Source organism: Zophobas morio, unplaced genomic scaffold, assembly GCF_036711695.1.
Source record: "Zophobas morio isolate AGI-343-1 ecotype UQ-CSIRO unplaced genomic scaffold, CSIRO_AGI_Zmor_V1 ptg000029l, whole genome shotgun sequence".
Taxonomy (NCBI): domain Eukaryota; kingdom Metazoa; phylum Arthropoda; class Insecta; order Coleoptera; family Tenebrionidae; genus Zophobas; species Zophobas morio.
In genome coordinates this window covers 5,978,977-7,132,409 of record NW_026972134.1, presented here as the reverse complement: position 1 = coordinate 7,132,409, position 1,153,433 = coordinate 5,978,977, and the positions used below count along the sequence as shown (strand labels likewise).

Below are 1,153,433 nucleotides of genomic sequence, written 5' to 3'. Positions count from 1 at the left end.
CGGATACACGAGGAAGTTTCGGTGGTTGAGAACCAACTGGAAATATTGGAATGCTCCTCTGTGAAGTGCAATAAACATAAATACCGAAAAAAGGGAAAGTCCGAATGCACGCCCCAAACATCTGATGTATTGTATAGTAAATGCGGAAGTTGAGCATTATTTTTTCATTAGATGAAATAAATTTAATAAAACTAAATATTAATTACTCTCAATTTTTTTTTTGGTAACCATCATCACTTTATAAACGTCTTTATAAAATTAAAATTCGACGAAGGAATTCTTTAAAACCTTGTCGCGTTCGGGACAATGGACAAAGAATTTTTACGACTTTGTTTGTGTCGTAGGGTGTTTTCACTATTTTATACGCTCAATCCCAGATGTTCTATTTATAATTTGACAAGCAGGTACTTACAAAATAACACTTCCAGAATAAACAAGTTTTCAGAAATAATGATTTTATTAGAAATTATTAGAATGAAAAAACTTGTCTTTGGTGTATTTCTAATAAAACCGTTGTATTTTTTGCTCTAAATATAATTAAGCATTATGAAGGCCACTTTTTAAAGACCCACATCTAATTGATCATATAATCTATAAAAAATGAAGAAGAAAGGACGGCCTTTTGACGTCATTAATTGACGTCAGAAGTAAGTCATAAAAATCTCGTCATTATCACGTGATTTTTTGGGCGAATGACGTCGCCGACGAGTTATGACCCAAAAAATTGACGTGAATTAGACGACAGTCTGCTGCTATGAAGCTTTCACATGAAGACGTCCACAGCACTTACCAACTGCTACGCTGGTTTATAAGGTTTTACATCAAGGCAGAAAACTATATAATAATTATTCATGTCATACGAAAAATTCCGATACCTAGGGATAAGTGCCAGACATTACAAAATGTAAATTTATTAAGTATTTTTAATTAACACGCTCTATTACGTTGATATGTACATTGTAATATAGACTCTATACCATGGTAGAAGAAGACATGGTATAGGCATCCGATGTACCAATTTAAAAATGGTCTGCGCATCCATTTGTGACGTTAGGTGGCATCAACGACCTTGTGACTCTTGTGAGCTTCGCTAGGGAAGTCTAGGGAATTTCAGCTTGAGTTGTCATTGCTCTGTCCAATACGTCAATTAGTTGTTGGATAACGAATTGTATTTTAAATTTCGCGCTAATTTCACCCCACTTGACGTCACACCAGATGCGTATGCCTATACCATGTCTTCTTCTACCATGCTCTATACCAAGCTTGCATGCTCTAATCTACTTCATACTTGAGTCTTAAACTACAGTTATCATTATTGGTACATATGAAGGCCAACTAAAAAAGCAAGTGCGCATGGTTGGAGTAGACTTCTTCGTATTAGGCTTCCACATCCTCCACTAATTGGTATTTTGAATTTCTTTTTTAAGTTTGTTGTAATTTTCGTAACATCAAGTAAAAATAAACGATAACTTGTCTCGTCGTTAACAAAACCGACTGTACGAAGGAAGAAACCCGCTTGTTTTCGTGGAATTTTCTCGGTAAACTGGCCTTTGATAGCGATAATTTCCTCATCGTTGATGATCTTAGTTTCTCTTACTTCGTAGCGGTTGATATAACTGAAGTCGTCGGTAACTGTCCAGAACCTGTAACCAAATACTTACATATTTGTTAATGTCGACATGCAGAGTCTTACTTAAGAGTATAAGTTCCGGATTCATTAGTGAATATATTTTCTTGAACAAGGTCCTTATAAGTCGATATTTCTGGACCAGGAAGGCTGCAGTTTTCGAAATTTAGCGGATGAGGGGGTCCAAAGCGTTTGATAGATTCTCGAAGGAAATCCGTGTCTTCGTTATACGAAATTTCTTTGTTGAGTGCATGGTGCGTTAGGATTAAAGAAATGAGGCACACAGATATCTGTAGCAAAATTAAGCAAAAATTTGTATTATAATTGTTTAAGGTATTTACAACTATAGTAAAATATATTTTTTCAATGGTAGCTTCCAAGAATAAAGTTTAATTAAGGAATAATTTTCTCTATAAAATCATCTCTTGCCGTAAAGTTTTCCTAAATTATTATTGTACCTATTTTAAATACAAATTTCATAATTTATTTAAGAAACTGAACTTGCTGAAATAATTGTGTTCCGAAAGTGAGGACAGTTTCTTTAAATAACTTTAGAGCAGTTTTTTTTAATTAACTTTTTCAATATGGTAAAAAAAGTCCTGTTCTAATAAAGCATTTGATTCAAAAAACGTGGAGTTCGACCTTAACCTACTTACATTATTTTAACCTCTACTTATTTAAATGTTAGAGATTTCCTATCCATAAATAATTTTGTTCACTTTATTAGTAGTCAACCGACATTTTAAGTTTATTATAATGAATTAATTTCAGAAATTAATTAACTTTGGACTCTATCTACAAATGGGAGATTGGCGTTGAGTAGTCATTGCAATGCAATGATACACTTTTGTTGAAATTAGTTTTGCAGAGAGGAATGTGCTGTTTCGATTAGAAAGTTTGGTAGGCCATCTTTTAAGTACTGTTTTACTGTTTACTAGTTAATCTAAAAAAAATAACTCTTTTGTTATAATAGGGTATTCATGTTGTTTGGACTTACGGTTTTCCGATATAAACTCACAATTTTCAGTCTGCACATCCACAGCAAACTTTACAAAATTGATATTTACCATCACTTGCATTTTTTTTAACAATTAATAGGTACATAGAGTCACATAACATACGACCATGTTGCCTTTATAGATAATTTTAAATTTAAATTTACACATAAACTTTCGACCATTCAACCTCGTCTGCGTACTACCTGTTTCATGTTGTTGGGAAGTGTTGCTACTACATATACAAGGTCGTATAACAGTGATTATAGTCATTAATGATGAAAACCTAAAAACAGATGACTGAAATTTCCATAAATGTTTCTCAGTAATTGATGACAACTTACCTATAATCCTCACCCTCAGGTTTAATATTCATTTTATTATTATTATTAGTCCTTCTATTTTTTTTTATATTTTGCGTGGTTGCGTTTGGTTTTGTTTTATCTGTTCAATTTATTAATAGTTAGAATGGTTCCCATAGCACAGAAACTTTAAACACCTTGAATTTTTTTTCGTTAAAACAAATTTTTGTACAGCCTGTTCTCTAAGTTCATTGTTTTCGTTCCACACTTGACGAACTAAACATATTTTAACGGTGTATAGATGGATAGAAGGATGAAAGATTTGGAAAACATAGCTACGATACACTTTGGATTAGACTCTCATTAAGTGATTAAATACTTGTGTATTTAATTATTGTAGAGTATAATTTAACCTGATCAAAAAGGATGTTGGTTGCCTACAGTTATAAAAATGTGGTATTTAATTTGTAGTCTGTAGATAGATCTTTCCGAAATTTTCAACATTTCTACGGGAAGTTCTGTCTTCCTTTTTTTCAAAACATCTACGACTTTACGACCTACGCAAAATTTGGTGATTTGTTGTCTTACACAAAGTGCATAAGTCAGAAAGAGAAAAAGTTTGGGTTGGGGTAATTCCACGACATTAACTTATTTAAATAGACATATGGGTGCAGGAAAACCACTTGTCTAATAATGAGTTGACTATATTATTTTTTTCGCCCTTGTTAGGACAACATAAATCATTAAATCGGAGTATTGTTATTTTTAGAATATTTTGTAAATTATTTGGAAAGTATAATTTTTAAATAAAGCTCCTACGCCAGGACTAGACAGGTAATAGTACTGTCAAGGCTAATTATGATTTTCTGATTTTCAGTATTTTTATTTTGACAATTTATTGTACTGTGTTGGGAAAAATATAAAATAATGCATGCATCACATTTCTGAATTCAGAAAAAAATGGAACATTTGATTTCTAGTGCTATTAAAAAAACATGTTAGCCTTGCATCTCTAAAACAAAGGAAGTATAAAATTTGAAAAAATTGCAGAAACATAATATTCCTAGGGACAGCCCAAATTTCGAAAAGATTTAACAAACCGTTCTCGCGATACTCAAATGCTTCCATACTTTTTAGCGATCCTGTATGTAGGTACTTAGTATTTACGTTAGCGACATGCAAATTTTCAATAATACTATTTTTTTGGTCACTTAAGGCTATAGTTTTTATTGTCTTAGTGTGACGGAAAATAAAGTCTCTATTAGTAAATAATTACTGCTAAATGGTAATAGTAGTGTCAGTTGCCTGACTGATGGTTGTAAAAGGAATCATAGTAGGTATTTATTTGACAAGTTCCGTTTTTTGATTTTTACTGAACTATGAAAGTAAGATACTGCTTTTATTAAAAAAAATGTCCTGAAACATCATTAATAGAAAAGACAAATATATGGTTTCGACATAATATAATAAAATCGCAACTTTTTCCAGTTTCTAGTACATAAGAAGTTGTTTATTATCTTATTTAGCCAACTAAAGAAGCGAGTGTACATGGGTCTATTGGACTTCTTCGTTTCCGTCTTCCACATCCTCCACGAATTCGTTCTCTGATTTTCTTTTTCAAGTCTATCGTAATTTTCGTAACATCAAGTAAAAATAAACGATAACTTCTTTCGTCATTGATAAAACCAATTGTACGAAGGAAGAAACCCCCTTGTTTTCGTGGAATTTTCTCGGTAAACTGGCCCTTAACAGTGATAATTTTCTCATTGTTGATGATCTTAGCTTCTCCAACTTCGTAGTGGTTGTTATAGCTGAAATTGTCTGTAACTGTCCACAATCTGTAACCAAATACTTCCATAGTGATAAAGGTTGGCATGTGCAAGGTTCTTTTAGTATGAGTCTTACTTAAGGGTATAATTTCCGGACTCATCGTTAATGAATATATTTTCTTGGACAAGGTTCTTATCAGCAGATATTTCTGGACCAGGAAAACTGCAGTTTTCGTAAGTTAGGGGACGAGGAGGTCCAAAGCGTTTGATGGATTCTTGAAGGAAATCTGTTTCTTCGTTATAGTGAATTTCTTTGTTGAGTGCATGGTGCGTTAGCATTAAAAAAATGACACACAAAGATATCTGCAACAAAATTACGCAAAATTTGACAAATATTTATAACTTTAGTAAAATAATATTTTTTCAATGGTAGGTTGCAAGAATGAAGTTTCATAAGGAAGATTTATTCAACCGAACTTGTCATCATTTTATTGAAATAATTGTGTTTCGAAAGAGAGGGAAATTTTTCAAATGGAATACCCAATGTATTTTTCCATATTCTGACGCTTTTTTAGGTTTTATAATCTCCTTCATTTGTAAAATTCCGATGTGACGTTGACAGGTAATTCCATTTTTTTGAATTTTTTTAGGAAATTAAAGTGTTCCGTGTTACAATATTGTGTGGAGATAAATAAAGGCACGCGTTTTTTTGCCGTATATATATAAAGTTTTAGTATCCAGAGGGTTTATAATAATAAATTTTAATATTTTTCAAACTACGATATTTCAGTTTATTCAAATAGAACACCCTGTATTTTATTACAGCATCTTATTCTGATTTTTGTTCTTTTCCTTAATGGAAATGCTGTTCTATTTTGAGAAAATTTCAAAACCGGGTCAATTTTGATTATTTAAGGAGACATTTTGAAGTTAATAAATTTGACTTTGTCGCAATGCCCTCCTGATTCCCACACTCATCGACTCAAAAACTATAAATGGCAAGTGGAGTTGAGTGATCCTTCATTTAAAAGATGTTTTATCACTAACTGTATCTGGATTCATAAATTATTATTGTAAATGTATTCGTTAATATTTAAAATATAAAAAGAAAACGTTTATTTGTTTTACTGAACAATTGAACATGAATCGGTCATCGAAATAAGTAAATAACTATAGTGAGTAGGTACCTCCTCGTAATTTTTATGTACAATGCCACTTGTGCTGTTAATAGCAGAACATGTTATCTGTTAAAGATTTAATTTCATCTGATTTAATAAACTGAAGATACGAATAGAGGTTTCTCGTAATATGTCCTTGGTTTAGTAAAGCACTAAATTCAAAAAACCTGGTATTCGGCCTCAACCTAGTTACATTGATTTTTGACGTCTAGTTAGAGAAATCCGATCCATAAACAATTTTTTTTGTTTTGTTAGTAGTTAACCCGCATTTTAAGTTTATTATAATGAATTAATTTCAAGAATTAATGAACTTTAAACTTTAAAGTGTCCAAAATGATCTCCACTGATTTCCAAGCAAAGGTAGAGCCTGAATTGTTGTTCTCTCTGCACACTGGGCAAATATGCTAGAATTATAATAATGTATTGATTGACTCTCCCAAATGATTTCTTCCAAAAATTCTAGTCTAGTTAGATATGGCAATCAGTGATTTAAGGTACAAAAAAAATCAAGTGGGGTAAGATCTGTAACTAGCTAGCACTCTAAAAAGTGAACTGGATATATTTTAAAATGAAGAAACATTTCATTCATTAAAATGATTTTTAAGAATCAGAATTGTCGAGTAACTTGTAAAATTTCGTGTTTTTTTGAGAAATTAGAGCAGTAAACTTAAATTTATTATTAAAACCGGAACACTGCAAAAGTAAATTCTTGTTTCAAGAAATTTTGCCTACGTACCTACTAAAAAAGAATAATATGTAATAAGTGATAAGTTAATAATAATATTTTGTACGATATACAACAATGTTACCAATCGTAGTTAAGTTTCCTTTTTTTTATTTTAAACTTTAAAAATAATTATTAATGATCCATTTTTTTAACAAATGTGAAATTTTAAATTAATAGTCTTCAAATAAAAGGTCATTCAACTTCTTTTGGTCGACCTGTCAAAGTCAATTCTAATATTTATCAAAATGTGCTCCAAAAATAAAAATTGACTTGTTTTCGAATTTTTTTCAAAATAAAACAACATCTGAGTTATTTAGGGTAATTCTTTTTATGAAAGTGCATATGACAAGTGATAATAATTAGATTTGCTAATTCACCAACTAATTTTTTTTTGACGTCATAACTATATTTCTCTGTCTATAAATTGTTACATCGAGTAGAGTAATTTCATTGATACATTCTTGTGGAAGTTTGTTTGCGAAGCGAGACGAATGTGAACTTTTCGTAATTTACCTCTAACCGACATAAATAATTTGGCATAGGAATAAACTTAGAGGATTGCTGTTTGGAATACAAATTTTGATACACCACCTTTTCTTTTAAGTACTATTCAGTTTATAGATCTAAAAAAAAAACGAAAATAACTCGTGCTTGGACTTACGGCTTTTCCATATAAACTCACAAATTTCGGTCTGCGCGTCGACAGCAAACTTTACGAAATTGATATTTACCATCACTTGCACTTTTTTTTTTAATAATTAATAGATACACAGAGTCACACACGACGATGTTGTGTTTATGATTTTAAATCTAAATTTACAGATAAACTTTTGACCATTCAACCTCGTCTGCGTACTACCTGTTTCATGCTGCTGAGATTTGTTGCCACTAAATATACAAGGTCGCATAACAGTCATTAATGATGAAAATCTAAAAGCAGTTGATGGAAATTTGCATAAATATTTCTCAGTAGCTGATGGAAACTTATCTATAATCCTCAGGTTTTATCTTCATTTCATTATTATTAGCTTTTATATTTTTATTTCCTGAGCGTAAGCAAAGGAAGTATTGTAATCGAGTCCGACGGCCGATTCTCAACTTTTACATTTTCTCGACCTTTCATGATCCCTCCGTCTGTCCGTCTGTCCGTCTGTTGTCCCGGATTTTTATTAGACAGATAATCTCCGAAAGTACTGGGCCGATTGTTTTCAACTTTGTATTTATATTACGAATATCATGTAGATGGTAACACGCTAACCGAGATTTGTCTAATCATCCCCACCAATAATGTGATAATGGCACTTCAAAATTGTACATGATAAATGGGTTTTAAATTGTATAAAATAACATAGCCCTACACATGTAGTTTATGACTCCGAATTGAGACTTCCAGTTTTTTGGAAAAAAATCAAAATTACGACAAAATTTTGCAATTTAATTTTGAAGCTGCAAAAGCGAATGCTTTGAAATCTTGCCGATGGTTTACAGTTATGATAAGCTTGATCAATTTTTAATCAAAATATACAGCGTGTTATTGAAAGGTACGGATAAAATAAAATCGGCAATTGGTCTCATTGTATGGGTGCTAAAATTAAAAAAAAGTTCAGGTTTCTCCTTTTAGAGATAAAAATTATTAAAATTTATGCCCAAATTCGTTGTACGCCCCTGATAAAAAGGTCATCTTCCGTTTCTATAGCAACTAAAGGGTCTCTTATTTTTTTATTAGTGTTACAGTTGCTAGGATTTACTAAAATAAATTAATTTTACCTATTTATCCTTTGGTAGCGTCTAAAACGTTTGGATACTGGTTAATTTTCCCCTTATAATTTTGATAACACAAAATAAGTTTTTCAGGATTCTTAGACTTCGCGAAGAACTGTCAATTTTGTTGTACGTATCTTTCAATAACACCCTGTATTTACTTATCCCCTCGAAAAAATTGATGACGCTACCCCAAAATTTTGCTGAAAAAATGCTTAAATGTGTAAGGTATGATGAGTCTATACTTGTGATTTATTACTGCATTAATATTTTTTTAGAATTGCTTATTAATGACTGAGTCAATTTATTTTATTCATTAAATCAGTAACGGCTCATTCGATTTTCCCAGAAAATTTTGGGAATACAATACAGTTATTTTTAGTATTACACTGCACCAATCTAAGGTGATATATGTACGTGTCCTTGCAAAAATGTTGATAACGTCATCACAAAATTCTGTAAAGAAAAAACTCAACTAGAATATGTTTCATTGTACGTCAGGAGCGGGGGAAGTTTTGTCGAAACAACTTTCGACCAATTTTTACTTCCCGAGCGTAAGCAAAGGAAGTATTGTAATCGAGTCCGTCGGCCGACTCTCTACTTTTACGTTTTCTCGATCTTTCATGACCCCTAGAAGACGTCTGTCTGTCCGTCTGTCTGTCCGTCTGTCCGTCTGTCTGCCGTCCCGGATTTTTATTAGACAGATAATCTCCGAAAGTACTGGACCGATTGTTACAAAATTTTGTACTTATACTTATTAGGAATATCATGTAGATGGTAAAACGCTAACCAAAATTTGTCTAATCATCCCCACCACTAATACAATGACGTCACTTCAAAATTGTACATAGTAAATGGGTCTTAATTTGTATAAAATAACATAGTCCTACACATGTCGTTTACGACTGCGAATTGAGTTTTTACCCGAAAAAAAAAATCAAAATTATAAAACAACATTTTCCAATTTAATTTTGAATCTGCTAACCCGAATGTTTTGAAATGTTGCAAATGTTTTAAGGCTCTAAAGAACATCATAAATCTTTAGTCAAAATATATTTGGTTATCCCCTCCAAAAACTTGATGACGTCAGCTCAAAAGTTTGCTGAATAAATCCTATCTAAAATGTACAAAATATGATGCGTCTGTACTTGTGATATATCACTCCATTCATATTTTTTGGATTTGCATATACAGGGTGACTCAAAAAAATTAATGAATGCGCAAAATTTATTTTATTGATTTACTCAGGAACTACAAAACCGAATGTTTTGAAATCTTGAAGATGTTTTAAAATTATCATAGGCATGGTAAATTTTTGATCAAAATGTATTTGGTCGTCCCCCCTAAAAAAATTATGACGTCACCACAAAATTTTGCTGAGTAAATCCTATCTAAAATGTACAAAATATGGTGAGTCTCTTCTTGTGATTTATCATTCCATTCAAATTTTTTCGATTTGCATATACAGGGTGACTGAAAAAAATTAATGAATGCTTCAATTTATTTTATTGATTAAATCAGGAATTACAGAACCGAATGCTGTGAAATCTTGAAGATGTTTTAAAGTTATCATAAGCATGGTAAATTTTTTATCAAAATTTATTTGCTCATCCCTCCTAAAAAAATTGATGACGTCACCCTAAAATTTGGTGAATAAATCCCATCTAAAATGTTAAAAATATGATGAGTCTGTACTTGTGATTTATCAGTCCATTCATATTTTACTTCCCGAGCGTAAGCAAAGGAAGTATTGTAATCGAGTCCGTCGGCCGACTCTCTACTTTTACGTTTTCTCGATCTTTCATGACCCCTAGAAGACGAAGAAATAGGTCTCCCATTTCCGTCTGTCTGATTTTTATTAGACAGATAATCTCCGAAAGTACTCGACCGATTGTTGTGAAATTTTGTACTTATATTAAGAATATCATGTAGATGGTAAAACGCTAACCAAAATTTGTCTAATCATCCCCACCACTAATGCGATGACGTCACTTTAAAATTGTACATAGTAAATGGGTTTTCAATTGTATAAAATAACATAGTCCTACACATGTAGTTTACAACTCTGAATCGACTTTTCACCCGAAACGTCCAGATTTTTGGAAAAAAAAAATTATAAAACAACATTTTGAAATTTAATTTTTAATCTGCTAACCAGAATGCTTTGAAATGTTGCAGATGTTTTAAGGCTATAAAGAGCATCATAAATCTTTAGTCAAAAAATATTTGCTTATCCCCTCCAAAAACTTGATGACGTCAGCTCAAAAGTTTGTGGAATAAATCATATCTAAAATGTACAAAATATGATGAGTCTGTACTTGTGATCTATCACTCCATTCATATTTTTTGGATTTGCATATACAGGGTGACTCAAAAAAATTAATGAATGCGTAAATATATTTTATTGATTTAATCAGGAACTACAAAACGGAATGCTCTGACATCTTGCAGATGTTTTAAGGTTATAAAGAGCATAATAAATGTTTAGTCAAAATATATTTGCTTATGCCCTCCAAAAACTTGATGACGTCAGCTCGAAAATTTGCCGAATAAATCATATCTAAAATGTACAAAATATGATCAGTCTGTACTTGTGATCTATCACTCCATTCATATTTTTTGGATTTGCATATATGTACAATTATACAGGGTGATTCAAGAAAATAAATGAAAGCGTAAATTTATTTTACTGATTTACTCAGGAACTACAAAACTGAATGCTTTGAAATCTTGCAGATGTTTTAAGGTTATAAAGAGCATAATAAATTTTTAGTCAAAATATATTTGGTTATCTTCTACAAAAAACTGATGACGTCAGCTCAAAAGTTTGCCGAATAAATCGTATCTAAAATGTACAAAATATGATGAGTCTGTACTTGTGATTTATCATTCCATTCATATTTTTGGATTTGCGTATGCAGGGTGACTCAAAAAAATTAATGAAGGCGTGAATTTATTTTATCGATTTAATCAGGAATTACAAACCCGAATGCTTTGAAATCTTGGGAATATTTTAAATTTATTATAAGCATGGTAAACTTTTGTTCAAAATGTATTTGTTCATCCCTCCTAAAAAAATTGATGACGTCACCCTTAAATTTTGCTGAATAAATCCTATCTAAAATGCAAAAAACATGATGAGTTTGTACTTGTGATTTATCATTCCATTCATATTTTTTAGATTTTGTTAAGAGGTGGTTCAAAAAATTAATGAAGTCAATTTATTTTATTGATTAAATTAAAGGCAACACTTATTATTAGTATTAGACCCCAACCAACCCAATTTGGTAGATACAAAATTTGTCAAAGGAAAAACTCTGATGTAACATAAGGGTAGCACGCTTATTTACATCGACTTTAACATTACAGACCTGCATTTGTTTTATGCGCTCACTTGGTTCCGCGAATGTGAAATAGACATGTTTATAATCAACCAATTGTGAATTTCACGGTCAAGAATTAAAATAAAACCCAATGTTTTATATAATAAACGGAAGTCGAAGCAATAAAACCGATGGTCGTTTTGTTTACAGTTTCTCTGTTTGACTCTCACGTATGCTGTTACGCTTGTCATCTTAAATTAAGAATGTTTATACATAAACGATTTTCAGTTGCCTTTCATATTACTAGACAGCGGATTTTTGTCGGGCTACGTCACGTTTAGTCGGTACTAATTCCATAAATATAATTAACGATTTATTAATCAAACGGCTAAGTAAATGAGAACGGGAATTAACAGCAGAGTGCAACGAAACAGCGTTATTCTAATCTCAAATAAACGAAGTGCAGTCCGCAACCGCAATGAATTCGCATCCCGTACGAGCCGTACCGAGTTTGGCCTTGCCTAGCCCGACAGAAATCCGCTCTCTAGATATTACACACCGACGCCGTATACGTGAGTAAATTGTTTCGTTATTTTATTGATTATAAGAAATCAATATTCAAAACGACCCAATTCATTTTCCCGAAAATTTGGGAATACAATAATTTTATTCTTAGTATTACACTACATCTATCCCAACTGATATACGTGTCCTTGCAAAAATGTTGATGACGTCATCACAATTTTTTTTTAAATTCCCACTACAAAAATGTAATGAGAAAAAAAACACAATAGGCATGCAGTCGTCAAGTTTCCGACAGCGAGGGAAGTACTGTCTAAACTCTTTAGACCAATTTTTTTGGATTTGCATATAAAGGTGACTCAAAAAAATTAATGAATGCATGAATTTATTTTATTGGTTTAATCAGGATTCACAGAACCGAATGCTTTGAAATGTTGGAGATGTTTTAAAGGGTACAGGTGAACTCGGCACCAAGCCTAATCCGTCATAAAATAAACACGCCAATTCGGCACCAGCAATTTCAGGTAATTTTAAAAACTACCCTTTGACAATAGGCCAACTCGATACCAACCACCCACTTCAGGTAATTCATGAATGAACCGATAGTAGCAGCTTATGTATATATATTAAAATTCAATCTATACACATCCCATCAATGATAAAAACACGTAGGGTTCGACAAGCCGAATTGTTTTTAGAAGAAAAATTGCATCAACTTAAAAACGGCATCTTAACAGACTACGAATTCGTCAAATTCGTATCGCATAGATACGAGTACAAAATTTGTAATTATTATTAATAATAAAATTAATTGTATATAAAATAAATCATTGTATGTAAGTATTTTGCATTTAATAAAAAGTATTTTATCTAGTTTTCAATTATTACACAGGCCTGCAACAAAAAACGTGTCTTAACTTTGACAGGCTGTTGGTCTACTAGATTTATGGACATTGATAACGGAAAAAAATTGCAAAAAATTCCAGCACGTTTAGATCCCCCCCCCCCCTCCATAAAAAAAGAATAAGTTCAATAAAATTCTAAGTCTAAAAAAAAAGAGATATTGTTTAAATAACATAAAAATATGTTTTTTAACAGGAAATATTTGTACAATTCATTAAATTAAAACAATTGTTCCAAAATATCTTTTATTACATAAAATCATATATAGGTAAATGATTTTACCTACATATACATATAGCAGTGTTTTTTTTTTTAAACTTTACAGAAACGAAACTAGACAATGGTATCACATTATAGGATTTCAACAAAACAATGTTTATTAACAAGAATCCTCGAGTCATCGCCTACATTTTTAAACGCTAATCACGAGAAAAAGCTATTTAAAACATTCCATCACCTACAAATTTTAAAAAACCAAAAAATTAAAGAAACAAAGTAAAAAATAAAATCGGTCCTGTTAACAGAAAAATCACCTCATCCAATAAATTTTTGTATGCAGATTATGAAAAAAATCTATTGCAGTATTTCTATAATATTCTTATACTACCTACTTAAAAATTTCAGTTTTAATCTTGTTTTACAAATAAACCTTACGTGAACGCGACAAACATATCATAGACGTAATCAACGGTAAAAGAACTACCCAAGACAGCCATCAGAACAAAAACAAATTTTCAAAAGTTAAATTTGCAGACTTGTGTTATTTATTTGCGATTTGACTAGAGGAAGGTATCTCGGGGAGTGGGCGGATTAACCCTTGTTACCATACCTGCTGCTGTAGTGCCGAGTTCACCCATCTTTATTTGGGGCTCGGTGCCGAGTTGGCCTATCGTAACTACCCGCAAAATTTACCTGCTATTAGTTGGTGCCCAGTTGGCGTCCGCCCGTTTTAAAGTTATTATAAGCATGGTAAATTTTTTATCAAAATGTATTTGTTCATCCCCCTAAAAAATTGATGACGTCACCCCAAAATTTTGCTGAATAAATCCTATCTAAAATGTACAAAATATGATGAGTCTGTACTTGTGATTTATCATTCCATTCATATTTTTTAGATTTGCTTAAGAGGTGGCTCAAAAAAATTAATGAAGTCAATTTATTTTATTGATTAAATTAAAGGCAATTATTATTAGTATTACATTGGATCAACCCAATTTGGCAGACACAAAATTTTGTAAAGTAAAAACTCGGTTGAAACATAAGGGTAGCACGCTTATTTATATTTACTTTAACATTACAGACTTGCATTTGTTTTGTGCGCTGACTAGGTTCCGCGAATGTAGTATAGACATGTTTATAATCAACCAATTGTGAATTCCACCGTCAAAAGTTAAAATAAAACCCAATGTTTTATATAATAAGCGGAAGTCGAAGCAATAAAAATCTCCAGACGACCATCGGTTTTGTTTACAGTTTCTCTGTTTGACTCTCACGTATGCTATGTTACGCTTGTCGTCTTAAATTAAGAATGCGTATACATAAACGATTTTCAGTTGCCTCTCCTAGTACACGCCGGCGCCGTATACGTGAGTAAATTGTTTCGTTATTTTATTGATTATTATTACTAGAGCTGTGCGGTCGAAATTTATTTATCCCCGCTACCCGTCCACAGTGCAGGAGGCTACAAGCCTTGCCTTACTCTCTTCTCGCTTTCCAATTGTGCATTATTTTTGATAATGTACACAAATAGTTTTATTTTCAACGAAACCGACACTTGAAAATTATTAAAACTATTATTATTACTATTTCGTGGATATCGATTTCGAAATCATCAACTGACGTTCGCTTCACATTAGTTTTCTCATAATTTTCTTCGCGATACGTAACATCGGCTACAAGCCACTGGTCGGCAATACGGAGCATTTAAATTTCAACCGCCTGGCCCTAATTATTACAAATCAATATTCAAAACGACCCAATTCATTTTCCCGAAAATTTGGGAATCCAATAATCTTATTCTTAGTATTACACTACATCTATCCCAACTGATATACGTGTCCTTGCAAAAATGTTGATGACGTCGTCGCAATTTGTTTTTTTAATTCCCACTACAAAAATGTAATGAGAAAAAAAAACACAATAGGCATGCAGTCGTCAAGTTTCCGACAGCGAGGGAAGTACTGTCAAAACTCTTTAGAACAATTTTTTTTATATATTTTCCGTAACACAGGAGCTTTAAACATTTTAATTTTTTTATATATTTTCCGTAACACAGGAGCTTTAAACACTTTGAAATTTTTTTCGTCAAAACTAATTTTTGTACAGCCTAATGTCGACGTCCATTTTTTTCATTATACATTTTACGTTGCAAACATTTTTGTTCATGTTCTTCTTGTAAATGTTTTTTCATTATATTTTTCATTTCTTTTTTTTATTTGCTGTCATCCTTAAGTAACTGCTGTTTGAACATAGAGCTATTCTTTTTTTGGTCGGCAAGCTCACACCATTTTCAATTAGTAAGTTTTTAAAGATATTTATTACTATCATTAATCATGCCAAGTCACCTTCCTTTGGAACATGAAGTGGTTTTGAGGGAGTCTTTTTTAACATCTTCGGTGTATACTGTAACCATCAGTCTGAAAAAAAAGTAACTATATAATATTTAACAATAGGTACTTTGTATCTTACCTAATTCATTTTCTTCCATATCCTGTACATCCAATTCTGCTGTTGTGTTTTCTAAAACTAAAATATGTATATATAATATTTGGTTAATAATAATTCATGTATTAAATTATTAATGTATACTTACTTATTAATTGTGATGAAGAGGCAATAGCATCATCTTTTGTTTTATAGCTCTGTATTTAGGATCTCCATATTCTCCAAAATAAGGTGTTATTATTATGAGATTTACATGTAGATGTATAATTAATTAATTATCATACCATTAATAGCTATTTAACGAACAAGTTTGTTAATAAAGGCGATTAATAATCGAGATATTTTAACGCTCGAGGAACGAGCGCGTTAATGGTCGAGATTATTAATCGCCAATTAACAGTCGAGTTAGTTACAATACTTTTCCGGTGATCGTAATTTAAAAAAAAAATTACTGAAAATTCAAAATATGAGTTATGCAACCAAACATACAAGTTAAAATTTTTATGAATAAACATTAGTTCGATATGTCCAAATCATGACGGATGCATAAACTGGATCGAAGCATAGAATACTTTGCCCACAAGCGTGCTATTGAACCTTTTTGGGCAATTTCGGAGAAGGATGTAAGTAATACGGATTTCGAGTACCTTACAACCAACTTTCCGGCGTACCAAGCAACAGACTCGTCGTAGGTTTTCTGGTAAAGCATTTTGCTTCTTTCTGGAAGTAAATTTAGTGGCCTCACATTTGCGTTTTCTACTTCCGGAAGAATTAAAGAATGCATTTCCATGCAATTTCCCATTTTGAATCTTGATTTGGGAAATTTTTGACATTCAGAAATATGACATTTCACGTCAGGACGTGTATATCTGGTTGCCTGAAATCATGCATTAATAGCCCTTATTAATGAACGATTTTCGTACATGAATCATGCATTAATCGCCTCATTAATAAACGCTCACCGGAAATAATTTTATCTGTAGTTGTAAAAACTTGATCCTCTAGTACTTTCGCCCTTATTTCATAATCTATCTTATGCTATTAAACGAGCAAAGTTTGTACATAGGTATATATATTTATATAATATATAAAAGGTTTCTCGAAAACGGCTCTAACGATTTCGATGAAATTTACAGGTTGGGGGTTTTTTGGGTCAAGAAATCGATTGATCGTAGTTTTAACTTCTGAAAATTACAGCTTCATACATTTTCAGCAATTTTCAGGCAGTGAATTATATTTGTTGCTAGGCAACATCAGATGACACTACACAAACACGAGATTGTTTTATAAGAGAAGTTTGGGTGACAGTCTGACAGTACGTTTGACGTATCTTTTTATCTTCAATTGTACGTACCGAAACATACTCCACTGTATAGAGGACGTTAATATTCACCTTCTGAGGTGAGAACATTTACGGAAAACGAAACAGTGAGGGGATAAAAGGCAGATGAAAGTGCGTTGAATTGAGGTTCTGTTGTCAGTATTCATTTCAGAGGTTCCACGGTCGGAGTCAATATGTGATCGTTTTCCGAGATGGGACCGTGTTGTTTGAGATTTGGGCTCAACGTTTCGCACACTTTCGTAAGTGGCATCTTCGGGAGTAGGGTTGAGATTGAGAAATTAGGAATAACGCAAAAGAGCACGGTAACTCAGTATGATAACCACACCAGAGGCAAAACTCTTCTGGCATTAAGAATGTGGTTGTGACCTTTTTCTAGAGTCGAGAGAGAGCACTAGCAAAAAAAAAGAACGACACAGAGAGAACTTGGATAACAAATGAGATTTTAATAAATGTCAAACAATAATTCCAGTTTGCTATTCTTTAATCTCTCCTGTCACTCATCAGTATTTAAAACAAAGACTGCACATGGAATTTCTTTTTTAATGTGTATTTTTAATTAGCGCGTGTACTTCAAAATGCATACTATACGCATATTTATCTATCCTAATCTGATCTAATACTACCAAACGAGCCGAGTGAAGTTCGGTCAACCAGAGATTAAATATACTACATTAACATACAAAAATAAAAAATTATATTTTTTTGCGTAGGTACCCTCATTCTCTGTCGCTGAACAATTGAATTCCCATTTTTATCTTGAGTTGTTATTTCAACATCTACAACTTAAGAATCAATTGCAACTAGGTATGTTACTGTTTTTTTTAAAGTCTGATAACGTACCATCATCATGGCATACCGCTGGCAAACCTGTCAATCTGTCCCCTAAAATGGCGCGGACAGTTGTTTCTACTGACGTCTCAGTTGGAGGTTTGGAGGGACCACCGCCAGTGCCTCGTCTGTCATTTTTGTCTTTTTTTTTAAGTTCGTCCTTTTTTCTTTTAAATTGTTGGCTGTTCGTGGAACAGTTCCAGAAATAGCGTTAAATTTTTCTGCCATCTTCGCCCACGCTGTGATTTTTTGTTTATTGCTAACGATGCCACTTTCCTTACACTCAATCACCTTTTTATTTTCTCTAACCAAATCAACAAGAAGAGATATTTCTTGGGATTCAAAATTTTTTGATCTGACATGGTCACTATTCATCTTGGCTCGCTTTTACTAAGGTATATACCTGATAGGGTAAGGTTGCCGATATCGCACCACTTTTTCGAAAATCTCCATTTAAAAAAAAACAATATTATTTTTGGTAACGTTACTAGTTTTAACACATTCCTTTATACATTGGGCATATAAAATAAAATTGTCGTACTTTTAAAACTGTATTAAATATTTTTTTGAAGACATTTTAGAAAGACTTGTATCTGGTGCGATTTAGGAATCTAGTTTCCCAAATCGCACCACGGGGTGCCTAAAATGCACCATCTTTAAATTGATGCAGAATAGAAGAGGAATAGGTAGTTAATTTGTTTTTTAATACAAACTCTTTAATAGAAAAACATTACAAATGAGGATTAAGATAAGCATAAATCACACACAAAGGATCGTTTGAAAGTTTCCCCCGAAAATCCTGCACAGCTCTCATGCGCCCATCTTGAACATTTTTGGCACAGAACCATGTCTTCGATGTTTGCCTCGCAGCAAAGAAAACAATACCATTTGTTCTTATTGACTATTATCTTAAGATTTTTCTTGGACTTTTGAAGGCCACTAGGCCCTGCTCGAGGTTTCACTTCTTCAGATTTAAAATTCTTTTTACGTTTGTTAATTTGGGTCGTTGAAAATACATTCTTCACTATTTTCCTAGCATTCATGTTGTTCTTTTGCGCTTGAAACTGTTTTGAGGCTTCAAGTTGCTTCTTGTAGGGACTGACAGTTAAAAGCATTGCTTTTTACACTCCTTTGGTTCTTCCTGTTTGATATCGTTTGCTTCCCTTTGGTACTGGACTTATTTTCTGTATGGGTACCACCAATAGATTGCACACTTATCACAACATTTGTTTAACCCTATTTTTCCGTTTTTATACTCGTCTATACAACGCATCATACTTTGTGGATCCCATAAACCATCCTGTCTCTTGGCCATTTTCTTAAATCTATACGAAAACAAAAAAATGTTTACAGAAATGGCAAGTTGCTGAAATCGCACCGGTGCGATTTAGGAAACTGGACATTTTTAAACTTTAAAAAATACTCATTTTAGTCTACGGACTAATTGAAACACATTATGTACTTTCGTTATAAGCAAAAAACTGTTTATAATAAACACTCACCTCTTCAGTAACCCGTTACATACACCGTCTGAAACTTTGTTCGACTTATCGTGAAATAAACTTTTCACTTGGAAGTTATGACAGAATAAAGTTTCCTATATGATTCTTGCACTGTCGGCGGCAAATTTTATTTAGTTTCTAAAATTATCGATAGATGACAAGTTTGGCTGATAGTTTACTGTAAACTGTTGGTGGTGCGATTTAGGAACCGGTGCGATATCGGCAACCTTACCCTACAATCAAACATAAAACACAAATTAGCTCGTAAATGCAGGGTTCATATAAATGATTATAGGGTCACAATAGGTCATGTAAACGTACCGCCTCTCAAATTTGACTTGTACTAAATGCCAAAAGACGCATGATAAAAACCATGTGCATCTGCATAACTGGTTGCCTAAATGCTTCTTATCTTTTTAAAAAATAAAACTAATTAATTACAATAAAAAGAAACAAATTTATTGCGGTTAAACATCACATTATATGTTGAAAATGTTCACCATTTTGTTCAAGAGACATGTTTACTCTATTTTTAATTTCAAAAATGTTCTGTAATCCTTTCGTCAATGCCCATTGTTCAATTTCATGTTGCATCAGGAACTCCTGATTGCTGAGGAAATTTTGTCAAAGATGTTTGCGGATTCTGCTCAAGTCGTCTCAAATCATCAACAACTTCCTCAGATACTGAAGGTCTTCCACTAGATTTCTATTTGTTGACACTGCCAGTTCGAACAAATCTGTTGATACATCTCTAATGTGAGCTCCTAACGATGTTTCTTGAATTGTTAAACCACCGTGGGCCAGATATTCTTACTTACAAGCGGATACAGATACAAAAACTCTTCGTTTACGAAGTCCCATTACGATAACAAGACATAACAATGAAAATGTCTTGCTCAACAGAATAATCCATTTTCACAGTCTGCGCGTCGTAGCACAAAAACAGTTTTCGTACGCAAGCACCAAGAGTTTTGAAAACGACTGTTTTGTTGTTTTGAGCTTGGATAAACGAGAATTACTGTAATTGTCTCTTGAAAAACGTTAAAATAATAAAAACGGCTACTTTAAATGACAAGTTATAAACGACAAGTGAGAACTGTCATAATGAGGTCATAATAAGGCATATTTTCAATAAAGCGGGATTTTTGAAACCCATGGCCAACGACGCCCTTAAAATCATTTATAAAAGACCTGTAGATTTAGATTTATTATTGAGGGTTTAATACAAGGCTTTCGTATTTTTTTTTATATCCAGTGAGCTGTTAAATTTAAAATTGTTGCAGATTTGCCATCTCCTTGTAATGGTAGACATTATTAATGTTTTCATTGACTACTATGATTAAAGAATAATGAGTCGTGTGTTAGAATAATTGTGACGATTGAATTGGAGACGGTATAGAATAAGTCAATGTCCACTTGGATGTTAGAATTATTTATGAAAGCCCTCTGCCTTTTAGAACGGTACAACAAATACGAAAAGCTGCTGTTCGATGCTAAATAAACAACTTACGTTTAACATGGAATTGGAAAATGTTATAATTTTGGCAAAAAATCAGCAATATCGCAATAGTCATTAGAATTACAAATAGCAAGCAAGTAAATACATACCAATTTGATTTTACTTAAAATGTTAGTTATGATATTAGACTTATTTCATAACTAGTTGACCCCGTGAACTTCATTTCACCTACAATTTAATTTTGAATCTGCAAAACTAAATACTTTGAAATCTTGCAAATGTTTTAAACATATGATAAGTATAATAAATTTTTATTATTCAAAATATATTTACTTATCCCCTCCAAAAAATTGACGTCAGCCCAAAATTTTGCCAAATGAATCCTATCTAAAATATCCAAAATAGGATGAGACTATAGGACCTCATATCTCAAGATGCAAACCACTTCAGCACTTCAAACCGGACAAGTGCCCGCTTTGCCCTGCCCGCTTTGCCCATTTCGACTTTTAGAATTGCAAACAACATCTAAACTCAAGATGATGCGACAAGTGGCAGTTAATTGCTACCTTATGGCAGCCGGATAAACACAAATTAACTAACGAATTTCATTGTTAGCTTAAAAATCACAAACACAGAAAAAACAGATGTGAACTAAAGAGAGTGCCCGCTTTAGGCTCTATGCCCGCTTTGGGCTCTCTTCCCCTACTTGTGATTTATCATTCCATTCATATTTTTTAGTTTTGCTTATAGGGAGTGTCTCAAAAAAATTAATCACTGAGTCAATTTATTTTATTGATTGAATCAAGAATTGCAAGACTGAATTTTGAAATATTGCAGACGTTTGAAAGTTACTGTTTGACATGGTACATTTTTAATCAAAATATATCTGTTTATCAAGCTCAAAAACTTGATGACGTCATTTCAAGATTTTGCAGAATAAATCCTATCTAAAATGTGCAAAATATCATCACTATATTTTCGTAATTTATCATTGCATTCATATTTTTTGTATTTGCTTTTACAGTGACTGAAAAAAATATTTGGATCAGTCAATTTATTTTAGTGAATAACTCAAGAGTTGCAGAAATGAATACTTCGAGATATTGCAGACGTTTTAAATTTATTGTAAGCATGGTAAATTGTTAAGAATATTTATTTATTCCCCCCAAAAAATTGATGGAATGTCTCACTCGATTTTCGCAGATAATTTTGGGAATACAATACAGTTATTTTTAGTATTACACTGCACCAATCCAATGTGTTATACGTGTTGATCGTAAATGTTGATTAGGTCATCACAAAATTGTGTGAAGAAAAGACTCAACTCGAAAATGCTGAATATGTTTCATTATACCTTTGGTGCAAAGGAAGTTCTGTCGAAACAACGTTAGATCAATTTTTTGACAGTGGTTGATATAAATAAAACTCAGTAGATGCTCATATCTGCTAAATATCTACTCGAATATCAAATCAAAATATTTCTAGTTTTTCTAGATGATGCTAATACTTCAGCAGGTAACAATTGATGCTCAAGTAGTATCTCGATACAACAAAAAAGGACAACAGTGACAGTGTTCAACCATCAAAGCAAAAATGGAGTCACCAAAATATAAGTTAGTATGGGGTAGACACCTTGAGATGGGAATCTCTATGGCCAGTGTTAGAAAAAACGCACTGCACAATTTATGCATAAATAAAAGTTAATTACATGAAAAGTTTTCGATATTCCTGCTCCTAATGTGTTTTTCAAACTGAATGCACCTTTTGACGACGTTCCACGTTCATGAAAGTCGCCATGTTTATTTAAAATTCACTCTTACAACGATCCTACTCGTTTTCTAAGTTGCTTTACAGACGGCTCAGTCATTAGCCACGCCGATGCTCATTTTTAGATTAAATGCTCACAAAACGCGTAGATGTTCAGTTTCTGTCCGGGGAGATACAATGTTTCCAAGTAGGTACTCAGTACATAGAGTAGATGCTCAGGTATATAAGAGTAATACTGAAGTAGGTACTTCGTACTTCGAATATTAGTATCTACTCACTTTTATTTATACCACCCAATGTCTCGCTTCAATGTGTGATTATGTTGATTATGATCACAACGCTGATCAACTTCCGTATCCGAATTACCCATGAAAATAAACCATTGCGATTTGCACCTGAGGTAGTTTGTCGCACATTTGATTGACTTCGTGGACTTATGTCAGCTTGTCGTCTTCTCGGCATTGTAATGAACTTCATAAAACGACACAGAATTATTTTCACAGTCAATCAAATCTGTAAATTTTGTCTTGAGAATTTTAAAACATTGAAAACTTCAAATTAAATTCTCGAATAACGGTAAAGGTTGAGGTTTTGTCGAGACCAACAAAGTGAAGATAGGTAAATAGAATGGCAGATCAAAATTAATAAGAAACTTTAGCAATGTGTAACTGAATTCACTTTAACCAAGACTTTTCTTAAAATAAACGACGTTTTTTTTTTACGAAAAAACAAAGAACGACTTGAAATGCAATATACTTTTCACAATCGCACGGAAGAATTAGTTTTGTATGATACGTCAGTCAGACGACAGGTCCGTCAGGAACGCCAACTATTCAAATTAATTCGAAGTGGCGATTCCCATACAAAATTTCTAAATTTTTTTTTATCTTTTAGCTGTCTTATTTTTTATAAATTTCTTACATATAAACCTTGTCCTGACAATAAGGAACACATAAAAAAAAGAATCATCCAATTCGGTGCAGTCGTTCTGAAGTTATGAGCGTACATACATTTCGGCGATTCATTTTTATTTATATAGATAGATGGAGTATTATTTTAGAATAAATTTCATTACCATAAAAAAGGTTATACTGACTCGACCTTAAAAGATAGACATATGCTGTCGCGGACTTTTCTTTAGAACTTTTAGAGGGGAACAATTTCGTCATACATAATTTTTACGTAACTTTAACCGTTTAAGCAGGGTAAGCAACGGAAGCTGTCAAAGGAGGAATAATTTTCGCGTTTTTCCGAATTTTTCATTGCTACTTCGCTCCTAATGATCGTAGCGTGATGTTATATAGCCTATATATAGATATGATACATGGACTATCCAATACAAAAAGATTTTTTGAATTTGAACCAGTAGTTTCTGAGATTAGCGTGATCAAATAAACAAAAGCTTCAGCTTTATTATATAAGTATAGATTTATATACAAAGCAAAGTAAGTGATAACTATGAATGTAGTTACGGACATACTTACGTCACTGAGTATAAATCTCGAAAATCTCGTCCCCTGCATTTCAAAATATTAGTGGACCTACCTTTACAGTCAGAATTGATTTTTCAAAAATTATGAGAAAGGACTGTAGTTCATTTGTTAGATAATAATATGTCGGTGCAGTGTTAAAAAATTGGAATAAACGTAAAATGTCACCCCGAATTTAGCTTCACAAATATCGCTTGGAGAATTCTGCAAGACATATAGGTACTTCGTGTGTACGTTAGCGACATGTAAATTTTCAGATGCCAGTTTTTTTGTTAAAAGAATACTGTTTTTTGGTCAGTTTAGGCTAGAATTTCTATTTTCTCATAGTGTGACGAAAAATAAAGTCTGCATAAGTCAAGCTAAATGCTATTAATAGTGTCAATTGTCCGACTAAAGGTTGTAAAAGGAATCATAGAAGGTATTTATTTATCTTGTAAATTTTGTCAAGTGCTCCGTTTTCTGCTTTCTACTGAACCATGAATGTATTACAAAAAAAATTGGTCTAAAGAGTTTAGACAGTACTTCCCTCGCTGTCGGAAACTTGACGACTGCATGCCTATTATGTTTTTTTTCTCATTACATTTTTGTAGTGGGAATTAAAAAAAAATTGTGATGACGTCATCAACATTTTTGCAAGGACACGTATATCAGTTGGGATAGATGTAGTGTAATACTAAGAATAAAATTATTGTGTTCCCAAATTTTCGGGAAAATGAATTGGGTCGTTTTGAATATTGATTTCTTATAATCAATAAAATAACGAAACAATTTACTCACGTATACGGCGCCGGTGTGTAATATCTAGAGAGCGGATTTCTGTCGGGCTAGGCAAGGCCAAACTCGGTACGGCTCGCACGGGATGCGAATTCATTGCCGTTGCGGACTGCACTTCGTTTATTTGAGATTAGAATAACGTTGTTTCGTTGCACTCTGCTGTTAATTCCCGTTCTCATTTACTTAGCCGTTTGGTTAATAAATCGTTAATTATATTTATGGAATCCAGCACGTCCCCCCCTATAATCGTGACGTAGCCCGACAGAAATCCGCTGTCTAGTAATATGAGGGGAAACTGAAAATCGTTTATGTATAAACATTCTTAATATAAGATGACAAGCGTAACAGCATACGTGAAAGTCAAACAGAGAAACTGTAAACAAAACGACCATCGGTTTTATTGCTTCGACTTCCGCTTATTATATAAAACATTGCGTTTTATTTTAATTCTTGACGGTGAAATTGGTTGATTATAAACATGTCTATTTCGCATTCGCGGAACCAAGTGACCGCATAAAACAAATGCAGGTCTGTAATGTTAAAGTCGATGTAAATAAGCATGCTACCCTTATGTTTCAACCGAGTTTTTCCTTTAACAAATTTTGTGTCTACCAAATTGGGTTGGTTGGGGTGTAATACTAATAATAAGTGTTGCCTTTATTTTAATCAATAAAATAAATTGACTTCATTAATTTTTTTGAACCACCTCTTAAGAAAATCTAAAAAATATGAATGGAATGATAAATCACAAGTACAAACTCATCATATTTTTTGCATTTTAGATAGGATTTATTCAGCAAAATTTAAGGGTGACGTCATCAATTTTTTTAGGAGGGATGAACAAATACATTTTGAACAAAAGTTTACCATGCTTATAATAACTTTAAAATATTCCCAAGATTTCAAAGCATTCGGTTTTGTAATTCCTGATTAAATCGATAAAATAAATTCACGCCTTCATTAATTTTTTTGAGTCACCCTGCATATGCAAATCCAAAAATATGAATGGAATGATAAATCACAAGTACAGACTCATCATATTTTGTACATTTTAGATACGATTTATTCGGCAAACTTTTGAGCTGACGTCATCAGTTTTTTGTAGAAGATAACCAAATATATTTTGACTAAAAATTTATTATGCTCTTTATAACCTTAAAACATCTGCAAGATTTCAAAGCATTCGGTTTTGTAGTTCCTGATTAAATCAATAAAATAAATTTACGCATTCATTAATTTTTTTGAGTCACCCTGTATATGCAAATCGAAAAAATTTGAATGGAATGATAAATCACAAGAAGAGACTCACCATATTTTGTACATTTTAGATAGGATTTATTCAGCAAAATTTTGTGGTGACATCATAAATTTTTTAGGGGGGACGACCAAATACGTTTTGATCAAAAATTTACCATGCTTATGATAATTTTAAAATATCTTCAAGATTTCGAAGCATTCGGTTTTGTAGTTCCTGAGTAAATCAGTAAAATAAATTTACGCTTTCATTTATTTTCTTGAATCACCCTGTATATGCAAATCCAAAAAATATGAATGGAGTGATAAATGACAAGTACAGGCTCATCATATTTTGTACATTTTAGATATGATTTATTCGGCAAACTTTCGAGCTGACGTCATCAAGTTTTTGGAGGGGATAAGCAAATATTTTTTGACTAAAGATTTATGATGCTCTTTATAGCCTTAAAACATCTGCAACATTTCAAAGCATTCTGGTTAGCAGATTAAAAATTAAATTTCAAAATGTTGTTTTATAATTTTGATTTTTTTTCCAAAAATCTGGACGTTTCGGGTTAAAAGTCGATTCGGAGTTGTAAACTACATGTGTAGGACTATGTTATTTTATACAATTGAAAACCCATTTACTATGTACAATTTTGAATTGACGTCATCGCATTAGTGGTGGGGATGATTAGACAAATTTTGGTTAGCGTTTTACCATCTACATGATATTCTTAATATAAGTACAAAATTTCACAACAATCGGTCGAGTACTTTCGGAGATTATCTGTCTAATAAAAATCCGGGACGGCAGACGGACAGACGGACAGACGGACGGACAGACGGACAGACGGACAGACGGACAGACGGACAGACGGACAGACGGACAGACAGACGGAAATGGGAGACCTATGTCTTCGTCTTCTAGGGGTCATGAAAGATCGAGAAAACGTAAAAGTAGAGAGTCGGCCGACGGACTCGATTACAATACTTCCTTTGCTTACGCTCGGGAAGTAAAAAGTCCTGAAATATCATTAAAATAATAGGCAAATGTATGGTCTCGACATAGTATAATCAAATCGCAATTTTTCCAGCTACGAAGTTGTTTTTTATCAGACTGGAGTAATATAAGGTGATCGTAGTAGACTGTGTGGTTTCCGCCTTCCATATGCTCCGATAATTCGTCTTCTGAATTTCTTTTTTAACTCGATTGTAATTTTCGTAACATCAAGTAAAAATAAACGATAACTTCTCTCGTCATTAATGAAACCAATTGTACGAAGGAAGAAACCCCCTTGTTTTAGTGGAATTTTCTCGGTAAAGTGGCCTTTAACAGTGATAATTTTCTCATTGTTAATGATCTTAGCTTCTCCAACTTCGTAATGGTTGTTATAGTTGAAGTTGTCTGTAACTGTCCATAATCTGTAACCGAAAACTTACATAGTGGTAAAGGGTCATGCCTTACAGTATGTAGTCTTACTTAAGGGTATAATTTCCAGACACATCATAAATGAATCTATTTTCTTGAGCAAGGTCATCAGCAGATATTTCTGGACCAGGAAAGCTGCAGTTTTCGTAATTTAGCGGACGAGGAGGTCCAAATCGTTTGATCGATTCTTGAAGGAAATCCACTTCTTCGTTATAGTGAATTTCTTCGCCGAGTGCATGGTGCGTTAGCATTAAAGAAACGAGGTACAAAGATATCTGCAACAAAATTTCGCAAAAGTTTACAAAAATTTAAATCTTTAGTTATTTTTTTCAGTAGTAGCTTGCAAGAATAAAGCTTAAGAAATGTTTATTCAAATTTTTCCTTTGAATTCTTGTCATCCCTTTATTGAAATGATTGTGTTTCGTAGGAGAGGCAAATTTTTCAAATGGAATACGTATGTATTTTTATATATTCTGATTGACGTCTTCTGATTGTTTTGACTACCACGGTGTGCACATCGTACGGTCGGTTTCTCAGAATTGTGTATAAACTAAACAAATTGTTCAATATGCCTTCAAAACCTAAAAAGGGTGTGACTGGTGACAGTGAAATAATAAGTGCTGTAAATGTTTGTTTAAACAACTTCTTTAAGGCTTTTTCCTGTGGATGTGATTGTTCTTCTAGTATCTCCAAATTATCTGATCAAATCAACAACTGTAAGTCCCTAATAGAAACACAAACTACTCTAATTAGTCTTCTGCAGCAAGATATCACATTCTTAAAAAACGAGTTGCATAAAGTACGCTCTACTTCGCCAATGTCCCGTATGCAAAAAACTACTACAAGTGACAATCGAAGATTATCGCTCGCTGCAAAAACCTATGAAGAGAAAAACCTTATCGCGACGTTCAGCCGGTCAGCTGATGCTTTTAATACAGACAGAGAAGATCCTAACAAAAACCATCGCTACTCTAGTCTACGTGCCACTGCGATTATTCTTGATGGTGGAGATGAATCTTCAGTTAGCTCAGATGCTGATAATACTGCGCGCCCAAAGTCTTCAAACCGTCAAGATGTCACTGATGTGGAAAGTTATAATTATGGTCAGAATGGTGCTTGTTCTCTTTTTTCGCAACCTTTCGAACAATATGAAGATCTTAATAAACATCTTGATGCAACATAATGCAATATAATAAAAATGACACAACACAATCTGCGTGTCTCATCCAATCAGCAAAGAAATACTCAGATAAAATCTAGGAAAAAATTTATTTCCTGCAACCAGAATCCTCTTACGGGGGCTAGAGCCAAACTTCACCCCGTTGATAAACACTGCTGGATTTATGTATCAAATCTAAGTCCATCGCAAACTGTCCAAGATATTCTTGATGTCCTACACGAATTTGATAGTGAAGCCAATTTTATTGTCGAAAAACCTGAACATCTTAACAAAAGAAGTACGTCTAGTGTGTTCACAATACGAGCTCCTCTCATTCATCAAACTGTTCTACTGACTCCTGACTTCTGCCCAGCAAATACGTATGTAAATAAATATTTCCTGCCGCGTATGAAACAAAATTTTCCCCAAACCAATCTCAATCCTTTAACTACGTAAATTGTGTACAGACTAATAATAATAATTTTAATCTTAACAGAGAATGTAAAAGGCTCATATTCTTTCATATGAATTTAAGATCTCTAGTCAACAAATTTGATATCTTTAGAAACTTCGTTCTTCAAAAACCCCTCTCTGTTTTTGGCGTAACGTAAATGGCTTCAACCACTTATATTAGACTCTATAATTTCTATTCCTAATTATAATATGATACGTAAAGATCGTCCATCTAGAGGAGGTGGGTTAGCATTATATGTACCAGCAATGTTTAACTTTACAGTTATTGATATACCTATTAATATTCCAACTGATTTAGAATTCCTATTTGTCAAAACCATTGTTAAAAAAGAAATTTTAATTATTGGTGTGATTTATAAACCCCCAAAAATTCATTATTCTTGTTTTGCTGTCTTAGAAGATATTTTTAATTTTCTAGCAATTAATAACTACGTCAACATTATTCTCCTTGGCGATTTTAACGCAGATTTACTTGTAGATGACCGTGATTCAAATTATTTGTTAAATCTCATGAATAACTATAATTTCTCTCAATTAATTGACTCTCCAACACGTGTTACTTCTACGAGTGAATCGTTATTAGATTTAATATTTATTAGTCCTAATATTCTTTGCTATAATAGCTGCGTTCATGATTGTTGCCTATCAGATAACGTAATTTCATGTGAACTAGCGGTAGATTTGCCTAAGTGCTTGCCTCAGTTTAAAAGAGTTAGATCTTTTAAGAAGTTCAATTCTGAGTTATTTTTCGATGATGCAGCTAAAATGAATTGGAATAAAATTTATGATATTCCTGGCCTAGATGAAAAGGTAGATTGGTTTAACGGCTGTCTACTGTCGTTGTTTGATGTTCATGCTCCGGTTATAACGTTAAAAATAATGCGCAACAACTATACCTGGTTTACTGATAATTTGAAATTCCTAAAACAAATAAAGCAGAAGGCGTGGAATCGTTACAAAAAAACTTTAAAACTTGAACACAAAAATTATTATTGCCAACTAAGAAACTATTACAATTCTGCTATAATACTAGAAAAACGAGCATATTACCGCCACAGTCTGGCCTCATGTGGCCGTAACTCGACCTTATTCTGGAAAAAAATAAAATCCTGGAGTAATATGACGTACCACAATGATTTACCTAACGTACACCCTTTTAATGACGTAGTTTTAATAAATCAATACTTTATCGGAAGTATTCCCCAATCAACTCCTGATGTCGAGTATCTATCCGAATTCTCATCTCAATATTATGATAACAATTCAAAATTTTCTTATCATCCCGTAAATACTGACACGATTAGTGAAGTCATTTCAAAACAAAAGTCTTACTCTGCTGGCCTTGATGGAATATCAGGTAAAATGTTGCAAATTGCTCTTCCATGGATTTTACATCCTCTAACTCGCATCATCAATTACTCTTTTGAACTAAGTCAAATTCCTAGCCAATGGAAATGTGCCTTGGTAAAACCAATTCCAAAAAAAGGTGCTCCAATCTGCCTTAAAGATCTCAGACCAATCAGCTTACTTAGTACATTGCTGAAAATAGCAGAATCAGCCCTCTTGCAACAATTAAATATATTTATATCTCAGGCAAATATTCTTCCTACTGTTCAATCAGGCTTCAGAACTCACTTTAGCACGACCACTGTTTTAAGTTCCCTAATTGATGATGTATTGAAAGGTTGCTGTGACAGTAAAGTAACTTCACTTACTTTATTGGACATGTCTAAAGCGTTCGATGCGGTTAATTTTAAGTTATTGCTTGCTAAACTAAAATATTATGGCCTTTCTGAAAACTGCGTAACTTGGCTCGAAAACTACCTTCTTAATAGATCTCCAGTCGTATCCTGTCATGGTTCTATTTCTAAACCTCTTATAATAAAAAGTGGTGTACTTCAAGGATCTGTACTAGGTCCTGTCTTGTTTTCTATTTATACGGCTGACTTCCCTAAATATCTTCAACATTGTCAACTTCATATGTATGCTGACGACTTTCAAATTTATTATTTTTTTAATCCTGTATCTGAACATAACGCTCTAGAAAAAATTAACTCAGATCTTGAACGTTCACGTGAATGGACTTGTAAGAACTGTCTTTCCTTAAATCTTGCAAAAACTATTTCAATTACTTTGGGTACACCAAATAAAATAAGAGCAATAAACTCAGATCTTAATCTTCATATTGGAGGTACCACTACTTCTTCTGCCCGAGTAGTTAAAAGTCTTGGGTTACATATTGATAATCAGCTAAAATTTACTGACCATATAAATAAGATCTGCCAAACTACATTTAATGGATTCAAATTGATTTCCCCTTATAAGAATCTTTTAGACATTCGCTCCAAACGCCTGTTGACTGATGCCTTGATACTATCACATTTAAACTATGCTGACATAGTATATGGTCCCTGTCTATCTTGTGTGGACAAATATCGTTTGCAAAAGATTCAAAACTTTCTGTGTGAGATATATTTATTCTATTCCACGTGACACCCACATTACACCTTTTGTACGGAATTTAGGCTGGATGAAAATGAATGAAAGACGTTTTCATCACTTTATCAAACTCATAATAAAGATACGACTTCATAATGAGCCTCACTATCTGCAAAATCAAATTTCAATTCGTAGTTCTGTATATACTATCTATAAAAAATTATGTTCCTCTTTCATATTTTACAACTTGTATTTCATATCTCATTTCCATTTCTTTTCAACATAGGGACAGATTGTAAATCAGTAATACTGAATCTGTTTTTTTTTTTCCTTTTGAGTATTATGCATTATTTATTTATTTTTGTTTACTTGTATTTTTTTTTAATTATGGTACTCAATAAATTTATTATTATTACTATTGTTATTTTTAGATTTTATAATCTCCCTCATTTGTAAAATTCCGATGCGACATTGTCAGGTACTTAATTCCATTTTTTTGAAATTTTTTAGCAATAGAAGCTGTTACGAATTGAAAATTCGCAGTAGCTATTTCGGTTTTTATTGGCATTCTCGGATCTGATTACATTTTGTGTACTCGTTTTTTTTTTTCGTTTCGTCATTTCGTGCATTGGGTGGTTGGGTTGGGCACGGTGGCAATGAAGGACAACTGTGGTGGAGGGTTTTGTCCCGAGCTTTTGACTCCCCCAGTCGCAAGACTGTCGCGATGATTCTGAGCTTGGAGGGGCTCAGATGAGTGTTTCAGCCTCGCTGTTGTAGATCGGTCTTTTGGATCGTTTCAGCTTGGTTCTTGCTATAAGGAACTGGATGGATCGCGCCATCCCAGAGCTTCACTCTGAAATTCGATTTTCGTTCGTTTTGTTATTTTTGTTCGCGAATTTCATTTGCTTACCTAGGTGGGAACAAACGCCGTGGAGCGTCCCCTAGAATTTTCGTCATTTCTTGAATCCTGATAGACTTGTTTTTTTTTCTTTTGTTAATAACCATCGCCAGAGATTTCTTAGTAACCTAGATACGGTGATCCTATGCAAAAGCGAACATACGTTCTTGGCCAACATGTACACTATGCGTTTTGCTTTCCATCTTCTTTTACAGCATGGGAACGCAGGAGTGTGATTTTGTAGGTCTTTGTTTAAACCTAGCAATTTACGATTTTGCGCAGTAAACCCTTAAATTCTGCTAGAGGAAGTCGGTTCTTAATTCATACAATCTCCGGTGTTTGTGTGTTTGTTAGTTTGTTCTAAGAGATTTCTTAGGTTATAAGATTTATATCACGGTTATAAGTTTAAATTGCATAGAATTTCTAAAAATGGGTTACAGAGTGTGTGTTGTATGCAAAGAAAGATCTAATAATTCTTTTGTTTCGCAAAAATATTACAAAGATTTTTAATAATCCCGACATGAACAATCAGTGCATTTCTCAGGGATTACTAGATAATCACAAAATACTATGAAGGCAATAGCGCAAATTTCAAATTATTAATTTAAAAGCCCGTGTAAGGATCCAATTCGAATTTTTAAATTTCAAATGAATTTCGCGCGCACAAGAAACGGTTGGTAAGAAGAAGAGGTTGGCAACCTCTCACACCAAGAGAGAGACATGCACAAATGTGGGGGTGGTTTTGTTTTCTGGTAAAATGATTCACTTCCCTCTGACCGCTTCGAACAAACGGTCGACTTCCTTTTGACCGCTTCGAGAAGACACACCACTTCCTTTCGAGCGCTTCGAGCAACAGGTTGTATTTTTAACTGTGAGTTATTCTGTGCCTTTGCTGTTGGTTTTTGCTTTTCCAGTGTTGATCCGTTCCATTGGAAAACCTAGCAGCCCCCGTTGAGCCATTGGGTGTTCCTGATTTCTCATCGTTCTTACGACGAGGTTTTAGTGTTCCTTTTGGCGGTAAGCCGTGTCGAAATCTTCGCATCTTTGGAGAGGTATGTTTTGAACACCTGTTTTGGACTGGGTCCTGTTTCGCGGCGAGTTTCAAGTCCCGACGATGCTTCTGACCTCGTGACTCATCGACGCGTGCGCTTTTTTTCCACTAATCTCGTTTTTTTATCTTTCATTTAAAATCCGTCGCAGTAGGGCTTTACAGGAAGTGATTTTTATTTCGGGCCATGCTTTATTTAGCTATATTTGTGAAATCTGTATTTTGGATGGCGGCAAACGAGTTGTTATTTTCACCGTTCTTTGTTCAGGCAGCAGCCATTTTGAATCGTCCATTTTGGTTCCTTTTTAACCGATCACATGTTTAACTGAATCTATTGCACAAATTAACAAACATTGTGGGTCATGGGGGGACGTGCTTTTATTCCTTTTATTTAGCCCATCGTTTATACAACGCCACAAGATTCATCGCATTTTTGCATCGCATATTTTCGACGCCTATTATTTGGAATGACGAATTCGTCCAACGCCATTTTGGATCTGCAGATTGTCTGCCATGTTTTTGTTTATGTGTTTTGTTTGGGGATATGTATGTGCAATAATGGCCCACAATGTAGCTGAATAATTTCACGTTTTGAATTTTAACCAATAACTTGACTAGACACGAATTATTATTAATCTCATGTAAATTTGTTAACTTTGTAATGTCTCACCTCATGCAATTTTTCTTTATCGCACAATTTCAGTTTCAGTAATTTTCTTTGTTGTATAATTTGAATTGAACGTAAATTTCCATGCTCTGCAGTTTGACCTAACATGATATTTTATTTGCACAAGTTTATGTCACACCAGATCTTTGTTTTATAAATCTTTGCTAAGTTTTGATCTTGTAAATGTTGTGTTGATAAATGTTTCTATCATGTAAATTATCTGATGTCCAAATTTAATCTCAATTAAGAATTATTTGTTGTTGAATTTTCGTAAGAGTGTGCTGCGAATTTAAATGTTGTGTATTGCTCTTTGTTGAAACTTTAACACTTGTTCGGTTGTCATTTAATATTAGAGTCATAGAGATTGAACATTTAAATGAAATTGAAGTAAATAACACATAACTCGTAGTGTACGTGGGGCGCGCGACTCCTTCTCAAACTGACGGGATTAATCGCGTCACCTGCACAAGTTCGTGGGTGTTGTATAGCTTCAGGGGGCGATCGCGGGTTCTTAACGCTGTCGACTTGGCCCAATAGTCGAGACCCAACTACGGATCTGCGATCGTAACCGCCTCGTTTCGCAGGGCACGTTTGTAATGGAGATGTGCGTGTGAGCAGGCTTTGGTGTAGATAGAATCACCGTCGTGGGGGAGAACAGTGACGATCAGGAGTCCCAACCTCTGCTCGCGCTACAACGTCCCCTCTGGGTATTTTCTGTGCTCGTAAATGAATTTGATATTTTGTTCTATATTTTGTTCGATCGCCACACTCTCATAATGATTCGGGTTCTGCCATCCAATTTACATATGTGTAGGTCTTGTGTTTGTTCGGTTTCCATATGTGTATGTCTGTCAATTCGCGAGTGTTCTTCGTTCATTTATCTTAAGGTGTTTGACATGTAACATGTCGGTGAATAAAACCCCAGGGGGTTTTGGGGAATGAAGACCGATGACACCTTGGCCCTGCGGACTCGCCAGAAGGGCAATTTGAGCCTCCGTCGTCGTTCTTCGTTTCTTTTTCCTCCTTAGGAAGGCTTTTGACCAACCTAATTTTGTCTATTATTTCTTGCGCTCTCCACCGTGTATGCACTTGTATGAAAGAACTTCTTCCCGCCATTTTTCAAAACCACAAAAAAAAACACACAACGTAGGTTCTCATTTGTTAGACGATCACAGCCAAGGCCAAACTTTGAATTTTTGAATTTTTCGCGGGCCTTTCAAACTGTTTCAAGGTCAATGTTAAGGCGGGAAGTTTGGGTTATCACACCCGCTTGCAACACGAAGCAAAACTGGTAAATTTTGCTTCAAAACAGGCGAAAATAAGAAGTAAATTAGTAAAATACATTTTATTTAATAATGAGTAACTAAGATTACATTAAATCACCAATATTTAATATTAATGTTAATAAATTTATACCACAGCTGTACGTCTTTTTTCTTTTTCGTTTTAATCTCTCAACATTGTGCATGCAAATAAATACAATACGATTCTCTATTTATGTTAGAAACGTTCGTGGCAACAAAAACTTTTGACTATAAGAAAATTGTATTATGTCATTTTTCAAGAGTTTCGCTGGTGTGAATGATAAAGAAAAAGTACGAAAAAAGGGAAGTCGACAGTCAAATTTATTCCAACGATCTTGTCCGTGCAATATTTTAATCTTAACATTACAAATCATTTTGGAGATTGCTTAGAAACTTTTCGTTTGTTATGATTCTCTTTTATACCATTTTAAATCAGTGCGCCAAATTATCAACCAATGTTAACAGTCGCTAGAATTAGACGAAGATAACACTAGTATGTAGTGCACATTACAACGAGTAAGAGAAAGACAGAGAACTGAAAGTATGTCGACACTATTTTCATACATGTTGTTCCACAGTTTGCTGCCCATAGCCGTATCTAGGTTACTAAGAAATCTCTGACCATCGCATCCACTCATTAGTTACATCGATTAGGGATTTTCGTCGGAATTCGACGTTTCGTAAGTTTGCCACTAGAGGGCCAAACTTCCGTGAACTCTCGCTTCGTCACCTTGCCACGTCATCGCAGGTGGAAGGGAATCCATTTTGCTTTGGTACTCCGTGTTGAATGGTGTTGGGGGATAGTGCTTTCCTCTTTTGCAGTTCAGTTTAGCAACCTTTTACTCGTCGTTACGTTTGGAATCGCATTTGTCGGATCTGTTTGGTCCCCTAAAAGGTGCTATCGCTTTGAGCGCTTTTGTGAGCTGCAAGAGAAATAGTGCATTCGAGCACTACGACTTTGTCGGATTTTTGGATAAGGGCACTAGACCATCCCGCTAAAATCGGAGAAGCTGCAGTCGATCCGCAGGTAAATCTTTTGATTAGCTTTTCCCTGGCATCCCTTCGAACAGTGGTTATGGTTATTTTCATGTTAACGATAATATTTTACTACTTACCAAGTGCATGTGACATGTGGAACCCTTGGGGTTGACTGAGTTCGAACATCTTCTCAGACTTTGCTCTCCTTGCAGCTTTTTTGTTTTTGTTGCTGATCTTATGATCCCCGAGATTGAGAATCGGAGCCAGTTTTGAGTGGTAGAACGAATTCTATGAATTCCGACTGTCGTGGGCAGTCGTGAGCCCTCCCAGAACAGCTGGAGAGTATCATCTGTTGGACAGGCCGTCACACAAACTTCGACTCGACATCGCCCTGGAAATTCGCTGCGACGCCGCTGTTTCGACATCTCGTCGTTGATACCGCAGGAGACAGGTGCCCATGGTACTTCCATTCCATCTTATTAGATTTAAGTATTAATCGACTTACCTTCTTCATTGTATCGTAAATCGTTTTCGAATTTTGGCGTAACTAGCACTCGTACATAACCTATTAATAACAACCGGTAAGACTGTGACGCTCCGCTCTACACTGATACCTTCGTACGATCGTTAGAACTACCGAGCGTGTGGCCTACTTCGTCTTTTCCATTGCACTCGAAATATTTAATCAAATCGTTACGACTTCAACTAATTTGTTCGCTTCGTAAACCTCGTTCGTATCGCTCGTATTTCTCGTAATTAGTTCGTCGCCTTTAGTAATTAAACCTCGTTCGTATCGCTCGTAATTCTCGTAAAGAGTTAGTCGCTTTAGTAATTAAACCTCGTTCGTATCGCTCGTAATTATCGTCAATAGTTCGTCGCATTAAATCGTTAACATCTTACTCATTTATTTTTCTGCTTAATTATCTAGTTATTTCTCACTCCTAGTTTTCTTTTTAATTAGTGACCTTAGGTTTTATTGTAGTCAGATATTTTAAGTAACACCTTGCAATTATATATTTTTCCGGTTTTTTTTTGTTGTAATTGTGTATTAATAAAAAAACTGGTGGCGCCCTGGCGACGTCGCTACACAAAACAGTGTGCTCTCTTCTTTGCGAACCTCTAGCGACCTGACCCTTTGCACCCGCAGGAACTCACCCCTTCTCCACGAGCAGGCCGGCAGCGAGCTGTGAGTTTGGCTCGTAACAAAGCGTTGTGTGTTACATTTCTTTTTGTGCAGATAAATAAAGGTACGCGCTTTGTTGCCGTATATTTATAAAGTTTTAGTATCCAGAGGGTTTATAATAATAAATTATAATATTTTTTAAACTTCGATATTTCAAGTTGTCCAAATAGAACTAAGTACTATTCAGTTTACAGATCTAACAAAAAAACGCAAAATAACTCTTGTGTTATAACATCTTGTTTGAACTTAATGGGTTTTCCATATAATCTTACAAAATTCGGTCTGCACGTCGACAGCAAACTTTACGAAACTGATTTTTACCATCACTTGCATTTATTTTTTTTTAAATAATTAATGCAATTGCATTATACACGCCGATGTTGTGTTTATGATTTTAAATTTAGATTTACAGACAAATTTTCGGCCATAAACCTATTTTGCGTACTACAGTCAAACCTGGATAAGTGAGAACTGGGTTAGCGAGAAAACTATAAATGAGAGTATTTGCCAGGTCCTGTCATTTTGCCCTCCTAACACCGCTATAAATGAGAAACATAAACCTGTATAAGTGACAGTCATTTTTCACGTGACAACCTCTTTAAGTGAGATTGTAACTTGTCTATACCTCTATAAGCGAGATTGTAACTTGTGTATACCTCTATAAGCGACAGTTAAACGTATTTAACATGTGCTATTTATGACTCATTCTTAAATTTCGAGGAACTTTCTATGGGAATTACCAATTGTGCGTCTGTTTTTGTCTTTTTTATAGTTTTAGGACCTTACATTATACATATTCTTCGAATGACCTGTTATTGTTTTGTTTTACGTAATTCGAGGAACTCAAAAAAAATCCAAAAAAACAAGAAGCTTTAAAGGCGTTGGAGACGCTTCACAAGTTTTTTGAATGTGCGGCGGTTGATCAAACCATATTTGATAAAATTTACGAACTTGAAAAACATGCACAAAATGTAAATACAGAATCGCAAAATAAACTAACAGATTTTTTTAAGTAGGTAACTATTATATTATAATACATATTAAGTATTCATATTAAATATTCAGCTATTAATTTAATAAATAATACCCATACATAAACGTATTTTGTTTTGTTTCTAATTACTTACAGATTTACCATATTTTTATAAACCTCTCTAAGTGAGACAGACCCCTTCTGTAACTCTGTAAGCTAGAAACTCGGGTTAGTGAGAAACCTCTATAAGAGAAAAAGAAATGGCGATCCCTTGAGCTCTCTCTTATCCAGGTTTGACTGTACCTCTTTCGTTGTGTTGAGATTTGTTGCTGCTAAATAGCGAGATCGTATAACAGATATTAATTATTATTATTATTATTAACCACCTCTACAGATTAATGACAATAAACAATAAGTACATCTACAATGCTATTAAATTGAATATTTCTATTTCACAACATGGGTTTATGGAAAAACCATCAACGATCACCAATCTTGTTACTTTTTGTGAATACCTTTCTGAAAATATGGATACGCAAATACAAACTGATGCAATTTACACAGATTTCGGTAAGGCATTTGATTCCATTGATCATTACAAACAAAGGCTAGAAATATTTGGAATGAGTACTTCGTTGTTAGAGTTATTCAAATCATATTTATGGAATCGCTCTCAGTTTGTTGAATTTCAGGGTGTAGGTGTCAAATATATTGTTCCAACTTCTGGAGTGCCACAAGGGCCAAATTTGGGTCCGTTATTATTTCTCATATTTATTGATGATTTACCTGGGCTTCTTAACTGCAGCAAACTACTATTTGACGATGATCTTAAGCCATCTTGTAAAACCTGACATTCACACTCTAGTCGCTTGGTGTAAACAAAATCGTTTAGAATTAAATTTTGATAAATGCTTCCATTATTACGTTTACCACGTCAAAAAGTTCAATTATCTTTTTTTTATATTATAAATAATAACTGTTTGATTCAGAGTTAAATTTTTCCGAACACATAACATTAATAGTGGCCACCGATTTCAAAACCCTAAGTTTCTTGTTCCGTAACTGCAAAGATTTTACAAATATCCAGTGTTTAATTGTACTATATCATGGTTTAATTAGATTTAAATTGGAGTATGATTGTTTAGTTTGGTCACCTATCCATAAAGTATATATACAATAGATTAAAAACATTCAACGAACATTTTTGAAATATCTAGCGTTCAAAGAAGATGGATTATATCCTTATAGAGGCTTTAGCCAAAATATTCTCGTAGAAAGATTTCAGGTTACGTTTCTCGAATAACTATATTTCTATTAAATTCTTACATAATTTAATGAATAATAAAATTGATTGCACAAATCTGTTGTCTCAAATTAACTTCCACGTTCCAAGATTAGGTTCAAGAAATTCTCCACCAACAAAAATCAGTTTGTTTAAATTTTTGACGAATTTCTTATGTACTTATGTATATCACTAGATTTGGTAATTCGTAGACAATAGTGTAAAGGTGGGAACATTTAAGGTGGGAAACTTAACTTTTACAACTACCACAGAATTATCATAAAAGCATTAACTTCTGCCAAATAATATTTTTTACCCGTCGAAGAGGAGCGAAATGAAGATAAGTTAGGCGAAACGACATCCTAAAAAGGACCAGACAGAAAATACCGACGTCTTTTGACACGAGTGTAATATCTTTAAGATAAGCTTATGGCGGCTCTAAAATTTGTATCTACTAATTTAAATTTCACCAACATTTTTTTTCTCGAGCCATAACTACATTTCCCTGATTATAATTGGGAGATTTACGTTGACTAGAGTCATTGCGACAACACACTCTTGTGTCGAAGTTTGTTTGCAAAGCGAGTAGAATGCGACCTTTACGTAATACAACACGAACCGACGTAAATTTGGCATACTCATAAACTTTGAGGACTACTGTTTCGATTGCAAAGTTTGGTACACAACTTGCTAAGTACTGTTCAGGTTACAGTTTAGTGTTTTTAGAAAAAAAAACCGTAAAATAACTATTGTGTTATCAATCATTATACCTTTCACTACGTCTTTCCCGTATAGACTTAACAAAATTCGGTTTGCACGTTCAGAGTAAACTTTACAAAACTGGTTTTTACCATCACTTGCATTGATTTTTTTTTATAAATGAATAGATACCTACGGAAGCGCCACATATCACACGACAATGTTGCGTGTGTGATTTTAGATCTAGATTTTCAGGTAATCTTTCGACTGTTCAAAGTCGTGTACTCACCTGTTTCATAGTGTTCCTCTTGTTGCCACTAGAAATGTGCAAAGTCCCACAACACATAATAACGAGCAAAACCTAACAGCAATTTATAGAAAACTACATAAATATTTCGTAGTAATTGACGCCAACTTGTAAACATCACGATTTAATTTCATTCCTAGGCAACACTAAGTTAATGAATTTTACTCAAAAGCTAGCACCTTGTTGTTCTAATCTAGCACCAGCTAGCACCATAAATCGAAAAGCTAGCACTATCTTATTATTGTCTAAGTTCACGCTAACCCCCCAATATAACTTAACGACAACGAAAAGCTAGCACCAACTAGCATCATTAATCTTATAGCTAGTACCATTAAGCAAACTAAACAAAAGATCACTGTTTATAGTGGTCATTGTAATAATAATAATCACAACCACAATATAACTCACAATTACAAGATCGGCAATTGCTCTTTAAGGGCTGTTTGAAAAAAAGCTGCAAATTTCGAAAATTCCACGTTTAATATTAATCACTATTGTCATTCCCCTCTCCTCCTAAATTACTTTTATTCCACGTGGATGGTTTTTGTCCGAGAACGCAATCGGATATTGACAGAAGTAAACCAAAAAATTGGTCTAAAGAGTTTAGACAGTACTTCCCTAGCTGTCGGAAACATAACGACTGCATGCCTATTATGTTTTTTTGTCATTATAATTTTGTAGGGGGGCAATTTAAAACAATTTTGCTATAACTTCATCAACATTTTTGCAAGGAGACGTATATCAGTTTGGATAGATAGTAGTAGTGTAATGCTAAAAAAAAGTACTGTATTCCCAAATTTTCGGGAAAATGAATTGGGTCGTGTTGAATATTAATTTAGAATCAATAAAATAACGAAACAGTTTACTCACGTATGCCGCGTGTATTAGCAAAGGCGACTCAAAATCATTTATGTATAAGGATCTTCAACACTTGTTGAGATTGTGGACGTGAGAGTCAAACAGAGAAACTGCAAACAATACCGATGATCGCCCAGACTTTTTTATTGCTTAAACTTTTATTTTAATTTTTGATGGTGTAATTCGCAATTGGTTGATTATAACTTGTCTATACCACATTCACGGAACCTAGTCAGCGTAACAAAACAAATGCACGTCTGTAATGTTAAAGTAAATGTAAATAAGCGTGCTAGGCCTATGTTTTAAACGAGTTTTTACATTGAATGGAATGATAAATCACAAGTACAGACTCATCATATTTTGCACATTTAAGATAGGATATATCCAGCAGAATTTTAAGATGACGTCATCAATTTTTTAGGGGGGATGAGGAAATATATTTTGACTAAAAAATTTGTTTCTGTAACTGAATTTCAAATTGACGTAAGGAATTTCTTTATGATTTTTCACGAACTTAAACTTGTGAACTTAATAATGTACCGTTAAGTTGGTGCGCCATTTTTTCAGCACCCTGTACAGATTGAGTTCGCGTCATTTATTTTTCACATTACATGCTTCACACATGTCTATAATTTGAGAATATAATTTATCCGTTTATTTATTTATTTTTGTAGTTTAGTAGTACCTACTTGGGAATTCCAGAAAAGTGTGTGATATCTAAAAATACGTGACATATTGAGGCCAGGTAAACAATTTGTTTATAGATTCTAGAGATATGACTGCTCCAGTGCTCCATATTTTTTTGACGAAAAGGAGTCTATGATAAGCGCACGTAGGAGATGATACACACAGAGCTAATATAGAGAGCTAATGTATTGGAAAGAAATAGGACTGTAGTGTCATAAATAATAATTGACAAAGAGTTCGTAAAGAAATCTAACGAACATATTTGTACAATTTGTTACGACTAGCAGTACAAACTATGTTTACATTTTCTACTGAAAAACGTATAAACTACTTTACTACCTTACATATTATAGACCTAGGGATATAATATGATAGATAATAGATTTGGGCGGCAGTCAACATTATGAAAACGAATAATTTATTTCCAAATATACTGCATTTACAGTTCTAAACAGTATTACTGCTAATTCTCTCTGGTTTCCCGACAATAGTTATTCATAGTCTTAACCAAAATTAGGCACCCAAAGTTAGCCACCAATTTTTACCCTCTTAGGGGTTGAATTTCGGAAAATGCTCAAACACGTGTTTCATTATTTGTGTTAAAGAGCATTAACACCAGGTTTTAAGTAACCATTACCATAAAAAAATATTGTTCGAAAGCTATTTCGACAGAACCTCCCTCGCTCTGGTGTAATCAGGCAAATCCAGCTCTTTAAAAAATTAATAAAATTTGATTTACTATTTTCGTTTTGTGATAACCTCTGTAAAGTAAAAAACCAGGAGCATAAATAACGACCTGCAACCCTTGCGCCGTGCGGACAATGTAAAATATATTTAAAGCACTTAATTAACGGGATAAAATGTCCTTCAGCACTAGGTAATAGCAATCTGAAGCTCAAGTGTTTATTTATGTTTATACCTCTAAAGAATGTCGAGTAGAAATTAATTTGATTTGAATGAGTTTGTCTTCTCAAAACACAGGACTAAAATTATTAAATAAACCACAGTCGAACAAAATGTTCTGAATATTATAATTCTTATTTAATCATCATTACATAAAGACGTGCGTGTTCTCAAATTTTCGAGAAAATTGAGTGACCCGTTCTTAATTTTATAAAAAAAAATTCATTCATTTTATCTATAATCATCGACCCGGGTCTGTGAAGCAGAAACTCTACACCTGCTGATTTTAATTACCGATCAACGTACCAATACGTTATCGCAAGTCTGGTCCCCAGGGTAGTTTTGCTATGTAAATATTTGTTTTTAATTGCAAGATAAGTATGTACAATAATATCTTCCTATATATTTATCGAATAAAGTTGATATAAAAAGTCAACATTTGTATACCTATATTCATTTACACATCGTAAAATTGTTAGTATTTTATTAAAGTACCTTCAGAGGTACTGTTGGCGTTAGATAGAACTTTTGGATGTATGTACCTATGTATAATTCATTGAAATAATATGTAAGTGTGCTGATACTGATAAAATCAGTTACTTAATAATGAATTATTTTTTTAGAGAAATTGGCTTTGACGTTATGTTTCGTAATTCAAAAAAAATGATAAAAAATACATGAAAACAATTGAATGTATCAGTATCTGTAGAAGACTGCACACAATACATGTTTATTAAAAATATAATAAGTACTAAAACAAACAGTAAGTAGTTTTTACGCATTATTTAGATTTAAGTTTATAATACTAGAAAGAAAGCAAATACGTAATTATACAAAACTTGTTTGTGGATAAACTTATCATATATTTTGAAGTCACAATTTGTAACATTTTACAATTTACCTTTGAAATTGCAAAATTTAGTGCTCCGAAATCTTGTCATCTCAAAATTTTGTTACGGAAGAACTCACCTGAAATATACGCACAGAATGCTCCTTTGCTTGTGCGTTAACAGGCCACACATATCTTTATTTTAGCTCATGGGATTTATATTACAAATTAAAATTTTTATTTTTTGGAAGACGCCGTTATTACATTTTTTTATAATGACCCCCATAAGCTAAAGTTAATATTTTTCTGGATTGCTAAAATACAAGAAAATAAGTTATATAGCATCGTATGCATGTGTTTCTTGTGAGTTTTTCATGTAAATATTTTTTGATGACGTCAACAACATTTTAGCAAGGACACGTGTAGCAGTTTAAATAGGTGCAGTGTAGTAAAACATGTTGCCGAAATGATATTTTAATATTTGCAAAAATCATAAAAAGGAAACCATACACATGTGCACTGAAAGTTCGAACTTCTATTCTTCCACATGGAAATGTAGAATGACCTCGTAAATATCAGGTGGTGTGGTCTAACTGGACAATTTAATCGCGTGTTTCTGTAAATAAAGCGAATGTATTGATCATTCATCGATAAGTGTATTACCAAAGTTACGTTTAACATATAAAATAATCAAGTACCTGTCCGAACAGTTGCGTGTCAAACCCCGAATATACTAGTGTTTTCGCTGGTGTTTTCACTTATCTCCACCACAGATTGATTAAGTGATTGTAATAACTGTTCTCCAACACAATATTCTAAATTAAATATCGATTCTTTTAGTTGCATATAAAATTATGTGTGTCCTTACTTAATGAGCAAATCGTTATTTGATGTATCGATGCCAGTATATACTTAAAGTACGTCTTCGAGTTTCTAAAAGTTTATTTGCGTAAATAAGGATTACAAATCGTAAATTTGTTACAGTATCACAATGCCAGATTTGATACAAACCGACACCATCTGTCCACCACCACATACCGTTCTTTTGGAAAGCGTGAAGAACAATGATATAAAAACAGTAGAAGCATTAATTAACTCTAATAAAGATCTGCTGACCTACAAGTATATGTTTACTGGGAAAACAATATTATTGACAGCGTGTACCGAAGTTGACGTTGAACCTTTAACTATCCAGACTTTAATTGATCTTGGAGCAAATCTGGAAGGGAACTCAGAATGGAAACCTCTGCATTTAGCTGTTCAAAATCCAAATAATTCTACTCTAGAAGTTATTCTTAGGAATATTGATGCAAACCAAATAAATGATACTGTCGAAGGAAACACCGCACTACACATGTTGATTAAAACCGATGCGATCAGAGAAAACGAAGAAAAATTTTGTAAAAACATCGAGTTGCTTTTGAAAGCTGGAATTAATATTAATCAAGGGGATGGGAAAAACTTGTCTGCTATATTTTGGGCCGCCAAATATGGTTATCGACATGTTGTCAAAACGATTTTGGCAACCAGCGACGTGGACTTAGACAGTCATGAACTTAGAGGTGAGACTGCAAGAACTCTTATTGAAGAAAAAAAAATATATGATGGACAATTGCCAAAGCAGATTATACACCAAATTCCTAAAGACAAACTCTTTTCATTGATTAAGTTGGCACAAGAAGATGAATTCATCAAGTATTTTGAGGAGTTTACAAATTCTAGTGATTTTGTTAACATGGATGATGGCACTTCAACTTTACTACAGTATTGTTGTGAGAGAGGTTTAACAAAAATTGCTAAGTATCTCATAAACAAAGGTGCAAACGTTACCAAAACCATAAAAAACCACGATATAACTCCGTTAGAACTGGCTGCAAAAAATGGCTACTACGAAATATTGGCAATGCTCGTAGAAAAAACGGACGTGGGAGTTACTCCTAAGCTATTTTGTTATTTGCTGAAATACTCTGATGAAGCAAAATTTGACCAAATCGATCACGAAAGGTGTTGTCAAATTATACTTAAAAAGTTGGAATCAAATGAAACCCTCATGGATGTCAACGGAGAAGACGAACTGAAGAATACCCCCATTCATTATTCTCTACGGTATGCCGACGAAGCGACAACTAAAAAGTTACTCAAACTTGGAGCATCTTTAGCTTGTAAGAATCACTTTGGAATCATGCCGATTGAGGATATTAAACCAGAACTTCTGGAACGTCGTCTGGATGATTGCGTTAAATTTAACGTTAAGAATAAGAATGTAGAAAAGCGGGACTTTGAGGTTACTTTTGATTATTGCAGTTTAATTCTCCCTAGAAAATGCAAAAACATTAAATTTGATGAATCTGACCCTGAAGATGTGAGAACTAATCTTAAAATAGCACCTGAAACTGAAGTAATAGCATATATGAGTCGAGCTCCTGAATTTCGGCCATTACTTAAACATCCAGTTATTGTTAGTTTTTTGTTAATGAAATGGCATCGCATTCGTTTATTATTCTACACAAATTTATTATTCTATTTTATGTTCGTAACATCTTTAATTTTGTATATTTTTACTTATTATGCATATTTTGATATGGAAAAGCATTCTGATTTTGTCGATGGACTTAGTAAGTTACCTTGGGTCACGCTTAATCTCACTTTCTGGCTTTTGGTTCTACGGGAAATATTTCAAATGACCGTGTCACTAACAAACTACTTGAAGAGTTTTGAAAATTACGTTGAAATTGTCTTAATGATTATAACTGGAATGATTTTGTATATAGATGGACCTAGCGTTGCTACTAGAAAACAATTGGCTTCTACAGCAATTCTTTTGGGTGCCTTCGAGTTTGTACTGATGGTTGGACAGCACCCCAAACTGTCTACAAATGTTGTAATGTTGAAAACTGTGTCAGTGAATTTTTTCAAACTGTTTTTGTGGTATTCCCTGCTAATTTTAGCGTTTGCTTTAAGCTTTTATATTCTTTTTGCTAAACCATCTGAAGTATCACAGAATATTAATGTCACCTCTACGGATAAAAAATTAGACTTTGCGAGTGTTGAAAAATCTGTCTTCAAAACTATTGTTATGTTAACAGGCGAGTTTGATGCTGCTTCTATTAATTTCCATACGTACCCTATAACTAGCAAACTTATATTTTCTCTTTTTGTTTTCATGATTAGCATTATCCTTGTAAACCTTCTTAATGGTTTAGCTGTGAGTGATACGCAAAGCATCAAAAATGAAGCCGAATTAGTCGGCCATATAGCAAGGGCCCAACATATTTATTACGTCGAAAGCATGCTACTTGGTAATATTTTACCTACAACACTGATGAAATGTGTACAAAGTTTATTTTGCTGTTTTCCGTGGGACAAAAATACCACTTTTACATTTTTTACACCAATAGCTAGGAGAATTTGTATTTTTAAGGCATCACAGAAATGTCAGTTGATCGTTTTCCCGAATAATCATGGTAAAATCTGTTATGAATATGACGTGGCCTCAAAAAGACCGCGGAGTTCTTTGCTTTCTTGTTCACAAAACTGCTCTGATACTTATCTTGATGAAGAAACCGTTAAGAGGATACATGCAATTGTTAAAGCAAGATGTGACAAAAGAGATGAATCTGCCATCAGCAATACAGAAAAATTATATTCTGAAATTGCTGCATTGAAAACGAAATTGGATGATTTCCTGAGCACTTCTATGAAAAATAATAACGAATTTAAACAAAAGGATTCCTAAAATATGAAACTGATTACCCTTAATAAATCCATATTAAAAAAGGTGCCATATATTACTTCTAGATTTTTTTAAGAGTTATGTAAAAGTAATAAAACTTAAATGTAGACCGACATTTTTGTAATTGACAAAAGTAAAGTTTATAATAGTTTATAAGAACCTACTAATCTTTTTATATTTCAATAAACCACTTTAAAAAAACTTTATTTTTTTGTGATAACATAATTTTAGAAATATCTTATATTTAACAGTAGCTATTTACGTAACCAGTTATGAAAAGCTTCATTTCGTGTAACGAGTGTAAATTTTACGAAACGAACGAAGCAAATGAAAAATCTTTTGTGTAACTCGTGTGCATATGTTAAACAATGGACGTATTTACCTGTGTGAAGTAGCAGCACCATACATAATAACTTCGTCTGCGTGTTTAGGCTGCTTCGGGTGTACACTTATTTATCTATTACTCCAAGATCCCAGGACCTCCAGACGTTACTTATTTTCTCACAAATAAAATGTATAGGATAAAGTAGTATTGGTATATACCTTGAGTGTATGCATATCTGCTAGCTTGGGCCGACAGCCAATTTACGGGTACCAAGTGCTGAAGGTAGGTAAAAACAGTACTTACATTTTACATTTCTCAAAGTTTCAGAGCTGATTTTTACAGTTGTTTTAGAAAATATTGTTGAAAATTAAAAATTAATACTGCTAGACACTTTCCGTCGGCGGTAACTTTTACCAGACGCTTTAAAGCTCCCAAAAAAATAATGTAACTTTACTTATAATCTCAGTCTTGATTTTTATATATGACATTTAAGGAACTATTTAAATAATTTTTGCAAGCAGCCAAACCAATCGGAAGGGCCAAACATTCTCCCAGACACACACAAAGAGTCGCTATGTGTATGAGCGCAAGCGTGATTATTAGATAGTTTTATGACATAGCTTTTTAAAATTTACATTATTAATAGTCTAATGGGTATTCAGTAATAATTAAGTAAAATTTGCACGCTTAATTATAACGATAATACCTAATTATAGCATAATTAAATATGAATTCATTTGAACTCGTAATGAAAATTATGAACAAACCGTTGGTGAGTCAATTTAATAAAATAGTAGTTATGATAAGCAAAAACACAATAAATTTATTAACAGGAAATTTCATAATAATTCATTTAAATATTAATCATTATTCATCAATAAGCTGTGATTTTTTTTTCAATCTTCATTGTCAATATCATTAAAGTTTGATAACTCATCATCAATCCAATATTGGTATTAAGAAAAAATGGTCAAATATAAAATATTAGTCAAATTATTACTAAGAAAATTGCAGCATTTATTAATTAAAAGTACAAAAAAAGTCATCACGTTGTTGGTGGATATGATTAGACAAATTTTGGTTCGTGTTTTACTCTCTACATGATATACCTAATGTACACACAAAATTTAACAACAATCGGTCCAGTAGTTTTGGAGATTGTCTGTCTAATCAAAATCCGGACATACAGCAGACAGTCAGTCAGACAGACAGATAGACAGATGGACAGACGGAAATGGGAGACCTGTTTCTTCGATCTCTAGGGGTCATGAAAGGTCGAGAAAACGCGTGAGCCTCAAAATACTCGTAAATTGAAACTTTTTGACTTTTTAAGATTACCTTAGCGATGTGTATTGGAGTAGGAACATTCTAGTGACTGAAGCGTTTCAGTATTGTCTATCTAAAGAAATAAAACAAAATCTGAGGTACTCGGCGAACAGATAATCATCAACGTAATTTAAAAGACATTACATTTGTTTCAGTCGTGGATTACTTGACCACCGACCGATCAATATTAAATACCGAGAGCAAGCTAAGGAAGTACAGTAATTGACTCTATTTGACGAATTACTATTTTCATATTTTCTTGTTGTTTCATGACATTTTAGAGTACGAAAAAGTGGTCTTCCGTTTCCATCTGTCTGTCGTCTGTCTGTCTGACCATCTGTCTTTTTGTCATCTGTAGGTCTCAATTTTTAATAGGCACGTAATCTCCGAAAGTAATGGACCGATTGTTGTAAAATTTTGTATGTATATTAGCAATATCATGAAGATGGTGAAACGGTAAAATAAAGTTGGTTGATCATCCCAGCCTGTCAGCGTATTTTATTGGTATTTAAATATATAGTATGACTTCGGTTAACTGCTATGTGATACCAGGACCAATTAAATCAATAGTGAACATTTTATTGATATGATGAAGATGAATTTTTAAATAGAAGCGAACAAGAACAGCAATTGTTTAAAAGCGCGCCATAAGAAATACTCTCACGTATTACTCGTGTGCGTAGTTGGTTATCTATCTAACAAAAATTTTCAATGTGCATTACACATTTGTATAACTGGATATCTAAAAATGAAATGTTATAAGCGTCGCCTGCGTTGACAGTTGCGCTGATTAAGCCTGCCGAATAGCGAAATTAGACGATATGCAAAATTTGGACACATTTTGCTGAGGGCGCTAGTTATCCTTCGTTGACAGTTGACCAATTTGAATGTACAGAAGAAATTGTTGGTTTATGATGTTCCGTGTAGGTTTAGGATTGTTGGTGAAGTTTTTCATTGATTATTATTGATTGATGAAAATGGTTTCGGTTAATCAGTTACACACCTTCTTACACCTCTCTCTTACACCTTTGTTAAACTGGAGAATTGCATGGCTTTTTAGCCTGCATTTACCCACAGAATCGTAGAAAAAATAATTTTTATTAAAATGAAGAATACAGACTTTTGGCCTCTCCGAAGGAGGTTCAAACTTTTCTTAAATGAAATTAACGTTCATTATTACGTTATATCAAGAATTTTATTTATTTTTTAATAGTTAAAGAATGCAAACCTTTCAAATTTTCCCCAAGAGTGATACTTTTTATCCACGCAGAAAACCTCTGCTTCTGCGTTGGAAACTCGTGGTAGGTAACATTTGAATCACTGTTTGAACAGGATGGTATACAACAATGCATTTTTAATCGTATTTTATAGTTCAAAATTACGAAAATTACAAATGTGTCAAATTCAAATTTGAACTGTCATTCAAGGATAACTAGCGCCCTCAGAAGGAAAATGGCGTCGAAAGTAACTACTGGATTATCTGTCAAAGGTGGCTATTCGGCAGGCTTTATCAGCGCAACTGTCAACGCAGGCGACGGTTATAAGCAACCTTGAAACTTGCGTATGGCGCCTTGCCGGGATCATCATGGCGGAGAGTTTTCAGCAGCCAGTTATTTGGAGACTACTATTTTGACAGTTTTTGGTTGAATTTCATTTCATAATTGCCAGTAGGACAAATTAAAAGCTTTAAATTTTTTATAACTTAACTAAATTAACCCATTTTAAGCTGCTATTCAAGAAAAATAAGTAGGTATACCTACAAAAGACAAAATATTTGTTTAAAAGCCGTGCGTCTGAGCGTCAGTTTTAGCTCTAGCTGTGTTTCAAATCAATCCATTTATCAAAATTCGTTAAAAAATATACGTCACAATGTATATCTATATACTTAAAACCATTGGCGGTTGATGACCTTTTGAAATAGGGGGACACAATTTGATTGATGAGTTAAATATGAAGATATAAAACAGCTTGTTATTACCAATTAATAGACGAAATTGTGTGACGGAAATAAATACAAAAATACATTCAATAAAAATAAAAAAGGATTTCTCCACATACCTTTTTGCCTTCGGTGTTCATGGCATCTAAAAGTTCATTTTGGACAGTTTTAGGCGTTCCTTTAAAAATTGTTGCTGCTTTCAAATGATCTGTTAAAGTCCAATTCAGCCATAAAATCAATCTGACCTCGAAATATACCTGGATTTTGTGATTTCCTACTTTAGTCATGTCCACGTCAAGCAAATTCAAACACTCCACAAAATTTTATGCACATTATCAATCGGCGTAATATATGGCGATTTTTATCGACCCTTGCGTTATGTGCCCGAATATTATTAATATAAGTTGTGTGTAGTTGTTTCCGAATGTCTGTATTACCGAGAAGATTATCCAAGAATATTTATCATACATGTTCGCGCAGAATGAAAATTAAAACCCGCGATACTAACTCAATCCTCCAGAGCACGGTCGCAACGGACTTACAATCCAGTTGTATCAGGCGGATATCAGGCGACTACGACGTGTAGTTTCCATGGCAACGGTGTAAACAAAACATCTAAATCAGACAAGATTCGGTCCATTCGGTCTCTGCCGGGCTTTTATCAGCATTTCATCAGAAATAAGATATCATATATCCAAGACACATCTTTAGATGCAAGTGGAAGTAAGTTTTGATACATTTTATACATACCCCCATTTGCTCCACCTTGGCCACCAACGAGCGAATTTCCACGGGAAGGTCTGGAGCAGGTCTTATCAGGAAAGAAGAGGGCTAGGATTTGTTAATGAGGGATAGAACGTTATATTGTGATTTATCACTGCACTGATATATTTAGAATTGCTTATTATACAGGTGACCCAGAAATATTAAAGAATAAGTAAATTTATTTATTAATTACATCACTAGATTTTCACGAAAAGTTGGGAATACAATACTTAGTGTTATTATTATAAGTATTATACTACACCTATCCAAATTGATATACTTACATGTCCTTACAAAAATCTCAATGACGTCATCAGCAAATTTTGTAAAGAAAAATTCATTTGAAACACACGTGCAGCACGTTTCTTTACATTTACTTTAACATTACATACATTGTTGGCCAAAATAAAGTAGCATACCTCTTCAAACGATTTTTTCAATAAATTTAGTTGTGTAAACTGGACTAAATTGAATAGGTGTGCATTAATAATGACATTTAAACGTCAATACAAATTTGAAAGTTACATTAGGGAAAGAAAAGTGTCCTGCTTTATTTTGGCCGTCACTGTATATATCCTTTCAACTTATAGGGATTCTCATAAAAAATAATATTTGTAAAATCAAATTTTAAATACTTATTTTTAAAAAAGCTGATTATGTTTTATTGTACTTGATGGACTGGAATAGAAGAATAATATATTTTGTCGTTCAGGACAGGTCAGATTTGTCATTTGTATGGATGTGCCCCCAACTTATAAAATCGCAAATTGTCGGAAAGTCCCAATGACAGTTTTGTTTCTTCACAACATATCCTCTTTCTTCTTCTTCTGAAGTTTATTGTAATTTTCGTAACGTCAAGTAAAAATAAACGATAACTTCTCTCGTCGTTAATAAAACCGACTGTACGAAGGGAGAAACCTCCTTCTCTTCGTGGAATTTTCTTGGTAAACTGGCCTTTAACAACAATAATTTTCTCATTGTTGATGATCTTAGCTTCTCCTACTTCGTAGTGGTTGTTATAGCTGAAGTTGTCTGTAACTATCGGTAATCTGTAACCAAAAAAAAAAAAAAATATTGGTAGAAGTCGGCATGTGCAAGGTTCTTGCAGTATTAAAGTCTTACTTAAGGGTATAACTTCCGGACTCATGATAAATGAATACATTCTCTTGAACAGGGTTCTTATTAGTAGATATTTCTGGACCAGGAAAGCTGGAGTTTTCGTAATTTAGAGAACGAGGGGCCCCAAAGCGTTTAACAGACTCTTGCAGAAAATGTTCATCTTCGTCATCTTGAATTTCTTCGTTTAGTGCATCGTGCGTTAGCATTGAAGAAATGAGGTACAAAGATAACTGTAGAAAAATTACGCAACATTTTGGAAACACTCCGCGCAACTTTAGTAAGGTAGTTTTTCAATGCTAGCTTATAACAATAATATTTATAGCACGGTTTATTCAAATATTCCCCGAGAAATCTTTTTTGATAAAGTTTTTCTAAATTGTCAAGTCGCATTGTAAACTTTTTTTACCCTCTTTGGGAATTGGGAGTTGCTTATTCAGTTTGTACTTTATCCACTGACTTTCATGAAGACTAAACTTAGTAAAGTAAATAATTTGTCGTTAGTTCTCAAACTAATGCTGCTGAAAATAATATTACAGTTTTATCATGACTTTCCGGAAGCCCATATATTAACCCAGCAGAAAATGCTTGGGGTTTAATGAGACTAGCCACCTTTCCGCCACAAAACGGGTAGGAGTTAATAGATGGGATTCGGGATAGATTGTTAGCACTAACTCTAGAATATTGCCTGTAATTAACAGGTTCAATGCCCAGACGTCTGAATGTTCTTGTGCAGAACCATAGAGCTGCAATTAATTGCAAGCGTTTTACTTTGTCCTAATATTTTAATCTCGCTGTTTAAATTCAATAACCTAATATGAAAAATAAAAAAAATTAAATAGGTTGCCAACCTGACAAAATGCAAAAAACTAACACTAGGAATTACTACTAAATAATTTTGAAGGATTTTTGAAAAAATAGCAAATTTTTGACTCACCAGTCTCATTGTGTTTGTTCAGCCACAGATATTGCGTGTTTGACTTTTGTTTGTGAACATCAAGGCCGATCGAGTATTCCAAATAAGAGTATCGTCATGGTTAGTTTTCTTGCCTAATTTGCAAGTATAATTTGACTATTTCCTGTCTAATCTTAATATATAAAAATGGATGTTGGTATATATATATATCTGTGATCGATAGACTCCGAAATCGTTTGACCGATCACCATGAAATTTGGCACATGTAAGTGGTTTTTCATGGAGAAGGTTTTTGTGGTATCCGCTTTGCTGTAACTAGCCACTAGATGGCGCTACAGCACATCAACTTCTACACCGTTCAACCGATTCTCATAAAAATTGGTACACGTTGGCATTTGACTATGGAGAATATTTTCGCCCTATCCATTTTGCTGTAACTCGCCACTAGATGGCGCTGCAACACATCAACTTCTGTACCAATCAACCGATCCTCATGAAAATTGGTACACGTTGGCATTTGACTATGGAGAATATTTTCGCCCTATCCATTTTGCTGTAACTCGCCACTAGATGGCGCTGCAACACATCAACTTCTGTACCAATCAACCGATCCTCATGAAAATTGATATACGTTAGTATTTGACCATGGAGAATATTTTCGCGTTATCGATTTTGCTGTAACTTGCCACTAGATGGCACTGCAGCACATCAGCCTCTCTGTTAAAGTATTATGAACTTAGAGAATCAGCGGCACCCATATATCGAATACTACTATATTGCTATCAGGCCTCAAAAGAGTCCGAAAACACAACGGCAAAGCAATATATCGGACCTCTTTGTCTCTCTATAGTACCAAACAGTACTGCTCATATACTCGTACTTGCTTGATTTTTAGTCGATAACGTGACTAGATGTGTTTTGACATTTCATACGTTCGCTTCTATTTTGTGTACGTGCGCACAGACCCTCGGTACTTTTCTAGACAGAAAACAATATCTTCCGGCTCCCTTTGTCCGTGAACACCGTTTCTATGTTACTTCTGAAGAGTTAGCAAGTATTAGATATATGGCGGCACCAATGACAGCATTGTTTTCGTTGGTATTACAACAAAAATCGTATTGACCGCAAAATAAAATCATTAGTGATGTTCACTGTCTACAATCCTCAGTAATAACAAAGAGTGAATTACTAGAGATTATTGAAAATGCCATCCAAAAAATCAAACTGATTCCGCGCATTCCAATGGTTCCTACTGATTTGCCCTTTATACATTCAAACGACTACAGTTTCCTGTGCGTCTTGCTTTCGCGATGGCAATCAACAAAGCCCAAGGGCAGTCTCTGCGCGTTGCCGGATTAAATTTAGGAAATCCATGTTTTTCGCATGGTCAACTGTATGTTGCTTGCTCCAGAGTAGGAATTCCAAAAACTCTGTACGTCTATACACCAAATCGAAAAACCAAAAATATTGTTTACCCACTAGCGTTACGATAGATGTTAGTATTGATTAAAATGTGTTCAAGTTGTTTCAGTTATAGTGGACCAAAAGCTATAAGGTTATATGGCCATCATAAAATTATCCCATTGTGTCGAAGTTAAGTTGTTTACAATAGAAAAGGTTTTAGGGTCGTAAATAACGTGTCCAATGGAGCTCGACCGGCTGTTGTGGTTTCGTTCAGGGACGGCTTTCACTAAATATGTAAATCCACCACTCCATTATTTCTTTACTACCTGCAGCCGCTGAGGGTTCCGAAATCACCACTCGCTTTGAAAGCCGGCCCTGTTAAATATGAGCAAGAAATGTTGAGAAGACGATTTATTGCCAACCGGGTAAGCTTAGTGCGAACCACACAAAGGGGGTACTTATTTGCGGTCAACTACTTTTATAATGGTCATATAACCTTATATCTTTTGGACTAGCATATATAGCGCATACAATAGTCAAAAATTTTGTTCATTCACGTGAATTACTAATACAAAAATGTGTACATTGTGTATACTAATGAAAATAAATGGAATAGCATCAATATGAGTTATCTTATTATTCAGTTTTCTACAACGCATTCTGCGCTCCAGACCATACATTTATATCCACATATATACAAAGTAAATATATACACAAGCAGGACAACGTCTGCCGGGTTCCGCTAGTAATTTATATACCAAATTGTAATTTTCGTGACTGATCTGTGGCAAACCTCCTTCAACCCAAACTTTACTTTCTATAATTTATTTTTCTACTAAAGTTGGTCACAAACAATTGATCGCAACACAAATCGTCGCAAGACAATTCGTGTTCTACGATAACCAATCGCTAAGGACATTAATTGATCAGTGAAAATTAAGTACTTATTTTCTTTTCATAAAATTATTTTTTTTGTATTCTGATTCTGATTCTTAATTTACGACAAACTTAAAATTGAAGTAACATACCGAATGGCTATTAATGTTTGTGAAGTTTTTGTCAGGTTGGCAACACATTTAAAATGTTATGATGGCATACCTGATGTCAGACTGAAGTTTTGAACATCAATTCAGTCGCTGCCATCTTGTTATTGGTTTCTGGGCGCATTTATGTCAAATTCGACAAGTGTGATTTAACATTACTGCCAATAATTCATAACTGCCAACCGAAAAATTTGATTCAATCATTAACTGTTACTCGGCAGTATTCAGTTGATATTAAATCCGTCTTTTATAAAAAAAATTGCACACATTCGTCATGGTGTACATATATACCATAAAAAAAATAATAAATAAAATAAATATAAGATTATATTAATACAACATATTAAATTTAATACTTTTTCGAAAATGCTGGATATGTTTCGTTGTACTTCAGGAGCGAGGGAAGTTCTGTTGAAACAACATTCGACCAGTTTTTTTATGCCGTGAGATATTTAACCATATGTCCTGACATGCCTGACCCGTGCATCGTATTACTCTAGAATCCTCGAATTATTGCTATATTTCCTCGACCTGTACTAGTGGGCTCATTGACTATGCATCATACTGTAACCTTTCCTTTCTTGTTGAGGTTAAGAACAAAAATAAAACCAGATACTTAAAGCGTTTATCTTTTTATTCTTAGTATACACATACAAAATAGGTCGGTAAAACCTAAAATATTTAATAGGTTTTTTAAAGATTTGAAGCATTATAAAATCTTTGGCACAACATTTAATGACAAACGTGACTTTAACACTAACGTGGTTTACGTTAAATATCACAATAATATTAATATTTTGTACTTTAAATACACTTATTTGTTTGACGTAGTAACTCCTCAATGAGAATATTCTGATTTATTCATAACTTCACGCTCTCGCAGTCCCTACTGTTACTATTAACATAATTATTGTCTTTCCCGTTCTTTTCCACTTTGCTTAAAAACGGATTACTATCCCTCAACACAGTTTTGTTCTGCGGCATATTCACGTAATTATCCGACGATTTCACGATATCCTTATCCGAGATCACTTGATCCCGTTCCACTATAGGCGGCAGATGATAAGAAGGATTCGAAAAACTGTTAGGCGCCACGGGACTGTTGCAACTCGAACTGTCACCGTCTGATTCGCTCTGTATTCGCAAGATCGGAATAAGCTCATTTCCCGTGCCTTCTTCCGACCTTTTGTTCGTTTTACCAGAAGCGTCAAAACTAAAAACTCGGTCGTCGTCAGCTCTCGGACTGAAGATGTGAGCCGAGTTCATGCTGAGGTAGCCTGAAGTGTCGTCGCTTGGTGCCAAATCGTTAACGTAGTTACGAGGAGAAGAAAGGTTCTCGAAGTTTGGAGGACTCAACATCACGAGGTAGTCGCTGTGACCTTCTTCGAGTCTCTGAGTGTTCATCACCAAATAGGGGTCGTTCAAGTCGATGTAGTGTTTTCTGACTCTGTCTTCCAGGAGAGATCCTATGCGTTCCGAGAGTTTACTGAAAGAGGGTCGGTTGATGGGTTTGGCGTGCCAGCAGTCTAACATCATTTTGTAGCTGAAGGAATAGAATTAGATGGGGCGGTTACCGTTCACTGACTTACATTTCTTTGGGTGAATATTCAGGGGACTCCATTCTGTACCCATCTAGGAGTTTGTTGTACAGTCGTTCGTCGGCTTCCATTCCCGGGTAAGGGGTTCTCGCTAGTGAGAAAAATTCCCAGAGGACTATACCGAAAGACCAGATGTCTGACTGGGTCGAGAACACTTTATCCCGGATGGATTCGATTGCCATCCACTTCACCGGTAGAAGTCCCTTCGGAAAATTTTTGTAACAAAGAGACCACAAAGTGTAAAACACTTACGTCTCCCTTCTTCTTGTAGTTGTCGCTCTTATACATACTTTTGGCTAGACCAAAGTCGCAAATTTTGACCACGTTATGCTCCGCTAGGAGAATATTTCTCGCGGCCAAATCACCATGGAGGACTCTGCGCGAAGCTAAATATTCCATTCCCCTGGAAACTTGAAAAGCCCAAGCCAAGAGGTCTTTGGTGCAGATTGGTTTGATGTTTCCTTTGTAGTCCCCATGGTAGTTGGAACGCCATTCTGGTTGAACGCTGCTGTTGTTGCTAAGAATAACTTCGTCGTCACCTTAAGGGACAAATATGTTGTAAATCAAAATTGGAATGATACTAATATTAATATTAATAAAAACGATAAATATCATAATAACAGAAAGAAATCCAAAGCGGTTAATAGAAGAACAGCAGATAACAAACTGTTTACCTGAACTTGGTGACATGGTGATGTCTGTTTTGCCAGTAGCACCGTTATAATTGTTACCTCTAAAATCCATCATGTGGGCCACTGGAGAGCCACTATTTTGTGAAAATGAAAGTGCTGCGTATTTCAAATACGGCGACTGAGAATTACTACAAAACAAGCTTTGATTTACTTGTAAAGACAAGACAGTGTTTTTTCATACCTTCTGTTACAAGAAACGGAATATGTTCTTTCTAACTCTTCTTGTCCAATAGTGTAGTCAATGTGGTAAGTTTTCGGATCGACTTGGTCAATAAAATTTTCTCTGTGTCGCAACAGATAGTTTTGAATATTTCCAAAACGACAAAACTCTACAATGACGAGTAGTTCTCCTGAAAAAGAAACCATTACTTTTGAAGAAACAAAAATCGGTACTCACTTTTTGCAACGTTTTTGGTACAGGCGCCGAGTAAATTAACGACGTTTAAGTGTTTGCCCAAATGCACCATGATCTTCAATTCAGAAGCTAACGCTTTAATGTACGTATGATCAGCATTCTTTTTCACCATTTTTACAGCCACCGTGGTACTTTCTTCACCGTCTACTATACCTTTCGCTACTCCTTTCATCACTACGCCGAAAGCTCCCGAACCTAGCTGTTTACCTAAATTCAACACCTACAGTAAGTCAATATTCCACGGAAGTGTTAACACAAACCTAATTTTAATTTTTCAACAGGAAACTCCCATTTTTTGTCGTACGGTAAAAGTTCGGCTTGGTCATCAATAGCCAGGTCTGGGTTTAAACTTTCTATAGCCCCCTTCTCGAAATTTGCTAAACCAGCTATTCTTAGTTCTCTTTGAAGTTTTTTCTCGTTTCGTATTTTTATCGTCATACCGATACAAAATAGGAATGCTAACATACATAAAACGACGATCGTTATCCATAGATACAAGTTATTTGTATCTGGTTTGTCTGAAAAAACTCTTTAAGAAATTGTTTACTAGGTTTGCATTCTTACTTTTAAATTTCAAATTTACTTCTCTTGAGACTCTCCCCGCTTTGTTGGAAACCTCACACTTGTAAGCACCTTCATCTTTGAAGTCGAGGGAAACAATGTTCATGTATTGGCCGTCATTTTTAAAATGTGTTCTGTTAGAAGGGTGCAACTTTTCGTTGTTCTGGAACAGAGAAATGTCGATATTTAATTTAAGAACTGGAGCAACATTTCCGAATGTCGTGGAATCTTTTCGAAAGAATGGAAAATAAGAAAAAATTACTCACTCTGTACCAAATAATTACGGGTTTAGGCACACCTGTCACGTTACAGTAGAATTCGACACTGTTAGGTAGTCTCAACTCCATATCTTTTGTTAGGTTGGTACTCACAATCACGGGTTTAGATAGTTCTGCGATTTAAAAATTAGGAATTAAGTTAGACGGCGGGGAAAAATTTACCTGAAACTATTAAAGTCATGTTCTTGAAAACCGACATCCCACCTTTTGGCTTAACTTGACAACTGTAAGTACCGGCATCAGAAGACTGAACTTTTTCCAAATTCAGTACAGCGCGATTTGTGTATTCGGTACGACTTTGATCAATTCTGTACCCTACGAGAAATAAATTAGAAGACGTTATAAGGGTTTCAACACGTACTATCGCCATATTTCATTAGCTGGTTGTTGCGTATCCACTTTAAGTCTGAGGTGTAATTGTACACCGAAACTCCACATATCACATTCATGGACTCTCCAACTGCTACTTCTACCGTGTTGTTTTGTACGTCCACGTTAACGGTAGGATCAAAACCAAATATATCAAAACCATTTTTGACATCTAAAAATTAACAGTCGATTTTCCTTTTATAACTATGCGTAGACCAACCAGTCACATAATACGTCTTTACAGCACTATCTTCACCAATTGAATTCACAGCTAAGCACTTAACGTAACCTGTATTTAAAGATTTGATTTCTAGACAGGAGATCACCTGTAGTCCTTTTTTAAACGACCGGGTTTCATTCATCTAGAAAATAATTTTGACTGCTATACAAACGTGTGTGCTTACTTACTATATGATATGTACATGAGTTATCTAAACAAGGTTTAAATGACCAGTCAATCGTTGCGGGAGGATAAGCGGCCACTGTACACTTAATCGTATCTTTTTCATTCACCATGTGGTAGGTACTACCTTCTAAATGCACTAGAGGTCTATCCGTCACGTTGAGAAACAGAGATATAGTATCATTTTCACGACCATTTTTCGCTAACAGAGTGTAGTTACCATAATCTGTTATGGATATATCTTTGATTTTTATAACAGCATTTGTCGCAGAAAAGGTTACATCGTATTTGTCTGACATCATCGGTGTAATAGGTTCGTTCCTGTTATTTAACCAGGAAAGTGTGGGCTGTGGGTGGCCGTCGACGTTGATACGCCACATCACGGCATCATCACCTGCCATTGCCGAAATAGTGTAGAGATTGTTATCTTCCGTTAAGTTGATAAAATGTTCTGTGGGAGCTGAAAACAAAGTTTTTATAGTTCGGCAAGCTTGAAAATTCTGCTCACTTACCATAAACCGTAACATTCAAGCTTCCCAAACTGGCGTGGTTTTGGCTGTCGCTAACGTTGCAGTAATACATACCTTTATCTTTCAAAATAGTTGCATTGATGGTAAGATTCTGAGTGAGAATTGTTTGTCCAGGAATCTTCTGTTGAGTTGATAACCGCATACGGTTGGACTGCATCATTAAAAACCATTTCAAATAAAGCAAAACCGAAAATATATAGGACTTACATCAAGTGGTCCAGTAGGCGTCGTCCAGACGATATTGACATAAGTCGACGACTTTATCCTACATTCCAAAATCAGTTTATCGCCCACTATCGTATGACCACCACTGAGCTCTTTCATCGATGGTTTCGGCAAAAAGTGATTGATTTCTACAATCATCCGTGCAAATGAAATTAACCCGTTTAAAAAAGCAAAAGCAAAGCAAACACCAAACCAACACCAAAACTGGACTAGACAGAAGCCCCACAACCACGAAATACAACACCAACTTCTACTTACGAATGACATTAAGATAAATACATTGGTCGTATTCTGAACTGCCGAATAAAAAATTGCAACAGTATAGATCCTGATCACTCAGATAACCAACGTAAAATCTAAATCCAGTTTTCGGGTTATATGTGGCGTTATCTATCTGGAAGTTGAAGAGAAAATAATGTTACAACCCTGGCGAAACCATTTTTTGTGAAACATGGAACGATTTTCGCTAGGGTTTTGGTTATGGTACGGTACGTACGTTCCACGTCCAAAATCACTGTTCGGTTAAAATGTATGGAATCTCGAGAGAAGACGCAAAGGAAACTGATCCCTCCCATGTCTTTGGTGTTGTTAGTTATGATGCCATAGTGGGGGTGGTAGCGATACATAATTCCTTCTTCGTCGATAATGCCCAAAAGTAACTTAGGTTGCTATTAGATAAGTTGTAGAACTACATGACTGTTAGTATCCAGGCAATCTAAAGTGCTCCCGGTTGTTAATGAAAATTATTTACAAGCCGGAAGTAGTTAAAGAAAATTGTTTTGTAGACAAGCATGGAGAGTTTGAGTTAATCGTAGCTATGTAACAAAGCTATTGGGGGGATTGAGTATGATTATTTAGCTGATAGATTTTTGTGGTGTATTTTAATCAAAAAACAGCTGATACTGACGAGAGATTTTGTGATATGTCAGCACCATGTGGTCAAAATTATGGGAAATAATTATCTGGTATATCAAATTAGTTCCGATTGAATATGTATCCTTTTCAGGGCTCTCTAGGGTTTTCTCCCATTGAAAAATACCACACTAACTCGATAACATCTGTAAAAGGGTACTGACTCTTGTTAAATAGTACTGTAATTATTAAAATCAATATATTTTTCTACGATCACTACTGTAAATCGTTAAGATCACACAACTCGCTAATCATGTATGCGTGTCCTTACGCACAGCGTGCGTAAGAAAAGCAAATCGCACAGTTAGGGATTTTTCGATTTATTCAGTTTAGGTTGGTAGTGAAAATGACAAGACGGACAGGCAAATACAAAATTGTGAAGCACTGTCAGCGTTACTGTTAATAAAAGAGGCATAATCAAAGAATTTTAAAAGAAGAAAACGAACAAGGTAACATTTACTGCAAAAAATATCAACATTTCTCTCTTTTTACGGATTCTATTTAATTGTAGTCTAAAATGTCTAGCGATAGTGATGAATTAATGTGCACGCCGCCGGAGATAATTGAAAAGGCCAAAACGGCTATCGACAATCTATTGCTCACAAAGTCGCGTGAAAGATATGAAATCGTCTACCAAAAATTTATGGAATGGAAAATAAAAAATCAAGTAAATTCGTTGTCAGAAAACGTAATGTTGGCATATTTTGAAGTGTTGTCAACTACAATGAAACTATGTCACTATTTCAGAACATAATTTGACTGCATCCTGTAGTCGAGTACAAGTAGCCACAAAACTAATACTACCGACCATTCCCTTGTGTTTAACAAGTGTACAGTGACAATAAACAATTACTACAAATAATTACAATATCTAATAAAACTAAAATGTTAATGTTTATGAATAAAATGATGGAAAATATTTTTTTCTTTGTCTGTGCTCGTAGAAAAAGTATAGTACATAATTCGAGTTGTAAAGCCCTTACGCACTCATGGAAATACGCACTCGCCGCTTCGCGGCTCGTGCGCAACTTTTTCCATTCGTGCGTAAGATGCTTCTTACAACTCTTATTACGTAATATACTATTATATCTTATGTAAATTTTATAAATTTTCTGAAAATGTTAAGAAATCGTAAAAAAATGAAATGAATTTGCTAATATTTCAGTGGTTAGGTAGTTCATCGCTTTTGTCGTTAGAAACCTCAATGGTTTGTGGGCGAAAAATTTCTGCGAAGGCTTGTAGTTCTAGAATACTTTGATTATGACCAGTGTTATCGGTAATAGTTGATCTTTCGTAATTTATGATAGTGACCAAGCCGGTTTAGTAAAAATTAGCCTCTTTTAGTATATGTGTTTAATGTACGTTTCTTCTTCGTCTTGTTTGATCCCATACCTTCGTGCGTGCGGATTTTTTTTATGTAGATACGTATACCAATAAACCGGTTTTTACCGAAAGTAACTTGCCTGCATCGGCCCGTCGGACGTATTAAACGACGCATCTATAGCATCGTCGTCCGTATCGAGCACCGTTTCCGAACGTACGTCGGGGAGCGAGGGATTTCTCAGACCCGACGTGGAGGGCATGAGTTCCTACAAATTTTTTGTCGTATGTAGCATGTAGCTTCGTTAGACATAGTTAACACGGAATCCGAGTCATTTTACCTCCGGTGACGTCCGTTGTTGGACTTCTTCCCCTGTTTGTAATTGTCTCTCGCGCGCCTCCACTTCTAGTAATTGCTCCAGCAACCGTTTTTGTCGCTTTCGGTTTTCTTCGAGTTGTCTAGTCAACATTTCGCGATAAGCTTCTTCCAAAATGCGTTTTTGTCTGAGTCTCCTGTTCGCTTCTCTGATCTCGGCGATCTACGAAACGTTCGGACGCTGCTTTAACCCACGTTTTCCGTACTCTCGGCTATTACTTACCAACCCCATTCGCGCTGAGAGTGTAGGAGACAGAGGAGCGTCGAAATCATCGTTTTCTTGCGACATCTTTGGTTTTTTGTTTTTTAAAACGTGTCGACAGACCGACAGGTTGAACGGTACAGTGATAGAGTTATCGTCTGCTAGCGCGTTTGCAGGTAATGATATCCCATTTCGCGTTCCTTATTATTCGTCATAGTCATAGTCATCGTGTGCGAGTGCATGTGTTTGCAGGTACCTAAGTACTATCAGATTTCGCATTCCTTATTATTCGTCGTGTACCTAATTACAAAGCTGAATTTTTTCGTAGCGTAACGACGCTCGACTTGTTCGCGCGAACGCCTCCGTTTTTTCGGTAGAGGTGTACTTTTACAGCGGGCTGTTTGCATCTCATATTTTTTTTTAGCGTTCCCAAGTTTATTAATCTCTCTTTTCTGTGTTATCGCTTTGGTCGCATTTCATAGCATCGCCTCACACAGAAAACATATCCCGTGTCATCGGTGGCACGGGTGGTGCTTTTCTATTCGGTCTTCAAGTCAGTTAACACGATGGAGCCCAACATGCGACGAGGTGCGAGCGTTGATTCAGTTGTTAGTGCCGGGGTCATACCACGTTATCCCGACGACGCTTTACGACCGAACGATGGGTATTTTTTTTTTCGCATCGTACATGCAGGTAAGGACATCAAAGTATCGTCGTTCGATATTTACACGCTCAAATTATTATTATTTTTTTTATTTTACATTACATTACATACACGTGTTTTGATACCCTATAACATATGATACACAACAAAATTTATCGTAAAAGATTGTTTATATTCCTTGTACATCTGCGCCCAACGCCATCGTGTAACATAAGTACGCTAACGAATTCGGCGTAAAATTTTGTCGCGCATTTTTAAGGGCCGTCAATTTTGGGGAATAATTATTTTCGTGCCGGGCTGCATCTGCGCATGTCGCCGTCGGTTTTCGTAAGTGCGACGCACTTCACGGATCCGTTCGCATCGACAAAAATCCCTATTTTACAGGGCTTGAGATCAGTCACATTCATGACGACGTGAGTCAAAACTTCCATCGTCCCTAAGTAAGCTAAATCACCCACAAAAATAACGTTGAACCGCACGCCGCGTATTCGCGACTCCTTATTCGGCAACAGCGGTATGTCTCGATCGGATACTCGGGCCATCTGCTACACTCTCTTTTTCCTTCATCGTTGGGATCTCCTTCGACGTATATGTCCACGTCATGGTACTCGCGTGTACGCTTCCATAGATATGCTGTGAACCAGTGGCGACTCGTGAAGTTTTCTTCAGAGGAGGCTCAAATTTGAAAAGCACTACTTTTTATATCTTTCATTATCTGAATAATTTTTTTTGCCATGCCCACGAAAAGAACACTCCTGCGTTGATAGATAAACTATTGCATCGATTAGTCTTTTCAAAATTGCCCTATTTTTACCAACTTTCTCGTTATAGTTCTCAATATCCCTCTTATGAGCGGAATCTAAAGTAGTAGAAGACAATATGTGTTTATCACTTGTGAATAATACACAATTCCAACAGTATAATTTGTTTCTTAAAAAACTGAAGCCGTTAACCATTTAGTTTTATTATAATTATTTTCATGAAATGCTCTGTTTTGCTTTTTACCTGTCATTACCATTAATGGGAGTGGTGATGTTGGTCTCCCCTTTTGTTTTATAGCGATCTTTTTATCACAATCAAGGCTACTAAATTCATTTTTTCATAGATAATAAAATTTACGTATCTGCACATAAGACTGAATTATTTTCGTTGCTCATTCTCGTTAAGTATAAGTAATATTATATACGTAGGTACTAAAGCCTAAACACCACTCACCACTGAATAGGGAGCACGCGAAACCACGTAAATGTTTTTCCAATGTACATCCGATCGCTCCAATTAATAAGAAAGAGATAAAATTATCCGCGCGACGTGATCTGAAAAGAGATGAACTAGCCGGAGGCTAGCGGCCTGAAGCGGCACCCTGATCAACGTTTTAGCCAATGCAGCACCGAATGACGATGCGTCAAGGTTGCGGTCTCAATAGTAAGTTGCATTCTCGGCGGAGGTTAGCCTTTATCGCTGAAGCCAAACGCGGAGTGGTCTGAATTATGATTGTAAGGGCGCAAATATAATTTTTTTCGACATTTTAACCTGATATCTGATGAAAGTAAATTAAATCAAACAAAATATTCTGAAAAGTAACAAATGTCTAAAAAAATACAAATTCTTTCATCGAAAAAATTAGAGGAAGCTCAGCCCCAAAAAACAGAGGAGGCTCAGCCTCCCCTGCCTCCTCTGAGGAGTCGCCACTGCTGTGAACCCTCCCGCGATAAAACATCTACGTTTGTTCACGTTTGTTTGGAACTCTAACTCTTCGCGAGCCACTTCTAGAAGCACCGCGTCGACGTCGTCCAGGTCGGGCAACTGGCGGGCTACGAAGTTAACGTGCTTTGGCAAGTACGCCATCTTCTCCTTGACGATGAGCGTCTCCTTGACGGTAAACACCCCGGGCTCTTTCTCGTTCAAATCTAAATACGTTTTTTTTATTTTAAATATATATATGTAGAGCAGGGTAAGATGGGGTTTTCTTTCTTACCTAGCGTATAAAACACGCACAAAATTATTATTAATAATAATAGTTATTCATTTATGCGAAACAAGAAATCACACTACGCACGCATAGGGATGTTTACGGTATAGCCCCTAGAAATACATAGTATCGTCACCGTGGAGCAAACCTGGCGGAAACTTAACAAAAACAAAAATTATAAACACCATTTGACAGACCGCGAAATTTAAAATGGTTTTATGTTGGATTTAAAGTTTGTACTTTATATACAAAATTTGGAGTTTTAATTTGAATAAAATATAAAATTTAATCAATAACATCTTATTTAATAATTATTAGTAATATTAATTGACAATTAATTGACTTTAAACAAAAATACCACGCGACAACAACGGTTTACGCGGTGTCAACTCTCTGCTGACACAGTTTGGTTCCAAATCAGGGGAATTTTTTGCGTTACCAACTGCATTTGCTCCACTCGTACAACAATGGATGACGGTACTATGTATTTCTAGGGGCTATAGTTTACGGCAATGACGTATCGGACCTCACCGCTAATCGCGATCCTTATATAAAAAACAGGTGAATCACGTCAAAAACAACAACAACAACAACAACCATATCATCGTCATGTCTATTACGTCACAAAAACACCGGGTGCGCCAAGTTGATTACGTCACAAAAACTCCAGGTCCGCCATGTTGACTACGTCACGAACACCCCGGGTCCGCCATGTTGATTACGTCAGGGAGGGTTCGCCATGTTGATTATGTCAGGGAGGATTCGCCATACAGGCATTTGATGATTCATTGCAAAACATAGTATTTGTGACGTCACGAAATCACCTTGATGACGTCAAAAATTCCCCTACTGTCCGCCATATTGATTACGTTACGAAAACCCCGGGTCCGCCATGTTGATTACGTCACAAAAACTCCGGGTCCGCCATCTTGATTACGTCAAATTTCCCCCTCCACAGGCCGCCATCTTGTGACGTCACAAATACCCTGTTTGCGATGAATCACCAATAGCCCGTACTTACTACTGTTATTCTAAGATTATGTTTTACTCATCACCTGCGGTTGTATGCATAATTCCAATAAGAATGCATAACATAAAGTACAATACACTGATCATAAAAAGTGAAGAGAAAAAGTTCAGATTTTATTAATACCGTTAGTGCATCGAAGAAGTAATATTTTGGAGTTGAATTCGATATAAGACGTCAGAGTGGTGATGACTCATTTTGTCCTATTAAATCAGAATGCATTATTAGAAAGTTAATGACTACTAAGGTACGACTGATGGAATCATTGTGGTTAATATACCACAAAAGAAAAGTAGTCCTGAAGTAATGGCAAAAGAAAGTATATGACATTTGATTGTACGAAACTTATATGTTTTGTACGCATACTATGTACATATATGTACAACAGCTGTAAAAATCCAAAATTGAAACTAACCGCTTCTCCACCGATGAGAGTAAGTTTTACATCCACATCAGGTGAAGTTGGTCTACAAGGAATTACAGCTTCGTCATACTGAGTAACTGTAACAGTCTCCGTTTCTGGATCGCTAACCGACAAGTGTTTTTTATCTATAAAAACAAAAATTGAAATTGAGTTTAATTTCAAACGTGTACAGACCTCTAACATATAGGTAGATACTGCTTCCATCATTATCTTCAAACGACTCAACATTTTTGTCTAGACATTGATAAAACCCAGTATATGGATAGGTAATATTCTGAATGAAAAGTTTTCGAGCGTACTTGTAGTTGGCTTTCTTTTGCAAGACTTCGATTTCGCTTATTGTAGTCCAGTTTTGGTACTTCTGATCCTTGAATGAATAGATTGACAACAATATTTTATTATTTTGAATGAATTTACCTTAACCATAGGCCATCTCCATTTCAAGGGGGTTTGTCCCTGACATAGCACCGTGAAGTTGTCCCCACTTTCAAGAATAGTCTCGTGCTCAGAAAGAATTTCAGTCTTGCCATGTCCCAACGCCAGAACTGGAAATAGATAAAAGTTAATTAGCGTTACCATGTAGGTACAGTAAGCATTCATTTTATTTATTGTAGAGTAAGCGTTAAGTTACGAAATACTAATATAGCATGGGTCAGCAACTAACATAGGATAGGAAGTGATAATTTATGAGCAGTCACGCATGTACATCGGTAGTGAATAAATGGGTAAAACAGGTTGAGTGCGTATTCTTCAAATGGTTCCATCAAAATAAAACAACAATTATTACATGGCGACCCTGCCATCCAAGGAAGACGTAGCAGTCCAAGGAAGACATTGTCATAAACAGCAATGCTGGCGAGGTCAAGAACTCAGTATCAGCAACTCCCGAAAATTTAACATTGCACGAGATCACGACAATAACTATCGTAGTGATCTTAGTCGGATTGCTTGCCGTGTTCGTGGGAAAGATTTGCAAGAAATGGTTGGACAAGAAAATTGTACGAGAGATTGGGCGATCCCAAAGCCAAGAAGCAGTCTAAGAGGAAAACAACAGCGATAGCACACGTAGCAGCAGTAGTCAGTTTCCGCAACCATCTTCGGCGGAACCCGTCCCAATGAGCCCTACCAGCGTTCCTTCCTGCTCCACGTACTTGCGGAATCAACAACGAATCAACGTGGGAGAAGATCGCGTCAAGGTAAGTGTAATTTGGTGCAAACAGATTAATTACTAGTGGTGAATTAATGATTTTGATGATCGATAGTAAATAAGTAAAATAAGTTAAAAAACTGGGTATTAGTTTCAATATTGAATTGTTCAAACAATTACTTGAGGAATTACGAGTGTTTTCGCGAAACCTTGCTAAAGATTCGAGCGAAAAACGGACGGATATTCAGAAGGTGACTAAAAAACGTGAGAAACTAGACAAGCGTACGGAACGTTTTGAGACCTTAAAGACAAATTTCAATAAAGAAACTCACAACCCTAAAACCATTAGTAAAGTCAAAATTTATGCAGCTAATCGGCCCTATTCTAAATGCCGTTGCTTTAAAATTAAAGAAATCGTTAGTTTTATGTGTCTTTAACAAAATTAAAGATTGGTTTGATTATGATTGATTCTAAAATACATGTTCTTTAAGCTATGCGTTAAATTTGTTAACTTTAACTCATGTCGTTAAAAGTGATTGTGTACAAACGCCCTGTGCTTTAATTGCACCATGGCCGACTCAAATCTTTAAAGAGAGTCGGCTACGATCGCACACGTTGCTATGAATTTTAGGTCAAACAATTAGTTTGTCACTTGGTTGTTTGCTGTCACGAGTAAGTTTTTTAATTGAAAAATTAAAAATTTCTTTAACAAATAGACCTATTTCAGTGGCCTTGGTTAATAACGAAAAGAGTAAACGTGATCAGAGAACCACAAATCAGCAGTTTGAATTTTTGATAAACTTCTTGGAAAAAAATCCAGAGGCTGTTTCTCAAGATAGGTCCCACCCTTTAAGAGAAAGTTCACATATCGCAAAATGGAATACGCTCGTAAAGGAACTCAACAGCTCCGGAATGGGACCAGCAAAGTCGTTGGTTCAATGGAAAAAAGTTTTCACCGAGCTAAAAAATAACACCAAAAAGAAAGATCGCTTAATAAAAGAAGAAATTAGAGCCACTGGTGGTGGCTGGCGAGAAAAATATAAATGTTTATTAGATTACGAACAGCGTTTACTCGTATTATTAAAAAAAGTGGCAGTTGAAGGAGCATATATTCCCGAACCTGGCATCTCGACTTCACCGTCAAATTTGTCGCAATGCGACAGTTTAAATTTAACACATGAGATAGAGGAAGCGGAATTAATACTTGTTGACGATGATACTGAGGATCCAGGAATGACGAAGCCGGAACTTATAAATGTACCTGGAACAAAACCGAAAACAACAATTATAAAAAAAAATATCCGAAAAAGTAGTCATAGGATGAATACTTTACAAAAATCCATAAGTCAATATAATGGAGTGGTTATTAAAATGGTGGAATCAAACACCGACCTCATCAAGGATATTGGGACACTCTCCAAAAGTGTCCAAAAATTGACTAAAGTATTAATAAATTTAATAATTGTTAAATTAAGAACTTTTAAACATTTGTTGAAATAAGTTGAAATAAATTATATATTGCCAAAATAATTTCTAACAACTTGTGTTCGAACCATTCTGCCCTCAGCTAACACATTTATGCCTCGAATAGGATGTTCGATTAAAGGTGCATTGTCATTATCGATTTCGTCTTCATCGTAGTCATCTTCTTCTTCTTGTAAATTAAATCTCACGGCAAAATTATAAAGAATCATACATGAATAGATGATTTTTCCTGCACGAATTGGGTGATAATGCATACATCTGGCTTTAGTTAAACATCTAAATCTCATTTTCAAAATTCCAATACAACGTTCCACTGTATTTCTTATCCGGGCATGTGTGTACCGATATTCTGCGGTACCTGGTACAGCACTTTCGATGGGTGTTAATAACCAGGGTTCAATAGGATATCCTGAATCGCCTAAAAGCCACATACTTCGTACACCTTGTTGATATTTACTAGACACATATCTTCTAATAACAGATGAGCCCCATATTGCCGAATCATGTGTTGCACCAGGGAATCTTGCATTTGCTGATAATATTTTGATGTCAGAATCACAAATAACTTGTGTATATTTGTAATAGTACAATAGGAAAGGATTTTACAGTATCAATACACAAGTTATTTGTGATTCTGACATCTGTCTATACAACGTGAGGATGTTCTTCATCTTGACTTGAGGGGGCATTAATAGCAATGTGCGTTCCATCTATGGTGCCAATAATACCACCCATGTTAAATTTTTCAAAGAAACTAACTTTTATTCGCTCAAATTCTTCATTATTTTGTGGAAATTCAATGTGTTCATGTAATAAGTGGTTAACAAATACATCAGTAACTTCTGCAATTGACCTACGTATCATTGGTTGACTCATACCAAAAGTAAAATCTTGACCAATCACTCTTTGATATAAACCACTAGCAAAAAAACTTATCGTTGTTAATAATTTTAGTTCATTGGGTACAGCTAATAATATATGATATCCTCAACAGCTGCAATTATGGGTTCAATATAAGAATTAACAAACAAAGAGAAAACAGAACAAGTCACTTGCTGTATATGGATGACATAAAAATATATGCAAGTACACAAAATCAGTTAACAAACCTATTAAATCTGACTGAACAATTTTCCGGTGATATTGGTATGTCCTTTGGTATTGAGAAATGTAAGACCCAAGCAATCAGAAAAGGCGTCCAACACCAAGTACCACATATAACCCAGAATAAGGAAATAATTGAAACCCAAGAACGAAACGATACATACAAATATCTGGGTTTCTGTCAATCCTCCCACATCAATCATACAAAAACGAAAACACAGTTGAAAGATCGATACCTAGCGAGATTAAAATTAATATTGAAGACACAGTTAAATGGAAAAAATTTAATGAAAGCATTAAATACATTCTGCGTTCCACTGCTAACATATTCTTTTGGAGTCATTAAATGGTCCAAAACTGATCTTGAAAATTTTAACATCGCAACAAGGAAAATCTTCACACAGTATAGAAGGCATCATCCAAAATCGTCGATTGAAAGATTCTCATTACCAAGACAGAATGGAGGAAGGGGTTTCCAGAACCTAGAAAGCTTATATCAGAGACAAATCTCAGATCTAAAGAAGTATTTCTTGAAACGAGCGGAAAGAAATGAAATGTTTCGCACCATCACAAGAGCAGATTTGAACCACACACCCTTGAATCTGTCGAACACCGAAGAAATCCACAACCCCCACACAATAGACAAAATAATAAGTGGGCTAAAACAAAAACAACTACATGGAAAATTCTACAAAGACTTAGAAGAAACTCATGTCAATAAGAAAATGTCATTGATTTGGTTAAAAAAATCAAGTTTGTATGCCGAAACAGAAGGATTTGTGTTTGCTATTCAAGACCAAGTAATCAATACCAAGAATTACAGAAAATACATCATCAAAGATCCGAACATAAGAAACGACTGCTGTCGCCTCTGCAAAGCAAAACCTGAAACGATCCAGCACATAATCTCTTCCTGCAGCATCCTAGCACAAACTGACTACAAAGCTAGACACGACAACGCCGCCAAAATCATTCACAAAGAATTAGCAACACTTATGAACTTATCGAAGATACGACACCCTATTACACTTACATTCCATCTCCGTTCCTTGAAAATAACAAATACAAATTATACTGGGATCGCACAATACTTACAGACTTAAACATTACAGCTAACAGACCAGACATCATACTTATCAAAAAACACACGAACGAAGCAATTCTCATTGACGTTGCTATTCCTAACACAAACAACATTATTCAAGCATACCACACCAAAATTTCAAAATATTTACAATTATCGATAGAAATGAAATCCATGTTGAATCTTAAAAAAATTTCAATTCTACCCCTAGTCATCTCTAATGTAGGTGTAGTTCCAAATAGCTTAGTTGAGAATTTAAAGTCTTTGCATTTGAATGATTCAATAATTGTCAAAATTCAAAAAGCTGTTTTGTTAGGAACATATCATATTGTTCGTAAGTTTCTTGAACAGTCTGATCATGTCAGTCAGATTAGATTAGCACCAGTAGGTCAGAGTAGTGTAGGTCACTTTCCAAGTGATGCGCGGATAAATGGTCGGTAGTTACGCTAGACTTTTGGGGATGGGATGAGATTAGAGAATAATAGCAGACTAATTTGTATGCTGTAATTCTAGAATCTCGAAAGTTGTTCTGTTAATCTAATCAATGCATATCATTACTTGGTCTTAGTACCCGTAATGATAGAAGTCTTGCCTGAATGCCGGTCATTTCCGGGTCAGTGGTGGGTCCTAATATAATAATAATAATAATAATAGCCTTTATTGCCCAACAGGTTGTTACCCTATTACAGGACAAAATCTAAATTAAATGTTACGCACAAATAATTAACTTAAAATATTGTGATAAATACAATAACCAAATGTAAAACCCTAATATAAAAACCAATAAAATAATAAGTACTAATCAATTAAAGAAACTAATAGAGAAGAAATTACATTTTATCATTAAAAATATCATAATAAAATACATCAGCATCATGGCACATAGTTGTCTCCTAAGTATATTTGTTTTTGGTGTAGAAAAATCAAAAGTTGATGCATATCGAGAGTTCAAGCGTGGCACATGAAATTTTATAAGCGATAGATTATAAGCTATAGTCTAAGCGATTGTGAATAAGCTTCCAAATAAAATGAGCACCATATTCTTTTCGACGACTAAAAAGCGACTGAAAATTATGCCGTCGCAGTAAATTGTCATAATCAACATGTCTAGGTGGGTATACTCCATCGATCTTGAAAGATAAATATTTTAGGAATCTTCGTTGAATTTTTTCGATGGTTAACTGATGACACACGTAATATGGGGCCCAGACCACACATGCATATTCTAACTTGCTTAGAACAAACGAAAAATACAACGTCTTAAGGAGAGAGAAATCGTTAAAGAATTTCGATGTACGCATTATAAATCCAAGGGATTTTGATGCCGATGATACTGTAGATTCAATATGGTTAATAAAAGTAAGATTTGAGTCAAAAAGTACTCCGAGATCTTTTGCTGAATCTGCTTTGAGAAGTACATGACCATTAATATTATATGATGAAGAAACTGACTTTATTTTGCGAGTAAACGTAAGAAAATAGCACTTATCCACATTCAAAGTTAAGAAATTAGACACTGAATATTGAGCAATAATATTTATGTTATCCTGTAGAAGATTTACATCCATATCATTGAATACAGAGGAATACATTTTTAAATCGTCTGCATATGCAAGTACAGGACATGTAAGAGATCTGAGCAAATCGTTAATAAAAACTATGAAAAACAGTGGTCCCAGATTGGAACCCTGCGGTACACCTGATGTCGAGACATATTCATACGATGTAAACCCGTTATAAAAAACATAGTTTATTCGATTTGAGAGGTATGACTTAATAAGAGCAATAAATGATGGTGCAAGACCAAAAGAACTAAGTTTGTTTAGTAGCAAGCCATGATCAACCATATCGAAAGCACTAGAAAAATCAGTGTAGACAACATCCACTTGACCAGCATTATCTAATTGCTCACATATAAACTGAGTAATAGTTATTAAATTTGTTATTGTGGACCTACCAGGTAGGAAGCCGTGTTGATTTGGGGATATATAGGGCTGAATGTGATTGAATATGGATTTGTAAATTACTTGCTCAAAAACCTTGGCAAAATTAGACAGAATTGCAATCGGTCGATAGTTTTTCAACTGGGTGTAATCATTTTTCTTGTGCACCGGTACAATTCTCGCACGTTTCCAACGAGTCGGAAAAGAAGAACTGGAGATAGCTTTATTGATGATTATTGTCAATGGTGTCGCTAAAGCATATCTTGCGTCGTGGATCAAAAAACTGGGAATTTGATCATCTCCCGCAGTATGTTTAATAGGAAAAGATGCCATAATTTTCACGACTTCCTGGTCAGACACACACATAAGTTTAAAAGATGGAAGATTGCAATTGTCATTGGGAGTCACATTTGAGGCAGGGTGATATATACTTGAGAAAACTTGTGCAAAGCCATTCACTATTTCTTCAGGAGTTTCAAACGATACGTCATCTTAAGGGTGGCGTCTGGTCCGGTTTCGCCCAATACTAAATACATTGAAAATATCGTCGTAGTTTCCGGAATTGCATTTTTAAAATACTGAAATCTCCAACCAAGTCAGAATCTAAGTAAACCTGCATTCTGCTACCGCATCACAGCTCGTTTAATGTCGATTTCTCGTTTCAATAGATTTTGACTTTTCGCGAGTTATTTACCTCAGTCGTGGATTTTTTAATATTATAAATGGTATGAAAAGAAAGCTGACACTTTTCCCCAGGGGACCTCCTATCTCAGAATGCAAAAAACTTCAGCACTTCGTCAAAAAATGCATCAATGTGCCGGTTAAAATGTGATGTAAAAGTTGTTCAACTTTATAATTTTTTTTTTGTAAAAACTGCATACTAGATATGAAAATAAATATGGAGGTCCCCTGGACTGAAGTTTGTTAATTCGAAATATAATTTTTTTAAAGCGATATATCTCATATTTTTAAAATGCAACTCCGGAAACCGCGACGATGTTTTCAATGTATTTAGTATAGGGCTAAACCGAACCAGACGCAAGCCTTAATACATTTTACCGGGTATTCTTGTAGTACCTTGCTTTAACTGAAGATATTTAAAAATTTCACGGGGGTTATTACGAACTGAGTTTTCAACCTTCATTATATAATCTCGATAAGAAAGCGATATTTGTCTTTTACAAAGTGCCCGAAGTCTTTTATATTCTTCGAAGAATGAGTCTACATTTGATGATAACCACTTTTTTCTATAGTAGTCTTTAGCTTTTAGGTTAGAGATAATACTTGGTGTAAACCATGGTGGATAAGAAGCTTTGTGACTACAGGCGGCATACTGAGGCACGGAACAATTCAAAATGTTATATAGATGATCATAGAATGTGTCAAGGGCATCATCGACGTCAAGACATTTTTCCAGAAAAGTCCAGTCAATACTAAGGAGGTCATCATATAAATATAAGAAATTGGTTTTACGGAAGTTATACCTTGTAGTTTTTGCAGAGGGAAAGAACGATGCATTTGGCTTAGACGGATATTCAACGTATAGTGACAAGGCCGGGTGATAAGAATCTTCTTTAACAAAGGGGTGTAGTTCTCGGTTTACAACAATTTTCTGAAGATTCGAAAAGACTAAATCTAGTCGTTCATTGTTCAAATTACGAATGCTATTATGTTGATGTAGTTGAAGTGAGTCACAAAAACTTCGGAGTGATCTTACTTTAGGACAATTTGTATGCAAATTATTAAAATGGGGTAAGTTAAAATCACCAACCAACAAAATAGATTGGCCTACCAGAAGAACCTCAACAGCCTCAAAAAATAATTCATAGTCCGCAAGAGAGACCTGAGGTGGAATGTAACATGCTACTAAGAACAAAATATGTGAGCTGCACTGACATTTACAAATAATAAAATCAATTAGTGGAACTAAATTTCCAATAGCTGCAGTGTCAATTATTTGATAGGTTATTTTATTAATTAAACCAGCAACCACACCACCACCCATAGTACGAGCCACAGTGTCAAATTTTCTGTCGCATCTTACTACATTATAATTAGACGGAAATAATTCAGCATTTTTAACAGAATCATTCAACCATGACTCAGTTACAACTATTGTATCAAAAGCAAGTTCACAAGCATTAACATAGAAAGTATGAGTTTTAGACCGTAATCCCCTAGCATTTTGGTAATATAAAGTAAGATTATTTAAAATACTGTTGGGCTTTTTCAGTTTAAAGTGGGCAGAGTAATAATCGTAGGAATACCATTTTTATATTTGATTCGTAGGTTATTTTCACCATTTGTTATGCGATTGTTCATCTCAAATTTCGTGTTTTTATAAATCTGAATTTGCATAGGGGTGCGATCAGAAGATATGGAAATACTAGCAAAATCATTAGAAGTTTTAAGAGAAGCAGCATTCTTTAATGCAGTGTTCACATTATTAATAGTAGGTAATATTACTTTAATAGGCCGACATCGAATTTCTTTTGAACCATCAAATCTTCCTAGTCTAAAGAAGCTTATTTGTTCTTCATTAACATTTAATGTGGAGAGAATTTTTGGTACTACAGTCTCATCTAATTGAATCTGTTCTTTATTTGATTTAACATTATCCTCCTTGCAACCATATATAATAATATTACATTTGCGTTTCTCCCTTTCAGCTACTTCTTGGACAATTTTTTCGGCCTCGAGTAAGGAAGCAGGAGAATTAGGAGATTGTTGATCGAGGACAATCGACTTCAAGGTTTTAATATCATTTTGCAACTCGACAATGACTTTTTTCAAATCAGTTATATTGTTTCCCAGTTGAACGCAATTTTTACAAGTATAGTTTAAACCAGAATGTTTGGTATGTATTTTCCTAGCCTCAGCTGCTGAGATATTAACACATTCGATCTTAAAAGCTTTATCGCAAATACAACAATTTACGGTTTTGTGCACTTCAGCAATGGCACCACAGCAGCTACAGTTTACATTACTCATTGTAATTGTTGTACTAAAAAGGATAAAGAACAGGGACACTATCTTCACACTAGCGGTGCCAGTCGCAGTGGCTTAAAAGAAAACTCACAAAGGTAAAATGGCAACGGTAAGGGTCAGCAGTGGAGTACACAGGAGAAATGAGAAAATAATGAAACCGATTTAATTAAGCGCGGAGGCACTGTACAATAAACACAGTGAGAGAAAAAACTACTCAGAAAAACATGCGCGATAATCTATTGGATGATAAGTGTTGCTAACTTACCAATAAAATTACGAATCAATTGATGATTATAGAAGGAAACAGATTATACCACACTAAACAGCAAATTTAGGGCTATCCAGCAATATAAGGATTATATTTAAATTCACAAAGGAACTTTGATAAATTTGTATTAATAGCAGACACGATGCAAACGTTGATTTGCGCGAATGAAAAAAAAAAAAACAGCTGACGTATATCTGCGATTTTGCATAAAAGGTATAACTTCATTTATTATCTGTATCATCATGTCTTTGGTAAATCTAAATAGTTGTTTAAAATGGTAATCCAGAGTATCGAAAGGATTATAGCTATCTCGAATACTACGTCTATGTACATTCAATCTGCATCTGCAAAATAAATTTGATTTTTTATTTTGAATATTAGTCAATTTAGTTCAATAATTTTTGTTTACCTTCGTTCTAATTCCTCTAGTTCTTCCACAAATAATACATTTAAAAGCTGTAGTCCATTCATTTTGACTTTTCAAAATGTCAAACATTAAAGCAATACCTTTTAACAATATTAAAGCGACTGTTTTTGGCGGCCTTAATATTAAAGTATTCTCCTTAAAAATTGAAGATTTGTTCGTTAGTTTTAAAGCATTTAAAGCATTTAAAATGGAATACGGTTTATTGAGTTTGTCGTTAACTATGCTGTTAATGACATCGCTAATTTTAACGACATGAATTAGAATAGAGCCGAATATTGTTAAATTAATTGACGAAATAGACAAGATTTTACAAGATAAGTTAAATAATATTAGTGTAGAAAATAACAGAGAAAGGCTCTCAACAATGACGGAAAAATTTAATTTAAAGACCGCAACGAGCTTGTTGCCTTTGATGAATGGTAACGAAAGTGTCACTAAACAGTTGATTGATGCCATAGAACTGTATGATTCGTTGCTAGACAATGATGGGAAACAAGCTCTTACTAACTATGTCCTTAAAGCTAGGTTAACAGAAAGCGCGAAAATTAGGTTAAAGAATGTGTATGCTTCAAATGCTCTTTTAGTCCAGGATATGAGGCGTTTTTTACTGACTACAAAGTCAGTCGCATCTTTATCCACACAGTTAGTTCAAATTAGGCAAAATAACATGTCGATTGAGGATTTTAGGAGAAAGGTCGAAAATTTACTCGTTGAGCTGACGATCGCTCAAGCCGACGGAAATAGTGAGGCACTCCAAATCTTAAGAGAAACAAACGAAAAGTTGGCTATAAATGCTTTTGCAAGCGGTTTGCAGAACCCTGAACTTCACACTATCATAAAAGCACGAAAAAAAAAAACAAAAAAAAACGAACCTAGGCCACTGTCTAATTGGTTTGGACGGCTGCAATATTTACGATGCTGTAGATGTTTTGCGTTGTTACAAGTGCAATGGTTTTAATCGCTCTGTAAAAACTTGTAAGAAAACTCTTTCTTGTCCAAAATGCTCTAAAGAACATGAGCTAAAAGAGTGTAAAGCTCAAAACGATCAATGGAAATGCATCAACTGCTCTAGTATTCAGGCTAGGGATAACTTAAATACAGAACAGATCTCTCATGCTAGCTGGGACTACGAGAACTGTTCTTTTTACAAAAATTTAATTCGGAAAATAAAATCAGAAGTTTTCGGCTTAAGCGACTTGTAGCAACTAGTCTCTTCAACTGCTTCTCCTCAAACACCAATACCTCCTACTTCCTCGATGGTCTTAAATACGTCGCCTGGACTACAACTCCCGCAATCTTATATCTATAACTCTAATCTTATTTGTTACTACCAGAATGTAGGAGGTGTTAATACAAAATTAAAAGACTTATTTCATGCAACAACTCAGGTAACTTACGATATCATAGTATTGACTGAAACGTGGTTACACGATAGTGTAAAAGATGGTGGAATCATTGATTTAAATTCTTACCAGATATTTAGATCCGACCGTAAATTTACTGTTTTAAACTACAGGAGAGGAGGTGGGGTATTATTGGGAATACAACATAATATTAAAGCAATTAATTTAGATGTCTATAGTATTTGTACTGATATCCATAAAGTTCCGACTATCGATGTATTACTGGTAAAGATATTTAATAACTGTCGTTGCACATATATATGTGTTTTATATATTCCGCCATCGTGTCCTACCAACAGTTACTCCATCTTATTCGACTCGCTTATGTCAATGCACGAACTATATGATTCCGACCAGCTCGTCTTAGGTGACTTCAATATCCCGGAATTTATTGACTGGTCACATCACCAACCGAGCTCTTCTATCCATGCATCCTAAAGTCATTTATATCTTTCTTCAATTTAAGTCAACTAAATCGTGTTACAAATAAAATGAATAGATTGCTAGACCTCGTGTTGTGTAGCAAGCAATGTAAAGTCTCGAAGGCAAACGATTTAATTCTCGCTGAAAAGGATCATCATCCAGCTCTCGAAATTGTAGTAGAATCGCTCAAGTCAAAAACAACTAAATATTCATCTACTGGTGTTCTTGAGTACAATTTTAAAAAAGCTAGACTACATGACTTGTACAATGAATTGGCACTGGTTAATTGGTCGTTTCTTCTAAATATTTCTGACCCTAACATTTTGGTTTCTTCCTTTAACAACAGGTTGTATAATTTATTTAACAAAAGTGTTCCTAAAAAATCGCCGTCACTTGGAGCCTATCCAGCCTGGTTTGACAAAAATATTATTTTGCTTATAAAACAAAAACATGCAGTCTGGCGAAAGTTTAAAAAATATAACAAAAATGACGATTACAATGAGTTTAAAGTTTTAAGGAGTGAAATAAAAGCTGATATTAAGACTGCCTACTCAGCCTATATTAAAAAATTGAACAACGATATCAAATTTAATCCGAAACGTTTCTGGAGCTACACAAATTCGATTAACAATAGTACATCCATCCCCTCTGTTAGGAAGTCTGGTGACGAAATAATTACTCAGCCACAACAAATCGTTGACGCATTTGCGGATTGTTTTTCGGATTTGTTCTCGGTGAATAACTCTTCCGTTATCTCTGATAATATTACGCTATATCCAAAAACTTTACATATCAAAAATAATATAACAGAAGAAGAAATTTTGATGTCTATTTCTAAAATAAAACCTAATTTAATAATTGGACCAGATTTAATTTCAGCCTTTATTGTCTCAGACTGTAATTCGACTTTAGCTTATACTCTAAAAATAATTTTTAATCAAATACTCAAAACAAGTACCTTTCCTTCTGACTGGAAAATTGCTCGTGTTTGTCCAATTTTCAAAAAGGGTAATAGGTCCCAAGTAAAAAATTACAGACCTATATCTATAATTAATAACTTTAGTAAAGTCTTTGAACTTATAATGCATGAAAGAATGTCCCGTCACATTTTCAATCAGGTTTCTTTATGTCAGCATGGTTTTGTGGCAAAAAGATCAACGGTCACAAATTTAATATCTATCACGCAATTTCTTTGTGAACATATCGATCAGGGAAAACAGGTTGATGTATTGTATGCCGATTTGTCGAAGGCTTTTGATCGAGTCGATCACAGTTTGCTTATAGCTAAATTGGAACACTTCGGGTTGTCACAGGATTTATTGAATCTGATATCATCATATCAGTATGATCTTCATATGTACAGTACCGGGGGTATAAATCTAAATTATTTAAACAAGTTTCGGGCGTTCCTCAAGGATCTGTTTTGGGACCTTTGTTTTTCATTGTGTATATAGACGACTTATCTTCGAGACTAAACATTCCTCATTTACTTTATGCGGATGATTTGAAAATATATTGTCAAGTTGATACGCTGGAAGACTGCATTAAACTGCAGGGTAACATCGATATACTTCAACGGTGGTGTACTGACAACAATTTGCTTTTAAATGGAGAAAAATGTTTTACTATAAGCTTTACTACGAAAACTGATGTTCTACTTTTCGATTATTCTGTAGATGGTACAATAATTAATCGTTCCGACACTTTTAAAGATTTGGGCGTAATTTATGACAACAAGCTCACATTTAGGTATCACAGAGAAAATACAGTTTCTTCAGCTTGTAAAGCTCTTGGTTTTATATTACGCAATGGTAAATATTTGAACAGCGTCGATACTCTTATTCTATTATACAAAGCATTGGTTGGATCTCGCCTGGAGTATGCCAGTGTTGTGTGGTCGCCTATCCATCAAATACATATCTCTAGTCTTGAAAAAGTTTAGCGACGGTTTGCTAAATTCATCTTCTTCGTTTCTAACAACCAATATCCTGAGAGAGGTTATCCACATGATATTTTACTACAAGAACCTCAACTGCCTCAGCTAATTAAAAGAAGAAAATATTTTTCGCTAAAATTTTTAACACAAATCTTAACGAATAAAATCGATAGTCCTTATTTATTGCCAAAAATCTTATTCAAAACCCCATCATTCAACAGCAGGAAATTGAACATGTTCGAAATTCCAACGCCCAGAACAAATGCACTGCTAATGTCTCCAATATATCAGATGATTCTGAACTATCATGACGTTAATGACAACATAGACATATTCATAGTAAACGATTGTGTGTTAAGAGCAGCTATCCTAACTTGATATATAACATAATAGAATCAGCCAATTAAAATTGGTTAACTTTCCTATAGGATAAGGTAGTAATAGTAGCTGCCTGAATAGTCAACAATTTTTCATAACACATGTAAATACATAATCTTTACATATCATTCGGTTAGTCTGTAATTGGGTTCCACCACCTGTAGACTGGCTTTTAGTAATAATAGTATTAATAATATTAATAATAATAAATTATTCAAAATTAAATGAAGCGATCCGTGGATCTAAAGACGAAAAGGCTTCCACACAGTCTAGTAGAGTTTTCAGTTTGCATAGAGGAAGTTATCATAACACAGTCAGAGGCAGTTATCATAACTATAGAAATAATCAACGATCGAATTACGGAAATTTTAATAGGCAGACTACAGAGGTCTTAACAATAATAAGAGTAACAATAATAACAGATATAACGACAGGCATGAATATAATAACACAAGTTATAACAGAAGCCACCATTCGCGAGGTTATTTTATGTCAAATTTGAAAACCGGCAATACAAGCACAAATGCGAATGGTGAAAATAATAAGTCATCGTTTTTTCTAGAATCAAGACACTAATTGCAAACTTGATGATGCAGCAGTTCTAAATGTAGATGGTCTAAATTATGTGAAATTAATACATGGGGAAAATCAATTAAAATTTTTATTAGGTTCAGGAGCTTCAGTTAGTGTTATTTTTCCAAATTAATAATGATTTTTCCGAAAAAATCTAGTCCTAATGGCGAAAAGAAATGGCGAATTGTAATCGATTATCGTGAATTGAATAAACAATTTGAAGACGATAAATTTCCTTTACCATATATCATTGAGATTTTGGATTCATTGTCAGGAGCTATGTATTTCTCACATTTAAATCTGGCTCAAGGATTTTATCAAATTGAAATTGATCCAGAGAGTAGACGGTGTACAGCATTTATTACCGACAGAGTTCATTATCAAATGAAGCGTTTGCCAATGGGATTAAAAATTTCTCCTTCAAGTTTTTCTATAGCCATGACAATAGCTGTGTCGGGACTGAATTACGAAAGTTGCTTTGTATACTTAGATGACTTAATAATTTTTGGTAATAATTTGGCAAATCACAATAAAAATGTAATCAAAGTTTTGGAAAGAATGAGATCAGTTAATTTAAAATTAAATCCAAACAAATGCGAATTTTTAAGGAAAGAAGTTTGTATTTAGGACACGTAATTTCAGCTAATGGTGTATCGCCCGACCCAGACAAAATTAAATGTATTAAAAATTTTCCAATACCGCGAAATGCTAACGATGCAAAAAGATTTGTAGCTTTTGCGAAGTATTACAGACGATATATTAAAAATTTTGTTGACATAGCAGCACCATTGAATAAACTGAGCAAGAAAAATGTACAATTTGATTGGAATGAGGAATGTCAAATCTCTTTCGTAACATTGAAAAACTCTCTAATAAAACGACCAATTTTGCAATATCCAAATTTTTCCGAAACTAACACTTTTATTTTAAAAACGGATGCTTCTTCAATTGCATTAGGAGCCGTACTTTGTAACGGAGATGATAAACCAGTTGCTTTTGCTAGTAGAACACTCAATGCAGCCGAATCAAAATACTGTACGAAAGAAAAAGAATTATTAGGAGTCGTATTTGCAGTGAAACATTTTCGTCCATATTTATTTGGAAGAAAGTTTATTATCCACACTGACCACAGACCGTTAGTGTACTTGTTTGGAATGTCAGATCCATCTAGTCGTTTAACAAAATTTAGATTAACTGTTCAGTGTTCAAGAATATGATTTCACAATCAAGTATATAAAAGGAAAAGACAATGTAGTAGCTGATGTTTTATCGCGTATAGAGATAACATCTGACGAATTAAAACAAATGGAAAACGGTGTATCCGAAACCATTTCTGCAATAACTCGAGCAAAACGTTGAATCGGTTTCATATGACAGCCTTGATTACCTTGGAATAGTGGAGCTGATAAAACGTCCATCACAATCATTTGAGCTAAGGTTAATAGACAAAAAAGAATTTTTTTCACTAGCAGCCATGAAGCATGGAAATGTCGACTCGTTTAGAGGTAGCAAATTCAACTTTTGCGATCACGGGTTCAAAATGAAGATTGAGGTTATGTACGCCATACTTGATGTGATTATTTCTTAAAAAATGAATAAATGTGTGCTATTAACATTACTTGAGTATACGCACGGTAGTTGGTAGACGGTGGGAGATAAAATGATTAATTCAGCGACAAATGTAAAGGGTTTTCTTTGTGTTGAAGATTTAGATTAAGTTTGATTAGAAATCAAAACAAAATCATGTTGCGTCAAAAGATTGAACGTTTATTTTTTCAATTTATTGTCTTATGGTTTCTACTAGTGAAAAAAATAGTATATTAACCACGGTTGCAAATCCACTTCTAGACCTCGCGCTTAAGAGCCCTCGACGCTACGCGTCTCGGGTTCTAATTTGCGGTCGGTCTAGAATGCTTGGCTTTGCAACCTTGGCTAATAATATACTATAAAACAAGTGTTAACCGTAAAACTTACGATTATAAAGTAGGCAATTTAATATCTAAAGCTGGTGAGCAAGTAATTTATGTGAAAGAAGATACTCGATCCGCGTGTGCCTTAGAAGCAACGTTGCGAGATTTTCATACAATTGTTACGAAATATAATATTCCGGAAATAGTTATAATCAAGAGAAAAATGTGTGCACACAACATTTTAAATGAATTAATAAAACATCCAAATGAAGTAAGGAAATTAAATTTAAAACTCAGCATAATAAATGATGTTCAAATTGTCGAAAATCCAGAAATGCGACAAATCATTTTAAATGACTTTCACATGCTTCCGTCAGGAGGGCATGCAGGCATAAATCGAATGTATAATAATGTCAAGAAATATTTTTATTGGTCAGGATTAAGAAAAGCTGTTCAAAAGTGTGACGATTGTCAACGGTTCAAATATTCAAAACCAAATATTCAGCCAATGTCAATCACAACAACAGCTAAGTCTGCTTTTCAAAAAATCTTTCTAGACATAGTCGGACCACTCGAACAAGATTCTGAAAATAGCCGATATATTTTAACTATACAATGCGAGCTAAGCAAACTTGTCGAAGCATATGCTATCCCCAACAAGGAAGCTGTAACAGTTGCCAAGGCATTTGTAGACAATTTCATATTAAGATTTGGAATACCTAATGAAATTGTCACCGATCAAGGATGTGAATTTCTTTGTAGTACTTTATCTGAAGTTTGCAAAATCCTTAATATCAAAAAACTAAATTCAACTGCATATCACCACGGGACTCTTGGAGCACTTGAAAATACACATACAAACTTAGGTGCATATCTTAGGATACAGTGCGCGAAATATTCGAACAGCTGGAGTTCGTGGGTGTCGTTTTGGTGTTTTAGGTTCAACAATACAGTGCATACGGAAACGCGTTATACGCCATTCGAACTAGTTTTTGGGAAAACCTGTGTTTTACCGACAAATGTGTCAATGAACATTAATCCGTTGTATAATTTTGCCAATTATGCGTTAGAATTAAGATATAGATTACAGATTACATGTGCCGATGCAAGAAAAAATCTATTAGACTCTAAGTGTAAAAGAAAAATAAGGTATGACAAGAAAACTAAGCTTGTAGATTATAGCATAGGATCTTTAGTTATGTTAGAAAATAATGCGGGAAATAAAAATGTAGAAATTTTTAAAGGACCGTACAAGGTAATAGAGAATAATTCTCCTAACATAGTAATAAGAATAGATAACAAAGATGTCATGGTTCATAAAAATAGAGTTAAGCCTTATCATTTTTGAAAAATTTTATTTTCGCTCCAAACGTCCGCGAAAATAAAACTTTTAATTTATGAGCAGTCATGAATGTACATCGCTAGTGAATAAATGGGTAAAAAAGGTTGAGTGCGTATTCTTCAAATGTTCCCATCAAAATAAAACAACATTTATTACAACCAATTCTGATAATTGTCTGTCCACTACTTGTGGCTTGGAAAGTTCATTGTATCAATCAGAGGATGTGTTAGATTTTGTATCAGATTCGAGTAGGCTTCTATTTCTTTTTGATAGTGCTTGTTTTGTTCTACTGTTAGAAATTAGATTAGCTCGTAGTTGTCACAAATTGAGTTTTAGGACAAACAAAGAACGATCGATACAACAGTACGATTAGTAAATGGTGTCAAGTCCGTAATATGCATTTATGGGAGTTGAATTGAATAATTGAATGGATGAAGGGTGGAGAAAAATACGCTTTCTTTAATTTAATTCTAATTAATAAGAAATAACCCTCAGAGGAATTTTCCATGCGAAAATGACTTTCACCACAGTTTGAGCATCAATATTTGGATTGTATGCTTAATGCAATTTTTTCGAGATATAAGTCAATCTCAAGAACAGACGTAATAGTCGCTCTAAATTTTAACCCTATCAGTTTTCAGTATTAAATAAGATAAGAATAATTTAACAAGAATTCGATTCAAACACAACCTTTTTCGGGAAATTGACTGTTTATTTAAGACTCTGATTCATCCCGGTTTTGCACCACGAAGACTTCAGTGAAACCACCTATAGCAAATTTAGCCTTTTAGAATTACCGCATCCTTCCACACGTTATCACATTCCAAGTAATAGAACGAATATTTTTCCTCGAGCAATCAAACTAAATAGTGACAGAAATTATCACTAGAATTTGGCAACTATACTCGAGCGATATATATGTTTTAATTATTGTTACATGTAATTGATATTTTATTGTTGGCCAAATTCTACACATACTACTTCCTTACTATTTCGATGACGTTAACGGTAAAGCGTAATTTTTGCCAAAACGATAAATTGCGCGCTTAGACAATACGACCACTTCCTTCCTATGACTGCGTACGTATTTTTAGTATTGTTTGTAATGAGAGATCACGATGCAAATGACGAGAATGAATCACTCTTTGCATTTTCTTTTAATATTTTATTTGTCTACTTAATATGTTGGTTGAATACTTAATATCTGTTATAAAGTTTAGGTACACTTTAACTAAGGTAACAGTTTTGTAGCTCGTTTGCGTTTCATTTGCCGTAAGTCCTCGAAATGATAAATACACACTTTTTAATTAGGTATGTCTTTTGTCGACGAAATTATCTATACCTTATTTTGATCGTTTAGAACTGTTATTTTAGTTTGTTATTTATAATTGTACTGACGTCTTAAAAAAATATTTCAAATGATTTCGTAAATTTTTTAGTCGAGAAGTATGTATTAATTATGACAGGAACAATGATGACGAGAATGTTGATACATTTAAAAATTTATGATATAAAATTTGTTAGCGTTTTAGAATTATTCCACGAGCTACAAATTGTTCAGAAAATAAGCAGTTAGCTCAAAAAGTAAAAAGACAAATTTCAAAAAAATGTTTTTGTTTGATGAACAAATGAAAACGTTCTTTTTCTTACAGCTCTGGAAAATAAGTAGTCGTCATTAGATACTATGTTCGAATTTTTAATTCTTTTTTTTTGAATTTCAAAGCGTGAAAAAAGAGACACTTGCATATTTATGAAATATATTAATTTTTGCAATGGTCAAATTTAGAGTGAGGCAGTGAAAATTATACACGAGAAGTAATGTAGTCGAAAATCTTTTTTTTAATCCATTTCAAAGAAAGCATTGCGTAGGTGCAGTTTATTATCAAATTTATCATTTTGAATTTGACAGCAGTATTCAGCTTTATGTAATCTATATTGCTAGAACAGCTGATGCCTACGATCAAATGTATTACAGCAGAGGAATTCAACGTTCCAAAAGATGCAGAATAATAAATTTAAACACTCAAAGACAACGAGCTTCGCGTTGTTGAAAATTTTAACAAAATACTTATTAGTTCTTGATTTTTTTTAAATTAAGGATAATATTAATGTTGTATGAATCCATTTTAATTTGTGAAAAATTTATAATTAAAAAATGTGATGGAGTCACGTAAAATCACTTAAACTCCGAATGAAATACAATAATTTTATCTTATTTTCAAACCATTACTTCTGTCTCGTTGCTTCATTAAAAATTAGTCTGAAATTATTAAGTATTGCATTGACTTACCATACTTACAAACCAAAAAAATTGTTTCATTTGTCTTTGTGTTTTTGAAACTATATAAAAAAGGCATATTACGAAGTACTTAAAGAACGAAGTGCTGAGTTATTTTGTTGGACTAGCAAATGTGCAGAAAATAAAAAGCTCTTCAATATGGAGCCACTACTCACTGGTGAAATCCTTACTTCATATTAGGGAAAAGTGGGTATTTTCAAATTGAGTATTTGACTCTCTGTACATTTTTGACAAAAAACCTGTTTAGCAAAAACACAGGATGAAAAATATTTGGGAACTAAAGTGAATCAAAAAACATTTTAGTCAGTTACGAAAAACCAAATTTTTTTTCAAATTATATTATTAGTTGCATTTTCTGGAGCTCACAGATGTGACGAAGTAGTAAAAATGAAATTACAAGATAATACTTTCTGATGTAAAGCATCTAAGAAAAGACAATTTACCAAAACTGGTTTCAACTTTATCAAAATTACGAGCGCCTACGTCCAGGTAATATGTCTGAAAATTGTTTTTTCTTAAAGTATATTAACGGAAAATACACTGGCAATGTGATGTGCGTTCATAAGATCGTAAGTTTTCAAAACCCTACGTTTAAAATGTTCGCAGTTAATTTTAGGTCCGCTGGTGTTTTATTTTGGATAAATTTAGTGTACCTAGATAATAATTATGAGAAGAGTAAGGCAGAGAGCGTGATTCATTTTTATTGGTGGATCATTTTTTCCACGGCCTATTTAAAAGAGACTTTATTTTAATGTTGTCAATTTGACATTCATAACCGTTCGTCAAGTAGAAATTTGAACGATGATCGACTACAGCGTGAAAGGTTGTAAAAATAGATCTGAGAATGGAATGTTCTTTAAAGCTATTCCACAAAAGCCATATTTTCGTGCACTATGGTTAAAAAACATCAACATTGCGCTGAGTAAATATGGACGAGTTTGTGGCCAACTTTCTGCGAAGATGAATGGGAAATATATGGCCAAAAATGAAAGAAAAACGCTGTTCCTTCAATTTTTCCCTGTGCAACGGAGAGTAATAGTTCAAATTTCAGTTTGAATCTCCCCTGTCAAATAATTCTCTTTCTTCTCAACCTCTCTGGCCTGAATTTGTTTCGTCTAAACCGCTAAAGTGCAAACAACCACCTGACTATGTAGCGCTACAGAAAGAAAACGATACGCTAAGAAGTTAGAATGTTAGAAATTAGTAACAAAAAATTAAGCCAGAAATTATATTTGCAAAAAGTGTGTAATGCAAATTTAAGGAAAAATTTGGCAAATATATTAATAAAGGATCAGATTGAGGCTTTAAAAGGGAAAAAATTGAAAAAATGTTCCTAGTAAACAATCATTAAATCTTTGAAGCTAAAAATTTGAATGTCGGACCAGTGGATATAACTATTAAGAAAAATGAAACTACCATTTCCAGCTATTCGAACATTGAATTGTCTTTTACAAAATCTAGAGTTTAAATCTAGAGTTTTGGATGAAATTATAGGGTTTTTGAAAATTAAATGTGAATCGCTTAATCGGGATTTTGGGATGGATTTTATGGTGGGATTCGACGAAATGGATATAAAATCTGGGATTGATTATTGTGTACATAGTGGAGGAATTACTTTACTAAAACATGAGGGAGTAGCGACAAAAAACGTTGGTAATTCTTGTGGGAGGTATTACTACTCGCTGGAAACAAATTGTTTCATACTATTTTACTGGAGACAGTATGATTCTAGCTGATGTTCTTAAAGAGGTTTTTAAGAAAATCAGTGCAATTCGTTCATTCTGTAACTTCAGATATGGGATCGGCGAATCAAGCTATGTGGAAAACCTTTGGAATAAAAGCTGGAAGAAAATGCGAAACAAAAAATTATGTCCTAAACCCAGTTAATGGCGAAAAAAATTACTTTTTCGCAGATGGACCACATTTATTAAAAACTATAAAGCAATGTTTGCTACAAAACAAAATCATTCGATTACCAAATTAATTTGTTGAAAAATATAAACTAACTTCTGATTTGGTTGACGTGCAACACATTAAAGATTTTCGTGAAGAAGAAAGCAAATTTGCGTCTAAGTTAAATGTGGATCTTTTACAATCTAACCACTTTAACAAAATGAAGGTATCAAATTTTCTAAACGTTTTGAATCGGAATGTTTGTTGTGGAATAAAATTTGATGCGGAAGAGGAGAGAGAAGACAAATCTTCTCTAACTACAGTTGTTTTTATTCGGAATGGGACTATTTGGCGCGGCCGACTTGGCGCGAGCCATCTTGGCGCGAGTACGTCGGTATATAATATAAAAAATATTTATTGTTCGTACTGTGGTTGGCACCCTGTTATTTATGCCACAGTTTATGCTAAGTGTAGGCAACCAAACACACAGTTTCATTCCCACAAATTCCAATAACTAAATGATCAACGGAGCAATAAGTTCCACGTTTAGGAGTATGTTTATAATGGTATGCAGGGCGCGAAGCGCCCGTGTGTCCATTAAAAAGTCGACATTACCCCTTCCTGCGTTGGAGACTATAAAAATTAAGTTATGCTAACAACGGTTGCAATTTTTGTATATTTATATCTATTTTTCTTGGTGCGAGTTCATTGGCGCCAAGATGACCCGCGCCAAGATGGCTTGCCCCAAAGTGTCCCTGCGCCAAGTTGGCTTAGTGACAAAATATACATATGACACAAAAAATAAGTAATGATGAACATCATGAACCAATAAATACTAGATCCTATGCTGATTCTTTTAAAAATACATCGGCTATTGTCATCAAGCCTAAGGATACAAAACAATCTATTGCTAAAACAAAATCTGACATTATTTCAAATATAAATCCCGAAACTTCTGATGACTATGGAATTGATAAAGTTAAAACGATTAAAAATGGTGGCATAATTCTTAAATGTCATAACCCTGATGAATTAAAAAAGTTAGCACAAGAGAAAGAATTATCTGATAAGTATGAGATTGGTGATTTAAAAACACCGCAACCACGTTTACGTATCGCAGGTATTTCGAATGATATTGGAGAACAACATATTACTGCATTCTTAACGAGACAAAACAAACACATTTTTTCAGACACATCCCACTGTAAACTTCTCAAACATTCGCCCATAAAAAACAACAATGATTTTTTTCAGGTAGTTATTGAAGTCGATATATCAACGTATAAATGTGCATTATCGTATGGTCACTGCTTAGTAGGTCTCGATAGCTGTAATATTTTTGATGCAATTGATATCATACGCTGTTTCAAGTGTAATGGTTATAATCATTCCCTAAAAAACTGTAATAGAGAAACATCTTGTCCAAGGTGCTCATCTAAGCATAGTGTTAAAGACTGTAAAGCTGCTGATAACGAACTAAGATGTATTAACTGCGTAAATATCCGTGAAAAAGAAAGTCTTAGTGAAGTTGATATAAACCATGCCTGCTGGGACCAAAGTAATTGTTTTGCTTATAAACGTGCAATTGAAAAATTAAAATCTGATGTTTTTGGGTTATTGTAGCAATCAGTGTTTCTACCTACAAGTATGATTAAATCTTCTCTTATGATTTATTATCAAAATGTTAGAGGTCTAAATATTAAAACAAACATCTTGTATAATGCATCTCTTATAGACCATTTCAAGGTGATTGCATTTACGGAAACGTGGTTAAATTCTACTATTAATAGTTGTGAACTTTTTAATCTTTCCCTGTACAATGTTTTTCGAGGTGATCGCAAGTATCACTTGTTGAATAAACAAAGAGGTGGTGGTGTTATGTTGGCGGTTGATAAATCCTATAGAGCAGTCCAATTGGAGGTTCCCAATGTTCCAGACATAATTGATTTACTTTGTGTTAAAGTATTTTTATAGATTCATATACGTCATTGTGCTATATATTCCACCAGGTATAAATGTTGAAGAGTATGATGCTCTTGTTGACTCTATTATGTCTCTTGAGTGTTTATACAACAACAGAATTGTAATTCTAGGTGATTTTAATATCCCTGAAATAGGAATATCAAAGGCATCACATGCGGTACAGATTCTAGAAAAACTCTTTACCTTAGAACAATCTAATCATATTGTTAATATAAATGGCAGAATTCTAGATCTTATTTTTCATAATTTTACGCGTTGTATTGTCACTCGTGCTAATGATCCTGTATTACAGGAAGATAATCATCACCCACCTCTGTTAATTGACTTAAGTATAAAACATAACACTCATACTCTAACCTATAGATCGAAAGGTGGCTTTAATTTTAAGAAGGCGAATTTTAGTCAACTCTATGATGAAATATTTAGGTATGATTGGTCAATGATTCATAATTCTAGTGATCCTTCTGATGCTTTGAATTTATTTTATGAACATCTTAATATGTTATTTGAGAAATCAGTGCCCAAGAAAAAATCCATAAAAACATCTTATCCTATCTGGTTTACATTGGGGATAATAAAAAATATATAATTAAAACACAGAGAATGGAAAAAATATAAGCGTACTAAAAATATTGTCCATTATAATAATATGAGTTCTCTTAGAAAAACTATTAAACGAGATGCTGCTAAAGCATATAACGAATATGTTGAGTCTATGGAAGCAAGCATAAAAACAAATCCAAATAAATTCTGGGCTTTTGTTAACTCCAAAAGGAAATTTTCTGATCTACCGCATTGTTTCACCTATAATAATGAACACACCGATCCGCAAAACATTGCAGATTTATTTGCATCATTCTTTGCATCAACGTATAAAGATCATAATGATATAACCGAGGATACAACTAACTGCAATAATCTCCAACATAAAGTTCTACATAACTCTTGTCTAAATATTAATAAAATAGAAGAAAATGATGTACTCAAGGCAATTAAGCGATTAAAAACATCCATGACAGCTGAACCAGACTTTATACCTGCATTTATGATTAAGGATTGTGCATATATTTTTGCCAAACCATTGTGTAAGATTTTCAATTTAATAATAAACACATGTAGCTATCCAGATATATTTAAATTGACACGTATATGCCCCGTTTTCAAAAAAGGTGACAAATGTTTGGTTGAGAACTATAGACCAATCTCTATAATGTGTAATTTTGCCAAAATATTTGAATTTATCATATCAGACTTAATAGCGTTCCATATTAACAAAATTATATCCGAACATCAGCATGGATTCATTTATAAAAGATCTACAGTCACAAACCTTTTATCTAAAACTCAATATATATCCGAATGCCTTGATAGAGGTAATCAGGTGGACGTTATATATCTGGATTTCTCCAGGGCGTTTGATAGTATTAATCACACATTGCTCCTTGATAAACTTGAATGTTTTGGATTCTCAGATTCTTTTATTCTTTTACTAAATTCCTATTTATCTAATAGGTCTACATATGTGAATTATAGGGGTTTTACCTCTTACACATTTACCCAATCATCTGGTGTACCACAAGGGTCAGTTCTTGGACCTCTCCTCTTTGTTTTATATATAAATGACATCACGGAAACACTTTATACTAAACATCTGTTGTATGCTGATGACCTTAAGATTTACCATGAAATAAAAAATACATCTGATTGTTCAATGTTACAGCAGGACTTACAAAATATATTAAATTGGAGTACCCTAAACCATTTGAATATTAATAAAACTAAGTGTTATGTTATGTCATTTACTAGAAATGAATACAAAGTAAATTATCACTGTAGCATAGATGATGTTATCTTGAATAGACCTAATGTCGTCAATGATCTTGGGGTAACATTTGACGCTAAATTATCGTTTTCATGTCATATAAGAAAAATTTCAGATGATGCGTATAAATGTCTAGGTTTCGTTATTCGTAACTCCAAATCATTTAATGACACCTCCACAATCATGACACTCTATATCGCCTTTGTTCGCAGTAAAATTGAATATGCATCTACAATCTGGTCTCCATGCTATAAAATATTTTGTTCAGATCTTGAAAAGATTCAAAGTTTTGTGCATTCTTCGTAGATGGTTTTTATCCTATTCGTAACTTTCCACAGGACCTGCTACTATCTCGTTTCGCTTTACAAAGTCTTTCTATCAGAAGATCCATGCAAGCATCGGTAATTTTATTTAAAATAATACAAAATATAGTTGAATGTAAATATATTTTGAATCAAATTTCTCTACATACACCTAGAATCAACTGCCGGTATCATCATATTTTTCAGCCACTTCGTGCTAGAACTAATATGCTTATGTTTTCGCCTCTAAATCAGATGATACTAAGCTACTGCAGCGTTGAGAAAGATGTTGATATTTTTAACTGCAAGCTGAATCAATTAAAAAGATGTTTTCATAAATGACAATACAAAGAGGTTAAACACCAACACTGCTACCTAATAGAAAATTATTCATGGTTTCATTACATTTTAAGAGTATACATAATGGTACTTATTGTATTTTATAATTATTATCTGAGCTCACCTAACTGGGACTTGCAGTAGTATAGCTGCAATTGTGCTTAAACTGATGAAATCAATATACATGTTTTAACTTGGCTTGTAATTGGGTTTTAAAAAACCTGTTAGCCAATGTACAATAATAATATTAATATTAATATAATATTAATATATTAATAAAATGTCTCGCGCCAAGTCGGCCGCGCCAAATTGTCCTAGACCGCTTTTATTGATGTTGTACATAGGTGGTTCCAGTTGATTAGTTCTAGATCAACTATTTTGGCCTTGAGCAAGTTTAATATGGCTATCTATCGGAAAACTATAGAATTCCTTTAAGAGTTCATTAAGTTATTTTTAAACTTAAAAGTCGTTCCTGACAAATTTGGAAAAGCAGTTTGGAAGCCTATTCAAACAGGTGTTATAATGACTACAACCAGGCACGTAACCAGCCCTTTATTTTGGAGGGGCCCAGCCCGGGCACTAATTTCAAATAAGGGGGCCTTTAAAAAAAGTCTTCATTAGTATAAATCAAGATTTTACTTGGATCACAACCAGCATATAAATTTAATGGGGTGCAAACAGTTGATATTGACAGGTATTTACTTTTAATATTGAGAGATGCAATAATCAAGATTTTCACGTTAGTGCGTTAGTGACTTTACTGTACGGAAATGTTTCCTTTTTGTATGTAGGTATGTTTATGTACTAGAAATACATATAGTATTTATTATGATATAACAACAATTCAAAAAGCAATTAAAAAAAAACTTAGCTAGTAGTCAATATAAAATTAATAAAATCTTACCAGAAATGAATTGGCATATCAGTTTTATAGGCTAATTGCTGCACAGCAGTATCATTTTACTTAGAGAGTTATATTACAAGATAAGAACATAAGATTACTTACTCATAGCTAAAATTTACTGTTGATCTGAAATTTCGAATTTGCTTTACTTTTAAAATTTAAAATTAATTTAAGGGGGCACCAGGGGTGGCACAGGGTTTTGCTGGAGTGGCCTGTGCTCCCCCTTGGTTACGTGCCTGACTACAACGTAAATTTTATACCTGCAAAACTTGTTTTTGAATAAAAAAAAACTCGTTCATTATCATCGAGATTTTCTCAAGATTGTTTAGCAAATGTATTTTTCCAAATTCGGCCATTCAATTTAAATATGACTTGAAACTTTTATCAGTTTCTCAATATTTGGACGTTTCAAATAACTCAAGTTACAAAACCGACAAAACAACACCTTTAGTTGGTTTTTTGAGTTATATTAAAAATAATAACAGAAAAGAAAACGATGTTCCTAAAGGAAAAGAAAATTTATCTTTATCTAGAAAGTGGAATTTGAAGAAAAAAGAACTTTCTTTGAGAGAAAAAATGCTTTGTACAATTGGACACGTCACGTTGTTAAAAACTTGATAAAAAATCAGAATTTTTGAAAAAAAAAGTATTGTTGCTTTGGTCTCTAAGCAGAATTGTAATGAAAATTATGCAAAATTTGTGGCATTAAAAGAATATGAAACTGGTGCTTTACATTACGCTTTAGAGAATTTTCCAAATAGCAATTTTAGTATAGCAAATATTTTGTAATTTGTGAGATTATTGAAAGAATAATAATTTTTGCACTGGTAATGTTTTGGAAGTCATGAAGAAAGAAATTAGGAAAAATTCGATTTATCACTCAATACAATTTCCAAACAGCAAAACAAAATTTACTGCAAGGATGATAGTTTACCGTCTGAAAATCTATATCAGAAAAGGTAAAGAAGAAACCAGAAAAAACAAAGAACAAAATGGTCCTGCAAAAGCCATGCAATGAGGGATTTGGTTGAAAATCCAAATTAAAAAATTGAAAAAAATAAAGAGTAACAGTTTCGTTGTCCAAAATTCCTTGAGTGTATGTTAAAACTATTTAACTGACAAATTTCGAGATAAAAAATAATTATCTTGGATATTTTGTTTATTATACAGTTATACACTGACCGGCAAAAAAACCGGTCAATTGTGTCAATAGTGAATGGTTCTTTAATAAAATAACGATCACTATTTAAATTAATAATTTTTAAAGTGGTTTTGCGAAATTTTTGAGGTGGACGGTTTCTTTTACCGGTCAGTGTATTATGTAAATAGGTCTAACACCACTAATTCAATAGTAGCCCCTATTTAAAATTTTCATAGTAACGCCACTGATCATTATATTATTTAGGTACACAGAATTTAAAGAAATCTGGTGTTTTGTTGCTGGATGAACTTGAACAAATCTTTTGAGCTTTTAGTGTTCTATTTTTTATGAATTTGAAAAAGTCTTGCGTGCCCCAGCGTTTTTTTTTTTTTAATTCGGGTGACTCTTGAGTATCCATGCTGTATTATTTTAAGAGCCCATGAGATTTGGCCCCGCCTACCCGCCCCTCTTTTCTTAGAGGGTATGTCATTTGCCAAAATCAGTTTTATCTTCGGATGTACTAGCCCCGCCCACCCGCCTTGTCTTCTCTTAGAAGGTATGTCATTTGCTAAAATCAGTTTTATCGTAGCAAGTAGTGATGATTAACTTTTACAAAAATTGATCAAAATTTGGAAACATTTGAGTAAGCCGTATTCACGCATTAAGTGCGTGCAGTGTTGACAATTTATTTTCATATTCTACATCACAAAGAATTTTTTTATTATTGTTTTAGGACTCCTGAAACCTTCGGATATAACGCACTGAAGAGTTAATCCCCCATTTTCCAGACACCCGTTATGGCAAACTAATTATTATAATTTATAAATATAGGCTTTTTACTTCCCAAGGGTAAGTAAGCGAAGGAAACATTATAGTAGGGTCCATCAGGTGACGTTTCATGACCCCCCGAGTGTCATCTCCTTGTGGTCGGTATTGATTTTTATTAGACAGATAATCTCCGAAACTACTGGATCGAGTATTCTCAATATGTTAAGAGTTTCGTGTAGTTGGTAAAACACTAACCGAAATTTGTCTAATCGTCCGTACCAACAATTTGTGCATGCTATAAAAATTTTATAAAATAACATATTCCTGTGGTTATGGTTTATGAATGTGGTTTCAATTTATTTGTCATTATAATTTTTATTATTCAATATTTATTTCTTTACTGATAGTGTAAATAATCTTGAACCATTTTTTTTGTCGTCTTTTCTATAATTACAATATGTTAAGATTTTTTTTTGCATTAAAAAAAAGGCAAGTTATCAAATAACCTTCCTTTTCTGATTTCTTAGAAAAACATGTTTGTTTCAGTGCAAATATTTATGTTTATGACTGTTGTGATTGATACCTTATTTAGAATTGGTTATTATATATTGATTAAATCAAGAATGAGGCATCGGATTTTTCAGAAGATTTTTAAGAATATAGTACTGTTAGTATTACACTATTGAAATTGATATACGTGTTCTTGCTAGAATGTTGATGACGTCATCATAAAATTTTGTAATGGATTAACATACATATTTATTTAAACTTAAATTAAGTACTTCAATTTTTTTGCTTAATAAGAGTGTGTACCATATATTAACCAACTCAGAATATGTTTAAAGAACACTAGCTTATACCGTATGACCCCAAAATTTTCTCATAAACGAAAGCTGTGATCACCATACGTACAGTGGCGTAACAATCAAACTGCGGGCCTGTGTTCTACAACACTGTGGGGCCCCTAATGAACAGCGAAATAAAAATATTTAAAAATACGAGTATAATGAGTAAAGAATGAGTAGATTGCAATTAGCGCTAACGTTTTATTAAAATCATTCTACCTGAAACATTGAATTAAAAAAATAAAATACAATAATTACCTGAAGACATATAATTAAAATATATACAATATTAGAAACTAGCCGACCCGCCAAACGTTGTTTTGGCATTTCTAGTGAATATTTTGGTACATGGTTAAATAAAAAATTAAATTAAAATAAATACATAAAAATTTATCGTACGACAATGATTATATTCAATGGCCATCTTGCAACCCTATTGCGCATCTGTGGATGAAAGCAAAGATACCATATCGTTATTAAAAAATGGGGGTTGGTGGTAGAAGGGTCAAAATTTAGGGTTATATGTATTTTTTGATGCCAAATCTTAAACAAATAAAAATAAAAAATGTCTAAAAAATAAAAAAAGTTTGGTGGGTCACCCTTATCACTTAGGGGTTTAAAAAGTAGTTTATTAGACTTACCGAATATACACAAAAAATTTCATAAAAATCTGTCAAGGCGTTTCGGAGGAGATTGTTTACAAACACTGTGACACCAGAATTTTATATTAGATTATTTTAGAAAAAAATTCATTACCATAAAAAAGGTTATACTGAGTCGACCTTAAAAGATTGACGTATGCTGTCGGGGACTTTTTTTTAGAACTTTTAGAAGGGAACAATTCCATCATACATGATTTTTATGTTACTTTAACCGTTTAATAAGCAGCGTAAGCAACGGAAGCTGTCAAAGGACGAATAATTTTCCCTTTTTTCCGATATTTTCCATTGCTGCTCCGCTCCTATTAATCATGGGGTGATGTTATATAGCCTATAACCTTCCTCGATAAACGGACTTTCCAACACAAAAAGATTTTTTGAATTCAAACCAGTAGTTTCTGAGATTGGCGTTTCAACCAAACAAACTCTTCAACTTTATAATATAAGTAAGTATAGAAGTATAGATAAAATGCCAATTTTTTTTTAATCTCAAAATTGTTTTCTTCTTGCTTTTCAATGGGCACAAGTTGATACAAAATTTGACACATCTAAGCTTCTAGCAATTTGATTTCCATTTGAGAGATTCAATGAAGATAATCTGCATTGGCTCATTGTTTCTTAAAAAATTTTTAGTCATTTTTAATTTCGAAAAAGATCTTTCCGCTGAAACCACCGAAAGAGGTATTGTAAGAAAAGTGAAACATGCTGTGATAATTTCAGTGACACTAGTACAGGTAGGTCATTCTGTAATAATTTCCCAGTCCAGTTTTTTTTTTCTACTTAAAAAATTAGTTGTAACATACGTCAGATATATTTTATTATTCCAAAAAAGCACCACAAGTACAAAATTAAAATAGTTTTGAAAATACGAAAATTTTCATAAAACACAACTGAAACTGATTTTTTTTTCACGTTTTACTACAGCATGAAGTTTCACTGTAGAACTGAGGACAAAATTTAAGTATTTTGTCTTGCATCATAAATTAGTCATACTTTTGTCGGATAAAGATTGGTAATTTACTACATGGGGTGTTAGATTTGCTACAATGGGATTGCGACACTGCGACAGGTTTATTACAAACAGATGCTGCTGCATTTTCGACCGCCGGTGCCGGTCGCTAAAACCCGAGTTTATTGAGTCTATGATATTGAGATGCCGCCCTTTGCAGCAAAAAATTCGTAAATAGCAATCAACCATCGATCCTGGGATTACAGCACATTTTCGAATTTTTTATTTCAGGATGTAATTTGGGCAATAATATAAAAAAAAATGTAATAAAAAAATGTTCGTGTGACCGGACCGGGCCCCTTGAAGCAGCGGGCCCGTGTTCCGCCGAACACGTGGAACACCGGTAGTTACGCCACTGCATACGTAGCGCATGATAGATAGAGACCTGATATTCAGACTAACATATTAGATAGAAACAGGATAAGCTTAGTTGTATTCCTTGGATCATGTGGTACTACTCAAATTAGGCTAAATAATTACCAATGCCACAGAACATACTCCCTAGAAGTTTTAAATTAACGTCAATTTTCATAGAAAATAAAGAAAACTTTTTGATAAATTAAGTAATTTAATTATTTTAAATTATGATCGCTTTTGAGTTAATTTGTAACTGAGAAGTTTTATTTAAAATTATTGTGGAACAAAAGGGTAAACTCGTAACAATAGTCAAATATAACAAAAAAATTAAATACTATAAATACTATACATTGGTATTTGTCTTTTTTTTGGAAGAATATAACAAACAAGATGTTGAGAGTAGTTTCAACACTTATATCAATAAAGAAACGTGTTTTCGGTTTCAGAAAGACCAATCGAATTATATTAAATTTCCCAAAAATGTATTTTTGAAACCTTGATTTATATTAGAGGTATTAAGACTGCTATTGGAAAATTAAATCACAGTAGTAAGATAGAAAAGGATAAACGTGGAAGGAAAAGTCCACTACAGAGAAAGAACGAAGAAATAAATAAAAATACCAGAAGTACTAAAGCGTGTTATTGTGGCTTGCATAGATATATATAGTAATCGTACATAGAGTCGGAATTTGCGAATAAAAATAAAATAAAACCGACTCAAACGGAGCGAGCGGATGGAAGTTTGAAAATCTATTTCAACAAGTATTGTACTCCAAGTTTAAAGTGCTTTTTATGAGAAGATAATAAACATTATCACCTCATTGTTACCCCACGACGGACAATATGAGTTGAATAACAAAGTACGGCCCTGCAAGAAACTGACCACTTTCTTATTTATGTCTAGGGATTTACTCCATTGTCTCGATCATCAACGTCGAGACAATGGACCTATCATAAAAAGCACTTTAAACTGGCAAGACAATATAATAAACGTTTGGTGCGCCACAGTTGGTTCAGGCAAACTAAAATATGACAGGAAACAAATAGTCCACGTGGACTAATTTATAGCCGTGTTTGTTGCTAAGATCACTAGGCTTTTCGCTCCACCTACCTCCGCAACGATGAGTATACCATACCACAACTTGTCTACAGTGAACAAAGCTCCGTTTTTAATCATTTTTTATATTTATTGATTAAAAAACGTTTTCGTGTTTTTTTTTGTTTGTGTAACATGTAAAATAACTTTGTCGTAAATACCTACAGTTTTTTTGCTAACAGATTTTTTCTTTTTATTAAAAACTAACAACAATTTTTAGGAAATTACGACAAGTTATTTTCAAGTTCAAATTAACCTTCATACAATTTTTTAAGTCTATTTTTCAAATAGTATTTAATTAATTTAGAAAATAGTTTTTACGCATACATTCCGACTTTCCCGTTGTAAATCTAATCTGTTCAATTTCTGGGCCCAGTTTCGCCAATAACACTAGTAAAATTGCATTCATTTTATAAACAGTAAATATATAATAAACCTTACAAACACATACTATTCATTCTATAAAAAAAAACGCAGTTGCATCCAGTTTCCAGAAGCAGAGAGGTAAACTTAAATGTGTTTGTGTTTTATTCGATCAAGTGTCGTGTAGTGAGTGTTGTTATTTTTAAGTGTTGTGAATTTTATTATTTATTAGTTTTATGTGTATTAATTGTTGCGATAATTTCTGTTGAATTGCTTTGTGGTTAAGTGTTGTTTTTTTATGAGCATCAGGTGAAGATGTTTGAAGAATAAAAATCTTTCGCCCTTGGGAAAACCCATTTGCAACACCATGCAAGTGGTGAAAACAAAAAAGATGACGATGACAGTGAATGATATATGTAGTGAGAGTGACAATGACAGTGATATATGTAGTGATAGTGATAATGACAGTGACTATAAACGAACAGGCCAAACAGATTTTTTTGGAGTCACAAGTGTGTTAAAATTAGAAGCACATTTAACTGGAATTCCATATTCAACTATGAGAAACAAAACTAGTGAGAGAAGAAGCTGTCAAAAGAAAAAGAGGGTGATGCTGGAAAGAGTAAGGAATTGAATCCGGCCACGGGAAAATTACTAAGAGATAGAGTCTATCAAAGCTATAGCAAAAATGAAATCCAAACGATAGAGACCATCAGCAAACAATTGTTGGAAATTGAGTTTTATGTAAAAGAAAAATACATTAAGAAGATGGTTGAAAAAGCTGGGATTTAAGTTCCAGATAAATTATTAAGCGAACGGCAGTTACGGAAAGCCGAAGAATTGTTAATTGGCGACTGTGGTAAGTAATTAGAAAAAATACAGATATTTCGCTCTGAAAATCGACCACTTTATTATCTAGATGAAACTTGGTTTGATACTCAGGATACCGCCAAAAAAGGGTGGTCAGATGGTTTAAGTAGATGTCAAATCACTGCCATGCCCATTGGGAAACCGTTTAGTAATTTTGCATTGTGAGACTAGCGATGGTTGGGTTCACAATGGATTAAAATTACACGGAAAGAAAATGGAAGACTGCAATGTAGACTACCATAAAACATGGATTCTGAGATTTTTGAAGAATTTTTTAAAGCAACAGGATTTGTATTTTGATGAATCTTATACCAAGGCAGAATTTCTGGAAGTTCAGAAGAACAATTGAAACGGAATTTGTAGTAGAAACAATATCAAGAAATTATCATCATACGGTCCTGAGATTACCTGCATACTATTGCATTTTCAATCCAATTGAGCTTTTGTGGGCGCAGTTAAAGAAACGAATTCGACGAAAAAATATGAAGACAAAATTTGATCGTGCTGTGATAGACTTGATTAAGGAAAGAGTCAGCCAAGATTTCTCAGAAAACTGCCAAAAAGATTAAAAAAGCTATAGAATACCAAGATCATTACAGGTCATTGGGAAAGATGATCAAAAGCGAAAATGGGCAATTCATCATAGATGAGAAGGAAATGGAAGAATTATAAGTGGTTTTTGAATTAAATTTTTATATGCATAGTCATCGATTAATAATTTTTATTACAACATTTGGATTCTGTCTTTTTTTTTAATTTTTGCAAGTAAAGAATGCTATTTATTAACGAAAAGCTTATATTTTGAAAATGTTCTTTAATTTTGCAAAGAAATACTTTTAGTTTTTCAAGAAAGCTTACATTTTTTTAGCAGAATGTTTTCAATTTGTGGGAACTCTATGTACGGCTACTATATCTATGTAAGCTCCAATACCAGTTGTTGCTTTACACTATTAGTACTATTACAGAAGCTGTTATGAAAGAAATTATCCTCACTCTAGCCTTTTTGGAACGATTTTAAGAATATCTTCGCAATCGAATTTAATTATGGCTCAGGAAAGATTCTGTATTCAGTTTACAACTTCCAGTTAAGAATCGAGAGCTGATCTGCAATATATTTTACATTTAATAAGGAAGCATAAGGAAACTGATAAAGAAAAAATGAACTCAAATAATAGTAGTCACCAAAAATACATGGAATCAGAACATTCGAAAATGGAATCCGGTAGTCCATGTAATATACTACTACTGAATGGAGAGGAATGAAAATGGATATATTTACACCCGATCAGTTGTGTACGTACTGCTGGCACAAAACAACCTCTATGTTACGCTGTGCTGTGGAACTGAATTTTACTGATTCTATGGACTAAAAAGAAATTTTCACCAACACTGATAAAAAATGAAAAAAATGAGGATCAGTCAGCTGTAAATTGGTCGAGAATAAAGTGGTTGTCGTATGGCAAAAAAAATCCCAGACGATTTTTTCTATGAAAACAATGCATGTTCAATAATCCGGCAGCCTCCGCCTACGCCTCCCTCACCCCTTTACACCTGCCTGTAGTTAAAATGTCAAATAAACGCAAACACATGACACTTGAAATCCTTTATTTTATTCATTACCTATGATTTTTTCACTATAATCCAGTAATCCGAACATTCCAATAATCCGGCACCCTCCGGTTTTTAATAGTGCCGGATTAGTGAGATTATACTATATTTGCACAGTATGTTGACAAAAAGGGAATCACCAGCAACGGTTAAAGGGATATGTAGCGATAATCGACGAACTTTAATATTGACACTTTAAATACAAGAGATAATTAAAACAGAAAAATGCCTTACTACGTTTCGTGTACGAATGACATAATTATGAGGAGTAATAAACCTGCGGACAAGATTCGATTTTAAATATCTACACTGTGCACTTACCGAAAAGTGAAAGTAGAAATAAGGATAAATTAACACAAAACAAACATTTCGAGCCCATTATCGAAGTCACACACACACGAATATGTGTTATTGTTTTCTTCTCTTTTATTTTAATTGTTCTTTGATAAGTCTGTTTGACAACACATGATTTCAAATCTCGCGTCTTTCGCGAAGACGTTTGCTACAACTACTGCGTATTCGCGCGCTCTTTATTGAAAGTAGGCGTAACGGCTGTCGTATGGGAAGGAATGTTTTGATGAGGATCTAGGCAACTATCCAAACACGTGTGCATCTGGCTGTACATGATAAAAGTGATAGAGTTGTTTTGGAATTTCCGAAGAGTGTGAGTGCTGCATTTTATTTGCCATTTGTTTGATTGCTTTTCTTGGAATTGTTTTCCGCTTTTTACAGTTCTACGTAATAATATATGGTATAATATATAAAATGGAAATGTTTTTAAAGTAGAGTGGGTCACGAAAATTGTTGAATTATAGATAAATAATAATAGTAATAATCTGCAAACTTTTTGACTACCTTTATTTACACATTATACAAATGTACAAAAAAGCATCTAAATAAATAAGAGTTTTTATAATTTCCTTTTTATTTTCGTATTTTCGTAGAAATTGATAAAATTTTTATCTTTACTACGATTATTTTCGTATTTGTTTTTGTCAGTTAAAGTATCTAAGTATTATGAAACAGCACACAGTTTTACATTTTCACTTACTTGAATCGCATGTTTCATTCTTGAGAAAGTTACCTGTAATAATAATAAATTACTTAAATGAGATGCAAGCACAAAATGAGACACGCCTTAATTTATTTATTTGTTGTAAAAAGTAACAAGACCTTTTTAACGTGTTTCACGAAAGGATGGTGTCACTTACCCATCGAGTATGATGATAATATTTAATTTCAAACAATTTTTGGGTTGTGGATCATTTAATATTTCTCGGGGATTCATTTGAATTTTGTTGGGGAGGGATTTGAAAATATATCCCTATACTATTAGAAACACCTGGATTTTAGACGATTAAAACTTTGATAACAGACGCTTAAAATAGTTCTTTAAAATAGTAAAAATAGTCCTCTAAAATCCAAAATTAGATATTTTGAGGCAACACAAAATTCCTCCTCTAGGTTGTTTTTTATTTATTTGTTTTACTTAAAGTTTTTAGCTAAAGTAGCCTTATACTTATGTCGAAAAACTCTTACGTTAATAAAGTAAATGAATCTATTCATGCAAATCACAAGTATAAACTCATCATATTTTGCACGATTTAGGTAGTATTTTTTCGGCGAAATTATGACATGATGTCATTAATTTTGTGGGGATAAAGAAATTTATTTTGATTAAAAATTTATCATGCCTGCATAACTCCAAAACCTCTGCAAAATTTCAAGGCATCCGGTTTTGCAGTTCTTGATTTAACCAATAAAATAAATTAAGTAATTACATAATTGTTTTGCATCACCCTGTATAAGCAAATCGAAAAAATATGAATGTAAATGCAATAATATCAAAAGTGTGTAGTATACTTTATTGAATGATAAGAAAAAGCAAAATAAGAATTAAAAACGATACTGCAAACCAAAGTGAGGTGGCAGCTCTTGGTGCAAGTGGCTGCCTGGCTGCAAGTAATAAATTAGTGGAACGCCCGGAAGTTGCCAATTTTGCATTTTGCACAATCTCGAGGTCATATGTATCAACCAACGGTCAGTCGAAGACGAAATTGGATTTTTGTACTAACCAAATTAAAAACAAATCAATTTTATTTTCCGTTACATTTAGCCCTTAACTTCGGGAGTCTGATGGTCCAGTATCACAAGCATATCCGTATAAACTGTCTCTGCACTAGTACGGACATTGTAAAATGTATTATATATTTACAGCACATTATCAATGGGAATAGTGCTATCTGAGCAATATGCGTAGTGTTCAAAATATTGATGTTATGCATCGGAAGAATGTTATATAGACATTTGTTTGATATGAATGAGTTCATCGCCTCTAATCACATAACTAAATTATTAATCTATACTTCTATACTTATATAATAAAGCTGAAGCTTTTGTTTAATTGAACACGCTAATCTCAGAAACTACTGGTTCGAATTGAAAAAATCTTTTTGTGTTGGATAGTCCATGTATCGTATCTACATATAGGCTATATAACTTCACGCTACGATCATTAGGAGCGAAGTAGCAATGAAAAATTTAGAAAAACGGGACAATTATTCCTCCTTTGACAGCTTCCGTTGCTTACGCTGCTTAAACGGTTAAAGTTACGTAAAAATCATGTATGACGAAATTGTTCCCCTCTAAAAGTTCTAAAGAAAAGTTCGCGACATCATATGCCTATCTTTTAGGGTCGATTCAGTATAACGATTTTTATGGTAATGAAATTTGTTCTAAAATAATAATGCATCTATGCATCTATATAAATAAAAATGAATCGCCGAAATGTATGTACGCGCATAACTTCAGAACGACTGCACCGAATTGGATGATTCTTTTTTTTATGTGTTCCTTACAGCTAAAAGATATTCGGATCTTTGATCATGTATTTTCTGTAATTCTTAGTATTGATTACTTGGTCTTGAATAGCAAACATAAATCCTTCTGTTTCGGCATACAAACTTGATTTTTTTAACCAAATCAATGACATGTTCTTGTTGACATGAGTTTCTTTTAAGTCTTTGTAGAATTTTCCATGTAGTTGTTTTTGTTTTAGCCCACTTATTATTTTGTCTATTGTGAGGGGGATGTGGATTTCTTCGGTGTTCGACAGATTTAAGGGTGTGTGGTTCAAATCAGCTCTTGTGATCGTGCGAAACATTTCATTTCTTTCTGCTCGTTTCAAGAAATACTTCTTCATATCTGAGATTTGTCTCTGATATAAGTTTCTTAGGTTCTGGAAACCCCTTCCTCCATTCTGTCTTGGTAATGAGAATATTTCAATGGACGATTTTGGATGATGCCTTCTATACTGTGTGAAGATTTTCCTTGTTACGATGTTTAAATTTTCAAGATCAGTTTTGGACCCTTTAATGACTCCAAAAAAATATGTTAGCTGTGGAACGCAGAATGTATTTACTGCTTTCATTAATTTTTTTCCATTTAACTGTGTCTTCAATATTAATTTTAATCTCGCTAGGTATTGATCTTTCAACTGTGTTTTCGTTTTGGTATTATTGATGTGGGAGGATTGACAGAAACCCAGATATTTGTATGTATCATTTCGTTCTTGGGCTTCGATTATTTCGTTATTCTGAGTTATATGTGGTACTTGGTGTTGGACGCCTTTTCTGATTGCTTGGGTCTTACATTTCTCAATACCAAAACACATACCAATATCACTGGAAAACTGTTCAGTCAGATTTAATAGGTTTGTTAATTGATTTTGTGTACTTGCATATATTTTTGTGTCATCCATATACCTACAGCAAACTTGTTCTGTTTTCTCTTTGTTTGTTAATTCTTATATTGAACCCATAATTGCAGCTGTTCATGATGTCAGAGAGGGGATTTATTGCTAAGCAGAACCATAACGGGCTAAGAGAATCGCCTTGAAAAATTCCTCTTCGGATCATTATTGGATCTGACTGAATTGTTTGTTCATTTAAGGTTATTTGGAGGGTGGTCTTGCAAAATTCCATGGAACATTTGAGAAAAGTGCAGATTTTAGTATCAATTTTGTATAATTCCAGAATTTTGCATATCCAGGAATGAGGGACAGGATCGTAAGCTTTCTTATAATCAATAAAAGCAGTATATATGTTTCGGTTTTCTTTTCTAGCTTGTTCACAGATGATGGAATCTATGATTAATTGCTCTTTGCAACCAAAGGATCCTTTAATACATCCTTTCTGTTTTTCATTAATGATGTCAGAGTTAAAACAGTGTTGATAGATTTTATAGATTGTCGGTAAACATGTGATAGGTCTGTATTTTGATGGATTTTTTGTGTCGTTACCTTTAGGTTTTAGGTATGTTACACCATGACAAAAGAATGTTGGAAAGGAGGATGGGTTAAGAAGGAACTGATTTAAGTGATGTAGTAAATGAATATGTACACAATTTAATTTTTTTATCCAAAAATTATGGATTTTGTCTGGTCCTGGTGATTTCCAGTTGTGTGTCTTATTGATGGTATTTATTAATTCGGCAAGTGTTATCTGATGATATTCATTGGTGTAACTGTGGATAGTTACACCAATGAATGTGTGTAATGTGTCCTTCTTGCGGTTAAATCAAATTTTGCCTCGTATAAATATGATTTAAATAACTTAAATTTTAGTGATTTACTTGTAATAGATATTCTTGTAGTCAAGATTTTTATAGGTCATAGCATTGTTTATTTTATTGTAGTATATATCCCTCCGGCCAACAGAGTTAGTGCAGCTGATATGGATTTGTTCTTTGAACTTTTATCCTCTCTATATATTTTATTACATGATAGAATCATTATTGTTGGTGACTTCAATATACCCTCTTACTCTAGTTTTCTAGCAAACCCCTTGATACGCGATGCTAAAACAGAATCACTTTTAAATTTTCTCGACTTGACTGACTGTAATCAGCATAACTTTGTACGTAATAACAATGGAAGAATTTTGGGTTTGGTTATTTCAAATAAACAAACCACTGTCAATGCAGCAGTTGATATTTTATTAACTGAAGACTCCCATCACCCGAGCTTAGTAATTAATTTAAATAATTTAATTAGAACGAAAATGTTCTATGACAAGCCCTTGCATAATCCCGGATTAAAATCTTTAAACTTTTGTAAAGCTGATTTTTCACTTTTGTACAATTTGCTTTGTAATACTGACTGGTCTTTCATGTCTAAACATACTGATGTAAATACCATGTGCTTGCAGTTCTATTCAAAATTATATGAGATCTTTGACATTTTTGTTCCTAAGACTAAACGCTTTAAAAAACGTCAATATCCTTCATGGTTTGATGCTAAAATAATTTCTAAACTAAAACTAAAATGGAAATTATGGACACGTTACAAACGACATTCTGATTTGCAATCTTATGATAATTTTAAAATCCTAAGAACTGAGGTCAAAGCAGATATTCAACATGCCTATGCCAATTATATTAAAAAAATTGAAAACAACATTCAATCTGATCCTAGCAGCTTTTGGCGCTTTATTCATAGTAAGAAAAAAGACAATAGTATACCTAAACTGATGACCTATAACAATGAACTGCTAAGTCGACCGGAAGACATCGTCAACTCTTTTGCTGACTTTTTTCAAAAATCTTTTATTCTTTCTAATCCATCTGTAACTAGGTCTTCTTCAAATTGTCCTCTTTTGTTAATCAAATCGTTTAATGAATCTGAAGTATTTAATGCCCTACGGAAGATGAAAAACATAACAACAGCTGGTCCTGACGGCATTCCCTCTTTCATGTTAAGCGACTGTGCAACTGTATTTGCTTCTCCCTTATGTGCTATATTCAGTCTAGCAATTAAACAGTGTGAGTACCCGTCCATTTGGAAACAGTCGAATATATGTCCAGTTTTCAAAAATGGAAACAAAAATGTAATCGAAAATTATCGACCCATAACCTTGCTCTGCAATTTTTCCAAGGTATTCGAAATGTTGCTTTATGATGTTATTATCGGGCATGTTAGGCCTTATATATCTGATTTACAGCATGGTTTTCTCAATGGCAGATCTGTAGAAACAAATCTTTGTATGTTTACTCAGTTTGTTTCCGAGTCTTTTGATGCTAAATGTTCGGTGGATTGTATATACACTGATTTCTCTAAAGCATTTGACAGATTAGACCACTCTAAATTGATTGCCAAGTTGGATAGTTTTGGTATGTCAGATTTCCTAATTAAACTTTTTAGTTCTTATTTAATTGGCAGGACGCAGGTTGTTACCATTGGCGGTTTTCAGTCAACTGAGGTACATGTTACTTCTGGTGTACCGCAAGGGTCCATTCTTGGACCTCTGTTCTTTATTTTGTTTATTAATGACATATGTATCGGCTTTAGCTCTGAGTGTCTTCTATATGCTGACGACCTAAAAATCTTTAGAAAAATAACAACATTTTCTGACCACCTTCTCCTTCAAGCTGATCTTTATAAATTAGAACAAGCATGCAATGTAAAAGGGTTGTCGCTGAATCTTCCTAAATGTAGTGTAATGACATCTTCTCTAAAGCATATCAATAGTATATATGAGTATAAAATTGGCGGCTTCATTTTGAAACGTGTTTCCACTGTGAGAGATTTAGGCATTATATTTGATCAAAAATTATCCTTCATTGATCATTATGATGAGATATTTTCCTCATCAATTAGGGCGTTAGGATTTATCATTTGTAATTGCAAAAGCTTTCAACTTAAAAGTACTCTCCTTAGTTTATATACTTCGTTTGTTAGATCAAAACTAGAGTATGGCTGTGTTATTTGGTCCCCAGGGTATGATGTTCATTGTCTCAAATTAGAAAAGTTACAAAGGAAATTTTTAAAATTCCTCCATTTCAAATCATTTGGCTATTACCCTTGTAGAGGTTTTCCTCAAAATGAGCTTTTGGTACTCTTTTCCATTCAAAGCTTGGAAAAGAGGAGAGAAACTTTGTCTCTCTGTTTTCTTTTTAAATTGATGAATGGTGTTCTAAATTCAAATGCTTTAGTTGAAAAATTGTGCTCTCTAGTTCCCCGGTCAAACATTAGAAACCCTTTATGTTTTTATACTGAAATTTCTAGAACTAATGTACATGTATTCTCGCCCATTACAACTATGTGCAGAATTTATAATAATTATCGGAATAAATTTGATATTTTCAATTGTAGTTTACGCCAGATCAAAAATGCCCATCTATAACAGTGTACTAATTTTTAACTATTTAATTATGCATTTCCAACAATCTAATTTAGCCCTAATATACCACCCTAATAATTGGTTTATCTGTAGGGGTGGTCAACCATAATAATAATAATAATAATAATAGTTTATGGGATATATGAGGAATCCATTTGGCAGATTGGTTAAATTCAAATTCTTGAGACCAAAGTTTTGACCAAAATGTTGTTACATCCTGTTGTTTTAACACCTCGACATTTGAACGAATGCGATCATATAACTCTTCGCATGTGCCATTCATATTATATTTCACAATAAGAATTGATTTTAAGGAATCAACTGTTAATTGGGTCTTCTCTGTGGTCCATATTTTGTTCATTAGTGAAAATATTCGTTCTGTGGGGGCATTTCTTCCGGGCAAACAAAAGGCAAATTCAATTATTTGCAATATATTTTCGAATGGAATATTTTCCGATTTGTGATGCTTAAATATTTCTGTCCATCTAAGATCTGACGATGTCCTGGCCTCATTCCATTCACAAATTTTTTGCTGGCTTGCGAGATGTTGAACATAGCTGACTTCATCAAATAATTGATTTTCGTCAATCTTAATTCCTTCCACCATTTTTGTTACAACAGCAAAACTTTCCTGAACCTGGGACCATACAATTTCTTTTTTTAAAAGAGACCATTCCAGATGTCTTATGGGTTCAAAATGAGCGGCCCATTGATTTAAATATTCAAAACAATTAGCGTAAAATAAATTAATATGTGATTCAAACCAAGTTCGGTTGGTTTCACCGTTTTCTTCTAATTGCCGCAAATTGTCTTTCAAAATTAAAGGAAGAAATTTATGCTTTTGCCTTTCTGTCAGTTTTCGTTTTAAAGAGTAAATTTCATCCGCCACTTCCATAACAGTGACGTTATCGCCCTCAATACACATAATTGAAGACGAAAATAAGGAGGCCTGGTTGTGTATACATTTTAACCACAGTTCTGATGATGGAGTCTCAAAAAAGGTTTTTAGAACTTGAGGACATTTCTCCAATGATAAAAAAAAACAATTTTAAAGGTTCAAACAGCTTTAAAACTCTTTCTATCGCTGGCAAAATAGCTAACCATCTTGTTTTACTATAACCCAACAGTTTTTGATATTCAGTTTCTGCTTCTTCACAAAACTCTTTTAATGACTCAACCCTCAAAGTAAATATAGTAAAATGCTTATACAAATTCACAATAATATTTTCAATATCTACAGGCAATAGGTCACAGGCTGTTTGAATTGCATTATGAATAATGTGAGCTGCGCATCCAACTCCAATTATTTTCCGTTTGAATTTTTTTTCTAGTTTCGCAAAAATGTTAGTAGTGCCTTTCCTTTTTAAACCACCAAAATTAGTGTTTGCATTATCGGCACAAAATCCTACAAGTTTACTTGCTAAGTTATCCTTCTCAAGAGTTTCTAATAGCGATGTAAAAATTAGCTCTGAGGTATCTCCTGGCAAAGACACAAAGTCTAATAACTTAGTTTTTTTTTTATATCAAAAAATCTTACTAAAGTAGGAAAACATTTTATGGCTTGATGGTTAGATGCATCTGAGTAAACTGAAATAGAGTGTACCTGTGACAATTTATTGTTTAACTCATTTCTGCACAATGGATCCAAAACTTTTTTTATTATTGCTTCACACTTTGTTCTTTTACGTGTAAACTTTTTTTCATATATTTTTTGTACAAGTTTTGTCGTACAATCCATGGATCGAAAGCTTTGATTATGTTTCACTATGTGAATGAAGAAAATGCTTCTGCTGCAGCCAATTCTTGTTCTTTTAAACCAAATTCAGTTTTTCAAAAAAAATTGTCGATGGTTGATGAAGAAGCAGCAGCTTCCAACATATTTTTATGTTTTGTCGTCTCGAAATGCGAGTGATGTCATTTCTGCCCCCAGAGGCTATTGAATATTCACTTAAACATTTCGTACAATATACGTTGGTATCCAATGCACATTTCTTTAAGAACGGATACTCTTTTTTCAAATCTTCCGTGAATTTACATTTTCGTTTTGGAGCGAGTTTTGGAAGCATATCGATGGTTATTAAAGTCAATCTAAGTACAAGTATATATTGTGACGATTTTTGAAAATCAAAGAACTTTCACTCACCTCTGAAGAACCAAAAAATATGAATTGGAAAAGCAAGACACGATTAATTATAATTCAAAAAATGTTCGGTTTCGCAGTTCTAATAGTGACACAACCACACAAGAGAACGAAGATCCAAGAAAAGTATAGAGAGTAAATGCGCATCTGTTGAAGACAATGGGTAGGGATATATGATCGAAACGGCTTGATTGTTTTTCACGGAATTCTTGGCAATAAATAGTAGCAAGAATTGCCGGAAATTTATAATCTGAACCTAAAAACTTAATGAGACAGCTTCATTTCTTTTTGAGGAATTCTGGAAAAGCAGCAAAAAATACCGGAAATTTAAAATTTAGAAACAGAAATATAAAAAAAATTCAAAAATCCATTTTTCTTTAAACGCGGGACATTTTCCGGGACGCTAATAATCCGGGATTGCATGTCTAAAAACGGGACAGTCCCGCGCAATCCGGGACGAATGGTCACTTTAATTTATGTCAAATTCGACGAGTGTGATTTAACATTGCTGCCAATAATTCAGAACTGCCAACCGAAAAATTTGATTCAATCATTAACTGTTACTCGGCAGTACTCAATTGATATTAAATCCGTCTTTTATAAAAATTTTTGCATACATTCGTCATGGTATATAAAGAAATATATATAAAATAAATATAAGATTATATTAATACAACATATTAAATTTAATAATTTTTCGAAAATGCTGGATATATTTCATTGTATTTCAGGAGCGAGGGAAGTTCTGTTGAAATAACTTGCGACCAGTTTTTTTTATGTCGTGAGATATTTAACCATATGTCCTGACATGCCTGACCCGTGCATCGTATTACTCTAGAATCCTCGAATTGTTGCTGTATTTCCTCGACCTGTACTAGTGGGCTCATTGACTGTGCATCATACTGTAACTTTTCCTTTCTTGTTGAGGTTAAGAACAAAAATAAAACCAGATACTTAAAGCGTTTATCTTTTTATTCTTAGTATACACATACAAAATAGGTCGGTAAAACCTAAAATATTTAATAGGTTTTTTAAAGATTTGAAGCATTATAAAATCTTTGGCACAACATTTAATGACAAACGTGACTTTAATACTAACGTGTTTTACGTTAAATATCACGATAATATTAATATTTTGTACTTTAAATACACTTATTTGTTTGACGCAGCAACTCCTCAATGAGAATATTCTGATTTATTCATAACTTCACGCTCTCCCAGTCCCTACTGTTACTATTAACATAATTATTGTCTTTCCCGTTCTTTTCCACTTTGCTCAAAAACGGATTACTATCCCTCAACACAGTTTTGTTCTGCGGCATATTCACATAATTATCCGACGATTTCACGATATCCTTATCCGAGATCACTTGATCCCGTTCCACTATAGGCGGCAAATGATAAGAAGGATTCGAAAAACTGTTAGGCGCCACGGGACTGTTGCAACTCGAACTGTCACCGTCTGATTCGCTCTGTATTCGCAACATCGGAATAAGCTCATTTCCCGTGCCTTCTTCCGACCTTTTGTTCGTTTTACCAGAAACGTCAAAACTAAAAACTCGGTCTTCGTCAGCTCTCGGACTGAAGATGTGAGCCGAGTTCATGCTGAGGTAGCCTGAAGTGTCGTCGCTTGGTGCCAAATCGTTGACGTAGTTACGAGGAGAAGAAAGGTTCTCGAAGTTTGGAGGACTCAACATCGCGAGGTAGTCGCTGTGACCTTCTTCGAGTCTCTGAGTGTTCATCACCAAATAGGGGTCGTTCAAGTCGATGTAGTGTTTTCTGACTGTGTCTTCCAGGAGAGATCCTATGCGTTCCGAGAGTTTACTGAAAGAGGGTCGGTTGATGGGTTTGGCGTGCCAGCAGTCTAACATCATTTTGTAGCTGAAGGAATAGAATTAGATGGGGCGGTTACCGTTCACTGACTTACATTTCTTTGGGTGAATATTCAGGGGACTCCATTCTGTAGCCATCTAGGAGTTTGTTGTACAGTCGTTCGTCGGCTTCCATTCCCGGGTAAGGGGTTCTCGCTAGTGAGAAAAATTCCCAGAGGACTATACCGAAAGACCAGACGTCTGACTGGGTCGAGAAGACTTTATCCCGGATGGATTCGATTGCCATCCACTTCACGGGTAGAGGTCCCTTTGGAAAATTTTTGTAACAAAGAGACCACAAAGTGTAAAGCACTTACGTCTCCCTTCTTCTTGTAGTTGTCGCTTTTGTACATACTTTTGGCCAGACCAAAGTCGCAAATTTTGACCACGTTATGGTCCGCTAGGAGAATATTTCTGGCCGCCAAATCACCATGAAGGACTCTGCGCGAAGCTAAATATTCCATTCCTCTGGAAACTTGAAAAGCCCAAGCCAGGAGGTCTTTGGTACAGATTGGTTTAATGTTTCCTTTGTAGTCCCCATGGTAGTTGGAACGCCATTCTGGTTGAACGCTGCTGTTGTTGCTAAGAATAACTTCGTCGTCACCTTAAGAGACAAATGTGTTGTAAATCAAAATTGTAATGATACTAATATTAATATTAATAAAAGCGATAAATATCATAAAAACAGAAAGAAATCCAAAGCGCTTAATAGAAGAACAGCAAATAACAAACTGTTTACCTGAACTTGGTGACATGGAAACCATTGTGATGTCCGTTTTGCCAGTAGCACCGTTATAATTGTTTCCTCTATAATCCACCATGTGGGCCACTGGAGGGCCACTATTTTGTGAAAATGAAAGTGCTGCGTATTTCATATATGGCGACTGAGAATTACTACAAAACAAGCTTTGATTTACTTGTAAAGACAAGACAGTGTTTTTTCATACCTTCTGTTACTAGAAACGGAATATGTTCTTTCTAACTCTTCTTGTCCAATAGTGTAGTCAATGTGGCAAGTTTTCGGATCGACTTGGTCAATAAAATTTTCTCTGTGGCGCAACAGATAGTTTTGAATATTTCCAAAACGACAAAACTCTACAATGACGAGTAGTTCTCCTGAAAAACAGATCGTTACTTCTGAAGTAACAAAAATCGGTACTCACTTTTTGCAACGTTTTTGGTACAGGCCCCGAGTAAATTAACGACGTTTAAGTGTTTGCCCAAATGTACCATGATCTTCAATTCAGAAGCTAACGCTTTAATGTACGTATGATCAGCATTCTTTTTCACCATTTTTACAGCCACCGTGGTACTTTCTTCACCGTCTACTATACCTTTCGCTACTCCCTTCATCACTACGCCGAAAGCTCCTGAACCTAGCTGTTTACCTAAATTCAACACCTACATTAAGTCAATATTCGACGTAGGTATTCAACACAAACCTAATTTTAATTTTTCGATAGGAAACTCCCATTTTTTGTCGTATGGTAAAAGTTCGGCTTGGTCATCAATAGCCAGGTCTGGGTTTAAACTTTCAATAGCCCCCTTCTCGAAATTTGCTAAACCAGCTATTCTTAGTTCTCTTTGAAGTTTTTTCTCGTTTCGTATTTTTATCGTCATACCGATACAAAATAGGAATGCTAACATGCATAAAACGACGATCGTTATCCATAGGTACAAGTTATTTGTATCTGGTTTGTCTAAAAAAACTCTTTAAGGAATTGTTTACTAGGTTTGCATTCTTACTTTTAAATTTCAAATTTACTTCTCTCGAAACTCTCCCCGCTTTATTCGAAACCTCACACTTGTAAGCACCTTCATCTTTGAAGTCGAGGGAAACAATGTTCATGTATTGGCCGTCATTTTTAAAGTGCGTTCTGTTAGAAGGGTGCAACTTTTCGTTGTTCTGGAACAACATTTCAGCATGCCGTGGGTTCTTTTAAAGAATGAAAATAATAGGAAAAATTTACTCACTCTGTACCAAAGAATTACGGGTTTTGGCACACCTTTCACTTTGCAGTAGAATTCGACACTGTTAGGTAGTCTCAACTCCATATCTTTCTTTAGGTTGGTACTTACAATCACGGGTTTAGATAGCTCTACGATTTAAAAAATTGGGAATTAGGTTAGAAGGCGGGGAAAAATTTACCTGAAACTATTAAAGTCATGTTCTTGAAAAGCGACTTCCCATCTTTTCGTTTAACTTGACAACTGTAAGTACCGGTATCAGCAGACTGAACTTTTTCCAAATTCAGTACAGCGCGATTTGTGTATTCGGTACGACTTTTATCAATTCTGTACCCTACGAGAAATAAATTAGAAGACGTTATAAGGGTTTGAACACGTACTATCGCCATATTTCATTAGCTGGTTGTTGCGTATCCACTTTAAGTCTGACGTGTAATTGTGCACCGAAACTCCACATATCACATTCATTGACTCTCCAACTGCTACTTCTATCGTGTTTTTTTGTAGGTCCACGTTAACGGTAGGATCAAAACCAAATATATCAAAACCATTTTTGACATCTAAAAATTAACAGTAGATTTTCCTTTTATAATTATGCGTAGACCAACCAGTCACATAATACGCGTTTACAGCACTATCTTCACCAATTGAATTCACAGCCAAGCACTTAACGTAACCTGTATTTAAAGATTTGATTTCTAGAGAGGAGATGACCTGTAGTCCTTTTTTAAACGAGCGGGTTTCATTCATCTAGAAAATAATTTTGACTGCTATACAAACGGGTGTGCTTACTTACCATATGAAATGTACAGGAGTTATCTGAACAAGGTTTAAACGACCAGTAAATCGTTGCGGGAGGATAAGCGGCCACTATACACTTAATCGTGTCTTTTTCATTCACCATGTGATAGGTACTACCTTCTAAATGCACAAGAGGTTTATCCGTCACGTTGAGAAACAGAGATATAGTATCATTTTCATAACCATTTTCCGCTAACAGAGTGTAGTTACCATAATCTGTTATGGATATATCTTTGATTTTTATAACAGCATCTGTCGCAGAAAAGGTTACATCGTATTTGTCTGACGTCATCGGTATAATAGTTTCGTTCCTGTTATTTAACCAGAAAAGTTTGGGCTCTGGGTGGCCGTCGACGTTGATACGCCACACCACGGCATCATCACCTGCCATTGCCGAAATAGTGTAGACATTGTTATCTTCCGTTAAATTGATAAAATGTTCTGTGGGAGCTAAAAACAAAGTTTTTATAATTCGGCAAGCTTGAAAATTCTGCTCACTTACCATAAACCGTAACATTCAAGCTTCCCAAACTGGCGTGGTTTTGGTTGTCGCTAACGTTGCAGTAGAACATACCTTTATCTTTCAAAATAGTTTCATTGATGGTAAGATTCTGAGTAAGAATTGTTTGTCCAGGAATCTTCTGTTGAGTTGATAACGACATACGGTTGGACTGCATCGTTAAACACCATTTCAAATAAAGCAAAACCGAAAATATATAGGACTTACATCAGGTGGTCCAGTAGGCGTCGTCCAGACGATATTGACATAAGTCGACGACCTTATCCTACATTCCAAAATCAGTTTATCGCCCACTATCGTATGACCACCACTGAGTTCTTTCATCGATGGTTTGGGCAAAAAGTGATTGATTTCTACAATCATCCGTGCACATGAAATTAAGCCATTTAAAAAAGCAAAAGCAAAGCAAACACCAAACCAACACCAAAACTGGACTAGACAGAAGCCCCACAACCACGAAATACAACACCAACTTCTACTTACGAATGACATTAAGATAAATACATTGCTCGTATTCTGAACTGCCGAATAAAAAATTGCAACAGTATAGACCCTGATCACTCAGATAACCAACGTGAAATCTAAATCCAGTTTTCGGGTTATATGTGGCGTTATCTATCTGGAAGGTGAAGAGAAAATAGTGTTACAACCCTGGCGAAACCATTTTTGTGAAACATGGAACGATTTTCGCGAGGGTTTTGGTTATGGTACGGTACGTACGTTCCACGTCCAAAATCACTGTTCGTTTAAAATGTATGGAATCTCGAGAGAAGACGCAAAGGAAAATGATCCCTCCGATGTCTTTGGTGTTGTTAGTTATGACGCCATAGTGGGGGTGGTAGCGGTACATAATTCCTTCTTCGTCGATAATGCCCAAAAGTAACTTAGGTTGCTATTAGATAAGTTGTAGAACTACATGAGTGTTAGTATCCAGGCAATCTAAAGAGCTTCCGGTTGTTAATGAAAATTATTTACAAGCCGGAAGTGGTTAAAGAAAATTGTTTTGTAGACAAGCATGGAGAGTTTGAGTTAATCGTAGCTATGTAACAAGGCTATTGGGGGGATGTGTGGTCAAAATTATGGGAAATATTTTTCTGGTATATCAAATTAGTTCCGACTCAATATGTATCCTTTTAAGAGCTCTCTAGGGTTGCAGAATTTTCTCCCATTTTTTTAATGTCAAAGTTATCTTAGCATACACATAAAAATGTTATTATTGTGTTTCCAGTTTTCTGTACTTTAAATTTTGTTTTGAAAAATACCACACTAACTCGATAACATCTGTAGAAGGGTACTGACTCCTGTTAAATAGTACCTACTGTATTTATCAAAATCAAAATATTTATATCTTATGTAAATTTTATAAATTTTCCGAAAATGTTAAGAAATCGTAAAAAAAAGAAATGAATTAGCTAATATTTCAGTGGTTAGTTCATCGCTTTTGTCGTTAGAAACCTCAATGGTTTGTGGGCGAAAAATTTCTGCGAAGGCTTGTGGTTCTAGAATACTTTGATTATGGCCAGTGTTGTCGGTAATAGTTGATCTTTCGTAATTTATGATAGTGACCAAACCGGTTTAGTAAAAATTAGCCTCTTTTAGTATATGTGTTTAATGTACGTTGTAAAAATAGGGAGTGAGAGTAAGAGCAATAATAGAAATACTGACGGTAAAATTTTAAGCTAAAGTAATAACATTTCATGTATATATATGAGTACAAGGGTCCCACGTAAAACTTCGTGGTTTATTATCCTGAGAACGGAAAAAAGATTTTGAAATTCTGTAAACCCCATTGTTTCTAGTTTTAAGAAGGAAGCTTTTTAAAATTGATAGAATATGGAATGACAAAACCCTAGGAACCTTTTGTAGATTGTAAATAAATTGAATAAATATCTGAACTATTCTCCTCAAAAAATTGATCTGAACGCGAAAGGAACATAAATCTCAAACCGAATTATACGCAGTCTAGGCAAATGAGAAAAAAATATCATAAATGCTAGAGTGAAAGTACTGTGAGAGCAACACACCAATAACACGTCGTATTTTTTTGTGATTCTTTTTTTATTTAACCTAATGGAGTTCGTTTCGGGCTTTATTCAAATCAGTGCATGCCTTTAAATAACGATAATAACTGTATCTCATAGTATTTGGTAAGATAAGACTGATTTTGGCAAATGATAGACCTTTTAAAAAATAGAGGGCGGGTGGGCGGAGCTAGTAGTTGTTAAGATAAGACCGATTTTGGCAAATGATATACCCTTTCAGAAAATAGAGGGCGGGTGGGCGGGGCTAGTACTTCCTAAGATACGAGTGATTTTGGAAAATGACATACCCTCCATGAAAATAGGGCTAGTACTTGGTAAGATAATACTGATTTTGGCAAATGATATGCCTTTTAAGAAAATAAAGGGCCGGTGGGTAGTGCTAGTACTTCTTAAAATACGAATGATTAGATGAGAGGGATCTATAGATGCACTTTTTATCAATATAAAATCCACTTTTCATCCAATAGAAGGAGCGATTAAAAAGAAAACGAGGCGGGTGGGCGGGGCCACTTTGAGAAATTTTTAATTAAATTGATCACTTGCCAAAATGGAATTCAATTTTCATCTCACGCTAAATAAAATAAGCCAATGAAATTCAAATGTGGAGAGGGGTGGGGTTAGTTTTACCTTTTTATTTGGTCTAAATTCCACTGTTTATCACCATAAAATCGGCTTTTCGTCCAATTAAATGAGTAATTAAAAAGAAAACGGGGAGGGTGTGCGGGGCCACTTTGAAGTTTTTTTTAATTTGATTTGACCACCTGCCAAAATGGAATTCAATTTTCATCCCAGGGGAAATAAAATATGCCAATGAAATTCAAACGTGGAAGTGGGTGGGATTAGTTTTAACTTTTAGTTATTTGGTTTACTTTTTTGGTTATTGATTACAAAAGAACGTACAGCTAGCTGGGTTTGAAATTTGAAGAATTTTGCTTCCTGGTTTTAACAATTGATGACTACTCGTCGGGTCTGACCTGTGTATTAATTTTAGATTGTAATAAATTATTTAGTGAAATAAGGAAGGGACAAATCTTTATTAATAATGCTGTGACGGATTTCTCAATATCAATTTTAAAAAATTTTAAAACAAAATATAAAGCCATGTTACTTTTTCTAAAAGTAACCCTCGCGTGGTATTGTCTAGAAAGTACTAACAGAGTATTACGAATACACTTTTTGGGACAAGTCTTTGACTAACTATTTTGTTTACTTATAATTACCATTCCTGTTCCTCGTTTTTGAAGGTGAAAGGCAATATTTCGTCCATATATGTAAAATATACTCGTAAATATAAAAAAAATCCCCCCAATAAGTATTTTGAAGAAAATTTGGGTGAGGTTAAATAACGTGTTATACTATTTTAAACAGTAAACATTTTACGAACAAAATTAATGATTTTAAGTAATTTGGGAAAACTTCGGTTTGATTAATGGGGAAGAGATAGTTAAGCAGACACTAGGTAAAAAAATCTCATACTCAATACTTCGACTTACTTAGAATATTAACAACCGTGTTTGTCCCACTCTCTTCGACTGTTAAAACAACAAAACAAAATGCTTAGATTTGGTGGTAATTTTATGATTTTGAAATTTTTAATGTGCAGTTAAGTTCTCTGGCCACGTTAGACAGTTAATCCCGATTTTTTGGAAGGTTTACTAAAACCAGTTGATTTAATACATAAGCATTTATACGAACCCCCTCCCATGTCGATTGGCCTACCTATTGAAATTATGATTTTTTGGGTATCATCAACAAATATAAACGCTTTTGTTAGTCGCCAAATTGATTAACATAGTATCTGTAATAATAGTCAATACACTTTACTCACTAGTTGCATAAATAACTATTTCGCCACTGTCTTGGATATTATTACAATTACAATTGGAGCATTGAATGGGAACAAAAGAACTCAAGATATTAGAAACACTATTGTAATTTAGTGTTTAACTTTAGAAATTGTTATGACCAATTCAGTTATTGTTATTACAAAAAAAAACTACAAAACTACTACATAAACAAATTTCGATTTTCGATTCTTGCTCTTCAGCCTTAAAGTGTATTTTTGTTTCTTACTCATATCTAATCTTCGCTGTTTTCTAAGCTCACTTTTATCTTTTTCGCAGTATTTGTCTATATAACTAACTATTTATTAGCTTATTACAAATACCAGAAATTGACTCCCTAAAATTAAATCAACATATGTACACCAAAATTTTTGTACTATTTTAATTCTATTGCATTCGGTTTTCTAAATTTGTTAACACCATCAAAGGCAGCCATGGATTTTCGAAAATCTGTTTTTGACAGTATTTTCATCTTCTTAAATTACAGTCAATTTGAAAGTTTCTAAAAATATAACAAAGACAAATTTTTCAAAAGTCCATAGCTGTCGTTGACTGTGCGTCTCGGTAGTTGTATCTATGAATAGGGGATGCTTTATTTTTTCTTTTAGCATTGATTCAATGCTATTATATAATTGTGCTGAAGTAGGAGGAGTTTTTTTTTCAATAATTTATAAATTTTTGGAATATTTGCATATGAGATTTAAATATATTTATGCATATAAAGGCAAACAAACATTAAATCGAAAGGTACTTAATGTCTTGTGATAGCACGTACTTATAGAAAAAATTATATTATCTTGCTATTATTGTACAAGAAAGGATATGTAGTGCATTTATTTCTTTATTTATGGTGGCAAATATCATCGTATGTTGCAAAGAAGACAAAGTCCAGATAGGAGTGTAATGATATTGTTATTATACATCAGGTCTCCACCCTTCCTGTATATCGCACTATTATCAGCACAAATTAGCAACTGAAGCAGAAAATCCAAATTTAAAATATAAAAACTTTTCATCAAAAACCTCACATTCAAAGCGGTTGAAAATAAACATTAACTAGCATATTTTGTTCATTAAACAGATGACAGCTTTATTTAAATTTATGTTTATTTGAGTAAATGTTATACTAAGATCATGTTTTACTCATCACCTGCGGTTGTATGCATAATTCCAATAACAATGCATAACATAAAGTACAATGTACTGATGATAAAAAGTGAAGAGAAAAAGTTCAGATACTAATAATACCGTTAGTGCATCGAAGAAGTAATATTTTGGAGTTGAATTTAATATAAGACGTCAGAAACAAATTCGCAATACATGTAGGTATATGTATACATTCAGAGTGGTGATGACTCATTCTGTCCTATTAAATCAGAATGCATTATTAGAACGTTAATGACTACTAAGGTACGACTGATGGAATCATTGTGGTTAATATACCACAAAAGAAAAGTAGTCTTGAAGTAATGGCAAAAGAAAGTATATGACATTTGATTGTACGAAACTTATATGTTTTGTACGCATACTATGTACATATATGTACAACAGATGTAAAAATCCAAAATTGAAACTAACCGCTTCTCCACCGATGAGAGTAAGTTTTACATCCACATCAGGTGAAGTTGGTCTACAAGGAATTACAGCTTCGTCATACTGAGTAACTGTAACAGTCTCCACTTCTGCATCGCTAACCGACAAGTGTTCTTGATCTATAAAAACAAAAATTGAAATTGAGTTTAATTTCAAACGTGTACAGACCTCTAACATATAGATAGATACTGCTTCCATCATTATCGTCAAAAGACTCAACATTTTTGTCTAGACATTGATAAAACCCAGTATATGGATAGGTAATATTCTGAATGAAAAGTTTTCGAGCGTACTTGTAGTTGGCTTTCTTTGGCAAGACTTCGATTTCGCTTATTGTAGTCCACTTTTGGTATTCCTCATCCTTGAATGAATAGATTGACAACATTTTTTTTTTTTTTTTTGGGTGAAATTACCTCAACCATAGGCCACCTCCATCTCAAGGGGGTTTGTCCCTGACATAGCACCGTGAAGTTGTCTCCACTTTCAAGAATGGTCTCCTCGTACTCAGAAAGAATTTCAGGCTTGCCATGTCCCAACGCCAGAACTGGAAATAGATAAAAGTTAATTAGTGCTACCAATTCTGATAATTGTCTGTCCACTACTTGTGGCTTGGAAAGTTCATTGTATCAATAAGAGGATGTGTTAGATTTTGTATCAGATTCGAGTAGGCTTCTATTTCCTTTTGATAGTGCTTGTTTTGTTCTACTGTTAGAAATTAGATTAGCTCGTAGTTGTCACAAATTGAGTTTTACGACAAACAAAGAACGATCGATACAACAGTATGATTAGTAAATGGTGTCAAGTCCGTAATATGCATTTATGGGGGTTTAATTGAATGGATGAAGGGTGGGGAAAAAGACACTTTCTTTAATTTAATTCTAATTAATAACCCTCAGAGGAATTTTCCATGCGAAAATGACTTTCACCACAGTTTGAGCATCAATATTTGGATTGTATGCTTAATGCCATTTTTTCGAGATATAAGTCAATCTCAAGGACAAACGTAATAGTCGCTCTAGATTTTAACCTTATCAGTTTTCAGTATTAAATAAGATAAGAATAATTTAACAAGAATTCGATTCAAAACACAACCTTTTTCGGGAAATCGACTGTTTATTTAAGACTCTGATTCATCCCGGTTTTGCACGACGAAGACTTCAGTGAAACCACCTATAGCAAATTTAGCCTTTTAGAATTACCGCATCCTTCCACACGTTATCACATTCCAAGTAACAGAACGACTATTTTTCCCTGAACAGTCTAGATTAAATACTGACAGAAATTATCACTAGAATTTGGTAACTATACTCAAGCGATATATATGTTTTAATTATTGTTACATGCAATTGATATTTTATTGTTGCACAAAATACTACACATACTACTTCCTTACTACTTCGATGACGTTAACGGTAAAGCGTAATTTTTGCCAAAACGATAAATTGCGCGTTTAGACAACACGACCACTTCCTTCCTATGACCTCAGCTTCAGAAGTCTCGTAAAAATGCGGACAAGACTGCGTACGTATTTTTAGTATTGTTTGTAATGCAAAGATCACGATGCAAATGACGAGAATGAATCACTGTTTGCATTTTCTTTTAATATTTTATTTGTCTACTTAATATGTTGGTTAAATACTTAGTATCTGTTATAAAGTTTACACTTTAACAGTTTTGTAGCTCGTTTCATTTGCCATTATTTTTTTAAGTCCTCGAAATGATAAATACACACTTTTTAATTAGGTATGTCTTTTGTCGACGAAATTATCTACACCTTATTTTGATCGTTCAGGACTGTTATTTTAGTTTGTTATTTATAATTGTACTGACGTCTTATGTTGACGATATTTACATAATTATATCAAATACATATGTGTTTCTATACCTACCTATGTATGTATATTTCGTACTATTTTGAATTTTTGAAGATTTATTAAAAATTATTTCAAATGATTTCGTAAATTTTTTAGTCGAGAAGTATGTATTAATTATGACAGAAACAATGATAACGATAATGGTGATACATTTAAAAATTTATGAAATTAAAATTTATTAGCGTTTTAAAATTATTCCACGAGCTACAAATTGTTCAGAAAATATGCAGTTAGCTCAAAAGGTAAAAAGACAAATTTCAAAAAAATGTCTTAGTTTGATGAACAAACAGCTCTGGAAAATAAGTAGTCGTCATTCGATAGTATGTTCGAATTTTTAATTCTTTTCTTTTGAATTCCAAAGCGTGAAAAAAGAGGCAGTTGCATATTTATGAAATGTATTAATTTTTGCAGTAAGTTAAGTGACCAAATTTAGAGTGAGGCAGTGAAAATTATACACGAGAAGTAATGTAGTCGAAAATGTTTTTTTAATCAATTTCAAAAAAAGCATTGCGTAGGTGCAGTTTATTATAAAATTTATCATTTTGAATTTGACAGCAGTATTCAGCTTTATGTAATCTATATTCCTAGAACAGCTGATGCCTACGATCAAATGTATTACAACAGAGGACTTCAACATTGCAAAACATGTGGAATAATAAATTTAAACACTCAAAGAGAACGAACTTCGCGTTGTTGAAAATTTTAACAAATTACTTATTAGTTCTTGATTTTTTTTTTAATTAAGGATAATATTAATGTTGTATGAATCCATTTTAAGTTGTGAAAAAATTAAAATTAAAAAATGTGATGGAGTCTGGACAATTAAGTCAATACGAGTCACGTAAAATCACTTAAACTCCGAATGAAATACAATAATTTTATCTTATTTTCAAACCATTACTTCTGTCTCGTTGCTTCATTAAAAATTAGTCTGAAATTATTAAGTATTGTCTTGACTTACCATACTTACAAGCCAAAAAAATAGTTTGATTTGTCTTTGTATTTTTTCAGATTATATTATTAGTTGGATTTTCTGGAGCTTCCAGATGTGACGAACTAGTAAAAATGAAATTATAAGATAATAATTTCTGATGAAAAGCATCTAAGAAAAGACAATTTACCATAACTGGTTTCAACTTTATCAAAATTACGAATGCGTACGTCCAGCTAATGTGTCTGAAAATTGTTTTTTTTCACTAGCAGCCTGGACGCATGCAAATGTCGACTCATTTAGTGGTAGCAAATTCAACTTTTGCTACCACGGGTTCAAAAAGAAAAATTGAGGTTATGTACGCAATGTTTGATGTAATTCTTTCTTAAAAAATGAACAAATGTGTGCTACAAACATTACTTGAGTATACGCATGGTAGTTGGTAGACGGTAGAAGATAAAATGATTAATTCAGCGACAAGTATAAACGGTTTTCTTTGTGTTGAAGATTTAGATCAAGTTTGATTAGAAATCAAAATAAAATCATGTTGCGTCAAAAAATTGAACGTTTATTTTTCAGTTTATTGTCTTATGGTTTCTACTAGTGAAAAAAATAGTATATTAAGCACGGTTGCAAAGCCACTTCTAGACCTCGCACTTAGAGCCCTCGACGCTGCGCGTCTCGGGTTCTAATTTGCGCTCGGTCTAGAATGCTTGGCTCTGCAACCTTGGCTAATAATATGCTATTTTTAAGTATATCAACGGAAAAGGCACTTGCAATGTGATGGGTGTTCATAAGATCGGAAGATTTCAAAACCCTACGTTTAAAATGTTCGCGGTTAATTTTAGGTCCGCTGGTGTTTTATTTTGGATGAATTTAGTGTACTTAGATAATAATTATGAGAAGAGTAAGGCAGAAAGCGTGATTCAGTTTTATATATGGATGAAATTATAGGGCTTTTGAAAATTAAATGTGAATCGCTTAATCAGAATTTTGGGAGGGATTCTATGGTGTCATTGGACGAAATGGATATAAAAGCTGGGATTGATTATTGTGTACATAGTGGGACGTACATTGGGGGAATTACTTTACCAATGCATGAGGGGGTAGCAACAAAAGCGTTTGTAACTAATTCTTGGGGGAGGTATTACTACTCGCTGGAAACAAATTGTTTCATTCTATTTTACTGGAGACCGTATGACTCTAGCTGATGGTCTTAAAGAAGTTTTTAAGAAAATCAGTGCAATTGGTTTGAAGGTTCATTCTGTAACCTCAGATGGGATCGGCGAATCAAACTATGTGGAAAACATTTGGAATAAAAGCTGGAAGAAAATGGGAAACAAAAAATTATGTCCTAAACCCAGTTAATGGCGAAAAAATTTACTTTTATTTCATTTATTAAAAAATATAAAGCAATGTTTGGTACAAAACAAAATCATTCAATTACCAAATGATTTTGTTGAAAAATATAAACTACTAAGAAGAAGGCAAATTTGAGCTGCAATTTGCGTCTAAATTAAATGTGGATCTTTTACAATCTAACCATTTTAATAAAATGAGGGTGTCAAATTCTCTAAATGTTTTGAATCGAAATGTTAGTTGTGGAATAAAATTTGATGCGGAAGAGGAGAGAGAAAGCAAATCTTCTCTAACGACAGCTGGTTTTGTTGATGTTGTACATAGGTGGTTCCAGTTGATTAGTTCTGGATCAACTATTTTGGCCTTGAGCAAGTTTGATATGGCTGTCTATAGGGAAACTATAGAATTCCTTCAAGAATTCATTAAGTTATTTTTAAACTTAAAAGTCGCTCCTGACAAATTTGGAAAATCAGTTTGGAAGCCTATTCAAACAGGTGTTATAATGAGTAGAACATCAATTTTAGACCTGCAAAACTTGATTTTGAACGAAAAAAAATACCCATATTTATTAACATCGAGATTTTCTCAAGATTGTTTAGAAAATGTATTTTCCCAAATTCGGTCAAGACATCCGGTCTCTACGGCCATTCAATTTAAATATGATTTAAAACTTTTATCAGTTTCTCAATATTTGGACATTTCAAATAATTCAAGTTACGAAACCGACAAAACAACACCTTTAGTTGGTTTTTGAGTTATATTAAAAAAAAAAAATAGTCCAGCAAAACCCATATAATGAGGGATTTGGTTGAAAATGCAAATCAAAAATTTGAAAAAAATAAAGAGTAACAGTTTCGCTGTCCAAAATTTCTTGAGTTTATATTAAAACTATTTAACTGACAAATTTCGAGATAAAAAATAATTATCTTTGATATTTTGTTTATTATATTATGTAAATAAGTTACCAATAATTCAATAGTAGCCCCTATTTAAAATGTTCGTAGTAACAATGCCACTGACCTTTTGGCATTAGTTTTGGATCAAAATTTGGAAACATTAGAGTAAGCCGTAGGTATTCACGCATTAGGTGCGTGCCATGTTTCCAATTTTACTTTTATAAAATTATGTTTTTTTCGTATTCTACATCACAAAGAATTTTTTTATTATTGTTTTAGGACTCCTGAAACCCTCGTATATAACGCACCGAAGAGTTAATCCGACATTTTCCAGACACCCGTTATGGCAAACTGGTTATTATAATTGATAAATATAGGATTTTTACTTCCCGTGCGTAAGTAAGCGAAGGAAGCATTTTAGTAGGGTCCATCAGGTGACGTTCCATGACCCCGAGAGTGCGAAAAAATTGGTCTCCCGTTTCCGTCTGTCTGTCATCTCTTTGTCGTCTGTCGTCTGTGTCGACTTTTATTAGACCGATAATCTCCGAAACTACTGGATCGAGTATTCTCAAATTTTATATGCATGTTAAGGGTTTCGCGTAGTTGGTAAAACGCTAACCGAAATTTGTCTAATCATCCCTACCAACAATGAGTGCATGCTATATAAATTTTATAAAATCACATATTCCTGTGGTTATGGTTTATGAATGTGGTTTCAATTTGTTTGTCATTATAATTTTTATTATTCAATATTTATTTCTTTACTGATAGTGTAAATAATCTTGAACTATCTTATCGTCTTTTCTATAATTACAACATGTTAAGAATTTTTTTTTGCATTAAAAAAAAGGCAAGTTATCAAATAACCTTCCTTTACTGATTTCTTATAAAAACGCGTTTGTTTCAGTGCAAATATTTATGTTTATGACTGTTGTGATTGATATCTTATTTAGAATTGGTTATTATATATTGATTAAATCAAGAATGACGCATCGGATTTGTCAGAAGATTTAAGAATATAGTACTGTTAGTATTACACTATTGAAATTGATATACGTGTTCTTGCTAGAATGTTGATGACGTCATCTAAATTTTTGTAATTGAGTAACATACATTTTTATTTAAATTTAAATTATGTACTTCAATTTTTTTGCTTAATAAGAGTGTGTGCTATACATTAACCAACTCAGAATATATTTAAAGAACGCTAGCTTATACCGTATGATCCCAAAATTTTTTCATAAACGAAAGCTGTGATCATCATACGTAGCGCATGATAATATTCAGAGATAACATATTAGACAGAAATAGGATAAGCTTACGTACAATTAACTCCTTTCAGGAGAACTATTTTTTATCATGTGGTACTATTCAAACTAGGGCAAATAGTTACCAATACCACAAAACATACTCCTTCGAAGTTTTAAATTAACGTAAAACTTGTCAATTTTCATAGAAGATAAAATGAAAACAATTTTTATAAATTAAGTAATTGTTTTAAATTATGACTTAATTATTTTAAATTGTGACTTTTGAGTTGATTTCTAACTAAGAAGTTTTATTTAAAATTATTAATCGAATTATATTAAATTTGCCAAAAATATATTTTTGCAACCTTGATATCCCTATTGGAGGTATTAAGACTGCTATTGGAAAATTAAATCAAAGTAGTAAGATAGAAAAGGATAAACGTGGAAGGAAAAGTCCACTACAGAAAAAGAACGAAGATATAAATAAAAATACCAGAAGTACTAAAGCCTGTTATTGTGGCTTGCATAGATATATATAGTAAACATACATAGAGTCGAGATTTGAGAATAAAAATAAAATAAAACGGACTCAAACGGAACGGATGGAAGTTTGAAAATCTATTTCAACAAGTATTGTACTCCCAGTTTAAAGTAGTTTTTATGACAAGATAATAAATATTATCACCTCATTATTACCCCACGACGGACAATATGAGTTGAATAACAAAGTACGGCCCTACAAGAAACCTACCACTTTCTTATTTATGTCTAGGGATTTACTCCATTGTCTCGATCATCAACGTCGAGACAATGGACCTATCATAAAAACCACTTTAAACTGGCAAGACAATATAATAAACGTTTGGTGCAACACAGTTGGTTCAGGCAAACTAAAATATGACAGGAAACAAATAGTCCACGTGGACTAATTTATAGCCGTGTTTGTTGCTAAGATGACTAGGCCTTTCGCTCCATCTACCTCCGCAACGATGAGTATACCATACAACAACTTGTCTACAGTGAACAGAGCTCCGTTTTTAATAATTTTTTATATTTATTGATTAAAAAAAGTTTTCGTGTTTTTTTTTTGTATGTGTAACATGTAAAATAACTTTGTCGTAAATACCTACAGTTTTTTTCTTTTTATTAAAAACTAACAACAATTTTTAGAAAATTACGACAAACTATTGTCAAGTTCAAATTAAACCTTCATACAATTTTTTTAGTTTTTTAGTATTTAATTAATTTAGAAAATAGTTTTTACGCATACATTCCGACTTTCCCGTTGTAAATCTAACCTGTTCAATTTCTGGGCTCAGTTTCGCCAATAACACTAGTAAAATTGCATTCATTGTATTTATACCTTATAAACATAGATTATTCATCCTATAAAAAAAAACGCAGTTGCATCCAGTTTCCAGAAGCAGAGAGGTAAACTTAAATGTGTTTGTGTTTTATTCGATCAAGTGTGGTGTAGTGAGTGTCGTTATTTTTAAGTGTTGTGAATTTTATTATTTATTAGTTTTGTATGTATTAATTGTTGCGATAAATTCTGTTGAATTGATTTATGGTTAAATGTAGTTTTTTTATGAGCATCAGGTAAAGAGGTTTGAAGAATAAAAATGTTTTGCCCTTGGGAAAACAAATTGGCAACACCAAGCACAAGTGGTGAAAACAAAAAAGATGACGATGACAGTGATAATGATGTATGTAGTGAGGGTGACAATGACAGTGATATATGTAGTGATAGTGATTATGACAGTGACTATATAAACGAACAGGCCAAACAGATTTTTTTGGAGCCACAAGTGTGGTAAAATTAGCAGCACTTAACTGGAATTCCGTGTTCAACTATGACAAACAAAACTAGTTAGAGAAGAAGCTGTCAGAAAAAGAGTAAGATGCTGGAAAGAGTAAGGAATTGAGTCCGGCCACAGCAAAATTACTAAGAGATACAGTCTATCAAAACTGTGGCAAAAATGAAATCCGAACGATAGAGACCATCAGTAAACAATTGTTAGAAATGTAGTTTTATGTAAAAGAAAATAGTTCACAATGGATTAAAATTATGTGGAAAGAAAATGGAAGACTGCAATGTAGACTACCATAAAACATGGATTCTGAGGTTTTTGAAGAATTTTTTAATGCAACAGGATTTGTATTTTGATGAATCTTATACCAAGGCAGAATTTCTGGAAGTTCAGAAGAACAATTGAAACGGAATTTGTAGTAGAAACAATATCAAGAAATTATTACCATACGGTCCTGAGATTACCTGCATACTATTGTATTTTCAATCCAATTGAGCTTTTGTGGGCGCAGTTAAAGAAACGAATTCGACGAAAAAATATGAAGCCAAAATTTGATCGTGCTGTGATGGACTTGATTAAGGAAAGAGTCAGCCAAGATTTCTCAGAAAACTGGCAAAAAAGATTAAAAAAGCTATAGAATACCAAGATCATTACAGGTCATTGGGAAAGATGATCAAAAGCGGAAATGGGCAGTTCATCATAGATGAGGACGAAATGGAAGAATTATAAGTGGTTTTTGAATTAAATTTTTATGTGCACAGTGGTAGTTATCGATTATTAATTTTTATTACAACATTTGAATGCTGCCTTTTTTTTTAATTTATGCAAGTAATGAATGCTATTTATTAATGAAAAGCGTACATTTTGAAAATGTTTTTTTAATTTTGGCAAGGAATACTTGTAGTTTTTCGAGAAAGCTTAAATTTCTTTAGCAGAATGTTTTCAATTTTTGGGAACTCTATGTACGGCTACTATATCTATGTAAGCTACAATACCAGTTGTTGCTTTACACTATTACAGAAGCTGTTGTAAAAGAAATTATCCTCACTCTAGCCTTTTTGGAACGATTTTAAGAATATCTTCACAATCGAATTTAATTATGGCTTAAGAAAGATTCTGTACTAAGTTTACAACTTGTAGTTAAGAATCCAGAACTGAATAGCAAGATGAATATATTTTACATTTAATAAGGAAGCATAAGAAAACTGATAAAGAAAGAATGAACTCAAATAATACGCTGTATCTGTTTTTGACAGCTTTTAAAATTCTTCCAGCTGACAGTAGTCACCAAAAATACGTGGAATCAGAACATTCGAAAATGGAATCCGGTAGTCCACGTAGGTAATATACTTTACTACTACTGAGTGGAGAGGGATGAAAATGGATATATTTACACCAAATTAGTTGTGTACGTACTGTTGGGACAAAACAATCTCTATGTTACGCTGTAGAACTGAATTTTACTGATTCTATGGACTAAAAAGAAATTTTCACCAACACTGATAAAAAATGAAAAAAATGAGGATTGGTCAGCTGTAAATTGGTCGAGAATAAAGTGGTTGTCGTATGGGGAAAAAAATTCCAGACGACTTTTTCTATGAAAACAACGTCATTTCCTTGTTTATGTCTTCTACAAATAAAATCTGTTCAGCGTGATAACAATTGGTCAAAAACTCTTTAAAAAACTCTTCCCATTTCATTTAGCATGGAACGAAAATTACTTCTGTAAAAGAAAAAAGAACAAGGTTTGAACTTCTTCGATGTTTTTGTCGAGACACATTTCCTGGGAAATCCATTTCATGCATTTTTAATTGGTCTTTAAGTGTTTTCATTGTCAGTTACCTACTGTTGATAAACTCGAAATAGTACAACTCACACTGTTATAAGTTTTATTTTCTTTCTTTGTATTAATTTAAGATTAAAATTTCTACGCTCTGAACTATAACAGTGAAAACTGGAATGACCAAAATTTCACTTCCTTTAAAAAAATATTGTGCATCGCGAACAATTTATTATCTAAAGAAATAATCTCTGCATAATTATTTTTATCTGTTTTTTAAAAATACTTAGTTCGTATCATTTTTATCCCATCTAGTTCTAGATATGATACAATCTCATGTACCATATCTATTTTATTTTATATCTTAAGAGCATTGCGTTTATTTTTCAATTATAATTCCATAAAAAATGATACATATTTTTTCAATGGAATTCTGAGATTTCAAGAATTTGTACATTACGTAATAATTTAAACAAAGCTATATGCAAGCAATTAAAAAGTTTAAAATTTCGAATAAATATAACTCAAAAATGTAGTTGCAGGCAAAATTTATGCATCGCCACTGATAAAACAAAAACACGAGATAAAGAGGTTCAACATTTACGTGCTCATAATCGGCATATAAATAAATAAGATGACAAATACCTAGTTTGTTCAGTGGAGTTGATCCGCGGATTAGTCATCCAGGTAGCGCAGAATCACTTTACCTAAATACCTAGACTCTTACTCAAAGCTAAAGTCATTTCTTTAAGAACTGCCACAAAGGAGCCTCTGAAGAATTTTAACTAACTAAAAAAACCCAAATTTCGAAACATTTCATTAATTCTAGGCGTATTCAGAACCATATGAAAATATTTGCACAGTATGTTGACAAAAAGGGAATCACCAGCCGCGGTTAAAGGGAAATATAGCGATAATCGACGAACTTTAATATTGACACTCTAAATACAAGAGATAATTAAAACAGAAAAATGCCTTACTACGTTTCGTGTACGAATGACATAATTATGCGGAGTAATAACCTGCGGACAAGATTCGATTTTAAATATCTACACCGTGCACTTACCGCAAAGTGAAAGTAGAAATAAGAATAAATTAACACAAAACAAAGATTTCGAGCCCATTATCGAAGTCACACACTCACGAATATGCTGTTATTGTTTTCTTCTCTTTTATTTTAATTGTTCTTTGATAAGTCTGTTTGACAACACATGATTTCAAATCTCGCGTCTTTCGCGAAGGCGTTTACTACAACTACTGCGTGTTCGTGCGCTCTTTATCGAAAGTAGGCGTAGCGGCTGTCGTACGGGAAGGAATGTTTTGATGAGGATTTAGGCAACTATCCAAACACGTGTGCATCTGGCTGGACGTGATAAAAGTGATAAAGTTGTTTTGGAATTTACGAAGAGTGTGAGTGTTTGATATGATAAGAGGATTCTTGCAGAGATGGTGGAAGCCGGCATCTGTGTATCTTCTTCGTGCTGAAAGAATGCTGCATTTTATTTGCCATTTGTTTGGTTGCCATTCTTGGAATTGTTTTCCGCTTTTTACAGTTTCTACGTAATAATATATTGTATATTATATAAAATGGAAACGTTTTTAAAGTAGAGTGGGTCAAGAAAATTGTTGAATTATAGAGAAATAATAATAGTAATAATCTGCAAACTTTTTGACTACCTTTATTTACACATTATACAAATGTACAAATGTACAAAAAAGTATCTAAATAAATAAGAATTTTTGTAAATTCCTTTTTATTTTGTATTTTAGCAGAAAATGATAAAATTTTTATCTTTACTACCTACGATTATTATTTTCGTATTTGTTTTTGTCAGTTAAAGTATCTAAGTATTATGAAACAGCACAGTTTTACATTTTCACTTACTTGAATCGCATGTTTCATTCTTGAGAAAGTTACCTGTAATAATACTAAATTACTTAAATGCGATACAAGCACAAAATGAGACACGCCTTAATTTATTTATTTGTTGCAAAAACTAGCAAGATGTTTAAAATAACCTAAAACTATTTTTTAACGTGTTTCACGAAAGGATGGCTATACTCGTATTCTCACATTTTCGAGAAAATGGGCTGGCTTGTTATTAATTTGATTCATAATAAATTGACTCATTCATTAATTTTTTTGAGTCACCCTGTATAAGGAAACCTAAAAAATATGAATGCAATGATAAATTATAAGTATAATCTGATCATATTTTGCACATTTCCGAAAGAATTTATTCGGCAAAATTTTGAAATAACGTAATCAATTATTTGGGGTTGATAAATAGGTACATTTTGATTAAAAAGTTACCATTCTTACAATAACCTCAAAACGTCTGCAATATTTCAAAGTATTCAGTTTTGTAATTCTTGATTTAATCAATAAAATAAATTGACTCGGTCATTAATTTTTTTGCGACACTCCATATAAGCAAATCTAAAAAATATGAATGCAGCGATAAATCACAAGTGTTGACTTATTATATTTTGCACATTTAAGATAAGATTTATTCAGCAGAATGTTGAGGCAACGTGATCAATTTTTTAGGGGGGATGAACAAATACATTTTGAACTTTAAAATATCTCCTAGATTTCAAAGCATTCGGTTTTGTGGTTGATGATTAAATCAAATTTTAAATTTTTTTGAGTCATTGTGTATATGCAAATCCAAAAAATATGAATGGAATGATAAATTACAACTACAGACTCATCATATTTTGTACACTTTAGATAGGATTTATTTGGCAAAATTCTGGGCTGGCGTCATCAATTTTTTGGAGAGGATAAGTAAATATCTTTTGATTAAAAACCTATCATGCTTATCATAATAATTATAATTTTTTTTTTCCAAAAATTTGGACGTGTCGGGTTAATAGTCAATACGGAGTCATAAACTACATGTGTAGTACTATGTTATTTTATACCATTTAAAACCCGTTTACTATGTACAGTTTTGAAGTGATGTCATCACATTTATTGATCAGATTATCTGTCTAATAAAAACGGCAGACAAACAGACAGACAGACGGAAAGGGGAAACCTATTTCTTCGCACCCTAGGGGTCATGAAAGATCGAGAAAACGTAAAAGTAGAGAGTCGGTTGATGGATTCGATTACGAAGTTATTGAGTTGTCAAAGCCTTGACATTTTCAATTTAAATTTTTGAGAGCTAGAGAGTCCAGAGAGAATATGTTAATAAAAGTTTAAAAAGTAACAAGCCATGGAAATCTTGTAACTTAGTTGGTAATCATAATCAACATTAGTAATCTAAAGTTTCTTCAAAAAGACTGACATTCTTGATGTCGACTTGGATTATCAGTTATCACCTATTTAAATTTATGAATTGGGTGAGAAACCTAATCACTATTATCAACTTAAATATCACCAAAAATCATTATTATTAAACTAATTAATTAAACATTCAGAACTGGATAATTTTACTGCATATTTATATCAAACTTAGAAATTAGGAATTAGGGGTTGACAAATTGTTCCATAATTTTGAGTTGTGATTCCTATCCATTATTTTCTACTTTTGATCCTGAATTAGATTCCTCCAATGAATGGAAATATGTTCTCAAACGAGGAATTTCCGAAGTGTTTTGTCCAATCCAATGTTTACTAAAATTTCTGGAGTACATTTGGAAAGAGCCTGAAGCCATAAATTCTCTATCTTATTTTTGGATGAAGGCCGAAAAGTGATCTGTTTGTTATTGTAGGATTTAAAGAAATTTGTATTGACAATAGTATGGGGACAATCTAAGGACCTCCTGACCACTTTCCCGTAGTGCGTCGTCTTCAAAAATCGATTTTCTTATCAGTTGTAAAAAGTAGAATTGAATCCCACAAAATTTTGATCAAAATAAATACTGTGATTACTCAAACACTCTTGCATTTGACTTTTTCTACCAGAAAATGTAGGTGGTTTGGCCAATTGCATCGAGTGGTATGGTGCATTGTCCATTCCCACTACACGTTGTCGTAGCAACCTGTCTAACGCCGAAATAAGCTGATTAATCACCCAATTTTGAAAAAGTGTTACGGCTATCGTTTTCTGGTAATCTTTTTCGTTATTTTTCGAATAACTAAAGATAAAAGACAACTTGCATGTAAGTTTGTAAAATTTTGAACCTTAATATGTAATTTTGTTAGGAATACTTTTCAAGTCAGAATTGTGTACCCGGCGGAAAATGGAAGAACTTTTTTGGTAAGCCTATGTTTTGTTGAGGTACATACATCGTCAATAGAAATTAGGATCTGAAGTAATTTTAGCTGCAACTACATGTTTTTGTTACATAAGATTTTGTAACCGTGTGTTTGTAACCTATAGACTTAAAAATTTTGAAAAGTGTTGTTCTTCCTCCTTGAAATCCTTATTGTTTTCGTGCATCAGCTAACAGCTTGCCTACAGCAAAAAGTCGTTACAGATTTTTTTGAATTCAAAATCATCAAAAATTTCGGTTGATTTTCTTTTGCCAAAGGATAAAGTTGATAAATTTTCGTCTGTGATCATAATAATTTTCGAGACAATCGCACGTCTCACCTATAAAGATATTTTGAAAACAAACATCTACAGGATCTTTGTAAGTTACAGAAAATATGCCAATAATCCTTAAGATTATTTGCTGGGTCTACTTAAGGATTAAGGTCAGGATGATTTTTACGAAATACAGTATATAACATTTTTAGGCGACCAATAAAAAAAGAGATACTTTACGACTCGACTTGCAGCTCAAAAGTGTTATATTTTCGGACTGAAATGTCATATCTGCTAAGCTTTCTTCGAAGTCCTTGTGTGTTTACCTTACATTTTCTTGAATGAAGCATCTTTAGCCAGCAGAATTCTTCTTATATCCTACTAAGTAAGTTACCTTAATAATAAGATGTGATATCTATTTGTCACAATTATAAAGACTACTGAAGGATGAGGGATCGAATATATTAAACATTTATGAAGTGAGATGAGATTGGTTCCTAAATGTTTGTCACAAAATAGCCTTTCTCATGCATTCTCTTAATTGAAATGCAAAGTAGACTTTCGATTTTGTGGCAAATCCTTTAGGGTTTTGGTTCAATAAGAGAAGCAACAGTAAATAACGTAAATTTTTTATTTTGCCGCCTTATTTATTTAATTTACTCTAATTATGTGACCAATTATACAATCCGGTTGACTAGTGTGTTTTCGAGAATTACTAAAATAAAGGCGTCATAACTCCTGTGAGACTACAGTTTCGACCTTCTTTGTTTTCAGTACTTCATCACTGTCTAGTATCTCCCCCAAATACTACAAGGTTATATGGCCGCACTAAAATTAATAATGGGATGTTATAAATCCTTTTGTGCGCCTGGTAACTGACTCAAACATAGCCTCATAAATCAAGAATTTGTCTCAATATCTTGCCACCTCAATATCCATTGCTGGGTAATCCGCACATTTTTGGTACATTAAACCAAATACAATTTGTCTGTTCATGTTTCGGAAAATACTCAATCTTCTTAACCGTCTCTGGAATGCAGGCACGTAACCAAGGGGGGGCCTAGGGGGCACAGGCCACCCCAGCGAAACCTTGGTGCCCCCTTAAATTAATTTTAAATTTTAAAAGTAAAGCAAATTCGAAACTTCAGATCAGCAGTAAATTTTAGCTATGGGTAATCTTATGTTCTTATCTTGTAATATAACTCTTTTGAGTGAAGCAATACTGCTGTGAACAGTTTTGTCGATAACTTTTTTAAACAATTAGCCGATATGACTTTTTTAAAGGCCCCCTTATTTGAAATTAGTGCCCGGGCTGGGCCCCTCCAAAATAAAAGGCTGGTTACGTGCCTGCTGGAATGGAAGACGGTTGGCAACATGTACAGTCGCAAAGATTTGCAACTGTGGGTTTGGCTTATTAACTGCTCGATTGTCGTCATCACAATACCCTAATTTTACAACAGCCATATTATCTTGTAGTACCTATTTGGAAGACCTTATATTTCAGTGGTTCTCTAGCATTTGAGAGTATTTACTTTTATAGGTTTAACGGAAGCAGCAGACTAGCATTAGTGAGATATAAAATGTCGGTAGTGACTCTATGGGTTAGATTTTTATCGTAAATGTTGCGCACTTATTAAATTGCGGTTAGTCTTTCCACACAGTGGTTTAGTTCAGTAAAAAATGCGCAATAATTGCGACAAAATGTACCCCATCGACTTCCTGGCAATTTCTAATTTTTATCTAAAGAGCGGCACATTTTTTTTTAAATTTCAAAACCGCCCTTGACACCAGAATTATTTATAGACATGTTTCAGTCAAAACATTTCTAAAATTGGGTTACTGACATGAAGAAAATAACTCAGTTCGGTAGTAAGTGGCTTTCTCGTAGTTTAAGCAGATGAGCTTTTTTCTTCCTGGGCGTAAGCTAAGGCACTTTAGTTATCGAGTCCGTCGACATTGCATGACCCCTACAGCGGGAAAAAAGTGGTCCGCCGTTTTCGTCTGTCTATCGTCTGTCTGTGTTTTTATTAGACAAATAATCTCCGAAACTGCTGGATCGATTGTTGTCAAATTTTGTATGTATATTAGGAATATCATGTAGATGGTACAGTGCTAACCAAAATTTTGTTAATTATCCTCACCAACAATTTGATGACGCCCATTCATTATTAATTGACATTACCAGAATTGTGTGAAATAATATACTCCTATATTTGTGGTGTATGACCCTATCTTGATTTTGTTTATTATTTACTTAATTCTTTATTTACTGTTTGATCCGCCTTGTTCTTTACGCACACAGTATGAACCCTTACAACTGGCGTGACGCAGTGTTAATATTTTGCCTTACAGACCAAGGTATTTAAAGGTAAAGCTCTAAATACCTTATTACAGATCCAGGTCGCTACATTTTTATCGCTTCCACTCAGAACTCAGATGCACATGTGTTTGGTTAGTTGCCTAATCCTTTATCAAAACATTCTTTCTCGTCGAACAGTGGTTACACCTACTTTCTATAAAGAGCGCGCGAACACCCAGGCAGTAGTTGTAGTAAACGCCTTTGCCAAACACGTGAGATTCGAAATTGGTTGTTGTCAAACAGACGTGTCAAAAACACTTAAAATAAAAAAGCCAAAACAGTAACCGCATATTCATGAGTGTGTGTCTTCAGTAATGGGCTCTATACCTTTGTTTTGTATTAGTTTTTTCTTTTTGACTTTTTCACTTTTCGGTAAGTACATAATGTAGATCGAATCTTGTCCGCAAGAGATTTTCCATATAATTATGATATCTGTCCAAGAAATATAGCAAGATTTAAATTATTATTTCCTTCTTGTTTGGTTTTCTGAACACAGGTATATTTTCCTTGTAGAAGAACCAATCTTTTTTTCATCCGAGCTTGTCGACATCATTTTGGGCAACCGAGTTTTCATTTTTCTGATTAACTTAACGTTTTGTTGATATGAGTCGTTAGATTAAGACTATTCCTAGCAGCTTGTTCGTCAAGCTCTTCCAAATGACGAAAAATGTAACATACTCGTATAATCAATAAATAGTTTAATTAATCAGAATTCTTCCTATCGGCGCTGATGTTAATATAGTGTACACCGTACTTTTTGGATGATATACTTCAATATCATAAATATTCTAACGTCAGTTCTACCAACGAGTTATTTCAAAATATCATTCTAGTTTTCATGATACGGGTGCAAAAAATACAAAAACAGTAACGTTAAGTTAGCAATTGCTATTTAAACTTAACAAAATAATGTACTCCTATATTTGTGGTTTATGAATACTGTTACGAAATAAACCCATACGCCGCTCCGGTACGACGCCTATGGGTTCTAGTATGTTCGGCTTTGATGATTCATTGTCGGTGACGGCGGCCGAAGAAGAGCCTAGAAGCGGTGACGGAGACCTTAGAGATGGACCGCGCGGCTGTTTAAATGAAAATCACCCTCGGGAGCAGTTAGTGTGGTCCAGACAATGGGAGAAGTCTAGCCAAATCCATTCCAGTCGAGTCGGATTTATTCTGTACATAATCGGTGTATAATTAGTCGTGTAAATTCGAGTTTTACCCACGCCGATTTTTGTTCACTAATCAACGTAACAATACTAAGGAGACAAATGAATTCTTAAGATAAAGTGTAAACCGTGATTCATCCCCATTATTTGCATCATGATTTGCGTTACAGATAACATGAAAAATACGTTTGCAGTTTTGTCATAATTTTAGGAAATTTCCAAGGCTAAGGTTACAGGAAGGAAGTGGTCGTCTTATCTAAATGCGTTAAGTTTCCGTTTTGGAAAATTTTACGCAATGCCGGTAACTTCTTCGTGCTAAATTATTTTTAGACTGTTACATCTTTCAGATCCTGGTTATACTGGCAAAATTGATTTTGGTACGGATAATTCTTTCGAATGTTTCGTTATTAATTAGTAGTAGATTATACATCAAGGGAGAGAAATGCATGATTTTTCGTGAGACGCCGTTTATAGCCAGAGGGCGAAGCCTGAGGACCACAAAGCGCAGAAGAAAAAATGGCATTTCGCTCCTGAGGCATATATGCAAGTTTTTGTACTCGCAGTTACTCCTACATAGTCTTTCAACTGACAAAAACACGATATGATTAATAAAATAGTAATCATAATAGCCTTAAGATCCTATGTCATGATAACAACAAAAATGAACAATGACTGTGATTTTTTTTCGATCAAAATGCAAAACGAAGATCCGCAAGAGATACATGATCCTGTTGAAGCTGCTGGACTGAATTTGTTGCCTCCTAAATTAAATTGGTTTATGAACTTATTTCTCTTCCTAGTGAGCAAATATTCTATTTGTCTACATAGAAAGCAAATGTTCTATTTCTCTCTCGATTTTGCAGTCATAGAAATCGACTTTTACTCCCACAAGCACAAACAATTAAATTATTATACATTATTATTTTTTGCCTCATCACCCATCCATTAATAAACTCGGCCCTTTTAAAGGCTCATGATGGATTTGATACTGTGTGTTAATCATTATTTTTGTATCGGCCATGTTTTGTCGTATTATGTACTCAAATTTAGAGAATTACACCCTAACTTATTAGCTTCTAACAGTTAAACAAAACAAGCACTATCAAAAGGAAATAGAAATCTATTGGAATCTGACATAAAAATCTAACACATCTTTTATTGACGCAATAAACTTTCCAAGGCACAACTACTGCACAAACAATTATGAGAATTGGTAACACTAATTAATTTTTATCTACTTCCAGTTCTGTCCTTGGGACATGAGAAGCCTGAAATTTTTTCTGAGTATGCGGAGACCAATCTTGAAACTGGAGACAACTTCACTGTGCTATGTCAGGGACAAACCCCTTTAAAATGGAAGTGGCCACTGGCTGAGGTAAATTCATCCAGATTAATAAAACATTGTTGTCAATCTATTTATTCAAGAACGAAGAGTATCAAAACTGGACTAGAATAAGCGAAATCGAAGTCTTACCAAAGAATGCTAACTACAAGTACGCTCGAAAACTTGTCATTCAGAATATTACCTACCCATATACTGGGTTTTATCAATGTTTAGATAAAAATGCTGACTCTTTTGACGAGAATCATGGAAGCAGTATCTACTTATTTGTTAAGGGTCTGTACATGTTTGAAATTAAACTCAATATCAATTTTTGTTTTTATAGATAAAGAACACTTGTCTGTTAGCGATGCACAAGTGGAGACTATTACAGTTACTCAGTATAGCGAAGCTATAATTCCTTGTAGACCAACTGCATCAGATGTGGAAGTAAGCCTTACTTCCATCGGCGGACAAGTAGGTAGTTTCAATTTTTAGGTATTATTCATATTCATACGCAATGAAAGTTTGTCGCAATATGTCGCATAATATTTCCCATCCTCTTAGAGTGCTTACGTAACAGAAGCAATGGTTGTCACTAATAGATCTTCTAGTTCAAATACCAGTACACTAATCTACTAGTTAAATAATCATACTTAGTCCCCCAATTCTTTTTCAAACTTTCCATGTTTGATTGTAAAACAGTTTCCCACTTTCGGCTTGCAAACCGGAAGCTTTTTATTGTTTGGATATTAACAGTCATATAACGACTAATACAGTGGATGTTAAAACGACTAATCTAATACCAACCTAAGATCACTTTAGGCGAAATCGACGAAGATGGAATTATGTACCGCTACGATCCCCACTATGGTATCATAACCAACAACACCAAAGACATCGGAGGAATCATCTTCCTTTGTTACTTCTCTCAAGATTCAAAAAAATTTAGTCGAACAATGATTTTGGATGTGGAAAGTACGTACCGTACGATAAGCAAAACCCCCATGAAAATCGCTCCAGGTTTCACAAAAATCCTTCCACATATAAGCCGTAAAATGAATTCAGACATGGTACAAGAAGACAAGGTATGCTACTCCAATGGATGAATTCCGTCTGCTTTGCGCACCAGCCACATGACGTCATCTTGCCTTGAAACGCTCTTCTGACAACTTCAAAAGCGGTCAAGTCTTAATTTGAGGCTGAGATTCGGTTCAGTTGAGTGTTTAATTATGGGTTAACTTATCTTCGAAAGTGCTAAGTTGAAATGAGATGCCAAAAACACGTGTTCAAAATTTGGCATCGTTCTTGATAGTGATAACACGAATATGCAACAAGCCAGAATTTAAAGTTGGCGATCATGTCATATACATGACGTCACACAATGTGCAATCATGTCTACTTGTACGATTGATTCAGATAGCGGTGTTGGTTATTTGGTTATATGACTGATTCAGAATACGAGCAATGTTATATTTATCTTAATGTCATTCGTAAGTAGAACTTGGTGTTGTATTTCGTGGTGGTAGGGCTTCTGTTAAGTACAGTTTTGCTTTTGCTTTTTTAATGGCGTCATTTCATGTGCACGGATGATTGTAGAAATCAATCACTTTTTGCCCAAACCATCGATGAAAGAGATTACTGGTGGTCATACGATAGTGGGCGATAAATTGATTCTGGAATGTAGGATTAGGTCGGAGACTTATGTCAATATCGTCTGGACGACGCCTACTGGACCACCTGATGTAAGTCCTATATATTTTCGGTTTTTCGTTATTTCACATGATTTTCACGATGTAGTCCACCCGTATGCGGTTGTCATCTCAAAAGAAGATTCCTGAACAAACAATTCTCACTCAAAACTTTATCATCAACGAAACTACTTTGCGAGATAAAGGTATGTACTACTGCAACGTTAGTGACAACCAAAACCATGCCAGTTTGGGAAGTTTGAATGTTAGGGTTTATGGTAAGTGAGCAGATTTTTTAAGCTTGTCGAACTATGAAAATTTTGTTTTTAGCTCCCACAGAACATTTTATCAATTTAACGGAAGATAACAATGTCTACACTATTTCGGCAAAGGCAGGTGATGATGCCGTGGTATGGCGTATCAACGTCGACGGCCATCCAGTGCCTAGATTTTGGTGGTTAAATAACAGGAACGAAATTATCATGGCGCTAAAGTCAGACAAATACGATGTAACCTCTTCTGCTACAGATACTGTTATAAAAATTAAAGATATATCTATAACAGATCATGGTAACTACACTCTAGTAGCGGAAAATGGTTTTGAAATTGCTACTATGTCTCTGTTTCTCAACGTGACGGATAAACCTCAAGTGCATTTAGAAGGTAATACCCATCACATGGTGGATGAAAAAGATACGATTAAGTGTACCTGCTATTGCAAGCATGCCAGTGTAGGAAGCTTGAATTGCACACTTTATAGTAAGTGGATAGTTTTTTTAAACTTATCCAACTATAAAAACTTTATTTTTAGCTCCGACGGAAAGCAACAATTCACCGATTTCGACAACGGCTGGTGATCCTAAGATAGATCCCTAGGCAGATTTCGTTGAAATTTCTTTTATATTCACGTGTTTACAAATGTTTACTTCAATTCAGATGCCCCTTTACAAAGCTGAGTATCCTGCAATAACTATTAGCCAACTCTTCTGAATGACCATCTCTATTTGACATACTCTATCCAAGAATATCTAGGAGCATAATTTGATAGATTTCCTATGTTATTTATATTTTACAAGTAGGTTATAAAATATAAAATGCGAAAATAGTATTTGTCTACAATACAAAACTTTAATTTTGTACAAAACAGTTAGTTCAGATGGTTTAATTATTATTGAAAAGATATGAAGAATATTTGTCATTTAAACATATTTTCTACAGATTTTACGTTACATGTTATAGTTTCAAATATAGTGTATAATATACATGTATGTATTAGTAACTATATTTAGTAGCACATAAATCCAAACTAAAAGTTAAGGTATTTTTATTGCTTAGAGGAGAAATAAAATCAAATAAAATTACATAAGTAAGGAAGCATCTAAAGTGATTTGTTTGCCCCATAGGTTCTAGTTTTAGGTAATCTAAATAAATAATTAGTATTGCATAAGTGAACAAAATACAAGATTTAAAACTTTAAAACACACAAAATTGTGTACGATGTTTTAATTGCCTGAAATTTAAAAAATGTGTCAGTAAGTCTTCTGGTTGTGAAGATTTAGTCTCGAAACAATTTTTAGACAATGAACTATATTGGAGTAGAAAATGTCTGCAAATGATTCATACGTCGCAATACTTCTGTAATACTTTTAAGTTGCCTTAATTTATAGCACTTTTGTGGCTTATTTAAATTTTAAATGTAAAAGTAAAACCGTATATAAAAACATCTGTTCTTACAAGCGGCAAAATTCTTTAATTTTCAAAAACTTAAAATTTTGCAACGAGTGCAAGATGTATGATTCATTTAAAGATTATTATTAAAGTTAGCACTTTCGTTTTGCGGGTTGATTTTGCATGATCAGATCACTTATAAACTATACAATTATAAATTAAACAAAACTGATATTTTTACAAAACAAGAAGAATGATTAAATATCGTCTGTTACCAAACTTATATCGAGAGAGCAATAAAAACACCATCAAATGCAGCCATAAGTTTTGGAAATTTTCTTTGATCGACGCATTTTCTACGCAAATTTTCAAATTGACGGTAATTAGACAAGACGAAAATTCTATCCCAGACAAATTTTTAAAAAATCTATAGCTGTTGCTGATTATGTTTTTTTCTGTCCTCTGGTAATAAAAACAACGAAAAAAGTACTTAGAGATAATTCAAAAATGTGCCAGTCTTATACCTGAAGAAGAGTAGTAGATTTTTTTTAGTATCGTAAAGGAAAACTTTTTACAGTTCTCAGACAATTCTTGAACAGGCGAACACTAGCATACTTGCATAATAAGCATAAATAGTACATATCATATTAACCATTTACAGTTGTTTGAAATTCGCACAATCTATGAAAATCTGACATTTTAGTTGGTAGTATTCTGATTTGTAGTAGGTAATGAATCTGCCAGTTTGCTACATTTTTCAAATAATCGAACAAACAGATTTGAAGTGTATAATTACAGAGCCTTTTAGAACATATTTTTCTCATCCTTAAGATATGGTCCTGAATCAGAATATCCCAACCAGGTAATGAATAGAGGAACATTAACAACCAAAAAATTAGCCAAAGATTTTTTTCTAATCTGAAGCAATTACTTAATTATTATTCTCACATTTTAAAAGTGATTTCAACTATAAAATGGCAAACTCGAAGCTTGCTTGCTCATTTATATGTCTTTTGTCATAGTTAGAGAGCGGATTTTATGAAATTTGCATATCCGTTAGTTTTTGCATATAAGTCTTGATATTTAATATGTGAACGAATCATGCTAATTAAAAATAAATACAGTTATAAAAAAATTGCATATTTGCATATATTTGCCTTCTGCTGCATATTTCACGTAACGTGTGCATATTTTGCATTTTTATCAATTTTTGTGCTAATTAAAAAAAAATGATTGTGATTCTATTGGCATTTATCTAGAAAGACGCAATTTTATGAATCATATTGCAAATATTGCCCTGAGCTTCAAATAATTAGGAGAGGTTTGGGTTTTGTGGTAGTTTGGAGAAACCACTGGGTGTTAAGCTATCCTTCCGGGTAAATTCGCGCCCTAATTACTTTTGGAAATAAGTTCATTCCCAATATTTTTGTTCCTTACTTCAGTGTATTAATGGTATGTTTTGTGGTTGTCGAAGGGATGTTATCCTATTATTTTTCATCGTGAGTTAGCATTGAAAACATTTAAAGCGATACAGGTGTGTCAATATGTCGATGATAACTAAAATTAATTTATGGATTAAACCTTTTCCTGAACTTATTCTTCAAGAAGGAACTGTGTTTTGTCGCGCCTGCTCTTGACCGGTAAGTATTTTTACATCTGTGGACCTAGTACGCAGTTTTTCTATTTACAAATACATACTATAGAATCAGCGGAAAAACTTTTTGTTAGAATATTTCGAAAAATATCTAAAAAGAAATTGTTATCAAAATTGTAACTAAATAATCGATTACTATTATTTTTTAATTTGTTATGTTTGTATTTATTTTTTAGTATAAGAATATTATTACTAAAAGTGCGCTTTATGTGTTAGTGAGATGTACCTTAGTTAAACACTTTGCAATGTGATTCATGTATTTTTTGTAATAAAACGTAAGTTCAGGAAACCTGTTTTTGTAATTTGTAAATAAATTTAGTTCGTTTATTAAGCTTTTTTTTTAATTTTTGGAGCATATGCAACTGCATTTCTCTGCATATATTATGAAAGTTACTGCATATTTGCATAAATTTGGTGCATATCATATGATCATATTTCCCAATATTTTGCTGCATATTTTCCGCTCTCTGGCCATAGTTCTTAAAAAAACCCATGCCAAATCAATTGGGTTGTCGTAGCAATAATATGGGGGTAATCTAAGAGATTCATACACGTTGTCATGTAAAATTCTATCTATAACATACTATATTTTTATTATTTCTGTTGCATAGAAGGTGTTTTTAATTCCCAGAACTGGTTTGTATAGTAAAATTTTCTTCAAAATGTATGTGGTGTTTAATCAACCATTCCTGCATTTTTGCTTAAGTAGAAAACGACCTGGACTCCTGGACCCTGGACAGTTTTTTCAATTGCATTGAGTATTTAATACAGTGCATTGTCCATTATCACAATACACTTATATGGTCGTCTTACTAAATCAGGAATTAATTGATTGATCACCCATGTTTGAAATATTTTTACATTCATTGTTTTCTGATAGTCTCGGTCATTATTCGCTGGATTCAGTAAAAGATCACATTGGTTCTTTCAAAAAACCAAACCGACACCCTGCATGTAAGATGGTATATCTTTCGACTTCAGTTTTAATTTTTGAAGGATTACTTTTAAAAACTTTTTCGTGAATCCATCTACGAATGTTGCGACGTTGTTTGGTATATCCACCTTTCATCAACATCTGCAGTAATAATGTTTTGGTCAGAATTTTAATACTGTAGAAATTTTCGGAAAAAAAAAACAACATTTTCGGTGCCATAACATGTTTTTGTTCACATAGAAATTTATTGTGGTTAAATGTCACAGTAAATGTTGAAAATCTTCACCATTTTGTCAAAGGCACATATTCATTCTGTTTTTAATTTCATGGATTATATTTCCTCTAATGTAAACCTCTAACGATGTTTCTTGAATTTGCAAATCAGTGTATTTGGCCAGATATTCTTGTTTACAAGCGATTGAAAGCATTTGGTTTTGCAAAATGTGGTTATATAATTTTGTTTTTTTTTTCAAAAATCTGGACATTTCGGGTAAAAACTCAATACGGATTAATAAGCTACACGTGTAGGACTATGTTATTTTATACGTTTAAAACACATTAAGAAGTTCCTCAGACACTGAATGTCTTCCAGATTTCCCTTTGTTGACACTGTCAGTTCGACATTTCAAATCATCAAAAACTTTATCAGAGATACTGAAGGGAGAAGATTTCGCTTTGTTGAGATCGCCAGTTCGAACAAATCTGTGGATTACATTTCCTCTAATGTGAACCTCTAACGATGTTTCTTGAATTTGCAAATCAGGGTATTTGGCTAGATATTCTTGTTTATAAGCGATTCAAAGCATTTGGTTTTGCAAAATGTGGTTATATAATTTTGTTTTTTTTTTCAAAAATCTGGACATGTCGTGTAAAAACTCAACGCGGATTAATAAGTTACACGTGTAAGACTATGCTATTTTATACGTTTAAAACACATTTACTATGTATAATTTTGAGCTGATGCATCACGTTATTGGGATGTTTAGACAAAGTTTGGTTAGCGTTTTATTGTCTACATGATATTCCTAAGATAAATACAAAATTTGACAACAATCGGACCAGTACTTTCGGATGAGATTATCTGCCTAATAAAAATCCGGGACGGCAGACAGACAGACGTACAGACTGACGGATAGAAGGTGGAGAAAACGTAAAAGTAGAGAGTCTAAAGAATCGGCCGACGGACTCGATTACAGTACAATACAAGTATCCGTTCATATTCGAACTAACTTAGTAAATACAAAGCAAAATCTGCAAAAAGTGGAGTCCGGTAAATATGACGAAGATGCCAAGAATCTTCTTATCGTAACAAACTTTCACACTCTTCGAAACAATTCAAAACAACGCTACATTTTTATGACTTCCACCCAGATGCACATGTGTTTGATTAGTTGCCTAACCTCTGATTAAAACATTCTTTCTCGTCGGACAGTGGTTACACCTACTTTCGAAAGACCCAGCGAACACGCAGGCAGTAGTTGTAGTAAACCCTTTACCAAACACGTGAGATTCGAAATCAGGTGTTATCAAATTGACTTGTCAAAAACAATTAAAATAAAAAAGCCGTGAGTGTGTGTCTTCAGTAATGGCTTCCATACCTTTGTCTTTTATTGTCTTTTTCTTTTTGACTTTTTCACTTTTCGGTAAGTACATAGTCATAATGTAGATATTTAAATAGGAATATTGTCGATAGGAGATCTTCCGTATAATTATGTTATTTGTCCAAGAAATATAGCAAGATTTAAATTATTATTTCCTTCTTGTTTGGATTTTTGAACATATTTTGCTTGTGGAAGAACTATTCTTTTTTTGAGCAACCTAATTTTCGTTTTTACTGATTAACTTAAGGTTTTGTTGGTATGAGTCGTTACTTTAAGACTCTTCCTATGAATGCTATTTAAATTTAACAAACTAACGCACTCCTATATTTATGGTTTGTGAATACTGTTACGAAATAAACCCATACGCCGTCCCGGTACGACGGTTATGGGTTCTAGTAGGTTCGGCTTTGATGACTCATTGTCGGTGACGGCGGCCAGAGAAGAGTCTGGACGCGGATGTCGCGAAGGGTGTTCGAGAACGGGCCCAGAAGCGGTGACGGAGACTTTAGAGAACGACAGCTCTTTAAATGGGAACCACCGTCGGGAGCAGATAGTGTAGTCCAGACAATGGGAGAAGTCTAGCCAAATCCATTCCAGTTGAGTCGGAATTATTCTGTACATAATCGGTGTATAGTAGGAAATAAATTGTGGAGTTTTACCCACGCCGATTTTTATTCACCGATCAACGTAACAATACTAAGGAGACAAATAAATTGTTAAGATAAAGTGTAAACCGTGATTCATACCCATTATTTGCATCATGATCTTTGCATTACACACAATATGAAAAATACCTTTGCAGTTTTGCCACAATTTTAGAAGATTTCCAAGGCTAAGGTTACAGGAAGGAAGTGATCGCCTTATCTAAATGCGTTTCCGTTTTGGAAAAATTTACGCTTTACCGGTAACTTCTTCGTGCTAAATTATTTTTAGTTTATTTAACATTATAAACTGATAAGGTTAAAAATCTAGAGCGAGTGTTACATCTGTCTTTCAGATTCCGGTTATATTGGGAAAATTGATTTTGGTATGGATAATTCTTTTGAATGTTTCGTTATTAATTAAAATTAAATTATTATTATTAAAGACATTATTATTTTTTGCCTCATCATCAATCCATTAATAAGCTCAGCCCCTTTAAAGGCTCATCATGGACTTGACATTGTGTTAATCGTTATTTTTGTATCGGGCACGTTTTGTTGTATTACTCAAATTTAGACAACTAGAAGCTAACTTAGCTTCTAAACAGTTGAACAACACAAGCACTATGAAAAGGAAATAGAAGTCTTTTCCATTTAAAAATCTAATACATGCTTTTATTGACACAATAAACTTTCCAAGTCGCAAATAGTAGTGGACAAACAATCATCAGAATTGGTAGTACTAAGTAATTTTTATCTATTTCCAGTTCTGTCGTTGGGATATGAGAAGCCTGAAATTCTTTCTGAGTACACGGAGATCAATCTTGAAAGTGGAGACAACTTCATTGTGCCATGTCAAGGGCAAACTCCCTTGAAATGGAATTGGCCAATGGTTCAGGTAAATTCAGCCAAAATCAGCCCCGTAGCTAGAAAACTTATTCAGGGGGGGCAAGTTTGTCGACAGAGGGGGCTTCATGTAAATATATATACATGTTTTTATAATACTGCTTTATTTTTTCTCAGTTTTTACATTTTGAAAGAACATTAAAATAATTGTAAACGTCGATTTTTTACGCTATTAAGTTTTCGTAAAAACCTGTCGAAGTCCAAAGAATTAGTACGGTACTTTTCAAAAGCCAGAAAAACCAAGTTTGCCAATCTTTGATGCGTCATTGAACGCGCCGGACGATTTATTCCGGTTAAAATAGAGAATGTAGATTCACAAGCAGATGTACTGCATCCAAAAATTCGTGCAGTGGCCAAAAACACAAAGTAACAACCAATTTGTTTGAGTTTATTGTTAGATATTAGAAAAGGGCGACCCTGTAGGTTTGTCATGACAACAAAAAAGAACACATGAATAATTGTAAAAAAAGTAATGAGCTGTTGTTTTTTTGTATTCTGTATTTTTGCCTTGTATTTCCTAAAGTTCATTAAAGCTTCTACGAGCACGTACCTCTTGACTCCTTTTGAGTTGTGGACGGGCAAGAAGCCCAACGTTAGCTATTTTAAGACTTTTGGTTGTCGTGTTTTGTCATTAGAAGAAACCAAATCAAGATAATTTCCGACCAAGAGGTAAGGAAGGCGTTTTCGTCGGATATTCAGAAGAAGTCAAGGGATTTAGAGTATGGTTCCCAGAAGAGAGAAGAGTATACATAGCTCGAGACGTAAAATTTATAGAGAAAATAGATTTAAAGTTGAATGATGACTGTGAAGATCTCGTTCTTCAAGATCTGGAAGAAGGAGACGTCATACCTCCAACTTCCACGATTGACGTTCCCATAGATCCTATGATCGAAGACAATCGACAAGAAATCCAAGATAGCGACCAGAGAGCAGCAAGTGAAGAAGAGGGTTCTGAGAATGAACATTTCGATCAAGAAGAAGCGGCATCAACTAGACGTGGTCCAGGCCGTCCGCGAATCGAAAGAATTGGCTTGAAGGGAAGACCTCGAAAACGATACAACCTCAGAACTGAAGAAACCACGTTGGCAAGCGAAGCACCAGTATTTGGTTTTCTTTCCGAAATTCCATTAGATCAAGCGTTGAACGGTGCCGATGCGAACGAATGGTTTAAAGCTATCTGCCAAGAAGTAGAAAGCATTGTTAAAAATGATACTTGGAAGATGGTACCGTACCCCAATGGAGAAGAGATCATCGGGAGTCGCATAATTTTGAGAAATAAATACAAATCTAATGGTATGCTAGATAAAAAAAAACAGATTAGTGGCACAATGTTTTAACCAGAAGCCAGGTGTACATTTTAATGAGACGTTTGCTCCTGCAGCTAGAATGAGCTCTATACGTCTGCTCGTATCCTTGGCAGCAATTCACGACATGATGATTGAACAGCTCGATGTAGCGAATGCTTACCTGAATGGTACCCTCGAAGAGAAGGTCTTCATGAGACCTCCAACCAATCTAGCTAATATTCTTGAGTCTATCATACAGAAACGAGGCCGATCAAGTGTAGTCGGCGAGAAAGCCGCAAGAATGTTGGAAGACTTTAGGGATGGCAAGCAGATTTGTCACCTACAAAAGTCCCTGTATGGCCTACGCCAGTGCGGTAGAAGCTGACATATGATGCTGGACAAGGTATTGCTAAAACTTGGTGCGATTCCAACCAACGCCGATCCGTGCGTATATTGTGTTGGACGAGGGGAAGATGCAACGATGGTTGTTATTTATGTCGATGACATACTGATAATGTCAAGAGATTCTAACAGAATCAAGCAATTTCGAGAAAAATTGTGCAAGGGGTTCGAAGTGAAGAAACTCGGTAATGTTGGCTATTGTTTGGGAGTCGAGTTTGAAGTTGAGGAGTCAAAGATAACTATGCACCAAAGAGGCTACATCTTAGACCTCCGCAAACGTTTCGGCATGGAGAATTGCAACCCGATATCAACTCCCATGGATCCGCAAACAAAGCTCGTCAAACCAACGACCGCTGAAGAAGTGAAGAATTTTCCGTATAGCGAATTGATAGGTGGCTTGACATATTTGGCCATCACGACTAGACCTGACATCAGTCACGCAGTGAGTTCCTTGGGACAGTTCAATAACTGTCATAGCAACGTCGATTGGACAGCAGCGAAGTGAGTGCTTTGATATCTGAGGGGTACTCTGAACTATGGTCTTGTGTATACAAACTGCCCCGTTCCTGTAAGAGGCTATACAGATGCCGACTAGGCAAATTGTGCTATTGACAGACGATCGTATACTGGATACGTCTTCATGTTAGCAGAGGGACCCATTCCGTGGGACTCCAGGAAACAAAAAACTGTGGCATTATCATCTACAGAGGCTGAATACATGGCATTAACAGAAGCAGCCAAGGAAGCCACTTTCATTCAGAAGTTCCTGCTGGAGTTAGGGTTCGCACAGTTGTCACAAATGGTGCTATTCAGTGACAACCAAGGCGCATTGAGACTGGCTCAATATCCGGTCTATCATGCGAGGAGTAAGCACATCGCACTTAGACATCACTACATCAGAGAAGTGGTGAAGAATGACTCATTAACTATACAACATGTCCCTTCGGAAGATATGATTGGTGATATCTTCACCAAGGGTCTAGCAAGTATAAAGCATGGTTCCGTCACGGAGCGGCTAGATCTAGCACAACCCCGGGTCGAGGGGAAGTGTTCGATATTAGAAAAGGGCGACCCTGTAGGTTTGCCATGACAACAAACAAGAACACATGAATAATTGTAAAAAAAAAGTAATGAGCTGTCGTTTTTTGTATTCTGTATTTTTGCGTTGTATTTCCTAAAGTTCATTAAAGCTTCTACGAGCACGTACCTCTTTATTCGTAATATTTATTTTATTGCATGTTTCGTAGTAGGCTATGGAATAAAATGTGACATGACAGTTGCTTGTTTTATACGGTCAACATTAACGTTAGGGTGATATTGCCAAATAATATACCCTGTAAGAAAATAAAGGGTGGGTGGGTGGGGCTAGTAAATATGCTTCAGCAATCGGCATTATATTGAAATTTTATTACTAAATTGAAATTTTTAATGTGTAAGTCTTCCAGGGGGGCAACCACAACTGCTAGGGGGGGGCTCAGCCCCATCTTGCCCCCCTGTAGCTACGGGGCTGGCCAACATAATAAAATATTGTTCTCAATCTATTTATTCAAGAACGAAGAGTACCAAAACTGGACTAGAATAAGCGAAATCGAAGTCTTATCAAAGAATGCTAACTACAAGTACGCTCGAAAACTTGTCATTCAGAATATTACCTACCTATATACTGGGTTTTATCAATGTTTAGATAAAAATGCTGACTCTTTTGATGATAATCATGGAAGCAGTGTCTACTTATTTGTCAAGGGTCTGTACATGTTCAAAATTAAACTCAATGTCAATTTTTGTTTTTATAGATAAAGAACACTTGTCGGTAAGCGATGCAGAAATGGAGACCATTACAGTTACTAGGTATAGCGAAGCTATAATTCCTTGTAGACCAACTTCATCAGATGTGGAAGTAAGCCTTATTTTCTACGGTGAAGGAGTGGTTAGTTTCAATTTTTAGATAGTGTTCATATTCATATGCAATGAAAATTTCTCGCACTATGTCGCAAAGTATTTACCATACTTTCAGAGTACTTACATAAGAGAAGCAATGTTTTTCACTAATAGATCTTCTAACTAAAATACGAGTACACTAATCTACTAATAGTTCAATAATCATACTTAACCTCCTAATAATAGTACCATCCCTGCTGCACAACCACCATTAACTCAAACTTTTCATGTTTGTCTATTCAACAGTTTTCCACTTTCGGCTTGCAAACCGGAAGTTCTTTATTGTTTGAATATTAACACTTATATAATGACTAATGTACCTAATGAATGTTAATACGACTAATCTAATAGCAACCTTAGATCCCTTTAGGCGTAGTCGATGAAGAAAGAATTATGTTCCGCTACCATCCCCACTATGGTATCATAACTAACGACACCAAATACGTCGGAACAACCATTTTCGTTTGCACCTTCTCTCGAGATTCGAAAGAGTTTAACCAAACAATGATTTTGGATGTGAACCGTACGTATCGTACCATAACCAAAACCCTCACGAAAATCGCTAGATGTCTCACCAAAATGATTTCGACAGGGTTTTATATTAGTTTTTTTTTAATGTCCACGTATAACCCGTAAAATGGATTTAGATAAGTATGTTGATTATTTAATTGATCAGGGCCTATACTGTTGCAATTTTTTATTAAGTTCAGAATACGAGCAATGTAATATTTATTTTAATGTCATTAACCATAACTTGTTTTTGTATTTCGTGGTGATGGGGCTTGTGTCTAGTACAGTTTTGGTGTTGGTTTGGTGTTTGTTTCGCTTTGGCCTTTTTAATGGCGTCATTTTATGTGCACGAATAATTGTAGCAATAATTCGCTTTTTCCCCGAACCATCGATGAGAGAGCTCAGTGGTGGTCATACGATACTGGGCGATAAACTGATTTTGGAATGTAAGATATGGTGGTCGACTGATGTCAATTTCGTGTGGACGACGCCTACTGGACCGCCTGATGTAAGTCCTATATGTATATTTTAGGTTTTTCGTTATTTCAAGTGGTTTTTAACGATGTAGTCCAGTCGTGTGCGGTTATCAGTTCAACAAAAGAATCCTAAAGAAAGACTTATCAGTCAGAATCTTACCATCGATGCAACTACTTTGAAAGATAGAGGTATGTACTATTGCAACGTTAGCGATTACCATAATCACACCAGTGTGGAAAGCTTATATGTCATACTTTATGGTAAGTGGATAGGGATTTTTAAACTTATCCAACTGTAAAAACTTTATTTTTAGCTCTGACGGAAAGCAACAATTCACCGATTTCGACAACGGCTGGTGATCCTTAGACAGATTCTTGGGTAGATTTCGTTGAAATTTCTTTTGCATTCACGTCTTTACAAATGTGTTTGAATGTTTACTTAGTCGTTTATAAGAAATTTTAAGGGGTGATTAAAAAATACTTCATTGTAGATGTTCCTTAACAAGGCTGAGTACCCTGCAATAACTATTAATTGTTGCAAAATAACAAAATAAATCCACTTAGTCAACTCTTCTCCATGACCATCTCTACCCGACGTACTTTATCCTAGAATATCCGGAAATATGATTTGAATTTTTTTTTAAGTTACCTCTATTTTATATTTGCATTATATGATAATTTAGTCACAATAAATGTACCTACACGAAAATTACTCTTTAACTAATTACACACACAGTCACACACGGTAATGAAGTTCAACTTCAGATTTTTGGTAATATAAATTTACATGATAAAAGCCGAAAATGGTATTCGTATACAATTCAAAAGTTTAATTTTATACAAAACAGTTAAGGGGGAACGCTAGACGAGAGATAAGTTTGAATTGGGCGCCATTTGTTGCCTTAAACGCAACCAGCAATTCTTCTTTAAATCTATCTGACGCGCTGGGATAGACGACTAAGGACGTGTGTCATAAAAACATCCTAAGCCGATAATGCAGAATAATGATAATTTATGACAGGCGGCCCACAACATACCTTCAGCACAGAATAATCATTTCTCGTATTCTTTTGACATATTAATTTTAATATTCGAGATAATTATTATATTATTCAAACACAATTTAGACACTGTAGAGCAAACAAGGCTTATCAAGCCCGTCTATTAGTTTATTCGCCTAAATGTATTATTAATACCGTTTTCAAATTACACCAAAATTGAAAAATCGAAAAGTTAATAATTGAAAAATTGAAACATTTTAAATGAAAAAAATCGGTAAACCGAAAAATTGAAAAATCTATAAATCGAGAAATTGAACAATCAAAAATTAAACAATTTAAAAATCGAAGAATTGGAAAACCAAAAAATCTAAACCGAGAACTTAAAAAATCGAATAATCGAGAAATGAAAACATCAAGGAAAACAAAAAAATTAACGGAAAATCTAGAACTTAAAAATTGAAAAATTAAAATACCTATCGAAAAATTGAAAAACCCAGAAATCGAAACATCAAAAAATGGAAAAATTGAAGAACCGAAACATTGCAAAATCCCAGAACTGAAATACTGAAAAATTGAAAAATGGAAGGAAAATTGAAAAATCGAAAAAGTGAAAAAATTCAAAACTGAAACATTGAAAAATTCAGAAATCGAAAAATTGAAAAATCACAATTGAAGAAAGAATTGAAAAATCGAGAAATAGAGAAATGGGAAAATCAAAAAATCAGTTAATCGAAAAATTGAAAAATCGAAAAATTTAGAAACGTCAAAAATTGAAAACTGAAAAATAAAGAAATTTAAAAATCGTAAAACTGAAATATCGGAAAATTGAGAAATCGAAAAATGAAGAAATTAGAGAAACCGAAAATATGAAGAATCGAGAAATCGAAGAATCGATAAATTGAAAAATCTCAATAGTAATATGTCGAAAAATTGAGAAATCGAAATCGAGCAAAACTGAAGTAGCGTAAAATTAATAAATTGAAAAACTGAAAATTTTTGAAAAAAAAATCGTATCAAAAACTAAAAATTCAAAAAATCGAGAAATTGAACAATCAAAAAATCAAAACATTGAAATCCCAGTAAGTTGATAAATAGGAAAATTTAAAAAACAGAAATTTTAAAAACCCAAGAATTGAACAACAAAAAAAATCTAAGCCTGAAAACTGAGAAAATCGAATGATCGTGAACTCAAAACATCAAAGAAAACAAAAAAATCTAAAATTTAAAAATTCGACAAATTGAAAAATCATGGAACTGAAAAATCGAAAAGTCGAGATAGTGAGAAATCTAAAAACCTAAAACTTTAAAAACTGAAAAATTAAAATATCGAAAAATTTGAAAGCCGAGAAAACACAATATCAAAAATTTGAAAAATTGAAGAAACGAAATATTGCAAAATTCCAAAACTGAAATATTGAAAAACCTAAAAATGGAAGGAAAATTAAAGAATCGAAACAGTGAAAAAAATCCCAAACTGAAACATTGAAAAATTGAGAAATGGAGAAATGGGAAAATCAAAAAAATTGGTCTAAAAAGTTTAAACAATACTTCCCTCGCTATCGGAAACGTGACGACTGCATGCCTATTATGTTTTTTTTTCACATTAGATTTCAAAGCATTCGGTTTTGTATTTCCTGATTAAATCAATAAAATAAATTTGCGCATTCATTAAATTTTTTGAGTCACCCTGTATATCCGAATCCAAAAAATATGAATGGAATGATAAATTACAAGAAGAGACTCATCATATTTTGTACATTTTAAATAGGATTATACGGCAAACATTTGAGCTGACGTCATCAATTTTTTGGAGGGGATAAGCAAATATATTTTGACTAAAAATTTATTATGCTCTTTATAACCTTAAAACATTTGCAAGATTTCAAAGCATTGGGTTCTGTAGTTCCTGATTAAATCAATAAAATAAATTTACGCATTCATTAATTTTTGGGGTCATCCTGTATATCCAAATCCAAAAAACATGAATGGAATGATAAATCACAAGAAGAGACTCATCATATTTTATACAATTTAGATAGGATTTATTCATCAAAATTTTGGGGTGGCGTCATCCATTTTTTAGGAGGGATGAGCAAATATATTTTGATCAAAAATTTACCATGTCTATGATAAATTTAAAACATTTCCAAGATTTCAAAGCATTCGGTTTTGTAGTTCCTGATTAAATTAATAAAATAAGTTTGCGCATTCATTAAGTTTTTTGAGTCACCCTATATATCCGAATCCAAAAAAAATGAATGGGACAATAAATTACAAGAAGAGACTCATTATATTTTGTACATTTTAGATAGGATTGATTCAGCAAAATTTTGAGGTGACGTCATCAATTTTTTAGAGCGGATACGTAAATATATTGTGATTAAAACGGTCCTGGTTTAATAATAAAAAAATATTGTTCGTCTATGAAACACGCTCGTCTTAGACAAAGTATTCGTAAAAAAAATATGTCGTAAAAAAAATGTACGTATGCTGGTCCCGACTGCGATTATGGTTTAAATATTTTTTAGAAAATCCTGTCATGAACGTAGAAACATCTGTGACAGCTAAAGAGGTTTTTTTGAGAAAATTATCTTTGAATTTAGACCAAATTGAAATAGACATTAGGCAACAGGCACATTTGGCCAAAAGAAATTAGGGTCACGGCTTCAAATTTTGGACGTATTTTCAAACTTAGACCGACTACAGCAATAGCTAACACTGTGGAGTCTCTGTTGTACAGTACATTTAGAGGTAATAGTCATACATTCTATGGACAGCAAAGTGAGGAAAAAGCTGTCAAATGTTTTGAAATAAATAAAAATATAAAAACTGAACGGTGTGGCTTGTTTATTTCAAAACAATTTCCTTACTTGGCTGATAGTCCAGACAGGGTTCTAGAGGATAGGAGGGCATTAGTCGAAATAAATGCCCTTCAAAATCGCAAGATTTGTCCCCTGAAGAAGCGGTTAGAAAAAAAAATAATCAAATTTTGTACATTGACAGAGAATTTAAACTAAAAAAAATCATGATTACTACTTTCAAGTCCAGGGACAAATGCTTGTTACGGGTATTTCACAAGTTTATTTTGTTGTGTGGACACTCAAAGGAATAAATATAGAAAAAATTTATAAAGACGAAGAAATATGTAAAAAGATGGCAGATAAACTTGGCAGATTTTATTTTGGCGCATTATTGCCCGAAATAATTGATTCAAGAAGAAAGAGGAACCTGTCTTTGCGAGAGATTTTTTTTAAATAAATAAAATTTGTTTCTATTTTTTATGTACTTTAATAATTTATTAGGAGTAGATTTTTTATCACCAAAACTTGCATATTTTTTTATAAGTAAATTTTGAAAATGATCTCTCGGCAAATGAAAACATATACGAGCACTTTTTTCGAGTAAACAATGAAGGGGGAAGTTACTGGGCGTAGGGCTTTTTTAAAACACCTCCTTTCTGGGATAAGTAGTAGATACACTTAGCTACTTAACACGTGTTAAACAAATGCTGTATTTTATATATTTTTTATTATTATTATAAATATGTTTATTAGTTTTATTAATTAACAAAGCAAAATATATATTAACAATATATTACAATGAATTTTTAGTAATCATGTGTATTGAATTCAGAATCCTGAGTGGAGTAAAAATATTATAGTTCCCCAGTTTTAATTCGGTTTTATGATAGTACCTCATTGCGTAAAAGTTAATTTCCTTATTAACAATAGATTACTACGGCCGGTCCTGGCGGCTTGTTATAAAACTGAGTTCCTTGCCATAAATTAGAAAAATCAGCCGAGAACTCTAACAATTAGCCTATGGTAGAGCAGGCGATAAGGGTTTTACCTGGAAAGTCATTTCCGTAAATTTTAGTGGCGCTCCTATCGGCAAAGTACTGAACTAACTGCTCAAATTCTGTCAAATTGATACCCATTTTTTTCAATAATTGTTAGTTTTTGTTAAAAACTCTGCTAACCAATAGATCATTAATTTTCCTCTGATATTCCTGTTAAAATTATTCGACGTATTTTGCATTAATTTGTGGTATATTTTGATTTTAATAAACACGTTATTATTTAAACAAATTATACCACTAACAAACATTTAATGACTCTGCGACCTGTAAAAAGTGATGTTTTATCCATGTGCTAATTTTCAAGCGATTCTATGATGGTTATGACTGAAAAAACTTGAAAAGAAAATATACAATGGTGCTTTTTTACGATATTTCTCAGCCATATTTTTTTAATTGATTGAACTGGTCTCTGCGCTCTAGAATATGAAAAAAGCTGCAGTTTGATGTATGATACATCTATATTAATATCATTTTTTCATACAAAAAACCAAAAAAATGTTATACCTCGTCTAGCGAGTCCCCTTAAGATGATTTAGTTATTACACTGAAAAAGAGGTATAAAGGATATTTGTCATTTAAACATATTTTCTACACACTACGTTACCTGTTATAGTTTGAAATACTTATAGTGTATAAAATACATGTATTAGTATGTTTAGTAGCACACAAATCCAAACTACAAGTGATTTTTCTGGATAGGGGAGAAATATTATGAAATAAAAATATATAAGCAAGCACTAAGTGATTTGTTTCCCCCATAGGTTCTAATTTCAGGTAATCTAAATAAATAATTAAAATTTCGTATGTGAACAAGTTGTAAGATTTAAGACTTTAAAACACACAAAATTGTGTACGATGTTTTAATTACCTGAAATTTAAAAAATGTGTCAGCAAGTTTTCTAGTTGTGAAGATCTAGTCTCAAAATAACTTTTAAACAGTGAACTAAGTATATGGAAGTACAAAATGTCTACAAATAATTCATGCATCGCAATACTTCTGTAATATCATTAGGTTGTATTTAAAGCACTTTTGTGACTTATTTAAATTTTGATAAATTTTTTGTGAATCCATCTACGAATGTACTACAATTTTACTATATCCACATCCACCTACTATTAGTTTCTCTATTTGCACTAAAAAATAAAAAAAAATAAATTAAAATAATACAATTTGGAAAACACTTTTCTAAAAACAACCCAATCGTGCAAAAGTTGATTATCAAAAGTTATTTCGTTCCAAGCTTCTTTGTTTAAATTTGTTAATTTACCGAAACAAAGAGTGGGTAGCAGAGAATTCCAACAGGACCGGCTGTTATGCGGCTATGTTTCTGGGATCTTAGCAACATAATGAGTAAACATTTTTGGAGACGGACGTCAGTTTTGTACCATTTAGAAGACCACAGAGCATCCGTGATAGACTCAGTCTAAAAATAATTACTACATTACTAGGAGTTTTATTTTATTATATAAAGTTATAAATATTCAAAATAAATAGTAATTGTATACACATAGCTTCAATTTTTACTAGTTACTAGACTAGTTCAGTTAAGGAAATTTTATTTTAATTCTTTTAAATTATTTATTATAAAGAATGTTCCATGCATATAAAGTTCATAGATCTTAAGAATCTGCCAGATCATCAGTTCAGTATTTTGATATTATTACGCTTATAGGCCTTTGTACATTCTGATTGTTTAAATTAGTTCTAAAAAATATTGTAAAATAATGTAACTTACGGCATCAATAATTCGTTGTCCTCCTAGGCATACAAAATATAAAGCTGTAATCCACATTACAAAATGAGAACATGCCATTAAAAGTTCATGCCCCTGTTAAATCCATTATATTAGATATTGCAACATCAATATTACTTTTATTACTTCTATAATCGTTTTTTCTAAAACAGCACACACGGTGGCAGTCAATAAAAAGTGTACAAACATAATTGCAGAAAATATACGATCGATTTTAGCGGTCAAACTAAAAAAGAAAATCCTTATTAGTTAGAATATTTGCACAGATACATACTTTAAAATCTCGATGTGATGAGAAATACACTTTCTTAAATTGATAGGAAATAGGTGGCGATTTTTAGAATCAAAACATTCTGTTATCTTTGATTTCAAATGTTCGATTCTAAGAACCGTATGAAGAGCTATTTCCAGCACGTGGAAGGATATTTGAGAACACATCTTGCTAAATAAGAAACTGAAGGTGAAATCATAAAAAATAAATAATTCATAAACTGGAAAGAAATTAATGTCGATAGGACTCCATTTAGGGATTCCCAATCCGCAATAGTATCCTTTAAACCCATATTCCGTCTGAATTCTTCGGCACACCGATTTTCTGCGGATTTTTAAAAATTTATATGAAATCATACTTATAATTTCGTATGCGGTGAGTACTTTTGCGAAAAAGTTCAACATTTTATCAAGTTTGTCGAATCCCGGTGGTTTGCCAAATTTCGTGAAATCTGATAAATTTTTAAGGATAACTGCTATATCGTGTTGTTTCCGTATAAAGAAGTATAACATGCAGTTCAAAGAGTAGCTAATAACAATGGGATTAAGGTCTGCAGCATCCAAATCACCGTGAACTAAAAATTTTGTTCATTATCTTGTTGTGCATTTTTGTTACTTGCCTGTTATGACAAAAAACAAACCAAGAGAAGACGTTATAGTTGTAAATACAGTCATTACAAAAAACGCAAAAAGTTTTAGTTTGTATTCGATTCCTGGATTGAATTCTGTACCTTCAGCTGGCCACAACAAACTCCATTGAAATATCTTACGGTTCACGAGACACACTAATATTTGATTCTTAGGATTATGAGTGGGATGTGACATTTTAGTTTTATTTACATTAAAATTTCGCATGCAGCTTGTTTTATCGCAACTGTATTTAATTTAGAGTTAAATACCTGAAAACCTCACTTTACTTCTAATATTCGTGTATTTTATTGGCCGTACTCAGTATACGATCGTTTATATTCCAAGACTAAAGTATAAAATTACTTTACAATTTATCATCCATCAATGATTATAGCTTCCATCAGACACGCACACCTTGAATATAAATATTATAACTATTATAGGTAAGGATTGTAAACTAGACAAAGTCAGAAAATTAGTGCATCGAACATAATTGCTATTGTATTTTCGTCGATCTAATGAAAAAATTTAGAATGATTGGTTTACTTTGTACAAGTTTTTTTTAAATAAATTTGCATGCACAGTTCTTTCTAAGTTATAATTTAAAAATAAAATTGCACTCGTTTATAATATAATAGCTGTTTAATTATTAACGATGGCGTCACGAAATGGCTTCAGTTTGTCAATCCTTAAGAAAATAGACATTGAAAATATGATGAAAAGGTCTCACTGGACGCCAGACTTTTCCTTGTGAGTCTTCATTACTGGTTCTATTATCTCATTCATACAGGAGTAAGGAGTAGATTGTGGCCGTAAAATAATTCGGTATTATTAAACTGTGATATATATATATATTTTCGGAAATCACAAAATTTTTTGCCGACACGGGTGTTATTGAAACATGAAAATAAAAAAAGGTCTAACAAAAGTCTCATTTTTGAAATAAAAATCATTGAAATTTTACTCAAAAATTGTTGTGCGCCATTACTTTAAGATGATTAAGTGAAGTTCTTTCCTTTCGAAAGTTTTGTAGGTAAAATTTTTGTTTTCAGTGAAACCTTGCTTGTTAGTCATAATTTTGATAAATAAAACTGAAGTCTTTCCAATAAAAATGACAAACTACACTGCCAGTATTTTGTGAACCGGGAAGTGTCCACCAGAAAAAAAGGTGCTGGACGACCAACATTGTGTATTGTGTGTTTCACTGCATTACTTCAAAGAATATCTGAAAAGACATACCTTCAAAATATCATTCTTTATGTTTATGTGTATATTTTGATTAACAATTTACCCTGCCTACAATAACCTGAAAACGTCCGCAAGATTTCAAAGCATTTAGTTTTGGAAAAATGTTGCTATATAATTTTGATTTTTTTTTCCAAAAAATCTGGACGTTTCGGGTAAAAACTCAATACGGATTCATAAACCACACGTGCAGGACTATGTTATTTTACACATTAAAACACATTTACTATGTACAATTTTGAAGTGACCTCAACACATTATTGGTGGGGATGATTAGACAAAGTTTGGTTAGCGTTTTACTATCTACATGATATTCATAAAAAGGGAAAAAAATTAGAGAAAAGAATATATAATCAGGTAGTTGTTTTTTTATGCACACAACCTTTTCAATCCTAGTCAATTCGGTTTTAGAAAAAACTTAGCGCCTATGATGCAATCCTGGATTTAGTAACAAAAATTCTATCATGCTTGGAAAAATAAGAGCTCATCCGAGCTACAGTCTATAATCTGTCTCGAGCCTTTGATTGTGTATTCCATGAAGTCTTAATAAACAAATTACTAGTGTACAATTTCTCAGTTTTTAGTTAAAAGCTCTTGAAAACCTATCTTAACAACAGAAAACGGTATGTAAAATTCAACAACCTTACATGTATATCCGAGGGAAATATTTTATAAATGGGTGTATCCCAGGGATCTATTCTCAGTCCTCAATTATTAATAATTTACATAAATGACCTCCCAGATATGATAGGCAACGCCAGTCTTTATGTGGATGACACTACGTTTTTAAACGGCACCTCAAATAAAAAAAAAAAATCAATAGATAACACGGGATCAGTGGTTTAATTGTTTAATTTATTAACGGAAACTTCCAATTTACAAAAAAAAAATAACAATAAATGGAAAAGAAAAATCAAAACTGAACATAGTTAATTCCTAACAGTGGTTAACAACATATTATTAACTTATTTAGATAAATTGATTAATGTGGATATTACATTTAGAAAAGAAAAAAAAAATTACACCTGCCTATAAAATATTGATACCTGGCGTCTAAATTTGTTAAAATTCGAATTAAAAACGAGCACGTTACCGTTGGACAATCTGTTTGCTGCCATCATCATCCTATGGAGAGGATGATTTCGACATAGATTTGTTGATACGTTTGCAACTCTAAAAATGTTTCTACTTCTAGTAGAGCGACTGTTAGAGAATGGTACCAGAAAAGACAATCGCGCCAACAAATCCGAATTTTCAATAAAACCATGAATAATATTATGGAGAACACATGCATCTGATATATGTCTTCTAACACTTAATTGTGTGATGTTAAAACTGTGCATAATCGAGTTATAATCACCCTTAATATGCTTATATCCAATCCTAAATTCCAACGAACGAAGAAATTTTTTCTGCACCTTTTCTAATAATTCCACGTCGACATTGTATATAGGTGACCAAACAGATCCGCAGTATTCTAAATGAGAACGCACCAAAGAACAGTACAGCTTTCTAAGTGCAACAGGAGATAGTTCTTTACAATGACGCCAAATGAAGCCCCACATACCTAACGCCTTCTTTGAAATATATTCATAATGGCTTTTAAACGACAGTGTTGAATTGAATAATGACACCTAAATCCTTTATTTCAGAAACACGATTCAGCGAGTTATTATTAATATGATAGTCAAACCTAATGCTAGACTTAATATTGAAAAAGGAAATAATATAACATTTCTTGAAGTTCAACGGTAACAAATTGTTATTACACCAACTTAATGCACTATTAAGATCCATTTGCAGTTCTTCAGCATCCTTATGACAACGAATAATTTTAAAGATCTTCAAGTCATCGGCATATAGTAAATAACTGGAATATCTTAAATGACATATTAAGTCATTTAAAAACAATAAAAAAAGAACAGGTCCACAATGCGTACCTTGCGGAACACCAGAGGGCACGTCAAATGAGCGAGATAAAAAATTACCAATACGGACCTGTTGACTCCTGCCTAAAAGAAACGACGACAACCACTTAATCGTGTTATCTCGAAAACTAAGCTTATCCAACTTCATAATTAATAAGTTATGGTTGACGCGATCAAATGCCTTAGCAAAATCCGTATAGACTGAATCGACTTGTAAACGATTTGAAAAAGCTTCATTTATAAATGATGTGTATTCAAGCAAATTTGATAGTGTGGATCTCTTGGGCATAAATACGTGTTGTTTATCTGACATTATAGAAGAAGAAGCCCACTGCAACTGACTTGTAACAATAGAATCCAGTAACTTAGGAATAGCCGACTGATTGCATACTCCCCGATAGTCATCAATTTTATTCCGTTTACCCGATTTGAAAACTGGCATAACATAACTGCATTTCCATGATGATGGGAAAATGCCTTGTTCCAAGGATGTTTTAAACAAAATATATAAAGGTAAACTGAGTGAAAATTTGCAGATTTTTAAAACAATGCTAGGGACACCATCTGGTCCAGAATTACACGAGGGTTGTAGTTTACAAATATGTTCAAAAACTTCACGTATACTGGTTCTTAAACCAACATCATTTACTTGTGTGTTCTGATCAAGTTCATATGTTGTCTTTGTGTAATTCTCATTTGTGTAAACCGATGAGAAATAAACCGCAAAAAGATTAACAATGTCTTCTCCGGCTTTTGCGAGTTGTTGACCCAAGTTCATTTCTAACGGGAAATTATTATCCGATTTCCTTTTGCTGTTAACAAATTTCCAAAAAGATTTACGATTCTCAGTTATATTATTATTAGTTTTTCGGATGTACGTGTTGTATGATTGTTCTCTAACTATTCTACAGCGATCTCTTAAAGATTTAAAATATAAATAATCATCAAGTTTACCAGTTTTTTTGTATCGACGATGGACAGAAGTTTTTAACTTGCATAATTCTTTAAGTTCCTTACTGAACCAATTAGGAAATGTTCTAGCTTTATGTTTAATAACTTTATACGGAATATATTGCTGGAAACCATAAAACACAATTTCATAAAATAAAAAAACATTTTCATCCAAGGTGTCACCAACTAAAGAAGTATCCCAACAAATAGACGAATAGAATGCATTTAAACCTTCATAATCTCCATTAGCGAAGTCAAAAACTTGGATTTCAGATTCCAATGAAGCAGGGAGATTAACGGAAATAATCCAGGAATACGGAGAATGATGAAGATTTTCAGGAAATAAACTATCTAGTGCGGAACACACATCCACATTATCTACACTAGAGAAGACCAAATCAAGAAAAACGTTCCTTAAACTGGGTGTTTTATTAATTTGTTTCATATTCATAAGAGAACAAGTATGACTAATGATATTAAAGAAATCATTCGAAACACTGAGGTCATCGCAACTATTCCAAGGTACATTAAGCAGATTTAAATCTCCAGCAATAATATAAGACAAATCAGGAGTAAGATCAAAAAGCAACTCTAAGTCAGAGCAAAAATCTTCATAAACACTCAGATCACTAGCAGGAGGAATATACACGCCCCCTACAATTAGGTCTAGATTATTGAATTTTATCCTGATGTATATACTTTCAACAGATTGACCAACAAGAGCAACAGAAGCGTTCAATTCTTTCCTAACAAGAATCAATACTCCGCCTCCACGAACTTTAACGCTAGTTTTAAAATTACGATCCGCCCTAAAAATATTGTAATTGCATAGATTTAATTCGTTATTGGAAATACTATCACAAAACCAAGTTTCTGTTATAATAAGAATATCGTAGACACAAGAATTCACCTTAACCGAAAAGTCCTATAACTTAGTTCTTATACCGCCAACATTTTGATAATAAAAACTTATCACTTTTTTGATCGCCCATACACGGGTGGGTCTACCTTCTTTGTAATATAGGGTTGATTGTTCTTATATTTAATGGTAATGTCTGATTCACCTCGTGCCAGCCTATCCTTATAGTCTTTCCGAACAGTATTGTTATCTCTCTCTGCATGTTAGTAAGGTCCGGACGAAAATGGAACTGCCTGTTATCATTATTTCTGTTAGTACGTAGAACTTCTTTTACAATAATTTCATTATCAAAAGTAATTTTTAATGGACGAGTAATATTAGGTTTAGGTGTCCCGATGCGAACTACTTTCTTAGGTGGAGGAAAAGTTCCAAGCGGTGCAAGGATCGACGTTACTTGATCTAAATCTGCCTGGATTTTTGTTGCCAATTCTGAAGCCGTAGATTCACAAATATTAAATAGCATTACATTGGAACTACGTAATTTACGTTCTTCAATCTCTGCAACGATATCATTCATATCATATTTAGCATCACAAGTCGATTTAGACTTTTTGAACTCAGACCATTCATCTTGAATTAATCGTACATTATTTGGTGGTACGTTGGTGCGTAGATAACAGATTTGTGTTGAATCAATCAAAACCAATTGTAAAAAGCTTTTCACTAATTGATAATCTAAAAGAGATGACGACACTTGAAGCAAATTTTTGGGAGTTTACTTAGATTCTGCACTGAACTGGAACCATCAAGTTGGCACTTAGCAAGAACATATTTTATCCTTAGTAATTTTTCAAACGAAGTCAAACTTTCTGGGACGGGAGGAGGGATTTTTAAATCTGTTGTATAGATTTTCAGAAAGGAAATAAATTACCTTTATTATGCATCGGTGGTTTGGTCACTTCTACATTTAACCTATATATTTCATATGGAAAGAGTTCAAGAGCCATTATTAAAATGTCTATCATTTAAGCTAGATGGAAACTACCTAGAAAGAAGAAGTGATTTTGACCCTTCTGAAAGACATAACTTTATAAACTTGCTCTTCACTTCCTAAAAATGGCCCATACGAAACTGGGCGAAACGTCGAAGTCTTCCTTAAATTTCACACGGTTCAAACCCAAAACGTCTAGATCTATTATTATTAAAAAACTGATGTAATAAATATTTAGTCCTATGGTGATGGATCTTCAAATACCACAAGGATATATAGAGTTAGTCACGAGAAAATTAGCTATTTACATAATTAGTTATCAAAAGTGGGACATTGTTTGCCAAAACGACCGAAGGGAGTTTTGCAAGTTAGGCGATTCAAACAATATCCTTTTCATAACATATTATGTACAAAATTTTATCCAATTGCGTTGAACTTGACCATTTAAATGCGTTTTTAAATAATAAACCATAAAGACGTATTGCTTTTGACTTTTTAACCTCTCCGGAGAACCTCCGGGAAGTTATTTCATATCAATTGAAAGAGTTATGAAATGAATTCTCATTACGTAACTGAGTTATGAAATGAAGTGATAGTCATGAAAAAGTTACAGGCTGCACTTCGTTTATTTTAGAATATAATAACGCTGCTTCGTTGTACTTTGCTGTTAATTCGCGTCCTCATTTATTTAGCCGTTTTAGGAATTAAGTTTTTGTTAATTGTATTTATGGTATGAATGAAGATTAAATGCACTGATTATCATCCGCTACTGATTCGCAGCGATTCACGCATCCCCACCTATAATCGTGACGTAGCCCGACAGAAATCCGCTGTCTAGCTAATGGTACGCGAGTGTTCGTATCGTGCTTCTCGTTTACTAGTGTTTTTGTGATTTTATCGGCTCAATTAAATCCTGGGAACTGCTGAATTCCCCTTCAGGTTTGGCAACCAACCAGGGAGACGAATTTCCTAAATTTCTACCGCCAATTTGGTAAGAACTTTCCTTATTACTGCATGAAATAATCAAGTTCTCAATCTTTTTCGGTCCGTTTCTTTTCAGCTTTTTTTATGGCCAGCGGCCGGCCTTCGCTTTAGCAGGTGACTTGCTGACCCACCAAAAACAAATCTTTTTTAAAGCTAAATATTATCTTTCTCTTTTTCCGCAATACTTCAGCATATCATGCTGCCGATTTGTGGAAAGTGACATGCTGCTATCAAAAGCAGTCGACAGGTTTCACTGTGTTACCTAACTTGTTCCGTGACAGTTAGTTAATATTCACAAGTTCGCGTAAGAAACGATGACATCGTGTAAGTAACGCATTTTTTTCTGTTTTCAGACATAATCAAAATTAAACTTCTTTTCGGTTTTTGAAAACCCGACAATTACATTTTTTATCAATATAACTGTTTTTGTATGATAATTTACAATTCCATAGAAAATGGAGAAAATTTATCAATTCCAGAAAAGGCAGGTTCAAAGGTTTCGCGTAAGTAACGAAAACTTTTAATTAAATTATGACTAAATTAAATATGACTTTCGTAATATCAAATTACGAATTTCAAGAAAAAAGAGTAAACGAATCTCTACGATTAGGTTAAAAAATGAATGTGTAAAAGCACTTATGAGGACAGTTTAAAATAAAAAAACTTTGTAGAGTCCCGTACGATTTTAGGCTAAGTAACGGTGGAATTGTCCAATGCCAATTATCTGCAAGGACAACTTAAGTATTTGCAAAAAACGAAGGAAATTGATCAGCATGTCCAACACCTCGTACAGAAGCTTCGTTACCAAACATAAATTTTACTGTTGAAATAGTTCTGAAGGAACTTGATAACCTTCTTGATAAAAGTTCTTTTGGTCCAGACGGCATCATATCACATGTTTTCAAGCGATGTAATAGTAATCTAGACACTAGATTACTATTACATCGCTTGGACACCACTATCACATATCATGGAGCATTCGTTTCAGACGTCAGTACTTTCACCAGCCCATATTACACCGGTGCACAAAAAAAGTGATAAAACAATGATTGAGAATTATCGACTCATTAGTCTTACATCAACCTGTTGTCAAGTTATGGAGCGACTAATTTGGAGGCATCTTCTCCGATTCTTATATGATCACGACATTATTACGTTAAATCAACAAGGTTTTTTGTCCAAAAGGTCCACTGTAACTTGCCTACTTCAATGTAAAATATGAATTGAGGTTGTCTTTTAAAAAATATTCCAGTTAACATAATTTATTTAGATTTTGAAAAAGCTTTCGACAGAGTTCCTCATCGTCGTCTTATAAACAACGGAATTCGGGGGCTCTTATTGTATTGGGTTAAAGCATTCATTTGTGGTCGCAGTTTAAAGTAAAAGTAGGCTCAGTTTTCTCAAATAAAAGAGACGTATTGTCTGGCGAGCCGCAAGGTTCGGTCTTGGGCTCTATATTATTTCTTGTTTACATGTATGTCTGACCTGCTAACTTTACTCAATTCACATCACGCTTTTTACGGTAACCCCTTTTCATCTTCACGAATTATCCAACAAGATCTTCTCACTGTGTATACTTGGACGCCTGTAAATAAATCTTATGAAGATAGACTCTCGATACTGAAACTCCCTATTCTAGAAAAACGGCGTCTCTTTAATGATTTGGTTTGTACTTATAATATCCTCTCGAATAAATTTAGCCTTGCCGACATCTTTGTTCTATCGGATATTTGCCGTCTCCGGAAGCAATCGCTAAAATTGTATCATGAAAATTATAAAACTAAATGGCGAAACAATTTTCTGACAAACCGAGTGTTCCAGATCTGGAATAGCTTAGCCGTGGAAATTGTTGAAGCAACTACAACTGCTTCATTTAAAAACAATCTGAGTAAATATTTGTACCAGTCATCTTAGGACCCATCTGACGCCGAAACTTTTCCTATGTGGGAAGCAGTAATAAATTCTAGTTGCTGCAAAAATTGTTTTCGGCGGATGGGTATAATAGGCTTTGCCTCTGCCCAACGTTTTCAATAATAATAAAAATAATTATAATATTATAATTTATTTAATATTTATATTACTTACAAAAAAAAAAAATAGAAAAAATATTAAAAATCTTAGAAATCTATTAAAAATAAACAATGTATTTAATATACAGGGTGTCTCAGAAATAAGTACATTAATTTTAATCAGTTATAGAGCTCATCAAAATCAACTACATTTTTTAATACACTTTTTAATTATTAAGTTAAAAATTGTTGAAGTTTTATACCAATTAAGCTTACCCGCCCATGGATCCTCATGGACACTAATAGTCCAGTCAAATTAGCGATCAACCTCGGAATGAGAGATAATAAGCTGAATTTTCGTATATACCTTCATTTTAGCGTTCTAAAAGTTGTCTCAAAAGTCTCATAAAATCTCGTGTCTGCGTCTTAAGTTATTCAAGGTCAAAGGTGAAGAAAAACAGTTTTTTGCAATTATCTCGGTTTCTATTGCTCCAATGATGTTAACATCTATTATCGTAATTGTAGAGCACAAAATTTGGGACAAATTTTATTTGAAACATTTTTTCATGCGCTCAATCGTTTTTGAGATAGAGGGCAGTGAGCGCCCAGCGCTCATCCATACGTACTGTAATTTAATTTTGAATAATTTGTTTTATTTATCAGTTAATACATTGCATTTAATAACATTTTACATATTTTCAATACATTCATTTAATGATAATGATACTTACCTACTTTGTGGAATTAAAAACTCTTTAAATGAAATACTTATTGTATGTATATCTTAATTTATTGAAAGTAGATTTTAAGTAGAAACATAACTAAGTACTTTATCTTTCAAATGTGTAAGTTTTTATATATTAGATAATATATTATACTTGTTATATTATTATATATCTAAAAGTTATATTAATTTTTTCAAAGTAAAATTTTAAGGAAGTAAAACGAGTCAATGTATTTTAATTTTATCTCTGTTCAGTACCTGTACATTTCTTACGATTGAAATTGAATTGCAGTGAAAATCTAGAAATCTTTAATAATTTAAAGAACAAAAGTATTAATTTTCTTCTTCTTCACCGTCATCTTCTGGACGTTCGGGAATTTCTGTTTCATCGTCATCATCTTCGGTGCCCTGAATCGTTGTTTCCAGATCTTCCAGTTATAATCACGATAGAAAAATAAATATTTAAAACCTTACACATTTTAAAGATATAAATAAATTGAGATATACAATAAATATTTCATTGAATGCGTTTTTAATTACACAAAGTAGGTAAGTATTATTCAATGAATATGTTGAAAATATGTAAAATGTTTAAATACAATGTATTAATTGATAAATAATACAAATTTTTCAAAATTCAAGGTAGTATTCATAGATATTCACGGTTGATTGCATTACAGTACGTATGGATGAGCGCTGCGCGCTCACTGCCCTCTATCTCAAAAACGATTGAGCGCATGAAAAAATGTTTCAAATAAAATTTGTCCCAAATTTTGTGCTCTACAATTATGATAATAGATGTTAACATCACTGGAGCAATAGAAACCGAGATAATCGCAAAAAACTGTTTTTCTTCATCTTTGACCTTGAATAACTTACGACACAGACACGAGATTTTATGAGACTTTTGACACAACTTTTAAAACGCCAAAATTAAGGTATATACAAAAATTCAGCTTATTATCTCTCATTCCGAGATTGATCCCTTTTTTATCCTAAAATGACTGGACTATAATTATTATTATAATTAATAATTTCTGTTCAAAAGGAATTACTAGGATACGTATTTTCCTAATCTTGTCAACATGACAAACATTTAGAGAGAAATTGAAAATGCTGCTCCTTAATGGCGTACGGAATTTCATCGGCCCAAATGTGGGTGTTGATTACACCTTCCCTTGTGTATCCGGCCTCATCAGTTGACGGTACAGAGATACAAAATTTGCTTGTTCGTTTATTTTTCTATTATCGCACTCACAAAAGTTTTGCCTACGTGGTAAGTCTGTTGGTTTCAATAACTGAACTTTCTGGTCCTGAAAGGGGTACAGTTGTTCTTTGAGTATCATCCAAATACTACTCTCCGATACATCACATTGGACAGTGATGCGTGCCCGGTCGAGCTTCGACAGTCTCCAAAACAACCTCTTCAATATTAGCAATTCTATTACTACGTAACCTGCCCCGATCCTGAGCTGCAAGTTTAAAAGGTCCGTATTTTCGGAGACGCTGCAACGTTCTTAAAAGTGCGCACATTTGGTAGACGACGATTTGGGAGGCTTTCTGAAAAAATTCTTTGGGCGCGAGCGCCGTTTCCCTGAGCTTCACCGTAGGTTAAAACGATAGCGGTGTATTTAAGATTTGAAAACAAAGCCATTTCAACAAATTTCATCTATAAATTAGAAATCTGTGCCAAAAAAACTTTAAAGAGACGACGTTTAATAACATACACTTGACATAAAAATGATTGTCAGTGTCAAAACGATTGCTACGATACCTTCTTTATTGTTGTAGTGTTGTTATTATTTACGTTATTATTTAAGGTGAACATAGACGGCTCGTGAATAAATGGGTGGAAAAATTCTAAATTCGACTTGAGTTTTATAAAAGATGCTGCATAAAAAAGTTGTTCCGTTTCACGTGTTCTGTCACTGGTTAAAATTAATGTACTTATTTCTGAGACACCCTGTATATGTAAGTACCGTGATATCCACAATTATTTAGAATAAGCTGGAAAACAAAATCAGACTCTTAGCTTAATTAAACGCTTTTAGTTTTAACATATGTCGTGTCAAATTTGAATTAATGGTTTTCACAAACAAACATTGTTTATTCATATTAACCTAACATAACAGTGTCAAGCACATGATTTGCTTTTAAAATATGTCGCTGATCCTGGGTCTTGGGGGTTCGTTTCTCCTATCTCCAATGTATTCAATCACTTTGACGTTTCAGTTTTGTTGTGACAGATGATTAATTTACAAAACAACAAGAAAATTATAAAATACATGGATAAAAGATCTTTTGTAGCTGATGGATCGTCTGATTTGAATGAGTTATCAACTCCTTTAGTGCGACTTCTTCCGGAGTCTGAACCCGCATGAAGTTCTGCAAAAGAAAGTCAGAAAAAAATTAAAGTTGAATTACCTACAATTCTTTTTGCCAATTACGGCACAGTTCGGGACAGGGAACATGTCATTCACGGGAATGGCGCGAATTCTGGGACATCCTGTATACTTACACATTACCGTTGTGTTCATGCGCATTCGGGCGCTGTTTTTGTGGGAGTTTAAATTTATCAATAAAATGATCAACTTCTCCAATGGATGACATATCAAAAGTAATTTTTTTAAATGGAAAATCGTCCTCTTTCTTGAGGTAAACACTTACTATGTTATTTTACATACTGATTGTAATCATGTCCAATGACTTTTGTCATAATTACTCACGCTCGATTTTGCTCCTCATCATAGGCGGATCTAGACTGTCGGGGCGCTGATACTATTATTTAATTGGGGGCCCATTTATGACTAGAAGTTTGTTAGAAGCATTTGATTTACACATTTTCAATACTTTAATATAAAAAAACAATAACAAAAAATACAAAAATAAAATATAATAAACAAACAGAAACAAATTATATAACAATTTTCTTTCTGCACTTGATGTCAGCATACGTTTGTATGGCGCTGTCATACGTAATTGACCTTGTGATGTCATTCTCAATTGCAAGAATCGACAAAGAACTTATTCTTTCGTTTTTCATTGTCGATCTATATTTATTTTTAATAAAATTCAATTTAGAAAAAGCTCTTTCAGTTTCACAACTGGTCACTGGCAGTGTCAAGAAGATCTTAATAACTGTGTACAGATTCGGGAAAATGTCAATGAGGTTTTTTTTAAAAATGCAGTCGAGTATATCTGAACATGTTACAGTACGTTTCTGAGCCAAGTCAGCAGAAATTTTTAAATATTCCTTAAATTGTAAACATTCATTCTTCAATCCTAATTCGATGTCCTCATTGTAACACTGTAAAACACAGTCAACGCTGTCTTCGTCAATATGTGCTACATGTAAGATCCGTTAAGAATGTGAATTTCTTCCCTAATTCATTATATACATCTTTTCTTCTGGTGAGTTCGGTTATTAAAGTGTCGAACAATCGATTAAGAACTTCCACGAGAAATTTCTCACGACCTTGTAGTGGACTAGTTCCTATTGTGCGGTCCGAATATTTATAAATTTTAATCCTATTCTTCGCATTACTATAATTTTCTTCCACTTTACTGCTAAACCCCTTCGCTCGCAATTCATAGTTAATTAATTTCTCATTAGATTTTTCTCTAAGAGATTTGATAAATATTTCTAAAGATGTTATTAGTGCAAGGCCTTTCAAGAAGTTTTTCCCAGACGACAGTCAATATATATAGACTGTTAGGTAAGCCTGTCTCTCCTGCGAAGAAGTGGAACTTTCGTAAGGCTGATTATATACTTATATCGTCACCTTGAGCAAATTGATTGGTCTTTCATGGATTCCGTCACGGACGTTAATACTCTTTGTCGTCTTTTTTATGATAAACTTAACTCTGTGCTTGATCTTTATGTTCCCAACACTTGCCGACTACACAATTACTCTTACCCTCTCTGGTTCTCTTCTGATAACATAAAAAAAGTTAAAATCAAATGGAAGCTCTGGTGCATTTACAAAAGATCCTATAGTGACTTAGATCTGATTAATTTTAAAAGAATTCGAGCTGAATTAAAGCGTGACATTAAACTATCGTACGCCATTTATATTCACAATTTGCAAATGAATATTAACTCGGATCCTCGCAAGTTTTGGGCTCATGTCAACAATATTAAAAAACGTTCGGGCATTCCTTCTCAAATGAGCTATCTAAACACATATCTGTTGAATCCTCAAGACATTGTAAACGCCTTCGCCGAACACTTTAGTGACAGTTATGACGAAGATCTCAGCAATATTCCCGTTTTTGTCTCTGCTATTAATGAATCCGATGTATTAGAAGCATTAAAAAACATTAAGTCTAATTCTACGTGCGGTCATGACAACATTCCGGGTTTTCTTCTGTCAGACTGTGCTACTGCATTTTCTCGACCCTTGACCATTCTATTTAATTTAATACTCAAATCTTCCTCCTTTCCTAATTTCTGGAAACTTTCTTTAATTACACCCATTTTAAAAAAAAGGCAATAGTCAATTGATTATAAATTATCGTCCTATCTCTTTATTCTGTAATTTTTCCAAAGTCTTCGAGCCTATTCTTCATAAATTCATACAATTTCAAGTACGCAATCGTTTATCGCATACACAACATGGTTTTATTAATGGCTGCTCTACAGTCATCAACTTGTGCTGTTTTACTCAACTTGTATCTGATAGCTTTGATGCTAAACGACAGGTGGATGTGGTGTACACCGACTTGCTCTAAGGCCTTCGACCAGCTTAATCATAACATTTTACTGTTCAAATTAAGTAGCATCGGTTTTTCTGATAATTTAATTAAGCTTTTTAGGTCGTATTTGTCCGGTAGATCTCAGCGTGTGACATTTCATGGTTTTGAATCCGATCGAATTATTGTTACTTCTGGCGTTCCGCAAGGTTCTATTCTCGGACCATTACTTTTTGCGATCTTTATTAATGATATTACCAAAAATCTGAGTTCAAACGTGTTGATGTATGCAGATGATTTAAAGATTTTCCGACGCATTAATAACTTCGTAGACTGCCTGTAACTTCAAGAGGATATTGATCAATTTCAAAATTGGAGTAGGTATATATAATCTCCTTCCCGTAAACGCTAGAGAATGTTACGTTATGTCCTTGACCAATACCTAAAACTTCTAAAGTTTTGTATTTATACTCGATGTTTTCTTCCACTCTGTCTCGAGTTGATTCATTTAAAGACCTTGGTGTCACGTTTGACTCTTCATTTTCATTTGCCCCACACGTTTCCTTTATAGTGTTTGAAGCCTTTAAATGTCTGGGGTTCATTATAAGATCTAGTCGTTTTTTCAGTAATGGTACTACTTTAAAAAGACTTTATGTTGCCTTCGTCACATCTAAATTGGAATATGCTAGTGTGGTTTGGGCCCCCGCAACTCAAATTCATATCCAGGCACTTGAAAAAATTCAAAGAAGATTCTTGAAATTTGTATCTTTTAAATTAGATGGTGTTTACTAACGCGTCTTTGTGTTTATTAAAGAAAATTTTTAACCATCAGATTGACTGTCCTCAACTTCTTAGCCAACTTTACATCAGCATACCAAGACCATCCTTTCGTCCTGAGAATTATCAATTTTTCTATCTTCCAACGCCACGCATTGACATCCAGAAATACTCACCGTTATACCGGATGTACGCCAACTATAACGAGCCTAGCGATTCCTTCAGATTGTGTTAAACAAACCTATCTTCTATGAGAAGCAGTGGTAATTGTGGCCGTCTGTAATTTAGGTAACTATTTTTTTCAATCTGTGCTAGTTGGTCTGTAATTGGGCTTCAAGTCTGTTGACCAACTTCATTCAAAGTGTTTTGACGTAAATTCCTGTTTGTTCACAGAGCCGAGCTCCAATGTCGCGCGCGAGGAGCCGGTCAAATTTGTTTCCAGCCTCGGCTGTGAAAGTGTGTCGCTAAAGTCAATAATAATAATAAGTCAATAATAATAATATAGCGGTTTCGAGTTTGTATATCTTACCTAATATTTTTTTTGCTGCCATCTTGCAGTCGTTTTTTTCTAAATTATCATTAATAATAGTTTCTAATATGGTTACAATTAAGCTATAACTTGTTTTTAAAGCGTGAACAGCGTCGTATCGATTAGACCATCCAGTTTCACTCAAACCTTTAACAGAAAGTGGCAGTTTTGCATGTTGATTTAACAAATTCCACCGGTGAGGTGAAGCCGAAAAAACAAGTACAGTTGTTGTACAACCCCAAAGTAGCTGATTACATCGGGTACGACACTTGCAGCTTCGATTCCTACCAAATTTAAAGCTGCACATGGTACATAATCCGCGAACTTGTTAATTTCCTTAACACGTGCTTGAAGTCCATTATATTTTCCACCCATATTCGTAGCATTGTCATAAGACTGCCCTCGACAATTTTTCATTGAAAGACCATTTTCTTCTAAAAATAAATGTAGTGTATTAAATAAATTCTTTCCTCTGTGTGATTGTCAATTGGTATAAATGATAAAAATCTTTCAAAAACTTTTCCTTGGGAAGTGTATCTCAAAATAATTACCAGTTGGTCCGTATGTGACAAATCTGGAGTAGAATCCACAATAATTGAATAATATTTTGTATCTGCATTGTTTATGTCCTCAATAATTTTTTTTCTTACTTGAGTTGCTATTATGTCGATTATCTCTTCATAAACCGTTTTAGACAAGTAACTTGCAACTAGTTGTTCGGTTTGGCATTTCGCTATATGTTGTTTAAAAAAGGATCAAATTCCGCAATAAGTTCCATAAGTCCCATAAAATTTCCATTATGTGATGAACCCCATTTTTCATCATGTCCTCTAAATGACAATCCTCTTTCACTTAAAAATTTAAAAACTGCCACATCTCGCATCAGGACATTGTAATAATATTCACAGTCATTTTTTATTTTTTCCTGAAGATGCCTGTGAACAATGTTTTTGTTTTCTTTGCGGGATAACCAGGTTAACAGTGCCTTTTTGTGATCCTGAGATCCTTCATGACTGTTCAAAGTACGAACTGTGTTTGCCCAATCTGAATAACCACTCATTAAAGATGTTTGTGTTCTGGAGAATAATTTGCATACTAAACAGAAAACGCATCCTTTGCTTTTCGAATAGGATAACCAAGATCTCGTTAATTGTTGCCCATTTTTTAAACGTTTCAGAAAATATTTGTTTGTAAATTGTCTGCTCTGTCCCTTATAATTCCTGATAAACTCAGGGTAAATATTGTCTTCCCTTTTATTTAGAAAAAACGAGCTTTCTTTTGAAAGGAAACTTCCGATAAAATTTTCATTGATAAAATTCGTCCATTATGCTATATCTTTAAATTGATCGTTAAATATATCACTTACGATTTGTTAAGTCTCATCTTTAATCATGTTTTCATCGACTGTATCGGTGACGGTGGTAGCGTAGTTGTTGCATGAAGTTCCAGCAGAATGTTTCACACTTTTCAAAATAACTTCATTTTCACCAGTTGAGTTATTTGTAGAGAGCGGATTTCTAGGTTTAATGCTTTTTGTGAAAAATGTAAGCACTTCAAAACTTTTTTATAACTGTAACTATGATACAATTTGGAATCATTTGACACATTTTTTTTTATGCTTATTTGCTTTTTTTTCAATTTTATGCATATTAAAACTTATATGCTTATTTAATGCTTTTTTCGACGAATATGAGTTTTAATGCATACAAGGTGACTGCGAAATACATGCAAAAAAAAAATGGGGAATAGCTCACAATATGATTATGTCACTGGGTAAAATTCACGGTCCTAAGTAGTAGCAGTGTCTAGAAAAAATTATTTGAAATTCAATGTAAATTGTTGTACGCGCCGCTGGACTGTTTTGTGACCTACATAATTACTACAATGAATGGAACAGAGCGAGTCGGTTAAAGAACCAAAAAAGTTACTTTATCAGGCACTTTTTTAATCGCAACGTGAAAAACACGAAAAGGGCCAGTTAGCATCGAGCGGTCGGTGAAATCGGTTTATGGTGCAGTTTTCCCATGCAGATTGTGTCGATATGGTAATGGGTGCATCAGTGGTACAGCATCTTCGAGATCATGGTACCTTCAACCTTAAACTCAGGATCGTGGCCGTGATAGGATAGAAAGAAGAAGTTGGATTTTCACAGCTTGTAGTGCATCCTACATTAAAAGAATACGGCCACATCCATACCATGTTGACAAAGTACAGGGTTTGGAGCCCGCTGATTGTCCACCTTGTGTAACTCACTTTTTGTCCGATGGAACTCCACGTAGTCGTCAACAAGTACGATTTCAAGAGACGGTTTTCGATAAATGTGTATCAGTTGGATGAAACAGTTCGTTTGTGGAAATCAACAGTGTCCAGAAATTATCGAAGAGCTTCAACAAGTGAAAGTGACACCCGCTACTCCGGTGTTTTTTTACCTATCAACAAACCTCTTGCGACGCTCTGACGCCTGTATTGCTAGTCAAGGACAACATTTTCAACATTTCTTGTAAAAAGGTAGTAGCATTCTAAGTTGCTCTTATTTCTGTTCCAATAAACAACGTAAAATCGTTGTGACAAGGACCAAACATCCGTCAGAATCAAAATTACCAAAAAACGTTCACACTGACCTTTAACGATGAATGAGTAAATGAATGAACGAATGATAAGCAGCAAAAAGTCGGTTTTACTTTTAATTGAAACTGAAAGTGTTTAGGTCGTTTTTATTCAAACGTTTTTCCAACTTTGTTTACAAGGTGGCTCAGTGCCTTCGTATCGAGGGTGGTTCATGGGGGTTTTGCCCCATTCGATTTTTAATTTCTTTTTTCTATATTTCGGCTCTACTAGGGTGGGGGATGCCGTGGTTAAAATATTTGCACTTATTTCGCAGTCACCCTGTATTTTGTTCAAATGCCGGCCTTTTCGGGAAGACAAATACTTGTTAGTTAGCCGTATCGTATCGTATGCATTTTACCTGGACTTGACCATTGAAGTACACTTACTCAAGACCCTTTCTGTGAATAGGTCGTTTGGGTAATAAAATTTTATTATAGGATTGGAAAAATACTCCATAGATTTTATGACTTTAAATCCTTACTTCCGTTGATAATGAATTAATTTTAACCAGATGTTCTTTTTCGGCATTTTGCGGCAAGACCGTTGAAAATTTTCTAGAAAAAAGGATTATTGTACCCAACTACCTACCTTAAAATTTTTCTAATGGAAACTTTTAAGTAAATGAACCGTTTATTTCACAACCATCAGTCTATCGCATCTGTCGTAGTACAGTGTTATACGTGGTTCTCCCTTGTTACATGTTGAGTTCTTTTTGGTAATATTACTAATATTTTAAAAGAATGCCGAAAGTAAAATCGACGCCGGATGAGTGGATAAGGGATTTTCCAGAATTAAAATTAGAAAACAACAAAATATTCTGCAGAGCTTGTGTGAAAACCGTAAGCCCACAAATTTTTTTTTATCTATTTTCCTTTGTTAATCCTATATATGTACGTTGTTTTAGATTCAAAGTGATAAAAAATATAACGACTCTTCATGTAGAAAGGAAGAAAATGTTTGAAGTTTCTAAAATTAAACAGCAGACCATACATGAATCTGTTGCATCTATTTCCACAAAAGATGAGCAGTTTCAGTTTAATTTCGATTTATGTAAAATGATGATCCAGTCCAATATACCTTTAAAAAAATTGGAGAAAGGCCCTCTTCAAGAATTCCTTGAAAAACACTGCAATCGACATATTCCGGTTGAAAGTACTCTCCGAAAAAATTATGTAGGCCCAGTGTTTCAGCAAGTTTACAACAAAATTAAACATCGCATTGGAGATAATTATTTATGGTTCGCTGTCGATGAAACAACCGATAGTTTTGGAATTTGGAAGATACGTGGCTAGTTTAATTGTTGGAATCTTAAATGAAAATTTCCCTAGTCGAGGGTATGTAGTAAGTTTGAAAATGTTAGATAAAACAAATGGCAATACGATTACCAGATTTGTAAATGACAGTCTTACGTCACTATTTTTGCCAAATGCCGTACCGGCGAATAAAATTTTATTGATGATCTCGGATGTAGCTCGTTATATGTTGAAAGCAGGGAATAATCTAAAAATATTGTACCCCAATTTAATTCACTCTACTTGCATTGCCCACGGTTTAAACAGAGTGGCTGAAGGAATACGTTTGCAGTTTCCTACTGTTAATAAATTAGTGGCAAATGGTAAAAAGATTTTTGTTAAAGCCCCTCTAAGAGTACAACATTTTAAGGAAAAATTTCCAAACATACCATTGCCCCCAGAGCCGATTATAACGAGCCGATTATAATGTGGGGAACATGGTTACACGCCACATTTTATTATGACAAATATATCAAAGAATTTGAGGAAGTAGTTACGGAGTTTAGCGAAGATTCTTCTCAATCGATTAAAGATTGCATAAATATTTTGGAAAACAAAGATTTGCGACAAGATCTAGCTTTTCTAAGAAGCAATTGTGAATTCGTATGTGAGGTAATAAAAAAGTTAGAAAAACCCAACATGTTGTTGGTAGATGCCATAAACTTAATGAAAGAATTTAAACAACAAGCAAACGCAGATATTGGTACTAGAGTATCTCAAAAACTTGACGAAGTGTTAAATAAAAATGCAGGTTTCGATGTTCTTTCCGACGTTGCTCGTGATTTACAAGGCCAGAAGGTGGAACATTTGGAGTTAGATTCAACATTAGTTGCAAAATTCAAATTTGCGCCAACAACGAGTGTGGATGTTGAACGCACATTCTCCAATTTTAAACACATTTTTAAATGATCGGCGAAAAAATTTTACAGTGGGCAACTTGGAACATATTACAATCATAAATTGTTTTAAAGGAAACTCAAATACGTGTGTAAAATATAAAGTCTAGGATTATTGTAATAATATTTTATCCAAAGTTCTAAGAAGTGTTCTTTGATTTGTAATATGATTATGTTTTTAATGCTTTTTTGCTTAAAATAAAACTTTTTTAATGAAAGTGTTATGCTTATTTAATGCTTTTTTGCTTAAAATACAACTATTTTATTGAAAATATTGTGCTTATTTAAGCGCTTATTCTTAATTTTTTTGTGCTTATAAATCCGCTCTCTAGTTTTTTGGAGTGGAAGTAGAAGGTTGAGGTGTAAAAAAACTTGTGACTTTTCGACATTTTGCTAGTTCCTATTGATGTTGAAGCTTAAGTTTCCTCTTTTGGCTTCCACTGAGATATTTGCTGTCAGACATTTTATTTAATCAAATACCTAATGAATAAGTTGTATTATTAATATTTAACAAAACGAAAATAATTATCTAAATACCTTAAACACTGTTGATTCCAAAAATGATAATATATAATTCGACGCAAACTGAATTATGGAATTTTAATTTTTAAAACACTGTAATATTCGCAGAGCACTACACTTTTAAACTAACTGACTGAAGAATGAAAGAGTGAAAACAAAACGTTTTGTTTTGTAAAACACTGTACCCATCTGCACCGGGAACTCTTTATGGTATCCCAGATGTAGGTGGCTGCCATAAATTAACGGAAAGGGCGGAAGTGACCACATTTGCAAACGGTCAGCCGAAGACGAAATTGTATTTTTGTAAGAACCAAATTAGAAACAAATTTATTTATTTTTTTTTTACATTTAAGCCGAAGGGGGGCCCTTACATTCAGGAGCCTGATGCTCCAGCATCACAAGCATCCCTATAGATCCGCCTCTGCTCCTCACACTGCTCTTCAGTCTTGAAGGCCCTAATTACTGTGACCAATCCGATGAAAATTTCTCCATCTATGTTCACTTTTTTTTCGGGTTTTTTTCATTTTCCTGAGTTTGTTTACAGATGTTTCTAATGCCGGCAAATGTTCCAATTAGGTATTTACAATTTGCTCGATCCGTTCTAACCTATAAATTAAATTCAAAATTGGTTGCTACAAAATAATGAATCATATAAATCCATTATTAATTACAGCCATTAATTACAACAATTCAGCCTTTACCTAATTCATCGGTCCAATCTTCAATAGTCGACCTGTTTTAACAGTGTTTATATAGTGAACCAAGAGCTATAAGGTTATATGGCCATCATAAAAGTAGTTGATCGCAAATAAATACCCCCTTTGTGTGGTTCGTACTAAGCTTACCGGTTGGCAATAAATCATCTTCTAAACATTTCTTGCTCATATTTAACAGGGCCGGCTTTCAAAGCGAGTGGTTATTTCGGAACCCTCAGCGGCTGCAGGTAGTAAAGAAATAGTGGAGTGGTGGATTTTCATATTTAGTGAAAGCCGCCCCTGAACGAAACCACAAGAGCCGGTCGAGCTGCAGTGGACACGTTATTTACGACCCTAAAACCTTTTCTATTGTAAACAACTTAACTTCGACACAATGGGATGATTTTATGATGGCCATATAACCTTATAGCTCTTGGTTCACTATACCATTATCTACATATACAATGTTGTCGGTATCATAATATAGTCGAGACACGGTGTAAGATGGTTGTGTTTCCGGTTATTAAGTGCAAACATAAGATAAGTACAAATTTATTACTATTGAATTTAAAAATCACGATACTTACTCATATCAGTAGTAAATTAGCGTTTTCTTTTAACCTTTAAGTAGATACCACCTGTATGTCATCATACTTTTTCTTGGTAATTCTCGTAAACTTTTTGTAAATTTGTGCTATAATATAAGTAATGCTGCACCAGGGTCCCCCTTCGGGGGAGCGATGTGACTGCAGCATTATTCTACAACTCGTTACGGTGATTGAAAAATATATACAGGATGTTTGCGACATGCACCGACAAAAAAATTGGAGGGGTTCCCGAGAGTATAAGGAATGAGAAAAACTGTTGTATTATCCAAAGTTGCAAAGTAAATTTACCCTTTATTCAAGCGTTATTCGCACCACTGTAAGAGGTGTTATCAGATTCAATTAACTCACTTTTTGTTAAAACATAGCAACCAAAAACTGACTACGAATGGTGAAATTTGAAAAATCTCAAGTAAAAAGTCAAAAGTATGTTTTCAGAAACAATCAATTTAAAAGGATTTTAACTGGATGTTTAAACATTTTGTAGTGAACAATTATTTTAAATGGTAGTAATTAGTCATTTTTACTTAATTTTCTTTGCGTCGAGGTCCTAGTAGAACGAGGGCCGGCGAACCACTGTCCAGGGTCGCGGGTCTTTTTTCCCGTTTTTCGCGTTCCGCTGTGATTCTTTCAGTTCTTATAAGAACGCGGTTCTGGACAGTGGTCCGCCGATCTTGATTCCATTGGAATTCCGACGTGATAGGTAATCGTCTGCGTGTTCTTTTTGAGGATGTTGTCATTTTCTCTAGTTATGTACAGACTTATTAATGAGTGAGCATAGTTAACAAAAAGAAACTACTAATAAGAATAAGACTTTTCAACGACGATAACCAACTAAACTTTACTAATAAAAATAAAAATAAAGAACAAAATGAAGACAACGTTCAACAAACTACGACAACAAGTTTTTGAAATGATTGCCTCTATTTTGCACACATGTTTCTGCTCGCCGAATTAACGACTGCTGCGTTCTTCTAACCATATCTGGATTATTTCTAATCTGGGCAGCAACATTCTGAATGCGATTTGTCAACTCTTGCACCGTATTCACTGGAGTTTGACAAACTACCTGCTTCATGTAACCCCATAAAAAAATCACAGGTATTGAGATCGGGAACACGAGGTGGCCACAACACAGGTCCATTCCTCCCAATCCATTTTTTTGGAAAGTTTCGACAATGGTTTCGGTCAAACCATTCCCGCACTTCTACGGTATAATGTGCAGAGGCCCCATCAGGGAAGTACCATAGATCCCTACGAACATTTAAGGGTACATTTTCCAAAAGTACCCTTACTTGCTAACCCGGGTGGGTTAGTTAGCATCATGCTTGTTCGCTACACCTTGGGTCGTGGGTTCGCTTCCTGCCCTGGCTCTGGGTGTCGTGTATGTCCCGTTCCCCTGTAATTGGGCCTCCATGCCTGTTGGAACGTAATTGAAAAAAAAAAAGTGGTCCTGAATTGTTGTTTAAATAACCTAAATACGCAACCGCCGTCAATCGAGGGGGTAGAACGTATGGACCTATCAAATTGTTGTCAACCATGCCTGCCCAGACATTTATTGAAAATTTGTCTTGAAAATGCGTTTCCCGTATGGCATGCGGATTTTCATCAGAGCAAATATGAGTATTACGAAAATTGAAAACTCCTTCTCTTGTGAAAGTAGCCTCGTCGGTGGTCAAAAGCTTCTGCACAAAGTCTGGTTGCTCCCTATTTTTTTGCAGCAACCACTCGCAGAACCGCACTCGACGAGGCAGTTCTTCTGGTTTAAGGGATTGCACGCGCTGCACGTGGTATGGGTGAAGCCCTTGTTCTTTAGGGTTCGCCATACAACAAACGGAGAAACTTCCAATCTGTATGATAATTTGCGAATGCTTATGCTTGGGTTTTCTTCCACAATTTCTAGTATTTCTGGTCCCACGTCTATAACATGTTCGGTTCTTTCACGACCACGATCCGTCGTACTTGGCTGAAATTTTCCGTTTTCCCAGAGACGTTGAACAACGGCATTAAGTGTTGTGTGAAGTGGCAATCTTCGGCCTGGAAATTCCTCCTGGTAGAGACGCTGCGCCTCATGAGCATTTCCAAATGCTCTTCCGTAAATCAAGACCATATCAGTCATTTCGGCATTAGAAAAAGCTGCCATTTTAAAAGTCAATAAATTTGACGGAATTTTTAAAGTCACTAAGCAATGAAGATTATGTTTTTTTTTTTAATTTTTACAATGCACCTACAATGGTACATTTTTCTTAGTAACCACATTATCTTTTTAATCCGCATTAACTCAGTAGCGTACATGCTATTTTGACAAAATTTTCAATCAATTTTATTTCGAAAACTAAAATACTTTTATTAGAACATATTTTTCTTAATGATATCTACTCATCGAGACCAAGTTTCAGTTTTTTTTTGTCGGTGCATTTCGCAAACACCCTGTATATATAAATGCCTGTGAAATGTGCAAAACGTAACAGGAATGTTACTTCACCTCAAGAATCCTACTTACGTATCATGTAAAAATGTAAATCAAACTTCCTTCTGATATGTAGTGGTTCTTCCGACGAAGCCTACGAAAAATTGATAGAGCAAGATGAACTTTCAGCCTGGGTCTGCAACTTCTGTAAAAGTAGCAACAGTATGCAAAATGCCGCTGGCGTTTATCTGACGGCTAAAGATGGTAATTCTGAAGATCTCAGACAAAATATTATTAATTTACCTGTTCATCAGTTTACTAAATTAGTCGAAGCCATAGTACGATCTCGTTAAAAGTCGTGCCGTTAAAAGAACAAGTTGCTGAATTGGTAAAAGAGGTTCAAAAACTAAGTACTCAAAATTTACAACTGCAGCCTGAGATTTCAAAATTAAATAAAAACATAGAAAAAAATAATACGTAGGAGTCAAAAGATACACTAGTTTACAAATTTAAACTTTTTTTCATATCCAAAAATAAAAAAAATATTTTTTACTTCTAAATTACTTACTGATAACAAATCCAAAAACGGATAATCCTTATCACGTCAGATTTTTCCATAAATCCAAAATAATGAACTTTGCTTTTACCTTCACGTTAGTGTTAAACTGATTGATGTTAATGCACCATTGTCGCATAAAAAATGTTTTCGAGATCCTGCAAAGTAAGTGCAAATCAGTTTTGTTACGTTTGTGGTAAAATTATAGTACCTAAAGCGGGAAGACCTGTTCAAATATGCTTAAAAAGAAGGTATCAAGGATTTTGGGACGAAAATCTGGTACTGTTGGTATGTTATAAGGGAAACTGAAAGTACTGTCAATGAAAGAAACGCTAGTGTTAATTATTTTTAATTTTCAGTCATAATGTTTATAATATATACCGGGTGTTGCTTTTATTTGATACAACCCCTTAGCTTCTTTATTCTTAAAGATAAACCTGTATTTTTTTGAGCAAATTTGTATCATTTTAAACGATCTTTGTGGGGCCAACCTCACATTTTTAGTATCACTTCCCGTAGAATAATCAAAAGCAACCAATTATTCTAAAATCAATACTTGAAAAATTTTGAATAAAACATTGATGACAATCTAGTAGCTTGACAAATTGACACTCATGTTATTTATTTATGTAAATGATCTTTTAAAATGATACAAATTTGTTCAAAGAACTATATGTTCATATATATTTAAAAATAAAAAAGTTACAAGAGTTGTACAAAAGAAAAAATTTTGTGATTATATTACTGGTTATCTTACGAATATTAATCAAATTTCTTGAAGAAATATACTATTCTGGTCTGGATGGTCTGTTGAAGTTACTACGCTTTCCATTCTGCTCAAGATAAGTGCATTTTGTTTAGATCGGTTGTGTTTATTGTCCTCAGCCTTGAGGCTTTTTACCTTCCACTATCAGTTTCTTTGCTTGCGCTCAGCTGATAGTCTATATAGCTGTTTTTCTAACACCTTATACGAGGGACGTGTAATTTATAGTACGTTGTATTACGTTAGATCTATTGCTGTAATTTTTGCTATCACGGCTTATTGTTTCCTTTGTTTCTCTTTGTTTCCTTGCAATGGCTGATAATTGCTCTAGTTGTAGTAGAAAATTTGGATCTCGGGAGGCACGTATAACATGTTTTGCTTGTAAAAAGATCTTTCACGCGGCTTGTGCCAACATCGCAAAATTTGATTTCCAGAGATTTACTGATGGTAACTCCTCATGGCTTTGTGCGAAGTGCTCCGGTAGTGGTTCTGGAGATAACAATTCACAGACCTCAACACCTGAGCCGCTAAATACTACTCATTTCCATGCTATCATGAATAAGATCGAGCAATTATGCAAGGAAGTTTCCACTTTAAAAACTTCTCAAATGGCACTATCTAATGATGTTGCTAAATGCAATGCAACAATGTAGCGCAAACAAAAATTTTACAAACTCATACTGAGCAACTGACTGTCCACGAAAAATCAATTGCTGACCTTCAGTCGGCCAATAAAGACCTTTTGGTACGTGTTGATAGTGTCACTGACGCATTGGAATCATTTAATCAGGATGTGAGGGCTCCTCCTTTTAGGGCTGACTTAGCTTCTTCATCAGATGATGTCATAAGTGAAGCTGTGGAACAAGCTCGCAGATTTAATAATATTATTATCTATGGTATCATTGATACAGACAACACCGAGCTTGATAAGGTAGTTCTTTCCAGACTGTTAGACTGTTTTGCCATCGATCTTTCTACCGTCGCCTCTTTTAGCAGGATGGGCAATTTCTCCACGTCAGCTAAGAAGCCTAGAGCTTTAAAAATAATGTTTACTAACTCGCAACTGGCTAGAACCATTCTGATAAAGAGGGTGACATGTTTATCCAATACGGAGTTCTCTAAACTGCAATTCTCAGATGATAAAGCCCCAAAACAATTATCTTACCTTAAATCTCTGAGAACTGAACTCAAGAGTCGTCAGGAAAAGGGTGAAAACGATATCACTATTAAATTCATCAAGGGTGTTCCCAAAATTATTAATATTCCAAAAAACTAACTGCTGTTAGTGTTACTGAATTGACACTTACTTATACTAATCTTTGTTCTCTTCCAGCTAAGTATAACGAATTTCTAGCATATATTCAACTTTCTAAACCTTCAATAATTCTAATCTCCGAAACGTGGCTTCATCTTGATTATACTGATCCAATTATATCCATTCCTGGGTATACTATTTACAGGGCAGATCGCGCAGATTATAATGGTGGTGGTGTTTGTGCCTATTTGAATAATGATATTATCTCGTCTTTTTTGGTGTCAACTGTTAATATTTCCACGCCTACTACTGAAGCATTATCGATATTATGCAAACCTTCTACCCTGTCCTTTGTAATCATTTGTGTCTATCGTCCCAAATACGGTACTGCTGAAGATGACGCCATTTTATATAATAACATCCATAATGAATTGTTACAGTCAAATTGTCATAATCATTTCATATTTGGAGACTTTAACTTCCCTATGATTAAATGGGATACTGGTACCTGTCCGGATTCTGTAGGTCCTTCTAAATTTATTGAATTTCTTCATAATAACAATTTATCTCAGCTTATAGACAAACCTACTAGATACAGAGACGGAGATACTCCCTCAACTCTTGATTTATTACTAACTAGTGATCCCAATTTGATTTCCACTCTCGATTTTGATCCTCCCATTGGTAAATCTGATCATGTTGTCGTTAAAGCCACCATGCAGACCATCAGCTATAGCAATAAACAGAAAGTGACTGGGTATAAACGAGTGATATATTTTCCTAAAGTGGAGCGAGATATAAATGCGGTTAACTGGGAGACTTCATTCTCACAACAGACTCTTCCTCATTGCTGGTGGTATTTTGTTAGTATCGTTAATTCCTCTGTTATTTCCAACAGTAAGCTAAAACCATTTACCTACAACTCTGTTAAACCTTGGATTGATGATCATGTTTTCAATCTCATTAAAGTTAAACGCAAATTATGGCACAAATTTAAAAGAACTGGCTCCGTAGTCGATTACACAGAGCATTTTCCAATGAATTATCTAAAACGATTTTTAATAAAAAAAAACATACGAGGAAAATCTCATACCATATAACAAAAACAAATTTTTTAAGTATGTGAGGTCGTCTTAAAGTTCCAAAGTTTCTCATCCTATACTTAGAACGAATGACGGAAAGGTTGCAGATGATAAGGCCCTCATTGCTAATATGTTTGTTGAAGCATTTACCAAATCTTACACCAGTATTTCCAAGTCTGTGAGTTACCCTAACATTTTATCTATGAGAATTGTCGACTCGCTTACTTCAATAATCTTTGATTCCAAAACGGTTGAAGACCTCTTGAATAAGATAAAAATATCAACATCTCCAGGGCTTGATCTTCTCTCGCCGCTACTACTCAGGAGTTGCTCTCGATCCTTGTCATTACCTCTGTCTTTAATTATGCAAAAATCGTTAAATGAGGGTTGTTTGCCAGATGTTTGGAAAACCGCCTCAGTCACTCCTATATTTAAGAAAGGTGATAAACTTGACGTTAATAATTATAGACCAATTAGTTTAACCCCTATTGTTATTAAAATTATGGAACGCATAATTGTTACTAACATGTATAGATTTTGCGCTCAACATAATATAATACCTAAAACGCAACATGGATTTATGCCAGGCAGATCAGTCGTTACTAATCTTTTAACCTGCATTAATGATTGGACCCTTGCTCTCAACAATAATCATCCGATTGATGTCATATATTTAGATTTCTCGAAAGCATTTGATAAAGTCCCACATGCTGCTTTGCTGCTTAAGCTTGATCATACTGGCTTCCGTGGCCAACTTTTATCCTGGATTAAAGCATACCTTTCTGATCGTTTTTGTGTACGTGTTGGGGATCATTTCTCAGATTTTACTGCGGTTTCTAGTGGGGTCCCACAAGGTTCCGTCCTTACTATTTCTAATTTGTTGCCGACCTTCCTCTGCACGTTAAATGCAAAATTTCTTCTTTTGCGGACGATAGTAAATTATATGGTAATCCACTTTCCGATTATGCACGGTTACAAAATGATCTCGATCAAATCTCCCTCTGGTGCGCTAGTTGGCAGTTGCCACTAAATGAGACTAAGTGCTTGGTCCTACATTTGGAAAGAATAGTCCTAAATTGAATTATACCATTAATTCTGTAAATTTAACCAGTTCCGATTCTTATTGTGATTTAGGTGTTACTATCTCTCATGATATGTCGTGGTCACTACATATAACTTCAATATGTAAGAAAGCAAGATCAATGCTATTTCTAATCTCAAAGGCCTTTAAAACACTATCCCCATCCGCATTTGTTCGCCTTTACTGTCAATATTGTCGTCCACTTCTTGAATATGGATGCATAGTCTGGAGTGTACATTGGATCAAAGATCTCAACCTTGTTGAATCCGTTCAGAGATTAGCAACGAGAATTCCTTATGGCTATCACCGTCCATCTTACGAAGAACGACTCTCTAACCTAGGTATCCTAAGTCTTGCAGATCGTCGAAATAGAGGTGACTTAATATATATGTATCGTATACTTCACGCAAATTTTAATTGCGATCTTTCTTATATGTTACCTTTGAACCGCGACGTAAGGCTAAGAGGTCATGCGTTTAAACTAGCTAAGCAAAGTGTTAAGATAAAATGCCGCCAAAACTTTTTTGCAAATCGATCCTTCGACTCATGGAACGGTTTACCTTCTTCTGCTGTCACTGCACTGACTCTGTCATCTTTTAAGAAAGAAATTGACACAATTCTTTTTCAATGTTGAACAAAAATCTGTCTACCTATTTTATACATATCACCCGATAATAGACTATTATAACGTTGGGCTCATAGAAATTAATTTGTCTTGCCCAATTTTTTGTTAACTTCTAATAATAATAATATAATAATAAAATGCACTTTAAAACGTCAGGGCGTTCACGACACTGCGGTAACAACCATTTGCAATAAATTACACGACGTGGACAATAAGCGGGCTCCAAACCTTGCACTTTTTGAACATGGTATGGATGTGGCCTTGTTGTTTTAATGTATGATGCACTACAGGCTGTGCAACTCCAATTTCAGCTGCAAGTCGGCGAGTGTTGATGTCGGGCTCTTTTTCGTTGCGTTCCAAAATTTGTTCTTCAGCTTGCAGTATTCTTTCTGTTCTATCACGGCCGCGATCGTGAGTTTGAGGTTGAAGGTACCATGATCTCGGAGATGCTGTAGCACTGATGCAAATGTTCGCGGACACCATAAAGGAATACCATATCGGCACACTCTGATTTGGAAAAATTCACCATGAACTATAAAACAATCCCCTTTGATGCAAGCAACGGATCATGACTGGCCATCTTCGTGTTTTTGCACGAGTCTTATCAGTCCCTTTTTGGTTCTTAATCCGAGTCATTCTGTGCCATTGATTGAAAGAAGTAAGTCAAGTCTTATTAAAATTATCTGAATAATTCCCAAGTTACCGACACAAGAACGAATGCCCTAGTAAATTTTATGCAAGTTTCAAACTTTGTTCAATACAATAGAATACTAAATTTTAATGATAGATTACTGGATTTAGTCCTGTCAGACCAGATACACAGTGACGTGGATAGGACACATATTACTTATAGAAGATTCGCACCATCCCAGCTTAGAAATCACAATTCCTATTAAACAAAAGTCTTCTAATAATAAACAAAAATATATAAAAAAATCTGAATTCAAAACATATAATTTCCGCAAGACAGACTTTCGGATTCTATATAACGATTTATTAAAAATTAACTGGTCTTTTTTGGAAAACTGCCAGGATGTTGACTTTGCATGTGAGCAATTCTACATCAAACTGAATAGTTTTTTCAAAGTTTCAGTAACTTTAACTAATCGATCTAAACAAAAGAAATTTCCTCCATGGTATAATCATCCTATTATATTAGTAACATAAAAAAAAGTTTAAGTTGTGGAAAAAGTATAAACATCACAGAGAGCAAAATGCAGAATGAATTCAAAACCTTAAGATTTCAAATAAAAAATGAAATTTGTAAATCTCATAGACACGATATACATAACAATGTAAAATAACATAAAAACTGACCCAACTCATTTCTGGTCGTCTATACAGAGTATAAGACAAGTGAATTATTTTCCAAAAATTATGACATATCAAAATACAGAGCTATTGGGCCCTAAACCTATTGTGAACCAGTTTGCATATCTTTTTCAGGAATCATAGTTATATTGAATCTGATTTTAATAATATAAGAACACAGTCAAAAATTATTACAAATAATATTCTTAACATAAATTACTTTAACGAAGAGGAAGTTTATAAAGCATTACGTAAAATTAAAAATAAAGTTAAAAAAAATTTTTACGTGTCTTCTTTCTCTAATTTTCTATTCATCACTTATTGTTCGTAAATACCCTACTGTCTGGAAAGACTCCATTATAAGTCCAATTTTTAAGAAAGGCAACAGAAAGTACATTGAGAACTACCGACCAATTACTTTGCTTAATAATGTTTCTAAAGTTTTTGAGATGTTGTTGCACACAGTCATCATGAATTATGTTAATTCCTATATTTCTCCACTTCAGCATGGTTTTGTCAAGGGTCGTTCTGTTGAAACTAACTTATGTGTGTTCACACAATTCGTGACAGAAAATATTGACGCAGGAACCCAAATACATACTATTTACATAGATTTCTAGAAGGCGTTCGACAGACTGGACCTCTACAAACTACTTGACAAATTAAGCTCTCTTGGTTTTTCTGACGACCTAATAATATTCTTTGCTACATATCTAACTGGAAGAAAACAACGTGTTATGTGTAGTGGTTGTGAGTCAGTAGAAATTAACGTTACGTCCGGCGTACCACAAGGATCTGTTCTTGGGCCTCTATTCTTCAATCTTTTTGTAAATGATATTCCAGATAATTTAACTTCACCAGCATTACTGTATCGGGAGCCATGGGATGGAGCGTAATTGCAAACTCCTCGTTTCCTTGCAGAAATAAACCATTTTGAAGTTTTTCTTACGTTACAATTACAACCTTTCCTCCACCAAAATCGTCTTTACTCATTTTCACCAGTTCATCTATTATTATCACCTAGAATACAGGTATTGTATGTGTCAATAACACGATTTCAAAAAATAAATTAAAAAATATTACCGTTCCATCGACCTTTTGTTATTATATTTTCTTCACTTGCAACAAAGCATTTATTGGTCAATTACCTTAATTTCATATTAAATACAGTTGTATTAAACGTCCATTTAATAAGAAAAAACAGCAGCGAGTAGTTTTCATAGCTCTAGATTCGGAAACTTATACTTGACAGATAGTTTGGAGTACAATTTCCATGACTATATCTGGTCACTCTAACGAACAGTAAAACAGCTAACAAAATAAGCAGTAAAAGCTTTACTTTTAAATTATAGCTTAAGATAAAAGTTACGTAGAAGCTGTACGTACCTAGACATTTACGTAATAATCGTATACGAATGGAATGAATCGATTTTGATTTTTTTGTCAGTACAGTGCAGTAATTTTCTAATTTTCTTCATTTTATTTTCTACGAACGGAACAAATATATTTAAGTTATGCGTGACTGTTTCAAGTTGTAATCATCTCTGGATGATAATATATAAATAATTTTCAATTTTGTCTTAGAATATTTATGTACGTGTTGTGTGCAATTGTGGGGAGTGTACAGGATAAAACTTGATAATTTAAAAAATCGACAACTGTGACTATCGTGTCCACCATGTGGAAGCTATTTAAAAAGAATTTGTTGTGAGTTTGTAGTCATTCTGCTACGTGTGTTCAAGAAGTAAAGTGATGAAATAACGTAACGAATTATATACAAAAGTACATTTACACTACTATATTTGCAAGTAGGAAAAAATGCCACATCCTCCACAGAATCCTGGAAGAAAAATATTAGTATGTCTTGTGAACCGCAAGATATTTGAATGGAGTTTGGTTTGGCCGGCTGAAGGAACGGAACTAAATCCAGGAATTGAATACAAACTTAAAATTGCGTTATGCTGCATCTTAATTATCTTTACAGTAATACCATCTGGAGTTGTTTTATTTTTTATGATAAAAGGCAAGTATGAAAAACACACTGAATTGTCATAAGCAAATTATTTTTTAGCTCACGATAGTTTAAATGCAAATATTTCTGCAATTGTAGCTTCAGATACTGTATTTTACATGTTGTTCTTGTTTCTGCGAAAACAGCACAACATCGCACTTATCCTAGAGAATCTGTCAGATTTCACAAAGTTTGGTAAACCACATGGTTTCGACAGACTTGAAAAAATGTTGAACATTTTCGCAAAAGTACTTACAGCATATGAAATTTTAAGCATGACTGCTTATAAATACATAACAATAAATAGAAAAGCTGTATGCAAAAGAATTCAAATTGAAGAGAATTTTAAAGGATATCACTGCGGACTAGGGATTCCCAGGTTTATTCCTATTCGAATTGAGTTCTTTCCAATTTATGAGTTATTTATTATTTATGACTTCGTCTACAGTTTCTTAATTAGTAAAATGTGTTCTCAAATCGCCTACCATGTGTTAGAAATAGCTCTGCACACAGTTCAAAGAATCGAACATCTGAAGTCTATGATAATACAAACTTTCGATTCTCAAAATTGCAGCGTAGTTTCCGAGAATTTAAAGAAATGTATTTCCTACCACATCGAGATACTGAAGTAAGTACTTATATGAAGGCGTCATTTTTAACATTATTTGGTTTTTAGTTTAGTGTCCAATATAGATCACACCTTTTCCACCATCATGTTGGTACATTTCTTGTTGACTAGTTCAGTTTGTGCTTTTATAGAAATGACAATTGCAGAAGTAATATAAGTAATCCGATTTACACTGATGTATCTAACTTAAAAAAAATTAATAGGGTCGTCAGGTGTTGATGGGGTGTTCTCACATGGCGATGTGGATTACAGCTTTATACTTTGTGTGTTTAGGAGGACAACGCATTATGGATGCTGTGAGTTGTTAATTGTATCATTTTAGATAAGAAGTCTTAACATAACTATATTGACTGAACAGACTTCTGTTACTGCCAAAACACAACTAAATTATGTTGAAATGTTTTTAATCCTTGAACAGTATGTTATGTTACTTACTTTAAGCACTATTTTTATTATTTTAACATAATAACTGCATCTCTCAGAAAAACTATTAACCTGATAATCTCTAGTTTACAGGGTTGATTGCAAAAATTTAAACTGTGGTATTTTATTGATTTTATAAACTAGGAGTATATGTTTAAAATTAAACATCAGATTCCTACGATTGTGCATATTTTTCTGCGAAGTCGTTTGAAATATTAATTTCCCTTTCATGAAACTTAACCAAATCCCTCATAATTTTTATTTTGTTGTTAAATGGATAGTTTAGGGGATTTTCACGTTGTTTCGAAAGTTCTTTACTGAGAAATGGATTTTTGATTTGGTATGTCCTACTTCAGAAAAAATATTCAAACCAGTCCTTTACATCTATATTTCTTAGAACTAACTGTTCTTGTTGAAATTCCATAATTAATTTTAAGAAAAAAAAAATAAAATAATTTATTTTAAAACACTGCTACACGGATTTTGGTGTCCAGTACTGGGTTTGGATACTGCATTTACACTTATAGCTGAAATAAACAGTTATTGAAAGTGGGAACTATACAAGTTTAAATTTAGGAAAAGAGATTTGCTAATTTGTGGTTTGATCATTTAGTGACATATTAAAACAATTGATCTTTAAACTTTCTAATAACACTAATAATATTGGTTTATGATTTCTTGCTTTCTTAAATTCTGTCGTCGAATTTTTTCTCTGCTTGTCTAACACACTTACCATGAGACAATCTCCACAATTTGACAAATAGATTCCTGAATTCGAATTTCTATCTGACTTGTCTTTACTATTGTTGATTTAATATAAATAAGAAGTGTAGGTAGGTATATCCAAAAGCAATGAGTTAATTTCAAATACAAAAATGGTGTTTTTTTAAAATACCCCTTGGGTTAGAAGTTTATGCGTCAAAACAATCAAATTTAAAACCTCTATATGATCTATGTAATTATTATTAGACGGTGGGGAACTGTATCAAAGTTGCAAATTTTAGTGGTGTTAGACGGATGTGTTTTCTTGTATTTTGTGAAAACTACTAATTTCGAGGCTGTTGTATTTTTTTTTTATATATAATCAGCAGTTTTGACGCTCCATCTACTAGAAAAGCAAAGAAAGTGTTTGTGTTCACATATTTTGCATATTTAAGTGCATATCTAGCATTTTGTTCGCATATTTTCTTTGCAGATTGCAGTTATTTAATTTATATTAATCTGGTCTCTACTTAATAGCAAATAATTATTTTCAGACTGGATCTGTCGCAGACGCTTTGTGGGCTTCTGAATGGTACAACAGCGACACTAGTTGCCAGAAAGCTGTACTTCTCATGTTGCAAAGATCTCAAAAAACCAGTCGTTTAACAGCTGGTCCCTTTGGAATTCTACAGTTACCACTTTTTGTTTCGGTAAAATAAATAACACATGCTGGATTAAGAACGCACCAATTAAAATAACTTTCAGTAATGGAACAAGAGTTAGAAATATCAGTTTTATAAATTGTAAATTAAAAAATTTTTGCAAAATTCATTTAAAAACTGCTATACTAAAAGTCACTAAAAGTTATTTTAAGATTTTTGATTTTTACGGCTGAAAATATTTTTGAAATATTTTCTTTTAATTTCAGGTAATAAAAGCATCGTACTCCATTTTATGCGTTTTAACGTCTTGAATACTAAAACTAAGATTTTATTTAGAATTCTGTATTTAGGTTTAAGTAATAATTGTACTTCTTTGTAAAAGCAGTGGATTTCTATGTATTTCTGAAATTTTATACATAATATACAATTTTTTTGAAAGGAGATGTCGAATATTTCGGAGTATGTAACTTCTTACGAGTGTTTTGACAAATAGTTACCATAGTAAAAAACATCAACGTAGTACAAATGTCATTATAAAAATTGACTACCAAAAGTAAACGCATTGGTGTGAAATAAAATTAAACTATTTCTTCTGAAATCGTGAAAATTGATAAAACTAAATATCGATTAATCATTAAGTACCTACGTATTTTTAAAAGGGTTAAAAGGTAAGGAGATTTATTAGGATGTGGTTAAAAGACTTTGCAATATCTGCATATCCTATGCAACTGTAAAAATTGAATCGAATTGGAATAAAACATAAGAAGTATTTTTTTTTAAATTCATTAAGTTGCCATTGATGTTTATTTTATTTTGGAGTACGTCTGCGCTGAAATTCAATTTTATGATCGATCGAAGTTTCAGTTTTTTATGGTATTCTCTTCAATGCCATCAATAGATTTCTTCCAATAAAAACAGTTAAACTGAATGGTTCCTCATATTCTAGATGGTTCAATACAGAATGAAAACATTTGATTCGTAAGAAAAAAGCAGCTCATTCAGTTTTTCGTAAATCGGGCACAATTACCTTTATTTTAGGTCGTAGGGATCGCTGCAAACAACTTGATACAGATCTCTATAAATCATGTTTGACTAGAGTTAACAATAGTTTGTCGAGTAACCCTCAATACTTTCGGAAATTTATTAAGGATAAAATTAAATGCGAATGGTATCCCAGAGGAAATGGTTTTTAATGAAGAAGGTGCAAAAGGTGGAAATGAAATTTCCAACTTAATCGCTTAGTTTTTTCTTCTGTACATGAAAAGAATACTAGGAACTTCAACCTTAATTTTGTAGCGGATATGGAAGTAAATGATTATGGTTTAAATGTGTCTCTTGTTGAGGTGTTTGAGCATATTTTCCAAATAAAATCCTCCTCCAATTATGGTCCAGATGGGATTCCAAGCATTTTTTTTTTAAACTGTGTCTTCACAGTTTCTCTTCCATTGATTTTGTTATTTCAATCGTCTCTAAATGAATGAAAATTTCCTAAAGTTATATTATCCCTATTTTTAAAACTGATGAACGGAATAGAACTGATAATTATAGAGGAGTGTGTGACATATCTGTTTTTTGCCTTCATAGTGTCTAAACAATTGTAGTGTAATACTACTCCTTTCTTAATGATGCTTTTGCCAATAAACTTCAAGTTGATGCTGAATATACCGATTTCGCTAAAGCGTTCGATAAAGTAAATCACAAGTTGCTAATTTTTATTTTTATCCAAATACGGTTTTAATGAAAATACTATAAAGTGGTTAACGTCATTTTTAAGTGATAGTCAGCGACAGATGTGAATTGGGAATCACTTATCTATTTTCTTTTCTGTAACATCGGAGGTCCCACAAGGTTCACATTGGGGTGCTATTTTGTTCTTGTTATTTATTAATGATGTAACATCTTGATTTCACAATTCGAATTTTTTATTATATGCTGACGATTTGAAGCTATTTAAATCTTTTCAGTCTATGAGTGACGCAATGGAATTGCAAGTTGACCTTAATAGATTACATGCATGGTCTTTTATCAGTTTAGTACCTGTAAATCTCAAAAAGTCTTATGTGATCTCTTTCCTCAACACTAAATCATGGGTAACTTTTAATTACTAGTTATTAGAAAGATTGCGATCGCTCGTGTGAAAGAAATCAAGGATTTAGGTGTTATTTTTTATTCATCCCTTACATTCAAGCAACATTATTATCACATTTATAAAAAATCAATTAGAATGTTAGGCTTCATATGGCGTCATTGTTGTGATTTACCTCAGTGGTCAACAATTGTTGTACACTTCATTTGTGCGTTCTCATCTTGAATACTGTTCCCCGGTATGGAATCCATATTACAGAGTTGACCGTGATCTACCAGAAAAAGTTCAAAAGAGGTTTCTCCGTTTGATTGAATTTAAACTTAATCGTAGTCATCATTAGAGTGATTACACTTGGATTTGTAGTTATCTCAATATAAACTCTTTAAAGGATAGGCGTTGTATGTCGGATGTTTGCTTTCTCCATGGTCTCATAATGGTAACATTGACAATTCTTTTCTGTTAAGTAAGTTAACGTTCTTAATTCCTGCAACCAATAGTTGTATTACGCGTAGTTCAGTAACGTTCAGAATTTCTGTGTATAGTAGCAACAGAACTAAGAATCATCCTATTTTACGAATGATGGAGACAGCAAATCATCTGAATAAACATAACGATTTCGTATTATTTAACAGTGGTAAACAGGATTTGAAAAAAAATGTGTTTTTAAGATGACGCCAAAAGAAAAAATCACAAGTTGTCAAATCACGGAAACGAGGTAGGTGTCCAAGGAATTTCTGTATTTCTAATAAGTAGAGAGCGGATTTTATGAAATTTGCATATCCTTTATTTTTTGCATATAAGTCTTGATATTTAATATGTGAACGAATCATGCTAATTAAAAATGAATACAGCTATAAAAAAATTGCATATTTGCATATATTTGCCTTCTGCTGCATATTTCACGTAACGGGTGCATATTTTGCATTTTTATCGATTTTTGTGCTAATTTGAGAAAAAAATGATTGTCATTCAATTGGCATTTATCTAGAAAGACGAAATTTCACTAATCATATTGCAAATATTGTCCTGAGTTTCAAATACTCGTAACTAGGAAAGGTCTGGGTTTTATGGTAGTTTGGAGAAACCACTGGGTGTTAAGCCACCCTTCCAGGTAAATTCGGGCCCTAATTACTTTTGGAAATACCGTTCGTTCCCAATATTTTTGTTCGTTACTTAAGTGTATTAATGGTATGTTGTATGGTAGTCGAAGGGACGTTATGCTATTATTTTTCATCTTGAGTGTGCATTGAAAGCATTTAAAGCGATACAGGTGTGTCAATATGTCGAAGATAACTCAAATTAATTTATGGATTAAACTTTTTCTTGATCTTATTCTTCAAGAACGAACTGTATTTTGTCGCGCCTGCTCTAAACCAATAAGTATTTTTACATCTGTGGACGTAGTTTTTCTATTTCCAAATACATACTTTAGAATCACCGGAAAAACTTTTTGTTAGAATATTTCCAAAAATATTTAAAAATAAATTGGTGCCAAAATAGTAATTAAATAGTCAATTACTGCAATTTTTTAATTCGTTCTGTTTACCTATATTTATTTTTAGTATAAAAATTGTATCTTTAAAAATGTGATATATGTGCCAGTGAGATCTAATTAAACACTTTACAATATGATTTATGTATTATTTTTTTTTAATAAAAGGTAAGCACGAGAAATTTCTAAATAAATTTAGTTCGGTTATTACGCCCTCTTTTTAATTTTTGGAGCATATGCAACTGCATATCTCTGCATATATTAAGAAATTCACTGCATATTTGCATAAATTTGATGCATATCATATGATCATATTTCCCAAAATTTTGTTGCATATTTTCCGCTCTCTACTAATAAGTATTCAGATATCAAGTAAGTTTGTTAAGAAATTTAAGTTGTCCATTGTACAATGAATCGGAGCTTCATCTTGTTGAAAGAATGTGTTCTGCAATTCATCATCGTGTAACTGGTTGACAAAGGGTTCTAAAATTTCATTTCGATATCTAATGATTCGTCTTTCAGAAATTGCTGCCCACACACCAATTTTTTTAGGCTGCAATGGTTCTTCAATAAATTCATATCGGTTTTCATGACTCCAAATTCTCATATTTTGTGAGTTTATGTATCTATTGAGATGAAATGGTGCTTCATTACTACAAATTATTTTTTGCGCCAATTCTCTGTTGTTGTTCATATTCACAACCTAATTTCAAAATTCTAATCTTCAGGGGAAGTCCACTGGCAAGAGTTCTTGCACTGCTGTGATACGGTAAGGACTAATTGACGGTTTTGGTGTTTCTTCCATTATTTCTGCAGCATGAGTAATAACTTCAGGTGTTCGTGTTTTGGGCGCCACCCTCCCTACTTTTCGAAGAAGGCTACCAGTTTCTGCGGAGAGTTTAATCATTCGGTCCAAGGTTTTTTTAAATAGCATGTAGTCGATAGCTTGAAATTCCTCTATGCAGGCCTACAAAGGATAAGTCCATTCACCATAAACTTCAACCCCATTCCGATAAAACTCTGAACCAGAAAGACTTTGTATTCTAAACTGCAAGCCATGGCACTACAAATAGAACGTTTGCTCGTGGGTTAGTTGTGACAACAATTGATCTTTTTAAGTTCGAACAAACAGAAAACACGTAAAAGAAAACTGAACAACTAGACACAAATGGAAAATCAGAAAAAGTGTATTAGCGCAAACAATAGCTGTCACAGAAACAGCAATGAAACAAACTTGTAAAGAAACAGCTAAAAGACGAAGCGTCTCAGGTCCCGGCAACATCACTTGCCAGGTTAACAACGCCTGCATTCACGAAATTACAGACCCAATATTTTACATCACCATCTTTATTTGAAGAAGCTGCACTTCCCTACTACTCGTTGACAGCTAATGTAACAACAATCTACAAAGAAGGTCACAAATTTTCCTCGACGATTACCAACATGCTGTGTATCAACGAATGGACACTAGCTATAGACTCGGAACAGCCCTTGGACGTCGCAAATTTGGACTTCTCTAAGGCATTTAATCAGATACCCAAAGAACGTCTCTTTAAACTTCAATCCGCAGGTATAAGAGACAAATTTTTAAATTGGATTCGGTCAATTATTTCCAATCGTTAAAGTAAATATAAAGCGGCGTGCTACAAGTATGTTTCAATAAGTTTTGGGATGACGAAACAATTTAATCACGTGAAAGTGAAACAGAGCAACTAAAATAAACGACATTTTCTACGAATTTACATAACCAGATCACAATGCCATGGTCCAGGCGTTTTTATTGCTTCGACTTCCGCTTATTAAAGAAAATATTGCATTTTATCTTGATTTTCAATGTTGTATTTCACATTAGGTTAACTATAACTTGCCAAGGTCTAAGGGAGGCAAAAAGTTCTCTAGGAGAGGTTTAGTCTAGGGATCATGAAAGGACGAGAAAATATGAAAGTACCAAATCGTCTGATGGACTGGATTACTAAACTTCTTTAGCTTAAGCTCAATAAGTAAAAATGGTCTATATGATAACAACTTGAAGTGTTTATATTTATACATCGGAAGAATGTCATGTAGAAATTAGGTAGTTTGATTTGAATCAGTTTGTCGCCTAAAAACAGAAGAATAAATTATTAATTCCATTTCCAAGAATTAATGGATATGAAAAAAACCTGGAAGCACTACATGTAATCGTTACTTCCAAAAGAGGTAAAGAATACTGAGAAGCCTACAACAGCTACAAACAAATTTATTTTGGATCAAATAAAACAAGAACAATATGGGAAATCATCAAAGGTGATAGCAAGAACACTCAAACTTAAATGCCGAAGGTTTTACTACACACTGCAACAGAGGCTGAATAATATAAGTTAATACTACTCATTCCATGTTTCTGAACCCTGTAATTGAAGAAGAAATAAGGAACATCATCATGTCAATAAAGTCGAAAACTACAAGAGACATCTATGATGTTTCGACATATCTAATAAAAACTACGCTTATCAATCAATGTTTTGCTGAAGGGTACTTTCCTAATGAACTAAAGACTGCAAAAATTACCCCTATTATTTAGAAAATGTTCTACATCCCTTAGAATCATACTTCCAATGACGACAACAAAGTACGATGGGGAGATAAAAGTTCTCAAAAGGTTCCTGTAACGTGTGGCGTGCTGCAGGGGTCTGTGGTTGGGAGAACCATGTTTATTGTGTATGTAAACGATTTATTAAAAACGTAAACTGTGACTCAGCATGTGTGCAATGAAATGTCGCCAAGATTTCAAAACATTCGATTTTACTGTTCGTGATTTATTTCATAAAACAAATAGATTCATTCATTGTCGGTCGGTGGTTTCGGATATTATCTGTCTATCAAAAATTGTCACGGACCCCGGACAGACAACTAGACAGGCAAACAGACAGACGGAAATGGGAGACCCGTCTTTTCGTACTATAGGAGTCGTGACCTATCGAAAAAATTGAAAGCAACCAACCACCCGATGGACTGTATTACAAATGCTATCTTGTTTCCTGCCATTCGGGTCTTGTTTTGCTATTATATTTTCTCGGCCTTTAACAATACGTACTATTGATTATTTACTTCAAATTTCGGTTGAATAAACAATTTATAGTGAGTACATAGTCTGAGCACACTTTTTTTGACAGTAAAAAAAACAAATTGTAGACTTGTCAAAATTGTAAGAGTGAAAGATCGAAATATTTCAAAACTAAAAATCGACAAATTAAAAATCGAAAAATTGAAAATTCGTAAAATGTAAAAGTATAAAAAGTACAATTTCATCCATGAAAATGATTAAACTCGACTTATCTCATCCATAAATTCGAAAAATTTGAAATTGTTATTAGAAATATTTTAGTGTTTTTGTAAATTATACATTTAGAACAAATCCTTATTTTCAGACTGGGTCTGTCGCTGATGCTTTATGGGCTTCTGAATGGTACAAGAGCGACGTAAGTCGTCAAAAAACCCTACTTTTTATGTTGCAAAGGTCTCAAAAATCCAATTGTCTGACAGCCGGGCCCTTTGGAGTTCTCCAATATCCATTATTTGTTTCGGTAAAGTAACATATGTTAAAAATTATTTCAGGACTTTCAACTTTCACAACTTATTACTAATCTTATTGTTTTTATCTTTCTGAAATATTTTTTTATTTCAGATAATTAAAGCATCGTACTCTATTTTATGTGTTTTAAGGTCTTGAATATTAAAATCAGCACTTATTATTATTTAGAACATCACTCGATGCAAGTATTTTTTAAGTTTTTCGTAAATACATTGAATTTGTATACGTATATTCCTTAGATTGTTGAATATTTAGGAATTCGTAACTGGTTTGTATATGTAGTTTAAAATAATTTTATCGTTTTTTGTAAAACAATGTAACGGATGCACAATAAAATACATATATATTTGGACCAGGCCTTGGATTTATTTTTTACAATTTATTTATAACGGGGTAATCATTTTCGGAGACTAACCGAATATAGCTTAAGACATGGATGGTGTCATCATTACTAGGTATCTTAAATCCAGTGAGACTGATAGATAATTGACGTTGGACTTGACAGCATTTGCTACACTTAAGTACGTAATAATTTTCGCGGTTTATTGTTTTTTCATCTTTTACTTCGTTGTAAGTAAGTAGTTGAAAAATTCAGAATGGATTGTGAATATATGGAAAAGTTTCAAGAAGAGTTTGCCGTAAAGTATATGCAGTTTCGACAAACTTTAAGCGTCTGTCTAAAATCGAAAAAAATTTCCACGAAAAATAAATAAAGAAATGTAACATTAGATCTGTCGGTAAAATTAAAACGATCATTCCAGCAGATTATTATCTTGGTGATTCTTCAGTCTCTAGAGTTGAAGAGGTGAAAGATATAGGGGTCATTTTTGATTCTAGACTTACTTTTAAGCCTCATTATCAATTAGTTTTTAACAAAGCGATGAATATGTTAGGTTATATGTATATGGCGTCATTGTAAAGAGTTATCCCCTTGGTCCTTGAAAACTTTATATGTATCCCTTGTTCGCCCACATCTTGTATACTGTTCTCTCGTATGGCGGCCTTACTACAATGTTGATTCTTGTTTGTTGGAAAGAGTTCAGAAAAAGTTCTTCAGGTTAATCGAATTTATAAATTTAATCGAAGTCATCGCCAAGGTGACTTGGATTATGTGTATTCTCAACATGAATTCTCTTGACGACCGGCGCAATATAGCCGACGTAAATTTTTTGCATGGTATTATCAATGGTTACATTGACAATCCTGATTTATTGAGTCAATTAATGTTTTGGGTGGCTCCGACCAATTCTAGAAACACACGTAGCGTAGTTCTGTTTCGTGTCCCATTGTACAACTCTTCCAGAGCTGGAAATCATCCTTTGTTGCGTATGATGAGAGAGGCTGATCGGTTGGTAAATCATGATCAATTTCTATTGTTTAATACAACCAAAGGGAAATTTAGGAATAAAGTAAGAAATTTGTTAACCTCTTAGCTTGCGTCTAAACTTGTTAAGAATATATATTCTGTTCTGTATGTTAGAATATGTTTTGTTAAATTTAGGTATATTTACTCAGGTTATTTTATCTTTTTTTTTTGGAAACTTAACTTTTATTTATTTTTACGTTTATATTTAATTTTTATGTCCTTCTGGATTTTTTTGTTTCACTATTAATTGTATGTATCTTAAGGGGTATCCCGTTGAATAAATAAATAAATAAATAAATAAATAAATAAATAAAGAAATAAAGAAAGAAAGAAAGAAAGAAAGAAAGAAAGAAAGAAAGAAAGAAAGAAAGAAAGAAAGAAAGAAAGAAAGAAAGAAAGAAAGAAAGAAAGAAAGAAAGAAAGAAAGAAAGAAAGAAAGAAAGAAAGAAAGAAACAAACAAATAAATAAATAAATAAATAAATAAATAAATAAATAAATAAATAAATAAATAAATAAATAAATAAATAAATAAATAAAATTATGTCAATGATTTCTAAACACTCTAGATCCAGAGTACTATCTCAAGAAAACGTTTTACAGGAGTGATTCTTGCTTTCAGTTTGGTGACTATGTAAATTCACAAAACACGTGTGGACTTCAGAAAATCCACACTTTTTCATTGAGTTTTCCTAATATCATAGAGAGTGGGCATCCATTTGTGTGCACTAGTGTTTTGCTTTCATTTGTTAAACGAAAATTAGGTAATTTAACTTGAAAATGTCAAAGGTGTTGTGTTGTGTGGCAGGTTGTCATAATTCGCAGGCCAACACAGGCGAGAACATCCGAATTTAAAGATTACCGAACAAACCATATGAGCAATTACGTCGGAAAATTTGGACAGACAGCCTACGTAGATGGTAAGAACCCAAAACTTTTGAAATTTAGTGTTAGTTTTTAGATTGTTAAGCTCACTTTCAACGAGCTAAAGAAAATGCATTTTTTAGATCATTAATATACCTAGTTATTTTTAGTAAAGTAATTTTTTATTCTGAATTAAAAAATCATTTCTGTATTAGGAATATCGAAGCTTTGAATTTTCGAATGCCAAGTAAATTTCTCTGATTTCGAAGGGGGAGACGATACTTATACAGGGTGACTGCGAAATATACAGGGTGACTGCGAAATATATGCAAATATTTTAACCACGGCATCCCCCACCCTAGTAGAGCCGAAATATAGAAAAAATAAATTAAAAATCGAATGGGGCAAAACCCCCATGAACCACCCTCGATACGAAGGCACCGAGCCACCATGTAAACAGAGTTGGAAAAACGTTCGAATAAAAACGACCTAACCACTTTCAGTTTCAATTAAAAGTAAAACCGACTTTTTGCTGCTTATCATTCGTTCATTCATTTACTCATTCATCGTGTTAAAGGTCAGTGTGAAAGTTTTTTGGTAATTTTGATTCTGACGGATGTTTGGTCCTTGTCACAACGATTTTACATTGTTTATTGGAACAGAAATAAGAACTACTTAGAATGCTACTACCTTTTTACAAGAAATGTTGAAAATGTTGTCCTTGACTAGCAATACAAGCGTCAGAGCGTTGGAAAAAGGTTTGTTGATAGGTAAAAAAACACCGGAGTAGAGGCTGTCACTTTCACTTGTTGAAACTCTTCGATAATTTTTGGACACTGTTTATTTCCACAAACGAATTGTTTCATCCAACCAATACACGTTTCTCGAAAACCGTCTCTTGAAATCGTACTTGTTGACGACTGTGTGGAGTTCCATCGGACAAAAAGTGAGTTACACAACGTGAACAATCAGCGGGCTCCAAACCGTGCACTTTGTCAACATGGTATGGTTGTGACCGTGTACTTTTAATGTAGGATGCACTACAAGCTGCGAAAATCCAATTTCTTCTTTCTGTCCCATCACGACCACGATCGTGAGTTTGAGGTTGAAGGTACCATGATCTCGGAGATGCTGTACCACTGATGCAAATGTTCGCTCACACCAATTACCATATCGACACCCTTTGCATGGGAAAACTGTACCATAAACCCATTTCACCGACCGCTCGATGCTGACTGGCCCTTTTCGTGTTTTTCACGTTGCGAGTAAAAAAGTAGGTACCTGATAAAGTCACTTTTTTGGTTCTTATTCCGAATCGCTCGGTCCCATTCATTGTAGTAATTATGTAGGTCACGAAACATTACCAGCGGCGCGTATAACAATTTACATTTAATTTCAAATAATTTTTTCTAGACATTGCTACCACTTAGGACCGTGAATTTTTGCCAGTGACATAATCATATTGTGAGCTATTCCCCATTTTTTTTTGCATGTATTTCGCAGTCAGCCTGTATGCAATAATTTTAACCACGACATCCCCTACCTTAGTAGTGTCGAAATAAAGAAAAAAACAATAAAAAATCGAATGCGGTAAGACCCCCATGAAGTAGGTGGAAAAACGTTCGAAAAAAAATCGATGTACACACTTTCAGTTTCAGTTAAAGTAAAACAGACTTTTTGCTGCTTATCATTCGTTCATTCATGCGTGCATTCATTCATCGTTAAAGGTCCGTGCGAAAGATTATTCTGTGTAGAAAAAAATGGTGGTTCTGAGAAGGATTGATTTTTGGTAATTATCGATTTTTTATTCTGACGGATGTTTGATCTTTGTCACAACGATTCCACATTGTTTATTAGAACAAAAATAAGAGCAAGTTAGAAAGCTACTATCTTTTTATAATAAATGTTGAAACTGTTGTTTTCATCGCAACAAATGTGAGTGTTGTGGCTGTAGAAAACAGAATTGCGAGCGAATCCTGCTTCATCCGTAAACAAAATGCACTTTACCAAGTTAGGGCCTTGACGACATTGCGGTAACAGCCATTTGCAGTCAATTACACAAGGTGGACAATCAGTGGGGTCGAAACCTGGTACTTTTTTAGAGTTTAACTGCTCACCTCCAACAAAACACAATTTAAATAAACACAAAAATATCCAGTCAGCGTTGCGAGGAATAAGCGTCTCAGTGATGTAATTTTTAGCGTTGCGAGGAAATGCTTCGGTGATGTAATGATTATAACGATGATAACTGCCTAAGGAGAGAAATCTTTAATTCCCCGTCTCGTAGTTCCCGACATTATGAATTTTGCTACACTTTTTTACAGTGGCACAACGTTAGGTTAATTTAACTGCCATAAATGAACTGTTAGCAATCTTGTGTGAAGAATTAATAAGTGTTATAATGTAACACTTAAGTATATGTATCCAGAGTAGTTATATAGTGGGGGTTCTAGACCAGGTCAAATGAGGTCAAACTGGTCCAGCTCCCCCATTACTTTTCATCGAGCGGTCATTGACCTTTCATTTGTTGTCGAGCTTGTCGGTGCACGTGGCTGACCTTGCCAGCTGGTCCAGCTCCCCCATTACTTTTCATCGGGCGATCATTGACCTAGTCGTTGCTCGACCTTGGTCGTTTATTGCCCTCGTTCATCTCGAGATCTATCCCCTCTTTTCGTTTAGGTCGGGGAGGGATCTCGGACGCAATCTCGCATCCCCACTTCCGTTTTATACTTGTATAAAAGTCGATGGATTCGTCTGTAGGAATTACGTTTATTGCCCTTGGTCATCTCGAGATCTATCCCCTCTTTTTTTTTTTTTAGGTCGGGTCGCTGCACGGGGCTGGCCTTGGCTGACTTGCCTTAGGACTTCACGTGCCTGACCTGTACGTTTTGGCAATGCCTTTTACTCGATCGACCTGACCCGTTTTTCCATAGTCAGGTTGGCCGAGCGGTCTAAGGCGTCAGATTTAAGCTCTGATTCTCGAAAGGGAGCGTGGGTTCGAATCCCACACCTGACAGTTTTTTTTTTTTTTCGTTCGTTATTTTGACGTTTTGTGTTGCGATTAAATAAAACACAGTTTAATATAGTATTATTTATTGAGGAAACCTTGAATACAACCAATTGTAAATACATTTAGCATTGTTTAAAGAACAGTAACATTTTTTATTATTAGCAATATGTTTATCACATGCTGGGATTTCTTTAGATAATTTCACAGAGTCTTCAATTGTTTCGAGGTTCACAATTTTGGGGCAGTCTTTTCCTAGCGTTTCCCTAAGGTAATTTTCTTTACATTTTCCTTTTACATATAAGATCTCCACTGCATATTCCTTGATGTATTTGAACAAAATTTCTTTTACAGATATCTGCTCCTTGAAGCCGTCATTAAATCTCAACATGTGATGATAACGTTCTAGATATCTAGCTTGTTTCTTCGTTCTTTCATCGATTTCTTTGAGTTGTTTTGTAGATTTGAATGTTTCGTGTATTGTGTTAATTCCATCGTAAATCGCAAGTTCTTTTACAATGAATTCAGGTAGACAAAAACCTTGTACGTCGACTACAACCAACTTCATCGTATCAATTATGTCAACTGACTGAGAGAAAAGCGACTATGTAATTTTTTTTTTATCAATCCAACTGTTGTGGGTGTTATTAAATCCTAACCATTTAACATAAAGTTGATTACCTTTCTTTTTTAAAACTTTTTCAACGAGATATACACCTGGATGCTTAACTTTCAATAGTTCCATTTCATAGAAACCACCTAAAATGTTTTCACCCTTTTCATCTTTCAAAAAATATGTGGTGGGATTAGTGAGATTAATTTTTCTTATTATGAAAATCTCATTTGACCAATTGGGTGTGTATCCCTTATCGAATATTCCGCGATACTTACTTATTCTTACGTTATCACCAACTTTAAATTTTGATTTATTGCTAACTATTTTAATCTGAGTATAAGCAGCTTTTAGAATAGCGTTTTCATTACTTTTGTTAACTTGTGACGGTTTCATTTTTATAGTACGATGATAAGAATTATTATATCGATGTACCACATTTGCCAATAAATCTAACCATTTATAATTTCCTTGCAAACTAAATTCTTTCCACATTAAATTTTTTAATGTGCGATTTACTCTTTCGACGATTGAGGCTTTTTTTAAACTGTAGACATTGTAATGATTAATTTTGTATTTTTTCATAAGATTTTGAAACTTTACGTTGTAGAATTCTTTTCCTTGATCTGTTTGTAAATTTTTGGGTAACCGTACGATTTTGGATAAAATTGTTTCCATTGCAGTGGCGATTTGTTGAGCATCTTTTGACTTTACAGGGGCAGCCCACACGTATTTTGAGAAACAGTCAATAACAACAAGTATATATTTGTATCCTCTGTTTATCTTAGCATACGGTATCATTTCCACTAGATCTGCTTGTAATGTTTCATTAATACCTTTTATTATAACCTTGCGTCGTTTAAAATTAATTCTTACAGGTTTGTGCAATTCTGCAACAATATCTCTTTTAATGGGAGTTGGCTCATACACCTTCTTGCGTTTCATTTTTATCAGTCTTATGTATATAATGTGCTTTCTCGGCACTAACTAACGATTCTTCAAAATTAACAGGACATTTTATTATCATTTCTGCGAACAAATTTGGTACATTTTCTGTTTTATTTACAGCATATTTGAACGATATTCGATCACCGTTACGTAGTACAAATCCTTTCAATTCTTCTTTACTAAAAAATTTGTTATTTACATAAACATTTATTTCATTAATGGTAATATTCAATTTTGTAAGGGTTCCAATTTCTAAAGGAAACGTATAGTGCGTTTCTTTAGAATTTAATACATACGTGTTTTCCACGGTTTTATCGGATTCGAAGCGAAATATCAGATTATAGAACATATAGTTTGAAATAGTAATCATATCATTGTCGATAGAACCTGAAAGTTTAGCATGTTTTAACAAATGACGCCCGAATTTATCCAGAGTCATATTAAGCAATAATTTTAGCTTCGCGTAGTTCTTCTATTATAGAAACGATTTCGTTTTGATGACCCGAATGGCCTGCTGTCTGGGAAGCGACTAACAACTTCAGTCTTTCAACTAATTCATTTGGATCTTCCCAATACACATAATCAACTTTATTTGTGTTTACTTCTTTAAATAGTACTTGACCACCTTTCTTCGGTTTTTTATACTTCGTGAGAGTTGAGAATAATGGTCCTATAATATTTTTGTATTTCATCGAACTTGTACCCAATATTCGATCATTTTCATCGAAATTTCTTCGATATGCATTGGTTTTTTCTAAAATTTTTTTGTAAATTTCCTTGTCTTCCGTAGTAAAATGAACAGGCTTCTTTTTAAAAATAAGTTCATAAATTCCAGGAGTCCCTTTAAAGATTTCATTGTCTATTTTTATATCTGGACCTATAAATTGTACCTCCTTCGAACCAATATAAAATTTCTCTGAGAAAGTGTCATGTCTTACGCCTGTTCTGTGATCAAATTTACTTTCTGCATCGTGATGCATTTCGTCAATATATTTTCTGGGTAATTCATCAAAATCATTTAAATATTCGTTGTAAACGTCTGTATCAACGATGTTTTTAATATAATTTTTACTTAACTGAACAGATTTTTCAAGAACCTCATTGAAGTTATAATTATCATTGTCTTCCTCGGGAATGTATTGGAACACATTGTCCTGTGCATCTGTTTTATTTATTGATTCTTCGAAATCTTCCTGTGATAAAACATCATATTTTGAACTAATCGGACTCATTCGATCTTCTTTTTCATTTTTGATGGCATCGATTCTTTTCACAAGGTTAGCAACTTTTGTAGCAATTCTTTTTTGTCTTGGCGTGAAAATTTCTGCTTGCTTTGGTGTAGTAACAATAGTTTTTTTCTCACGAACAGGAGACAGAATTGTATTTTCTAACTTTCGCTTTGTAGGTGTACTGTGCTCAATGTTCGACACATTTTTTGTTTTCACATCTTGATTACTTTTTATTGGATTTTCACTCCGTCTCTCAATTAATGTTTCCAAATGTTTAGTGAGGGGTTCATACTTTTTCTCTTCATTTCGTTGAGTTGCTTTAATTAGTTCTAATTTTCTTTGTAAATCTTTTCTTTTCTTAATCAGTTTCCTTTTTAAATCAACCACATCTGATATTTTTGAATCCATGTCTCCTAAGGCTTCCGAAAATACAAACAAACTGAATCTATTTATTTGAATGATAGGCTTATATACCTATGCAAAATTTCACAAACATTCTATAAAAATACTTTATTCAATAGTACAGATGCACATGTTTTGTTTTGCAATGATCTCTTATATGATCTTTATAGTAGCAGTATATACATGGTAAGTTAGGAGTATCTGTTTCACCTCCACATTTTGGACATTTATATTTTACAGGAACTGGCATGTTGAATGTTCAACATACTTCTATAGACTGAAATTATGAAAATGGATCAATAAAATTATCAAATCCTTTTCTAAACCGACCACTACGAATTTCGTTCTCTTTATCGACTACTAAAAAATCATAACTGTTTTGCCAGCAAAATGAACACATTTCTTTAAATTTATCAAATGAGATATCAGTGCCGATATGATCATCATAGATATGGCGCAAGTTTAAATTATCTTGCTTAAATAAAATGATAAAATTTGCGTTGTCTCTTATTAAATGCTTAGGAATACATGTGTAGGTTTGACATAAATAAAAACAATCTATATTTCTGTGTCGTCCCATGCTAAAATATTCTTTCATTAAATTTTGCTTGTCACATGCCACATCGTCAAAAATAAAGACAGAATTAGTTTTAGCTTTGTGCGGTGGTGGTATGTTGTTATTGTCGAAATTGCTGAAACTATAAAAATTTATACCTTTAATAGGTTTTAGAAGATTTTCCAAATATTGATATTTTGGTTGGAAAAGAGATTTAGAATACACATAGACATTTTCAAATCTTAAACCATTTGGATGTTCGATTAAACCTATCATAACATTAGTCTTTCCGCAGTTAGACGGTCCGACAATAATACATCTTACTGTAGATGGTAAAAGATCCCCATGTCTTTTATTCCCACTATTAATTTTGATATCGTTATTATTTATCGGCAATTTGAGGTTTTGAGGTGTCAAACGCATTTCGACATCTGATTAAGAAACTGACATGTGGGGGGGTATAAATACTAAATTTTTCTACGTTTCCGTTAGTAGTTTAGCTGATCCGAAAGTTTGAGTATAAATGAAGATTACGAAGCGAAAAAGGAACAGTCGTCGGATTGAGGCCTACAGAAAGAGATATTGTGGACGTGGGATCGTAAATTCGGTTATTAATAAATTACCGTTTGAACTTCATATTCCCGGTTATAACTTTTGTGGACCAGGAACTAAATTAGAAAAACGATTAGCAAGAGGAGATAAAGGCCGGAATCAATTAGATGAAGCTTGCAAATTTCACGATATAGCTTATGGTGAACATAAAGATTTGGAAAATCGACATAAGGCCGATAAAGTTCTGTTAGATAAAGCGAAACTTAGACTACGTTCTTCGGACGCTTCTTTGGGCGAAAAAGCTGCTGCTTTAGGTGTTGCGGCTGCGATGAAAGCTAAAATAAAACTCGGTATGGGTTGTCGAGTCAAAAGACAAACTAGCAAACGTGGAAAAGTCTTGAATTTTAATGATTTAAGAAATTCCGCCAGACTTGCTTTAAAAAATAAGAAATTTAAGAATATGAACGATGCTGTAAAAGTGGCCATGAGAGCAGTAAAATCATCAAAAGGAAAAAAGAGAGTGAGACCTGTTCGTCACAGACGTATAATACCCATACCGAAAAGTGGTGGATTTTTACCTCTACTACCAATATTTGCCGCTTTAGGCGCTCTGGGATCTCTAGGTGGTGGCGCAGCAGCCATTGCAAAAGCTGTTAACGATGCTAAATCAGCTAAAGAACAGTTGAAAGAAAATCAACGACACAATCAGAAAATGGAGTCGATAGCTGTAGGAAAGTCAGGAAGTGGATTATATTTGAAACCATATAAAAGAGGATATGGTCTTTTTTTAGCTCCATCAAAATTTCAAAAGAACTCCCGATAAATATTCCAAAACATGCTCTCACCAACATCGACATTTACAAATATGTAAAGCGTTTGAAAATTCCCCGCTTCAGAGGAGTTTTTATGAAAAATTCACTTCCAAATAAAGTACGCCTTAATGAGTGTGGTATATTAAATTTAGACAATAAGGAAGGTCCTGGAACACATTGGACAGCTTATAAAAAAACTCGAAACGAAGTTATATACTTTGATAGTTATGGAGATTTGAGACCACCTCTTGAACTGATCAAATATTTACAAAGCAACGGTTTCTGTAATATAGTATATAATTATGAATCTTTACAGACTTTTAATAGTATTAATTGTGGACATTTGTGTTTAAGATTCCTATATAACTGCTACAAATAAAATTGTTTGAAATTCGAGCGTTTTAGTTGAACTGTTAGTGTCGTCGAAGTAAGTTGCACGATGTCCAACGTATTCTCATTGGATGGAAACAGTTCTGTACTTTCGAGCAGATACTATCCACCAATTATCTTGGAAGATTATAACTATGCTTTAGGATTAGAAAGTTTGGTTACTTGGAATTCTTTTCCAAATATCGATAGCAATAACAACAAATTTTATTTTTTTACACCAGACAAAAAAGAGCATTACATAGAAATTCCCGAGGGTTCTTACGAGATAGAAGACATTGAGTCGTATTTAAATAAAGAAATCAAAAACTATATGGAACATTATTTTCAATACGAAATTGACAAACACGGAAATAGAATAAAGAAATTTAAAATGTTAACACCAAGCTTAATAATTAGAGGAAATAATAATACTTTAAAATCGGAAGTTAAATGTACTCTTGATATAAATTTTTCAAGAAAGGATTCGTTAGGGAGTTTATTGGGATTTAAGGATACCATTCTGAAAGCGCATAAAACTCATATATCAGATTTTCCAGCAAAAATTTTAAAGGTAAATGCTCTTTGCGTTTATTGCAATATAGTAACTGGTTCATACAAGAACGGAAGTCCCGTTCACGTTATCCATCAATTTTTTCCAACAGTACCACCCGGTTACAAAATAGTGGAACGACCATTAAATGTGATATATCTACCAATTAATACGAAACAAATAGATGAAATAATCGTTAAAATAACAGATCAAGAAGGTAATATTGTTAGTTTCAGAGGTGAAGAGGTAGGTGTACGGTTGCATCTTAAGAAGGTCACGTGATGGGTATTATATTTAATGAAAATCTAAAAAACCGAAATTCGGTATATATAAGTAGGGCAATGAAAAAGAGATCAGTCAGTCCTTTGAGAAGGGTCAAACGTTTAACTTTAGGCAATCGTAAATTTCTTGAATCTCTAGGATTAACGGTCTTGAAATAATATTTTTATTGAATATATAAATCAGCAATGAATTTTGAAATATTAAACGTAAGCGAAAAAGCTGCCTATGATCATTCAATTTATTATGGAGAAAGACATACACACCTACCTTATTCTAACAGTTCATTTAACTACGATGATGAAATAAGAATTCCTATTGAACATCAAGATTTATACACTTTTCCACATTTGAGTACATTGCATATAGAGGGTAAGGTTATTGTGAAGAATGAAATCGACGAAATTGTACAGAAACCAGAAATCAAATTTGTAAATAATGGCGTTCTTCTGATGTTTAATCAAATAAGATATGAAATTGCTGGAGTCGTTGTGGATAGTATTAGAAATCCTGGGTTAGCGTCTACCATGAAAGGATATGTAACGTATAACAGTAATGAAAGCGTAGCTCTAGAGAATGCTGGATGGTTTCCCAAAAAAGATTCGAATATAATTAAGGAAAATGGAACTTTTGAAGTTTCGATTCCATTAAAAATGATTTTTGGTTTTTGTGAAGATTTTAAAAAGACCATTTTGAATGTAAGACAGGAGCTTGTTTTGGTTCGTTCTAATACCGATGTGAATGCTTTAATTTCCTCAAATGATAAATACAAAATTAAAGTAGAACTTAGTAAAATATGCTGGAAAATGCATCACTTGTCCGTGTCCGATGCCGAAAGGATCGCATTAATCGATATTGTAAGAAGCAACAGGGAATTGGATATTATGTTTAGAAGTAAAGAATTACATGAATTTGCTCCACCAGTACAATCGATAACAAATACTTGGACTATTAAAACTTCCTTAGAAAAACCTCAGTACATACTTTTTGCATTACAGCAAGGAAGAAAAAACCAATTGAAGAAAAACTACAGTCAGTTTGATCATTGTAATCTGAGAGATGTAAAATTGTACCTTAATGATACCATGTATCCCTACGACAACCTGAATGTTGATTTCACAAATAATCGGTATGCAATTCTCTATGATATGTTTAAAGAATTCCAGACATCGTTCTTATCCAAACAAACCAGCGAACCATTATTCGATAAGGATGAATTTAAAGAAAAGACGCCTATAATAGTAATCGACTGTTCTAAACAAACGGAAGCTTTGAAGAGAGGCCCCGTTACAATCACTTTGTGGTTTGAGACGATCTCTGGTATTCCTGCAGACACTACAGCCTACTGTCTTATTCTTCACGACCGAATGGTAAAATACATCCCTGCACAAGATGTCGTCAGAGTGTTGTAAATAATTTAACCTGTTATTGTATTATTATTATGTTTGGGGGTAAATAAAACTACATATAACATATTTCTGTGTGTTTTATTCATGGCTACCAGAAATTACATGTAAAGTTTTCTTATAATCATCTAATTTAATCGAGGGCCATTTTGTTGAATCCGGTCCCTCAGTCCATCCTAATGGTATTTCAGGATTGGCTTCTCCTTTGACAATGTTCTTTTTGATCCAGTTGAAAATTCTTCGGTGCTCCTGATTTTGAGAAGGTTGAAATGCGAAAGAATCGTAATTTATTATTTCTAAAGACTCATAGAAAGTACTGAGCGCTTTATGGTTTGCCAAATACGCAGCCCGACACATAAATTCATCCACGCACTGGTCGATCCTTCGATAATTTTTCCGGATATTCTCAACAGGATAGAATATATCTCCAAGATTCTGCCAGCGATTATCACTCAATAATTTATAAATAAAACATTTATACGTTAGAGTATTGTCCAAATAGTTGGTGGTCATCAAAAACTCCAAAGCAGCATAATTTAAATTTTCAATTTGGTCTCTTTCGCATACATGTAGAAATGCATCAATGTAACCATCGACACATTGTTTTCTTTGTAGCAGAATACAAATGTCAAGTGTATAAAAGTCACTTTCACTTTCGGCAATCCATTTAAACACTTCGTCCGGTACAATAAAATCTTTTTTATCGATGAGATGAAGGAATAAATTTAATTTCGTTCGATCACTCGCAGCGGCTTTAAGATATGTTTTGTACACATTTTCGGATGCACAAAATGCTTGTAAATCAACAAATTGTCTCAAGTCAGACATTGTTGTAATCATAAAATAACCAACATCGAATAAATCATCTGTGAAATTTAATTGCTTATATATGGCAATCCCCACTTTTTTTAACTTACGTGCGAAATATGATATCCCCAAGGTTTCGTATCCGTTGCAAATCTTGTGACAATCCTTTTATCATCATTTGGGCTGAGAACTACTTTTTCTTGTTTTACTGTGTAAACAGTATGATGTTTGGACTTGATGAGTCTTTGTGATTTTTCGTAACTTCGATTATTAAATAAACATTCTTTGTAATTTTCAAACGTTATTGTTTTAAGTGATGCTTTTGTACTACCTTTGGATTTTTTAACTAATTTTTTATTGAAATCGTCACTTGCAATTCTATATGCGTACATTTTAGATCTGAGACCCACAAATTCTAGCATAATCTTACCGTTATTTTCATCTTTCATTAAACCTGGTACTTTCTTATTTTTCAGTTCTATATCATAAATATTATATAAATCATAGTCAGAAGTATCAAATCGATGTGAGTCTTTCTTAATATATTTGTATATATCGTCTACGTGAAATTCATAAATTAGGCTGTCAGTGTCGGTATAAAGTAACTTAGCATTATTTTTAAATGTTTTTTTAATATAGTCATAATGAAATTCATAGAGAAAAGTTTTAGAAATATCTAAAATGCAAAAACCAACATAAATTGGTTTATTCAAAAATACTTCTAATTTACTCATTTCGATTATTGCTGAATCATCGTCAAATACAACAGAACTGTGAAAATTTGGTTTAGATATAAGAGAACGAACTCCCCATCTTCCCTCCCATTTACTAACCAATCGAATATCGCGATGTTTTCTTACATTTTCCATGCATTTGCCATAAATAGCATTAATCATTAATTTAAAAAAATCTTTTTCAAAATCGTTCTTTGCTTGCTGCCTAAGTTTTGTATTTAAATCTATATATTCCTTTAACCACGCAGATTGTTTGAATTTCATAACACGATGTACACATTTTATTTTCATACCAAATTTTGTATACATTTTTAAATTCCGATAATGAATAATATAATTTTTCTTGGGATATAAAGTCAACAATAACTTCTTAAGTTTAGATCTTGAAATGGGCGGTATCATATGCTCTGGAGCTAATGGTAAATCACTATGAATTTCATGTAAATCTATTGGATAATCTAAATCGCATTCAATAATATAACCGATTGCTGAATTTTCTGGGGTATCTAAGATATCAGCTATATTGAAATTTTCTACAAACTCAAATTCTCCATACGGTAAATATTGAGACATTGCCGCTCCGTAAAGGTTGTTAACATCAAAATACATTAAATAGGTACTATCTTTCGAAGGATCATATTCTTCTTTTGGCATGTATTTGTTATTGGCTTTACCGTATCTATTGGAACACTGCGAAACTCCACCTCTAATACCTCTTTCTACAAATAGAACTTTATCTATATCCGTTAAAAGTTCTAGTTTAATTTCTGTTGTTTTTAACATAGCATCAAATGTTAGGCCCGGAGCAGTATAATAATGCAACGGATCAAGTTGATAAGTATTTAAACAAGTAGTTCGAAAAGCTTCAAATACATCGGCTAGAAGAAGCACATCAGTTTTTAAATATAAATCAGAATATTCTCCTAATGTATGAATATTAAAAGTATTCCATACATTGGTAGCATGGGAATAATCTTCATATTTAATATTTTCATCGTATAAGCGACTATAGAAATCCTCCTTTTCGGGCAATTTTGTTTCAAGTAGTTTCTTCCAGGAGTTTATGTAATCGTAAGGAAAAACTCCCTTTCTGTTTAACAAATCAAATTCTTCCATATTATTACAATTTGCCAACGTAATAATTTTCTGAGAATTATCTAAATTAGAGGAAAGTTTGTCTAAACTATGTGGCATAAATCTGAAAGAATCAATAAACCGTAAACTAACTTTCGTGTCTTCGACAAATTTAGTAAACGAGATATATCTTTCTTTGTTAATGGGAAGTAACTTAATATCACCTTTTATTGAATTTGAAAGTTCTTTAATAAAAAAATGGGCATCATATCCGCTCATATTATGAAAGACCACGGGTATAACACAAATATCTTTATAATTTAAATTACAACTTTGATGGGCAGCGCCTCTATACATTCCAGTTAAATGACTATGATCGCGTACTTTTATGTTCTTTTCCGAAAATCCTTTTTTACATATATGACATATTTGGGAGGATTCAAACTGCTCACGTTCTTCCGTAGTTAATGTTTCCATAGAAATAACGTTCTGAAATTTATCGTTGCAGAAATGAGCCATTCGATGTAACTCCTGAACGAACCATTGAATGCAATTTTTACCTCGATACAAACGAAATTTAGAAAATGAATTATCATATGAGCAGTGAAAATAGTAAGCAATGCTGTGCGCAATATGTTTTTGATAAGTTTCGGTCTTATTCGTGGTGGACATATGCTGTTTGGTACAATCAAGAAGAATACTCTCGAGATCTGCATAAATAGTAAAAGGTACTTTTTCTTGATGTCTATAATTTTGAAAATACAAGTAATTTTCGTTTTCTGTTGGCAGTCTTATGGAATATTTATTAATACTCTGGCATGAAGTTTTATGTTTTTGGAGCAATTCCTCTGTGGTGAAATGATTTAAGCATCTTTCGCATATATGAAATTTACATTTATGGAGGGAAAGTTGCGTCGCTAAAAGAGCTGACAAATTTTTGATCCATACGAAATGATAGAGCAATTGTTGATCTTCAAAGTTATCATTACTGTTATTAGTATTTTGTATTTGTCTTTCAGCGGGTAGCATAAGCAAATTAATTGCTTTATAAGAATTTGAAAATCTAGTGCTTAAACGACAAGGTAAAATTTTTTTCTTCTCGATGCCGTATAAATTAATGGCAAGATTGTTGAGTTCCTCAAATTTTTGAATGTCTTTAATTGTGATTGGGAAGTCTAAATTATCATATTTCAACACATTTTTGAAATGAGGATACGATGATTTTCGGTCTGAATGTTTATCGGTAAGAAATAAAGCCGAAACTATGGCCCAAAGAAAACAATATTCATCATTATTTTGTACATTAATTATTGCATGTTTTTTTTTTATAAAATCTGGTGTGGATACAAAAGTTGAATAGCCGAATTTAATTGGGTCGTATTTATTTATGTTAATTTTCAATCCTAAAATTTCATACAACGCCCAACCGGAATCCTTTTCTGCAAATTCCTCTAATTTTTTCATGATTTTATCAATGACGTTTTCTTCGTACCATTCTTTTAAATTTGTGTATTGATCAATGTGCTGATTTTTTGTTGAAAATGTTTTAATGTCTGTTTCACCAGAGTGCGGTTGAATAAAATTTGCGGAAAAAATTACATTTACCTTAAGCATTGAGTTTTTCCGTTCTTTTTTAATTCTAAACATAAAGCATTTAAAAGATTGTTGAAAAAACTGAAGAGGATCTTTAATGTGGTGGTTACTTATAAATCCTGTACGAATTCGTTGTTGAAAACAGGATTCGACATCCTGCCATGTTACATTAGTCACCGGTTTAAATTTGACTGTTTTAATATAGCCTTCACCAGTTTTTATAGATAATTGTTTTTTCTTATTTAAAAGCTTTAGGCGATAAAATTTCAAATACGCCAAACTTGTTTCTAAGGAATTTGCGTTTTCCAACATATTTTCTCGATGGATTTTACATTTGAGTGCTTTTCTAATTATTCTAATACTGGTATTGATATAAACTAAAAAATGTTTAGTTTCTTCGATTGTTTTGATTTTACTTATGTATTCATGAATTAGCTTAAGAGAGTTTTTACATATAGCCGTCACTGATTCTTGTGATTTCATTTTTTGTCGTGAAACTTGCTCACCACAGCAGAAAAAAAGAAACACTACTATTTCCCGTTGACTAGTTTCTTGTTTATATGAGAATTAATTTGCAAGTTACAACTTGCAAGTCGTAGTTGAAAACGTGGTCGTAAAAAATAAATTCAAGTCAGCGAAAAATGAAACATGAGGAAAGCAACTGAAGGAGGGAAAAAAGTAGGGGTGGGGATTAATATAGTGTATAAATTAAAGATCACACAAAAGAACAGATTAATAAGTGTTCTGTAAGTACATATCATAAAAATTAATTAACGACAGAAATGGGTAAGCTTATATATATTTTTTTTTGTAGTAGTTAATTTTTTTTTTTTTGTGTAGAGAAATTTGTTATCTGCCCCTATGATGTCAGTCACAGGCTTTTAGAGAATAGGCTGAGAAAGCATATTTTCAAATGCCACCGGGATGCCTGGGAAAGGGAGCGAAAACTCTGGGAGAATGCACTTCCAAGACCATCTACACCACCCCCACCACCATCAAAGTGGTTCAGCCAACCACCACCAACACCACCGCAAGTGGAAAACTGGGACAACGAATTCTCAGGGACCTATGTCCCAAAGTTAGATAGATCCCTGTTTTTAGATAGAACAGCCTTAAACGCCTACCATGCGACATTTAACAAATATATAAGAAAACAATAATTTGTTATTTCTATCGCTATCACCCCACCACCATCATTTACCACACCATCATTTACCACCTCTAAAAACTTCTTCCCTACAAATATCAACGACCACAACTAAGTATTTGTGTCTGTGTACAAGAAGATAAGTCTAAGATGTTTCTGCCTAGCAATGTGTTAATACTATTAAATGTGCTTGTTGAAAACAACTTGTATATTTACACCACTTCAAATATAAGTCTGCTGTATATTCAGACGTACGAAAAAGAATTTTGGGAAAAAATGACTCCGATCAATCTAATCGAAACCAGTTATCATCTCTTCTATGCGAAAAATATAACAATGCAGAATCATTTGACTTACAAGATAAAAACGGAAGAAGAAAATCACCAATTTTCCAATTGGTTAATAATAGAAAATACTAAGAACAGTCGCAGTTCAAAGGAAGTCATTGATTTTTGTTTAAGAAACGATCGTGTATGGTTTGCTTCATTTTTTGTCATATTCACGATAATGACTGTAATAGTGGGATGTTGGGACCTGGCTGCTCGTTAATGGTGGTGGTGATGGTTGTTGCTATATATATAGAATTCCGCAACAACAAACTATTCATTTCATCCAAACAATGTTCGGCTTAAACTGCACACTTGTTCTATCAACCATTCTAATTCAGAAAGATTTTTATTTATTGACTGATAGCAATGTTACTGATGTCTATCTACAAACTATTGATAGTAGTAAAGAATGTATTGTTAGAAAAATGTTAGAAATTAAAAATGGGCATGAACAACTACGTATGTTTTATTCAAAAAATGTATCTTCCTCGAACCAACTGCAATATCGGCTAGAATTAGTCTTCAAAGACAACACTCGATGCAAGTCACCGAATTACACCATCATTAACGATTATAGTGGATACAAGAATTCTACAGGTGCAAATGTTACAGAATATTGTTTGGCAAAACCATGGATATGGATATTTACTTCAGTAGGAGCAATTATTTTTGCAATCGTATTTTGTCTGTTACTTTATTTAGTATTAATTTGTTTCAGTTATTTTAGTAAATACAATACTCAAACAAATGTATGATTCAATAAAACAATTAGTTACTATTAATAGTTTTATTTAATGTCCTTTAACATATTTATTTAACAGCATCAGTACTACGATTTAATACAACAATAAGTTATTTAATATGTTTTAAATTATTTGTCCAGCTGCACGATATGACTCATCATGATCCACCACCACAGCAGTGATTTTTGATGATTGTTTATAGGTTTTTGATTTTCGTTTTTTAATGATGTTTTGTTGTTTTCATATAAAATTCAACAAAAAGCGGTTTTTGGTTAACTTGAAATTTTTTTTTTTAATGTCTTAGTATATTTAGTTGTGATGGTAGTAGTCATATAACAATACATATAAAGAACAACCTATTTCGCTTTTTTTTTTTTTTTTTTTTTTTAAGTGTTGCATGTTGGGCTTATTCGAATCCTTTTTCGATGGTCTTTTTTTCGACCTGAAAAAATTTTTACGTAGCGACCTCGAAAAAACTAGAAATGGCTCCTGTATCTAGGTCGATGTGGACAGAATCGATTTTTTTGAGCAGACTTATGCGTTCGTTCCAGAAGAAGGTTTTGATGTATACAACCGATATTCTATCTCTTACCATTTGGACACTAGAAACTTTTGCCCTTTTCTCCCTTATTTTCAACTTTTTTGAAAATTTTTTTTGCTCAACATATGGCTTAATTTTTTTAGCTTTTCCCCGTTCCCCTGAGCCGACATGCTACCTCTTACCGCTTACGAACTATGACGTTTTTTCGTTATTACTACTAAACGGCAGCGAAAAATATTTATTTTGCTAAGTGGACCTATAGACTGTTCACTCAGAAATATTTTGATGCAAAAATATTTTTTTTAAGTTTTGCCGTTTCGACGCTACAAACTTTTGCCCTTTTCACCGCCATGTTGCAAGTTAGCTGAAAAACGTCGAAGGGGATGTATATGATACGTATTTGTGGATCTTTTTTGTCCTATACACGAACCTTCTATCTCTTACCGTTTTCGAGTAACAAAGTTTTTTTCTATTTGAACGGTAAACACACCTATGACTCATATTTATTTTTGGTTACGGTAAGCTAGTAGTTCATGAGGATGCATTTTTTTATGGAAAAACAAACTTTTCAAAATTTCGATAAATTTTTTTTGAGATTTTTTATTTTCAATTTTTCTTTATATCCTTTGGGTTTTTTTAAATTTTTTTTTCACCAAAACTTCTAATTTGCTTCCCTACTGCTCAAGGAAAACTTTTTTTTTAATTCTGACAACCTTTTTTGACGAAAATTTTTTGACCCCAAACTCAAATATTCACATATTTAATTACATGGACCTATTGATTATTCATCCAAAAATATTTTGACACAAAAAACAAATTTTTAACTAATTCCGTTTGGTCACCACAAACTTTTGCCCTTTTCTCCGAAATGCTAAACTCAAACTAAAAACCGTCGACACAGGTGCATGTGTTTCGTATTTTAGGAACTTTTTTGTTCTTTGCACGAACCTCGTATCTCTTACCGTCTTCGAGTAAAACATTTTTTTTTTATATTTAAACAATTATTGCACCTCCAACCCACATTTATTTTTACACAAATGTGTCATTAGTTTATAGGGATGCATTTTTATTTTTTTAACAAACTTTCTGCCCTTTATCACCCTCAAGCGATAATTCTTTTTTTTTAATATTTCCGAATACGTCCCTGTCTATTGCGACAAAAGCGTCCAGTTCCGTAAGAATTTGCTGAAACAGCATCGCGTTATTTCATTCTGTGTTGTAATAATGACGGGCGGCGTGTTTCGGTTTATGAATTTTACCGTGAAAAGATTTGGGAAAAAGGTGGTTTTGTTGAAATAAATGGTGGCTTCTGTGAAGTGTGCGTGTATTTGAATGTTTTCGAGGGAGAACGGATGATTTTATTGCCTGTTTTCAATGTCGTAAGTAACAATTTTTTTAATTTTTAACAACACACTCGCCTTCTGACATTTGAGATTTTATTCTAATAATCACGGACAAATAAGCTTAAATCGGCAGAAAGTTGCTGATGAACATTTATTTATTAAGAAAATAACAGGAGTTTTGTCGGAGCAAACACGGCTTTTATTCGTTGCTGTTATTCCCAATTAAATAATTTTAGATGAGACTGGGGAAAATAATACACCAAACGAAATAAACAATATTTATTATAATTTCAATTACAGCTTAAGATTATACAAACTAGTTCGTATTTTATACATTTTAAGAAACTAATAAGTTTTAAATTTAAATCTAATTTACGACGCAGTGGTTTAACCGCAATGTGCACAGTTATTTAACTGATTTTCTTTGCTGAATAATTTTCAATTCTGAATCCAATTTTTCGATTGTTTCTCTAAATTTTCGCTTCTTCTCCATCATTTTTTCGATTAAGGGCTTTATTTGCAATTCGAAACGTTCCACATTCATTTGAAATCTTTTAACATCGTATAACCAAGTATTAATTCGGCTTTCTTTATCATTTATTAAGAAAATAACCGGAACTTTGTCGAAACAAACACGTCTGTTATTCATGACAGTTTGCAATCAAATATTTTTTACATGAGACTGGGGAAAATAATACACCGAACGAATTAAATAATATTTATTATAATTTCTATTACAGCTTAAGATTATTCAATTTAGTTCTTATTTCATACATTTTAATTGCTTCTTTTAAATAACTAATTCGTTTTAAATGTAATTCTAATCTACGACGAAGCAGTCTAACTGCACTTGATTTGTTTTCCACATGAACCAATGCCTTCTTCATTCTTCGATAAATTCGATATTGATGGTTCGACCGATCGGACCTCTATTTACCAAGTACAATTTCAAGCCGTTCACGATCTTCTGGTTCAGATCGCTGATCACTGAGTCGGTGAATTTTTCGGTAAATCTCTGTGGAAGTATCGTTCTAGACTCTTCAAGTTGCACAAATATCTTGTCACCGTACTTTGTAGACAGTTTACTAAAATTTTTTGTTAAAAATTTTTTATTTTCTTCTAAAGTTTTCGCACTCACAAAAGCTTGCAAGTGAGACTCTTTATTCAAGGTAGAAATGAAAGATGACATTTCTAAGTGTTAAATAATTGAATTCAAAAAACTAATTAATTCTTACACACGAATCCATCGACTTTTATACAAGTATAAAACGGAAGTGGGGATGCGAGATTGCGTCCGAGATCCCTCCCCGACCTAAACGAAAAGAGGGGATAGATCTTGAGATGAACGAGGGCAATAAACGACCAAGGTCGAGCAACGACTAGGTCAATGATCGCCCGATGAAAAGTAATGGGGGAGCTGGACCAGCTGGCAAGGTCAGCCACGTGCACCGACAAGCTCGACAACAAATGAAAGGTCAATGACCGCTCGATGAAAAGTAATGGGGGAGCTGGACCAGTTTGACCTCATTTGACCTGGTCTAGAACCCCCACTATATAACTACTATCCAGAAATCTCCTCCATAACTTTGTAAACAAAGTGTGTCATCCTGACTAAGTGAATTTCATGAAATCTCCTAGTAAATGTCTGCTAAATTGTGTTGGCACCAGTTAACGATTAAAATTCTAACATGAACTGTAAATTTGCAAATAATGAATCAAATTTACATGGGTTGGCGTCGCAAAAATCGCATTTCATCGATTAAAAAGCCGCAAGAATTAGCTGCGCGTGTTGTGGAAAATTGTGGCGTCATCGTTACGATTATTTATCCTATCGCTACCTTTTATTAACTACACAATCAACTAAACTAACTAAGCTACCTTACAGCGTCTTTTCACCATGCTCACAAACACGAAACCAAAACAACAATGATGCTTTCATCATGCTTTCGCCATCGCGCCTTCTTGTCTACTAACCCTCTAACTAAAATCCCCTAGCGATCTACCAGAAAAAGAAACGTGCACAAGGCCTATGTTAAACGATATTTTGTTTGATTTTTTTTTTCAAATTCAAATTGTTCAAATGTGATTTCGCGCCGCTGTTAACTAATTTCAGCCCGAAAATTTGATTCAAATTCGGCCACCACAACATTTATTATCAAAATGTCGGAAGTTTAAACACGAACTTAGCGAAGAGGAAGTTTATAAAGTATTATATAAAATTAGAAATAAAGTCACTTTAGGTTCAGATCGAATCCCTGCTTTTATTTTGCGTGATTGCGCAAGCATTTTTGCTCATCCTCTTTCTCTAATTTTTAATTTATCACTTATGGTTCGTAAATACCCTACTTTCCGGGAAGACTCCATTATATGTCCAATTTTTAAGAAAGGTGACAGAAAGCATATTGAGAACTACCGACCAATTACATTGCTTAATAATGTTTCTAAAGTTTTTGAGATCTTGTTGCACACAGTCATTATGAACCATGTTGATTCGTATATTTCTCCACTTCAGCTTGGTTTTGTCAAAGGCCGTTCTGTTGAAACTAACTTATGTAGGGTAATTGCCCTAGTAATGGACACTGCCCCAGTAATGGACACTGTTAATTGAAAAAATTAAAAAATTTCATAATTTGCGCCAAAATAACTTATTTGGGTACGCCATATGCTACAGTAGTTTAAGTCACATATTCCACTGTGATTTGACGTTGCTAGCTTCAGTACGTTTTCTGAAATAGAGAATCTTCAAGATGGCTGATGACAAAACAGCTATTTCAAGTTGTCCGGCGCTTCGTAAAGTTTAAATCTTGTAAGTGAGCAAACGTTGTGTGTAGTTGCTGTTGAGAACATTTGTTTACGTTTAATCTTTGACCAGGTAAGTTAAAAACAGATTTTTATGGTTGAAAACACATATTTCCTACAAATAACGATTTTTACGGGGGGTGACCAGTACTGAAACAAAAAATTAAATAATGTGTTAATAATGGACAGTGGGATGTCCATTACTAAACAAGAAAAATTCAGTAATGGACACCAGTCATCCGATGCCGATATTGAATTCTTACCAAGTTAAGATTGTTTCTAATTCAGGTACATGTGATTTTCTACAAAAGGGGAATGGAAAAAAATAATACCTGCTAAGATAAGAGCGATTTTGGTAAATGAAATCTCTCTCTTTTCTTGGAGGGTATCTCATTTGCCAAAATCACTCTTATCTTAACAGGTATTAGCCCCGCCCACCCACCCTTTTTTCTTGGAAGGTATGTGATTTGCCAAAATCAGTTTTATCTAAAGAGGTACTAGCCCCGCCCACCCACCCTCTCTTTTCGTAAAGGGTATCTAACTTGCCAAAATCAGCCTTATCTTAGCAGGTACTAGCCCCACCCGTCCGCTAGTACTTGCTAAGATAAGAGTGACTTTAGCAGATGAGAGATACCCTCTAAGAAAAGAGGGTGGGTGGGCGGGGTTAATACTTGTTAAGATAAGAGCGACTTTGGAAAAATGAGATACCTCTGTTTTCTTGGAGGACATCTCATTTGCCAAAATCATTCTTATCTTAGCAGGTACTCATATTAACAAAGTATGTTCTTTGTCTTTATCACTTTTATACAGCAGTTAAAGTATTGCACATTAACTATATTTTATACTTACCTTCTTAATCGCCTTGATGAGTTCTCCTCATGATTTTCTATGTTTAAATAAAATTTAAAAAGAGTTATAATGTTTTAATCAAATGATTTATCGTACAATGGACCTTTACAGGTGTTATTTTGAAGAAGGATGAACTAGGAGCCGAAATACAGTCTATGACCAGTGCAGGTTTAGGTGTTTGGAAGTGGCCAAGCAAAGAGGATATTCTTTATTATTTCAAAGAAGATATTGTATGTGTCATAGACGAGCCAAAGGTTAAAAATACTAGAGGCCATTTTACTGTTCCAGAAATGAATAAATATGAATAAAATTAACATTTTTCCGAGTGTCCATTACTCACCCACAATGTGTTCATTACCTACGCAACTGTGTCCATTACTGGCACATTTGATGTAGTATCACAATATATAATATTAAAATAACAATTATTGTTTTACGTAATTTGTTTACAGACTGTTAGAAAGTGCACTAAATAAGCTTTCATCTGGTGTGCTACAAATTGATTTTGACCGAATATTAATAATAATAAGATTATTTAGATTTCAAATTTTCTCTTGGGTGTCCATTACTGGGGCAATTACCCTATGTTCACACAATTCATGACAGAAACTATTGACGAAGGAACCCAAATAGATACTATTTACATAGATTTCTCGAAGGGGTTCGACAGATTGGACCACGACAAACTACTCGACAAATTAAGCTCTTTTGGTTTTTCCGACGACCTAATAATATTTGCTACATATATAATTGGAAGAAAACAACGTGTTATATGTAGTGGTTATGAGTCAGTAGAAATTAACGTTACGTCCGGCATATCACAAGGATCTGTTCTTGGGCCCTATTCTTCAATCTTTTTGGCACAGATAGTTTAACTTCACCGGCATTACTTTACGCGGACGACATGAAATTATTTGGCCTCTCAATTAACTCTGATGTAAGTAGTTACTTTTTCACTAAAATCAAAAGTTTTAATTTTCGACTATGGTATTGATAATGTCCAGGTTTGCAGAAGAGATGTCATTCGAAATCTTGGAGTAAACGTTAAAATGACGTTTATTTACGGCTATGAGCATATAATGTCAGCTGCACTAAAAATCTGGGATTTCTTATATGGAACTGCAGAAAATTTCAAGGCACTAAAACAATGAAGCGTCGTAATTGGGTTGCGACCTGTGGAGCTTATATGATAATAATAATAATAATAATAATATATTTTTCATTTGTTCGATCGAACTTAGAATTTGCAAGTATAATATGGTCGCTCTGGAAAAGTTCCAGAGGCGATTGCTGAAATTTTTGTTTTCCTTGAGCTTTGGTCATTATCCCAACAGAGGTTACCCTCATGGAACACTGCTTGAGATGTTTAATGTAGAAAGTCTAGAGCATCACTGCTTTATCACTAATATTTCTGCACAAATTAGTTACTGGTTCGATTGACTATACTCGTTTATTGGCAGAGCTCGAGTTCCATGTGCCAAGATTACCTTTTTGGAAATAATATAACCTTCTATTTACCAACTGCGCGTATTAATTTACAAAAGTTCTCTACCATTTTCACCATGTGTCGGAATTACAACTTATATAATAATAAATATTCATTTATAGGGCAATTTATCTAAATATAAATACAACGTAGACGTAATTCACATTTTTTGCCTAATCTCTATATTCCTTTAACATTTGCAAATTTGTCTTTGCGCATTCTGTTAATGTAGTATAATGTTACGAAAGAAATCCATACGCCACCCCGGTACGACGATTATGGGTTCTAGTATGTACGGAGATGATGACTCATCGGGCGGCGTTCGTTAAAGAAAAGCCTGGAAGCGGAAGTCGCGATGGGCACTCCAGAAAAACCTCAGCTGCGGAAATTCTAGAAGGAAAATATGGCTTTACATAGAGGTCACCTTCGGGAACCATTATTATTCAGTTGATTCAGTCAGCGACGAGTCCAGTGAACGAATTCAGAGAAGTTGCGCCGGAATTATTTTGTACATAATCGCTATGTAATATATTGATTTCTCTTAATTCCATAGAAACTAGTAACTATTAAATAAACAACAGATATAGTTGATAACAGTAAACTCGGCATTCTTCCATTCTGCCACCAAGGGAATTTCTACTATATCACAGTAGAGTCACAGGTTTAACCCGTCAGGTTTTCTTAGTTTTCTTCGCGATTTGGTCACCTGGATCGTTGTGTCATCGTTCATTGCGGATGTTGGTTCTGGTCGATCGTATTTCGACCGTCATGAAAGAATTTTTCGTCTTCATTTTCTATTTCTAATAGATATAACTTTTGTAAAGGAAGTACTAAGGGACCTGAAGATGTTCTTAAATTAACAATTCTAATATTTCCGTCTTTGCCAGGAATTGTTTCTTCTATTCGTGCTAATGCCCAATTTAGTCGTTTCTCCTGGTCGTGTTCTATGAAGACAAAATCTGCAACTTTAACTGGTCGGAAAAATTTTCTTTTATATTGTCTCAAAATCAGTTAGTTGTCCAAGAAATTCATTCCAGAAACGTTTCTGTAAGTCCATGTTCAATTGATTCTTGTACCGGTGTCTTTTTCGAAGATGTATGGCTTCAATGTTGTCTAAATCTACTACACCAGTTTGTTGAATATTTTGAAGAAACATCTTTGGCGTTAAGGGGACGAAATCTAGAACGTCCTCTGAGACATAGGTATGTGAGTGGTTTGGAATTGAGCAAAGTTTTATAATCACATAGGAGAGTTTCAAGTGCTTCGAAACTTAGACATGCTCTTGTTCGTTTTATGACGCGTATTAGTGTTTCCCAATAACCCCCCCCCCCCATGTGACAGTTGGAGTATTGAACTTACATTCGATTTTCTCCAGATTGCAAAATTCTTTAAGTTCGTTCCAGTTCAAGAACTCTAATGCACTCTGTCATCCAGTGAACTTAGTTTGGTTATCCGTGTAAACCGTTGTAGGTCTTGCACGTCGTGCTATGAATCTTCGAAAATTGGTGTAAAACTGTCAGTACTCAATGATGTAACAAGTTCCAAATGCACAGCTCGATAAACGGCGCAGGTAAAAATTGTAACTCAAATCTTAACTCGCTTTCTTAGGTATAAAGGTCCAAAAAGATCAATTCCTGTGACTTGAAATGTAGGAGCATCTTTTACTCGATTCCTTGGCAGAGATATGAGCTTTGAATCGAATCTCCTGCATCTACTACATTTGGTTATAACCGATTTTATGGTATTTCTTCCTCCCATAATTCAGTAGGATTCTCTCAGGTAACTCAGAAGGGTTTGAACACCAGCGTGGCACTTCTGATGAGTGTCGAAAACTACTCTACTTACAACTGAATGTTTACCTGGCAACAGTATGGGATATCGGAAATTTTCAGTGTCGTCTCGTCCTGTAATTTTGGTCTTTACTCTGATGACGTCATTGTGATCTCTAAAAGGTATGATGGAAAAAATCTGCTCGACAGAATCAATTTTTACACTCTGTTTTTGTACACACTATAAGAAATTTAGTTGTGTTTCTTGCAACTCTCCAAATTCTATTGTAGAATCTTTTATTTTACTGCTGGGATTTTTGGTATTGTGACAAAATCTTCTGTTCCCACCAAACAATCTGACTATCTGCTCGAATTTGGAAAATTTTCTGTAAGCCCAAGAAACATCAATTTTGTTTGGTGACAACATTGTTGTAACAGTTTTCTTTCTCTCTTCCATAACTTTGTCTTAGTTAGTTTTGTAATTTTGTTGTGGTCCAAATTGTCTCTCTTCTTTTAACCAATTCGGACCTTCCCACAAACAAGAGTCTAACAACCGTGGTGCTGTGCAACCTCTGGATTCTTGAAAAACTTGGTCGTATTCATTATAATAGCCATCCTTTTCCAGCTTTTCCAGCAGAAATTTTCGAGTCTTTTCTTAGCTAAGTTCAGGTTATCATATAGTGGTCTGTGTCCCTGAATCCATGGCATTGAAACTTTGTATCTTCCATTCGGTTGTCTAGTCACTGTTTTCGGAAAATTATTATCAAGAATTTCTTGTTCGTGCTCTTGGTTAGATTTCCGCTCTTCTGGATTCTCAATATCCAAAACATCAAGAGTCCATAAATCTTTCAATTTTGGTGTTGTTAACAAAAGTGACAAAGCAACAATGTTGCAGGATTTCTGTGCATCTGGAGGTGGAGTGGAAACTTTACCCATCAGAGTCCAGCCTAGTTTAGTTTTCATGGCAACTAGACCGCATTTTAGAATGTGTGGTTCACCACAGAAGAGTTTTCCTGCTATATCAGTACCGATTAAGATTTCGATGGGTGTTTGGCTTCTGTCGTTGATGTTAAGGTCTTGCAGTTCTTTCATCCATGGACCATTTCGTATACCCAATACATTAGTACAAATGACTGATTGGTCCAAGGCTTCAAAATGCAATTTTTATCATCCGAATGTGTGTTGTCCGTGCAGTCTGGAACTGAGTCTACGTATGTTGGTACTACTTCAAATTCACAGTCACTGTTTAATGTTAATATTAATCTTAAGTAAGAATTAATAAATGATGATTTGCTCTTAAAATGTGTCTTCAATAAAGCAGTTACCTAGGTTATTCTGTGGTTTGACAGAATAGTGACTAGTCACCATTAGTACGTTAGAATTTATAACCCATTAGTGACTTAGGCACCACTTTACTTATTAGAAACCACAATAGTTAAATCGCTTTTATATGTATATGTATTGAATAAAATTATTAATTAAGCCGCAATCGAACAAAATGTTCTGATTATTATTATTTAATTATTCTTAAATAAAGACTTGCGTATTCAGACATTTTCGAGAAAAACGTTCTTAGTTTGATTAATAAACAATTCGAGAGTGATTAATTTTATTAAATTTATTTTATCTAATAATAATAAAGATTTATTATCCAACGGACTTTTGTCCAATTACAGGATAATTACAAAAAAGAAAAAAAACTTCTAAATCTAAATATACAATCAAACTTAACTACGGAATTCTTATAGCACTAAGCTTACGAGCAAACTTGACAATACAACACATATCAAATGCCGGAAATTTCTTTAAGGATATTACCTAATTTATCAAAAAATAAGTCACTGTTGCCATATTTGTTGTAAACAGAACATATAAAATATAACGGAGACCTTTTGGCATGTTTGTTTCTACATTTAGGTAGATACGAGGTAAACGCCAAATATTCTCGGCCTGATATATTTGCGATTGCTCGTCGGGAAATTTGTACAACTCATAAAAGACTAGAAGGGCCCCGCAGTATGTGTGTAAAATTTCAAGCCCCACTGCCCATTAGTTTTGATACATTTGAGGAGTAACATTTGAAAAATTATGGACTCATCATGCCCGTTTAAAATTGAAAATCGAACGGCAATAAAATTCTTATCAAAAGATGGAATTGCTCTAGAAAGGGTATTAAGGACAGGATGGTTTTTGTGTTTGCTGAAGCTTGTCCTTCACATTTTACTAAAAAAAATGATCACAGTTATTTCACATGGGGTAAGAAACCCTTGAAGACGAACCAATCTTCCAAAAAAATCATGGCCACAATTTTTTGGGACTGTAAAGGCATGTTGTTGATTAATTTTAAAGGATGAAATACCACTGTCAACGCTACATATTATGCTTACTTACTGCATAAATTAGGAGACCGTATTTGGGAAAAAAGGCCGAGAAAATTAACAAGAGGCGTTCGATTGCTTCATGAAAATGCGCTCGTTCATACCGCATGTCTTTCTCAAGCTGCTATAGGGGCCTGTGACTTCGAGTAACTTGATCATCCACCCTACAGTACTGACTTAGCTTCGAACGATTATTAACTGTTCTCTAAGATAAAAAACGACTTGCAGGGAAAACGTTTTGGACGGATAAAGAGGTGCAAACGGCAGTACTACATCATTTTAGTGATAAAGATTCAAATAATTTTTTTAAACGCATAGAGCTGTTAGTTGAACGTAGTTTTGAATGTATTGAAGTTAACAGAGATTATGTTGAAATATAAATATTTAATTTTTTTCCATCAGGTCTCTTTCTTTGTTAGGCCGAGAATATTTGGCGCTTACCTCGTAAAATGTATGACTATTTCTAAGAAATTTTTGCGCCATACGAAAATTTAACATACTGACAATATCAATAACATCAACTAAATTATGCACAACGTTATACAAAAATTTCACTGCAGCAACTTCTCTTCTCGCTTCTAGAGCTTTCAAGCCAAATCTCTGTAGCGTTAGCTCCTGAGGATATTTTCTTGGAGGGTAAACCTTGTCGCACTTGTACATCAGATTCTTAAGAAATCGCCTTTGCTGTTTCTCAGTCAACAATTTATGACATTGATCAATCGGGGACCATACAATCGCGTAATATTCTAAAACAGAACGTGCATAGGAGATAAATAACTTTGTGGTACATTCTACATTAAACAGTTTAGCATTACGTATAATGAACGCGGTAGTCATACATGCTTTGACTGTTATATCTTTGTAATGGTCTTGAAATTTAAATTTGCAATCAAAAACAACTCCTAAATCTTACGAACAATATCCTTCTTATCGACGTTATAACTATTAGTGATGGTGTGCTTTCTGTTAGAATAAGGAACAATGCTACATTTATCGTAAGATAACTTGAGCCTACTATACTGTGACCATTCAGAGAAATTTATTAAATCTTATTGTAGAGCTTTGGTGTCTTGAGCGTTTACTATTTCTCTAAATATTTTAACATCGTCAGCATAAAGTAGTATTTTGCTTTCAACAAAGTTAGGCAAATTGTTAATAAATAAAACAAACAGTAATGGACCAAGAATGGATCCCTGTGGTACGCCAGAAGTGGCTCGATACATGACAGACTCAAAACCTTGATAGGCAACAAACTGGGTTCGACCAAGTAAGTAGCTCTTGAGAAGACTTTAACCAACAAATCCCAGAGCTTGAAGTTTATGCAACAAAATGTAGTGATCAATTGAGGCAAAAGCTCGTTGAAAATCTAGGTAAATTACATCTAACTGACTACTTTTATTCAAAATATCAAGAGCACACTGAGAGAAGAGTACTAAATTCGTCAAAGTTGACCGACCTTTAACAAAACCATGTTGCTGTGTAGAAATACTAGTGCCAATCTGGCTGTATATTTTATTGTGAAGAATTATCTCAAAAACCTTTGAAAAATTACATAATATAGATATATATCTAATGATAAAAAGGGTTGGTTATACAAATATATTAAAAATGTGTTATGCTTGCAATAACTTTGAAATGTCTCCAAGATTTCAAAACATTCGATTTGGTTGTTCCTGATTGATTCTATAATATAAATTGACTCATTCATTATTGGTTGGTAGTTTCGGAGATTATCTATCCAACAAAAATTGTCAGGTAGACAGACAGACGGAAATAGAAGACCTATCCTTTTTTGAAAGCAACCAGCCGCCCGATGGACTGAGTTTAAATGCTGTCTTGTTTTCTGCCATTCGGGTCTTGTTTTGCTACGAAATATATTTTCTGGGCCTGTAATAATGATAAATACTGATTACGGAATTATCTTCACTTACCTGCTGTTGATCATTTACTTCAAATTTTCGTTGATAAGAAAAACCAATAGCAAGTGTTTTTCACAATTGCAGCTCCGGAAATTTATAGTGGTCACATAGACCGAGCACAGTTTTTTTTTTTGTACACGCTCCCAAAAATGGTTATTTTAGGGATTCAAAAGTGTCCGTAAAATGAGTCATTTTCGTACTAGTACGAAAAAGTTGCCATGGCAACTTTTTGGGACTGAATAGTAAAAACTATAAAAACAATAATTAAATAACCACATTTATTCTAAAGGAGTAGATACAACAATACAATATTTATTTCTCAAAGTGAAAATGGAATGAACAGTTTTGAGCTCCCTGAAAACTGTTGTGTCCAAACGAAATACTTGAGGAGCTTGAAGGTATCAGGCTGATGTCTCTTGATGTCGTGGAAGTAGCTTCAGTAGTAACTAATAGTGTGTTAGTCGATGGTTCGTTTTGCTTTTCTCCCAATAACTGTCTGCATATCTTCTTCCTTTCAACAGATTCTTCTATATATGATTCTGCGACAGAAAACGACCTAAAGTTTGCTACTATTTAGAAGAAAACAATAATTATATTGCAAAAAAATTACTTCCATCCTCCTAGCAGTTTCCGGGAGATTAAATCAACATCAATATCAGCCGCCAGAGATGCAGAACTTCGTCGGAAGCAATGCCCTGTATATTCCTTGGGATTGGGCAGGTTAAGAAATTCAGCAGCAACCGAGGGCATTTTCGCAAAAGAATGAATTCCTACACGTTGGACAGTGCATTTTCCATTACGATAACAAATGAAAAAATAATCGTGTTGAACTGTCTCGGGAGGTAATCGTAAAAACTTCTGGTATAATTCCAGGCCATTAACAGCTTTGCCTTTAGCTATCACTCGAAAGACTCTCTTAATGTTGCTCTTAGTATCAGGAATTGTTATAATTAGACATTCTTCGTCTTTTTGGACAATATTTTGAATTTTTAGTGAATGTAGCTCCTCACGCCTACATGCACCACACACACCAAAAAGAAGGGCAACCTACAAAATGAAAAATAAATCTATCATAGAATATTTTTTAAACTTAGCTTTATTAATAAATATTTCATATCGTCTGCATTTGTCAAAAATGTGTCAATTTCTTGACGTGTCAAAACTTTTGACTTCGTGGGCTCGTATCCTACTGAATTTCTCTTTAAAAACGCAATGACTCTGGAAAACTTGTTTATTTCAATATTTTCTTTGACAGACAAAACAGCTTTAATCATTGAATATTTTGACCAGAGAGTAGATGGTTTTACTTCTTGTGACTGTAACAAAATACGGAAATTATCACGATAATCATGTGTAAGGCTTATAAATATTGAACATAAAGGCGGCACTTACCTTTTCATGAAGATAATTTAACATTACATCTTCATCTACTACTATAATTTTTTTTTCTTCTTTCCATCGTAGGAATATTTGATATTCCTTTTCGTACATTTGCCGAGACTTCGCTGGAAGTAAATCCAGTACGATTTCTTTTGCTTTTTCCGTAATATGTGCGGGATTCTGCATTTTGTGCAAAAAAATGTCAGGTTTTTTCGTGTTTACAAAACACTGTAGCTACTACATATAGTGGCAGCCCACTAGCCCACTTTTCGATAAATATTTGCTTCGTTTGTCAAAATTAGTAGATTTTATAAATGGTTTTTAAGGAGTTTTGGGAGCTTGAACAAAAAAATATTGTTTGTAACACGTACCTAAAACGTTTTTGGGACTCATTTACTATTCCGGACTCGCCTTCGGCTCGTCCGGAAACAGCAAAATTCGTCCCAAAAAACTATGTTTTAGGTACTTGTAACAAAAATAACTATTATAGCATTTCGTGAATTTCGTATAACCGTGAAAGCATCATAATAGAAGTAGTAGGAGGTTTATTTTTAAATTATAGCTTTATATGAAAATTAGACCGATGCTGTACGTACAAATTTATTTAATAAGCATATACCAATGGCATCCAATCGATTAGGAATTTTTTCAGAGGTTCGATGAAAAGACAATTTTAGGAATTATGTAGAAGACAATAATTTTATAATTTTGTTCAAATTACTTTATATGTACGGAACATGTGTGTTTAATATATGCGTGACTGTTGGAAGTTATAATCATCTCTAGATGATAATATACAAAATGAGTTTCAATTTTATCTTACAATGTATAGGAGGCGTGTGCATTTATCCTGTAAAACTTGTTAATTTAGAAAATCGACAACGTGTATGAGGTATGACTGATGTGAGCTTCAGTTATTTCAAAAGTTGTGGTGGCGTTGCCATCATCCTGTGCTATAAAAACGTCGTTATATGAAACACTGTTACGTTTAATGATCAAAGAGACGCTATAGAACCAAAGTGCTATCCAGGGTAAAACAGAGCTCAAACTTCTAATGAAGCAAGTTTTTTACGAAAATTTACACTACAGGATTTGTAAGTAGAAATAAAATGTCACATAATTCGCAGATTCCTGGAAAAAAAATATTAGTTTGTCTTGTGAATCGCAAGATATTTGAATGGAGTTTGATATGGCCCGCCGAGGGAACGGAACTACGTCCAGGATTTGAGTTCAAACTTAAACTTGCGTTATGCTGCATTTTAATTGCCTTTACAATAATACCATCTGGAATTGTTTTATTTTTTATGATAAAAGGTAAGTAATAAAAATACACAGAACGATCATAAGCAAGTTATCTTTCAGATCACGATATAAATGCAACTATTACTGCTATTCTAGCCACAGACACCATATTTTACATGTTATTCTTATTTATACGTAAACAACATGACATCGCAATTATCCTCAGCAGTTTATCAGATTTCACAAAGTTTGGCAAACCACCTGGTTTTGATAGACTTGACAAAATATTAAATATTTTTACCAAAGTACTCACCGCTTACGAACTGAGTGCTATGATTGTCTACAAATATATAATAATAATTAAGAACGCAGTATGCAAGAGAATTCAGGTTGAAGGAGATTTAAAAGGATACCAATGCGGATTAGGGACTCCTAAGTGGATTCCTGTTGACATACATTTTTTTCCAGTCTATGAATTATTCATTATTTATGATTTCATCTGTAGTTTCATATTTATTAAAATGTGCACTCAGATAGCCTTCCATGTACTGGAAATAACTCTTCACACTGCTCTAAGAATCGAACATTTGAAGTCTATGGTAATAAAATGCTTCGATTCCCAAAACTACAACGTGGTTTTTGCTAACTTGAGAAAATGTATATCTTACCACATCGAGATACTGAAGTAGGTACTCATATAAAGTTATCGTTATTTTAATATTCATTGTTTTAGTTTAGTCGCCAAAATCGATTGTACCTTTTCCAGTATTATGTTGGTACATTTCTTGTTGACTGGTTCAGTTTGTGCGTTTATAGAAAGCGCAATTGCAGAAGTAATGCAAGTAATTAGATTCATGCTGTACTATCTAACAAAAAAATCTTACAGAGGCGACAGGTGGTAATGCACTGTTGTCAGTTTGTATTGTGGATTTCAGCTTTATACTTTGTGTGCTTAGGAGGACAACGTATCATGGATGCTGTGAGTTACTAATAGTTAATTTTTTAGTTGACAGTTAAACCGAGTATCTCAGTTTATCTGTTCCATTGTAACCCTTCCATTGAATGTGAAAAGACAGAACTTTGAAATTTAGAGCGGTTTTTAATGCGTTCTTGGCGTAGAACTTAAAAAAGCAAACTTTGTAACATTTAGATATTTATTTCCTGAAACTTGCAGATAGAACTTCCAATGCCACACAACAATCGTTACACGATTAGATTTAAACTGTTTTTGTTTTTAAAGCAATCGGTTTTTCAGTTCCTGATTTAATAAATAAAATAAATTGAGTAATTCATTAATTTCTTTGGGTCACCCTTATAAGCAGATCTAAAAAACATGTACGGAATGATACATCACATGTATAGACCCATCATATTTTGCCCATTTTAGACAGGATTTATTCGGTAAAAGTTATTATACACGGACGGACGGATGGACGAACGGACGGACGGACCGACGGAGCTCATGAAAAAACATTAGAGTCGAGAGTTGGCCGACGGATTCGATTACGATACTTCCTTCGCATAAGCGAATCATAAGATCGGAAAATGAAAACTGGAAAACCGAAGAAACTGAAAAACTAAGAATGGAAACATTTTAAAATCGAAAAATTGAAAAATCGTAGAATGTAAAAGTATTAAAATTATACTTTAACGCAACAGAATGACTAAACTGGGCTAATCTTATCCATAATGTCGAAAAATTTGAATTTGTTATTAGAAATATGTTATTGTTTTTGTAAATTATACATTTAGAACAAATCCTTATTTTCAGACTGGGTCTGTCGCCGATGCTTTATGGGCTTCTGAATGGTACAAGAGCGACGTAAGTCGTCAAAAAACCCTACTTTTTATGTTGCAAAGGTCTCAAAAATCCAAATGTCTGACAGCCGGACCCTTTGGAGTTCTCCAATACCCATTATTTGTTTCGGTAAAGTAATATATGCTAAAAATTAGTTCAGGACTTTCAACTTTCACAACTAATTACTAATCTTATTGTTTTTATCTTTCTGAAATTTTTTTTTCATTTCAGATAATTAAAGCATCGTACTCTATTTTATGCGTTTTAAGGTCTTGAATATTAAAATCAACATATATTATTTAGGACATAACTCGATGCAAGTAATTCTTTAAATTCTTCGGAAAACACTGAATTTGTACACGTATATTCCATAGATTGTTCAATATTTAGGAATTCGTAACTGGTTTCTGTATGTAGTTTTAAATCATGTCATCGTTTTATGCAAAACAATTTAACGGATGCACAATAAAATACGTATATATTTGGACCAGGCCTTGGATTCATTTTTTGCCCTTTATTTACAACGGGGTAATTATTTTCGGAGACTAACCGTATATAGCTTAGAGCATGGATGGTGCCATCGTTACTAGGTATCTTAAATCCAGTGAGACTGATAGAAAATTGACGTTGGACTTGGCAGCATTACACTTACGTAACAATTTTGGCGGTTTATTGTTTTTTTATCTATTACTTCGTTGTCAAAATTAAAATGGATTGTATATGGGAGAGTTTCAAGAAGAGTTTTTGCCGTAAAGAGTATGCAGTTTCGATAAACGTTAACCATTTCTTTAAAAAATTTCCAAGAAAATGGATCTGTGATACGAAAACCTGGAAGCGGCCGTTCAAAAAGACTAACTCCAGAACTTATTATGTCTATGGTTTCTAAACACTCTAGATCCGGAAGACCATCTCAAGAAAACGTTTTACAGCAGTGATGCATGCTTTCATTTTGGTGACTATATAAACTCACAAAACACGAGATTGTGGACTTCAGAAAATCCACACTTTTTCATTGAGTTCTCCTAATATCATAGAAAGCTTTCATTTATTAAACTAAATATTGGGTAATTTAACTTGAAAATGTCAAAGGTGTTGTGTTGTGTAGCAGGCTGCCATAACTCGTACGCCAACACGGGCGAGAAGCGCGTACGTAGATGGTAAGAACCCAAAACTTTTTAAATTTAGTGTTAGTTTTTAGATTGTTAACACGTTAAGCGCCAAGCCAAAATCATGCAGTTACAGTCATAGGCCATTGGCAAGTACGTATTCTACATAAAATTTTATATATAGTTACATAGGTTATTTGTTGAAATTCGAAAATTTTGTACTATATTTTTCAAAAAAACTAAAACAGACACCTGTGTCTGCTGTGGCCCTACATTATATTTTATGCATTTTTTACATGACAGAGACAGAGCAGTCTTCTAGAGCAGACACAATTCTAAGCTATAAAGAGGCCTTGTAATGTAATTATATGTCCGCCGTGGTCCCGTAACATATCAAAAAATTCAGACAGAAAAGGAGGCCACGGCAGACACACATAGCGGACACACTCTGTAAAACTAATCTGACATATGCAACCAACAAACCAACTGTGGGATCAAATGTGCACATGCCATGGCAGACACATATTCGCTCTATAATGCCTAATTATGTGTCTGTGTGGCCCTGGATTAGGAAATATGAAACATACACTGGTGACCTCTCTGGCCCCCTATGGAAAGCAGTGGTCAGACACTGGTGTCTGCTTTGATGCTTAACGTCTTGTTCACTTTCAACGAGCTGAAGAAGATGTATTTTTTAGATTATAAATATAGTCATTTTGAGTAAAATAATTTTTTATTCTGAATTTAAAACTCATTTCTGTATTAGGAATATCGAAGCTTTGAATTTTCGAATGCCAAACAGCAACGAAGAAGAGGCAAATAACCAAAGTGAGGATCCGAGGGATAAACCGCCGACCATCAAGTGTACAATTGATTTCCTTTTGACAATGATTTCTTTTGATTTCCTCTGATTTCCTTTGATTTCCTGTGATTTCCTTTGATTTCCTTTGATTTCCTGTGATTTCCTTAGATTTCCTGTGATTTTCTCTTGATTTCCTATGATTTCCTTTTGATTTCCTCAAAATTTGTTTATATACTGTACTACAGGGCGATTGTTAACTTTTTTTTAACTTGACTTTTTTGTTTTGCCGATAATGATGTTGAATTTAAACCTGTTTTACCAAGTGTTTACTAACGTATGGTGACCAGGTAAGCTGAAGTGGTTTCCCTTTAGACGAAAAAAATAAATAAATAAAATGTATTCTGCTGCTAAGTAACAAACTGAAATGTTTAAGAAAAAAATCTGATTTTACTTACAAAAAGAACGCTACTCTAGAATCGAGGTTTTAGATGTCTAAATCAATAGAGTAAGTATACGTTCGAATTTTACACTTTCTTGGGTCAAATGTTTGTTCTACAAGTGGACATATGCAATATTCTAGATTTTTTGCACATTCAGTCAGAAAACCTTATGGTCTATTTTAATTTTGAAATTAAAAATGTCTGGTGTGTACAAATTAGTTCGTTTAAATCACTCAAAGATTTAATAAATTATATTATAGGTATATTATTATTAATTTTTTAATAAATTATATTATGAAATTTTGCTTTTGACTTTACGAAATTAAAAGTACATAAGGCCAAGGATATTTTTAGTTACGTCAGCAGTTTTTACTTATCAGTGACTTATAGGGCAACAACGACTGCCTCATACGTTCACAGATGTAATTAATGAATACCAAATATGTAGTCCAACATCATTCTATTAGGTTCATCTCTGTGTTGTGCATACAAGATCATGTTAAAGTTTGACCTATTAAATCAAACTTATAATAATAACTTAAGTCATTATCATTACTTTTTAAAAATTGGGTTTATTCATTTATCATAGTAGCATAAACAGAAAAAAGAAGTAGTTTCATTTATTTTATTAAATGTTAAAAAAACGGTAACTCTAAACATAAAAGTAAAGCATTTCTGTTGGATCATAACAAAATATCACAAAATAAAACAACTTCTTAAAAAATACTTACCCTATAACCTAGGTCGAGATTTATGTATATATTGTTGATAATGTTGAAGTAAAAAACTGTGCTAAACTCTAGCTACCCATAAATACAGATGATAACACTTTTAATTTTTTGTTCACAACTTTCAAATGAAGTATATTAGAAAAAAACTTTTGAAATGCAAAATTTAACACGTAACAATTTTTTTTTTGCACAATAAAAGAATGGATAATCCCACTTGATAAATTTTCAGAGGTAATCTTCTCTTTTAAAAGTGTTCATGGGCACCTAGAATTTTGCACAGTTTCTTACTTTAGTATTCTCTACGATATATACTTGTACAAATCTCGACCCAGGTTGAGGTTACATTATCACAAATTTTAATCACATCACTTAAAAAAAAACTAGAATTAAATCAAATATTTTTTCAAAAACTAAACTGCCCCTTCTGAGTACCTGAGGTGTAGGTAGTTTCATTATATATTCATTTTCTTGGATCTCCCCCTGATCTTTAATGTCCGGAAACATAAAAGCATCCGGAATTTTTGGATTCCTTTTCAAAAAATCACAAAAAATAGGGTTAAGTAATAACACTTTACCAATGTAACATTTTTTGTTTTGTTTTTGAGTTGTTAATTGTACTATAATATAATCGTCTATATTTAAGTCTAGTTTAGAACGATCAGTCTTACTATTTTCAGCCTTGAGATTCAAACGAGGATTCAAATCATCAGAATAATTGGAAGAATTCAAACTTTCGGTGTCCGTGCTATCATCATATTCGATACTACTTGGGTTGTCTAAATCAGATGAGTCACTTGATATATTATAGCGTCTTTTTTGTTTTCCAATTTGGACTGGTTTTTGAATTTGAGATGCATCTTTATGTTGAAGGCAGGTATCTGTTTCTGAGTTAACTCTAATACTATTACATTTCTTATTTTGAATAAATCTTTTGAGACGATCCACACTGACACGATCCTTTTCATTGTCTAACAGCCAGCAAAGTGAAGACTTGTTTACAACTTTTGTTGTATTATCTAAGCGTATTCTGACTAGATCACTTTTCTCAACAAAAATATCGTCACTATCAAAACTTCTAAGGTGTATGTCTCTGTCAAATTTCTTAGATTCGTACGAAATTGTGCAAAGATCATTCAGTAAATCTTCATCTTGGTCAACTGGATCGTTTTCCAAACTTTGAAAACAGTTACGTTTCATGGCTATTTGAGAATTGTTGTAATTTTCAATGTAATCGCACTGTTCTTCACTAAACATTTCATCTTCAACTTCGTCATTGCATTCATTGTCTTTACACGGAGGCAAAAATACGTAGTTGAAATCTATCACTTTCATTCCTAAATCTTCAGTGTCACGCAGACAATCCCGTAAAGCTGATTCTACGGTGCTTTGTATATCTTTATCTGAAATGTTTCCTAAGTCATCATTTTTCACAAAATCTCTCTTCATGATTGAACTTTTTTTCCTGATTTCTCTAGGAAAAACGAATTTTTTATCCAAATCGTTTTTAATGTTGTTTATAGTTTGCAGTCTGTCACTTCGATGCAACATATCTCTTATATTAAAATTAACAATTGTGCTAAAAGTTGAGGTCATTGATCTAAGGCTTCTAAACATACTCTCACAAGTTTGAGAGCTAAACTTCCAAGGCAAGAACATATCATCAGTAAGATTACTTTTTGAAAAATTTTAATTATTTTTATTAATGCGTGTCCATTGAGTTCAACGCATGTGTAGCAATTGGAAGATAAAACTTATGTTTTACTGTATACTGTCTTTGTTCCTTAATCCATTTTTTCCATATTCGTAGGAAAAATATTCAGTAGCAAATGTTATATATCTTTTCTACAATAGATAACGTTTTGTCCAGGAATGCTGCCGATATAAGATACATTAGTTTCAAATAAGCTGTTGTTCCTGCACTATTGTCAATGTTGTCGGCTATCATTTTTCTTACTTCCGGGCTACACGCTTTTTCTGCCGCTGCATAGTTCATTTTGTCTTCTGCTTTCAAATCCGTTATTGTTAGCATATGTTGATCTTTGGTGTAATTTTTTACTAATATTTCAAGGTGAGCAACTGTAGCAACATAATTCCCTAGAGGTAATATTGAGTCTGATTTTAAAAACTTTGTTCTTAACTTTGTGATAATATGTACAGTGTCTTGGACATACGATGTCAGATCGCTGTCACTCAAACCCATTTGGTACCATTCCGAATTATTCAAATGATTTTCGTCGGATGAAATAGGTAGGCGAGAATTTAAACGCATCGCTTTGAGAAGTCGCGTTTTCTTGTTGATTTCTCGTTAATTTCTCATTGATTTCCTCTTGATTTCTCGTTGATTTCCTCTTGATTTCCTTTTGATTTCCTTTGATTTCCTGTGATTTCCTTTGATATCCTCTGATTTCCTTTTTGATTTCCTGTGATTTCCTTTTATTTCCTTTAGCGTGTACCCCTCGTGAGGATCCTTCGACAACAACAACAAGGCAACAGCACAACCGAAAGTGACTAATTCAATTGCTGATGTTGAGCTGCTGTTGAAATAAAATTTTAAATGCCAAGTAAAGTGAACTGATTTCGAAGGGGGACACGATACTTATACAGGATGACTGCTAAATATCTGCAACAATCTTAACCACGGCATCCCCTACCCTAGTAGTGTTGAAATATAGAAAAAACAAATTAAAAATCGAATGCGGCAAAACCTCTATGAACCACCCTCGATACGAAGTCACTGATCTTTTTGCTGCTTATCATTCCTTCATTCATGTATTCATTCATCGTTAAAGATCAGTGCGAAAGATTATCAACGAATTGTATAAACAAAATCTGTTGTCCACGCTGGCGCTGTGCAAGTGAGCGTGTAGTCGGTGAATGCTCTGCAGTAAAACTTTAAAGCAAAAAATGGAGATCTAATTCCTATTTACGAAAATCATACAGCCTACACTCCTACAATAATTGCCATACAGACCAAGAGACTGTAAACAAACTTAAACACGATTTGTTTAGTTTGTATTTTTAGCAATCAAATTTAAATACATCGTCTTGTTTTTCTATTTTTCTATTTACTACTTGCAAAATATATTTTTTCCTAATACAAATACAAATACCATTTTTAAAATTAACATTGTGAGAACCCAACCATCCCGCCTTAAACTGACACTTGAAAAAGTTTGAAAGGCACGTGAAAAATTCAAAAATTCAAAATTTGGCCTTGGCTGTGATCGTCTAACAAAATGGAACCCTACGTTGTGTTTTTGAAAAATGGCTGCGTGCGAGGGTGACTCGTGACTTGCCCTCAGGCTGCCCAATGGGGGCCGAATCGCAATCGCTTTTCAGTTAAAAAAAAAACTTATTGAACTTGGGATCAAATTTAAATGAATTCAAATTAATCGTTCTGGATCAATGCAAATATTTGAAAATCACAAATTCAATGAAAACAAAGCAAAATCTGAAGTAAAGTAACTGGATGCAAATACAGAAGTTATTACAGGTGTGTGGTATCAAATTTAAATTATGGCAGTCAACAAGACCACAAAATTTTTATAAACAAAATATGCAGCGGCAGCGAGATCAGAGCGCTATAAAAGTGTGGCGATCGACTCTAGTTTCATTTTAGAGCACAACAAAAATACCCATAGGGGGCGTTGTAGTACGAGCGGAGTTTGGGGCTCCCGGTCGGGACTGTTCTACCCCACGACGGTGATTCTATCTATCGTAAGCACTAGTACACAGCATCTCTCTATTACGGACGTGCCATACGACGGGGAGTTACGGTCGCAAAGTCGCAGTTGGGTCTCAATGATTGGGTTACATCATCTCGACCGCCCCTGAATTCTATTCTAATCTGCATCTTTTGTGCAGGTGGCACGATAAATCCCGCCAGCTCGACTAGGAACCACGCACCCCTCTTGCACTATGTGTTTTTATGTTATCTAGCTTCAATTCCATTTATATGTTCAATTCTTATGACTCTGATGTTAAACGGCAATGGAACAAGTATTGAAGTTTCAAAAGCGCAATAAACAACATTTAGATTCCATACAAACTTGTGAAATTTTAAAAAACTTATAACTCTTATGTGAAATTAAAATTGGACATCAGATAAATTATACGATGGAAACATTCATCAGCAAAATATTTACAAAACAAAAAACTAGCAAAAAAAAATAGAAATTGAGTGTGAAATAAACTTGTGCAGATAAAAATTTACGTGAGGTTAAAACTGCAGAGCCTGGAAATGTATGTTCAGTTTAAATTATACAGCAAAGAAAATTACTGAGGTTAAAATTGTGAGATAGAAAAATATTGTATGAAAATTGCAACGCTAATATATTCACAAGAGAATAATATTTGTCACACTTTATTAACGATTCAAACAAAGAATTAACCTTACGTTAAATGCTGCCTTGATTCAAGTGATTGGTTATTTTTATTTAAAACAATTAACCTTGAACTGTTTATCCCCAACAAAACACATGATAAATAAACACAAAAATGTCCAGTCAGCGTTGTGAGGAATAAGCGTCTCGGTGATGTAATTTTAAGCGCTGCGAGGAAATGCCTCTGTGATCTAATGATGATAACGATGATAATAACTATGACAACTGCTTAAGAAGAGAAATCTTTAATTCCCCCGTCGCGCAGTTCACAACATTATGAATTTTGCTGCACTTTTCTACGGTCTACATTTGTCAAAGTTTACTGGCAAGTAGTTAGATGTACTCCAAGTAAGGAAGCTATCAATGTCCTTTTGTAATTCAGTGCAGTCACTTATATTAGAAACGCGTTTGAAAATCTTTACATCATCAGCATATACCAATACCTCAGAATTTAAGTTCTTAATGATATCATCAATAAAATTACGAAGAAAAACGGACCTAAGACCGAGCCTTGAGGAACATCCGAATAAGGGGGGAATTTACCAGATTGAAATCCATGGTGTTTAACGCACTGAAATCTAGGTGACAAATACGATTGAACTAATTTTACTAAGTGACGAGATAAACCGTAATTATGCAGTTTCATCAGCAAAATGAGACCACCGTAAGACCTTTGCCTCCTTGATGGCCTTTTTATAATGTTTGAGCAAGCAAGCCTTGGTACTCGGAGCTGCACCTCTCGCTTCCGTCCAAATTCCTCTCTCGTTTACGAGTCAACTGCCATTTTTTTCTTGCTTTTGCAACTGGATCTTTTAAGTTTTTTAGTTGTTCGGTCCACCAGGCTGCTCTTTTACCTTTACCTCTTACAAACCTTTTTGCCGCCTTGTCCATAGCAATGCAGATCCATCCGTGCAGGCTTTCTAGCTGCTCCCTACCCGGGATTCTCGCCAAGCTTTCGGGATTGGTCATATAGGCCTCCCTTCCCAATTCTGATTTGAACATCTCGCAGTTGACTTTCCCCGTGAACCACCCTCTCCTCTTTTTTTATCTTCTCTTTGAACTTCCCCCGCACACCTTCCACATCGATCAATATACAATTGTGGTCACTCACACACTAGTCTTCCTTAACCTCCGACGTGTCACACACAAACCTCTCCAACAGATCAGATGGTCTGTTCAAAACCTCCAAGTCCAATTCCCCGATTGATTATTCCAATTCGTTCGAGTTCGGCTGCGGCTAGACGTGTGTTTCTGCTTTACACTTTGAAACAAACTAAATTGTTGTACATTATTAATTATAAAAGCCAAAATATAAACAACATGACGGGTACACGCTCTAAAAATAATACCAGTGAATGTGTCATGATGAGTGCAGCTGATCTAGAAAAACTAATGACGAAAGTGGTGACTGAATCAGTGGAGGGATTAATACATAAGATTTCGATACTGGAAGATGAAATTCAGCAACTCAGAGATCAATTGGCACAAAAATCTGTGATTCATTCAACTAATGAATCCAGGGCAGAATTGGAACCCAGGAATACAAGCAGTGACATTGAGCAGGAAATCAAAAATAATCTCAACTCGTCAACGGATACTGTTGTCAATGCCAAGGTGAGTGACAAAAAGAAGACTCGCCCAAAAAAGAAGGAGCCTCAGGTAACTAATCAAGTTCAAAACAAACATAAGACGATAAGAGGCTGTAACGAATCGGACACATTTTCTGCGGTGGTTTCTCGGGCATGGGTATATGTAGACAGAGCTCGCAAAACCACCACTTGTGACGAAGTTCGAAAGTTCCTTGAAGGAAAATATAATGACCAAAATTTTGTGGTAGAAGCTCTACCGAGTAATGAAAACGCCATAAGTGCTTCATTCAAGGTAGGTGCCACGGCCTCTCTACTCGACGAATTGTATAAGCCTGAAAACTGGCCGCATAATATTTTGGTCAAGAGGTTCAAATTTTTTCGTGGAAGGCAAGGAAATTTTGTCGAAAAAAAAGTAATTTAAGACTACTATTCTTCAATGCACAGTCCATCAGGAATAAAATTGACGAATTAGAAGTGATGCTAAATGATGGAAACGAGAGTTACGGGATTATTGGCCTAAGTGAACACTGGCTCTTACCGTATGACAGTGACGAGTTAGCCATTGCTAACTACAGAGTGAGTGCTCATTTCTCTAGAGCCAAAGGATATGGTGGTTCAATGCTTTTGACGCGGAACAATATTGACTTCCAAAAGGTAGCCGACATAGACAAGCTTTCTGTAGAAAAAGTGTGTGAAGTGTCAGCTATCAGTGTACCTTCGCTGAATGTGGTGGTTGTATCAATCTACAGAAGTCCATCTAGTGATTTCCAACTATTCCTGTGCACTTTCTGTAATATAGTTAATCAAATTAGATCAAAGGATGTTAATGTAGTTATTGGAGGAGACTTTAAAGTTGCTTTCTCCCCTTTAGATAAAAACGGGTCTGATTTGTGTAATATAATGTTAAGTTTCGGACTATATTCTACTGTTACTTTTCCCACGCGTCATAAAAGATGTATCGATAATGTATTCACCAACTTAGATTTGGATATATACGACGTAACTCCATTCATTTCCTGTATGTCAGACCACACTGGGATAGTCTTTACCTTAAAAAATATAACACGTGCCAACAACCAGCTGCATAATAAGAATATTCGACTTGTACAACCGATCTCTAATAAAGGTAAATTCATATTTTTTAAGGAATTAGAATCAGTTGATTGGTCTTTTGTCGAATGTAATGACATAGGTATCGAGAATAACTTCAGAATCTTTATTGAGACCATCCAACATTTTATCAACAGCTCTTTTCCAAAAATCAAACCCAGCAGTGGTAATCTAAAACAATCTAGAATCAGATGGTTCAATAAAGACTTAGTTAAGATGAGAGATATTTTAACATTTCTAGATAGTTTTTACAAATGTACCATGCGTGATGAATGCAGGATTTATAGAAATATGTACAGGAACAGATATCGCAAAGAACTACATATAAGCGAAGCAAAAAGCTAACTGTGATTACATTAAAAGGGCGGGCAATAAGATGAAGGCGATGTGGGATGTTATAAATTCAAAAAGACCTAAAACATCTAAAGCTAGACTGAATTCAAATCTAGCTGCCAATGATCTAAATGACTTTTTCGTCAATATCCCAGTTGCGCTCATCAATAAGCTGCCACCTGCATCCCGTGATCCACTCAATTTTTGTTTAAATGTTTATGTAAATAATGTTGACTATTTCCACTTTGCTGAGGTATTTACGTGCCACGTTAGGGACATCATTAATAACATGAAATCCAGTCGAGCTAGAGACGTTTATGGTATGTGTGCTGATTTGATAAAGAGCGTGAAAGAAATTTTAATTAATCCGCTAACGAAACTAATCAATAGGTGCATAGTACAAAATGCATTTCCTGAATGTTTAAAAAAGACAGTTGTCATTCCTGTTTTTAAAAAAGGGGACGCTTCGGATCCAAATAACTACAGACCCATTTCATTGGTTCTCATATTTTCAAAAATATTTGAAAACGTACTAGCTCTTCAATTGATAGAACATTTCAAGCGCCACAATTTGCTATGTAAGCAACAATTTGGGTTTAGGAAAGAAAAAAGCACGTTAGATGCCATGCTATTTTTATTGGACAACATCATAGAAGCTTATAACAATGACGAATACTTGCTAGCTAGCTTCCTTGACTTATCAAAGGCGTTCGACTGTGTTAATCACAGTACGCTAATTCGTAAATTATATGTTTATAATATCCATCCTTCAGCCATTAATATCATAACATCTTTTCTTAAAAATCTTTCCCAACGAGTCACTACTGAAAATTCTGATTCTGATTTTTTACCAATAAATAGTGGGGTGCCTCAAGGGTCTATCCTAGGTCCATTCTTATTTCTAGTTTTTGTAAATGATTTACCTGCTTCTTTAAACAACGAAGGGACCGTACTATTCGCGGATGATACAACCATTACCAACAGAGGAAATGACATCAAAGATGTGGTACAGAACAATATTTCAACTCAGAGATTGGCCTTTGATTGGCTTCATAGCAATGGACTGGCTATAAATCAGAGCAAGTGTGTGCAAATTATGTTTACTCTCAAACATGTTCCTGATGCAAGCTTGCTGAACATTAAAATATACGAATTCACCAATTTTCTCGGGGTCACCTTTGACTGTCAACTGTTATGGAGACAACATGGTGCCCAACTGTGTAATAAGTTATGTAAGAATACTTTTATCATTCGCAATTTGGTAAATTCAGTGGACGAGGGAACTATACTTCATCTTACATGGCATTATTTCAATCGCACTTGCTGTATGGCTTGTTACTTTGGGGGTACGCGAGTATTCGTCATGAAGTGTTTGCGCTCCAGAGACGTGTAGTTCGAATAATGTGTGGTCTCAAATTCAGGGATGATTGCAGAGATGCATTTAAAAAACTCAAAATCATGACGTTGCCTAGTTTATTTATTTATCAATGTCTTTTGTACATTAGAAAACACATCAAAGAGTTCAATGCTCACACTGATATCCATCACCATGATACAAGGAACAAAGATAAAATTTACTTGGAAGCCGCGAGATTAACAAGGACACAGGTGGCACGTAAATACCATGCAGTTCATTTCTATAATGTATTACCTACTAAGTATAAAAATCTGGACTTAAATAAATTTAAATTCTTTACTAAAGATTTGCTGTGCAATGGAGCCTTCTACTCTTTTGAGGAATTTTTTAGCTATTTCAGTATGTAAAATGTTTGTTATTTTAATGTGTGAAATTGTGATAGTTATTTTCACTATGTATAAAACTGTATTTATTTTTGACGTTTGCAAACTTATTACATGTATTTGTAATGTGAAGTGAAGCATGAAAATAAATTATTATTATTATTATTATTATTAATTCCCGACCCCTCCTCTCACTCTCACGACCTGTCCTCACATACTTACTACACCACAGGGGGGAGACGGCATTGGCGTCCATACCTCGCATCCAAGTAACACCTTCCTCATCCATTCCAACGGTCCAATCTCATCCCCATATCGACAATACACAGACACCACACACATACTACACAACCCACAGTCTATATTCACACATACTCCCAAATTTTGACCTTCCACGCTAATTTGTACAGCATCCATACCTCTATCATCTATCAACACAGCAGCTCCACCATCATCAGCGGACATATAGACTCTCATATCATCAGGCACACCAACAACACGGCCCTTTCTTGTATATGGTTTCTGCAACAACGCCACCCTTATATCATTCTCTCTCATACATACCCCTATGTCATACATCACACTATAATAACAACCCTGACAATTTGCTGGCAGAATTTTAAGGCCCATAAATAAATTTCCTGACCTCACTTAGCTGCTCTACAAATATCGAGTACATACCGGAAAACACCGAGTGGCCAAATTCCTTTCCCACTGCCTTACAATTCCTACACGTCGATCGTCGCCTTACATTGTTTCCCCACATGTTCCTGTTCCCCCCATGTCCCTGTTCCCCACATTTGCTGCAAACCTTATTTCTGATCTTACAGTCAAACTCACCGTGACCGTATCCATAAGAGTGATAACATCTCAACACATCGACCCAATCTTTCCATTTGAATGAATGCCAGACAGTATACACCCTACCCTGGTCCAAAAATACCTCCCTAACTTTACCCGTAACCTCAATCACAACATTTTCGAATTTTTGACTTACTTACGTGTTCCTGTTTGTCCAATCCTCTTCCCAACAATTCTAACACTATCCCCAAACTGTTCCTCGGCTATCTTCTCCATGCAATTTTTCCGATATATCGACTCAACCAATTCCTGATTCCCCATTTCCACAGATACATCATACAACATAATCCTAAATCTTCTCCTTTTCACATCTTTTGTGGACCAGTTCGGGTTTATCTTAACCACCTGCTTTATCATCTCTATCTCCCCCTTACTCCTCATCTCAATTATTAACCCACCACTTCTGTTCCTTCTCACATTTTCCACTTTCACGTCTACATCCATTTTATCAACTTTCTCTATAATCTTATCCCCATCTTCCTCAGGATCCTTAGACTTAACCATAACAGAATACATTTCCTTCCTTCTTGGCACTTCCTTACTATCCTGCCCAGATCTAGCACCTTCATAAAACTACTCTCAACCGCTAGCTCCAATGCTATGGTCTCCACTTCGCCTCAAAATCCCAACACCTGGTAAATCACCGTCTTGCCAACTCTACTCAGTCTCCTTTACCCTTTGTGTCACAGTTTCCTCCATCTTCTCTTCACGCGGCATTCTTGCCCCTTCCTTCAAACCCCTCTCGTTTAGAACAGTTTTCTGTATTGCCAACCAAAATTATTCTAATCCCCAAAATCAAAATTGTTCTAATTCCTAAAAACGAAAATTTTCCGAGTCCCAACCAAGTACAAAGAGAAAAAACAAAAAACAAAAAAAATTTTCTTCCTGATTTATCCCGATCTCCCGCCGCAGAACCCCCCCTCTCCCAACCTATTCCTGGCTCCCCCACCGGTTTATTTCTACCCACCGATTTTCCTTCCCTCAGAAGTCCCGAAGAATCCTCAAAAAATTTTAGCAGGTACAGTGAAAATTTGAAATTTTGTATATATTTTTACTAATCTTTTTAGAAGGAGGGTAGACGAAGAACGACAATATGACTGGCAGTTCATATCAATATTTTCATCACTCTTATATGTGCTGCCATGGACGATACTGGCTTATCTTTTGGTTCTCCTCAATCACAAAACACTGGTAATAGTACTAATGATGTTTTAAGAAGATTTCCACATTTTATTGAAATGGTGCCAGAACTGTGGAGTATTTTCAGCCCACAGTATGCAAGTAAATACAACAAAACTGTAGGTTACACAAGAAACTAGATGAAGTATTTAAAGAGATAAAGCGTGAAGCAAAAGGAAATAATGTAAAGAAGCAGATTAGTTCACTAAGGTTAAACCACGGAAGGGATGGATTTAATAATCCTTTGTGGAGTCCGGATACTTGGGTTATAATTTAGTTTTTCTGTGGCAAAATTAAATGAATCCTAAATTGTTAAAAACTCATTCTGACGATTTTTTTCAAATATCTAAAAATTTAGACATTTGAATTCAAAATCCGCAAACCATTTTGGCTTCTTCCGTGGGAAAACGAAGTATATGCCCGTTGAAACTCTTCGTAGCATTATATAGTAGCAATTTTTGTTTGTTTTTTGAACAAAGTTCGCGTTTTTGACTTAAAATTATCATGGCATAATACCATGCTGACGTTTTAACAAGTGGTTTTATCCAATTACCGACTAGTATACTTTTGTGTTTGTATCCCAGATACGAAAACCTACAGTTCTCGAAGATTTACCATTATTGAAGAATGGTATCCCGTGAATCCCTTGGTCTTAATAAAAAAATATTTGGCTTTGAGGCCGGAAAATACACCCCATCGCAAATTTTTTGTGAATTATCAGTTTGAAAAATGCGCGATTCAGCCTGTTGGTATAAATAAATTGACACAAATACTTTGCAACTGGCAGAGACAGACTGTTATACCGGTCACTGTATGAACCGGTCTTCTGCTACAATTTTGGCTAATGCTGCCTGCGACATGGTAAAAGTGAAACAACTGGAAGGCTGGAACTCGACTCTACTTCAATAAAACAAAAAAAAAGGAAACCATCCGAATGTGTGTTGTCTGTGCAAACTAGTAGTGAGTCTACGTTTGTTGGTACTACTTCAAATTGACACTCACTGTTTAATGTTAATATTAATCTTAAGTAAGAATTAATAAATGATGATTTGGTCTTAAACGGTGTCTTCAATAAAGCAGTTACCTAGGTTATTCTATAGTTTGACATAATAGTGACTAGTCACTAGTGAGTTCGTATTTATAACCCATTGGTGACTTAGGCACCACTTTACTTATTAGAAATCACCATATTTATACCGCTTTTATATGTATGTGTTGAATAAAATTATTAATTAAGCCGTAATCGAACGAATGTTCTGATTATTATTGTTTAATCATCATTAAATAAAGACGTGCGTATTCACACATTTTCGAGAAAAACGTTCTTAGTTTGATTAGTAAACAATTCGAAAGTGATTAATTTTATTAAATTTATTTTATCTAATAATAAAAAGGGCTGGTTATACAAATATATTAAAAATGTGTTATGCTTGCAATAACATTGAAATGTCTCCAAGATTACAAAACATTCGATTTTGTTTTTCCTGATTTATTCCATAATATAAATTGACTCATTCATTATTGCTCGGTAGTTTCGAAGATTATCTGTCTAACAAAATTTGTCAGGTAGACAGACAGACGGAAATAGAAGACCTGTCCTTTCGTACTCTAGTACCCATCGAAAAAATTGAAAGCAACCAGCCGCCCGATGGACTCGATTTAAATGCTGTCTTGTTTTCTGCCATTCGGGTCTTGTTTTGCTACTAAACTTGCGAGCATTAAAATCGGACCACTATTCAAATACAGTAGACGCCGCTTAATATGATCACGGTTAATGTTATCAACCGCTTAGTGTGATCAAAATGGCTTGGAACGGGCCCACGCAATACCAATGCATTAAAATTTTTCCGTTTATTGTGATCAATATTTCGCTTATTGTGATCAATCTCGCAATTCTTATACAAGCGGGAATTGTTTTTTTGGAGAAGCGAGACGATTGAAACTACTATTGTTTTTTAATGAACATTCATTGCTCTCAAAAGATAAATTCGCTTATACTATTCACTTTATACTCTCATACTTACCTTATCAGAGAAAAAAAAAAAAATCTCAGCCCTTACTTAAGAAACTTCTACAACCACCAAAGAAAATCGAGGGTTACTTTCTCAGAATGGTAACCAAAATTTATTTTAAAAATTCTTCTGTTTATGTACCTTCATCTACCAGGACAATAAACACTATCTTGTTCATGATTTTGTATTATTTTGAGTTTTACTGTCTCTGATGATGGTTTTCGCTTATTATCATCAGTCGGTTAGTGTGATCAATTTGTCTGAGTCCCAAGGTGATCATATTAAGCGGCGTCCACTGTATAATGTATAGCGTGTTTGGACTGGCCACCACGTAGCCCGGGATTAAATCCTATAGAACATCTGTGGGATGAACTTAAACGAAGAATTAGAGACAGGATCCCTGGGTCACTCCAAGAGCTCCGAATAGCCATTGATGAAGAATGGGCTAATATCCCGCAAGAAGTTGTCGTCACTTTAATTGAGTCCATGAATAGACGAATGCGAGCGGTTATTAGAGCTAGGGGTGGCAACACCGAGTATTAATACAATCTTCTTCTTTAAATTGTTGATTTTGTTAATATAAAAAAGTTCGTTATTGAACAATTTTCTTTTTTACACAAAAAAAAATATTGCAAAACAATTTCATGAAGTTTTTCGTAACTCACTTTTAAAGTGGCCTTTCTAATGGCTTTTTTAGTTTTTTTAAGTATAATATACTTAGTTCGGTGAAAAATTTGATTCAAAATCGGATGTGATTACGGATGTATCTTTATTTACCTATTACTGATTATTTACTTCAAATTTTCGTCGAATAAAAAAAATAATAGCCAGTGTTTTTCGCAATTGCAGCTCCGGAAATTTATAGTGAGCACATAGACCGAGCACACATTTTTTATAGCATTTCGTGAATTTCGTATAACCGTGAAAGCATCATAATAGTAGTAGTAGTAGGTTTATTTTTAAATTATAGCTTTATATAAAAATTAGACCTATGCTGTACGTATAAATTTATTTAATAAACATATACCATTGGGATCCAATCGATTAGGAATTTTTTCAGAGGTTCGATGAAAAGACAATTTTAGTAATTATGTAGAAGACAATAATTTTATAATTTTGTTCAAATTACTTTATATGTACGGAACATGTGTGTTTAATATATGCGTGACTGTTGGAAGTTGTAATCATCTCTAGATGATAATATACAAAGTGAGTTTCAATTTTATCTTACAATGTATAGGAGGCGTGTGCATTTATCCTGTAAAACTTGTTAATTTAGAAAATCGACAACGTGTATGAGGTATGACTGATGTGAGCTTCAGTTATTTCAAAAGTTGTGGTGGCGTTGCCATCATCCTGTGCCATAAAAGCGTCGTTACATGAAACACTGTTACGTTTAATGATCAAAGAGACACTATAGAACCAAAGTGCTATCCAGGGTAAAACAGAGCTCAAACTTCTAACGAAGCAAGTTTTTTACGAAAATTTACACTACAGGATTTGTAAGTAGAAATAAAATGTCACATAATTCAGAGATTCCCGGAAAAAAAATATTAGTTTGTCTTGTGAATCGCAAGATATTTGAATGGAGTTTGATATGGCCCGCTGAAGGAACAGAACTACGTCCAGGATTTGCATACAAACTTAAACTTGCGTTATGCTGCATTTTAATTGCCTTTACAATAATACCATCTGGATTTGTTTTATTTTTTATGATAAAAGGTAAGTAATAAAAATACACAGAACGATCATAAGCAAGTTAATTTTTAGGTCACGATATAAATGCAACTATTTCTGCTATTCTAGCCACAGACACCATATTTTACATGTCTTTCTTATTTATACGAAAACAACACGACATCGCACTTATCCTCAGCAGTTTATCAGATTTCACAAAGTTTGGCAAACCACCTGGTTTTGATAGACTTGACAAAATATTAAATTTTTTTACGAAAGTTCTCACCGCTTACGAACTGAGTGCTATGATTGCTTACAAATATATGATAATAATTAAGAACGCAGTATGTAAGAGAATTCAGGTTGAAGGACATTTAAAAGGATACCAATGCGGATTAGGGACTCCTAAGTGGATTCCTGTTGACATACATTTTTTTCCAGCCTATGAATTATTCATTATTTATGATTTCATCTTTAGTTTCATGTTTATTAAAATGTGCACTCAGATAGGCTTCCATGTATTGGAAATAACTTTTCATACTGCTCTACGAATCGAACATTTGAAGTCTATGATAATAAAATGCTTTGATTCTCAAAATTACAACGTGGTTTCTGCTAACTTGAAGAAATGTATATCTTACCATATCGAGATACTGAAGTAGGTACTCATGTAAATTTATTGTTATTTTAATATTCATTGTTTTAGTCTAGTCGCCAAAATCGATTGTACCTTTTCCAGTATTATGTTGGTACATTTCTTGTTGACTGGTTCAGTTTGTGCTTTTATAGAAAGGGCAATTGCAGAAGTAATGCGAGTAATTACATCCATGCTGTACTATCTAACAAAAAAAATCTTATAGAGGCGACAGCTTGTAATGGACAGTTGTCAGTTGGTATTGTGGATTTCAGCTTTATACTTTGTGTGCTTAGGAGGACAACGTATCATGGATGCTGTGAGTTACTAATACTTATTTTTTTAGTTGACACTTATTCAGTAAAAGCCAATATGTTAGTTTTTCTGTTCTATTGTCACTCTTCAATTATGTGAAAAGATAAAACTTCGAAATTTAGAACGATTCTGAATGGAAACTCTAGTATTTAGATATTTATGTCCCGAAGCTTGCAGATACAACTCTCAATGGCACACAACATCGCATACACGATTAGCTTTAAACCATTTTTTTCCGAAAATAACTTCATTTTTACTTACCGAGTGAAAACTAAGGCAGTATTGTAATCGAATCCATCAGCCAACTCCCTACTCTTATGTTTTCTCCATCTTCTCCAGGAGTACGAAGAAATAGGCCTTCCGTTTCCATCTGTCGGTCTGTCTGCCTGCCTTCTGTCCGGTTTTTTATTAGACAGATAATCTTCCAAATTAGTGGACCGATAGTTGTCAAACTTTGCATATATATTACGACTATCATGTAGATGGTCAAAAGCCAACCAAAAATTGGTTAAGCATCCGCACTAGCATTTGATGACCTTATCTTTAATAACAAATTTGTTTTTATTTTTGAGTTTTTACCTTGGACGTGAATATTTTTGAAAAATCAAAATTGTATAAGAACATTTTGCAATTTAATTTTGAAACATTATGACCGTTGAACATGCATGACTGGACGTGTGATTTACTCAGTGTTATAGTGTTAATTAAAAAATCGAAAAACTGAAAAACTAAGAATGATAAATTTTGGAAATCGAAAAAAATTAATGAATCGAAAAATGGGAAAGAAGGATCGTTACAATGTAAGACTAAAAGATCGAAAAATTTAAAAATTAAAAATCGAAAAATTTAAAAATTTTGCAAATGAAGAAATTTTAAAACCCTGTAATTGAAGAAATTCTAAAACCTTAAAATTGAAACAGTGAAATAATGACAATTTTGGAATAAATTCAAAGTATTTAATTAGATTTCTTCAAAAGATCTTCGGATAGCATACTACTCCTTAGTAAATTGTCATCTCAATTATGGCATATTAATTTGGGGACACTCCTCAACCTTAAATAAATTATTTAAACTCCAAAGGAGAGCACTGAGAATTGTTGCAGGTGTGAAGATTGTAAATCATTTTTCATAAGCTTAAATGTTCTTACTTTACCATGTCTATACATATATCGCTGTCTTGCATATTTGGTAAATAATGCTCAGGATTACTGGAAATTAAGCACATATCACAATTATAAAACTAGAAGTGATGGCTTAAGTTATAGCTTGTTGAAGCTCACCAAATGTAAGAATGGAACCTCATATTTTTGTATTAAGTTTTATAATGCATTGCCAAAAACATTTAAATCTCTTGAAACGAAAATGCTTTTAATAAATATTAAAAAGTATTTACTTCACAAGGCCTTTTACTCTGTTGATGAGTACTTACTTCATAAATTTGAACGCATTTGTTAAAGTTGCTTTATTATATTTTACATTAAGTGCTGTGGATTTATAATAATTAATACAATCATTGTTATATATATTTAATTAGTATAGTATCATCTTGCTTGTATTATCTAAATTTCTTAATTATATGCCTTTGGACGTGTGTAAATACATCTGTAAAATGACACCAATAAACTCTATCTATCTATCTATACAAATTACAATTTCATCCAATAAAATGACTAAAAGTCTCGTCTAGGAAGTCCAAAAATTTGAATTTGTTGTTAGAAATCTTTTAGTGTTTTTGTAAATTTTACATATAGAACAAATCCTTATTTTCAGACTGGGTCTGTCGCTGATGCTTTATGGGCTTCTGAATGGTATAAGACCGACGTAACTCGTCAGAAAACCCTACTTTTTATGATGCAAAGGTCTCAAAAATCCAATTGTCTAACAGCCGGACCCTTTGGAGTTCTCCAATACCCATTATTTGTTTCGGTAAAGTAACATATGCTGAAGTAAGAAGGCCTAAATTAAAATAACGAGTTCAAAACAACATCAATTTTATAAAATGCAAATATATCTAGAAAAAAAAAATGTTTAAAATCCTTCTCATAAATTATTACCTAAAAGTTATTTCTGGACTTGCAAAACTTATTGTTTTTATTGTTTTTATCTTTTTGAAATATTTTTTTATTTCAGATAATTAAAGCATCGTACTCTATTTTATGTGTTTTAAGGTCTTGAACATTAAACTCAACACTTATTATTATTTAGAACATAACTCGATGGGAGTATTTCTGTTAGTTCTTCGTACAAACACTGAATTTGTAAACGTATATTCCTTAGATTGTTGAATATTTAGGAATTCGTAACTGGTTTGTATATGTAGTTTTAAATAATTTCATCGTTTTATGTAAAACATTGTAATGGTTGCACAATAAAACATATATTTATAGCAGGCCTTTGATATATTTTTTGTTGTTTATTTATAATGGGATAACTGTTTTCGAAGCAAGTAAATTTTGCTGATTTTGAAGGGGGAGACTATATTTATATTATCAGTCAGTTTACGTTTGAGTGCATATTTTCCAGAGATGATAATGACATTGTTGTTCAAGCAAATCTTGAATGTAATGTAATGAAAGAAACTAGAAATACAAAATTGGTCGAAAGTTGTTTCTACAAAACTTCTCTCGCTAAATCACAAGTACAGACCCATATGTATACTTTGCAATTTTGCGAAAGCTTTTGAGTCCATATTATACAAAAGAATATATTCCAATATAAAAAGCTTTATATCATCTTTTCAGCACGGCTTTATTGAGAAAAGATCTACAGTTACTAACCTAGCGACCTTCAGTCAATTTGTTTCTGAAGCAATTGATCATAAACACCAAGTAGATGTTATTTACACTAATTTTTGCAAGGCTTTTGATCAGATAGATCACTACATCTTACTCCGGTGTTTTGGTTTTACTGAACCCTTAGTAAGGCTTATGAAATTTACCTTCAGGGCGGAGAATTATTGTTAAACATCGTAATTTTGTCTCTAATTCTTTTTCACCTGGTTCTGGTGTACCGCAACGTTCCAACTTAGGACCATTATTGTTCATAATTCTTATTAATGACGTGGTTGATGTAATACTTAGCTACAAGCTACTCTTCTTTACTACTTTTTCTTGAAATAAAATCACTAAGAGACTGTGAACTGTTGCAAGAGGACTTAAATAGACTAATTTCTTAGAGCAAAAATAACCAGTTATATTTAAATAAAGCAAAATGTTTTATTGTTTCATATTCTAAGATAGAACACATTCTTAATTTCAATTATTGTATTGAAGGTGGATCTTTGAGTCGTCTGGAAATCTTCAAAGATCTGGGTTTCACCTTCGATCGAAATTTTCTGTTTACCAACCATATTTCTGAATGTATTTCCGAAGCTTATAAAATGTACGGGTTTATTTTTCGAAATTGCCGTGAATTCTCTAATGTACACGCTTTATTCACGTTGTTTAACTCTCTAGTTAGATCTCGTCTAGAATACTGTGCGTTGATCTGACATCCTATATATGCTATTCACATTCAACAATTGGAAAAGGTACAGAGAAAATTTTTGAAATTTGTTTCCTACTTGATAGATGGAACCTATCCACCACAAGGTTGTGATCATCGAACGTTATTACGTAGATTTAATTGCTGTTCACTAAGCACCGACGTACAATTATCATCATTAAGTTCTTGAATAACTTACTTAATTATAATAGCGAATGTGCATATCTGGTAGGCAAAATATATTTTTTATTACCTAGACTAAATAGTAGACATTCAATTACATTCTATTCTCCTTTATGTAGTTCTAATGCTTTAAAGAGATCACTAATACTACTTATGTGTAACTATTTCAATACCATTGGTGAACACAGTGATATTTATTTTGATTCTTTTAATCACATATGTAGCATCTTAATTAGATATTTAGATAACTTAGGTTAGGAATTATATTTCTTGAATTTAGGTTTATTTTGTATCGTTGTTTTATAGGAGTAATTTATTTCTGTAATTGTGTGATTTACCCGTTGAAATAAACGAATTTATTATTATTATTATTATTAAAAACTCATATTTTCCACATTTTGGGTAGAATTTATTCGGTAAAATGTTAAGATGACGTCATCAATTTTTTGGGGGAATAAACAGATATATTTTTATTAACAATTTACCAATATTTCAAAATATTCAGTTTTGCAATTCTTGATTTATTCAGTAAAATAAACTGACTGATTCCTTAATTTTTTTGAGTGACCCTGTATAAGCAAATCTAATAAATGAGGTTCTTAATTTGATCAATAAAAAATTTGTCGAAGAGAATGATAAATTACTTAATTAAAGAAAAGTTTAAAGTCCAGGACAACATAGTTTAATTTCCCTAACCCGTTCCTAAAGTGGCATTTATAAACTTGAAACCGTACATTTCTGCAAATGTAATGTTTATACAGAGTGGTTTCGAAATAAGTGCAATAATTGTAACTAATGTACCTAGATAATAATTATGAGAACAGTAAGGCAAAGGGTGTGATTCATTTTTATTGGTGGATCATTTTTTCCACGGCCTATTTAAAAGAAATTTTATTTTAATGTTGTCAATTTGAGATTCATAACCGTTCTTCAAGTAGAAATTTGAACGATGACCAGCTGCAGCGTCAAAGGTTGAAAAAATAGATCTGAGAATGGAATGTTCTCTAAAGCCATTCCACAAAAGCCATATTTTCGTACACTATGGTTAAAAAACATGAACATTGCGCCGAGTAAATATGGACGAGTTTGCGACCAACATTTCTGTGAAGATCAATGGGAAATATATGCCCAAATATTAAAGAAAAACGCTGTTCCTTCAATTTTTCTCTGTGCAACGGAGAGTAATAGTTGAAAGTTGAAATAGTAAGCTCTCCAGTTAATCTTTTCAGTTTGAATCTCCCCTGTCAAATAATTCTCTTTCTTCTCACCCTTTCTGGCCTGAATTTGTTTCGTCTAAACGCTAAACTGCAAACAATCACCTGACTATGTAACGCTACAGAAAGAAAATGATACGCTAAGAAAAAAAGTTAGAATGTTAAAAATTAGTAACAAAAAATTAAGCCAGACATTTTACTTGCAAAAAGTGTGTAATGGAAATTTAAGGAAAAATTTGACAAATATATTAACAAAGGATCAAATTGAGGCTCTAAAAGGGAAAAAATTAAAAAAATGTTCCGAGCAAACAATCTCCATTAAATTTGGATGTCGGACCATTGGACATAACTTATTAAGACAAAATGAAACTACCATTTCCAGCTATTCGAACATTGAATTTTCATTTACAAAATCTAGAGTTTAAATCTGGAGTTTTGGATGAAATTATAGGGCTTTGAAAATTAAATGTGAACCGCTTAATCAGAATTTTGGGAGGGATTTTATGGTGGCATTGCACGAAATGGATAAAAGCTGGGATTGATTTTTGTGTACATAGTGGGACATATATTGAGGGAATTACTTTACCAAAACATGAGGGAGTAGCGACAAAAGCGTTGGTAATTCTTGTGGAAGGAATTACTACTCTCTGGAAACAAATCGTTTCATACTATTTTAGTGGAGACAGTATGAATGGGGCAGTTATAACTGATGTTCTTAAAGAAGTTTTGAAGAAAATCACTGCAATTGGTTTGAAAATTCATTCTGTAACCTCAGATATGGGATCGGCGAATCAAGCTATGTGGAAAACCTTTGGAATAGAAGCTGGAAGAAAATGCAAAACAAAAATGTCCTAAACCCAGTTAATGGCGAAAAAATTTACTTTTTAGCAGATGGGCCACATTTATTAAAAAATATAAAGCAATGTTTTGTACAAAACAAAATCATCATACTAAATGATTTTATTGAAAAATATAAACTAACTTCTGACTTTATTGACGTGCAACACATTAAAAGATTTTTGTGAAGAAGGCAAATTTGAGCTGCAATTTACATCTAAATGAAACGTGGATCTTTTACAAGAGAGAGAAGACATATCTCCTCTAACGATAGATGTTTTTATTGATGTTGTACATAGACGGTTCCAGTTGATTAGTTCTAGATCAACTATTTTGGACTTGAGCAAGTTTAATATGGCTATCTATAGGGAAACTATAGAATTCGTTCAAGAGTTCATTAAGTTATTTTTAAACTTAAAAGTCGATCTTGACAAATTTGGAAAAGTAGTTTGGAAGCCTATTCAAACAGGTGTTATAATGACTACGACATCAATTTTAGACTTGTAAAACTTGTTTTTGAACGAAAAAAAATGCTCATATTTATTAACATCAAGATTTTCTCAAGATTGTTTAAAAAATGTATTTTCCCAAATTTGGAGTTTCTCAATATTTGGACGTTTCAAATAACTCAAGTTACGAAACCAACAAAACAACACCTTTGTGTTGTGTAATGTGATCCAGTGGGATTACTTTGTATTATTATTATTATTATTTAGTTGTTTTTTTTATGTATATTAAAAATAATAACAGGAAAAAAAACGATGTCCCTAAAGGAAAAAAAATTAGCTTTACTTAGAAATTGGAATTTCAAGAACTTTGTTTGAGAGAAGAAAAAGCTTTGTACAGTTGCACAGGTTACATTGTTAAAAGCTTGATTAAAAATTTTCGCAAAAAATGTATTGTTGCTTTGGTCTCTAAGAAGAATAGTAATGAAAATTATGCAAAATTTGTGGCATTAATAGAATATAAAACTGGTGCTTTGGAAGTCATGAAGAAATAAATTAGGAAAAATTCGACTTATCGCTCAATACAATTTCCAACATGCTGCACAGCAAAACAAAATATGTAAGAATGATAGTTTACCGTCTGAAAATCTATACCAGAAAAGCTAAATAGGAAATAGGAAAAAACAAAGAATAAAATGGCCCAGTAAAAGCCATTCATTGAGGGATTTGGTTGAAAATGCAAATCAAAAATTTGAAAAAAAAAAAACAATTTCGTTGTCCAAAATTTCTTGAGTTTATGTTAAAACTATTTAAGTGACAAATTTCGAGATAAAAAATAATTATCTTCGATATTTTGTTTATTATATTATGTAAATAAGCTTAATACCACTAATTCAATAGTAGCCCCTATTAGAATTTTTCTAGTAACGCCACTGACCTTTTGGCATTAGTCTGTAGCATTAGTTTTGGATCAAAAATTGCTGTCACTTGTTAGTGCTTGCTCCACTCTGCTCAAATATTCAAGGCCAGAGGGTGTTGATGCAAGTTTTATGCGATATGCTTATGACCACGGCCTACCACGCTTTGGGGCCCATGAAAAAAATCGCCGCCTAACCAAATTGCACCATTATATCTTTTTTAACGTTGAATTTATTGGAGTACGAGAGAACTGTTGTAATGATTTTGATCACCTCAGTTAATTTTTTTTATTTCAATTGTCAATTCAAAACATTTGCAACTGACTTTCTTAAAAATAAATGAATTTTAAAGAAGTGCTAGTTTAAACGAAATTACAAGTTTTTTAAATGTAATTGCAACAACAACAAAAAAAAAGGATTTACTAGGTAGGTACTTCAAAGTTCCCCGCAGCGCGAGCAATACAAAATTTCCCTGGTCAGTTCTGAGTACCACGATGATAAATTGATAAATTTATAATCTTTTCTCAGGGACACGAACAAGTAGTACAGTGTCGGTTAGCTTGTGTTGGCAAGCGTTTATCGCTGATTTATTATCGCAATTTAATGTGGTAATTTTTTAACAACAATGTTGTCCCTTTCCAACTGGAATTTAGTTTTAGTGTTTGTAGTGTACCTACGACCTGTTAGTAGTCAGTGCAGACAATCATACATCACAATATGTGACACTTTCGAAGATTTCAGAAACCTGAGCGACACTGAAAATGTAAGTGATATGATGATAGGCTCCGAAGATGGACACACGAACATGACCGCAGTCGATTTGATGAAAACGTTGCAGTTGAATAAGTTCCACAAACTGACAACCCTGATGATTGTTCGAGCCATCAAGCATCTAGAAATCACTGAAGAGTTTTACGAATGTCGATACGAAAACCTTTCTTTGCAGCATTTAATTCTTTATGGAAATGTCTTGAAAAGTGTTGAACCGTATCATTTTCCGATCATGGACCCTCTAAAAAGGTTAAGCCTTGTGAACAATCAGATCGAGTCATTGAAGAAGTACGCCTTCATCAATCATGACATCGAGAATTTTGATTTATCTGACAATTTGTTAGAACTGATCGAAGGTTCGTCATTTCCGTTATTTAGATCGACTAGAGTGATAACGCTGAAAAACAACAAGTTGACACATATCGAACCACGAAGTTTTCCAGAAAGTCTCGAAACGTTGCATTTGGACAGAAACAGATTGAGGTACATACAGGATGAGGTGCTTCAACCGTTAAATAACCTGAAGGAATTTACTTTGAGCCACAACAATCTCAACAGCTTGCCGAATATAGAACCTCTGAAACAACTAGTTTCTTTCGACATTTCTTACAACACTATTAGTACCGTGAAGAAGGATACGTTCAAAAATATGAAAAACTTAAAATTTCTCGATTTGAGCAACAATCGAATTAACAACCCCATGATTCTTAAGTGGATATATACTCCCCAAGAGCAGCCAAAATTAACCGTTTCTCTTGCTTTTAACAGACTGAAAGATGTGGATCTCCACGGAGGGGTTTCGCAAAATCAGACGCTTGTTTTGTATGGAAATCCATGGGATTGTGATAAATGGCATGATTTACAATCCAAGTTAAGTAGACATGAAAGTGAATGTGACAAGAAATTTTCTGCTACTAACGAAGTTCCACATTGTATTAATTATACCAATGTCAACATTAAACCTGGATTTGGTCGGGCTGGCATGTTTGAACCTTACATTGACAAATTTCACAGTACCATTAAGGGCAATGAGAAAATAGTTGGTTGTGTCTTGCAAGAGAGAAAGTATGAAGTTTTGTTCACAAAATTCACTGTTTGTGTGGCTTGACACTTTGTAATCTACGAGTGTAGTTTGTTATTTATTTAATATTTTTTTATAAATAATAATAATTGCACAATTCGTTTTCTTTTTCTTCCATCTAGTGTCCTTCTAATTGTGGCAGCTTTTCTTATTTTTTTCCCCAAATTTTTCTTGCCCTCTCCCTTCTCCCTTTTCGTTTTTAACTTTATGAAGTCCGTTTTTTTTCTCCTATTTTTTATTAAGCGTTTTTCCATACTGTTTAATAGTTTTTATCTCTGTATCTTTGTGGTTCTCCATGTTTTACTTTCAAGGTTGGTTTTACAATTCTTTTAATTGTCTTAGTTTTCACCTGTTTTGGAATTTCTTTCTTAGCAAGAACCTGTGCTAACTATGAAATTTGGACAAAACATGAAATTAGTCATTCTTTAAATGGATTCTGTTGCAGTACTTCTCTAGTTTGGGAAGTAAAAGGTGGAGGGAAATAAAAAAACTTACTTTTATTTAAAAATAATTGTATATAAAAGAATAAGAAAGTATTATTAAAAAACAAAACAGTAATTAAAATGACAAGAATAGATAAGTCACTATACAGCCTATCGAAAATTTCATTCCATAAGTAACAGGTTACAGAGTAATTAAAATGACAAGAATAGATATGTCACTATACAGCCTATTGAAAATTTCATTCCATAAATAACAGGTTACAGAGTATGTAGAAATGTACTTCAATTTGAAAAATCTCAGATTATTATGTTCACCGAACAACTGTTTCTAAACTTTCACTATTACAATAAACAGAAATCTGCCACCTTCTTCGTTGAAAGCTACTATAAATGAACTAGGTACTAATAATTACAACATATCTTGTAATGGCACATTTCAACCAGCAAGGAATCCTCTACTGATAATGTACAGTAAGCATTCACATATTTATTAGTACTGCAAAATGTTCTTTCCACCTGTGTGTTATCCCAAACCTCCACCCGCCAAAGTGGGAAACGAAGTTCTTTTAAATGCTGGTCCACGATATTGCATTCGACTAGCAATGGATACTGGTGCTGCTGGAATATCTAATGCTATTGGTACTTCCTCAGTAACCACCTTGGACACATCGATCAAAAATGTTCGAAAACCGTTTTCGTCAAAGGTGTACCCAATAGTCCTAATGTACACACCGCCATATTTACACGGAAACTCCTCAGTGAATTGACCTCTAACGACTAAAATTTCTTTACCGTTAATTTTTGTTGTCCTAGTGGTTTCGTAACGACCATTATAAGTAACGTGGCGAGACTTTTGACGATATCTACAACAAGTAAATTAGTACGACATACGCTAATTTATATAATTGTTATCATTGTACCACAGGAGTAATACCTGTAGGTGAAATTCCCTGCATTTCGCAAAAATATATTGTCCTTGAGTACTTCGTCGTTCAGTTCCACTTCGGGTCCGGGCAGCGAACGAAAGTTCGGGCCTTGAGGGGATCCGAATTTTGCAACGGACTCTTTCAAGAAACGACGATCTTCTTCCAGTTCTAAAATTTTTTTCAGTGTTTGTGGATTTTGGCAACGAACTAAACGCGAGAGTAGAAGACATACTGCGAGACACTAAAACAGTATTTGTGCTTAAATAACACGAAACATGAACGAATATTTTAATACAATACACTGTTGCATGAGCCGCATCTGCGAGATGTGTGATAATTTTCTAGGATGGTATTAGGCAAACTCGTTTACCTTGTCAAAGAAATTAGACATTAATGAAGCAACGTAATTGTGGGAACGCGGAAAAGACGGTAAATATAATCCGTACTTATCTTTTTCTAATTAAAACTATGTATTTTCATATTTTTAGGCTCGAGTAAATCTGAAAATAAAACGGTTTTGCAAAATTATTTCATGTCGTTATTAAATACACAATTTTTGCTTGAACCCTGAACTTTGAATTCTACCAATGAAACAATTTGAACTTGTAGTGATCTTGTACAAATTTCTACGGATATGAGTACAATCATACGTAAATATTTAAATAATTATGTTTAGCTCCCAGGCAGGTTTTATACGATCAGGATTCGAACAAGATTCTGTCATGATTTTCCAAACTTGTTAGTTCGTATTTAGCATTGAGAAAACAACATCATCAATGTTTTTGAACTCGTTGTGGTTGTACACTATATTAAGTGCTACAGTTTTTACTGGTCTGGTAGTTAATTGTGAGTGTTTTGTTTTATTGTTGTAAACATATTTTAAAATAGTGAAGTACGGATTGTTCGCCGTGAATTAGGTATTACTACATCTGACAAATTGGTTTGTGTTAATTTTTACCTTTAGGCTGTATTATAGCTGAATTTAGTCTTGCCTAATTGTATTATAGAATGTTGCCTAACTGTAGTAGTTACCGCTATAAAATAGAATGCTTAAAGGGAAATTTTATTTGAACTTAGTTTGTGACACAACACCCTGACCATTCTACGTTTAAATACAAAACCGTGATGACAAGACTTATGAATATTTATTTATTTTGTGCTATTAAGTCGGTATCTATTTGACCTTTCTCTTTATTCTTTTTCACATAATTAACATGAAGAGGCTTCATAATAATTGCGAGTTTCAATGTATTAAAACAACACTCAGGGCAGAGATCGAAATTTTGGCAAGCTTCAATTTAGTTAACGCAGAGTGTCCCAACGGTTTGTTCAAGATTGCACAGTTTTTGTGAACTTTGGAACGAATTCTTTGACACAGTCGACATCCGCACAATGTTGGCTATAGATTTCAGGACAAGAGAAAATTCTACCAAATTTACTTTTTCGTACCTTGATATATTTTTTAATTTTATTTTCGTTCTACGCTTATTTTTTATTTGGATTAATGAAATGCCCCTTCGTAAAACTTCGTTAAAACATTCATTGAATTGATTTAACCTAAATGTATATCTTCTTCTAAAAGTCATAATATAATCAATAAAAAAATATTTTAAATGCGATCATTTCGTTTTTTTTTGTGCTAAAACATTTTTGGAGAAAAACCAAATCGTCGATATACGTTATCAGACAGCTTTGAAAATAGAAAAATATGTTTTCTAAACGTTAACATCGACTTTACAAGTAAGTAGATAGAAGTGCATCTACAGGTTTCGCAAATAAAAAAAATTGGTCTAAAGAGTTTAGACAGTACTTCCCTCGCTGTCGGAAACTTGACGACTGCATGCCTATTGTGTTTTTTTTCTCATTACATTTTTGTAGTGGGAATTTAAAAAAAAATTGCGATGACGTCATCAAGATTTTTGCAAGGACACGTATATCAGTTGGGATAGATGTAGTGTAATACTAAGAATAAAATTATTATATTCTCAAATTTTCGGGAAAATGAATTGGGTCGTTTTGAATATTGATTTGTAATAGTCAATAAAATAACGAAACAATTTACTCACGTATACGTATCAGAGGCAACTGAAAATCGTGTATGTATAAACATTCTTAATTTAATATGACAGGCGTAACAGCATACTGAGAGTCAAACAGAGAAACTGTAAACAAAATGACCATCGGTTTTATTGCTTCGACTTCCGCTTATTATATAAAACATTGGGTTTTATTTTAATTCTTGACGGTGAAATTCACAATTGGTTGATTATAAACATGTCTATTTCACATTCGCGGAACCAAGTGAACGCATAAAACAAATGCAGGTCTGTAATGTTAAAGTCGATGTAAATAAGCGTGCTACCCTTATGTTTCAACCGAGTTTTTCCTTTAACAAATTTTGTGTCTACCAAATTGGGTTGGTTGGGGTGTAATACTAATAATAAGTGTTGCCTTTAATTTAATCAATAAAATAAATTGACTTCATTAATTTTTTTGAACCACCTCTTAAGAAAATCTAAAAAATATGAATGGAATGATAAATCACAAGTACAAACTCATCATATTTTTTGCATTTTAGATAGGATTTATTCAGCAAAATTTAAGGGTGACGTCATCAATGTTCTTAGGAGGGATGAACAAATACATTTTGAACAAAAGTTTACCATGCTTATAATAACTTTAAAATATTCCCAAGATTTCAAAGCATTCGGTTTTGTAATTCCTGATTAAATCGATAAAATAAATTCACGCCTTCATTAATTTTTTTGAGTCACCCTGCATATGCAAATCCAAAAATATGAATGGAATGATAAATCACAAGTACAGACTCATCATATTTTGTACATTCTAGATACGATTTATTCGGCAAACTTTTGAGCTGACGTCATCAGTTTTTTGTAGAAGATAACCAAATATATTTTGACTAAAAATTTATTATGCTCATTATAACCTTAAAACATCTGCAAGATTTCAAAGCATTCGGTTTTGTAGTTCCTGATTAAATCAATAAAATAAATTTACGCATTCATTAATTTTTTTGAGTCACCCTGTATATGCAAATCGAAAAAATTTGAATGGAATGATAAATCACAAGAAGAGACTCACCATATTTTGTAGATTTTAGATAGGATTTTTTCAGCAAAATTTTGTGGTGACGTCATAAATTTTTTAGGGGGGACGACCAAATACGTTTTGATCAAAAATTTACCGTGCTTATGATAATTTTAAAATATCTTCAAGATTTCGAAGCATTCCGTTTTGTAGTTCCTGATTAAATCAATAAAATATATTTACGCAATTATTAATTTTTTTGAGTCACCCTGTATATGCAAATCCAAAAAATATGAATGGAGTGATAGATCACAAGTACAGACTCATCATATTTTGTACATTTTAGATATGATTTATTCCACAAACTTTTGAGCTGACGTCATCAAGTTTTTGGAGGGGATAAGCAAATATTTTTTGACTAAAGATTTATGATGCTCTTTATAGCCTTAAAACATCTGCAACATTTCAAAGCATTCTGGTTAGCATATTAAAAGTTAAATTTCAAAATGTTGTTTTATAATATTGATTTTTTTTCCAAAAATCTGGACGTTTCGGGTGAAAAGTCGATTCAGAGTTGTAAACTACATGTGTAGGACTATGTTATTTTATACAATTGAAAACCCATTTACTATGTACAATTTTGAAGTGACGACATCGCATTAGTGGTGGGGATGATTAGACAAATTTTGGTTAGCGTTTTACCATCTACATGATATTCTTAATATAAGTACAAAATTTCACAACAATCGGTCGAGTACTTTCGGAGATTATCTGTCTAATAAAAATCCGGGGGCAGACTGACAGACGGACAGACGCACGGACAGACGGACAGACGGACGGACAGACGGACAGACGGACGGACAGACGGACGGACAGACGGACGGACAGACGGACGGACAGACGGACAGACAGACGGAAATGGGAGACCTATTTCTTCGTCTTCTAGGGGTCATGAAAGATCGAGAAAACGTAAAAGTAGAGAGTCGGCCGACGGACTCGATTACAATACTTCCTTTGCTTACGCTCGGGAAGGAAAAATATTTCAATTTTGTAAAACTCATTGTTTTTAGCTTAAAGGGGAATTTTTTTTTTTTAAATTAAATAAATTTTATTGACTAACAGAACAAAGTTCCAAAATAGACAATAGTTTTAAAAAACAGAATATGAAATAAGATGTCCTTATAACTACAAACGTCTTAAATAATTGTTAAACATATGTTGCGAGCAACTGAAGATATCTATATCTACTAAGTTATTAACCGCCAATCCTATTCTATTTACTACAGAAGTGTTGTAACCGAGATTTGTTCTTTTAATCGAACATAAGATTGTGTCCTGGTTCCTAGTGTGTACCAAAGGTACTCTAAAATTAAATAAGGATAAGAATTCGGCACTATCAATTTGATTATTGAACAGTTTATATGCAAACTTAAGCTCAAATTTTAACTATTGTATTGTAGCCATGTCGCAATCGCAACATGCTCGAGACATCGATCCAGGTGGAAATGTCGAAAAAGTGTGTAGAAAGTGCAAAGAAAAAGTTCAAGTTGTGTTTACCAAATTTTTATTTTATTTTATTTTATTTATTTTATTTTATTACGTTATGAAAAATGTGCAAAGTGTGACAAATATTATCATAAAAGTTGTATGCAGCAACTCATAAATAGAGGCAAACAATTTACAACAATTACGGATAAAGTCATGTTATGCGAAGATCATTGCCGTGACATCAGTACAATTGAAGCAACTTTTCAAGATGCGATCCAAACACTTAAAGTTGCAAATAACACCCTTAAGAAGGAAAATGACGACTTAAAAAAAAAACTAGAATCAACACAACTTCAATTGAAAAATGACCCACAAAACATTATCAGCCAGGTGAAAGCGGAATTTTCTGATTATTTCTTATCTATGAAAAAAAGAAATCAATGATACTATAAATGGGAAGTTCATTGAAATTCAAAATTCGATGGTAATACCCGAAATTCAAGTCAACCAGGAGCAGAGTCTTCCTCCCAAAAAATCATACAGCGAAACAGTCAAACGTGAGAAAGATGTTGTTATATTAAGACCAAAAAATACGCAAGAGACATCAGCTACAATTGAAACACTGAAACAGAAAATCAAACCTGAACAAATTGAAGTTGGAATTACGAAAATTAAACCTTTAAAAGACAGCGGAATCGCCGTAACATGCAACAATCAAGAAGAAACTAGAAAACTGGAAGAGGTAGCAAAAGTTAACCTGGGTGATAATTTCCACATAAAAAAAATAGAATTGCGAAACCCCAAAATTAAAATTGTTGGACTTGCTCAAAATCTTGATGTGGAAGACTTAAAAGAATGTCTCATTAAGCAAAACGCCGAACTTAAAGATATAACGGGTATTTTCAAACTCGTAACTTGCAAGAAAATGATCAAAAAATATTTCGCCATTATTGAAGTTGATCCAAACACTTTCTCCAAATTTATGGCCTTAAAAACAGTTTTTATACAATGGAGTGAGTGCGCCCTGTATGAACATGTTAACACTCTTAGATGTTTCAAATGTGGTGGCTTTAACCATATGGCTGAGAAATGTAAAGAAAATCATCCGAAATGTCTGAATTGTGGAAACGGAGATCATTCTGAAAAAGAGTGTGAACAGGAACCCATATGTATAAACTGCGTGAAAGTCAACAAGAAATTAAATTTGCAGTTAAATATTAAACACTCTCGTTTTGATTGTAACTGTGAGGTATACAAAAGACAAATGGAAATTAACAAAAATAAAATTAACTACATTGCATAGCAACCAACTGATAAAGAAGAAAACTTTAAGGTGCTTTTTCTAAACGTACAATGTTTGAGGAACAAAGTTAATATTATGGACGCATTGTTGCAAACTTATAATTTTGACGTTTTGTGCTTAAGTGAACACTGGCTCACCACCACTGAAACAGAATTTGTCTTCTTCGAAAAATTTATAACAGCAGCAGCTTATGCCAGAATACAACATTCCCATGGAGGCGTTATCCAACTCGTTGATTATAATAAAAACTTCAGATCTTTAACTAATGTTACGAATTTATCAGTCGAAAAAGATTGTGAAATGGTAGGTACGTACTTCCCTGCATTTTATCTGTATATTGTTGTCATTTATAGATCACCTTCCGGAGACTTTAAAAATTTCATTGACAAAATAACACAAGTGTTTAACTGTTTAGACTTTAAAAATAGGAATATATTACTTGGTGGTGATTTTAATCTACATTTTGAGAAAAAGGATGATAAAACTGTTAAAGTTTTAACTGACTTAATGACAAGTTTCGGCATGAAACATTTAGTAAATTTCCCAACGAGAGGATTATCTCGCTTAGATAATGTTTACACTAACATTACACCAGATTGTTGTAAAGTTATGCCGTTTAAGGATGATGTATCCGATCACACTGGTGTAGTGATATCGTTACAAAATATAATAGATCTTAAAATATGCAAAGAAGGCAAACAAGAAATTAAAATTGTAAAACCTATAACACAATATGGAAAATTTATCTTCTTCACTATACTTAGTAAAGCCAGGTGGGATTTCATAAATTCGGATATTGATATAGAAAATAAATTTACCATGTTTTTAAATACAATGTGCTATTACTTTGACTTAGCCTTTCCATCTAAGACAGTTGTTTCTTGTAGACATAATTCTAATAATTGTAAATGGTTTACTAGTGACTTATATAAAATGAGAGGAACCTTAGAATTGATTAAAGATGCATATAAGTTACACGGTACTACAGAATTAAAAACACTCCTAGATTCGTATAAAAAGCGGTATAAATTATCTATTAAAAAAGCAAAAATCAACGCAGCAGAAAAATTTGTTTTTGATAACAAAAATAAGCCAAGAGCATTGTGGACCATTGTCAATAATCACAAAGCTAAGAAAAAACAAATTAATTGTAACATAACTCCTGATCAATTTAATCAACATTTTTCGACAATATCACAATGTATTGTCAATAAGTTGCCTACTGCAAGTCGTGATCCAATATCTATTATGACAAACACCAGTACTATGCATAATTGTATCTTTCTATTTAAAAAGGTATCTTGTGTCCAGGTAAGAGATGCTATAAATAGTTTACATAACAGTAACGCCAAAGATATATATGGTTTTTCTGTCCCATTAATAAAATATGTCAAAAACTTACTAATTTCTGAGATCACGAAATTGTGTAATTATTGTATAGAAGAAAATATATTCCCTTCTTGTTTGAAAGTGGCCTTAGTTGTGCCTATACATAAAAAAGGAGACTCTGATGAATTAAACAATTACCGGCCTATTTCTCTTCTCCCTGTTTTGTCCAAGATATTAGAGAAACTACTGCTTAATCAAATTTTAGATTATTTACAAGCAAATGATGTCTTATCGCAGTGCCAATATGGATTTTCCAAAGGTCGCTCTACCATATCAGCAATTTTAGATTTTATTAATAATGTTTTTCAATCTTTTGAATCTAAAAAATTTTACTCCACATCTTTTCTGGACCTCAGCAAAGCGTTTGATTGTGTTTCCCATGACATTCTAATAAGAAAACTATTTTATTATAATTTTCATCCTAGTGCTACGAAGCTACTATTGTCTTACCTTAGTACCCGAAGTCAATGTGTTAAAATAGATGGAAAACTTTCAAGCAAATTGAATGTTGAATATGGTGTGCCCCAAGGGTCTATATTGGGACCGGTACTTTTCTTACTATATATAAATGATCTACCAAACCTTCTTAATCAGACTGACATAATTTTGTATGCTGATGATACAACTATAAGTACATCAGATTTATCTTTAGATAACCTTACTACCAAGAAGAAGCAACTTAATACCTTAGCTGAAGAATGGTTTGTAATCAACAGATTGTCCTTAAATAAAGACAAAACTGTCCAGATGTTATTCACCTTAAAACATACTGTTTTAGATAACACCTATTCAGCCTTTACAAAATTTCTTGGTTTACACATCGATTGTCAATTGAACTGGCACAAACATGGAGAACAAGTCTCAAATAAAATTTCCAAAGGTATATATTTTTTAAGATTCATGTCTAACAGTCTCTCACAAACTTTTCTTAGAACAGTATATTTTGCTCTAATACATTCTCATCTTCAGTATGGTATCTTGGTTTGGGGTCACTCGTCCTCACTTCAAAGTGTGTTTAAACTACAACGAAGAGCTGTCAGAGTCATAGCTAACATTGGATATAGAGACGACTGCAGGCAGTATTTTAGGGAACTGAATATTATCACATTACCCTCTTTATTTATTTATAAATGTTTGGAATATATTGTCACTAATCTTACATCCTTCCCGTTACTCAATGAAAGTCATCAATATTATACAAGAACGGAGATGGTTGCATATAATACATTAAGGTTGACTAAAACTAGAGATGGAACGCATTATTTAGCTATTAAATATTATAATATTATTCCCACATTAATTAAAAAACTTCCACCAAAAATCTTTTTACATAAAATAAAAAAATATCTCGTAGAAAAAACTTTCTACAATTGTGATGAATTTTTAAGAAATAATTTTAGTGATTTAGTTGCAGAAGCTGTGTAATTTAATTTACTATTTAAGTAGATAATTTTATTTTATGTTTTATGTATTTATGTATTATATATATATGACAAATTAATTCTTTATTTCAACGATGAATGTAATTTTATTTTGACGTGTGTAAATACTTGTATTCTAACACAAATATACTATCTATCTATCTATCTATCTATCTATCTAACTTACGTTGTGTAAGAGTCTCTAGTTCTGTTATAGCAAGTCTTTGATTATAATTATAATTTGATTTATTGAGACCCATTTTAAACATTAAATAATTACAGAACTTTCTTTGTACCCTTTCGAGGCGAGTTTCGTGAATTGCATATGAAGGAAACCATATAAGAATGCCATATTCTAAAATTGGTCTAACCATGGTAATATAGAGCTTACGAATTGCTATGATGCTATGGAAATCTGCAGTCATTCTTCTTATGAAACCACTAACTCGAAAAGACTTATCGATTACATAATCTATATGCTTAACAAAACTTAAAGTCGAATTAAAAATGATCCCTAAGTCCCTAATTTCACTAACAGCCTCCAGGATTTGGTTGTCAATGCTATATGAAAATTTTATAGTGGATTTTTTCCTGGAGAATGTTATTTGTTTACACTTTTTGTTATTTAATTGCATGCTATTTTCACTACACCAGTTGGTTATTTTTATAAGAGTATATTGCATAGCTTGACAATCTACAAGGTCGTTAACTTTAATGAATATTTTAAGATCGTCCGCAAAGAATAAAAATCTAACAAAATTTAGTGATAGTGCAAGATCATTTATGAATATTAAAAATAAAATAGGACCGATGTGACTGCCTTGTGGGACTCCCGAGGGAATATAAATAGCATCTGATAAAAAGCCTTTAACTGAGATTTTTTGGGTACGATTTAATAGGTAAGAAGCTAACCATCGGTGAAGAGAACCTCGTATGCCATAAATCTTTAATTTCTTTAAAAGAAGGGCATGGTTGACTCTGTCGAAAGCTTTACAGAAATCTAGATATACAGCGTCGACTTGAGCTGCCTCCTCTAAAGCATCAATGATATATTCATTGTAGATGGCGAGATTTGTTACTGTGCTTTTTCCTGGCAGAAATCCATGCTGATGAGGTGTCAAAACCTTTGCATAAGATCTAGTTAATGTATCACTGATGATTGCTTCGAGTCCCTTGCATATTTATTATACAAATGCAGCCCAGATTTAAGGCTTGTAGATTTATTTTTATTGTGATATATAAAAGTTTTGACGTGTTTGTGACCTTTCTGCGATTTAAAAGAATAAAAAAAATAAAATTAGGGATATTTGCGTCTTTTTAGACATAATATTTTTTTAATCCAGACAAGTCGCGAACTAGTAAGAAGTTTTTTATTTTTTATCGAATGAAAATTAAGTAAACATCTAAAAGTGTTTTTACTTCCAGAGCGTAGGTTACGATTAAAATATAGTAATCGAGTGCATCGGACGAATGTCCACTTTTATATTTTCTCGATGTTTCATGACCCCTACAGTACGAAAAAAGTAATCTCCCGTTTCCGTCTGTCTGACTGTTTGTCCCTCTCTCTGTCTGTCTATCTATCTGTCTGTATCCATTTTTTTTGACACGTAATCTCCGAAACTGCTGGACAGATTGTTGCAAATTTTGTATACAGGGTGTTATTGAAATGTACGTACAACAAAATTGACAGTTATTCACGAAGTCTAAGAAGTCTGAAAAATATATTTTGTGTTATCAACATTATAAGGGAAAATCAACCTTTTTAGACGCTACTGCAAGATAGATAGGTAAAATTAATTTATTTTAGTAAGTCGTAGCAACTCTAACAATAAAATTTTTATCAAGACCAAATGTTGCTATAGAAACGAAAGATGATCTTTTTATCAGAAGCGTACAAAGAATTTGGACATAAATTTTAATAATTTTTACCTCTAAAAGGAGAACACTTTTATCCGAACTTTTTTTTACTTTTAGCACTCACACTTCGAGACCAGTTGCCGATTTTATTTTGTACGTACCTTTGAATAACACGGTGGATATGTTAGAAATATCATGCAGATGGTTACAGTAAACCCTCGTTAACACGAATCCGTCGGGACCATGATCTGGACCAATTTGTGTTAACCGAATTCGCCATTACCGAAAATCACTTTTTTTTAACATTTTAACAAAAATATAACAAAAACAACTTATTTCATGTTTTATTCGTAATAGATTTCTAAGAATAGATAACCAGATTTTAAACATTAGTACTAGTACTACATATAAAAGGGAGCAGTACGGCTCAGATAGACCCTAGCGCGGCACAGCGATAATGCTCATGAAGCAACGCTGTCCGCAGTCACTTTGTGGATGGGTGGCCAAGATCGCCATACCTATCTGAGCGGCTCGGTGCGTCTCCCCCCTCGACACCCAATGGGTAAAAGAGGGTAACAGATTATATATATATATATACTACATATAAAATTTCATGGAGTAATTATCCTATAACTTGGTGAAAATATTTGACGGAAATGATCCCGACCAAACTTTTTTTCGGTTTGAGATCGGTTTTTCAGAATGGTCGACAATGTAAATTTTGGAATATTGAACGTTTTAGCTCCTGCAGTTGCCATTTTCATTTTAATGTTAATGAATTTTTGGCTTCGTTTTGGTTTTTGATCTAGCATTTTGGACATTAGCACATTGAACAACAAGAACGAACTGATTACACCTCAGTTAACCACATCCAGACGTATTTTGGCGTTGTGTTTAACTGTTTACTATGTATTCATTAAAATAAAGTAAATCGTATTTGAACACGATGTAAGGAGTTTGCACTTTTTGTTCGCGTTAACCGCGTGATTTTATATGGGAATTATGACTTGGGGCCACATCAAAATTTTGCCGAATAAATTCTTCCCAAAATGTGGAAAATATGATGAGTTTTTACTTGTGACTTTTCATTGCATTCATATCTTTTAGATTTGCTTAAACAGGTGGCTCAAAAAAATTAATGAATGAGTCAATTTATTTTATTGATTAAATCAGAAACGGCTTACTCCATTTTCCCCGAAAATTTTGGAAATAGAATACTGTTACGATTAATATTCCACTGCAGCAACCCAAGTTGATATACGTGTCCTTGCAAAAATGTTGATGACGCCATCGCAAAATATGTAAAAAACTCAACTCGAAAATGCTGGATATGTTTCATTACACTTTAGGAACGAGGGAAGTTCTGTCGAAACAAATTTCGGCCAATTTTTTAAAAATTTAAAACTTTCTAGAGATAGTAAATATCTTTTTTTGAGATCTTCTCGGGGGTCCCAATTGTCTTTTTATTAATGTGAAACCGCCCTTTTTAAAAATGTAAAACATTTTCAGGGGCGCCAAAGTGTCTTTTTTTAATGTGAAACTTTTTCGGGTTCCCAACTATCTTTTTAAAAAATGAAAACCTTCTCGAGGGTGCCAAATGTCTGTTTTTTTAATGTGAAACCTTCTCGGGGGTTCCTACTGTCTTTTGTAAAAATATAATACCTGATGGGGGGCGCCAATTGTCTTTTTTTTAAGAATGTGAAACCTTCTCGGGGGTGCCAACTATCCTTATTTAAAGAAGGCAAAACCTTCTAGGGGTCCCCAAGTGTTTTTTTTAAGAATATTAAATCTTCTGTGAGTAGTACCGTCTATATTGTTTTTACTCCATAGAGGTTAAGACGAAAAAGTCAAATTCCGCAAAATCAAATTTTATAAGTTTTCAGAGAAGCAATATTTGTTGGACTGTAATTCAGAAGTGAGGGAAGTTCTGTAACTTTCGACCAGTCTTTTGTTATTGTAATCGTAATTGTTAGTGGTTAAACCATTCAAGGTTTCGAGTATATGGTAACATAAGTTCCCCAGAAATTTTGCCGTCATTAGAGAAATATAAAAGTTTTTATTCAATTTTGACATGTAAACAAACGTTTATTTTGCCGTCAGTAGGCCACTAAAGCTTTGGTTTATTATTCGGTAGCACCATAAAATTTTTAATCCGCTAGCGAAATAAAATTTTTATTTTGCTGTTTTAAAACCATGGTTACCATTTCTGTAATTTCTCCAGTGTCTTGCTGCTCTTTCCATCTAAAGAACTTTTGATACACTTTCTGATCTGGTCTTTTCTGGGAGCAAGTTTTGTCGTTAGAATCTTGCATGATTTTGCAATTTTTCGATAATTTTAGTTTGTTTTAAATAAACAAACAACCGTCGCCAGAGTCACATACTACACACACACACACACACCTGATATTGTACACTAAATTCTACGCATATAAAACTTTTATTTGGTCGCTGTCAATTCTGACGTTTCTCGAGTCTGAACTTTGAATCACCAATTTTTTCACAATTTGGGACTTGGGGTTGTCAAAATTGAATAAAATTTTGTATTACACTCGCGGTTAAAATGAATGTGGAACTCGCGGTCTTAAGGCGCTCGCGGCATACGCCGCTCTCGCCTTAAACTGACCGCTCATTAAACATTCACTTTAACCGCTTGTATAATAAATAACTATAAGAACTCAGGAAAGTTGAAACAAGTGAAGTTTTCCTGAACAATAAAAAGATTCAGGTAGATATTTTTCTTCACTAAAATTGACATCATTTCTTTCTCATTTACAATTTTATTACGTTGTGAAATATGTAAACTGATGTGAACTTTGACTGCTTTAGATTTGAATGGTGTATAAACAATGTTTTTCTATTATCTTTTCTTAATTTGGTCATAAATATATAAATACAAACAAAGATACATATGTTCCGTCAAAAAACGCATAATGTGTTCATTCTATGGTGTCACGAAAAGAGCGTCACGATTTACGCTGAAGAAGCCATGTTGGCCTATTTTTCTGAAGTTGCAAAACGGGGCTTAATAAACAGCCTATGACCAAAATATTCAACATTGAAATCAACCTTAAATCTGAAAAAAAAACATTGACCTCAGTTAGTTTCATAAATTAAATATGTTACCAAGAGAAAAACTGAGAGTCATACTATTAAAAAATCCAAAGTAGTGGAGAAGGTGCATATACGAAAATTGATATCATTAAAATAACGATCAGTCAAACAAAAAGGGCATATTGCACTTTATACATTGCATTAATTTTTGGAGCGGCTGGAACATTAAGCAAAAAATTAACTTTTGAAATTAAAAAACCGATGTTCAAAAATTGAATTCAAAATTTCTTGTGACTAGTATCTTATCTAAAAAAATATACAGAAAATTTTACAATAGTTGAAAATGGAGAAAAAGCAGTATGAAATTTAAAAGTCGCTCTCCGACTAATTCATATTCCAATAAGCAATTTTTAATTTTCGGCAAACGCTGCTAATTGGAACCAACACATTTTTGAAAATGCCTTGCCAAATAGCGACACCTTTAAAATCAGTGCAATCCTCTTTGTGTATTAGGCATTATTTCGGGGGTTTTCTGCTTCAATATTATCGGATGCTGGTGCGTATTTCGCAGAAATGAAACCATATGGTGGCTGGACGTTGATACTGTGACAGCCCAAACATCTCGCCTTAAATTGCCTGACAAAATGGAACCCTACGTTGTGTTTTTGGAAAATGGCGGGATGCGTTCAGATGCAAATGGTGGACCCCAAAGTTGGAAAAGTACCGCTAAATAAAACACAAAATTTATGGAGGACACAAAATTATTTATTCCTCCACTGACAAAAAACCGCGTCCGAGGGTGACTCGTGACTTGCTCTCAGGCTGCCCAATGGGGGTCGAATGGCAATCGCTTTTCAGCTCCAGAAAAAACTTATTGAATTTTGGATAAAATTTAAATGAAATCAAATTAAATGTTCTAAATCAATGCAAATATTTGAATATCACAAATTTAATACAAAAACAAAGCAAAATCTGAATTAAAGTAACTGGATGCAAATACACAAGGTATTAACAGACGTGTAACAGCAAATTTAAAATTATGGCAGTCAACAAGAGCACAACAAAAATACCCATAAGCGCGTTCTAATACAAGGTGATAATATTTATCGCAAGCCTGCCACAAAGCAATTACGGACAAGCCGTACGTGCAGGCCGTCACGGTCGCAAACTCGCAGTTGGGTTCCGGCTTTGGGGTAGAAGCTGACAGCGTTACGTCATCTGGACCGCACCTGAATTCTATTCTAACCTGCATCTTTTGTGCAGATGGCGCGATAAATCCAGCCAGCTCGACTAGGAACCGCGCACACCGCTTCTGCCACGTTTTCTGTGTTACAAAAATATCGAGTGATCATTGCGGGTAAAAAAGCGTCTCGGTGATTTAGTTTTTAGCGTTGCGAGGAAATGCCTCGCTGATGTAATGATGATAACTATGATAATTGCCTAAAGGATGAAATTATTTTAACCCCCCCCACGCTAGTAATAATAAATGTTGTTAATTTAACTGCCGTTAATGAACTATTAGCAATCTTGTGTGAAGAATTAAGAAGTAAGTGTTATAATGTAACACGTAAGTATCCATCCAGAAACTTCATCATAACTTGTAAACAAAAGGTGTTATCCTGACTAAGTGAATTTCATGAAATCTCCTAGTAAGTACATGTTACATTGTGTTAGAACCAGTTAACGATTAAAATCCTAACATGAACTTCGAATTTACAAACAGTGAATTAAATTTACACCGAACCAAACAATAATAGCGAAAATTTAATTCAAATTCGGCCACCACAACACCTTTCGCAGAAAGCTATATTGAAAATTCCGTACAAAAAAAAAACATCCCTGCCATTCCCAAAGTGCAATACCAAACCCTTCTAGTAGTTTTGCAGAGTAAAATTTAGTAAGAGATTTCTAGATTAACCAAGATATTAAAGTTTAAATTAAAGTCAGAAAATCATGAACTTGGTGATAACTCGTTGACACGTCACCCCTTTCAGCAGCTGCATGATTAAATACAAACCTAAGCATAAAGATTAGTAAAATTAGATTCATATTAGGATTGATTTCTTGTTTCTTTTTAAAATGTGTTAACAATGTAAAGAATTTTTTCTCTTTTCTTATATAAACATAACTGTTGTTTTTTTTATTGTAATCTGTTAGTTTTCGACTTTGAAATGGAAAAATGGGACACAGAAGTGTATAATCGGTTGCCTAATTTAATTTTTATTTTCTAATTTTTAAAGATTGCGATCAGTGAAAAAACTACAACTCTCCTCTATTAACCTTGACAGAACAAGGAAAAGAAAGAAAAACTTTTAGCATTTTAATCCACATAAAGCTGCTTAACACTAATACTCTAAAGTGCTATTTTAACTACAACTGATAATTTACAGAATACAAAATGTGGTAAATATGTTTTATCTAGTGAAATCGCTGTTGCCAACAATTTCCTATTTATTTTATTTTTTAAAAGCTGACGGCGACGACGACGAGGAATACGAAACAGTAGTTACGATCACCTCCCTCACAGGATCTAAGAAACCATTTGTTTATATCGAAAAACTTTGCGATGATCGAGATGCACACTGTAGGAACTACTCATGTTCAGCTTTCTCTACCGAGAAAACCACAATTTTTTGGTTGTTCAAGAGCTGTCCAGACAAAAGTTGTCCAGCCGTATACGTCGGTGGAGCAACAATTTATCCACACATATGTTATTGACACTATTTTCAGAAACCAGCAAATTCTCAACAGGACGGCTTGCAGATTTCTTCAAACATAACTCTAGATTTATTATCCGCTGGGTATCTGACCTGCGTTGCTAATAACTCTCATGGGAACATGGCAGATATTGAAGAAGTTGTTCGAGTTAATGGTATTTAAATTCAGAATGTGTATACAAATATGTAAAACCTACGTATTTTAGAGACGGGACGTCGATTGATTAATTTGACGAAACAAGACGTTAATTACGAAATTCAGCCAGACGAAGGAAGTCTCTTCGTAAGGTGGAATATTACAATGTTAGGCCATCCATCCCCTGAGTTAACTCTGTAATAAATTTAATTCTCTTAATTAAAAAAAAAACAATAATAATGTTTTGCTGCTTTTAGACAAGATGAGAAAAATATTACAGTCTGTTCTTTACCAGAAAAATATAACTGCACAATAAATGGCCCTGACGGTTATATTGCACTGACTATTAAGAATATATCGGTTGACGATTTAAATAAAAACTTTTCTCTAGTTGCGAAGAATATTTACGAAACCACTAATTTTAGTTTGATAATGAACGCATCAGGTTTAATAGGGTTTGAAATAGAAGCGGAAGAGCTGAACGAACTTTACAGTATTTTATGGTGTGGCGCCAGCTCTGTACACCCCTGCAACGTATCTTGGTCTTTTAAACCCAAATGCCCTGAACGGAATTGTGCCTATAAGCCGGTAAGTTTGCAGAGTTTATGTATTTTTAAATTGTTTGAGCTTTCCGTAATCACATCTCGTGTTGATAGTATTATTTTTTTTTTGTTATAGGTAAATGGAATACATTCTCAGGACAGCCCCCTTCAGTGTTGGTCACATTTAAATGTTAGTTCTTCGGAATCGGGATTCCTGCGGTGCCATGTGAGCAGTCAAGGAGCCTCAGAAGAAATTTATCAAGAAATAGGAAGTAACATATTCTAAACCACAAATGGTAAATATTTTTTAATGGTAATTTGGTTCTAGATGTAAAAAACGGTGTAGAGATTTTTGGAAATGACAGCATAACTCAAATTATTGACGAAAACACTAAAAGAATAAAGACGGAATTCGGAAAACTTATCATTTTAACGTGTGGGGCTTCGGTGCTTAACTATACCGATGACGTTAGATGGGCAATTTCTGAACTAGATAATGACATCAGCGGTAATATGTTTGTCTGTACTTTCCGACAATTGTTATTACTTTTGTAGAAAATACTATTGTAAGTAGCGTGAGAAATGCGCTCTTTATCAACACTCGATTACTATTCTTGTCGGATACCGGACAATACAAATTTGAGGGCACATACTTTTGCAAGGCAGCCCTGAAAAATGGAAATGGAACCTTTCATTATAGAAAAATTGAAGTTACTACTGCAGGTAATTGTTGGTGAAAAACCTTAAAGAATGCTTTTATTGTGGTTTCCAGAAAAGCAGTTGACTTATTACATCATTGCTATCTTAATAGTAGTCCTCTTGGCTATATCAGCTTTCATCGTCTTTAAAATGAGAACTTATCAAAAACTCCAGAAAGAAATGAAAGAATTGAATATGGTTGGCTTGGCTAATTTTGAGAAAGGGGCGTTGGAGCATTTGAATCCTAATTTGACTATAGATGATCAGGCGGACTTGCTACCGTATGACAAGAAATACGAATTCCCTGTAGAACAACTGAAATTAGGTTAAATTAGTAACTATGTTATCATCAGATATTTAAAATTTTGTTTCAACAGGAGAACAAATCGGATCTGGGGCTTTTGGCGTGGTGATGAAAGGAGAAGCGAAAGGCGTTTTCGAACACGAACCAAGTACTACAGTAGCTGTAAAACTCGTAAACAGAACTATCGGAGATATTTATGTCAAAGCGTTAGCGTCCGAGCTGAAAATTATGATTCACTTGGGCAAACACATCAATATTGTAAACCTTTTGGGTGCTTGCACTAAAAACATTACAAAAAGTGAGAACCACCAGTTCGTTTAGCGTCCTAGTAAAGTTTAAACTTTGCAGGAGAGTTGTTAGTGATAGTGGAATATTGTCGTTTTGGAAATTTAAAAGACTACCTTCTCAATCACCGGCATTCTTTCATTGACCAGATAAATTCGGAAACCGGCCAAATCGATTTTAGCATAGGAAGCGACGTCTTAGGTATAAATAAGTAAGTTGTTCTTGTTTCCAATACCGTTTTTAAGTTTTGTTTTTGCCTTAGTGATCCAGAACTTTTATATGTTACACCCTCTTTCGGCAACCGCAACTGTTCCTCTACTTCCCAACTTTCGAAAGAGGAAACCCCTCAACCCGACAAGGACGCTAACTACCAAGGGGATTATCAAGACATGAACAAACCGGTTTGCACAAGAGATCTTCTTTTATGGTCGTTTCAGGTTGCGCGTGGTATGGAGTATCTAGCGTCACGTAAAGTATTACATGGTGATCTCGCTGCAAGAAACATTCTCCTAACGGATGGCAATGTCGTAAAAATTTGCGATTTCGGTTTGTCGAAAAGCATGTATCAGAAAGAAATTTACAAGAAAACTGGAGATGTGAGTTAAAGAAAATTCGTGTTGTTATATTTTTTCGGTTTGTTTTGTAGGAGATGTTACCTGTCAAATGGATGGCTATTGAAGCCATCACTGACAAAATTTTTTCGATTCAGTCTGACGTGTGGTCTTTTGGCATAGTTCTGTGGGAAATTTTTTCTTTAGCTCGGACGCCGTACCCTGGAATGGAATATAGCGAGAGTTTTTGCGAAAAGCTTTTGGATGGGTATAGAATGAAAGCGCCACAGTTTGCAAACGATGAAATGTAAACAGTGTACAATTAAATTTACAAAATGTGAACTAAGTTTTTTAGATATGAGATTATGTTACACTGCTGGGATGCTGAGCCTTCGATGAGACCCTCCTTCACGCAGCTGGCACGCAAGATCGGTTCGGTGTTGGACCAACAAATTGTTGAGGTATTGTCACATATAGATAGATATACAACGTTTAATGATAAGAAAAAAAGAAGTTTAGACAACAATGAGTGGTCTGCTCTCATAGCATGTTTTCTGGTGTGTAGCGAAAAGAAAAGAACATTTCTAAACACAAAATTTTATGAAAAGAGGTGAGGGGCTTGTTGTCTAAATTCTTTCTTTTGTTAATAGTAGGTTTTTTCTGTGGTTATAATTTAGTCATTTTTGTAAATTATTGCAGCACTACATCGACATGAACACCGGATATTTGAAAATGAACTCCGAGAGATTTAAAAATGAAAACAGCGACTACCTCTCAATGGTTGGAGCTCCTGAATTTCAGAAGTATTCGTCACCCTATCGTTATGTCAATGTAATCAAACCTTCTATTAAACAAGAAGAAAACAACACATATTTATAATTTGATTAATGGCAACAGTATAAGAAAAAGTTGTCGTAATATTGACTTTCATTTGCAGTTTAGAGCATGTTTTTCCGGAACAGTAGAATCCTCATCTGTGTTGTGTAAAACTGTGAAACATAATTGTGTGGACAACAATATGGAATATTTTGAAATTTTCGTCATTTTTGTTTTCAATTTGACGATTTAAATTACTTAAACACTTTGTATTAGATAGAACACTTTATTTTAAACAATTTTTAGTTTTTACTTCACGAACATAAGCTAAGGAAGTATTGTAATCGAATATAACGGTCATGACCCCAAGAGTACGAAAAATGGGTCCTCCGTTTCCGTCTGTCAGCCCTCCGTGACGATTTTTGTTAGACAGATAATCTCCGAAACGACCGAATTTTATATGTGTATCATGAGTATGTATATATATGTAAAACACGAACCAAACTTTGTTTAATCATCCCCCAACAATGTGATGATCACCTCAAAATTGTACACAGTAAGTGGGTTTTAAATTGTATAAAATATACTCCCCACAAAAATTGTGGCACCATCCATTAAATTTTAAATGTTTACAATTTAAATGTAATGTAGAAGAAACATATCGATCTAAATCACATTAAATGTTGTCATTATTTGGCACTGTCTTGCATACATTTATCCCTAATATGTATATGGTAGCTACATGGAGTCAGGTTTACTAGAACTGGAGGTAGTGCAATAATTTTTGTGGAGAGTGTGACATAGTTCTACACGCGTAGTTTCTGAATCCGTGTTTAGAAAAAAAATCAAATTTATACATATTTTTAATTAGAATTTTATTTTTTCACCCAGTTGCATCTAAATGCAACGTGCATCTGGAGATGTTTTGATATTATGTTATAAGTAAACGAAATTATTTCGGATCGCTAAATAATTGCGTGTTGTATGTTCATGTCCACAAATTATTTAAATTATTCGTGATTATAATAACACAGTATTCATAATCCGGATTTATTTGTAGATGTTTATAGAATCTTGTGTATTAGGAACGGTAATGAGGAATTAGAATTTTATATTTTTCTTTACTTTATTATGTACATGGTAACTACATATATGAAATTAACAATAATATATTAATTGCTGCAAACACATAAATCTGCAAAGCCATTTGGAATTGTAATATAAAATATTACCAACTTAAAGAAGTACAAAAGTGTTTCTATTAAGGACGCTAATATTAGTGATAACATTTATAAATGAGTTAAATATAACATGTTCCATTTACATGTTCCAGCGCCATCCAAACCTAAATTGTATTCATTATATCGCATTTTTCCTTTTAGATGTTTGTATTGGTAATACACACTTCTTCCCAATTGTTAACACTATTCGCATTCCGAACTAAAGGCTAAGAAACAACAACGATTTAGAAAAATGTGTAGTACATTCTGTAACGATTTTTATCGGTCTAAATTTAACCGTAACTACCTCTATTCTTTCAAATAAACCCAGTACCTTGTACAAGCATACATCATCGTGCTTAGTGAATAAGATAATCGACAAAACTAAAAGATGTAGTTATGTAAGTAGTTATTAATTTCTATTACAACGCTAACCCTTACCACTATGATTGTTGGATTATTTATAGGACCTAGTCCTGGAACCCATAAATAAATGTTATGAGTGTTTAACATTAATATTAACAACGATTTTCTGTTCCTTGTGTTCCATTTATACCACGGTAAGTATGTTACTGTGTCAAAAAAATTACCAGTCTGCAAAATATAGTTGGTCAGAAAGTTAAATATTTTTAATGTTGTTACCATTTCCCCGAAATCTTCACATAGAACGGCAAAATAGATCATTGCTATGTAATTAATTAGTATAGCAACGATGAAAGTTGCATTTTCTGTTGACATCTCTGGGTGGAAGTTCTAGCAATAGATGTAAATGTAGGTGTCTATAAATTTAGATATGATAGTCACTTACCAGAATATACATCATAATCAAAAATACGTTTAGCAGCATATATGAAAGAGTGCATGCTTGGATGGGTAGCCAGAATATTTGAATGTTTTCCAAGATGAAGCTATAAACCAATATTTAATTCGTGGTAAAAATTTTAAACCATTTTACTAACTTATTCAATGTTATATGTCTCCGAATGCAACATTTTAATTGTTCATGAATAACATTTTGACAATGCAGAGGATAATGTAAAATAGAATCGTTTATTCCAGGGGGATTCTTTGTTAAGTTAAGTAATTGTTTATTAAGAAGAAACAACTGGATTTTCAACTGTAACAAACAGTAAACAAAGAGGATAATATTAACTGGTGTAAAATAAACTAAAACTGGTGCCAAACACCAGAATATTTGCTCTACTTTCATAGCCAAGCCTGTAGAATATTTTTCAAAAAAATCCTTGGCGAACAGTATTTCTCTCGTATGTGCAAAATTGAAAAGTATCAGCATTACGCAAAAAAGGAAGAGTATGAAGATAACTGTAATTCCTAGAAGTTGATCCTCTATTTCTTTTAGAACATATTTGCAATTTCTGAGGTCATACGACCATAACATTTTATGAAGAGTATCTAGACCAGCCGTAACTCGTGACTTATAAATTAATGCAGTCAATATAGAGGAGACAGTCTAAAATCAAAAAGTTAATTTCGAATAATTTGTAAATGATAACAACGCTACAAATATTTCCATCGCCAAAATAGGACCAAAGTCGATAAACAACGCCTTTTTTGCGGAACTATTTAAAATGCAATACATTTGCACGGAGAATAACATTGTGTGAAATACTAGTGCAAATATTAACATACGTTGAAACCATCTATTATATATTACATCTGCTGTAAACTTTTCGAAGTTCAAAAAAGCGTACTCAACTATTTGTTTTTTGAACGAATTATACTTTCGGTATATTTTACTTTTGGCAAAGGTGTAGCAGTTTATTGTGTTGAATTCCATTTGCGTAAGTTTTCGTTGGTCTTCGTAGTAAAATATCTTATGAAAAACAGTTTGAGAATTTTACTCGTCCTGTATGTTAGCTTTCTGGAAACAAATTTTAGGATTATCTTAGAGTTTATAGTTTAGCAGAATATTACAAAGTTGTATTTATTTACGTGAAAGACTAGACATTAAATACTTACCATAAATATGTAGCAGTTGAGATGTGCACAAATCTCACGAGTAGCGCACGTATTCCACTTTATTACATTAACAGGAAACACATCGATGTATCATGTAATCAAGTTAAGGATAATATTGTTTTAATGAAGACTTGAATACTAACTACGTAGTTTTTATTCAATCTACTAGACGCTTAAACGAGAAATAAGCATTAGACTTAATATCTCCATAAATAAATGACGGATTCGTGCTTATGGAAATAACGTATCATATTTCTTTATCTTGAAACATTATTCAAAGACAATGTCTAACTAACAATCAATAAAAATTCCACATAATGATTCTTGGTTAATATTAAATGTTTCCGTTTCGTATAATTAGGTAGTGTAATAATTATAGGGGAATATGTATTTTACGTCCGTAGCACAGTCCAAATACAGACTTGTCTTTTCGTTAATTAAACGCTAATAATAATTAGATTCTGTTTGTTTTTAGAATAAACAAAGATGTTGCAAAAAAAAGAGTTCAAATTACCAACGCTTCAAGAGAAAATTAGAATGACGTCTTAAAGGAAAAGAAGTGAACCCAAATTTGAGCTCTGGGCTTTATTTGATGACTGTAAATTATAGTTAACATGTTTACCATAGAAATAATATTATATGGAAGTAACTTAGAGAGAGATGCGCGTTGTCAACACAGCGGGACAGAGATAGGGCTCTCTGGGTGGCAAAACATTGACGTGAAACTACACAGCACTATGTTTTAGCAAATTTACGTATTTTAGGCTCCAGTTACCTTATTTAAATGAGTACAGTCTTTTTAAGTTGTATTTTATCCGATTATTTGTTAAACATGGTGTAATCGTATTGTGCGTTGCATAGAACGTGCAAAGAAAGCAATCCTGTTTCATTTCAATGGTAAGTCACATATACAGACGAAGGATTTTGTAATTATAATTTAAAAATTTTGTTAGATTCCCTAAACATTCCGAGTTACAAAAAAAAAACAGATTATTGCTATCTACAAAAAGAGGGAATTTTATATATGTTGATTAATTATTGTTTTAGTTATTTTTACGTGGATTTAGAAAATAGATTTTACTAGAAAAATCATGCAATTTAGTATGTTTAATTTAATTAGGCACCCTGTCACTTTTATCGAAAGTTTAATTACTTTTATCCTAAAACTTTTAGATTTACCAATGAACATACACTACAAGATTACTTAACTTGTAGAAGATTATTGTATTAACTGAATTTGTAATATATTGTACATTCTGTATACATGTCATTTTATCAAAAGACTCCACCATTGCACCACTTAACATGATTTTTTTTATTTCACATTTACATATAATTGTAATGTAAACTGTAAAAATATAGTTTTCATTAATAAACGTTTGTTATAGTTAATTGTTTGTACAAATTCGTAAGAAAACGTATTAATTCCCGTTCAAATGAAGTGTTTCTTGCCACCCAGCACGTGATACGTGGTGATCCGTCCTTTCCCCACTGATGCATAACCGCTCTAGCTATTTCCTTCTTGTGTTGATTACACTCGCTCGCGTATGGAAACGTATGCAAGGCTCCATCCACTCCTTTATTAGATCAATGAGGTTTACAGTTATAAACTACGCTCATGTAATTACGAAGTAAATACAGAGATGTGGTGACCAAATTTGAATTAAAAATGAAACAGCTGCGCGAAATCACATTTGAACAATTTGCATTTGAAAAAAAAATCAATCAAGAAAAATCGTTAAACATAGGCAACCATGTGCACGTTAGCGCTTTTGGGTAGTGGGTAGTTCTGCTTGGGATTTTAGGTAGAGGGTTGGTAGAAGAGGGTGGCTTGATAGCGAGAAGTCTGCTTTGCTTGGTAGAGGGAGGGGGTCGCGACCCTGGCACTGTTAGTTTGGTTCTCTATATGAAAGCATGGTGAGTTAGGTTAAGTTAAGTTGGTTTGGTAGTTAAAAGAGAGGAAGCCTTTATTTAACGACAATTAATCGTAACAACGACGACGCCACAGTGGTTTCCCCAACAGACGTTCTAATCAGAAGAATCTGAACTTTTGACCGAAGCTAACACGCATAAATTTGATTCATTGTTTGTAAATTCACAGTTCAAGTTAGGAGTTTAATCGTTAACTGGCTCTAACAAAATTTAACAGACATTAGATTTGTTTAGATGAACACTCACTAGGAGATTTCATTCAAATTAATTCTTCACACAACATTGCTAATAGTTCATTTACGGCAGTTAAATTAACCTAACGTTGCCCCACTGTGGAAAAGACCGTAGAAAAGTGCAGCAGAATTCATAATATAATATCGTGGACTGATTGGAGGGATTAAAGATTTCTCTCCTTAGACAGTTATCACCGTTACCATCATCACATCACCGAGACATTTTATTTCTCCCAATTACATCAACGAGACGCATTTTCCTCGCAACGCGAATAATTACATAACCTAGGAGCTTTCCTCGCAACGCCTGATGAATTTTGTGTTTATTTATCATATGTTTTGTGTGGGGTAAACTACCCACGATATAAACCCTCAAAACAAATTGCTTTAAGTAACCAATCACTTGAATCATGGCATAATGTAACATCATATAAATTCTTTGTTTGAATCGTTAATAAAATGTGGCAAATATTAATCTCATGTAAATTTGTTAGCTTTGCAATTTTTACCTCACCCAATATTTCTCTATCTCACAATTTTAACTTCAGTAATTTTCTTTGTTGTATAATTTAAATTGACTGTAAACTTTCATGTAATATTTTATGTGCACAAGTTTATTCCACACCACATCTTTTGTTTTTATAAATCTTTGCTGTTTTTTTTTATGTAAATGTTTTTTTGATGCTTGTTTCCATCACAAAAATTATCTGTCGTCCAATCTTAATCTCAAATAATAATTATTTGTCGTTTAAAATTTCACTAGATTGTATGACGAATTTAAGTGTTGTTTATTGCTCTTTTTGAGTTTAATATCAGATTTATAAGAACTGAACATTTAAATGGAATTGAGGTTAAATAACACAGAAACACATGATGGAAGTGGAGTGCGCCGTTCCTAGTCGAGCTGGCGGGATTTATCATGTCAACTGCACAAAAGATGCAGGTTTTGTATAAAGATCAGGGGAACAGTCTGCACGACGTGACGCTGTCGGCTTCTGTTCACAGCCGGGATCCAATCATGAGTTTGCAGACGTAACGGCCTGCTCGTCTAAGCATGTTCTTCGTGTTGGGCGGCAGTACTTGCGATAAATAAAATTACCGTCGTGGGTAGTAGAACAGCTACGACCAGGAGTCCCAACCTCCGCTCGTGCTACAACGCTTTTTTTTATTTTTTTTTGTCAGTGGATGAATAAATAATTTTTTGTGCTCCATATATTTGGCGTTTTATTTCGCGGTACTTTTCCAAACTTGGGGCCCAACACTTGCATCTGAACGCATTCCGCCATTTTTCAGAAACACAACGTAGGCTTCCATTTTGTTAGACGATCACAGTCAAGGTCAAATTTTTGAATTTTTTGCGGGCTTTCAATTTTTTTTCACAAGTCAATTTAAGGCGGGATGTTTGGGCTAAATAGAGAAACAAATTGATGCAGTTTACAGAAAAGTATAGTATGATTTATACAGCGTAATGCTTTAATAATATTAATATTAATAATAATAATAATAGAATTTATTCCTACAGGTAAAACACACAATTACAGGTGTGGCGCAGTCTATATAGGCCTGAACCCAGGCGTTTTCCCCCACCAGAGGGCTAGCGAGAATTAGTTCTTTAGTATTTTCTCTGAACCCAACACCGTTTGTATTTCCTCTTATGTGAACAACGTTTGTGAATAAATTGTTAATTGTTGGGGATTGAGAATTATTGGGCACCCCCCACAGGAAATCAAAGATATTCATGTAAAAAGAACTTAAATAAGAACAATAAAGAATAATTAAAGATTAAATATTAAGAGAAGCGCCTAAGAACAAAGTAATCTATAACTAAAATGTTTAGATATATTTGTGTATCTTGAGTGTCATCTACCGTCCAAATAGCTTAATAAATACCGGGGTAATATAAGTGAGATTGCTGACTATTGAACGTCGACGACGTGTAAAGCCACGCTGATTTACAGAATAGAGATGAGCCTGTAATAATTACGCACATCGAATAACTCACCAGATTTGAGAACTCTACAAATTCCTTTGCCTCCAAACATTCTGAAATGTACTACTTAGTTTAATTAGCAATACACAAAATGCAGGAAGACAGTTCAAGCCGGCACACATATTAGGTTTTAATTTCTTTAAAGCTAAGTTAATTCGCCCATCTGAAATAATAGTGAGACTTATGCATTCTACAAGAAATTCGTGTTTGCTCCCTTTTATCTTGAAAGAACTTCCAAAATATATATGTATTTGGGTGACTGATAAAAACGGATCTTTCGGAGGAGAAAATATTTAACAGAAAAATATTTAAAGCTGAATGGTATGGATCCAAATTTAATAGTGCAGCATTATCGTTCGCACTGTGCACTTTTTTATACAGGGTTATGGAAAACTACATCCAAAGCAATGTACAAACTGTTTTCTTTTATGCAAATGTGACATGAAAAGTTTAATAAGCCTAGAACAAAAACCGAAATCACTGAGTTTATTAATCAAGAGAGCATGATCTAACCTGTCAAACACTTTTGAGATATCCAAATAAATGAGTTGTTAAAGTTGTTTGTAATTCTTGTTACACTAATATAAGTCAATTCAAAGATATTAAGAATTAAGACTCTAATAACCGCTTTTTAAGAGCAAATAACTACTAATATTAATCAAATCAAAGAGGATCTTTAAACTCAAATCATTGAGCTGAAATCCAGCTTGCCGACTATTCAATCCACAATTTGTGCAATTTGAAGATGTTATTCAGGAATTCACTGAGCGGCAAAAGAGAAAAGATAATTTAATAATTTTCGGTGTTGATGAAGAACAACGACTGTTACAAAAATTTATCTCTCTCTTCGGACCGTACACCTTGACAAATATCTTACTACAAACAACTTAAAGAGGAGCTAGCTGCCCGTACAAAAAACGGGAAAGGTAACCTAAGGATACGTTATTTCAATGGTTCACCTAAGATCGTCAATTTAAACTGAACGGTTTACCCAATTATAATACTTCAATTTCTTGCCTTTACCAAAATGTGCGTGGCTTGCAGACCAAGATTCAGGAAACTTATAATGCAACTTCTATTTTTAACTATAATATTATCACAGTAAGCGAAACGTGGCTGTCAGATGATATATCCAGTAGTGAGTTAATTTCAAATAACTACGTGGTTTACCGTAGCGATCGTAATTTTGAATCGTTATCAGTATCTCGGGGTGGTGGAGTTCTTTTATCTATTGTCTTTGCCATTTCTATTGAAACACTACCTGTTGATTTTGCTTAAAATTTAGCAATTGGTAACAGCTTTCAGTGGATTGACAACGGCTTTTAGTTAGAAAATTGTCTGAATATAAACGTTGCCAAATTTACGATTAACAAGTGGTGTTTCAATAGAAATGGCAAAGACTATATTCGTAACTCGATTGAATCGACTTCTTTAGATCTATCTATCATTAGGTACATTTACTGTCCCTACTATTGACTAACGGGCCAATTTCAAGTTGGTTTGCAATTAATTGCAAGCTGCGTTGCTATGGTAACCTCGCAAAAATATAATGGTTTGTATTAAGAGTTCTACGAGATCACCATAGCAACGGCGCTTGCAATTAATTGCAAACCAACTTGAAATTGGCCCGTTAGTTGGGAGCATGTATAATTAATTCTAAAAACACTAATAAACTACTTATATTCGTAATATACATTCCTCCTTCAATAACTTTAATCTTTTTTTCGATCTTTTTTCAAACCTTTACGGTAACTGTGAAGATGATATTATAATCATTGCTGACTTCAATACACCATCAGAAACTGTTAATCCATTTAATCTAAAGTTGACACTTTTAGTCATTTCCTCAACCTTACTCAACACAACAGATGACCAAATAGTTTTGGCTCTATCCTTGATTTAGTTTATTCCAATCTTAAGACCCGATTTATAGAAAGCGAAGTTAAAGTTAATTCGCGATTAACTTTTAACTGAGGTCCGTTGCGAGGCAACGCGCATATTTTAACCAATCACGGGCTCATATTCCACGTTTTAATTCTCTGTTAAACTAATCGAGGATTAAATATTTAACTCGCTGTTCTATAAACCGGCCCTAAATGTTCTATCCATCTTGTATTGTTAGTGAAGATAGATACCATCCATCTCTTGATATTCGATTTCGCAGTGTTTTAACTTCAGGAAAGATAATTTTTCCCTTCTCTATCAATCTTTTTGTACAGTTAACTGGACTTTTTTAAAAGGTAAAACTGATGTTGAAGATGCTTGCGATAGTTTTTACGGTGTATTGGTGAATTTATTTGGAAAATATGTTCCCAATGTGAATGTTAAACGTTACCACAATTATCCACTCTGGTTCACCTCAGAAATTACCGAAGCAATTCGTAAAAACTCCACCTATCGTACTAAATTTAAAATGTATCGATCACAATATTATTTCGATTTATTTAAATCTTATCGTTCAAAAATTAAATCTTTAATTACCGAGGCTTACAAGTCGTATATTGAGGATATTCAATCCAATTTTATTAATAATTCCAAAAAATTTTGGGGTTTTGTACAACAAAGAAAAGGGAACTCTAGAATTCCTGGTATCATGCATTATAATGATCAAACATTATCAACACCTGAAACTATTGTTGATAGCTTTAATCAGTACTTTTGTAGTGTATTTACTGACTCGAATAGCACAAGTTTAAACTCTGTGTCTGTTGATTGTAATAATATTAATATTAATAATAATAATAATAATAGAATTTATTTGCCCAACAGACACCAATTATAGGACAAAATAAAAAGTAATACAAAGTAAAATAGATACAAATAAATACAACAAACAAAAAAATCTAAATCTAAACGTAACTGTTACTAATAATAATTTATAACAAAATAAAGAAATAAACTAGCTGAAATTGCAAACTACATCATAATAGCAAAAATATCATCATATTCTTTGTTAGCATTTCTAGACATGTGAGTAATGGGAGCTTTCCAAAGAATATTGGATTTAGGAGTTGGAAAATCGAATGTAGACATATGACGAGTTGCAATCCGTGGGACAGAGAACTTTAACGACGACAAGAGATCAAGACAATCAAGTTTCCCGTTCACCAATTTCCATGCAAAGCTGGCACTATGTATTTCTCTCCTTCTGGCAAGACTTATGACCCCATGTCTTTGCATTAACATATTGTAATTAGCATTTCGCTCTGGATAAATATCTTCACACCTAAAAGTAAAAAATTTCAAGAACCGACGCTGAATTTTCTCAATTGCGAACTGGTGTGTAACATAAATTGGATACCATACGATAGAAGCATACTCCAGTTTACTGACTATAAATGCAACATATAGAGTTTTAATTAAACAAGGGTTCATAAAGCCAATAGTTTTACGGTATATAAATCCCAACATCTTGGAAGAAGTTAAACATATGTCACTGATGTGCTCAATAAAAGATAACTGCGGATCAAAGGTAAGACCAAGATCTTTAACAATTTCTCTCTTTTGTAATGATTGGTTACAAATTACATAAGAAGTAGGAATTGGATTTACTTTTTTTGTATAAGTCAGATAGAAACACTTATCAGGATTTAGTCTTAATTGCAAAAACTGACAGCCATCAATAAACAGATTTAATTGAGCTTGAAAATTAATATAATCAGATTCACTGTCGATAGAGGCATATAGTTTTATGTCATCAGCATAAGCTAGTATTTTATACTTCATAGACGCAAGCAAATCATTGATAAACAATGTAAATAGTAGCGGACCCAAATTAGAACCTTGAGGTACCCCAGAGGATCCAACATAACTAAACGACGTGAAACCATTGTAAAAAACAAAATTGATTCTATTAATGAGGTAAGACGCTATGAGTTTTAAAAAGCTAGACGTAAATCCGAATGCACTAAGCTTTTGCAATAAAATACTGTGATTGATGCTATCAAAAGCACTGGAGAAATCGGTGTAAATGACATCAACCTGCCCACAGTTGTCAAGAATCTCACTGAGATATTGGGTCAACGTAGCCAGATTGGTAACAGTTGAGCGACCAGAAATAAATCCATGTTGGTGTGTTGACAAATGACTACGAACATTGCACAAGATGTTTCTATAAATGACTAACTCGAATATTTTGGCAAAGTTAGAAAGAATTGAAATGGGTCTGTAATTATTAACATCTGACTTATCTCCCTTTTTGAAAATTGGTGTGATTCTAGCACATTTCAAAGAATCCGGAAAAACAGAACTTTTTATAGCTAGATTGATTATTATTGATAACGGTTTAGCTAACACAAATCTAGCATCCCGAACAAGAAAACTGGGGATAAGATCCTCACCAAAAGTAAGCTTGTTTGTTAAAGTACTGATAACTTCTACTAACTGTTCCTCCGTAACAGGCTGCATACTAAAAGATAATTTATTTGTAATGATGTCAGTTTGTCAATAGATATAGACCATATTTCTAGAGAAGAAATTCTGGTTACCTTAAATCATTGTAAAAATTCATTTACCGCAGGAAGTGATGGCATCCCTAGTTTTTCCTGAAAGATACTGGCTCCGTATTAGTTGAACCGCTATTTTACATATTCAATGTTATCCTTAAAACATCATCTTTCCCTTTTATATCGAAAAAATCCATTATTGGTCCCATATTTAAAAAAGGAGACGTTAGGTTGATTTAAAATTATCGTCCAATATCTCTTCTGTGTAACTTCGCGAAAGTATTAGAAACCATTTCATATGAACGCTTATATACCTCTGTTAAGTAGTCAATTTCGCCCTTTCAGCATGACTTTATGGAAAAAAGATCAACAACAATTAACCTTATGTGCATTACGCAAGATATTTCTGAAATATTCGATGATAATGGTCAAGTTGACGTAATTTTTACTGATTTTTAGAAGGCCTTTGATCAAATTGATCACTTCATTTTACTAAAAAAATTGCTGTTGATGGAATTTTCTAACTCTGTCGAAATCATCGGTGCCAACATCTGGGGTTCCGCAAGGATCTAATTGGGGCCCGTTACTATTTTTAATATTTATTAATGATTTGCCTAATGTATTACTAAATCGAAAATTACTATTCGCTGATGACTTAAAGATCTACGACAAAATCACAGGCATTGATGATTGTCTTCAACTCCAAGAAGATATCAATATATTAATTAACTGGTGCTTGAGAAATCCAATCGCTCTTAATATCCTAAAATGTATTGTCATGTGCTTCATACGAAAATTAAAACCTATTGTCTTCACATACGCTATGGGAAATTCGGAACTTAAAAGAACAGATATTTATAAGGATCTCGGTGTCATATACGATATGAAACTTAGCTTTGTAAACCATATACAGGATACCATTTCCAAAGCATTCAAAACCTATGGATTCATCTATGGAAATTGCAAAGAGTTCACGAATATTCGGTCTTTATCAGCATTCAGCTCTATACTGTGCTCTAGTTTGTTCTAGGCTGGAATATTGTGCGTGTGTATGGTCTCCGATTTACGAAATACATATTACTCATGTAGAATCTGTTCAGAGGAAATTTCTGAAGTTTTCAAGTTATAATGTTGATGGGACATATCCCCCACGTGGCATTGATCATATATTGTTACTTCAAAGATTTCAGTTTACATCACTCAAAACCCGTAGGATATCATCCGGCATTTTGTTTTTATGTAAACTTTTGAACAATCGTGTAGACTGAACATAGCTTCCAGAAAACATCAACTTTTTAGTCCCCAGAACTCATCATGCTCGTCAAGTTTTTACATTTTATCCACAACCCTGCAGAACAAATATTTTATGTAAGTCACCATTGAATGTAGTATGCAATAATTTCAATAAGGTTGCTTGGAACTGCGACCTCCATCTCGATGCTATTACAAAAATTAGACACCACATCGTAGCTTATTTGGACAATGGAGGTTAACTTAATTTATATTTATTAATTTATTTTTCTCTTCTTTTTATTTTTATTTTAAGTAATTTCAACGTATCATTTAACTCGCATGAAGAATGTATATTTTCTGTAATTGGGTATAATACCTGTACAAAATAAAAGTTTATTAATTAATTAATTAATTTAGCTATTTTCCTAAACTCCTTAACTTCCTTGCAACGCAAGAATACACCTCCATCCTTCAAAGTTTTCACTTTTCCAATTTGTATCATCGGATTTGGAGGATCAATGAAACCAATTACATCTAATTTAATTTTCGCAGCAGATTATTCGTTATTTTTGGGTTTAATTATTATTGATTCAGCAGAATTTTCGCAAAGGGATTCATCATAACTCTTTTTAATACTTTGCTCCTTTTGGGTGAACTTTGATTCATCAGCTTGCGGTTAGCGATTAAGAGGTTGGTTTAAATTTGTTATTTCAGTACGCAATAACTTATTTTCAGTAGATAACTTAGTAACTAGGGCATTAAGAGAGTTGAGTTGCTCTATTACGGGATTCATATAAGTAGATAACACTTTATGCAAAACATCCTCCAAACTTGATAAGTAGGATGAAGGTATGTCAGAAAGATTTAATACATTGGGCGCCGCACCCGAAATCGTTTTTATACTGCAAAATTTACAGCAACATGATGTGAGTTGTTTAGGGCATTTTTTTTAACTCAGCAAAAGTAATATCATCCAAACCTGCACAAGAAATGTGATAATTACTGCCACACTGTTTACTACATGTGATGAATTCTTCAAAGCGCGAAATTGGTCTATTACATTTATGTGTGGCTGTACCTAATATTAATTTCAGTTTAAACTAAACCATGAAAAAGTATCTAATATATCTTCATGCTACTTTCAACTTTAAGCCAATAGTAAATTTTAATATCGGAGGAACACAATTTCTTGATTATATAATTTTTTCGTGTGGTTCGTCTGCATTTGGGAATCTGTGGTCATACTGATGTATCTAACTGTTATATTTGCCTCCAATAATAAACTTCTATAAAATGCTTATGCCCAATAACGAATAACCTTAAGTCATTTAATGGGTTCTCAGTGACTGGTAACAATAACATACGCATTATAATAAAACTTTAACTCTTTTAAATAAGATTTTGTTTTTCATTTAAGTAAATTTATGAAATTATAGACTGAAAGCTTACGAACAGAGCAATAGTTTTATAACATTACTAAAAACGATGATGTCAAACTCTAGTAAGATGTACTGTAAAAGGTGAAATTGCTGCCAATGATAAATTTATTAATCTTAGTTCTAATCGATTACACACATTCTCGTCAACGATTATGTGTACCAATCATTTATAACTATTATATTATTTACAGATAAGTACCTACTTATTCTTGGTTCGATGATGAAATAAAACACCGTGTACATGTAACTATATATCATAATACATAAATAACAGTATTTTCTTAGACGATTAACATGAATCTGATTTTGTTGGTGAACATGATACATACAGTATACTATGAGTACATACATATAATGTGTAGCACAAAATACACATCTTCAATATCATTATACGTATAATATACACAATAATTAACAATTTTTATTATTTATCATATAAAAACGTATTGTGTTTAGTACTAATATAAAATATTTACAAGATGTAATAATAATAATAATGATAAGGCTCTCCATACATGTTCGCAGACTTAGAATCAGCACACCGTACCTAACAGTTGTTAAACTATGTGGATTCTGTAAGACCAGTTCAGGGATATACAAAATATTGGTACCTTTTTTCAAAAAATTGACTTCCAATTGACCTATTTCGTGAGAACGAAAACAAAGTTATGCAATCTGATCGTAACGATAGAACTCGTGGTTGCATAACTTTATTTAAAAAAAAATGGCATAAATAAAACTACCATCGCTATTGACACATCACTAGTCAACCAAACCCTAAGTACTCATAACCATAATCATAATCAGGTAGTTATACAAATGGAAGGCATAAGCACATAAGCATACAACATATCTACGATACTAAAACGTCTATGACCCATTCTTCCTCCCATCCACCCACTCATGCGTTGGTTCACAATAATTAACTGTATGTTGTTTTATGTGTTTATAAATGTTTTCGAGTGTACACAGCAGTGATGGGCTCGTTCTTCAGTCTGTTGTTTTTCACGTCGTCGCGTTGGCGTTGTCGTAACCTTTTATCAGCGTTTCGATGATAAACTTTATCGTGATTTTGTAGATGTTCTCCACATTTTCGGTGTAACGGTCTCCTAGGGTCGTTTCGACGGCCGTCAGGAAGGGTTTTTCTATTTTCTGTGGACAGAGAAGTGGTCTTAGCAAGAGATTTAGATAAATGATGTGATCGAGAAATGAAATTTCAAACATAAATTGGAATTTTTTCGGGCCAATAAAGATGGGGAAGTTATTATTATTACTGAAAGATTTTTTCACGTTGTTGTGATCTGTTCTATTATCGTTTTTAATAAAGTGTTAAAGAATTATTTCATTTTGAAATGTAGGTGTTTCTAGTACTTGACAAATACAAAAGGATAGAATAGGAAATTAACACCAAGTTAATTAAATATTAGATATTCTGGCCATCATTTTAAAGTTGCCATATGGTGATGGTGAAGCAGAATTTCTTCTACTATCTTAGAAATTTTCAACACGTTTTTTTAAAAAATTTTTTTTTTCTTTACTACGTATCTATTTTCTTCTTTTTCGTTTAGATTTTCATAAATTTTATTAGTGGCATGTGTGAGCTAGAAATATCATTTACACAAGCTACAATCGAAGAACTGTAGGTAGATAAGCAGTACTCTATAGTTGATACACTTCAAGTTCTATTTTCTTTAAAATTCTCTATCCAAATTTCCAAACGATTTGTAAAACAATTAGAAGAGGTTGGGGTAAATAGACGAAAAAAAAATTGATTTAAAAAAAAATGTCATCGTCAAAGATGTTATTAAAATGCCATGAAGAAGCATTGTTAAAATAAAAAAAAGTAGGTATAAATTTTTAGAATGTTACTGTGAATATTAGACATTAACTGTATCATATTTAAAATCGGAGAATCTGGCCAAAGAAAATTTGGTCTCACTAAATCCACCAATCGAATGTGAACAAATATTAGAATTTGTTTCACTTTGGTTGGTACCACTGAATCAACGGCCATCTTAATCGTGCCAAAGGCCTATTGCGTGATGATTGATCTTTCTATTTGATCATTATATTTTTTATTACAATATTAAAGTTTATTTCATAAATGCCCGATTTTTCATTAGACCATACAGTATGTGCAGGGTTTCCGAGAAAACTTTGAAGACTCTTTCCAGATGTATAGGCAATTTTAATAGCGAGCCCTGTGAAAACTTTTTCTAGCTCTTTTGTTACTAAAGGAGCAGAAGGGATTATTGCCAAAACCATCTTCTTTAGGTTTTCTGTTTAAAAAGTTAAAGATTTGGCGACCAATTTCTTAAATTTAAATTTATTAATTAATTTATCAACTAGTCCTGGTTCAAACTCGTTACATCTGGTTAAATCTCTAATGATTCTGAATTCTTTTTTGAACCTTTCCTTATTCAGGGGAACGGTAAGGGATTGTTGACCAAAAAATTGAGGCTTGCCATTTTCTGATGAAAAAAGTGATGGTCGGCAGTGATGTAGCGAAATGTACTGGTATTTTTCCTAAATATAAACACCAAATTGTAACTTATGACCATTTCTAATTTATTAGTGTATAAAGAAAGGGTGGTTACCTGTTGTTTTTTGTTTGTTCGTGAAAAATGTCATCCAAATATCAATAGAAAACACTTTTCAAATGGGCTGGTGAAAAATTCAGTCATGAAAGAATACATTGTCACTCCTTCATGCTGCTGGAAAAATTGCCCGTTCAGTTGAAAAATCTTATATTCTGACTGACATTAGTTAGTTGAATATATACTTTGTTGATATGATATTCTAGAAAAAAAAAAAAACGATCGCTGAATCTTCTACTTTTCAAACAGAAAACTCAGAGAAGACGTTTTTGGTCACAATCTTTTTTGTCCCGTCAGTACCAAAAGGGTAAGAAAAAGTTTTCAGAGGACTCGATAAGGTTGTTCATACATTCGGTCAGAGTCTTCACACAGCGTAGGATAAAGAAAGGATTTATTTATAAAGTTTGTAATCAAAAATATCATTGTATTTTTGATTATAGATATTGGGCAAACAAAAAGGTCAATTACCACGGGATTCGAAGAACACGTGGCTCATCTTAAATTCGGAAGATTTGAAAAATCACTCATAGTATACGATGTAAACTGTTTAAAATTAGTAGGTACATATTAATAATAATTGTAAATTTCTAGATATTCACCAAAGTTTAGAAATATTCAGAAACAAAGACTAGGTAGATGGCGGATCCATCCCAAATTCGTCCTTCTACGTCCTTGTAGAGGTGGGGACGGGGCAAAGTGAGAAGAGTAGGGTAGACAGAATATAAGTTACCGAAGTTGTAATTCCGCTTTAGGTTAGTAAGTATTGTCTATACTCTAGATTATTGTAATTTTGAATTTTCGGTGTTATAGGGAAAATAAATATATAATGTTCATATACGGAACAAAATGTAATTTATACTTAATATTTATTCCACTAGTAATACAGGGCGTTATTGAAAGGTACGTACAACAAAATTGACAATTCTTCGCGAAGTCTAAGAAGTCTGAAAAACTTATTTTGTGTCATCAAAATTATAAGGGAAAAATTAACCCATATCCAAACTTTTTAGACGCTACTGAAGGATAAATAGGTAAAACCAATTTATTTTAGTATATCCTAGTAACTGTAACAATAGTAAAAAAATAAGAGTCCCTTTTGTTGCTACAGATACGACCTTTTTATCAGAGGCGTACAGCGAATTTGGACAAAAATTTTAATAATTTTTATGTCTAAAAGAAGAACACTTTTACCTGAACTTTTTTTACTTTTAGAACCCATATTTCGAGACCAATTGCGAATTTTATTTTGTACGTACCTTTCAATAACACGCTGTATAATCCAGACTTTATGTGACGTAGTTAAGATACCCATGTAAATCCGTATTGGTGACATTAAAGTAACTTAAACTTCGAATAAAACATATTGTTTTATTGTTAAGCCATTATAATTTTTAAAGAATAAGTTGGTCGAAGGTTATTTCGACAGAACTTCCCTCGCCCTTGAACTGGAGCCCAACAAACTCCGCTGATTTGAAAAATTATAAAAATTTTCGGAATTTCTGTTTTCTGATAACCTTATAAAGTAAAAACCAGTGGCGTAAATAACACTTCCGCTGTTCTTTTCACTTGAATTTTTCAATTCTTCAACTTTTCATTCTTTTTTATTTCTCCATTGTTAGGGATTTGCAATTTTTCGAGTTTTCAAGTATACAATTTTTAGTTTTTCCATTTTCCAATTTTTGAATGTTTTAGTAGTTAGATTTTGTAATTTGTTTCTTGAATTTTCAATTTTTCATTTCTTCAAATTTTCGATATGCAATTTTTCATTTTCGTTTTATATTTCCTTTATCTTTACAATGTTTCAGTATTCGGATTTTCTAATTTTTTGTTTTTTCATTTTCAGTTGTTTCAATTTTCTCTTTCTTCAATTTTTCGAATCGCAATTTTTCAGTTTTTAATTTTTTTGTTTCTTTAATTACGACATGCAACTCTCCGAGACCTTCATTTTTAAATTTTTCAGTTTTTAGATGTTCCAGCTTTTGGATGTTCCAATTTCTCTATGTTGCAACTTTCAGATTTTTTAATTTTTGATTTTTCAATTTTAGATTTTTCATTTTCTCGATTTTTCAGTTTTTTTTTGTTCAATTTATGATTTGCAATTTTTCTAGTTTTCATTTAAAATAGGTAATAATAATTATCATTATAAGTATTAATTTTTTCCACTTTTCAGTTTTATGATTGTAGAATTTTTCCATTTTCAACTATTGTATTTTAAAGCTTTTTCCTTTACTCGAATTTTCAGTTTCTCAATATTTAATTGTTCAGTTCTTAGATCTTCCAATATTACGCTTTTCGATTTTACATTTTGACGATTCTATAATTTTTCGGTTTTCCAATTTTTTTAATAGATTCGTTTTTTCTTTTCTCCAATTTTTCGATTCATTAATTTTTTTCCACATAAATTTTCCCGATCTATAGTTTTTCAACGCTTCAATCTTACGTTTTTTCAGTGCTTCGATTTGCAATTTTTCGTTTTTACTTTCCGAACGTAAGCGAAGGAAGTATTGTAATCGAGTCCGTCGACCGACTCTCTACTTTTACGTTTTCTCGACCTTTCATGACCCCAAGAGTACGAACAGATAGGTCTCCCGTTTCTGTTTGTACATAGTAAATAGGTGCTAAATTATATAAAATAACAAAAAAAAATGGTAATCAAAATATATGTTTCTTCCCCTCAAAAAATTCGAATAAATTCTAAAAATGTGAAAATATGATGAGTAAGGCTTGGATAATATGAAAAATGCATATTTTTGCATACTTTGCATTATTAACAATTTTTTATTTGCATTTTGTGGAAGAGACGGAAAACCTAGAATGGATTTGTAAGTATTTCATTCTTCGATTTCCAAAATCATTCATCATTCGTTTGCGAATTTTATGGCAAGCCATGCTGCCCCGAATATTCCATTAATTAAGTTAAGTAGTCCTGCATTTAATTTATTTTTGGAAAAATACTCTAAAACGACTGTTGCAAAATAACTTTATTTACTTTGTTGTTGAGGAAACAACAGATGTATGTGGCAGACATATAATATATAGCAAATTTATTAGTTGGTACTTTATCTGCAAACTTTGTGTCAGATTCTTATAAATCAAATTTTACAATCTTTTTAAAGAGCTGGATTTGGCCGATTATATATCAATGGCGAGGGAACAGATTTCGACCAGTTTTTTCGTACTTCAAGGGTCATGAAACGTCAAGAAAATGTAAAAGTAGATAGTCGGCCGACGGACTCGATTTTAATACTTCCTTTGCTTACGCTCGAGCAGTGAAAAGTGTCCTTGCGTCGACCCACAATGGTTTTCATAGTTGACAATCATTATGATTAACTAAATAACGCATGAGTCTTAATTTGAATCTCACATTGTGACTGTTTTTAGTAGCTCCCAGGTTGTTTGAACTCATAAATTATTTCGTAAACTATGGGTGAAGAGTATATTGAACTGCCATCCACTGCGTCGGAAGTTGCAGTCCCACCAAGAGCAGCTAAAACAAGTGTATTTAAAGTACTTTAGTTAGCTGAGAAACACTTTTTTTCCCAAATTGTGCTATTGTTTGGAATTTCCGGAGCTTTCAGTTGTGATAAACTTGTAATAATGAAACTACAGGAAACATATGGTATGATTCCTAAATATATAACTCAAGATTCCTTGTAATAAACGATTACTTGCTCCAACTGTACACTAAAATTTGTGTTATTACGTCCAGATAAAATCTCTGACGATCGTTTTTTCTTAAAATATGTTGACGGAAACGCAAGCGTAGTAAAGGGATTTTAAACTATCTATTTGGTCATTGTTTAAGAGGGACCTCGGCGACATTGTGAGAGTAATATAACACTTTTAAAGAAGCATGAGAGGTGGTAGTCGAACTCAGTAGTCAAAGGATATATATATCGAGGAATCTTTGAAGAACAAAAACAATATTACCACTGAGATCCTTGCTTGTGATCCCTACATCGCCTGCAGTAGTTTAATGTAAATTAGCTTTCCAGCCATTGGAATATCCCAAGAAAATAACCAATTGAATTTAAAACTGAAGATACCCCAAGCGGTAATAATACCATCAGCCATCAAATGTTGATACGAAATGTCGCATGCAATCCATCCAAATTGTATCAAAGAGAATTCGAAAACTAGTGGAAGTAGTTTTCTCGCCGCAGCACGATGGACAAGTACTTTTAATTTTAATTTCAGTAAATTACAATTTTTGTAATTAATTTATTCCCTTCAAACTCAGATTTTGAAGGATATGCCGTCCAAAGTTGGCATCATATAATTGAAATTTAGATATACATTGTCAATTTCAAAATAAATCTACATTTTAAATAATTTTGCTAAAGTAGCAGCACCTGAACACAGATTCCCTTTATTGGGTTGTTTACCCTGTCTGATTAGCAAACCAAGTTTACCCAAACGAAACCTATATTTGGTTCAGTCATACCTATACTGGATTAATAATTAGTCAAAAAATCAAGTCAAGTCAAATTAATCAACAAATCAAGTGCTGCCGAACTTCTTTTTGAAACGAACAGTCTTAGACGTTAGCGTTTAAACGATTTGATGATGTTAACCTTCCTATAGAAAACACGTCTGCGTATTGTATCAAGTTTGATGTTTAAGGGCGCTATCTCGTTACTGTACAACATTATGGCAACGAAATACCGAATCAGCTATTTAATCCGAGCTTTCAACCCACCCAGAAATACTCCACTTTGAAGCCAGGTATCCGCCGATGCGAGGCCCCAACTTGGTGCAAATATTCAAAGAAGGCATCCAAATTGTCCAATCCTTTGATACCCTCATCCAGCGTATTCATAACAGTGCTTGCGTGCTCAGCGAGTTCCAAACTATTGGCTTGATCCTCCCTAGTCTTCAGTTCTTTGAACTTCTCGAACAAATTTAATAACTCGCCGTGCTCCTCGAACAACCTGAAAAGTGAAACGACAATTACAAACTGTTTTAAAAGTGGATAATTTTTGGCCAAAATTGCGTTCCATCGCGCCGGAAACTTTCAAACGACGTTACCCCGAATAAAACAGGAAGCAATAAAACTGCCTCCGAGGAAGACCGAAAAAAAATCCTTTCCATATATACACACCCGACCCTGCTGGGTCAACGTATTCGGATGAATTTGTCGCGGAGTCGATAAATCGTCTCTTATCTTTTCCTCTCTTTTGTGCGATTTTAGAGTTTTATTTACAGGAGTAGTGGTTTATAGCGGACGAAGATAAGAACGACAAAAGGGAACGTTCGGATAATTAAATGTGGATTATCACGGCAGAGGGGTGGAAAAAAAATTTCGGATTGATTTATTCGATGAGAATTTGACTTTCGTGTGTTGGTTGGAAGCAGTTTGATTGATTTTGTGGCCGGCGAGTTTTACATCATAATCGTCGGATGGAATTTATTAGCTTTTCGGTTGATTGATTTTGCCAACGTTTGCGGCGTTAACTCCGTGAGTAAACCGTCAAATTGATTGGGTACTGTATAAATAATAGCTGCTGGCCAATTAGGGGGTCAGAGAGTAGAAAAATAGGACTCGGAAGCGGAGGTTAATCAAAAACAACGTGGGTTAACTCAAGGAAACGTGGAGTTGGAGTTTGTTAACATTAGCGAGAGGAGAAATCAAAAGTAATGTTCTCACTTGGTCGCAAAATATGCACACGATCATCATAAAATTACTGCAGGAATCTAATTGGACTTAATAATTTTTCTAAAGTTATCATTGACTTATCAATTTCTGAATTTTTAATAAATTAGTTTAATAATAATGTTTCTTGATGATATTTAAGGTGACAACTGAGTGTCAGTCTCTCTCAAAAGAATTATTATCGATTTCCATGGCATGCTGTAGTCTAAAAAAGATTGTGCAGTTATTTGACATTTTGTAGTAGCTGTCACACTACAAACAATAATTAGTGAAGTTACACTTATGTAGAGAATATCTACATTTAACGCTTTAATACATTTTATTGTCAGCAAGACTAACAAAAGGTCTTTATTGTTATTATAAATATCTTTTCTACAATATATTAAAACAAATAATTTAACGGGTGCGCTTGTTGCGGATTAGAGCTTTCATGGTGATCTACTAAATATTTAATCGCGTTTTGTGTTTCCCATTTTTGTGGAATAAAGGGAGGTCCCTTCCGCAATACAAAACAAAACCAGCAAACTTCCTAATGGTTTATTTGCTCGTAAATAATGATTCTGTTATAAATTAAAGTCTTTAGAGCCGCACGAATCTGGAGCTTAAATCAACAATTCATAATGTGGAGGTCGGATTTCAAATGAGATGCTGGCGGTGGAGCCCAGATTAGACAAGCAATATTTTACTTGTAAAACATTTAAATTGAGTTGTAAATTAGTTTCGGATATTACGCAAGTTTACACAAAGATAATGGGAGAATTAATTTATTGAATATAGATTTTACGACGGTGTGTAAATTTAAACACTCATGTGTCACAACCGACAAGAAGTCAAATGATTTCGTAGCCATTATTAAGTTAAACTCTCGGCAAATCGAGTTTCTTTGATTAAGTGTCCATTTAGCAGTGGAGACGGAAAATAAAAGAAATTTCTTCAAACAGTTGCAGCTACCTTCACTCGATTAAAAGAAGAAAGAAGTTTCGACGGAGCGAGATAATTCCGAACGACTCGCGTCGCACTTTTTATCAATTTAAAATAATTTTTCCCGTCGACTCTGGGAGCTTTCCGGAGTTCGGTAGAAGTCAGAAGTTTTCTTGGAGGCAGACGTTCGACGAATATTAATGATGGGGATGAGCCACTGGAAGGGTTAGAGCTGCTGCGAATTTAAAACTGAATAGTCATTCATTAACTTGATTGGATAACACAATTACGAATTATCGGATAAAACTTTGTTTACTGGATTAAATTTGGCCGATGAGATCCAAACAACGCTCGATTTTTGAGAGCAATTATCTAAATGTACTCGCAGCTTCGACAGTGCAGATTTAATTAAGGGTGATGGCTCCGACACGTTTTAAACCATATTGTGATGTCGATGATAAAAATGACAACAGTTTTTACATCGAGACAGTTTTCCTCTCAGTTACTACATTATACACACATATTTTTGTTAGATTATTTGCTTCTGTAGGTTTACAAAAATTCCTCTCGTATAAAAGAATAACTTTCAGTGGTATTTGAATTTAGTTTACTTATGTTTAAGTTAAATATATATTAGGGAAGCAAATTCTTTCAGTTTAAAACTATTTTTATTTTAACATCCCTAGTGTACTTTATATTATATCAAGCGAATTTTGAAATTAGCGCTTGGTCCGATTTGTCGCGAAACGATCCGTCCCAGTTCGACGATCGTGTTCTTAGATTAACCATGGAGAATCGAAACGTCAAAGTGAGTTGAGAAATTATGCCTCGGTTCGCACTCAGAAATCACTGAACAGCTCAAATTGAATTATTTTATCCAGTGTGATGGATGATTATCGTAGAATAAATTAAAGGGAATAAATGCACAAACTGGTCCATTTACTGGTACTAGGTGCAGGACATGAATCCCTCCACGAAACTCCTGGTCGTAGTGCGCGACTACACACAGGCCGTAGGCAAGAAGCTCGAGGTGAAGACCTTCGAGCAGCTCGTCTTCCTCAACAGCTCTCTCTGCTCCTCTACAGCATTGTGAACACGCCCTGCAGGCCCGTCAAGCTAGGGAATTTCTCGCGCTACCTCGCTCAGAAATCACTGAACAACTCAAATTAAATTCACATTGGATATAGTACATTACATACCGAGACGCAAAGTACTCTATTCCTGTCGAGAGAACTCTGTAGTTTACCGAGAGACGCAGCTTCGGAGTGAACTAGTTATATACTGTTACAAAATAAACCTATACGCCGCCCCTACGACGCCTATGGGTTCTAGTATGTATGCCAATCATGACTCATTGTCGGTGACGGCGGCTGGAGAAGAGCCTGGAAGCGGATGTCGCGGCAGGTGTTCCAGAATAAGCCTAGAAGCGGGGACGGGGACCGTCGAGAAGAACCGCGCGGCTGTTTAAGTGGGAATCACTGTCGGGAGGAGTTAGAGCAGTCCAGAGCTGAATTCAGTTAACAAGTCGAGTCCAACGACTGCCGAGAGAACCCACAGACAAGTTGCGCCGGTATTATTTTGTATATAATCGCTCTCAAATTAGTCGTGTAAACCCGAGTAACTAAGAAATAAATTGTTGAGCTTAACCCACGCCGATTTTATATACCCGTTCAACGTAACAATACGGTATAGCACGTCATTATGTAAATTCATATGAGATTTATTTAGCGAAATTTTTATGATGGCATCATCAAATTTTGGATAGGGATAAACTTAAAAATTTTGGTTACCAGTTCACTATTCACAGGAAATTTTTAAAGCTAATCTAAAATTTCACAAAATAAGTTTGCCAAGTTCGGAGATTATCTATGATAAAATCGCCAATAAATAGATGAGACACTATAACAAATAGTAAAGCAGACGCTTTCGTATTGTACAAAGTGTGAAACATTAAAAAACATGAAATTAGAAGACTTTACGTTTTTTTGTTATTTTTGTTAACAGAACAAAGCCAGAGTATAACACATTGAAAATTAAAATTAAATTATATATTATACAAGGTGCTCAAAAAGTGGCGCACAAAATCAGCGATACATATACGTTATTTTAAGTTCACAATTCGAAGTTTGAGAAAAATCATTCATTAAAAAATTATTTACGTTAATTTGACACTCACTAACAAAAACAAAAAAAAGTGAAAAATTAGCCACTGTTCTCAGATTTATCCTAAACAATTTTTACATTTTATGTTATGTTATATAATGAAGAAAACGATGGTAAAGACAAGACACTTCCAAAATTATTTTGAATAATGAAAGCTCGATCAAATTCATATACACAACACGGAGTAGTGAATTAAAATATGGTGAAGGATCGAAAAGAAAAATTAAAACTTGAAGGGCTGTGTTTTTCATTTGGGTCTAAGAATAAAAAAAAAATCTGCTCCATAAACAATCCTGGATAACATGTCATGGAGATAATAAGCTTTGCAAAATATTATAATTTCTTTATGATAACCTCTAAAAAGAAAAATAATATACCTAACCGTTGCGCTGCAGAATTTCTGTGCTCATCGTTGCTTCTAAAAGTTGTTAACACCGTAATTTTCTTGCGAAAATTTAATGCCTGTGGGAAAACTAAGCCGGATTCATAAACCACAAGTAGAGGAGAATATTACTACATAACATTTAATAGTAATAATATACCAAGGGAGAGAAGACATTTTTCTGTCCCGAGCTAAATTATTTCCCGAGATTCTTCGGATCTGGGAAAATTAGAAAGCAAGGGCCTGAAAAGTTTTTTCTCGCGTGGTTATATATTTACTTTGTTTACTACTAGCACATTTGTTTAAGTTTAGCCAAATTCCAGCTGCCCAGTTCTACATTTTGGAGCTGTGATCTGTCATCAGTAATGTATAAAAAGTGATCTAGGTTAATGAAATCAACACTGTTAAATGTTTTTATTATCTAGAGTAGAAGCGAGAAATCCTTTATTTGGCAGGAGCGGTTGGTGCCAGGTGGCACAAGGGCACGTGCTCCCCCAAAATTACAACATCTACAAACACACTGGACATAGCAAGACAGTAATTTTCAATGATTATAAAATTATCTGAAAGTTTGTGTCATAATTATTATCAAAACTAATGTTTTTATCTCGCTCCACTTGTATAAAATGTATCAAAACTTGCATGTAAAGATGTTGTGTCTTGGATATATGATATGTTATGAAGTTCTGATAAAAGCGGAAACGGAGACCAAATCATGGCTGATTTAGACGTTTTGTTGATACCGTTGCCATGGAAACCGTGCGTCTAGAGCATGATACAATAAATACCAGGTATGATATTGCGCAGGTACGGAGTGGGAGAGTGACGTCACTTAGAGAGTAAACACAGGCATTTTGCGCGTATTTTGCGACGTTTTTCGGTATTCCACGTACCTTTTAGAAAGTTAGGGGGTGCACGTTATTTTATAATGGTTTTATAAAGTTACAACGATGCCTTGTGCCGTTTTTGGGTGTAATAGCGATAATCAATCAAAACATTTTCGGAACGACATAAAATTTTATTCATTTCCAAGGGACAATGTTACAAGACAATTATTATGGGTTATTTCTTGTTGTCATTCGGACTCTTTTACAGTAAAAAATGCAAGAGTGTGTTCGCAGGATTTTAGTGAAAACGATAGTTGAACGAAATTTGCAATACGAACTTTTGAATTATCTCCCTAAAAAAGGTTTAAAAAAACTAAAGTCTGGAACTGTGCCTTCGTTATGTCTTCCTAAAAGCAAAACAATCAAACTTAATAACAATATGGGGTATAAAATTTAACATGGGGATCCCTATGGCCACTTTTAAAAATGATGCACACACACGGTTCAATAGTAGGTACATTGTATTTATTTTTAGTAGTTATTAAAAATTCTTATTTTTAAGTTCAGATTATGTGGTAAAATGTTGTTTTTGTCAATTGTGTCGAAACCATTTTTTGTTCTGTTAATAATAGATTATTTTACAAGTAGTAAAAAGTGGTCGTTTTAATGGAAGGTTTAATTATCGAAGGGAGCGAAAAAGAAAAAACACATTTTTCTTATGTGTTGAACATATTATTTTTTTGTGTACTCAGTTTTTCAAAGTTTAAAACAGAATTTCTAAAGTAGATTTCAATTTACGATAATTATGTTTGCGTTAAATGTAAACAATTATCATAACAACAAGTATGTTCATGATAATCAAATAAAAACGTAAAAAAGCAAAAAATGGCTAATTCTGAAGATATTGGCATTTTCAGATAATCTGCAGAAGCCATTGCGAATGTAGTGCCCGTAAAATAGTAGGAAAAATATGAAAGATGTTACAAATACTTTGATGAATGATTGAGAAGAACAAAAAATTCAAATAAAGCGGACGAGACATCAGTTATGCTGAATGATTGGAAAAGTGTTACTAACGAGAAAAATAGTACTTTTTATAATTATCTCCAAATTAAAGGCGCATTTTTCAATTGAGTACACGAAAAATAATATTAAACGCGAAAATTTAATTTGTCGCACACGATAAAAATGCGTATCAAACTCCCTTAAATTCGTTTTTACAATTTAATTCAGATAGATACGTAGATTTATTTTTCCGGTCATTTTATGCAGCGTTATAAATATAATTATTATATTATAATATAGAGGTTGTACATACAACACACTTTTTTAAATACATAAAGAATTATAACAGTAAAAATTAAAAATATTAGCGATTCTTCGTGCTTTTATGTTGAAATTCCAATAGTTCTACTCTCTGAGTGACGTCATGCGCGAACTGGTCTCATTTTGAGCCGCACGAGTATCATATCTTGAGAATTATTGTATCATGCGTCTAGAGGCAGTATTGTACTGGAATCCGGTCCTGTTCCGACAGTGCCCAGCAGCAGTAACTCAGTTGCGGCTTTTAATTTTCATTCTGCGCGAGTGAAATTGTTTGATTTTAAATAAAAATAAGGAATTCGATTGAGTATTTAATAAAAAATCGTCCCCTGTGTCACGACCGTAAAATTTTAGTGAAAAATTTAGGGAGAGCCACCCCCGATTTATTAATAAAAAAGGTGTTCATGGCAAAACGAGAGACTTTCATAGAAATTTTAATAGACGTAATTAATCTGGAATAGCAACTTGTTTTATATTTTCATATTTAACTCATCATTCAAATTGTGTCCCCCCATTTCAAAAGGTTGCGAGCCGCCATTGTTATTTGGTAAGATGCAGAGCATTAATTTCTTAAGCAGCGAACACGACATGTCTTCTGAAGCTAGTAGTGAATAAATAATATTAATGTACAAAATTTTGAAATGACGTCATCAAATTGTTGGCAAGGTGAATATACCAATTTTGGTTGTCGTTTTACCATTCACATGATATACGTCTAACATTTGGCAACAATCGGTCCAGTAGTTTCGGAAATTATCAGTATAACAACAATCTTTTTCAATTTATTACTAAATATAAAAATTTCGGTGATTCAGAAACTGATACCTACATATTGACAAAAATGTTCGATGTCTTTCTACTATAAATTTCCATAATACCAGAGTTCGTATTATCCATTTTTGTGGTAAATGATAAAAAATTCAAATTGAAGATTTCATAATCAATCCAATATACTGATCCGAAAGAAATGGATTTTTTTGATCCGACATATTCTTTTTTGATTTTAGAAGCTCACTCATTGCAGGATCAGTTAAGTTTACTCAAAACTAGTTTTTGCATATCTTTAATATGTGTTCCTTTTTAAATACGTAGCCTCTAAAATCTAAAATTAGCAACCATGTTAAAAAGCTCTGGAGAAAATATTGTATTTACTATAATTGAATATTTATTACCAGTTTGTATAATTTAGATTTTACAGAGTTTTCCTAAACATAATAGGACGAAGGGTAAAATTATAACGTCATGTTTCTGTTGGTCACACATTGTAATTAAATTTTTTGCGCCACAAGCAATTTTAACACTGATTTTAACATATTATACATAATACTCTTAGCTACAAATATATTGAGTTGAGAGAGAATACGTTATAAAATCTAATTTTAATTTTAAATCAAATTCTGACGAATCCCCAAACAAATTTGAAACGTCGAAATTACCTCCTGTGTCGGGATTTCCCTCCATTCCTTCAGATGAAGCCTCCCGATATCGTTTAAAACATCTCTCATGTCAAGGACAGAATAAAAAATCAATCTCACCAAATCCATTTCCTCCGTGACAAGATCTTTAGGTGTATCTAATTTTTTAAGGTAGGTACATCCGAATCGATTAGCGACCTAGTGAGTGTATGTATACACTACGTCGTTTCCACGGCAACGATCTGGTAAATGTCTGTGAAAAAGGATGATTGCAGCCTCAAACGCAAGCTTTCAGCAGGTACACAGCAGGAACGGACGTCGGACGTAACAATAACACACAATCGTCCAGAGAACGTGACATCGCAACAGTCGTGGTATTATTGCGGTTTTCATGTTGTAATGGTAGTTGCTAGCTTATTGAATCTGTCTGAAATGTCAACAAGTTGTGGTCTGTTATTGGTTGTAGAAAACTTTTGTTTATTCTCATGAGCATAAATTTACACACGCTAGTGATGGAGTTTGTGTGTTAAATAGCTACAGGCAATATAACCGTAAGTCTTAACTGAAATTAATTTTCATACGAGTAGCAAAATAATAATTTAGTCTGTTTTGTAGAAATATATTAAATTCTTGGTCTTTTATAAAAAGAAACTTAAGATTTAATAACACACTAAATTTTAATGATGATGATGTTAATAGAGACAATTTACGTTTTCAACTGCATTTCAATAACTGTACCAACCAGAATGTGATTACCTCTCAAATGAAATAATCTTTCATTTTTCTGCTAAATTGTGTTCTGACAGAGTTTTTTAATAGTTCTTTGATACGGCTGATTGTAACTTTTGATTAATAATTTCTTTCTTTATTGTGATTGGTTGTAGAAAACAAGGTGTATATATGTACTTTCATTTAATGGTCATTAAGACACTCATATTTGTGTGTAATTAATAATATAATACATTATTAAACTACACCGAAAATTCCTGTAGAAAAATTTAGTAATGCTGGATGTCTCCTCTGAGAATTCAATTCACATAATGCCACGATCAGATTTTCCAATTTTCTTTTTAACTCTGTTGATGTGTCCCTGTCCCAACTTTTATTAATGATCATTTTTTAAATGTAAATTCAACATATTCATTCATTTAAAGTTTCTCTTAAATATAATTCTTATAAAATTCCTGGATTAATTTCATGCTGTAAACTAAATCCTTTAATATTTCATTCAACGTGTGAGGAGTATTTTTTTCAATTAAGTCACAGCTTTTAAGCTTTTACCCAGAAAAAAACTTTCCACAATGACGCCCGACCGAACATGGTTTCTTTTCCAGTTTTATAGAACAGTTTTTCGAATCGCTTGGTCGATTTCAGGTTCACTTGTGTTCCAGACCATATTCGTCACGAAAACACCAATGAATTATTAAAACGAATGCCTAATACTTTTTTATTGATTTTAAAATCGCTGGTGATATCATGATAACTGAAACTTCACATACTCAAAAAAAGTTATTTTTTTTACATTTTGTTCGTTGTGTTTTTTTGCCAAATTCAACCCGCAGCCAACTGAATAGCGGGCAATTTTCTTTCGTATTCATTAATTCATGGAGTTTGGATTTTAAAATGATCACGGGTGCTTACTCGAAAAAAGGGAAAATCCGCAAAGAGGGGGTTGCATCAATCATCACAGCAGCACAGTCGGATCTTCTATCCACACATACTCAACTTAGTGTATTTGTGAATGAGTTTTTTATTAAACGATAGATACATAAAAAGATGAAAGAATGACAGAATTACGATTGAAGGTTTGTTTAATTTGGGATACATATATTCAACGAAGCAATATAGTATTTGTACTCTCGTCAGAGTTGCAGGATTTTATAACATTCCAATTAAAGTATTTCATGTACTTTGGGCATCTCCGTTTTTCCATTCATTAGTTATTCACAATATTAGTTGGTTGTAAGTGCATTTAAAGAAGTGTATGTAAAGGATAAGATACGCGATAATATTTTCAGGAAAAATTATATACACACTTGACACTAGATGCTACCATAATGAGTGATTTTATAATTTCTTATTAGTTGTAATTTCGCATTATACGTTAATTTGAGCAAAATAGGTTTAACTTCTGCTTACTGTATAATAATAATAAATATAAATTTCATGATTCATTTTAATTGTGTGCTCACGTGCCACCATTGGTTCTCGTAAATATGAATGAGGGAATACAGTTTTCTTTTATTTAAATTCGATTGATCTCCCTAGACGTCGCTACGGTGTGGAAAGCTAATGACATATAATTCAGAGCAACGCGATTTGTGTTTTTTATCTGTGATTCTGAGGTGAATTATAAATGAGTTTTCTTTCACTTTCACCACCGGAAACCTAACCAACAATTCCGATGAAATTACTATCTAGAAACCGCCAAATATTCCACCTCCTGGAATGCGTCGTAACAACACATGATTAGTAAAGAAAGAGTAGTGTAATTTCCAGGGTATATTTCACAAGTTAACTGTTGTGAAAGTCGATCGTGCGATCATTCCAGGATGAAATAAATGACGTGAAAAATGTCATGCAAAATGAAATTAAATGATCTTGATCTATCGATACCCACTTGGAAACTATTCTGAACTAATTGTGGTTGAGTCAAATGTTAATTCGTGCTAGTTAGTGAATTTTGACTATGCATAAAGCTAGATGGAACATTATTTCAAATGAGCCAAAGGGTATGGTTTCCAGAAAATTGTAACTTGGATAATTTCAATAATTTCTGTCTGGAATATGCAGATAAATTAAATTTTAAAATATATGTATGATTTATCACACTGTCTTGTGCAATATGTTTAATGTAATGTTGTAAATTTATTGTGGCATGTCGAAATTTTGCAATGGAATCATCGACAAATAAAGTTATTATTATTAATGCAGGCTTCAAACCTTCACTCTAGCTGGTACCAAAATATCTAAATAGCTTGACTAGTGATATTCGGGAATCTAGCAACAAGAATTTAAAAGCTGCTGTTAATGATAAGTTTAATAAAATTTATTAATTTTTGTTTAATCTGTTTTCTTTTGTTTAATGCACTTGAATTATTTTAAAATTTTGTTCAGGGTTTGATTTTTGTTTATTATATGTGTCTCGCTATATTATTGCTAAATTTTGTAATTAACCACAGGGTTTCTATAAATTATTACAGAAAATATATATTGAAGTAGGTCATGAAAACGTGCCGCCTCTCAGTTTAGGACTTTACTAAATACCACACGCATCTGTATAACTGGTTACCTAAATGATTCAATTCTTATTAAAAAATGAATTTAGTTCATTACAATAAAAAGAAAAATTTATTGCAGTTAAACATTTATTTGTTATGTTGACAGAAATGTGGTTATCTCGTAGAATACCTGAGAGCTTCATCTCTGTGCCGAATTTCACTCTTTTCAGAAGTGATCGAATTGATAGATTAGGAGAGGGTGTATGTATGTATGTTTCTGATCAGATTTTCTGAGAATTTTCGGTAACTCCTATAAATGTTAATAGATACTTTCGGCATTGATTCACTTTTTTTGTAAGTATCTGATAAAAATGTTACTTTTGTACTGGGATGTTTTTATCGCCTTTGCCCTTACTCACAATAAACTGTTTGTATTCGGGGATTTTAATATGCCAGACATAGCTTGCCCTTTAAATACGAGTCAACATTTCAGTCCATCTTCGCAGCTATTAATAGATCTGCTAGTCAACCTGGCAACCTGAACCAACTTGTTAATGAACCCACCCGTTATAGGCTGAACCAAAGACCGCCAAATTTGAATTATTTAAACCCATTCGGCAAATCTGATCATGTAACTTTAAAAGCTTTAAAGCTAGATCTCCAACTTTGTTTTATAGCGATATCTAAAACTGTTACCTTACAAAAGAGGATTGTTGACTTTAACAAAGCTGATGAATATTTGTGTACTGTAGACTGGGCAAACCTTTTAAACCAACCATCGGTTGATACAAATTGGGAAAGTTTTAAAAATCATTTAAAACTAGCAAGGATAAGTATTCTTACACCGTAACTTACAAAATATCTTCTTCTAAACCATGGATTGACAACAAAATATTAAATTTAATAAAAAAGAAACGTACACTTTGGCGAACCTTTAAACGAACAGGCAAGGAAGATGATCATAAGATTCATCGTGCGTTTTCTAAAAATATGAAAAAAATATTGCGGATCAGAAAAATTCCAAAAAGTTCTACAGCTACATTCGCAGTAAATTATTATCAGTGCCTGTCAGAAAGGGACCGGTGAAAGATGCAACCAGGCACATTGCAGAGGACGATTACGTTACAGCTAACATTTTTGCTGAAACTTTTGCTCAGTCGTTCATTGAACCAGACGCGGATATACCGAATTTGTTGACCCCTCAAAATTTCGATTATCTCAGTGGCATATGTTTCTCCTACGATTCAATAAAAGATAAATTGTACAAATTAAATACTACCAAATCTCCTGGTCCTGATGGTATTAATGCAAAAATTTTAAAAAATTGTGCCAGTTCTCTTGCTCAACCGCTTTGCATCTTGATGAAGCAATCATTTCGGTCAGGACGATTGCCAAACGATTAGAAGACTGCCATCATCACTCCTGTGTTCAAAATAGGGGACAAGTTTAATGCAGCGAACTATAGGCCTATAAGTTTAACTTCAGTAATGAAATGTATCATCTACCATGCGTGGCATAACATGGTGGCGTTTTTAACAGCACACCATGTTATACCTCGTGCGTAACATGGTTTCACACATGGAAAGTCCATAGTTGCTCTATTGTTTATACAACTGGACCAGAGAACTCGATTCCTGGTCGCTCAGTAGATATCGCATAGTTTGATTTTTCGAAGGCTTTCGATCGGGTGCCGAAACACCGACTCCTTTTGAAATTACGACATTATGGAACCCAAGATAGTCTTCTAAGGTGGATCGAATCTTTTCTTTCTGACCGAATATTTAAGGTTAAGGTTGGTGATATGTTAAGTTCTCCTATTCCAGTTCTGAGCGGTGTACCATAGGGCTCTGTATTAGGACCCTTGTTGTTTTTAACGTATGTATCCGATATAAAAGGCTGCTTAATTTCTCCTCGGGCAATGTATGCTGCTGATTTGAAAATCTACATTCTTTTTTCCAAATATGGAGTCTGAACGAAGAATATAGCAACTATTTATAAGTAGTCACTAAAATGGTTACTTCCAATTAATACGGACAAGTGTAATATTCTTTATTTAGGCAGGGACAAACCGAAACGAACTTATTATATCAACGGCACTCAGCTTGCCAAGTCTGATTCTTTGTCGGATATGGGTGTCATCGTAAAGGTCTAGTTTGACGTGGTCTGAACATATCACAGAAGTCTTGAGAAAAGCCAACAAGCTACTATATCTTCTCGGAAAGACATTTTCTAAAGCTGATGTAAATACTGTAATTAAACTGTATAAAACTTATGTTAAACCTATGCTAACTGAGTTTAGGTCCCAACATTACAACGTGATATTAGCTTACTAAAATTTGTCCAGCGTCGTGCCACAAGAATACCGTATAAACAAGTGCGCCCCTCTTACCGTGACAGACTTAATCTTATGAAATTGCCATCGTTAGCCGCGTGTAAGAGGTGACATGTTGAGAACATTTCAGCCTTTTACAAATATTAGTTCGCCTATCAGACATCTTTTTTCTGTTAAGATGGGTGGACGGACCAGAGGTCACTGTTTCGTCACTAACCGAATTCACCGAATGGAATGCATTACCTCTTGAAGTTGTTGAAAGTGCTTCTGTTCCTATATTCAAGGTCAACTATGACACCTATCGAAACCGTAGATAGTTGTATATCCATAACTAGTACTCCTAATAGGTATTATATTTGAAATAATTTGTGATTCCATCAACTGTCGTCTTGTGCGGGCATAACAGACTTCGGTCTGTGACCAAGTGCTTCATTTTAATAATAATAATATTAATAATAATAATGATAAATATCACAGTAAATGTTGAAAATGTTCAACATTTTGTTCAAGGCACATGTCCCCTATCTTTTTAATTTCAAAAATATTCTTAAATCCTTTCGTCAAAACCCATTTTTTAATTTCAATTTGCAACAGAAGCTCCTGAGATAATTTTGTCAAAGTTGTTGACGGATCCTGACCAAATCGTCTTAAATCATCAACAACTTTCTCAGATACTGAAGATCTTCCAGGAGATTTGTTGACACTACTAGTTCGGATAAATCTGTTAATTACATCTCTAATGTGAGCTTATAACGATGTTTCTTGAATTATCAAATCATGGTATTTGGACAGATATTCTTGCTAACAAGCGGTTACTACTCTTCGTTTACGAATGTCCAATTACGATAAGAAGACATAACAATGAAAGTGTCTTGTTCAACAGAATAAAACGGTCTTCGTTTCCTGGTACAAAAAGAAAATGTTCGTACGCAAGCACCACGAGTTTTTAAAACGACAGTTTTATTATTTTGAGCTTGAATCAACGAGAATTACTGTAATTCGCTTCCATGACCTACGTCGACCCTATATTCCTTAAGTTCAGCTTGTTTTTTTTTTTTTTTGCTTTTTTGCTTAGGTCTGGCAGATTACTACTTCGATGAAATGAGCAATTATCCAATGTGACTATACACACATGTTCTCTAGTAAAGCTTTAAAGATTTTATGAAAAATCCTACGTTGTCTTAAGCTTTGTTTTGCAAAAAGGTATGAGATCAGATCATTTGAACAAATCTGGGGTCAGTCTTGTTAAACTATACTACCTACTATGAATGGTTAAACACTGTATTGCTGTCATATAACCTTATAAAATGTGGGCTGCTGTAACTCCTAAATATCATGGAATTACCAGACCGATTGTCTACTGGGATCAGTTCCAACCCGCGTTTCCATTTATAAAGCCTAGTTGCTTCCGTCGTGTCCCTTTTCTCCGTTCTAATCTTATAAAATACCTACAGTATTAATAAAATGCCCTGACCTTTATTTCAGCGCAGCTCTGCATACATATCTTAAACACGAAACTCATACTTTGTAAAATAAATGTTAAACCTTGCGAGTGGAAGAATAAACTGCATATTATTAAATTCATTTCAGGTTTCTTGAAATTCCGCACATAATACACGGTAAAATGATATGAAATATCTTTTAAATTTAAATAAGACAACATTAGCTATTGTGGATTACAAACAGTGACAGTTACGTTATTATATTTTTGCAGGACTCTACTCAACATTTTGTTTCAGTCCTTGTATAACAGTTTTCCAAAATTTTTTTTTGGATAGCAAGTACTGTTCTATGTATATTCTATTACGGGGTGCCAGTACTACATAAATGTAAAATTGCGTTGCAATTTATTTTAAAGTGAATGCAAAAACGAAAGTGCAGTAACGTTAACGCACATACGTTAATCTCTTTGTTTGTACTAGGAAATATTCTGTTGTGTGCAAACCGTCTCATACAGATATAATAATTTTGTAAACCCAAAGCAACATTCGTCAAAGGAAAATCCACTATTAATTTATGCAAATTGACGCAATATGTTTCTTTGGTTTTAAATAAACAACTGTCGGTAGATATGTCATTTACATTGATTTAAGTAAAGTTTTCGATCGTGTACATCATTGTACTTTACAAAACCAGTTATACAGATGCGTGTGGTATTTGTGGTGAGTCCTTGGGCACTTAGTAAAGTCTATATAAAGTGAGAGGCGGCACGTTTCCATGATCTGCTTCGACCCCATAATCATTTACCCAAACCCTGCATAACAATGTTAGACTTGAACTTTACATCTAAATCAAGAACAAGGTAATGAAGTCTACTATCAGTAATAACGTTTACCGCTAAATGTCTTGTTTATAGCTTTTGGTTAGATATAAATTTTTCGTTGAATATTATTGATTTATAACACTGTTCCACCATGGACAGTTGAGTCGGTTTTACATCAGGATCCAAATTTCTTCTTTTCGACTCGCACTGCAGTTGGACGCAGCAGCAATAATCGAGAAAACACAGCATAAACCACAATAATCCCCAACACGTTCCTCCTCGCTAACAGCTGCTGACAAATTTTAGCATCCGCGTCAACACGTACGAGCTTTTATCTCTCGCGTAAGCTACTTTCCTCCGAATTTTTCCATCCTATTACTGACACATCTTTATTTGTCGCGCAAGAAGCCCCATTTCAACCCTAAAGAGCCGCCGCCACTTTCAAAGTCCATTCAATTTGTATCGCATTAACTCCTCTACTTCCACGAAAAACATAAAACGAATAACGAATTCCTCCTTTTTTATGGCATCCGTTCCCGCTTCATCCAATCTTGTTGCCCACAAAACGTTCCGTTAATCGCGAATAAATGGAGTCTTGTCATCAACTTGCAATTTAATCATATAATTTAATGTTTGGTTTGTACACAAACGCCCACGAGCATCAACCCGTGCACGCATTGCGATCGATTTTGCTAAAAATAGACACGTTTCGGCTAAAAATAGAAGGGAATGGTAAAATTATTTTTGTTATGTCGGGGTTGTTAATATAATCGGGTTGTGCACTTTTATTCAAAACGTTAAATTGGGCGCTACCTGGCACAGCCACTTTTGTAATCTGATGTTGTGTTATCTCTCGTACTGGGTCCTCTGAATGTTTGTTGTGATCCCTTGACGATTGAAGCGGCAAATGGATACGTGCCTGAAGTTGTATTTTTTAACATTTCTCTTTAAAAACCCGAAATTCGTATTCTGAACTACGATTGAGTAGCGGTCTTATTGACAGTGACAATATCAAAACCGCCGTCTACGTACTGTATTTTTTACTATAACAGGGCAATGTTGAGACTTCATCTATGATATTGTTTTTCATCTCAATACATCGAAATTTAACCTACAGTTATCTTTAATCACATGTGTGTCTAGAAATAGTACTGAACACAGGAGAAAAGATATTTATTCAGAATATCCTCTCCAAAAAACTTATAAAAACAGATTTGACCCAGAGCAAATGAAGAAAGGATAACGAAAACACAATCGAAATAGGGTACATAAAGCTATAAGTAGAAAGAGAAGAGTGAACGTTAGAACAAGATGGAGAAAACAAAAAAAAAATAATAAAATTACGTTTCCAAAACCGTTAAATGATCACATAAACAATAATAACAGTTTTAGATCCACCAGGTGATGAAAACATAAACGAATAGTGAAAATGCAAAAAAGAAAGACAATCAATAGTCAGAATAGAATAGCGTTGGATAAAGGAAGTCGAAGAAAAGAGCTATTTACGAAAAAGGGGCAATTAAGAAAATTGAGTATTTTTCTTATGTGAGATTCAATACATATGCGCGAATATCTCATGAACCATAAAAAATATTAAGGCAAATTTTGTGTGTCTGTTAGTCTCCCCAAAATTCTATAGAAAACTTACTTGACAAATTTAAAATTTTCATGCGCTGTCATTTCGAAATTAAGAGTAAAACTATACGGAACATTATAATTTTAGGTGTGTGTAGATACTATATTTTTAATTCATTTGCTAAAAAGTGCCACTAAGAGTAAAACTTCTTCGCCATCCTTTGATTTACAGCGGGCCATCAACAGTCAACCCACTGTTAATTCGTTCTAAGGTCAGATTCCATTCAGTATAACATCTTCAGTAACGTGTAGATTTTAAATGTATGTTGCTAACTCAGAACTATGTACTTATTTATCTTAGTAATTTAACTACCATATGATAAAACAGTCCTCTGGTACGCCATGAAATTTATTTTAACATAATGATCTCGGCAACAGAAGGCATTGTTTAGTTTGACAGTTACGATCAAATAACTATCAAATAAATGATCAAATAGCTGCTACGCCAACACGATTATTTTAAAAATAAATTTCTTGCTCTACTAGAACATGTTTTTTTCGATTATATACTATATAGTTAGTTTGGAATGTGTACATACATATGCACATATATAATAACGAGTCAACAAAAAGTTTTTAGATTTGAATTGCCCAGGGAATATTTGTCATTCAAAGGAAAATGTCAACAATCTAAATTATTGAAATACAAATGAGGTCATGCATGACATATGCAGTTTAATCAAAGACATGACAAATATTTCCATAGCCAACTCTAATCTAAAAACTTTTTGATCACCCGTTATATTGTGTGATCAATATTGATTGCATGCGTGTCAGCCTTGAAAGTGTAGACGAATGTCCTTACCTTACGTGCACGCGGAGTGTGCTGGTCTGTCAAGTTTGAAGGTAGAATGTCTTAAATCCAACTCAAGAGTTATCCGTTACTTCTGAACTTCTGTGACAAGTGTGATATAATATTGATAGTAACAAATACGAAGGATGAAATTAATAACTTGAAATCTGATTTAAGTGTATTAAAAACCGAGATTGCCAGTGAAAAAGAGAGTAAGAAGGCCCCTTATAGGTTATCACTGTTATCGGCCAGTGGAATTGATAAGAATGTTGAACGCATGATGGACCAAGAACTCATATCTGAAATAATGGATCGTCAACTTCGAGCTAACAATTCAATAATATACAATCTCTCAGAGTCAATTCTATCAACAGTTGAGGAGTGAAAGAGTGAGGACCTCACCCAAGTTCTGAATTTGATTGGCAGAACCACAATTACAGAAAATTCTCTTCGTTTAGGTAAAGCAAACGTCGGGAAGCCTAGGCCTCTCTTAATTACCTTAGTTTCGTCTGGTGATGTTCTGAATATCCTAAAGAACTATCGTACTAAGAATAATACCTATCTATGTTAACAGGGATTTGACTTTGAAACAACGAAATCTGGCGTATGTTGTTAGAAAGGAGCTTAAACGACGACGTGAAGATGGGGAAGTGAATTTGAAACTTAAATATGTAAATGTTATACCCAAAATAATAGCTATAAATAATGACAATGCAGATAAGGTAAAAAACGTAACTATTCCCAGCGAGTAAGCAATCCAAGTATTTTGAGCGCCAATACTAAAATTAATGAGTTTTACATAAATTGTGCCAGTAGTGACTTTGATATACTCTTTTTAAATGACACATGGTTGAGTTTACTAGTGCAGTCATCTTCAAGGATTCACAGATAAATATGTTGTCTACAGATCTGCAAACGAAAGGCGCGGTCCTGATATAGCTATAGCTATCTGTCCGTCAGATATTCTCTTAGTTGATTCACCACTAGCGGAAGTTGATTTACTTGTTGTGCGGATTTGGATAGACAATTTGTCAGTAATTCTAATCAACGTTTATTTTCCGCCATCAACTAGAGCTGATGATTATGAACTTATTACTCTTTGAACATATAGAGAACCATTGTTCTGTGTCATCGTGGGAGATTTTAACATAACTGAACTGCAAACATGTTTATGTAACAACCATAATCCAACATCTATACTTATACAACGCATTTATCTCATTTTTAAGTTTTAATAACATCACTCATAGAAACAATATTCTTAACTGCCGCCGTTGATCAAAATTTGTATCCCTTTGTTAAAGAGGACAACCACCATCCTGATTTAAGTATCGAGTTATCACTACATGCAGTATCGAGTCCTAAATTTGAGTCACCTCGCAATCATATATATTTCAAGGCTTATATAGTGCAGTAGGTTGTCTGGACTGCATTGAGCAATTCTCAATTCAAAGTGTACCTATTTGAATAATATCACGCAGCTATGTGCCTAAAAAAGTTCAAACTTCAAAAATTTACCCCTGTTGGTTTACACCTGAAATTATCAAATCCATTGAGAGGAGAAAATACCACTGGAAGATGTATAAAAAGTATAAACTACTATCGCAAAAAGAAAAGGCATACTAATTATCCAAGGCTATCAAAATGAATATCAAAGATGCATTTGCAAACTTTGTCCGCCTAGCTCAAGATAAAGTTAAATTAAACCCGTCTTATTTCTGGTCATATGTTAATACTAAACGAAAAAATTCGAGAATTCCGTCTAACCTGACTATTGGGGACAGTAACATAAAACTTAATGACCCTCTTACGATTGTAAATGGATTCGCATCCCAGTTTAGTAGTGTCTTCAATACAAATCCTATGGTTGGGTCCTCTACTAACATCAATAATATTTCATGTGGTAGTGTGATCTGTGATAATGGCAATTGTGATAACGTACATAGTCATCAATAATATTTCATGTGGTAGTGTGATCTGTGATAATGGCAATTGTGATAACGTACATAGTCATGCCAATTCAATCTGTGACATATTCTGTGATAGTTATACTAGTAATATACCTGTACTACATACCTTCTCAATAGTCGATAAGGATATTTTATAAGCGGTCTGTAAAATAAAAGCGAACTTAACAATGGGAACGGATCAGATACCCGCATTTTTCGTTCGCGACTGTCCAATACCGTTTATGCGCACGTTAAGCCATATATATCAGACTGTCAGCTGTGGTTTTTTTAAAGGCAAATTGACATGTACGAATTTGGTTGAATTCACTCAATTTGTGTCAAACGATTTAAATTGTAGACAGCAAGTCGATGTGATGTCCAGCGATCTTTCTAAAGCATTTGACACTGTCGATCATTGCATTCTGTTAAATAAATTAAGCCTATTCGGGCTATGTGATAGTCTAGTGCTTTTGTTTAAGTCAATTCTTGTAGGGCAAAGACAATTTGTAGAATACCAAGGGTACAGATCATATGAGCATGATCAGGCGTTTGTTAAGGATCTAATTTAGGCCCGTTGTTGTTTATAATTTTTATCAACGATATTGTTTTGCGTCTAGGAGAGGACTGCGATGTGTATATGTGTGCAAATGACATAAAAATAGTGAAAATTGTTGATACCGTCAATGACTGTAACATGTTACAAGCCCGTTAAAAATAATGGATCATGAAACAGATAGAGAGTTTCAGACCATTTCAGTCAAATTATTCCAATTTTCTACGAATTTTGTAGCAATGGAAGGGTTCACTAAAGATCACAATAGAGTTATTTTTAAAATCTGTGTTCCGATATTTTGTGGAGAAATAAATAAAAATAGACGGTTTTTGCGATATAAATAAACTTGGATTGCAATATTGGATAGAAAGCGTTTATAAAAAAATTTATAACAACTTTCTTTCAGTGAATTGCAACATCGACACACCGACCGGCGATCGCACCTGCGATGCCAAACTTGGCCGTTTCTTTTTTTTTCTCTCGCGCTGTGTACTACCTATGTTTATGGCGTCATAACAATTTTTTTTTTTTTGTTCAAATTAAGAACGAGTCACCCCAATTTCTCGGAAAGGCGAGAATACGCCCGTCTTTGTTTCAGAAAAATCGTAATAATAACATTCAGAATATTTTGTTCTATTTTAGTTTCAATAATATAACTTTAGTCCTGTGTTTCAAAGGCGTCAAACTCATTCAAATCAAACAATTTTCTACTTAACATTCTTCAGATGTATAAACATAAATACTTAACTTTGTTATTATTGCTGAGATTTAATTTTTTCTCGTTGTTAATCTGCTTTAAATATATTTTACATTGTCCGTACTTGTGCAATTTGGACAATCCTTTGAAATTCGCGTCCCCACGGCGCAGGGGCTGCGAACTGACAAAACAAACATCGCAAAATCTAATTTTATAATTTTTCAAAGAAACGAGATTTGCTGTATATGTATATATAACATTTAAAGTTGACCGCTACTGATAATATTTTACTTCTTTAGGGGATACACCGACAGGTTGAAAGAAAAGGAACGGAAAGGAGGGTAAGATGCAGTAATAAAATACAACGAAACGTAATTTCAAGGATAACTATATTTACAAAGCCTGGGAAGGGGCTAATGAGAATATATGAAAATATATAGGATATTATATTTAAAAAAACTAACGTGTGTGGTATTCCTCGGAAACAAAACAATCTGTTTAGTGGGAGATAATTTTAATGTATGCTACTTAAAGGGTTATACAGCTTTAGTTTCTGACTTTTTTCTCTGTAATAATTAATGAGATATCGTGGACCGCGGTGTTTTTGACTCGTACTGTGTATATAAGCAAAAGAAAAAACGAAAAAAAAAGTTAAACAATCCTGTCGGATCAAATAAAGAATAGAAAAGGAGAATAATGCAAATAAAAAAATACTGTTGGGAAAAATACGAAAATTATACCAACAGCTGTTTGATTTCGTTTATCTAAAGGATTTTTGTCAGTGTAAACAACAGCGTCCGATGGAAGAAAATCCAACTAAGCCAACAACAAGAATTATGTAGGTGGCACAGTACAATCACTACTAAGACAACAATAAAGCCTAATGTGTATAGAAACAATTGTAGTTCATAATAAGTGCCTGCAAAAGTCAATATACTCATGACATATATATCAGAGCTACTTAAACTAAGTACATAATTTACATCAAAACTTATTTTTGTTTTAAAAGTTGTTATAAGCTTAAGGTACTTAAGTTAATATTATTGTTTACACTGTTCGTAAGAAGATCAAGTGAGTACATAGACCTGTATAACAATTATACCCTATAAAAATATTTGTCGAAAAGTGCTATTTAATAGCGTCCCGTCAAAACAAAACGTACAGAAATTGAGCATCAGTCTCTTAAAATGGATCTACACTTATTATTTTGCGCTCTTTTCTTCCTCGTAGGAATAACTGCAGAAGGTAAGAGTTTTGCACACTGTTAAAACAATTTGTTTTACGAAATGGTTTTAGAAATCACTTGTCCTCCAAACGAAGAATTTAAAGAGTGTGAGTCTGTCTGCCCTCCAACTTGCCAAAACACGTCGCCTCAAATTTGCACAGATCTGTGCATCATAGGGTGTTCTTGTAAAAAAGGATTCATCAGGGAAAGTCCAGGTGGCCGATGTATAGAATCATGCGAAGGTAACTTTTCATTTTTCATCTAATTACAATAATTTTAAAATTAGCTTGGAGTTAAATCGTTCTTAATTGAACAGGTGTTCCCGTATGCAAGGACAACGAAAGATTCACAACCTGTGCAACAGCGTGTCCGAGAATTTGCAACCAAACTGAAATTCAAGCTTGTCCTCTTTTGTGTAAGACGGGCTGTGTTTGTGCTGATGGTTTTATAAGGGAAAGAGAAGGAGAATCGTGTATTCCCGAGGGAAGGTGTCAACCAAAATGTGGAATAAATGAAGCCTACACTGAATGCGGTAGCCCATGTCCTGGTACTTGTTCTCAACCAAGTAAAGTTTGCGAAAGGAAATGCGTTGAGGGTTGTTTTTGTAAACAAGGATATCTTTTGGATGAAAATAGTGGAGCATGTGTTAGGAGAAATGATTGTCCTAATTGATTTAATCTGAATTGTAGAAGTTTTATGAAATTCTAGCAATAACTGTGTTTTGTAACATTTTAAAGTTATTTATAGGTAGTTTATTGATAATGGTGTTTTTATTAAAATAATAATGAATGAGAAGTTTCAACATACATTTATTTTCTCCGCAACGTATTGAGTTAAAAATGTTGATTTGTTTTTAACTTCGATTTATACCACGAAGAAAAGAAAATATCGTCCACTTTAAAATAATTATATTCTGGGAAACAGATGAATGAAAATTCCAAAGTCCAAATCTTTACGTAAATCACGAATGCGATGGCAAGATTTTCGCCATAATGTTGTCGGCGCTGATTTAAAAAACATTTACGACTACTTAAAATGTTGATAATATTCCGAAAATTATAAACAAATTGTTTAACATTTTTACCTTCACGTTGCAGTAAAAATAGAATAAAATGCAAATATCGTAATATGTAAACGAAGAAAATTATCATAGAAAACGTTGTTTTGAAATTTCTGATAAAATATCTAAATGTGTCTTATCTACCGGTATTTCACAATACTCCTTACCTGCTGCATTTTTGTTATTACTGAAGTAAAATGACAAAACTAAAAATTTTGAACTCATTAGATTTATTACATAAAACAGTGACAATCGTAAAAATATTACCACAATTTGTTATCAGTTATTCAATAAAAATTATCATGAATTGGTAACGTTTAGGGAAATGCGGATGCTCCAAGCTTCAGATTTGATGCCATAGGGAATCAGCTTGGATTGTTTACAAAACTTCAGAGGATGTTTGAAAATTGTTTTTTTTTATTAGTTCTTATGCAGTTTTATTTTAAGAAAACAAAAATAAATAATCTCACTGAATTACCCCAAAGGTTATTAAAAAACATCCACTATCTCTAAACTTTCTGTTGCGATTATCGATTTTTGAAAAACAAACAAACATGTAAAGTTTAAAAATATTTTGGTAACGTTAAAAGGTGTTATAGTCTCATTGAAAGTTAATGGTAATGCGTGCTGAGAACCTATAAATGTCATAAATTTTTTGACGTCATGGCTACGTACATGTAAATTAGTTGTAAATACATAAATAACGTGAAAAGTTACTTCAAAATAGTAGTAGTAGTGTATTTAGAACAGAAGCAATAAGACCGAAGACGATTTAAACAGCTGAAAGGGTTAGTCTTGTTCCCACGTTTTTCAAATTTTACTGTTCGCGGTTTTTTTACTACTCTTTTTGTTCTCTGATAACCTTTATACAATAAACACTGGTGTAACTGACACCTCGAACTCCCTGCGTCGCGGGAGCGTAAATTCGAATGAGGTGCCGTCCGCAGACATACGGACAGTATGAAATATATTTAAAGCAAATAACCAACGGAAAAGAGCGTATTATTATCAGTGTACATGTTTAACTTCGGTTGTTTATGTTTATACATCCAAAGAATGTCACGCGGAAATTTGTTTAATTTGAAGGAGTAGTTTTCTCAAAACAGAGGACTAAAATTATTGATTAAGCCATAATGGAATAAAATATTTTGAATGAAGATTATTATTATTCTTATTTGACTGTAATTAAATAAAGATATTTCTTTATTCTTAATTTGTTCAATTAAAAATTGGTCGAAGGCTAAAGAATAATCCGTCAAATCCAGCTCTTTAAAAAATTATAAAATTTGATTTTACGATTTTCGTTCTGTAATAACCGCTATATAGTAAAAACCAGCGGCACAAATAACACCCCCGCAGCCGCTGAGCCGTACGGACAATGTAAAATATATTTAAAGCACATAACTAACATAATAAAGTGTCCTTTAGCACTAGGTAATAGAAATCGGAAGCTCATGTGTTTATGTTTGCTTATAAATCGGAAGAATGTCACGTAGAAATCAGTATGATTTGAATGAGTTTGTCTTCCCAAAACAAAGAACTAAAATTATTATTAATTAATAAAATAATTGAACAAAATATTCTGAATATTGTAATTCTCATTTTATCATTATTATATAAAGAAGTGCCTATACTTCACATTTGCGGAAAAATGAGGTGACTAGTTCTTAATTTGACCAATACAAAATTTTTGATGACATCGTCAACATGGATAAACAAAGACTTTTATCCCGCGTTGGTAATACCTTGCAAATGTTTTTGTGTACTGTCATACCTAAAAATGACAATTAGCATTTGACATTAGCGAAGCGCAATTTTTATTGCAAGAGTAGGGCCCGGTTTATAGAAAGCGAAATTAAAGATAATTCGCAATTTCAAAAAATATCCAAAAATTCATATCTGATGCCCCCAAAAATCATTCCTTAAAGACGGAGGTAATAAAATAAAGATCAATCAAACAAGAAAAAATCTGCACTTTACAGGTTGCAATAATTTTCGGAGTGGCTGGCTAATCATTAAGAATAGACGAACTTTTAGAACTGGATAAAACAGATGTTCAAGACTTGAATTATTTTTTTTTGGTAACCATTAAGCGACCAGAAAAAATATACAGAGAAGATTTACAGTTGTAGAAAATGAAGAAAGAACGGTATAAAATTTAAGCAGACCAATTCATAATCCATATAACAGATTTTTCATTTCAGTATAAATTAGGGCAATGGTGTTTACATACTGGGCATTGCCTGCGGCGGTCTTCTGTATCAATTAAATCAATTTAAAAATGTCTCCATTGTTAAATAAATAATGAAGACCAGTTATCTAAGTAGTATCAAGCAAAATATTTAAGGCTTTATTAAATTAATTAAATACTAAATTTGCTTTTGTTCACGTCTTGGTAAACAATTCCTTGAATTTGTATTCACAAAATTTCTCACAAGTTTGTATGCGCGTAGCCAGGATGTGCTCGGGATAATCAATAATTTATATTTGGAAAAACATCACTGTCTGCTGCATACTACGATCATGAATAAATAAAATATGAAATAACAAGGGATTAAATCTGGTTTTTACTCCCGAGAGAGCCTCGAGCTTTAAAATTTTTGAGGGGAAAAAAGTGTAATCCCGTGTTACTTATACTGTTTTTCCAATACTCACCCATTTACTTCTAAATCCAGTTCGGAATTACTTTGCTCGTTATTATGTCACAATTCATCTATGAAAACTATTCACAAATTTTGTAATAAAAACGCATGCAATTCAATTTGTAATCCCTAAGGATTAAAAGCAGCTATTAGTTTGCATGTTCGTTGTTTTCTTTGGATTTAGAAGATGTCAGCAAAAATTTACATTTTGATTTTACTAAAATAATCACTTGGTAAGATATTTGTTGTGGCAGAGAATCAGGTCCATAGTAAACAGAAAGAAAAGAGCGAATACAATATAAAAATTACAAAACGCGTTAATAATCCCGTTTGTACCCTGCGCATGGTACATTTACTTTGCAATCATCTCAACAGACTCACAAATCCCTGCCCTCCTTTACTCCCTTTAATCATTCCATCTCCCATTTAATGCCACAATAAAACAAATTCCCTTCAAAGTAATCCCCTGCGTAAAATTTTACAACCCTTATTGGATTCCTCCGAGACTACCCTTGACCTATATTCTCCACTAAAGGATTTCGACATGACAATTACGCAGATCGTCGCAATTATCTTATTGTGATATAGAGAAGACACCATAATAGCACAGACTCAAGTTGTCACCATTAACCTTTAGTAGAACGCCTACATTTTTCAACCCGAATTGAACCCTCCACAGCTTCCCACGTCATAGAGAGCCAACACAATTTACTAAATCCCGGCTTTATAAAAGGACTTCCTTGCTTGGAAACACTCACATCCTCTTCAACACTGGGCGATGTGTGTGCTGGTTTCCATCTAAAAATAACGCATCAGGAAGAAAATGGATGGCTGAAATATGTTTCAGTCCTCGTTGCTAATTAAAGGAGAAAGTTTTATTTCGGGAATTTTTACACCCACGTCATATACGCAAGACTACAGTGAAATTATGCTTTTTAAATATACAGAAGCCGACAAAATCTCTGCTGACAATCAACTTCATTTTCAGCAGAGATTTTCTCGGGTTCTATGCTTTATTAAGTGCAGTTTTGCTTCATCTAAAACTGTGTACTTTCACCATGGTTTTTCAAGATGTGTGTGTTGTTCGAATTAGCCTTAAACGAGATTCTGTTCGATTCGAAAAGGGTACCAAAAATAGAATGAATTTTTTTGCACATTGCATTGAGATCTTCTTGTGATCGGATTAGGGCAGAATAACAAAAAGGACACGGACATTCGTAATTTTTTTTTTCGTCTTGAAGGCAGAGACCAAATTCTTTGTACATTCTGTCGAAATATTGTACAATGTCTGATAAATTTTAAAAACCTGTTTTAATACGCTCCAAAGTTTCCGTGTAAACTAAACTTCTGTACAATACTTTGTACTTTACATTGTTGGAGGCATCATTCTTTAAAAAAAATATGTCTTATGACTCCAATAATAATAATAATAGAATAGAGTAGAATAAAATAAAATAAATTCCTTGTAACATTCGCATAATAATAACAAGCAGACACTTTCTTTGTTTTTTATCTACATAATCGAAAATGTAGTATAAAGTCTCATTAATAAACTATAATTGCAGCAGTAGCTTCGTTGGTAAAATAACACCTGGTTACGAATGATTTATGAGATATTATTCGAAATAATAGAACAATAACAACATTTACAATTGGTATGTATTTATCGCCAACCTGTAATTTTATTTCTTTCATTAATCTTGTGTTACATTTAGGCAAGGCATATAATAACTGCATAATGCGGGTTCGTCTAGAACGTATTTTTGTGTACATTAAAAAAATGTAAAAAGGATTTTGCATTTTATTTATTTAAGGAAATATTTTCACTAGCAACATTTTCTATTTTTCTTCTTTGTATCTACGCAACTTATTAGAACATTAACTAATAAACTATTTGCTAAAGAAAGATCTATGAAGTAATTGCCGAAAGTTACTATCGTATGGAAAAGTATTATCGGTACTTAGCAGCGAGGGTATTTCTCTGCCTCCTCACTAGAGATCTACCACTTGGATAGAATACAGTAGACAAGAATCAAACTTTCCTAGTTTGATTACAGAAAATTTGAATTCGAAACTAGAACTTTTTGGTCATTATTTTAAACTAAACAGTAGAGTGTTTTTTTAACAATAATGAATCTTTATTTAATAAATTTATTACGAGTAGATTTTAGATGACAGGCATTATTTTTTTATTAAGAGATAAACCTGATTCACTCAGCAACCGAAAAAACTGACGAATATTGACAATTTCTCTCTCAAAAAATTAATGACCTCATTACAAAATTTTTCCGAATAAATGTTATATGTAAATATATGTATGTTTTCTGTAAAATTATAGAATAACATACACCTACACTTGTGGTTTATGAGTTCCTGTTCAGTTTTTATACTTGTGCTCCAGAATTTTAGAGAAAAAAATCAAAACTGTACAGTAATCTTTTACGATTTAATTTTGAAATCGCGAAACCAAATGCTCTGGAATCTAAAAAAAAATTTAAGGTAATCAGAAACATGGTAAATTATTCAAATTTTAATCGTGTTAGTCTATGAAACACACGTGTTTTAGATAGAATATCCGTAACACCGCAAAATATACATTAAAAATATTACCAGGAATTTGCAGTAATGGTACAATAGTACGCACATTCTTAATCTACCTAGACTAGAAATATTAACAATTATATAATTCCAAAGCTCCCAGTTTCTAATATAAACATTGACGACACAATAGCATTTGTTGTTCTTCATGTAATGCCGGTCTTCTCAAAAATGTTTTTGCTTTTTTTTCAATAATTGTTCGTTTTTGTTAAAAGTTCTGCCAAGAACTGTGTCATTAATTTTTCATTAACACTAAAATCATTCGACGTATGTTGAACTAATTTATGGTATTTGTTACCAAGAACACATTTCAAATACAAATACAGGATAATTGAGAGAATTCATGGTCCTTATCACATATTTAATGCAATACCAACTTCGTCCGTTCACTGTCTATATTAACCCCATTAGAGATTGATGGATTTGAAATGTCTCCTTGCTAACGACCAGGTTAATGTAATTAATTACGCAGCAATTAAGTCATTTATTAACAAGTTCGCTCTCTGAAGTAGTTTCGCGTGGCGTAATGTCAACACCGGGTATATCAGCAGCCTCCAAATGGCTTTAATTAATAGTGCAAAGGCCTTGGAATTGTTTCACGGACCTCCGCTATGCGAGTTATTAAATTCTGTTTTTTCTTCGAGAGCTTGCCCTAGGTGGATCGATGTCAGTGGTGATATGTGGTAATATAATCTGGCACTTGGGGAAGAGGGTTGTGTCACGTTGTGAAAGCAAATGGCTAGGCGGGATAAGCTAAGCAGTTTACGTTTCCTTTTACTGTTCTCTTAGGCTATTAGTTAGGTGCATTACCGGCGTCTTCGTGTTAACACCTAGTTCGGCGATATGTTTTCTTTAGGACGAGGAAAAAAACCGTGAGGCATTAAGTTAGAAAAAAAAGAGAGTCTTTAACTCAATTTAGCAGTCTAGACGCTTGAAACAAAGCGTGCATTTTGAGGAACTTGTTAATTGGTCTATGTTACTTTTGGTGGATGCGCCGGGTTTAAAATGCCGCCCGAGTTCATACTCAAAAAATAATGAGAGTTCGGTATAACAAAAAAACAGTTAGAATCGTTCATAATTTTTACAAATACTGTGTATCTTTCGTATGAAAACCTTTAGCTTAATCTAGTAAGCATACCAGTTGTGACGAAATGTCAAAAAAATTACTTAATTTTGCATACTAAAACTTTGGACCGTTAACATAATATTGTTATTAACTCTTTAAAATGCGGTCTTTGCCAGATCAATTGAAAATTGCGGAAATAAAATTATTGTACAAAAAAGGCAAAAAATTACCTAAATAACCATCAACGTTTTTGTATCCGAATTAGTAATGCGGAAAAAGATTACTGTTTTATTTTGAAAATCGAAATTTATTCAGGAAATGTTAGCATGAATACATAGTGTCCAAGTCTACTGCAATTTTGCCACCTTGCAAGACATTCTCAATACTTGAAATTAAAAATTATTTCTTGGCTTATTCAAAGCATTTTTTATTATCTAAATCATTGAACTAATCTCTCCCAATTTGTAAAGTTAAAAAAATGGCAGATAATGAATGAAACAGGCTTACAAAAGTTAGAAATATGTACCTCAAGGAACTATGCTATGAGCACTGTGATTTATTATTTACATGAACGATATTAATACAACTGTTAAGGATGAAAATATTATATTGACAAACATTCCAGATATATAATATCTCTAATAAAGAAAAACCTAAATTTCTTCTATAAAAACACATTAGTAATATAAGCAAATAAAAAAATTAGATTTTCACTTAACAACCCTTTTGTTGAGTCAAATTGTAAAATTTTTTCGACTTGATGTTGACAAAGGTTTGAACTGGACATTCCATCCTGAAGATATAGAAGAAAAACCGAGAAGATTGCTTTTGTAATAATAATGTTAAAAATTACTTAAATTCAGACTCTTTAAAAATGATTTACTTTACCAATGTTCAATGCCTTTTACAATATGCACTAAAATTTTTTAGACAAGGAATAAGAAGTATTTTTAAGTTACAAATTAAGATAATACGTGACATGTTAAATGTATAGTGTAGTGAACGATGTAGAGGTGTTTTACACATTACATATTATAATTAAAAGAACTGTTTATACATATTGTTACGAAATAAACCCATACACCGCCTCGATACACCGCGTCTGGGTTTTCTGGTATGTGCGGCGATAATGGATGACTCATCATTGGTGACGGCGGCCGGGCGGCATTCGCATAAAGACAAGTCGGGAGCGGGTTGCGGGAAATCTCGAATGCGGGGTCCAGAAAAACCTAGAAGCGGCGTTCGCGATCCATCCAGAGAAACGTATGGATTTAAATAGAGGCCACCGTCGGGAACGATGATTCAGCTAACGAGAGGAATTGGGCGAAGACAGAGTCCAGTCAAGTAGCACTGGAATCATTTTGTACATAATCGCTGTAATAGCTAGTCGTGTAAATTTGAATTATTGAGAAATACATTGTTGAGTTTCACCCACGTCGATTTTAAATACCCGTTCATCGTAACAATATACTAACATATATGAAATTTAATATTTCTTTTCAAACATAAGCGATACTTTGAAATTCATAAAAAGATATTAATCACAACATTAGATTCTTCAATCCTGCAATTAGAACATCCCAAACATATCAATACTCAAGAATGGATACATTTTAGAGTAGATTTTTTAATATATTACCGAAATATATTCAGGAAATTGCTGATCTGACACATTATAAGTAGATAGTTTGTAAGTTTATTATAGATAAAGAACCGTATTCTACTAATAATAATTATAAAGCTTGTACCCAATCGTATCTTTATGTATTGTATGTTTGTTTGTCTAAACAATTGTCCACATTATCGTTATATACATACCCGTTGACCAATTTATCACACTTGTTTGTAAACATTGTAGTGATAAATAAAGTTTATATTACGCAGTATACATTTTGTGTGTAGGACGCCTTGTCACTTACAGTTAGCAAGAAAATGGCCACTTTTATTGACATACAAAGTTTATATAGGTCATATATATACAACCACTGTCTATAACCCACAATTTAAGCGCGGCGGGAAGAAGGATTTTTGATTGAAGCTTGAGAGAGTGCGAAAGTGCTATGGCTAATTTTGAAAAGTTTTTTTCTTCTTTGTGGAAAGTGCAGTTTGACCCCCCGACCACCATAAGTACCTTTTTGGGTCGTTTGCCCGTTTAAGTACCAGTTTTTTTGAATCGCCGCCCCCGAGCGAGAAACCGTACCACCGTCACCGGGTTTCTTTCCCTGTCGTCACCGTCACAAGTCGAAATCGTCGTGCACGCGTCGTGAACCGCCACCGCGCTCACCTCGCGGGTCGCCGTACCGTCTTCGGGCGATTTCCAGGTTCAAGGTCGTCGCCCTCAAGCCCAGACGAGCCCGTCCTGAAGGAAGTCGCTGCTCCGGAGGAACGACCGTGCCGGACGTTTAATTCGTTTTTTTGTAAAACCGTTTTGTGTAGCTGGTGGCAGGGTATAAACCCGATTTATTATTTAAAATATTTCTAGCCGTTTTATTTTATTGTCGTGTATTCGCTGGCGCTCACCACCTGAGATCCGTGTCTCCGGCTTGAGAGCAACCCCGGCGTTCCCTCCCTCCCTGGGTCAGTAAGACGTGTTTCTTAAATCAGCGACACTAGTCGGCCCAAGGTTTGGTACCCAGGTACGCCGCCACCACACGTTATCGGCGAGATTCCGGACCGTCCGTCACACCGGAATTTCGTCACACTATAATTAATTACACATATGACGCCTCCATGAATAGGTTTTTTTACTTTTTTACCTGCTGAGCGTCAGCAAAGGAAGTATTGCTTTAAATTATGACAAAATCTAAGCAGCTACGGCCAAGAGTAAATTATTAGAGGTTATACATTATTAAAGTTTCTTAAAATTAGGGCTAATGAATTCTAATTCCACATATAAAAAAATCAGGAATGAAAAAAGAATACGGGATTTGCTATAACAAAGACGAAATCGATATGAATTTTTTGTTTTTTATTTATGTACAGTAAAATTGTAGTATAGTAAAACAAAACTGCGACATAATTATGGCACTGCGTAAAATTATGTCGCTGTTATCAATAAATTTTTAGATAGAAAATCTTTTGCAGGCAAATACAGAATTTGGGGTTTACTTTTTTGCTGAAATGGAACTACAGTTTCTTCGAGCGATTACAATATGTTTTATTGTGACATTAATAAGTGCAGGTAAGAGCACAAATAACTGTATTATATTACTGGCGAAAATTTTACAAAAAGAAATACACTTTCTATTTGCAGAAGATATCGTGTGTCCCGATAACGAAGTACCCGGGTGTGAATCAGCTTGTGCACCCACGTGTCAAAATAAGAACCCATCAAAGTCGTGTACTAAACAGTGTGTTGGCCCTTGTATTTGCGAGAAAAATTACATTAGAGAAGGACCAGGTGGTATTTGTGTACCAAAATCGTGTAAAGGTAGGTTCAACGATTAAATAGAAACGAGTCGTATCACAATTGTTGTTTTATCTTAGGTGTTCTGATTTGCAAAGAACATGAGAAATTTGTGTCTTGCCCAACAACATGTCCCATAATTTGTAACCAAACTCTTCCCACAATATGCCCAAAGATATGTCTTAGAGTAGGATGTGTTTGTGAAGATGGATATGTGCGAGAATCAGTAAACGGGAAATGTGTTTGTGAGAGCAAATGTACTTTTAAATGTCCAGATCCAAACAAGGTTTACAACGACTGTAAAATTACGTCGTGTCCAGGCACTTGCTCTGAACCAAGCAGAGTTTGTAAACGATGTATTAAAGAGTGTATTTGTAAGGAAGGATACCTACTGGATGAAACCACTGGCCAGTGTGTTGAAAAAGACGGTTGTCCGAAGACTTAAGCAAACTGATACAAGTTGACACTGCATATTATACGTATATGCTATGGTTTAACCTTTGCAAAAATATGTGTGTCTTACACTATTTCTTATAAAAGTTAAAAGCACTGTACCATCTAGCTTTTCAATAAAATATTATTCCAATTTTTCTTGTGTTTATTCTTTTCTCTTAGATACATCGATATTTTCATTCAGTACGAGTTTGAAAAGTATTTTAGGGGACTAATAAACGCAGGTAAGATTTTTATTTGTATAATAAATGTGTCTGTCTATTAATATATTTCTAAGAAACCATCATGTTCAATGGATAAAAAACCGGTATACGAAACAAAGTGTCCTCCTACATCTTGGAGTCCAGTTCTTTGTGTCAGCCATTACTGTCACAGTGTTTGTAAACAAAGTTAGAAAAAAGAAAGACGTAGTGATAAATGTATTCCATTTGGAGCATGGAGAGGTATCATTATTTATCTGCTTCGGATACAACAATATAAGATAGGTGAAAGTAGTTTCTAAATAGTCAAGGACGAGATCAAGTACGGTTAAAGTTATTTGGTGTAAATTGATTTTAATACAACAGGTTTTTCATTTCGTATTAAAGAATAGTGAACATTTATTGATTTATTTTCAAACAAACTGAAAGAAAAAAATTATATAAACAATTAAATAGCACTTTTAAAGCCCCTCTAGAATCTTTATCTTCATTTATAGTTTTCACATTTGGCAAAACCTTTTTCACAAAACTCAAATAAATCACGTTCGTAATTTGGATTGATTGTGCGAAGTGGGTTTTAATTTACTGTGGGTTTTATTTTGCTAAATGTTTTCTCTCGATACTCGTTGGACTCGACTTGTTAACTGAATTCAGCTCTCGACTGTGCTTCCCGTTTAAACAGCACGCCGTCCTTCTCGTAACGCCTACGTCACCGGGTCTAGGCTTCTCTGGGGCACCCATTCGCGACTTCCGCTTCCAGGATCTTCTCTAGCCGCCCTCTCTGGCAATGAGTCATCGCCGACGTACATACAAGAACCCATAGGCGTCTCACCGGGGCGGCGTATGGGTTTATTTCGTAACAACACTAAAGAATTTATTTAATTAATTCAATAATTCACCAAATTTTTCATAAACTAGGCATTTGCATTTCAGGGACCGCCAATACTAACACACTCATTGGTGATTGTTTTTAAAAAGGATGGTTATTGGAATAAACATAACAAAATTGCAGAAGTGTGCATAAGCTACGGTAAAGATTATTTTCTAAGCAGCGAAGAATTCTTTTAAATCTGATCATAAATTTTGCCTTATATAATCTAAAATGCACAATAGCGTAATATGCGTTTGGGGAATACGATGTATTGATTTTTTTTAAGAGAAACTGCATAACATTACTTATTAATATTACTAAAAGTGATCAGTATAGTTACTCCATAAAACTAAGACTCTCATTGATATGAGCCCATAGAGAAGCTGCAGAAGTTTATCCTTTAGTTGTGTTGTCATTAAAGTGAAATACATTTCAGTGTAAAGTGTGTGTATAGTGGATTATAAATTACAATGAATCATTTTTTGCACAATTTAAAAATGAAGGTCAGGATAGATGGTCACCTGAGAACTTGTTTGGTCTACAGACCAGAGCGCACTCAGGCCAATATCGACTCTAAGAGTTCAGAAACGATTTGATCGATAAGCCATGTTTCGTGATCTGATACACATTCTAAAGAGTTTCGACCGTAATTTCTACGGGAAAGAATTGCTTGGTCAGACTCCACAACGAACAAGTGAACATTTTAGTGGCTACATTTATGTATTGATTATTGACATGCAACTATGTTTTGTTTAATTAAAAAATAATTCTTTAACTTTGTTTGGTACTAGCAAAATTCCGCAAATTAACAATACTGTTAAAATCGTCATCACGCAATGGATTTTTTTCAGAAAAGTGTAGGCATTTTTATGGTTTGTAAACATTAGGATCTACTTTGCATGGATTATTATTTATTTGTTTTTTATTAATCGATGTTTTAATTTCCCCATTTCTTGACTTTCGATTTTTCAATTTTTCAACTATTCGATTTTTCAATTTTTCAATTTTTTAATTTCGCAGTTTTTAGATGTTTCAATTTTGCGATTTTTCAGTTTATTTGTTATTCAGTTTCACGATTTTTAAATATTTGTTTTTGCAATTTTTTAAATTTGACTTTTATAAACCCAGTTTTCCGATTTTTCATTTCTTCGATTCTTCAATTTTTAATTTTTTTTGGTTTATGATTGTTCAATGTTTCAATTTTTTAAAGTTTTGATTTTTCGACTTCACTTTTTTGACTTTTTGATTTCTCAGTTTTTCAGTTTTGGGATTTTTAGTTTCTCAATTCTTCAGTTTCTCAATTCTTCAGTTTTTCTGTCATCCTTCAACTTTTCGAAATTAGAGTTTTGGGATTTTTCAGGTTATTTATTATTCAATTTTTGGATTTTACAATTTCTCAATTTGTCTATTTCTCGATTTTCATTTTTTCGATTTCTTAATATTCCTATGTTTCAGTTTTACGTTTTTTAATTTTTCTCCTCTTCACTTCTACGATTTTTCAAATTTTGGCTCTCAATTTTTTAAATTTTCAATTAATCGATGTTTTAATTTTCCTATATATTTGTTGACTTTCGACTGTTTCGATTTTTCAGTTTTTCAATTCTTCAATTTTTTAATAATTCAGGTTTTTGATTTTTTACATTTTCTACTTTTTAAGGTTTCGACTTTTCGATTTCTCAAATTTTCTATTTTTTAATTTCTCAGTTTTTGGATATTTCAAGTTTGAGATTTTTCAGTTTTTCTTTCATTTTTCAATTTTTGGAAATTTCAGTTTTAGGATTTTTCAGTTTACCTATTATTCAACTCTTCGATTTTACAATTCCTCAGTTTTTCAATTTTACATTTTTCCCATTTTTCTCTTCTCGAATTTTACGATTTTTAAATATTTGGCAAATTTAACTTTTATAAACTCTCAATTTTTCGATTTTTTATTTTTTCAATTCTTCAATGTTTCAACTGGTTGGGTTTTTGTTTTTTAAATTTTTCAATTTTTTAATTTTCGTCTTCATTGTTTTGATTTTCTGGTTTCTCAATTTTTCAATTTTTTAAATTTTTTTGACATTGCAGTTTTGGGATTTTTCTGTTTTTCGATTCTTCAGTTTTTCTTTAATTTTTTCAGTTTTTCATTATTTCAGTTTTGGGATTTTTCAATACTTCGATTCTTCCACTTTTCGATTTTTGACTTCTGGGGTAGGATTTTGTTTCTACCGATACGATACGAAGCGATAATGAAGCGATAAATGGCAAGGACGAAAATATAAATTTCAGATGTGGAAGAAAAAGACGACCACATTTTATCCGCACCGATATTTTATCGTTATAGAAACAAAATCCCACCCCTGATTTTTCGATTTGTCGATTTTTTTACTTTATCGATTTTTAAATTTTGGATTTTTAAATTTTTGAAATTTTAGATTTTTTACTAATTCTTGGATATTTCAGTTTTTCAAGGTTTCGAATTTTTCAAATGTTTCGATTTCAAAATTTTTCGATTTTTCGACTTCCCGGTTTTTTAATTTTTTATTTTTAAAATTTTTCCATTTTTCGATGTTTTGATTTCCCGATTTACCGAGATTTGGATGTTTCGTTATTTTAATTGTACAGTTTCTCGATTTATGACTTTTTCAATTTAGAACTTTTCGAGTTTTTATTTTGGCCTATTTTGGTTTCTCAGATTTTCCATTTTTCTGTTTTTCATTTTTTTGTTTTTCCGCTTTTAGATTTTTTTGTATTTTTCAATTTTTCAACTATTAAGCTAATTTTTTCGATTTTGGCTTATTTCAGTTTGTTAATTTTTCGTGACTTTTTGTATTTCTCGAATATTTGAACTTTCGGTTTCTCAATATTTCAATTTTTCGAATTTTAAAATTTTTTGATTTCTCGATTTATCAAGATTTCGATGTTTCGATGTTTTGATTGTTCAATTTTTTCATTTATCAATTTTTCAATTTGCAACTATTTCGGTTTCTTAACTGTCTCAATCTTTTGATTTTTCGATTTTCCAGTTTTTTGATGTTTCGATTTTCAATTATCCCATTTTTCAATTTTTTAAATTTGGGAGTTTTGATTTCTCGATTTTTCGTTTTTCGGTTTTTAAATTTTTCGATTTTTTAAATTTTACGTTATTCGATTTTTCAATTTTTCAGTTTAACGATTTCTCTGTTTCCATTTCTTGACATCTTGGTTTTTCGATTTTTAAAATGTTTCGATTTTCAGATTTCTCGATTTTTCAGGTTTTCGATTTTTCAAATTTTCGATTATTTTGATTTTTCATTTTTTTCTTAGTGTTAATATCATACAATGTATCGAAAATAACCACAAAAAACGTCATTAAAAATATTTAAAAATTCGTAGAAGGTATAACACAATGTTTCCAAAACATAAAAATAATTACATTTTCCCACAAAAAATCATTGCATTATTAGGATTTCAACAATATTGTTAAATTAAGACATTTTGCTAGTGTAAAATACAATTAAAGAATTAATTCTTAGTTAAACAAAAAAATAGTTGTATGTCAAAATCGTTTGTTTGTAAATATGATGTTCACTGTTCGTTACAAAATCCGACCACACAACTATTTCCCCCAGAAATTATAGTCCAAACCAACCAAATCGCTTCTGAAAGCTTAGGGTCCATACTGGCCTGAGGGCGCTCTGGTCTGTAGACAAACAAGTTCTCAAGCGACGATATTAAGTTTTTAATTTAATTTTATAATTTCATCGGGGTACGTAAACACTCTTTTATAACACAAGTTGAAATTTTTCAGATTCGATTTTTTTTTTCAAATTGACAGCCGATTTTTAGGTATTTTTTGGGGTTGCATCCAAATATGAATTACATTTGTCTACGTCACGTAAGGAGTTTTGAACAAGACTTATTTTTTTTATTATTGAATAAATTATTTACAGGCTACTGAAAAACTAAATTAGTTTAAATATATTTAAATCTAATTAGAACACACAGTAAACTTAAATTGTCAGAAAACTTTAGTGAATTTTGTAAATATTTGTCCCTTTTTCAACAGCAAAAAAATCTATTAAAAGCACTAGATAGATTCCAAACCATTGGATCAAGGCAGACCCATGAAAATTATTTAGGTGAAGTGGTATATCGCTAATACATACTGTCTCGAAATAAACCCATACGCCGTCCGGGTACGATGCCTATGAGTCTTCTAGTATGTATATGTTTCTTCTAGTATGTAGTATGACACATCGGCCGGGTGGCGCGGCGTTCGCTAAAGCAAAGCCTAGAAGCGGATGTCAAGACGGGCCCAGAAAACCCTCGAAGCGGCGTTCTCGATCCATCGAGGGAAACGTATAGGTTTAAATAGAGGCCACCTTCGGGAACGATTATTATTCATCAAATCGAGTCCACGAGAGTACAGTCAAGTTGCGCTGGAATTATTTTGTACATAATCGCTGTGTAATAATCAGTCGCTAGTATTAACCGTGTCGAAAAAAAAATGGTAACGATAATTTCTTGTTAATGCATTTTTGTTTTTTAAGATGCATTGGATATAATTCACAATGCAATTTAAGTAGATAAGTCCGCTCTAAAATTCCTTTAACTGATAAATTATGAATATTGAGAAACTTTGTAATTCTGTTACGTACAGTTTGTTCAAACATTTTTGAGAAAACACTAAGCCCTAAGACAGCGCGATAGTTTGCAAGTTAGTTCGATAATCTTGTTTAGTATAGATAGATACTACAGATAATAACTTTATTACACTGGAAACTTCCATAGACAAAGAGAACTTAGTAAAAATATCACTTGAGGATACGCAAGTTCTGCAGTAAATTGTGTTAGTTGAACTGACAGTTTACCGAATTTATATAGGTTCTTTTATTGTTATTAATATTTCTAATAACATCATTTTCGAAATAATTCCATGTTCAATTAATAAGGTACTGGTGTTTTTATTGTTATAATGGGAGCTGTGTATTATGTTTTTAACATAATTGTACATTTCTGGTTGTATTAGGCTATGTAATTTCTATATAATTGTTTTTTACGGAATATATTTAAATGTGTAGTCTTAGCATAATTATGGGTTGAATTTAAATTTGGTGGATCAACAATCTGATTTAATAATTTACATGAAAATTTAGTTTTAATAAGTTTAAAACTGAAGCTTTGTAATTATATGTACATATTTAAGAACAAAATAACACATGGAAGCCTGGATTGTTTCCAAACCTGTTTTTCTAATTCTAGGCAGCTTTCCTTACAAGCTTGTTGTAAAATAATAATTTAAAAAGTATATGTTTAATTTTTCAATTTTGCTCGAAGTATCAAAGGCAGTACACCATGTATGTAAAGTAACAAATAAATTTTAAGATATATAACAAGGCTTTACATTAATTCATAACAAAATAATGAACAGTAGCTTTAATTTTTTTAACAAACTTTATATTTCTTATTTATTTATTTTAATTTAAATAAATAGACGAAATTAAAAGAAACTATATAGACAATCGAAGTATCCCTTTTTTTAAATGACAATTTTGTAATTCGTTAAGTTTCTGGTGGTTGATGAGATTTGTATTTCAAATTTTCACATAGTTAATACAGAAAACGTCAATGTGTGGTAAATACAAAAAATCCCGAAATTGGTTAACAAACAGTAAATTGAGAATATCTATTAAGACAACAAAAATATTGTACATAGATATTCCATAATAAAATAATGGTATTGAAGAAGTGGAATCTGGTCCACTAAACGTACATAATAAAAACGTGGAACCAGCGTATAATTTCCTATTTGTGCATTCACAATCCATTTACATAATCGAATAATATTAATATTTTACGCCTTCTTGCCAAGAAATTTGTATATAAAGTTTTAAACTGTTTTTTAACTGAGTGTTCTTTTTGTTGACAGGTTATCTCCTCAAACAAGATTTGCTAATCTTCTGTTTTAAACTACCTTGAAGAAAACTTGTAACAAACCTCTAAATAAAATGAACTGTTCACTCTTGATAATTTTCGCCGTATTACTGTCATCAGGACAAATAAACGGAGGTAAAAACATGTTAACTTTCTTGAAATCTAAATTTTAGTGTCTCGGATTTTAGAAGTGCAATGCCCTCCAAATGAAAAACCGGGATGCGAATCGGCTTGTGCTCCTACATGTCAGAATAAATCTCCGCCAGATGTTTGTACCGAACAGTGCGTAAATTCATGTATTTGTATTAAAGGATATATAAGAGAAGGACCTGGTGGGAAATGTGTGCCTGAAGCTTGTGAAGGTATTAACTTTACGCCTTAGAAACTAATGAAAAATTAAACCAATTTCCTCTCATCCCTAGCTCCGCTATAAGCGCGAAGCCCGCCTTAAATAGAGTTGATTACTACTATTTATCATCTTTCTGATTGCGCGTCATCTAACTTTTTCTTGCTCGTTTCAGGCGTACCCATATGCAAAGAACACGAACAGTTTACCACCTGTCGCCATTTATGCCCTGAAATATGTAATCAGACCGAGATCGTCTACTGTATCCTGCTGTGTCGCGGTTCAGGGTGTAACTGCGCAGAAGGCTACGTTAGAACGAAGGATGGAGACTGTATACCCAATACTTACTGTAGACTAAACTGTGAAAAAAACGCCGTTTATAATGCTTGTGGTACGGCTTGTCCACCAACCTGTACCGAACCGCAAAAGACTTGCGGAAAACAATGCGTAAGAGGTTGCTTTTGCAAGAAGAATTATGTTATCGACGATAACACTGGACGCTGTATCAAAAAAGTAAATTGTCCAAAGTGTTAAATTTCACAATATTACGTTACTTTTGTTTTAAAGGTTCTCCTGTATTTTTTAGTATCTTTTAATTTTTGTTTGTTTCCTACACTGCACAGTTTATGTCATCAGTTACTTACAAAAAGTTTCGAAATAAAGATGGATCAGCCTGTCTCCCGTTTCTTTACGGTTAATCAGCGTTAATGACATTTTGTTCTCAGACTCGATTTTATTATTTTATCTCAACGAAGAAGCGTTTTCATTTTGTCAGATTCCCCGACACTGATTAAATTGTTTGGACTACACAACACATTAGCCCAACAGCTGTCTCGATTCTAGGTTAAAAAAGTTTCTGAATAAAATTTTATTAAAAAAGTTTTTGGATACTTAAAAAGTTGCGACATCTATATGGAAAAGCTTTAATCATTTAGAGATGCGTAAAAATACGGGATAAAATTTTTAGTCTTGCGAAAATAAAACGTATAATTTCTTGCTTCTGGCTATTTGTGTCCGACCGGAGTGTTTGTGAATGCGGTGGGTAGTATACAATGGACCAAAAAACCTGAGTGCGTGACTGTATACAAACAAAAAACTCACGTGACTTTACCAATAGACCTTTAATTTCAGAACTGGGGTTAATCGAGTTTTCGGAATTTTTTTTACTTAATACCTAAATAAAAATGCATGCGTTTTTAAACTGCTGTCATTTGATGAATGACTGATTTCATATTTTTTAAACGTTTTAACTCTTATAGAAAATTAAAATATAGATTTCTCGTATCCGTCTGTCTGATATCTGTTGATTACATTAATTGACAGATTGATTGTGAAATTTTAGATGTATTTCACGAATATTGTTAGATAAATGCTCTTTAAAAAGGTGACAAGAAAATATTAATTATATGTATACTGTAAGGATAATAGTTTTTAAATCTTTTGTAGTTAATATGATACACCAGAAAGTGTTATGTTTTTCGTTAGGAACATTTATGTGTATTAGTTTTATGCCTAGCTACTTATAGGAATTAAACGACATGTTATCACTAAAACTAGTGTCAGTGGCGGCACCAAGGGTCGGCAGACAGACGGACAGACAGTCGGGAGAAACGGGAGACCTATCTATTCGTACTCTAAGGGGTCATGAAAGGTCGAAAAAATGTAAAAGTAAATAGTCGGCCGATGGACTTCATTACAATACTTCCTTCGCTTACGCTTGGGAAGTAAAAAATAATGTCTTGATATATTTTACGAAAAATTAGACCGTTGTGACAGGGCAATTAATGGTATTCTCGTAACATTTTGTGTTGTTCAACCTAAAGGTCGATGTATAAATTTGTCGCTGAGGTTGCTATTCGACGTTGACGTTGCCGTTGTAAGATAAATACACAGCGAAGGTATGCGTCGTTTATATCATCCGTTGACGTTGCCGTTGAATGTGGTACTTGAAGGAAAATCCCCTGAAGTAGGGGGGATATTTTTCAGGTTGACATCACTAATTCCACGAAAATCAAATTTTGATAGAGGTAATGATTTTGCAATTAGGCTCCTCCCCTCGGTCTGACAACGAATGAAAAATTCATCAGGGTTGAGATCGAAACGGATGGGTGGGGCTTTTCTTTTGGTTTTCTTTTTTAATTAATACATTTAGTTTTCATTGTACAATACGATTACTTAAGAATATATTTCACACGGTAATTTCTCCTAGAAAAATAAGGATTTTAAAATTAAACTCCGCCCTTCGACTTACGATTAAAAAAAATCAACAGAATATGAGATAGGGCGGGTGGGCGAGCCTTATATTTTGGCTTTTTTTTTTCTTAATATACTTAGGCATCTTTTCGTAACAAGAAACGTGAAAAATGGTTAAAATGGTTTATGTAAGGAAATATGGGTTTTGCAATTATGATAATTTCCTTATTCAAATTTAGCATTTTAAACATGTTTTAAGTTTCATGTTGTGAAAACAAGTCTACACATATTAAAACAAAGAGGTAAAATATAAGCCCCCCCACCCGCCCTATCTCAATTGCGATGATTTTTTCATTCGCCTTGAACCAAGGCGACTCATCTTAACTGCAAAATACTTATTTCTTTACAAAAAAATAAAAACATGTTTTTGAGCATCGTGTTCTTCAAAGAATACTGTGTATATGTATTAAGAAAAAAAATGCAAAATAGAAACCCCGCCCACCCACCCCATCTCAATTGTGATAATTTTTTTTTATTTTTAGAAACATAAAACACGTTTAACAGGGTAAATTTTTCTAAGGAGATATGGAATTTGCAATTAGGCTCCATCCCTAGGTCTGCCAACGAATGCGAACTTCATTACTATTTAGATCAGGGCAGTTATGGGTGCGGCTTAATGTTGGCTTTAATTTTTTCTTATTATACATAGTATTCTTTGAATAGCATGATACTCAAAAAAAATGTCTTGCATGGTAATTTCTTGGCTCTCGACGATTACAAAAAAAATCATCACAATAATTGTGATAGGGCGGGTGGGTGGGGCTTATATTTTGCCGTTTTTCTTAGTATACGTAGTTGTCTTTTCAGAACAAGAAATTTAAAACATGTTTAAAATATTCTTGTAGACAAATACCGATTTTGCTATTAAGGTCTGCCCCTCGATTTGACAACGAATAAAAAAGTCATCACAATTGAGAATTGAGATCAAGGAGGGTATGGGTGGGGCCTAATCTTCGGCTTTATTTTTTTCTTAATATGCCTAATATTCTTTGAACTACACGATACTCAAAAACATGTTTTTAATTTCTCGTAGAGAAATAAGGATTTTGCAGTTAAACTTCGCCCCCTTGGCTCATGACGAATAAAAAAAAATTATCACAACGGAGATAGGGTGAGTGGGCCGATCTACATTCTGTCTTTTTTTTCTTAGTATGTGTAGACTTATTTCGACAACAAGAAACTTAAAACATGTCTAAAATGGTAAATTTTTGTAGTAATCAACTTAAATCCTCCACTTTTCTTGTACAACTAAAAAGTTGAACATCAAAGTTACTATCAACGCCAACTTGGCAACCGAGTTTATAAATGACAATTTTCAGCTCTAATAGCAACGTCAGCGGGAATAGCAACTGCAATGGTGAGTTTATAAATCCCATTGCTAACGTCATTAAAAAGAGATGTTCATGGAATAAGGTAGTTCCAAATCTGACAAAAATCTACGACGAATTTCCTGCAGAGGACATAATTTTGGAAATTTGACTAATGAGGCGCCAATATTTCTTCCGAAGAAGCGGTTCAGTAGTCTACAATGGAGCTTTTCAGATTCATCGTAAAATGGGGCTATTGTTTGTGGCGCTTTGCTTAAGATTTCTTTTAACCATTTGTTTCGGTGGCTTCATGTGAAAGAAGCTTTTCAAAATTGAAGTGATAAAATTGTGCTTAAGGTCCACAATGAACTAAGCGCGGTTAAACAATATTTCCATTTTATCAATTGAAAACGAGAGGAAAGTAAATTTCGATAACGCCATAGAATATTTTGCCAAAGTGAAGACCCCAAGACCCGTAAGCAAGTTTAGTATTTGGTTACGCCGCCACCGACTAGTGTCACTAGTAACACCGAGACCAGGACTATGGTAGTCTTGATCTCGGTCTAATACATTTATTCGCTTTTAGTCACTACTGCACTTAATTTGGGGATCGAAGATCGAAAAGGTCTTAACCTTTTAATAGGAAGGAGCTGGAAGTGCATCTAGGTCTAGATGTGAACAGGGAATACTATAAATACTCTAGACGGTCACTCGGCCTTTCGCGAAGGCCACTTTACAGGGTTGTATTTTTTATTTTACGTCATATAATCACTTCATAAATACTTATGTGAAAGCAAAGTCGTACAAGTGTAAGATGGAGAACAAGAAGTCTTACTTGCTTGTCGGAGGTGTGAGTTTGTCTGATGCTGAATAATCGATCGGATGTCATTTATTTTGTAGCCATTGCTGACAGAACTTTGTTGGACGTAATTTAATTCGGACTGAAAGTCATCAAATCGACAACACCTGGTGAATCAGAGAATTTAAAGCAGACATTTCTTATCTTAGGAACGATGGTGATGCGTTTCAGAATGAAGATAACAATCTCAATGAGTTTAAAAATGGTGAGTATATCGCAATTTGTTCGAAAGATTCCATGAAAAGTTTTGGAACGACTGTGGAAAGAGGGGGGCCCATGAGTGTACCAGACACACAACATGAGCTTGGAATTGACTAACAAATTGACAGGTTTTTATAAGCATTGGTGTACGTGAGTGAATCAACGATGCTGATGATGACATTCGACAAAATACTTTTTTTTATCAATTTTTGGAGAGCCAAATAGACAAAGGGATTTGGGATTTCTCGGAATGAATTGACCGTGAAACTGAAGATTAGAAAAGGACCTTTAAAATACCTTTGTTGACTAAATCAAATGTGGTTAAGATAATAAAGGCATTTCCTTGGCCTACCGTAAAAATTGTGATATTACAATAGGAATACAGGTTTTGAACAACAATTTTCTCGTTTTTGGACAGGTCTGCTTTTAGAATTTTCGATTTGTTAAGAATTTTTGGCGTTTCAAAATTGATAGTGTCTTTGCGTTGTTTCAGACGGTTCAACAGCGTTAATTTCATCAATGGGTATTTTATAGGAAGCAATCGGGAAGCTCAGACCTTTTGATAGAAGGTTAGGTTCAGGATGGGATAATTGATACGACGAAAAATTATCCACCGTTTTGAGATTTTGTGGATTCTGTGAACCCATAGAAATAATATTATACTGAAGTAACTTAGAGGGGGACGCGCGTTGTCAACACAGTGGGACAGAGATAGGGCTCTCTGGGTGGCAAAACATTGACACGAAACTGCAGAGCACTGTGTTTCTGGAGGTTTCTTTCGTGCTGTCGCATGGTGTTTGAAGGTGTATTTTTGCAAATTTACGTTTTATAGGCTCAAGTTACCTTATTTAAATGTGTACAGACTTCTTAAGTTGTATTTTATCGGACTATTTGTTAAACATCGTGAAATAGTGTTGTGCGTATAATTGCATAGAACGTGCAAAGAAAGCAATCCTGTTTCATAGGTAATAATCACATACACAGACGAAGGATTTCGTAAATAATTTAAAAATTTTGTTAGTTTCCCTAAAAATTTTGAGTTACGAAAAAAAAACGGATTATTGCTACAAAAAGAGGGAATTTTATATCTACTGATTATTGTTTTAGCTATTTGTACGTGGATTTAGAAAATAGATTTTACTAGAAAATTCCATACAATTTAATATGTGTAATTTAATTAGGCACCCTGTCACTTTTATCGAAAGTTTAATTACTTTTATCCTAAAAAATTCAGAATTACCAATGAACATACACTACAAGATTAGTTAACTTGTAGAAGATTATTGGACTAACTGAATTCGTAATATATTGTAGATTCTGTATACATTTCATTTTATTAAAAGATTATCTCCACCACTTAACATGATTTTTGTGGTTTCACATTACACATAATTTTAATGTAAACTGTAAAAATATAGTTTTCGTTAACAGACGTTTGTTATAATTGATTGTTTGAACAAATTCGTAAGAAAACGTATTAATTCCCGTTCAAATGAAGCGTTTCTTGCCACCCAGCACGTGATACATGGTCAGCCGTCCTTTGCCCACTGATGCATAACCGCTCTAGCTATTTCTTTCTTATGTTGATTACACTCACTCGCGTATGGAAACGTATACAAGGCTCCATCCACTCCTTTATTAGATCAATGTGTGAACCTGATGTAGAGGATTTTCGTGAAAGTTCTAAGAAAAGTCTTGGGCAAAGTCTAATTCTTATCCAGTTGCTTGTACTGATCTCGAGTAGAAACAACTTTTGGCACGATAGTCTTTTACGAAAAAACGAAGATGTAATCATTAATTTTAGAAATGAGGATAAGAAAGTTTGGGTTCAGTAAAGTCTAAACATTTTATATTTGAATTTGAAAAATTGAAAGGTTTTTTAAAAGATATACGTCCAGTATAGGTGTACAGGTTTGTGATATTATATTTTGCGGCCAGATTTAATAACAGAAAATAATTAATAAAATGCGCCTGCTAAGATAAAACTGATTTTGGCAAATGATATACCCTCCAAGAAAAGAGAGGGTGGGTGGGCGGGGCTAGTACCTGCTAAGATAAGACTGACTTGGGCAAATGATATACCCTCTAAGAAAAGAGAGGGTGGGTGGGCGGGGCTAGTACCTGTTAAAATAAGAGTGATTTTGGCAAATGACTTATTATTTAAGAAATTACATTATTATAAGAAAAGACACTAGAGGCTCCAAAGCAGTTTCAAATTCTTTCCAAACAAGAATGCCTAGAACCTCAAGATTGTTTTAAATTTTTCGTAAAAAAAACGGGGTCCCAAAATTAACTCAAAAACTGGATATCGAAATCTGCAAGAAAATGAGTTCAAATATTTCGAAAAATACTCCAAAAATGTTAAAAGTGCCAAAATTAGTGTTATTTTATCAAATACTAGCCCCGCCCACCCACACTCTATTTTTTTGGAAGGTATTTGATTTGCCAAAATTAGTCTTATCTTAGTAAGTACTAATCCCAACCTCCAACCCTCTTTTCATTCTAACGACTAATTTTATTTTTGTTCAATATAAGATCATTCATTTCATTCAGATCAAATCAAATCGGTCACTGAAAGGAGACAGGGTGGGTGGGCGGGGCAAATTATGTTCTTCTGTTGAGTGGGAGTGGAAAAAAGACGTGAAAAAGGTAAAAAAAGCGCTTATCGTAACTATTTTGGTTATACTATTTGCTATAAAATTTATTTCTTATTTCATGCATCTGACCTGACTTGACCTAACGAGTTCTGACCTGTTCTGACTATTCTATTATCTCAAATAAACAAGTTTTAAACATTTTTGTGAATATACAAAAACCACGAAGTACATTCTTAAAACAATTATATTTTGTGAAACAAAAAGTAATAATTATTTCATCTAGGAGTATAAAATTTTTTTACCGAGTAATTTTAACCGAACTGTAAAAATTGCTATATTTCAATTGGAAAAACGGTAGGAATTTCGGAAGAAATGAAGCTGAAAATGACTTCCGGATATCGAAATCTACAAGAAAATGAATTCAACTAATTTTCGAAAATAGTCAAAAAATGGTCGAAAATGTCAAACGCTCCAAAGTCAGACTTTTCATATTAAATACTAGCCCCGCCCACCCACCCTCTATTTTCTTGTAGGATGTCACTTGCCAAAATCTGTCTTATCTTAGTAAATATTAGCCCCACCCGCCCACCCTCTATTTTCTTGAAAGGTATGTGATTTTCCAAAATCAGTCTTTTCTTAGCAAGTACTAGCTTGGCAAATGATATACCCTCTAAGAAAACAGAGGGTGGGTGGGCGGGGCTTATACCATCTAAGACTGATTTTTGCCACAGTATCCGACCTGTCAATGGCTACTAAATAGATAGGTGATTTTGTTATGTAATCTAAATCCGGGGTAGGACTAGGAACCAATACAATGAAATTCGGGGATAAAAAATGTAAACATTTTAATATTATTTTATGTTTTATGTTCAGGAAAGAAAGAATCGGCATGTGATTTATACTATTTGTTGCGAGGAATGGAAAGACAAATTAAAACAAAACGCAGTATAAATCCATTACAAATCTTCATTACTTTTCTCGAAATTAAAATTTCCGTGTCAACACTCACTGTTCATTCCAGACTGTAACAGAAACAACAACAATAAAAATTCATGCGACAAAAGCTCATAATCCCTCATTACACAAACACGTATTTAAACAATCCGCTAACGTACAAATTATAAAAAATTCCTTTGTTGATTACAGTACTCGAGAAAAACATTTTCGCCAGGCAACATGACGCCTCTCCTCACATAATTAACATTTGACCCATCAAAAACAAATTAAAACCACCTCAAATATTTGCACAAAAAAAACCTTCACCCAACAAACACGGCAACGTTTAACGTACTTAAACACCGCCTCACGCAAAACCCTACCGTATTTAAGCAACTTCGTCCGAAAACAAAAAGTCTTATGCCAGACACGATGCAAATCATACTCCTCTCGTTTTCTTTAGTCCTCGTCTACTCCGGTGAGTCAAGTCAAGTAAAAAAATGTTAAAAAAACAACCTCGACCTTGTTACAGGCAGCGTTCCTCGATGTCCGGAAAACGAGCACTTCACAAGATGCGCATCGCCATGCCAAGCCAATTGTCAAAATAACGTTACCCTGCCGTGTTCAGAAGTTTGCATAATGGGGTGTGTTTGCAGAGAGGGTTATATCAGAGAGGGTAAAGGAGGGCAGTGCGTGCCGAGCTGCGAGGGTATGTTGATGTTTTTATTTTAGAATAAAAGGACAGTTTATTTGAGTTTGGGGGAAATAAACACACTTTCGCGTCATTGTGTTATACGATTTTGTTGTTGTGCAATATGTGTGCAATCCAAATTGCAACTCGTGATTAATGCATCTACGCGTGAGCGCTTTCCTCATTTTTTTTACAACCGTGCCACTATATTTTATGGATTTTTATGTAACAATAAAATTCAATTTTAATATGTGGAGTGTCTATAAAAAAATCCAAATTATGAAATATTTCAGTTTTCATATTTCAGTGTTATCAAATAGAACGCCTTCAAAAGGAAAAATAAAATAGACTTGTAAAGCCTAAGAAGGTAGTAATCGGAATATGCAAAAATATATAGGGTGTTTCATTAAAAAAAAAAACTACATTCTATGTTATATCTTGTTTCTCAAAATACACAACACTTTGTATAGTGTAAAACATTTTTAATTATTGCTACTCAAAGAATTGTACAGCTTTGGCTTTGGTTTTTTTTTTACATCTTAATAAATAATTAACGAAATATAGGAGAACGTGCGCTTAGTGACTCACCCTGTATATAGGAATCTATCAACTAAACATTACAATATTTTGATTTGTGTTTATTTTCATCTAAAGAGAACGATAAAGAAATAAGCAGTTTATTTGTTTGTAGGTGTTCCCATATGTGGCAAGAATGAGAAATTTGCGAGTTGTGGTAGCGCTTGTCCACGAAATTGTGGAGATGAAGAGGTTAAACCCTGTAGCTTGATTTGTGTAAAGGGGTGTGTTTGCGAACAGGGCTATGTAAGAGAAAAAGGCGGAGGAAGATGCGTGGGAGAAGAAGACTGTAATAAAAGTATTAAATGAAAATAAAAATTCTGACACAGTTCGTGTTACACGATTATATTTGATGTTCAGGGTTTGCCTGTGCTTTTCGTAAAGACTGCACCGTTTTAATTAATGTTTAACGTAATTTATTTGAGTCATTAATATCGCTGTTGGGGCAAATTTGTATTTAATTAATAATATAGACCGTTAGTAGGGCTATAATTCATTATCGCCATCTGAATTTCAACATGATAAATTGCCATCTATTTATTGTAATGTATTTTAATATTTCAGTTCGACTGCAATGAATTTGAATTTAATTCCAATACCTTGTGGATATTTCCTATAAAAATTTTAAAACTTAAAGAAAAGTTGAACACAAATTTTTATCTAATTCTTTTCACTGTGACATTGTCACTTTGATTTTAGAAATCAACATTATTTCATGAGTACTCTATACAGGGTGTTCATTTTATCTGTTCACGCCTGACAATTTTTGCATAGGCAACATATTATACACCCCAGAGACGACTTCGTTCAATTTAGTTTTTTTTAAGAAATTAATACTCAATTTATTAATGAATCAGATTACACCGAAAACGAATTTATAATAAATGTTCAAAATACTTGCTTCCACTATCTTCACAAAGTCCTATGGGAGCGCCATCATTTTGAAACCGAATTATTCTTCGTATGTCTAGCTCTACGTTTTCCAACAGTTCAGGTAAAATATTCTTTAAAAAATTTAGATACATAGGTCCGTTTAAATTTCCTTAAAAAAAATGTGGACCAATGACGTGGATACCAACAATTCCACACTAAGCATTAACTTTGAAAACTACTTGGAAGTGCTTTTCCTGATACCAATCGGGATTTTGCTGGGCATAGTAATGTGAGTTATGTCTGTTTACACACCCGTTATTGGTAAATGTGGCTTCATCCGTAAACAAAACGTTAAATAAAAAATCTTGGTTGTCTCGTAATTTAGCTCTCACGAATTCACAAAACACAAAGCGCCGAATGAAATCGCGTTCTGTTAAATGTTGGACAATTGTCACAAAATATGGATGAAATCGGTTTACCTTTAAGATGTTGAAAACCGAACCCAAACTAATCTTCATTTGTCACGTCTTTGACACACGTGGAGATTTTTTGCTACAATTTAAATTAGAGCATCTTCATAATCCGGCGTTGTTACAGGTCGATTTCTAACTTTTTTTTTGAGTTGCCCAAATTCCCGTAATTTTGTTTTCAAGTTTTCTAAACGCTGGATTTGAGGGAGTTCTCCTATTGGAATATTGCCTGGCGTAGAGACGAACAACAGTATCAAAATGTTTTATTAATAAGAATTACATAGATAGCAAATGTTATAAGTCAAACAACAATGATAATGTTATCGGCAGGATTAATAGGAAACATTTGAAATTTCATTTATTAATATCACAAATCGTAACGTGCAGAACCAATTAACGATCCGTTTTATTTCCAAACTTAAACTGTTGAAAATGAGAACACATTTTATGAACCTCAAATGTGTTCTCGTGGGTATAATCCTGTGTATTTTTTTATTAGGCAATTAGCGAAATTACGTTCCGGACAATGTATTTTACGTTAACGTACACAATTGTCTACTATTATTAAAAAAAGAAATATTACACGTATGTTTCCATTGCTAGATGACAAGATGACAGATTGTTTTCTTATTGAACTCGGTTTATTTATTATATATTATATATATTTAGATGAACGAGGGGGGAAGCTTTCATCATCATCTGTGACTGTCAAATGACGAAATATATTCTCAGTTATTTAATTGTTTTTTCAACTTTCATTCTCTTCTTCAGTGACTTCATTTCAATAATTTTTTACACATTTTTTCTTTTTCGCATATCTGTATATTGCACCTTACACTTGGTTGCACTAGAAAGTTGACCAGGATCATAAAAAAGTTCTAAGTTTACTTAGGCAGATCCTGTTACATCCTTAGCTTATGTTCGAGAAGTAAAAAGTAATAATTTCACATTTTTACGGTAAAATATACAGGGTGCCGCATCCAGGGAATTAACATGGGAATTGGTTTTTATTTTATAATATCTCCCCAGATCACTTTAAAGCTATTATTGAGTGATGCCTTTGTGGAGGTCGAAGAGGGCTATGGACCTGTATTTTTTTCAAATCGTTGCATCGCGCTCATTCACTGTAAAAAGGTTTTAAAAATCGTATTTTGAAATTCTCGCCCGAGCCGATTTGTCGCGAAATGTTCCGTCGCACTGTCGAAGTTCGGCGATCGCGTATTTTCATTATCCATGCAAAATTCAAATGTCAAAGTGAAATTAGAAATTATTCTCATCAGAAATCAACGAACAACTCAAACTGAATTATTTTATCCAGTGTGATGATTATTGTAGGACAAATTAAACCGAATAAATGCACAAATTGATCCATTCATTCGTCATAGTGCGCGACCCCGTCAAACGAGCCATCTCGAACTACACTCAGGCCGTATCCAAAAAGCCCGAGATGAAGACTTCGAGCAGCTGGTCTTCCTCAAAACTCCATCGGCAGCATTGTGACATGTCCTGGGAGCCCGTCACGCTAGGAAGGAACGACTCAAATTGAATTATTTTATCCAAGATGACGATTATTGTTAGGTCAATTTAAACGGAATAAATGCACAAACTGCACAAATTATTTTATTAGGGTATGTTGCTGGTGGTGGTCGAGTCTTTATTAGTAAAATCTCATTAAAATGCCATGTTCTTCTGCGATTAGATGAAAAAGCGAGGGCCCGCTTTTCTTATTGTGTGATGTTAAGATCTACCATCAAAACAGCTGGCGCTTTTGAAGAGAACCTTTTAATGCACCATTGAGATAACTACAAATAACAAAACTTAACAATTGTTGATGAATAAAGTAATGAAATATTGTACGAATCTGGAGAAGTATTGCACTATTTTCAAGCTACTCCAGCTACTCAATACACGTTTATTAAGCTAGTTGATGGTATCTCTTCAAAAGATAGCTTAACACTCAGAATTGCAGTCGGTAAATAAGCAGGTTAATTTTAATATTTTAAATCGGAAATTGCAAGAAGCGCAGTTATTACTTCTCAGAGAGAAAACGTCGCGCCGATAAGCGGCACGACTTAACGCGCTCGTTGGAAAAACAATCTAAGGAATTTGTCGTAGATAGTTAAATATGCTAACCAAAATTTGGCTAATCATCCCCACCAATAATTTGGATACGCCATTACAAGGAATAGTATTTTAAAATGATTTGAATGTTACACAAAAATATGCTCATATACGAATCCACTTTAAGTTTTTCGCTAAACGTACAAATGTTCGCAAAAACTTTTGCAAGGTATAATAACGTTTTATTCTCAACACAGTTTATTAGAGAGAACGGCGACCATGCGGTACTGCGATTGTGGGTTCGATGCCGAACTTGGCCTTTTCTTTTTTTTTTCTTGCTTTGCTATAACGCTATGACTACTTTTCTTTTGTGCTGTGCTTAGAATTATCCATGTTAATGTCATCACAAATTTTTTATTGATCAAATTAAGAACGCGTCTCCCCATTTTCTCGAAAATGTGAAGAATACGCACTTTTTGATATAATAACGATAAAATAAGATTACTAATATAAGTAACCTTCGACGACGACTTTTTTTTGGTTATGTGTGAGCGTGTCTCATTTTTTGGAGGAATTTAATAATATACAATAATATTGATTTTGTTTCATTAAATATTTATAAATTAAGGAACATCCCCCAATGTAATCTAGAAAAAATTTGATGACGTTATCTACAGTTTTGCTTCAAATTCTAACTGAAAACAGCATATCTTTGGAGTCAGAATTTGAAAACTCACGTTCTACATAAAATGAAACAGTAATAATCAAAAGCTTGAAGCACAAAAAATGTGTGTGAACTTTCCGAAAAAACCACAAACTTCCTGAAAGCGTAAAAACAATGGAAAATATTTTGGAAAGTTGTTATACGAACATGGTAGTAGAAAAACTGAAAAAATTTTGTGATGAATATGTACGAGTTTATTGCCATGTGTGTGAAAAATATATTAATCTAGAAAAAATAGTAGTTCACATTTTAAAATTACGATTTAAAGACATAAATCATTGATAACAAAATATTTTCGTCAAGATAAGTTGAAATTTTCATCGGAAAAATACGAGTAATCCTAATACCGGGATTAAATTTGAGGCATCCTTTTGATCTGTAAAACATAAATAATTCTTTTACACAAACAATTTGTCAAAGTGTATTACTGTTTAGAGTGTAGATCTGGAGTGTCGAAGTAATACACTTAAAAATGAAGCTACTAATTTCTATCTTCGGTGTTCTTGCATTTATTAATGCATCAGCTTCTTGTAAGTTTAGTTTCCTAGTATATGGTATTATTTTTATTCATAAAGTTCTTCTTAAAAAATGTGTTTTAGCTACTTTCTCTGATTGTGGTGAAAATGAAAGATACTTGGAATGTGGGGTACTTAGTCACTGTGAAGAAACTTGCGACAGCAAACTTATCACTTGTGAACCTTTGTGTGTTGAGGGGTGTTTCTGTGAACTGGGATTTGTTAGAAATGGTACAGCAGGTCCATGTATCGCTGCAGCAGATTGTCCAAGGCATATATGAAATATCTACAGCTTAATTACCATACTAAGATTCAATATGTTATGTTTTGGCATGTCGAGAAAATGCTATCGGTTGACGTTATTTTTTAGAATAATCTCCCTGTGCTAAAAAAATCAATTTTAATAAAAATAAAGTAAACTTATCCTTACTTTTGTTCTATTAAATGATCTACCCAGATGTAATTTTTCTATGATTTTACTTATTTACACATTTTTTGCTTGTCCATTTTCCCTTCTTTTTTGATATTTTCTCCAGAGATTCTTCCCTAATGATGAAAGAGAGCAGAAGATGCAGTTCAAAAAACGAAATTTTTGATTTTTCACCAGATTCTCTTCAAATATTTTATCACTTGAGGACTAGATTAGTTTTGAACTCTGTAATAACTTTGTAGGTTCAAAAAATCAATTTTAGCAATTGTAAACTACAATAGTAGTAAAGGTGCAGGGTTGTGAATATTACTGTGAACATGCTTTATAAAAGCTATTGATCTCTCATTATCCCTGTTGGTTTTCGATGGAGATAAGGAAAATGATTCACTGTTAATTGAGAAGAAGAACATTAAAAGCTAGATCAGATCATTTGTGATATCATATCAAAAATAAGGAAGGTCAAACAAAAGTAATTATTGGACAAATAATCTTTAGGACAACGGACAGCATATCGTTAATAAATTTATTTTTTCTTTAGATAAGTTTATCAATGGTCAGATATAGTCTAAAGTTATAATTGGAGAGTGAACCTGGGGAACCGCTCAATCAGAGTGACTATTCATTTCACTAAAATTCATTTTCAAAAGTAGATCAATAAGAAAAATGAAACTTAAACTTTCAGATAAACATAATCAGTCATCGAACTTGTTACTGAGAGACTGCTTCATATATTCATATATTCAAGTTACTAAGTATTAGGCCAAGCAATCTTTCCTTTCAAGCAGAAACGAAAATTTGTTAAATTTTGAAAATGAGCGACCCACCGCAGATCAAGAGCTGTCATTTTCCAGTTTTGAACAACAACATTATTCATAAAATTACCAAGGTCCCCCATTGCAACTTGAAAAAATGTTTCTTTTATAACTCCACAATTGACAAAAGTACGTTGCATATACAATATACATCGATCAGATTCCAGGCGTCTGAAAAACTCGGCACTTGACCTATTAATTTTTACGATTTAGGTTAACGGCATTCCCACTGATATATAACCAGTATCTTCAGAATTAATTTCAAATTGTTGTCAAGTCAATAAAATAGTACTTCATACCAGTTAAAACTAGAGTTATGGGACTAAAAATTAAATAATCATTTTCAAATGGATAATGTTGTCTTTAACAAGCGTGATATTAATGTTGTCACAGGCATTCCTAATTATAACAATTCGTTGCATATTAAAATTAAATCAATATCAAAAATTTACCCAAAATCAGTCATATCTAGTTCAAATCAGATTATTAATTAAAGTAAAATTTTTATCAAACACTTGAAAGGTCAAAAATAATAGACAATAAACAGCTTCAAAATCTAGTGCATCAGTATTTTAGCAATCACACGTCAAGTACAGGATGCATTATCTTGATTAACGTTACTCATATCTTGGATATTTAGCAAACATTTACTTTGAAATTAATGATATTCATGATTTTACAAATATGCAAACTTTCTAAGACGGTACAGTTGTCTTCACAGCTTACACGATCATTTTAAAGCAACGGAAATGGGTCTGAAAAAGATTCCCTTTATATTTTGCAAAAATAATTTAGAAACTCTTGACATCGATAATCTTGTTTGTTTTTCAAAATGATTTCAACACACTAATTATTTTTTGGAGTCAGGTTCCGATAAAAAATCCGATTTTGCACCGACTGACTATTTAAATACAGCTTCGCAGGTTTAATAACAGTATCAACCAAAACCTTCGTCGAGTCCACTTCATCAGCTAGAAGAATACCACCAAAATGTTCTCCTTTATTATAAGCACACTTCTCCTTCTTGGTGCAACATCTGGTCGTAAGTATTAGAAATTTATTGTACAAGAGGAAAAAAAATGATAACAATTTCAGTGAGATTTCCCATTTGTGCTGAAAACGAAGAGTACCTAGACTGCGGTACCGAGTGTCCGCAAACATGCTTGGAGATCTTTGAACCAAGACAGTGTTCAGATGTTTGCGTTGAAGGATGCTTCTGCAAAGAGGGATTTGTAAGGGCTGGGGAAAGCGGTCCTTGCGTGCCGCGAGCTTCGTGTAAAAGTAAGTACTATGAGTATTTTTAGATTCCATAAATCATTTCTTTGGTTTTAATTACAACAGATGTACCACAATGTGCAGCCAATGAAATATACACTAAATGTGCTCCTCTATGTCCTCCGACGTGTGAAGAAAAGGAACCAAAACCTTGTCTAGATAAGTGTCTCGACGGATGCGTTTGTAAAGAAGGGTACATACGAAGTGTTACTGGTGGTGCTTGTGTACCAGAAGACACCTGCGATATAGGTAAAACTGTTAATTTCTCGGTAAAACTTTTACATAGTTTGTTTCAGATGTTTGTACTAAGTCTAATCAAGTTTACAAAGATTGTGGTACCCCATGCCCTGGTACCTGTGAACAGCCACTCAGAGTTTGTGAAAGAAGATGCGTTCCTGGATGTTTCTGTCAAGAGGGGTACGTTCTAGATCCAGAAACACAAGAATGTATCAGACTTCAAAATTGTCCTAACAGATTCTTCTAGACACTAGTAATTGCAATCCATCGTTAATTTGTTCATTTTAACACTATATTTTTAGATTTTGTATTTTTGGTATTTTCTGTGTACCTGTAATTAGATTATAGTTATTAATAAATTGCTAGCTAATACAGCACAATACTATTGTAGTCACATTTCATAAACCATTTTCGGCATTTTCGCTTTCAATGTATTTCTAAATTATGAACAAAATATGATATACATATCGTATTTTATATATTTTAATTTTTTAAAAGTATTACTTCAAACGACTTGACAGAGAGTATATAGACGAAACTACGTATTTTATACAAAATGTCTATAAATCTAGCACTCTTCGGAAATTTTTATCTTTTTTTTAATGAAAGAATTTTGCGGCTGGTTAAAATATATGTTTTACATACAGTTTTATTTTTACAAACAAAATTTAAGTCAGTCCCAAAAATGTTGAAAGTGTTGGGTACATTAATTTTTTTTATCGTTTTTCACATTTGTAACTCATTCTATGTTTTATGCTTTTGTATTTCCAAAATTTTGACCGTCATCAAGTTGTAGTGATTTGCCGTGAAAAAATAAATTTCACATTTAAATAAGTATAATAATTTTTACTTTCGGGGCATTTATGAAACCAGTCCATTTGATTATAAAACGATTTAAAGAAATCGTATATGCATTAAAGGGTTATTCTAAATTCGATATGAATTATCGAGTCCGGCCCGTAAACAAAATTTGGAAAAAGAAATAAATACAGATTTATTTTCTTTTTATCAGCAACCGCTATTGAGTAAATGAAGTTCTTCTTCATTTTTATGTATATTCAATTACAATGGTACAAGTTTTAATTTTTGTTTGCGATGACGTCATCAACATTTTGCAAGGACGCGTATATCAGTTTGGATAGATGTAGTGTAGTACTAAAAAAATAGGGCTAGGCGGTTGAAATTTATGCGGTAGGTATGGACCACGGCAGACCAGTGGTTCGTAACCGATATTCGCATCGCGAAGAAAATTATAAGAAAACTAACGTTAACTGACCGTAGTTGGTGATCTTAAAATCCATATCCACTACATAATAATCATAATATTTTTAATAATTTTCAAGTGTCGGTCTCGCTGAAAATAAAACTATTTCTGTAAATTATTAAAAATGGTGCACAATTGGAAAGCGAGAAACGAGTAAGGCAAGGATACACTGGCCGCACTTCACACGGGTAGACACGATGAATAAATTTTGACCGCCCAGCTTTACTAATAAACAACGACGTCGTAAACAAAATTTGACGTTTCCGGGCTAGGTTACCGTGCGTGATCTTCAACGTCCCGCATGCTGTTGAATGTGCTAAAGTCAACAAAAAAGATTATGAGTGCAAACAATTTATTTACAGCACATTATCAACGGAAATACATTACATCGGAAGAATGTCACTTAGACATTTGTTTGATTGGAATGAGTTTATTGCCCCAAAACGGATGACTAAAATTATTCATAAGCCTCTATTGAATTCTGAACGTTATTATTATAATTCTTACCTTATCATTATTTTAGTGAAACTTGGTTACATGATTCCATTCTTACTTCTGAAATATTTCCTTCTTATTATAGTGTCATTCGTTGTGATAGAAAATTTTCATTGGTTCGTCCCTCTAGAGGAGGTGGAGTATTAGTTGCATTCTCAAATAAATTCAAATATACGGTAATAAATACCAAACACCTTACTGATTTGGTACCGCTCATTGACGTAATCATTTGTAAATGCTCTTACGAAAATATGATTTTCTTATTTGTTGTTTTATATGTTCCACCCGATATTTCTGTTCATGATTTTGAGTTATTTTTTAATGCCTTAGAAGTCATGGTAATGCATGAACATTTGATAATCGTTGGAGATTTCAACGTTCCTAGTTTTTCAAGTAATAACCATAGTAACTGCCATAAAAGTTTAATTTTCAAGCAATTCTGCAGCGTTGTTCAACTATCACAATTTAATTCGATCCTTAATATTACTAACAGATTGCTGGACCTAATTTTTTCCAATCCAAATACTACAGTCCTAGTTTCCCACTGCACACCACCTTTAATATCTGAAGATAAGCATCACCCCGCTCTCGATCTAAACTTTAATTTTGCTATGCCTATTATCACTTCTAAGTTTCCGTTAGCAAAAAAACTTCGCTATAACTTTCGCAAGGCCAACTTTTTAAAATTATATCATGACATCAACAACGCGGATTGGTCTTTTTTAGAAAGTCAGGAAGATGTAAATATTGCTCTTGAGGGTTTTTATCCTTGTCTTTATAAGTTATTTGATACACCTGTTCCACGTATAACCTCTAGCTCTTCGAAATTTCCACCTTGGATTACTTCTGAGATTAAGCAGAATATAAAAACAAAAGACTGCTACAGGTATAAATGGATTAAATTTAAGGATTCTAAATTCTATATCGAATTCAAACGATTAAGAGCTATTGTTAAAAAACAAATGGATAATGCCTACCAACTGTATCTAAATCATGTCCAGAGCAATATCAAATCTGATCCTTCATCTTTATGGAGCTTTCTACATTTGAAAAATGGCACTTCTAGAATACCGGGTCAGTTAAGAGACAATAATGGAAATATATTTTCGGAACCTCAGGATATTGTGGATGCATTTGCTACTACCTTTGCCAATGTATTTACTGTTAACAACTCTACACACATAGAGTCTACTTCTATTTCTTCAAATTATTTCTTAATGTCTTCCGTCAGCATAGAGGATTCAATTCTGATAATGTCAAATTTATCCAACAAACAAACATGTGGTGATGACTTAGTCCCTAGTTTTTTGATACGTGACTGTAGATATGCATTTGCCCAACCTTTGTCCATCATAATTTACAAGGCACTTAAAACAGGTACATTCCCGGACCTTTGGAAAATTGCAAGAATCAGTCCTATTTTTAAAAAGGTTGATCCATCTTTACTAGCGAACTATCGTCTTATTTCCATTCTAAGCAATTTTGCCAAAGTTTATGAACAGGCATTATATAGTTGCATTTACAATAATACTCGTTCGCATATCAGTTTAGGACAGCATGGATTCAGAACTGGTAGATCTACATCTACAAACCTTGCAGTGTTTGTTCAAGATCTAAGTGTTGCACTTGATAAACGAGAACAAATGGACGTAATATATACTGACTTTTCCCGAGCTTTTGATGTTCTTCCTCACGACATTCTGTTAGGCAAACTTAATAACTTTTGATTTAACTATCCCCTTCTCAAACTGATGGAATCTTACTTAATAAAGCGTAACAACTATGTATTTTACAATGGTTTTACCTCTTTTCGTTTTTTGTCAAGGTCTGGAGTCCCACAAGGCTCTAACCTTGGGCTTCTCCTCTTCAGTCTATTTATCAATGAGCTTTTGGAATCTTTAAATTGCAGTATTTTAGCTTATGCTGATGATCTGAAAATTTATTCTAAAATCTCAAGTCTTTATGATGCTGAGCTTTTACAACGTGAACTTGTTGCTACATTTCATATTGTAGAAAACTTGTTGAAATATCGTTGATTTTTCTTATTCAATAGAAGGTACACCGTTAGAACGAAAAACATCGATCAAAGATCTAAGAGTTACTTTTGATAGCTGCTTGACTTTTGATATTCATCTTACCAACATTTGCAATGCTGCAAATAAATCTTTGGGGTTTGTCATGAGGACTTCAAAATTTTTCAACAACATTGACGTAATTAAATCACTCTTCTTTGCATATATTCTTTCGAAATTAGAGTATGCCTCATTAATATGGTATCCCATATATATGTGTCAGCACATGCTTCTTGATAAAGTGCACAGGAAATTTTTGAAATCCCTTTCGTTCAAAATTGATGGTAATTATCCGGCCAGAGGTATTGAGATGGAAAGTCTTCTCCAACGACACAAGATGTCCTCTTTGATGGTTCGAAGGGATCTGCATGCGGCTAACTTCTTGTGTAAGCTTATTCACAACAAAATTGATTGCCCATATTTATTATCACAGATTAGATTTAATGTCCCTCGGCCAGCATCGAGATATGTTAACACCTTTCATATCTCCACCTCCCGAACTAATATCCTTCGACGTTCGCCAATTACTACAATGTGTCGATGTGCAGATAGATATGTAGCTGATATATTTTATTCAAATTAGTTTATACTTGGAATTATGTTTTTGTTATTGTTATAATTTTTGTGTTGGTTATTCATGTAAGTAATTATTTAGATTTGTCCTGTTGTAACCTGTTGGACAATAAAATTATTATTATTATTATTATTATTATTATTTATTGTTATGAAGACGAGCGTATTCTCACATTTTCCAGAAAATAGGGTAGCTCGTTCTTAATTTGATCAATAATAAATTGACTGATTCATTAATTTTTTTGAGTCACCTATTTAAGCAAATCTAAAAAATATTAATGCAATGAATCAAAGTCTGTTCATATTTTGCACATTTGCGAAAGAATTTATTTGGCAAAATTTTGAGATGCCGTAATCAGTGTTTTTGGGCTTGATAAACAGATACATTTTCATTAAAAAGTTACCATGCTTACAATAACTTCAGAACGTCAAGATTTCAAAGTATTCAGTTTTGCAATTCTTGTTTTAAGCAATAAAATAAATTAACACAATCATTAATTTTTTTCACACACCTCGTATAAGCAAATCTAAAAAATATTTATGCAGTGATAAACACAAGCACAATTATAGACTCATCATACTTTGCATAATGCACATTTAAGATAGCATTTTTTCGGAAAAAATTTGGGGTGGCGTGACCAATTTTTGAGGGGGAGATGAGCAAATATATTTTGATCAAAAATTTACCATGCGTATGATAACTTTAAAACTTCTCGAAGATTTCAAAGCATTTGGTTTTGGAGTTCCTGATTAAATCAATAAAATAAATTTACGGACTCATTAATTTTTTTGAGTCACCCATTATATGCAAATCCAAAAAATATGAATGGAATAATAAATCACAAGTATTGTCTCATCATACTTTGCAAATTTAAAATACGATTTATTCACCAAAATTTTGAGCTGACATCATCAATTTTTTAAGGGAGGATGAACAAATGTATGTTGACTAAAAATTTACCATGCCTGTGATAACTGTAAAACATCTCCAACATTTCAAAGCATTCGGTTTAGTAGTTCCTGATTAAATAAATAAAATATATTCACGCATTCATTAATTCTTCAAATGGAGTGATAAATTGATAGCTTTATTCGGCAAACTTTTGAGGTAACATCAGCAATTTCTTGGAGGGGACAAGTAAATATATTTTGAATAAAAACTTAGCATGCTTATCATAACTGTAAATTATCTGCAAGATTTCAAAGCATTCGGTTTTGCAGATTTCAAATTAAATGTCAAAATGTTGGTTTCTAATTTTGATTTTTTTTCCAAAAATCTAGACGTTTCAGGTAAAATTTCGATTCGGAGTCATAAACTACATGTGTAAGACTATATGTTATTTGATAAAATTTAAAAACCGTTTACTATGTACAATGTTGAAGTGATGTCATCACATTAGTGGTGGGGATGATTAGACAAATTTTGGTTAGCATTTTACCATCTACGTGATATACCTAATATACATACAAAATTTGTCAACAATCGGTCCAGTACTTTCGGAGACTATCTGTCTAATAAAAATCCGGAACGGCAGACAGATGGACAGACAGACGGACAGACGGACAGACGGACAGACAGACGGAAACGGGAGATCTATGTCTTCGTCCTCTAGGGGTCATGATATGTCGAGAAAATGCACAAGTAGAGAGTCGGCTGGATTACAATACTTCCTTTGCTTACGCTTAAAAAGTTACCAAATCTACTTACATCTACCGAACGTGAATTCTTCAAGTTGACGGCGGTTACGACGAAAATTTTAGAGTACGTGCTATTTGAATTGATTTACGTATGATTTATTGCAAGTTTTTATGAATTAATTGTTAAGTCACTGGTGTATCTTTAGCTGGAATCTTCGGTTGAGTGAATAAACTAACACCTTTAACATTATCATTATTATTACTGATTAAAAAATATTTTTTATAACGCCCAAAACTGTTCGAAATAGTGATAAGATTCTTATCTTATAAACTAGTAACATGATGAAACTTAAATAATTCTTTTAAATGGACAATCCGGTGTTTAGCAAACGTGATTTTAATATTGTCTCGGTTACCGTTATGGCAATTCGTTGTCTACTAAAGTTAAATCAATATCAAAACAATACCTAAAATCAGTCGTACCAACTTCAAATACCTATAATCAAATATACAACGTATATAATTTCAAAAAATATCATAAATTTTATATAAAGAATAATTTTTCAAACGGAGGATATACCTATTTTTAAACAAAAAGTTACAAACAGTAGCAAAAAATTTTATCAAATACTTGAAGGGTCAAACATAACAGAGAGTAAACAACTTTAAAATCTAGTGCATCAGTATTTTGACAATCACAAGTCAAGTGTTTGGTGCATTATCTTGATTAACCTCATATCTTAAATATTTAGAAAAAATGTATACTTATTTTGAAATTAGTAATATTCATAGTTTTACAAATATGCAAGCTTTCTAAGACGGTACAGTTGTCTTCACAGCTTACACGATCATTTTAAAGCAACGGCAATGGGTCTGAAAAAGATTCCCGTTATATTTTGCAAAAATAATTTAGAAACTCTTGACATCGATAATCTTGTTTGTTTTTCAAGATGATTTCAACACACTAATTATTATTTTTTGGAGTCAGGTTCCGATAAAAATTCCGATTTTGCACCGACTGACTATTTAAATACAGCTTCGCAGGTTTAATAACAGTATCAACCAAAACCTTCGTCGAGTCCACTTCATCAGCTAGAAGAGTACCACCAAAATGTTCTCCTTTATTATAAGCACACTTCTCCTTCTTGGTGCAACATCTGGTCGTAAGTATTAGAAATTTATTGCACAAGAGGAAAAAAAATGATAACAATTTCAGTGAGATTTCCCATTTGTGCTGAAAACGAAGAGTACCTAGACTGCGGTACCGAGTGTCCGCAAACATGCTTGGAGATCTTTGAACCAAGACAGTGTTCAGATGTTTGCGTTGAAGGATGCTTCTGCAAAGAGGGATTTGTAAGGGCTGGGGAAAGCGGTCCTTGCGTGCCGCGAGCTTCGTGTAAAAGTAAGTACTGTGAGTATTTTTACATTTCATGAATAACTTCTTTGTGTTTAACAACAACAGATGTACCACAGTGTGCAGCCAATGAAATATACACTAAATGTGCTCCTCTATGTCCTCCGACGTGTGAAGAAAAGGAACCAAAACCTTGTCTAGATAAGTGTCTCGACGGATGCGTTTGTAAAGAAGGGTACATACGAAGTGCTACTGGTGGTGCTTGTGTACCAGTAGACACTTGCGATATAGGTAAAACTGTTAATTTGTCGGTAAAACTTTTACATAGTTTGTTTCAGATGTTTGTACTAAGTCTAATCAAGTTTACAAAGATTGTGGTACCCCATGCCCTGGTACCTGTGAACAGCCACTCAGAGTTTGTGAAAGAAGATGCGTTCCTGGATGTTTCTGTCAAGAGGGGTACGTTCTAGAACCAGAAACACAAGAATGTATCAAACTTCAAAATTGCCCTAACAGATTCTTCTAGACACTGCTAGTTGCAATCCGTCGTTAATTTGTTCATTTTAACACTATATTTTTAGATTTTATATTTTTGATATTTCTTATCTGCCTGTAATTAGATTATTATTACTAATAAATTGCTAGCTAATGCAACACAATTTTATTGTAATTACATTTCGTAAATACTTTTCGGCATTTTCGCTTTCAATGTATTTCTAAATTATGGACAAAATATGATACACATATTTTATATTATTTGAAATATTTAAAAATATTACTCCAAACGACTTGAAACAGAATATATAGACGAAACCTATATATTTTATACAAATGTCCATACATCTAGCACTGGCTGGAAATTTTTATTTTTTTTTAATTAAAATATGTATGAAAATATGTTTTTACATAGAGGTCTATTTTCACAATCAAAATTGAAATAAAAAAAAATGTTGTCTGCCATCCAGTAACGGACACTTTCAAGAGTTATTGTGATGAATATCAATCATTTATGGACATTTTGTACGGGGTCTCTATAAATGATTGTAGGATCGAAGTAGTTCGTGGAAATGTGCTGCCTATCACTTTATATGGACTTACTATAAGCCTAAGGACTTACGACAAATACCCCACGTACATGTCGAAATTTTTCACGTCTTAAAAAATAAAACAAAACAAATTTATTGTGGTTAACCATCACAGTAAATGTTGAAAATGTTTATCATTTTGTTTAAGGCACATATTCACTCTTTTTGGAGCTATTTTGTCCAATTTCATCTTGCAACAGAAAGTTCTGACTGCTGAACTAATCTTGTCAACGATGTTTGCAGATTCTACTCGAGTCGCTTTAAATCAACAATAACGTCCTGAGACACTGAAGGTCTTCCAGGAGATTTCCCTTTGTCGATACTATCAGTTCAAACAAATCTGATCACACCCAATCTTCGTTTACGAATGTTCCATTGCGATAACAAGACATAACAATGAAAGTGTCAACAGAATAAACCATTTTCAAGGTATTCGCTTCCTAGCACAAAAGCAAAATTTTCTTACGCAAGCAACAAGAGTTTTGAAAACAACTGTTTTTTACCTTTTTCGTTCTCATTCTTACGTTCACTTTTGTTTCAGTTAACACAAAGTCCTTTCTATAATTTAAACACATATCGGCATTTTTGCATTTAGGTTAAGAAACCACTTAAAGTATTGCTCTTACAATCCTTATATTATTTGGTTTCCTACCACCCCTATATCACAATTTGCATTAGAATTTTCGGTAATATTAATATTTTCACGTACATCTTTCAAAAAATGTCTTATTCAAACTCTGTTCGACTATTATTACTTTTTCTTCTCTAAAGACTTCGTCACGTGGTGTGTGTCTATTCCGTTTATTACTATAGTGGGCCATGAATTAAAATTTCTTAACCTACTTAATTTTTTTTACTTCTATTACTCCTTCTTCTTCTATTAACCCCTTCTTTTCTTATATGTTACTATGGTCGTTTTCTCTTTCAATTTTTCTGTCTTCCTATATTATAGTTATCTATTTTTTCATACCTTGTGTGAACTGTTTTACATAGCTGGTTATTATAGTTCGTCTTTATCTTTCTACTTTATTTATTCTTAATCTTCTGCAGTTTTATATCCGAAATATCTTGTGTTCCTCAGTTCCGTTAATTTATCTTTATTTTCCTTTTTTCACATTCCTCCTTGCTACAATTAAAGTTCCCTTACAACATTGTTTAGAAACCATTTTTCGTTAGTCTGCCTTCTTCTTACTAATTTTTACTTTTCGCTTTTCTGTTCTAGAGTACCTGTGTATAATATGTTGCCATAACTTTGTTAAGAAATTTTTGGTAATAGGTTTTTTGAAAACCCAAAACAAGCCTTACGTATAATTGAGATAAAAATTGGCACATCCCAATTATTATCAAAAAATATGATCTACCACTCGAAAACTCTGAAATAACAATAAACATTTTAAAATGTATTGCACCAGTGATTTCAACATGACTCATTTATCAGCTGTCAAATGCAAGCCCGATTAAACTTATTTGTAAAAATGGATGACCGATAGACAAAAATACTTATTTTGATTTGCTAATGACGACATTTTCTTAACAAGTTACTTCAGCTGCCTTTAAGGTTTCTGGAACACTACTTTAAAAAAAGCACCATTTTCTGTTTGTTAAGTTAAATTTAATCGGACTAATTTCTCATTTTACACAATGTTTTTCAGACACAACGATTTTGATAAAATCTCTTCCTTTGACAAAATAATTTCGACACAATGATTTTTGGAGTCAAGTGGCGATAAAAATATTTGTCAACAACAGCAATTAGGTATTTAAATCCTGCCTTGCACCAACACAATCAGAATCAAGACACACTCTGTAAAGTGTACAGCAATTTAAAAATCTTCTATCAAAATGTTTGGTACCATCATCGTCACCTTCTTCCTCCTAGGGGTCACACTTGGCAGTAAGTAACCAAAATTTCCATCAAACTAATAAAAATCATTTGACACCCATGTAGAAGAACTACCAATCTGCTCTGAAAACGAAGAGTACCAGAACTGCGGCACTGAATGCCCACAAACCTGTCTGGAAATCTTTGAACCGAGAGAATGCTCAGATGTATGTGTCCAGGGTTGTTTCTGCAAAGACGGTTATGTGAGGGCAGGAGAAAGCGGTTCTTGCGTACCAAGGGAGTCTTGTAAAAGTAAGTACTTTAAGCATTGTCTTATATTTTTTGATAATTAATTGTTGCCAACTCTAGATGTACCCAAATGTGGTTTAAACGAAGTATACACAGAATGTGCAACCCTGTGCCCTCTGACTTGCCAGAATAAGGAGCCAAGGGTGTGTCCAGATGTTTGTGTGGAAGGATGTGTGTGTAAAGATGGATTCATCAGAAGCGTCTTTGGAGGTCCTTGCGTCTTGGAAGATGTTTGCAGCACATACTCCTTTGATTAAATCTGCTTTTAATTTTTTATGTTTTTAACAAGAAATTACGCTTTCAGTAAATTATATTTTCAACTTAATCCTGCCTCATTTAACAATTTCCACACTTCACTACTTAATTCCGCTCCACCTAGATCCTGATTAGATTATTGTTTTGCTTTAATTATGCCAACACAGGCGAACGTAATTTAGAGACGATGTCGACAGAAACTAATTCAAAATAGTTAAATTACTTGGCAAGTAAAACATCGCATCAAAACCGGGAGTTAGATTTTGGAGGAAGCGAAATTGTCGAATTAAGTAAATAAAGTTTTACGAAACATTACGCATACATAATGAACTCCTGGCACGAAATTAATACGTCTTGCATAATTTTGGGAATATCGTTGTTGTTATGGGTGTTTGTGGATCTCTTCTTCGGAAGTTCTGCTTTGGATAAACGGGATTTACATTTTGGTTACCAGCGGGTCGACTGGAAGTAATGTGTTTTAATTCGGTAATGGAGATTTTTTGTTGGACGGGGATTGATTTTATACTGGCGTGAACTTTGGGGAAATTAATGTTTCTATTTAAAATCAATCTCCCAAATATTGCTGGCTGTCCAAAGCTTTCGAATTATGGCGAAAGTGTATTTGTGTAATGTGAAGTCGTATCACTGAAATGTTATGTATTAATATTTTTGGTGTCAGTAGTGATGTATTCCGATGCGATAACAGACACAAAAGTCTTTTTTCTTCCCGAGGACGTATTTTAATCTCGATTGTAATAGAATTCATCCGGCAGACGGCTTCTTTCATATTTTCTCGACTTTTCACTTCCCATGAAATATAAAAAAATATGCCTCATTTCCTCCTGTCTGGTTGTGTCAGTTTTATTAGACACATAATCTCCGAAACTACCGAACCGATTGTTGTCAAATTTGGCTGGTTCAATCTAGATAATGTATCACTTTGTTTGAAAAATTTGTGTGAAGCGGAATATTCTTACATTGTGGTGGGCAGGATACTCATGACAAAGTAATGATTTTCACAAGCAAAGTGACACTGAATATGTCACAATGAAGAGTGATAATTAAATAAACATTTGTGTTCAACAAAATTTATGCAAGCAATTTATATTTTGAAAAACTGTTGTGTTCAAGGTTTCAGATTTTTAAGGGAAAAATGCGCAATTAAATTCAAATTCAACACAACTGTATTTAAATTTTAAAATACATTACAATAAATAGACGGTAATTTATCACTTTGAAACTCAGATGACGATAATGAATTATAGAACTAATAACGGTCTATATACGTATTAATTTAAATGCAAATTTGCCTCAACAGCGATATTAATGACTCAAATAAATTATCATAAGCATTAATTAAAATGGCGCATCGTCACAAAACAAATTGTATTTTTACTTCCTAAGCATAATGGGGTCCATCCAGTGCATGGCTGTTTTAATGCTTTGTCGACGTTTCATGACGCCTAACATACGAAAAAATGGGTCCCCCGTTTCTGTGTGTCTGTCGTGTGTCTACCAGATCGATTGTTGTCAAATTTTGAATATATGCTAAAAATATCGTGTATACTTAACCTATATCTACGGTAAAAATCTTTAAAATTTCTAATAATAAATAGATAACATGTAAGTATGAAGTATGCAATTCCTTATTTTACTGCAAATGCACAAATTTTACTTCATCCTACAAAAGGTGACCGAAGATTGAATTCTGCGGTACTCCAGAACCGGCATAGAAGTCATCAGAATTGAACTAAAAGAATGTGCAAACTGACCTGTCAAACGCTTTTGATATATGACCGTTATCACTGGAACAGCAATAAACAGAATAAGGCAGAATTTATTTGTGATTGTAGATCTACCATACCTAAAACCAAATTCTTAATTTAAAAATAAAGTTGGTCATAAATTAAGAACTCGAATATTTTGGTAAATTAATTGAATATATAAATTCTATTGTATTGGTATTCCGTTAAACAAATAAATATATGTATAAATAAAAATTGCAGAATTTCTCTGACCGCAAGGAACAAGGTCAATGCCATTCTCTTGTTTGCCAAAATCACTTGTCAGGTTAGCAGTGTACTGTTCGTTCCACCTTGAGTTGGCAGCGTGGAAAATCCGTATGCAATACATTTTATATGGGAGAATTCGCTGCGGTGTTCCAGTTATCAAAAACCTTCCGATTTTTGAAGAAATTGATATATTGATTCTTATACCTACAAGTTATCAAATCTTGAAGTTTCGATCTTTTCTTAAAAGTATGGCTACTTTGTTACTATATTATGAAAACGTTGGCTAAGAATTTTCGATACCCACTGGTACCATCACAAGAGCTAAATAACAGGTGAATTAGATTACAAAAACATGACAAACATTAAAAATTACATACTTACTTATAGAAATTTTAAGTTGTTATATGCTGCTAGCAGCAAACACCAACAAGTAATGGGAAATTAGAAGAAATTACACACGTGATCAAATTGCTAATGTAAATTAACGCCTTCTGGAAAGCTATAATAGCCAGTTACAGAAGCTCCATTAAATATTGGATTCCGATTAAATTTTTAAAGCAGCATTAAAGTACCACGTGACCGGCTCAAACAGATGTCGCTCAAATAAAGTATTCAGTAAACTTAGTTCAAAATAACTTATTTTTTAGAAAAACAAAAACTGCCAAGAAAACAATGAGATAAAGTAGACATGGACTTGACTGAAATAGGGAAAGTTTTAAGATTGGCTAGCAGGGGAGATAGGATGGAAGTGTTAAAGCAAGTTTGTTCATTAACAAAAGATGATTTAGGTTTTTGATACCTAACCCAATTAAACAAGCATTAACATTTTTTTCATTTGGACAAGTTTGTACTTGTACGATTTGCGATTTCTTTGCTTATAGAATACTTAACATAGTTTAGAAAATTAAGCCGTTGGTACTGAAAACAAAAACGATTAGGGGAGAAGGGGGTCACTTAAACCAGAATTAATAGATAAACTAACATACTGTTACGTTGTTCGGTGATTAAAATCAGCATGGGTTATACTCAACAATGTATTTCTTAGCAACTCAAATTTACACGATTAATCTCGCAGCGATTATGTACATAATATCTGACGACAAAAGTCCACGACAACTAACTTATCTAAAGTCACTACGTACTACACTTCAAAATCGAATCGACAACGGAGAAGCCAACCTTACCATTAAATATGTACAAGGTAAACCAACTATTGTCACCATTTCAAAAAACAAAGAAAACTAATACTCGAATGGACCCTTGTTTATGCTAATGTTAATTCACTTTTTTCTAAAATAAACGAATTTACCGCATTTGTTCAACTTAATAATCCAAATATAATTATGTTAACAGAAACCTGGTTATCAACAAACTTTCCTGACTCTCTGATATCTCTTCAAGGCTATCAGTTGTATCGTCAAGATCGTAACACTGGTAGAGGTGGCGGCATCTGCATTTTTATCGATAACAAATTAGCATCTAAAGTCCAAATTTCAACGATTCCTTTTGAAACACCTGCGGGCTGCGAGGCATTAGCCTTAAACATGCATTCACCTCAATTTAGTCTTTCTATAGGTTGCATTTATAGACCCTTCTTTAGACCCATTCCGGAAATTGATTTTTCTTTATTCCACAGCATTAAAAATTTTTCCCTTTCCAACAAAAATGTGATCATCGCAGGCGACTTTAACATGACACACCTATCTTGGCCAATAATACCAAATTCGCCCTACAACGAAAACATTTTGGACTCTATTCTGGAAGGAAACTTAAACCAATTAATCACGAAGCCAACGAGAATTCGACAAAATCAAGCCCCTTCTCAAACGGATTTAATTTTTACAAACGATTTACATTTACTGACAAACATAGAATACTTACCACCATTAGGAAAATCAGATCACCTCACAATTGCATCCAAGCTCCAAATCCATGTCACGCAAGCAAAAAATGGGATCATTAAAAGAATTAATCGCACAAATTACGACAAAGTTCGAAATGACCTTGCCCTTATCAGCTGCAACTCAGCATTCAATTCACTCAACACTTCTCAAATGTGGAAGTTATTTGAAACAAAATTATCCAGCTCCGTAAAAAAAACATACTTCTACTATAAAAATTAAAGTCCTCCCTCAGAAACCTTGGATAAATCACCATTTACTCAAGTTAATCAAACAAAAAAAGCGTATTTGGGAAGCATATAAAAGAAGTCCATCGGAAAACAAATATCTCGATCACAGAAGATTTTCTAACCACGTCGTTTCAGAGCTGAAAAAAGCAAGAAAAATTTTCGAAGACAATTTAGCAAAATCAGAATCTTCTAAGAAATTTTACAAATACATAAGGTCATCCCTCTCAACCAAAGTTGGTATTCCATTACTAAGAAAACCCGACGGCAACCTTTGCCTATCTAACAAAGAAACAGCGGATCTCCTTGCAGATGAATTCCACTCCAACTACAGCCTGGAAACTTATGGACCATTTTTAAAGACAATCGTTTCAAACAGAAATTCCTTGTCGAACATAATTATTACAGAGGCAGCGATAAAAGAAACTCTCCAAGAAATAGCTAAAAGACAAAGGTCCCGACAACATCACTTGCCAGGTTATCAACGCCTGTATCGAGGAAATTACCACCCCCATATTTTGCATCACCAAATCTTCAATTGAAGAAGCAACACTTCCCTGCCAGTGGTTAACAGCCAACGTAACTCCAATCTACAAAAAAGGAGACAAATTTTCCCCCACAAATTACCGGCAAATAAGTTTAACATCGATTATATGCAATGTACTGGAAACGATTATATATAAACAAATGTTGACATTTTTACTACACGAAAAGATTATTCCCGACTGCCAACACGGATTTCTACCTGGACGTTCAACGATTACTAACATGCTAGTGTGTGTCAATGACTGGACACTAGCTTTAGATTCTGAACAACCACGGGATATCGCATATTTAGATTTCTCTAAGGCATTTGATCGGGTCCCCAAAGAGCGTCTTCTCTTCAAACTTCAATCTGCAGGTATAAGAGGTAAACTTTTAAATTGGATTCGGGCATTCCTTTCCAACCGTACATTTAAAGTAAGAGTGGGATCAGATTTCTCTCAAATAAGGCCTGTCCAAGGTGGAGTCCCCCAAGGCTCAACTCTGGGTCCTCTCCTCTTCTTAGTTTTTACATCGGACATTGCCAAGTTAATCCATTCCAACATAGCCATGTTTGCTGACGACATTAAGCTTTATTCCAATCCACTCAAAGACCCTGGTCAATTACAGTCAGATCTTACCACTATCAAACACTGGTCCGATGCTTGGCTGCTGCCGTTAAACCAAGACAAATGCACCATACTTCGTCTTGGCAAAAACAACCCCTGTGTCAACTACCAAATAAATGACACCACCATAAAAGTTGTGGCAGAACAAGTCGATCTCGGAATCACAGTAACCAGCGATTTATCGTGGTCATCGCACATCAACAAAATATGTCACAAAGCCAACAAGATGTTATATCTAATCGGCAAGACATTCCAACACATTTCTTCGAGATCTGCGAAGAAACTTTATACCACCTACGTAAGAGCCGTGTTGGAATTTGGAGGTCCAGTATGGTACTGCAGTCGTGTGAGCGATAAGAACCGACTCGAACTTACGCAACGTCGAGCCACCAGGTTGTCCTTTGGAACGAATAGACCCTCATACGAAGAGAGACTTAGGCTATGGAATCTACCCACCTTTGAACAAAGAAAAAAAAGAGGCGATATGATAATTACTTTTAGAATTCTTCATGGTCACTTCCCAGTTGATCTCCAAACATTGTTTACAATTAATGACGATGCACGTCTTCGAGGCCACCCGCTGAAGCTCAAAAAAGAAAAATTCAAAACTTCCATCCGCCAGAATTTTCTCCCAAATAGAATATTTGATACTTGGAACAACCTCCCCCAGGAAACTGTAGAAGCGCGAACTACAAACAGCTGGCACACTCGGGCAGTTGCAGAGTTTGAAGCAAAAACGAGGTAAGAAGTGCACGAAAAGAAACAAGAGACGTTGTGTTGTCGCCGGAGAAGGTCATCCTCTCCGACAAGTCGATTGGGAGGACGACCTTATCGCCGGCACTGAAGATAAGATACACTGTTACGACAGGGACGGCTTAAGGAAATTCAGATAGGCACAAGTAAATGTCCATATACAGTAAATTATTATCAAATGACAGAGGAAGGAAAGTACAGGAAAGAAAGTAGAAGCCGTAAAAGGAGCCAACCAGACCACGATACGTCACTGGAAGATAAAGCTTTCCAAAAAAGTAAGGTAACAAGCAGGTCACCAACAAAAATCACCCCACTCAAAAAGCAAGAAATGGAAGACATAAAAAAGTTGTTAGCGGAAATGAAGAGAGACCTAAAAAAGGAGATGGAAGAAAATAAGAAAGAAATAAGGGATGGTATTTATGATTTAAAGAAAGACTTAACAGATCTAAGAACAGAAACCCGAGAAAACAAGGAAGAAATACAAAACCTGAGACAAGAAATAGAGAAGAAGGAAGAAAGTTGGATAAAGGAGAAAAACGAATTAAGGGACAAACTAGCTGAAATGGAAGAAAGACTGGAAACCTTAGAAAGAGACAAAAGAAGGAATAATCTAGTAATAACTGGAATAAAAATAAATACAGATAATGAAGAAATATTAAAAGAAGCAATACAAAATATGATTGAAAAGGAAATCGGACTACAAATAGAGGTGACAAAGGCATATAAAGTAGGCGAAAAGATATGCATTATTGAAACAAAAAACTGGAATGACAAAATGGAAATTCTAAAAAAGAAAAGTGTGTTAAAGAACAGACCCAAAGGACAGGAAATATATATTAACCCAGATTACACTGTGAAAGAAAGGATAATTCAAAAGAAAATACGAGAGTTTGCAAAGAAGGAGAGAGAACACGGAATCTCTGTGAAAGTTAAATTTCAAAAAGTTGAAGTAGAAGGGAAATTATGGAAGTGGAGCAAAAAAGACGATAAACTTATAGAAGATAAGATAAGAGAAGACTCAAAAAACTAGCAGAAATTGAAAAGGAAGGAACGATGATGACATTTGCTACGGAAAAGGAATATGAACAAGAAAAAGAAAAGGGAAGAAAAAAGAAAATCGAACAAAGAAAGAAATCAGGAGAAACTGAAAATACAAAAGAAACCTTGGACGAAGAAAAGGATAGAATAAGTATTATTTTTTGGAACATATGTGGGTTGAAGAAAAAAGATAAAGACTTTTGGGATTATATAAGGAAATTCGAGGTGGTGGGCTTGGTTGAGACTTGGGTAGAAGAAAAAAACTGGGAAAATACTAGAAATAAATTGCCAAAAGAATATAGATGGAAATCCGAACATGCGAAAAGAAGCAAGAAGAGGGGAAGAGCAAAGGGTGGAATAATAACAGGCATTAAGGAAGATGTAGAAGAAATAGAGGAAGAGAGAATTAAATCAGTTGAAGGAATACAAGAGAGAAGAATTAAAATAGGGGACAATAGTTGGAGGATAATGACAGTATACAGTCAGAACGTAAAAAAGACCAGTAGAGATTTAGATGAAATAAATTATGAAATAGATGAAAAATATTGCTTGGTGGTAGGCGGGGATTTCAATGCTAGAATTGGAAACAAGGGAGCTGAATGGGAATGGGACAAGGAAAAGGATGAGGGAAAAAGGAAATCAAAAAACCGAACAGAGAACAAAGAAGGAAAGAAACTGTTGGAGTTGGTAGAGGAAAAGGGATGGAAAATACTGAATGGGAATACAGAAGGTGACAAAGAGGGTGAATACACATATATAGGGGGGCAAGGGAGATCAGTTATAGATTATGTTATCTGTAATGAAATAGCGGACCATGGCATCAGAGATATGGAGGTTGGAATAAGGAGCGACTCAGATCACCTACCAACAATTACACAGGTGGAAAAAACTAAGAAGGAAGAGTTAGAGAACAGAAGAGAAAAAGAGATATACGAATGGAATGAGAAGTCGATTGAAGAATATAGAAGAAAACTGAGAGAGTACAATACAGGAGGAGGAACAGTGGAAGAGATGGCCAGAAAACTAAAAGTAGAGATGGGGAAGGCATCTCGTAAGAAGGTTATCAAAATGGGAGGAATAGAAAAGAAGGGAATTTCATGGTGGGACGAAGAATGCTGGCAGAAGAAAATAGAAGTAAGAAGGAAATTGAGACGATGGCTAAAGAACAGAGGTAATGAAAAGGAATATAGAAAAGAAATTAAGGACTATAAGAAATTAATAAAAGAGAAGAAAGCAAAGAAACAGGATGAAGAAGACCAGAAATTAAAGGATATAAGAACGGAAGCGGAAGCATGGAAATATATAAACCAAGAAAGGAAGATAAAAACGGGACCAAGTAAGAACATCAAGATAGAAGAATGGCGGGAATATTTTATAAGAATTTTAGAAGGCGCAGAAACTAACGAAGAACAGAAGACAGAAGTAAATAGACAGGAAACAGGCACAATAGAAGAAAGGGAAGAAATAGGGAAGGAAGAGGTGATAAGAGTAATAGGGAAAATGAAGAAAGGAAAAGCTGCAGGAATAGACGGCATTCAGAACGAACACTGGATTTACGCAACAGAGAATATAGTTGAGGGACTCACGAAAATGTTAGATAAGATCTGGAAAGGAGAAGGGTTACCAGAAGAATGGAGAGTGGGGTTAATCAGTCCCCTGCACAAGAAAGGAAACAGAGAAAAAGTAGAAAACTATAGAGGAATTACGTTGTTGAATACAACTTACAAGATCTACAGTTCCATTTTACAACATAAGTTGGAAAGGGATATAGAGGAAAAACAACTGCTACCAGAGGTGCAAATGGGATTTAGAAAGGGAAGAGGAACAATCGAATGCATAGCGACCCTGGATCACATAGTAAGGAGGGAATTAAACGAAAAAGGAGGAAAGGTATACGCGCTCTTTGTAGATTTGAAAGCGGCTTTTGATATGGTTAATAGGGAAAGACTATGGCAAATAATGAAAGACATGGGCATCAGTAAAACACTAATAGAGAGAATTAGAGAAATCTACAGAGAGACAGAAAATAGAATCAGAGTTAATGGAGAAACGTCGATGAATTTCTGGACGAAGAAAGGAGTTAGGCAAGGATGTCCATTAAGTCCAACGCTCTTTTCCTTGTATATAGCAAAATTAGAAGAAAATCTTAGGAAGGCACAGATGGGAGGGGTCACTTTAGGGAAAACAAAAATCTGGTCACTACAGTATGCAGACGATATCGTCCTACTGGCAAAAACGGGTAAAGAAATAAGAGAGATGATGAAAACCCTACAAACATTTTTAAGAAGGAGAGAACTGCAAATGAATGTAGAAAAAACGAAAATGATGGTTTTCAGAAAGGCGGTAGGGAGAAGTAAGAAAGAGGTTTGGCAATGGGAAGAAAAGACGATAGAAGAAGTAGCGACGTTTAAATATTTAGGGTATACATTTCAAAGAAATGGAAGAAGAACCCAACATTTGGAAAATACAGTAAAGAAGACAAATAGATTGTTGAAGGCGGTATGGGGACTGGCAGAGAGAAGGTTGAAGAACGATTTCGTTAGAAGAATATGGCTCTTCGACAGCTTAATAAAAAGTGTTATTATGTACGGTGCTGAAATCTGGGGATGGAAGGAAAGGGAGAGTCTAGAACGAGTACAGGCAAAGTATTTGAAATGGACGTTAGGGTTGGAAAAAGAGACACCAGAGTACATTGTATTAGAGGAAACGAAGAGAGAAAAACTAAGAATAGAAGCAGCACGAAGGGCAATGAAATTTGAAGAGAAGATCAGGCAGAACGTTGAATGCAAAATAATGAAAGAAATGTGGGAAGAGATAAGGGTAAATTATAAGAAGACAGCGGAAGAAAGAAGAGAATTTTACGAAGTAAGAGGTCTAACGGCAGAAGAAGTAGAGAGAAAAAGGATAGAGGGAGCAGAGCCCAGGAAGGAAATTTTAAATCTAGATGAAGAGTTACAAAGAAAAGAGCAAAGGAAAAAAATAGCAGAGTCCAGATATAATCCAAAATATGGAGAAATAATAGGAGGTCTAAAATTACCGGAGTATCTAATAAGAGGGAGAAAGAATGAAGACAGAAAGACAATAGCCAGATTTAGGGTGGGAAATGAAGAAGGAGAAAACTGTTACTGGAAAGAGGAAGAGGATAGAAGATGCGGATTATGCAGGGAATTTCCGGAGACGATTGAACACTGGCTAAAGGATTGTGAAGAGTTACGGGAAGTCGAGAAAGATAGGAATGAGCTATTGAACGAAACAGGTGATGGTCTGGAATGGATGAAAATGATATTAGAAAAGAAACGAAAATAAGGAAGCATTTCGAGAAAGAATATTAGTTTAAGTTAAAATATGTTTAATTGATATATATTTGTACATATATAGATATATTAAGGGAAAAATGTAAACCGGACTTCTTTCAAGTCCCGAATGGGAAAGAAATAAACAGTTACATACAAACAGCTTTAAAAACGCATATGACGATCTCAACGTGGCAAATAACTAACACAATCAACTTTTTTTTTTTTTCTTTTATTATTTTAATTTTGTATAATAGAATTTAATTTCAATTTTTGTATAGAAGACCATTTATATTTGTTAACTCTACAGATCTATAGACTGCAACAGTCTCAATCTGTATTTATATTGTAATAATAATAATAATAATAATAATTCCGACTGGAATGGATTTGACTAGACTCTACTTCTCCAATTGTATGGACTACTTTTATTGGTTGTGAGTGACTCGTTTCAGAAGGTGGCCTCTATTTAAACCCTTGCATAAACATCTAGATGTTTTGTGATCGAGGTCTTTCTGTAAAACCCATCGCGACTTCCGCTTCCAGGCTTTTCTTTAGCGAACGCCGCTCGGCCCCCGTTACCGACGATGAGTCACCCATCTAGAAAGTTCTCGATGTCCCATAGACATCGTACCGTGGTGGCGTATGCGTTTATTTCGTAACAATACTTATCTAAGATTAATTGTGGGCATCATGAGGGCAATTTGACTCAACTTCGTGCCAAACTGTCGCACTCGTAACCGTCCGGTGAATTTGTATCCATCATTATCGCATAAGTTACTGAGACTTGCATCAGACTAATTTATATCTTGAAATATGTGTTGTATTGCATATTTCAAAATGCCAGTATTTTTTTATAATATTAGCAATTTTTGAAACGAAGAACTACCTTTTCCTTTTAATATTAACTGAGCTGCTTTTATGCATTTTTTGAAGCATCGTTGGAATTTGAAAAATATTAAACGCAAAGAAAAGATTTGTTATTGATAATCTTTTTTTTTTTAATAACTGATTAACTACAACTTAAAAATTTAATTCTAACGCGAATACATGCGGGATCACAAAAACTTTACAATAAATTGCATAAAATTCATGTATTAACTTCTTCAGAAATCGGTAGGTTTTTACACCGCCTCGAATTCCCCCACATAAAATGCTCTGTTAATCTTACGGTTTTTCTACGCTGTCAACTCAAAGTCGAACGCAGTATAGACTGGCCTCGGCAAGCAGACACGCCCATCGAAAGATCAAGCCGTATAATAAAATATAAGAACTCACAGTGTTGTGATTGTTCGTGACATTGTTTTTTAATTTACCTTATTACCAACTGGAAAATATAATAGAGCTTTATGAAAATCTCTCAAATGATGTCGATGTGTTATGTAAATATTTAGAAGAATATTCTAATTAACATAAACAGGTACGTACAATAATTGTAAGTTCAAGTTTCATTTTAACAACAACAATAAATATTTTTACAGCAAGTTTACAAACCCTGCGACTTCATTTAGACAACATACAAGCATTTTATTTAACTCCCTTTAGTTATAGTTTCTTAAAATCAAAGCTAGTAATAAACCTGTGGAAATTATATTTATAATTGTTGATACCAAAGCTAATTAATAAATTAAATTGCTTTAAAAGTGATAATAATGTAATAAATTTTGTAACCAATACAGGTTCTCAAATTTATTCATGTTTTTTGGGAAGGATGTGCCAAAAATTAAATGTTTTTGTGTTTTCATTTTAGATTTTTCCCACCTTAAAGAAACATTAAAACACTTCCTTGATACTACAGGCAACAAATTACTTACTATTAAACAGTCCTTGACCATTAGTGTTAGCGAAAATGACTAAAATAACGAAAGGAGAATGAACAATTTTTTTTATTGTGACAAATATATTAACCATAATATTGGCGACTATATAAAATTAATTAGTTCGAACAATTTAATCTTTGAGGAACAGGATGTAAGTAGTCAAAAGAAACATCAGTCGTATGCGCCATGTAAATATAAATTTTCAATAAATCACGTCATCAAATTTTAAGAAGCATTTTACCATCTATCCGTACCAGACCGAAACTACTGGACCGATTGTTGTAATAACATATTCTTAATAAAACACATACAATTTCACACAATTAATCTGTTGCGTTTTTATTTTTATAACAATACTGTTTTAAAAAACGACATTCTTAATGGTTTTTCTTTTGCAGATTACTTTTCTCTCCACGCCTTGCCTCCTCCACCATTATTACACTGAGTACCATTTTTAAATTAATAGATCCATGGATAACACATTTCGAATAATACTTCTCTCGTTAATTATAGCAGTTTTGCAAGAAAGTAAGTGTGACTGTGTGGAATCTTATGCAACAATATGCGACAACATAAAAGATATTTATACTACAAAAACTAATGTAACCTTTAGAGATGTAATAGTGAAATCAAAGAAACCCAAACTTAAAAGTCACTTGATATGCCTGGATTGGGTGATGGTATACCGTTTCTTGCTGAATAGCCACAGTATAACATTTGTTGAACAACTAAATGGTATTTCAACAGTCGGTTGTCGTTTTTTCAACGGACTTTATCGTATAAAACAACTGACACTTTATAAGAACGATCTCAAGCACTTGAAAGACAGAGAGTTTTTCTGCCATCCTTTAAATAAGTTATCGTTGGTTAATAACAATATCGAAACGGTTGGAAGAGATGCATTTCGGGTTAACGATGTCATAGAAGAAATAAACGTTGCAGAAAATCGAATTTCTCGTATTAGAATTTTCGACGGTTTCAGTCAAAATTCGAAGTTACGCGTGCTTAATTTTAAAAAGAATAAAATCAGATTCATTGAACCGAAGAGTTTTCCACAGTCGTTGGAATTTCTAGATCTAAGTTACAACGAAATCGCTGACGTAGCACTACCTGAAGTTATAAACCATTTAAATAACCTAACACATCTTTACTTAAGTAATAATAAAATAACTGTGGTTCCAGATCTAAGTAAAATGCAAAATTTAAAAGTTTTGGACTTGTCCTACAATAAAATATTTAACGTTCACTGGAATACAAACAACAGACCACCTTTCACCGTCGAAATCATCAATTTGAGTCATAATGAAATTGAAACCATTGAATTTTTATTAGTTCTTATATGTGCAGACGTTGAGAGACCCTCTAGAAACACACCCTTGCGAATTGACTTACATTTCAATTTTATAAAAGATGAAAATTATATTACAATACAAGAATGCAACGCTACCAGAGACACATACTTGTCGATGTACGGAAATCCATGGTCTTGCAGAGAGTGGACTACATTTGAAAACGCAATGGACAAACTAAGAATAAAACACTCGTGTTGTGACAAAGTGCATTTTAATAGTGGTTTAGTGCCATACTGCATTGCAGAGGATACATATAGAATTGATTATAGTCGTATTCAACAGTATGTTGCTGTAGTAGAAAAACAAATTCATTTAGTTCCGTGTAATTTGAATATCGTAGATTGTTATACGAATTTGAACAATAAAGAATATTGTATGTCGTAGACATTGGTTGTTGGTTCTTAAAAAAAATAAATATCCTATGTAGCGGTACAGTTTTAACACAGCTAGGTGTGATAACTGCTTTACAATATTACGGAAAGCTTTGTAGCTATTCTCCATTTGCAAATTTAATATCCTTACTTTTGGCGAATAAATAAAAAGTTATTCGAGGTATCAATACAAATTTTTACATAAAGTCGCCACAAATTAACATTGTTTACAAAGTACAAGAGGATATAGGTAATTCCAATTCTATATATTTACTGGTCAGCAACTCCAACTAGAAAAGGAAAACAGATTAGAATTAAAGAAAAATTTCGTTATGTGTGCACTTGTGTGTGGCAACATCTACAAGAAGACACAAAAAAACAAAAAGAAAGAGAAAAATGAAGGAAGAAAAAGGAAAGGTGGTTTAAGCAGAAAAAAATGAACGTGCAAAAGAGAAAAAACATCGCACTTTGAATTCACAAAAGTTACAAATCTCTACACGTGGAAAAGGTTTTTTTGGGGGACGATGTGAGTATGCTTTTAATAAACAATGTCATATCAACGTTTATAAATAATATTGTTTAGTGATACAATGGAAAACCAAAGTCAACACGCGCTAAGAATCTAAAGGAAGAGACTGAAATCAGAAGAACACAGCATAAGCGAAATAAAAGAGTGTAAAAATTGTGAGAGAAAATGAATGCTCTAAAATAAATTTAAATTATTTGTGCTAAATATGTGGACAAAAAAAGTGAAATTATACGTATTTTTTTAGTTAAACAGCAGTCTCATTTTTTAAACTGTAATGTAAATATAGAAAAAAAATATTTAAGAATTTGCCAAATCGTTAAATAAATTACTGTGCTTCAGACACTAAAAAAAAACGATATTTTCAAAATTGTATAGTTAATTTTAAAATGGAGGTACAGAAATATTTGCCTAATCTTTTTAATGCCTATAATAGTTTTTACATCGTGTTTTTAAAAATGCAGTAACACCAATATATTTGCTAACATTAACATTTTTAATTTTCATCCTCAACATACTTCAGACTGTGACAAATTGTTTGTAAAACGTTGAATTTTTGTTCGAAATAGGGTAACTGCAGCAATTACCGCCACCATAAGCTGTATTTCCGTTTGAATGCAATTTTTATATTCGCAGCTTTATTTAAATATATTAAAAAAAATTATCCTGAAATTTTTTATCATTTGTTAATTAAAAAATATATTTAATTAACATGCTATTTTCTGAAATTGAATTAGTGGTATTAAACCACATATTAATTAGACAATGATAGATAGATAGATAGATAGATGATAGATAGATGGTTTATTAGTGTCAGTATATGTGTACACATATTTACACACGTCAGATTTAACCTATCTGTACATATAATATATACTATACTAAACTTACTATACTAAACTAATATAAAACAATCTATTTTGCAACAAGTATGATTGACGAGAGGAAAAAAAAAACAACTTGCATTTCTTTTTCTTTTTTTAACACTTTACTCAATGAAATCATGTTCCAAAAATTCATCAATAGAATAAAATGCTGATTTTACGAGATATGTTTTTATCCTATGTAGAAGTAATTTATTTTCTAACTGTTTATAATTTAAAGGAAGTTTATTAAAAAATTTTACACCAAAATAATTCACACCATCTTGTGATCTCGTTAATCTCAAATATTTACAGCTTAGATCTTGTGTTCTTGTTTGGTGATTGTGAAAATCATTCAGCTTTGGATAAGACTTGATGTTGTTAACGATATGCTCAATACATTTGAGTATGTAGAGAGATGGAAGCGTTAAGATGCCTAGCCTTATAAAATGGTTTCGACAGTCGTCTCTATATCCTATATTCGAAATTATTCTGATGGCCTTTCTTTGTAATTTGAATAACCGTGTTCTTGCACTTGAGTGTCCCCATATTAAGATTCCATATTGTAGGTGACAATGTATTAAGGAAAAGTATACTATTCTTAAATACTTTAAAGAAAGGACATTAGATAAATTGCGTAACAAATAGATATTTTTGGCAATTTTTAAGGCAGTTTCTTCACCATGTTTTATCCAAGTAAGCTGTGAGTCGATGTGTATGCCAAGATATTGTTACGATTGACGGACGAATAATAAATCGGGTGTTGGTAAAACTCAAAAAATTTATTTCTTCAGGTCGAATTACAACACTATCTATTGCGACGAATATGTACAGAAATTATTCCGGCGCTCTCGACTGTCTTCACTGGATGAATGAATCCATTACCTACGGTCGCCTCTATTTAAACCCATAGTCTCTGATCGAGATCCTTCACGAACATCCATCGCGACTCCGCTTCGAGACTCCCCTGGACGCCGCTTCGAGACGCTCCAGACCTGTCTTTATGCGCCCGCCTCTCGGCCGTCAACAGCGATGATTCACCCATCAGCGCCGTGCGTACGTCCAGAAGGCTCTCGACCGCCATAGGCGTCGTACTGGGGCGGCGTAAGGGTGTATTTCGTAACACTGCCCCCCTCTTCAAATCCGATCGTCCCGATCGGAAGCGTCTTCGTTGTTTCCTTCGTACCGTTTTAGTCGATCGAGATGAACGATCTTCATCTTCGTCTTTGGTCCACGTTGGATCCGATAAACTACGTCATTTATTCTAGTGACGATAGTGTATGGACCTTCCCAGTCAGGAGCCAGTTTTGGGCAACGTCCCTTCTTCCGTCGGGGGTTATACAGCCACACTAAGTCATCTTCCTGGAATCCGCCACAGTTGGCCTTCACATCATAACGGGTCTTCATTCGGTCACTGGCAATCTTGATCCGGCCCCTCACTAGTTCATGCACGTTGACCAACTTCTCTTTCAGTTCGTCCACGTAGTCACGTACTTCCATTGGTTCTTCGGATGGCAATCCAAAGACTAGGTCACAGGGCAGCCGCAGTTCCTTCCCAAATACAACGTGAGCAGGTGTTTGGCCCGTGGTGTCGTGGATAGCTGCGCGGTAGGCCAGCAGGAATAGTGGAAGGTGCTGGTCCCAATCCCTTTGGTGCTCTTCTACCACTTTCGAAAGGTGTTGCTCCATAGTCCGATTGAACCTTTCCACCATGCCGTCGGACTGTGGGTGTAGTGGCGTTGTCCTTGTCTTACGTATTCCCAGTAGCTGCATCACTCTTTGGAAGACGTTGGATTCGAAATTGCGTCCCTGGTCTGAGTGAAGTTCCAAGGGGACGCCAAACCTACTGATCCAATTGTCAACCAGTACTTTCGCGACCGTGACGGCTTCCTGATTTGGAATGGCATAGGCATCTGGCCACTTGCTGAAGTAGTCGCTAGCCACCAGGATAAACTTGTTGCCGTCGTTTGTTACAGGGAACGGACCGGCCACATCGATGGCGATTCTTTCGAAAGGTGCCCCAACATTATATTTCTTCATCTTTCCCCTCGCCCTGGTATGAGGACCTTGGCTGGCCGCACACGTCGTACACTTGCGACACCAACTTTCGACGTCGTCACGATAGCCTACCCAATAAAACCTCTCCCGGATTTTCGACAAAGTCTTGTTCACTCCGAAGTGGGCTCCAGATGTTCCGGCATGAACTTCCTCTAAGACCTTGGAAACCTTTACCTTGGGGAGTACCAGCATTGTCTTAGAGGTACGCCCATCAGGACTCTCCCACTTCCGCTTCAAGAGCCCATTTTCCATGACCAAGGAATCCCATTGGGCCCATAACGCCTTCAAACTGGGAGATTGGTCGGACAATTCTGCCCAGCCGGGTCGTTCGACTCCTTCCTCCTTCCACTTTAATATTGGCCCGATTATGTCGTCTGCTTCTTGTTCACGCTTTAGGCGCGCCGTTGTCCATTCTTCATCTTGCTCAAAAAGCGTTCGACGAACGGGCAGGTTCCCTTCTTCGGCGTCGATTCTGTCGCAGTGCTTGCACTCTCCGCACGGACGTCTTGACAAAGCGTCAGCGTTGTTGTGAAGTCGACCCGCTCGGTGTTTGATCCTAAATTGGTACTGCTGTAGTCTTTCCAGCCAACGCGCTACTTGGCCCTCGGGATTCTTTATCCGCAGTAGCCACGAAAGGGCAGCGTGGTCGGTCCTGATCAGAAACTCCTGTCCGTATAGATACTTGTGGAAGTGGTTGACGGCTTTGACAATGGCTAGCAGTTCCTTCCTTGTGGCACAGTAATTTCTCTCTGGTTTGGAATGTAATTTACTAAAATATTCGATAACCCTTTCCTCCCCATCTTGTATCTGCGACAATACGGCCCCAACTCCCGAGTTACTCGCATCGGTATCGAGGACGAACATTCCTTTGTCCCTGGGGTAAGCCAAAATGGGGCTGGTGCACAAAGCCGTCTTCAGTCTCTTAAAGGCCATCTCACATGTACTGCTCCACTTGAAAGTCGCCTTCTGCTCCGTCAGTTGGTGTAACGGTGCTGCGATGTCGGCATACCCTTCTACAAATCGTCGGTAATATGTGCAGAGTCCCAAGAAGCTTCGTAGTTCATGCTTGTCTCTTGGTATGGGCCAATCCCGGATAGCAAGAACTTTCGTCGGGTTGGTTTCTATTCCTTTCTCCGACACGATATGGCCCAGGAACTCGACTCGTTTCTGGAAGAGTGAGCATTTCTTGGGATTTAGTTTCAAACGAGCGTTTTCCATTCGTTCTAGCACCTCCTCGAGATTCTTCAGATGGTCATCAAACGTTTTGCCCATAATCATGACGTCGTCGAGGTATACCAGACAGGTCTTCCATGTCAATCCTTTCAGCACCATCTCCATCAGACGCTCGAATGTTGCTGGCGCATTACATAATCCGAAGGGCATAACGGTGAAGTGATAGAGGCCACTTCCGGTGGAGAACGCAGTCTTTTCTTTGTCGTCCGGGTGCAAGCCTACTTGCCAGTAGCCACTCTTCAAGTCCAAGGTCGAAAACCACGCCGAGCCGGATAAGGTCGTCAAGGTATCGTCTATTCGAGGAAGGGGGTAACTGTCTTTCTTCGTGACGTCGTTCAGTTTCCTGTAATCGACGCAAAATCGGGTAGTCCCGTCCTTCTTGGTAACCAAGACTACTGGAGATGACCACGCGCTGTTGGATTCTTCAATTACCCCATCTCTCAACATGTTGTCCACGAGTTTTGTAGCTTCTTCTTGTTTGGCTAGGGGTAGTCTTCGAGGAGCCTGACGGATCGGTTGCGTGTCACCAGTGTTTATTCGGTGTTCTACGATGTTGGTCTTCCCGAATGGTTCCTCCTCTGAGGCGAAGACATTACGGTGCCTACGAATGAGTCCTTTGGCCAGTTTTCTCTCACGAGCAGACAGCTGGTCCCAGTTGACCTCCAAGCCTTTGGTATCCCCTTCCTTAGACTCATTCTCAACGTCTTCTTCCTCGCAGTTCAATACTCGGGCGACTGGCTCACACATTCCGATAATCTCCCCTTTTCTAATATTGACTGCATTGGGAAACACGTTTGCCACACGTAAGGGTATGTCACGATCGGTTTTGACTAGGGTGCTCGCTATCAGGAGCTTGTGGGTCGAGTCATGTGCCGGCTGCACCATCCCCAAACTGTATCCGGGGTTCGTCTCTACTCTGGCGGGGACGATGACTTCTGCATTACCATCTACCTTCGTTGTCTGACAGACCACTAGTCTGACTGTTGCAGCTTCCACATTCGGACGTCCCAACACAAATTCTTCGGCTCCGAAACGCAGAATTTTCTGTTCTGGGTCGATCATTAAACCATACCGGCTGATTAGGTCCATACCCAGAATGAAATCGTCAGCGATTTCCGCCACCAGAACTTCATGCTTTATTCGGAGTCGACCGAGCTCTACATTCACCACCGCTGTACCCAGAACCGGTGTTGTTTCTCCCGTGACCGTCTTCACATTCGTGGCGGTACGTACTGATTTAATTTGGCAATTTTGTAACCTGGATCTGCGTGCAAGGGACACTTCGGCTCCTGTGTCGATGATGATCTTCGATTCCCGTCCATTGATTTTTCCGCTGATTGTCGGACTATCGACGCTCCCCGCGATACTTCTAACCATTACAGTTGTTGGGGCTTCTCTTTTAGCAGCCAGTACGCGCCCCGAGGTACCGACTGCCTTTAGTTTTCCTGCTCCTGATGTAGACGAGGTCGCGGCTGCGATCTCCTCATCGGCCCTGGCGATCTAACACGGCAATCCCTCCTAACATGCCCTTGACGCCCACACCTGTAACATTCTAGGCGCCCTCCATGTTGTCTAGAACTGCCCGTCTTGATTTCGGCAATTATTTCGCGGGCGAATTTCTCAAAGTTCTCGCTCATTTTGTCGAGACTCTCTTGAATAGGGTTTACTTCGCCCTCAACCCCAATGCCTCGTATCTTAACGTTGGAACGAGGTGAGCTGTTGTATGCGGCGTCCACTTCTAACGCTCGAATCAGCGCCTCGGATGGTTTCTTGAACCCGGAGATTTGCAGGACTCTTCTTACCTCACTATCTCTTACGCCGTTTACGAAGGTTTCTGCTGCCAGTCTGTCTTGGAAGTCTTGCGGAGCTTCAGGATAGGCGAGGTGTACCAAACGTTTAACATCAGCCGCAAACTCCTGAAGAGATTCACTACTCTTCTGAATCCTAGATTTAAGCTGCGCTACGAAAACTTGCCGGAGGTGTTCATCTCCAAATCTGAGTTCGAGGGCGGTCGTCAAAGCGGTATAGTCCTTCTGGTTCTCTTCTGATAATGTCTGTAGAATCTCCAGGGCCGCACCTCGTAGTGCTACTACCAAAGCGGTCGCTTTCTGTTGGTCATTCCAGCTATTCGACAAGGCCGCAGCTTCAAATTGCTTCTTATAAGTAGTCCACGACGTCTGCCCATCGAAAATAGGGGGTTGAACTCTCACCGGACTGAATTCTGCAGGGGTCGCAATTGTAGGTCGTGGTGTTTGCAACCTTTCTTCGAGCTCCTTGATCTTGTTTTCCATTTCATTTCTCACCTCGTCCACTTCATTTCGCACGACTTGGAGGATTTCGCTTCGGCTGTTCAAAAGTGTAGTTTGCATAGCTTTTAAATTTTCTTCCATTATTCTTTGATTTTCTTCCATTATTCTGCGATCTTCTTTTCTATTTTCTTCCATTATTCTTCGATCTTCTTTTCTACTTTCTTCCATTATTCTTTGATTTTCGCTCAACATTTTCATCATTTTTGTCAGTTGTTCCTCCATGTTGGCTGTTTGCGCTCTTGTGGTAGTCGGCATAAAATTTTCTTCTAGAAACTTCTAGAGCCTTGACAGATGTCAATTCTCGAAGCCAATGTCAGGTGATGAAAGTCTAATTCCGTTATTCCACTCTTACCCCGGGAGAGAATTTTCTCGAAAGTTCACTTTGTTCCGGTCTCCCCTAGTAGCACCAACCAAATTCGAATCCCGATTTATTTCACAATTAATCCCACTCCTGACACCAGTGTTACGATTGACGGACGAATAATAAATCGGGTGTTGGTAAAACTCAAAAAATTTATTTCTTCAGGTCGAATTACAACACTATCTATTGCGACGAATATGTACAGAAATTATTCCGGCGCTCTCGACTGTCTTCACTGGATGAATGAATCCATTACCTACGGTCGCCTCTATTTAAACCCATAGTCTCTGATCGAGATCCTTCACGAACATCCATCGCGACTCCGCTTCGAGACTCCCCTGGACGCCGCTTCGAGACGCTCCAGACCTGTCTTTATGCGCCCGCCTCTCGGCCGTCAACAGCGATGATTCACCCATCAGCGCCGTGCGTACGTCCAGAAGGCTCTCGACCGCCATAGGCGTCGTACTGGGGCGGCGTAAGGGTGTATTTCGTAACAATATTTTACGGTAACCTGATCTGATTCTGTCTTAGGTTTTACTGAAAATTTTAAGTCTTGTGTCTTGGTTTTATTGAGAGTTAATTTGTTTACAGTGAACCAGTCTTGAGCCTTGGAAAACATTTCACGTTTTTTACTATTTATGCTCTCACTAGTTGAGCCTGATGTACTTATTGTAGTGTCATCTGCATACAATGTTACATTCACGTTTGACAAAAATTCAGGCAAATCATTGATATAAAGTAGAAACAAAACTGGTCCTAATATCGATCCTTGTGGAACTCCATATGTGATTTTATAACCGTCAGATAATTGATCATCTATTCTGACATATTGCCATCTATCAGTCAAATAAGATAATATCAATTTTGTACTTTCAGGGTGGAAATCATAATAAAATAACTTTCTTATCAATATATCATGAGGTACGCAATCGAAAGCTTTGCTTAAATCCAAAAAATAACTAAAGTATGTTTTCTTTTTTTCAAAGCACTCCACGATTCTGCTCACAAGACTTATGACAGCTGTAATGGTTGAAACACCTTTTCTGAAGCCAAACTGCATTTCGGATAATATTTTTTTTGTTTCTAAAAATTCCAAAATTTGCCAAAATAGGATTTTTTCAAATACTTTCGAAAAAAATTGGCAATAAAGAAATTGGTCTGTAATTGTTTTTATCATTAATGTTCCCCTTTTTATATACAGGCAATACAGATGCAATTTTTAAGCATTTAGGAAAAACTTGGTTGGCAATACACAGGTTTATGAGTTTTGTGAGTGGATAGATTAAAGTTTCTTTAACACATTTTATAAGTTGCATGGATAAACCATAGATATCTTTCGAATTATTATTTTTTAAGCTGTTTATGGCATTCCGTACTTCCATCTGAGAAGCATTTCGAAACTTAAATATATTTTTATCATTGACAGTGTTCGACTCCATTATACGAATGGGGTCGAATTTCGGAGGTGGTAATTTTTTTATAGTTTCATTTGCTATTGTAGAAAAAAAGGCATTAAATTCATTTGCGGATATTTCACATTTGCTATTAGAGTTAGAAGTCTGATTAGATCGACGACTACTTACAATGTTCCACAGAATTCTTGGATTAGCTCTATGATCTACTATAAATTTGTCGTTAGTTTTTATTTTAGCCTCCCTAATGGCCAGATTATATTTTTTCTTAAATTGTGAAAGCGTTTTCTTTAGTTCTAATGTTCCATGTAATCGATAAGCATCATTTATTAATTTTTGCGTTCCTCGCATTTGCTTCAGATTTGAATTAAACCAATTATTACCTAGAATATTATATCTCTTTTTAATAAGAGTTCTTCTAATAGGAAAACACAAGTTAAAGAAATACATGATAATGTTTAAGAAGAAATTAAATTTCTCCTGCACCTCTAAATCCCCTTCCACAAAAGACCAATCTATATTATCAAGATATTGAAAAAAATTAAATTTGCCAATGTTTGTGATGGGTCTGGAAATCTTAATAATTTTAGAGGATTTATTGTTGCAGGGAACTATATTTTTTATATCTACTACAACTCCAGTATGATCAGAAACACCTAAATTCATAGGTTCCGCAGTAATTAAATTAGTATCTATATTTGTGAATACATTATCGAGTCGAGCCTTGCCACGTGTAAAAAATTTAACCAAAGGGTACATGTTAAAGCTGTGAAACGTATCAATTAATATGGGAGTAGACCAATCATTACCTTTCTCAAAGTGTATGTTGAAGTCTCCACCCATTATTATGTGTTTGGTTTTGTAATCAAGGACATTAAATAACTGCATAAGTAAGTCTATGAACAATTTCAGATCACCCGACGGGGGCCTATAAATTACAATAATATACAAATCTAATTTGGGCAAAAACAAGCCACATAATTCAACTTGTAGTTCAATAGACAGATTATTTACATTGGACAGTGCCTTGTATTCGATCTCCGGGTTGAGAAACTGCATCACACCCCCATGGCCGTGCTGTTTTCTGACAAAAAAATCTGCTATGATGTAAGTATCTAGTCTGAGAGCTGCAACTTCCTCTTCTTCAAGCCAGTGTTCACTTATCGCTAGAGCACTAAATTTATTGTCTGTTAACATTGCATCTAAAATATTAATTTGGTTTCTTAAACACTGCACATTTAGAAAAAGAAGTTTGAAATTTCTTTTTTCATCTTTCTCATTTGGTTGCTATATCGAATATCTTATCTTGGTCTTGCCTATTTCACACAATCTTTTATAAACTGCACAGTCATAATCAAAACGCGAATGATTCACCGTCAGATTTAATTTTTGATTCTTATTAACTTTTGAACAATTAATGCATACAGGGTCATTTATGCAATCTTTCTCTGGGTGGTCAGCCCTACCACAGTTTAGACATTTAGGTGGATTTTCGTTGCATTTCTCTGAGGTATGATTGTATCCTCCACATTTAAAGCATCTATATATACTGATGTGTTCATATATGTCACATTCACACCACTGAATAAACACAGTCTTCAATCTCATTATCTCCGCAAATACTTCCGGATCTACTTCTACAATGGCTAGATATCTTTTTTTCATTTTTTTACACACTAACAGTTTAAATGTTCCGTTAATATCTTTAAGCGATGGATTTTGTTTTTTCAGACAAATCTTTAGGTCCTCTTCATTTAATTCATCACCAAGTCCTACTATTTTAATCTTCGGTTTTTGTAACGAAGACTTCTTAACAAGAAATGTATTTCCTAATTTAGATATAACTTCAGCTTCTAATTTCACCATTTGCTCCGTCGTATTACATCCTATAGCAACACCACCTTCTTTCAAGGGACGAATATTCGTAATACCAACTTCGACTTCATTGGGTTTAATGTTTTTTTTAATTATATCGATTGTTTCGATCGAACCCAGCGTTTGTTTAGGTTTTAGAATAACCACATCCTTGGATCTTTTGGTAATGTCACTATATGTCTTTCCTGCAATTTTATTTGACGTTTCCTCTTTATCCTTGACTTGTGAAAGTAAGTGTTGCTGCATTTCATTAAATCTATTAATTATGTTTTCATTAAGTTCTTCTTTAAGTGATAAGATGTTAATGGTAAGGTCCTCTCTTATCTTGGAGATAGCGTTTCTTATATTTTGATCATTTTGTGGCTCATCGAACTGTAGCTGTGTTAATTCTAATTCCTTCTTTAATTTATCATTTATGTGTTTATAATTATTATTTTGCAACTTAATAGCTGCAATTTCATCTTTCTGTGTTTTAATCTCCTTCTCTTTGGACGCTCCTACCTCTCTGAACTGCAATTGCATCTCCTCTAAATCATTTTTTAGTTTGTTGTTATCTTGTCTAGTTATACCATTTTCAGTTTTGAGGATATTAATCTCGTTCTTTAATTCTTTAATTAAGTCTTGAAACGATTCAACTATAGTATTTATCTCTCTGCAGTGCTCTTCACATAGCATCACGCTATCATTGATTATTATGGCTTTTTTCCCCTTGGAGATTAGTTGACGATGACAACTTTTGTGATATATATCATCACACTTATAACACTTTATACAAGTGTCCATAATTTTAAGTTTACACTTTTTACACACTTTTTCACTACTTTCATGAGGATCATTGTTAGCTACGTCTTGCGTGTACGGCATCGCGAAAACTTGCCAAAAGCTTTCTGACGAAAGCAGATAAACATAATTTTTTTATCATAAAGGTAAGTTTAATCTTACATAACAAGTAAACAATTTGATCAACGGAAAACATTATTAGGATTGCAGTAATATTTGGAACAGCAATAATGAATGTGTCGGTTAATGATCAGGAACGTGAAAATTTTAAGGCAGATCTTTCACTGCGTATAAAGAGCCTTAAACCACTTGTTTGCGTTAATACTTTTGGTTTTTTGTTTAAGAATATTTCAACATTTCTGGAATTGGCTGACCCTTTCGTATTACCAGGAGATTTTCTTCGAATATCGTGGACAGCACTTTTAGCAGATTCAAGCGCAGATATTTTGATGCTTAAGTGCCACAGTGCAAGGAAATCGAGTACCGTAGCTGAAGGATAATTTATAAAATATACGATAATTTAAAATCGGCGTGGGTAAAACTCAACAATTTATTTCTTAGTAACTCAAATTTACATGACTCATTATACAGCGATAATAATAATAATAATAATAACATTTATTTATGCCCAACAGTGTTTACAACACCAATTACAGGACAAACCAACTTAATTTTAAAATAAGAAATAAGAAAATAGAACTAAAAAAAAAACGAAATATATATACTGTATAAAAATAATAACCTATAACATTATACAATACTAATTCTAAAAACATAGCGAAACAACAATAATTTATGCGATGCGGTGAACCGGTCAATGATTGCTTTTTTAAACGGTAAATATCCTAAACGAAATATATCCACATCTTCACAAACGGCATTGTACAGTTGGTTGTAAGGGAGACCTGAGAATAATTTTTGTTCTCATATCTAGCGCCTAAACGCGGAACTAAAAAATTTAACTGACCTAACATATGCGGCAGATCAAGTTTGCCATTGATTAGCTTGTACAAAGCAACAGAATATTTATTTTCCTTCTCACTAACACAGGAATGAACTCAAATTAATGAAGTAAGAGTACATACATGGTCATAACCTCTAGTTGGATCTTATGTGTTTTGAAAAACAAGTATTTGAGAAATCTACACTGAATATTTTCATCCATAGCATTATAGACTTGATAGGTCGAATACCAAACAATGGATGTATATTCTAATCTACTTAAAATAAATGGACGGTATAATGCAACTAAACAGTCAATGTTTAAAAAATACTTACAATTGCGTATGATGAAGCCTAGTATACAGTTGCAGACGGAAATAATATGAATATACTGCTGATCAAACCGAAAACAAAAATCAAAATATACACCAAGATCCTTTGGTGAGTCGCACCGGGGAAGAAGCGTTTGATCAATGGAATAGTTAAATATAATTTTATTCTTCTTGCGAGTAAAAGAGATAATCTTACATTTTGGAATATTTAACCTGAGTTTATTAACAAGGCACCAATTGTGTAAGATATTTAGGTTGTCTTGTAGAAATAGGACATCTTTAAGAGAATATATGACATGAAACAATTTCGCATCATCAGCAAACAACAGTATCAAACAACGTAAAACCGAAGACAAATCATTTATATATAAGAGAAAAATGAGTGGTCCAAGGACTGATCCTTGAGGAATTCCAGAACCCGCTACATACGATTGTACTGTACGATTTTTGTTCTGAGCGTAAAATACGATTCTAAAACAAACAATAACTTTTTACTAAAACCAAAACTGAACAATTTCTCCAAGATGATCTTATGGTCTATCCGGTCAAATGCTTTAGCAAAGTCAGTGTAGATAATATCCACCTTTTGGTCTAAGTTTTGCGAAACGAACTGGAAAAATATCATAAGATTAGTTGTAGTAGACCTATGATCCAAAAAACCATGTTGGTTTGTTGAGATAAGACTCGTGACTGCAGGATATATATAGGAACTGACTCAAAAATTTTGGCAAAATTGCACAAGAGACAAATGGGTCTATAATTTTTGATCTCAGACAGATCACCTGATTTCAGGATCGGACAAACCTAGGAGATTTTCCATTTTGTAGGAAAAACTTCTGTTTCCAAGGGTTTATTAAAAATCAGCAATAGCGGTTCAACCAACTGAAACTTGCAGTCCTTGCATCGAATGGCCTTAATAATATCATCTTGTGTAATATTAGGTATATTTACAGTGGAACTTCCAAAAAAAACCATCTCTATCTGTTAAAGCATCACAATCCTTTGGATCTGATAAAGCAAAATCTGAATTAAGAAAGATTTTGCTTGAATCCTTTTTAGGTACGAATTATAGGCAACCCAAGTTAATTTTTTTTTTTTAGTAATAATAATAATAATGTCTTTATTGCTCAACAGTGTAAAATACACCAATTACAGGTACAACTTAAAAAACCAATTGTATGTAAAAAAAAGAACTAAACAAAAAGAAAAATAAACTACGAATCGATAGATAGATTAGTGGCTAAACTAATATTAAATTAATACAAAAATTAATGAATACTACTAAAGATTACCTACCTTTAAAAAAAAAATCTTTCAACACATTTTTTAAACGTTGAATATCTCATATGAATTATATCAATATCGTCACAAACTTCATTATATAAAGATGACATCAGGTATAGCGGCGATCTAACAATCATATTTGTCCTGGGGACATGGTAGCTGAAGGTTGAATGATGTCTGGCATATATTCGTGGGACCAAAAAGTTCAGTTTTTCAAGCATTTGAGGTAGATCCAATTGGGACTGAAGTAATTTATATAAGCAATAGAAGTAGAACATTAGTTTGACGCTTTACTAAAACAGGGATAAACTTAAATTCAACTAGGAGAAGATCGTGGTTATATCCTCTGGGGGGATAAACTTTATGAGATTTTAAGAATAAGTATTTTAGGAATTTACGTTGGATGTTTTCAATCATGACATTGTAGGTTTGATATATAGAATACCACACAATGGAAGCATATTCAAGCTTGCTCAAAATAAGTGTTCTGTACAAGGATATAATACTGACTATTATAGAAAGATTTACTATTACGTATAATAAAACCCAGCGTCCGATTACTGGATGAAATAATATTAAAATAATGTTGATCAAATCGAAAAGCCTTATCAAAGTATATGCCTAAGTCTTTAACAGTTTCATATCGCGGGAGAATGCTTTGATATATTTTATAATCATAAGTAATAATGTTCCTTTTTCGAGTAAACGAAATAACTTTGCATTTAGGAAGACTCAATTTAAATTTATTGCTGATGCTCCACTCATAGAGCCTGGTTAAGTTTTTTTGAAGAAAGATAGCATCTGCTAATGAGTTAATACTTATTTTCGCATCATCTGCAAATAACAAAATTGAACAGTGTATGCTGGAAGGTAGATCATTTATGTATAAATTAAAGAGAAGTAGCCCTAATATAAACCCTTGAGGAACTCCTGAGCTAGCAATAAAAGAATAAGATACAAAGTTGTTATACTGCACAAATTGTGTACGGAGTGTAAGATAGGATCGAAAAGGTTTAATGTATAATTTACAAGTGAAACCAAAATTTACAAGTTTTTAAAGAAGAATATTGTGATATTGATCACAATGATCAAATGCCTCTGTAAAATCCGTATAGATGACATCGACTTGTGATTGATCTTCCAAACTTTTAGATACAAATTGTGAGAACATTATGAGGTTTGTTGTTGTTGATCTATAATTTAAAAAACCATGCTGATACTTTGATATATAATTTTTCAGTTCTGGGTAGATATGGGAATATAGAATTAATTCAAAAATTTTAGCAAAATTAGAAAGCAGGGAAATTGGTCTATAATTTTCAATTTTAGATGCATCACCGGACTTCAAGACAGGACAGATCTTAGATTCTTTCCATTTATTAGGGAAAACCCCTGTGTCAAGGGATTTATTAAAAATTAGTAGGAGTGGCTTAGCAATTTGGAACTTACAGTCCTTAATTATGAAACTTGGAATCTGATCTGAACCTGATGTCATACCTGGTTTCAATCAGTTTTTTAACAGATGCTCTCGCTTCTTTAAATGTAAGCCGGAGTTTTTGTACTTTTTTAGATGACGATGTTTTTTCTTAATAAGATTTCTAATCTCAGCATCAAAGCAAGCAGGATAACGTTTCTTTCTTTAACAAAAAATTGGAACAAATGTATCAAACAAATTAAATAATGTTTTATAAAAATAGTCAACCATATGGTCGACTGAAGAAAAATTAACTGATCTCGACCAATCAACGTTTAGCAACTTGCTGTATAGGGAAATGAAGTCAGCTTTCCGAAAATTGTATGTCTTGACGTCAGCGTCAGCACACGAAAAGTTTTTACAATTGTCAGCAGATAAGGTACAATCAATTGACAAAGCCGGATGATATTTGTCTTCAGTAACTAGTGAAGAATCAACGTGACTAAGAGATCATTCCAAGTTTGAAAAAGATAAATCTAACAATTTGTTATTACAATTTAGCACATCATTAAACTGATTTAAATGCAAAAACTGAGCAAATAATTTTAGACGGAGAACAATATTGTCATTAATATTTTAGTTAAAGTTAGGAATATTAAAGTCTCCTATTAAAATCATATTTTTGAAATGGAAAGACTTTTCTTCGAAAAAGTCACATAGAGAATTTAGCTCATCATTAGATGGAGTACTGGGAATATATATTACAAAAACAGACAGAACATGGTAACCCAACGTTAGTTTACATCCAACCAGATCAATTGAGGGACAAATATTTGAAAAAGAAGTTAAGTCTATTCGCTGACCAGAAATAGGATCTTTCACGGCTAATAAAACACAGCTACTAACTTTCTGTCAGATCTAAAGACATTGTAGTTAGTAGTACAGATAAATACAGAATTAGATACGGAATCTGTTAGCCAGGTTTCTGTTAAACATATTAAATCATACTCGATGATACAAGAAGCAACAAAAAAGGTATCCAATTTATTTTTCAGGCTGCGAACATTTTGGTATTAAATGCTGATTTCAATACTGTTGAGCAGGGTTAGTTTAAAGTCGTTTTTGGTTGAATGGTTGGTATACCACGAACATACTCGATGTATAGATTTGATTCACCATTGTCCGCTCTAACTTTTACCTCCTCCTTCAACTTGTTGTAATACTGACGTTGTTTATCAATTTTGTCTGATGAGGCTCGAATAGATTTAAAACGCTGATTCTCATTAATGTCAGTACGTTTTTTATTTATTGAATTAAGTAAGTGATACACTTGTTTTTCATCACGAAGTATTATTTTAATCGGTCGAGGTTTAGACAAGTTGACACTATCATATCTACCTAACCTTATTGGAACAAAAGCTTGAACTGCCTGCTGTGAAGTAAAATCAGTAGATGGAGCCAGATTAACATCTATCAGTATCCTGGTCTTTCTGGCCATAGAAGTTGCATTGATGGGTAGTAGGGGAATTATTAACGGAAAGACACTTACTGCATTTTCAAAAAACGCCACCTAAGGATTTTAAAGTGTCTAACTGGCTTTTGAAATGTTTACACATTTAATGTGAAAATAAACTGTGCAGGAAACACATTTGATGCCAGGTAGAGTGGGAGTGATCCCACCTTTGGAAATATCGCAAATAAGTGTCTATCAACAACAAAGATTACTAAAAAATAAAAATACTTATGTGCTTAGTGAATTTAACCTATATATATATATATATATATATATATATATATTCATCTAGCAGGCAGTTTCGCATAGGGTGCTCATGTGACAACAGCGCAATTCATGCCGTCTTGGTTTATATCTTAGCTACATCTCACCTGAAATGACAGTTTGGCCACTTGCTCAGTGATAGCAGCACGTAATTTTGCTAGCTTCGTTAAACACTGTTTTGACTAAATTGTAGAAAACTATGCATCATTGCAAGTGTTTACAGCCATTGTAGTTTGTAGAGGTCAGTCAAATTTTTATTTTTGTGTGAACAGTGTGGAATGGAACTTACTCGAAATCATAACAACACGATAAATAGATTTTTATCTACAATAATAAATATAAGTGAGTTTTCTAAATTGACAGTGGATATTGAGATATTATCAAGAAAGATTTGGTTTTCTCACCAGTTCAGTGCAAGTTTTATAAACGCGATGTTGTTAAACAAATGTTTTAATGTTTACTTGCTAAGGTTATACTTTCTAATTAGTAGGAAGAATTTACCATCCTTCAGCTTCCGCAGCAAATTCACTGGAGGAATACCAGTTAATAATCGAGACTGGGAGTGCTGCCAACATCTGAAACTGTGTTAGTACTTCTAAACCCTTGAAGAGAAAAATGGGCTGTAAAGACAGCATTTTCGGTTAAAACAAATTTCCTGTCCTTCAGATTCAATCGACAATTCACCAGGGGAATATCTCAACCAAAGTTGATTTTATCAAAAACTTTGAACCAGAAATAAAAAGTTGAGAGATGCTTTTAACCCTCTCTGTGAGAAACAGACAGTGAAGTTTTTCAATGTTAGTTAAGTTTTCTCAGTTGGTGGACTGACAAATAAATGTGTGGAAACTATTTGAAAAAATTAGATGAAAAAACAGTTTAAAATTTGTGTAAATGTAGAAGTTTGGTTGGAAACTATCTATAACAAACACATTTTCTGTTCATTATTTTTTGTAAATTGTACTCATTAAATGTGTTGTTAAACTTCCATATTTATAAAAATGTTTTTCTTACAATTCAGGAAATTTGGCACCTTCGTTATTTATGTAGTTTTTATAGTAAAAACATTTATTTATAACACATTTTGTATTTTTTTTTTTAATTTTTTGTCTACTTTGAAACAAAATTATTATTTTATTTAGATGGAATCGCAGCATTAGAAAAAAGCGAAATCTTCCTGTGTGCCAAACTTCCCTCCTGTCAAGAGATGTTCGCGTAAATGCGCAAGTTCGGGAACCTTCTGAAAATATCAAAACATAATGTATTTTCAAAAAATTAAAAGGAATATGATTAGAGTCACTGATGTATAGGTTGTGCTTTAAGACTTTTTTTTATTTTTCTAATAAAGTTAATATAAATAGTCTGGAGCCGTATATTTTTGTAACCTCATCTCAAATACATATTGTGTAAAATTGTTTTTTTTTTTTTTTGTATTTATTATAAATACATTTAGCATCATGTTTGCAAGATTTCGTCAGTTAGTAGAAGTTTAATGCAACTGAATAATTTAGTGTGTGCCAAATTTCTTGATTGGTAAAAAAAATTTCTATAAAGAGGCAACATTGGCAACTCCCTAATAATGAAAAATTAAAATTGAATGAAGTGGATGATTACTAGGCTTTTTTACTTTCCGAACGTAAGTGAAGGAATCCATCGGGCGGCTTACCAGTTTCATGTTTTCTTTACGTTTCATGACCCCCCAGAGTACAAAAAAAATAGTCTACCGTTTCTGTCTGTCCGTCTGTATCGATTTTGATTAGACAGATAATCTCCTAAACTACTGGATCGATTGTTGTCAAATTTTGTTTGTATATTACGAATATCATGTAAATGGTAAAACGCGAACCAAAATTTGGTTAACCATCCCCACCAACAATTTGATGACGTCTGCTCATTATGCTGCATAGTCAACATTACCAGAATTGTATGAAATGATATACTCTTGTATTTGTGGTTTACAAATCTTGAATTTGTGTATGATTAAACTTTGACTTTTTTTTTTAATTTTAATGAAGTATACTGTTATAAATAGCTTTTAGATGTTTTTGTCAATAAGTATGTAATTTCTATTAAAGTTGATATAAATAAATTTTACGAGTATATTTTTGGAACCTCAAATGGTGTGTAAAATTTCTTTTGGTTTTTTATTATGCATTTATTCTAAATAATTACATTAAGTTATTTTTTTAACATTTCGTCAATTAGCAGAAGTCTCATGGGCTTGAAAACCTTATGCGTGCCAAACTTCCTTATTGATGAGAAAAAAATTTGCAAATACGGAACTCTGGAAACTCCTAATAAATTTAAAAAAATCTTTTATTTTGTACCAGCCATTAAAAGTAGGTCGTTTGGCCTTATGTTTAGTAGATAAACAAGTCTTGTTTACCGGTAGATAAAGGAGTCTTTTATCTACAATTTATTTTGTTATTTGTTAAGATTACAAATTGAAACCAAAGTCAAACCAAGACAACACATGTATTAGCCAACACGTTTGCATTCGCCGATGCGCGACGCAGCGTATTAAAAATATTACGTACAGCACATTCGAACAGTTTTAAAGTTTTAGTTAAAATCTGGTAGAAAATAAAATAAAATATTACACTCGATGATAAAGAATGTTTATGTACTCGTGAAAAATAGTCCACTAGTGAATGATCACTTTTCTCTTGTAGATAATAAATAACATTTTTTTTTTCAAAAAAAGACTAAATGAATGGAATAATGTGGATAACTACTAGAACAATGTCTTCCTAATTTTATTGGAGTGAACTAATATAAATACACGTTTTATTTCCATAAGATGTGTGATTACGATCAGGGTCATAAATTCAAAAAATTGGTCTAAAGAGTTTAGACAGTACTTCCCTCGCTCTTAGAACCGTGTCTCTATGTCTGTCATAGTTTCTTCTCATTAGAGTTCTGTGACGGGCCATTTTAATAAAATCGCTTTCAGTCTGAAAGTCGCGGCTCGTTCTTAATTTGATCAAAAATAAATTGACTAATTCATAATTTTTTTTGAGTCACCCTGTATAAGCGAATTTAAAAAATATGAATCCAACCATAAATTACAAGCATAGTCTGATCATATTTTGCATATTTTCGAAAGGATTTATTTGGCAAAATTTTGACATGACGTAATCAATTTTTTGGGGTTGATAAACAATTGATCAAAAATTTACCATGCTTAGGATAACTTTAAAACATGTCCAAGATTTCAAAGCATTCGGTTCTGTAATTCCTGATTAAATCAATAAAATAAATTCACGCATTCATTAATTTTTTTGAGTCACCCTGTATATGCAAATCCAAAAAATATGAACGGAATGATAAATCACAAGTACAGACTCATTATATTTTGTACATTTTAGATAAAATGTATTCACCAAATTTGGGGTGACGTCATCAATTTTTTTAGGGGGGATGAGCAAATACATTTTGATAAAAAATTTGCCATGCTTATAATAACTTTAAAACATCTCCAAGATTTCAAAGCATTCGGTTCTGTAATTCCTGATTAAATCAATAAAATAAATTCACCCATTCATTAATTTTTTTGAGTCATATTTATAAAAATGTTTTTCTTACAATTCAGGAAATTTGGCACCTTCGTTATTTATGTAGTTTTTATAGTAAAAACATTTATTTATAACACATTTTGTATTTTTTTTTTAATTTTTTGTCTACTTTGAAACAAAATTATTATTTTATTTAGATGGAATCGCAGCATTAGAAAAAAGCGAAATCTTCCTGTGTGCCAAACTTCCCTCCTGTCAAGAGATGTTCGCGTAAATGCGCAAGTTCGGGAACCTTCTGAAAATATCAAAACATAATGTATTTTCAAAAAATTAAAAGGAATATGATTAGAGTCACTGATGTATAGGTTGTGCTTTAAGACTTTTTTTTATTTTTCTAATAAAGTTAATATAAATAGTCTGGAGCCGTATATTTTTGTAACCTCATCTCAAATACATATTGTGTAAAATTGTTTTTTTTTTTTTGTATTTATTATAAATACATTTAGCATCATGTTTGCAAGATTTCGTCAGTTAGTAGAAGTTTAATGCAACTGAATAATTTAGTGTGTGCCAAATTTCTTGATTGGTAAAAAAAATTTCTATAAAGAGGCAACATTGGCAACTCCCTAATAATGAAAAATTAAAATTGAATGAAGTGGATGATTACTAGGCTTTTTTACTTTCCGAACGTAAGTGAAGGAATCCATCGGGCGGCTTACCAGTTTCATGTTTTCTTTACGTTTCATGACCCCCCAGAGTACAAAAAAATAGTCTACCGTTTCTGTCTGTCCGTCTGTATCGATTTTGATTAGACAGATAATCTCCTAAACTACTGGATCGATTGTTGTCAAATTTTGTTTGTATATTACGAATATCATGTAAATGGTAAAACGCGAACCAAAATTTGGTTAACCATCCCCACCAACAATTTGATGACGTCTGCTCATTATGCTGCATAGTCAACATTACCAGAATTGTATGAAATGATATACTCTTGTATTTGTGGTTTACAAATCTTGAATTTGTGTATGATTAAACTTTGACTTTTTTTATTAATTTTAATGAAGTATACTGTTATAAATAGCTTTTAGATGTTTTTGTCAATAAGTATGTAATTTCTATTAAAGTTGATATAAATAAATTTTACGAGTATATTTTTGGAACCTCAAATGGTGTGTAAAATTTCTTTTGGTTTTTTATTATGCATTTATTCTAAATAATTACATTAAGTTATTTTTTTAACATTTCGTCAATTAGCAGAAGTCTCATGGGCTTGAAAACCTTATGCGTGCCAAACTTCCTTATTGATGAGAAAAAAATTTGCAAATACGGAACTCTGGAAACTCCTAATAAATTTAAAAAAATCTTTTATTTTGTACCAGCCATTAAAAGTAGGTCGTTTGGCCTTATGTTTAGTAGATAAACAAGTCTTGTTTACCGGTAGATAAAGGAGTCTTTTATCTACAATTTATTTTGTTATTTGTTAAGATTACAAATTGAAACCAAAGTCAAACCAAGACAACACATGTATTAGCCAACACGTTTGCATTCGCCGATGCGCGACGCAGCGTATTAAAAATATTACGTACAGCACATTCGAACAGTTTTAAAGTTTTAGTTAAAATCTGGTAGAAAATAAAATAAAATATTACACTCGATGATAAAGAATGTTTATGTACTCGTGAAAAATAGTCCACTAGTGAATGATCACTTTTCTCTTGTAGATAATAAATAACATTTTTTTTTTTCAAAAAAAGACTAAATGAATGGAATAATGTGGATAACTACTAGAACAATATCTTCCTAATTTTATTGGAGTGAACTAATATAAATACACGTTTTATTTCCATAAGATGTGTGATTACGATCAGGGTCATAAATTCAAAAAATTGGTCTAAAGAGTTTAGACAGTACTTCCCTCGCTCTTAGAACCGTGTCTCTATGTCTGTCATAGTTTCTTCTCATTAGAGTTCTGTGACGGGCCATTTTAATAAAATCGCTTTCAGTCTGAAAGTCGCGGCTCGTTCTTAATTTGATCAAAAATAAATTGACTAATTCATAAATTTTTTTGAGTCACCCTGTATAAGCGAATTTAAAAAATATGAATCCAACCATAAATTACAAGTATAGTCTGATCATATTTTGCATATTTTCGAAAGGATTTATTTGGCAAAATTTTGACATGACGTAATCAATTTTTTGGGGTTGATAAACAATTGATCAAAAATTTACCATGCTTAGGATAACTTTAAAACATGTCCAAGATTTCAAAGCATTCGGTTCTGTAATTCCTGATTAAATCAATAAAATAAATTCACGCATTCATTAATTTTTTTGAGTCACTGGAATGACTGGAATGATAAATCACAAGTACAGACTCATCATATTTTCTACATTTTAGATAGGATTTATTCAACAAAATTTAGAGCTGACGTCAACAATTTTTTGGAGGGAATAAGTAAATATATTTTGATTAAAAATTTTTCATGCTTATCATAACTGTAAACCATCTGCAAGATTTCAGAGCATTCGGTTTTGCAGATTCCAAATTAAATTGCAAAATGTTGTTTCAAAATTTTGGTTTTTTTTTTTCAAAAATCTGGACGTTTCGGGTAAAAACTCAAGTCGGAGTCATAAACTACATGTGTAGGACTATGTTGTTTTGTACAATTTAAAACCTATTTACTATGTACAGTTTTGAAGTGACGTCATCACATTATTGGTGGGGATGATTAGACAAATTTTGGTTAGCCTTTTACCATCTACATGATATTCCTAATATAAATACAAAATTTCACAACATCGGTCCAGTACTTTCGGAGATTATTTGTCTAATAAAAATCGGAGACGGCAGACGGACAGACGGACAGACAGACGGACAGACAGACGGAAATGGGAGACCTATTTTTTCGTCCTCTAGGGGTCATGAAAGGTCGAGAAAACGTAAAAGTAGAGAGTCAGCCAACGGACTCGATTACAATACTTCCTTTGCTTACGCTCGGGAAGTAAAAAAATGAATAAATAAAGATCAAATTTTACATATTTTCCTAAGTGGACGTTATTCGTATGCTTGTGTACTAGTTTAAAGCGAATCTCAAATAATGTGTACAAAACAATTGTTTTGGCTCAGTATTATGTCTTCTAATTACTTATTTTGCGTTTATGAATTTTGTCAAATATTAGAAATATTTTTGGTCTATATGTGGTGTGAGTGCCAAACTTTCTCATTCGTAAAATACTTGTTTGTAAACGCAGAATTTCGCTAACTCCTGAATACATAAATATATAATTGTTATTCAAGAATGTCAAAAAGATTCACCACATGAGTTTACCATCAATGTACTATATTTCGGGACTAATGTTTCTGTTCTAAGAAAATTGATTTTATTGGTATACCCACCTCTCACTGTAAAAGGAGTTCTAAATGAAATTTAAAATTTAATTTTTAGTGTTTTATATTTCTCACTCTAATAGACCACAATAATTTGTGTTTATAAAAATCATTTGTCACGAAAAAATTTTCAGTATTTGAAAAAATCGAAAATCTTGGGTGTGCCAAACTTCTTCGCTGTTAGGAGAGATTCCCATAAATACGGAAGTTCGGCAACACCTCAAAACGTGATGTATGTATTTAAAAAAAATGAGAGAATGTGTACACTGGGGTAACTACTGCATAGATAATGCTTTTAGGCTTTTTTTTATAACTTCTATTAAAGCTGATATAAACAGACTTTCGTCGTATATTTTTGTAAATTCATCTCAAGTGGTATCTAAAAATATTATTTCTTTATTATTTATTCTCAAAACTTAAAATAATGTTTTTATAACATGTCGTCAATTAGCAGAAGTCTCATGCGCGTCAATAATAAATTCTAGTGGCTGCCAAACTTCCTCATGGATGAGAAAAAAATCTATAAATACAGAATTCTGGCAACTGGCTAAAACATAAGATTTTTTTCTCAAAAATTTTGGAATTTTCATTTGTTACAATTACAGTTGTAATAAAAAAAATCTACGATAACTGACGTTTATTTATTCACTCTTTTTTGTCAAATATCCTCCGTTATCCTTCTATACACCAAAATTGTTAACAAGCAACAACGGTAACTGACAAACTGCTGATCTGTTTTCCATAAGTTCTGTTCTGCTTCTGCGACGCCCTGAAGCCCAGCGAATGCACTGCACACATCACCTTTGACGCGCTTTGTAAAAATGATAGTTTCAGTAGATCAACCGATTCTAAATAACAATAACAATAACACGTGCAGCGCGCACGGGAGCCAAAACATCCGCACGGGAACAAAGAGTGGTTTCAGAGAATCAGTTGGGCTATTTTCATGTTTTCGACTATTTTCATAAAAATTGATAATTTTTGAAAACAAGTTATATATCAATATGGTAACTATTCATTTTTTTGTGTTGTTTAACTTCCGTTTTTATGAGAACATATAATATAATTGGGAAATTTAGCTGTCGCAATATTTTTGTAAATTTAAATAGTAGTAAAAGTTTTTTCTAAATGGTGATGTTTTGAAACTGTTCTCGGTATTTACATGTAGTACATATTAAATTACAATAATCCCCATACTAGTTGACAATGAGTTTAGTATACTAAAATAGATACATTCTGTTTTTTGTAAAATTTCTGGTAAAAATAATCACCCGCTTCATTCCATTCATTCTGACAGTTTTTTAGATGAAATTATGTTTTTCATATTTTTAGAGTTTTTAGATTTCCAGATTTCCAGAATTTTTTCTCATCAATAAGGATGTTTGGCACCATTAGATTTGTCAAGTGAATAAAACTTCTGCTAATCGACGAAATGTTGCAAATATAAATTATTGTACTATTTAGTATACTTATACAATTAAGATAAGTTTACAAAACTATAAGGGTAGAGCCTGTTTTTATCAACTTCATTGAAAATTACTTAAAAAAATTGGTCGTCACTAAGTACAGTCGAACAAGTACAGCTTCCAAAAATGATCAAATTTGACTTCGAGAACTTTGTTATCATCACTCCTATGGGCTAAAATTAATATAAGCATGCGTGGATTGTTAAGGTATAGGTAAAGAAGAATAGTGTGTATATGTCTCTTATGAGTTTTTCTATATAAAATTTTTTTGATGACGTCAGCAACATTTTAGCAAAGACACGTATGTCAGTTTGAATAGGTGCAGTATAACACTATTTTAGTAACAGTACTGTTACCCTCAGATTTTCAAGGAAATGGGATGTGAATAAAACATGACACTTCACTGATTAATTATTTTGGGGTCACTTGATCGCTTGATATTTCGACAGAACTTTCCTGGCTCCTAAAGTACAACATATCCAGCTTCTTTGAAAGATTGTAAAATTTGATTCTGCAAATTTTAGTTTTTTTACGAGAAGCCTTGTAAGTTGAAATAAACATATGTATTATGTGGTGTTACAGTAAATGTAAAGAAGCGTGCTACGCCTATGTCTTGAAATGAGTTTTTTGCAATTTCAAAGTTAAATTGCAAAATGTTGTTACGCAGTCTTGATTTTTTTCAAAAATTTGCATGTTTAAGATCACAATAACACAAGATGAATTTAAATAACATTTATTCAGCAAAGTTGTAAAATGATGTCATCAGTTTTTAGGGGGATCGTAAACCCATAAATTTTTATTAACGATTTCCCTACGTGTTTCCGATAACCTTAAAACCTTTGCAGAGTTTCATATCATTCGGTTTTGAAACTTCAAAATTAAACTGTAACATGTCGTTAAACAAATTTGATTTTTACATAAGCGTAAGCTGAGGAAGTATAGTGGTCAAGTCCATCGGGCGACTTGCGACTTTCGTGTTTTTTCGACGTTTTATGGCCTCTAAAGTACGAAAAAAGTGGTCTTCCGTTTCCGTCTGTCTGTTCGTCTATCTGTCTGTCCGCCTGTCTGTCTGTGTCGATTTTTAATCTTAGACACATAATCTCTGAAACTACCGGACCGATTGTTGACAAATTTTGTACATATATATTAGGATTAGGACAATCATGTAGATGATAAAACGCTAACCAAAATTTCGTTAATAAGCCCCACCACAAATGGGGTGACGTCATCTCCAAAATTTACAATGGTAAATTTGTTTTTAATTTTATAAAATAAGATACGTCTGCACTTGTGCTGTATGAATCCGTGTTGAGTTTTCACCTTCGACATCCACATTTTTGGAAAGAAATCAAAATTGTATAGCAACAAAGTATTTAATCTTGAAACTGAAAAGCCGAATATCTTGTAAAAAGTTGATATATATATAAAATGTGCACACTACTACTAAAAGTAGGTACTTGTGGTTTATCGACGCATTCATGTTTTTTTGAATTTCTTATACAAAGTTATTAAAAAAATTAATGGATGGGACATGTTTTATTAGTTGTTAATAGTAATACACTGCATTTACTAAAATTGATGATATACATGTCTTTGCTAAGATGTTGATGACGTCATCAAAAAAAATTCGAAGTTAAATTTGATAATTTTTCGAAGCTGGATTTGTTCGACTGTACTTTAGGGCTGAAGGAAATCCTGTCGAAATATACTTTGATCAATTTACAAAGTGTATTTATATATATCAGTTTACTTCATTAAACATCGAAAAATATTGTTTTTCTTCAAACGTCAAAAAAACATGACTTTATGTACCTCAACAAATGAACTTAAAGTATGACATTTCAGCCGCTCCTCACCACCGACAGATAAAAATTTTTGCTGCCGCTACAGGCGGCAGCAAAAGTAAAACCATAGCAACAGCATACAAATCATTCCAAAGCACACTGAAAAACCATAGTAACAGTTAACTTAATTCATTCGTTTTAAAGAATTGATATGTAATTCCATTTTTTTAAATTACTTCTCTAATTGAATTGCAGACGTTTGAAGAAAAAATAGCATGTTTTATTCGGAGAAAAATGACTTTTCGTGGCTCATCTGTAATTGCCGGCCTCGCGCGCTCGGCCGTCAAACCTACAGATTCGCCACGAAAAGTCTCATTTTAGCTCCTAATAAAACAATATACTATTTAGTAATTATCCACATCATTCTATTAATTTTGTTTTTTTTGAAAAAAGAAAGTATTTTTTATATTTTAGGGAGTTTTCAGAATACCGTGTTTACAATTTTTTTTTCTCAACAACAAGGAAGTTTGGCACACATCAGATTTTCGAGTACATGAAACTTCTGCTATTGACGCAATATTATAAAAATAAATTACTGCATGTATTTAGAATAAATTCTAAAAAAAAAAAACAAATGTACACACCATATAATCAACTTTATTAGAAATAATTAAAAATAACATCTGAAAGCTATTTAAAACAGTTTAATTTATTTAAAAAATGGTCGAAAATTATTTCGACAGAATTTTCCTCTCTCTTGAAGGACAGTGCGAGAAATCCTGCTTCTTTAAAAAAATATAAAATTTAATATTGCGATTTTCATTTTGTGTTAACCTCTGTAAAGTAAACATCTTTGGCGTAAATAACTCCCCTGTGGCCCCTACGCCGCGAAGCCGTAATTCAAGAGGGTACACAAGTGTGGACAATATGAAATATATTTAAATAAGCAGATAACCAACTGTAAAAAATGATTGAAATTCTCAATTTCTCAATACATGCTTAACATCAACTGTTTATGTTTTTACTTCGTGTCTCCACAACACAGAGGAGAGAAGTGATTAATCAGTTTCTTTTCCCGAAAACAGTTACAAATTAGAAGATTTCATCAAAATTGTAAAATGACGGACAAATTTTGATTAACGATTTGTCATGCCTGGTGCAACCTTCAAACATTTGCAAGATTTCAGAGCCCTGCGTTTTGCAGTTTCAAATTAAAATTGTAAAATACAATTTTGAACTACATATTTCCCAAAAATTTGGATGTCTAGGGTAAAAACTCAACACGGATACCTTTTAAGATTTCATAACATTCGGTTTTGTAGTTTCGAAATTAAATTATAAAAGGTTGTTACAAAACTTTGCTTTATTATTTTTCAAAAATCTGGATGTCCATGGTAAAAGCTCAACACGGATTCATAAACCACATAAACCAATTGTGCAGGAGTATCCTATTTTATAAAATTTAAATAATAATTACTAATGTAAATTTTGGAGATGACGTCATCATATTATTGATGGGGATGATTAGCCAAATTATGGTTAGCGTTTTACCATCTACACAATATTCATTATACACATTAAAAATTTGACAGCAACCGGGACCGCAGTTTCGAAGATTATCTGTCTAATAAAAAAAAACGGCCAAACGGCAGATAGACAGACAGACAGACGGAAATGGACGACCAGTGTTTTCGTACTCTAGGATTTATGAAACCTCCAGAAAACAAAGAAGTAGGCAGTCGCTCGTTGTACTCGATTGCAATACTTCCTTAACTTATACAAGCGAAGTAAAAAAGTAATCATCCACCTTATTCATTTTTATTCTTGTATTATTATTATTAGGAGTTGCCAGTGTTGCGTATTTATAAGATTTTTTTTTATCATTCAAGAAGTATGGCACCCATAAATTTTTTAGTTGCATTAAACTTGCACTAATTGATAAAACCTTCTGAACATAAATTATTGAGCATATTTACAATAAATAAAAAAAACAATTTCACACAATAAGTATTTGAGATAAGGATAAAAAAATATCCATGTAAAGTCTATGTATCATCTTTATTACAAATTACAAGAAAAAATGTCTAAAAGCATAATCTATTCATCAGTGACTCTAATCTATACATTCTTTTTCTTTTTACTTCCCGAGCGTAAGCAAAGGAAGTATTGTAATCGAGTCCGTTGGTCGACTCTCTACTTTTACGTTTTCTCGACCTGTCATGATCCCTAGAGGACAAAGAAGTAGGTCTCCCGTTTCCGTCTGTCTGTCCGTCTGTCTGTCCGTCTGTCCGTCTGTCTGTCCGTCTGTCCGTCTGTCTGTCCGTCTGTCTGCCGTCTCCACTTTTTATTAGACAGATAATCTCCGAAAGTACTGGACCGATTGTTGTGAAATTTTGGATTTATATCAAGAATATCATGTAGATGGTAAAACGCTAACCAAAATTTGTCTAATCATCCCCACCAATAATGTGATGACGTCACGTCAAAATTGTACATAGTAAATAGATTTTAAATTGTATGAAATAACATAGTCCTAAACATGTAGTTTATGACTTCGAATTGAGTTTTTACCCGAAACGTCCAGATTTTTGAAAAAAAAATCAAAATGTTGAAACAACATTTTGCAGTTTAATTTGGAATCTGCAAAACCGACTACTCTGAAATCTTGCAGATGGTTTACAGTTACGATAAGCATGATAAATTTTTGAACAAAATATATTTACTTATCCCCTCCAAAAAATTGATGACGTCAGCTCAAAATTTTGCTAAATAAATCCTATCTAAAATGTCCAAAATATGATGAGTCTGTACTTGTGATTTATCATTCCATTCATATTTTTTGGATTTATATATACAGGGTGACTCAAAAAAATTAATGAATGCGTGTATTTATGTTATTGATTTAATCAGGAATTATAGAACCGAATGCTTTGAAATCTTGCAGATGGTTTACAGTTATGATAAGCATGATAAATTTTTTATCAAAATATATTTACTTATCCCCTCCAAAAAATTGATGACGTCAGCTCAAAATTTTGCTAAATAAATCCTATCTAAAATGTACAAAATATGATGAGTCTGTACTTGTGATTTATCATTCCATTCATATTTTTTGGATTTATATATACAGGGTGACTCAAAAAAATTAATGAATGCGTGTATTTATTTTATTGATTGAATCAGAAATTATAGAAGCGAATGCTTTGAAATCTTGCAGATGGTTTACAGTTATGATAAGCATGATAAATGTTTAATCAAAATATATTTACTTATCCCCTCCAAAAAATTGATGACGCCAGCTCAAAATTTTGCCAAATAAATCCTATCTAGAATGTACAAAATATGATGAGTCTGTACTTGTGATTTATCATTCCATTCATATTTTTTGGATTTATATATACAGGGTGACTCAAAAAAATTAATGAATGCGTGTATTTATTTTATTGATTTAATCAGGAATTATAGAACCGAATGCTTTGAAATCTTGCAGATGGTTTACAGTTATGATAAGCATGATAAATTTTTAATCAAAATATATTTACTTATCCCCTCCAAAAAATTGATGACGTCAGCTCAAAATTTTGCCAAATAAATCCTATCTAAAATGTACAAAATATGATGAGTCTGTACTTGTGATTTATCATTCCGTTCATATTTTTTGGATTTGCATATACAGGGTGACTCAAAAAAATTAATGAATGGCTGAATTTATTTTATTGATTTAATCAGAAATTACAGAACCGAATGCTTTGAAATCTTGGAGATGTTTTAAAGTTATCATAAGCATGGTAAATTTTTTATCAAAATGTATTTGCTCATCCCCCCTACAAAATTGACGATGTCACCTCAAAATTTTGTTGAATAAATCCTATCTTAAATGTGCAAAGTATGATGAGTCAGTACTTGTGATTTATCACTGCGTTCATATTTTTTAGATTTGCTTATACGGGGTGCCTTAAAAAATTAATGACCGAGTTAATTTATTTTATTAATTAAATCAAGAATTACAAAACTGAATACTTTTAAATCTTGTAGACGGTTTAAAGTTATTGTAAGCATGGTAACTTTTTAATCAAAATGTATTTGTTTATCAACCCCAAAAAATTGATTACGTCATCTCAAAATTTTGCCGAATAAATCCTTTTGAAAGTGTGCAAAATATGATCAGACTATACATGTAATTTATCCTTGCATTCATATTTTTTAGATTTGCTTTTACAGGGTGGGTCAAAAAAATTAATGAATCAGTCAATTTATTTTTGATCAAATAAAGAACGAGCCGTGACTTTCAGACTGAAAGCAATTTCATTAAAATGTCCCGTCACAGAACTCTAATGAGAAGAAACTATGATTGACATAGAGACACGGTTCTGAGAGCGAGGGAAGTACTGTCTAAACTCTTTAGACCAATTTTTTTGAAAATACACTAAGTTTTCGGACGGTTGCCAAACTTGCGCATTTACGAGGACATCTCTTAACAGTAAGGAAGTTTGGCACACAGGAGAACTTCGTCTTTTTCAACTGCTGCAAATTCATCTAATTTTTTTTCGAAGTGGCCAACATAATTATAAAAAGAACTTTAACAAATGTGTTATAAATTAATATTTTTACTAAAAAAACTGTATTAATAACGAGGGTGCCAAATTTCCTGAATAGTAAGAAACATTTTCAACAACACATTTAAAATGTGAACAGTTTACATAGAAAAAAGGACAGAAAATGTGTTTGTGTAGTTCTCAACAAAATTTCTATATTAACACAAATTTAAAGATGTTTTTTCAACCAATTTTTGCAAATAATTTTCACACTTTTATTTGTCACTCCACCAATTGAGAAAACTTAACGAACACTGTATAGTTTCACTGCCTCACAGAGAAGGTTGAAGACATCTCAAAAAATTTTATTTCTAGTTCACAGTTTTTGATAAAATCACCATTTACTCCAGCAGCTGACCAATACTCCTCTGGCGAATAGTCGACAGAATTTAAAGGACAAGGAATTTTTTAAAATCAAAAACTAGTGAAAAATTGAAACGTCTTCACTGCCCATTTTTCACTCAAGAGTTCTAAAGTCTTCACACAATTTCAGTTGTTGAGAGTATTCATAGTCTCAGTGGTTGATTGGCACTCCTCTGGTGAATTTTCTGCTGAAGTTGATGGATACAAAATTTTCTCCACTAATTAGAAAGTTTAATTTTAAACAAGTGAACATCAATACAGTTGTTCAACAATATCGTGTCTGAAAAACTTGTACTGGACTGGATACCAAACAATATCATTTTTGATATTGTTTCAGTCTTTACTCTCAACTCCGAAAACTCACTTAAATTTGATTATTGTAAATAAGTATTTATACGTGATTATGGCTCGATCGAGTAATATTATGGCAAAAATAATAGTTTGACTAACCACAACTTTTAAAACATGCAAATGCAATGCCTGCCATGTGAATGTGCGAAAGTTCCTTTTAATGAGTAACATGTTTCGCATGGAGGCAGCACATTGCAGATTATCGACAAGCAAGCCAGGTTCTCATATGAAATAAGAAAACGTGTGCAACGATGTCAAATTTCACGTTTATTTATGCCAAAATTCCGCTTTGATGAAAGTGGCAATTTGGCACAGGTGCGAAAGTAACCACGAAGTTACCGAATTGCCTACAATATGCATGTTTTCGATGCCAAATTGCCGCCTAGATATATATATATATATATATATATATATATATATATATATATATATAATCTGTTACCCTCTTTTATCCATTGGGTGTCGAGGGGGGAGACGCACCGAGCCGCTCAGATAGGTATGGCGATCTTGGCCACCCATCCACAAAGTGACTGCGGACAGCGTTGCTTCATGAGCGTTATCGCTGCGCCGCGCTAGGGGCTATCTGAGCCGTACTGCTCCCTTAACCTATATGAAGATGCTAAAAATTACATCCGTGCCTTTTAGGAAAGGTTAACTAGTCACTATCAGACCTCAAAAACGAATATCACTAACGGATTGTAAGTAAAAAAGGAGAAACGTTATCGTAAACAGTAGTGATAAAGTTTTTTAATAGAGGCTGTGACGGGTAAATGAAATAAATTAATGCAAACAATATCTTAATCAGCAGGCGACAAATACGAATCACGATGATACGGAAAGCATTCCAATCAATGTTACATCAATAATTGGAAAATAATTCAACAAAAAACACCAGAAAACCGGGAAAAACACGGAGCAAACCGACACACTACCTGCTCAATATCAGGCATTCCACTTACATTAGGTACAGAATAACCCCGACTCGACTCGAATGGATTTGAGTAGACTCATTCTCCCATTTACTGGACTCCACTCGTTAACTAAGACTGAATTGTTCCCGGAGGTGGCCTCTATTTAAACCCATACATTCTTCTGGATGGTTCGCGAACGCCGCTTCGAGGTTTTTCTGCACCCCGCATTCGAGACTTCCAGCAACCTGCTTCAGGCTTGTTTTAATGCGACAGCCGCCCGGCCGCCGATGGTGAGTCACCCATAATCGCTGCACATACTAGAAAACCCATAGGCGTCGTACCGGGGCGGCGTATGGGTTTATTTCGTAAGAACATGAAAAGAAGAGTTGGAAAAATTTCCGGGAAAAAATAATATAATTAGTTGACAGTTGAAAAAGGTGAAAATAGTGTGACTCAAGATGTTGAACATAAAATTATAATCGAAATCAAAAATTCAACTCAACCATCTGCAACATATTTAATAAGGTAACTTTTAAACATCTCTGAATTTCAATAACATACTTTTGATTAAACCATTTATCGCATAGGTGTCTACTTTCTTTTCACATTATTAGTCTAATAAAGTAAAATTTTCACACTTTAAAATTGAAATGACGTTTAAAAAAAAATTAAAGTCTTGTTGAAATTGAATCAAAATCTGGGTAATAGAGTACAACATCAAATGTGGAATCAAACACTAAAACCTGGTTTCCATAACACGAACGTCCAAATCATAACTCGAGTGTCTTACAACTATATATAAAAAGTGCGACTGATTACAAGGTTAGGTTATCACAGTTAAGTAGATATTAATTGCCCCCTGAATTCAGCGATATATGCATCAATCTAAAAATTAGTATTCCTATACGCTTATCGCTGTACAGCTGCAAGCCTTAACACTGAATTAAAATTTAAAAAAGTGGAATTTTACATCTCGTGTGTTGAGGCAAATATGACTAGAATATTTCTCCTTGTTTTAATTCTAATCGCCATTCGCAGAACCACAAGTGAGTGTGTCGAGTCGTTTATAACCGTTTGTGACAACGTAGAAGATATCTACAAATCGAAAATAGACGTGACGCTTAAAGATGTGATGGTGAAATCAAAAATTCCTAAATCTCAAAAGAGTTTAGTATGTCTACCTCTGGATTTATTTTTCAACGAATTAAAATACGCTCACAGCATAACTTTTGTTCAACAACTGAATGGATTTTGTGGGATGCCGAGGTGTTTTCAAGATGTCAAAATAGAATACATGACGTTCTTAAATAATAATTTACGAGACCTTAACTACTGGTTTCTTAAGTGCAGGGAGTTAAAAAAACTGGCTTTGATTTCTAATAAGATGAAAACAATTGGAAATCTGTCGTTTCGTTTTGCGAAAATTACAGAAATAGATTTAACAGACAATGAAATTGAAATTATACGGAGAGACTATGGTTTTAACAATTCTACGAAAGTGTTAATCTTTAAAAGCAACAAGTTAACTTTGATTCAACCACGCAGCCTACCTCCAGCTGTAAAGTATTTAGATTTAAGTCACAACGAACTAACTGGCGTACTAGAAACTGGAATTTTCGACGAACTTCAAGATCTTCAGTACCTATATTTAAGTCACAACAAAATCAAAGTGTTTCCTGACTTGAGTAAACTAACAAAGCTGCGTCTTGTAGACATTTCTTACAATAAGATTTTTACTATTGAATTTACTCAAAGCCGCAAACCATCTGCAGAGTTACAGCTTTTAAACTTGAGTCACAACGATATAACAAATTTAGATTTTATTTTTGATGTTACATGTGAAAATTCCATCAATCCGCTGGAAGTTGCTTTACATTTTAACTTAGTGAAGCAGACCAGAATCGAAGAAAAAAGTACTATATGTAATAATTCCAACAGAACCATTTATTTATCAGTATTCGGAAACCCATGGTCGTGTAGAGAATTCGATGCTCTTGAAAGAAAGATGGCGAAATATCAAATGAAGCATAGCTGTTGTGATGGACTTCATTTAAGTAGTGGCAAACTACCTTACTGTATTGCAGAAAGTCCATATGATATTGCGGATAGCGACGTCATCGGTTTTCTGGATGCTATAAATAATAGAAGTAATTTTGTTGAATGTAATTTGTCTACAAGTGGAAATTGTAATTTACTTTCCAAGTAAAGATTAATTCTGAAGTTGATGTACTTTGATTTCTGTAAATGTTGGGTTATTGAAATCTTTCAACTTATTTTTCTTTTATTTTCTTGTTTTCATACCTCAAATACTTTTAGCGAGTTGGCAAGTTTAAAACATTTTTATATTTGCTTTTTAGTTACATAGGTTTTTAAGTCACAGTTATTAGTGTTAAGCGTTATATTTTTTTTCATGGGTACTTTTCTCCTGTTGGGGGTATGAGCCTGTATTATTATTATTATTATTAAAAACACAGTCTTGGATCTAGTGCATGGATTAGAATCTTACAAATTTCCGAAAATATATTATTTAAATGAATTCCAGTTACGTTTTTCTCTACCAAATGTCACGTCTTGACGTTATGTATAAACAAGTTTCATATCACGCAAGATCGTGTCCAAAATGTTATAGACACCGTCGACAAAAAAACACAGAATTACTTCACTATAAATGTACTTATTACTTCGTCAGTATGATTATTTTTATTGATTTCCAGCATTAGATTTTGTGTGTGCCTCAAGAAAGAATGTTATCGAAAGTTGGTCAGTTTATCTTGCCTAGCTCAATTCTATCTTACTTAAGCGCTACCAAAATCGGTATAACAAGAGGATGATCGCAGGTCAAAGTTCATTGGAGTTACAGTTTAATCTCTCCATTTATTAAATTAAATTAATCTGTCCATTTCATGTATACAGTGCACCTTTTTTAAAAGTGACGATAGGGATTCCCATGTTAAATTTTATACCCCATGTTAACTTATGTTTCAGTAAAAATTCAGATTTTATTAAAAGTCATGCTTTAAATTAAAGGATATTTCTTAAAAAAAAATAAAATATTTGGATATTTTAGTCGTTAACATTGTAGGCAGCCATATAAAAACAAACACTTACCTGACGTTTTTAAACTTTGATTCCTCGTTCGATTACTGGTTTTTAGTGACCGAAATTCCTCAACATGCCACAGTACACAATTAAAGAAAAAGTAGAGCTGGTCACTGATGGATACATTAAGGCCTTATCGACAACAGAGAAACCGCGCAAAATTTTGCTGCAGCATTCCCACACCGTCAAAAGCACATTTTGAAAATTTTATGGCACAGGTTTTTGCGATCGTGGACATTAAAAACACAATTTCAGTGATTATGTTTTATTATCTTTATTTATGTTTGAATTCCATCATTTTGTTTCTTTTCTGAAAACTGTAATAAAGGTATTTAATGATTAAATCAAAATTATGCTGTCAAAAATGACAAGTTAAAGTGACAAGTCAAATCGTCTATGATGTACCAAACTTTTTTAATCCAATTAATTTTTATTTTTTAAAGCATAGATTAACAAATTACTGCAAAAAGTGGTAGTGAAAATTAAAGTAGAACCCTAAGGCTATTTTCTCATCAAAAATGATCTCTGTGTTTTCATCCTAACAAAAGTTAACAGGGGGTTTAAAATTTAACATGGGAATCCCTATGGCTACTTTTAAAAAAGATGCACTGTATATTGTTTGTGAAGAAACGCTGATGATATCAGAACAGCACTAGTGGTAGCTACTGTTTTATATGCTTGCAATATTAATATTGTTACGAAATACAGCCTTACGCCGCCCCAGTACGACGCCTATGCCCGTCGAGAGCTTTCTGGACGTACGCACGGCGATGATGGGTGAATCATCACTGCTGGTGGTGTCGACGGCCGAGCGGCGGGCGCATAAAGACAGGTCTGGAGCCGTCACGAAGGGATGTTCGTGAAAGATCTCGATCAGAGAATATGGGTTTTAAATAGAGGCGACCGTAGGGAATGGATTATTCAGCCAGTGAAGACAGTCAAGAGCGCCGGAATAATTTCTGTACATATTCGTTGCAATAGATAGTGTTGTAATTTCGAGCTAAAGAAATAAATCTTTGAGTTTTACCGACGCCCGATTTATTATTCGCCCGTCAAACGTAACAATATTATCGAAAAATCTTAATACTTAGCTTAATACACATAGATCAGATTCCATGTGAATGGGTGGAGGAAAAGTATGCAATAGAATCTCTAGGTCAATCCTGAACTGTATAGATACTTAATCTGAGTTCTAAGTATATTTTAAATTATCGAAACTGCTGTATTTAAAATTTAATTACTAGTTAAAGTGATGGATCGCTGGCTATTATTGTCAAAATCGTTTAATAAATTTGTACAATGTCCCAATTGTAATTTGATTTTTGAAGTAAAAAGTCAAACATTCACAACATTTTCTGAAAATGCACTACAGTTTAATTAATTTTAATAACAGCGCAAACGATGGAGATCGTTTATATAATTTTCCCTCATGTAAGGAGACCATTGCACTCTGGAAGGAAAGTTTGAGGAGTCCAAATTGGAACCTTCAAACTTTGTGAAGCGCCTACTTTTGTAAAATCTTTCCTTTGTATTTTTAAAATTATATTTTAAGGTGCACTTTGATCAAGAAGATTTTGTCTACGACTTAAAGTTAAAAGAAAACGTTTTACCTACATATTTTCGTATTCAAGGTTTTAAAAATAAAGCACCGTTGCAAATTGTTAATCCAAAACAAACAATTAAACAAAATATCAAAATGCAAAATTTAATAGCCACTGAAAAAGAATTATTAGCGCAAATCGAGTGTTTAGGAAAGTACTACCAAAATTTGTTGCAGCAGAAAGAAGACGAAATTTGATGTTTAAAAGAAAAAATTAACAGTTTAAATTTTAAAAAATTAAAAATTAATGACAAAATGATTATTGCAGGTCAATTTGGAGTGAACAAAGAAGTAATTATAAATGCACTTTAATAAAAAAAATTGAGGGAGTGGAGCCTCGAGATTGGTTCTTCAGGCTTTATTAAAATTAAACTATTTATTGTCATCTTTGCGTACATTACGTCGGAAAATAGAGCATATCAATTTATCTACCCACGTATATTAGACGAAATTTTTTATTTAAATTTAAAAGTCTAACATTTTAAAGACAATGAATGCTTACACTATTGCTTGATTTATCAAAATTTTATGTAAATGGTTCCGTATGATGTCGTCCCGATGTGACATTTCGGCTATTAGCAAATCTAATTTACGCGAATACAAAAACACTTTGAAATTTTTGCAAGAAATTATTGTTTTACTTAAAAATATCAATATTGGAAAGGGGGGCTATTGGAAACCAGCACAAACAGGTTTAGTTTTGTCAACAAAAGCTATTTTAGATCTTCAGAAATACTTTTTAAATGTTAGAAGTTAGAAATTTTTGTGTATGTCAAGATTTTCAGAAGATGCGTTAGAAAACATTTTTAGTCAAATAAGACTGAGACAAGAAATACCAAATGCACTTCAGTTTAGGTCACTTCCTACAAATGTATGTGTAATTCAGTGCTTCAAAAGTACCTACAGTAGGGGAATTTATACAGTATCAAATGTATTTATTTGTATTGTGACACAAAATTGTTTGTAGAATGTTGCTGGCTATATTTTGGCAAAAATTAGACGAAGTTTAAACTGTGTTAATTGTCTACAAGCAATTATTACCAAAAAATGTTCTAGGCTTTATACGAAATTCGTTTGTTTAAGAGAATTTAAAATTAGTTCATTAACATATATGTATTTTATTGTGTTTAATTTGTTTTTAACTATGGGAAAAATTTTTGAAAATTTAAAGAAGGTAATTGCTGAACAAAATGTTGATTTAAAAACTTTGCATTTACACGAGATGAAACTTGATCACCAGATTGCAAGTTTTAAATTGCCAGTTTATCATAATTCATAACATAACATTAAATTAAAAATTTTAAAACAATTTTTTTTTGTTTCGGGTTCGAATACATCTTAAAAAAGAACAAGTCAAAGTTTAGATATAAGAGATACTTTGTTCTTTGATAGTTTTTTTAGTATGTCATTTTGTAATATAAATGTAAATAAGTAAGCATAATTAAATCGATTTTACTTTTGTCCAAATCTAGTTTTACTTCCAATAAACAAAGGAGTTGTCTAGAATCAAAACCCGTTAAATCCACTTTTTGTAAATTTTGAGTTACAACTGTTAATTTGTTCAAAACTTAAGCTTCATTAACTGAGACGTCCATACTTGGCACGTAAAGTATCACTTAAACTCCTAATCCTAATAAAATAAATATCTCTTTATTCATCATTTACATATTTGTTTCAAATTACGATAAATTCCTACCCTTGACTCTCACACTGCGATAAATCCAGAGGTTGGCATCAGAGCATGATAACTCCATTGTCGTTGTTTCGACTTAAAATAATATAAATCATCTAATCGAAAATAACAACTTTACGTTAAATGGATTTACAAATGTGTGACAATTTTTTGCGTTTTTATCAAAACATAGTGTGAGGAAGTTAACGGGTTTGATTCTTGATCCTTCAACTTGGGTGACTGTTCAGTGAGTAGGCCAAATTTTGTATACTGACTTCTTCTATAGTTTACGACTTCACGTATGTTCTTGGGCCATTATCAAGACATTTTGGAAGCAAGTCATACTACGACAAAGTGCCGCATAATTATTCCAACTTTTTGAAGACTTATGTCTCGTACTCTTGGGTTGGTGTATGTTTCGTATGTTGCAAATTGGATGTATATGTGCACATTAGCCCTTATGTTAACCAGTTTTTCGTATTTTATGTTTGTCTGTTATGTCACATATGCAAAGTCGATGTAAATGGCCCATTAATAAAAATATATTTGTTTATCCTTCCAAAAAATGTATGACGTCATCTAATTTTGCCGAATAAATTAAACAGATAAATAAAATATGGGATACAGAATATTCCTTGGCCTCAGCGAAAGAGGTCAATGTGAGATTCTTTTTGGCAAAACTCACTCGTCCGGTTATCTTCAGTCTCGATGCGCCCCGTCAAGTAAACACAGCCTTTGAAAAGCCAAGCCCTCTACTAAAATACTAGAAACTATAGTGTTCCAATTGTGTGTGTCATTGTTTTTTAATTTATCTGATTACGAACTGGAAAATATAATGGAGTTTTGTGAAAATCTCAAAAATGACACAAAAATATTTTGAAGAATATCGCATTTAACACAAAGAGGTAGGTACAATAATTTAAGTTCAAGGTTCATTTATATAAATAACTGAATTAAATCGAATATGTGATTTATTACTAATAATTAATTTCGCGTATCTACATACAGCTTTATCTTTTTGATGCGTTAACGGGTTTTAATATTGATTAATATTGATCTATACGAATGATTAGCGAGTGGTGATAATGTATATACGAGTAATGCATAATAAATTAAGTAACCTATAAACATCCCGACAGCTTCTCACATTCAGGCACCTCTATGTATTTTGGAGAAGATCTACTGATAATTACATGGCTCTGTGGTTTCATTTTAGGTTTATCCCGCCTTACATAAACATTAAGAGCAATTTCCAGATAGCAAAAGCAACAAATTATATTAGACAATCTTTGATCACTAGTATTAGTTAATGTGAAATAAGAGTGCGAATGAACAATTTCGAAAGGCAGTACCAAATTATTCTAAAATATTTGTATTTCTCTAAATGGTGATAAATAGTTTAACTATAATATTAGCGGCTATTTAAAATTAATTATTGCGTACAATTTAATCTTTAAAAAACAGGCTGTTATCAATCAAAAAAACATCAGTTGTGTATGCCTGATAAACTTAATTTTCGAAGAATCAAAATATTATCGATATATTTTCATGTTTCATCTTTAAGTTTATTAAACAAATTACCAACATTGATTCTGCAAATTTGGGAAACCATTAATTCATTCTTTTTTACTCTCCGAGCGTAAAGTAAGCCAGTATTGTAATAGGGTCCGGCGACTGGCTCCATTCATGTTTTCTCGACGCGTCATGACCCCTAGAGTATGAAAAAATAGGTCGAAGATTATTTCATATATCAAATCCAACTCTTTCGAAAAATTAAAAGATATGATTTTGCGAATTTTATTTTTTTATGACAGTCATGATTTTCCAAATTTTGGTTATTTATACGTTCTTAGCTTACACTTGATAAGTAAAACAACTTGAAAGTGTTTTTGTTTATACATCAGAAGCATGCCACGTAGAAATTAGTTTGATTTTAATAAGTTCCTCGCCCCAAAACAGAGGACTAAAATTATTAAGTAAGCTACAATCGAACAAAATGTTCTGAATACTCTTATTATAATTCTTATTTATTTAAAATAAAATAAATATTCCAGTTTTATATAATAATAATAATTGTTCTATTCTTTCTGCTTGCCCACCCCTTGCCTTAGTTTCCTTATCTTCCATACTTCTTTCATCCAGTCCAGTCCTCTTCCATATACCCCGGCGTATACTTTTCCAATCTCAATGTCCATTTTATGTATTTTTCTTGCAGTCTCTCTGTTTCTTCATATTCCCTCCATCCCCAAATCTCATCTCCGTACATAAATACACTTTTGATCAAACTATCAAACATCATCATTCTTTTCTTATAATCATGTCCAATATTTTCTTTCTCCTATTCCCCATACTATTCCTATTACTTTATTCGCTGTTCGGACCATTTCTTGAATATACCCTCTATCTGAGTTATTGCTCTTTAATGTATATCCTAAGTACTAGAATTCTTTCACCTGTTCACTCTTCTTCCCTCTCCATGCCCACTCTTTCTTCTCCTTTTTTACTTTCTTCCCAGACACCACCATTTTCACATTCACTTCCAATTTCTTTTTTTGTACGTACTTCTCGAAACTTTTAATCATTGTTTTCATTTCTCCTCTTTTCTTTGCCACAATTACCAAATCATCTGCTTACGCCAACGACCACACTTTCTCTTTGCCCACTACCACACCTCCTGTCTGTGTTTTTCTGAATATTTCATCTGTATCTCCTAGATAAGCTCCAAACAATTCGGGGCTGAGTGGGCATCCCTGTCTCACTCCTGTATTTGTATAAAAACTCTCGCTCTCTATTCCATTCACTCTCACCTTACTTCATATATTTCTTCCATTTTCATTACCAGGTACGCATCTACTCCCTTTCGAATCAAATACTCCCACATTTTCTCTTTTTTCCATCTCCTTTCGTAACCTTTCATCTAGTATCATTGCGTATATCTTGTACGCCGTATTGAGTAAGGTGATCTCTCGCTAATTATTCACATCACTTTTTGTCCCTTTTTAAATAATGAGATTATTGTACCTTCTCTCCACTGCCGACGAAACCCTTTTCCCTTCCAAACTCCATCTACCACTTCCCATATCCTTTCTTTTATTCTTTCTGTCCCGAACATCCGCCTTTCGTCCTGAATTCCATTCCTTCCTGGCGTCTTTCCTTTTTTCAGTCTTTCAATCTGTCTGCCTATTTCATCATCTGTTATTTCTGAACCTCTCCACATTTCTTCGTTGTGTGTTTTTCAGCATTTTTCCTCACAGCCTCCCAGTAATTCCATTAAGTGTCTTTTCCATTCATATATTTTGATTTTCCTACTGACTTCAGTCTTCCTTCTCCGTTCCTTGTTTGCATATCTCCATACTTCTTCTTCTGTTTTCAGGGACTTTATTGTTTTATCTTCTTCTTCTCGTTTTTCTCTTTCTCTTTCTTCACATGTTCTTCTATAATTCTCTCTTGCTTTTAAGTACTCTTCTTTCCTTCCCCTGTTATTCTTCCACTTTCTTCATTTTTCTCTTGCTGTTCTCTTCAACTCACTACATTCTTCGTTCCATCCATTGTTCTTTCCTTGCCATATGTATATCTTTTTTTATTCCTTAGCTTCTACAATTAAGTTGGTCAGTTCTGCTATCATAGCTTCTATATTTTCTTTTACTTAGAATTACTTTTTTTCTAGTCTACTTCTGTGTCTTTGAATTCCCTCTTCGTTCCATATTCTTTATTCTATTTCTTTTCTTTCGTTTGTTCTCTCTTGTTTTTCGTACTCTTGCTCTTTTCCTTTTTCTTTTGTTTCCTTTTCCATGTTTATCTTGCTTTCCTCCATTTTCTTGCTATAAACGATTATTATTTCCCAAAGATTGTTATCCAGTTGTATTACTTTTTCATTAGTCCGTTTTTAATATTACTTCCCTTTTCCAATTCCTGCATTTTTTTTTTTAATTTCCATTACTATTCCTCCGCTTGCTCTCCCCCTTTTTTTTCCTTTGTCGCCCTTTGACACTCCCACACATATTCTTGTGGTAGTGTTTCTTCAAATTTCTCCCAGTTTTCTCATTGTACCTATGTTTCTACTAGCCCCACCACGTAGTCCCAGAACTCCTTTTCCTTTTTTCGTAACCCTTGGACATTCCAAAACAATACCTTCACCCCTTTTTCTCCTAATTTTGTACCAGCTTCCCTTTTTCCGATTTCTCTATCTGCATCCTTTATTCCTTTTCCTTTGCCTTGTTTCCTTCCATTTTTCCTCCTTTTCTTCCTTTTCTTTTGGCTCTTTACTAAAAATTTTCTACCTTCTTAAGTCTGCCCTCTTCTTCGTTCCATTCAAAATTTCTGCCATCTACAGTCAACTTTTTATATCCCATTATAACCATTTTCCCTTTATTTCTCTCTTTTGTTGCCTCTTCTTTTATTTTGATATGAATTTTTCGTTCCGTTTTCGTCAGATCATCATTTATGTAAATTGACGACCCTTTTAAGTTCTTCTTGCTTTTCATTACATTTATTTTTTCTTCTCTATTTTCGAATTCCACTACATAAACTTCCTCTGCAAATTTTGTACGCGCTTTTAACTTTACTCTCTATTTTGGCTTTCTCTTCTAAAAATTTTGTCACCTTTTCAATTATCTGCTTCTGCTCTCCTGTTTCCATTTCGAATCCCATCATTACTACTTTGTTTCTTCTCTTTTCTCTCCCCATTCGATCTAGTTGACTTTCTACTTCACCAACTCTCTTTCCACTTTCTTCCTTAGCTCGCTTACATTCTTCATGCTTATCACTAATTTCTTGATTTTGCTCCTGTATTTGATCTCTTGCTTGCTTTAATTCTCCTCTTATTGTTTTAAGCTCCTCTTTAAGCTGTGTATTCCATTCTTTCAATAATTGTTTACTTTCTCTCATATCATGTCTGATTTGTGTCGCAAATTCGCTGAATCATCTTCTTGACCTCCTCCATCTCTATATCTCTTTGATTTTTCTTCTTTATCGATTGCAGAGGTGATCTTACTGATATTTTGCTTCGTTGGAACTGCGTATGTTTCCCGAAAACTGTGAATAAATTTAATAATGTAATGCCTAGTGACCCCACCTACTTAAATGAGCATGTCACATCATAAATTTCAGAATTTTGAGATGACATCATCAAATTTTTTGAAGATAGAAAAAGATGAATCTTGATTAACGATTTACCACGCTCATGAGGAATTCAATTTTTTTTTGTATAATTTGGACTTTTTATCCCAAAGATGTGCATGTACGGGTAGACCAATAAATCATAGTAAAAGATTATTATTTTCTACATTTTTAATAAAGTTCAATCAAAATTTTGTTGGAACGACGAGATAAATTTTAAATATCATCTACACAATTATTAGTCCAGTAAACACAAAAAAAATCGCAGTGTTAAAACGGAGCTTGTACTACACAAATAGCGATTTAAGTGCGTTTTCCTTTTTATTTTTCTAACATGACTGTTCTAAAAGAATTTTTTTTTACAGATTATTTTTCTCTGCACGCTTGTCTCCATCAACATTATTGCACTGGTTGCAATTTTTGAATTGGCAGATCCATGGATAACACATTTAGAATACTATTTTTCTGCTTTCTAACTGTGATTGTTTTGAAAGAAAGTAAGTGTGACTGTGTGGAATCTTATGCAACAATATGCGACAATGTAAGAGACATTTATACTGCAAGTAATAATGTCACGTTAAGAGATGTGGTAGTAAAATCAAACAAACCTAAATCTAAAAATGACTTAATATCTCTGGATTTGGAACTGTTATATCGCTTTTTGCTAAATAGTCACAGTATAACATTTGTCGAACAACTAAATGGCATTGCAAGGGTCGGTTGTCGATTTTTTGAGGCACTTCAACGTACAAAACAACTGACGTTTTATAAGAACGATCTCATTCACTTGAAAGACCAACAGTTTTTCTGTCATCCTTTAAAGAAGTTATCATTAGTTAACAACAATATTGAAACGATTGGAAGAGATACATTTTCCATTTACGAAATAGAAGACATAAACCTTGCAGAAAATCGAATTTCTGTTATCAAAAATTACAACGGTTTCAGCAGAAATTCGAAGTTGCTCGTGCTTAAACTTAACAAGAATAAAATTAGATTCATTGAACCGAACAGTTTTCCACAAACTTTAAAAATTCTAGATCTAAGTTACAACGAAATCAGTGACGTTTCACAATCTGATGTTATAGACGGTTTAATAAATATAAAGTATCTTTACTTAAGTAATAATAAAGTAAATGTGGTTCCAAATTTAAGCAGAATGAAAAATTTAACAGTTCTGGATCTATCCCACAACAAAATATATAACATTCAATGGAACACAAAAAACAGACCCTCTTTAGCCGTCGAAATTATCAATTTGAGTCATAACGAAATTGAAAACATTGAATTTTTATCATTTCTTATATGTGCGGATGTTGAAGGATTATCCATGAGCAGCCACTTTCAAATTGCCTTACATTTCAATCTTATAAAAGATCACAACTACATTACATTTAGAGATTGCAACGTTAGCAGAGAAATTCATCTGTCGATGTATGGAAATCCATGGTCTTGCAATCAGTGGAAGGAGTTTGAAAACGCAATGGAGAAGCTAAGAATAAGACAACTGTGCTGCGACAAAATACATTTTAATAGTGGTTTAGTGCCATACTGCATTGTAGAGGAATATTATAAAATTGATCATAGCATGATTCAAAAGTTTACTAACGTAATCGAAAACCAAACTCATTTAGTCCATTGTAATCTAAATACAGCATATTGTTATAGGAATCTTAACAATAAACAATAGTGTTAGCACGAAAGACCAGTTGATTATTGAAAAAAAAACATCTTAATTCTTAAAGTACAGTTTTGATACAAGGAGGCGTAAAGTTCAGGTGATAACAACAGCTAAGTGTTTTCAAATATTACTGGAAGGTGCAGAGTATATTAGGATCCATCTAGCGAACGCCTACTTTCATGTTTTCTTGACACATATCAGTTTGGAATGTACAGTGTTAATGTAAGTATGTAATGACGGTACATAAGTTGCTTCACTCATAGTACGAGTAAGTTGTATAAGTAATAAGCAATTCTAAAAAATATTAATATATTGATAAACCACAAGAATAGGAGTATGTTATTATGAAAAACCTAAATTTTGAAGATGAAACCGAGAAAAATCTTTTTAACACGGCAACACACAATTCATGGATAAATACTTGTTTTGACGTCAGAATGGGTAGTGTTTATTGATAAATAAAGCGATCTCACTTGAATAACAATGTTATTTAACCAGCAACCAGTTCATGAACAACATCTGTGAGTATTAACACATATTTCAGCCATTTCCAAATACATTTAAACGAGACAGCGTTCACACAATTCAGAACAATGAAATTTGCCGTTGTCATATTCCTTGTCATCAACGTGACCTTAATACACGAACTTTTCGCAAGTAAGCAAATAGGTATAACATTACATTGGTAAAAATTATTTAAGTACTAATTTCAGCTGCCCCGTGTTTTTTGAACTGCCCTGGTAATGAAGTTGCACTGTCTAGTGGATACGACTGTCAGACTTGTTGTCTGCAAACTGTGAAATGTGCAGAAATCAAGGAATGTAGATGTTATTGTGATAATAACGCTGGTTACGCGAGAGTAGATGGTAGCCGGGAATGTATACCTAGAAGTGAATGTTCAAAAATATCTTGTCCAAGTCATCCTTAATTTAATTCTGAATATTACAAATATATAAACAGATGTATCCTAAATAGCTTTCCAGTTGTTTATGACTTCTTGTTTGTGTTTAGTTTTGTTTAAATTTTCATTTAACTTTTAATTCTTAAATCAAAGCAAGCTTTTGCAGAGACAATATTTTTTTTTGTGTAATTACTTACTATAATTTACATTGTGTAATGTTATAAGTCGGATTTGTATAAATAGTTATAATCTCAGAATAACTTCAAATTTGATTTATTATAAAGATCATTTGGTAATTATTGTTTATCATTGTGCCTTTTTTTGTTTATTTTTATACCAATAAATGTTAACATCTACATAGTTATTAGCTGTACGAAAACATTTATATATTTTGGCTTTGTGTCGGTTAGGTATATATATATATATATACGATTTGCTTAACAATTGATGGTTTAAATATTGTAATCGTAGTAATTAATAATTTCGAAATACTAAATATTGTGTGTCCAAGCACAAGAATTCTTTAAGAAAGCGGTACATTTTGTTTTTTTTTGAAACGCAATGTATAAATTAGTCATACCTTAAGTGAAGTTAAAGGAGACAAGGTATTTAGAAGATAAATATTTTTTCCACAGCTCAATATATTTATGTTTACGTATGTGATCATCCCAGGTTACACGCTTATCAAGATAAACACCTAAAAATTTAGGACACTCTAAATTTTCTGAAGATGGTAAATGTGTCAAGGAAAAGAAAGATTGCAATATTTCAAGTAAGAAGGAGTTGAAAAAACAACTTCTAGGTTTGCTTTTGACGCGTTCAACTTAAAAATATCTTTTGCTTTTGTATAGATAAGCTCTTGACATTCAAAGCAACTATTTAAATTCGTAGAAGTATTGAAGGAATCGTCATCAACAGGATGTAATTTGTTAATGAATTCTTCAGCAATATTAGCAAAATATTTGCTAGTCATTAGGCGTTTAATTAACTTCCACGTAGAATGCGGTTGCATCAAAAGCTGTCATGTATTATTGATTCACAATTCCCTGTAATCGTTTTTATATGGAAACTGCACTGCCTAGAGTTACCCAATTACAGTAAACTTGCATTCATACACTGCTGTTTAAGTGGCACTAGACTCAACAAAGTTTCCAATACAAAACGATTGAGTATTCGGATGACTAGGTATAAAACAAACATCTTTTGCATTAATTGACAGTGTTTTTCAACCGTCAGTTAACGGCAATTAAGGGTGTGGTTAATACATAGTAATAGAGACGCCAGTTTACTATAAATTTGTATAAATACACAAACAATAAATCGTGTTTTTTAATTTAATGTATACCCATTTTTATGTACATACATGAAGCACGTGAAACTGAGGTTAATCACCGAGATTTTTTTGATAGTTATTTTTAGTAATTCCATACACAGATACAGAAGCATTTGACGTAAATAAAAACCTCTACTTAACCGATAACAAATATGCAAATAACAATTTTTAAAAACTTTTTGTTGTCTATACTTGCATATTGCAATAACTGTTTGAGACAACGGTAAAAGTACAAAAGCCACGATATGAAAAGACTGGTTACCGTTACGATTTTCTTTGTGTGTTTATTTGGTATGTTTTCTCTTGTTTTTCCTAGTTACTAAGTTTTTTCCAATTTCAGTTTCGACTCGTGTGTGTGCAGACTACGAGTGTGATGAAAATGAAGTGCTAAAAGACAGTGGAATCGATTGCCAATTTTGTTCTAACTATGCCTTGCTAAAATGTGCTATAATAAGGTAACGCAGTTGTTATTGTAAGGATGAGTATGTGAGAAGAGACGACAATAAAAAGTGTGTAGCAACATCAGAGTGGCCAAAATAAACTTCACATGGCGCATAAGTGTAATTTTAAAGTAGTTGTGATAAGACGCTCCAAAAATTTTGTTTTGCAACCCTGTATCACATGTAATGGCTAGTAGGTACACTGCTAGTGGAGATGATATTCCCCATCAGTAGAATAATGAATCAAGGCTAAAGGTTTAGGTGTATTTTGTTAAATAATTTTAGTATCAACATTACGACAAATTTTGTCGTTAATAAGTTTTTACCAAAGATCTAAAAATCATTGAACTAGTTAGTCAAAAATCATTGTGACTGTGTATAAGAAAACTTAACAATTTACATTTAAAAATCGTCGTAATAAAATGTACAGTTTTTACACTTTTGTCGTAAAACGAATCGATCGTTTCCTATAAAACTTTCATGCTATCGGAAGTCGACCCCAGTGGGTAACCAAATATGATTCGTAGAATTTCTGAATATTTGATGTTGTGGTATACCGAACTTTCAGTTTGAGAGAAGCTAATACATAGCAAAATGTGGCGTAATATGAACTGCATGTTTTATGTTATTATCACATGATTTATGACTTTAAAATGTAGAACGTAACAAAGTGACTGCATTGATTTTTCCTATGAAGTTAGCAAAATGACGCCTAATGGAGAACCACAATTCGCAAATCAATAAAGAGTCTTGGACACTAGTAGACACATTGAAATAAATAAATAAATACTTACGTCTATAATGTACTTTGTTTTAAATTTCGCTGTTCGCGTTTTTCAGCTATTGGCCTTTTGCATAACATATTGTATATTCAAAAATAGCTTTGTGACACCAAATTTTTCCTCGTACTAAAAAAAAATATAAAGACATTTGATACAATAACTGACTTTTTTAGAAGATTATTTTTGTTAGTAGTAGTCGTAGTATTAATTTATTATTTGCCTTACAGGCTTAGTAAGATTCCCAGTAGGGGTACAAATTAACATAATCTACATAATACAGATAAATCAATAAAAATTAATTAAATAAAATAAATATTCGAGTTTTATATAATAATTGTTCTATTCTTTCTACTTGCCCACTCGCTATCATTCTTTTCTCCTTTATAATCTCTCTGTGTGCGTACTTTGGTACTTCATTCTTTACTATTTTTCTATACTCTGCTTTATATCTAGACTCCGATATTCCCGATCTGCGTTCTTGCTTATCTATATTACACCTCTTACATCTCAATTCTTCTTTCATACTCCTTCTCATTGCTCTCATTCTCTCTATTTTTTCACGTGCATATCTCTTTCCTTCATAATACTTGTCTCTTTTGTTCCAAACATGCTTCCCCCCTTCTTTCTTATTTTTTCCCAACATTCTTACAATAAGTCTTTTGCAATCACCTCTCTCACTAAACTTCTCTTCTGATCCAACCGCCTTTTTACCCGCTTCCATTTTCTCCATTTTTGTTTCTTCTCTCACTATATACCCCGGCATATACTTTTCCAATCCCAATGTCCATTTCAAGTATTTTTATTGCACTCTCTCTATTTCTTCACATTCCCTCCATCCCCAAATCTCAGCCCCGAACATGAATACACTTTTGATCAAACTATCAAACATCATCATTCTTCTCTTATAATCATGTCTAAATTTTCTCTCTCCTATTTTCCATAGAATTCCTATCACTTTGTTCGCTTTTCGGATCATTTCTTGATTATGCGTTCTATCTGAGTTATTTCTCTTTAATGTATATCCTAAGTACTGAAAGTTTTTCACCTGTTCAATCTTCTTCCCTTTCCATGCCCACTCTTCCTTCTCCTTTCTTACTTTCTTCGCAAAGACCACCATTTTTGTTTTTTCTACATTCACTTCCAATTTATTTTTTTGTACATACTTCTCGAATTTTTGCGTATATCTTGTACGCCGTATTGAGCAAGGTGATCCCTCGGTAGTTCTTCACACCACTTTTTTGACCCTTTTTAAATAATGGGATTATTATACCTTGTCTCTACTGTCGAGGAAAGCCTTTTCCCTTCCAAACTCCATCTTCTTTTTCCGTAGCTTATGCAATTAGGTTGCTCAGTTCTGCTATCATAGCTTCTATATTTTCTGTCACTTCGAATTTCTTTTTTTCTAGTCTACTTCTGTATCTTTGAACTCCCCCTTCATCCCATATTCTTTTTTCTATTTCTTTTCTTTCGTTTCTTCTCTCTTGTTTTTCGTATACTTGCTCTTTTCCTTTGATTTTTATCTCTAGTGTCATGTGGTGTGATTCTACCCTTTACCCCACTTTGAAACTCTTTATTTCTTCCCACGCCTCTTCATTGACAATCCCATAGTCTATAATTGATTCTTCCCTAGCCCCTCCGTACTTCCATTTCCTTCTTCATCTCTTTCCTTGTTTCCATTCAAAATTTCCCATTCCATTTCTGCTACTGTCTCCTACAATATTTTCCCTTCTTTGTTATTTGCTTTGTCTTTTAATCCTCTTTTCTCTCCCTTTTGTCTATTTTTGTTAACGTGTTAAAAACGTAATCATTATTATTTGTTAAATTTCGGCGATTTAGACTGAAATACTAGAAAATAATTGCTATCACAATCACATATCGCACTCCGATGATCCACGTGATGCAGTAAGAATTTCAATAAAATATTATTATCGTACCCGAGTCCAAAAGAAGAAGAGTATTGGGTTACGTAATTACTAATTTTTTGAAATTTTGTATTTTCGTTGGTGAGATTAGGGATTGTGAAGCCAAAAATCCATGAAAATCAATAAACAGACCCTATATAAATTGCGTTAAAGGTTACTGCGGATGAACTTCCCTTGCCCCTGAAGTACAATAAAACCTATCCACCTTTTTCGAGAAATTGCAAAATTCCCACTTAACCACATAAAACAAGAATGTGTCGATAATTCTTTAATCTTAAAATCCACACACATAAGCCGATAATTAACTGAAAACATAAGCATAATAGCCAAGACTGAAGGTACTAAAAAATCACACTGTTCCAGTGAAAACGCGAAACAAAACCACAGAATCCGCCGGTCCTTATTCATCATTTACGAATTCTTCAAAACACATATCTCAGATTTTTGACACTTGCTGTATATGATAATTTTAAATATCGCTGATAGTGATACCACTGACGTGAATGTTAATTTTGACCTCAAACATGCCAGTGTGTTTTTATTTATTTATTGATAATAGTGAATTTGTGTTATTTATCAGGTGACGTTGTGGGTTTAACCATCCACACCAAAATTCAATTAGGCAACCAAAAAGCACGTACGCACAGTGCCAAGCCACTTATCGAAGATGAAGGTTACCATAGGTGTGCTGGCTGCTGTTTATATTTTTGTTAACGTACATCTCTCAGGTGAGTAATTTATAAAAATATTAGACTTACATCTAAAATTAGTTTTACGCTAGCGCGTAACATATTTTTCTTTCGTACAAATAACATCACAGCACCTTATGCAATTTTAACAACTACTAATTTTAATAACTACTTATATTTTTAGTTAATGCATGCCCACATCTGACTTGTGAAAAAAACGAGGTAGGGAAAGCTAATGGATATGATTGTCAGACCTGTTGCTTTCAAACTGTTAGTTGTAAAGAAACTAAAGAATGTAAATGTTACTGTGACAATAATGCAGGTTTTGTAAGAAGAGATGATACAAAGGAATGCATACCCAAAAGTGAATGTCCTGTAATGCACTGTCCGAGGTTTCCATAAATATTTGATGTTGTATTTAATTTGTTTTGATTTTACATAAATTGTGCACGTTTTGTCAAGATGGAATTTATTCGAATTAACCTTGAGAGTGTTCATGGCATAAGCATTGTAGTCCAGATTTTTTCACCATAATCATAATAAATAGTAAATACCATATGACATAGGTTACGTGATTATGTATTTAAAGTAGAGTCCTCCACATAGTGAATCTTGACTTTCTATTTCCAAAAGTACTTATTGAAATTCCCCAAAAAACTGCTCAGCTGGTAACATTTTACAACGCTTGCCTGCTTTTAAGTTACTTGTTCGAAAGTGTCAAAGTTTCTGCGAGTCGGACGTGGTTGACCATTGTGTGTGTTCATGAACCTGATTCATACCATCCTTGTCCCTTTCAGGCAAGCAATCGGAAAAGAGGTCAGTGCTGTAAATTATCATTACCATATTCTTAAATGGTTTAGTGGTAGTTTCCAATAAACAGAAAGTCAAAGTCCACAATTTGGCGGACTCTACTTTAACTATCTTCGAAGAGCGAGACCACAATAAAAATTGTTTGATGTTATTAACGGTTTACTTGGTTGCAACTTCTCAGTTTTTCATATTGGAATGCACGAGAAATTGCTTTTGTTCAAATTTTATTATACAATAGATACTTATTATATTTTCCACTAATACTTGATACCAGGATGTCACCTCATAGTGTACTATAATATGCTTCACAATGAACACATTCACCGTATGTATTTGAGATTTTATTCGTAACTACACAAGTATTAATGTGTTTTTAGCGGGGACGTGTCCTGAGATAACGTGTGGTCCAAATGAAGTGCTAAAATCCAGCGGTTATGACTGCCAAACCTGTTGTTTGCAGACTGTGTCCTGTGTAGAAGACACAAAATGCAGATGTTATTGTGACAACAATGCAGGCTTTGTTAGGAGAAAAGATACCAGAGAATGTGTACCTAGAAGCGAATGCTACAAGGAGAAATGTCCCGAAATACATTAAAGGTTTACTTATTATTGGTCTCTATACATTTTAATAAAGCAAATTTCATTACTTGTGTTTTGTCTTCATATTTTCGTTACTGTTTATTTATTTTTGCAGATTTTGTTTGTTTTCTGTTTTAAGTGTTAACAGTTGCACTACAACGCAATTTAGTCAGAATTTAAACGTTTAAGGACCTACCTTATGAACAAAATAAATAAAATATCTAATTAGTATGATGTCTATAATTCATTTGTTCTGTGGTCACTCCACTGGTTTCTCCTCGGTGCATATTTGAAGAAGCAAAAAATGTTTTGAATATTCATCTTCTTTTAATGTGTGTAATTTTGTTGTGTTTTATATCAAGAGAACACAAATGATATAAAAGGAAAATCGAAAATCATTTACATATTTAGTACCCCGAGCTTTGGTCACGATGACCATGAGAGTATTGGGAGGCATGAATAAATTCCGAAACTGACGAAATCATATCAAATATTGACAGTTAATATTAACAGACTATCTAATCGACAAATCAGAATTAATTTCTCTAGAGAGCAATCCATACCACATTGTTAGTGTGGTATAAATCTGCCGAGAATATCTTAACTGTAGAATCCTAATAGGATTACAACATTATTGTATAAATTAATAATTCCGCCTCAATTGTTCCTGGCACTTCTAAGTTACAAGAAGAAAATTCCCCTGCATATTCAATAATTGTTTCAGACCATAACAATTCTACCCTATAAATTATCGATACATCTCCACCGCTGACCTATATTTTACTTCATTCCCCTACCACTCGTAACACGCTTCCTTGTTACATGGGTTGGCGGTTACGTGATTTATGGCTAACACACTGGAAGAATCGTCCAACCGCTGCGTGAATGTTTAATTCAAAAATGCACTTTACACGCTTTCGTAGGGTTTTTTTGTAAATTATTCTCAAGGCTGTTGTAATTCAATATATTAATCAAGGCAAAAATTATTACGACCATATCCCATATTTTCTCTGTTTAGCTTACTGTTAAGTATTTGTTTATAAAGGGCGATAAATGTAAGGCGCCCGAGAAACGCTGAGTACTTCAGTTTATATTTTATATATGCGTATTTGTGATCTTAAAAGTTAGTTCGTAATAAGCTTTTAAAACGAACGGATCGCATTTTTAATACACGCACTCTAAGGACAATTGTGTTTTAATTAACCCATTTCCTAGAAAGGCTTACATTGTTGTTACAAAAATGTCATTTTTTACGGGTGAAAACAACAAAGATAAACAAACTTAAAAATAAACACGGTCTGACGTCAAAAAATTGTTTCATTCACTGATAACAACGAACCTCACACGACACGTACTTTATATTAATTGATTTCATTTTTTAAGTGCATTTAGTACAATAAAGTTCTTGTCGTGAGAGTAAAAATAAAAACGTTTACCAGAAAATGAAGGTTCTTATTGTTGTGACATTTGCCTTTTTCTGCACGCTAGGTAGGCATGAAAAAGCACAATAAATTAGAACATTTACACTTAATTAAAACTCCATCACACAAACTAAATTAAATCGTTTGAACAAATTTACTGTGAATTTCAGCTAGTTCCTGTCCTAGTATAAAATGCGGAGAAAACGAGGTGTTAAAGGAGAAGGGCATTGACTGTCGCACATGCTCTAATTATTTAGTGGTAAAGTGTGCAGTGATAAATGAATGCAGATGTTATTGTGAAGATAACTCCGTAAGAAGAGATGACAATAAAAAATGTGTACCTATAGAAGATTGTCCGCACTAGCCTCAGGCTTATGTATAAAAATAACAATTTTAAATGTTAATAGAAAAACTTCTAACTTTTGTTTTTTTTTTTTTTTTAATTTTAAATAAGCATCATATTTTATTTACGATTTTGTGGAACTGTATTTTGGAAATAATTATGTAACGTCCATTCCATACATTTTAATTATTGTTGACGCCACTGCGCAGCCTTGAATTAAATGAAACCCAACGTTAGTAAAAACATTTCATAGTACCAATCACCGCAGAAGATGAAGCTTACGTTCGTACTACTTAGCGTTTTCTCGTATTTACTTTTGTTTCATTTATCGTCAGCAGGTATTTACTGAATATTAATTTATTTTTTCTTTTAATGGTAGCACTTACAGAAGACCCTCAATGTGGGAAGAATGAAGTAATAAAAGACCAAGGATTTGACTGTCAAACTTGTAAGAACTATCAGTACGTCAGGTGTAAAGGAATTAACAAACGCCAATGCTTTTGCAAGGATGGTTATGTCAGGCATGACGATACTAATGTGTGTACAAACATCCCGGATTGTCCGAAGTAGTGTCAAAACCTAACAGATACTCTATGATCTATAGGTATATATATTTTAAGTAGTAAATGATGGTTATCAAGCACCTTATTTTTTTTATTATTATTATTTTAAGGCATGTTTCTCGTAGTGAAAATTGTAATTGTCATTAATGTTTTGTTATTGGAACGTGTTGAAGTGCGAATTTAAATTACGCTGAATAAACAAAAAAAATCAAAGTGACTAATATTTGTTTATATTCCACCAAAGACAGACAATAACAAAAGTATGTTAATGATTTTGAGCCGATGATTAAAAAATGAATAAAAAGTACTAGCCGGGGAATTTTATTTTCATTAATAAATTTTAAAATTCTCGGTTATAATCTATCACTGGTCCTGCTCTGCACTTGTGCTAGTAATACACAAGCATAGGAACATTTCTAAAATACGAGTAACATCTGTTTAAATACGAATATTGAAGTTGTAGCAATTATTGAAACTTCGGTAGACAGTGACATAATGTATAGTGAACTCTTTCCTAATGACTTTGTAGTTTATAAGAAGAAACTTTCAAATTTTGGATGTTTCCCGTGGTGGCGGAGTTTTGATTGGTGTTCATGACACAATTCAATCTATTGGTTTGGATTTTTCAAATGTTAACAATATTGTTCCAAATATTATTTTAATTCTGCAAAATTAACCGCTAATGCTAATAACTCCCATCGTCAAAGTATCATCCTTAAGAATTTTCAAGCATTTAATAATCAACTCAATTCTATACAAAATACTCACCAAAGAAACCTAGTTATTAGTCTTTTATAATCTTAATTGCCTCGTTGAACCTGCTGAATTTCCTCTTGTCGATAAAATTGATGCTCACCACCCACCCCTTTTAATAAAAGCTAACCTTAACGATCAAACCCCTAAGCTCTTTTCTCTTAATAATGTCATTGAACAATACAACTTCAAAAAAGCTAATTATCCCCTGCTATATGAAAAACTAACGTCCTGTGATTGGAACATTTTCGACTCTTGCTCTAATGTTGATCAGGTTTGTTCGTTGTTCTACAAAGAGTTATTTCAAATATTTGATTTAGCGGTACCAAAAATTAAATATAATTGCATCCGTCGTCATAAATAATAAAAATGATTTAATAAATTAGTAATATATAAAAAATACAGATCTAAATATTTCTTATCGGTCTAATTGTAAATATCTTATAAAGAATTCTTATAAAAAATAGATTGCTGAGCTCGAGACCAAGATTACATATGAACCACAAAAGTTTTGGTCCTTTAGTCAAAATAAAAAAATGGTACCACAATTCCGGGTTTGTTGCGTTACAATAACAGGGAATGATCTTCTCCTCGTATGATAGTCAATGCTTTCGCTGATTTTATTTCAAGAGTGTTTACTCTGAATCTGATCCCACCAGCTGCCCATCAATGAATATTGAATTAGTTTCCCAGCTTTTTGTTTCTTATTGTGATTCCTTTTCAGACAACGATATTCTTTTAGCTTTAAAATCATCTAAAAATTCTTTTACGGCGGGCTCTGATGGTCTTCCTAGTTTTTTACTTTTGGATTGTGCAAATATTTTAGTGACTCCACTTTCAAAAATATGCAACTCCACTTTAAAACAGTGTTCAGTACCGAATATTTAGAAAACGTCTAATATCTGTCCGGTATTTAATTAAATCAGGAGATGTGAACTATATAGAGAATTACAGACCTATTAGTCTGTTATGCAACTTTGCTAAAATATTCGAATCATTATTGTACAAACGAATTTATTCTACTGCAAAACTATTCATTATCCTTATCAACATAGATTTTTCGAAAAAAGATTTACTGTAACTATTCTCTCAGTTTTTTCACAATTCGTTTCTGATTCTATTGATAATAGTGGTCAAGTGGATACAATGTATACGTAATTTTGTAAAATATTTGATAAAATTGACCATTACATCACATTTTTCCAATCATATCTTATGAACAAACAGCAAGTTGTTACATGTCGTACTCGTAATTTTCGTTCTAAATCCCATCTTTCCCACTTCTAGTATCCCACAGGGGTCCAATTTAGGACCCTTATTGTTTATAATGACATTGTTAATGAAATTACGTGTAAAAAATTGATTTTTGGTGACGATCTTAAAATGCCTATTAAAGTTCATATTGCAAGAAACTGTCATATTCTTCAATACAATCTTAATCGTCTACTCGATTGAGGTAAAAAAATTATCATCATTTAACAAGGATAAATGCTTTTTTGTATCTTAAAAAATATATCCTTACTACTTTTTCTGACAACATCGAAGGATTCGTTTTACAACGGAAAAATAAGATCAGAGATTTGTGGATCATATATACTAATGATATTATTGCTAAAGCATATAAAATGTATGGATTTGTTTAAAGAAATTGTAAGGATTTTTATATTAAAATTCTCTCTAATTTGTATTATGCACTTATTAGATATAAGTTGGAATATGGTTTAATTATTTGGTATCCAATATATCAAGTGCATGTTAACAACTTAGAACCTGCCCAACATAAATTTTTGAAATTTCTATGGTTCTGTGTCGATGGTATATACCCTGAGAGGGATTATGATCATGCAGCACAAATTTTTGACTAATTTAGTAAACAATACAATTGATTGTTACTATTTAGTTCCTCGCATTCATTCTCGTCAAGACCTAACGTTTTATAATATATAGTATAGGACTAACGTATTATGTAGTTCGCTTATTTTTTTTTTTTTTTTATTAATTACGTCCCCCAACAGGCACTGAGGCCCAATTACAGGAGAACGGGACATACGCGTTACACCCAGAGCCATGGCGGGAATCGAACCCACGACCCAAGGTGTAGCGGGCAAGCATGATGCTAACTAGCCCACCCCGGGTCCTTATGATTGTGATGTGCAAATGTGCAATGAATTTAATGTATCTAAGTTTTGCGATATTCATTTCCATTTTTTGAACTCTATTGTCAACATCATCTGCAGACGCCACCTTAACAACATTTAACTAGAAGATATTTAGTTAGTTGAAATTGTATTATTTGCTTTTTAATTCTTTTTTTATAGACATTTCTTCTTTTTTAGTTTGACTATTTTTAATGTATATTCCTTTTGTTTTTTTATAGATTTAATAATAATAATAATAATAATAGGACTTTATTAAATAATAATAGGCGAAGTCTAGCCATAGGCTATTCCACTTAACCTTAGATTTACAAGAAAATAAAACTAACCAAACAGTTTGTACAGAAAAACGGATTAAATATCTAGACAGGAGTCAGCTAGGTAATGATCAAATTAAACAATTTAAACTAATTAAATCTAAATTAAATTAAATTAAAATTAAATTAAATTAAATTAAATAATCCATAATTAGAAACTAAATTTATACAAATAATAATAATAATAATAATAACAAAAAGTTAACAACAAGCAAGAGAACCACAATAATAAACTTAAACCTAAGTATTAATCAAGCATTTTTTAATTTTTTTCCTAAAACAATTGATGGAAGAACTTGAATTAAACTCTAATAAAAATTTATTGTAAACTTTGATAATATTGTACGTGAAAGATCTCTGAAAGATAGATGTATAATGCTTTGGCATTGACAGTTCTTTAAGATTCCTTAATGGGAGACTTGAGTTTAACATACTTTTTCTTGTATGAAATTTACAACGCAAGTACGGCGGAGAGTTAGAGGAAAATAACTTGAAAGCAAAGATAGATAGGTGATACTGAAACAATTTGTCAATTTTCATCCAACCAAGCTCACAGATTTTCTGAGACACATGATCAAATTTCCTCAAACCAAAAATGAAACGACAACAATTTTTTGTAATTGGGTTTGTAACCTGTTTATAGATAAACCATTTATTTATTTATTTATTTATTTATAACATTGGTAACACCTGTTGCCAAAGTTCTTATATCTTTTGACTACTGCGCTGTTTTCTAATTCAAAATTGCATCGCTTGATTTCTTACAAGAGCATATATATCTAATTACACCTATGAATATTACAATGTGTTCAAATTGTTCTATACAGGGTGTCCCAGAATTCGCGCCATTCCCCTGAATGACATGTTCCCTGTCCCGAACTGAGCCGTAATTCGCAAAAACAATTGTCCAGGCTTTAACCGTGTGAGAACTGGAAGACGATTAAGTTGACCAATAGAGAGGCTGCTTTTATATTCGAACGTTTCTATGTTTAAAGTTACCTATGCCAAGAACAAAAAATCGGGTAATACTAAAGTTGAATGAATTTTTTTCGAATCCCCCTCCGTCAACAAAAGGAAACAGAAGTGTGGTTATAAATTTAATCATTTTGACAATTGCTTGTCATAAACTGTCACGAAGTTGATCACTGACCTGAAGAGACGCTTCTGCGCCAAAGATGACTGGTTAATGTACACAAAGACGTCAAGGTTTAGTTTAAGGCAAGTAGCATGGGACAGAAGTTATTTTTGCTGCCATTCTAGTTAAATTGTGTTTAACTGGGCTGGACATGCCATAAGAGAAGCTGTTTCATTTCATCGTAGGCAAATAATACATTTATTACTATTCTACATAGTGTAGATACCGAAGAGCAGGTATTAGAAGTCATTTTCTTAGAGCCTCGTGAATAATGTGTTGTTCTTTTAAATGAAAATTAGTACATTTACAGAATTCACTATGCATCGTGTCCCTGATATTAAGTTTATCGTTATTTCTAAAAAAGAGTACCACATGTCCATTCAAAGAACGTTATTAAGAGTACTAAAACATAAATATCGCTTTTGATTAATCGGTGCTTATAATTTTCAATAAACAGTAGGTATCAATTTTTACTGAACAGCTTTGTTGTTGATACCTAATCTAAGCAACGAAAAAGAGACGAGACTCCACTTCTCTGGTGTATTGAGATCAGAGGTATCTGCTGTGTGTCAATCATGTGGGGGAGATACTGAAAACGGAGACTTATTCAAGAATAATATTGATGTTGCACATGCTGATTTAAAACAGTTTCTTTAAAGTTGCGAGTACTTTCCTAGAGAGTGAAAAGATACGAATAAAAATTATAACAAAAATCGTTTAGTTGCATTTTTTTTTAAGAACAATACAAACTATAAACAAATCAGTACCAATACCACTAAGTCACTGATGTCTTATTCAATTGGCACTTCTGGGCAAACGAAAATCCACATTTAGCTAACGTGAGAGCATATCAAGAGCAATACTATTAATCTATGGGCCGGAATCGTTGTACTGTAACGTTATTAAACAATGTGCTCAAAATGATCACCATTAACTTCAATGCAAGTTCTAGCTCGTCGCATTATGTTGTTCCAGTTCTTCTAACGTATCTAGGGGTTCTCTATATACGTAATTTTTAATTTAATTAAAAAAAAAGTCCAAAGGAGAAAGGTCTGGAGATCTAGGAGGCCAAATGTTAGTACTGCCACGCCCAATCCACCTATGAGGATAGACTCTTTTCAATGTTCGCCGTGCAAGTATCGAATTATGTGGAAGAGCGCCGTTGTGCTGAAACCACATATTCCGCCGTACATTCAAAGGAACGTCTTCCAACAACGCCGGAAGCTCTAGTCGTAGAAAATTAGCATATGCCTCCCCATTAAGGTGATCAGGTAACACAAACGGCCCCACCTAAAAAACAGGAACGGAGTTTAGTGATAATTTTATCAGATGCATTAAAATTTTTACCACAGTAGTACCAATGATTCCAGCCCATAGATTAATAGTAAATCGCTCCTGATACGCTCTCACCCTAGTGAGATGTGGATTTTCGTGTGCCCAGAAGTGCCAATTGTGTGCATTAAACATTCCTTCTCGGGAAAATGAACATTCGTCGGTGAAAAGAATGCGCCGTGAAAAATCAGGATTTAGTTCATTTTGTCGCAAAAACCATTGAGCAAAATGTACTCGTCGCGGGTAGTCGGTTGGTCGCAGATGCTGCACTCTCGTGTAATGGTAAGGATGCAGTATTCTCTCTTGAAGGGTACGATGAGTGGTCGATCTTGAGCATCCACTCATTTGCGCTACATAGAGGACACTTCTCCTAGGATCCGCTTCCATGTTTTCTAACACTTGCTCTTCAGCACCCACACGTACATTCCGTGGAGCCCCAGCCTTTCCGACTAGGTTGAAAAGATCCATCTTCTCTTGCTCGATGTAACAATCGGTGAAACACTTGTTGGTCTGGGTGCCGACGATTATTCACGGGGCTCTAAGAAAATGACTTCTAATACCTGCTCTTCGGTAGCTACTCTATGTAGAATAGTAATAAATGTATTATTTGCCTACGATGAAATGAAACAGCTTCTCATATGACATGTACAGCCCAGTTAAACACAATTTAACTAGAATGGCAGCAGAAATAACTTCTGTCCCATGCTACTTGCCTTAAAGTAAACGTTGATGTCTTTGTGTACATTAATCAGTCATCTTTGGCGCAGAAGCGTCTCTTCAGGTCAGTGATGAACTTCGTGACAGTTTATGACAAACAATTGTCAAAATGATTAAATTTATAACCACACTTCTGTTTCCTTTTGTTGACGGAGGGGGATTCGGAAAAAAATCATTCAACTTTAGTATTACCCGATTTTTTGTTCTTGGCATAGGTAACTTTGAACATAGAAACGTTCGGATATAAAAACAGCCTCTCTATTGGTCAACTTAATCGCCTTCCAGTTCTCACACGGTTAAAGCCTGGACAATTCTTTTTGCGAATTACGGCACAGTTCGGGACAGGGAACATGTCATTCACGGGAATGGCGCGAATTCTGGGACACCCTGTATAGTGAAGTTTTAATATAATGTAGATAAAATAGAAATCTCTTTCAGACGACAAAATGTTAATAAACCCCAAAATTCTTGTCATATTCGTCGTTTATATACTTTTAAAAGTTGAAAACGAAGTATTACGGAGTTTGTAAAAGTTGCGTATCACTATTATTTTAAATTTAAGTTGGCAGATCAAAATAAAATTGGATTCCCCATACTGTGTGCAACATGTATGTCGAAGGACTGAGATATCTACTGGTACGAAAAAAAAGAAACGTCTTTTTGGAATCCCCATGTTCGGACTTGAACCTAAACGTTATTTCAAAGACTATTACTATTAGTTATGTGAAGTGTCGGGGTTTAACGGAAGAAACAAAAAGAGTCCAGCTTGGCACGACCTATTCCATATGGACCAGGGATCCCAGTATCACCCGGTTGCTCTGAAAAGCATTGTAACCAAGCGAATTTTCGGGGGACGGAAAACCACCGTAAGCACCGTCTTGGGTTTTTACCTGTCGGCGTACCGGTTTTCGAATCGCCGCCCCCGAGTGAGAAACCGTACCACAGTCACCGTTTTTTTTTCTGTCGTCACCGTCACAAGTCGAAAGCGTCGTCCACGCCTCGTGTACCGCCACTACTCTCCCCTCCCGGGTGGCCGTACCGTCCTCGCGCGATTTCCATGTTTCAAAGTCGCCGCCCTCAGGTCCAGGAGGAGTCCGTCTTGAAGGAAATCGCCGTTCAGGAGGGAACACCCACGCCGGACGTGTTATTATTTTTCTTATTATGTTTTGCCCTGTAGTTATTTAAGACTTAGCCCTAAGATTTATTATTTTAGTCCTGTAGCTGGTGGCTGGAAATAAAGCCGATTATTATTTAAAATATTTCCAGCCGATTTATTTTATTATCTTGTTTTCACGGGCGCTCACCACCTGCGATCCGTGTCTCCGGCTTGAGAGCAACCCCGGCGCTCCCTCCTCTAGAGAGAGAGCTGGCGACCGAGCGACCGCCGCTCCTGACTGAAGGCGCCACACCCGGCGGCGTGAAGGTCGCCGCATAAGCCTAGGTCGGCCAGACGTGTTTTTTATATCAGCGGTACTAGTCGGCCGATATAAGTTGGCACCCAGGTACGCCGCCACCACACCAAACAATTTCACACAATCTTCTGAAAACTTAGGTACAGAAGACGATCCAAATGATCCACAGATTTGATTTGAAGAGAACACTATTCCATAAAAAAAACAGAAATGAAAAGATGCAATTCGAGATTTAAATTATTTAACTAAAGAGAAAAGTGAATCGTTAGGGTCATGTTTAAAAAGAAAAATTGGTACCGGTAAAAACATTTTGCTGGGACAGGCAGCTGGAACGACAAACGCAACATTTTTTTTAGAAAAGAAGACAATTTTGTGCTCTGTAGGATGTCTTATATAGGTGAAACACCGTACGAACCAAATCAATGACGTTCACTGACAGAGTTCTAAAAGAAGCTTAAAAGCTATGTTAGTTCACAATGGAAATAAATATGGTAAATACTGAATCGCCAAAGGAAAATTTTATTGCAATAAAATTTCAAACGGCAAAGTTCAGTCAAAATTACAAAAATTTAACCAGCAGCATTTGATATTAAAATGGGAATTATGGAACAATATGCAGAAGCCCTGGATAAAACAAGTTCTTGTTTTCAGTATCTTAAAAAATCCTACATTGTGACAAGCCAAAATAAATAGGGAATTTCTGATAGCTCTCAAATTCGAAGACTTGCGTGTAAGATGTAACTGGCACATTTTTTTGGAATTCGTAAAGACATTAATTATGAAAACATTGTCGAGAACATGGTTGACAAATTTCACATTCTGGGCTGCAACATGAGTGTTCAACACCATTTTCTAATTCAACAAACTTATGGGAAGTTAGCCAGGAGCAAGGAAAACGGTTCCATCTGTACGTAAAAAATCTGGAAAGAAAATATCAAGAGAAGTAGGTTGAGAATATTTGCTTAGGTTCTATTTTTTAATTTGAAAAACGATACAAAATGATAAGAAGAGGATGCATAAAGTAGTCAAATTTTCTTTGTTGTAAACATTTAATACTATGTTGGTTATATTTCGCTGAAGCACACTATTTAATTAATTTAAGGTTTACTTAATTTATCCCTCCTATCAAAAGATAAAAAACCTGACGTGAAAGAGTGAAACACCTTCTATATAGGGTTGTTTACTAATGATAATGAGCTAGAATAATTTAAAACGTAATCCAAACTATGTTGCAAAGGTTTCGTTGATGCTTTTGTAAAATACATACAAGTGTTGAATATAGTGCTCTCATTGTCAGTTTGATTAACAATAGGAAACTCAAATTTGTGGTTTTCAGAAAAAAAATTCCATTATTTATAACTCAGTACTCAGTTACTACAGCAAATGTTATGTTTAAAATGCCGTCCTTTGATTCTTAGTCAGGAGTCAGTTCCAGAAAGACCGTTTTACGCATCCAAGCATTTCCGGTGTAATGGATTCAATAGTTTCTCTTATTTTGTTTTCCAAATGATCCACACTCCTCGGAGGCCAAGGGTTAGCAGAACCTCTATCGATCCATTTGTTAGGAAAGACAACATTAAGGCCATTCTGCACCGCTATGGCATAATGCGAAAGTGCACCGTTCTGTTGAAACCATAAATTTTGTCTGATTTACAAATGACATTTTCAAGAAGTCCGGGTAAAATATTTCTGAGGAAATTTAGACGTCAGCTTCTATCTAAATTCTGCCGCAAGAAATAATAATAATCTTATTTCTCGATACAGTTATACAGAATTATGTTTCGACTGCTTTAAGCCTTGTAGACACACTGTCCTGGAGACTGTAAGTCGTGGGAACCACGGGAAATTTTGATTTTGACATTTTTTTTGCTATATTTCGACCGTTTATGACAATGTATAAGGATAAACACGCAAAAAATACTCAAATTCCTGAAACAAGTTATACAGCGGAAAAGAAGTTTCACTATTTATGTTCAGGCAGCTATTTTTTATGTAGGTGATCAAAATCAAAGACACATTCGATTCAGTTTTTTTCACTATGTTTTTTCCAATTTCAAATGCCTTCTGGAGTGTGGATTAACTGTCACAGTTCAGATGCAACAACGAATATTGAGAATTTACGAATAAACGAGCGAAAAGGAAAAAAGAATCTTTAAAGGAACTGAAAATGCTGGAAGCTACAAAATAATACCTGAGAGAAATCGAAGTAGAAGACTGACAAATAGATGCAATGAATTGGAAGAAATGAAAGCAGATTCTGAAAAGATTACTAAAACCTCTGAGGTAATATATATAAGAACATTTTTACGCTAACCAGGAAACTAACAAAAAAATTGAGATCAAGTTACATTAGTTTTTAAAAAGTTGGATTTTTTAACATTTTGAATAACTCCATAATACGAAAAACAATTTTACATTAGAAGCTAGGCATGTAGAAATTGTAGAATCGTAAATTTCGTGAAAATTTTAAAATTTTTATTTCTGAGACTCAATATTTCGGATCCCTGCTTCAAGCTTTTCCAGAAATGACGCAGACGTAATCCTTTCAGCTTGTTTTCGTCCAACGCAAGGATGCTTTTATTTATTTTATATTTCCATTGAATCGTAAATATTTTACGGCATTCCACGCCATAAACCTAAAAGTACAGATAAAAATAATAAAATAACCGAAAGAAAATTTACGACGAGTCTAACCTTGACTAAAAATCCAAGCTCTAAACCGAACCCCCTCGATTCGGCCCCAATTATCTCGACAATCGCGGTGATTAAATCCAGTCAAGTTTCCTAGGAATTTTCGCAGCAACCAAGTCGTATTTACAATTCAGCTCGAATGACCCTGGCCGTAAATCGCGTATTCGTATAATTAACGTCGCTTGTTATTAACAGAGCTTTGCAGTAGTCGGTTTCCAACAGGATTAGGGCCCTATGGGCGCCAAAGGGCCGGCCTGTTTGCGATCTGCGCGATTAACGCACAAGGAAAATGGGATCAGTGACGTCACCATGTTAAGTGTATTGTATTAACCGGGATGTCAACAAATCCTGTGTAATTTATTCCAAGCACTTAATTACTTTAGTGGTGTTATGATATTGGCTTGAAATGCGCGCCGTAATTTCGAGGAGGAAATTGGAATTATCCCATCCGCACAATTTCCAATTATGGATGTTGTGCTCGATACAAATGCGTTAGCGATTTTTATCGACGAACTCGGACTGCACAGTTTGCTCGTTTTGTTGAAAAGTTTTAAATTGCTTCGGTGAAAAATGTGGAAAAAGTTCACGGTTATCGACACGAAATCGCGGATTTTTGCATGTTGTTCGTATTTAATTGGAGGGTAGTTGGGTTTCATGCACTCTAAACTGAGGTAATGGCGGGCTAGATAATGGCTAATTTAATATCTTTCGTGTTAAGTGATACTCGGCACGTGATTGCAGTTGGAGTTGATAAGAGCCCGTGCTAGATTAAATTGGCGTGTAGAGAGTAATTAGTGTAGGTCAGGGCGACATTTGGTGATAACCTATATTTAGCACTTTGTTGATCAAATGCGTTTAAAATAGATAAATTCTAAGCACTTCGCGTTAGAAAATACATGCTTTTGTTTCAGTTATCGTCGTTAAGTAACGAGCTATAAAAAACCCTCTAGTTAGTCGACTTTTTCTTTTACACGGACGAAGGTCGGAGAGGACCACCAAATATGCGTAGATTCATATCATCTGTCACATCTGTCGTTTGAATTTTAGTGTTTCCTCCAGTTGTTGTGTCTCTTCATTTTCGTTATTGTTTTTCGATTAGTTGATCAAAAAAAAAAACAGTTCTTTTGTAAACTAAAGTAGTATCGTATTTATTTTGACATTCAATCTTATTTTTTTATATTATTAAAAGTGATGGTCTGTAGTAGGTATCAACCAAATCAAATTTTAATGTACAGCGTGCTTATAAAAAAAATCTAAAACTTTACAATCTTCAAATATCGAAATTTCAGTTTTCACAAGTAGAACACCTGTAATTTATTATTGTATCTTACTCTATTTTTTGTCCTCATTCTTCTAATATGTCGAGGTGTCTCTCAAAAATATAAAAGATTACAATAACTGTCAACTTTAAACATAAAAAACTGGTCGAAAGTTGTTACGACAGAACTTGCCTCGCTCCTGAAGTACAATGAAACATATCCAGCATTTTCTAGTTGAGTTTTTCCTTACACAAATTGGTGATGACATTATCAACATTTTTATAAAGACACATATATCATCTTGGATTGGTGCAGTGTAATACTAAAAATAACAGTATTGTATTAACACAATTTTCTGGGAAAACGGTTCCTGATTTAATCAATAACATAAATTAAGTCATTCATTAATTTTTTTGAGCTACCTGTTTCACCAAATCTAAAAAATATGAATGCAATGATAAATTACAAGAACAGTCTGATCATATTTTGCACATTTTAGAAGGGATTTATTCGGCAAAATTTTGAGATGACGCCATCAATTTTTTGGGTTTGAAACATTTTACTTAAAAAGTTACCATGCTTTCAATAACTTCAAAACGTCTACAAGATTTCAAAGTATTCAGTTGTTCAATTCTTGATTTAATCAAGAAAATAAATTTAATTTTTTACTTTATCAAATAAACGGGAAAACCCTTTTACAAAATTGTACATGTCTATATAATAATACACTGGAAAAACTTAAAGACATTTCAACAAAGATACTTAACACCAATTTAGAAAACAAACAAAAGTAAAGTAATTATCACTTAACTATACTATACCTGCATATGAAGATAACAATAGTTAAATAGTGATTATAATTAAATAAATAAACAATAAATTATAATTAAATAAAATCATACAAAATAAAGAAATAAATCATTCTTCTAGCATCAAGATAATAATATGGTAGTCAGTCTGCGCGAAAATCTGTACTTGTTATTATCAAATAAATTTAGATTATAAGTATCGAAGAAGTTGAAATTCTAAACGTTTGGGTCTACTAAAAATGTCACTTTTAATAGCAATGATGAATTATCAATATCACGATTGACAAGACCATTAAGGAAACAAATATCTGAAAATTTACGATAACATTTCAGAGATTGCATATTAAATTGATTTCTTATCCAGGTATAATCTCCTCTACCACGAGGACGATTGAATTTGAATTCAAGGAATCTTAAAAAAAATTCTGCACCGTTTCCAATAGCTCAATGTCAATTTTAAAATATGGGTACCATGCAGATGAACAGTATGTGAGCTGAGAGCGCATCAAGGAAGTAAACAGAATTTTAAGTGTCCCAACATAAAAACTTTTTTTTGTCTCCAAATTAGACCTAACATCCTGTTAGCTTTATTGTATATGCGGTTATAATGACGTTTAAAAGTCAGTTTTGAATCGAAAAAAAACACAAATCCTTGATTTCACTAACAGGAACTAACACTAACAAATGACAATTATAATTAATTTTCCATGAGCTATTAAGAAAAGAAATGGCATAGCTTTTATCAATATTTAAAGGTAACGGATTTTTCTAACTCAAATAAAATATTCAAATCATATTGCAACTCCAACTCATCCACTAAGGATCTAATAATTTTAAACAATAGTCATCTGCAAACGATTCTGAAAAACGAAAACGAGAAATTAAATCGTTAATAAACAATAGGAATAAAATAGGTCCGCAATGCGACCCTTGAGGGACACCAGATGATACAGAATAAGGAGACGAGAAGTACTAACCAATTCATACTTGTTATGATCTGTCAACTAAAAATGAAACCAACCAATTGACTGTGCCAGAAGCAAGTCCCATGTTATTTAATTTATATATTAAGATTCTATGGTTCACTTTGTCAAATGCCTTCGAAAAATCCGTTTATAATGCGCCTACTTGTATTTTTTGAGTAAAGGCTTCTTTAAGGTAGCAGGAACATTCTAGTAAATTCGTTAAAGTAGATCTGCTTTTAATAATAGGTATACATGTTGTTTGTTTAAAATAATGTTAGAAGAGACCCACTAAACAATACAATGTAAAATTTTTGGTATCGAAAATTGAATGCCCACTCCCTCTACAATTCTCAATCTTCTGCCGGTCACAGGATTTGAAAATTGGTGTGACAAAACTACTTTTCCAAAAAGAGGGAAAGCTCCTTCTTCTAAAGATGTTTCGAATAATAAGAATAAAGGTTGGGTAATCGTAAAAAATTACACTGTTTCAACACATTATTTGGGACACCATCTGGACCAAAAGAACTCGAAGGTTTCAGATGAGTAGAGAGCGGATTTTATGAAATTTGCATATCCGTTATTTTTTGCATATAAGTCTTGATATTTAATATGTGAACGAATCATGCTAATTAAAAATGAATGCAGCTATAAAAAAATTGCATATTTGCATATATTTGCCTTCCGCTGCATATTTCACGTAACGGGTGCATATTTTGCATTTTTATCAATTTTTGTGCTACTTTGAAAAAAAAATGCCATTCGATCGGCATTTTTCTAGAAAAACGAAATTTCATTAATCATATTGCAAATATTGTCCTGAGCTTCAAATAACTGGGAAAGGTTTGGGTTTTATGGTAGTTTGGAGGAACCACTGGGTGTTAAGCCATCCTTCCAGGTAAATTCGGGTCCTAATTACTTTTGGAAATACCGTTCATTTCAATATTTTTGTTCGTTACTTAAGTGTATTAATGGTATGTTTTATCGTGGTCGAAGGGACGTTATCCTATTATTTTTCATCGTGAGTTTGCATTTAAGTATTTAAACCGATAGAGATGTGTGTCACTATGTAGATAACTCAAATTAATTTATGAATTAAACCTTTTCCTGAACTTATTCTTCAAGAAGGAACTGTGTTTTGTTGTGCCTGCTCTAATCCGATAAGTATTTTTACATCTGTGGACGCAGTACGCAGTTTTTCTATTTACAAATACATACTGTAGAATCACCGGAAAAATTTTTGTTAGAATATTTCGAAAAATATTTAAAAATAAATTGTTACCAAAATAGTAATTAAATAGTCGATTACTACTATTTTTTAATTCGTTCTGTTTACCTATATTTATTTTTGAGTATAAGAATATTATCTTAAAAAATGTCATTTATTTGTCAGTGAGATCTAATTAAACACTTTGCAATGTGATTTATGTATTTTTTGTAATAAAAGGTAAGGTGTTTTTGCAATTTGTAAATAAATTTAGTTCAGTTATTACTCTTTTTTTATTTTTGGAGCATATGCAACTGCATATCTCTGCATATATTAAGAAAGTTATTGCATATTTGCATAAATTTGATGCATGTCATATGATCATATTTCCCAAAATTTTGCTGCATATTTTCCGCTCTCTACATATGAGAAATACATTCAAAGATATCAGATACACTAACTTTTAAACATGGAATCATTAACCATTACTGAATCATCTACGCTATCATAAAAAAGAGGGTTATTGTCATCAGCCACAAAAACTGACTACAATAAACTGGAAAATAACTTACAGATTTCAGGACCACCTTGAGCAATATCTTGTTTAAAAGTCATTTCACTCGGAATTCCACCGACTTTTCTTTTATCGTTAATGTATTTCCAGAAATATTTCGGATTATCTGATAAACTATTATTAACATTATTAATGTAAGAAGTATATAGTCTATTACTGACATCTTTGCACTGAGATCTTAAGTCCTCAAAATTACCTGACTTTTTAAGACGATAATGATAAACTTTTTTCTTTCTGTACAATTCTATTACACTATTGAGGGTATGACGAACAATTATGTTTAACAGTTTTTTTGGAAATTAATTCCTCCATTTCTATATAGAGCAAATTATAAAATGTTGAAACTTTTTCATTCAAATCAAAATCAGACAACGCAATATCCCAATCAATCGACGCAAGATAATTATTCAACATATAAATAATAATTACCATTATGAAAATCAAATACTTAACAGTTTCTGATATAGGAAAACAAGTAACGAACCATGAATGTGGAATGTGATGAAAATTTTCCCCAAAAATCTGATCAACGGGAGTTGCAACTTGCAAATTAAACATATTAGTACAAACAAGATCCTGAAAAATATTTCTGTTGTTAGGAATATTATTGACTTGTTTCATATTTAAAAAAAATAAGTAGGTATCATTAATAATAATTTGATACTAATCGTAACGATAACTCATTGATACGAATTTTACCTTATTATGATTCGAAGATAAATTTGGAAGATTGTGATTTTGATAGGTAACATTATCTGATGATGGAGGAATATAGACTCACCAACAGTTAGATTATAATTATTGAAATTTATGTTTACACAAACACTTTCTACCTTTTGATTATGATAAACTCTCGCACATTTAAACTTTTTGACTCCGTCATTAATTTTTTGAGACAAATCTAAAAAATCTTAATGCAGTGATAAATCAGAAATATAGACTCATCGCATTTTGCACATTCAAAATAGGGTTTGTTCAGCACTATTTTGAGGTGACGTTATCAATTTTTTAGGGGGGATGAGCAAATACTTTTAGATCAAAAATTTACCGCGCCTATGATAACTTTAAAACATCTCCAAGATTTCAAAGCATTCGGTTTTGTAGTTCCTGATTAAATCATTAAAATAAAATGGTGATAAAACCGTGAATCGATTGGAAAATTAAACGGTATCAAATTTGTTAATTGTTTGTTGTCAGTTTAGATTGAGTTCTTACTAATGTTTTCGTGATATAAATGTCTACAGGTCATATCTCAAAAACGAATATGAATTTAAAATACTTATTATTTTGTTGGTGAACGTGTGTTTATCAGTAAGTTGATAAACCAGAATCACCTTGGTTACCAAGCTATTTTCAGAACAACTTAGGTAAAGAGTACTTCACATATCGTCCATGATCGTATAGCTTACGGGCTTACACATTCTTTTATTGCAATGGATAATAAATACCTTTGATACAAATTTTCTAAATGTTTGTACACATTAAAAATGTTATGATACAGAAAAACTCTTTCAGTTTTCACCACCAGCACAAGAATTAATATAAATTTGCATTTAATATAAATACGTAATTATTTATTTATCATTAATTGACGAATTCAACAGTCATGTACTTTTTGGTTTTTAGATCATATGAAATCGAAAATTTAATTTTTACTTCCGAGCGTAACATACGGAAATACTGGAATAGGTAACGTTTCGTGACCCCGAAAGTAAGGAAAATAAGTCTCCTCGTTTCTGTCATCTGTTGCATATCTGTCCTCTGCATCGATAGTTATTAGACATATAATCTCCAAAACTACAGGGCCGATTGGTGTTAAATTTTATAGGTATTTTATTAATGCTGTGTAGATGGTAACGTGTTAACCAACAATTTCAAAATCTCAAAATTTTGCATGGAAAAACTCACTGTTGTTTGTGGGTATTATCAAAGTTAAAGTTGTGTTAATACGACTGTAGTTTAAGAGTGAATAAAGCTTTGTGGAAATAATCTCCAACCAATTTACTCAGTATCCTAATTTTAGTGTGAATAACAATTGTATATATTTAAAGCAATTCTGATAAATACACATTGTAGACAAGTGTATTTATGTTTTAGACTGCTGAATAAGATGACTGGTTTAAGGATTATTTTGTAAGTACATACTTAATGTAAGCCATACAAGGAAGTAAATAATGCACAGAATGTTCTCGTTTCCTTATCTCAGTTTATTATTAAGATGCTAATTCACAAATTAAAATTTAAGAACACAGAAATTCAAGACACAAAGTGCGAAATTCAAAGCTAAAAAACAGAATCCAAAGTTTACGCAATTGTACACAAAAGTGTATAATTCAGTTACAAACTCCGAAATGATAAGTAAAACTCATAAAGAGTACCTAATAATTAATAACAGGAAATTGTACTGAAATCAAATATAGTCGACTCGTTTCATCTGAACGAAAGCTTTCAGTTGTAGTGTAAGGCAAGTAAATTTCGTGAATTTGAAAGTTCAATATTTCATTTTGATGTCACTAGCGTACCTTTAGCGAACGGAAAGCAAAAATTCTTCTCTTTCTTCTTCTCGGTCTCTTATGAAAAAATACTCTTAATTTTTAAGATTGCTAACATAATAGAAGATCGTCTTATAAAAGTTGCAAAAATTGAACTGAAACAAATTTTCAACATTTGTATCACGGTCTATGAACTACTTAATAAATATCACTTGTTCATGACAATGAAGCTCCTACTCTTTTTTCTTGTTACCTCACTTTCTTGTCTTGTTTTTATTCATTTAAACACAACGAAATGATTTTTACCACTCGACGTTTGTTGAAGTTAAGAAATCCTTACCTTTAAAATTTTACAGTTCTGGAGAGTCTGCTATAAATTTAGTGTCCTCTTATGTTCCAGCAAGATATCAAATGATCTCTTAAATTCTAACAATTCTTCAGCTATCCAATTACCTACACCTTGGCGTATTTCAAGAATGCTTTATCGATTCCACTCTATTGTTAATTTATATTAACGACTTATTTATTGCTTCTCGCTACTCTGGCTTAATTTTTTTTGCTATGATACAAGTCTGCTATAAACAACTCGCTTCTTAACAGATCTAAGACACTTGTTTAACAGACCGTGAGGCAATTAAATCCTTAGTTGCTCTTATTGACACTGGTCTTGCTTGGGATAAACATGTGTAGACTAATGGAAACAAATATTGATTTAATTAACGCTTAGAGGAAATTTCTTTGACTCATTCATTCCAAACTCAGGTATGGTAGTTTGGGATCATACTTTTCTGTGAACCAGTTTTTCAAATTATAAGGACAATAAAGATATGTGATCCAAATAATTCCTGGTTTAAATTACAAAGACGATTATAGACATTACTTCGCTGAAGATTTTGACCATTCCAACTTCAACATTTACCCTGCTTATTCTAGTAGTACTAACGGTAACCGTATGACAACATTTTGTGTTATAATAATTTTGTCGAAAAATGTGTTGACATTTGCCACATTTTCCTTAAACACAACATAATTTTGATCCTACATTTTTTAATATTTTACATTTATTATTAACTTACACAGTTACTAAAGTACTAACATTAAAAATTCGATTTTCACACGAAACAGAATAACTTCCCTTCCACCCTGATTTGATGTTCGACCCGACTACTCCGACAAACGACCTAAAATAGCCATCAGAACAAAAAACTCCTCCGATAACATCAATCAAAACCAACAGTCAACAAAGCAATTTGTGAAAAATTGATACACGTCCCATCTAAACAAATAATCGAGTATTGTTGTTCCCTCCCAGACCGTCAGTGAAAGCTCGCTGAAAGCGCAAACGACACAATGGGAGTTGTAATGCGACCTGCGGCGAGATCTCTCCGTGATATCCTTCATCAATTAATCAGCGTTTGTACACTTGGCTTTCAGCGAAAACTGTTTAACACGGTTGCTTGGAACAGCACTTTACTAATTTATCGTCGTTTTAGCGATTTCTCCCAAAATAAAAGTTTAGCCGGCCTCCGATGGCTTTCGGAATATCGCGATGCGCTATCGATTCCATTTACTAACTTTCCGAGAAGTTTTTAATGTCGACGGAGATGTTTGGTTTGGCTAAGTTGTCGCCACAATCTGGTTTGTGGATTGAGCTTAAAAGCTCCAAAGTAGATTTGAATGAAAGAAGGATGTTACTTCGAGGCGAAGATGGATGCTGTAGCGGCCAGATAAGTATTTATATTTTATGCGAAAGGAAAGGGACAATGCCGGATGGAGGTAATGCGATTTGAGGGGTCATTTGAAATTTTAATGAGTCCAAATACGGTTGTTGGAGTGCAGAAACCCTACTCTCTATTTGTCGGAAAGAAAATGCGGCGTATGCGTTCTGTTATTATACATATTTTAACAGTACGGACCGTGAATGTAATTAATGCTTCCAGAAATGGATTTGCGAATCTCTCATATGATTTATCAAAATTTTATAAAGGCAGAATTACTGAATTTCCTCAATAGAAAGTTTATTTACAAAGAAAACTATAATTTGTATTTACACTCGGTGTATTATTTAAATATGTCAAGCTTTTGGTTTCTAGCAGAAAATTGAAACGAAAAAAGGTTTTCTTCTTAACTATTAACTCATAGCAAAAGCAGCAGTAGGTTATATCCTTGGGCGATCAACCTAAGTGAAATTGAGTCATCCTCATTGGAATTGAATTGCGTCGTGAAAAAGTTTTTAACGAAATTAATTTTAATTGGTGATAAGTTTGTAAACCTAATATTTTAATAGACACGAAAGCATCGAGTAAAATCCTTATAAAGTGACCTCTAACTTTGATTTAAATTTTACGTAAACTCATTAATCAATCTCGTTCCAACTTTATCAACACATCCCGTCTAACTTTACTTTTCTTGTTGTTCCTTCTTGGAGAAATTATTTTTGTATTAAAAACATTTCTTGTCAGAAATGTATTTACGTATCTGCGCATTCACTCAAAAATGGCATTCCCATTGGAGCCGAAAATGTTCATGATTGAGTCCTATTTTCGAAAAGGACAGAGTGTAAACGGTGTTTGGAAGTATTCGATTTCAAGCAGCTTGGGATAAATTCTGCGAAGAATCGTGGACTATGCCCATTTTTGTAATTCATGACAACAATGTGTGTCAAAATTACGAGAAACCTCGTCTCCACAAAGAAAGGAAGGAAATGGTAGATAGACAGATACGAGAACTCCAGAAAATTTTAGAAATGTTAGACAGATAATGGAACAAACACCTACCACAGCATCCTTATCAAGTAATTATGTGTGGAAGAACTACATGAAACCGTTTTTCCATACACAAACTTAAAGTATCTTGTAAGCATATTGGTAATAGTTTGGGGATCAGAAAAGTATATATCTTTATAATATATGGTTTTGGTACATTAGATTTAGAAATACGGCCTTTCGAGTTCATAAAGTTAAAAAGACTTTAGTATTATAATGAATATTGTTTTGTATACAGCATAATATATAATTTTATCAAGGTTTTCTTTCATGGCTGTCTTAGCTTGTCTACGAATAGATTTAAATCGATTGAAATAATAATAACAATAATAATAAATTTATTAAAACTAATACATTACAAATGTTTACTTAAGTCACACATTTAGATACTAATAATAATTAAACTAATTCAAAATATATATCAATAAAATCAAATTTCTTTAAGTTGAGAAACAACACAAAATTCGTCAAGGCAAAAGAATGCCTTTTTCACAGAAATGATCTAATTCTTTTTTTGAAAACGTCTTTCGTCAAGCTTTTTATAATAGAAGGAAGAGCGTTATAAAATTTAACAGCAAAATAGTCTGAAACTCTTGACTTAATATGCATAAAGTTAGGGCGAAAGAGATCACAAGATCTTGCCATTACATATTATTATTATTATTATTATTATTATTATTGTAAAATGCGATCGGGCAGAGGTTACTACCTGTTATGCCCGCGCTCACTAATGGGAGTACTCAATAAATAAAGCCTATGAAGTAAATATGTTTAACTACGATTAAGGATTTCGTCAATATGATTATCGTACTTCATTTTAAAAGTGGCTGTACTTGTACTTTGTACAACTTCTGCAGGTAGAGAATTCCAGGCATTAAACACACGGTTAACAATGAAGAACTGTCTAACACTGGTACGAAACTGGTCTTTAAGAAGTTTGTATAAATGCCCTCGTGTTCGTCCGTCTGTATTGAGAGGAAATATATGCTTTATCGGAGAATTATCGTCTGTAAGAGCATTGTATACAGTTATCACGTCACCTCTAACTCGCCGATTCGAAAGCAGCGGAAGTTGCATAATTGATAATCTTTGGTGATACTGGGGTCTATGATAGCCATAAGGAACACGCGTAGCTCGTCTTTGAACAGACTCGAGAAGATCTTTGTCGCGCTGGAATATGGGGGCCCACACTGCATTAGCAAATTCCAAGATCGGCCTAACATATGTTTTAAACAATTTAGAAAAAGTTAACGGATCCGTTTTAGTAAATACTTTGCTTATGAGGTAAAGTACTTTATTGGCTTTTCTTGTAACTTGACTAATATGGTCGGACCATGATAATGTGGAAGTTATCAGAACACCCAGGTCAGTACAGGATTCATACCTTCTAAGCTCAAGATTATTAATATAATACAGATGTCTTGGATTGTTCGCTCCAACAGACAACACTTTACACTTGTCGACGTTAAGTGGCAGTAACCATTCATTTGACCAGGTATAGACGGCTAAAAGATCCCTACACAAAACTAGATGATCATTCGCTGAATTATAAATTTTTAAGTCATCAGCAAACATCGCAAAAGGAGATTTCAGTCGAACACCTAAGTCGGCTGTATAAACTGTAAATAAGAGTGGACCAAGAACTGATCCTTGCGGCACACCACTTAAAACTCTAGTAATTGAACTGCAAGCATCCCCAACCTTAACTGTAAAGCTACGATTAGAGAGGAATGCATCGATCCAACGCAAAAGATTCCCTCGTATTCCAAAATAATGCAACTTGTGGAGAAGACGACGTTTAGGTACTCGGTCAAACGCCCGGGAAAAATCCATGTATATTATATCAGTCGGGATATCTAAGTCAAAATTCCTTGTCCAATTTGATAAACAACAAAGCAAATTGGTAACAACTGATTTACCAGGAACAAACCCATGTTGTTCAACGGGAATAATTTTGTTGTCCAAAAGAAACTTGAACGTGCTGTCATATACAACTGTCTCCATGATCTTAACAACCACCGATGTTAAGCTGATAGGCCTGTAATTGTCGGGACAAAATTTATCTCCCTTCTTAAATATGGGCTTGACGAAAGCTGTCAACCAATCGGGAGGTAAAGTACCAGAGTTAAAAGACTGAGTAAACAAAAAACTAATCGGTTCACATAAGGAGGTAGCACATTCTTTCAGAACTTTGGCAGTTATATAATCCGGCCCTGGAGACTTTGTCGTTTTCAATTTTTGCAAGAGCTTCAACACTGTTTCAGGAGTAAACTGAATCTCGTCCATGTGGACGGAATTTGGTTCAAAAGGAATGTCAGCAATCTTTGCATCAGGCTCTACTATGAAATTTCGGGAAAAGTTTTCTGCAAAAATATTCGCTATGACCTTGCAGTCGTTTAGAAAGCGACCAGTAGCATCTTTAAGTTGAGGAATTTTAACTGGGCCCGATATATTGGCGCGGATGTGCTTGAACAGGCGTTTGGGATCCTTACTTTCCGCTATTCGTTTTTCATACTCAACTCTCGCTTCTCTGATTTTATTAGAAAGTTTATTTGAAAATGCCCTATGCGCTTGATAGTCAGCAGCACTGGAAGTACGTTTAAAGGCACGCCATAACGATCTTTTCTTCCTGACTAATTTTAGCAAGCTACCGCTTATCCATGGCTTATTTAATATGATTGGCAGTATTAAATTCTGAAATACGAGAATGAATATAAGTTAAACAATGAAGTATAGAAACGGAAGGAACGCAAAGGATCCTTAAATCTTTAAATACATTTCGACATTCCTGTCTTTATCTCAGACCAGCTATGACACGTATACATTTCCTTTGAAAAGATTTTGCAGCATGGGGAGAATGACCCGACAGAAGAATACCTTAAGAAATTAGGCTACCAACACAAGAATGATACACAGTCAACAAGGTTTCAAGTGCGACAAAACCATGCATTTGTCTGAGAACAACGAGATTTTTGGCAATTCTATCTAGAATATAGTGCACATGATAATTCCAACACAAAGTTATGTCAACACAATACCTAGCAACTTATAGCTATTAAGATAACTAGGTGTTTTATAGGTGCTTTAAAGGACGCGGTCCCAGTTTAAATCCGAGCGACCGAAGGGAGCGAGGTTTTAATGGGACCGAGTCCTTTCAACTATAAAACACCGTGTTATCTTCAATATTTTTTCTAACACTGAAGCTTATTTGATCCGAAATCGTCTGTTATTAATATTTTATCGGGAGATTTTTAGTGAGGCAAAATGTTTCTTGAGGCTGCCGTGGGTAGTAGTCATGGTAATAGTATCAACAAATTTTGAAAAAAATTTTGTTCGTTAAAATGTGTGAACGCATTTCAATCGGAATATTAGAAAAAGCCAATGAATTACGCACTAAATTATTACCCGCAAAATCAAAAAACGCTTATGAGAAGGTGTACGTGGCTTTTAATCAGTGGACGTCAGAAAAAGGTGTAAAAGAAGTGACGGAAGACGTTATTCGGACTTTCCTTGATGCAAGCGTAAGTACCAGTTTTAGGCTGGGTTTATGCTCTTCTATCATATATCACCTATACATTTAACATTTTTAAATTTTTTAAGCAGTAGTAGCGACGATTCCAATGTAGAGGTCAGCAACCAGATTAGATGTACAAAGCTGGATTCCGCCTTCGAAAGTAGCAGAGATAACCAACATCAACAACAAGAATTCACCCTTCAAGAGTAATGGAAATGTATATTTTAGTAATTGTAGTTTTGCATTCAATAAATAAATGTTACGAAAAATGAAGCAGCGTACTTTAAATAGTATAAAGGACGTTACCATTGACGACGTACTTTATAAAGAACAGTGGATTTATAGATACCTTTGTGGTCGAGCTTAAATGAATCTTAGAAGCGATTTAAAATGTCAGTGTTAGAAAAATACTTTTTTTTCACAATCTATTGCCCTAAGAGAGCAAATCAAATTTTGACTTTTATCTTTATTGATCACTAATTTGTTACTTAATGACCATCTAGTAAAATATTCATTAGAAATATTGACGTTATTAATTACATTTGCAATATCATCGTGGGTATTAGTAATTGTGGTATCATCTGTAAAGAGAGTTATTTTACCAGTTGGTGCAGCTTCTAGCAAGTCATTAATATATACAGGGTGTTTGCGAAATGCACTGACAAAAAAAAACTGAAAATTGGTCTCGATGAGTAGATATCATTAAGAAAAAAATATTCTAATAAAAGTGGTTAGTTTTCGAAATAAAATTGATTGAAAATTTGGTCAAAATAGCATGTACGCTACTGAGTTAATAGTGATTAAAAAGATAATGTGTTTACTAAGAAAAATGTACCATTGTAGGTGCATTGTAAAAATTAAAAAAAAAAACGTAATCTTCCTTGCTTAGTAACTGTAAAAATTCCTTCAAATTTATTGACTTTTAAAATGACACCTTTTTCTAATAATAATAGTTTATTACCCTACAGGTTACACCCAACTCACACCAATAGAAATAGATATAAATTTACAAAAATTGCAGCCGTGGTTAGCATAACCTAATTTTTATAGTCACCAACGCGTGGAGGGGTAATGTCGACTTTTTAATGGACACACGGACGCTTCGCGCCGTGCACCCCATTATAAACATACCCCTAAACGTGGAACTTCTTGCTCCGTGGATCATTTAGTTATTGGAATTTGTGCGAATGAAACTGTGTATTTGGTTGCCTACATTTGGCATAAATAACAGGGTCCTAGAGCTTATTTGAAACCAGAAGTACATCGAGCGGAAGGGATGAATGCGCGAAGCGCGAAAATGGGCGAAGAGTATGGACGACTCAGTGGCGGACCATTAGTGTTGTTATTGGGGTTTACACGTTGCACGCGTTAGTATAAGAACGTACAAAACAGGTCCAAAGAGTAAAGGAAGTTCGTTCTCGACGCCGCTGATTCTGTGAAAGTAGTGCTCATGCGCACTGAATGGTGTTTCAAATACTGGTATCTGCGCTATTTTATTGCTGTGTACTTCTGCTTTCAAATAAGCTCTAAAACCACACAGTACGAACAAGAAATATTTTTTATATGACACTGCGTTTCAAATAAAATGCACCACCTAGAAGGAGTAGGCGTAGAATCTTGAAATTTGGTGGAGAAGACTGTTGCATATAGACAAACATTTGATTCAAACTTGAATTAAAAACTACAACTCGTTTAGATAATATACCGGGTGTTATTCGATTTTTATTAATTTGTTGATTATGTTTTAAAGACACTTGGGTAAGATTCTTTTGCAATTTGACTTGATATTTGTCATGATTGTGCTTGCAAAAATGCTACGAGTTCGCACACGAGGTAATTTTCAACAGATAACACCTATTGAAAGAGGGCGAATTATTGGGTTATATGAGGCTGGTTTACCATTTCGGGAAATCACTAGAAGACTAGGCCCAACGCATTCTACGATATTAAGAACAAGTCGAGAATGGAACAACGAAGAGCTACAAATGCGTCGCAGGGGTACCAACCGCTTCAAAGTCACCCAAGAACGCGAAGATCATTTGCTAAGAAGAAGTGTTATCAATACCCCTGGTAACCATAACGATCAGTCGGGATGGACTGGATGACAGCAATTGGGTACAGAATCCGAGGAGTACCATCTACCGCCAAATTCGTTCCTTTGGCTTGAGATCTTATGGTCCCAACTGTAAACTTCCCTTACCACAAGAACACAAAGCTACCAAGCTTCACTGGTACCAAGACAATCAGCAATGGCTGTAACAGTGGAATGTCATAATGTTTAGAAACGAGTCTAGGTTTTGTTTGTGGCACTCTGATGGACGCATACGTGTTCGAAGGCCTCGAGGCCAAAGGTAAAATCTGGAATTTGTACAGAGACGTCATACCGCTCTAACACCTGGAGTAATGATGATATGGGGTGGTATACACATCTCTTGAAGTACCTCCTTAGTGTTCATTCCAGGCACGCTAAATGCGCGGCGTTACATCGATAACGTGTTAAATCAAATTCTTTTTCCTTACCTCTAGAACCGTCGAAGAACATCTTTTCAACAAGATAATGCGTGGCCTCATGTGACCATATTAACTTAAAGAGTGTTTGAAGAAAATAACGTCAACTTCTTACCCTGACCTGCCCGATTACAAGATTTATCAACAATCGAACATGTTTAGGATGTAATGCATAGAAGGCTGCGCAATTTACCACATCCTCCAAAGACTTTGGAAGAACTGCTACAACAAATTCAAAATGCCTCGAATGAGATACCCCGACAGGCAATAGATCATCTCATTTTAAGCATGCCTAGAAGAGTACAGTCTTGTATTCGCGCACGTGGAATTTTAACACATTATTAACATTTCTTGTGTTAGACATTTTATTTTTTCTTTGAAATTTTAATCAAATGTTTGTCTATATGCAGTAGTCTTCTCCACCAAATTTCAACATTCTACGCCCACTCCTTCTAGGTGGCGCATTTTATTTGAAACGCAGTTATATACCGACGCACTCGCGCCAAGATGGCTTGCGCCAAAGTGTCCCTGCGTCAAGTTGGCTTTGCGCCAAAATGGCTCGCGCCAAGTTGGCCGCGCCAAGTTGGCTGTGCCAAGTTGGCTGCGCCAAGTCGGCCGCCAAATAGTCCCATTCCGATAATTTCTATATCTGACACAATTTATTCTGCCGCGAACATAAGATTTTAACAAAAGTATTAGTGATTCAGAAAAGCCAATTAATTTTAGTTTATCTAATAATATGAAATGATCTATTGTATCAAATGCTTTAGTGAAATTCGTAAATATCACATCAACTTGACTTTTGCCATCTATAGCTTCAGAGACATATTACGTAAAGTAGGCTAAGTTGGTAATGGTGGATCGTTTTTCTACAAAACCGTGTTGATATGGTGATATTGAAGGTTTCAGTGTAGAATAAATGTATTTGTTTATAAATGGTTGATTCAAAAACTTTTGAGAAATTGCATAGTAATGCTATTGGGCGATAGTTTTCAATCTTGGCTGGATTCTCCTTCTTAAATACAGGTGTAATACAAGCTTTTTTCCAAACAGAGGGAAAATGAGATGTTTTTATAATCAGATTAAATATGGAATGCAATGGTTTTGCAAATATTGCACCACAATCTTTTAAAAGAAAATTTGGAATTTCATCTGGACCTGCTGTTAAGTTATTTTTAGTCCTTTTTAAAGTATTTAGTATTTCCTCCTCACTTATATAATACTTTACATTAACAGAATCGTTTGATACATTTTGTATCATCTGTGTATGTTTACAACTAATATTTGAATTAATAAATGTACTACAGAAGTAATCACAAAAAGCATCTACTATTGTGATAGGAGTTGCTACTTTTACATTCTTGTAGCTTAGATCACTTGGTATTCTAGTCTTGTTTTTTTTTTGTTCTGCAGGAAAGACCAAAATTTTTTAGGATTAGTACTGACAGAATTTTCTACCTCTAATATATAATTCTTGTAAGATTGCACAACAAGATTCTTGCACATTGTACGGTATTGTTTAAATATTTCGTAATGATGCTCGGAAGGACAGTGTTTGTAATTTTTATGAGCAATAAACTTTAATGTCAGGCAATGTCTAACTTCACTACTGTACCAAACGGGACAAGCGGCTTTTTGGGACGAATATCTGCGAAACTTTGGAGTTGTTGTTGCAATAATTTCATCAAGTATACTATAGAAAGCATTGCAGGCGTTTTCGACATCTGTTGCTAAATATACAGAGGTCCAATCAGCATTAGATAACATATGATACATAAGTGGAAAGTTGGATTTCTTAAAATTATATTGATCTGTTGAATTGTCAATAGGAAAATTTTTAATGCGGCGAATAATTTCTATACATTTGATATTTAATGTGGGATGATGTAAATCTTCATTGACTAACGACCAGTCAGATCTATTAACATGACACTGTATATTAGAGAAAACTAAATCTAAAATATGCCCATACGAATTGACTATTTTATTGTGTTGTTTGATATCATTTAGATAACTGAAGTTGATTAAAGCTTGAACATTACTGTTCATTAATTTCAGACAATAATTGGGGGTATTAAAATCGCCGAGTAATAAGACTTTATCTGCGTTATTATTACAGTAAAGCTGAAGTAAATCAAGAAATGTTTCAAAATTGGAAGATGTCGATGGTGGAATGTAAACAACGAAGATGTATAATGTCTTGTTGCTAAAGCAAGTAACTTTAATTCCTACGATATCTATAGTTGGCACTTCGTTAGTAATAAACTAATAAAGGAAAGATCTATTTGTATAACGAATGTCAATAGCTAAAAGAACTCCACCTCCCTTACTTACTCCACCATCTTCAATATTTCTATCTTTGCGATAAACAGCATAATTGTTGGGAAAAATTTCGGCATCAAAAATATCTTTAGTTAGCCATGTCTCTGAGATAGCAATGAGATCCCTTCTAATGCCGAAATGACCGATAAGTGTCTCTACCAGGAGAAATTTTGAGGCCGAAGATTGCCTCATCACACAATATTTAGTGCCGTTGTTCAACGTTTCCGGGAAAACGGAAAATTTCAGCCAAGTACGACGGATCGTGGTCGTGACAGAACCGAACATGTTATAGACGTGGAACCAGAAATAAGTACCTACTAGAAATTGTGGAAGAAAACCCAAGCATAAGCATTCGCAGATTATCATACAGATTAGGAGTTTCTCCGTTTGTTGTGTGGCGAACCCTAAAAGAACAGGGGCTTCACCCATACCACGTGCAGCGCGTGCAATCCCTTAAACCAGAAGACCTGCCTAGTCAACTGCGGTTCTGCGAGTGGTTGCTGCAAAAAAAAATAGGGAGCAACCAGACTTTGTGCAGAAGCTTTTGACCACCGACGCGGCTACTTTCACAAGGGAAGGAGTTTTTAATTCTCGTAATACTCATATTTGGTCTGCTGAAAATCCCCATGCCATACGGGAAACCCATTTTCAAGACAGATTTTCAGTAAATGTCTGGGCAGTCATGGTTGACAACAATTTGATAGGTCCATACGTTCTGCCCCCTCGCTTGACGGCGGTTGCGAATTTAGAGTTTTTAAACAACGATTTAGGACCACTTTTGGAAAATGTACCCTTAGATGTTCGTAAGGACATGATGGGGCACATTATGGGATCCTGCACATTATGCCGTAAACGTGCGGGAATGGTTTGACCGAAACTTTCCAAACAAATGGATTGTGAGTAATGGATCTGTGTTGTGGCCACCTCGTTCTCCCGATATCAATCCCTGTGATTTTTTTTGTGAGGTTGCATGAACCAGGTAGTTTATCAAACTCCAGTGAATACGGTGCAAGAATTGACAAATCGCATTCAAAATGTTGCTGCCCAGATTAGAAATAATCCAGATATGGTTAGGAGAACGCAGCAGTCGTTAATTCGACGAACAGAAGCATGTATGCAAAATAGAGGCCGTCATTTCGAAAACTTATCGTAGTAGTTTGTTTAAAGTTATGTTAATTTTATTCTTTATTTTTATTTTGATTAGTAAAGTTTAGTTGGTTATCGTCATTGAAAAGTCTTATTCTTATTAGTAGTTTCTCTTTGTTAACTATGCTCATTCATTAATAAGTCTGTCCATAACTAGAGAAAATGACAACGTCCTGAAAAAGAATACGCAGACGATTACCTATCACGTCGGAATTCCAATGGAACCAAAATCGGCGGACCACTGTCCAGAACCGCGACCTAGGACAATTAAGTAAAAATGACTAATTACTACCATTTAAAATAGGTGATTCTTTACTCCAAAATGTTTAAACATCTAGTTAAAATTGTTTCAAATTGATTGTTTCTGAAAAAATACTTTTGACTTTTTTACCATGAGATTTTTAAACGTCACCTTTCGTTGTCAGTTTTTGGTTGCTATGTTTTTACAAAACGTGAATTAATTGAATCTGATAGCACCTCTTACAGTGGCGCGAATAAAGCTTGGATAAAGGGTAAATTTACTTTGCAACTTTTGATAATACAACAGGAGCTTTTTTCATTTCTTATGCATTTCGCAAACACCCTGTATATATGATAGCGCCTTTTAAAAAAATCAAGTTGGCCTTGCATGTTGAAATTAAATGAATAAAAAAAAAATAATTTTTTGTCGAATTATTAGAGCACCCTTCTTGTACACTATACCTAATTTCTAGCGACCCTGTATTTTAATAGATTATAACTTATCCTTCACAAACAAAACTATTTTTAAAATATGTTTTGCATTGCCTACATTGTCGACATTGTCCACACGTCCGAAATTGTTGACACCGGGAATTTTTTGAAAACTATAAAACAAAGTTTAATTTTATAGCGGTTTTGTTAAACGTAGATTTGATTTTTCAAAATATTTTTTGTTTGCCATTTTCCTCTGCATTATGATTTTATGTATTTCTGACTGCGGTACAGCTGACATAAAATGTTTATTCTTACGTCAACTATGTAGTACATACAATTTACTGATAAGAATAAATTTGCATTACATATTGAAAATGTGACATTGTTAGTTTAACCAGCCACCAACAAAATTCAGTAACCAAGCAGCACCCATAACACCACACAGCACCAAGCGAATTATCGAGGATGAAGGTTACCATAGTTGCCCTGGCTACTGCTTACATTTTAGTAAATTCACTTCTCTCAGGTGAGGAAATTATGAAAATATTATATAACTCTATATAAAATAAATTTATTTCGTGTTGTAGTCTATTTTCATACAATAATATATACTCCACAGAAATATGCAATTTTAGCAACTGTTAAGTATTAATTCTAATATAAAGTTATATTTTTTAGTTAATGCATGCCCGCATCTAACTTGTAAAAAAAACGAAGTAGGAAAAGCAAGTGGATATGATTGTCAGACATGTTGCTTCCAAACTGTTAAGTGTGCAGAAATCAAAGAATGTAAATGCTACTGTGACAACAATGCAGGTTTTGTAAGAAGAGATGATACAAAGGAGTGTATACGCAAAACTGACTGTCCTGTAATGCACTGTCCCAGGCTTCCATAAATATTTATGTTGCATTTAGTTTAGTTTACTTTAGTTTAGTTTAGTTTATTGCCAAAAACAGTTTACACCATACAGGCAATCTTAGAAATTTGAAAAACACAACATCTAACAAACGTCCAACTGAAAATAACTATCTACATACATAACGTACAAATATCTAGAAAAAATATTTAACTAAAAATACACATTCTTATTACTTAACCTACCTACCTTAATACAAAAGCTCCCGTTTAAACCTATTTACTGAAATATTAAAGATGTCGATGGTAGATGGTAAAGAATTTAAAGCCCGTGCCACTCTAGTAAAAGGACTGTGAATTCCGTAGTTAGTCCTGTGTGAGTCGATTTCGAATAGTATAGGATCCCGGATAAGATGATTAGGTACCCTTATTCGAAACGAACTTAATATTTCAGGAGACTGAATTGAATTATTAAATATTTTGTGGCCGAAGACAACGATGGCATTTTTCCGTCGTGACTCCAATGATTTTAGACCCACTAACTCGAGCCGTTCTTCATAGGTGTACAAATTTTTGTTTATGTTGAGTTTAAAAAGTAAAAAATTGACAAACTTACTTTGCACTCTCTCTAGCCGTATATTTGAACACGAATAATAAGGATCCCACACAAGACTGCAATATTCGAGTGACGATCTCACAAATGCACAGTACAACTTAATTATGACCGGTATATTTTTAAAATCTTTGCATTGACGTTTAACAAATCCACACATTCTCATAGCTTTATTGAGAATTCTTTCTATGTGGTACTCGAACGTATAAGACTTGTCAAACACTACACCAAGATCCTTTACCGTTTCAACTCTCAATATCTCGTTATCACATAAACAGTATCGGGCGCTTATCGGATTCTTGCATTTATGGAACGTAATAATTTTAAATTAATCATAATTAATCAGTAACTTGTTCATATCACACCAATTTGAAAACGAATCTAAGTCAGATTGAATTTTAAGAACATCTAGCTCCGAGCGAACTTCCATGTAGAGTTTCAGATCGTCGGCAAAGAGTAAGAATTGGCAATACTTAAAAATGTGAGTTATGTCATTAACAAAAAGAAGAAAAAGAATAGGGCCCAAGTGGCTACCTTGAGGAACACCGGATGTTGCTTTTATTTCATGAGAGAACAGTCCACTGATACGAACGGTCTGCGTTCTGCCATTTAAGTAAGAGGAAAGCCATGAAAGTAAATTACCTACAATACCATAATGCTTAAGTTTGATTAACAAAAGATTTGTATCAACGCGATCGAAGGCCTTACTAAAATCCGTATAAATGGAGTCCACCTGGTAACCTCTTTCTAATGAGTTTGAGATATAATTACTATAAATTGAGAGATTTGTCAGTGTACTGCGCTTAGGCATAAAACCATGTTGTTTAGTAGAAAGGATATTATAATAAGTATCGAGAAGTTTATCAACTATAATGGATTCAAGAACCTTACATAATGATGAAATAATACAAACTGGACGATAATTCTTAACATCTGTTTTTGATCCCGATTTGTGAATTGGTATGATAAACGATGACTTCCAACGGACTGGGCACAAACCCGACCTTAATGATTGCTTAAAAAGGATTGTTATAGGTAGAGTAAGAGATGGGCTACACATTTTCAAAAAGTAAGCTGGTATTCCATCAGGTCCCGGATTGAAATTATTTTTTAAAGATACAAGTTTTTGGAAAACAGCATCAAAATTTATTTCAAGATTGTTAATGACTTGGAGAATTTCAGAATAATTCGTTGTCGAATTACGGGTATTATTATCACTTGGTGTTTGGAAATGTACATAAACCTCCTCAAAAAAATCGGCAAACAAGTTACAGATTTGCTTTAATGTAACAAGCACTGTACTCTTTATTTCTTCAGCATATAAAGTCATGAATATTAAAAAAAATTATATGTCAGAATCATGTAAAATGCAAAAGCTATAGGAAATACCTAATTAAGTGTTCCTACCCTGCTGTTTGGTATTTAAAGTCTGTGCCGATTACAAATAATAAAATAATTTCAAAAAACTGAAAGATCTTTGTTTATTCTAGCACATGTACCTGAACGGTTTCAGGTAAATGAATATTTCATTACAGAATTTTAAGCAGCGCGACGCTCGTAACTGCAGCAACAAAATTTCAATTCGATAATTTCATCGTCGCAAAGGAATACTTTGGCCAGCATTCCATTTTAAATTCAAATAAAGCCATAAAAAGTTTTTATAGCTTTTGTTGTAAGCCAAGTTTGTAGCCCTAAAGCTGGCATTAAAAGAACAACTTTGACAATTTAGCAATCACAGTTTCCATGTTTTCTTTAAGAAGACCGATGTATCAACCCTTTTATATTTTCTACAGAGGAGACTCTTAGTCTAGACCTAAAATGCTGTAGCAGACAAACAAAGAAAAAATATGTCCCCGGCATAAATAACTACAATCGAAATGAATGTAACCGAGAGAGACGGTTTATTTTTAGAAATGCCCCAGATAATAAATTCGGAAATAACTACACATAGCGTTTTCTCATTACTTGTGAATTAAACTATTTCTTTAAAATGTTTATTATAATAAATGACATTGATCTCCATTTTATCCACAATGATAATATTATTAACACACATCTAATTCGTCCAACTGATAACTCCGTGACATAAATACAATCTCTGCAATTGTAGCTGATTCAAAGAATATATTTTTACTACTTATTTGCTATGTTTCGAGAAATCGTTTTTACTTTAGCGTTATTGTGTGTAACTTCAAATGGTAAACCATCTTCAGGTTTAATAAGTGGTACGAAACCCTTAATTTGTGGCCTGAACGAACACCCGTCTACTTGTGTTGAACCATGTTTGCCGACCTGTGAACAACCAGAAGCACCACCTTGCACCTTTAAACTATGTCTTGGAGGTTGCGTATGTACGGATGGATACATCAGGAAAAAAGAACGTGGTGAATGTGTGCCAGTGAGCAGTTGTGTCACTCCAAGTAAGTTTTATCATTTCAACTTGGTGTTATTTTGATTTTTTAACAATCTTATTACTGGTAGTTGCTAACATCAAAAACTAAGTAGCATAAGGGGCAAATATTTTTCTTTCCAGGTGATGTTAGCAGAAACATAACGACTCCAGAGTGTGCCGACAATGAAGTGTTATCAAAATGTGCAAGCAATTGCCAAGCAACTTGTGCAAGAACTGAAATAAGTGGGTGTACGAAATTATTTTGTGCCCACGGATGTGTCTGTAAAGATGGATTTATTAGAGAGAAACAAGGTGGAGGATGTGTGTCTGTCGAAAAATGCGCTGTATGAATTTATCATGTACAGTGACTAAACAATACAGTGTATAGTGTGTAAGTTTTTGTCCTGACTGTCACAGTTTGATGTCATTGCTATTTTGTTGTAATATATTTAAAAGAAAATTAAAAAGTGAATTTATCCATTGAGTTTTTTTTTTAAATTCAACAACTCACAAACAATTTTGTAATGTTTTCATTTCAATTTTTCACTTTTTACTTCCCGAGCGTCAGCAAAGGAAGTATTGTAATCAAGTCCATCGGCCGACTCTCTACTTTTACGTTTTCTCGATCTTTCATGACCTCTAGAAGCCGAAGAAATGGGTCTGCCATTTCCGTCTGTCTGTCCGTCTGTCCGTCTGTCTGCCGTCCTGGATTTTTATTAGACAGATAATCTCCGAGAGTACCTACTGGACCGATTGTTGTGAAATTTTGTACTTATATTAGGAATATCATGTAGATGATAAAACGCTAACCAAAATTTGTCTAATCATCCCCACCACTAATGCGATGACGTCACTTCAAAATTGTACATAGTAAATGGGTTTTAAATTGTATAAAATAACATAGTCCTACACATGTAGTTTACAACTCCGAATTGAGTTTTCACCCGAAACGTCCAGATTTTTGGAAAAAAAATCAAAATTATAAAACAACATTTTGAAATTTAATTTTGAATCTGCAAAAGCGAATGCCTTGAAATGTTGCAGATGTTTTAAGGCTATAAGGAGCATCATAAATCTTTAGTCAAAAAATATTTGCTTATCCCCTCCAAAAAATTGATGACGTCAGCTCGAAAGTTTGCCGAATAAATCTTATCTAAACTATAAAAACAGGATGAGTGTGTACTTGTGATTTATCACTCCATTCATATTTTTTGGATTTGCATATACAGGGTGACTCAAAAAAATTAATGAACGCGTAAATATATTCTATTGATTTAATCAGGAACTACGAAACCGAATGCTCTGAAATCTTGCAGATGTTTTAAGCTTATAAAGAGCATAATAAATGTTTAGTCAAAATATATTTGCTTATCCCCTCCAAAAACTTGATGACGTCAGCTCAAAAGTTTGCCGAATAAATCATATCTAAACTGTACAAAATATGATGAGTCTGTGCTTGTAATTTATCACGCCATTCATATTTTTTGGATTTGCATATACAGCGTGACTCAAAAAAATTAATGAGTGCGTAAATTTATTTGATTGATTTACTCAGGAACTACAAAACCGAATGCTTTGAAATCTTGAAGGTGTTTTAAAGTTATCATAAGCATGGTAAGTTTTTGATCAAAATGTATTTGCTCAGCCCCCCTAAAAAATTTATGACGTCACCACAAAATTTTGCTAAATAAATCCTATTTAAAAGGTACAAAATATGATGAGTCTGTTCTTGTGATTTATCATTCCATTCATAGTTTTTGGATTTGCATATACAAGGTGACCCAAAAAAATTAATGAATGGGTAAATATATTTTATTGATTTAATCAGGAACTCCAGAACCGAATGTTTTGAAATCTTGCAAATGTTTTAAGGTTATAAAGAGCATAATAAATTTTTAGTCAAAATATATTTGGTTATCTTCTACAAAAAACTGATGACGTCAGCTTAAAAGTTTGCCGAATAAATCCTATCTATAAAATATGATGAGTCTGTACTTGTAATTTATCATTCCATTCATATTGTTTGAATTTGCATATACCGGGTGACTCAAAAAATAATGAAATCAACTGCGAAAAAAAAACATAATAGTCATGCAGTCGTCACTTTTCCGACAGCGAGGGAAGTACTGTCTAAACTCTTTAGACCATTTTTTTATTATATTACATTTAATTTCTTTATTTAAAAAAGGTATAATTTTGGGTTTCATATTCATCCGTAACACCCACACTTGAAACATAATTTTTTATTTATTTTTATACCTATGCACTGTGGGACCCTTTACCTGAATTCCTGACCATAATTCCAAATTATGTGATTTTTATAATTATCCTAGCTTGTAGCGGGTACAGTGTTAGCCTTGTATTGTTTAGATCTTTTACAAACACCAAATGAAGAGGGAAAACTGTTGATAGTGAATAATTCTATTCTCCTTTTTTAGGTTTAATAAATTTTATTCAAATTTGTGAGCTTTTCAGTCTGATTTATCTTATTTTTGTTGCATTACAACCCGAAAAATTTTTAAAAGTTTTGCCAGCTTTTATGACATGACGGTGCTGAAAATTAAAACAGTTTAACCCTAAAATTTTAAATTGGATAAAACCCTGCAATCCTGCATAAGAATTGTTTCAATGGTGTTGTACATGGAGGAAGAAGAATGTGTACGTTGTCGTGAGAGATGATGGTTGATGACTCTGCAAATAGTTGATATGCAATATTTTAAGATTATTTTCATTTATCAATTTACTGGGAAATTTGTTATTCTCAACAAAATAATTAGAACTTTAAACTCACGCTAGTTAATGTTTATGTACATGTGACCCGAAACAATGTCGTGCAAAGAAAATAATACCGAGAACTCTATTAATCAATTATTTGTCAATATTTCCAGTATTTCCAATTTTTTTCAGTTGTCGCCTACATCACGAAAACAAAGTTCCTATTTGCGTCTCTCTCTGTCTGCCAGTAAACTTTTCAACAAATAATCTGAGAAACTAATGCATCAATCATGGGCGCCGGCAGGATTATTTGCAGGGGGGTGCACCCATACATTATAGGATATAGTATATTTGCTCCATTTTCGAATTGAATCTGGGGATGAAATTTTAAAAATCATTTAGAGTCAGGAGCAGGAAACTCTTTGTATATATCTCATCAAATTCAAAATGAATTGATTGAAATTTGTTCTGATGTTCTGAAGGGCAAGGGGAAATAATTGAGGAAGTGAATCAGGTATCCGTTTTTTAGGTGTTGGCTGATGAGACTGCTAATATTAGTGGCACAGAACAATTATCGATTGTATTTCGGTATTTGCGTTGTGATCAAGACAATAAAAATCCAATAATAATTTGCGAAGAATTTTTGGGATATGTACCGCTGCAAGAACTGAATGCGGAAGCTATTTCAAAAACTATTATCCACTTCCTAGAAATTGCAGTTTGGATTTAAATTAAAGTGTGTATTTTATACTAAGCCAGGGGGGTGCAAGTGCACCCCCTTGCACCTCCCTGCCGGCGCCAATGGCATCAATTGATATGAAATTTATATAACTTGCCACTGGTAACAAAGTAATTAGGAGTTTAAATTTACATAAGTTTATGACATTGACCCGCGACAACGTCATTAGTGCAAGGAAAATAATACTAAGAACGGAATATAAATAAAACGCACGGTTAAAACATTTAGTATCATTTCACTTGTCAGTTGGTTCATTGTTTTATGTTCGTCTGCAGCCATGTTCTTCAAAATAAGTGTTTTATTATTGATTCCCCATTTGCTTTTAGCAGATTCTAGTTCTGCTAACTTGGGTAGAATTGGCACTAAACCAACATCCTGTCCCTTGAACGAAGTTCCATCAGATTGCATAGAATACTGTCTACCAACTTGTGAGCAACCCAAACAACCTCCCTGTACATATAGCACTTGTCTCGCAGGATGTATGTGTAAAGAAGGATATATTAGAGTAAAAGAGGGAGCAAAGTGTGTACCTATTAAAAGTTGCGTGGAACCAGGTAAAGTGTAAAACTTTGAGATTACTCTTTCATATTTTTTACGTAGGTGAAATAAGTAGAAACTATACAGCACCTTGTAAAGAAAACGAAGAAATACAGGACTGCGTGGCTTGTGAAACCACCTGTCCATATATCGACGATCCTGTATTGTGCTCGTTGTTGTGGTGTCCAAAAGGGTGTGCTTGCAAACACGGTTTTATTAGGAAAAGAGAAGGAGGAGATTGCATTTCTGAAAGCGAATGCAGGCGATTGCACACATAGATTATCTTAGTTTTAACGTTTTTTTTTTGTCAAATAGTAACAAAAACTTGTTTCAATTGCTAAGAAAATATTTTCCTGTAGTATAGAACAATATATCAACATCCTGTAAGATGTTTTAACATCTTTTATTCCGTGGTATTTAGTCTTCGGGTTGTAAATATATGTTGCCCTTTTGATATTAAAAGGTCATGAAGAAAATTTCCGATGCTGTGGCCACTTGACACCAAGTCTAGTACATTATGCAACGAACGTCAACACTTTATAATTAAATCCTTTTGTATCGTTCACTCTTATTAATTCAAAAGAAATTAAAATAAATTCCTAATAAACAAGAAGAAAATCTGCAAAAATTGTAGGAAAGAGAGAGGAAAGACTTAAATATCAAAATGATCCTTTTAAAGGAAAAAAAATGGCCTAAGGTTTAGACAGAGCTTCCCTCACCCCTAGCGTATACATAATAAAGTTATGTCTGAAATCTTAACGTAAAGTATGAATACGTGGGAGTTTTAAAAGATTAACATTTTGCAATTTAATTTTGAAACTGCAAAACCCAATTCTCTGAAATCTTGCAAAGGTTCTAAGTTTACTGTAATCATGGTAAATCGTGAATCCAAATTTATTCGTTTATCCCCTCCCAAAAAATTATTGACGTCATCTCAAAATTATGGCCTAATAAATAACTCCCCTTTGAAATATGCAAAATAATATCATTTTATACTTGTGCTTAATCAATGCACTCATAGTTTTAGAATTACTTATAAGTACAAGTTAATTGAAAAAAACTAATGAGTAAGACAATTTATTTTATAATAACTCACTCCATTTTCCCGAAAATTTGGGAATACAGTACCGTTGTTATTGTATCCAAACTGATATGTCCTTGCAAAAATGTTGATGACGTCATCACAAAATTTGAAAAAACCCACTTAAAATTTGAACATTACATACATGTCTTTATTTTAACTTATCAAGATTATCATAAAAAAATAAAATTCCCAAAGTCAAATGTAATAATTTTTTGAAAAAACTATAACGTATAATTTTAAAACCTTAATTAGTATTAACTGAACCAATAAAAATAACACAGACTTATGCTCATAATTTTTAATAAATAAATTTTATTGGAATTTAATTTGTAAGTCATTATTTAAAAACATCTGTGTAAATACTTAATAATCGTAAATTTGTAATATCTGTTCTATTGATTACCAACCTGATAAAGAAATAAAATAATAATTTTATATTCGTGCGCAGATTTTCATGTGCTGCTGCATTTTTGACCGAATATCCATGCATATTATGCTCACACTTCCCTCATTTTTAGCTTTAGTAATGAGAATAAGTGTGCAAGCAAACAGTGATTGTTTTATAGATACCATAAGATTAAAAAGAGTCGTCTAATCAACCATGGATATTTTATAAGTGTGGTGAGGATACCGTTGTTTTTCTTTAAGTTACCTCTCAGTTTGACGTTTGTATTATCAGTGTAATAAAAAAAATGCTTGAAACAGAACATAAAATTTGTTTATCCAAATTTATTATCCAAAATCATTTAGCAAGAAAACAGTGAACGGTCATACTGTCTAGTGCGATGCACAGATTTTGCCAATACATTTTTTTTTATTTAATTCCATGGCTGACTAGACAACTTTTTTTCGCTTATATGTTATTACAAGCGATCTTAGCTTTCGTGCCTCAGAAATTGCCTAATAAAAAGTGTAACGTTAAATCGCAGATTTTAATAAAATAAATATAGCTCCAGTTTTAGAAAATTTAGAAAAATCAACTACATAATTTAACTTTTCCCTTAGACAAATGTATTTTGCTTAAGAGTATGTGAACGACACCCTCTGTAGATTATATCAGCCACTCTAGACCAAATGTTCGTTATTTCAAAGAAAATAAAATTATTACTTATCATCTTATCAATACACATGTATAATAAGCAAAGTCCTGACCCACTCACTGACAGACTCATCAACGTCAGACCCCAAACCCTTGGACCTAGAAAGCTGGAATTTTGTACAGAACTTCTCTTTATGATGGAGAGAAGGACTAAGGCTGGATTTTTCGAATTCCTCCCCTAAGAGGTTGGCTAAAATAGGGAATGAAAATCTTAAAGTTTGTTCTGTCCTACATTTTCAAAATAAAAACTTGAAATTTCGTATTTAGGCTTCTGGTTACACATTAAATATTTACCTGTTTTAGCGAAAATTGCACCACTGAAGGAGTCAAATAGGGGATGAAAATTTGTGGTCGCGTAATTTTCGAGACAATAAACATGAAGTTGGATTAGTAGGTTTACGTACAGTTAAAAATGAACATTTCCCTGTCCCTACGTTTTTGAAAACTTCACCCCTAAGGAGGTAAAATACTATACTAGATATATGTATGTATGGTACTTTAAAATTATTATTAGTTAACTATACAGAGTGTTGTGTTTTTAAGGCATAACACACAAATTAGTTTTTTAATTAAAACAGCTACATATTGTAATTGCTTAAGCTTTACAAATACAATTTATTTTTGAAATTACGTACCACGTTGCTGCAATTTTCTTGAATTTTTTAGCAATGGAAAGGTGTGCAAAAAAAATTACAGTAGGGTTAGTTTTAAAATCTGCATTATATTTTGTGGAGAGATAAAGAAAGATATCCTGTATTTTTTTACTGCATCTTATTCTATTTTTTATTTTCTTTCTTTCTTGCTGAATATGTTCTATATTTAAAATTGATAGTTACTGTAATTTTTTACTTTTTTAAGACACGTCGACGTGAATGAGAATGATGACAAAAGCTATAGTACAAGGTGTTCAATTTGAAATAACTGAAGGATCGACATTTGAAAATTGTAAAGTTAATTTTTTATAAACGCTCTGTATCTTAAAATTTGATTTTGTTGATACCACAACAAAATACGTACCTTTATTTATAAAGATATATAGGGTATTTCATTAAAAAAAATTATTTGTGTGTTATGCCTGAAAACAGAACACTCTGTATAGTTAAAAATAATTTTACAGTACAGTGCTCAAAGAACCGTACAATTAGGTTTTTGAATTTTTCTTAATGACTTACCCGTATATACCGGGTGTCTGGAAAATGGCGGATTAACTCTTAGGTACGTTATTTACGGGGATTTAGGGAGCCCCAAATAAATAATATCAATAATTTATCTGAATTTCTGACTATAATTCCAAATTCTGTAATTTTTATAATTCACCCAAATCTTAATTCGTTCGAAAGAAAATTATATTCTCTTTCCTAAATTAGAACACAAATACCCTAGCTTGTAGCGAGTACAGTGTTAGCCTTGTATTGTTATAGATCTTGTGCAAACACCAAATAAAGAGGAAAGAGTTAGAGAAACATTTCTATCCACATCAGTAGACACAACTGTTGATAGTGAATAATTCTATTTTCCTATTTAAACTTATGATCTTTTCAGTCTGATTTATCTTATTTTTGTTGCATTACAACCCGAAACAATTTTTAGAATTTTTTTTTTTCATGACATGAAAATTCTGGTGCTAAAAACTGAAACAGTTTAACCCTAAAATTTTGAATTGGATAAAGATTACATAAGAATTGTTTTAATGGTGTTGTACATGGAGGAAGATGAATTTGTAAGTTGCCATTATGGATGATGACTCTGCAATTAGTTTGATATGCAATATTTTAAGATTATTTTCATTTATCAGTTTACTGGTAAACTTGCCATTCTCAAAAAAATTATTAGGACTTTAAACCCACACTAGTTTTAGTTTATGTATATGCAGGGTTGGGCACTATTTGAACTACTTGTAATTGAAATACAGTATTTGAAATACAATTGTATTTTGTAATTTGTATTTCAAATACATGACACAAATGTATTTTGTATTTTGTATTTCAAATACATTTTAACTCGTATTTTTGTATTTTCAATTACTTGAAATACATTTTATCAAACTACGGCGCGCTCATTACAACAGTTTTGCGATCGTGTTAATTCGTGTATGTTCGTATACTTCGAGAAGTAACAGGATATTCTATGGTTGTAACAGAGAACATAGAGAAGCGCCATAGTTTAAATTAAGCATATATCTAATAGTACTATATTGCTAGCTCTTCAGAAATAACATAGAAACGGTGTTCACGGACAGAGAGAGACAGAAGATGTTGTTTTCTGTCTCTAAGAGTACCGAGGGTCTGTGCGCATGTACACAAAATAGAAGCGAAAGTACGAAATGTCAAAACGCATCCAGTCACGCTATCCACTACAAATCAACCAAGTACGAGTGCATGCACAGTACTGTTTAGTACCACAGAAAGACAGAGAGGTCCGATATATTGCTCTACCGTTATGTTTTCGGAATCTTTTGAGGCCAGTTAGCAATATAGTACTATTAGATATATGAAATTAAGTGACGGTTGAGGACTTCGCAATTTATGTTGGCAGCAGTGTTTGGTTCTAACTAGGAATAAAATTAACTAGAAGAAATGTCACAATATTTTTAACGACGTGTTTTACTTTCGACAAATTGACACTAGATGGACATGGAATGTAACAGGGCCAACTTATAAAGTTAGTGAAAGAATTCTGACAGTTAACTTTAAAATTTTTAGGAACGAACTTCTATCAAAATTTTATTTTTGCCACTGTCCTGAACAAAATATATTTTGTATTTTTAAAAGTATTTGAAATACTATTTTGTATTTTGTATTTCAACTACAAGACATAAATGTATTTTGTAATTTGTATTTCAAATACATTAAATTGAAGTATTTTGTATTTTGTATTTCAATTACAGTAGAAAGTGTATTTTGCCCAACCCTGTGTATATGTGACCCGCAACAATGTCGTGCAAAGAAAAAACGCAATATAAACTGAGAATACACTGTTAACAAATTTAGTATCAATTCGCTTGTCAATCTGTTCATGATTTTATTTTCGGCTGCAGCCATGCTCGGCCGAATAAGTTTTTTGTTGTTGATTTCTCATTCCATTTTAACAGATTCCAGATCTTCTAACTTGGGCAGAATTGGTACTAAACCAACATCCTCTCCCTTAAACGAAATTTCATCAGACTGCGTAGAATACTGTCTACCAACTTGTGAGAAACCCAAACAACCCCCCTGTATATATAACACTTGTCAGGGAGGATGTCTATGTAAAGAAGGATATATTAGACTAAAAGAGGGAGGAAAGTGTGTAGCTATTGAAAGCTGTGTGGATCCAGCTGAAATTATTTGAATCTATACAGCGCCTTGTAAAGAAAACGAAGAAATAACGGAATGCCTGGCTTGTGAAGGTACATGTGCACTGATTGACAATCCTGTACAATGCCTATTGTTGTGGTGTCCAAAAGGATGTATTTGTAAACCAGGCTTTATCAGGAGAGAAGAAGGAGGAGACTGCATTTCTGAAAGCGAATGCAGGCGATCGCGGACATAGATTGTTTTGAAGTGTTTTTTTTTCAAATGATATTTTAAAAAAATGTTTCAATTATTAATAAAATATTTTCAAAAGATATTATGATTTTTAGTTACCTACTAGAACAGAATATCAAAATATTGTAAGGAATTTTATTCTCTCCAGCAATTATTTTGTTTTAGAAATCCTTCAGGAACCTGGAGGAAATGCTCAAATATGCACCACTAATTATTTCTTCATTTATACTTACAAATTTAGTCCAACAAAAAGTCATCTTATGCGGCTAGGATAGCCTAAAAATGTTAAGCAAATAGCAATATTCTGTTGCTATTTCTCTTGTGCATACGCATCTAACGTCTGTAGTTAAATAGTTTATTACAATTTAAGCCGTTTCTTAGATCTCCAATGGTATTGAAAGAACTTCGTTTGAGACCCTCAATCAACAACCACCAATATTTCCAACTTTTTTCAGTTGTCGGCTACATCACGAAAACGTAGGTCCCCCATTTGCGTCTCTCTGTGTCTGCCAGTAAACTTTTCAACAAATAATCTGAGAAACTAATGCATCGATTGATATGAAATTTTAAAGCATTTTCAATTTACACATAGTTTGATACAGTTCTCGTTTCTCTCTCCAAATTGAAAGTCATCATCAAATTTATTTTATTCAAAATTTGTTGAATTGTGCATGCTATTTCATCTTTGTTTAATAACGCGCTGTTATTTTTTTTGTAAAGACACATTTTTTAAAATATATCTCCATATTTATTTCTCGTTTATCTTGGAAACCATAAAATTCTTTTCTATCAAAATTTGAGAAAATGTCAACCTTAAATTGGTTTTGCAGTTTCTACGTTAAGCTGTAAAATTTTATAATAAAATTAACACAGAACCACATCACCAGTATATAAAGAAGTATCATTTTATAAAATTTAAATGTTATTTCCTTTACGAAATTTGGAGACGACGTCATCGAATTGTTGATAGGGATGATCAGACACGTTTTGGTTAGAATTTTACCATCTACACGATGTTGCTAAAATACAAATTAAATTTCATTACAACCACTCCAGTGCTTTCGGAGATTATTTATTTGTTATAATTTCCAACAAACGACATACAGACGGAAATGGGGATCAACTTTTTCATACTTTAGTGTTAATAAAACATGGAGAAAACATGTGTTTTATGGATTATCACTATGCAAATGGTTTGGTAAACAATATTTTAAGAGATTATTTTGATTTATCAATTTATTGATAAACTTGGCACTGGCAACAAAGTAATTAGGAGTTTAAATTTACATAAGTTTATGACATTGACCCGCGACAACGTCATTAGTGCAACGAAAATAATACTAAGAACGGAATATAAACAAAAGGCACGGTTAAAAAATTTAGTATCATTTCACTTGTCAGTTCGTTCATTATTTTATGTTCGTCTGCAGCCATGTTCTTCCAAATAAGTGTTTTATTATTGATTCCCCATTTGCTTTTAGCAGATTCCAGTTCTGCTAACTTGAATAGAATTGGCACTAAACCAACATCCTGTCCCTTGAACGAAGTTCCATCAGACTGCATAGAATACTGTCTACCAACTTGTGAGCAACCCAAACAACCTCCCTGTACATATAGCACTTGTTTCGGAGGATGTATGTGTAAAGAAGGATATATTAGAGTAAAAGAGGGAGCAAAGTGTGTACCTATTAAAAGTTGCGTGGAATCAGGTAAAGTGTAAAACTTTGAGATTACTGTTTCATATTTTTTACGTAGGTGAAATAAGTAGAAACTATACAGCACCTTGTAAAGAAAACGAAGAAATACAGGACTGCGTGGCTTGTGAAGCCACCTGTCCATATATCGACGATCGTGTAGCGTGCTCGTTGTTGTGGTGTCCAAAAGCGTGTGCTTGCAAATACGGTTTTATCAGGAAAGAAGAAGGAGGAGATTGTATTTCTGAAAGCGATTGTAGGCTATCGCAGACATAGATTATCTTAGTTTTAACGTTTTTTTTTTGTCAAATAGTAACAAAAACTTGTTTCAATTGTTTAGAAAATATTTTGCTGTAGTATAGAACAATATCTCAACATCCTGTAAGATGTTTTAACATTTTTTATTCCGTGGTATTTAGTCTTCGGGTTGTAAATATATGTTGCCCTTTTGATATCAAAAAGTCATGAAGAAAATTTCCGATGCTGTGGCCACTTGACACCAAGTCAAGTACATTATGCAACGAACGTCAACACTTTATAATTAAATCCTTTCACTCTTATTAATTCAAAAGAAATTATAATAAATTCCTAATAAACAAGAAGAAAATCTGCAAAAATTGTAGGAAAGACTCATTAAATATCAAAATGATCCTTTTAAAGGAAAAAAATGGCCTAAGGTTTAGACAGAGCTTCCCTCACCCCTAAAGTATACATAATAAAGTTATGTCTGAAATCTTAACGTAAAGTATGAATACGTGGGAGTTTTAAAAGATTAACATTTTGCAATTTAATTTTGAAACTGCAAAACCCAATTCTCTGAAATCTTGCAAAGGTTCTAAGTTTACTGTAATCATGGTAAATCGTGAATCCAAATTTATTCGTTTATCCCCTCCCAAAAAATTATTGACGTCATCTCAAAATTATGGCCTAATAAATAACTCCCCTTTGAAATATGCAAAATAATATCATTTTATACTTGTGCTTAATCAATGCACTCATAGTTTTAGAATTACTTATAAGTACAAGTTAATTGAAAAAAACTAATGAGTAAGACAATTTATTTTATAATAACTCACTCCATTTTCCCGAAAATTTGGGAATACAGTACCGTTGTTATTGTATCCAAACTGATATGTCCTTGCAAAAATGTTGATGACGTCATCACAAAATTTGAAAAAACCCACTTAAAACTTGAACATTACATACATGTCTTTATTTTAACTTATCAAGATTATCATAAAAAAATAAAATTCCCAAAGTCAAATGTAATAATTTTTTGAAAAAACTATAACGTATAATTTTAAAACCTTAATTAGTATTAACTGAACCAATAAAAATAACACAGACTTATTCTCATAATGTTTAATAAATAAATTTTATTAGTGTGGTGAGGATACCGTTGTTTTTCTTTAAGTTACCTCTCAGTTTGACGTTTGTATTATCAGTGTAATAAAAAAAATGCTTGAAACAAAATATAAAATTTGTTTATCCAAATTTATTACCCAAAATCATTTCGCAAGAAAACAGTGAACGGTCATACTGTCTAGTGCGATGCACAGATTTTGCCAATACATTTTTTTTATTTAATTCCATGGCTGACTAGACAACGTTTTTTCGATTATATGTTATTACAAGCGATCTTAGCTTTCGTGCCTCAGAAATTGCCTAATAAAAAGTGTAACGTTAAATCGCAAATTTTAATAAAATAAATATAGCTCCTGTTTTAGAAAATTTAGAAAAAGCAACTACATAATTTAACTTTTCCCTTAGACAAATGTATTTTGTTTAAGAGTATGTGAACGACACCCTCTGTAGATTATATCAGCCACTTTAGACCAAATGTTCCTTATTTCAAAGAAAATAAAATTATTACTTATCATCTTATCAATACACATGTAGGTATAATAAGAAAAGTCCTGACCCACTCACTGACAGACTCATCAACGTCAGACCTCAAACGCTTGGACCTAGAAAGCTGGAATTTTGAACAGAAGTTCTCTTTATGATGGAGAGAAGGACTAAGGCTCTATTTTTCGAATTCCTCCCCTAAGAGGTTGGCTAAAATAGGGAATGAAAATCTTAAAGTTTGTTCTGTCCTACATTTTCAAAATAAAAACTTGAAATTTCGTATTTAGGCTTCTGGTTACACATTAAATATTTACCTGTTTTAGCGAAAATTGCACCCCTGAAGGAGTCAAATAGGGGATGAAAATTTGTGGTCGCGTAATTTTCGAGACAATAAACATGAAGTTGGATTAGTAGGTTTACGTATAGTTAAAAATGAACATTTCCCTGTCCCTACGTTTTTGAAAATTTCACCCCTAAGGAGGTAAAATACTATACTAGATATATGTATGTATGGTGCTTTAAAATTATTATTAGTTAACTATACAGAGTGTTGTGTTTTTAAGGCATAACACACAAATTAGTTTTTTAATTAAAACAGCTACATATTGTAATTGCTTAAGCTTTACAACTACAATTTATTTTTGAAATTACGTACCACGTTGCTCCAATTTTCTTGAATTTTTTAGCAATGGAGAGGTGTACAAAAAAAATTACAGTAGGGTTAGTTTTAAAATCTGCATTACATTTTGTGGAGAGATAAAGAAAGATATCCTGTATTTTTTTACTGCATCTTATTTTTTTTTTGTTTTCTTTCTTTCTTGCTGAATATGTTCTATATTTAAAATTGATAGTTGCTGTAATTTTTTACTTTTTTAAGACACATCGACGTGAATTAGAATGATGACAAAAGCTATAGTACAAGGTGTTCAATTTGAAATAACTGAAGGATCGATATTTGAAAATTGTAAAGTTATTTTTTTATAAACACTCTGTATCTTAAAATTTGATTTTGTTGATACCACAACAAAATACGTACCTTTATTTATAAAGATATATAGGGTATTTCATTAAAAAAAATTATTTGTGTGTTATGCCTGAAAACAGAACACTCTGTATAGTTAAAAATAATTTTACAGTACAGTGCTCAAAGAACCGTACAATTAGGTTTTTGAATTTTTCTTAATGACTTACCCGTATATACCGGGTGTCTGGAAAATGGCGGATTAACTCTTAGGTACGTTATTTACGGGGATTTAGGGAGCCCCAAAAAAATAATATCAATAATTTATCTGAATTTCTGACTATAATTCCAAATTATGTAATTTTTATAATTCACCCAAATCTTAATTCGTTCGAAAGAAAATTATATTCTCTTTCCTAAATTCGAACACAAATATCCTAGCTTGTAGCGGGTACAGTGTTAGCCTTGTATTGTTATAGATCTTGTGCAAACACCAAATAAAGAGGAAAGAGATAGAGAAACAATTCTATCCACATCAGTAGACACAACTGTTGATAGTGAATAATTCTATTTTCCTATTTAAACTTATGATCTTTTCAGTCTGATTTATCTTATTTTTGATGCATTACAACCCGAAACAATATTTAGAATTTTTTGCAGCTTTTCATGACATGAAAATTCTGGTGCTAAAAATTGAAACAGTTTAACCCTAAAATTTTGAATTGGATAAAGATTACATAAGAATTGTTTTAATGGTGTTGTACATGGAGGAAGAAAAATTTGTAAGTTGCCATTATGGATGATGACTCTGCAATTAGTTTGATATGCAATATTTTAAGATTATTTTCATTTATCAGTTTACTGGTAAACTTGCCATTCTCAAAAAAATTATTAGGACTTTAAACCCACACTAGTTTTAGTTTATGTATATGTGACCCGCAACAATGTCGTGCAAAGAAAAAAAGCAATATAAACTGAGAATACACTGTTAACAAATTTAGTATCAATTCGCTTGTCAATCTGTTCATGATTTTATTGTCGGCTGCAGCCATGCTCGTCCGAATAAGTTTTTTGTTGTTGATTTCCCATTCCATTTTAACAGATTCCAGATCTTCTAACTTGGACAGAATTGGTACTAAACCAACATCCTGTCCCTTGAACGAGGTTCCATCAGACTGCCTAGAATACTGTCTACCAACTTGTGAGAAACCCAAACAACCCCCCTGTATATATAATACTTGTCAGGGAGGATGTCTATGTAAAGAAGGATATATTAGACTAAAAGAGGGAGGAAAGTGGGCAGCTATTGAATGCTGTGTGGATTCAGCTGAAATAAGTCGAAACTATACAGCGCCTTGTAAAAAAACGAAGAAATAACGGAATGCCTGGCTTGTGAAGGTACATGTGCACTGATTGACAATCCTGTACAATGCCTATTGTTGTGGTGTCCAAAAGGATGTATTTGTAAACCAGGCTTTATCAGGAGAGAAGAAGGAGGAGACTGCATTTCTGAAAGCGAATGCAGGCGATCGCGGACATAGATTGTTTTGAAGTGTTTTTTTTTTTTCAAATGATATTTTAAAAAAGTGTTTCAATTATTAATAAAATAATTTCGAAAGATATTATGATTTTTAGTTACCTACTAGAACAGAATATCAAAATATTGTAAGAAATTTTATTCTCTCCAGCAATTATTTTGTTTTAGAAATCCTTCAGGAACCTGGAGGACATGCTCAAATATGCATCACTAATTATTTCTTCATTTATACTTACAAATTTAGTCCAACAAAAAGTCATCTTATGCGGCTAGGATAGCCTAAAAATGCTAAGCAAATAGCAATATTCTGTTGCTATTTCTCTTGTGCATACGCATCTAACGTCTGTAGTTAAATAGCTGATTACAATTTAAGTCGTTTCTTAGATCTCCAATTGTATTGAAAGAACTTCGTTTGAGACCCTCAATCAACAATCACCAATATTTCAAACTTTTTTCAGTTGTCGGCTACATCACGAAAACGTAGGCCTCCCATTTGCGTCTCTCTGTGTGTATCAGTAAACTTTTCAACAAATAATAATCTGAGAAACTAATGCATCAATTGATATGAAATTTTAAATCATTTTCAATTTACACATAGTTTGATAGAACGTTTGTTTCTCTCTCCAAATGAAAAGTCATCATAAAATTTATTTTATTCAAAATTTGTTGAATTCTTCATGCTATTTCATCTTTGTTTAATAACACGCTGGTATTTTTTTTGTAAAGACACATTTTTTAAAATATATCTCCATATTTATTTCTCGTTTATCTTGGAAACGATAAAATTCTTTTCTATCAATATTTGAGAAAATGTAAACCTTAAACTGTTTGCAAGATTTCAGATCATTTGGTTTTGCAGTTTCTAAGTTAAACTGTAAAATTTTATAATAAAATTAACACAGAACCATACATCGCGAGTATATAAAGAAGTATCATTTTATAAAATTTAAATGTTATTTCCTTTACGAAATTTAGAGACGACGTCATCGAATTGTTGATAAGGATGATCAGACACGTTTTGGTTAGAATTTTACTAAATGTTGCTAAAATACATATTAAATTTCATTACAATCACTCCAGTAGTTTCGGAGATTATTTATTTGTTGTAATTTCTAACAAAGGACATACAGACGGAAATGGGGATCAACTTTTTCATACTTTAGAGGGAATAAAACATGTGGTTTATGGATTATCACTAACATGGTTTGGTAAACAATATTTTAAAAGATTATTTTGATTTATCAATTTATTGATAAACTTGCCACTGGCAACAAACTAATTAGGAGTTTAAATTTACATAAGTTTATGACATTGACCCGCGACAACGTCATTAGTGCAAGGAAAATAATACTAAGGACGGAATATAAACAAAAGGCAGGGTTAAAAAATTTAGTATCATTTCACTTGTCAGTTGGTTCATTATTTTATGTTCGTCTGCAGCCATGTTCTTCCAAATAAGTGTTTTATTATTGATTCCCCATTTGCTTTTAGCAGATTCCAGTTCTGCTAACTTGAGTAGAATTGGCACTAAACCAACATCCTGTCCCTTGAACGAAGTTCCATCAGACTGCATAGAATACTGTCTACCAACTTGTGAGCAACCCAAACAACCTCCCTGTACATATACCACTTGTTTCGGAGGATGTATGTGTAAAGAAGGATATATTAGAGTAAAAGAGGGAGCAAAGTGTGTACCTATTAAAAGTTGCGTGGAACCAGGTAAAGTGTAAAACTTTGAAATTACTCTTTCATATTTTTTACGTAGGTGAAATAAGTAGAAACTATACAGCACCTTGCAAAGAAAACGAAGAAATCCAGGAGTGCGTGGCTTGTGAAGCCACCTGTGCATATATCGACGATCCTGTAGCGTGCTTGTTGTTGTGGTGTCCAAAAGCATGCGCTTGCAAATCAGGTTTTATCAGGAAAGAAGATGGAGGAGATTGCATTTCTGAAAGCGAATGCAGGCGATCTCAAACATAGATTAATTATCTTAGTTTTAACGGTTTTTTTTTCAAATATTTAGTAACAAAATTTGTTTCAGTTGTTAATATAGAACATTATATCAAAATCCTGTAAAATATTTTAACATTTTTTATTCCGTGGTATTTAGTCTTCGGGTTGTAAATACATATATGTTGCCCTTTTGATATGAAAAAATCATGAAGAAAATTTCCGATGCTGTGGCCACTTGACACCAAGTCAAGTACATTAGGCAACGAACGTCAAACTTTATAATTCAATCCTTTTGTATCGTTCACTCTTATTAATTCAAAAGAAATTATAATAAATTCCTAATAAACAAGAAGAAAATCTGCAAAAATTGTAGCAAAGATTCATTCAATATCAAACTGATCCTTTTAAAGGAAAAAAATGGCCTAAGGTTTAGACAGAGCTTCCCTCACCCCTAACGTATACATAATAAAGTTATGTCTGAAATCTTAACGTCAAGTATGAATACGTGGGAGTTTTAAAAGATCAACATTTTGCAATTTAATATTGAAACTGCAAAACCCAATTCTCTGAAATCTTGCAAAGGTTCTAAGTTTACTGTAATCATGGTAAATCGTTAATCCAAATTTATTCGTTTATCCCTTCCCAAAAAATTATTGACATCTCAAAATTATGGCGTAATAACTCCCCTTTGAAATGTGCAAAATATTATGACTTTATACTTATGGTTAATCAATGCACTCATACTTTCAGAATTACTTATACAAGTTAATTAAAAAAAAACTAATGAGTGAGGCAATTTATTTTATTAATTAAATCCAGAATGACCCACTCCATTTTCCCAAAAATTTGGGAATACAGTACTGTTGTTATTGTATCCAAACTGATATGCCCTTGCAAAAATATTGATGACGTCATCACAAAATTTGAAAAAACTCACTTAAAACTTGAATATTACATACATGTCTTTATTTTAACTTATCAAGATTATCATAAAAAAATAAAATTCCCAAAGTCAAATGTAATAACTTTTTGAAAAAACCTATAACGTATAATTTTAAAACCATAATTAGTATTAACTGAACCAATAAAAATAACACAGACTTATTCTCATAATTTTTAATAAATAAATTTTGTTGGAATTTAATTTGTAAGTCATTATTTAAAAATATCTGTGTAAATACTTAATAACCGTAAATTTGTAATATCTGTTCTATTGATTACCAACCTGATGAAGAAATAAAATAATAATTTTGTATTCGTGCGCAGATTTTCATGTGCTGCTGCATTTTTGACCGAATATCCATGCATATTATGCTCACACTTCCCTCATTTTTAGCTTTAGTAATGAGAATAAGTGCCCAAGCAAACAGTGATTGTTTTATAGATACCATAAGATTAAAAAGAGTCGTCAAATCAACCATGGATATTTTTTAAGTGTGGTGAGGATACCGTTGTTTTTCTTTAAGTTACCTCTCAGTTTGACGTTTGTATTGTCAGTGTAATAAAAAACAATGCTTGAAACAGAACATAAAATTTGTTTATCCAAATTTATTACCAAAAATCATTTAGCAAGAAAACAGTGAACGGTCATACTGTTTAGTGCGATGCACAGATTTTGCCAATACATTTTTTTTATTTAATTCCATGGCTGACTAGACAACTTTTTTTCGATTATATGTTATTACAAGCGATCTTAGCTTTCGTGCCTCAGAAATTGCCTAATAAAAAGTGTAACGTTAAATCGCAAATTTTAATAAAATAAATATAGCTCCAGTTTTAGAAAATTTAGAAAAAGCAACTACATAATTTAACTTTTCCCTTAGACAAATGTATTTTGTTTAAGAGTATGTGAACGACACCCTCTGTGGATTATATCAGCCACTTTAGACCAAATGTTCGTTATTTCAAAGAAAATAAAATTATTACTTATCATCTTATCAATACACATGTATAATAAGAAAAGTCCTGACCCACTCACTGACAGACTCATCAACGTCAGACCCCAAACCCTTGGACCTAGAAAGCTGGAATTTTGTACAGAAGTTCTCTTTATGATATAGAGAAAGACTAAGGCTGGATTTTTCGAATTCCTCCTCTAAGATGTTGGCTAAAATAGGGAATGAAAATCTTAAAGTTTGTTCTATCCTACATTTTCAAAATAAAAACTTGAAATTTCGTATTTAGGCTTCTGGTTACACATTAAATATTTACCTGTTTTAGCGAAAATTGCACCCCCGAAGGAGTCAAATAGGGGATGAAAATTTGTGGTCGCGTAATTTTCGAGACAATAAACATGAAGTTGGATTAGTAGGTTTACGTATAGTTAAAAATTAACATTTCCCTGTCCCTACGTTTTTGAAAACTTCACCCCTAAGGAGGTAAAATACTATACTAGATATATGTATGTATGGTACTTTAAAATTATTATTAGTTAACTATACAGAGTGTTGTGTTTTTAAGGCATAACACACAAATTAGTTTTTTAATTAAAACAGCTACATATTGTAATTGCTTAAGCTTTACAACTACAATTTATTTTTAAATTACGTACCACGTTGCAGCAATTTTCTTGAATTTTTTAGCAATGGAGAGGTGTACAAAAAAAATTACAGTAGGGTTAGTTTTAAAATCTGCATTACATTTTGTGGAGAGATAAAGAAAGATATCCTGTATTTTTTTACTGCATCTTATTCTATTTTTTGTTTTCTTCCTTTCTTGCTGAATATGTTCTATATTTAAAATTGATAGTTACTGTAATTTTTTACTTTTTTAAGACACATCGACGTGAATGAGAATGATGACAAAAGCTATAGTACAAGGTGTTCAATTTGAAATAACTGAAGGATCGATATTTGAAAATTGTAAAGTTAATTTTTTATAAACACTCTGTGTCTTAAAATTTGATTTAGTTGATACCACAACAAAATACGTATCTTTATTTATAAAAATATATAGGGTATTTCATTAAAAAAAAATATTTTTGTGTTATGCCTTAAAAACAGAACACTCTGTATTATTAAAAATAATTTTAGAGTACAGTCCTCAAAGAACCGTACAATTAGGTTTTTGAATTTTTCTTAATGACTTACCCGTATATACCGGGTGTCTGGAAAATGGTGGATTAACTCTTAGGTACGGTATTTACAGGGATTTAGGGAGCCCCAAAAAAATAATATCATTAATTTACCTGAATTTCTGACTATAATTCCAAATTATGTAATTTTTATAATTCACCCAAATCTTAATTCGTTCGAAAGAAAATTATATTCTCTTTCCTAAATTAGAACACAAATATCCTAGCTTGTAGCGGGTACAGTGTTAGCCTCGTATTGTTATAGATCTTGTGCAAATACCAAATAAGGGGGAAAGAGTTAGAGAAACATTTCTATCCATATCAGTAGACACAACTGTTGATAGTGAACAATTCTATTTTCCTATTTAAACTTATGATCTTTTCAGTCTGATTTATCTTATTTTTGTTGCATTACAACCCGAAACAATTTTTAAATTTTTTTCCAGCTTTTCATGACATGAAAATTCTGGTGCTAAAAATTGAAACAGTTTAACCCTAAAATTTTGAATTGGATAAAGATTACATAAGAATTGTTTTAATGGTGTTGTACATGGAGGAAGAAAAATTTGTAAGTTGCCATTATGGATGATGACTCTGCAATTAGTTTGATATGCAATATTTTAAGATTATTTTCATTTATCAGTTTACTGGTAAACTTGCCATTCTCAAAAAAATTATTAGGACTTTAAACCCACACTAGTTTTAGTTTATGTATATGTGACCCGCAACAATGTCGTGCAAAGAAAAAAAGCAATATAAACTGAGAATACACTGTGAACAAATTTAGTATCAATTCGCTTGTCAATCTGTTCATGATTTTATCGTCGGCTGCAGCCATGCTCGTCCGAATAAGTGTTTTGTTGTTGATTTCCCATTCCATTTTAACAGATTCCAGATCTTCTAACTTGGGCAGAATTGGTACTAAACCAACGTCCTGCCCCTTGAACGAAGTTCCATCAGACTGCGTAGAATACTGTCTACCAACTTGTGAGAAACCCAAACAACCCCCCTGTGTATATAACACTTGTCAGGGAGGATGTCTATGTAAAGAAGGATATATTAGACTAAAAGAGGGAGGAAAGTGTGTAGCTATTGAAAGCTGTGTGGATCCACCTGAAATAACTCGAAACTATACAGCGCCTTGTAAAGAAAACGAAGAAATAACGGAATGCCTGGCTTGTGAAGGTACATGTGCACTGATTGACAATCCTGTACAATGCCTATTGTTGTGGTGTCCAAAAGGATGTATTTGTAAACCAGGCTTTATCAGGAGAGAAGAAGGAGGAGACTGCATTTCTGAAAGCGAATGCAGGCGATCGCGGACATAGATTGTTTTGAAGTGTTTTTTTTTTTCAAATGATATTTTAAAAAAGTGTTTCAATTATTAATAAAATATTTTCAAAAGATATTATGATTTTTAGTTACCTACTAGAACAGAATATCAAAATATTGTAAGAAATTTTATTCTCTCCAGTAATTATTTTGTTTTCGAAATCCTTCAGGAACCTGGAGGCCATGCTCAAATGTGCCCCACTAATTATTTCTTCACTTATACTTACAAATTTATTATAACAAAAAGTCATCTTATGCGGATAGGATAGTCTAAAAATGTTAAGCAAATAGCAATATTCTGTTGCTAGTTCTCTTGTGCATACGCATCTAACGTCTGTAGTTAAATAGTTTATTACAATTTAAGCCGTTTCTTAGATCTCCAATGGTATTGAAAGAACTTCGTTTGAGACCCTCAATCAACAACCACCAATATTTCCAATTTTTTTCAGTTGTCGGCTACGTCACGAAAATGTAGGTCTCCCATTTGCGTCTCTCTGTGACTGCCAGTAAACTTTTCAACAAATAATCTGAGAAACTAATGCATCAATTGATATGAAATTTTAAAGCATTTTCAATTTACACATAGTTTGATACAACGCTCGTTTCACTCTCCAAATGAAAAGTCATCATAAAATTTATTTTATTCAAAATTTGTTGAATTATGCATGCTATTTCATCTTTGTTTAATGCTGTTATTTTTTTTGTAAAGACACATTTTTTAAAATATATCTCCATATTTATTTCTCGTTTATCTTGGAAACCATAAAATTCTTCTATCAAAATTTGAGAAAATGTTAACCCTAAAATTGTTTGCAAGATTTCAGAGCATTTGGTTTTGCAGTTTCTAAGTTAAATTGTAAAATTTTATTATAAAATTAACACAGAACCATACATCACGAGTATATAAAGAAGTATCATTTTATAAAATTTAAATGTTATTTCCTTTACGAAATTTGGAGACGACGTCGTCGAATTGTTGATAGGGATGATCAGACACGTTTTGGTTAGAATTTTACCATCTACACGATATTGCTAAAATACATATTAAATTTCATTACAACCACTCCAGTAGTTTCGGAGATTATTTATTTGTTATAATTTCCAACAAACGACATACAGACGGAAATGGGGATCAACTTTTTCATACTTTAGAGGTAATAAAACATGGAGAAAACATGTGTTTTATGGATTATCACTATGCAAATAGTTTGGTAAACAATATTTTAAAAGATTATTTTGATTTATCAATTTATTGATTAACTTGCCACTGGTAACAAAGTAACTAGGAGTTTAAATTTACATAAGTTTATGACATTGACCCGCGACAACGTCATTAGTGCAAGGAAAATAATACTAAGAACGGAATATAAATAAAACGCAGGGTTAAAACATTTAGTATCATTTCACTTGTCAGTTGGTTCATTATTTTATGTTCGTCTGCAGCCATGTTCTTCCAAATAAGTGTTTTATTATTGATTCCCCATTTGCTTTTAGCAGATTCCAGTTCTGCTAACTTGAATAGAATTGGCACTAAACCAACATCCTGTCCCTTGAACGAAGTTCCATCAGACTGCATAGAATACTGTCTACCAACTTGTGAGCAACCCAAACAACCTCCCTGTACATATAACACTTGTTTCGCAGGATGTATGTGTAAAGAAGGATATATTAGAGTAAAAGAGGGAGCAAAGTGTGTACCTATTAAAAGTTGCGTGGAATCAGGTAAAGTGTAAAACTTTGAGATTACAATTTCATATTTTTTACGTAGGTGAAATAAGTAGAAACTATACAGCACCTTGTAAAGAAAACGAAGAATTACAGGACTGCGTGGGTTGTGAAGCCACCTGTCCATCTATCGACGATCCTGTAGAGTGCTGGTTGTCGTGGTGTCCAAGAGCGTGTGCTTGCAAATACGGTTTTATTAGGAAAAATTACGGAGGAGATTGCATTTCTGAAAGCGAATGCAGGCGATTGCATCGTAGATTTTTTAAGTTATAACGTTTTTTTTTTTGTCAAATAGTAACAAAAACTTGTTTCAATTGCTAAGAAAATATTTTCCTGTAGTATAGAACAATATATCAACATCCTGTAAGATGTTTTAACATTTTTTTATTCCGTGGTATTTAGTCTTCGGGTTGTAAATATATGTTGCCCTTTATATATAATAAATTCCTAAAAAACAAGAAGACAACCTGCAAAAATTGTAGGAAAGACGCATTAGATATCAAAATGTTCCTTTCAAAGGAAAAACAATGGTCTAAAGTTGCTTAGACAGAGCTTCCCTCAGCCATAACGTGTACGTAACCCATATAAGTTGAAATAAAGTTACGTATGTAATCTTAAAGTAAAGTATGAATCCGTGGGTGTTTTCACCCTAGATATACAATAACTCCCTCAAACCTTTCCACAAATCTATCTAAGTGTCATTCTCTCCATTGTGAATCTCCTTCCATCTTTATTTACCTGATATGCGTTTATCGTCCTGGTGGGTCAACTGCCTTAAGGGGATGTTTGCTAAAAGAAAATTGTCGGATTTTTAATTTTGCCGTGTTATTGTCTTCACAAGAAGTTTGCGTGTAGAAAAATAAAGACAAGAAGTAGTGGTAGGCTGGTTGAAACTCAGGAAAGCTGGGGTGTAATTTATGACACCCATAATCTCTGGTAACAGTTCGCCACCCGATTGTCGTGTATTATTGTTCGATTTTCGTTCGTCAACAATTCAATTTTCATATACGAATTTATAAAAATGACCACAAGAAATTAATAAGAAATAAAAATCTGAATGTGTACAAAAATGAACTTCGAAAAATTAAGACAACAAATAGTAAGTCCAAGCAATTATAATCTAATTGGGAAACTGATTGATTTACAACAAAAAAAGCACTCAGCCGAATAATTATAAATGCAGTTATTTTTCGGACACAAATCAATCACTTTCGCAACACTTAAAAAGATTTGTGGCAAGTAAAACAAAATCAATTTTAAGTGTCCAAATGGTTCTACTGAGTGTGTCCCTATACTGAAATGCAACGAGAAAATCACCAATTTCTGCATCAGTACGGACCTATATGTCATGATGTAATGCAAATTATAAAATAAACTAGAGACCAATAATTTGTTTCGTTTTTATTTATGCGTATTTATAAATATACCCAATTGTTTTACTTAAAACTAAGTACTTCAATTATTTGGTTTACATATTTCAATTATAACTGGTTCCCTAGCTGGTTAGTATCGGCTAAGTTCAAACTAAAGAGGTATAGAAACTACCTGTGTATCAAGGTTAGTTAATAGAGAACAGGTTACCACATAAACGAGTATGTGGGCAAAATCGCTTACGGGGGAGGAGAGGTGTCAGCCCCATGTGACGTCAAAATGAGGTTGGTATTACTTGGGAATTTTTAGTAACTTGTAATTTTGAGTTGGTGTGACCGATCAGCTGATGCCTGTAATCTGTACGACCTGTACCGCTAATTCTGACGTTTGGTGTTAGTACTGCGACTCGTGTAACCCTATTTTGCCTGTTTTGATATATTACTAGAAAGGAAAAAGTAAACCAGTAAATGCAGATTTTCAGATTTTTTTGCATAAAAAAAAATTGGTCTAAAGAGTTTAGACAGTACTTCCCTCGCTGTCGGAAACTTGATGACTGCATGCCTATTGTGTTTTTTTTCTCATTACATTTTTGTAGTGGGAATTTAAAAAAAAATTGCGATGACGTCATCAACATTTTTGCAAGGACACGTATATCAGTTGGGATAGATGTAGTGTAATACTAAGAATAAAATTATTATATTCTCAAATTTTCGGGAAAATGAATTGGGTCGTTTTGAATATTGATTTGTAATAATCAATAAAATAACGAAACAATTTACTCACGTATACGTATCAGCGGCAACTGAAAATCGTGTATGTATAAACATTCTTAATTTAAGATGACAGGCGTAACAGCATACGTGAGAGTCAAACAGAGAAACTGTAAACAAAACGACCATCGGTTTTATTGCTTCGACTTCCGCTTATTATATAAAACATTGGGTTTTATTTTAATTCTTGACGGTGAAATTCACAATTGGTTGATTATAAACATGTCTATTTCACATTCGCGGAACCAAGTGAACGCATAAAACAAATGCAGGTCTGTAATGTTAAAGTCGATGTAAATAAGCGTGCTACCCTTATGTCTCAACCGAGTTTTTCCTTTAACAAATTTTGTGTCTACCAAATTGGGTTGGTTGGGGTGTAATACTAATAATAAGTGTTGCCTTTAATTTAATCAATAAAATAAATTGACTTCATTAATTTTTTTGAACCACCTCTTAAGAAAATCTAAAAAATATGAATGGAATGATAAATCACAAGTACAAACTCATCATATTTTTTGCATTTTAGATAGGATTTATTCAGCAAAATTTAAGGGTGACGTCATCAATTTTTAGGAGGGATGAACAAATACATTTTGAACAAAAGTTTACCATGCTTATAATAACTTAAAAATATTCCCAAGATTTCAAAGCATTCGGTTTTGTAATTCCTGATTAAATCGATAAAATAAATTCACGCCTTCATTAATTTTTTTGAGTCACCCTGCATATGTAAATCCAAAAATATGAATGGAATGATAAATCACAAGTACAGACTCATCATATTTTGTACATTTTAGATACGATTTATTCGGCAAACTTTTGAGCTGACGTCATCAGTTTTTTGTAGAAGATAACCAAATATATTTTGACTAAAAATTTATTATGCTCTTTATAACCTTAAAACATCTGCAAGATTTCAAAGCATTCGGTTTTGTAGTTCCTGATTAAATCAATAAAATAAATTTACGCATTCATTAATTTTTTTGAGTCACCCTGTATATGCAAATCGAAAAAATTTGAATGGAATGATAAATCACAAGAAGAGACTCACCATATTTTGTACATTTTAGATAGGATTTATTCAGCAAAATTTTGTGGTGACGTCATAAATTTTTTAGGGGGGACGACCAAATACGTTTTGATCAAAAATTTACCATGCTTATGATAATTTTAAAATATCTTCAAGATTTCGAAGCATTCGGTTTTGTAGTTCCTGAGTAAATCAGTAAAATAAATTTACGCTTTCATTTATTTTCTTGAATCACCCTGTATATGCAAATCCAAAAAATATGAATGGAGTGATAGATCACAAGTACAGACTGATCATATTTTGTACATTTTAGATATGATTTATTCGGCAAATTTTCGAGCTGACGTCATCAAGTTTTTGGAGGGGATAAGCAAATATATTTTGACTAAACATTTATTATGCTCTTTATAACCTTAAAACATCTGCAAGATGTCAGAGCATTCCATTTTGTAGTTCCTGATTAAATCAATAAAATATATTTACGCATTCATTAATTTTTTTGAGTCACCCTGTATATGCAAATCCAAAAAATATGAATGGAGTGATAGATCACAAGTACAGACTCATCATATTTTGTACATTTTAGATATGATTTATTCCACAAACTTTTGAGCTGAGGTCATCAAGTTTTTGGAGGGGATAAGCAAATATTTTTTGACTAAAGATTTATGATGCTCTTTATAGCCTTAAAACATCTGCAACATTTCAAAGCATTCTGGTTAGCAGATAAAAATAAAAATTATATTTCAAAATGTTGTTTTATAATTTTGATTTTTTTCCAAAAATCTGGACGTTTCGGGTGAAAAGTCGATTCAGAGTTGTAAACTACATGTGTAGGACTATGTTATTTTATACAATTGAAAACCCATTTACTATGTACAATTTTGAAGTGACGTCATCGCATTAGTGGTGGGGATGATTAGACAAATTTTGGTTAGCGTTTTACCATCTACATGATATTCTTAATATAAGTACAAAATTTCACAACAATCGGTCGAGTACTTTCGGAGATTATCTGTCTAATAAAAATCCGGGACGGCAGACGGACGGACAGACGGACGGACAGACGGACAGACGGACAGACAGACGGAAATGGGAGACCTATTTCTTCGTCTTCTAGGGGTCATGAAAGATCAAGAAAACGTAAAAGTAGAGAGTCGGCCGACGGACTCGATTACAATACTTCCTTTGCTTACGCTCGGGAAGTAAAAAGGCACTGTGGCACTCAAAACTTTTTCAAATTCATAAAAAGTAGAACACTAAAAGCTTAAAAGATTTCTTCAAGTTCATCCAATAATAAAACACCAGATTCCTTTAAATTTATCCGAAAATAAAACACCAGGGGACCTAAAATTAACTGCGAACATTTTAAACGTAGGGTTTTGAAAACTTTGACAATTTTTTACGTCAAACATTTTCAACTTTTGCTAATTTGTACTTTCCCTTTATATCAGGTAAAGATTGTTGTCAAATGGAATTTTATCAAATTATTACAAAAACAAGACACCCGTATCTTTCTACATTCTATCTGAAATGATAATTAAACATAGTCATGGGCGAGAGAAATATTAACTAAAAGTTTTATTACTAGTTACTGTCATAATGATGTTTAGTTGTTAAACGGAGTAAAAGAACCGATTTTAAAATCATTATAACTCCACCAAAATGTGAGAAGGATTTTTTTACTATTTTTCCCAGACTCGCCAGTCGCTTCTAGTAGCGGAGAGTTAATTTTTCCAGAGTGTAATTTTTAGACAGTTCCAGAGTGTAATTTTTAGACAGTTTCAGAGTGTAATTTTTAGACAGTTCAGTTACAGACTCTTCTTCCATTTCCCTAAATAATAAAGGTTCTTATTTAAATAGAAACAAAGTTGTATGCACTGAACTGAACGAAAGAGTAGAACTAAAAAGTCCAATTCTAGAAATTAGCAAGATTGTTGAAGGCAATAACGATAAAGGAGAAATATGGAATGGACATCAAATATCCTTTACTAACACAATTCTCGGATGTTAATACATAAATAACTTCAAAAATGGATGACATTGGAGTTTCCTATACGAAAACATGTGTTCAAATTCGTCTTTACCACCACATTATATAATACGATGTTCTGGAACTAAGTATTTTGACACAAAATTTTGAAAAACCTTAACATGTGGTCAAGAAGTTAAAAATTTTGTAATGTAAACAACCTCGTAATTAATTGAAACACTATTTCAAATGAAAATACACAGAAGAACCAATTAATATCAAAATAAACAAAAAAATTCATTAAAGTACGTAATTCTATTCTAATTCGATTCGAATTCTAAAAAACTAAAGCAACTAGCTTCCTGATGAAACGATTTTTTTGAAATGAAAGAAAACTGAGAACACACGATTATTAGAGAAGCGGTAACATAAATGCGTCATTGATCGACTGCTATAGCTATAGCCCCCTAGAGCGCTTCAATAAAACTGATTTTATTTGCTATAAAAAGTAATTTTGGTTTATCGGCTAAATATTGCGTATTTGGTTTTTCGTTGTGTAGAACGATTGGTCTGTTTAGGTTACCTGTTTGATTAATGAGTGTCCATAACTGGTACGATGTTTATTATAATTTGTGCAAATCGATGATCGTCAATGAAAGTAAAATTGCTGTCGAAAAATCACTTGTTATTTTTTTTTTTTAAATAAAATTTACAACTAGTATTAAAATTTTAATAGACGAATCATATCACTTCGTAAAAGTTATGACAGGATTAGCATTAATTTTCTCTATTTACAATTAACGTGGACGCTTCGGTTGTACCTCGTGCCATTTCATACACTCCTCTTCGGAAATACACTCTCCTCCTTTCTTCATTCTCAAATAACCCTTTTTACACACACACCCTGGTAAGCATACGAAGTCTTGGCAACTGCGAGTATCGGTAAAAATGCAAGAAAATTCACAAAATGTGCAGTCAGTAAATTCTTCATTTTCTTTGCAAGTTACGGTAGCGTTTCTGCTGATTGCTTCTACACAAGAAAAAATAAATATAAATATTTTTTTATAGTTAAAAATTAACCTGGATCTACACAACTTTCCCTAGGTACACACTGTCCTCCTTCTTTTTCTCTAATATATCCTTCTTTGCATACACATCCTTCAGCACACGCATCTAAACATGGTCCTTGGTATGGTTTTTCACAGGTCTGTTGACACGTCAACGCATGGTCGGTGAAAATTTCGTTTGGAGGGCAAGTTTTACGCTCTTGCATAAATTGAAGTGAACGTATACAATTAGAGTTAGTATTTCGTAAGATTGAGAATAACAATAATAGTAAGAACATTAATTTGGGAAACATTGTCTTAACACTGATTGTGAGTGATGTGGCGCAAATGCGAAGCGCGACTGAAGTGGTCACAATTGCAGATAATGATTCCTGTTACTACAAATAAAATAGTTTATTATTAAATATCAAAATTGAATAAGTGTTATGTTTACAGCTAGAAGAACAGTACGAAGGCAGTGTTGGCCTAACGCTCAAAGTGACATCAGTAGCAGAAAATACGTAAACGAAGGCAAAATTTACTAGATTGTATAATGTAATGAGATTTACATGATAAGGGTTTCGTAGCTCGTTTGTAGTACAATAATGTACTAATCGCAGCCAAGTCACACTAAGCATTGTAGTCAAACGCAGCCAACATCGCTTATCATTTTCCACCAATTTGAATAATATGACTACTGAAATAATAAATCAACTGAAATAACAATGATCGCGCTGAACCTCGACTGCATTAATTAATTACTTTCCAGCCGATCTTTAAAAAAGCTGTTATCTCGTTGTTCGCAAAAAAACAAAAATCGATAAACTAATTTCGTAAATTAAATGGAATTTTCCTGTAGAAGAAAAATGATGAAATTGCTTTATTAGCTATACCAAGTGATTGAATATTGATTAATACCAAACAAAGGAAAACAGGGTAAAGATATTATTTAGCGATGATAAAAGATAGAATGCCTCATGTTTTATTTACGAATATGATTGGATTTTATCGATTGGACATCTGTTGAATTTACCTGTTTGCGGTTCTTAAAATAACTACTTTAAACGCTTTAAGTGTTGAGCTCGTGGCACAATTTCCTAAAAGGTTCACGTTTCTATTTCTAGAAAACGTCTGTTTTTTAAATTGATTTATTTATGCAAAATGTGTTAAGTAGGAGGTAAGCATGAATCACTAAATTATTTATCAACTCACAAAATTTATGTGACACAATTAAAATTAAAAAGGTCGAAATTTATGGTTAGTTTCAAAGGCAGCTACTTGTTATTGTGATGTCTTGATAATAACTGTTTTCTTTGCAAAAACAAAGCACTCGAGAGATTCACCTGACAAAAATTAATCGATATGGCACTATTTTTAGATGAAGCCTAGATTTTGACTTAATCTTTGAAAAAGTTTAAAAGTGGAGAATGCATAGGCAGCAACCAACTACCAAAATATTTGCACGTACATTTTGATTATCAATTCTGATCCAAATATTGTAGTCATAGCGGTCAATAGCTACTCAAGATAACGTACGAAAAACATATAAGGTCGAGAGTTTTTAAGTCGCAACAGTTCCAACTTCGTTTTCAATCTTAACGTAATTTTCTTTATAATGGACTACAAATTAATTCTTTTTCTTATATTATTTAGCATAATCTGGGAAAGTGCGTAAATCAAACCTGAGTTTAAACTTAATTATCTTATTCATTTTTTAGCCTCGACAGCAATAGAGTGTGGAGAAAACGAAGAACCTACAGATTGTCTAGATCCTTGTTTGCCGACGTGTTTGCAGCCTTACCATGTAACTTGCAACTTCTTTGTGTGTAACGAAGGCTGTCAGTGTAAACCAGGTTTTCTTAGAAGTGGACCTGGAGAGTCATGTATAGCTCCCACAGAATGTGGAGGTAATTAAATGATTTTATATTCGAAAATCATATTTAATTCCGTGCAAATTTCTAGCTTATTGTCTAGAAAATCAAGAATATACATCTTGTGGAAGCGAATGTCCTGATACATGTACTGTAAGAAATCAGAAGTGTACCGACAACTGTGTAATGGGGTGTTACTGCAAGAAAAATTATATCCTTGATTGGCTTATGGGTGAATGTATCTTAGAAGAATCATGTTTTCTTGCAAGTTAATAGCAGTATTTAAATCTTTTTTTTTATGTTAATTATTGAGTAATAAATGTATGTTTCCAGTCAAATACATTTTTTTCCATAACACAGAATTTTAGACTGTATTCACCTTCTCCGTTTTGCAGGGCCCAAAATTTTTTAACGTCTTAATCCTTGGTAACATTGGCAAGTTATTCCCATTTTCTTTGCAATTTTAAACAGTGCAACTTAGTAGAAAAAAGGAGAGTAAGTTTGTAAACGTTAAAATTTATAATTATTAAACAAAATTCCGGGGGGAAAGTTTATCACTACTCTGACGCACTGTTTAAACATTAGGTACTGTTTACAAAAACAAAACACTGGAAAGTTTAAACGCATTCTCCCAACTATAAATAAATCGATATGATAAACATAGATTTTTTTGAATCAAGCTTTCAAAAATATTCGAATATAGATAATTTGTTCCATGAAAGTTTAATAAACTAAGTATTATTTTAATTATAAAATAAATTGAAACGAATTAAATACATGCCAAAAATGAATATATTTTTGATCAGCTTATGGGTGAATGTATCTTAGAGCAGTCCTGTTTTGACATAAGCCAATAGTGATATTCCAATATTTCCAGTAAAGAATTTATTTTATTTTCGATAATTTATTTTCCTAAAGATTATTAGTTACAAAGATTTCAGAAACTGTAAAAAAATATACAGGCTGATTCAGCGTAAATGAGGAATTTGACTTGTCCCAATAAGCACCCCAAAATAATGTTAGGAAACATAGATGGAGCGCGTATTCGGCGGTAGACTGCGCGACTGCGCCAGCGATGACGTAGCTATGACGAAGACGAACGTCACACTCATGGCTGGTCGGTTGTCCGCGCGCGTGTATCTAAGTTCACTGTAATGTATATTTACTTGTGTTTGTATAATAAATGTGTTAAACTGGTGTTCGTGTTTTCGTTCCACGTGCCTCATATAACTAACAAATACATGTTTCTTTTGTTGCTCGATTCATAATAGAATTTAAAAAATATCATGAATCTAAGTTTGTATTCATGTCACTGTCAATTTTGAGCAGACAAATTTGTACGCCCAGAAATATCCCAAACGTAGACATCCAACAGATAAAATTTTCAGAAGACTTGAAATTACATTATGAAACATTTGGCCTGTAGGTACACGAAAAAGTGTTTCAGCCGCTACACATTTGAACAACGAGATCTGAGTTTTGGAAACTGTTTGTTTTTCACATTGAACAATGGGCAATTGCGAGAGAAATTGGCGTAAGTCAATCTTCTGTTAGTCGGATGTATGCAGTTAGTTCATGAACTACGAGAGACTGACTTTTCATGAAGATTGACATTTGCAATTTTGTGCGGGAACACTTGCTAAATTATCTCAATTTTTTGAGGGACATTTTATTTAGTGATGACTGATGAGTCTAGGTTTTCCAACAATGGAACTGTAAACAAACACGGTCAGAAAATCCACGATGAATTCGTGAAACTCATTTTCAGAGAATTATTTCCATCAACTTTTATTTTAAACGTAATGCCTTAGAGTGACACTTTGCTTTGACATTTTCAAAACCACAAACTTCGTGGATTTGTGACATTTTTGAAATTTTAATGTTAATCAAGGAATAAATGAATTATGTATTTCTAGTTGCCTCTATCTACAAATCTCATTCGTCACTTAGGCCGAATCACCCTGTATCTCTATATGATAATAAGAATGATAATAATAATAATTTTATTCATACGTTACATCCCAGACGGAATATTTGTACATGTCGGGAGAAGTATATCATATAAATACATGTAAAATTTATAAAATACAATAATTACGATGTAAATAAAAACAGACAACATGAATACAAACATTTTACTACAAAACACAGATTTGTCTTCCAGAAGTTCGTCATAACCAGTGTTGGGGACAGATACTTTTAAAAGTATCTAGATACAGATGTAGATTTATGGAAGATAAAAGTATCTAGATACAGATTTTTTTGATTTTTTCTATCTAGATACAGAACAGAAGAAAACAGATACTTTTTGAAGGCTTGGCGAATAAAATAACTGAAAACATGTTTATGTATTGTTTAATAAATTGTTTGAGTATATCTAATACTTAGTTATCTCCAGCATTAAAATTAATATTTCAAAAGAATACGGGAAATTATTATTCTGTGCTGAACCTGTCATAAATTATTATTCTTCAATATCGGCTTACGATTCTTTTATGACCATGTCCGGTAATCGTCTATCCCGGTGCGGCAGGTATTTATTTTAGGTTCCGTTTAATAAGGCAAAATAAATACAATTTCTTAGAAAGGTATTTAAACCCCTTATAGGATCAAAGGCTGCCTGGCAGGCCGGAATCACCAAAGTGCAACTTTAAATTTTCAGATTTTTGTTGAAACTCATTTCATTTTAATCTCGTTTCACGATTTCTGAGAATATATCACGATAAATTATTCAACCGAGAGTTGTAAAAATATTAAATTTATTGCCCAAGATTTACACTTAAACATAATCGGCACATTCTAGGGCAAAAGCCCGTCTCACGTTAGGTCCAACGTCCAACAATGAAAAAGTGAAGAAATGACACATGTGGCAACAGGAAAAGATGCTAAATTTGTCTGAAAAATAAAGATATAAAACACTAACAAATATGCGATTTATGCGAGAGAAATGTATGTATTGAACATTCGATTAGTCGATTACAAAACTAATTTGTACTAATTGAAAAAATTAATCATTATGTAACACGCAATTATTATTTTCTAAAAATAATAACATACCTTAAACAAATATTTTTACTATTAAAATTACTCTTATTTAATAACACAAATACAACCAGGGGGCCTACCGGACCCGGGTTGCTCAGGTACACAGATAAAATGCATTGCCCCGATAAAACGCAGTGAATAGTGAATTGTGGTTTATAGTTTTTAAAATACCATCTTACCATCGCTTTGATTTATTACCCCTCAGGATTATATTTAAAGACGTATAAGTACTGAAGGCTACAATGTAGGAAATTATGGTATTTAAAATATGAAAATTTCCGTGACAGAACACTATTAGTGGACCTCTTACCTCTATTTTTGTTTATGTGACCAAAATCACCAACATCAAGTATCAAAAATTACTACTAGTATAACTCAACTAATAACTACTGAAAAAAAAGTGAAATAAAAAAATGTATCAGTGTCTGCGCCATTAATTTTTTATCTAGATACAGATATTTTGTGTTTAAAATCGATTTTATCTAGATACAGATACTAAATACCCAAAAATGTATCTAGATACTTTATTTAGATACAAGTATTTAGATACTGCCCAACACTGGTCATAACTGTAATAGGCACTGCTTATTAACAATTTTTTTATTGATTTATTAAAATTCTTATATTATATATTTTTTAAGGTATTGTGGAACCTTTTTACAAAATTTTATAGTGAAATAAATAACCGCATCCTATATTCCCTGGATAAGATTTTCTTTGCAGTATTTTCTCCATGAGTAACCCACTAGAGTTTAGAATCCAAACTAAAGCTCGGAAAGTTAGTGTTCGATTGAAAGCTGAGTGAGATCTCTACTTTCTTCAAAGTAAAGATTATCTTTGTTGATTTGTTAACATTCAGCACAAGATTGTTCTCTGTGAACCAATGTGGTATCATATAATACAGAATCAGAGTTTAATGTAGTTGGTAGGTCATTCACAAAAACTAAAAATAGGAGAGGTCCTAAAATGAAACCTTGGGGTACTCCTTAATTACTCGGAATATGGTACGGAAACGTTTTGTTAAATTTGACTAATTGTTGACGGTTCTCTAGATACGATTTTAATAATTTGCAACTTTCTTCAATATTATACGCAGATAATTACACATTAATCACAAATCATTATTACTAGTTTTAAAAGTGTGACAAAATTAATATTTGCTGCTTCTGAATCAATCATACGACCAAAGTGCACTCGGTAACCTTCAGATGTTAGACATGGACTTGAATAAATTTGGCTAGAACAAAAAAGACTATTCTCAAAAAACTGCATTTTGGAAGAGTGATTTTCATTTTTAAATAAAACTATTTTCCGATATTATTTTTTAAATTTTTGCCCAAAATCTCAGCTCTTATTATTAGAGATAGAAAGAAATGCTAAAACCTGAAGTTGAATGGTTCTCTAAGTAGCATTAATAAAAATTAGTCTCCTTTAAATATAGTTTTCTGTGACATACAACTTAGCTAATTTTAATCTAAGCAACTTAACAACTTTTTTTGTATTTCCAGCAACTCACGAGATATCGAGGAATACCCAGTTAGCGACTACCGTGTATTTAAAAATATATAAAATTTGGTAACCAAAATCGAATCACATTGAGTTAGTGCAGATTGATTGGTTTTTTGATAATTTTACTTAACTACTGAACAGATAACACTGAAATTCCAATCGATTCTTATTTTGACAACTCTTAGCTTCCGTATAAAATTTCATTAAAAAACTAACAGTCCTTCTTGTTTGTTGTTCTTTTACTTTTGTTATTTCGTACAGACTCGTTAATCTGTAGTTTTATATACACTACACGTATACATTCCTGTAACTTCGGTCTTGTGATATCAAAATCTGCAAAAATTTCCGGAAGGACATGCTTGATGCTGAAATATTTATCTAGTTTATTCTTGTTTTTTTTTTCCAGCGAAAAATTACAGCTGCGTAAATAACCAAGTAACATCACGTCATCTGGAAGGTAAAAAAATACGTTAAGGTCACGTTTGTCAGTTACCTTTATTTTACTCGTACATCTAGTCTTTTATCAAAAATGCAGTAACGTTTGAGAAAAACTATCCAGGAATCGGGAAGGTGTGGTTGTTTTCTAAGCCATTCTTTAATTGTTTCAAGATCCTGATTTCTAGTTTCAACGTTTTCATTGCATTTTGTTCTGATAAGCAGTTGCATTTCCTTGGTGGGTTTTTCTAGAAACATTGTAATAATGGAACACTTTTAGAGGATGCAGTAGTTTGAATGCTGGTGGTGGTACAACGACTCTTTGCATATATTAGACAAAAATCGACTGATTAATTACGAAAAACGAGTTAGACAAGGTCTCTAATTACTAATTAGACAGGTAATCTTTGGCCGTTGGATGAGATGCAGGTGCATGAAATCAGCAGTGTCGGTTAAATTACCAGAAAAATTAATCCATAAAAACTTTTCCACTGCTAATTACGAAAACATGCATTACGTTATGAGAAACAAGATATATATAAGCCGCTCTAACATTTCTTACTCTAGTTACTCATGAAGGAATTAGTCATGTTGATTCCAGATTCCAAACAGGACAATGATGGTAAAAATTCTCCAATAGTTTCTAATTCAATTAAGAACTTCACAGCCGTTGATAATGCAATGAAATGACGTCATCAAACATCGTATGTGTGGAAAATATGTTTGTTCTTAGTATCAATCTTCCTAGAATGAATAGTAGACAAATAGATTTATATACCGGATGTCCCATCGCACCTGTTCCACTCAAATATCTCAATTATTTTAAAGCATAAAAATTTGAAATTTGGCATGTTAAATATATGTAACACAGTTTATTGAATGGATAGATTACTGGCGTCGTATTAATTTCAATTTCGGCGGAAATGACATCAATTTTTCTTTTTTTTAATACAAAAGGCTATGATTTTTCAATACATTAAATAGTGCCCATTTTTGGCTTTTCAATGATATATCACATGCTACGATGTTCAAATACAAAAAGAAAAAAGAAATTTAAAACGATCATAAGCAACTAAGTATTTTAATAAAATTAAAGTTTAACGCAAAATAAAACGATACAAAAACAATAACTTTAAATTAAACGTTCAAACTGTTGACCTGACCCTAAATAACATTCTGCTCGATGAAGTAGACCCCTGATTGTTACTACTTGTAACATTTCTGGGTTAATCCTAGGTTAGGTTTGGAGATTTGACAGGCCACCGGATTGTTCCATTTTTGCCAATCCATCTATAAAGAAATGTAGCATTAAATTAATAATATGTTATCATTCGCGCGTTATGTGGTGATGCACAGTGCAGTAAGGATTTTCTGAAGTCCAGTAATGGCAATTGTATTGATTATATGTATATATTAAAACGGTTTCATCTCACCATAAAATATTACTTATGATACCCTCTTCACGTGCCTCCATAAGCCAAGCAATAAAAGCCATTCTTCTTTCAAAATCAGGTGGTACCAAAGCTTGATGTAAATGAATTTTGAAATCATGATGTTTTTGCCGGATGGAAATATGAGGATCCACATTAACCTTTCTCAAGACACCTACGGTATGTTCTTCATATGTTGTCGTTTTTCGGAAAAAGACTGTGCGTTTCTTTTTGAAAGACCCAGATTGTTCTTAATTTTTTGCAAATCTTGCGAAATACTACTAAATCTTTCGTTTTCCATGTTTTGACACTACAATGTTTTATTTATTTTAATCTAGGAGTGACAAGCCAGAACACGAAAATAAGATATAGAAAAAAAGGTTGATGTCATTTCCTGTGAAACCGAAGCTAATACGATGCCAATAGTCGACACATTTAATAGAATGTATTACATATGTTTAACATGTCAAATTTCAGTTTTTTATTTTATTGTCAATACAAAAATGTTATTAGGAGAAAAAGTACCACATAGTACTTACTAATTAATTATTTATATTCAGTAATCTTTGAGTAAAATGCTTCAACAAATTAGCCCCATATTTTCTAGATAGACATAACACCTTTGATGAATGTGTGGCTTCGTATTTACCTTTTTTACTCAGTTTGTGAGTGAAAATAGTGGTATTGAATCTCTGTATACCTGAAATGCTCGTCGTCTATCCAACCTTTCTAATTTTTCAAAGGGACATAATGGGAAGACATAAATTAATCTTCTCATTTTCTCACTATGCTGGATTTTAGAAGTGAAAAACCAGGACTACTAAATTTTCACTTACTTTCCTGTGTGAGTTAGACTTGGAATGTTCTAAAAGATGTCATTGCATGCGGTCGACTTTTTGGGCTAAAAGTTCTAGAATTTCTACTTTTCTTGAATCATATGGTTGCTCACAATTTTGTAAAATGTCGCTTTGGATGAATTGAAGTATCGACAGTAGTTTTAAAATTTCATTCACAACGAGACAATAAAATAAGTTCAAATATTATTTAAAGTTATAGGAAGAACATCTGTCTACTCCGTTAACAGTTATACAGGGTATAGATTTTTTTATTTTTGAAGATAGCTTCTTTCTTCTTCAGACAAATTTGTACACATTCTTTAATTCTCAACTTTATATTTTTAAACGCAACACCCAGTATATTTTGCAAGAAATGAAATAAGAAAATTTAGTATGCTGAAAAATTAAAAACCATGTTTTCATTCGCACAGTTTCATTAAATTTAAATAAAAAATTTTTTTATTCGACAAAAACCACCATTAAATGAAATACAGACCACTTCAAGACTAAAATTTAATAATTTTTAAATATAATAAATATTTTGATTATGTACAACAACAGTGTAAATATTTCTCGCAAGAAATTTTTAAAACTGTCTCCATTTTGTTCGATACACTTTCCGCACGTCTATGAATGTCTTGTGTGGCATTCGCTACGAACTGTGGGTTTAATATTGTGCAAATCTCTCTGATGCGTTGTTTCAAGAGACCTTCGTCTCTCCATTCATCAAAGTAAACATTTCTTTGATGAAATCCCAAAGGAAATAATCAAATCAGGCGGTCTTGGAGGCCATCTTATTGGGCCACTATTCCCCATCCAACGGTTTTGAAATATTATTTCTGTTAGCAAATATCTACGTTTCTCATAGATTGATTCAACGGTAAGTTATTTAAATAAACTTCTTTCATTTGCCGCAGAATACGTAAATATTGCTCGCCTTTCAGGTTGATACCTACTAGAAAAATCCAATTATGGTATTTTCTCCACAATATGATTAATACTGCACTGCGAAATACTAAAATTTGATTCAAGCTGTCTCTATTTTCAACAACAACTAACAAAACATGGAGCAACGTGTCATCGTCTTCGGTAATATTTGCAAATATTCTCTTTTTCAGTTTAAACTAACCCCAATTTTTTAAATTATTAATAATTCGTTTCGAATACCTCCAGTACAATTTATTTTTCAAGCAGCAAGATTTGAATTAAATGGATACATAGATAGTTTCTGACTTATTTTACTAAATCGTCGCCTGAGAACTTGTTTGATCTACAGACCAGGGCGCACTCAGGCCAATTTCGACTCTAAAAGCATTGAGAAACGATGTGATTTCAACGCCATGTTCCGTGATCTGATACACATGCTAACCGGTTTCGACCATAATTTCTACGGGAAAGAATTGCTTAGTTGGCCCTTATAACGAATAAGTGAACTATTTTTTATGTTTGGTACTACAAAAAATTAATCGTTGTTGGAATCGTTATCATGCAATAATTTTTTTTCGGAAAATTGTAGTTATTTTTATCTTTTGGAAACGTTAGGACTTACTTTGCATGAATTTTTAATTATTTTTTAATTAAAATTTTTAGCAATAACGCAACAAGGTTAAACCGCTTTCACTGATATTCGTTCATTTGTTGATTTCTTTTTGTTTTAATAATGTTCAGCGAAATAAACAGGGTCCAACCATAAATCTTATTTTCATTTCGTGCTACAATTAATTTTTAAAAGTAAGAGCAAAATGTTTGAGTGTTGTAGAAGTGTCACTAAAGATTCTGCAAAGCCGATTTCTTTAAAACAGTACATAAACGTCTCAACGATTTAGTACATAATGTTCCCTAATGATAAAATTTACATTTCAAAGCTCTTGACAACTGGTTTACCTGAGTAGTGAGTGTTACAATCATACATATAAAGAAGAGCAGCATGATAATAGAAAACAAATTATTCCGTTATGTACATGCACCTTAATATAAAATAAAATATCAATTTTTCGAAATTTTAGTTTTGGGATTTTTCAGTTTATTTATTATTCAATTTTTGGATTATATAATTTCTCAATTTTTCAATTTCTTGATTTTCAGTTTCGAGTTCTCAATTTTCTGATGTATCAGTTTTACGTTTTTTCATTTTTTGGCATTTATAAAGTCTCAATTTTTCATTTAATCGATGTTTTGATTACCTTTCTTGATTTTTGACTGTTTCAATTTTCCAGATTTTCAATTCTGCAATTTTTCAATTTTTCAAATTTTTGATTTTCCCATTTTTCTATTTTTCTATTTTTTAAGGTTTCAATATTTAGACTTCATGCTTTTGATTTTTCGATTTCTCAATTTCTCATTTTTCTTTTATTTTTCAATTTTTCGAAATTTCAGTTTTGGGATTTTTCAGTTTATTTATTATTCAATTTTTGATTTTACAGTTTCTCAATTCATGGTTCATTTTTACGTTTTAAAATACTTCTCCCCTTTAATTTTACCATTTTTAAATATTCCGATTTTTCAATTTTTCAAATTTGACTTTTATAAACTCTCAGTTTTTAAATATTTCATTTCTTCAATTCATCAATTTTCCAATTTTTTAAGGTTTTGATTTTTTGACTTCACTTTGTTGACATTTTCATTCCTTATTTTTTCAATTTTTTAATTTCTCAGTTTTTGGATGTTTCAGTTTTGAGATTTTTCAGTTTTTCTATGTTTCAGTTCTTCTTTCATTTTTCAATTTTTCGAAATTTCAGTTTTGGAATTTTTCAGAATTTTATTATTCAATTTTTCGATTTTCCAACTTCTCAATTTTTAAATTACTTGATTTTCAATTTTTCGATTTCTCAATTTTCCGATGTTTCAGTTTTACGTTTTTTCAATTTTTCTCCTCTTCAATTCTAAGATTTTTAAAATTTCGATTTTTTAATTTTTGAATTTTCTAAATTCTCAATTAATTTCGATTTTTGATTTTCCCTTTTCTTGACTTTCGACTGTTGCGATTTTTCAACTTTTCGAGTTTCTGATTTTTCAATTTTTGGATTTTAAGGTTTCGATTTTTCGATCTCACTTTTTTGATTTTTCGAGTTCTCAATTATTCAATTTTTTAGATTTTCAATTTTTGGATATTTCAGTTTTGGGATTTTTTAGTTTTTCCATTCACCAGTTTTTCTTTCATTTTTCAGTTTTTCGATATTTCAGTTTTGGGATTTTGCAATATTTCGATTATTTGACTTCTGGATTTTTCGATGTCTCGATTTTAAATTTCAGATTTTTCAGTGTTTTGATGTTTTCATTTCTCAATTTTTAAAATTTTAGATTTTTCGTTGTCTGGATTTTTCATTTCAGTTCTTCGATATTTCAATTTTTCATATTATCGAATTTTTCAAATGTTTCGATTTCTTAATCTTTCGATTTTTCGACTTCCTGGTTTTCGACTTTTTTTGCAATTTTTCATTTTTTTCAAATTTTCGATTTTTTAATTTTTAATTTTTTAAATTTTTCTATTTTTCAACGTTTTGATTTCCCGATTTTGTGAGATATGGATGTTTCGGTATTTTGATTATTCATTTTCTCGATTTAACAGTTTTTCAATTAAAATTTTTGGATTTTTTATTTTGACCTATTCGACTTCCCAGTTTTTTTATTTTCCGTTTTTTCGTTTTTTTATTTTTCCAGTTTAGATTTTCAATTTTGCAATTTTTCAACTTTTTTAACTTTTCGTTTTTTCGATTTTGGCATTCGGTTTCTCAATTTTTCGATTGTTTTGACCGAATGACTTTTCGATCTTTTGATCTTTCGATGATTTCAAATTTGCGATTTTTTTTTTTGATTTCTAAATATATCGAGATTTGGATGTTTCAATGTTTCAATTTGTCGATTTATCAATTTTTCAATTTTTGACTTTTCGATTTTTCGATTTTGGTCTATTTTGGTTTCTGAATTTTTCGACCTTTCAACTTCACGATTTCTCGATTTTTTGATTTCTCGATTTCTCGGTTTTTCGATATTTTATTTTCGGATTGTCGGTCTTTCCATGTTTCGATTTAATTTTCCAATTTTTCAATTTTCGATTTTTTAAATTTTACGGTTTCGTTTTCTCGTTTTTTGGTTTTTAAATTTTAGATAATTATGTATTTGAATTTTCCATTTGTTCGATTTTTTGATGTTTCGATATTTCGGTTTTTAGTTCATCGATATTTCTATTTTTCTATTTTTCAATTTTTTAAATTTCGCATTTTTCGATTTTTCAATTTTTCGGTATTACGATTTCTTTGTTTCAATTTCTTGACATCTTGGTTTTTCGATTTGTAGATTTCTCGATTTTTCAGGTTTTCGATTTTTCAAATTTTCAGTTATTTTAATATTTCATTTTTTTTTCTCAGCGTTAATATCATACAATGTATCGAAAATAACCACAAAAATTGTCACTAAAAACATTTGAAAATTCATACAAAGTGAAACACAATGTTCCCAAAACATAAAAATAACTACATTTTCCCGAAAAAAATCCTTTGAATGATTACGATTTCAATAAGTAGTTGCATGTCAAACAGTGATGTGATATTGAAACATGTGACATGTGATATTATATTTGTAAATAAAACCATCTAAATATGTACCAAAAATGTTCACTTATTCCTTGTAAATTCCCGCAGAAATTATAATCCAATTCAGCCAAATCGCTTAGAATCGACATTGGCCTGAGCGCGCTCTGGTCCGTAGATCAAACAAGTTCTCAGGCGACTAAATAATTTTTTAGTTTTTGATTTTAGAATATAGGTTCTGTTTGTTGTTTTTTTATAACAAAAGCAAGCTTTCCATTTATAAAAAAATATACCGACTGTTCCATTTAAAAAAATGAAGTTGGTGATTCCGTTCTGTATTTCAAAATTGATTTGTATATGCTACTTAAAAATGTTTCGTTTCACTTTTATTTGTACGACAAACATTTTCATGGAATATTTGTGTCAACAAAAATTTAATTAAAAAACAAAAGCCTAGCTTATTCTAACTCGAACTTTCTATTGTATGGTATGTGGAGGCAGAAAATACAAACAAAAACACATTTTGTTCATATAACGCCCTGCAATTTTTAAATTAATTACACAATGCGACAATAACAGTGTTTGTATAGTCAATGAAACCACATGGTTTTGTCGTTTTAGACAAGTTATATCAAAATCAAAATATACTGCTGTCTATAAATACAAACACGAGTGTGTTACGTAAATATTGCCAGATTCGTTTACCTAACAAATTGCGCAAAAGTACATTACATTTCAATAAACCCACAAAATGAATGGCAGTAAAATGAATAGAATATTTGTGTTTGTACTTTTGCGATGACTGATATAATTGTAGTGGAAGCATACTTCCCAACATCATTTAAAGAATATTTCAACTATTTACAAAAGTTATAGTTGATATAAGAGCACAAGACGCACTATTCTCAAAAGCTTAATTTGAAGTTATTCGAACAAACACCTCGCTGCTCAGACCGGTAACCGGGTTTTTCAGACTTATTTTAAAAAACAATAATGTCAACCTTGATGAAGACCACAGTTGGATAAATAACACACTCTCATCGCTGCAACATGACTGAGAAGGTGCTTATACTCCTCGTGTTGAGTGTTCTTGTTGTAGTACAGTCCGGTAAGTAAAATCTTGCTAACAGTAAAAATTATGGTATTTTGGTATTTTATTGTAGCTCCAACATGTCCTGAAGGAGAAGAGTTCAGACAAAGCGGTACTGCCTGCCAAACTTGCGAGAATTATGCCATTGTCTTCTGCCTCCCGTCAGAGGAGAAAAAATGTAACTGTAAAGTTGGATACGTAAGGGATAACGACAATGGCAATAAATGTGTGGCGAAAAAAGACTGCACGAAGGATTATTTCCATATAAATACCTAGGATTTTTATCCTTCATTTTATCTAAGTAAAACAAAAATAAGACAGTTTTTATTGTATTTGCAATGACTTTTGATTTATATATATTTTCGAAGAATATATAAACTTGCATTCCACATACTTGTGTTATTACTTATTATGAACAACTTTTTTTCCCTTCTAACCTGACCTGATGTGTTAATTTATGGGGTGATTTCTTCGTAACAATTAAAATTTATATTAGCAGACAAAAAATAAATAACAAAAATAATAAAACCACGTTATTAAAATAATTTCGTAATTTTTACAGTCGTTTCAATAAAAAAATCGTCTGTGGGTATTTACACAGACCTTTTCACGACCCTGAAGTCCAGTCTAACAAATCCAGTTTCTCCGAAAAATTTTAAAATTTGATTTTGCAAATATCAATTTTTTATGGTAATCCATATAAATTAAAATGAATATATGTATCAAATGTAAAAGGACAAATGATGAAGCGTGCATACCATCAAGTGAATTTCGCCTAACAAAATTTTGTAATGCATAATAAAAAATATGAATTTATTTATAAACCACAAATGTAGATTCATATTTTCCCCATTTTAGATACGATTTATGCGGCAAGATTTTGAGATTTCATCATATTTTTTTTTTTTTTTTTTGGTGGGGATAAACAGATAAATTCTCATTAAAATTTCAGAGCATTCGGTTTCGTGGTTTCAAAGTTAAGTTGTAGAATGAAATTTAGTATGTTAAATTGTGAGATGACGTCATCACATTGTTGGTAGGGACGATCAGACAAATTTTGGTTAGCGTTGTATCATATATGTACATGATTTTTCTAAAAAAAATATAAAATTTGATCACAATCAAAGTAGTTTAGACGCAGACGAACGACTGATAGACAGACGGAAACGGGAGACTTATTTTTTCATACTTTAGGGATCATGAAGTAATGAGAAAACATGAAAGTAGCTTACGCTCGGGATGTATCAAGTTATAGTATACCGTATTTAAATATTTGGATGATTTATGGCAATCCTAAAGCGACGGAATAATATTCATTACATTCATAATAACAACAGAGATCCCTGCCGCTATCACCATCCCGCAACTTTATTATTAGTTCCCACGCATGATTTGCACGAAATTCGCCCTTTATTGGTTTATTGTTTCTTCATAACGATTTTATTTTCTCTAAATTCCCCTATATTTTTGATGTAGTGGAACTCGAATTTGTTAGCCTTCAAATGCTTACCCATCACAGAGAACTAGGTCATCAATCTTGTGTTAATATAATAAGTCGCTATATAACGAGATACAGTAGATAGAACAGTATAAAGGAGTATAGATAGAGTGGTATGTGGTGAAAACTAATAGAATAAACTAGACTGAGTTAGTAAGTATATGTTTCACAGAACCAGCTGCAAGTTGACTCTTTCAAGACACTTCGCGGATCGATCGCTTTATAAACTAGTGTCTGTGGAAAAATTTTTCAAAGTATCGTTTTAATACTGAATTCCTGTAATTCTTCGTGGATAAAAGATTCTATTTAGAGCTTAGAACAGTTTCCAGAATCTTACATACCTGCACGATGTCGACGATGTAAATGTACGTTCGATATAGAAATACTTAGTTTTTCACTACGGGTTGTGTATATTTCTCCAGACATGGGATCAGGAGCTAGAATGTTTTTTTTATTTTGTGGTGACCGAATTTGAATCAAATTTTCACGCTGAAATTAATTAACAGAGGTGCGAAATCACATTTGAATAATTTGAATTTAAAAAAAAGTCAATAAAAAAATCGTTGAAGATAGGCAACCATGTGCACGTTAGCGTTTTCGTGTAGTGGGTAGTAGTCTGCTTGAGATTTTAGTTAGAGGGCAGTTAGTAGACAAGATGGCGGCATGGCGAAGAATGGGGAAAGCGTTATAATGGTTTTGGTTCTGTGTGTAGGAGCATGGTGAAAAGGACGTTTTAAGTTAGCTAGGTTAAATTAGTTGGCTTGGTAGTTAATAACAGGGAGAAGGCCTTTGTGTAACGACAATTAATCCTAACAACGACGGCGCCCAGCTTTCCCCAACACGTACAACTAATTCTTGCGGCTTTCTAACCGGAAAAGTGTGTGGAAATGACTAACACCAGGTAGGGTTTCTCTATAGTTTATTTACAAACGGATATCTTACACGTGGAACAGGAGACGGTACCCATCTTCTTCGTTTCGATGTCGGCGGCAGAAGAGAGTACTTGCCGTACTCGCGCCTCCTTGTGTCCCCAGTTGGTCTCTGCGTCGGCGCCAGGTTCACCAATCACGAGTGGTGTTCGGTGAGCATATTGAGTTGCCTACTCGTAGGCGAGAGGAAGTAGTACGTGTGCGTTGTGTTGCCTACATCAACATCACAGCAACGCCACATACCCCCCCCCAAGTAACGGGTGACAGCTGTCAAAACGGCTGTCAGTTGTCATTCTCTGAAACGTGCGGGGAGTGTTGACCTGCGGCCTGACCTGGTAGTTTGAGTAACTTCCTGTGTTGGTACTGGGGATGGAGCCGGTGGTGGTTCTGGTTCTTGGAGAATAAAAGCGGGTTTTACTCTGTCGATATTCACTGTTGTTTCCCTACCGCCTACATTGACCTTTATTATCTTAGCAGTACGAGACAGAACAAGGTGTGGACCGGTGTAGGGCTGTTGGAGCGGTCTTCGCACGGTGTCGTCTCTTAGGAAAACATGGCTACATTTACTGAGCTCTGTGTGGACGAAGGTGCTTTGCCTAATGTGGTGCGACGCTGGAGTTGGGCGAAGTTTCCTCATGTGGTCCCGTAGTTTTTCTACAAAAGTAGTGGGTTCTACGGATCTGTCGATATTGCTAAAAAAGAATTCGCCTGGGACTTTCAGTTGCGTTCCGTAGGTCAGCTCTGCTGGTGAGTGTCCGATGTCTTCTTTGATGGCTGTACGTAACCCTAATAATACTGTAGGTAGAACGTCTAGCCAACTTTCCGCTTCATGGCACATGATGGCTGCCTTCATGGTTCGATGCCATCTCTCGATAAGGCCGTTGCTCTGGGGCCTATATGGCGTCGTCCGAGAGCGCTGAATGCCCAAAATTTTCGCCAAGGCATTCGTGGTGGATGCTTCAAATTGTCGCCCTTGGTCGGTTGTAATTTGTCTTGGGCAACCGAATCTTGAAATCCATGTTTCGTAGAATGTCTTGGCGACTGTCTCTGCGGTCATGTCGGTCATGGGTGCGATCTCTGGCCACCTGGTGAAACGGTCAGACATAGTGAGGCAATACCTGTAGCTTTGAGAGGGAGGTAGCGGACCTACTATGTCGATGTGCACGTGTTGGAACCGTTCTGTGACGTCATCGAAATGCTGTAATGGGGCTTTGGTGTGTCGGCCAACTTTGGATCGCTGGCAAGGGATGCAGCTTCGTGCCCACTTCATTATGTGACTCTCCATAAATGGCCACACAAATCGCTTCTTGATGAGCTTACTGGTCGCTCGGCCGCTGGGGTGTGAGAGGTTGTGAAATCCTTCAAAAATTACTTTTCTCGAATCTTGTGGAACGTATGGTCTGACCACCCCCGTTGACGTGTCACACCAGATAGCCTTCTGGCCGGCCTGTGGGGTGAGTTTTTCTAACTGCAGGCTTGTTGTATCAGAGTTTAAAAGTGTTTTTAGTTCGGCGTCTTTTTCTTGTTCCTTGGCTAAGTCGTCGGTGTCAATGAACGTAGGAATTGTGATTTCATTGACCCTTGAAAGTGTGTCTGCAACTGTGTTTTGTTCACCTGAAATGTGGATAATGTTGGTAGAAAACTGGCCGATGAAATCTAGCTGCCTGACTTGTCTTGGGGATGCTTTGCCTGCTTTCTGCTGAAACGCGTAGACGAGGGGTTTGTGGTCGGTGAGTATGCAAAAGTCTCTGCCTTCCACCATGTGCCTGAAGAATTTTATGGTTTCGTAGACTGCAAGCAGCTCACGATCGTATGCGCTGTAGTTGCGCTGCTCCTTGCTAAGTTTTCTGGAGAAGAAACCTAAAGGTTGCCAGGTCCCATTGGAGTGCTGCTCTAGTACGCCCCCGATTGCGTAATCAGAAGCATCGGTGATAATTCTGAGCGGCAGATTTTCGGCGGGATGTGCCAGAAGCGCGGCGTTGGCTAACTCTGTCTTGCACGTTTCAAAAGCAGCTTCAGCTTCCTCTGTCCATTCGACTATTGTTTTGTCATTCTTCCGCGCGCTGTTCAGATATTGGTGAAGTGGTGTTTGGGTCTGGGCTGCGTGGGGAATGAAACGTCGGTAGAAGTTGATCATGCCAAGGAACCGTCGCAGATCTTGAACTGTCTTTGGTTTGGGGAATTCGCGGATTGCACTGACCGACGTCTCAAGTGGTTTGGTTCCACTCCCGGAAATCGTATGTCCTAAATATTTCACTTCGGCTTCACCAAACACGCACTTGGTCGGGTTAATCACTATGTGATGCTCCCGTAACCGAGAAAATAACATTTTTAGATGTTCGACGTGCTCTGCTTCATCTCGGGAGAACACTAAGATGTCGTCTATATACACGTAGCAGAAATCAAGGTCACTTATTAGAGAGTTCAGGTGTCTTTGGAAAGTCTGCGCGGCATTACGTAGTCCGAACGTCATAACTGTAAACTCGAAGAGCCCGAACGGAGTGCACACGGCTGTTTTAGGAACGTCTTCTTCAGCCACGGGAATTTGATGGTATGCGCGCACTAGGTCTATGGTGGAGAACACACTTTTACCTTCGAGTCTGTAGGTGAAGTCCTGTATATGAGGGATGGGGTAGCTGTCAGGCACTGTCACGTTGTTTAGGCGCCTATAGTCGCCACATGGACGCCATTCACCAGGGAGTTTCTTTGGGACAAGGTGAAGCGGACTAGCCCAAGGGCTCTTGGATGGTCGGCACCAGCCCTGTTCCATCATATATTGGAATTCGGCTTTCGCCACTCTCAACTTCTCGGGTGCAAGCCTGCGAGGAGCTTCTGCGACCGGGGGACCTCTGGTGATGATGTGGTGGAACACGTTGCCCCTGTGCTTCGTTCCAGGTGGCGGTGGGCGTGTAATTTCTGCGAAATCCGCTAGCAGTGCGTGATATGGCGTCGTCTTGGCCACTGTCGTGATCTGAGGCGACTTGCATATAGCCAGGGTTCCGCGAGTTGATAAGAGGGTGGCTGCGTCTACGAGGCGTCGGTTGCGGAGATCAGGTAGGAGGTTGTGATGCCTCAGGAAGTCTGCTCCGATGATGGGTTTGCCTACGTCTGCCACTATAAATACCCACTTGAACGGACGTTTCAGCTTGAGATCAAGGAACATTAGCTTTTGGCCGTATGTTCTGATCGCGCTGTCGTTGGCCGCGAAGAGCGTTGTCTCAGCTGGGCTGAGATGTTGTCTGCCTGAGAACAATCTCTTGGGTAACACGGAAACTTCTGCCCCCGTGTCGATTAAATATCGGGTACCTGATTTTGGGTCGGTGATGAAGAGGCGTTGTGTTTGCGCTGCGTCGTGGACCACCTCAATCGTCGACGGCGCCTCTAGTTTAACGGCCTTTTGTAGTCACAGGGTTTGGCGCATCTTCTGGCGTTTGCTCCGAACCGATTGTGATAATAGCAGATATTATCGTCCTGCGGATTCGACCTTGACCTAAATTTGGCGCGATTCCAGTTTTCGCCTTGCCCATGGCGCCTTCTGTCGTCTGCGAGTTGGTTTACTGTGGTCGATAAAGTTACGAACTGCTTCTGCAGTGCCGTAATGGCGGCAGCCATTCCATCTTCTTGCGCCGATGTAACGGTTTGAGAGGCGTGCGCGGAGGTACCGCGATTTAGGGCACCAATATTTGCTGTGATGGCGCTGGTATGGTGGATTTCGGTCAATTTGTCCGCTATGGTCGCCATTTTGTCCAGCGTTTCTTTATCATTTGCGGCGAGGATCATCTGTAGTTGTGGGGGTAAACGCTGCAACCACAGAGTCTTGAGGACGTCACCGCTGATCCCCTTACCCGCTAGGGCTTCCATTTCTCTTAGTAGTTGTGACGGCTGCTTGTCCTCTAACTCTATTTCGTACATGAGCTTCCGTAGTCGTTTTTCGGGGGTGTCTGCATAGGCGGCGATCAATCTGGATTTTATGCTTTCGTACTTTGTCTCTTCTGTTGGGGGGTTGGCGACCAAATCGGCAACCGGCTGGAGCGTCGCGCAGTCTAAGGCGGTTACCACGGTCCAGTACTTGGTCTGGTCGGACCTGATTCTCGCGCAATTAAATTGGGCTTCGACTTGTGCAAACCAAAGCACCGGGTCTCGCTGCCAGAATGTCGGTAGCTTCAGATTTGAACCACTTCTTACCTCATCAAGGGCTTGTTTGTTGGAGATGGTAGCCAGTTGTGTCTGGAACTGGCAAATTATTTCTTGTTGTTCCTGCAGTTTCTTTTGCATTTCTTCCATGGTGCTAGCTCTTCCTATTTTCTTTCCGGGGTCACCAATGTGGAAATGACTAACACCAGGTAGGGTTTCTCTATAGTTTATTTACAAACGGATATCTTACACGTGGAACAGGAGACGGTACCCATCTTCTTCGTTTCGATGTCGGCGGCAGAAGAGAGTACTTGCCGTACTCGCGCCTCCTTGTGTCCCCAGTTGGTCTCTGCGTCGGCGCCAGGTTCACCAATCACGAGTGGTGTTCGGTGAGCATATTGAGTTGCCTACTCGTAGGCGAGAGGAAGTAGTACGTGTGCGTTGTGTTGCCTACATCAACATCACAGCAACGCCACAAGTGAATTTTTAACCGACGCCGACGCGTGTAAATTTAATTCATTGTTTATAAATTCACAGGTCATGTTAGGAGGTCAATCGTTAACTAGTTTAACACAATTTAACAATCAGGAGCCTGCTAAATAAATACTTACTATGACATTTCATGAAATTCACTTGGTCAGGATAACACCCTTTGTTTAGAAAGTAATGAATGAGGTTTCTGGATGCATATACTTAAGTGTTACATTATAACACTTCTTAATTATTCACACAAGGTTGTTTGGGGTAAACAGTTCACGATATAAATTCTCAAAACAAATTGTTTTAAGTAGCCAATCACTTGGATATAAATTCTTGCTTTGAATCGTTGATGAAGTGTGGCAAATATCAATCTCATGTAAATTTCTTAGCTTTGCAATTTTTTTTTCACCTCATACAATATTTCTCTATCTAACAATTTTAACCTCAGTAATTTTCTTCGTTGTATAATTTAAATTGAACGTAAATTTCCATGCTCTGCAGTTTTAACCTCATTTGCACAAGTTTATTTCACACCAGATCTTTTGTTTTCGTAAATCTTTGCTAGTTTTTTTTTTATATAAATATTTTGTTGATGAATGTTTCCATCATATAAATTATCTGATGTCCAAGCTTAATCTCAAATAAGAATTATTTGTTGCTTAAAATTTCACAAGATTGTATGGCGGATTTAAATGTTGTTTATTGCTCTTTTTGAACTTTAACGCTAGTTCAGTTGTAGTTTAATGTCAGAGTTATAGAAATTGAACATTTAAATGAAATTGAGGTTAAATAACACCGAAATACGTGGCTGAAGCGGAGGCCGCGGTTCCTAGTCGAGCAGGCGGGATTTATCGCGTCATCTGCACAAAGGATGCAGGCTTTCTATATAAATTTTGAATTTTTTTTTCGCGGGCTGTCAATTTTTTTTTTTACATGTTTATGGTTATGTTATGTTATGTTATGTTATGTTTCTCAGCGCCTTTAATGTGGCACATTTTACTAGTTACAATTAATACAATTGTTCTAAATATCCTATTTCAATAATATAATAATATTGATAATAATATTAATAATAATAACCCTTATTTCCAACAAGTCTTACAGACCCAATTACAATGAACAAACATATAATACAATAAATTTTCTAAGATGTGATAGTTGAATATTTCTACTGAGTTTACAACAGCCTCATAAAACCGTTTCATGAAGTCGAAATAAATATCACAATTTTTGACATATAAATTGAACATATTACACGTAATGAAAATGGGAGATCTTTTTAAAACATTGGATTTCGGCTTGTGACAATAAAAAGTTAAAAATCTACGAGAGTTTAACCGTGGAATAGTGAAGTTAATTTGACACAAAAGTTGGGTACAATCAATTTTGTTATTAAAAAGGTTAATTATTAAAAACTGGACTACATTAACAATACGACGAATATTTAAAGAATTATAATAATTAAACCTAAGTAGCAACATATTATGATCGTACCCCTGATGAGGATAAATACCATCTATTAAAAATACTAAATAAGTACTTCAAAAATTTGCGTTGAATAGATTCTAACATAGTAACATAAAAATTATATATTGGGGACCAGATTAAGACATCATATTCTAATCTACTTCTAACAATAAAGAGCATTTAACGCCAATGTAGAACGAACATTTTTACAATTTCTGTATATAAAGCCATAAATCCTAAATGCTTTTGCCGTAATGTCTAGTACATGCTGTCTAAATGTGAATTTCTCATCAAAAATAATGCCAAGTTCTCTATTTCCGATTTCCGTACAAGTAAAATGTCGTTTAAAGTGTAATCATAGAACAATACATGAATCTTGCAACAAAAAAAAAACAATGAAACACTTGGAAACATTAAGACAAAGTCCGTTTTTTACGCACCAGATCATTATATTAGCTAAGTCTTGTTAAATAAATGCAGTCTCTGATGGAGGTGACGCTAGGATAAATATTTAAATCATCGGCGAAAAATTCTTTGTTGGATGCAATGACCTCAGTAATATCATGAATAAAAAGTAAAAAAAGAAGTGGCCCCAGATTTGACCCTTGAGGGACCCCAGAAGTTGGTACACATGCATCAGATAAGTGCTCCTTACATTTTACATATTGATTCCGATTAACAAGATATGACCCAAACAAAGAACATAATGCGTCATAAGTGGTCAATTTGATCAAATACTTTTTGGAAATCTGCATAGACAACGTCAACCTGACCTCGGTTAAGTTGAAGATCCTATGTGGGGACTTAGCAAAAACGTAAGCACAATCTTTAAGAATGAAGCTGAGAATATTATCGATGCTTTGAGTAAAACTATATTTTTATCTCTTTAGAGCAGTTGCAATCTCCTCTTCGGAAATCGATGGAATGGATATGTGTATTAGTATTGTAGTCTTAAACGAAAGATCAATATTAAAATTATCTACATCCGAATGAATAAAAACACTACTAAAAAATTATGCAAAGGCATTTACAATTGAAGAAGGGGTGGAAAATGCAATGCCGTTGTGTTTCATGAGTCCTGGTATCTGTAAGGAGCCTTTTCTCAGTTGAGTGTAAACTCAAAATTTGCGGGGATCGTTGATAAATGAGGTTTCAAGTTCAACAATATAGCGTTGGTAGGCTTTCTTGATTAGTACTTTGGAACGGGAGCGATAGTGTACAAATACGTTTTTAATAAGTATAAATATGTAGAGTTGAACTTTTTTCCTTTGTTGAACATTTTGGATTTCAGGCGTAAGCAGTTTATAATTTCACGATCAAACCAGGAAGGGTAGGAAGACAAATTACGTTTGTGGTGTTTCAAAGGGACAGATACAGAGAATATATCGTGTACTTTACGTATAGTTTGGAACATACATCATTGACATCATGAATGTTATCTAAGAATGACCAATCGGTTTCGAGAAGCATCCCATAAAGAAGTGAAAAATTAACTTTCTTAAAGTTGAACAGTTTCGAACTGGTGTTTAATAGAAATGAAACAATTTGAGCTTTATCAATCAAAAAATCAATTTCCAATGTCGGATGGAACGAATCTTCAGATAGAAGAGAAACATTAGATTTAGTTACTTAGCAATTAAAACTGCTAAATATTAAGTCTAAAAGATGATTATGATAATTAACTATTGTATTGAATGTAATTTTGAATTTCCTTAAAATGATTTATCGCATTCGAAAATTTATTGAAATTCCCAGCAGTAAATGAGGTATTGAAGTCACCAAGAAACAAAATTATCGTGGTGCGTAAAATCTAGTAAAACTACTACACCTCCTCTTGTCAAATTTGTTGACGTTAAATCTCTGCCTTTACGAAAAACAGAATAAACATTAGAAAATAATTCTTCATTACTAATGTCCGCAGTTAAGCCAAGATTCAGGTAAGCCGATCACATCATAATTTGAATTTTACAGCAATTACATGATCCTGGTTCACTAGTATTATGTGATGATAAACAATTATTGCATTTCCATGAAGCGCCACTTAAGGATTTTAAGACAACAAGCTGGGCTTTATCTATACCAACACACTTGATATGAGATTTTAAACCACTTTTGTGATAATTAACTTACTCAGTAGATACAATTAGTTTTTAATGAAAATAAAAATCTACTAGACGTAGATCTCTCCACTTCAAGTTTTCAAATTGCTGTTGATGACTGTGGGCCCGTTATTAATAAAAGATAAAGGATATTAAAACTTCCACTATTTAAGCATATTCTTATTGCGTAGGTTCGTGCATTCTAAACAAAAGAAAAGAATACGTATATTGAAACATAAAAAATTTGTAGATGTATTTGAGGGGACATTTTTCAATCAGTATACTGTATCTGGTAACCTTCTTGAAGCTTGAAGGTTGGTTCTTTAAGCTCTAAACTACTCAATAACTAGACTGACTGCACCGAATTGTTCAACTTACTCTGCTTCAAAGTTTCAAGGTCAGCCAATTGTAATAACGCAGAAACTTTTATATTAAACTTTCACAAGACCAACTATGACACTTTTCACTATTCGACTATATTGTTCGCGCAATAAACTCCCTCTCAAACAGATGTTATGCAGTTACCTTTACGTTTTTTTTGGCTAAGTATTTAAGAAATTATCAATCAACAGAAATATAATCCTCTTAATTTTTAATTAAGACTATACTTACTCATTTTTTCGAATTGTCACAATTATTGGATAATAGACGATATAATTATTATCATTTTTCCACTTTTAGTCTTCGAAAAACAATTTTATCTTTCTTATTTTTTTTTAGAATAATTCTATAATTAACTTGGCTGTACAATTAAATAATGACATTTTCTTTAAAGTCGTCGTTTTTTTTAAGAACTTGTTTGTTCTCGTTCTCTCTTTAGCGTGCTATATGTATTTAGAATGATTTGTTTGCCTTCAAAATGTACATCAAAATGGAAAAATTATAATACAGTAATACGAACCCATAAACACAGAAATAACAGCAAAAAACGTTATATACATCTATCGTTTAAAAGGAGATGAACGTATAAAGAAATTAATGAAAGCGAAGAGTATATCCAGACAGAACAGATTATTCTTGAGTGAAATGAAAGCCAAGAACCAAATAACGAATCCATTGCCAGCGAACGCACTGCATAGAATTCTTAAAATATTTAAACTTAACGAATACTTAAATTACTTTGGTATTTTGTGTAGTTGCAATTGTATGTGATTTTAATAATAATGAAAAAACTTTCAGAGTTTAAATAATATATTTGTAGTCACTGCTTTAGTTTCTCTTCTGCCTGAAGACGGTACTGTGTACCGAAACACGTGTAGCAGTGACTACAAATATATTATTTAAACTCTGAAAGTTTTTTCATTGTTATTAAAATTAATATGGAGTTTAAACACGTATCAGCCTCATCAATACAAACGTTGTATGTGATATTCTTAGTGAATCAAAGTCCAGGATGTTAAAAAAATATCGTTATCTTTCGACTGCCTTTGGACTCCGTTTTTTAAAGCCGTGCCAAATACATTTTAGAGATAATTACGGCGTTAATGATTTTTAAATAAAAATGCAATCAATACTCAGATGCGTAGATATGAGAAGACATTGATAAATGAATTTTCCCAATCAATACATTTTATGGTTAAACTTGCGACAGGAATACAACCGTTATGAGAATTATGAGTATGAGCAATGATACGGAAAGTTTTCCTAGTAAAATAAATTTTGATTCCAACAACAACAACGTTCGGAAGGGTTTTTATAAAGAAAACTGCAGTGGTGCAACCAACAAAGGGGGATGAGTATCACTACTTTTGAAGTAGTAGACCTAAATAGAGACCTAAAATAAGGTCGATATTTGTCGCCACCAAAATTCAGGTTAGATATAAATTTTTGCTGGAAATTTCTCACCTTAGAAAACGAATATAAGACAGATCTGGAGAATACTTATTATTACTGTTGTTGAACCTCCTTTAAATCTTTCACTTTGAGTAAATTTTCATATACTACAAAATATTATTAAAGCAATTATTAAGATATCTACAGTTCCAAGTTAAAAAAAGTATGAAATTTACTGGTTTATGCTAATAGCATTAAAAATATTTTTTGTTCTATACTTTAGTAAACATTTTCCTAAACATCTATCTTGCATGATCGATTTTATTATTCAGATAATCTCCAATTTCCGAACCGATTTGTGATTTTTAATGCACTTCAAGATTACCGTACACACGGTTAAATTCCGACTAGAATTTTCCTATGCATTCTCTACATAAAACTGATGACATTGCCCAGCTGTTGTGGCAATATTTTCTGAAGTTTATTTATTCATTGCTTTCAAAATGTTTATGAAATTATTTAAAAAAAATCCAATAATTTTCCGCTAAAAAAACGACTTTTACTTCAGTAACGTGATGTTATTTGCTGGAATTGTTTAAATAGGATGCTCAAAATAAATGACCGCGTGAAAGATTTATTTTATCGACTATCTCTGAAACGATTAACATAATTTCACTGGATTTTGAAAACATAATTTCGTTATGATTGGTTTTACGTTGTAAAAATTGTGCAGTTTGCCTGGCAAAATTTTTTCTATCATCAAATTTTCTATAGTACTTTATAATTAAAAAAAACATTCTTGAGTACCATTTTTCTAAAGCTTTCATTTAAGATTTACATATGATATTGCTATTTCTGTTTTAAAATAGAATGGGTTCATTTCAAGTTATTAAGTGTGGATAATCCTGAATGTGCAACTCCGGATTACCTATATGCGATATTTACATTTCTTTTTTGCAAAGAACAATCCATTGTCTGTCCTCCTATTCCGATAATAAAAAGTTAATTTTTTTAAATGCAGCATATATTTAATGTAATTATGTGAATAACCTTGGGAAAAACCTATTCCCAAGTTTTTCCGAATTGCCACCTCTCAACCAAACCAGATATAAATTCTTAGAAACAGAAGAACTCGAATTCACAGTCCCACTTTCCGAGTAAACCACGAACGAGGCAGCCGTCAGCCGTCTCAAAAAAGAAAAATGACCTTCACGAACTGTTGCTCTCTCCTCCTTGTAATTATATTCATCAACTCTATTTCAACTGGTAAGACCCTCGCAAGCGCTAATTTACCCAATTTACTCAATTACGACATTTCCCAACAAACCAGCCCCAACTTGTCCGGCCAACGAAGAACTCCGGGACTCCGGAATTAGCGAATCCTGTTACAACTGCAACTCCGGTCCCGGCGGATTCTGTGCCACAATTCACGAAAGAAAGTGCTACTGCAAAGACGGCTACATCAGGGACCCGTCTCGGAACGTTTGTACAACGCATTGTTAAACCGAAATATGGATGGCAGGCAACCAACAATGCAAGAAGTTAATAAAGCGACCGCCTGAAGCTCGTGTAGTTCTCATTTTGGCGCGATTGTAGTTTGTGTGTTAATTAGTTGCACCTTTTATAGCGAACAAACTTTGATTGAAATTTTGCCTCATAATTCGAAAACGCGCTGAATAAATAAATCGCTCGACGAGTGTTGGGAAATTAATTTTCAACACAGGGGTGGCGCTGGCGAGGTAATGAAGGTTTCAAAGGCGAAAAAATATTTTTGTGTTTTTTCTTTCAATCGTTGAATGTAAATTGAAATTTGTTTATTCATCTACGTCGGGGTGAGTTAAACGGAATTTATGTAAATTTTCTTGATTTTTAGCACTTGTAGGACTCGAGAGGTTTAAGGGGACTCGTTTTTTGCGAACTAAACTTTAGGCTTTCAGATTACGTTTGATTAGAGCGAATTAATAAAAAATGATGTAGCCCATCACAAAAATCGTTTTTTGTCCCTTTACCTTCCAGATTTTAAATTGATTTTCTCATTTCACAACAGAAAAGGATATTTGACAAAAAACTTAAATGTTATTTGTTAAATACAAAATTTGTAATTGATGATTGGTGTTTTAAAATTACCAAGTGTGTAACCGTTTTTTATGGTACTTATAAAATCTTTCTTATGTTTGACAATGACAAACGGTTCTACCACAAAAGAGTTTGTCTCGACTATTTCTTGTTACTGCATGTTCTGTAGTTCGCTGTTCGTAAAACTCCTCTTCGATAGTTGTTTTTCCATCGTTTTTGTCTGTGGTGTCCTTTTGTTTGGCATTCTTTTCATTTTTATTTTCTTTTCCTCGTTACGTTGAAGCTACGATAGCTTCTGCTTCCCGAGCGTAAGCTAACTATGGCTAATGGCTACTTTAATATTTTCTCGACGTTTCATGACCCTTCAGTACAAAAAAAGTAGTCTCCCGTTTTCATCTGTCTGTCTGTCTGTCTGGTGTCTGTATCCATTTGTATTAGACACGTAATCTTTGAAACTGCTGGACCGATTGTTGTCAATGTTGACCATATAGGAAATTATTATTATTATTATTATTATTATTAATGCATAGTGTCCACGGGTGGGGAACCCAATTACAGGACACAGAAACATTGTACAAATATTTTAAGCATAACTTCAACTTGGCTCTGTTTGGTAGTATCTTTTAATCTGACCTAAAGTGCAGTTAAATAGATCGACTTGATTCTCGATGTCCATATAATTAACAACCATTTGAACAAGTGGAGAATTTGCTCTACTGATAGTGCGTACAGTGGGCAAATAGAAAGAATTTTTACTACGCATGTTCCCTCTGTTGATCTTAAGTGATAAATTGCAAAGTATATCAGGACACTCTTGCAGTCCTTTGACAATTTTAAATAAAGTTATTACCGAGTGCTCTCTACGTCTATTTAGCAAAGATGGAATTTTGAATCTACCCAGAAGTAGATCCTGAGGATAACCTCTCAGAGGATAAACGCCATCGACTATGTAGGACACCGTCTTAAGAAAACGTCTTTGTATTCTTTCAAGGGAAGAAATGTGGATATTATATACAGGACTCCATATGACAGAGGCGTATTCAAGACAAGATCTACAGTAAGTGAAATAGAGTAATTTCAGTGTTTCAATATCACCAAACTCCCGACCATTCCGGATGACAAAGCCTAAGGATTTGAAAGCAGACTCAGTTATTGCCTGAATATGTTGACTGAATGAAAGTTTTGAGTCGAAGACTACCCCAAGATCGCGTATAACTTCAGGCCTAGTAAGAACGGTGTTATCAATGCTGTATCTGTAAATAATGGGTTTTTCTTTTTTGGTGAATGACATGGCATAGCATTTAGTTTTATTAATCATTAAATTGTTATTCAAACACCATCTGTAAACTCTGTCAAGACATTTTTGAAGCCGAAGAGAATCATGAAATGAATTGACTACAGTATAAATCTTCAAATCATCCGCAAAGAGAAGGGAATGCACATCTATGGCATCAACAATGTCATTAATATACATATTGAAAAGCAAGGGACCCAATACGGAGCCTTGTGGAACACCTGTCTCTTGTTTGAACAGTTCTGATTTAAATCCATTGATTTTAACAAATAAATATCGACTGTCTAAATAAGAATTTAACAATGAAATTAATGAGTCCGAAAACCCAAAACATTCCAACTTTTGCATTAGGAGGCGATGGTCAATTTTATCAAATGCCTTTGATAAATCAGTATAAATGACGTCCACTTGGCATTGGTTGTCTAATGAATCACTTAAAAATTGTGTTATCGAAAGAAGATTTGTCATAGTGGAGCGTCCTTTGGTAAAACCATGCTGAGTTGAGGAAATCATTTGCGATATATGATGGGACAAAATATTATGTAATACTGTTTCAAACACCTTGGCAAAATTAGAAATAATAGATATGGGCCTGTAAATAATTTTCAACATTTGATTTTTCTCCTTTTTTGTAAACAGGGCAAATTCTAGAGTACTTCCATTTATTAGGAAAAGTACATGTCTTTAAAATAAGGTTGAATATAATAGTTAATGGTATCGTGAACACATTTGCACAATCTTTCACTACAAAAGCTGGTATGTATTTGATCAGGTCCGTTAGTCATTTTGGGTTTTAAGTTCTTAATGGCGTTATATACATTCTCTTCACTGATGTGTTTTACGCTAAGAATATTTTTATTTAGACTCGTACACTTAAGATTAACAGGTGGATTTTTGTCAGTAACAGATTGGGCAAAGTGATTAGCAAATGCGTCAACAATATCCTTGGGATTGGAGAGGTTTGAATCTTTGTACGTCATATTCTGTGGAAAAAGGTCTGATTTTTTTTGGAGTTTATAAATGCCCAAAACCTCTTAGGGTCTAACTTAACACAGTAATTCATTCGTTGCAAATACAATTTATAGGCATCTTTTATTTTAGATTTCAACTGGGTTCTCAAAGTTTTAAATGTCAGATAGTCATCCGGAGATTTAGTTTTACTATACTTTTTCCAAGCAGATTTCTTTTGCTTCACTATTTTGATAATAGAGCCATTGAACCAATTGGGATAATTACCTACATGAGTTACTTTCCTTGGAACATGCATTTGGAAAATCTCATCTAAGATTTGATAGAACTTAGAAACGGCTTCCTCAACAGTGTTAAAAATATTAAGAACCGACCAGTCCACTAACAAAAGTTTCTCATAGAGAATATTAAAATTACATTTACTAAAATTATAATCAGAGGCCACCGAAATTGGAAATTTCTTACGGTAATACCTTGGCATTTTGATTTCAATTGCAAGAGCAGGATGGTGGCGGTCCTCAGGTAGAAGTGGATCATGTGCATGAGAAACAATACAGTGATTATCTTTACTAATAAGAAGAAGATCAAGAAGCCGATTGTTACTATTTAAAATATTATTGCATTATGAAATAAGGAAAAAAAATTAGCGACTTGTATTAATAAAAAAACGTTTTTCAGAGTTTCTGAAATTTATCGAGCAATGAATTGAAGCCAACGATTCCCTGTCGTGTCGGTTACATGTTTTTCCAATGTCAAGTCCACATGTATATATAGAAGATGAAAATCTATGTTATACCTACGTGTATTTTCCGTTTACACGCCTACTGTGTTGTTAACTGCAAAAACATCAAAATGTCTTCGAGGTTGAAAACTTACGTCAGAAGTATCAGAACTGCCGTGGATGCGTCACCTAAGACTTTTAAAGTTTTCTTTCGCTCTTCCTTTTTTCATTACAGTTCCTATTTCAGTCGCATTGGCGTCCCGAAGTGTTCTCATAAAACGGAATTGATAGGTAAACAAAAAAAGTTATAAATATTAATCACCCGCTACGAATCTACATGTTTTATTTATGATCAATTTTAAGCGCCCGTCATGTTTCAACCGTCGCAGGAAAATTCGCAAAGGCGAATAAAATGCATAAAATCGATCGACGATATCCGCAGCCTTTACATCCGTAACTAATTACAAGCGCGAGTCACTCAGTCACGCCCCCGATATATTAAAAGCACTTTTCTCGCTACGACTTTATCGTAATCGGAATAAAAATATCCAACAAGGTGAGTGTCAAGTACGAGTCAAGTTTACATTTCTCCTCTACAAAATAAACACGGAATTTTAGGAAATGGAAGCTAACGATGTACACTCCACGAGTAGATTTCTCAACGTCGCCATTGTGCTCATTGAAGACCTAATACTACCGATTCCATTCATCAATATTTTTTATCTACCTGTTTTAGCTTACATGAGGACTGTATTGTTTGGAACGTAATAATAAAGTTGTTTATTGACCCTCGGTGACGTCAAATCCAACTCTCATTATAACGACCAATTAAGCGTGTTTAACTCTTTGTACGGATGAATCGGAGGGTAATTTGAAGTTTTCCCCTTTGTATTTTCATCCCCTGAACCGCCAATTTTCTGCTCTTTATTGAACCGATGATTATGGGTTTTCATGGAGACAGTTACAACGTGATTGGCAATTATTTTTGGTATTGTTAAAACATTTACGCTCGACGAAGAGGAAACAAATGTAAATGTCAGAACAAGAAAAACTTTTCAAATCTAGATTTCCACGAACTCCATCGCGTGAAAAACAAAAGTTACTGGTCAATTGGCCGCGTCGAAATGAGAATAGACTCTGTCGTAATACGCTCGTTCTCGTCATGTAGTTTTATGTAAGATTTCTTTTAATTTCAATTCCGACGTGCAACTCGTCTTCAGATTTCAAGTAGCGATTTTTTTTTTTTTCGAGTAAATGTGCTTACTGTGACATAGTGAAATAAAATGAAACAGAACTATTTTTTTCTCAACGTAGGATACTTCTGGCTGTGAATGAGACAAGAGGTGGTAATAATAAAGGCCACTACTCACGGAATTTAAAGCACCTACTACTACATTTTCAACAGCTCTCAGCAGATTATCCACACCGACTCATAAATATTCATTATCCAAGTGTTCTTTTGTCTAATTAATTGTCTTAGAATATGAAGGATTGACATAGATTTGTCTATGCGGAATCTCATGATTGTTACCAATTTCCAGAAATATAATCTCAGTATACTTAGGAATCTCGGTTTTATTTCCTCTAGTACAAAGTTTCAAAGATAATTAATTGGATTTTAATATAACTGTGAACGAAGTTCTTGAGCTTAAGTCTCTGGAATTTTATATTAAAAGAGACTGTATTAAAAATTAAAAAAGATTCCCGAGTACTTAGTCGTAAAATTTCCAAATTTATATTCTCCGCAGAAAATTCATCGGAGATTTTTGTGAGATTTGAAACTATTCCATGAACATCTTGTTTTGATGACGTTAGCAGTGTGATTTATAAACTTAATGTTGACGTTGAAGTTCCCGTTGCAAATTGTCATTTATAAACTTCGTTGCCAAGTTGGCGTTGATGGTAACTTTGATGTTCAACTTTTGCCACATTTAAAGGGGTTGTAGAAGAAAAGTGGAGGATTTAAGTTAATTACTACAAAAATTTACCATTTAGACTTGTTTTTTGTTGTCGAAATAAGCCTACATTTCATATGTGTAGACTTGTTTTCACAACATGAAACTTAAAACATGTTTAAAATGGAAAATTTGTACAAGGAGATATCGATTTTGCAATAGGCTCCGCCCCATAATTGTAAAATCCATGTTTCCTTGCAAAAACCGTTTTAACCATGTTTTAAGTGTATTGTTATGAAAAGATGGTTGTATCTATTAAGATAAAAGTGAACATATAAGCCCCACCCACCCGCCCTATCTCAATTCTGATGATTTTTTTTATTCATCGTAAACCGAGGGGCGGAGCTTAATTGTAAAATTCTTATTTTTGTACAAGAAATAAAAAACATGTTTTTGAGTATCATTGTTCAAAGAATACTATGCATATTAAGAAAAAAGCTAGTCAAAAATTCATCCCCACCCATATCCATCCCAAGCTCAATTGTGATAAATTTTTCATTCGTTGTCAGACCGAGGGGCGGAGCCTAATTGCAAAATCGATACTTTCCTACAAAAATTTACCATTTTAAACATGTTTTACAGCTATTTAAAATATGAGGGTTTCGGTGAACAGGTGATTAAATGGCTTAATATTAGTGCACCTCATTTTCTCTATCAAAATTTGATTTTCGTGGAATTAGTGTTGTAGTATTACACTTTTCCTCGTAAATGTTAATGTACTTCTTAAAAATTCCACCTAATAAATTGTGTCTCTTCCATATTTTCTGTTTTAATACACCACGGTAATACGGTTGAATTGTGCGTTGTTTCCGCATTAGATACTTTATCTAATACAGTAAATCTATCAAAACGCTAACATATTAAAAGTTATATTTGATATCAAATCTTTACTGAATTAATAATAGCGTTTATCTGTTTTGTTCCTAATTTGCTAGATTTTTAATATTGGGATTTGCAGATAAGGATAAATATATAGACAGAGAATTAGCAACATCTAAAAACACCTGATTTTATCCAGGACAGATCTGAGCGTATTCCCTCTCTTTCAAGCAACACATGAAAAAAACGGTAGTCCGTCTAGCGTGGGAGGTTGCTAGAAATCAGTGAAATATTTAAGACAATTAAATCACCTCCATATTAGTCATCAATTTCTTCAATAAATGTCAATATTAATTTAAATATCCAGACCATTTTGACGTTGCTAACACTTTTCATCTAAACAAATCATTTTCGTCACTGCTATCCTATGATACATTTACAATTTTTTCAGACCCTAGTAAGCCATGTAAATCTTAATAACTTGGCTGGTAGTTAACATTAGTACCCCAAAGTTTCTTGAGAATGACTGATATTCTCTATGTCGTTTCGGAACATACCTTATTTAAGGTAATGAATTGTGCCAGAAACCTAACCAATGTTGCCAGCTTAAATATCATCAGGAAACATTATTATTACTCCACTAATTAATTAAACATTTAGAACCTGATAAATTTACTAAATACTTATTTAAAACGTAGAAATATTTTTTTTAACTCAAAGCCAAATGTCATAATTCGTCATAACTAATCATCAATGGAATACATACTACTAGAAAATTGAAGCTAGGTGCATTTCAGTTGCAACAAAATTGATTTTCCCAACAACACTTTTTAAATTTTAAATAAAGCAGAATTGACGAATAGTTCCATAATTTCCTAGTGTATTTTTACAAGAATCATGCATTTTTTATGGGCGTTCTGCAAGCCTAAGATCTATCCAATTTTGAAAAAGTATCCCATCCGTAGTTATGTGCTGATATTGATATGATATTATTTTTTTAATTTAATAAAAATTGAACCTCCATTTGTAGCTTTGAATTTAAAATAGAACTGAAAATTTAAAAAACTTAAAAAAAATATTTAAACTACAACAACATGTTTTTTATACACCTAAGAATTTGCGACTTCCCTATGTTTGTAACCCACAGGAATTCGTAACGTCTACATTTTGTTCAAGACTTACTATTATCTGACAAAAGTTAAGTAAACATAACGTTACGCAGCAAAAATTAATATTTACCCGAAATAGAGTTTTGCTCTCTATTAGTTTCATCAATGAAGATTTAGTACACGTGATGTGTTAGATGCAGTGAAAGTATCCGACAAATACTTGTGATGATTTTACTCGTATGATATAATGGATGTATCTATTAAAAGCAAACTTACAGTTCAATCATCCATTCATCCTCATCCTGCCATTGATTTTGAAGTCAATCCAGAGTATTCCGTTTAATTAAAATAATCATAACATAAAATGGTGGTTAATTTATTCTTATCTAACGAAATCTTCATACAGGTCAAGAACATAATGCTCCACAGCTTGGCTTAAGTTTGGGTTTGTATGAGTGAAGGCTGCTCGAAATAAATACCTGCTAATAAAGGTTTGATCATATAATTCTATTTTACCTGGCAGTCTAAAACACACTGTTCTGTTTGTAGGTTGCTACCATAATGGATATTGATGGAGATTGCAAAACAGACGAACTGTTGAGAATGAAAATAGATCATATAGAGGACAAAGGTTCCTGACACTAAGACAAAAATATGGCAAGCATTTACCACTATTGATGACCAAAAGAAGTCGATTAGTTTCTTAAGATTGTACAAGAAATACGCTAGATTGAGGCCAAAAAATATGCCGCCAACCATTGTAAAAAATACATTCTCGAGATTTTAGTGGACGCTGGTAGTAATCCTCTCACGCTCAAGAAACACAGTGGTTGGAAGTCATCGATCCTTGCCGAGAGGTATGTCGAATAAAGTTTGGTAAGAGAAAAAGAGATTTCCAAGAAGATTGAATGAGAGAAGTGAATGAGAGTAGTGTTACGTTGCGCGTTGAACGGTGATTAAAATCGGTGTGGGTTAAACTCAATTAACTATTACAGCGATTATGTACAAATTAACTTCGTGGTGCAACTTGAATGAATTCGCTCACTCGCTGGACTCGACTTCTTCTGAATAATAATCGTTCCCGACGGTGGCTTCTATTTAAAACCCTTATAACGTTTCTCTCGATGGATCCAGAACGCCGGTTCGAGGGTTTTCCGGGCCCGTCGCGACATCCGGTTCCAGGTTTTCGTCTAGCGAGCCCCGGCCGCTGTCATCGATGAGTCATACTACACACTAGAAGAAACGCAGACATAGACACTAGAAGACCCATAGGCGTCGTACCGGGGCGGCGTACGGGTTTATTTCGTAACATCATACCATCGACATCAATTCGTAGTAGCAACCGTTGTTATTTGGGTAATTTTAACGAAGAAGGACACAACGTACCTTATTAATCATAACAACTCTTCAGCCCTGTCAGCTCAGAATCGTTCTATTTTTGGTCCCTTTTTTCACTGCACTTAAATATTTCTTGTTGTGCCTATTCCAAGCATGTTAATAGAGTTATCGAGTAATTTACATCGGTATTTTTGAATTTATTGATCGAGGATAAGATAATAATATAATAATAATGCATATATTTACGGAATTATATCTTTGTACAAGTCAAAAGAGATGAACATACATACATACATTATATATACATTGTACACTTTAGTGAATACACTACTTCGTCAAAAACAAAAAACAAAACAAAAAATTACAAATAATTTACCAGCTCAGGAAGAACTTCACATTTGCTTTAAATCATTTAGGCGGTACATTAAAGAGATTTAGACAGGGATACTCATTTAATAGTTTGGATAATCTGCTAACAGAAAAATGAACCCCATAGTTTGTTCGATGATTGGAGACATAGAATAAGTCATTATGTCTTACTGAATAGCTTGACACGTGTAGATAAAATTGTTCCAATATACTGGGGCAGTCAATATGATTGTTTAATAGATTAAAGACAAAGCATATATCAAGATATTTGTGACGCGTTTCTATTGCAGATAAACCAAAATATTCTAAAAGTTTTACATATTCGCTATTGTTGTAATCTATGTTAGATTTGTACGCTAGGGTTTTTATTATTTTCATTTGCAAACGATCTAATCGCTTTTTAGCAGTCTTATAATTAGGTGTTCATCTGATTGACCCATAATCAAGCAACGACCGTATGAAGCTAACATATAATATAATGATTGATCGCGTATCAGAGAATTCTTTAGTAATTCTGGTTATGAAACCTAGACGCTTATTACATTTATTAACAACTTCATCCACATGATGTGAATAACTTAGGGACCTGTCAAAATAGACACCTATCACAGAAAACATCGACATACTCCAATTTATTACCTTCAATGCTATAGTCAAACATCGTGCGCACTTTTTTACGTGAAAACCTTAAGATTTTACATTTGCTTATGTTAATTTCTAAACCGTTTATTTTACACCAGGCAACAAATCCATCCAGCTCTTTCTGTAGTAAGGCGCAGTCAGTATCTGTCCTGATAACGCGAAACAGTTTTACATCGTCCGCGTATAACAGATATCCCATCTTATCTATAAACTCTTTAAGATCATTTATGTATTTATTAAAAAGTAAAGGTCCCAAATGAGACCCTTATGGGACGCCTGAGGTTACTTTAATACTTTGTGAAAAAAATCCCTTCACCTTGACAATTTGTTCTCGTTCTAATAAGTATGAGCCTATCCATGATAAGAGAGGATCCCTGATACCAGCTGCGTGCAGTTTAGATACTGGTATATTGATATTGACTCTGTCAAACGCTTTGGTCAGGTCCGTGTAGATAGTGTCTACTTCGTTACCATCTTCTAACGCAGTACTTACGAAGGTAACAAATTTGTATAAGTTGGAGCTAGTAGATTTACCCTTACAGAAGCCATGCTGTTCTTGCATTATAAAGTTTTTTGTAATTTTCTGCAATTTATCATAAATAATAGCTTCAAATAATTTTGGTATAGCCGAAATAATAGAAACCCCCTGTAATTCTTGACATCTGATTTAGAGTTGCCCTTGTGTATTGGAAACACATAAATGTGATAATTGTATGGATTTATTAAATACCACATAAAGGGGATAAGGCCCGGCACTGGTCTTATCATTTAAAGTGCGGATTTTATTTACAATATCTTCAACCGTAATAACAAAATTGCTAACATCTAATAAATAACCCTGGGGTTCTTGTACATAGTCAGAAGTAGCAGAGAGATCAGAATAATTTGACTGAAAGAACGTTGCAAATAAGTTAGCAATGTCCTGAGCTTCTGTCGCTTGAACGTCCTCGAGATGAAGCAAAGAAGGCATAGTATGTTTATCATTCTTAGTTTCGTTTACAAAGTGCCAGAAACTTTTACTATCATTTACCACATCATTTTCAACTTTTTTAATGTAAAGCTCTCTGTCGTTTAGAACCGATTTTTTACATGCTTTGCGTAAATTTACAAAAATATTATAATCGGACTGTAGGTTGGAAATTTTAAATTTTTTGTGGGCGAATTTCTTTTGTTTGATTAAATATTTTGATTGATCACTAATCCATTTGGGCCAACTAATTTTATGTGGACGTTTACTTGCAACGTAACAGTCAATAATCTATAAAGAAAATCGTAGAACAACTCAACAGTTTGATTGATACAACTTTGTTCATTCAAAATGGACCAATTAAAGCTAAACAAATTGTCGATAATTCTATCGTACTGGGCATTCCTAAAATCTAAACAAATATTCAATGGATCATTAAGAGTGTCATCACCTAGGATATCAAAGTGAATAGATAAAGCCGGATGGAACACATCCGGATTGATCAAGGGCCACATTGTTGAACTAGTGTGGTGGACCAGTTTGAAAAAACCAAGTCCAAAACTGTACCTTTATCATTATTAATGTTATTAAGTTGTGAAAGACCGCAGTATGAAAATCTGTCGCAGACAATCTGCTCCGCGTCCTTACTAACTCCAAGCGGCACAAAGCCATTACCATCAAGAGCGACACACCATTCTAGACCTGGTAGATTGTAATCACCCACAACACAAACTATGTCCTTGTTGTAATCGGACGTCAAATGTTCGACAAATGAAGCGTGTTCTTCATACACTGCTGTGTTCGAGTCCGGTGGTACATACCACTACATTAGACAGCTCCTAACAGCATTTTATTTGACCCATTTATGTAAATTGCTACCCATATTTCTTCACGAGTTGAGTACAGGTCGTAGTCAATAACTTCTGACTGAAAGGTGTTCAAAACTGCAATCAGAACTCCTCCTCCTCTGCTCTTGCTACTGGTTGATGTAAACCGGTCCTTACGGTAGACAGTATATCTCTTATCTATCAATATTGTGTTACTAAACGTGGCATTAAGCCAAGTCTCAGTTAACACAATAACAGGGTATGCTTCAATTAAAACAAACGTAAAAAAATCTACAGATTTGGTACTCAAACCCCTTACGTTTTGGTAGTGAATCATAAGGAACTTTAGGTTTGCGCTATTCCTACATCCTGAGGTTGAAAATTTACCTCTTTCTCAGAAGTATGTGAACTTGAAGGTTGTCTTTTGGAAAAGGGCCTGACTGCTATGCCATTCGGCCAAAATTCTGGATCAAGAATAATATCCCTAAATTCGTAATCCGTTGTAACTTTAAATGAGCTGTATGCTTCTGGACGCCTTGACTGGAGCTTTTACAATTTCACTCTAACTTCTTTGTTAGCCTTGGTCTTAAGGTTGGTCTGGATGTATGTAGAATTTTTTTCTACAGGTACGGAGGAATCCACTCTAGTCAGATGCAAGTTATAATATCTCGGTTTCTGAGACGCCACCATAAACCAATCCGATTCGGTTTTATTCTCATTTTTGGAAGTGCCAATTATCAAATTAGAATTTCGATAATGCCTTTTGTCAGGATTAGTATTGTGGTTTCTGGGTTTTGGACCATTTGCGGTGCCATTCAGAGAATATTCTGTGACCTGTTTGATGACCTTTTTAAGCGAAAGTGAGAGTTCTTTGTTGTTAAGTTTTTCCATAGTGGTATTTACTGTTTTTGCGGTGATATGATTTTGGTCAGTGTCATACATTTTATTAGGCAAAGATGGTGGTACTTCATCGCAATCAGAGTTACAGAGGGCACTTGCAACCAGATTTGTTATCTCATGTAACTTGGATGTTATCCACACAAGTTTTTAACCCGTTTAAATAGTGTGTAGGCCATTTGGGCATCCGGTTTTGTCGGACATGTTTTATTTTGAGATTCTGTTACTTCACATTCGTCTAGCTTTGCGCGCAAAACACGTACCTCGTCCTCAAGGGATTTCACCCTGTTAACAAGCTCTAGGTTCGTCACCTTTAGCACTTAAATCTCCTGTTCCTTAGACTCGTCAATATCACTGCTGGTGAGAAGGTCTTCGTTATCTTCTGCTCGATCGTCAATTCCAATAGCATCGAAATCCTGTTGTAACTTAGGGTTATCACAGCAGTACTTTTTGCCTCTTTTTGCAACTATTATGCATCCAGTGTAGACAGGATAAACAAATTACACGTTTTTTAACTGCAGAACGACCACAGATCGCACACAACATTTTACGACAATCTTCACCAGCCGCCATTTTATTAATTCCTCCTGTGATTAAATTGTAGATTATACTTCGAGAAATAGAAATGCATGATTTTTCCTGAGGCGCCGCTTGTAGCCAGAGCGGGAAGCCCGAGGGCTACAAAGCGCGGAAGGAAAAATGGCATTTCGCTCCTGAGGTGTATTATACAATTTTTTGCACATCAAACAGTTTTTCAACTGATAAAAAATGATATGATAAAAAAATAGTAATCATAATACCCTTTGGATCCTAATTAAATTTGTTTATGTATTTCTCTCCCTAGGGAGCAAATATCCTCTTTCTCTCTCTAGAGAGCAATTGTTCTGTTTTTCTACCGATTTTGCGGTCATAGAAACTGACCTTTACTCCCGCAAGTTCAAAAAAAAATTTTTTAGTCTCTCTAATTTGAAAATGGCATTTGACGAACTAAACGTCAACGTCAACGTTAAAAAAAAGAATTAAAATTGAGAAACTCAGGTCGGTATGAGAAAAAGAAAATTTATCAATTTATTATTCAATACAATCAAATTAATTTCTTTCAAACATAAAAACTTGGTCGAAGGTTATTTCTAAGGAAATTCCCTCACCCTTGAAGTATATTCTGACAAATTTAGTCTGTTTGAAAAATTATACAATTTGATTTTGCGATTTTCGTTTTATGATAACCTTTATAAAATAAAAAAATAATTTTTGGAACTTGCGCGGACAATGTAAAGTATATTTAAAGCAGATCACCAAAAGTACTCTCAGCATTAATAAGAAATTGAGCTCAAGTGTTTATGTTTATACATCGTAAGAACTTCACTTTGATTTGAATGAGTTTGTTTCCTCAGAATAGAGGACTAAATTATTATTTAAGCCACATGCGAGCCTCATTGGATGTATGTAATATATTATACCAACAACAACATTTACAACACCGCTCCCAGATACCAAAAATTTCATATGCCTAGATTCATGTATGTGCGCTTTTGTATCTGTTAATATTTACGAATGTTTAGAAAGGTAAAAACAATCAAATCATAATGAAACGACACTTTTTCGTGTTACAAAGCAGTAAATAAGTATATATTCAAAAATATTAAAATTTGTTTTACCATATTAGTCGAGGAATTAGCATCACTGTTTTATTAATTTCCGGACGCTAATAACATCATTTCCAACAAATTTCCTCTATAAAAAAAACTGCAGAGAGTGGACAAAAAGATTTTGCTTCGTACTTCCAAAAATTAGTTTGCGATCACCGGAAGCTACTTCAAAGTCAAGAACACCAAGGTTTAATTAAGAAATGTTTCTATAATTTCCGCGAAGCTCTAGGCAAATGTCAGCTTGGATATTCAGAAATAATTATCTAGAACAAACAAATTCAGCTATTAGCTTCCAGTAAAATGAAAGAAACAACTTAGAGCAACTATTGAAGCTGAGGGTGTCCATTCTTCGGTCCGTATGCTGAATGACCACGGATGACTTTGATTTTGCAAAAAAAAACATATAACCATGAATGTAGGTATAGATAAGGCATATTTGAACACTTGAAGTTTAGATGGTGACGCATGGTTTTTAAAATTGTGAAAAATTTTTTCAATCTTCCCGTTTCTCCAAAGAAATAAAATCTTGCTAGTTTTAGATGGAAATAGAAGTTACAAATATATTTGGTGGTGGTGACTTTTGACAAGAAAATGGGACATGTTTTCTCTTTACAACACTATTGTGATCAGTAAACCATTAAAGGTAACAATTTTGGCCCTGTTTAATATGGACAATATTTTTCAAAATAATGAACACTGAAGCATCCGTAATCTAGCGTGCTACGTACATGCTTCAAATGAGTTTTTCCTTTACAAAATCTTGTGATCACGCCATCAACATTTTTTTTAAGGACACTTATCAGTTTGTATAAGAGTATTGTATTTCCAAATTTTTGAAAAAATGCAATGAGCCGTGCCTGATTTGATATCAATAAAATAAACTGACTCATTCAGTAATTTTTTCGAGTCACCCTCTATAAGCAATTCATAAAAATATGAATAAAATGATAAACTACAAATGATATTTTGCACATTTTGGACAGGGTTTATTTGACAAAATTTTGGGGTGACGTCATCAGTTTTTTCAGGGAAATAAATATGTTTTGAGTACAAATTTACCATGCTTACAATAACCTTGAAACGGTTGCAAGGTTTTAAAGCACTTTAAAGTTAGATTGTAAAATGTTGTTATACAATTTGTTTTTTTTTACAAAAATCTAGATGGTATAAACTCAACACAGATTTATAAACTACAGTGGAGGAGTATGTTATTTTATAAAATGTGAATAACGTTTCCTATTGTAGTCATTTTTCTAATAATTTTCTTCTTCCTTTGAAAAATACTTAATTATATTGGAATAATGAAAAATACAAAACTAAGACTCATGTTATTTGTTCGTCGAATTAATTTCAAATCTTACGAATACACACTACATAAAGTGTTGAATCCCAACGCAAAACTACACGGTAGTTTGCGGCAAAAAGTTTTCACGGATTAGTTAAAATCGTAACTGGAGCTTATCATTATTATTATTTAATTCCTCCAAGTCATTTTATTCTAAACTTAAAGAAACCAATAAATAGCACTTTACTTCGTTCTTTCTCAATACAAGTTCTTCTTACATTATAAACAGCCTCATTTCCTCTAATACAGAAAGCTAAAGTCAAAGATTCAATTTCGAGCACAATTGGATGGTTATTAAGAAAGCCAATAAACGGAAATTAACTCCAGGTATTAAAAGACCTTTCAATATTATGCTAATAACAAGTGGTGCTGTGATAGCTGGAACGTCGATACCCGGCAACAATGTTTGTAAGAACGCCAACAAAATTGCATTCGGTAACGGTAACGGTAATGGTGGCGGTATAGCCGGAAGTGGCGAATTATTATCGCTTGTTGAAGCTGTAGCTGGAGCTGGAGCTACAGCTTCTGTATCACCATCGTTGGCTGTAGCAACTGCTGCAGCCTCGCCACCAGATTCTGCTCCTGCATTATCTCCTTCCTCTCCTGGTGGTGGTGGGTTTGCGTCGCCTGTTTCATCATCTTGTCCTACAAATCGTCCATCTGTGTTTTAAAATCCAAAAAAGAGAAACTCACCATGGCAGTAATTAATTAAGGCGACTGCTATGATAGCTACTGTCCAGAGTCTAGACACGCGTACGTGCATGATTTGAGTACCATTGACTCAGTGTTATTATTCAAGAATATGATTATTTTAGTATACTTTATTATCGTTTTATGAACACGTGATTTTCCTCTATCGTTTAAATTTGCTTTGGGTAGCTGCGACGTGGCATGCGAATTTCGGGAAAAACGTTCGTGGAAAAAGAAGTAAGTTGAAGTTGATTATGTTAACATAATGGTTTCACGCTACAAAAAGTGGGTTTTGTTTATGTTTTTAACTGTGATGATAGCAGCAATTGTAACTGAAGCAGGTAGGTAAAACGACTAATCGAAAGTTTGTCTTATTTCATTTTAATATTTTAGACGATTCAGACAAGAAACATAAGTCTTCCAAACATTCAAAACATAAAACCAAAGTTACAGGTGTAGAACTGTACCATGTTATTCTTTTACATGACGCTCTAATTGTTTCAGTTGTTTCAGATGCAGAACTACAGCAGGCTAGGTTCCAAGGTATAGCCACGTCTTTGGGGAGAATGATTATGAAGATCTTAATGATTTATGTAGAAGAAATTTTATTTTTTATTCCGTTTATAAATTTGATTTATGTACCAATCGTACACACAATAAGGGTACTCTTGTTTGGGGACTAAGGATAAATTTAATTATCCACGAAACCAGAAATAATACATTATCATCTAACGTGAAAAGAAATATAGAATAAATAATTTATTATGATCCACTTCAATTTACTACATTCGTAGTCATAAATAAATGTAAAAAAAAATTAATTACAGAATTGTCGCAATTGAAAAGTAAATGAGCGTCAGACATCTGCTATCATCCAATTTCATTTTGTAATTAAACTAAATCATTGTTGAAGTATAGTGGAAAATTAAAATCCAATAACACAGTGTTACTAAATTAAATTTAAAATAGGAGACACAAAAAAATTATTAAATTGTCAAGTCGATTTATTTAGCAAGGTTGTTTTTATAAAGAGAACTAAAGCGTTTTCGTTAAACAAACACGCATAAAACAAACAACGAGACGTTTAGACATTTCTTTTATTTGTCGTAAGTCGTGTAAAAAATAAAATTCAACCCATCAGATTTTTAAAACACACTTTAATGTTGTTTGTATTCACTTTGGTTTAGCTGAAAATGACATCCACTTTTATCAAAGGCAACGTTCCTGTTGTTTTTCTTTCATTCTTTGTAAATCTTTGTGAAACCTCTGTGAAAGCTAATCATTAAAAAGCTATTCCACAAATTCGAATATAATTATTTAAGGCACTCAAAGCTCAAAAGCTACTAAACATTACATTATTTATATGGTTTACACATTTCTGCCAAATAATAACCCATGAAAATTGGATTATTCGCGGCAAACGATTAAAACGTGTCAATAAAGCGTTTATACCAAATGGTGTTTGCCAACACAACAACAACGGGATAATTTGTTCGCGGCAATCATTTCGTTCAAACAATGATACCTAAAATCTTAATTTCAGTAGTCACAATGTTTTTATTTCAGCTTCAGGCAGATTCATGTAAGTCGAAAATAACACAGCCGAACAACTAACAAGCATTTCAATGTTTTAGTGTGTATCCCTTGCCCCAAAAGAGGCATCACAATCTCGTCTTTCACCCACTGCAACTGCCCTTTGCCCACATTCCATGACGACTCCACGAACAAGTGTGTTAGTTATTCGCATTGTCCCGTTATACCCTTCCGAGACCCTCTTCCTGAGCTGAAAACGCTTGACCCGTTCTTGTACGATGTATTTTCGAATATTTCCGCTGCTATCAAGCTTCCAAAACTACCAACGTTTAAAGATATTTCTCTTGTAAATAAAGCGTCGAAGAAGTCGTTCCTGGAAGTGAAAAGAAGGATCCCTGAATTTTTTGAAGAATTCGTGGAAAGCATTTTACTCGAAAACACGGAGTTGTTTGAAACCTGTAAAGGAAACATCGTTTGTGTAGTCCGGGAAATGTTGAATAGAGATAATAAGGAACTTATTACTTCAAAACTGAAGTCTGTCTTGGACAGAATTGCTAAAACTTACTACAGGACGTTTGACGATTTGAAGGAATCGTTAAAAGAAAACTGTACGGAAGAAGAGTGTCCATTTATTAGAAAAATATTAAAGTGGAAAGAGGAAATGCCGGAGCGTTTGGAGGAATTTAAGGATCTGCAGCAAATCTTCGCTTTTTTTAATAAATATTTCCTGGGCGATTTTAAAAAGGATTTGGAACAAACGAATCGGTTACACTAGGGAAATGGAAACGGCTAATGTTAGTTCTGAACGTTGAGCTGTTGATAAAATCTCTATTCGGTGGTTTCAGTGGTGATTTAATTGAGCAAATAATGGGCGTAAACATTTTTATTTTGGTAATAAAAGAGCAATTGACTTTTTTACGAGTGCTGTTTTATTTTAGGTTCTAAGTTGGAATTATGAGCTTTTTCAGGCGAGTAATGGATATCATTGTTTCCATCAAAGAGTTATTGCGAACGGCTGGATAAACTCACACTAAAAATAAGTAAAATGTATACTCGTTGAATATGAAGAGACCCATAAAATGAAAACTAGTTACGTATTTTTTAAAAATTCAGAGAAATGGGATAAAAAATTTAAGGTTTAGCTTAGGTTTTCTAAAAGTTACGCAATTATAAAAAAGTATTTTACCTACTAACTAAAACAAACTGCAAACTTTTTTTACAAAAATTTGCTGTCTTTTTGTAATAACTGAAAAGCTTGAAGCTAGCAAGAAAACGTATTACTTACTAAACTAAAAACAAAAGATTCACAACTAGTAATAAAATTTAAAAATGATGTTCTCTGATTGTTTTGATGTGATTTTAACGAATGTTGTTTTCTTGGTACGGAATTTTTATAAAGTTAAAAGTTTTTTGACAGCCAGAATTTCAAAATAGCTTTCGTTACACCTGTACACTGTACTTTTCAACAACCGTTTAATAATTAAATAGGGCTGGCGTATCAACATGCGACGATCGTTTTATCTTTATTCATTACTGAGATATAATTTAGCAGCTTAATTAAAATAATGGAGTAAACATCACGTAACACACGAAATATAATCCAAAATGAGACTATAAAAAAAATCCTGGTCTGTTGGAGTTTCGTCGACTATATTATACAGACGTGCAAATCTCGTACAATCGAAACCAAACAGTGGCAAAAATCCTGTAAATCTGTAAAAATCAACAATATATATTTACATTTTAATAAAGGTTTTCAGGTGATGCCGCAGTCGTTGCTTTGAATTTAACAAGTTGACTGCCAAAACAAAATTTGCGGAAATGCCTCTGGTGCCAAGTTTAAATTAGTATGTATTTTTACTTGCAAAAGAATATTTTGGAGTTCATTTTACTTCATTGTGCATATTTTGCAAAATTTACTCAGCGGTCGAATACGCCCTCTCAGGCGTGGGTGGACGGGATTTATATTTTTAAATGTACCTAATGCATGTGCCAACAATTTTTTCGAGACAGTTTTTGAAAAACATTTTCCAATTTTTCTTCATTAGTTGAACAGCTGTAGCAAAAATGGTTTCAAAGTGATAATCTGCAAATAATAATTCTTTATGCAATACTATTTTTTTGGAAAAGTTCGTTGTCTCCCAAAAATTCAGGATAAGATAAGATTTATCAGTTCGAGTAAAATCTGTTTCAGGACTTTTTTGAACAATTTTTGGAAAATGTTCTCCATTATTCAAACAGCTTTAATAAAAATGGTCTCAAAGTGATAACCTGCAGATAATTCTTCATAAAACAGCGACTTTTTTGAACAATTTTTGGAAAATATTTTCCAATTTTTCTCCATTGTTTGAATAACTATAGCAAAAATGGCTTCAAAGTGATCATCTGCAAATAATTGTTTATAAAATTGTGATTTTTATTTTAGATTAGAGTTTGTTTCAACATTTTTATTTTGCAAAACTTTTGAAAACTAAGTATTATTCTATTTTTCTCAGTTATTTGAAGAGGTATAGTCAAATTGTGCTCAAATTCGTTATGCCCGAAAAATTGACGATAAACTACAGTTTTTTTCTGTTCGAGTAAAGCCCGAATTGTTTTCCATTTTTTCAATTTTTATTGGAACAGTAGCAAAAATGGCTTCCAAGTTATAATCTGCAGATAATTCTTTATAAAGCAATGATTTTTGTATTAAAATATAGTTTGTTTCAACATAATTTTTTTTGGAAAAATTTTGGAAATTATTTTTCTCTTTTTTTTTTTCAATTATTTGAAGACCTATAATAGAATCGTCTTCAAGTTAGTTAATCCAAAAATTTTACGATAAACTAACGATTTTCTACATTCAAGTAAAGTCTGCTTCAAGATTTTTTTTCAAAATTTTTGGAAAATATTTTCCAATTTGTCTACATTATTTGAACAGCTGTCGCAAAAATGGCTTCAAAGTGACAGTCTACAAGTATTTTTTTATGTAATAGTTATTTTGTATTGGAATAGAGGTCCTTTTAATATTGTTTTAGAAAAATTTTGAAAATTATTTTTCTATTTTTCTCAATTATTTTAAGAGCTGTAGCCAAATTCTCTTCATGTTCGTTGTCTCCGAAAAATTCACGATAAAGTAAGGCCCTTTTCAAAATAAAAGTAAAGTCTGTTTCCGGAATTTTTTTGGAAGATATTGTCCAATTCTTCTCCATTATTCAAACAGCTGTAACAAAAATGCAATTAATTCTTCATAAAACAGTGATTTTTGTATTGCAATCTAGTTTATTTCAAATTTTTTTTGGAAAATTTTTGGAAATTATTTTCAATTATTTGAGGAGTTATAGTAAAACACTATTCAAGTTTGTTATCTTCGAAAAATTCACAATAAACTAACGCTTTTTCCATACCAGTAATTTTTTTTAGACAATTGTTAGGAAATCGTTTTCAATTTTTCTCCATTATTTGAACAGCTGTAGCAAAAATGGCTTCAAAGTGATAATTTGCAGATAATTTTTGATAAACTAATGAACTAATTGGAATAGAGCTCCTTTCAACACTTTTTTGGAAAACTTTAGAAAATGGGTTCTCTATTTTTCAAAATTGTTTGAAGAACTATAGTAGAATTGTCTTAGAATTCGTTATATGTATTAGAAAAAGTCACGATAAATTAATTTCTGTTTATTCGAGTAGTCTGATTAAAAAAAATGTTTTGACAATCTTTCTCCATTATTTGAAATTCTATAGCATTTTTCTGCAAAGTTTCAACAACTGTGCAAAAGTGGCTTCAAAATGATAATCTGCAGATTAATCTTGACAAAATAGTCACTTATTCTGTATTGGAACTGATTTCGTTTCAACATTTTTTTTTTGGTAAACCTTTGAAAATGATATTTTAATTTTTCACAATTGACGATAATGTAAAGCTTTTTTCTATTCGATTAAATTTTCTTTCAAGAATTTTTCTCCATTTACTGAACAACTATACCAAAAATGGCTTCAAAGTGATAATTTACAAATAATTCTTGATAAAATAATCACTTTTGAATTGGAATAGAATTTGTTCCAACATTTTTTTGAAAACTTTTTAAAAATCATTTTTCTGTTTTTAAAAATTACTTGAATAATTATAGTAGAATCGTCTTAAAATTCGTTATATTAAAAAAATTCGCAATAGACGAACCTCTGTTTTATTCGAATAGTCCGTTTGTAGATTTTTTTGGACAATTTAAAAAAAAATATTTTAGTATTTTTCTCCAATGCTTGAAAAGCTGTAGCAAAAATGGCTTAAAATGATAATAGGCAGATAAATCTTGACAAAATAGTGACTATTTATTCTGTATGGAACAGATTTCGTTTCAACATTTTTTTTTTAAACCTTTGAAAATGATTTTTGAATTTTTCAAAATCATTTGAGAACTGTGGTAAAATTGTCTTAAAGTTTCTTTTTTCCGAAAAATTGACGATAGTGTAATGCTTTTTTTCTATTCGAGTAAATTTTCTTTCAAGAATTTTTCTAAACAAGTCTTGGAAAATATTTTCCAATTTTTCTCCATTTACTGAACAACTATAGCAAAAAGGGCTTCAAAGTGATAATTCGCAGATAATTCCTGATAAAATAATGACGCCTGTATTGGTACAGAGTTCGTTCTAACATTTTTTTAAAAATGATTTTTTTATTTTTCAAAACTATGGTAGAATTCTCTTAAAATTCGTTATATTCTAAAAATTTCCGATAAATTAACTTTCTTCCGAGTAGTCCGTTTAAACAATTTTTTGGACAATTTTTGGAAAATAGTTTCCAATTTTTCTCAATAATTTGAACACCTGCAGCAAAAATGGCTACAAAGTGACAATTCTTCATAAAACAATAATTTTTTATTGGAATATAGTTCGTTTCAACATTTTTTTTGAAAATTTTTTGAAGTTATTTTTTTATTTTACTCAATTATTCGAAGAGCTATAGTCGAATTGTTCTCAAATTCGTTGTTTTCAAAAATTCACGACGGACAATTTTTGGAAATTATTTTCCTAATTTTCTCCATTTATTTGAACAGCTGTAGCAAAAATAGCTTCAAAATGACAATCGGTAAAAAATTCTTCATGAAGTAGTAACTTTTGTATTGGACTAGACCTCGTTTCAACATTTTTGTGGAACATTTTGTAAATATTTTTTTATTTTTCTGTTTCTCAGTTATTAGAAGAGCTATAGTCAAATTGCTCGTTATCTCCGAAAAAATTCAGGATGAACTAACGCATTTTTCTATTCGAGTAAAGTCTGTTTTAGGACATTTTTTGGGCAATTTTTGGAAAATATGTTTTCAATTTTTCGTCATTATGTAAACAGCTGTAGCAAAAATGGCCAGCATATTCAAAATGACTACTACGTTATCATCCGCAAATCCTTTAGCATTTTAAAAGTGACGGTGACAAGTCACATACATAAAGTGTAACAGGTTTGGCGAATAAGCCTTAAAAAAGTTGATACTACGAAGTCCCGTAATGAAAAGTCCAAAAATAAAAAGTGGCAGATGATCACCATGAAACCATTGATGCACTAAACAAAAATTTTTGAAAATTTCAAAAAATTCAGACTATTTTTTCGTTTTTAATAAAATATTAATAGAAATGGAACAGTAATAAACAAGCTATCAAATACATGTACTCACTACCGTGTGCGTCATTATCCAGAATCTATTTGAATTTAAAACAATTTTATTTTAAAATGGCATATCTTTCTTCATCCTCACGTAGCCTTGACGTCAAAGCACACTTGTTTCAAAGCATACGTGCACACGCAGCCATACTTTTCTGCAGTTGAAAATCAGATGTCAACACACATTTAATCTCCCGAAAGTTCTATGCATTTTCCTTTTGATGTCTTTGCTCAATCGGATTATGAACCGTTATTTAGAAAAGATCTAATCAATTCACTACGTACACTCGAGCGGTTTTACTAGTATTGTTAGAAGGGGCGAACACTGCTGTTAACACGCCAAGCTGACATTCAAGACACTCGAACTTCACACCAAAATGTTGAAATCTGTGGTCAGTATCTGGTTTCTACACGAAACTGAGTCGTAACACAGATAACTTCAACCCTTGCTAATATCTGCATTATGTGTTTTGTTGAGAATTATTTTGTAAATTACGAAATTAGAAACAATCAGAAACACATAAATAAATATAATCAAACTTAATTAAAGAATAAGAAGAAGCTTTCAAAGGTACTCTAAATTTTTCTTTATTTTATTTGATTTATATAAGAAAAAGGTTGCCGTGAAAAACAACTCCTTTAATCATGCAGCCATTGAGAATTATATTAAATTCCTTGTCACTTTCATTACGGATAAATTGTTTTATTTTTGCTTCATAAAGTTGGTCTCGATTTATTTGGATAGAACTCCCCATGCTCCTAGAGCCAATCAGTTCAAGAAGTTCGGTTTCTTAAATAAATTATAAAATTTGATTTTGCAAATTTTCTTTTTAATAAAGATCCGAATGGATTGTTAGGCTACAGGTATAATAAATGAAAATAATAAAAGTGTAATCACGTCGTCAACATTTTAATGGAAACAGAAATGTATTGAATTTTAATATGTACAGGATAACACCGATAGCAACAGAAGTGTGTTCCTAGAATTTCAGGATAAGGAGTGTTCATTTTATTAAACGGACACCTTTAAAGTAACGCCACTTTTCTAATTTTTAATCTAAATTATTCTAGTTTTTATATATAAAAGCTTTAAGTTGTATCTATTAAATGTCATTTTTGTTTTCAAAATAACGTTATTTCTTTTTAAAATGAAGCGAATCGCCATTGGGGCAAGAAAATTATCTTTGCAAAAGTGATGCTACGAAAAATTTCCGTTGGGGGGACTGCCTAAAATAACTAAATGTTCAAAATCAGCAATGTTCCAAATAAACAAAAAGTTTGGGGAGTTTAATACTTTAGAAGATTTGCTCAAATCCAGACCGAGAAAAGGCCCGCTTAAGGAAAATATTGAGGAAAACATTAAACTGATAAAAAATTAACGAAATGTATGTCTGTGCGGGAAATACCGAAGAAGCAAGGTGTTACCGTAGGTACTGTACAAAATATAAAGACTCGGAATAACATTAGAACGTATTAAAGCAAAAAATCCCAAAAAGAAGCGAAAAGCAGCGCATAAAGTTTCAAAAAAAAAGCAGGAAGTTATAAACAATTTTGGTCAGGAACAAAAATCGTTGTGTTTTGATGGACAACGAAACGAAGGTTAAAATGGACTGCAATACACTACCTGGCTCCCAGTTTTATAATGCAGTGGTAGGGGAAGATGTCCTCGATGACATGAAAACAAAAAAAATTGAAAAGTTTGGGAAAAAAGTCTTAGTGTGGCAACCGATTTGTTCTTGTGGCCTAAAAAGTTTTAGTTTTTTTTACTTCCCGAGCGTAAGCAAAGGAAGTATTGTAATCGAGTCCGTCGGCCGACTCTCTACTTTTACGTTTTCTCGATCTTTCATGACCCCTAGAAGACGAAGAAATAGGTCTCCCATTTCCGTCTGTCTGTCCGTCTGTCCGTCTGTCCGTCTGTCCGTCTGTCCGTCTGTCCGTCTGTCCGTCTGTCCGTCTGTCCGTCTGTTGTCACGGATTTTTATTAGACAGATAATCTCCGAAAGTACTCGACCGATTGTTGTGAAATTTTGTACTTATATTAAGAATATCATGTAGATGGTAAAACGCTAACCAAAATTTGTCGAATCGTCCCCACCACTAAAGCGATGACGTCACTTCAAAATTGTACATAGTAAATGGGTTTTCAATTGTATAAAATAACATAGTCCTACACATGTAGTTTACAACTCTGAATCGACTTTTCACCCGAAACGTCCAGATTTTTGGAAAAAAAATCAAAATTATAAAACAACATTTTGAAATTTAATTTTTAATCTGCTAACCAGAATGCTTTGAAATGTTGCAGATGTTTTAAGGCTATAAAGAGCATCATAAATCTTTAGTCAAAAAATATTTGCTTATCCCCTCCAAAAACTTGATGACGTCAGCTCAAAAGTTTGTGGAATAAATCATATCTAAAATGTACAAAATATGATGAGTCTGTACTTGTGAACTATCACTCCATTAATATTTTTTGGATTTGCATATACAGGGTGACTCAAAAAAATTAATGAATGCGTAAATATATTTTATTGATTTAATCAGGAACTACAAAACCGAATGCTCTGAAATCTTGCAGATGTTTTAAGGTCATAAAGAGCATAATAAATGTTTAGTCAAAATATATTTGCTTATCCCCTCCAAAAACTTGATGACGTCAGCTCGAAAGTTTGCCGAATAAATCATATCTAAAATGTACAAAATATGATGAGCCTGTACTTGTCATTTATCACTCCATTCATATTTTTTGGATTTGCATATACAGAGTGACTCAAAAAAATTAATGAATGCGTAAATTTATTTTATTGATTTAATCAGGAACTATAAAACCGAATGCTTTGAAATCTTGCAGATGTTTTAAGGTTATAAAGAGCATAATAAATTTTTAGTCAAAATATATTTGGTTATCTTCTACAAAAAACTGATGACGTCAGCTCAAAAGTTTTCCGAATAAATCGTATCTAAAATGTACAAAATATGATGAGTCTGTACTTGTGATTTATCATTTCATTCATATTTTTGGATTTGCATATGCAGGGTGACTCAAAAAAATTAATGAAGGCGTGAATTTATTTTATCGATTTAATCAGGAATTAGAAAACCGAATGCTTTGAAATCTTGGGAATATTTTAAAGTTATTATAAGCATGGTAAACTTTTGTTCAAAATGTATTTGTTCATCCCTCCTAAAAAAATTGATGACGTCACCCTTAAATTTTGCTGAATAAATCCTATCTAAAATGCAAAAAATATGATGAGTTTGGACTTGTGATTTATCATTCCATTCATATTTTTTAGATTTTCTTAAGAGGTGGTTCAAAAAAATTAATGAAGTAAATTTATTTTATTGATTAAATTAAAGGCAACACTTATTATTAGTATTACACCCCAACCAACCCAATTTGGTAGACACAAAATTTGTTAAAGGAAAAACTCGGTTGAAACATAAGGGTAGCACGCTTATTTACATCGACTTTAACATTACAGACCTGCATTTGTTTTATGCGTTCACTTGATTCCGCGAATGTGAAATAGACATGTTTATAATCAACCAATTGTGAATTTCACCGTCAAGAATTAAAATAAAACCCAATGTTTTATATAATAAGCGGAAGTCGAAGCAATAAAACCGACGGTCGTTTTGTTTACAGTTTCTGTGTTTGGCTCTCACGTATGCTGTTACGCCTGTCATCTTAAATTAACAATGTTTATACATACACGATTTTCAGTTACCTCTGATACGATACGTGAGTAAATTGTTTCGTTATTTTATTGATTATTACAAATCAATATTCAAACGACCCAATTCATTTTCCCGAAAATTTGAGAATATAATAATTTTATTCTTAGTATTACACTACATCTATCCCAACTGATATACGTGTCCTTGCAAAAATGTTGATGACGTCATCGCAATTTTTTTTTAAATTCCCACTACAAAAATGTAATGAGAAAAAAAACACAATAGGCATGCAGTCGTCAAGTTTCCGACAGCGAGGGAAGTACTGTCTAAACTCTTTAGACCAATTTTTTTAAATATATTTCATTGCCTGCTAGAATTTTTTACTTCCCGAGCGTAAGCAAAGGAAGTATTGTAATCGAGTCCGTCGGCCGACTCTCTACTTTTACGTTTTCTCGATCTTTCATGACCCCTAGAAGACGAAGAAATAGGTCTCCCATTTCCGTCTGTCTGTCCGTCTGTCCGTCTGTCCGTCCGTCCGTCTGTCCGTCTGTCCGTCTGTCCGTCTGTCCGTCTGTTGTCCCGGATTTTTATTAGACAGATAATCTCCGAAAGTACTCGACCGATTGTTGTGAAATTTTGTACTTATATTAAGAATATCATGTAGATGGTAAAACGCTAACCAAAATTTGTCGAATCGTCCCCACCACTAAAGCGATGACGTCACTTCAAAATTGTACATAGTAAATGGGTTTTCAATTGTATAAAATAACATAGTCCTACACATGTAGTTTACAACTCTGAATCGACTTTTCACCCGAAACGTCCAGATTTTTGGAAAAAAAATCAAAATTATAAAACAACATTTTGAAATTTAATTTTTAATCTGCTAACCAGAATGCTTTGAAATGTTGCAGATGTTTTAAGGCTATAAAGAGCATCATAAATCTTTAGTCAAAAAATATTTGCTTATCCCCTCCAAAAACTTGATGACGTCAGCTCAAAAGTTTGTGGAATAAATCATATCTAAAATGTACAAAATATGATGAGTCTGTACTTGTGATCTATCACTCCATTCATATTTTTTGGATTTGCGTATACAGGGTGACTCAAAAAAATTAATGAATGCGTAAATATATTTTATTGATTTAATCAGGAACTACAAAACCGAATGCTCTGAAATCTTGCAAATGTTTTAAGGTCATAAAGAGCATAATAAATGTTTAGTCAAAATATATTTGCTTATCCCCTCCAAAAACTTGATGACGTCAGCTCGAAAGTTTGCCGAATAAATCATATCTAAAATGTACAAAATATGATGAGCCTGTACTTGTCATTTATCACTCCATTCATATTTTTTGGATTTGCATATACAGAGTGACTCAATAAAATAATGAATGCGCAAATAATTTTATTGATTTAATCAGGAACTACAAAACGGAATGCTCTGACATCTTGCAGATGTTTTAAGGTTATAAAGAGCATAATAAATGTTTAGTCAAAATATATTTGCTTATTCCCTCCAAAAACTTGATGACGTCAGCTCGAAAGTTTGCCGAATAAATCATATCTAAAATGTACAAAATATGATGAGCCTGTACTTGTCATTTATCACTCCATTCATATTTTTTGGATTTGCATATACAGAGTGACTCAAAAAAATTAATGAATGCGAAAATATATTTTATTGATTTAATCAGGAACTACAAAACGGAATGCTCTGACATCTTGCAGATGTTTTAAGGTTATAAAGAGCATAATAAATGTTTAGTCAAAATATATTTGCTTATCCCCTCCAAAAACTTGATGACGTCAGCTCGAAAATTTGCCGAATAAATCATATCTAAAATGCACAAAATATGATCAGTCTGTACTTGTGATCTATCACTCCATTCATATTTTTTGGATTTGCATATACAGGGTGATTCAAGAAAATAAATGAAAGCGTAAATTTATTTTACTGATTTACTCAGGAACTACAAAACCGAATGCTTCGAAATCTTGAAGATATTTTAAAATTATCATAAGCATGGTAAATTTTTGATCAAATTGTATTTGGTCGTCCCCCCTAAAAAATTTATGACGTCACCCCAAAATTTTGCTGAAAAAATGCCATCTTCAATGTGTAAAGTATGATGAGTCCATACTTGTGATTTATCACTGCATTAAAATTTTTAATATTTGCTTATACAGGGTGTCTGAAAAAAATTAATGACGGAGTGAATTGATTTTGCAAAACTGAATACTTAGAAATCTTGACGTTTTGAAGTTATTGTAAGCGTGGTAACTGTTTAATCAAAATGTATCTCTTTATCAACCCCAAAAAAAATTCATTACGTCTTCTCACAATTTTGCTGAATAAAGTATATGATCTGACTATACTTTTAAAATTTTTAATATTTGCTTATACAGGGTGTCTGAAAAAAATTAATGACGGAGTGAATTGATTTTGCAAAACTGAATACTTAGAAATCTTGACGTTTTGAAGTTATTGTAAGCATGGTAACTGTTTAATCAAAATGTATCTCTTCATCAACCCCAAAAAAAATTCATTACGTCTTCTCAGAATTTTGCTGAATAAAGTATATGATCTGACTATACTTGTAAAATTTTTGATATTTGCTTATACAGGGTGTCTGAAAAAAATTAATGACGGAGTGAATTGATTTTGCAAAACTGAATACTTAGAAATCTTGACGTTTTGAAGTTATTGTAAGCATGGTAACTGTTTAATCAAAATGTATCTCTTTATCAACCCCAAAAAAAATTTATTACGTCTTCTCACAATTTTACTGAATAAAGTATATGATCTGACTACACTTGTAACTAATCATTGCATTCAAATTTTTTAACTTGCTTATACAGGGTGACTCAAAAAAAGAAATGAGTCAGTCACTTTATTTTAGTGAATAAATCAAGAATTGCTAAACTGAATATTTTGAAATCTTGCAGATGGTTAAAATTGATTGTGAGCATGGTAAATTGTTAATGAAAATATATCTGTTTATTCCCCCGAAAAAATTCATGACGTCATCTACAATTTTTGCCAAAAAAGTTTAACTCAAAATGTGCAAAATATGATGAGTTTTAACATAAGCAACTGTGGCCTGTGGTTTAGTGGAGGTGGAGTGTGCAGTGCAATTAGAAGTTCCGGTAACAGATCCCGGCACTTCCAACTTTTTTCGCCCATCAAATCAAGAACAGCACTTCCGATTTTCGCAACAATAATGTTATAATATTTATTTATTTGTTATTGTGTGTTCGTGAATAAGCACCATAAATAGCAAATGTTGAAATTTTTTTTTGTGATCGGAAGAATATCTCTTAATCATTTTATATATTGTCAATACATGATTAACTTCGACTGTTAATGTTTATACATCGAGAGAAGCAGAGAAAAAGTACATATGCATTTGCTTCAGTTACGCCACTGACCGTGTCATTTCTTTATCGCACGTTGAGACATAGTTTATATAAACAAACTCCCAGCCATAGCAAAAAGCGGAAGTTGGTAACGACGAGGGGCGCGGGGGGAATCACTTGTTTGGGTGGCGAGACGAAACAGTTGCGATTGCGAAATGCGAAGCCAATTCGAAAAAAAGGTAAGTTGAAAAGATTGTGCTAAACAAAAGCAAAGAATGATGGAGTGACGTCCAACGTGTTCTGAGAGCGAGGGAAGTACTGTCTAAACCCTTTAGACCAATTTTTTACGATTGGAACAATTCGGGGCGATTATTACAGGAAAGAATGTATAAAAACGCGATTATCGCCCGTTTATTGCAAACATCATAACCCTCTATTGTTTTGGCCAGATTTGGCTTCGGTTCACTACGCTGGTGCCACTCAGGAGCTTCTTAATGCCAATAATGTACAGTTTTTAAAAAAGGAAGATAAACCACCCAACTGTCCTGAGCTTCGTCCACTTGAGCGATAATGGGCAAATATGAAATCAGTGTTAAGAAAAGATGGCCGAACAACATCATGACTTGGAGAATTTAAAAAAATGTGGCCTCCTGCTACGAAGAAAATCACAAACAAACCTGTGCAAAGAGTGATTCGCGGTATTCGCGCAATAGTTAGAAAATTTTATAGTTTCTGAATATAATTGATTAGAGAATAAGAATAATTATTTCATTTAACATTGTTAAACATTTTTATAACAAATAAAATTAAATTAGCCCAAAGTACTCGAACTAGTAGCAATTTTTCAGTGTCCGCTTTATAAAATGAACATTCCTTAATAACACTCGCCATTCATTAATTTTTTCAATTCGGTAAGTGATATGTATTTTGCAAATTTTGAAAAACGTAGATAAGTCTTAATTAGCCTGATTACCTATGTGGGATTAAGTGGGTAAAGTTTGGAGTTGTTGTTGATAGATAGTAGTTTGTTGGAGAGTTTCGAAGATTATTTATCTAATACATCTCCAAAAAATTGATATTGTAGTAGCTGTGAAACGTCGAAAAAATTATTCGTCAAATTGACCAGAAAACATTATCATGATTCTCTTTTAATTCTTTGCAAATTTGTATTTAAGTAAATAGCTATTTCATTACTCAATATCACAATGTAAGGTATGTTTTTAGAATTTTCAGTTATCTTAATCAGAACTTGTGTTCGTAAAATTTGGGAATCTACTTAAGTACATGTATACACTACGAATTTACGAATAGCTAATTGTCTATCGCCTAGCGATTTTATTAAACTGATCATTTGCAAAACTACTGAACTGGTTACCGATAAATTTCGGATGTATTTTACGAACTTCACGTAGATAGCAACACGTTAATCATAATTTATGTAATCAGTATTATTACAATTTTTTTTTCTAAAGTTAACACATTTAAAATAATTGTTCAACAAAATGTGGTAATTTATCTGGGAAATATTTAATTGACGACACTGTTCCCTAATTTTTCAAAATTTTTATGACAGAATAATGTTGGTAGTGCTATATTATACACATTAAAATTAACTGTGGGACTCTTGTCCACGAAATAGTTGTTTTCACACAGTGGTTTGGTTCAGTTATTAAGTGCACAATATTTGCGACAAAAATGGAAACCATCAAGTCACTACGAACATCTTATTACTCACTAACACATATTAATATTAATTCGATTATTATCTTTACCAAAAATTATTAAATAAATAAATATTTGTTCTAACGTAATACAACTTAACATAAGTTGGTTGTCTTTCCGAGACAAGGGAAGCTCTTTGTAAATAACTTCAGATCTATTTTTTTGTATTAGTCCAAAATTGCTCTCTATATCTACCAATTGACATTTTCCTATTGGGCGCAGCAGTAGTAGCTGTTCCTAGTTACTCAAACTCAGCATACAATAAAATTATCTTCGACTATTCAGTGTGTTTCGTTTTTGAGACAACACACGACTTATATTAGATATTTTCTCATTGGCCTATTCCTAGATTTTATAACCGTAGTTTGTTTTTCAAATTTTGAGACGACATCTTCACGATATTCAAATTTTCTCCAACTATTTAGCAATACAAAGAGTGAAAAAATCTCAATAGAGTTATTTTTAAATTTTGTATTGCAATATTTCAAGGACAAATAAACAAGGCTACGCGCTTTGTTGTGGTAAAATCAATTTTAATATACAGAAAAATTATAGAACTCAAATATCGGTAGCCGATGTTTTTAAACACGCTGCATTTTATTATTGCATTTTCATTTTTTTTTTGTGTTTTTTTTGTTTCAGCTTGTCGGTGTGTCTCTTGAAAATCTGAAAAATCGCAGAAACAGTCAATTTTAGACATAGAAAATGTTTAACACAACACAAAGAAATTAAAAACACAGGAAGATGCAGTAATCAAATACAGTATACTTTACAATATAATTTGAACTAGAAAATTGGAATTTTGTAAATGATCATGACATCGACACAAATATAAGTTTGATTTCTTTAGACACTATTCTTTGAACTATAAATACATGTTTTCCAACTAAAACTGTCCGGCGGAATAATACCCTGAAAAATATGGAATAAATTGGTTTAACAAGAGTTTACGTCGTATGAGAGATACACTCAAATTTGTATGTGAACTTAACAAGAAGAGTTTAATAACTAAAAAAGAAGTTGCTATTTCCAGAAAGAAATACCGTAGTAAATTACAAAAAGCAAAAAAAGTATCAGACGATACATACATTGTATTGATAACTCTATTAATAAACAAAAAGCAATGTGGAATATTATTAATCCTAATAAGCAACAAAATAAATTATCGAACTCTGAAATAACATCAATGCAATTTAACATATATATCGTAAGTATAGCCGATGATATCATTAATAAATTACCACAAGCTAATAAGATATCTTACAATTTTCTTTCAAATAATAAATATTCCTAAATTTATCTTTCAAGAAGTGACATTTAATAATGTGAGAGAAGCTATCAATAATTTATACAATAGTGGTAGTTATGATGCTTATTGTGTCAACGTTAAAATAATAAAAACCTTAATTAATGTTATCGTTTCTCCCTTTACCAAACTTATCAATATCTGTATTAACAAAGGTATATTCCCTGATGTTTTAAAGTTATCAAAAGTTATACCAATCCATAAGAAGAGGAATTGTTGAATGATCCATCGAATTTCAGGCCAATTTCTTTAATTCCCATTCTAGGAAAAGTATTGGAGATTATTTTAAAAACTCAAATTTGTAATCATTTTGAACACAATAACTTATTCAATAAAGATCAGTTTGGTTTTCGTCGCAATTCGTCAGCAAACCTAGCTATAAACAGAGTAAGTGATATAGTCTTAAATGCCTTTGAGAACAAAGAGTACGCACACGCTTTATGTCTAGACTTAACAAAAGCGTTTGATTGTGTTTCACATAGCTTACTTCTAAAAAAATTAGCCTATATTAATTTAGACAAATGATGTATTAAATTGTTAGAATCGTACTTGAATAGTATTGTATGAAAATTCAATAAATATTTTCTTATTTGAAAATGCCATAAGTTTGCATTTATCTAAGTTTAAAGCTAGACAATTTAGGGTGCACGATTTATATAAATTATGTAAATTGTTTTGTAGTAGTAGGCAATCATTTAGACTGTCTATTCTGTGGAATATTTTAAAGTCGAATAATAACTTTTCACTGAAGATGGTATTTGGTAAGTCTGCAGGAAAAGAAGCGGACCTAAGTTGGAGCCTTGTGGCACGCCTGAATTAGGAGTAAAAGTTTGAGAGGTACAATTTCTACATCGGACACAATTTGTTCTGCCGCGAAGATAAGATTTTAACAAAAATATTAGTGATTCAGAAAAGCCGATTAATTTAAGTTTATCTAATAATATGAAATGATCTATTGTATCAAATGCTTTAGTGCAATCCGTAAATATTACATCAACTTGACTTTTACCATCTATAGCTTCAGAGACATATTGCGTAAAATAGGCTATGCTGGTAATGGTGGATCGTTTTTCTACAAAACCGTGTTGATATGGTGATAATGAATGTTTCAGCGTAGAAAATATTTGTTTATAAATGGTTGATTCAAATACTTTTGAGAAATTGCATAGTAATGCTATTGGACGATAGTTCTCAATCTTGGCTGGATTATCCTTCTTAAATACAGGTGTAATACAAGCTTTTTTCCAAACATAGGGAAAATGAGATGTTTTTATAATTGGATTGAACATGGAATGCAATGGTTTTGCAAATATTGCAGCACAACCTTTTAAAAGAAAATTTGGAATTCCATCTGGACCTGCTGTTAAGTAATTTTTAGTCTTTTTTAAAGTATTTAGTATTTCTTCCTCATTTATATACTTTACGTTAACAGAATCGTTTGATACATTTTGTATCATCTGTGTATGTTTACAACTGTTTGAATTAGTAAATGTACTACAGACGTAATCATAAAAAGCATCTACTATTGTGGTAGGAGTTGATACTTTAACATTCTTGTAGCTTAGTTCACATGGATGTTATTCTAGTCTTGCTTTTTTTGTTCTGCAGAAAAGACCAAAATTTTTTAGGGTTAGTACTGACAGAGTTTTCTACCTCTAAAACATAATTTTTGTAAGATTGCTCAATAAGATTCTTGCACATTGTACGGTATTGTTTAAATATTTCGTAGTGATTTTCGGAGGGACAGTCTTTGTAGTTTTTATGAGCAATAAACTTTAATTTCAGACAATGTCTAACTTCACTACCGTACCAAACGGGATAAGCGGCTTTTTGGGACGAATATCTGCGAAACCTTGTAGTTGTTGCAGTAATTTCATCAAGTATACTGTAGAAAGCATTGCAGGCGTTTTCGACATCTGTTGCAAAATGTACAGAGGTCCAATCAGTATTAGATAATATATGATACATAAGTGGAAAGTTGGATTTCTTAAAATTATATTGATCTGTTGAATTATTATCAATAGGAAAGTTTTTAATGCGGCGAATAATTTCTCTACATTTGATATTTAATGTGGGATGATATAAATCTTCATTGACTAACGACCAGTCAGATCTATTAACATGACACTGTATATTAGAGAAAACTAACTCTAAAATATGTCCATACGAATTGACTATTTTATTGTCTTGTCTGATATCATTTAGATAACTGAAGTTGATTAGAGCTTGAACATTACTGTTCATTAAGTTCAGACAATAATTGAGGGTATTAAAATCACCGAGTAATAATACTTTATCTGCGTTGTTGTTACAATAAAGCTGAAGTAAATCAAGAAATGTTTCAAAATTGAAAGACGATGTCGATGGTGGAATGTAAACGACGAAGATGTATAATTTCTTGTTGTTAAAGCAAGTAACTTTGATTCCTACGATATCTATAGTTAGCACTTCGTTAGTAATAAATGAAAGATCTAGTTGTGCTGTTGTACAACGAATGTCAATAGCTAAAAGAACTCCACCTCCCTTACTTACTCCACCATCTTCAACATTTCTATCCTTGCGATAAACAACATAATTATTGGGAAAAATTTCGGCATTAAAAATATCTTTAGTTAGCCAAGTCTCTGAGATAGCAATGAGATCCGTGTTAGACGTTAAAGCAGAATTGAAAAATTGTGTAGTCTTAATTCGGAGGCCTCTAACATTCTGGTAACTTAGCTGACAATTGTAATTAGGTGAATTATTCAGTTTAAATGAACTATTTTTGGTACTCCATTGAAGTATTCTTAAATTATTTTCGCCTCTCGCAATCCTCTCTGTTAACTGTTGTTTTACCAATTTATAGTATTACAGTTGTTTGAGTGTACGATCGAATGACAAAGAAACAATATTGTATTCCGCGTTAGATTTCAGATTTTTACCGTTCCGAAGAATGTCAGATATATATATATAGATATATTATAACTGACGATTCTGAATCATTGATTGACTTAATATTTATAAATCAATCAGACCTAGCTATTAACAAAGGTACTTTAAATATGGATGTTATCTCAAACCATAGACTTATTTTTGCCAATTTAAGATTGAGTGTTCCTAAATTCAAACAAAAATATGTTACCTTCAGAGATTTTAAATCATTTAATTATGAAACTTTTCATTCTGATTTAAATAAAGTTCATTGGGATGACATATTCTACATACGATCCATCGAACAAAAAGTTCAGTTTTTGACCAACAACATAATACTATTGTTCAACAGTCATGCTCCTATTCGCACAATTCGAGTTAGTAAGCCTAAAACACCTTGGATAACTGACGTAATAAAATTATTGTTTCGTGAACGAGATCAAGCCTATCGGCGGTACAAAAACAATAGAACTCCTGTATACTGGCAAAAATATAAAGATCTACGAAATTTTGTACTAGCTTCTACGAGCCCTAACAACTAAATATTGGGACACAGACAATTTCTCAAAAAAATCCGGTATATATTTTTGATATCATTCAATTCGTCTGGACTAAATGCAAATTTTGCATGGGCATCTATTTTGGCAGAGAGTGAGGTATTTTGCAAATTAATAAATTTTCTTAGAGCGCAAAAATTGTCACCTAAATAAAAAATGTGCCATTTTTGCTGACACATAAATGTTGGGACACCCGAGAAAATTTGCTAAGTATACCATCGAAATACAAACGTAGTGGCTGGTAAATGCTGCCATTATTATAGGGATCGTAGCATTTCATACTAGTGTTGGTTTCACTTAGAAGAAAATAGTTAGTGGTGGGCTAGTTTTAGTAAAATTTCTGAAAATAATAATTTCGCAGTACTGCGTGGGAAAATCGATAAAAAAAGGTGAAGATTTGTTTTAAATAGCTTAGTCGTCGATGGTAAACATCGTAAAATATTACGCAGACAGAGGTACCATAGGAATAAAAGGTAAAATTCCCGGTAGGCCACCACTTGTGAAGCCGCGTGATCAACGACAACTGATGAAAAATTTATAAAAGTGGACGACGGAGTACTTCAAGAGAAATTACTACTTGCTGGAATAGCGATAACCAATTAAATGTTTCAAGACAATATTGTCGCGAATGGATACACAAATCAGGCCTTGGTTTTTACATTGTAAATCTTAAATAAAGCTATCTTTGATTGACTTTATTATTTATTTATATTATGTTAGGCTAAAGTACAACCACAATTAAAAACTGCCCATAAGAAAAATTGGTTAATATGACCAAAATAAAAATTGGAGAAAAGTAATATATAACGCTGAGTCCAAATTTGATGTATGGGTGAGATAATAGTCGAAAAAGACTTATTGAAATAAAAAAGGAATTTTAATATGGATTATCTTAAACAATCAGTCAAGTTTGCAAGCGGAAAAATGGTTTGGGGGTGCATGTCTATTAACAGAATTTAAAGACCAGTTAACAACGTTCATGGAAAGGAAATTACAAATTCAAACAAATGTCAAGAGACTTTGTAAAAAAATATTAACAACTACTGAAGCAGTCTATCCTGTTGATATTTATATTTTTCAACAGGATGATGCTTCAAGTTACACACCTACAACACTTATTACAAAGAATAATAATATAAATGTTTGCCCTGACCATCGAATAGCCCAGATCCTAATCTAGTAGAGACGGTATGGCGTGAAATAAAAAAATATTTAGGAAATCATCCATGACAAGCGATTGTCAATCTTCAACAAGAAATTTAGCGAGTGTAGGATACGGTAACAACTCCTGTGTATTGCAGAAAATTAGTTGAAAGTATGATGGCAAGAATTCCTGCAGTTATTAAGGCAAAAGGAGATATAACCAGTTATTGAATTTGCTGTGTCCCAATATTTATGTGTCACAAAATGTTACGTTGTTTTAGAGTTTTATGTCACTGTTTGAGTTAGAAATCAGTTTTTGTTGTGCTGTAAACATTAACAGTCTTGCAAAACGAAGTAATTTTAAAATTTTAATTATCTAAAATAAATTACATTTTTGTTAAAAAGTTTGGTGATTTTTTTATAAAAATTTTTTGGTGTCCCAATATTTAGTTGTTAGGGCTCGTATACGTAGAGAGAAAAAAGCATTTTTAGAAAACTCATATAATCAGAACAATAATAAATTCTTTTGGAAATCTCTTAAATCGCTCAAGATTAATAATAAGGAATTACATGATATCCCAAATCACTTACCTAATCCAGACATGATTAATAATTACTTCCTATCTGTTTTTCATAAATCAGTTGCTGACCCTGAATTACTCGAATATTACAAAAACAAAAAATTTCTTGAACATTTCTCGTTTAATTTCGAATTGGTCAATGCTGAAACCGTAGAGTATGTAATTCAATCTCTTAAGTCCAATGCTGTTGGTATAGACCGCATCTCCTTGCAAATGCTTCGTCTTTGTATGCCAGTGATTTTAAGCCATTTATTACATATAATTAATTGTTGCATTGAAAATGATTACTTTCCTGCAACTTGGAAAACAGCTCTGATTCAGCCATTGTCCAAAATTAATGCGCCAAAATCTTATAGTGATTTGCGTCCTATCAGTATTTTACCTTGTATTTCTAAGATTTTGGAAAAAATTATGTTGATACAGATTCGCTCTTACTGCAACTCCAATAATATATTCCCATCCTATCAATCAGGTTTCAGACAGCATCATAGCGCAGTTTCCTCCTTACTTAACTTAAATGACATGTTAATAAAAATTTGGGACCAGAGGTACGTTTCCATTCTTGTGTTATTACATTACTCAAAAGAATTTGACAAGATAAATCATTTGCTATTATATGCCAAATTGCAGTTTTTTGGTTTTAATGTGAAGTCGGTTAATATGATTCGGTCTTTTCTAAGCAACAGGCATCAACTTGTTATACATATCTAATAATATGTTTTCTGAGGTAGGCAAAGTCAGCTCAGGTGTCCCACAAGGGAGCATTCTTGGCCCCTTGCTCTATATTCTTTACACAGCCGATTTAGCAACAGTCATTAAACACTCCACCATTTGTTCTTATGCAGACGATACGCAGCTTATCTTTAAGTTTAAACCAACAGAATCTGAAGATACAATCTTACTAAATTCTGACTTAGATGCCGTCTGTAACTATTCGCTGAGGCACAACTTAACAATTAATACTGAAAAATCCAATGTTATGCTATTTGCTCCTCCAAAGATTCGTGACAGTTTGAAAAATATAGTAACAGTCAAACTTACTGGTAACGACTTAAATTGGACTGTTTCTGCTCGAATATTGGGCATTTATTTTGATCATGATTTACGTTTTAAGTCACATATTTCTCATTTACTTCACTCGGTCTACTTAAGGCTAAAAATATTATATGCTTTCAGGTTTCTTCTAAACTTCAAAATAAAAAAAAAGCTAATGGAATCATTAATCTTTTCGGTCCTATCTTACGGCATTACTGTTTACTACCCTTGTTTGGATTTCATACACAAAAGTAGACTGCAGAAGATCCAAAATTCATGTTGTCGCTTCACATTTAACATCAGAAAATACGATCACTTGTCAGAAAAATTTAAAACATGTTGGTTAAACGTCCCGAACACCTACGATTATTATGTTTTAACTTTTATACATCGTATTCTTGAGTCTCGGAAGCCGGATTACTTGATTGAAAAATTCAAACCATTATCGAACCGTCATGAACATAACACCAGATCAGGAAATATATTTCTTATATCTAAACATACAACAGCTCTGTTTAAACGCTGTTTCAATTACAATGCTCGATTTAAGAAATATGTATTTTCCACCTTATTAAAAAAACAGAATTATTAAACTATTAGATTACTTATTATGTTTAAACTTTAACATGTATTCCAGTATATATAGGTTTCATAGGTTTTGGATTACTTTATACTTTTAATGAAGCATGTGAATAGTTTTGAATTTTTTTAATTTGGAGTGTAAGATAGATTTGAGAAGTACTCGTAAATTGAGAATAATTTCTTTATTCAACCAGAGTGGATAAATTCTTTGATTTGACTTGCTATAGAATGTAGGAATGTATTATTTCATTTAATTTATCATAGAATAAAGACCAGGCTATATCGATATCGCTAACAGATGCCAAGATTGACTAGTCCGTAATTGATAACATTTCATACATCAGTGGATAATTGGCTTTTTTAAAATTATAGTATTTCTTTTTATCATTCATTATAAATTGTTGAGTAACAGTGACCGCAGTAGTGAAATCGATCCAAAGCGTAGGATGATGAGCATCTTCTTCGACAAGTTGGTCCATAGACCTGGTAACCTTGCAAGACAAATTTGATAGTACTCCCTCTAAAACCTGGTCATAACTATTACGAATATTGTTAAATTGGATAATATTGACGTGAAATTATTTTATACTGACTCCATAAACGCTGGGGCATTGAAATCTCCTAGTATTAATACTGGCCGATTTATTGATCGCAGATCATATCTAAGTAAATCAAAGAATAGTTCTAAAAACTGTATAATTATTGTGGAAGATTTCACTATTAGCAATATCTTCGGTAAACCATGTTTCTGTAAGAACAATGATGTCAGCCTCGCAAGAATATGTTGCATTAAAGAAATTAGTAACTTTTGTACGTAGACCTCTGACATTTTGATAAATACAGTTGATAGTACAGATATAATTGGGTGACTTATTTAGTTTAAATTGCTTGGAGAAGAAGAATTTACAGTACATATTAGAGGAATGCCTTAAAATTATTTTCACCTTTCGCAATTCTAGCGGTGAGCTCATCTTTGATTTTCTTATAATACGCAATTTGTTTTGGTGTCCTGCCGAATAATAATGGTATCGAGTGAAATTCTGCCCGTTCACAAGTTTTCAATAATCTAGCATTACGAAGAATGTCCGCAACTTCGACCGAGTTTAAAAGGGAAACCTCGATTGGTCGTGAGCGTATATTTGTTGGGTTGAACTTGCCCAGTCTATGAAATTTTAAATCTTGGATATTGACAGCCGGTTTAATCGTTTTTAAGATATTTTCAACCTGAATCTTTTCGTTATCAAGCCGATCATTAGCGGTGTTAGTATTATGACATTATGAGGCTCAGGGACGCCAAAATTATTAAGTTATGTTGTCTTTTTTCTCTCACATCAAACCTTATGTCGCAAACGGTATTCAGAAACAACTACCGTGAAATTAAAATTTTTAGGGTTTGCGCGGCAGCAGTAATACAAAACCTCGTTTAATAAGGTTAGTTGTTTGATTCTGGTAGCGAGTCAAACTGGTGTTTTCTGTCTGAATGTCTACATAAAATCGCGATCTTTTAGTGCTCTTTTTAACGTTATGGTAAAGATAAAGGTTAAAATATCGAAGTTCGCCATTATTTACAGTCCCGTTAAGTCCTTAATTAATTAACAGCAAGTTTAAAAGGAGTTCCTACGTTTAGGTGGTGTTGTCAATATAACGATATATTTTCAGAATGTAATATTTCCATTATTAACACACTTATTGTTATGAAATTTTAAATGTAACCTATCCAATAATTTATGGAAATTTTGGAAGCTGTTTTCATACCGCTTTTCAGCTTACAAAACTTAGAAATTGTACTATAGATACCTTTTCAAATTTATTCAAATTAAAATTAACGATTAGCAGCTTCTATGAGACAAGCTTTTTTTACTGTGTGTCGTTTCTAACAAAAAGTCGACGATATATCTCGTACAATTTCTGGAGTTTCCTGGAAACAGTACTGAAAACTTTCCCTAAAATTAAAAAAAAGGATGATTACAACTACAAACTAGTTTTAAGAAAATATATATAGAAAGTTATAGACAGTTTATATTTAAAGTTTCACAACCATAAATTTGTTAATAATGGAGATATTACATACTGAAAATGTACCGAAAATTTCGTGCAGAAAACGTAGCGACTGACCTTAAAGCTGATCTTTGATCATAATTAGATTTTTAAGAGTAACATTGTTTTTTGATTTTTTCTCGATACATCAGAAACGACTTGTTTTTATAACCACCCATAAGTTCTAATACTAACAAAACCGTGTAAAATAAGAAATAAAAAAAATATCTAGATGCTCCTCGTACTTTTATAAGCAGCTGCGTATTTCTGAAACGAACAACAATTTCGCTCGGTTCAATTTCGATAATGCATATTGCAGAGAAAACGTGCCAGCCGCTTTGACACGTCTCGACAGCTACGCTGTCACCCCTAGGCGAATAAAAATTGATCTAGTATAGAGCATAACTTGCCAAATAATGTGGCAAGGATGCTACTAGAACGATCCTTTTCGACTACCCTACACGCCATGAAATGTTTATGAAATGTTTAATACTCACTTGAGGAACATGCAGACCCCCGTAGACTCCATAGCCCTGCTGATCCCTTTCCAAGACGCCAGCATGCTATACTTTTGCTTGGCGGTGAGCGGCAGCCTCGGGTCAACAGTCGCTGGGGGGGCGGCTTCGTCCGGCTTCCGGTTGTTCCCCGAGCCTCCGCTGGATGCTAATTTTCCCAACTCGCAGCCCATCGCAGCACCACTCCGGTCACACCCCGACGGCACGACAGGACACAACACTCGGATTAGGTGTTATAACAACGCAGCTCCGGCACGTTTATCGATTCCTCCACGACGGCTCATCACAACACTGATGGATGGTGGTATTAGCACAATGGTGTTAATTTAGTATTTACACGGTGTATAGCTTATTCCAACACCTTTTATTGATTGCTTATTGTTCGTTTAATAAGGCAACGAGCTGAAATTCGACGAATGGTTAGGGTGACGTCAAAAAGGTAGAAGGGTTGAGGTAGAAGACGTGTGCCGGAGGAATGGCGTGAGGCCGAACGATTAAACGATTAACGAACTTATAACAAGCGATTATTGGATTGAGACACTCTGGTACAAGAATCCGAAATCTTAACTTAAATAATGAATACGTTGTTTTTTTTAAGTGGTTTATTTTTAATCTGACATTAATCGATTATGCGGTGTGGCGTTCCATTTTCGGATAGGGTAAGTCTGGGTATTATGAACAGATCAGGTAATTTTAGCACAGCTTAGTTGTTTTTATTTTTTTAACGAAAGAGTGAGTGTGAAATTTTCTTTTTCAAATGGTAGATATGAATTTGTCAAGAAATATAAACCCAAATCCAACCAAAATCCCCACTTTTCACTAGGTGGTTTCATTACTTCCTTAACCACTACTAACATATGTTCTGCATTCATTGTCTTTATGTATAGATAGCTATAAGTAGGTAATTTGGGAAAATTGAATAATTTGCTAAAACGAGGTATCAAAATATTTTTAACAGATTCTACAGCGTCAGTGGTTAATTCATATGAAGTAAGATATTCGAAATTTAAAAAATAGCTAAAAGCGTCTCTTACAGCTAAAGCAGTTAATTTTTCAAAATTGAAGGATTGAGAATTGAAAGAGGAGTCAAACATGAATTTTATAGGATCAAAGAAATATAACTGATATACGTACGATTAACAAGAAGAAAAGAATCGAATACAAGTAGAAACCGTATTGTTTTGTATATTTTGAATTCAGTTTACTCAGCAAAACTGTAAATAACGCTATCAAATTTTCGACCGATAAAATGCTGTTCACACCATAATTGTAAACCGAATTTCTCAGTACAGATTTGTCAAATGGAACCTATCACAACAATTTCCTAAATGTAGAAAAATTAAGTGTATTTGTATCATCATGCTGATCAGTGATTTATGATGTTCGCAATAACTATGTGCAAAGGAGATTTTCAAAATGTGTTGTAGTGTTCATTTTTTTTATCAAAATAAATATAGATATGTAAAGTTAAACCCCAACTTGGTAAAGTTGCATGAAACATAAGGTACATCAATTTTTATTGCTCGTAATTTGTATTTAAAATCATTTACATAATGTTTCACTATATGTCAAATTTCGCCTTTTCAATCTACTTCCAAATTCACTCCTGTTAATTTATAGAAATTATTTTAACAACATTTTTACCCTAATACCCTAAAATTTTAACAATTAATTAAATACCCCGGATTTACACATAACTGACATTTTATACAGTTTCCTTTGTATTTAGAAATTCGAATAATTATCAGAACTCAACTAAATACTAATTCATATTTACTTGATCCCTTTAAATCTTACTAAACTGAAAATGCAGCTGACCACCATTGAAATATTTAATTAATTTATGCTCAAACATGTTAAAATTCATAATTCAAATTCTAATTTTAATACTGTGGTGACCAAATTTGAACTAAAATTTCGCGCTGAAAATCGCATTTGAATAATTTGAATTTGAAAAAAATTCAATCAAGAGAATCGTTAAACATAGGCAACCATGTGCATGGTAGCGCTTTTTGGGTAGTGGGTAGTTCTGCTTGGAATTTTAATTAGCGGGTTGGTAGAAGAGGGCGACGTGGTAGATGAGTCATTCTGTTCGGTGGCAGTCCATCACTTTTGGTTTGTTATTGTGAGTGCACACTATGTCCTGGTGAGTAAGCTAATTAATCGTAATGGCGACGACACCACAGTTTCCCCAAAACGCGTAGCTAATTCTTGCGTTTTTTAATCGTAAATATGCAGATTTTCGACCAACGCTAACACGTCTGTAAATTTGTTTTGTTTGTAAATTCACAGTTCATGTTAGGAGTTTAATCGTTAACTAGTTCTAACACAGTTTAACAATCAGGAATTTGTTTAGATGAGCACTTGCTAGGAGATTTCATGCGATTCACTTAGTCAAGACTCACCTTTGTTTAACGAATTAGGAATAAGTTTCTGGATGCTTATACTTAAGTGTAACATTATAACACTTCTTAATTCCTCTACACAAAATTGCTAATAGTTCATTTACGGCAGTTAAATTAACTTAAAGGTGCCCCACTGTGGAAAAAGGCTATAGAAAAGTACGGCAGAATTCATGATATCGTGGACTGAGGGGCTGACGGATTAATTTTCACCCTTAGGCAGTTATTATCATCGTTATCATCATCACATCACCGAGATATTTTTCTCGCAACGTGCAAAGTTACATCACAGAGATATTTCCTCGCAACGTTGAAAATTACATATAGACGCATATTTTCTCGCAACGCGGAACGCATTTTGCGTTTATTTATTATGTGTTTTGTTTGGAATAGAGTCTACGATATAAACTCTCAAACTTAGTGGTTTTAAGTGGCCAGTCACTTGGATAGAGTGTGGCATTATTTAACATTTTTTGTTTGAATCGTTGATAAAGTGTGGGATAGTTTAACATCAGGTAAATTCTTTGTTCTGGCAGCGGCTATGCTGAAAGAGTATTTTCAAACCGAGCACATGTCTTATTTAACAAATTAACAACAACGCCACAGGGTGAATCACATTTCTGGGAAACATAACTTTGGCGCATTGTCTTGAACGACGTATTCGTCTGACGCCATTTTGGACCCCCAAATTGCCTGCTATGTTTTTTTGTGTTTGTTTGCAGAAATGTAAAACGATAGCCCACAATGCAGGCGAATAACTTCATTTTTAAAAATCAACTGATAACTCGAATGGACATAAAATATTAATCGCATGTACTTTCATTAGCTTTGTTATTTTTCGCCATATACAAATTTTTTCTATCTGACAATTTTAGCTTCAGTAATTTTCTTTGCTCTATAATTTAAATTCGACGTAATTTTCATGCTCTGCAGTTTCTAATCTCACCTATTTTTTTGTCGGCACAAGTTTTATTTCACACCAAATCCTTTTTAGTTTTATAAATCTTTGCTACTTTTTTTGTTTTGTAAATATTTTGTTGATGAATGTTTCCATCATGTAAATTGTCTGATGTCCGATCTTAATCGCAGATAAGAATTATTTGCTGTTTAAAACTTTACGAGAATGTATGGCGAATTTAAATGTTGTTTATTTTGAATCTTTGACCCTTGTTCACTTGTAGTTTAATATCAGAGTCATAGAAATTGAACATTTAAATAGAAGTGAGATTAAATAACAGAGAGACACGTAGCGGAAGCGGAGTGCGCGGTTCCTTGTCGAGCTGGCGGCCGCGCCACCTGCACTAAAGACGTAGGTTTTGAATCGGAGTCAGGGACGATCGGCTTGAATAGTACACAAAATACAGCAAAACTTATTAAAAAAAAACCTTTACGGATATATTCAGTAATTCGCCACCAGGGGACAGCGCCCCTCGGATCAGTCGAATGCGCTTTCCTAAAGCGCTAAAACTGGCGCAGACACGCCCTCTTAATACGACATACAGAAAAAACACAAGGATATGAATTTGTTTTAAAACATATATAACGAAACGAAAGTGTTTCTGTCCAAAGATCCACAGAAGCAGCTAATCGAGTTTTACTTGTTACGGAAAAAAGATTATTTGGGATTAGTGTTTAGGAATTTAAACACGACGCTTTGCAATACTGAGTGTGGAAAAAACTAGAATTACAAATCCATTTACTACTGTGAAAGGTCAAGCGTGAAATTAGTGGATTGAAGTTTTTGTTAAAAGGATTGAAGAATTACCAATAGAGTTTGGGGGCGATGTGGGTAGAAACGCTAGTAATAAATAACAATCACGTATCGAATTCCAGTGGCGCACAATCGATGTAACAAGCACAGAGTGAGGACTTGAAGAAAATGATACTCACGTACCCATGTCCCAAATTATAATAGTAATAATTTATTGTCGTGGAATATGTAAAGAAAGTGATAAAAAATTAAACTGGCAAAAATAACAACTAGACTCATTTTATTTTAATGTAATAATGCAACTTAACAACTATTTCCCAAATTAAAATTAATGTCGCAATTGCTTGAAATTATATTAAAATGTTCACACATAGTAGATACCGGGGAAGTTATTATTGAGTTGACATTTCCCAATACTATCTAAGATATGGGCATTAAAACGAAATTTATGACACAAAATTACGCCGAAGTCTTTTAATGTAGAAACTTTAGGAAGTAAGCTAAACAAGTGTTAATAATACTAAGAAAAATGATACGCAAATCACAAATTTTGACTTACGGATAACATCTACAGTATTAATGATAGCTTAGCTCGAAACCTTTTTGGAACTCAGTATAAATGGCATCCACTTGACATTTGTTGTCCCAAATAAGGCAAATTACATTGTGTGAAAAAAATAAAATTGACAGATGTCTTATGATGCCTTTTACAATCGTAAGTATTAACAAAAAATTTGATGTTTGGTTACATTCACTACTAGTGGAAGCTATTATACGAGCAGTGTAAGCTATGTGGTAATTTTAAACTGCCTCTTAAAATTTATATCGTCGCAGAGCTCTTAAACAAATTCAAATTGAAAGCACTCCCAATATGTAGCATTAAATTAGAGTAATAAACAGCTGAATTAAACAGCTCGTATTATTTTATTAATAGATTTGAATTTGACTGGAGAAATGCCTGTTGAATTTAAATAGAATAGAAATGGATAAATGATGTGCCATCATTTCATTCTGAATATACTAAATTTATTACTCCTATTATAAAATTCATTCGAATTTTTTTTTAACTAACATGTATTTTTTTTATACGTTTCCTTCGGTTAAGCAGATTATCTAAATTACACTTTATAATAAATCAGTTATCTATTATAACCTAGATATAATTAAAATTAGACTAAACATGATTGCTCAAATACTGATCAGGTATCAATTGTTTTTCAGAAATGTCATCGTTAAAATAATATTAGCTTTAGCAAATGTTTGCTTTCGACGAGATGTTAATCAAACTACGCTATCTGAGTGGTAGAAGTTACGCAATGAAAGATTACAGCTTATGAAGTCCATTGATATCGATTCTTTCTACATCGTTAGCAATTAAGATTTATGAGGCTTCTGATTTTTGTTGTTTGTATTGTTATGGTAATAATGGTATGATTTGCCTGCTCCATCAATCAAAATTTAATATAAAAGATAGTTTATGTATTTAGTCAAAACCCTCGTAAATAGTTGTAGTATAGGGTAAAATTGACTCTCGCATCGAAATGACTAAAATGAAAATTTTTGACATTTTGGGTGTTTTTTAAATAACTGAATAAATTTCAATGTATTTAAACGTTGAAATGGTCTTGAGCTAATAGCTACTTTTGACATTTACATTTTTTGATTTTTCACTTCTTCACTCAACTAAAAATTCTTAATACTCGCCTAGAAAAGGATCAAAAGACTATTTTCTTGTACAGAGTGTTTCATCATTTATTGGTTGAATTTTGAAAAGTCCAGGTTCTAACATGGTAACACCTATGTAGTTGTAATTATCTCCCAAACTAGGAATTCCCCATGAATTTACCAACAGTTATTTTTGTTAAAAATATCTACCTCTATAAACACTTTTGAAAAAGCCAAACGAAGTATCATTAAATTATAAACCCTGTTATTAAACAGAAGCAAATTAAATTAATAACATTATTTAGCGGTAGACCGCAAATGATGTTAAACGCAAAATATTGGTAAAACCGCCACTAATTAAGCGCTTCAGCAAATATTTCGCCCCTATTCCCACTTGTCCAAACACTCAACATTTCAGCATGAATATTTCACGATTTCATTATTGAAAACAAACTAGTAAAATTTTCGCTGCAGTCAGCACCAACACCCGCCAACTATTTTCCACGTCCCCTCCTCTGGCAAACAATCCCAGAAACATTCTCATCTTTTCGACAAAATGAAGATACTCTCGGTATTTTCCGCGCTATTCCTCCAATTCCAAGGATTGCAAAAACGCGTAAACAGGTCTCTGATCGATCGAGGTCCCGAAAGTAATTTCGCTCGTCTGAAAGGTGACTCTTTCATGTAATGTACTTTCAGCAGGAACGAAATATTCAATTAAAGAGAAATAGGTAAACTAATTTGCTGAAACGACCGAAACTTGTTCGGTTCGGTTCTCGTTAACTGCCTTCGTTTCGGTGGATCTTGTTAATGGCACTTCACATTTCGAATAATGAAATTGTCGAAGCGTCCAATTAAAATTGTGTGCACGTTCATGGCGTGCTGCAGGAATGATGGCGTGTATGGCAGATGGATGACGTTGCGATTTGATGAGGAGAAAATTAAGTCGTTTGGGATAACGCGACGACTTGTTAAAGTCGAATTTAAACGCTGCTGGAAAATAGACAAGGTTTTGAGAAGTAGATTTTCGAGAGCGGAAGGAAGCATGCAACAAGTACCTGGATGTGTGTGTCTTTATTTTTGTTACCTGAATTTCGCTTCTATTATTAGAGTGAGTGAAGAACACTAGCGCAACACAGGAAATTATATGTCGATTGGAATTTACACGAGACACGATTAAGACACAATTAATCACCGGCAGACGTCACAAATGTGAATACAATAATCGATGGCAGTGGACTGACTGTATTTTTTTAAAGCAACGCATGTGTCTACAAAAGGATAGCAGAAATAACTACCATCATGAATCAGCTGAAGCATTAATTAATAATTAACCTGGCGATTGATTATTTGCATTAATTATCACTTTCTGGTCTCTTAAAACCTTCACTACTCACTTTCATGGTAAAAGCATTGTAAGTTATTAAGAACGTAAAAATTGGTTCAAATAATCAAATCACAAATAAAAAAAAGTAACATATTCAACAATATTACAAACGGAGGAAATGGCACTCGAAGTGCCGTCAGAATTTATCAACGAAAAAAGAATCAATAACACCTACCTTTAAATAAAACACGAAGAAGGAAATGGAAACAAGAACATTATTAGAATTTTTTATCGACCTAAGGGTAGCCAGGAATGTTTTATGGAAAATGCCGTAGGAAAAAAAGATAAACAGACCTCCAGCCATCTGAATGGCGGTGCTACACACGGAACAAAAATTGTACTATTTTAGAGTACGTAAAGGTTGGCATGACCTACCAAACTGAAAGTAATTATACAAGTGTTACATTAATAACAACTGGAACCATGAGAGCGTCACTGATCGATGCACTGCTACAGTTCGTTACAGGAACCCAACGTGTGTATTATCGTTGTATTAGCCCGCCAACCGATGAGTATTCTGTCTAAATTTTGTATCTTTGTCTGCCACATTAACAAGATGCAGCAATTTATTAATCTTTTGTGAATGAATTGGGTACATTGATGTATCTCCGGTTTACAGAAGCACTTAATCGCGTCATTAATTTAATCACATGCGCAACTTAAATTGGAATTCAATATTTAATTCTGCTACCACACATCGACCCTAAGTGTATTTTACAAAATCTCTAGATTTGAAAAAAAAAAGTCAATTTGTAATTGAGCTCACTATGGTTTCGTGTTCCTCTGCGTCTCTTTGCTTTTTCTTAAATGTTTTCCTTGTTTTGTTACACAAACAGTTCTCGAATCTAATGAAAAGCTTTATTGTTTTTTTTTTGTTGCTGTTTGTTTGTCTGTGATATTGTATGTTAAAGTTATGACAACCAAAATATGATTGCCAATTTTATATAAAAACTTTTATCAAGTTTAAATGCTGTGGAAGTAATATGATAAATTTGTTAACAATTTTCAATATATGATAAAAAATTGTGTGGACCTTCTACCAATTTACTTAACATTGGAAGTGAAAACAATTTTTTAATGAACTCTCTGACATGCCGCTTTGTAAAATCAAGAATCACCACAAATGCTGCATAATGCATGACTCGCCTTTTCATTGTCCTCGTGTCAGCGTCTTCATAAATTGTAAATAAGTTCGTTTTTCTTTTTTTTTTTGTTTTTCAGGGAATATGGGTACTTACTTGTTTATTGGTATTTCAAGAGAGGGAAAAATTTGTTTAGCAAAAGCATAAACACTTCTTTAAGCCACAATTGTGTAAAATATTTAAAAACAATAAAAAGTAACTAAATAACAGCAGTAATTATTGAAATGATTACTTGGATCATCCCAGAAGTTATACTAGAAGGAATTTACATTCGAATGAAGGCTACACCCCACAAAAAGGTTATTGGTATTAAATCTGGAGATCTGTCTGGCCACTAGACAAGTCTGTCTTCCAGTTCGTGTCGTCTGTTCAATTTACCTATATAGATTAGGAGTGCATGAGGTTGTTACACGAAATTGGCAAATCAATATAAGTTTGTCACCAAAATTTTAAACGAGATCTCAAGGAAGCAAATAATTTTGTGATGTTCCATTTAGAAAAGATGATTAATAACCGATCTACACTGCGCTAGCGTGTGATGATTAAAAGTGAAAGATATTATAAACATTTAATATCTCGATAAATGATTAATGAATGTGGAATTATTGATAGGGCCAAAGAGGTATAACAGGAGTTATGTATGGATCGAAAAATGAATTATAGAAAAGACTCCAGAAAAGAATCGAGAAGAATGAAAAAATTAATTACTGACTATTTATTAATAGACCCAGAGACATATAAAATAACATATCATAACAGATATAAGGTGAACACAGAAGTAGAAACTAATAGTGATTCATTACCTGAAAAACAAGAAAGATGAAATAAAGAAAATAGGAAATGATATTAATAAGAACAGCATGGTGACCATGAAAAACAAAGGTAGCGGTAAAGGAATAGATACATGAATATGTAGAAAGAAAAAATATTTAACTATAAGAAAAATTGGGAGAGAAAAAAATAAAAAATATAGACAAAGAATTTAGTTAAAACAGATAACAGACAGATTTGGCAATAAAATTTACAGTCAAATTCATGAACACCAAAAGTTGTTTTATAACGCGTTAAAATAATTGAAAAAGTCTAAAAGTAATACGCTAAGAAATCTAAAAGATAAAAATTGATCTAAGGTTGTTGTGACAGAATTTCCCTTGCCCCTGAAGCAATAATAAAATTTAATTTTACGAATTTTATTTATTGTTTATGACATCCCCTACAACTTAAAATAAAAACTGCTCCAAAATTACTTCGACAGAACTTCAATCATCCTTGAAGTACAGTCCAACAAACAAATCTCGCTTCTTTTCTTTTACATAGTAAAAATCAGTGGTGTAAATAACACCTCGAACCCTCTGGCCGGCGGGGATGCAAATTCGAAGACGGTGTCCTCCGCAGACATATAGTGTAATATATTCAAAGCAAATAACCACCGGAAAAGAGTAGATTATTAACAGTGTAGATGCTTAACTTCGATTGTTTATGTTTCTACGTAGGAAGATTCTCACCTAGAAATTTGTTTGTTATTAAGTAAGCCACAATTGAACAAAATTTTTTGAATATGATTATTATTATTATTACTCTTATTTGTCTATAATTAAATAAGGACGTCGGTATTCTCACAATTTCTAGAAAATGAGGTTCTTAATTTGGTCTCTTTTTAAAAAAAATCTAAAATTAGAATTTACGATTTTCGTTTTGTGATAACCTGTATAAAGTAAAAACCGGCTGCTTAAATAACACCTCCACCACCCCTGCGTTGTACGGACAATGTAAAATATATTTAAAACACTTCACTAACGGGATAAAATGTTCTTCAGCACTAGGTATTAGCAATCGGAAGCTCAGGTGTTTATGTTTAAACATCGAAAAATGTCACGTAGAAATTAATTTGACTTGAATGAGTTTGCTTCATCAAAACAGAGGACCAAAATTATTAGTTAAACCACAATCAAACAAAATGTTCTGAATATTATAATTCTTAAATTCGGAGGCTTCCACGGTCGAAATCAATCTCAGAAGAGTTTCGCCTCTGGAATGGTTGACACGCGTTTTCTTTTGCCTTACTCCTAATTTTTTAACCCTGCTCTTGAAGATATGTCACTTATGAAAGTGTGCGAAACGTTGAGCCCAAAAACTCAATTAACACGGTCCCAACCCGGAAAACGATTATAATTCTTATTTTATCAATAAAGACATTTTCGGAAAATGAGGTGACTCCTTAATTTGAGCAATAAAAAATTTATGATGACGACAACATGGATAATACACAATGTGAGAGAAAATGAGAGAAAGAACAAAAAACCGAAAGGCGAGTTTTTTCTTTAGACAATTTTGTGATGACGTCATCAACATTTTTGCAGGGACACGTATATAAACTTGGAATACTAAAAGTAACAGTATTGTATTGCCAAAATTTTCTGAGAAAATTTGGAGTGAGCCGTTCCTGATTTAATCAATAAAATAAATTTACTCATTCATTTTTTTTGACACACCTGCTTAAGCAAATCTAAAAAATATGAATGCATAAATTACAAGTAAAAACTCATCATGTTTAGCACATTTTGGGTAGAATTTATTCGACAAAATTTTGAGATGACGTCATCAATTTTTGGGGTTGATAAACACATACATTTTGATTAAAAAGTTACTATGCTTACAATAACTCCAAAACATCTACAAAATTTCAAACTATTCAGTTTTGCAATTTTTGATTTAATCAATCAAATAAATTGATTGACTAATTTTTTTGAGACACTCTTGATAAGTAAATCTAAGAAATATTCATAAGTAAAGTAAATCACAAGTATAGACTCATCATATTTGGCAAATTTAACATTTATTTAGCACTATTTTGAGGTGACGTCATCAATTTTTTAGAGAGATGAGCAAATATATTTTGATCAAAAATTTACCATGCTTATGATTACTTTAAAACATCTCAAAAATTTCGAAGCATTCGGTTTTGCAGTTCCTGATTAAATCAATAAAATAAATTCACGTATTTGTTAATTTTTTTAAGTCACCCTGTATAAGCAAATCTAAAACATATGAGTGGAATGATAAATCACAAGTATAGACTCATCATATTTTGGACATTTTAGATAGGATTAATTCAGGAAAATTTTGAACTGACATCATCAAATTTTTGGAGGGGATAAATACATTTTGATTAAAAATTTATCATGCTTATCATAAGTTTAAAGCATCTGCACGATTTCAAAGCAATCGTTTTGCAGAATCAAAATTAAATTGCAAAATGTTGCATAATTTTGATTTTTTTTCCAAAAATCTGGCAAAACTCAACATGGTGTCATAAACTACACGTGTAGGACTATGTTATTTTATACAATTTAAAACCCATATACTATACATATACATTTTTGAACTTACGACGTCTTCACATTATTGGTGGACATGATTAGACACATTTTGGTTAACGTTTTACTATCTACATGAAACTCTTAATATAAATGCAAATTTTGACAAAAATCGGCCCAGTACTTTTGGAGATTATCTGTCTAATAAAAATCCAGGACGGCAGGCAGATAGACAGACAGACAGATAGACGAAAACGGGAGACTGATTTCTTCGTACTGTAGGGGTCATGAAAGGTCGAGAAAACGTAAAAGTAGAGAGTCGGTCGACGGAATCGATTACATTAAAAATAAAGGGACAAATTCGACCGCAGGACGCCGTTCCCCGAGAAAGCCATGGCGCCACGAAGAGTTATATCCCGCGTTGGAAATATAACGTTATTATACCTTGCAAATGTTTTTGAGAAAATTGTAGCATTTAGCGAAAAAACTGAAAGCGAATTCGTACACTACAAGTATAGTATATTTTTTATATATCATGCAAATCATTTTAAAATACAATTCGTTGAAATGACATCATCAAATTGTTTTGGGGATGACTAGCCAAATTTTGGTTAGCGTTTAACCTTCTACATGATATTTGTAATACATACAAAATTTGAGAACAATCGGTTCGGCAGTTTCGGAATTACTTGTTTAGTAAAAATGGATATAGACACCAGACAGACACACGAACAGACAGACAGACGGAAACGGTAGACTACTTTTTCATACTGTAGGGATCATGAAACGTCGAGAAAACTTAAAAGTGGTCATTCGTCCAAGGGACTTGATTACTACACTTCCTTAGCCTACGCTCTGGAAGTAAAAATATATGTGGACTGTTTATGTACCTACAGGTAAAGAAGAAAGTTATGTAGTAGCGTAAATAACACCTTTGCAGCCCCTATGCCACAGAGGTACAGGCACCGACATTGCCAATAATATTTAAAACAGATAACCAACGGGAAAAAATATATTATCAGTACACGCTTAACGTCGATTGTTTACGTGTATACAACAAACAAAATCGACGATTAAGCACTCAGCAAGCTGCATCGTAAAAACAGAGGAGCCGACTAAAATTATTAATTAAACTGGATTGAAGAAAAACGTTCTGGATATTATTTTGGGTAAGTATATATTATAATTTTTATTTAAGTATTGTTAATTATAGACGGGCGCAACATTGCTCTATCATGAAGCGTTCTCGATTTGATCAATAAAATAAATTGTGACCCATGAGTTTATCGAACCAGATAAAATAATAACTTTATCCTGAAATAAAAAGTAAATGCTTAATTTATAGGATTATGAAGTTCTGTGCCTTCGCGGAGTTCACCACACGTCAGTGCTCTTGTACTGATATAAAATGTGATGATGTAATTTGAACTTTTTTTGAAAAAATCGGTATACCTAGAGTAAAAAATTGAGGTAGATTCATAAATCACCAGTTCGAAACGTCATCAAATTATTGGTGGGATTAACTAAATTTTGGAATTTTAGTTAGCGTTTTATCATCTACATGATATTCCTAACGTATATATAAAATTTGTCGACAATCGGTCGCGTAGTTTCAGAAATTCTCTGAGAAGATAGAGACAAACGACAGACGGCAGACGGCATGCAGACAGACGCAGACAGATAGACAGACAGACAAACAGAAACAGGAGACTTTTTTCGTACTCTAGAATTTTAGGTTACGTTCGGGAAGTAAAAATGGGTTAAAAATAAGCATTTTGTAGAACAAAAAGAAGAAGATAAGGACGATACAGTTGAACAAATAGTAATGAAAGTGGAATAGAGGAAGCTATTTAATTGTATAAAAACATAGTTTCTTATTAATATAATAAAGAAATTCCAAAATTGATGAAGATAAACGGTGTTAACGAAATAGTCAGAATAATTTTGACGTTTGGAGGTGAAACATGAATAACAACAAAAGACAGGGATCACAACTACACAGTATGAAATTTTTTTTTTGTAAGAAAAGTAAAAGGAAAAAATCGTGGAAGAAGAACATAATTCGACTTCATTTCCCCAACACTAAAACGTAGAAGGAGAGTAGTATTGAGTAAATGATTATAATTCCGTTAACACCACTTCACATTCTAAATCAAATTCTACTTTAAATTTTTTTAACTAAACTATTTTCCATCTCTTAATCTGTCCTCCAGTACAATTTATTAAAATATTAAAAAAAAAGTAACATGCGTCACACAACTGAGAAAGTTATTGTAGCATTTCTTTGCTTTTTAACTTTGTAAATTAAAAAAAATCGGATAAAATTTCTGAAAAATCTATATTAAGTTTTCAACAACAAATAAATTAGTAAACAAATAAATGTTAATTTTTAATGGTTTAGCTTTTAATGACGAAAATTTTATTTTTAGTGTAGCAAGTATGTATCGCATAAGAAATTGAACGTAACGATCAGCAGAAAAAAATAGTTAAAAGATACAATGATCGCTGACAAAATAGAAATCATATAGGAAACCAAATTTACTATTTGGTTTCTACATGACTTCTGTTCTTCTTCTTCAGTGAACAATTAATTAAGCAATTAATTTTACTTACAGTGTATTAAAAGTGGTGCAAAATAATAGTCACCATTAACCATAACCAAAACTTTTAAAGTATTGCTGAGCAAACTATCACACGAATCCACCGTATAATAAAAAACCCAGTCAGATAATAGGACACCACTAAAATGTAATAATCTCTACACCTTTATGCATGCAGTAATTACACTTAATTAGTCGCCACTTATCTTAACAGAAACGACGACCAACAACACCGAATAACGTCAACATGACGAAATAAATGTCTTTGCCGTTTATTTTCGCAGAAACGTTATCTACCTAATTATAGCCAGTGTACTTTGCATAGTAAAACAAGGAGACGCTTTCTTACTTTTATAGATAAAGTTCCAACACAAACGACGTCAAGTTTACTTTACCTGCTTAGTTGTCATTGAAAATATTGAATTTAAAGAGCAAACTTTGCGTGCAACTGTATTTACTTGGGCAGCAGGCAGTCATAAAATGGTAAGTAATTGCTAACCAGCCAACAATAAACAATTTTGAAACGCACGCTTCAGTTAATTGAACATCGATAGTTCAAACGATCACGGAAAACATTTCGTTTAAAAGACCACAGCGAACGAACGCATTCAAATCCACTGACCGAATAATTGCAACGAGCAACTGCACTCGTTGTAATGAATATTTGCGAAAAGCTTCGTTTAACGAGTTTTAGAGAACGCTTTGAGCTTGCTACAAAAAAATCTTTCTGATAAAAAACGAATCCAAGTACAAATACAATTTTACATTTAATTTAACTTGTTAAGTTTAAACTACAAGCTTGTTAAAGAGCTCCAAAAGTTCTGCTTGATCCCGCCAGCGTCGGTGGTAGTTAAGTCACTCAAGTTAACGTCTTTACACAAAAAAGTTGTGACACATTTATTTTATTTTACATGAGAACAAGTTTTACAGCGTTGAAAGTTACCTTTTGAGGTTTTGTGTTTCAGATTACAACAAAAAAAAAAAAAAACAAGAAAAGGGATTAATTGTCTCTTTCATTACCGCCAAATCTTATTTTAATCCTTTTTTCTTTGATTAAGAAATTTATTTTCATGCAATTTTTCGGCGTCTTTCGGTCATCTTAGGTGGTCAGATTTTTAATTTTAAACTTTCCGTCCTTTGTGTAACTTGTAAAGCTTTTGGAAGTTGTTCGAAAGTTCGAGGAGCGCCTCGTCCAGTGTGCTCCCGTCCTTGCCACTGTCTTTTCCCGCATCTCCTTAGATTTTCAGTATTTACCTGCAAATTAGAGCGCTTTCGCCTGAATTTATTTTTGTCGAAAGTTAGCACAAACACGGCGAGTACTTGAAGCGTAGGTAATGTTTACATTGAATCAACATGTTCCGTTATAAATACAGATTGCCCGCTTCTAATTCGACCCTCTCGCTGTGTAAACATTCAGACTGAAAATACCGTCTCGTTTCGACTCGAATCGATTTCAGCAGACTGACGTCTGAAAAACTCCAGGGTCCTAATCCAACAACCATTCAGATTAAGTCGTCCGATGTAATTATAACGAAATTAGTTTTCGTTTGTGTCAGGTTCTTCCAGAAAATGCTTGGATATGCTTAAAGGATTAAATTGAGTCCGCTTAATGAGGGGTTTGAATTTTGCGTAAGTACCTTTAGATTTCAGACGTGATTGTTGACGGTGGATGTGTTATTGAAAAACATTTATGATGAACGTGTGGAATTTGGTAGACAGTATATTTTTGGAGTTGTGTATAACAATGGAAAAAATGGAGTACAATGCATTAAAATTAACTGGGGCAAATAAACACAGCGTTTGATTTTGTAGAATGTTTGGAAAATAAATCGACCATTTATTATACTTCGGATTTTAAAGTAGCCTTTATGATGTTTTTGTCGAAGATTTCATCGAGACATCAAAACAATGGAAAACCGATGTCAAGGTTTGTGGAATCACTTTATGACGATGGATTTTTGCTGGATGTTACAACATAATGCTTCCAACTAAAGTTTGTTTATATGAAAGTATATGGTCATCAATTTATGTCAATTCTGAAACTACAAAATAAAGTCACTAAGGAAGAAAAATAAGCCGCAATAATTTCAAATAAAACATAGAAGTAAATAATTGTAATGTAATTAGCATTTTTAAATGCGAAGGCCGAAAACTTCCAAAACGGTATCCACTAAAATTAAAATTAAAGACATGTTGTCACAGAGAAATTAAAGCACCGTTTCTTCTTGAACAATCCAAATAACATATTAAAAGGTAAAATGTTATTTACTAATTAAAATTTATCAGAGAGTAATTTCGACCAAACGTAGTAAAATTAAAATCCTTAACAAGGGAAGTTTACACACCAAACAATTTTAACCTAAATCGGCAGACAAGCCTTAATCCACCAATGGAAATGAGCGGATGTACACCCCGTGTCCATCGCATTGTTTAACAACGTATGAATAATAATCTAATACAGGAGTTTGGGTAAAGTACAACCTACGTGAGAATAACCATCCTCAGATAATTGAGGAATTAGATGTAGACAATTTCGTTCATCAATCATCAAATATTTCACTTAAAATGGAATTTTAATGTCTATTATTTGGATATTCAAAAAACATGGTCGAAGATTATTTCGACAGAACTTTTCTCGTCCATAATGTACAGTACGTACAACAAATCCAGCTGTTCCAAAAAACTATAAGATATGATTTTGCGAATTTTATTAATTACTTACCGAGCGTAAGCTAAGGAAGTATAGTAATCGAATTTATCTGACGAATTGCCATCACTTTTGGTTCGATGCCGAATTTGGCGATTTCCATTTTTTTTCTAGCACTAGTAATGCGCTGTGGCAACTTTTCTTTTGTGCTGTGAGTAGTATTATCCATGTTGATGGCGTCATCACAAATTTTTTAATGATCAAGTTACAACCCCATTATCTCGAGAATGTGAGAATACGCACGTCTTTATATAATAATGATAAAATAAGAATTATAATATTCATAACATGTTATTCGATTGTGGTTTAATCAATAATTCTAGTTCTGTGTTTTGAGAAGACTAACTCATTCCAATCAAACTAATTTCTACTTGACTTTTTGGGTGTATAAACATAAATAAATACTTGAGCTTCAAACTGCTATTACCCAGTGCCGAAGGACAAGGGGTGTTATTTATGGATCGGGTTTTTACTTTACAGTAATTATCACAACACGAGAATCGTAATATCAAGTTTTATAATTTTTTTAAAGAGTTGCATTTGTCGGATTGTACTCACAGCCTTCGACCAATTTTTTATTGATCAAATTAAGAAACGCATTTTTAGATTAGACAGGGTAACTAAAAAAATTAATGAATCAGCCAATTTATTTTTTTGGATAAATCAAGAATTGCAAAACTGAATACTTTGAAATCTTGTAAACATTTTAAGTTAATGTAAGCATGGTAAATTAATGTATTTGCTTATCCCCCCAAAAATTGATGACGTCACCTCAAAATTTTACCAAATAAATCTTATCATAAACGTGCAAAAAATGATAAGTCTATACTTGTGATTTACCACTGCATTAATATTTTTTAGATTTGCTTATACGGGGTGTCTCAAAAAAATTAATGACTATCAATTTATTTTATTGATTAAATCAAGAAAAATCAAAATTGAATATTTGAAGTTTTGCATACGTTTCGAAATTATTGTAAGCATGGTAAGTTTTTAATCAAAATGTACGTGTTTTAATTAAATTGATGACGTTATCTCAAAATTATGCCGAATAAATTCTACCCAAAATGTGCAAAATATGATGAATTTTTACTTAAAAAAATTAATGAATGAATCAATTTATTTTATTGATTAAATCAGGAACGACTCGTTCCATTTTCCCAGAAAATTTTAGGAATACAATACTGATATTTTTAGTAGCTGATGACGTCATCGAAAATTGTGTAAAGAAAAAACTCAACTCAAAAATGCTGGATATGTTTCATTGTACTTGAGGAGCGAGGGAAGTTCTGTCGAAACAACTTTCGACCAATTTTTTCATAAGTTAAAATAAAAATACGTATGATAATGTTCAAGTATAGGTAAAAAAGCGAGTTTTTCAATTGGAAAATTTTGTGATGACGTCATTAACATTTTGCATGGATACGTATAGTAATATAGCGTAGGATAAATGCAGCGATTACTATACATCCTTAGCTTACGGGCAATAAGTAAGAGGCAACGACTCGAAGTGTTTATCTTTATACATACGGAAAAATATTAAGTAGTTTGATTTGAATGAATTTGTTGCCTTAAAACAGAAGATTTAAATTATTAATTAAGCCGCAATCGAACAAAACGTGCTAAATATTATCATTATAATTCTTATTTAAGCATTATTACGACGTGCGTATTCTCAGATTTTCGAGAAAATGGGGTGACCCTTCTTAAATTGATCGTCAAAAAATTAGAGACTGATTAAATTTAGTTTATCTAATGGAAAGAAAAAGGGGTAGGGTGGTTAGACAGATATACATATTTTGATTAAAAATTTACTATGCTTACAATAACCTTGAAACCTGTGCAAGATTTCATAACATTCGATTTCTTAATTCCTGATTGAATCCATAAAATAAATCGACTGAATCATTATCTTTTTTGAGTCGCTTTTAATGCAATTCTAAAAATAGAAAGACAATGATAAATCCTAACTACAAACTTATCATATTATGCACATTTTCGATAGGATTTACTCGATACAATTTTGAGATGATGTCATCAATTTTTTGAGGGCATAAAAACATGTATTTTTATAAAAAATTTGCCATGCTTACGATAACTTTAAAATTTAATAACATTCTTAGCAGCTCCTGATTTTATCATTAAAATAAATTGCCTCATTCATTAATTTTTTTGAGTGACCTTGTAAAAGCAAATCTAAAAAATATGAATGAAATGATAAATCGCAAGTAGACTCATCATATTTTACACATTCAAGATAGGATTTATTCCCAAAATTTTGAGGTAACGTCATCAATTTTTTGAGTAAAAATTTACCATGCTTTTGATAACTTTAAAACATCTGCAAGATTTCAAAGTATTCGATTTTGCAGATTCAAAATTAAATTGCAAAATGTTGTTTTATAATTCTGATTTTTTTACCAAAAATCTGGACGTTTCCGGTAAAAAGCCAACACGGCGTCATAAACTACATGTGTAGGACTATGTTATTTTATACAATTTAAAACCCATTTACAATGTATAATTTTGAGGTGACGTCATCACATTAGTAGTGGGGATGATTAGACAAAGTTTGGTTAACGTTTTAAGATCTATATGATATTCATAATACACATATAACTTGACAACAGTTGGTCCAGTAGTTTCGGAGATTATCTATGTAACAAAAATCGTCACGGACAGTGGACAGACAGACGGACAGACATACAAACAGACAGACGGAAACGGGAGATTAATTTTTTCATACTTTAGGGATGATGACTCATCGAGAAAATATGAAAGCGTAGTAGTTTATAAACTAACTTACAAAAACAACAGTAATGAGCAAGTCAAAACCTAGACCAAAAACAATCGAAAATCAGACTATTCAGATTTGTCGGATGTGCGCTTTATCATCATAGTTCAACTTAAGGAGAAATCCGAGTTATCAAGTGGGAATTACAGTAATATTCAATGAATTTTATTCGATTTATCATAAATTCGAGTTATTGAAGTTTAAGTTATTAAAGTTCTATTGTAACATATTATTTCATATTTGCAATTTAAAAGTCGATAATTTGATGATTCATGGCCAGACGCAAGACTGATGAAATTATGATGAAATAGGACGTAAACGTTAAACACATACAGATTTTTGCAGTGAGATTAACAGTGATTGAAAGTGTTTAACTTATTCCCAATATATGTGGAGGTTAGATTACGTCGCAGGGATTCTTTTGAAATAAGTTTAATAACTCACAAATGCTTTGGAAATGTATAATAAATTTCTTGATTAAAAGTTATTTAGAGAATAACTAATTTCAAGACTAAATTTTAAAAAGTTACATTTCTATAAAATAGTAGGCTAATTAATTTATTTATATACAAGTTGAAAAAGCGATTTTTTGCAATAAATTAAAATCAAAAGGTGAAGCTATTTATTAAGAAAGTTGATCTTTGTAGTACAAATTCGTCTTCTAATGAGCAGTCACACACATAAAACTAATTAAGTGTAATCGAGGAATACACAGCGTGTAATTTCAAATTCTTAGCCCAAATTTCAGTTAGGTACTCTATAACAAGCTGAGAGTATACTGGTGCGATCTAAGCGTCAAAGTAGGTGGTGTAGATTCAAGTATCTAAATGATATCGGTTGACCTGACCTGAGCTGACCTAACAGTTTGAAAGCTAACGACCGATTTAGTTTCTATATTTCAGCAGGCATGAAAATCAGTGGATGAATTTCCGTATACCTACTGAATAAGAAATGCGCATTCTGACAACTGATACCGGCCGCAACCCAGAATTCACAAAGGGTGTAAAAAAATTACAATTGATATAAAGTAGTCAAAATGAGTATTTGTTGCGGAGAAAAAATACTAGCACCACATTTCCTCCCCTCCAAATCATTAGCAGACTAAAATAAGCTAATAAAAAGTTGTAGGTATAAATATTTTTCGATATTTTTGTCTTAGCAGTGTTGAAATTTAAATACAGTTGAAAGAAAATTGTGTTGATGAATAAATGTAAACGCCAAAACAAAATTCCACCAGAATCGGCATTCCTTAATCTGTAGGAATATAAAACTTTGTCCATTGATTTTCAGGACTACTGAATGATATCTAATTCATTAAAAATATTAATATATGTTTTTACTTCCGAACGACATCGAAGGAAATACTGTGATCGAGTCCATCGGACGACTGGCTATTTTTACGTTTTTTCGGCGTTTCATGACCCCTAGTGTAGGTCTCCTGCTTCTGTCTGTCTGTCTGCTTACCTGCCGTCTGTCCAGATTTTCATTAAACAGCACATAAATTTTACATGTGCATTAGGAATATCGTGTAGATAGTAAAACGCTAACTAAAATTTTGTTAACTATCCCCAACAACAAAACGATGACGTCATCTCCAAAATTTACATTAGTAATGTAATTTAAATTTTATAAAATAAGGTACTCCTACATTTAAGATTATCATAAACGTGGTAAATAGCTAATCAAATTTTTTTCATTTATGTCCCCCTAAAAAGTAATGACACCATCTTATATGTGTGATTTATGAATCCGTGCTAAGTTTTTACCCTCCCTCCTGAAGATGTTATAGCATGGTCTAAAAATATATTCCTAGCATTCTTTAACGCATAACAATAAACAAAGACACAAAAGAGTGGTACTAGTGGCAAGAAAGAGTGGTCAACATAATTTTAAGTTGATCCTCCCCCTAATTTTTTAAATAACGCTACATCCGATATACAAGTCACAATCTGTAATTAGTCGAAAGAGAGAATGAAGCGTTGTTGTCGTTAAAGAGCCATGAAAAAATAGGGTCAAATAGATGTTTTATATACAGACACGTCCAAAGCATTCGACAAAGTTGACCATGTATTACTATTTGAGAAAATGTTAAAAATGGGATTTGCGCATACTTTAGTCAATTTTTTTAGGTCATTTTTGTCGGGTAGAAAACAGGTGGTTACTGTAAACGGATTTGTGTCTGAACCATATTTTGCATTATCCGGTGTTCCACAGGGTTCAAATTTGGGTCCTTTACTTTTCATATTTACATTAATGATTTAGCACATACGTTGAAATATTGTGCACTAGTGTATGCTGATGATATAAAGATTTTTTTGAAATTAACAACTCTTGAAGATTGTCATAATCTGCAAAATAAACATAAAATTTTGCACCGTTGTAATTGGTGTGAACTAAATAATATACCTCAGAATGTGGGTAAATGTGTTATTGTAACGTGAAAGATTTGGGAGTTACATTTGATGCAAGATTAGATTTCAATAATCATGTTGATAAGTTAGTTGAGAAAACATCAAAAATACTAGGATTTGTGATGAGAACATGCAAAGAATTTCCTGACACCAAATCTTTGAAATGTTTATATAGTTCCCTTGTACGCCCTCGGCTTGAGTAAAAAAAAAATACTGGTATGGTTTCCTCACTACAATTGTCAAAAATTAGACTTGAAAATATTCAAAGAAAATTTGTAAAACTGCTTTATTATAAAGTAAACAAATAAATTTGTTTCACTTGTTTACCATAGACTCACTTCAGTGTATAAGGATTATGTCAGCAGTAATATTTTGTTATAATCTTCTTAATAATCAAATAGACTGTCCATATTTGTTAAATTTAATTCAGTTTTCACTTCCAAGGATAGGTAGCAGATACCATGCAATAATATACAGCACTGTTGCAAATACAAACTTAGGAGTGAAGACAACTTTTTCAAACATTGCAAGGTATATAAATGAATTTCATTATTGTGACTTACATTTTTCCAAAAAAAGTGAATTTAAAAACACTATTAAACATAAATATTCACAAATATTATAATCGTAACAAATTTATATCAACCTAAATATGTAGTAATTACATGTATTTTAGCCATACATGTATTTGTGATGGTAGGGTAGACATGTAAATAGAAATCTCAGAAGTAATTTGTTAATTCAATAAAATTTTATTTTATTTTTTGTCAAAACAAGTGGAAACCTTCAACCAGTGACACAACACTGACACAATTATTAGGTTAAGTCTTGTTATTTACCCTGTAATTGGAAATTTATTTTGTGTTGTTTAATACATATATTAATAAGGGTCGATGAAATTATTTCATAATTTATTCTCTATAACAATAAATACCACAAAATTGGTTGCAAAATTCCAACCATTTACCTACTCCGAATATGCAGATTGCTCGGTGTTTCAAGTTTTTTCTTATTTTTGCACAATACGCATGGTGAACTAGTTTGAAAGATCTCAAAGTGGCCTCAAATTTTTTACTACCTTTGCTACTAGACCTCACCTACTTGTCAAACGATTGTAAAATGACAAGAGGGTCAATTGATTGATTTTGACACTTGACATACCCTTTAAGAAAACAGAGGGTGGGTGGGTGGGGCTAGTACCTGCTACGATAAGACTTATGAGCAACCACTAGTCCCGCCCACCTTCATTTCAGTGATTCATTTATCTGCCCTGAATGAAAGGTGGATCTTATACCAAACAGAGATAAAATTAGCTCTCAGAATGAGAAGAACCCGGGTGGGCGGGCTTAGTACTTGCTATGATAAAACTGATTTTGGCACAAGACATACCCTCTAAGAAAACAGAGGGCGGGAGGGTGGGGCTGGTACCTGCTAAGATAAAGCTGATTTTGGCAAATGAGATACCTTCGAAGAAAACAGAGGGTGGGTGGACGGGGCTAGTACCTGCTACGATACGACTGAATTTGGTAAAAGACATACCTTCTTAGAAAACAGAGGGCGGGCGTGTGCGTGAGGCTAACAGTTTCGAGTTTGTTTTAAATCTTAGATTCTTCTGCATGTCAAAGTAGAATTCGATTCTCAATTCACAATAAATATAATAAGTTAGTCAAATGAGAAAGAATGTGGGCGGGGCTATGTTTAGCTTTTATGAGCAAGCACTAGCCCCGCCCACCCACCCACCTTCATTTCAGTGATTCATTTGTCTGCTCTGAATGAAAGGTGGTTCGTATAGAAAACGGAGATAAAATTAGCCCTCAGAATGAGAAGAACCCAGGTGGGCGGGTTTAGTACTTGCTATGATAAAACTGATTTTGGCACAAGACATACCCTCTAAGAAAATAGAAGGCGGGTGGGTGGGGCTGGTACCTGCTAAGATAAAGCTGATTTTGCAAATGAGGTATCCTTTAAGAAATTTAATTAAATTATTATAAGAAAAGACACTAGAAGCTCCAAAGTAATTTTCAAATTCTTTTCCAAGCAAGAATACCTAGATTGTTTTAAATTTTTCAAAAAAAGAAACGGTGTCCCAAAATTTTCTTTTTCTTTATTTTTCATTTTTGTCTGTATTTTTGGAATATGTAAGCTCATATTAACCTGCGAATTTTGAGAAATGTTTCATAATAATAATTCATAGCGAGTCCCCTCTTCTTTACTATTATTACTATTATTATTAAGTTTGGATATATTTGTATTTTTGTTCCGATAAGGACGGTAAATGTCTGTGGGAAAATAAACTACCATTACTATTATTACAGTATTACTAACAGTTGGTTATGGTTATAGTAAGCATAAATCGTTAATAAAATCTTTTCCTTCTATGCCCCTAGCAAAAAATGATGACTACTACATCTTACAATTTTGCCGAGTAAATGTTCTTTAAATTTATTAATGTTTAGGTTAGACATCTAGATTTTTGGAAAAAGAAATGGAATCTGTTTAATTAATTGCTCCGTTGGGTTGAGATAAAATCAATAATATTTCATTTAGTTAGAACTGGGTTATTTTGAAGTATAAACAAAAAAATAAAGATTTTCTCTACAAGCGAGAAAATATGTTGTCTCACATATGACTCAGTACATGCGTAACTTCGTCTGTTTATGTTTATACTTCCAAAAAATTCGATTGTTAGCATGTCTCGATAACAAGTACCTGGTTCCAAGAAAATTTAATTTGATTGATTTTCTCTCCTCAAAAGAGAGGAGAGGACTAATTTAATTAGTTAAGCTACAATGGAGACAAACGGGTTGAACATAATTTCGGGCGAACTGTTATTATGATAATAAATTATTATTATTTTATTAAGACCCACCACTGACCCGGAAATGACCGGCATTCAGGCAAGACTTCTATCATTACGGGTATTAAGACCAAGTAATGATATGCATTAATTAGATTAACAAAACAACTTTCGAGATTCTAGAATTACAGCATACAAATTAGTCTGCTATTATTGTCTAATCTCACCCCATCCCCAAAAGTCTAGCGTAACTACCGATCATTTATCCGCGCATCACTTGGAAAGTGACTTACACTACTCTGACCTACTGGTGCTAATCTAATCTGACTGACAAGATTATTATTAAATACAGGCAGGCGCGACATTAATTTTATTACTTGAAACCATATACAGTTACAGCCAAAAAATTTCAGACGTCAATGTCATTCAGTCGTCAGATAGTGTAAAGCAACCTTTAGATGTTTAGGTATTTTGAAAGTTTGATATTCCAGCTGTCCGAAATAATGACAATAAAGCATAGACTACATTAAAAAATTTGACATGACAGAAAAGTGATGTTTGAAATTTTTGTCGGAAACTGTATGTATAAGCGAACTTCTAAATTTATTAAAATGGATAAAAGTTACACTTTTGATAAAAATACATCAAAACATATTCTTACTGTAGTACAAAAGGACAAAAGGAAGCATTCTCTTGTACAGCGAATTTCGAAAAATAATAATGGAAATGTAATTAGACGTAACTATAACCGACGTTTTTTTTTAAAAGGCCGCTTCAAGTTTTATGTACTATATACCTTGAAGAATACGATGAAACAAAAGCACATGATTATTTTTATTTATCATAGCAATTTTTTGCGTCAGTATTTTAAGCAGCCAAATTTCAAAATGTTTTCTCTCTACCTCAATAGAACTAAAATATTTTGGTCAAAAACTGAACACTAATGCAATAATATCTAATAATAAAAAAGCACGCCGTCGCCCTCTACCTCTTTTATTATCGTATCAAGAAGAATAAAATGTAGCCTTCTTTTTATTGAGGTGGAGAACGTCATCAATCAAGCACCTAAATCGGTCTTGTTTCAGTCCGCTCTATATTTTGCAGATGATCGTTTTAAGACCAATGCGTGAACAACGAACCCAACGATACTATTGGTAAGACACCACATATCTTGAAGCTTTAATAGATTACATTACGCTTTAGTAAGTACCGTTTGTAGTATTTCGCTACACTTTGGCTATTTAGTCATTCAATAGAATTCTTGTTTATCATAAAAACATTTTGTACAAATATATTTTCTGAGAAAAGTTTCCAGGCAATAAACCTTAAAATGTTCCATTAAAACGTTTGGAATCACTTTTGTTAACCTTCGGAAACAACCTCCCAACGAGAAAAAGATATTTTGTTACGAGTTACATGACGTAAAACAACTCGACACTGTTTTTTGCTGAAAGCTTATTCTGTTCTTATATAAATAAATTCCTAACCTTTCCATCCCAGAAAAAGTAACCACTTTCCGAGATTCCCTAAAATCAATAAATTAATGAACCTTAAAAGACCTTCCCTCGAGAATAAATTTCCAATGTATAGAACACTCAACCCCAAACTCAATGACCATTAGAAATCCCCGAAAAAGAAATCGACAAAAAGGAAAAGTACAAAGAGCCGCATCGAACCGCTGCAAGGACAAAGCAATCTAATACGTCGAGAGGATACAAAGGATTAGGAAAAGATAAATCAATAAGCGTCACACAAGACCTCGGGCCTCGTTCTCATTCTCTGCTTCCCCGAAATCTCTAAAGCTCCTGCATTCGATTAAATCACAACAGTAAAATAATGTGTGTACAAATCGAGCCTCGGAGCTTAATCCTGGATGCAGCGCCGGCTGGTTACGTCTCGATCTCATTTCAGGGAGATCGACAGGCTGAAGAGCTTTTCAGCTCGATTTCAGCTGAAACAGAATAGACTGCCCGTCAATCATTCCGCTGTTTATCGACGCGAATTTTTCCGGTTCTAATGCTCGGGGATTATTTGCTCCGAGAGTGAGAAAGTTTCTGCTTTGATTGAAGGGCGAGGTCGCTCCATGAATTCATTCACGAACGGTTTCAGATAATTGGTGTTTTATTAAAATTCATAACCAAAATTACTGGTTTTGTTCCGTCATAACGAAAGGGAAAGTTTTATAACCGTTAAACAAAATTTTTTATTATGCTTTGCGTCCAAAGTCCAAAATTTTCGCCCGACACCACTGCCTGCGACTTCGTGGACCCCGGATTATTTGCCCTCCAAGTGGAAAACTTTCTTGCATTTTGATGAAGACGGTGTTTGAAGAGCGAATTGAGAAAATTGCAGATTGGGCGAAAACTTCCGAGAAATCGAGAAGGGGCGACGAAAGAATCGACCCTCGAATCTATAAAATAGCAGACAAGACGGAATCGCTAATCAAAGATTGATTAAAACAGAGTTAAAGATAAAATTTTTGTCTTTCTTTAATCTCTTGCCGTCAAAGATTCTCCGTTTCTTCTAAAGTTGGCTTTCTAATTAAAACTTTTGCGTTTTGACCTAGCCGTGTCAGACCTCAGAGCTAATTACTAAAGCGTAAGGGGGTGGCGACCCTTTTAATGGTCTTGTTTACCGCAAAAAGCCAAGCTTTAATTAGGATTTCTACAAAACTATCCCATTAGATCTAAAATATATTTGTCGGGACGGTTAATTTTATCGCTACCGGTCTTTACGAGAGGACGAAAGCTCTAATGAAATTTTATTTACTCTTATTGATTAAAAAAAGTCGTGTCGTTCGACAAAGGGAGTGTTCGATGCAGCGACGGTACATTATTTCGAATTAAATTTTTATTGATTGTGACAATGTTGTTATTACACGTTGTGACTAGAGCTATTTGGACATGGATTAGTGAATCATTTGTTGTAGTTTTACGGGGTTTATTATACATGAAACGATTACTGCGATAGTATCGTCACACGTAATTAAAGGAAATTAGAGTAATTTAGATCCATTTGATAGAATTGTAGCCCGGGGTTTATTTACATTTATGAATGTTAATTAAAAGTAACGTAAATAGCGAACTTAGCACCTTGCAATTTCTATTCATTTTCGAACCATTACACCGGACATTTTTTAAGGCTGGTATTAAAACAGAATTATTAGCTGATGATTTTCCAATAATTAGAACCAGTTATACCATATACCACAGTACTAATTTACGTGTGACAACTAAATACTCACTTTAAGAAAGCAAGCACTTAAATGCACATTATAACCAATACATACAGCCAATCTAACAACTAATCTATTCCAGAGGTATTTTTAAGCTGTGGACCTAAATAAGGATAAATTTATTCAATAATTTTTGACGCCCAACGCTTTCGTGTTAAAGATAAAATTTAGTTTAAATGGTATTATTGTATGAACTGTTATTTCGGATACTTATTTAATATTCATACTAATGCCATAGCCCTACTAGTCAGTGTTAAATTCAATAATTCCGAATAATTTTGCTGAAACAGATTTTATGAGATGCTTGACTCTAATCACTACAGTATTAATCTGAACCAAATACATTTTAATAAAACGAAAAGTTTGCAGACAAAATTTTTGTTGAAAGTTTTACTAAATCCGATATTGTTAGTTCTAAAATCCAGGACGAAGCTAATTAAAAAGTATTGTAAAATTATTTAGACAGAACCCTCAAGCAAAATTTATCAAGCAAGCCCACTGTTTTGGTTATTTTTATTATTATTATTATTTTTTTTTTGTTAAATTCACTTGTTAAACAATGTTGTTAAACAATATTATTATTATTATTTTTAAATTATGAAATTTGATTCTAAATATCTTATCTTAGCGGAAACTAAGGAAGTATTGTAATAGAATCTACCCGGCGAATGGCTACTTTTATATTCTCTTGACGTTCTATGACTCCTAAACTATGAAAAGATAGATATCCCGTTTTTGTCTGTCTGCCTGTTAAGTCTGTCCATTTTCATTAAAGAGATCATTTCCGAAACTACCGGACCGATTATTGTCAAATTTGATATGTATCTTAGGAATATCGTGTAGATGGTGAAACGCTGACTAAAATTTGTCTACTCATCTCCAATAACAATTTGAAAACGTCACCTCAAAGTTGTGCTTGGTGCATGTTATTCGCATTTTATAAAATAACATACTTCTGAACATACTACTGCACTTGTTGTTTATGAATCTGTCTTGAGTTTTTACCCTAAGGGTCCAAATTTTCCCCAAAAATTCCAATTTAAGTAATAACATTTTAGCACAATATACGAGCAACGTAACCCTAATGGAATAGTAGTAATCGCGTCGTATTAATGACGTGAAGCACGCGAGGGCCACCGGTTCAATCTCTTCCTTATAGGCTAGATTTTTTCTGATATAGTAGTAGTGATTATTTTCAGATGTAATTAAAAGGAAAAACGAAAATGCAACAACGTAACGAGTTAATTTTTTATTAATACAGCTCGACCATGTAGGAGTTTATCAAGGCAAAGTATGTGTTAAACACACCAAGATTATATTTAAAATATGAGATCAAAAGGTATTTACTGACAATCAGTCGAATGTTCAAAACGTCTTCACCGGTTTCACACAATATCTTGATTTAAACGTTTACTAATTCGTACACGGTTGTAAGCAGTACGAAAAACAAAATATTCTTTAAAGAAGGTTCCAAAAGATCAAGTAGTATGGGATCCGGACAACTTGCAGGCGACACATACAGTTTAGTTAAATATGCGTGTCAGAACTCTTCAGGATTTTAATATAAAGAAATAATCGATTTCTTCTCGTGGCTTTAAATAGTAATAAAAAAATTGGTCGGAAGTTGTTTCGATAGAACTTCCCTCGCTCCTGAAGTACCTCACCATGTTGACCTTAAAAGTAATCCATCTCTAACAACCCTTGTCTTTCAACACTAGATAATAGCAACCTGGCGCTCAAGTGTTTATTTATCTTTATACATCGAAAGAATGTCACGTAGAAATTAGTTTGAGTTGAATGAGTTTGTCTTCTCAAAACACAGGACTAAGATTATTAATTAAACCAATATTATAATTTTTATTTTATCATTATTATATAATGATATTCTTCACATTTTCGAAAAAATGGGGTGACTCGTTCTTAATTTGATCGATAAAAAATTTGTGACGTCGTCGTCAACATGGATAATACTAGTCACAGCACAAAAGAAAATTAGTCAGAGCGTATTACCATTGCCAGAAAACACAAGGACACGTATATGAACTTGGATTGGTGCAGTGTAATACTAAAAATAACAGTACTTTCGGAGATTATCTGTCTAATAAAAATCCGTGACGGCAGACAGACGGAAACGGGAGACCTATTTCTTCGTACTCTAGGAGTCATGAAAGGTCGCGAAAAAGTAAAAGTATAGAGGAAATAAAAAACGATATTTACATTTTTATAACACCGATCGTTTGCAAAACAAAATCAGACAAAAAGTCACCATTTAAATAAAAGTGTCCTTTTAGTGAATTTGTGTGATTGCAAGTACTAAATCAAGTACATTATCATAAAGAGAAAAAAATGTCATCAGACTTGATAAATAAAAGAGATATATTATACAATTCAACTTGAAAAAGAAAAACCGATGGTGACTCCACGAACAATTTTAATGTAATAATAATTCCACATTACAATAAAGATAGATTTTGAAATTATTTAATATCGTGTACCATAAGTCCTATTGTCTTATTATTACTTTAGCAATTCACTAGATATGTATATAGTAATTTAATATTCCTAAAACTGCATGTATACTAGACGCAAACATTTAGTGCGTTTATGACTTTGACGTCTTAAGTATTTTACAGCCAACCCTTCATAAAACTTAGCAAATGCAAACCATGTCACGTATTAGGGACGGCCGAGACATTACTGCCCTTTGCTTTTACCACAAAAGGTCTTTTCAGGTAACTTAGCAGTAAGCGAGTTTAAAACATCCGGCTGTGACGGCCTACTGAATTATAATGGAAGTTAAATTGGTGTTAAGCCATAAACGCACTAAAAGTTTGCGTCTAGTATAATATTTATGATCGTAATTTTCAAAACATTAACACACAGAATGACTTTTTGTCATCTTTAGTATCTTTCCTCTCATTAAAATTGAATCAATATTAACAAACTACAGAAAAAAGCATGGACTAATTCTAATGAAAGACATCTAAACACGAAAGGATGAACAAGTAGAAGAAAAAGAAAAAATAAATAAATGCATTAAAAACATCGCACTTGAAGCAAAGGAAGCACTAGACAAATACATAGTTAATTAGTAAATAGGTGTAGTATTTTTCTGATTAAAATAAGGTTCCTCAATAATTTCGCTCAACTACCCACTCTCTTTACCAGCAAAGAAATAACGATTTATTATAAAATACGCAAATAAAAACAGATTAGATGGTAGATTAGAGATAGAAGAAACTGCAATTCTAGAAATGATAAAGTATTTGCAAGAAATTTGTTACAAAATTTTCAATGGAGTTTGGTCCATCTAAAACCAAATCGTTTGGCTGCCAGGAAAATCTTATATCTGAATTGAAGAACATCACTAGATACTTATTTGCCGGATTCGTTATCCTCTTTTGTAAATTTTGAGCAATTAAATATTTATGTTTTTTTTTTGACGGATTATATAAGTATAAAAAATTTTGCAAAAGAGGGGAAAACACACTGCGTGTAAAAATCTAATATACTTTTTGGAGTAATTGGCGGTGTAAAAACCCCATATTTAGGGTGAATGTAATGAAAAAATGCTTTTAACGAAGCGCAGAGAACGCAAATCCGGAGGTGAGAAAATTAAAAATAACAAACCGTTCGACAGCAGAACACAGTTATCAAAATCGGGAATCGGCGATCCATAACTCATCAACATTACTGAACCTAGTTCATCCTTCTGAATTGAGCTATATTTGCACATGAAACATGATTTCTGGTTGAGATAGCTTACCCCATCATCATTGCTCAGTTTGCACGACTGAATCTTCTAGTTATCCATCAACAAATGATTACAACTACGAGTATGATAATAATTGTTTGAATAAATATGAATCTAGTTATCAAAATGAAATTTTACGTAGAAATACTTAATACAAAATAATTATCCGTCATTAGTTAGAAGCTACTGATTAAGCACTTTTACTGTTCATTGTCTGACAGGAAATTCAACCGTAAAAGATATTTTATAGTGAGTTTTTTATTCTGCTGTCACAAACATTAGTTAGACATCATATCAAATATTTCAGTCGATCGAAGTTCGATTATTCGACGTTCGACTTTCTATGTATTCCAAAACTTTTGATTATACGTTGTCCTAAATTAGAAACGATATTTACTTGTCATAACTGCTAAAATTTATCGCTCTGAAATTAAAGGAATGTCGATAAATCCGAACTTGAATTTGAGTAATTCATTTTTTCGACTTAATTAAATTATAGGAGAGTACAAATAATATTTTTATAGTTGGTTTTTAGGATAAAATTAGGCATCTTGTTGATAAGAAAGAATACACTTATTATCATACAATATCACAGAATTTATCAAATGTTGCTTACCCAAAATACTCGTGGGTTGTGGATTTTTGAGGCACAAAATTTATTCATTATTTATTTAATGAAAATAAAAATAAAGAGAAATTTTTGTTAATCGAACTCAAGCACCTGAAAAAATATCTGATCAACATTGTGAAGTCCTGTTAGTTTTTACTTTTTGTCTGCCTAGGTCAGGCCATACTTTTTTGAACGTACGGTACATAAGTGTACGTATACATAATTTAAAAATTGTCCTTAATTCTCGTAAAACAAACGAAATATATATATAAGTAAAACAAGCATCAAGTATATGCGGCATATGTGGTTAAGGTTAGACTAGATTTAGGAGAACTGTAACCTAATTTGACACGACACTTCCGTCTTTCACGAAATAAGTTGTGAAAAAAAGAGACCCATTCCATTATTAAAGAAAAAGTAGACAAAAAATTCAATGAAATTGAAAGTTTCACCACTTGATAGAGAATTTTCAGACGAGCTATGAATTATTACCATTGCATCGATCGACGTAAAACGTATAAAATACACTGAATAAAAGAAGACAATAATTAAAAAAATATATATTTACGAGCAAATAAGTAGTAAAAGATGGTATTCTTTTTTACACAGGTACAAATTTTGGACAACTTGTGTATATACCAAGTACACTTTCAGGTTTTGCTCAAAGTTACATTACGCGAAGACAAAAACGCCCCTTAAAAATAAATTTTCTTTTAATAAAAAATAAATGCTTTCAATTAGAGAGCGACATTTTACAGCTCCCAAATGAGCGTTCCTTCTTTCTGAAAAATAGCTTTGGGATTTAGTCACGGCTCGTATTTCTCGCATAATCGAGAAGAAAGTTGGGAAAGTGTCAAAAATCGTTACACAAAATTAACAAATACGTCTCAAAAAACAAAGAGTTTGAATTAATGATTCGAGAAAACTCGTTTTCTTTGTTGGCGGACTTCAAAGCAACGATTATAAAAACAAACAAAAGCGGTAAATAAAAAAAACACAATTAAAGGATGCCACAACCGACGTTAAACATGCCAACTGTCACAAGTAATGTCGCTCTATATAATTTTATGAGCTCTCATTAAAACGTCAAAGCCTACTTTAGATTCACAACATAAAACAAAAATAAACGAGCCATCATCTGCAGATCCATAAATCACCAAGTTCTCGAAACGTTATTTCAAGAAAAATCCGCCGACCATAAAAATAGCATCACAATAGACCCGACACTAAGCTCCTTTGCATAAATAAAGCTGGCGAATGTCAATCCCGATCTTCCGACTGAATGAAATAGAAAAACAAGCGTTCTTATTCAGTTCGAGGTAGTTGCAAGAGCAAAACGCGCAAACCGTGACGTCATTCGTCCATTTTTCACGAATTCGTAGCCGCCGAACGAAAAAGCGAGAGGGAAAAAATGAGAATGTTTCTGCTCGGGATGGGATCAAGCGGGATCTCGCGTTAATCCGAATTGATTGCATCGATTATTAAAAAAGTACAGTCGCGGGCAACGCAAATGGAACCGGACTTTACGCCTCGCGTTCCGGTTGCATTTCCGGTGCCCGGACCCGACACAACACCAAACTGACCGTAACCGTCAAATCTTAATCCAAATCATTGAAATCACTGAAAGCTCACTAACACTGCTTGTGTTAGGCAACCCGCGACAGAACAGGCGTTTCAGCGAATTGCCTACCTCGACCTAGGCTGAGGTCCAACTGAAATTCAGCGTCCGAGCGGCCTGAAACGCATGCGCAGTTCAATTCACGGCCGACTGCGAGAGCGTTTGATGAAGAGGGTCTTACGACGTGAAATATTGATTCGGTTATTGTTTGGGCCGGTTGGGATAGAGTGCAGGAATCCGCGTTGGGCTCGATGGGAGACGATGGGGTTCTGGGGCTCTCTGGACGGAAATGGGTCCAAGGGATGACATTACGGGTCAGAGTCTGGAAAACGCCGATAAAATTACTCGTTGAGTGTTTAACGACGACCGTTGCTTAAGAAGGTCGAATTACGCTAGGCGACGGAAGAAAGTGACGCAAAGATTGTTGGCAGCAAAAACTAATTAGTCTTTAAGTGCTAAAGGTCTTTCCAATTAGTGTATTAAAAAATAAAAACTGTTATTAGGAGAGGTTTCTGTGAGTTTACGTCAAGTTAGTAAAATTTATGCTCAAATCACCCTAGAACTACCAGAAAATCAAGTATAACTGACATAACAATCATTCAAAAACAACTGCACTATTAAATATGTCAAAAACAGACACACCTTTCTCACATCAAAGTCAAAATAGTATCAAAACTTCACCACAGAACGTGACATCATTTCCCTCAACAGAGAATAATAACGCAACTTAAAACAAGAACGGCACAGTAGTTTGTAAACTGTAAACTTAAACCACAACTTTCAATTTCTAAAATGGAATACGGAGCAAATTTAAAATTTTCCTTTCAATTTGTGTTTATAAGAATTATAAGTGCTATTATAGGGGTTGGTTAGAGGTGAAAAGTTTACTTTATTTGACGAGTCTAAAGATATTTTTTCTATGGTACATATGTCAAAATGTTATCATCATTCTTGTAGTCATAAAAACAGTGCATTAAGAAAAAACCGCAGTGAAAAGAATTTTCTAAAATTTCTTTAGTTTATGTTTATGTTTTTTATTTACGGAAAAAAATATATAAATAAGGGAAACTAACAAAAGTAAACAATCATTTCCTACCATTACTACAAATACAAAATGATATAAAGAAGAAATAAAAACTGTCATACTGAATATAACAAAAAAGCTAAGCTAAAATAAAATAAAACTATAACTTATTATAATATAACGAACTCTGAGACCTAAACCGAGATTTCGACAATTCAAAAACAGAAATTTCAGATCGATTTGAATATTCGTTAGCAGCTTTCATCATTCTTTTCAGCGGATGGTAATGGGCTAGAGTTGTACTTGACGTTGAAACCCTAAAAATGTTTTTACTTCGTGTTATCCGGCTACTTATTACAGACAACAAGAAGGATAATTTTCCTAACACATATGGTTGATCAATATGCCCATTGATAATGCCGTGAAGAAAGCAGGCATCAGTAGAGAGCGGAAAATATGCAGCAAAATTTTGGGAAATATGATCATATGATATGCATCAAATTTATGCAAATATGCAGTAACTTTCTGAATATATGCAGAGATATGCAGTTGCATATGCTTCAAAAATTAAAAAAAAGCGTAATAACCTAACTAAATTTATTTACAAATTACAAAAACAGCTTTCTCGTGCTTACTTTTTATAAAAAAAAATACATAAATCACATTGTAAAATTTTTAATTATAGATCTCACTGGCACATAAACAACATTTTTAAAGATAATATTTTTATACTAAAATATAAATATAGGTAAACAGAACGAATTAAAAGATAGTAGTAATCGACTATTTAATTACTAATTTGGCAACAATATATTTTTAAATATTTTTCGAAATATTCTAATAAAAAGTTTTCCCGGTGATTCTAAAGTATGTATTTGTAAATAGAAAAACTGCGTACTCCGTCCACAGATGTAAAAATACTTATCGGTTTAGAGCAGGCGCGACAAAACACAGTTCCTTCTTGAAGAATAAGTTCAGGAAAAGGTTTGATCCATAAATTAATTTGAGTTATCTTCGGCATATTGACACACCTGTTTCGCTTTAAATGCTTTTAATGCAAATTTACGATAAAAAATAATAGTATAACGTCCCTTCGACTACCACACAACATACACTTAGTAATGAACAAAAATATTGGGAACGAACGGTATTTCCAAAAGTAATTAGAGCCCGAATTTATAGTTATTTGAAACTCAGGACAATATTTGCAATATGATTCAAGAAATTCCGTCTTTCTAGATAAATGCGGATAGAATGACAGTAATTTTTTTTTCAAATTAGCACAAAAATTGATAAAAATGCAAAATATGCACCTGTTACGTCAAATATGCAGCAGAAGGCAAATATATGCAAATATGCAATTTTTTTATAACTGTATTCATTTTTAATTAGCATGATTCGTTCACATATTAAATATCAAGACTTATATGCAAAAAATAAAGAATATGCAAATTTCATAAAATCCGCTCTCTAGGCATCAGCAATCAATCTTCGCCTAAATAAAATGACTGAATATCTAACATGTTCATTATCCAGTTGTAACTACCCTTAACATGTCGGTGCCCAGATTTGAATTCCATAGTGCGAAGACATTTTTTTTTGGACTTTTTCTAACCTTTCAGTGTCTACCTTTTAAATCGGGGACCATACAGGAGAACAATAATCAAAATTCGACCGAACAAGTGAACAATAAAGAGATTTCAATGCTGAGGGTGAAAGATCGCTAGAATAACGCCAAATAAATCCCCACATGTTTAAAGCTTTTTTAATAACAAACGAGTAATGATTTTTAAACGAAAGGGAAGTGTTAAAAATCACTCCTAAATCCTTAATTTCTGAGACACGTGGAACACTATGGTTTTCTAAATGGTAATCATAAATAGTGTGTGTTTTCGTTGTAAAAAATGAAATTACCTGACATTTATTAATATTCAGAAGCAACCAGTTTTTGTCGCATCAGTCAAATAGTACATTAAGGTCCATCTAAAGTTGTTCAGCATGTTGAACCGAGTTTACAGATTTAAATAATTTTAAGTCATCTGCATAGAACAAATAATTAGAATAACGGAAGCCACAAGTCAAATCATTTATAAATAACAAAAAAAGAACAGGTCCGCAGTGTGTGCCTTGAAGAACACCAGATGTGACGCAAAAAGGAGTCGAAATATAATTCCCAATGGGAACTTGTGGAGATCTGCCAATCAAAAATGAAGATAACCACCAAACCGTTTTGTCATTGAAGCCTAATCTGTGTAATTTCATGATGAGTAAACGATGATTCACACGATCAAAAGCTTTCTCGAAGCCCGTATACACAGAGTCAACTTGAAACCGATTAGCGAGTGCTTCATTTAGGAACGTCTGATATTCAATAAGATTGGACAATGTTGATCTATCAGGGCAAAAACCATGTTGTTTATAAGAAATTACCGACCCGGATGCCCATTGCAACTGGGTAGTTACAATAGAATCAAGCATCTTAGGAATAACAGATTGATTACAGACACTTCTGTAGTTGTTGATTTTATCTCGCTGTCCCGATTTAAATTTAGCCGCAATATAACTTCTTTTCCACAGTTTCGGAAAAACACCTTCATTTAAAGAACTTTTGAATGGAGTGAACAAAGGTCTACACAATGTATATATACAATTTTTAAGGACTACACTCGGAACGCCATCTGGACCAGAACTACAAGACGACTTCAAGTTAGAAATATGCGTAAAAACATCAAGGAGATTAATAGTTAGACCGGCCTCATTAACTTGACTAACAGAATCAAAATCACAATTAAAGTTACGGTTATCATCCACAATATAAACTGAAGAAAAATATTCAGCAAACAAACTTGCAATTTCATAACCCCCTTTTGCTGAACGTTGATTCAGAGACATTTGTTTTGGGTAAGTACTAGCATTCCTTTTCTTGTCACGAATAAATTTCCAAAAAAATTTAGGGTTATTAAAAATACTAGCATTAACGTTGGCAATATATAAATCATAGAATTGTTTGCTAAGTTCTTTACACTGCGATCTTAACAATTTAAAGTACAGATAATCTTCAAATTTGCCGGATTCTTTATATTTAGAATGTGCTGAACTTTTCTTTCTACAAAGATCTTTAAGCTCCTTATATAAATAGGATAATTCTGGGCATTATGCTTTACCGTTTTATATGGGATATATTTTTCAAAACCAACAAATAGAATGTCGTAGAAGATTGACACTTTCTCATCAAGATTAGTACTAGTCACTAAAAAATCCCAACAAATTGAAGCAAAATATCCATTCAAGAGGTTATAATCGCCCTTTGCAAAATCATAAATACAACATTCGAAGAAAGAAGAAAAAGTTTAGGTCGTGAACTACAAAATGAGTGCCTAAATGTTTTTCTATGTGCCATTGGCACAGAAACAAGAAAAGGTCTTATATAAAGTTATTTAGGAAGAACTTTCCTCGTCCCTGAACTACAGTACAACATTAACATATCTAGCTTTTTCGAAAAATATAAAATAAAGATGTGTGTGTAGTGTTAAAGTAAAGGTAAAGGAACATGTTTCAAGAAAGTTTTTTATCATTTTACGAAAAATTGAATACAATTTTCAAAAAATGGGTCCCTCAAAAGCAAAAACCTATCGGCCATTTTCCTGTTTGGAACAATAAAAAAAATACGTTGATGAAGTTAAAATATAAATGGTGGGATACATGTAAAAAAAACAAGCTGCCAGTATGCTAATGAAAATTCTAAGGCGCTAAGAGCTGATATTAAGAAAAAAATTAAAGAAGCGTATACCCTTTATTTGAGTATAATACCACTTTGGAAAAAGAACCCAAAAAATTTTGGAATTTCGTTAAAGCTCGTATTAATAACATTTCATCACTTCCGTGTACTATGACATACGGTGAACATAAATTTGATAATCTCCAATCTATTGTTGACGCTTTTGCGAATTTTTTTGAGACTGCGTGAACATCTAATCAACCATCGGTTAGTCTTGACAATAATGATGGGCTCAACGCCAGTCACTTTGGTATCAAGTCAGTCCATGAAACAACGGTGTTACTAGCGTTAAAGAAACTAAAACCAAATATGACAACGGGTCCAGATTTGATTCCTTCCTTCTTAATAAAAGAATGTGCAATAGTTCTGACTAGACCATTAAATATCATTTCAATTTTATACTAGAAACTGCGGTATTTCCAGTAGTAGCAGGTTAGTTAAAGAAAAGTGTGTCTATGTTCTACTCCAAGAAGAGACTTAAATTGGAGATCTTAAACTTAAGAGAAGAAATTGATTCACTTAAAAACTTAAAAGAAGAAAATCTGCAACTTTAGAATATTGTGTTGCAAATGAAAGAAAAACTTGCCACCTTAAACACAAAAGCAACAGAACATAGTTCAGTTGAGCTTTCTATTGAAAGGGTTGAAAATGTGCCTTCAAAACTTTTATATTATACTGGTTTGCAGCATTCGAAAATATTTAATTGCTTATTTAATTTCTTGTTACCATCAGGAATATGAAATGATTTAAAAATATTCACCACTTCAAACTTAACATACAAAACACGATCAACAAAATTGTCAACGAAAAATCAGTTATTCTTAACTCTAATCAAGTTACGAAGGGGACTGCATTATGAAACTTTAGGAGACATTTTTGGTCTAAGCAAATCGAGTGTCAACAAAATATTTATTTCTAGGATCAATCTAATGTACTTGATTCAAGGAAGTCATAATTTATGGCTACATAGAAATGTGGTTCTAGAAAACACCCCAGCAGAAATTAAAGAAAAATATCCTAAAATGATAGCATTGACTGCACTGAATTCTGTATTCAACAGCCCTCATCCTTGATTAGACAGAGTCAATGTTATTCAAATTATAAAAGCACCACCACTTTAAAATCATTAGTCATGACTAGAGAGCGGATTTCTGTCGGGCTAGACAAGGCCAAACTCGGTACGGCTCGTACGGGATGGGAATTCATTGCAGTTACCGGCTGCACTTCGTTTATTTGAGATTAGAATAACGCTGCTTCGTTGCACTCTGCTGTTAATTCCAGTTCTCATTTAGTTAGCCGTTTGATTAATAAATCGTTAATTGTATTTATGGAATCAAGTGACAATTAAATTCAGTGATTACCTATCACCCGCTACTGAGTCCCGGCGATGCAGCGCGTCCCCACTAAAATCGTGACGTAGCCCGACAGAAATCCGCTGTCTAGTCATGACTCATGACAGACCCAAATGGTTATATTCTATTTGTTTGGCCATTATTGGCAGGATCAATATCTGACAAGCAAATAGTAATTGACAATCTTTAGATACGTCTGGGCATTTCTATCTAATCCTAAGCAGAAATTTTTAATTTTTGCCGCCTCTTTAATCTTCTCTTCATCCAATACAACGCCATCAGGACTTGCACCTAGATGAGTAGCATATGGATGCAATATAAAGCCACACTCACACTTATACATTGTCCTTCGTGTTTCCTCCGAATACATTTTTTTTTGCCACATCTTCATTTTCCACCCCATGCTTGATTGCCTTTCCATTCGACAAATCATTACTCCCAAAAATGGTTTTTACATATTTTGCGTTGAAGCTTCTTCTTTTGCAAATTTCCCCAAATTTGCAAATGAAATTTCTTTAGTGGCATCTTCGGGTGGTCCACTCAATAAAATAATCCTTGCTTCAGCATTATCAAGTGGTACCTTTATAGGCTTCTCATCTTGTTTCGTCCATATGTCTACATTGCTCCTTTACCTTTCTGGATTGTATTGGTTTCCCAACATAGAATTAGAAGGGACTAATACATCTAGAACAATGTAATTAGTATCCTAGTTTTATTACTAACATGAATCTTACTATCAAATAATGCAATAGTTTCTGTGGAAGGGTTGCCTATTAAATAACTAAACTCAGTCTTCAAAAAGCTGACTTGGCAGCCTCTGCAAGATTCAGTATTTCCCTCTTATTTAGAAATATATTGTCATGTCTAAGTGGATTGAACTGCTTACAGTGAATCGGTGACTTCTTTCTCCTGCAGTTCAACGGATTGTAAAATGGTAGGTATGTCAATGATTTTTTCCGGCATTTTTTTTTCCTCGAGGTCTATTCCACATCATTGGTTGTGAGGTGCATGTAACATCTTCCACTTGATTGATCTCTCTACAAATCAAATCTTTGAGATGATATGCAAGTCCCACTAAATGATTGCACGACCTGCTGTTTCTGTAACATAATTTATAAATCATTACAGCAAAAAAAAAAATATTTGAGACATGACCTTTATTCAAATTTCATACCTTCTACACACTACAGCAAGCTATTGTTGTCTTGAAGATCGAGATTTTACAAAAAACACCCAAACGCAAATCACACTAAAAATTTGAAAAAACACACTGAAACGACAAACCGATATGACTCAGTTGCCTCTTGAGGATTTCGAGCGCCACCGATGCAGATTTACGCCGCACGGGGTCACAACGGCGATTGTTTTAAATTATACGATGTTCATTCGCTGTTTTAAAAACTGCGGTAAAGATGTTGGTTGTATACCCAACATGTTATGCGCAAACTTCTATCCCTTACTAACATGTAGTAATCTGTTCGTGTTTACTACTATTCAGTAGATAGTTTCATTATGTAAACAGTCGAAAGATACATCAATTTTCAAGGCCTATAACATTTGTTAATAATTTTCTAAAGTTTTTGAAACGGTCTTACACTTTCTGATTTATCCCCACATTACTAATATGATTGATCCAAATCACCATGAATTTGTGAAAGGCAGATCCACTGTAACTAATCTTGCAGTTAAATCGCAGGATATATGTAAAGTGCTAGATAAACAAGGCCAGGTAGACTGTTGATATAGATTTTTCGAAGGCTTTCGACCGTCTGAATCATGATTTTCTTCTTCTAAACTTCAGTGCTTTGGTTTTTCAAATTTAATAATAACGTCATATTTACGTGGTCGTCATTAGCATCTATCCCATTGTGGTTATAGATCAAAACGGGGTGCCTCAGAGTTCGGTTTTTGGACCGCTAATTAGTTTATAAATGATATCGGCAGAGAACTAACAACACAATATTTGATATATGCTGATCTAAAAATTTTCTTAAAAATTAAAATGACAGATGACTGCATACGCCTTCAAAAAAATCTGGATGTTCCAGTGCTTACTTTCTTATACGTAACAAGAGTGTTATGTAATACCGAGAGATCGAAAAAGAAATTACTCAAAGTTGGCCATACACGAAAAGCCGTTTGTCTTAGTTTAAAATATTTTTTTATTAAATGTCACGTTGACAAAAGTAATTTGCAATGTTATCAAACGAAATTAAAGCTTTTTTGTTAGAATCTTACTTCAGAAATGTGACAACATTGGAAAACGGTGACAGGCAATATTCGGATATGACTTGTTTTCAAGAATTTGTGGAAAATTTTCCGATAGAAGTAGCCAATTATACATTTTACGATGTTTATCAGGTTATTAAAAAAGGTGTAGGTTCGTTCAGAGAAAATGTAAGTATTGAAAAAAGACCCAGTAGCGGAAGACCAAAGAAAAGAACTGCCCAAGTTTTAGACAATGTAAGAGAAATTATGGAAGAAACTCCGTCCACGTGAATTCGAAGACTCAGTCAACGGATTTCGTATGAAACAACACAGTTAATTTTAAAAAAGGATTTGAAAATGTTTCCCTACAAAGTTCAGCTTTAGCATCAAATTTACAGCGAGATTTTCAACCTCGCATTAATTATTGCAATTGAATTCGCCGAATATGAGGTGTTGGTCAACAGAAAATCCTCATGTGTTTGTTGAGACGCCCCTACATCCTATTAAACTTGGTCTTTAGGTGGCGATTTCAAGAAGGCGTATCATACCAATTTTGTTTTATGAAAATGTAAATGCTCACTTTTATGTGAACGATATTTTAACACCGTTAACTTTTTAAATCAATTTTATGGAAACAGAATAATAGGTAGAAATTTATGACCACCCAGGTCTCCAGACTTAACTAGTCCAGACTTTTTCCTCTTTGCATATCTTAAAAACAATGTGTCCAAAAATCGCTCACAAAATTTGCAAGAGTTGGAAATGCCAATTGTGAGACAATTGGAAACCATTACACCTGAAATGCTCGTTCGGGTTTCTGAAAATATGAAACAACGCCTCCCTTTATGTTTAGAAAACGATGGCCAACATTTTCAACATCTTCTATAAATAAATGGTTTTGTTTGTTGTTGATTTTGATTCATTTTTATGTGTTTTAAAAGTAGGTTTCATAACTCTAATTTTAAACTGTGAATTTGACATTTAATAAAAATTTCAATTACGACAAACGACTTGTCGTGCATGGCCAACTTTGACTAATTTCTGTTTCGATCTCTCGGTAGCATATCATTAATCAAGGTTGTGAAGCCAAGCATTCTAAACCAAGCGCAGATTAGAATCCGAGACTCGCAGCGTCGGGGACTCTAAAGCGCAAGGTCTAGAAGCGGCTTTGCAACCGTGGTTAATATATTATTTTTTTCATTAGTAGGCATGAAGCATGATTTTTTACTAGTAGAAACTATAAGACAATAAATTGAAAAAATGAACCTTCATTTTTTGAAGCAAAATGTTGATATTTGAAAATTTTTGATGACAGCAGTATTTCAGAAATTTTGTTAATAATGTCTGCAGAAAAGAACGTGGTCGAAATTGAACAATGCAAACCTTCAGAACTAAGGGAGGAGGCGCAAAATTTCCAAGAAAAGTTACCAATGCAGAGTACAAGGACTGGTGTTCAAAGAACCAGGTCGCTGGGACCTTAGAAAATGTGCTTTTACTCTATTTTCAGGATCAATCAAAGATAAAGAAGCCTTCCACTTTATGGTCAGCTTATTCGATGTTACGCTCTACAATTTCATTAATGGAAAACATTGATTGAAGTCTGAAAGTGACGGTTTGGGACGCAGTACATAATGACTATTGTCGCTTAATTTTGCAGAATTTTGCTGGCTGTCGTATATCTGTTATCTCTGTTAAACTACCATATATTTATTCATTTAAAGAAATAATTACATCAAGTATTTCGTACATAACCTGAATCTTCTTTTTAACCTTGGTAGTAAAGTTGAACTTAGTTTTGGTTTTTCTTAAATTACCTTTTTGCTTAGAAATTTTTTACTTCGTTTTTGAATAGTTTTTCATTTTTCTCTAGTCTGTTGTTTACGTCATCTTAGTTACTTCCCACAAGTATTTGTAATACGACGTTTGCTCTAAACTATATTTTTATATACGTGGTTTGTGTTTTTTAGTTCTTCTTTTTGTTTATTTTCATTATTTGTTCTTCCTCGTAATTCATTTCTAGTCCATCTTTTTCAATTAATATTATATAATCTTCAACCACAAAATTGTTCGCAGTGACTGGGGCTAATTTATTATATACTTACTAAAAGTGTTTTTGTATTCCGTTATTATATCATCTAGTATGCAAATAAATAACAGTGAGCTCAATCCTCCTCCCTCTCATATTCCTTACACTGCACTGTTTTAAAAAGTACTCTTGTTCTAATTGGACTGGTTGAGCTCTCGTATAAGTCTTTATAGTTCTTGTTATATCTACGTTTACTTTCTTTTCTTCAAGACCTTTGTAGATTGTTTTTCTTTTAATTGAGTTGAATGCTTTACTCATATCTATAAAACTTAAAAATACTGTTGTGTGTTACGATTTTTCTCAATTATGACTTAACAGATTTTTTCTGCTGCAATGGGGTTATCCCTTTGTAATTCCTAGTCTCTTTTATTCCCTTTTTCCTGTATCGAGATATTTATAGCGTTCGTCCATGCTTGTGGTATTTTCTTCTTCATCCAGACCATTAATATTTTATGTAATTCTTTCTTTTCTGCTTTTCCTATTTATTTTATCGTTTCGTGCCACGACATCACTTCTTGATGCTTTAACTAGTCGATCCTTCTGAGTGCGTCGTCCAATTCTTCTTCTGTTATTTGTTCCTGATTTTATTCTTCTGTTGTATTTCCATTCATTTCCCAGTCTTAGATTACTGCGGTCTAATTAGCGTCATCTATTGTTCCTTGAAATATTCTGTCTACCGTTCTATTAATGTATCTTCAACATCATTTGTTGTTAATTCCCCATTTTTATTTTTTAGTCGATTCATTGTAGTTGTTTCTTCCTTGTTTCTTAATCCTTTGAGTGCTTTCGTATTTTCTCTGCTGTTTTGTTCTAAATTGTGTCCAAATTTTTCCCAGATTCTCTTTTTGTCTCCCTGATGTTTTCCTTTACTATAATTCTTTGTTTGTTATATTATTTGTATTTCTCTGCAGTTTTATTATCGAGCTATTGTTTCCATGATAAATTGTTTTTCTTAATTTCATTTTTATTTGTTCGCTTCACTCTGTAATCACTCCATATATTTCTCTTGCAGAGTTCTTTAAAAAATTCCAGTTTTGTGCTAAGTTTTTTTTACGTGCCATTTCTTTTTGTTCAATTTTATCTTCTACATTTTCTATATCACTTCCGACGTATTTCAGTACGTCTTCATTTACGTATTTTCATTTTCTCTTTGTATACTTCTCTTCTTATTTTAGTTTCTGTATTATTATTTTTTTTTTGTTAAATTATTGCTTTCATCTCAATTCCTCTTTTTACTCTATTTTTTTTATTCGATTTCTTTCTGATTCGTGGTATTTGTGAAAATGTACTTTTTTAATTTTTCTTTTTCAGAATTTTGCGTCTTTGATGTCTGGTTCATTTTTCTGTGATTAATTCATTATATGTATTAGTTACTTCATAAATTCCTTCACTACTGAAGTTTGATTTTTTTTTGTTCAAGTTTTGTTGTGATTGCTTTTCTTTTTTATAGCAGATTTTACTTAGGATTTTTTTATAATATCTAATATTTTTTAAACATTTTTCTTCTTTTATTTTTAAGTAAACCATTTTGGAATGGATCAATAATTGTCTAAATCTAAAAAGCAGTTCTGTCAAGAGTACCTCGTATTATTAAATTTCGTACATATAGTAGAGTAACTGATACGCAGATCAATCATCGACAGTCAAGCGAAGATCATGTAGGTGGAACAGACCTAGAGAATGATACAGACTTGGTTTTGTTTCACCATCAAAATCAATAATCATCAATGCCTGTCATTACTTGATCTTCGTTCCTAGGTTTTAAAAATTATTCTTATTCAAACAAAAATTACGAATGAATGTTTTGTTAAAAATAAGACGTTGAGAAGTAGAAACAATCTCATCTCATTCGAAACTGATAAACCATTACCTATTTTTAAATTTTTCACACTTGAATTCTAACAACGCCAATATCGTAAATCGCTGATCAGAGTTCATATATTCACCACTTTCAAAAACTTGAAGACGTCATCACAAAATGTTGTTAAGTAAATCACGTTTAAAAGTTTAGAGGGTGTGATATTCTTCTTTATTTTATATAATTATTTGTTCAGGATGTCTCCAGAAAAAAATGGATGAAGCAGTTTATTTTACTGATTCAATCAAAAAGGGTGTATCCAATATTCTCAAAATTCTAGATAGACATCATTGTTCTTATTAGTGTTTCTTATACGGGGCGTATAAAAATGGATATCTATCTTTCGTTTCCACTAAAAAGTTCATCTTATTATTAAATTTTGTAAAAAAAAACATGCTGAATCTGATATTAGTAACTTTGTATTGTTTATTACGTAGTTTAGAATTAATTTTGTAAATCTCATACTAGTTTCCCTCTGATTGTTTGATGATGAACAAATTAAATGTCGCCAAGTGTGTTCTCTAGCTTAGGTTTGGACACCTAAAGCATTTAACATATTAATACTTTTATATATCTACACTAGTTAAGGTAGAGTCGTTGGCTAATTTTTTTGCTGATCCTTTCTGGAGATACTTTTTTATGTCGATCGGTATATTCCCGTCACTTCAGCTTCAGAGTTCTCCATAAAAAGTTAAATCGGCAACGCAATTATTTCTCTTGGAAACACTTCAGTTTGCTTTTCTTTGTAAAAAAGGTCACGTATGAATTGTTTTGAAGTCGACTCCTCTTTCTTTGAAACATCATATACTTGTTAAACTGTTTTTACATGCGAACACTTTTACTCACAAAGTTGTTTCTTTGCTGCTTTCCCGTAGAAAACACATTTGCAAAAAACAACATTCTTATCTACATTTTCCAACCAATTAGGATTAATAGAAGCAAAAGTCGACTCCCAGTTTACTACCACCAAACTTCTCTTGCTTGTGAAAGATTATCTAATACCGCACATCGAGCCATTTTTCAGGAAAGATTTATTTAATAAATTATGGAAGTAATATCTTTTTAGGGGATCAAAAATCTTATTTTAGATACACATAGCGATGATCAAACAGCCTAAAATTGCAGAGCTAATTTTTCATATTCCAGGAGTTGTAAAAAATATACTCCCTAGTTTAAGCTCGGTATGTAAATAAGTGCTTCAATATTTAGTATATTTTTGTGGTATGACTCATTCAATTTCCGGAGGAGATGAATAAATAAATTTTTATTAGGATTTTATCACACTGATGACAATCTTATCGTAACGTAGTTTCACGATCATCCGATCGATAGTTTTCGAGATTTCTTCAATAAATTGACAATAAACAGGACGGAACATAAATTTGATTTCCGTTAAAATGACCCTTTAACAACCCTTACTTCTCCCAGCTAACGCTCTAGAAATAAACCTTGTTACCACGAAGTCCAATCAAGATTATCACGAAACCGTTTCCCTGTTTTCGAAGCAAATAGAACTAAATGTGCAAATCTTGTAAGGCTGTAACGCTACCTACGACATTTCTGGCCACTGGCCTAATGGAGCGTTAATTTTTTATAAGGCTTTATCGACTGGATAAGATATAAATGTTTACGAGACGTTGAAGGCTGCGGAATATAAATTAATCTCGGCTAAAGAATGGAGGAGAAAGATGACGGACTGAATGTAAATTTACCCAAGTGTTTACGTCAAAATTGAGGATTAACTGCGATTCCGGTACCGAGAAATCTTAATTCGATTCAAGGAATGTTCATTACGTGCTTTTTGTTCTGCTTCTGTGGAGTTTTGACGCCTCTAATTGCTTCGTTATGATAATGAGGGGAATAATTTAATTGGAATGGAGGTATGAATGTTGTTATTTGGATGAAATTTGGGCTTTTTATATTAAGTAATTCGTTCTAATTAATTAGTTGGAAAATATGAATTGCCAACTTTTTTATACACTGCTGTGACTTTCTGAACGTCCCCATTTTGAAAATGTAGATATCGATAGATCTTCTACCTCCTTATATGTTAAAGTATTTCCAGACATGATCTAAGTACCTATATTTAAGGGATACTGGATGCTACGTATCTCGTGGGTCTGTATTTTTAATTGATAATGTCATTCAAAACACTGTCTAATCCTTTCGTGATATTATCAACGATACAGCTCCACATTTGGTGGTATGTATTTGGAAAATTGCATTCAGAGAGTCTAACTTCTATAGGAATAATTTTTAGATTTAAAGGTAATTATGCTAATTAATAATGATATTAAGTGATGAAACTTATCTGGTATGGACATCGGGTGGATGTGGAAATGTAGAAAAAAGGTTTGAGAGTCTAAAGACTGTAGTGGAGCACAAAACATAAAAATAGTGTATCAAGCTAGTTACAACATCCTCTAGTTGACAGCTGGTTACTTTGTTCATGTCCTCCCAAATTTTATTTTTTCTTTCCTTCAACTGCTTCCCTTAATTTTCACTCCTGGTATACTGACTAAATGAATAATTATTTTTTAAAAATAAGATTCAGATCTTATCCGTTCAATTTCCCTCGTTTCGTGTATTCTTCGTTGCTTCTTTGATGTCAGCCCTCTTATTAAAATCAGATTACAAATTACATTTTTTTATAGCAGTATTAATTTCTTTGTTACGGCAAACAAGATTTAAAATTAAATTATGATTCCTCGTTGGAAGCAATATTTACTTTGCCCACCCTCTATCGATTGTCGCACGGGTTACAAATGGAGCCTAAAGCAAGGGCTGCATGAAGTGTGTAAGTGCTAAAATTTGTGCCCAAATAAATTGCCGAGAACCCTTGAAACTTATATGAGACAAGATGCTAGCAAATCAGGTTTGTTATCGCCTCTTACTCTCTCTACACATTTCTGGTGTTCATATTCGATAAATTTTATGTCTCGACTCATTTTTTGCCGAGCTGAAAGATGATTATGTAGCGCACGGCCCTGAAAAGATTGCCCTAATTATATCGCTGTGCAGCTATTGTTAAGAAAATTAAAATGCGGACAGAAAAACAGGCAAAATTAAAAAATAATGAGATGAAATTTTCGTGATTTATTAGACGGTGGGAGGTCGTTTTATTTTTTATTATTTGAGTGTTATCGTCTGGAATATTTGAATTTTATGTGATTAAAAGCTTTCAGAGGAACTAACAAACGTACGAAATCCAAGGTAATATCTGTTGTCGAGAGGTGCTTCGCTTTGACTTTGTCAGTTCTACATCTTTTGTTAAAATTATATATTTTTCATCTCACAAATACATGAACGACTGATCTCTTACATTAATTTTTTGTTATTACACATGTTATCACTTTTATGCTTCTTCAGGCTGAATTAAATAAGTAATTTATGCAAATGAATCACTTTCTCGAAATTCCATGGTCTATAGAATACAAAAGTGTTGGTCCCCCATTTCCGTCTGTCTGCCTATATGTTTGTCTTCAGACAGTCTGCAATTTTTTTGGACTGACAACCTCCGCAACTGCTGAATTGATTTCTCATTCTTTACGTACTTCACTAGCACTCGGTGAAATGACGTTTGATGTTGATTGTTTTATAATTATAACAACATAGGGGACCAAACACTAGCTGCGAAATTCTGAAATGTTCAGCTTGAGCAAACGTCTTGGTAATGAAAAATATCATATTTTATTGGAATTTATGGTAAAGTAGTACCCCTAAGTCTTTGCAGTAAGTGAATTTAACAAGTTGTTCCTTGTGCCTGAGGTAATAAGACTGCCTAGCACTATCTTGCCTATGTGCAGGGTGGAGATTTTTTTGTGATTTGTAGATGACAGTTACTTTTTAAACCACTTGTTGACCGTCATAATGTCATTTGCCGCTTCTTGGTAGTTTGAGTAGTCAATAAAAAGTTGCATGTCCTCCGCAAAACGTAATATATGAAGTTTGTAATTCATTTACGATGTCAGTGGTATAAAATGAAAACAGCAATGGATCCACTACCGACCCCTGCGGCACTTCACTTAAGACGGAAGACCTGATTAAGTTGCCCATTTCACTTGAAAGATTTGTTCACCAAGAAAGCATTCAAACTAGTTAAGCAAACTACCTTTAATGTCACAAGGTTCAAGTTTAAGCGAAAGACGGCGACCTTGAACTCGATCGAATACCGTGCAAAAGTCCAAATACACGACATCCAATGATTAACTAATGTCATACCGTTTTGTCCAGTCCGAAAGACAATAGAGGAGGTTACTGATAATTAATTTTCTAAAAATAAAAATCTTGTCATAAATAATAAATTCCATCAATTTTACAGCTATCGACATGCGGACTAACCGGACGATAATTTATCTCCTTTTTTATAAATTGGTCTAACGCTGGCATTTTTCCAATCTGATGGGATTACGGCTGAATTGAAGGGGCTATTGACGAGGAAACTCAGAAGACATTTCCCGTCCTGCAGCTTATTCAGTTTCCGGAGAATAATATCAAGAAGGAACAAGGTGGAGTGTTAACTACTGTTAAATTGCCAATAGCTGATTCAGACGTGATAACTTTAGAGAAATTGTCGGCAAATATATGGCAACAGCGTGGCAATTAAGATCAAGAAGACGAAGTGTTTTGAGAGGAGAGGACCCATGTTTCAATCAACAGTTCAAATACCCTAATCAATTTTCTAGACAACGAGATCATTATACATATATAGGCATTTGGCTAATACAGATGCTATACTAGTATATGTCAATGAATTAACACAAAATTCAGAAAAATGTTCAGTACTTAAAACAGCAAATTTGACGAATTAAATTAAATATTGATTGGAAGAACATCCTCGTTTTGTGCGGATTGACTATCCTTGTCCATAAAGTGCAGCACGTTGTTTTTTCAAGTCTTTTTATATCGTTTTACATCTGTTCTGTATACTTTTATGGGAAACAATGAATAAATCATGTATTGTCCAATAGGATAACCTAATAACAACAATAATAATAATTAAGAATGTTAACAATAGAAACCTTAATATATATTTCAGTTATAAAAACTACAAAATACAAAAAAATTAACCATAGTAAAACAGAAGAAAAATTGACACAGCTAGTATTCCTTCTGTTAGAAAGAGACATCATGTTGCGTCGGACCAGCAGATGTCCATAGGAATTCCTCTTACTGGGTAAACTCTATCGAGTTTATAAAACAGATACTTTAGAAATTTTCGGGGAATCTTGTCTAAGACCATAATGCGTCATGTAAAGTGGGTACCATCCTAAGGAAGCTTATTCCATTTTACTGAGAAAAACAGAGATTTAATGGCACCAATACTGTTAAAATATATATTTGGAGATCCTCATAATAAATCTCAGAATTTTATTACCGGCGTTACCAGTTTCTTGGAAGTGGAGATTAAACGTAAGCTTAGAATCAAAAATGACACCTAAGTCTTTAATGCTAGTTTTTAATTTCCTCGTTAGCGGTGTTGAACCAATGGAGTACGAATCAAACTGATTAATATTACATGTAAAGGAGATGAGCTAACATTTAGCTAGGTTTAAGATGAGATGGTTAGAATGGCTCCAATTCATTAAAGTATCTAAATTGGATTGTAAACTATGAATATGTCCTGTAGATGCTATGGTTGAATATAACTTAATATCATCAGAACAAAGGCAAAGACAAGTGATAGATTCTATTACTACTATTATTCCTATTCTTCATTTATATAAATATTTAACAGTAACGGTCCTAGGTTTGATCCCTGTGGAACTCCAGATCTTGAGACAAATTCATAAGAACGAAAACCATTGTAGAATGCGTAATTGATTCTATTCCACAAATGTGATGTACATGTACTGCAACTGGGAGAGGGTCCAAGCATCTAAATTGGCTATGTTTATGAAGTAAAAGGTCATGTGAGATCAAATCAACTGAGTAATTCGGAATTGAAAACAGATTTATTTAGTCAAGTTTCGGTCAATGCAATAATATCAAATGAATTGTGACAGCCACTGGTATAGAAATCATGCGTTTTGGAATTTAGTCTATGAACCTTTTAATACAATATATAACTATTTGTTAACTATTTGTTAACTTGCTGGACTTTTTAGTTTAAAGAGGGTAGAATTGTGGGAATACCACTACGATACATAATTTTCAAATTTTTATCCCCACTATCAATACGCCGTTAAGTTCGTTTTTCACTGATTTGAATATTCTAATTTGCACTAGGGTACGATCCCGAGACATAAATATCTTACACCATTGCACAGACGCCTTCTAAGTCATGGATCAGCCCTAAAATGTCAGATTTTTTTTCCATAAATTACACAATTTCTAGATATATCAATAGATATTGTGAATCGGTAGCAGTAGGATTTGAATCGGTTGAATCTCAAGTTTTCATTTTTTTCCTGGTCGTTAAACTTTGTTTCGTCTACTCAATCAGCTGAAAGATCTAAATTAACATTAGAGGCACTTTTTCGCCTTTCAGTTGTCTTTTAAGTAATCGAAGAGGGAGTGTTTAGAACTAATACGTGCTAAACGTGGTAGGAAAACATGAAAAAATAACCAGTGGCTTTGCACTTAAAACATACGTCATCAAAATTTAACAAATATTCAATAACTTGTGTCAAAAGGGGTCAAAATGTCCAAAGGAAACCTAGTGCTTGTCTTTTATCACCAGATTTCGGCATTGAGGAAGTGATTCTCATTGCCGTCCGATCGGCAACGCTATTGCAGTTGTAGCCTATAACTTCGGGAATTCTTAATAACATTTACTACTTTTTGTCGGTTTTCCTCAGTTATACGAGTTCTCGTAGCTGTTAAAAATTAACAATGACTGGTCAACATCAAAATTTTCGTGATCTTGATTAGATAAACCCTGATTTGCATCAAACGCCACTGAGGTTATGACGTGGTTGCGACTGCACAGTCGGCCAGCCAAATTTATCGCCTTATGTTCGCCGTCGTTTTTAATATTTGTTTGGGGGATTGCCATCACTTCCGTTGTGCCTAACTTTGGTTATCACAATATACGTTACTTTTGCTGAAAATATAACGGCAGTACGTTCTTATTTACTTAACAAGTTATTTCGCAGTTTCTAATTTAATCAATAAAATAAAGTGACTCATTCTTAATTTTCTTGAGACACCCTGTTTAAGCAAATCTAAAAAAAATGAATGGAATGATAAATCACAAGTATAAATAATTTCGGAGGCTCCCACGGTCAGAATCAATACATGATCGCTTTACCGGTTGGAACCGTGTTAATTGAGTTTTTGGGCTCAACGTGTCGCACACTTTCATAAGTGGCATCATATTCTTAACCCTGCTCCTGAAAATGCCACTTACGAAAATGTGCGAAACGTTGAGCCCAAAAACTCAATTAACACTGTTCCAACCCGGAAAACGATCATGTAATCACACGTGTAGATTCATCACATTTTGCACATTTTAGATTTATTCGGCAAAATTTTGAGATGACGTCATCCGTTTTTTGAGGGAGATAAGTATATATATTTTGATTAAAAATTTACCATGCTTATGATAACTTTAAATCATATGACGAGTTCAAAGCATTCGGTTTTGCAGATTTAAAATTAAATTGCAAAATATTTTTATATTTTTCACAAAAATTTAGACGTTTCGGTTAAAAACTCAACACGGATTCATGAACTACACGTGTAGGACTATGTTACTTTATAGAATTTAAAACCGATTTACTATGTACAATTGTGAAATGACGTCAGCCCATTATTAGTGGGGATGATTGTTAGATAAAGTTTGTTTAGCGTTTTACCATGTAAGTGATGTTCATAATACACGTATAAGATTTGACATCAAGCAGTCCATCAATAGTTTCGGAGATTATTATCTGTCTAACAAAAATTTTCACGGACGGCGGATAGACAGACGGAAATAGCAGACCCATTTTTTCGTACTCTACCCATCTTGAAAATATGCAAGCAGCCAGTGGTTCGATGAATAGAATATGTTATTACAAATGAAAACTACTTTTGCTTCTAACAACTTAAGATTTTTGTTCAAACAACTACGTAAACGGTAGCATGCATTAGTACAACGAACTTGTTGTGTCATTCCAGTTTGCTAGATTGCGGAATATTTCATGTTCCCTAATACGACCTTTCCCGGCTTCACATTATCAAGTAATATTTTGTTTTATTTGTTATATATAACTGTATGTCACAAATGTATGCAATGCAAAATAACAAAATTTTTGGTGCCCTAGATGGTGAAGTTGATAATTCTTGGATAAAAGACTGGTGATGAAGAATTTTAAAAACATTTCTTAGGCAAAAATTATGTTTTTGCTGGTACTAATGCAATTGTTATCACAAGTCCCAAGTGATTAGTTTGCACCCAATTTTCAATATAATTATCTCACGGAATGAAAGCGCAATGACACATACAAAGCTTCTAACCAAACAAATATGAAATGTTAATGAACGAAAACTGATTTTTTTTACAGTCTAAAGATTGTTTGAGGAAACTTCGTAGAAAAGTTGAAAATCAACTTTACTCCTGCTTACCTTAACTCATGCTAAACAACGCTGTCAAGAATTTTATAATAAGTAAGTAGATTATAGATAGCTGCTGTCTCACAACCAGTTGAACCAAGTCTTTGGGTTCCAAGATTTAAATAGACAAACTTTCTTCACTTTTTAATCAGCACTTTAATAAACAACGTCATCAGAATCAAATTAAATTCACAAAAAAATTATCGTCTACCAGGGTCAGAAATGGCAGCAACTTGAGTAGCATCACTGCTCAGTTTGGAGAAAAATTCGGCTAAGGATTTGTAAACCTCAGTGTGATCCCCATTGCCAGATACTAGGTTGGGACGCATATACCAGCCATAGGCGGTGGTCAAGACAACAACGAAAACTAAAAGAGTGGCGAATTTCATTTTCAACTGAAACAATAGTATGCAAAATTAAATATAAAATTAATTCGTTTAAGTTTACCTACCTTGTTGTGTTCTGAAACAACCAACTAGAAGTACTGTCCGTTGTTACTGTATACGACTGTATATATACATCTGTTCAAGCCTAAATCGAATACCTACTCACTACTTCAAAAATGCTTCGTAATTCAATAATTAACTCACCCTACCCCACTTAGATAATAAAATAATGTTACGACTAGAAAGAAAAAATACTAACCTAATATAAACTGCACAGTGATACTGCTGTATTAAAGATAATAATAATTTCTGTAATATTGGGTGCCAGCCTAATATTTCATTAATCAAGCTTTATTAAATTATGATAAGCAAAAGTTAAATAACAACACCGTGATTTACGACGAAATATTATACAAATCAAATTCGATTTAAGTTTGAAATGATGACCTCTTGCTATAATAGAATAACTGTATTTTTCTGTTTCTGTCACTCCACGTTTCGAAACATCTTCATCTTCAGGCATTTTTTAAATACAATTTCAGACCAATTTTATTTCACCTATTTCTTGCATTTTACTCCAACTTAACGTTTCATGTCTATTTAAGTAAACTGTCGATTTAAGTAAAGCTCCGAAAAAGTCGGCAGCTATTTGAGAACAACGTATGATAGCACGTAGACGTATATTGACATAAAAGCGTATTTTCATGAATTAATTAATAAAAATTGTAATTCGAATTATCAAAATCTTCTGTGATTTTTTTTAAATTTCTCTCATCTGTTTGTGATTTAATGAATTAATTATATAGTTGTAAACTTCATAGGTACGTTAAGATTGTCAATTAATTACCTATCCATTAATTATTATCTACCCATGCTCTCAGAAAATTAATTTAATATAATAATAATAACAACAATACATTTTTTGTAATGATTGCCCCCAAAATGCTAAGAGACGTCAAAATACAAATAAATAACAACTTAATATGAATTGTAATCAAAATTTAAATTTCAAAATGCGTTAAATGGATAACTTAATAGCTAGGATGTTTAAAATGAGAAAATTCAAACTGAACCTGTATTTAAGAATGAATAAATACATCTGGACTTATTGAAGATTAATAATATAGAAATTGCCTTGATCTTTTAAGAAATAGGTTATTTTTAGAAAGCCAATTAATAAATCGTTGGGCGTGTTTTTAAAATTCTTAATTAAGTGAAAATGGTGAATATGTCATTAATAAAAACTGAAAAATTGAATCGGGCCCATGACGAATCCTTGAGGCACACCACAGTGCAATAAAGAGATAAAGGTTTTACAAATACATCGCTTTCAAAAATTATGTTTCAAATTAACAAACTTGAGTCCAGGGGATCTCCATATATTATATTTAAGTCTGATCTGTAGTTTTTAATTTAAAAAAATTGATATAATTCTTTAAGGAAGTGCTGCAATAGTTTGTGTTCTGAGATAGGAAGTACCCTGAATAAAAGTATCAGTTTTCTTGTGATATTTCTTCTCTTACCTATATATAAAAACGAATGTTTGTTTGCGACAAAACTTTGATGAATTGTTGTTCACACGCCCGCCAAGGTTTTTGAATTAGTTCAATAATTTTATAATGATTCGTTCATGTGTTTTCTGCGTATGAGTGCGCATGCTCGGTAGAACTGAACTGAAACAAATGCAAAAAGTAACATTTGGATTGCCGGTTGATATTAGATAATACTAATTAGATAATAAATAATACAATATCACCGGCATTGCCTTTATTAAGAATCATGCAACGCATGCTGAGTATCAGCTAGTCATTTATAAACCTAAGAAATTTGCAACTGAGATAAATAACTCCCGTGTTCTAAAACGAAACGAGAAATCGACCAACTTCATTCTTCTTTGTTTTAAGCCTCCATGCCGTTTCACTGTTGTAATGGCAGCACCAGAATTGGTCAGGAGGGTCGCTGAAGATGGCCAAAAGCAGTGGTCATTGTAGGTAGCATTCAATGAAAAAATTAATGATTTCTATACGTGTTTAATCTATATAAATTGACAACGCAGAGTTGAATCTCCATCCGTGCGTCCCTGGGTCGACACACTCTTTTTTTAACTATATGTGAGGGGGAATATCTAACACAACTTAAGGAAACGGAAATAAATGACCAGTGTTTTAAATAAATCTGTACAGATTAAAGAGACCTACCTTCATATTGACCTAGTATGTCCAGCATGTTAATTTTAATTATTGATGGATATGTGATCATGATCATATTATATCAGTTTATAATGCAAGGGATTATAAGCATGAACGAAAGTTTAGCGCATGAGCGCAACGAACGCGATAATTTCATGAATGCCACAACCCCGCATTAAAAACCAATATCATACGCTATTTTACCTCCGACTAGCAGCTTGTGGAAACATGATTTACTTTTAAAAAATTAGATTGTGGTTCTATTAAAATTATTTATGTAGAAGCAATCCTCGAACGATTAAATGTGGTTCCTGTTTTTTTGGTAATTTATTTTTAAAAAATTAATTGTGAAAAAGATTTTAGTTTATATGAAGAAATACGAAAGAGGGCGGAAGAAGTTGTATCCAGTCTCGCAAAAAAGTCGCAAGATATTTACAATTGAATTTTTTTTTTACTGAATGCGAAAGAATAATACGGAAATAGTTATAGGTTATAGAACATGTTTTGTTGCCTATTTCCTTGATTAATTACAGTTTAGATGTGCATCTTATTTTTCAGTCGAAAAATTACAGGTCGTTATTATGTGTACTCTAAATTGAAATATGGGTACGTTATGCATCAAAAACAATATTGACATTGTAAGTTTTCTCACCTTACTGCATTTTTGGAGAATTGTTCAGTTGGTTATTCAGCTGAAAGTCTTTAGTATTTCCGAAGAAGCAGTTAATAAATTCTTTGAATACGGCTCCAGACGAACACTCCTCTGAAGGTTTTGCAATTTTAAGCTACCCGGTACTTGTAGACGACATAGAATTGTACAATTAGTGTTGGTGATGTGAATAAAGAAGATTTAGTCTTTGTGGTACATTTTAAGGATACTGAAACTCATAGAGCTAGAACTTTCACAACTTTGAATGATGATAACTACATTGGGCTCATTAAGAAGTACATGAATTTAGTAGCAAAACATATGAAAATTGAAGAGTTATTTTTATTCTATAGTGTTGCAAACGTACGTGTAACCCTCTTGGCATTAATATTGTACGACGCCTGTGAGATTTCTGGTATGTACGGCTCAGTGACTCATCATCGGTGACGGCGGCGCTCGAATAAAGAAAAACCGAGGGCGACGTTCGGGAAGAAGTGTACAGCTGTTTAAATAGAGACCACTGTCGGGAGCAGTATAGTCTATCTAAACCAGGAGTCGATTAATAAGTTCGAATTCGATTAGTTTGTATAAATTGTTAAGTTTTACCCATCAACGTAACAATACATTTATCTAAATACCTCGGAATTTTGCAAAATAGTTCCAGATATCTAGGGCTCACCAATTCATTGGTCACTCGTTTCTCCGAACTTTTGAACCACGTCATTTTGATGCGCTCAAGAAAGTTTAGTTATGACTAGAGAGCGGATTTATAATCACAAAAAAATTAAGAATAAGCGCTTAAATAAGCACAACATTTTCAATAAAAAAGTTTTATTTTAAGCAAAAAAGCATTAAAAACATAATCATATTACAAATCAAAGAACATTTCTTAGAACTTTGGATAAAATATTATTACAATAATCCTAGACTTTATATTTTACACACGTATTTCAGTTTTCTTTAAAACAATTTATGATTGTAATATGTTCCAAGTTGTCCACTGTAAAATTTTTTCGCCGATCATTTAAAATATGTTTAAAATTGGAGAATGTGCGTTCAACATCCACACTCGTTGTTGGCGCAAATTTGAATTTTGCAACTAATATTGAATCTAACTCCACATTTTCCAACTTCTGGCCTTGTAAAACACGAGCAACGTCGGAAAGAACACCGAAACCTGCATTTTTATTTAACACATCGTCAAGTTTTTGAGATACTCTAGTACCAATATCACCCCTTACTGCGTTTGCTTTTTGTTTAAATTCTTTCACTAAGTTTATGGCATCTACCAACAACATGTTGGGTTTTTCTAACTTTTCTATTACCTCACATACGAATTGATAATTGCTTCTTAGAAAAGCTAGATCTTGTCGCAAATCTTTGTTTTCCAAAATATTTATGCAATCTTTAATCGATTGAGAAGAATCTTCGCTAAACTCCGTAAATACTTCCTCAAATTCTTTGATATATTTGTCATAATAAAATGTGGCCTGTAACCATGTTCCCCACCTCGTTATAATCGGCTCTGGGGCCAATGGTATCTTTGGAAATTTTTCCTTAAAATATTGCACTCTTAGTGGCGCTTTAACAAAAATCTTTTTACCATTTGCCATTAATTTAATAACATTAGGAAACTGCAAACGTATTCCTTCAGCCACTCTGTTTAAACCGTGGGCAATGCAAGTAGAGTGAATTAAATTGGGGTACAATATTTTTAGATTATTCCCTGCTTTCAACATATAACGAGCTGCATCTGAGATCATCAATAAAATTTTATTCGCCGGTAGGCATTTGGCAAAAATAGTGACGTAAGACTGTCATTTGCAAATCTGGTAATCGTATTGCCATTTGTTTTATCTAACATTTTCAAACTTACTACATACCCTCGACTAGGGAAATTTTCATTGAAGATTCCAACAATTAAACTTGCCACGTATCTTCCACAACTATCGGTTGTCTCATCGACAGCGAACCATAAATAATTATCTCCAATGCGATGTTTAATCTCGTTGTAAACTTGCTGAAACACTGAGCCTACATAATTTTTTCGGAGAGTACTTTCAACCGGAATATGTCGATTGTAGTGTTTTTCAAGGAATTCTTGAAGAGGGCCTTTCTCCAATTTTTTTAAAGGTATATTGGACTGGATCATCATTTTACATAAATCGAAATTAAACTGAAACTGCTCATCTTTTGTGGAAGTAGATGCAACAGATTCATTTATGGTCTGCTGTTTAATTTTAGAAACTTCAAACATTTTCTTCCTTTCTACATGAAGAGTCGTTCTGACATGTTGCGTCATTTTATATTTTTTATCACATTGAATCTAAAACAACGTACATATACAGGATTAACAAAGGAAAATACATAAAAAAAATTAGTGGGCTTACGGTTTTCACACAAGCAAGAAGTAAGGATTTAAAGTCATAAAATCTATGGAGTATTTTTCTAATCCTATAATAAAATTTTATTACCCAAACGACCGGAACCTATTCACAGAAAGGGTCTTGAGTAAGTCTACTTCAATGGTCAAGTCCAGGTAAAATGCATACGACACGATACGGCTAACTAACAAGTATTTGTCATCCCGACAAGGCCGGCATTTGAACAAAATATGCATTAAAACTCATATTCGTCGAAAAAAGCATTAAATAAGCATATAAGTTTTAATATGCATAAAATTGAAAAAAAAGGAAATAAGCATAAAAAAATGTGTCAAATGACTCTAAATTGTATCATAGTTACAGATATAAAAAAGTTTTGAAGTGCTTACATTTTTCACAAAAAGCATTAAACCTAGAAATCCGCTCTCTAGTTATGACATTTTAATAATCATCAATGACAAATTTTGACATAAATTAAATGTCACTATCACCATGTTACTTTTGAGAACAAGGTGAAGTGACAGATCTACCCATTTCAAGTAAAATATTCATTGATGCTAACTGAAAGAGTACTTGTTGATCACGCTGTATATATTATGAGCTGAGACCTAATAGAGATTGTTGAAAAATAGTGTGAAGAATTAGACTGAGGCTAATTTTTGTATAGCTCAGTCTATAATTCTCTTCGAAGGGCGTTTGTCTATTCAACAATAAGCCCAGCTTATGGGACATCAAAGTCACCCACTTACGTGAAAAATCGGCCCTAAGGGGTTATTAGAACCTGCTAGGTGGAGAAATAATAAATAAACAAGTAAGTTTTTTTGACAATTTCTTCAGTTTAATAAAATTGTTAAAACAATTCTTATTGTTAGCTAAAAGAATCGTGGAACATCTGGATGCAGGGTTACTAAAAATCGAGAAATTGCAGTTCCGCTATGATTTAACAACAAAATTGTTAATAAAGCCTGACATTTTGTTGCGATAGAGTCTATTGATCAACTCAAGCGTTAGAATAAAAATCAAAATTCTCCCATATCTATTGAGTACCCTGCAATAATTCGGCTTAATAACAAAAGCTTGGAGGGAATGGATAAACGTCTCTTTTTGGTAGCTTTCTACCGAACATTTATATATGATCGAATACATCACCAAATGACCATTGCTTGTAATTTTTTCTTTATTTCAATATTGCAGTTTGCGATTCATACCTAGAGTGTCGTAGAGGTGCGGGTACCTCTTTAACCAAAACAAAGGATTTGTTGGAGTTCACTTTTAACACTGTTGAAGCAAGTTTGGAATATCACTGTAATCAAAAAGTTGGGGTCAACACAAGAATTAAAATATACCAACTTTGTTCATTTTTTAATCAGCATGCATAACAAACATCGTCAAAAGAATAATACAAATTCAAAAAATTTATCGTCTCCCAGGAACAGAAATGGCAGCAACTTGAGCGGCATCACTGCTCAATTTGGAGAAAAATTCGGCCAAGGATTTATAAACCTCAGTATGATCTCCATTACCAGAGCCACTGGATAGATTAGGACGCATGTACCAGCCATAAGCGGTGGTCAACACGACGACGAAAACCAAGAGGGTGGCGAATTTCATTTTCAACTGAAATAGCGATAGAACTAAGTATAAAATTAATTCGTTTAGATTTACCTAGCTTACTAGTGTTCAGAAACAATGAAGTAGAACTGATGTCCGATGTTACATCGGGCGACTTTATATATACCTCTGTTCAAGTCTGAGCCGAGTACCTACCCACGACTCGGAAAATGATTCGTAATTCAATCATTTAACTTATCCGACACCATTAAGATAATAAAATAATGTAGTAAAAAAAAAATAACGTAATATTTATAAACTGCACTGTAACACTTTTATATTAAAGATAGTAATTTCTGTAACAGTGGGTATCAGCTTAATATTTCATTAATCAAACTTTATTAAATCGTGATAAGCAGTAATCCAATAATAACATTGAATCAAAGCAGGTTTGATATCGAAACTTGACTAAAGATTTTACCAGCATTGCACTTTTACTTACCGTCTTAAACGCAACATAATATTACTACTTTTTTTTTAATTTATGTTAAAACCAAGTTTGATATTACAATAAATGTTGAAAATATTGCCCGTCTGCGTCAATACATCGCATCGTAAAACCCTCCTCTCAAAATTTCTGAAAACATTTTCTGACATAATGTAAGTTCTCCACATTTGCAACTAGTGTTTGAGAAATTGTGTTTTTAAGATGAAGCCACATGAAAAAAATCAGAAGTTGTCAAATCACAGAAACGAGGTGGCTAAGGAATTTCTGTATACTAATTATGCGGCCATCTAAAAAGTTTTTTAAGAAAGTTGTCCATTGTACAATGAATCGCAGCTCCATCTTGTTGAAAGAATCCGTCCATCGTGTAACTGGTTGACAAAGGGCTCTAAGATTTCATTTCGATATCTAGCAACATTTAGTGTACCTACCTAATAAACAACGAGAGTTAAAACCATGGTAGATATTTTGTTGTAGCTTACCTTGAAAAGTGTTGTGATTGGTCCAATGATTCGTCTTTGCTGCCCACACACCAAATTTTTGAGGCTGCAATGGTTCTTCAATAAATTCATGTGGGTTTTCATGACTCAAAATTCTCATATTTTGTGAGTTTATGAACCCATTGAGATGAAACCATGCTTCATCACTAGGCTTCGGATCTTAGGTTTTTTGCCTTTTTATATCTACTTCAGGCATTGCAGCGAAATTTATATATTTATCCGAATTTAAAAAATTCTGTTTATTTAACGCCCATTTATTACTACCTAAAATGCCTAATTTACCGTTAGAGACCTAAAGTGTTAATTAAACGACCTAATTATAAATTTTAAAAGCTTAAAATAGGATTCCACCACCAACAAAGCGGACGTGCTTGCACAATAGAGATTTTCCGTGAATTCATTGCTTTGGCTGGCAGATTGTTTAAAAATGGGTTGTAAACAACGCCCTTGAGTTTAATGGTACGGGTTGGTGTCGCCAACTGACAACGCTGGCCTGCATTCCATTTAGATTATAGCCGGAAGGAGGTGAATCTCTGAAAAAGCATTTTATTTTAGAAGTTTATTGTTAGTGATACTGAGTGTCTTTGCATGTCAGTGAGTGTGCTGGGACCGGTTTTGATTTTTGTGCATACAGTAAAGAATCCTGAAAATGGGTAAGGTAAAATCATCCATGAAACATAAAATCAAATTATGGTTAGGGAATAATTTGGACACTAATTTTCAATCTCCTACTTCAACCAAAGACAATGAATTATTCTGCAAAGTATGTGGAAAAGTCGTAAGTAAACATTTAAAATACTGAAGCTTGAATTATGTTCACATTTTTGTTTCCTAGTTTAAGTGCGAAAAAAAATCACACTTTGAACAGCACTGCAGTGGCGATGCACATAAAAAGAACCAGAATAAATCCAGTAAACCGACTTTATTAAACATTCCTTCCGACAATGATTTTACGCAATTTTGCAGTGTTTTATGTAGAGCATTTACCAGATGGTGCTTCATACATGATCAAAACTGGTACTAATTTGAAGGTGTTTTATGAAAATATAACACACTTAACATGTATGGCACATGGGTTACATTTAGTGTCTGAAACAATTAGACCGAATTATCCAGATGTCAATGGGATAATTAGCAATGTTAAGAAAATCTTTTTAAAAGCACCAATAAGAGTAGAGTTTTATAAAAACAGTTTACCAAATACACCTCTCCCACCTGAACCTGCATTAACCAGGTGGGGCACTTGGATTCAAGCAACATTGTTTTATGCAGAACACTTTGATGTTTTAAAACAAGTCAGTAAATATATAATGGTTTTTTAATATCATTCTTATATTGAATATTTTTAGATTGTAATGTCATTTGAAGCCACAGATTCACAAAGCATTAAAAAAGCTCAAGAATTCCTGAATAATGCAAACGTTAAAAATGAACTCCTGTACATTGAAACTCACTTTAAAATTATTGCTGATGCAATAGAACAATTAGAAACTATAGGTTTAAAATTAAACCAAAGTATGGAAATTGTGGAAAAAGTGTATACATCTTTAAAAAACACACCAGGAAAGGTGGGGGAAATGGCGTTCCAAAAATTATATTCTCTAGTAAAAAAGAATCCAGGATACGATTTTATATGTTCAGTAAGTACCGCAATTTGCGGTAATGGAAATGCTTATAATATTTGTGTTTCTATAATGTTTTGTTTAATGTTTTTTTTTAAATATATATTTTTTTGATGTATGCTTTTTCGTTGAGCAAATATTTTTTCCTCCAGGTTTTTAACCTAAACTAAGATTTTTATAACCTAATTCGTCAATTTTGGGACCTAAAAATGTCTCCTTTTCTTCATTTTTAACGACCAAAAATCCGAAACCTATTCATCACTAAAAATTATTTTTTGCGCCAATTCTCCGTTGTTGTTCATATTCACAAACGAATTGCAAAATTCTAATCTTGGTGGGAATTTCACTGGTAAGAGTTCTTGCACTGCGGTTGTTATACGATAAGGATAGACTTCCAAATCTTTGCGTAAAAGTATGTGGGTAGTTCTAACAGGAGGATTAATTTGCTGATGTATGACGAATTGACGTTTTTAGATATCTTCCATTATTTCTTCAACATGAGAAATAACCTCAGATGTTCGTTTTTTGGACGCTACATTCCCTACTTTTCGCAAAAGGCTACCAGTTTTTGGGAAGAGTTACCTCCTTCGATAGTTAAGCGCGTAGCGACGAGTTAATCCGCCATTTTCCAGACACCCGGTATATTCATAATGTGAATTCTGTTACAGCAGTTGTTTAGAATTGATACAAATGTTTAAAGTTTACTAATAGCCATTTATTTATGATACAATGTTACACGTACAGTCACGCTCACATAAATCCTGTACAGCCTCATTTTTGCGCTATCAAAATCAATAGCATGGATACAAATTCAGAGTATCATCTGTGTGGGATTTATGTGAGCATAATGTACCTTCAACGCATTTTGTACATGAGTGTCATATAACAATTTTTCTTTTATTATATTATTTATAATTTCAGCAAAATAAAAAAAGAAAAAACCCTGCTTCCAAAGATCGCCAGCATTGCTTTTAAACAGTCTCAGATATTTTAACACTTAACCGCCAGAGGGCAAGTGCATGAAAATCCACCGGTGAAGTTAAGGATGCGTTGAAAATTTTTTATTAAACCAGATGTAAAAATCCTGAGGGAAAACCAACTACTGGATAATCATGTGAAGAAGCTCAATGTAATTCAGCGAATGAAATGAAAGTTCATCTATCTGATGAAAGTGCTCTGTACTTAAACACGTGTAGCATTGTCCGACAAACACATTTTTGCACTGAAAGTTTCAGTAGTTAGTTATAAATTTGTGATGGAGTTCCAAAAAGTGCACACCTCACTAATCCAAAGTCGTAATAGTTCACATCTCTGTCTAATATTTAAGTTAAGATTAAATCTGTCAATTCATAATCACCACAAGCTTCTGAATATTTATTAAAAAAGGCTTAAGATTGTTTTGATGAAGGCATATATAGGTGGTAACTCTTGTATAGTGTCTTTTATTCTGTGTAGGATTTGACATATGCAAAAAGTTGTTATACAGTGCGGTTTTAAAGTCTACAAGTTAACTTTGGAACTGCCCGGGCCAATACAGCTTTACAGTTTATAACATATTATTTATATCAAATGATAGCTTTCAACTCGACAACTAACAATGATTTCTCTTACCATTATTTTTATACCCAATATTATATACAAATATAGCATCCGTAAAGACAAAGTATGATGATTTTTGTGTTTCTGTCGATACATATAAACCATTCATAATTTTGCGGACCGAAACGTGGTTGACCACTTCAATAGCAGACCCTCTGGTTTCGCTTAAAAACTACACGATCTTCAAAACTGACCGAATTGGGAAAGGAGGAGGTGGTGTCTGCATGTACATTTTAGATTTTATTTTAGCTGATTTTCTTGTTGTGCCTCTTCTGCTAGACACTGGTGGTATAGACTCCTTATTTTTGAAAGTGTCAAATAATTACACAACGTTCGTTCTGGGGTGTATTCACAGACCATTCACAACACATTGTAGCATGCTACTTTTACTTGCCGGTGTGTGGGGCGTGTTCTAAGGGACCACACAAATACTTGGGTACTTAACATTAGTCTTGAACACCATAAAAAACAAATAAAAAGACTAAACTAAGTATAACTGATTGCATACTTTCCTTTTGTTCAGGATTTTTCAGTTCTTAACTTTATTTTCTTTTTGATTTGTTTGGTTCCTTTTCGATTTTTGGGCGCCAGCTGATATGGAGCGGTTGGAGAGTCGCATTTTACCCTTCAAATTTTAGCGGGCGGCTGCTACAAGCTGCACGGGGTATCTCTCTGCATCCCTGGTTGCCGTATCACCCAAACCTTTTTCTCTACACTTTTGTCTTTCCTCTCCCTTCTCTCTTCTATTTAACAGAGTATCGTTGTACTGTTTTGGGAATGGTCTTCCCTTCCTTTCTACTCTTTGTCGACCCTTCTTCTATCTTTCCGTTCTTACTCTACTATCGCTTTCTCTTCACGCATTTTCTCTCCACTTTACTTCTTTTGTGAATCAAACAAATAACATCCCACCAAGTACAATAATAATAAACCTACGCGAACCTTAAATATCGGTACGACTTCTTAATGTCAATCAAAGACACGCGCGTACGGCTCCAATTAAAATTCAACCTTAAAGACAGATTTATCAAGATCCCTCATGACCGGGTCAGAAGTTTCCCTAAGAGGGGGATAATGAGTGAAGTATTCCATTTTCGAGGGGATTCGGCGGTGGTAATCCGAAGGATCAAGTTGTGTCGTGAAGTTCAGGATGTATCCTGAAACTATCGTTCCGAATATCGCTATCGTTTTTTCGTATCGTTTAGGGTTGCATTACTCAACCAACTATCGTTATTAAACCCGTTAACTCCGAGGGAAACCATGTGTGGCTTTATCAAAGTTCGTATAGTTACTTTTTTGCGTCGCCATATTGGAATTAGGCGATTTTCCAAAATTCAAGTCGCTACTATCAACTTCCTGGGGCAGATCGCTGTTGTTTCCCCAGTAAGATCGTTGCCATCCCAACGGCTGCAAATGTCCTTGGGGTCTACAACCAGTTAACTCCTTCATCGTTCTTGTCGCCTTTGAAATATCGTAAAATTTGACTTTCGTTTTAGTTGAGACTAATTCTATTTTTTGAGTTCAGATAATTAGTAATTAGATAAGTTTCATATACCTTGAAACACTAATCAGTACTGAGTGGTCATAATAGTATTCAACAATATCCTTAAGGACCGTCATGTTATAGTGGCACATTTCAGCGCTATTTTGTAGATTCATTATATTATAATTCCATGTTATTTATCCATAGTATAATTTTTCATGTTAACATTTTTATCGCGTCAATATCTTTACGCTTATCGCTATCGCTTACTATCATAATGGGAAGTTTTTTTATATGCTTTCAACTCTTCAACTTTCACATAGAATTTAAACTTTTATTTTTGCATTATATTCATCTAGTTTAGAAGATTAATTTAATTGTCAAAAATCGAAGATCTTAGTTCTTTCAATTGAAATATTTTAATTTAATTGTGCTAATCTATTTCTCCAATTTATGCTACAAACTTATTCTGTCGATTGTTAATTCACCCATTTTAACTCTTCATTAAATCTAATTAATTAAAGTTAACCTGAAAGCTGTAGAAAGCTTTTCGACTCTTTGCAAATCAAATAATTTAATATTTTTGTTTTTAGGCAGAAAAGTATTGCTATTTAGGGTGACCATATTGCGAAGAAAACTGTTCTTATTAACACATCTCAAATACTGTGCTCCACCAAAAATTGTGTTGATACAAGAATTGGAGAGACGGTTTCCTTACATTTATAATCTAAATTCAGAGAAAAGCAAATGGTTTATTTATCAGCAATCTCTAACCCGAAGTTTAAAATGTTATGGGTTCCGGAAAGATCCTGTGAAGATGCAAAAACTTTGTTCCTGTTAGAGTGTCAGACAATGAAAACTGTACAACCTCATGACATCACATCCAGCAGCATGCAGTCCGTATCGGAAAACGAAAATGAAACAAACGTTTTACAATTTTTTTGTGGATTCTGCAGAGAAAGCTGTGCCAAATTTGACGAACAGCGAAACGATGGCGTTTTTACAGGAAAAATGAAAAGATTTTTCAGTCTTGAATACCTAATTATACTACTGTAAAATGTTTATTTTTTAAATTTAATACCACGATTCCTTCTATTGCACCTGTGGAGCGGGTGTTTAGGAGCGGAAATCAAATTCATCAACAAGAAATAATCTAGGTGACAACACGTTTGAAATGTTGTTAATTTTAAAAAAATTATTAAAAATACATAAAGACATGTTTTCAGTTATTTTATTCACTAAAGTTTCAAAAAGTGTCTGTTTTCTTGTATCTGTTATCTAGATACATTTCGAACAAATCGAAAACTATCTGTATCTAGATAATTTTATCTTTCACCTATATCTGTATCTATATCTAGATATTGCGACAAAATTCCGGTGTGATGGACAGTAACGGTCCGGAGTTGCGCCGATAACGTGTGGTGGCGGCGTACCTGGGTGCCAAGCCTTGGACCGACTAGTAGTGTCGCTGATTTAAGAAACACGACTGGCCGACCTAAGCTTATGCGGAGACCTTCACGTCGCCGTGTGTGGGGCCTTCGGTCAGGAGCGGCGGTCGCTCGGGCGCCATCTCCCTCTCCGGAAGAGGGAGCGCCGGGGTTGCTCTCACGTCGGAGGTGAGCGCCCACGAAAACACTATAACAAAATAAAACGGCAAGAAATATTTTACACATTAAATAGAGTTTATTCCCTGCCACCAGCTACACGGCTAAAATAATAAATCTTATGGCTAAGTTTTAATTAACTAACAAATTAAATAAACAAAAAGAACTAAACGTCCGGCACGGTCGTTCCTCCTGGGCGGCGACTTCCTTCAGGACGGGCTGCTCCTGGACTTGGGGGCGGCGACCTTGAAACCTGGAAATTGCGTGAGGACGATACGGCGACCCGTGACGGGAGCGCGGTGGCGGTACGCGACGCGTGCACGATGGTTTCGACTTTTGCAAGAACCGGTAAGGCAACAGGTAAAAAACCCAAGACGGTGGTCGGTTAAGGACTTCTCCAACACTCAGCACTTCTACACACCCTGAAGCTTGAGACAAAAATCCTCTTCCGCCGCGGCTTTACCCTCCCCCCTGCTCTCGCGAAAATTCGCTTCGTTACAATGTTTTTAATAGTATCTGTCCCCAACACTGGTAATCACTAAAGAACAATATTGTCATCCCATTACTTGATGTTACGCCTTTGCCCGGTCGCTTCTTTAATAATAATATTAACAGTAACAATAATAAGCGTGGATAATCAAATGATGCTGATCGACGTCATAGTGGCGCATTCTGACCTTGAAATGTCAAAACTAAGACATATAGATAACAAATTTCAGATAACATGGCGTGTAACTCCTTGTTTGAGAGTTTATTTCATTTTAAACAACACCAACGCATGGATGCAAAAAAAAGAAAATAAACAATCTTTGTTAGTTCTTAACAAACTCGGTAAATCAATTAAACGAACTTATTATAACGTGTGTTCAATTGAAAAATCACTTAGAGAAGGCGTTGGAATTTCATTCGACACAAACGGCATGCCTGTTATTATTATTTATTATTTTTGTCGTTCATACGGTAAAACATCATACCACCAGCCTCACCTTCATGCTTATGTTTATTTCAGTTGTATTTTTTTTATAAGTATTTCACGACACAATCACATTCAGAAATTTATAAGAAGGAACAACAGAAGACACAATGTTCAAGGTGCGACAATTATTTTCAACAAAAGCTTGCATATACGATAGACTGATAGAAATTTTGCTTCTAGTATTAAAACAGTGTAGTAATTATTGATGAAAGCTTTATTTAGTGTTATACTTAGAACAATTACAATTTGCAGAATGTTTAACGTCGACCAGAAGAAGAAAGGGCTGCAACATTAGCGGCATCGTTGCTCAGTTTAGAGAAGAATTCAGCTAAACCTTTGTAAACTTCAGTATGGTCTCCACTGCCAGAGGTACTACGTATATTTGGGCTCAGATAGTACCCATAAGCGGTGGTTAACACAACCAGAAAAACCAAAAGGGCGATGAATTTCATTTTCAACTAAAAATGATTTTAAATGGTTAAAAAATAATTGGTTAACTAGGTATCACTCACCAACTTGCTCCGTTAACCTAAACACTCAACACCAAATAATACTGATTCAGTGCTGCAATCGCATTTTTTTATATTGGTTTCCCCAGACTCAGGTGCTTGAAAACTGCTTCGTAATTTGATTATTAAATGTAGGTTTGCAGATAAATTGAATTATTTACGTTACAGGTAGCTTTATTAAACCAATAAAAATCAACCCAATAATACACTTAACAATTGCATAACAAAGTTCGAGTGGATTGAGTTTTGGTCTGGGATGTAAGTTTCAACCTCATCTAGTAAAAGTAAAGTTCATAAATTCCTACTATGTCACTAAAAATATATAGAATTTTATGGGTAATTTTTACTAATAGTTATTAAAACAAAATGTGGTTTTCTGAGAGAATTTAAAATTTCATGTTTGTCTTTATAGCTACAAGATGTATATTTAAAAAGGAACTTTCTCCAAAGAAAGTCCTCAAAGTTTACATAATTCCTTTATGGCCACACTTATTTGCATTCACAAATAAATAAAATACAACTTTACTCGTCTCATTCAGCCACCGTTCTAAAATTCAAATGTACAATATCATAAAAATTACATTATATTTTAAAATTTCCATGTTTGCATAAAGTCGCAAAAAGCTCTCTCTCGCTGACGTCGTATCCACCCTCTTTAATCCCCCATCCCCCTCCACCGGCGGAATTTTAAACGACACACGATACCATCTTTCATCATTCTGTTACTTGAAAGACATCCTAAACGTAATATATTTACTTTCTTTTGGCAAAACTCGCCATACCTGCGGAACAAACCCCGGTTATATTTTACAAAAGCGCGATTATGACGAGGATTCGGACGATCTTCGATGATTTACCTTTGTTCTTGAACGTTCGGCTGCAAGTGGAACGTGACCTAACTTCTTTTGTATCTTTTATCGTACGTACGGTTGTGACCTGTTTGGGACCGGAATCGATAATAATCATTTAAGGGTTGCTTAAAATATTTAGGTGAGGGTTCTGCAAAGACCGCCGGGAAAATAGGCTCTGGAGTAATCGATGTCGTGTTGGGGGAGTGTGGGTGGATGTGTAGAACCGGTGGCTGGGGACTGCACAGTTTGTTTTGCGCCTTTTTGTTTGTGGAATATAACTGGCTTGTTTTTGGGACCGACGAAATTTTGATTTAAGGGACTGCTAAGAAACAACTAAGTTAAAGTAGAAAACTACATTAATAATGTGTAATGTAAATGGAATTTCTTTCTTATTTAGTTTGTCCTACCTTGTTAGTTGGATATGTTTTATAGATTCACTTCCTAAGTGGATTTTTCCTAGGCTCAATTATCTTTATTATGGAGTTCACGATCGGAATTAAGGAAGTTTAGCTCAGATAAAGCACGCTTTTTTCTCAGGAGTTACATAATTGGGCAGTATTCATAAAAATAAGGATTTCAAGTTTCTTGTGGCTTTATAAGCAAATCCTTCAATTTGCATTCATGAAAAATTCAGTAAAGGGTTAAAAATAAAAGTTTTACCTTATTTGATAAGCACAAAGTTTTGCTTCTTTCCATTTTCATAAATGAGCATTTATCTTAACGAAATAACGTGAATCATTTACTTCAACAAAATTGCATGGCTGACTGGTAATTGTAATGTATAAGTATGGAAATATTTATTTATATCTATGAGCAGAACAAAACATCATAAACAGCTCATTGCGTCCAGTTATTGATTTTATTAATTATTGTGATGATCTAATTCAATGGAATAATTTAATGAATCGCAATAACAGGTCACTGGATCTAGTTTTCACCTCAGAGAACATGAAATGTCAAGTAATACGTTGTACAAGACCTTTCGTTCCAAGAGATAATTAGCTCGTTTATAAGCTCAAGTAGAAGCTGGCTGGCATACGGCTATCTGTGCAAAAATACAGGCTGTTTTTATTTCCCGAGCGTAAGCTAAGGAAATCGAGTCCGTCAGACGAATTGCCACTTTTATGTTTTCTCAACGTTTCATGACTTCTACAGTACAAAAACGTAGTCTGCCGTTTCAGTTCGTCTGGTTGTCTGTCTGCCTGTCTGGTGTCTGTATTCATTTTTTTAGAGACGTAACCTGCTAAATGGCTGGACCGATTGTTGTGAAATTTTGTATGTATGTTGAAAATATCATGTAGATGGTTAAATTCTAACCAAAATTTTGCTAATTAAAGCATTTCAATGAATAGCATTTTAAAATGATTTGATTGTTACACAAAAATATACTCATATACTTGATAGAGCAGCTTTCAGCACGAAAGGGTACAGGTGGTGGGAGTGCGCAGAACATTGTTTTGGTTTGACCTTACAAATATCGTGCAAGCAGTGGCAGCGGCAATGAATATTTCGATTTTGAAATATTAAAATATTATATATTATGTAAAAAGGTAATTTTTAGTAAACAATAATAACTGTTAAATTATGGTACAGTCGAAGCTCTAGTTATAAACGACAATTATGCTAGAATATGAACTGTGATTATTACTTCGATGTTAAAGGCAGAAAACGTTAAGCCTTATTATAATCCGACTTTACGGTATCGATAAATTGTGCCAGAAAATTAAAAACCATATAATTATAGTCATAGGTTGCTTATTCTCAGAGTTTTAAGCCCGCTTTATCTAAAGATTTAACTGTTGATTTAAGACTAGTCGACTATAAAATAGTATATGATACTGGTTTATAATGAGGGGTTCGTGAAATTTTTTACTCATGCTATAATCCCTCACATTATAAACTCGTTTAATAATTAAAAATACCAAATTTTGTGTAATAGATTATCATAATTTATTGTTACGTAAGTCTATTTTTTTAACAAACAAATTAATTTATTTTTATTAAATGGTTGTCTGTATTCTTTTGTAGAAATTGCTCTTTTTTTAATTGTTTTTGAAAGAAGTACAACTCAGCCGAGCCTCCCTTCTCAATGCATCGATGTTACGCCACTGATGGCCCGGCCCTGTACCCTTTCGTGGTGAAATTACTTCTATATAAGGGTGTAGTTGGCCATGGATTTCAAAAACCCCGCTTCGCTGAAATTATGCTTCATTATGATGGTTCTCACTTGTCACTAATGTCATTTGTCATCGTCTGTCATTTAAAATGATCGTTTTTACTGTTTTAACGTTTTTTAAGTGGTGCGAATTACAATCATTCTTATTGATCCAAGCGCAAAACAACAAAACAATGAAGACCGTGAAAATGATTTATTCTGTTGAACAACACACTTTCACTTTTGTCTTGTTATAGCAATGGGACATCCGTAAATGAAGAGTATGTTTATTCTGTAAGCGCTTGTAAGCAAGAATATCTGGCCAAATACCATAATTTCATATTTCATGAAACATCGTCAGAGGCTCACATTAGGGAAAGGGAAATCTCCTGAAAGACCTTCATTGTCTGAGAAAGTGGTTGATGATTTCAGATGACTTAAACAGAATCCGCAAAAATCTTCAGCAGTCAGGAGTTCCTGTTGCAACATAAGTATTGACGAAAGTATGTTACAGAACATTTTCCAAATTAAAAAGAGAGTGAACATGTTCCTTGAACAAAGTGGTGAATATTTTCAACATTTACTGTAACGTTTAGTCGTAATAAATTTGTTTCCTTTTATTGTAACCTTGTATATCTGAACATTGATATGGGTGAACTGAAGCAGATTTTAGTCGATTTTTACTTGTAAAGTTTTTTTTTTATTTTAATTTTTACAGAGTAACACTAATGATTTATATTGAAATTAATAGAAGGTGATAGCTATTGGATTAACAGGAGCTTGTTAACGTGCTGGAGATTAACAACTGACTGCATACAAGTTTTATGATAAGCATTATTCGTAAAAATAAAGAATACAAAGAATAAACTACCTAGAAGCTTTACCCTGATGGATAATTTTTATGAGATTTATAAGAATAGACCAGTCTTCTCCCTTAAAGTTTGTCCGAAAAGAGATTTTTTTTTATTGCCGGAATGGGAGGTTTACTAGACAAGTGGTTGGAATCAACAAAGTCGGAAATATGGCCAAAGAAGTTGCGCAGATGTGGAAGTTAGTTACCAAATACAGAAAATTATACTGGACACTGTTATTGGCGTTCATCGGCCACACTCCTAGCTAATGCAGACAGTGATTGATTAACCCTCAAACGGCACCGAGGTTGGCGGTCAAGTAGTGTCGCAGAGAGATATCTTCACGACTCACTTTAAAATAAAATGAAAATCGACAGGAAAATTGTCAATTTGGTGGAACCATCCTCTCTCAATGAGGTACAAGATGTAATAGAGGATTTCTCCAATGATCCAGATGTCTCATGTTCATCGAAGTATTCGACAAATATATTTATTACTGAACTATCAATGAAACAGAAACAGCTTCCTTTAGTTAGAATTTAGAACACTGTTCCAATTTTACAATAATTATTAAAAGTTTAAATACTTATTAATGGTCTCTTTTAAAAGATTTTAATGAAATTATTGATTTCTTAAATATAAGTAATAATATAATAAGGTCACAAAGTCAATTATTCTGCTTATCATTTATGAGTAGAGAAAGTATAGCGTCCTACACGTTTGAAATTGACTCTTTTCACACTCCCTTGAGTTTTAGTGCGCGCCTAGCGGCTCGTGCTAATAAACGTCAAACTCTGTGAAAATGGTCTTTTTTAAAGCTTCCCGCATAATAAAGCATCACCGACTATTGTTAAAATTAATTCCAACAGTAAATTTTAGATGTTTTATCCAAACAGTGTGTCCGAATATTTAAAAGACAAAGTGAAAATTACCCAGAACAAAACGAGATTACGAGCATCAGTTTTCCTTTAGTGTATCACTGCGTAAATTATTTTCTCTGTTGCACTTAAGTTGATTTTTTTTGTTTATAGTGGTGCAAAAATTAATATTTTTTATAAATTTTTGCTTTATAATGAGTTTGCTTTCCAAGACGTTAGACGTATTGTAGGAAGCAATACAACAGCGAAAATAATAAAGTCAAAAAATTAAGTAGTTTAAAGCGGAGTCAAATAAATTTAGTTTGTTCGGTAAATTTATTAAAATTTTGAAAATTTTATTTATTTATTAATTTCTATTATTTTACAGTAACGAAACATGTTAACACAAAATGTATGGATGTACTAACAAAACACACATGTAAACGCTAAACTGCAGTTAATTTTATAATTAATATTTTGGTGGAAAAATATTAATTATAGTGGTTAGACAAATTTTGACTAGCGATTTATCAGGCGGATGATAATATGTCAAATTTTACAGTGATAGGTGCTTAAATCACAATCAGAATTAACGTTTAATAAACTTTGATCATTTCTAGTTCCCGAGTTTAAGCTTAGAACGTGTTGTAATAGAGTTCATCCCATGAATGACTATTTTCATGTTTTTTCGACATTTCGTGAACGAAGTGCAAAGAAAATAGGTCATCGATCAATAAATGTTATATAAAAATATATATACAGAGAGATTCAGTTTCAATTTCCCACTTACCTCTTTCTTATAGATACTCTAACATACATTATTCGCTTACTTATTGATTAAAAATTTAATTCTCAAAATGGCATGAATCCAAGTTTACTTTTTTTTGATACATCAGTATCACTGTCACATGAACACAAGACATTCATGGTTATTAAGTTACGGGACTACACAGTTTATACACTTCTACGTTTACTTACAGGCCAATTTTCTGTGACACACCTTTCGACTCGTTTAAAAATTTTGTGAAAATAGGACGTCTTCATCCTGACTATTAATGTGCCTATATCTAAATATAAAATGTTATTCCGGCATTTTTTAGCAATGATAATATCCTCAAAATAGATGGGGGCGATTATTCTACTTCGTTAAAGATCCACCCAAACTCCTGTTGCAAGAAATCTGCTCTGATAAAATTTGGATTCTCAAACCTCGACATCCTCATCAGTTGTGAGTTCACGTATCTGGATTAATTAAACCATGACTCACTCATTTGATACAAACGTCAAATCTAAAGTGTTATGTCAAGATTGTCCTGTAACGAAGTAGGGACAGTATGCACCGATTTTACTGTAATCTGGTGGCAAATGTTTCTGATGCAGCTGTATTTTATACAGAAACATATTAATTTTTTTTTATTGTTTGACATGTACCGTGACTAAGATGTTCTTTTTGTGAGAACTTCCGAAGTGATAACGTTGGTTTTTCTCCTATTCGTTCAAAAATTTCATTAGTTCAAAGTTCCACTACCAGTTTATTCAAAATTTAACAACAGTAGGCTGTAATTGACGAGAAAATGTATCATAAATTAGTGTGACTTCGGGAAAACGGTCACGAAGCTCGTTTAAACATAAACCTGGATTATAAATCTACTTTCCATTTCCCCAATGTTGAGAATTTCACATTTTATTATGTAAGTGGCGAATTTGGCAATTGTAAAAATAATACAAATTTACTATACACTAATCAAAGTCATTGTTTCTGTTTTACATGGTCAGAATTGATGAAAATAATTATTATCTCTCAAAATCGTTAACCGTTATTCGTTCCATAATAAATTAACACGTGATATAAAATTATGACAAATGGCTCATTTTAAGTATGTTACAAATATAAAATTTAACGACTAATTTATAAATATGCGATTTTATTCACGTTTTGGTGTTGAAAATGCGATTTATAATCAAACAACAAAATCGTCGCACTTGGATTTACGTTATGCAACCAGCATTACACCAGATATACAGAAATCGACGTACGGCTTTAAAAACGAGGTGATGTAAACTTTGTTTTTATTGTGTGATTATAAAAAAAATATTTTAATAAATCTTTGTTTCTTCTGAATTATGAATGGATATGAATCTAAAAATTTTAAGCTCTATTCTGCTAAACTTATCATTCGTTTTAAATGAATTCACATTGAATTTGACGTTTAAGACTTTTAAACTCCAGACAATAGGTGATAAATGAATCCGTGGTTTTAACTCTAATCAAAATATAAATATCAGCTTCCAGGTAAAACAGTTTGGTTTAACAAAATTAATTAACAAATATACCTGGAATAACTATCAACACTAGTGATAAGGTATACAAATTTGTGAAAACGTTTTAATCTTTAAGATTATTTTTAAGCTTTGAAATAAATAAAAATTATTATTACGATAAGTTCATAAAAACAATATGTAAGTATTATAAACAAAAGAATTATGTAAATATTATCCGTATCTATACTTATGTTACATTTGACAACTAGCTAAAAACATCGACGTAGATTTTACTTGTCTCAAACCAATTTTACAACTATTTTTCAATACATAGATTTTTTTTAATTTGTGAGAAAATAGTTCCTTAATTCTTTTAATAGCTTGCTCTATTTGCTCTTAACTTAAATGGATTCAGCAAACCCCAAAATATTAACGTTTCAAACTTTATTGATGAAAGTTTATAAACCAATTAGTAATAAACTTCTGAATATGATGCAACTACTTCACAGACCACCTAATTAAATTAGTTGTGCAATTTGGTCGTACGATTTGAGATTGTCGCTATGATTAATTATATTTCAGCTCGATTATGAACTAACAAGTACTAACTGCAATTTAGAGCATTGTTTTACCAACATGAAGACGTGTTCGCTTCAATAAATCCAAGAACTTTTTTGTGATCAAACAAAGCAATTTTTAACTTACTTTACTACAGAATGATAATAATGCTGTGGTTTTACAAAAATTTTAATATACCCTCTCTGTACAAAAAACAGAAAACAAACAGGTACAATAAACTAAAAATTAATCCGTTTTTTGCTTACACCCAGAGTTTTCGGGCCAGTCACAAACTTGCAGGACAGGATTAAAGTAAAGTCCATCGGGGCAGTCGTAGAGTACCGGCGTGCCATCGCTACAGTCGTAGAATTTCGTACAATCTTCAGCTGGGAGATAACGTATTGGATTATCTCCATCTGGTACTGGACAGATAGGATCTGTTTGCAACCAAAACTTTCATTAATAAAAAGGAATGAACTAAGAATAAAATTAATTTACGTACCTGTTTGCGTAGAAATTGCCACAAAGGCAGCAACGAAAATAAAAATTGCAGAAAACATTTTTTTATTATTTTTACTTGTATGTGTCTGATTCTGGCTCGATACTGGTACTATTAATGAAAATTTTGCAACTTATATAGTTCTTGGCATGTGGAAAATAATATCAAAATTGCAAAACCTTTCCATTGTTTCTTAATATCTTGTTTTTAAAAATAATGGCAAACTTATTTATCTAGGTTAACATAATAAACTAAATTAAAGGTATTTGTTTCATCTTAGCTGATAAAATCAATTTTATTTGAAACTGTTTATCATATTGCGGGACTTCAGATTTTATCGAAAATAATGCAATGCTTGCTTCTTGAAATATACTCTAATTTGTGGCATTTTTTGAAAAATTTCACATAGTAATATGAAGCTGACGCAGCTGGGATTAAAAATTCTTATGCAAGAAAAGTTCAAAAAACTAATATGTATACAGGGTTCATTTTATCTGTTTACGCGTGAATATTTCTGCATAGGCAACCCATTTTACGTTTCATAAACAGCTTTGATTAATTTTTATTGTTAAATAATAATGAACGCATAGATAGCAATGATCAGAACCAAAATTATGACAAATCATTTCTGTCACCCAAATATTTTCAATTTTCGTTTGCTTTAAAATGTTTTTGAATTCTGAAAAAACAAACATGCTATTAATATCGGGAAAGTGTGACAAAAATTTTAATGCTACTGTTCGTCTCTATGCCAGGCAATATCCCAAAAGAAAAACTACCTCAAATCAAGCGTTTTGAAAACTTGAAAAAAGTATACGAGAATTTGGGCAATTAGAAAAAATTAAAGTTAGAAATCGAACTCTAACGACGCCGGACAATGATGATTTCGAACATTTATTATAAATTCGTTTTCGTTGTAATCTGATCTATTAATAAATTGAGTATTTTTTTTTTTTCAATATTGCCAGCCATTTTTTTGTGATTGCTATGCACTGCTTATTAAAAAAAAATGTATTGGACGAAGTCGTCTCTGGTGTGTATAATATGTTTCCTATGCAAAAATTGTCAGGCGTGAACAGATAAAATGATAACCCTGTAATTGTAAAAAGATACATCCTATAATATTTCTTCTATTCCAAGAGCAGTCAGCCTAATAGTAACTGAGTTGTAAACCTAGCTAAAAAATTAAACAGTAAATGGTATATTATTTGTTAGCAACTTCTACTACTAGATCACAAATACAACAAAGTTGACAGCGTCACTCAAAATAGATTCTTAAGTGAGAAAATGTTGATATATATCATGTCAAGTTGATTTATGGTCAATGTATAAAAAAAAGCATTCATTAGTTGACTCTTTCGCAATTAGAAGAGCACTTAACAGAAAATTAGTCATCTCTAAGAGAACTTGTTTGATAGGTGCTAATTAGGTTATTTCTGTACTTTATGAAAACTGTTAGGCTACGTGTCAGTCTGACTTTCTCGGAAAAATGTTTACTAAAGAAATCGAAAATAAACAAAATCCAATTAAATTGTATGATCAAAAATTAAATAATTTGGGAGAAAATTTAGGTTTCACATGGGAATAAAAAAGTCATCCCAGTTATGTAAACGGAACTTCCCTTGTCCCTGAAGTACAGTCGTTCAAATAGAACTTCTCTGAAAAATTTTATTTAATTTTGCGAAATTTATTTTTTTATGATACATCATATTCATAAAAATATGTGTGGACTGTGAAAGTAAAAATAAAGAAGCATGCTATGCATAGTTTTAAGTGAGTTTTTCCATAACATTATCTTGTAAATGGTGTAATCAACATTTTATCAAGGACACGTCCGTCAATTTGAATTGGTACAGTATAATATTATTAACAATCACTACATCACTGTTATGCATCTAAAAAACACCTCTACTATTAGAAGCGTGAAACAAAACAAAAATATAATAATAATAAACAAAATCAAGTTGGAATAATAAACCACGTATATAGGAGTATATTATTTTACAAAAATTTAAATGGCATACCATATAAAATTTTTAAATGACGTCATCAAATTGTTGGTATGGATGATCGGCCAAATTTAGTTAGCGTTTTACCATCTGCGTGATATTCCTAAAATATGTATAAAATATGGAGCAACGTTCTATGACTTCTAATCTTATTTGTTTTGCACAGTATATCGGTGATATCGATCTTAACGATCAATTATCTACATGGATTTTTCCAGCGACCTACAATCAAGTCAAAACCCAGTTGTATGTGACGACATCGAGTGTTCCTCAGGCATCCGACCTGTGTCCGTTGTTTCTGAACGTTAAAAAATATCTTTTATAACTGAAGCTCGACTAAGCAGATAATATGTTACACATGTACCTATGTAAATAATATGAGATTATTTTTCTTTGAACATAATAAATCTATTCCAAGTTCTGTAACTAGTGAGAGTTTGAATAAACTGCCGGATATACTAGCAACTATCTTCAATGACTTTTCCTCTGCTGTCAATAAATAACTATTTCATACTTAGCCAACAAATTACCGATTTAAAAAATGAAAATACGAAGCTCCGAGAAGAAATCCCCAAACTTGCCTGTTGAAGTCCCTCAGGTTGTCAATGATACCATAAAGTCTCCTTCATATTCAGATACTACTGCAGTTGTAATAAGACCTAAAGATGTTACTCAAACCATAGCCAGAACCAAATCTGACATCATATCCAACATTCAACCTGATAGTGAACCGGGCATTGTAAAAGTTAAATTATGGTATTAAAAATGGTGGCATAGTTCTTATTTGTCAACATCCTAGTGAACTCAAAAAATTATCTCAGTTAAAAGACTTGAGTGATAAGTATGAAATAAGTGACTTAAAGACTCTAAAACCGAAGCTGCGCATTTCTGGTATATCCAATGACATTGATGAGCAACAAATAAATCAGTTTCTTATTAAACAAAATAAATATATCTTCAGTGACTCTTCTCAGTGCAAAATTCTTAAATACTTTCCTATAAAAAATCCTAATAATTATTTTCAAGTCATATTAGAGGTTAACATCTCTACATACAAAAATGCTCTTCCTTATGGTCATTGCCTAATTGGGCTTGATGATTGTAACATCTATGATGCTGTTGATGTAATTAGATGCTTTAAATATAGTGGTCTTAATCATTCGTTAAAGACTTGTAAAAAAAAATCTCTTGCCCCCAAATGCTCTGGTCCACATATGGTAAATGATTGTCATGCAATGACCAACTGCGGTGTATCAACTGTGTTAGCATTCAGATTAAAGACAATTTAAGTGATGAGGACATTTCTCATGCTTGCTGGGACAGTAACAGCTACTGTTCTTTTTTATAAACGGACTATTGAGAAAATCAAGTTAGATATCTTTGGGATATCTAGCTTGTAGCAATTAAAGTATTTTCCTAACTTAATTTCTTCCTCATCAGCATCATTTCCAGCAATATCAAACAAGAGTGTAGATAAAGGAAATACACTATATCTCTATATTATCAAAATGTTCGTGGTCTCAATTCCAAGCTGTTACGGTTCTCCAGTTGTGTAGCTGCCTGTGCCTATGATTTAATCGCACTTAGTGGGTTTAATGACAGTGAAGCCTTTGACCAAAACTATGAGGTCATTAGAAGGGACAGAGACTTGTTGCGTACCAAGAAAGAGACAGGTCGTGGTGTGCTTATTGCGATTAGATTGGGACTCCAGACTCCAGTGTACTGAAATTAATCTATCTAACACTCCTTTTAATAACCTTCACCTTATTGACATTGTCTGTGTTAAGGTGTTAATTGCTTCTTTATCTATCACAATATTTGTCCTATATATTCCTCCTTCGTTGGCGTTAGATTACTATCAATTAATCTTGATTGAGCAGCGAGCGAGTGCACATTGTTAGCAACAGCTAAAGCTAAAGTCATAGTAAACAGTGACTTTCAGGGATAACAAATGTGATTACGTGATAGTAAAAGCAGCACAAGAGCATATTTCGTAAAAAAAAAAACGCGAGTGCAACTGGTGAGACAAGAAAAACAACAAGGTTATGTCGAATCAGAAAAGGATTGAGAGTGATAAGATTGGTGACGTTTTTGCGGCCTGGCGAGAAAGAGCTGATAGTGAGGGAAGCGACAGCAGAGGCGTACGGCGCATGAGAGAAGACGATTCGCCGCGCAAAGACCCAGCAAAAACATTGAAAATCGAAGAAAGAGAACAAATAAAGCAAGGACAAGAGCCGTTGATGGAAATGATGAAACAACTAATGGAAGAAATGAAACAACTGAGAGAAGAAAATAGAGGGGTAAAAAAAGAATTACAGACAATAAATGGAATACTGGAAAGAGAAAGAGAAGAATGGAAACAAAAGGAGAGAAGCTTCGAAGAAAGAGTCAACAATTTAGAGAAGAAGGTGGAAAAAAAAAGAGGCAAGAAAGAAGAAACAATTTCATAATTACGGGTATGTAAATAAGGGAAAGAACAGATGCAAAAGAAGTAGAGGAATTTTTGAAAAAAGAAATTGAGGTAGAAGTAAAAGTGTTGGAAACAATAATTATAGGGAAAGAGGAAAGCAAGAAAATACTGGTTAAGACACTTTGAGAGGAAAAACAAGAGGTGATGAAGAATAAAAATAAACTGAGAGGAAAGATAATATATATTGATAATGATTGGACAGGACAAGAGCAAAAAATTCAAAAAGAAATTAGGGAGATAGCTAAAGAGGAAAGAAAAAAAGGATACACAACAAGGGTGGGATATAAGAAGCTGGAAGTAGGGGACAAAATGTATATATGGAATGAAAATAAAGGAAAATTGGAAGAAAAATTTCTCAAATCAAGTCAGCACTAACTGAAGAAAGAAACACAAACGGGAGGGGTAATAATGATGGGACAAATAAAGACTTTAGGTTTAAGAATGTAGATTTTGTACATAATAGGGGAATGGGAAAGACGAATGGGGAAGATAAAAGTGGTTTAAAATTACTCTTTTGGAATATTGCGGGTTTGAAAAAGAAAGATAACTTATTTTGGAACTACGTGAAAAATTTTGATTTGTGGGACTAACAGAAACATGGATACTAGAGAGAGACTAGAACAAACTGAAAGACGTGTTGCCAAAGGAATTTCAGTGGAAACTGCAAGGGGCAAAAAAAAGAAAAACGCAAGCGTAGAGCAAAAGGTGGAATCATAACAGGAGTGAAGAATGATATAAAAGAAATAGGAGAGGGGGCAATAGAAATGCAGGGCTTAGTTGAAAGAAAACTGATTGTAAATAAAAAAAGATGGAGAATCTGCACAATATATAGTAGAGGAATGAGAAACACGAAACAAGAAATATAAGAAAAAATCGAAAAGTCCGAAGAAGAATTTCTATTGTTAGGAGGGGACTTTAATGCGAGAATAGGGAACAAAAGTAGGGAAAAAGACGGGGAAAACACACGAAAATCGAAAGATAAAGTAGAAAATAAAGACGGAAAATTGCTATGGGAATTAATTGAAGAAAGAGGTTGGGAAGTCTTGAATGGGGTGAAGGAAGGGGACGAGGAGAGGGAATTTACCTGGATAGGTAAAAGAGGGGAATCGGTAATAGACTAAGTAAACGGTAAACGGATTAGCAGAAGAAGAGGTAGAAACATTCAAGATAGGAGAAAGAGTGGACTCCGATCACATGCCAATAGAAGTAAAAGTGAGGGGCATAAGTAGAGGGAGCGGATGCTTAAGGAATGAAGTAGGAAAAGAGAAGAAGATATGGGTATGGAATGAAAAAGGAATTGAGCATTATAAAAAAAATGTTTGAAGTGGAATTTAAAGAAAAAGGAACTGAAAAGAAAATGGAAGAATTAAAAAGAGAAATTGAAAAAGCAGCCATAAGGAAAGAAATTGTAACGACAAATTCAGAAAAGAGAAACAGATGGTGGGATAGCAGATGCAGAGATTTAAAAACAGAAGCAAGGAAATGTTTACGCAGGTGGAAAAAGGGGAAAGGTATAAAAGAAGAGTACTGGCAAGCAAAAAATAATTATAGAAAACGATCCAAAGAAAAGAAAGAAGAGATACAGCAAGAAGAAGAAGAAAAAATTAAAGCCATGAGAACTGAGCAAGAGGTATGGCAGTATATAAATAAAGAACGGAAGAACAAAATAGTGATTAGTGAAGACATACCTATGATACAGTGGAAGAAGCATTTTATGAAACTGTTGAATGGAAAGGAAGAGAGAATTGTAGTGCAAGATAGTAAAACCGGGATTGGTGGTAGAGAAAGGGAAGCGGAGATTCGAGTAGAGGAAGTAGGAAAACAAGTAGGAAGACTGAAAAGGGGAAAAGCACCGGGGAGGGATGGGTTGGTAAACGAAGTGTGGATATTTGGGACGGATGGGATGATTGAAAGATTGAGCGAGTTAATGAATGATGTGTGGACGGGTAAAGGTTTTCCCAGGGAATGGAGAGTAGGACAAATATGCCCAATTCATAAAAAGGGTAGTAAAGAAAAAGTAGAAAATTATCGGGGAATAACTCTTCTAAATACGGCATATAAACTGTACGCAATGGTGTTAAATGAAAGGTTGGTGACAGAGATGAACGAAAAGAGTATATTACCGGAAAGTCAAGCGGGATTTAGAAGAGGTAGAGGGGCTATGGACAATGTATATATCCTGCATCATCTAATAGAAAAAGAGTTGCTAAAGGAAGGAGGTCGGGTATATGCACTGTTTGTAGACCTAAAAGAAGCGTTTGATACGGTGGACAGAGAGTGTTTGTGGGAATGCATGGAAAGAAGAGGACTGAGTGAAAAGTTAATTGTAGCAGCAAGAGAGATTTATAGAGAGAGAGTGACTAGTGTGAGAGTGCGAGGAATAGAAAGCGAAATGTTTTGGACGACGAAAGGATTGAGACAGGGATGCCCATTAAGTCCCAGTCTGTTTGCTTGTAACATAAGCGATATCGAGGAAATGTTTAGAGGAGTACAAGCGGGAGGAATTGTGGTGGGGAGAGAAAAGGTATGGTGTTTGGCATTTGCAGAAGATTTGGTAATATTGGCGAAGGATGAATGTGGAATGAATGAGATGAAAAAGGGGAGAAAAAAGTGTGGCATTGGGAATATCGAATCATAGACACAGTAAAGGAGTTTAAATATTTAGGATTTAAGTTTACAACAACTAACACGGTAAAAGCACACATAAGAGAAAGAAGGGTCAAAGCAATGCAGATAATGGGAATGGTGTGGAGTATAGGTGAGAGAATATTTGGACATGACGTAAGAAGAAGGATGAAAATGTTTGATAGTTTAGTTAGGAGTGTATTAGTGTATGGAGTGGAGATATGGGGATGGAAGGAATATGCAGGGATGGAAGCAGTACAAGAAAAATATTTGAGGTGGATGTTAGGGCTACGGAAAGAGACGCCAGGCTATATAGTAAGAGAAGAATGTAAACGAGAGAAACTAAGAGTATACACTGGGAAAAGAGCTGTAAAGTATGATGAAAGGTTGAAAGAAAGAGAGGAATGTAGGATATTGTATGAATACTGGAAGGAAAAAAAAAGGAAGCAGGGAAGGAACATCACAAGGGTAGACAAGGATATTATGAAAGACTGGGATACGCATGGATGGAAATAGAGAGAAAGAGATAAATGGGGGTGAGTTGAGTATGAGAGGAGAGTTGTGTATGCGTGACAGAGACATAGATAAACAAGAGAGAAGAGCGAGTGTAAGTAATTCTAGGTGCAATGCAGACTATAGAAAGATAATAACAGAAACAATACCAAAGTGCCTAGACAGAGAAAGCGCGAAAGAAAAAAAAAATAATTGCGAGATTTAGGTGTGGAAATGAAGAAATAAATAATAAGTTTTGGGTAAGCGAAGGTGAGAGAATGTGTAGGATGTGTGGAGAAAGGCGAGAGACGATAGAGCACATGCTGCACGACTGTGAGGAGAGCAAAGAAAGAGAGGAGAGTGTGACAGAGATATTGAATGAAGAAGGAAGAGGGGTGGAATGGATGAAAGAAGTGGAGAGAACAAGAGTAAGGCTGGGGCAAGGGGGGATGGGGTAAAGGAAAGAAAAATTAGTTATTTAGTTTATAAAATGTATTTATTTGGTTTTTTGTTAGCTAGGGATAAAAATTGTAGTGTCAAGAATCTTTTTAAGCCCGTAGGGTAAAAAATAAACACTTACTGCTTACTATCAATTAATCTTTGAGGCGTTTGAACTGAAACAATTTAATACCATTTTAAATTGTGATAATCGGCTTCTTGACCTCGTCTTATCCAACATGTGCTGTTCAGTATTAACTTCTGATGATCTATTTGTAAACGAAGATCCACGTCATCCTTCTCTCCATGTAGGTATATTTGTGAATAATATATCATCACGCAATTTTTTGAAAGCAGCGTCTAATGGAACCAGTTAAAATTTTCGTAAGGCCAATTTTGTTAATCTGTATGAGGATATATTCTAAATACTGACTGGTCGGTCCTTAATAAATCTACTGATATTAATTCTGCCTGTTGCTTATTTTATGTTCTAATATAATCGATAAACACATAAATACGTATAAAAAAAAGCCAATATACCTATCCGGTATGCTTTATACCTGAAATTATTCGGCAGGTTCGTTAAAAAAATCAGCTTAGAAGGAGATATTTAAAGTACAGAAATACAGCTGATGCGTTTGCATTCAAGGAATTGATACGTAGCATTAAGCGAGAAATATCAATAGCTTATAACGCATTTGTCAAGTATTCTGAAGACATGATTAACACAGATCCGTCAACTTTTTGGGGTTATATACGACGCAAAAGACGACACACCGGCATACCATCTTGTGTGAATCTTGGTGATACTGTTGTAACAGGAGCAAAAAATATTGCTAATGCGTTTGCACAATTTTATGAATCAACCTATATCCCTAGTTCTAGCTGTAACCATAACAAAGTTAAATATGACAATACAAATGTGAACATAAATGTGTCTATCATTAGTGAAAATGAAGTGCTTGAAGCTATCAATAGAATTAAATCAAACAATGTTCAGGGTCCTGCCGGTATACCAGCATTTATCATAAAAGATTGTGCTCGGGTTTTAATTAACCCGTTATCTGTTCTTTTTAATCTATGTGTTAACTCAGGCACATTTCCAGATTGTTGGAAGCTATCCAAAATCTCTCTACAGTTACAAATCTTCTTTGTGTGACACAATTTATCGCAGACTCTATCGATTGTGGATTACAGACCGATGTAATATATCTTGATTTTTCAAAGGCTTTTGACAAACTAGATCATGGTATATTAATTGATAAACTTTATGCTTTGGGCTTGAATATGCAATTAATTAGGTTTTTTGGGTCGTATTTACGTGACAGAAAACAATATGTCCATTGCTGTGGATAAGATTCTGATGTCATTACTGTTTTATCAGGAGTGCCACTTGGTCCGCTTCTTTTTTTATTGGTCATCAATGATATCTCGATTGAATTAGATGTTGAATTTTCTTTATATGCAGATGACATCAAGATATACAATAGAATAAGCTCAACTGATGACTGCCTTAAGTTACAACATAATTTAAATAGGATTGTGGTATGGTGCAATTTGCACAGGCTTTTGTTAAATCAAAAACAATATTATGTAATGTCATTTTCTTTAAAGCGATTTAGTATTCACTTTAAATACGTCCTTAATGGGGTAGGCTTAGCCAGGCCTCAGACCGTTTTGGATCTTGGGGTTGTTTTTGATAGTAGGCTCTCATTTGCTTTTCATATTAACAAAGTTGTGGCAGACTGCATGAAAACTTTCGGTTTCATCATAAGGAGATTTTCAATACTGTGACACTATCATTCGACTTTTTAATTCATTAATTAGCAGCAAACTTTACTATGCTTGCATAATTTGGTGTCCTCACCATAACATTCATTTAATGCATCTGGAACGTGTCATAGGAAGGTTTCTTAAATATTTGTTTTACCGAGAGAACGGTTTTTACCCACCTATTGGTTTTCCTCAATCTGAGCTTTTAAATCGCTTCACTTTTTCCAGTTTTACGGAAACTTGTAAAAAGTTCTTTGTGTTGTTCCTAGTTAAAATGATAAATAACAGTGTTGACTGTCCTTTAATGCTAGCCAAATTATCGTTTAATGCACATCCTCGAAGTCTAGTATCTCGCCACTCTGAAATTTTCTACATAGCTTGCCCGAGAACTGATATCGCCAAATTCTTTTCTATGTCCACTATGTGTAGGATCGGAAATAGAACACATAATAAGATTGATCTTTTTTCAACATCACTGTAAGCTCTTTAAATTCTTTAATTAGTCCCAAATTTAGTAGGCTTTCACATTACTTCGTAATTTAAATTATTATCAGGATTATCTGATCTTCTATGATTTATTGATTACACATATATTTTGAAATATCTAATCTGAAAATCTGCATTGGGATTTGGAGTAGCTTTCAACTTTTCCTATTTGGGATTCGCAGTAATTTGTACCATTTGCTTTCGGTTATTTGTTGGTTACCTGTTGGCCGACTATATATAAAAATAATAAGCCTGTGTATTTAGCATAATTCAGAGGGAGTTTATTTGCCTCACACCGTGCATATATTTTATTGACATTGTTCTGATTGTTCTTTCACTATCAGTAATGTTAACAATATTATTATATATGATAAAAGGTAAAAATAACAGCAGACTCAAGCTGGATGCCTGAGGAATAGTGGATGTTTTTGACTTGCTTGTAGGTCGCTGGAAAAATCCATGTAAACAATTCATCTTCAAGGATATCGATATCACCGATATACTATGAAACAAGTGAGATTAGAAATCATAGAACGTTGCTCCACCTTTACATGCTTCTTTATTTTTACTTTTACAGTCCACATATATCCTTAATCTTAACTTATGATGATGTTATCATAAAAAAATAAATTTCGCAAAATTGTATTTTAAAATTTTTAGAGAAGTTCTATTTGCTCGACTGTACTTCAAGGACGGCGGAAGTTCGGTTTACATAACCTTGGATATTCGCACGTGGAAGGTAAATTTTTTTCTGATATAGTTTAATTCTTGATCATACCATTTAATTGGATTTTGTGTATTTTCGATGTCTTTTAAACATTTTTTCCGGGAAAGCCACACTGACACGGAGCTTAACAATTTCGATTAAGTACAGAAATAATGAGCGTAATAAGCACCAATCAAACTGTCTTTCTTATTTATTTTCTTCTGTGTATTGGTCTCGAAATGACAAAAACAACTAAACATTGAACGACAAGTTGACAACAAATATTTGTTGATTCCATATAAAAAAATTCGAAAAAAAATTCGCGTTTACATTTAACAAAAGAGGGTTCAAAATTATATAACTACTTCATCAAATAAGTATGAATATAAGTTTTGGCAATTTTTCTTTTAGAAATGACTAATTCCCTGTTAAGTACTCTTCTATTTGCGAAATATTCAACTGAAAAATGCTTTTTTCCCTACATTGACCATGCGTTAACTTGACATGATATCAGTCTTTTCCCACTTAAGAATCTATTTTGAGTTACGCTGTCAACTTTCTTGTATTTGTGATCTAGTAGTAATAGCAGTTGCTAACAAATAATATATCATTTACTGTTTAATTTTTTAGTTAGGATTACAAACTCAATTACTATTATTATTTATCAACCAAGATGAAACAAATACCTGCGATTATGTTTAAAAGCAGGGTATTAAAAAACGATGGAATAATGTTTTCAATTTGAGATAGGTTTTGCAATTTTGCTGTTATTTTCCATATGCCGATAGCTATATATATAAGTCGCAAAATTTTCATTAATAGTACCAGTGTCGAGTCAGAATTAGATACATACAAGTAAAGCTATAAAAAAATGTTTTCTGCAATCTTTATTTTCGTTGCTGCCTTTGCCGCAATTTCTACGCAAACAGGTACGTAAATTAATCTTAATCTTAGTTTATACCTTTTTATTAACCAAAGTTTTGGTTGCAAACAGATCCTATCTGTCCAGCACAGGATGAAGATAATCCAATTCATTATCTCCCACATGAAGATTGTACGAAATTCTACGACTGTACCGATGGCACGCCGGTAGTCTGGGACTGCCCCGTCGGACTTTACTTTAATCCTGTCCTGCAAGTTTGTGACTGGCCCGAAGAGTCTGGGTGTGAGGGAAAAACGGATTAATTTTTAGTTTATTGTACTTGTATGTAAAGAGAAGGTATATTAAAATTTTGTAAAATCACAGCATTATTATCATTCTGTAGTAAGATAATTCTTTATTACTTCCCAAGCGTAAGCGAAGGAAGTATTGTAATCGAGCCCGTCGGCCGACTCTCTACTTTTACGTTCTCTCGACCTTTCATGACACTTAGAATATGAAGAGATAGGTCTCCCATTTCCGTTCGTCTGTCTGTCTGTCCGTGTGTCCGTCTGTCCATCTGTCCGTCCGTAATAATAGGAATGTGGATGGTAAAACGCTAACTAAACTTTGTCTAATCATCCCCACCAATAATGTGATGACGTCACTTCAAAACTGTGCATAGTAAATAGGTTTTAAATTGTATAAAATAACATAGTCCTAGCAAACTTTGCTCTTGTAAGATCACATTCTGTGGGACGAGGTGTATTAATCCCAGGTAGTATACCTGATGATAATAAGATGTTAGTAGTATACCTGGTGGTTCAGTAAGGTAGACACTTTCAAAGTAATCAGCTAACAAGTTTTTGTTTTTTTAAACTCAAAAGACAGTTTGTTGGAAAATTTACGATGTTCTCTGTAGTCAGATTCCAGTTTAGTAGCTTTAAATTTGTGCCAAAGTCTTTTGTTAATCTTAATCCATTAATTCACGTTTAATCCATGGCTTTTTCAGATTAACCTTCAAAAAAAATTGTTTCAGTTGTTATACTATTTACAATATTATGAAAATTTTTCCAAGCCACGTCAGGATCAGCAGTAGTAAAAATTACCGACCAATCACAATTGTTACCTAATAGTCATTGTTTTTAAGTTGCAAATTTATTCAACGACACTTTTAGCAACTTTTCCATAACCACTTGACTTACTTTTATTTAACGCGCTGTATAAGATTTAATTTAGGAATTATATATCATCTACTGACTAGTTTTACTCAGGTTACATAAACAAAAGTTGAAAGTCTAATTCTTGTGAATGTTAGTTTCATAAAAAAACGGAGTACTTGGGTCTAAACTTTTGAACGAACAAACAATATCCGTTAGAAGCGAGTAACTACATCCTTCCGCCACTATAAAAATATCAGATTTCTTTTTAAAGACTTCATCTCCCTCTATTCTTGTGTACATACCTTGTTATTATATACTCAACAATGCGTCTCCAGCTACCAGATAAAACAATATACGTAAAAATTTGTGATAACGTGTTATTAAAGCTACCAACTGCAAAATATGCAATAAAAATTTAATTCGTTGGCTTATATACCTATATTACATCTTCTACTTTTACGAATTACCATCATTGATTCTATTCAGGCTAAAACTTGGCAAAGAAAAGACAAGAGCGCCAATCGTGATGCAGTACCAAGTTAACAAAATAAAAAATCTAAATAATTATTCCACGTCTACTTATAAATTATTTACACTTCGATCCTCAAAGGTGTTTCCGCCGCCTCTGTCTTTTCGTATAATAAAAGATCAGGTGCGTTCTCATCGATAATTTACGTAGCACGCCTGAATACCCATGCAGGTGCTTTACTTCCCTTCACATAAAACAAAACAACAACAATAATGAAACAAAAGTGCCCCAGCCATCCACCTCTTTGTTTTTTACGCTCAAAGACGGACCCAGCAATTCCCGGTGAAGATGAGAGTGGCGTGACTAGGAGTAGTTTAATCACGAAATTATTAGGAGCAGAGTTCTAAAATCCGATTAAAATTCATAACGGAGAGTGCCTAGGGCCACTTCGATTCCCCTGCATCTTTTCGTGAGCTCTTAGGCATTCCTGACGGCGATTTTCTCATGTTTTAGATTATTTCCCACACTCGAAAGAGCCGAGAGGTAAATATTTATTGTTTGGCGGAAAGAGATTGTTTGCACGATTTATTAAGAGGTTTGGTAGCTTGGGTGTTGCCTGAAATTTAAAAGTTGTTGAAGTGGAAATCGCCTTCGGGATTTGATGTTCGGTACATAGGAGATGAAATTTTAATAGCGACTTTTTACGTGACTTCTCATAAAAGCTTGTCATGAGATTATCTTCTCAAAAGAAATAAAAAAGTAAGACCCTTTTTGATTTTTTTTGTCTTACATTACAGACTTTAACATATTTTTTTTATGTAATGTCGATATTATTTTGAGTCCTACTTTCCAACCGATAATTAAGAGCAGCAATATAATTTTTGAATGGCCTTTGTGATTACAGTCGTACAGTCGTTTCAAAATAAAAAATGGAGAATTTTATTATATGTATATAAGTCTATCCGTCTGCCGGTCTGTTAACAATTCCCTTATGCACACAGACTTCGAAACTTCTTAGTTGAGTTCTTTAAAGCTTCATATTTATCGCGTCCATTCAACACACTTCTCAAGCTTAAGGTACGTATTATTAATGAGCGGATATATGGCTAAAAAAAAGCCAAAACAGTCCCTAAAGTACGCGGATTTACGTCCGAAAAATAGCAAAATATGCGCTTCAAAAAATAAATTTTGCGCAACATCTGGTTTTCTTTGAGATCTAAATTTATTTTATTATTTTACATAATCAGCGATCCTAATCTTTGTTAAAATTTGCATAACAAATGAAATATTTTTCTAAATTTTCAGCAGACAAAATTTTGCTTTATGTCTGTTAGGATATTTTTATACCTATCACGTGTTATTAAAGGAGAATATTTAAAATTACATACTTCAGTGGGTTTCATTTTTTAATTTTTTCTACATTTTCGCCATGTAATACTTTGCTGACAAGTTTAAGTTCTTGGTATCCAGTATTTTTTTGTAAAGTATCTTGCAGCTTTTTAAATGCCATTTCAGCTAATCTTCCAGGGGTATCTCCCAATAATTTATACAATTGCTCTACTATATCCACAGACTGACTTACGGTCAGTTACATACATACATTTTATATCATCAAAATGACCGCAATCACACATATATTTCCGCTTCAATTCACGTATCCATCTTGTCAGAACAGGTTATGGAGGCTATGGTCAAATCCGTAAGGCTTCCCGGAAGTCTTGGATCCTCAAATGAGCTTTAAGCAATACTTTCTTTACGTTGAAAATTAAACAATTGACATTTTCATATTGATTCTGGATAACTTTAACTACTAAACTTAAGGCGTGAACCAAACATGTTACATGAAATAAATTGGGATAAAATATTGTCAGATGTTTGCCATATTTAACCATGTATGTAGCGCTATCCGTTAGTAGCAGTTTTAGTTTTTCGTATTTAATTCCCGTTGGCCAGAATATACCTCTAGGGGAAAGGAAGATAGAATGGTACACTTAAAAAAAAATTTAACACAAATTTAGACGGTTTATTAAAGTTATTTTATAACAGAACAAACGTAAGTTAAAATAAAAATAAATAAATAAAATAGAAATAACATGTATTAATCAAATTTTAATCATACCATAAACAAAAAAATTATTAAATAAAATTTAATGTTTCTTTTTTGATCCATTTTGCCGTGATACTTAGGTAAAATGGAAGACATCAGAAATCCAGACACTGAATTTCAACATATTCATGCTTCAGACACATTTCTCACATGTGTATGGCGCTTCATCATCGCTGTCGTCAGTGCCAGCGCAGCTACAATGTGCCCCCATTTTACACATTAGACTCTGAATCCACTCTTCATGCAATTCAGAAAATAGGTGAGAACAATAAAGGCATGTCACGTCATCCTCATCATCTTCAAATGAAATTTTCTCCTTCTTCGTTTTACTCTTAGTCGTCTTATTTTTCGCTTTTTTTGTTGAAGTTGTTTCTAAATTGAGTACATTTTTACTCGCTTTGCTTGAATATTTTATGAAATTTTTAGTTCGCGGCGATATGTTGATGATGTCAATATTGCTGTCTTCCCACGTTTTGCATAAGGCCTCGTTTTTTTCTCAGTCTCGGGAAAAGGCATTATGTTTTCAGGACTAATCAGAAAAGAACGCCTACTGTCGTCTTGGTGAGTAGGACTGTAGGACTATCAATGCTAAGTTTGGAGATGGAAATGACACCCTATGTTGACGGCTGAGGTTTATAGGTTGAGCAACATTACGAGACATGGAACTGACATTTAAATAAGTTGACTTTGATTCATCTGTAGCATTTACTTGTTGAAGTTCTGAGTGATCGTTAAGTTCAGAAGTTGCATTTGTAACAGATTTAGCTCCATATTCAATTCCAGTTGTCGTTGCTGCTAAAAAGTCCGCTTCTGGGAAGATATCGCGATTTAGTGGTCATATGATTGTCGTTTTAAACACGTTGAAGGCTGTAGTCAAGGTAGCACTTTTCGCAAATGCGTTGCCAACCAATTCTGCTATTTGAAATTGGGTACTAATAACCCTGCCTGAATTACTCCTTAATCAATTCTGACTAGCCTCTAGTGTAGTATCTAGATTGTGGCTTCATAAATCTGACGTCTAGGGGTCGCAAACGTATGTATGTACTCCATACTCACGACCCAAATTAATAACGTACAAGTTTTTTATATGGCTGCCGCGACCATCTAACAGGAGCAAAACCGCATGTTCAGTAGAAGCTCTTGAAAATGTAATAAACTTTTTGAACCAGTATGTAAAAATCTGTATCTTTCTAAATCCAACCACTTTCGTGACATTCTGCCCAGGAACCACGCGGTGCATTGTTTATTAACTGTGACTAGTGCATAAACTACTTTGAGCGTAACCTACGGGGTTCCTATTTAAGATTTCAACATTAAAGTACGACGAAAGATAATTGCAAATTACACCAATTATGGGAATTGCAACTGTAAAATTTCCCACCACTTCGGAACGTGCACCCAGCATAAAACTGTCAATCAAGATTACTCGCCACCCTTGCCTTTCCAGGACCGTATTTGTTTCAATACGTGAACAGGTAGATTGTTAAACCTGCCGCTTTCAAGGAATTTAATCTTAAAATTTAAGGACACATGAAAGTGTGGTTCTTAAAATTTTTTAAATCTTTGCAAATACATATTTCCTATAAAATCCCAATAAAAATTAACTCTACCATGGTTCATATATGAAAGCTCCAAAATTTGAAATCCGGCTCAGGCTGAAGCCGTACCTCCGTTGCGAAAGATTCGTAATGGTTTTATTGCAGGTTGCGGTCCAAAGTACTAAAGAGCCCTCATACAGTAATTGACGGCGTTTGTAATTATCTTTCGTCGTACTTTACCCCCCGCATCACCTACAAGGAGGGGGTATGGGGACTTGCACCAAAGTATTTCCCCCATGGCATGATTAAATTTTGAATCTGGATATTTGTTAAGTTTCTTCAACGGTATATTTGGATAATTCATAGCAAAAATGGTTCTTATGGTCTTCACTATGAAATGAAGAAATTAAACTTTGCCTGGTATCTTTAGTAAGATTTGTTTTGTACATATCAGTATTTTTATGTTGAAGAACATGACATTCTTTCGGCATGAAATCTACAACACACAATTTATTTATTTATTTGTCTTTCAAAAATTGATATACTAACTTATTATTATGCGTATTTATGGAATTAATTTCACAACTATTTTTCCCATTTGAACTGTGCAACATTAATATAATTTATACTTACAATTTTCTCACAGCCTGTACAGAACAATTCGCCATTTTCTATTTGAAAAACGTCTTTCTTTTTCGTCCATCCCCTTAACTTGTCCTTTAAAGACGATTTGAGTTTGAGTATTTTTAAAAATGGCACAAAATACTAGATATTTAACAATTTTTAAAGCACTTACACTTTTGAACTTCGCTTTACGAAAACTCAACACGAACTGACTGATACAGGAAGAGAACTCGAAAAGAAAATTGTAGGAGGGCTTGGTGTATTTAACACATCAAAGCTCTTCCTAGAAAAGCAAGAATGTCGGGGCCTGTGCTTTTCTCTTTTTCGGTGCTTAAAAAAAAATACAATAAATCTGTGGGTTGAGCTACCTATCAGGCGCGTTCCCAGGTTGTGGATAGGGGGAGTATCCCCTCAAGGGGACCGCACAGGCATTGTCTGGGGAGGGTGGAAATGGCCCTCCCGAACCAAACTATCCTGAGGGTGGTGGAAGTCCGATCTGGGTTTTTCCCTTCTCCAGATATGTAGGTTAAGGCTGAGGCTCCTCTTGCCTGAACATGCCTTGGTGGTAGCCGGCTTAGACGGCCGCAAAGGAGGTTCAGTAAAAGTGAGCTGGAATCCAAGGGTTTATTCCTCTCGGTAATAAACCGTTGGCTTGGGGTCGTCAAAACAGCCCCGCGGAGTAGCTCCCGCGTGTTTGTGTCGTGCGTGGGGACCCGTAAGGCGGGATGAAGGAATCCTGGAGGTTAAGCCCCCCTTGGTGCAGTGTGGTCACCAAGGCTGGGCAACATACTTCTTTGGCGTGGATTTCCACCAAAACGAGAGGTTGGGACTAACTCATCTCAGATCAATTAGCTGCGTCGTCAGGCCAGATTGCCGACAAGGTGAATCCTGGGGGGAAGTGTAGTCTCAGCACGAGTAGCCTCATTTGTTGAGGCTACGTACTGCAGGATGAGCTTCCCTGGGTGCTTCATCCTTCTTCTAGCCCTAGCGTCGAAGTTTGGCGTCCTCTTCTTGGACTCCGTGCTGGATGGGGACGAAGAAGGACGAAATTAAAATCCAAGATATGGATAATAAAACAACTAAACCCACTGAGGAAGTGCCTTCGGGTGCACCTCAAGCTGAAAACCCAGCCACTATGAGACGGGGAATGCCGACCCGCCGAAACCGGGCCCATCTTTCTCCGGGATAAACCTCAAAAAAGGGAGTGCGGTCTTTAATCTCCACACCTCCGGTAGCACAAAAGCAAAAGAGGATGAGAACGCAGGAGGCCACCTCTAAACTATGTCGATGGTGCCAAAACATTTAGTGTTTCAGGAGCCGGCATCCACTCCGAAAACCTGAACGCACAAATCAGTGTACCTCTCGGCACCCACATGTCTGTCTTAAACAGAACTGATGGGAATAATGCTGGGAGCTAGAATCGTTGCTGGACGTGAAATCGGCAATAAATCAATACGCATACTTACTGACAGCAGGTCTGCACTACTAGCCCCTAGACAACTGCGTGGTTCGATCCGGGCTGGTTTGGGAGTGCAGGCAAACGCCTTTGGTCGCCGTGTCGAATGAACTCATAGAGCAATAAGTACACCTATAGACGCCATGAGCAAATATGGACGACGTTGAGCAGCTGTCGGCAGAGTAGAGCTTGTACAGCGACACCAGACCGTAAGTTGACAAAATTTTTCCTCTCACTTTCAAGGAACAAATTGTGTAAACTGGTAGAATTTTGTAGGTAAGCGAAGAAAAATGTTGCTTCTCCGCGTTTACCACTTGCCGGGCGGGTGCCCTTACCACTAGACTACGGAGGAGCTTATGTTTCCCCGCTTACCAACGTGTTATTGTGCCGCCACAATTTCTTACGGGACATTACCAGTTTAACAAACATCTACTTACATACTGTAGGAGTAGTAACAGTCCCAATCTGTCGTGGATGCAATGAAGAAGAGGAAACAGCTGAGCACATTCTTCGTGAGTGTCCAGCGCTAGCCTCCTACAGGAAATCCATACTAGGGGACATCTGGTCTATTATGGCAAAAATCAGGGAGTTCCCACCCTCTGCATTACTCAAGTACATTCAAGCGGTTGGGTGGTTTGACAAGTAGAGGAGCGGGAAAACACCCTGATATGGATTTGGGGGAGGTACAATGGGCCCAAAGGCGAGGCCTAATTGTCGGCTGGCCACGATCAGTCCGCACAAAAATTTAGAATCCATATGGGTGTTTAAATTATTTTAAAAACCTACCAACGTACTTAGCTATGCAATCAAATTTGTTCTTTGATGATTTGCGCAGAAAAATGAATATGGGTTATTAAATTGTCGGTATTTTGCTAAAGGAATTCCCCCGACTCTATTACCTAAAACTCGGATTGGATTATCTTTCTTTATAGTACGGGATATATTAAATGCGACCTTCGCAAGAAACATGTGCTTAGGAGTATAAAAAAATCAGATTTTATAACAAAATAGGCAGAAAAAAATTACAATAGGCAAAAACAAGTACGGCTCAAATAAAAGGATTTTCTCAGATACACATTTAAGTATATACAATTTTCATGCATTTGTCTACACCTAAAATGAAAAGGTATTTGCACTACTCAGCTACTTAGACTTATTATTTGCTATGGTCTCGATCAAGAGCTGACGTCTACTGATTGGGAACAAGCTTTAGCTAACCATTCGGTGGAATCACATGTTTTTTCCAGCATCATTCAAAATTGTATACTTACTTATTAAAAAATTCATGCCGCTCGGACCCAAAAAAACTTTGTATCAAGGAGTCTACGTTACTTAAACTAAAACGTAAAAACGTGCTCTAAAGGAAATTCAAACGCAGCCGGCTGCAAACTTATCATATAAATTTCCAAACTTTTTCTGGTAGTATCAACACTAATTAGTCAACAGAAGGCAACAGATGAACAAAATATACCCCTAAATGCAACTAAGAAAAACAACTTGACCGAAATCTCCAACATTTTTGCATCGAAATTCGAATCAATTTATGCATTATTGGAAAACACAAGTAATTTGCCGCAGCTCTCGTCGCTAAATCTTAATGAACCGCTTTCTCATGTGACATTTGAAGAATATACGGTTAAAAGATCATCTCTCTCTTCTTCATCGGCCTCCGAAATCGATGGAATATATCTTTTCTTCTTAAAACATTGGTCTCACTCACTCACCCGTCTCCTAACCATGATCATACAATCTTATTTTTATATCCATGCTTTTCCTGTTATTTAATTACAATCACTGGTGGTCTTAATCTTTAAGAAGGGAAACAAACTGGACCGCAACAACTATCCTCCAATCAAAAAGGCTTATTATTGTTATTTAAGACCCACCACTGACCCGGAAATGACTGACATTCAGGCAAGACTCCTATCATTACGAGTACTAAGAGCAAGTAATGATATCCCTTATTTAGATTAATAAAAACTTTCAAAATCCTAGAATTACAGCATTCAAAATTTGTCTGCTACTATTGTCTAATGTTAGCCCACATCCAAGAGCATAGCGTAACTACCGATCATTTTCCACGCATCATTTCAAAAGTGATCCACACTACTCTGACTTACTGGTGCTAACCTGTTCTGACTGACATGATCACACATATTCCTAACAAAACAGATATGGTCTACAATACTTCAGTAAATAGTGTCGGCCATTTAGAAGAAAAAATTACAAAAGCAATAAGAGCTGTTACTCCCGAGACATTAAAAAATACGTGTTAAGACATCCTTCCGGAATAGGATTGACGCATGTCAAAGAAACATGGATCAATACTTCGAACATTGCATTAGTAAGAAAGAAAACGTGTTTTTATCTTTCAACTTGAGGTTTTTGTCAAAACTTTTGACAAGTGTTAAGGTTATTATGTTTAATGCTACAATTGTAATTATAACAATATCCAAAATGGTGGTAAAAATGTATTTTGGGTTTCGTTTTAAATTAATCAGGCTCTTTATTACTCGTGGACCACCCTGTATAAATAATCAGTAAAGTTGTCAAGTTCTGAGTGTTTAATAATTAAATTGATAAAAAATGTTTGTTACAAATCAAATTATAAGAATGATTTCAATGGCTCACTGAAGTCTAAAAGGGTCATGAATGTATTACAGTTTTTTATTTGCGGTGTTATATTCAGTAGATTAAAAATAATTCTCAAATAATTAAAAATGCAATGTATAAAATTCTCAGAATCCTTTTTTCCTATGGGCATCGTACTGCTTATTAAAATGTTTATTAAAAAAGAAAAAGAATGGGAAGAAGGTAATTCGGTTTAGAAATTTTATAGCCGTAATGTTTGCGACAGTCTAGCACATTGAAATGTTAACTTAATACAAGATACATTTTCCCACAGTATGTTTTACGTTTGAAATAAATAGTTAATAACAAATAGTGCACTATCTAAAAAGTTGTTAATTAGACCGAGTGAAACAAAAATACCGTTTACTTAGAATAACGTCATCAACATCATTAATTCTGTTGTTTTATTTTCTCACCAAGACATGATTTACCTAAAGTAAATCAATTAATTTCATGGATTGGATTTAAGTTATGATTCTCAAGTTTCACTTCGACCATAATAAAAATAAAGAATGAAACAGACAAAACTAGAAAATATGACACGTACCTTTGTTTTAATATAGTATTCCGAGACATGTGAACACATCTCCAAAAGCATTTCAAAATTGTTTACAGTCAAAGTGTCGTATTGCCAGATATTTTGCCTGTAATTGCCACTTTTATCTCGCCATAAGCTATGACAGGATAGTTCTCCTCTTATATCTTTGTTGTTGACAAATTTCATTTGTGTTGTGATGGTTGTCCAAATGTTAGCACTGTAAGCGTTCGGGAAACACTATGCAAATATTGTATTTTTTTTTTTTCGATAATAAAATTAAAAGTTGAAAATTATATCCTAATTCTAATCGATAAACAACAAATTAATGACTGATACGTCGGTGCCTAGCGTGCTTCTCAAAAAAAAAATGCTTTGAACAAACGTCGCATCTGTTATTATTATGTACAACGCGAATTATAAATTGAAGCAAGTTCAAAAAAATGTATGTAAATACATAACTTAATTAATTTTGTTTAATCGAGCTTCCACATAAACACCATCACAGTGTTTTTGTGCTGTCTGTTTTTGCTCATCGGAATTACTAGCACAAACTTTTACTCTTCATTTTAGACTGAGGTTTTATTATTATGGAATAATTTTTACGGTCAGTGATTCCAAATAATGCTCAAGTATAACCAACCCACAACTTTCGATTATTACAAATCAATATCGAAGAATTATTGCGGTCTCTTTTTTGTTAGATGCTATATCTGATTATTTTTGTGTTGTATTTCATTATTTTACAAAGAGAAGCATCTGAGTTTTGCGGTTTTTCCGGTTTCGTTCAGTTTACTGTGTTATAATAAAAATTGTTGTTATACGAAATGATGTCTCGGTGTTGACAAATTAATATAAAAACTTTATAAGGGAGTATCTTTTTTTCTGAAACATGAGGAGAAATTAAAGTAAACAGTGCGCTTCTTTTAATATCAACGTAAAAAAATGTCAACAATAAAACTCACATACGTTACCTTCCACACTTCAAACACAAAAATGAAAGTGTTTGACATATTTTCATTAAAGTCTAAGAATCTGTACTATCAAGTCGTAGTTAGAAAGTGCTTAGATCCTAGTCTTGATTGTTCTAATTAAAACGTATTTAGTTTATCTTTTTTAAAATTTTCACTTATAACGTCACAGTTCGTTATGAATAACTATGACCTGTGAAAATCTCTGACGCGGAGAAAACTGAAGCTTAGTTTCTTATTAGAGTCGATGAGATTCTCCGAACTAATGAGTAATGAGGTAGCTACTCGTTAACACTTTGTAATAATATAAACAATTAACATTCAAACGCGTCTGCCTGATGAAGGCACTATCTACCGAAACACGTACGCATAACAGTATTTTACTAATTAAAATGTTTGCCTCGATTGTATAAATTGCAGCCCATCTAAATTAGGTCTTAACAACGAAATAACATCAACCCCCAATGGAATTGGGGATGTTCGAACAGGCAACATTTTGTGCAAGATATATTTTTAGCACTTCAAACATTACATCGTTTCTGTTCTGATTTATGTGATAAGTACTTACATGATAGGTCAACTTAGGGTTGAAGCTGCATTTTTAATAAAAATTTCATTACTCCGGAATATAATGAGAAAATCCGTTTCTCGTGAAACAACGAGTCGGATGCTAATTAGAAACCACTTTTGAATTTTAAAGATACAGCTTTATCCTGTTGACAAAGAGACATCGAATGCGTTGAGTGCAATAATTTAAAGAACAATGTAAGCAGAAAAACGACGTTATTTAATTAAAGGAATAATTATTGGAAGTACATTTGTTGTATGTAATTTTTCTCTCTAGATCGGCCTCCATTTCTTGATTGGTTGCTGATGTACACGGATAACTGGTTATTGAAATACCTGGACCTTGAATGTTTGTCACTCGAATGGATTTTATTATTTCAGTATGGCGTAGGTATGGTTTTATTAAATTCGAATTGAAATGTGCAATTTCTATTAAAATATACTCCTGATACCGAAATAATTTGTTTACTGCTGCAGCATAATTCGTAAATTTAATACCTTTAACCTCCAGTTCATTTTTTATCGCTGACGTCTTGGTTCATCTTGTGAATTTCTTGTGTCCTATGGATGGGGGAATGTTTGTTTATCCTTTTGAGTTTGTGTTTTCCTAAAAGGATTATGTATATATGTATTAAGACCAATTTGTCAGATGTGCGATTCTCACGTTACTTTACATTTTTTTCCTTTATCGGAGAAATTTCTTGTTATTGATGAGAATAACGAGTTCACCACTTCTCAGAACTGCAGTATTTATCATCAGGTATCTATTAACATTATTCAGATAAGCCAATAGTCAGGAGTAAAAATCTCTTTTATCATGATTTGAACAATGCACTTTAAATTTCAATCTAACTGTCCTTTATAAACTACTATTTGTGACTGAATAATTACTACACCTATTCTTCACTCCGTCTCTGGTAAACTCCGGTCCAGGTCGTGCTTTTCCTGATCCGGCACCTTTTAACTCCGGTCCACGGTCATTTTCGTCCATTTAGGCTAAACATAAGCGCGGCAGCGCAATTTTTTTGCGATATGAAGTTCTGCCATTGTCTACTTCTTTACTGTTTTCTGTGATATTTAGTTTCACATGTTTGGATTTACATGGACTTTAAATTCGTAACTTAAAAGGGACAGCTAAAATTGAAGCAAATTTTACAATCTCTGCTCTTATTAGTTTGGACCGGAGCTAAGTCAAAGGATTAAGGCCCTCCAGGTATCACTGTAACGAAATATGACTTCGGACCAGAGTTGATGATCGTCTTTCGGGTATACTGACACAAGAGATATAGTGGTTTTACGACTTTAACTTCTCAACTACTTTTTTTAAAAACAGCTTGTGCGAGTTATAAGTGCTGACTAGATTGAGTGGCCTCTTGTGATCTCTATAGACGGTCAACAAGCGTCGGATGGAACAGAACACACAACTGAAACTGTTACAACAGATTCGTTCTATGTTCAGCTGGAGGGTAGTCTTGGAGTCAGTTAGTTGAGGATATGATATTTAGAGGAACAATTTAGGACAAATAAAAATCAGAATTGTGAGCTAACAGAAACCCGAAAAAAGCTAAGGGAATAACAGAATACCAAAATTATGTTTACAATAGGAAGAACGAAGACCATAAGCAAAATCTGGAGCCAGAATTCTAAATCCCGAAACATTAAACAAAACATAGAAGATATACACCATATTTAGGTAGAGAAGTGACAGTTAAATCACTGTGCTAATTTCTGATAAACTAAGATTTTCAAGAGAGGTAGTGTATATTGCACCAATGCACAAGCACTAGGGACTTTGGACACCTTTTTGAGGGTAAATTACTTAGCGTATAACATCAAAGCATCTAACTGGTAACAAATCTTAGAGCTCATAGAGTAGTATATAAGTACCTTACCTAAGAAATTTTGATTTGGGAACTAGGTAGTCGATACAATAAAAATTAAATTATTGTACGGGTTGCCTACGTATCCAATCTAGATTTCTTAGGTGACCCTATGTACTCACATACTACGCTGCGGGCTCTACAATTTCGTGCCAAAGACAAATATATCAAATTTCCTCCGAAAGGCAGCCCCCTCCCGTCCGTCTTATCCAGATACCCAAAGGCAACCTTAGTGCTTGTGTATTGTTAAAATATATACTATCTTTCCTAAAAATCTCATCATATCAGAAATTATCATTGTAATTCTACGGTCGCCGCTTGAACTAATTGGTAAAGGAAAACGAAACAGATGAATTCTACTGCACCCTATCGACAACAATTATCGATAAAATCCCCAGGAATAATACAATGACCATATTGGGGGAAGTAGATGTCCAAATAGGAGCAGGCGCGGATACAGGATTTCGTTTAGGGGGGGGCAATTTTTGTACGATTTTACCTATCTCCCAGAAATTCAACAAACATTTTTATAAAATTTCAGCTAGTTATACCCTTTTTCACATAACATGGGTGAGATTTGATTGTTTTCGTTACGCGTATAGTGTATAGTAGAACCTCGATAATCCGAATTAATTGGGAAAAAGGTGTGTTCCGGTTAACGATTTGTTCGAATCAGCGATTTTCCAAAAAATCTGAAAAGGAATTGAATAACAACTTCATACACAGTTGAAAACAAACTTCAAGAAATAAACCTTAATTTTATTAAACAAAATTAAAGAATTCTTAAGCAACAATAGATAATAGACACATTCTAAAAAAATATTACTCCGTGACCATAAACACGCTATCTTTTTGGAATCAACACGCCGGGATCTATACCCTGAATTTTTTCAGAATTTTTAGATGCATTTTTCAAAAATTAAATTATCTATTATGTATTAGGTACCTCCATTAGGTATGCAAATTTCGACCCATTCCCGACGATTTTCGATATTTAACTAAATACATTTTCTGGTAGATTTTGGACCTCACAGGTCACTTTTGGCTTCATTTCTTTGGTAACTTAAACCATTTTTCCAGATTCGTCCATTTGAAATATCGCAATTTTTAAAAATTTCGAAAAATTCGAATTTCACACTAATTTTCCGAAAATATTGCTCGGTTACCAATAACATGCTATATTTTTGGAATCAGCACGTCGGGATATAGATATATCCCTGAATTTTTTCAGAATTTTTAGGAAACTTTTTCAAAAATGAAATTTTCCTCATGCAAATTGCGACCCATTTTTGACGATTTTCGAAATTTAACTAAATACTTTTTCTTGTAGATTTTGGGCCTCATTTCTTCGATAACTTCAGTGCATATCGCAATTTTTAAAAAATTCAAAATATTCCATACAACATATGCAGAAAGCTCTTGCATCATTTTTGCAAGTAGGTGCGTGTTTTCAAGTTCAGTTCGGATTGCAGAGTTTTTGTTCAGATTAAAGAAGTATCGACTTCAAATAGCCTCTGTTCGGATTACTGGATGTTTTCGGATTATAGAGATTGTACTGTATTTACAAAATGAAATGCGATTTCAAAATTTTGAAATTGGTCAAAATAAAGTACTTCGGTCGTGTGTCAGGGGGGGGCAATTGCACCCATTCCCCCCCCCCCCCCCCCGATCCGCGCCTGAATAGGAGATAACATTATAACGGTATAAACTAACAGTACGTACGACGAAAGCACTTAGAACCTCAATGATGATACACTGGTTAATAACAGACCACAAGTTAGTACAATGGAAGGCTCGATGCAAAAAAATGCCTACAAGATATAAAGTTCCAATATTACAACAGTACCTAGTAAAATTAATGACGTCAATAAAAGGAGCGTGCCGCCGGTGTATAGTGGGCTATCCAGGGTTGCATTGAATTTATGATTTATGGTTTGTGTGTACAACCTTTATGATTAATACCAATTAAATTTTACTAGATACTGTTTTAATGGTGGAATTTTATGTAAAAACTGAATATTAAATCTTTACAACAAGAAACGATCAAATGATTTGAAGAAAAATTTACAGAAAATCCTTCAATAGAAAACGACAATATAGATGACCGAAATCGCAAAGGAAAGCGTGAGAACCCGGAAAGTTAGTCAACAGAGAGGAAAAGTCAAAACCATGGTTTACGATAGAAATACTTACAAGATCTGGAACGCGAAAAACGAAAAGCATAGATCCAATATCTCACCAACAAAACTACAATAAATCGCACCCAATATATAAAACAAGAAGGAACAGTGTATATGGTAAAATAAGCGAACTAAAAAGAGAATAATGGAATCGATTTACAAGTTAGATAGTGTGATAACCCAAACATCCCGCCTTAAATTAACATGTGAAAAAAAAATTTGAAAACCCGCAAAAAATTCAAACATTCCAAAATTTGGCCTTGGTGTGATCGTCTGAAAATGGAACCCTACGTTGTGTTTTTGACAAATGGCAGGATGCGTTCAGGTGCAAATGGTAGACCCCAAGGTTGGAAAAATACCGCTAACTAAAACACAAAATTTATGGATGACACAAAATTATTTATTCCTCCACCGACACAAAAAAAAAAAAAAGCTGCGACTAAGTTGCGTAGGTTGAAGACCTTCTTAGTGCTCAACTCCAAAAAAAAAACTTTAAATGACTTTCAATGAAATCAAATTAAACGTTCTGAATCAATGCAAATATTTGAATATCACAAATTTAATAGAATAGAACAAAGTAAAATCTGAATTAAAGTAACTGAATGCAAATATACAAGTTACTACAGACGTGTGGCGGCAAATTTAAAATTATGGCAGTCAACAAGAGAACAAAATTTTTTAATAAAAAAAACAACTACGTAGCCGCAGCGGCATCAGAGCGCTATAAGAGTGTGGCGCTCGCACTATGTCAATTTCATTCTAGAGCACAACAAAACTACCCAAATGGGACGTTGTAGCACGAGCGGAGTTTGGGGTTCCTGGTCGGAGCTGTTCTCCTACCCACGGCGGTGATTCTATCTATCGCAAGCATTGTCGCTCATCACCCTAAGAGTGCCTAGACGAACAGGTCGTTACGGTCGCAAACTCGCAGTTGGTGTTCGACCGTCCCTGAATTCTGTTCTAACCTGAATCTTATGTGCAGATGGCGGGATAAATCCCGCCAGCTCGAGTAGGGCCCGCGCACTCCGCTTCCACCACGTGTTTCTGTGTTATTTAACCTTAACTCCATTTATATGTTCAATTATTTTAACTCTGATATCGACAACTGAACAAGTGTTAAAGTTTCAAAAAGAGCAAAAAACAACATTTAAATTCGCCATACAATCTTGGGAAATTTTAAACAACAAATAATCCTTATTTGAGATTAAAATTGGACATCGGATAATTTATATAATGGAAACATTCATCAACAAAATATTTACGTTAAAAAACTAGCAAAGATTTATAAAACAAAAAGTCTGGTGTGAAATAAAACTTATACAGATAAAAATATTACGTGAGGTTAGAAGCTGCAGAGCATGAAAATTTGCGTTCAATTTAAATTATACAACAAAGAAAATTACTGAAGATAAAATTGTGAGTTAGAGAAATATTGTATGAGGTGAAAAATTGCAAAGCTAACAAATTTACATGAGATTTATACTTGCCACACTTTACCAACGATTCAAACAAAGAGTTTACATTATGTTAAATGATGCCTTGATCCAACTGATTGGTTACTTAAAACAATTAACTTTGAGAGTTTATCGTGGACTGTTTACTCCAAACAAAACACAAAACACATAATAAATAAACACAAAATACAGCAGACGTTGCGAGGAAAACTCCTTGGGGTTGTAATTATTCACGTTGTGAGGAAAATGCGTCTCGGTGATGTAGCTGTGCACGTTGCGAGAGAAATATCTCGGTGATGATGGTAACGATGATAACTGTCTAAGGAGAGAAATCTTTAATCCCCCCGTCAGTCCACGATATTATGAATTTTGTTATTTTAACTGACCTAGAAGAACTATTAGCAATGTTGTGTGAAGAATTAAGAAATGTTATATTGTAACACTTTAGTATTAGTATCCAGATACGTTATTCGTAATTTTTGTTAAACAAAAGACTGAATCCTGCCTAAGTGAATTTCATGAAATCTCGTAGTAAGTGATTTATTTAAATAAATGTAATGTCTGTTAAATTGTGTTAGCACCAATTAACGATTAACATCCTAACATGAACTGTGAATTCACAAACAATAAATCAAATTTACATGTGTTAGCATCGGTTAAAAAATCACTTATTTCCGCTCAGAAAAACCGCAAGAAATAGCTAAGCATGTTGGGGAAAACTGTGGCGTCGTTGTCGTTACGATTAATTGTCGTTAAACAAAGGTTTTCTCCTTCTTATTAACTACCAAACCAACGAACTAACCAAGCTAAGTCATCACATGGTTACAGTCACAACAAACACACAAAAAGTGACGCTTTCACCTTCCTTTACCAAGCAGCCATCTTGTCCCCACCAACCCTCTAACTAAAATTCCTAGCAGAACTACTAACTACCCAAAAAGCGCTAACGTGCACATGGGTGCCCATGCTTAACGATTTTTTTGACTGATTTTTTTTTTCAGATTCAAATTATTCAAATGTGATTTCGCGCCGCTGTTAATTAATTTCAGCGCGAAATTGTAATTCAAATTCGGTCACCACAACACAGAGAGATTCTGCATCAACACACCAACGACGGATGCGATCGATACCAATCAATCGAAAACAAAATCACCAGTAGTAGACAAGGAACTAAGAAGGCGGAAAATAGTAATGAATAAAGAAATCATAGAAAAAGTGGCAAAATTCAATTAGATCGGTACTAAAGTAAATAGTAAAAAGTTGCGCAAGAGAACATCGGGCTAAAGAGGAAAATTAGAATCTGTAAAGCATGCGTGCTACATATTTTGACGTGCAGGAATGAAGGCATTAAGATCATTTGCCGCGAAGACACTGCTAGATATAACACCAAAAGTCCAAACTCAGGAAATATGCCAAATACAAGACATAGTCCGATGGAGTACAAAATGAAGAAGGGCAAGAAACTCACATGTTATAAAAGTGCAACGCACATGGATCCTGAGTATCACACTTTGTCGCAAGCTAATTTGTCTTAGTTAGCAGTTCATCATGAGTCGAATTTTTGGTAAAAACCTCTGTCTCTAAAATCACGTCTTCTTAATTTCCTAGAAAATCCGAACAAACTGATCCATATATAGGTCCATGAGTTCTGCCCCCTCGCTGGACGGCGGTTGCGTATTTAGATTTTTTAAACAACGATTTAGGACCACTTTTGGAAAATGTACCCTCAAATGTTCGTAGGGATCGGTGGTACCTTCATGATGGGGCCCCTGCACAATATGCCGTAGAAGTGTGGGAATGATTTCACCGAAACTTTCCAAACAAATAAATTGGGGGAATGGACCTGTGCTGTGCCCCCTCCCGAACTCAATCTCTGTGATTTTTCTATGGGGTTACATGAAGCAGATAGTTTATCAAACTCCAGTGAATACGGTGCAAGAGTTGACAATTGGCATTCAAAATGTTGCTGCCTAGATTAGAAATAATCCAGATATGGTTAGGAGAACGCAGCAGTTATTTATTCGGCGAGCAGAAGCATGTGTGCAAAATAGAGGCCATCATTTCGAAAACTTGTTGTAGTACTTAGTTTGTTTAATGTTGTGTTAATTTTATTCTTTAGTTTTATTTTGATTAGTAAAGTTTAGTTGTTTATCGTCGTTGAAAAGTCTTGCTTTTATTAGTAGTTTCTTTTTGTCAACTATGCTCACTCATTAATAAGTCTGTACATAATTAGAGAAAATGACAACATCCTGAAAAAGAACACGCAGGCGATTACCTATCACGTCTGAATTCCAATGGAACCAACATCGGCGGACCACTGTACAGAACCGCGTTTTTATAAGAACTGAAAAAACCACAGCGGAACGCGAAAAACGGGAAAGAAGACCCGCGACCCTGGACAGTGGTTCGCCGGCCCTCGTTCTAATAGGAGCTCGACGCAAGGAAAATTAAGTAAAAATTACTAATTATTACTACCATTTCAAACAATTCTTTACTCCAAAATGTTTAAACATCCGGTTAAAATTGTTTCAACTTGATTGTTTCTGAAAAAATACTTTTGACTTTTGACTTGAGATTCTTCAAACTTCACCTTTCGTTGTCAGTTTTTGGTTGCTATGTTTTACAAAACGTAAATTAATTGAATGTGATAGCACCTCTTACAGTGGCGCGAATAAAGCTTGGATAAAGGGTAAATTTACTTTGCAACTTTTGATAATACAACAGGAGTTTTTTCATTCCTTATGGTCTCGATAACCCTTTCTTCTCACTTCGTTTCAATATATGGGTCCAGAACTTTAACATTCCAGTGTTTCTTTTTTTTTTTGTTAGCACTCCTAATATCAGGTGGAGCCTCCAGCTTTTGCTTCTCATAAAAATTGCTTTCGACTCGGTCCTTCTCGGCGCGTTATTTGCTTTTTGTTAGCATTTGAGTTTCAAAATGTATAAATTTTCTTTTCCAAATTTGCGGTTAACAGCGCGAGCGGATCAGCGATTCTTTGTTTTGTTTTTTTTTTGTAATTTAAAAATAATTAGTGTGTGAAATAAATAAGGGTTGCCGATTTTCAACTGAAAGCTAAATTTTCTTTTTGCGAACTTTGCGGGTCTGATAAAACATTAGTAATCCAAGAACTTTGTACGAGTGAGTGAACGCGTGCCCTCAAACAAGGAAAAGGAAGCTTCCAAAGGTAAGACAATTTCCATTTTTCTGTAATGCGTGATTAACAGTTCTCAGATCGGATAAATTCATGCTACCCATTTAATTTAATTTTTAATCAAATAATATTATTTCTGGTCAACTCACGTATCTACAAGTTTTGCTAGGCTGGTTACAACAGGGCCGCCGCTAGAACTTTTGGCGCCCGAGTGCAAGTTTAAATTTAGCGCCCCTCTTCAATATAGATAAAAAAATTTTAAAGTAAAAATTGTATTAAAATCAGTGGAAAATTAAGGGCCAGTCTTTAAAACGTTAGAATTAAAATTTTATTTTAGGCAAAAAATGAACAAACAAATACCTTTATCGAACACAAATCTATTTTGCTAATAAAAAACATAAATACATTTGTATCCATATAATATAACTGAATACAAAAAAAAAAGAAACGAAAAAACCTAAAGCATACAAGATAATATAATTAAATATTTTTTTACTAAACCAAATGAATGTTTTTAGATTTCATACTGGGAAATTCTGCAACTATTTTTTTATGTCCAAATTGTCTAACAGTTCATGTTCAATTGCAACAATAGATAAGTTACTTAGCCTGCCTTGACTCATGGTTGATCCGAGATAATTTTTTATTATTTTCAATTTTGAAAAGGATCGCTGGCCAGATGCAACCGAAACTGGTGGTGTAAGCAAAGTTCTTAATGCTATTGATGTATCGGAAAAGTTGAGATTAAATTGTTTTCACACCAATACGTAAAATTTGGTGGGAATCTTCTAACGGTATAGCTGAAGAGTGCAGTTTTAAAGCTTTAATCTTATTAAATACGGCAATGTCGACCTCACCAACGGAATCAACTGCAAGTTTTAAATGTAAATCTTTACAGTTTTTTAACATGTCTTCTTCTGAGGACTTAAACACATTATTGAAAAACCCAAATACATTATCATATGTGTTTACTTCTTCAAATCTATTATTTAAAGAAGACAAAGTTTGGTTCAGAATTCGGTAAAAAAAATGTTTTTTAAAATTAATTTTTGGATCTACAACTTCGTAATTCTGCTCGTTATCAAAATGTTTCGGTTTTCTTCTTGGGCGCACGGTTTGGATTGGCGGAAAAAATGGTTCAACATTAATTTCATAGGCAAGTTTGTCTGTTTCAGTTTCATTTTAGCAAAACTTTCATCTGAACGATATTTGGTAAAGTAACCTATTACATCTTTAAGTAAATTGATATATACTTTGATGTTGATGTTAGGATTCTGCATCATTTTAGTTAAGATGTTGATTTGATTCAAAATACTTATCAAATCAAATTATCGTTGAACAAATAACTACCACGAAGAAGTATCTTCGGGTATTTCCAGCAAATCATCAAAGATTTTGCAAATGTGATACGTATAAATAAAATAAATTTAGCGTCCAAACTACAAGTGCAAATAACAATTATGTTGCATTTGCCACCTTGGACACCAACTAATTTTTGGAGCAATGTTCTTTAACACCTTTCTGTGAATTACTAAAATAATTTCATTTATTGCTAACATCTCCCTTGACGTTCCGACAAACAATTCTGGAAACTTATTCCTTTATGCTTTACCGATCTACAAGTTTGTTCACCATGCACTATAAAAAACAGATGTTTATTGATTTACCAATGACTGGATGACCTAAACAATATTTCTTTCTTTGCTTTCTCCCAAAGTCTCAATAAACCCTTTTTTCGAGTTGTACATTTTTTTATATTATTTTGGAAATTTTGAAAAGTGCTGCTTTGCGTGCCAATTTGCCGCCCCCCTTTGGCAGCGCCCGCGTGCGGTGCACGCCTTGCACCCCCGCTTACAGTGGCCCTGGGTTACAACGTCAATAGAATGCGAGACGAAACAATTCCTCGAAGAACAAGAAACAGAAATCCAACAGGAGAGAGAAGACCAGAACACCCGCCCAAACTTTGAAAAAAGTTCAGTACGACAGGAACAACCCCACTAAGATAAAAATTGACCAATAGTAGATACAAGTCTAATGCCTAAAGCAAAAAGAAGAATAGTGGCTTAATAATAATATGAAGGCTGTTATTTGTACAATGAACATAAGGTATACTTTCCGATTGAGTAACTTTTTTGTGCAACAACCACCATGGAAGTGTGTGTTTTAATTGATTGCATTTAATAATCTAAAATTTCGTAAAACAGAAAAGGGCTTTCTAAAATTTTTACTCAGATTCCACTATTGTTGTAAGAGTAAGGCAAAACTGGTACGTGATGACAAATTTATAAGCGTTAATTGAAAAAGGTGGTACTGACTTCCCAAACCTTTAATACTTTTATATCCCCGAAAACACACTTATTATTAAATTTAAATCTTTCCAAGAATAAAACATCTGGTGCCAATTAGATTCTTCAAATTTTTTCAAAAATAAAACGCCAGGTGTCCCTGAGAATATTTAAATTATTTCAAAAATAAAACAGCAGGGGCCTCTGATATTATTTAAATTCTTTAAAATATGGAACAACGAGACTGCCGAGATTTTTTAAATTATTGCAAAAAGAAACCCCAGGGGCTCCTGACATTCCATAGATTATCTCAAAACTAACACACCTGGTACCCACGAGATTTTCTAAAATTCTTTCAAAAACACTAATAAGTATTTTTTATATGTATATATTTACTCGTATACATAGTTTTTAACGTCCTTGATTCTATATTTTAAATGTAGTGCAAGTTTCGCTGTACCCTTTCAAATTCTTTGGACCATTTTTGGCACTCCTACTTCTGTATTTTTTGCGAAATGATGCATCACTCATTCAAGAAAATATTTAATCACATAGATATAATTATGTACCCCATACTTCGCAGTTCTATGCCACAGGTGCGATAATCTCAAAAATAGCGGTCCAAAGCTTCACAATCTGTCGAGCCACTGAACTTTTTACGACATCCTCCAAACCTCGCACCGGATTTCCTTGCCAATTAGCCGCGAAAAGCTGCAAGCAATAACCATCGGCCAAAAACCGGCCAAAATCTTGCCCAGCGAACGTTTGTTTGACACACATGTTACGTAGTGGTCGTTGTTCTTTTACGCAGTCCGGCCATTCACAGTTCCAGACAAACAACGCACGCAGAGTCTCAATGAATTAGACAGAGCAAGGTCGGGTAGGAGCGGCGGGGGCGTTTCCAAGATCGTGGTTCCTGAAGAAGGGGCCACAGTAGTGCTCGAGACGGCGCCGATGGCGATGTGTCGAAAATAACCAAGAGTGCGACTTCGGAAAAGCGCGCGAATCGCGTGTGAGGAGTGAGTGCTGCGGTGGTGAAGTGCACGTGAAGGATTTTTTTGCCTTGAAAGTGCCGCCTTGTGGATAATGGTAGCTGTGCTGGGAGCTGGCGTACAAGTAAGTAAAAAAATGGACGGCGAAATGTCGGCGAGATCGTGAGGATTAGGTTTTTTTTATTTTTGATTAGGTCGATGTCGAAGCTAATTGATGCGGTTCTGTAAAGGAGCCCACCTATATGAAATAATGAGGTTCGTTATTGTTGGTTTTTCCGTTTCGCGTACCTTTCCGGGACCATTATTTACGCATTAAAATGAAGTGCTCGTGTTAGAATCGGATTGTTTGCGTAAATGTGCTTTATCTAGAAGTCAGGAGGTTATTAAATGTACCACGGTAATAATAGCAATTTTATAGTGTTGTCATGCGAATCAAAACCTAACTTCATTAGTGCAGCTTTGTTTTCTGCTTACTTACTTTTCATTATTTGTAACGAATCTATTTGTAAGCGATAGTTTTCATCTTTGTATTATTTAAATAACAAGCCATCAATCAGATGTGTCTGTTTGCAACAAACTCAACTTGTTTAAACTCACTTTCAACTTACATGTTTAAAACACTGAGATATTTCACACTGACGGTTTCCATATTAAGTTACGAAACAACGAATGGTTGCTATAAAATATAAATTATTATAACAATAATGTCGAAAGTTTCGTTTTTCTGTGGGTCTTGATCAACGAATAATTCCCAAATAATCTTTCTTAATAGAGTCAGTTAGGTCACAATACGCTTCAATTTAGTTCGTGCAGCAAATACGCTTTCCATCGATTGAAGTAAGAGTGACATTGTTTCGACATAAGCTGGGGCGAAAAAATTCAGTACCTAAATGAACTAACAATAAAAATAAAAGTGATAAAAGAAACAAATCATGTTGCTACTGTGATTCAAATACTTACACAATTCTTCCCTACGACTTATAACGTGTTTAAGTTCTTCCAAATGTTCAATTCGTCATCGAAATATGGAGTTTTTTAAAGGCCACAAAAAGAAATCACAACGAGTTAAATTACATAACCTAGGTGGATAATAACTGATGTACCTATCTCGATTAATAATTCGTTCACCAAAAAATTGTGGGAGCGTATTCGAATTTTGTTGTGTATAGTGAACTGTTGCTCCATCGTGTTGAAACTAGCCAATTTCAAGTTCGTAAAATTCATGAACAATTGAAGTCAACCTGCTGTGCTAGAACTCGAACAGAGTTCTGAGTGCCTCTTCAATTAAATTTCGAACATTGTGCCTTCCACTGCCCTCTTTCCTCCCAATACTTCCTGTTTCACGGACCATTTTCACACTGCGAAGAGTATTCGCACATCTCGAAAATTATCATAATCAAAAACAGCTTCAGAAAATTCATTTTGGAATTCCTCAAGAGAATAATGTTTTGCTGTTGTGAAAATCGTTGATCCTACCCTTGAGGTTTGGTTAAGTTAACACAATTTGACACTACTTTGGTTCGAAAAGAACTGATCTTTTTTTAGATAACAACACAAAAGACAATAACACAAAAACGAAGAAGTACAAATAACTGAACGAAACACGAAAATCCAAACGATAAATGTGACAGATGACGATGAATCTGCGTGTTTTGGTGGTTCCCTCGAATTGACGTCCCCGAAAAAAAAAGTTAATCAACCATGTTTTTAAGGTTCATTATAATCTGTTGAAACTGAAGGTGTATCAATCGAATTTTGAATTTTATAATCAAATTTTTTGAGGTAGATTTACGGCTATATAAAAAATGACGCAAATGAAACAAAAATGACACTTGAATCCTCATGTATACAAAATCCTATATGTTCTGGAGATTTTATTACTTCAATGTTTCCCTTTTTCAACGAGAAAAACGTGGACCAGTTCCAGTATTTACGTTTTTCTCACGGTGGCCATGATTTCATAATTATTGACAATAAAAGTAAGACATATTTTAAAACAAAGAGACTCTTGTCAGCCCTTCATAAGTCGAAGATCCTCACTTAAATGTGTAACTGATCAGTAAAACTATCCTTCCCCCTCTTTCTGGTATCACCTAAATTTAATTTTTCACGTTCATCATATGTATAATACATCATATTATTTGGTCTAAGCATCTTAAGCGATAGAAGTCTTGCCTGAATGCCGATCATTTCCCGGTCAGTGGTTGGTCTAAAGAATACTACGAGTAGTATAATTTTCAGCAGAGAGAAAGAGTAGTAGTCTTCAAAAAATGCCTTAACCTCAATTTTGAAGACGCGAGTAGGACCTTTTCTATGAAAAAGGCATCTTACTACAACGTATAGAAATAAAGTAGAACCGATGTCGTCTTATCTTCACATAAAATCTTTAAAATTCTTGGATGTACAGACTTTAACTCTTACAGCTTTTACAGCTCATCATGAACGAATTTTTATTCTATCGGAACTAACAATAATATTAAATATGTCTTGTTATCTGTCACAATTATCGATTTTCTACGTTTTACTGTCCAACAATCAAAATAGCAAAATTAGTAACATCTGTATTGTTGGCAGTTTGAAAAGCAAACATTTTATTTCTTCTATTCGCTGTTTTATTGGCGATGAATAATGTTATCTTTTCTATAGAGAAGGTATTTGACTTACTTTGTCATTAACTCATTATTATGTTACCTATTATAAAAACGTATTTCCTCTGGTATTCTTGGGCATTATGCAGCTCTAATAAAAAATAGATAACAAATAGTTACCACTACATCAGTAAACGATACAATTTTATATAATGTGAGAAAGTCTTTATATCATCGTTGTACCCCAAGGGTCAATTTTGGCGCCTCTGCTGTATTTCCATAGTGTCAATGATCTTTCTGAACTCATATCTGCACATACCTTAATTTAATTTGCAGAACGTACGTTATGAATCGCAGTTCCAAGAGCAATCACACAGCTATCGAGAAAACCAAGCTTTTGATGCATCAAAAGATAAGGTGGCTCGTTAGTTTTTAAGGCAAATAAACTAGGTTCTTATCCTTCAATACATGTCTATATTTTTATTGTAGATTAGCTATCAGAATAAAGATCGACTAGAATAATATAAAGAAAACAAAACTTTAAGTGTTATTATCGATAGCCCTCTAACGGGATTAACCACACCTCAGCCGTAATAAGCAAATTAAATTCCCCATGCTGCGTTATTGGAAATATTAGCGATTCTATCTTTGGAGACAGTAAAAATATTCTATTTTACCTACATTTACCTTCAAAATTGTGCAGCAGGTAAATTGATAAAATTGAAGCTCCAACTGTCTCTGTGTATTAAGTTTAATTAAATTAATTAAAAATTGTACTAAAAAGTTACTGGACACTCCAATTTGAATCGATAAAGTCCTACCTACAATTGAACAAAGACAGTCATCCTGAAATAATAAAATTCATTGGAGTGACAAACGTTCAAGGTCCAGGTACTTCAATAACTAGCGGTTCAAGTACCTGAGCAACAAATCAAGAAATAGGGGCCGATCTTGAAAGAAAAAATTATATTACATTTTAATAATAAAATAGTTTCTTTAATTAAGTACAATATTTTTTCTGTGCATGTTTATTAGTGATAGGTTAACCGATTGAGTTGAAATATTTCCGTTCAAATTCAACAAATACAAAATTGCCATTTAAATGTGTAACTGCATCTGTGACAAAAAAGAGTCAATATTTATTGCGTTTTGTGTAATTAAAACCTTTATCAAGTCGAGCATGAATCCTTGGACTGCGTATGTATGTAGTTTCCTCCCTCTCTCACCTTCAGATTAAAATATTTTCTAGTCACCGGTAACCTTTGTATAAAAATTGGTCTAAAATTTGTGATGAGTGAAAGAAACAAAAAAAAGTCAGTGCTCCAAGGATACATTTATGTACCGGGCGTGAAACTGAGCAAAAAATCACACGGAAGTGTGGAGTATATTCAAATCCAAAGCGTAAAACTGAACATATCATTTAAAATTTGATTTTACGATGTCATGCATAATCCATAATAATCATCAACCAGTTTTTGACCACCAAGCTATTTTTTTACGTAGTAGTTTATAAACGGGACTTAGTGAAGATTTCCTCTCTACTAAAAGTAAGAATTGGTGGCGTGCTATAATTTTTTAAAATTTTGAATAATCATTTTATACACATAAAAATGCTTTTCCCACTTCACAAAATCTATGAAATGGAAACATGTTCAAAGTCATGGATTACAGCAGAGATTTTAGTGGTTTTAACATTTATTCCATAAGACGCAGTAATAGCAAAACGTGGTAATTTATTATCGAAGTAATTTTTTGCCGATAATGAAGAAATTCTACAACTAGTCCTCATTTCCTTTGAAAGTATATGGTTAAACGTCCCAGACAGACGGCGACGAAGAATGAATCGACAATTCTCAGACAAGGAATTACATTAGGCATCTTAAAAAAAAATAAAAAATACAAAAATTGTGATAAATAATGTTACCGTTCAGAAAAAAGTATTCAGTGAAGAGTTTCAAACTTTCACGTTATAATAACAATAAAAATTGCCCGATTAATGATTATATCGGCAATATTTCCCACAACATTCTGTAAAGTCGATAGATATTATTATTTTTAATGAGATATTAAATGCCCGACTATTTTTTTAAGTTAAATTTATGCTTTCAAGTTTACTCATTTATCGTGTTACTTCGATGGGATTTTGCGGCAATTTACTCGAGTTCTAAATTAATCCGATGTAAGCTTCCATTTACGAACAAAATGTTTGCTCACAACGCCGCTTAATGAGCACTTAAACACTTTTGTACTTTTTGTCTTGGATTTTAAATAGTAATTTATTCATATATCGGTAATATTGATTTAAACCTTCCGGCAGAAGTTCAACCATTAACATTTCTTGACGAACTTCTGTTCTTTTTTCCTTGGCGGTTAATTAAGATTATTATTAATTGTCACATTGCCATCGGTGAGAATTGTTTTCTTCAATCTCCCGCCTTATTTCCTGCCATTAAATCTTTCCAGGCAATCACCATTAAAAGAAAAGTAAACCGGTGTAATTCCTAAAAATCAGTTCAATCCTCAGTTACTTTTATACAAGATGTTTGTATTTTCAAATACAGTGTTCGGTAAAAATTGCAATTACAACATAAATTTATCATCATTAAATATACCTTGAAATTATGGTACTACTTTTTTTTAATTATGTTTGAGAATTGAAGACGAAAATTATTATTCTAAAGTTGGACACGACTTGGTTGCCTTAATATCGTGGTGCAAAATTAACTTTAAATATTTCTGGTCATCTTGAAGAAAGCCATTGTGTAGATCCTCAGGATTGAGTTGGTCATTGAATTTCTGGAGCATCCTGTGGTATCATGCAACTGTAATTGACTCTTCAACGAAAATGAGTCCATACAATCGTCTCCATGAAACAGCAACCCATACGCCAATTTTTTCTGCATTTAGAGGCGTTTTTTGAAAATAATGAGGACTTTTTGTATTCCACATTCGCATGATTTGTGAATTGGTGTAGAGCCATAATTTAGTAGTTAATGTTCTTTGAACATTTGCAACTTGTAGAGAAAAAGCCCCAGGCTTTTCTTAGCAATTTTGTGGCAAATGCTGATAGGTCCACTTGCTGTGAAAATCTTCTTAAAGATGTAACTCAGCAAAATTGTAGATATGTACCGTCATCAAATTTTGGGAGAGAAAAACAAAAGAATTAACTGATAATAAAAAATACTACGCCTGATTTAAAATCCACCTCTGGTAAATTTATTCAGTTTTTTAATTAATCACTCTTGTGTATGCATATTATCTCGTTTCGAATTCAAAACGTTCAAACCAGAAAATTTTAGTGCTTCTCCATTTTATTCTATACATCAAAGTGTTTATTGAATAATGGAAACCTGCAGAAAAGAGGCGGAGCAGCCTAATACCACTCACTGCTGGGTACCGATAATATGCTTGCGTGCGATAGTACATACAATATATTAGAAACGGCATGTTTCTATTTCTCTCTTCGTCGAACACAGGTACGCAAGTATATATTTCCACCCTCAAAATGCTAATTAGAAGTGCAAACACTCTTTACCTGCGTCAGACGAAGACAGAAACAAAAACATACCAGATGTCGCTATTGGTACAGTATTGCATCTTGCCAAAAAAAGAAGTATACTAAGATCACTTTAAAAGCATACAGATAATATTTTACAACTCTAGTCAAAGAAACCAACCCGCAAAACTCTAAAACCATAAAATATGCAGGTAAGACCGCCGAAGACCGTCTGCTTGGGGCAGTACAGGAAATTCTATAGGCACGCGACAGGGTTTACAAGTTTACATGGAGCCTATTCCGAAAAGCTGGCCCGGCATTGTCAACCAAATAGTCCTAATTATGCCATAAAATTTTATTAGTATGCCTTTAAAGTGATCTTCGTATACTTGCGGATCTTCGTGTTATATTTTGATGAAGAGAAAACGCAGTTATTGTTTACAACGGTTTTACCCCTATAGTACGAAAAAAGTAGTCTCCCGTTCCCGTCTGTCTGTCTGTCTGTCTGTCTGTCTGCATCCATTTTTATTAGACACATAATTTCCGAAACTCCTAGATAGATTGTTGTCAAATTTTGTATGTATATTAGAAAATTTAATGTCATAGATAGTTAACTGCTCACCAAAATTTGGCGAATTATCTCCTCCAACAATCTGATGACGTCATTTCAATGAATGGTATTCTAAAATAATTTGAATGTTACACAAAAATATACTCATATACTTGTAATTTTCGAATCCACTTTCAGTTTTTTCGCTAGACGTTTAAATTTTCGCAAAAACATTTGCAAGGTATAATAACGTTTCATTCCCACGGTTTCAACGTCTCCGTGGCGCAGTCGGTGTATCGAAGACAAACTCATTCAAATTAAACTAACTTCTTCGTGACATTCTTTCGATGTATAAACGTAAATAAACACTTGAGCTTCAGATTGCTATTACCCATTGCTGAAGGACAAGGGGTGTTATTTATGCCTCTGGTTTTTACTTTACAGCGGTTATCACAAAACGAAAATCGTAAAATGAAATTTCATAGTTTTTTTAAAGAGCTGGATTTGTCGGATTATACTCATAGTCTTCGACCAATTTTTATTGATCAAAGTAAGAACCTCATTTATTAGATTTGCTTATACAGACCACTCAAAAAAAATGGATCAGTCAGTTTATCTTATTGAACAAATCAAGAATTGCAAAACTGAATAGGCGTTGAAATCTTGCAGATGTTTTAAAGTTATTGTAAGCATGGTAAATTATCAAAATGTATGTGTTTATTCCCTTCAAAAAATTGATGACGTTATATCAAAATTTTGCCGAATAAATTCTACCCAAAATGTGCAAAATATGATGAGTTTTTACTTGTGATTTATCATTGCATTCATAATTTTTAGATTTGCTACAACAGGTGGCTCAAAAAAATTAATGAATGAGACGATTTATTTTATTGATTAATTCAAGAACGCTCACTCCATTTCCCCAGAAAATTTTGGGAATACAATACTATGTACTGTACTAGTTCATTTTTTAATAATAATAAAAAGAAAGCCACGATTACATATCTAAGGTTCATAAACATGTGTTCTTATTTTCAACAATTTGAGGTTGGAAACACAAAAATCGTTAATATGAAAGGATAATAAGATGCATTTAGCTGGGTTTTCTTGCAATTGTGGGTAAAGTTTGTCCAGAATTATAAGAATTTTATGGACTCCCAAAGTTAATTCGTTTTACAGCCCTGTCGTCAATTCTATTGTACAGGTAAAGAGCCTGTCAGGAAAAAGCCGATGTTTACTGTACCTGAGTTCGCCCCGCTCATCAGCTGTACAATAAAATTGACAACAGGGCTGTAAAACGAATTAACTTTGGGAGTCCATAAAATTCTTATAATTCTAGACAAACTTTAAAGCATTTTTATGTTCTTTGGTGGATATTTTGTACCGATAAAAATTCTTCTTTACCGAACTTGAAAAGTTGTCGAATAGTCCTGACTAACTCACAACCGATAATGTACTTTTGGCAAAGATAGATTTTTGGTAAAAACCGAAAAAACTGATAGGACTACGGAAACAACAGCAAAGAACAACTTAGGTATACAAAACTCACTTGACTCACTTGTAAAACTTTTATGACTTAAGCGGCTTAAGCCAAAGCACTCTTATAAGTCAAACGGGCTCTTGTATAACTTAACTTAGTGCACATATACCTAGTAAAATTTTACAGCAACAATGGATAGTAATAATCCTTGCGGTTCGGGTCCATTATAAGGGTGGTTTGGCTTAAGCCGCTTAAGTCATAAAAGTTTTACAATGTGTATGTCAAATGAGTTTTGTATAGTATTTATGTTTACTATGGCTACGACGCTAGTTGTTAGGCAACCCAAAATATACCCTTGAAATTACGCAACACATTTCACTGCTGACTCAATCGTTTTGAGCAGGAATTTAAAAAATCACGCGGCATCTTGATTTAATTATTTCAACTTTTGGGCAGCTATGCTTTTATACTACCATTTTTCGATTTTTCTCAATCTTATATTTATATATATTCGATGGATTTTATTATTTTGTGCGATGCTTTTTTTTTCATCAATATATTCTAAAGTTGTTTTGGCAAAGTGGAAAAGTTTGCTTAAATAAAGATTTCTTTTGTTGACTTATATTCATACATCTTTCACCTCAGTTCTTCTTGAAAAAAGTGATGTTCAAAAAATAAACATTTTCGTTCTTGGATGATTTCGGGATAAGTTAGTATATAGTTAGAGATATATTTTTTTCAACATTATCTTTTGTGAGCTGTCGATCTAAAATTAATTTTTTTAACCAACAAATTATTTATTTACTTAAGTTCAGTGCTTTTGCAGATTTAGTTAAATTAACTTTTAAAGGTTTAGAAAACGGTGAACAATGTTTTGGTATTTTCCAAGACTTCACCACAGGATTCCATTGTTCCTACTGTATTCATGGTTAATACAATACCTATGAACACAACTGGAAAGATATGGATTTAGAAGAGTTGCACTAGATTGGTACACTTCTGTTGACGATGAGTCATAGTCTTTTTTCACTTGATGTTCTTAATGCTTATTAGCACACAACAGCAAGTTTTCCACATAGCAAGACAATTACCTGTGATTTTACTTTATGCTTTATTATTATGAAAACATGTTGGGCATGGGTAAAACAGTGAATAGCTTGCGGAAGTTTCTCATACACGATTTCCATCATTATTTAAGGAAAATCGTTGAACAGTAATTGCAAACAAGTGTAGTAACAATGACAAGTATGTCCTCAAATAGCATCAGGCGGTGTACCATACTATTAATTGAAGAACAATGTCACCAGCCCAGCAGCGAGACCAACACAAGATAACATTTTCATGCTACATGTTTTTCATTCTTCCTCTTCGCCGTAATTCAAGAAAACACATATAGCACAGAGCAGAGCACGAAACGTCGAAGGAACATCTAAACGTGAGAGCCACATTTTTGTTACCACCGTTACGTTAGCAAGCTAATAAAGCATCGATATTTATTATCCGTAGCCTCGAAGCATGCAACCGACCATTTCCTGCCTCAGTCTCACAGTTTTTCTTCGAAACTGATCATTATTATTGTTATTATTATTAGTATTCTTCTCGAGGAAACACAATCGGACGCACAGATATTTTCCAACCGCAAATCCAGTTCGGTCCACCAACACAGCCAGTGGTGGCGTTTACTACCATAAATTTCGCTTTCAGCACGTACGCTCTTTAAACCGATTATTAATAATTTCTCCATTGCTGGAGTTTCGAGAACCTCTCATTAGACGATATTATTATAAATTATGATTGTCCGAGAATTGGGACTAATGATAGTGTATTTGGAACTGGTCTTGTAATTTGGTGCCTTTACACCAGCTGAAATGTGCGTTTATCCAGTTTGGAGCTTATTTGATGCAGTACGGGATCGGATTAAGATAACTAGTTTGGAGGACTTAGGCAGGATAGAAGCGTGTTTTATGGTGCTGAAATGTGAAAAAAATGGGTCTAACGGTTTCGATTTTTTTTCTCTTCCAAATTGGTGCTGTTCTGTACACTTGCAAGAGAACGTTTTTGTCTTGAAGACGTGACCTGAAGCAAGTGTCAACAATGATTGTGTTAATGGTAATAAATTAGTGGCCAGTGGCCTCGTTTTGCTTTTTTTGGATTCCTGATGGCGTCTGACCAGGTGTTTGCCAATGGCTTTTCGCTGGAGTGAGTCATTATGTGACTCGTTGGAGTGAAATATGAAAGTTTTAACCTCAGATTATGCAAAATTGCTTACTTATTTTTATTTGCCAAGACTGACTATGTGATATATTAATCCATTTATTCCTGGAAAGTACAGCATTATATTTTAACCATATTTTTATTTGGCGCTGTCAAGGATAATTTTAAATTGCGAAATAGCCCAAGCAAAAAGCTTAGCGTTGCGACTCGAGTTTCATAAAGTGATCTGAAATCGGCAATTCGTATAAAATTAAAACATTTTAAACAATAATGTGGCTCTTGTGTTAAAAATCTTTTTCGTAGACAAAAATATGAGAAAACTTTTTTGAATTATGAATGGCTTTTTATCGTTATTGTGATCGAAGAGATCCAGTCAGGTCGACATTAATTTTTAATTTTTAACGCTTGCTTCAATGATTTCTACACGATTGATAGTGCCAATCATTTTTAAAGGTCTCAAGTTGATTTTTGAAGATTTGCTCAATTTGCATTACTGAGGGATTTTGATGGAGAGAGAATAGTTGTCACTGTTGTCAAGTTGTTAAATTTCCAAGAAGTCTTAGCTAACTATGCACATTTAATATTACAACATTTCTTATACGAACCATTATGTTTAATTGTAGGTGCAGCCGGTGTTACAGCATTTTTAGCAATTTATCAATAAAGTAACACCGCAATGACAGATTGGTAAGACATCAATGTTAAAACTAATTAATGCTCCTGCTTCCGAATATCAAAAACGTTGGAACATGCCGACAGTTTCGATACCTTCATACACCTTAAATGATCCAAAAAAATGTATCAATTTACGTTCAAGACCACTGAAAAAATAAGAAAATCGTCAGAGCGTCAAGAACGTGTTATTGACCTCCTGAATCTTGTTCACTATTAATGACGAAGATCAAGATATTTGTCTCTAGATTATACAGGAACAAAAAACAATGGAAATGTCAACAGGTAACAAATTGTTCCTAGAATATCATTATTTTTGAAAAAAAAAAACATCAAGAGCATACTATGAAATTTTCCACATTAGACTAACCGAAACTGGATAAAAATATCAGCTTTAAAAACTGTACTTCATATTAAACGAGTTAAGCTCACGAATTATTCAAGAGGGTAACAGCAGTAAACGAATTATCGGAAAGAGGAATCAACGAATAAACTTTAATAAAAATTGCTGGACATTCCAGCTCGCTTTCAATAAAGCGATATGTACAGTCGAACAAAGAACACTACACTGAAATAAAATCCATTCGAATGATAAAACATTCAAGATAGAGGCAATTTTGCAATCAGTTATTTAAGTGCATCAGGAAGCAGTCAAGAAATGGAGCCCGAACTTGAAAAAAATTATTAATAATTCTACTGCAATTAAATACAATACTTATTTGTTTGTGGGTCTAGTGCACTCGTTGTTAAATTGTCGATTTGCTACGAAAATCAATCAGATAAAACGGTCAGACATAATGGTATTTCTCGTCAAATTTCCAAGAAACACTGTCAACTTTGTCCCTGACAACCATTGACCTCAAATCTAATTCTAACAACAACCTATAATTTTGCTCAAATAAGATTCGTTGAAAATATTGTTTTGCCAACTGACGCGTAGGTTGAAGCTGGTCACAACAGTTCCAATTTAATTGGAACCGAAGACGGGTTTTGTTTGTAAAATCGTACGGTCACATGTTTATTTCATACTATAAATGACCGGTTTGAAATAGCTTGTTGTTATTAGTGACAACTTATTTAAAGTGTACCAAATTAAATTCCTTTGTCGTTTTTTTCGTCCAACCTGTTTTATCTAGAGACCCACAAAAATGTTTGCCATGCTTTCTTTTTTCGCAGTAAATAATTTTATTTTCAAACGTCATATAACTGACACTTATATGACGCTCTTATCGGGGTTTAAGTGTTATTTCTATGACACCGTGTTTGAGCGGCGTATAACTACTACTTATACTCCGCCGGGGAGTATAAATATGTGAAAATCATAGTGGTTGTCAACCATAGTAACCATGGTAAGTGAAATCAAGGCAATTCCTTAATGAAGCAAGAAGATAGGAAATAATCATTTCAAAAGAAGATTAATCGTTTGAAAATAAAATATTGTATTTCATTCGGAGTTTAAGTGACTTCATGTGACTCGTATGGACTTAATTCGCCTCGCTATCGCTCGGCGTTTAATCGTCCATACTCGCCACATAAAGTATCACTTAAACTAATAAAATAAATATCTATTGTTTAACAGTATAGTAGTCACAAACTGTTTAATGCTACGACTCAAATATTAAGGTGTATTATAAATATTTTTGAGACGACTTTTGAAGGGCGAGAATTGTATTAGGACACCAGTCGGTATAGTAGCCTGCATAGATATTGTAGCCGTCCATAGAGTCGAAATTTGCGAATAAAAATAAAATAAAACCGGTTCAAACGGAGCCGAACGGTGGCTTGCAAAATCTGACGTCACTCTGGCACACGTTGCACAGAGACGTATTTAATATTAAATGTCATTTTTTCCGTTATGATATAATCTGTTTAATTTCTGAGCTGAATCTCGTCAATAAAATCGAAGCTCTGTTCACTGTACACAAGTTGTGGTATGGTATATTCATCGTTGCGGAGGCAGGTGTAGCGAAAAACCTAGTCATCTTAGCAGCAAACACGCCTATAAACTAGTCCACGTGGACTGTTTGTTTCCTGTCATATTTTAGTTTGCTTGAACCAATTGTGTTGCACCAAACGGTTATTACACTTGTTGAAATAAATTTTCAAACTTCCATCTTTCTCTAGATCATCGGTTTCGTAGCTGTGTGACAAATCGTTTGTCGTAGATAGAAAATAGTAAGATTACAGTGACCCTAAGATTTTGTGCAATCGGCCTTAAATACACCCCTGTGTGATGCGACGCGTGCTGTAGTGACAGAACTTGCAAGCCGTCGTCGGCTCCGTTTGAGCCGGTTTTATTTTATTTTTATTCGCAAATTTCGACTCTATGGACGGCTACAATATCTATGCAGGCTACTATAATTGTAATTACACATATCGGCTGGGCTAGAATCTTAACCCAAGAGTACAGTTTTCGACGTCGACTTCCTGTTATTTCATAAATTGAAATAATTTTCCCTAAGTTAAATACGTAGTTAAATATTTTACGCTGATTGACACTAAAACCGGTCCCCTAATTAAAATAAGTATTTCTCCTTTTGAAAAAACTTTTAGTTTCGTCTCTAAGTTATTTATTAATACATTATATCGGAATTATCGAGACTTGTTTAACGAACTTACTTTAAACATATTACGTTCTCTTAACAGTCTTTGTCTACATCATCCAATTTTATGTTTGTCACTGTCTCAATTTAGAGAATGTACCGAGTAGATTTCTCTAATATCTAATTTTTATGGAAGAGTGTGTATCCTCTTCCGTTCAACCATTTCGAATTGCTGATTAGATGTAATTTTCGTCCATCAATACACTTCATAGTTTGTTGATAATTCCCTTTCATATAATCTGCTTCACAACAAAATTAAATCAGTTTCCTGGTATGTGATCCTCGATGTAATGGGCACCAATACATGTGAATTTACAGTTTTCCTTTTCGAACAAATAAATGTACTGGTACTGGTTAGGTCCCTTGTTACTTTGTAGACACTGTATAAATAAAATTGCCTACATGTGATTTATTTTTCGTCACTTTTTAAATTTTCATTCCTAATTCCACGTAGTATGTTCTATTGTTACTTCCCGACGGTCAACAAAAGATACTTTTGTAATTATTGTGGTAGTTGTGGTTTATGAACACGTCTTGTTTTTGTTTTTTATTATTATTTTTTTTTTCTTGTTAACACACTCTATATGAAGCTACGGAAATTAAGAACGATTGATGCCATTTGGTCGATAATGTGAGAATATAGTATAGTTGTGGCCACCTATATTTAATAATAATAAAATGTTAATTATCATAATAACAGCTGCTTACTCAAAATAATATGCCGAACGTTTTGTTCCAGTGTAGCTTAATTAATAAATGTAATCAGTTTGGGGAAACAAAATCCATGAAATGTCGTTTTCTTTTAACACAAATGCGTTTTTTTTTACTTTTCTTGTTTTTTCTTTTCCATAAACGCTGTTGTGGCTTCACATAGCTTGTTTTCCACTGGAAACACCTGATCTAGATTATCTATTTCTAAATGGATATTTAGATATTTATTATTACGGAAATCACCTATTTACATTGATATTTTAATAACACAGAAATTAAAAATATGTACAAAATCTAAAAGAACTAGTATTCAATTTATACATAAAGTGATGAACTTAACTAAATTTTACCTATAACAGACACGAACCTTTTTCTAAATAAAGATTTTGAAGACCCAAATAAATTAAATGAATTAGACGAAGGAAACTTATTTCCTAATTCCATAAATCTCGTAATTGGATGATTTAAAGATAAATTAGTTTTCGATAAAGGCAGCCTAAAAATTTTAAAACTACGAGTGCTACTTACATCAGAATGAGGAACATAAAAAGATAATTTTGACAGTAGACATGGTGAGTTTATATAAGAATTAATAAGCTCGTGGAGTACACATCCAGCTGCTAAAGTCCCCCTTAGATCTAACGTTTGCAGATTCATGAGTTTTCTTACGTTATCATAATTTCCTTGCTGATGAACCAAATGAGATTTAAATTCAATGCAAGGAAGAAATTTTTTTGAACTCTAGCAAATCAATGTCTACATCGAAGTATGGATGCCAAACTCGCGAACAATACTCCAATTGAGATCTAACTAAAGAACAAAAAAGGGTTCTTAAAGAGGAAGTCGAGAGCATATGGCAGTGCCGCCATACAAAACCCCACATCCTCATAGCTTTCTTGAATATGTAATTGTAGTGTCTCTTGAATGTTAGTTTCGAATCGAAAATTACGCCAAGATCTTTTATCTCATTTACAGTTTTTAAAGGAACACTTTCTAATCTATATGTGTATATAAATGGATTTTTCAAGTTACAAAATGACATCGAGTAGCATTTGTCAATATTCAAAAAAGACTGATTAATTATTCAGACACCATTTATGAAGTTCAACCAAGTCGGACTGTAAGGCCAATGCATCTTCTAAAGAACGTATTTGTTTGAAAGTTTTAAGGTCATTCCCAAAAATTAAGAAATTAGAATACTTAATACAATCTTATAGCTCATTAATGAAAAGGATGAACAGAATTGGTCCGCAGTGCGACCCTTGCGGAACTCCAGATATGACGCCAAAAGTTTGAGATATAAAATTTCCAGTCTTAACTTGTTGCTGATATCTGTCCGAAAGAAAGCAATGCAACCACTTGATAGTGTCTAATATAAATCCGAGATGCATCAATTTTGAGATCAAAACACTGTGATTGACTCTATCAAAGACCTTAGCAAAGTCCGTGTATATCGAATCAACTGGTATCTTGTCTTGGAAAGATTTGTTAATAAAAGAATAGTAAATCAGCAAATTAGATAGGGAGGATTTGCCTTTAGTGAAACCGTGTTGTTGAGCACAAATAATCGAAGAAGACATCCATTGTAGTTGTACGGAGACTATTTCATCCAGGATCTTTGGAATTACCAACTGATTACAGACTCCCCTGTAGTTTTCCACTTTTGTTTTAACACCAGATTGGAAAATTGGAGTTACATAGCAATTTTTCCACAAATCTGGAAACTTAGATTCACAAATAGATGATTCAAACAACAAAAATAATGAGGTAGTTAAAGTGTAAATACAGTTTTTCAAAACTATACTAGGGATTCGTCGGAAATAGTAACCTTTAAGCCATTGTCAACACAATCGAAGTTAACAGTAGAACTGATTACGTAAACGAAAGAAAAACATGCTGCAAAAAAGTTTGAAATATCAAATCCATTGTCAGCTGATTTATTCTCAAAAGACATATAATTAGGTATTCCAGAGTCTTTGTTATTATCCCTCATAAATTTCCAAAAATACTTCGGGTCACATGTCATAGTAGCATTTACCTTAGCAATGTAAGAATCAAAAAGGCTTTGCTTAAGATCTTTACTATTCAATCTTACTGTCTTAAAATAAACATAATCTTCAAGTTGACCAGACTTCTTATACTTGGAATGGGCTAACTTCTTTTGTTGACACAGATTTCTAAGGTCGTTGTTAAACCATCTAGGATAATGTTTATTGATTTTAATGGTTTTCTTTGGAACACAGTGATCAAGGCAATCAAAAAGAATGTCGTAAAAAAGAGAAACTTTTTCGTCCAAATTCAATTCATTAAAGCATGTTGTCCAATCAACAGATGTCAAGAAATTATTTAAAGGACAATAATCACCATTACCAAAGTCGAACACAACTGAATTGAAAGGTAAAAAGGCGTCAACCATATCAAAACGCTTACGATTCCCCAAACAAGACATTATCAAATTGTCTTTCATTATGATGTTTGGGAGCAATAATATACTTAAATCCTGAAAATGCTTTCCAAATCATCACAATGACTTTTATAAATAAACTCCTCAGAATTGGTAGGGATATAAACACCACCAACAATCAAATTGAAACCATTAAATTGTAATTTCAAATACAGACTTTCAACCAGCTGACCCGAAAAATTATCGAAGCACGGATGTCCCTCCTAACTGCTATTAATAAACCCCTACCTGTAGGTTTAGCACTGGTTTTAATACTACGATCAGCCCGAAAGATGTTAGAATTATGCAAAGCCAATTCAACGTCAGAAATCTGATCGTTCAACCATGATTCTATAATGATGATGACGTCATATACACATATAGCAACATTGTTAGAAAATTTTTTAATTTTGGGCATTATGAAAATAAAAATTTAGTTTTTTGTCTGTCTCGCCACATTTCGATTGCTACAAGAAATTTGGGCCAAGTTATTTTTGTATGCTAATACGAGATCCGTTTCTGCACTTCCTTTCCGGTCCTTGAATTCTTGTATGACGGCGCCATTTAAATCTCGTTTTGTCAAGCCCGAACGAAAATAAAACTGTTTATTCGGATTGTTCTATTGGATCGTAGGATGAACAAGGCTTCTTCTTTATTCTGGTACACAATTTTCAAAGGACGCGCAACATGGTTTTCACAGCTCCGAGTCGGAAAAATTCCTGGGTTGCGGGAAATTTCCTAATGGATTCAGAATTGCCATAACTTGATCCAAATCCTCTTTTACCCTGACTTCTGCTAACTGCGCACTTGACTCCGGGATGTTATATAATAATATATTTTTGCAACATTCATTGTGTTCAGTCATCTCCAACATTGCCTCATTGATATTACGAGAAACATCATGTTTCAAAGGAGATCTATGTATTTGATGAACTTCCGATTGAATTTTTTTCACATTATCTTCAACAACAGATATTTTATCATTAGTTTGCTGAAACTTTGCGTTGATAACTCCAGTCAGTTCCTCTTTTAAATCGATCTTCAACTTCTTAAGATGTCTTTCCATAACCTGTTCAATCGTTAATAAAGATACATTTTCAGACGTAGAAGCAGCCGAAGAGCAGTTTCCACAAACCGATGAATTTGTCGCACTCAGTTTTGTCATGTCTACCCCGGTACATTTATTATGACAGTATTTTTTACAATCCATACATCTGCTGTAACACTTCTTCGCACCTGTAGGGTCTTTTACGGTGGCTTTTATAAAACAGACACATAGGATAGACCACGGAAAGGTTAAACACAGAAGACAATGAAAAAAAGAAGATAAGGGAAAGATAAAGAAACAGGAAAAACTCACTGATTAGAAATAAACTGCTTCAAATTCCGTAAGTAAATTCAAAATATGGCAGCAACCATAAACTCCAAAATCTCCAACTTCGAAACTTGAGTAAAAAAGACTGAGCTAAAATGGCACTATGAATTTTAAGAAATTATACCAACAAGAACCGTCAAAAAATTCACTTTTAGCTGGAGATACCAAACAGTGACACTTCTGGTTGAGTTCTAAAATGCTTATTTATCTTCCGCCTATAATAAGTTCCTTCCTACCATATATTATCAATTTTTGTAACCAAAAAACTCTTTGGCCAACAAATTAAAAAGTCACGTTCAATAAGCAACTTTTAGATGTCCAGTGAAACTTGTCCTGGGGTACTATACAAAGGTGTTCACAGCATTAAAATTTTATGTAACTGGCAGTTATCAATTTCCTATGGAGCAAAATGTTACCTTGTAATAAGTCACAAAGATGGGTTATAAGTTATAACCATAGAATAATTAGATGAAGTAGGATGACATATCCCATCAAGACAGAGAATAGTGTTTCCAATTTGGTTGTGCACGCTTTGGCACTGGAAATCTTGAAATGATAGAAAATAAAGCTTTCCTTGACGTCAAGCAGTGTTTGCGATTACTATTCTACGCCCCTTAATTCAATGGTTATTTAAAAGCAATGTATTCCTTGTAAAACACCAGTGATCTATATTATAACCAGTACGCGGGAATTTGTTTCACCGCTGCAATCCCCCAGTTGAAGTAAGGTGTGTTTTACGGCGAGTAGCGGGGACGCCTTGATCTGGTCCACAAGGTCCTAGCCAGTGCGTCCCTAGGAGTGTTTTCAACCAGTAAAAAAAACTACTTCTATATTATTATATTACTTCAAATAATAATACTTGATGCCCTTTTTAATTTATCAACCATAGGACCACAGATTTGTGATCTTGAAATGTTATATTATGTTGAAATAATCCAAAAGAAAAATATATTTGTAATCAAACTATCAACGCGACAGCACTGATTCTAGCGTATGAGATACAATTCCGCGCGTTGATTATAACCCAAATTTTATTTTAAGATATATCTTTTACTTTCTAGTTCGTGAGAATAAAATTATCTATCTACTACAGCTTTTTTGCATCTCGACTTCCTAGCGAAAATAAGTTCAACACTTCTTACTTCTTCAGCGATCAGAGGTAAAGAAGTTTTAAAAACCACTATCCAAAACAACATCACCAAACGACTGCATTAGAGTGATACATTTTATCGTCATTACATGTTGTTGACACTAACATCTATCTCAAACATCCTGATCCTATTACAATCCACTCACCCAACAGGAAATAATCCTCTTTCATTACCTATGATACTGTTATTAAGCACGAACGATTATTACGATCTCTGCAAAAACAACCCGCCACAAGCTACGACTAATCCATTTACAAATGATTTAGAAAACACAGTAAGTAGTATTTATCAAACGCGAACTTAACAACCATTAGCGAGCAGTTAAGAACAGTTAAAATGATCTGCGATCAATTAAAACGAAGCGTGTTCGAGCTACTTGCCGGATGTTTATTTAATACCATTCCCGCGGAATTTTGATACGACGGGATAAAGAATGGAATCTTTCACGCTCGATGAACGGTCTTTGATAGAATATTTAATTAATTTATGCAGGGTATCCATTAAGAAAAAAGGTTGGCTGCTTGTCCTGGCAGCGGCGGGTCGTGGTGGTTCTTTGTACGAGGGTAGGAGAAACGCGTTTAGAATGACACATTCGAACTTTAAAAGTTGACAACTTCGTTACCCATGATTAGTAAGATTTAATTTATGGTAAACTTGGTGAAAACAGTTTGACTCGGGAATAGAGGGAATTACCACATGATCCAAAAAAAAAACCTGTCAAGTGTACTTTGGAATTCATTAAAAAAATATAATATAATTATTTAAATCTGTTAATCTGAAGTTAAGTTTGATACAGAACAAACAATTTCAATAATAAAAGTTATTACAGAGGTGGGACAAACTAGCAAAATGGTGAATGAGAATGGTCTTATGCCGATTTGTTGAAACATGGACAGTAACTCGTAAGTCAGGCAACGAAAGACCACCTAAAAGTACACCAGAAATTATTGACGATGTATAGCAGCAGCGAATGAATCTTTCACCCAGAAAACCCTTGAGAAAGCTTGCTCAACAAACAGGGCTGTTGTAGGTATATGCCAATTAAATTCTCAAAAATGACTTTGGCAAGTTGACTTTCACGGCGACTTAACTATTTTCAGTGGTTTCAAACCCACTTGGAACGATGACACTCTGTAGAAGTAGTTTTTTTTTTCAGACGAAGCCTTCTATTTTTCAGGCTATATTAATAAACAGACAATGCGCATTTGGTCCAGTGAAAATCCTAACGCGTTCGTGGATTTCGTTTCTTACGGCCTCAAAAAATTGGTGTTTGGATTGCTGCTTTGAATTGTTGGCCTTATATATTTCAATGCGACAGTAAATGCCGACAAGAGACTGTGATTTTGGACATTTTGAAGCTAAAGTACTTGTCAAGATAACACTGATTTTGACAGATGACCCACTCTTCTAAGAAAATAAAGGGTGGGTGGGTGGGGTTAGTAGTTGTCAAGAAGAGACAGATTTTAGCAAATGACATATCCTCTAAGAAAATAAGGGAGGATGGGCGGGGGGCTAGTACTTTCCCAGATAAGACTGATTTTGGCGGATGACTTATTCTTCTGTTGGTTTATTGGAAGGAATCCAGATGCCAATGCCGTCGAAAGAGATGAGCTGATATTGGATAAGGTAATTGAAGATCCAAATTTAAGCATTCGTGGAATTAATCGTGATGTTGTTATCTCGACCTGGACGGTATGGAACCTCTTACATCACGAAAATTTACATCCATATCATTACAATCGGGTTCAAGCTTTACGACCAGACGATTACGAGCGTAGAATGAACTTCTGTAGATGGCTCTTGCACAGAAACAAGGAAAATGAAAATCTTATTGAAAATATCCTTTTTACTGTCGAGTAAAATTTTTCTCGAAATGGGTTAATAAATCTTCGAAATTCTAACAGTCAACATCTGTTTTCCGTAGATAGGATTTACAGAAATTACATTGTTGAAGATAGTTGAGATAACTTTCTTCGGAGGGATTTTGAAAATCTTTTAGACGCTTTGTCTTTGGTCAAGAGAAATGATTTATGGTATATGCAAGACGATGCCCCAGCATATTTTCACCATGATGTGGTTCGCTACTTAAACAATGAATATAATCAACAATGGATTGGTACAGCAGGACCCATAAATTCTGGGGCTGTGTAAAAACTGTATTATATTCAACACAAGCACAAAATGCAGCAGCTCTATGCGGCCAGATTTATCCATATAATAAATGTTAGCTAGTTAAAATACACCGCCAGACAAAAAAACTCGGACAATTGAATATTTGTAACTTTACGCTGTTTAGAGTTATGTGTTATAACTTTTTTTTGTTTCTTGTTAATGAATACATGAACATATTTTCCTTTTTGCAGGCAATCACACAAAATTCAAGTGCCTGGGTTTTTTGTCTGGGAGTGTATAGTTTTTAAAGTGGTTTTGCGAAATATTTCACTGTGACCGTGTTTTTGTCGGTCAGTATATTTACAAAACTCAAAATTGATTTTAATAAATTTAGTTGGACTATTTTAATACCTCATACCCATTAGGATAAAACAAAAAAATAACAATAGTTAAAGATTCTTAGGCAATTTACCTTTCTTGATTAGCCAGTAGACTACGGCAGTAATATTTATTACCTAACACTCGTATACTCCAGCACATCCAAATTATACAATTATTAAATATTCACAGAACTACAAGAAACTCGGAGACTGGCAAACATGCAACAGTGATAGAGGGATACTTGATACTTTTCGTTAGGATAATTGACGGAAATTACCTTCCAAAATCTGGAGTGTATTGGATGTGTCAGTGCTCTCTCACAGCATAATCTGCATTGTAGAGTTTAACTCAAATAAGAGAATTTTCTGTTTTGCTTTGGCCTTCCAGGATTTACAATCTCTACTAAAGTGACCATTCATTTGTAAGAAAAGGTTGATATCATGCCGCTTTATTCAGTGAAATAATCGTGGAATCTTTTTCTACTAAAAATAAATTTCTTTTTGAAAACATTTCGCACAAGGTTGATTTCTATTGACATTCTACACAAAGTTGGCCGAATGAACTGGGAATTTATGAATAACGCAAGTAATGATGTCGATCGTGTCATTGATACCTTTTATGAGAAATATTATTCAGTTCTCGGCGTTTATGTTCAAAAAACAAGGCAGTTTCCTACGTTTCCCACTTGTTTTTTTGGTGAGGTCATCAACAAGCATTATTAAATTAAAAGTATTTCGACTGTACTAGAAGGCGAGAACCAGAACAACAGTGTCTAAAATACAGGTTAATATTGACCACAACCATTTTTTAAGTATATCCGAAACTTTATAATACGAAGTATTTTGGTCCATTATGCCATACCTCTCGTAAATTTGTTATTATTTGTAATATTTAAGCAAAGACCTGTTTACTTTTATTGTACATATATCGTTCATTTCCAGATATGTAGTATGTATGCAGCTGTACCATGGAAATATCTTTCTACTTTAGAATCAATATAATTTTCCCTTCGCCGGCATAAAATTAGATTCTTCAGTTGTCCAAACAATAAATTCAGTCTAATTATCCAAGTAGATTTTCATTGTCAATTTTCTTGTAAAATCTGGTAAAGAATTTTCATCAGTGTGGCAACAGATTTTCGATACTATTTTTCATAAATATTATTTCCATTTGGGTTTTTACTTTATACAAATATACCAAATCGCATCAAATGTTCTGCAGAGGTGTTCATATACCGTGCTTACATTCATATCTAATGGGTTTATTGATTTCTATGCTTCAAACTTCAGATCGGCCGAAAAAGTTCTTCTTTATTGCCTTGATACATAATTAATTATTTTGTACCATCCGCTATGATGGATACAGATACAAAAAAATGCAAAAAATGGATAATTTTAAAAATCTTGGCATTTTTGCAAAAACAATTACGAATTGAGTACCTGTGAAATCGATAAACACGCATAAAAAGTGTTACAAATACTTTAGTGAATGGAGAAGGACAATAAAGTCAAATGAAACTAGCGAGAAAAGTGGCACTTTTCTTTATTATTTTATATAAAACAAAGACGCACTTTTCTGTTGAGTACACAAAAGGTATCTCTTCGTAAGCAGCAAGAGTACTGTAATCATGCATTTGGACACAACAATTTCTATTGGTAGATTATGTGTATGATTCACTTTACAAAAGTATACCATTTTCTTGGAGCTTGCAATTCCAAATTTCATTTAAGCATACAATATTTTTTGGTTTTGCTGTAACTACCAACAAAAACTTTGTGGGATAACTCTTCAATGAAATTTCGCAGATCAATCATTTAAAATTATAAGGTTCTTCGGCAAACTTCACACAACTTTTTTCTTTTTTTTTTTTTCGAATGCACTTTGCAATGAATGAGATGTAATTGATTCACACGCAAGCGTAATTGCTTCTGTGATTTCTTCAATTACCGCAATCATACTTATTTTTAATTGGTTCATCATTTTAACACACAGAATAGGTTTGAAAAGAGAGTTTGCTATTTTAATAAAAAATCAGTTTTTTGTAACATCTAGTTTGTTAATTTTTCAGAAACAAAACAGGAACAAAATCTGTCTTGTGTTTGTGGAAACAGAGTAATTGTATGTAACAGGAGTGTACAGAGTGTGTTCATATAACTTTGTTTAACTTGAACTCCTAATAAATTTTTGCATGTTCTAATTGGTCTTGTATTAGGCTTTATGAAAACATCTTTTTTATGTTTGGAATTGTGACTCGACGAATTGTAGAGATTCAAAGAAAATTGGAGTTTCAATCGAGACTCCGTTTCCTATCGTCGTTAGAGAAGTGCGAACTGACACTCCGCGCCAGACCAAATATAAACAAGTTGATAGAGTGTGTTTTCGTAACATAATACGTTCGAATCAAAGGCAGTGGCGGAGTATGACTGGAAGAGCATCTAGAAAATGTTCATAATCAGAAACTTTACGAAAGTAATTTTGACATTCTTCAAAACAGTCTGGAAGTACTGCGACACTTTGGCAATTTTACACCCATTACGAAAATAAGATTCGACAAAGAACACCTTCTGTTGTGAAAAAGACCTGATCACAAAATGAATTCCATTACAGTAGTTCAGTTTTGAAAATTAAATACGCCTTCGAAAATAAAAGGTGATACGGACTGAGAGGAGCGCGCACGTGCCCTCGTGCCCCCGTGCACATTCCGCCACTGGTTTTTATTCTATGCTTTCCTCCGGTTTCGCACAGCCTGCTGGCAACGTGCTACAGGAAAAAGTTCCCAGCGTTCCAATTATTATAACTGGAGTTTCGAGCTTGAGGTGCGAAGTGCGTCTTTGGTTAGCCGTAATTATCTAAATGTCGGTATTTATCTCAGAAATGACATCCGCTCGATTTTAATTTCCTGTTCGGTAGCAGCCAGTTCAGAATTTTTTTCCTACTTGCACGTGTAATAAGAGGAATTTTATGTACAGGCTTTTTCGAGTTTGCTGTGATGGCACGAACTCACGTCGAGTGTGTTATTCGGAAGGGTTGTGAGGAGCAAGAACTTAGAAAAATAATGGATTGGTTTGTCTGTCAATCACTTGGCGAGTGAAGAGGCGTTGAAAAATTGCCTCATATTTATTTTGTTAGTCGGAGCTACTGCTGACGTTTTCTTTGGGGACACTAAGAAGATTAATGGGTTGTGGTCTAACTAGTCTGTAGACGTTTGAGGTGTGAAGATGTATGTTTTAAAGGAACGGATATTGAGTTGTTAAACGGCCATCGATTTCTTTGTGATGGCTGTGTAGGTGGTTGATTTATGGCATTGCATTTATGTTTAAGTATTTGAAATTCAAAAGAGATTGTGTAATCGACTCATAATCTTTTTTGTAAGGGCAAAGTTTAGTGTGACAGATTATTTGATTTAGATGTCTGTTATTGTTTTATTTATTCTTATTATTCAAACATTTACTTAATAGGAACGTGGTCCTACCAGTATTTATAACATAGTGTAACTATTACAATATTATGCTTATGTATTCGAAAATACTTAATTCTGTATTATAGCTCCGTTTTTCAAATAGTTCACAATAAAATAATGCTAACACCATAGTAATTTCAGGAAAAAAATAACAATTAGTTTTTCTTTGCGTCAAAATAAACATACATTCTTAAATCAATTAATTCTGTCTTTTACAAGTTAATATTTGTCTTTTAGTAGTTGTAAAGATCAATGGGTGCGAATATCAAACTGAATCACCCAGTATATAGGAATGAAACAAAACTACACGGAAAGCATTACTAGAATTTGTTCACTTAATTAACAGATCGAATTTTAACAATGTCTATTGTTCTTGTAAATAATACACATAATTTCACAAATTTTTAGTAACTGGTTTAATGAAGCCTTTCCCAAGAAACAGAAAACTACTTATAGTAAAAAAAAAACAAACTAGGTTAACTCCAAATTAAAGAAATATTTGAAAAATAAAACCAAATTTAATGTACTTGTACATGTAGGTATACAGTTCATCACAACCACTAATATGAAATGAGCCCTCGAAAACTTACAAACAGGCTTGAGAACAAAAATGTGTAAAACGTTATAAACAAATTAAAAACAAATCTTCTGTAGGCGTAGCTAGATACCAGTTTAGGTTATTAAGTAGGTAACAAAATAGATAATTTTATTCTGTTCCAGTGGTAAACATTTTCATTAGCATATTACTTGACTTATTAAGAAGTGTGAACGTCATGCGTCATTGCAATTCATGAAGTCGAGTATAAGTGTCCTTTTGACTATAAGTCAATTTTAGTGTTATCAAAATTTTCAAAGATATTTGAAGATTCATTTATAACCGATATAAAATAAACTCCTAAAGTAGGGAATGCGTAGATCACAACATTTGTTCTGCTAATAATTTTTAAATTACGGCATCATTATACATAGTAAAGGGTGTTTCATAATGATTTTCATCTGGTTAGCTTTGAAATCGCTTCAACCCCAATGTTTCCCTTGATGAAAAGCTCCAACCATAGGCGACTAGATGAAAATCATTTTGAAACACGTTGTATAATAAGTCATATTTTGATGATAACTTTAAAATCACGTTCACGAATTGAGGTGCACTCTGCGTAAACAAATTACACTTGAAAAGTAAAAAAAAAGCATAATATATGCGAAAAATAAAACAGTAGCTCTTTTGAAGCAAATAGCAGTGTTTCTCGAGGGTTAATTTCTTGGATTTATTTCTGCAAGTCTGTTAACTCTGTGCCGATCGCTATTGCACTGCAATAATAATCCCGTAGTTGTTAAAAATGAATTGCTATTTAGTACAAAAAATGAACTCACCTAAGTATTTTTCACAAAAAGTTTTCAATTTTTTTTAAATCGACAAATATACATATTATTTGCAGATGATTGAAAAATTAAAGACCTTTAAAATCTGCCTAAACCTACTGGAAACACACAGTAAAATACTAATAAGACTACAACGTCCTTCCCCGAGAATCTTATTAGGTGATTTTAATGCCCATCATCAAATCTGGGGATCCACAACCATGAGGAAAAAAGGAGACACAGTAGCCAAGTTCATAGACTCTGCCAATCTCGTACTTTTAAACTCCGGAGCCTTGATCCCTCAACTGAACTTCCTTCAGCCATTGAGTGATCCTTTTGCGAACTGTCGTTAGCGCATCTCCTGGAATGGACTATTATCAGATCTCCACAATAGTGACCACTTTCCCATTTCCAGACAGTATGAGTCCGTGACCTGTCAAAACTACAAAGTCCGATCTCGTTGGAAAATTTCCAGTGCAGATTGGGAACTATATGCTGACCCCATGGTCAGTAAAATTTCTGCTACCGAACAACAGATCCTGCCTGAGGCTAGGATTGAAAAATTGCTGTCAATCATATTGGTAAAACATCATTTTGGAACATAAAAAATTGGTCTAAGGAGTTTAGACAGTACTTCCCTCGCTGCCGGAAACGTGACGACTGCATACCTATTATGTTTTTTTTCGCAGTAGATTTCAAAGCATTCGGTTTTGTAGTTCCTGAGTAAACCAATAAAATAAATTTACGCATTCATTTTTTTTTTGAGTGACCCGGTATATGAAAATTCAAAAAATATAAATGGAATGATAAATTACAAGTACAAACTCATCATATTTTGTATATTCTAGATAGGATTTATTCGGCAAAATTTTGAGCTGACGTTATCGATTTTTTGGAGGGGATAAGCAAATATATTTTGGCTAAACATTTACTATGTTTTTTATAACCTTAAAACATCTGCAAGATTTCAAAGTATTCGGTTTTGTAGTTCCTGATTAACTCAATAAAATAAATTCACGCATTCATTAATTTTTTTGAGTCACCCTGTATATGCAAATGGAAAAAAATTGAATGGAATGATAAATCACAACAAGCGACTCACCATATTTTGTACATTTTAGATAGGATTTATTTAGCAAAATTTTGTGGTGACGTCATAAATTTTTTAGGGGGGACGACCAAATACATTTTGATCAAAAATTTACCATGCTTATGATAATTTTAAAACATCTTCAAGACTTCAAAGCATTCGGTTTAGTAGTTCCTGAGTAAATCAGTAAAATAAATTTACGCATTCATTAATTTTTTTGAGTCACCCTGTATATGCAAATCCAAAAAATATGAATGGCGTGATAGATCACAAGTACAGACTCATCATATTTTGTACATTTTAGATCGGATTTATTCAGCAAACTTTTGGACTGACGTCATCAAGTTTTTGGAGGGGATAATCAAATATATTTTGACTAAAGATTTATGATGCTCTTTATAGCCTTAAACCATCTGCCACATTGCAAAGCATTCGGGTTAGCAGATTCAAAATTAAATTGCAAAATGTTGTTTTAAAATTTTGATTTTTTTTTCCAAAAATCTGGACGTTTCGGGTAAAAACTCAATTCGGAGTCTTAAACTACATATGTAGGACTATGTTATTTAATACAATTTAAGACCCATTACTATGTACAATTTTGAAGTGACGTCATCGCATTAGTGGTGGGGATGACTAGGCAAATTTTGGTTAGCGTTTTACCATCTACATGATATTCCTAATATAAGTACAAAATTTCACAACAATCGGTCCAGTACTTTCGGAGATTATCTGTCTAATAAAAATCCGGGACGGCAGATAGACGGACAGACGGACAGACAGACAGACGGAAATGGGAGACCTATTTCTTCGTCTTCTAGGGGTCATGCAAGATCGAGAAAACGTAAAAGTAGAAAGTCGGCCGACGGACTCGATTACAATACTTCCTTTGCTTACGCTCGGGAAGTAAAAATCTTGTTATGAAGCATTTACCGACACTCCTCTAGTTGATACCGGTCCATTGAATTTGCTTATCACACTGTTCTTCCAACTGCTCTAGACAACTGCAAAGATTTTGCTCCTGGTCCTGATGAAGTCCGTTTAATCCTGTTACAACAGCTTCCTTCTCAAGGTAAAACATACCTCCTCCAAGGATATAATGAACTCTTTCAGAGTGGTTCCTTCCCTACCATTTTGTCTACTGCTTACGTAGTTGCGAAGCCAAATAAACCGAAACCTGACCCCTCATCATATAGGTCAATATCTCTCACTTGCACCATGTGTAAGTTGCTAGAACAAATTGAAATAAACGCTTAGTTTTGTTCCTGGAAACCTCCAATGTTCTGCATCTCACCCAAAGCGGTTTCCGGCCCTACCGGTTGATAACTTCTTAACTTTAGAAACTGAAATCCATGATGCTTTTGTGGATGGGCAATAAATATTTGACATCTTTTTTGATCTGATTTGTGATTGTGGAATAAACGGCAAAATCCTTCAGTTCATTCGGAGTTTTCTGAGAAACCGAACATTTAGGGTTGCTGTGAATAGCTTACTGTCAATCATAAGGCCCCTTGATACACGCCTCAAGGATCTGTGCTGAGTACCACCCTATTCAATCTAGCAATTAATGATATTGTAAATGGCATTAACCTTCCCGTCAAATCCCTCCTATATGCGGATGACTTAACTTTACATTAAAGGTCAAAATTCATCATTGATGACTCTGGCTTCACCTTCTCAACGGAAAAACCTAAAGGAATTTGATTGTCAAAAGTGTCTATTTCTCTTATACCTTCTTTAACTTTGCATGGTCAAACGATTACCTTCGTACCTGAATTTAGGGATCTAAGCCTCCTTTTTGACCAGAAATTCACTTGGCAGGCTCACATACGAGAACTCATTAAAGCCTGTCACAAAGGCTTAGGCCTTCTAAAAACACTAGCCAGTCACCAATGGGGAGCAGAAACTGATATGATTTTACGTATTTATCGAAGTCTAATCCGGTTATGGCTCCATTTCTTATGCCTCCACTAAACCGCACGTCCTAGCACCGCTGAATTCCATTCATAATACAGCTCTGCGGATAAAGAGTGGAGCTTTCCGCACAACGGCTGCACATGCCAACCATCCAGTTCACAATGTCCGTTTTACCCGCCGCTCCCAGTTAAGATTTGAGCAAAACCCTTCCCGGTGCCCGCCAGCCTACCGTAGACTCTCTGTTGCTAGAAGAACTGAACTATTCCATATCACCCCTCCTTTCCATTCCTCTCAACCAATTTTCCTCGTAGGTTCGTGGTAAATTCGCTACAACTTTGCTGTGCCTGATCAGCCCAACACTTAGCTTTCAACTAGATTCACTGACCAACTAAAGAGTATTCCTGACCCGTTGGTTCTCTATACAGACGGAGCTAAAAATTGTGATGGCTTTAAGTTGGAAATCTCTATCTACTCATGCCTCACCCAATTTCGTCATCTGCACGGACTCTTCGGCGGCCCTGCACAAGAACCAGCAAATCTACTCCACATGTCTTTTGGTTCGCCAAATCCAGGATCAACTTTCCATATTATCCACTTCTTCTGGATCCCTTCGCATCAAGGCCTGATAGGTAACGAAACTGCCGACATCCTCCACTATGGTCGCCCAAACTCCACCTTCTGATGCCAAATCAAAGAGGTGCTTCTGCTACAATGGCAAAACTCTTGGAACAACACTACATCCACCCTTAGAACGATCAAATCATCCGTAGTAAAATGGATCACCTACAAGCATATTAGAAAAGATTCCATCGTCCTCGCTCGTCTTCAATTGGGTCATACTCGCTTGACACATCTTGGATATTTGACCCAACAAGGCCTTTCTTCAATGTCAAATTCCCAATACTGTAGCACACCTTCTTACTGGCTGTTCCAAGTTTAGCCATCATCGCGCTACAGCCAGTCGAAGGAACTTTAGAAAATATCCTCGCCAACACCCAAGCTGCCGAAGATAAAGTCATCGGTTTCCTTAAAGCCGCTCAACTTTATCAGCTAATTTAAATTGTCTTTCTTAATTTATTGTGATTATGTACACTTAAAATTTCGGGGACTAAAAACCATATGTGGTTGATGTCCTCTAAAACTCTAATAAATAAAAATAAATAAAGTGGACTTGAAGAAATATCCGAAACGTTCTTAACAAATGAGATAAAACAATGTATTGCAGATGCTCCTAGCAATAAATACATATTTATTATCCAAGATCACACTTCCAGTCACTGTTAAAGATACTAAAACCAAAACAATACGGAAATTTTCCATTATAGGAAAGTACTACAAAATATGTAGGAGTACATAAGCCTTTGCCCAGAAAATTGTATAAGCCTTTCTATTTTTATCAACTATGTCAACCGTAAATGCACTACACAAAACGTAGGAATAAATAAATTTGGAAACATGGCAAAAGAGATTGCCACTTTCTTAAATCTTCCAATTCCCAATTTATACATACTGGACACTGCTTTCGTCGCAGTTCTGTGACTATATTAATAGACAACAACTCTCATTTATTGGCCATTAAGACAGTATGAGACACGCCAAGACTCGTGTCTTAATGGCAATGATTAAATGATTGTTGTACAGTGTTTCTATAAATGATTATAGGGTCGAAGTAGGTCATGAATACGTACCGCCTCTCAAATTTGAACTTTACTTAATGCCTAAGGACGCATAACAAAAAATAAAACTAATTCATTTCAATAAAAAAAACAAATTTATTGCGGTTAAACATCACAATGAATGTTGAAAATGTTCACAATATTCTTCAAGTCACATGTTCACTCTTTTTTTCATTTCAAAAATGTTCTGTAATCCTTTTGTCAACACTCATTGTTCAATTTCATGTTGCAACACGAACTCTTGACTGCTGCGGAAATCTTGTCAAAGATGTCTGCGGGTTCTGCTCAAGTCGACTCAAATCATCAACAACGTCGTCAGATACTGCAGGTCTTCCAGGAGACTTCCCTTTTTTGACACTGCCAATTCCAACAGATATGTTGATTACGTCTCTAATGTGAGCTTCTAACGATGGTTCTTGAATTATTAAATCACGGTATTTGGCCACTTTCCGTTTACGAATGCCCCATTACGATAGTAAATTAATAATGAAAGTGAAAAACGTTAAAACAATAAAAAGGATGACTTTAAATGACAGGATACAAATGACATTAATGACAAGTGTGAAATGGCATTACTAACAAGTGTGAACTGTCATAATGAGGCATAATTTCAGCGAAGCGGGATTTTTGAAATCCATGGCCAGCTACGCCCTTAGAATCATTTATAAAAACCCAGCATAATATACTAAATATTTTCCACCGATTGAGGCTATTAAGTACTAGATGGCTATAGAAGTTTTGTTTTTTTGTCGAAGACTATAAGATGGTAGAGGTCAGAGTTCCTAAACTTATTTAAATCCATCTGAAGACGTACTTTATTTTATTTTATTTTTTTTTTTATTTTAGTACGCAATCTACACATGCTTCAATTTTGCCCGTGTTTCAGTGATCTTCACTCTTCCTTGCACTTCTCAGAAAAATATTTTGGCAAAACCTTCAAAGAAGGAAATATGGGTCTAACTAGAACTTATTAATAATAATGAATGAAAGAGTTGTTCTTTTTGCACAATAAAATGTCGCAGTCTTATTACATAAACTCATAGAAATAATATTATATGGAAGTAACTTAGAGAGAGACGCGCGTTGCCAACACAGTGGGACAGAGATAGGGCTCTCTGGGTGGCAAAACATTGACGCGAAACTGCAGAGCACTGTGTTTCTGGCGGTTTGTTTCGTGCTGTCGCATGGTCTTTAAAGGTGTATTTTTGCAAATTTACGTTTTTTAGGCTCCAGTTACCTTATTTAAACGACTACAGTCTTCTTAAGTTGTATTTTATCGGACTATATGTTAAACATCGTGAAATCGTGTTGTGCGTACAATTGCAAAGAACGTGCAAAGAAAGCAATCCTGTGTCATTTCATATGTAATAATCACATATAGAGACGAAGGATTTCGTAATTGTAATTTAAAAATTATGTTAGATTCCGTAAACATTCCGAGTTACGAAAAAAATGGATTGTTGCTACAAAAAAAGGGAATTTTAATCTATTGATTTATTATTGTTTTAGTTATTTGTACGTGGATTTAGAAAATAGATTTTACTAGAAAATTCGACACAATTTAATATGTTTAATTTAATTAGGCACCCTGTCACTTTTATCGAACGTTGATTAATTTTATCCTAAAAATTTCAGATTTACCAATGAACATACACTACAAGATTAGTTAACTTGTAGAAGATTATTGTATTAACTGAATTCGTAATATATTGTAGATTCTGTATACATTTCATTTTATTAAAAGACTATCTCCACCACTTAACATGATTTTTGTTGTTTCATATTACACATAATTTTAATGTAAACTGTAAAAATATAGTTTTTATTGACAAGCGTTTGTTGTAATTGATTGTTTGAACAAATTCTTAAGAAAACGTATTAATTACCGTTCAAATGAAGCGTTTTTTGCCACCCAGCACGTGCTACGTGGTCAGCCGTCCTTTTCCCACTGATGCATAACAACTCTTGCTATTTCTTTCTTGTGTTGATTACACTCGCTCGCGTATGGAAACGTACACAAGGCTCCATCCACTCCTTTATTAGATCAATGCATAAACTAAATAATTATTCATTATTCCAAAAGTAACACGGTTCGCAAACAGCTTGATCCAAATAAAAATTAAACACAAAACTATAACATTGCAGAACTGTAAGATACCAAAAAATTACATATTCTCATAAGTATGCGTTCTGTCAGGTAAAAGTAAATTTAGCCTCGCCTGTCTCAACTCCTCCCCAACCACACACTGCCTTTTTTTCGTTTTATTTATTACACGATTGCACGAAATTTACATTTACGAGTTCATATTCCGCGAATAATTACAACGTGTAGGTATGTATTAACTTTTACAATAGTGCTTGCAAAAGGAATTAATTATTTATGCAGGAACATTACGTCTTATTCTTATGCAAATTCCAAGGACGTACGGTGATATCTTTCGACTCTTATTCCATAAACACTGTACCATATTGCTCCTGACATGTGTGACATAAAATTATTGTTATTTTTAGAAGATGTGATGTGAGGTGGGTTAACGTTACAACCATAAATCGATGGACGAGCTATAAACAGAGATGTTTTATGTGTTTTTGTGAAGCTTCACGCCGGAACATCATCGTCAGTTGTCGCTTGAATGTGTGTTTATTGGATTTTATAGTGTACGTGAAAGGTGTAAAAAAATCGATTAAACTAATATCTGTTTAAAAGTGAAGAAACGACCATCGCTATTGAAGCTTTTGTAACAGACTATTGTCACTGGTTAAATTAAATTTAACTGTACTTGTGTAGGGTATTCATAGAGTGACATACGCTGTCCGCCAGTACAATCATTATTAAATTGTATAAGCTCTGAATAGATACTACAAAAGAAAGGATTTCGTTTTATTTCCCGAGACAGCTTGCACGCTCTATGTAATCAAAGTCAGATTACCCTAAGATTGCTACGCTATTTTTCAAACCTGATTTAGTCTAACTGGTTATTATTAAACACTTTAGAGGCTTTTCGTTGCGATACGTACATCAGGAGTTCAGGAATGAACAGTGACTTGAAGAGAAACGTTATGTAATATGGAATAACAAAACAATCACGTATTATGCTGTCTTTAAAGAAGAGTTTACCTTCATATATTGTTTCCGTGGAGTAAAATGTAAGTTCGATCAAAATTGAGGAAAGGAATTTCATAGGACGCAAGTTTTATTACGTGAGTAATATTTTTTTGAAGTAACTTTTTTCTACTCCCGTTCATGAAATAACAACAACAACATGTTCAATTTATAGCATGTTGGGATATTTTTCATCAACTACATGATCAATTGGGATTCGAATTTAGATTTAGATTTGCCGAAGACCAGAAATTACAGCGGTAGCAAATAAAGCAAGTACTTCGTTATCGCCACCTCAAAAACCATCAAGTGTCTGGGAGAATCCATACCAGAAATTTATGGATTAGGGGATTAGGCTAATAGGAAGAACATTGATCATTTTATGAAATGCAATACTAACATACTTGCTAGAATTATCGAGGAATTTAAATTATCAACATCATGGAGTCATTACTCGTTGTCGAAGAGTACTTTAAGCCTTAAGCAAAGTGGAAATATTGGTTAATATCCTATAGGTATTTAAATATATATTTTATTTTTGCTTTTCACATAGGTTATTTGGAACTGCTGATGCTGTGAGAGGAACATTACAAACTAATGTACGTTCTTATAATGTATGTACTTGACAGCCAAAAAAAAAAAACAAGAAAATTCACAGTAACTGAAAATTTCGAATTACATAAAAAATATGCGTCACGTCGTCCGTAAAATTACTCAGAAACAAAGTCATTCATAACCAAAAAAGGGGAAAATGTACGCGCCAGGTCATCCGAATAAACAAAATTGGAAAATTGGAAAATTGAAAAATATTTCAAATCGCCTAATGTCGAAGAGCCATATGGGTTATTTTTCTAGACGTTCGTACCATTAAAAAACACGTAGGCTAGAAATCTAGCATCGCGGAAAACTGGGTACGTCAAAAATTCATCGAATACAAAAATAAAATGGCAAACCAAATGCTGTCAATCCAAATCAAACTGTTAAAAGGGCCATGAAAAATAATACCGTTATAAATAACTGATTAATGGTTTCAGTAAAAATGGACTTCGGCATCTTAACAAGTTATAACATTATAATTACCAATTATACAATAATAAAGCAAATTAATATAAGTATTATACTTTGTTTAATTTGCTCCATGTAAGGTGGTGGTGGTGAAGAATTTTTTACCTTCCGTGTTTTGCAAAACTCGCCTACGACCCGTGTTGCATCATCCTTGTGTAAAAAAAATCCACTTCATGCATTTGTTACACAATATACGATTTTGAAGAAGCAGTCTCATTTATACTACAAATTAAAAAAATTGGAAAGAACAAACAGCCTGACGAAATTAGAGCGAGTTCAAGTGTTCAAAAAAAAATCGCTGTTTACATTTCACAAAATCTTTAACCTATTTCAAATAAATGCGAGAACTATATCCATGAAATTGCAATGTTAATACTAAGCGCTAACTTAGCCATCGACCAAAACAAAAGTTATTGATTACTACATTTAAATGCAGCCAGGTTTTGTTAACTGTTCGTCAACTTATGATTTGCTAAAAGTATACCCTATGTTTGTAAAAATATAAGTTGAGAATACTGTTAACAGCTGCTTCTACAGGCTTTGTATAAATGATTTTAGAGTTGAAGTAGGTCATGAAAACGTGCCGCCTCCCAGTTTTAAACTTTGCTAAATGCTCAAGGACGCACAACAAATACCACACGTATCTATATAATTGGTTGCCTAAATGTTTCATATCTTATTAAAAAATAAAACTAATGTATGGAACAAATTTATAGCGGTTAAACATCACAGTAAATGTTGAAAATGTTTACCATTTCTTCAAGACACATGTTCACTCTCTTTTTAATTTCAAAAATGTTCTTTGATCCTTTCATCAATACCTTTATTCAATATCATGTTGCAATGGGAATTCCTGACTGCTAAGGAAATTTTGTCGAAAATGTTTGCGGATTGTGTTCAAGTCGTCTCAAATCATCAACAACGTCCTCAGATACTGAAGGTGTTCCAGGAGATTTCCCTTTGTTGACACTGCCAGTTCGAACAAATCTGTTGATTACATATCTAATGTGAACCTCTAACGATGTTTCTTGAATTCTTAAATCACGGTATTTGGCCAGATATTCCTGCTTACAAGCGGTTACAGAATACACAGACTCTTCGTTTACTCCTGTAGGGCGTAATTAAATTAAAATACTTCTTATAAAACTCGTATCATAATATAACTATTACCTAACGGCGGTCCATTGTAATCATAAATAACGTTTGATTATAAATAAAATATGTGTTCTGTTTAAAATAAAACAGCCTCACATAAATTCATAAATCAATATTTTTTTGTTTGTGCCTCCTCAAAAGGTGATGACGTCATTTAGCGGAAAAAAAATTCTTTTAATTTTATAGAATTACACACTCTTGAATGTGTGGTTTGCTGATTTATGAATTTGTGTGGAGTTTTAACCCTAGACATCCAGACCTTTGGGAAAAAATCGAAATTGTGTAACAACATTTAACAATTAAACTTTGAAATTTCACAAGCAAATACGCTGAAAATTTGGAAGCGTTTTAAGGTTATCGTAGGAATGGTAGATCGTTAATAAACAATATTTTGCAATTTAATTAGGAATCTGCAAAACCGAATGTTTTGAAATCTTGCAGATGTTTAAAGTTATGATAAGCATGATAAATTTTTAATCAAAATATATTTACTTATCCTCTCCAAAAAATTGATGACGTCAGCTGAAAAGTTTGCCGATTAAAATCTAAAATATCCAAAATATGAGGAGTCTGTACTTGTGATTTATCATTCCATTCATATTTTTTGGATTTGCATATACAGAGTCACTCAAAAAAATGAATGCTTAAATTTATTTTATTGATTTAATTAGGAACTACAATACCGAATGCTTTGAGATCTTATAGATGTTTTAAAGTTATCATAAGCCTGATAAATGTTTGATCAAAATGTGTTTGCTCATCACCCTAAAAAATTGACGTCATCTCAAAATTTTGCTGAATAAATTCTACCCAAAATGTGCAAAATGTGATGAGTTTTTACTTGGGATTCATTATTGCTTTCATAATTTTTATTGATCAAATTAAGAACGAGTCAGATCATTTTCCCGAAAATGTCAGTTACAAACGTCTTTATTTAGATTGGCTTATACACGGTGACTGAAAAAAATTAATGTATCAGTCAATTTATTTTGTTCTTGTACTATCCTGCTATTACCTAGGTATACTTTTTGGGCAAAAAAATTATTGTGGATCAAAATTTATTCGTTTATTCGTTTTTTTATAAAATAACATGTTTTCTACATGTGATTTATGAACCGTGTTGAGTTTTTACCCTTGACATCTACATTTTTAGGAAGCAAAAATGAAACTTTATAACAGTATTTTACAATTTATCTTTGTATCTGCAAATATTTTATGGTAATGGAAAGCATCGTAAATCGCTAATCAAAATTTATTCGTCATTTACAGTTTTCGCAAAGGTGTTTCAAATTTATAAGTGTTTTTGGAAAAAAACTGAGAAAACAAAATCAGTAAAATTTAATGTTCTTTTAACCGTTGGTGCTTTGTAATCTGAATGTGCTAATAGTGGAATTTTTTAGAACCATAAACATATAAACAAGTCGAAGTTTAAGCATGTACTGAGAAATCGAGAATATCTACATTTTCTGCAGTTGGTTATCTGTTTAAAATATATTGTTTACTTTATAGAGGTTATCACAAGACGAAAATCGCGAAATCATTTTTTTTATAATTTTTCAAAGAAGCAGGATTTATTGAACTTGTATTTTAGAGGCGAGGAAAGTTCTGTCGAAATAACCAATTTTTGTTTTTCAAAATTCGAGGCAAAATTGGTGTCATATATTTTTCGTTACGAATTAAGCTTTGATTAGTTGACTTTGACTAATATTTTCATATGACTGTAACATTACGGATTATTTGTTTTTTTTTACTAAAGTAGCAAGTAAGTTATGCTTATAAAAAAACATGCATTAAACATTTGTGCTTTTATTGGACTAAACAATAAAAATTCTCTTTTGAGTATTCCTAAATAATTAAATGCGATATGTTGAAACTTATTGAGGATGCGGCATTCTTGTAAATTTCAGTGATTTGACTATATTTTCACATGCCTGTTTAGTTTCACTTATCAGATTTTCCAACGTGGTTTGACTGTCATCATCCAAATGTGTTGCTTTTATTTGATTAGTTTCGCATAATTTGTATATCTCTATATGCTCTTCAATGAGATTTAGATTCCTTAAGTTATATTTTACAGCCTCGCAGTAAGCCATCAACCACGATTTTAGTTGTGCAAATATAGCAAATAGTTTATCTTCTTCTTTGTTCTTTTCAACGTCGTTGAAAACTTCTTTGATTTCAGCATCATTTCGAAATCCTCTCGTGTATGTGATAGTTAATTCTTTCATATTGTTGGTGGAATTTTCGGCTGCCGTGATTGTCAGTACACCGTTATGGTCAATAGCAAAAGTAACAAAGTTTTCTTTCATTCGGGGGGGCCGGAGTGATATTTTCTAAGGTGAGCAAGCCTAAATATCGATTTTTTTTTGCATTTAAATGTTCACCTTCGAACACTTCAAAAGAGGCCTTTTTCTGCTGATCGAATGCGTTAAACACAGTTACAGAGTTTTTTGTCGGTATTGAAGTACCTTTCTTTATGATAAAAATCATTTTTCCATACCATTCTTTTGTTCCCAGTGATAATGGAACTACATCCGTCATTATCAATTTCCGGATTTCTTGTTTAGGGTTGTTGGCTAACATTGCTGCTTGAAGAGCAGCTCCTTCTGCTACGCACTCGTCAAGATGAACAAATCTGTTGAGAATTTTACCGCCAAAATATCTAGATAATTCTTCTTGAATCCTCGGTATCCGACTGGAACCACCTGCTAGTATAACGTCCCTAATTTCGTTTTTTGAAATCTCAGAGCTCTTAAGACATCTGTCAACAATGTTGATTGTTCGTTTAATTAAAGTGGATGCTTTCAGTTCGAAATCTTTTCTTGTTAATTCTACTTCTACCACTCTGTTGTCAGGAACAAAACCATGTAGAATAACGCTGGTTTCTTCAAGGGTTGATAACTCAACTTTTGCTGCTTCGCAGGTATTTTGTAGTCTGCGCATGTCTCTTCTGTTTTGTTTCGCATCATAATTGTATTCTTTTTTTAAATGCTCACAAACATAATCAATGATAAGATTATCGAAATCTTTTCCACCGATCTGTGTATCACCGTCCACACAAATGATATCAATATTGCTTGAAGTTTTTTTTAATATGGATACGTCAAAAGTGCCACCGCCCAAATCATAAACTAGAGAATAACAGTCACTTTCGTCGTCGTTTTTAAAATAATAACTTAAAGCTGCGGCTGTTGGCTCATTAAATAGTTTTAAGACGGTAAAACCTGCTTCGTTGGCTGCTGTTAAAGTCACTTCTCTTTGGGTCGTATTGAAATAAGCAGGAACGGTTATAACAGCTTTGTTTACGGTGTGTCCCAATTTGGTTTCCACGTCTTGTTTTACTTTTTTCAAAATCAAAGAACACACTTCTTGTGGAGTCACTTTCAGCGTTTCATTTTCTCGTTCAATTATTACTACTGGAGAGTCGGAGCTGTTTTCTACTGTGAAGGAGAAATATTGCAGCGTTTTTTCTACTGTGTTGAAACCTTTGCCCACAAATCGTTTAATTTCTAAAAGCGAGATACTGAAGTTTGGTGCAAGTACATGGTTAATACCTTACCATAAATTCCATTAGATGGCAACATGTCTGTCATTTTCTTCGCGCATTGTCCAACGACTGGTCCTCCAGTCTTTTTTAAGAAAAATACACAAGACGGAGTAAGTCTTCCTCCATCGGAATTTTCTAAAATTTCCACTATACCATTTTTGTAGCAAGAAACACAGGTATTTGTAGTTCCCAGATCGATGCCAATAGCTAGGTCGTCCATAATTGTGTAGTCCAGTAAACTGACATCTACCACAAGTTCGCAATTCAGGTGTCACGGACTGGATTCATGTCGGTGTATATAAAATATATCGCATTTCCACTGATAAGTTATCTATACTTTTAATCTTTTCCATATCAAAGACAACGCGATTTTGGATAGTGAGATATTTATTTTAAAACCATTGTGTGTTAGTAGTGCAGTGTACGATACCGCTATACTAAATGGGAGTCCCCTAAATCTCTAGGACGATAAAATAACAGATAAAATATGGTGTAGGAATCGAGAGTTGCGTTGAATAGTTATCGGAATATCATGGCCGACATAGCAATTGGTATAGATTTCGGAACTACAAATTCTTGTGTTTGCGTGTACAGAAAAAGTGCGCTCGAAGTTTTAGAAAACTCAGATGGGGGAAGATTAACACCGTCTTACGTGTTTTTTCTGCAGAAACCTGGAGCACCGATCGTCGGCCAATGTGCTAAAAAAATGTCAGACATGCTACCAAGCAACGGAATTTATGGTAAGAATTTTACATGTTCTTAAAGCAAAATCTAAATGTTATGTTTTAGAAATAAAGCGATTTGTTGGGAAAAGTTTCAACAGCCTTAAAAAAAATTTACCATACTATTCCTTCGATGTGAAAAACGATTCTGGTACCCCAGTGATTTTAATAGAACGGGAGAACGGAACAGTGAAGTTAACACCCCAAGAAGTGTGCGCCTTAATTTTCACAAAATTAAAGAAAGACGTCGAAACTAAGTTAGGACATGCTGTTAGCAAAGCTGTTATAACAGTACCAGCATATTTTAAGTCGATCGAGCGAGAAGTTATTTTAGCTGCAGCTAATCAGGCTGGATTTACCGTTCTGAAGCTTTTTAACGAACCTACGGCAGCAGCTTTGAGTTTTTACTATAAAAAAGACATTAGAAGTGAGTCTTATTCGTTGGTTTACGATTTAGGTGGCGGTACTTTTGATGTGTCCGTTCTAAAAAAGCATTCTAACAACATTGACATCATCGGTGTGGACGGAGATACAAATCTAGGAGGAAAGGATTTCGATAATCTTATCATAGAGGAACTCGCAAAAACCTATAGATATTATCCTAAAAAAGAAAGAAGAGAGATACGTAGATTACAAAATAAATGTGAAGAGGCCAAAATTGAGTTGTCAACAGCCGAACAGACAATCATCATTCTGGATGGGTTTGTGCCTAACCAACGCGTTGTGACGATTGAGTTGAGTCGGCAGCAGTTTGAGTCCAGAGCTCAGAATTTGTTCGAGAGGACCATCAAAATCGTCGACAGGTGTCTTAAATCTTCAAAAGTACCGATTAATAAAATCAATAACGTTATCCTATCGGGAGGTTCTAGTCGCATTCCAAAAATCCAAGAGATGTTGTCCAATTATTTTAACGGAAAATCTTTAACCAAGTTTGTAAATTTGGATGAATGTGTGGCCGAAGGAGCTGCTCTTCAGGCTGCAATGTTGGCCAATAGTTCGAAACAAAAAATAAGAAAAATGAAAATGACCGATGTTGTTCCGTTATCACTCGGGGTGATGGATTATGTGAATCGAATGCATTTTATTGTAAGAAAAGATACTCCAATACCCGCAGAAAACACTCTACAATTTCGTACAACCGAAGATCAACAGACGTCTTTACGGTTTGATGTGTATGAAGGTGAACGTGTCGAAGCGACGAAAAATCGTTATTTGGGTTTTTTGACTTTAAACAATATCACTCCTGCACCACCACGATTGTGTAGAGTTCTGGTAACAGTAATAGTTGATCAAAATGGTATATTAAAAATTAAAGCGTCGGAGGTGTTGCGCAATAATTCTAAAGAATTAAATTTGTCGTATACGAGAGGTTGGAGAAGTGAGGATGAAATTGTGAGTACGTTGGTAGACGCTGAAGAGCACGAAGCTCAAGATGACTCTTTCGAAAACTTTGCGGCTCTAAAAGAGTACCTATTGAGCTATTGCGAGGCAGTGCAATATAATCTGAGGTTTTTGAAATTAATCAGAAAACACAAGGCAATTCATGATTTGTGTGAGAATACAAAAAATGTTGCGGTGTCTTTAGGTATTGATAAAATACATGAGGTACAAAGTATGTTGGCCGAAGTTCAATACGAATGTGAAAAATTTGCCCAATGTTACAATTTTGAGTGTATGCCTCCTTGCTGAATTATACTTTAATTATTATCTTTCGATTTAAATTGACAAATTATGGTATGTTTTGTGTGAAATAAATGTTATATTTTTTTTTATTAAATATAACCATTAGAAATAAGACTGTTTAATTAAAAAATAAAGAAAAATCTAAAACGCTATCTTGTATTATTGAAAGTGTCATTAAAACAAAGGTCTGCAGTGTTGCCGTCGCGTGAAATATTACTTACTAAAATACATCTGAAACAAGTAACCCATTATAAATACCAGAGAATGTTACAGTCATTGCTTACTACTTTTTAGAATAATAACAAACCTTTTGTTTAATATTTTGTGTGAATTACAAAATTTGAACTCTAGAGATTGATGGCAAAAACTAATATATGTCACAAAGAATCAAGGTAAGTCGTAAATCGGTTTACACCCGAATAAACTTTGCATAAAGATTTGTTTTTCCATTCGTTAGAAGCGTTTTCGGGTGTCGAATGTTTCTTGAATTTTCGGCGTTTATTGCTGTTCGATATTTTCTCTACTACTTTCTTTATTGGATTTTAATAATAATAATAATAGATTTATTTCCAACAGGTCGCACCCAATTACAGGAAATGTATAAATTTGAACAAAAAAAAATATTTAAGAAAAATGGTAGGAAATACTCGTATAAATAAAAAAAATACGAACAAAGAAAAAAAATGCTTAACTATTTAGTTTCACGTAACTTAATTATTCCATTAAACAACTGTTTCTCAGAATCAAAATAAGTATCACATTCTTTAAAAATTAAGTTAAAATATTCACACATAATAGAAATTGGTGATCGTATAAGCGTACTGGTTTTGGATACATTTGTATAAAATAACATATGAAATTTTGAAATTAATTAAGCTAAAATAATAGTTCTACATGATCACAACCTCTGGCAGCGTAGACGCATTATTACATAGCACATAAATTTCAAAAATTTTCTCTGAACCGCCTCAAATTGGTTAATTTAGGAATTATATACCGGATTCCAAACAAGTGCTGCATATTCGACATGTGATCTTATTAATGAAAAATACAAATCATTTAAGGATTTAATTTTAGTGAAATCCTTACAGTTACTGTATATAAAGTCAAATATCTTGTAACATTTACCAACTAGGTAGATCTAATGTTTGTTTGTTTGTTTATTTATTTACAGAATTCTCCACGTTTACAATAATAATTACATTAAATTGCAAAACCTGATACAAACATTCTAATCCTAACTAAAAACATTAACGTTATATAAATACCCACTTTTAAATTGTAACTATAGAATATTAACTATCCACTATTTAAGATTAATAAAAAATGTTTCCTAAATAAAATTTTTGACTCTATGAATAAATCAAATGATCTTATAGAAGCTAACCTGTTTCCTAACTCCATAAATCTTTTAATCGGATTATTAATAGATAAATTTATTTTTGATGAAGAAATCCTAAATATTTTATAAGTACGTGTTACGCATACATCGATTTGAGGCACATAAAATGACAATTTTGATAAAAGGTACGGACAGTTTATATAAAAATTTATAATTCCGTGCAAAACGCACCCGTCTGCTAATGTTCTCCTAAGATCTAAAGATGGTAAATTCATAATTTCTCTATTTCATAATTTCCCGCTTGGTGAGTCAACCGTAGTTTAAATTCAATACAGCGAAGAAATTTCTTCTGAACCCTTTCTAAAAGATCAATATCAGACTTATAGTAAGGGTGCCAGACCGAAGAACAATATTCCAACTGTGATCGTACCAAAGAACAATAGAGAACCCTTAAAGAATTTGTTGATAGCATGCGCCACACAAAACCCCACATGTTCATAGCTTTTTTAAAAATATAATTATAATGATTCTTAAAGGTTAACTTAGTGTCAAAGATGACTCCAAGATCTTTTACCTCACCAACTATTTTAATGAAATGCCGTATATATTATATGTATGTGCTAGAGTACATTTTAAATTTGCGAACGATATTGAGTAACATTTGCTAGTATTCAAAAATAACTGATTGCCAAGACACCATTCTGGTAACCTGTCCAGGTCTGACTGTAATGCATACGCGTCTTCCACGGAATGTATACACTTATAAATTTTTAGATCATCAGCGAATTGCAAAAAATTTGAAGATTTGAAACAATATTGCAGATCATTGATAAAAAGCAAAAAAAGAATCGGTCCACAATGTGACACTTGGGGTACCTCCGAAGTAACGTTGAAAGATTGAGATTTAAAATTACCAATTCTAACTTGCTGACATCTACCAGATAAGAAAGAATGCAACCATTTAATAGTATCATGTCGAAAACCCAGATGACTCAGTTTTGAAATTAAGATGCTATGATTAACCCTATCGAATGCCTTAGCGAAATCCGTATAAATAGAATCAACTTGCACTTTACCCTGAAAAGATTCGTTAAGAAACGTATAATATGTCAGTAGATTTGATAGAGAAGATTTTCCATTCATAAAGCCATGTTGATTATCACATAGTATGGAATAAGACATCCACTGCAGTTGTGTAGAAACTATCTCGTCTAAAATCTTTGGGATAATCGATTGATTACAAACACCCCTATAATTTTCAACTTTTGTTCGACTGCCAGCTTTGAAAATTGGTATCACATAACTATTCTTCCACCAGTCCGGAAACTTACACTCATTAAGAGATGCTTCAAATAATAAAAATAATGGGACCGTTAAAGTACATATACACTTTTTCAACAGTATGCTAGGCACTCCATCTGGTTCAGAAGAGCATGATGTTTTAAGTTTGTTAATCGCTTGAAAAACATTTGAAAGTGTAATTTTTAAGCCTCCGTCAAACACTTCTAGAAAATTATGACCGACATAATCCGACACAACTTTAGAATCAGACACATATACAGACGAAAAATATTCCGCAAACAAGCCCAAGATGTCATTCCCATTGTTCGCAGTTTTATCTTCAAATGTCATAAAGTTAGGTATTGCACTATCCTTACTTTTATCTCGAACAAATTTCCAGAAGTATTTCGAATCACTTGCAACATAGGAATCAAAAAGGTTTTTACTAAGATCCTTACAATTTGTACGTAGTGACTTGAATTGAAGGTAATCTACCAGTTTCCCCGATTGCTTATACTTTGCATGAGCAAGTTTTTTTTTGAAAACACAAATTTTTTAGATCTCTATTAAACCATTTAGGGTATGAATAATTGCTAGACTTGATAGTTATTTTGGGAATAAAGTTATTCATTCCAACAAAAAGAATATCATAAAACAAAGAAACTTTCTCATCAATGCTCATACCGTTAAAATATGTTTCCCAATTAACGTCCGCCATAAAGTTATTTAAGGAAGGATAATCCCCATTATTAAAATCGAATACAAAATACGAGCCCTAACAACTAAATGTTCGGACACGTATTCTTTTATACAAAAAATTGTAATTTAATGAAAAAAAATGCATTTTACAAAAACAAAACTAGAATAATATATAAGTAGGTATCTTTAATGCAATATTCTGAACAAAAATTGTAATATTATTAACTTAACAAAATGATAACACAACAAAAAGCTGATATGAACGAATAAACTTGGCAACTAAATATTCGGACATGAGTATTTTTTTTTACTTAGTATGCTGTAACATCTCCTTTTGCTTTGATTACTGCGCGTATCCTTGTAGGCATAGTACTTACAAGACTTCTGCAGTATTCAGGAGTAAGACTTGCCCAAACTTCGTCGATTTTTGCATTTAAACCTAAGAGTGTTCGTTGGGGGTTGTTGCGCAAAACGGATTTTATGTCGTGCCAAAGTGTCTCAATGACATTTAAGTCAGGGCTGTTCGCAGGCCATGAAAGGACTCTTATATCATGATCCCCAAACCATTTCTTAGTACTTTTTGCGGTATGACATGATGCACCGTCCTGTTGAAAAATATAATCGTTGTCCGGATACAGTTTTTCAACAGAGGGCAACAAACTGTTTTCAAAAATTTGTTGGTATTTCATGGCGTTAATAGTCGTTTCCACCAATTCATAATTCCCCAACCCTTTAGCTGACATGCATCCCCACACCATTATTCCTTTAGGAAACTTTACAGTTCGTTTTAAACAGTCTTTATTGAACGCTTCACTTTTTGATTTTATCACTCTTCTCCGCAAATCTCCCACGCACACATCAAATTTTGACTCGTCACTAAAAATGACCTTTGACCAATCTTCCATGGTCTATGCCAGCTTAGACTTTGCCCAGTTGTACCTATTTTTCTTTTGATTTGCCGTTATTAAAGGTTTTTCTTTGGCCTGTAACGGCACGGTGGAACAAATGTAAACCAAAAACTTAAAAATTACCTTATAAAAACTTAATCCTGACTTGTGAATCCATTTCCTACAACATTCTCGTGACAGCTTATGCCCTATTTCATCCGTCCATTGTGCTGTCATGTCTCGCAATGTGTTTCTTCGATTTTTTTTACAAAGTTTTACAAGGAGCCTTTGACTTCTTTCTGAAACTAATTTCGGTCTTCCTGAACTTTTTCCTTTAACTTCTAGTCCACCAGTTTCGCGATAATGTGAGATTATATCCGCTACAGTGGACTTTGCTAAATTCAGTTCTTCACTAATTTCCCGAATTTTTTTACCTTGGCAATACTTCTTTACAATAAGTGCACGTAATGATTTTTCAAGTGGACGTCCACGAACCATTTTGTTAAAGAATATATATATTTTTCTATGAATCTTACAACACAGTTAGGTAAAGCAGGAAGACGAGAATGACATTTATTAACAACCAAACAATTCACACCCCCTACTTAGTGAAAATTAATTTTTTTATTTATTTGTCCGAATAATTAGTTGCCAAAGTGTATTTACTTTTTCTGAAAAATCCACAGTCATATTTGAATTAAAATTCTATGTAAAGTAAAACATTCAACTTTTTTATTAAAAACTATTCTTTGAAATCTTAGCTTCCTATTTTTATGTGATTTGATAATAAAAATTAAAAATTAATTCATAAAGAGTGGTTTTTGAACGCTCCGGTTAGTTTGTCCGAACATTTAGTTGTTAGGGCTCGTATTACAGAGGTAAAGTGGCATCTCTCAAAGTTGACAATGACCAAGTATATGCAGTGTGGTGACTGCTTGTGTTGGATAAAAGGTCAATCGCAGTATGGATTCCTAGAGCAGTGATATTGGAAAAAATAAGATCCAAAAATACGCCTCTCTGATTGGGTATGCCATTAATCTGTTTTAAATTCAGAAATGAGTAGGAAGCATTAATAACGTCAAAACTTCTACTATAGCCCATACATGACATGACCATCTCACCACCCATCTTGACGCTGGGTATATTAAAATCACCTGCAATGACATAATCGAAATCAGGGATTCGAACAAAAATATTTTCAAGATCATCACAATGACTCTTATATACATACTCTTCGGAGTTAGGAGGAATATATACTCCACTCACAATCACTTTTAAATCATTTATCTGTAACCTCAAATAAAGACTCTCAACTAACTGACCCAAGACTACAACTGAAGCACCCAGATCCTTTCTGACCGCAATTAATACGCCCCCACCTCGAGATTTACCACTAGTTTTAGAAGTTCGATCGGCTCTAAAAACATTAAAATTATTTAAACCCAATTCGACATCAGAAATCCGAACATTCAACCACGATTCAATTATTATAATAACATCATAGACACTAGCATTAACATTATCAGAAAAATCTTGTATTTTAGAATTAAGACCGCCGACATTATGCAAATAAAAATTGATTAGTTTTTTGGTCTTCTGTTTGTAGTTTTGTGCATGATTTGGGCCAAGTTGTCCCTATATGTTAAGACGATTTCATTTTCTCCTCGTGATTTACGATCATTACGCAGCGTTTGTTTCTCTTTCTAGCTTGGTCAGGTCCGCACGAAAATAATAATAATAATAATAATAAGGCTTTATTCCTAACAGGTTTACACCCAATAACAAGGAAAACTAAAACTTAACTTAACTAACTTAGGCTCAAATCAACCGCAAACAGTAAATAAATAACATACAATTCCAAAGTCAGTGAACTTAAGTATAACATAAGCCATTATTAATAATAAAAGCTCCCACAAAACTACAAAATATAAATCTTACTACTTACTAATACAAAAAAAGGATTTGATTATAACCGATAGCGAATCGTAATGTATATCGCAATGAGTAGATATTTCATTCAACTTATTACACATAACAACTACTGGAGATTTACGTAATACGTTTGTCTTATATGCTGGACTATAAAAAGTTTGAGATTGGCGCGAATTAATACGAGGTACGACCAAGTTAAATTTATCCAGAAGGCTCGGACAATCTATTTTGTTGTTAAATAAATTAAAAACAAATTTAATGACAATAATATTGCGCCGATCCTGGAGAGCTAGAAATTGAAACCTACTCAGAAGTGCAGCATGATCACACCCCCTTTCAGGATAAACTTTATCTACACAATAACATAAAAACTTGAGAAATTTACGCTGAACAGCTTCGATATTTTTAACATGCACATCAAATAAGGGATACCAAATTATAGCACCATATTCCAATCTAGATCTAATAAGCGCAAAATATAAATTACATAAAGTTTTAATATTTGAGAACTCGCTACAATTTCTGTAAACAAAACCATACATCCTAAAAGATTTTGCTATTACATCATCTATATGTTTCACAAAATTGAATTTAGAATCAAACGTAATGCCTAAATCTTTAAAATTGTCACAACGATGTAACTCAGTATTGGCTATGGTGTAAGGAAATATACTAGGATTAAGTTTTCTTGTATAGAACACAACGAAACATTTGTCTTGGTTAAGAAATAAACGATTACGAATACACCATTGCAAAATAATCTGAATATTAGCTTGAAGAGTCACGCTATCGTTAATATTTTTAATCTCCATAAACAACTTGAGGTCATCCGCATATAAAAGTTTCTCCCATGATAGACCATCAACAATATCATTAACAAACAGAAGAAACAATAATGGACCTAAGTTCGACCCTTGCGGCACACCAGAGGTAGGAGAAAATGGTTGTGAATAAAAGTTACGATATTTAACGACTTGGACTCTGTTCGTTAGATATGAACGGAAAAAGTTGATCAGAGGAGTAGAAAATCCAAACTGTTGTAATTTAGCAATCAAGACATAATGATCAATTTGGTCAAATGCTTTACGAAAATCCGTGTAAATAGTGTCAACTTGACCCCTATTATCAAGACAAACAGAAACATATTAGAGAAACACGCCAGGTTTGTAATCGTAGATCTACCCTGATAAAAACCATGTTGATATTCAGTTATATGAGATTTGACAGCAGAATAAATGTATTTATACAGAACAGTCTCAAATGTTTTTGCAAAATTACATAACAAACTAATGGGTCTATACTTATCAATATCAGAGACATCACCTGCTTTGAATACCGGGCAGATACAAGTCTTTTTCCAACAATCAGGCATTTTACATTGCTTTAATATGAGATTAAAGATCTTTAGCAAGGGATGGGCAAAGATACATGCACAGTCACTCAGGAGGAAACTAGGAATGCCATCCAACCCAGCAGTACAAGAATTCTTTGACTTTTTTAAGGCTAGAAAAACATCATTTTCAGTTAGAGAATCAATAGATACAAATAGTTGACTCGACTTGTCAAAGGCAAAAGAGGGACATATATCATCATTGGAGGCAATGTATACACTATTAAAGTACTCACCAAACGCGTTTACAATTTCCTCTGGTGAAGTAAGTTGTGAGTCATTAAAATGCATCACCCCAGGAATCCTAGTACCCCCCTTTTTAGATTGAACAAATGCCCAAAACGATTTAGGGTCCGTTGAGATATTGTTCTCAATTCTGTGAATATATTCTTTGTACGACGCCTTAATAAGATGCTTACACCGAGAACGATACAATTTAAATAAATTCCTGTAATAATCAGTGTTGCGTTTTCTATACAGCCTGTGACAAGCATCCTTTGCCTTAATAGTTGCAATGATTTCCTGATTGAACCAGGGAGGCCAGGAGTGACTATTACGTTTGGGCACCGATTTTGGAACAGTAAGAAGAAAAATTTCATGAAGCTTATCATAGAAAAGTGATCATGCTTTATCAACATCAATGTTAGCCTCTAAAAAGTACCAATTAGTTGACCCAAGCAAATCATATAGCAATCGAAAGTCAGCTTTTTTGAAGTTGAATTGATTAGTCATATCATTTAATGGAAATTCACGTAATGGAGTCTCTAAAACCGTAAGTATGGATAAAGAAGGGTGATGATCGTCGGCATCAACAAGATCAAAATCTGCACTATCAACCTGGCATTTCAAGTTAGACAGAACGAAGTCCAAGATGCGTTGCCGCGTATTTTGTATTGTGTTGAACTGTGATAGAATATTAAATTGTAAAAAGTTGTTAAGAGAAGCCGTGAATTGATTTGAAATGCCGAGTGAAAACTCAGGCACGTTAAAGTCCCCTAATATAAGCAACTTACAGAATTTTAGAATCTTCAATAGCATTTAAAGTGTCAAGAAATAAATCAAACTCCTGAAATGACGTTTGCGGTGGCATGTACACTGAAAGAATAATTAGGCTCTGACCCTTGAGCAGCAGTTTGACACCTACAACATCAACATTGGGAATAATTTCATAAATAGCTGATAGATCTAATGATAGTGTTTTAAAACATGCTCGAACAGCAATTAAAACACCTCCACCGCGTGAAACTGCTAACACTCGAAAATTTCTATCTTTTCGAAAAACAGTGAAATAAGAGGGAAATAATTCACTATTGACAATATCGCTAGTAAGCCATGTTTCACTTAACACTATTACATCAAAATCATTCTGTGAACAAATAGTACACACTAACTTTAGATCGTAGTCCTCTCACATTCTGATAGAAGCAGCGAAGTGTATTAATTTTGTTGTTACTGGGTGTATTCTTCAGTTTAAAGAAACAATTTTCGGTAAACCCTTCACATATCGTATTTTCAGATCCTTTTCACCAGTTGCAATCCTAGCATCGAGTTGCTGTTTAAGCTGTTTATACGCTTCAATTTGCTTCGTAGTACGGTCAAAAGATAAAGAAATAGCACCGAAACTTGGATTACCCTTAAGCTTCTTGGCTTCACGGATAAACTTATGAACATCAGACTCATCACCAAAAGTGACCTTGATAGGTCTGGTTTTTGAATTGTGGGGCAAAAATCTTCCTAGTCTCTGCAATTTAAACTCAGGAACAGCAGGATCAGGTTTAATTGATTCCAGAACACTATTTACAGCAGATAGATCTAAATCCGCGCGTTGACTATTGTTGAGGGAACTAGACTGTTCCGGCACTCCAAAGATGATTAGGTTATTCTTGCGTTTTTCTCTCTCCATCACCTCAGCTACTATCTCCTCAAATTGGTTGTTAGGTTTGTTAATGAGTGATTATTTTAATGTTGCGACTTGATTCTCCAAATCGGCTCTCAATTGGTTAAGTGAAGCTAGAAAATCAGTCTGAATTGAATTGATTAATGCCTTGAAATCCTTGAATTGAGCCATATTTGCGTTACATAGATTACAAACAACCTTTATAGCTTTTGATTTTGAGCGTGTTCTTATGATGTCAGAGTCAGAAAGGCCAATACAAGAACTATGCAATAATCCCTGACATGCATCACACGTAATTGCGGATTCATTTATCACACATTTTTGCCTACAGTTGCGACAATTGTTGTTATTCATCGTATAATCAATGTGAAATAGGGAAAAGTGAATAAAAAAAATAAATAAATAAAAATAAACCAGGAAATGGTTAAGATATAAACAGGGATACAAATGGCACCCAAGGGCCTTTTAGGGTGACTAAAACATTCACAGGTAGGCCACGGGTAGAAAACAGTAGAGAACAGAGGATTAATAGTTTGTAATCAATTACTTCGGTAAAAGAAAACGTGCTGATAAAGCAAAATGGAATTTTGTGTTTGTATTGCTCTTGTTTGATCTTAGTATACTCATTGCTTCATCTTTATTATCATAGACAATTTTCAGGGGCCGTACAACGTTAGGTTTAGAAGATCCAAGTCTGAATACTTTTTTGGGTTGGGGAAAAGATCCCAGAGGATTCAATATGGTCATTACCTGATTCAAATCGTCACCTACTCTATCTTCCACTGACCGTGCCATAGACTCCGGAATATTAAATAATAGCACGCTTTTACTACGTTCTGTTCGTTCGTTAATTTCCGACACAACCTCATTAATTTTGCATGAAATGTCCTTTTTAGGGAATGAACCACGGAGTTGGTTAACCTCATCTTGGAGCTTGTTCACATTATCTTCAATAACCGAAATTCTACCATTAACTCCTTTGAATTATTCGTTGATAACTTGAGATAACTCATCTTTTAATTCCGATTTCAGCTTATTAAACTGCGTTTCGATAATCTGTTCAATAGCAGTGAGTGTTATGGGATTATCGGGTTTGCTGGGTGATGAGCATTTTATGCAAACCCATTGCAAACTCGGTGACAAATCCGTCGCATTTAAACCGGCACACTTAATGTGCCAATACTTTTTGCATTAAGTACATTTAATTGATGGTGTAGTAGGCGTCACTGCAGCATCACAAAATCCACAACTAGGCGGCATTTTCTTAAATCAACCAGATAAATTTAAATACGAGAACGAGAAAATATAAATACAAATAAATTAACTAAATATGGAAAAAAGGATACAAACAGGGACACACTTCTTCGCACCAGTAGGGTCGATTACGGTGACTAACAATAACCAACAGGTCAAACCACGGAAAGGCAGAAAAATTAGTTCAACAACAGGTATTCGGACAAAAACGCAATTATAAGTTCATAAAGTAGGATATTAAGAACGAGACTAAAAACTCACAGATAAGGTTATTCTTCCACAGAATTTGACATCAGAATTCTCTAATTCTCAGCAATATCAGACTTTAGACTCACCAGATTCACAGTCCTAACTCCGTTTTCCATCTACACTAACACAGCCAATTTTCAAAAAATTCCAGTGAGTATATCTCCGACAATTCAAGTAAACACCGGGAACCGGAAAAACACGTGCCAAACTATAATTGTTATTGTGGTAAGTGTCAAATTTACATTAAATGTGTTCATTTAATGTAAATTTGTGATCAAAGATTACGCCTAGATCTTTAATTACGGATTGCCTATTAAGTACAACATTATCTACACAATAAGGAAAAGAAATAATACTGAATAGAATATATTTTTAAAAAAATCTTTAAATCGTTTGCAAATAAAAGTTTTTGGGTTGTAATGACGTCAACTATGTCATTGATAAATAATACAAACAATAGTGGTCCAAGATTAGAGCCTTGTGGTAATCCAGACTGTATGACCTAGAAACGTAATTTTTATACCTAACACACTGTTCTCTATCAAGCAAATAAGACTTGAATAAATTAATAAGAGGTGTTGAAAAACCATATCATTCCAACTTATTTAAAAGTACGAGATGATCAATTTGATCAAAGGCTTTACGGAAATCGGTATATATAACATCTACCTGATTGTTCTTATCAATCTTCGGCCATATACTGACTGAAGCAGGTCAAGTTGGTTACAGTCGAACATTTTTGCATAAAGCCATGCTGATAGGGCGAGATGGTGCGTTTAAGTTCTTCGTAAATATGTTGAAATAGTACGGTTTCAAATATTTTTGCAAAGTTGCATAATAACGAGATGGGACGGTAATTTTGTTGGAGCCCTGTGGAACTCCTGAGGATTGAATGAAAGAATTAGAGTAGAAGTTTTGATATTTAACCATAAACATTCTATTGTCTAAATAAGAGAAGAACAACTTAATTAACGAGTTCGAAAAGCCCAAGTTCCTTAATTTCTCAAAGAGTAACCCATGGTCAATCATCAAAAGCTTTGGTGAAGTTTTTTTGTTGGACGGGGGAAATTAAGTGTTTAGTCGAATTGTAAATATCATTGTTTAAAAAATCTTTGCGAAATTACATAGCAAGGCAATTCCTCTATAATTAGAGATGTCATTTTGCCGATCGTTTTTGAAACTGGAACTAAAGTAAGCCTTTTTCCATAATATTGGGAATATTCCGTTTTTTAAAATAAGGTTAAAAATGATACACAAAGGATGTGCAAGAACTGCAGGACAGTTCCGGAGTATAAAAGAAGGAATGCCTTCAACTCCCATTGTAAAAGAATCTTTCGATCTTTTTAATGCCTTTGCAACCATTTGAGAACTTATGTTGGTATTTGATCGCATAGATGCGGAAAAAAGTTCAAATTAAAGTGAATCTGTTGCCAAATATTACAAGTTTGAGTTTATGCCTGCTTTTTAAATTAGTTTCATTTTGTTACGTATATTCATTAAATATGTATTAATACTTGAGGCAAATAATCGATTACATTTTGAAAAACTCCCTCAGCAACAACATCAACAAAGTCGAAATTAAGAACAGCATTCCCGAACTAAATTATTCCGTAGTTTATTTATTCGTACCGGGTTCTCTGCTTTCATTTGGTCGAAGAATATTGCTGACGATTTCTTTGTTCCTCACAGACTCCTCAACAAATTCCTTAGCGATCAAACTAGTTAATCTTCAGTGTCATGAATTTTTATACTTGACATTTCAGGACATCAATATGCCCTACAAATACTAAATATCAAAGCAACCAAGGAAAATTAGCAAATTAGTTTATCAAACTACCATACTAAAATGTGGTAATCAACCATAACGTGAAGTAGTTATCACGAAATTAACATCCATTCTTTTGATCAAGCTTTCTCTTTCGCCATTCCATAGCCTTCGTCTTGCTTTCTTAAGAAGGTATGCCGCTTAGAAAAATGACTATGGCATAACGACAATTGTAAATGCAGCACTGTGAAATCAAATTTTATAATTTATTTAAGAAAATGGATTTATTTGACAGTGTTTCAAGGGAAGGGATGTTTGGTCTAACCTTAGCTGGTGGTGTTCACATTTCAATTTTATGTGTCCAGATTGTGATGTATAAATCTGAGCCATAACGGTATCTATTTAGTACTTAAAAAACAATATAAATAAGCAACATCTATTAAGTAACTGATATTTTACCGGAATTTCCCAGACAGAAAAAATTGATAAGATAATCGCCGTTATCACATCTTCCAAATGTTAATTAGGTACTATATAAGGACGTTGTAAAGTAGTTCGGCCACTCTATTAGAGTTGCTAAAAATATCCAATGTCAACTACTAAACTGTTGCTGTTCATAACTGTGTAACATTCTTCCTTCAAAACCATGAACGAACTAGTTATTGGTATCGATCTAGGTACCACAAACACTTGTGTTGCCTGTTATCAGAACGGTGTGGTGGAAATTTTGTAAAATTTCGAAGGAGAAAGACTTACACCGTCTTGTGTATTTTTCCTGAAAAAATCTGAATCGCTACCACTCGTTGGTCAGCATGCAAAGACTATGACACACATGTTGCCACCTAATGGAATTTATGGTAAAATTTCAATGCGTGTTTTTTGGTAGTATTTAAAATTTTCTATTTTAGGAATTAAACGATTCGTTGGTAAACATTTCAAGACCATAGAAGAGATTTTGAAGTATCTTTCGTTCGACGTTGAAAACAGGTCAGACCGTCCTGTGATTAAAATCGAACGAGACAACGGCACGCTGGAACTAAGTCCTCAACAAATTAGTTCATTAATTTTGAAAAAAATAAAAACAGACGTGGAGGCTAAATTGGGCGACAAAGTTGACAAAGCTGTCATCGCCATTCCAGCTTATTTTAATACAACTCAACGAGAAAAAACTTTGAAAGCGGCCAACGAAGTTGGCTTTACTGTTTTGAAGCTATTTAACGGATCGACGGCGGCAGCCTTGAGTTATTATTTTAAAAACGACGACGAGACTGAATGCTATGCGTTAGTTTATGACTTAGGTGGTGGCACTTTTGACGTATCCATATTAAAACGAACTGCAACCAATATCGACGTTATATGCGTGGATGGAGACACTCAACTGGGAGGAAAAGATTTTGATAATCTTATCGTTGACTACGTTTGTGAAAAAACAAAGCAACATGATTGGAATCCTAAGGAAGACAGGACTAAAATGCACAGACTGCAAAATATTTGTGAAAATGCCAAAATTACTCTGTCTCTGGACAAAGAAACCAGTATTAGTTTGGAAGAATTTATGACAAACGACGAAACGATAGAAATAGAACTGCGGAGAGACGAATTTGTTCTAAGAGCAAAACATCTAATTGAAAGAACAATAAACATTGTTGATAGGTGTCTTAAAAATTCTAAAATTCCAAAAGACCAAATTGACCATGTTATTTTATCGGGTGGTTCCAGTCGGATACCGAAAATTCAGGAAGAGTTATCTAAATATTTTGACGGAAAAACTCTCAGCGAGTTTACTAACCTTGAAGAGTGTGTTGCAGAAGGAGCTGCTCTTCAGGCGGCCATGCTAGCCAACAACAATACGCAAAAAATCAACAAATTGGTGATGACCGATGTAGTTCCTTTGTCCCTTGGAGTGGAGCTTTGTGCTGACAGAATGCATTTTGTTATAAAAAAAGGCGCTCCTATACCTACAAGCAACTCCATCAATGTTTCAACTACAAGAGATCAGCAGAAAACAGTACCTTTCAAAATATTCGAAGGTGAGCGTTTAAATGTAAAGAAAAACCACTATTTGGGCTCGCTATTGTTAGAAAATATTACTCCGGCACCTCCAGGAGAATGTAAAATTTAAATAACGTTCACTATAGACCACAACGGTGTATTGGGAGTTAAAGCAAAAGAGGAAATGCGCAACAACATGAAGGAATTAACTGTTGAATATACAAGAGGAGGGCGGAGCGATGGTGAAATCAAAGATGTCATTATCGACGCTGAAAAGAATAAAGAAGAAGATGAATTATTTGACGTATTTTCCAAACGAAAATTGTATTTATTAGAGTACTGCGAAGCTGTTAAATACAATTTGCGCATTTTAAACTTAATCGGAAAATATCAGGACATTTACGCTTTGTGTAAGGAGGTCCAAACAAGATGTGAAGACATCGATGTCGATAACAGTGGCGAATTAGACACCCTCATTGACAAAACTAAGCGTCGATGTGCAACCTGTAGTAAGTTTCGTAAGTTTAAGGGCATGCCCGTACCTTCATAACTTTACTGTATTGTATTTACGCTATCTACTTTTTTGTTTACCTAATATTTTCGTCTGTAAGAAATATCAGATTGTTTTTCAGAAATAAACAAAGTAAATCATTTTACCAACATATTTAATCCGTAAAGAACACCCAAAAAATTTGACACTTAGGCTAACAAGAAGTGTATCGCACCTTCAGGACGATTTGTTAAAGATCATTTAAAATCCCTTTGGTTTTTGACAATTCGTGGAAGGACAAAGTAAATGAGGGGATCATTCCTTCCGGTATAATTACAGAAGTACCTGTGGACAGTTTATGATTGTTTATGTACGATACCAAGCAGCCGTTACCAAATCGACAAAGAGAAGAGAAAACCTTTATATTTGATTTCAACAAAAAGGCAGTGTTGGTGTCTTAATTTGAAAAAATTGGTCTAAAGAGTTTAGACAGTACTTCCCTCGCTGTCGGAAACTTTTCGACTGCATGCCTATTGTGTTGTAATACTAAGAATAAAATTATTGTATTCCCAAATTTTCGGGAAAATGAATTGGGTCGTTTTGAATATTGATTTCTTATAATCAATAAAATAACGAAACAATTTACTCACGTATACGGCGCCGGTGTGTAATATCTAGAGAGCGGATTTCTGTCGGGCTAGGCAAGGCCAAACTCGGTACGGCTCGTACGGGATGCGAATTCATTGCGGTTGCGGACTGCACTTCGTTTATTTGAGATTAGAATAACGCTGTTTCGTTGCACTCTGCTGTTAATTCCCGTTCTCATTTACTTAGCCGTTTGATCAATAAATCGTTAATTATATTTATGGAATTAGTACCGATTAAATTCAGTGATTATCTATCACCCGGCGATCCAGCGCGTCCCCACCTATAATCGTGACGTAGCCCGACAGAAATCCGCTGTCTAGTAATATGAGGGGCAACTGAAAATCGTTTATGTATAAACATTCTTAATTTAAGATGACAAGCGTAACAGCATACGTGAGAGTCAAACAGAGAAACTGTAAACAAAACGACCATCGGTTTTATTGCTTCGACTTCCGCGTATTATATAAAACATTGGGTTTTATTTTAATTCTTGACGGTGAAATTCACAACTGGTTGATTATAAACATGTCTATTCCACATTCGCGGAACCAAGTGAGCGCATAAAACAAATGCAGGTCTGTAATGTTAAAGTCGATGTAAATAAGCGTGCTACTCTTATGTTTCAACCGAGTTTTTCCTTTAACAAATTTTGTGTCTACCAAATTGGGTTGGTTGGGGTGTAATACTAATAATAAATGTTGCTTTTAATTTAATCAATAAAATAAATTGACTTCATTAATTTTTTTGAACCACCTCTTAAGAAAATCTAAAAAATATGAATGAAATGATAAATCACAAGTACAAACTCATCATATTTTTTGCATTTTAGATAGGATTTATTCAGCAAAATTTAAGGGTGACGTCATCAATTTTTTTAGAAGGGATGAACAAATACATTTTGAACAAAAGTTTACCATGCTTATAATAACTTTAAAATATTCCCAAGATTTCAAAGCATTCGGTTTTGTAATTCCTGATTAAATCGATAAAATAAATTCACGCATTCATTAATTTTTTTGAGTCACCCTGCATATGCAAATCCAAAAATATGAATGGAATGATAAATCACAAGTACAGACTCATCATATTTTGTACATTTTAGATACGATTTATTCGGCAAACTTTTGAGCTGACGTCATCAGTTTTTTGTAGAAGATAACCAAATATATTTTGACTAAAAATTTATTATGCTCTTTATAACCTTAAAACATCTGCAAGATTTCAAAGCATTCGGTTTTGTAGTTCCTGACTAAATCAATAAAATAAATTTACGCATTCATTAATTTTTTTGAGTCACCCTGTATATGCAAATCGAAGAAATTTGAATGAAATGATAAATGACAAGAAGAGACTCACCATATTTTGTACATTTTAGATAGGATTTATTCAGCAAAATTTTGTGGTGACGTCATAAATTTTTTAGGGGGGACGACCAAATACATTTTGATCAAAAATTTACCATGCTTATGATAATTTTAAAATATCTTCAAGATTTCGAAGCATTCGGTTTTGTAGTTTCTGAGTAAATCAGTAAAATAAATTTACGCATTCATTAATTTTTTTGAGTCACCCTGTATATGCAAATCCAAAAAATATGAATGGAGTGATAGATCACAAGTACAGACTCATCATATTTTGTACATTTTAGATATGATTTATTCCACAAACTTTTGAGCTGACGTCATCAAGTTTTTGGAGGGGACAAGCAAATATTTTTTGACTAAAGATTTATGATGCTCTTTATAGCCTTAAAACATCTGCAACATTTCAAAGCATTCTGGTTAGCAGATTAAAAATTAAATTTCAAAATGTTGTTTTATAATTTTGATTTTTTTTCCAAAAATCTGGACGTTTCGGGTGAAAAGTCGATTCGGAGTTGTAAACTACATGTGTAGGACTATGTTATTTTATACAATTGAAAACCCATTTACTATGTAGAATTTTGAAGTGACGTCATCGCATTAGTGGTGGGGATGATTAGACAAATTTTGGTTAGCGTTTTACCATCTACATGATATTCTTAATGTAAGTACAAAATTTCACAACAATCGGTCGAGTACTTTCGGAGATTATCTGTCTAATAAAAATCCGGGACGGCAGACGGACAGACGGACAGACGGACGGACAGACGGACGGACAGACGGACAGACAGACGGAAATGGGAGACCTATTTCTTCGTCTTCTAGGGGTCATGAAAGATCGAGAAAACGTAAAAGTAGAGAGTCGGCCGACGGACTCGATTACAATACTTCCTTTGCTTACGCTCGGGAAGTAAAAAGTAGAAATTTTGTGGTAATGTCAACTATGCCCGAAATCATGAATGCAATCCCAATGAAAGAAACATTCATAATAATTAATTCTGGATTATAACACGATGAAAGTTGGTGTGGATTCTTCAGATCAGAAACTTCACAAATATTCAAATAAAAGAAAAATATTTCGATGCCTTCTAGCTTTTTCTTGAATATGTTAAATATAGCAGGTGCGGCGGCTGATGTGATTTGGAAAAACTTACATCTCAAATGGAATTCACAAAAATATCAGCAACGGGCCCTTTTTCTGATAGATGTCAGAAAAATTAATGATACTTCACATAACGCGGAGAAAAATTAATAAAATAAATTCATTGCTGAACCTGAAAAGCTATTAACCAGTTTTTAGATAATGAAGAACTAACACCCATAAGAGTCCGGAATGTTGAATCAGTGGTCAAGCGGAGGTGTCACATATGTCCAAAAACGCGAGACCGTAAGCAAAAGCAAGTTTTGGACAAAATGTATGCAACGAACATATTTTAAATGTTCGCCAAAACTGTTTGTAACGTAAATTTTTATCGTACTTTTAAAAATTCCAAATAAATTATTTTAAATAAAGTATAATCTTTAATGAATGCTTTCAATAACTTTTCTTAATGAACACAATGAGTATGCTCAACAAGTGGAGCAAAAAATTCTTTAAAAATAAGTAAATAATTTAAACAGCGATTATGCATAACATAACTCCGGCACAACTTGACTGGACTCTGTCTTCGCTCCACTCGAGTCGTTAACTGAATGAATGTACTCCCGAAGGTGGCCTTCATTTAAAGTCATACATTCCTCTGTATGGATCGCGAACGCCCCCACATACTAGAAAAGGCTGAATAAACCCATAGGCGTCGTACCGGGGCGGCGCATGGGTTTATTTGGTAACAATATAAATAAATAAAACGGCGGGGTCCGTTGAATCACGACTGCTAGATTGCGTTTGAAATCTAACTTCCCTCTTAATTAGACAGAGAGTCGGAAATGGAAAGTATACATTTTCGCCTTCCACGAATTGTAAAAGACTAAAAAAACATGAAATTGTTAATTTGTTAAAACATTTCAATACAGTTGCTGCTCAGGGAGTTTCAATGGTCTTTAATAAATCATCCATAAGATGAGATACATTTCTTATTAACCTAAGCGTCTATGTCACATACGGATTAAAAATGTTTGGTTGTCTTTTACTGATTGAAAATATTGATGAAATAACGAACATTAATTTCTCATTCACTTTGTTTATTTCTACAAAACAATCTGATATTTCTTACAAGCGAAAATATTAGGTGACCAAAAAGTAGATAAAGTAAATACAATACAGAAACGTTATGGAGATGCGGGCATGCCTTTAAAATTAGGAAATTCAACACATCTTTCACACCGATTCTTAGTTTTGTTAATGAGATTATTTAATTCGCGTTTGTTATCAACATCTATGCTTTCACATCTTGCTTGGACGTCCCTACACCAATTGTAAATGTCCTGATACATCTCCATAGAGTTTAAAACGCGCAAATTGTATTTAACAGCTTCGCAGTACTCTAGTAAATACAATTTTCGTTTTGAGAATACGTCAAACAATTCATCTTCTTCTTTGTTCTTTTCAGCGTCGATAATGGCATCTTTGATTTCACCATCGCTCCGGCCTCCTCTTGTATATTCAACAGTTAATTCCTTTATGTTGTTGTGCATTTCCTCTTTTGCTTTAACTCCCAATACACCGTTGTGGTCTATAGTGAACGTTATTAAAATCTTACATTCTCCTGGAGGTGCCGGAGTAATATTTTCTAACAGGAGCGAGCCTAAATAGTGGTTTTTCTTTACATTTAAACGCTCACCTTCAAATATTTTGAAAGGTGCTGTTTTTTGCTGATCTTTTGTGGTTGAAACACTTATGGAGTTACCTGTAGGTATAGGGGTGCCTTTTTTTATAACAAAATGCATTCTGTCAGCACAAAGCTCTACTCCAAGGGACAAAGGAACTACATCGGTCGTGATCAGTTTCTTGATTTTTTGCATGTTGTTGTTGGCTAACATGGCCGCCTGAAGAGCAGCTCCTTCTGCAACACATTCGTCGAGGTTAATAAACTTGTTGAGAGTTTTACCGTCAAAATATTTAGTTAACTCTTGTTGAATTTTCGGTATCCGACTGGAACCACCCGACAACATCACATGCTTAATTCGGTCTTTTGGAATTTTAGAATTTTTAAGACACCTGTCAACAATGTTTATTGTTCTTTCAATTAAATTTTTTGCTTTCAGTTCAAATTCGCCCCTTTCCAGTTCTATTTCTACCATTTCGTGGTTCTTTATGAATCCTTCCAAAGTAATACTTGTTTCTTCGGCCTGAGAAAGATCAATTTTCGCATCTTCACAAATATTTTGCAGTCTGCGCATTTTTCTCCTGTCTTCCTTGGGATTCCAGTCATATTCCTTTGTTTTTTCACAAACATAGTCAACGATAAGATTATCAAAATCTTTTCCTCCCAGTTCTGTGTCTCCATCCACGCATATAACGTCGATACTGGTTGCAGTTCGTTTTAGTACGGATACGTCAAAAGTGCCCCCACCTAAGTCATAAACCAATGCATAGCAGTTAGTCTCGTCGTCTTTTTTAAAATAATAACTCAAAGCTGCCGCCGTCGGTTCGTTAAACAGCTTCAAAACAGTAAAGCCAGCTGCGTTGGCCGCTTTCAAAGTTTTTCCTCGTTGAGTTGAGTTAAAATAAGCTGGAATTGTGATGACAGCTTTGTCGACTTTGTGTCCCAATTTATCCTCCACGTCTGTTTTAATTTTCTTCAAAATTAACGAACTAATTTGGTGAGGAGTTAGTTCCAGTGTGGCGTCGTCGCGTTCGATTTTAATCACAGGACGGTCAGACCTGTTTTCAACGTTGAACGAAAAATACTGCAAAGTTTCTTCTACGGCCTTGAAACGTTTACCAACGAATCGTTTAATTTCTAAAATAGAAAATTTTAAGTACTACTAAAACCACGCATTGAAATTTTACCATAAATTCCGTTAGGTGGCAACATGTCTGCCATTCTCTTTGCATGCTGACCAACGATTGGTGGTGAGTCAGATTTTTTCAGAAAAAATACACACGACGGTGTGAGTCTTCCTCCTTCGGAATTTTCCAAAATTTCCACCGAACCGTTCTGATAACAGGCAACACAAGTGTTTGTGGTACCTAGATCGATACCAATAACTAGTTCATTCATCGCTCTGAAAGAAGAAGGTTACACATTAATGAACAGCAACAGTTTAGTAGTTGATATTGGATATTTACTAGTTCTGTTAAAGAGGCTGAAATACTAGACAATGTACTTATATCACGTAATTAGCTTTTGGACGATTTGATAACGGCAGTTATCTAATCAATTCTTTGCGTCTGGGGAATTCCGGTATCGCTATAAAGTATCAGTTAATAGATGTTGTTTGTTTATATTCTATTTTAATGTATTAAACTGATACCGTTATGGCCCAGATTTATACATCTCGAAACATAAAATTCAAATGTGGACACCACCAGATAAGGTTTGAAACAAACGTCTCGTCCCCCTAAAATACAGTCAAATAAATCCAGTTTCTTAAATAAGTTATAAAATTTGATTTCACCATGGTGTATTTACATATCTTGTTATGCCATAATCATCTTTCTAAGCTGCATGCCCAAGTTTGATCAAAAGAATGGGTGTTAGTTTGGTATTAGATGCTCCACTACTTCGCGTTACAGGATCACTACCACATTTTAATATTTTTGTAAGATGAATTAAGTGAATTATGCCGAGCTCCTGTATTGGAGAACGGGTTTTGGTAGATTATTCCACAACATATTTCAAAATGGTTACCATACCAAGTTTTTTTTCAAATAAGACACTGGATATAGCAATGCTAATTAAACAACTTGAGTGGAAATGAATAACTTACCCAATAAGCGAGATAAAAACCGAGCCTATTGGTTAGTACTTTTTCAAATAGTCGCGTTTTTTTTGTATCATAATTAGACAGCGGATTTCTGTCGGGCTATGTCACGATTATAGGTGGGGACGCGCTGGATCGCCGGGACTCAGTAGCGGGTGATAGATAGTCACTGAATTTAATCATCACTTATTCCATATATATATAATTAACAATTTATTAATCAAACGGCTAAATAAGTGAGAACGGGAATTAACAGCAGAGTGCAACGAAACAGCGCTATTCTAATCTCAAATAAACGAAGTGCAGCCCGTAACTTCATTGAATTCCCATCCCGTACGAGCCGTACCGAGTTTGGCCTTGCCTAGCCCGACAGAAATCCGCTCTCTAATCATAATCCACTAAACAGTGCTAAACTAAAGTGTAGTGAAAGTTAGGACGTGTTTCATTTGGCCAATTTTTCAATACTAAAAGTATACGAGTTATGCAGGATATGAGTATAAGTAGTAAGATTTCATACGCTTTTTAATATTGAGCCAACATATGTATTTATAGCTGTTAAATTTTAGGCTGGATTTGTGCATAAATTTACAAATTCAGTCTTTCGCAAATTTTAGTATTTAACAAAATACCAACAGTGTTCATGACCTCACAAACCGAAAACGCAATAACGTTGACATTATCTAGATAGAACTAAACTAAGTGCTATAGTATTACCGTGCACTTAACAAAGAATAGTATTTTAACAAAATAATCCTTTGAAATTAAGCAGATATTTGTTGAATTTAACTTACTAGACGCAATATTTTTCAAGTTAGGTGTTGTTTTACAAATTAGAAAATTTATTGGGGAATTTATAATATTACCCAATAAATTTTCTAAATTCCGATCAAAAAGAATTTCAATTATCAATTCTGCTATCTTTTTTTAACACATAACAAGGAAAGGAGGTGGCTTATCTTATCAGTTATCAATTTATAATACAGTGCAAAGTTCGAGACGAATATGTTGTGTCGAACATTATGTCCACGTGGATTTCACAACTATGAACTTTATCCTTGCGCAAATCAGTCCTTGTCTGAGCTTAATATTTCACTTTATCAAAACAATGAGACGTACTACTATGTAATCATTTGACGACTGAGGTGATACTTAAAATATATTGCCTGTTTAAATTGGTATTAAAGTGATATAAATCCGATTTGTTTATCTACAATTTTACGTTTTTAATCGGTGATAGTACCATGTTGATATAATTTATAGTAAATCTGGTTTCACAAAAAACGGGAAAAGATGAGCAAATCTGGTTCTCATAGATCAATGAAAAGCAATGAACAAATGACGTTCATGTCACTGTCATTTGTCCCGTTTTATTTGAAACCAGCTGTAGATACGACAATTACTCATTTACTAAATGTTTACTCTAAAATCAAGTATTTATAAAATTTGGGATATTGAGCTAAGATTTACTTCGCAATTACCTAATTATAGAAGGAATTTTCCACGATTTTCACTTTGACGATTTCATAACAGATAACACAGGTGTTTGTAGTAGTTACACCAATGTCAGTGGCTAGTCCTTCATGGTTTTGGAGTAAATAATTTGATGATAGATAGCAGTTATCGTATAGAGCATTCTTGAATCTTGGGAATAAATACCTCAAATTGTTGTAAAGTGTTGTTATGTTTGATCGCTGACTGAATCAACTGAATAATCCATCGTTCCCGAAAGTTACCTCAATTTAAACCCATACTCGTTCTAGATGTGCGGCGATCGGGATCTTTCTGTATTGCCGTTGGCAACTTCCTCTTCCAGGCTTTTCTCTAGCGAACGCCGCTTCGATCGCTGTTATTAACGATGAGTCATCATCGGCGTAGAGACCAGAAAGTTCTCGACGGCCCATAGCCGTCGTACCGGGGCAGCGTATGGGTTTGTTTCGTAACATAGCCCCCTCCTTAGTTCTGATCGTCCCGATCAGAAACGTCGACGGTGTCACTGTTGTACTTCATAAGGGGGTCTAAATGGACGACCTTCATTTTCGTCTTGGGTCCTCGTCGAATTCTGTAAATGACAGTATGCGGACCTTCCCAGTCTGATGACAACTTCGGGCAATGACCTTCTTCGTGGATTATAAAGCCATACCAAGTCCCCTGCCTGGAATCCTGAGTTACACTTAAGGTCGTAGCTTGTTTTCATTCTGTCACTTGCCACCCGGATCTTGTAGGGTACCGTTTCGTGAACGCTCAACAGCTTCCCTTTCAAGTCATCGACGTAATCTATAACCTCCTTTGGTTCTTCACTCGGAGAGCCGAACAAAATGTCACAAGGCAGACGAAGCTGTCTTCCTAAAGCTATCCACGCCGGTGTCTGACGCGTCGTGTCATGGAAAGCTGATCGATAAGCCAGTAGGAACAGTCTTTCTGATACTCGGCCACCACCTTCAAAGGATCTTCTTCCATGGTATGATTGAACCGTTCTACCATTCCATCTGACTGTGGGTGCAACGAGGTAGTCCGTGCCTTCCGTATTCCTAGTACTTCAGTAATCCTTTGGAATAGATTTGACTCGAAGTTTCCGCCTTGGTCTGAATGGAGTTCCATTGGGACCCCAAACCTGCTGATCCAATTGTCAATCAGCGTTGTTGCAACCGTCGTGGCTTCTTGGTTCCGTATTGCATAAGCTTCGGGCCATTCGCTGAAGTAATCGCTGACGACCATTATGTACTTATTCCCGTCGTCGGTCACCGGAAAAGGACCTGTTATGTCCACTGCAATTCTTTCGAAAAGCGAGCCGACGTTGTATTGTTGCATCGGCCCTCTTGCCCTAGTCCGCGGTCCCTTGACCACTGCACAGGTCGTACATTTCTTCCACCAGCTCTCAACGTCTTCCCGGCAACGGACCCAATAGAATCTCTCCCTCATTTTATAAAGCGTCTTGTTGATTCCAAAATGAACACCAGAACCCCCGTTGTGCATTTTTCGAAGTACTTCTTTGGTTCTAGTGGCCGGAACCACCAACTGCATTTTGGTATGTTTCTCATCTGGACTGTCCTGAGCTCGCTTAAGCAATCCGTTTTCGACACGCAGGGAGTCCCACTGACCCCATAACACTTTGAAAGAGGGTGACCCGTCTGATATTTCCGACCATGCTGGTCGTTCTGCTCCATCTGCTTTCCATTTGAGCAACGGCCCGATATCCACGTGTTCTGCTGCCCTCCCACAGTTGAACGACGTTTCACGCTACTCGATCTTGTCGCAGGGTTTGCAGCTCTTACACGGTCTTCTCGACAAAGAGTCCGCATTATTGTGGAGCTTACCAGCCCTCTGTCGAATTTTGAAGTGATAGTGTTGGAGTCGTTCAAGCCATCTAGCCACTTGTCCTTCGGGATTCTTCATCTGAAGAAGCCATGTGAAGGCTGCGCGATCGGTTCTAATCAGGAATTCGCGTCCATAGAGATACTTATGGAAATGTTCAACAGCCGTGACAATCACCCGCAACTTCTTCCTCGTAACACAGTAGTTCTTCTCGGGTTTTTAAAGTACGCTGCTGAAGTACTCAATGACTTTCTCTTGCTTGTTCTGCACCTGTGACAATACAGCACCCATTCCAATGTTGCTCGCGCCCGTGTCCAAGATGAACATTCCCGATGATTGAGGATAGGACAGAATAGTTAGGACTAGAGCATAGTGCGTTCTTCAATCTTTTAAAGGCTGCTTCACATTCAGCCTTTAAAACAGAGACTTCAAATCCGTCAGTCGGTGCAGAGGAGCAACAATATCAGCAAACCCGTTGACAAACCTTCTGTAGTAGGTGCACAATCCCAAGAAACTCCGTACTTCGTGTTTATCTCTTGCTCTTGGCCAATCGCGAATCGCATTGATCTTTGTTCCCGTAGTCTTGATCCCGTTTGCCTAAACAGTATGCCCCAGAAATTCTACTTCTTTTTGGAAGAGGAGGCACTTCTTCGGATTCAGCTTTAAATTTGCCTCCTTCATTCGGCTAAATACTTTTTCCAAGTTGGTCAAATGCTCTTCAAATGTCTTTCCTATTACCATGATGTCGTCTAAATAAACCAAACATGTTTTCCATGTTAGCCCTCGCAATACCATCTCCATTAGTCTCTCAAAAGTAGCCGGAGCATTATACAGTCCAAAAGACATTGCAGTAAATTGATACAAGCCACTCCCGGCAGAAAAACCGGTTTTTTCTTTTGGTCCTTCAGGCTTTTGGAGAAAATAATTTGATGATAGATAGCAGGTATAAGTGTATTGTAATGTTTGATCGGTGAATAAAATCAGCGTGGGTAAAATTAATCAATTTATTTCTTCATAACTTGAATTTACACGACTATGTACAAAATAATTCCGGCGCAACTGAATTCGTTCCCGAAGGTGACCTCTATTTAAACCCATACTTGTTCTAGATGTGCGGCGATCGGGACCTTTCCGGATTACCGTTCGCTTCCAGGCTTTCCTCTAGCGAACGTCGCTTCTATCGCTGTCGTTGACGATGAGTCATCGGCGTACAGACCAGAAAGTTTTCGACGGCCCATAGGCGTCGTACCGGGGGGGCGTATGGGTTTATTTCGTAACAATTTAGTACCGATGACATTTTTTAATAATACTAACTAAACAAATCGTGATATATTTTAAGATATTTACTTGTGTGTACAAACGTTTCAAAATCTAGTATGCAGAAAATGAAGAAAAGAGTAAATGAAGTAAGTAGTTATGAATTTCAAAACGTATCGGGTCGACCTGACAAAATAGAAGCGATTTGTAAAATATAATTGTGAAGTGGATTTTGACTTATTTCTAGTAGTTGAATACCTCGGTAACTCTGCTCAGTTTGATGCTTACAAAAAGGGTATTTATTTCTGAAAAACTATATAATGAAGAAGCAATTAAAGTAGACTAGAATTATTGAGATAAAGGCATGTTTTTAAATTCACGATTTTTAACAATAGGTACACATTGCCGCTCAGCCTCGCTTATAAGATTATCTAATTCGCTTTTATTGTCAACATGAATATTTTCAATTTTAGTTTGAATGATTTTACACAAACTGTACACCTCCTGGTATTCTTCAATTAAATTTAAAATACGCAAATTGTATTTAACGGCTTCGCAATACTGCAGTAAATATAGTTTTCGTTTTGAAAATGTGTCAAATGATTCGTCTTCTTTTTGATTCTTTTCAGCGTCGACAAGTGCATCTTTAATTTCGCTCTCGCTGTGTCTTCCTCTTGTATATCGAACAGTTAATTCCTTCGAGTTGTTGCTTCTTTGCTCTTTTGCCTTAACGTCCAATACGCCATTGTGGTCGATAGTGAAAGTAACCCAAACCTTACACTGGCCTGGAGGCGCCGGCGTAATATTTTCTAACAGAAGCGAGCCTAAGTAATAATTTTTCTTTATATTTAGACGCTCTCCTTCGAATATTTTAAACGTTATTGTTGTTTGCTCATGTTTTATCGTTTCAACACGTATGGACTTCCTTGTAGGTATAGGAGCGCCTTTTTTTATAACAAAATTCATTCGGTCAGGCCATACACCTATTCCAAGGGACAAAGGAACCACATCTGTTATAACTAATTTCTCGATTTTTTGTGTAACGTTTGTGGCCAACATGGCCGCCTGAAGAGCAGCGCCTTCCGCAATACATTCGTCGAGATGAACAAACTTTGTCAGAGTGTTTCTGGCAAAGAAGTCGAACAACATTTTTTGAACCTTCGGAATTCGACCGGAACCACCCGACAGTATCACATGTTCAATTTGTTTTTTTTTAATCTGAGAATTTTTGAGACATCTCTCGACAATGTTAATTGTTCTCTCAATTAAAGTATGTGCTTTTAGCTCAAACTCTTCCCTCTCCAGTTCTATCTCAATTTCCTGATCCGACACGAATCCATCCAAAATAATACTCGTTTCTTCGCCTACGGATAAATCAATTTTGGCATCTTCACAAATATTTTGCAGTCTGCACATTTTTCTCCTGTTTTGCTTAGGATCCCAGTCATAGTGCTCTGTTTTTTCACAAACGTAGTCAACGATAAGATTATCAAAATCTTTTCCTCCCAGTTGAGTGTTTCCATCCACGCATATAATATCGATATTGGTTGCTGTTCGTTTTAGGACGGATACGTCAAAAGTGCCACCCCCTAAGTCATAAACTAACGCATAACCATCGTTCGCGTCCTCTTTTTTAAAAAAATAACTTAAGGCCGCCGCTGTCGGTTCGTTAAACAGCTTTAAAACAGTAAAACCAGCTTCGTTGGCGGCCGCCAACGTAACTTCCCGTTGAGTTGTGTTAAAACAAGCAGGGACGGTGATAACAGCTTTCTCGACTTTGTGACCAAATTTATCTTCCACATCTTTTTTTACTCTTTTCAAAATTAAAGAACTAATTTCTTGGGGAGTTAGTTCTTGCGTGTAGTTGTCGCGTTCGATTTTAATGACAGGACTGCCTAATTTGTTTTCAACATTGAACGTGAAGTACTTCAAAGTTTCTTCTATGGCGTTGAAACTTTTACCAAGGAATCGTTTAGTTTCTAAAATTAAAAATTTGAATTTGTATCCTAGATACTTGTAATACTTGAAATGTTACCATAAATTCCATTAGGTGGCAACGTGTGTACCATTCTTTTTGCACACTGACCAACGATGGGTGGTAAGGCAGAATTTTTCATGAAAAATACCCAAGACGGTGTAAGTCTTCCTCCTTCGGAATTTTCCAAAATTTCCACCATACCGTTGCGATAACAAGCAACACAAGTGTTTGTCGTACCTAAATCGATGCCAATAACTAAGTCGTCCATGGTTTTGTTTAAGGAAATTTACACACTTTTATACCGCAAAACATTGAGTAGTAAAGGTGTTCACCATTTTCTAATAGAGTAATTGAAATCACTATGATCAATAAATTAATGTAATCAGTTACTAGATAGTTTCTAACAACAGTTATCTTATCAATTTACTGGATGTTAAGAATAAGCATATCTTTTTTTAAATCTATTTTGACATTGTTTCAAGTGACTTTTTCATAACGAAATTTTGTGATGTGCTTACCATTTTGGAATAAAATTATTTGATGTTACGTCTCGAACCTATGAAACATTGGATGCTTTTCTCACTTTCTAAAGTAGAAACCAAACGCCTTTTATTGAAGTCTGACTTTTATAACATTGAAGAATCTTCTTGTTTAATTGTGAAGAATTATTCTGAATTAATTTCATGTACTTATTGATATTTCATGACTTCTATAAATACTCCTATTTATGTATTAGCACTTAAGTAAATGTATCTTTATCGTTATCTTTATGTGAATTAATGACGTAGTTGTTTTAACTTTTTACTTTAGTGAATAGAGTACTCCACATATTATAACTGTTAGATTTCTTTTCGTAAAAAAATTGAGTAAAGTAAAAAGTAAATTTTCAAAAATATAACGGTATAGCCTAACTTTATTTTTGGTTTTTAAGAATAAAATTGCTGTGTTAAAAAATTAGGCTGCGGCTGACCAATCAATTGGAAAAATACGTCTTATCTACGTTTGACATCTCACTCTAACAGAACATTAGAAATTACAAAAAATTGGTCGTTCCACACCTGACGTGATAAGAAAAAAAGTTACATATATCAGTTGTTTTAATCAAGAATTTATGAATTTCTGTACGACAATTACTGAATCGCCAAATATTTACTGTAACATCGGGCATTTGTCAAGGTTGAGGGCAGTTTTATCCGATCCATTATAGAACTCTTTAAATTTTCAGTTTTGAATCAGACTTTTGGACTTCTTTTTACTCATTAAATTTTTTAATTCCGCTATTTATTATTGAAAATCAACACAATATTACTTTATTACTTAGAAATATTAAGTAAAGAATAAACAAGAAAATATAATTAAAATAATGTATCTAAGACAACAATGGACGTACGGGCATGTTTTTAAACTTGCAAGATTTAACAACAAATGCACATTGATTCTCAACTTCACGAATGAGATACTCTAATTCATCTTTGTCGTCGACATCCATGGTTTTACCTTTGGTTTGAATGTTTTCACACAAACGGTAGACATCTTGATGTTTTTCGATTATGTTTAAAGTGCCCAGATTGTATTTAACCCCTTCGCAATACTGAAGTAAATATAATTTTTGTTTTGAAAATACGTCAAACAACTCGTCTTCCTCTCTATTCCGTTCAGCATCCTTAAGAGTATCTTCAATTTCACTTTCACTTCGTCCTCCTCTTGTGTATTTAACATTTAATCTCTTCATATTGTTGTTTATCTGTTCCGTTGCCTTAACTTCCAGGACACCATTGTGGTCAATACTGAAAGTAATTGAAAGCTTACATTGGCCTGGAGGCGCCGGAGTAATATTTTCTAACTCTAGTGAACCTAAGTAGCGATTTTTCTTTATAATCAGACGCTCACCTTCATAAATTTCAAAATTTGCTGTTTTCTGCTGATTTTGTGAGGTCAAAACACGTATGGTATTAGTTGTAGGAATAGGAGCGTCTTTTTTTATAACAAAACGCATTCTGTCAACCCAAAGCCCTATTCCAAGGGACAAAGGAACTACCTCGGTCATCGCTAATTTCTTGATTTTTTGCGTATTATTGTCGGTTAACATAGCCGCCTGAAGAGCAGCTCCTTCTGCAACACACTCGTCGAGGTTATTAAACTTGCTGAGAGTTTTTCCGTCAAAATATTTAGATAACTCTTTTTGAATTATCGGTATCCGACTGGAACCACCTGAGAGAATCACGTGTTGAATTTGATTTTTTGGAATCTGAGACTCGTTAAGGCATTTGTTGACGATGTTTATCGTTCTCTTAATCAATTCGTGTGCTTTTAGTTCAAAGTCTTTCCTTTTCAACTTTACTTCTATCGCTTCAGAGTTCGGTATGAATCCGTCCAAAATAATACTAGTTTCTTCTCCAGTAGATAAATTTTTTTTGGCATCTTCACACTTCTCTTGTAGTCTTCGCATTTGTCTCAAGTTTTGCCTAGGATTATAATTATATTCTTCCATTTTTTCACAAACATAATCAAAAATGAGCTTGTCAAAATCGTTTCCTCCCAGTTCAGTATCGCCATCCACGCAAATAACGTCGATGTTTGTTGCAGTTCGTTTTAGTATGGATACGTCAAAAGTGCTACCACCTAAGTCATAAACTAACGCATAACAATCATTCTCGTCGTCTTTTTTAAAAAAATAACTTAAGGCTGCCGCCGTCGGTTCGTTAAACAGCTTCAAAACAGTAAAACCAGCTTGGTTGGCAGCCGCCAAAGTAACTTCCCGTTGAGTTGTATTAAAACAAGCTGGGACAGTAATAACAGCTTTGTCGATCTTGTCACCCAATTTATCTTCCACGTCTTTTTTTATTTTTTTCAAAATTAAAGAGCTAATTTCTTGCGGAGTCAATTCTAGCGTGTCGTTATCTCGTTCTATTCTGATTACAGGACTATCTAACTTATTTTCAACGTTGAACGAGAAGTGCTGCAAATGTGGTTCCATAGCGTTGAAACTTTTACCCACAAATCGCTTAGTTTCTAAAACAAAATTTTGAAATTTTCACACAGAGAACTATTGAAATGTTACCATAAATTCCGTTAGATGGTATCTTATCTCCCATTCTTTTTGCACGCTGACCTACGATTGGTGGTGAAGTAGACTTTTTCGGGAAAAATACATAAGACGGTGTAAGTCTTTTCCCTTCGGAATTTTCCAAAATTTCCACCTTGCCGTTCGCATAATAGGCAACACAAGTGTTCGTCGTACCTAAGTCGATGCCAATAACTTGGTTCTGCTGTGTAGATCTTCCTCCTTTGGGATTTTCCAAAATTTCCACCTCGCCGTTCATGTATTGGGCAACATAAGTGTTCGTCGTAGCTAAGTCGGTGCCAATGACGTGGTCTTGCTGTGTACCTGGATCTTCCATGGTTTTACAGGAATAAAGTGACACACGTATAAACAATAACACAGCTTGGTAGTTAAGATAGTATTTTTATAAATTTCAAATGGAATCATTGAAATATTTATCCCTGTCATCAATGAATGTAATTATTTGATAATTTGATAACAGTGGTTATCTTATCAATTCTTTGGATCTTGGAAATCAGTATATTGTTTTTAAGTGTATTTCACATTGTTTCGATTACTGAGTTTTCGGGACTGGAACTATTGTCATTCGGTGGCCATCTGAAAATAAGGGTGCATTCATTTTTATTATTTACCCCGATATCAGCTGACGAAAATTTTGTAAGAAGAATTTATGCAGTTTATATAATTATTTGCAACTTTTATTATTATTACTTACTCGAAGTACTGTTAATAATAGAAAAGTTATGAACAGGAAAAAAGAAAAACAAACAGATGAAAAACGTTTCAGTCATACAAAATAATTGCATTTAAAGCAAAACATTCTGGAAAATTTTGAACGAAAAGCGAAATTAATATGCATTCAAAAAAACGTCAACAATTCTTCATTAATTAGTAATTTCAGCAAATATTTTCTAAGTTTTTATTACATCTCCAAATTGTAACATATATACTAAGGATCCTCGTAAGCTTTCTATCAAGAAATACCTCGCTGTCTATAAACTCCAACAGGACTTTTTGTTGTGGTCAGTGAGGACTTTATGGGAATCTAAAAAAAAATGTGCAGTGTTGAGGAGACGGAAAGAAAATGGTAAAATTTTGTAGGAAAGTATCGATTTTGCAATTAGGCTCCGGATTTTTTTTTGTTTCTTGTAGAGAAATAAGGATTTTGCATTTAAGCTCCGTCCCCTTGACTCACGACGAATGAAAAAAATCACCAGAATTGAGATAGGGCGAGTGGTCGGGGCTTATATTTCGCCTTTTTTTTTCTTAATATATACACATAGCCGTCTTTTCACACCAAAAAACTTAATATATGATTAAAATGGTACATTTTTGCAAGGAATTATAGATTTTGCATTTCCATTTTAAACATGTTTTAAGTTTCATGTTGTGAAAAGAAGTCTACACATATTAAAATGAAACGGCAAAATATATATTTTTCCCTTTTTTCTTAATATGCAAAGTCTTCTTTTCACGACAACTAACTTAAAACATTTTCAAAATGGTAAATTTTTGCAAGGAAATCTGGATTTTGCAATTATGCTCCGCCTCTCGGTCTCACAACGAATGAAAAATTCTCCACAATAGAGATTGGGACGAATATAGGTGGGGCTTAACCTTTGGCTTTCTTTTTTACACAATACACACAGCTTTCTTTAAACAATATAATTACATAAGAACATGTTTTACAGGATATTTTTTTTTTGAAAAGTAAGGATTTTGCAATTAAGCTCCGCCCTCAAGCTCACTACGAATGAAAAAAATCATCGCAATTGAGATAGGGCGGGTGGGCGGGGCTTATATTTTTCCCTTTTTTCTTAATATGCAAAGTCTTCTTTTCACGACAAGTAACTTAAAACATTTTCAAAATGGTAAATTTTTTGTATGTATTTAAACTTTAATCGTATTTTATTTACGGGTCAGTGCTTCTCCAGGACTTCGGCTACAACTGTACCTGACATCGGTGCGGATTTGCTCGAAATAAAAAGACGTCATCAACAGGACTCCATTGACAACGAGATAGTTAGCAACGGCAACGCGAGTGTTAACATCACTGTACTAAAACGGTTACATTTCACAAAAGGGATGATGATGACTGATGACTCTTGTCCTGTTAATTTACTCTAGTAATACAAGTAATACAGTTTAGCAATTCTTGGTCAGCAAACTGACGATACAAAACTATTCAAATTTTACTATAAATAAATATTGTGATAAAATGTTCTGTTCAATTGTCTGTCTTATTACTTTTTTAATACCATCGAAGTGGTAGAAAAAATGTAATGCCCAAATTTTATGCACATTTTCTTTGGGACAGTTTTAACGCTCACAGGATGTCACTACGTTTTATCGTAACTTTTGAAACTTATGGATAACACAGTTGAAAGTCAACTCTGTAGTCTCTAAGATTTCATTATTGCAATCATCAAGCATGTAGGTAAAAGGTCTGACTCACGTAATTAATTAACACTCTTGCAACGAGATTAAATCGCCGCCCCCCTACATCTCTAATCATGTTATCTTAAGAAGACAATAGAAAGTAGGTTCCCTCTTCGCACGTTCGTCGTTAATGAACATTTCCATTGTAAATTATCAGTATTACATGCAGAGAAATGTAACGTTTGTATGTAAATAACGATGAGAAACTCGTTCTAGAGCAACCGGAAGAAATCTGTTACTCATCGCAATAATTTCGCGAAAAATGGAGACGTACGGTAGAAAAGCATGAGTGATGACTTCATAAATTAGTTGTATAGTCAACCAGAAGCCGAAGGAAGTTGTTTTTAAAAGTGCGCGATTTATGTGTTTGCGTTAGATAAAGACGAATAGTTTTACTTTCCGCAACTATTTATGTCTGATCAGGATGAATAACCATAGTTCAAATTTGCGGAGCTGCTCACACAGGTTGTTTATTTGTTTTTGAAATTTTTGCGGCGTATGTTCGATAACCGTATCGGGAGAGGAAGACGAAGCGGTCGCTTTTCGAAATTACCATAAGAGGATAATGAATGAGGCAGGTTTTGGAGCAGGGACAAGTTGACCGACCGGATGTTCGCTTCCGTTCACAGAATATCACCTTGCAAATATAGCCGAGGTCTGGGTCGGTGGTCGACATCGGCTTCTTATCTTGGAGGAGGAGCAGGAAGAGAGTAAACAGGCCTTCAGCGTTGAAGCACGGACTGGGTCGGATATATAGGCAACACAAAATACAACGGTACGACAGGCAAATATTTTCAAGTTTCAAGATGAACGTGGGGACGGACGTGGGTGTTTTGTTACGTTTCTTGACCGATTTCTTGATTGTATCATTAAAATATTTTCAAAAATTAGGTGTCTACTTTTTTAAAATTTCTTTGAATATGATATTTTTTTAAGAATATGATCGTAGGTACATGCGGCTGGCAATATTTTTTGCCCCTACTTATCGGAGAGAACACTATGTACTACACCATATTTTTATGTGAGAACACTATGTACTACACCATATTTTTATGTGCGTTTTTAATAATAATCCTACATTAAAAAAGTTATCAAGTTACCTTGTCTATTAAATATTTCGCAAGATATACCTATGGGGTATCTATATTTACAACTAATAAGTTGATAACTGCTTTAATTCGTTTAAGGCTTCTTCCTTTGTTCTATGACCTAGCTTTCTTAGATCTTATAAATTTTAAATTTTGCTACGCTTTGAATTGGTGTCATTTTTTTATTACAATCTTTATAGTGAATTTCATGTTGTTGAAGAGACACATGGGATTGGGAGATTGGGACTGACATTGTTTTCTGTAACTTCTCTCTTTATTATACTTTTCAGATTAGTACAATTTTTTTGTTTGTATATATTTACCTAAGTATAATAATAATAATAATAAATATTTATTTGCCCAACAGAACGATGAGTTCCAATTACAGGACAAATTCTAAAAACTAACACTAATCATAATCTATCAATCGATACACAATTACAAGACATGCTGTAATAACAGCTAAATAAACATATAATGCCATAAACGTTTAAAATACGTCTATAAATTTAAACTTATGCAAATCGCTGTTTTTAGTTCCTTTATTGTGCAGCTGAAGTTGTCACAGCGGCTACTTCTTTCCACTTTATTACAAGTATGCCATGTTTATATAATCTTGGAGTCAAAATAATTATTTTTGAAATAACAAGAAAACTACAAGATCAATGGCTATCATATGAACCATTTTTCAATTACATAATTTGAAGAGAAATTGTATTATCTTAAAAGTGTCAAACATCTTTTTTCTCTTTTCTCTTGCTACATGAAGGTTTGGGTCTGCGACCTAGTACCTTCTGACGTTTCGTAATGTGTGGAATCCCATTATTATAAGTGTTCCAAAAAACGCATCCCGTTCTCTTATACTTAAATTCAACGCTTTTCCGTGTTGTTTGGTGTAATTGTTGGATTCTTCGATAATACGGTTTTTTATATTATAGTGGAAGAAATAATGAACATCGCTATAGATATAGGGGAACCAATATCCACATTTATTTTGGTCCAAAATGCTTAGAATAATTTACCGATTCAAATAATTTTGAATTTTATGCTGAGTCTGAACACCAACTGTAAGTTTTTTCTTCGTAATGAATGTTATTGCCACCATCAATGTCTGAAAATTCAGCTAGTTTTCTCGGTAAATTTAAAATGCGGTTCATCTAAGAACCGGATGGTGTTAAGTGAAGTTCCTACTGCAATAAACCCAATTTATCATGCAAACTGTATTAAAAATTGAACCTAAAGAATCTGAAGAAAAAGTGCTGCATATATTGACCCCAGACCGATATTTAGATGATTTCAAATTATTTTCGATCAGGTTTTTTCAAGAAGTATATGTCGGAAACGATGTAACAAATAAAGTACAATCTAAGCGGTAAACAATTTGACAGTCAACGAGTTCGAGCATTCCTCAAACAATGTGGTCGCGAATGGCAACCAAGAAGTTGCAAGCCGACAGTGTGAAAATAAGTTTGAATCGCACTTTATTATCTGAAATTACAAATTAGTGTAACTGTTTGGACAAAAAATTTTGACATTAATAACCTGTAGTCATAAAAAACTAACGCCGTGTAAAATTACTCACAACCTCTTCTCAGATTTAAAACCCCGTCACAGGATTTGCAATATCAACTAAAAATGAGATATTATTGTCTGGAGAACCATTGTCGACACCCATGGCGTAACTGGGAGGGAGTTTAGGCGACTGCAGTGAGGATACAAAATTTTTAAAAATTTAAAATCTGTTTGATAAAAAAGCAAGCAGTGTTTACGAGTTATTTCGTTATGAACAACCTAATTTCTTGTGGTTCTTACGTTTGATAATATTATCAAATTTGATAATAATTTGTTAAAAATGCTCAATCAATCCAATCTAAATTTTTACCCTCCTTGTGCGATTGGCATGCGGATTATTCGCAGATTGGATTAGATTGGGCATTCACAATTAGGGATTGGATTTGATTGGGCGTGATTGGGCCTTTACACGTTCTCATAGAAGTGGGTCGTTGCGGTCTCTGTCAACTCTCTTATAGGGGTTACTAATATGCACAAAATGTTTATGTTTATGTTTATTTACGGAAAACTCCATTTAAAAAAAAATATATATAAACAAGGGAAACTAACAAAAGTAAACAATCATTTACTACCATTACTACAAATACAAAATGATATAAAGAAGAAATAAAAACTATATATAACAAAAAAGCTAAGCTAAAATAAAATAAAACTATAACTTATTATAATATAACGAAATCTGGGACCTAAACCGAGCTTTCGACAATTTAAAAACAGAAATTTCAGATCGATTTGAATATTCGTTAGCAGCTTTCATCATTCTTTTCAGCGGATGGTAATAGGCTAGAGAGTTGTACTTGACGTTGGAACCCTAAAAATGTTTTTACTGCGTGTTATCCGGCTACTTATTACAGGCAATAAGAAGGATAATTTTCCTAACAAATATGGTTGATCAATATGCCCATTGATAATGCCGTGAAGAAAGCAGGTATCAGCAATCAATCTTCGCCTAAATAATGACTGAATATCTATCATGTTCATTATCCAGTTGTAACTACCCTTAACATGTCGGTGCCCAGATTTGAATTCCATAGTGCGAAGAAATTTTTTTTGGACTTTTTCTAACCTTTCAGAGTCTACCTAAATCGGGGACCATACAGGAGAACAATAATCAAAATTCGACCGAACAAGTGAACAATAAAGAGATTTCAATGCTGAGGGTGAAAAATCCCCACATGTTTAAAGCTTTTTTAATAACAAACGAGTAATGATTTTTAAACGAAAGGGAAGTGTCAAAAATCACTCCTAAATCCTTAATTTCTGAGACACGTGAAACAATATGGTTTTCTAAATGGTAATCATAAATAGTGTGTGTTTTTGTTGTAAAAAATGAAATTACCTGACATTTATTAATATTCAGAAGCAACCAGTTTTTGTCGCACCAGTCAAATAGTACATTAAGGTCCATCTGAAGTTGTTCAGCATCTTGAACCGAATTTACAGATTTAAATAATTTTAAGTCATCTGCATACAACAAATAATTAGAATAACGGAAGCCACAAGTCAAATCATTTATAAATAACAAAAAAAAGAACAGGTCCACAGTGTGTGCCTTGAGGAACACCAGATGTGACGCAAAAAGGAGTCGAATTATAATTCCCAATGCGAACTTGTTGAGATCTGCCAATCAAAAATGAAGATAACCACCGAACCGTTTTGTCATTGAAGCCTAATCCGTGTAATTTCATGATACGTAAACGATGATTCACACGATCAAAAGCTTTCTCGAAGTCCGTATACACAGAGTCAACTTGAAACCGATTAGCGAGTGCTTCATTTAGGAACATTTGATATTCAATAAGATTGGACAATGTTGATCTACCAGGGCAAAATGTTAATGTAACTTTTTTGAGTAGTAGTATTAATTTATTATTTGCCTTACAGGCTTAATAATATTCCCAATAGGGTTACAAATTAACTTAATCTACCTCATGTAAATCCATAACAATAAAATAAATAAAATAAAATAAAAATTCGAGTCTTATATAATAAATATTCTATTCTTTCTGCTTGCTCACCACTTGCCATAGTTCCCTTATCTTCCATACTTCTTTCATCCAGTCCAGTCCTCTTCCATCCTCGTTTAGCACTTCTTCCCTACTTTCCTCCGATTCTCTCAATCCTTCACATCCTTCCAGCATATGCTCTATTGTTTCTCCCTCTCTCCAACATATCCTACACCTTCTGTCAGTTTCATCCATCCAAAAATTATTCTCTTTCTCTTCATTTCCACACCTAAATCTCGCCATCATTCTTTTCTCCTTTATACTTTCTCTCTCTGTGTACTTTGGTACTTCATCCTTTACTATTTTTCTATAGTCTGCATTATATCTAGACTCCGATATTCTCGATCTAGGTTCTTGCTTATCTATATCCTTATCCCTTACACTCAGCTCTTCTTTCATACTCCTTCCCATTTCTCTCATTCTCCCTATTTCTTCACATGCATATCCCTTTCCTTCATAATACTTGTCCCTTTCGTTCCAAACATGCTTTCCCCCTTCCTTTCTTATTTCTTTCCAACATTCTTGCAATATCTTGCAATCACCTCTCTCACTGAACTTCTCTTCAAATCGAACCGCCCTTTTACCCGCTTCCACTCTCATTTTCTCCCTTTTTGTTTCTTCTCTCACTATATACCCCGGCGTATACTTTTCCAATCCCAATGTCCATTTCAAGTATTTTTCTTGCACTCTCTCTATTTCTTCATATTCCCTCCATCCCCAAATCTCAGCTCCGTACATGAATACACTTTTGACCAAACTATCAAACATCATTATTCTTCTCTTATAATCATGTCCCAATTTTCTCTCTCCTATTCCCCATACTATTCCCACCACTTTGTTCGCTTTTTGGACCATTTCTTCAATATGCGCTCTATCTGAGTTATTGCTCTTTAATGTATATCCTAAGTACTGGAATTCTTTCACCTGTTCAATCTTCTTCCCTCTCCATGCCCACTCTTCCTTCTCCTTTCTTACTTTCTTCCCAAACACCACCATTTTTGTTTTTTCCACATTCACTTCCAATTCCTTTTTTTTACATACTTCTCCAAACTTTTAATCATTGCTTTCATTTCTTCTCTTTTCTTTGCCACAATCACCAAATCATTTGCGTACGCCAACGACCACACTTTCTCTTTGCCGAGTACCACCCCTCCTGTCTGTGCTTTTCTGAACATTTCATCTATATCTCCTAGATAAGCTGCAAATAATGCGGGGCTGAGTGGGCATCCTTGTCTCACTCCTCTATTTGTATAAAAACTCTCACTCTCTATTCCATTCACTCTCACCGTATTTACTGTTTCTTCATATATTTCTTCCATTTTCATTACCAAGTATGCATCTACTCCCTTTCTCCTCAAATACTCCCACATTTTCTCTCTATTCACGCTATCAAACGCTGCTTTGAAATCTATGAACAATGTGTACATTCGTCCACCTTCTTTCCTTATTTCTCTTCCCACTAAATGCCGCAGGATGTACACATTGTCCATAGTACCTCTTCCTTTCCTAAACCCTGCCTGACCGTCTGGTAACATACCCCTTGCTTCCATCTCCTTTCGTAACCTCTCATCGAGTATCATTGCATATATCTTGTACAATCGCACGCAAATGTTTTGAGCCTAAGGGCGGATCATTTTTGCCCGTCGTCACTGAAGGAGGCGGTCCAAATCGTCCAAGGGCAGAATTTGTAGGTAGGCTCAAACGACAAGGAAATTTACGTGTTGACCAAATTTTTACTCTGAATTAGTTTTAATTTTATAAATACCCTATCTAAAATGTTCAGAATATAATGAGTCTATACTTGTGATTTACCATTCCATTTATATTTTTTGGATTTGTTTATACATACAAGGTGACTCAAAAAAAAAAATGACTGAGTCAATTTATTTTATTGAAGAAATCAAGAATTACAAAACTGAATACTTTGAAATCTTGTCAATTAGTTGGAACCTGAGCCCCCTTTTTTTTGCAATATCTGTGATGTGCTATTAGTTTCCGTAACTTATAAAATTAGAAAAAAAAACCTGTTCTGCTCAAATAAAATCGAGAATATGCTCAAAATCACACTTATATTAGGTCTAGTTGTGCCAACCACAGTTATAAAATTCACATTAAAATAAGTCACGGACATTTTTTGAAGAGTACTACATTTCAAAAAACAAAAAAAAAAATTCAGTTTATAAAATTCATAATTTTGGTTTAAAGTTTATCAATCATGTTTGACGCTTTATTTTATCCGTTCCATTTGTTATCCTTTACTGCGGTCTCTCTTGGGCCGAGGTATAGCACCGGACCGAACGTTCTTCGACCGATAGGATAATTTATTACTTCCGACATCTTTTCGGTGACAAATTTAATCTTCGCATACTTCAGCGTAGTTAGTGAACTCCTTGTGACCACTGAAATATACAAAGAGTAAATTTTGAAATGGAACGAAAGTCGAAGAATACTTGTTTATTGCGAAAATATGGTTGATGGCATGCGCCGCAGACTTGAAGAATGCATCAACAATAATGGTTACTATACTTCGTATTAAAATTGCTTTCCTACTAAAAATGATTTTAATACTTTGTAGGAACAACCGTTCCCACAAAAACCACGTGATCGACCTAAACTCATTCATTATTTATGTAAATCTGTACAAATGTAAATACGTAATATCTTTCGTCTACCTGCCCTATGCTCCTATTTTCTCTTCCAATTTCTAGAATTTTCTAAACTCTTTCTTTACCCGCTTCCACCTCTCCAAAACCGAAATTACCTGTAGACCATTCAAACACCCTTCTAAAGAAACTTCTTCCTCGAGCTCTCAAACTGTAACCATCAAATAAAAAGATCTGAAAACCGTAACCGTCGCTATTTCTCAAATTCACCAACGATACCCACAACGTTTTGATTAAAAAGTAACCATGCTTACAAAAACTTCAAAACATCTACAATATTTCAAAGTATTCAGTTTTGCTATTCTTGATTTCTTCAATAAAATAAATTGACTCAGTCATTAACTTTTTTGAGACACTCTGTATAACCAAATCTAAAAAATATTAATACAGTGATAAATGACAAGTATAAAAACTCATCATATTTTATACATTTAAGATATGATTTATTCTGCAAAATTTTGAGGTGACGTCATAAATTTTTTAGAGGGGATAAGCAAATATATATTAATTAAAAGTGTATCATGTTTATCATGACTTTAAAACATCTGCAAGATTTCAAATTATTCGATTTTGCAAATTCAAAATTAAATTGCAAAATATTGTTTTTTAATTTTTATTTTTTTTTCCAAAAATCTGGACGTTTCGGATAAAAACTCAACACGGAGTCATAAACTACATGTGTAGGACTATGTTACTGTATACAATTTAAAACCCTTTTACTATGCATAAATTTGAAGTGACGTAATCACATTATTGGTGGGGATGATTAGACAAATTTAATAATTTTGCGACATTTATGAAAAAAATATCAGTTAACAAAAATGGCACGTTTTTATTATTATGCCAGTTGCATGTCACTCAACGACAATATCGTTTTTTTTTATTTATTTATTATGAACATTTATATACGGAACAATTGGTCGAAAGATGTTAGAAAGCAAAATAATTCCTGTCCGGACCATCGTTACTCACGAACGAAAAGTGACCATTATTTTATGGGAACAACTACCTGCTAAATCTTCTCCGACAAATTTGAGAGAACTGGTGTGTCATAAATACTTCTTACCAAATGTAAATTTCGTTGTAGTTTGAGCCTACCTACAAATTCTGCCCTTGAAGGATTTGGACCGCCTTCTTCGGTGAGGGCAGGCAAAAATGATCCGCCCATAGGCTCAAAACATTTGCGTGCGTGTACGCCGTATTGAGCAAGGTAATCCCTCGGTAGTTCTTCACATCACTTTTTTGTCCCTTTTTAAATAATGGGATTATTATACCTTCTCTCCACTGCCGAGGAAACCCTTTTCCCTTCCAAACTCCATTTACCACTTCCCATATCTTTTCTTTCACTCCTTCTGTCCCGAACATCCACGCTTCGTTCTGGATTCCATCCCCTCCTGGTGCCTTTCCTCTTTTCAGTCTTCCAATCTGTCTTTCTATTTCATCTTTTGTTATTTCCGAACCTCTCCACACTTCTTCCGTCGTTGTGATTCCTTTATTTACTTTGCAGCATTTTTCCTCACAACCTCCCAATAATTCCATAAAGTGTGTTTTCCATTCATGTATTTTGATTTTCCCGCTGACTTCAGTCTTCCTTCTCCGTTCCTTGTTTATATATCTCCATACTTGCTCTTCTGTTTTCAGGGACTTTATTGTCTTCTCTTCTTCTTCTCGTTTTTCTCTTTTTCTTTCTTCCCATTTTCTCCTATAATTCTCTCTTGCTTTTAGGTACTCTTCTTTCCTTCCCTTGTTATTCTTCCATTTTCTTAATTTTTCACTTGCTTTTCTCTTCAACTCACTACATTCTCCGTTCCATCCATTATCCCTCCCTTGCCATATGTATATCTTTCTTTTTTCCGTAGCTTCTACAATTAGGTTGCTCAGTTCCACCATCATAGCTTCTATATCTTCTTTTACTTCGAATTTCTTTTTTTCAAGTCTACTTCTGTATCTTTGAATTCCCTCTTCATCCCATATTCTTTTTTCTAATTATTTTCTTTCGTGTCTTCTCTCTTGTTTTTCGTACTCTTGCTCTTTTCCTTTGATTTTTATTTCTAGCGGCATGTGGTCTGATTCTACCCTTTCCCCCACTTTGAAACTCTCTATTTCTTCCCACGCCTCTTCGTTGACAATCCCATAATCTATAATTGATTCTCCCCTCGCCCCTACGTACACCCATTCTCCTTCTTCATCTCCTTCCTTGTTTCCTTTCAAAATTTCCAATCCCATTTCTTCTATTATCTGCCACAATATTTTCCCTTCTTTGTTATTTGCTTTATCTTTTGATCCTCTTTTCTCTCCCTTTTCTTTATCTATTATTCTTGTCCCCTTATCGCCCAATCTTGCGTTAAAATCCCCTCCTATAAGTATTTTTTCATCTCCTTTTTCTTTTGTTTCCATTTCTATGTTTATCTTGGTTTCCTCCATTTTCTTGCTATAAACGGTTATTATTTCCCATCGATTGTTATCCAGCTGTATTGCTTTCTTCATTAGTCCGTTTTTATTATTACTTCCCTTTTCCAATTCTTGCATTTCTTTTCGAATTCCCATTACTATTCCCCCGCTTGCTCTCCCCTTTTTCTTTTCCTTTGTCGTCCCTTGACACTCCCACACATATTCTTGTGGTAGTGTCTTCCAATTTCTCCCAGTTTTCTCTTTGCACCCAAGTCTCTACTAGCCCCACAACATCAAATTTTCCCACGTAGTCCCAGAAATCCTTTTCCTTTCTTCGCAACCCTTGGACATTCCAAAACAGTACCTTCACCCCTTTTTCTCCTAATTTTGTACCAGCTTCCCTTTTTCCGATTTCCCTATCTACATCCTTTATTCCTTTTCCTTTTTCTTTGCCTTGTTTGCTTCCCTTTTTCCTCGTTTTCTTCCTTCTCTTTTGGCTCTTTACTAAAAATTTTCTGCCTTCTTAAGTCTGCCCTCTTCTTCATTCCATTTAAAATTTCTGCCGTCTACAGTTAACTTTTTATATCCCATTCTAACCATTTTTCCTTTATTTCTCTCTTTTGTTGCCTCTTCTTTTATCTTGTTTTGAATTTTTCTTTCCGTTTTCGTCAGATCATTACTTATGTAAATTGACGACCCTTTTAAGTTCTTCTTGCTTTTCATTACATTTATTTTTTCTTCTCTGTTTTCGAATTCCACTACATAAACTTTCTCTGCAATTTTGTACGCGCTTTTAACTTTACTCTCTACTTTGACTTTCTCTTCTAAAAATTTTGTCACTTTTCCAATTATCTGCTTCTGCTCTCCTGTTTCTATGTCCAATCCCATCATCACTACTTTGTTTCTTCTCTTTTCTTTCTCCATTCGATCTAGTTGACTTTCTACTTCACCCACTCTCTTTCCCATTTCTTCCTTAGCTCTCTTCCATTCTTCATACTTATCTCTAATTTCTTGATTTTGCCCCTGTAGTTGATCTCTTGTTTGCTTTAATTCTTCTCTTATTGTTTTACGCTCCTCTTTAAGCTGTGTATTCCATTCGTTCAATAATTGTTTGTTACTTTCTCTTATATCATCTCTAATTTGTGTCGCAAGTTCGTTGATCATCTTCTTGACCTCCTCCATCTCTATATCTTCTTGATTTTCCTTCTCTCTCGATTGCAGAGGTGATCTTACTGTTATTTTGCTTCTTTGGAAGACCTGCTCGTTCTCTTTCGGCGACTCTACTTCTCTATCCCTTTTCTTTCTTTCTGTCCCTTTGCTACTCATTACCTCTTTGTCTTTGACTTCCTTCACGGCGGAAGGATATAACCCAGATCGTCTCTTCGGAGGTTATTCTCCTATCCGTGTTTACGTTTATCCGATATCTGTGCTGATCCCTCGCTTTTTTCTCCCCAATCGCTTCGCTGTTATCGTTTCACTTAAAAACGGCTCCGCACTTTTTGCACTTCTACTCGTAATTGTACTTGCCAGTATTTTAGTAAATTATTGCCACTAATGCTGGTTTCCTTTTAATATTGCCTTTATTGTCACTGGTATGAATTTTCGCACACGAATTCCTACGCACACGTCCGTTCGCTTTGCCGGCTCAATTGGGAATCTTTTTTGAGTATATATTTAATTGTTGGAACACAGACTTTTTTGCGAGCTATGTTGTCCCGTAATAAAATTTAAAATAAATAACGAGGGTGCTTTTGTAAAATAATTTTATTGTTCCTTTTAATCCGTACCTAGATACCACATGTATTACACTACATTTTTCATAGGAGGCCCGGATACCTTTTTTGTCTCAGCATTACAAAACTTATGTATTTATATGTGAAATATATTAGTTAATTTTTTTCACCTTGTGCAAACGGAACAAAACATTGTAAATCAATTCCGTGGACATTTTTTTCCACCCTTTGGAATGCCGAAATTTACGAAATCACGAAATTATTGCTTGACAATGTGTTTAAATTTTCTTGGGAATACCCAATCCAATTTATATTGGGCGCACCCAATATGACTTAGATTGGGAGTTCCCAATATATCTTAGATTGGGCGTTCCCAATATAATTTAGATTGGATTTTATTGGGCATTTTTAACAGGGACAGGTCGCAACACGGTAGTCTGTTTCCATGAACACCATCATTTTTGGAACTACGAACGTCTTTTGGAAAGATAATTTCTCGATTAGAATGAAATTACACGAGAAGCTCCTCGCGTGAAAAATTCGAAATGCAGTTAATAATGCAATGACATAGCAGTCTTTGATGTCTACTATCAGTATTTTTTTAAAGTAAAACAGAGCTGTTTGGTTTGGATAATTTGGAACTAAACGTCGATTGTTAGGTTAAAATCAAAACAAATAAATCCAAAACAAAACCTCTCCAATACCTTGAAGCACTCTCCAATCTCACCATATACCAAAATTATCTTTTCGCCGTTTAAATACATCATTGAATAAAATACACACTGCATCAATTATGAAGAAATGTTAATTTTAAATTGACATTATCTGACACAACGTCAATGTTGTTACACAAAACAGATAACTTACTATGTTTTACTTTTTTTTGTTGTAAATATGAATTATCAAAGATGGTTCTGAAATTGTATTTCTGGTTGCTTCTTGGAATTTTTAAGTGTGGAGCTTCTCGTGAATAATCATGTATAGATGAACATAGCTATAATCTCCGAAATACTACAAGGTTATATGGCTGTTGTAAAATTAGGGATTTTGAAGACGACAATGGAATGGAATACCCAGCAGTAGATATTAAGGTGACAAGATATTGAGACAAATCCTTGGTTTATGACGCTAATATTAAGCCGGTAACAAGCCGCACAAAAGGAATGATAACATCCTATTGTTGAGTTTAGGGGGGGCATATAACCTTGTAGTATTTCGGACACTATACTGTACTCTACAGTTATAGATGGTGCTATGTATTCTGTGTTTAATAACAGGTGCCGGAAGAAGTAACCAGGTTATATCATATTTAGTAAAAGTTAATTTATAAATTATTACTGTCATTATTATAATGCCATTTGGTGAACAGCTTTAAATTCATTTATAGTTCAACAAGAAATAAATAGATAACGTAAGATGGCAGCAAAAATAAATGTTAAAGCTAAATATTACTGCTAAATCCAAGATAGGATGATTTAAAAACAGAAAGTAAGTATATAATAATAGTCATCTATATTACTCACTTGTTTGACAAAAAAATATGTTTTGTCCTAGTCTTTCGCAAACTCTTTAAACTCTCTACTGTTTAAATGTATATTGTCTGACATGAATGTTACTGGGATACCCTGAGTGCTAAATATTATTTTTAATTTTTTAATTATTTTAGGAGGTGTTTTAGTTTTAAGTGGTATCATCTCAATCCAATTACTATAATGATCTCCTAAAGTAAGATAATCTTTGCCCCCATTTGTAAATATATTAGCAGCAATCTTTTCAAATGGTATTTCTGGACATTCGTGTTGTATGAGTGGGTCTTTTGCCACTTTATTATACCCATATTTCCTAGTTATTTTTATTATGATGTTGAGAATGTTGTCATATTCCTCTTCATTTTCGCCTGCTACTATAAAGTCATCATCATCAAAGTATATACCAATTGGCAAATCTTCAAATACTTTCTCATTTACACGTTGAAATACTTCTGGACTGACGTTTAATCCAAATGGAAGCTTGTTAAATTTGTATTTGCCAAATGGTGTCGTAAATGTACAGTACATATACTGCTATGTTCATCCAGTGGGGCATGGTAAATTTCTTCTTTTAAATCAAGAACTGTAACCATCTTTTTATTCTGAAGTTTTAAACCAAGTTCTTCAACAGTTGGTATTGGAAATTGATCTGGACAAATGTTTTTATTAAAATGTACCGGATCTAGACAAATGCGAATTAACTTTTTTCGACAATTACAATATTGTTAACCCATTCGGTTGGTGTTTCAACCTTTTCACAGATGCCTCTATTAACTAGATCTTTTAGTTTTTAGTTTGCGTTTTACTGTATCTGGTATCCTTCTACATGCACTTACTACGGACTGTGCATCGCTTTTGAGAAAAATTTTACATCGAAAAGGGATCTTCCCTGTACCCTCAAACACACCCTTATTTTTATTAATGAAGTCTCCAGCTGCCATAGTTTTCTATATTACTTCAACTCTTTGTATTAAGTTTAACTTGATGCAAGGATTTAACCCAAAAATTACGGCCACGATCTTTAAATCAAGTATAACAAATTTGATGTTGTTTTCAATTTCATTTACGCAACATTTTTGGATAACTGTTCCTAGACTTTTTATTTTAGTATTAGCATCAGTGACTAAGGATGTATCGTTTTGACTGATAGTTGAAAAGCCTAATCTTAAATTCTGATAAACAGTAAGTGGCCTGCAAATCCAATATTGCTTGTATTACCATTATGATTAATTATAGAAATACTGTCAATATATGGTTCAGTATCACTATTTTCTACACAGGCACAGCCGTAGTAATGGGTAACCAGACAAATATTAAAAATGACGGCGCGACGTCAGGCGATAAATTTGGTTTGCCCACTGTGCAGTCTCAACCACATCTCAACCTCAGTGGCGTTTGATGCAAATCAGGGCTTATCTAATCAAGATAATCACGAAAATTGGGAAGTAGAACAATCATTTTTAATTTTTAAAGCATTTTAACATCTAGGAGAACTCGTATAACTGAGGAAAACCGAGAAAAAGTAGTAATTGTTATTAAGAATTCCCGAAGTTGTAGGCCACGACTGCAAAAGCGCTGGCGATCGAACGGTAAAGATCATTGCTTCCGCTATGGCGAAGTCTGCTTATTACTATTATTCGTTTTAACTTTACACCCAACAGCAAAACTATTGAGTTTTTTTACACTTATATAGTTTTTGCCATAGGGTGGGCAATTTCGTGCATCATGCCTTCTTGGTTGGTACCTCATTCACAGTCTCTTCCGAAACCTTTGGAGCTGGAAGTTATGACGCTCTGAATGTTTGCTCCACCATTTCCAAGATTAATTTTGGAACCAGAAGTAATCTCCCCTGGAGGGCAGCATCCCTCACCCCTCTAATGCTCTTCTCCTTTATCAATGAGTCTTCTAATGTGCCAAAAGTGCAACATTTCGCCTAAGTCTTGACTTCCGTCAGAAAATGATCGAACTTTTCTCCTTATTTTTGTATCCTTGTGAAAAACTTGTATCGGTCATGGCTGGCAATATTCATCGAAGGCTTTTGTGACCTCTTCGTATTTTTTTTATGTGAATCCGTTAGTTTGAAAGTGTGGAAAACATCTCGAGCAAAAATAGCAACTTTCGTTTCGTTTGTTTTCTTTACGAGCCCTGTTTCTATCAGATATATTTCAAAACTCTTCTTAATCTTCTGGAAATGTTCGTGGATATTTTCGCCAAAAATCAAACTTTTGGGTGGTTTAAACGTGGAATTTTCCATTATAACAATCTTACGTGTTGTCACGTTTAACCTCACTTTTCTTTTTGGCTAGCAACGTCACACTCGTGACTTTCTCTATCCTTTTTCACTTTTTACACCTGATACCATGTTCTGGTCTCCTCTTATTATCAGTTTTAATTTTAAAGGAAAAGTCACACATTACTTCGATATAATCTTTATTCTGCTTCTAACCACAGCTTGCAACTCACGAGTCTGGAACATTCCTCCAACCCATGTCGTCGCTTACTCGTATATATACAACACATTACAATGTTTTTGTTATATCTTTTTTGTATGAATATGATCTGCGTATGACAAACCTGGAACAAAAATCTTTAATATAAACTACAAAGAATAAAGGTCGCAAAATAGACCCCTCTGGAACTCCCGGAGTTTTGTTTAAAAAGCTTTGATTTGCAGCCTTTGTATTGTACACAGGGAATTTTGTATCCAAGACTAAATAAAATCCAGTAAGCCCTGTGATAATTCAAAGGATTCTATTTTATCAATAAGTAAGTACTGACGGACATTATTGAATTTAATACAATAAATAATAGAGGCAGGTGTGTGTTCCTATAATGGGTACGGGTACTTTTCCTTTTGTGGTCGTCATTGCTTGTGGCTTCGTGGTAGCAGAGACAGTGACCCTTTAAATTTTACAGACCGTGACCTTAGCAAAGAGAATTTCTATGTCTTACACTAATGTAGAATAAGGAGTGGTGCTCCTAATTAAAAATTGCATGGAAACAAAAACAAAAAAATTACAGTATTTATCACCAAAGTGCAGAACGAAATTACAATCTGCAAGAGTATCATGCTTGATACAACTATACTAAAAGCCAATCAAGTTAAATGTTTTACTATAGACGGATGGAATATTGAGGACTTTTTCATTGTCGCCCACTATCTACAAGGTAATAAAGTCAAAGAGGATCTTTGAAGTCTCAGCTTTGACAGATCCATTTGGAGAAAATATAAAATTTTTATCCCAGGAATATGCTAGAAAATAGAAAATTTCAAATATTTTTTTGTGTGCATGTTTTCTGTCAAACTTATCTCCTTTTGTTTTTTAAATTAAAAAAGAAATTCCTAAACTGAGCCCCATTTCGAGGTTCTAGTGCTATCTTTGATGACAGAGTGACAACAGGAGAAAACAGAAAAAAGCCAAGGGGACAATTTTGATATTTAAATTTTATCTTTCGTAAATAATTCTTTACGATCTTAGTTCTTGCATGTCACATATCTACGCACGTACACGATAAAGTTGACAGTACTGTATGTGTAGGAAGATGTTAAATGTCGGTTGCAACATCTCGCATGATTCACACTCCGTGGTCACTTACAAAGGGTGTTTTCTTTTAAAATAAGAAACAAAAATCTGTTGCTGTGTCGTAAAACAAAAGCAGAATGAATCCAATGTTAATTCTTTAAAATGCGAACATTTCGAGAATACTCAGACTGATTGATTGTCTATGAGTACTTGCAGTTATGGATTTCATTAGATGGAATATTTACTTTAATGAATGCTATATTGTCTGGCAGGGAAAAGTTATGACAAGATTATTAATTGCCGGATATAATTTATTACCATATTGTATGTTTATGAATGCACTCTTAGTCAGTTTATTCTTCTCTCATCTTAATCATTATGTCAATTTAAAATCGCATTCACTCCACAACCAGTTACCGAGAAGCAAACATTACGCTTCATGTACGCAACAATAATGCACAAATTAAAAAAAAATGCGCAAAGAATACATACGTTAGCTTCGACCAAGACCATTCATTTCCACAATATAAACATGAATAATGTTGTAACTTTATCGTATTCGTTTCGTAATTGTTTCCAAACGCTGATCGTAATTAATAGTTTCAGATCGTATCCTGTCCATCCAGATCATCAATCAATGATTCAAGATGCAAACCAAGAACATAAATATAGAGAGGGCGCCCAATAACAGCACAGATGGAGGCGGTACACGCATCAGTATGCCTGAGGTAACTAGACAACAGAGAAACGTTCACATATAATCGCAGCATGCTATGATACCAACGCTGTGAGTTACGACCATTGTAATGGTTGTGGACAGTTCAATAGCCACAACAATATTTCTCAAACTGCCATTGGCGTAGATGGGTTTTTGTGGCGACTTATTCGATTGTCTCGGTAGGAGTGGTACTAAAAAAGCGAATAGAAGGTTCTCGAAACGGCTGTCGTCTGTCGATTGGAAAAACTACGTATTGCTTGTAGCCATTCAAAAAAACAGACAAAAATTCTACACCCTCGAAGCGACTTGGAATTTTTTCGCTGCTGTTGCTTTAAGGTACAAAGTTGAATTTTTGACCACTACATTTGGCATAATGATCGTTTGCATTTTCCTAAGTGACGGGAAAAACTAAGATAAGTAGTGGTGGGTTTAAATCTAAAAAATCTAATTTCCAACGGTCAAAGCATTCAATTCCAGGAAATAATACAACTTTTATAAGTTAGCTTGATGAAACTGAAATTTTTTGGGTAGTCTTCCAATACAACGAGATCGAAAAAGAAAGTAGTCAAAGTTGGCCATGCACGAAAAGCCGTTTGTCTTACTTTAAAATAATTTTTTGTTAAACGTCACGTCGACAAAAGTAATTTGCAATATTAACAAACGATATTTAAAACTTTTTGGTTAGAATATTACTTCAGAAATGGAACAAAATTGGAAAACCGTGATTTTGATTCATTTTTATGTGTTTTAAAAGTAGATGTCATAATTATAATTTTAAACTGTCAATTTGACATTTAATAAAAAAAATTAAATTACGACAAACGGCGTGTCGTGCATGGCCCACTTTGACTAATTTCTTTTCCATCTCGCGGTATAACAAGATATTGATATCTGTCAACACAACATGGAAGTTAGAAAGTTCTAGATCGGTACGACTTAGTTTACTACAAATAAAATTTACTAAGAGTACATTGAGTAAAATTATGGACGCAGCAAAGTTTCTTAGTGAAACAACAAAGATGTTGTTAATGTTGTCGGTGTAAGCAGGGACGTTAAAATTTCCAATAATATTCGTTTTATCCTTACGTGATTCGCATTTACATCCTGTATCAACTATTCAATGAGTTCATAATCGCGAAAATTATTTGGAAGAGGAATACAAAGAACAAATAAGTGATAAATCATTCTGTGAGCAAATAAAATTATTGTGAACAGCTGTTAACTAGAACTCTGTTATGTCTATCACCAATAAGTACCAAGTAGCTGAAACAAATTGGTTGACGGTTATTTCGACAGATCTTCCCTCGTCGTTGAGGTGCAAGCCCAACAAATCCCGCTTCTTTGAAAAATGATTTGCGATTTTTGTTCGTTCTGATAACTTCTATAATCTATAAGCCAGTGGCGCAAGTAACACTCGCGCATATTTTGTGACTTGAGTTTTTCAGTTCTTCAATTTTTCATGTTTGTTTCTTCGGTTTATGGAGTTGCAATTTTTCGAGTTCGTAAGTATAAAATTTTCAGTTTTTCACTTTTCCAAATTTAGGAATTTCTACTTTTTCGATTTGAGTTTCTCTCGTTTTCAGTTTTTATTTTTTCAATGTATTGGTTTGCAATTTCTCGTTTCGGCTTTGTATGTTCCTCACTTTTTCAATTATTCAATGTTTCGATTTTATCATTTTTTGTTTTACGTTTCTGCAATTTTTAGATTTGTGATTTTTCGGTTTTCAGTTATTCGATTTTTTGGTCTTTTGTTTTTTCAGTTTCTCGTTTTTTCAATTTTTCGTTTCTGCAGTTTTTGATTTCTAATTTTTTTAATTTTCGTTTTAAATATGTAACAGTAATTACATTTTTTTAAATATTTCACTGTTTCAATTCTACGATTTTAGTATTTATTTTCATTTTACCTATTTATTGGCTTTTAAAACTTTTTCATTTATTCCATTTTTCAGTTTCTCCATTTTTAATTCAATTGCTCAATATTTAATTTTTCAATTTTTTGATTTTACAATTTTAAGAATTCTATAATTTTTCGATTTTGGCAATTTTTGTGATTTCTAATTTGTTATTAGAGGTGAGTGGGTAGCAAAACACAAAAACACGTTAAACAATATATTGAAAAAGAAGTACAATAAAACATATTGTCTTCTTGTCTCGTTCTCTCGTTGTTCTCGTCTCGACCGTGCTGCCATCCGTACGTGTTTGCGCAGGCGCACGGATCGGTAGTATTGGAAGTAGAGTACTGACGCTGTGACTTGCACGATAACATTTATTTCCAACATTTTTTGATTCCATTCGTTATTTCTTCTTTCCAATTTTTGATTCATTAATTTTTTTCCAACTTTTAGGGTTTTTTTAAGTTTCCCAATTTTATTAAATTTTCGTTTCTTCAGTTCTTTGATTTGCAATTTTTCGATTTTCCACTTTTTTGTTTTTTCAGTTCTTCGATTTTTCAATTTTTTACTTCAGTCGAAATTGAAAAGTCGAAAGATTAAAATTATGAAACTTAAAAATCGGAAAGTTTAAAACTGAAAAAAGGAAATATGTATTGTACAATAAGCAAGCAGACAGGTGTCGTAAATTCTAAAAACAATAGATCGCCTGTTTCCGCCTGTTTGTCTGTCTGTCTGTCTACCGCCTGTCGGGATTTTTATTAAACCGATAATCTCTGAAACTACTGAAAAATTAATTTTTATATGTGTATGTCTTTAGTTTTCTTTGTATTATAACACGATTTCTTAAGAACATATTTCACACGGTAATTTTTCGTAGAAAATTCAGGATTTTGGAATTAAACTCCGCCCCTCGGCTTACGACGAATAAAAAAAACATCAGAATTGGGTTAGGGTGGGTGGGCGGGGCTTGTATTTTTCCTTTTTTTCTTAATATATGTAGCCATACATTCACAACAAGAAACTTAAAACATGGTTAAAATGGGCGGAACCTAATTGCAATATCCATATTTCTTTACACAAATTTTCCATTTTGAACATGTTTTAAGTTTTATGTTGTGAAAAGATGCCTGTGTATATTAAAAAAAATAAAAGCAAAATATAAGCCCCGCCCACTACCCCTATCACAATTCTGATAATTTTTTTAATTCACAGTGAAACAAGGGGGCGAAGCTTAACCGCGAAATACTTATTTCTTTACAAAAAATTAAAAATATGTCTTTGAGTATCGTGTTGTTCAAAGAATACTATGTATATTAAAAAAAGACAAAATATAAACCCCGCCCACCCACCCTTTTTCAATTACAATGATTTTTTTTTCTTAGAAACTTAAAACACTTTTAAAATGGTAAATTTTTGTAGGGAAATGTGGATTTTGCAATTAATCTCCGCCTCTAGGTCTGGCAACGAATGAAAACTTCATTACTACATATTTAGATCAAGGCAGGTATGGGTGAGGCTTAATCTTTGGCTTTAATTTTTTCTTAATATATATATACTTACATAGTGTTCTTTGAACAACACGATACTCAAAAACATGTTTTTAATTTCTTGTAGATTTTGCAGTTAAGCTCCGCCCCCGTTGCCCGCGACAAATAAAAAAATCACCACAATTGAGGTCGAGTTAGTGGGCGGGGCTACATTTTGCCTTTTTGTTTTAATATGTGTAGACTTCTTTTCACAACATGAAACGTAAAACATGTTTAAAATGAAAAATTTGTATAGGAAATATCGATTTTGCAATTACGCTCCGCCCCTCGGCTTACGACGAATAAAAAAATCGTTAGAATTGAGATAGAGCTGGTGGGCGGGGCTTATATTTTGCCTTTTTTTCTTAATATACGTAGCCATATATTCACAACAAGAAACTTAAAACATGGTTAAAATGGTACAGTTTTGCAAGGAAATATGGATTTTGCAATTATGGGGCGGTGCCTTATTGCAAAATCGATATTTCCTTATACAAATTTTCCATTTTAAACATGTTTTAAATTTCATCTTGTGAAAAGAAATCTACAGATATTAAAACAAAAAGGCAAATTGTAAGTTAAAGAATTCGGAGAATCGGCTAATTGAAAATACAAAATTGGAAAATTGAAAAATTAAAAATCTAAAAAATTTGAAACTCGAGGAATTGAAAAATCAAAGGTTGAACATTTGAAATATTGAATGAACAGAAAATTATAAAACCGAAAGAAACATTGAAAAAAAAAGAAAACAAAAACCGAAAATTTATGATATTAAGTTTAGAAAATGAAAGTTAAAAAAAATAAAATCAAGAAGTTAAAAATTGAGGAAACGAAAAAATGAACAATAGTAAAATTAATTATCGAGAAACTGAAAAATCGAATAATGAAAAATTGTAATATTGAAGAATAGCAAAATTGAAAAATTGCAAATCGAAAAATTGAAAATTTTGGAAGTCGAGAAATTAATAATAGATAATAATTTTCGTATTTTTGCACTTAAATTGCTTATACACGTCATTAAAATGTATTATGTTTATTATAACTTTACACAGAATTCTTATAACAAAGATCTTAGTCAGATATCACAATTTGACTTGTTAAAAATTCTTCTTAGTTGTAGAACGCCGTTTTAAAACAAAAAAGGTTTGATAAAGCTTTTGAATCTAGGCATTGGCAAGCGTTTCACCGACACCGATAGTATATTATAAAACTTAATAGTCATTTAAGGGATTTTTCAATACACACACCCAAAAATTTTGCACTGGACTTTAAAGTGCGATTTGGAATATTTTCAGAATTCTTTAGGGTAAAAATTACATCGTTGGTTCTCGATTCATTTAAAACCAAGTTGTTTTTAGTGAACCAATCGGTAAGTTTATTTTTTGATTCTGGTATGCTAGTTAATAACTCGGTAAATGTTGTATTTCTTTTAGAGACTGTTGTGTCATCAGCATAAACAGCATACTTGCAAAGAGTATCTTGCGCTGGTAGATCGTTTATATATAGGATGAATAATAACGGTCCTAATATTGATCCCTGGGGTACCCCAGTGTTAATTTTTCTTTTTGTTGATACCACATTGTTCACCGTGGTAGGCTGACAGCGGTTTGATAAATACCACTCGATGAGCTCAATGCTGCTCGATGCAAAATTGTACAATTTCAATTTATCGATCAGTAAACTATGCGACATGCAGTCGAATGCTTTACTTAAATCGCAAAACACTGCATACATATACAGGGTGCCGCATCCAAGTCTGGATATAGGGAATTAACATGCGAATTGGTTTTTATTTTATAATATCTCCCCAGATCACTTTAAAGCTATTATTGAGTGATGGCTTTGTGGAGGTCGAAGAGGGCTATCGACCAGTATTTTTTTCAAATCGTTGCATCGCGCTCATTCACTGTAAAAAGGTTTTAAAAATCGTATTTTGAAATTCGCGCCCGATCCGAATTGTCGCGAAGTGTTCCGTCGTACTGTCGAAGTTCGGCGATCGCGTATTTTCATTACCCATGCAAAATTCAAATGTCAAAGTGAAATTAGAAATTATTCTCATCAGAAATCAACGAACAAGTCAAACTGAATTATTTTATCCAGTGTGATGATTATTGTAGGACAAATTAAACGGAATAAATGCACAAATTGATCCATTCATTCGTCATAGTGCGCGACCCCGTCAAACGAGCCATCTCGAACTACAATCAGACCGTATCCAAAAAGCCCAAGATGAAGACTTCAAGACTTCGAGCAGCTGGTCTTCCTCAAAACCCCATCAAAGCCCATCGGCAGCATTGCGACATTTTCTGGGAGCCCTCAAGCTAGGAATGTACTCGGGCTGCTTCACTCAGTAATCATTGAACGACTCAAATTGAATTATTTTATCCAATATGACGATTATTGTAGGTCAATTTAAACGGAATAAATGCACAAACTGCACAAAATATTTTATTAGGTTATGCTATGTTCTACTGCGATTAGATGAAAAAGCGGGGGCCTGCATGTTCTTCAACAGTTAATTTAATTAGTAGGTAATTTGGATAAATTTCACCCTTTTTTTTGGAATCACTAAAGATTGGAAGTCAATTGATTTTACATTCGTTAAGCAGGGATGGATTTTTTGCCTCCAGGAAGCATCTTCATTACAGGAAATTTTTGAGAGGGAAATGTAGAACATTGACTCATCAACATTTTAAAGCATTTTTCTCTATTACGAATGTGTTTTGGGATTCAGAAACTTTTGTATTACTGTTTTATTTGTTTATTGTGTTAACAACAACAAAAATAAAAATAATATTTCGCAAAATAAAGTTACATTTATTTTCAAAGGTGATAAAAATTACATAAAATCAGGTGGGCACGATGTTTTCTAGGGGTCTTAAACAGATGAGATAGAAGAATTTCAAAAAGCATCATGACAAAAAATTGAAGCCTGGGGACTACTTCTCACATATAGAGTTTTACGAAGGAACTCTTGAGAGAATCTAGGCTGATGGAGAGTTTTTGAGGAAAATTTGTTTTACTGACGTTCATTTGGTCTTAAGGGAAGTTATAATCGTCAGAACGATCAAATTTGAGCATTACACAACCCTCACGTGGTCCATGACCTTCGTTATCAATGGCGTGCAATTGTCAGTGTATGACTGGGGCTTCTAGGACATCATGTCATTGCACCTTTTTTCATCTAATCCGGATTGAATGCTCAGAAGTAGGATTATATGCTAGCTCAGCAAATACTTCCTGGGACTCGAAGGGTGCGGCATCTGCAGCAGGTCTTTTACATCCAGGACCAAATCTCCAGCCATACAGTTCGCATAAATGTTGTTTATTTGAACCAGTATTTTTCCGCAATGTTGGAATGGAAAGTTTGCACCGCCCCATTGGCCTGTGCAATCGCCGGATATAAACCCCTGAGAATTTTTTCTTTGGAGATTTCTTCACGACCATCTGCATTCAGACAAGCTATACAAACAGAGAAGCGCTGAAACAAGCAATCCAGCAATATTGTCTTCAGATTTCAACTAAAATGCTGATCAACACGCGTAGGAGTTTTGAAGATTGGCTTACTTACTGTACAGCTGCTGAGAGCAGTCTTTTTGAGCAATTCTTGAAAATAGTGCAATACTTCTCCAGATTCGTACAATATTTCATTACTTCATTCATCAACAATTGTTAAGTTTTGTTATTTGTAGTTATCTAAATGGTTCATTAAAAGGTCCTCTTCAAAAGCGCCAGCTATTTTGATGGTAAATCTTATCATCACACAATAAGAAAAGCGGGCCCTCGCTTTTTCATCTAATCGCAGTAGAACATGGCATTTTAATGAGATTTTAGTAATAAAGACTCGATCAGCACCAGCAACATAACCTAATAAAATATTTTGTGCAGTTTGTGCATTTATTTCGTTTAAATTGACCTACAATAATCGTCATATTGGATAAAATAATTCAATTTGAGTCGTTCAGTGATTACTGAGTGAAGCAGCCCGAGTACATTCCTAGCTTGAGGGCTCCCAGAAAATGTCGCAATGCTGCCGATGGGCTTTGATGGGGTTTTGAGGAAGACCAGCTGCTCGAAGTCTTGAAGTCTTCATCTTGGGCTTTTTGGATACGGTCTGATTGTAGTTCGAGATGGCTCGTTTGACGGGGTCGCGCACTATGACGAATGAATGGATCAATTTGTGCATTTATTCCGTTTAATTTGTCCTACAATAATCATCACACTGGATAAAATAATTCAGTTTGACTTGTTCGTTGATTTCTGATGAGAATAATTTCTAATTTCAGTTTGACATTTGAATTTTGCATGGGTAATGAACATACGCGATCGCCGAACTTCGACAGTACGACGGAACACTTCGCGACAATTCGGATCGGGCGCGAATTTCAAAATACGATTTTTAAAACCTTTTTACAGTGAATGAGCGCGATGCAACGATTTGAAAAAAATACTGGCCGATAGCCCTCTTCGACCTCCACAAAGGCATCACTCAATATTAGCTTTAAAGCGATCTGGGGAGATATTATAAAATAAAAACTAATTCGCATGTTAATTCCCTATATCCAGACTTGGATGCGGCACCCTGTATTCGTTTTTGTGGAAAGTTTAAATTTCAATTACACTATGCAACAAATTAAAAAAAAATAAAATTCACAGAATGCACAGTATGTAGTTAAAATTTCTTACCTCAAACTCAATTGAGGATTGTGCTTGAAAGAGTCGTATCACATCAGGTTTCAAAGTGAAAAGTGTTTATTGAATTTCTTGAAATCATACAAAATTAATAAAACAAAACTTCATTTTTCATTGAAAAAAGTCTTTTTTTTCGAACGATTGCCATTCTTATTGTAGCCAGATCTTGCAGTATCCCTCTGAAGACACCAACAGAAGTCTACAAGCATGGGTGGATACATAAAAGCGATATTTTTACGATTAAATGCAATCAAGTGTCCCAAAAAGTAAGAAAAACAAAACACCCGTTATCTATGTTTTGTGATGTGATATGAGTATAAAACATTTTTTTCTTTAGTATATGGAGTATAGGTACCCAACCTATCACATCAGGTATCACAATGAAAAGTGTTTATTGAATTTTTTGAAATCATACAAAATTAATAAAACAATACTTCATTTTTCATTAGAAAAGGTCTTTTTTTTCGAACGATTGGCATTCCTATTGTAGCCAGATCTCGCGGTATCCCTCTGAAGACACCAACAGAAGTCTGCAAGCATGGGTGGATACATAAAAGCGATATTTTTACGATTAAATGCAATCAAGTGTCCCAAAAAGTAAGAAAAACAAAACACCCGTTATCTATGTTTTGTGATGTGATATGAGTATAAAACATTTTTTTCTTTAGTATATGGAGTATACCCAACCTCAAACACTATCTGAACTTTCTGTGAATTTTTTAGTGTTGCATAGTGTTATTAAGTTTAGAATTGCGCCAGTTGTATTGCGATTTTTGCGAAATTCATGCCGACTTCAAAATTTTTCTCCATATACGGTTGATTTGTGTTAAAGCGGCACGCCTATAATGAAACAGTTATTACATTTTGTTTTATGATACGGTGATAATCTTGACGTCTATAGTTGGTCTTTCTTCTTTCAATTGCTTTGAAACATAATTTCTGACACTTTCTTCTTTTACATCATCTCTGACTCTTGATACAAAAAGCTATATCCTTCGCTCAGCTCCTACAAAGTTATTTTCATACATGTTTTCTCCCACGGAGATTTTGTTTCATTTTCTCTTTTTCTTTTCCGCAATTTGGAAATTCTCTTCACCAGCTGTGTCAATGTCATTTTGGCTAATATCATTATCCTTTACTGTCGCTTTAGGTTGTCTGTTCTTTTTTTGTTTAGGAAATCGGGATGACGTCAATTTTTTGGGACGGGATAAACGAATACCTTTTGATTAACGATTTACCGTGATTACGATAGCCTTAAAATGTTTCCAAGATTTCAGAGCATTTAGTTTCACAGTTTCAAAGTTATTTTGGTTAGAGTTTAACCATCTGCATATTTCTAATATACGTACAAAATTTGGCAACAATCGGTCCAGTAGTTTCCGAGATTACGTGTCTTATAAAAATCACAGACGCTAGACAGACAGCCAGACGGAAATGGGAAACCACTTTTTTCGCACTCTCGAGGTCACGAAACGTCGAGAAAACATAAAGGTGCATGCTGCCAAATGGACTTGATTACTGTACTTCTTTAGCTTATGCTCAGAAAGTAAAAAATGGTAACTGTGTAAAAAGGAAGCTGCTAATGGAACATGATATTTATATTTAACTCGTTGCATAATACGGGAGTTTCTGGTTTAATCGCTCTAAAAATAGATCAGCAATTGCTCCTCGAAGCCACGGAAGTTTTGTCCATTTGCTGACGATGCGGGATGATAATCGCATATTTGTGTCAGTTACTCGAAAAAAGTGCTGCGAAAAGCGGTTCTTTGCATGATTAATTTGTACAAGCAGTGCCTGACAGGCACTGTTTAGCATAAATTTCAATACTAATCGATTGCTGCGCAGGAATTAGTTTTTCATGATTTTAAATTGCTGTTTATACTTATTAGAGTTGTCAACAAAATTGTCCTGAATAGTTTCGCGACATTATTTGACATTAAAATAAATGTGCTTTGCATTATTTATTCTTTTAATAATTAATCTTGTTTTTGCTGACCTACTTGTTAATGTCCACATCTGGGTTAAACGACACCTACTGTTATTTTTTTTGCACTGCTATTAGCCATATTTGTAGTGTTAATCATAATTTTTCATTTTATATGATTAGTAATTAAGAATCGCGACATTTTAGTAAAATTAGTGAAGGCTTGGTGTTTAACGTGCTAGGGAAAATCGACTTTAAATAGATCATTCATTTGAACTGCAGTATTTACACTAAATTAACAACAGTTGAGAAATAAGCCCAACTTTTAAACACGAGGACTTATCAACCAATTGAAACACCCTCAGTTGTTTTTTTTTTTTTCGAATAAACTGGATATCTAGCGTAAACACTCATAAATTCGGCATCATTTGGAAGGAGGGGAATAAAAGGACAAATTTTGAATCACGATTTACCATACTTATGATTAACTTAAAACATTTGCAAGATTTCACAATATTCGGTTTTGCAACTACAAATTTAAATTGTAAAATGTTCTTATATAATTTTGATTTTTTCTTTACAAAAATCTGAATGTCACAACGTAGATTTATAAATCATGCATGCGGGAGTTTGTTATTCTATAAAATTTAAAGAACGATTGCTTAGCAAAATTGTAAAATGACGTCATGATTTTTGAGGAGGGAAGGAGCATAAACGAAAAAATGTTGATCAACTATTCACCATGTTTATAATAACCTTAAATTATTTGCAAGATTTCGAAACAATTGGGTTTTGAAGTTTTAAAAAATTAAATTGCAAAATGTAGTTATACAATTTTGATTATTTTTCTAAGAATCTCAATGTCTAAAGTAAAAACTCCATATACCATATACACGATATTTCTAAGATACAAATAAAATTTGACGACAGAGATACAGCTCGACAGATAGACGGAAACGAGAGGGCTACTTTTTCGTACCTTAGGGGTTATGACACGTCGAGAAAACTTTGTAAGTACCCTTATTAAGACCCTAAGCCACGCCTAACATTTTACTATAAATCGATTGATTGACGACAAACACGAAAGCAAACACGTGAAAAGATAGAACCTGGATTTTTGTATTTTTACACATGTTCAGATACTGAAAGGCATTTACTTTTTCACAAAATGGATCCATCAGTTAAAAAATCTTGTTTTATATTGGTTTAGGATGTTACTAGTAAATTTTGGGTTAAAAAATATGTACAACTAACACTTTGATAAAAATTGTATTCGTCTCGGTCAAACCACAAGCTCTCGTAAAAACAAACGGCGTCGTGTAGACTCATCATCATTGTACCTTGAGAAGTGTCTTTTGCGTTCAAGAATTTGATACAATTTTCGAGTTTCGAGGTCGAGATCCTCAACAGAGTTTGAAACGAGGCAGTAGGGGACTCTACCAGTACCCACATAGACTTGATCACTGTGAGAAATATCCACTAGTACACGAAGGGAGTCCCAGTTAGAACACCACCAAGGGTTTGGATGTAATAATACTTGTTTCAAGCACTTTTTTCTTTGGAATTTACGAGCGTCTACTTGAGACACTTCGCTAATCAAATTGAAATTTAAAACAAACTGCCAGAAGCTGATGTTTGTTGACAACAAGAAATTAATATTTTTTATTCTGTTGTGACTCAAATCGACATATTTTAGCTTGTAAAGATCTCTGAAAGATTCCTCGCTGACAGTCTCTATGTCATTGTAAGATAGATTAAGGTCCTTGATATTATGCAGTTTATTTACATATGGCATAATGTTTAATTTGTTCTTTGCCATGGACAGTTCTCCGAGGTTGTTCAGAGAATTCAACACTTGAGATTGTAATCCTGATAACTGGTTATAGTTCATTCTAAGAATAATCAAGCTTATTGGAAAAGCATTTGATTCGATGAAGCTTAATTTGTTGTTATTAATTTCGATAACGCGTGTGCCATTTTTGAACCATTCACTTCCAACAACTTCAATCTGGTTATTGGATAAGTCGATAGTCCCAACTTGCAGATTTTGGAAAGTTTTGTCCCCGATAGTTTCTATCCTGTTCTTCCTCAAGGATAATTTGCGCAATTTTAACGTCCATGGAAAATAATATTCGTCGAGATGTGGAAAGTAGTTGTCGTAAAAGCTTAAGCAGTCCTTTTCATCATCGAGTAGTAACAACGATAGAAATCCGACTGGCCTAAATGGCAAAGCCTGTTTAAACTGCCCAATTACAATTATATTTTTAGCCACTTTTGTGAGTTCGTAGAACTATTTTGAGTCGAAAGGCTTCATTTGATTCTGGGATTTTAATTTTTCTGATTTGAGTAGAATATCAGAAGTTGTATAGTCGAGACGTATTTCTTCAAGGTCTGCTAGGTTTTCACATATTATCACGTATGAATATTGACACTTGCACCCGATGTTCTTGAAAAATAGCACCAATATTAAGAGGGATAAAAGACTACGAGTGGGTGCTCTACTCAAAGTGTCATCACCCATGACTAACATTATACTGAGGCGATTTTTAATATTACATTTTTAATTCTCTGTTATCATAAAATTGAAGTGTATATGTCAATATTGATAACATCTTGAACTGTGTTTTGATATTGTTGAAATGTATATTTGTGTTAGGTGTTGCGCAAATTCTAAAAGAGTGAGTATTTGAATTTATTAATACATTTCGTTATAAATTTAGAATTTTTATTTTCCGAGAATAAGCCAAGGATGTGTAGTCGAGTCCATCGCAGCAAAATCTTGAGGTGACGTCATCAATTTTTGGTGGGAATAAGCAAATATCTTTTTATTAAAATTTATCATGCTTATAATTTTAGAACATCTGTAAGATTTGAAATCATTCGGTTTTGCAATTCTTGATTTAATCAATAAAATAAATTGAGTAATTAATTATTTTTTTGAGTCACCCTCTATAAGTAATAATAATAATAATAATAATAATACTTTATTACGGGATATACCCAAAAAAACTTCAACAACTTACTCAGTTCTACCACTAAACTAGTACTAAATCAACACATATCTGAACATTTAATCACTAATCTTATCACTCATTTATTACAAATTCAAAAATTAAGAATTAACATGTGGTAATTTTTTGAAGTGCTGCGTTGATACCCCAAATAACTATTTCGTTCTTATAGAAGTTTGCTTCACATGCTAATCTTGAAACTGGAGAGAAAAATTCGTAGTTAGTTTTGTGATGTTTGCACCAAAATAAGGGACTACTTCTTAAAGGTCTTGGAGGACAACATATACTAAATAAAGATAGAAGTTCAGGACAGTCAATCGCACCGTTAAATAACTTGTAAAAAATTTAAAACCATTTTGGTTCTTCTGATTTCCAACAAGTGTATTAAAATTATCAGCCTGATATCTCCATAATTGTACTCTTCCCTACGAACACCCATTCTCCATGCACGCAAGAATTTATTTTGGACTATCTCAATTAATCTAATATAAGTTAAATTAATAGTGAGGCGACCATACTATACAAGCGTACTCAAGGGAAGAACGGATTAAACTAATATACACCTTAACCACTGTAGCCAGAGAAAATTCCTTCAATGAACGAATAATAAGTCCTAATGGTTTTATGGATTTGTTTACAGTCAAATTTACATAAGGAACAAAACTCAAATTTGGAATTAAAAACAACCCCCAAATCATGAACTTCCGAGACTCTCTTAATCAACACAGTGGCAGCACTGTAGTTAAATTGTATCCGTGCATGTGATCTAGAAAAGGATATAAGTTATGGCTTATAACATAAAATTTGTCAAAATTTACATCCATGTCATAGATGTTACACCAAGACAAAATATTATCCAGATCCATTTGTAGTTGAATATTATCGTCGATGTCCGAGACTGCTTCATATATTCATATTCATGTTATCTGCAAGAAGAAGATATTCAGAGGACTCAATAATTACTTTACAAATATCATTAATAATGCAAAAAGAAGAAGACCACAGTGGGAACCTTGTGGTACACCTGATGTGACTAAAATTGGAACTGAGACTGTACCGGCTATTTTAACGAATTGTGGTCTGTTTGAAATAAAACTGTTAATCGAGGAAAGAAACGTATCGTCAAATTTCATAGCTTTCAGTTTGTACAACAAGATTTTGTGGTTGACTTTGTCGAAAGCTTTCAGAATCAACTTGAGTTTCATTCTCTAAGGAGTTTATAATAAAGTTCTGATATAACAATGAATTAGTTGTAGTCGATCTTCCTTGACAGAAACCATGTTGAGAGGCCACTATTAACTGTTTACAGGCTACTTTAAGTTGACCAGAAATTAATTTATCGAAAATTTTTGCTATTGTTGATTGTATACAGACTCCTTTATAATTATTGACATCACCTCTTTTACCTGACTTAAAAATGGGTAATAAAAAACTATTTGTATCCCAGGGAACTGTCCATATTTCAAAGATAAATTAAGTAATATATCGGTTTAGTTATACTGAATAATGTATTGATAAGAAATTTTGCAGATATTCAATCCGGACCGGGGCTTTTTTTAGGTGTTAGATCTAATATAGCATCGAATACATCAGAAACCGAAATATATCTAAAATTAAAATTCGATTCAGCAGAGACCCGTATTTTAACGAAATCTGTATTTTACTTATCCACTTTATAAGTAGATTTAAAATAATCTGCAAAGAAATAAGTTATATCATTTAGGTTCGAAGATTTTCTGTCATTAAAATGCATTTCATTGACAATGGAGTTCATATTATTCTTGTCTTTCCAGAATTTCCAAAAATCATTAGAATTTGATCTTATGTTAGCTTCTGTATCCGGTGTATATCTATTGTGACATTCCATTGATTTTATCTTACAGAAACGTCTACAATTCTTGAATTCTTGATAAACGTTTAGTCAATCGTTAATTTGTATCTAAAATGATATTGATTCTTAAAATAAATAAGTTTTTTAACTCGCCTGAAAACCATTTAGGAAATTTAGAACGTTTAAAATACTTAATAGGGACAAATCTAGATAATAATCCATCTAGTAAATCTAAAAAATATGCTTTACAGATGCCAAATTAAATTGCAGAATGTTCTTAGATAATTTTGATTTTTCAAAACTCAACACTAATTCATAAACCACACGTGTAGGACGATAATATTTCATACACTTTAAAATCAATTTACTATCTGCAATTTTGAAGTGACGTCATCATTGTTAGTGGGGATGATTAGCAAAGTTTGGTTAGTATTTCACCATCTAGATGATATTACACATATAAAATTTGACAAAAATTGGTCCGGTAGTTTCAGAGATTATCTGCTTAACAAAAATTGACACAGACGGCGGACAGACAGACAGACAGACAGACCATTTTTTTCTTACTCTAGGAGTCATGACCCATCGAGAAAATATGAAAGCAACCAGTTGCCAAATGGACTCGATTACAGTGTTTCGTTAGTTTACGCTCAGGAAGTAAAAATATTGGCAATGATTTTTTTTGGCAGCAATTAAAATTTTTATTCAGCATAATATTTCAACTAATAAAATGATAGATCAGCGAGATATTTTTTCAACTGCAATTAAATTATTGGAAACACCAAACAATCATTAGTAAAATTTGAGACTTTGATAAACTAATCAAGTATTGGAGCGGCAAGTAAATGCCTGTAGAAAGAATAATTGGTCAGCAAAAAGGATAACTGAGCAGCAGATTGGCTGACATATGTGCGAATTTTATACATGAGTAGCAAAATGTTTTGTGAACGGAAAATATAAATGATTAACACTTTATTCTAATATCAGCTAACGCGAGATCGAAAAAGAAGTTAGTCAAAGTTAGCCATGCACGACAAGCCGTTTGTCGTAATTAACATTTTTTTATTAAATCTCAAATTGACAGTTTAATATTAGAAAACACAAAAAATGAATCAAAATCACCGTTTTCCAATTTTGTCTCATTTCTGAAGTAAAATTCTAACAAAAAAGCTTTAACTTCGTTTGATAACGTTGCAAATTACTTTTGTCAACGTGACGTTTAATAAAATTATTTTAAATTAAGACAAACGGCTTTTCGTGTATAGCCAACTGTGACTAATTGCTTTTTCGATCTCTAGTACTTGGTTGAAAAGTCAACAAAATCCGGTTAGAATGGGTGGAACGTATCAGATGGACATGCAAATGCAGTGGTGCGATCTATCCATGATTTGGACAAGTTCTTTCCACAGGTCATAACTTGTTTCCATGATTTGCTTTGTTTTCTTTGATTAACTATTGTTGTTCTGTTCCACCGTCTGCAGCTAAACCAAAACTGTACCAATCGGTGAAAAAAGAAAAAGAGGCACCTCGCTGGGCTGGGTTAGGTAACCAAGAAATTTAACCGTCAAATATTCTTAACCCCACACTGAAATACACTTAACCAAAACTTTTGTTGGTTAACCAAAATTTTTGAGGTTAACCAACAACTGAAATACCGGGCCTAAGGCGAACCGAGCTCTTATTGTACAATAAGTTGTATTAACTTTTATTTTTTGAAGTAAGCATTAATTTCACCTTAGCCTACTTTGTTACATTGTGACTTGTCTTAAATATTATAATTGGACAAAAATGCTAGTAGATCGGTTTATTTCATATCCCTTATTACCAGCTGTTTTCTGTACCATTATTTTATTAGCAGTTAAAATGATAAAACAGCTTGCTCTGTAGAAATTAGTTAAAGAGTGAACACAATTCGACATTGACTGAATTTTTTGATACCAATGTACTTTTTCGGCTGCGCACAAAAATATTATTAGCTGATCACAAACTCATAAATTACTGCTCCAAATTTTCTTCTCAATCAGCCATTTTACTGACAAAATCGTACTTTATTTGCAGATAAATTAAACCTCACCCAAAAATATTTTACAGGATCTCAGAGTTTTTAAAATTAGCAAATTTAATCCATTGATTCCCATACGTTATTGCAAAACAAAGGAATGATCCCTTAGCCTTGAAACTTTGTGATGGATGGTGAGGGGATGTCGAAAAATCTGTTTGAAAGAAAATAAAATTAGCAAATAAAATTTTATTCGATTGCAATTTTTGAGGTGGTTTTTGGGGCGTGGAATACCAATCTACATGCACTAAAAACCGAAAATGAAAACAAACAAGTGTCAAGTAACATATACATATCATGAATTTTTTAAGTTAAATCTTCAAGAACTTGATGTGAGTTGAAGAATTCGGGCTGTGTAAAAGTAAATGTATATGAATAAACACAAATATACATATAAATATCAAAATCAGTGAATATCATTATATTGTACACATTCTCGCTGTTACAAAATCGCATGACATTTCCGCTTTTATGAAATTCAATTCAACTGCTTGTTGATTTTGTATTTTTACTTCCCGAGCGTAAGCAAAGGAAGTATTGTAATCGACCTGACCCCTTGAAGACGAAGAAATAGGTCTCCCATTTCCGTCTGTCTGTCCGTCCGTCTGTCCGTCTGTCCGTCTATTGTCCCGGATTTTATTAGACAGATAATCTCCGAAAGTACTCGACCGATTGTTGTGAAATTTTGTACTTATATTAAGAATATCATGTAGATGGTAAAACGCTAGCCAAAATTTGTCTAATCATCCCCACCACTAATGCGATGACGTCACTTCAAAATTGTACATAGTAAATGGGTTTTCAATTGTATAAAATAACATAGTCCTACACATGTAGTTTACAACTCTGAATCGACTTTTCACCCGAAACGTCCAGATTTTTGGAAAAAAAATCAAAATTGTAAAACAACATTTTGAAATTTAATTTTTAATCTGCTAACCAGAATGCTTTGAAATGTTGCAGATGTTTTAAGGCTATAAAGAGCATCATAAATCTTTAGTCAAAAAATATTTGCTTATCCCCTCCAAAAACTTGATGACGTCAGCTCAAAAGTTTGTGGAATAAATCATATCTAAAATGTACAAAATATGATGAGTCTGTACTTGTGATCTATCACTCCATTAATATTTTTTGGATTTGCATATACAGGTGACTCAAAAAAATTAATGAATGCGTAAATATATTTTATTGATTTAATCAGGAACTACAAAACCGAATGCTCTGAAATCTTGCAGATGTTTTAAGGTCATAAAGAGCATAATAAATGTTTAGTCAAAATATATTTGCTTATCCCCTCCAAAAACTTGATGACGTCAGCTCAAAAGTTTGCCGAATAAATCATATCTAAAATGTACAAAATATGATGAGCCTGTACTTGTGATCTATCACTCCATTCATATTTTTTGGACTTGCATATACAGGGTGACTCAAAAAAATTAATGAATGCGTAAATATATTTTATTGATTTAATCAGGAACTACAAAACCGAATGTTCTGAAATCTTGCAGATATTTTAAGGTCATAAAGAGCATAATAAATGTTTAGTCAAAATATATTTGCTTATCCCCTCCAAAAACTTGATGACGTCAGCTCGAAAATTTGCCGAATAAATCATATCCAAAATGTACAAAATATGATCAGTCTGTACTTGTGATCTATCACTCCATTCATATTTTTTGGATTTGCATATACAGGGTGATTCAAGAAAATAAATGAAAGCGTAAATTTATTTTACTGATTTACTCAGGAACTACAAAACCGAATGCTTCAAAATCTTGAAGATATTTTAAAATTATCATAAGCATGGTACATTTTTGATCAAAACGTATTTGGTCGTCCCCCCTAAAAAATTTATGATGTCACCACAAAATTTTGCTGAAAAAATCCTATCTAAAATGTACAAAATATGGTGAGTCTCTTCTTGTGATTTATCATTCCATTCAAATTTTTTCGATTTGCATATACAGGGTGACTCAAAAAAATTAATGAATGCGTAAATTTATTTTATTGATTTAATCAGGAACTACAAAACCGAATGCTTTGAAATCTTGCCGATGTTTTAAGGTTATAAAGAGCATAATAAATTTTTAGTCAAAATATATTTGGTTATCTTCTACAAAAAACTGATGACGTCAGCTCAAAAGTTTGCCGAATAAATCGTATCTAAAATGTACAAAATATGATGAGTCTGTACTTGTGATTTATCATTCCATTCATATTTTTGGTTTTGCATATGCAGGGTGACTCAAAAAAATTAATGAAGGCGTGAATTTATTTTATCGATTTAATCAGGAATTACAAAACCGAATGCTTTGAAATCTTGGGAATATTTTAAGGTTATTATAAGCATGGTAAACTTTTGTTCAAAATGTATTTGTTCATCCCTCCTAAAAAAATTGATGACGTCACCCTTAACTTTTGCTGAATAAATCCTATCTAAAATGCTAAAAATATGATGAGTTTGTACTTGTGATTTATCATTCCATTCATATTTTTTAGATTTTCTTAAGAGGTGGTTCAAAAAAATTAATGAAGTCAATTTATTTTATTGATAAAATTAAAGGCAACACTTATTATTAGTATTACACCCCAACCAACCCAATTTGGTAGACACAAAATTTGTTAAAGGAAAAACTCGGTTGAAACATAAGGGTAGCACGCTTATTTACATCGACTTTAACATTACAGACCTGCATTTGTTCACTTGGTTCCGCGAATGTGAAATAGACATGTTTATAATGAACCAATTCTGAATTTCACCATCAAGAATTAAAATAAAACCCAATGTTTTATATAATAAGCGGAAGTCGAAGCAATAAAACCGATGGTCGTTTTGTTTACAGTTTCTTTGTTTGACTCTCACGTATGCTGTTACGCCTGTCATCTTAAATTAAGAATGTTTATACATAAACGATTTTCAGTTGCCGTATACGTGAGTAAATTGTTTCGTTATTTTATTGATTATAAAAAATCAATATTCAAAACGACCCAATTCATTTTCCCGAAAATTTGGGAATACAATAATTTTATTCTTAGTATTACACTACATCTATCCCAACTGATATACGTGTCCTTGCAAAAATGTTGATGACGTCATCGCAATTTTAAATTCCCACTACAAAAATGTAATGAGAAAAAAACACAATAGCCATGCAGTCGTCAAGTTTCCGACAGCGAGGGAAGTACTGTCTAAACTCTTTAGACCAATTTTTTACATATGTGCAAGTTAACCGTTCGAAAATTGTATATTATCATATCTAGTATTTTATCTTTCTTTTTACCTAAAACATATAACTAAAAGTACAGTGCCATTAAAAACAAATGACGTCATTATGACTCATTCTAATAACAATAAATAAAAAAATTGTAAAGAATTACGGGCCAAATTCAAGTTTGTTTGTAATTAATTGCAAACGCCGTTGCTAGGGTGATCTCGTAGAACTCTTAATACAAACCATTATATTTTTGCGAGGTTACCATAGCGATGCAGCTTGCAATTAATTGCAAACCAACTTGAAATTGGCCCGTTAGATACGAATAGCCATATATCAAATTATCTAATAGACAATGAAAGCACCAGTCTCCCGAAGAGTTAAGCTTGGCTTTGATCCGTAAATGACTTCATACCTGTATATCCATCCTTTCAATCTTTTTCACATTATAAGGGTAGCATAAAAAAATACCGAATACAATATCTATGTACTAGATTTATTATATCCTATTTAAATCAGTATAACAACTGTCAACATAATTGTAATCATCTCGCGTGAACAAATAAAGCTCTTCCCAAATAGAGTTACTAATGCTATCCACTGGACTATAATTATGAATCAAAGAATTTTCTTCGATAGCACCGGGATAAAATGTATGATTATTCTTTCTGGCCTCGTTTATAAAAAAATTTCCAAAATATTCAGCAAATTCTAGTGCTTCTGGATGATGAGGAATCTGAAGCATTTCTTTGTGCTCAAATATGTTTTTCTCGGGATGATACTGTATTCCATAAAAGGGATATTTTTTGTGTTCCACAGTGGAAATAAATTCTGCACCGTTTAAATCTTTGTTTGTGCTCACGATTCTCCACTCTGACGAGGCCTTGCTGTTTTTGAAATGTTTTACGAAAACGCACAAGATGTGATAGTGGAAGGTGTTATTGTTTGTTGTGAATTTACGCATAAGTCTAGAGGATGGAGTGGAAAACAGTCTAGTCCGGTCGTAATCTGAAAAAATCAAGTTTGAAAAATGTTTTACAAATGCACATATTTTGTTTGACACATTTCTCTTATCTTTTAAATATGGCTATGGATTTGTACCACACTGAAATTATCGTCTTTTGGATTTTTCCATTTATACGTACCTGGAGTTAATTCGAGGGGTAAAGCGACATTTTTAGCGTGACATATCTTTCGAATGTTCTCCCCCAAACCTACAAACATTAAAGTCTGCATACCAAGGCACGTTCCCCATATAGGATAGTAATTTCCATTGTCGTTGGCTTTGATCGCTGATTCATAAATGATTTTGGCTGCTTCTCCATAACCTCCTTTTTTGTCAAGAAAGAAAACCCCTCCCCCTGGAAGTAAAATACTGTTACGTAATGAGTATTGTCAAGCAAGACTCTTGAATAAAAGAAATCTACTCACCCGTTTGTAATTCTGACAATTCTTTCATAATAGGCTCTGCTTTGACCTATCCTAGAATTCGTCATTTAACGCGGGTACAAAATTAAAAACAGACTTACCATATGGGCAAAACTGTAGCGCCGCTTTTTTGTAGAAATTTTACGTAAGAAGCAGCGATGAAACTGTGGGTATTACGATACGCATACGATATAAGTGTTGCTTCTTGTGTCAAAACTCCTATGACAGGAGAGTACGTAGCGCTTACGTTTGTCACAAATGACAAGACTAGTAAACGTAGAATCATGATAAATTTGTAGCGACTAGCTGCACACGCGAATAACCGAAATTCGCATACAAGTTCAAATTTCAACCTTCTTTTTAAACGGTTTGGTCGTATCTAAATTCAAATAAGGTGATAAGGTAGTGTTATGCTTTTACTTTGTAATTGTCTGCGTCACCGACTGTGACGACCCAAAGAATGTGACAATGTAGTTCGAAACTCAGCAAAAGTGTTTAATGCACATTGAAAAATTAGAGTTCCCTTTTTAAACTAGGAGCTATACTGTCCTATATTGTCCTATGTCAGTTAATTCCTTTCTACAAAATGAGGTAGGGGAACTAGGGGCTTGTTGTAACAGGGGTAAGTTGTAACACTACATTTTTACCCGCAATTTAAACTTTTTAACGTCAGGTATTTTACTGAATTTAATTCTTGCACCATAAGACATCATGTCATCACAACCACTGTTCCTCGAGCCAGCGCAGTGAGTGGATCTGTGCACGTGTTTCGTTTTGGCCAAGTAATGTAAAATATTACTTTAGTAAAATTTGGTTTTTCGTATCAGTTATTAATTAATTTAAAACTTTTAGTTTTGCATGTAGCTCAAAAATTACTCAGCTTTGATATTCCTTACACATTTTGACGCTAAGCCACATAATTTTGTCGAAATCTAATTAAATGTAGAAAATTGTGCTACGGGGCTTGTTGTAACAATAGCTTTGGGGCAACTTGTAACATGTTACAACTTATCCTAAATTCACTTCTACAAATCTTGTACCTAGCATACGAAAAGCGAGCCAAAATTTTGACCTATGACATATATCGCTTTCCAGATATATTAAGAAAAAGGAAGACAAAACTCAAATCTTTAATGTTGACTCTTTTTCTAAAAGTTTATTTCAGTTTTACTGAAAAAAAATTGTATATAATGAAGTGTTGTGTTGATTTTTGAAAAATAAAGTCTAAATATGTATCAACATCAGCTTTATTTTTACTGGTACTAGCTGTCTCATGGCTGTTACAACTAGCCCCAACCACGGGGCAAGTTGTAACAATGCACTTTTTTTAAGAAAATGCCTGGTGTGAAGTGAAGATGCACAGTTTTGAGCTTTTGCCTGTTCAGTCCAATAGGGGAATAGTTAGACTACCGATAAATACTTTTATAATGGTCAAACAGCTAACAGATACCAAATTATATTCGTTTTCCTAAAAACTGTTACAACAAGCCCCTCGTTCCCCTACGTCACCGTGGCAAGGGTACTGATGGACAGGGGATTTCGTTACAACCATGCCGCGCCGACCCTGCGAGAATGTGGTTATTTAAATCGGAATGAGAGCGATACGACACGAGAGAAGAAATACAAGACTGTGCAGAGGACAGTTTCAGTTTCTTCAAGGAACGTCCCTCCATGGGCTTTACATGCTACCGTTCGCTGCCACCCAGAAAATGTACCATACAACCACCACCGTCCTTCTTTTTGTGCACCCGCTCGATAAGCAATAAGAGCCGATAACCATTGTAATATCTCCGCCGCGTAACCCTCTTTCTACGTATCATCTTGTTCCCGTTTTAGCGTCACCGCCACCCCTGGAACCGCAGCAGTACCGTACTTCGAAGAGGCTCCGCCAGGGATGCTACAGGACGATCTTGATCGGGTTTCATTCCTTCTAATTGCTGCAGTTTTTTTTAGTTAGCTAATTTCTTTATTTAGATTTTATACTGGACCACCTAAAAACAAAATTTTCAAATATCTAGAACCATTAGTTTAATATACAAATAAGAAATGTGAAATACTTAATAATAAAAAAAAATATAGGAGTATATTGGATCTTTTATTATTACCAATAGCGATAAGAACAACGATAAATTTTAAAACAATGCTGCCTTTGGGGCTAGACCAAAATAAATTAATATTATTTAACTACAGTTAACATCAATTACGCTCCACCGACAGATTAATTATAGGCTTTACATCATTAATGTGTGATTTTTTCAAAAAACAAAACACATCCGTTTGACTAGAGTTAAGTCCAGTACACGTGTTTTTTATAACATGTAGGTTAAAATTCACTTGAGTGCTACTTCTAGCAATATCGTTAAAATTTTCAATCACTTTGTCTGAAGCAAGACCTTCGATGCAAAAAGGCATAACTCCACTTCCAAAACGCCAAATATCACTATAGTATAATTTCCAATTAACACTATTCATGAACTTTTCAAAATTTGTAAAACTGGAACAACTCCATGGATTTCCATATAGAGTCAAATACCTTTGCTTGCTTTCACTGCAGTTGAAAGAACTAAGTCGTCTAACATCCACTTGCTTCAACAGGTTGAAACTTAGGTGAATACGCAGACGGTGACCAAGCATCTTGCGGCACATAAGAGGAGCCAGAAAGTCGCCTGTGTGTATTTGATTGTGGTCTAAATTTAAAACTTCCAACGAGAGTAAATTTGCGAAATACGATAACGTAACACTGGAAATGTAATTGTGGGACAGATCCAGAACCTCGAGTTTAACCAAATTGGTGATGTTAGGAAACACATATAATCTATTATGCCTTAAACTTAATCGCTGGAGATTTATCAAATGGCTAATGGCTTCGCTCAAACTCCCACTGAGCTGGTTGTATGCCAAATTGAGTATTTCCAAGCTTGCAGGAAGCGTCTCCTCGGAAATATAAACTAATTGGTTGTGTTTGATAATTGCAGTTTTTAGATTTCTAGGAAAGATTGATGGCTGGAGGGACTGAATTCTATTTTTAGACAAATCTATTTGTTCGAGACCCAAACGCGTAAATGTATTTCGTTCAATTTGATCTATATTATTGTTTGTTAGTGATAACTTCTGTAACGACGTTCCAGATGGAAAATTATATTGAGTCAGTTTTCCCACATTCATGTCTCTCAATTCCAAAGATTTTATTTTGCACTTTAGATATATTCTCACAGTGTTTGTAAGTTTAATCGTCCGACCGATGATCGAAATACTGTGTGCGTAGCAAAATTTAAAAATCAAGATAGCCAAGTCCAGTTCTTCTATTGGGACGTTCCCTTCGAGTGTGTCGGTTTGTACTATTAAATCAATTAATGGCTCTTCAAACTCGTGTTCAAACACATCACTTAAACTAGTGCATATCGTTGCATATGTTTCTACACACTTGCAGTTTATTTTACTTAAATGAAGCAGCGTCAAAACTAAACACTTCCAGATTATTATTTTTCTGTACATGTCGAATCAGTAAAATGCTCACTAAACAAAATGTTAAATATGGATGCAATAATAGGTTTTGGTAGTTAAAATGATAAAGATAACTTGCCAGTGAAGGTTAAAGGTTAAAAGACATATGTTCTTATCAAAGTTTATCTGGAATGTTTTTGTATACGTTTATTTATTCTCAGTCAAAATACACATTTTTTTTACACAGTGCATTTTTGTGGAGAGGGTGTGGCCCTTAAACGGAACATTTTATGTCCTAAATGATTTCTATTGGACTACATCAAACAATTTGTTCAATATAATCCACGATCTTTTAGAAATTTTTAGATTCTAACTCGGTGAATGCACAAACGTTCCACAGCAATCAGAAAAACCGCAACCAACAATACTACCTGTTTCATAACTGTTTTTGATATTTATTGTCCCAATTCTTTTCAGCAAAACCTCTCATTCGAGTATATGAAATCGTTGTTTAAAATTACAGTAGGTTTTGAGAGGGATAACGATCCAAGTACTTTTTTTTTAATTCATGAACATTACTGAACCCTTCTTTCTTCTTGTGTCCTGTAACGTACTAGAACATTGCTTCTTTTTTTTCAAAGTTTAACGAATTCTCGATTTTAGTCTTGTCAAAAAGTCTGTTCTAGTCATGATATCGGTTCTATAGGATCCATTGTAAAAAGTAAGACTATTGTATAATCTGGGTACAGAAAACATAATTTTACCTAATAATGGGACAGTTTATTTTGTTATTGATAATATTATAAAGAAACTTGACACACGAGATGATTCGTCTAGTCAACTAAAACTATCAGTATGGCATTATGGTCAGATCCTCGAGCAGGATAGATACCATCAATTGTAAATCACACCTATATATAAAAATTTTCACTGTAAGGACTCTAATAAATTCGTATATGTGGAACAAATCGGGTACCATATTATAATATAATAATTCCTATAGATAAACCCGAACGTTTTATATAAATTTTCTTGTAAAATATCATAGTCTCCAGGCTCACTTACTAACAGGAACAGCTTAAGATCATCAGCAAAAAGTAATTTCTGACAGGATAATGAATTAACCACATCGTTAACATATGTATAATAAAAACAGCAAAACCACTAAAGGTGGTGGTGTTCTCGTTGCATTTTCTAATTCTGTTAAATATACTGTTATTGATACCAAGCATCTCTCAAACTTAGTTTCATTAATTGATGTTGTCTTGTGTCGGTGTGTATTTGGTAGAATCAAATCCATATTTTGTGTTACATATATACCCCCTGACGTTACCTCCACTGAATTAGAGCTATTTTTAAATGCACTAGAAGTACATTTACTGAATGAGGATGTTATTCTAGTTGGTGATTTCAACGTCTCCCACTTTTGCGATGTTAATCCGCCTAATTATCCTAAAATTCCTCTCCTTCAACAATTTTGTGATTCCCTTCTTCTCGTTCAGCATAATACAATACGCAATTGTAATCAGCAGTTACTTGACCTAGTTCTTGTAAACAACCAAAATTTTACAATGGATCTTGAACATTATGTGCCAGCTCTTGTACCTGAAGATGCTCACCACCCCTCACTTGCTGTAAATTTAGAATTCTTAGCATCAACTGCTACCCATAAGTTTCCCGCAGCCAATAATGTACGCTACAACTTTAGAAAAGCCAACTTTCCTAAACTTTACGAAGATTTGTTGAAAGCAGACTGGACATTTCTCGACAATTTCGATGACGTAAATATTGCTCTGGACAATTTCTATGAATATCTCTATATACGCTTCTAGACCAAAATGTTCCAAAAGTTTCCGGTTGTTCATCTTCTAAGTTTCCATATTGGGTCACGAATGAAATAAAAAATAATATTAAAACCAAAGAAAATTTCAGATGTAAGTGGTTGAGAACCAAAAATAATGTCTTCCATAATGAATATAAAAGGCTAAGATCTCTCGTGAAAAATCAGCTGAATAGTGCATATCATGATTACATCAACCAAGTGGAGATTAACTTACAATCAAACCCTTCTGGATTATGGAGTTTCATAAACGTTAAAAAAGGAACGTCTAGAATTCCCAGCTACATGATCGATGAGGAGCAATGAATATACTGATCCACAAGATATTGTAAATTTGCAAAAGTTTTTGCAAATGCACAAACTAATGACTCGTCAACCTCCTTTTTACCCACTTGTGAAAACTCTTCAATTTGTTCAGTTTTTCCAGTTAGCCAAAACGAACTAATATCAATACAGAAAAACTTTCCTAATAAATTGACAGCCGGTGATGATTCAATTCCAAGTTTTGTTCTTCGAGATTGTAGTTTTGCTTTTGTTCTACTACTCTCCATAATAAGTAATTTGGCCTTAATATCTATTTTATCGAATTTTTCAAAGGTGATGGAACAGGTATTATATAAACAAATTTACTACAACGTGCAGCCCTACATATCGCCATACCAACATGGTTTTGTAAAAGGCAGGTCCACTATTACTAATTTATCTGTGCTAAGTCAGACACTAGCCCAAGAAATTGATAATCAAGGTCAAATTGATGTTATCTACAGTGATTTTTCTAAGGCCTTTGAATGCATCCCACACAGAATTTTACTTCGTAAACTTAATAACTTTGGCTTCTCAGCTTCACTTTTACAATTAATATGCTCTTACATCGACAATCGCGTGAATTATATTTCTTGTAATGGCTTCAGGTCCTATTTATTTACATCTAATAGCGGTGTTCCGCAAGGTTCTAATCTTGGACCGTTACTTTTTAACATATTCGTAAATGAATTTCTATTATCTCTTAGTTGTCCGGTTCTTGCTTATGCTCACTACCTCAAAATGTACTCAAAAATTGCATGTATTGACGATACCCGACATTTGCAAGTCAATCTTGACAAAATCGTGCAGTGGTGTAATAATAATATTTTTAAAATTAATAAAACAAAATGCTTCTTTATATCATTCTCCCGTAAAAACACCCTTACTGAGTTTTCATATTCAATTGATGGATTTTCTATTACTAAAAAAGAGTCAATCAAGGATCTTGGTGTAATATTTGATGAATGCTTAACATTTAACTTACACATTGAACACATAGCGAACTCAGCTAACAAGTCCTTACATTTTATCATGAGGGTATCTAAGTATTTCCGTAATGTCAACCTGATCAAAATTCTGTTTTATGCCTTTGTTTTAAGCAAGTTAGAATACGCATCTTTAATTTGGTATCCGATATACATCACGCAGCACATGGTCCTAGATAGAATTCTGAAGAAATTCTTGAAGTATCTGTCATTTAAATGTGATGGAACGTACCCTGAACGGGGTACGGATATATCACTTCTCCTTTAACGACATCAAATGTGGTCACCTTCTTCTAGAAGAGATTTTCACTGTGCCCGTTTTCTTGCAAAACTGGTTTCTAACGAAATATATTGTATAGATCTTAGTAATATAAACTTCAATGTTCCACGGCTATCTTCTAGATTTGTACAAACATTCAAGATCCCCAGAGCTCGTACCAACGTTTGACGTCATGCACCGATTTACACAATGAGTTGTCGTGGAAATAATTGTTTAGAAGATATATTTTGTTAAATTGTAACTACTATAGTATTGTTATTTTGTTTACATATTTATATATTTATTAATGTAGTGTTCAATTAGTTATTGTTGTCCTGTAATTGGGAAATTAATCCTATTGGACAAAAAAGTATATATTATTATTATTAATATTATTATATTATTGATTTAATTGAGGATGAGATCCGTGTGAAGCTACAAATGTTGAAGAAAACTAATTCTCCCGGACCTGCCAATTTGAAAGAATGTGTTTTGCTCTAAGAAGACCTTTAAGTTTGCTTATTCATTTTCAAAAATTGGTCTAAAGTTATTTCGACAGAACTTCGCTCGCTTCTGACAAACAGTCCAACAAAAAATTATAAAATTTGATTTTGCGGAATTTTACTTTTTCGTGATAACTTCTATGGAGTAAAAACAATATAATGTAATACAAAAAAAGAAGGATTCACCTTTTTTAAAAAAGACAGTTAGGACACCTGAGAAGGTTTCCCATTCTTTAAAAAAAACCATTTGGGGCCCCCGAGAAAGTTCATATTCTTAAAAAAATTGGTCGAAATTTGTTTCGACAGAACTTTCCTCGCTCCTGAAGTACAATGAAACATATCCAGCATTTTCGAATCGGCGCACCCTCATCGTTTCTCTGTCATAGTGAATATTTTATCTACCTGCGATGGGTAGATAAAATAGCAATCAAAAACTCAATTAACACGGTCCTAACCCGGAAAACAATAATGTATTTTGGGTAGAATTTATTCGGGAGAATGTTGGGATAACGTGATCAATTTTTTGGAGGGAATAAGCAAATATATTTTTGGGGGGTAATAAACAGACATATTTTGATTAACAATTTACTACGCTTACAATAATTTTAAAAACTCTGCAAGATTTCAGAGTATTCAGTTTTGCAATTCTTAATTTATTCAATAAAAAAAATGACGGATTCATTAATTTTTTTGAGTGCCCCGTATAAGACAATCCAGAAAATGAGGTTCTTAATTTGACCAATAAAAAATTTGTGATGACGTGATCAACATGGATAATTCTAGTCACAATATAAAGAAAAAGTAGTCACCAATGCAGGGAATAAAAACAAAATTGCCATGTTCGGCATCGAACCACAATCGCAGCATCGCAGGTCCGCATTACACTGATACACCCATTCCGCCACGGAACCGTTCAAACCGTGTCGGGAATAAAATGTTATTATACCTTCCAAATATTTTTGCGAAAATTTGAATGTTTAGCGAAAAAACTGAACGTGGATTCGTACACTACAAGTATATAAGTATATTTTTGTGTAACATTCAAATCATTTTAGAATACTATTCATTGAAATGACGTGATCAAATTGTTGGTGGGGACCATTAGCCAAATTTTGGTTAGCATTTAACCTTGTACATGATATTTCTAATATACATATAAAATTTGATAACAATCGGTCGGGCAGTTTCGGAGATTACTTGTCTAATAAAAATGGATACAGACAGACAGACGGAAACGGGAGACTACGTTTTTCGTACTTTAGGGGTCATGAAACGTGGAGAAAACGTAAAAGTGGTCATTGGCCCGATGGACTCGGTTAGAATACAATAAATGCAATAAATTTGACGTTGGAAACTACCGCCCAGTCAGCCTGAATCTACAGTTGTAAAGATGATGGAATTTATTGTCAGTGACCACATGATGCAATTCCTTCTGCACAACAAAATTATTCCCTTTTTGAACAGTATAGGGTCCCGGGTAGATCCGTATCTAACAACACTTTTGGTAGCCTTAATGATTGTACTACAGTGTTAAAGCTTTCGACAAGATTCCCACTCGTTTTGCAACTCTGTATATCTGTTAGTCGCTTTTTCGATTCTTTCCATAGTTTACATCAAAATGACACTAAGTAACAGTGTCGCATCCAAAACGATTTAGCAAACTCAATCTGATTTTATAATATTGAACATGTTCTCACGCTTCCTCTATTGCTTCCCAAAGCTCCTGTACATTTTGCGGCCTAAAGTATCTTGCATTTAGTTTCTCCACTATCTTTGTCCATACGTATTTACAATGGGATTAGAATTGGGGTTTTCTGGAGGCTATGAAAGCACATTAGTTTCATTGTTTTGACTCTTTTTCCATCAGATACGAGTAATTGTATGAAAAAATAAAGTCAGTGTTTTGTGTGATTCACTGCGGCAACTTCTCTCAACAATCCAACCTTGTTCAGTAGCATAAATTCAAGGATCTGTATCAAACAGGGTAATCCAGTAAATTCGACGTCAAAAAAGAGACATCCGTGCATTTCGGGTAAGTTTTTATGGGTGTCAAAAGATGGTAGGTTTCGATTATAAAACTGAGTTTTAGGGACTAGGGTGGTGTCATTCGGCCACCATTCTGAAAAGGACAAGTGTGCAATGGGTTTTTTGATCTCCGTAACTGTAAGTCTGACAAAAAAATTGTAAAGGCAATTTTTTTTAGATAATGTAATTATTTATAAGTTCAATTCATTACTGTTGGCGTAACATTAACAATAAAAAATTTGTGGACAGAAAAGTATATAGAAAATTTGAGGATGAAAAACTTTGATGAAGTGTTTAGTTAATTTTTTGCTAGTGCTAAATCAACTGTGACGATGTGCAAGTTGGTCTCTCATATGGAAAGAGATAAAACTGTACGATTCAAATTACAAGAAATTTTCATCCCTTAGTTTTTCATCTTCTCTATTTTTGGTTAGTAATCACTACATAGTATAAAACAAAGTCGCTTTCCGTTGTCTGTCCCTATGTATGCTTAGATCTTTAGAGCTACGCAACGGATTTTGATGCGGTTTTTTTAAATAGATAGAGTGATTCAAGAGGAAGGTCTATATGTATGTACAATAACATCCATTATATAGTAGAGAAATACTGTTATTTTTGAGGTTTCTAATGTGATGTCGTAAATAATTAGGAGTACATTTTTTCCGCTTACATTGCAAACGCACGCTGAACCCTACGAGATTTATCAAAATAATGTACTAAGAATTGTACACCTTGAAAAGGTACGGTCTACGGAAAACTCCGATGGTATATGTCTATCTCTTATGGATAATAAGATAATAACATTGTTTTACTCCGAATTTAACGCGTGCGAAGCCGCGGGCAAAAGCTAGTAATAACTAACTAAAAAACACTTTATGGAAATATTGGAAGGTTGTGAGGACAAATGCTGCAAAACAAATAAAGGAATGACAACGACTGAAGAAATGTGGAGAGGTTCGGAAATAAGAGAATATGAAATAGGAAGACAGATTGAAAAACTGAAAAGAGGAAAGGCACCAGGAGGGGATCGAATCCAGAACGAAGCGTGGATGTTCGAAAGAGAAGGAGTCAAAGAAAGGATATGGGAAGTGGTAGATGGAGTTTGGAAGGGAAAAGGGTTTCCTCGGCAGTGGAGAGAAGGTATAATAATCCCATTGTTTAAAAATTGGTCTAAAGAGTTTAGACAGTACTTCCCTCGCTGTCGGAAACTTGACGACTGCATGCCTATTGTGTTTTTTTCGCATTACATTTTTGTAGTGGGAATTTAAAAAAAAATTGCGATGACGTCATCAACATTTTTGCAAGGACACGTATATCAGTTGGGATAGATATAGTGTAATACTAAAAATAAAATTATTATATTCTCAAATTTTCGGGAAAATGAATTTGGTCGTTTTGAATATTGATTTGTAATAATCAATAAAATAACGAAACAATTTACTCACGTATACATATCAGAGGCAACTGAAAATCGTGTATGTATAAACATTCTTAATTTAAGATGACAGGCGTAACAGCATACGTGAGAGTCAAACAAAGAAACTGTAAACAAAACGACAATCGGTTTTATTGCGTCGACTTCCGCTTATTATATAAAACATTGGATTTTATTTTAATTTTTGACGGTGGAATTCACAATTGGTTGATTTAAAACATGTCTATACCACATTCGCGGAACCTAGTCAGCTATGTTTCAACCGAGTTTTAACTTTAAAAAATTTTGTGTCTACCAAATTGGGTTGGTCCAATGTAATACTAATAATAAGTGTTGCCTTTAATTTGATCAATAAAATAAATTGACTTCATTAATTTTTTTGAGCCACCCTTTAAGAAAATCTAAAAAATATGAATGGAATGATAAATCACAAGTACAAACTCATCATATTTTCTGCATTTTAGATAGGATTTATTTAGCAAAATTTAAGGGTGACGTCATCAATTTTTTAGGGGGGATGAGCAAATACATTTTGATAAAAAATTTACCATGCTTATAATAACTTTAAAACATCTCCAAGATTTCAAAGCATTCGGTTCTGTAAATCCTGATTAAATCAATAAAATCAATTGACGCATTCAATAATTTTTTTCAGTCACCCTATATATGCAAATCGAAAAAATATGAACGGAGTGATAAATCACAAGTACAGACTCATCATATTTTTCACATTTTAGATAGGATTTATTCACCAAATTTTAGGGCGACGTCATCGATTTTTTTAGGGGGGAAGAGCAAATACATTTTGATAAAAAAATTACCATGCTTATGGTAACTTTAAAACATCTCCAAGATTTCAAAGCATTCGATTATGTAATTCCTGACTAAATCAATAAAATAAATTGACGCATTCATTAATTTTTTTCAGTCACCCTGTATATGCAAATCGAAAAAATTTGAATGGAATGATAAATCACAAGAAGAGACTCACCATATTTTGTACATTTTAGATAGGATTTATTTGGCAAACTTTTGAGCTGACGTCATCAAGTTTTTGGAGGGGATAACCAAATATATTTTGACTAAAGATTTATGATGCTCTTTAGAGCCTAAAACGTCTGCAACATTTCAAAACATTCGGGTTAGCAGATTCAAAATTAAATTGCAAAATGTTGTTTTATAATTTTGATTTTTTTTCCAAAAATCTGGACGTTTCGGGTAAAAACTGAATTCGGAGTCGTAAACTACATGTGTAGGACTATGTTATTTTATACAATTTAAGACCTATTTACTATGTACAATTTTGAAGTGACGTCATCGCATTAGTGGTGGGGATGATTAGACAAATTTTGGTTAGCGTTTTACCATCTACATGATAGTCCTAATATAAGTACAAAATTTCACAACAATCGGTCCAGTACTTTCGGAGATTATCTGTCTAATAAAAATCCGGGACGGCAGACGGACAGACGGACGGACAGACGGACAGACGGACGGACAGACGGACAGACGGACGGACAGACGGACGGACAGACGGACGGACAGACAGACGGAAATGGGAGACCTATTTCTTCGTCTTCTAGGGGTCATGAAAGATCGAGAAAACGTAAAAGCAGAGAGTCGGCCGACGGACTCGATTACAATACATGCTTTGCTTACGCTCGGGAAGTAAAAAGGGGCAAAAAAGTGATGTGAAGAACTACCGAGGGATCACCTTGCTCAATACGGCGTACAAGATATACGCAATGATACTAGATGAGAGGTTACGAAAGGAGATGGAAGCAAGGGGTATGTTACCAGACGGTCAGGCAGGGGTTAGGAAAGGAAGAGGTATGATGGACAATGGGTACATCCTGCGGAATTTAGTGAGAAGAGAAATAAGGAAAGATGGTCGACGAATGTACGCATTGTTCATAGATTTCAATGCAGCGTTTTATAGCGTAAATAGAGAGAAAATGGGGAGTATTTGAAGAGAAAGGGAGTAGAAACGTACCTGGTAACGAAAATGGAAGAAATATAAGAAAAAACAGTAAGTAAGGTGAGAGTGAATGGAATAGAGAGCGAGAGTTTTTATACAAATAGAAGAGTGGAACAGGGATACCCACTCCGCCCCGCATTGTTTGCAGCTTATTTAGGAGATATAGATGAAATGTTCAGAAAAGCACAGACAGGAGGGGCGGTAGTGGGAAAGAGAAAGTGTGGTCGCTGGCGTACGCAGAGGACTTGGTGATTTCGGCAAAGAAAAGAGAAGACATGAAAACAATGATTAAAAGTTTTGAGAAGTACGTACAAAAAAAGGAATTGGAACGTGGAAAAAACAAAAATGGTGATGTTTGGGAAAAAGTGAGAAAGGAGAAGGAAGAATGGGCATGGAGAGAGAAGAAGATTGAACAAGTGAAAGAATTCCAGTATTTAGGATATACATTAAAGAGCAATAACTCAGATAGAGCGTATATTCAAGAAATGGTCCGAAAAGCGAACAAAGTGATGGAATAGTATGGGGAATAGGAGAGAAAATTTGGACATGATTATAAGAGAAGAATGATGATGTTTGAAAGTTTGATCAAACGTGCATTTATGTATGGAACTGAGATTTGGGGATGGAGGGAATATGAAGAAATAGAGAGAGTGCAAGAAAAGTACTTAAAATGGACATGGAGAGAGAAGAAGATTGAACAAGTGAAAGAATTCCAGTATTTAGGATATACATTAAAGAGCAATAACTCAGATAGAGCGTATATTCAAGAAATGGTCCGCAAAGCCAACAAAGTGATGGAATAGTATGGGGAATAGGAGAGAAAATTTGGACATGATTATAAGAGAAGAATGATGATGTTTGATAGTCTGATCAAACGTGTATTTATGTATGGAACTGAGATTTGGGGATGGAGGGAATATGAAGAAATAGAGAGAGTGCAAGAAAAGTACTTAAAATGGACATTGGGATTGGAAAAGTATACGCCGGTGTATACACTGAGAGAAGAAACAAAAATTGGTCTAAAGAGTTTAGACAGTACTTCCCTCGCTGTCGGAAACGTGACGACTGCATGCCTATTATGTTTTTTTTTCGCAGTGGATTTCAAAGAATTCGGTTTTGTAGTTCCTGATTAAATCAATAAAATATATTTACGCATTCATTAATTTTTTTGAGTCACTCTGTATATGCAAATTCAAAAAATATAAATGGAGTGGTAAATGACAAGTACAGACTCATCAAATTTTGTACATTTTAGATATGATTTATTCGGCAAACTTTCGAGCTGACGTCATCAAGTTTTTGGAGGGGATAAGCAAATATATTTTGACTAGACATTTATTATGCTCTTTATGACCTTAAAACATCTGCAAGACTTCAGAGCATTCGGTTTTGTAGTTCCTGATTAAATCAATAAAATATATTTACGCATTCATTAATTTTTTTGAGTCACCCTGTATATGCAAATCCAAAAAATATGAATGGAGTGATAAATTACAAGTACAGACTCATCATATTTTTACAGTTTAGATAGGATTTATTCGGCAAACTTTCGAGCTGACGTCATCAATTTTTTGGAGGGGATAAGCAAATATATTTTGACTAAACATTTATTATGCTCTTTAGAACCTTAAAACATCTGCAAGATTTCAAAGCATTCGGTTTTGTAGTTTCTGAGTAAATCAGTAAAATAAATGTACGCATTCATTAATTTTTTTGAGTCACCCTGTATATGCAAATCCAAAAAATATGAATGGAGTGATAGATCACAAGTACAGACTCATCATATTTTGGACATTTTAGATATGATTTATTCCACAAACTTTTGAGCTGACGTCATCAAGTTTTTGGAGGGGATAAGCAAATATTTTTTGACTAAAGATTTATGATGCTCTTTATAGCCTTAAAACATCTGCAACATTTCAAAGCATTCTGGTTAGCAGATTAAAAATTAAATTTCAAAATGTTGTTTTATAATTTTGATTTTTTTTCCAAAAATCTGGACGTTTCGGGTGAAAAGTCGATTCGGAGTTGTAAACTACATGTGTAGGACTATGTTATTTCATACAATTGAAAACCCATTTACTATGTACAATTTTGAAGTGACGTCATCGCATTAGTGGTGGGGATGATTAGACAAATTTTGGTTAGCGTTTTACCATCTACATGATATTCTTAATATAAGTACAAAATTTCACAACAATCGGTCGAGTACTTTCGGAGATTATCTGTCTAATAAAAATCCGGGACAACAGACGGACAGACGGACGGACAGACGGACGGACGGACGGACAGATGGACAGACGGACAGACGGACGGACAGACGGACAGACGGACAGACAGACGGAAATGGGAGACCTATTTCTTCGTCTTCTAGGGGTCATGAAAGATCGAGAAAACGTAAAAGTAGAGAGTCGGCCGACCGACTCGATTACAATACTTCCTTTGCTTACGCTCGGGAAGTAAAAATGGATAAAATGAGAGTGACCCGCTTCCACAAAAGGGCGGCTAGATTTGAAGAGAAGTTTAGTGAGAGAGGTGACTGTAAAATTTTGCAAAAATGTTGGAAAGAAATAAGAAAGGAAGGGGAAAAACGTGTTTGGAACGAATGAGCCAAGTATTATGAAGGAAAGGGATATGCATGTGAAGAAATAGAGAGAATGGGAGAAATTGGAAGGAGTATGAAAGAAGAACTGAGTGTAAGAGATAAGGATGTAGATAAGTAAGAACGCAGATCGAGAACATCGGAGTCTAGATATAATGCAGAGTATAGAAAAATAGTAAAAGATGAAGTACCAAAGTACACACAGAGAAAGAGTATAAAAGAGAAAAGAATGATGGCGTGATTTAAGTGTGGAAATGAAGAGAAAGAGAATAATTTTTGGATGGATGAAACTGACAGAAGTTGTAGGATATGTTGGAGAGAGGGAGAAACAATAGAACATATGCTGGAAGGATGTGAAGGATTGAGAAAATCTGAGGAAGGCAGGGAAGAAATGTTAAACGGGGATGGAAGAGGACTGGACTGGATGAAAGAAGAATGGAAGATAAGGAAACTAAGGCAAGGGGTGGGCAAGCAAACAGAATAGAACAATTATTTTATTATATAAAACTCGAAAATTTAATTTATTTATTTTTATTGCTTTATTTGTATTATGTAGATTAAGTTAATTTGTACCCCTACTGGGAATCTTATTAAGCCTGTAAGACAAATAATAAATTAATACTACTACAAGGATCCATTCTGAGCCCACGCTTGTTTATTATTTATAGAGCCGATTCACATTATTTGCAGACGATTTAAACTATATCGAAATGGGCGTTAAAATAGCTTTTTCCATTCAGCATACAAGTGCTATATACTCCACTGTAGTAGCAATAATCCAAAATTTAAATATTTTCGTGGATCTCATTTATTAAACTGCGAAGAAAAAAGTGGCAAGAAAAAATTACCTATGCGTTAATTGTGAGGTACAAAAATGAATCATATTTAAATGATATCACTAACGATGTGTGTAGGTATATAATTGTTTAGCTGGTAGCAAGAAAAAAATGAAATTAAACGGACTCTGTTACAATTATTAGAATCATTTATTAAACGCCCACTTAAAACTCTTCGTTTTTGGTTTATAATTGACTGTCTTAGACGCAAGGCTATTAACATTTACTATATAACAAAAATAACTGAATCACACTTAGACAAGTAACACAAAAAGCGGAACACCAAATTTTCAAGAAAGATTTTTCACTTCAGTTCCACTAATGTTCATACATGGCATTCAAGTTGCATTTGATTAAATTTTCCTTGGTTTCGACGTGAGTGAGGAAATTTTCAGTGTCCTTCCTGTCAATGTACTTCTCAGCTATACAGTATGGCACAATACCGCTACCAAAATATTTTTTAGTGCAGGGAGCCAGTATAACGGACTTATAGTGTATCAGAAAGCTCTCAAAGGATGCCCAACTGTCACAGGCAAGAGGATTTCCAGCGAGCGACAACAATGTGACTTCTGACGCAATATCTTGTAGCGTTTCATTTTTAACACTTTTAATCACATTAAAGCTCAAATTAATTTGTAGGGTTGTTATATATTCCATTACCTCCTCATAATTATGTCGTCTACGTAACAACGCATTGATAAATTCGACGGTTTGAATTTTATTGTGACTTAGGTTGAGGGTTACCAAAGATGCTAGTTTTTCAAAAGTGCCGCTTTGAACGCTTTTGATCTTGTTGTATGAAAGATCCAAAACTTCTAGACGCTCCATTTGAGTGATATTTGGCATTTCGAATATGTTGTTATGACTTAAACGAAGATCTTGTAAGTATATTAAATGACTAACTACTCCATCGTGCACATGGCTTAATTTGTTGTAGCTTAAGTCCAAAATTTCCACAGACACTTGGAAAGCTCCTTCCTGTATGTAGTTGATTTTATTATTTCGTAAGAATAAATTTTTTACCCCAACGAAAAAAATTTCCCGTTCTAGAACTTCGATCCTGTTATTTGATAAGTCGATTTCGTCGATGCTAGAAAATGAGAAGGCTCTTCTTTCTATTCTTTCTATGGAGTTATTAACCAAAGACAACTTCTGTAAACGTAGTTTAGTTGGGAATGTGTAACTTTCTAGAGTTGGTAATTTGTTATCTCGAAAGTTTAGATATCGTAGACGATGTTTAATAAAAGGAATTTTGTCTTTCCAACACAAACCGTTGATTTGTTGCACGATTGTAGCACTCAAAACATCTCGTGTTTCCATATAGAAGCTTGTCAGATCCAGACAATCCATCATCTTTTCAGATTTTCTTGGATTCGATTTCACAACTAGATTTGTGGTTGTTGAGGTGAGATGTGTTTTGTAGAGATCATCCACATTATCACACACGGTCACATGATCTTCGGTGCAAATACTGTGCGCTTCTGGTAAATGCGCTAACAGTAGAAGAATACATAAATTTTTAAATGCTGCGGGTGGCATTTGTCGTTAAATCTTCTTAATTTAGTGAGTACAGTAGCCTATATACCACCTCTGAACTGTAATTTTGCTATTTATTGGTAATTATTGATAACCCTCGACCCCAATCGGTAGCTCAGCGATAAAATAAGCATGTTTATTATTCATTAAAATTTGTGACCCTGTGGTACTCATCCATATTTTTAATTGCGATTAGATAGAGAATATGTTATTACTTATTAGTTTGCAGCTACTTGGATTGAAAATATAAAGTTTACGTAACAAAATATGCGAAATACAGTCAAAAGCCTTTATCAGTTAATTTATTAAGGATAGATTTCCCCAAAACTTGGTGTTTTTACACCATCTAGAAAAATTGGTGATCTTAAGCAGCTGTTTATCAAAATTTTGCTGGGCAATGAACATATTTTTAGACCCAGCAGTGACCCGGAAATAATCTATATCCAGACAAGACTTCTGCCATAACGGGTACTAAAACCAAGAAGTATTGATTATGTTATTATTGTTTGCGTTAATTCTATTTTTTGCTTTAGCACAAAATGCTTTCATTTAGAAGATTTTGTAAAAATTTCACTATATATTTGAAGGAACCGCTTCTCGATCTCACCAGAGCTATAATGAGTGTTTACAAAAAACCGTTCTTTCAGAAAACCGTCCTAATGATACAGCAGCGCGGCCCCCAAAATATCCCCGAAGGCCTCCAGACAGCAAACAACGATGCAGACAGCGGAGCTCCTCCGTTACCACCCAGAACGGCAATTATTTTCACCCCTTTACCTGCCGTCTCGAAACCGCAAGGTAAGAAAAACAAAACGCTGACCGAAATTTATTAGAATTTCACTTTCGTGCCGGTAATTTGTGTGCTCGAGATTACGATGGTATCCGTTAATTATACACTTGTTTTGAAGGAGTTTTAATTCGGTTAAGTGGAACTTGTGGTAGTCGCTGGGTTCACGGAACCGCGCAAGAATGTGGCGTTGATTTAGTGGAACACTGAAAATTTTCGTTTTATGGCGGAATTAAAGAGGTTTTATGGTGGTATTAAAAGAAAAATTTGGGCGTTGGTTGGCGATTTACATGGGTGATTAAAGATGGTAATCCGCGGGTTGATCTAATCTTTGAGTTGGGTTTCGCGATTTTGGCTGGTTGGCGACCTTCGAGAGGTGCAATAATTTTTAATTGCGGTCGGAACGTGGGTTGATTTATTTGGTTTTGGTTGTTTGTAACTGTTGTTGTAGTTTTGTTAACATAGACATTGGTTTTCCATATTCATGGAAATAATTTAATGGTTCGCAAAATGGTATCATTTAAACCTTGAACTATAACTAAGCCATTTAATTTTTTTAATTATTCTAAGTTATGATATTTATTCCGGAATACTTAAAATTTCGAAGCAGCTATTATTATTTCTGCCAACTTTTGAATGTACTTTGTTTAGTGTCGAGTGTTGGCGGATGACTTGAGAATTTAATAAAGGTCTACGAATAACTTCCATCAAGTAAAGTAATCAGAAAGCAAGAGTGTACAAAACCACTTATTACTCTACCATCTTTTGAATAATATACATATATAATACAGAGTTGTAACTCTATTTCACTTATCAAAAAAATGGCATCAAGCTTTAAAATATGTGTTATTACCACGAAAAAGTTGTTAAATTTACAGCTTTATTCGCATTTAATTAAGCCTGTGAAGTATAAGATTCACTTGCAAATTTATTTCTGATAATTTTATCCACTTCTGCTAGCGTGTAAATACTTTGAGAAGAACACACTAATGAAATAACTCATTAGTCATAAAGGCATCCGAATGGGAATGTACATCAATGTTTTGTTATTCCTTTGTCGTTTAACTTAACAGTGCCTTTAACCAAGCCTTTAAACAAGCGTGATAACTGCATCTAAACTAAAAAAAATGTGTATAACAATATTTTCGGATGCCCCCATTGCAGAACCATACTGTCAAAGCGTAAATGACACATTGTGAAGACTCAGTATGTTCTTCTCGTACTATTTTCACTCTACCATGCAGCCTGCAGACACAAACGTTAAACTTATCTCCATTGCTTTGTTTTTCTTATTTCTCATATTCCACACTGTTCACGATGAAATTATTTTCCATAATTAATAATTCATAACTCTTTTTATACTCCTAAGATTCTATCGGTTAATGAGATTCCCACTAACGAGTCTTAATCCAATAATTTACATATACCTCGAAGCATATATTCATAGATTTAATTGAAACCATCAGCATCAACGCATCAACCACTAAACATATCTAAAATATCTTAATCGCCCTTTGACAGCAGACGCATCCCATAAAAATCAGCATCCAACCATCAACTGACCCAGCATCCCAATTAAGTCGGTTTACAGCGCACCGCCACTATGTAAAACCTACGTGGTACACCTCCGCGATTCCACCTCGACCCATTATTGAAATCACCATCAATTAACTCGCAAAATCGACCCAATTTTCCCTGCCATGTTTAAACCCACCAAAATGACCTTCTGTGACATACCCTTCTAGTTTCTTCTGTAGAACCGATATAAACTTTATTAGTGTAGATAATATCTTGCTTGTATTTTATTAATGACAAATTGTAAGATATTTTTTCGTCTGTGGTGATATTGATATTCTTCCTAAATAAATAATCTTATTTTCTGGTTGTGCATAGCTTTTTTACATTTTTTTGCTTTTATAATTTGCAAATTTTTATTTTGTCCTTGTACAAAATAACTACAAACATAACAAAAAACAACGGAAAAAGCTACAATTTCTGGATATTATATTATCAGAATTTATCTTCTATCAAAAATCGAGTCACACTTAATTTTTCATCTTTGTTAATGTTTAAATTAATGGTTGTAATCCATGTGGAATGTTCTGCGGCACATTATAAAAATAGCTTGTGGGTGGTTACCTAATGTTTAGAATTCTTGATGCCATCTCTTCGTGTTATTCTATTTTAACCTCAGTTTTTATCGTATATAATTATCTCCACTATAATAAGCGAAGCACTGGCGATGTTTTTTTTTTGTTTTGTTAAGCGAATGTTAGGCATTTTTCCATTTTTTTTCGTTTAAGTTGTAATTGTTTAGACAGTCAGCTGATCTTATATGCTGAACTCGTCACTGAATTTATATTAATTTTGTATGCAATAAACTTTAATTTTATGTAAATATTATGGTTATTTTGATAATCAAAAATTGAATCTTCACATATTTTCAACACATTAAATTGAAATAAGTCTATATACAAGCCTTGAATATACAAGACTCAGTACAATTTTCTTAATGTTAAAAAAATGTAATATTCATTGCATTTTTTTTATTTTTCCATGCATTCTTTTACTTAATATTTCCACTGCATATAAATGTTGTTTCTGTTCTTCCAATGATAATTGATACTGATTCTGTGTACACTTTTGTGTCTTTCCATGTTTTCCGTAGTCTGACTTTCCTTCTCTGGATTGGTTTTCGGGGAGAGGATCATTTTCGCTATTCTTTCATTTCCCAATCGTTCGATGTGCCCTAACCATCGTATTCTCTATATTTTAATTACTAGCGACCTTTTTGGTTCTTTGTTATTATAGTTTTTCTCCATATTTCTTCCCTGGTTATTTCTTCCTATATCACAGTCAGTATGTCCATCTCCTATTTTTGTAGAACGTCTATTTCTAATGTTTTCAGCACCCATATCACAAATTTCTTTTTAATGTATTGAACTTCATCATTGTACTTACGTAACATTCTGTATTTTTTATTAACTTTTACTATCCTTGTTTTAATTTACTGTTATTCATACGCCTTTACATCTGTAAATTCTTCACTTTATATCTTATGTTACCACTTTCTATACTTATACTGTAAGGTTTTATTCTGCTTCGCCTTGGTTGTCACCCATTACTATGTATTTTGCCTTGTCTTTGTTTAATTTGACTCCAACTTTTTGTAATTTTTTCTTCCTTTTTGACAATTTTTTCAATGGTCTAAGAAGAACTAATTTGATTTTTTTACAAAATTTGCTACAATTTTATACTGAGGTCGAAGAAATCCTGTTAATTAGATAAATTATCAAATTTGATTTTGTGAATTTTATTTTTTTTATGATAAACATTATCCACGAAAATCAAAAATTGTGTGGACTGTTAAACTATGCGTATGCTGCATGTGATTTTTTGTTAACTGATTTTATGATGACGTCATCAATTTTTAGCAAGGACATGTACCGGGTGTAGAACTGACACCCGCCGTATTTTACTCAATTAACTTTGCATGACAAAAGACGTACAATTAGTGACAAATTAATGAACTGGAAATGAATTATCACAGTTCATGGGTAGTAGTATTTCATCACAAATCGCGATTGTTTTTATTTGAATACCATGAGGTGTGAGGTGTTACAAAATAAATAAAAAAGGATTTAGATACAGTTTTTATTCTCTACAATTTTTGCATTTAATGTTTTGCTCTAAATTAATTAGGGGAGCCAGTATTTTCAAGTTTTTGTTTTTACATGTAATGTTCCACAAACGATTCTACACCCGGTATATTATTTTAAATAAGGAATAACAACAATAATAAAAAGTAAAGTATATTTAGGCTCTTTATTTTGTGACTTAACAAAAGCCTTTGATTGCCTATCAGTTGAGCTCCTTAAAGAAAAAAATAGTCTATGGAGTTACACATATGTACTAATTTAGAACTTCTGATTGATATCATTTGTTTTAAACAGAACTCAATAGTAATTTGTCGACAGTTGGTAGATATCATTTTTGACAATTTTTATCGGAATTTTAGATTTTCAATTAAATTCATATTAAGGCATATCAGAATTACGAAGTAAATTCTTCGATTTTCAAGTTTATTATTTTCAAAAATTTGGTTCAGAATTTGTTTTTATCATTATTTTCGGGTTCCACAAGTCTGTAAGTAATGCATTACTTACAGACTTACAGACGGTTAACACCTTTTTCCCGAAAGTTGGGGAATTTATTATTGTTATTAATAATAAAAATAATATTAAGGCATATCAGAATTACGAAGTAAATTCTTCGATTTTCAAGTTTATTATTTTCAAAAATTTGGTTCAGAATTTGTTTTTATCATTATTTTCGGGTTCCACAAGTCTGTAAGTAATGCATTACTTACAGACTTGTGGAACCCGAAAATAATGATAAAAACAAATTCTGAACCAAATTTTTGAAAATAATAAACTTGAAAATCGAAGAATTTACTTCGTAATTCTGATATGCCTTAATATTATTTTTATTATTAATAACAATAATAAATTCCCCAACTTTCGGGAAAAAGGTGTTAACCGTTCTTGATTTGATAAATAAAATAAATTTCTTCATTCATTTTTTTTTCAATCACCCCATATATACCTAAAAAATATTAATACATTGATAAATTACAAGTAGGTATTATAGGCTGTTAATATTTGGCACATTTTAGATGATGCGATTTGTTCAACAAAATTTTGAGAACACACAAAATACTAAAACTAAATTCATTTTTTTTAGTTTGGTTTTGTCTAGATATGTAGATAATGTCATCTCAAAATGATTCCAACATTTTGAGATGGCAGTAAGTTTCTGGAAGGGATTAAATTTTATTAACAATCTGTCATGCTTACGATAACCTTAAAAAGTTTGCAAGTTATTATGAGAAATGTCGTTATATAACCTCGGATTTTTAAAAAATTTGGATGTCTATTACAAAAATTATAAAGGGTGTCATAAACCACAAGTCTGAAAGCATGTTGTTTTCTAAAATTTAAATAGCATTTACCATAAAAATTTTTCAGATGGGGGCATCAAATTCTAGGCAGTGATGATTAGACAAATTTTGGTTAGGTTTTTTACCATGTACACGATATTCCTAAATTATAAACAAAATTTCACAACGATCAGTCGAGTTGTTTCGGAAATTATCTGCCTAACAAATCGCCAATAGACCATAGACGACAGACAAACGGAAACGGAGACCTATTTTTCCATGCAAAGTCGAGCAACCATGAAATTAGCCGTTCGTCAGATGGAGCCTGTTGCAATACTTTAGCTTACGCTAGGGAAGTAGGGAATACTATAAAGTAAGCATAGATCTTTTAGAGTAGATACAGTTGGAAGTCTCATTTAAAAATAAGAATGAAAGTTAGTCAAACCATGAAAATAGTATCTCGCGAACGGCTACTTTCAAGTTTTCTCGAAGAGTTCCTCATTTCCATTTGTCTGTCCTTGTCTGCCTACTGTCTGTCGCCTGTTTCAATGTATATTGAATAAATAATTTTAGAAACTACCGGACCTATTATTAAGTTTTATACTGTTACGTTGGACGGGTGATTGAAATCGGCGTGGGTAAAACTCAACAATTTATTTCTTACTAACTCGAATTTACACGGCTAACTATTACAGCGATTATGTAAGTATAAAATAATTCCGGCGCAACTTCTCTTGACTCAAATGGCTGAGTAATAATCGTTCCTGACGCTGGCGTCTATTTAAACCCGTACTTTCTTCTAGATGTCGGCGATCGAGATATTTCTGGATTGCCGTTTGCGACTTCCGCTTCCAGGCTTTTCTTTAGTGTTCCGCCGGCCGCTGATGAGTCATCTCCGTATATACCAGAATAAACACACACATATTAGAAGACCCATAGACGTCGTACCGGGGCGGCGTATGGGTGGGTTCCTGGAGATGGTAAAACTATAACCGAAATGTATCTAATTATCTCCACCAATAATATTGGATGATGTCACTTCAAAAAATACTATTTTAACTTAATAAAATGACATGATCCTGTACTTGTGATTGATGAATCGGCCTTGATTTTTCCTCTAGGCATCCAAAGTTTCACAAAAGAATCCAAATTATATAACAAACTTTTACACTAATATAAACGGACCGCATACTGACACCCAATGGTGTAGTGGTTAGAACGTCCTACTCGTAACGCGTAGGTCGTGGGTTCAATCACCTTAGTTGGCATTATTACTTCCCGAGCGTAAGCTAAGGAAGTATAGTAATCGAGTCCATCGGGCGAATTGCAACTTTCACATTTTCTCGACGTGTCTTGACCTTTAGAGTACGAAAAAAGTGGTCTTCCGTTTCTGTCTGTCACGTGTCTGTATCCATTTTTATTAGACACGTAATCTCCGAAACTACCAGAGCGATTGTTAAATTTTGTATGTATATTAGGAATATCAAGTAGATGGTTAGACGCTAACTGAAATTTACACCACCACAATGGGATAAATTCATCCCTAAAATTTATAACAAGTTTTTTAATTTTATAAAATAAGATATTCCTGCACTTGTGTGTGAATTCGTGTTGAGTTTTCACCCTAGACACCCAGATTTTTGTAAAGAAATCAAATTGTGTAACAATATTTTGCAATTTAACTTTTAAACTGAAAAACCGAATGTTCTGAAACCTTGCCAACGTTTTAAGGTTATCGCAATCGTGGTAAATCATTAAGCAAAATTTATTCGTTTATCCTCACTCAAAAAATTGATGACATTATCTCATAATTTTGCCGAATGAATTCTCTCTGAAATAATATGCAAAATATTATGACTTTATACTTGTGGTTTATGAACGCACTCATAGTTTTAAAGGGTTAATGTATTTTATTGATAAATCAGGAACTGCACAATTAAATGCTTCGAAATCTTGCAGACATTTTAAACTTATCGTAAGCATGATAACTTTTTAATCAAAATATACCTACCTGTTTATCCCCCTTAAAAAACGGATGACGCCATTTCAAAATTTTGACGAATATATCCCATCCAAAATGTGCAAAATATGATGAGCTTATATGATTTATTATCCATTAAAGTTTTGAAATTTCTTATACAGAGTGACTCATAAAAATTAATGAATGAGTCAGTTTCTTTTCTTTGATTAAATCGGGAACGGCTTACTCCATTTTCCTGAACATTTGGGAATACAAAACTGTTATCAACTGTGCTACACTGCACCGATCCAAAGTATGATATACTTATATGTCTTTGCAAAAAATGTTAATGAAGTCATCACAAAATTTTGTTAACGGAAAACTCATCTGAAGCACTCGTAGTACGCTTCTTTACATTTGCTTTAACGATGCATTCATATCTTTATTTTAATTTAAGGGTTCTCAAAAAAAAATAAATTCGCATAATCAAATTTTATAATTGTTCAAAAAAGCTGGATTTGTTTTGTTGTACTTCAGGAGCGAGGGGAGTACGGTCGAAATAACCTTCAACTATTTTTTTTCTTACACTGTGACTGGTGTTATCTATATATTTTGAACTTTAGGATTAGAATTTATCTCAAACAAAAAAATTGGTTTAAGGTTATTTAGATAGGAGTTCCCACGCCCACAAAATAAAGTCGAACAAATGCAGCTTGTGAAAAAATGTGTGGACTGTTAGACTGCAGGTAAAGAAGCATGTTAAGCGTTGTTTCAAGTGAGTTTTTCATAACAAAAATATGTTATGACCTGATCAACATTTTAGTAACAACAGTTATATCAACACACGATAGACCTAAAATGTATGTATATGAAACTTGACAACAATCGGCCAAATACCGTAGAGTCGGAGATTATCTGTCTAATAAAAATAAACACAGACGACAGACAGACACGAAAATTTGAGGAAGCGGAAATTTTTTTTATTTAAAAACATGTATATTGAAAGATTTTGATTTTCTTCGTTCTTTTTTTTGTAAAAATTCCTAGCCTGTTGTTTATGGCTTCACAATTCGTGTTCTATCGCTTTTGTCATCCCATATCATGTTTCTAGTTTTTCACATTCACTGCATATTTCAATTTGAGATCTTCAAAAAATCAGTGAAATTCCCTTTAAAAATAATTTTGAAAGCATTCATACTTAATAATTTTTGTATAATTCGTTTTGACGTTTAAAGTTGCTGGTAAATAAATAGTGCTTTTGCTTGTCAGGAATAATATAATGCTTTTATGGGAAAAAAATCTCTGATTTTAATCAAACTGTAAGGCCTAGGGGCAAGTTACCAATGATTAATTATGTTTCCCTCTTCGATTTGTTGGTGTCTTATCATGAACAATAGGAGTTGTGAAACCTTGAACTTGAATATGTGAAACTAGATATAAAGCTCATAAAAGCTTCTTTACTTACAGGAACTCTATTGCCGTTTTGCATCGAAAGAAAACAAAATAGCAGCTGATTTTGGTTTATAATTTTCATGGTACCTGATAGACTACTCTGAATTGGTTTCATTGTAATTAACAAAAAAGAAAAGTATCTTCTTGAATTTTCGGCTACCTGTCATAAAAGTTTGAAAGTATGATTTTTGGTTCCCCGTACCTAAACGACTGTAAACACTTTGCCACTATTGCAAAACTATTTATATATGAGCAATTTTGATCCGATTCATTTTCCACGATTTTTCAATACGTTGGATCATTATTATGACTAAGTATCTATTCTTTACGTCAATTAGCTTTACAATAAGTAATTGCAGAAATGATGACAATCAATAATATCAACTTAAACTCATCGATTCAGTTAATAAATTCCAGATTCGAGCTTAATACGATGCTTCCAATAAATTTCTGTCAAACCGCACCTTTTAGCACCACACGAAACCCCATCTCGTCTTCGCGCTTCCGCCACAACCCATCATCGAAGTCGCCGTCGATTAACCCGCGAAATCGACCCAATTTTTCGTGGCGCATTTAAACCCACCAATGACCTTCCGCAACATCCCCCCTCCAACCGCAACAAAGGATAAACAAACAAGAAAACACTTTCTTTGTGGCAGTCGTTCGTTAAACCCGATCGGAGCCGATAGCCGCCGATTATCTAATTCTTCAGTCGCAACCTGTCGGAGCGACGCCAGGTGCAAGAGACGGTCCCGTCCGGTTCGGCGTTGTTCTTTTGTTTTCGGCCACGTGACCGGTGCGTTTCGGGGTGAAGTGCGAGTTTTAGTGGGTGCGATAGGGGTGAGCCGAGAAAGCTGGAGCATAAGTTCGCGGGAGGCGGTAAGTTGGCTTTTTGCGCTGGGCGCTGGTTTATGGTCATGGTCGTGGTGCTACCGGCGGATGTTTTATGGACGATTATCTCATTATCGCTATTACTCTTATGGAGATTTATTGCGTTGGGAACGCAGGATCTGGAGCGGAGATGCGTGACAGAGGAGGTTTAATGGGCGTTTTGCAGGATTTGTGCGGTGCTAAGCGGCAGGAATACGATGGAGTGTGGCGGTGACGCAGGATGGGAAAAATCGGTGGTTATTCAAGTGTTAGTGACACTTCCTTGCTTGGAATGTCGGTGCCGGAGTGGGGTTTTTCGTGTTCCTCTGTGTTTCGAAAGTGGATTAAGAATACAATGTGTTGTATCACGCAGGTGTGTTGACAGACGGGTGGGAACCAGATGGATGTGGATGACGACTGGAACATTTTACTTTTAAATTGGCCGAAATGTTGTTTAGGAAGCTTTTTACACCACAATAACTGCAGTATAAAACGGAGATAAACAACGACGGTTAAAATTCATTTATTCTTTTGTGCGAAAGAACGTGACAAGAAGCAAAAACTTCTCCATAGAAAGTGTTAGAAGCTTCATGTTTTATGTCGCCGTGTCCACAACATAGACTTCGTATAGATTGCTTATCGTTTACACAACTATAAAGTCTTTTGTAACTTGTTCAACGAAGAGTTAGGAGAGGTTTTTAGACAAGACTGAATCCGATACCATTACGCACTTATACAAATCACCTACAAAACAGTCACATTGTTAGCCGCCAAAGCGGTTATTTTATTCTCTCGCTTCTAAAGCTTTTATTACTCGAATAAAAAGGAAGAACGATACGTAAGTAAAATTGTGTGAAACCATGAATATTTTAGTAGCAATGAGCAGAGTACACGTTGCATAAGAATTTAAAGTCGCTTGTGAAATAAGCACCTTGTTAGTGCAGCGATATAGGGGTTATTATTCGCAAGGTTTCACTTTTGACCATTTGAAGATTTACTCTTTATTATTACATTACGATTTCACAATGGGTTTACGAACAAACGAAAACAGTGCATCTTGATATACCACATCCTGCAAGTATTGTAACACAATTTTTACACAATAAGAACATTAAATGCGTACTGCTTTCCTCGTATGTCACTGCTGTTACTTTTCTTTCACTTTTAGAGAGAAATTGTCTGAGAACCGGAGAAAGAAAACCGGTAGTTTGGTTCATTGCCAGAATTAAAACAATAATCAATCCTCGACAAGTAGGAATTAGTTGTACATACCTATCATACAAATTCGTTAAATTCACTTCGGGAAGTTTTAGCATTGTAAAAGAATTATTTTTAACTATTTAGGAACAGCCAATTGAAATAATTCTCTATAATAATATTAATAATAATAATAATAATAATAATAATAAGTTGAAAATTGTTTCAGAAAAGTTTATACGTACACAAGCTTAAAAATAGGAGTGTAGACGCATAAAATTCTGTACATGACTTATCTTTGAGGTGTTCAGTGTAAATCTAGACGTCAAAAGTAAAAAGTAAATTTGATTCCATGATAATCAGAGTTAGGCAAAGCCGAAGTGATGGGGAATCAATGAGACAAATCTTAAGAGCAGGTTTTACTCAAGCCATTCATTCGTTTCTCGGACTGTGAAATCATAGAGTTCTGAGGGACGTAAACATTTTCGAGGGGAGAGGTGAATCTTAGTCACAGCGTACACAGAAAGATTCAACTTAGTTCGGGTACCGTCGTCGAACTCCGTGTCCTAAGTGAAGAGGGAAGGAAAGCCGGCATGCTGGCAAAGATATCACGTAGGGCCAGGCGGTCGAAATTTAAACGCTGCTGTACCCCGGCAAGCCAGTGGCTCGCAGCCGATGTTACGTTTCGCAGAGAAAATTACGCGAAGAATAATGTTAACGGAATGTCAGTTGATGATTTTAAAATCCATATCCTCGAAATAAGAGTAATAATAATTCTAATAATGTTCAGGTGTCCGTCTCCTTGACAATAAAACTATTTGTGTGAATTATCAAAAATAATACACAACTGGAAAGCGAGAAGCGAGCAAGACAAGGCTGTAGCGATCGGCACTGCGGGCCGATAGTGGGGATAAATAAATTTCGACCGCCCAGCTGTAGATATCAGTTTCAGACTGGTGTAGATGTTACCACTTGAAGGCTCAAGGTTACGGATAAGTTAGTCAGGATTAAAAACACATACGTATATGAGAGAACATAGTGTTGACAATAAAATTGAATTTTACATACGATTTAACATGTTAAAATTTAACATATTACATACTAATAATTTAACATAAAAGAATCTATTAAATAAAAACTATTCTTAAAAAGTTCATCTTTTTCTATTTAGAAGAGCAAAATACCAGAACGACCAAGTGTACATGAACAGTAACAAAAAATAAAAAAAATAACTCTGTCATCTATACCTATAGTAAGATGATTCCCTGTTTCCCAGGCGTTTAATCTGTGATAGCATATAATAATTCTAAAGTATAAAGACCGAAAATTACTTGTTTAATAAAATCACCGAGCAACATACAAACGGAAGCGGGAACTATATTTTTCGTATTCTGGATTCGATGAAACATGGAGAATGCCTTAAATTAATCACACGTCCCATTACTCGGAAAATTGAAAAATAATTCGTCGCTGCAGCACAGTACAACATATCCAACTTCTTCAAAAAAATTCTAAGACTTGATTTTGCAACTATTATTATTTTTTTACGATAACCCCTGTAAATTAAATAAAAGATCTGTATATAATGTTAAAATAAAGCTAAAGAAGCGTGTTATGTTTCTGTCTCAAGTTAATGTTTCCATTACAAAATTTTCTGTTAACGTCATCAACATTTTTGCAAAAACACTTAATATATCAATGTGAATAGGTGCAGTGTAATACTAATAATAACAATACTACAATAAAATAATAAGAAATACTCGGAGATTATCTGTCTAATAAAATTTAACACAGAAGGCGGACAGACAGACAGACGTAAATGGGAAACCTATTTCTTTGTACTCTAGGAATCATAAAACGTCAAGAAAACATAAAAGTAGCCATTTAGTGAACAATTTTTGTTGACCGTTGTTTGTTTATTCTCTTAGTGGTAATTTTCTTTTGTATCTTGAATCTATTAGTTCAGGTAGTATATAATTCATATAAAAATCCCTTAGTTTTGGTTCCATTTTTGTGTTCCAGAATTCTGAGTCTTTTAAAATAATTTCAGTATGAATATCCTCGGGTGTCCAGACGGCAAAAATACAATAGCTTTTTTTTGTTACTGCTAACTGCCCTTGTACTTGATAATAATAAGAATGATCCCTTTTTAATTCCAATCGTTCTTTATTTACGTTGTCATCCTCCAATGTAATAATATTGCAGAAATTTATTATTTTTGCCTTGGTTGCCTCTAAGGGCGTTAAATTTTGGGCCGTATATGGACATTTAATTTCCACAATGCCGCTTGTTCCTCTTACCACGCCATCTGGAGAAGCTGCAAAATATGGTTGATCTGGAGAAATGAACAAACCACATTCATCGATTGCAATATTCAGTTTATTCCCTTCTGGCATCTTCTCTGGCAGTCTTTTCCATCTCATGTCCATATCTTGTTGCGTCATTGCCTTTGAAATTTGAATAGAGCAACAATTTGACAACATTTGCTCTGGAGGTGTTTTTTCTTAACTTGCAAATTCTCCCAAAATTTGAGGCTGTTAAACGTTTGAGTCTTTCACTTTGCCATTTAATACTATCATTCTGATTTCTTGTTTCAATTTCTATTTTATCTATATTAGCTCCTAAAGTCTCCAAAAATGTTTTTTTGTGGTTTTCAAATTCTGCATCATCTATATCCACTAGAGATGTACCGACTGTAGGTCTGGCCGACTAGCCGACTAGCCGATTGTTCGGCCAGTAAAAGCCGACTAGTCGGCCGACTGTTCGGCTTTGCTAAAACCGGTTTATAAATGCGACAGACAGTATGTTTTTTTTTTCTATTTCTCTGACTACCTTAAAAATTTGTTTTATTTTGTGGGTATTGTTGGTGATTTAAAAGCGACGGTACGGTTTTCAGATTTTATTTCCTTCTTTACTGTTCGAGAGTGCCAGGGAGAAGAAGGAAGGGTGTTTAAAATGGTACACAGGTAAGCTCGGTTTCGAAGAGGTGGAAGTAGGTAAAGAAGGAGTTTAGAAAATTCTAGAAGGGAAAAGAGAAAGTATGTAGGAGCGTAGGGCAGGTAGCCGAAAGATCGGAAGTATTTACATTTATTCAATTATTATGAATGCGCTCAGGTTGAACACCTGATTTTGTGGGAACTGTTGTTCATACAATTTTAATAACGGGAATAACTAAAGTTCCTTTGTTTTCCAAAAATGTATTAAATTTGTTTCGATAATTTTAACATTTAATTTTTTTTAGTAACTCAGTACAAAAATAAAGAATAACACAATTTAGGGCCAGTTTATACAATATTTTAACTACGATTAAGTTGATCGCGCATTTAACAAGGCCATTAGCGACGTCTGATTGGCGTAGAGTCGGTCACATGGTACTTTAAGGCGGGGTTAAAAATTAAATCGCAATTAAATATTCAATTGAGGTTCTGTAAACCTGGTTTAATTGTTTTATATACTATTTTAATTCTAATAAAAAAAGCCGACCGGTCGGCTGTTTAGCCGACTAGTCGCCGACTGTAGCCGACGATGAAAAATGGCCGAATAGTCGGCTTATCCGACCGGTCGGCCACTAGTCGGTACATCCCTAATATCCACTACTATATTTTGCCTGCCGTAGTCAAGGTCGGGTCCGGAAATTTTTTGTTTGTTTTTTTTTTTGCAGGATATTCTAAACGTTTCGCGCAAGCAATTTGACGTCTTCGGGCGATATTGTGTGCATATTTTTTAGTAAATTGGCCTGGACTCTTACCACAAATACTTTTATTCATATTTCGATATAACTCAGTTCGGTTGTTATACCAAGCAACTGCAGCTTCACATCTGGCAGTATATGAATCCCTCTGTACAAAATTGCACCTTTTACCGCCAACAAATTTAGCAACAACCGAATTGTAATGTTCTGCGTGATTATTATTGACATTATATATTAAACTATCTACATGATTCAGAAGATTATCTTTTATGAGTTATGAAGTTTTGAATATTCGTACTTTTAACCGCTTTGAAATATTAATATTATGTAATCTATTCATTATTTTGTTCATATAGTTTTCATTGTTTTTCTCTTTCTTCCATGAAAAGTACATATTTTCATGGCATCTTCTAATATGAAAATTTTTTTATCACCTGTTACATTTCCACCAGAGTAAAGGAAAATTCATTGCAGAGATTGTAATATACATACATTTGTTTCCGCAGCAAGTACACGTGCTAAACGTCTATTTTAAAATGCGGTGAATGCAGATATTAATGTGCCTCTGTATAAAGGATTCCAAATTTAAATAAGTACACTTGGTAGCTATTTTGCCAAAAAGGTTCATATTTTTATTATTGTTTTTTATTATTATTTTCTTTCCGTTGAAATAGTTGATATATTCACGATGCTTCCATCGTGAATATATCAACTATTTGACAACTGGAATAGGTACTTGTACCGGCTATCAAATTGCTGTGTCTCAATTAAATCTAAAGCACTGGAGATATAAGACTGTTCCTGACTTGTAACACTCCACCGATTATAATATGACAAAAGTATTTCAAAATACGATCTCGTCGTGTCTGTGCTTTGCGCTTTAGAGTGGGAGTAGTTGTGAGCCCCCGCTTAGCGTCTTTCCTCACCTGACCCGAGTGAGGGCGACCAGAAATCGGCTTGCATTTTGTCCGAAAACATGCGTTCTGTTTTTTCGCTTTATAGCAACATATTGTAATTTACAACGTCGCAATTTTATATACACCGTTACGAAACATTGATCTTGCTGCCCCCGTTTGATTTTTTTGAAGGCGTCATTTAATTGCCGAGTTACAAACGCTTCTTTTAAGCCAATTTTATGTGATTTTGTTAATTTTTATTGCAACAGTTACTTATCAGATTTAAAAAATTCGAACGGTGGCAAAATGCCACATCCTTTGACAACACTCAATTAAATTTTCAACTATTTTTAACCATTAATAAATCAATGAGACGAAAAATCATAACCCATTGCACGGGCTACTTTCGGTGTGGGTAAAACCTCCTCTTAAATACGGCCGCGTTGTCTGGTGATAAATTTCGTCGGCCGAATCTGCAATCTCAATCTCAGGGGCGTTTGATTCACATCAGTTTTTATTTTAAAGCAATTTTAACATTAGGAGAACTGGTATAATTGAGGAAATTATAGACAAAGTAGCAATTGTTATTAGAAATTCCCGAAGTTGCAGGCTACGACTGCGCTGGCGATCGGACGGCAATGAGCATCACTTCCGCGATGCCGAAGCCTGATGATAATATTTTAAGGCTCGCGTCTGGTTCGGTTTCGCCCTATACTAAATACATTGAAAACATCGTCGTGGTTTCCGGAGTTGCATTTTAAAAATACGGGATATATCGCTTTAAAAAAATTATATTTCGAATTAACAAACTTGAGTCCAGGGGACCTCCATATTTATATTCATATCTAGTCCTCAGTTTTTACAAAAAAAAATTATAAATTTGACCAATTTTTACACCAGATTTAACCGGTACATTGATGCATTTTTTGAAGAAGTGCTGAAGTGATTTGCATTCTGAGATAGGAGGTCCCCTGGGGAAAAGTGTCAGCTTTCTTTTGATACCATTTATAATCCTAAAAAATTCACGACTGAGGTAAATAACTCTCGAAAAGACAGAATCTGTTGAAACGAGAAATCGCCATTAAACGAGCTATGATGCCGTAGCAGAATACAGGTTTACTTAGATTCTGGTTTGGTTGCAGACTTAATTTAATGTGGACCTTGTCCACCAGGGGGAGCTGTTTTTACTCAGCGATTTATCGGAATAAAATTTTGATATCGCATTTCCGATTTTACAATACCATTTCGGTTTTTAGAAGTGACAAAATAACGTATCCATCTTTTTTACTAAAACAGTAAAAAAGATGGATACGTTAAAAGTTAGTTATTAAGTATGTTTTATTTAAGAGATCAAAAGGTATTTACAATCCTCCGCAGCTGAGGCACATATAAATCTGTTTTATATTAATTATTTTTTATCCTCTATGAAAAAATAAAATTGAAACGTGTTTTATTATATATACTCTGAAACGTCATTGAGTTGTTGGTGAAGATGAAAGAAGTAAAACAATGTCAAAGTTTTGTAATCATAATCAACTTACGCCGATATACATAGGTATGATTAAAAAGAGATAAATTGATGGCAGGTAGAAAAGCATATTATCTTCTGTAGGACAGTAACAGAACAAATCGGGTTAGCGACTTTCTATCCAGACTGTAATACTCAGTATAATTTCACAGCACACACTTGTCAAACCGAACCCATGCAATATTAATATTTGTAAATGCTGCTTATTTTAATTATATATTACTAATCCCTTAAAAAAATGGGGCATACAGACAACCAACAAAATTTAAACATTTCAAATTTTTTGACCTCCTGTTCAGTATTATTTCAGGAGCCAAACAGCAGCGATAGAATTTTTCTAATTTTGGAAACATAATTTCTGTCCATATTTTTCGATCTCTAAATATTGTTTCTATATGGAGGTTATTCTGATCTCCACTATAAACCACAAAGTAGCAAATCTCCTTTTCACAAATTTCCAGTTGACCTTGAATCTAAAAATGTTGTAGTTTGAATTATGACGGGAAAAGGATTAATGTTTCACAGCTTATAACATACTTGATAAAAGTATTGATGATTTCGTTTAAGTTGGATCTTTTTATTTCAATTCAATAAACTTATGTGTTTTTTTACTGTTTGTACAATTTTTTGTACTAATTGCACGTTTTGTTTTTTTTTTGCGTAGATAAAATTTGTCACGAGCCATTATTATAAAATAAGGTGTAACAACAAAAATATAGTGCAAATAATTTGTAAGTGGACGACCGAAACTATGTTTTAGGCAGACACTGACAAAGTCGTAACATTGGCAACTGTTCCAAAACTGAGTTTTGCCGAAAAAGGTACTTTACGTGCATTTCAAACAATTACATTCATAGGACTCTACCATTTCTACCAGCCAGATGTAAACAACCACCTACAATAAATTTAACAACTTTTGTTTGTCACCGGAAGTGGGACTGGTATTGCGGACTGAAATTATCCCTTGTACACGCTTTCGACTCCATTTGAGTACCAATTTTTTTCGGAATTTAAAATTACGTTCAAGCTGTTGTTCAAGCCTAAAATTTAAAATTAAATCTTTCCGAAACAGTATGACAAATATGTAGTGAACAAAAAATATTTACACCTTATACAAAAAAATGAGGTTTACGATGCGCAAGCATATGATATACGTAAAATTAAAAGTGCAAGTCAAAGTTAATATGCATAAAAAATAGCAGCTGCTTCTATTAAAAATTTAAAATTAATTATTTAAATCCTTACAAAACGATATACTAACAAACAGTTTAAGCAAAGTCAAATTTTTAAATAAACTGCCTTCTGCCATGCAGTTAGCCGCCAAAATAATTAACATGAATATTTTAGTACTTACATAAAAAACCACCGTTGAATGCTTAGAATTACTTGCATACAACGTACTAATGATTTGCGTTGAAGAAAGTAAAAAATTTTGTTATGTGGCTAATAGCTTCAAGGACACGTTATTATTCATTTTCAAACGATTGCGGCTAATAATTTTAACAATTTATTGTTATTTACTTGGTAAATATATTTTTATTTTTATTACTATTGTTTTGTTGCAAACGATAAAGTAAATAACAAAACCAAACTCTTATACATTATTAAGTTTAAGAAAAATTTTCCGCCAAAAATATTATATTTGTAATGAATGGGCATGTCCGACAGTGCAGATAGTAGGAAAATAATAAAAATATTTTCTTATACCGGAAATATTGTTAATTCTCTTATTTCAAGTTTAGCCTACAAATGTGGAAAATCCCTCCCGTTCGTAAATAGTACCTTGGCGCGACCAATTTTTGCTTTACATGATGTTCCTGTAATTCAGACAAACAACACATCCTTTATAGGAATAAATCACATATCTACAGATGATTCCCCGACAGTAGGAGGTACTTTAATATTTACATATATTTAATATATTTACCGAAAACAATTTAAGTACGGAAACAAAATAAATAACTGGAAAGAATTAACTGTAGCCAAAATAGGAAAATGAATCAGTGAGTTTTACATCTTTCCAGTTTTGAACGGTCAAGGGTAAATTCAGGTACCCGGGTTTTGTTTGCAACTATTATGGCTAGACAGGCACTGCGGCTTGTGTACTAAAACTTATTTCCGTACAGTAAAATGTAGAATTCTACGGATCGGTGCTGCATTTATTCACATTTTAGCAATTCACTAACAGGAGGCAGCATCTCCCGGGTCGTTTTATTTTCACTTTGACCAGGCAGATATTTTGCCTCCAGACGGCACCCTTAAGCAGGTATCTGGGGTTGTAGAGGTGGAAGTGTGTGTTACCACTCCTTTAGTCGGTACTTTTCATTTTGTAATAAGTTCTGGAATAAACTTCAACCAAGACGTTTGCACTATTTGTTAATTGTCTAATCCCTCGATTCATCATCCTAAATCATTTCACTAATACAAAACAATAAGATTTCTATTGGTCACGAAAAAACCAATTCTGTGTTAGGCCCGGTTTTACAATGCAAGCTTAAGCGAGGTTCAAAGATAAGCCTTGGTTCAACTGCAGTTGTCCGTTTTACAATACATGGTTCAATGTTAAACCGCGCTCAAACGAAGGCTCAGCTGAGCGCTGATGTCAGGGTGGTTTAAGCTTCGCTCAACTGTCCATAACCTCAAATGTCTGTGCTTTATCGTTTTGGTGGTGTGACAGCATTATAATTGAAGATGGAAAATTTATTAGGAGTATTAACTGACGATGAAGACGTTTTAGAAATGATAAACATATTAGAACCGGCACATATGCGACGACCAAAAGTTTTTCAGTTGAGAGAAAATCACTTTGAAAAGTGAAATGCTGGGGAATTTTTGAAACGATTTCGTTTTTCCAAGACTGGCGTACGGTTTATTTTGCAACAAATACAGGAGCAAATTACATCGCGAACAGAAAGAAATCATGCAGTATCACTGGAGCAAATGCTACTTGTGACTTCACGTTTCCTTGCCACTGGATCTTTTCTGCAAGTTGCTGGTGACTTTATAGGGATTAGTAAAGCAACAGCTTCTCAAATAATTAATGTTTTGGGGTGTGGAAAAGACGCTTTCCAGCATTGGCTTTTGGAATTCGTTTAAAAATGTGTAAATTAGAGGCAGTGGTTGTGGCAACAGCAGTTTTACACAACATTGCAATTATTTTAAATGAAGAAGAACCGCCAGTGGACGCAGAAGAAGAAGCAGCAGTGAATTTTGTGAACGATGTTCTAATTGAAAACATTGGAGAATATAGTGGCAATTATAATCAGAATAATTTTGTACGGAACCAGTTCATCAGAGAATATTTTACTCATTTGCTTTTTTTGATTTCGTTTTTAGTTGCAGTAAATAATAAAATGTAATGTAATTATTTATTTAAGTTTTATTATTTAAAATATTAAATTTTTGGGCAATTAATATTTCAATCTTCATTTGGTGTTCTGCTTTATTACTTCTAATTCAAGTGCAGCTTTGTCTCTCATAATTTGCATTTCTAGTTCATGTTTCTCTTTCATGGCTTTTAATTTAAACTCTTGCTCCTTTTGGATGTATTCCTTTCGACTTAGTTCGACAAGTTCTTTGGCAGCGGCACATTGCTCTAAATTATCACTTGTCTGGTTTCCTTTACCTATACAAACAATACATTAATAAAGTTTTAAGACAAGTGTCAAACATTTTTTAATATAAATATATATACATATAATACCTCTACGATATGGCGTGAGTGCTGAAAATTTTTTTTGCTTCAAGATTTTGGGGGAGTATTTAGCCCAATTCCCAGTTTGACCATTTTCTACAAAAATAACCATATTTGATTATTATTAATGTTTACCACTTTCTTTATTGGGACCACTTATTTTATCCATAACAGGCACTTCTCTCGAAATTGCTCCGGTTTGATCTTTTGGCATAAAACAATCTGAAATAAAGAAAAAATAGTAAAAAATTTCTGAATAAAGTGTATGTAAGGATAAAAAGTATTTACCATCATTTTCGTCATCAGACAGATTATACCGCTGTTACTTTGGAATGCTGAAAAGCATCAACATTTTAATTTTACAATACATATTATTCATAAAAATACTTATTACAGGTTGTTTCGGAATCGCCATCAAATTCGCTGCTATGCCCCATTGGTTTGGCCCCGAGAATTTCTTTTACAGCCACATCAACATCGGTGGCCTCAATACTTTGTTGTGACCCTCTCCCAGTACCACCGACATAGGCTTTCTCGTCAGCAAATTTTTTCGTTGTCCTCTTCTTAATGTTGTCGTACTTTTTGTTCAAAACTTTGTGATCCCGGAAGGTCTGGCCAGATAAAGAATTGAACTCTACTTCAATTTTCTTCCAACACTGATTTTTTTTTTTTTTGATTTGCATCAGTGTTGGACAATTTACACTCCAGAATATTTCTATACTTGCTTACTAAAGATAGGAGCAAGTTTTCTTCGGATTTTGTAAAATTCGGAGCACGTGTATTACTCATCTGAAACGAAATGTTAAAAATCATCATAATCATCTACTATTAACGAGCAAATGTTACATATACACATATACGTACCCCAGTAACGCAAAAAACTAATTACTTTGCAGAATTTGTCACAAATAATTTATAATAATGTGACATGATGACATAGATGACAACAACAACACACTTCCAACGTGCTCCCAACGTGGTCTCAACTGTCAGATTCTCGGGTGCGCGCTACCAACCTAAGGAAATTTGTGGTTCAGCTGAACCGGACGATAGCGGTGTTTGTAAAACGGACGCATGAATTGAACCTCAGTTCAGTTGAACTCAAGTTCAGTTGAACTCGTGTTGAACCGGACATTTGTAAAACCGGGCCTTAGTGTTTTCCCATCTACAGAACAATGTTAAAGTACACCAAAATTCCACAGCAATCAGTTTCAGAGATTACATGTCTAATAAAATCGTCAGACAGGCGCCAGTAGATAAACACAAAAGGCAGATAAAGCAAAACGGAATTTTCGTCTCAAATAAATAACTGATGAAAATCCACACGGCAGATAGATCCAGTTGCAATATTTACCTTCCAGAAATAAAAAAATTCGGTTTCTTTCTAAAATGCATAATATTATATTCGATTACTTTTTATTGTTTAATATATTTTTTGCTTTTTATATTACGTTCCTCCAGTTTTGCGTGGTGAAACATACTCTTTTATATTACGAAGCAACCGTCAGATATCTTCATAGTGTTACACTCAGGCATTAAGTTATTTACCTAAACCCTTGGTTTGTGTTAATTTTCGTAGCCATACAGTGTACGATTAATTAATACCTAAGCCACACTTTAGATTACCAATTAATAATGAACACGGCTATTACCTACTTCTTTTTAAAAATCCTAGACGAAATTTATGAGTTTCCCACAATAAAATTCTGTGTCCTATAAAAGAAACAAAATAAAAGAAATAAAATGCGAAGACCGTGAACCGCCAACAGTGTTATATTTTGTTTCATTTTAATAAATATAAAATTTAAAGTTGACATGAATACGAGATATTTGAAATATTGTTTGTAGAGAGGAATGAAGTTTCAGATTTTTCTGTCTTAAGTTTTTAACTTTTGGACTCCTTTAGTGAAAATGTAATTAGTTCAGTTTGCTTCTAGACCTTGCTCATTTGTTACATTTGTCGGAGAAATCATTAACACATTTTAGTTAAAACGTTACTGTGCAATTTTTCATACACGACTTGCCAAGGATCTTTACAAGTAAAAATAATTATAGGGAATTCCGCAAATCCATAAAATACAATCTGTCAATGAGACGTTACGCTGTCTAGAAGCAAATGCTTAAAAATAAAGTTGTATAGACTGGCCTTGCTTAAAATAATAATAATGTTCTGGAATGACAAGATTACTAGTTTTACTTATAAAAATTTGTTACTAATCATCTTATTTTCTAGTCGTAATCCATCTTTTTTTTAATTAATTATTAAATATATATTCGCGCTGAGTGCGCCGAGTGGTTAAATTCACTATGTTTTAAAATTTCGAGATCTAAAACTGATTACGGTGCAGTTCTCTCTTGTCTAATAGGCAGCTAACAGGTTTTCATCGGCGCAGTTGGAACACACCATTCAAATATTCAATCAAGATTTACCAGTAAGTTATATGAGTATTAAACTAAATTATTAATAAGGCTTCCAAATCTAATATAATATATTATGAAACATTATTAATAAACGCCTCTTTAGTAATGAGTTTATTTACGCACGAATGGAGCGAAGCGAGTGTTTAAAAACGAGCGCCCATAGCAGTTCTAAACATGTTAGACGCCTTGTTTTTCCTACGACTTCAAATTATAATCCAAATTATCCAAGTTTCGAACGTAGGCGAACAAAACGTCTTTCGAAACAGAATCTTTTAAAGTTAATGTTTAATGAACACGAAAACTGCCGAACGCACTCAAGACGTGACTAATGAGTCTGAACGCATCGTCGGCCCGTATTTGATGTGTTCAAACTTCAATAAGCGGATTCTGAAACAAACTATGGTTAAAACATTGTTTAGCGCCGTGCATTTAAATAAGGTTTTTGATTTGGGAATAGATGAATAGATTTCAATTTCTTATATTTTTTACAATAAATTAAAAAAAAAGATATATTGCCCCAGTAGTATTATTTTCAGAAAATAAAGAAACCAAAAAGCGAACATTGAAATAATTTTCCACATTCGGAATATCCCTGTGCATATAGAAATCTTTGCATTAGATGGATTAAAATAATGAAAAACTAACTTAGAAAAATTACCAAGAAAATCGAAAAAAGCTTACTACAATAAAGAAATGTTGAACTCGAACAATATTAATTATACCGCTTAAGTTTGTGCAAGGAATCTGGTTCATGATTGGTGCTTACCAAAGTAATTTTCATAACTATTGTACAGATATCACTTCAAATCTAGTTTCAGAGCTATAACAATGAAATCGTTTAACTCTGGAAAATCTAAATTAAATTACATTTCTTTTTTTAAGAATTCGGTCATTGTCCAAGAAATTATAGGTATAAATAAGATTGTGAAAAACACCAACAATGCTAGACCCGATAAAGTATGTACCATCTTAATAAAATGTAATTTTGGAATTATAGTATAGTAGGGTCATCATAAAATATTGTAGTCAAGGAAGGCCATGACTTTGTTGACATTGTGTGCCTCCTTTCGCAGTTTTGTGGAAACGATTACACTAATTTTGGAATTTTTATTTTTAACGCCTTAAATGTCTCAAAAACAGTTTTTATCAAAACTTCAGATCATTGTGGAAGTATCTCGGGTAATGAACACAGAGAAATGACTATGATCAGTGTTACAAATAACTTTTTTAGGTTAGAATGGGTTATTCTTTGGAGCAAAACGTGTTCATCATCATGTCCAATTACCGTAATGGGGTGTTAAATGAGGATGGGGACCGGGTGTACTCTGTGGATACGTGTAAAGACGAGTATCTGGTGAAATATCCTGTTGTCATCGAGGAAGAATCTTACGCACATACGGCGAATTGTGGCCAGATTAACGACACTGGTAGCGTCTCTAAGGGAAAACCGACGGGAAGACCTCACGTTAGTGAAGACGTTGTTGAGAATTTAAGGACGAGAATGGAACAAAGTCCGAATAAATCTTTGTCAAAACTCTCTTTACGGTCCAGAGTACCATTCAACACGTGCCAGAAAATCGTGAAAGGGACGTTACATATGCATCCATATAAGATTTCGTTGGTTCAGGAGCTGCAACCAGTAGATTTTCCTCGCCGCGTCCAGTATTGTCATTGGTTTCAAGCTAATGTGGACTGTAACAGGATTCTCGATTTGTCGTTCTTTTCTGATGAAGCCTGGTTTCATCTGTCAGGCTACGTTAACTCACAGAACTTCAGAATTTGGAGTACAGAAAACTAAAACTAAATTTTACTAATGGAAAATTTCTAGAATACATCTTTTCAACTCATGCAGTTTGCAATAAAATATGTCACAATCGGTTTCTCGTTCAAATTTACTAAGATAAAAGCTTATTACATACAAAGGAGCTTTTCTTCCTATGTTGGTACGAGGAGCTTTACAATAAAGTGTTGTTGAAAACCTACTATTTAACCTAGGAACCAGAAAATTAAGTTCTTTAAGGATTCGCTCACAAGTAATTTTACTGTTAACTGTCTTTACAAAAAAATTAGGGCGGCAGCATTTCTTCGACTGTGTAGGGATTTGAAATTAAAGTTTTGCAATAAAACTTGATGCGGATAATTTCTCTCAGGCCACACCTTTTCAGTCTTAAAATGTAAGTATTTTAAAAACTTTCGTTGGACACCTTCAAGCATTTGAATTTGATAAGAATAGTATGGGAACCAAGCCAAGGAGTTATATTCGGGGATGGGTCTGATGAGTGCGTTATATAAGTTGACGAAGACCTGGATATTACGAAATACTTTACAATTTCTAACTACGAATCCCCACATTTTACTCGCTTTATTTACAATGTTACAGACATGTTACTTAAAGTTCATTTCAGAATCATAACAAATTCCAAGATCTTTAATTCATGTGACCCTTTGAATAACCATGCCTTGAAAATTATAGTCATATAGAAATATATTTTTACACAATGAAAATGTCATGATTTTACACTTATCCGTATTAATTGATAAGCAATTAGATGTACACCAGCTTCTAAATTTACTCACATCATTTTGAAGTAGTACAGAGTCGTTAACATTGGCAATTTCCCTAAAAATTTTTATATCATCCGCAAACATAAGTACTTGCGAGTTTGTTATGACTTCTGTAGCATCATTAATATAAATTAAGAACAGCAAGGGTCCAAGTATGGACCCTTGTGGAACTCCAGAAGTCGCAACATAATATTTCGATTTATATCCATTATATAAAACAACGTTTTCACGGGATTACAAATGCGACGACATGAATTGCACTAATAAATAAGAAAACCCAAAATCTGACAATTTCTCTAGTAGTATCATGTGATCTATTTTATCAAACGCCTTTGAAAGATCAATGTAAATTGCATCAAGCTGTCTTTTATTTTCTAATGTTGTAGTTGTTATTTGAGACATGCATGTCAAATTTGTTAAAGTGGATCTACCAGCTACGAAACCATGTTGACTTGCAGAAATAGTACTTTTAATTTCAAAGTAAATCTGATTGTATAAGATACGTTCCAGGACCTTTGAAAAATTAGACAAAATGGAAATTGGGCGATAATTTTTCACATCAGAAAAACCTCCTGTTTTGAACACCGGCGTTACTCTAGCGATCATCCACAATCTGGGGTAATGGTTATCAACACTTAAGGGAAATAAGTGACGTAGTGGAGTTAGCAGTGCAGCAGAACAATCTTTAATTAAGAAACTAGGTATTTGGTCCATGCCCGCAACACAATTGTTTTTCAATTTACTAATAGCTTTTTTAATGTCATTCTCTGCAATTTTAACGTTAATGCATTTACTAGAACTATTTGAATTGGTTATTTTTGGTGTTAAATTCTTTGTAGATGAATTAAAAGTGGAATGAAAGTAGTGAGCGAAGGCGTTAACTATTTCACTAGGATCACTACATGTTTTATCACCTAAGTGTACTTCATTTGGAACTGATGAACGACCTTGCTTTTCTTTTGTAAACTTCCAAAAATATTTAGAATCCTTTAGAAGTGAATCCTGAGTTTTATTAATATGAGCATTAAAGTCTCTACGAATTAATTTCTTCACTGAGCATCGTATTAAGGAAAATTAATTGTAAGCCTGATTTGAACATTCAAACTTCCACCCCTTAAAAAGTTTAAATTTATTTTTGAACATATCTCTCAGTTCTTTAGAGTACCAACTGGGATACTTATATTTACTACATTTAAAAAGAGGCACGTTTTTATCAAATGTTACATACAAGCATTTATAAAAATGCTCACAAGCTTCCTCAACATCAGTTAGCTCATACAAAAATTTCCAATCAATGTCTAAGATATCCTGATATAACGATGGGAAGTTGGATTTTCTAAAATTGTACAGTTTTTCAGTTCTACATACAGGAAAACTAGCATATGACATCTGTTTAACCAAAAAGTTAATATTCAGTGCAGGATGGTATATGTCCTCCTGTACTAAAGGACACGGATCATGAGTAACCACACACTTTTTAAAGCTACTAAAAACTAAATCAAGTAGGTTTCCATCAGAATTATAAACCGAGTTATATTGCGATAAGTTTAAAAGTGACATCAATCGATGAAGCAAGTTAGATTTAGAATTAGTATTATTTAAAAAGGCGGCTACATTACAGAAATTTTGAAAAATCTTGATGTTAAGTGTGTGTGTTTTGAGTAGAATTTCTTTGACATTTTTATTACGCAGATCTGGCATGTTTCAGATATCTAGAAACTGCAAAGCTGAAGATAATGCTTGGACATGGCAGTTTTCACCTATTATAGGGACGAACATCAAGGATTTCAGTTGTGTTTTTTCAAGAGAAAAGCACCGGTTACAAACCACGTCTGCACAATATTTTGACGATTTCATGCAATTTACAAAATGAACTTTGGCGGGATCATAACTTTAGCAAAATTATTTAATGCAAAAACTACTCATTGCTATTTTAAAACAGTGGTACTGTTTTTCAATTGTGTTAAGACTTGCTCTGCCATTGTCCATTACGTGATTTTTCACAATTTTTACCTTCAGAGTACATACAAAAATGTAATTTATTAATTAATTACCGCAAAACAGACCAGATGATTTATTCTGTTCAACTCTAATCGACTTTCCAAGGTGTAATTCGTAACAAAGCCCTTAAACGTTTTTCTGATAGTTTACAATTTTTGAAGGTCAAATGTATTGCAGTAGCGTTCACAGATGCTCGAGAACACTGCAACCCCTCATGCTCTGGCGTATTTCGTGTCTATTTAAAATGAATTTAAACCTCAAACCTGGCATTTCAATTTTTGACACATTTGATAGATTTGTTTTGACGTTCGTGGTATTTCAAAAGAGTTCAAATCATTTTGGTGATTAGTCGAAGTCTCATGAAGGCAGCTGTGAACAGGATAAAAGCAAAATAAGCAATTTCTTAAAACTGGAAAAAACATTTATGGTAATAATATTAGATTGGTTTAAGCATTATTTAAACAACAGAAAACAAGTAGTTAAAGTAAAACGTTCTGTCTGGGAAAACTATTATAAGAAAGATTCCGCAAGAAAGTATCATTAGACCAGTATTATTTACTGTGTATAGTAATGACATAAATGACATGCTACATGAACACAGAAAAACTATACAATACGGCGACAATACTGTCGAAGTTATAACATCTGGCGACCTGTGATTCTGTGAAATTGAAAAATGTTGCAGATGTGCCACTTCTTAGTAATGTCATAATTAAAACTTTTTAGAAGAAATGTGTCTAAGTTTAATAAAGCAGGAACCTTGAACAGTTAAATGAGTTTTAAAATAATTATTTGTTAAATTTCTTTTCTGATTCTATTTAAAAATTTTATTTTATTAAATGTTTTGAAATAAAGGTATACTTAGAATGAAGACACAAATGACAATAATCAGATTACAATAGTGTAACAAACTGACAATCTTTAGAATTTAGTATCATTGCCTACTTATCTTCATCATAATCATCATTATGTCAATATCGATACCCTCATAAAAATTTGTTGCGCTAGGGAACCCAAGATCTGAAGTAACGATGCGTAGTAACGGACATTTAATACCGTGATTTAGTTGTCTTGCGGGATTTGTGTGTGTTGTAGAAAGATGGAGAGGTGGAGAGCGGTTGCATGCTGTGACGCAGCACCTGAAGAATTGGCAATTATTCAAGTACTTTCTAGGAATCTTCATGCTATAGTGGGGTTTTTCATGTTCCCTTGTTGGAAAGTGGACTAAGAATTACACGGGTGTGAGCTAGGTGGATGTTAATTAGACGATCTTACTTTTAGGTACCAACTTGTTGTCTGAAATCTGTTAGACACATTTTTTGCGGTTCTATACCGTGTGATGTGACGATTATCATTTGAACCATTCTTTGTAATACATATTATCGAAGATAACATCTTGACGATCAGGTCTGGTGTCGCGTCCATATTAATTGATACCATTAAATAAACAACCGTAAAAGCCAGTCAGGAGAGCAGCGAAACCCACAATTAAATTTCATGCCATAAATCCTGAAACTGCAAAACGTGGAAGAACAAATTGCAGAAAATTACCAAGTTTTGCAACTAAATGACATCCTTATAAGATAACCATCTTCGACTCCAAAGATCTTATCTGGTTTGACTTGAAGAAAAATTCCCCTCTGTTATACAGGAATGTAGAATCGTTACATTTCAAGTTTTTCGCATTTTTATAGTCTCGCTGTCGACATCTTCCACATCAATTTATCCCTTCTTTTTTTTATTTCGAGGCAACGTAAAAGCCTCACATAATGTGATGTTGTGATGTTAGCAGCATTTTTCATCATCAAGACACTAATAAGATCCAAACTAAAAAGACTAAAGAGTTTCATGCAGTGCTGCAGTAATTGAGTTGTCTGCTGTATTTTGAATTAATTGGCAAAGAGGATGTTTTTACTGAAAACGATGCCGTAGATAATACGGGGTTTATCATTAGCGGATTTATTGCAATAAATTATGTTAATGGTATTTAACGGCTGGTATTATGTGGAACTGGAGCAAAATTCCGTTTTATTCGCTGGTATTTTTCAGTGTGTTTGATACTGTTAGGTTGTTCTTTTGGAGATTTGTGTGTGAAATGCATCCAAGCAGAAGGAAAATTGTAGCATTTTATTTATTTACTCAACCGGATTTAAAAAGTCCATTAAATAAAAAAGCCATATTTTGGTGGCGTATAATACAAGTGCCCAAAAAGTTTCATAATATTAATCAGTGTGACTTTTGGGTGAGGGTTATCAAACAAAAATGATAATGACCGAGAGAAAGCTAAAAAAAATTTGGTTCCCAAAAATTATCCCCTGTATATTTTCATAGTATATTGTGTTGGTTTTAAATTTTTTGTACTTTCCAAATATGCAAAGGGAAATCACAATAGACGAAAAAATGCACACTTCACTTACGTGTATCTCGTTTAGTACAATTGATACATTACTTTCAATTAAAGTAAATGGTTTAGAACAATTAAGTAACAGTCTGTATAGGCAGATTTAAAGATAACATATAGCACAGCTGGAAATGACGTTAACTTTTCGCACATCTAGCGAAAATTTACACACAAACGTGTTCAGTAGCTCGCCCTGAAATACTTTAATGGCCACTACAAAATGTTGCAAAGCTTTTAAGCATAAAAAACTCGTGTGAACTGAAAACCCCCTTTTACGGAAGTACGCTTAGTTAATTGCAGCAACTATAATTGGATGCGAAGCGAATTTAGAACCCTTACACAGTCCAAAGGAACGCACTAACGGTTCTATGTGTGCACGTACGTGAAAATTTAATTAAATTTTTCATGATATGTACATATTTTTTCTCTGCGTAATTAGATGTACGAAAACGCGTATTCTAACTTAGAGTGACGATTAAGAGTCCCAGGCGCACCTTTTGCTTTAATGAAAATTACATTAATTAAATTTTATGGCTATGAGGCGTAAGCCAAGGATGTAGATTATATCAAGTTTAATAGCTGTGTAAATTATTAGGTACGTGAAACGGACAATGGAGGCGTGCAATTTGAATGTGAATAGAACAACAGTTCTCGGTAGATAAGGTTCGATTTTTTAACTTGTCTCATAGGAAGTCAGTAATTATGTGATTTTTACTTAAGTCACAAAAAACCTTAAAAACGTAGCAAGAATCAAGTGACTAAGCGGCTACTTAGTAAACTGTGAATTGAGTAATGGATTTCATTGTGAAAAGAAATGAAGGGTTAAACTAAACGAGAAACCCAAAATTTTCTAAGTTCATCCTACGTAGTACTACTAAAGTTAGTAATTAAGCTGAATTAAAAATCTGATAAAGATATTACATCCATTCGATAAATGCGGTTAACCTTAATACAAAGTTGTTTCATTAAAATTTCTTCTATAAATTTCTAAGTTTTATGAGTTGCAATCTCTCATTTGACAGTAAGTGTCTACTGACTAGTTGTAGAAAACTTGATTAATGAAATTCTTAAGTGGTCCTAGTAGGAGTTACGCATTATTTTATTCGTATTTGTTTCCACCGCTGATCACATAAAATGCCAAGCCCCTAGTTACTCCAATTCCAGCAGCGGGCTTAAGATTGTTCGTTTCTGGTTTCTTTTCACCATTGTTTTCCAACAAGCTTCTTAACAATACTTAAAATGATTGCTTTCTCTTTAGTTGGGGAGTTGTTTTTTTTGCGTTTTTCGTACACGCCTTTTTTATTTATTGTCTTTACTTTTCCTGTATTTAATTCGGTCATCAATTTAATTTGTGTCAATAACTTTTAATTGTTTATGAATTGATGATCAACGGGAGTATGTAAATATATTCGTCGCATCAAGTCCAATTTTATTCTAAATAATGTTAAGAGGGTCTGTGCAGGGTAAAGTTATGCTTAAGACCGATCTGCGGGAAATGTTATCAACCACTGACCATAGACAGCTACTAAACAAACAATGCAAAGAGTCAATGCAAATGTCAAACATGAAATAATTATAAATATTCAATCTAGCAATGGATTTCATCAAAGGTTAATTGACTGTACTGCAGTTATTCCTATTATGGATACTAAATGAATGTCAACCATCTAATTTCCTGGGCAAGTAGTAACAAATATAGCATGCTGGTGTAGATTGCAATCATTTAATGCTCATACACTATTTTGTTTATAGAATACAACAATCAAAATTTATCCGTTTACCCCCTCCCAACAAAAGTTGATGACGTCATATCAAAATCAATCCTATCTAAAATACACAAAATATTCTGTGTTTTGATTTGTAGGTTACCAGTGCATTAATATTTTTTAGAATTACTCACTCATCCAGGTGACTCAAAAAAATTAAGAATGAGGAAAGAAATAGGAAGGTGTTTCGTCGATTAGAAGCAAAATCACTGAATCTTTGAAGCTTAAATTTGGAGATGGGACCAGTGGATATAACTTATTAAGAAAAATGAAACTACTATTTCCAACCATTCGAACATTGAATTTTCATTTACAAAATTTAGAGTTTAAATCTGGAGTTTTGGACGAAATTATAGGGTTTTTGAAGATTAAATGTGAATCGCTTTATCAGGATTTTGGGAGGGATTGTATGGTAGCAATGGACGAAATGGATATAAAAGCGGGGATTGATTATTGTGTACATTGTGTGACCTAAGGTATATTGGGGGAATTACTGTAACAAAACATGAGGAAGTACCGACAAAAGCGTTGATAATTCTTGTTGCAGGTATTACTACTCGCTGGAAACAAATCGTTTCATACTATTTGACTGGAGACAGTATGAATGGGGCAGTTCTAGCTGATGTTCTTAAAGATGTTTTTAAGAAAATCAGTGCAAGTGGTTTGAAGGTTCATTCTGTAACCTCAGATATGGGATCGGCGAATCAAGCTATGTGTAAAATCTTTGGAATAAAAGCTGGAAGAATATGCGAAACAAAAAATTATATTCTAAACCCAGTTAATGACGAAAAAAATTACCTTTTAGCAGATGGGCCACATTTATTAAAAAATATAAAGCAATTTTTGCTACGAAACTAAATCATTCAATTCCCAAATGATTTTATTGAAAAATATAAACTAACTTCTGATTTGGTTGACGTGCAACACATTAAAGATTTTTGTGAAGAAGAAGGCAAATTTGAGCTGCAATTTGCGTCTAAATTAAACGTGAATCTTTTACAATCTAACCATTTTAACAAAATGAAGGTGTCAAATTCTCTAAACGTTTTGAATCGAAATGTTAGTTGTGGAATAAAATTTGATGCGGAAGAGGAGAGAGAAGACAAATCTTCTCTAACGACAGCTGTTTTTATTGACGTTGTACATAGGTGGTTCCAGTTTATTAGTTCTAGATCAACTATTTTGGCCTTGAGCAAGCTTAATGTGGCTGTCTATAGGGAAACTATAGAATTTCTTCAAGAGTTCATTCAGTTATTTTTAAACTTAAAAGTCGCTCCTGACAAATTTGGAAAAGCAGTTTGGAAACCCATTCAAACAGGTGTTATACTTACTACATCAATTTTAGACCTGCTAAACTTGTTTTTGAACGAAAAAAAAACTCATTTATTAACATCGAGATTTTCTCAAGATTGTTTAGAAAACGTATTTTCCGAAATTCGGTCAAGACATCCAGTCTCCACGGCCATTCAATTTAAATAAGACTTAAAAGTTTTACCAGTTTTTTTCTCAATATTTGGACGTTTCAAATAACTCAAGTCAAGAGACCGACAAAACAACACCTTTAGTTGGTTTTTTGAGTTATATTAAAAATAATAACAGAAAAGAAAACGATGTCCCTAAGGAAAAAGAAAATTTAGCTTTACCTAGAAATTGGAATTTGAAGAAAAAAGAACTTTCTTTTAGAGAAAAAAATCCTTTGTATAGTTGTACAGGTTACGTTGTTAAAACCTTGATAAAAAATTGTGCATATTTTAATTTGGTAAAATATTGAGATGACGTCATCAGCTTTTTTTGGGAGGGATAAAAAGATACATTTTGATCAAAGATTTATTGCAATAACCTTAAGACGCTTGCAGGATTTCAGAACATTCGGTTTTGCAATTTTAAACTTAAATTGTAAAAGCTCAGCATGGATTCATACACTGCAAGTGGAGAAGTATCTTACTTTATAAAATTTAAATAACATTTACTATTGCAAGTTTTGGAGATAACCTCCTCTCATTGTTGGTGGTGATGATTAGACAAATTTTAATATACTTACATACAAATTTGGACAACAATCGGTCCGGTAGTTTCGGAGACACACAGAGGAAACGGAACATCCATTTATTTGTATTCTCGGAGTCATGAAACTTCGAGAACACATGAAAGTAGTTAGTTGCCCGACGGCGTAAAAATAGAACATTGCAGGACAATATCATTATGGAATATTAGATATTATGCAATAAGTAAAATCCTCATAAGGAAGAGAAAAAAAAAACAACGAAAATGAAATTAACAGGAAATAAAACAACATAAACCAACATTAAAATTTAGTTGCGAAAGTAGAACAGTTACATTATAGCAAAGTCCAAAATACAGGTTATGGAGATAAAATGTTTGAGAGGGGTCAAATGCGTAATGAGAAGGGATAAAATGTATGTACACTAATGACTTAGTAATAAACCAGTGTGGAACTATGCTTAATAATATAGAACTTCATCCTCAAAAAATAAGATGGTTCGAACATCGCCTAAGAATGGATGGAAGAGGGAAGAGCCATAAAAAGGAGACAGAGAAGATTAAATAAACACGGAAAAGAAACAGAGGTAGAACGAGGAAAAAAAGGAACAAGATTTGGAAAAAAGGGCAATAATAATAGTAATAATAATCCTTCAGGCTGTCTTTAAAAGAAAACGTAGTTTACCGTATTTTTCAAAACTGTTTTCAACACGAAATAAAATTACCCCAATAAAGGTGACTTGTGTTTCTCGACTAATTTGACAAAATGTACCTACTGATAACACATTTTCAAAAACACTGATTAGTTTTTTTTTTATACATATAACAGTCTGAGTAGCTTTGGTATGCTTGTTGTCACAAAACTTGATCATTCGTTATCTTTTTAATCTACTCTGGGCAATATTCGTGTTGATATTTGACTATAACAAAGTCATTTTGATTAATGTTACGAGATTATGTGGATGTATCATTATTTGTTATGGTTTTGCCTTCTTAACGTCCTTGGCTTCATGAAAACTTTTCATTTCGTCTCTCTTACGTGAATTCTCTACCGTTCTAGCTAATAAATCCATAAAAGCAAAAGGGACGGACTGAACTGTAGTGTATATGTTATAATTAAAACAAGTTTGATAGTTAAAACTAGTTTTTACTGAATGCCTTTGTCTAGTGAAAATTAGTTTTAACTAAAGTAAACCCGTTTTAACTGTAACATATATACGTACAATTAGTATTTCAACTTGTTGTTTCGGTACGTTTTATTTTATTCAAGACTATTATCTAGCGAGTTTAGCGCCGGAGTTAAGTTAACAAACCAGAATTCAGCTGCACACTTATTCCTCGCTCATAACTGTAACCGCGGGCATAATTAATAGGTTACATAATTTCGAATATAATGCTCATTATTACCTATTCTTAGATACTTGCGATAATTACATCACCGCTAATATATAGTCTCTTAATGGCCATTGACTCTGCTCCGTTGCAATGACTTGCAATAAAATAATACTCATTGTGAAAGTGAATAATAAATAACGGCAGACTCGATTCGGTGTCGAAAAGTTTGACCGGTTTTGGAATGAAAAAAATGCGAATTTAAGAATTTAACACCTTGCTCTTCGATAACGCTCGTCCTATGTGAGAATTTAAATGACCGGCTTGGAAGTCGGCCGACGGTTTTAAAACCAAATTAATATTAATGATAAGTAATTAGCATTTTTTGATGATAATGATGTCGTAAATCGAGAAACTGAATTGCTTAATTTGCCTAAACGAAATTTTCGCTTATTTATTTAATTAGGTGTCGCAAAAATGAGGTTACGATGCGACGGGTGTTACAGTTTCTGCGACACCACAATGGTGATTTTTGCCGATACGTGCGACAATAAACAATGACAGAAGAAGAAAGTGTGCTGATAGGACATCTCGAAATATACTGCGACGTGGGAATTGCAGAGGTTGAATAAAATTGAGGAAAGATGGAAAGGTCAATCCGAGATTTTCGTAGTTAATAATCTGCATCCTATTTACGGTCTACTGAATCTCTGGCTATTTATCTATTTACAAATCGTAGTAGCTTATAGTACCTGTGTAAGATAAAACACGTGTTTGTGCCTACACGAAGTCAATTTGCATGTTTATGGTATCGCGGACACCATTCAGAACAATTTGCTGCACTTTCAAGATGCATCTTTTACAAAATAAAATACGGTTGGAGGTTTCAACAAGCTCGGTGTGTGCAAGGCAAACAAGAGAACGGCGCTCAGTTTGCTTTTGAGTTAAGCATACTTTGTAACTTGTGGTTAAGTGTCGAACTTACTACGTTTTAATAATTTGTTTGGCGTACTTACTATAATGGGTCTGTTGTGTCTATACAAACTGTAGATCTATTGAGTGCGAAGTGACGAACTATGCGTCTGTAATGTTGATGAATAGCTCTATTAAGATCTCGGCATTTTTAAGTGCATCTATTTCCGTACCAATAACAGGATTCTCTCCTTTTGCGGCTTCTAATTGTAATCCGACTATTGTTTTTCGAAAATAAACACTTTGTTCTACATTAATATCTATTAAATTTGAACTTGACACTACCACAAGAATATGTGTGGGAGTGTCAAGGGGCGACAAAGGAAAAGAAAAAGGGGAGAGCAAGCGGAGGGATAGTAATGGGAATTCGAAAAGAAATGTGAGAATTGAAAAAGGGAAGTAATAATAAAAACGGACTAATGAAGAAAGTAATACTGCTGGATAACAATCGATGGGAAATAATAATCGTTTATGGCAAGAAAATGGAGGAAACTAAGATAAACATAGAAAAGGAAACAAAAGAACAAGGAGATGAAAAAATACTTATAGGAGGAGATTTTAACGCAAGACTGGGGGATAAGGGGACAAGAATAATAGATAAAGAAAAGGGAGGGAAAAGAGTATCAAAAGACAAAGCAAATAACAAAGAAGGGAAAATATTGTGGAAGATAATAGAAGAAATCGGATGGGAAATTTTGAATGGAAACAAGGAAGGAGCTCAAGAAGGAGAATGGACGTACGTAGGGGCTAGGGGAGAATCAATTATAAATTATGGGATTGTCAACGAAGAGATGTGGGAAGAAATAGAGAGTTTTAAAGTGGAGGAAAGGGTAGAATCAGACCACATGCCACTAGAAATAAAAATCAAAGTAAAATAGCAAGCGTACGAAAAACAAGAGAGAAGAAACGAAAGAAAAGAAATAGAAAAAAGAATATGGGATGAAAGATAAAGGAGACTAGAAAAAAAGAAATTCGAAGTAAAAGAAGATATAGAAGTTATGATAGCAGAACTGATCAACTTAATTGTAGAAGCTACGGAAAAAAGAAAGATATACATATGGCAAGGGAGCAATAATGGATGGAAAGGAGAATGTAGTGAGTTGAAGAGAAAAGCAAGGAATTAAGGAAATAGAAGAATAACAGGGGAAGGGAAGAGGAGTACTTAAAAGCAAGAGAGAATTATAGGAGAAAATGTGAAGAAAGAAAAAGATAAACACGAGAAGAAGAAAAGACAATAAAGTTCCTGAAAACAGAAGAAGAAGTATGGAGATATATGAACAAGGAACGAAGAAGGAAGACTGAAGTCAGTAGGAAAATCAAAATACATGAATGGAAAAGACTCTTTGTGGAATTATTGGGAGGTTGTGAGGAAAAATACTGCAAAATAAATAAAGGAATCACGACGGAAGAAATGTGGAGAGGTTCGGAAATAACAGAAGATGAAATAGGAAGACAGATGAAAAACTGAAAACAGGAAAGACACCAGGAGGAGAGGAATCCAGAACGAAGCGTGGATGTTCGAGACAGAAGGAGTGAAAGAATGGATATGAGAAGTGGTTCATGGAGTTTGGAAGGGAAAAGGGTTTCCTCGGCAGTGGAGAGAAGATATAATAATCCCATTATTTAAAAAGTGTCAAAAAAGTGATGTGAAGAACTACCGAGGGATCACCTTGCTCAAGATATACGCAATGATAGGTTACGAAAAGAGATGGAAGCAAGGAGTATGTTACCAGACGGCCTAGATCTTTTATTTGAATAACCCTTTCTATTTCAGCGCCATCCAATTCATATTTAAAATGAACGTTGTTAAGTAATCTCGAAAAAGTTATTGCTCTACATTTTTTTACATTAATTTTGACTTATTCTCAACACACGCTTTGGTAAAAGTGTTCAAATCCTCCTGCAGGAGTCGACAGTCTTCAACCGAGGAAACATAGTGAGCAATTTTCAAGTCATCGGCATATACATAGATGGGACATTTAAATTTTGATAACACATCATTAAAATATAACAGGAATAAAGTGGGACCAAGACTGGATCTCTGCGTAACCCCACTGGGAGTGGAATACATCTCAGAACGATATAGATAGAGAGAATGAGAGAAATGGGAAGGGGTATGAAAGAAGAACTGAGTGTAAGAGATAAGGATATAGATAAGCAAAAACTCAGATCGAGAATATCGGAGTCTAGGTATTATGCAGAGTATAGAAAAATAGTAAAGGATGAAGTACCAACGTACACACACAGAGATAATAAAGGAGAAAAGAATGATAGCGAGATTTAGGTGTGGAAATGAAGAGAAAGAGAATAATTTTTGGATGGATGAAACTGACAGAAGGTGTAGGATATGTTGGAGAGAGGGAGAAACAATAGAGCATATGCTGAAAAGATGTAAAGGATTGAGGGAATCGGAGGAAAGTTGGGAAGAAGTGCTAAACGAGGATGGAAAAGGACTGGACTGGATGAAATAAGTACGGAGCATAGGGAACTAAGGCAAGGGGTGGGCAAGCACAAAGAATAGAATAATTATTATTTTATAAAAGTCGAGAATTTATTTTAATTTAAGAATTTTTATTGATTTATTTGTGTTATGTAGATTAAGTTAAATTGTACCCCTACTGGGAATCTTATTAAGCCTGTAAGGCAACTAATTAATTAATACTACTACTACTACATTAATAACCACTTCCTTTCAAACAATGGCTGATAACTTTTCATGTCCGTTGATAGTCCTTGTGTGTATAAGATTGTGCGTCTCCTTATATTTATAAAAATTCACTTTACGTTACGGAAATGAGTAAATCCAAGCCAGATTTCAGATGAAGAAAGTTTGAATAAATTTATTTATTTGAAAGCATTTCAATTAAGACATCAACTTTGATCAAGACTAAAAAATTGAAACATCTGTAATTTTTTTTTGATCTTGAAGTAATTTATGCTACAAAGGCCATATGGAAAAAATATAATTTCGAACAGCTACAGTGGATTGTACACTAACTAAAATCAATAAATTGGGCATAAACATAAAAGTCACATGTGATCAGATGGATAATGTACAAGTGTACGTGAAGGGCAAAGATAAATATTCACAATAATAGTCGTGTTTGAAAAAATAACTGTCTGTCACACATTACGATACAATAGCGCTGTATTATTAGCAGCCAAGGTTACAATAGCGAAGAGTGTTTGAGGACGCCTTATAAGTAAGAATCCTGAAACAAATCAAGAAGTTGCTTTTAATAACCGTTCAAAACTCAATAGGAATTGTATAGAATCCAGTATCCATTTGAATTGGATCTGTCTAATCATTCGGGTATTATCCTTGTAGTTTAGAAATAAAAAATATAAAATTTTGTCTTTGCGAATTGATTTTTTCAAAAATATTATATTCCGATTGAAGAGTGGAACTTTTAAATGCTTTGTGAATCGCCTTTCTGCTTAATAAGAAGTTTGGACTGATCAGTTACTACTTGCGTATTGCTTCTATCGAAGTATTTGAAACATCATGTTCAGTTCCTAGGGTTTGGACATTTTTTTCAATAAACTGTTTTTACGTATGATATATCTCTGTGTGCCTGTTAAATAACTAATTACTAATTAGGAAATATCCTTAATTTCAACTAATTGATCTCAGAGAAGTGTCGTAGGATACTAAATTTTGCTACTCGAAATTTGAGCACAAACTTTTTTTCAGTTACGACCGAAAGAATCCATTGAATAGTGCTTTCAAAAACGGACGTAAACAAGTTTTTGTAACCTAAGGTCTTTTTTTATTTTGCTGTTAAAAAACTAGCTTTAATTTATTGACTTAATATTCTGATTAATTAAACAGTATACAAATTAACATTAACTGATCCGATTTGTCAAAGTCATATTTGTGAGATCTACTTTTACTTTATTTTCGATATTTTTCATTTCTCCGTTAAAAAAAAAAGTTGAACGAATTGGGCATTCGCAAAATGTAGGTATAGTGGGGTTCTAAGTATGCATAAAAAATTGATATTTAATGGTAATATTGATCATTTTGTTTTCATATAGTAAAGTGATTTATATTTATTAGCTTGTAGTGATTTTTTTTAATTAAATGATGAAACATAGCGGACCTAAATTTGACCCTAGAGACACTTCTGCTTGGGATAAGAAAAAAAAATGAACGAAATTACAGTAGCACATTTAGTTCGCTTCCAAGAAGATATGATTCCATGAAAGTTAATAAGAATCCAGTAAAGCTGAGACACTAAAGTTTCTTTAGTAAGATAAAGTGATCAATCTGATGACTAAAATCGGTATATACTGCATCAACTTGACTTTTATGGTTAATTGCTTCAGTCACATATTGACTCAAAATAGTCGGGTTAGTGGCAGTTGACTTTTTTTACGAGAAAGCCGTGCTAAAAAGGTGTTTTATTGCATTAAATGCTTGAGTAAATTCTGTTGAATAAGCTGAATTAGAAAGTTTTTTTGTAAAATTACGCAATAAGCATACAAGTTTATAATTTTCAGTTATGTCACTCTTATTGAAAATTGGGATGACCCGAATGATTTCAATGTTAACGTGAAAATGTAAAATAAAATTTAACTACAACATACGTAGTCTTTTAACAGAAAAGTTGATAGAATCTCGGTGCCAGATATTCCTGAAAAGTTTCCAAGACTAGGAGAGTTTCACCTTTAAATACTTTGCGGGATCGATACAGTTAAGTTGGGCGAGTATTCACGAACAGTGCCAATGATTCGAAAAAATTATTATTATATGTTTCGAATGTAAGACAAAATAACAGACTAAATTAACACCAAAACATCCATAAATTTGCGAAATTTTGGTACACGTGTTGATATCAAGTTACAAAAAACTTCTAACAAATCTGAATGACTTGATATTGTTATTCTACTGTCTAACCATTCCCAAGATTGTTAAAATTTAGTATGTAAGGTAATACGACCTAAGACAATTGTATATTTCGTTGAATAATTAATTATTACTTATATCATAATAATATTTTACGTGATGTATGCAATCCACTTAGCGTATCGTTGATGAAAATATATTACTGATTGCATGTAAACTTAGCTGCATTATTGCAGCGGATTGAATAACTCCGTATACACATCGTGGTTATAACTGTATTTTGTGTTGCATATCCAAGAACTTTTTTATTAATTTTGGTTTAGATGAGGCAACTTCCGTCGTTTTCTTGTTTTAACTTCATATCTTGTAACCATTAGGTTATTAATTATGAGGTTTCAGTTCTTTGCAGCCCACATCTCCCTCCAGCTTTCCTGGAAACGGGTTTAATTAAAATTCACTTACGCTTATCACGCTTGTTTGTATACAAATTTCTTAACGACCACTCCACTCACATCCGCATTAAAGACTTAATTAAGCCTACAGTTTCATACTGGATCCGATGCCTCAGACACGTACATGTGAACGCAGCGCCTCACAAGACACAATAAACCAAAAAGAAAAAATTTTCCGGTCGTTAGCTCCAACAAGTCGCTTCAATTATCTCTATAAAACGCCAAACTATAAAAGTCAAAGCGGAATTTTTTAAGTGCAAATTTGCGACAAAACAACAAAGAGAAATCCTTCCATTATAACGCAACGCCGTCGTAAAACATTCTCATACGAACCGCGTTCACATTATTAATATGACTCGTTATAATCAGGTTAGCTCCCATTTCGACTTGATTTATGCTCAGTTTCTTTGTGTTGATAGTTATCAGGCGGATGGCTAACCGTAAAAAATCAATTATCCACCGATAATGCGACCTGACACGCGATCCGTTTGTTTAGTTCTCTTTTTCTCAGGAGGAGAACCGTTGCTTTTTATTGATGCGCTTTTTATTTGTTATAACAGATACCGGCAATTATGTAAGGTAAATTGCATATTATAATGTTTTTAATCAACGCGGAGGAACGGGAACCCATTTCTGAGATGTTGTGAAGTGTGCGTCACGGATAGAATGGATGGGTTCTTTTGCTGTCAAGAGTGGGCTAACGTGCAGTTCGAGTCTTGAGAAATTTTCTGTGATGGTTGGTTGGGTGGCGTAAGTGCCGACGCCACTGGCGCCTGAAATGCTGCACTATTAAGTAATTGCTTAATGAAGGTTGTTGTTCGTTGGTGAAGATGGGATAATTACTCTTAATTAAAATTCTCGGTTCCAATACGATAGGAAAGTGGAGCTTGTTGTAGATTCCTAATTAAATTTTTGTTACTAAAGTTTGCCTATTATTTAGCAAAGAATCTGTGAATTTTTTTCATCGCGACTGAAACAAGTCAAGTAAAGTACATAAAAAGACGAAACAACTATGTTTAGTGTTGCAACATTGTTACAAATGTGATATGTGTGAGAAACGAAAAATGCTGCTTTGTTCGCTTAATGAACAAATAATAATTTTTTTGTGTTTGTACAACATGAAATATAGTTTGAATATTTGAAGCATTTTTCCAAATAAACATACTATTAAGATCATCCTTGGTGCACAGTGCACACACTATACTTAGACCATTTTGACAACTTATGTTAGCTTTTATCACAATTTTGCAGAATTCCGTCAAGGTTTCACTGTTTCTTATTATTTTTTCTTTTTTTTCTTTTGTTTCCGGGATTGTTGATGTTTCGGGCCCATATAATATGAAATCTTAATTCGTTGACAGTAGTACATACGTCGCACGTCGTGGTTCTAGTATTTTTTATTTTGTTCAATATTTTGTATTCTAAAAAAATATCCTGTTTTTCTAGTTCCGCTTCTGTTATTAAATTTTCGAATCATATTTTTATCGATTTCTTCGCATCTATTCTTTGACTTTATTATTAGTGATGGTGTAGGGTGTGCATAAAAAACTCTGACTCTAGAGTTGTGACGTGATTGAGTTCATAGTTACTACAAGACTCTGTTGTTAGATGCAGAACAAATATATTCATTAAATTGTTTATAAGTAACTGGTTCCGTAACCAGTGGGATAACTGTTAGATGCTAATGCGCTTTCAAAGAACCAATTTTAGATTTCTTGAGAATACACAGCTTTCCAAACATAGAGAATAATTATTATAAACTCGTACCAGCAGCAGTATCTTGGGGCTATTTCTTTTAACTTACACCTTATAAAAAGTGTAATTTGTGCCAATACTAAAAAGATTGTTGGTTGAAAATAACAGCTTCAGCTTTATACAGTTTTGAATATAATAATAAATAATAACAATGCTTGATCTTTTTTGGTTCATTCGCTTCCGAAATTTGGAAGTTAGGTATGTGAATAGTCGTGAAGTTTAATTACATATGTCGATTTCAACGTCTTAATTTCGCCTTGAGCAAAGATTAAAGAATAATAACAATAAAGAAAAGTGTAAAGAGTCTCCGTCTCCACATCAAAATCAATAGTTAACCTAATATTACGGTTTTTGCATTTTGTTGGTCATTAATTCCATTTTAAAATTGCTTATTTTTAGATTAGCATGTTGCGTATCGAGGTGTGTTTATTTTGTTCTATTTTGGCGAAACTGATTTTTCAAAACTTCATGATCTACATATCATTTCAGCTTAAGTTGACAGGGTACAAGAGCCATGAACAATGCATCTAGTTTTTGAATAGTAGATTCCTGAATCTCATATAATTTGTTATGAAAGACTCATTCTGCATCTAGTAGGTGGTGACATTTTATTTTTATGTCTTAAAATCATATTGTACCCTAAACGCTAAAATTGTCTTCGTTTATATAAGAAGCTCAATTTCTGAAAATTAATTTTGCTACAAGTTGTGTGCATTGTGTGGATTTTGTTAAAAAAAATTATTAAAGTCAGTAGTGTTTATATTTACATTTAGAAACTAGGACAAAATTTGAACATATTCTGAAACATGATTCATACACTGACTTCAGAAAATCGATACAAGTACATTTAATTTTTGTACCTATAATATCAGATTTTGATGTAATGAAGTCGCGTTCAGATTTAATATTTCTATAAAGCATTAAATCTTCTGCATTGAAAACATAATGAGTCTCTAAGCTAGGTATAACAAATGTCATAAAGAAAGTACTTAACATCAATTGCCGCATGATTGACCCCTGCGAGAGTCCAAATAACATGTTGACATTTCGAACTTTGTAAACAGTTTGAACAAACTCTCTGAGATTTCTTTGTGATATCAGTGCTCACTGATTTTTAAAAATTGCGAAGTAATTGAGCCGGCTTTAACAATTTTACAAAACTACGTGTATTGTGCACATTCACTCATACTGAACGTAAACATATTTATCACAGCAGATCGTTTAGTAAAACGCCCCTCGAAAGGATCGAATATGTTTAAAAATGTCTTAATTTTTTATGCATCAAGAACCTTAGTTTAATTTTCTGTTTAAGTGCCTACACCTAACTCAAAATCTGGTACGATGTTTGTAGGTTTTGAGAATTATTTAAAAGTTGAAGATAACAAAAGCAGCAAGGAGTTGCTACATTTAAAAAATGATGATTTAAAACTAAATAAAAAAAGAAAAATTTTGGCTTTGAAGATTTTCCGAAGAATGTAGAACAGAATTAAAATTCAAAGACAGTTTAAATATTTAGATCCACCAAGTCATTAATATTGTTACGAAATAAACTCATACGCCGAACCGGTACGAGGCCAATTGGTGTTCTAGTATGTGCGGCGATAATGGGTGACTCATCGTCAGTGACCGCGGCCGGACGGCGTTCGCTAAAGAAAAGCCTGGAAACGGAAGTCGCGATGTGTGTTCCAGAACAAGTCTAGAAACAGTGACGGCGATGTTTCGAGAAGGACCGCGTGGCTATTTCAATTGGAACTAACCGTCGGGAGCAGTCATGGAAGTCCAGACAATGGGAGAAGTAGAATCTAGTTACCAAGAAATTCGATTTTAATTACCAATCATCGTAATAATATGTTACCAGTACGAAAGCTTAGATGCAGGGGAATTGATAGAAGAAACCACAGTTCTAATAGGGCAAGGGTGGGGTTTGTGTATTTTAGGTAGACCGTATAATCGGGAGAGAGAGGTGTCCATGGGAATAAGGGAAGGAGTATTGGAGTTGAAAAAGATGACGGTGCCAGAGACATCTTTAATTACTGATTTGATTGTTTTTATTAAATAAAATTGAATTTTAAGAAACGTGGAGATAGACTTCGATTCCTATCCTTAATTTCTACAACCTACACCTTGTGTAAATGGATCCATATACATATATGAAGACTGTTTTATTATTTGTCATTAAATTTATAAAGGATATCAGCAGCTCTCTTGCTGTTAAGAAGATTTAGAGTCTCAGGAAAATACCGTGATGAAAATCACCTTGTTAAATTTTTTTTTACTTGTAACATTCTAACACGGGTACTGTAAATCTGAGTGTAAAAATCAGAAACAACTCTATTTATATAGTATCTATATATAATAGTATCTATATAAATAGAGTTGTTTCTGATTTGTAAACTTCCAATTAGATAATAAATGACAATAAGTTACTACTAATTCCAATTCAAAACGTTTTTAATTTTTACAACCTCTTTCGAGGACTTTTCTTTTAATCATTTCGAATCAACTAAAAGTAAAAAGTCAGTTTTACAGCTCCTAGAATGTGGAAACGTAGGTCTTCCGTTTTGGTGTGTGTGCAAAATTAAAATTGTAGTAATTAGGTACTGAATCTGAGTTAAAAGCAAATTTGAACAAATAAACTTCGTGATTTGTATACAACGCGGCGTTTTAAGCTTGATGGAGATGTCCCGAAATGTGGAATAATAAATTACAGTTTTTTATTAATCCAGTACCCTTTATATCCTTTTGCAAATATAAAAACACGTAATTATTAACTTACCAATTTTCAAGTATCACAGAAATTCTCGAACAAACTTCTTGAGCGATATAACAATTAACAATGAACAAGTCACAACCTGCATAAAATGGTTGGTACTTACTTAATTGCGTGCGCGATTTTTCATCCCCAGATCTGCTCCGAATTCTGTTGATATTGTATATAACGGGTGATCAAAAAGTTTTCAGATTAGGGTTGGCCATGGAAATATTTGTCATGTCTTTGATTAAACTGTAAAAGTCATGCATAACCTTTAACAAAGGCTATTAAAGAAAACTAAATGTATTACTAAAAAAAAAAAAAGAGAAGCCACACCTATCCGTCTCGATCTCAACCGTGATGAATTTTTCAATCGTTGTCAGACCTAGGAGCGGAACATAATTGCAAAATAGATATTTCCATATACAAATTTACCATTTTAAACATGTTTTAAGTTTCATGTTGTGAAAAGAAGTCTACACATATTACGAAAAAAAGCAAAATGTAAGTCTCGCCCACCCACCCTTTCTCAATTATGATGATTTTTTATTCGTCGTGAGCCAAGGGGAGGAGCTTAATTGCAAAATCCTTATTTCTCTACACGAAATAAAAAACATGTTTTAGAGTACTGTGTTGTTCAAAGAATACTACGTATATTAAAAAAAAAAACAAGACGAAAATTAAGCCCCACCCATACCCATCCCAAGCTCAATTGTGATGAATTTTTCATTCGTTGCCAGACCGAAGGGTGGAGCCTAATTGCAAAATCGATACCTTCCTACAAAAATTTACCATTTTAAACATGTTTTACCTTTCTTGTTCTGAAAAGAAGACTATGCATATTAAGAAAAAAATACAAAATGTAAACCTTTGTAATTATAATATCTAATCTGTTTTTGAGACGAATAGCAATCAATCTTGTTGATTTAAAGTCGAAAACTATCTCTAACAATGCGTAAGTACTACTTAATAGAAAGCTACAGTGTAGAAAATGATGGCAGCTATTTAAAATACAATAAACTCATTTGACATACACCTTGTAAAACTGTTATCACTTATGCGGCTTAAGCCAGAGCACCCTTATAAATCAAACTGGCTATTGTAGTCCATAAAGCTTGTAATAGCCAGTTTGACTTATAAAGATGGTTTGGCTTAAGTCATAAGTTTTACAAGGTGTATGTCAAATGAGTTTACTGCATGAGGGTTTCTGTGAACAAGTGATTAAATGGCTTAATATTAGTGGACCTCATTATCTCTATCAAAATTTAATTTTCGTGAAATTAGTGCTGTCAACCAGAAAAATGTTCCCCCTAGTTCAGGGGATTTTTTTTTCAAGTTGGCAGCACTGCACCCTACCGCAATTTGATTGATTCAAAACCCAACGTAACGACGAATGTTAAAAATTGGTCATCTCGAAGTTATCCCAACGGCGTGCCAACTTTCAACGGCAACGTCAATGGGGAATAGCAACGTCAGCGACAAATCGACCTTTAGGTTGAACAATACTAAATGTTACGAGAATATCATTCATTGCTCTGTAGCGATGGTCTACTTCTTCGTAAAATCTATCAAGACATTATTTTTACTTCCCAAACGTAAGCGAAGGAAGTATTGTAATCAACTCCGTCGACCGACTTTCCACTTTTACATTTTTCTCGACCTTTCATGACACCTAGAGTACGAAGAAATAAGTAGGTCTCCCGTTTCCGTCTCTCTGTCTGTCTGTCCGTCTGTCTGATTCTTCTGTAATCAGTAAGTAGGGTAAATGTGTACAAGAGTACGCACTTAGTGTAAAACTGTCAACAACTTTTTAATTTTTTTGGATAGACAAATTTTATGATATGGGTTCGTTATATACATGTTTAGAGATCAGATATATTTAATTGTACGCCCCAACACCACTATATTTTAAGAGTAATTTCAATTTTTGTCAAGATGTGTAAATGCGCACTGTTAGACAGTTCATTGCACAAGAGTGCGCATTTGAACGCTTATGAGTACGCATTACATTTTATGAAAAAATATTTGTTTCTAAGGTGAAAATAAATGGGAATAAGTGACTACAGACTACACATAAAACGGGAGACCTATTTCTTCGTACTCTAGGGGTCTTGAAAAGACGAGAAAACGTAAAAATAGAAAGTCGGTCGACGGACTCGATTACAACACGCTCAGGAAGTAAAAATAAAAAAAAAATCACCATAACCACCACCCCACAACTCGAGAAGCAGTACAAAGTAGTAGAGTTAAATAATTCATTACCGTATGATATGTATCTCCAAGACTATTAGACTACATATTGCAAGCAATGCGCACGCTTATACAATACCTCGCTGCGCACTCTTGTACATTTGTACATAACCTAATGTTTTCAAAGTTAAAAGCTTTTGATGGACAGAAAGTGTAAAACTGTTAGTGTATAACGACACCTTAAAAGTTACAACTAATGAAAATTATTACTGTAAAATAAAAGAACTGGTACGTACCTTACAAAAAACTAAAACTATGAGCGGTAAAAATTACATCCACACAACGTGTGAACATAAAATCGTCAGTACGACCAAACTATAAACTATATTCAAGTCACTTTTGCACCTTTATCTCAGGTTTAACATTAAATTCTGAATGGTATAACTTCATCTTACCCAGATGGCACTAATAAGCAGAAATCATCAGTGCGTACTCTTATACATATGCGCACTCTTGTACACATTTACCCTACTCTCCGGGCTGTGCGAGTGAGTTGTCGTTGTCACCCCTGGGTGCTTGGTGGACCGCCTCCACCGCCCCCCTCCTTTCGTCGCCACTGCTCGCGCATACCATTTAGGGCATCCCTGTAACACGCTGATCAATGTTTGTGCCACGAAGAAATTCACTGTCGGAGATGTTTAGAATTTATGATGATACTAATTGATGAATAATGGTTTGAAAAGAATTTCAAAATTTAGGAGATGGGGGTGTGCACGGACCTCCCTGAGTGTTTGTGCCACGATGAAAATCAGTGTGGGAGATCTTCAGATCGGAGATCAGATTCTTATATTATTTAACCCCCATTTATTATGACTAATTTATAAAATTATCACATACACAGATTCTGATGGTTTCTGAAAAAAGTTTGTACGATACCCAAGCTCAAAAGTGCATCCGTGCGGACTGTCGGGGGTCACAACAGGACCCTGCCTACATTTAAAAACAATCAGTTCGGTAGAAATGTAAAGTCGAAGAAACTTTCCAGATGTTTTCTTTTCATTCGCGTTTTTTCGTTTAAATAAGGTTTCTTCTACGTCATTCGGCTCGCGATATGACTTCGCACGTGGCAACTCACCGATTATGATCTTCGAATCGTGAAAAAAAAGGACTAATTTCAACACATCGTAGGGCTTGTATGAGCTTTATAAATTATACTAATATAATATGTAGTTGATCCATCCATTATATTATCACTTTGTACCATTTAATCGCTAGTTACTTTCGGTTTGTTTTCCCGAATTCACCTGACCACACGGCGGCAGGTAAGTCCCCATTCATCTTCCATCGCCGACCACACACTTCCGCTCTTCGTGAAAGTCCTTCCACAAAGACGCTCCTTAATCAAGCGCTGTTCGCTAACCGTAACAGATAGAACTTCCCGCTTTTCTATGTTAATCCGAGATTACCAGTCCCCTCTCTTTCGGCCGCACGCCAACTAAAACAATAGAGCACAGCGTCAGTTCAGTGGCGGCGCGTTGGCTATAAAAATCGCGGCAAGTGAGTGATCGGAAGATGTCGCCATGTGATGGCAACAGGTCGAACCGTACGTCAAGTCAAGCAAGGAGAGAGGTTAAGAAGGTCGCAGAACTCGTTGAATCCGTTGTCGGGACCGGAAAGTGACGTCGAGCAGAATGAGGGCATCGCGAGGGTGGTCAAAACGAGCGCTTTCGGTAGGTGCTACGACGAGAGATCAGAGGAGATTTCGACGATGGGTCAAGGCGGTGGAGTGGCGGATTGGGGCACGATTGGAGATCTGATTTAGGGACGAAAGGAGTTTTTGTGTTGGTTTATGTAGTTTGGTTTGGAAATGAGCGATAGTGGCGCGATGGTTTCGGAATTTGGTGGAAAGTGGCGAAGTTAAGTGGAGAGTTCAATGATAGATGAGTACAGATTTGGTCCTCATTTGGAGTTGGTTTTTACGAAATGCGTCGAAACAATTGAGAGGGGTTACTTGTCTGCGTCCCTTAGAAGTGTTAAGGCTATGACCTAATTACAATTTGTTTAAATTATCTGGGCTTGTAACGAAAAGTCGCTTAAGTATGGTAAAAAAAAGTAAAACTATTTATATGAAGTTCCTTACCTACATACTTGATGTAACTTCTTAGGTAGTTAATCCCTGCCCATTGTGAAACTGGCGATCAAAACAAGGCTGTTTGTTGCGTTGTCGAAATCAGTTTTAATGTTCATTCGCTCGACCGATTACAACATTTTCAACAGTACATTATTTAATTGTTTTCAACGAACAACCTTTTTAAATTGGTACGCAGGCAATTATTTTTCTATTATCCAAAGGCAGATTGTTTTATAAATGGCAAATATTTCCAAGAAGTGCTTATTTATAACATGAACTAAACGTATACAGGACTGTTTAGGATGCCTAGAAGATATCTTCTTAACCTGTTTTTTTTTTTTAATAACCGCAAGTATTGACTATTATTTCTGCAGCATATTACATGGTTGTTGATATTAGACGACTTGAAAAATCAATTTATTTTATATTTAACTGTAAGCAAAAATTTTCGTAAACTATTCTGTGTTTTCCAAAGAAAATGTGCAGACCGTTTAAAGAAATTGTAAACAATGAAAATCTCAACAGGTGGAATTAAAAGTGAACAATTAGCTGATTCTAACACTTTTTCAAGCCAATCCAATGCTCGTAATGTACGCCTCGAAGTTAAACGAATCGTTTTATAGTTCGTTTATCGAACAGATAGAGTGACCACGTAGGTACGCTTCACGTGCTTACAAAGTGAGAGTTCAAGCTTACACGATAACATCAAAATTGAAGGTACAAGGAAATTAATCATGTTTAAAAATATTTTTTCTTGTTTTTGAAATAACACACAATGATCTAAAATGTTTCCCATAAGTGGTGGGCGTGGAAAACAAGGTCTCTTTTGTGTCTCTCACTTTTTGACGGATTCTGAGATAGGGGTAAAAATTTAAATAACAGAAAACAAGCATTAGTTTAATGTCATTTTATTCAAAGAATTTTAATCGATACGTTATTGTTATTATGTAGTAAACAGTGTCACCGTATTCAAAACGAATTATATCGTAATTTCGGATATTTTTATTACATTTTATCAAATTTTCTGTCTATTAAATGTCTGTTTACATTTATAAAAGTTGGCTGGTAGGTAAGCCATAAGTGTAAAATCTGTAAGGTAATATTACCTTATGACATGAAATGCCAATTGTCAGCATTTGTCAAGGAATTGAAAAGCAATGAATCAGTAAATGTAACTTTATTTATTCAAACAATACCTAATAGTTTATATTCGAGTTTTTTATATAAAAATAATTGTTCTATTCTTTCTGTTTGTCCACCCTTTGCCTTAGTTCACTTTTCTTCCATACTTCTTTCATCCAGTCCAGTCCTCTTCCATTCCCGTTTAACACTTCTTCCCTACATTCCTCCGATTCCCTCAATCCTTTACATCTTTCCAGCATATGCTCTATTGTTTCTCCCTCTCTCCAACATATCCTACACCTTCTGTCAGTTTCATCCATCCAGTAATTATTCTCTTTCTCTTCATTTCCACACCTGGTTCATTCTTTTCTCTTTTCTATTCTCTCTCTGTGTGTCTGTGTGTGTGTACTTTGGTACTTCATCCTTTACCATTTTTCTATACTCTGCATTATATCTACACTCCGATATTCTCGATCTGCGTTCTTGCTTAACTATATCCTTATCTCTGACACTCAGTTCTTCTTTCATACTCCTTCCCATTTCTCTCATTCTCTCTATTTCTTCACATTTTTTTTTTTTCATAATATTTGTCTCTTTCGTTCCAAACATGTTTTTCCCCTTCTTTTCTTATTTTTTCCCAAAATTCTTGTAATAAGTATTTTGCAATCACCTCTCTCACTAAACTTCTCTCCAACCCTTTTTGTTTCTTCTCTCACTACATACCCCGGCATATACTTTTCCAATCCCAATGTCCATTTTAAGTATTTTTCTTTCACTCTCTCTATTTCTTCATATTCCCTCCATCTCCAAATCTCAGCTATGCACATAAATACACTTTTGATGAAACTATCAAACATCATCATTCTTCTGTTATAATCACATGGTTCTACCAAAAACTTTTTGAATTCGTCATTAGAAAGAACATTGTCTTTCTTCACTCCCTTGCCTACGTTCCGCCTCTTTATAAATGCCTGCAACTTCTGTGTAAAATTCTTTTATATTCTCTATTTTCTTTTTAAAGGTCCACCACTTGTTGCAGTTGTCATAACAAAAAAACCCTATTTTTGTTGAACAAATTGGCAATGATCACTTTTAAAATCTGTCACACTTTTTCCGTAAATCGTCACTTTTCAAACTGAAACCATCATGCCACGCAAAACAAGAAATTTATTACACCCCAAACTGAAAAACGCCTTTGCTAAATGAATTAAAATTGACTAGTCACTAGTTGGAAGAGAAACTGTCAAACATTTTTGATGTGCCTTTTCAAATAATTTTTGAGAAGAACTGAGGCGAAAAATTCATGAATATAAACGGTCAGGGGAATATTTCAGTTTAGCCAGATTACTAAGATTTAGAGTAGGTTCTCGCTCTTTATTATACAAAATATTAAAAAAGATGGGTTACAAGTTTAGTATAAATTGGAAAACAATAAAAAAATTCTTGTTGAGAGACCATACATCATCTTAGGCTAAAATTCAAGTCTGCTATAAATGTTAAACTATCAACGTGCTGAAGGTACACACAATTTTCCCTATCCATTAAATAGTGATTAACAACAATACTTATTCCGCAAATTCTACATGTAATTACAAAGGAAGACATCTCTTAACTTTTGAGAGAAGCAGACAAATCTAACCTCCTTGTGCTAATTTATGAATGCCCGATACGCCTTTTTATATCTAATTTGCGATTTTTCCGGAATTAAGCTCTTTAATTCTTGACTGGCTGCATTTTTAACATTTTCGGGCAACACGTCGTCTAAATCCATCATTTTTCTAAGTTTGAATAAACAAGAAAATGTAGCCATTAGAGGAAAACATCAAATTGTCTGATTTAAATGTTTTCAGTTTTTGGCTCAATTAACAGAAACCAATAAAACCTTGGACACACCACGGATGCAATAAATGTCATAACAACCTTAAATGTCGCAAAATTTGCGGCTATTATGACATTTATTACATCTTAGGTATCTTAATATCTATTAAATTAGGAAAAGATTAAAAAGAATATCACTATCCCCCAAACTAAATTCTGAAACTATATCTCATTCTTCTAGATTTCTAATTAGACTTGGTTTTCCAGCCAAAACAAAGTAAGCGAGTTAAACAAGACACAAAAAACAACAGGAAATTAAAGACAAGTGTGACGACAAGGGGGCACAAGTAACAGTGGAAGCTCCAATTGATCTTGAGCGGAAAGGAGAGGTATAATTTGTTGCGCTGTGTGTAAACGGTTATATCGAATTCAACTGTCGATATCTCCCGAGCTATAATATTAGGGTTTTGAAAGATGACGCAACTTTTACAACTCCATCTGTTCGGTAAACCGAATATAAACATATGTAACACATTAACAGAAAGGAAAAAGTATGAAAACGAGCGGTTTATTAAAGAAACTAAAGCTGTAATTGTACTCATGGAATTATTTTAAGAAAAATGTGCAAATTTTGTAAAGAATAGATGCAGCTTAAAGAAATTTACGGAAATAACAGGGGAAATGCAATCTTGTGGTAATAGTTTCAAAAATTTTAGCATAAAGAATTATTTCTATTATAATGGATGATCGATTTATTGAAAAGTCTTGAAAAAGTCAACTAAACTGAAGTAGTGCAGTGGCGGTATCCGTGTTTAGAAAAAATTGAGAAAATAATAAACCAATAAAAAAAATTTTTTAAATATTTTCAGTTTATGGATATTTTTGTGCGGTCACTTTAAATATCATTCGCCTATTTAACCATTTATCTTTCAATTGCTAATACAACATGCCTTGAACAAACTGAAGTAGGGCTAGACAAAATCAAACTCCATAGCGAGACTCAAATTTAAGGTGTTGCAATTTTAAAACACGTTGCAATTATTTTACATCTTTGAAATTAATGTAACGCTTCTTATAAAAACAAACTATGTGTCAAAACACTTGATAGGGCGTAAATAGAATTAATTATTATTAATAGTGAATAATCAAGTCGATTAGTTCAGTTTTTTACATGTAAATATTTGGGCAAATGGGAGCATTTTTCATATGACTTTTTTCACCGTAATATAAATGTCAGTAATTTTAGTGTGATTACTATTACTTCACTTCATTTTCATTTTCATTGCTTAGTATAACTACGAGGTGCTACCATTTAAACAAAATCTGATTTGTTAAACTCATTTCTTCAACCTATCCTTCGGTTATTGCATTTGTTCCCTTTTTTTATGATTGCATAGCGGAAGTACGTCCAAATGCGTAACCTAATTTTAAGAAATGAGTGACTCATGAAGATTTCTCTTTTTGATACCCGTAAAAAAATCTTCTACGGTTGAACTCATCAACATTGTCGAATTTTTGTATTATGAATAATAATAATAATATTTAATGGTTTCGTCGTTTCTATAAGCAGTACCTAACTGTAAAGTTTCGTCGCAGTTCGCTTTTAATATTTTAAGAATTGGTACAACATGGGAAGAACTTTGACTGGACGGTTACTCGCTGCAATATGCACCTGTCACACCTGTTGTCGTAATTATCTGCAGCAAGAAGTACTGTATTGTAACAAAATTTAATCTGTAAATACGTGCAATGGTACTTACTACGTTCATCATAAGACAATTTCCATCGGGAGTGTTGTTTAACGATTCGTACATATCAGTTCTTCAATTCCTAAGACGTAGTTTCCGCCTTTTCTTTTAAAAGTTTTGAAATATCGATAGTAGTTGAACGTCAATAGTAAGAACCGAAATATGCCATAGAAAAGGACCTGAAATACTGCGCGACAAGATACTTCGAGAAATATATGAGAATTAATTTAACCTTATTTCTAAATTGGGTACTCACCTTACTCAAGGATATTCCAATCTGCGTAGACGAATTTTAGCTAACTAGTACTATGCGGATTCACTTTTGGTCAGTAATACTTTGTATGTAATACACGCTGCCGACGAATTTATATATAATTTCTTAAACTTTTGGACAGTCTGCATTCGTGAAAATTTAATAAAATTACTTAGGACACGTCATTTAAGTCATATCTCATTTGCCAAAATCAGTCTTATCTTAGCAGGTACTACCCCCGCCCACCACCCACCCTCTCTTTTCTTAGAGGGTACGTCATTTGCCAAAATCAGTCTTATCTTAGCAGCTACTATCGCCGCCCACCCATCCGCCCTCTCTATTCTTCAAGGGTATCTCATTTGCCAAAGTCAGCGTTATCTTAGCAGGTACTAGCCCCGCCCATCCACCCTCTCTTTGTTTAGACGGTATGTCATTTGCCAAAGTCAGTCTTATCTTAGCAGCTACTAGCCCCGCTCACCCACCCTCTCGTTTTAGAGGGTATGTCCTGTGCCAAAATCAGTTTTATCTTCCCTAGTGGTTGCTAAGATAAGACTAATTGTAGAAAATTACATACCCTCTAAGAAAATAGGGGGGGGGGAGCTAGTACGACTGATTTTGTTAATGACAAACTCTTTAAAAAAATTAAGGGTGGGTCGATGGCGCTAGTATTCGCTAAGATAAGACTGTTTGCGGCAAATGATATACCTTTTGAAAAATAGAGGGCGGGTGGGCGGGGCTGGTACTTGATAAGATAAGACTGATTTTGGGTAAATGACATATCCTCTAAGAAAATAAAGGCCGGGTGGGCGGGGCTAAAACTAGCTAAGGTAGAACTGAAGTAGTCACTGGAATGATGAAGGGGTGGGTGTCTGGAGCTACTGTTTGTTCATATAACTAGAAAAAAGCTAAAGCTAGGTTACTTTTACAAAAAAATGATAAAAATTTGGAAACATTACGAGCTTACTTATATACACAAGGCAGGAATTTTGAACATCTTCTCTAGTGTTTAATTGGTTATGCTTTAATGGATTTTTATTTTATTGGTTTTGTTTTGTTTATAATTTATAAATGTCTTATTAAATGTTTTATTAATAATAATTCACACGATTAATGACTACTGGTTGTCACGGTTATTGTCCTAAAAAAAAATAAAAGGTGGATTTCAGTCACCATTGTTACTAAGTAATCAGAAATTACCTAAGCCGGAGGTATGCACGCATTAAGTGCGTACAGTGTTGCCAATTTTACTTTTATAAAATTACGTTGGTACCACAGATTTCAAAGTGCTTATTTGTTGACCTACATAATTTTCTTTATTAAAGAAGAGCCTTGAAATTTGCCAGGCTATCAACTGCGAGCTCTTAAACTATTAAAGAAGTATTATTTACTTAAAACAAGTATACTAGTGAGCAAGACTGTGAGCTAAAACACAGGTGGTCCTGAACGATAATAATATGATACTTTTAAAATTGATAAATAAACCTGGCTCTGAAATTCTAGTTTTCTATCCTTCTGAATGTGAAAACTGACTTACATCAGGCGCAAACCCAAACCTTAGTTAAGGTATACTTACTATTTATATTTAAATGTAGTCATTGTCATCTGCATCCAATACTGACACTGTAAGCCAAGATCATTTAAAAAAACTGGTTGAAAATTATTTAGGGACGATTACAATCAGTTTTGACGTATATAACTTCTGGATCGATCTTTTTAAGGTACTCTTGCCTTTCGCTAGATAGTTTAAAAAGTTATTTAAAAAAATTCCATAGTTTGATATTGATAAACTAGGTAAAACTAGACCAAATAGCAGTATCTGAAAGCATATTTTCCAGTATTTTCTAATTAGTGTGAAATGTACATTTATTCAAAAAACATTTACATTTCGTACTAGTAACACTAAAATAATTGGAGTCAGTATTGGAGCCCAATGTCGATTAACACTGTTGCACAAGTCTTTGTAGCACACATTGCAGAATGTACCTTTACAGAACGTACAGACCAACAAAGTTGTGTTTTTTTCCTCACACATAAAATCTCTGAATTCCCGAGTGAAGCAGTCTTTCCTTGTATCTACAAAATATGTTATTCCAGGAGGGTAAAAGAAAAACAAAACTAATTATATACCGTTTGGATCTTTACGAACGTAGGTAAAACAACCCAGTGCCGTTTTCCTACATTCCACTTCTCTCCATTTTAGTTCTTCGCACTCTTTACGCCCACTACACTGATAACATTTGATTCCTATCGCCAAACAGATACACATCAAAAACACCACAATTATTTTTCCAATATTTGACATTTCCTTGACAGGACGTCGACGTCCCCTTCGTTTTCAATTCCCAGATAACCGTTCTTTTCATCGAACCGTCACGCCCTCCTCTCTCTGTTATTAGATCAAATTTGAATAAATGCAAATTTTTACGCCAGAGCTAATTGCATAAAGAATGAAGAGAAACTTACTGTTATTGCTTAACGCAATTCAATTATACAACTAGTTTGAAGTAGCTGAACCGATTCGTTTCGTTGCAGTTGAGGTGGAAGGTTATGGGCCCTACAAGCCAGTGCCACCCCCAAAACCTTTGCCCCAACAACCCACACAATCACAGCAAGGGTGTCTCACGCCGCCTCCGTACAGGATGCCCCCGTATCCCCTGTACAACGAGCCGAGTATTCCGGGAGCTACAGGATTAGATACTCCGGTGCCTACATCCAGTCCTGCTGCGCAGCAGGGATTGCACACGCATTCTAGTAAATTTCCGGTAAGTTTTTAATGCAAGCAACGTTAATAGTAATTTATTTTAGATAAAAGTAGGTACAGTAAATTATAAGATTTAAGAAAAATAAAATTTATCAGAAAACTAGTCGTGTTATTAATAATTTTCAGCTGGTGAAAAACTTATGTATTTATATACAGATTTATAATAAAGTAATGCACAAAATTTATAATAAGAAGCTCAGCATTGGTTTTTGAAAAAATGCAAAAACATGTCAAGCTTTTGATTTTACTCTGCATCTTTTTGTCATGTGTCAAAAAAAATTATGTCAAATTTGTAGAAGTTATGACGTCATCAATGAGTTTTTGAAAACGGAAGCTATAATTTTTATTGCATTATTTAATAAAGCTTATTTTTCTACATATGAAATTTAGTTTGGGGTTGCATAACAAAAAAAATTGAGAAAATTAATAAGAAACAAAATAAACTTGATTTTAATGATAAATATTAAATAAACAGAACAATACGTTGGAGTAAAAATTCATGCTATAGAAATTGTTAAAACTGTTTCTCATTCACTATCTGACACAATTGACAGAATTTTCAGTACTCTGGGACTTGTACGAGTCATTTCATGACGAATTCGTGCTTTCAAATAAATTATCGGGAAAAATTCGAAGCACTTCAAAACGAGAATTAAATTTTTAAATATTCCGAATGTTTTTTTTGTAAACGTCCAAAATAGCAGAACAGGCTAAGAATTAAATTTGAATGCAATAAGAGTGCAAGAACTTCTCGCAACAAATTTTCAAAAATGTCACCTACATGAATGCTTCGTGTGGCATTCGCTACAAACTGTGAATTTAATGTTGTGCCAATCTCTCTGACGCGTTGTTTTAAGAGATTTTTGTTTCTCCATTTATCAAAATAAATATTATCTTTTATGAAACCTCAAAGGAAATAATCAATGGGGTTCAAATCAGGCGGAGTTGGAGCCTCTGTTCCCCACCCAACGGTCTTGAAATATTTCTGCTAAAAAGATATCCACGTTTCTCACGTTAAGATGGTACCCCATCTTGCTGCAAATACAAGTTTTGGGCGTGATAAATATTGCTCGCCATTAAGGTTAAAAAAAAAATCAATCCAATTATGGTATTATTTACCATGCCAAACCATACATTAAATTCTCAATCTTTTCGGTTGCCTCTTGGTTTCAATATATGCAAATTTTTAGTAGACCAGTGATGAGTAGATATTGTGTTTATTGAAAAGGAATTTATTGGCCAACGAAGCTCCAAAAAATGTTAAAAAAAAATGTTTGTAATTCTTGGTTTCTTATTAGTAGCCACTTTTTTAGAACAGTGGTTGTATTTCATTGTTTGTAGTAAAAAGCAAATTTTTCCATCTATAAAAAATATACCGAGTAGTGTTACTTTAAAAAAAGTAAAGTTTGTATCATTTCCGGTTCTACCGGAAGTGGTAATAAGAGGGTGTCATTACCATTAGAAATATATATTTAAAATAATATCTCTGATATCTGCTCAAAAACTATAGGTTTATCTCTAAAAAGAAAAACTTTGAGGGTAAAATTTTTACTGAGATGTAATCAAGTCGAGATGCCTATCTAATTTCAATAAACCGTTTTGAATAGTTATTTGCATTTTTATCGATTATTATGTACTCATTAACTAGGATAATTTGAAGCGTAGATGGTAATCAAACTCTGTTTCACCTAGTCTTGGGTACACCAATTTTTACCTCCTACTGAGAACATGAAAGTGGATCTGAAACCAGTTTGGAGTTACACTAGTGACAAACGGCGTAAAAGAAAAATTCAAAGTAAAATGTTTTCTAGAAATAAATTTTTTTGGTGCGTAAAGAAATTATCGATTTTTTAGCTATTATTATTTTGTGTACGTACGTGAAAATTTCTGTAATTCGAACTGTATTAATTCTGTTTGTGCTAAACATCCTACAGGACTTACTAATTCCACAGAAATTAGATAGCCATTCGTCCATCAACCTTGCAATATCGGTACTTTTATAAATACCTACTAACAACGAAAACAGCATAAAAATAAAGTTAACGAAATAAATCAATTGTTCAAACTGACGACCTCCATTAGCGAGACATGCCTCAGCACGCCGAATTAATGACGCTGTAATCGGGCTATCATGTCGGGATTTCGTCTAACCTCCGTTGCAGAATTCTCAATTCAATTCATTACCTCTTGAACTGTATTTACGGGAGTTCCATAATCAATTGTTTTAACTGACCCAACAAGAAAAAATCACATGGATTAAGGCCCGGAGAGCGAGGTGGCTATAACACTGGTCCATTCCTTCGTATCCATTGTCCTGGAAACTATTGATCAAACGATCGCCGCACTTCTCCAGCATAGAATTTAGCTAGCTAACTACTAAGTAATTTGTTACTCTTTGACGATTTCAACAAAAAAATGGGGCTTCGGTTCTGTAAGTGTAGAGTCTCCTTCAAACACTCACTAGAATACGCTTCAAGTGTCTGTTTGTCTCAGGTAATTGAGTAATTTTGAAAAAAATATTATACGAAATAGTTATGAAGTCCATACATTAAGACGATTCTGCCGAAACACTTTGTTGCTAAACCAGTTTGAAAATCTTGAAAATTGTGACTTACGGACAACTTTTGAACGGACACAAACCGGCAATAATTATTACTCATCGAGCGTCTTTCAACAAGCTATAACTACTTTTGAAAAAAATTTCAAACTCGAAAAATCCTAAACAACTATGTAAATACGACATCGTTTTTTCGTTCAGGTGACAGTGTTCATCTGCTTCACCATTAATTTGACTTGTTAATTTAATATAGACATGTTTTAATAATGATTTCGATTATGTTAATCGATAAATTTCTTTTGGTTTTATTGGTATTTTCATGTTTCTCTCAGTTCATTAGAATTTAATTTTAAACTTTTTGGATGTTTTTCCTAGAAAAACTAATTCAGTTTTATTACACTGTTTATATAAAATCATCTAAAATAAACGAGAATTATATTTTATCCATCTGTTTCTTCCTCTGTAATGGAACATAATGGAATGTATAAGGTTACTATCCCAGGATTCTAGTCATTATAAAGAAGTCAGAAAAATTGGTCGAAGTAGAAATACCGCTCTTAAGAAATAAAAAAAAAGTGATTTTGCTAATTTTTATTTGTGATAACCTTCATACATTGTAGTAAATATAGATGAGTAATGCCAGTAACCGTATAAGAAGGTAAATGACTTCCTATAAATTTGTTTTGACATCCTATATTTTTTTTTGTTTTTCTACGACTTCCTACGTATTTTTTAATGACATGCTATAAGGTATATACATTAAGACATCATACTTTAATTACCCACACCTCGTCACTGTTTAACATTCCACCGCGTTATGCTACGAAAACACACTTGTTTATATATGGTCTGGACTTGTGTCCTTATCGTCAACCCATAATAGTAATCGAATTAAAAGTTGCTCTAAAAATATGAATGCATTGATAAAGAACAAGACGTTTTTATTAGCAATGATTAGACAAATTTTGGTTAGTCTACATGATTTTTCTAATGTACGCACAAAATTTGGCAACAATCGGTCCAGTAGTTTCGGACATTATCCGTCAAAAAATCGTCCTGGACGGCGGACAGACAGACCGACAGACAGACACACAGGCAGACAGACGGAAACCGGAGACCTATTTCTTAGTATTTCAAGGATGATGAAAGGTCGAGAAAACATAAGAGTAGGGTGTCGGCCATGGACTCGATTACAATACTCCCTTAGCTTACCATCGAGCCTTTTTAAATAATGAAAGAGCTGTCTCATCTCCAGTATTCTTGACCCTGTTAATACCGAGATAGCAGGGTCTTTTATGTGCTAATGTATTCTGTCCATTTAAATACCTGAAAATATACTACCCAACAGTTTGTTATTTTATCTCAATTAGTCTGAATCATCTTATCTAAAAACCTCTTAATAGAGCCTGCATTTCTTGTCATAATTAACAATCAGTTGAACGACTGAACCGCGTCACCTGATTCACAAAGAGATATTCGTTTGGTGTGCGTTCAAGAAGCGTGCAGTAGATAAGAGTGAACGAACTCGTAAAGGCTGTTCGTTGTCTGTACGTGCTCCCACATACGATTTGACGCCTCGTGGTAACTGTTTATTGAGTGAAAGACAATGTGTTGGGCATATAGAGATTTTTAAAAATATGAACGAGATTTTGGATGAAAAAACTTAACACAAAAAATGGAAACAGTAAAGGAACATTGGAATACTCATCTACGAAACAGGAAAATAATACCTACTTCTATTAAATAAGTTGTGTCAGCAGGGATCATTTCTTAACGTTTAATTTTAATGTATGGAAAGATGGGCATTCTATATCAATATATAAGTGTGCTGACTTTGAAATGGTAACTACTTGTAATAGAGTTTCTGTACTCAGCTATTCCTAAGATTTGTTGAATATTGTTTTATATTAACTGTTTTCAATAAATCCAACTCATAATGAGACAATCCAACAGAATCCTTCATGTAACATCCAGAATGATTGGTCTTTTGAATCATTTAGTTTAGTTTGGTGTGTTTAGTTAGATCCAAGCTCGCGTAAAGTAGAGTCCGCCAAATAGTGAACACTCACTCCCTGTTTATTGAAAGCCACCAATGATTCGCTTAGGATTATATTAATAATAATTTACAACCATGACCTCCTCTTCGATTGCTTGCCTGCGCGATGGACCGACGAATGGCTACTTTCAGACTTTCTTTACGTTCTATGACCGTCGGTCTATCTTGATTTTTCTTACACAGATAATTTTTAAATTATTTCCTGTAAGTGGGTTTATAGATTACCCGTTGGAAATGAATCAATTTATTTATGTATTTATTTATAATTTATAAATTGAAGTATAACGATGAAACATACTAATTTTGCATATCAGTCATTTAAATTCTTGGAAATAAAATGATATTTTACAACACTGAAAACATCTGTAACTAAATTAACTGGTTGAAAAAACAACGATCGATAACTCTGATATAAACCGAGTACCATTTTTTGAAGAACTTAAACGTTTTATAATATTTTCATTTTTATTGTGTACATGCTTTTTTCTTTAATCTGTAAATTATTTATTTATTTTGTGAGTACAAAATCGCCTACCCATTCTGTGAAATCCTACTGTTTAACGCAACAAAAGAGGCAATAAAAAACTCGTCTTCTTCATAAAACTGGGTTCGGTTCTCACTAAAACTTTCCTGATTTCATTTTAACAACCACGTGAAGATATCATCCGAAACATTTAGTAACGAGTGAGTTGTTTCAAAAATTTCTGATATATTACCAGCGACAAGAGTTCAATTACTCATGAGAACATTCTCATTGTTTTATCGCAGCAACAATGAAAAGTAACGCTGGATCTAGCATTCGTGATATTTCGTTATTTATTTCGTTGTGGTTTACTTTGTGTGTGGATGAGTACCGTAATGTTTCACAGAACAATGCAACTAGTCTTTGTTGTAGGCATTGTTACGTCATACGCATTATGAAGAATTGCTTCGTAGAAGAGTTTTACTATCTGAATGGGATGATTAATGACGGGCGTGTCATTGAGAGAAAATGGAAATTGGGGCACATTTAAATGCATGAAATAGATTGCTGAGAACCAAACTTGCTGCAGAGTTAGAAAATTTTTCCGTGGATTTTTTACTTCCCGAGCGTAAGCTAATGTTTGTGTTTTCTCGATGTTTCATGACTCCTACAGTATGAAAAATTAGTCTCTCGTTTCCGTCTGTCTGTCTGTCTGGTGTCTGTATTCATTTTTATTAGACAAGTGATCTCCGAAACTGCTGGCCCGAATGTATATTAAAAATATCATGTCGATGGTTAAGTACTACCCAAAATTTGGATAACCACCCCCACCAACAATTTGATGACATCATTTCATTGAATTGTATTTTAAAATAATTTTAATGTTATATAAAAATATTCTTCTATATTTGTAGCGTACGAATCCGCTTTCAATTTTTTCGCCAAACGTTCAAATTTTCGCAAAAATAATTCCAAGGTTCAATACGGGTATATTACCAACACCGGAAACGAGTACCTACCCGTGGCGTAGCGGCAAGTCGAGACCTCGGAGATGGTCAGTGAATCCGTGCGACATTGCGGCAGCGGTTCGATGCCGCACTTTGCCGTTTACTTTTTTTGTTGCATTGGTAATACGCTGCGACTACTTTTCTTTTGTACTGTGACTAGTATTAGCAATGTTGATAACTTCATTACCAATTTCTTATTAGTCAAATTAAGAACGAGTCACCCCATTTCCTCGAAAATGTGAAAAACTCGTCTATATAATAATAATAAAATAAGAATTATAATATGCAGATCATTTTGTTCGACTGTGGTTTAATTTAAATGAAACTAATTTCTATGTGACATTCTTTCGATGTATTAAGATAAACAAACACTCGAAAATGCTGGATGTTTCACTGTACTTTAGGAGCGAGGGAAGTTCTGTCGAAACAACTTTCGACCAATTTTTTTTTCGTTAATATTCATCTGTATAGTTTTAAGATGTTTTTGCTAAACAAAATCATTCAAAAAATACTAGTGATTATCAAGTACCAAAGGTCATCGTTACAAAAATAATTACTTATATTACACAAAATTACATCAAATACATTCTGGTTAGTGTTCTTATATTTATGTTTCCGTCAGCAATGGTAGCACCATCAAAATATCTTGTGCTACCATTCGTAGTGCTTTTATTTTCTAAAACTATTGAAAGTGAGTGCACAAAATGTAGTCTCATTATTAGAGAGCGGATTTATAAGCACAAAAAAATTAAGAATAAGCGCTTAAATAAGCACAACATTTTCAATAAAAAAGTTTTATTTTAAGCAAAAAAGCATTAAATAAGCATAACACTTTCATTAAAAAAGTTTTATTTTAAGCAAAAAAGCATTAAAAACATAATCATAGTACAAATCAAAGAACAGTTCTTAGAACTTTGGATAAAATATTATTACAATAATCCTAGACTTTATATTTTACACACGTATTTCAGTTTTCTTTAAAACAATTTATGATTGTAATATGTTCCAAGTTGTCCACTGTAAAATTTTTTCGCCGATCATTTAAAATGTGTTTAAAATTGGAGAATGTGCGTTCTACATCCACACTCGTTGTTGGCGCAAATTTGAATTTTGCAACTAATGTTGAATCTAACTCCACATTTTCCACCTTCTGGCCTTGTAAAACACGAGCAACGTCGGAAAGAACACCGAAACCTGCATTTTTATTTAACACTTCGTCAAGTTTTTGAGATACTCTAGTACCAATATCACCCCTTACTGCGTTTGCTTGTTGTTTAAATTCTTTCACTAAGTGTATGGCATCTACCAACAACATGTTGGGTTTTTCTAACTTTTCTATTACCTCACATACGAATTGATAATTGCTTCTTAGAAAAGCTAGATCTTGTCGCAAATCTTTGTTTTCCAAAATATTTATGCAATCTTTAATCGATTGAGAAGAATCTTCGCTGAACTCCGTAACTACTTACTCAAATTCTTTGATATATTTGTCATAATAAAATGTGGCATGTAACCATGTTCCCCACCTCGTTATAATCGGCTCTGGGGGCAATGGTATGTTTGGAAATTTTTCCTTAAAATGTTGCACTCTTAGTAGGGCTTTAACAAAAATCTTTTTACCATTTGCCACTAATTTGTTAACAGTAGAAAACTGCAAACGTATTCCTTCAGCCACTCTGTTTAAACCGTGGGCAATGCAAGTAGAGTGAATTAAATTGGGGTACAATATTTTTAGATTATTCCCTGCTTTCAACATATAACGAGTTGCATCCGAGATCATCAATAAAATTTTATTCGCCGGTACGGCATTTGGCAAAAATAGTGACGTAAGACTGTCATTTACAAATCTGGTAATCGTATTGCCATTTGTTTTATCTAACATTTTCAAACTTGCTACATACCATCGACTAGGGAAATTTTCATTTAAGATTCCAACAATTAAAGTTGCCACGTTTCTTCCACAACTATCGGTTGTTTCATCGACACCGAACCATAAATAATTATCTCCAATGCGATGTTTAATTTCTTTGTAAACTGGCTGAAACACTCGGCCTACATAATTTTTTCGGAGAGTACTTTCAACCGAAATATGTCGATTGCAGTGTTTTTCAAGGAATGCTTGAAGAGGGCCTTTCTCCAATTTTTTTAAAGGTATATTGGACTGGATGATCATTTTACATAAATCGAAATTAAACTGAAACTGCTTATCTTTTGTGGAAGTAGATGCAACAGATTCATATATGGTCTGCTGTTTAATTTTAGAAACTTCAAACATTTTCTTCCTTTCTACATGAAGAGTCGTTCTGCCATGTTGCGTCACGTTATATTTTTTATCACTTTGAATCTAAAAGAACGTACATATACAGCATTAACAAAGGAAAATAGATTAAAAAAAATTAGTGGGCTTACGGTTTTCACACAATCTCTGCAGAATATTTTGTTGTTTTCTAATTTTAATTCTGGAAAATCCCTTATCCCCTCATCCGGCGTCGATTTTACTTTCGGCATTCTTTTAAAATATCAGTAATTTTACCAAAAAGAACTCAACATGTAAGAAGGGAGAACCACGTATAACAATGTACTACGACATATGCGATAGACTGATGGTTGTGAAATAAACGGTTCATTTACTTAAAAGTTTCCATTAGAAAAATTTTAAGAGGTAGTTGGGTACAATAATCCTTTTTTCTAGAAAGTCTTCAACGGTCTTGCCGCAAAATGCCGAAAAAGAACATCTGGTTAAAAGCTTTAATTCATTATCAACGGAAATAAGGATTTAAAGTCATAAAATCTATGGAGTATTTTTCCAATCCTATAATAAAATTTTATTACCCAAACGACGGGAACCTATTCACAGAAAGGGTCTTGAGTAAGTGTACTTCAATGGTCAAGTCCAGGTAAAATGCATACGATACGATACGGCTAACTAACAAGTATTTGTCATCCCGACAAGGCCGGCATTTGAAGAAAATATGCATTAAAACTCATATTCGTCGAAAAAAGCATTAAATAAGCATATAAGTTTTAATATGCATAAAATTGAAAAAAAGCAAATAAGCATAAAAAAATGTGTCAAATGACTCCAAATTGTATCATAGTTACAGATATAAAAAAGTTTTGAAGTGCTTACATTTTTCACAAAAAACATTAAACCTTGAAATCCGCTCTCTACTCATTACATGTAATTCTGTAATAATTTATACTATTTTATGTGTTTTATAATTAGTTATATTTAGATATGGTATAAAGTTTGTATAAGTACATATTGGATACATCGCCATCGTTTAAAATTAAAATAACAAAATATTAAAATTACAATAAAATTAGTATGTACTTGATTTCATGGCCAGATAAAGTTGGTCGTCAGCTTCTAAGAGAAATTTATTGATTTCATATTCTTCCAAAATTTTAGATTTTTTTGGTACATATCCTTCAGAACACTGTTTTAAAAGCGCTTGATGTTTGTTATATTTTGAAATATCAACATTATTGTAAATATTTTTACATGACCTCAACTGCGAGTAGAGACACCACAAGCTGGAAGATTTATATTTTTGTCGTTGGACTTTGAAATATTCCCAAAAAAGGTTTTCATAAGGCTGATTTTGGCAAATGAAATACCCTCTAAGAAAATAAAGGGCGGGTGGGCGGGGCTAGGAATTGCTAAGATAAAACTGATTTTGGTGAATGACATACCCTCGACTTCTTCGGAATTCATTTTTACAAATAATATGACATTCCAAATTAAATTTTTTCATAGTCGTTCTTCTTACATTCTGCAAATCTTGCTAACTGTCAGAAACTTCCGTAGATTTCGAAATTTCATTGTTTTGTTTAAAAAGGTGTAAAGTGGAAAAATACTGCGTGATAGCTCATTTAAAGACATTTTGTCGCACTTGCTCATTTTATTTATTCCTGAAATTGGGTATTCCTGTTGGAATAAAATTATTATTACTAGTAGCTACCAAAATAAGACTTTGGCAAATGAGATACCCTATAAGAAAAGAGAGGGTGGGTGGGTGGGGCTAGCACTCGTTAAGGTAAGACTGATTTTGGCAAATGACATACCCTGTAAGAAAAGAGAGGGTGGGTGGGTGGGGCAAGTTCCTACTAAGATAAGACTGATTTTGGCAAATGACATACCCTGTAAGAAAAGAGAAGGTGGGTGGGTGGGGCTAGTACCTGGTAAGATAAGGCGGATTTTGGCTAATAACATACCCTCTAAGACAAGAGAGAGTAGTTGGGCGGGGCTAATACCTGCTAAGAACAAACTGATTTTGGAAAATGAGATACCCTTCAAGAAAAGAGGGGGTGGGTGGGTGGATGGGGCTAGAGGCTGCTAAGGTGAAACTGATTTTGGCAAATGACATACCCTCTAAAAAAAGAGAGGGTGGGTCTCTCTTTTCTTAGAGAATATGTCATTTTCCAAAGTTAGTCTTACCTTAACAAATACTAGCCCCGTCCCCCACCCTTTGTTTCCTTAGAAGACATGTCATTTGTCAAAATCAGTCTAATCTTGCTAAGTACTAGCCCCACCCGCCCCTCTATTTTCTTAGAGGATATGTCATTTGCCAAAGTTAGTCTTCCCTTAGCATGGACTAGCCCCGCCCATCCACCCTTTGTTTTCGTAGAAGACATGTCATTTGCCAAAATCAGTCTAATCTTGGTAAGTACTAGCCCCACCCACCCGCCCTCTACTTTCTTAGAGGATATGTCATTTGCCAAAGTTGGCCTTACCTTAACAAGTACTAGCCCCGCCCACCCACCCTTTGTTTTCTTAGAAGACATGTCATTTGCCAAAATCAGTCTTATCTTGCTAAGTACTAGTCCCGCCCACCCGCCCTCCCTCTACTTTCTTACACGATATACAGATTTTTTCAAGTTCATCCAGCAACAAAACACCAGATTCCTTTAAATTTATCCGAAAGTAAAACATCTGGGGTGGGATTTTGTTTCTACCGATACGATACAAAGCGATAAATGACAAGGACGAAAATATAAATTTCAAGTGAGAAAGAAAAAGACGACCACCTTTATCGATACCGATATTTTATCGTTATAGAAACAAAATCCCACCCCTGGGATCTAAAATTACCTGCGAACATTTTAAACGTAGTGTTTTGAAAATTTGGACAATTTGTAATAAGTACGTCAAAATTTTTCAACTGCTTACTCAAGTTTTGCATATATTTGTACATTCTAACTGAAATGGTAATTAAACATGGTCATGGGCGAAAGAAATATTGACTAAAAGTTGTATTACTTTTTGCTGCTTATAGTCCAGTCAAATTAGCGATCAACCTCGGAATGAGAGATAATAAGCTGAATTTTCGTATATACCTTCATTTTAGCGTTCTAAAAGTTGTCTCAAAAGTCTCATAAAATCTCGTCTCTGCGTCGTAAGTTATTCAAGGTCAAAGGTAAAGAAAAACAGTTTTTTGCGATTATCTCGGTTTCTATTGCTCCAATGATGTTAACATCTATTATCGTAATTGTAGAGCACAAAATTTGGGACAAATTTTATTTGAAATCATTTTTTCATGCGCTCAATCGTTTTTGAGATAGAGGGCAGTGAGTGCGCAGCGCTCATCCATACGTACTGTAATGCAATCAACCGTGAATATCTGTGAATATTACCTTTAATTTTGAATAATTTGTATTATTTATCAGTTAATTCATTGCATTTAATAACATTTTACATATTTTCAATACATTCATTTAATGATAATGATACTTACCTACTTTGTGGAATTAAAAACTCTTTAAATGAAATACTTATTGTATGTATATCTTAATTTATTGAAAGTAGATTTTAAGTAGAAAAATAACTAAGTACTTTATCTTTCAAATGTGTAAGTTTTTATATATTAGATAATATATTATACTTGTTATATTATTATATATCTAAAAGTTATATTAATTTTTTCAAAGTAAAAATTTAAGGAAGTAAAACGAGTTAATGTATTTTAATTTTATCTTTGTTCAGTACCTGTGCATTTCTTACGATTGAAATTGAATTGCAGTGAAAATCTAGAAATCTTTAATAATTTAAAGAACAAAAGTATTAATTTTCTTCTTCTTTACCGTCATCTTCTGGACGTTCGGGAATTTCTGTTTCATCGTCATCATCTTCGGTGCCCTGAATCGTTGTTTCCAGACCTTCCAGTTATAATCATGATAGAAGAATAAGTAAATATTTAAAACCTTACACATTTTAAAGATATAAATAAATTGAGATATACAATAAGTATTTCATTAAATGCGTTTTTAATTACACAAAGTAGGTAAGTATTATTCAATGAATATGTTGAAAATATGTAAAATGTTTAAATACAATGTATTAATTGATAAATAATACAAATTTTTCAAAATTCAAGGTAGTATTCATAGATATTCACGGTTGATTGCATTACAGTACGTATGGATGAGCGCTGCGCGCTCACTGCCCTTTATCTCAAAAACGATTGAGCGCATGAAAAAATGTGTCAAATAAAATTTGTCCCAAATTTTGTGCTCTACAATTATGGTAATAGATGTTAACATCACTGGAGCAATAGAAACCGAGATAATCGCAAAAAACTGTTTTTCTTCATCTTTGACCTTGAATAACTTACGACGCAGACACGAGATTTTATGAGACTTGTGACACAACTTTTAAAACGCCAAAATTAAGGTATATACAAAAATTCAGCTTATTATCTCTCATTCCGAGATTGATCCCTTTTTTATCCTAAAATGACTGGACTATTAGTTGTTAAACGTAGCAAAACAACCGATTTTAAAATCATTATAACCCCATCGATTTTCCGCTCGGTATAGTAAAACGCTAATTAAAATTTGTCTTATCGTCTCCATCAAAAATTTGATGACATCACCTCAAAATTTTGAATAGTAAATTCTATTTATATTTTACAAATTAAAACAAGTCAACACTTATTATTTATGAATTCACCTTGATTTTAAGTCTATTATCATTGTAATTTTTATTGCTTAATGATTGTGCTTCAGAAAGAGACCAATGCTTATAAATAAAATGTACTAATTATTTCATAAAAATTATTAGCAGCATTATTTTCCAAGGTATTATTTTTTTTTGAAAAGTGTTAAAATCGTGTTTTTTGGTATTTCGAACCCCAATAAAAATTAAACTAGACGTGTAGAAACGGCAAAAATCATTTTTACAGAAGGTTTAGAATACAAGGAACTCATTTATGCACAAAAGACGAAAAGTGTATGACTTCGATTTTTTTTTTGTAGACCTATGTTATTAGTAATAAAAATAACACCGATTTTCTATATGTTAATGGAAATTTCTTTTATGCCTAATACAAACTAGGATCGAATGCCACTTATGTCTTAGGAAGGAGAATCCGTTTAAAGTAAATATAAAGAGATACATTACTTACACCAGTCGAGGAACACTTGCTGGTTAATGGAACCCGAAGAATCGGACCGAAAGACAACGAATCGTTAAATTTGTTAATCAATTTGTTATAGCCTCATATGATATAAAGTAGACATATTTTCCATGGTTCATCTTACTAAAAAACTGATCGAATATCAAACACTAGCTCTTATATGTATGTAATAAGTAGTTTTATTTTACTAATATATAATTAGGAAATATTTACCCTTCAATTCCTGTTAATTTAGGCAGTTCATATGAAGAAATATGACCCTTCTTTTTGACAAAACATTACAGTTGCAATTGTCTTCGGTTTATCAGACAAGATTCTTCTACCATCATATATAAAACTGAGTTTGATGAAAAATGTTGACAAAGCAAAGAGCAAATATTGGCGTGAATTTTACTACCTTAGACAAAAATTTCACAACAAAACCGAGACGAAAATTAAAGAGGGAATCTTTGTAGGCTCGCAGTTTATCAATTACTGGGAAATACGAGATTTGAAGAGGTTTTAATCGACTTGGAATGCTTGTAAGACAGTGAGTCGACACTTTTTGGAAAATACAAAAATTCGAAAATTATGAACAATCCGTTAAAAAACTTCATAAGACTTATTGACTCGCTCCCGAAGGTGGCCTCCATTTAAACACATATTTCCTTCTCGATGTTTCGCAATCGCGGTCTTTCTGGAATCCATCGCGTCTTCCGCTTCCAGGTCGTTCTTTAGCGAACGTCGCTTCGAGGCTTTTCTGAACGGATACGTCGCGCCGCAATCGAGACTTCCTATAACCCCCTCCAGGTTTATTTTTATGCGAACGCTGCCCGGGTGACTTCATCGACGATGAGTCATTATTGCCGTATAGACTAGAAGCCATAGGCGTCGTACTGGAGCGGCGTATGGGTTTCTTTCGTAACACTAATAAGCATTAAGTTGTAACATATATCTTAAAACTCTTTTGTCAAAAAATCGTATGAAAAAGTTTTTTCACTGTTTTGTTGGCGATTTTATCAAACGATATTTACACATGGCAGTTATAACAAATTATTATTAAACTAAAACTGAAATGGCAATTGTAACAAATCATAAAACTAAAACTCAAGGATATACCTCATAAAATTTTATATATTGAGCTCTTTCTGATGGGTGGAGATGTGGTAAACCACTGTTGTTGATAGATGTACCTACACTGCCGTTGGAGTCTACCTGGTTCTTAATCCAGGACCGGACTTGCCGTCCGTCTTGGTTATCTACGTGGTTTATAGTGAAAAAACAATAGATATTATATAATTTATTTATAATAAATATGTGTATATGTTATACATCGTTATACAGGTTCATCGTCACTCGAGCAATCAAAATTCACTGTACCCACATCAATTTCGATGAAATTTGAAATTCAGAGAAAGAATGGGATTTAGGAACATCCACCCCTGTCCTGCAATGAATCATCTGATACGCGTCTTCGATGACATGAACCGACTAGCCTCTTCTAAAGTGGGGTGCATATAATTTTATGAGGTATAACCTACATGAATAGACTATACATATTTAAAGGAACGTGCCATATTGAATTATTGGATCTTGAGAATGAAATTTTCTTAATAAAACGTCATAATTTACTGTAGAATAGAGTAGCTGGAATTTCTGGATTTATATCTTAGTAGTTCTTTGACGGAAACATTTTTCAGTAACTTTCAGCTGAAAATAAGCTACGTTAGCTCTTGTGAAACATTTTTGTTATCTTAGAGTGAAATCACGACTTAATGAAACAAATAATAAATACTCGTTTCTCATACCCCGTCGACATATTAAAGCGTAGGCACTTGACACAAGCAGACTTATACATCTTCACCCACAATCTACACGCTGCTTTTTTTCTTCTAGATCGAAAGGGAAGTCATCTTGTCTAGCACCGACAAGAACTCCAAGATCCCGATCCTCCACGATTACAAGAAAAGAACTAAAGGCGCCATCGCCCCCGACGTCCCACCCAAACAGATGGCTGCTTGGACGGCACAGGGCCAAACCCATCAGATTCTGAGCCCCGATCAGGTATGTCTTATTTATATTCTTGACTTGTATGCGGAGGCGCTATGAGGAAAACAGACGATTTTTTAAAGTCGATTTTTGTAGCAGGCTCACGTACGATTTTGAACACGCGATAACAAGGTTCTTGTAACTACGCGCACATTGCCTTCTATCGGAATAGAATTTTAATAGAAGCGGATGGGGTTTGAGAAGCGCTTTGTTGTTGATGTGATCATGAATTAAATAGTTTCATTGTCTTCCACATCTTCCATTAAGTGTTTAGTAGTGTTCTTGAAGATTTAGTTGTGTGTCAGACGAAAGCGGGACTGCGTTCAAGAAGAATGGATTATCATTTTACTAAATTAGTATTAGTTGGTTCTAGGATATAATTAATTTAGACCCGTTTTTATTTTCGTAGAAATCGATTTTGTAAATTTTAGGTAAGGACGGACTCAAAAAAATCTGCATACCTTTTCTGAGTAATTATTTTGGAGACCGTCTCAATGCACACAAATTTTATTTTGAAGAAAACAGTGTGGTATATAGGTTTTGAGACAAATTTTAAAATTTCATTTTATAATTTTTTTACTATTCTTTGTATGCATAAAGAATATCTCAATATAAATTTTAAGCGAATTTAACAAAATTACAGATACACATGAACAAATTTATTCGATTAGCATTTTACTATCAACGCAGGTTTTTTATAATAGACAGTAATAAAAATAATTGGTGTATAACATTAACGATTTTATTCATCATCAAAATTCCTTTTTCGCATAACATAATTTATAAAGAACTTATTTGCACCTTCAATATTTTGAAAGTTTTCCTGTATTTGGAATTTTGAAAAACATACAGTTTTAGACTTTCCTCTTTGACTGTTAATATGATAATACCGCTATAGCTATTTTTAAATATAATCTGAGTAATCTAACGAATTCACATCGTCTGAATTTCATGATATCATTAATAGCGCCAAAAAAAAAATGGATAACCGTGTATTTTGGATAGGCAGTGATTTTTTTTCAGTTTCGAAAAGTAATCAGCCGTCAGTGTAAACCTGAATTTTCCATACTATCGAGGTGTTGTCATTAGGTCACTGGCTTAAAAATAAGGGTGAAATTATTTTTTTTATTCCATTTTGACAATTCAATTTGGATTTAAACTGAATAAACTCAACCAAATTCGTACAAGTCGATTAGGCATATTTGCGACCTTTGCATGATTTAGAACATGAAATAATTGAATTAGGAATATTTATTATTGTTTAACGCGTGATACTCTATTAACCGTGACAAGACATAAACTAATTAGAAGTTTTATGTTCATTGTGAAGGACGACAGTTCAAATACAAGTAAAGTTTGTCCAGAATTATAAGAATTTTATGGACTCCCAAGGTTAATTCGTTTTACAGCCATGTCGTCAATTCTATTGTACAGGTAAAGAGCCTGTTAGAAGAAAGCCGATGTTTACTGTACCTGAGTTCGCCCCGCTCATCAGCTGTACAGTAAAATTGACAACAGGGCTATAAAAGGAATTAACTTTGGGAGTCCATAAAATTCTTATAATTCTAGACAAACTTTATATGCTTAGATTACTGTAGACTGAGAGCGGATTCGTATACTGCAAGTACAGGAGTATATTTTTGTATAACATTCAACTCATTTGAAAAAACGATTCATTGTGTTTGGAAACCCGTTCAGAGTCTCGCGTTATTAATAAAAACTTCGTTTTAACACAACAACAAATATATTGATACGTTTCGTTTCGATGTTACAAGTTTTAAGTCTCGCTTTCGAATGATAAATATACAAAGATTATAAAGGGTGGGTAAACCCGATTCGGTGCGCACAAGGTCGCTTCCAGAGAACCGATATCGTTGGCCTGAATACATTGAGATGATGTCATCAAATTGTTGGTGGGGATGATTGGTCAAATTTTGACTAGCATTTAATCATCTACATGACATTTCTAACATACATACAAAATTTGGCAACAATCGGTCCAGCCGTTTCGGAGATTATGTGTCTAATAAAAATGGCTACAGACAGACAAATAGATAGACAGACGGAAACAGGGGACTACTTTTTTCGTACTGTAGATGTCATGAAACGTCGAGAAAACATAAAAGTGGCAATTCGTCCGATGGACTATACTTCCCTAGCTTAGATCATTTGCAACAGTCTTCCATAGAAACTTGATTAGGCTTTCCTTATATTCTGTACCATCACATCGCCTGATATTTTTATTTTTTCACTTACAAGCTAAAACGAATTACTAATTAGAATTTAGTTGAAGTATAAATTTGCTTGTATGTTAATATTCTGCCCTTGGAGACATCTTGCTGTGATAAGCTGACGATGGTTGGCAGCTCGGTTCCGCCCTTAGGATCAAAACGAATATGGAGTGTTAATTTGGTATCCCATTTATAACATTTACATAAACCAATTAGAATCTGTTCGAAGACAGTTTCTGAAGTTTTTGACCTATTTTGTCGATGGCAGCTATCCCCAGCAGGGCTATGATGATTCCTTACTTTTAAACAGATTTAATTACTTACACTTAAATTCTCGTCGCACATTAATTGGTATTAAATTTCTTTTCAATCTTGTTCGCAATAAGTTAGATTGCTCATGTCTTTTGTCACAAATTAAGTATTTGGTTCCCCACTTCAGCTCACGTAATACATTTTTTCCACTAGTAGCATTACAATGGCTAATTGTCGACTTGTCTAGAGGTCTGTAATTTGGAAAATTGTGAACCTTGGTCAATAATGTAAACGTGAAGTTGGCCACCTAATGTGACAACTGTCCACAACTGTCAGAAAAACTGAGACATAACCTGAAAACGATCATTTTGGAAAATTTGCTTTTAAATTATGCCCTGGAATGATTTCCAAACCCTGAATTGATTATAAATTGAGGATAAATTGGTGAAACAAAGTTGATGAAGTTGATGGGAGTGAAAATGAAGTTTACGGGACTGAAACTGAATCATGGTTCCGATTTGGTTTGACTTGATTTGCCGTAGATGAGCTTTGGACGATTTCGGCGATTTTTTTTTTATTGAAGATCGAGCCGTCGTTGTATCCTTCTGCTATGCTGGAGGATTTCCATTCCCCGTGTCGCTTTAACGATAAAAGGTCCATACCTTTTTCAGCCAAATTTGTCGCGGTCGCGTAAGTACGACGGAATGAGGAGGGGTACATGATGGTTCACTTTACAACATTTTTCACACAAAAATTTATTAAAAACGGGAAATATGGAGGAAATTAAAACAAAAGTTCTGGACCATTTCTGGATTGTCAAAAAATAATAAAATTCCAAAGCTTACTAAAATGACGTGAGTACACATTTTTATTGATGCACTTCAGAAAAAACATTTTGAAAATTCGCAATCCTCAAATGGGCTACTAGTGGAAAAAATAGTATATTAACCACGTTTGTGAAGCCAATTCTAGACCTCGCGCTTTAGAGCCCTCGACGCTGCGCGTCTCAGGTTCTAATTTGCGCTCGGTCTAGAATGTCTGTCTTCACAACCTTAGTTAATAATATACTATTATTATGGTACTCCAAACTCCAACGCTTTAGCAAAGTCTCCAATCTCAATTAAGTATGTGCTGACTTTTTGACACACTGTCATATCTAAGTATGTGACATAAATGCTGACTCCGTAAGTTTTATTAATTAATGTGTCCTTACAACTTTGAATACTATACAATAATACTTTCCTTTGAATTATAGGTATTATTTTTATTATTGTCTTTATGGTTCTTGATTTAGTTTATCATTTTGTTTAGTATTTGTTTACGCTATTTCAAATTAGGTTATGTATGAGGACTGATACTTTAATTTGTTCTATTTGTTTTTTGTATTTATCTATTAATTACATTAAGCACCCGTTATATTATAAATTAGGAGTACTATTTTTCTGTAATTGGGTGTATTTCCCATAGAAAAATAAAGCGTAGTATTATTATTAAAACTTTTGCGTTAGATTGTACCATCACGTCGTTCCATAGTGAAGGCGAAAGAAATCATAGAGTTCCGATGCAGGTCTAAGGTAGTCGCAAATTCAAAAAATTGTTTCCTACTTAAATATTTCATTCTAATGAAGGAAAAAGCTTCTTCCAAAATTCTCAGAGTAATAATGTTTCTTAACTGAATTAAATAATTTATGAATTAAACTTTTTTTAATTAATATGTTTTTTAATTTGATGTCACCTTTTCAATTTCTCCTGCCCTGCCGTAATTTTTGTTGAAGGAGTTGGCAAAGTTTTCCTGCTTTTTATAAACGTCGCGAATTTTCACATCAGTTTCCTTTTTTCTTTTATTCACACTGATTGGTTCGTTCTTTGTGATTCATCACCTAATTTGCACGGTCATGCAGCCAGATGTCTAAATGATGAACATAAATGGAAAACGACAAACATAACTACCAAATGGGTATCTTTTTATGGACAGAAATACGGCGATAACCAATGCAAAGGAAATCATTTATTTCTATTTTACTTTCCTTATAATTCATTTTAAGTTTTATTGTACTGTATTGCAAAATTATCATATACGAAGAGAGTTTAAATTTAACCGGAAATTTTATTCCCAGAGTAGAATAAGACAATGCACACCTCTATACTGCTCAAATGACCCAACACACGCTTGCAAACATCCATTGGATGACTTTTCCACATCCTTTTTGCAGTCCCATTTTTTTGTCTTGCAATTTTGCCGTCTTTGACCCTACCAAAGAAACTTTAGGAAGCATCAAATTTGAGTCTGATAACGACATACAAAATTTTGTGCACAACTGGCTTAACGTATTACAAAAACCTTCTTTAAAGATGGTATTGCAAAACTTTCAAAACGATGGCTCAAGTGCATAGAGTTAGAAGGAGAATGTGTCTAGAAATAGCATGTTTTAGTTTAAAATTATTTCGTTTGAATAGAGAATCATGTCGAAATTTGCAGTTAAATTTAAATGACCCTCGTATAAAAAAATCCCATCGCCAGAATTTTTCTTCATACTTTTTTGCCATTTTATCTTCATATAACCTCCAAAACAATTAACAGGGTCCTAATTTTGTTCTACAGAGTGATTAAATATGCACATTTTAGCTTTGTCCTGTTTTAGAAATGAAACGTTCTAAACTCAAATCCATAAGGTTGTAACCACTCCCTAGTGTAAATTTTAAAAAATTATTCAGTGTAAATCTGTCTTTTAGTAGCCTGGTGACATATCTGGTGACCTGTCAATATAATGTCAGTTCATTCATGTATTCGCGACACATGATTACGTTCGACTTCACTGCAATTCTTGCACTCCTGCACAGGTTATTTCATAATTATCATTGTAACTTGTCGCAATATTGTAAAAATTGATAAACAATTTTCAGTGAAAACAGGATAACCTGAGTCTTCATGGTAATTATGATACAAGAGCAACGATAAATAGAAACGTGTTTTATCTTTCATTTGTAGAAAGAAGAATGCCACCTCCTGTAATTTAGACTTGCAGTTGATACGTTTACGAATTACGATAAAATGAAGCCAAAAATATTGTGGTCACGAATGAAATCAAATGTTGGGTTGGTAAAAAAACAAGGTGAATTGATTTATTTATTGTTGCTGCTTCATAAAAATTACTTTACAGATGGGGAATAACTGAGATATTCAGAATTTGTTTAAATTATTGTACATGAGTATACGTGATAATTATATGTGTGGCTAACTATGATATGATATGACTCGAAGGACCAGCTCTCTCGGCTGAAATGATCAATTTCGCGAGCAACACCAAAATTGTCTATAATGGGTAGATCACCTTAATTAGTCGCAACGGATGACCAATTTTTCATCAAAAAAATGGGACACCAACAAGTCTTTAACGTTATCTTTAATAACTCTAATATTTGGTACTACTTATTATTTACAAAGTGTACAAGGAATTTGGTTGAAGGCAATAGGTCTGGCTATGCTCCTCCGTCCTGAGGATTTTAGTGGTAATAATGAACAAAATGGAACTTCACAAAATTCAGAGGCTAAAATAATACGTATGTTGAAAATAATTTGACTGCTTATTTAAACTAACTGTTACAGGAGTGGTTAGAAACATTGGGAACACATAGACCAAATAACCAAAAAGCAATTATTTTTCTGTTGTTAACTTTCTTAGATCTGGATCCCATGGATTTTAATACTCAATGTAAAGTATTTAAACTTGCTGTATATTCTGGATGTTCTTTCGCAAAAATAAACAAATCCTGAAGAGTAAAAAACTCTTTTTTTTTTGTTTTTGTCAAATATACGGTAGGTTAGATCTTTAAATTCCAAATTTGAATACCACTGCGATTTTTGTTTTGGTTTCCACTTTGCTTCTTGTAACGGTTCTCCAGATTGGTGTTGGGTTATAATTTTGTGGGCTTGACATCGGGAACACTATGAAAAGGATACGAATTAATGATAAGTTTACAGGGAAAGTCGGAAAGTTTATGCAGTGTTTGAATTTAATGAGGGACATTTAGTTGTATTGTTTAGGATATAAAGAGTGGGTATAAAACTTGAAAAGACAATGTTGTACTAAAAAGCGAGATATACACTTTCAACTTGAGGTAGTTAAAACTAAAAGTCCTTCGACAGACCACCGTGTTGTAATAACATGGAAAAAGTTCCGAATGTCGATACGTTACTCTCATAGTATAGTACTCTCTTTCCATGGTATAAGAATAACTACATACTGAAAAAATTTTGCAAGCTTGAATTCAAGTTCTCGGGACGATGCTTAGGGATAAGCAAGTTTCAATTCATTGTGGCAGTTGGCAAGTGCCATTTTCATCTGCTTATTTATCACAATATGCCGTGTTGGTACCATTTTTCAATGATATGGTTTAATAACAAACTGTGAGATATTTAAATAAAACTCTCTCATGCGTAATTGTCAAATTTTGACACATGCGCCGTTACCAATCTGTTCATGTGAAAAACACCATTGGCTGTAATGCCAACCTTACAATTTAACGAGTGGTTACAACCTTATGGATTTAACTGTAGACATGAGAAATCTGTTAATTTTAAATTTAGTCAGCCCGTCAAAGTACCTTAAGAATCTGTTCAGATTTGTGTACGTATATTGAGGAAATGTAATTAAAATGTTTTGCGTAAAATTCCATACCCTCAGCTTTAAATAAATTTTTTCGGGTATCTAATCCTTTTTTACAAGGAATTTAAGTGTTTAAGGAGACGTTTACAAAAAAAGCATAATTGGTGTTGAGAAAACATCAGCATAATTGAATTAACTTTAAATCGCAGCCCAAAACGAGTTTTGTCAATCCCTCTCAAAGATTTTATAAGACATTCTGTTGTACTAAACCTTTAAAAATTTGTCTCAGAAATTACATAGTAATGTTTAATTTTTGTATTAAATCGTTTATTAAATGTTGATTAAAAAAAATATATTAACAAACTTTTGTTAATTGATTTCCACTGAAAAAACAACAAAACTTGCTTCTATGTGGTTGAGTAATGCACTCTTACTTTTAACCTTATCCACATTATAGTAAAAACAATAAAATTCTACAATAAAACTTTTAAGTTTTCTTGGAAAGTACGCAACGAACTCATTTGAAACTATGAGAACTCACTTGGTTGCATGAATGAAGTTTTGGTAGGTTTGGTTTAATTAGGGAAAGCCAAATACACAGTGATTCACGAGAGGCTCCTCAAAACGCAACCAGCAATACATTTTCAAATCAGTCTTTTATTTACTAATACTATTTTTTTAAGTAAAACGTAATTAGCTGTTTAGTTTTCATAATTTGGAAATAAACGTTAATTGTTATAAATAAATTCGAAATGAGCTCGCCAGGGCACATCCTGTATGGATAATGTTTTCTACTCAACCGTTAAGCACTCACTATAGATCAAAATCATATTAGTCTTTTAGTCGTTTAATAAACTGTGTATCAATTCTGTCTAAATGTCAGTTTTAACATGACTTTGTCTGACACAACGTCAATAAGGTTACACAAAACAGATAACAGAAATATTATGCCTTAATATATTTTTTAAATGGTAATAAATGTCAAAGATGGTTTTAAAATTATATTTCTGGTTTTTTAGGTGTGGAACTTCTCTGAATAACCTTGTACACAGTATGGATTAAAAATCAGGCATAGACTAAGTATTGGTTACATCTCATAAGGCGATGTCTTGTCTCAAACTTTTGAGACCAGTTGTTTTCATTGTATTTTTTTTTTAAATCTTGCACTGAGAATAAAATTCGTAATTACTTCGACAAAGCACACCTCTCAGGAATAAAATTTGCAGAATAAACATCATTTAGAAAATGACACATGTAGAAATTTATTTACATTATAATAAATAACACTCTATTTAAAGTTAAGATGAAAAGAATATTCGTTGTCAATATACAGCTATATTAAAAATATGTATATTTTATAGTCTTCGGGGTTTCAAATTACATCCGACGTTACCTTCGGTTTTCTTAATTAACTCCGAAAATCTCTCGATATCAGTATTCGTAAAATTCGGATGTTTCACCTTCGATTGCGTACAGTCATTACAAGCATAATTGATACAGTAAGGCACTTGACCCGTTCCAAAATACTGCATATCGCACTGATTCCGTTTCACTTTATTATCAATCATAAATTTTTCCATAATCGCCCAACACTTACAATCCCACGGATTTCCATAAAGAATTACAATGTGATGCCGAAAACTATCGTCCTCCAGAATCAAATGGGTAAGCTTATTGAAAGCCAACGAAATCTGCAACGAGGGATGTCTCTCCGGAAAATTAAATTTGTTAAAAGTCAAAGGATAACTAATCCTATTGTGGCTCAAATCTAAAACTTCCAGTTGAGTCAGTTCGTTGAATTCCGCAGCATTTATGCCGACAATCCGATTATGCGAAGCGTCAATCACTCGAATCTCTCCAAATTGCTTCACACCCGGCAACGACTGAATTTTGTTGTAACTTATGCTAAATTCTTGCAGGTGTCGAAGATTTTCGAAGACGTTGTAATTCAGATTTTTAATATTGTTGTAATCCAGATTAAGAATTTCTAAGCTGCTCGGTAAACTGTTCGCTTCGATGGTTTCGATTTTGTTGTTTCTAAAGATGAGTTCTTTGGTGAAGTTGCCCAGGAAATCCTCGGTGAAGACGCCAGCTTCGATCATTTCGAGCTTATTCTGCGACAAGTCGATAACTCGAATTTCGCAGTTGTAGAAAGCTTCCTTGTGGATGTACTCGATTTCATTGTTAACCAGACTTAGCTTCCTCAACATCAAGTTATCGAATGTCGTGAATCTGAGTCTTTTAATTACGTTACCGTACAGTTTTAGATATTCCAACTTCGTCTCTTCGGGTTCTGCTGTGAAGGTGTACGTTTTGATGTCTTTTATCTGTCGCACTACGATTAGAGTTGTCAGTCTTTCGAACTTGTCGAAGGAAAACGTGTCGTAGTCCACTGAATGTAACTGGGAGATGTCGCCATCTTCCTTCCCTACTACCAGTTCGGTCCAATTTTCCACATTGTGCCTGTTGAGGTCGGTCAAGTCGTCGCAAAAGGTCAGGTAGGAGTGTCGACATCCGCACTTGATTTCGCCACTGAAGAGCACGTACACAAGAAAAATGAGTTTGTGTAAGTTCGAGGTACACATGTTGACTCTCTGAATTACAGTAGTGTACTAGAATTCCAAACATTGTGAGTAACGATTGTGGAAGATTAACTGGTATTTCCACTTTTGCAAAGAGGGGATTGGGGATTTGTTTACATTATGTAACTATTACGACAATTAACGTTTAGGCCGATGACTGAGTCTAATAATAATGGAAGGTTTAACACAAATGGGAGGTTAAGGACTATTACGGACATTTCATAGGAATTTATAAATATTCGGTTTTTTAGTCGGTTGTTAGCATTTTATTACATTGAATAACTAAACAACACAGTCGGTGATATTTGCAAGAAAGGTAATTTGCATTACATTAGATCATTCATTTAAATAATAATAAAACATAGTAAGTTTTCACATGAGGCTCAAAATGTTCTTGATAACGTAGACATAGCTGAATGTCAATGTTTCTTTATTTTAAATAATGTGCGCAATATTTTTATTTAAAAGTAATATCAGATTATAGTGTAAGGAATACATTCTATATTTAGCTATATTTTAGAGATAAATTTGAAAATTATTATTGCCCGGTGCCACGTGGTATGTCACAGTGTACCTAGATAATCATTATGAGAAGAGTAAGACAAAGAGCGTGATTCAAAACTTTTACCAGTGCCTCAATATTTGGACGTTTCCAATAACTCAAGTTACGAAACTGACAAAACAACACCTTTAGTTGGTTTTTTGAGTTATATTAAAAATATTAATAGAAAAGAAAACGATGTTCCTAAAGGAAAAGAAAATTTAGCTTTACTTACAAATTGGAATTTGAAGAAAAAGTAACTTTCTTTGAGCGAAAAAAATCCTTTGTACAGTTGCACAGGTTACGTTATTAAAAGCTTAATAAAAAAATTTTGCAAATTTTGTGGCATTAAAAGAATATAAAACTGGTGCTTTACATTACGCCTCAGAGAACGCGTTCCAAATAGCAATTTTAGTAGAGCAAATATTTTGTAATTTGAGAGATTGTTTAAAGAATAATAATTTTTGCACTGGTAATGTTTTGGAAGTCCTGAAGAAAGAAGAAATTAGTAAAAATTCGCCTTATCGCTCAATAGAATTTCCAACATGCTGCAGCAGCAAAACAAAATTTACTGCAAGAATGAATCTATACCAGAAAAGCTGAAGAAGAAATAACAAGAAAACAAAGAATAAAATAGTCCAGCAAAAGCCATGCAATGAGAAATTTGGTTGAAAATGCAAATCAAAAATTTGAGAAAAAATAAAGAGTAACAGTTTCGTTGTCCAAAATTTCTTGAGTTTATATTAAAGCTATTTAACTGACAAATTTCGAGATAAAAAATAATTATCTCCGATATTTTGTTTATTGTATTATGTAAATAAGCTTAATACCACTAATTCAATAGTAGCCCCTATTTAAAATTTTCCTAGTAACGCCACTGACCTTTTGGCATTAGTTTTGGGTCAAAAATTGCTGTCACTTGTCAGTGTTTGCTCTACTCTTATCATTATATTATTTAGGTATACTAGTATGTCAGTGTTGTCAAAGTTCTAACCTCATAAATATCTTCAAAAAAATAATAGCTCTAGGGACGTAGCCTTTATAGAATACAGTAAAACAAATCTTGGGGAATAACATATCCATTCGAAAAATGTTTCATTACAGCCGAGGCAATTAATTCGTGGTAGAAAACTTTCCACCAAGTCATGTATACTATTTTATTTTCAAACATCTGAATAATTTCTACGAGAATCAAATAAAGAAAAACACTATATTATTATATAGCAAAGGACTGAAGTGCATCATTTAATCCCGAAAGTGAAAGTTTAACTCCCGAGTCGAATACAAAGGAAATAATCGCCTAGGTATTAAAAGATAATTTTCTTATGTGCTAGAAAAAAAAGTAACCTCACTTGACATACACCTTGTAAAACTTTTATGACTTAAGCAGCTTAAGCCAAAGCACCCACTGGCTATTGTATAACTTAACTCACTTCACAGCTCCATTATGGCAACAATGGACCGAATAATCCTTGCTGTTCGGGTCCATAAAGCTTACAATAGCCAGTTTGACTTGTAAGGGTGCATTGGCTTATGCCGCTTAAGTCATAAAAGTTTTAGAATCTGTATGTCAAGTGAGGTTACAGTATACGCTATTTTTCGCACTCTCGACTAATTTAAAGACGAAATTGTAAAAATAAATTCAAATGTCACTTTGACAGCAGAAATTAAACATAAATAACTCGTCAAATTTTTAAGTTTTAGTATTTCGTTGTCATGGAAACCTCGATTTTTTACTTCAAACCCTTGGAATTAAATGAGCGAGTGAAACAGCGAATTCACACTCAGGAGTGCGAAAAAGCAATTAAAAACACCCAACAATACAGTCAAAAAAGCATTTGACATTTACCGAAATCTTTCAAATATTTGAAAAACTTCAAATATTTGAAAGAATCGGTGAATCATCAAATCATTATAAGCTAGTTTCACTAATGGCCACTAATAGTCGGGTTATTTTGAAGAATGCGGGGATTTTATAACTACCAACCCGCACCAGAACGAAGATGTATGCTTACGTCACTCTGTTTATTGTAACTAATCGTTATACTGTTGGATTCAATTCAATCTATCAATTTATGCTGTCCAAATATGCGAAAAAGCACAAAAAAGTCAGATCGATTTATTCTTGGAATTATTTCTAAATGATTCTTTGAATTTTTCCAAAATTCTGTGGATATGATTAATATCCTGTTATGCGTGTCTAAATTTGTTTTTATTTATTCCCTTCACACAGCAGATGACGTCACCTTAAAAAATCATTAAATACATTTTTGTTGAAGATTATTGCCGCAAGTATAATATACTGTGTGAATAACATTTTTTTAACTTTAAGAATTAATTATTATCTAAAAAAATGATGAACCATTGGTTACAATTATTGTTAGATTGACCAAATCACAACAAGTTTTATTATCAAAATTTTACAGTTTGTCCTAGAATCTCTATAACAACCTTTTCTGAAATTTAGCCAAGATATTAATCTTCATTTAATAGTCACAGAAAATTGAGATTAGTATATTAAAGAACGAGTTTCATAAGGCAAACATCGAGGCACGAATCCAAGTGCCTCAATGGCCTTATGAACAAGTTATTTATACTATTTTTTCTACCGCACACGTTTTTTCCCAAAATTTAATTAAAATTTGCATTTTTTTTAATCTGGGGACTTTTGTCGTGGTTGGTGATGGGTTGGTCTGACACTAACCACGAAATATTTGAGGTTCGAATTTTCACAACAACAATTGTAATTCGAATAAATTCGAGTTTTCGTAATTTAAAATTGGTTAAAATGTCTTGCGAAGAAGTTACGCGTCCGGAAACGTGGGAAATTTAAGTTTAGATTTGCCACTGACATTCACCTGACATTTCTCGTCATTGCTACCAATCTTACCGATCTAAATTACACCAGATCTATTAAAGCACGCCTTTCCGCTATTAACGAACTGCTGTGACGTCATTTGCGTGCGTTAATAGCTCTATTAGAAAACCAAAAAACGTGGGCGGTAGAAAAAATGTATTTATTTATTCACGCAGAAAGTTTTTAAAATTATGTAAAATGGTAAAATATTTTTATTTTATAAATTCTTATAATTACCGACATATTTCTAGCAGGCCTCAAAAAATAAATAATGCAATTTGTTGTATTCATTAAATCAAAATCGGCCTAGCTAATTTTCACCAAACTCTTGAAACCCAGTTAGCGTTATGAGTGTTACATATTCAAATTGATGCATTTTAATCCTCCACTAAAAAATTCATGACGTCATTGCGTAATCTAATATTAAAAGGAAAAGATTTACTCGCATTATAAAAGCAATGTATGCGTATTAATTAATCATTCTATTCTATTTTAGAATTATAATCTTGTTTATAAGCACCCAAATGCGGGCATAATTTGGCCTTTATGGCAAAAATCAGTCAAAAATTGCAAAGCAAATTTACAATAATCAATTATTCAAAGAAGCTCCGATATTCAACATTTTTATTAAAGTTGGGAAGATAATATTTCATTAAATCATTTCATAGTCAACTTCAAATTCTTCTAAATTTCTTTTGAATAACGTTTTCCGCTTCTTGAGTTTGCATTTTGAAAATCGAATTATTGAACAAATAAACAACGTGGTAAATAATCAATATTTCGTTCAAAATATTTTAGAAACTCAAATAGAATAAAACGTTGTATGTACCACGGGCATAATTGTCGATTGTAGCCCTCGGGAAATTAAAAGTCCTCCTTCGTCGGGCTTCAAACATTCCCTCGTGCCATAATCTCCCTAATTATGGTATAAATACATAACTAACTAAAATACTAGCAGTAAATAATAGAAAGATAAATAATAAGAAAATCAAGATCAGTAACTACTTAGCATTATTTTATTAGGGTATGTGCGGAACAAAATAGGGTTTGAAATAAATAAATTAGTTATATACATTCACTACACGATTCTTTTTTTTTTAGCTTTTATAGGACAACCACGTTTTCTTTTGGCATCCAACAATACATTCTTGGCCACAGGAGGTGCTGTAATATATTTGTGACGAACCAAAAATTAAAAGTATCCAAAATTTTTCATTATCTTACCTAGAATATGTTTGTAAATATAATTTTTCAAAAAGCACATATTTCCAGTTGGAAACGCCCACAAGCAAGAATAATTTATAGTTGGAAGCTTTCTAATTCGTTCGTTCAGTTGCCCCCATGGTACAATTTGGTCCAAGTGGGTAAATCTATAGTTAACTGTGTGCGCAAAATGATGCGTAGAATTTTCGTATCCTCTTGAAAACGATTATATCCTATAGGAGATGAAGTCGGAAAAGTGAAAGTACCTTTCATAAAGTGTAGGTACTCGTTTAAAAAAAAACACAATGGTCATAAGATTTTTGTTACTTCGCTTTTATTCGTACTAAAATTTGATTTTTGTATATTAAAATTGCGCATTTTTAGTTTTTTATCACATCACATTTCGAACATTACAAAATTTTATCTTGGTTTTTTAACTTAGTATAACCCAACGATTCTGATTCTAACAGTGGAACTTTTATTGTATGTGTGTTATTAAATTTCAACCAAAAAAATCTTTCTTTGTTACTTGCACAAAAGGTGTATTGGAATTTTCAACATCCGAAGTTTTTATATTATCGAAGATTTTAAAGTCAAACAGCGGTAAAGTTGTAGATTTTGGTCTAAAACCATTTTTGTAATGAAGAAATATTTGACAGCGATTTCGACTTTAAGGTAACAATTTTTAAACGCGAGCGATAACTCGGATGCGGTACATTAACTGAGATGCGGCATTTATGCGTTGTTTGAGGTACGAATTGCATGAACATACTTAAGTGGATGAAAATCTTTTTATTGATTATCTTCATTATTGAAAAATAATTTCAGTGTATTAATTTTTACTTTACCGCATATAATTTCAAAATTTTCAGTAAAGAAAAAACCTCGTTTAATCAAAATTTCCAATGCATTCCGTTGTAGGAATTTTTTTTTTTTCGCTAGTAACCACGAAGCATGCAATTTTCAGCTTGTTTAGAGGTAATAATTTCAACTTTACTACCAAGGATGAGCGGATAGGAAAAGTCTTCTCGAAAAGGGTGTTCTGTTCGTCGCCGTCATCTTTCACCATATGTAAAAGAAATCATAAAAAGCGTTCCACAGTTTAACGGAAAAAATTATTCAAATTCCCTGGAAGTTTACAACATTAAAAACCAATAGAAATATTGAGAAAAGTTTATTCATTATTTGCAATTTCAAACAAAATTTTTTTTAAAATTACACTTGTTCTGGCGTTAACTTACATCCAACAGTGTCTTGTCGTGCCTTAATTATTTCAAAAAAGTGTTCATAATCTACATTATCATTTTCTTCTAAATTTTCTGTAGTCTTGGTACAGTTATCGTTGCCATAATAAATGCAATAAGGAACTTGTCCATTACCAAAAAGTCGAACGTCGCACTGATTCCTCTTCATTTTATTATCTGCCATTGATTTAGCCATCACCGGCCAGCACTGACAATCCCATGGGTTTCCAAACAACGAAACTATGTACTGCTCCAACCTGTTGCCTTCAAGATCCAGAAATCGAAACTGATTAAAAGCGAGCGAAATTTGTAAAAGCGGATCTTTTTTAGCTTTATTAGGAGGAGTTATACTTTTTAAAAACGAAGAGGAATTAATTTGGTTATAACTTAAATCCAAAACTTGGAGTTCCGTTAATTCGCCAAGTCGGATGTAGTCTGCCACCTGAAAAATTCTATTGTGACTCAAAGTGAGTTCTTGCAACTCGTACAGATTGGCGTATGTTTCCTCTGAAAAATATGTCAAGTGGTTGTAGTCTAAATTGAGAATTTCCAAACTACTTGGAAAACTCTTCAGTTCGATTCGATTGATCTTGTTGTGTCGAAATACGAGTTCTTTGGTTCCTTTTCGAAGCAACTCGTCGGTGAACACGTCCGTTTCTATCCTCTCGAGTTTATTATAAGATAGATCGATGCTTCGAATATCGGTGTAGTCGAACGCTTCTTCTTGAATATACTCTATATTGTTATTGACCAAACTTAACTCCCTTAACTTTATATCAACGAAAGTGTTAAATTTGAGTATTCTGATCTCATTACCATAAAATTTTAAAAATTCCAGTCTCGTCAGGTGGGGTTCTATGTTGAAGGTGTTTGTCTTGATCTCATTTAGCTGTCTCACCACAATCAAAATTTTTAATTTTTCGAACTTTTCCAAGGATAGGGTGTCGTAATCCAGAGAATGTAGTTGCGAGTTTTGCATGTTTTCGTTTCCTATAACAACTTCTCTCCAGTTTTCAACGTCGTATTTTTGGAGGTCGGTCAAATCGTCACAAAAGGTCAAGTACGAATGTCGGCATTCGCACTTTAATTCACGGTAAAATAACACTGAGAGGAGAAAAATGATTCGCTGCGGTTCTAGACGGCACATGTTGACTGTTTGACGCGACGGGGATTACTGGAAGTCGCATACCTAACCGAAGGATGGTAAATGACTGGTATTGCCGCTGGCGCGTAGTAAGGAGGAGATATCCCATGTTATATTACGCACGAATCAATAATAACGTCAACATTGAATTTATTTATTAATATTATATTGTTTAAAAACTGATAAGAATATTTATGTGGTTGTACAGTTGATGCCAAGTTTGCGGTTTAATTTCATTTTAAATAGACAGATAAATGCAGTGTTATGGAGCATCTATGAGCGCTACTGCAAAATATTTGTCCTTTAAAAACTGTAAATTACCAGAAAAGCGATTAAGGGCTTTGTCATGATCGAAAGTCGATTAGAGTGGAACAGAATAAATCATCTGGTCTGTTTCGCAAAGAAACAATAATTTTTCAAATAATGAAATCCAAAAAGTGAGGTTAAATTTGTCGAAACCAATGAACACGTCAATTAATTAAAAAATTACATTTTTGTAGGTACTCTAAAAGTGAAAATTGTGAAAAATCACGTAATGGACAATGACAGAGCAAGTCTTATCACAACTAAAGAACAGAACCGCTGTTTTAAAATGGCAATGAGTAGTTTCAGTTTGCAAATTGTAAGGTATCGTCAAACATTGTGCAGACGTGGTTTGTAACCGGTGCTTTTCTCTTGGGAAAACACAACTGAAAGCCTTGATCTTCGTCCGTACAATAGGTGAAAACTGCCATGTGCAAGAATTATCATTTCTATAATAAAAAAGATGAAAAAAAAATATTACTAAACAATACTACCACAGAAAGAAAAATAAAAATTACTGAAGATAAAAAACTCTATTGCAGTACCTACATACACTTTTTACATCCAATTTTGTTTTTAGATCACATTAAGCTAATAGGACATGATGATGAACATGTTTTGCTCCAAAGAATAACCCATCCTAACCTAAAACAGTCATTTGTAACACTGTCCATTGTCATTCCTCTGTATTCATTACCTGAGATGAAGTTTTAATAAAAGCTGCTTTTTGAGACACATAAACTTGGCACAAAGGGGAAGACAGCAAATGTAAACAACAAGCCAAGTCAATTTAAGCACAAAGTGTGGGAAAACGCACCAGTAATCAGTAAAAACGAAAAAAGTATTGACATCCGACAGAGTCTAATGAAGCGTTGGCGCCGAAACAGTGCAGTCACTAAGGTGGCGTTAAAAATAATAATTCTAATATTAGTGTAATCCTTTCCACAAAACTGTGAAAGGCGGCACACAATGTCAACAATGTCATCGCCTTCCTTGACTACAATATTTTATGATGACCCTGTATGAAAGGCTCCAATTCCGTTCAAGACAATCAAACAAGACAAAAAAATGTTTCTACTAAAGATTTTAATAACTTCTTTTGATAGACCAATTGTACACATTGTTTATATTGAACTGGAAAGAGAGGCATCCACACATCAATTTAATCTTGTGAACCCTTTTAAAATCGTTCGGGTAGAGCCGACATTTTGTATCAACTTCTTGGATTATATCATTGATAAATATATTAAACAGAAGCGGTCCCATGACAGTGCCCTGAGAAACACCCGATACCTGTGCACTTGTCGACGTAAAGAGTCGCATCATGGATTCTAAAAAGCCAAAGTCATTCATTTTCAGCAATAACATTCCTTGATTGAGACGATCAAGAGCCTTTTAAAAATTCATATTGTTGTGTACGTGTGAAAGGGCCTTAACCGGGTTGGTGGAAGGTAGTTGAGGTGCGCATGCGTAGGACGGGATCGGTAGAGATAGTTAGTTTTGTAATGGTGGATCAATGTGTAGAATCTTACTCTTAGTAATAAATGTGGATAGAAAGGAAACGAGATCTATGAGAACCCACACCCAGACATAATAAAAGTGGCGACGAGGATGTTGGGAAGTGTGGAGCCGTATATTCCAGGCGAGAGTTTCCCTGAGTGGAGTGAGAGGTTGCAGCAGTTTTTTCTGCTGAATGACGTTACCGAACCAAAAAAAGTAGCGTCTCTTTTAACATTTATCGGACCAGAGACGTACTCAATATTGAAGAAATTGGTGTTCCCGGCAGATCCGGCAGAGAGGAAGTACGTGGAGTTGGTGGAGGTATTGAAGCAGCATTTCGCACCAGAAATAAATGAGATAGCGGAGAGGTACAAATTCCACAGAGAAGACCAAGTAGAAAATCAAACCATTAGTGAGTACGTAGTACAGCTGAAGGCGAGGGCCCAATCGTGCAAATTTAGTGAATTTTTAAATGAAGCTCTGCGGGATAGGCTAGTTTTTGGTGTGCGAAACAGTCAACTGAGAGCCATTTTGTTGAAAGAACAGGGGTTGACCTTCGAAAAAGCGTGTTCGATCGCCGTGAACTGGGAAATGGCCGAAAATCAAACACAAAAGGAAACTGTCTTTAATCAATTTCGCATCAGAGAAGGTTCTTCAGGTAGACGTGGAACTGGATCGTGGGATCTGTGCGGAAGATGCGGACGTAGGCATGATAGTCAAAAGTGTCCAGCTTTAGAATGGAAATGTCGCAAGTGCGGAAAGTTGGGTCATATAGCTAGATGTTGCCTGACTAAAAGTATAGGAAGAGAGCAATTGAGTAGTAGTAGCGCTTCCAGAAGAAGAAGAGATCCAGCATCTACGGTTATTCAAAGGATGTCAGACGACATGGAGTGTGAGAGAGGTCAAGAACGAGACATCGAACTGAATAGAGTGCAGAACGAGAAAGTTCAGCCGGTGAAAGTCAACATAGAAGTTGAAGGTATTTGGTTACAAATGGAAGTCGACTCAGGAGCATGTGCGTCGGTAATTAGTGAAGATACGTATCGAAAAAAATTTTTGTCGTGTCCGGTGGTAAAAACAAATGTTAATCTTGTGTCTGTTACAGGGGATAAGGTCTCCACTGTAGGAAAAATTCTTGTCAAGGTTAGAAAGCTAGGTTAGCGAAAAGAGTTTCCCTTAGAAATGTACATTATATGCAGTAGTAAACCGGTAGTTCCGTTGTTAGGGCGCACCTGGATGGATTGTCTGTACCCAGAGTGGAGAAATGCGTTAAATGTTGTCAGTAAGGAGGAGTCAGTAGGTAGTAATTTTAATTTAAATGATAGAAATAAAATTGTAAATGAAATCAGAGTCAAATACCCAAGAATTTTCGGCGAGAATTCAAATTCAGTCATTAAGCAGTTTAAAGCTGATATAGTTATGCAGGAGAATGCCAAACCAATATTTCATAAAGCATATACAGTGCCGTTCAAATTGAAAGAAAAAGTAAGTCAGGAATTAGATAGAATGCTAGAAGTGGGAATTATAAAACCTGTATCTTTTAGTAGGTGGGCGTCCCCGATTGTAATTGTCCCTAAGAGTAATAATACCCTGCGCATTTGTGTAGATTGTAAGGTCACTATTAACAAATATATTAGGACACAGCATTATCCATTGCCAAGGGTAGATGAGATATTTGTTGGTTTAGGGGGATGTAAAATATTTTGTGTATTAGATTTATCAGGGGCGTATCAGCAATTAGAATTATCACAGGAATCACAGGAGTACTTGACAATTAACACCTGGAGGGGATTGTTCAGATATACTAGGCTAACATACGGTGTCGCGAGCGCGCCTTCTCAGTTCCAAAGCATAATGGATCAAATTTTGTCGGGATTGCCAAACGTAGTTTGCTATTTGGATGATATACTTATAGGAGGTTTTTCTTATGAGGATTGCCAGAAAAAATTAGAGTTAGTGCTAAAACGTTTGAATGAATTCAATGTTTGCATCAATATAGAGAAATGTAAGTTTTTTCAGCCTTCAGTTGATTATTTAGGTCATACCATATCCTGTCAAGGAATTAAGCCTCAAAAGGCAAAAGTGGAAGCTGTGCGAGAGGCTAGACCTCCTAAAAATGTCTCTGAATTACAAGCGTATTTAGGATTATTAAACTATTATCATAAATTTTTGCCTAATTTAAGTAGTGAATTACATGAATTGTATAAGCTGTTACGTAAAGGAGAAAAGTTTGTATGGACAGCTAAGTGTCAAAAAGTTTTTGATGAAAGTAAACGTCTGTTAGTCAATAATCAACTTTTGGAAATATATGATCCAAATAAACCCATAGTAATTTGTGCAGATGGGTCTCCGTATGGGGTAGGTGCTGTGTTATCACAGGTCGTAAATGGTAAAGAGAAACCCGTGTTATTTGCGTCAAGTTCATTATCGCCCGCAGAAAAGAATTATTCACAACTACATCGCGAAGCTTTAGCGATAGTGTTTGCAGTTAAAACGTTTCATAAGTACATTTATGGGAATAAGTTCACCTTATGTTCCGATAGTCAAGCTCTCCAAGAAATATTTAGTCCCAATAAAAGTACATCGGTGGTGGCGGCATCACGGTTGCAAAGGTGGGCAGTGTTGTTATCAATGTATGAGTATGAAATTAAGTATCGTCCGTCTAAGCAAATGTGTCATGTCGACGCGTTATCTAGATTACCTTTGGAAGTACCCACGGGAGTAGAGAATATTTCTATTAATAGATTAAGCATAATTAGTGATTTTGATATTAGTACAGAGGATATTGCCAGAGCCGTACAAAATGATTCCTTATTGAGACAAGTGTATAAGTATACATGTGAAGGATGGCCAAAAGATAAAGTATGCGATCGGTTACAATACTATTATAAGTTACGAAATAGTATTAGTACTCAGGATAAATGTTTATTTTTCGGAGATAGGTTAATAGTGCCGACTTCGCAGGTAGAAAATATTTTAAAGATTTTGCATAAGGATCATGAGGGTATAGTTCGTATGAAACTAGCAGCAAGAAGTATTTTTTGGTGGAAAAATATGACGGTAGACATAGAAACGGTTGTAAAAAATTGTGATATTTGTGATCAAACAAGTAATTTTAGAAAAGAACCGGTGGTATCCGGTTGGAAACGTACATCCAGACCACTAGAAAGAATACATATAGATTTTTTTCATTTTCAGCAACATACGTTTCTCATCATAGTTGATGTATATAGCAAGTTCATTGATGTTCATATTATGAAACGAACCAATGTAGAGGAATTGATCAAATATTTGCAAATTTTTTGTTCACGTTTTGGTTTGCCATTCGAAATTGTTAGTGATAATGGGCCGCCATTTAATTCGTGGAAGTTTGACTTGTTTGGGAAAGAGGATAATATTAAAATTACGAAAACACCACCTTACCATAGTCAATCGAATACATATGCTGAGCGTAGCGTACAAATAGTAAAAAAATATTTGTGTAAATACTTAATGGATAGGCGGTTGTCAAAGTTTACGATTGATGAGAAAGTACTGAGGTTTACGTCTGCATATAATAGTACACCATCATCGGTGACAAAAGATTCACCCTATGACAGGATTTTTTCTTACAAAGTGAGAAATGTCGCGAATTCGTTAAATCCTAGGTATGGTAGTGTAAACAATAGACTTAAAGAACAACATGTAACTGTAAACGTAGGTAATAAGCGTCATTCGCCCGTAAGAGAGGTTCCTAAATATTGTAAAGGGGAAGAAGTGTTGTATAGGAATCACTTTAAAAGTTATATTAAGTGGTTACCAGCTGTTGTGGTTGGTCAAAGGAGTCCAGTCGTATATGTAATTAAGCTAAGGGGTCAAGTTAGAACAGCACATGTAAATCAGTTGCGTTACCCTAGTAAACACAGTACCATGTACTACGATAAATACGGTAAGATACTAACGGAAACTAATAAGGCTTTGGAAAGGCCAGGCGGCGAAGACGAAGTAGAGATACTTTCACCAAGGGGGTTACTTAGAAGATCCGAGCGTACGAGAAAGGCTCCTGATAGGTTTACGTTTTAGGTTAAGTCGTTAAGTGTTATAGTAGGTAGGTTATGAATGTATGTTTTTAATAAAAAGCCGGAAAGTGTTGTGTACGTGTGAAAGGGCCTTAACCGGGTTGGTGGAAGGTAGTTGAGGTGCGCATGCGTAGGACGGGATCGGTAGAGATAGTTAGTTTTGTAATGGTGGATCAATGTGTAGAATCTTACTCTTAGTAATAAATGTGGATAGAAAGGAAACGAGATCTATGAGAACCCACACCCAGACATAATACATATGTAAAAATAAATAGATATCGACCCAGCTGCGATTATCAAGACGTTCAACTAAAAGCAGTGTCTTCAAGAATAAGTTGGTTGCAGTTGACCTTAATATTAATAAAACCATGCTGTTGAAGCGCTAAATAATTAGTAACCTGTGAATACATATAGGAGTGGAGGACAATTTGAAGGTGTTGGATAAATTGTTTATTAGTGCAATTGGCCTTTAGTTAATAACCTCATCCCTATTGCCAGATTTATATACAGGAATAATTCGTGGTGCTTTCCAATAGATATGAGGGAATATGAATTGTTTTAAAATTAAATTGGTACCTCTACCAAAAATTACACTTTTTGTGAACACTTAATATTTGCTGTTTCGATTATTTTAGCAGCGTGTACAATTGACATAGACACTTTGATAATCATTTTAAATATTATAGTTAATTAAAGAATTGTTGCTCTTAAAAGAGTATATATTGATTTTTAATTTTCTAGAATCGGGAAGGCGGAAAAATATAACATGTACCTCGAAAAAAACTGCGTATTATAATCTCGCTTTCTTGCTGGCCTCCGCTAAGCCTCTACCATCTAATGCAGACTCGTCTGTAATAGGCACTTTTTTGTCCTTGGCACATAAATAACTGTTATTCTTCTGTATCTTCATGTATATATAATTAGTAACTGCATATCATCGCTTAACTGAACTGAGATTAATTCAATACTTTGAAGTTTTGATTGTTTTTGTAATGACTTTTGAAGGACTTCTGCAGTAGTCAGACAGGAAACTCTAAAAATAAATTTAAGAAATAAATCTTTTATAGTAATACATTAGATACCTATATTTATTTCAAGTAGCAACATTTGACTTATGGGAAAACCAGTTACATCATCTGATTGCAGACGCCACACTGACCTGTCTTTTAGATATCAAAAAATAATATTAAACAGATAAGCCTTAATACTCTTGCATAAAACTAAATTTTGTAAATGTTTTTTTGTGATTTTTGTAGATTATGAAAAAATAGGTCACCCATTTCCGTCTGTCGTCTGTGTCGATTTATTGGACAGATAATCTCCGACACTATCAGACCGATGTTTATTATGTGTATGTTAGGAATATCGTGTAAACGGTAACCAAAATTTGTGTAATCATCCCCACCAACAATCTGATGACATCACGTCAAAATTGTGCTAGTCAAATATGAAAATTTTATAAAATAACATTGAATTTTATCTTGAGCATCCAGATTTTCTCTATATTTGTTGACTACTTGTTGGACGAGGGACATCCTACCTAATAATATTAGAACTTTTTTTTCAAATAAATCCTGAGTAAATGAACCCAAAATTTATTTCTTTTTTTGTTGTTCCAGGTAAATGCCATATTAATCGATTTTGGAATGCTTCATTTGTATTGAGTAAGTCATTGATTAAATACATATAGATAGACCCATGCTATTGTTTGGAGCGAACAGGCCAACGGCCGGCGAACAAGAGATGGCGCACCAACAGTCGGCCGTCAAACGCCGGCGAAAAGCTTGGACACCAATCGCGCGCGTAGATAACCCAAATCGCAGCAACAATACATTTAATAAAGCTACCACTCGACAGAGGGCGACGAAAACAATGTGTAAAAATCTCATAGTAAACATTTATATAATTTGCAACGTTGCCAGATGAGCCTAGCACAACTTTGCCGTTATTTCTAGTCGATTAGATTTTATTTCGTTTAAAAGTTTCTGGTGAATAAATGGAATTATTATAATGAATAAACAGTACAAACAAATTATTACTTGTTATTTTAAATACTTGTTAGTGTTGATGAAAACATAAATGGTAATTAAAGTTATTCTAAATACGGTCCGGTCCGGTAGCTCAAATTTTACAGTACGAGTGGTATGTTTCAGGCTGAGAGTACTGCGAAAAGAGTTACCGGACGTATGTTGTTATGTATTTTATTTCATACTGTCAACATACTTTTTATTCGATAAAATTATTATTATTTTGAGAAAAAATCCAAATCGAGTCACTTTTTCTGACATCGTTAGCAACCGCTCTTTGGTAAATGTTTTCTAAATTTACATTTGTATTTACAATAACAGGTAAAGCAAAAGAGACCCAAAAGGGTCAGTGGCCGCTTCCGGAAATGGAAGACTTGTCCTTTTTGGCTCAATTTTATCGGACTTCGGTTTTTTTTTATTTTACCGGAATAGTTCGATCCAGTAAAACGTCAAACTTGACATAGTATGAAGTAAAATAAATAAATTTTATGATGTAAATACAATTAAGTATATCGATAATTCGCTACTGAAAATTTATTGAAATATAATTTGTGTTAAAAAAAGATTTTTGTGGTTTTATGGTTTATTAAATGTAATTAAAATAAATAATATCAAGAACTTGTATTATATATTAAAAACATTCATTGTAAATACGAAAATTATGTAAATAAACCATAAAACCATACAAAATTTTCCTGCGACCTCTATTCAAAATCCCAGTTTACCAATAGGCACAAAGATGTTTCACTGAATTTATTACCGATTTTTCAAGAAAAGTATGCTTATAAGCCTATAAGCGTCTAATGGGTTCTGGATTCTGGATTCTTAATTTATGGGGGCTGACCGTGGCCAGCCGGCACTTAGGCCTCGCCTTTGGGCCCATTGTACCTTCCCCAAGTCCATATCAGGGTGTTTTCCCGCTCCTCTACTCGTCAAGCCACCCAACTGCTTGAATGTACTTGAGTAATGCAGAGGGTGGAAACTCCCTGATATTTGCCATACTAGGCCAGATGTCCCCTAGTATGGATTCCCTGTAGGAGGCTAGGGCTGGACACTCACGAAGAATGTGCTCAGCTGTTTCCTCTTCTTCATTGCATCCACGACAGATTGGGTCTGTTACCACCCCTATCGTATATAGATGTTTGTTAAACTGGTAATGTCCCGTAAGGAATCCTACCAGTTTACGCAGTTTGTCCCTTGAAAGTGAGAGATAAAATTTCGTCAACTTACGGTCTGGTGTCGCCATACAAGCTCTACTATGCCGACAGCTGCTCAACTTCACCCATATCTGCTCATGGCGTCTCTGGGTATATTGCTTTACGAGTTCGTTCGAGAGGGCGACCGAAGGCGTGATTGCCGGTTCGGGTCATTAGAAGGGAATGCGCGCGGCTCGCTTCGCCATGTCATCTGCCCTCTCGTTTCCTTCGTTGCCATTATGTCCTTTGATCCAGCAAAGTTCCACACTATTCCTCTGCGTTACATACTTTAGCGTTTGTCTGCACTCCCAAACCAGTCCGGATCGAAACATAGCTGTCCAGGGCTAGTAGTGCAGACTTGCTGTCAGTAAGTATGCGTATTGATTTGTTGCCGATTTCACGTTCAGCAATGATTCTAGCTCCCAGCATTATTCCCATCAGTTCTGTTTGTAAGACAGACGTGTGGGTGCCGAGAGGTACACTAATTTGTGCGTTCAGTTGTTCGGAGTAGATGCCGGCTCCTGAACCACTATCTGTTTTGGCACCATCGACATAGATATCTATGTCGGCTCGTCCTTCTGAATTATCATTCATTGATATTCTATATGTCTTCTCATATATTAATTTTGTGCCCATTCGGTCACAGCCCATCCTTAACAAGGGTATTCTGTTGAACGCCTCCGTTAAGATCCGAGTGTGCTTCGTTGTGCGGCCTTGTTTGTTCCATACTCCCAGAGAGTGAAGTCTTAGAGACGTCGTCATTGCCGCTTCCTCTATGTAAAGGTTAAGAGGTGCTAAGCAAAGAAGAGTCTCCAGAGCCGCTGTGGGAGTGGTCCTCATTGCTCCTGTAACACTGAGACACGCCATTCTCTGAACGTGTTCAAGTTGCAGGGCTGTTGTTTTTTGTCTGGCTCTGGGCCACCAAACTAAAGCTCCATAGCACAGCATCGGTCTGACTATTGCCGTGTAGATCCAGAGGGCGATCTTGGGATTTAAACCCCACGACCTTCCCACCACCCTACGACATTGCCAAAGAGCCGAGCGTGCCTTTTCTACTTTATCATCTACATGCTTCTTCCAATTCAGTCGCCAGTCCAATACAACTCCCAGGTATTTGACTTCGTCCGAAAGTTGAAGCGTTGTGTTAAATATTTTTGGCATCTGTAGTGTGCCAATTTTCCTTTTCCTGGTGAACAGGATTAGTTTCGTCTTTTCTCCATTAACGGAGAGGGTATGTCTGCTGCACCATTCCTCGACTATTTTTACTGCAGCTTGCATTATCTCACATAATGTATCTGCGTTTTTTCCTGTTAGCAGAATGACTAGATCGTCCGCGTATCCAATTGTGTGGTAGCCAAGATCATTGAGGCGTCGTATCAGGCTGTCAACGACAGTATCCCACAGTACAGGAGAGAGAACTCCTCCCTGAGGACATCCCCTGTCTACAACAGCCTCGATCTCAGTGCCACCTACATTAATCATTACTTCCCTGTTCCTCAGCATACCGGCCACCCACCTACTCAGGGTGGGGTCCACGTCGTGCTCTCGTAGGGCTAGCTCTATGCTTTTGAAAGTCGTTTTATCAAACGCTCCTTCAATATCCAAAAACATTCCTAAGGTGAAGAGTTTGTTCTCCATCGCCCACTCTATACGGTTTACAACTGTGTGTAGGGCCGTATCGGTGGATCTTCCTTGGATGTAGGCATGTTGGTTCGGATGTAGAGGTTGCTTGCTCAAAGCAGTCTCCCGAATCTCTTTTTCGCTTAGTCTTTCTAGCGTTTTCAGCAAGAATGATGTTAAGCTAATTGGTCTGTAGGATTTAGCCAAGGTGTAATCTTGTCGTCCTGGCTTAGGTATAAAGATAACCTTTACTTTTCGCCATGCATTCGGTATGTAGCTGAAAGCCAGACACGCCCGAAGCATTGGCAACAAAATAGGGCGTAGTCTGCTCATTCCCCTCTGCAGGAGGGCGGGATAAATACCGTCAACTCCTGGAGATTTGTATGGGGAAAAGCTGTCCACTGCCCACTCCAGTCTTGCCTCCGTGACTACCTTTGCAGCCAGCGCCCAGTCCTTCGGGGAAGGTTGAGTACCGACTACATCCCTTTTGGAATGGGAGGTAGTCCGTGTGCTGCCTGGAAACATGGTCTGCAGCAAAAGTTCTGCGGACTCTTCTAAGGTGGCTGTAAAGGTGCCATCTTCTTTCTTTAGGAAACCTAGTTGATGTGTGTGGTCCTTCGAGAGAACTCTCTTCAGCCTTGCGGCCGAAGCAGTCGACGTTATGTCGCTGCAGAAGAATCTCCACGTTTCCCGTTTCCTCTTTCTTAATTCTTTCTTAAACTCTTTCCGGTGCTCTTTATAGGCTTCCCAGTCTTCAGTTTTCTTAGTGTTTTTTGCTCTATTGAAAAGTTTTCTTAGCCCCGATTGAAGTAGGCTGAGCCTTCGGTTCCACCATGGTGTACCTTTGCCCAGACCTTCCTTCTTTAGGGGGCAACTTTTCTCATACGCTGACATTAGAGAGTCGTTGATAATGGTCAAGGTTTTCTCTATGTCTTCTGTCGAACTGTATTCTGTTGGTATAGACTGCACGGAGGTCCCCAGTCTGTCGTCCAGTTCTTCGTTGTATGAAGCCCAGTTCGTCAGCCTAGGGTTCCTGTACGTCTTTATCTCCATGTCTATACATTTTGATGTATACATGATCCATCTATGGTCTGACACTGACGCCTCTTTAGAGACGTGCCATCCCATTATATATTGTGAGATATCCCATGTAGCCAGTGTAATATCTATTACTGACTGACTACGTGATGTTACGAAAGTTGGTTCGCAGCCTCGGTTGAGAATCTCTAGATTTGTTGATAAAAGATATTCAGCTAGTGTTCTTCCTCTATCATTAGTGTCTTTGCTCCCCCACAACAGACAGTGGGCATTCGCATCGGCACCGATGATGAGGTTTATATTTCCGGTATCACAGTGTTCCACCAAGTTCGCCATTTCCCATGTTGGACATGGTTCCTGTGCTCCCTGTGGTAAGTACACGGATGCTATTACCAGTTGCTCTTCGCCTCTTCCTATGTTACACTTAACATTTACCGCAGTCACATCCCTGGAGCTGACCTGAGGTAGGAGGACGGCTTTAATTTTCCTCGGAATGTAGACGCATGTCCTTGGAGATTCTATTGTGGTACCTGAAACAACAGTGCCATTTAAATTGCTCAACCCTGCGATCCTGGATTTTACAATCCATGGTTCTTGGATTATTGCTATAGTGTTCTGCATCTTGTCTAGACGACGACACAAAACAGTCGTCGCCATGCGACAATGCTGCAGGTTGATCTGAATGAAATTTATCTGCTGCAGCGCCATCTCTGCAACCAAAAAAATCCCATAATTGTCCTAGGAGACACAAGGCATATGTCTCAGGCGGGCCCGCCCCCACTGGTAGAGGCTTCACCCCCTGGGGTTTCTACCTCTTCCATAGGGGTCCGCCCTTCCTGAGCCGACGCCTCGTTCTCCTTGAGTTTCAGGTTGAAAGAGGACAGCATATAGTTAATTCTGCCCTCCCTCTCCCTGATTATCTTGGCCTCTTCCATCCCAAGACCAAACACAAAGAGGTTGCCCGGAGAGGCAGCCTCGGGTTTGGCCTCGCGATGGAAAAGAAGCCATTTTTTGACGTGGGCCCATTGGTTCTGACCCTCCAGGCGGCGAAGTACGACTCCTGCATCCACCGGTGGTCCCGGTATCCACAGGGTCGCCCTCACCAGCCTTGGTAGCTCAGCCAAGGGGACCACGCTAAGTTGTGCGCCCTCCCACAAGCGTGTTAGGGAGCGCACTGTTTGTTGTAGCCATTTCAGGGACAACTCGTCTTCACAGGTTATCCGTAGGATTTCCCCTGTGTACTTCATGCCCCTGAAAGTGGCTGCTTGTCTACCCGATGCCAAGCACTGGTCAAGTTGCCTGTCCAGCGCTCCCATCAGGCCCTTTTGTACTATCTCCACCTGGTCAGCAGTCAGCTTACCAAGTGGATGCTGCACATCAATCACAGCTACACGGAGATGACTTGCAGCCGCCTCCCTGTAGCTCTGTTCTCTAGAGGTAGTCTCCTGCCTCCTCATCCTCTTTTGCTTTTCAGCTGCCGGAGGTGTGGAGGTTGAAGACCTCACTCTTTTCTTTGACCCTGAGGTCTTTTTCCCCACGGGTTGTTTAGGGTTGGCTATCGTAGCCTGCCCTTTACCCTTGGGGTTTATCCCGGAGGAGGATGGACCCGGTTTCGGCGGGTCGGTATTCGCCGCCTCCGCCTGCAAACGAGCCTTCCTCCGCCTTTTTACCTCAGCCCCGCAGATTCGCTTCCTCCTAGGAGGCTGCGACCCCACATTGGCTGGGTTTCCTGTTTGAGGTGCACCCGAAGGCACTTCCTCAGTGGTTTTTTTATTGTTATTCTCCATAGATCTGGATTTTAATTTCGTCCTTCTGCTTCCCCACCCACCACGGAGTCCAACAAGGGGACGTCGAACTTCGACGTCAGGGCTAGCAGAAGGATATAGCCCCCAGGGAAGCTCATCCTGCAGTACGCAGCCTCAACTAGTGAGGTTACTCCTGCTCAGACTACACTTCCCCCAAGGACTCACCCTGTCGGCGGTCTGACCCGACGACACAGCCGATTGATCTGAGATGGGTTAGTCTCGACCTCCCGTTTTGGTGGAAATCCAGGCCAAAGAGGCGTGTTGCCCAGCCTTGGTGACACACTGCACCAAGGGGGGCTCAACCTCCAGGATTCCTTCATCCCACCTTACGGGTCTCCACGCACGGCACAAACACGCGGGAGCTTGTCCGCGGGGCTGTTTTGACGACCCCACGCCAGGGGTTTAATCCCGGGGGGGCACGTTTATTTCCAGCCCTCCTCTACTGAACCGCCTTCGCGGCCGTCTAAGCCGACAACCACCAAGGCATGTCCAGGCAAGACGAGCCTCAGCCCTAACCTACATATCTGGAGAAGAGAAAATCCAGGTCGGACTTCCACCACCCCCAGGAGTGTTTAGTTCCGAGGGGCATATCCGCCCTCGCCAGACCCCCCTCCCCAGACAATGCCGGTCTCCCCCTATCCGCAACCCTGGGGACGCGCCTGATAGGTAGCTCAACCCACAGGCGTCTAATGGGTTAAAACAACAAATAATAATCACAATTTATTTGTTTTATGTGTTCATTACAATAATCCCATTTATTTACCAGAAACTTCTAAATGAAATAATATCTGGTTGACGAGAAATATCCGCAAATTTGTGTTAGGCTCATCTGGCAACGTTTTCGGTAGGTAGGTATCAATGGAATAATGCGATTAGGTATACTGACCGTTTTAAGGAGTGCTCGTCCAATAGTGCGTAAACTAAAAGATTTGGTAAATTTTCTTGGAAGAGTTTGTTTCTTTAATGAAAATTTATGGTTTTTAACTCTTCGGCCGCTTGAAAGTCTCGCCATGTGAAAATAGATTATTTGATAACCTGTTTCGTAATAATTGTAAATACGAACAAAAGCATATTTGCATATTCTAAACAACTGGCCATATCGATTCCAAACTTGTACAGATATGTTTTTTATTCTTTCTGTTTTCAATGAAATAAATTTTATTTGCAAAATACTTAATGTCTAACGACATATCACGCATACATACTACCCCATTTACTATATTTTCAATCTGTGCATTTTTCGCTTCATTCGTAGGAGCCAAATAAGAAGTATCAGTGAGACCGGCGGTCTTTCAATAGCTCGTAAATGAAAAGATTTAGTAAAGTTTCCTAGAACAGTCTGTCTCTTCATAAAAAAATTTAGACATTTTTACTATGAAATATAGGTACAATACGCTATATTCCACTGTTTGTTTTCTTTGAGATACGACTAGTTCTTGTGCCGAAGTGAAACACCAAAAAGTCTAAAGTCCGGAAATCAGAGTGAATTTTAAAACACATAAAACGACTTCTTTATTTATTTAAATATTGTCCTGTAACGTCCTGTGACGTGGAATGGAGTTTCTTAATGTACAAAAGTATGTTAGATAATAACCGAAAAATTTTCTTGATTAAAACTAAAGGAAACACAATTATTACTTGGAATAAAAATAAAGAATATCAAAAACTTGTGCTATGTATTAAAAATATTTAATTTCAAATAAGTTAATTATGTTAATAAACCATAAAACCACAAAAATCTTTTTTTAACACAAATTATATTTCAATAAATTTTCAGTAGCGAATTATCGATATACTTAATTGTATTTACATCATAAAATTTATTTATTTTACTTCATACTATGTCAAGTTTGACGTTTTACTGGATCGAACTATTCCAGTAAAATCAAAAAAACGGACAAGTCCGATAAAATTGAGCCAAAAAGGACAAGTCTTCCATTTCCGGAAGCGGCCACTGACCCTTTTGGGTCTCTTTTGCTTTACCTGTTATTGTAAATACAAATGTAAATTTAGTACTTCTGTAACCGTCCTGTATTAAACATCGAAACCGAACGCTGTCTATTATCTCGCACGCAAGAAAACAAAGGTCCTTGGAGCAATATCAAAGTACAATTCGGTATCACATTGTCGTATCAACCAGATTACAAAAAATACCGGTAGGACGAGCCGAGTTGCACAAACATTGGTCCTTCGAGACGGATTGCACAAAACATTCGTCCATCGAGTCGGATTATACAAAACAATAAGTCCTGTAAAGTGTTATAAGTACTATGTGTTTAAACATATGATGCTGATTTGCACGAATAAACAAATTAAAACATTTACCAAAGAGCGGTTGCTAACGATGTCAGAAAAAGTGACTCGATTTGGATTTTTTCTCAAAATAATAATAATTTTATCGAATAAAAAAGTATGTTGACAGTATGAAATAAAATACATAACAACATACGTCCGGTAACTCTTTTCGCAGTACTCGTTTCGAAATTAAAGACTCGGCTACCTACTCGTCCTGAAACATACCACTCGTACTGTAAAATTTGAGCTACCGGACCGGACCGTATTTAGAATAACTTTAATTACCATTTATGTTTTCATCAACACTAACAAGTATTTAAAATAACAAGTAATAATTTGTTTGTATTGTTTATTCATTATAATAATTCCATTTATTCACCAGAAACTTTTAAACGAAATAAAATCGAATCGAATAGAAATAACGGCAAAGTTGTGCTAGGCTCATCTGGCAACGTTGCAAATTATATAAATGCTTACTATGAGATTTTTACACATTGTTTTCGTCGCCCTCTGTCGAGTGGTAGCTTTATTAAATGTATTGTTGCTGTGATTTGGGTTATCTACGCGCACGATTGGTGTCCAAGCTTTTCGCCGGCGTTTGACGGCCGACTGTTGGTGCGCCATCTCTTGTTCGCCGGCCGTTGGCCTGTTCGCTCCAAACAATAGCATGGGTCTATCTATATGTATTTAATCAATGAGTAAGTATAGATTTTTCAATAAATTGTCTACGTCACCAACAGACTTTCTCGTTCAATTTAATGAACTAAATATCCACTTCCAACAGTTGCACTCATTGCAATTAGAGTTTCGGTTGGAATTAATTAACGGGGTTTTTATTTCAACATTGATTGTATCTGAAAAATATTACAGTTTTGTCTTTCGTTAGTTATCAAGAGAAACCACAAAAGTATACACGAAAAATTTCTTTTATTCGTTTGTAACAATAATTTCCACATGTCACAGAACCCTAATCTAAAATATTTTCAACAAGATTACCTTGAAGAACTGATACTCTGAAACTTATTTCCTCACTATCGTCACACAAGGGAATATCAAGCTTAGCACGGAATTTTCTACGTAAATTCGACTTTAAATCGCACCCTACAAGATGTGCATTTTTCGCAACTATCGTTTGAAACTTATCAATGTCTTCGTCTATAGTATAGTTAGCCAAAGATTCATTTCTGCCCCAAGAATAATTAACACAACATGGACTCACGCCGCTCGAAAACAATCTTAAATCACATTGTGTTACATGGCATAGTATCACCTTGGCCATATTACCGTTCAGCTTCTGGCAATCCCAAGGGTTCCCATACAGAACGAATATTCGCTCCACTAAATAAATGGAACGCCTGACTTTCAAAAATTTAAGCCGATTAAAAGCCAAATTTACTCTTAAATATGTTTGTTCATTTTCGATGAAAAGATGATTAATAATATTGGGATCAGTGATGATATTGTAGCTCAGATCTAGAAGCTCCAATTGCCGAGGTGCCGTAAAAGCATTTCGCTCAATGGAAACAATTTTATTGAACGATAAATTTATTACTCTTAAATTCGACATGTTTTCTACATAGGGAGCTAGTGTTAGTTTGTTGTGACTGAGAGTCAGTTTTTCGAGTTTATTCAAGTCTTCGAAAACGTTTTTTTGAATATACTCCAATTGGTTGGAGTCCAAGTTGAGCACTCTTAAATTCGAAGGAAAACTGTATACGTCAATAAATGACAGTTTATTTCTTTTAATAATAATCGTTTTTGTAGAGGATGTTGACGGTAGAACTCCTTGCTCAATGATTTCCAGCAGATTGTCGGAGATGTCGAAGATTTCTACTTTGTGTTTCGCGAATGTACCTTTCTCAATTAGCTCTATTTTGTTGTTGACCAAGCTTAACTTCCTTGCTGAGAATGTAGGAAAGTGGCTGTTGTGAATTTGTCTTAATTCGTTGTTGGATAAACTGAAGAGATCAAAGGTCTTTGGAAGAGGTACACCACTATATTGAGAGTCCAGCCGGTTGATTTGTCCCACAATGATAAATATCTTCAAGTTTTCAAATTTCGCCAAGTTGAACAAATTAAAAGATGTTAATTCTCTTTGATTGGACGTGTTTCCTATTACCAGGTCGGTTACATCTTCTTCGTCTTCGAAGTTTATACTTTCGATGTTGTCACATATTGTCACGTATGAGTGTCTACAGTGGTTGAAAACTACACGAAATAATAACACAAGAACTAGAAATTGCCGGAGAAGCGATGAGACCACCATGACGACTAAACGTGCATTAATACACTTTGCAACCAGTTTGTCGTAATAAATATTTTTGTTGTGCTATTTAAAGCGACTGTGATGAGTGATGACCCCACATGATAAATGTTGTCTCGTTCATGAAATAATAGATCAACGTCATCAATTACTCTCAAGCTGTGATATAACATCGTGACGTACACATTTGTTAAAAAAATTTGCATATATTGTGTGGAAAAGTTGCATTTTATTGGTAGATTTGTAACTATAATGAAGATACAACTTATTTTCATTTGGCAATATTACTTCGTTATCTAATTTAATTTTAACCGGTATCTTGTTCCTAAGTCATTGTGTTTCACAATGTCAAACTCGCAACTTATTAAACAAAGTTTGCGTTCCCAATCCCATCTTTTTGAGAATATATAGTTTTCCAAATTCAATAAGTGATAAAACTTTTGGAATTTCAAAACTTGAAATCAATTATAACCTTCATTAATTATTTGGAACAAAAAAGTCTTAAGACTCAAATCGTACAGTTCTTCGAAGAGCATACACTATACCGGGTGTCTGGAATATGGTAGATTAACTTTTCAGTGCGTTATGTACGGGGGTTTCGGAAGTCCCAAAAACATTCCTTACATGACGAAAAAAAAAACGTAGTTTTATAAAAGTAAAGTTGGCAACACTGCACACACCTAATACGTGAATACCTCCGGCTTATTGTCTTTGCCATTTCTATTGAAACACCATCTGTTGATTTTGCTTAAAATTTAGCAATTTGTAACAGCTTTCGGTTGATTGACAACGGCTTTTAGTTAGAAAATTGTCTGAATATGAACGTTGCCAAATTTACGATTAACAAGTGGTGTTTCAATGGAAATGGCAAATACTATACTTTCTGATTTCTTACTAACGATGGTAATTGAAATCCACGTTTTATTTTTTTAAGACAACAACCATAACAACCAGTACCTAGTCATTAATCGCTGTGCATTATTATTAATAAAACAAGTCATTTTTCATTAATAAATAAATAAAAAAAAAATTAATAAGACATTTATAAATTATACAATATACATAGATAAAAACAAAAACAACAAAAAAAATCCATTCAAGCGTAACCAACTAAACACTAGAGATGATCAAAATTCCTCGTAGTAACTCGTAATGTTTCCAAATTTTGGTCATTTTTTGTAAAAGTTAGTCGTCAGTATTTGCTAAGATAAAACTAATTTTGGCAAATGACATGCCCTCTAAAAATAAAGAGGGTGGGTGGACGGGGCTAGTAGTTGCTAAAATAATACCGATTTTGGCAAATGACATACTATCTAAGAAAAGCGAGGGTGGGTGAGCGGGGCTAGTGCCTGCTAAGATAAGAAAGACTTTAGCAAATAAAGAAAAAACATTAGCGGCTCCAAAGCACTTTCTAATTCTTTCCAAACAGGAATACCTAGAACATCAAGATTATTTTAAATTTTTCAAAAAATTAACTCAAAAACAGGTCAGGTTAGAATTTTCCAAAAATAGAACATCAAAGTCCCCAAAATTGTTTTATATAATTTACAAAAAAAAAATCTCCATGGGCTCCCAGAATAATACACCATGGGTATCTAAACACTGCGGCACTTTATCGGATTCGTAAAAAGTAAAATACTAAAAGCTCAAAAGATTTTTTCAAGTTCATCCAGCAACAAAACATCAGATTCCTTTAAATTTATCTGAAAATAAAACACCAGGGGACCTAAAATTAATTGCGAACATTTTTAACTGCTTACTCGATTTTTGCTGATTTGTACTTTCGCTATATATCAGGCAAACATTGTTGTCAAATGGAATTTTATCAAATTATTACAAAAACAACACAACCATATTGTCGTCTTTGGGAACAGGTCTGTCTTCAATCATAGTCTCTGGAGAACTCCCTTATTATCCTCACTATATGGTGGGGAGTAACCTTAACACCTTGACATTATACAACATCTCCCCTTTTCACAATAAACAAAATTAATTCCCATCTATTAACAAACTAAAATTAAAATTTACACTTGCGTACTAGTAATGTACATGTCTACCACTCCTGGTAATGTAAACAGTTTTTCTCTTCTGAGAATTAGAAGAAGAAGCTACAGACTTATTATCCTCTTTATCATTAGAAATCCTTTCAATATCTTCCTCCTCCTCTCTACTTGAACTGTTCTATCTTCCTTCACCTAAACTAACAGAGTCAGCGTGATGAGTTGATGACTTTCTACCCCATCGTCAGTGTCATAACTGCTTACATCAGAATCATAGTGAGCAAACTTAAGTTTATTCTCAGTAAAAGATGGTTTCAGATGTACCCTGTTTCTTCTCTTGAAGGAACTCGTTTCATAATTTTTAATTAAACAAAATCTATTATCATGTTTCTGAACTACTCCTGAAAACCACTTTTTACCTTTCCGAAGATAAATGGGTTGATTGTCTTTAAGTGGTGACAAGGATTTAGCCGTCTTATTATAATAATTTTTACATACATTTTGCTTCTCTATTAAGAAATTGGTTTGTTACTCAAAATTATTATTTTTTTTTTGGTTTAAAACTTTAAAAATAGGAAGGAAACCACGAATTTTTCTGTTACATAACAATTCCGATGGTGACATAATATTACTTGTTATTGGTGTAATTCTATATTCTAATAAAGCTAAGCTTAGGTCTGAATTTGTATAAAGACATTTTTAATAATCCTTTTTATAGTACCAATACTATGTTCAACCATACTACTAGATTTGGGATATTCTGGACTTGATGTTTTATGGGTGATATACCAACTTTTTACAAAATTCTTAAATTCATCACTAGTGTATTGTCTCCCGTTGTCAGAAAAAAAAATTAAAGGAATACCGTGTCTACTAAAAATTATTTTAAGTTGTCTAATAATAGATAATGTGGAACTACGTGTGGTATTAGAAGCTCTTTGATATTAAATCTGAAGTATCTAATACATGCTTCACAAAATTTCACAGTATCTTCAATATGCTTATTCATATGAGGCCAAAAAACTATATCTGCTGCTCTTAACTTTGTTTTAACAATTCCTAAGTGATTAATATATAACAATTTTAATATATACTTTCTTAATGTATATGGAACAACTAACCCATTATTTCTATAAAACAAATTATCAATAATTGTTAATTCAGATCTAAGAAAGTATGGTCGTGCAAGAAACTTTCATGGGTGGAGGAAATTCCAATATATTTTATGTCATTCAGAGCAAATTTACATTTATCTGGATTAAATTTAATATTTTTTGCTCTAGCTCTTTCTAACATTAACCTTAATCTCTTGTTATGTTGCTCTAATGTTTCAGCCCAAACCAAAATATCATCAATATATATGTCTTCAAAACATTCCTTTATCTTCCTTTAAAAGACCTCTAATGCACTTTTCAAACCATATGGTAACCTTAAAAATTTATACCTTCCAAAAGGTGTGTTAAATGTACATAGCTTCGAACTTTCTTCATCCAAGTTTATATTCCAAAAACCACTAGCCACATCTAGAATAGAAAAATATTTAGCATTTTTTAATTTAATAGTGATATCTTCATATGTGGGTTTTACATAATGTTCTCTTAATATCTCTCTATTTAAATCAGAAGGGTCCATGCAAATTCTAAAGTCATTATTAGGTTTATTCACTATAACTAACGAATTCACCCATTCTGTAGGTTCCTTAACCTTACTTATTATTTTTTGCTTTTCTAAGCTATTTAACTTACATTTTAATTTGTCTATAATACCTTCTGGAAACTTTCTTACTGCATGTATGACTGGCTTTACATATGGATTAAGTTTTATTTTACAAATTCCTGGCAGGCATCCAATTCCTTGAAATACATCTGAATATTCTTTGTAAAAAAAATACCTTCCTGGACTGCACCTATCATTCTTGCAATATTCAAGTTTTCGATAGTTTGTTGACCTACAGCACTCATACCTTCAGCTACAACTATAAAATTGAGCCAATACAATTTATTTTTATAATTGCAAGGTAAACCTATTACAATAATATCAGTACCTATGTACCTACATAAACACCTTGTTTTCTATCACGGCATCTTATTCTGTGTTTTGTTCTCTTTCTATTTGTTAAATATTTTCCATGTTTTGTTTAAGGTTGATAGATTTTGAGATTTTTTACTTTTTTAAGGGACACACCTACATATTGAAAGATAGAGAACAAAAATTAGCATTAACAAAATGCAGGGTGTTCTATTTGAAGTTAATTTTTTTGAATTAACACTATATTAAAACTTTATTTAATTGATATCATGACAAAGCGTGTACCTCTGCTTATCTTTCCATAAAAGACTGCATCCGAATTTATAAAATAAACTTTGGTGATGAATGAAGCTTAGAAACAGACTAATAACAACTTGTAAAAATGTATGGTATTGTATTTAAAAAAACCGAATTGTGATTATGGCTTAAAAACAAAACCCTCTGTACAATCGAAAATAATTTTAATGCATGCTGCAGATTTAACATTTGTATGTCGTGTATTTTATGCAACCAATTAAACAATTAGGGAGAGAAATTGAACCATATTATCAGAACCCATTGCGAAAGCTCTTATAGAATTTAGTAGGATTATCATCATTTGGATTAAAGTTTTGTTTGGACTGTGCTTCTATGACTTGCGTTGTGCTTCCTTTGATTATGTTATTAACAAAAATAGTTTCAGAACTCATTAACAGTTTTATTTTTTCCATTAAATACAGAAAAACAATTATAATTAGTGTTGTTAATCTAATATTAAAATATAATAAATATAATGGTACGATTTTATATAAAGAATTTTTTGTTTCTCTTTTGTATACTGTGCTGTTGGTACATTACTTCTATTTTTATACGACACCACTATTAATATTATTATTATTACATGAAGTATGCAATCATTGACGTTTACGTATTATTAGGAACTATGAAAATAAGATTATAAATTACTAATATACAAGATCGCAACCAATTTTTTCCGAATTTTCTCTGATGGAATCGTGGAACTTCTTGATGATTTTTTCCCATTGCGACGTGTTGCTAGACAAGTTAAACGACGAGTAATCGATGCAGTACGGCACCTGTCCGCTAGAATAGTACTCAAGACTACACCTACTCTCCTGAAGCGTCAAGTTTAATGGAATCACTCGTGCCTTTTCACAATCCCACAAGTTCCCATATCGAATAAAAATTACATATTTGAGACGACATTGTTCTAAATTTACTTGTTTCAACCTATTCATTGCAAGAGAAAAAATCAAAGGTCGTCGTCTGGTGGAAAGTGGAAGATGTTGTAACACTTCACTATTGCATATTTTGTTAGACTCCAAATTTACAACTTGAAGAAGGTTCATATGTTTAAAACTGTCGTATTTAATAGAGACTAATTCGTTAAATGAAACATCGACAATTTTCAAATACTTAAGGTGAGCTAAATTTGGAAGAGTGGAAAATTTGTTGTGGCTCAAAGTTAGTTCTTGAAGTTTAAGTAAGTTGTCTAGAACATTATTGAGATGTTTTAGCTTATTTTGGTCCAAATTCAGGACTCTTAAATGGGGGTGTAGACTTCCGGGTTCAATTAGTTCCAACTCGTTGGATTTTATGGTAATAGTTCTCATGAATTTGCTCACTGGTAGCGCTCCATTTTTGATCCGACTAAGTTGATTTTCAGACAAATCTAAATCTATAATTCGATGATTTCGGAGAGCTCCAACTTCTATTTCTTGTATTTTGTTGTGGACTAAGCTGAATTTTTTTACAGACATTATAGGAAATTGAGATATTTGAATTTTCGGAATGACGTTTCCATAAAGAATGAAAAGATCCATGTGGATTGAAGAATATTTTGTTACCTTACATTTTTCCAGATTTTTGATTCGACGAATAATCATCAATATTTTCATTTTAGTTGTAATCACATCATCCAAGCGAACTGTTGTCATTTTATGCTTGTAATAGCTGAGTTGAGTGGAACCAACGATTAATTCCTTCAAGTTCTTATTTTTGATATCTTCGAAGGTGTCACATGTTGTTATATAACTTGAATGGCACCTACAAACTGATGGCGGTATGTATGTTGAAATAACTAGAATAATAAACACACTTTGCACTTGTTTAAACAGCATCTTTGGGAAAGCTTCACTGTCTGAATTATGTTACTCGAAAGAGTAGTTTTATGTGTACATAATGTACATTCAAGAATAACAGAAACGATAACCAGTGTGACCTGGCGAGTTTGAGAAGTAAACATTTCTTCTGGTTGGTATTAATTAAATGTTATGTGACTTCCAGAACGCTATACAGGGTGATCAAAAAATGACGGATAAGCTTGATGATACGTTATTAAGAAGGCTTTGAAGAACTAGAAAAAAATGTTTAAAAAAACTACCGGAACTAATTTTTTGAAAAATTAACTTTTCAAATTGGACGTTTAATATTTTCAGAAGTTTGTTGAAGGGATTTGTTTAATCTTTTTTCGAGTTTTTGAGAGCCTTCTTAACAGTGTACCATCGAGTTTATCCGTCATTTTTTTATCAGCCTGTATATATAGGACCTTTGCAATTTGATGTGCAAAAGTTCGCGCTGATTTAAAAACATTGAGATAAATTCATTATTATTACTTACACAAAGTTATCTATCGACCTTATTCAAACCAGTTATTTAATATCATTATTGTACTTATTCTTAACATATTCTCGTGGTTATGCAAGCAGTAGACTTTATAACAGTAGTCTTACAACACCTACAAACATCCCCAGTTCCTAAGTTCTGGAGATGAATTGTGTGTGTCCTATTGATAACGCAAACGATGTCCAAAATTACTATATCCCGCCAAGACGTATTCTTGACTAAAAAACGAATATTTCTGGGAGCTGTATACAAAACGTCGACATAACATTAGATTTGCCAGTCTAACAACCTTTATGACAAAAACATCCTTGCACAATAATTATTATAACTGTGCAATTAACGTCAGTAAATAAAATTTATACCTCTGTATAGCTTTACGACTTACAATACGAAATTGATAGCTGGCTAGTGTGTGCTTAATTAGCTTCGGATTCACACATAATTTGAAGCTTCTTTTTTTTCTTAGTTCTCTCTGAAATGCGAATATCGATTAAATACGAAATTAGTTAACTAAGATTAACAACATTTTGTTTGATTGTGGCTCAATAATAATTTTAGTCCTGTGTTTTGCGGAGACAAACTTTTTCAAATCAAAGAAATGTCTACATAAAGTTCTTTTTATGTGTAAACATAAACATTTGAAGTTAAGCTTGTTACTATTGCTAAGAAAACATTTTACATTGTCCATATTTGTGCGGTGTCCCCTTGGAATTTACCGGATTATACTTCAACAGCAACGAAACTTCTGTCGAAATAACCTTCGACCTACTTTTTTTTAATTTATCAATTATCTAACTTTTCACATTTGATCAAGTTATGAATGTTGTTAATTATTATTAGAGAAATATATTTCAAAATTTCTGGATAGAAGAGCCACCAGCGATTTTCAAAATCTGAAAATTTGTTTAGGGGAAAATTGGCCATCTCATGCGAGCCAAAGCACAATTGCCATGGCAGCAGATATTAATATATACATTAAATATTGAAAAGAAACAAATTTCGTCCCTATTATCCAAAAATTAAATCCGCAATCCGAAAAAATTAGCCCTCTATTATTACTGCCAAAATAACCAGCAGAGAATTAGCGGAGATTTACAAACAATTTGTTTAACAAACGAAGGATCTTCAGGCATCATATTGTTGATCCCTATTACTTTAGAGACCATTTGAACGGGAATTCGTATTTAAATTTTATTCACACTAATTAACCATTATGAATGAAAGGAAAATTATCACTCTGGACTTAGTGTGCCGAGCTCCACTCTCGCTACCCGAATTCAATGAAACTTAATAAATTAAGTCTACGTCGTGAATCGAATTCCCCCATCACATACGTACATTCGTAAATACATTTAAATATGGTCAAAAATACAAAATGTCGTTCGGTAGGCACGTCGCTTTGAGAGGTACATCCGAGTATCAACGTTCCAAAATTGGAGTCATAGAACACATAAAACAACACAATAACAGCATAAAATCCCCTTCCCCTCTTCGAATCCACAACAACATTTACTACACTGCTAATTTTTAACGAGAATCGATGCTTGAAATTAAATTGTGAATACTGCCAATTACTTTTTACTTCCCGAGCGTAAGCAAAGGAAGTATTGTAATCGAGTCCGTCGGCCGACTCTCTACTTTTACGTTTTCTCGATCTTTCATGACCCCTAGAAGACGAAGAAATAGATCTCCCATTTCCGTCTGTCTGTCCGTCTGTCCGTCCGTCTGTCCGTCCGTCTGTCCGTCTGTTGTCCCGGATTTTTATTAGACAGATAATCTCCGAAAGTACTCGACCGATTGTTGTGAAACTTTGTACTTATATTAAGAATATCATGTAGATGGTAAAACGCTAACCAAAATTTGTCTAATCATCCCCACCACTAATGCGATGACGTCACTTCAAAATTGTACATAGTAAATGGGTTTTCAATTGTATAAAATAACATAGTCCTACACATGTAGTTTACAACTCTGAATCGACTTTTCACCCGAAACGTTCAGATTTTTGGAAAAAAAATCAAAATTATAAAACAACATTTTGAAATTTAATTTTTAATCTGCTAACCAGAATGCTTTGAAATGTTGCAGATGTTTTAAGGCTATAAAGAGCATCATAAATCTTTAGTCAAAAAATATTTGCTTATCCCCTCCAAAAACTTGATGACGTCAGCTCAAAAGTTTGTGGAATAAATCATATCTAAAATGTACAAAATATGATGAGTCTGTACTTGTGATCTATCACTCCATTCAAATTTTTTGGATTTGCATATACAGGGTGACTCAAAAAAATTAATGAATGCGTAAATATATTTTATTGATTTAATCAGGAACTACAAAACCGAATGCTCTGAAATCTTGCAGATGTTTTAAGGTCATAAAGAGCATAATAAATGTTTAGTCAAAATATATTTGCTTATCCCCTCCAAAAACTTGATGACGTCAGCTCGAAAGTTTGCCGAATAAATCATATCTAAAATGTACAAAATATGATGAGCCTGTACTTGTCATTTATCACTCCATTCATATTTTTTGGATTTGCATATACAGAGTGACTCAAAAAAATTAATGAATGCGTAAATATATTTTATTGATTTAATCAGGAACTACAAAACGGAATGCTCTGACATCTTGCAGATGTTTTAAGGTTATAAAGAGCATAATAAATGTTTAGTCAAAATATATTTGCTTATCCCCTCCAAAAACTTGATGACGTCAGCTCGAAAATTTGCCGAATAAATCATATCTAAAATGTACAAAATATGATCAGTCTGTACTTGTGATCTATCACTCCATTCATATTTTTTGGATTTGCATATACAGGGTGATTCAAGAAAATAAATGAAAGCGTAAATTTATTTTACTGATTTACTCAGGAACTACAAAACCGAATGCTTCGAAATCTTGAAGAAATTTGAAAATTATCATAAGCATGGTAAATTTTTGATCAAAACGTATTTGGTCGTCCCCCCTAAAAAATTTATGATGTCACCACAAAATTTTGCTGAAAAAATCCTATCTAAAATGTACAAAATATGGTGAGTCTCTTCTTGTGATTTATCATTCCATTCAAATTTTTTCGATTTGCATATACAGGGTGACTCAAAAAAAGTAATGAATGCGTAAATTAATTTTATTGATTTAATCAGGAACTACAAAACCGAATGCTTTGAAATCTTGCAGATGTTTTAAGGTTATAAAGAGCATAATAAATTTTTAGTCAAAATATATTTGGTTATCTTCTACAAAAAACTGATGACGTCAGCTCAAAAGTTTGCCGAATAAATCGTATCTAAAATGTACAAAATATGATGAGTCTGTACTTGTGATTTATCATTCCATTCATATTTTTGGATTTGCATATGCAGGGTGACTCAAAAAAAATAATGAAGGCGTGAATTTATTTTATTTAATCGATTTAATCAGGAATTACAAAACCGAATGCTTTGAAATCTTGGGAATATTTTAAAGTTATTATAAGCATGGTAAACTTTTGTTCAAAATGTATTTGTTCATCCCTCCTAAAAAAAATGATGAGGTCACCCTTAAATTTTGCTGAATAAATCCTATCTAAAATGCAAAAAATATGATGAATTTGTACTTGTGATTTATCATTCCATTCATATTTTTTAGATTTTCTTAAGAGGTGGTTCAAAAAAATTAATGAAGTCAATTTATTTTATTGATTAAATTAAAGGCAACACTTATTATAAGTATTACACCCCAACCAACCCAATTTGGTAGACACAAAATTTGTTAAAGGAAAAACTCGGTTGAAACATAAGGGTAGCACGCTTATTTACATCGACTTTAACATTACAGACCTGCATTTGTTTTATGCGCTCACTTGGTTCCGCGAATGTGAAATAGACATGTTTATAATCAACCAATTGTGAATTTCACCGTCAAGAATTAAAATAAAACCCAATGTTTTATATAATAAGCGGAAGTCGAAGCAATAAAATCGATGGTCGTTTTGTTTACAGTTTCTCTGTTTGACTCTCACGTATGCTGTTCCGCTTGTCATCTTAAATTAAGAATGTTTATACATAAACGATTTTCAGTTGCCTTTCATATTACTAGACAGCGGATTTTTGTCGGGCTACGTCACGATTATAGGTGGGGACGCGCTGGATCGCCGGGACTCAGTAGCGGGTGATAGATAATCACTGAATTTAATCAGTACTAATTCCATAAATATAATTAACGATTTATTAATCAAACGACTAAGTAAATGAGAACGGGAATTAACAGCAGAGTGCAACGAAACAGCGTTATTCTAATCTCAAATAAACGAAGTGCAGTCCGCAACAGCAATGAATTCGCATCCCGTACGAGCCGTACCGAGTTTGGCCTTGCCTAGCCCGACAGAAATCCGCTCTCTAGATATTACACACCGGCGCCGTATACGTGAGTAAATTGTTTCGTTATTTTATTGATTATAAGTAATCAATATTCAAAACGACCCAATTCATTTTCCCGAAAATTTGGGAATACAATAATTTTATTCTTAGTATTACACTACATCTATCCCAACTGATATACGTGTCCTTGCAAAAATGTTGATGACGTCATCACATTTTTTTTTTAAATTCCCACTACAAAAATGTAATGAAAAAAAAAACACAATAGGCATGCAGTCGTCAAGTTTCCGACAGCGAGGGAAGTACTGTCTAAACTCTTTAGACCAATTTTTTAAAATGTCTAAGTGAGAATCTATCCAATTTAAATAATATTCAAGTTAAGAAAAACTATCCATTCCCTTGAACATTTTACAATTTAAAATAAATATTATTGATTTCACCTGAATAAAGTTGTTGATTTCTTCGGTGTCACACAAAATAAATAAAATTTATAATTTCGAAAGATTTCGTGGGATAAATTAACAATTTTCATGACTGTTAAACTGTATTAGAAATAGGAACGGTTAAAAATCCTAACATGAACGGTGAATTTACAAAAAATCAACAAATTTACAACATGGTCAGAAATTCAAAAAAATATATGAGCCAACTCCTGTTAAAAGAAATATTGTTGCAGAATTGTGTTATCGACTGTTTTTCAAAATTTGTGTGGGCTGTCCCAGTAAAATCAAAAGATTCTCAACAAATAACCACTGCAACGGAATTTTTTTATCTAAAATCGTATGGTTACCCAAAAATTTACAAACAGATCAAGGAAAAGAATTCTATAACGTAAAGTTTCAACATCTTATGAAAAAATACAAAATTAATCATTATAGCGTCTACAGTTTAAAAAAAGCCTCGATCGTTGAAAGAGTTAATCGCAAAATATTTAATGTGGAAAGAATAAATGGTTAGATTTATTGCCTATTGGGGGACAACGATATAATAATACTTATTATCGTACTATAAAAGTGAAACCTTCACAACTTAACAAAAGTAACGAAAAAGCTATTCTATAAGCTGTTAAAATGGTTAACAATCAACAAAAAGTTAAAATTGGTGATCACATAAGAATAAGTAAATTTCGCGGAGTCTTTGATAAGGGATGCACACCCAATTGGTCAAATGAAATTTTCATAGTAAGAAAGATTAATCTCACAAATCCTGCGACGTATTTTTTGAAAGATGAAAAAGGTGAAAATATTTTAGGCGATTCCTATGAAATGGAGCTACTAAAAGTAAAGCATCCGGGTGTGTATCTCGTAGAAAAGTTTTAAAAAAAGAAAGGTAACCAACTTTATGTAAAGTGGTTAGATTTTAACAACACCCAGAATATGATTACGATTTACGATGGAATTAACACAATACATGAAACTTTCAAACCTACAAAGCAATTAAAAGAATTGGACGACAAATTTTGATTGAATAAATCAAGGAACACGGGATGGAAGTCGTATACATGAAAAGAAGAAACAAAGAAAACTATCTCATGGAAACGCTAGGAAAAGACTGTCCCAAAATTGTGAATCTGGAAGCCATTGAAGACTGTGTGAAATTTCCAGGATGTGATAATCATATATCTAATAATAAAGAATGTTCCTGTTCATTAAATAATGCTAAAAATATTCACAAATGGCTGTAGTCTATGTTTCCTCAATAAATAACATAACGCAAAAAAAAACTGTCAGGTGTGGAATTCGAACCCACGCTCCCTTTCGAGAATCTTAGTTTAAATCTAACGCCTTAGTCCACTTGGCCAACTTTATTATTACTCGTGAATCAGTAATATTCTGCCACCAGACTATTGGGACATCATGTATGATCGTGGGGCTTCAGTAACGAATTCAGGCTCACTTCGAGGTTACATTATTTATGTTATTTATTAAATTGTGTTGATTAACAACAATCTGCAGAATCACGTAATAAAAGTGATATTCAGTTGATAGTGTTATTAAATCCTCTATTCTTTTACAAAATCATCTAGCAAATGGCGATTATATTTTTTTTTATTTGTGAAAGAATACGTTACCTACTGAAGCGCAATAACCGAAATTGTGCGTGTAACTTCTAATTACTTACGTCAACCAATCACCATCAGTAGACGACCAATAAGATCAATTATTTTTTTATCAACAAAAAGTGACGTTTTCTTACAAAATGAAATGGTGCATGGGTTTTAAGTGCAGCTTCGTTTTTTTTTTAACTTAACCAAATATTTTTGGTAGCCTGTTTAAAATTGTCAGCTGACTAATAAAATTGCTACCAGAATTTAAATTCTTCCGTTTATAAAGTTTCGACGTATGTAATTTTTCGTGTTCTGTAATTAGGATGGATGGAATTTGAACTTGTATTACCTTCGAATCATATCTGGCCAAAAATTAGAGAGTGGTGTCGTCTATAATCAAAGACAAACGCAAAGTATACCAAATAATCAACCAAATATATTTGGTGCCAAATAATACAGGGTAAGTAACTACGTGCGCATGCGCATTTTTTGTAAGATGGGTTGCTGTGCTGCAATTCTGTTTTAACCAATACTTTTTTACCCCTGTCACGAGATGAAATTGTGTAAATCGAACCAGTTTTATTTTCGTGTGTACAAATTAGCTGAATGTGCGCGCGCATTTTATCGCATACTGTTCAGTATGAAAATTAGTAGCATGTCAAACTGTTCTAAGAGTTTTTGCATGGCTTATATTGAACACTCTGCGCCATCTAACGGCACCCTAACAAAATAAATGAATTTACTCCATGTTTTATACAATTCCTAACTTACCTTGACAAAATCTTGATATTTCTTTTTTTTGTCAAAATTTTTAGTTGCTTGAAAATAATAGAGCTAGATTTTGCCTCCTCTGGAGTTTCCAGACGGTACTTGTTAAAATGTTCAATACACTCCCAACTCCATTTCGTGAAAATGAAATTCACGCTTGTGATCTGAATATATGTAACTAACATCATGCATCATTAACCTACATACGTGTTTTCTTTGTAGTTTTATTCAACCCGCCCGTTTTTCTCATTAAGCTGTAAGTTTGTATTAGTGTACAGTCGCAATCACTAAATCTTAGGCAGGTTTCTTCTGTCATTTTAAAAATTCTAAATGCAAATGCAGCTTTATAGTCATTGGGATTGATGCTTGAAAAAAAGTCAAATTAATTTTGGCACGTCATTTTATAAATTAACATAATTAATAATTAATAAAATAGGTTAGGAGTTTCTAGAGGATGGTTTAGAGCCGTGTACACGGCGTGCCACTAAATAAAAAAATTTCATGCGTCAGGGATCAGCGCGTCGTGCAGCATAACCTAAAAATAAATTAATGAGGAAATTGTGGTGTTTCTGGAGAAGTAAAGTACCAGACAAACATTCTGTTCAGTAACGTGTGACGGATTCATCTGCGCAAGACACGAAACTTCGTACGTAGTAGAAATTCCAGTTAAGAATAAAGACTGGTTTAAGAAATCATTCTCCAATTCAGTTCTACTCAATCAATCCACGCGACAACAACAATGTTCGCAACAAATCTTCGGTTGCGCGGTTTTCTAGTTCTAACCTTCCTCGCAACTGTCAAATGTGAATGCCGAAAATCCTACACAACCATTTGCGACAATTTTGATGATTTTAAAAGATACAAGGACATAGATACTATGAAGACCCTAATTATCGGCTCGGAGCATAAAGAAGTTAACCAAGTTCCAGTTAACTTGATGATCGATTTGGCGTACGACAAGTACCACAGGCTTTCAGCGTTGACCATCGTCCGTGCCATTAGCGAGTTAAAGTTGGCTCGTTCTGTGAGGTGCACTTATCGTGATACTCCGTTGAAGTACTTTACGTTGTACGGAAATAATTTGAAAGTGATTGAACAAAACAACTTCCCGGTGCTACCGCTGAAGGTACTCAGTTTAGTCAATAATAAACTTGAAGCCGTTCGGGCCTTGTCGTTCGATTCTCACCCCATCGAAGATATAGATTTGTCGGATAATTTCTTGGAAGTGATCGAACGGAGGGCCTTGCCTTTGACCAATGTAACTAAAATTATAACAGTGAAGAATAACAGACTGTCACACATCGAAGATCACAGCTTTCCCTTAGCTCTAGAATCTCTTAATTTAGACGGAAATAGATTAAGGTACATGCAGCCTGAAGTCCTTAGCAACCTGCTCGCGCTTAAAGAATTGGCCTTGAGCCACAACAACTTCAGAGAGATGCCACCAATAAAACACCTCACAGAATTAATCGTTTTCGATATTTCTTTCAACTTCATCACGAATGTCGAGGACGGTATTTTCAAAAATATGAATAAACTTAAGTTGATCGACTTGTCGAACAACAATATTGCTCAACCTGGTATCTTGAAATCACTTAACACCGTAAGAAGTCAGCCAATGCTCACAATTTCGTTAGCTTTGAATCGTCTGAAGGATCTAGACTTCGGGAATGTTTCTTTTCAAAGACAAACTTACATACTGTATGGAAATCCATGGGATTGTAATAAATGGAATCATATAAAAAGAAATCTACTCGGACATGAAAGTAAATGCGACTACGAAGGAACGCGTAGTGAAGATCGGCCTTACTGTGTAAGTTACTCTCAGGAATCGGGAGATTTTTTGTCAAGTTCGAGGGAACAAGAAATTAAAAAGTTTCAAGAGTTGATTGCAACAGGTGAAAGAAATTTCTGGTGCTTGTGGGAGACTAGACGGAATAAGTGGATATTTCCTATTAATTTTGGATGTGCCGGATAAGTTTAAAACTAACTGTGCTTGTTTAAGTCGAATTGAAACTGTACAAAATTATAACCATTTTGTCATTGTGGAATTCACGTGATGTAACAGGATACAGTTTGTAAAACAGTCTTAATTATTAAAAGTTGAAGTCTTATATTTTTGCGTACAGATTGTGACATTACAATTCCTATTTTTTATACTTTTCTATTGTAAGGAAAGGAAAGTGATTTTGGAAGTGTCAAAATTCATGTTGTCTCGACATTTTACAGCTTTGTCATACAAAAATGTCGGCCCCGTTTCCCGTCTCTCTGTTGGTGATTTTGTTAGATAGAAAGTCGTCTAAATCACTGCACTGATTATCATTATTATAGAATTTTTGATATATGTTAAAGCTCCTCCACTCGATCATTAGAAGATGCCAAAATAAGTTCATAAATTGCTAACCAAAATTCATCTCCACCAAAAAGTTTGATAACCTTGTTTCAAAATTTTATTACCTACGTCTATGATTTATTAGTATAATATATGTGTTGTTAACTACAAGAGACAAGAACTGTTTTTAAAATCTTTGTAAGACATCAACATTGATGCCTCCACGTCCAACGATGTTTCTCGTTTTGGTAATATAAATATTTTGTATTCAAATGGGTGAGATACATATAAAGTTGAAGTTCTAAGTAATTTTTCCTAAATTTAAAAAGTGATCGAAGTCTGTTTCGACAGAACTTCCCTCGCCCTTGAAGTAAATATAATCAGACAAACCCAGATGTTTAAAAAAGTTATAAAATTAGATTTTACGATTTTCGTTTTGAAATAACTTCTGTAAAATAAAAACCAGCGGCATAAATAACACCCCCGCAGCCCGTACACCGTACGGACAATGTAAAATATACTTAAAGCACTTAACTAACGGTATAAAATGTCCTTCATCACTGGGTAATAGCAATCTGAAGCTCAAGTGTGTATTTATGCTTATACATCGAAAGAATGTCTCGTAGCAATTAGTTTGATTTGAAAGAGATTGTCTTCTCACGACAGAGGGCTAAAATTATTAATTAAATCACAATCGAACAAAATGTTCTCAATATTATAATTCCTATTTTATCATTATAATACATATAAGACGTACGTATTTTTACATTTTCGAGAAAATTAATTTGACCAATTAAAAAGTTTGTTATGACGTCATAAACATAATACACAATGCGAGAGAAAAACAGAAAAAAAATCGAAAAGACAAGTTGGGTAATCGAACCCGGGACCTCTGATTCAAATTCCGCACTCTTGTCGACTAGACTAGGATCGAGATGTCTTACGCTAATGGTAAATTATTATTACACCGTGCATTATGTTTTTTCGAAAATTTGGGCGGTTAGGGAAAAACACAAAGTGGATTCTACACTACAAGTATATGAGGATATTGTTGTGTAACATTAAAATCATTTTAAAATACCATTCATTTAAATGACGTTATCAAATTGTTGGTGGGGATGATTAACCAAATTTTGGTTAGCATTATTTTTAACCATCTACATGATAGTTCTAATATCCATAAAGAATTTGACAACAATCGGTCCAGCAGTTTCGAAGATTACATGTCTAATTAAAATGAATACAGACCCCAGACAAACAGAACCGGGAGACTACTTTTTGCGTACTGTGAGGGTCATGAAGCGTCGAAAAAATATAAAAGTGACAATTCGTCCGATGGACCAGATTACCTTACGCTCGGGAAGTAAAAATTGATTTTAAGAATTTAGGCGGTACTATCGTCGCCCTCATGACGTGACTCAGTGCACCTCAAAGTTTATTCTGATACGGATTTTTTCGACTAAACATTTTTAGAAGAAGAAGAACTTTCTTAATAAACTTTTCAAAAAGCGTCATCAACTTTCCAGTGGTAATAAATCTATTAATTTTGATGCGTATACTACACTGTTAATTTCAGCACTGTATTCTCACAATTTTGACAAAATGAAATAAACTATTTTTGACTTAAAAAACAAGAATTATTTGATGCATTTATAATTTTTAACGTCCTGTATAAATAAATATTTGTAAAAATTGTAATTAAGGAATGAATAGTTTTGCATCTTTAAGCACATTTTGTATCAAATATTTATTTAATTCATTATTGCAATTACGTCATTATTTTATGAAGGGGGTAATGAATAAATTTACTTTTACTTAACAGAATTAGAAGGGATGAACCACGATTTGCGATTTACCATGTTTTAACTATGTCCTTAAAATCGTTTTGTAATTCCTAAGATAGATAGATACTAAAATTTTGGGTCCAATTCTGATTTTTTTCCAAAAGCATAGATACATAAAGTTAAATTAAGCAGATCTCGAAAAATAACTAATAGCCTATTGTTTTGCACGTTGTAAAATTACGTATTATATTGTGAGATGACTTCATCAAATTTTGATGGCAATAATCAGAGGTTTTTTTTTTAGTTTTTACTTCCCGAGCGTAAACAAATGAAGTATTGTAATCGAGTCCGTCGGCCGACTCTCTACTTTTACGTTTTCTCGACATTTTGTGACCCCTAGAGTACGAAGAAATAGATCTCCCGTTTCCGTCTATCTATCCGTCTGTCTGTCCGTCTGTCTGTCTGTCTGTCCGTCTGTCTGTCTGTCTGTCTGTCTGTCTGTCTGTCTGTCTGTCTGTCTGGCTGGCTGGCTGGCTGGCTGGCTGGCTGGCTGTCCGTCTGTCTGCCGTCCCGGATTTTTATTAGACAGATAATCTCCGAAAGTACTGAGTCGATTGTTGTCAAATTTTGTATTTATATTTATTAGGAATATCATGTAGTTGGTAAAACGCTAACCAAAATTTGTCTAATCATCTCCATCACTAATGTGATGACGACACTTCAGAATTGTACATAGTAAAATGGGTTTTAAAATGTATACATATAGTAACATAGTCCTACACATGTAGTTTATGACTCGGAATAGAATTTTTACCCGAAAAGTCCAGATTTTTGGAAAATCAATCAAAATTTTGTAACAACATTTTGCAATTTAACTAATTTGGAATCTGCAAAATCGAATGCTTTGAAATCTTGCAGATGGTTTACAGTTATGATAATAATGATATATTTTTAATCAATATCAAAAATTGATGAAGTTTGCCGAATAAATCCAAACTAAAATGTACAAAATATGATGAGCCTGGACTTGTGATTTATCATTTCATTCATATTTTTTGGATTTGTATATACAGGCTGACTCAAAAAAAATTAATGAATGCGCAAATTTATTTTATTATTTAATCAGGAACTACAAAATCGAATGCTATAAAATCTTAGACATGTTTTAAAGTTATCATAGGCATGATAAATTTTTAATCAAAATGTATTTGCTCATCCACCCTGAAAATTCGATAACGTCGCCCCAAAATTTTGCTGAACGTACAAAGTATGCTGAGTGTATACTTGTGATCTAACATTGCATTAATATTTTTTAGATTTGCTTATACGGGGTGTCTGGAAAAAAATAATAACTGAGTCAATTTATTTTATTGATTAAATCAAGAATTGCAAAACTGAATATGTACTTTGAAATCTTGATGTTGTGAAGTTATTGTAAGCACGTTAAGTTTTTTATCAAAATCTATCTGTTTATCAATCCCAAAATTTTGATTACGTCATCTCAAAATTTTGCCGAATAAATTTTTTCGAAAATGTGCAGAATATCATCAGACTATACTTGTAACTTATCATTGCATTCATATTTTTTAGATTTGCTTATACAGTGTGACAAAAAAAAAATGAGTCAGTCACTTTATTAAAGAAAGTGAAACCAGAAGCGAGGGAAGTTCTGTCGAAATAACTTTCGACCAATTTTTTTGCGTAGATTTTAATATCAACTACAAAATTTGCTTTTGAAAATTTTATATTTTTTACGATAACCCCTATGTATACCATTAGAAAGATGCCAACATTTTTAAAACACAAATGAGATATAGTAATCGAATGGCCTTTTTTACTTCCCGAGCGTAAGCAAAGGAAGTATTGTAATCGAGTCCGTCGGCCGACTCTCTACTTTTACGTTTTCTCGATCTTTCATGATACCAATTTTACTTTTATTAAATTATGTTTTTTGCGTAATCTACATCATAAAGGATTTTTTTATTATTTTTTTGGGACTCCCGAAATCTCCGTACATAATGTACTGAAGAGTTAAACCGCTATTTTCCAGACACCCTGTACAACACAAAGGCCGTTTTTTTTTGCAGTTTATTATCTTCATTTTAAAATTTCAGTGAAATTTTAATTACGTATTTTTAAAAGTCAATATCTCAATTATTTAATGTACTTTCGGAACGCGGTTTTCACCACCGTTTTCAGCTTACACAACTCTATAAATCGTATTCCAAAGATTGTCGATTTTTTTTTGTCGAAAATGTAATACTTTTGCTCCTATGGCGATATATAGTTATCCAGATCTTCTAAATTTATATGGCAGTAATGTTGTTTTTAACACTTAATAATAGTGTGGTGTAGAGAGGCATCAGGTGTTGCATTAACTCAATTGTGCATGCGTCAAAGGCCAACAGATCCGGCTTTCAGATGTATTTAAATATTCTTACCTCATACTGTTGTAAACAAATAAAAGTATTGATATTTTAGGTAAAAAAGTGAGCAACATTCAAATTTTAAATTTAAAATATTTTGTAATTTAAATTGAGAAAATTTCCGGACTCGCTCATTAGTAGTTCTAGCAAATAGTTTTCTTTAATATACAGGTTATACAGTATTTACATGAAACTCCGCGCCTGAAAAATTCAAAATGCAACCAACAGTACAATTTCATGGTAATCTTTGATATTTACCATCATTTCTCTTTTAAGTTAAACACAGTTAGCTGTTTGGTTTTGATAATTTGAAAATAACCCGCAATTGTTAGGTTAAAATAAAAAACAAACAAATTAAAAAAAAAGGTCGTCAGGCATCTTCTGTATTATGAATAATATTCTCTACTCAACTGTGAACCATATATTAGAATCATATCTTTTTGACGTTGAACACACTGTATCGTATCTGACACTACTTCAATGTTATTATAATACGAAACAGATAACTATGTTTTTTTTAAATGATACGAAATATCGAAAATGGTTTTCAAATTGATTTCTTAGGCGTGAAGCTTCTTGTGAGTAGATAACCCTGCATAGCTTGATAAACTGAAATTATTAATATCCATTGCTGACCCTGACCGAAAACTGGTTAGCAGTTGAAAGAAGACAACAAGCCACCGTCACATTCTTGTAAAGGAGCAACCGATATGTGTATGAAAATTTAGTTCTACTCGAGCTTCGGATACTGCAGTACGATGGTTAACAGAGTTTTTCTTGTGGGCTTTATATTCGCCACGTTTTTTGGTGTGATTTGGTGTGCATGCAGACAATCTTACGTGACAAAGTGCGACCATTTCGAAGACTTAAAAAAATACGAAGATATAGAGAACATGAGAACGTTAATTATAGGCTCGGAACATGGTGACGTAGAACCATCCCCTGTTAGTCTGATAGAAGACCTTGACTACTATTCTTTCTACAGATTGACAACGGTTATTATCGTTCGATCAATCAACCAGTTAAAGCCACAACGTTCATGGAAATGTGATTATCATGAATCTTCCCTGAAATATTTCACGTTGTATGCCAACAAGTTAAAAGTGATTGAGAAGGATCAATTACCTAGAATTGCACTAAAATTATTTAGTTTGGTTAACAACGGAATTGAATCAGTGAAACCTTACGCGTTCTATCATCAAATTGAAGAGATTGATTTATCTGAAAATTTATTAGAAGTAATAGAAAATGATTCTCTACCTAGCGAGAGTACGTCTGTGAGCATTAGAAACAATAAGTTGGCGCACATCGAAGCTGATGGTTTTCCTAAAGGCTTGAAGAATCTCAACTTGGCTGGAAATCAACTAAGATATATTCCACCTGAAGTTTTAAAAAATGTAAAGAACCTTACAGAATTGACTCTGAGCCACAACAAATTCAATTCTTTACCACCGATCAAGCATTTAGAACAGTTAGTAGTTTTCGATATATCTTTCAACTCGATCAGTACACTGGAACGCGGCACGTTTGAAAAAATGGATAATTTGAAACTAATCGATTTATCCGACAACAACATTCACCAAAGTGACGTTTTGCAGCTACTCAGCACTCCCGGAAAGCAACCATCGCTTACAGTTTCGTTAGCTCTGAATCGTCTCAGCAACTTAGAACTTGAGAATCTTTCCCTCCAAACTCAGACGTTTGTTTTGTATGGAAATCCTTGGAAGTGCAACGTGTGGCATGAAATTAAAAAGAACCTGTCTGTCCGTGAAAGTGATTGTTCTTTTGAACTACCTTCTAATGAAACTTTGCCTATTTGTGTTTCTTATGTCGTTGATGGTGACTACAGCTCTAGGGAGACTGAAATTGCAAAATTCGTTGCAGCATTTCGAGAGATTCTTAAAAATCGTCCAAGGAATTTCTACTGTCGTGACGACTTGAGTCGAAATAAATGGCTGTATCCTATTAAGCGTAATTGTTATGGATTTCACGGTTAAAAACGTGTTGTCATATGCTGTGTCAATGTAGAGATTAAATAAAATTCTAGGAAAATCGTGAGTATCTTATAATATAGATCATTTACCCCCAAAACATACTTTCCTTCTAATAGATAAGCTTCGGGACGTCTTCGGTTTAGGGACTTCTCCGAGACTTTATACATTCCAGGTCTATTTGACGAATTGTTAATTTCATGCTTTCTCCAATGAGTAGACACGCTTTATCTCCATATATAGACTCTTTCGATGTTTCTGACTTCGTTTGGCAGCCCTAAATAAAAAGGAAGGCATTCTTCATAAAAGTGATCTAAAGAGTTTAGACAGTACTTTCACTACCCTGTAGGGGGATCTGGTACATGTAAGGACCTTACATTTTTCCACAACAATTTTCGGAATTTCAGCAATTAGTCGTGTGAAAAAAATGAGGCTACGACAGCTGCGGAGTAAGTTTCCGTGGGAGTAAAATTTGATACAATATAAGAAAAAGGTTTATTCAGTTACTAGTGCATAAGCTAAATTAACAATGAAATTCTTTCACCCTGCTATACATTTTATTTCGCAACAACAATAAAAAAAATAAAAGTAACAACGAAATGATGACACGAAATTAAATGGTTTTCGAAGATAAAAAGGAGCTTTGCCAAGTGCAACCAGAAGGACAAAAAATAAGTCATAGTCTTATGTGCTCGGCGTGGGCGTTGTAGCGGCGGCTGCTGGGGCTTCTTTCTTCCGGCTTCAACACAAGAAAACACGTAGTGGGGCGTCAAATGGCCTGGGTCTTCGAACCAAGAGCGTCCTTGGAAGATTTTTTTACTATTAGCTTAGGTTTAATGTTAGTAATCTCGTCAAAAATTAGTATATCGCTTAAAGTATCTGGCATATTTCTACTATGAACTGTACCTGAAATTTCATCAAGATTTGGTTGAGAATTTTAAGGATTAGAATGTGTTGATGAAGAAAACGATTGAGAGTTCTGAGGGTTTCGTCTACATCCTCTCTGCATTTAAGTTATTAGAGTCAACATCGTGTTTTGAAAACTTTCTGATATCATGGTCAAAATTGCCAGGACTATTAATAACTGAATCTGATTCTACGGCGTTTAGTTGAATACACGATACAGCATCTGCGTTTGAATTTTGTTTTCTTCTTTTATACATGATGTGATATTGAATAATTAATTATATTCCTATAGTTTGAGCTTTCAATGCATTAGTTTAGAATTGGGGTCCTTTAAATTTAAGAAACAAACTAGTGGTCTATGGTCGGTATATATCTAAAATTTTCTACTGAAAAGGTACGGTCCGAAATATTTACAAGCCCATGCAATATCGGAAAGTTCCTTTTCTATGGTTGAATAATTTCGTTCGCTGTGGTTAAGGGTGCGCGAACAATATGCAATTGGATCATCCTTTGGTGGCGTTCCTTGAGACGGCTAAGGTTAAGTTCGGGGCGTCAATAGTGAAAACTAATGGTTTCGAAAAATCGAGATATTTTAAAAGGTAGGCATTTATTAAAAGGTCCTTAAGATGATTGAAAAATTGTAACAATTGTGGGGTGTGTCCAACTTTAGAATTCTCTTTTAAACAGAAAGTTAAAGGTTTTGTAATCTTGGCAAAATCTGGTATAAATTTTCTATAATAACTGGTCAAATCTAAAAATGATTTGATTTCCCCTTGGGTTTTAGGAATTGAGAGATTCTTGACAACTTCTACCATTCTACGGTGTGGAAAACACAATAATATCGTCTAGGTTTCGTTTTGGAGACGTCTTAGTATATTATTCATAACCCTTTGAAAGGTTGTTCGTTTATAGATGGACATATAATACGGGATAAATGATAAAGTGAATCCATAGTTAAACCAAAAACTTTGAAAAGACACTATTGGATTAACAGAACAACGGGCCTAGATTAGATCAATGGCAAACGCCTGACGTACAATCATACACATATCTTTGGTATACCACAAATTGTTTTTTTTTTGCCCTGGAGTGACTTAATTTATTTAACAGAATGCAATGGTCAGCGGTGTCAAACGCTTTAGAAAGATCGCTGTACATCACATCAACACGTTTGACACAAACTGAGTAAACTCTTGCCTTTAAGAAAACCATGCTGATAGTCTGATATGAGTATATGGCTTAATATGCTAATAAGCGGCGGTGGATAGCATTTTAGTTGAAATAACTTCGCAAAGCTTGGAATGATCGCGATAGGACTGAAAATCTCCTTTTGTAGTGATTATTTATGATTTTTTAACTCGTGATAACTCTATTAACCGCGACAAGATGTGAACTAATTGGAAATTTTGTGTTCAGTGTGAAGGACGACAGCTCGAATATATGCTTGGATTACTGTATCTTTGAAACACTTTGATACAAAATTTTTGTAAAATAAAGCGGTAGTCTTGTATTGCAGTGTATTTTATATTTATAAATATTATTTTTTTATCAACTCAAATTGAAATAAACAGCTAAGTGTTCTATATCATTATAATCGTAATTTAAAAAATACAAATTTGCCTCGCGACACTGACACAGTATATGCGTCTTTAAGCTAAAAGCAATGGCGTTTACAGAATCTTAATATTTCTATCCGTTCTCTAGATATACGGGCGTGAAATTTTATCTGGGGCCACCTATATATTAAACAGATAATAGTATTTAACAAAATTTTGAACTGATGGCAAGGGTTTTTATGTTTTAATTTAATCTGTAAAATTTTGTTGTACAATCCCTACATGTATAAAGTTAGTATATAGGAGTGGATTTTAAGTAGAACTTACTTGGTGCAAATTTGAGATGACGTTATCAAATTATTATTGATGGGGATGTTTACATAAATTTTGGTTTGCGTTTTACCAACCAAATTTCATAACAATCGATCCTTATTGTTGGATCAACTCAAGAAATTTTGGACAACGAAACTGTTGCTCTTTATTATTATTATTTTTTTTTAATTTTTGATTTGCATTTTCAACCAAATCCCTCATTGAATGGCTTTTGCTGGACCATTTTATTCTTTGTTTTTTTCTTATTTCTTCTTTAGCTTTTCTGGTATAGATTTTCAGACGGTAAATCATTCTTGCAGTAAATTTTGTTTTACTGTTGCAGCATGTTGGAATTTGTATTGAGCGATAAGTTGAATTTTTCCTGATTTCTTTCTTCATGACTTCCAAAACATTACCAGTGCAAAAATTATTATTCTTTAAATAATCTCTCAAATTATAAAATATTTGCTCTACTAAAATTGCTATTTAGAACGCGTTCTCTGAGGCGTAATGTAATGCGCCAGTTTTATTATATTCTTTTAATGCCACAAATTTTGCATAATTTTCATTACAATTCTTCGTAGAGACCAAAGCAACAATAAATTTTTTGCAAAAATTTTGATTTTTTTTTCAAGCTTTTGTGCAACCATACAAAGCATAATTTCTTTCTCTCAAAGAAAGTTCTTTTTTCTTCAAATTCCAATTTAATTCAATTTAATTTATTTACTTCATGGGATACCGCCTATACATATACAAATAAAGTATTTATCGAATGAGTGCTAAGAAATTATTACATTTAAATATAAAGAATATAAATAAGAATTAAAAAAAAAGAGAAAAATGAAAGAAATTATTAAGAAAATTAAATAAAAATTAAAATAATATAATATTACAACAGCTTAGAAGTTTTCAGTTGGCTTTTAAAACGATTTCTTGATGTCCCAAACAATTCCACTTCATTATTATATGTATCTGCCAATCTTGACAATCTAGCAATAGAAGAAAAAAAACCGTAATTAGTTTTATGAAAATCCCCCTTAAATACGGGACAGTTACGCGTAGATCTTAAAAGACAACGTAACTTGAACTTTTCCAAAAGTGATGAATAATCTATTTCACCAGAAATCAAATTATGTAAATATATTAGATCATTTTTCGTTCTTCTCAGCTCCAATTTCTAGGTAAAGCTAAATTTTCTTTTCCGTTAGGAACATCGTTTTCTTCTCTGATATTATTTTTAATATAATTCAAAAACCAACTAAAGATGTTGTTTTGTCGGTTTCGTAACTTGAGTTATTTCAAACGTCCAAATATTGAGAAACTGATAAAAGTTTTAAGTCATATTTAAATTGAATGGCCTTTGGGACCGGATGTCTTGACCGAATTTGGGAAAATACATTTTCTAAACAATCTTGAGAAAATCTCGATGTTAATAAATATGAGTATTTTTTTCATTCAAAAACAAGTTTTGCAGGTCTAAAATTGATATTGTAGTTCGTATAACACCTGTTTGATTAGGATTCCAAACTGCTTTTCCAAATTTGTCAGGAGCGACTTTTAAGTTTACAATAGCTATTTATGATATAATTGAATAAAAACGAATTTTATCCAACGAAAAAACAGTTTTCGAGTGGATAAAATTCGTTTATTCACGTGTATCATACAAGATTTTTTCCAATTTCGCAAAATTTAATAAAAAAAAAAAAATTGCTTAGGTAATCCATTTACGTAAATATTAATTGTATTATTACTAATATGATAAACATTTGAAGAAGGTAAATTGCCTAAGCTGCCTGTACTTTCGTCATGGTCAAATTCAAAGAATGTTCCTGGCCTTTCATTAGGATTTTTTTACAGGAGGTGGACCATCAAGCGCTGCAAATTTTAGTTGAATAATGTTTACACATCCATAGCAACGAAAATTTCAGTGGTAGTGCGAATTTTTAGTTTGTTTTTTTTTTACTTTATTCGTGTTGTCAATAACAATTGTGAATAAAGTGTTGCTATCAACATTTTATTCATCCTTTCGATTAAACTATTGTTTTAATAGCGAGATTTAAGATACAAAATCAGCATTTTATTAGTAGAAATTGGAAAAATAACTTAATGAACTCTTGAAGGAATTCTTAGTTTCCCTATAGACAGCCATATTAAACTTGCTCAAGGCCAAAATATTTGATCTAGAACTAATCAACTGGAACCACCTGTTATACATAGGTGGTTCCATTTCGTCCAATCCCTCCCAAAATCCTGATTAAGCGATTCACATTTAATTTTCAGAAACCATATGATTTCATCCAAAACTCCAGATTTATACTCTAAATTTTGTAAATGAAAATTCAGTGTGAATTTTTCCTTAAATTTGCACTACACATTTTTTGCAACTATAATTTCTGGTTTACTTTTTTGTAACTGATTTTTAACATTCCAACTTTTTTTCTTAGCGTATCATTTTCTTTCTGTAGCGTTACATAGTCAGGTGGTTGTTTGGACTTTAGCGGTTTAGACGAAACAAATTCAGGCCAGAGAGGTTGAGAAGAAAGAGAATTATTTGACAGGGGAGATTCAAACTGAAAAGATTCACTGGAGACCTTACTATTTGAACTATTACTCTCCGTTGCATAGGGAAAAATAGAAGGAACAGGGTTTTTCTTTATTTTTGGCGATCTATTTCCCATTGATCTTCACAGAAATGTTGGCCGCAAACTCATCCATATTTACTCGGCACAATGTTCATCTTATTTAACCATAGTGCACGAAAATATGGCTTTTATGGAATAGATTTAAAGAACATTCCATTCTCAGATCTATTTTTACAACCTTTCACGCTGCAGCCGGTCATCGTCCAAATTTATACTTGACCAACGGTTATGAATGTCAAATTGACTACACTAAAATATTTTTTTTTTTTCAAATAGGCCGTGGAAAAAATGATCCACCAATAAAAATGAATCACGTTCTTTGCCTTACTCTTCTCATAATTACTATCTAGGTACACAAGGCAACCCATAAACGGAAACGATGACCCACGTTTTCATATTCTAAGAGCTATGAATCGTCGAAAATATTCAATTAAGCATTCGCCGAATGCAATATTTTCCTAGCTAGCGGTCGGGAAATAAAGAGGGAAGTACTTGTAGCCACATTCTGATAAAGTAATCATTCTACATATCAAGCATTGTGTTTTAAGCAAATATGATCTGATTCGTCTTTTGATATGTTTTTTTCGGAATAAAGCTACCTTGTTTTGAAAGTATTACTTATATTTGTGTTTACGCAATTTTCTTTATTCATATTGGTATAATATGGTTCCTAAATTATAAGTTACACTATTTCAAAGTTGAGAAAGATGACTGTGGAGATGGAGTATGTAGAATATAATAATATTTTTTCGAAAACGAACCAAGGATATTGCAAACGCTATGCGTCAAGCAAGTGTTAATTAAAAATGTTTAAATGAGGACTTACCTAGTTCGCTTCTATTTTAAAATCTTGGAAAGCGCTTCCAGATTGCAGCCAGCGATGGTTTCTTTCTGACTAAAAATCCGAGTTGAGAAAACTGTTGGTATAACTGTCTGATTAGAATTAAAAATTGTCTTAATTGACTAAACGAAATGCTAAGAAAGCCGGATTAGATATTGTTAATAAGAAGTTTATTTAAGTTTATTCCAGATCAACACCTAATGAAAATAACAGGAGACACAAATTTCAATTCTGTACTTGAATATGCAACTTGAAGAGCATCAACAAAGTTTCAACTCTATGAGGGGTAATTCACCAGAAGTTGACAAAACAAATGTGTCAATTTGAACATCAACTTCATTTTAGAATCACCTACAAGAGTACATATTTATAAAAAAAATTGTACTTTTAATATTCAAAAAATATGTATTTCTGATTATTGGAGTTATGTTTTACTTTCTCTTGAACGTGTGAAGTGAAAGACAATTTTATTATATGTTTCGACTTTTTATTAATACATTAAAGTCATCTTCAGCTATGACAAACTAAAAGAAGTTGTTAAATAACTATAGGTTAAGTGTCAAAAACTCACCGAGGGTGATGACATGGTAAAAAAATTTACGTGGGTAAAACTCAACAATTTATTTCTTAATAACTCATATTTACACAGCGATTATGTACAAAATAATTCCGTCTCGACAGGAATGGATTTGACTAGACTCTACTTGTGCCATTGTCCGGACTTCACTGACTGCTCCCGACGGTGGTTCCCATTTTAAAGAGCCACGCGGACCTTTTTGAAACGAAAATTTAAGGGTGGATCAAAATTTTTCTTCCTTGCATGATTATTTCGCGACGTATGTGTATCCGCAATAGATATCACGTAGATATTTGAAGGCAGCAAAAATTTGTTCTGCAATAAGTGATTAAAGTTAATTTAATGTTTGTTCCAATTGTCACAATTTACGAAAGAGTAAATTGTTTTATACTTAATAAACGCTTCCAAATTTCTTATGTGTTTATTTTTATTCCACGCTTTAAACAACGCTGGCAGTTATGTAAAATGTAAACATTAATGTATTATTATTTATATCCATTACATAATAACATCGATTACCAGAACGAGAAGTTCTTGGAGTCAAGTTAAGTGAATCAACGAAATGAGGTCTTGTCGGAACTCGCATTACGAAATATTACAATTACACGTTTAGGTTTACCCCTTTGCCTACCAGAAACGGTAGGTCCTCGAGTGGATCGAAATTTACTATTGCCTTTGGCGTCGGCGCTCTTCAAAAATACCTGTTTTTACCTCTTAGAACTCAACATTAATATTTCACATGTTTTTAAAAGAGTTATTTGATATCGTTTTTTGACGTCATGTTTTTTAATGGAGTAATAATTAATATTAAACAGTTTTTTAGTTATTTTATTATATATATTTATTCTAAGGTTATACCAATAACATTGGGTCCATTGCATAAAAGCGAATGACCGTTTGTCTTTATTGTCTTTACAACTATCGAATTTTTAAGGTATTTGAAAATATTCAGCGTTTCATTCAACCATGTTTTTATAATATAGTGAAATCCTTAAGCAACACGGTGCCATACAAAGTGCCTAATATTTTATTATTATTGTTAATAAGTATTCTTACTAATCAGTTGATTTATTCCAGGTAAATTTACAATAAATCCTCTCAAACCGTCGCGTCATCTTCTAACTGTAAGTATTCTTCACACCTATTTTCGAAGTTCTTACAAAATATTAATAGTCCTACTATAAACACCGTTCATAGCCGATTGGGTTTTCTCATTCATGAGAAAACTTCAATCGACCTAGGAATTCCCCAGAACTGCGATTGGTAAACTCTCATAAAAGCCGCAGACTTCTCACTAACGACTTTGCATAAACAACTTTGCACATTTCTTTTGCTGAAAACGAGTTCGACGTATATAGCGGGGAAATCGTTGAGGAACTCAGTAGCGTTTCGTCACCGAATGCAACAGCACGATGTTCGCGAAGATTCTCTTTGTGTGTTTTGTATTTGCATCGCTTGTGGCTGTTATCTCATCCAGTTGTAGACAATCTTACGTGACCATTTGTGACAGTTTCGAGGATTTTAAATCGTACAAAGATGTGGAAAACATAAACGCACTGATGATCGGCTCCGAATATGGAAATACCAAACAAGAGTCTATTGACTTAAAGGGACTGAATACTTTAAACTACTACAGGTATTACAAGTTAACAAACTTGATGATTGTCAACGCTATCGGTGACCTGCAAAGAACCCATGCAATTAGATGTACTTACCAGAAGATGGCGTTAAAATATTTTACTTTATATGGTAATAACATACCGAAAATTGAAGAAAATCATTTTCCTAAATTTCCGTTGAAGATGTTTAGTTTGGTTAATAACAAAATCGAAAGTATCGGGAAAAGAGCTTTTGACGACCACAAGATTGAAAATATTGATATATCGGATAATTTGATGGAAGTGATAGTCAGCAATTCTCTTCCATTGACAAATGTGACTAAAGTGGTGACTATTAAGAACAACAAGTTGACACACATCGAGCCTAGAAGTTTCCCCACAAGTTTAAAATCTCTTAATTTAGACGGAAATAAATTGAGATACATAGAAGAAGAAGCCCTGGAAAATCTGGTCGATCTTCAGGAACTTAGTCTAAGTCGTAACAAATTTGCCACGATTCCTAAAATCAAATTTCTGAAACAACTGCTTGTTTTCGATATTTCGTTCAACGAGATCGTCACGATCCAGAAGGGGACGTTCAAAGATATGAGGAAACTCAAGCTGCTAGATTTAAGCAATAACAACATACAGAGTCCTACTGTTTTGGAATGGCTTATTACACCCGGAAAACAACCCTCTTTGACTATTTCGCTAGCTTTGAATCGTTTGCGAGATTTAGATCTCCAAGGGGTATCACTTGAAAAACAAAGTTTGACTCTGTATGGAAATCCTTGGGACTGTACGACTTGGGCAGCACTCAAAACTAAGTTGTCGGGGCATGAAAGTCGTTGCGATTTAGAGTTTTTGACTAAAGGAAATGTGCCTTATTGTATAAATTACTCCGTTACAGATGCGGCTGATCTTTACAATAATACTTGGGAAAGGGATATTGCTAATTTGCGTGAAGCGGTTAGGAAAAATGAACAAAATTCAGATTGCACATTGGCTGATATAAGAAATAAGGACTTATACCCGATCGACTATGGATGCGTTCTTTAGTTTTGTTTTCTATATTGTGTTGAAATTGTTTCTAACAGAAAAAGACGAAAATTGCCATAATTTTATATTATATATATTTAAGTATGAGAACAGTAATGTAATAAATACTATCGAACAAGCCTTTGTTTTCAATGATGTATCTGAAACAATTAAATGAATGAGTTCAAATTGTTGTAAAGTTATTTAGACGGAACTTCCATCGCCCCTGAAGTACAATCGAACAAATCAATTTCTTGTTTATTTTTTTTATGATAATCCCGACAAGTTGAAATAAAGACATGTGTGTACTATCAAAGGACAGATCAGTAAGAATAGTCATAAAATGTATACGGAATAATTAGGTTGTGTTCGGTTATTCAGTGAATTACAATTCATTTGAGTCCTTATGTTTCAATTTAAGTTTTTCCATAACACAATTTGATGATGACGCAATCAATATTTTAACAAGGATACGTATATCAATTTGGATAGTGCAGTGTAATACAAAATATTACAGTACAGGATTCTCAAATTTTGGGGAAAATGGGGTTAGCCGTTCTTGATTTGATGAATTAAAGAAATTGTCTCTATCAAAAATAACTGGCGCAACTTTGTACATATAATTTAAGCCAGAAAACGTTTACAACGTGAAGTAAAAATGGGGCTTGTTTATGTAAGTATACATAATGAACCGAGCTCAGACTCATAATAATTTTAATATTTTAGATAGGATTTGTTGGGCGAAATTTGTAGATGACGTCTTCAGTTTTTTGGGACGGGATACACTGACAAAAATTGTGATTTTTTTTTAAATCAGTACCTATTCATAAACTATACCTGTAGGAGTATGTAAAGTTTAAATAACATTTACTGTGAAACATTTTGAGGTGCCGTGATCGCATTGTTGATGGGGATAATTAGATTAAACATTTTACCATCTACACGATATTCGTAATATAAAATTGGACAACGATCGGTCGGGTAATTTCGGAGATTATTTGTCTAATAAAAGCATATACAGACGAAGGACGATAGACCGACGGATAGAAACAGGACACCTATGTTTCGTACTTTTGAGGTCCATGAAAGTAGCTACTCGTCGAATGGACCCTATTACAATACTTTCTTAGCTTACACTGGAGCAGTAAAAATGAAACTTTAATCATATGCAGACAATTTTTCGCGACCATCTGTGAGATTTGGAAAACATGAACGCAATGATCATAAGCATAAAAGTTCCAAACAAGACTGGGACTGGATACTTCAATCTATAGCAGAGTTGACCAAAATTTTAATATTTTTACTTCCTGATCGTAAGCAAAGGAAATATTGTAATCGAGTCCGTCGGCCGACTCTCTACTTTTACATTTTCTCGACCTTTCATGGCCCTTATAGGACAAAGAAATAGGTCTCCCATTTCCGTCTGTCTGTCTATCCGTCTGTCTGTCTGTCCGTCTGTCTATCCTTCTGTCTGCCGTTCCGGATTTTTATTAGACATATAATCTCCGAAAGTACTGGGCCGATTGTTGTCAAATTTTGTATTTATATTAGGTATGTCATGTAGATGGTAAAACGCCAACCAAAATTGTTCCAATCATCCCCACCAGTAATGTGATGATCTCACTTCAAAATTGTAATAGGGTTTTAAATCAAAACCCAATTACTCAAATAACATAGTCCTACACATGTAGTTTATGACTGAGATTTTACCCGAAACGTCCAGATTTTTGAAAAAAAAATCAAAATTAGGAAACAACATTTTGCAATTTAATTTGGAATCTGCAAAACCGAATCGTTTGAAATCTTACAGGTAGTTTACAGTTATGATAAGAATGATATATTTTTAATCAAAATTTATTTACTTATCCCCTCCAAAAAATTGATGACGTCAGCTCAAAAGCATGGTAAATTTTTGATCAAAATGTATTTGCTCATCCCTCCTGAACATTTGATGACGTAGCCCCAAAAGTTTCCTGAATAAATCCAAACTAAAATGTACAAAGTATGATGAGTCTGTACTTTATCTGTGATTTATCATTCCATTCATATTTTTTCGATTTGCATATACAGGATGCCTCAAAAAAATTAGTGAATGCGTAAATTTATTTTATTGATTTAATCAGGAACTACAAAACCGAATGCTTTAAAATCGTAGAGATTTAAAGTTATCATAGTAGGCATGGTAAATTTTTGATCAAAATGTATTTTCTCATTCACCATAAAAATTTGATGACATCGCCCCAAAAGTTTGCTGAAAAAACTCTTAAATGTAGAAAGTATGATGAGTGTATACTTGTGATCTAACACTGCATTAATATTTTTTAGATTTGCTTATACGGGGTGTCTGAAAAAAAGTAATGACTGAGTCAATTAATTTTATTGATTAAATCAAGAATTGCAAAACTGAATATACTTTGAAATCTTACAGACGTTTTAAAGTCATTGTAAGCATGATAAACTGTTAATCCAAATAAATCTGTTTATTTCCCCCAAAAAATTAATGACGTTATCTCAAAATTTTGCGGAATAAATTCTAGCCAAAATGTGCAAAATATGAGTTTTTACTTCATCATGGCCTATAGCATTCATATTTTTTATTGAACAAATTAAGAACGAGTCATCCCATTTTCTCGAAAACGTGAAAATACAAACGTCTTTATTTAATAAAAATTATAATAATGATATTCAGAACATTTTGTCGATTGTAGCTTACTAGTTAATTGTTTTGTCCCTCTGTTTTGAGGGGTCGAACGTATTCAGATCAAACTAATTTCTACGTGACATTCTTCCGATGTATAAACGTAAACACTTTCAAGTTGTTTTTCTTATCGAGGATAATCTAAGAACGTACAGTAATGGGAGTCCATTGGTCAATTTAGTACTCGTTTCTCGATATTTCATAAGGCCGTAGCTAGGGGAGGCTAGGGGATGCTCCCCTAGATATAGACAAGTTATATTAACCAAATGTGAATTACAGCACCCAAAATCCAAATGAAATGTAATGTTTTATTCAATAAACGGAAGTCAGAGCAATAAAAAAGTGTGGACCGTCGCATTGTCACCATGTTTTAGTTTCGTTTGTATTTCACGGTCACGTCTACAGGTTGATAAGTGTTATGGCTATTTGTCTTAAATTACGAGTGCTATACAGGGTGTTTATTTTATCTGTTCACACGTGACAATTTTTGCATAGGCAACATATTATACACCCCAGAGACGACTTCGTGCAATTTAATTTTTTTTAATACGCAATCATAGCAATCACTGAAAAAAAAATGACAAAGATGTCAATGCCAAACAATGACAAAATTGAAAAAATTAATTTAATTTATTTTAAAATGTCCCGCTACAAAAATGTAATGGGAAAAAACATAATAGGCAGTCGTCACGTTTCCAACAGCGAGGGAAGTACTGTCTAAACACTTTGGACCAATTTTTTAATTTACGACAATCACCCCCGCATCTATTTTCTCTCCAAGATTCACAATTTGTACTCCTAGAATGTAATATTTGATTAACTTTTGCTAGGAGTGATGACACACATTAGGATTTTTACGTTTTTGCTGAATAGACACGCTTTTTTCTCAGGTGCAGATGCATTGTTTCAAGGCTTCTGATTTCATTTGACAGACCTAAAAAAATTGTTAAGGTTATTTCCACCTCATAAAATACAGGCGAACAAATACTGCTTCTTCGAAAAATTATAAAGCCTAAGGAGAAATCAAAGAGTATCTAAAAATATATAGGATATTCCATTTGCGAAAACAAAGTCGTATATCCCACTTTAAAAACAAGACATTGTGTAAATTTGAAAAAAATGTTAGTATATGGTTCTCAAAAAACGGTCCAACTTTGGTATTTGACTTTTTTATATAATGCAACGAAGATTATTATTATTAATCTTAAATTTAAATTCGATTTACCTAGAAAAATTTGCAGACGACCTCATCAAATTGTTAGTGGGTAAAAAACAACATGTAAATGACAGTCTGGTTAAACCCAAAATTTCATTGTATTCGATGTAACACTTTCGTATCTAATAAAATCGCCAACAATTATACATGACATACGGGAAACCTACTTTCTTTTTTTATGATTAAAAAAAAATAGTAGAAATGTCAGAGAACTGCAATTTACATTAAACTCCATAGTTATTGTTTCCAATGAAAAAATAAACTTTATAAGAAACCTAACCTTTAATTTCTGGATAAAGCTTTAGTGTTTATGATCAATTGAACAAAGAGAAGTGGAGGTCATGGCTAACGAACGACAACCGGGAAATAACAATAAATAATTTACTTTTGCGAAATATATATCTAAATTCTTTAGAAAAAATAATTTTATTAAACTACGTTAGTAAACATTAAGTAAACCAATGAAAGTGACATATGTGTCTATGTTATGTTACAGTCATTTACCTTTTGCAATCATCCTTAAATTTAGTGCGTACTTTGGACAATAGTTTATATTATAATTGTAAGCAAGATTTAGCACAAGTCAAACAAGCACTGACTACACAGGTACAAATTGTATATGAACAAAGACCTTTTATATAGCTATATTTTTTTTCAAAATGAACAGGTCAAAGTCACATGCAAATCAAAACTTTGTTCTTAACAATATAATTTAGCATTTTCTGGTCACTCCCTCGTAGCAACAGACAGATTTTTAAAAATGCTCACTTTTGCATTTTCAGCTCTGAACTGACGAATACATCGAGAAGAAATAGAAAAGATTATTATTAGTGACTATAACCATTAATTACAATCTTGCAACAAAACTACACCTACGATTTTAATTTATAGCCTGACATTTTCATCTGTCATGTAACGTAAACATTCCGTAAATTTGTGGTCCTTAAAATTTGCATACATTTTGAAAGCGCTTGTATTGTCTTCCCAGTTTAAAGTGGTTTTTATGATAGATCCATTGTGTCGAAGTTGATGATGGAAATAAGAAAGTGGTCGGTTTCTTGCAGGGCCGTACTTTGTTATTCAACTTATATTGTCCGTCGTGGGGTAATAATGAGGTGATAATGTTTATTATCTTGTCATAGAAACCACTTTAAATTGAGAGTACAATGCAAATTCTGTACTGGAGATAATCCTACTGCGGCCTTAAAAGTTAGATCTGCCACTTTTATTTGCCACGACTATACAGGTCGGTATTAACTTCCGAACTACCTACCTCCAGGTTTGTTATTGAATGCTCGTTCTTTTAAAAAAAATTTAAAAATTTATTGCTTAACTGAAGAACGAGGGAACACCGTAACACATTTTCTGCACACTTGGATTTTCAACGGCCGTTGCAATTACTTAAAGCCACTGCTGTAAAGAAACCTTCTAAGCCCAAACTAGCCTCAATTTAATAAATTATGTCTCATTATCATTAATTATTCTTTTTTCTTTTGGCAAAAATTTATTGAAACGTATTCTTTGCTATATCAAAATTACACATTATATAACACACACTAGAGAATACGCATCACAAATTGCGAATGAAAATAGTCAAGCCCGACAGTAAACGAATTTCGGAAATAAACTTTCATATTTTCCCTCTTGCAAAACACAACCAGCGATCTTGTCCTTAATGGCACCGTGTAATTTATCAACGTAGCGTTCAAACATTCCAGCCCGAACAAATTCCGGTTTAATATCAGCAGTGCTGTAATTAACACAGTATGGAACTTCGTTGTTAACAGAAAATTCCTTATCACATGCGCTCTCATGTCCATTTAACTTAGATTTTAAATTGTCCCATTTATCACAATCCCATGGGTTTCCATACAGAACAAGAGTCTGATTTTGCAAACCACTCCATCAGCATTCAGTTCTTTAAGTCTGTTAAAAGCAAGAGAAACGATTAAATTTGGCTGCTGCTGGGGAGTATACATCCATTTGAAAATCATGACGTCGTTAATCCGATTGTTGCTCAAATCGACAAATTTCAAATTGTTCATGTTCTTGAATGTATCCTTCTTCACGGTACTAACAGCGTTGTAAGAAATGTCGAAAGAAACTAGTTGCTTCAGTGGTTCTATATTCGGCAAGTTGTTGAGATTGTTGTGACTCAGAGTAAATTCCTTGAGGTAATGTAACGGTTGAAGCACCTCATCCTGTATGTACCTCAACCTATTTCTGTCCAAATGCAATATTTCGAGACTTTCTGGAAAACTTTCTGGTTCGATATGTCAGCTTGTTATTTTTCAGCGTTATAACTTTTGTCGATCTGTACAACGGAAAGGACAAACCTTCGATCAGTTCTAACAAATTATCAGACAAGTCAAAATTCTCGATGTCATGATTTACGAAGGCATGCTTCTTCAACGACTCAATCTTGTTGTTCACAAGGCTTAACCTCTTTAGAGGATCCATGACCGGAAAATGATAAGACTCAATATTTTTTAAAACATTTCCATAAAGAATTAAATGTTGCAAAGAAAGATCTTCGTAACGACATTGGTAAAACTCTTCCGTGATTTCCAATTTATTAATAGCGCGAACGATCATCAGCGTTGTCAGTTTATGGAATTTGTTTAGTTGCAACGTTTTCATCAGATCGACTGCGGTCATGTTCGTGTGTCCATCTTCGGAGCCTATCATCATGTCACTCACATTTTCAGTGTCGCTCAGGTTTCCGAAATCTTCGAAAGTGTCGCATATTGTGATGTACGATTGTCTGCACTGACTACTGACGGTCCGAAGGGACACCACAAACACGAAAACTAAATTCCACTCGAGAAGAAACAACATTCTTGTTGAAAAACAAAGTTACTACTGAAAGCGATAACCTAGCACCGACACAAAATAACCATTATTATTTATTTGCGTCACAGAGAAAAGTTTATATCTTGTTGGCCTTACAACTGAGAACTGGAAGAACGCGATTTTGTATCGCTCATGATGCTGAGAATTTTAAATCGAATTTCTTTCTTTTGTTGTGTTTAATAAAGAAAATAAAATTTTGCGAAGGGATAGTTTATGACATGACGTGACCTGTTTTCACGAATATGCCACAGTAACCACAAGAGGTCTATTTTTTCGCGATAAATTAAAATAATTTAATAGTTAACTAGACTCTACTTCTCCCATTGTCTTGACTACTCTCTCTGCTCCCGACGGTGGTTCCCCATTTAAACAGCCTCGAGGTCCTTCTCGAAGGTCTCCGTCACCGCTTCTAGGCTTGTTCTGGAACACCCATCGCGACATCCGCTTCCAGGCTCTTCTTTAGCGAACACCGTCTGGCCGCCGTCACCCTCGTGAGTCACCCATCAACACCGCACATACTAGAAAACTCACTGGCGTCGTACCGGGGCGGCGTATGGGTTTATTTCGTAATAATAGGTTTCCAACTATTCAGATTCAATACCTGGTTTTACATTTGACACATGAATCCATAGGCTAGCTCCTTGCTCCCACAAAACCGCTTTCAGAATTGACTTTTTTTTAGAACATTAGAATAATTAATAAATAGGCTGCCGAGACCGGGGTGTGTAAGAACAAATTTGTCTGATTGAGAAAATAATCACCAAAGACAAGTTTAATATGTCGCCATTATCCTCAAGATGTTATTTAAAAAATTCAACTACATATATATTCGAAGAGAGCACATTCTTAACCGTAATAAAAATAATATTCGAAACAAAAACAAACACTACAAATCAACTCGTCTAAAGTGGCTAACTTGTTCTGCAGTAAGTTGTTCAAAGTTGATTTAATTTTTGTTCTATCACAATTCACGAGAGAGCAGACTGTTTTGTACTTACTCCTATTAAATAAATGCTTCCAAATTTGTTTTGTGTTTATTTTTCTTCCACGCTTCAAAGAACACTGGCAGTTATGTAGAATATAAACATTCATGTATTATTATTTATTCATTATATAATAAAGTCGACTACCACAACGAGAAATTCTTAGAATTAAGTTAAGCCAAACAAAGAAATGGAGTGTTCTGGTAACTGGCCTTATGCAACATTACAATTGCACCACTTTCATTTACGTTTGTCCCTTTGTCTGGGCAGGTCGGAAACGGTAGGTCCTCGAGTGTTTCAAAATTTACCATTGCCTGTGGCATCCGCGCTCTTCAAAAATACCCGTTTTTACCCCTTGGAACTCAACATTAATATTTTACCTGTTTTTAAAAGAGTTATTTGAAATCGTTTTTTGACGTCATGTTTTTTAGTAACAATTAATATTGCAGTGGCGGCTCATGACATCAATACAAAAATTATTATTATCATTATTAATTCAATGTCCAACAGGTAAAACCTAAATTAAGGGCAAGAGTAATAAGAAAAAGAAAAACAGAAAGAAATAAACAAAAAAAGTAAACAAAAAGTGTTCACGAAAATTTTATCGTCGACACAGAGGACGATTTTTTGTTAAATATTCAATCGAATGCATTATTTTTATTTAAAAGCAAATAATTTCACTACAATATCGCGATCAGACCCACCGTTTCCATGGCAATGGTTTAAATGAAACGTCTAAATCAGCCATGATTTGATCTCCGTCTCCGGTTTTTATCAGCACTTCATTAACAACACATCAATATCCAAAACACAACTATCTTTAGATGTAAGTGGATGTAAGTTTTGATACATTTTATAAAAGTGGAGCGAGCTAAAAAAATTAGTTTTTATAATTATGAGACAATTTTTTTTAAATATGTATTGAAAATTACTATTTTGCTATGTCCAGTGTAATTTTGGGGCACTAGCCGTCCCTGTAATATTGAACAATTGTTTAATTCTTTAAATCTTAAAATCCAGTCCATTGTGTAACAGCGAATAACCGTTATTAATCACGATTGCTTTACAACTATTGAATTTGTAAAGTAAGGTAAACGTTGTCATATACAATTTGCCTAATATTTTTTATTCTTAATAATAATTATAACTAATCAGTTGATTTATTCCAGGTAAATTTACAATAAATCCTCTCAAACCGCCGCGTCGTCTTCTGATTGTAAGTATTCTTCAGAACTATTTTCAAAGTTCCCTCTCCCCTGAAGTATATTGAAGCATCTAGCATTTTAGAAAAATCATAAAATTTGATTTTGCGAATTTTATTGTTTTTATGAGAACCCCTATAAGTTGAAATAAACCTATGTAAATATGTAATGTTAAAATAAATCTACAAAGCGTGCTACGCGTATGTTTCAAATGAGTTTTTCTTTTACAAAATTTTGTGATGATACGTATATCAATTTGGATACATGCAGTGTAATACTAATAATAAAAATACTGTATTCCCAAATTTACGAATCGTGATTCATAATCATTAAAATAACGAAACAATTTAATCGCGTCTGCCGTGTGTAGTAGCAGAGGTGCGACCGAAGACAACTGAAAATAATTTATAGTACTATACTATAGTATAGTGAAACAGAGAAACTATACTTAAAGATGTTTTCTAAGAACTGCAATAACCTTATCACAATTACGATGGTCCAGACTTTTTTATTGCTCTGACTTCCATTTATTACATAAAACATTGCATTTTATTTTAATTTTGGATATTATAATTCACATTTGGTTAATTATAACTTGTCTAGATTTAGGGGAGGCCAAAATTTCTCTAAGGGAGGCTCAGCATTCCCTAGTCTCCCCCTAGCTACGGCCTTGTCTAGGGATTATGAAACGTCGAGAAAATATAAAAGTATAAAATCGCCCGATGGACTCCATCACTATACTTCCTTCCTTTACGCTCGATAAGTAAAACAACTTGAAAGTGTTTATGTTTATACATCGGAAGAATGCCACGTAGAAATTAGCTTGATTTCAGTGCGTTTGTCGCCCCAAAACCGAGGATTAAAATTATTAAGTAAGCTACAATCGAACAAAATGTTAGCTTAGCTCGGGAAGTAAAAATATGGAATGTATTGATAAACCACATATACAGACCCATAATATTTTGAATATTGTAGATAGGATTTATTATTCATAATCTATAGATAACGTCATCAGTTTTTTGATACAGAATCCACGGAAAAATTTTGATTAACAATTTACCATACTTACGCTAACTTTGAAACGTTTGCAAGCTTTCAAAGCATTCAATTTAAACACATTCGAAGTTGTAAAATGTTGTTATAAAATTATGATTTTTTTACAAAAATGTGGATGCCTGGGAAAAAAATCAGCACGTATTCATAAACCACACGTGACGTGATCACATTGTACGTGTTGATGATTAGATAAATTTTGGTTAACCTTTTACTATCTACATGACATTCCTAATATAAAATTTGGCAGCAATCCGGTAGTTTCGCAGATTATCTGTATAATAAAAATGGTCGCAGATGACAGACAGACGACAGAAACAGGAAATCTATTTTTTTCGTACTCTTGAGGTAATAAAACATCGAGAAAACATAAAAGTAGCCATTCGCCAAAAGGACTCTATTACAATACAAAAATGAAACTAGTTATAATCATACTTAGATAATTTGGGTGTCATACTACCATTCTTTCGAGGATTTTAAATCTTTTAGAGGTATGGAAAACTTGAACCCAATGATAAATCGGCTTCAAACATAAACTGGGTCAGGATGCTTTAATATATAGCAAGTACTACAAGTTAGCCAAAATTTCGAAACCGTTTTTCGCGTAGATTTATCTTAAAATTTGCTTTTGAAAATTTTTATTTTTTGGATAACCCGTACATATGCCATTAAAAACACGCAAATATTTTTCAAACACCAATAAATCTTTGGAAATGAACGGTTGTGTGGTTTCTAAGTGATATCATGGCATTTTTTGCAATAACCTACTGGCGCAGAGTTAAAAATGTGGTTGGATTAATACTAGAAGCTTGTCATTTTTATTCAAAATTTGAAGATGACTTCATTACGTTTTCAATGTGAATGATCAGACAAATTTTGATAGTGTTATAGATTGTACAACAATCAACCCAGTAGTTTCGCACATTTTCTCTTTAATAAAATTTCCAACAGGTCACACATGACAAACAGGTTGCCATGTGTTACTTATTGTTTGATTCTAGTAGCTATGATCGTAAAGTAAAAAAGATATTCTCGGGAAGTATCCTTTCATAAGCTTATAAAACTCCGTTTCAAGCTGGATTGGGTCCTCCTTCCGATCTATTGTTTTGATGATTTAATAAATAAAACAATTTTATTATGTGCTAAGACTTATAAATTTACCAGATGACTCAGTAAGCGCCCGTTTTTCGATATTTCGTTAATTACTAAAAACAGACAAAAATTGAACCAAAACTTCACAGTTTGTTAAACTAAGCAGCCGAAACTAAAATTAGTTTTAACTGATACAGGTCGTCTCCTTTTTTGAGAAAAACATACCACTTGCCTCGCCAGTCATTTCCTTCTGTCTGCCAGTAAAAACCTTTTTACCATGCTAGTAATGTTAAAGTTATTCTCTATAATTTATTATACTTAATATATGTAGATAAGCTGTGTGAAAGTCTTAGCTAGGGAGCTTCTCTTGTAAGATTTTCTAGCTTCGTAATTTGTCACTAATAATTTTTATGTAACGAACCACTTAATATTTTCTTTGACGTCACTATTTTTTTTCGATATTTTGTGACCCATAGAATACGAAAAAATCCGTCTGTCTGTCTGTCCGTCTGTCCGCCCGTCTCTATTGTTTGTTGTTTATGTGAGATTTTGTATCGTTTGTGTCGATTTTTTTGTTAGACAAATAATCTTCGAAACTACAGGACCCATTGTTATTAAATTTTATACCGTTATTAAGAATATCATGTAGATCGTAAAACGCTAACCACAACGTGTGTAATCATTTTTAGCAATAATTTGACAACGTCTATCCAATTTTTTAACGCTGTTTAAATGTTATAAATTTATAATATCTTCCTATATGTGTAGTGTATGAATTCACCTTAATTTTTGACCCTAGGCTTAACATTTTTCGCGAAACTCCCAACTATACAACAAGCGACAATTCGATAGCCATTTTTTTTTCTCTTACTTTTTACTGGTACTGTCTATATTTTTATATGTAGAGTTTGCCACAAATAAAATGTCGCAAAATCAAATTTAATGACTTTTCAAAGAAGCGGGTTAGTTGGAGTGTACTTCAAGGGCGAGGTATATCCTGTCAAAATAGTTGTAAACTACTTCGAGATAGAAATAGCTTCCTATATAGACTTTATTTACCTTTATGCATGACCTTTACAACCTTTTTTCTTCACGAGCATAAGCTTAGGACGTGTAGTAACCTCTCGAGTATGAAAAAATTGGTATCCCGTTTCCATCCATCTATCATCTGTGTCGGTATTTACTGTACAGAGAATCTCCGAAACTAACAGACTTATTGGTGTCAAAAGTTAACGTCTGTTAACACAAGATTCTCCTGTACTTGCGGTTCATGAATCCGTCTTGATTTTTTTCCTAAGCATGCAGATGTTCGCAGAGAACGCAAATTTTAATAACATTTTATATTAACATAAGAGGAACGCAATTGATTGGGTAAATAACTGCGTAAGTTAGGGTGTTGTGCTTGTTAGCAAGCCAAAAATCAGGTCACTTTATGTTTACTTGCACTCTGCCTGGTGTTATCTATTTTTCAATTGAATCATACATATAGGATACACTTCTTTACCTTCATTTTAACACTCCATACATACTTTATTTTAACTTATTGAGGTCATCAACAAAAAATAAAATTCTTAATATCAAATCTTATAATTTTTCAAAAACTGGATATTTTGTGTTGTGCTTCAGCGAAGTTCTGTCTAAATAACCTTAGACGAATTTTCAATATCCTAAACATATTGCTAAATTAAAATACCTTATAATTAAAATTGAAGAAATCTTTCGGATGCACTCATTAATCTGTTCTGTCAAGTCAACTTACCTCAGTCGGTCGATAAACTGCATTTATTTAATATTCATAATGACCATGAAAACTGGTTCGTTGTTGAAAGAAGAACCAGCCACCTTTACATTCTGCAAGCCAAGTAAGAAGACATGCCTGGGACAATTTAGTTCTACTTGAGCTTCGAATACTGAAGCACAATGTTTGCCAGAATTCTCCTTGTGTACTTGTTATGTAGCACGTTGTTCAATTTGATTTCGTGTGAGTGCAGACAAACTTACGCGACAGTCTGTGACAGTTTCGAAGACCTTAAAAAATACGACGACGTAGAGAACATGAAAACATTAATTATAGGCTCGGAACATAGTAGTGTACCACCAACTTCTGTTAATTTGATAGCCGATTTGGATTACACCTTTTATTACAAATTAGCGACTTTGGTCATCATTCGATCAGTCAACGAGTTAAAATCGCACGTCTCTTGGACATGTGATTATGAATCTCCCCTGAAATATCTCACGTTGTATCGCAACAAGTTGAAAGTGATTGGAAAAAATCAACTTCCTAGGCATTCACTAAAATTGTTAAGTTTGGTTAACAACGAAATTGAGTCAGTGAAACCTGATGCGTTCTATGATCAAGTTGAAGAAATTGATTTATCTGAAAATTTGTTAGAAGTGATAGAACGTCATTCTTTACCTAGCGATAGTAAGTCTGTAAGCGTTAGAAACAACAAATTGGTTCACATCGAGGCTGATGCTCTTCCTAAAGGTTTAACGAATCTCAACTTGGCCGGGAATGAATTGAGATATATTCCATATGAAGTATTAAAAGATTTAAAGAATCTTACAGAACTGGCGTTGAACCACAACAAATTCAGTTCCTTACCACCGATCAAGCACTTGGAACACTTAGTAGTTTTCGACATATCCTTCAATTCTGTTAGTACACTGGAACGCGGTACGTTCGAAAAAATGGATAATTTGCAACTAATCGACTTATCCAACAACAAAATTCACCAGTATGATGTTCTCCAGGTGCTTAACACCCCCGGAAAGCAACCATATCTTAAAGTTTCGCTAGCTCTGAATAATCTCAAAGAACTACAACTAAATAATCTGTCCCTCCAACATCAAACGTTTGTTTTGTATGGAAATCCCTGGGACTGTAAGGTATGGCCTGAAATTAAGAAGAACTTGTCTCGCCATGAAAGTAACTGTAATGTTGAATTACCGTCTAATGAAGATTTGCCTTTTTGTATTTCTTACATCGCCGATGGTGGTTTAAGTACTTGGGAAACTAAAATTGAAAAATTCGTTGCAACATTTCAAGAGATCGTTGCAAATCGTCCAAAGAACTTCCACTGCCGTCGTCACTTGGGTCGCTATGGCTGGTTGTATCGTATTTCATATACTTGTTCTGCAACTAAAGTTTAAAAGTGTGTTGTCTGCGTTTTGCTGAACTCATTGTAAACATTAAATAAGACTAAAAAAATCGTGTATACTCGTACGATAATATAGACTATCCACATCCACAATGTATTTTCTCAGTAATATATAATTAATAGAATGCTATGTTTGGATAGGAAGCTTCTCCAAGACTTTATAGTTTTGTATTTTTCCAGGAATAAATTTTATTTAATCGATCGCTTAATGCTGTTTTTGAATCCTCATCCCTTTTTAGAAAATCCCGCTCTTAAGGGGATATGTTTTTGTTTATGGTAAAATAATGTTAATTTGCTTAAATAATTTCATGTGCTGTAGGTGCTTTAACAGTCCACATATTTTTATTTTATGTTATAAAGATTATCATAAAAAAGTAAGTTTTATAACTTATTTAAGAAATTTAATTTATTTTGCTGTTACTGGGGAAGTATGTACGGTCTAAAAAGTTTGGACCAATTTTTTCCAATATATCTTTATTAACTCCATGAATCATTACTGTGGTCATGCTAACCAGAAAGATAAAACTTAAACAACTCATCATAAAATTTAATCAAGATAATATTATGCCAAATGGAATAGAACGGTACGTACGTAAATGTGAATTGTTTTTTGAAATTTATAATTTGACGGTACTGACTTTTTGCCTATTTCAAAAAGAATACCAAACTAATCTCTACATTTTTCTTTTACTACTTATCTTTACGTTGCACTGAATTTCCGGTTGTGTACAAATGTTGTAACTTGTTTTTTATTTAATTTTTGTTGGTTTTGACCACGGTGATAAAAGTAAGGTGTGGAAACCTTATTCATAAATTTCCTGAAAGTCACTAACAAAAAACACAAATCATGGGATTTGCATTATATGTCACTAGCCTTCCAGACTGCAACGACCTCTAGACCGATGAATTAAAATTAGATAATAGAAAACTGCATTAATTCTTTGACGTTTATGACAATGGCATTTATTATCCAATCACAGACGTCGACCAATCACACGATTCATATTAAACACCAACCACAAACCGTAGTGCTGTGATTTATTCATTCATAAATCCACTGAGAAATTGAAATGTAAATACTTATTAGATGGACATATTGTAGTGGTTACTGTTTCGTAGTAAATAAACCTACTGGGGTGCGTGTTTTATTCGGAAAATTGAAACCGCGTGCTTCCACCCTTTACTTCTACCACCGTGAATTCGACACCAATAAGTGCTGCAAACTATGGGAATTACGCGAAATAAATAGGTCTAGTAAAATACATCTTTGCACAATTAATAATAAAATCGACGTTAAAATCAGCCACCAAATTTAACTGAGACTTACATGATTTTGGAAAAATCTGTTATACCCAATCAAGAAATTCGGTGACCAATATACTTTTAGGCAATTGACGTCCTTTCGGGTGTAAATTTTTCTCACATTATTTTCATTCCAGGAATATTGTTTCTCAAAAGAATTTATTTGTAAAGAAATTTTTGTTCAGGCATAAGGAGTGTTCCGATACGAGAAAAATGTTGTGATTTACTTCTTCTAAAAAAAGTTTCAGTGGATTTGACTTATTTCTAATGCACTGAATGTTAATTATAATTTTTTTAAGCTTTCTACGTATGATAACTTGAATTTAGCAAAATTAATACATAAATGTCTGATTTGTTAATAGATCGAAAAATTCAGATGGTCAGTAAATAATACTTAGTATATCTACGACCATCTATCTATAAAAATGTCATAAATTTGTCATTATTGTCAACGATTGAGTCGAGGCATATCACACCCCACATCGCGTAATGTTTTCTTGAAAAACTTGAATTGCGAATTAAATAATTTAAGAAATATCAAATAACAAAATTTTATTATAAATACAATTTGCAAACAGAAACATTATTAACATAAGAGAAGAATTATATACTAGTATATGATCGTTTTCCGGGTTGGGACCGTATCAATTGAGTCTATGGCCTCAACGTTTCGCACAGTTTCATAAGTGGCATCTTCAGGGGCAGAGTTGAGAAATTAAGAATAAGGCAAAAGAGCACCATACCATACCATACCATACCAGGCGCGAAACTCTTCTAGCACTTCTAGCAGTAAGAATGTGGTTGTGATCTCCAGGCGGTGTAGGGGGAGATATACGAGCAGCAATTGCATCCAGTGTGGGCTTCCAAATATTTGACAGATAATAACCATTGCCTCGGTTGATATTATGAGGACATTTATGGATTTCAATATATATAGTAGCGCTACAGGCCATCTAGGCCCTTGGCTTCTATGTTGGCAGTTATTTGTTTCTATCTCTTCCGGTCTGTGGCTACACTTTTCCAGTTTTTCACTCTAATTGCTTTCAGATCTTTCTGCACCTCCTCTACCCATTTCTTTCTTGGGCGTCCTCTTCTTCGTTTCTGACCCCTTCCTTCTTCTAATACTCGTTTTGCTATTCTTTGTCCTAGCATTCTAGTTATGTGTCCTAACCATCTGATTCTTTCCGCTCGAATTTTTTGTGTGATCCTCGGTCTTCTATTCAGGCTCATGACTTCCTGGTTTGTCCTTCTTCTCCATTCTCCTTCTGTACTTTTGACCACTCCGAAAATTTTTCTTATTATTTTTTTTTCTCATGTTTCCAATTTCATTTCGTCTTGTTTATTCAGTGTCCATGTTTCACTTGCGTACATTAGCACTGGTCTTATGATTGTTTCGTATTTTTGAATTTCGCGATATATTTTTTTTGCATTATTGATGTTAGATAACCCATTGCGCTGCTGCCTTTTCGCATTATTTTTTCTATTTCCTTTGCTTCTTTGGATTGTTAATTTAACATATCGATCTTCTTTTACGTCATCTGAATTTATTTCCATGTATTTCGTTCGTCTTCTGCTCATTTACCACTAGACCATACTTCCTCGCCTCTCTTTCAAATTCTTAAATGTCCTTTCTAGCTCCTTTCTTGATTTCCTAAGGAAGGCGACATCGTCTGATTATGCAATGCATTGCTTCTTATGGTGATATATTAATCCATTTGTTTGTATACTGCTTCCCCTTATTATGTCCTCTAGTACAACATTAAACAGGTCGCTTGATAGTGGATCTCTTTGTCGTAGCCCTTTTCTAACCAAGAATTCTCTTGACATGTTACCTTCCAAAATAATTTTGTTGTTCATGTTTTGTAGTGTCATTTTAACTAATCTTATCAATTTTCTTGGTATTTCTAGCTTTTCCATTGCTTCGTATGACATGTTTCGGCCTATCGAATCGTAGACTTCTTTAAAGTCTATGATAGGGATGTGCAGGCTTAGACTTTGCTCATAGCTGCCATCGTTTTTAGAGTAAAAATCTGATCTGTAGTTGATGTTCCTGTTCTAAACCCTCCTTTGATATTCTGCCATTGTTTGCATGGTGAATTTTCTCATTCTAGTTCTTATGATTTTTACTAAGATCTTATACACTACATCAAGTATGGCTATTCCTCTGTAGTTTTCACATTCCGTTTTGTCTCCTTTTTTAAATATGGGGCAGATAATGGCGCTGTTCCATCTTTTCAGTGTTATCTCTTCTTGCCATATTCTAAATATTAGCTGATATATTCTCTTAGTAAGTTGTTCGGCTCCTATTTTCAGTAGTTCTGCAGGTATTCCATTTTCTCCGGGGCTTTTATGACTTTTCATTTCTTGTATCATTCTACTCACTTCTTTCTTGTCTTGTTGGTTCTTCTATTTTTTCTTGTTTTTCATTGTTTTTTTGTCTTCTTGTTTTCACTACTATTGGCTGTTGTTCTTCCTCCGTCTTGTCATTTAGTAGGTCTTCAAAATATTCCGCCCATCTGTGTAGTTTTTCTACTATGCCTCCAATCAGTTGTCCTTCTTTACTTCTGCAGAATACCGTTTTGTATATCTTTGTTTATTGTAGTGTTTTTCTATTAAATGCCTTTTTTTTCAAATGTTCTCTCTTTTTCCGTCTGCAAATTTGTTTGGCTATTTTCCTTTTTTCTTCATAATCTTTTATTGCTTCCTTTGCTGGTTTTTGAACTTTTCCTATTTTTGCAATGTTTCTACTTATCAAGGCTTTCTTACATTCTTCATCATACCAATCTTCCTTTCTACTTCTTCGTTCGAGATTGTCCATGTATTTCTTTGCTGTTTCTACCATTTCTGTTTCAATTTGGCTCCATTCATCTTTCTATTGTTTCGTGTGTTGTATCTTTACCTCCTAGACTTTTATTTAATTCTATTTCAATTTGTTGTGTTATTTTTTTGTCCTTTAATATCTCAACATTGACTCTTTTTCTTTCTTTTTTTACTTTACTATTGGTTGGTAGTTTTTCTTTTATTTTTGCTGTAACTAGTGTGTGATTGCTGTTAGCATCTGCTCCCCTGTAGCTCCTACAATCGTGAATCATCGGACGGTCTCTATTTTCTATTAGAACATGATCTATTTCGTTCTTTGTCTTGTTGTTGGAGGAGGTCCATGTTTCTTTATGTATATTTTTATGGTCAAAATGAGTGCTTATTATTTTCATTTTATTTTCTTGAGCAAACTCTATCAGCATTTTTCCATTTTCTTTGCTTTCTTTGTGTAGACTTTTCCCTCCGGTGATATGCCGGAAGCCTTCTTCTCTTCCTACATTTGCGTTTGTGTCTCTGATAACTATTTTTATGTCATATTTTGGAATTTGTCTTATTATATTTGCAATCGTGATGCGTGCACCGTAGGTGCATGTCCATTTATAATGCTTAAATATTTTAATATTTTCCTCGAATTCTTATGTAACATATTCTGTCCGATATTGATTCGAAGTCGATCACGGTCCTCTTTATCCTTTCATTCACTATAAATCCAGTCCCAAAGTACCTTTTATTTCCTCCACTTTTAAAGAATACGTTTTTTCTTATCTTCATTTCCTTGCTGCTTTGTTTCTTGTAGGGCTAATATGTCCAGACGATACTTTTCCATTGTGTCTATCAGGTTTCTCAGGGCTCCTTCTTTATAAGTGCCTCTTATGTTCCATGTTCCCAGTTTAATTATTGATCTGTCACCTTTTTTCTCCTTTCCTGTTGCTTTTTTGTTGTTTTTCCATTTCGTGTCCCTTCATCTCGCCATGTCGTCTTCGCTCATTCCGAGTTTTTTCCGCCTTATCTAGTTTTTTAATTCTTTATTTTTGTCTGTATCAATCCCATTTTTTTCCTTATTCTTCTCCATGTTTCTCCCTCTATTATGATCTTTTGATCCTACCTTAAGTTCCTTTTGTATTATTCTTTCTTCCTTTGTCATATCATCATTTATGTAAATTGGTTCGTTATTTCTGTTTCTTAATTTACTTTTGTTTTCCATTATTTTCATTTTATCTTGGATGCTGTTCAGTTCCACCACAGCAATTTCCTCCCTCAACTTCCTTACTGTGTTTACTTCTACCCTTACTCCCAATTCTTTGTCCATAAAATTTTTCTTTGGCTTTCTTAAAATGCTGTTTGTTTTCATTTATTTAATACCTTGTACTACTATATTTTTCTTCCTCTTTTCCTTTTCTAGCTTTTCTATCCTCTCTTTTGTAGCTATTATTTCTGTTTTTAGCCCATCAGTGTTCTCTTCCCTTTGCCTCATTAGATTCTTTTAGTTGTTTTATTTCTTCCTTATATTGTTTTTGGTTTTGTGCTACTTATCTCACTTATTTCTTTTCTCGCCCCCTTTATTTCTTCGCTTGCTCTTTTTTGTTCTTCTCTAACTCCAATATTTTGCCTAGTGCATTTGCCCTTGTAATAATTTAGAAAAAACGATGCACACTGAAGCTTAGCTGGATCAAGATTTGCATATTTTTGATATACATTATTTAAAATTATCACTAACCATAAAACTACGGACAATTTTTATTTTCGTGTTAGGAATGGTGGCAATAATTGGTCCATCAACCAAAAAAAGATTTAGGCTTACGGCTTTTGCTACCTCCGCAATGTGTAGCAGGGTATTCATTAATTCGTCAAAACTGTTGTCATGCATATCAAACACTATTTTCTTCGAGCCAAAACTTTAAAAACGTTAATTTAATTTTTGGTTGTCAAAATAAAATGTGACAATTGTTTACATAGAGCACAATACAACAAAATAATATGAACCAGACTACTAACCTGAATAAAATTTCCAACAATTGGAATTTAAACTGTAAACATATTATTTTAACTCAATGTAGAAAAGCTGATAACTTGGGTCTTAGATAAAACTGCAAAAACAAGATAATAATTACAATAATTTATTGAGCTACTTGAGTCATTGTGAAAATACGCCTAAATTTCTTAAGAAAATGTAATATTATTAAACTATGATAGTCATTCTTACTTTTAGTGTGTACTTTTTTATACTTGACTAATTCGTACATTTTGATCCTGGGGAGTGAAAGACACTTTTTGTCTAAAAATTTATTAAAACAACTTTAAATAAATGAATACTTTTTACACAGATTTCTCTTTACAAGTTACGAACAAAAACCATCAAGCCAGACAAACGTAGAATTTGGAAAATAAAAATTCGTATTTTTTCTCTTGCAGAACACAGCCAGCTGCCTTCACATTGTTCTTAATAGTGCTGTGCATTCTATCAATGTAAGGTTCAAACATGCCAGCCGGGATATCACCAGCTGTAATGTCATCAGTATTGTAATTAATGCAGTATGGAACTTCATTACTAGCAGAAATTTTCTTATCACATTCACTTTCTTGTCCACCTAACTTAATTTTTAAGTCTCTCCACTTATCACAGTCCCATGGATTTCCGTACAAAACAAATGTTTGGTTTTGCAGAACCACCCCGTCAACATTTAACTCTTTCAGTCTATTAAAAGCCAGAGAAACTGTTAAATGTGGCTGCTTTTGGGGAGTATATATCCATTTAAAAATCATGGCGTCCGTAATCCGATTGTTGCTCAGATCCACAAATTTCAAATTTTTCATGTTCTTGAACGTATCTTTCTTTACTTTACTGATAGCATTATTAGAAATATCGAAAGAAACTAATTGTTTCATGTGTTTTACTTTCGGCAGGTCGTTGAGGTTATTGTGGCTCAGTGTAAACACTTTGAGGTTAATTAATGGTTGAAGCACTTCATCTTGTATGTACCTTAATTTGTTTTTATCCAAATGCAAGCTTTCGAGAGTTTCTGGAAAACTTTCAGGTTCGATGTGTGTCAACCTGTTGTTCTTCAGTGTTATAACTTTTGTCGATCTGCGTAACGGAAATGACGAACCTACAATCAGTTCTAACAAATTGTCGGACAGGTCTAAGTTTTCGATGTCGTAATTGACAAAGGCATATTCCTGTAACGACTCGATTTGGTTGTTCACAAGACTCAACCTCTTCAGGGGATCGGTGATGGGAAAATGATACGGTCCAACAGTTTTCAAAATATTTCCATAAAGAATTAAATGCTGCAAAGAAAGATCTTCGTATCGACATTCGTAAGCCTCTTCCGTGATTTCCAGCTGGTTGATGGCCCGAACGATCATCAGCGTTGTCAGTTTGTGGAACTTATTCAGCTGCAACGTTTTCATCAGATCGACTGTAGTCATGTTTGTGTGACCATCTTCGGAACCTATCATCATATCGCTCACGTTTTCGGTGTCGTTCAGGTTTCTGAAATCTTCGAAAGTGTCGCATATTGTGATGTACGATTGTCTGCACTGGCTATTGACGGTTCGAAGGTACACTACAAACACTAAAACGAAATTCCATTTGAGAGAAGGCAACATTATTGTTGAAAGACGAAGTTGTTACTGAATCATTAGTTATATTAAACCGGTGTTTTGGTGCGATAACCCAGCGCTGTCACTATCTGACCAGTATTACTGGTGATTGGCGTCCCGGAGAAAATTTATATCTCGCTGACCGTGGCGTGGTACCGAGAACTAGAAGAGCGGAATTTTGCATCGCTCGGACTCGGGGAATTTTGAAATGACGATTGGACTTTCTTCTTTCTTTTCCAGCCTATTCTCATTAAAAGATTTTGTAATTTCGAAGAACCACATTTCCAGTGGATTTACAAATATGTTGGCCGTAAGCACAAAAGGCTGTTGGGTTGTTCATTTATTAATAAATTAATATGGATAAATTAAACACAAATAAATACAGAAAAATAAGATTCCCATTGCTCTCTCTGTGTGAAAATTTTTAGTCGATCTAAAATTACGTTCGAAATATTGTCGGATAGCTAAAGACGCGTTTTTTCTACATTCTTCATATACTTAGTATCAAGATGATATCCGTTCTTTCGTCTTTTAAATACATGATGTTCAACAAATTGAAGTTATTGAAGTCTCTTGTATTGCAATACATTAAACGCAAAGTTGCGATGTTTTAGGTTTTAAAAGTTACAGAAGATTGTTCGAGAAAACTACGAGGATGTTTTTTTTTGGGTTCCATTTTTAAAAAGATAGGCTCATTATCACTCGTAAGCAACCTGTATATTGCTTCAATTATCCACACTTTTTTACGTATACGGGATATCCAGTACAGGAAACACATAGAAATAAAACAAGACGTGAGCTGTCGTCTTACACGCTTATAATATACAATTTATGATTTTTTTTTTTCTTTAATTTCTGACTCACAATATTTTTTACAATTTTCTGCGTTGTTTAATTTATACTTCTTGAGCGTAAGCCAAGTCCATTGGGCGACTGGCTACTTTTGCGTTTTCTCGACGTTTCATAATCCTTAGAGTACCAAAAAAATAGGCGTCCCGTTTCCGTACGTCTGTCTATCTATCTGCCGTCTGTCCGGATTTGTATTAGATCTCCGAAACTACTGCAGCGATTGCTGTTAAATTTTGTGCGTGTATTAAGAATATCGTCCCGATAGTAAAATTATTAATAATAATCATCCCCACCCACAATAGGATGACGTCATTTCCAAAATTTCCATTAGTAAATATTATTTAATTTTATAAAATAAGGTAGGTACTCCGGCATATGTGCTTTATGAATCCAAAATATATAACAACATTTTGCAATTTAACTTTGAAACTGTAAAACCGATCGCTCTGAAATCTTGCAACGTTTTAAGGTTATCGTAAGCATGGTTTCCCTAGTACTAATTCGGTTTTATGATCTGTAAAAGTTAACTTTCTTAACAGTAGATTACTACTGCGGGTGATGGGATAATCCTAAATAAATAAGGATTTAACCATGCCGTTACCATTATACGACATGGTTAAATCTTTATTTATGACTATCCCATCACTTGCAGTAGTAATTTATTCTTAATAAAGTTAACTTTTAGACAATGGAGTACTATTATAAAACCGAATTAGAACTGGGGAAATTATAAATTGTTAATCAACGTTTGTTTGTTCATGCTCCCTCAAAATGTGATGATGTCATTTTATAGTTTAGCCGAATAAATTTTCTAGAATTACATACTCCCGAATGTGTGATTTATGAATATGTGTGGATTTTTAACCCTAGACGTCCAGATTTTTGAGGAAAAAATGAAAATTATATAAAAACGTTTTACAACTAAACTTTGAACACAGCGAATATTCTGCAAATTTGCAAGCATTTTAAGGTTATCGTAGGAATTGTAAATCGTTGCTCCCTTAAAAAATTATGACGTCATTTTGCCGAAGAGATTTGCTTTAAATTTTATAGGATTACACACTCCTGAATGTGTGATTTATAAATCCGTGTCGAGTTGCTACCCTAGACATCCAAATTTTTGCGAAAAAAAACAAAATTGTATAAAAACATTTTACGATTTAACTTTGAAATTGTAAAACCGAATGCTCTGAAAATTTGCAAGCGTTTCAAAGTTATGGTAGGAATGGTAAATGATTAGTGATTTTTTTTTTATTTATGCCCCCTAAAAAATGTCATTTTACAATTTTACCGAATAAATGTTTATTAAATTTTATAGAAATACGTACTTGTACATCTGTGATTTAAGAATACGTGTTAACTTAAAGAAGGGAAAACCCTAGACATACAGATTTTTGGGAAACAATTCATTCTTTTTTATTTAATTTTGAAATGGTTTTGAAATCTTACAAACGTTTCGAGGTTATAGGAAGCATCATAAATTGTTAAATTTTCAATAATAAATTGTCAAAATTTATTTATTCGTTTACGGAGTTTTTTTATAAGATAGCATGCTTCTGTATGTATGATTTATGAGTCCATGTTGAGATTTTACCCTTGACATCCAGATTTTTGGGAAAACAAAAATTAAACCTTATAACAATAAATAATAACCGATTGCTGTGAAATCTTCCAAATATTTTATGGTAATGGAAACTATTGTAAATCTTGCAGTTTGGCCGAAGGTTTTTCAAATTCATGAGTGTTTTTGGGAAAAAACTGAGTGTGGTTAATTAATTAATCAATTCTGTCTGTTGCGTTGTGGAGACAAAATCAGTCAAATTTGATTTGCTTTTAACCCCCGATGCTTGTAATCTGAACGTGCTAATAAGTAATCGAATTCTTTCGAACTATAAACATAGACAATCGAAGTTGAATATGTACTGAAAAATTGAGAATATATACATTTTTTCCAGTTGCTTATGTGCTTAAAATATATTTTTTACTTTATAGAGGTTATCACAAAACAAAAATCGCAAAATCAAATTTTATAATTTTCTAAAATTGGTTGGACTTGTATTTCAGGAGCGAGAAAAGTTCTGTCGAAATAACCAATTTTTGTTTTTTCAAATTCTAGGTAAAATTGATGTGATATACTTTTCACTTCAAATTAAGATTTGGCTAATATTTTCATATGACTATAACACTGCGAATTATTTGTTGTTTTTTTTAACTAAAATGGCAACTATTTAGTAATCTAATATTAAAATTGATATGGTGATAATCGACCCCTTTCCAGACTTTTTTGTCAACACTGATGAATGTGCCTTTATAAATCGTAGTAACCATGAACCCACAAAAATCCCGGTGGGAACGATAATGGCAAATAAAATTCTAGAAAAAATTGTGTTGTCTATTGATCAATTATTAAAAAATTTACCAAAAGAAAAGTAGTGATACCCAAGCTACACAACGCGAAGCTTAATTCAGAAAATAGTGGATCAAACGACTTTGTGGAAACAATAGAGGGAAATACAGGATTTCTATAAATGATTATAGGGTTGAAGTAAGTCATGAACACGTGCCGCCTCTCAGTTTGGACCTTACTAAATGCCCAAGGACACAGGACAAATACCACACGCGTCTGTATAACTGGTTGCCTAACTCCTTCATATCGTTTTAAAAAATAAAACTAATTCATTACAATAAAAAGAAACACATTTATTGCGCTTAAACATCACAGTAAATGTTGAAAATTTTGCGTAATCCATTCGTCAATGCCATTGTTCACATTTATGTTGCAGCAGGTTTTGTCAAAAATGTTTGCGAATTCTGCTCAAATCATCTCAATTCATCAACAACTTCCTCAGATACTGAAGGTCTTCTACGAGATTTCCCTTTGTTGACACTGTCAGTTGGAACAAATCTGTTGAGTACATCTCTAATGTGAATCTCTAACGATGTTTCTTGAATTATTAAATCAGGTTATTTGGCCAAATATTGTTGCCTGCAAGCGGTTACAGAATACACACACACTCGGTTTACGAGTGTTCTATTGCGACAAGAACAAGACATAACAATAAAAGTGTCTTGTTCAACAGAATACACCATTTTCACAGCCTTCGGTTCTTAACACAAAAACAAAATTTTCGTACGCAACCACAAAGAGTTTTGAAAACGACTGTTACGTTGTTTTGAGTTTGGATCAAGGAGAATTATTGTAGTTCATACTTCAGAAACTTTAAAACAATAACAACGACGACTTTAAATGACAGGTTGCAAGTGACATTAATGACAAGTGATAATGTCATAATGAAGCATAATTTCAGCGAAGCGGGATTTTTGAAATCCATGTCCAACCATGGCCGACTAGTATAAAGATTATGGCCTTTCCAAAGGTACCATACGTGCTGCCATCTATTAATAATTCAAAAACGACAAAAGAATTATTAACACTTTTTGAAAGGCACAAAGGCATTCATACCGAAACAAACGACCATTACACGTTTTGGAGTCTCATAATGTCAAATCAAATTAAAATTTTGCTAAAGTATTAAGTGTAATTATTAATAGATGGCAACACATATGGTACCTCTTGGACAGGCCATAACCGTTATACTAGTCGGCCATGGTCCAACTACGCCCTTAGAATCATTTATAATATATATGTATAACTTGACGTTTTCTAATGTTCACTTACAACCGTAAAACCTCCAGAAACAATCCGGAAAGTGTTTAGGAGTTATGAGTCGTGCAGTTGTTAATTTGGAAGGTTTTCCCAGATATCTGTGGAAAGTATTTTGTCTATCTTCTAAAAAACCTTTTTTGTTAAACAACATACATAAATAAATAAAGAAAAAACAAATGAACCAGATTTTCAAATGTGAAACAAAAATAAAAAAAAAATTCAAAGTGGCGTCCCCCAGTTGTCAGACAAGCCTCAGTTCGCTTAATTAAAGACTTTTGTTGTCTCCTGCTTATCATGTCCGGATTTGCCCGAATTTGTACAGTAACCAGTTGAATCCGATTTGTCAACTGTGTTCGCCGGGATTTGGTATACTAACTGTTTCATGTGGCCCACAAGCAAAATCACAAGGGTTAAGATCAGGAGAGCGAGGTGGCCACGGCACTGGGTCACTTCTTCCAATTCGCCTATCTGGATAGTTCTGATTGAACCATCGCTGCACTTCACGAACGAAAGTTTGAGTATACAGTACTGTTATTATTAGTGTTACACTGCACCAGTTCAGATTGAAATACGTGTCCTTGATGGCGTCATCACAAAACTTTGTTACGGAAAAACTCACTTGTTTACCTGTTTTTTTAACCATCCTCGTCTATATTCTTTTTAACTTAATGGCACCAATTTGGATTGTCTAAATAATAGGAATGTTTACAAACTTTTGATTTTCAGCTCAAACAGAAGTTGTTGGTAGTGATATAACTGAAGAAAACTGTGTATTCGAAAAAAATTCGTAATAAAAATATAATTTGATTTCGAAATGTTAGTCTGTCAAAGCTAATAAACCTGGAGCTTCCACCAGCAACTTTAAAAGTGTTAAAATAACGCGATATAATAATATTAGTAATAACGATTGTCTTCCCAGCTGTTGAATTTGTATGTGAACTTGTTCAGTGAATTAATTATTTATTTAACAATTTTTTACAATATTTTTAAATTCTCCAATTTAAATATCTGCTATAAATCATTTTTTTTGTTTCAGGTAAATACACAATAAATTATTTCAATCCGTCATCCTCTAACGTCTAACCGTAAGTACTCCTTATACTTATTTTCGGGATTCTTACAAAATGAGCACAGTCCATCAACTCTGAACTTAGTTTTTGTTGGTCGATTCATCAGAAAACTTTAATCAGCGTAGAAAATCCCCCAGACTTGCACGATTGATAAACTTCTATAAATACCACAAGTTTCACACTAACAACTTATCATAATCAAGTCCGTATATTTCTTCTGAAAACAGAGGTCAAACCAATGTAGCAGATAGTTCATTTAAAAACTCAGTTGCATTTTATTACCAAGTAAAACAACATGATGTTCGCCAAGATTTTGTTCGCGTGTTTCTTATTTGCGTCTCTTGTGGCTGTTATCTTATCCAGATGTAGACAATCTTACATGACAATTTGTGATAGTTTTGAGGATTTCAAATCGTACAAAGATGTGGAAAACATAAACACACTGATGATTGGTTCCGAACATGGAAATACCAAACGGGCGTCTATTGATTTAAAAGGACTGGATACTTTATTCTACAACAGGTACCACAAGTTAACACACTTGATGATAATAAACGCAATCGGCGATCTGCAAAGAAGCCCCTTAATAACATGTGCCTACAAGAAGATGGCGCTGAAGTATTTTACTTTGTACGGCAACAACCTACCAAAGATTGAAGTAAATCATTTTCCTGATTTGCCACTGAAGATGTTTAGTTTGGTTAATAATAAAATCGAAAGTATCGGGAAAGGAGCTTTTTTCGGCCAAGAGATTGAAAATATTGACATATCAGATAATTTGATGGAAGCGATAATCAGTGATTCGCTTCCATCGACAAATGTGACTAAAGTGGTGACTATTAAAAACAACAAGTTGACGCACATCGAACCTGGAAGTCTCCCCACGAGCTTGAAGTCTCTTAATTTAGATGGAAACAACCTGAGATACATAGAAGAGGAAGTACTTGAGAATTTAATCAATCTCAAAGAACTGATTCTAAGCCGTAATAAATTTTCCTCACTTCCTAAAGTCACATTTCTAAAACAGCTCCTCGTTTTTGATATTTCGTCCAACGAGATCGAAACCATCAAGAAGGGGACGTTCAAAGACATGAGCAAACTGAAACTGCTAGATTTAAGCAATAACAACATAGGCAGTCCTATTGTTTTGGAATCGCTTATTATACCCGGAAAACAATCATCTTTGACTATTTCACTAGCTTTGAATCATTTGAAAGATCTGAATCTCCGAAGGGTGTCACTTGAAGATCAGAGTTTGGTTATGTACGGAAATCCCTGGAGATGTAGTTTTTGGAGAGAGCTCCAAATTATGTTATCGAGTTATGGAAGTCGTTGCGATTTAGAGTTTTGGGCTAAAGGAGATGTGCCTTATTGTGTAAATTATTCGGTTCAGGATGTATACGCTAATACCTGGGACAGCGATATTGCTAGGTTACGTGAATTGGTCATGAAAAGTGAAACAAATTCATATTGCACATTGACGGATCTAAGATACAAGGACTTGTACCCGATTCAGTTTGGATGTACTCTTTAATTTGGTTGTCCAGATTGTGCGAAAAATGTTTCCAAAATCTACAACAGTATTTATTAAAGTCGAAAATTGCAATAATTTTATACTGTATTCGGTAAAAAATGTAATTTACTAAATATTGTTGGAAAGGTATTTCTGGAATTAAATCAAAGAGACTTTTATTCATTTTTGCTTTCTGCACAAACTAGAATAACTAATTTTATTAAGATAACTTTGTAGCTAGACGCCTTTTGGTATTTTTTATTGTTGAATGTTGCTGCTTTGTGAAGATCACAGTTTTCTTTCAGATGAATCAAATTTAGTTCTTCCACCATATTGGCGTTTATTACATTTTAATACATTTTTTATTAGTGAAGATTAAAACAATACATAAAATATTATTTAGAAAATAAATAAAAACTATGTAACAAATAAACTGTTATACATTTTTTTCTTTTCTGCACCAACGAATTAAACTAAATAAAACTGAAACAGTTCAAAAATACGATCCCCCGTATTCTATGCCATTTTTGTTTAGCGTTTTAACATCTTCACGATATTTATAAAATATATGTAAAATTTGACGACAATCAGTCCGGGAGTTTAGGAGATTAGCTGTGTAATAAAATCGACATAGGAGACCTTACGCTCGGGAAGTAAAAAATTTAACATGTAACTGTTGTCAGTTTCCCGCGCCCAAAATCAATATCCCTAACTCTGCAAATTTGTGTTTTGAATATTGAATAAAAATGCTGGTGGTAATAAAATAATGAATTTAATCTTCTGAGAAGGCAGTAATTTCCAATATCGTTCTTTTTTCACGAACTGTTCTGTTCGTTCTTCTTCTTCCTAAATTCCCCTTACACATTTTCCAAACTTGACATGATCCAAATCCGGAAAAAGTTGATCTGCTGTGAACTGCGGTCGTGAAAGAATTCGTTCTTATCTAATAAATTGAACGCCTAAATCTAGTTTTTTTGTGTGTGAGTGTCCATTCAACTTAAATTTCCTCAATAACAACACATTTGTTTAAATTTTTTCGACGTACTACAGGAAAGGTCATGGATGCTGAGAACAAGTAATTGCCGTCATTGGATTTCCACATTATTGCAGCAGCAAAACCAGTTATTCTGATTGTGTGAGCTCAGTACTATCCCAGACGTATCGCGAAAATGTTGTCTTGTGTAACCTCTGCGACGGTAGTTCTCTTCATTGTATTTTATTGTCTCAAAACAGTTATAAGTGATTGCAGACACTCTTATCTAACAGTATGTGACACGTTCGAGGACTTCAAAAATTATAAAGACGTCGATTCGATCAGTGAACTCATGATAGGATCGGAAAAAGGTACGAACATGACATCCGTTGATTTAATGAAAACGTTGTTTTTGGACCGCTGCCACAAACTAACAACTTTGAAAATTATTCGAGCCCTCAACAAATTAGAAAACACGCAGTACGCTTACCTCTGTTTTTACTCAAACAGCCCTTTGCAATATTTTATACTTTACGGCAACATTTTGCAGACTATTGACTCTAACCACTTTCCGGTTGTTCCTCTCAAAAGGATGAGTTTAGTTAACAATCAGATCGAATTTGTGAAACCTTGGGCTTTCCGGAGCCACGAAATAGAAAATTTGGATTTGAGCGATAATTTATTAGAAGCGATAGAAAGTGAGTCGTTGCCTCTAAAAAACGCATCGAAAGTCATAACCATTCGAAACAACAGGTTGTCACACATCGACCCAGGAAGCTTTTCACCAAGTCTGGAAACTCTCAATTTAGACAACAACAAGCTGAGATACATACAAGATGAAGTCCTTGAAGATTTGGTCAATCTCAAAGAACTCACATTGAGTCACAACAATTTCAACGTTTTTCCGAAAATTGACCACTTGACTCAACTCGTAATCTTCGACATTTCGCATAACAAGATTACGACTTTCAAGAAAGGAATTTTTGAAAAAATGGACAAACTTCGGTTTGTGGATTTGAGCAATAACCAGATTACTAGCGATCTGGTTTTGGAATGGATTTCTATTCCTAACAAGCAACCAACTTTGACGGTTTCTCTGGCTTTAAACCGTTTGCGAAACGTTAATCTTGACAATGTTGGCAAGGCATCTTTGCAAAATCAGACGTTTGTCTTGTACGGCAATCCATGGGACTGCAACAGATGGCCCAAGGTGAAGACGGCATTATCTGGACATGAAAGCAAATGTGACGTGGAATTTTTGTCTAGTGGGAGTGTGCCTTATTGTATTAATTATCTTAGTGGATCTTATCCTTTTGATGGTTTGTGGGATCAAGAAATTGATACGTTCCATAAAACTGTGAAAGAAAGTGAGAAGAAAGCTGGATGTATTCTAGCACCAAATAGACATGAGTGGTTACATCATATCAATGTCGGCTGTGTGGCCTGAATAACCGTTTTATAGTTGTGTACTAATTTTTGTTACTTATTTATTTCTAACAACTCATTGTACTAATTTGCCAACTAAATAAATATTCATATATATTTTTACTCTACGAGCATAATAAATTTCCCAATTTTGTGTGTCTGTCGTCTGTGTTCATTTTTGTTAGATAGATAATCTACTGGACTTATTGTCGTAAAATTTTATATGTAATTTACGAATATCGTGGAGATGTTAAAACGCTAACCAAAATTGATTTGCTCATACCCAAGAACAGTTTGACGCCACCTCAAAATTTTGCCTAATAAACCCTGTTTAAAATTTTTACAGTAAATGCTGTTTAATTTTTTTTTTTTCTTCTTAAATAACACTCCTACATATACTTTGCTTTATGACTCCGCTTTGATTTGTTACTGTAGACTTAAAAAAATTAAAAAGATCACAATTGTGTAACAACATTTTACACTTTAACTCAGAAACTGCAAAATCGAATGGTCTGAAATTTTGAAAATAAATAAAAAAGTACATCTAATATCACAATATTGAACCGCTCCTCTCTAATTAAATCTTATCCGAAGAAATAAAGTGTTAGTTCTTATTTGCAAAAAAATGCGCTATTTTAATTTTGCTTTAATCGACAAAGACTAAAAAGTGGATAATTTGTAAAGTATAGTCAATAACATTGTCTCTCTTTAACTGATTTACCTGAACTACGTTGGACATTTTGAACGTTATTGTTTGGCATGAGTGCCTCAATGGCCTTATGAACGAGTTATTTATACTATTTTTTCTACCGCACACGTTTTTTCCCAAAATTTAATTAAAATTTACATTTTTTTTAATCTGGGGACTTTTGTCGTGGTTGGTGATGGGTTGGTCTGACACTAACCACGAAATATTTGAGGTTCCAATTCTCACAACAACAATTGTAATTCGAATCAATTCGAGTTTTCGTAATTTAAAATTGGTTAAAATGTCTTGCGAAGAAGTTACGCGTCCGGAAACGTGGGAAATTTTAAGTTTAGATTGGCCACTGACATTCACCTGACATTTCTCGTCATTGCTACCAATCTTACCGATCCAAATTGCACTAGATCTATTAAAGAACGCCTTTCCGCTATTAACGAACTGCTGTGACGTCATTTGCGTGCGTTAATAGCTCTATTAGAAAACCAAAAAACGTGGGCGGTAGAAAAAAATATTTATGAAATTTTACCTCTCTAGAGGATTTTCTTCGTCAAATGTTAATATCAGGGAAGGACTAAAAGTATGTTAATAATGTGCAAGGTGTTTCATTTTAAATTCTATAGTACAAAACACACTTGCAAGGTATAACAACGTTGTATTACCAACACAGGATACAAGCCTTCGTAGTACAGGAGATTTCTACGGGAACGCCGACCTGTGGTCGTGAATTCAATGCCGAACTTACCTTTTTTTGCACTGGTGATGCACTGTGACTAGTTTCCTTTTCTGTTATGACTAGTATCATCCATGTTGATAACATCATCACAAATTTTTTATAGGTCACATTAACAACGAGTCACCCCGTTTATAATATTCAGAACATTATGTTCGATTGTGATTTAATTAATAATTTTAGTCCTTTGTTTTGAGAAGACAAATTCATTCAAATCAAACTAATTTCTACGTGACATTTTTTCGATGTATAAACATAGATAAACACTTGCGCTTCAGATTGCTACTACCTAGTGCTAAAAGACGTTTTATTCCGTTAGTTAAGTGCCTTAATACATTCTACTTTGTCCGTACTTGGGAGCGCAAATTTCAAGAATTTCACGCAAAGGCTGCGGAGGTGTTATTTTACTTTACAGAGGTTATCACAAAACGAAAATCGTAAAATGAAATTTTATAATTGTTTTTCAAAAAGCTGGAAGGGCGCGAGAAGTTCTGTAAAATTGAGATCCTTACTTCTTCACAATCGCCCTCGTAATGGACCAATTGGAATGATTTTGTATGAAGATGTTAGTTGTTCGGTAATTGGACTCATTGGCATATCCTTGTCGAGGTAAACCGCCAAATATTTGACCGAGCGTTGTCTCTTGATAGCATTCTCTGCTAAAACTCTAAATTTTAATTCCCTATTGTTCGTCTTGTAGCAACAATACTGCTTACGTTTTTCATGCCATGGACATTCGAAAAACAAAAAATTTGTCAGTGTGACAGTTTAGATAACATTTTCGCAACATTTCTCCTAATTTGTTCTATTACAATAAGTAAAGTCAGCGAAAATTTAACACCACCTGCAATTACAATACCACGAACGCCGACAGGACGACAAACGACTTATTGCCGTCAAAATCGTGGAGAACGTACGAAAAGTTTTATTTCCCAATTTATGGATTGCAGAAAGGGAAACAAAGCTGGCAGCTTTTCAGAAAATGTTTTAATTGTATACTTAGAGTAATTATCCAAAAAATTGAAATCAACAAGCTTATGGACTCATTTTCAATTCAATTTTAAAATGTACGTTTTCAATTAAACATAAGTGGACTTGACGGCATATCCCAAATTACACCCCTTATTAAAAAGAAGATGTGACGAGTGTGTGAAAAAGCTAAAACGTTAACAAGTGAGATAAAACAATTTATTGGAGAAACCCCACACAATAAATTTTCACCGTCACATGTATCTTCGATATTATGGGAGCTTGCAGAAGAAATGAACTGCACAAAGTGGAATGTAAACGATTTTGGATCAACCCTTCTAATCACAATTAAAGATACCAAAAGCAAAACAGCACGGAAGTTTTCCGTTACAGGAAAGTATTACGAGATATGTAAGAGGTAGGTACATAAGTCTTCGCCCAGAAATTGTGTGACCCCTCTTTTTTTGGTCAACTACATATGTCGATGGCAAATACAAAACATAGGAATTAATAAATTTGGAAACATGGACAAGCAATTGCCACTTTCTCAAATCTTGCAAATCCCAATTTATATACTGGACACTGCTTTCATCGCAATTCTGCGACAATTCTAAATGACGCTGGTGATATAACTTAATTAAAACGTCACGGCGGATGGAAATCCGCAGCAATCGGTGAAACATACATTGATGAATCAATTCAAAATAAAGTGAACATAGCAAATAAAATTTTGAACTCAATTGAGTACAACGAAACTACCAACGCAATCAACATCGTGCCTTCAACGTCATTACTCATTACTTACCAAAAAGAACATTTTTGGTGCTGTTAAACTTCAAATGTGTTGATATTTTCTTTGGTATTTCTAGTTGTAACTTATAAATAATATTTTTTGAAATAAAGGTCTTTGATTATTGTAATTGGTCGTAAAAAAATAGTGTATACAACTCTCATTTAATCTTATGATGATGATGTTTATTAACGGTCAAAAAAAACAATTACAATAATAAAAACATACAAAAGTTACAACACTAAATTAAAATCTTCCTGTGGATCGATGATTTAAACCTGGTGTAAGAAATTTCCACAAACTCAATTTCATTATAGACAAGTGTCAGTCTAGCAAGACGACTAACAGGCGATTGAAACGCGTACAAAGTACGATGATATGGAATTGAAAGTAAGTGATAATTTCTTACTTGACGAGATGGAACATGTATCATGAATAAAATTAAAATATTTGAACAAGTAACAATACCAGACAATACTTTATAAACAAAACACATATCAAACATTATTCTTCTCTTAGAAAGTAACGTAAGCCCAAAATAACTTATTATCATAGTATAATTGTAGTTATTGAAAAATATATTGAACTTATAGCACAGAAATTTGACGATTTTTTTTTAATTTTTTCAATTCTTTGACTGTGCAGCTTATAATAAGGAGACCATATAGTAACACCGTATTCGAGGATCGACCTTACAAAAGATGAAAACAAAACAATAAAAGATCTAAGATTTGAGAACTCACTACAGGTTCTTTTTACTAATCCTAACATTTTATTTGCTTTAGAAACAATATTATTTATGTGAAAAGTAAAAGAGAGTTTACTTTCAATAGTAATTGCTAAATCACAAAAACTGGTCACATTTTCAAGAACAATAGAAGACAATGTATAATTATAATGTTCAGAACATAATTTGCGACTAAATCTTAAAACCTTACACTTAGGTATGTTAAATTCTAGTCCATTTTTCTTACACCAAAATTCTAAAAAGTTCAAATCAGATTGTATCATATGACAATCAGAGGGGCAAGTTTTTTTTTTAAAGATTTTTAAATCATCTGCAAATAGTAAAAACTGACTAGATTTTATAACATCTTTGATATCATTTATAAATAGAGAGAAAAGCAAGGGCCCTAAATGGGAACCTTGCGGAACACCGGAAGATGGAATTATACATTTTGATTTAAACCCATTTATAATTACAAATTGCCTTCAATTACTTAGATATGAATCTATCCTTGATAGTAAAGGATCACCAATTCCAATCTTAGCCAATTTTAATAGTAGAATACGAATATTCACCCTATCAAAAGCTTTTGCCAAATCAGTGTAAACACAATCAGTATCGTAACCATTTTCCATATTATTAACTATATAATTAGTAAATATCATTAAATTAGAAGTTGTCGAACGCCCTTTAAAGAAACCATGCTGTTCATCTAGGATGATATTTTTTACATGGAAAGACAAAATGTCACATGTAATTGAATCAAATATTTTGGCTATAGGTGAAGCAATACTAATAGGTCTATAGTTTGAAATATCACTACGATGACCTTTCTTATAAATAGGTGTAACATAAGAAATTTTCCATATTGTAGGAACTTCGGATAATTGTAAAGATCTTTTATATAAAATTTGTAGGGGAAAACATAAATTGTGAGCACATTGTTTTAAAAATAGTGATGGAATACCATCTGGACTTATTTTAACAGAAGAATCTAAGGAAAGTAATTTAGACAAAACAAGGTCGGTGGACATTTCAAATGAATTAATATCAACAAGATTGTCTTTCCAATTTGATGAACTCATATTAACATCAGTATCAGCTACCGTATATACAGTTTGAAAATAAGTAGCAAACAAATCTGAAATGGATTTAGAAGAATCAGCTAGGATATCACCTAAGAACATAGAAGAGGGGAACCCCACTGTATTAGATTTTGATTTCTTGACAAATGACCAAAAACCATTACTATTAACAATAATATTCTGCTCAACACTTTGAATATGATTTTTCCTACACAAGTTCATAGCCAACTTACATGTACGTCTAAGATCACAAAACTTTACGTAATCTGAATATAATCCAGTTACCTTAAAATTCCTATGAGCTTCTTTTTTTTCACAGTAAGAGATCTTGTATGGTTATCAACCCAATAAGGAAAATTGTTCTGAGTTTTTTTAATGACAATAGGAACAAAACGAGTTATAAGAGAATTTATGTGAGAATAAAAATAATACATATAATCATCAAGATGAGAAAAATTTTCCATGGTAAACCAATCAATTTGCTCCAGGTAGGTATTAATTACATCAAATGACGCGTTCTTAAAATCCAAATAAGATGTGTATATAGTACGATCTAGTAAAGGCAAGAATATGTCACTAATTTTAATAATAAAGGCAGGATGATTTATATCTTTCGGTAATAAGGATAAACATTCTTCAGTGATAAGTGTAGTATTACTAAAGCTTAAATCCAAAATTACATCATTTCAATTCAATATAGAGTTCTATTGAAAAAGACCACTCACAACGAAATTGTCACAAATTAATTCTTCAATCATTGAAACAACGTTAACGGGTATTAAATAATTACAATTAGTATCACTTTTCCAGCTCAATCCAGGCAAATTGTAATCACCAACAATACATACTGTAGTTTTAGGATAATCAGCAATTAAAGAATCAACCAAAGATATATGGTTAGAATACATAGCTAAGGGTGAATTAGGAGGCAAATACACAGTTCCAATTATAATTTGAATGCCATTAAACGAGATTAGTATCCAAACTTCTTCTCTTTGAAGAGTATCAATTTGCAGTAAAGTAGAAGGAATATTCTTCATAACAGCTATCATTAAACCACCACCACGTTCTTTATTCGTCTCTAAAAAGGATCTATCCTTTCTGTAAACAACATGTCTATCATCTATAATTTCCCTATTAAAAAATGTGTCATTATTCATTAATAAGCCAAGTTTCTGTTAATGAAATTATCGGATAGTTTTCGCACAATACACTAGAATATAAATCACTGATTTTAGTTCTCAACCCTCTAACATTCTGATAATAAATAGTTAACTCTGAGTTTGATGATCTGGACCTATTTGAAAATTTGATTGTCTTCGTACACTACGAGGACTAAAATATTTACGAACAGCAATACCGATTGGCCAAAAAGATGGATCCAAAACTTTTTCAATTAATGAGAAATCGATTGATAATTTAAAGGAACTGTATTTATCCGGAAACTTAGAATTTAAATTGTTTGAGTTCAAAGAATTGAATATTGTCCATATTGTCATTTGCGCTACAAACACACTGTAATTTATTCCTAATATAATCTTCAATCCTACTAATATTAACCCCAGGATTTACTCTTGTGACATGAATGTCCCTTTTTCGTCGCCTAGTGACAGCAACAAACTCATTACTACGATCTTTAAGAGCATCTCCATTTTCATTGGTGACTTGAGAAGTACCAATTATCAAGGTCTTCATTACCCTCGTTTTACTGGTAGCATTAGTAATATTGGACTTAACTGGAGCATTTTTATTGGGTTCATAGACGTTTTGATTATCTTCCACAACAGCTTACGTTATAGAATCTTCCTGATTTTTCTTTTTTTTTTTTTTTTCTCTCAATTAAGACAAGTTTTTTCTTTAACTCTTCCAGGAATTCACCTCTTTTTAAAATAATAAATATGTTCTCCAATATGTTGCTCGGGGCTTTCCCATGTTTTAATGTAACTTCAGCAGCCTGTATTTCTTTCATGCAAAACGTCTTTATCTCTGTGCCTTTTCCTGCGTCCATTTAACTAGCAATTTTTCTGGGAATAATTGGTATGTATGATGTATGTCTGCCTTGCGGTGTCGTGACCTGACTGGACCTGAGTTGATTTGACCTATGCGTCAAAATCATACGGTGTTCTCATGACGTAAGTAAACATCCTAAAATCATACCGGAAGTAGCCAAGTTAATCCACTGGGGGGCAAAAGTATTTAAGCAAATGTTCCGTTAACTACAAATACAATTCTTTCTTGTGTCCGATGACGTAAGCGATCCGATGGTCGCCGCTTATCATCATTTCCGAATTTCCCACATCCGCAGCCATACATGATTAATGGATTACACCCTTTCAGTTCTTAATGTCAAGGTGAACAGTTAAAGTTTTTCTCCACAAAGCGAATACACAGTGCCACTGGTTCGCTTGTGGCAACACATAGTTATCGCTTTAAAGCCGCAATATTATATAGTTCATGATTCAGTAGCAGCTTTATCTTTTAACAATAATGTTGTCTCTCTTCAAGTAGAATTTAATTAAGTGACACCGAAAATAGACACACGAACATGACCATAGTCCATTTTATGAAAACAGTGCAACCGAATAAGTTCTATATACTCAGAACGTTGATGATCGTTTGCACCATCAAGCAGCTTGAAATAACTCAAGAGTTTTACGAATATAGATAAGACATGTGTTTCTAGACCATTTCATTTTTTATGGAAATCTCTTCAAAAGTGCTGGGCCGTTTCACTTGCCAGTCGGAGATTCTCTGAATAGGTTAACCCTTGTGAACAGTCAGATTAATTCGTCACAGAAGTTTGCCTTTGCCAATCGCACCATCAAACATTTTGACTTCTTTGAGAATTTGTTAGAAGTGATCGATAAAAGTGATAACGCTGAAGAAAAACAAGTTGACACTCATCGAGCCTAAAAGTTTGAACAGAAACAAGTTAAGTTAAGACAAGTACATATACAGGATGAGGTACTTCAGTCCTTGACTAATTTTCAAGAGTCTACACTGAGCTATAACAATCTTAGCGACTTGCCAAAAATAAAACACACGAGGTATCTAAGATATTTTGACATTTATTATAATGCTATCAATAGCGTGAACAACTATTTTTGTTGTCTTTAATAACAAGAGAGATGTTGATACAGTGGTTCTACAAAATCAAACCCTTGTTTTGCATGAAAATCCGCCGGATTGTGATAAATGGTTCGATTTAAAGTACAAGTTACGCGGACATGCCAGTGAATGTGATAAAAAGATTTCTGATGGTGAAATTCCACACTGGATTCCTTCGAGCTGTTGTTTTTGTTTAACAAAAGACAAAATTTATCAATTTTCTGTCTAAATAGCTGGATAAATACAGTTTTATTAGCTTGTTAGAAATTGGTTTTGAAAATGTGACTTACGGCTGCATTTTTCATTTGATATTAACAATTTTACCAACGTTGATGACTTAAACATTACTTAACCGTCTCTATTCCTGCATATGCAACGATGAATTTGAAGGTATTAATAAAATACTGACATATATTGTTACGAAATAAACCCATACGACGCCTATGGGTTTTCTAGTATGTGCGGCGATGATGAGTAACTCATCGTCGGTGACGGCGGCCGGACGGCGTTCGCTAAAAAAAAGCCTGGAAGTCGCGATGGGTGCTCCAGAAAAAGCCTAGAAGCGGTGACGGCGGACTGCGTGGTGTTTAAATGGAGCAGTCCAGACAATGGGAGAAGTAGAATCTAGTCAAATCCATTCCAGTCGAGTCGGAGTTAGTCTGTAGATAATCGCTATGTAATTAGGCATGTAAATTTGAGTTACTAAGAAAGAAATTGTTGAGTTTTACCCACGCCGATTTTTAAATTACTGTTCATCATAACAATATTTACAAAGAACTGAAAGTTGTAGAATTGGTTTTAATCACGAAGTACTTCCAAACCAATTCTTAAAACATATCATGAAACTTTTTTTTATGCCCGTTACCGTTTTATAACTCAAGAATCTGAAACATCAGTATTTTTAGTGTCTTATAACTATTTCAATTGCTTGTTTTGCTAATTTACTTGAATGTTCTTTTTTCCTTTTGCCCGTTGAAATCATGTTTCTTTAAAAAACAGAGAACTTCTAAAAATTAGGAAATATATAGTCCATCTTAATCTAATCACTGATTCTTTCAAATTCCAAAACTACATCTGCTTTAGTCGAGAGGTCTCCACTAATCCAAAACAGAGTGATAGCATTTGAAAGCTGCGGGTCAACTCCAATACACATCTTTACATCTGTCAAGCGTAGACGAACTGTTCGCTTTTCGTATTTTTATTATTGAGAGATATTTTCATCACCTTGTGTTAACACTTCAATTCAAAAATTTTATTTTTATTTCATTTGAAATGAAATTAATTACCCTTGCGTACCTATTTTACCTTAAAAAATTTTACTATTTAAGTCCATAAGGTAGTGAGATCAAGCATATGTATTAAACTCAGCGTGATATAAATATATGGATCACACTGAAGGAGCTGTTAAACCTGACCTATTTGAACTTTATATTGATAACCTTCAGAGTTCGTATTTTAGACAGGATGAGATATCTGGTTTTATAAAAAAATATATAATATTTATTATTGATTTTAAGTTTCAATTTTTTTTATACTATTTACTTCGCCATATAACCCAAAAACAGTATCGTTATCAAAAAGCAGAGGTTATCAATGATTGGAGTTTATTTTTGCAAGTACGTAACAGTTTGATTCAGTACCAAGTATTATTTCATTAGTCACAACATGCCTTTTTCTAACTACATATTAATTTTGATAACAACAGTTTTTATTTCTATTGGCGTTAACTGCAAGTGTAGCCAGTCGTTCATAACGATATGTGACACTTTTGAAGACTTTAAAAACCACGACGACTCCGACACATTAAGTGAAGTGATGATAGGCTCAGAATACGGTACTGGTACAATGACGTCAGTAGATTTCATGGAACAATTGAAACTAAGCAGCTATCACAAACTGTCAACACTGATGATAGTTCACGCTATCAACAAACTAGAAGTACGAAGGTACGGTTACCAATGTAGATATACAGGCAGTCCCTTGCAGTTCTTCATACTTCACGGAAATATCTTCAAAACTATCGAACCACACCATTTTCCTCTACTTCGTCTCAAAAAATTGAGTTTAGCTGGAAATAATATTGAGCAAGTTAAATCAGGCGCTTTGAAGAACCATGAAATCGAAAATTTGGATTTATCTCACAATTTCTTAGAAGTCGTGGAAAGTGAATCTTTGCCTTTGCAAGACAGTTTAATTATCCTTTCTATTCGGAACAACAACTTAACCCATATTGAGCATGGAAGTCTTTCGCCAAGCCTCCAGTCCTTGAATTTAGACCACAACAAACTCAGATACATTGAGAATGAGGTTCTAGAAAATCTATTAAGCCTCAAAGAATTGACTTTAAGTCACAACAACTTCAACGTCATTCCAAAGATAAGCCACTTGAAGAAGTTGGTTGTTTTCGATATTTCGTACAATGCGATCAGTACCCTTAAAGAAGATACCTTCAAGAATATGGATGACTTAAAGTTGGTAGATTTCAGCAATAACAGGATTAGTAGTGCGTCAGTTTTGGAGTGGATCAATACGCCTGGTAAACAACCGTCTTTAACAGTGTCGCTGGCTCTGAATCGTTTAAGAGATCTAATCCTTGACAACGTATCTCTACAAAATCAAGCGCTAGCGTTGTACGGAAACCCATGGGATTGCAATACATGGCCACAATTAAAAATGAAGCTAGCAGGACATGAAAGTGAATGTGATTCTAAATTTTTGTCCAATGGAAACATGCCGTACTGTATTAATTTTCGAGCTGCACTTTATCCACTTTCCCGTTTAGACGAAGGTGATGTTGACAGATTTCACGATACTTTCAGGAAGAGCGAGAGGACGGCAGGTTGTGTGCTAGCACCAAAAAAATATGAGTGGTTATATCCGATTCATAAAGGATGCGTTGTTTAAAATTCCCGACAATTTATCTCTTATCGTAATTGATAATGATAAACTAAACCCGGGATCCTACAACATCTTGTTTGTCATTCTTTTGCTATTTTTTAACTTTAAAACAGTTTTATGTGCGTGTAAACCGTCTTTCCTAACAATATGTGACACTTTCGAAGACTTCGAAAATTACAACGTGACCAAAAATTTAAGCGCGGTGATTATAGAGTCAGAGACAGGAACTACACAAATGGTACCGGCTAATTCTATGGAAACACTAAAATTACTCAAGTATCAACTGTCGTCCGTAATCATCATGCGGTCAATGCGTCGTTTGTAAATGAAGTTTCATTGAGTGTCTTCACGTTACCACATCTCTCAAATACCTGGGTCTATTCGCATAGAAAGGTTTGGTTAATAATCAAATGGCATCGACTGGAAAAGAAGCTTTCATGCAGCAAAGCATGGAGAATCTTGATCTATCATCAAAACCTTTTACATTAGAAACAACAGACTTCGTACATTCCTTCTAAAAAATTTCCGTCCAATCTGGAGTTTGAATGAAAACAATTTGAACTACTAAAGGTACGATCAAAGAAATGGACGATTTGAGCAGTTGATTTAAGTAACAACAAGATTGTTTGCATTTATATTTTAAACTGCTTTTACGTTCCTTACAAACAACTGTCGTTGCATATTTCGTAAGTCTTGAATCGACTCAAGTATCTACATTTAGCAAACTTAAATCTTCAAAAAAAAACTCTTCTTTTTTACAGGATTCGATTCCTTGAAATTGTAGTATATGGAATAATCTAGAACAGAAAATAATTGAAAACGAAAGTTAGTGTGATAAGTATGTAGTTTCTAGCTAGCGAAGATAGTCCCTTCAACATTAATTACTCCCAGGAAGTTTATAATAATTATTGTAGTGACATGTAGGAAAGAAACGTTGATAGATATCACACTAACACTCTGAAGAATAAGACATGTCACAGTACGTTTTATCCTTTAAAAAATATCATTTGTTGTACCACTTGACCTTTCTCTGATTGTGAAAATAAGTATTTAATAATGGATTGTCTTTTTTAATAAATATTGCAGCAGCAATAAATTAGTACTTGATTTTTTCTTCAAAAGCTTATAATATCTAAACCGGTTAGAGTCAGTAATATAAAAAATTGTTTCAGGATAATAGGAGAACTTTTTGCAAAGACGTTTCAAGTATCAAAATGTGGCATTGATTTCAATACTGCATATTTAATTTGCTTTGAACATCACTTTTTACATAGAATGTAATCTGTTAACTTTTACGTCATTTACTTGTCGGTATTACCCGATAAACACATAGGTCAATGTGTTTTCATAAGTCTGAGGAATAACGCTAGCACACTTAGCTTATTAACCCTGCATAAAATCCCAACAGCACTTATCTTAGAATGCAACCTATTTTCAGTATTAGCTAATTAACCACTTGGTGGAAAATCATATCACAAAAATTATACAGATTTTTTAATTACCCACAGCAAACATTGCTTGGAACATACGTAGGTTCTCAGAGGTTAATAATAATATTGATAGCCTTTCATGAAAATATGTCACATTTCTTTGCATACACTGCGTAAGTGCAATAGTAGGAATAACCAAACCCGTCCAGGTAACAATTTTTGTAGAGTGGGTACATAATAGTTTAGTATTCACGAAAATAAATGACCTAGCGACTAAATTAGATGTATACCTACACCGAGACCTACACATTTGAAATTCGTTGATACAAGATAATTCTTATTATTCCACGCCGCGCTTACGTAGTAGTAGGCAGTATTTTCGTTTTTGATACTACATGTACAAATTTCGACATAGACAATTTATTTTATTTATCAAATCAAAAACGACTCACCTCATCTTCCGGAAAACTTTAATTTACAGTACTGTCATTATTAGTAGTGCACTCCATCTATTCAAATTGATATTTGTGTTCTTGTCCGAATGTTGATAAAGTCATCAGTAAATTTTGTATAGAGAAAACTCACCTGAAACATCGCATCGCATACTTCTTTACCTGTACTTTAATAAAGGTTATCATAAAAAAAAATGCAAAATTTAATTTAAACATTTTCTGAAGAGGAAAGTTCTTGTAAATAAATATAAAAAGAATAGCTATTGGATGTGATGCTAAGAAGACGTTTTAAAGTGCCTCAATAATGCGTGGAAAATTTCATGCAGAGACAAAGTTACATTACCGTGGAAAGTGTATAAAAGAATCAGTTATTTTTATGAAACGTAAATTGTTCATAGTGATGCCATTTAAGTTGTGTCACCGAACTGCTAAACCACGTAATTATCACTGTACATTCATGTGAAGAGAAATCCGTGAAACCGACAATCCTGATAAGAAATCTGCTTGTTATTAAAGAAAGAAAACGCCGGACGTAAATCCTCCAGTTTTCAAATATACTGTAATGATGCTTATGCGGCTCGAAGCATCAACCCTTCAACCGTCTAAAAGTACCAAAATTGGGTGTGTGCTTGAATTTAACTCGATTGACTAATTTAGACTAGCGTCTAGGCTCTCAGTTATCACTAAGCCATCCCGAAGGTAAGGCAGCCGAAATAGGCCGAGTTGTTATTTTTTTGAGCGCCAAATTAAAAAAAAATATATGACAACATCCATTTAATAGAAATCAGATAAAAAATACTCATGCAGTGGGTAGTAATGTTGTTAACTAGCCGGTTATTTATATAAATAGCCGTCTCGACTGGATTAAATCCTTCTGAATCTTATAATTGTTTGTTATCCCGGATTACAACCTTCGGATATTTATCATGGCCTCTTATCCTGGATTATTACCCAAATATTTATTTATATACCTACACACTGACTGTTTATCGTTCTATTTGTAATATTTAGGTGGTAGGGTAGGTAATGAGTAATATCTGTTATTTGAATAAGAAAAATAAATATTTATTGAAGTTCTATAATAAAAATCAACATAGTTACTTAAAAAAATAAGTATATAAACTACCGTCACTGAGCAAAAAAACAGAATTCTTAATTCTTAATACTCTTCATCTGTCTTGAAATCTCTTAATTTCTCAGAAGATAAAATTAAAAATAAATTCTTTAAAAAAAAACAATAACACAAAGCAGCTCTCTTTATTCCTGCTCAAGAGCTGAATTTTCTAGAGTCCCTGTAGAGGGAACTCGGAATTTGACATATATTGTATAATAAACTTTGCAAATTCCTCAGCTTCGTCCTCGTTGGAACTGTCATGATTTTCATTTACAATCATTTTTGGTTTCGTTAAATTATTATCCAGCTTAAATCTTAAATGACATCCAAACTTTGTTGGTTAGAAAATTGCAAACCGTATGGCGCCAAATTTAAAATAAATACCCGACAAGCTATTAATGTAAATACCCCCGGATAGTAAACCTGATATTAATTCAGACAGTTATCAGGATTAATTAAAATCTTCTCTCAACACTAGTGGGTAGGAAGAAACAAAATGGAAAAAATAATTATCAGACTTTGATTACATAATAATTAATTATTTTTTCAGTTTAAAAGAAAGAAATGGAGGAGATAAATACAGAATCGAAAAACAAATAAAATAAATATTACACTACTATGACATGTCATAATAATCAATAATTTTTAGTAAATACTAACTGAAGTGCAACATTTTCGTCTATTATTTCGAAATTCGGTCTTTCTTGTTTTTCTGTTTCCGAGTGGAAAACAATCTTCTCTCGGGAGTTAATTTTTACTAGAGGGCACGTTTGCTAAAACCGAGGGCGTGGTAATTGATTTCTGTGCTGCTAATATTGACGGTATTGGAGTAATTGTTTCTTTGATGGTGTTAATATCCTTCAAAGTTTCAGCAAAAATCCAAAATTTGATTTCTTTAGGACAATTAATTTCAATTGTTAATGAAAAATTAATCTATTATTCAAAAGGAAGTACAAACGCTTTAAAAGGAACCTGTGTAACAAAAAATTAATAATAATCGGAAAATTTAAATATGCTATATGACGTTTTTAAAAATTTTAATAAGTATGTATTATACAAATAGAATAGATTTTTTTACCTTTTGACTGTGAGGGCATTTCTCTGTTATTAGCCCTATTTGCATTTAAAAGCTGAACCAAAAGATGAATGTGTTTGCACATGTTCCATTTGATTGACTAGTCAAGACAACTACATTTGTAGTGATGGATACAGCTAGAACATTCTGAACAAATAATTGGACAGGTACATCCATTGATATTGTTACGATGTACGGGTGATTAAAATTGGCGTGAGTAAAACTCGACAATTTATTTCTTAATAACTCGAATTACACTACTAACTATTACACGATTACGTACAAAATAACTTCGCAACTTAAATGCATTCGCTCACTCGACTTCTTGACTGGATAATCATTCCTGATAGTGGCCTGTATTTAGATCCATATTTCGGCGATCGACCTCTTTCTCGAATTGGGTATTCGCGACTTCCGCTTCTACGCTTTTCGAGCGCCGCTTCGAGACTTTTTCTGGGCCCGTCACGAGATCCGCTTGCATCCGAGCGGCCGATGAGTCATACTACATACGAGAAGAAACACGTACATACTAGAAGACCCATAAGCGTAGTACCGGGGCGGCGTATGGGTTTATTTCGTAACAATATTTTCCTCAATTGTGTAGAATTCAAATCCTTTGGAAGATGAAGGTATTTGCCAATATGTTCCACACTGCATAATTGATGATAAATCCATATTTTTGGAAACTTTGTGACGTTTTCGAAGTTCTTTTATCTTCCCACAAATCAACATGTCGAACAACTTATCTCGTTCAAATTTCATGATTGCATGGAGAGCTTTATCAAGTCTTTTAACATTCTTTCCAATCAAGTATATGTATATATTTAAGGGTGCGATGCATTCGTTCGAGATGCATATTGGTGTTGATTCCACCGCCAATTCTGTAATTGTAAGCCCAGAACTCTACTTTATTGGCATAATAAGTTTTGAAATATTCTAGAAACTGAATGTGCGAGTCAGCTGCAAGATCTTCCAGAAATTGTTGTAACATTATTTTAAATGTAATAAACATATCTTTCTCTTGAATTAAGATTCTTGGTTTCCTGTAAACTTCAGCCTGTAAAAATTAAATTCATTGCTAATAATTTGGAAAAATGTTATTGTTGTTCATTTTCATTTACTTGTTTATCCTTGGAGCTGATTTTATTGAAATTTGTTCGGCACGCCCTATCTACATGCCAGCTGCAGTAAAGTCTAAAACATAAGAAAAATGTTAAAGAGTTCTTGAGCATATCAAAGTGGTTTTACCTTAACTGTGAGAGATTCATGGTGTCCTTCCAAGCATTGTAAAATACTTCCGACATATCACTCATAAATACTTTTGGAGCGATGTTACCAACTTTATTTTTTATACATGAAAAAAATAAGCGCATGATTGTTTCGTCTGATCCATTTGATATCAGGGGAATCCCTATCTCAGATCATCGACAATTAGGAGCGTGTTTAAATCAAACCCATGTCCGTTTAGACCATGGGTGCCGTCCAAGTGTACACAATCAAAAGAGTATTTGAGAAACATTTCACTTTGAGCTTCTGTCATAATAATTAAAATAATACGATTTTATTGTCTTGCATCTCTCTTGCCCAAGAATCAGCACTCACACCATCATTTTTATGTCTAACTGAAGTTGAATTTAGATTATAACTAGATTCGATGTTATACAAGTCTTTCCTAGTCAGAAGATGAAGTCTTTCCAGTTCTGAATTATTCACGGAATCACGAATTTCATCTAAAATTGATGATAATGGTATCTTCAAAGCAATTCTTTTTGCAATAGATTGTCGTTCCGTTAAACTTAAAAATAAATGTCCTAGATCTTGCTCGTGACCCACATGAGTTTTTGTGAATGTGACTTTGATGGTGTTATTTGTTTTATCTGTTGTTTTTTTAATGGCAGCTGGGCAATAGGGATTGATTTTATTTGAAAGCTGTGTTTTAAGGTGTCGTTTACCTGTACATATTTTCAGATACATATTTTCCTGATCTATGACAAATTAGGCTGATCGTCTTATTATTTTTAGATAATGTCTGGTACTCCTTCACAAATTTTGACTTTGTAGGAGCCTCTAGATTATTTTGCCACTTGCTATATTCATCATCTGATGTGAAATTCAGTTCTTCAGCTTCTACAATAATGTCATGGCAATTATGTAAATGCTTATTTAAATCTGCTTTTAAGGTTTTATGATCACACAGAGGGCATTTCGAGAGCATTTTTTAGTAGGTACTTGACTTGACCATTGCAGTGCGCATGAGCTAGGTATACTGCACAGTTACTGCATAAAAAACGTACACATACTGCGCACAGTGGTTGACCCCTCCGATAGTCTCTTTCATTAATTTTTTGAGTCACTCACCCATTATAAATAAGTATTACTAAAAAATTGGTCGAAGGTTATTCTGACAGAACGTCTCTTGCCCTTGAACTACAATAGAACATCCAGCTTTTTCGAAAATTGATAAAATTTGATTTTGCGAATTTTATATTTTTTATGAGTACCTCTATAAGTTGAAATAAAGATATATATCTTTAAAGAAGCGTAACGGTACGCGTATGTTTCAAATGAGTTTTTTTTACAAAATTTTGTGATAACAACATCAACATTTAGGAAGTACATCAATTTGGATAGGGCAGTAATACTAATAATCACAATCACAGTATTGTATTCCAAATTTTTGGAAAAATTGAACTTACCCTATTTAAGCAATTCTAAAAAATATTAATGCAATGATAAATCACAAATATAGGCTCATCATATTTTACACATTTTCGATAGTATTTATTCGGCGAAATTTTGAGATAACGTCACCAACTTTTTGGAGGGGATAAACAGATATATTTTGATTACAAATTTACCTTGTTTACGATAATTTTAAAATCTCTCAAAGCATTCGGTTTTGCAGTTTTTGATTCAAATCAATAATATAAATTGACCTATTAATTTTTGTGAGGCACCCTGTAAGTACTTCTAAAAGATGTGAATGAAATGATAAATCACAAGTATATACTGATCATAATTTGCTTATTTTAGATAGATTAGATTTAGATTTGTCAAAATTTTGGGATGGCATCATTAGTTTTTAAATGTTATATAATTTTGATTTCTCTTACAAAAATCTGGATGCCTATGATAAAAACTCGACACAGCTTAATAAACTACAAGTGTGAGAAGATTATATTATTTTATAAAATTTAAATAACATTTACAATGGAGAATAAAAGTTGGAGAGGACGTAGATTATGTTGACGAAGATGGTCAGACAAATTTTGGTTAGCATTTTACCATCTACGCAAATTCTTAATATGTACACAAAATTTGACAAGAATCGATCCGGTAGTTTAGAAAATTATCTGTCTAATAAAAATTGACACACACAGACTCTATTGCAACTTAGGCTCGGGAAGCAAAAAGATAAATAAGTACAGAAAAGAAGCATAAATTTGATACTATATTTGTTCAGAGTTCCTTGTTTTATTACTAGATTTAAACAGTAGGTATGCAAAAATAGGACATATGAGTTCGAAAATTTTTCAAGCATCCCACTGTGGCCGCACTTAATGATGTATGAATTGTTGTTAAGGCCAACTATAACACTCTGTGTACCAATTATTTGAAAGTTTCAAAATTAATAAATCAAAGTCATAACTTTCAGAATCTTTAGGTTCATTTTAATAAAAAAAATGAAACAGTGCAAAATAGATTCTTGACAAAGTGCACGTGGAGGCTGAGCTTTCTAGGAAAAAAAATCCATACAACAAAGTCAAAATCCTTGGAGACATGTACGTTCTGGTGTATAAAATCTCGATGGATTTCGGCATTGTTGCATGGAAACTTAATCTCATCTTTCTTTTAAAAAAATTTTTAATTTTTGTATTTATTGCTGGAGAATTTATATTAAATCGTCTTGCCAACGCCCACTCGAATTATTCAGTGTGTCATACATAAATTAAATCAAAGAGGAATATATGTATTTTTTAAGTATTTTTGTTTAGAAATTAATTAATTTTAATTATGTACATCTAGTTATTTAGCTGTGTTGAACATTGTTGTAAATTAGTTGTAGAATAAATAAATTTGAAATTTGAATAATAACTGATTGCCTATTAAATGAAATATTAAACTCTGTACGGTTTAACGTAAAGTGCGCGTATTAAATTTACATCTGCACGATTATCATTGCTCAGTTTCACGGTCATTACAAAATACCCTGACCTTAGGACTCCGAGGATAATATAATCAGTGTGTACAATCCCACAACGCTTCTCCTGTACGAGCTGCCGAGATTACCACTTAAAAGTGGGGAACTGAGATGGATTCTTCAGTACCAATCAAACACTGCACCCAACAACATGTTAGCAAAAGTACTTGTAATTTCTTTCTCGTTTGCAACGTACGTCTCCGTGATCAGATGTGAGTGCACACAAACCTACATGACTATATGTGATAGTTTCAAAGATTTTGCCAACTACACCAAAGTGGAAAATATCGCCGAATTAATGATCGGATCTGACCACAAAGATATCACACCCACTTCGGTTGACCTAATGCGAACTCTGAGGATAGAGAAATACAACAAACTAACAACACTGATCATCATTAGAGCTATAAATCAGCTCATTGCAACTTACGGTTTTCAGTGTACGTACTACAACAGTCCTCTGAAATACCTCACGTTGTATGGTAATGAACTGGGAACCATCGAACCTTATCACTTTCCACTGCTCAAACTGAAGAAGTTCAGCTTAGTTAATAATAAAATTGAATCTATTAAACCACATGCTTTTACTTATCACGAAATCGAAAATATGGATTTGTCAAACAATTTGTTGGAAGACATCGAACGTTCAGCCTTGCCTTCAACGCATTCTACAAAAACCATAACTATTAGGAACAACAAACTGACGCACATCGAACCAGGCAGCTTTCCTTCGGGTTTGGCGACTTTGAATTTGGACGAAAATAACCTGAGGTATTTACAGAAAGAAGTTTTCGAAAACCTGAACTTGCAAGAGCTGAGTCTTAGCCATAACAAGTTTAACGAAATACCTAGCGTTAGCCACATGGACGAACTCGTCATTTTTGACATATCACACAATGCCATTAGTGTTGTCGAAGATGGGGTTTTCAGAAATATGAAAAACTTAAAATATTTAGATTTAAATAACAATAAAATATCTAGTAACAGAATTTTGGAATGGCTTCAAACTCCCGGGACGCAAAAAATGACGATTTCTTTAGCTTACAACGCATTACAGAACTTGAACTTCACTAATGTATCCCTAGAAAACAAGACGCTTGTTCTGTATGGGAACCCTTGGGACTGTAAATTAGCGCACGAACTTAAAAAGCATCTCCAAGGACATGAAAGTGAATGCGACGTGGAAATTGCTTCACTTGGGAGAGCACCCTACTGCTTTGATTTTATTGTAGCGGAGTACTTCTTGAATAATAATTGGAGAAAAGATTTGAAGAAATTCCACGATGCTGTTAGACGTAGTACCAATTCATCAAAGTGCGATCTGGTTTCGGATCGATACGATCTTTTGCACCCTGTTAGCGTCGGCTGCGTTGCTTAAAGTACCTAAAAAGAATTGTTGATGTTTTTGTTTGTTGTACATTCGACAATAAAGGTCTTTGCCGATGATGATTCATCCGTAAGGTCAGCTTTTGCACTTTCATGCTTTTTGAATAAATTATTACACAGGAACAATCACATTCCATCATTCAAGTCGATGACGTCCTTCTTCAGTCCGTCGACAGTAGATGTCGCGTTCCACTTAAGTACCCGATTTGCATTTAAATGCTCTTCCATCGGCGAATCTATTCAAAGTTATCTTAATTTATCACTTCCCGTTGTTGAAAAGCCGAAAAAAAAAAACGAAAATTCTCAACAACCAATTAACATCGAAGCGCGATTTAGAACCTCTAATTAGTCGTAATTGCCCATTTTTGCGGTTATAGAGACCGCAGAAAAAGCCGAATTTTTCGCTTCTCACTATCTGTAATATGCTTTTTCAGTGCCGCGGCCGGTTGTGTGGCAATTAGAATGCGTTGTAACATCCGACTTATACATAATGCATCTTAATATGTGTTTATATTTATAAGGCAAACGTTCAATTAAGGCGAATTCTTGGCAACAGCGCAGGTTCCTTACCTTTACACGCTTGTCTGATTGGGTTTTCACGAGAAAGATACCATCTACGGGAATTGTTTATAATTCTATGTAGATGGCAGTGCGCTGTGGAATATGTATATTTTAATACACACTCAGTATTGTTTCGGTGTTCGTTACGGTGACTGCTCCGACAAAATGGTCGAGTTCGCCTTAAACACAACAGACTCGGTAAAAATAACTTGCGCGTTTCCACGAGACGCAGAACTCTTCGATATCATTCCAAAACCATAAATGTTCTTCTCTTTGCAGAATCACTCAGGAATGGTGCAAACCCCCCACCAACAAACCGAGCAAAACCCCGTCTTCCGCGCCACCTACCACCCCGCCCCTCAAGAGTATTACAACGGCCAATCCAACCCTTCGACGGGGGCGGTGCCACGTCAGTCGTGGCACGGCGACGCCCCAAAACCCGCCCCCCGCCCCTACCAGGAAGACTTTCCCCAAAACAACACACAGCAGGTCACCGTACAAATTGAACAATCGAAGGAACAGTCCTCCAAGGATAAGAAGAGCATGACGAAGACTTACCACACGATTAAAGATATCATATCTAGTCGTTTCAAGAATAACAATAAAGAAAATCCTGAAGACAAACCAGACGAGCCCGGTTTGAATAACGTAACGGAGGAATTAAGGCGGAGTCAGCGCAACTTGGGGGAGGAGCAAACGGAGAAAAAGAGTGGGGAGCAAGGTATTTACGGAAAACCGCGGATCGACCAGAACATCTCGCACCAGCAACATCAATACAATCAGCACGTGATACAGCAGCAAATGTTGCAGCAACAGTATCAGGTTAACCAACAGTTAAAGATGCAGCAAACTATGTACCAACAGCAACTGGTGCAGACTAGAAGTCAGGAGATGTTGGCAGCGAGGCCCGACGAACAGCTGTACTATCAGAACGCGTACGGAGCGACGCCACAAAGAGGCGCAAACAGATTCGTGGTACCGGGGAACAGAGAACAAAACTACGTTCAAATGCAACACCATCCCCAGGTCTGTCTTTTTTATTTTTTTTAATCAACATTTACTAAGTTCGACACTTTCAGTTCGCTGCTTCTAAAGAAAAAGACGAAAGACGCCAACCTATAGCGATGGAGCGACGAAGTGCCCAACAAATCGAAAGGGACAGTCAACGTCAAAAAAGTTTCGAAGCTCGTCGCGCCGCCTCCCAGCCTCAACTGGCGTACGAAGACGAAACGAAAACTGAAGTTCCGGATAGCCGTCCCCAACCGCAAGCCGCCCCCACGCGTCGCGGTTCGCATGGAAATATCATGGAAGCCGGTCCTGCTCTTCCGTTGTCTGCCGATACAGAAAAGGACAGTGATGACGGTGGTTTTCTCAAACGCAACAACTCTAAAGAGAGAAGATTGGATGACAAGAAAGCAAATGAACAGTCGAACCAAGAAGAAGAAAACAAAGTGACTGAAGCTTTGCAAGGGACGCCGAGAAAGCGTCTGGAGGGCGAGATCGGCAAGATCGAGGGTGTGTACAATGTAGGACAGAGATCCAAGGATGAAGATCTCAGGGGAAAGAAAACTCCGGGGTCCGCTGCTAGTTCAGATTACGATAAAACAGGACAGTCGTCTTCGAATGCGGACTCTGGGAGGGGAAGTGCGGCGTATAGTAGCGGGAGGAGACCGGGAGGGATTGATTTAGGAGAGGGTGACGCAGCTCAGGTTAGAGATGGACATTACAGGGATCATGTGAGTCATGATTCGGAGTGGGTGGATATTGTGGAGAATGAGTTGAGAAATATTTTGGAGCCAAAGCTTCACGAATTGTCGTTGCAAGGTAATAGAGATGGAATTGCTAATTCGACTTTGAGTGAAAGCATATCGTCGATGACTCCTCCTTTGCCACCTTTATCACCTGGAGAACAGTCTTCGCCTAATATCACGCCACGGAATTCCACAAGATATAAACACAGTAGGTGAGTTGACGCCAATATTTAAACAAGAAGCTGTCATTTCAACAAAACTTCTCAGTAGCTTACCATATGGAAGTAAACCTGACTACGACGGGTACAGCAGATCTTCAAAGCTCCACACGGGGCGAGAGTCCAGTGCAAATGGTCGTTGGCACAACAGCAATAACCAAAAACACAAAAACACTAAGAAAATCGATCACAATGCGGTTTTGAGAGGAAAACAAAGTAAGTTTTCGTTGTCGCTAATGACTGTCGTTTTACAATTTTTTTGTAGTTTTTGGTTTAGATACCACAGACTTGACCTCCACCACAACCAGATCACTAGACTTGGAATCAATGCTGGATGGACAGAGCGACTCGGATGGCGATATCAGCACAAGAGATGCCCGAGCAATTAGAAAACAGCTGGAGGGATTAGAAACCATGTATTCGGAAGTTCTAAAGCTTCTGGGTGTAAAGAAATACAGCGGACGATACCAGCCTTCAGATCCGAGATTCAGTAAAAGAAGATACGGAAGCATGTCGTCTTTGCCATCCAGCTCCGTCAGCAGTCGGCCAATCCGAGACAAGCGACGTGCCCACGAAGACAGAAAAAAAGTGAGAGACATCAGAGGAATCAATAAAAGATTTCAACGACTGGAGTCTCACGTAGTCACTCTTGCAAGGTAAAAATGCAAACATTTTTAAACTTGTTTTAACTTTCGCTTGTTAACTTAAGGTCCGTCGCCCACTTATCCTCCGAAATGCGTACCCAGCACCTGATGATCCAAGAAATGGAAAACATCAGAGGTGAAATAGCAGCGCTGAGGACTCAGACGAATATGTTGAACGTTCGATCGCAGTCTGCGACGAGAGCTATCAACACGTCCAAGGATTTGCCGACACTGGCCAACCCCACAAGAGTGAAAAAACTGACGAAGTTTTTTGGCGATGAGCCGCCATTATTGAGATTGTTTTTAAGGAAGCTTGGTTATGAGGTTGGTCTAAAGCGATGTTTGTGTCGATTTGTCTAAGATTTTTGTTTTAGAAATATGCTAACGTATTTGAGAACGAACGCGTTGGAATGGTCGAACTGCCGTATCTTAGTGAAGAAAGACTTCAGAAGATGGGAGTACCGTTGGGACCACGACTCAGGATTATGCAGGAAGCACAGATTTCAGTCTGCAAGGATAATACGTTGTGTATAGTTTAGGAATGGTAAAATCAGACAACAGTTATTTAGGGATTTAAAAATAGTTTTAAGTTTTGTATTTACTTGAGTATTTATTGTTTTAAGCGTTTTTATAATTGTCTGATTTATTTGTGTTTGTAAATGGCGGCTCGGAGAAAACCTCGGTTTTGTAGTTTTATTTTTTATTCTTAAGATGTATTTATTTATGCTATATTTGTCTAGTAACTTTGTACATACAAGATTAGGAACAGTTTTAAGTTATTGCCAATAATACCAAAGAAGTATTCTTTGTACTTAAAATGTAACATGTAATGTTATGTAATGTAAGATTTTCGTAATGGGTTTTGTACTTCATAAATATATTTATTTAGATAATATACAAAAATGTCTTCTTAACACTTGTATTTTTTACATACAAATTTAAAATAGGTACACTCAAACAATTCAAGAGACTCCAAGACAATGTGCGAAAATGCATCCACTATGGGTTTCACTATTTTCAGGCACCTCGTATTTACTGCAGATTTTAATTAACTTGAACTAAAACGAACTAAAAAGGAAAACTAAAACAAGGAATCTCAGTTTGTAAGAACAGTACTTTTTTTAAAATATCAGCTAAAATCCAATCACGATTACAATTCCAAAGCATAGAATAAATTTTCGTACTTTCCAGTAATACAAATGAATGAATGGATTCAGGAAACACAGCAAAAGTAATGCTAACCTGCACGCCAACGTGACAGTAAAATTAAAACTCACTTTAGGAGTGTAGCAGTGTAGATGTATACAAGGAAAATATTAAGAATGTGATTCTAATTTTAATTAAATATTTATAGGAGTTTTCGTGTTGTTTTTACATTTTATTCCATATTTTGTATTTTTTATTTTGGCCTTCTTATATTAACCAAGTTGTACATATTTGGTAGTGTGCAATCTGCTGCAAAATTTAGGTGAAATGCAAAACGCACTGGCCATAAAAATGTTATCAATAAGGTTATTGACAAAATAACTAATGTTACTTATTGCAGTAAAAGCTAATTTACTTAATTAATCATAATAATGGTTAAATTGTTAAAAATATTTGATGGTTTCAAATAGTATATTTATTGTTCGAAGTTTAAGTTAATCCGCTAAAGGAGTTCATATTACACCAGGAAAAATTTTGTGAAGAGAAATTTTCTTCTTTTTTATTACGTTGGCAAGTAAAAACAAAATTAATAAATGGTGTATATATAAAAGCCAAACCATTGCCACGCAAATATAAATCTTCGTCCCTAGCCACCAAATGATACTGGGACGCCCCGCCCCATATATTGAAAATAACTAAAATGTTTATGGTCGTTTTACAACATGTATAAGGTAAGTAGGATTTTCATTCTTATTCATGTACCACCTATTGTTAACTGGGCAATATAAAATTCCCGAAGTATGAACAGTTTCACAATTCTCTAAAAAGTTCCAAACATAAATTACCGCACAATTTTACACTTTTTACTCACCTTTCTTTAAAATCTCCTTCAATTCGTCAATGTGAATGAACATTTCGTATCTATGTGTTCCTTTCGGCAAAATTCTGAAAACGTGTTCAAACACAATAATCATATGGAACCACGACAGCCAAGTTTTGTTAGGAGTTGTCATTAAAATAGAACCCCCTGGTTTAACGCATCCCACGCAATGCTTGACAAAGTCTTCCTTCTCAGTAACATGTTCAAGAACTTCAGAACTCACGACAACATCGTACTTCTCCTTATTCGCAGCGGCATGATCTTGTATAGTTGCGTTGAGGTATCGCAAATTTGGTAGATTTTGACTTTCGGCATGCAATTTTGCGATTTCAATGACGTCTTCGCCGGCATCTAAACCAGTAACGTTGCACCCTAGGCGACTTAGACCTTCGCTTAAAATTCCACCTGAAAATTGGTTTTCCGATTAATGCGAAGTAATAAAGAAGATCTTACCGCCACAACCCACATCTAGAATGGAAAGTCCTGTAAGAGGAGCAGATGGATTTGCATGTGGTTGGATGACACCAGAATCGATCAATCGGTGTTGAATCCAGGGTATTCTACAATTATTTAGTGTATGAAGAGGCCCACACATTCCAGACAAATTCCACCAGTCGTTGGCCATGTCAGCAAAATTTTTAATTTCTTGAGGGTCGACTGTTTTTACTTTCGTTACGAAGCGTCTGGTGATAATGAAAAATTGGTAGTAATATGATTATTTTTTTAATTAAAGCTAAAACTTGTGTTAATAGATGGGTTCTGTATAATATTTACTTTCAAATATTCAAATAACTTACAAAATTTTTGTTTAATTTGAAGTGTCATGTTTAATCTGAATTAAGGTAAAAACATAATGTTTGTCTTTTTTGTTAGCCACATTTCCTTTTTTTCTGTAAAAATTACATATTCTACCAAGGTCATGTTTGAGTTTTTAACTGTAGAGAAATCCATTGCAGGAATAATAACAATACCATTCCTTACCTGCAGAGTAGCAGTCCCAAATTGGTATTCATGGCTCAAAGCTCAACTAAAATCTTGCAAGCAATTTCAAACAACTGCAAACAGAAACAAAGTCCGTAAAATATTTATTTAACTGTTTTTCAATTCAGAAGCACGCTTGGTAATATTAATAATCATTTTACTTCTTGTATCAAATGTAACACAATTTATCTTACAGATAAACGATAACGGGAAATGATGAAATGTTTTTTCGTGATTTATGTAATAGTTTCATAAAATAATAAAATCGACGTCATTTTAAATAACAGCTAATTGTGAAATATGCTATAAAAATACCACTTTACTTTGCGCTGAAGAAACTAAAGGTCGAATAGCGAAACACTGGAAATCAAGCAATTTTACCCCTAAATTTTACAACGGTAAAAACATTTAAAAAATATTTCAGCTATATGAGTGTAGCCCAACTACTTTTTACCAACAGTAATTTTATTTTTAATAGCCCTTTAATAACACGATAAATCATCATCTGTACATTTATTTTTAAACGCAGCTATAAAAAATCTAAACGCATCGTTTTAGACCTGAAGATAAAAATAAATTTGAAGTAACAACATTCACATTATAGATGAATTTTTGAAAAGAAAACCACACTTACCAGCAACGATTCAGCTAAAATTTTGCAGATTTTAAAATATGTAGAACGTTATATGGTAACGTAAATAATGAAATGTCTGTACCTGGCATTGATGAATATTGATAAAAAATTGATACCACTACCGTAGTTGTTTACAACACAGAATTTAAACCACTGCGTTTTTACGCTGTAGAAACCTGTTCTTATTCTTTCATTTGGCCAATTTAAAAAATCAGCAAACAAAAACTTGTACTTTGAAATACAAGAAAAAGCAAACTACGTTGATTCTGGATTCTGGATTCTTAATTTATGGGGGCTGACCGTAGCCAGCCGGCACTTAGGCCTCGCCTTTGGGCCCATTGTACCTTCCCCAAGTCCATATCAGGGTGTTTTCCCGCTCCTCTACTCGTCAAGCCATCCAACTGCTTGAATGTACTTGAGTAATGCAGAGGGTGGAAACTCCCTGATATTTGCCATACTAGGCCAGATGTCCCCTAGTATGGATTCCCTGTAGGAGGCTAGGGCTGGACACTCACGAAGAATGTGCTCAGCTGTTTCCTCTTCTTCATTGCATCCACGACAGATTGGGTCTGTTGCTACCCCTATCGTATGTAGATGTTTGTTAAACTGGTAATGTCCCGTAAGGAATCCTACCAGTTTACGCAGTTTGTCCCTTGAAAGTGAGAGATAAAATTTTGTCAACTTACGGTCTGGTGTCGCCATACAAGCTCTACTATGCCGACAGCTGCTCAACGTCGCCCATATCTGCTCATGGCGTCTATGGGTATATTGCTTTACGAGTTCGTTCGAGAGGGCGACCGAAGGCGTGATTGCCGGTTCGGGTCCCCAGAAGGGCATACGCGCGGCTCGCTTCGCCATCTCATCTGCCCTCTCGTTTCCTTCGTTGCCACTGTGTCCTTTGATCCAACAAAGTACCACACTATTCCTCTGCGTTACATACTTTAGCGTTTGTCTGAACTCCCAAACCAGCCCGGATCGAACCATACAGCTGTCCAGGGCTAGTAGTGCAGACTTGCTGTCAGTAAGTATGCGTATTGATTTGTTGCCGATTTCACGTTCAGCAATGATTCTAGCTCCCAGCATTATTCCCATCAATTCTGTTTGTAAGACAGACGTGTGGGTGCCGAGAGGTACACTGATTTGTGCGTTCAGTTGTTCGGAGTAGATGCCGGCTCCTGAACCACTATCTGTTTTGGCACCATCGACATAGATATCTATGTCGGCTCGTCCTTCTGAATTATCACTCATTGATATTCTATATGTCTTCTCATATATTAATTTTGTGCCCATTCGGTCACAGCCCATCCTCAACAAGGGTATTCTGTTGAACGCCTCCGTTAAGATCCGAGTGTGCTTCGTTGTGCGGCCTTGCTTGTTCCATACTCCCAGAGAGTGAAGTCTTAGAGACGTCGTCATTGCCGCTTCCTCTATGTAAAGGTTGAGAGGTGCTAAGCAAAGAAGAGTCTCCAGAGCCGCTGTGGGAGTGGTCCTCATTGCTCCTGTAACACTGAGACACGCCATTCTCTGAACGTGTTCAAGTTGCAGGGCTGTTGTTTTTTGTCTGGCTCTGGGCCACCAAACTAAAGCTCCATAGCACAGCATCGGTCTGACTATTGCCGTGTAGATCCAAAGGGCGATCTTGGGATTTAAACCCCACGACCTTCCCACCACCCTACGACATTGCCAGAGAGCCGAGCGTGCCTTTTCTACTTTATCATCTACATGCTTCTTCCAATTCAGTCGCCAGTCCAAAACAACTCCCAGGTATTTGACTTCGTCCGAAAGTTGAAGCGTTGTGTTAAATATTTTTGGCATCTGTAGTGTGCCAATTTTCCTTTTCCTGGTGAACAGGATTAGTTTCGTCTTTTCTCCATTAACGGAGAGGGTATGTCTGTTGCACCATTCCTCGACTATTTTTACTGCAGCTTGCATTATCTCACATAATGTATCTGCGTTTTTTCCTGTTAGCAGAATGACTAGATCGTCCGCGTATCCAATTGTGTGGTAGCCAAGATCATTGAGGCGTCGTATCAGGCTGTCAACGACAGTATCCCACAGTACAGGAGAGAGAACTCCTCCCTGAGGACATCCCCTGTCTACAACAGCCTCGATCTCAGTGCCACCTACATTAATCATTACTTCCCTGTTCCTCAGCATACTGGCCACCCACCTACTTAGGGTGGGGTCCACGTCGTGCTTTCGTAGGGCTAGTTCTATGCTTTTGAAGGTCGTTTTATCAAACGCTCCTTCAATATCCAAAAACATTCCTAAGGTGAAGAGTTTGTTCTCCATCGCCCACTCTATACGGTTTACAACTGTGTGTAGGGCCGTATCGGTGGATCTTCCTTGGATGTAGGCATGTTGGTTCGGATGTAGAGGTTGCTTGCTCAAAGCAGTCTCCCGAATCTCTTTTTCGCTTAGTCTTTCTAGCGTTTTCAGCAAGAATGATGTTAAGCTAATTGGTCTGTAGGATTTAGCCAAGGTGTAATCTTGTCGTCCTGGCTTAGGTATAAAGATAACCTTTACTTTTCGCCATGCATTCGGTATGTAGCTGAAAGCCAGACACGCCCGAAGCATTGGCAACAAAATAGGGCGTAGTCTGCTCATTCCCCTCTGCAGGAGGGCGGGATAAATACCGTCAACTCCTGGAGATTTGTATGGGGAAAAGCTGTCCACTGCCCACTCCAGTCTTGCCTCCGTGACTACCTTTGCAGCCAGCGCCCAGTCCTTCGGGGAAGGTTGAGTACCGACTACATCCCTTTTGGAATGGGAGGTAGTCCGTGTGCTGCCTGGAAACATGGTCTGCAGCAAAAGTTCTGCGGACTCTTCTAAGGTGGCTGTAAAGGTGCCATCTTCTTTCTTTAGGAAACCTGGTTGATGTGTGTGGTCCTTCGAGAGAACTCTCTTCAGCCTTGCGGCCGAAGCAGTCGACGTTATGTCGCTGCAGAAGGATCTCCACGTTTCCCGTTTCCTCTTTCTTAATTCTTTTTTAAACTCTTTCCGGTGCTCTTTATAGGCTTCCCAGTCTTCAGTTTTCTTAGTGTTTTTTGCTCTATTGAAAAGTTTTCTTAGCCCCGATTGAAGTAGGCTGAGCCTTCGGTTCCACCATGGTGTACCTTTGCCCAGACCTTCCTTCTTTAGGGGGCAACTTTTCTCATACGCTGACATTAGAGAGTCGTTGATAATGGTCAAGGTTTTCTCTATGTCTTCTGTCGAAATGTATTCCGTTGGTATAGACTGCACGGAGGTCCCCAGTCTGTCGTCCAGTTCTTCGTTGTATAAAGCCCAGTTCGTCAGCCTAGGGTTCCTGTACGTCTTTATCTCCATGTCTATACATTTTGATGTATACATGATCCATCTATGGTCTGACACTGACGCCTCTTTAGAGACGTGCCATCCCATTATATATTGTGAGATATCCCATGTAGCCAGTGTAATATCTATTACTGACTGACTACGTGATGTTACGAAAGTTGGTTCGCAGCCTCGGTTGAGAATCTCTAGATTTGTTGATAAAAGATATTCAGCTAGTGTTCTTCCTCTATCATTAGTGTCTTTGCTCCCCCACAACAGACAGTGGGCATTCGCATCGGCACCGATGATGAGGTTTATATTTCCGGTATCACAGTGTTCCACCAAGTTCGCCATTTCCCATGTTGGACATGGTTCCTGTGCTCCCTGTGGTAAGTACACAGATGCTATTACCAGTTGCTCTTCGCCTCTTCCTATGTTACACTTAACATTTACCGCAGTCACATCCCTGGAGCTGACCTGAGGTAGGAGGACGGCTTTGATTTTCCTCGGAATGTAGACGCATGTCCTTGGAGATTCTATTGTGGTACCTGAAACAACAGTGCCATTTAAATTGCTCAACCCTGCGATCCTGGATTTTACAATCCATGGTTCTTGGATTATTGCTATAGTGTTCTGCATCTTGTCTAGACGACGACACAAAACAGTCGTCGCCATGCGACAATGCTGCAGGTTAATCTGAATGAAATTTATCTGCTGCAGCGCCATCTCTGCAACCAAAAATCCCATAATTGTCCTAGGAGACACGAGGCACATTCTCAGGCGGGCCCGCCCCCACTGGTAGAGGCTTCATCCCCTGGGGTTTCTACCTCTTCCATAGGGGTCCGCCCTTCCTGAGCCGACGCCTCGTTCTCCTTGAGTTTCAGGTTGAAAGAGGACAGCATATAATTAATTCTGCCCTCTCTCTCCCTGATTATCTTGGCCTCTTCCATCCCAAGACCAAACACAAAGAGGTTGCCTGGAGAGGCAGCCTCGGGTTTGGCCTCGCGATGGAAAAGAAGCCATTTTTTGACGTGGGCCCATTGGTTCTGACCCTCCAGGCGGCGAAGTACGACTCCTGCATCCACCGGTGGTCCCGGTATCCACAGGGTCGCCCTCACCAGCCTTGGTAGCTCAGCCAAGGGGACCACGTTAAGTTGTGCGCCCTCCCACAAGGGTGTTAGGGAGCGCACTGTTTGTTGTAGCCATTTCAGGGACAACTCGTCTTCACAGGTTATCCTTAGGACTTCCCCTGTGTACTTCATGCCCCTGAAAGTGGCTGCTTGTCTACCCGATGCCAAGCACTGGTCCAGTTGCCTGTCCAGCGCTCCCATCAGGCCCTTTTGTACTATATCCACCTGGCCAGCAGTCAGCTTACCAAGTGGATGCTGCACATCAATCACAGCTACACGGAGATGACTTGCAGCCGCCTCCCTGTAGCTCTGTTCTCTAGAGGTAGTCTCCTGCCTCCTCATCCTCTTTTGCTTCTCAGCTGCCGGAGGTGTGGAGGTTGAAGACCTCACTCTCTTCTTTGACCCTGAGGTCTTTTTCCCCGCGGGTTGTTTAGGGTTGGCTATCGTAGCCTGCCCTTTACCCTTGAGGTTTATCCCGGAGGAGGATGGACCCGGTTTCGGCGGGTCGGTATTCGCCGCCTCCGCCTGCAAACGAGCCTTCCTCCGCCTTTTTACCTCAGCCCCGCAGATTCGCTTCCTCCTAGGAGGCTGCGACCCCACATTGGCTGGGTTTCCTGTTTGAGGTGCACCCGAAGGCACTTCCTCAGTGGTTTTTTTATTGTTTTCGATTTCCATAATCTGGATTTTGATTTCGTCCTCCTGCGTCCCCACCCACCACGGAGTCCAACAAGGGGACGCCGAACTTCGACGTCAGGGCTAGCAGAAGGATATAGCCCCCAGGGAAGCTCATCCTGCAGTACGCAGCCTCAACTAGTGAGGTTACTCGTGCTCAGACTACACTTCCCCCAAGGACTCACCCTGTCGGCGGTCTGACCCGACGACACAGCCGATTGATCTGAGATGGGTTAGTCTCGACCTCCCGTTTTGGTGGAAATCCAGGCCAAAGAGGCGTGTTGCCCAGCCTTGGTGACACACTGCACCAAGGGGGGCTCAACCTCCAGGATTCCTTCATCCCACCTTACGGGTCTCCACGCACGGCACAAACACGCGGGAGCTTGTCCGCGGGGCTGTTTTGACGACCCCACACCAGGGGTTTAATCCCGGGGGGGCACGTTTATTTCCAGCCCTCCTCTACTGAACCGCCTTCGCGGCCGTCTAAGCCGACAACCACCAAGGCATGTCCAGGCAAGACGAGCCTCAGCCCTAACCTACATATCTGGAGAAGGGAAAAATCCAGGTCGGACTTCCACCACCCCCAAGAGTGTTTAGTTCCCGGGGGCATATCCGCCCTCCCCAGACCCCCCTTCCCCAGACAATGCCGGTCTCCCCCTATCCGCAACACTGGGGACGCGCCTGATAGGTAACTCAACCCACAGGCAAACTACGTTGATATCGAAATGCGTAAATTTCACCTGTGGTAAATTAATACAAGAAGTCTTTAATTTCTTCTTGATATTTCCATATGTATTTACTATTACAGATTATTCTTCAATATTTACATTAAGTATTATCAAAAGAATAAGTAATACAATTTGTGTGCAAAATCAATTTAACAGCTACTTTATCCAAACTTATGTTATAGTGATGAGACTGATGAGTTACCATTTGTTGAGATTGAAAGATTTTCATTAGATTACATATTCAAAGAAATTGCTACGTTTCTTAATAGTATTTTTATAATACATTATGATTTATTGGCAATTTTGAAATTTCAGCTGCTCTAAAAATACATCTGTAACTGATAATTGTAATTGCAGAGTAGGCAAATTAATATCATAATTGTTTGCTAAAATTAATTGTTTCAATTGATATCTGGCCAGGTTTATAAATAAATTGTATTTATTGCAAACAGAACTTGATAACCCGTTTATCAACACGCCTAGTGCATCGTCTCAGTGATTAACATAAAAAGTCCATATGTTTTTATAAATATTATGTTAATAAACCCATGGAGTATATTTTATCTTTTATGAAATATATCAGAAATTGTAAACTAAAACATTTTTCTTAAAAACAATACAAAAAGTAATATCTTGGAGATGGAATGTCTACCTTTTTTACTTAGGTGATCTCTAATAACTTTAATATTTTATAGACAATATTCACTGGTTTATGAATTCGCCCTGAATTTTTACACTGTAAAATATTTTACAATGTATGTCAACATTTTCAAGATAACTTAGAGACTGCGAAAGGAATGCCCTGAAAACATTTTAAGAAGAGCACGGTCGCTATTGAAAATTTTTTACTTATACATATATCTGTATTATAATGGTAATCAATTGACAATAAAATTCACAAAATCAGTTTTAGAATTTTTCAAAACTGTTGGACTGTAGTGTAGGGACGAGAAAAGTTCTGCTAAATAACCTTGAACCAATTTTTATAGTTTTCTCTTAATCTTTCATGTAAAATAAAGCAGTGTTGTATCGATATAACAACATCTTCAATAAATTTGTATAAATAACAAAAACCAGCTTTTAATGAAACACCTATTTTTTAGATTTATTCTATACTTCAAATACATTTTTAGATTTTATTTGCGTTGTTACAATCAGTGTATTGTACGCATTCAGCAATAAATTTTATTTTCATTTCAGGGATGTTATTTTTATAGTACACAAGTCTTCTGCTTTTTCTTTGGAAAAGTGTAAGTAATTACTCATTCTTTTAGTAAAGACAAAAATTAATACTAATAATTTATACAACTAAACCCCACGTAGAAAAAAGTTCTTTCGTGTATTCTAGCGGAGTAAAAAATTTAAAACCCTCCCTGGAGTAAATACCCTCGTCAATTTGTGACAGATGACGTGTACCTGTTTAAAATTTACGTAAAAATCGGGGTTGTGTTTCAAAAAATGGTTGCTGGTCTGTGATTCATTTGCTTGTAAAATAATTGAATTCTAGGTGTGTACGGCGTGAAGAAGATCCATGCCATGAAAATGTATGTAGGCAGACAGTTACAACGGAAACGTAAAACATACTTTAAATAACATTTCATTTACAACAAAATATAAAAATATTATTAACACATATCATCGATTTAATTTGTAGTAAGTATAAATGTATACATAAAATCTTTCACAGGTGTGGTACTAAGTATTTTCATGATAATAATCAATGTCGATTACTTTTTTCGACTTGAGCCGCGTCGGTTCAACTGTCTCAGAGTTAATATTTCATTTCCTTGCTAAACTTTATTTTTTCGTCAGTTATAAGTTTACAAGGTTGCCATATTTCCATAAAGAATTATTATTACAGTGTTAACTTTTAATTCTGAGATTATTGTGTAATACAGATTTAGCTGGGTTATTTCTTGGTCTATTTTTTTTTAAATAAATACTGTAATTACAACGAACACTTTCGTTGTGATATATCAGCAGTTTAAAGCACATTTTGTATAAACTGTCCAATTAACATATATTTAATAAATGGATACGAGAAAATTTATTTTATGTAATTTAACGTTTTATTATAATTTTGTAAAACTTGGAAAATCCAAAAAACATATATTCGGACAATAGAAGTAAAAAATAAGTGTACCAATATTATCGAAATTATTATTTTTTTGAATATCAGTCACCTTCTTTTCAGTTAGAAATTAAAAAAATAGTTCGGTGATAATTAAAAAAAAACTGAACCATATAAAATCGACATGCACAAAAAAGTACGTACCTAAATAATACAAAAAAAGGTTACTTACATGTTATCACGTCGTTGATCAGAAGCCGAATCCCCGTTTAAAAATTTTACGTGCAAAATTGCAGTCCTACATGTTTTTATGGTACAAAGTCTCCCCACCGTAATATATAGTAACTCTTCCTTGGCGATTTTCAGGGGCTAAATGTCACAAATCCCTATGATAAAGACAAGTGCAAAAAATCTGACTTACATTATTACTTGTTTAAAAGTTAGCGTACTATTAAGTATTAAAAACAACAATGATAACAAGATCCTGGACTCCAGGAAAATATACGGGGCTTACGGACAAAGTTAAATGAATTCTGTCAAATTGTAATAATAATAATAATAATAATAATAATAGCGACTTTATTGCCCACAGGTTCTTAGCCCACTTATACGACAATTATATATAGGAAATAAAGATACTATATACACATATTATTTACTAGATATATAAACTAGTAAAAATAATTACATAGTAGAAACTACAAAAAAATCGAAAAAGAAAAGTTATTTACTATTAGTGAAAATATCTCTGCGAAAATTATTGGTCTCCCGATACACTGTTGTTAAGGGTGCTTTTCTTAGTAAATCCGTTCTCGCAGTTGGAATTTCTAAATATTACAGCATCATAAGCATTCTGACGGGGAACATGGAATCTTAACAAATTAGTGATATAACTGCAGGCCAATCTGCCATGTATTAGTTATCTTCTAAATAAATCTGCCACCAAATCGTCTTTTTCAAAAAACCAACGAGTCAAGGTTTTATATTTCTAAAAGTAAATTATAATCTATACCGTGGGGGATAAGTGCCAAGAATTTTGAATGATAAAAACTTTAACTAATGTTAATTGGTGGCAAATATAATGTATAAACCAAGTAAATGTTGGAAACAAATTCAAGTTTACAAAATTTTGACATTAGTTGACTGTGAAATAATTTAACATTTTACATAACCAAGCCTAGAATTTTTGAAGCAATAGAGCCAATATTCTCAATATGATTTAGTCATATTAGAATGAAATAGTACTCCAAGATCTTGAATAGGGGTTGTTTTGGACAATGGTATATCATTGATGGTATAAAAAGCAGGAAAACTATGTTTTCTACGAGTGTACGTAATTACACAACATTAAATTTTTTGACAATAGTAGGTTATTGCTAAATGCCCAAATTACAATATATTATCAGTTTCGTCAAACTTCTAGAATAAATCTTCATGTCGTCAGCATAAACACACGACAATGATTTAAGAAGATCATCAATGATCAAATAAGTAAGAGTGGTCCAAGATTAGGCCTTTGAGGGACGCCAGATAGTGAGATTGTTATAATCATTATAGGAGACATAATTTTCTATGTGATAAATATGATACTATAAGAACTGGGAATGATGGTGCAAAGCGAAAAACTAAGATTATCCAGTAGAATTCGATAATCCATAGTTTTAAAAGTATTTGAAAAGTTGGTATATACAACATCAAATAAGATAATAAGATTGGTGACTATGGTTCGTTCAGGTATAAACCCATGTTGATAAAGAGAAATGTAAGATTGAATATTTTTAAAAATCAACTTGCTCAAAAATTTTAGCCCAAAGTTCGACAATATTGCGATTCAACGGTAATCTTTCAGTTGTGACTGATTTTTTTTGTGGATCAGAATGATTCCATCTATCTGGAAAAGTAGAGGGGATATATCTTTACTGATGAAGAAAATTAGAGATTATAACCTTTTCCTGTGGTGGTCAGTTATCAGCGTACGCAGCTGTTGTGTCAGGGCGAGTCATGGTTCGGTTAAGAGGGATGTTTTGATGTTTTTGTTGGGCACCACGTAGCTTACCTTTTGTATAAGATTACCCCGCAACGAGGAGCAAATAGGGTGGAGAACGATATCACAAGAAAACTCCGATTAAAAAATATCTATTCAGTTCTACTTGATAATAATAATAAACTGGCGTAAGATAAATCAAAATCGATCAGACAAAGAAAAAATTAAGATGTTGGCATGCGCTCCTATTGATATAAAACTCTAGTTAAGAAAAATAATACCAACTCGGTACTATTCAGTGCCTACTACCATTAATAAAGGTGTACCAAAATTAAGATTAAATTTTCAACAAAATCAAGACTAAATAAGTTATGGGAACTAGATTCTGAGTTCTTTTTTAAATTGGGTAATAAATATAGAAAGCGTTCTCGAAAAATTACACCTTCATACGATCAATATCGTGTACCGCGACATTCCTATCAAAAGATAAGAAGATGGCATAGAAACGTCTTACAATTTTATAAGGTGTAACGACAGCAAGGGCGGAAAATATCGTTGTTTCCGGCAGCTTGATAGGGTCCTCCAGGGGCGAAAAGGGACGGCTCGCAGTCATTCAATGAAGTTGATGTTAAGTACACAGATCTGTCGAAGGCATTTGATAAGGTTCACCTTCACCACTGTATTTTATAAAAAAAAAACTCAGAAATTTTGGCTTGTGACGGATTAATTACCTTGCTGCAATCTATTAAAACAAACAGGGTGCAATATATAGAACATAAAGGTTTTGTCTCATGGAATTTTTGTGCTTATTCAGGTGTTGCCCAGGGTTCGAATTTAGGACCGCTATTGTTCATTTTATTTTTTAATGATGTGTTAGATTACATTAGTTCTCATGCATATGTGTATACTGATGATAAAAAATTGCTAAAAACATTGATTCATATGAGTATTGTGTTGAACTGCAGCATGACTTATATAATTTCATTTATTGGTGTAAAAGAAACTGTTTGGAAGTTAGTCCTAAACTTTTCTAGGAAGAGAAATCATATTTATTTTTAATATAATATAAATGTACCACGTTGAAAACTTTAGGTTTTATTTTTAGAATCGTCAGAGAATTTGCTAACTTATCACGCATTAAATTCTTTTCCTATGCACTTGTGCACTTACAGTTGAAATATTGTTGCATTATCTGGACACCAGAGCTGTTCAGTACTTCAAGTAAAAGTACTTGAAGTAATACTTCAAGTACTTTAAGTACTTCAAGTACTTTACTTGAAGTACTTTTATATTTAGGTACTTGGTACTTGGTACTTGGAGTATTTCTAAAATGTACTTGAGTTTAGTACTTGATTTTGCCAAGTACTTTACTCCAAGTACTTCACTCAGTATTTTAAATACTCTTGAATTACTTGAAGTATGAAAGTGGAAATTTCAAATACTTTAGTCTCTATTTTACGAAGTTTTCACATCTCAAAATAGGGTCTGTTAAATACTTGAAGTTATTAATTCAATTATTTGATTAGATGTATTTTTATAGTAAAATCGTGTTTGTTTCCTGTGAGGTTATATTTTGATCTGTGATTGTGGATATCTTATCCACAATATGACGTACATTTCATAGGTACTTGCATAATGCCGATAGATAGGTAGGTAAGAAAATTAATGTCATAAATATGTCATTTAAGAGTGGATGACGACAGCATAAGGGTCGGAGATCTGTGTAAAATTTTCAGCGATGTAAAGTTGTGAATATATGAATTTTGTCTTTTTTGTATTTTGGTCTGGAACTTAACTTTGCGGGTAGTTTTTCAGTACCTTCCCGGTACCCCAAAGGGAATCGGGTTTGTTGACGTACCTGCTAAAGTGCAAGGTCGGATTTGAAAATATTTGAGAAATGATTCAGTACTCGTTCAAAAAGATATTTATTCTTTCATTAGTTTCTTAACCCCGCCGTGTATTTGTCAGTAAGAAGCCTGGTCAGGGCGGAGAACTCGGCAGGGGATTATCCCTTTTATTATAATAGCAATAGATGATGGCAGGTACAGACTTTCATATTCGCCTCTTCCTCCTAGAATTTAAACACAATTTTATGTTAAATATTTTGCAGTTTAATTTTCTTTATCATGTTAGACACTCGTTTTTTACCAAATTTTCTTTTTTTGTTTATACATGGTTCAGCCATATAAACTTAGTTTGTTATTATACTATCCTCAAACATATTTGGCGTTTATGACTTCACACCAATTTGACTCCCATTATAATTCAATACGCCGTCACAACCGGATGTCTTAAACCCGCTCACCGATACCTACCTGAAAAGACCTTTTCGACGTGGCAGGGACGGTCGAGACGCGAAGGACCGCACTCAGAGTAATTTTGTTTGTTAAAATTTTCAAATTTCAAAATTTCCTTACAGAACATGATTTATACTTTGAAGAAAATTACACAAAGACACAATTATTAGAAGTGTTACACACTCGAAAATTTGAGAAACAATATAAAATAGATGCTATGGCGCGAGATCGTGGATTTAGGGTGATTAGACTTCCGCCGTACCATTGTATATTTAACCCCATCGAACTAATCTGGTCGCAAATGAAAAATAATATAAAAAGGAATAATACGGCACCAAAATTTAGTAGTGCAACAATTGACATAATTAGGGAAGAAGCTTCCAAAATAACTGCCGAAATGTGGGCCAATTGTGTACGACATTCCACAAAAGAAGAAGACCAGTACAGGGCACGGTTGATAACACCGTTAATTATTAATTTAGAAGAGTCGAGTGATGATGACAGTGACTATTTCGATTAATAAATAAGCAGTAGTAGTTAATAAGTAAATAGTTGTGCTGTAATAAAAAATGATTGAGTACAAAGTTACTTTGTTTTTACTTAAAATAAAAAACTCGAAAGGCGCAGTTGTCGGTAAATGCAAAACTCAGTCCTGCCCTGTGCTTTTACCAGAAAAGGCCTTTTCAGGTAGGTATCGGTGAGCGGGTTTAAGACATCCGGTTGTGACGGCCTATTGAATTATAATGGGAGTCAAATTGGTGTGAAGTCATAAACGCCAAATATGTTTGAGGATAGTATACCACTTATATTTTCTCACATTACAGTTTCAAATAATCTTTTAAATTGTATGAATTATTTGAACACCAACAATTTAAAAAGACGTAATGCAGAAAAACAATGATTTTAAAAGTCACACTAATTAGTGTCATTTGTCTTTCCTGTGCGGATTTTATTTATTACCGTACAACAACTTTACGTATTACTGCCCATTCACAATGGACATAAGACATAAGAACGAGTGCATAACATAATTTACGTTTTTGGTTTGTGTCTGGCTTATGCTTATCTACGTTCACAGTGGACAGAGTGAACTCTGTAAGAATTGTTAAACTGCGCAAACGCAGAACGGAATAACTCCCGGCTAAACATAGAAACGGCTAACCTCAAACTGAGTCAATCAAAATATCTAACCTACAATTTCATACGATATTCGAACTTGACAACTCGCAGTACAGAACAGACTCGCAGTGTGAAGCTTTGATTATAATTTATATAATATAATCAAAGGTGTGAAGTGCCAAGTGCCAACTGTCAAAGGGAATTCAATAGCAGCATTCAAAAGTCCCTAGATTTTAACATAATTTTGACATAATTCGTGCACAAAGTTGAACTTATTTCAACTTTGTGTACGCACATAAGGATTACATAAAACGTTCATAAGCATAAGAATTACGTTCGTCCACTGTGAACAGGGGTACACGTTTTCCATCGTTTCAACTTTATGTATTTATGTAAGCTTTATGTACTTGTTATGCCTTATGTCCATTGTGAATGGGCAGTTACATTGCATCGCTTATTACATAAACCCAATACTGTTCAAAATGAAATATGTTTTGTGAAACTCGGCTCGTAGTACCAATGTTTTTTGTAATCCAGTTGATACGACCATGATTGTATGGTTTTGATGAGTACCGAATTGTACTTTGATATTGCTCGAAGGACCTTTGTTTTGTTGTGTGCGAAATAATAGACAGCGTTCGGTTTCGATGTTTAAATACAGGACGGTTACAGAAGTACTGAATTTACATTTGTATTTACAATATCAGGTAAAGATACCCAAAAGGGTCAGTGGCCGCTTCCGTAAATGGAACAAAATACATATTCACATTATAAAAAAATACAAAGTTAATGAAATTCGCCATTAGTTAGTATAATTGCCTAGATAAATACACCCCTACGAAATATTTTAACAATAATAAATTTAGTACATATTTACCTGAATTTTCGCAAAAGCCGTTGTTAGGCATTCCCTGAAGTCATTGTAGTTATCAGTTACTAATGTCATCTTCTTTGGGTTTTCAGATAAAAATAAAAAATAAGCCAATCGAAAATGTAAAGGAAAATTCTGAAAGTATTGTGGCATTAGAGGAACAAAATTTTGTATAAATGGACGGAACAGCATTACGAACCTATTATTTGTGATTTGTCAGTGTAAAGTTACATATTTAGTTAGACAAACATTGTAGTGATTAGTCTTTACTATTTAGTCACTGTAGTATTTAGGTTAATTTAATAATTTTTAGAATAGTAAATACGTAAGTGGTAGACAGATATATTCAGGAATATGATTCATTCCAAGAAAATTCTCAGCATTTTTGGTAACCGCAAAAGTAAAAAACAACTAATTACTTTCATCATCTTGATATTTTTCAAGAGTTATAGTTTTCGCTGAAAATGGGGTCTCGTTTTAGGCATTTTATTTTTTATTAAAAAATTCATACGTTTTTTTTGAAAATGCAACATAATGACTTAAACATTTTTATGTCACGAGCATGTATATGTATCGCACAGCTCTTAAAATTTTTTTCTGAAAAATTTCAGTTTCACAGATCCGGCCCTGTGCACTTTCACAATGGGTAATGATTAAGGGTGCTGTAAACTACCCACAAACTTAAACACGGAACTGGTTCATAAAATTCATATATTTTTAACACAACTTTATTAAAAAATCAGAACGTTTTGGTGGTGAACCAAAATTCAAAGTATTAAAAAAAGGCAACAGAAGCCTGAGAAAATACCATACAGCGCCGACGTTTTTGTTATAAATTAATAGTAAGCATACATAGACAACGCCGTCATGTATTTTATTTTAAATTTTAAATTAGAAATAGACGTTAATTTTGTCGAAGGCATTGTGTCAACAGAAAGATGTAAAAGTATTTCAAAAGAATATTGTTTATACATAACATAGTATTATTAATAAGTGAGCTACTATTCTGCATTTAAGTTGATGCTTATGCAATTTTTTGTGTGGCGAAATATGTATTATTGTATACTTAAATTCTGAGTATTAAAAAATTCAGTTCTAAAATATATTAAGCTTTTTTAAAAAAACAGGAAAAGTTATCTAATTCTACAGTATTTCAAATAATTAGAAAGTACTTGAAGCATTTTCAGTACTTCAAGTATTTGTAAGTACTTGAAGTATACCTCCAGTACTTCAAGTACTCGTAAGTTCTTGAAGTAATGTACTTGGCTTGTACTTCAAGTACATCTGAAAAGTACTTGATACTTGAAATACTCTTGCTGAAAGTAAGTACTTGGTACTTTACTTGAACACTATTTCAAGTAGTACTTTGTACTTGGTACTTCAAGTACTTTTTTTGAGTACTTTGAACAGCTCTGCTGGACACCTATAAATAATAATAGGAAATTTTGTAAATTTATGTATTTCAAGACTTTTGATTATATCCTAGAAGGCATGATGATCATGATGATTATTATCTAGACAGAATATGTTTCTTTTGTCATTTCGTCAAAAGCTTCTGTGTGGTGTAATATGTAGTTATAATTTGCTAGGTGAAATAAAGATTGTTGTTCCTAATTTAACCCGCAGAAACTTTAACATTTTTTATTTTGTAATTCCTCGAACGTACTGTTACGTTGAGCCTTGATTAAAATCGGCGTGGGTTAATTACACAACGATTATGTACAAAATACAAAACTTGTCTGGGTTTTCTCGACACTCGCTGGACTTGTTGACTGAATGATAATAATAATCGTTCTCAACGGTGGGTTCTATTTAAACCTATACGTTCCTCCCGATGGATCGAGATCGCCGCTCGAGATTTTTCTGAGCCCCGAAATCGGGACTTTTGGTAACCCGCTCCAGAGTTGTCTTTATGGAACGCCGCTCGGCCATCTTGACCGATGATGACTCACCCAACATCGCCGCAACTACCAGAAAGCTCCCGGCAACGTAGGGGTTTATTGCGTAACAGCATCATCATTTTAACTCTACTCTAATTAAGTGCTTTAGATTGTATAATAATATATATTTCATGATAAGTTTCAAACAAAGGCCATGCGCAAAAAACTAATGTCAATTAAGGATTAAAAGCAGGGATTTTTAATTTTTATTTTGTTGGTTTTTAGTATTTAGTAAATTTATCATTAACAAATCTTCTTTCCTGGCCATCAAATCTTTCTAGAACGTTCCATTTTTGAAAAAAGCAACTAGAACATTTGAGGTCGTTTTATAACATGGATAAGGTAACCAGGATTTTCATTGTTAATCAAGTACCACCTGCCGTTAACAGGAAAATAGAAAATTCCGGAAGTATGTATAGTTTCGCAATTCTCTAAAAAGGACCAAACATAAATTACCTCACACAATTTTCACACTTTCTACGTACCTTTCTTGAAAATTTCCTTCAACTTGTCGACGTGAATGAATATGTCGTATCTATGCGTTCCTTTCGGTAAAATCCTGAAAAAGCTCTCAAACACGAAAATCATATGGAACCATGACAGCCAGGTTTTGTTAGGAGTTGTCATTAAAATAGAACCCCCTGGTTTAACGCACTCTACGCAATGCTTGACAAAGTCCTCCTTTTCAGTAACGTGTTCAATAACTTCAGAACTCACGACAACATCGTACTTTTCCTTATTCGCAGCGGCATGATCTTGGATAGTTGTGTTGACGTAGCGCAGGTTTGGTAAATTTTCGGCATGCAATTTTGCGATCTCGATGACATCTTCGCCCGCATCTAGACCAGTAACGTTGCACCCAAGGCGACTTGGACCTTCGCTTAAAATTCCACCTGAAATTTGGTTTTGTAATTAGCGTGAAACAATGAACTAGAACCTACCGCCACAACCTACATCTAGAGTGGAAAGACCTGCGAGAGGAGCAGATGGATTTGCATGAGGCTGAATGACACCAGAATCGACCAGTTGATTGTGAATCCAGGGTATTCTACATTTATTTAGTGCATGAAGAGGCGCACACTTGCCCGACAAATTCCACCAATCATTGGCCATATCGGCAAAATTTTTTATTTCTTGAGGGTCGACTGTTTTTACTTTCGACATGAAGCGTCTAGTAATTGAATAATAAAAAATGTTTTTATGTTATGTACTCGGCCTCATGCATTTGGCATGAAACTAAAATCATACTTGATTTTAAACTGCAGAGAAACCCATTGCAGCAATAACAATACCTTACCTACAAAGTCCTAATCACAAATTGATATTCATGGCTCAAAACGGTACGAAAACTTTGGAAGAAATATCAGACTGCAAATAGAAACAAAGTTCGTAAAATATGTATCTATGTTATTAGGACGTCAGACTTTTCTATACTAACTACTTTAGACACATTAATAATAATTTTATTTCTTATATGAAATCTCACACAGTTAATCAGACAGATAACAGATAAAACAAAATGATGAAATATATTTTCGTGAGGTGTGTAATGAATTTATAATATATATTAAATTTATATAATTTATATAAATTTAATGTCATTTAAATAACACCCAATGTAAAATATATGATATAAATAGTTATTTATGTATCAAGGGCGTAAGAAAGGCGTTTTTGGCCCGCGGCGTGGAGGTTAGAGCAAGAGGACCGAAAGCCCGAGTGCTCTAACACGACAAGGGCCAAAGACGCGGCTTACGCCAGAGCTGCATACAAAACTTTATGTACGATCGACATTTTTTTGTTTGAAACACAAAATAATTAAAAGAAACCTTCCCTTCTACTGAAATCAATTTATCATTGAGGTAACAAATCCTCGTAACTAAAGCAACACCTAGCAACAAAAAAAACTTTGAAAACGCGTTCACGTTTTGTGTTTTGCTTTTAAAAGTGCGGAAGTGACCAAATAAGAGTATGGATGAAGACGATTGTGCCGCCGATTGTGTCACATCAATAGAAGAGCAAGCGAAGAAAATTACTTTGAATCTTTTACCGGCGAAATCTAGAGCATTATATAAAAAGACCTACAATGAGTTTGTAAATATCTCAGACTCGATCGGATATATTAAAGAAAGTTAACATAATTGATGAGAAAATTGCGGTAACAAAAGTCAAACCTGTCTCTAGTGGAAAGTTACTTATTTCTTGTAATGATGAAGCAGGAGGGAAGAAGTTTAAAGAAATAGCGTCTGTTAATCTTTCAGAGACTTATAATATTAAAGAGGTAAATCCTTTCCATCCCAAGATTAGAATAGTAGGTTTTTCCAATGATGTTTCTGAGAACTGGTTATTGTCTTACATGAAAAAACAGAATCCAGATCTAATCCAGCAGTCTTCTTTTTGTAAGTTGATTCGTCTCTGGCCAACGCGGTCCAACAAAAACGTTTTTCAGGCTGATGTTGAAGTAGATATTGTTACTTACAATCTTTTCTTAAAATCTGGTCATTTTTTAATTGGACTTAATCCATGTTCTGTATATGACGCTATTGGTATACCATGTTGCTACAATTGCAATGGCTTCTTTCATAGTAGTAAGCAGTGTAAAAACGAACTGAGCTGCCCCTTATGCGCTGGAAAACATAAAGTTAAAGACTGCCCTTTTTCGGATGTTGATTCAGAGACAGAGAACAAGAAATGCTGCATTAATTGTAAAACTATACGTAATCGGCCGGAGAATCTAAATTTAAATCATGCAGCATGGGAATATAATTTGTGTGAATCATATAAAGCGGCTCTGAACAGTTTCAAAAAGAATTTATTTACTCATTCAGTTTCATTAGCTAGGTTGTTCTTGGATTCAGAGTCTTCCGACATCTCTTTAGGCAGTCATAACTACTCTCAACATAGTGCGTCTGATACTTTGCGACTTTATTATCAAAATATTCGAAGTGTGAATAATAAATTAGCTGATATATGTATTATTGTATTGAACTGTGAACGAGTGTAGACGTGCTTGTTGTTGCTCCGAAAATAGTTCATTAAATCGAATTATTTGATTCAATAATTATGGGTCCAAAGCCCAAGAAGGTGTCCGACACCAGTGCTGAATTACAAAGTGCAATAAATGAAAGTCTCTCAAATTTTTTTAAAGATAAAAATATCGAGTGCGCATGCAACGATCAAATATCTATATTGCTTGACGAGCTCGTAAACTGCAAAACCTTAATAATATCGCAAAATACACTAATAAATAAATTACAAAGTGACATATACGACTTAAAAATTAATGTATTAAAAATGTCGATGAATACGCAGAGACCTTCATAGACTTTAAACACCACAGGACTTGAAAAACGCTTATCAAATATTGGTGTAAGAAATAATGATGATACCAGAACTTTCACTGTACCAACTAACGTTATTTACAACCAACCATCCGATGAAAATATCTTCCAAAAATCGCATTTAAATCAGAACGAAACATTGTTATCACAGCAGAATATCACAAATAGTCCTCCTGCAAAACATGCATCACGGAATTTGGACAGAGTTCAGCCTCGCAGATTTTTTTTAGATGAAATTGATTCAGATTCAGATGAAGAAGAGAAGCACGGGAAAAAAATAAATGCAAAAGCATTAGTTCATTCATCATCAACCGCTGCGCAAAATACATACAGATCTACAGACGTTTTAGATACCATAGTCACTGAATCAGCAGAACCAACTTTAAATGACGGACAAAGTAATGAGAACAACATACATTCTCAAACTAAAAATGATAACTTAGATGGATTCGAAAAAGTCGTTAACAAAAGAAAACTCAAAACAAAAAACAGTTACCGTAATAATCAAAACTTTGTAATTGGAACAAACCAGGCAAATGAAACACACGCTTTCAAACTTGCACCAAAAAAAGCATTTTTATACATATCTAGACTTCGTCCAGAAACCACGATAGAACAAATAACCGATTTTCCAAAAAAAGACTTTCCGGAAATTCAATGTCAAGTTCTCCAATCGAAATATCCAGAACATTACTCTTCTTTTAAAGTTACTGTTAACTTGGTTAACAAAGAAAAAGCTATGGATGCGAGCAGATGGCCACAGGGTACCTTTATCTCTCGTTTTTTTCAGAAGAAACCCAAACAAGATCAAGTAAAATAACGGCATCGGCTTCTGCTACAATGCATGTAAAAATATTATTTATAAATATACAGTGCCTACGAAACAAAGTTAACCTGTTAGACGCTTCTCTAGTAAAATCTAGAGTTAGTGTCTTATGTATTAGTGAACACTGGCTCAGTGCTTGTGAAGCTGAAAGTGTTATTTTTGGAGCTTTCAAACTCGCTGATTACTATGCAAGAGAAAACCATATTCACGGTGATGTAATGCAACTCGTTGATTCCGATGTTCTGATTACTAGGCTTCCCCACATAAAAAGGTTGTCAGTGGAAATACATTGCGAAATGGCTGGTATTTTGATATCCAGTTTTAACTTAATAGTAGTAAGTTTATACAGATCTTCTCTAGGAAACATACAAATTTTCTTTGACACAGTTGTGAGACTGCTTAATGTTCTTGATTTCAACAAAAAATGTGTGATGATTGGAGGAGATTTTAATCTTCATTTTAATGTAGATGACCCTAATGCTAAGTATTTTTGTGAATTACTTCTAAGTTATGGCTATCGCCAACTCGTATATTTTCCAACCCGCAAGGATGCTTGCTTAGACAATGTATTTATCAATAATATGGGTAATGAAATCGAGGTGTCACCATTTGATCCTAATTTGTCTGATCATAGTGGTGTTTTAGTAGATTTATCCGTAAGTAATAATGACAAGAATTGTAGCCCAGTGAGTAAAATATGTAGACCTATAACACGAATAGGAAGATTCATGTTTTTCAACATGCTAAGTTCAATTAACTGGGATTTCATTGATTGTGATGTAGTTATCAACGATAAGTTTACTATGTTTGTAAATATTTTAAGTTATTATTACAATATTGCTTTCCCTAAAAAGAAAATTATTTTTAGTAGTAAGTCCAAAATTATTAATAACAACTTGTTCACTTCGGAACTTAAAACTTTAAGAAATACCTTGGGTCTATTATCTGATACCTGCAAAATGCATAAATCTAGTGAATTAAAAAATGAACTCTTACATTGTAAGAAGAAATATAACAAGGCAATTAGGAACGCTAAAATCGAATATAACGAGAAATACTTAATACAAAATAAAAATAATCCTAGGGCATCTATGGCAGCTCATTAATAGTGATAAACATGCAAAAGTTGTAAATGAATGTAAAGTAACGTCAAAGGACTTAAACTGTTATTTTGCGACAATCCCCAGGTCGATAGTATCTGCTCTCCCTAAACCTAATTTCGACCCAATATTTATTATAATAAATCGTTGCAAAATAATACATTCTTCTTTCAATTTCAAACAGTGTCTCAAGTTGAGGTGCGTGAGTTCATCGAGAGCTTAAATAATAGTAACTCAAAGGATATCTATGGATTTAATGTGAAACTTATTAAAGATACAAAAAACATCATAATCGGTCCGCTGACAAAACTTATAAATCAGTGTATTAAAAGCAGTATATTTCCAGACGCATTAAAAACAGCAAAAATTATACCAATTTTTAAAAAAGGGGATGTAAATGACCCCAATAACTATAGGCCTATCTCTTTGCTTCCTATTATTTCAAAGATATTTGAAAAAATCTTATTAAAGCAAATACAAGAGTATTTAGAAAAATATAACTTATTAAATCCAAACCAGTATGGCTTCCGCAAAGGACGATCAATTTCTAAAGCTCTTATTAATCTCATTGAAAAAATGAATCAGTGCTTTGAGAATAAAGAAATATATACCGCCGCTTTTATAGACCTAAGTAAAGCATTTGATTGTGTGCCGCACGACATTCTAATGCGTAAACTTTATTTTTATAATTTTCATCCAAGTAGTGTCAAACTTATCATGTCATATTTAACAAATCGTACCCAGAGAACACGTTTTAATGGAATACTTTCAGAGGCTTCCAACATTGCATATGGAGTTCCGCAAGATTCAATTCTTGGGCCGATTTTATTCCTTTTGTTTACGAATGATCTCCCTTCTTATTTACAGGATGGAGAGGTCACACTTTATGCAGATGATACCTCTATAGGCAATGCAGGAATAACAACTGAACAAGCTAGAGCAAAAAATAAATTTCTTGTAAACCAATCAGTAGACTGGTTCACTGCGAACCGATTATCGTTAAATAAAAAAAAAAACAGTCACGATGTTGTTTAGTTTAAAAAAGGGTGTTAATGATACACTTACATTTACAAAATATCTTGGTGTTTTAATAGACTCAGAACTTACATGGAAAAAACATGGGGATTACATAGCAAATAAAATATCAAAAAACATTTTTCTTTTGCGTAATTTGGCTAATAAGATTTCTTCAAAATATCTTCGGATAGCATACCACTCTTTAGTAAATTGTCATCTCAATTATGGCATATTAATTTGGGGACACTCCTCAACCTTAAATAAATTATTTAAACTCCAAAGGAGAGCACTAAGAATTGTTGCAGGTGTTTCATACTGTGAAGATTGTAGATCATTTTTCATAAGCTTAAATGTTCTTACTTTACCATGTCTATACATATATCGCTGTCTTGAATATTTGGTAAATAATGCTCAGGATTACCGGAAATTAAGCACATATCACAATTACAAAACTAGAAGTGAAGACTTAAGTTATAACTTGCTGAAGCTCACCAAATGTAAGAATGGAACCTCATATTTTTGTATTAAGTTTTATAATGCATTGCCAAAAACATTTAATTCTCTTGAAACGAAAATGCTTTTAATAAATATTAAAAAGTATTTACTTCACAAGGCCTTTTACTCTGTTGATGAGTACTTACCAGTGGCGGCTCGTCAGGGGAGGCAGGGGAGGCAGTGCCTCCCCTGGAAAAATTTTAAAAAAGCGCAATTTAAGTTGTAATTTTAAATAGGGGAATTTGTTGATCAAAATTTGGATTTGTAGTAATTTGACAGTTGACACTATTCGATGGTTTGGTTTATGTTGTTGACAACTATTATGTTATTACAATTTGTTAGTAGTTCTTGTTAATTAAAAAAACCGTTTAAACTTGACGTTATTCGCAACCTCACGCTGAATCATAATCACAAGATTCTCTCTGATCTGGAGCCGTAAATAAAAATGTTTCCACTGGTAAGTATTTCAGACTTGGGCTTGTGTCATTCTGCCGCTTTAAAAACGCTGTTAATTTATAAAATTTCGAATGATTTATGTTATGTTTGATGCCAAGAGTACTTTTCAGAACTGAATATATTGTCCACATTGTGGAGGCTTTCATAATTTCCGACTTAATTTGGAAATAAACCAAGAGCGTCGTTTCAGAAAATTCGCGTATTTTATTTTCTTCGCGCCACTTGACGAATTTTTGATATTCGGCTTCATATGGATCTGCGGATTTTGCAGGCAACAAATTTGCAGTTGCTTTATCTGCAATTTTCTGAATACGTGCACGATTTTCCATTTCAACTTTGAAATTCAAAATCTAGCCCGGACAAATTGACAGATTGGTATTTGACGTATTTGGTAATAAATTCAATACCAACATAATTTCGGTTCAGTAATATTTATTCTTTTAGCGATTGAAAAATGTTATTTTTTCAAAAATGCAGCGCAAAAAATATTGTATGATACTCGTGTGAAAACTCCATTGCATTACTCACTTACATACAGCGCTCGACTGCGTCTCGCGCCGTATTCCCGTTCGTAATGCAATGGACCGTTTTCAACACTTGTAACATAAATAACTATTAAGTTAACTTGAAAACAGTAGGACAATGAAAATGTCAGTCTTGCAATGCTGATAGCAACATAAGAATCTATAATCTCCAGAATTTCTTATAAAGTTTAAATATTTAAGCACGGTTTCCTTACGATGAACAATTGTATGTCAAAGATTTAGAACCTCTCATTCAGATTTGAGCAAAACTTTATTAATTAATTGATTAATACACTTATTTAAATCAGCCCTAGATCATATGAATGAATACTTAATGCTAATAAAGCAAATTCTGTAGTCTTTACACTTTCTCGTTGGTTTGTGTGAAGCAATTAAATGTTTTTTATTCGAGAAGTGTACCCATATAGAGATATGTTACTGACTCAGAGCTATTTGTATTGTTTTCATAAAAACGAATAAACAATCTGTCTTTTAACAAAAGTAATTGCCAACATGTTAATTAATACCTGCTGATTTTGAAACGAAATTGTTGCCTCACCTAACGAAAAGACCACGAGCCGCTACTGGTACTTACTTCATAAATTTGAACGCGTTTATTAAAGTTGCTTTATTATATTTTACATTAAGTGCTGGGGATTTATAATAATTAATACAATCATTGTTATATAGATTTAATTAGTATAGTATCATCTTACTTGTATTATTATCTAAATTTATTAATTATCTATGCTTTTGGACGTGTGTAAATACATTTGTAGAATGACACCAATAAACTCTATCTATCTATCTATCTATCTATAAACTGGAAGCTTTATTATCACTTAACCATAACGATTACGAAGAATATTTATGTCTCTTTAAAGATAAGTCTAAATATTTTACGTAAAAAATAATGATTTGCAACTTATTGCGTTAGACAGATTTTTTTAAGAACTGTTCTCTTATCAGTAAATGCCAAAATCAGTCTTATACATGTGAACTCTATGACTATGACGCAGTATGACATCTTAATCCTCACGGAGACCTGGCTAAAAAATGATGTGTCTAATAATGAATTATTTGAACCGAATATTTTTAATGTCTATCGTAAGGATCGTGATCTTGCGGCAACTGACACTAGTCGAGGTGGTGGAGTACTGATTGCTGCTAAAAAGCATCTTCTAACTGAAACTATTGATCCTTACTCGCTTAATTTTGGCTTTGATGAGATCAGGCATATTGACATTTTAATTGCTAGAGTTAGACTAGTGTATAAATCGGTATTTGTAATTGTCTTGTATATATACCTCCTTCTGCCGTAGTTGATGATTATGCTCGTCTTTTTGAATGTCTATCTTCCATTAACCAATTATTCAGCGCTAACTTAATTGTTATAGGTGATACAAATATCTCCCAGTTCTATAGTTTCTCCAAGATGGGAGGTCCATCAAATAACGCTATCAATGCTTGCATTAACTTTGCGGAATTTTTTAATCTTACGCAATGGAATGGTGTCCTAAATCGTGATAATCGTCTCCTTGACCTTGTGTTTTCTAATTTTCATTGTTTTGTTTCTAAGCCTGTTGAACTTTTAAGCACTGAGGATTCATATCATCCAGCGTTGTGTATCGATTTGTCCTCCTTAAAAACTAGTAAAGGTGGCAACCCTTCCGGGATTTGTGGTGGATCCCGTAATTTCAGGAAAGCTGATCTTTCCTCATTGTATGAGTCTATGTTGAATACTGACTTCTCTTTTCTTGGCGCGTGTGTTGATGTCAACAAGGTTGTTGATAACTAAAATTAGAACCCTTATTTTCTTCATTTGTACCTATTAAGAGAAAACCTTCAAGAGGTTATCCTCCTTGGTATAATGAACAAATTATTTCTAACTTAAAAATGAAGGAGAAAGCGTGGCAAAAATATAAACGAAATAAAACAACGGAATCCTATAAAATGCTTTAAAAAGCATACGCGCTACTGTAAAATTCTTGATTCGGACTTCCTACAAAGAATATTTCCAAAATATCACTTTTGATATTAAGAGAGATCCAAAAAAGTTTTGAACGTTTATTAAAAATAAATCGAATCATGCATGTATTCCAGCTAATATGTTTTACAATGATAACAAACTTTCCAACCCTCAACACATTGCTGATGCGTTTGCGCATTTTTTTGCCAGGTCTTTTCATCCTGTTAGTAGCACCTCAACGAATACGTCCATTGATAGTGATCTTGTGATTGCGTTAAATCAAAATATATTAGATGTTAGAAAAATTAACGAGTCTGAAGTGCTTACAGCGAGCAAGAAACTAAAACCGACGTTAACCGCTGGGCCCGATGAGATTCCGTCATTCTTTGTGAAAGACTGTGCCAAAATTTTAGCTCCTCCACTAACAGTTATATTCAATTTGATTTTGAGTAATTCAAAATTTCCTGACAAATGGAAGTTATCTAGGATTTTGCCTATTCATAAAAAAGGAAGCACTGCGGAAATCAGTGAATATAGGCCAATTGCTTTGATCAACAACTTTGCTAAAGTGTTTGAATTTGTAATGCATGCTCGCATCATTTTCCATGTTTCGCAGAACTTGTCACCGATGCAGCATGGTTTCATTAAAGGAAGGTCGACTGTCACAAATTTGATGATTAAGACGCAATATATCTCAGAAATGTTTGACAAACATCTTCAAGTTGATTGCATTTATTTGGATTTTAGCAAGGCTTTTGATCGCATTGATCATCGTATTCTACTACATAAACTGGAGAGTTTTGGATTTTCCGACGGTTTGCTTAGTGTCTTTAAATCTTATCTAAGCAATAGATATCAGTATGTATTTTGTAACAGTTGCTCCTCACGTCAGTTTCCACAGACATCTAGTGTACCGCAGGGCTCGGTCTTGGGACCATTGTTGTTTATAATGTATATCAATGACATTATAGATGTTTTGGACATTCCTTCCTTGCTTTATGCAGATGATTTGAAAATCTTTTTTCGCGTACAGTCATCTTTGGATTGTATTCGTCTGCAAGACAGCTTGAATCGTGTGTTGCTATGGTCGAAAAAAACAATTTGCTGTTAAACGCCGATAAATGCATCGTCAAGTCATATTCGATTAAACTTTCAAATGTTGTATACAACTACGCCTTGGATCAAAGAGTCCTGCAACGCATTGATTATGTATGTGACTTGGGTGTCACATATGATGCTGAATTAAGTTTCCACAAGCACTATGAGGTTATCTCGATATCGGCGCATAAATCATTAGGGTTTGTTGTTCGCAACGCGGCGGAATTTAAAGACCTTCTCTTTTTTTATCATACGTCAGATCCGTCTTGGAGTATGCGTCGGTGGTATGGAGCCCTTTTTATCAAACCTACATTTCTCTGTTGGAAAAAACGCAGCGTCGATTCTTAAAATTCTTGTCTTATATCTGGGATGGTGTTTACCCTACAAGAGGAATTCCAAATGATATACTGTTACGTAGATTTGGCTATCAGAGTTTGGTCTGCAGGCGAAAAGCATCTTCTATCTTAATGTTACATAATATTTTAAATTATCATATCAAATGTGAAGATCTTCTTAAGATCCTAAAGCTACGTGTGCTAAAACCAGGTTTAAGATCATATTCTTTGTTGCATATGCCTGTCCCAAGAACAAACATATTGAAATCGTCTCCGGTTTATCAAATGCTTCAAAACTATAGAGAGGTGGAATCGAAAATTGATATATTTAGTACGTCGCCAGCAAAAATTAAGCAGTTTTTCAGTGTCTAACTCTATATTAATACAGTAGTTTTTGCCTTAATTTTCTAGTTTTTATTCCTCAGTAATTGGGCTCTCAGCCTGTTGAGGGATTACTAATAATAATAATAATAATAATCCAAAATCGTGGATTGAAAGATTCTCATTACCAAGACAGAATGGAGGAAGGGGTTTCCAGAACCTAGAAAACTTATATCAGAGACAAATCTCAGATTTGAAGAAGTATTTCTTGAAACGAGCGGAAAGAAATGAAATGTTTCGCACCATCACAAGAGAAGATTTGAACCACACACCCTTAAATCTGTCGAACACCGAAGAAATCCACACACCCCACACAATAGACAAAATAATAAATGGGCTAAAACAAAAACAACTACATGGAAAATTCTACAAAGACTTAGAAGAAACTCACGTCAATAAGAAGATGTCATTGATTTGGTTAAAAAAATCAAAATTGTATGCCGAAACAGAAGGATTTGTGTTTGCTATTCAAGACCAAGTAATCAATACCAAGAATTACAGAAAATACATCATCAAAGATCCGAACATAAGAAACGACTGCTGTCGCCTCTGCAAAGCAAAACCTGAAACGATCCAGCACATAATCTCTTCCTGTAGCATCCTAGCACAAACTGACTACAAAGCTAGACACGACAACGCCGCCAAAATCATCCACAAAGAATTAGCAACACTTATGAACTTAATCGAAGATACGACACCCTATTACACTTACATTCCATCTCCGTTCCTTGAAAATAACAAATACAAATTATACTGGGATCGCACAATACTTACAGACTTAAACATTACAGCTAACAGACCAGACATCATACTTATCAAAAAACACACGAACGAAGCCATTCTCATTGACATTGCTATTCCTAACACAAACAACATTATTCAAACATACGACACCAAGATTTCAAAATATCTACAATTATTACCGATAGAAATGAAATCCATGTTGAATCTTAAAAAAATTTCAATTCTACCCCTAGTTATCTCTAACGTAGGTGTAGTTCCAAATAGCTTAGTTGAGAATTTAAAGTCTTTGCATTTGAATGATTCAATAATTGTCAAAATTCAAAAAGCTGTTTTGTTAGGAACATGTCATATTGTTCGTAAGTTTCTTGAACAGTCTGATCATGTCAGTCAGATTAGATTAGCACCAGTAGGTCAGAGTAGTGTAGGTCACTTTTCATGTGATGCGCGGATAAATGGTCGGTAGTTACGCTAGACTTTTGGGGATGGGGTGAGATTAGAGAATAATAGCAGACTAATTTGTATGCTGTAATTCTGGAATCTCGAAAGTTGTTCTGTTAATCTAATCAATGCATATCATTACTTGGTCTTAGTACCCGTAATAATAGAAGTCTTGCCTGAATGCCGGTCATTTCCGGGTCAGTAGTGGGTCTTAATAATAGTAAAGTGGTGTAAAGACAATAATGTTCAAACTGCAACTGAAGATAGTATGCTAGTATATTTTGACGAACTGTGCAAAGTGTATAAACCGTCATCGCTCTGGTCAAAGTACTCAATGATCCGAGCCAATTTGGTAGCAAAAGAAAACATTGATATAAGTCAATTCAAAAAATTATTTGCCTTTCTGAAGCGACAGAGTGAAGGATATAAACCTAAGAAATGCAAAATACTTACCAGGGAAGAAATTATTAAATTCTTTGTGGAAGCTCCGGACGAAAATTTTTTGATGATAAAAATGAGCAAAAAGTCAAATTTTTGAGATTTATTGTATTTTTACAATTGCAGGTAGCTGTAATTTTTGGTATTGCTGGGGCATGCCAGAGGGAAGAATTATGTCAAATGACCCTTGATGATATTGACGATGTAGGATCCGCCCTAATTGTGAAAGTTAGAAACACGAAGAACAAAATTGATAGAATATTTACTGTTCTGAATAATGCAGAAATAACAGTGAATTTTCTACAATTGTTTAGAAAATACCTGTCTCTGAGGCCGTCACATACGAAACACCGTCGACTCTTCGTTTTTTATAAAAGTGGGAAATGTACGTCCCAAGTTGTTGGCAAAAATATTCTGGGCCAGATTCCCAAAAAAGTAGCAACATTTTTGAAATTACCAGATACGTGCATCTACACCGGACACTGTCTTCGTCGATCGTCCGCCACCCTTTTGGCTAATGAAGGTGCAGACTTGATAAATATAAAACGCCATGGAGGATGGAAGTCGTCAGTGGTAGCCGAGTCTTACATTGAAGATTCTTTAAACAATAAAATGAAAATAGCGAAACAGGTGTTGATACGCGGAGATGCTGTCGTCCCTTCAACCAGTAAAGGGTCTTCCAGCAATGAATTTGTCAACAGCATTCCTTGTGGCGTCAATATTAACAACTGCAACGAATGTAAAATAGATATAACTGTCCATGTTAATAAATAAATAACAAATTCTCATTTCGATTTTTTTTATAAATGAAAATTTTGTCAGCGGGCAATAATCGACTCATTATCGCCCGAGGGCCGAAAAGACTAAGTTTACGCCCGCGAATTAGGTCCAAAATTAATTTATTATTGGTCGATCGTACATAAAACTATTTTATTTTACGCGGAGAAAAATATTCAAGGGACTGAAGGTCGAATCGAAAAACACTCTGTAGAAACAAGACAAATTTATTCCTAAACCTTTTTTCCATATCATAGCCCAACTACTTTTATCACCAAGTTATATTCAGTTGTCTTAACAAAAATTGATTATGTACATTTATTTGTGAACGCATCTGAAAATAATCTAGATCCATCGTTTTAGAGATTAAATTAAAAAATAAATTTGGAGTAACACCATCGACATTATTGGTGGATTTTGAAAAAAAAAAAACACTTTCGAGCAACGAGTGGCCTAAAATTTTATAGATTTCGAATATATGAAACGTTTTGGTAACTTAGATAATGAAACATACCTGGTATTAATAAAAATTCCGATAAAAATTTGATACCACTGGCTCACTTCGTTAGAGCATAGAATTCAAACCACTGAGTTATTACGGTCAAATAACCTGTTCTTATTCTTAAATTTGACCAATTTAAAAAAGCAACAGGTAAAACCAGTTCTTTGCAAAACAAGACAAAACAATCTACGCTCAGAGCGAAATGCGAAGTTTTACCTATGGTGAATTATTAAAACTAAGTAATAAGTACTGGTAGTCTAGTGTAGGGTCAATTTATAAACCTTACATATATAAATACATACTTTCTATAAACTTACCTTTTATTTCTTAAAACGCCTTAAATTTCGTCTCAGTTCTTCCTTCTTTTGTGTTTAAAAAATATTAGATCATTAAAACCCGCAGATTCTTCACAATAGACTTTTTAGTACTTAACATTACTAAAGCTTTGTCGCGTATAATTTATACGTGTTTCCGCGGAAGTACCGCTTAATGTCTTTACATTTTTCTTTTGTGATCAAGATATTCACTTTCGGAAAAAGGAGGCCTTTATTTTTAAATTCTAATCGTTTCTAAAAGTTTAACTTATTTTCAGCTTTGAAATGTAGTATTTTTTTAATTACCGATGACATTTCAAGATCGTAAGTAGTGCAATGTGCGATGTATAACAGAGAACTTGTCCGTCACATAGTGCAGACTATTGAGTATTTAGTTGTTTGTTATCGTGTTGCTGAACCCAATTCGTTTACCTTCGGTAAAACGTGGTCGTTGACCACGTTGCCCTTATGGGGCTGTATTTAACTGTGTCTGCCTTAAGCAAATTTTGCTATAAGTTTATTTCGCTCCCACTCAAAAGTCAGTATTTAAATTGACCCAAAGAACTGCGATCCCGCGAATGAGAATTGTTATCTTGTTGTTGAATTTTTGTTCATGTCAAGGTACAATATACAGGCTAATGATAAAGTAATGCACAAAATTATAATAATAATAATATTCCACAAAACTGGAAGCGCTTTTATTTCCACAAAGAAGTACATAGACAGTATACTAAAACTAATCACTTTGGTGGAAAACAAAATTTAAATTTAAAATCAATCACATAGACAACTCTATTGGAAAATTATGGATGACACAAATATTACACTCTACTTTCACTAGCAAGTACCAGAAGACATAATCAGGTTTAAAAAAATTAGTAAAAACGGAACCTAAAAAATTAAAAACTAATTTGAATAAGTTGGTTATTAGACTACTTTCAATTGGTTTTTATTATGCAAATGGAATACAGAGAACGGTCAAAATAAATTTCATTTGATTCTGGTTACAATTTCGCCAATATTCGACATTACTTATATTTTTATTTTACGATTCTGCTTGGCCTTCGTCACGATTGCTATCTCAGTTGTGCATTTTCCCCAAATCCAAGTTCTCTATACTTAAAATAAATGAAAATACGTCTAAATAGAATATACAATTTTATTTTGTACAAAATCCAAGTACTACTAAACAGATCATTATTATTCTGTTTTTTAGTTTCCCCTCTTTTCCACGGCTACCTTATATCCATCTTTCGATTTTCCCACAAAATGAAACTCCACTTCAATTTCTTCGATCGATTTATACTTCCCTGGTTTTATTTTAAACCGCCTTAAAATGGTGGAGAGTATCGCTTTCATGGACATCATTCCATATTTTAGACCTAGTCAAAACAAATTATTACATATTACTATTTCTTTATATGATTATACAATCTAACCAATGCAGTTACGATGACCGTAACTAAATGGTAAATATGCAGCACGAGGTCTCTTTTCAATTTCTTCAGGCAGAAATCTATCTGGATCAAATTTTAAGGGATTGGGCCAAAATTCCGGATATTTGTGAACGTACCATACTGGAATGAGTGCCGCACTGCCTGCTGGGTATACATGAGAATCTAAAACACAATAATCATATTTTTTACGCTGTTATTAACTAATTTACTTAATTCGGTTGTTTCCTCTATATCTCTAGCTAGATAAGGCGCAGGAGGTAAAAACCTCATAGTTTCTTTTATGACGCGTTCCAAGTAATTCATCTGGTTAATATCATCTAAAGTTGCATCCTTGTCAATATCCGCAAATATACTACACTGTTCTTCATAAATTGTTTCCTAAAAACAGAGTGATATTTGGATTTTTTTTTATTTTATTCTACCTGAATTTCTGGATAGATGCTCAATACGAGCAAAACTGAAGATATCGTGAGAGCTGTCGTTTCGCTGCCAGCCATAAACATGAAAGTAGTTTCTTCTAGAACTTCTTTTGCTGTCAGTTCTTTAGTTAACAGGTGATTCAAAAAGGCCTTTTCTTTAAGATTGTCATCTATAGATAAAAAATTCTCATGAGTAAAGTAGGTGAAGGCGTGTACAATAATTTAAACTTACTATTGTTACACACTTCAGCATCTATAACACTACTGCTTTCGATGGACAAAAACTTTGTTTTCATGTGAAGATCAATTAGCTACAAAAATTGATGTTTTTTCGAAGTTTAGAAACTAATAAGAGTGTTGTTACCTGTTTAATGTGGTCGAACATGTCATTTACAATTTGCGTGACTTCCTTGTGCAAGACACTCAGTTTCCAGAAAAAGGTAAAGTGGTAAATTACATTGAAGAACCTCTCAGTAAGCAGTCGTTCATATCTGAAAATTAAATACAATATACAACTTAAAGATATTTGTAAAACCATATACAGGTTATGGGAACATAGATCATTTTTAGTAGATGCTTATTACTGATTTCAGATGTAGAAGACTTCTTAAAAATTTCGTCATCAAACTTGATGTAGTGGGTATAATCAGAGAACTTACGCTCGGGAAATAAAAAGTAAACTTAAGGTTGTTTTACTCGTTCAAGATTTTTCAAGCTGTGAGGTTTTCAATATCATGATAATTAAGTTTCTCAATTCAATTCTTAAATACGATTCAATATTTGATGTAATTTTCGCGCATACCTTAATATCATACATACGAACTTATCGTTTCCCTTCCTCAGCAGTTTTGGGTCAACGTTGGCTAAAGTTTCTAAAAATACATATTTTTGTTAAATGAATTTTCCGTTCAACTCATGTTACCGAACAATGTATCTAAAGTACATCGCCACACCATGGTCAACACGTCAACGGAACCTTTACCACAATTTTGTTCGAACCCTTCATTTAATACGTTTGCATACTTAACAAAAATACCGGTAAAGGAATTAATGATCTGCTGGTTGAAACTGGGATTGATCATTTTCCTGTGAATTTTCCAAACGCTTACTAAAATGTTAAATAAATATTACATCTTAAATTTTTTTTTTAACACCGACCCCTTGAAGTGAACAGAGAGCTGAGATTTTCTTCGTTAAAATCGTAAAGTAAAATATTTTCTTTACTTAAGAAGTTATTCAGTAGTTTGTCAATGTCGTTAGGACGTGAAGTCACAACATATAATTGATTACCAATCCACACCCTCCACACAAGTGGGCACGTTTTTACCAAATTTTCAAAAAGGGGGAAAATGTCTAAAACAGTAGTCCCAAGTTTAGAATGCAAATGGTACAAAAAATACAGTACTTACTTTTTTGCCCAGCAAACGCTACCCTTACAGTTCCCAGAAATGGTAAGGAAAATGGTCCTGGCAATATTGATGAATAATAATAAAGCCAACGTTTCTTCCAAAAGTAGACAACCACCAGTAGTAAACACAACAAAATTAATGATAACTTAAAAATCGTAGAAACACTGATGGACGAAGATTTTTTTAAATAATCCATGTTTATAACTGCAGTTGTAACTAGAGAATGAAACCTAACGAAAGATTTCGAGTATTAATTAATTTTTTGTGTCCACACAGTTCATAAGCGCTGTTGCAATCTACCAGAAGAGTGATGAAAGTGATGAAACTAAAAACAATGTACAAAAAAATATTTTAACTATTTTAGAATCCAAATGGTCATGGTAGTGTCACCATATTTTTATTCTTATGCTATGCCTTGATTACTGAAGATATTAGTAACGTTTATTGTGTTCTTTGATGTTCTTTATTTTTACCGCTGTTGAGAACTTAACCCAGATTAGGTGAATTTCCCAATAGATCCCGTTTCTGGCTTGAGGGTATTAAGAAATAATGTCTGACTTGTAAACAAAATGCATTTATTTTCATTACATAACTAAAGACAAAAATTGTAGTAACCTTTTCTTAAACGTTAAACTAATGAAAATACTAATAAGAAGAACACTTAATTAGCTCACCGCTGCATATTTTAAGGAAAAATTGGTCTCCTATACTAACTTTTAGACTCTTTAATGAATGAGCTTTCTCTGTTAATGGGTATCTACTTCCCGTTGGCATCTGACTTTCATTATTTCATCTTGCGTAGTTATATAATGCATAATCGTAATGGGTAATCGGTAACTGAAGTTCTAAGAAAGAATCACGTTTGCATCAAATTTTAATTATCATAAATATGTTTGTTTTTTTTTAGTTCTGAGTGTAATTATTTGTATTATAAGTAAAGAAAAGTGGTTCGTTTACGTGTAACAGGTACTTTTTTCTGATACTTCAGTATGAATAAATTTATGTTGTATGAGAAATTAAGTCGTGAGTAAGAAATTTTGTAGGTTGATACTGGCTACCATTTTTTTTTTCTGAAAGTCACTGAGTGAACAAAATTTTATAAAAATTAATGAAAATCAGCCTAATTCCGAAATTATTGCAGTAGCTCTCGAAACTATTTCTCCCTTGTGTTCCAGAAAATCATGCGACAAATAACTAAAAGCTTATGATGCGTTTACTACTTCGGGATTTTCAAATATAATATAACAAATAGTCTGATTTTTTCCGACAAAATTTGTGACACAAGTTACTGAGTAGCGGTTGCGACGAAAATCACACAAGTCGACGAAGGAGACAAGTGTGATTTTCCAAAAGCAGTTAATGTTATGGGAAGCTTCAGGTCATGCAGAAAGAATTTTCAAAATTCAAAAAACCTGCTTAGAAACCTTATCAACAGCCAATGTCCATCTTTTCTTTTACCTTCGCCGTTATTATACAGGTGTCCCAATTAAAATTCCGCCTCCTTGTATCTTGTATCTTGAGGAGGAACATAGATATTGAAATTCTGTAAACGCCATCATTTTTTGCTTAATTTGATACATTGTAAATATGACGCACATATGACGTCGATTTCACGACGTAAGCCTACTGTTTTTTTAATTGCAATGTATATTTTTTCAACGGATTTGATAAACCATTAAACTTCGATTACAATAAAATACAACATGTCTTTCATTTTCAATTGATAAAAAAAATAAAATTTATCAAGATAAAAAAAAAATGAAATTTGACTGAAATAAAGCATTCAAAGTTTATTCTACGAGTATAACCAGCAAGATCTGTTTTTTAGCATATGTTCGCACTGTTGATAGTTCTTTATTTCACTCAATTTTTGCTTTTTAAGTTTATAAATTTTATTTTTGTATCCACTGAAAATGAAATAAATATCCAGGGGTTGTACATTATTGTAATCATTATTTAACAATCTATCAAAATCCTTAAGGCTGGCGTCTGGTTCGGTTTAGCCCTATACTAAATACATTGAAAACATCGTCGCGGTTTCCGGAGTTGCATTTTAAAAATATGAGATATATCGCTTTAAAAAAATTATATTTCGAATTAACAAACTTCAGTCCAGGGGACCTCCATATTTATATTCATATCTAGTATGCAGTTTTTACAAAAAAAAAAAAAATATAAAGTTGAACAACTTTTACATCACATTTTAACCGGTACATTGATGCATTTTTTGACGAAGTGCTGAAGTTTTTTGCATTCTGAGATAGGAGGTCCCCTGGGGAAAAGTGTCAGCTTTCTTTTGATACCATTTATAATATTAAAAAATCCACGACTGAGGTAAATAACTCGCGAAAAGTCAAAATCTATTGAAACGAGAAATCGGCATTAAACGAGCTGTGATGCGGTAGCAGAATGCAGGTTTACTTAGATTCTGACTTGGTTGGAGATTTCAGTATTTTAAAAATGCAATTCCAGAAACTACGACGATGTTTTCAATGTATTTAGTATTGGGCGAAACCGAACCAGACGCCACCCTTAAAAAATATATACGTTGCATCTTGAAAAATTATAGATATACGTCGCGACGTCGACGCCCTATATGCGTTATATTTGCACTGCACTAAATTAGCCCCTTCGAGCTAAAAATAATGGCATTTACAAAATTTTAATACCTCTATCCGTTCTCGAGATATACTTGACATAAAAAGAAAAAATTCTCCAAAATCGTCAAGAATCTTCAAGTGTCACATTTTCTAATGTTAATAACTGTACTTTTAATATTTATCTTTATAAATAAATTCCTTGTCTCGTTGCTATAAAGAAATGTGTATAATTTCTTTATTGTCCGCTGAAAAAAATTTAGCCCATTTCCTCTAGGTATCTGAAAAACTATAAGCATACGGAATTCCTATCTTGGTAAGTTCGTAAATATTTTTTACTCCTAGTTAAGACATGTACCATATCGTGTCTTTATCTACTTTCAGTACAATGTCTTAGAATTTGCGACACGAATATTCCTGAAATTTTGGAAAAACACAAGATTATTATAATTTGTTCCCTTACTAGTTAGTAAGTTAATGATGCCATCGTAAAAAGTACGAATTTACTGTTTGTTATTAAAAAATATGCTACGAGATGCAACTGTCTTCAGGATTGAGTAATACATGGTTAAAAAAATAATTCATTAATGAATTACTTTCATTGACTAAATCAAAAATGGTTTATCTAATTTTTCCAAAATTCTCAAAATATATATGTTCATATCAAATTATGTAGATCATTTTTAATGGAGATTTTTATAAAACTGAAAGTTGTGAAAACCTGTCCACTTTCTTTTTTTATTTTGAACCAAGAATTGTAATTTATTAAATTTGTAATCCAGTAAATCTATATTATAAAAAGAAAACAAAAATGACATTTCAAACTGAGTATAAACTACGGATCATGAGAGAAGTAAAATAAACACGTTTTATTTCTACACTCTTTCAAATCAAACTTGCCAAAGGCAATAAGTAAACTTGACCCAATGAATAGTAAAATGAAATGAAAGCCGCATTTAATGCATTTATTTTCTCCTTAGATTATTATCGAAAATACATATTTTAAAAATCGTAATTCAGTATTGACTTAAAATAGGCACCAGGATTGTGAAAGAGATGTTAGGTCGCGTGTACACTACCGGCAATTCCACCGGTCGACTGTTTACCAGCCGGTAATAAAATCGCATACATTGCCGGTAGCGGATGCTTGTTTGTACTAAAAAAGAATTTGCTAACAAAACTAGTCACTATATTTAATTTTATGCCCATCCTAATATATTTAAATGTATTTTGCCGGTTTTTTCACCGGCAAGTGGAATTGTAGGTAGCGTTCAAGGGTCTTTACGGTCCATTATGTGTGAGTGTTATGTTAACTGTTTTTTGGGAGAAGAAACATTGCTAACGAAAAGTTCGGTTGTGGTGGTTTCCACAAATATGCAACCCACTTAACGACAACCTGTCAGCTCAAGACAAGACAACCCCCTGCTGTTAATCCGCTTAGTATTACAATCAGGCGGTCGTTTTGTGTTATTTTAGCTGCATTGCCCCAACATTATTATGAAGATACAGAAATTTCAAACCACATGAAAAATTTCTACCGTGGAAAACAAAATTGAGCTGCTAAAGCGTTTTATTCAAATTATCACTTCTAATTTTTTTATCTTTTTTTCTAATCATTTTTAAAAATACGATTAAAAAAGTTGGCTTCTTTATTTAAAAAAAAAGTAATCGAATGTTTCCAAATTTCGCCGATTACCTATTTTATTCACGCAGTTATTTCCAAAAAATTTCGATCAGACATTTTGTGACATTTTAAAAAACCCATTAAGTATAGTGACAAATATGTCTGTACAAAATATGTATCTGTAACAAATCAATCAGAACGAAGAGTTTACAAGTATTCGTCTAGAAAAACGGCTTCCAAGGGAATTTCAGTTTCCACTTTCATTGGTGCACAAATTAGCTTGAGTCATATGCAGGTGTCATGCCAAAAAATTTTTGGCATTTGTCACGTCAGTTTTGTAATAATAGAAATCAATAGATCCACACAAAAGGAAACACAAGAAATTGACAAAATTACCAACAATACGATTCCTTGAATTGGGTTATTCTAAAATCATGAAGTTCTAACATGAGAAAAATTAATCCGACAGGATACAAAGCAGGAGTAGTGAATATAATAATAACAATGACATTAATTTTCAACTAATTGAGGTCTGTGTATTTTTTATAATTATTATAGGAAAATAAAGAAATATGTGATAAGAAGCTTCAACAATTTGCTATTTAGATCTCTGGAGACATTTTACGAATTTCCAACCCTAACCCGTCACAAAGTCAAATTTTTCAGTGAAATGTTTGCGCTTAGAAGACCACTATTTTCAAGCCGTTTTTAATCTTCTGTAGCGAAAAGTATGAAAAAACATTGCGTCGTTCCAGACGTAGTTGATGTGGCACCGGAAGTTGTTGCCGAGGTGTCTTACCCCAGTGGAGTCAAGGTTGACCTTGGTAATGAGTTGACACCGACGCAAGTGAAGGATATACAGTCTGTGAAATGGAACGCTAATAATAACGCCCTGTACACCCTTTGCATGACTGACCCGGATGCTCCCAGCCGCCAGGACCCCAAGTTTAGAGAATGGCACCATTGGCTAGTCAGGAACATCCCTGGAGGCAATGTTGACCAAGGCGAGATCCTTTCTGCTTATGTTGGTTCAGGACTCCCGAAGGGTACAGGGTGGCATCGCTACATCTTCCCGATTTACAAGCAAAATGGAAAAATAAACTTTGAGGAGAAGCGTTTGCCTAACAATTCTGGAGATGGTCGTGGCGGTTTCTCTATCAGAAAATTCGCTGGCAAATACAAGCTAGAGCAGCCAATTGCTGGTAATCTGTACCAAGCTCGGTGGGATGATTATGTCCCTCTTTTGTACAAACAATTGGGAGGTTAAACTTGCGTATAAACTGATGTTTCCATGTTTTTGATTTGATGTTTTGTTCAGTTTTGAGTTTTCCGAATAAATTGCTTCGTTCTTACAAATTACACGTGGACTTATTCAGGATAAAAAATAACTAAAAGCATAGGTAATTGCGCATTTTTTAAAGGTAATCTTAAAAATCGATTATCACTTATGATACTGTAATAACCCAAACATTCCGCCAAAATTGAGACATGCGCACAAAATTTGAAAACCCGCGAATAGTCAAGACGAAGTGGCCATGAACTGTGATCGTCATCAAGTGGAGGAACCCTGCGTTGTGTTTTGAAATGGCGAAATGCGTTCTGATGCAAGTGGTGAACCGCAAAGGTGGAAGAGTGACCTTCAAATTAACAACACAAAAGTATGCCGGAAATAATTTTATTAAGTTCTTTTCTTTTGTCGTTTCTTTTTTTTGTTCATTTTCCAGTTACAAAAATCTCGTTCTTAAAAGTATACAGTGCTCTAGTTGGTAAATTCAATTCTAAGGGAAATGGAAAGCTATGACCAAATCATTATGGTGGCAAATTTTGATTATTTAAAACGATTTAACTACCATCGAACTATTTCTTTGCACTACCACAGATACGTACAACCAAGCAGCGATGCCCCCACAAACGACACGCTATCTTCATGCTGTGTTCGCTAGTGCCTGAGGCAGCTGCTTCAAGTATTATCCCGTAACTATACTCCATCCACCGCGTGACACACGACACTGGCTACCCCCAGTAAAGTTTCCTTTACCAGTGGGCCACCCTCCGCATATCTCGTGTTGGCGGCATCGAGTATGCGAATAAACAGTCATATTAAGTACAGGAAAAATTTGTCCATCTTGATTTGCCCCGAACTTGTCAACCGAATTCAATTAAACAAAATTAATGAAATAAGAATCATCAAAACATAACTCTCTAACTCAAAGACTAAATTGCCAAAATAATCCAGGAAGTCTTACTGAAGGAATTAAAAAAGACAACATCAATTATAAGTCCTAAATATTTCATGTCTGATAAGTGATGACACAAATATTTATTTTGATGCATGTACCCATGGACCAAAATCATGGGTAATTCTCCACAACGACTATTATGCACTTGGCACATAAAAAAAATCGAACGATACAATCAGAAGCCAAAATTTCAAATAAAGAGGTGTGCAATAAGCTTCAAAAAGACTTAGACAAATTACTAAAGGAGGTTGAAGGAAAAGAATTTTTAAGACTAACAGAAGAACTTTTTGATTACTTAAGGCAACAAAATGAAGAAGCATTTTTAAATTACTTACAAAAATATTACTTTCAAGATAAGACAAGAATTGGTTCATGGGCCCATTGTTATAGATTGCATGCTGGAATTAATACAAACATGCATTTGGAAGCCTTTCATGAAACACTGAAATATAATTACTTCTGTAGGAAAATAGCGAGAAGATTAGAAACTTGCCTGAACATGTTGGACAGACTTTTAAAAGACAAGTCATGGAAACGTGTTGCATCAATTCTCCGCCCAACTGCATCTCATAAACATTTAGTTGTTAATAAAGCTCATAGGACAGCGATGTCGATGAGTTTTAAATCAATAGCAAAAAGTGATTCTAAAACATATTTAGTGCATTCATAAAACAAAATCGATTTGTATGAAGTAAAACTCAGCAACCCTTCATGTGACTGTCAAAGGCTTCGTTGTCCCTTTTGCAAGAGGATATTCATAATGAAAGTATTTTAAAAGACACACTTCTAAATAAAAAAACATGAACCTTTTAAAGAATATTTTTCATTCAATATATTCTTCTATGTTAAATTATTATTATGTATTATGTTAAATTTTAACTTATTAAATTGTATTCCCTCTGTCCGAAAATATGGTATACATTTTACAAAATTATTATAATTAACGAATGGTGACCAGCAAACTATAATCAAGTAATTTTGTTTGCAACTTGTATAATAATGGAACATCATATAAATAGTGGACTAAGATCTACGTGCGTTTCTGTTAAAAAAGTGACCAAGAAAATTACTACAATAACATCAAAATAAATCGACACAAGAATAATTAAATTAAATAAATTATTTATTATAATAGATAATAATCTATTATAATAATCTAATTTATTTATTTATTTTTATTTATTTAATTTTAAGTATACAATTCTTCATCTTAATAAATTCGTCGTGGGGGAAGGTTACCAACGAGATTGCTATGTTCTCCAGAGGCTCTAAATAAAGTCCCACTGCATATACGTTGAAATGTATTGTCTTTATAATAGTATTATTAAATAAAGTTACAAATGTATACCATATTTTCGGACGTAAAATTAAATTTTGTTGTCAACAACTCGACACGATGTTCCCCTGACTTATCCGCAACCTTGAGCCTTGAAGTGATAAAATCTACCTACACCAGTCTGAAACTCATATCAGAGAACATCTGATATCTTTGCCGGTCTGGCGACGTTCCTTCGGTCTCTAGTCTCCACTCTGCTGGAAATACGTCAAGATACGAATTCGACGACGATACCCGAACTAAGTTGAATCTTTCTGTGTACGCTTTGACTACCGGTCACCTTGCCCCCTGAAATTGTTTACGTCCCTCAGAATACACAGATGTCACAGTCCGAGAAACGAATGAATGGCTTGACTAAAAACTCCTCTACTTATTAGTTAGAATTAGATAATTTAATGCAAATATAACATTTTTTGATGTAGTGTTTTCTTTGTTCGGATAAACCAGGCCAGTAAACTGTGTTTTCACTCCACTTAATACATTTTTGGATGCCAAAATGACCCGAATGAATTTTGTTCAGAATTTCGTTTCTTAGAGACTTGGAAATAATAAGCTGTTGCCCCATGAAGCTAAGCAAAGAAAAATGTTGCTGCCTTGGTGGGAATCGAACCACATGCCACCTGCTTACCGGGCAGGTATCCTGACCACTAGACCACGAGGATGCCTATATTTCTCCGCTTACCAACGTATTATTGTGCCGCCACAACCCATGTACAACAAAGCCTTTTTTGAGTAATTTCAGATATTAATTTACAGTAAGGCTTTAAATTTATTCTTTTCACATTATTAAGCCAACTATTTATTAGAAATTGTTTTATTAATTTAAGATCTTCATCTTTCTTTGTTTCGTTAATGATTTTTCGTAATTTTTCACTTGTCACTGAAATATTTTTTTCGATTAAGCAGACTTGAGACTCCAAGACTAAATCATGTTTATATTTAATTTTTGAATTGCTGTAGGAAAGACCGTCAGCTATTATTAATTCTTTGCCTAGATGATACGTCAAATTTATATCATATTTCTGTGAAGTTAATACCATTTTTTGCAAACGAGCCGGACAAGAATTTAAAGGTTTATTGAAAGTTGGAACCAATGGCTTGTGATGGGTTTCAGCTGTGAATTTTGGTCCATATACTGATAAAATTTGATTACGCCAAAACAAATGGCCAAGAGTTTTTTTTCGATCTGGGCATAATTTTGTTGAGTAGCTCTGGAAGCATATGGACATGGGCGATTATTTTGAATTTACAAAATTTTGAGATAAATTTACAAAAAACCACAGATATACAGTTAGTCATTTTTAAGGCAATTGTATTATAATAGTAATAAATTGTTCAATTCTCATTGGTCTTCTAAAATTTCTAAACCATTTGTAAGGATATCTTAAATGCCCCACTCTTTCTTTATCTTCGTGAATTTAAATAATTTAAAGTTCACCTTGTCAGTATATAATTCTAGATGTACCTATTAAACACGGAAATGTAAAAGGAGATTTTTTTGTGCTAGTTGAAAGTTCACCAAATGTTTAACAAGTTTGTTCAACTTTTATCATAACATAGGGTTTACCTGTCTTTCTCTCAGTGTAAAAACATATTTTGTCAATTTTAAAAAATTCAGCAAAAAGCATGAAAACAAAATTGGCTCACGAATACAAGGTCAAATGCGACATTTGTACAAACTCCGTAGTGTTTTTTCAGTGCATTTTAATACAAATGTAGTACTTCTATGACAAAATAAAAAAAAAACCGGACAAACTCTATAATTAACGAAAACACAATTTTTAACAAAATCACCAGCCTAAAATTACAAATGCACTCATTTTTTAAATCCTTTCTTCCCAGAGTTAACTGATGAGGTCCCCGCCTCAATGTCATCTCCACTTTTTAGACTAATTCGTACGCAAGGCTCTTTTCCTTTTCTTGCACGAACATATGCTTTCAGATTTCGCTCCTTCTCCTTGTTCTCCTTTATCAAGTCCTCTAGATCTTGATGTATTTGGACCGAGAAATAATTGAAAAAGAAGAGGAACACTACAACAGTAAAAGCTTCACGCTTAGGAGAATGCCACTTCACTAAGTTACCTGCCAGGACCCCGGTCATGCTGTGCAGTAGCAAGGGATACGTTAGATAATCAAACTTACCCATGGTGCAAACGACTGAAATAATTTCTAATAGCACATAGCAGAAATAGTGCAAACTTATGAACCACTTGTATCTGTAGCCCTGGAATTCTGTTAGAACATCTGTAGATTGCGTTGTAGAACTTACTTTGAGCACGTAGTACGTGATGTAAACCACATGACCCACGATCAAGGTATTGCAGGAAGCACCCATTATCAAGGATATAAATAAATGTGTGACGACGACAGTCTTTCCTTCATCTGAATGTGCTTGTTGATCTAAATACATTTCGTACAAACTAAGGGTAATCACTAAAGCGGAGGTACCCTGAAACGTTCTTATTTGGAATGTGTATTAAAGCACCGTTTACTCACCAAAGAGAGTACTACGAAAACGATGAATACCCCTCTGAGTATTTTAGACATGACAGACAGGCATATCGTTGATGACAGTTCAAAATTGACAGTGTCAATAGAAAAAGACAGTAATTAAAGAATATAGAGCTATATTTTACTTATTTAAATGTGTGAAATATGTCAGCAGTGGTCTTCTGCAAACCACCGGAGGTACTAGGACCTTGGTTATCAGTATCGCGAAGACTGATCGTCACGCATCGTTGTCTCATCTTCACAGTACGTTGATATTTTTTCCGAGTCACTCGGTCGAAGTCAGTGCCAACTGTTGCAGCAATTAGTTCTTCAACTTCATTAAAAATTTGTTCAGCAGCCAAAGTGATGATAAAGAGAAAAACTACAAATTACAACCCAGTCAACGTTTTCCTTTGAGACGATTTACCTGCTAATATAAACACCAAGATGGCAAGTAAATTCGAATAGTTGAGATAATCGTACTCCGTGACGATAATAACCGCTGATATCAGTTCACTTAAGACGTACAAAAAGTAGTTGCAACCCATATACCAAGTATATCGTAGTCCCTGAAAAGAACATATACGAACTTGATTATTGTTCTAGTAGTACTTACACGTAATGCGTAGATGGACATATAAACTATGTTGGCAAAAATTGATATATTTACTATGGAAAACATCGAAATAGCTGCCACTCTGTGAGGAGAATAGTATGTTTGGTTGTGTTGAATACGGTACTTCACATCAGCATAAACGTCCAAAGCTCCAACGCAAATTATTAAAGCGCAAATTGTCTGCAATTTGAAGTCAGTTGCAACTAAATTTTGAAGAAGATTTTTCTCACCAGGGACGTTACTGCGATTACGAATAATATTATTTTGTACTTGATTAGAGCTAACATTTTAATAAGTGATGACAGTGACACTTACACACGTCAGAATTAATTATTGCTGGCGCTTAAATAAGGTTACAATAAAGTCTGCCGAATTGCATTTATTTTTGATGTAGCTATTCTGAAGTCGTTCTTTGAATTGTTAGACACATGATAATTTTAGAGAGAATTATTGTTTAACCGAGTTTCATTAAGTTTTATTTGGTTGTAGTACTTCCAGTAATGATACTTACTCACTGACACTTTGCGGTGAAAATTTAATAACGTGTTCACTGAATTGAAGATTTTGTTGAAACAAATAAGTCTTCGGCTGCCTTGTCTTTGGTCTTATTAAAAATCGAATCTATCAGCTTTAATTACTTTATAAATTCAAAATTTAAGTCGGAATTCAATGTCCGCATCGTACAGTTTCTGAAATAAGATTGCGGATGGATGTAAAAATTAAAGATGATTTTTTGTTTTAGGTTCAATGGTAACAAGTATTCCACTATTGCATTATTAGTAACTACAAGGATTTTTTAGAAATTAGAACGCAACATATAATTAAAAACTAAATTAATCTTGTAAACTTTAGCAACTGAACTGTTTGTTCAACAAATTTTGATGGTAAAGCTGTCTATGATGGCTCTGCCAGTGGAAACAATCATTACTATTTATTTATTTAAAATAGTTGTCGACGTAGATGGTTGTGAACATTCTAGATTAAGTTGGTAGCACCTCAAGTATAGTAATTATTGAAATTCTTCGTTGGTACTTCAATTGTCTTATCAGAAGCATGTTTGTCAGCTTGTGGTGTAATCTTCGTTGTCTTGCATTTGGTTATTTTTATAAATATTTATAATAAGAGCAATGCCGTTTTTAAATGAAAAGGAACGTAGGACAGTTTTGCGGTGTTCCCACAAATTTATAACTTCTGGTTTCTTTTAAATCATAACCTCACACTGATATCTTGTTACTTTTTTGTAACTCAATCTAAAGGCAGGTATGCAAAATCATAGTCTATTCTTGTTGACAACCATTTTGAAATATTGCAATAGAATATTTTTAATAAAAAAAAATCTTAATTTTTTAGTCTATTACTCAATTAAATCATCCGTTCAGTCTATATGTGTAGTCTTAAAGTATCCCGCACCGTGTGATTTCGAGAATTTCAGAGCTTTCAACATAAACATCCAAACTTTCTAGAAAAAAAAAGTAAAACATTTTACAATATAACTTTGGAATTTTAAAGCCGAATGCCCTAAAATTTTGCAAACGTTTTAAAGTTATAGAAAGTATGATAAATTGTTGTGGTGACCGTTCTTGAATTAAAATTTCGAGTTGAAAAAAATTAAGAGTGACGCGAAATCTCATTTGAATAGTTTGGATTTGAAACAAAAAAAAAATTGGTCTAAAGAGTTTAGACAGTACTTCCCTCGCTGTCGGAAACTTGACGACTGCATGCCTATTATGTTTTTTTTTCTCATTACATTTTTGTAGTGGGAATTTAAAAAAAAAATTGTGATGACGTCATCAACATTTTTGCAAGGACACGTATATCAGTTGGGATAGATGTAGTGTAATACTAAGAATAAAATTATTGTATTCCCAAATTTTCGGGAAAATGAATTGGGTCGTTTTGAATATTGATTTCTTATAATCAATAAAATAACGAAACAATTTACTCACGTATACGGCGCCGGTGTGTAATATCTAGAGAGCGGATTTCTGTCGGGCTAGGCAAGGTCAAACTCGGTACGGCTCGCACGGGATGCGAATTCATTGCCGTTGCGGACTGCACTTCGTTTATTTGATATTAGAATAACGTTGTTTCGTTGCACTCTGCTGTTAATTCCCGTTCTCATTTACTTAGCCGTTTGATTAATAAATCGTTAATTATATTTATGGAATCCAGCACGTCCCCCCCTATAATCGTGACGTAGCCCGACAGAAATCCGCTGTCTAGTAATATGAGGGGCAACTGAAAATCGTTTATGTATAAACATTCTTAATTTAAGATGACAAGCGTAACAGCATACGTGAGAGTCAAACAGAGAAACTGTAAACAAAACGACCATCGGTTTTATTGCTTCGACTTCCGCTTATTATATAAAACATTGGATTTTATTTTAATTCTTGACGGTGAAATTCACAATTGGTTGATTATAAACATGTCTATTCCACATTCGCGGAACCTAGTCAACGAACAAAACAAACACACGTCTGTAATGTTAAAATAGATGTAAATAAGCGTGCTACCCTTATGTTTCAACCGAGTTTTTCCTTTAACAAATTTTGTGTCTACCAAATTGGGTTGGTTGGAGTGTAATACTAATAATAAGTGTTGCCTTTAATTTAATCAATAAAATAAATTGACTTCATTAATTTTTTTGAACCACCTCTTAAGAAAATCTAAAAAATATGAATGGAATGATAAATCACAAGTACAAACTCATCATATTTTTTGCATTTTAGATAGGATTTATTCAGCAAAATTTAAGGGTGACGTCATCAATTTTTTTAGGAGGGATGAACAAATACATTTTGAACAAAAGTTTACCATGCTTATAATAACTTTAAAATATTCCCAAGATTTCAAAGCATTCGGTTTTGTAATTCCTGATTAAATCGATAAAATAAATTCACGCCTTCATTAATTTTTTTGAGTCACCCTGCATATGCAAATCCAAAAATATGAATGGAGTGATAGATCACAAGTACAGACTCATCATATTTTGTACATTTTAGATATGATTTATTCCACAAACTTTTGAGCTGACGTCATCAAGTTTTTGTAGGGGATAAGCAAATATTTTTTGACTAAAGATTTATGATGCTCTTTATAGCCTTAAAACATCTGCAACATTTCAAAGCATTCTGGTTAGCAGATTAAAAATTAAATTTCAAAATGTTGTTTTATAATTTTGATTTTTTTTCCAAAAATCTGGACGTTTCGGGTGAAAAGTCGATTCGGAGTTGTAAACTACATGTGTAGGACTATGTTATTTTATACAATTGAAAACCCATTTACTACGTACAATTTTGAAGTGACGTCATCGCATTAGTGGTGGGGATGATTAGACAAATTTTGGTTAGCGTTTTACCATCTACATGATATTCTTAATATAAGTACAAAATTTCACAACAATCGGTCGAGTACTTTCGGAGATTATCTGTCTAATAAAAATCCAGGACGGCAGACGGACAGACGGACGGACAGACAGACGGAAATGGGAGACCTATTTCTTCGTCTTCTAGGGGTCATGAAAGATCGAGAAAACGTAAAAGTAGAGAGTCGGCCGACGGACTCGATTACAATACTTCCTTTGCTTACGCTCGGGAAGTAAAAATAAAAAAATTGGTCTAAAGAGTTTAGACAGTACTTCCCTCGCTGTCGGAAACTTGACGACTGCATGCCTATTGTGTTTTTTTTCTCATTACATTTTTGTAGTGGGAATTTAAAAAAAAATTGCGATGACGTCATCAACATTTTTGCAAGGACACGTATATCAGTTGGGATAGATGTAGTGTAATACTAAGAATAAAATTATTATATTCTCAAATTTTCGGGAAAATGAATTGGGTCGTTTGAATATTGATTTGTAATAATCAATAAAATAACGAAACAATTTACTCACGTATACCTACGTATCAGAGGCAACTGAAAATCGTGTATGTATAAACATTGTTAATTTAAGATGACAGGCGTAACAGCATACGTGAGAGCCAAACACAGAAACTGTAAACAAAACGACCGTCGGTTTTATTGCTTCGACTTCCGCTTATTATATAAAACATTGGGTTTTATTTTAATTCTTGACGGTGAAATTCACAATTGGTTGATTATAAACATGTCTATTTCACATTCGCGGAATCAAGTGAACGCATAAAACAAATGCAGGTCTGTAATGTTAAAGTCGATGTAAATAAGCGTGCTACCCTTATGTTTCAACCGAGTTTTCCCTTTAACAAATTTTGTGTCTACCAAATTGGGTTGGTTGGGGTGTAATACTAATAATAAGTGTTGCCTTTAATTTAATCAATAAAATAAATTGACTTCATTAATTTTTTTGAACCACCTCTTAAGAAAATCTAAAAAATATGAATGGAATGATAAATCACAAGTACAAACTCATCGTATTTTTTGCATTTTAGATAGGATTTATTCAGCAAAATTTAAGGGTGACGTCATCAATTTTTTTAGGAGGGATGAACAAATACATTTTGAACAAAAGTTTACCATGCTTATAATAACTTTAAAATATTCCCAAGATTTCAAAGCATTCGGTTTTGTAATTCCTGATTAAATCGATAAAATAAATTCACGCCTTCATTAATTTTTTTGAGTCACCCTGCATATGCAAATCCAAAAATATGAATGGAATGATAAATCACAAGTACAGACTCATCATATTTTGTACATTTTAGATACGATTTATTCGGAAAACTTTTGAGCTGACGTCATCAGTTTTTTGTAGAAGATAACCAAATATATTTTGACTAAAAATTTATTATGCTCTTTATAACCTTAAAACATCTGCAAGATTTCAAAGCATTCGGTTTTGTAGTTCCTGATTAAATAAATAAAATAAATTTACGCATTCATTAATTTTTTTGAGTCACTCTGTATATGCAAATCCAAAAAATATGAATGGAGTGATAAATGACAAGTACAGGCTCATCATATTTTGTACATTTTAGATATGATTTATTCGGCAAACTTTCGAGCTGACGTCATCAAGTTTTTGGAGGGGATAAGCAAATATATTTTGACTAAACATTTATTATGCTCTTTATGACCTTAAAACATCTGCAAGATTTCAGAGCATTCGGTTTTGTAGTTCCTGATTAAATCAATAAAATATATTTACGCATTCATTAATTTTTTTGAGTCACCCTGTATATGCAAATCCAAAAAATATGAATGGAGTGATAGTTCACAAGTACAGACTCATCATATTTTGTACATTTTAGATATGATTTATTCCACAAACTTTTGAGCTGACGTCATCAAGTTTTTGGAGGGGATAAGCAAATATTTTTTGACTAAAGATTTATGATGCTCTTTATAGCCTTAAAACATCTGCAACATTTCAAAGCATTCTGGTTAGCAGATTAAAAATTAAATTTCAAAATGTTGTTTTATAATTTTGATTTTTTTTCCAAAAATCTGGACGTTTCGGGTGAAAAGTCGATTCAGAGTTGTAAACTACATGTGTAGGACTATGTTATTTTATACAATTGAAAACCCATTTACTATGTACAATTTTGAAGTGACGTCATCGCTTTAGTGGTGGGGATGATTCGACAAATTTTGGTTAGCGTTTTACCATCTACATGATATTCTTAATATAAGTACAAAATTTCACAACAATCGGTCGAGTACTTTCGGAGATTATCTGTCTAATAAAAATCCGTGACAACAGACGGACAGACGGACAGACGGACAGACGGACAGACGGACGGACAGACGGACAGACGGACAGACGGACAGACGGACAGACGGACAGACGGACAGACGGACAGACGGACAGACCGACAGACGGACAGTCAGACGGAAATGGGAGACCTATTTCTTCGTCTTCTAGGGGTCATGAAAGATCGAGAAAACGTAAAAGTAGAGAGTCGGCCGACGGACTCGATTACAATACTTCCTTTGCTTACGCTCGGGAAGTAAAAAATCGTTAAACATAGGCAACCATGTGCACGTTAGCGCTTTTTGGGTAGTTCTAGTTGGTGGTTCTGCCGAAGTTTGTTTAGATATGGCACTTGTTAGGAGATTTCATGAAATTCACTTAGTCAGGACTCGTTTACGTTATAACAATTCTTAATTTTTCACACAAGATTGCTAATAGTTCATTTACAGTAGTTAAAACTAACCTAACGTCGACTGAGGTACGGGGGGGATTAAAAATTTCTCCCTTAGGCAGTTGTTACCATCATATCATCATCACATCACCGAGATATCTTTCTCGCAACGTGGAAAGCTATATCACGGAGATAATTTTCTCACAACGTGGATAATTACATCACTGAGGAGTTTTCCTCCCAACGCCTGATACATTTTGTGTCGTTTCTTTATCATGTGTTTTATCTGGGATAAGGTGGGACAGTCCACGATATAAACTCTCAAAGCTAAACTCTCAAGTAAATTTTTTTTTTTAGTAACCAGTCAGTCCAATCACTTGGATTAAGGGATAATTTAACATAACGTAAATTCTTCGTTTGAATCGTTGATAAAGTGTGGCATAATTTAACATCAGGCAAATTCTTTGTTCTGGCAGCGGCCATGTTGAAAGAGTATTTTCAAACCGAGCATATGTTTGAACTGTAAAATCTTACTGAACAAATTAACAACATTGTGGGACGTGCATTGTACTCCTTTGATTTAGACCATAATTTGTACAGTGCCACACGATTGATCACATTTCTGGGAGACAGATTGCCTGCTATGTTTTTTTGTGTTTGTCTGGGGAATGTAAACGATGGTCCACAATGGAGCTGAATAACTTCACTTTTGAAAATTAACCAATAACTCGAATAGACATAAAATATCAAACTCATGTGGTTTTGTTAGCTTTGCAATTTTTCATCTAATACAATTTTTCTCTATCACACAATTTTTAACTACAGTAATTTTCTTCGTTGTATAATTTAAATTGAACGTAAATTTTCATGCTCTGCAGATTCTAACCTTACGTAATATTTTTGTCTGCACAAGTTTTACTTCATACCAGATCTTTTTGGTTTTATAAATCTTTGCTAGTTTTTTTGTTTTGTAAATATTTTGTTGATTAATGCTACCACCATAAAATTATCTGATGTCCAATCGTAATTTCAAATAAGAATTCTTTGCTGTTGAAAAGTTTCCCGAGAGTGTATGGCGAATTTAAATGTTGTTTATTGGTCTTTCTGAAACTTTAACACTCTTGTCCAGTTTTAGTTTAATATCGGAGTCATAGAAACTGAACATTTAAATGGATTTGAGTTTAAATAACGCAATAATACGTAGCGGAAGCGGAATGCGCGGTTCCTAGTCGAGCTGGCGGGATTTATCGCACGATATGTACAAAAGACCCAATCGCGAATTTGCGACCCTAACAGCCTGCTCGTACGGAATATTCATCATGGAGACGTGCTTTACGGCAGTGCTTGCGATAGATAGAATCACCGTCGTGGGTAGGAGAACAGCCACGACCAAGAGCCCCAAACTCCGCTCATGCTACAAAGCCCCCTATGGGCATTTTGGCTGTGCTCTAGACTGAAATTGATATAGTTCGATCACCACATTCTTATAGCGCTTTGGTGCCGCTGCCGTTGCATAGTTTTTTATTAAAATGTTGTTCTCTTGTTGACTGCCATAATTTTAAATTTGCCGCCACACCTGTAATAACTTGTGTATTTGCATCCAGTTACTTTAATTCAGATTTTTCTTTGTTTTTATTAAATTAGTGATATTGAACTATTTGCATTGATTCAGAACGTTTAATTTGATTTCATTCAAAGTTTTTTTTGTAGCTGAGCATTAAGCGGTGTCTTCAACGGTCACCAGTTACTCGCAGCTTTTTTTTTCTGTCGGTGAAGAAATAAATAAGTTTGTGTTTTATTTGGCGGTACTTTTCCAACCTTGGGGTCCACCATTTGAATCTGGACGCATCCCGCCAAAACGCAATGTAGGGTTTCATTTTGTCAGACGATCACAGCCAAGGCCAAATTTTGAATTTCAAAATTTTTCGCGGGCTTTCAATTTTTTTTTCACGTATCAATTTAAGGCGGGATGTTAGGGTTATCACATTGTCAATAAAAATTTTAAATTCGGTCATGAACTGTGAACGTCTGCAAAACAGATGATGTACGTTGTGTTCTTGAAATGAAAGAATTGCTACCACTGCAAATGGAGAATAGTCAGAGTGGTATAATGAAGCAAAAGTGGAGATGAAAGAGAACTTCTTTTATTAAATCATAAAAAAGCAAACAGGCATTACAAGTCTATAAACAAACATTTAAAATACAAAACAGATTCGCGAAGTCCTTAGCTAAATAAATACACAAGAAAAATACCAACTAAATTCGGAATCGTCCACCCCTCTTCTGCTCCGCGTCTTTGTGTACTTATCCCAATCAACTTTGAATTCTATATTCCCCAAATTTAGAATAACAAAATAAACAATTAAAATTTGAAGGAAGCAAAATTTCGTTACTGTATAATTTGTCGACTTTCATTAGAAAATGAAGAATTTTAAAAGTTATTAATTAAACCAATGAATTCGTAATGTTCCCATTGTCGATTGGATACCTGACATCAGAAAAAAATCAAATACATTTCAAGCAAACGCAACAGACACGTGTTAAATACAGCCAAAATCAATGTAAGGTGGTTTTAACATATATACATTTCGTTTTAAGCCCCCATTTTAAGAGCAAAATATTCAAAATTCAAATTTAGACCAGGCATGTATACCTGCATAATAATACAAAACAAACCCACCCACCAGTTCACCATATTGTTAATGTAACTGACACGGCTTTCAACGTTCCTTTCCTCTACTTAGCAAAATATGGGTGAATAACTATTGTTGAAGGGTGGTGGAAAATTTAAGTGTTTCGACATGTTGGAGGAACATGTTCACCTGATTAGTACGTCCAACTGACGTTTCCCAACAAGTTGGGTGGAGGAATGGAGAACGGATTGAACGTCGGCAACGGTGAAACAGCGGGTGTAGAAACTTGGGTGCTGGAGGACGACCTCTCAGCGTCATCTCGAGGTATACAGGGATTAATGTCAAGCAAATATTTTTGAGCCCTCTGAAGCGTTCTCTCCTTCCGATCAAGTAAGCACCACGGAATCCAGACTGCCCTTGGAAAGAGTTCCATCAAGTCGGACACCATCTTCATTTCTGTGATTGGTAACATAAGTGACCGCATGGTATCAAATTGCTTCACGAAGAAGTCGACCATTCGGAGACTACAGCGGGGGTCAAAGGGTTTCGATGTAATCTCAGTGTACACGTCCCATCGATGTTGTCGCTCGAACAAATCGTCCCAATCTGTGGATCTGTCAGGTAAAGTGGGACGAGGCACTGGGGTCGACACTGTCTGTGTCGAAGGTTCCTCCAGTTGCCTCTGTCCTTCTAACAGGTCCAGGGCGACTTGTTTCCAATCCGTTTCTGAACGATTTTCCGTTTGTTGATGTCCCTTTAGTCCCCCCGTCGCTGTCACTTGCCGCTGCTTGGTTGGTTGCTCCGCAGGTTGTGTCATCACTTCGGCTGTTTTTGGCCTTTTCAGCCTGCGGCGGGGGCCCGCCAGAAGCACGATCCGGAGCTTCTTCACGCTCCAAGAACCGCTAGTACTGCGTAGTTTCTTTCTGTTATTCATGGTGCTCTGACTGTAGGATCACCTATAAATATCAAAAACAAGCATGTATTTGTGCAAAATAAAATGTATTCCTCCTCTGCAGCACGCCAGCATCGTGTGCTGGTCGTGCGGCACCAAATTTTATGACAACCCGAATATTCCGCCAACATTGAGGCATGTGTTGTACATACGTGCAAAATTTTTCATTTGGCTATCACCTATGATTGACAACGAAATTGATTCTTATTGTAAATTAATACTTCACACTATTATTTTAGGTACTACTATGCGTATCATCTAAATTATTTAGCGGGTCAGTTAACTAAAGTGTGTCATGCTTCGTCTTCAGTGAAAAAAAAAACAGTGTAATAGGTCAATTTTAAAACAACTATGTAGGTAAGTACAAAATTTTGGTGTCAGTCTAGGGTTAATTTTTCTTTAGACAAAATCGCTTTAATTCTATAACCACCCTGTTTTATCCAGAAAAAAACAATAAAATTTGTTGAAGTCACTTCACATTCAACATGTTAAAATAGGTATAACTAGAACTTGTATTGTCATATGAATTAGAAAACACACATTATGGTCATAAACATCCAGAAGCGTAAATAGGTACCAGTACGTAGATCCTGACAAGTACCTAACTAATAATAGATAAAACATTACAGTGCAAAAGATTATAAAAGTAACAGAGATCCAGTAGCACACAGAACGATTGATCTTAGACACTATTCCCAGAGGCATGATTTATAACGGTTTTCACTTTGTGCCCACTTTGTACTCCGCAGATTAAAAACACCAGCTACGCTACATGCTAATGCTAGACAAATCACAGAATTTGGATACATACTTACTACGAATTCTGGAGATATACAATGAAACAAGGATGATTATATATTTCAACTCTACAAGTCTACAAGTTCATCCAAACAAAGTGAGTCATCATCAGCAGTATCACCATCAGCTGGCAAGTAGAATTCGACCAGTGGCGGAACATTAAGTTTAATAAAGTGGGAGTATTCATGGACAGTGATATGTGATAAATACACTAAAGTGAATATATGCTAATGCACACATTATTATGGTGATTTTTTTGGCAGTCAGAGAAAAAAGAAGACGATTCAATTCAACAATAAAGAAACGTGGAACGAGTAGCGTTAATAATGGTTCTAGACACTAACTTCTCTTTACACTACTACAGCTACGTACAACCATGCCGCGGTGCTCCCACCAGTGCCCACTATCTCTATACTGTGCCGGTTGGCCAGTGTTGGGCAGTATCTAGATACTTGTATCTAAATAAAGTATCTAGATACATTTTTGGGTATCTAGTATCTGTATCTAAATAAAATCGAATTTAAGCACAAAATATCTGTATCTAGATACAAAATTAATGGCGCAGATACAGATACATTTTTTTATTTCACTTTTTTTTCAGTAGTTATTAGTTAAGTTATACTAGTAGTAATTTTTGATACTTCATGGTCATATAAACAAAAATAGAGGTAAGAGGTCCACTAATAGTGTTCTGTCACGGAAATTTTCATATTTTAAATATGTACCATCATTTCCTACATTGTAGCCTTCAGTACTTCTTTAAATATAATCCTGAGGGGCAATAAATCTAAGCCACGGTAAGATGGTATTTTAAAAACCATAAACTACAATTCATTATTCACTGCGTTTTACGCTTATCGAGGCAATGCATTTTATCTGTGTACCTGAGCAACCCGGGTCCGGTAGGCCCGCTGGTTGTATTTGTGTTATTAAATAAGAGTAATTTTAATAGTAAAAATATTTGTTTAAGGTATGTTATTATTTTTAGAAAATAATAATTGCGTGTTACATAATGAATAATTTTTTCAATTAGCACAAATTAGTTCTGTAATCGACTAATCGAATGTTCAATACATACATTTCTCTGACATAAATCGCATATTTGTTACGGTTTTATATCTTTATTTTTCAGACAAATGTAGCATCTTTTCTTGTTGCCACATGTGTCATTTCTTCACTTTTTCATTGTTGGATCTAACGCGAGGCGGGCTTGGCAGGTCCGTTTTGCCCTAGAATGTGCCGATTATGTTTAAGTGTAAATCTTGGGCAATAAAATTAAAATTTTTACAACCCTCGGCAGAATAATTTATCGTGATATATTCTCAGAAATCGTGAAATGAGATTGAAATAAAATGAGTTTCAAGAAAAATCTGAAAATTTAAAGTTGCACTGTAATGATTCCGGCCTGCCAGGCAGCCTTTGATCCATAAGGGGTTTAAATACCTTTCTAAGAAATTGTACTTATTTTGCCTTAAACGGAACCAGCAATTCTTTGTAAAATGTGTATATAATTGCCGCATCGAGATAGACGATTACCGGACATGGTCATAAAAACATCGTAAGCCGATATTGAAGAATAATAATTTATGACATCAATATGAATTTTAATGCTGGAGATATTTAATTATTAGATATACTCAAACACAATTTGGACATTGTAGTGTGGGAATAAAAACAAAAAAAATATTCTTTTTAAGCGTACGTAATAAATATTGCACAATTTGCGACACATCAAACAGCGAAGCGATGGCCTATTTGCAGAAAAAAAGAAAAGATTTTTCAGTCTTGAATAACTATGCTACAGTAAAATCTTTATTTTTTAAATTTAATACCACAATCCCTTCTTCTGCACCTGTGGAACTGGTGTTTAGTAGCAGAAACCAAATTCTGACACCAAGAAGAAATAATTTAGGTGACAATACGTTCGAAATGTTTTTAATTTTAAAAAATTCATTAAACAATACATAAAAAAATACATAAACATGTTTTCAGTTATTTTATTCGCTAAACCTTCAAAAAGTATGTTTTCTTGTATCTGTATCTAGATACATTTCGAAAAAATCGAAAACAATCTGTATTTAAATACTTTTATCTTTCATATATCTATATCTGTATATAGATACTTTTAAAAGTATCTGTCCCTAACACTGTGTCGGCTGCTTCAAGTTTTATTTCGTAGGTATACTCCCCCCCCACGTGAAAAACAGAGCTGACTCTCCCCCAGTCCCCCAGTAGAGTTTCCTTTACCAGCAGGACACCTTCCAAAATTCCCCACGTTGGCAGAATCCAGTATTGCGAATAAACAGTCATATGAGTGCAGGGAAAATTATCACTCTGGACTTGTCCCGATCTTCGCTCTCATCACCCGAATTTAACAAAGCAAAATTAGGTAATGAATTAATACTACGTCGTGAATCGAATCCCCCTTCTAAAAGTGGAGTCATAGAACACAAAACATGACACAAAATCAGCAGAAAATCCCCTTTCCTCCTTTTAAAATACTACTTATTTCACTTGATTAAAGTTAGGTGTCATACAAGAAAGATAAAATTTATAATTTCTAGAGAGCGTGTAGAATAAAATAACAATGTTCATGACTGTTAAACTGTGTTAGAAACAGAAATGTTTAAAAATCCTAACATGAACGGTGAATTTACACCCCGTGTTTACATGATGATCAAAAATTCACATTTCCGATTAGAAGACATTAATAACTAATGTTTGTGGGGAAAACTGTGGCGTCGCCGTCCGGTACGATTAAATTTCGTTTAAACAAAGGCTATTTTATGAAACTACCAAATCAAAATAACCTAGATAAATTTAACGCTTACCGCGTGGTTGCATCTACACCAAACCAAACAACCAGTGGTGCCTGAACCCTGAACCAGACAAGTCTGTTTTACTACCACCCCCTTAATACATTCCTACCCACAAAATCGCTAAACGAGCGACTACCAGCAAGACAATAGAGTTCAACATGGTTGCCTATGTTCAACGATTTTATTAATTCATTTCTCAAATTCAAATTATCCAAATGCGACTTCGCGCTAGTTATAAATGTTTTTTTTTCTTTTACAAATACAAATTCCGTATACAATGCAAGTTAAGTATTATTACTAACATAACACTGTGTACAACCGATTTCGAACTTAAGATGGCATTATGGTTGAAATGTTTTGTTTAGTAGTCCTAATATTTTGTAGTATACGTATGATAAACACAGCTTCTGCTTACATGAGGTTCTAATGGAGAAGTCCTTAGATCAAACAATATTTTTATTTTTAGAAGAGTGATATAATTAATGTTGCTGCTGGGGAGCCAAACCTTTAATAGATTGTTATTACCAGTACACAAATAAATGTATATGTGTAAAAATCATTACAAAAAAATATGCATAAAATTTACGACTGCTTTTTTAGATTAAAATGAACATTCATATGGTAAAATGTCTGATTTTCAGCAGTTATATTTGGAATCAGAGGTTGAACTGGTAAAATAAAAAAAAATCCATAATGTTTAATCAAAAGTGCAGAAGATGCGCCAAACACATAACAATCTATGCTAGACAATGTTAAATACGACAATTTAATAGGTCTTTCAACATCGAATATGTTAAATAGATGTGTAAAATGTTTGATTTTTTCGTTAAAAAATGCATATACTAATATGTACTTAATTGTCGTTGTTCAATTTCGTTCTAGATATTCCACTTGCTTTCATAGGTGTATTGTGGTTTGCGTTGTGCCGATTCCAATATAGCGCTTTGTCCGGCACCAAAGATATTGAATATAAGTGTAGATGGAGAATGCCCTATATCTTTCATATATCACAGTGTGACCAACATCTCCTTGGTGAGAGGAGTGAAGCGCGAGAGGTAGTACCTACTACCATTATTATTAGATTTCGCGAAGAACTGTCAATTTTGTTGTACGTACCTTTCAATAACACCCTGTACACAGAAATGTTTTCACAAATTGTATTTTATTGTAACTGTTTATATTACTGTAAGAAACCGTTATCGTAGTAAGTAACAACTACTTCGTCTTACCTGATTCTATTTTATCTTTGATAAAAATTTCTAAATACGTTCCTTCACCTCTTCTCTTGGTAGGTAGCAACCGGTAAACCCGATGACCGTTGGGTTTTACACAAAAGATTAGATTCTATGCCATTATAATCTTATACTGATAACTGCCCCATTCATAATATCCAAACAACAGCGAAATCTCGTGCAAGGCAAAGCTTTCTGCTTTCTGGTGCCAGGGGGTAATCGCTAATCTCAAAACGAATCGAAATAATTTTTTTACCAGGGTAATTAATGTTCGGAAACGACAGAAGAAATAGTTTTTCCTCGCAGAATAGTAAAATGCCAGTGTAAAAGTCCATGTATATATACAGGGTGTTAGGGAATGCTTGCAACAAAATTTGAAGGTAGGCTCCTGAAGAAGAGAACAACAAAAAATGCTAGTAACACTTTTTTCAAAGGTTAATAGTTTTTTCTAAAAAGCGTATCGAAAAATCAGTCCCCACATTTTGAGAACTGCCGACGTTGTCTTTTTTTTTCTAAGGTAGTTGTGAAAATTCTGGAACTAAGATGATTATTTCCTTAGAAACGATTAAATCTAATTTGTCAAAAATTGACAAAAATGTCACATTTACATCAATACAATAAACACCTTTGAGTTTTAAAATGTTTGATTCGGACGTTTAACGAAATAGACGCGGTTCCGACACGCTAATAAGGGTACCAACGTGGTTGTTAACGGAAATTTCAGAAAACATCACAAACGGCCTCTGAAAACCTGCAGTGATACCAGAAAGAGGGGGTTTTGCGTTTTTCCCCTGAAAAAAATCCCGAAGGAAAACACTAGAAAGATTAGGAAAATCTATCTTTCAGCAGTGTGGTAAATGAAATGTTAAAATAGTTCGTCAACTCAAGCGCAATAGCGCTCCCAGTTGATCTAATACTACGGCAAAAAGGGACAACTCATGGCACCCAACCTCGTGATAAAACTTTTCATCCTCCTCACTACCCTTCGAATTGATTAGTACAGACCCCTGTTGTTCGATCTTGAAAAAAGCGGCTATGGTTAACTGTTTGATGAACAAATGAGGACGCTCCACCCAAGATTCGGAGGAGTCTGGAGGACCTAAGTTCGTCGGTCCATATTTCCGAGTCCGGTCTGATCACTCGCCTAATGTGGTCCATTAATGTAGCAGCGGAACGATTGGGAATGTAGGACAACTAACTCCGCTTGTTGATCGTTCGTATACCACTCGTTATGAAAATTGCAACAAAATAATTTGCCGTTTGTAGGTAAAAATCCGAACTTACACAATGTACATGAGGCTCCTGGGCGAGAACAAGATGAGCAAACAATCCCGGCGCAAGCCGTGTACGCGAAAGTGAACCGTAGCAAGGAACACTCTCTACTGAAATGACAGAAATACTCATTTTATACGCACTTTCATTTCCCTTTGTACGATAACTGTCTGGTTTCCTGCCAATTCCCTCATCTTAAACTGTGTTTAGTATCCCCTTTCCAATGGAAGTGATTTCAATATCTAATATATAAAAATAAGTCGGGTTTTCCTTCCTGACGCTATAACTCCAGAACGCACGAACCGATTTCCACGGTTTTGCATTCGTTGGAAAGGTCTCGGGCTCCGTGAGGTTTATAGCAAAGAAAATTCTGGAAAAATTTCAAGAGAAAAGCAGCTAAAAGAAAAAAAAATTAAAAATTTTGCACGGGAATCGCGACTTGGAATGAATTTAAATAGTTGGCCATTCCTGACGGATCTGTCGCCTGACTGACGTGTCACACAAAACTATTTCTTCCGTGCGATTGTGAAAAGTATTATTGCATTTCAAGTCGTTGTTTGTTTTTTCGTAACAAAAAACGTCGTTTACTTCAGGAAAAGTATTCGTTAAAGTGAATTCAGTTACGCATTGCGAAAGTTTCTTATTAATTTTGATCTGCCATTCTATTTACCTATGTTCACTTTGTTGGTTTCGACAAAACCTCAAACTTTACCGTTATTCGAGGATTTGATTTGAAGTTTTCAGTATTTTAAAATTCTCAAGATAAAATTTACAGATTTGATTGACTGCGAAAATAATACTGTGTCGTTTTATGAAGTTCATTACAACGCCGAGAAGACGACAAGCTGACATTGGTCCACGAAGTCAATGAAATGTACGACGAACTACCTCAGGTACAAATCGCAATGATTTATTTCATGGGTAATTCGGATACGGAAGTTGATCAGCGTCGTGCTCATAATCAACATAATAGTCAAACATTGAAGCGAGACATTGGGTGGTATGAATAAAACTGAGTAGATACTCATATTTGAAGTACGAAGTACCTACTTGCAAACACTGTATCTCCCCGGACACAAATTGAACATCTACGCGTTTTGTGAGCATTTAATCTAAAAATGAGCATCGGCGTGGCAAGTGACTGAGCTGTCTGTAAAGCAGCTTAGAAAACGAGTAGGATCGTTGTAAGAGTGAATTTTGACTAAACATGGCGACTTTCATGAACGTGGAGCGTCGTCAAAAGGTGCATTCAGTTTGAAAAACACATTAGGAGCGGGAATATCGAAAACTTTTCAGGTAATTAACTTTTATTTATTGTGCAGTGCGTTCTTTCCAACACTGGCCATAGAGATTCCCATCTCAAAGTGTCTACCCCATGCTAACTTATATTTTGGTGACTCGATTTTTGTTTTGATGGTTAAAGACTGGCACTGTTTTCCGTTTTTGTTGTATCGAGATGCTACTTGAGCATCAACTGTTACCTACTGAAGTATTAGCATCATCTAGAAAAACTAGAAATATTTTGATTTGATATTCGAGTAGATACTTCGTATTTCGAGTATGAGCATCCACTGAGTTTTATTTATATCAACCATTGTCAAAAAATTGATCGAACGTTGTTTCGACAGAACTTCCTTCCCACCAAAAGTATAATGAAACATATTCAGCATTTTCGAGTTGAGTCTTTTCTTCACACAATTTTGTGATGACCAAATCAACATTTACAATCAACACGTATATCACCTTGGATTGATGCAGTGTAACTAATACTAAAAATAACAACTGTATTGTATATCCAAAATTATCTGCGAAAATCGAGTGAGCCGTCCAATCAATTTTTAATGAATAACAATTTACCATGCTTACAATAACTTTAAAACGTCTGCAAGATCTCAAAGTATTCATTTCTGCAACTCTTGAGTTATTCAATAAAATAAATTGTCTGATCCATACATTTTTTTAAGTCACTGTAAAAGCAAATCTAAAAAATTGTTCTAAAGAGTTTAGACAGTACTTCCCTCGCTGTCGGAAACGTGACGACTGCATGTCTATTATGTTTTTTTTTTGCAGTGGATTTCAAAGCATTCGGTTTTGTAGTTCCTGAGTAAACCAATAAAATAAATTTACGCGTTCATTATTTTTTTGAGTCACTCGCTATATGCAAATTCAAAAAATGTGAATGGAATGATAAATTACAGGTACAGACTCATCATATTTTGTATATTCTAGATAGGATTTATTCGGCAAATTTTTGAGCTGACGTCATCAATTTTTTGGAGAAGATAACCACATATATTTTGACTAAACATTTATTATGCTGTTTATAGCCTTAAAACATCAGATTTCAAAGCATTCGGTTTTGTTGTTCCTGATTAACTCAATAAAATAAATTCACGCATTCATTAATTTTTTTGAGTCACTCTGTATATGGAAATCGAAAAAATTTGAATGGAATGATAAATGACAAGAAGAAACTCACCATATTTTGTACATTTTAGGTAGAATTTATTCAACAAAATTTTCTGGCGACGTCATAAATTTTTTTAGGGGGGACGACCAAATACATTTTGATAAAAAATTTACCATGCTTATGATAATTTTAAAACATCTTTAAGATTTCAAAGCATTCGGTTTTGTAATTCCTGAGTAAATCAGTAAAATACATTTACGCATTCATTAATTTTTTTGAGTCACCCTGTATATGCAAATCCAAAAAATATTAATTGAGTGATATATCACAAGTACATACTCATCATATTTTGCACATTTTAGATAGGATTTATTCGGTAAACTTTTGAACTGACGTCATCAAGTTTTTGGAGGGGATAACCAAATATATTTTGACTAAAAATTTATGATGCTCTTTATAGCCTTAAAACATCTGCAACATTTCAAAACATTCAGGTTAGCAGATTCAAAATTAAATTTCAAAATATTGTTTTATAATTTTGATTTTTTTCCAAAAATCTGGACGTTTCGGGTAAAAACCACATGTGTAGGAGTATGTTATTTTATACAATTTAAAACCGATTTACTCTGTACAATTTTGAAGTGACGTCATCGCATTAGTGGTGGGGATGATTAGACAAATTTTGGTTAGCGTTTTACCATCTACATGATATTCCTAATATAAGTACAAAATTTCACAACAATCGGTCGAGTACTTTCGGAGATTATCTGTCTTATAAAAATCCGGGATGGCAGACAGACGGACAGACGGACAGACAGAGGGAAATGGGACACCTATTTCTTCATCTTCTAGGGATCATGAAAGATCGAGAAAAGGTAAAAGTAGAGAGTCGGCCGACGGACTCGATTACAATTCTTCCTTTGCTTACGCTCGGGAACTTAAAATATGAATGCAATGATAAATTACGAGTATATACTGATGATATTTTGCACATTTTAGATAGGATTTATTCGGCAAAATTTTGAGATGATGTCATCAAGTTTTTGGGCTTGATAAACAGATATATTTTGATTAAAAAACTAACATGCTTACAGTAACTTCAAAACGTCTGCAATATTTCAAAATATTCAGTTTTACAATTCTTGATAATAATAAAGTTTATTTAGGGTTTTCAGTCAATAAAATAAATTGACCCAGTGATTAATTGTTTTGGGACACCCCGTTTAAGCAAAACTAAAAAAATATTAATGCAGTGATAAATCACAAGTAAAAACTCATCATATTTTGCACATTTCAGATAGGATTTATTCAGCAAAATTTTCAGGAGACGTCATCAATTTTTTAGGGGGAATGAACAAATACATTTTAATAAAAAAATTACTATGCTTATGATAACATTAAAGCATCTCCAAGATTTCAGAGCATTCGGTTTTGCAGTTCCTGATTAATTCAATAAAATTAATTCACCCATTCATTATTTTTCTTGAGTCACCCTATATAAGCAAATCTAAAAAATATGAATGGAATAATAAATCACAAGTATAGACTCATCCTATTTTGGACATTTTAGATAGGATTCATTTGGCAAATTTTGGGCTGGCGTCATCAATTTTTTGGAGAGGATCAGTAAATATATTTTGAATAAAAATGTATTATGCTTATCATATGTTTAAAACATCTGCAAGTTTTCAAAGCATTCGGTTTTGCAGATTCAAAATTAAATTGTAGGTGAAACGAAGTTCACCGGGTCAGCTAGTTGATAATAAAAAGGTACCCTTAGAGTACCGAAATCATAGAACGCTTAAGGTATTTTCTTTGTTACTTCTTAATGGTTAACCATATACTAAATGTTCTTGTTTTTAAGATTTTTTTTAATATTAGGAAATAAAAAAAGATCCTAGAAATAGTCTAAGCAGTTGAAATATTCTCAAAAATCAGGTAAAAATTAAACACTGCTTAGCACTCCAACGCCCAACATTATCTTTTTATTTTTCGATTGTCCAGCAATTATCTTTTCTTAATAAATTTATATTCTACTTTTGCTTTGCGGAAAAAGGTAGAATACATAGTTTATCAACAAATACAAGAAATGTATTGTATAAGTTAAAAACTTTGTTCAAAATCTTCCAACGATTTTAAAATTTAAGCCAATTTGTTAAATACAATTTTCAACACAAAGAAAAATAACCTTTAATTATAATAAACAAACAAAACGAATAAGCGAAAACAAAAAACAAAAAACGCAAAAACAGGACAAGAAAATTAAAGCAGGTGTTGGAAGTGAGCACCATTTGCACGAATACAAGCTTCTGCTCTCCTGAGTAATGAGTTACTGACTCTATTTAATTCTTCAGGATCGTTTCGAATCCGTTCTGCGGCCATCATAACTCTTGCTTCTAAATCTTCTAAATTATTAACTGGAGTTCGATAAACAATTGATTTCATATAACCCCATAAGTAGTAATCACAACTGTTAAGATCGGGAGAACGGGGTGGCCAAGCGATGGGTCCACCTCTTCCAATCCATCTCTCACCATAAACATTCGTCAGGAATTGTCGCACTTGTAAACTAAAATGCGCAGGAGCACCATCGTGCATAAAGTACATCCTTCGTCGAATGTCTAAAGGTACATCTTCCAATAACAATGGCAAATGTGTTTCCAAAAAATGAAAGTCCTAATTGTCTCCGTTCAGTCTTTCCGGTAGAACATATGGTCCTATCATTTGATTACCTATTATTCCGGCCCAAATGTTTAATGAAAAACGTTGTTGAAAGTGCGTCTCGTAAAAAGCGTGAGGATTGGCATCTGCCCAGCGGTGAGTATTATGAAAATTAAGTATTCCATCCCTAGTAAAACAGCATTCATCTGTCATCAGTATGGAAGAAAGAAATCCGGGAGTTTCATTATTGCTGTTTACTATCCATCGGCAAAAGTTTTGTCTAGGAATGAAATCGTTCGGACTTAAACTCTGGACCCGCTGGAGGTGGTACGGGTACAAAAGAGATGCTCGTAGCGTTCTCCACACAGTCCAGTGACTAACACCTACTTCTCGAGCAATTTCACGCGTACTAGCTGACGGGTCTTGTTCAACACGATTGATAATGTGCTCTTCAATGTTGACCATATCTGGATCTCGACCTCGTTCAATCTCCTGATTTTTAGGTAAAACTGATCCTGTCTCCCGCAACCTTCTATCCACGGCTGAAAAGGTTTCGCGATACGGTTGTCGACGCCCAGGAAAACGTTCAGCATACCGTCTTGCTGCGGCTCTAGCATTGCCTCCACACTGCCCATAAACAAAATGCATGTCTACATATTCTTCTATGCTGTATTCTGGCATTTTTTCTCAATGAGTATTACTGACAATGACAGTTATAAATCTAACAATAATATTTGAAACAATTTGAACAATGTTAGTGTATCTCGGTAACTAAGCAACGATGCTTTTTTTTAACGATTCCCTTGATAGATAGAAAGCAGATTGCCATTCCTAATTCGTTGCTAAGTAACAATAGAAATTTTAATAATGGAACGTATTATTGAAAAATTGGCCTCCATGCAGTTCCAAAACGGTGTGATACTTATTTTTAAGGTGATTTAAAAGAAAAACTATACATTTTTGAAAAAAGTTGTACATAGATTTTAGATTCCTTTTTTTGTAATGCCTTTGCTCTGAAAGTTTGTTGCAAGCATTTCCTAACACCCTGTATATGTAATATACATAAAATATTTGTTATATTATATTGATTGACATGCAGCACCAAAACAAAAACACGTTCTCACAAAAATGATTAATTATATATATGTATATATATTTTTTTCATACATGTTATAACCTACCTATAATGCTTTGCCCACCCATCAAAAATCACCACGAGCCGCCACTGCCATTATTATTATCAGACTTCGCGAAGAACTGTCAATTTTGTTGTACGTACCTTTCAATTAGCTAATAACACGTGACGTCACGCTGTGGCGGGAACTCAGCGTTTGACAAGCGCCGTGAAACTCCATAAGCGGCAATGTTAACATTTTCGCATTTTATTTAAAAGTGTGGGTATTTATCTAGAAAATAAACACGTGAATATCTTCTTTCATATCTTTCCTGTGTATCAGGGTGCTTTTTATTGGCGATTTGAGTTTAAAAATACATCATAAAAATAAAAATACAAAAAATGCTGTTTTGGTCTGAATTCCTCGTCACCCAAAATACATCCGTGTGTTTTAAGCGGTAAATCGGAAATTAATATTTTCGTTTGAGGTTAATGTGACGGGTGTAGATGAAGGTGTGTGATTTGTTTTTAAAGTATGGATAATTTAAGTGATTATGCACGATGTCTTTCCGTCAAAGAGAAAAACAGATATGTACAAAAGTTAAACAATTTAAACGGCGTAGATCCTTATAAAATGAGTGCAAGTGATTTTAATTTGTGTTTAGACGATGTCCCTACCATAACAATGAATACCATTCTAAACTTTTTTATTTTTGGAATAAGTAAAATAACCCACAATGAAATTCGTGCATTCAAAAGTCTAGAGGCATTTATTCAGTTTTCTCTTTTTTAAACGACTGTGTCTTTCAACATTACAAATATTATGAGTAGATTTATTTTGATATCCTAAATTTTGTGATGGAACATAATCAGGGTGATCCACATCCGACAAATCTGTAGATTTACCTAAAAGAGCACAAATGTAGTAATTTATTAGAAACTGTAAATCTAATAGGTAGTTACTGTACTCGTTTGAAGGCTTTTAACCAAAACTTCCGCCTTTTTTCCCCATCCTGTATATATTTACCTTTATTGTTGCTAACTGCTGGGAAAAGAAAATAAAATTTGTCCGCATTTCTGGTGCTTCAATTCGCGCAACCCACAACAGCACAAAATTTAGGCATTTTCTCCTAAAATACAAAATATTATAATATTAAGATGCTAGTGTATTTAAAAAACATTGATGTACATTAACACAGAATTAATTTGCAAAACAAATAATATAAGATGCAGCGAAGTTAACCTGTACATCACATTGGAAAACATTATTTTTTAAGGATATTCAAACGTTATGGTGCGTTTTACAGATATCTACACAGTCTAGAAACTGTAACAAACTTACCAAACTATAAAAACATAGTTGACACACTCTCAAATTTAAATGAATTCCGAAAATATTAGCATTTACTCTTATGAGAAAACCGGCTAGTTGTCAAACGCTGCCATCTTGATGACCTCGGATGACGTCAGTGTATTTGGCTAATAACACCCTGTACCAGAGACTTTAAATACTAAATATTAAAGTCTCTGCCCTGTACACAGAAATGTTTTCACAAATTGTATTTTATTGTAACTGTTTATATTACTGTAAGAAACCGTTATCGTAGTAAGTAACAACTACTTCGTCTTACCTGATTCTATTTTATCTTTGATAAAAATTTCTAAATACGTTCCTTCACCTCTTCTCTTGGTAGGTAGCAACCGGTAAACCCGATGACCGTTGGTTTTTACACAAAAGATTAGATTCTATGCCATTATAATCTTATACTGATAACTGCCCCATTCATAATATGCAAACAACAGCGAAATCTCGTGCAAAGCAAAGCTTTCTGGTGCCAGGGGGTAATCGCTAATCTCAAAACGAATCGAAATAATTTTTTTACCAGGGTAATTAATGTTCGGAAACGACAAAAGAAATAGTTTTTCCTCGCAGAATAGTAAAATGCCAGTGTAAAAGTCCATGTATATATAAGGTTTAAAACTTAGTAACTTACAAAAAGAATTGTTGAGGGCGATCAAATGCCCAGTTCTGTACCCGTTCGCTGCAAATTGGTATACAAACACACTTCATAATCTTACCATATAGGGGAATGTGGGGCAAAGCGGAACGTAGAGGCAAAGTGAAATTTTTGTTTAAAAACTAAATAAGTGCTGCCATCTGGGATTACCGTGCTAAACTATGTTAAACACATGCCAAAGGTTCCTTTAGTGTAATTTCCCTCCAAAACTTCCCCAAGTTTACCTATAATTGTAAAAACAAAACATTCTTGCAGTTGGATGTAAAAAAACGGGGTGCTTTACTAAAGCTTATAAAGACTATTACAGAAAATTTTAATTTGTTTCTGTATGAGTGCAATTTGTGGGACATTTGTCTTCCGTTGAAGGTGAGTTTCAGTTGTTTTCTCTATCTTAAATTTATAACCTCAATTTTTCTTGGTTGTTGGTACTATGGGGTAAAGTGAACTACTACGATGTGGGGCAAAATGAATATTTTTTTCACTATGCCCCATATCAGCAAAAAACTACAAATAAAAAAGCTTATTCATATTTTCAGAATTATATCAAAATGATCCGCAATTACAAACGAACAACAAATCAACAATCGTGGTGTAAAGATTCCATGGCTTATGCAATTAGAGATGTGCGAAATGTATCAGATTCCCGCGACAACATTATATCGACGAGTCAAGCCAGGGAAAAACGTTATTGAAGCTTCAAATAAATCATTAGGTAGATTTAAGTCAACATTTACCTATGATCAGGAGAAAGAGTTGGCGGAATTCATATTAGAAATGGAAAGTCGTTTGTTTGGGCTTAGTTTTAAAGAACTGCGTAGCTTGGCATATCAATATGCTATAAAAAACAAGATTCCTAATAGTTTTAATCACAATACTAAATTGGCGGGACGTGATTGGGTGTACAAGTTTTTAGAAAGACAAAAAAATATCTCATTACGTCTTCCAGAAAAAACTTCGGCGGCAAGAGCTTCCGCTTTTAATCCGACAAATGTTGGAAATTTTTTTAACCTGCTAGGAAGTTTGTTTGATACATTCCATTTTCCAGCTAGCAGAATTTTTAACTGTGATGAGACAGGAACATCGAGTGTCCCAAATAAGCCCACAAAAATATTTTCCCTAAAAGGAAAAAAGCAGTTTGGATGTTTGTCTTCAGCAGAAAGAGGATCACTGGTTTCGGTGGAAGTGTGTTTCAGTGCTGCTGGAACCTACGTGCCTCCATTGCTGATATTTCCCCGGGTAAGACGTAATCCAGCTTTCGAAAACGGTTTGCCACCCGAGTCAATCGTACACTGTCACCAATCTGGATGGATGCAAATGGACATTTTCTGCGACGTTTGGTTCCCACATTTCCTAAAATATGCTCGGCCATCTGAAGAAAGTCCCGTTTTATTAATTTTGGATGGCCACGCGACGCACACCAAAAATTTGAATTTAATAGAGAAAGCAAAAGCTAATCATGTTCATATACTCGTATTGCCACCTCATTGTTCGCATCGCATGCAGCCTCTTGACGTCTCATTTATGTATCCTCTTAACACATATTACGAACAAGAGACACGAATATGGCTAAGAAACAGCCTTGGCAAAGTAATAACATTATACAAAATTGGCCAATTATTTGGAAGAGCATATCAAAGAGCTGCTACTCTTCAAACAGCTTGCAATGGATTCAAAAATACAGACATTTATCCATTCAATCCCAATATTTTTCCAGAAGATTTATTCAAACCGTCCGAAACAACAAATAGAGAAGAGCAACATTCTGAAGCGAACAGAAATGCCTTTACTAATTCTGAAGCAAACGGAACCATATCTCCTCGTGCGGGTTGCTCAAAAGAAAGAACACCCTCTCCACAGGTATTTTCACATGAAGCGAATAACCATTGGACACCTCAAGATCTGCTGCCTTTGCCTAGAGCAGGTCCACGAAAAGACTCAGTACGAGGAAAAAGAAAAGGAAAGACAATGATATTGACGTCTACCCCAAACATGGAGGAAATAAAACTTCAAATAGAATCTAAACGCCCTGCCAAAGTAATGTCAACCAAAAGAAAAATATCATTAGAAAGCGAAAGAAAAAAATCTCAAAAAATCAATAAGAAAGAATCATCCGACAGCGACGACAGTGAGAATACAATTAGTGATGACAGCGATTGGGAATTTTTGTCGAAGAAGTCTTCCTTTAACGTAGAGAAAGTTAATCCAGGCACAAAGTTAAAAAAAGGAGATTTTCTTTTAACTGAATTAACCGATGAAAAATATCGTACAAAAAAACAATTTGTGGCATACATTACAAATAGTGAAGAAAATGGTTGTATAATTGTAAGCTTTCTAAGACAGTATAAGCAAACTACAAATATTTTTGTCTTCCCTGACGTGGCAGACGAAAGTGAAATAGTTTATGAAGAAATAGTAGGCAAGGTAAAGATAAACAAACTAAGACATGGCAAAATCCAAATAATATAATTCACGAAAATGCTTTTTGAATTCTATAGTTTCTATTTTTGTTAATATAAGCTGAAGGCGAATTGAGTTCCTTTGTTTTTGTTTTTTAAAAATGTTTTTTGAATTCTGTAGTTTCTATTTTTGTTAGTATAAACTAAAGGCGAAATGAGTTCCTTTGTTTTTGTTTTTTAATGTTTAATTTGTTCCATTGAGATTTTTTTTTATTTATTTATTCTTTATATTTCAATCATTTATTATTACAATAAACTATTTTTACAGATGATTCAAATTTCCACTTTGTCCCTCATTTTTTTTCACATTGCCCCATATATGGGGCAAAGCAAAACTTTTGCAGACCTTCCTAAAAAATAAAAAAAAACCGTAACACTGGTCCGCTTTGCCCCACATTCCCCTACATTAGCGCATTCGACAAGGTTGTTCGAAGAACGAGTTGTTGTGGTTTGTGGATTTCCCTGTTGCGTTCCTAATCCTAATCGTATTAGTCGTTATATACATTAAAATTTAGAACGTGCCGATGTGAAGAATACAAATTCAACAGACAAAAATCCCAACAATAAAAATATGGCAGACCAAGACGTGGACAAGCACAACAAAACATCAAATTTATCCGAAAAGTAAGTGTACCTTCCTCATAGTTTTAGTAGTTGTGAATTTGTCACTGTGTTTTTCAGAGTGGTTGCTGAAGTTGATAATAAGTCATTTTACAACAAATACTTTCCAACCGACCGAAAGACCTACAATTTAAGGATTCCTTTTGTGGGCTTGGTGATTTCATAAAATCTGGTTTATTACTAGACAGCGGATTTCTGTCGGGCTACGTCACGATTATAGGCATGGGCGCCCATAGGGGGGGGGGATGCCACCCCTGAAATTCTGCGTCAATTTCCTTTTTATTTGTCAAAATTAAACTTCAGCACATTTGTAAGAGTAGGTACATGCCCTACACTTTCAATTTTATTGCTACACAAACACAGAAATGTGACAAACTTAGACCATCTGGTTTTGAAACCCTCTGTTTGGCCCAGCTTTGCCTGGAACCATCATAAATCTATCCTCTTTAACCGGTACTGAATTATGGGTTGTATCGTTATTTGCTTTTTACAGTTATTACAAGAGCAAACATTTTATTGCTTATGCGTTTTCACTTTTTATCTATGGTGAAATGACGTGTAAAGACGAACAGTTGTTGAACTGGCGTTTTATTGACTATAATTTTTATTATTCCTTTATTTCAAAATTCGAGCGTAAAAAAAGTATTAAATTTAATATTTTATTTAGAAACAGAGAAATATGGATATTCGAAATTTCTTTAAGAGAAAAATTACAAATACTGATGATGATACTTTAGCTAATAAGAAGTATAAAATAAGTGGTGTTATTTATTGCAACTCATGGCGGTTTTTCAGAGTAGCCATCGACTTCGAGTGCCTAGTAGCCCTACAGAAATCCTCTCTCTATTTATTACTGCTTACTTATGAGTGATTTTTTCAGATATTGTCGGTTTGTACAGTGTACTTATTGACTATATGCATCTTCAATCGTGAGGAAATTTATCTTCCACAATGTCTCCTTATATTCATCGCCGCGGCGTTAGGATTTGAACTCTACTATGGATTGAAAATTGTAGGTGGTTTCTTGAATTTAAGCGACACGACATATTTGTAAACATTTCAATTAAATTTGCAGAGAGACAGACAACAATTCACTCCATGGATCATTTTCAAAGTTATAGAACTTCTTTTCACGTTTGTAGCAATTGTTGGGTTAGTATTAAACTGGCGCTGGAACGTAACCCTGTTATCATGTGCTTTGATTTTATTTGGTAAGTGGTAGGTTGTTTTAACAAAAACTTTAGTTGAAAAAAAACTTGTTTTTGAAAGTGAACAAAAAAATATATCTTGGACGGGAAACTTCTGTTTATTAATTCCAGTAGGATAAAATATTCAATTATTATGGCATATTGAGTATATTTTATTATTTTTATTATATGGATTTGAGAACGATTATAGATATATTTTGACATTGAAGTTAACTCCAAACTGGGACTCAAATTATGTTTTTAAAGGCAATATTTCGATACTCAACTTCGAAGTAGTTTTAAATAAGATGTAGTATTTCGTATGTAACGCGTTTGTTATTAGTTTAGGCCGATAGAGCCCAAATCCAAATACGATTCTGAGGCCACCTTCAGCATCATGAACATTTTTAATACCCACACATTTTTTTTGCTTTTGCTACCCTGTAGCTGGAAGATATTCCTTGTCCAATATTGAAAACAATTTTTGACGTACTCTGATAAAACTCACGTAAGGTTACAATATAAAATGTGCAGGGTGTTTCGTTACACATTACATTATAGCTGTATTTTTGAATGAACAGATTTCAATACTTTTTTTTTGTTTGAAAGCTGGTTTAATCAGGCTGTTGCTAACTATGTTTGATAATAAGCACTTCAATTATTTCAGGATTTTCAGGTCATAACATGGTTATGACATAAAGTTTTCTTTTTTAACAACAAACAACAACAATCTCTTCTCAACTTTTTGTATGTTTAAATATGTGCTGTTATGTGCTGTGCTACTGGACTACGTCAAAGAATTTTTTTAATAACCCATGATAAATATAGGTGTGCTCCATTTATATACGTTGCTGCTACCAAGTATCATTTACGAATTTTCAAGATATTTAAAGACGATAATTGCCTGTTGCAGCACTAAATGGCTGGATTACTTGCACCGTAATAAATACATCTTTAAAAATGTCACCTGGATGTAAAAACAAATCACATGTTCCTGATGACGATAGTGTTGACAAGACTTACAATGTTGTTTAACGAAGATTTTATGTACCTACTTCAAGTATCTACTTTAAAATGTAATTACTAGTGCACTTTTTTATTAACATGAACATTAAATATATCTGTGTTAAAATTTTGTATTTTGTGTACTTTATATGTTGTAACTATTGTATTATAATACATTTTATAGTTATTTAGCTTTGTTTCTATTGCTAACAACTTACTACAAGCATATATTTTCTAATAATTTTTTTGAAGTCTAATATAGGTTTTAAGACACCCTTCTTCAATATATCTTTCAGTAACTAAGAAATACGATGAAATCGATTTTCTAAAATAGGTATATCGTGTTTCAAGAAACTTTGATGGAGTTGATGGGTACAGTTTATCATTTTCAACTAGACGTCCTAAAACTACTCGCTTCTTAAAGATCTGACATTTTCATACGATAATCGTCAATTCCTTGCACGTTTGGAGCAAAATTTTTGGTCGGTTCGTTGCTTCTCTTTCGTTAGTAGCTAGTACTATTGAATTATCTGTGTTTGATAAAGCTACCTTGTGTTTATAATGGGCGAATATACAGTTTACGTATCTCTGAAACACCACCAATGAGTTACAAAGATCAAATGGTACCTACAAGCAACAACTGGAGTTGACCAATATGGGTCATAAACGATCTATACTTTTTTTTTAGCTTTTTCTACTTTTAGATGACAAAATCCATCATTCAAATCAGTATTTCTAAATATTTTCACATTTTGGAAATCGCCTAGTATATCTTCGCGGAAAAGAGTGTCGATTTTTGACCACTGTCGTTATATTTAGATTGGTATAAGAAAGTATCTTTAGTTAGATCACATTGGTAAAGGCACCATGTGTGCAACCAGATAATGACGTGCTGCCAACCACACTACATATATAACATCTCCCTTCTTTTTAATAATAAAGAAACGAAACTAATAAAACAATAATGTGTAAGAGAAGTCTAAAATCAACTAAAACTTCACATCCTACCTTTGAATCTTATGTAACAAAAATTACTAATACCAATGCCAAAGGGAATTACAAGGAACTCTTGGAGCTTGAATTAGTTTAACGATGCTGGATGCACTGTCAGAATTAGTTTAAATTTTTTTTCAGATTTACACATTGTACTTTATTATAACAACAAGAAATCCCTCCACATGATTTGCTGTGGACTTTGTCAGGTACTTGAAAATTAAGTCGGTGATCTCAATTACAAAATTTAGAGATCCGTTACAAAAATGTAGGTAAATTTAAATTTCGACCATTCAAACAATTTTAGCTGTAAGTCATATTTTTGTCGAAATTTAGGAGTTACGAACTAACTACATTTCGACTTGTTTTGAGAATTCTGAATGTCTTGACGTACTTACGATACCTATACGGAATCGGTTTACGAGTCCTTTGCGTAAAGGAGACGAGTAGGTACATTTTCCATTTTCTGGTAGATTAAGGGAATTCTTTCAAAAACTTAAAGAAACGTAACTTTTGAAGCTCTCTTTTATGATTTCTAACATTTCCGGCACCCAATGGACTTGAAAATACGAATAAAATATTCACAGTTCAGCTAGAAAGAATATTTTTGTCGAAAGGAATGAGTTCTTAAGTACATTTCGGCATGTTTTGACAATTCGGAACGCCTTGACGAACAGTTTTGCAAAGATGTTACTCAATAATTATAGCAAATGTGACAATGCAGGACGACAATCAGCTTGATATGGTACGTAGACCCGCAACTATCCGAATTGCTCTCATTTGAATGGCAAGATGCGTGACCCCATATTAAGATTCTATAACACAGAAAGCATTGAATGAGAGATCTAAAAGCGATTTTAGTACTTTTTTTTGGACACTTGATTTGCAAGACTTAATCTTATAAATCTGTGTATGCTGAGTTCTTGCGCTAAACGTTATTTTCTTTTAGTTCAACGGAAATATCCTTAAAAAATATTACAAACAACAAACGTCCCAGTACCGACCCCGGGGGTACCCCACGGCTGACAGGAAGGTTAGATGATGTTGTTCGTTTAAAGCTAATCCTCTGAAAGCGTTCTATTAAGAAAGAAATGATAATTTGGTAACTATCGGGATAGATATTATAGGTACACCTACACCTATAATTTACGAATAAGAGTCACATGCGATACAAGATCGAAAGCTTTCGTTAAGTCCAACTATGTCGTAATGCAGTAGTTACCGTTTTCAAAAACTTCAGAAATTCCATCTATAAAACTTAGTAATGCGTCAGATTTGAGTGCCATTTGTGGAGTCCAAATTGGTTTTTAACTAAAATTTTGTTGTCTTCAAAAAATGTCGTCAGTTGTATACATAACACTTTCTCTGAAATTTTCGAAAAGGCAGGCAATAGGGATATAGGTATATGGTTATTATCATTCATTTTACCTTTTTTAAATAGGTACTGGTATGACAATTCCCGTTTTCAAACATTTTTAGGAAAAGTATTGTTTTGTATGCATACATTTATTAATTTATGTCAGTAGCTTAATGATAACATCTTTCACATTTTTTATTAATTCCATGTTGAAACCATACATATATGAGACTAGATTTAGTCAACTTTAAATTTGTAATAACATCCCGCACCCAGCTCTCAGAAACTTCAGTAAAACGGAAATACATGTTAACATTATTACAAATAAAACCTATAGGATCATACTTGGGATCACGTACATTTTCTAGTATAGTGTTATGATGAACAGGCGAATAAAATCGGCGTAGCTTGTCTGAACCCAACTAGCTGAATAATAATGCGTTCCCGAAGGCGGCCTCTATTTAAACCAATATTTCGGCGATCTAGGTCTTTCTCGAATTAGGTATTCGCGGCTTCCGCTTCCAGGCTGTTCGAGCGCCGCTTCGAGACTTTTTCTGGGCCCGTCGCGACATCCGCTTGCATTCACGCGGCCGATGACTCACTCATACTTGATACGAGAAGACACGCGTACATACTGGAAGACCCATAGGCGTCGTACCGGGGCGGCGTATGGGTTTATTTCGTAACAATATCATTAGCGATGTTATGAAAATAATTGTTAAAAACATCGAGGGTGATGTAACAATCATAATTTTTATAATTTTATTTCTTTTGCTGTGTATTATGTCCCACATACCTATATATTTATTATTCGTTTCACGTTTTGCCTACTCTATGCTTTTGCGATACATATTTCTATAAAAAATGTTATATTCTTTAATTAAATTATTTTTTGTACATATATAAAAATCGTCTAGGAATAACAAATTAGTGCGCATGATTTGTAATTATAATAGTTAAATCATTTAACCTTGGCTCGGTTATCACAATTTTTATTGCCTTTGAGTATTTTTTTTTTCGAAAACAGAAAGCGTAGATTACATCAATACATTGTTTAAATTTGCAATTTATATTTATATTATCTAAAGCTATAAAAGTCCAGTCTAACTTCTCTAGATTATTATAAAATATAGTTTTTGCTATTCTTGTTAAGGGGCGAAATGATTTAGAAAGTATATACTTTACTTTTGTTTAATAAGTTTATCTCACTTTTAATTTGTAGACTAAGAGTGCTGTGGTCAGATATACCTACCTGAATTAAAATTAGTTACCCTAACTACTTGCATATCCAGGTTTGCGAAAATGTTATCTAAACCTTTTCTCAGTGAGTAGCCTTAAGCTATGACTGACCAACAAATTATATTTAAGTCACGAGTATTTTAATTGGGTACAGTAAATGAGGAGTTAAAATCTCCACCAATAAGTAAATTTTTCCTATTGTCATATAATAATTCTAAGACTTGATTCAAAATTGTCAGGAAATCTGAGTGCTTCTATATATGGAAAGAACAGTCAAATTTAATTCAGGGATAAACACAGTCGACATTTCACATACTTTCCTGCGACAAGCTGGTAACCTTAGGAGTGTTGTTGCAAATAAGGGAGTTGTGAATGAGAATCATCGATCCTCCATATCCTTCGGTTCTAGCAAAGTATCAAAGTATGATGACAGATTGTATTGATTTATAATAAGAGATTCACATTTTTGATTTAACTAAAAAAAATAATGTATTCATAATGAGGAGGGATTCAAGCAAATATATTTTATTCCGAGTTGATTGGATGCTGACGAACAAAATTTCAGTCAACTAGGTACCTATAAAACCTAGGTATAATACCGTTTTATACTGTATTTTATATGGTATTCAAATCTTGGAATGAATTTGTTTTGTTTTTAAGATTACGGAAAACATAGAAAAATAAAAGAATACTCTATTCACGAATATAATAAAAAATCACAAAAACAGTAAATCATGTCGTAGTCGTAAATATATATTTTTTCTATTGCATTAAAAAAAAACGTAAGTACTCGCAAATAAAGAGTGCATATCATATTTAAGATACCACAGAGCTAGAGCTTTGTTGTCACTCTATTCAGTCCATTCACCACCTTCTGCAGTTGGCCCCGTCATCTACATATAAACAAGGTCATCGTTGTTGTGGTTTGTGGATTTCCCTGTTGCGTTACGTGTTATTCTTAGTAGTTGCGTGGTCGTCGCAAGTGTCGTCGCCGGCGTCGCAGTGTAAGCATTAAAAGTTGTCGTGTAAAGAATGCAAATTAAACAGATAAATAATCCAAATAATAAAAACATGGCAAAGCCAGAAGTGGAAATGCCGAATAAAAGTTTATATTTGTCCAAAACGTGAGTGTAGCTTTACAGATTTACTATTTAATTGTTAATTTGAATTTGTCACCGTGTTTTCAGAGTTATTGAGGTTAAGTCATTTTACAACAAACACTTTCCAACCGACCGAAAGACCTATAATTTAAGGGTTCCCTTTGTGGGATTGGTGACTTATAAGACGATGTTAACTAGTGTTTATTTATAAGTTATTTTTTAGATACTCTCGATTTGTACAGTGTACTTATTGCCTCTATGTGTCTTTAAACATGAGGAAATTATTCTTCCACAATGCCTCCTAATATTCATCGCCATAGGAGTAGGATATGAACTCTACTACGGTTTAAAAATTGTAGGATTCTTGAATTTGGATTACATGATTACATTTGTAAATATTTGAATTAAATTTCTAGGGAGACAGAAAACAATTCACTCCATGGATCATTTTAAAAGTTATAGAACTTCTTTTCACGTTGGTAATAAATATTTGGTTAATGATGGATTTGTGGTTCTTCCTGCCAATTGTAGTGTATGCTTGGATTTTATTTGGTGAGTAGTTTAAGCAAAAGTTTATTTTGAAAGGTGGAAAAGGATGCACACTTATCTAACAAGTACTTTTTTTAATGAAAACTACATTATCGCAGATTACCTCAAAAATGCAAGTGAATATTTAAATTGGAACATTTAAATAGCTTTTATTATAAGTGGTGTTGAGTGTCAACATCACAAGAGTGCGATATATGTAATCTTGTATGTACAGCATTAAATTTTAACTTCTTGCAATACAAAAAGTGACTTGTTGTCCTCCGCGTTTATATGTTTATAAATGTGTTCAAGGTAAAAAAAATACAACTTTGGTGTGTAACCCTTAAATAGAATGATATTCCAACGCTTATTCTGAGTAATTTTTCAATTGCACACCAGTTATTTGGAAATAACTTGTAAGAATGTTTTAATAACTATATACGGTGCACTCTAAGTGTAGATTTTTTCGCTACCAGATCATTGGGACACCCTATAATTATAAATATCATTTACGAATTTTTCACAAAGTTAAATGCGATAATTGTTTGTTGCAGTACTAAATGGCTTGGTTACTTACACCGTAATAAATAAATCTTTTAAAATGTTCCGTGGATCTGGGAACAAATCAAATATTCCTGATGAAGATAATTTCGACGATGGCGATGTTTGCGAAGATGTTTAACGAAAATCTTATATGTACTTCAAACCTCAAATATTTTAAAGTAACTGTTAGGATGTTTTATTAATATGAATACTAAATATATATGTCAGTGTTAAAGTTTCGAATATTTTATATTTATAGTGTAAATTTGCCTATAATATGTATATATAATATTCTAGTTGTTTAGCTTTTCTCCTATTACCCAAAAAAATGACAGTGTATTGCAAGTACATATTTTTTATCAGAGGGGTATAACATTTTTTTAGCCGGAGTTATCAATATTTTCTTCCTGGGTTTCATATCAAAGTGAAAATAAGTGACTTACACTTACACTTAAACACAATAAACACTACTATTGTAGGTGTTTATTGTGTTTATATTCTGGTTCTAAGTAAGCTTCACAAAAGTGTATGGAAATTTTTTACTTTGCATAATTTTCAAGGTCCATAATTTGTTATAAAAGCATTGTCAAAACGTTTTTTCAATATTTTACAAAATTTGTGATTTTTCTAGAAACCTCTGTTTTTGAAGAAGTTTTACAAATTCTTTAAAAACTACGTTCAGTAAGTTAGTGCCTAATCCAGTTATTTCAAATTATGTTTATAAACGCTAAGTTGTAAAATGTCTTCCAATTACCTTATTTGTGACTTTTCGATTCGTAAGAAAATACAAAAAATATGAAATTCTTTTAAAACACGACGCTCAAAAAGTTTGTGTTTTAAATTTCTCTTGTATCTCCCCATAATTGGATAAAACGTAAATACCTAATTGCCTATTTTGGGAATTTCCCTTCAACCTTTGTAGAAACGGGCTATTATATAACATCACCTAACAAAGTAATATGATCCACATACCAACTACACGACTACAATATCAGCATAAGAATAATAATAAAATGTGCCTGAACATATTTCCTCAGAAATTGGATGTCTCGTTACCTCAAAATGTTAATCCAATTTCAAATGTGCAAATTAGTGCACCCCTCCCATCTTTACCCTTATATTTTTGAAAAAAATTGACTTGGAAATAATAAAACTGATTATTATAATATTTTGTAAACCCCTTTAATCTTGTTGTGGACATGGTATTGCTATTTAATTTAATTTAATTTAATTTAATTTAATTTGACGGGAAAACCCCAATTTACAATACTATAAACTATACAAATTGAAATTATCTTAGAAAATACAGAAAAAAAAACTAATTAAGTAAATAAAATCTATATACTTATAAACCCTTCGCTAATAATTTTCTTAAAGAATTGAAAATGAAATAAACTTAAATACTAACATTCTATCATACACTTTAATTTACAGACCTAAAATACACTTAATTCTAGATTTGAATTTTGATCTGTCACAATCAAATAATAAAAATGTTGAATTGTCCGCCATCCTGTTAGCCGTTTCCATCATACGTTTGATCGGATGATTTTGCGATTTGTTAGTCGTGGACACAGGTACCCTAAATATCACTGTGCTCCGAGTTTTTCTACTATTTGAAGGAGGTATTAGAAATGTTAGTTGACGCAACAAGCTAGGATTGTCTATGTAACCATTAACTAGCCCATGAAGAAAACAAACATCGTACATTTTACGTTGATCCTCTAATGACAATATTTTCAAATTACACATAATCCACGTATAATCCCCTCTTTGATGGACCCGATTAAGTTTGAATTCCAACAGTCGTAGAAATTTTTTCTGGACTCTTTCTAAAAGGTCGATATCTTTCTTATAAAATGGCGACCATACAGGAGAGCAATATTGAAGATTTGACTGCACCAAAGAAAAATACAAGGTTTTAAGAGCAGAGACAGATAATGTACGACAGTGACGCCAAATGAGCCCCAACATGCTTATTGATTTATTGAATATATAATGAAAATACTCCTTGAACGTAAGTTTGGAGTCTAGAATGATTCCTAAATCTTTGACTTCATTTACACGAATTACTGACGATTTCCCTAATTGGTAATCAAAATACAACACTGATTTGATATTAAAAAAAGAAATTATACAACATTTTTTCAAATTCAACGGAAGTAAATTGCTCACTGTCCATTTATGCAGAGTATTTAGGTCTAGTTGAAAATCTGAAGCATCATCAACAGATTGAATAGTTCTGAATAATTTCAGATCATCAGCATATAGTAAGAATTTAGAGTGCTGAAATCCAATTGTCAAATCGTTAACGAAAATTTGAAACAGTATAGGTCCACAATGTGAACCTTGTGGTACACCAGAAAATGCAAAGTATTGAGAAGACAAATGATTACCAATTTTAACTTGCTGAGATCTATTAAATAAAAACGATGTTAGCCACTTGATAGTTTTCCCACTGAAACCTAATTTAGTCATCTTAAAAATAAGTAACCTATGATTGACTTTATCAAACGCTTTTGAGAAATCAGCGTATAAAGAATCTATTTGACTTTTTCGAGAGAAAGCATCATTAAGATAACAGTAGTATTCCATCAAATTAGTTAATGTTGATCTGTTTTTATAAAAACCATTTTGTTTCTCAGAAATAAGAGACGAAGAAATCCACTGTAATTGTTTGGCCACAATAAAATCTAATATTTTTGGTATTACTGACTGATTACATACCCCCCTATAATTATCAATTTTACTCCGATTGCCTGATTTGAAGATGGGAGTTACATAGCTGTTTTTCCAAATTGTCGGAAAGTTCCCTAAAGATAAAGAAGTCTTAAATAACAAAAACAATGGTAATGAGATTGAAAAAACACAGTTTTTTAGCAGAATACTAGGCACTCCGTCTGGACCAGGATTGCAAGAAGACTTTAATTGAGAGATATATTCAAATATTTCAACAAGATTTACATTTAATCCACTATCGCATACTTCTCCATCAAGGCTGAAGTTAAAGTCTGAGTTGCTATTGTCATCAATAACATACACTGATGAAAAGAATTTAGCGAATAAGTTAGAGATATTTTCTCCACCATTGGCAAACGTATGAAAAAGACTCATTTCATTCGGGATGCCACGAGATTTTTTCTTATCATTAACGAATTTCCAAAAATATTTCGGATTATCTGTAATACTATTATTTACATTTACCAGATACAAATTATAAAGACGTGCGCTAAGATCTTTACATCTACTTCTTAACGCTTTAAAATGTAAATAGTCCGCATATTTTCCAGATTTAATGTAGGTTGAATGAGCAACCTTTTTATCTCGACACAAATCTATTAATTCTTTATTAAACCATTTAGGAAAAGACCTAGAACAATATTTAATAGTTTTTTTAGGAATGTATTTTTCAATGCCAGTGAAAATAATATTATAAAAGGTAGAAACCATCACCTCAAATTCAAGACCATCAAAAAGAAATTTCCAATCCACAGAAGCAATAAATTCATTGAGAAGATGATAATTACCATTTGCAAAATCAAAAATTACATATTCAGAAGTAACATTCTTAAAATCATATGATGAGTAGACTGACCAATGATATGGGATATGATGATAAGTTTCCGGAAGAATCGAATCAATGGCAGCGCAGACTTTTATATCTGTGATATTTGTAAAGATTAGATCCAAGAAAACGTTTCTATTATTTGGAATTTCGTTAACTTGTAGCAAGTTTAAAAAAGAGTATGTTGCATTAATGACATCATAATAATCCTTCGAGTTACCCAGCAAATCTAAGTTTACTTTGTTGTTTTCCCATACAAGATGAGCGAGATTATAATCCCCAGCAATTATAAACGAAAAATCTGAAAATTGAGAGTAGATGGTTTCCAACTCTGAACAGTGAGTATTATAAGTGTTAAGATCAGAAGCAGGAGGAATATACACGCCCCCAACAATCAAATTTAAATCACCAGTATTTACTTTAACATAAACGCTTTCAACACTGGTACCCAAGTAAACTTCAGATGAATTTAAACTCTTATTAACAGCAACCATCACACCCCCACCTCTTGATTTCATGGTCCTCTTCAAATCCCGATCCGTGCGATAAATATTATAATTATTTAGTTGCAATTCTTCATTTGATATTTCATCGAATAACCAAGTTTCTGTTATAATAATTATGTCATAAACACTAGAGTTAGCATTAAGAGAAAATTCCGTAAGTCTGCTTCGCATCCCACCCACATTGTGATAATAAAAATGAACTACTTTTTTGATGGACCTCCTTTTACATTTTGTTTAGCAATAAACGGGCAATTATTCTTGTACTTCAAGACAATATCAGATTCTCCATTAGCAGTTCTATCAAGATATTCTTTTCTCACTCGATTATTGTAACCTCGTTGCAATACGGTTAAGTCTGGACGAAAATGATATTCCCGGTTGGGATTAGACTTATTTGACCTTAAAATTTCTCTTGCCGCAGTCTCAGAGTCGTAGATAATTTTTAGTGGCCTCTTTACGTTAGATTTCTTGCTTCCAAGCCTAATCATTTTATTAGGCTGAGGAAACGTACCTAAGGGTGTTAAAATAGACATCACTTTTTGCAGATCTTCAGCAACTCTTCCTGCTAGTTCAGCAGCAGTCGATTCCGGAATATTAAACAGCATGACATTGCAGCTTCGTTGTTTGCGTTCCTCTATTTCTGATACAACGTTATTTAAATTAATTTCACTGTTTTCCACGGAAATATTATTATTATTCTTGAATTCGGCCCATTCATCCTGTATGATTTTTACATTATTTTCGACTGTGGCAATGCGATCATTCAACTGTCTAAAGTGATCATCCATTGATTGTTGCAGTTCTTTTTTTAATAACTCTAACTGCTTTGCCATAATACTTTCAATAACTTCAGCTGTAATAGAGTGGTTGGGTTGTTCATTATTAGTTTTGGTTTGAGTACACTTTCCACAAGACCATGTCGAACTGTTCTTAATAACTTCAGTTACTTCAGCGTCGGTTAAAGACGAACACTTTATATGGCAATATTTTTTGCAAAATCCGTTACATTTAATTGAGGGTGTTGTCGGGGTAATTGCTGAGTTGCAACTCAGACAAAAATTAGGCATCGTGCAGTGATAAGAATCAAATACAGATCTTAAATTAATGAATAAAATTAAAAAATAATAAAGGATATTACAGGGACACACTCTTCACGTTGACGGTGCCTGTCGTAACGACTTATCAATTAAACAAACAAGGGTAATAAGACAGCGGAATATGTGTATGTGAAACCTTAGGAAAGAAAAAGAGAGAACAAAGGTAAAAACAGAGCAAATGGCGGCTTCAAGTAATCGTCTTATCACATGATATCAAAAACTAAGACTTACTAATAATAAAAACTCTCTTAGGAAAAAGTGATCGCACGTTTGATTACAATACAAATGCACTTGGAAAGGATTATATAAATATACTAATAAAAAAACTATAATCCAGAGTCACTAGCTAGCTAGCTCACGCACCTCTTGTCGAACGAGTGTAATTGTCGATTACAGTAATGAAGTCTACATTTAAGCCAAAACGACGCGACGATCTTGCCGCCATCAAACCGAAATCAAAAAAAAACTGACCGAACATACTATTCAAAGTATGTTCGGTCTCATCAAACTTTTGTTGCCTAAATCCTGCTTGAAATTTATATATGTGATAATCTCTTTTATATGTGACCGGCAAAAATAATTTAACTAGTGATCGTTATTCTATTAACGAATCATTCACAATTGACACATGATGTACAAATTAGCAAAAAAAAAGGAAGACAAATAAACGCAGAATTAAATTTAATTTAACAAAATAACAGAGACAGACCAAGCACGATATTAAAAAAAAAACAATAAAGGAGGCTGTTGTTGTAAAAGTGTTGTGGTGACCGAATTTGAATCAAAGTTTTCACGCTGAAATTAATTAACAGCGGCGCGAAATCACATTTGAATAATTTGAATTTGAAAAAAAAAATTCAATCACAAAAAGGAAATCGTTAAACATAGACAACCAAATATGCACGTGGGGTTTAATGCATGCAGTGCCCCAGGCACCGAGGTTGTTCTGCAGGGTTTAGTTATAGCGCTAGGGAGTTTTTAGTTAGAGGGTTGGTTGGTAGAGACAGAAACTGCATGGCGTAGGATCACTCTGAATGTGCTTGTGTGAGTGTAACCACGTGGTAAGAACTAGGTTCAAATTAGTTGGTTTGGTAGTTAATAAAATGGGAGGAAGCCTTTGTTTAACGACAATCAATCGTAACTGACGTCGCTTTGTTGTCCCCAACCCGCACGGTTAATTCTTGCGGCCTTTTAATCGGAAAATGGGGACTTCCGGTCAACGCCAAACACGTGCTGTAAATTTGTTTCATTGTTTGTAAATTCACCAATCAAGTTAAGTTTTTCTTAATAGTCAGCTAGTACAAACATAAGTTAACAATCAGGATCATTTAAATAAACCACTTGCTAGAAGATTTCATGAAATTCACTTGGTCAGGAAAACACCTTATTGTTAATTACGAATAAGTTTCTGGATTAATATACGTAAGTGTTGCATTATAACACTTCCAAATTCTTCACACAAGATTGCTAATAGTTCATTTACGGCAGTTAAACAAGTTCATTATACTGCGAACTGGCGAGAGGGGATTAAAATGTTTTCTTCCTTTAGGCGGTTATCTTCGTTATCATGATTAATTTATCAAAGCATGCCCTCACAACGCTATAGATTGATTAATTTATCAAGGCATGCCCTCACAACGCTACAGATTGATTAATTTATCAAGGCATGCCCTCCCAACGCTACAGATTGATTACATCAACGACACGCTTTTTCCTCGCAACGATTTTAAAATTTACATCACCGAGACGCTATCTACAGTTTCAACCTCACATAATACTTCTATTTGTACAAGTTCATTTCACACCAGATCTTTTGTTTCATAAATCTTTGCTAAGTTTTGTTTTGTAAATACTTTGTTGATGAATGTTTCTATCATCTAAATTATTTGATGTCCCATCTTTAATCTCACATAAGAATTATTTGTTGTTCAAGATTTCACAAGATTGTATGGCGAAGTTAAATGTTGTTTATTGCTCGTTGAAACTTTAACACTTGTTCAGTTGTTGTTAATATCAAATTTATAAGAGATTGAATATTTAAAAATGGAATTGAGGTTAAATAACACAGAAAACGTGTCAGAAGCGAAGTTCGGTTCTTAGTCGAGTTGGCGAGATTTATCGTGTCACCTGTACAAGTCCACAGGTTTGGATAGATTCAGGGGCGGCCGCCGATGTTGTAACGTTCTAGGCTTCGTGCTAGCCTAGACCCTCTTGCGGATCTGGCGACCATAATGGCCTAGTTTCGCAGGGCACGTTCGTAATGAAGATATGTGTGCGGGTAGGCTTTGCGACAGATAGAATCACGGTCGTGGGGGGAGAACAGCTCCATACCGGTAGCCCCAAACTCCGCTTGTGCTACAACACCCCAGGGGCACTTTTGTTATGCTCCTGTTAACTGCCGTAACTTTAAAGATCTGCCGCTACACGCCTGTGATAACTTGTGTATTTGCATCCATTTACTTGATTCAGTTTTTGCTTTGTTTTATTAAATTTGTGATATTCAAATATTTGCATTGACTCCAAACAGATGTATAGAATTTCGCGTTTATTCGTTTTTACTTCCCGAGCGTAAGCAAAGGAAGTATTGTAATCGAGTTCGTCGGCCGACTCTCTACTTTTACGTTTTCTCGATCTTTCATGACCCCTAAAATACGAAGAAATAGGTTTCCCATTTCCGTCTGTCTGTCCGTCTGTCTGCCGTCCCGGATTTTTATTAGACAGATAATCTCCGAAAGTACTGGACCGATTGTTGTGAAATTTTGTACTTATATTAGGAATATCATGTAGATGGTAAAACGCTAACCAAAATTTGTCTAATCATCCCCACCACTAATGCGATGACGTCACTTCAAAATTGTACATAGTAAATGGGTCTTAAATTGTATAAAATAACATAGTCCTACACATGTAGTTTAAGACTCCGAATTCAGTTTTTACCCGAAACGTCCAGATTTTTGGAAAAAAAATCAAAATTATAAAACAACATTTTGCAATTTAATTTTTAATCTGCTAACCCGAATGTTTTGAAATGTTGCAGATGTTTTAAGGCTCGAAAGAGCATCATAAATCTTTAGTCAAAATATATTTGGTTATCCCCTCCAAAAAATTTATGACGTCACCACAAAATTTTGCTGAATAAATCCTATCTAAAATGTACAAAATATGGTGAGTCTCTTCTTGTGATTTATCATTCCATTCAAATTTTTTCGATTTGCATATACAGGGTGACTGAAAAAAATTAATGAATGCGTCAATTTATTTTATTGATTTAATCAGGAATTACAGAACCGAATGCTTTGAAATCTTGGAGATGTTTTAAAGTTATCATAAGCATGGTAATTTTTTTATCAAAATGTATTTGCTCTTCCCCCGTAAAAAATTGATGACGTCACTCCAAAATTTTGCTGAATAAATCCTATCTAAAATGTACAAAATATGATGAGTCTGTACTTGTGATTTATCATTCCATTCATATTTTTGGATTTGCATATACAGCTGACTCAAAAAAATTAATGAATGCGTGAATTTATTTTATCGATTTAATCAGGAATTACAAAACCGAATGCTTTGAAATCTTGGAGACATTTTAAAGTTATTATAAGCATGGTAAACTTTTGTTCAAAATGTATTTGTTCATCTCTCCTAAAAAAATTGATAACGTCACACTTAAATTTTGCTGAATAAATCCTATCTAAAATGCAAAAAATATGATGAGTTTGTACTTGTGATTTATCTATCATTCCATTCATATTTTTTAGATTTTCTTAAGAGGTGGCTCAAAAAAATTAATGAAGTCAATTCATTTTATTGATTAAATTAAAGGCAACACTTAGTATTAGTATTACATTGGACCAACCCAATTTGGTAGACACAAAATTTTTTAAAGTAAAAACTCGGTTGAAACATAAGGGTAGCACGCTTATTTACATCGACTTTAACATTACAGACGTGCATTTGTTTTGTGCGCTGTCTAGGTTCCGCGAATGTGGAATAGACATGTTTATAATCAACCAATTGTGAATTCCACCGTCAAAAATTAAAATAAAACCCAATGTTTTATATAATAAGCGGAAGTCGAAGCAATAAAACCGATGGTCGTTTTGTTTACAGTTTCTCTGTTTGACTCTCACGTATGCTGTTACGCTTGTCATCTTAAATTAAGAATGCTTATACATAAACGATTTTCAGTTGCCTCTCACCGGCGCCGTATACGTGAGTAAATTGTTTCGTTATTTTATTGATTATAACAAATCAATATTCAAAACGACCCAATTCATTTTCCCGAAAATTTGGAAATACAATAATTTTATTCTTAGTATTACACTACATCTATCCCAACTGATATACGTTGTGATGTCCTCTCTAATAGTCCCGACGGTGGTAGGTTAATAACACCAATACATATTTATTATCAATTTATTTACCCATATTACCACTACAAACCCAGACTTAACACTCTTTTGTTTTAGCTATCACTTACACTTTTATACACTATTGATGACCTAGTTCCTTGCAATGGACAAGCATTTGCTGACTAACGAATTGACACTTACTCATTCCATTACACCTCCCCCGGTCGGGAGAAAAATTTTTTTTTTCATGTTCTCACGTTCCAAAAAAAAATTTTTTCCTTACATTATTCATGATACTTCTTAACTCTATTCTTATGTACTTCTATTAATTTATTACCTATATTAATTACAACATTTGGTGCCTTGTCTACAACTACAGTATATGGTCCTTTATACACTGGCTCACTCTTATTTCCTACATTGTTTCGTAACATAATTTTCGAACCAGTTGGATATCTTACAATTTTTGAAATTTGACTATCGTACAATTTTTTCCTTTTTTCTTTTGACAAAAGTAATTTGTTTCTAGCGTCATTACATGCGGTCTGAAGTCTATATTTTAACTCTAATGGATAATCGTCGAAAGTATACAGAGGATCCGTCCGAGTAAGCACATTCGATGGCAGTCGACACGTTTGTCCAAATACTAACTCGAACGGTGTGTACCGTGTTTCGCTATGCACGCTATTGTTGTACGAAAAACACCAGAATGAAACCCATGAACTCCAACTATTTGGATGTTTTGCCACTTGTATTCTTAGATACGCACCTAAGTGTTTGTGGGAATTTTCTAACGCACCTAACGTTTCGTGGTGATACGCTGTCGAATTCAATTGTTTTATTCCTAATACTTTACAAGCCTCTTTGAAAGTTGACGATAAGAATTCTGTACCTTGATCTGTAACAATTTCTTGTGGAATACCATACCTTAAAATAAAATTTTGAACGAATGATTCTGCTACGGTAACGGCTTCTTTATTTGGTATTGGATACGCTTCAACAAACTTACTCAATTCACACTGTATTGTTAATATGTACCGATTATTTTGAACGTCTTGCTCTAAAGGTCCTACTATATCTAAAAAGATTTTTTGAAATGCCGAATAGGCTGTTGTTGTAATCGCCATTGGTTCTAAATTGTGTTTCCCATGCTTATACCTCTGACAAGAATCACATTTCTTTACAAATTCCTCAACGTCTTTCCGTAATTTTGTCCAAAAAAAATACTTCCTTATATTGTTATACATTCGGTTTATACCGGCGTGACCTCCTGTAGGCAATATATGAAAGTCGTTAAGAATTATTTGTCTCGCTTCTAAGTCATCTATTCTTTGAACGTCTTTAATTACGCTTATTTTTAAATCTCTGAACCTTACTTCGTTAACTCTAGTCATTATTTCACGCAGAAATGATGATGATGCATCTCTTTTACTTTTAATTACTACTAGTTCCGGAATCTTATATTTCATAACAATATCTTTGAGTACTCTCAACGTCTCACTTAGTGCTGACGCCGATCGAATATCCCATTTCATATAAATAACATCTGATTCATTGTCGACAATTAAATTATGACTTTTATAAATAGAACACGTGTTGGACATTTTTGTTTTACTTGCAAGTATTTTGTCAAATTCGGTTTTATAAATAGGACGCAACTCGAAAAAATTTTCAGGTTGTTTTATCAATTCCACCACGCCAGGGTGATCAGTCCTTTCGGATGAAACTGATTCACTGTTCTCGCAGGTCTTACTTTCAGCTTTACTTTGCGCTCTTGTTAATACATTCATTGTACAAAAAACTCGGTGACTCATTGATTTGATTTCATTAGAACTAATTTCTATTCTTGATAAGGCATCCGCTGTTACATTATCTTTACCTTTTATATATACAACATCAAAATCGTACTCTTCCAAAATTAACCTAAATTTCGTCAACCTACTGGAAGGATTTGTCATTCCGAAAAGATATACTAAGGGTCTGTGATCTGTCTGAATAATGAATTTTCTCCCGTACAAATACGGTCGAAAGTATTTAACACCCCAAACTATTGCCAAAAGTTCTTTCTCAATGGTACAGTAATTTTTTTCTCCTTTATTGAGCGTTCTACTGGCATATGCTACAGGTTTGTCACTTGCATTTGTTAATACTGCACCTATCGCTGAACCCGATGCGTCTGTTTTTAAATTAAAAATATTTTCCTTTGAAAAATTTGGATATTCTAGAATCGGTGGGGTCATCAAACTGTTTTTTAATGTTTCAAAAGCTTTCTGACAGTCATCGTTCCATTCGAACTTTACACCTTTCTTTGCTAACCTATTTAACGGAACTGCTATGTATGCAAAATTTTTTATGTATCGTCGATAATAATTCGCAAAAGCTACAAATCTTTTCGTTTCTTTCGCATCCTTTGGCACCGGATAATTTTGAATAACACGAATTTTTTCGGGATCCGGGGAAATTCCGGTTGCTGAGATTACATGACCTAAGTATAAAATTTCTTTCTTTAGGAATTCGCATTTATTTGGATTAATCCGTAATTTTACTTGTCTTAATCTTCCCAAAACTTTAACTAGATTTTTATTATGATTTAGTAGGTTGTTCCCAAAAATTACAATATCATCCATATAGACGAGACAACTAGTGTAATTTAATCCCGCCATTGCGATTGTCATTGCTCGTGAAAACGCAGATGGACTAATTTTAAGACCCATCGGCAGTCGTTTCATCTGATATTGCCCTTGGTTTGTAAGAAACGCGGTACAAGGACGACTTGCCTCATCTAGTTCAATTTGATAATAACCTTGTGATAAATCAAGATGTGAAAAATACATTGCACCAGACAAAGAATCCAAAATTTCTGTAATGCAAGGTAATGGGAATTTCTCATCTTGAATTTGTTTATTTAATTTCCGATAATCAATGACTATTCTCCATTTCTTGATACAATTATCTGCGGATTTTTTAGGTACGATTAGCAAAGGGGCGGACCATTCTGACCTAGCTTCTTCGATAATTCCGTCTTTTAACATTTTACCGACCTGTTGATGTATTTCGTCTTTTTGTGCATGTGGTAACCGATACGGCTTAGTGTAAACTGGAGTCGCATTACTTTGTAACCTTATGCTTTGTTTATAAATATTAGTAACTGTCAGTTCATCACCTTCTAACAAAAATACATCGGAATATTTGGCACAAATTTTTTGAATAGAGATTTTTTCTTCATTATTTAAGTCGTCAGTTTTTAACAACTTCAATAATTTGTCAACTCGCGAAACCGATTGCATAGTTTCTTTTGCTTCACAAATGTGATAATTGGTTGCTTTCTCTAATTTCGGTCGAAAATTTTTCAGTTTAACATTACCGTCTCTAACGTTTAATATTTTCACAGGTATCAAGTTATCTCTAGCGCAGACTATACTTCCGGCTATGTAAACTCCTTCGCATATTTCATCAGGAAGGACCACATAGTCGTCATTATTCTCGACATAACAATATTTGATAATTTCGCATCTGCTTGGAATTTCTGTATAAAATTCGCATTGCGATTCAATTGGAATAAAAATTTCCCGGTCATTACTCCAAAAGGAAAATTCATTCTTTTCGTAATTGATAATTGCATCATGTTTTATGAAAAAGTCAGCACCGATTACACCATTCATTCCACATTCAAACTCCCTCATCAACAAAAATTCCTGTTGCATTTCAACATCGTTAAAACTAAGCAATAATTGTACCGAACCTTGCGAAACTGTCGAACCAGCAATACCGTGTATTTTAATTTTCCGTGTTTGATCAATAACCTCATCTTGCGCAATAGAATTTTGAAAAATTACACTAACTGTTGCACCTGTATCTAGCAAAAATTTTAATTCTTTCCCGCGATAATTTACTCGCACAAAGTTCACTGCATTCATACTTAACACTATGGTATCATTAGCTTCACTGTCAACAATTTTAGACTCGAAAAAACTGATTTTCCGAATTTTCTCTTTCAACTTCTCGTTCAGCTGATGCATTCATACGAAACGCTGATTGATTCCGCCTACTATTATCTCTAGTGTACCTTCTATCATGACCTCTGAAGTTATTTGCTGATCCTCTAAAATTACTTGTTGAACCTCTGAAATTTCTTGTTGTACCTCTAAAATTATTTGTTGGACCTCTGAAAGTATGATTACCGCGATTGTAATTCCAATTATAATTTTGTTTATGTAAACGGTGTATTTGACATGATGTTTCCGATTTTGGTGTTTCTTCATCCGTCGCGCCTCTTATCGCGTCACTTAATTTTTCATAGTTCCTAGCCTTTATTATTGTTCTTAACTCAAAATTTTGTAATCCGTTTGCGAAAGCGTTTATAGCAATTTTTTCGTTGGATTGTCTTAAAATTTCTAATGCCTGTCGGTTGCCATCGGCCTGAGTTATCGTCAGGTCTACTAATAGTTCCTCGATCGATCTCCCAAATTCCTCCACAGATTTGGAGTACTGTTTTGCTTTACTTAACTGAACAGATAATGACGCTGGAGACTTCTTTGTTAATAAATAATTTCTTATATCTGCGATTAAAAGACAATTTGTCGCGTAGCTGGATTTCAACCGAATTTTCGCACTTTCCGATAAACGCGTCTTTAAAACGTACGTAGTTAAAAGTTTTTTCCCGTTATCGTCCAGCATACTATCATACATCTCAATGCCGTCGATTAATTGCTTTGTAACTCTCTCCGAACCGTCCATAACAGGCAGCAAACTAGCCGCTGTTTTTAAATCGAATTTCTCTGTCATTTTAAAATTTACGCCCGCAGAATTAACACTATCGGAGCTATCAGAACTCTCAGCCGAGTCAGAAGCTTCTTCAGTTTGCCCTAATCGTGCTACCCTACTACTTAAAATTGATTCACCTTCTTCTAACCTTACTTCTATATCTGAGACAATGCGTTTTGCCTTATTTAACACATCTAAAACATGCACTTGACTGTTAAAATTATTCTTAGCAACGATAAATTTCTGCCGCAATTCTTTGAGTTTCTCACTTTTACATTGAAGTACCTGCACATCCCGACGTCTTGTGATATTGTCCTTCTTCAAGTTTCTTCTGAATAAGCTTACTTCTATCTGTAGACTTTTGAGTTCGTCTAAACTGGTCATTTACACTACTACACTTAGGAGAAAAACTATTTACAGGCCTTTTTTTTTCACTCCCGCACTTCACAATCGCACACTGGTGGAGTCCATTGGGACGGGATTCCAATGCAGACATCTTCTTCTCCGATGGTATCGCTGTTTCTCCTTCTCCTATACGACCTCTTGACTTTGGCTCTCACAACGTCTTGCATGATCTTCTATTCTAGCCATTTTAACAATAGCAGTAGTACTGCCGTATTAACACACTTTTTTTTTTCTCTTTCTTCCGATTGGCAGGGTCGCCATGTGATGTCCTCTCTAATAGTCCCGACGGTGGTAGGTTAATAACACCAATACATATTTATTATCAATTTATTTACCCATATTACCACTACAAACCCAGACTTAACACTCTTTTGTTTTAGCTATCACTTACACTTTTATACACTATTGATGACCTAGTTCCTTGCAATGGACAAGCATTTGCTGACTAACGAATTGACACTTACTCATTCCATTACAACGTATCCCTGCAAAAATGTTGATGACGTCATCGCAATTTTTTTTAAATTCCACACTACAAAAATGTAATGAGAAAAAAAAACACAATAGCCATGCAGTCGTCAAGTTTCCGACAGCGAGGGAAGTACTGTCTAAACTCTTTAGACCAATTTTTTAGATTTTCTTAACGGGTCGCTCAAAAAAATTAATGAATGAGTCAAATATTTTATTGATTAAATCAGGAATAGCTCACTCCATTTTCCCGAAAATTTGGAGATACAACACTGTTATTATTAGTATTACATTGCACCAACCCAATTTAATAGACACAAAATTTTGTAAAGTAAAAACTCATTTGAAACATGGGCGTAACAATATAAAGCAAAACCATTCTTTGTCAAAGTGAGAGTTTCTGGAATGAACAACCCATCGATCTTTTATACGAGAATTATGACTTCACCATTTAAATGTTTACGGGAATTTTTAGTTTTAGTATTTCGTATCTGTCAACACTAAAAGTGAAAGATGTTTCGGTTATAAGCCTATAAAACAAGGGACTTTTTACTACGTTTTTGTTAATTAGAACAATGGAAAATTCCATATCTAAAAGATCACGTACACCTAAGATCCCATCAAAAAAATCATGAAAATCGTATACTACAAAGTTTAGAGTTTTGTTGTAATGAAACCCAAGAAATGCAGGGATGTTTGCTCTGAACTTAATTTCTCTTTCACTTATTGCTGTTTTGATTGTAGACGTTTTTTGATAGATGGTGTATGGGCAGTGTTTTTCAACGATAGACGGTCTGAGTACGGAAATTCAACATCCTAAGTCGATCAGAAGTTTCAGGGACGGATTACTAATTTTAATATAAGGTAGTGAGTTGCAAGACGAAATGCTATTGATTTCGGTACGTCGTAGTACCGTATTGGGCTTCTGTACAAAAATTTATGGGTTCTTCTGCTTGATTTGGGTCATTATAGATTAGTTGCAATGGAAGTGTATGGTAAACTGTGAGGGTCTGTTTGGTCATTTTTGCAAACACTCGTTCGTAATCGTAATCAGTGGCTGATAAGAAAAATTATAAAGCTGGGGGCACCATTATACTGAGGGATTGTATCGACATGAAGTTTGAATAGTTGATAGTTTGGTGCATTATTTGTTACATTCGTCATGATTAGATCGAAGCGAATATTAATGGTGTTAAACAAACTGATTAAATGTTCGATATCGATACTATCTACCATCAAATTTTATGGATGAGAAAAACTTGTTTTACGTTGTTTCGTTTCTTTTTTCAATTTTGAATGATTAAAAAAAATGTAGAGAGAAAGAAAAAAACAAAGAAAACATTAAATCTTATCCAGGGAGTTAAATAAAATCAGAGAAAGGGTTGAACGGGATACAGGGGCTCACCGTGTATTGCCAGACGTTCGAGCGAGCCTCTCGTCCAGGTTAGTTGATCTGGAAGTTCATTTCGGAATCTGATGCAGAATTCTTTGAATAGTCCAAAGTCGAGGTTCTTCTTTCCAGACAACGTTGAAGGAATAGAAATTCCAAATCGCGAAAATTGCTGGATGCAAGCTTAATTTGGGAGTACGTTATCCTATGGACTGCGCCAGTTATGTAATTAAAAGGAAGTTAAAAAAAATATTCCCTACCAGTTACAATGCTAACCCAGACTTAGGACTTGAAATATTATAGTAAATTTTGTTCTTATACATATAGTGAAGATAATAATTGTAGACAAAGATAATTGAGCGTAAGAGACCACAATTCCAATAAAAGAAAATAAATGTGAGCGGTCAAACGAATACAAATCAAAGTTCCACTCATTAATGTAACTCGAGTTCCTCCTGAGTAGTTCATCGCAAATAACTGACATTTCCGGCTATATCCAAGCTAAGATCTGTGGAGGCTTTTGTAATGTAGTTATAGTCTCCTGCCATTAAATTTCATATGTGTTCGATGGGATTTAAATCCGGATATCTGAGGGGCCAGGGCAAAACATTTAAAAATGTTGGAGATAGAAGACGGAAATGTTTATCACAATATGGTGTGTGAACGTCAGATTTATAGAACAAAAATAATTAACATAAATCGTTATTTCTAGGTATTGCATTTCTCATGTCATTTATTATAATACTATCCAAGCATGGACGAGTGGGTGGGAAACATTTTAGTGAAGATCAGTGAGAAATTTATGAAGAAAAATTAAAAAAGAAGGCAATTAATAATCAATTTTTCACTGCAACACTAGCGACATAAATGACGTATCACCCGAAATTTACGCCAATCAACAACCTGCTTCTTTGAAAATACAAAAAAATAATCAAATGTTAAAAAGTACGAATGTTAAAAATGAACAACAGAAAATTAAAAGAAAAGTTATATTTGGAAAAACGTACAAATTAAAATGTAAAGAAGAATTTAAATATTATACTGCGGTCAGATTCAGGCTTTGATACGAAAATATTTCAAGAAATGTTCGAACACAACAATCGTTAATTCTTTATATTTGAAATTTGCATGTGAAACCAATGGATATGAAATACTTATTAAGGAAAATGAAACTATGTATCATTTCCAGCAATCCATACGCAAACCTTTTATTTGCAAAATTTAGAGTTACGGAGTGAAATTTTGGATGATGTGATATATTTTTGAAAACAAAAACTGAATCTGTTAATGTCGATTTTGCTAAAGACTTCATGCTTTTATTGGATGAAATAGAGTTTAGATCTCGAATAGATTATTGTAAAAGCGCTGAAACATATATCGCCGGTTAAGCATTAGTAACTAAATAAGTATGTTGAGGGTTGTTTGTACAAGGTATAAACAAATCGTATGTTCTTATTACACCAGAGATGGTACTAATGGAGCAGTTCTGGCTGATATTCTGATAATAAAATATAATAAGTAAATATATTGATTGTCCAACAGAATATAAATATTCCAATGATAGAACAAAATACAGGGCGATTTCGAAATGTGTGCAATAAAAAATAGGAATAGCTCATAATAAGATTTATTGCACTGTGTAAAGTTCATGTTTTTAAGTCGTAGCAATATCTAGGCAAAAATATTTGAAATTAAGTATAAATTGTTCTACACGCCACTGGAAGTGTTTCTTGACTTACAATAACTACCATTCAATGAATGGCACAGAACGGCTAGGATTAAGAACCAAAAAAGGGGCGCATCGATAAGCAACGTGCAAAAATACGATGAAGGCCAGTCATGTATCAGTTGCTTGCCGTCGTATGTTCGGTTAACGTCTTTGACAATTGTGAATTTTTCCAGTTTAGAGCGTGTCGACATGGAAATGCTTTATGGTGTGGCTGAAAAAAACGCCAAACCTGCGGCGAGAGAGAGAGAGAGAGAGAGCCTTGTACTAACGTGAAAAGACGACCTTTAGATTCTTAAATTTTTTAATTTATTAGAAGTAATAAAAAGGAACATAAATTTTGTTGGAGCGACACCTAGTGTCGGCCGTGCGAGGCTCGCTCGTGTAGTCGCCTTCACGAGATGGCTATATTGCGCATAGCGACACAGCGCCACTTGAAGACGCCATATTTTTAGACACTTCTGGTACGACCGTCCGCGTGGCTACCAGCGCGACTATGTTACGCTCGTCGAATATTCTCTTGTAATGTGCCATAATGTAATATACGTTAGTAACCGATTCCGTGGTGTTCTCATTTCCGCCAACAGGTTATGGGCCCAGAGCGCGAATAAACGGAATCGCGTATATTCGAAGGTACTGAAGTGTGTGCACGTGTTGTGTTAAAGTACACCGTCAAGATGAACGCCGGAAATTCGTCGCGCATCGAGTTGCTGCGGAAGGACAACTTCGATACGTGGAAATTACAAATGCAGGCGGTGCTGATCAAAGGCGACCTGTGGGAGTACGTGAGCGGTACTTGCGTCAAGCCTGAGGCAACAGCGACGAACGCGGCGGCCATTGCTGAATGGGTCAAGAACGACAGCAAGGCGAGGTCGGATATTGTGCTCTCGATCAGTCCGACAGAAATGAAGCAAATAAAGAATTGCGACACGTCCAGAAGCATGTGGCTACGCTTGGAGGAGATCTACCAGTCGAAGGGGCCTGCGAGAAAAGCGACACTCTTGAAACGCTTGATCTTATGCAAAGTGGACGATGGGGGCGACGTGCGCGAGCATCTGCGCGAGTTCTTCGACTCCGTGGATAAACTGAACGACATGGACGTCGACATCAATCCGGATCTCCTGGCCATCTTACTAATTTACAGCCTACCCGCGAGTTTCGAGGTTTTTAGATGTGCGATCGAATCGCGAGATGATTTACCGTCGCCGGAAGCGCTGCGCATTAAGGTCGTGGAAGAGAGCGACGCGCGCAAGAACTGCGCACGCGGCGGAAGCGGCACGTCCGGCGCCATGGTCGCCAACAAAAATGGCGGTTGGCGGGACAACAAAAATGGCGGCTGGCGGGAAAACAAGGAGAGAGCGGAAGTCCCAACGGAAGACGGAACAACGGGGGCTCCAAACTTCGCTGCTTCAAATGCGGGCGACTAGGGCACAAGGCATCAGAGTGCCGGAGCAAGGAAAGGAGCGCGAAACACGCAAGGAACGTATGTTTGCGAATGAGTGAGCGCGAAGAAACCGCCAACTCAAGCTCGGACTGGTGCCTGGACAGTGGGGCCTCAGCGCATTTGTGCAATGATGGGGGCCAATTCATGAAGATCGATAGATCGAAAACAGGTATTTTGAACCTCGCGAACGAATCGTCTACCGCGACATTGGGTGTTGGTACGGTGCAGTTCGCGGCTCGCGTGTTAGGCGAAACAGCAAACGTTTCGTTGAGTGAGACTCTGCATGTGCCCGATCTGAGGACCAATCTAATGTCCGTGAGCAAAATCACGGACCGCGGACTCGAGGTTAATTTTCGGCGCGACGAAGCGGTGGTAGTGGATCCAGACGGCAACGTGGTGTTGTGTGCGGAACGAATAGGAGACCTATACTACGTGAGCGGACACAAGCATGATGCGCGCTCGGCTTGTGGTGAGGACAAAATTCCGCTCGGACTGTTGCATAAGCGATCGGGACACGCGAACGCGAGGGACCTCGTCGAGGCCATACGAAATAATCGAGTGAGCGGCGTCCAGCTGAAGGATTGTGCGGAGGCGGTTAAGTGCGACATCTGCATCCAGGGGAAGTTGTCCAGGTCCCCCTTCCCAAAGTGCTCTAACCGGCCCACAGAGCAGCTACTGGACCTGGTGCACACCGACGTCTGCGGGCCGATGAGGACGCCATCTCTCGGAGGCGCGAAGCACCGCGTAGAGTTCATCGACGACAAGTCCAGATGGTGCGAGACTCGATTCCTGAAATCGAAAGACGAGGTGTTCCAGGCCACGACGGAGTACTTGGCTCTCGTCGAGAACCAGACGGGGAAAACCGTCAAGTGCTTACAGTCGGACAACGGCGGCGAGTACACAAGCCGCGACTTCGACCGGTGCCTCAAGGCGCGAGAAATTACGAGGAGGCTGACGGCGCCGTACAATCCGGAGCAAAACGGCACCGCAGAACGGAAGAACCGCACGCTCCTAGACACGGCCAGGTGTCTCTTGATTGACGCCGGGTTACCGGACTCGTTCTGGGCGGAGGCGGTTAACACTGCCAATTACCTGCGAAATCGCCTGCCCACCAGATGCCTGGGTGGTGGAACCCCGTACGAGGCATGGACCGGTAAGAAACCCGACATCTCCAATTTCAGAGCTTTCGGCAGCAGGGTATACTACCTAGACAGGCGACCGGGGAAAGGGAAGTTCGACCCGCGAGGAGAAGAAGGCGTTTTCTTGGGTTATGCCGACGAATCCAAGGCATATCGAATCTGGTCACCAGTAAAAAGGACCGTACTGATAAGCCGCGACGTCGTGTTCGTAGAGGACGACAAGGAACGGCGTCACGTCGACAATCCTGCTCAGACCCAACAGAGCAGAGAGACCTCGCCGGAGGTTCGGCGTTCGGTCGAGATCGTGCACCCTCCTCCAGCTGGTGGAGCGCCGCCGGCGACGGTCAACGACCCGCGGAACGTCATCGAGGTCGAGGTCGAGGTCCATCGCCCCGCCGACGTCCCAGACGGCGTCTACGCCGACGGTGAATCGAACGATAGGTCGGAGCGGGACGTGACGACTGCTGAAGAAGATGACGAGCGCGACATCATCGACGATGACAACAATGCGGATCGTGCGAGGGCTCCAGGTCGCCCGAGAATTGTAAGAACAGGTCGACGTGGCCGACCCAGGAAACAATTTCGGACGGTGCCGAATCCCGGTGCCAACATCGTCGATGCCATCGAACAAAGCTTCGTATCCGAGGTTGCAATGAAAAAGGCGCTGAGCGGTCCCGATGCAGACGAATGGCGACGGGCCATAGTGGCTGAGCTAACGTCCATCATCAAGAACGACACTTTCGCTTTGGTGGAGCGTCCACAGCGAGACAAGGTGGTGGGGAGTCGCATCGTCCTCAGAAACAAGTACAAATCGGACGGAACCTTTGAGAGAAGGAAGGCTAGATTAGTCGCCCAGGGCTTCAGCCAACAACCAGGTATACACTTTACCGAGACATTTGCTCCTGTTGCTCGTTTCAGCTCCATTAGGCTGATGGCTTCCCTTGCCGCCCGCCACGACATGGCAATTAAGCAGTTTGATGTCGAAACTGCGTATCTGAACGGCGAGCTGAACGAGGAAGTATTCATGGAACCGCCGAAGGAGCTTCAGAGGGCCCTTGGCAGCATCATCGACAACGAGACCGACAGCTCGACTGTAGCGAAGGCCACCAGTCTGCTCCAGGAGTTGCGCAAAGGCGATAGAGTTTGTTTGCTCAAGAAATCGCTCTACGGCCTACGACAGGCCGGTAGGAACTGGTACACAAAGTTGGACTCGACTCTGAAAGAGCTCGGCGCAATCCCGACGGCCTCAGACCCGTGTTTGTTTCGCCTAAAATCAGGGCGGGACGTGGTGTTAATCGCGATCTATGTGGACGACATATTGATCGCGTCCCGCAACCGAAAGAAGATCGCCGAAATAGGAAGAGAGTTGGCCCAACGATTCGAAATTAAGGCCCTGGGAGATGTAAAGCACTGTTTGGGCGTGGAGTTTCAGAGAGAGGACGGCCGGGTAACGATGCATCAGCGAGGGTACATAAAGGACGTACTTTCGCGATTCGGCATGTCTGACTGCAAGCCGGTCGCAACGCCGATCGATCTAGGGACGAAGCTAGAGAAAAACATCGACCAGAGTCAAGAGGATCTCGCGCTCCCGTACCGCGAGCTCGTGGGGGCGCTCATTTACTTATCATCGACTACGAGGCCCGACATCGCCTTCGCTGTGAGTCGTCTGGGGCAGTTTAACAACTGCTATGGCCCAGAGCACTGGAGGGCAGCCAAAAGAGTTCTGCGATACCTGAAGGGGACGATGAACGTGGGGCTCGCATTCGGAGCGGACGATGGGCCAATCAGGGCATTCGCCGACGCCGACTGGGGAGCGAGCACTGAGGACCGGAGATCGTACACCGGTTATGTATTCCTTTTGAACGGTGGACCTTTGTCGTGGGAAGCGAAGAAGCAACGGACGGTTGCATTATCCACAACGGAGGCGGAGTACATGGCCCTGTCGGAGTGCGTCAAGGAGGGTCTGTACTTGCAGAGGTTTCTCCGGGAGCTGGGGTTTGACGACCTAGCTAACTTGGTCATTCATTGCGACAACCGAAGTTGCCTGCAGCTTGCTGAAAATCCCACCTTCCACGGGAGAAGCAAACACATAGACATCCGCCATCATTTCGTGCGCGATGTTCTCAAGAACGGACAAGTCAGGGTTAGTTATGTGCCCACAGACGATCAAGTTGCGGACTTCTTAACTAAAGGACTGTCAAAGCCGAAGCATGTGAGGTGCGCGAAGTCGTGCGGACTTGACGTTGTTGATTAGTGGACATTTTTACACGACCGTCACCTCGAGGGGAAGTGTTGGAGCGACACCTAGTGTCGGCCGTGCGAGGCTCGCTCGTGTAGTCGCCTTCACGAGATGGCTATATTGCGCAGAGCGACACAGCGCCACTTGAAGACGCCATATTTTTAGACACTTCTGGTACGACCGTCCGCGTGGCTACCAGCGCGACTATGTTACGCTCGTCGAATATTCTCTTGTAATGTGCCATAATGTAATATACGTTAGTAACCGATTCCGTGGTGTTCTCATTTCCGCCAACAAATTTATCAAAAAGAAGGAAGATTTGCTTTTACCTAATGATCGGAATTTCAAAAGAAACGAATTTTCTGTAAGAAACAGGAATGCTTTTTTAAGTTCCAGCGGTATGTACTCAAAAGTATGAAAACTCGAAAAAATAGTAAAAATTGTTTAGCTGCTTTAGGTTTTAAGGAAAATACGATTAGAATTTACACAAAGTTTGTGGCTTTAAAAGAATGTAAAGATGTTTCACGGCACTACGGTTCTGAAAGTACCAACTTTATTTCATTAATTTGAAGCAACATTTGATTAACTGAAATTTTTGCACTGGTAATGTTTTACAAATTATGAAGAAGGCAGTTAGCACCGATGCAGTTTATCACATGATAAAATTTCCTCCCAGTTGGAGTGTAAAAATTAAGTCTACAAAGAGTGTGCACCGTTTAAAAATTTACAGTAAAAGAACAAAAAATCAAATAAGGGAACAGCAGAAACTAAAATAGTCTAGCAAAAGCCACGCAATGCGAGATTTGGTGCTAAATTTAAACAAAGACCTTTGAGTCTCAAAATAAAAATATTTTGTTGATTGAATTATTTTAAATACTCCAAAGTATATTTTCGTAAAATTTTAACTTAAATAAATGATTATTGTGTCTCATTTATTAAAGAATAATATGATAATTCAATCAACATTAATTATTATCGAAATTATTATTTTTCTAGCCAATATCTAAATTTTACTTGTGACGCTACTAACTTTTTGACATCAAACTGAAAAAATGTTGGATCAAAAATTGCCATCATATCTCAGTGTTTGCCATAGTCTTATTTAAATATTATTTAGGTGCTTAAGACTACGGAAAAATATGTCTAAGTCTAAGTAATGTAGATTAGTTTTACTTCCTAAATGTAAGCTAGAATATGATAAAATAGATCTCCCATTTCCTTCTGTCTGTCTGCAGTCTGTTGGCAATTTTGTGAGACAGATTATCCCTAAGGTTAAAACCCTATCCAAAATTTGTGTGATCATCCCCATCAACAACTTGAAGACGATATTTCAGAATTTTACACAGTAAATACCAATGTATATTTTATTTACTACTACTACTTGTGGTTTACCGTAGACATCCAGCGTTTTGGAAAAATACAAATTTTATGAGAAATTTTACCTGTTTAACCTGTGTGACCCCACAAGAACTTGATATAGTAAAAATTTTGGTGAATAAGTCTTGTTTAAAATGTGTAAAATATTATAAGTCTGTTTGATGCTTGCGGTTTATCAGACTCAAAAATTGATGAATGAAGCATTTTATATATTTTAATGATTAAAAGAAAAACTCTAATACCAATTTCCAGAAAATCCAAATTGATATACTTTCATAAATTTTTAAGACGTCATCACAAAATTTTGTCATTCCAAAACTCACTTGAAAACCATGCATAGGATGCTTCCTTACCTGTACAGTCCATACGTATCTTTATTTTAACTTACAAGAGTTATTATAAAAAAATAAAATTCACAAAATCAAATTTTATAATTTTTCGAAGAAGCGGTATTTATTCAGCTGTATTTCAGGGGCGAGAGAAATTCGGTCTAAGTAATCTTAGACCAATTTTTATAAATATTTTCCTTATTTGCTCTTAAAAGGTTTTATCGTTTGACCATATTTTCCTTGTCTAATTTATCATTTCAACACTTCCGCTCTGGACATACCCACGCACCCAGGATACATAATGTGGTTTATTGATGTCACTCGCGCCTGATACAAAGAAGGAATTCAAGGAAAATTAGAAAATGTGAAAATTAATTTGCGACGAGGGCATAGAAATTTAGGGCATTTTATAAAAAGTAATATAAGCGTGTCAAGGATTCTTGTTCTCGTTAGAACATTAAGAAAACTCCGGAAACACACCTGCTGATTTATTGCTTTGAATGAAAAAAAAACGTATAAATCATTGTGGTCGAATGATTCATTGGTAAAAACCGCACCGTCTGTGAAAGAAAATATTGATGTCAGTGGTTCCTTGAATACATTCGCTGACTTCAAACGGGTGTTGATGGATAATAAACCGAACATATCAAAAATAACTTTCTCTACTTTTTTGGTTGCTGTAAAAGTGTAATAACGAGGATCGGTGGATTAGCTTGTATTAAAGCGTAGGATTCGCCGTTGTACGATATGAGACACCAATAAAGCAGATTATAATTCATAATTGCCCTACATATGCTTAATCTTGATATTTTGTGATGTGCGATGAGCCAAAAGTGATCATAATTGTTCCAAACTCAATTAATAATTTATATGCACCAAGTATATAGCGGTCTACGAACTTGCAAATTTCGAAGTTCCGGATTTGCACTTAAAAAGATGAAAAAAAAAAAAATGTAATGGTTGTTTCAGATCGTATCCGTAGATCGTCATCTGGAAATTTAGATCCGTAGCTATTAATTTGCTGAAACCTACTCAAGGAACTGAAGCCACGACGCGATTTCTCAAAATAAATTCTAATAAAAAGTGATATTTAAAAGATTTATGAATGGTAAATCGTTTAAATTTATGTACAGAGTTGATTCAAATCTTCTAGGGTTCAAATCCCTAGTCAAATCCACTTCAAAGTTTTAGGGGTACAATATTGTGACCTTAAAATAGGTCATACATTTTGATTTCTTAGACTTCATTTTATTTCTTTAATGGCCCCCAACTTCCAATTGTTATTAGGCCACACGTTAATACGTCTGTTACTTGCACTGTATTAAAATTAAATTATTTATTAAAGAATATATAATATATAATTATTTCTGTACACAAATAATTACAAGTGATTATACAAAGATTCAGTACAGTAAGTATTAAAAGTTAAAGTTTTAATAAAATCTTTAGGCATCATCATAAGCTTCATAAATATTCTCTTCAGGAATATCAGTTTTGCGTCCATGTCCACGAAACTGCCTTAAGGACGTGGATGTCACGACGTAAGTGACAAGGCCATTTAGTGCTGCAACAGGAAAATTTCATTATCAACAAAAAACTATAAGTGAAACTGAGATTGTGTATACAACTTTTTCAATAAACTAATTTAATAGTACATTATACAACGATCATCCATATTGCTACCCATTCTCAAGATATAAGCGCGGGGAGTTTTATCTGGGACACCTGTATATAGTGGGATTGGGTTGGTGGGCTATAGCGGTCTAATAATTACTTTTTGTTTCTTACTTTTCCACTACTGGAAACATCGTGTCAGCAAACTGAAGTGTTTGATCTTGTGAAACTTTTAACAGTGTATCTGGATCTAAATTTTAAAATAATCCATAAAGATAAATATTTTAGATTTGGGTAGCGATCCGCATTCAGATAGACTAATTTATTATTATTCGAACCCAGACCGGGACTCGGGACAAGACCCAAAGATCCGGATGTAGGTAAATCCGGATGTGAAAAAATCCGTAAACGCGGGTGGTATATAGATATTCACAATTATTTTTAAGTAAAATTCGCCAAGCAAGGAACGTACTGTTTATACCGAAATACTGACACATGTTTTAATTGATTTAAATTTAATGAATTTGAAATTACATCTTGTGCATGTATCGATTACTATTCATTAGTTTTATGTAATTATATATGTGCTTATCACAAGATAAATTTGCCATTTTTATTTTTAATTTAACTGTAAATAATAATCGATTGTTGACAAGGCTATTGTACACTTAAACAACTGAAATGTGCTTGCTTAAATTAATAAACCCACCGTTTTAGTTCTCCAACTTTTGTGAAGTGGTACCACCCGTTTACTTTTAAAAAGAAGGTTAATGCGAACTTGGTTCATAAAATTTTGACCATGATTCTATTATTTTCGCTTAGTCTCGATTAAGCTTGTGAGTGATAATTTTTTTCTGAAAATGTGGAAAAGTCACACAAATAAAATAAAAGACCAAGGAAAAATAAATAATGGGCTTAAAAATTGAAGTAAGTTGTCAACAGCCGTCAAATTGTCTTTTCCTACAGTTTACAGTTAATTGATTTAAAAGAAAATGCCTATTATAATTTTAATTTGTGTTTGTATAAATTATTACGTCAAATGAAGGACAAAAATAAACTGATAATATAAACTGGTCGCTCCCATTAACAAACAGCAATTAAGCAAAAAAAAAAAAAAAAATAAATGTGAAACTTATCATATACCTATTATTATTAGGCCCATTAATAACGGATCCAAAACCCACCATTACCTTTCTTTTATTTTGAAATCATAATGGCAGATGTCTCGTATTTTACTAAATAAATCAGCCTAAATGAAAATTCATTTTCTTTCATTAATGTCTCATAATTTTTTATTATTTTTATTGATGTTTAAAGGTTTCAGTTGTTACGAATTTATATTATTGCCTAGTTCAACAAATATGAATTCCTACAATATTCCACCATTAGATTTATGCTTATTTATTTATTGAAATATATATAAATCCCCACAAATACGCCCAACTTTGTATAGATGTAAGAAGTTGTAAAACTAAGTCAAATTATGAGCATTACTCACTAATTTGTTGTTAAATAAGGCAATAAACCTGAACTGAAGTACTCAGTAACAAAATGTATTAAACATTTATTGACGGAAAGCAACGGTTTTTATAACTGTTTTCGTAATTATAATAGCCACACTGATGTGTTTCATAACAAATAATTTGAAATTCTTTGTTTATTATAGATTTATTGACAAAAGAAAAAATGGTACGTATGGAAAGATTTTTAGAACAAAATAAATGAAAAACATAATAGATAAATTAACAGATAGTACGGATATTAAAGGAATTAGCGACGAAACGTGGTGAAAACACACAAGACTTAGCCCAAATAAGGATACTAAAAAGAAAACCAAAAGAGTACTGAACTTCACCAGCATTCTTAAACCTTCAGCGGTAGACAGGCTTAGGATTAAGTAAATAAATGGATAGTATTCAGTACTTTTAAAAAATAATCATGCAAGTCTCATATGTGAATGAAATAATTAATTTTAATTGCATTAAAATTCCATTTTTTGTTTTTCAAACTACAATAATCTTCTTTATGAAAAAATGTTAACCACCACTACTTAGTGGTACCTATTTTAAGTTATTTTTTTGTCACCTATGTGTAACGTTTAAAGAATGTTGGTTACTGTGATAACCCCACCCGCAGCGTAGTGCGTGAATAACAATCTCAGTTCATTTTATGTACATCTAAGTACTGTCTACAAATATTAAGTCATAAACGTCTTTTATCACTAATCTTATTATTACCCTTTAATTATAAATTAAATAATATAACTACTACTTACCAAATACAATCAATCCATAACATAGTTGTGGAACACAAAATCTTAATATCGACCAGTAATCTACAATTATATAAATAATTGTCGCAAACGTAAAGCACAACTCTATCAATTTTCCCAGAATCCACGGAGTAAATTGCTTCCTATCCCCCTGTAAAATTAATTTTCACATTAACGTGCGTTCCTTATTTTATTCCAGAAAATTACTATTAATAACCCGTAATAGAGTTCATATCCTAACGCTGCAGAGATGAATATGAGAAGATATTTGACAAGGTTATCAGTGTCCTCATGACGAAAGTACCGTCTTACCATGAAAAAATTCGTTACAAAATGTATTGTAAGCACTGACAGTATCTAAAAAAGGAACGCATTAATGAGTATTAATTAAAAAATGAGTATATTTACCAAGCCCACAAGGGGGACCCTCAAATTGTATGTTCTACGATCGGTCGGAAAGTGTTTGTTGTAGAACGACTTAACCTCAACAACCCTGGTAAACACAGATAAACAGTACACGTTTATTAACAACGCAATATTAATGTACTCACTTTTGGGATAATTTTGAGCAGATATTTTGCGCTTTCACTGCAGGATCGGCCATGCTTTTATTATTATTATTTATCTGCTGAATTTGCATTATCTAAGTGCTACGTTTGGAAGTAGGTAAGTGTACTTAAGTGGGGTGGGGATGGGGAAACCGCGGCTGAGCACGCTTTTGGAGCGACCTTGTCAAACAATGGAACATTGTTTTTACAATTGTTAGTGATTCCACCCACTAAACAGTCGCAAAATCTAAAGCTGTCGTGCTGTCATTTTTCTTTCGTATTCTAAATAAAAGAAACTTTCCTTACAAAAATGTGAAAACGTTGTTTCGAATAGAACCATCGCAGAGCATGAATAATACATTTGAGTATCTTATTTTGAAACTATGAAACCATAAATTTATGAGACAAGCATGTACATATACAAGCTAAATATGTGGTAGCTTAATTTATGCGCCCTTGTCTTGAAGATATGATAAGATGAATAAATTTAATTTTTGCTACATTTTGAGTTCTTGAAACAGATGAGATAAGGCAGTACTTGTAAACTTAAAATTTACAATAGGTTACCAAGTGTTTTGTTAAGTGTTTACTGGAAAACATAAAATACTATGTACAAGGAGAAGGGGGGAACGAATCGTTTTCTTTGTAATGGTCATTACTAAAAAAGAAAGATCGTTCCATTAAGAGAAAATAGAATACCTGCTCTTGGAAACAATAATAGGGGGCCAATAAAGGAAACTATTGATCTTATTGATACTGAACACTTGTTCATAAGTACCTACATTGGTAGAAGCAGCAACTGTTATATAATTAACTCTTAATTGGAAATTTATTTACATTGCATCCTCCATAAGAGGATAAGTTTCACAATTTTTCATAAAATATTTAATTTTTATTTGGCAAAACTGGTTATGCTGAAAAAAATTTCTCTACTCACTTTTTTATTACACCGTATATTTGAACGTCTTTTAAATTTTGCTTTAACAACCAAACACAGTTATTTGTAGTAGTCTTTTTATTGCATTATCGTACCTGTTTAAATTTCCTCTAAGACTTTTTTTACTTACACACAACACATCTTAAACTGGAGTCTTTTTTTATTGCTAAGAAAAGTCAACAACCTGTGGAACTGTTTAAAAAGACTGTTTGAGACAAAATTTAATCATGATTCTTTTTCCGTACTGTTATTTTTAACAAACTGCTAAAACAGTGAAACTCAAATTTGGTTTCAGAAAACTAACAAAACTTTTGGTTAAGGGGACTCGTTAGACGAGGTATAAGATTTTTTTGGTTTTTTGTATGAAAAAATAATATTAATAATAGATGTATAATACACCAAACTGCAGCTTTTTTCATATTCTAGAGCGCAGAGACCAGTTCAATCAATTAAAAAAATATGGCTGAGAAATATTGTAAAAAAGCACCATTGTATGTTTTCTTTTCAAGTTTTTTGAGTCATAACCATCATAGAATGGCTTGAAAATTCGCACATGGACAAAGCATCACTTTTTACAGGCCGCCGAGTCATTAAATGTTTGTTAGTGGTACAATTTGTTTAAATATATAATGTGTTTATTAAAATTAAAATATACCACAAATTAAAGCAAGATACGTCGAATAATTTTAACAGGAATATCAGAGGAAAATTACTGATCTATTGCTTAGCAGAGTTTTTAACAAAAACTAACAATTATTGAAAAAAATGGGTATCAATTCGACAGAATTTGAGCCGTTAGTTCAGTACTTTGCCGATAGGAGCGCCACTAAAATTTACGGAAACGACTTTCCAGGTAAAACCGTTATCGCCTGCTCTACCATAAGCTGATTGTTAGCGTTCCCGGCTGATTTTTCTAATTTATAGCAAGGGACTCAGTTTTATAACAAGCCGCCAGGACCGGCCGTAGTAATCGATTATTAAGGAATTTAACTTTTACGCAATGAGGTACTATCATAAAACCGAATTAAAACTGGGGAACTTTTGCTTTCTTAATTAATAAAACTAATAAACATATTTATAATAATAATAAAAAATATATAAAATACAGCTTTTGTTTAACACGTATAAGTAGCTAAGTGTATCTACTACTTATCCCAGAAAAGAGGTGTTTTAAAAAAGCCCTACGTCCAGTAACTTCTCCCCTCATTGTTTACTCGAAAAAAGTGCACGTATATGTTTTCATTTGCCGAGAGATCATTTTCAAAATATATTTAGAATGAAAATATCCAAGTCTTGGTGATGAAAAATGTACTCCTAATAAATTATTATAGTACATAAAAAAATACAAACAAATCTTATTTATTTTAAAAAAATCTCTCGCAAAGGCAGGTTCCTCTTTCTTTTTGAATCAATTATTTCGGGCAATAATGCGCCAAAGTAAAATCTGCCAAGTTTATCTGCCATCTTTTTACATATCTCTTCGTCTTTATAATTTTTTTCTATATTTATTCCTTTGGGTGTCCACACAACAAAATAAACTTGTGAAATACCCGTAACAAGCATTTGTCCCTGGACTTGAAAGTAGTAATCATGATATTTTTTTAGTTTCAATTCTCTGTCTGTCAATGTACAAAATTTGATTATTTTTTTTCTAACCGCTTCTTCGCGCGACAAATCTTGCGATTTTGAAGGGCATTTAATTTCGACTAATGCACTCCTATCCTCTAGAACCCTGTCTAGACTAGCAGCCAAGTAAGAAAATTGTTTTGAAATAACCAAGCCACACCGTTCAGTTTTTATACTTTTATTTATTTCAAAACACTTGACAGCTTTTTCCTCATTTTGTTCTCCATAGTATCGTATGACTATTACCTCTAAATGTATACTGTGCAACAGAGACTCCACAGTTTTAGCTGTTGCTGTAGTCGGTCTAAGTTTGTAAATCCGTCCAAAATTTGAAGCCGTAACCCTAATTTCTCTTTCTTTTGCCCAAGTGTTAGAGAGTGCCTGTTGCCTAGTGTCTATTTCAATTTGGTCTAAATTCAAAAATAATTTTCTCAAAAAAACCTCTTTGGCTGTCACAAATGTTTCTACATCCATGTTAAGATTATCTAAAATATTTAAACCATAATCGCAGTCGGAACCAGCATACGTATATTTTTTTTACGAATACTTTGTCTAAGACAAGCTTGTTTTATAGACGAACAATATTTTTCTGGCCGTTTTTTGTTGGATTGTTTCATGATACATATCTTTTTCGGAATTGTACGATAAGGTTGCACCGTAACACCTGGTCGTATAAGCACCCTTTAAAGAAAAATTCACCCTTTTGCCGCCAACATACTTACTGATTACAGAATTATAACATTCCGATAAGTTGTTGGTAACATTGTGTAATAAACTCCACGCATTATCTACCACCCTTTTAGTTCGAAACAAAATTTCATCAAAAAATCCATTATCCATCAACAGTGGGACAAGATTTTGTTCTCCAGGCTCCACTTTTTTTTACAGATTCTTCAGTACAAAAAGAATGTTCACTAATATTACAAAAAGTGTGATCTCCAAAGGTATGCTTGGGACCATTTTCGATTTCTTTTTGTAACATTAGTACTCTCTCTTCGAATAAATGATTTTTATTTTCTGTCCAAAATGAAATAGATGAATTCACCGCCATGCACAACTTTTCTATTTTAGCGCTTAGAATGTCTCATTGCTTTTTCATATATTTGGTATTATTTTTTAGTTCCGTTAATTTAGATACGTAATTGCGAATAATATGATTTTTACATTCAATTTTTTGAATATGAAATTGTGGACCATATGGAGATGATGACAATAATTTATGGTAGACACTACTGTCTCCGTCGGCTATTATTTTGCCATAAATTAGGCCATACAAAGCAACTGATTTCCTAAATCCTTCTAAAATAACGTCTGCTTCCATAGCGGTAGAAGTACCTTTATAATTTTTAAAACATGTGATTTATTTTTTCAAAGTGTCATTTATTGATCTGCCGTAAATTGTGCAATATTTATTACGTACCCCTGCAAACATTTTTTTTTGTTTTTATTCCAATAATTGATGCAACCCCTGAAGACGCGTTATAATTTGTACGGTAGGACCTCTTACTCCACACAAATATTTATGATCAGTATTTAACAGATTTTCACACAGTTAACACAGTTTAAAAAAGAAATTGATTTTTTATAAACTGAAAACATATTTATTAATTATCGATAATCTCAAAACACGTTAACAAAATGATTATGTCACTCATGAAGTCAAACCCAATGAAGGAAAAGTAAGGAAAAACAATGTTAACAATTCAAGAAAACTTTCTCTATAACCAGGAAACTGACTACGAATTTTATCTTAGTGCATTTAACTTATTTAACTTATATAGGTACATATGCATATAATGATTCAGATATACTTAGGAGAAGTAACTTATTTCCATTACAGCTGAAATACGTTTAAAATCGATATTGAGAGCAGATTAATTTAGAATTAACAAGTAATGTGATTCTATCAGTCAACGACATTTTTTAGACACTGATAAAATCTTATCATAAATACGAGTTGTCAGCTGATGACGTTAACTTTGAGAGGTTCCTTAATTAAATCATTATTAGTGATTGATTCCATAAATAATAAAATTCGTTGTTATTATTATAATTATACTATTATTAGTTACTAATATTGTGTTATTGGTTATTATAAAATCGTTCCAACTGTCACAAATACAGATATGAATTTACGGCTTTTTTTTGTAATTTTTATAATTTTATGCACAATAAAAACTCTGGGAACAGATCCACAAATTCGAATTTTTTGGCTTTAGAAGATTTGATTTTTGAAATAATAGACTTATTTTCAACATCTGTGCTTTATTTTACAATACTACTGTACTACTAAAGTGACGGGCAAAAATGGAACACACTTTGTTTTCTAGTGTAATTTACAATTAAATAAAATTATGATATGGAGTGTATTGGTGGTTGCGAATACTTCAATAACATCACAGTATAGAGACCTCTATACCAGAGAACATATCTATACTGTGATAAAATGTTTTAATAATGATGTGCGCATTGCGCAATCGCATTTCAAATACGAAGTATGGACAACGAGT

At 33.9% G+C, this 1,153,433-nt stretch overlaps 57 protein-coding genes and 10 long non-coding RNA genes across 113 annotated transcripts; 38 read left to right on the top strand and 29 right to left on the bottom strand.

The window, feature by feature from the left end:
* Positions 1 to 885: 885 nt before the first annotated feature.
* On the bottom strand, positions 886 to 2,806 carry LOC135137576 (uncharacterized). 3 transcript variants are annotated; one of them, XM_064067262.1, is made up of 3 exons: positions 2,625 to 2,806; positions 1,694 to 1,917; positions 886 to 1,643 (listed from the first exon to the last, which is right to left on the bottom strand). In XM_064067262.1, the coding sequence occupies exons 1-3, from the start codon at positions 2,661 to 2,663 to the stop codon at positions 1,313 to 1,315; spliced, it is 594 nt and encodes a 197-aa protein (XP_063923332.1). In that variant the 5' UTR covers positions 2,664 to 2,806; the 3' UTR covers positions 886 to 1,312. The 3 variants fall into 3 exon arrangements, with proteins under 3 accessions (XP_063923332.1, XP_063923336.1, XP_063923335.1); XM_064067266.1 differs by having other exon boundaries at positions 2,695 to 2,806; XM_064067265.1 differs by having other exon boundaries at positions 887 to 1,643; positions 2,646 to 2,806.
* Positions 2,807 to 4,346: 1,540 nt separating this feature from the next.
* LOC135137575 (uncharacterized) lies at positions 4,347 to 15,874 on the bottom strand. Of its 4 annotated transcripts, XM_064067259.1 has the most exons (4): positions 15,796 to 15,874; positions 15,672 to 15,743; positions 4,830 to 5,056; positions 4,347 to 4,762 (listed from the first exon to the last, which is right to left on the bottom strand). In XM_064067259.1, the coding sequence occupies exons 2-4, from the start codon at positions 15,684 to 15,686 to the stop codon at positions 4,447 to 4,449; spliced, it is 558 nt and encodes a 185-aa protein (XP_063923329.1). In that variant the 5' UTR covers positions 15,687 to 15,743; positions 15,796 to 15,874; the 3' UTR covers positions 4,347 to 4,446. The 4 variants fall into 4 exon arrangements, 3 of the variants coding, with proteins under 3 accessions (XP_063923329.1, XP_063923331.1, XP_063923330.1); XR_010281868.1 differs by lacking the exons at positions 15,672 to 15,743; positions 15,796 to 15,874 and adding an exon at positions 7,260 to 7,529 and having other exon boundaries at positions 4,347 to 4,775; XM_064067261.1 differs by lacking the exons at positions 15,672 to 15,743; positions 15,796 to 15,874 and adding an exon at positions 7,260 to 7,529.
* A 28,291-nt stretch (positions 15,875 to 44,165) lies between these two features.
* Positions 44,166 to 48,029, top strand: LOC135137478 (transient receptor potential cation channel protein painless-like). The gene is made up of 2 exons (XM_064067146.1): positions 44,166 to 44,223; positions 45,274 to 48,029. The coding sequence occupies exon 2, from the start codon at positions 45,281 to 45,283 to the stop codon at positions 48,023 to 48,025; it is 2,745 nt and encodes a 914-aa protein (XP_063923216.1). The 5' UTR covers positions 44,166 to 44,223; positions 45,274 to 45,280; the 3' UTR covers positions 48,026 to 48,029.
* Positions 48,030 to 52,544: 4,515 nt separating this feature from the next.
* On the bottom strand, positions 52,545 to 54,517 carry LOC135137661 (uncharacterized). The gene is made up of 3 exons (XM_064067378.1): positions 54,431 to 54,517; positions 53,500 to 53,726; positions 52,545 to 53,426 (listed from the first exon to the last, which is right to left on the bottom strand). Exons 1-3 carry the CDS (start codon positions 54,437 to 54,439, stop codon positions 53,105 to 53,107), a joined length of 558 nt encoding a protein of 185 aa, XP_063923448.1. The 5' UTR covers positions 54,440 to 54,517; the 3' UTR covers positions 52,545 to 53,104.
* A 2,955-nt stretch (positions 54,518 to 57,472) lies between these two features.
* Positions 57,473 to 106,011, bottom strand: LOC135137440 (vascular endothelial growth factor receptor 1-like). Of its 5 annotated transcripts, none has more exons than XM_064067090.1 (20): positions 105,815 to 106,011; positions 69,242 to 69,369; positions 68,999 to 69,191; positions 68,816 to 68,949; positions 62,424 to 62,595; positions 61,910 to 62,055; positions 61,685 to 61,853; positions 61,178 to 61,632; positions 60,990 to 61,131; positions 60,762 to 60,941; positions 60,563 to 60,715; positions 60,389 to 60,513; positions 60,126 to 60,285; positions 59,822 to 60,079; positions 59,544 to 59,768; positions 59,328 to 59,496; positions 59,129 to 59,274; positions 58,707 to 58,993; positions 58,446 to 58,657; positions 57,473 to 58,399 (listed from the first exon to the last, which is right to left on the bottom strand). In XM_064067090.1, exons 1-20 carry the CDS (start codon positions 105,870 to 105,872, stop codon positions 57,718 to 57,720), a joined length of 4,194 nt encoding a protein of 1,397 aa, XP_063923160.1. In that variant the 5' UTR covers positions 105,873 to 106,011; the 3' UTR covers positions 57,473 to 57,717. The 5 variants fall into 5 exon arrangements, with proteins under 5 accessions (XP_063923160.1, XP_063923161.1, XP_063923162.1 ...); XM_064067091.1 differs by having other exon boundaries at positions 62,424 to 62,586; XM_064067092.1 differs by lacking the exon at positions 62,424 to 62,595 and adding an exon at positions 62,186 to 62,321.
* LOC135137441 (uncharacterized) lies at positions 63,084 to 63,498 on the top strand. The gene is made up of 3 exons (XR_010281807.1): positions 63,084 to 63,288; positions 63,351 to 63,410; positions 63,458 to 63,498. It is a non-coding gene; the product is annotated as an uncharacterized LOC135137441 (long non-coding RNA).
* A 9,754-nt stretch (positions 106,012 to 115,765) lies between the features above and the next one.
* On the bottom strand, positions 115,766 to 136,621 carry LOC135137439 (vascular endothelial growth factor receptor 1-like). 4 transcript variants are annotated; one of them, XM_064067086.1, is made up of 20 exons: positions 136,418 to 136,621; positions 125,864 to 125,994; positions 125,619 to 125,811; positions 125,436 to 125,569; positions 120,692 to 120,863; positions 120,179 to 120,324; positions 119,954 to 120,122; positions 119,447 to 119,901; positions 119,259 to 119,400; positions 119,031 to 119,210; positions 118,832 to 118,984; positions 118,657 to 118,781; positions 118,429 to 118,588; positions 118,125 to 118,382; positions 117,846 to 118,070; positions 117,630 to 117,798; positions 117,422 to 117,576; positions 117,000 to 117,286; positions 116,739 to 116,950; positions 115,766 to 116,692 (listed from the first exon to the last, which is right to left on the bottom strand). In XM_064067086.1, the coding sequence occupies exons 1-20, from the start codon at positions 136,473 to 136,475 to the stop codon at positions 116,011 to 116,013; spliced, it is 4,206 nt and encodes a 1,401-aa protein (XP_063923156.1). In that variant the 5' UTR covers positions 136,476 to 136,621; the 3' UTR covers positions 115,766 to 116,010. The 4 variants fall into 4 exon arrangements, with proteins under 4 accessions (XP_063923156.1, XP_063923157.1, XP_063923158.1 ...); XM_064067087.1 differs by having other exon boundaries at positions 120,692 to 120,854; XM_064067088.1 differs by lacking the exon at positions 120,692 to 120,863 and adding an exon at positions 120,455 to 120,590.
* Positions 136,622 to 142,353: 5,732 nt separating this feature from the next.
* On the top strand, positions 142,354 to 147,635 carry LOC135137559 (vascular endothelial growth factor receptor 3-like). Its single transcript, XM_064067252.1, has 9 exons — positions 142,354 to 142,563; positions 144,605 to 144,735; positions 144,786 to 144,978; positions 145,028 to 145,158; positions 145,497 to 145,659; positions 146,281 to 146,426; positions 146,482 to 146,650; positions 146,703 to 147,131; positions 147,184 to 147,635. Exons 1-9 carry the CDS (start codon positions 142,506 to 142,508, stop codon positions 147,246 to 147,248), a joined length of 1,485 nt encoding a protein of 494 aa, XP_063923322.1. The 5' UTR covers positions 142,354 to 142,505; the 3' UTR covers positions 147,249 to 147,635.
* Positions 147,636 to 152,064: 4,429 nt separating this feature from the next.
* LOC135137432 (vascular endothelial growth factor receptor 3-like) lies at positions 152,065 to 159,113 on the top strand. Of its 4 annotated transcripts, XM_064067070.1 has the most exons (9): positions 152,065 to 152,271; positions 153,638 to 153,768; positions 157,016 to 157,208; positions 157,258 to 157,391; positions 157,763 to 157,925; positions 158,275 to 158,420; positions 158,481 to 158,649; positions 158,703 to 158,767; positions 158,880 to 159,112. In XM_064067070.1, the coding sequence occupies exons 1-8, from the start codon at positions 152,214 to 152,216 to the stop codon at positions 158,753 to 158,755; spliced, it is 1,047 nt and encodes a 348-aa protein (XP_063923140.1). In that variant the 5' UTR covers positions 152,065 to 152,213; the 3' UTR covers positions 158,756 to 158,767; positions 158,880 to 159,112. The 4 variants fall into 4 exon arrangements, with proteins under 4 accessions (XP_063923140.1, XP_063923141.1, XP_063923139.1 ...); XM_064067071.1 differs by having other exon boundaries at positions 157,258 to 157,361; positions 158,703 to 159,113; XM_064067069.1 differs by having other exon boundaries at positions 158,703 to 159,112.
* Positions 159,114 to 199,766: 40,653 nt separating this feature from the next.
* On the top strand, positions 199,767 to 201,774 carry LOC135137339 (odorant receptor 22c-like). Its single transcript, XM_064066962.1, has 4 exons — positions 199,767 to 199,930; positions 199,979 to 200,078; positions 200,134 to 200,226; positions 201,610 to 201,774. The coding sequence occupies exons 1-4, from the start codon at positions 199,767 to 199,769 to the stop codon at positions 201,772 to 201,774; spliced, it is 522 nt and encodes a 173-aa protein (XP_063923032.1).
* A 42,046-nt stretch (positions 201,775 to 243,820) lies between these two features.
* Positions 243,821 to 246,067, top strand: LOC135137338 (uncharacterized). Its single transcript, XM_064066961.1, has 6 exons — positions 243,821 to 244,025; positions 244,074 to 244,638; positions 244,687 to 244,786; positions 244,840 to 244,932; positions 245,725 to 245,880; positions 245,983 to 246,067. The coding sequence occupies exons 1-6, from the start codon at positions 243,821 to 243,823 to the stop codon at positions 246,025 to 246,027; spliced, it is 1,164 nt and encodes a 387-aa protein (XP_063923031.1). The 3' UTR covers positions 246,028 to 246,067.
* A 26,300-nt stretch (positions 246,068 to 272,367) lies between these two features.
* On the top strand, positions 272,368 to 273,621 carry LOC135137337 (toll-like receptor 3). Its single transcript, XM_064066960.1, has one exon. The coding sequence runs from the start codon at positions 272,368 to 272,370 to the stop codon at positions 273,619 to 273,621; it is 1,254 nt and encodes a 417-aa protein (XP_063923030.1).
* Positions 273,622 to 274,180: 559 nt separating this feature from the next.
* LOC135137514 (uncharacterized) lies at positions 274,181 to 275,358 on the bottom strand. The gene is made up of 3 exons (XM_064067199.1): positions 275,259 to 275,358; positions 274,972 to 275,204; positions 274,181 to 274,900 (listed from the first exon to the last, which is right to left on the bottom strand). Exons 1-3 carry the CDS (start codon positions 275,280 to 275,282, stop codon positions 274,561 to 274,563), a joined length of 597 nt encoding a protein of 198 aa, XP_063923269.1. The 5' UTR covers positions 275,283 to 275,358; the 3' UTR covers positions 274,181 to 274,560.
* LOC135137515 (uncharacterized) lies at positions 275,265 to 275,528 on the top strand. The gene is made up of 2 exons (XR_010281838.1): positions 275,265 to 275,392; positions 275,452 to 275,528. It is a non-coding gene; the product is annotated as an uncharacterized LOC135137515 (long non-coding RNA).
* Positions 275,529 to 275,641: 113 nt separating this feature from the next.
* LOC135137612 (vascular endothelial growth factor receptor kdr-like) lies at positions 275,642 to 298,338 on the top strand. 4 transcript variants are annotated; one of them, XR_010281887.1, is made up of 16 exons: positions 275,642 to 275,809; positions 290,994 to 291,202; positions 291,254 to 291,395; positions 291,447 to 291,573; positions 291,634 to 291,964; positions 292,055 to 292,190; positions 292,247 to 292,426; positions 292,474 to 292,641; positions 292,691 to 292,942; positions 292,995 to 293,219; positions 293,270 to 293,417; positions 293,469 to 293,802; positions 293,853 to 294,064; positions 294,113 to 294,218; positions 294,457 to 295,129; positions 298,249 to 298,338. XR_010281887.1 is itself a non-coding variant. In XM_064067305.1 (15 exons), the coding sequence occupies exons 1-15, from the start codon at positions 275,740 to 275,742 to the stop codon at positions 294,634 to 294,636; spliced, it is 2,820 nt and encodes a 939-aa protein (XP_063923375.1). In that variant the 5' UTR covers positions 275,642 to 275,739; the 3' UTR covers positions 294,637 to 295,507. The 4 variants fall into 4 exon arrangements, 2 of the variants coding, with proteins under 2 accessions (XP_063923375.1, XP_063923376.1); XR_010281886.1 differs by lacking the exon at positions 298,249 to 298,338 and adding an exon at positions 295,956 to 296,272; XM_064067305.1 differs by lacking the exon at positions 298,249 to 298,338 and having other exon boundaries at positions 294,457 to 295,507.
* Positions 298,339 to 304,844: 6,506 nt separating this feature from the next.
* Positions 304,845 to 305,758, bottom strand: LOC135137336 (uncharacterized). The gene is made up of 4 exons (XM_064066959.1): positions 305,711 to 305,758; positions 305,481 to 305,648; positions 305,230 to 305,429; positions 304,845 to 305,154 (listed from the first exon to the last, which is right to left on the bottom strand). The coding sequence occupies exons 1-4, from the start codon at positions 305,756 to 305,758 to the stop codon at positions 304,845 to 304,847; spliced, it is 726 nt and encodes a 241-aa protein (XP_063923029.1).
* Positions 305,759 to 309,670: 3,912 nt separating this feature from the next.
* LOC135137645 (neuroglobin-like) lies at positions 309,671 to 625,864 on the bottom strand. 7 transcript variants are annotated; one of them, XM_064067358.1, is made up of 4 exons: positions 625,747 to 625,864; positions 591,614 to 592,033; positions 316,342 to 316,573; positions 309,671 to 310,197 (listed from the first exon to the last, which is right to left on the bottom strand). In XM_064067358.1, exons 2-4 carry the CDS (start codon positions 591,802 to 591,804, stop codon positions 310,051 to 310,053), a joined length of 570 nt encoding a protein of 189 aa, XP_063923428.1. In that variant the 5' UTR covers positions 591,805 to 592,033; positions 625,747 to 625,864; the 3' UTR covers positions 309,671 to 310,050. The 7 variants fall into 7 exon arrangements, with proteins under 7 accessions (XP_063923428.1, XP_063923429.1, XP_063923434.1 ...); XM_064067359.1 differs by lacking the exon at positions 625,747 to 625,864 and adding an exon at positions 605,869 to 606,087; XM_064067364.1 differs by lacking the exon at positions 625,747 to 625,864 and adding an exon at positions 605,869 to 606,087 and having other exon boundaries at positions 591,614 to 591,922.
* Positions 324,709 to 350,318, top strand: LOC135137642 (keratin-associated protein 5-4-like). Of its 2 annotated transcripts, none has more exons than XM_064067352.1 (4): positions 324,709 to 324,877; positions 349,445 to 349,541; positions 349,614 to 349,790; positions 349,847 to 350,318. In XM_064067352.1, the coding sequence occupies exons 2-4, from the start codon at positions 349,481 to 349,483 to the stop codon at positions 350,209 to 350,211; spliced, it is 603 nt and encodes a 200-aa protein (XP_063923422.1). In that variant the 5' UTR covers positions 324,709 to 324,877; positions 349,445 to 349,480; the 3' UTR covers positions 350,212 to 350,318. The 2 variants fall into 2 exon arrangements, with proteins under 2 accessions (XP_063923422.1, XP_063923421.1); XM_064067351.1 differs by lacking the exon at positions 324,709 to 324,877 and adding an exon at positions 348,254 to 348,996.
* LOC135137644 (serine protease inhibitor swm-1-like) lies at positions 338,905 to 339,796 on the top strand. The gene is made up of 3 exons (XM_064067357.1): positions 338,905 to 339,014; positions 339,066 to 339,236; positions 339,311 to 339,796. The coding sequence occupies exons 1-3, from the start codon at positions 338,957 to 338,959 to the stop codon at positions 339,664 to 339,666; spliced, it is 585 nt and encodes a 194-aa protein (XP_063923427.1). The 5' UTR covers positions 338,905 to 338,956; the 3' UTR covers positions 339,667 to 339,796.
* LOC135137643 (von Willebrand factor-like) lies at positions 340,520 to 358,181 on the top strand. 3 transcript variants are annotated; one of them, XM_064067355.1, is made up of 4 exons: positions 340,520 to 340,842; positions 357,181 to 357,320; positions 357,374 to 357,547; positions 357,707 to 358,181. In XM_064067355.1, the coding sequence occupies exons 2-4, from the start codon at positions 357,260 to 357,262 to the stop codon at positions 358,063 to 358,065; spliced, it is 594 nt and encodes a 197-aa protein (XP_063923425.1). In that variant the 5' UTR covers positions 340,520 to 340,842; positions 357,181 to 357,259; the 3' UTR covers positions 358,066 to 358,181. The 3 variants fall into 3 exon arrangements, with proteins under 3 accessions (XP_063923425.1, XP_063923426.1, XP_063923424.1); XM_064067356.1 differs by lacking the exon at positions 340,520 to 340,842 and adding an exon at positions 350,577 to 350,662; XM_064067354.1 differs by lacking the exon at positions 340,520 to 340,842 and adding an exon at positions 350,583 to 350,704.
* On the top strand, positions 365,935 to 367,304 carry LOC135137653 (alpha-tectorin-like). Its single transcript, XM_064067372.1, has 3 exons — positions 365,935 to 366,162; positions 366,217 to 366,393; positions 367,067 to 367,304. Exons 1-3 carry the CDS (start codon positions 366,105 to 366,107, stop codon positions 367,258 to 367,260), a joined length of 429 nt encoding a protein of 142 aa, XP_063923442.1. The 5' UTR covers positions 365,935 to 366,104; the 3' UTR covers positions 367,261 to 367,304.
* LOC135137641 (serine protease inhibitor swm-1-like) lies at positions 371,885 to 374,728 on the top strand. Its single transcript, XM_064067350.1, has 4 exons — positions 371,885 to 373,878; positions 373,932 to 374,117; positions 374,178 to 374,360; positions 374,408 to 374,728. Exons 1-4 carry the CDS (start codon positions 373,827 to 373,829, stop codon positions 374,593 to 374,595), a joined length of 609 nt encoding a protein of 202 aa, XP_063923420.1. The 5' UTR covers positions 371,885 to 373,826; the 3' UTR covers positions 374,596 to 374,728.
* Positions 381,371 to 382,403, top strand: LOC135137640 (serine protease inhibitor swm-1-like). The gene is made up of 4 exons (XM_064067349.1): positions 381,371 to 381,553; positions 381,607 to 381,792; positions 381,853 to 382,035; positions 382,083 to 382,403. Exons 1-4 carry the CDS (start codon positions 381,502 to 381,504, stop codon positions 382,268 to 382,270), a joined length of 609 nt encoding a protein of 202 aa, XP_063923419.1. The 5' UTR covers positions 381,371 to 381,501; the 3' UTR covers positions 382,271 to 382,403.
* Positions 384,635 to 385,285, top strand: LOC135137651 (venom peptide BmKAPI-like). The gene is made up of 3 exons (XM_064067371.1): positions 384,635 to 384,723; positions 384,778 to 384,963; positions 385,021 to 385,285. The coding sequence occupies exons 1-3, from the start codon at positions 384,672 to 384,674 to the stop codon at positions 385,215 to 385,217; spliced, it is 435 nt and encodes a 144-aa protein (XP_063923441.1). The 5' UTR covers positions 384,635 to 384,671; the 3' UTR covers positions 385,218 to 385,285.
* Positions 396,810 to 399,221, top strand: LOC135137632 (leucine-rich repeat-containing protein 49-like). Its single transcript, XM_064067339.1, has 2 exons — positions 396,810 to 397,010; positions 397,809 to 399,221. Exon 2 carries the CDS (start codon positions 397,881 to 397,883, stop codon positions 399,144 to 399,146), a length of 1,266 nt encoding a protein of 421 aa, XP_063923409.1. The 5' UTR covers positions 396,810 to 397,010; positions 397,809 to 397,880; the 3' UTR covers positions 399,147 to 399,221.
* LOC135137639 (uncharacterized) lies at positions 460,688 to 461,786 on the bottom strand. The gene is made up of 2 exons (XM_064067348.1): positions 461,334 to 461,786; positions 460,688 to 461,276 (listed from the first exon to the last, which is right to left on the bottom strand). Exons 1-2 carry the CDS (start codon positions 461,784 to 461,786, stop codon positions 461,007 to 461,009), a joined length of 723 nt encoding a protein of 240 aa, XP_063923418.1. The 3' UTR covers positions 460,688 to 461,006.
* LOC135137655 (uncharacterized) lies at positions 486,703 to 489,244 on the top strand. The gene is made up of 3 exons (XR_010281894.1): positions 486,703 to 486,897; positions 487,050 to 487,275; positions 489,115 to 489,244. It is a non-coding gene; the product is annotated as an uncharacterized LOC135137655 (long non-coding RNA).
* On the top strand, positions 489,931 to 490,712 carry LOC135137650 (serine protease inhibitor swm-1-like). The gene is made up of 2 exons (XM_064067370.1): positions 489,931 to 490,260; positions 490,374 to 490,712. The coding sequence occupies exons 1-2, from the start codon at positions 489,987 to 489,989 to the stop codon at positions 490,580 to 490,582; spliced, it is 483 nt and encodes a 160-aa protein (XP_063923440.1). The 5' UTR covers positions 489,931 to 489,986; the 3' UTR covers positions 490,583 to 490,712.
* LOC135137654 (uncharacterized) lies at positions 493,829 to 494,616 on the top strand. The gene is made up of 2 exons (XR_010281893.1): positions 493,829 to 494,240; positions 494,287 to 494,616. It is a non-coding gene; the product is annotated as an uncharacterized LOC135137654 (long non-coding RNA).
* On the top strand, positions 501,310 to 502,760 carry LOC135137648 (zonadhesin-like). Its single transcript, XM_064067368.1, has 2 exons — positions 501,310 to 501,642; positions 501,689 to 502,760. Exons 1-2 carry the CDS (start codon positions 501,366 to 501,368, stop codon positions 501,901 to 501,903), a joined length of 492 nt encoding a protein of 163 aa, XP_063923438.1. The 5' UTR covers positions 501,310 to 501,365; the 3' UTR covers positions 501,904 to 502,760.
* LOC135137649 (serine protease inhibitor swm-1-like) lies at positions 507,356 to 508,053 on the top strand. Its single transcript, XM_064067369.1, has 2 exons — positions 507,356 to 507,692; positions 507,739 to 508,053. The coding sequence occupies exons 1-2, from the start codon at positions 507,416 to 507,418 to the stop codon at positions 507,951 to 507,953; spliced, it is 492 nt and encodes a 163-aa protein (XP_063923439.1). The 5' UTR covers positions 507,356 to 507,415; the 3' UTR covers positions 507,954 to 508,053.
* LOC135137647 (zonadhesin-like) lies at positions 513,716 to 514,433 on the top strand. Its single transcript, XM_064067367.1, has 2 exons — positions 513,716 to 514,053; positions 514,100 to 514,433. The coding sequence occupies exons 1-2, from the start codon at positions 513,777 to 513,779 to the stop codon at positions 514,327 to 514,329; spliced, it is 507 nt and encodes a 168-aa protein (XP_063923437.1). The 5' UTR covers positions 513,716 to 513,776; the 3' UTR covers positions 514,330 to 514,433.
* Positions 520,508 to 522,453, top strand: LOC135137445 (serine protease inhibitor swm-1-like). Its single transcript, XM_064067100.1, has 4 exons — positions 520,508 to 520,639; positions 520,702 to 521,912; positions 521,964 to 522,152; positions 522,208 to 522,453. Exons 2-4 carry the CDS (start codon positions 521,861 to 521,863, stop codon positions 522,387 to 522,389), a joined length of 423 nt encoding a protein of 140 aa, XP_063923170.1. The 5' UTR covers positions 520,508 to 520,639; positions 520,702 to 521,860; the 3' UTR covers positions 522,390 to 522,453.
* Positions 534,898 to 535,379, top strand: LOC135137614 (chymotrypsin inhibitor Ani s 6-like). The gene is made up of 2 exons (XM_064067307.1): positions 534,898 to 535,008; positions 535,064 to 535,379. Exons 1-2 carry the CDS (start codon positions 534,951 to 534,953, stop codon positions 535,264 to 535,266), a joined length of 261 nt encoding a protein of 86 aa, XP_063923377.1. The 5' UTR covers positions 534,898 to 534,950; the 3' UTR covers positions 535,267 to 535,379.
* Positions 548,523 to 548,933, top strand: LOC135137594 (uncharacterized). The gene is made up of 2 exons (XR_010281881.1): positions 548,523 to 548,636; positions 548,701 to 548,933. It is a non-coding gene; the product is annotated as an uncharacterized LOC135137594 (long non-coding RNA).
* On the top strand, positions 606,207 to 1,036,237 carry LOC135137628 (uncharacterized). 8 transcript variants are annotated; one of them, XM_064067329.1, is made up of 12 exons: positions 606,207 to 606,338; positions 617,669 to 617,718; positions 800,234 to 800,361; positions 840,321 to 840,471; positions 897,749 to 897,978; positions 913,354 to 913,521; positions 1,033,099 to 1,033,845; positions 1,033,899 to 1,034,782; positions 1,034,838 to 1,035,004; positions 1,035,054 to 1,035,444; positions 1,035,498 to 1,035,756; positions 1,035,807 to 1,036,237. In XM_064067329.1, the coding sequence occupies exons 3-12, from the start codon at positions 800,281 to 800,283 to the stop codon at positions 1,035,969 to 1,035,971; spliced, it is 3,243 nt and encodes a 1,080-aa protein (XP_063923399.1). In that variant the 5' UTR covers positions 606,207 to 606,338; positions 617,669 to 617,718; positions 800,234 to 800,280; the 3' UTR covers positions 1,035,972 to 1,036,237. The 8 variants fall into 8 exon arrangements, with proteins under 8 accessions (XP_063923399.1, XP_063923400.1, XP_063923398.1 ...); XM_064067330.1 differs by lacking the exons at positions 606,207 to 606,338; positions 617,669 to 617,718 and adding an exon at positions 706,433 to 706,598 and having other exon boundaries at positions 1,034,841 to 1,035,004; XM_064067328.1 differs by lacking the exons at positions 606,207 to 606,338; positions 617,669 to 617,718 and adding an exon at positions 706,433 to 706,598.
* LOC135137681 (uncharacterized) lies at positions 646,757 to 647,285 on the bottom strand. The gene is made up of 2 exons (XR_010281904.1): positions 647,077 to 647,285; positions 646,757 to 647,020 (listed from the first exon to the last, which is right to left on the bottom strand). It is a non-coding gene; the product is annotated as an uncharacterized LOC135137681 (long non-coding RNA).
* LOC135137656 (uncharacterized) lies at positions 653,583 to 654,088 on the bottom strand. The gene is made up of 2 exons (XR_010281895.1): positions 653,908 to 654,088; positions 653,583 to 653,850 (listed from the first exon to the last, which is right to left on the bottom strand). It is a non-coding gene; the product is annotated as an uncharacterized LOC135137656 (long non-coding RNA).
* On the bottom strand, positions 662,267 to 662,718 carry LOC135137676 (uncharacterized). The gene is made up of 2 exons (XR_010281901.1): positions 662,583 to 662,718; positions 662,267 to 662,528 (listed from the first exon to the last, which is right to left on the bottom strand). It is a non-coding gene; the product is annotated as an uncharacterized LOC135137676 (long non-coding RNA).
* Positions 682,446 to 682,856, top strand: LOC135137668 (uncharacterized). Its single transcript, XR_010281899.1, has 2 exons — positions 682,446 to 682,540; positions 682,606 to 682,856. It is a non-coding gene; the product is annotated as an uncharacterized LOC135137668 (long non-coding RNA).
* LOC135137335 (uncharacterized) lies at positions 722,000 to 723,649 on the bottom strand. The gene is made up of 4 exons (XM_064066958.1): positions 723,481 to 723,649; positions 722,884 to 723,173; positions 722,593 to 722,826; positions 722,000 to 722,512 (listed from the first exon to the last, which is right to left on the bottom strand). The coding sequence occupies exons 1-4, from the start codon at positions 723,647 to 723,649 to the stop codon at positions 722,000 to 722,002; spliced, it is 1,206 nt and encodes a 401-aa protein (XP_063923028.1).
* Positions 744,863 to 746,896, bottom strand: LOC135137471 (heat shock cognate 71 kDa protein-like). Its single transcript, XM_064067137.1, has 2 exons — positions 746,632 to 746,896; positions 744,863 to 746,581 (listed from the first exon to the last, which is right to left on the bottom strand). Exons 1-2 carry the CDS (start codon positions 746,837 to 746,839, stop codon positions 745,350 to 745,352), a joined length of 1,440 nt encoding a protein of 479 aa, XP_063923207.1. The 5' UTR covers positions 746,840 to 746,896; the 3' UTR covers positions 744,863 to 745,349.
* Positions 747,030 to 749,174, top strand: LOC135137402 (heat shock 70 kDa protein-like). Its single transcript, XM_064067033.1, has 2 exons — positions 747,030 to 747,359; positions 747,409 to 749,174. The coding sequence occupies exons 1-2, from the start codon at positions 747,152 to 747,154 to the stop codon at positions 749,028 to 749,030; spliced, it is 1,830 nt and encodes a 609-aa protein (XP_063923103.1). The 5' UTR covers positions 747,030 to 747,151; the 3' UTR covers positions 749,031 to 749,174.
* Positions 762,544 to 767,648, top strand: LOC135137334 (heat shock 70 kDa protein-like). Its single transcript, XM_064066957.1, has 4 exons — positions 762,544 to 762,577; positions 762,629 to 763,831; positions 763,886 to 764,221; positions 767,512 to 767,648. Exons 1-4 carry the CDS (start codon positions 762,544 to 762,546, stop codon positions 767,646 to 767,648), a joined length of 1,710 nt encoding a protein of 569 aa, XP_063923027.1.
* LOC135137454 (heat shock 70 kDa protein-like) lies at positions 768,376 to 770,543 on the bottom strand. Of its 2 annotated transcripts, XM_064067118.1 has the most exons (3): positions 770,443 to 770,543; positions 770,164 to 770,378; positions 768,376 to 770,113 (listed from the first exon to the last, which is right to left on the bottom strand). In XM_064067118.1, the coding sequence occupies exons 2-3, from the start codon at positions 770,372 to 770,374 to the stop codon at positions 768,480 to 768,482; spliced, it is 1,845 nt and encodes a 614-aa protein (XP_063923188.1). In that variant the 5' UTR covers positions 770,375 to 770,378; positions 770,443 to 770,543; the 3' UTR covers positions 768,376 to 768,479. The 2 variants fall into 2 exon arrangements, with proteins under 2 accessions (XP_063923188.1, XP_063923189.1); XM_064067119.1 differs by lacking the exon at positions 770,443 to 770,543 and having other exon boundaries at positions 770,164 to 770,430.
* Positions 775,995 to 777,892, bottom strand: LOC135137333 (heat shock 70 kDa protein-like). The gene is made up of 2 exons (XM_064066956.1): positions 777,682 to 777,892; positions 775,995 to 777,625 (listed from the first exon to the last, which is right to left on the bottom strand). Exons 1-2 carry the CDS (start codon positions 777,890 to 777,892, stop codon positions 775,995 to 775,997), a joined length of 1,842 nt encoding a protein of 613 aa, XP_063923026.1.
* On the bottom strand, positions 778,905 to 781,067 carry LOC135137497 (heat shock 70 kDa protein-like). Its single transcript, XM_064067178.1, has 2 exons — positions 780,686 to 781,067; positions 778,905 to 780,636 (listed from the first exon to the last, which is right to left on the bottom strand). The coding sequence occupies exons 1-2, from the start codon at positions 781,023 to 781,025 to the stop codon at positions 778,994 to 778,996; spliced, it is 1,983 nt and encodes a 660-aa protein (XP_063923248.1). The 5' UTR covers positions 781,026 to 781,067; the 3' UTR covers positions 778,905 to 778,993.
* LOC135137332 (uncharacterized) lies at positions 796,131 to 796,665 on the bottom strand. Its single transcript, XM_064066954.1, has 2 exons — positions 796,636 to 796,665; positions 796,131 to 796,589 (listed from the first exon to the last, which is right to left on the bottom strand). Exons 1-2 carry the CDS (start codon positions 796,663 to 796,665, stop codon positions 796,131 to 796,133), a joined length of 489 nt encoding a protein of 162 aa, XP_063923024.1.
* LOC135137713 (gamma-glutamyl hydrolase-like) lies at positions 820,998 to 822,470 on the bottom strand. The gene is made up of 4 exons (XM_064067431.1): positions 822,028 to 822,470; positions 821,930 to 821,980; positions 821,644 to 821,873; positions 820,998 to 821,506 (listed from the first exon to the last, which is right to left on the bottom strand). The coding sequence occupies exons 1-4, from the start codon at positions 822,210 to 822,212 to the stop codon at positions 820,998 to 821,000; spliced, it is 975 nt and encodes a 324-aa protein (XP_063923501.1). The 5' UTR covers positions 822,213 to 822,470.
* Positions 838,331 to 839,702, bottom strand: LOC135137595 (leucine-rich repeat-containing G-protein coupled receptor 6-like). The gene has a single exon (XM_064067283.1). The coding sequence runs from the start codon at positions 839,674 to 839,676 to the stop codon at positions 838,456 to 838,458; it is 1,221 nt and encodes a 406-aa protein (XP_063923353.1). The 5' UTR covers positions 839,677 to 839,702; the 3' UTR covers positions 838,331 to 838,455.
* LOC135137277 (uncharacterized) lies at positions 860,348 to 861,830 on the bottom strand. Of its 4 annotated transcripts, none has more exons than XM_064066899.1 (5): positions 861,552 to 861,830; positions 861,082 to 861,476; positions 860,976 to 861,022; positions 860,697 to 860,909; positions 860,348 to 860,618 (listed from the first exon to the last, which is right to left on the bottom strand). In XM_064066899.1, the coding sequence occupies exons 4-5, from the start codon at positions 860,797 to 860,799 to the stop codon at positions 860,419 to 860,421; spliced, it is 303 nt and encodes a 100-aa protein (XP_063922969.1). In that variant the 5' UTR covers positions 860,800 to 860,909; positions 860,976 to 861,022; positions 861,082 to 861,476; positions 861,552 to 861,830; the 3' UTR covers positions 860,348 to 860,418. The 4 variants fall into 3 exon arrangements, 2 of the variants coding, with proteins under 2 accessions (XP_063922969.1, XP_063922968.1); XR_010281797.1 differs by having other exon boundaries at positions 860,697 to 860,891; XM_064066898.1 differs by having other exon boundaries at positions 860,697 to 860,783.
* LOC135137421 (uncharacterized) lies at positions 918,651 to 919,775 on the top strand. Its single transcript, XR_010281805.1, has 3 exons — positions 918,651 to 918,921; positions 918,979 to 919,102; positions 919,151 to 919,775. It is a non-coding gene; the product is annotated as an uncharacterized LOC135137421 (long non-coding RNA).
* Positions 921,834 to 923,193, bottom strand: LOC135137429 (carboxypeptidase N subunit 2-like). The gene has a single exon (XM_064067067.1). The coding sequence runs from the start codon at positions 923,179 to 923,181 to the stop codon at positions 921,952 to 921,954; it is 1,230 nt and encodes a 409-aa protein (XP_063923137.1). The 5' UTR covers positions 923,182 to 923,193; the 3' UTR covers positions 921,834 to 921,951.
* On the top strand, positions 969,303 to 970,696 carry LOC135137633 (protein phosphatase 1 regulatory subunit 7-like). Its single transcript, XM_064067340.1, has one exon. The coding sequence runs from the start codon at positions 969,402 to 969,404 to the stop codon at positions 970,638 to 970,640; it is 1,239 nt and encodes a 412-aa protein (XP_063923410.1). The 5' UTR covers positions 969,303 to 969,401; the 3' UTR covers positions 970,641 to 970,696.
* On the top strand, positions 993,083 to 994,567 carry LOC135137634 (decorin-like). Its single transcript, XM_064067341.1, has one exon. The coding sequence runs from the start codon at positions 993,122 to 993,124 to the stop codon at positions 994,355 to 994,357; it is 1,236 nt and encodes a 411-aa protein (XP_063923411.1). The 5' UTR covers positions 993,083 to 993,121; the 3' UTR covers positions 994,358 to 994,567.
* On the top strand, positions 1,021,357 to 1,023,678 carry LOC135137450 (protein artichoke-like). The gene is made up of 2 exons (XM_064067111.1): positions 1,021,357 to 1,023,170; positions 1,023,362 to 1,023,678. Exon 1 carries the CDS (start codon positions 1,021,368 to 1,021,370, stop codon positions 1,022,604 to 1,022,606), a length of 1,239 nt encoding a protein of 412 aa, XP_063923181.1. The 5' UTR covers positions 1,021,357 to 1,021,367; the 3' UTR covers positions 1,022,607 to 1,023,170; positions 1,023,362 to 1,023,678.
* Positions 1,036,238 to 1,036,323: 86 nt separating the features above from the next.
* LOC135137638 (ubiquinone biosynthesis O-methyltransferase-like) lies at positions 1,036,324 to 1,047,406 on the bottom strand. Of its 3 annotated transcripts, none has more exons than XM_064067344.1 (5): positions 1,047,201 to 1,047,406; positions 1,038,440 to 1,038,513; positions 1,037,912 to 1,038,141; positions 1,037,450 to 1,037,863; positions 1,036,324 to 1,037,398 (listed from the first exon to the last, which is right to left on the bottom strand). In XM_064067344.1, the coding sequence occupies exons 2-5, from the start codon at positions 1,038,469 to 1,038,471 to the stop codon at positions 1,037,283 to 1,037,285; spliced, it is 792 nt and encodes a 263-aa protein (XP_063923414.1). In that variant the 5' UTR covers positions 1,038,472 to 1,038,513; positions 1,047,201 to 1,047,406; the 3' UTR covers positions 1,036,324 to 1,037,282. The 3 variants fall into 3 exon arrangements, with proteins under 3 accessions (XP_063923414.1, XP_063923416.1, XP_063923417.1); XM_064067346.1 differs by lacking the exon at positions 1,047,201 to 1,047,406 and adding an exon at positions 1,039,156 to 1,039,218; XM_064067347.1 differs by lacking the exon at positions 1,047,201 to 1,047,406 and adding an exon at positions 1,039,074 to 1,039,098.
* Positions 1,047,407 to 1,055,398: 7,992 nt separating this feature from the next.
* On the bottom strand, positions 1,055,399 to 1,069,973 carry LOC135137436 (ubiquinone biosynthesis O-methyltransferase-like). 5 transcript variants are annotated; one of them, XM_064067080.1, is made up of 6 exons: positions 1,069,633 to 1,069,685; positions 1,068,663 to 1,069,069; positions 1,056,477 to 1,056,547; positions 1,056,121 to 1,056,415; positions 1,055,665 to 1,056,072; positions 1,055,399 to 1,055,610 (listed from the first exon to the last, which is right to left on the bottom strand). In XM_064067080.1, the coding sequence occupies exons 4-6, from the start codon at positions 1,056,341 to 1,056,343 to the stop codon at positions 1,055,486 to 1,055,488; spliced, it is 756 nt and encodes a 251-aa protein (XP_063923150.1). In that variant the 5' UTR covers positions 1,056,344 to 1,056,415; positions 1,056,477 to 1,056,547; positions 1,068,663 to 1,069,069; positions 1,069,633 to 1,069,685; the 3' UTR covers positions 1,055,399 to 1,055,485. The 5 variants fall into 5 exon arrangements, with proteins under 5 accessions (XP_063923150.1, XP_063923151.1, XP_063923148.1 ...); XM_064067081.1 differs by lacking the exon at positions 1,068,663 to 1,069,069 and having other exon boundaries at positions 1,056,121 to 1,056,350; positions 1,069,633 to 1,069,694; XM_064067078.1 differs by having other exon boundaries at positions 1,056,121 to 1,056,547; positions 1,068,799 to 1,069,069.
* Positions 1,069,974 to 1,071,146: 1,173 nt separating this feature from the next.
* LOC135137331 (cytochrome P450 4C1-like) lies at positions 1,071,147 to 1,073,415 on the bottom strand. Its single transcript, XM_064066953.1, has 10 exons — positions 1,073,220 to 1,073,415; positions 1,072,969 to 1,073,163; positions 1,072,733 to 1,072,918; positions 1,072,613 to 1,072,682; positions 1,072,175 to 1,072,301; positions 1,072,043 to 1,072,121; positions 1,071,814 to 1,071,980; positions 1,071,601 to 1,071,769; positions 1,071,374 to 1,071,553; positions 1,071,147 to 1,071,316 (listed from the first exon to the last, which is right to left on the bottom strand). The coding sequence occupies exons 1-10, from the start codon at positions 1,073,413 to 1,073,415 to the stop codon at positions 1,071,147 to 1,071,149; spliced, it is 1,539 nt and encodes a 512-aa protein (XP_063923023.1).
* A 4,592-nt stretch (positions 1,073,416 to 1,078,007) lies between these two features.
* On the top strand, positions 1,078,008 to 1,078,769 carry LOC135137480 (protein D3-like). Its single transcript, XM_064067151.1, has one exon. The coding sequence runs from the start codon at positions 1,078,171 to 1,078,173 to the stop codon at positions 1,078,705 to 1,078,707; it is 537 nt and encodes a 178-aa protein (XP_063923221.1). The 5' UTR covers positions 1,078,008 to 1,078,170; the 3' UTR covers positions 1,078,708 to 1,078,769.
* Positions 1,078,770 to 1,082,769: 4,000 nt separating this feature from the next.
* Positions 1,082,770 to 1,083,584, bottom strand: LOC135137625 (uncharacterized). The gene is made up of 4 exons (XM_064067324.1): positions 1,083,513 to 1,083,584; positions 1,083,286 to 1,083,465; positions 1,083,099 to 1,083,240; positions 1,082,770 to 1,083,047 (listed from the first exon to the last, which is right to left on the bottom strand). Exons 1-4 carry the CDS (start codon positions 1,083,561 to 1,083,563, stop codon positions 1,082,833 to 1,082,835), a joined length of 588 nt encoding a protein of 195 aa, XP_063923394.1. The 5' UTR covers positions 1,083,564 to 1,083,584; the 3' UTR covers positions 1,082,770 to 1,082,832.
* Positions 1,083,585 to 1,083,652: 68 nt separating this feature from the next.
* On the bottom strand, positions 1,083,653 to 1,084,409 carry LOC135137330 (uncharacterized). The gene is made up of 4 exons (XM_064066952.1): positions 1,084,353 to 1,084,409; positions 1,084,123 to 1,084,302; positions 1,083,934 to 1,084,075; positions 1,083,653 to 1,083,888 (listed from the first exon to the last, which is right to left on the bottom strand). The coding sequence occupies exons 1-4, from the start codon at positions 1,084,407 to 1,084,409 to the stop codon at positions 1,083,653 to 1,083,655; spliced, it is 615 nt and encodes a 204-aa protein (XP_063923022.1).
* A 7,953-nt stretch (positions 1,084,410 to 1,092,362) lies between these two features.
* LOC135137438 (uncharacterized) lies at positions 1,092,363 to 1,099,981 on the bottom strand. Of its 3 annotated transcripts, none has more exons than XM_064067084.1 (2): positions 1,099,906 to 1,099,981; positions 1,092,363 to 1,093,776 (listed from the first exon to the last, which is right to left on the bottom strand). In XM_064067084.1, the coding sequence occupies exon 2, from the start codon at positions 1,093,752 to 1,093,754 to the stop codon at positions 1,093,014 to 1,093,016; it is 741 nt and encodes a 246-aa protein (XP_063923154.1). In that variant the 5' UTR covers positions 1,093,755 to 1,093,776; positions 1,099,906 to 1,099,981; the 3' UTR covers positions 1,092,363 to 1,093,013. The 3 variants fall into 3 exon arrangements, with proteins under 3 accessions (XP_063923154.1, XP_063923152.1, XP_063923153.1); XM_064067082.1 differs by lacking the exon at positions 1,099,906 to 1,099,981 and adding an exon at positions 1,094,588 to 1,094,668; XM_064067083.1 differs by lacking the exon at positions 1,099,906 to 1,099,981 and adding an exon at positions 1,094,584 to 1,094,653.
* An 8,187-nt stretch (positions 1,099,982 to 1,108,168) lies between these two features.
* Positions 1,108,169 to 1,110,562, top strand: LOC135137328 (uncharacterized). The gene is made up of 3 exons (XM_064066951.1): positions 1,108,169 to 1,108,198; positions 1,108,352 to 1,108,462; positions 1,108,694 to 1,110,562. The coding sequence occupies exons 1-3, from the start codon at positions 1,108,169 to 1,108,171 to the stop codon at positions 1,110,560 to 1,110,562; spliced, it is 2,010 nt and encodes a 669-aa protein (XP_063923021.1).
* Positions 1,110,563 to 1,110,953: 391 nt separating this feature from the next.
* On the top strand, positions 1,110,954 to 1,113,556 carry LOC135137646 (uncharacterized). Its single transcript, XM_064067366.1, has 5 exons — positions 1,110,954 to 1,111,176; positions 1,111,234 to 1,111,327; positions 1,112,054 to 1,112,185; positions 1,112,249 to 1,112,384; positions 1,113,274 to 1,113,556. The coding sequence occupies exons 1-5, from the start codon at positions 1,111,124 to 1,111,126 to the stop codon at positions 1,113,393 to 1,113,395; spliced, it is 537 nt and encodes a 178-aa protein (XP_063923436.1). The 5' UTR covers positions 1,110,954 to 1,111,123; the 3' UTR covers positions 1,113,396 to 1,113,556.
* Positions 1,113,557 to 1,117,903: 4,347 nt separating this feature from the next.
* Positions 1,117,904 to 1,119,416, top strand: LOC135137404 (uncharacterized). The gene is made up of 5 exons (XM_064067035.1): positions 1,117,904 to 1,118,078; positions 1,118,142 to 1,118,226; positions 1,118,278 to 1,118,409; positions 1,118,471 to 1,118,606; positions 1,119,137 to 1,119,416. The coding sequence occupies exons 1-5, from the start codon at positions 1,117,987 to 1,117,989 to the stop codon at positions 1,119,262 to 1,119,264; spliced, it is 573 nt and encodes a 190-aa protein (XP_063923105.1). The 5' UTR covers positions 1,117,904 to 1,117,986; the 3' UTR covers positions 1,119,265 to 1,119,416.
* A 25,831-nt stretch (positions 1,119,417 to 1,145,247) lies between these two features.
* Positions 1,145,248 to 1,148,508, bottom strand: LOC135137609 (uncharacterized). Its single transcript, XM_064067303.1, has 5 exons — positions 1,148,364 to 1,148,508; positions 1,148,221 to 1,148,305; positions 1,148,020 to 1,148,169; positions 1,147,816 to 1,147,963; positions 1,145,248 to 1,145,490 (listed from the first exon to the last, which is right to left on the bottom strand). Exons 1-5 carry the CDS (start codon positions 1,148,450 to 1,148,452, stop codon positions 1,145,372 to 1,145,374), a joined length of 591 nt encoding a protein of 196 aa, XP_063923373.1. The 5' UTR covers positions 1,148,453 to 1,148,508; the 3' UTR covers positions 1,145,248 to 1,145,371.
* Positions 1,148,509 to 1,153,433: the final 4,925 nt, after the last annotated feature.

Bases quoted from the DNA above. Each gene is read 5' to 3' on its own strand.
- LOC135137649 (XM_064067369.1), top strand. From the start codon at position 507,416: ATGTTCTTCCAAATAAGTGTTTTATTATTGATTCCCCATTTGCTTTTA. The intron at 507,693-507,738 runs GTAAAGTGTAAA...TTTTTTACGTAG, and splicing joins TAAAAGTTGCGTGGAACCAG to GTGAAATAAGTAGAAACTAT.
- LOC135137478 (XM_064067146.1), top strand. From the start codon at position 45,281: ATGCCAGATTTGATACAAACCGACACCATCTGTCCACCACCACATACC.
- LOC135137277 (XM_064066898.1), bottom strand. From the start codon at position 861,370: ATGCAAATCAAAAAAAAAAAAAATCAGTGTTGGAAGAAAATTGAAGTA. The intron at 861,023-861,081 runs GTAATAAGTATT...GATGCTTTTCAG, and splicing joins TGGCGATTCCGAAACAACCT to CATTCCAAAGTAACAGCGGT. The intron at 860,784-860,975 runs GTAAATACTTTT...TTATTTTTGTAG, and splicing joins GTCTGATGACGAAAATGATG to AAAATGGTCAAACTGGGAAT.
- LOC135137647 (XM_064067367.1), top strand. From the start codon at position 513,777: ATGTTCTTCCAAATAAGTGTTTTATTATTGATTCCCCATTTGCTTTTA. The intron at 514,054-514,099 runs GTAAAGTGTAAA...TTTTTTACGTAG, and splicing joins TAAAAGTTGCGTGGAATCAG to GTGAAATAAGTAGAAACTAT.
- LOC135137338 (XM_064066961.1), top strand. From the start codon at position 243,821: ATGTCACATAATTCGCAGATTCCTGGAAAAAAAATATTAGTTTGTCTT. The intron at 244,639-244,686 runs GTAGGTACTCAT...TCATTGTTTTAG, and splicing joins TACCACATCGAGATACTGAA to TTTAGTCGCCAAAATCGATT. The intron at 244,787-244,839 runs GTAATGCAAGTA...AAAATCTTACAG, and splicing joins TAGAAAGCGCAATTGCAGAA to AGGCGACAGGTGGTAATGCA.
- LOC135137645 (XM_064067358.1), bottom strand. From the start codon at position 591,804: ATGGGCTGCGAGTTGGGAAAATTAGCATCCAGCGGAGGCTCGGGGAAC. The intron at 316,574-591,613 runs GTGAGTATTAAA...TTCACTTTTCAG, and splicing joins GGGGTCTGCATGTTCCTCAA to GTTGTTCGAGGAGCACGGCG. The intron at 310,198-316,341 runs GTGGGTTGAAAG...CTCTGTCCACAG, and splicing joins TCAAAGTGGAGTATTTCTGG to AAAATAGAAAAACCCTTCCT.
- LOC135137648 (XM_064067368.1), top strand. From the start codon at position 501,366: ATGTTCTTCCAAATAAGTGTTTTATTATTGATTCCCCATTTGCTTTTA. The intron at 501,643-501,688 runs GTAAAGTGTAAA...TTTTTTACGTAG, and splicing joins TAAAAGTTGCGTGGAATCAG to GTGAAATAAGTAGAAACTAT.
- LOC135137646 (XM_064067366.1), top strand. From the start codon at position 1,111,124: ATGGCAGACCAAGACGTGGACAAGCACAACAAAACATCAAATTTATCC. The intron at 1,111,177-1,111,233 runs GTAAGTGTACCT...TGTGTTTTTCAG, and splicing joins ACATCAAATTTATCCGAAAA to AGTGGTTGCTGAAGTTGATA. The intron at 1,112,385-1,113,273 runs GTAAGTGGTAGG...TGCCTGTTGCAG, and splicing joins ATGTGCTTTGATTTTATTTG to CACTAAATGGCTGGATTACT.
- LOC135137402 (XM_064067033.1), top strand. From the start codon at position 747,152: ATGGCCGACATAGCAATTGGTATAGATTTCGGAACTACAAATTCTTGT. The intron at 747,360-747,408 runs GTAAGAATTTTA...GTTATGTTTTAG, and splicing joins ACCAAGCAACGGAATTTATG to AAATAAAGCGATTTGTTGGG.
- LOC135137642 (XM_064067352.1), top strand. From the start codon at position 349,481: ATGGAACTACAGTTTCTTCGAGCGATTACAATATGTTTTATTGTGACA. The intron at 349,542-349,613 runs GTAAGAGCACAA...TTCTATTTGCAG, and splicing joins TGTGACATTAATAAGTGCAG to AAGATATCGTGTGTCCCGAT. The intron at 349,791-349,846 runs GTAGGTTCAACG...GTTTTATCTTAG, and splicing joins TGTACCAAAATCGTGTAAAG to GTGTTCTGATTTGCAAAGAA.
- LOC135137628 (XM_064067329.1), top strand. From the start codon at position 800,281: ATGCAAACCAAGAACATAAATATAGAGAGGGCGCCCAATAACAGCACA. The intron at 897,979-913,353 runs GTAAGTTTTTAA...TTTTTCTTCTAG, and splicing joins CGCATTCTAGTAAATTTCCG to ATCGAAAGGGAAGTCATCTT. The intron at 913,522-1,033,098 runs GTATGTCTTATT...TTCTCTTTGCAG, and splicing joins AGATTCTGAGCCCCGATCAG to AATCACTCAGGAATGGTGCA.
- LOC135137445 (XM_064067100.1), top strand. From the start codon at position 521,861: ATGGACTACAAATTAATTCTTTTTCTTATATTATTTAGCATAATCTGG. The intron at 521,913-521,963 runs GTGCGTAAATCA...TTCATTTTTTAG, and splicing joins ATTTAGCATAATCTGGGAAA to CCTCGACAGCAATAGAGTGT. The intron at 522,153-522,207 runs GTAATTAAATGA...GCAAATTTCTAG, and splicing joins AGCTCCCACAGAATGTGGAG to CTTATTGTCTAGAAAATCAA.
- LOC135137432 (XM_064067070.1), top strand. From the start codon at position 152,214: ATGGCTTCCATACCTTTGTCTTTTATTGTCTTTTTCTTTTTGACTTTT. The intron at 157,392-157,762 runs GTTAGTTTCAAT...TAGCAACCTTAG, and splicing joins TTTTCTACGGTGAAGGAGTG to ATCCCTTTAGGCGTAGTCGA. The intron at 157,926-158,274 runs GTACGTATCGTA...GAATAATTGTAG, and splicing joins AATGATTTTGGATGTGAACC to CAATAATTCGCTTTTTCCCC.
- LOC135137559 (XM_064067252.1), top strand. From the start codon at position 142,506: ATGGGCTCTATACCTTTGTTTTGTATTAGTTTTTTCTTTTTGACTTTT. The intron at 145,159-145,496 runs GTAGGTAGTTTC...TACCAACCTAAG, and splicing joins TTACTTCCATCGGCGGACAA to ATCACTTTAGGCGAAATCGA. The intron at 145,660-146,280 runs GTACGTACCGTA...GGATGATTGTAG, and splicing joins AATGATTTTGGATGTGGAAA to AAATCAATCACTTTTTGCCC.
- LOC135137575 (XM_064067259.1), bottom strand. The intron at 4,763-4,829 runs GTAAGACTCATA...ATTTGGTTACAG, and splicing joins TCCGGAAATTATACCCTTAA to ATTGTGGACAGTTACAGACA.
- LOC135137595 (XM_064067283.1), bottom strand. From the start codon at position 839,676: ATGCCACCCGCAGCATTTAAAAATTTATGTATTCTTCTACTGTTAGCG.
- LOC135137439 (XM_064067086.1), bottom strand. From the start codon at position 136,475: ATGGGCTCGAAATCTTTGTTTTGTGTTAATTTATTCTTATTTCTACTT. The intron at 119,902-119,953 runs GTAAGTGAGCAG...CTTTGTTTTTAG, and splicing joins CTTGAATGTTACGGTTTATG to CTCCCACAGAACATTTTATC. The intron at 119,211-119,258 runs GTTGGTCTACGC...GTTAATTTTTAG, and splicing joins AAACGCGTATTATGTGACTG to ATGTCAAAAATGGTTTTGAT.
- LOC135137328 (XM_064066951.1), top strand. From the start codon at position 1,108,169: ATGTGGGGCAAAGCGGAACGTAGAGGCAAA. The intron at 1,108,199-1,108,351 runs GTGAAATTTTTG...ACATTCTTGCAG, and splicing joins AAGCGGAACGTAGAGGCAAA to TTGGATGTAAAAAAACGGGG. The intron at 1,108,463-1,108,693 runs GTGAGTTTCAGT...CGTGGTGTAAAG, and splicing joins ACATTTGTCTTCCGTTGAAG to ATTCCATGGCTTATGCAATT.
- LOC135137333 (XM_064066956.1), bottom strand. From the start codon at position 777,892: ATGGACGACTTAGTTATTGGCATCGATTTAGGTACGACAAACACTTGT. The intron at 777,626-777,681 runs GTAACATTTCAA...TTTTAATTTTAG, and splicing joins GCCACCTAATGGAATTTATG to AAACTAAACGATTCCTTGGT.
- LOC135137514 (XM_064067199.1), bottom strand. From the start codon at position 275,282: ATGCGGCTCATGCAACAGTGTATT. The intron at 275,205-275,258 runs GTATTAAAATAT...ATACTGTTTTAG, and splicing joins GGCTCATGCAACAGTGTATT to TGTCTCGCAGTATGTCTTCT. The intron at 274,901-274,971 runs GTATTACTCCTG...TACTTGTTGTAG, and splicing joins GCAGGGAATTTCACCTACAG to ATATCGTCAAAAGTCTCGCC.
- LOC135137438 (XM_064067084.1), bottom strand. From the start codon at position 1,093,754: ATGAATAACAGAAAGAAACTACGCAGTACTAGCGGTTCTTGGAGCGTG.
- LOC135137625 (XM_064067324.1), bottom strand. From the start codon at position 1,083,563: ATGTCTAAAATACTCAGAGGGGTATTCATCGTTTTCGTAGTACTCTCT. The intron at 1,083,241-1,083,285 runs GTAAGTTCTACA...ACAGAATTCCAG, and splicing joins TCACGTACTACGTGCTCAAA to GGCTACAGATACAAGTGGTT. The intron at 1,083,048-1,083,098 runs GTAACTTAGTGA...TTACTGTTGTAG, and splicing joins CATGACCGGGGTCCTGGCAG to TGTTCCTCTTCTTTTTCAAT.
- LOC135137337 (XM_064066960.1), top strand. From the start codon at position 272,368: ATGTTGTCCCTTTCCAACTGGAATTTAGTTTTAGTGTTTGTAGTGTAC.
- LOC135137339 (XM_064066962.1), top strand. From the start codon at position 199,767: ATGTGTTCTCAAATCGCCTACCATGTGTTAGAAATAGCTCTGCACACA. The intron at 200,079-200,133 runs GTAATATAAGTA...AAAAATTAATAG, and splicing joins TAGAAATGACAATTGCAGAA to GGTCGTCAGGTGTTGATGGG. The intron at 200,227-201,609 runs GTGAGTTGTTAA...AATTATTTTCAG, and splicing joins GACAACGCATTATGGATGCT to ACTGGATCTGTCGCAGACGC.
- LOC135137639 (XM_064067348.1), bottom strand. From the start codon at position 461,786: ATGGATCTTTTCAACCTAGTCGGAAAGGCTGGGGCTCCACGGAATGTA. The intron at 461,277-461,333 runs GTAAAAATTTTA...CCTGTTTTTTAG, and splicing joins GAATCATTGGTACTACTGTG to GTGGGGCCGTTTGTGTTACC.
- LOC135137336 (XM_064066959.1), bottom strand. From the start codon at position 305,758: ATGGTTTCACGTCGTTTAGTTATGTTGGATCCTCTGGGGTACCTCAAG. The intron at 305,649-305,710 runs GTTCTAATTTGG...GCGTCTATGAAG, and splicing joins ATCCTCTGGGGTACCTCAAG to TATAAAATACTAGCTTATGC. The intron at 305,155-305,229 runs GTATCCAATTTA...TTTTACTTTTAG, and splicing joins GAGTATGCTTCTATCGTATG to GTGTGAAGATATTTATCCAG.
- LOC135137454 (XM_064067118.1), bottom strand. From the start codon at position 770,374: ATGAATGAACTAGTTATTGGTATCGATCTAGGTACCACAAACACTTGT. The intron at 770,114-770,163 runs GTAAAATTTCAA...TTTCTATTTTAG, and splicing joins GCCACCTAACGGAATTTATG to AAATTAAACGATTCGTTGGT.
- LOC135137612 (XM_064067305.1), top strand. From the start codon at position 275,740: ATGTTTTTGAACTCGTTGTGGTTGTACACTATATTAAGTGCTACAGTT. The intron at 294,065-294,112 runs GTAAACAGTGTA...TAAGTTTTTTAG, and splicing joins CAGTTTGCAAACGATGAAAT to ATATGAGATTATGTTACACT. The intron at 294,219-294,456 runs GTATTGTCACAT...AAATTATTGCAG, and splicing joins TGGACCAACAAATTGTTGAG to CACTACATCGACATGAACAC.
- LOC135137644 (XM_064067357.1), top strand. From the start codon at position 338,957: ATGGATCTACACTTATTATTTTGCGCTCTTTTCTTCCTCGTAGGAATA. The intron at 339,015-339,065 runs GTAAGAGTTTTG...AAATGGTTTTAG, and splicing joins CGTAGGAATAACTGCAGAAG to AAATCACTTGTCCTCCAAAC. The intron at 339,237-339,310 runs GTAACTTTTCAT...TTAATTGAACAG, and splicing joins ATGTATAGAATCATGCGAAG to GTGTTCCCGTATGCAAGGAC.
- LOC135137436 (XM_064067079.1), bottom strand. From the start codon at position 1,056,343: ATGTCGAAAGTAAAAACAGTCGACCCTCAAGAAATAAAAAATTTTGCC. The intron at 1,056,073-1,056,120 runs GTAGGTTCTAGT...ACCAAATTTCAG, and splicing joins TCTAGATGTAGGTTGTGGCG to GTGGAATTTTAAGCGAAGGT. The intron at 1,055,611-1,055,664 runs GTACGTAGAAAG...GGTCCTTTTTAG, and splicing joins GAAGGAAATTTTCAAGAAAG to AGAATTGCGAAACTATACAT.
- LOC135137497 (XM_064067178.1), bottom strand. From the start codon at position 781,025: ATGGAAGATCCAGGTACACAGCAAGACCACGTCATTGGCACCGACTTA. The intron at 780,637-780,685 runs GTAACATTTCAA...ATTTTGTTTTAG, and splicing joins ACCATCTAACGGAATTTATG to AAACTAAGCGATTTGTGGGT.
- LOC135137651 (XM_064067371.1), top strand. From the start codon at position 384,672: ATGTTTGGTACCATCATCGTCACCTTCTTCCTCCTAGGGGTCACACTT. The intron at 384,724-384,777 runs GTAAGTAACCAA...ACACCCATGTAG, and splicing joins CCTAGGGGTCACACTTGGCA to AAGAACTACCAATCTGCTCT. The intron at 384,964-385,020 runs GTAAGTACTTTA...TGCCAACTCTAG, and splicing joins ACCAAGGGAGTCTTGTAAAA to ATGTACCCAAATGTGGTTTA.
- LOC135137632 (XM_064067339.1), top strand. From the start codon at position 397,881: ATGGATAACACATTTCGAATAATACTTCTCTCGTTAATTATAGCAGTT.
- LOC135137653 (XM_064067372.1), top strand. From the start codon at position 366,105: ATGCCAGACACGATGCAAATCATACTCCTCTCGTTTTCTTTAGTCCTC. The intron at 366,163-366,216 runs GTGAGTCAAGTC...ACCTTGTTACAG, and splicing joins TTTAGTCCTCGTCTACTCCG to GCAGCGTTCCTCGATGTCCG. The intron at 366,394-367,066 runs GTATGTTGATGT...ATTTGTTTGTAG, and splicing joins GTGCGTGCCGAGCTGCGAGG to GTGTTCCCATATGTGGCAAG.
- LOC135137641 (XM_064067350.1), top strand. From the start codon at position 373,827: ATGTTCTCCTTTATTATAAGCACACTTCTCCTTCTTGGTGCAACATCT. The intron at 373,879-373,931 runs GTAAGTATTAGA...TAACAATTTCAG, and splicing joins TCTTGGTGCAACATCTGGTC to TGAGATTTCCCATTTGTGCT. The intron at 374,361-374,407 runs GTAAAACTGTTA...AGTTTGTTTCAG, and splicing joins AGAAGACACCTGCGATATAG to ATGTTTGTACTAAGTCTAAT.
- LOC135137334 (XM_064066957.1), top strand. From the start codon at position 762,544: ATGACACACATGTTGCCACCTAATGGAATTTATG. The intron at 763,832-763,885 runs GTAAAATTTAAA...TGGGAGTTAAAG, and splicing joins TCCGGCACCTCCAGGAGAAT to CAAAAGAGGAAATGCGCAAC. The intron at 764,222-767,511 runs GTAAGTTTCGTA...ACCAGTTTTTAG, and splicing joins GCGTCGATGTGCAACCTGTA to ATAATGAAGAACTAACACCC.
- LOC135137429 (XM_064067067.1), bottom strand. From the start codon at position 923,181: ATGTGTACCTCGAACTTACACAAACTCATTTTTCTTGTGTACGTGCTC.
- LOC135137335 (XM_064066958.1), bottom strand. From the start codon at position 723,649: ATGCCCAAAATTAAAAAATTTTCTAACAATGTTGCTATATGTGTATAT. The intron at 722,827-722,883 runs GTAAGATTGAAT...TACATTGCTAAG, and splicing joins ATTATGTTTATTTTAAGACA to GTAAATGCTACTATGACATG. The intron at 722,513-722,592 runs GTATAGTTTTGA...TGTGAATCTAAG, and splicing joins CTATTTCCGACGAATCCCTA to TTTCCAGATTTGTGGAAAAA.
- LOC135137634 (XM_064067341.1), top strand. From the start codon at position 993,122: ATGTTTGCCAGAATTCTCCTTGTGTACTTGTTATGTAGCACGTTGTTC.
- LOC135137713 (XM_064067431.1), bottom strand. From the start codon at position 822,212: ATGATTCTACGTTTACTAGTCTTGTCATTTGTGACAAACGTAAGCGCT. The intron at 821,874-821,929 runs GTGAGTAGATTT...ATTACGTAACAG, and splicing joins ATTGTCAGAATTACAAACGG to TATTTTACTTCCAGGGGGAG. The intron at 821,507-821,643 runs GTACGTATAAAT...TGATTTTTTCAG, and splicing joins ACCCCTCGAATTAACTCCAG to ATTACGACCGGACTAGACTG.
- LOC135137330 (XM_064066952.1), bottom strand. From the start codon at position 1,084,409: ATGTTAGCTCTAATCAAGTACAAAATAATATTATTCGTAATCGCAGTA. The intron at 1,084,076-1,084,122 runs GTAAGTACTACT...TGTTCTTTTCAG, and splicing joins TGTCCATCTACGCATTACGT to GGACTACGATATACTTGGTA. The intron at 1,083,889-1,083,933 runs GTAAATCGTCTC...TGTAATTTGTAG, and splicing joins CTTGGTGTTTATATTAGCAG to TTTTTCTCTTTATCATCACT.
- LOC135137450 (XM_064067111.1), top strand. From the start codon at position 1,021,368: ATGCCTTTTTCTAACTACATATTAATTTTGATAACAACAGTTTTTATT.
- LOC135137404 (XM_064067035.1), top strand. From the start codon at position 1,117,987: ATGCAAATTAAACAGATAAATAATCCAAATAATAAAAACATGGCAAAG. The intron at 1,118,227-1,118,277 runs GTGACTTATAAG...GTTATTTTTTAG, and splicing joins GGGTTCCCTTTGTGGGATTG to ATACTCTCGATTTGTACAGT. The intron at 1,118,607-1,119,136 runs GTGAGTAGTTTA...TGTTTGTTGCAG, and splicing joins GTATGCTTGGATTTTATTTG to TACTAAATGGCTTGGTTACT.
- LOC135137643 (XM_064067355.1), top strand. From the start codon at position 357,260: ATGAACTGTTCACTCTTGATAATTTTCGCCGTATTACTGTCATCAGGA. The intron at 357,321-357,373 runs GTAAAAACATGT...CTCGGATTTTAG, and splicing joins ATCAGGACAAATAAACGGAG to AAGTGCAATGCCCTCCAAAT. The intron at 357,548-357,706 runs GTATTAACTTTA...TGCTCGTTTCAG, and splicing joins TGTGCCTGAAGCTTGTGAAG to GCGTACCCATATGCAAAGAA.
- LOC135137661 (XM_064067378.1), bottom strand. The intron at 53,427-53,499 runs GTAAGACTTTAA...TTTTGGTTACAG, and splicing joins TCCGGAAGTTATACCCTTAA to ATTACCGATAGTTACAGACA.
- LOC135137638 (XM_064067344.1), bottom strand. From the start codon at position 1,038,471: ATGAATACCAATTTGGGACTGCTACTCTGCAG. The intron at 1,038,142-1,038,439 runs GTAAGGAATGGT...CATTATCACCAG, and splicing joins TTGGGACTGCTACTCTGCAG to ACGCTTCGTAACGAAAGTAA. The intron at 1,037,864-1,037,911 runs GTAAGATCTTCT...ACCAATTTTCAG, and splicing joins TCTAGATGTGGGTTGTGGCG to GTGGAATTTTAAGCGAAGGT.
- LOC135137440 (XM_064067090.1), bottom strand. From the start codon at position 105,872: ATGGGCTCGAAATGTTTGTTTTGTGTTAATTTATCCTTATTTCTACTT. The intron at 59,275-59,327 runs GTATGAAAAAAC...CTTGTTTTGTAG, and splicing joins TCCGTTTCTTGTAACAGAAG to TAATTCTCAGTCGCCGTATT. The intron at 58,400-58,445 runs GTAAGTCAGTGA...CTATTCCTTCAG, and splicing joins GAATATTCACCCAAAGAAAT to CTACAAAATGATGTTAGACT.
- LOC135137332 (XM_064066954.1), bottom strand. From the start codon at position 796,665: ATGCCCCACTGGATGAACATAGCAGTATAT. The intron at 796,590-796,635 runs GTACTGTACATT...AAATTTAACAAG, and splicing joins GGATGAACATAGCAGTATAT to CTTCCATTTGGATTAAACGT.
- LOC135137331 (XM_064066953.1), bottom strand. From the start codon at position 1,073,415: ATGGATTATTTAAAAAAATCTTCGTCCATCAGTGTTTCTACGATTTTT. The intron at 1,072,919-1,072,968 runs GTCGGTGTTAAA...TTAACATTTTAG, and splicing joins CTCTCTGTTCACTTCAAGGG to TAAGCGTTTGGAAAATTCAC. The intron at 1,072,302-1,072,612 runs GTATGCGCGAAA...TTTAATTTTCAG, and splicing joins TTCGTATGTATGATATTAAG to ATATGAACGACTGCTTACTG.
- LOC135137614 (XM_064067307.1), top strand. From the start codon at position 534,951: ATGACTGAGAAGGTGCTTATACTCCTCGTGTTGAGTGTTCTTGTTGTA. The intron at 535,009-535,063 runs GTAAGTAAAATC...ATTTTATTGTAG, and splicing joins TCTTGTTGTAGTACAGTCCG to CTCCAACATGTCCTGAAGGA.
- LOC135137576 (XM_064067262.1), bottom strand. From the start codon at position 2,663: ATGTGCAGACTGAAAATTGTGAGTTTATATCGGAAAACC. The intron at 1,918-2,624 runs GTAAGTCCAAAC...ATTTTGCTACAG, and splicing joins TGAGTTTATATCGGAAAACC to ATATCTGTGTGCCTCATTTC. The intron at 1,644-1,693 runs GTAAGACTCTGC...ATTTGGTTACAG, and splicing joins TCCGGAACTTATACTCTTAA to GTTCTGGACAGTTACCGACG.
- LOC135137480 (XM_064067151.1), top strand. From the start codon at position 1,078,171: ATGAAAAAACATTGCGTCGTTCCAGACGTAGTTGATGTGGCACCGGAA.
- LOC135137609 (XM_064067303.1), bottom strand. From the start codon at position 1,148,452: ATGCAAATTCAGCAGATAAATAATAATAATAAAAGCATGGCCGATCCT. The intron at 1,148,170-1,148,220 runs GTAAATATACTC...TTCCTTTTTTAG, and splicing joins GGGTCCCCCTTGTGGGCTTG to ATACTGTCAGTGCTTACAAT. The intron at 1,147,964-1,148,019 runs GTAATTTTCTGG...TTAATTTTACAG, and splicing joins TCTATTACGGGTTATTAATA to GGGGATAGGAAGCAATTTAC.
- LOC135137471 (XM_064067137.1), bottom strand. From the start codon at position 746,839: ATGGACGACCTAGCTATTGGCATCGATCTGGGAACTACAAATACCTGT. The intron at 746,582-746,631 runs GTAAGGTATTAA...TCTCGCTTTTAG, and splicing joins GCCATCTAATGGAATTTATG to AAATTAAACGATTTGTGGGC.
- LOC135137650 (XM_064067370.1), top strand. From the start codon at position 489,987: ATGTTTCGAGAAATCGTTTTTACTTTAGCGTTATTGTGTGTAACTTCA. The intron at 490,261-490,373 runs GTAAGTTTTATC...TTTTCTTTCCAG, and splicing joins GAGCAGTTGTGTCACTCCAA to GTGATGTTAGCAGAAACATA.
- LOC135137640 (XM_064067349.1), top strand. From the start codon at position 381,502: ATGTTCTCCTTTATTATAAGCACACTTCTCCTTCTTGGTGCAACATCT. The intron at 381,554-381,606 runs GTAAGTATTAGA...TAACAATTTCAG, and splicing joins TCTTGGTGCAACATCTGGTC to TGAGATTTCCCATTTGTGCT. The intron at 381,793-381,852 runs GTAAGTACTGTG...TAACAACAACAG, and splicing joins GCCGCGAGCTTCGTGTAAAA to ATGTACCACAGTGTGCAGCC.
- LOC135137633 (XM_064067340.1), top strand. From the start codon at position 969,402: ATGGTTAACAGAGTTTTTCTTGTGGGCTTTATATTCGCCACGTTTTTT.